Consider the following 943,288-nt stretch of genomic DNA (forward strand, 5'->3'; position numbering starts at 1 on the left):
AATCATGGTGAGAATCTTATAAAAAGAGCTAACCAACTGACTAGAAGTTAACTTTGTTTTGAAGCACAAAAAAGCAATTTAATATTTTGGAGAGACTACAGAGAATATGAAGATGGTTTCAGACAAAGCTGTGCTGAATCAAATAAACAAGATCAACATCACAAAAAATGTTTTAAAAATGTTGTTTTCAGATGCAAGAGCTTTGGTTCATTTCAGGGGGCATGGACACATACACTTGGAGCCATTTCCAAACAGGGATGTTTCAAAAGGGCAGTAGCTGGTATGTTCCAATTGCTGTGTGCCCACAAGCTGGGAATGATACAAACATGGCAAAACTGCTCCAACCTCAACCCCGCTTCATCCAACATTAAAGGTGGTTGGAGCCATTTTGGCTACATTTGTATCTATTCCTGGCTCGTCAGTACATTCCAATTAGTGTTAGGACAAAATGAGGAGCAAGATATAGTTTGCAGTTATTCATTTCTTTATTCTGAAGATTCAAGAACCAAAGCATCCAAGAGAGTTTGCATACTGAAACTAACATCTTAGATTCTTTTAGACTTTCATGTTTTTTAGAACAGTTATCTCTAATGCAGAGCAAAATGGTCCTAGCAGCAACGCAGTGTTGAAAAGATAGAGAAAAATCTGAATGCGAGACTGGCCTTCTCTGCCCTGCGGACTGTGTGCTCTTTCTGGCGTAGCAAAAAGAACTCCAACTAACTGTATAGCAACTTTGCCTGTGTAAGCAGCATCATTATAAAATGGAGATCTCGCTATGAACTGCTTTCCTGGATATGCTGAAGATGGTGCTGGAAAACAAGAAGAGAGAGAAACTGAGACAAAATCTTTGAGAAGTCCCTGAGGAGACTGAAAACTACAGAAGCTAGTCTGCATTCTGGCTCAGGGATCGAACACCACTAAGTGGACCGGTAACATAAACGCAAACTGCTGCCTCAGTGTTCCAGGAATCGCATTCAAAGATGAAAAAGCAAAGGCACAATAAAAAGCTGAGAAAGCCCTCTACCCACGCTCCCTTAACACACACAGATGACAGAACCTGCAGCTAAGAAAACTCATTTTTAAACCTTATTTAATAAAAGGTTTAAAAAGATACAGAGGGACATTAAGTAAATAAGTTACATGGGTACATTACAATCACATCAGCAAGATTTCCTTTAGTGTATTAATATTTTGTAAAAAAGCACACAAAAAAATAAAATCAGTCTGGTCTATCACAACTGTACAGCAAAAAAAGGCAAATTTTTTTATGTATATATATGTACACCCCCCGCACACACACAATTTTATATGTAACAGTCTTTGTAAAAGGTGCCCAAGGCAGCAAACACATAAAAGACAGTGTCTGCTCATTTGTTAAAATAAAAGTAATATACTTTTTATAATAAAGCATTTATACAGTAATTACAAAGACAGACCGTCCCTGTACAGTACACCAAAGCTTTAAGATTAAACATTTAAAAACCGAACCAAAAAGGTAAATAAACATGGAAAAATCTTTTTGTATCAAATCTGAGCTACAAGGGGAAAATAAACTTGGAGAAGCTGCAGGAAAGATGGTTTCTTTAAATATACAATTAACAACTATAAAAATATATGTCTCCTTCTAAAACTTAAGGAGTGAGGAGTTTCCAGGCTCAGTTGCCAAGAGAATTCCTGTTCCAGAAAGAAAAACATTTAGACAGCTGGGGACTAGGACTGTGTGTTCAACATCTGACACAGGAGAGAATGTGGGTGAATGAAGCAGCTCAACCCCACATGGACAATTTGCAAAGAAATCCATCCACACAGGATCAAACCTACAGTATAGACACCACTTCTCCATCTCTCTGAAACAATAAGCTTCAAAAAGCATACACTGAAAGATAATGCAAGAAAGTTTGCATGGATAAACACGGTAAGGAAAGTACATACGAAAATGTCAAGGCATATATAAATCAATTGTGAGAGCAGTACACCATGAATCTCTGCTTGCGAGATGCTATCAATGGACTAAAATCAGTTGTCATAATATCAAAGTCTGCTGGTAAGTAAATGGTGAAAGGTGAAAGATATTTATGTAGATACACAGACAAGTTTAAAAAACCAGAAGACATTTACAGCGTGACTTTCTAGACCACTGACTAAACAGACTGGAAGTGTCGGGCCATAGACACTTGCCAAGATGCTGGTAAAAAAAAAAAAAAAGGGGGGGGGGGGGGAGGGGGAGGCGGAGAGAAGGTGCATTCTGTGCGGCTTAGGAAACGCTTGTGTGTGCCAGTCATCTTAAACTTAGTGTGCTGTAGTTACAGGAAATGGGATGAAAAGGTAATCCACAAATAAAATGAGCTAATCTACATTTCACATTATGCTATTAATTTTTGGGATGAATACATATCTTTAGTACAGTTTTGGTTCAGATTTCAGCTGCCCTTTACCTGCTGTCAAATGGCTTTATTCCCAACTCTCTAGCTATAAAAATACCAAGCAGGTGAATAAAATTGCTCCTACATAGTCGCTCAGAATGCTACATGCCACTGTACACTTTATTTGCTTTTATTTTGTTGCATGTTGGTAGATTTGAATGATTTGCATAGGGCTGAGTACTCTCTGATCAATTAACACCTGATCAGCCCAGCTACCCACAAAATGAAATCTGTGTTGAAGAAACACAAATGTCAAACAAATATTTCCAGATAAATTGCAACATACCAGTAGCTACAGTAGATTTGCATTACTCTGCTTATACAAAACAACATACTGTATATACCAACCTATATACACTGTGCTATATAACAGAAATGCTCTCTATACATAATCATACCAGGCAGCAGGTTTAATAGTGAAGGCTCATAAAAGTGAAAGAGCACCAGCAAAAACCAAGAATACTACACATTAGGAGAGCCCCATTGTCAGTTCATTTGGGGCCTAATAAGATTCAAATGGGCAACAGTTTAATAAATGTGGCCAAATGGCAACTAGGTTTATATTCTCATTTTAAGCCCGATCGCCAGTTGTGAAAAAGCTAGTTATATTATCTATTAACATATTGACATGAGCAGCATAACAACAGAATCATAGTAAAACAGGGCTGGAAGGTACCCCAAGAGATCAGCTGGTCCAACACCCTACTCAAGACAGGATCATTCCTGTCTAAACCATTTCATGCAAGTGCTCACCTAACCTCCTCTTAAACTTGCACGTGATGGAGACTCCACAGTCTCTCCACATAATGTTTCAGTGCTTAGCCACCCTTGTAGCGAGAACGTTTTAGTTAAACTTCATTTGCTCCCACAGAATAAGGTTCTCATTACAGAGGAGAGATCTTGTCCAAACTGAACTTATTTGGGAAATATATTATAAATTAAGACAAATTTATTTTACTGAGTGGAGTTCAAATGCAATGCCTGGAAACACTAAAAATTACACATGGGCAATCCAATAAGCCAAAGCAGAACAACAGTTGCAGAAGGAGCACATTTTCCAAAGTGAGCTGGAACGTAGCTTACTCCAGAGTACACATCCCACGCTCCAGCAAAGCAAGAGGTCAGATGGTTACTTCTCTTCCCAAGAGCTGTGGTCAAACCCCATTTGGGATAAGCAGAGAAATTCTAGTAAGATCTTGTGTGTAGGGTGGTGCTTTCAAGACCCTGTGGATCTCAGAATTTACCCTGGAAGTATCTTCCAGTCCTCTACTGTATGTTTTTTGGCAGCAAATATTTTAAGGACAGGAAGAAGCATACCAAAATGTTTTACTTTTATACCCACTCCAGAAAGAGGTTATCCATGAGGCTTCAAGACCGCTTTAGGTTCAAAATGTGACGCTAGCTATTGAGAATTCCTGGAATGAAAAAGCATAATACAGCCGGGGCTAACCCTGCACTCTCTATGGTTAACATCCCCTTCAAGGCAAAACCCCTCCCATTCCTCCACTGACACTGAATTAGAACAGAATGTCAGCTGTGATGGGGGTGGAGGGTGGGGAAGAAGGGATCTGCATGCTTGAACAGCAATCAGCTAGCCAACTAACACTCGACTCATCAGTATCTAATAAGTACACCAATTTTGTAGGGTTTTAATTTTTTTTTCTATAGATCATGATTTGAATGCGTGTGCACACGCATATATACATGCCCTGGGAGAAAAAAATTGGCTTCTAAACATAAGTAACAGTGCAAGAGTTCTTGCACTAACACAGATACTAATAGAGTATCTTAAGGAAGACTAAGTTAATAATTATAGCAATCATATAATCCTGTTGCTGGAGTCCCCTGGGGTTCAGTGGTAGAATCCTTGTGTGCCACACAGGAGATGTGGGTTTGATTCCTGAATGCTTATACAAATACAGCCATGGAGGCACTAAATGTTTGGACTCAGTCTGGCCTTTGGATTTTGTCTCAGTGGCCTAAAGGAGGGATGGAAGGTCGAGGCAGCCTCCACTCCTCCAAGATTCTTGCCGAGGCATATACATTGAAGGTCTGGGTGACCTCTCACGCATACACCATGATCCAGAAGGATCAACAGTTGCTATACAATCCTGTTGCTGGGCTCCTGTATTTTCTCACTCTACAGCCTGTCAATTGCTTACCAACATTTGCAATGGCATGTCACCCTAGCTTATAACCTCTTCAAGGCTACAGCCAAACGGAGTAGCCTTTGGGGGCACTGTAAAATACTAATGGAAAACAATACATAAAACATTTCTTTGCCTTTTACTCTTTGGCACTAATCTTCTGTTCCAACAGGGTGAATAGGTATGTAACAGAAGAGCAATAACTCTCCCAGTCTGGAATCATGGCTTCATCCAGGATCTATGCCCACTTTTCAGTGTAAGGGGTGAACTACTTTTTTTTTTTTTTTTTTAAACTAAAAGAAAAAAACCTTGCCTGATTTAATATGTCCATTTCTGTGGACACACTAATCCAGGCAAAGGCATTCAGTAGGAAAGTGCAGTGTGTTCTGCAGTATTTTTAAAATTATTTTCTAAATGCACAAAATGCCCTACTTGCTTTTTAATTTATTACACTACTCCACTATTCCCAGAACCTGATAGGCAGAAAGGACTTTCCAAATTCCCAGAAGCAGCTGCCATACTAAAGGATAAGATCCAATAAAAGGCTACAACACTATTAAGCACAACACTCAAAATGGATCCAATGCAAGTGGGAAGAATTCAGAAGTGAAGTTATTTAGACTGAAATGCAATAGACAGCTGCTTCCTCACCAGGGCTAGAACAGCATGAAGCATGTGCCATCTCCAGTTTCCAAAAGAAAGACTTATTAATAAAATTTAAACTCTTAATGGGAAGATTGGTTTGCTAGAGTTTTTTTCTTTTTTAAATAAATATTTGCTTTCGATTCTCTCCAGTTTTTAAATGGATTTCAGCAGCACAGGATTTGCCATCTGCCCTCATTCCAGACAAGGCTGGGCTCACAGAGGGACAAAGGAACAGTCATCCAAATCCTACAATGGACCAAGTTGTATGTGACTGTACAGGGGAAGATGGAGTCTAGGCTGGAATGTGGTCTTTTGATCCCTGGTACAAGCTGAGGCTTGGTACATAAGGAAAACATTGCGTTACAAAAGGTAAAGGGGCATTTTTTCAGTAGTAAAAGCTAATATTTAAAAAGAAAACAGCTCCCTATTAACCATGTTTATTCTTACTTAAAAGAAGTTATTTTTTCTATTACTAAGAAGGTGAACAAAGCTGCACAACTTGAACTGTAGGTTAATCAAATATACGGCCCATGATTCTGTCAGACCAACCTGGTGGGCTTCTATGACCAGGTCACCAAATCCTTAGACACAAGTGTAGCAGTGGACGTAGTCTTTCTGGACTTTAGGAAGGCCTTCGACACTGTCTCTCACCCCGTTCTCATTAAAAAAACTAGGGGACTGTGGTGTCGACACCTACACAGTCAAATGGGTCACTAGTTGGCTGGAGGACCACACCCAGAGAGTGGTGGTGGACAGGTCACTTTCGACCTGGAGGAACGTAGGCAGTGGGGTCCCCCAGGGCTCGGTCCTCAGGCCCGCACTGTTCAACATCTTTGTCAGTGACTTGGACGAGGGAGTAAAAAGCACCCTGTTCAAATTTGCAGACAACACTAGAATGTGGGGAGAAGTGGGCACACTAGAAGGGAGGAATAGGCTACAAATATCGGACCTAGACAGGTAACGGGGGTGGGCAGATGAGAACAGGATGGGTTTCAGCACTGACAAGTGCAAGGTGATGCACCTGGGGAGGAACCACCAGCACCATACCTACAAGCTGGGAAACTCCCTTCTCATCAGTGCAGAGGCAGAAAAGGATCTTGGAGTCATTATTGATGCCAAGATGGACATGGGCTAGCAGTGTGGGGAGGCAGGCAGGAAGGCCAACCGCACCTTGTCATGCATCCACAGATGCATCTTGAGCAGGTCCAAGGAGGTGATCCTCCCCCTCTATGCGGCACCGGTCAGGCCGCAGCTGGAGTACTGTGTCCAGTTCTGGGCGCTGCATGTCAGGAGGGATGTGGACATGAAGAGGGTCCAGAGGAGGCCACTCGCAAGATCAGCGGGCAGCAGGGCAGGCCCTACAAGGCGAGGCTATGGGACCTGAACCTGTTCAGTCTCCACAAGAAAAGGCTGAGGGGGGATCCAGTGGCCTGTTACAAACTAGTCAGGGGGAAACAGCAGGCACTGGGGGAGTCCCTGTTCCCCCAAGCACTACCAGGAGTGACTAGGAATAATGGTCACAAGCTGGCAGAGGGTAGATTCAGGCTAGAATCAGGAGGTGCTACTTCACAGTCGGGGCGGCTAGGATCTGGAACCAACTTCCATGCAAAGTGGTGCTAGTTCCTACCCTGGGGGTCTTTAAGCAGAGGCTAGACGAACACTTTGCTGGGGTCGTTTGACCCCAGTACTCTTTCCTGCCATGGCAGGGGGTCGGGCTTGATGATCTGCTCAGGTCCCTTCTGACCCTACAAACTATGAAACTATAAATAGGCTGTGAAATAATGCAGATGCAAGTCAGGCCCAAATTTCAGTGTATAGGAAGCTCCAAAGCCATACAGCAAGAGAAGGTCATGGAGTTGACAGGCTTCAGTTTGTCCTGCATTGCTCTGTAGTTGAGCAAGCACAGAGGCATTCTCTTGCTTGAACTTTAACAGCAAGTCAGCTGGATCAGCAAGTAGCCTGCTCATTTTACTGGAACCAGCCCTGCTCAGGAACGCACGGACCATTAGCCAGTCAGTCCGCCCAGCAGATGGCACTGTTGAGCCACAGGTGCTTGATCTGATTTTCACTTTGTGGGAACTGGCAAGCTGGAAATTCAAAGCCACACTTATGATACTATTAAGGGGTCAGTGCTGCCTCGTCAATACAAAGCTGGACTGGGATTGGGTTCTACTCCTGGCTCCGCTATTCACCTTCTCAGTGACCTCACACAAGTTGCTTCACTTCTGGATCCTGGCTTCCCAACAACGAGGATAGTGATACTGATCTGATCTCCTTTGAGATCGACTGATGGAAAATGCTATATCAGACCCAGGTGGCAATGTTCCTGACCACACCTCTTTGCTCAAGCAATTAAATGCAACAAACATCAAACACAAGATGTTCTACTAGAGGTGTGAGAGAGAAACAGCTTTCTGGATTTACAAGTTCTTGTGATACAGATGATGCCTCACCCCAGTGGCCCCCTCTTATCTGACATTTCTCTTCAGTTACACCTCCAGTGAAGGTAGATGTGACTATCTTGATCCCTACAAAAGCAACTATTACATTTCTCTGCAGTGTCCAGAAGACAAGTGTGTATACAGCCCAAGAAAACACCTAGGTTCATACAGTTTTATGACATAAAATGGTAAGTAGAATATGTATAATGTTTAGAGAAATGCTGTGCAGTATTAACATTCATGTCAAATGACCTGTTTTGCCTTCTTTAACTCCTGTTGTAACACAAGGCTTGTTGACCTCTGTTTGATATTGGGGATCTACACACATCTAGTGGCTCTTCTGCAGCTCTGCAAAAGAGAATACATTTCACCGTAAGAGGGGGTAATGACAGGAGAGCCCAACAGGCTCTGCTGTCCAACTACTGCACGGGAATAAAGAGAAGACCATTCCTACAGTACATGCTGCCACACCTTTTTCAAAGGAACATCCCTTCGAGGATATTTATATAAATAAAGCATCTGGAATCTCACTACCCCTGGGGCATAAGCTAAGGGATGGCCATTTGTAGACCACACGAAAGAACAGGGGAAGGCCACCAGGAGAAGGAAAGGGTCATCTGGGGTAGGAGATTAAGGAAACATCAGGAGACTAAAGTCCATCCATGAAAACATTGGGATCTTGGTTCAAGCCTCATTAGAACAACCTCGCTGCCTCTGTAACAAGTTAAAGCTCAAAAGGTCACCCACCACTTTCAACTTGATGTGTGTGGGGAACCAGATTTTTCAAAAAAAAAAAAAAAGTGAGCTGAGATCAACTGCTTTGTGTTCTACATGCGACATAGCAGGACCTTTGAGCTGCACTGCTGCTCTCATCCCACAGCACGCATCCACTGCAGGACTCTTTATGGCACAGATTCCCTCCCCACCCCACCCCCAAAACAACAGAAACAAACACAAACACCCAGCAGGTCTCTCACCTGCTACAGAAAAATAAAAAATGCTCTCTCTCCAGGAGAGGGCAGGGCTTTGCCTTCTCTTTCTGCACCTGTTTCACTAAGTCGTGTCTCATTCAGCAAAGACAGCAGAGAGTGTAGAGAACAATCCTAGCAGAAGGCAGGAAGAGAAGTGACAGAAAGGAGGATTTGCTGTGGAAGGCAAGCTCTATCCACTGCCAGCATCACAGTAACTAAATGCTGTGCATCTATAAGTAGAATATCCTTCTTCCTGCTCAGGTCTGGAAGGCTTTATAGGGGTCTAATAAAGGGTCTTATCAACACAGATCCACAAAAGCACAAAGAGAAGGTCTGATTGACCTGACGGAGAACTGAATTCCACTCTGGATGACTGTTCTACCGAGTACCTCGGGGTCTCTTCATAAATAAAATATAAATCTTATTTGTAAAAAAGAATATCCAAGTTCACACAGATCCATTATCCACTGGTTTGGCTCGGTCTGTTCAGGCAAATCGAGGTGGAGCATGTGGGATGAGGAAGTGGCAACACTGAGGCCTGGTAGACCTCTGTTCCAATGAGGAAAAAGTGCAGCAAAGGAAGCAAACACATGAAGTATTGACCTGCACTACCCTGTTGGGTCCAGCTCGGCTACTCCCTCCTCTTCTGGCCTGTTGCTAAATCTTCCTGTCCTCATCGGAGCTGTCACTACTACTGCTGCCACTGCTGCTCCTGCTGTCGCTGCTCTCCTCCTGCTGTTCCTGGCTTTGGGCTGCTGCTACCGCTGCTGCCACTGCCGCCTCTCTCTCCTGCTGCTTGAGTGCTGCTGCCTTCTTCTCCTGTTCAGCATGGCTTTTCATGTGGGCACTGCGACTCTTCACCTTGTAGAAAACCCTAGGGACAAACACAAGCATGTAACAAACAGTCTGCCCAATCCTCTTATAAGCATCTCCAGGTTGGAGTCAAACAGCAGGGCAGGACCATTCATCACCACTAGAAAGGATCTACTGCAATTATCACTACTTTTGCTCCTACTCCTCCCACAGCACAGTCCAAGGGACAGGCTCCTGACTCCTGGGGTCAGTGCCCTAAAATCCTGTTTCAACGATCTGTCCAATGATCTCTTCCAAGGCTGCTGCCAATCTGCTGTGTGACCCTGGCCCTGTCCTTTCACTTCTCTTGGGCTCCTCACCTTTCACTTTATCTGTTTAAATTCTAAGCACCTTGAGCAAGCAGCTGACTCTTGGTCCATGTCTGTTCACTGCATGACACAGCAGGGGCTCAATTCCAGCTGGGGCTAGTGATGCTGCTCTAAGGCAAACACCTAATAAACAAGAAAACAACAGCTGGCACTCCTCTTTGCTGAAGCTGTAGGGATATGAACAGGCTTGGGTTCCTCCCCCCTTGCCTTCCTTTGTCTACTCCACCTAGTCTTCCCATATTTCCCACATTCAAATTCTTAATTCACTGTCACCAAATACTCAAATGGAAGCTTGAAGGCCATTCAGAATCCTCTCCTATTTCTCCTGCACCAATATCCAGGCCAGAAATACAGCTGTGTAATTCCTTGTAGCAGTGCCTCAATGTCAAATACTCCTCCATGATACAGAAGAGTCTCTGTCAGTTCTCATCACCCTGCTCACTTTAAATACAGGAGTAACTGCTGGTACTACAAAGCTCACTATTCTTTATGATTACATTATTTATGCAATGAACTGAATTTTCTTGGCATGAATAACACTGATGGCAACAGATGCCCAAACTCCTGGAAAATACAATGCATTTAACAGGCACAGGAGACTGGTGTAAACTTGATCAGAACAACTGTCCATCATTTACCTGACACCTGCTGCTACAGTAATGATAATGCCTGGTATTTCAATGGCATTGTTTATTTGACATGTTCCTAGAGCACTTCATCAACTATTCAGGAATCGCTCCACCATTCAGTGAAATGTAAACACTGCTGAGATGGAACATAGCAGCTGTTAACAGCACACATCAGCACTAAAGCATACTATAGCTAATTGAAGCTGAAGGGAAAATTTACATCAGCAGAATTATCTGAGCTGCAATCCAGCTGGGACAGTGGCGCTCAACCTTTTTCCCTGGTGGGCTGAACTGGCAGCACCCAGTCTATCCGTAGGCTGGATTCAACCAATGTTCCCAATCCAGCCCCTGGGTGGTCACAGCAGACACCACGTGGGTATACAAAGGGGCTGAGGGAGGGTGCCAGGGAAAGGACCTTGACCATGCCCCATGGGAAAGGGAAGAGAGGGGGTGTGACCAGGTCTGAACCCAGCCCCACAGGGAAAAGGGGCATGGCCCATCCCTGTGAAGGGAGAAGGGGATGTGGCCTAGCTGTAGAGGAAGGGGCATGGCCAGACCCTAATCCAGCCCCACAGCAAAGGAAGTGTGGCCCACCTTCAATGGGAGGGTAGGAGGTGGGGCAAGGCCAGGCCCCAGCCCAGCCCTGAGGGGAACGAAGGGGTCATGGCCCAACCTTGATCCAGAAGGGGAGTGGGCAGGATGTTGCCCAGCTGCACAAGGGAAGGGGTCACCAGCAGCCCAGCCCACTGCGCAGGGCTTGGGGATTTGGGGGAAGGGAGGGTGGCCATATTAATGGCCACTGCTCCCCTACCACAAATTTCCTGATGCATGGGGAGTTCCATGAGTCAGATGCAATGGCTGCATTTGGCCCACGGGCCAGAGGTTGAGCACCCCAGGGCTAGGACACTGGTATTCATATGCCTACTACAATGAAAAATGGCAAGCCCTTGAAGGCCACAAGTCATTAAGAACAGATAGCTTTGAAGCTCTAATCTGGAAGAGTGAGTCATGGGTGACTGGTGGCTCTTGAGTCTGGGGGGCACCCACAGAAGCCACTGGTGATCTCCCTCAGGTGCCAGCAGTGGCGTAAGAGCTAGTGAATTCCACCAGATGCCACTGGCGGCAGGGATGGACCCATCAGGGGGCACATGTGCCCCCACTGCAAGTCGCCTATGGAGCAAGTCATCAGCAGCACAGGGCCAAAGGCATTAAGATGCTAACATTGTTCCCACCGGTTCCTAACCAAGTGTACAAAGGAAACATCAGGCTGAGAATGAGCTGCAGTGGTGATGTAGAACAATCCTGTTACTGCAAATCCATTCAACTGCTCTTACCTTCCACATTTTTTACATGGAAATGTGCTTTCTTCATTTTGCACTTTAGCGGTGAGGTCTGGCTTTATTTTCTGTTTCCGTCTCCTCCTCTGTCCTGGGGGAAGAGTCTTCCGAAACTTAACTGTTGCTTCTTTAGGCTTTCTTCCAGTTCTACCACTGGCTTCTCCTGGTGCATTAGCCTCGTGGCTGCTTAAACTGATGACCTCATTGACCTTCACAGCAAGAGAAAGTTGTTAAAGCAAAGTGAAAATGAAAACCCCTTGAAGAAAGGATGGTGGCTGCACGTCTAACCTTCAGTTATCCTATCCTAATCCAAGATCTTGCCCACAAGAAAGAATTTGTGGGATTTCTAACATACCCACCATCATTGCTATTGGAGTACAAATCACAGGGAGTTGTGCAGGATTCTAATATTATAAAAGCCTTAGTCTGTCTGTAATGTTTTATTCTCACTCCGACTGGCTGACTGAAACAACCAATCTGAGTACTCCAAGAGCATTTGGACAGGAGACAGTGGGGACACAGGGGACAGAGCGGGCAGGCACCGGTAACCGGGGGCGGGGGGGGAGTGGGCCCGTTCCCTCCTCTGTCGTCCGGATGAGAAACAGAGGTGTGGCTAAACAGGGGGTGGGATATGGAGCTGCTGGGCCTTAATAAAAGCCGGCAGGGGAGGAAGAGGGAGGGGCATCGTGGCGGCACCCCGCTGCCACCCCCCGACAACAACCCTGAAAGGGAAGGGGGCAGAAATCCGTCCTGGACCCAAAAAGCAGCAGGGGCAAGGGTGGGGGGAGCGGGCCCATACACAGGACTCTGTCCCCGCCCTGCCATGGTGGTAGGGAGCATGCCACTGCTGCCCCACCACATCCTGACAAAAGCTGGCAGAGAGAGTGAGGGAGGGGAGCAGGAGTGAGGGGCACTGTGACTGTGCCATGCCAACAGCTGAAAGGGAGGGAAGGGAGCAGGGAGAGAAGGCAGGTGGACATGGGCCAGGCAAACCTGAAGGGAGTGGTGCCGGACCAAAGCGGGGCAGGGAGGGGGCGCGCAGGATGGACGGACACAGGCCTTTCCCCGCTCCCCCATCATTCTTCACATACAATTGGCTACTCTTATTATAATCCCCTTCCCAGTCAAAACTCTTCCAAATAAACTATGTAACACACTGTTGGGATGCCAGTAGGTCCATAGCTATTCCATTTTCAGCACATCCCCCAAGAGGAAAAAAAAATACATCGAAAATGCCATTTTACTCAATGTTTTATGAACTGTACATGGGGCCAGTTGGGGACTGATGTACTACATACCATTTCATTGGCTTGTAGTGTTTGTGCATCTTTGGGAAATGCTGTACTCCTTTTTCTGTCATCCAACTCTTCTGCCTCCTTAACCACTTTCTCTTCAGTCTCCTCTTCCTCCTCCTCCTCATTCTCTTCCGCCATGTGCCCATGGTCCTCATTGAAAATAACTCTTCTGGGAGGAAGTACACGGGCAAACCTATGGGAGCTCTTCACAGAAATTTAAAGGGACAGTTAATATTGTCTTCTTTGACTTTCTTTCCCACTGCAAGCAGAAGTCATCATGTGAAATAGGATTCGTCATTACAAGACTAGGCCCACAGCATCAATCAAATTTGTTTTTACTGCCTTTGCTGAAAGTTGAGACTGACATAGAACAAGGCATTTTTAATCAGACAGTGGCCTAGGGAATCTCTGCCATTCTTAAGAACACATATTTTTAAGCCTCTTGTTACTTACACAAAATAAATGTAATTATGAAGAGCAAACTGCTTCAGTCCATGGAAGCAGCCTTTGGCAACAAAGCCAACACCAGGAAGGGTCAAGTGCTTACCTTAATATCAATTTCAGCTTCATCTTTCATAGACTTCTCATTAGTGACATCAATGTCCCCAAAGATTAAGGTCCCATTCCGACCAATTTTCACTTGTTTTTTGTATGTGTAATAGAACTCCACACATTGGGCCACTGTCTTGGTTTTAATCTGATGTTAAAAACAAAACAAAAAACAACACAAAACAAAACATTGCACAAACATAAAGGTAAGATTTTTGTTTTTAAGAGCAAGCAAGTAATCATGAACACATTAATGCAAATTGCATTTGTTCCAATTTCTTTCTATTGTACTGTTTTTACCTGAATGCAAGACAACTTCAAATTTAAGATGACCTCCCAAATAATTAGATTCTAGGCATGGAAAAAATATATAAGTTTGTTAAAGTTTTCTATGTCTAGAATCTAATTTTTGGAGGGTTGTCTTAAATTCACACCCCACACTCCTCCCCCCGCCCCCACTGCAGTGGGGTAAGCAGCTTCAGGGAGATAGATGGAGAGGTGCCAGGTGGTAGGGAACCAAATGGCCTCACTCCTGCACCTTACTGCTCCTCCAAAACTTGCCCCACCAGCTGCCTAAATGGGGGAGAGGGGGGAACCTTGTCTTGAATAAATATGATTATCACAGTTCTTTAAAACCCTTTATCTTGTATTAATTTTCTACCTTAAAGCCTCTTATTTAGCCTCTGCTTTCCCCTTTATTCAATAGGAACATTCTCTACTCAATATTAAATTTTGTAACCAGTTCACTTAATTGCCACCTTACACAGAACACACACTATATACATATATTTATTTGTATATACATACAGGCATACAAATAAATAAATATCATTTTAAAGATCACCTTATACAGAATATATGTATATTCTGTGTAAATTAAGCTTGGAACATACTAATGAGGGAGACTGGACTAACAAATGGGAAAACAAGTCAGGAAGTCCTGGGGGTCATTTTTTTAACAAGTTTAATGTTTAGTACCCTAAATTTCTCTGAGACTTCCTCCTAAATTGGCTGTCCACTGCTAAGTCTGGTCCTGTGAATTTTTAGAACCCACTGAAAACAGAACTCTCCATTATGACCCCACTGAGTGAAATACTCTAAAGATGTAAGTAAGTATAGTTCCTGATCCAAGTAAATGCAGAGTAACTTACAAGTTTCTGGACCAGGAAAAAGTCTTTCTTATAGATTGCAATGCCTTTGTTGAAAAGTTTCTTCTCTGCAACTTTCCACTTGTCTGATCCTGTAGGTACAGAAAACAGAAATTTAAACAGAAATTTTCATTCCAAGTTATCTCTCACTATCTCTCTTTAGATTTCCTTTACATAAAGCCAGCCTAAAATGTATCAATTAGCTGAATATATAATGCACATGCCATATAGTACTATTTTTACCTCTGTAAGGCCACACACCATTCAGAATTTCCCACTTCCCTCTCACATTTTCTTTTCTCCATAGATCAACAATTGAATGTACTCTGCATGCCTGATAGAAGTGTCCTATCAAGAGGGGTATGCATATCAACCAAGGTGCTATTCTGGTGAACTGCAGGAAAAGGTATTACATTTCTTTCTGCCCTCATATCAATCAGGTATGCAGGGCTAGCTCAATCATGGAAGTTACTACCTTGCAACACTGTCTGAATATAAGGGCTGACACAGCAGCATCAGACACTGCAGTTTTGCTTTCATAGAGGAATTAGTGATCAGCCTGCTGTTCTCGCTACTCTACAGCTTCCTATCATAGGCAGCACAGGCAGTGAGAGGTTAGACTTCCAGCAGAACTCCCTCAGTTCCCTTCTCCAAATTCATGACATGGAACGTGCAGTTCCAAGATTAGACTTTCCATCCATCATCTAACAAGCTTCTCCTGCCATCTTTCTGTAGCTTAGTCTCAGTGACTAGTTACCATTTTTCCCTGAAAGGAAGTCTCTGATCAGAGACACATGACTTATTGATAAATGGATTTAGGATTTGCAAGTGCATGAATTCACACACCACACGTAAGTCATGGCATTGCAAGGGAAGGTTCCCTGCAGTTCATCAGCTGGTCTGGAAGTTAAGCATTTTCTGACTTCTGTTATAAGTCTATATACATAGGACAGGAAGAAATCCATTACTGCAGATCAGCTACCAAAGAGACAAAAAGGCAGCAGCTCCCACTCAGAATACCTGTGTAGTGGTAGTCAGCCAAGGGATGGACTGGTGGTCGCCCTGGCCCCGTCAGCAACAGTTTGCCCAAAGCAGCCTAAGAGACAGCACAACAGCAGAATTGGTTTCATGTAAAAAAAAAGTATAGGTATGTAAACAAAGAACATCAGAAAAACCATTGTAATATCATCTACATTAATGGCAGATTAACAGAAAGGGAGCTAGTCTCTCTCCCACAGCATGCCCTAGTGTGTTTAAAAGGTACGGTGAAAGGTGGAATGCGAGTCAAGACTTCATCATTAAGTTCTTGACCCTACACTGACTCTAGCTCCTGGGCAAATTACCTCACCCCTCCAGATTTCAGTCTTTCCTCCTGCAAACTGGGCACAATAGTATTTATTTACTCTGACTCAAGGCTTTTGGGAGGGAGACTATTGCTCTTATATACAGAAAGCCCTACACAGTACAGGAATCATCCTGCTTAGAGATGATTCTACGTAACACCAGTTCCTGTTTGTGCCCATCCAACAACCCAGCTCTAAATAAGCATACAAACTCAAATTCAGAAATGTAAAAATCAGTATAAAACTACCCGACCTGCATTTAATCAGCAACTATAATTTGTGCTGAAGTTACAAGTAGGTGGCCAAGTTATTGGCCTTTATAAACTACAGGTACTCTTCACTTAACATCATCCTGGTTAGTATTTCATTGTTACATCACCTATCTATCGAAGAACATACTTATTTAAAGTCACGCAATGTTGGGTTATAATGTTGCTTGGCGACCACCTGCAACTAGGTAACTACTGTGATGGAACTGGATTCGCTTAACATGGTTTCACTTAAAGTTGTATTTTTCAGGAATGTGACTAAAACGTTAAGTGAGGAGTAGCCGTACACCTGGTACCTTTCATAGCATCTACCACATTACAGTGCAGCAATGTGGAGAAATAAGCCCATCTCACAGATGTGCACAGAGAAGTTAAGGGACTTGCCCAAGGTCCCAATTCCCAGTACATTAAACTCCCCCCCATGACACCCATCTTCCAATTCAGGTGAGATCAATAAACTAATTTCAGTTGTCAACTAAATGATCCCTATGGGTTAAAAGTTTAAAAAGTCCCCACAGAAAATGATGCAATTTGATGTTATTAGCAGCCTCTGCATAGGAAAGGCTCAAGACTGAAATAATCAAAATGATGCCCATTACTTTGACTTGCTTTGTCCAATCTGTGTGAGGACTCCTGTCATGAACAGCAGCAGCCAGATATGCCACACACCAGGTTTCTGATGCCATGGCAAAAAGATGTGATGTTTTGCAGGCTACCTTCTCTCAAATGAGCTTCTTGCTGATAGCTAACAGCCCTTTCAGGCCAGTATTCAGATTTCTTCTACAATAATGAAAAAAGACTGATAAAACAGGTTGGAGAGGACTCACCAGAACATTTCCCTTTGTTTCATGCAAGAAGTGCAGTGCCAGCTCCTGATTTGTACCAGCCCCAGGAAAAATACTTGAACAGGCAGCAGCTAACAGATTTTCCACTATTCCAGGTAAATGACAAAGAAAAAAAAGAAATAAGGGAAGAAGCAGGAGATTAGAACTAAGAATTTGAGAAGCTGTTGCTGTTTTTTCCTCCTCAATAAGCTTGGTTGAGGATCTCAGTATCATTTTTGGCCAGCTAATACCCAAGATGTAAGTGGGTAACAGTTCCACTGTATCCTAATTAGTCCTTTTAAACTTGAACTACAAATAACCTAGGGTCAAACTTGGAACTCAAACACCTCACTCCAAGGGAGTTTAGTGCTCGCAGATCATGTTGTGACAGAACAGAAGGTTGCAAAGGGCACATGAGAGAGCCATTACTGAATATACCTCTAAAAGAGATTACCCTTTTGCCCTACAAGAAGCATTCCCTGTAGATTTGCACTGAGGACCAAAGGTGACAGAATTAAAATCAGAACGACCACTGGCACACAAAACTTTTCCTTTCCTCCAGGAAAGGATGGTCCAGAGCTGCTGCTACAGCTAGTGAAAAAACCCAGAATTTAGCAAGCCCAATTCCTCTTCTCAGCCCAGCAATCAGGTCCAGTTTCATGCTCACTTGATAGCACAGTGCAAGGGAACACACACAGATGAACATGAACTGGAAGTCCTGTCCCAAACAAGGAAGGTTAGGGCTCCTTTAAGCACTCAATCCCCAGTCTGTACAGCCATGTAGTTTGTATACCCATAGGTCTCCTCAACAGTTCAGAAATTTGACAGTGAGGGAGTAGCAGCAGTTAACAGTCCCACACACCAGACCCACAGATTGGAACTGGTCCATGGATGGACCAGGGACCCACTCATCCAGCCTACAAGTCAAAAAGGTCAGCCACCACTGCTTTAGAGCATAAGCAAGGTACTTCAGCATTTATTACCTCATATTTACTCTTTTTCCCTCCTCTTCCCTTCCCCAAGATAACGCAATTTCCACACAGGTTAAGAGATATTTACGGAAAACGTCTGTCACCATCTTTTGCATATACTTTTTTGCTTCTTTGCTACATCTCAGTGATGTGATGCAACAGTTGGAAATTAAAGCCATGGAAATTCAAATTAAAAATACAGCACATGTTTTTAACAGTAAAAGAGGGGGAATACAGCTAAGGCAGACCAAGATCTCGAACCCAGAACCTTGCACAGGAAGGCCAGCAAGCCTGCCACAGCACCACAGCCACAGGCCTTTCTAAAATTGGTATAAACTACAACAAGGATTAGTAGATTCTTCATCTCTTGATGACCTCAAATTTACTTTCAGGAAACTCAAGTGGTCAGGCTTATCACAAGAGTAACTGCATGAAATTCTGTAGCTTATGCTATATAAATGATCATGCTAAATTAGGGTAAAAGGTCAAACCATTGCTTCCACAGGTCACGAGCAACACACTGCACTGGGAGTTCAGCGTACTCTTACAAACAACCACTTGCTTCCATTTCAGGAATTCCCTAAAATCTCCCTCCTCCTATGCAACAGTCTCTATGCATGTCCCCCATTCTCCAGAAAGGCAGGAATCCATGTATTTCCTATTCTGCCATGTCAGGGTCTCCCATTCTTCCCCCTTCAACAGGTTCTACATAACCACTTCCTCTCCCTTCCCCCTGCCCACCATTTCTCCCATGCCACCCTTCTCCCCATTTCAGGTATTGTGCATGCCTGACCAACCTGCGGCCCCAAAATTCCCCATGCTAAGTGCTCCATGTCTCCCATCCATATTTATTTTCTGTCCGTCTGGGAAAGATATCATTCAGGATGGCAGCCTTTTTAAGTAATAAGGAAGGGGATGACCTGAGTGATAGTGATCTGCAAGATGTTGCTAGCTGTCCTCAACAGTCTTCTCAATGCATTCCCCTTTCAGTATTTCGAGTTTTCAACAAAACCAGTAAGGTTCTGCTTACCAATGCCTGAAACATTCTGGAAGATTCTGGAGTTGGTTAACTGTGGCATTCAAAGTTACCGGGGTGTTTCTTTGTCCGAAAATGCAGCAAATTGAGCTAAAAGTTCATTTTTCTTGGGCAATGATCTAATGGTCCTGTCTGACCTTTAAGAAGTCTACAAATACTAGTTCTCCGATATTTTCCAGAAGGCTTTTCCAACAAGGATTAGTAAAACCTGACATCTGATCAGGAGTGTGGAGCACCTTTAAACAGCACTTAAACAGTTACCTCAACACTGCTGCCATTTCTTGTTTTGGTCTATATTACCAACTTCCCCAGGTCCTTACCATTTTCTTGGTTAGTTTTGTTGATTTCAAGATCTCCCCAAGGCCACCACACCAAGTCTGCCTTATGTTTATCACCTTCTGCCAAAGATCTGTCTCGGAGGAATGGGATTTCTGCTTGAAACCGAGTTCCCACATTGATTCGCCTGCATAAATAAATAAAATACATAAATAAATAGACCACAAACACTCAACAATAGCCAGAAAGCACCTCTATGAATGACATTGACTCTTGTGGAAATCAAAACTTAGAGAGCGTACTCAACAGGTGTAAGTCAAGAACAACTTTCAACTGCTACAACTGGGATTTAAGTTAGTAACCAGCAGGTGAAAGACTCAATGTCCTGCTACCACCTTTGGCTGAGGTTCTACTGCATTCCCTTGAAGAGGCTGAGAAGGTGAATTCATTCCTCTTCCATCAGTGGAGTAAGCCAATGCAGACTTCTCAACTAGTTCCTGGCTCATACAAAGAGACTGTGAAAACAAATTGGTCAGTTTAACACCTCTCTGATCCCTGTAACAGCTAAGGATTCCTGGCACCATTTCTGTGGCTAAACTGGCCAGTGATGAGGCAGTGTCTCAGTACTAGGGATGCTTATGATGGTGTGGATGAGTCTGTCTATGCCATGTAAGCTATTAACACCATGGCTGCTGGTGCTGTGGAGTCCAACACTAGTTTTCTTCATGCCAGTCACTGCTATAAAGCCGTTCAGACTGGGTACATGTGGGTACCAGAAAAGAGAGTCTGCTGCTTGAGCAGTATCAGAAGCTGTGCTACAACTGTCAAGTGTTAATTTTTGCCTCTGAGGTACTTGTGTGTGGGTCAGCTTTGGAAGTCAGGGATACTGGAGTTGCGGGGAGATGTCTTCTGACTGGGAAGGGAGAACTGTGACTCCTCTGATCTCTGGAGCAGCACTTACAGTCCCCTTTCCTGGGCTGAGACCAAAAGTAGCAGGACTTAAGTTTCCAAGTGTCCTATGAGCACAGGGCAACATCTCAGCTCACCTGGAGGATGGCGACTGCTTGCCAGGGCCTACCGATACCTGCACAGTGGTCTCATAAGCTGCATCAACTAATTTAATTCTCTAGTTTTTAAAGCGTGGTTCAGGATATAGCTGCACCTCAAGGAGATGCCTCATGTCTAGGAGAAGAACACATACTTGAGCATCTCAGATCTTTATTACTGATAGGCAATGCTTCATTTTTATTGCAGGCAAATTGTTAGTGCTGGAGATTCATGTATGGGCCTAAAATGCACAAACCAAGGGGATCTAGAACTTGTACAGGGAAGAATACGGGGGGCGGGGGGAAGCAATCCTATTAGAGACATAAACCAGAAACTTGTTTTTCTTTAGCACTAATAGGGTTAATTAACAGCCTTTATATAATCACTGGCTAACAAGCTACCTACCTAAACAACAACTCTATAAAACAATCTTTGCAAGTGAAATACAGAAACCACAGGTTCCATCTTGCAGACAGTAAGATGGAAACAAAAGGAGGTTAAGACTGTCCCACAACTAATGCCTTGTGTTCTGGCAGTTACAAGGGCTTTTCAGGATACAGCTGGCCCCCAGTGGCCATTACCACTTAAAAAGAATTCAACCTCAAACACATGGGTCATATTTTCCTTGAGAGAAAAACCTACATGGACAACTTATCTTTAAAAAAGATTGCAACTTAATCTAACTTTGAGGCTTAAGCTACTTTTAACAGAATCAGGCTCTGATAGAAATCAAGAGCATTCAATCACAGAGTTTCTAGTACTTTTCCCTTGCCTCTCCTAAGTAACCAGCTTGTGAGACAGAAGCAGTGCTACTGACTGAAAAGAGATAGAGAGATTAGATGATAGGAGAAATGGAAGATGCTGCTAAAAAAAAAAAAAAAAAAAAAAAAAAAAAAAAGGATGAAAACTTCCAAACAGTCTAAGCACAGCTGCTTAATGCACTCTTGCACACAGGAGCAGGATATTAGGTTAATATTTCCTACTCCAAATCTCAGCTGGAAGCAACTGCCACAGCGCTGACAAAAGGTTTGGGGAAAGATTATGTCCTTATGGTACATGGCAGTGTGTGGCTGCTGAGGCATCACCACACTTGAATTCTTTTCAAAGATAAACCAACAAGAAAGTAGACATTTTAGGTAGACAGAAAGAAACGTCTGGCACAAGCCTAGTAGGTGGACTTTGTACAACTATATTGGACACTTACGGTTCAATGCTGACTGGTGTAGCTTCCCCCATTACTGAAAGGACAGGAGGAGTGACTTCTGAACTATCTGCAAGGCAAACAGAATTGCTTAGAGCTTATCAATTTTACACGCCTGCAGATTCATGAGCATATGAAAAGAACATAAGAGCACAGACTATCCATCAAACAATGCAGGTACTCATCTCCCTTAGAGGATTAGGCTGGCTAGCAGGGAGAAAGGAAAAGGGCAAACTTTCATGAAGAAATTCTCTCTTCCAATAAAAAGTCCTTCCCATTCACCAAATGGTCAAATCTTATGATGGGCAGGAATAATTTTTCCAAAACCAAATCTACCTTTCAAAAGCCCTTGGGAGGCTCTGGAGCTCAATAGTAGGTGCACCTCAACTGGTGTCTCTAGGAAGCTGCAGCTTGATTTCCACTGTATCCCAGCTCCCCAGAATTATGCCAGCAAGAAGCTTAAGGTTACAATATCTATAATTAAGTTATGACTTTCTTTTTGTCACCCCCTAACCTCCTACCCCCAATTATCCATCCTTTCTCCTGTTAGAACTTACTAGATCTGAGTAGAGTTCTGTGAGCACTTTTTGGAGTTGCTGGAGGTGGAACTGTGTGGCCACTAGATGAGAGGATGGCATTAAAATAGAGCCCAGACCCTTCTCTCACTGGGCTAAGTATTGGTGGTGGAGTGTAAGGAGGTAGCTCAAAGTTCCTATCTGAAGGATGATCTGCTAGGCGGACAGGTGAGCGTAAGTGACTCTGATATGGAGTGATGTTGGAATAGACTGGAGGGGCAATGAAGGTGCCAGCTTTTGGCGGTATGAAGAGTGGCTCAGGTCTTGGGCGCTGCTTTGGCTTCCGGGCAAAGTTCTCCGCTTCATCCTTTGGAACAGCATCTTCAGGCTACAAAAAGGAAACAACTTTTTTTACAATACAAAAATCAGCCAGGATGCATTTAGTTTTACATATTTTAAAATATTTCAGTGTAATGACAACATGCTGACATAGCAACTATGCTGCAGGACAGGAGCTGGCTGAGACCGTGGAGGAAGAAATCAGTCGCACTGGATAGTGGAACAGAAGAAAAGTCCAAGAAACCTGTCTCAGGCTATCAAATATCTAATTGAGAGAGTCTTCCCAGAAGTTTATGAATTATATTCCACTTTAACAGACCACCAAAATGTTCCACAAATAGTCCTCCATCTCACCCAGCTAGATGAAAGAGTTATAAAAGGGGTAGGCCTGGAGGGGAGAAAAAGTATCCAGAGAATCTCAGTGAGGACAGAGAGACAGAGAGTGTAGGCTTTTGTCTTGGACTTACTCAGAACAGACATGGGCACATAGCCTTAAAACTCGAGGTTATCTGTATATGCATACTAAATATGCTCCTCGGTTCAACACATCAAACTCCTTCACTTGAACGTTACAACCAAATACCTAGGAATTAAATTCTATTGAGCTTTACCAACTATTTTTTGGGGCATTATTTGGCTGTTTTAGTATAACTGTACGTCCAAAAAAGACAATAATTATCCAAAAGTAAGCCATCAGAGAGCAACAATGATGTAAAAACGTGCCTTATGTACAGGATAGTTTTCTCTGGGTTACTTTCAGCTCAAAACCAAGTGACCCTTTCAGGCCAAAGGGACTTGCACTACCTTGGCACAGTTCAAACTGTTTCAGCAGAAAGGGATGAAGACAAAAAATAAATAAATAAAAAATCAGGAATGTAGCAGATCAGAATCTCCTTTGGTCTTTCTAGTGTGCCCATACCTGGAGCGAGTTTTCCATGTTGGTACTGCGATTGGACCTTCTTCGGGTGACAATCACAGAAGGCTTGCGTTCAAAAGGACCTCGATCATTTGCCTGGACCCTCTGGAGTTTCCCTTCTTCACCCTTTTCCCTCCCAAAGTCCTGCAAATCAACTTTCCTCACTGGCACAGACACAGGAATGATAAGAGGCACAAGGTTGCTATCTTCCCGTGCTCTTTTGGAGGCTGGTAAAGAGCTGGCAAATTCCACAACGCTTTTTGCTGCTGGTGGTTCTGCTGCTGCTCCTGCAGCAGCAGCGCTTTTTTCCTCTTCTGACGTATCCGACTCCTGAAGGGGAAAAAAAAATCCACGTGTACCTTAAATGATCCAAGACTTTCAAATCAAACCATCGCTCACTTGAGTACACACCTGAAGTTTCTAAAATGTTCTCAACCTAACTTTGGAACTGGAAGTCACTGTAGTTCTAAGTACTTGGGGAAAAAGGATACTTGATTTGGCAGAAAAGTTATCACTGTATTTCACCTCATGTTAGGAACGGTACATTAAACTACTTACTTTGAGTTTCATTCTTTCATCCATAGTTTTACATTTTGTTTCTGGACCAAACTCTGCCTTTTATAGAAATTCTACACAAAGAATTATCCTTAATTACTTAGATAATAAATATCTGCTTATTGCATATCATTCGTTTCAAGTGGCTTGATTTTTGGTCTCAATCACCAAATTGCAATTTGCCTATTTCCCTTAGCTTTCTTTGTGTCTCTGTTTCATCTTCCAGAGCACTAAACAGGCTTTTGTCCTGCGCTTTATCCATCAGAAAGAGAGTTTACTCTTCTTACAATAACATATGTACCTTCCACTGCGCTCAAGCTTGAAGACCTTTTGGTTAGCAGTAATCACATAGTGCATTCTTCATGCTTCACACCAAGGACTACTAAATTTCAGTTCTCTTTCAACCATGGACTCTCCAAAACGCTGGATTCCCAAGAACATCTCAGACAGATAGTGGATTGTACAATATGCATAAGAACACAACTCAGAAGAAACCCCAGTTGCTAGAAGGTACATAACTCCTCCCTCAAGTGACTGTCCATATATATCACACACACACATATATATATACACACACACACACACACACAGATATATATTATATACATATACATACACCTGTTCCACTCTGTGCAACTCCAAAAGTACTGTCCAAACTTTTTGGAGGTGTGATTACTGAGTTTTACGAGAACAGCATATGAAGCACCTCTTTACTAAATACAGCATGCAATCTGCAGGTTTCAGAGTTCATATAACGTGTCATGAATGTATGAACAGAGCTCCAGATGGCCGCTTTATAGATGTGCAGGGTGGATATATATATATTTTTTTTTTTTAGCAATGCTGTGGATGTTGCTTGAATTCTGATGAAGTATGCACTGGTAGTTTTAAAGAGATTGCTGTACCTTTCATTCTGTCTGCTATGGCAACAAAGAGCTGAGGAGATGATTTGAACAGTTTTGGCCTTTGTAAAGAGAAGGCCAGGACACATTTTACATGCAGAGATTGGAACAAGGACATTTTACAAAAGCATATTTGTTGCAAACATGTTTGGTAAAAATTTAAAGTTTGTCCTCAAGGACACCTCACCAAGTGGGGAAAAACTAGAGAAATTCTAGGCCCTGGGCTTGGATCTCCTCCACTGAAGTGATAGCAGTCAAGAAGGCATCAGGGAAACGCATCAGAGAACAGGAGGTCATCGACTCAGGAAGCAGAACCCAGGGAACCTGGTAGCAGCAGTGGCCCAGGCAGGAATCTGCAGGCCAGGTACAAACTCCTCACAGGCAGCCAGTTGGACAGTCCTGCCTAAGTCATGGCATTATCTGTCAGTCTTTATCAATGTGTGCTCTAGGAAGGATTCAAAAGTCACTGAAGATTGCCCTTACTTGCACATATGGCTAGAAAAAAGGTGATCATTTCTCCAGGTACCCAAAATTGACAGTCTCGGTCTTACTCAGGGCTTGTAAGGGAACACAGTTTACCTTTTATACTCCTGAAGTATACTGCCACTACTACATGCACTCAAATATACCCAGGGGTTAATGACAAGACACACACACACACACAAAAAATCTTGTAACTATTAATGATCTTAGCATAAACCTCAGTTACGTCATGAGTGGGGGCATGATGGAAATGGGGAAGCAGATAACCTGAGATGAAGAGGTGAGAATCAATTCCCACAATTCTGGAAGAGGTGGTATAATGGCTGGCAATGCCACCTTTCACTTCAGCTTGTAGATCAGAACAAGAGGTAACAGCAACCCTTCCTTTGAGGAATCAAGATTAAAAAGGTGTTTTCTACTTTCCTCAATGATGATGACTGAGAAATCAAACACAAGAGATCCTTGTTTTAACAGGACTTCATGACAAAAGGCCCTGAAGAGACAGAAAAAAAGATTGGGAGCAGGCACCAAGAACCAGACTGTCCAAGACCCACCAGGTCAATAGTGACACAGGTCCATACATGCCTAAAGTGGATCAAGAAGTTCCCAAAGGGAGAAGGAGGATGGGGGCACACGGTAATCAATTCTGGAATCACACGTTGGTTTGCATATTGCATTCATCTGTGGTAGCCCTTTTGTTGTTGTTTTTCCAAGGTGTCTCAGAAGATGTGAGGTAGAAGGGGAAACTGCTGGGTTAGCCCCTGAGGGGGAAAAAAAAAAACCATTGCGTGCCATGCTTCCTTTGAAGCACTAGGATATGAACACTTAGGGCAGTGATTCTCAACCTTTTTGGACTTGAGGCACCCCTTCACAATTTTTGGAAATCAAGTGGCACCCAATTTCAAAAACTAATTTATATATTACAGTGCTCATCCCCTTACACAAGGGCTGGGCAGTAGGGATGGGGAGGAAGGGGGAATCATCAAGGTAGGGAAAAGCATGAGTCTGGTTTCTCCTTACACTTTGTGACACCCTTAAAAGGATCTGGCAATCCTTGGTTGAGAACCACAGACTTAGGGAATGTTATCCTAGGCCCTTTTCAGTGGTGAACAGCTCCATTTCCTCAAATGGCAGGTCTTTCACAAGGACCTTCTTCCTTGGTGTTTCCCCAAGGATGTCTGATCCTTGCAGCCAGGATGACTGCATCATAACCACTGTTGCAGTCAAAAACGAAACCATGCTGGCCATTTCTAGAACCACATGAAAACTGGTCCGGGCCATCATCTGACCTGGAGTCAGATGGCAGCTTGTCCATGAAACAATCTCAGAGCAGGGCTTGATATTAGTGACCCTGAATTGCAAATTCACAAAGTATGCCTTACAGTATAATAAATTCAGTATCCATTACAAATTTAGGCTGGGAATTAGAAGGAACTTTCTAATAGTAAGAGGAGTGAACTTTTAAAGTCCTGATTTCTGATCATGTGTCAGAGTTGTCTTCCCCTAGGTATCCCTCTGGAAGGGGATGTGGCTGGCATCAATACCCCAGTGGGGATTGGTGTCATGAGCTTCTCTTTCATTACCAATGCAGTCAAGACAACTACTGATGAAGCTAGGCTCTGGAAGAAAAAGTAAAAGTCTTCTGCATCACTGTAGCACCAGTTCCTTAGCTTGACACTTTGGTGGCAGTTTGTTGGCTCCACGATGCACGTGAGGTAGACTGGGAAGCACTCGTGGATAGAAAAAAAATCCTGGTGGGGCAGGGGTGGATATCTCCTTCCATGGAAGCTTTTTATGAAAAATGAATCCCTCAAGTCTTCCCTACCCTTTACCTCAGATGGGATTTTCTTGCCCATCTTTAATACTGAAGATCTAAGACAGGGAGTCTGCACCAGAGAGCAGGTTCTCCTCAATCCAAAGGCTGGTCCACCAACTGGCTTAAGAGTCTTCGTCCCATTGTTCATGAGGATTTGGGGGAAATAAATGCTTCATCCATAAATCTTTTATCTGGGATGCAGGATTCTCCTAAGCAGCAGAGGCACTTAGGGTTCATATTCCTTGAGACAGCCTCAATACATAAGGAGTAAAAGTTAAATGAAAGAAGCCTCAAGACCAACATTCTGGGTTCAAGTACTACTATTCAATTCTTCTTTAAAGAAATTCACAAGTTGCCAGTAAGTGACTAGAAAAACAAGTTCTACTGACCTAAGGGGTTAAACTAAGGTTAAAAGAGTTTGCTTCCTGGGTGTCTGTAAGGTGATGGAAAACAGCTCTGCCCTGAACTGAGACGGCTGATCAGAACTGAAATGAAGGAGGCACATTCTACCTATTATGCCCCTGATGTGAAGCATGAGATGAGGTAAGGTACATAGGTAAGATGGGTGCTTTTGGTCAAAGTTATCTGAGTTTGGGTACAAATATCTGAAGAATATATCTTATTTAAATGGTTTAACGCAACTCTTCTTACACAAGCTAGAGAGTGTCCTTTAAGTGATCTGTATTCAGTAAGTTATTATTTCTGCACAATTCTAATCAATGGAAAGGCAAAAACATGGGCACCAGCAGCTTGTAGTGTAGGATGAAAAGGCACAGGAAGAAAAGGGAGTGAGAACAATTCTCCTCCCACACACACCTTCCCTCTCACATGTATATTATCTACACATCTTTTTTTAATTCTCTCAGAAACAAAGGACCTGGGTGAAAACTTTAATTATTCAGGCTGAGATTTTTTCCACAGCTGTCAGAGATTTGGGTGTGTAGAATCTTTTCATTAGGGAAATAAAAAAAAAATATATATCAAACTCTCTGAATGGTCTTTTCTTTCCAATAAGCAATGTCACAAGTGGCTGCAGACAGACATGCCTAAGTACAAGAGATTCTTGATTCAAGTCTCAAATTCTATTTGAAGGTAGAGTAGAGATGTACCTTTTGCAGACCAGTGATTCTCAGCCAGAGTGCCGTGGTACCCTGGGGTGCCCTGAGAACCTTGTCAAGGGTGCCGTGGCCTGTCACACAATGTTAGCACTGTTAAGTTTGCAATCATGATTCAAAAATAAACCCAGAAATTTCACATAGGAACCATGGTGCTAGAAAACAAATATTCTGACCTGTTGTGGTCTGAGTTCTTTGCAACGGAAGAATTGTACTATTTCTTTTCACTCATTTTTTGATCACAGAAAAAAATAAGAGCTAGCATTTTGTGAGGGGTACCTTGAATCTAAAACGGTTGAGAACAACTGCTATTGATTAAATGAATCAGAGATGCACAAACTAGCATGAGCAAGAGCTCATTCCATCAGACATTACAGCATCGCATATGATTGAAGTTCTTGCTCACACTAGCCTATGAATTCCCAATTCAGTTAGTCTGCAAGACACACCTCTACCCTGCTTTCTGCCTGACTTCAGACTAAGTTCAATTTGATCCTCCTCAAACCTTTACTTAAGCATGCAGCTGCTCTATTAGTTTTCACTCATTTTTTGACTAAAATAAAAAGAATAAGAGCTGGCATTTTCCCAGGGCTGCCTTAAATCTAAAAAGGTTGAGAAGAACTGCTGTTGATTAAATGAATCCAAGATGCATATAAGCTTGCACAAGCTTGCACACAGCTGCCTCTCTCATGATTACTAACACAGTGGGTGTAGCTAATTGTATGCAAGGCAGGCCTCCATGGAATTAGCTTCTCCCTACTATTCCACCGAGTTACTAGTAGGTAACTTGCTTAATAAAAAGTTAAACAACAAGGGAGAAGTAATTATGGCACTATTATAACTTCACTAACCAGTAAAGGTTGGAACAGAGAAAGCAACCTCGGTAGCTGGACATAACCATTTAAGTAAGCACTGATCAGAAAAACGGAATCAACTGCACATGCCTCAGAGGAAATGGGAAGAGCAACCACTGAGGAAGTTGGAGATTAGAAAAAAATCTCACATAACATGCAGAATCATGAGGAGGTTATAAAAAAAAAATTTAAGTCAAAGAAGCTTGTATTGCGACACCTAGTTTGTTTTTTTCCTCCCAACTAGCAATGACGCCTCCAAAAAACATAGGATTTCATCTTCTTGAAGAGTGGCCCACAGCAGGGCCAGTCAAAGCTAAATTATAAAAGAACACGATTCATTTATACCATGACTGGGGAGGAGGGAGGAGTCACCTGCTCTATGAAGTGTCTGCCACTCAGCCTACAGGTACAGGTTGCCAAGAAGAATGACATGAGGAACAGCATACCTCATCCTCAGCAAGGTACACAGCATCTATCCCAATGAGATCATATTCCCACAGCAGGAGCTACAAGGAGTTCGTAGACAACTACGCTGCTGCCCATGGGGTAGCCCAGTTTGTTTAGGGGTTTGACAGTTATGGTAAATTGGAATTTTTTTATTTCAACATTGAAATAGCAATTTGTTAAAGATTTCATCCTCTGTGCTTTGAATGAGGGAGTCAGAAGAGATGCAGATGAGCAACCTTAAACAAACAAGGCAGGACAAGTGACATATCCCAAAATAAATCAAACTGAGTAGATTCTTACTCTGTTACTACATTTTTGATCAGCTTGAGATTCCAAGTTAGGCACATAAATCTACCAGTAATGTTCAGTTCATTTGGCCCTGTGGGCCTGATCTGACACATGGGATCAGTCTGCAGGCTCGATCTAGCAGGTGGGGTCATGTCATTTGCCCAACAAGGCTCCCTATGGGTTCAGAAACTTGACAGCAGGACAAGTAGCAGCAAGACAAATGGCTGCAGTGTTAATTACTGTGGCTCCAGAAACCATGGCAATTAGTGCTCCCACCTCTCCCCCACTGGCAAATTACTGGACCCAGGGGGAGGAGAGGAGTTTAGAGGGGCAAGGAAATCATGTGGGCTGGATCACATGGCTCCATGGGCCAAATCCAGCCTGCATCTTGGTCACCCCAGTCTATACCTGTGAAGTGAAAAACACTACTCGGGTTGTCATATGTACAAAGAGATTTGGTAATGAAGTTTATGTAACCATTCCAGGGTCAAGAACATACAGTGCCTCTCTTACATCAGGCTGATCTCTTGCTCCACACAAGAGACATATTTATTTTCTAGTTCTGCTTTGAGGATGCCATCTTAGAAGTGTTATATAAGTCGAAATATACCTCTTACCTTGACATCCTGGAGAGAAGCCAGCTCAACAGCCTTTTGAGCCAAGGTTAGCAAGTTGGCCTCTTGAGAGACACGCCGTCTTCTCCGAGTGCTCTGAATGACACCACCTCTCACACCTGGAAAGTCACTCACTCTCTGTGTGCTTTCTTCACCTGTTGCCACCTGCTTCTCCTCATCCTTGCCATTCTGTGATGCAGCTGGTCTCTCTGTTTCAGGCTGGGTCATCTCACTGTTAAGCAGGGTCTCCTTCTGTCCAAGATCCATTCTTGTGGGCTGCGGATAGCTCCCCTTGTTGTGGCCCAGTATTTCATGGTGATGCTGCAGCTGGATCTCTTGCTGCTGTTGCTGGGATTGCCAGTGGTGTAGGAACAGATTGCTAGATTCTTCTGCCACTGGCTTAGAAGCCAATACTTCTCCTGCAGAGGATGTTGGCAAAATCCCTTCTTTGGAGAGTCTCCGTGACCTCCTTGGAAAGGACAACTGGGTCTGAGGTAGCACACTCTGTTGGTTCTGCTCTGTTAGAGCCTTGAATAGCTCCTGGTTTCTCTCAGTCTGCTGGAACTGGTGGGCCATCATATGATGCTGGGGTGCCGCTGCTGCCACGTGAGGCTGTGCTATGGAAGTAGCTTGTTGGAGGCTGAAGGCTTGTGTGGCAGCCTGTTGTTGCTGCTGTTGTGGATAGAAGTTTTCAAACAACTGCAACTGAGGAAGCTGTTTCTGCTGGGTGGTAAAGGTTGGGCCACAAGTTGGGGCTTCTTGAAAGACATGCAACAACTCAGGAAGACCTTGCTTCTGGCCTTGGTGACCAAATGCAAGCTGAAAAGGCTGTAAAGGTAGACTCTGACTCTGCTGCTGCTGCTTCTGCATCTGATGGAACGAATTCATTTGTGCTTGCTGCCTGACCAATGCTTGCTGTTCTAACTGAATTTTCTGGGACATCATCTGCTGGACAGCATCCTCATAAAGTTCGAGCTGCGAAACCACCACCCCCTTTTCCTGGCTTCTTTTCATGGAGCCAGGATGGCCATAGAACCCTGGGGCACCAGTGCTGGGGTGGGTGCCTTTCTGGTGGCCCCCATAGGCCATGTTGTGGTTCCACATTGCAGGTGACGGCTGCCAACTGGAATCACACCTCTCTGGCAACCGGCTCCCAATCAAGGAGTTTTGCCATTTGACAGCAGTCACTGGCTGGGACATCATCATCGACTCCCCCCTATCTGGAGGATATACCGAGTTCATCAAGCCAACATTGTTGGGTGCACCAGGTAATACCCCTGCATTAGTAAATTCCATAGCTTGGGAGGTAGGTATATTCCCTCCATGTCCATAGTACTGTCCTTCCTTAAGCTGGTGCTGAAGTTCTTTTGATGGCACAGCTATATCCTGCTCATTAAAATAAGCAATCCGTTTCCCAGCCCTCTTGTTGGAAGACTTCTGTTGAGCTTGAAGATTCATGGTTCAGTTTTCTCCCTCTTAAAAACAGAATTACAGCACACCCATCTCCAAATCAGCGGAGGCACCAAAAAGGCTCACTTTCTCAGTTCCAGCGGTAACAGTTTATTACAAGTTCAGATGGAAGTGCCTCTCCCTGTGCTTTTCTTGTGTGCTTCTCCCCTCTCCTCTTACTGTACTATGCCTATCCTTTCCAGTTCAGATGACAATGAAGTCCACTTAGTCACAGTGCCTGAAAGAAACAGAGAAACAAACTTCAGTGAGTCATCATCAGGATGGAGAACAACACAATGCCCAGAATCAGTAAATAGTAAAGTATATCCTCCCAAAGAAATCATGACCAGGGACAGCTGGTTGAGTGGGGATTTTTCTTCTTGTGAAGAGCAAAGTATGTGTACAAAAGTGTGTCGGAGGAGGAAAGGAAACCTGACCATCTAGAGTATTGCATTGATTTGTCTAAAATACATATCAGACATTTTAGGACTAGAACAGCCAGCACACACAGCTTTATTGATTTTAGCAATGATTGTTCAAATAGTCCTGAAGACTTTTCTCTTCTTTTGCCCCCTGATCATCCCCCACCATGCCAATAATTCTGGATTGTTGGTTGGGTGATTTGCTTTTAATATAAGCACAGTGAAAAAAGTTTGCTGAAGCGAAGAGCTGCAAACTGGCTCAGGGGTCCAGATCTCCTTAGGAGGTTAAACTAAAAAAAGATAAAGCACTAAGCTTCAGCCAAAATGTGGAAGATGCTCCATTTAACACTGGCCAGGACAGAGATGTGTAGTGACCTTCCAGGCAAGAAATCATCCAAACCAGGGAGTCCAACTGGTAGCCTGCAAGCTGCATATTGCCCCTGAAGAATTAGCATACAGCACCTGGGTTCCTATCCAACTGCCACCCCCCCACCTCAAGTGCCCCAACCAAGAGAGGGCTGAAGTGCCTAAGCTGCATGTGTGAAAAAGAAGGAAGCCATGCTGCCCACACTATAGGTGGGTGGTGTGCATAACTGCAGAGGGGGTGGAAAGAGGGAAGTAGGGCTGGTCACCTCATGTGGTCCCTTAGCTAGAAGTTGGACAGCCCTGCTCTGAATGTTTACCAAGTGCCCCGACACTACAGAACAGCCTGCCCAATGTGCTCTAGTACTCGTGCTTTTTGCAGCAGTTGAAAACTAAACACTCCCACTCAGGGATTTCACACTTACTAGTGGTTTGCAAAGAGCATGGGAACAGCTTTAACCATCAAGCACTGCTAATTCTATACTAGCAAATCAACACAGGAAAAGGATGCAAAGCCAAAATAAGAAGATCGGCCTCTAACATGTTTTGAGTCCAGCCCCCTGCCATCATAAACAATTACAAACAGACATTTGTCCAGAAGGGTCCACAAGACGACCAATTCAGCTCCTGTCATACACTACTACAATCACAAAATGCCTCATAACTAACTGCATATTGCAAGACGAAAAAACCCTGCAAAATGCCACAGGAAGTGAGCAGGAGTAATGGGGCACAATTTATGCCTTCTGCTCTCAGAATCCCAGGAAATTAGTTCAGAAAAATCTGCCTAAAAAGATCCTAGGAAGTGAACCATGTCCCATGCTGCACAGGAAGAAGGAAAAAGTCAGTCCTTGCCAATTTGACTTTGAGGGGAAAATTCTTTCTGGAATGCAGATTTGGCACTTGACTTACTCCTGAGCACATAAGCAAGACCTACCAGTCAAACATCCAAGAGGTTTTTCAGTACCATTTAATAACAGTGACACACTGCATGTTGTCACTCATCTCCAACTATGGATACTATCCAGTATTGCAGAGAACATTTAGGAAAAAAAGGGAAGTAAAGAGCCAAGTAACATCCCAGGAGGGAGAAAAGTTTCTTCCTGGCCCCTGTAGGCAACAAACAGATATCCCAAAGCATGGGATTAATACAAAAAATTTGTAGGCCATCTGCTTTTTTAAATTTGCACTTGATATTAGAGATTTGGCTAAGTATCTTTTTAATATTTTAAAACTTAGTAAAATTAAAACAAACAGCTTCTAAATGAGGCAACCCAAGCATACATTATGCCACATCATCATGTCTCACATTCTACAGAAGTATTTCAGATAAGTGCTTAAAAATCCACTAGCCCTATTATTTGCCTTTTTTCTACTCGTAAAGCCAAACTGTTCTAGTAACCCGAGCCTAACTCTCTAGGCTTCATCATGATAGAAAATTGTAACTTTTGTAATCTCTAGGATTACCCAGAACAAGTCTTCTAGAAATAATAATACCATGCTTTTAGGATTATAAATTAATCAATCATTCAGGACTAAGCCCCTCAAAAGCTGGGAAGCTGCCCCTTCCAGCAAGATACAGCAACTCTTTCTAGTTCTCATGGAGATTTTGGATCTTAAACTTATCACTGGTTCAAGCTGAATATTTTTTAATTTAAGATTTGTTAAAATAATTAAAGAAGTTCTTCTGTTTGTTTTCTTTTTCCTCCATCTTTTGAAATGGAATGGAAGAGACAAGAGAATCCTGCATCTGGAAGAATATGCAATGTTTAATGGTATAAAAATTAAAAGCCGCTTACACAGACCTATATCACACAAAAACTCTAAAACCAAACATACGACCAAATGACGACTTGAGCAGCGTACTCTACAACACAAAACACAAACCCAAGTCCACCCTTCCACTTGTTACTGGCCTGTGCTAGAGATTGATACATATTTCATATTTATCTTTTCCCACAGCCTTGAAGACAATATGCAGAGTCTCTTGAGGTAAAAACATTCATTCACAGCCACTCTTGACCATATTTATTTCCTTCTTGTACAAAATCTTAATGACGGGCCACAAACTCACTCTATTATCTGGTAAGCCAAAACCTTCCTTTAATCATTCAGAGGAAATGACTGTTTATTGCAGCACTGCACTCCAGTCCAAGTATCTGTATAACTTGAAAAAGTATCTCTACAGTTCAGAGCTCCCACCAATGAAAGTGACCTGGCTGTAGAAATAGAGAGGCAAGCATAGACACAGACTAAGAGGTCAGACTGTAGTAATGGGAACTAAGAGGTATGGATAGAAATCAGACGTGAGAATACACCTTTACAGGTTTAATGAAAGGACAGACATTTCTAAACTCAAATCATACCCATTATAAAAGAGATGGCCCACAGGCCCGGGGTTACAAACTCATGATGATTTAGGGGAGTAAGTAAAACCAATAGGACTCTCTTCTGAAAACTCTCATGCGATTTTTAAAATCCACACAAAAATAAATTGAGACATTGTTATTACTATTATTGACTCCATCAGTATATGCGGTAAAAATGGTCTCTATTTAAAAAAGGGGTTAGGCAGAGGGATAGACCCAAATGAGAATCCTGTAACCTAAATCTCTTCAAACTTTACATGTCTGCAGGGCAAACTTTATTAGAGGGGGAAGGGAGGAAAGAGGCAAAAGGTTCATACAACTTATGCAACTTCCACCTCTGAGGCCAATTCACTGTGAGTGGAATCACGGGCCTGCTGTTTCAGCAAGGACTGACTCACTTCCTCGGCCTGTCGTATTGCTGTTCCACTCCCTCGCTCCCCCAGCCCTCGGCCTGGCTACAGGCAGTGGAACCCTGCCACCTAGCATCAGAGCGCCAGGGTGTTCCTTCCTCCACTAAAGTACAAACTCTCTCAGCTCATTTTCCAGTCCTCTTCGGACAGCCCAAAAATAACTGCAGGAGTAACGAGAGACACGTGACATGGAAAAAACTCTTTTCAAAATGCTATCAGCATACAAACTAACAAAGCATGCTCGATGCAACCCTACTTTAAGGGTGCACCACAAGAGAAAAGCCATACTCCACAAAATGAGACATGCTTTCAACTGGAATTTTGGCTGCAAACAGGAACAATTCACAGTTACTAGGCTGCAATAAGTCTCTGTGCATGAATATTATTTTCCCCTTTGCTTTTTACAGCAGTGCTATGAATTTAAATAGCAGTTAACAGCCTTACCACAAGGTATGAAGTAATGATGATAATAATAGTGCTATACTATTTTACCTTCCAAGCAGCTGTAAGTTGTGTTGGGGAGGGGAGAAAAATCTATTACATTACAGTTTTCCTTCCTTCATCCTTTTTGAATTCCTGCTGTACCGACTACTGGAATCTAACTCTACTAACCTGACACAAGAGAATGAATTCAGAGAACAAGACATTACCATCAGACCAACTTTCAATCTACATTTCTGAACTTTAAGATAGGTTCTTTCAGATCTCCTGTGCCTAGGTGGAGACAATAAGGAGGACTGTCTAAGAGCTAGCAGACAAAACAAAGTTGTAGTTTTCCAATTTACAGCTGATGCCAAAATGAAGTAGTAAGAGACTTCACTACACTATAGTAAAAGCTGTGCTATCTGGCACTTTATTAACTGGCATGCTCTATTAACCGGCTTGTATAAAGTAGTGTTCAAAGTAAATGGTCTGTGCATATCAACAGGGTAAGCCCAAGAATTAAGGCCTTTTAAAATAGGGATCTCAGGCTTTCAAAGGCCTCCACTGATATAATGTTGAGTAACTCTCCAACCCTGGACCTTGGATCCCTTATTCCATTATTAGATAAGGACTCTTAGGCATTCACTGCAGTGCATGCAGTGGCATGCAGCGGCATGCAGCTTGGAGATGTAGTTAGCTACAGAAGAGAAGCAACAGAAACATGAAAGCAAGTTACAAAAGATCAAAAGGGACCCAACAAAACGGAAAAGAGCCTTGAGTCTTTCTGGTGGGTACAGAGGGGCCTAAAGGCTTTTTTTTCTGCTGAGTTCTCTTATACACTTTTCTTTTCTACTCAAGAATGCTGGGAATTGAAAAACGAGTGTAGTTATGACATCACACAAATCAAAATATTGCAAAAACGAGCCACTAAGTAGGGAAGCAGTTTCTTGGTCTATTTAACTTAAGACATTTTGGAAAAAGAATATTTGCTAAAATTAAAACCTGATATTACTTCAGTTAAGTTGTAAGATCTCATACAACAAAAGAGACCTCCAGAAAAGTTAAAAAGGAACTAGATTTAATGCTCCTCTTAGTTCTGAAGCTAAACATGTTGCATAATCAGTTCTTCATGTACACACACACAAAAACTCTGCGTGCTTTATCTTTAAAACTTCTGTTGCTTTATCTTTAAAATAAGAATACTTCATCGTTCGAACAGAAGTGATCTATGTGCAGGCTACAGCATCCTTACACTTGATGGAAGCTACCAACTGGTAACTTGCGCTGCTCAGCTCTGCTGGCTTAATGACTATGCAGGTTCCCCCTCCCTAAGGCCTGGGAATGACCTCATATTATCATCATCCTGGTCAGTTACCAGTTCGTTAAATTTCAGTACAACAGTCATCCTGCAATCGCACAGTAAAATGGCTTACAGAAGGCATCTGCAGTATGTTGCTAGGCTTAGTGCTCCTCTGCCCAAGGGCAAAGAATGCCTCTTGCTGCAGACTGCATCATAGTCAGACCCAAGGACATGCTCCCTTACAGACATGCTGTCTAACCTCAAGTGTATGACACCTTACATTGTTGTTTTTACAATGGGTGGAGGACAGATAGGACTTTAAGTTAATTTAAACCTATGGCTCTCACTACATACCTGGTTAACCATTTTGCATACTACTGGCTTCTCCAAGTGAAAAGCCTCTCAAACCTTTCTTCAGAAGACTTCCCTTTCCACAGCCTGCCTTACTCTTGTACTACTTCCCACAATACTCTTATCAGTATTTTAAATTTTGAAAGACTTTCTTGCTACAGGATCCCTCCACAGAAGCATTTCAAGCTACAGACACACAATACTCTTGCAGCCACAGACCAGTCTACAGTAAAGCACTGAAGGGACCATTGGGGAGAATTCTGGCTCAGGGATCTGCAGTAAACATGTGCTCCTGCATCACCGAATGTTACTATCCACAGAACATTCAGAGCCTTATTTTTTTAAAAGTGCATACAAAACACCACATGGCACTAAAATCCACCTACCCTCAAACAACATAGGGCTGAAACCTTGTCTACATGAAGTTTTTCATTTAACTTAGTATAAAAGTATCTTTTTTCCATGTAGAAAAGGCCCAAAACAAATTTGCCAGGAGTGCTACATGCTGTCTTCTCCTATCCGTTCATCCGCTATGGGCTGTACTCCTTATTCTACCCTATTCAGCCTCTCAACACTGCTTAGAAATTCCACATTCCAATTACTAGAGGGAAATGTTATCATATCCTTCCTCAATCTATAAGCCCAAAGAATATCCTAAAGAATCATGGAAAGTTAGGGTTAGAAGGGACCTCAGGAGGTCATCTAGTCCAGCACCCTGCTCAAAGCAGGACTATCCCCAAATACAATAAGAGCTGTGTTAAATGGCATGAGTAAGGTAAGGGGGTGCTAGGTATCTAAAAATTCCAGTTATCTGAGCCAGGGGTTTTCAACCTTTTTGAAACCCCCTGCCAAGCAGGACAGGGCAGGAGGGGTGGCGGCAGCAGCAGCTACACGTGGAGTGGAGTGAGGGGAGGGAAAAGAAGAGTGGCAGTGGCAGCGGCAGCCTCCACACGCGAGCTTTCCCACTGACTACCCAGTCTCCCCCGCAGCCAGCTGGCTGGAAATTCCAGTTAATAGAGTATTCCAGATAGTAGAATGCCAGTTCACACAGCTTTTACTGTACATCATTCCAGCTAAGGCTTTGTCTACCCAGGTCTTGAAAACCTCCAAGGATGGAGCTTCCACCATCTCTTTGGGTAACCTGTGCCAGTGTTTTACTACCCTCCAAGTGAGAAAATTCTTGCTAAAAAAAATAAATAAATAAATCAAACCTAAACCTCCCTTGCTGCAACTTGAGACAATTGCTCCTTGTTCTGTGATCTGCCACCACCAAGAACAGTCTAGCTCCATCCTCTTTCGAAACTCCCTTCAAGTAGCTGAAGGCTGCTATTAAATCCCCTCTCGGTCTCCTCTTCTCTAGACTAAATAAAACTAGTTCCCTCAGTCTTTCCTCATAAGTCGTAAGTCATCTCCCTCAGGCCCCTCACCATTTTTGTTGTCCTCCACTGGACTCTCTCCAATTTGTCCACATCCTTTCTGTAGTGGAGGGCCCAAACCTGAACACAGTATTCCAGATGTGGCCTCACCAGTGCTGAATAGAGGGGACTAATCACTTCTCTTGACCTACTGGCAGCACACCTACAACGTAGCCCAGTATGCTGTTAGTACTTCTTGGCCACAAGAGCACACTCCTGGTTCATATTCAGCTATTGTCCACTGTAACCCCAAGTCCTTTTCTGCAGAGCTGCTGCCCAGCTAGCCAGCCCCCAGCCGGTACTGGTGCATGCGACTGTTCCGTCCTAAGTGCAGGACTTTGCACTCGTCCTTGTTGAACCTCATGAGATTCATTTTGGCCCAGTCCTCCAATTTGTCTAGGTGACTGAATCCTAGCCCTATCCTCCAGAGTATCTATTACTCCCCCAGCTTGGTGTTATCAGCAAACTTGCTGATGGTGTACTCTATGCCATCTTCCAGGTCGTTGATGAAGACATTGAATAAAACTGGTCCTCAATCCTACGTTCCCTCTGAAAAGAGTGCAAGATCCCCTGCACTTTATATGGGCTTAAAAGGCTGTGGAAGAATTTAAGGCCATATGAAATACATAACTTACTTCAGAAGGAAAAATTAGTTTGCCACATGATAGTTGTGATCTCCCAAAAGCAGGGTGTAACAGACGAGCATAAGGTGACAAAGCAACGAATTATAAAGTAACTACTACAAAACATTTCTAGACTTCAGTGTTTAGAATGACAACTTTCATGGCTGAAGTAGATTTTTAACCTTGATTATTAATTTAAGATGTCTTCCCATTACCATTTCAGTAATGTTATTTTACTTTCACATAAATGTATCCTTATACCTAAAATCTTGGTTCCAGCTTGGAAGTGGTCTTACATAGAAATCTGCTGTCTTTTCCTCTTTATGTAAGTATTGTTTTCCACTTATGCACACACATCTTTCTACTATTTCATGTGCCAAGTTCATGACCTCACATTTTGTAGTAACATTAAACTCGACTCTCCAGCCCATCTGTCGAGAGCCTCCTGCTGTTTTGTACTCTCCTCAGTTTCATTTGGTACTCCACCTCTATTTGGCACCATAAGCAGGTTTAATTTCTGTGCATTTTTGATCACTTTTAAATGGATCATATACAACAATTTAAGAGGAAACTTCAGTAATGAGTCACCACCCAACTCCTCCACAAAACTAAAGTGAAGGGTGCAGAAACTTACAATAAATGGCAGCAGAACAAATCTCCCCATTTTGCCACTTTTACAGAGACTCCAAACTCCCCTATTTTAGAAAGGTATTTCAAGCAATAATTTTATCAAAAGCCTCATTGGGAGGCTTGATACCCGTGTTGCCTTGCTCCCCACAAGTTTATTTGTCAGCCTCTTACAGGAATGCTATCAGATTAGAGTGATGAGATTGGTTTCCCATTAAAACCCTGTACTAGCAGCTACTAAGCTTACTCTTCTCTTCTCTTAAAGAGGCTCAAGCACTTTGTCTCTGATGAACAAATCTAAAGCCTGTTCCTGGAATCAAAATCAGATGTACCAGGGTACGAAGCACTATATTTCCCTTCCAAGAGGGTGCAGTCACAAATCCAACTTCACTCTAGTCTCAATAAATTGCATTTTAGATTACCCCAAAGCATTTATGTTATGTGGGTAAAGTACTGTGACCCACATTTTACCAGATGAGGAACTAAGGCCAGTCACTTAACCCCTCTTAAGATTACAGAGCAAGTCAGTGGCAGAATCAAGAACACAACTTGGAGCTACCCTACCAGTGCCCTTTATCTACTCGTACTTCCACCATTTACATACAGTAAAATCCCTGTTATCTGGGATTTTACTAACAGGCACACTCCAGTAACTGGAATTTCCGGCCTGCCACTGCCACTGCTACCCACCATGCTGCACTGCCGCCGCTCCATGTTTGGCCACCACCACCCTCCCCTCCCACTCCTGCTCCACATCTGACCCAACTCAGGTAACTAGAACCCCCACCTCCTTCCCTACTCGTACGGGATATCAGGGATTTTACTGTATACAGCTAATCATTATAACAACACTATAAAAACACTAAAAGCATGCATTTTAATTAGCTACCATTTTGTTGTGGAATTCTTAAATCACTCTTAAATAGTAGGAGGAAAGAGGCATACAACAGATATGCTACTTCCAGACCAATGCTGAATGGCCATAATGGATTTACTCCCTTTGATATCAAGTGTAGATGCAACTTACAACATGCTAAAATTCAACAGCTTTCCAATGCTGGGAATTTAGGATGCATCCCAAACAAAAAAATAGGTCTTGGCCTACTGCAGATCTGTCTTTATGAAGCCACTGTTTATTGCAAAAGTCCTGGATAAAATCTGGGGAAGTGATGAAGGCAAGCAAGGGGTAGAGGGAGCTCCACAGCTTCTCCATACAACATACCTAGCCCTAAAGATATAGTTTCTCCATCACTAAAATTCAAATCTCCACAAAACAGAACAAAAAAACCACAAGCCACACACTGAAATGTTTTCTTGCAGGCACTTAACACCATCAAAATTCCTGCAGATGATTTGCCACTCAGCCTTCCGTCCCACTAACAACCTCCAGGAACCGAAAAGTGGGAAGGACAGCTCTCCTACACATCAGGAAAAGAGGAGTTATGCAGTACAGAAAAAACTACAAGTATGTGAAATGATCCAGAAGAAAAAAGTATAGCATAAGAACAAAGGCTGCAGTGAGGGAAAAATAAAAAAAAACGATACCACGCAAAAAAGGAACTTTCTAGCATACACATGTTCAGGGGAAGACAACAGTATACCAAAGACAGACAATATGGAAAGGAGACGACCTGGCAGCGAGGAAGCTCAGTGTTGCAGAACTACTGAACACAGTGACTAAACTGGACCAACCACCACCAAGATTCAAAAAGTATCCAGTTTTGTTGCCTACCCCGTGCTCTGTATAGCTCCTACACACCTACTGAGAAAAACGAATGATGCAGCAACTTAAAAAAAAAATCAAAAAAAAAAAAAATCAGAACAACCACATGGTGCTTCTAATAACAAACCACATTTTAAAGATGATTATGCCACTCTTCTCATTTAACACCAGGCTTTGTGATATGAGGGATCTCTCTCTTTCAATTACGTCACAGCAAACTGAAGCATCAATTAGAATGAAACAGCAGTTCTATAGCAGAGAGCCAAGTTAGCCACACACTACCAGAGATCAGAGGGGGTAGGCACAACATACTAACTGCATAACTAGACAGGAGAGCAGGAGACTATCATTATAACAATCCAACCTGCTCCTTGATAAAGGTTCAGAGAAGCAAACACATTAAGGGCCATGTTTTAATATTACCAAAACAGATACTGAAAGTAAACCTGTAGGGAAATTAGAATTCTATTTACTTGAAAAAAATATTACAAAGACAAAATGTTAACTTTCTGAATTGTACTTCAAAGTAAACCAAAATATTTAGATCAGGGCTGTCAAAGATCTGGCCTCCAGACCAGATCCAGCCCGTAGAGCCCCGTCACCAGCCCCTGGTGCTGTCCCTGGATGCCACACATGCATATACCAACCCTGCCCCATGGGCAGGGCAAGGGACGCATGCAAAACTCATTCAAGCTGTGCTGGGATACATGCTGCATGTAAAATAGTCCAGCCAGGGCAGGTGCCATGTACCTCACAGCGCCTGCCCCAGCCACTCCAGAACCCGTACTGCATGCAGAATGAGTCTCGGACCAGTTGGAGCAGGCTCTGCGTGAAGTGGATCTGGCATGCTAGGGGGCAAGGGAGGGTCCAACCCATGGCACAGCCCTAAACTACTCATTTGGCCCACAGGGCCACATGAGTTGTTAACCCTAATTTAAATTCTTGTTTCTTGTTTACATCACACAAACACCTTCCCTTTTGTTCCACCACATAACAATGCATAGTAGAAGAAACAAGAGACCTCTGGAATGGAAATCTAATACAAATGATTTAATTGATCTGCTTTCTGTTTATGTATAAACTAAAAAACCCTCAAAATTATACAATATTCCATACCAACATGCACTCTAGTTGCCTTTTTACTCTACCATTTACACGTCTGGCAGAAGGCAGTGTAGATTTGCACCCTATAGCCTAACCGAATCAGAGCTGTATAGCAGCAATTATATGTTTGGATAGATTATTTATTCTTTAACTTCACTGGCATTTTCCTCATTCTTTCCAAGTACTTTGACATGTTCTAGCAAAGGGCAGGTTATAAAGAGGGAATTCCTGATGGGGTTGGAGGGTCAGAAGCACAGCAGCTGTCTCAGATGAGGCTTTCAGACAATAGGCGTACAAAAGAGGGAGCTCTGTACTTTAAAAGGGACATGTCAATATGACCTATCATTTTCATTCACGTTCCTGGTTTTCACTCACACTTGTAAGCTAATGGCAAATACTGAAAGACTATTTTTCCAAAATGCTTCTAGATTTTGTTTCTTTGGAAGCAGGAACAAGGAGGAAAATATTAAGGGGGAAAAAAGCATCTGGAATGTGCTGGTTGTGAGTTCATCCCACAACAAACCACCACAGAGCCATCCCCCAAAAAAGAACAAAACCTTGTGAACGAAATGAAATTACATTAGGGAAAACAGTTATGAGTTTTAAGCATACCAGGCTATTATGAAACAAACAAACTGATTTTAAGGGATAATGATGTCCTTTCAATGGTTTTTACAATTTAAACAATATAAACCAGATCCTCCTCTCAAGCTTACCCCTAAGGAAATCTGAATGGTGTTTCCCAAACTACACTGAAATTTTACAGAGATGAAAAAAGCTGATGAGACTACTGCAAAGCATAAAACTTGATTTTCCTGCATTGCATCAACATGCAAATCTTGGTGTAAGAGAGAAAGCAAACCACATATGCTGGGTTACTCCAAGCAGAAAGAAGGGGAGAAGGGAAAAGCGTAGCCATTTACATGCATGGGAAGCAAAAAACCAGAGTAGGACTGCAGTTCAGTAGATCTAGGTTTCTGGTATGTTTCCTCCAATTAGTTAACATGTATAAACTGTAGTAAATTTGGAAGTGCTGTATGAGTGCTAATTATCATCATCTGTGATCATGGGAAATTCCATGATCTGCAATAGTCTGAATAGCTGGGGGGGGGGTGCATAAAAAAGGTGGACTAACGAAAGCATAAGAAGCACCATACATTCTAAGATTTTGTAAAGTTAAGTATCAGTATATTATTCTTTCCCTATGGAAATGGGTTTACAGTTCAGCTTATTTTAAGCACTTAGCTAGCTATTTTAGGCTCTTCTGTTTGGAGCTGTCAGGGAAGGCAGTTGCTAGAGACAGAGCAACTCCAGCATGCAGAAACTGCAGAAGGCTTGAAAGTCAGAATGGCACGGAGCTGGCCAAAAGGCTCTCCTTGTGCTTGTACTCGCATAGCTGACATAGTCACAATACTTCTTTCATTCAGAGTGCCTTCCCCACCGCAAATAAGCCAGCTGTGGAATTGGACACACCCAGGAGACTGGCCTAGTAAGTCTCTGTGCCCTTTTGCATGGAGAAGAATGCATGTCTGACTCTGTAGACCTGCAGCAAGCAAAAACCACCACACATTAAATCTTTGTCCATTCCTGCCAGCAGCTGGGTCAAAACTAAGTGAGACAGAATTCAGTGTCCACTGTATAGAGGATCACAATTTGAATGCTTAACAGTGTTATTCCATGCACATGATTTTACGGACATGACAGTCTACTCCAGGGGCGGGCAATTATTTCGGGAAGAGGGCCATTTACCCAGTTTTGGCAGGCTGTTGAGGGCTGCATGGGTAGTCCCACCCCTTGACAGGTACCCCACCCCCTGCTCACCATCTGGGACCAATGTCCCAAGGTCAGCACCGGTGGGACCCAAAGTGGGGTGCAGGCTGGCAGGGGTGCGTGGAGCTGGGCCGGGCTGGGCTGCACCAGCAAGGAGGGGGGAGCTGGCCCAGCTCCACAGAGCTCCTGCTGGCTGGGACCCTGAGCTCCTGCCACCCTCCTCTGGGCTCTGCAGGCACTGGTGCCAGAACACGGGTGCGGGCCCCATGCTCCCACTGGCTCTCGCACCCACTCATTCCCAGTGTCCCCCAGCCCTGTGGCACAGGCAGGGGGCAGTGCACAGCCCTGACCCCCTGCTTACCAGCAGGGAAGAAACTGGTGTCGAGCATGGGGAAAAGCGGCCCTCCCCTGCCCCATGGCCAGCGCTCCCTGCTGCAGCTGCTCGCAGCCCATGCAGGGCTGTCTGCAGCAAGCACAGGCAGCCCCATGCGGGCTGCAAGTGGCTGCAGTGCAGGGTGCTGGGCAGGTGAGGGGCAATTTTTCCTGCCCCCCCCCCCCCCAGCTTTTCCTCAGGCTCCTTCCCTGCCCTTCCCACCCCACCTTATTTGAGGTACCAGTGCAGGGCAGCCATGTGGTCCCAGGCCAGAAACCCCTGCTGGGGCTTCTGGCTCGGAGGGCAGGGCCAGACGGCCCCTGCTGTTGTAGGAGCCCACCGGATTCCCCCTGGGTCCTACTGGCTTTGGTTCCTGTCATTTTTGACAGGAACCAAGGGCAAATAGATACTAATTTTCTAAATTTTTTTAGTGGCCCCGCAGGCTGGACAGAATGGCTTTGCAGGCCACATGCAGCCCACGGGCCGTATTTTGCCTACCCTTGGTCTACTCCAGAGGGACCAGGGGAATGAAACAATATTTTCCATTACTCCTGGTTGACAGGAATCCAAAGAAGGCCAGAGTTCTTACCTTCCTAGGGGTATGGAAAAATAAGCAAATATGACAGTGACTAAAGAAGGACTGAGGCCAACCTTGAAGCAGCTGTCAGTAATGGTGCATATGCCTATTCCACAGTAAGTGAAAAGTAAACTGCAGGAATTTAACTTTGCTTCACTGAGGAGGAAGTTGCTCTAGTTCAGATTTAATGAACTACAAGAAAATAGCAGGTACACAGATAGTTACCACACGTCGTCACCTTCTCTGTGGAAAGATCTCCACTCCCTTTTCACTCCTTGCAGTTTGTTCATTTGTCCACACCCAAATGGATACATTTACAACCATTAAGCAGGCATTACCCTTTGAGACTGACTGAGGCTGAAGGGTATTTCTGCATTTGTGCTTATTAGCCATGTGACAATGGTCAAAAGATCTGGGTTCACTTCCCAGCTCTGCCACGCAGCACGAGATCGTGAGAATGTTGTTTCAATTAGCTGTTCTCCATCAAGCAGGTAGCATGTGTAGGCTGTAAAATGAATGTTTCAAAAGTGCTTCTAGATCCTCAGATGGAAGGTAACATTATTTTTAACCAGCTCCCAGAAAGTGTGATAGGTACTTTATAATATGAATGAGATAGGCATAGATCAGTTCCTAAAAAGTTTACAGCCTAATTTTAGACACAATGCAACAAGCTGGAGATAATCAAACAGTAAGGAGGCAACAGGGTAGTAGAAAAATACAAGGTATACCACTAATGTTATGCAACTGTTCATTAAACCACATGCGTATCTTTGGCTAGATCTACATTACAAAAACAGTACCATTTCAGCCAGCAGTTTAGCCAAACTGGCATTCTGTAGCATAACTGAAAAGACGTAAAAATAGCCACTGCCATTGCAGCAGCTGGCTACACCACCACCACAGCAGCCAACACTGTCCCATGTGCCTGTTGACACTGGCTACATATTTCCACTTACAGATTGTCATCTTCCAGGATACACAAGTTGTTCAGTACAGTTTTCTAAGTCATTATATAAATATTCCTTCTGCTTTTTTTAAGTTCTGCAGTTCCTTAGGTTGCAAGTTTTTTGGCACAGGAACTGTCTTTTGTACATGAGCTGAGCACAGTGGGGTCCTGATCTGTAACTAGGACTTTGTGGCACGGCAGTAATACAAATGAAGGTGGGGGAGAAAGAGACAGACAGAGCAAGTATTAGGCAAGTATGACATGGTCAGATTTACAGGTTGAGAACAGGTCCAAAATTGAATTTTTTGAAGTGCAACCTGCATCATAGGGGCAGTTTATTAAAAAGGTGAAAGCCACAAGATGAGCCTTGGAATTCTCCTCTGGAACATAGATTCAAAATTCCTTCCTGCTCCCTCTCCCAAATAATACCCCCCCTTTTAAGGGGAGGAATTTGATTGGAGGATAGAAAGAGCAGATGGTTGGCACCAAAAGTATACCAAACACAGAACAAATCCTTGCCCGATTCTGTAGCAGCTCATTAGTATCCTTATTAAACTACTTTATGAATCAGCACTCAAAACTCTGCATAGCCAACATCTGCCTCAAACTTATTGAGAGCAAAGCTAGGAGTTCCACACAAAATGGATTTCTCCTAGTGCACCAGAGGCAAGAAGCAAGAGGACACAAACATTTGTCCTGCATTTTGCAACAATTTAGGAAAAGGGTTTTTTTTACCATTGAGTTTGGAATAAAATTTCCTCTATTTGAAACCTTTGCAAAAAACTAGTTTTCAAATCAAGTAGAGGACTCATTACTGAATAATGAACAAAGTCAAAACCAGGTTTTAATCACAATTAACTTTGAAAGAACAAAAAAAAAAAAACATCCAAACTTTTCCTCAGACCAGACCACTGTGAGGATTACTTAGGTCATGCTTGTAACATATTTATTACTCTGCTCTTACAGTTCTTTCTATATCTTGAAACAAGATTTCCATCTTTAAATCTGGAAACAAATCTGCATACACTGGTGAAACAATCCCCATAACATCCTCTGGCTTTTTTACTTTTCACTCCATCCAGGAAGAGCACACCATCAACTGCTGAAACTTCCTTAGCCTGACAAAGAGTTTTTGAACCCAAAAACTTGCTTAAAAATTGTTCTCCAACTATTTAAGTTGGTCTAATAAAAGATATCAGATTCACCCAAAGAACCTTGTCTGCAAAACATTTAGAAAGCATTTTACAATACTCAAAGCAGTGCATGAACATATACTGATTAAGTCTCACCCTTTGCCGTACAGGAAGTAAATGGCAGGGATTATAACTCTGGAGTTACTGGATCCCCACCCTCTCCATTGCTCATTCTGTCAGACTGTGTGATGAGCTAGACCATTGTTCATGACATGTCAGGAAGAGGAAAAGCATCTTTATCTTGATCCCATGGGTCAAAATGTAGACTTTAAACATGAGGGAGTACTTCTTTAAAAAAAAATAGCAATTTCACTGCATTTCATGTAAATAATAAGCTATTTTGACAGCAATGTACTCCTTTCTAAAATACACACGTTTAGCTATTTCTATCTATAAAAAGCTCTGACATGATATATGACAGACAGCATTGTATTAAAGTTTGCCAACTAGTATTTTGCAGCTCTGTCCTTCAGCATCCCCACTGTATTATTCAAGAGCTCTACTAAAACTACAGACTGGAGGGAACAGCGGCCAAAACACATGCTTGACTGATTTTGACATTTATAAAGCAATACTAGCAAAGTGCTACAAACGTAACTGGATATGGCACTACCAAATCTTCATTCTTTTATTATAAGGGTCAGCTATAGCATCCTCTATTTTATAAAGACAATGGGCCATATTAATGCATATCTGAGCCCTTCAGAACATGTATTTTCCCTCATTACATCTGTGGGGCAGGTAAGTACTACTGTGCTCATTTTACAAACATGACCAGAGGGGCTACATGACTTGCTCAAGGTCGTCACACTGGAGTCTGTGGAAGGGCAAGGAACTGAAGTTGGTCCTCCAAGTCCTATGTTAGTGTCCAAAGACTTGGTCATTCATCCTCTCCTATCTACTCTTTGACCTCATCCCCAGTTCTCAACATACCATGGTTCTGATCTGCAGCACTTTTTCTATACCAATCCAGGGCCACTCTTCAAGGGGGTCTTTTGCTCATACTAAGCTAAGGCTGCAGGCATGCAAATGAGATACCTCAGGAAATCCCTTGCAACATTTGTTGCAACCTCCTGAACTGAGAAAAATCTTCCTGAACCCTGGAAATTTGACACTGATTCCATTACAGCAGGGGGTGTGAACTGGGAGTATGCATATCCCCAGGGATACTTGGAAAGCCCATAGGGGATATACATGGGCAGGCGGGATGGAACAGGACCAGGGCAGGGTGAGGGCAGCAGCACCCCTCTGTGGGCCACATAGGCACCGCCCGACTGACAAGATGCAAGGGGAGGGAAGCTTGCACGTGGTAGCTGCTGCTGCTGCTGCCAGGAAGCACCCCACGCTGCTGCCACTCCACATCTGGCTGTGCACCACCCCCCACCCACTTTGCATCCAGCCACACGTCCCACTCCATGTCTAAGCACTGGGGATACACTCATTAAAAAACGTTAAAAACCCCTGCATTACAGGAAATCTGAAACAAGATAGCCTTCTTCCAGGACAAACTGTTCATGTGTTCAGACAGCCTGAGAAGTTGCCCCCAGATTTTTATCTGGTGATTCCCCGTATTAAAACTAATCCATTTGCACACCTATGGCTTAAGTACTCGTTAATAGTGTATAGCAGCAGGAACAATTTACTTTTGGATCATCTGATATAGTAGTCATCTATGGGCTTGCCACAAGCAATATATTTACTGTAATAGCATACAGGACATGCACAGCAAATCTCATCCAGGATACATGAATGTTAAGTTCAGACCACTAGCTCTAGCTGGTACACATAGCACTCATTTCAGTGCAGGCCCACTCCTCAGCAGGGACCATATCTTCATGTCTAAGCCAGTGATTCCCAAAGTGTGTACCACAGCACACAAGTGTGGCAGAAGAGCAACCCAAGTGTGCCACAAACAATGATACTTTATCAGTATCATACCTAGTTTGTGGAGCCATGTCATCCAGTCCACAGGGCTCCCACAGGTCCAGAAATTAACACTGTTATTGCTCCCCCACCACCAAATTTCTAAGCTCCATGTGGCAGGTTCACGCCCAAGCCAGAGAGAAGCCCAACACCACTCACCTGGCCTGCAGCACATTCACGCACATCCCCCTCCTCCCTCTCCAGAAAAAAAGCATGCCCCAAATATCAAAATTTTAGGAAACACTGGTCTATGCAATCATATAGTACTTCTTATCAGGGATTTAAGAGGAAGGGGGAAAAAATATGATTTTAAATATAAAAAAGACCAAGCTCTCAACTAAGTGGTCTGGCCTGTTCATTGTTTCCTACTTTGCTACCCACTCCAGCGGAAGAGAGCTCTCTCCCCTCCTAGCTACAGTGCAATTGCAAACTCAGAAACACCACAAATACAGGCTGCTTGCTTCTAGGCCTCTAAGAAGTTGAGTTATGCTTGGATTACAGGAGTTTTTTGTTTAATTTAGTTATTTTGGAGGGCAGGGTGTTGGTTTTGGGGTTGTTTTTTGGAGGGGGCGGGGGGGGCAAGAGTCCAGTAGCTCAGAACCAAATGTGTCCAATCTTTCTAATGACAGCATAAATACAAATACCTAACTGTTACCAACAAAGTCAATAGCAAAACTCATTCACTTCAGCAGAAATACAGATCAGCCATCACAGAAACAAGCTTTGGATTCCCAAATCCAAATCATTCCAATGCAATCATTATCACTGAGAACCAATTACATTTTTTTTTTAACTTTTAACACTCTAGTTTGCCTTATATTTCTAATGGTGAATTCACTTGCTGAGGACAAGCTCTGCAGATCACCTCAGCTTTTGCTGCTGCAACCAAAATCCCTCTGCTTACTAACGCTCATGCTGTACATCTCCGATTAATTAGCTAGTCTGTAACAGCAATCCTCAACTTTTCTAGACTCAAGGTGCCCGTCAGACAAGAAGCCCACCTCAGAAAAATACCAACTTAGTTTTCACTGTTTTTGACTACAGAAAAACAACAGAGTGACTCTGCTGCTGCAAAGAATGCAGAGAGGCCACAACAGCATTTTCTTACCCGTCTACTTGAAGACTCTGGGTTTCCCTTATGAATTATGCCTGCACACCTAATTGTGGCAATGTGGTGTGGCTCTCTGCAGCACCCCAAGAGGATCTCCAGGCACCCCCGGGGGCCCTGCCACTGTGGTTGAGATGCAAACCTACCCTGCCTTCTGCCTGACCTGGACTTAATGCAGCTATGGACCTCTCCTGAGGCCTGACAGCAATCCCAGTTACGAAAACCAGTTTCTCTGCACACCACAGCAGACGCTGGGAAACCCTCCTGCAGTTGCAGCAACCCAACACCTGGGCCTCTGGAGATTTCAGAAACCAACCATCGTCACCGCCGGGCACATGGCGTGCTCCAGAAACACACGCAGACACCTGCTCCTGCTCTGGGCTCTTCTGTGACAGAGAGAAGCAGACAGGCAATGCCCCAGCTCCTACTACACGGAGAGAAAACCCTCCCTTCTCCCCCAGTTGTGGAGACATCCAGGAGGGCAGCAAGGCTGGGAGCTCAGGCTTCACAGAAAATGGCAAGCGTTTGCCTGGCGCACCCCTTCCACGCAGGCTCCCCCCCGCGCTGCAACAGCCCGCAGAGAAGGGCGCTCGTTTTAGGGGAGCAGAGCCCCCTCCGCAGGCTGCCCACCCGCGCACAGGTCCCGCCGGCTGCAAGTTTCCGCGCTAAAAAGAAGAAGAGGGGGCATCTGGTGTGGGGAGCGCGGCGCAGACAGCAGTGCAGCCACCAGTAACAAACTTCCCCGGCGCCCCGTTTCCTCTCCCCCGCCGCAGCTCCCGGCTTGCAAAAGCAACAGCCATGATTCACCAGAGCCCGCGCCGGCCCCCAGCGCAGGTCGTGCAAGGCGCCGGGTCCCGCGGCCCGGCCCGGCTGCAGCGGGCGCTCAGGAAGCGGCAGCAAGTTGCGGTGCAATCACGAGGATGCGGCCGGCGCCCCCGGCCGAGCCCCGCTTCCCCCCGCCCTCACCTCCAGTCCCGCGGCGCAGTGTCAGGCAGGCTCGGTCTGACTCATCGGCTGAGCTCACAGCTTGCAAAAATAAATAAATAAATAAATAAATAAATAAATGGGCCAGGCCACATCCAGCAGGCGGCGGCAACTGCTGCCTCCCCGCGGTGCACCCGCGCGGGCGCGGACACGGCCCCGGCCCCAAACCAGCTCTCCCACTTCTGCAGCGCCGCGTCTCATGACCGCCGCCCCCTCCCCACGCCCACTTCCTGTTGCCAAATAAGGCCGGGACTGGGTTTTTAAACCAGGCAGCAACTCCCCGGAGCCGGGGATTTCCAGCAGAGCTGCTTTCTGCTTCGTGGCTTTCCCTCCCCCTGCAGCTCTCGCAAAAGGCCTAGGGTTTGCTTTGCAGAAGAGCGTCCCTTGACAGCCTGGGGAGACATCCTTGCCTTGAAGTCACCCCTGGGTGGGGTCTGAGGGACACCAGTGTGTGTCCTCTTTCCACACGTCCTTGCCCTGCAACTGGGAGACCAGGTGGTCTGGGCTGCGGAAATGCTCTGTAAGCTGCCTCCCCGCACGTCGGCTTGGCCAGGTCCTCGTCCACAAGTCAGCAATCCTTCCAGGGGCCCACAATATCTGCCTCAGCCTGTTGGGGGGTCTCCAGTGACTTAAGAGGCCACAAACCAGTCCACAGAAGTTACAGGTCTTCTACAGGGGAGACTAGCTGTAGGCTAGGATTTCTCCTCTTTTCTCTGTTTCCAAAGCAAGACACTTTGCCTCAAAACAAGCTGCCACTTGGATGCAGCACCCTTGACAGAAATTACACATAAACCACTTCAAATGTGTAACATAAATTCAGTGCACATAAGCCACTTTCAAAATGGCCAAAACTGGTTTAAGATAAACCTAGATGGCTGTAGTATCAGACTTAACTGATTTAGGTTAAATTGGTTCCTTGAACTTCTGTCCCAGCTCCCCTCCAAATTGATGTTAATGCTCAGTCCCACAGCACCCCAAGATGCTTTGCACCTCCCCTGCAACTCCCTCCTGGCAGGGTGGGTGGGTAAGGATGGCCCAAGCCATCTGCTCCAGCACCCTCCAGCTTCTCGCCTGGACCACTGCAGGCATGTGGCTGCACTCGGGGCATTTATACGCATCCATGCATCTCCTCTGATGCACAGAAGCAAAGCTGACACACCCGGGGATGCATCACATGCATTTGTATAAATGGCAAAATGCACATCACACCTTCGATGTGTTTTAGTTCAAAAGCATGCTACCACGATTTTCTCTGCACTGTAGTGTAAGCATGTGTACAAATGCCCTTGATTATTGGTTCAATCTATGCAGTTTAAGCTAAACTGAGAAGATTGAATCAATTCAGTCCCTAGCTTTGACTGTGGAGTTGGTTAACAGCCAGTTCCTGATAGCCAGAAACAAATGCAGGACAAAGCCTGACTTGGCGACACATGAGGTAGGACAGTGTTAGAGGACATTTCTCCAAACTCAAGCAATTTGCTTATGCTCTGCTTCTGAGTACCACCAACCCCAAACATTCAAAAACTTTGAGTCAGAGCCCCAAACAAAAGAATTACAAAAATATGTAATACATAAAAGCGTTTTGCATGTTGTGCCCTAGGTTTCTGCAATTTTTGTGCTCACTAGGTGTACATTTTGCAAGTTTTATCTCATCAATCATAAAAGCCTGAAGCTTTTTTTTCACCCTAATTTAAAATGAGAGAACATTCTCAATAATAATTTGCCCCCAAGAGCTGGGACTTCAGCAGAAGCATTCAATATAAAGCAGAGGATTCCAAGCACTGTGAAAAAAATTTCAGTGCACCAATATGAGGAATTGTCTATACAGATGAAATAGCAAATCTGCCTATGCATAAACTACTGTCACAGGTAGAAAGCACACTGAAAAACAGAGAAAACTGTCCTGTCTCATCTTGGATGCTATTTATGGAAACAGGAAAAATTCAGAGAGAAGAGTAAATTTTAATAGTATCCTTATAAGAGTCTGATTAAACTTGTGCTGCAGAACCCATACCAAAATGACTCCATTCCTTAAACTAGCAGACTTTCTATCCTTCAAGCACAACCCTGGGCTCCAGTTTTGTAAAAAGTTCCAGGTAGGTGGACCTCAATGCTTGCACAGAGCCCCACAAGGTGTTCTATGTAGCCACAAGGCTTTTTCCATGTGAAATGGCTTAAGGCAGTAGAATTTTCCAATATTCCACTCTCCATTTTTGTTTTCGTGCAAGCACAGACAACAGCCTGTTTCCATTAGTGTTGCAACATGCAGGAAGCCTACAACAGAATTAAAGAAGAACTAAGAAAATTAGCAGGCAGAATAAACTAATCTCCTTTCTGAATTTTGAAGCAGATTGATCCTTGCACATATGCTTTATCTTGCCATTGCATTCTCCCATGGCACATTTAATATAGTAAATGGTAGACTGGCATTTGGTAGCAAGTGCATTTAGTCTCACAAAGAGTTAATGGAAAGAGAAAATGTTCTGCATGTGACAGCACAGCTCATGCAACATTTTTCTGTGGTGCATACACTACAACCTCAGAATTTCACCTCATCTCTTTCAATCAATGTCAATACTTTCCTGCTTTCTTTGTGGGACATTCTAGAACAGCAGAAAGAAGTCTTACAGGGCAACTTCTAGGTAGGTAAACAGTGTGTGCTGTAATTAATAGGAAGCCAATTCTTCCTACAATACACAAGATAAATAGAGTAACAGCAATGACCTTCAGACTGCAATTTTACAGAAACCTCTCAAAGCTCGACACATGCTCTATATTTTGGCTTTCACTCTGCTCTGGATGTACCAAGAGAGACTCATAGAAAAAGAAGTTTTTAAAGAGGCAATCAGTGAAGGGGGGGAAATGGGGGAATCTGTCTAGTGCTTAATGACCTGCATTTTTTCCCTTAAAATAATTTTTCACCTCCATTATTCATTCTCCTTTTACTTACTTAAAATGGTGACTAATTTTTTTTAAAGAGGAAGTGGTTTCCCTCCTTCTCTCTCTCCCCTTTTTTAACTATAGAAATATCAAATCTGACCTGTTTTTTTCCTCAAGGATTTTCCTAGAGATTACAAAGCAGCTTATTAAGCATTGTTCACTTTAGTAGAGCAGCAGTGGAGGGGAAGGCTGAATATTTCACAACACGCACAATTATACCAAATATGCATCAGGCACTAGAGTTAAATAAAAATGTGTTTCCAGCAGGAGCTAAGCACACTTTCCCTGCTCAACTTTCACTATCTCAACTCTTGCAGTGTCATAATGTCACTAACTCTCTAATCACTCTTCTGATCTGCAGTTCTCATCTTAAAAAAGGAAAATGCCTCTTGCCTCCCACCCCTTCCACAAATTATCAGTGTCTTTATACTTTTTTAATGCAGCAAAACCAAACATAAGATCACTTCCATCAGTCCACTTTCCCTCTCTATTAACTACCTCTATAAGCAGAGCTTGAGGGTGACATACCTGAGGTCAGGTCTGTGTTATGGGCTCTGCTTTTTTTAAAAAAACACACTCTAGCTCTGCATGAGGAAGAGAAAGGGCATCCCTCAAACAAGAACTCCCAAGCTGCGGTTCCAATTCCCAGACCTACTACTGTGCATGAAGAAGGGGCCTGAAGGAGGAGCAACACAGCACTTGCCAAGTACTGTGGAGAATGAGTTTGTACAGTTAACTGATCACTCAGTACCTAAAAGTACATATGAGAGATGTGTTTTTTTCTGGCACCTGATTACAAATTGGCTGTGCATAATACAAATTGCATAATGCCTTGCCTAGGATCCTTTCTGGGAAGCCCAGCACTTGAAAGGTATCATTCCCCAATGCCACAGCCCTCCTTCCAGGTCAAAACTTACAACTATGGCCTAACAAATTCCACATGTGCATCTAATACACAATAACAAGTACTTATGACCCATCTAGTAACTACACTATGCTTAACTCATCTTTGAGGTGCCCTGCCCTGCACTCTCACTTGGGTCCATCGGGCTTACCTGGGCATCAGTATTACTATTTTCAGGATACTGTAGACCTAGCAAGGCTGAGATCTGTAACTTACAACCATCCATCAAACTGACTCTGGAATACTCCTCTCAGCAAATTAATTTCTTGGACATCATTGTGAAAATTTGCAGTGGGTATAACACCACCACACTGTATCAGAAACCAACCATGACAGCAATCTTCACACCAGGAGCTCTCATCCTAAACATACCACTAGATCCACTGTGTATAGCCAAGCTCTACATTACAACCATATCTGCTCTGATCCCACCAACTGACTGGCATGCACACATTAAGGATCTGAAGCAGGGATTCCTACAATTACAATATAACTGCTATGTATTCCTACAAATACATAGTAACTGCTCAAATCAACAGAGCCAGACTCAGACCCCATTCTGGCCTGCTGCACTGCCAATCCCCCAGACAAGGATAACAGAATCCTTTTGGTTGACACCTACAGACCCTCAAGATTAAATATCTTAGACACATCATGAATAACCTCTAACCTCTCTTGGAAAATGACAACCATCTCAAGGTAGCCATGGGGGACAAACCTGTCCTGGCTTACAGGCAACCCTGCAACCTCAAATGGCATCTCTCCAGCAATAGACTACCTCCTCTGCTCACCAAAGCACCAGACCTTGCTCCAGACAGATGCCAGTTGTGTCCCCTCAGAAGCCACATCATCACTGAACCAAATCATATAGAATACAACATCTGAAGTTCATTTATCTGCACCACTACCAACATCATATTCTTACAGTGTCCCTCTGCCATCTGACAGCATGATCCCTACATATACAAATGAATAAACACCGATCTAACATCAATTCCAGAAAGACGCACAGGACTGCAGCAGAACACTTTAACCTCCCTGCCCATTCTATTATTGACCTCAGAGCAGCTGTTCCCAGACAACAAAACTTTACAAACTTGAATGAGAAACTGCAGAACAAGAAATCATTCACAGGCCAGATTAAGTTATGTACAGTCTAAATCAAGACTACAGATTCTTATCCTATTGCCTGAATTTGCTTTTTTAACCCCTATGTCCCTCAATGGGTTAAATCCTTTCTCCCTCTTAACCACCAGCAGTGCCCCTCCTTTTTCCTCCCCTATTCCTTACCCTTTGTATTCTAATCATTGCTTTCTATTTAGAAGCTCTGCTTCCTGCAGTTCTTTCACAGCATCTGAAGTAAGTTCTCTACTTATGAAAGCTAATACTATACATCTCTTATTTAGTTAGTCTTTAAGGTGAAAATCTACCCTGCTTTCTGCCTGATTTCAGATTAACACAACTAACTACCTCTCCATGATCCATATAGGGCACGGGTATCAGAGTTGCAAGAAGACTACACCAATACTTTCCTTAGAGGTATCCATGAGCAACTCAGTTTTGTACTCAGCTTCATGTGCCAGGGCCTCCTTAATTAATGATCTGAATAACACTGCACACAACAAAAAAAAAAACTTTTCAGGCCTTGTTATCTATCACAGGGCAAAAAAAAAAAGTATAAACAGTGGGCTTCAAGTGCAGATTATTTTGCTACCCACATTGATTGGTTTGGAAGATGCACAAAAATGGCATAAACTTTGCTAACAGATGAAGAAATAAAAGAAGTTTTAATATCTGGCTGTTCACCATGGGCATATGCCATTTAATGGTGACCTACAAATGAGTTTGTACAGTTTTTTATTTCATGATAAATAAAGAAGACCTGAAAAGATTTATACTTTGTGCAGGGTAGGTGATGTTATTTGGTTCATATGTCTGATACCCCTCCCTCAAAGTATAAAGAATGGCAAAATTTTATCTTCCCCAATTTTGCCTGAGAGGCTTCTGTAAACAAGACTGATTAAAATTTTAAAGTAACTTATTTTCAGTAATAAACTTTCATTTGCAACAGAAATTCTGCCTGTGTAAATGTTCAGAATATTGAGATACAAATGGCAGCAGCTTTCTTTTAAAGTCATTTCCAAGATACTACCACTGACAACTGCCAGCCAAATCATACCCAGTGAAGCTCACATCAGTTTCCTTCCATGCTATGATTTTAATAGCGGAAGGGATAAGTTTGTGTGCTCTTGTTCTTATATGCCAACTCTACTGGATGAGTGGTGATAATTATATCTAACAGTAAACCAGGTGCAGAGAGGTTATAGTAGTAGGGAAGGAGGGTTTCTAAAGAGTTAGCAGTGTTACTGTCAGTTTTCAACCCCATTTGTCGTGGTCTTCCCAGCCACTGACCGTAAAACAGTCACCCAGCAGAACAGTGTCAGTGCCATTCAAAATTTGCTTCCCAGAAAACTCTTTCCTTGATTTTTATATTTAATATTAGCTACATATATGGAAAACTAGAGTATCTATACAGTACATATTGGAGAACAGCACACAATGCTTTAGCAGCTCATGCTCTAGACTAATTCTAAATGAAAGCTATAGCTGCTTTCAGTAAAGTAGATGACACTCATCATCAGGGATCCTGGCTTACTCTAGTTAAAAAATAGCAAATTCTCTGATTAACCCCCCACCCCGAAATCTGTGTTTTTTCCAAGAATAAAATGAAACTCGGAAGCCTACCAGTGCCTCAATCACTATAATAAGATACATTCTAAATACCTATCTATATATTTTGGTGCTTGATTTGGGGGGGGGGGATTTATCATGGAAAATCAGAGCTCCCCCTGCCTCCTTGACTCACCAGGATGTGGGTCTAGCTGTGGCTGCACTTGGCAGCAGCATGGGCAGTGGTGAGGAATTGTGCCCCCTGCTGCTGCCTTGGCACATGGCTGTGGTAGCCCCTGGGGGCAGGGCAGCCCCAAGACCACAGCAGCCAGCCTGCATCCGCCCCCACCCCGCACACAAATCTGAGGGCACATGCCCCCCATGCCCTCCCGGGTGTGCACACAGTGGCAGGGAACCAGGTCCCCTGCTGCCCCCCAGATGCCCTTGGCTCCATCCTGCTCCCTGCCCAGGCCCTGCAGCCATACATTTCCACCCCAGCCTCAGGCCCCATGCACCACCCCAGATGAGCAGTGCCCCCCAGCCCTGCCTAACACTCTCCCTCCCTCCCTATGCAGGCCTCAATCCCTGCCCTCCCCCATTTACGTGGCACCCCTTGCCTGATTTCCATGTTTTTCTCCTTAAAAAGAAAATCCACATTTCCCCCCTAAAATGAGAATATCCGTGTTTTTCTGCATTTTTCCATGGTAAACAGAAGACCTGGATCCTGGCTCTTCAGCAATTGTGGACCACCAATCTGCCACTGAACTAACTTTTCCAGGCTTAACTCAAAAGTAATGAGGAGACCAACATCTTGCAAAACTATTATATGTGCTTAAAACCCTGAAGTAACTGTTGGCTGCACATCACAGTATGACAGTCCATAAAAATAATATAGTAACAAAAAGTGAGACTAGGACTAAGATGGGAATATCTGCCCTCTCATCTCTATTGCTGCCAACAAGAAAGGGTGACAGAGAACCTACCTATCCTTGTGGTGATTTCTGATTAAGCTTCCACTTGGATACCTGCATCCAAAGTTATTACACTCCTCTTCTTTACACTCCTCACAGGGTCACTATGTCCTGCCAATTCATCAACTCCCAAAATAAACTTGTTGAGTAACTAAAGATGTCAATAGCTTTTCACATTCTCTCCATGCAGACAACATCATACAGCTGAGATGGTAACTCAAATACAAAGTAGATGTTTCATACTTACCGTATTTTTCGGACCATAAGACGCACTTTTTTCCCCCCAAAAGTGAGGGGAAAATGAGGGTGCGTCTTATGGTCCGAAGGTGTGTGTCCCGGGGAGACGGGGCGGAGCTTGCCTGCGGAGGCGGCGGAGCCCGAGCGGGACACCCGCCGCTTGTTTATGCTGTGTCCCGGGGAGACGGGGCGGAGCTTGCCCGCGGAGCCCGAGCGGGACATCCGCCGCTTGTTTATGCCGTGTTCCGGGGAGACGGGGCGGAGCTTGCCCACGGAGGCAGCGGAGCCCGAGCGGGACATCCGCCGCTTGTTTACGCCGGGAGCCGGCAATAAAAATGGCCAGCCGGAACAGACGGGGCAGGAGTCTGAAGGAGGGACTCGCTGCCGCAGAGACTGAGGCTCCAGGAGGGGTGCATCTTATGGTCCGAAAAATACGGTAATTCACAGAGGAGCATTTTCCAATACAATTGTCATTTGTAATACCCCTAGCAATTCTCATTTTCCTAGGGCTGAAATTTTAAACAAGGAAAACACATCAAAAATTTAAATTTCATCAGGACACCACAACAGTTTTTTTTCAAGCCAGGACTATCCCTGCCAAATCAAAGTTTGATTGCTTTACACCTAAATCGTATGTACTTAGTCCCTGAAGTGGAATCCAGAACTCTGGAGCTGAGTACCTATTTTTCTTATAGAGAGCATAGGCAGGATTAGGCAACTCAGAAACAGGCAGCACCCTGAGCAGGAAACAACCTAGAACAAGCCAACAGGAAACAAGAATGAATGGAGCATGTGTATGAAATCCCACACTTTTCAGGGTCTTTGCCATATTCAACCATTTGGGGATCTGCAGCCTAGAATCCTTTCCCAAAGAATTCCTGAATGCTTACAACTTTTCCTTCCAAAACAGAGCATGACAAGTCTTTAAGATGTGGGAGGGATTTTACATGCAATATAACAGCCTTGAACAGGGGTTGGCAGGGCCTGCTGTGAAACCCAGGATCCCAGGGCCCTGTCCATGGCAGGCTGGTGAGCAAGAGCTGTGCCAACATAGCCCCATTTCCAACATAGCCCCATTTGCACTACAGCTGCTTGTCCCATTACAAGTACTGCCTCCACCACAGCATGCAGCCACTTGGCCCACTGTCACTTGCCCAACCACTGCCACTTGTGCCACCACCAGCCCTGCAGCTGGGCCTGCCGATCTGTACCAGGGCAGAGGGTCAGTTTGACGCCCCTGATATGCAGGAATAATCCCATAAGCAGGGGTTAGAACCCAGGACTTTGCCCCCTTAGGGAGGTGCACTCTCTCTGGTCCAATGAACTGAATTATTTTCTACAGTGGCACAGATTCAACAGGAAAGATAAGGAGTGTCCTACGCACAGAACAACCCATCTCTTGGTTATCCTGGGAGGTGGTAAAGGCTGGTTTGAACTCCCTTACGCTGAGGAAGAAATTAAACGCGAGTCTCTTACTTTGTGTTTTAAAAGGAACCAGATGCAACTGCATTTCTGTAGGGTCCCAATCCTGTGGGGGTGGTGTACATTTAAAGTGTTCCAAGATCACCATCAGTTATGGACATCACGAGACAAGCATAGGACCATAGTTTCTGAATCCTAAATGAACTTGGATATAAGCTAGGAACCAACTTTCTCAAACTAGGGCAGCATAAGCATGACTCCATGTAGTTTGTGAACTAAAGACAAGATGAAGTTCTCTAGTATTAGTTGGCAGCTAACCAGGGCTTTTTGGATCAAAAATTTGTTGTGCCAAAGTTCTGCATTAGGTGATTTAGATCTACCCCTACATGCTACTATGTACTCTCCAAGTTATGATGTTCTTCCCCTCTCTCACAATTGCTTCTAATTCATTTAAACAAAACATTGCACATAAAATACATAGCATCTTCCATCTCAAAGCACTTTACAATAAGCAATTAAGCCTTACAACAGCAATATTAGGCAGGTAATTATCTCCATTTTTCAGATGAGGTAAATGTAGCACAGGAAGGGTAAATTACTTGTCAACAATCACGTAACAAGCAACTGGGGAACCTGGGAATAAAACACTTCCTAGTTAAGCCTTATGACCATTAGGCAATACTCCCACCCTACAGAGTGCTGTTAGTTTCTCTATCAACTATATTTCTGATTTCTTATATTAATCTGATGGTGCGCAAATTTAAAATGCAAGTCTGTATGAGATCCAATTGCCATGTTTGAAAAACTTTGGCCCTTTTACTGGCCTTTTATTGAGGGAGAAAGAGGAAAAGCTTTTTTAAACCTTAAATTCACAATATGAACTTTAACAGACAATTTTAATTGCATAGCAAGCAGCTCACTGTATATCAATGCAGATGAAAAATAAATACATTAAAATAGTACAGGATACAACACTTTTCCAAAAACATTTTCAGGAACAACAGCAATATCAAGTAAAGAAAGTTAGAGGAAAGGAACTTGTACAGCAATTGCACTGGCAATTGAATCTCAGAAAATAAGGTAAGTCCAAAGGACAAGATGAAAAGAACTTGTTGTCAGGCTTCTGTTAAACTGGGGGAGAAGACGACATGGAAAATAATTGTAGCTTGAGAAAAGAGAGCAAGTAATATGTTTTCAGACAAAATCTTTAAGGCTAAGTCAGTGACTACTGATAGGAGCCTGTGGTCACATCTTATCAGATTTTCTACTATTTTAAATACATTAGAACATAAAGCATGCTTCACCCTCAAAACAGATAAAATTTTAGGCCCGGGTCTTGCAGCTAAACCCATACTTTACTGTACGGGTACTGTAATCTCCCTCTACAGATCTCTAGTCACAGGATTGTGGCTTTAGCTACCAGACCATTTCCTTATATCTGTTTTTGACAGAAGAGGTAGCTACAAATCCCAGAAGACCAGTTTAATATTGGTTGTTTTAATCTAAAGAATATTAGAAGTTGTAGTAAAAGCAGAGTGGTTTGAATCTGTAAATAAGTTCTCAAATAAAACAAGAGGAAGTTTGGTTCAATAGTTTTCCATACTGTATACCCCAGAAACTAGAAAGGAAATAACACGTCTCCCCTCTTCTCATGCTACAAAGAATAGCAGCAGTTTTCTTAAAAGCAGGCTAGACTAAGAGATGTGAAATATTTCTATTTAACGTCTATCACCAACAACCTACAGAAGATTCTCAAACGGACTGGTGGAACAGAGACACAGATATTAGTTCTATTTAATTTTTACAGCAAAGGTTTCTCACCTAAAATCATATTTTATTTTGAAAAAGGGACATTAAGGACTGAAAGGCACAAAACTAAACATTAAACTCATTTTTATGTCCGACAGATATTTTCTGCATTTTTACACAAAAACAAAGGGTGCAAAATTGCTGCATTCCAGCTCTTCAGCAGAGTAATACCAACAAATCAGGGGAACTATCTTTTATATGTTTTTAGCTTTGTTTTTTGGTTCATCAGCCACACAATACTCCCAATCTGTTATTTTAGGAGTAGGCAAGAAACTACTCATTGTGGTTAAGTACTTGAATTTGGGATTCCAACTATATGGTACTAACATTTTAGTTTAAAGAGACATTAAAATATTGCATCCAAACATTAACCTACTTATTTGCTATTTTAATTTTGCAAGTTTACCTGACACAAACTCACTATTTTGTATTTATCTTAAATGAAAATCAATAGTAATTTAACATTAGCAAAAAATACAATTAGTCAAGATAGGATTATCCTGTTTAGTCCTGTCATCTTTTGATGTCTTGCCACTGAAAGAGCAATTCTTAGATTTCATAGACATCAGGGCTGGAAGGGACCTCGGGAGATCATTAAGTCCAGCCCCCTGCCCAAAGGGCAGGAAGTCAGCTGGGGTCATAGGATCCCAGCAAGATAAGCATCCAATTTACTCTTGAAGGTGTTCAATGTAGGTGCGTGAACCACCTCTGCTGGCAGACGGTTCCAGACCTTGGGGGCTCGGACAGTAAAGAAATTCTTCCTTATGTCCAGCCTGAAATGGTCTTGCAGGATTTTGTGACCGTTCGACCTAGTCATCCCTTGGGGCGCTCTGGTGAACAAACGTTCCCCCAGATCCTGGTGGTCACCCCGATAAACTTATAGGTGGCCATCAGATCACCCCTGAGCCTACGCTTTTCCAGGCTAAAGAGTCCCATGGCTCTCAGCCTGTCATCGTAAGACCTGTTTTCCTGACCTCTGATCATGCGCGTGGCTCTCCTCTGGACTCTCTCAAGCTTCTCCACATCCTTTTTGAATTGTGGAGCCCAAAACTGGACGCAGTACTCCAGCTGCGGCCTCAGCAAGGCCGAGTACAAGGGGAGAATGACGTCCCGGGATTTGCTCGAGAAGCATCTATGGATGCAAGCCAGCATTTTGGTCGCTTTACTAGCCGCAGCATCGCATTGGAGGCTCATGTTCATCTTGTGGTCAATGATGACCCCCAAGTCTTTTTCTTCTGTAGTGCTAACCAATGTAGCACTGCCGAGCCTATAAGGATGCTGCAGGTTTTTCCCCCCCAAGGTGGAGAACCTTGCATTTTTCAGTGTTAAACACCATCAGGTTCTCGTCTGCCCATTTGCTGAGCTTGTCCAGGTCAGCCTGGATCACCCACCTATCTTCTGGCGTGGATGCTTTGCCCCAAGGTTTGGTGTCATCGGCGAACTTGGCCAGTCCACTCCTGACTCCAATGTCCACATCATTAATGAAGATGTTGAACAGCATGGGTCCCAGGACAGAGCCTTGAGGGACCCCACTGGTCACAGGGCACCACGATCAGTGACTGCCATCGATTGCAACCCTCTGGGTCCGACCACGAAGCCAATTTCCCAGCCAGCGGATCGTGGTGGAGCCAAGGCCACAACTAGCCAGTTTGGCCAAGAGGTGATCGTGGGATACCAGATCAAAGGCTTTTTTGAAGTCAAGATATATGACATCAGTCTCTTCTCCCTCGTCCAGGTGATAGGTCACCTGGTCATAGAAGGAAATGAGATTGGTCAAACAAGACCTACCTGCAACAAACCCATGCTGGCTATCCCTTAGGATGTTAGCCTGGGCCAGTCCCTCAAGGATGGCCTCCTTAATAAACTTTTCTAAGATCTTCCCCAGGATAGAAGTCAGGCTAATGGGCCTGTAGTTAGCCAGATCCACTCTCCTCCCTTTCTTGAAGATCGGCACCACATTGGCCTTCTTCCAGTCTTCAGGCACTACACCAGAGCGCCAGGAGCTTTCAAAGATCCGTGCCAGGGGCTGGGCTATGACTCTCGCCAGCTCCTTGAGTACCCTGGGGTGCAGATTGGCAGGGCCGGCTGACTTGAAGGTATCCAGCTTCTCAAGGTGTTCCTTCATGAGGTCAGCATTTATGGAGGGTAGGGGATCCCCATCACCCAGATCTCCCTGTCCCATAGCAGGCACGGGCGTCCCATGGGACTGATGAAAGACTGACGCAAAGTACCCATTTAATAGGTTGGCTTTTTCCTGGGCGTCAGTTGCCCCATCTGGTTTAGCAGGGGTCCAACATTGCCCTTGCTTTTCCTCCGGCTCCCCACATATCTGAAAAAGGACTTTTTGTTGTCCTTGATGCCTGAAGCTAGTTGGAGTTCAGTTGCAGCCTTGGCTTTCCTGGTTTGCTCCCTGCAGGAGCGGACCAGAGCAGAATAATCCTCCTTGGAGGTGAATCCCATCCTCCATCCTTTGTAGGCTTTCCTTTTTAGCCGCAGGAGGTCCGCCAGGTCCCTAGAGAGCCAGGAAGGCTGCTGTGCTTTCTTGCTGCCTTTCCTCCATGTTGGAATACATTTAGCTTGTGCATTGAGGATCGCTTCCTTGAGAAGAACCGCTCTTCTTGAACTACCATCTCCCTGGGGTCATGGTCCCTAAGGGCCTGACCGACAAGCCTCTTGAGCTTGTCAAAGTCGGCTTTTCTGAAGTCAAGGACTTCTTTGTTGCTGACCGACTTGCCAGCTTTACGGCGGATGGTGAAGGTGATCAGCTCGTGGTCGCTGTCACCCAGCTTCCGATCAATTACTAGGTCGCCGATTAGGTCGTCCTCCGTAGCCAGTACCAGGTTGAGCAGCGATTTGCCTCTCATTGGCCCATAGACTTCTTGAGTCAGGTAGACGTCATCCACGCACAAGAGAAAGCTTTGTGACCGCTCGGATTTTGCTGAGCGATCTTCCCACGAGGTGTCCGGGTAATTGAAGTCACCCATGACAACCAAGGTCCTGGAGCAAGCGGCCTCAGTCAGTTCCTGGGCAAACTCCTGGTCAAGCTCAGGACTTTGAATGGGAGGTCTGTAGTAGACTCCCACCGTTGTGTCCCCTGTGCCGTATTCCCCATGAATTTTTACCCAGAGGGTCTCTGGCTGTCCATGCTGGTCGCCAACATCAGCTTGCAGGGACATGTAGCTTTCCTTCACATAGAGAGCTCCACCCCTGCCCCTTTTGTCAATGTGATCCCTCCTGTACAGGGTATAGCCCTCTATACCCGTGGTCCAGTCATGGGTGGAGTCCTACCAGGTCTCCGTTATCCCAATGATGTCATAATTCTTTGCATTGAGCAGGAGGACGAGCTCCTCCTGCTTGTTGCCCAGGCTCCTAGCATTAGTGTACAGGCAGGCAAGTGTCCCCTTGGGGGCTCTTGCCTTGCCCACAGATTGTGCCAGGGCTGGGGCAGGGGTGGGCTCCCTTAAGTGCCTTGGTCTGCTGGCTTTGCAAGGGTTGCTCAGCGGGCCAGCAGTGGCAGTAGTCCCCCCATCCCCCAGCGGGCTTAAAGCCCGGTGGAGCAGGTCAGCCAGCCTAGCTAAGAAGAGCCTCCTCCCCAGGGGGGAGAGGTGGAGGCCATCTCTTCCCAGCAGCTCGCTGCCTCTCTCGCCAAAGAGCGGGCTGTGGTCATGGAAGCCAAAGCCTTCCCAATGACACCAGCGCCACAGTCTTTGGTTCACTGTGTGGATCCTCCTCTCCCTCCTCAGCCCATAGCCCGAGACTGGGAGGATTGATGAAAACACCACCTGAGCTCCCAGTCCCCTAAGCCCCGCTCCCAAATCCCTGTAGCACCTCATGACCTGGCTGGGGGTGCTCCGAGCCGTGTCATTGGTGCCCAAGTGAATAAGGAGCATGGGATAGTGGTCTGTGGGCCGGAGGAGCTGTGGGATCCTCTCTGCAATGTCTTGGATGCGGGCCCCCGGGAAGCAGCAGACTTCCTGGGCTAAGGGGTCGGGACGGCAGATTGCCCCCTCAGTCTACCGCAGGATGGAGTCTCCCACAACAAACACCTTTCGTTTTGTCTTGGGGAGAGCGGGGGCAGTAGCTGTGGTTGAGCCTGGGTTGCCTGCGGGAGCTGGCAACTGAGCAGGCTCTGCTGGGGCTGCAAGAGGTGCAAACCTGTTGCTAAGCTCCGGCGAGGGAGGGGCCTTGGTGCAGCGGGCCTTAGGGCCCTTGACCACCTTGGTCCACGCCCCTGACTGGGCAGAGCAGAAGGTCCCAGAATCCTCCTTAGTCCTGGAGGGAGACGGTGCTCTACCCTGCGGCTCCCGGGGAAGAAGGGCCTGGCATTAGCAGTCTATCTCCTGCTCGCAGTCCCTGATGGCACGCAGTCTCTGGACTGTGGCCTGGAGCTCCTCCAGCTGGCGCGCCAGAGACCCCAGTAGGGAGCAGACCCCGCAAGGGGAGGTGGCCATGCTCCCGGGCCCCAGAGCCTGAAAAAGGGACAGGCAGCCCCCGCAGCCAAGAGCCAGGGGCTCCATCTGCGTGGAGCCCAGAACCATGGGCTCGGGGCCACAGAGCCCAAGGGGACCCTCGGGGTGTGGCGCATGCCCATCCGTGTCATGCCTCTGGTAGGCTGGCTACACCTGGGACTGACTACTCTGGGGGGTTCACAGGCAGGGTCTCGTGCCCTCCCACGCCCTCTCCTGCGCGAACTCCATGCTAACTCGAGCGCCTGTTTACACAGCCTGTTCGCGTGGCTCCCTGGGGGGCTGGGCCAAGTAGGGGCCTGGGCCGGGGCTTGACCCGACCCGGCTCCACGCAGCCACCTCCTCCCAGGGAGCGAGGAGTTAACTCCTTCCCACCCCGAGCCCGCTTACCTCCGGCTGTGCTGGGGGTCAGCAGGGGGCTCTGCGGCTGCTGAGGGGGTGTCTGGGGGGCTTCGGGGGAGCGGGGGCGCAGCGGGCTTCACCCGCGCGTCTCTCACAGCTCCGGAGCCTAATTCTATTCACACACACACAGCTGAACAAAGGGATGGGCAAACCGGGTGGCTGCCCAGGGCCCAGGCAGAAAGGGGGCCCAAAATGGTAGTTCTAAAATTATTATCATCATCATCTCTGCCGAAGGGGAGCCCGATATAAAAGTTTACCCAGGGCCACCAGGAGCCTAGGTACGGTGTTACACACACACGTCTCTGTCTCTCCAATTTAGCCCAGAGCCAATTACATAGCTAGCATGTTGTTATATATGCATGCCAAGCAAGGAGTGTTTTGTGACTAGTTCTTTTTTTATTATCCATGGGAACTATCAAAGTATACTGGTCCTTTAAATAGCCTCTCAATGCACATGGCCAGCAGTTGCTGATATTAACAGGTATTTGGGTCAGTGCCTTTGGTCTCATACCTGGTTCCTAATGGCTCTGATAGAGGCGTCTTGTGGAGAAATCTCTGAACTCATTAAACAGCAGTAACAGAGCCAAATGAGACATCTATTCTTGCTCTATAAAATACAACAACAACGTTACTCTAATAGTTGTATCTGCTTCTTTAAGACAGGCCTCAAAGGATTTCTGATCTGTTCTAATGTACATTTTAACAACTATATTTAATCATAGTCAAGCTTATTTCAGTTTAACAGAAAATATATCCTAGAATACATGCACACACAAGTAAAATCGTTCATCTTTCACTGTCAGTAAACACTGCGTTGGAGGATTTAATTTCCATGCTCAGATAGTTTATTAATAGTAATTATTATTAATAATAAAATGCTGTGGAAGAACTGTAAACATAGCGAGTCAAGCCTGGATTCTTTTCATGGCTCTTTCACTAACAATGTAATATTTAACATCTCTGGACCATAGCACAAGTCATATGTTAAACTAAGAAAATATACTTACCTTAATAAGTCTTGAGATCATTAGATATGATTAAAAATAACTCATCAGAAAAAGCAGTTTAACAAAATTAAAGAAAAGCCAAAGAAAATGAAAATGTTAAGGAATGGTTCCATATCTGCTTCACACTTAGAACAGTCAGAGACGTCAATGAAAGTCTTGTGCATGAAGCACTCGCAGAATCAGGCTCAACTAATGGATCCTAATTATTGAAGAGCAACAAACAGAAGTAAAAAATTTGTTTGAATATTTCTTTCATACTTCTTTGAAGGCAAGAAGATGGCTGAAAGGCATATGTCTTGCAGTTGCAAGCTCCAAATAAACGTAAAGAGGAACAAAGCCACAAGTTTTACATGCGTCTTGAATTGTAACATCAAATGTAATACAATAATATACAGGCAACCCCCGCTTAATGCTGTTTCGCTATAACGCTCATTTTAAATTGATACCCGTTTCCATTTAGCACTCAGCAAGTTTCATTATAACACTTGCAGTTGCCATCTTGGGTCATTAAAATTTTTGGTTTCGTCTTAACGTTCAGTTTTTCAGGAACCAATTAAGAGTGCTAAGCCGGGGTTGCCTGTAATCAGATTATTAGCTGAATCCATACATTCCCCAGTGTGCTTAAATTAAATCAGAACTGGAAATGTAAGATTCTGCAGTGAGATTTTTGCAAAACTGTAGAGAATATTAGACAATGTCCAAGAATCATGGACAAGTAGGGTTGGAAGGGACCTCAGGAACTCATCTAGTCCAGCTTCCTGTTCAAGGTAGGATCATCTCAGTAGCCTGTTCTAATGCTTAAACACCCTTATAGTAAGAAATGCCTAATATCCAATCTAAATTTCCCTTGCTGCAATTTAAAACTGTTACTCCTTGTCCTGTTTCCTGTAGCCATAAGAAGTTACCAATTTTTGGGATTCCAATTCTTCACCTGTCTAGATGGAGCGATTGATGATTTAAAAATTTATTTTCCAGTTTACTGAGCTTTGTCTTTTTTAACAGTCATTTGAAAAATATTCAAACTAATAATAATATGATTCTGACACAATTAGTGGTAGAATTTTCTGCTGTTTAAGAAACATGTATGTTGCATCCAGTGTGAGTTTTTAAGGCTAAAGTGTGATCCTCTTACTCAAACAAAAATATTTACAAATACTACCTTCCACTTAAAGGGGTTTACTTCTGGGGTAAGTTACCATTCAGTATCTGTAAGTATCACAGTCTCTCCTAGTTTTCAACAGCCTTTTCAGGCCGCAGGCCAGAAAGACTGAGCTCAGGTAAAAGAAGGGCAGAAGGGTGTTAGGACCAGACTACTACCAAACACCACCAAAGCTCCACATGTCCAAGCTGGATACAAAGGCTCCACAGGCTGGATCTGACCTATATGCCATAGGTTACCACCAAGCCAGGGTCTAGGCTTACATGAGGTCTGCTTTAAATTTCTTGGATGTTGCATTTTTTAATAGTTCTTTGATTCTCAAATTCAAAAAGTTGATAGATAAGCCAAAATTGTTTATAAAATAAATTAAACTCTCACATTTCCATTCGTATACAGTAAAAAGAGCCCTAGTCAATGGAGAACAGCAGGTTTTAATACTGTTTCTAGAATATTTTGCTTCTGCTGAAAAGAAGAAAGCGTATGTAAGTAGCAAATATCCAGAAAAGTTAAAAAAGCTGTCACACTATTAAGGACATATTAGTGCAATGCGAAAGGACAAACATCTCCTTGGTAGCTCCTTCTCATGGTTTGAAAACCATGGATATACAGGCTTTGAAGACCACCTAAATTTTAAGACCAAACTAGAAGAATGCTGCCTGTTCTAGGATCCTGCATTCTGTACTGTGACACTAAAGCACCATTAACAATATTATTTCTGGGCCACAGTGCCCACTCTGGGCAAAGCACTGTCCAAACTCCTGAAGAAGACAGTTTCTGCACCAAGAATTCCAGAGTCCAAAGAAAAACAAAAATATTATGCCTCAGAAATAATTGCTTTCTTAGAACTTTTTAATCCAAGTATTCCCAAAGTCTGTTACAAGCATTTACTATGCCTTAAAATACCCTGTGAGGATACTGTCTCATCAGGCACTGAAAAATTGTGCAATTTGCACAAAGTTCAGTGTTTTGCTGACTTCCCAGCAAGGGGACATTATAGTATGACTATGTATAGAGTACTATCGAGATGCAGTTTGTCAGAAAAAAAAATATGTAATGAAACAGTTTTCTGCTGGAATTTGTTAATTTACTAAAAGCTAACCATTCTATCCAAACTATAACATTTCAATTAAATTCTAACAGAAAACTACCTTGCTTCCTGCCAGTTTATCCACTTGTTGGCTTTGACATCCCCGACTTCTAGGCCAGGCTCTGGGACACCCACAAGTCAGAATGCTTGGAGTTGCAAAGAAATTAAGCTGCACCAAGAATGTCAAAACATTGGAGTTTTGTTCAGAATTTAAACAAAATCAGTTTTGAAACAGCAATATCTTTTGTTAAATCTTTCACCACCCAAGCCTACTAACCTCTAGGAACTTCAAGAACTTTGCTTTCAGGAAGTACCCAATGAGCAAGGACAATATGTAAGGAAGAAGGAATGAAGTCTGAATGTTGCACTGTCCTGGACTGCTACTTTTATGTTCAAATACTAAACTTTGTATAAAATTGCATTGTCACCTCCAGGTATATAAAAATCAGAAAAAAAATATATTGATGGGAGGGGAAAAACAAAATGGCTAGAGACAGAAGTTACATATAAACCTGTTTAGGTGATCAGAAACTGGTTTAAACCTGTAACAGAACAGAAGCTCAGTGCAAAACCAGTTTCAAAATGGCTGAAACCAGTTTAAAATAAACCTGGTTGAATGTAATATCAGACTTAACTGGTTTGGGTCAAACCGGTTCATGAAACTTCTGTCCCTGACCCCTTCCTGGTTCAAGTTAAATCAGAGTCTCAGTATGCTTTCCAGCCCTGGGCTGGGCTGTCTGCTCCAGAGAGCAGGGCTGTCCCCAGCCCTCTGCTCCCTAGCTTGGCTGCAACTGTGGACTACAAATCCGAGAGGCACCTGGAAGCAGGAAGAAGTGATGAGCAACCTTGCAGAGTCCTGCTTCTGTAAGTCTGGACTGCAAATCCTAGAGACTTTTGGAGGCAGCAGGAAAAGGAAGTTAATACACAGCCAGAGAGTTGTGCTGTAGTACCCCCACCTCCCCCCCAGCTTCTGGCCTGAACCACTGCAGGCATATGGCTGCATTTCCTGAATCAAAAGTATAGGTCTATTTACTTCTGCTTCAGTTTAATCTGTACAATTTAAACTAACCTGCAAAGACTGAATTGATTCAGCCTCGGGCTTTTTGACTGTCTGTACCTAGTCCATAAGAACTTCAGTGCTGTTAGATGTAATGGCTAAAAGCTGTCATATGTTCCTCTGAGTATGTCAATGGCAGACCAGGAAGAAAAATTCTAGACACTCTCCAAAAACATTTTCAACTCACAGATATATGAAAGCTATGTTTTAAGCAACTGCGATCAGGAACCTAGAGAAACAATATATCAGAATATTGCAAACTGCACAAAATGGCTGACTCATACAATTATCAAATCCTAAAGGATGATGTAATTCACAACAGATTAGTAATAGGAATGACAAACACAGGAACTTAAATCAGAAGGCTCAGACAGCTACAGACATGTGCAAGACATGAACAAGTTCATAACCAAAGGCAGAAAAGAAGTGGAACATAAGAATTCAGTGAAAATACTCAGCAAACCCAATGATCCTGGAGCAAAGCAGTAGTGCATCTTTTCACTTCAAGCAATACAAATTTGTTCATTATTGTAAACTACTATTCAGAGTGCTGTAACTAAATGAATTGTTACACATCACTCAAGTGACCATCACAAGCAAAGCAATGAAGCATTTCAGCAGATATGGTATCCAAAATTATCTAGTTTCAGAAAAATCAGCTCTTTTGCAGGGAGTTGTGCAATTTATCTGGTAATGGGAATTTAGTCATAACAAGACATCAGACTTCAGCCATCCAAAAGGCAAAGCCATATCAGCATTTAAAATTACTTTGGTAGTTAAAAGGCCTTAACAGCAACCTATTAGGATCTACCCACACTGGTTAGTAGCCGAGTACATGAAGCTCCAGCATTATTACAAGTAGTGGTGGAAAAAAAAACAAACAGGTTGAGAAACACGTAAAACCCAAACCACAACTACAGACAAGCTAAAAAAACTTCCAGAACTGTATCCAGGAGACCCTGTCAGGATTAATTTTTTTCCTCAAAATAAATCATACACTTTAAGCCACACGTTAGATAAACCCTCATCCATAACATGTTGCATTGGAGGGACATATTCACTACCCCCCCCCCACAAAATTGTCACAAACTCAAGATATAAACATGTGTGGAAGACCCTGGAATATATATCACAATGAAACTTGATCAACAAGACAAAAGGAACAAGCTGAAAATCAATCATGACATATCACAAAAGACTCTCAAAATACCGCATTACCTAATTAACCATATCTAAGACAGTATCCTCTCAATACAAGCCAAAGTTGGGCAAGTTCCAACTTCAAACTTCTGCAAGGTATACACAAGACTTTGTATGAAACTAAAGACATGAAAGAACAATGCTCCCAAACTCAGAGAAAATACCTTTATCTCCAAGCAAGTTAACAGTTAGCTTAAAAAAACCTGGTGTTGATATAAACACACACACACACACACAGGTGATCAAGACTGTTAAATATGCAAGCAGATTATTTTTCTGAAATAAAAGGTGACAAGAAGGATGTTGCAACAGATAATCATACTGCCATACATCTCTGGAGGCCTAGTAATGTAGAACCATAGAGAGAGAGGGCTGAAAGGGACCTCTGAAGGCCATTTAGTGCAACCCTCTGCTGAGAGCAGAGACAAATGTTGTTTAACCTGCATTTAGAAACTTCCGGTGACTGAGACTGCACATTTAGATCCTCTAGACCAGCATTTCTCAACCCCTGGGTTGCAACCCAACAGTAGGTTGCAAGAATATATGAAAGGGTTGCAAACAAACTTTAAAAATGGATTATCCTTTAATAGAGAAAAACATGACAAACTGGCTTTTCCCTTGCAGGCTGGCAGAGTTCCAGCTGCAAGGGGCTGTTTGGGGCACACTTTGCCCTCCACACACCCACCCCTTGCCCCACAGAGTGGGGCTGGGGCCTGAGGGTGTGGGGGAGGGGCAGCAGATTGGGAGTGGCCATCAATATTTACAAAGGCATCCCAGTACAAAAAAGGTTGAGAGCCACAGCTCTAGATAATCCTGTTTCCAGTGTTTAACCACCCCCACAGCTGGAAAGGTCTTTCTGATGTCAAACCTAAATCCTGTTTGTTGCAACTGAGGCCCATTATTTCTTACATATGTGGAGGAACAGCACATTATGTCTCCCTTTATTTTTATGCACACAAGACAACAGCAAAGCCAAGAACAGAGCCCAGGAGTCCTGGTTCTTAGTCTCCTGCTTAAAATCATTTGTAATATTTAGCCCTCCAGTTGCCTATTTATATTGTAGAACTCAAAATTAATGTTCAAAGAACTTGGAAACAGAGGAAATGGAAGACTGCAGGAAGAAAGTGCATTAGTCCATGATTTACACACAATGTCTTATTCAAATAGCTTATTTTTTCAAGTGCAAATGGACTGGCTGAAGAAGCAGTAAGTGGTACCGGTACAAGGGACTGACTGTCAGAATCAATTATAAAAAGACACAAAAGAAAAAAACCTAACAGTATATGTTCCATGCTATAGAAAAGCCTATATGAATCTACGGCTGAGAAGAGGATGAGGTAGTTTCTGAAGTACCGCAGAAAGATGCAGTGGCACAGTCCAGTGACCAGAGTACAGACCCAGGATCTCTGGAGGGCTTGAACTCACATTGCACGCTTCTGTACTACTGCATCTTGCCTGCTACTGTTACCCATGCTAATTTAAGTATTCCTGCCTGCACCACAAATGTCAACTTAATTTTGCTAGGCAGACTTACCCTACATGCCTGTGAGAAATTCCACTGAATTTCATGGGATTACTGGGAACCTTAAAATTATTTGTCTGCATAAGGGTATGCAGGATCGTGGCCTAAGATCTTTTTCACATTGGTTTTCAAGCACAAGATTTAAAAAGAAGTATTTCTGTATCACAAGCACAAGCTAGTCACAGAGCATGCATTATTCAGGATTTTTAGTCCAAGTTTTCTGTTTGATTCTAGTAGTGGTGTCACAAAGCAAGTCAGGCAACAGATGCAGGAAAAACTGTATAAGTACATAACAGCTTGATCACACACATCTTAAAATACCCTTTATTTATTTTACTCATACATACTGACAGTTCACCAAAGGAACATTAGCAAGGTTAGTGGGCCTAGCATTTGACCTAAATATTTTGGTTTATAAATCATTTGCAAAGCTCCAGTAAAGTTCTACTTAAAACAAACACATGACTTAGTGCTCTTTGTTCAAGAAAACTGAGTACGTTTTACTTTATGCACTTCATAAGCAATATTTAATTTGCAACATGGGGGAACTTACAGTAATAAACTGATGCATATATACCTCTAAAGTAAAATATTCCTAACAGGGTAGATTTTGGCCCCAAGGTGTTATAAATAACAGTTTTCTCTTTTGTAGCACCTTTCAGAAAGAGAATGTCAAAGCACTTTTTAAGCATAACTCAAGCCTCCTAATGTTTACAAAATAGTACAGGACTATTATTCCCCTTTATAGTTGAAGGAATTGATGGAGAAAGTTGAAGCCCACATTTTAAAAACTAGCTTCTATTTCTTTGGGCCAAACTGGAGACACTTTAGATGTGTTATGTGTAAGAACCACTCACCCACAGATTAAATCAGTAGAAGTTATGGACATCCAGCACCTCTGAAAAGCAGACCTAAATTGTGCACACAAGAATTTAAGCACACCAAATAGCAGGTCCCTTTTCTAAATCTAAGCCAGCAGACTTGTCAGCAGTAAGTCAGTGAAAATAAGGGGTAGAACTGAAACGTCCCAGCTCCCAATTCCTTTCTCTGCCACTGGATAACACTTCCTCTAGACAGCTCTGGCAGGCAGGGCGGCATGCATAGACTACCTTGTCTGGAGGAGCCAGGCTATAACCTCTACAGAGCTTTGTTCCAATTCTCCACATCATTGCTCAATTTGGTTTACACGAAAGGTTAGTCATTGCAGTCACCCAATCACAAATCCCTACATTCAGAATTAATATAAGACCCCTAAAATATTAAACATCTTGTAAATCATGAGGTTATTAAGAAGTAATAAAATATGCATTCTTTTTTATTTGCTTCCTGGTTTTTGTGCCTTTAGGAAAATGGGGGTCATGTTATCTGCACCCATACAGGCTAGAAACTCTGTTTTAAAAAGTTGAGACTTGTGCAATCAAAAGATTCCTACATTAGAGGCTTTAAGAACACTAAATATTGAACAACTCCTATAAGAAAAATCTCTAGATTTGGCAGCAGTGTGTTTCCATTACATGTAATCTAGTCCTCTTCTTTATGGCTCCATTATAGTTCTTTTCTGAAGCTTTCATATGTTGTTGCATAACAGCTGAACTATCTCCTTTGCCTCTCCCTCTCCAAACAACAGGATAACTGAATTGTTCATTTTAATGCAACTGATCTCCTTATCCAGACCCTACCTACAGTAACATTTTTACAGTAGAACCCTATGTGAGATCCATCATATTGTATTAGAAGTGACTGCTTCACATTTGCTGGTCAAATGCAAATTCCATAATCTGGCAACACCTTTTGCAATTCCAGATGCCTTGTACAATGTATGGCATCTAGGACTTCCGCAGAGGGACTTCTCCAGGAAGTGCAACATTTTCCTTCTCCATCCCATATCAGGCAGGGCAAGTATACACTTAACTCCACTTCTCTTCACCCTCTGTACTTGAGGTGTTTGGTAATACTTCAGGGAGAGGTGGGGGTCAACGGGCAAAGAGGAACTTGGCATTTTAGTAAGGAATAAATGCTCTTTTTTAGTATTTGCGATGCAAATCTGTGTTTTGCTCAGCACAGAAGTCTTGTGCAATAGCCTGTGTACACCCATTCGTTCCAACAATGCCTTCCTATGCAATCTCACTGTAATTACACACAGTCATACAGCTGTTGCTACTGCTCTGAGCTACAGTATCACTCTCTAAGCCACTAATCTTAGTCCCTACATTAGGACATTTTCCCTTTCTCTCTTTACCCTCCCTTTGCTGCTTGCTGACTGCTGTGTTGTGGAGAGGCTTTGCACAGTTTGCAAAATGATAAATCAGGATTTAATCAAGTTCTTATCTTGGCTGTTTTAACATTTTCAACTATTTGTTTTAAAACAAATGCCAAACAAGTCCACAGAACCCAGAGTGGGAAAATATCCTGCAAGTCTGCAACCCTGCAAGGTTTTATAAAGCTGAAATAAATCTTTGCTCACATCTATTAAAATAAAAGACTTGTAAGTATTATATAAAGACACTCACATATGTGCGTGGGCGTATTGTGAGCTTTTACTGGTAAACTGACAAGAAACAGTCCTTTTCAGTTACTGTCACATAAAAGAACTGTACAACTAAGAACAGAATGCCAGGCTGTCAGAAATAATGTAGTGAGCTGCTTTTTTTTTCTCTTTAAATATGATTTCAGTCCCAAAAATGGTTGCAATATTTGAAAATCAAGGGCCACCTTGTGTTCAAGCAGTAATTAAAACATATTTAAGCTTCTTTGCTACAAGCATGAGGCATTAAAAAAAAAAATCTAGCATGCTTTCTACAACGTACCCACGGCAAAAGCTAAATAAGTGCAGCATATTAGCAGTCTCGCACCGAGTGCCATATATGGAGCAGACAAGTTAAATTTTAACAAAAGCAAAAATTGTGCAAGAGGGAAGGTAAGAGGACAACATCCAACATCTTTAATGCAATGATGTGGCTTGGGGGGAGGGACAAGCGATTTTGATGGACGTTTTTTAAAAGCTTATTTAAAAAAAGACAAAAACCCAACGAGTGCTCTTTGCTGCGTTTAAGGAGAAACGAGAAGGCGGTGTTTCTCAGGAAGAAAGGAACTCGTGTCACTCACGGCACTTCTGCTCGCTCGGGCTCGCTTGTGCCTGGGGCGCCGGGGGGTACAGTCAGCTGCTCCTGTCATTTGGCAGCGCGGGGGTGGCGGGGCTGCAAGGGGACGCGGTCACAAAGAAACTTAGCAGCGGACCTGCCTCCTCGCTCGTCGTCCTGCACCTAGAAGCTGCAGGAAACGCGCCTCTCTCTGTGTAAAGCCCCTGGGGCGGAAACACCCCAACGCTGAAGCTGCTAGAGAAGAAGGTGGGGAGAGAAACTCGTGTGCTCACCTCGGCGGCAGGAGACAGCTCTGGGAAAGGGCGGAGAGGAAACTGACAAACGCAAACTTTGTTTCTTTCTCTCCGGGACTCGCTGAAGGCGTCACTTCCTCGTGCTGCGAGGGCAGGAGCCTCCCGGGCCCCTCCTCCCCTTCCCGCCGCTGTGCCACTGCAGGGCGGGAAGCGCAAGGGAGAAACCCCCGCCCTCCCTACCCCTGCCCCTGGTGAAGGCCAGGGGAGGATCCAGCCCAGCCGAAGCTGCACCCCGGATTTCCTCACCGAGTGCCTGGCCTGCCCTTAGCCTAGAGAGCAACCTCCTGCTCTCCTAACGCCAGTCTTTGAGGTTTGCCCCTATTCTTATTCGTCCAGCCGTCAGTCGACGTGCTGCTGCCTTATGAGAACAGGTACAGAAAGGTTTCAAAATTTAAGAACAATTTTTCCAACTACTTAGCTGGTCTAACAAAAGATATCGCATCTACCCAAAGAACTTTGTCTGCCAAAGGTTTTTACAGCACCATTCAGAGGGACTCCCCCAAGGCCCCGCAGAGATGAACATGCTGCTTCAGTGGCTGCGCAGGCCAATGTAGAAGGAATTATGTGCTTAGGCCCATGCATAGGTCTCCTACTATAAACAAGCGCATTCAGGGCAGTAGTGATTAGGTTGCTCTGGCAGAAGTCACAGGAATGTGATCTGCTGACCCACTGAATTTGCTCTAATGAGCAAGGTCAGTATCAAGCAGTGGTGATGTGTAGGGGGTGTGCAGGGGTAGGCGCGTGCACCCCCTGACCGGCCGCACTCGCCACTTAGGCAATGTGCAGGATGGGCAGGCAGGCGTGCTAGTCCCCCCTGCAAACACAGCTGCTTCTGGGAGTGGCTGTTGCAGGATCACCTGGGGGAGAGCCTTCCCTACCCAGTCAGCAGGATTGCTCGCAACGGACCTCCCCCTGGTTGGCAGCCTCGGCCGGACTAAGGCGGCACCCGTCACCCATGAGTATCAAGCATTGGCATTAGTACCTGCGTTGTTTGGAAAAAGTGTTCTGGGACCTGAATCTTTCATAAAGAGCAGCAGTGGTAACTGAGAGAAGTGGTTTAAGCTTCATACATTTAATGTGAAGGACACAACCTCCTAAAGCAGGGGGTGGCAGTTTTTGGGCAGAATGCCAAAAAACACTCACCTCAACTTGCATAATATTTTGGCGTGCCAGGTTCAGATGGCAGGGGAGCTGCGAGGAGCCTGATCTTGGTTGTGGCAGCGCAGCCCCAGCCCCTTCCCTGCCATCTGCCCCAAGGTGCACATGCCAAGCAAAATGCCTTTGTGTGCCATGATCTGGTACCCCAGGCCTTAAACCAGGTAAGAACATACCAGAGAATAGCTCCACAACTTGGCCAGAATGAGAAACTGGGCTTCAGGAAGTGAACTATTTCACATAACAATGCCTATCAGAAGTATGTCAACATCGTAACGCAAAAGCTGTACTGTGACAGAAATGTCACAATCCCATTCGATGGTTGCCATTACCCAGAATCCATGTGTGCTATTGTATTTCTGGAGCTGTTTTAACAGTAGGCATCTCTTACCAGTGTCCATCCCATAGGCACTAAGGATTTTCGGGTCCAAATTACAAGATAGTCACCACGAGAACAAATCAGTCATCACAACATGAATAGAAGGCTTTATAAATTGTTTTGTAAATATTTTGGAAGGAGCTCTTCTGTAGTTCCCTGTTGCCATCTCCAAAATCAAATCATCATTTTTTGTTGTTATTATAGCCAAGGTTTGCATAGGTGGCAGACCATGATTCTATCAGTTAGGTAGGAACAAATGTCAATATATATATACTCCCTTTTGGGTCATTTATTTTAGTACTAAATTAAAACAGAAGACATGAGAAAATTTCCTACAAAACAGTTATATACAATCTTTAAGTGTTTGTAGCCATATCTTGTACTGGAATAACAACAGCTCTTACAACCTTAACAAGTAGGATTATGCTGAGTCACAAATTTGAACCAAAGATTTAAGATGCAAATACCTACATTCTGCAAAAAGTGGAACAGATATTCAGTAGGTGGCACTCTTTTCACCAAGTCAGAGCTGAACCAATGTCCCAGCCCCTTTCCTCTGTCTGAAGACAGTACGTCCGCATTGTGGAGAGTGTTTTATGCTACTTGAGCTGCTATCCTTTGGAATAAACGCCTGAACTCTTTTTGTGCACCATTACACTCTTTGCAAGACAGAGTATTAAACCCCATGATCTTGGCCATGTTTCCAGTTAGGTAGTTGCACTCAACCTACCTAAATTTCTCCTGAATTTTAGATGTTGCAGTCCTCTTCAGCTCCTACCTTAAACTGTTGTTTTGTGTCACTATGCACAGTTAAATGGTTACACTGTTTGCTTTCATATGCGTATGGGAGAAATATTCCTTCCGCCTCCTTTGTCTAATCTAGAGACTGAGATTCAGTTTACTAATGATAGAACAGCTTGAGATTTTAAAGCTGAAAGTTACTATAGATGTACACACTATTATTTTTATACACTTGGAGTTATGCAAGTTTTGTTTTTTAATTTATGTAATTTTTTTTAGTTTCTAATTCTGAAGACTACTTAGGAGAGAATCATTAGAACTATTGGCAAAATTGTACAGTTTAAAATTATATCTTTTAGATGTCTTTTCATCTGCACTATTACAATGGAAGATGTTTATCGGAAAATAGTGTTTTACACAAGAATTATTCTCGTTACAAAGGAAGCTAAATTTCCATTACAAACTCTACATCAATACTCTCTGTCTCAGAATGAATCCAATACACCTGAAACATTGCACATGTGCTCTTATGCTAGAGGAAAAATTTCATGCTAAACTAGACATTTCTTTGGAAGTTGGTTGCAGTTATGATAGGACATCTGGAGATTAAAAGTTTTTTTAAAAAGGTGTTTTTTCCTCTTTTCCGAAAATGTCTTATTGCTAATTTTGCTCTTCATATCTGAAAAATCACTAGAAAGGGAAATTTTACCTTATTTTCTTGAATTCAAGATGGATCAGTTTCTCTGACTAGTTACAGCTCGTTATTTATTTATAAAAAAAACAGTTTATGTCTACAACAGAAACCCCAGGAGCTGACTTCCTCAGAAAGACTTTGTTAGATGAGAGGAAAGGAGAGACATTGTGGTCTAGTCAACAAACCACATGCAACATGGTAGTCATGTTGCTTAAAGCATTATCTAAAGGAGCTCAGATTCGACGGTGTTGACTGATGAGGCTGATACAGAAATCCCTAAAGCAGGAAGTTGTGTGTCAGACTGGAAACCAGAGACTTGTGAGTTCTACTAGTACATTTATTAGACTGTATAGTCTTAGTAGTACTTTGCATACTTTTTTGTGCTTCAATACCCTTTTTCCTAGAAACTCAGAGTACTTTACAAAACTTTGTTATACCTCAGAAAACCCCTGGGGAACATTATTCATATGTTACCACTGAAAATACGGAGATGTTAAATGACTTATTCAAGGCCCATGAGTGATTCAGTGCCAGAGCTAGGATTAAGTCCTAACTTTCAGGTCCATATGACAACTTAATAGGTCCTGTTATTTCATCTATGTCAGAGGTTCTCAAACTGTGGTCCGTGGACCACCACTGGTCCGTGAGCTCCATTCAGGTGGTCCGCAGAAAGGTTGTAGAACAATCAAGAATATCTGTACTTGTAAGGCAAGACTACTGATATTAAAATATGAGTTGTGTGCTTTGATTTGACCCTCAGCAATTTTCAAGTGGTCCACAAAAAAAAAGTTTGAAAACCACTGATCTAAGAAACTTATTTTTTCAAAAACTTCCTCCAATTTGGACTACCTCACTTTTTGGGTGCCCAGCTTGAGACACCTTCCAGGAAATAAGGCACTGTAGGAAAATGTGCTCAGTTGCCATCCTTGTGAAAAGAGAAAATCCCTCGGCTTCCAAAACTGCTAATATGGCTCCTTTAAAAGCACTATATAACCTTAATAATAGTAGGACAACTAGTGTATGTCAGTGGTCTTGTATTTGAAGCTAGTCAGATTTCTCTATATGGGGAAAGCATGAGGAGTTCAGAGAAAGAAGCCAGCTAAGGAACTTGGACCTGGAATGACCTTGAAATCAAATATATAAGCAGCCTGCTACTTTTCTTTTGATTAGCGGGTGTTTTTAATTAAGAGAGCCATTTCTCATTTGACTCAATAACTCAGCCAAAAATACTGAAACTGTTCATGTTAATGATTTCTTTTAAAAACTGCACAGTGGAAGGAAGTATGCTATGCCAGCTATATAAATATTATATATACCATAATATATATCATTATGTACTAAATAATGTTAATAATATATCATTTGTATATTTAGTCCCTCCATCAAGGGATTAAAAAAAAAACTTGATCTGTGTGCAGAAGGTGTCTGAAAAATCCCATGCTTTAGGGCTTCTGCTGGTCACCTATCAAGGCCAGAAAAAGAAATTCCCCCATGAACACATTACTAGCTTCTAGGATTTCTTCCCTTTCTGTAAAGCAGTAGTTCTCTACCTTTTAAGGCAGCCCTTGGAAAATGCCAGCTCTTCGTTTGTTATCATTTTGACTACACAAAAAAAATAGAGCAGTTTCTCTGTTGCAAAGAACTCAAGAGAGACCACAGCAGCTGAGAAGGTTTAAAATTTCCAGGTTTACCTTCTGAATTATTTTTCCACACCTAACAGTGTTAACATTGGGTGATACCCCATAGAACTCTTGAAAGGATCTCAAGGCACCCCAGGATGCCACAGCACCCTGACTGATAATTGCTGGACATTGGCCATGGCCAGATGGAGAAACTTGGCTGTCGTGTATTGGTAATTCTAATGGCATTAAAAACCTCTTACCTGTCTACCTATTTGGTCTGGCCCATGCACTCAGGGTTAAACCAATTGCCTAATAGAGCCTGGAAGAAATATTTCGCTAGGTCAGATTGACATGGATTGTGGGCTTTTTTGCTTTCCTTTGTATTGTGGGGTATGTTCCTCTTATGTAAGATCACCTGAGTATATCTTAACCTAATTCCCTGCCAGTTGCAAGGCATTGGTATTGGTGGTGCTGTTGCCTCTTTAGCTCTTTGCCTGTAGATCAATCTGTGGGCAAGGCAAGGGCCCCGAAGGGGACACTTGCCTGCCTGTACATGAATGCCAGGAGCTTGGGGAATAAGCACGAGGAACTTGTCCTCCTGCTTAACACAAATAATTACAACATCATAGGGATAACGGAGACCTGGTAGGACTCCACCCATGACTGGACAGTGGGTATAGATGGCTATAACCTGTACAGGAGAGAGAGAGAGAGAGAGAGAGAGAGAGAGAGAGTAGGCAAAAGGGGTGGGGATGTAGCTCTCTATGTCAAGGAGAGCTACTCATCCCTACAAGCTGATATTAGTGACCAGGATGGACAGCTGGAGACCCTCTGGGTTAAAATCCGTGGGGAATGCAGCACAGGGGACACAATGGCGGGAATCTACTACAGACCTCCCACCCAAAGTCAAGAGCTTGACCAGGAGTTCATCAGGGAATTGGCTGAGGCTGCATGCTCCCAGTGCATGGTTGTCATGGCAGACTTCAAATACCCAGACATCTCATGGGAAGAGTGCTCAGCTAAATCCGAGTGGTTGCAAAGCTTCCTCTCATGCGTGGATGACCTCTATCCGACTCAAGGGTAAAGCACTGCCCGACCTGGCACTGGCAGCTGGGGACAACCTAATCAGTGACCTAACGATCAATGGGAAGCTGGGCAACAGCGACCACGAGCTGATTACCTTCACCATCTGCCATAAATCTCCCAAGCCAGTCAGCACTACAGAAGTCCTTGACTTTAGGAAAGCTGACTTTGACAAGCTCAGGAGGCTTGTCGGTGAGGCCCTAAGGAACAACAACCCTAAGGGGAGGGGAGTTCAGGAAGAGTGGTTACTTCCCAAGGGAGCGATCCTTGATGCACAAGCTCAGGCTATTCCATCTCGAAGGAAAGGCGGCAAAAGGGCACAGCAGCCCCCTTGGCTCTCCAGGGAACTAGCGGACCTCCTGCAACTTAAAAGAAAGGCCTACAAAGGATGGAGGATGGGATACATCTCCAAGGAGGAATATTCCACACTGGTCCAGACCTGCAAGGAGCAAGCCAGGAAAGCCAAGGCTGCGACGGAACACCAGGTAGCTACAAGCATCAAGGACAATAAAAAGTCCTTTTTCAAATATGTGGGGAGCTGGAGGAAAAGAAAGGGCAACACTGGACCCCTGCTAAACCAGATGGGACAACTGACAGCCGACGCCCAAGAAAAAGCCAACCTATTAAATGGGTACTTTGCGTCAGTCTTTCATCAGTCCCATGAGACACCCATGCCCATTACAGGACAGGGAGGCCCAGATGAGGGAGATTCCCTGCCCTCCATCAATGCTGACCTCATGAAGAAACACCCTGAGAGGCTGGACACCTTCAAGTCACCCGGCCCTGACAATCTACACCCCAAGGTACTCAGGGACCTGGCTAGCATCATAGCCCAGCCCCTGGCACGGATCTTCGAGAACTTCTGGCGCTCTGGTGAAGTGCCTGAAGATTGGAAGGTCAAGGGATGTTATTGTCATGGGTGACCTAAACCACCCAGACATTTGCTGGGAGGAGCAGACAGCCAGGTTTGACCACTTGCATAGGTTCCTGACTGTATTACAGGACCTTTACTTTATCCAGGAAGTGCACAGCCCCACTAGAGGTAACGCCTTGCTGGACCTGGTCCTGGCCACGGAGGATGACCTGGTGAGGGGACTGCAGGTCCTTGACCACCTGGGCAATAGCAATCATCCCCTGCTGGATTTCATTATCCAACGGAGGGCATCAAGGGCTCACACCAAGGCTAAACCCTTGACTTCAGAAGGGCCAACTTCAATGAGCTTAGGAAACTAGTGGGGGAGGCACTGAGGGCCCAGAAGATAGAGGAGATGGGAGTCCATAAGGGATGGTCATACCTTAAGGGGGCGATCCTCCAGGCCCAAAGGATAAAAGTCCCTGAGAGAAGCAAGGGGGGTAAGAGTGCTCAGAAACCCCCTTGGCTCAGCAAGGGCATTCAGCAATGCCTAAGGACTAAAAGGGGGGTTTTCAACCAGTGGAAGGGAAGAGCTATCACCAAGAAGGAGTACTCCTCCTCAGCCCATGAGTATAGGAGAGCTATTAGGAAGGCCAATGCAGAGATGGAGCTCAGGCTACCGTCCAGGATTAAGGACAATAAAAAGTCCTTTTTCAAGTACATTGGGAGCAAGAAGAGGGCACCAGGCAATGTAGGGCCCCTGCAAGACGCAAATGGTAGTCTTGTGGCTACACCAGACAAGAAAGCTGATATTTTTAACAGTTTCTTTGCCTCTGTTTTCTTGAACAAGGATCAGAATAATCCCACCTACCAGAGGTAGGGACAGCTCTGTCGGGCCTTCAGTCAGTGCAGATGTAGTTAGGGATCTTTTGGAAGGGCTAGACATTTTTAAATCTGCAGATCCAGATGCCCTCCACCCAAGGGAGTTGAGGGAACTGGCAGGGGTCGTCGCGGAGCCCTTGGCCCAGCTGTATGAGCATTCGTGGTCATCTGGCCAGGTGCTGGGGATTGGAAACTGGCTAATGTGGTCCTAATTTTCAAGAAGGGGAGGAAGGAGGACCCAAGTAATTATAGGCCTATAAGCCTCACCTCGGTGTTCGGGAAGATCTTGGAGAGAATCATCAAGGAGCACATCTGTGGGGGACCAGCAGAGGAAATCATGCTCAGGGGCAATCAGCATGGGTTCAAAGGCAGGTCCTGCCTGACCAACCTGATTGCCTTTTATGACCAAGTAACTAAATCCTTCGATGATGGTGTCACTGTGGACATAGTCTTTCTGGACTTTAAGAAGGCCTTTGACACCATCTCTCACTACATCCTCATCAATAAATTAAGTGACTGTGGCATTGATGCCTGCACAGTTGGATGGGTAAAAAATTGGCTGATGGGGTGCACCCAGAGAGTAGTGGTGGACCGGTTGTACTCAAACTGGCGAGATGTGAGCAGTGGGGTACCCCAGGGCTCAGGCCTTGGGGCTGCACTGTTTAACATCTTCATCAGCGACTTGGATGAGGGGGTGGAAAGCACACTGTCCAAGTTTGCTGATGATACTAAGATGTGGGGTGAGGTGGTCACACTTGAAGGGAGAGAGAGGCTGCAACTAGATTTAGACAGACTACAAAAGTGGGCAGATGAGAATAGGATGGGGTTCAACATAAGCAAATACAGGGTGCTGCACACTGGGAGAAGGAATCTACAGCATACATACAAGCTGGGGAGTTCCCTTCTTGAAAGCACAGAGGCAGAAAGGGATCTTGGAGTCATTATTGACTCCAAGATGAACATGAGCTGCCAATGCCAGACATCAGCCAGCATGGCCAGCCAGACTTTGTCATGCATCCAAAGGTGCATCTCAAGCCGGTCCAGAGAGGTGATACTCCCACTCTATGCAACACTGGTCAGGCCACAGTTGGAGTACTGCATCCAGTACTGGGTGCTGCACTTCAAAAGGGATGTGGCCAGTCTGGAGAGGGTTCAAAGGAGGGCCACCTGCTTGGTAAGAGGACAGCGGGACAGGCCCTATGAGGAGAGCCTGAGGGACCTGAACCTGTTTAGCCTCAGCAAGACAAGGCTGAGGGGGGACCTGATGACTGCATACAAACTCATCAGGGAGGTCAACAGCAACTAGGTAGAGCCCTTTTCTCCCCAGCACCACCTGAGGTGACAAGGAACAATGGTAATAAGCTGATAGAAAATAGGTTTAGGTTAGAGATCAGAAGGCAATATTTTACAGTTAGGGTGGCCAAAATCTGGAACCAACTTCCCAGGGAAGTGGTCCTCGCTCCTACCTTGGGCAAATTCAAGAGAAGGTTGGATGATCACCTGTCTGGGGTCTTGTGAACCCAGCATTTATTCTTGCCTGTGGCAGGGGGTCAGGCTAGATGATCTGATCAGGTCCCTCCTGACCCTAGGTACTATGAAACTATGGAAGAAGGCCAGTGTGGTGCCTGTCTTCAAGAAAGGGAGGAAAGTGGATCCAGCAAACTACAGTCTGACCTCTATCCTGGGCAAGTCTTGAAAAAGATTATCAAGGAGGCCATCTTTAACAGTAGCTGATGGCAATATCCTGAGGGATACCCAGCATGGGTTTGTTGCAATTAGATCTTGCTTGACCAATCTCATCTCTTTCTACGACCAGGTGACCTATCACCTGGACAAGGGAAAGGAAATTATGTCGTATATCTTGACTTCAGAAAAGCCTTTGATCTGGTATCCCATGATCACCTCTTGGCCAAACTGGCCAACTGTGGCCTCAGGTCCACCATGATCCGCTGGCTGGGGAATTGGCTCCGTGGCTGGACCCAGAAGGTGGTGGTTGATGGAAGTCAATCGTCATGGTGCCCTGTGACCAGTGGGGTCCCCCAAGGTTCTGTCATTAGACCTGTATTGTTCAACATCTTCATTAATGATGTAGACACTGGAGTCAGAAGCAGACTGGTGAGGTTCACTGACAATACCAAACCCTGGGGTAAAGCATCCACACCCGAGGACAGGAGGGCGATCCAGGCTGACCTTGACAGGCTCAGGAAGTGGGCAGATGAGAACCTGATGGTGTTTAACACTGAAAAATGCAAGGTTCTCCACCTTGATAGGAAAATCCCACAGCATCCTTATAGGCTCAGCAGTCCTATGCTGACTAGGACTACAGATGAAAAGGACTTGGGGGTCATGACTGACCACAAGATGAACATAAGCCTTCAATGTGATGCTGTGGTTAGTAAAGCAAGCAAAATGCTGGCTTGCATCCATAGATGCTTTTCAAGTAAATCCCGAGACGTCATTCTCCCATTGTACTCGGCCTTGGTGAGGCCGCAGCTGGAGCACTGTGTCCAGTTTTGGGCTCCACAATTCAAAAAGGGTGTGGAGAAGCTTGAGAGAGTCCACAGAAGAGCCACGTGCATGATCAGAGGTCAGGAAAACAGACCTTATGACAACAGGCTGAGAGCTATGGGGCTCTTTAGCCTGAAAAAGTGCAGGCTCAGGGGTGACCTGGTGGCCACCTATAAGTTCATCAGGGGTGTTCACCAGCATCTGGGGGAATGATCATTCACCAGAGCACCCCAAAGGATAACAAGGTCGAATGGTTATAAACTCCAGCAAGACCTTTTTAGGCTGGACATAAGGAAGTTTTTCTTACTGTCCGAGCCCCCAGCGTCTGGAATAGCCTGCCATCGGAGGTGGTTCAAGCACTCACATTGAACGCCTTCAAGATAAATTTGGATGCTTATCTTGCTGGGATCCTATGACCCCAGTTGACTTCCTGTCCCTTGGGAAGGGGGCTGGACTTGTTAGGGCTGGAAGGGACCTCAGAAGATCATTGTCTATGAAATCTATATTATAGGGTTTTTAATAGTGAGCTTTGTGGCTGTGAGAAGCAAGATTTTATTGAGGGACTTTCTGGAAAACTGGCTGCCTGTGAATGTAGGCAACTGGATTCCAGTAACCTGTGAGGTCCCTTTCATTCCTATGTTCCTATATACCATCACCAAAGTCTCCAAAGAATGGGAATGAGCTCTAGGGGTAGCATCTGAAAACTATGAGCTGAACAAAAATTGTAACTGAGCTATTGTTGAACGTTAAAAAATGAAAAATAACTGCTTGTTATTTTCTTTCAGGCTTGCTATTTTGGACATTCACACCATCAACTGTCCAATGTCTGGCAAGTTGTAAAGACAAGAAAAGGAAGAAATGTTGAGAGGTTTCTTGAAACAGTTAATGAAAGCCTATGAAAAATGAGGGGAGGGAGGGAAGGAGAGAGGCAGCTCAAGAATGGACGGCATTGCTCAGTGATGCTAAGCAGAAGGACAGAGAGACCAAGAGAGCCTTGCAGTAACAAACAAACTGGCAAAAAGGGATTCATTGCGAGCCAGGGAACTGGTGGAAAGCAAGTTCATAAGGGTGGAACAGAGCCTTGCTATGCATGACTGAGCAAACTACAGAAATGCACAGAAAGATGCAGAGAGCTGGCAGAGATGAACAACAAGCACATTAATACTTCTGGGAAATGTGTTTGATCAAAACTGCCTCTTGCTTTCTGTGGAGAACTCTTCTTATCAGGAACAGGAGTTTATCTATAAAACACCATACTATAGCTCTTTGGCACTGAGAACAGCACACTTTGGGAGCAAACTCCTTTGAGCCCTATAATCCAAATGCTGAACTGATGCCATCATAACATGAGAACATAAGAACTGCCATGTACTAGGTCCCACTCCAGCTCCTGCTCCTTATTCTACTCCAGCTCCTAAAATGCTCCAGCTGCCACCTAAAGGAAAGGCTACTTATGGTGATTGTGAGCCTTTCTGCAATGAACCAAAAGCTCTAGACTGAATTGAAATCTCCCTTACTCTTTAAATTCCTACTGTTATCACTATTATCACTTGTAGGATAATCATATATATTCCATTTTACATTTTTATGGTTTTTCTTCTTTTTTTTTTCTTTTTTTTTAAATTTTCACCCATCAGCCAAAGAGTTCCTGTTTGGAAAATTAATTGTCATCCATAAAGGATCTACAAAGCATTGTTCACAAACCCTACACACAAAAATAAAGGCTCCTAGTCCAATAGGCCCAAGCACACAAAGCAAAAGACACAAAATGCTAGAAATTAATTAAAATGTGCAAAGCATGCACAATAAACCTAGGCTGACCGTATCGAAATTCTGGACATCATTTGGGAAATCCAGGACACTGCCTCGGCACTCCACACCACTCTGACTGCTAGCCAGATTGTGCCTTGCGCCTCTGCATTTCTGGGACACCCATTATAATTCCAAATAGTCAGCCAGGACCAGCCTCTAAAATCTGGGACTGCCCTGGCTAAAATGGGACATGTGGTCACCCTAAATAAACCCCGAAGAGTGATGATGTATAACACTGCTCCAGCTGTTTGACATGCACCATCCTGTTAAAAAAAAAATCAATATAGAAATGTATGAAGAATACACAAACCAATGTTCCATAGAGCCCAACAGACCATGACTCAATGCTTCAAGAAATGCAAGTAACTCAAAAGTATTAGGCAAGGCATATATACCAAACATGATGTTTTTCTCTCCAGGTAGATGCAAAAGGCCTTACTGATAACATGGCTCTGGAAGTTGTCATTTAGGGAGTTTGTCCTTCAGGCTGCTCAAAGTAACCTGAAACTCTCCCAACCCCTACCTCCAGGCCCTTGATGAGGCTCTTTCTTTTTCTCTTGCAAATATTTTACAGGACACAGCATGCAGCTACAATTTGAAACTTGTATTGCTCGACTATTTCCAGCTTTATAGTAAGTTTCTAGTTACCCTTCAGTCTCTCAGAAGCACATTCCTCTGTCAACCTTCTGCTATTCAGGCAGTAATAAAACACGCTTTTTATGTTTTAAATATCCAGGAGAAGTTTTAATTTGCTATAATAAAAGACAGCAAGCAAGATCTTCCAAAATAAGAGGAGGAATGCTGACACCATTAGTGTTCACAGTATTTGTAGCTGTTTTCTTAGAGAAAACAGGTGATTGTTCCTGAAAGTTCTAGCACCATGACCTTTTCCAGGCCAACTCACATTAACATTGGTAAACCTAATACAGGAGTCAACCAGGCAGTTTAGAACACCAAACAGATAACCCTTTCTATTTATTAAACACACTAAGACCTTGCCATGGGGGGATAAATAAAAAAGAAGTGGGGTCCACCAGTTGTTCTAATGCTATTGAAGAACCCTATATGCAAAACCATTAGCAGTTTCTTGAGGCTATGCGAGTCTAACAATATGTAGTGATTGCAAATTTTCAAAAGTAGAACAAACCTCCATCACAGCCACCCCAATGATTGATTTGTTGTACTAAATTGGTTAGCAACTGAACAGTAACTAGGGTGGCCATTGGTCCTGTTTTTATACCGGACCATCCTGTTTTAAATGCTTTGTCCCCTGTCCATTTCTAAATGAAGAATGGACTGCAAAAACTCCTGATTTTCAGCTCATTGGTGGAAATAGATGTCAATCATTTGTCCTCATGATTCTATTGCCTGTGGCTAGAGGTAGGGTGGTGCACAGCCAGAAGGAGTAGGCTTCTGAGCCAGGGAGGTAGCCTTTTTATGGTGGCTCCACCCCTTACTGCTGATTGGCCAAGGCACCCTGTGGTCCCCCCCAACCCTCACTGCTAATTGGCTAAGGTGGCAACCCTGCCCCTCACCACTGATTGGCTGAAGGGGCCAGTGGTACCCCCTCCCTCTCCAAGGGTATGTCCCGTATTCTGAAGATGGTCAGTGGCCATGCTAGCAGTAACAGTGAGGGGTTGTAAGTTTATAGAACAGGGGTGTGCAAAATATGGCCCATGGGCCAGATCCAGCCCATGGCAGTTCCCTTGGTCCTGCCTAGCTCAGGCATTACCAGCCCATGACACATCCTGCCACCCCTGGGCGCACAGCAGGGCTCGAGTGGCTCTGTGGCTGTACTGCCTTTCTAGGCAGCCCAGGCAGTGGCAACTCCTTCCTGCCTCTGCTGCCACTGACCCCAGTCCCGTGGTACCGGCAGGGACCCGTGCACACAGCCCCAATCCTGCCTGCCCTGGGCTTCCTCTGGACTCACCTGCCCATGCTCAACAGTGGCAGCAATGGTGGCAGCTGGGCAGAAACTGTTCCACTGGGTGGGGGGAAAAGTGGCCCCTCCCAGGCCTTTCCTCCTGCAGCCACCCAGAGCCCATGATGGGATGCCCTGCATCTCTACTGCTTCCCCTTGACCCCTCCCCCTCACTGCTGCTGGGACATTCCTGCTGCAGCTGGCCAGATCCTGTGGCAGGCTGCCCTGTGCCTGCTCTGCACTACCACCACCGCTGCCTCTGCACCAAGGAACAGTTTCTGCCTGGCTGCCACTGCTGCTGAGCCTGGGTGGGTGAGCCCAGAGCAAGTGCAGGGTGAGCTGGGTCAGGACTGTGTGCGTGGGTCCCCACCAGTACCATGGGGCTGGGGCCAGTGACGGCAGCAGCTGGAAAGAGCCACGGACTCCTAAGCTGCCTAGAAAGGCAGTCCAGCCACGGAGCAACATCAAGCTCACTGCATGTCTAGGGAGCGGTAAGTCATGCCACAGGCAGGCAGCATAGAGCAAGGTTAGGCCAGACCAGGTCGGGGCTGTGTGCATAGGTTCTAGGCAGTCCACTCCTGCTGGGGAGAGTCTAGAGTGGGCATGGGGCAGGGCAGGGGCTGCATGTGAGGGGGGCATTGCAGGGTGTGCAGGCTCTGAGCTGCTGCAGGGTGCAGGTGGGGGCAAGGGCTGTGTGGCAGAACAGCCTCCAAGGGGTGCCGTGACCTCCCCTAGCGCCCTTGCCTACCGTGCCAACTCGGGTCTTGAATGCACCCTCTATCTCACCCGCCACATCTTTGATTTTATATTATTAATGGGAGGCTGCCTTCCTGCCCACTGTGGCACAGTGCCCGCCTTACTATGCCGGGACTCTCTATGTGTGCGACCCCTCCCGGGGCCCGCCCGATGCTCGCGCTCCCCGCGCCCGCCCGCTCTGGGGCCGATGCTCGCGCTCCCCGCGCCCGCCCGCTCTGGGGCCTACTATGCCTGACTCGGGCTTCTCCCAATTGGGGCTCAGGCAGCCTTAGCCTCACCTGGCCCCCAAACCCGCCTTCCCAGGCCTATGCCCCACTGGGGCCTGTCCCGATATCACCCACCTGGGCTGAGGTCCAGACACCCCCACAAGGCAGCACCACCTGCAGTGCTAGGAACCCCCCCCCCTTCTACTGGGGAGCTCCCTTGAGGCTTCCTCCACCCCTACAGCCTCACATGGTCCTCCGGTAGTACCAATAACCAAAACCAAAATCTCTCCCTCCTGAGTAACAACAAACTTCGAGCCAAACGCAACTTCCAAGCCAACCTGGCTCCCTCTCACGTATCTCCTTGTTATCAAGGTTTCCTCCACCCAGTACTGTCAAGCAGGCGCTCTCCAGCCATCAGGCTTCTATATTCTGCTCTGCTCTAACAGAGCTCTTTCTTCCTCACAGGCTGCCAGCAGGGGGAACTGACTCTGGCCTCAGCCTGGCTGTTTATAAAGGCCAGGCCCTGCCCCCTTCCGGTCAGCTGACCCAATCAGTCACCTTAGCAACCCCCCACCTGTGCTATCCTGGTGAGTGGCAGCTAAGCCCACATTACTATTATCCAGTAGCAGGCACCCTAGTGTCCTGCTACCTCTAGATGCTATTATTCCTACTATCAGTAGCAGGCACCCTAGTGTCCTGCTACAGGCTGACTGGCTCAGGGCGGGGGGGGAGGGTCCTGTGCACACACCACCATACCCACAAACCCTCCCCCCACAATCACACCCTCTTCCACCCACATCCACATACCCGCACACCCCACATATACACTCTATTGCAGGGCACTAAAGGTGCCTGCTCCTTTAAGAGCAGAAACTGCCTAGGGAGAGGGTCCTAAGAGCCAGACAGAAACTCCACAGGTGCAGGTTACTACTGCAGCAGGCTAACATGGCAATTAGCCTGCACCTAGTCAGCTGACCAGAATAAGGCAAGGCCCTGGGCACATATAAACCCCAGGGCTGAGACCAGCAGGAGTGAGCTCTCTGACAACAGCCAGGGGAAGGAGCCTTCAGGGAAGAATTACCCAGAGACACTGTGGCTGCTTGATATGCCTGTATATACAGCTAATGGGGCTCCAGGAGTTCACCAGATCACCTTGTTAGAAATATTATTAAAAATGTATTATCAATAAGTCTTGTTAAAACAGTGCAGCTGTCAGCACTCCCTGGTGAGAGAACTGGGAGAGCTACTGAGAGCTCTTTGTATTAAGGTATCACTCTCTCTTTGTTTTGCAAAGTTACTATCTCTTTGTTACAGTAAAGCATATACTCCTCAGCTTTTCTCATGCAGATAAGAGTAAATTGCAATTCTAGCCTTGAAGCAAGGAAAATTTAAACTCTTGTAACCTCAGATACTTTCTACCCATGCGCAATAATCTAATACATATAAGCCTATCCGCCCCGCATACTTAAGTAGTTAATTATAATACACATGCGACGTATGATTTGACGTATTCACATACATGTTTGTATGAATCGGAAATGAGTTGTAAAAGTTCCTCCTTCTGCACACGTGGTCAGGAGAGAGGGGATAAAGCCAGCTGGGCAGTTTCCCTCGGGGGCAGCAGAGTGTTTGATCTTTTGTCTCTCTCTCTGACCCTATTTGCAAATATATACCTTTTGTGTTGCTAATAGAGTGTGTCTGTGGCTAAAGGTTTTTTTCGCCTCCCGAGAAACGAACCGCGATTTTTACATCAATAATTGGCGCCCAACGTGGGGCTTCTCGAGGACTACCCCGGAATTCAGCGACGGAGCGCCTCCGGTACCAGGGGAAGTGCGCACCGAGCCGACTTTGGACTCGCCCCTGGAATTTGAGGTGTAAGTCAGAATATCCGGGAAGTTAAAGGAAGTATCCCATGTAAATTCTGAGTTTCTGGAGAGGCAGACACACTTTGGGATTTGGATCGAGATCTCTGGGGTATCTGAGTGAGTATACGAATTCCCTTTGCCCAATCTGGTGTACGGATCTAAAACAAAAGATGTGTAAGTTTGCTGAGAAATTCTAGGCTCGGCTCTCGTTGTAAATCATCTGTTGTTGAGATCTTTTTGGTATTTGGTGTGCCTTGGGCGCATTCTTCTGGGCAAATGGGTACGAGTCGCTCTCGTGTAGAAAACAATATTGATACCCCTCTAAAAGTCTTATTACGTCATTTTAATAAATTTGCAAAGCCGGCCGATTATGGAATAAAAATGAAAAAAGGTGATTTAACTAAGTTTTGTCAACTCGAGTGGCCAACATTTGGGGTCCACTGGACCCCGAAAGGATCCTTTGTGCTAAAAGAAGTGATAGCTATCCATGAAATTGTTATGCAGAATGGGTATTGGAATCAGTTTCCTTATATTGATTGTTGGTTGTGGGTGGTTCAAAATCAGCCACCTTGGATTAAGAATTACTTAGCAAAGTCTCATGTGATGGTTGTTAAGACTTGAGAAGGACCGCCTGTACTCCCTGAGTCTAATGAGGGGGGGGATTCTGAATTGGCTGACTACCGGACCCGCGCTCCGGTTGCCCTGTCAGGTAGCGAAGATGAGTCAGATGCCTCCTCGGGACCCAGTCCTTCTGCACCACCGCCCCCTCCCTTAGAGAGACCACCACCGACGTACCAAGGCATACCTAATGAGTTAGAGCGTGAGCCTCAGCCAAGTGCCCCATCTGAATCGGGGAATAAGGGTTATTATTTGCGCAAGCCTGTAGAGTCACAGCCGGTGTTGAACTGTCCAATGCGAGAGGTTATTGGGGAAGGAGGCACTGCAACTTTTGTCTACACCCCATTTAGCACTTCAGATTTATTTAACTGGAAGAATCAGAGCCCCTCTTTTCGTGAAGACCCTGAAAAGATGAGGGACCTGTTCCGATCTATTGGGCAGACTCATCGACCCACTTGGGCTGATGTCCAGATGGTGCTCCAGACCCTCCTAACCCCGGAGGAGAGGAGATTAGTGTTGGGGACAGCGGAACGTATTGCGGCAGCTAGAGTTGAGTCAGAAGGTGCTGCTAGTCGTATTCTGCGTGATACCTGCCCTGTAGAGGAGCCAAGATGGGATAATCATACTGCAGAGGGCAGAGAGCTGAGTGCACGGTATCTGGGAATTATAGTGGAAGCAATGGGAAAGGCAGTACCTCGGGTTACCAATCTGTCTAAATTGTATGAGGTGAGACAGGGAAGAGAGGAGGATCCCTCAGCTTTCCTTGGGAGGCTGTATGAGGCGTTTCGCAGGTTTTCGGATCTGGATCCAGAAGCCCCAGATAACCAGCGTATGGTAAATCTTATGTTTATTGGTCAATCTGCTGCTGATATCCGTAAGAAGTTACAGAAAACTGAGGGAGGTGCTGGGAAACCGATTTCAGAGCTGGTGGAAATTGCATATAAGGTGTATGGGAATCGTGAGCAAGTGCAGGAGCGCAAGGAGGATAAAAAGGCTCAGCGACAGATGGCAGCACTAGCAGCTGCTATAACTGGAGGGAACCCTGGAAAGGCTGGGATACAGAAGAGGAAGGGAGAAAGAGTGGGAGCAGATGTTTGTGCTTATTGCAAAGAGAAAGGACACTGGAAGAGGGAATGCCCGAAGCTGAAGGAGAAGAGAGAGGGGGAACCGAGAGGTCACCTCATGCGGGCAGAAGAAAAGGGTGAGGACACAGAATGAAGGGGACGGGGATCTAAGACCACTACCCTTCGGGTTGGAGCCCGAGAAGATCCCATGGTAACCATTAGGGTTGGTGGCAAAAACTTTGAAGCCTTGGTAGATACTGGGGCTACATTTTCAATGATTCCAGAAAAACCCCCCTGTGCAGGAACTAGTGAACAGCATGTACTTGTGGAAGGGATTGAGGGGATGCAAACCCGACTCCCTGTTTGTAAACCACTCCTCACCAAGGTGGGGGACCATTTGCTCGAGCACTCCTTTGTGTATTCTCCAAGTTGCCCGGTTGCACTCCTTGGGCGGGACTTACTCACAAAATTGCAAGCTGAGATCTTTTTCAGAGACGATCAGATGGTGGTCCAGCTACCTGTCAAGCAGAGCTCGAACTATCAGATGGCTCTCCTGGAGGACCGACGCCCTGCAGTAAGTCCAGAAGATCACATGATTGGAGTAGACCCCTCGGTATGGGCTGATGGAACCCCTGCGCGAGCTAAGTTCGTCTCCCCAGTAAGGATTGTACTCAAGGATGGGGAGGGGCCCGTTCGGGTAAAGCAGTACCCACTCAGCCGAGCGGCCAGAGCTGGACTCAAGCCGTTAATAGAGAAATACAAGAGGTACAGATGGCTAGTGGAAGGGTCCTCACCCTATAACACCCCCATCCTTGGAGTGCCGAAGGCAGATGGGGTCTCATACAGGCTGGTCCAAGACCTACGAGCTGTAAATAAGAAGGTCCTTTCAGATCATCCTGTAGTCCCGAACCCTCACATGATTTTGACACAAGTACCGGGGGAAGCTAAGATATTTTCAGTGCTAGATTTGAAAGATGCTTTCTTCTCTATTCCCCTTCACCGAGAGAGTCAAAAATTGTTTGCTTTTGAATGGGAAGATCCAGATACTTTCCATAAAGCCCAACTCATGTGGACAGTTCTTCCACAAGGATTTATAGCAGCCCCCCATATTTTCGGACTTGCCCTTCAGAAGGACTTGGGGGAATGGAAGGGATCACACCCCGCAGTGACTCTCCTCCAGTATGTGGATGACCTGCTAGTTGCAAGCCCAAACTTGCAGCTCTGCGAGGAAGCCACCAGGTCACTCCTAAACACTCTGGGAAAAAAAGGATATAAAGTCTCTAGAGAGAAAGCCCAAATATGTCAGCCTGAAGTCACATTTTTGGGATATAAGCTCTCAAAAGGAGTCAGAGCCCTGAGTGCAGATCGCATACAGGCGATTCAAGGTCTAACCCCACCTAAGTCACCCAAGGAGCTGCGGGCATTCCTAGGGCTAACTGGGTTCTGTCGACTATGGATACCAGATTACGGTGGGAAGGCTAGACCACTGTACGAATCCCTGACTAAGGAAAGTCTCACTAAATGGAAATGGAGTAAAGAAATGCAGCATGCTTTTGATCTGCTGAAGGCAGCATTAACCCAGCCCCCTGCCTTAGCCATCCCAAACAGTAAAAAGCCATATCGACTGTATGTTCATGAGAATCGAGGGGTTGCATCAGGGGTGCTGACACAGCCATCGGGCCCGACCTGGAGACCCATGGGATATTATTCAAAGGTTCTAGATCCAGTTGCACTCGGGTGGCCAGCCTGTCTTCGGGCTGTGGCAGCCACAGCAGTGGTTGTTGAAGAGGCCCAGAAGATAGTCATGGGTGCAGATATGGAAATACTCACTCCTCATGGAGTTCCCCAGATCCTAGGGACTGAGGGAGGGAAATTTCTTAACCCCTCCAGACAATCACGGTATGAGATATTTTTGCTCTCTAATCCAGGACTTACTTTCAGACATACTACAGCCTTAAACCCTGCAACCTTGCTGCCGGAGCCAGGGCAACCGACGCATGACTGCCTTGAGGTCCTGAATCAGACCACGCAGGTGCGACCTGATCTTGCTGAGGACCCAATTGAAGACCCAGATGTTGAATACTTTGTGGACGGCTCCAGCTCTGTCATCGATGGGAAAAGACGAACAGGATGTGCAGTGGTAACCTTGGATAAGGTAGTATGGAGGGAGTCATTGCCGAGCTCATGGTCGGCACAGGCCGCGGAACTCACTGCGCTCACCCGAGCATTACAGCTGGGGACAAACCAGCGGGTTAATATATACACTGACTCTCGCTATGCTTCTTCTACAGTCCATGCGCACGGACTATTGTGGAAAGAAAGGGGTTTCATTACTGCCTCTGGGAATAAGATTGCTAATGGCCCCCAGATTATCAAACTACTAGAGGCACTCCACCAGCCTAAAGAGGTAGCAGTCATTCATGTGCGGGCCCATGGGAAGGCTGCTGAGAAAAAGCATAAGCTTGGAAATGCAAAGGCTGATGCAGCAGCAAAGGAAGCTGCATTTATTGGGGGAGAAGCGGAAGAGGTATCCAAGCAGGCCATGTCCCATGCCATATGGCCATACGTTCAGGATTTAGTCCCACAGTATTCCCCTGAAGAAGATAAATTTGCACAGAAAGCTTGTGCAGAAAAGAACTCCCAGGGGTGGTGGATAGTACCAGGAGGGAAAGTCATGATACCCAGGCCATTGCTTCGGGAGGTGCTGCAACAGCTCCATGCAAGAACCCATATGGGAGGTTTGGCCATGGGTGATCTAGTGATCCGCCAAGCAGTAGCCCCAGGGCTATATGTAGAAGCTCAGCGCATTGCTACCAAGTGCATCACATGCCAGAAAGTAAACCCTCGAAGGAAACCCCCTGTGCCAATGGGAGGTAGACCCTGGGCAGCGTATCCTGGACAGGCATGGCAGATTGATTTTGCCGAGCTCCCACGGTCCGGACATCACGGGTTTTTACTTGTCATGGTAGACCAGCTCTCTGGTTGGGTTGAGGCCTGGCCCACCAGGACTGCCACTGCAGCGACAGTAGTGAAGTATTTGTTACAGGAGATCATTCCCCGGTATTCCCTGCCTGAGTCCATCGAGTCGGATCAAGGACAACACTTTGTGGGAAAAGTGGTTCAAGAAGTCGCACAAGCTCTCAAGGTTACTTGGAAACTACACACACCATGGAGACCACAGAGTTCAGGACAAGTGGAACGCATGAATAGGACTTTAAAGACTTTGCTCACCAAAATCTGTATTGAAACACACCTTAAGCGGCCTCAAGCATTGCCGCTAGCTCTTACTTGCATTCGAAACACTCCCCGACGGGGCCTCAAATTGACCCCATGTGAAATTATGTTTGGCAAGCCGCCTCGAGTCTTATCTCCTGGGATGTGAGAAAATGTAACTTTTGAATTAGGTAATAGTGAGCTTCATATGTATGTTATTGCCTTGCAGTCTGTCTTGTTTTCTCTTCACAGGTATGCAGCCTCCTTTCAGCGTCTGCCTTTAGATGTACTGGTACATGACTTCTCCCCAGAAGACTGGGTCTTGGTGCAGCGGTGGAAAAAGGAGCCTTTGACTGAGAGGTGGAGTGGCCCTTTCCAGGTATTTCTAACAACCCACACCGCTGTAAAGATTACTGGCCATGATCGTTGGATACACCATACCCGTGTGAAGCGACATCCACGAGCATTAGAGGACATCAACTCCCGAGACGAACTCACTCCGGAAGCTGAGTCGTCTTCGGAACAAGAAGCCAGCAAGTGGAGCTGTGAACCTACTGGTGATCTCCAAGTGCGCCTGAGACGGCTTAATCAAAGCTCAGAAAATTAGACAAGAAAGTAAAAGGGAAAATATGGTGGGAATCTTAATGTGCCTTGTTGTTATCTGCATAATGAAAGGAGCAGAATTGAGCAGCCTTAACCGCTGGCTCACACCCTCGCTTTCCCAAATTGCTCCCCCAGGGACAAATTTGTATGTTGATATGATGGAAAGAATTGCAGGTACTTTTAATCTTACCAACTGCTGGGCCTGTGGGGGGCTCCAAGAGGCCAGAGAACAGTGGCCTTGGAGGGCTTTTCCTTTGGCCCCAAAATGGTTGGTCAGTGACAAGGCGGATGTTAAGAGTACTGGTCAAGAATGGGATGAAAACCGCAGCTGGGATCTTTCCCAAGTGGCATTAGGAGAGTACTGTATTAGCAGTAATGGTACGGGGAGAAGTTTGGGACATAGTCAGTGTACATGGACATTGAAATGGGCCCAAATATGCACCAAGTATGCTGATCAATGGAATTCTGCCGTTAGCATCCCAATCTCCTCGCAGATGCAACAGACCAAAAAGACAAGAATAGTACCTTTCGATCCTAACCCTACCAGATGTCAGGCATATGAAAAGGCCCGAGGTGAACGATTTACCTATGTCTATAGTTGGAAATGGGTACACCCGAATGGCACGGTGGCAAAGTTTAATACATATTGGAGTGCCTTAAATGACACAAATGAAATAACCAAGTGCGAGTATAGGGATAAAGATGGCGTATGGAAATGTCAGTTTAAACGAAGTAACTATTACACTGACCCTTTAGGGCAGACGGGCAACAAATACTATCCCCTTCTTTTCCACAGCCGTGACCCCCTAGCCTTGGGAGGGGAAAACAGGGCCCTGAAAGGACATTATTGGATTTGTGGAAGGAAAGCCTATACGGTACTACCACGAGGGTGGACAGGAACCTGCTATGTTGGAGTAATTGTACCATCTTTCTTTTTGTTACCATCTGAGGTCGGAAATAAGCTGGGAGTCTCTTTGTATGATGATTGGAAAAGAGCCAAGAGAAGTATTGATGTAAGTTTGACACAGGGTGGCTCCCAAAAGTGGAAGGAGGATGAGTGGCCTCCTCAGAGGATTATTGAGTATTATGGACCAGCTACATGGGCTAATGATGGAAGTTGGGGTTACCGGACACCAATTTATATGCTAAATAGAATCATCCGGTTGCAGGCCGTCTTGGAAGTAATTACTAACCAGACTGCCACTGCTCTCGAGTTGCTGGCTCGACAAAGTTCCCAGATGAGGGAAGCCATATACCAAAATCGAATGGCTCTAGACTATTTACTCGCAGAGGATGGCGGAGTCTGTGGAAAGTTCAACCTTTCTAATTGTTGCCTCCAAATAGACGACAACGGAAAAGCGGTCTTAGAGATTGCCAAAGAGATTAGGAAAATAGCCCATGTACCAATACAAACGTGGGAACCCCCATGGAGTAAAGACTGGTGGTTTCAATTATTTGGAGGACCCTGATGGAAAAAAGTAGGATTTGTGCTTTTGTGTGCTCTGACTGGTTTGATTTTTATCCCTTGCCTTATTCCTTGTCTCACTAAGATTGATAACCACCACAGTAGAAGGAATGCAGGTCGCAGCAGTTCCTTTGAAAGCACAGACTGTAGCAAAAGTCATGGTCCTCAGAAAAATTCCTCGTAATTATCTTGATATGCCCAAATGAAGTAAAAAGATCAGAAAGCATCTTGAGGGGGGATATTGTTAGAAATATTATTAAAAATGTATTATCAATAAGTCTTGTTAAAACAGCACAGCTGTCAGCCCTCCCTGGTGAGAGAACTGGGAGAGCTACTGAGAGCTCTTTGTATTAAGGTATCACTCTCTCTTTGTTTTGCAAAGTTACTATCTCTTTGTTACAGTAAAACATATACTCCTCAGCTTTTCTCATGCAGATAAGAGTAAATTGCAATTCTAGCCTTGAAGCAAGGAAAATTTAAACTCTTGTAACCTCAGATACTTTCTACCCATGCGCAATAATCTAATACATATAAGCCTATCCGCCCCGCATACTTAAGTAGTTAATTATAATACACATGCGACGTATGATTTGACGTATTCACATACATGTTTGTATGAATCGGAAATGAGTTGTAAAAGTTCCTCCTTCTGCACACGTGGTCAGGAGAGAGGGGATAAAGCCAGCTGGGCAGTTTCCCTCGGGGGCAGCAGAGTGTTTGATCTTTTGTCTCTCTCTCTGACCCTATTTGCAAATATATACCTTTTGTGTTGCTAATAGAGTGCATCTGTGGCTGAAGGTTTTTTTCGCCTCCCGAGAAACGAACCGCGATTTTTACATCAACCTGGCCTACAAGGCACTTAGTGCTGGGGGAAAGTTTGATTCTTTTAAAGGGACGGAGTATACCCTGAACTACTTCTGTTATGTTATAGCCCAGGGACTCATATTTTGGTTGCTGTTTATAAGCCAGTGGATTGGGCTAAGGCTATTCGGAAATGAGGAGGCCTCATCGGGGGCCCACTACAGTGTGGGTACCCCAGCACCAGGAGGCATGGTGACAGGGGTAAGCAGACCCTAGCGCCAGAGGGTGTGGTAACAAAGGGGCTGCAGAGAGCCCAGTGCCAATGTGGGCACAGAGACAGAGCTGCAAAAAGTCTGGTGATGACAGCAGGCCAAGCTACACCAAGTCCCCAGAGAGGCAATATTTAAATACCATCTGCGAGGTTTGGGGCATGGTAAAGGGGTGGTTTTGGAGCCAAGCATCTAGCCCATAAGGCTGAGAGTGTGCCATGAGGAATCCATTTTGAGCAGGACCCAGAAAGGGGTCCAAGAACCCATAGTGTTCAGCGGGGTCCATCAGGACCGTGTCTAAACACAAACTCAAGGGCAGCCTCCCTATATAATAATTACCAGCAAGATGTAGCAGGAGAGGAAAAGGGTGCCTGTTGGGCAAGACTGGGATGGTCACGGAGTCCTAGGCGTGTCACAGCCATCCCTGGTGACCCCATCCCATGACATACACCCAAAAATGCCATCCATACCCACCCACCCATATCCTGACACCTCTGCACACACCCCCAATGTGTAAGAGTAAGATTCATTTTGAGCTATTATGCAATCACCTCTATATACATAATGCAAATGCACACAAATCAGAACAAAAACATTTTAAAAATAAAATTAAAATGTTACTGTGCATGTTTGAGTTTTAGTATATAATTTGTTTTTTTTTCTTGTTCCAAGATGACAACCCCACTTCCAAAAAGAAGTGCTTCCAGGACCAAGGGGAGGGACTTCTGGGGGCAAAGGTCAGAGGTTAGGGGGTGGGACCTCTGGTCCCAAGATGGCAACCAGGGGGTGGGGCACCTGTCAAGGGGCAAAGCTACCCTTGCAGCCCTTAACAGTTCACCAACACTTGTTAAGCAGCCCTCCAGCCAAAATAATTGCCCTCTCATTCTAGAAGATAATGGCAATAGGCTTCTGAACGGATATGTTGTTAATTCTTTTATTGGAGTGCTGCTTATGCTGTTCTAGGGTAAACTCATAACAGATCTCCAGGAAAGTACCCTTTGTTATTCAGTAACTGTTGTTCATCCCATGTCCACAATATAATCCTTTCTCACCAATATATGCTTGTTCCTCATGTCACAAAATAGGCTATCACCCATAAAAGCTTATGCCTTTCTGAATGAGTTAGTCTTTAAGGGTGCCTGTAGATTTGCAGGGAGGGCGATTAATCGAGTCTGCTGGAGCATGCTTATTAACGTGCTCCAGTAACCTCCACATCTTGTATAGCAGTGTCCCCACGCTTCAAAATGGCAGTGGGAGCATTTTATCTAAAGCTCATTCAACAAGCTTTAAATGAAAGCACCCCCACTGCCATTTTGAAGTACGGGGATGTGGATACATGAGACACTGTGGCCTCTTTAATTAGAGCAGCTCTCACTGAGCCACTCTAACTAAAGCACCTGCCCCACCCCCAAAGCACATGTAAAAAACACCCCAACTTGCCACTGTGCCCTGCCTTAAGCCCAGTTACAGAGATGCTGGTCCAAGAAAGGTCTCTCCTGAAGTAGTTTTTCCAGTTTCATCCTCCTTGTTCATCTCATTTTGGTGTAGCTACAGGTGGGGAAGGGGAAGTTGTAGCTGCAGCTTGCTGATGCAAAACTGTAGCCAGAACTGCCCAATCACCTGGTGGTCCACTTGCCAAACTGCAACATCTGCACAAGCCACTGCAGATGACTGACTGCCAGTCTGAGAGGTGCATTAGGACTTTCAAACTGGTGCTTCCTGACTGAAAAGAGAGAGATCCTGGGATGTCAAGAGAGGAGTTTTAGAGTTTGACCCCTGATTGTGGAACACATAACTTCTGGCTAGTTTCTAGTAGTTATCATATCATCTATGCACTCTGGGATGACCAACCCCAGAGCGCCCAGACCCCAACAGCAGTGCAAAGGACAGCTAGATACTCATCTACAATACTTATTGCACCGTTTGGAGAAAATCTCCATGATGCAGATGCAATGACTGACAGTGATTCGGATACTGCATGCCAGTATATATAAAGCAGCTCCAACAAAGATTCTCACTTCTGAGTAAACCCCCTCAAGGGGACAGCCTTCTGGCTAACATTCCAAACGCTCAGCCATGGCAGGGTTCAAACAGCCGTATTTTTTTCCAAACCAACTTGCCACAAAAATAGCTGCCTGTTTTCCTAACACCGCATATTTGTCTGAGGCCATGGCTGGGCCGGATTCAGTCCTGTACTGTGACAAATTTTTATGCAGAACAAGGCCATGGTTTTAAAGTCCTTGCAGGACTACAAAACTAGAAGCACAAATCTTTTCAATGATGAAAAGCCCCCAGTTTCCCAATGGGACTTTCACATGCTCAAAACTCTGTAAGGTCCTGAGACAGCAGACTTCAAAACAGCCATTTTTAGATATGGAAAAGTTACTTCAGGCCAACTATAGAGGATTTAATTTCTTCCTCTGTCCCCTATGGAGTTCAACTCACTGTATTGAAATCAATTAATTTTATGGGCAGAGAGATACCAAAAAAAAAAAAAAAAAGTCTCAGTGGAAAAAAAAAAAAAAAATTAACAAACCGTTAATCTCTAGAACATGCCTATAACGCAGTGGTTCTCAACCTTATCAGACTCAAGGCACCCCTTACTGGGCTCAAGGCAGTGCTCTATAACTTTTGAGAATGAAGTGGGACCCAATTAAAAAAAATTCTAATATAATAAAGGGCCTAGTCTATGTGTCTGTCTCTCCGTAATGCTTCTGGCTAACTGTGCATGTGCTGCTAAGATGGCAGGCAGCAATTGGCTGAGCAGCCCAGGCTGTGCGGGCCCAAGTTTCCACCGCTGCCAGAGAAGTTTGGCAGTGGGGAACACGTCCTAGCTGCCTGAGAAGCAGGGCTTCCCCCACGCCTCCCTGCCTTAGGGCGAAGGAGAGGATCATGGTGGTGGTGCCTGCCCGCCACCCAGCCCAAATGCCCCCCAGAACAGCTGGCAGGGAGGGGGTGGCGGTGGGCAGGGTGGGGAGCAGGGAGGCAGGTGGACACGGGCCAGGCAGACCCAAAGCAGCAGGGGGGAGGGGGGAGAGTAGGGCTGGACCCAAAGAGACGGGAGGACGGGGAGAAGTGGGGTTTGACCTGACACGGTGGGGGGAAAGAGGGAGGAGCAGGGTCAGACCCAAAGTGGGAGGGTGTGAGGGGGGAGCAGGGTTGGACCTGAAGCACTGGGAGGGGGGTCAGGGTGGAACAGGACAAGACCCAGAGTGGTGGCACAGGTGTGGAGCAGGGCCAGACAAGGAGTGGCGGGGAGGATGCAGGGCTCTGTCCCCACTGGTCCCCCACCCTGGTTATTCTTGATGGACAATTTGCTAGTTTATTTATATATTACAGTGCTTACCTCCTTGCGAAGGGGCTGGGCAAGGGAGGATGGAGGATGGGCCAGACAAGGACAAACTTGAGCCTGCACTTATCTGCTTATCTCTTCACACCTCTCTCATCTCTGTGGCATCCTTCAAAGGATATGGCAAAGCGGTGCCACAGCATCATGGTTGCAAATTGCTGCTATAATGCTTTATTTCCTCTGGTTCACATAGCTTTCATTAGTAATAAAACCATTCCAAACTCATATGGCCTTCATACCAAATTATAGCAGTTTTTATTCTGTCCAAGACCCCTCAATCCTGTAAAGTCCAACAATATACATGATGTAGTCAGTTATAAAATAACAGGTCAATTTAGAACAATAAACTCATAGAAAATTAGGGTTGGAAGGGACCTCAGGAGATCATCTAGTCCAACCTCCTGCTCGAAGCAGGATCATTCCCAACTATCATCCCAGCCAAGGCTTTGACTTCAGAACTTCCAAGGATGGAGACTCCACAACCTCTCTGGATAACCCATTTCAGTGCTTTATTACCCTCCTGGTGAGAGTGTTTTCCCAATATCTAACCTACACTTTCCTTGCTGCAACTCGAGACCAATGCTCCTTGTTCTGTCATCTGCCACCACTGAAACCAGTCTAGCTCAAGGGCTGGCAACCCCCAGCATGCATGCCAAAGCATGGCATATTAAGACATTCTGCCAGGCATGCTAGCTTTCCACAGCTGGCCTAGGCTCTGGCCAGGCCCCGAGTTGCTTGCAGCAGGCAGTGGAAAAGCTACAGATGAGTCCCCTGGGGTCTGTGGAGCCCCTGCCCGGCTTGTTGCCTATGATGGATGTATGCGCACCTTGGGACAGATGGCAGGGTAGCCATGAGGGGCCAGATCCTTCTTGTGGCAGTGCAGCCCCGGCCCCTTCCCCACTGTACCTTCCCTGAGGCACATGTACACCCACCACCAGCAATGAATTAGGGCTCCACAGACTCCAGTGCAGCTGCTTGCATCCTCCCCATTGCCTGCTGTGAGCAGTCCGAGCTCCATGGTAGGTGGCAGGGGCCTGCCCAGAGCCTGGGAGTCCAGAAGCTGCAACCAGCTCACCTGGGGTCTGTGGAGTCCCAGCCTAGTTTATTGCTGGTGGTAGGTGCACATGCACCATCAGTGTGGGTGGTGGGGCTGGGGCTGCACTGCAACAAGGTTCAGGCCCCTTGTGGCTCCCCCACCACTTCCCCTCCCCATTCTCTCCTGCCTTCTTAAGTGGCATCATAACCCTTCCCTTCTGTCCCTTGCCCACTGAACTGCTTCCTTTCCCAATCTAAACCATAACTAGTAATTCCTTCCCCTCCCATCCATTTTGTTTGCCTGGCACACCAACATCTTACAAGTGGACATTGGGTTTTTTTTGGCAGTCTGCCCAAAAACATTGCTGACCCCTTGTCTAGCTCCATCCTTCTTGTAACCACCTTCAAGTAGTTGAAAGCTGTTATCAAATCCCCTCCCCCTCAGTCCTCTTCTCCAGACTAAATGGAGTCTAAATCATCTCTTCTGATCCTCACCACCATTTGCATTTTCACAGACCTGTATTTTGCATATTGGCTTCTATTCAACCATGGAGAACACAAAACACCATCAGGCTTTATGTAATCGACCGTGCCGTACACCAGTGCATCTGGTTTGCATGGCTTTTTCAGACATTGACATTGCTCAGGGAGAAGATGGCCTACTATCGAGTCAGATTCCAGAGGGTTCTCAGGGGTTCTAACCTGCCATGTCTTTGCTGTAATAAATGTATTTAGTAGGGAGGAAGATGTATGTTCCATCCCTCCTGGTCCCATCCTTTGATCTTCCTGTCAGTCTTCCTATTTTTGGGGCTCTGCCTCCCCTGCACCCTACTTAAAGTCAACAGTGATGTTGAGTCCTGGTCTTCTGGGTTTGGTTAGGGTATCGTTACATGTGTCTTGGCCTTTTGTATCAGTATAAATGTATACAGATATCAGTTCACCCCACTCTGCTTAGGCCATAGTGGGACTGGCCTACCCCGGATTACCTTGTCTCCCGGCATCAGTTCCACTCTCCTTGGCTTGTAATCACCATGGAGTGGACAACTGTCTCTCTGGAGGTCCCTGGTGGGTCCAATCCAGTTGGGAGACATCAGGAGTCCATGGCTCCAATTCAGGTGAGTAATATAGTCCTTTTGGGCTTAAATCATCTCCAAAAGCCCCTTCCTGGGGCTGCCACCACTTTCCCTCAGTGGGGTTTTGCTCTACTCTGGGCTGCTTGTTGCCCACTGGGGAACCCATTTTCAGTTCCCCCTGCCTTTTGTCCAGCAGGGTTTTTATTCCCTTTTCAATGGGCTGGCTGGCAAATCAGCACCGGCACGCAGCGATAAAATGTGCCCACACCTCCCAGGTTGGCTGATTTTTGCTTTTTTTTTTTTTTTCCTCTTCTGGCGTGGTGTTCTCTCCAGCTATGGCTCTGCACCTGCTGCTCCTCCAGCTTGGCATAGCTTTGCACTGGCTCTGCTAGTCTTTCCTCCCAGGTAAATTCTCTTCTGGGGTTCTATTTTTGTCACTCTCTCCCTTATGCCTAAAGAAGTGCATTTGTGCACAAAATCTTGCAAAGAATAATTTTGCCAGCTGTTTAGTTGGTCTAATAAAAGATACCGCATCTACCCAAAGAACCTTGTCTGCCAATAGCATATAGAACACTCATTTAACCTTATGCAGTTCATTCAGCTGCTTTTCTTTTATAAAAAGGAATCCTTTGATTGTGATTGTTTTGTTTAGGTTTCGTAAAAGTACCATCAAAAGATGTGGAAATGGCCAGCCCATATTTATCCACTGACAGCACATTTGGAGTTGACTGTTTGCACCAGTGTACCAGGACCCAGAAGCCAGGGAACAGAAATACAATGAAATTTCCTTCAGTTGTGGGGGTTCTTACATGGCACTACCTACCCTGCATGCCTTTCCTGCTTTGGTCCAGCTGCCAAGTGCATTCTCAACAACTGGTGCTTGTATGTTTCTTGCTATCAGTCAGTAGAGACTGGGGGCATGCAAAGCAGGCCCTATTCAATTCAGATTCTGATTCAGTTAAAATCAGGGACAGTGATTCGACTCATTGATTCAGATCACTGTCCCTGATTTGATTTGGCAAAATCCAAATCTGAAGATTCAATGCTGATTGGGACATATAGACACAACTTTAAACGTTTTTTCTAAATACCTTGAGGTACCAGGCCCTGCATGCTGCCCGGTGGACCCAGAAGTGGACTGGAAGTGCTTCTGGTCCACTTCCGGGTTTGCTGCTGAGTGCACTGGGGAGCCCCCTGCACTTCTATGGGACACTCCATGCACCCCAGCATCTCAGCATTCATGAGCCGCCTGCTACATAAAGGTACGTAGAAAAAAAAATTTAAAGCTGTGTCTATGCCCGAGTTGCCGAATCTCTCCGAATCAATTTGGAGGGTTCCGATTCAATTCGGAGACAATGAAGGGTCCTCTGATTCGATTTGGATTCAGAGATTCAGCCACCAAATCAGGCTGAACCTCTGCCGAAATGAATCAGGAATCAAAGCTTTGCACAGCCACAGCAGAGACACATTTGTCCAAACCATTTGCTGAGAAGGATTTCAAGCTTGGGAAATGGAATTCATAAATACAGGAAGTCAAACATAGCATAAATGTCATTTTTGGGTTCTGGGTTAAATATGCAAGTCTTTGGATCATACATCTATTTATTTTTCTATAGGTAGAGCTTTCATACAATTATCTATGTCCTTTTAAAACTCACCATTCTTTCTTGTTCTGAACCACAATTCATGTACAATTGTATCTCATCACTGAAAAAAAGTCAGCCAAACCAAACATACACCTCTTTGCCCACTAAGCACAGATTTGCATCTGGCAATGTTGGTTATGCACATAAAATAAGGTAATTTCAAACAAAGTCTGTCCATTCTAAGATGATCACCTCCCTAAGGGAGCATAAGCACTTGGCTGAATCTCATTCATGAAACACTCCCACACGATAGCAAGTATTGTAAGGTTCCTCCTGTGCTGTTGCCTGGGTCCGCTCTGTAAGACTCAGGCAGGCTCCTGCCCTAAGTACACTGACGCAGTTACTACTGATCAGGGTCAGCTGACCCTCAGGCTCCTTCCCCAATTGGTTCTGGAGCTGCATTTAAGGAACCCTTCAGCACCTGAGCTGTGCTGCACAACACATGGGTGTTCAGTTTCTGAATAGTTTTTTTGTCCTAGCAATACCTCCAATTTCCCTAGTTCCTGACAGGTCCTTCAGCTTGCTCCTAGATTTTGGCCTCTCTCCCTACAGATCTGCTTCCTGATTCCTGACCCTAGTATGGATTACTCTTCAGACTCTTACTCCCTTCCTGGCCTGGCATACTGGTTTCTGACATATGGCTTCTGAACCTTACCCCTGCAACCCCTCAGTGTCATGCCTAGTTCTACCTCCTAGGGCAGCTGGCCTGGTTTACCATGACAAATGGCCCTGTGGTACCTCATTGCTTTTAGAGACTCTTGGAAGAAAAATTGGTAGAGCTGTTAAATTAAATTCCTCTGTTACATAACAATGAAGGTGACATAAAACAGGGATCCTGGTTTTCGTCAATTAAAAAAAATCCCCAATTTTCAGATATAAAAAGAGTAACCCAAAATCCACATTTTTCCACAATTAAAATGAAACACCATATAGTGTTTCTGTCTTGTACTGTTCAACGTCTTTATCAGTGATCCGGATGTGGGTGTGGAAAGCACGCTATCCAAATTTGCTGACAACACCAAGATGTGGGGCGAGGTGGGCATGCTGGAGGGGAGGGACAGAATCCAGCTAGATCTAGACAGGTTGCAGGAGGTGGGTGGATGAGAATAGGATGGAGTTCAATGCAGACAAGTGCAAGGTACTGCATCTAGGGAGAAGGAACCAGCAACACACCTATAGGCTGGGGAATACCCTTCTTGTCAACACCGTGGCAAAAAGGGATCCTGGAGTCATTGTTGAATGCAGGATGAACATGAGCTGCCAATGCGAGGAAGCAGTCAGCAAGGCTAACCACACCTTGTCATGCATCTACAAATGCATCACAAGCAGGTCCAGGGAGGTGATCCTTCTCCTGTATGTGGCATTGATCAGGCCACAGTTCAAGTACTGCATCCAGTTCCGGGTGCCGCACTTCAAGAGAGATGTGGCTAGCATTGAGAGGGTCCAGAGGAGGGCCACTTACATGGTCCAGGGGCAGCAGGCCAAGCCCTACAAAGAGAGGCCGAAGGGCCTGAATCTATTCAGCCTCCACAAGAGAAGGCTGAGAGGGGACTGGTAGCTGTTTACAAACTCACCAGGGGGACCAGCAGGAATTGGGGGAGGCTCTGCTCCCCTGGGCACCACCCAGGGTTACTAGGAATAATAGCCACAAATTGCTAGAGAGAAGGTTCAGGCTGGACATCAGGAGACATTACTTTATGGTTCCAGGGCTGCCAGGCTCTGGAATAGACTCCCAAGGGAAGTGGTGCTCTCTTCTACCTTGAGGGTCTTCAAGAGGAGGCTGGATTAATATTTGGCTGGGGTGTTATGACCATGGCACTTGTTCCTGCCCAGAGCAGGGGGTCAGACCTGATGATCTGTTTAGGTCCCTTCTGACCCAAAGCACTATGAAATGATGAAATTTGGGATACTTCCTGTTCAGAATAGTTGCAAACAAAGCTATTCAAGGATCTCCCCATTTCCAAAAAATCAGATACAGGATTGAATCCTTGAGAGAACATTCACATGACAGTTATGTCTTTTTGATTAGTCGGACTGCTAAATAATTGATCTTCCCCAATAAGTATATATGACTGCTTGATTATGCATGCATACTCCTACAGAAGCATAACCTCTTGACAAAAGTGAGTGGGAGTATTGAGCTTGATCCTCCCTATTTATATAAAATGTTGTTGTATTTTATTTTAGAACTTGGATGGTTGTTCCTCTCAGAAAATGTGGAAACAATTTAAATACAAGTTGTGTTGCCCTAACCTCCAGTACATTTATACATGCCTGGGTATCCCTTGAAGACCATGGGCCACAAGTCTGACAGTGTTTGAAATGGGTCCCTAGTTCTTCTAGGAAACACCTTTAATCAAAATGTTATAGGTACAAGGATAGCAAGTGGCACTCAACACACACACTGTTGCTCTTTCTGGAGAGACACCAGAATTTATGCTGGGATTCTGACATACAGGTTTAGGCTCTGCATGTATAGTTAACAGTCAAGCCTCAACCATTCCTGAAATTATCTTGGGTAAAATCTGGATGATGGCACCACAGAAGAACAGAATCAGAAAATTAGGGTTGGAAAGGACCCCAGGAGGTCATCTAGTCCAGCCCCCTGCTCAAAGCAGGACAATCCCCAACTACATCATCCCAGCCAAGGCTTTGTCTGGCCAGGTCTTAAAATCCTCCAAGGGTGGAGATTTCACAGCCACTCTGGGTAGCCTGTTCTAGTGCTTACTCTCCTTATGAGAGTTTTTCCTAATATCCAACCGAAACTTTCCTTGCTGCAACTTGAGACCATTACTTCTTGTTCTGTTATCTACTACCACTGAGAACAGTCTAGCTCCATCCTCTTTCGAACCCCTCTTCAGGTAGGGGACGGTTGCTATTAAAACCTCTGTCTTCTCTTCTCCAGACTAAGTAAGTCCATTTCCCTCAGCCTCTCCTCATAACTCATGAGCTTCTGTCTGCTAACCATTTTCTTTGCCCTCTGCTGGACTCTTCAATTTGTCCATATTCTATCCTTTCTGTGAGGGTGAGGATAAAAAAACTGGACACTATTTCAGAATGAAGTAATGTAAATCACACAAATTGTAACAATTTCACCAGTGGTAACAGATGTTCTTGAACAGTCAGTATTATGGAAACGGACGATATAAAATTATTTTTAAAGCAGGAAAGCTTTGGCTGCCTGAGAGTTGAGAACTGTTCCTGTGAATTCCAGTAGCTGAACTTCCTGAGGTTGACTATGAAGCCTAATAGTTGGAGAATTAAGTGCACAACTATGGAAATCAGATGAGCCAAGTGTCTCCCAATTACCTGGACCTTAACAGTTAGTCAGATTTGCAGACCTCATTCTATATATATGCTTCTACTACTAATGCAGGAGGCAGGGATTTTTTTGGGTGATATCTTGGACTTACTGTATGGTTGGGATAGACTTAGAAAAGCTTTCAAATGTGAAGTATTCTTCATCAGGTCTGAGGAAAGAAGCAGGTACAGTAATTATTAGAAACAACATGCAGGTCTATGAAACTAGAGAAGAGAGAAATTCCCAGGGGTAGCAGACAAGCAATTAACAGAAGCAAAGATAGCTTGATTAGTGAAAGATCAAGACCTTTCAAAAGGGAATGAGATTCTCCTGCATAGCTGTGTTGCATATATGGAGTTATGCATGATAGCTGGAGGGCTGAAGATGGGTTCCCTGGAGATGATGCTGTTCCTTGCACAGGCTTAGAAAAAAAAATGTTGCTGGTTCTTTCTCCCCACCCCCCAGTTGTGGATTTTCCATTGTATCATCAAAATCCATTGCTTACTATTCGCAAACATTTTGTATATTTCTAGTGGTCAAAAGGCTGAAGGGAAGCACTCTGAAAAAATAATGATTTCCTGATCTCAGAATGAAGCACTGGGTAGAATGACAAAAGGAAGCAGGCAAACTCACTCAAAGATAATGAACTAGTCTAATGAAGGTCAGATGGTAGTAGAAGCTATGAGGAATCTGATGTGTATATATGTTCACTGAGATCTAGTACAAGTCACCAGTCTTCCTTCTTTTTTTTCGAATTAGCAAGTATGGCAGTGAAGATCGCACTGCCAACCCCAAGGAGTACCCAGGTCCTGGAGGAAAGGGCCTTGAAGACCCCAAAAAATGCTGAAGAAGTTGCTCTGGGCACAAGCACTTACCTTGCTGCAAATGAGAGGAAAAAGGGTGGGATGCACCAGGACCACAGATGTCAAGATTTACCAGCTCCTGCTGACTCCAGTTGGCTGGGTGCTTGATGGAGAACATCATAAAAACATACCCAGCAACAGCTGCTAGAGAGAGAGGGAGATACAGAGAAGGAATAAATTAGGGAGGAGACAAAATGCTTGGATTATGCCCCTGTAGGGGCAGAGGAAGAGAGTAGGAAACTCCCTCCTTTTGAGGCTCAGAGAGTCTCTCTACTTGCCTAAATCCAGAAGTTGGAAGAAGACATGCCAGCATTCAGAGGACTGACATCCATCTGGTTGAGAGGACCTACAGAACCAAAGAAAATGACTAACCATGAGTAGTGGTGTTGCATGGCCAGTGACTGGGGAGAATCCCAAGACCAGCTATCCTGCAACCCACTTGAGGGTATTTCTTGGATTAAAAAGGGCCATATCTGGGCCCCATGGCTGTGCACAATTAATCTGTCCTAGCTCAGGAGCAGAGACCAAGTCAATACAGAGAACTAGCAGTTAAGCCACATGATTAGGGCCAGACTCAAGTCAGCATACGCATTGCCTTTGCTTGCCTATGACCCTAAAGCAGGTCATTGGATGCAAAAAACCACAGCCAGCCATGGGTCCACAACAATTTAGGCCAGCAAGCCTTCCTCCTTTTCTTACATTTACATCAAGTTGTGGTGGGTGAGATAGAGCAGCTGTGCTGTTAAAGACCGGATTTTAAATACCTGCTGGGACCCAAGAGCTAGCACATACCTAGTCTCACTAAGTGAGTGGACTCAAAGCGCAATTCGTTTACAGCAAGTATGATGAATAAAGCTGAAGGCACTAATGACGTGAACAGATGTAAAATTTGAAATCTTCCATGTGCCTAATGAAGCACTTCACAAATAGCTGTTCTGCTTCAAAAATAACCCTGGAAGAAAGAGGTACAACTTTGAAGGGCTTCACTGTGAAACATTTCATGTTACATTTGCAACCTCCAGCAGAGTACAGTAGGAATTTGGTCAGTCTTTCACATCCCACTGAGGCAGTACCACCCTCTTCCCAGTGGAGGGACTGAGTTGGGCTCAGGCAGAAGTGGGGCAGGATCAGCTGCATGGGGTAGATGGCGGTGGCCCAGGAGGGAGGGGCGACTAGGAGGGGTAGTTATGGGGGAACTAAGGTGAATTTTGGGGTGACTATAACCCTCCCAAAGCCCTCACCTCACATCTGCCTCTGGATGATACTTGTAAATAAGCTACCTGAGATCTAACTAGATATATAGCTTGCAGTAACTCAGATGCATGATCAAAGGCTACCCCAGCCACCTTGTTTGCTCCATGGGATTTCTCCGATACTACTCAACTCTGTACCCTATTCCAACCTTACTCCATGTAACCAATAAAGTTCTCCTTTGTACTTAGCATGGGAGACTGATCGGGAGTGGGTCTAGATTATGCCTTGAGGTCCCCTTGGTTCGGCTGACTAAGGGAGACCACTACGTGTGCTTCTGACTGAGGGAAGCATCCCAAGTTCTTGAAGCGAGTCAAGTACCCTCGAAGGCTACTAGGCCTGTGTTTCCCAGGGGACACCGCGCCAGAATCAAGCCCGTCCCTGGGTGGTGGCAGCAATATCCCCAGGCTAGTGGGTGTGCTCCAGGAAGGGGGTCAGTGTGAGGGAGTGGGGCCTAGGAGCAGCCCTGAGCTCCCTAGCACCCCCTACCATCACTCTGGGCTGTACTCAGCACCCTCGGTTTTTCTCGCCCACCACGACTTTGATCTTAAATGGTTAAATGGGATGCTACCTTTACTCCCCTAGTGAACAGTATGTGTGTTCTTGCCCCTACTCCAAATGGGGTGCTTCCATGCACCCCTCCCTTAAGGGGTATGCATGCCTCCAAACCTCCCTTTTAGCACGCCCCAAGCCTCACAGCTGTTCCGTGGGACGTTGTGCGATCCCTCGCCCCTCTGGTGCTCTCTCTCTCAGGCACCCTGGGCTCCTCGCCCGTCTGGCACCCCTGGGCCGGGCTCCTCTCCACCAGCAAGCTCCCGGCACCCCCGGGTCTGTCTCGCCGATGTCTGGCTACTGCCGGCGCCCTTCGGGCCTGGCTCTAAGCCACCGCCCTGTACTGGGGCCTTGCCCCCTCTGGGGCCGCTACCACGCTCCCTCTCTGCCCCACTCTGGGGCCTTGCCCCCTCTGGGGCCGCTACCACGCTCCCTCTCTGCCCCACTCTGGGGCCTTGCCCCCTCTGGGGCCGCTACCACGCTCCCTCTCTGCCCCACTCTGGGGCCTTGCCCCCTCTGGGGCCGCTACCACGCTCCCTCTCTGCCCCACTCTGGGGCCTTGCCCCCTCTGGGGCCGCTACCACGCTCCACACACTAGGGGCACAGGCGACTGCCACCGTGCCTGTCCCCTTGACCCTTCTGTGGGTCTGGTTGCCCCCACTGGGCACAACACCACCCTGATAGGCTGGGGTCTGCAACCCCGCACACCGTGCCTCCCCAGCACAATACTGTGTCTCTCCAGCACAGACAATAGTGCCCCACTGGCACTGTGCCCCTACTGGGCACCTGGAACCCCCAAGCTGTTGGGGAGCCCCACTGAGGCCTCCTCACTCCCCTACAGCCTCACCCAGATAACTGCAACCAAACTCAAGCCACCCAACTATAACATAAACCACAGAGTCTCTGTGCTCCGAACATAAACTCCAAGCCCCTCACCAGGCTCTCAAGCCTACCTCCCTTTAGGGCATTCTTGTTCCCAGCATCACTGCAGCCAGTCAGCGTGGTAAGGCTGCAACTCCTAACTCAGCCACAGAGCTCCTGCAGCAGTCAGAAAGGAACTACTGGTCAGGCTCTGGCCTGTTTATAAAGGCCCGGCCCTGCCCCCTTCTGGCCACCTGACCCGCTGGTTGCCCTAGCAACCCACAGCTGCGCTGCCCTGCTGATTGACAGCTCTGTCAAACCACACCTGAGCTCCCCTGGTGACTGACAGCTCACCTTCTGTCCTCTCTCAGGCACGGAGCACCCCAGTGCCTCCGTGACAGTTGGCCAGACATGAGGCACCCCCAGGGAGGCACTTGGAGCCTGGAAGGTGGTTGGGTGCAGAGAGGTGGGTGGCTCAGCACAGAAGCACCCCCTATTGGCCCGCGACAGAGGTAATGAACTTCCTTACCATCTGGGGCAACAAGAATTCCTAGCACTCACTCCAGATGCACTGCTACAATTGGGCTATCTATGAGTACATTGCCCCTGAAATGGTAAAACCACAATTGACACCAGCAATTTGGTCAACGTCAGAGTGATGAAGGTGTGGTATAAGGCTTGAGACACCAATTAGATCTTCAGCTCTTGATGACTTGAACAGTGGGGGCTAACCTTCTTAACAGGCATGTCACAAATTAGCCCTGCACCCTTTCCCAAGTACCATTCTGCTCCCCTTCCTTACCTGATCTGCTGCTATGCTTGGTACTTCCTATCCTGTGCTCTCTGCCTGATCTCCTGCTGTGTCTTATGGTCCCTTCCCTATCTGCTGTTCATCCCCTCCCTGATCTGCTTTATACCACACACAGAGGTGGCCTGTGCCACTTGTAGCACACATGCCACAAGTTGGTCACCCCTGTATTAGAATGTAGGCTGTAGCAATGGTCAGTGACTGACAGATAATACCAGCAGGTGCAGGCTGTAGATCTAACACAAGCCTAAGTTATTAATAAAATGTCCTTAAACTTATATATCCTCAATAGACCTTTATTTAAGCCATAAGCAGTAGCTTGGGAAAGAAGAATTATCTGTTAATCAAGGTCCTTAATATTAGGCTAGAAAAGGAAAATCTGAGTAGCACTTGGGGTTGCTTCATACTTTACCTCCTCTGTCATTTAAAATATTCCAAAATCCTGCACACAGGGTATGTGAGCACAAGGGGGAATTGTGTGTAGAGATATTTAAAAAAAACAATATAATTGTACCAGCAGATAGCTTAAATAAACTATTGAATCAATGGTAGATGTGCAGCTGTACAGAGGGCATAATATTAGCTTCAAATCTAATTTATTGCTGAACAAGCAAATGTATAAAAGACTATTTTTTATTTATTTTTCATCAATACGATTCATACATCTTAACAGACTTTTGAGTTACACAAGCACTCCCCTGTGAGGTATGTAGTTTTTATTTTTAGGTTTCAGTTAGGTGCATGGACACACAAAGGTATAGTGATTTTTCTTTGAGTTGAAGAGTGAAGGCTAAAGCCTAGGACAGAACATCACAGTTTTGACTCTCAGTCTTATTTTAACAGTTAGCCATACTTGATCCATTGAAATTGATTAGAACTGAAACTATAATGGTGACAGTTTTGCTATAGTAATCTGAACTATTAGTAATCTAAAAAGGATAGACATTTTTTCTATATTCAAATTTACTCATAAGCCTGGACAGAGATGAGCTAAAATAAAAGATATTTACCTTTTGTCCTAAAAAGTCTAGGTCAGATAAGAACTTCTAATTCCAGCATGCTGCCAAGAGGAGACAATCTCTGTTCTGTTTACTAGAACTTGCCTTGAATCCAGTGCAGCTGACAAGAAAAAAACCAACACCGCTGTCTGCCTGCTACTGCTTCCCCTACCTGCTGCAGCAGTGTGTATGTGGAGGGGGGGATGGTTAATTTAAGACAACCCTCCAAAAATTTGATTCTATATATGGAAATCATAACAAATTTATAAATTATGTAACTTCTAATCTAATTATTGGGGGTAGGGGAGGAAAGAAGTGGATGTGACATACCTGACTTCAGCAAGGCTTTTGACACTGTCTCCCACAACATTCTCATTGACAAACTAAGGAAATACAGATTACATTAAAGTACCATAAGATGGATGTGTAACTGAGTAGAGGAGCACCTAAAATGCATGTGCTCTTTGATCATACAGTCCTTTCACTTGCTAAAACTATTATGGCTAGTATCTGCACTGCACTGCATTGTGCAGTACAGAGATACTGAAATGCTTTAAACCAGTGGTTTTCAATTTTTTCAGTCAAGGTAGCCCTCTATCACTTCTTTTAATGTGGTGGCATCCCCAGTTGAGAGCAACTGTTGGTACTACCTCAGCTTACGTCAGTGCTTCTTAACTGGGTAATGCTACTTCCAGGTAAAACTGTCCTGTGCATCTTCTGTACAGTCAGCCTGGGAAGGGCTGTGGCATGTGTGCACGCTCCTACATGACGGTTCTCTGCTAACTCTAATGCAGGCAGGAAATCTGTCTCATGCTCCAGCCCCTCCTGGTCTAACCCTGCATGTTGTTTCCTGGAAACAGAGGTGCAAGGGACAGGTAGAACTGTCACCTGGTCTTCTCTTTCCAGGAGAATCATGGCTGGTGGGGGGAAGCAGACTGGGAAGGGCTACAGCACAAGCCAGCTCTCCTGCCTGCTTTAGGGTTATCACAGAGCCCTAATTTAGGAGGCGGGCACATGTGCCACAGCGTTGCCCACAGAGCAGTTTTACCTGACTGCTGCAGCAGTGGCAGCACCTGTCACAGAAATCCTGAGTGGGGCCTTGCAACACCTCAGGATCCTGCAAGACCCTAATGGAGAACCACTGCCCTAAACAAACTACCTGAGGTACTGAAAGCAGAAAACAATAATAATTTGGAGCATGGATTGGAGTTAGAATACTTACCACTCTGAGATTGTTCTGTAAACCAGTTTATCCCTGTCTGAAAGTCAGTTTATGCCTTCCTATGGGGAATCCCCTTAAAAACCTTTATAAATATTCATGGAGGAAGAGGGGAAAACTCATTTAGAATTGAAATTTGGACTGTGATTCAAGATGTGAACTTCGGTTGCCTGTTGTATACTCAGCAAAGATACAAAATAGGAAGCGATACATTCAAAATAAAAGTCTTCGTTTATAATGGATGCAGTAATTAAATTGTTTATTTAAAATGTTTTTGCTTCACTTGAAAATAATTCTAGGTAAAACTAGTATGCCAGTTAAATGTTTTTTTCTACATACCTCTAGGTAGCAGGCAGCTCATGAACGCTGAGATACTGGGGCGCGTGGAGTGTCCCACAGAAGCATGGGGGGCTCCCCAGTGCGCTCGGCAGTAGACCTGGAAGTGGACCAGAAGCACTTTCAGTCCAATTCCAGCTCAGCGACATGGTGCCTCCTGCCTCTGGGGGGGCACCTGGGGTCCCCTGTGGCTGACTGCCACCTAGTAGATAGAATATTTCTGTCCCACATGCTCCCAGATACTGTTTCAGCAGCAGTTTGACTCAACATCCATGTTCATTGCTTGTTTTAAGAGAAGAAAACACACACTTCAAATATAGGATGTAAAGAGGCAACACAATTTATATGGCCCAAACATTTTCACAGAATGAACCTCTAGGAAATCAGATACAAATAGTAACCCTGAATCTCACGTTTCAGATTATATCTACAACACTGGGCGTGCAGCTACATGAGATGCTTTACTCAAGATTAGAGCAAATTACTGTGCAGTAAGCATCACCATCTACATGTACAGATGTGCTTACTGTGCAGTAATTTGCTCTAATAACAAGTAAATTTGCTACCTGTAAATACAAGTAGCAAATTTACTTGGGAGTAATTACTGTGCAGTATAGCATGTGTAGATGGCTGACTGGGAGAAAATGTGCTCCTTATCAGCCAGGTAGCAGGGGGAAGGAGATTTCCCCCTATGCCTGGAAGCTGCCTGCTGCCTAGGCAGGCTCTACTATCAAAGCCTGGGTGGGCATAATGTCCCCCTACCCCATCAGCAGGGAGCTTCATGATTATGATCACTTAGTGGGGGATGAGAGATTCTGATCTGTTCTGCAATTGTGAGCTTGGGTTGGGAAAAATCATCTCCTAGACCCCACTCTTCAATTGCAGAGTGGGGGCTGGGAGCCATCTGCTGCCCTGGCAGCAGGCAGCTCCTGGGGGCAGGGAGCAATCTCTCAGCCCTCACCAAAAGACAGCTATCTTCTGGCCCCCTGCTCCCTGCCAACCCCTGGGCTAGCACCCAGAGGGAGCCTAGAGCTGCCCCTGGCTGCTGCAGGGGATGGGAGAAGACTGCTTGCTGCACAAGGCTGTTGGGGATAGGAGAAGACTGCTGCCATGAGCAGCAAATCTGCTCCCACTTTCCTGCATGTGTAGATGCCTGCCCAGGTTGGGTTTACTCTAGAGTAAAATTACTCTAGAGCAGGGATTCCCAAAGTTTTTATGAGGCCCGGCAGACCACGGCCTGGCAAACTGCAGCTCAGCAGTCACAGCCAACCATGGCCAGAATTTCCAGCCAGAAAACAGATAAAGATACTCCCACGCCCCAGACAAGGGGGTGGCCAAACCCCTGCTCTAGAGCAAACCCACCCCAGGCAGGTGTCTACACATGCAGGGATTCAGGAGAAGATTTGGTGCTCCTGGCAGCAGTCTGTTCCCACCCCCACTGGCCCTGCACCGGCTCCTGGCAACAGCCAGGGGCAGCTCTAGGCTCTCCATGCCTGCTGCTAGGGTGGGCTCCAGTGGTGAAGCCCAGGTGGGGACAAATGTCCTCCTGCCCAGGCAGTAGGGAGCTCCAGGACCCAGCTCCAAAATCAGGGGCAGAGGACTTAGACAGAGCTGCATGGGAGGGACAGGTCCCAGCCCCCTGTGCTGATCTCCTGATGGGGCAGGTAGCAGTGAGTCCCCAGCTGGGTGGAGAGTCCCAAAATGGGACAGTACCCAGCTGCCTCCAGGCTGCACATGCAGACTTCCCCATGAAGCCCAGGGTTTTCTGGGAACTGTCCCAGTCAGGGACAGGTCCCAGCCAACTCCAGGCTGGGCAGGGATCTGTCCCCATGCAGGGAGAGCCCAGCCCCCACTTTGCAATCACAAAGCAGGGGCTCAAAGCTTGTTCCCAGCCCCAGTCCCAAGACCGCAAATCTTGTTTCCAGCTCTGAGATTGCAGCTCCCTGCTGCTGAGGCAGAGGGACATTGTTCCTGCCTGGGCTCCAGTGGCTAAGCTGGCCCTGGCAGCAGGCAGCTCCTGGAGGCAGGGAACAATCTCCCACCCCCTGCTGCCTGGCGGCAAATTTTCTCCTAGTTGGTCATCTACATGTGCTGTACTGTGCAGTAATTATTCAACAGTTAATTTGCTAGTTGCATATGCAGGTAGCAAATTTACTGCTGAGTGGAAATTACTGCACAGTAACAGTCAGTCAGCACATATAGACGGTGACACTTACTATGCAGTAATTAGCTCTACTGCACTGTAAAGCACCTCGTGTAGATATGCCCATTGTAAACTAACCAGTTTAGAAAACTAGCATGGTAGGCTGCTAATAACTGTCTTTACTACCACATGAAAGACCCATGTTTGGATTTTGTGTCCTGGATTCTTATTCTATGGACTGGCAGGTGTGAAGACTGTGCAACGGTATTTTCAGGCCCCTGTAGTAGAACAGTACTTTATGTTCCTCCTACAAGTACCTTTTCATGTCCTTTAAAGACACCGTACCTACTGCTTCCTCATTTTCTAACTCAGTGGTTGTCAAGCAGGGGTATGCATACCCTTAGGGGTACTTAAAAGGCTTACAGGGGGTACGCGGAACTTCGCATGCATACAAGCTACAGCACAGCATGTGGGCGGCCAGGAGCACAGCTTGGCCACGTGGAAAGCATGTGGGTCCGGCTGGTAAGTTTGTTGTGGGAGGAGGAAGTGGGGCTGGGGCAGGGGCTGCCCAGCTGGGGTGGGGCATAAGACTGAGCTGCATGGGGGGGCAGCCCCCATTGATGCACCCACCCCAGGGGGTATGGTGGGGCATGTGTCCCCGGATCTGTGCATGGGGCAGGCCAGGCTGGAACTGGGACTGTGCCAGGCTCTTCCAGGTGGGTGGGGCTGAGCTGCGCTTGGGGCAGGCGGCAGCAATGCTGGGAGGGAGTTGGGGGTGGGCTACAGAATATTTTTGCATGGCTGCAGCCCCCCACTGCATAGCCGTGCTCCCATAGGCCCCCATGGTGAGGGAGGGAGTGGGGCTGGGGCTGGGGCTGGGGCTGGAGCAGGAGTAGGTGCTCCCCAGCCAGAGCAGAGTGTGGGACAGAGCCACAAGCAGCAAATCTGGAGGGAATAAGGGGTGGCAGTTCCCACCGCTGCACACACCCCGGGAGGGCTTGCAGGGCACATGCCGCCAGATCTGTATGCGGGGTGGGGCAGGCTGCAGGCCACTGTGGGCTGGGGATGGGGCAGTGCCAGGCTGTTCCAGGCAGGGGTGTTGGGCCAGGCAGTGCTGGAAGAGGAGGCTGGGGGGGCTACGGCAAATTTTGGGGTGGCTGCAGTCCCTCCTGCAGCCCCCCTCCCAGCACAGCTTGGCCCAGTCCCAGACCCAGCCTGCCCTGCGCAGATCTGGGGACACATGTCCCCCATGGCCTCCTGGGGTTCATACAGTGGTGGGAGCCGCCATCCCCCACACCCGTCAGACAAGCTGCTTGTGGCTCTGTCCTACTTCCCACCCCAGCTGGGCACTGCCTGCCCCTGCTCCAGCCCAAGCCTTACCAAGGGGGCCTATGGGAGTGGTTCTATGGGATGGGGACTGTAGCCACTCCAGAATTCGCTGTAGCCTCCCCACCCCTCCTCCCAGCACCACCACCTCCTGTCCCGAGCACAGCCTGGCCCAGCCCCACTGAGAAGAGTGCAGCACCCCAGCCCACAGTAGCAGCCAGCCCACCCCCCAGTGCGCAGATTTGGGGGAAGACATCCCCCATGCCCTCCTGGGGTGCATGTAGTGGTGGGAGCCCCCTCCCCATGTGGCTCAGTCCCACACCCCGCCCTGACTGGGCAGCCCCTGCCCCTACCCCAGCCCCACTCCCTCTCCAACTGCAGCGGCCTCAATCTGCACCCCACCTGCAGCAGCAGCCCACCCTGCCCTGCGCAGATCCAGGGGCACATGCCTCCCATGCCCTTCTGGGGTGTGCACAGTGGTGGGAGACTTCCCCCCACCCCACACCCTCCAGACGAGCCACTCATGCCTCCATCCTGTGCCCCGTCCTGGCTCAGCAGTGCCTGTCCCTGCCCCACTCCCTCCCTCCCTCACCATGGGGTCTTGATCTGCACCCCACCTTAAAAACAAGAAAAAAATATAAAGGGGTACATGTGCTGAAACTGAGACAGAAGGGATACACTTGTTAAAAAAGGTTGAAAATCCGTGGTCTAACTAGTCAGGTGGGTAAGGAGGAAGCAGTAGATACCATGTATTCTGGTAAGCCTTTTAACCTTGTCCCACAGTAGTGTCAAAAGCAAACTAAGGAAATATTAGAGTATTGCTAAAATTGGATAAATGGTCAAGTCAACAAGATGAAATTCAATAAAAAGAATTTCAAAGAACAATTATTAGGAAGGAGAAATCAAATCTACTATAAAAAAGGAGGAATAACTGACTGAGCAGCAGTACTGTGAGGAAGGATCCAGGAGTCAGATGGCATGGCTAAATGTTCATTAATGTGCTGTAATTATAGCTTATTAAGTATAGTACCTGTAATAACAGGTACTAACTCAATGTGCTGTAACTGGTGCTACTGCACAGTGTTGTAATTATTTTGCACTTGCTGAGTGCTATGGGTGGCCATGTTCGCACGTGTTTAGTGTTTGTGTGGCAGGTGCTGGGTGGATGGGAGGTTCTGGGGCTGCAGCGTGGAAGCAGCATGCGGCTGGAATTTTCCGCACGGGGTCTCTCAGGGGGAAGTCCAGGGCTTGTCAATAATGTGACGGTCACCGCCCCGGGCAAATGAGAAAGCGCCGCATGTAATTAGACCGCCCCGCATCACAGAGAGTATAAAAATCATCGCGCTGTGAACTTCGGGGTCTTTGCGCGCCCGGCGGAACGGAATGTACCCCACGACGACTGACACGGAGCGACCTTTGGCCTGATCAGCCGGAGGGAAGGACACCAGACCCGCCTGATCCCGGCGACCCCTCCCCGCTTCCACACGAGTGTGAGTGGGTGCTCCCTGGTGCACCCAGTATAGTGATTTTGTTTGTTTAGTAATAAAATCAAGCCTGACCCTGTAAATCGAGTGTGATCTGCATAAGCCCAGCCATTATAAAAGATCCTGTCCACATGGCATCACAAACAGGATGGTCGGCTGCAGATCATGACAGGGATGATCAGTCCCGCTGTCAGGCATGTCCTTGGGTGTCCGGCTGCAGGCAGCTAGTGGACGCTGATGAACTGTGGTGCCATCTCCAATTTCATCAGGCCCCCAGCCACAACGATAATGACGGGACCCAAGCATTTTGTGTGTGGCTTGGGGAAAACCCCAGGAGACCTTGGGAGGCCCGTCTTACAGGCCGCGCTCTCGGCTGTATATTGAGAGATCCCGCGGTCGCGTTCTCTATCCCGTCGGCCCAAAGGGAGCAGGTCGCCGCAGCCAGCGAGTTCCCCCCTCCCGAGTGGGACGTTACCCCCTCCCAGGACTGGGACGGTTGTGTAGAGGCGATGGCGGTGTTTGCGGGTGACAAGGGGTGCCTGCAGGGAATCGCTCCCCCCTCTCCATCTACGATCCCCGGCGGCGTCAGCCACCGGCGGCTGCACGCCCTGGCCGAAGATCTCGGGGTGTTAAAAGAAGGGAGAAAGAGGGGAAGGAAAGTCACATGCCTGCGTGCTTGTTGTGAAACCCTCATAGCCACCCTCAACCGTTTGAATGATCACGAAGTGGCGATTGTGACTATGAGCCGCGTCAGCAAAGATGGCGCCTGTCAGCAGCGGCCAAGCGGCGGAGACACGCCAGAGCCCCTGCCCACTGCTCCGCCCACCGTACCACCCCCACCACCATATTTGGGAGACAAGGCACCACCTCCACCGGTGATGTCACTATACCCGCCATTCCTTGAAGGGCGGGGCAAGACTCATCCTCCTCCAGCCCCTCCTCCAGCTCCTCCTTCAACTCCTCCTCCAGCTCCTCCTCCGTCAGTGCCCAACTCCGTGCCAACCCCTCTGCTTCAGGTTTATCCTATTGAAATTGTGAAGACCCGTCAGGACAACGACGGCAACATTATCACCGAGCGAACTACTAGAGACCGTGATCGTGGTGAAATGAATGAACTCATAAGCAGGACAGCCCGCCAAAGCGATGAGACGCCAACCCAGTGGCTAAGACACCTGGTTTTGGAATGCGGTCATGAAACGCTCAGCCATCGCGAGGCTGTAGTTCTGACCACACATGGCAGTTACAGCTTAGGACTTCTACCCGGATCTAATGTCCTAGAAATTGCACGTACTCCGTGGCCTATTTCGCTTCCCGCTCTAGTGGCAGGAGCCATTCACGAGAAGCCACATCAAGCGCACGAGGGGGCCCAGCCAATGCACGCTCCGCATTCACAGCCATTTACTAACGCATTGGCTGGCGCAGTGTATCTCTCTATCCCGAAGAGATGTTCCACGATTGATGCCAGCATATCTGTTCTCACTCGAGCAGGAAACAAGGGCAATAACGACGATAGCGACGATGATGACAGGGACAAACATCACTCCAGTGATGACATACCTACCTCTTCCAGGCCACCGGATTCCACATCCACCGGACCAGAGGCATCACCCAATCGACCAACGCAACAGTCTCGTCGTGGTTATGACCCGTGGCCTCAGCGGCATTGCAAGGACCCTCTCCAACTTCAGATTTCCCCAGCAATTTTACAAGTCGTGATTGACATCTATGCAGATAATCCAGAGCTCGCAGAGCTTCAAGTTAGCTCTCTTCATCATCAGCCCATTGCAGCGTTGTACCGGTTCCAACACAGACGACGACAACGACAGCATGAGCACGGAGCACCAAAACACCCCGCACAAGCCCTGTGAGCCAAAATCACCAACTTCATCCGTGAAGCTCCACGTCGGTATCCCGAACGTACCCTGGAGGAACGTGCCCGTTTTGGGTTCCTCCTAAATCACGCTGGCATAAGAAAGGAAATGCTTCGTCACCTAGATGAGGAGACTCAGAGACAGTTAGCGGTTAAGCTTGGCTTCCAGTTCACCCCCAAGCCAAAAAACTAGTATGGGCGGACGCTGATACTGCGGATCCAAGCGCCCGCCGGTGCAGTGATATTAGTGGTCCTCCGCAGACACAAGACATCCTCAACTTGGAAAAGCCTCCTTACCAAGTGCTTGACAATGCTACCTTGGATTCTCGCCCCTACGCAGTTGTACCAGTTGTCCACCCCATCACGAGACAACAACTGCCAATTCGTTTCTTGTTAGATACTGGTGCAGAGATTACCGTTATCGATCCTACCACCACCCCCCATACTCCCACTCAACGTACCATTCATGTTGCTGGCGTTAATGCTGCCTCTACAGTCCCACCAGTTAAGGTACGTCTCGGCAATCCAATAATAACCGTAGTCGCCGCATTGGGACATCTCAATCTGCTCGGCGTATCGGAATTACAAGCACTACACATGAAAGATCTCGTGTGCAGCGCCCTCCCAGTTACCGGGAATGTATCCCGCCTGCCACCTCCGTTCACACCGCGACTAAAAGACCCGACAGCCCCCCTGTGGCGGTTCACCCCTATCCGTACCAAACCTCATCTGATCACTTTGCTTGCTCTCCTCGATAGCCTTACGGCGGAAGGAAAAATCGAACCGGTGCAGTACAGCCATTACGTATCCCCTGGCTGGGGAATCCCTAAACCGAAAAATCCCTCTAAAGCTCGCTTGGTTGTTGACTACCGTCAGGCCAATAAATGCTCAGACCTAGTCCAGCTTGTCCCAGTTGTAACGCTACCGGACCTCCGGGTGGAACTCTTACAGGCCATGACCCAAGGCTCTTGGACTGCTACCACCATTGACCTGTCAAATATGTTCTTCACCCTTCCTCTTTTTGATCCTGAGGGAATCCTGTGTATGGGTATTCAAGGTCGCATATTCCGCTGGAAGGTTTGCCCTCAGGGATATTGTAACTCACCTGCGCTTGCTACGGCCGCCATGAATCAATCCCTTCAGCGTTTTCCCAACTCCCATTGCAACGTGAAATTCTTCAACTATGTAGATGACATCTTGGTCCTGGGGACTCCACCAGAACTCGTTAAACGTGTCACCGCCGACCTCGTCAACCACCTACGGGAGGAAGGATGGGACATCAACATTGTTAAGTCTCAGTTGGAACCCTCCTCCAGCTGTGTATTTCTGGGTACTCAATACACTCCCCAGGGTCGTGTCGCATCACCAACTGCAGTGCCTACCCCGCCATGGGATATAGCCTCTGATACAGGTCCTATGGCAAAGCAAGCCCAACAGTTTTTAGGCAGCATCAATTGGCTCCGCCATCACGTTGCGCCCGAACACCTCGGTACACTTGCGACATTGCAGCGTCGATTGCGAAAGAGGACGACAAGTCATCAACCCTGGACACGGCGGGATAATCGCCGGGTCCACGATCTTATCCAAGCCGCCACTACCACACCCCTAGTGCCATATAGCCCAACGACACCGCTTCGTGTCACCGTCGGTTGGACTCCTACACATCTTTGGGTCACAGCGCATACCTCTAACGGCCCGGCAACATTTCTTAACCGGACCCTCCATAGGGAGCAACATCGTTATGGACACCTGGGCAAATTATTGCTCTGCCTATGTTTAGCGTCTGAACATCATCTTCACCACAGCGTTCACGACCTCTACGGCCCAGGTGCCACCCTACTCACACACCTCGATCCTACACGAATTCCAGGAGACTTCCATGGGGCTCCTTCCACCTGGCATACGCTGGTGACACACACCCAATACGATTGGGCTGCATGGACGTGTCACGACAGTGCCACCGTTACCCCGACTGTCTCTTCCCGTCCTATCTTGTACGGGACTTCGCTTTCAGGAAACGTGGCCAGTGATGGTACGTCGCAATTCGGTGGTGTGTTTGCTTGGAAGTGTTCGCTATGTGATGCCAGCCACATAGAATGGACGAACCCCAACTGGCACGACACACCAGACACACCCCTTACACATCAAGCACAGGAGCTCGAACTGCGAGGAGCCATCGGCGCACTTAAACATATCGCTATCACACATGATCAGCCGTTCACGACAGTGGTCCTTGTCCTGGATTCTCGCTGGGTCTGTGATGTCCTTACGGGAGTAGCCGAACCAGAACGTTTTCGTTCCCAATGGGATGACATCTTTCAAGTACTTCACTGCATGAATCATCTCCCGATGATCCGACATACTAATTCTCACATGCCGGACACCGACCCATTGCATCAGGCTGTTGATGACTGGTTAGCTCTAGGTCCAAAGCCAGCATCACCCGATTGTATGGATGACGTTATTCATCCAGCCGCCGAAGTACATAGGTCGCCAAAACCGGTCTGCGATCCATACCTTAAATGGCTTCATGACTTATGGGGCCATCCCGGCTCAGACACCACCATGCGGCGTTATCGTAATGTAGGCGGCTGGCAATATACCGCTCGTAATGGCCTACCCACACCACGCGATTGGCGACGTGTGCTTCAAGCCTGCCACCAATGTGCCCAGATTAAACCTTTCAGAAAGAAATTTTTCCAGGGAGCTTACAACACCGAACAACACCAACCTGGGGCATTTTGGCAGGTTGACCTAATGGGCCCACTTCCCAATGCGCGCCAGCATCCTAAGGCGCTTGTTGTTGTCAACCTCGGTTCCCGTATGGTCGGTGCGATTCCCATGACTAGAACCGACGGGCCTCGGTGCGCTCAAGCTCTGTTGCACCAATTTTCTCAATGGCAGATTCCACGAGAAATACAATCTGATGGTGGGCCACCTTTCAACAGTCACCATATTCACAATTTTCTCACAACGCATAATATTCTTCATCACATACACCTACCATATCATCCCCAGTCTAATGGCATCGTGGAGCGCGCCATTGGAGAATTAAAGCGTAAACTCTTATTGGAACTGAGACAAACCGATTTCAAGGGATGGTCGAAAGTACTTTCGCAAACCCTGCTCAACCTCAACAGTGGCAAACACCTCTGGGCCATAGGGCCTCTTCAGACTCGAGAGGGATGGGACCCAGACTTTAAACCTGGGGACCCTGTATGGGTTGCCTTCCCAACCTCGACCCCCACCAAGTATCCACCCATATTTCCTGGCGTGGTCGTTGAACCCACAGCTTTAGCCCATACTTACAAGCTCCGTTTAATTGACTCAGTCGATGATCGTGAGCATTTAGTACATTTCAACTGGTTAAAGCCTCGCAGTGTTTTGTTAAGTTAACAACTGTTTGTTTTCTAAGTCAGGTAACTCCTTGCGATATCCACCCGTCGACAGGACGAGGAGGCCGATACCGAACCTCTCATCTGCCCACCCGTCACGCTGCCACCGCGAGACCCACGGGCGCTCCCCATGTCATTTGTGGGGCTATGGGTGAGGCTTGTGGGGAAACCAAGGGGATCGGGAGCAACTGCCCCCGCATCGGGACCGAGTGTAATCCCACGCCGACGTCGGAAGCTATGGTTACTGTTTTTGATCTATTTCTTGTCATTAACCAATGTCATTGTAATGCTTTCCTTTACAAAACGCGCGAAGCGGAGTTTAGATTTATCCCCATTACCCGCTGCGGATAACTTATTCCTCCGCACCTCACGGGAGTGGATGTTACTTACTGGACACACCTCAGGCTCGGTTTGTGCCCATGCACCTACCTCAGCTGCAGATAGCCCTTTTCGTATAGCTGTTATCCCTGTTAATTACACGGAGTTGTTTTTGAGTTTTACACGTAATTCTTCTGGTAACGAAACCATCCACTATTTAGCATGTAGAACGACTTGTTCCGTTAAAACCCTTACTTATGCATGGAAGTGGAATGGTACCCACCCGATTAATTGCACGGTCCAAGATGTGCCACAGGGTTGCTTTAATCTTACCCATAGGCCACTGTGGGGAGCACCCCACTCCATCGTGCCCGACCCCAATAATGTCACTCTTTCTATCCCGTCACTTCCTCAAGCTGTTTTACAAACAGTCAAGGTTAAACTCTCTACCCTCGACACCCAGTGTTTTTGGCCGGGGTGTCACACTATTCCGTGTACCTTCAAAACGTCCGTGTCCAGTAGGGCTTTTGAAGATATTACGGCATTCCGTTTGTTCTCCACAAAAGCTTTTATGACAACAGGGAGCAATTTTGGTTTACCTGCTCACCGTAAGGCATTTAAAACCTTTACCAACCACTTTAGCTCGGATCTCAAGTCATTATTGGCTCTTTTCAATACAAACCCCCCCCCCAGTGGGGCTAATTCCAGCTCCCCATGACACCATGTTTTATTGCCAGCGGGATGAAAATTCAACCCAGGCCATTTTATATAGTCATTTTCCATATCACTTCAACGTCTGTTGTATCTTAGTTCAGGTTACCCTATGCCCTTATCAGTTTTCCAATGTCACTCATTGGACCACCCCGCTCACACTCCCAAGTAACGCTCGGAAACGCCGCAATGTAGTTTCCACTGACCAAATCACAGGTGTCATGGGAGAACCCAAATTCTGGTCCAATATGACCCACACTGAGCGTAGAAAGTTTGCTACCGGATGGACTTTATATGGCATGTTCGCCACTGGTGCTACTGCCTCTGCTTTAGCCATTCAGCAGTTACAGACTTTAGAATTGTTAGCAAGACTCGCCAACGGTACGGCAGATGCTTTAGAAGTGTTTAATCGCCAGTTGCAGGACACCTCTAAAATGGCGTTCCAAAACCGTCTTGTACTGGATTTTATGCTAGCTAAAGAGGGTGGGTTCTGCGCGACGTTGAACCTCACTGCACCACATGAGACTTGCTGTCTCGTCATTTATAATGCCTCAGAACCCCTCTCCAAAGCTATCAGCCAAATCTGCAAGGTAGCGGAAGACACACGCACAATCGTTCAGACCCCTTTTAATTGGTTAACAAGCACATTTGAATCACTATTTAACCTTCGGCTTTCGCCGTGGTTAGTAAATCTGTTAACCCCCCTGTTTACAATCTTGATTGTGATTTTAGTTGGGTTTTGTTGTATTGGCCTAGTTGCCCATTGTATCTGACGTCAGGTTACATCTGTTATGCTTATTGCACATCACAAGCACTTTCCCCAGACAAATGTTTACCCTCAAGAAATAAGGCGAAGCGCATTATAGAGCTAGTTCAGTAGCCAAGTTCCATTTCTGTTTAACTTGGGCCTAAATTAATCCATGGAAGGAGCAATAAAAATCTAAGAAACCAAGAGGAAAGCAGGATTCTCACTGAAAGTTTTTGGTATAAAACATTGTGCTGTGTATTTTAAAATGAATTTCACTCAAAAGTGTATTGAACATGTAACAAAACTCACATATTTTGTCCTAAAGAGCCCCTTATTAAAGCCTTGCTTTTCAGTGCCACCATATGAGAGATGAAACATGGCTTGGGAGCTGTCTGCAGTGCCTGATGGTGTGGGCATTCCAGTTGTAGAGGAGAGCACATTCAAACCTTATTAAAGGAGATTTTGTAACTTCATTCAACTGGCCCTGGCAGAAAAATGCTATTTTAGATGAGAGTCTGTTCCAAAAGGTAAAATAATGATATACAGAAAATACAGTTAGTTTAATAAATTCAGTACTTCTTTTTTAAAATCCCTCATCTTTTATATAAAAGTTAACTCTTTTGATTCTTAATGATAAAGAAATATTAATATGAAAAAAAATGCTTTATGCAGGACCCATCAAATAATGCATGCAAAGTCTACATTCTTTCCTCTTTGTAGCAAGAATAAAATGAATTTCCCTCACTGTCACTTGACATTCTCACACTGATGAAACTGTTATAAGTGTTTCTGAGGCTGCTGTTAAGGTCCATCCATTAATCATTCAAATTACAGGTAGGTCTCTTGACACCTAAGATCATACAGTATATCAGAAGATCTGATATTGCTGATTTAAACATTTCATAAGAAATGTCCTATACTTGCAGTATTACTCCCACAAAAGTAAGAACTTCTTTTGTAGTGGCTGTAACTCAGAGCCTCTACACATAAAACATCTAGTATTTGAACTGTAAACAGAAGACCATTGTATTTTGTAGAGTGGCTGCCTACAACCTTTTGTTTTATCACTGTTAGTGCCATTGACCCCAAATCTCAAGATTTGGCAGCTCCCCTATATCATTCTTCAGGTTAGCATGGAGATAGCAAAATATCTGATAATTTTGGACTATCTTTCTCTATTTTTTGACGCTTTACATCTTAACTTTCCTCAAGTTTCCTACAAATGACCTCACTAAAAGTTTCTTGCAACATAAAAAATCATTGAGGTTTCATTTTTATAAACTTGTTATTGAAGTATTTGAATATATGCCAAAACTGTCTGAAAACTACTAGCTCATCTAAACTATGGGTAGTTTTTACTTTTATCTAAACTAAGCATTCTAGAGCTATTGTCTATCTGTCGTGTACTATGTGGTCTAAGATCATCAGACAACAAAATAATAAGCCCCAAACTCACTTTTGTCTTTCTTTAGCTTGATCCACAACTCATAGATGGACACCTCTCATACTTTCTTAGTGCAGCTGGTATGAATGGGCTGACTACCTTATTAGGAGCAAGAGGTAAAGGACATGTGATTCCAGGTGCCAATCAGACAATGGTTGTATCAGCACTGCTGCTGGTTCCTGTAGTTCTTTGGCTGGTCAGGTAAAAAGGAAATGGTGTTTGTCATTCGACTACAGGAATTCAAGTGTGGCAGAGCAGCTGCGGGACCTCTGCCCAGCTGGCGTGGATGTGTACTTTGACAATGTTGGTGGAGACATCAGTGATGCAGTTATCAGTCAGGTGATTGTACCAGCTATCTTGTTTATTCCTCCCCACAAGCAGAGTCTTTATGTGCTGTTTGGAACAATACTGTATTGTAAACCGGACTAAATTCACTTCCAAAGACTACAAAGTCAGGGCAGCTCATACAACTGCTGTGCCTGCTCCCCAGACACCCTTTGGGAACAGGTACGCAGCCCTAGCCCCACTGGAGGAGGAGGCAGAGGAACAGGTCCCTAGAGAAAGTGAAGCTCAACCTACATCACCTGTTCAGAAGAGGCACACCCCGAGGAGGAGACGTAAAGTTCTGGTCATCAGGGACTCCATCCTGAGGGGTACCGATGGTCCTATCTGTTGCTCAGAGCCCTGGTCACAGCAGGTCTGCTGCATGCCCAGAGTGAGGATTCGCAATATCACAGAGACCATCCCTAAAATCATCAAGCCCTCTACTACCCACTGGTTGTGGTCCATGTGGGTACAAATGATGCATCCAAGGGCAAGCCAGATAACATCATGGAGGACTACAGGCCCTTGGGACACCAACTGAAAAAGACGGGAGCCCAGGTGGTATTTTCCTCCATTCTCCCAGTAAGTGGATGGGGTAGGTGTCATGAGGCCTGCATTGACGTGGTTAACCGGCGGCTTCGGAACTGGTGCCATGAGGCAGGCTTTGGGTTTTTTGACAACGACCCATGTTTTTGTATGGAGGACATGCTAGGGTGGGATGGGCTTCACCCCTCCCCTAAGGGCAGACGTATCTTTTCCTCTAGGTTGGCCGATCTCATACGGCAGGCTTTAAACTAGCTTTGCCGGGGGAAGGGGCTGATTCGAGTGCAGAGGATGCTTCACCAGCACACAGGGTGACAAGAGGAAGGGAAGCCCAGGTAAGCATCAACGTCCACGGAGTAGGGGGCCACAACTGTCCTGGGAGGGGTAGGGAGGCACGTGCACCTTCAGGAGGCCTCAAGTGCCTCTACACTAATGCTCGTATTATGGGGAGTAAGAGCAGGAGGAACTGTGCCTCCTGATTGCGAGTAAGAACACAGACTTAGTAGGGCTCACAGAAACCTGGTGGACCCTACCTATGACTTGGCAGTGGGCATTCGGGGATACACCCTACATAGAAGAGACAGGACAGAGAAGAAAGGTGGGGGGTTATGCTCTACGTCAAAGAGCACCTCACATCAAGGATTAGCTTCAGGGTAGAGGAGGGTTGGGCAGAGACACTATGGGTCAAACTACAAGGGGGGCATGGCGAAAGGGACCTTATGGTGGGTGTCTACTACAGACCACCCAACCAGGGGGAAGAGCTGGACCAGGACTTCTCCAGTCAGCTTATGCAGGCAGTTAGGTCAAGGGATGTTATTGTCATGGGTGACCTAAACTACCCAGACATTTGCTGGGAAGAGCAGACAGCCAGGTCCGACTGCTGGCATAGGTTCCTGGCTATATTACAGGACCTTCACCTTATCCAGGAAGTGCACAACCCCACTAGAGGTAACGCCTTACTGGACCTTGTCCTGGCCACGGGGGATGACCTGGTGAGGGGACTGCAGGTCCTTGATCACCTGGGCAATAGCGATTATCACCTGCTGGATTTCACTATCCAACGCAGGGTGTCAAGGGCTTAAACCAAGGCTAATGCCCTTGATTTCAGAAGGGCCAACTTCAATGAGCTTAGGAGACTAATGCTCAGGATGATCTTGGAGAGAATCATCAAGGAGCACATCTGTGGGGGGTCAGCAGGGGAAATCAGTATGGATTCATCAGAGGGAGGTCCTGCCTGACCAACCTGATTGCGTTTTATGACCAGGTGACTAAATCCTTGGATGATGGTGTTGCCGTGGACATAGTCTTTCTAGACTTTAAGAAGGCCTTTGACACTGTCTCTTGCCCCATCCTCATCAATAAATTAAGCGACTGTGGCATTGATGCCTGCACAATTGGATGGGTAAAAAATTGGCTGATGAGGCGCACCCAGAGAGTAGTGGTGGACCGGTTGTACTCAAACTGGCAAGATGCGAGCAGTGGGATACCGCAGGGCTCTGGCCTTGGGCCCACACTGTTTAACATCTTCATCAGCGACTTGGACGAGGGGGTGGAAAGCACGCTGTCCAAGTTTGCTGAAGATACTAAGATGTGGGGCGAGGTGGTCACACTTGAAGGGAGAGAGAGGCTGCAACTAGATTTAGACAGACTACAAAAGTGGGCAGATGAGACTAGGATGGGGTTCAATGTAGACAAATGCAGGGTTCTGCACCTTGGGAGAAGGAAACCACAGCATATATACACGCTGGGGAGTTCCCCTCTTGAAAGCACAGAGGCAGAACAGGATCTTGGAGTCATTACTGACTCCAAGATGAACATGAGCCGCCAATGGCAGACCTCAGCCAGCAAGGCCAGCCAGACTTTGTCATGCATCCAAAGGTGCATCTCAAGCCGGTCCAGAGAGGTGATACTCCCACTCTATGCGACTTTGGTCAGGCCGCAATTGGAGTACCGCATCCAGTACTGGGCGCCGCACTTCAAAAGGGATGTGGCCAGCCTGGAGAGGGTTCAGAGGAGGGCCACCCACTTCGTGAGACGGCAGCAGGACAGGGCCTATGAGGAGAGACTGAGGGACCTGAACCTGTTCAGCCTCAAGAAGAGGAGACTGAGGGTGCCTGGTGGCTGTCTACAAACTCATCAGGGGAGATCAACAGCAACTAGATAGAGCCCTTTTCTCCCCAGCACCACCTGGGGTGACAAGAAACAATGGTAATAAGCTGATGGAAAATTATTACCCCCTGTGTTCCTGAAATGTTGAATGTGACTGCAAGTCAAATTGGTCCAAACTTCTGAAATAAAATCCTATCGGACTGGACTGGTTTAATGCCCCAGGAGAAGAATTTTTCCAGTGTGATGCAGGAGTCTTGAGTTTTATTTCTGTCTTCCTGCTTATCTGGCAAAGGCCAGGGACACTTGGAACCAATGTCTCTCTGATAGGATGACTACCTTATGTTGTTTAGTCTTATTTCTTTCTGGCTGATTCAAGAGCAGCATTTCTGGGCTCCATTCTTAACCAATCTACTGCAGCAACATCATGAGACTTAAAGATGGATGTAGCAGAAACAGGGCTTCTTGTCAATACCTCTGTAAGGGAAGGAATTTGGATTCCTCTACCAGGAAAACCCTTATTAGAAATAATCTTGAATAAGAATTACACAGCTTGAGTATTACATTATTCTTTTTCTTCCTTTACCCATGTCCCCAAAACATCAATCATAAGAGGACAAAATAATCAACATTGGTTGGGGTCTTTTTTCAACCTTTAGTAAAAGAATCTTTCAAAGCATAATCTGAACATGGCTAGATTCAGTCAGGAATTAGGGAAAGAGTTCATTACAATTGCTAAATGACTCCTGATGCGATGCATGCTGACCCCATGCTCCACTTTATACATTGGTAGGATCTGTGACTGATACTGTGGCTTTCAATTGAGTTAGTGGTGGGTAACCCCTTATCTTTTCCTGAGTGGGGAGGACACCGAAGGGGAAAACTCTGTATTTTATTTCCATTCAACAGATCTAAAAAATAAATTCACACATACTAATTGTGTAAAGGACTGCAGGGAAGATACAGTGTTAACTTTACTTTGCATCGCAAACTGAGTATTTGCGCTATTCACACATTCACAGTAAGCATCTGCCTAAAAGTAGCAATCCCTCATGTTTATTATGCTTCCCAGCTAACATCTTATTCAACTGAACATGTGCAATGGTTTTATCCTCTCATTACTGTTGTTTTCTAAACCACCTTGTGACAGCTGAAAATTATGTCTGTGTGATAAAGGTGCTTGCTGAAGGCTCTATGAAGATTAGACCAAGTGTTTTTCTGTCATTTGTTCAGATATTAAGCTACATGTTGTTGCTAAGAGCCTAATTAAAGTCAAATATTAGTAAGGCCTTGTATGTAGTGAGGTCTAGTAAATTTAGCAAAGCCTTGAAGTAGTAGGCCCTGTGTAGTAGTAAAAATTAACCTTATCAAAAGAATGTAAGGTTTGTACTGCTATTGGTCAGTCCTAAGGACAGTATGAAGTAGGGAGAATCTGGATGGCTGTACGTTATCAGCCTAGCTCATAAGTTATAAATTGGCTGGCACATCCAGAAATCATTTAGAAGGAAGACACAGCTCTGTAAAAGAAGCTACTGATTTAGAATCAGCTGTTGACCTGGATTCATGGGCTAGTGGATCTTGAGGAGCCCAAGGACTGAATACCAGGTCCTTCCCGGTACTCTTTGGACAGCGCTGATCGGGGATACCTGACTTCACTGAGCTTTGTGGAAGAGGAACTTGACATACATTAGGCATCAGAGGGGACTGCCAATAACTTGCCGATGCGAATTATTATTGTCTGTCATTGTTTGTATTATTACTTCACGTAGTGGTGTTTTTGTTAAGTTAATAAACCTTTCTTACCTTTCTACCCCCCCGACCACACACCCAATCCTGAACCCTCTGCTGGCAACTGGGACACACCTGCATGCCCTTACAGGTTGAATTGACCATATATACACAATTCTCTTCCCACTTTCTTCTGCAAAAGTAACTGATTGAACAATGTACCTATTACACGATTTTCCAACATATTGTAACATACCTCTAAAGACCTTATGTACCTTGTATGCAGCTAAAGAGGGTGTATGTCTTGTTTTGTGTTTTAAACATAGAATCATATAATAGAATCATAGAAGTAGGGTCGGGAGGGACCTTGTAGATCTTCAAGTCTGACCCCCTGCCTGGGCAGGAGAAAAACTGGGCTAAAAAAACAGATAAATCAGAATAGCCCTGTGGACAGATGTCCCAGTGTAATAGAAATTTACCTTCTCCTCCTCCATTGGCCCCTGAAATAGAAGAAAAATACCTTGTGATATTCTTTGCTTTCCTAATTTCTTCTTCTTTGGCTCTTGCCATCATCTCTGGGGTAAATCAAACACAGAAATCATACTTAATGTTTTCTATTATTGCTATATTTAATGTGGGGAGATTGACTTTGGGTTCACTCTGGGCATGCTTAGGATCATAGGAAAGTAGGGCTACAGAGTTATCTAGCCCAGTCCTCTTCTCAAAGCAGGATCATTCCTGACTAAAACATCTGAGCCAAGTATCTGATTAATCTGCTCTTGAAAATTTCCAGGGATGGATATTCCATCACTTCTCCAAGCAGCCTGTTTCAAATCTTAACCATCCTTTCAGCCTTCCCTTAAGTCATGTTTCCCAGACCTCTAAATTTTGTTATACTCTGCTGGACTCTTTCCAATCTGTCCACATCTTTCTTGAAGTGTGTGGCCTAAAACTGGGCACAATACTCCAGGTAAGATCTCACCAGTGCCAAACAATGGGAAAAATCACTTTCCTTGATTTGTAAATGAAGCTCCTGCTAATACCCAGTATGCTATTGGCTTTTTTGGCACCAAGAGCACACCATTGGCTCATATTCTGTTTATGATCCACTGTAACCCCAACATCATTCTCTGTAGTACTTCAGCTGAGTCACTTTGTATTTTTGCACGCGCTTGTCCTTGTTGAATTTCATCTGATTGTGGACCATTTCTTCATCTTATCCAGGGAACTCTAAATTCTAGCCCTGATCTCCAGAGTAGCGATTCTTAAGAGTTGGGCTCCGGAGTGGCGAGAGATACGCGAGTGAAAGCTCACTGCACTCCTGCTCCCCCAAAGCCCCCCGCCGACCCCTCAGCAGCCGCAGAGCCCTCCACCGACCCCCAGCACAGCCGGAGAAAAGCGGGGCCCATGGTGAGAGGGCGTTAACCCCTTAGTGAGTGGGAGGAGATGGCTGACTGGAGCCAGGCCAGGTCTCACCCCACCCAGGCCCCTACTTTGCCCAGCCCCCCAGGGAGCCACGTGACCGGAGCTGCACGAACAGGCTGTGCTAACAGGCGCGCTTCTCTGCTGGCGCGTGAGTTAATGCCGAGTTCGTGCAGGAGGGTGCACGGGAGGGCTGAGGCCCTGCCTGCGAGCCCCCTAGGGTAGACAGTCTCAGCCATAGCCAGCCTACCAGCAGCTTGACGTGGATGGGCACGCACCACACCCCTCGGGTCCCCTTGGGGTCTACAACCCTTGCCAGCACCTCAGAGATGGCCACCCACCCAGATGGAGCCCATGGTTCCGGGCTCCACGCAGACAGAGCCTCTGGCTCTCTGCTGTGGAGGCTGTCTGTCGCTTTTTCAGGCTCTGGAGCCCGGGAGCATGGCCACCTCCCCTTGCGGGGTCTGCTCCCTACTGGGGTCTCTGGCGCGCCAGCTGAAGGAGCTCCAGGCCACAGTCCAGAGACTGCGTGCCATCAGGGACTGTGAGCAGGAGATAGATTCCTACTGCCAGGCCCTTCTCCCCCGGGAGCTGGAGGGTAGACCGCAGTCTCCCTCCAGGACAAAGGAGGACTCCGGGACCACTCTGTCCAGTCAGGGGCATGGACCAAGGTGATCAAGGGCCCTAAGGCCTGCTGCACCAAGGCCCCTGCCCCACCGGAGCTTAGCAACAGGTACACACCTCTTGCTGCTCCAGCAGAGCCTGCTGAGTTGCCAGCTCCCGCAGGCAACACAGGTTCAACTGCAGCTACGACCCCCGCTCTCCCCAAGACAAAATGTAAAGTGTTTGTTGTGGGAGACTCTATCCTGAGGGGGACTGAGGGAGTAATCTGCCGCCCTGACCCCTTAGCCTGGGAAGTCTGCTGCTTCCCAGGGGCCTTCATCCAGGACATTGCAGAGAGGATCCCTAAGTTCCTCCAGCCCACAGACCACTATCCCATGCTCCTTATTCATGTGGGCACCAATGACACAACTCGGAGCACTCCCAGCAGGGTCATGAGGCACTACAGGGATTTGGCAGCGGGGCTAAAGTGTCTGGGGGCACAGATGGTGTTCTCTTAGACTCTCCCAGTCTTGGGGTATGGGCTGAGGAGGGAGAGGAGGATCCACGTAGTTAACCAAAGACTGCGGCACTGGTGTCATAGGGAAGGTTTTGGCTTTCATGACCACAGCCCGCTCTTTGGCAAGAGAGGCAGCAAGCTACTGGGAAGAGATGGCTTCCACCTCTCTCCCCTGGGAAGGAGACTCTTCGTAGCCAGACTGGCTGACTTGCTCCACTGGGCTTTAAACTAAGCCCATTAGGGTACAGGGGGACTACCGCCACTGCTGGCCCGCTGAGCAACCCTTGCAAAGCCAGCAGGCCAAGGCACTTAAGGGAGCCCACCCTGCCCCAGCCCTGGTACAATTTGTGGCAAGGCAAGAGCCCCCGGGGGACACTTACCTGCCTGTACACAAATGCCAAGAGCTTGGGAAATAAGCAGGAAGAGCTCGTCCTCCTGCTCAATGCAAATAATTATGATGTCATAGGGATAACGGAGACCTGGTGCGACTCCATCCATGACTGGACCATGGGTATAGATGGCTATACCCTGTACAGGAGGGATTGTGTAGATAAAAGGGACGGGGGTGTAGCTCTCTATGTTAAGCAAAGCCACGCGTACCTGCAAGCTGATACTGGCGACCAGGGTGGATGACTGTAGACCCTCTGGGTTAAAATCTGTGGGGAACACGGCACAGGGGACACAATGGTGGGAGTCTACTACAGACCTCCTACTCAAAGTCCTGAGCTTGACCAGTAGTTCGCTCAGGAACTGGCTGAGGCCACATGCAGGACCATGGCTGTTATAGGTGACTTCAATTACCCGGACATCTTCTGGGAGGATCACTCAGCAAAATCCAAGTGGTCGTAAAGCTTCCTTTCATGCATGGATGACCTCTACCTGACTCAAGAAGTCTATGGACCAATGAGAGGCAAAGCACTGCTCAACCTGGTACTGGCTACGGGGGACGACCTAATCGGCAACCTAGCAATCAATGGGAAGCTGGGAGACAGCGACCACAAGTTGAGCACCTTCACTATCTGCCATAATGCTGGCAAGTCAGTCAGCAACACAGAAGTCCTTGACTTTAGAAAAGCTAACTTTGACAGGCTCAGGAGGGTGTCAGTGAGGCCCTAAGGGACCACGACCCCAGGGAGAGGGGAGTTCAGGAAGAGTGGTTGCTCCTCAAGAAAGCAATCCTCAGTGCACAAGCTAAGTATTGCATCTCGGAGGAAAGGCAGCAAGAAGGCACAGCAGGCCCCCTGGCTCTCCAGAGACCTACCAGACCTCCTGAGGCTAAAAAGAAAGGCCTACAAAAGATGGAGGATGGGATTCACCTCCAAAAAGGATTATTCTGCACTGGTCCAGTCCTGCAGGGAGCAAACCAGGAAAGCCAAGGCTGCAACTGAACTCCAACTAGCTTCAAGCATCAAGGACAAGAAAAACTCCTTTTTCAGATATGTGGGGAGCCGGAGGAAAAGCAAGGGCAACATTGGACCCCTGCTGAACCACATGGGGCAACTGACAACTGACACCCAGGAAAAAGCCAACCTATTAAATGGGTACTTTGCGTCAGTCTTTCATCAGTCCCATGGGACGCCCATGCCCGCTACAGGATAGCGAGGTCCAGGTAAGGGAGATCCCCTGCCCTCCATTAATGCTGACCTCGTGAAGGAACACCTTGAGAAGCTGGATACCTTCAAGTCAGCTGGTCCTGACAATCTACACCCCAGGGTACTCAAGGAGCTGGTAAGCATCATAGCCCAGCCTCTGGCACGGATCTTCGAAAACTCCTGGCGCTCTGGTGAAGTGCCCAAAGACTGGAAGAAAGCCAATGTAGTGCCTATCTTCAAGAAAAGAAGGAAAGTGGATCCAGCTAACTATAGGCCCATCAGCCTGACTTCTATCCTGGGGAAGATCTTAGAAAAGTTTATTAAAGAGTCCATCCTTAATGGACTGGCCAACGCCAACATCCTCAGGGATAGCCAGCACAGGCTTGTTGCGGGTAGGTCTTGTTTGACCAATCTCATTTCCTTCTATGGCCAGGTGACCTATCACCTGGACGAGGGAGAAGAGATTGATGTCCTATATCTTGACTTCAAAAAAGCCTTTGATCTGGTATCCCATGATCACCTCTTGGCAAAACTGGCCAATTGTGGTCAAGATCCACTGGCTGGAAAATTGGCTCCGTGGTTGGACCCAGAGGGTGGTAATTAATGGAAGTCAATCGTCATGGTGCCCTGTGACCAGTGGGATCCTCATTATGCCAGGGGGCGTTAGGGGAAACCAGGTCTCTCCCAAACGCTTCTGGTCCCCCCTACTGAGTTTACAGACTGCCACCAGGTCCCCCCTCAGCTTTCTCTTGTGAAGGCTGAACAGGTTCAGGTCCCGCAGTCTCTCATTGTAGAGTCTGCCCTGTAGTCCCTGGATCATGTGGGTGGCCCTCCTCTGGACCCTCTCAATGTTGTCCACATCTCTCCTGAAGTGGGGTGCACAGAACTGGACACAGTACTCCAGCTGTGGCCTGACCAGTGTTGCATAGAGGGGGAAGATCACCTCTTTGGCCCTGCTAGAGATGCCCCTGTGGATGCATGACAAGGTGCGGTTAGCCCTTCCAACCGTGAACTCGCATTGTCGGCCCATGTTCATCTTGGAGTCAATAATGACTCCAAGATCCCTTTCTGCCTCTGTGCTCTCAAGAAGGGAGTTTCCCATCTTATAAGTGTGCTACTGGTTACTACTGCCCAAGTGCAGCACCCTGCACTTGTCAGTGTTGAAGCGCATCCTGTTTTTCCTAGCCCACCCCTGTAACCTATCCAAGTCTTGCTGCAGTCTTTCCCTCCCTACTAGCGTGCTCACCTCACCCCAAATTTTGGTATCATCAGCGAATTTAAACAGGGTGCTTTTCACCCCATTGTCCAAATCGCTGATAAAGAGATTGAACAGCACGGGGCCAAGGACCGAGCCCTGGGGGACTCCGCTGCCCAGGTCGAATATGACCCATCCACCATCACCCTCTGAGTGAGACCCTTCAGCCAATCTGCAATCCATCTGACTGTGTAGGCATCAATGCCACCATCGCCCAATTTTTTAATGAGGATGGGGTGGGAGACGGTGTCAAAGGTCTTGCTGAAGTCCAGAAAGACTACATCCATGGCAACACCTGCATCCAATGTTTTTGTGATCTGATCATAGAAGGCAATCTGGTTGGTCTGACATGACCTGCCCCTAATGAAACCATGCTGGTTGCCCTTGAGCATCATCCCTGAAGCCAGCCCATTGCAGATGTGCGCCATGATCATCTTCTCAAAGAGTTTCCCTAGGATTGAGGTAAGACTGATGGGCCTATAGTTGCCCGGGTCATCCCTCCTCCCTTTTTTAAAGATGGGGACCACGTTGGCTACCTTCCAATCATCCGGCACCTGGCCCGAGCACCATGAGTGCTTGTAAAGTCATGCCAAGGGCCCTGCAATAACCCCAGCTAGCTCCCTCAACACCCTGGGGTGGAGAGCATCTAGACCTGCTGATTTGAACACATCCAGCCCCTCCAGAAGCTCTCCAACCCGGTCCTCCCCAACCTGAGGTCTGGAGGCGTTCCCCTCGAGTCTGTCTTGCATTACGGTGGGGAAGTCCCAGTCTCTGCCCAAGAAAACAGAGGTGAAGAATTGGTTAAAGAGGTTTGCTTTCTCCTCTGGCACAACCACCAGATTGCCCAGAGGATACTGCAGGGGCCCCATATTTCCTGGTGCTTTCTTTATCCTCCCTATATATTTGAAAAAAGACTTTTTATTATCTTTGATTTTGGACACAAGTCCTAGCTCCATGTCCGCCTTAGCTTTCCTGACAGTCCCCCTACAGGCCCGAGCAGAGGAGGTATACTCCTTTTTGGAGATAGGACCCCCCTTCCACCGGGTGTACGCCGCCTTTTTGGCAATCAGGCATTCCCGGACACCCTTGGTGAGCCAGGGGGGCTTTCGGGCACTCCTGTCCCCCTTGCTTTTTGTTGGGATGGTCACCCCTTGGGCCCTGAGTATCGTCTCCTTAAGGAACAACCACTCATCTTGGGCACTGAGTTCCCCTGCCCTTGAGAACCCCAGTGCCTCTCCCATTAATCTCCTCAACTTGTTGAAGTTGGCCCTTTTCATTAATGATGTGGACATCGGAGTCAAAAGTGGACTGGCCAAGTTTGCCGATGACACCAAACTTTGGGGCAAAGCATCCACACCATAAGACAGGCGGGTGATCCAGGCTGACCTGGACAGGCTCAGCAAATGGGCAGATGATAACCTGATGGTGTTTAACACCGAAAAATGAAAGGTTCTCCACCTGGGGAAGAAAAACCTGCAGCATCCTTACAGGCTCGGCAGTGCTACGCTGGCTGGCACTAAGGAAGAAAGAGACTTGGGGTTATCATTGACCACAAAATGAACATGAGCCTGCAATGCGATCCTGCGACTAGTAAAGCGACCAAAACGCTGGCTTGCATCCATAGATGCTTCTCGAGCAAATCCCGGGACGTCATTCTCCCATTGTACTTGGCCTTGGTGAGGCTGCAACTGGAGTACTGCATCCAGTTTTGGGCTCCACAATTCAAAAAGGATGTGGAGAAGCTTGAGAGAGTCCAGAGAAGAGCCACGTGCATGATCAGAGATCAGGAAAACAGACCTTATGATGACAGGCTGACAGCCATGGGACTCTTTAACCTGGAAAAGCGCAGGCTCAGGGGTGATCTGATGGCCACCTATACGTTTATCAGGGGTGATCGCCACTATCTGGGGGAACGTTTGTTCACCAGAGAGCCCCATGGGATGACAAGGTCAAACAGTCATGAACTACTACAAGACCATTTCAGGCTGGACATAAGGAAGAATTTCTTTACTGTCTGAGCCCCCAAGGTCTGGAACAGCCTGCCATCAGAGGTGGTTCAAGCACCTACACTGAATACTTTCAAGAATAAATTGGATGCTTATCTTGCTGGGATTCTATGACCCCAGCTGACTTCCTGCCCTTTGGGCGGGGGGCTGGACTCGATGATCTTCCGAGGTCCCTTCGAGCCCTAAGGTCTATGAAATCTATGAAATTAAGCAGGGTGGTGTAGCACCCTGGAGATCCTTTCACAGGTGCCCTGGGGAGTTATGCTATTTTAACATGGTTAGATGTGCAAAGATGATTTACAGGATTAAATCCAGAAATTTTAAAATAGGAATCCACAGTGTTCAAAATATTCCAATCTTTTGTGATCTTTCTGAGTTCCTTGCAACAGAAGAATTGCTGTATTATTTTTCTGCACTCAAAAAAAAGTGAAAGCAAATAGTTGGAATTTTCTGAAGGGTGCCTCAAGTCTGAAAAGTTTGAGAACCACTGTTCCAGAAGGTCAGCGACTCCACCCAAAATGGTGTCATCTGCAATTTTGCTAAAAGTGCCCTCAAAGTTGTGAAATTGTGAAATTGCCTAGGGAAGTTGTGGAATCCCCATCACTGGTAATCTTCAAGAAGAAATTGGATAAGCAAGGATTGGTCAGGAATTATTTAGGAGTAGCTATGTCTATTTTCCATGCTTCTGTGGTTGCCACACAGGGCTGGGAAGGATTCCCCGCCTGTTGCTACACGTCAGGGGGCAGGGTAGGAGTGTCGCCTACTTCAGAAGCATTCGGTGTTGGCTTCAGCCAAGGCTGTAGATTTTGACTGGTCTGCCAATAGTTCTGCTGGGACCCAGAAGCTCCTGGCTAGAGCTGCTCTGCTTAGGGTCAGAACAATCACTGTATGTGGGTCAAAAAGAAATCTAGCCCTCCTGATCTATTATTTCCCAAATCATTAATGAAGATATTCAACAAAACCAGATCCAGGACAGATCCCTGAGAAATCTCACTTGACAGTAGTCATTGGTGACTATTTGCTGAATCCAACCAGTTATGTAGCCACTTTAAAGTACCCTCTACTTCCTTGGTTTGTTGATGGGAATGTTGAGAGGAAACTGTCAAAAGTCTTGCTAAAGTCAAGATATATCACATCTACAGCTTTCTCCTATCCACAAAGCCTGTCAGTTTGTGACAGAACCTGGCCAAGGGTGGCCATGGTGCCCCCTAGAGGCCAACTTAACTCTGCCCCCTTACTCCAACTTGTCAAAGATCAAAGTCTTTGATTTCGGATGCCGATGGCAAAAGGTCAGAGGCTAACACAGCAAACTCTGTAATTGTAGTCTATCCCTCTGTATTAACAATGCTGTATGCACACACCCTTGTTTGTGCCTCATTTCAAATCACTCGAGCTCCTTACACAAGAGAAACTAACCTTGAATACGTCAAAAAAGATACCGTACCTATAGTAACGAGATTAACTGACTTTAATGAAACTGTAAGATCAGAATAATGTGCTGTGCTCGCCCTCCTGTGACCAAACAGGCTCAGTACCACCCAAGCAAAAAGAAAACTCCCCCTTTTCCTGAAACCTGAGCAGACAAAGAAAACACAATTGCCAGCCCGTTAATTATTCATGCCTGGCGTGTAGTAATTGGCCACCCTGCCAAGTATAACTTTGAAAGAATTTCTGCCCAAAGCGGAGAACTCCACGCACACCCAGGAAACATAATCTGTGAACAGGCCATTCACAGTCATCTTCTCCCCGCCACCGGCTCTTCCCAGGCGTACCCCTCCCTTGCCGGCTCATCTATCTTTCTTGTTTATCTTTCTCGTCAAGAGCTCTTGGTAGTCTGCAGACCGTAGTAACTTGTGTGAATCACTCGGAACCTGTAACAAGCAAGTCTCTTACCTACCCTGTAAATGCTGAGTAACATGATATCTGCATGCTATAACTGAACAAATCAACTCCTCTTCCTATGCTGCAACCATCAGTAGTGTAAGTAAAATAAACCCTTCTGTGTAACCAGTACGCTTTAAGTCACCTGACTCCTACTCGCCATTAACACCCACCTGTCCGATCACCGATCCCTTTCGCGCCAAGCCGGTCGTGCAGACCCAGACTCGCGGGTCAAGGGTACACCGGTCTTCGGGGCGCGACACAACTCTTCAGCATACTGTATTTGTATTCCCTTTTGCAGTATTGCCTGCTACACCTTGCTGCTGGATCCTTAGATCCTGGTGGTGCTATGTGTAGGTTCCTTTCCCTTCCTTAGCTGGACCCTTGGTCCTTCTTGTCACCAGATCCTCCATCCATTGACAAGTTTCTTCTACTAGCTGCCTCATAGTATTCATGCCCTGCTGGTACCAAACTCACCCTCCTAACCACTGGTCATGACTCTCCAGGCCTTATCATCTTGGGGTGCTAACTGAGGTCCTTTTGGACCTAACTGCACTTTAAGGGCTCCAATCATGGCTTCCAGACTCCCCCTGAGCCACACCCGTGCCTCAAGGTTGTTACTTCCAATTTGGTTAATCAGCTTGGGTCCAGTCCTTGTCTGGCTCTGCCCTTAGGGCCCTGGGCCCTTACGCGGCTCAAATATATGGTGCTTCTCAGGCACCCACCTGTGCCTTCCACACCACTCTTATGCCTTCCACAACCTACTCCTCAAGTTACTTAAATAAAAAATGCAGTACACAAACAAAACCTTCAATTTCTAATGCAGTCTTGTAACTTCCCCTCAGTTCCCTTTGTACTGCACGCTCCTAGCTATGCTCTTCTTTGTCCTGGGAGCAGGGCCTAACCAAGTGCCCTGACTCTGGGCTGAGCTGTTAGCCCCTCTGTAAGTCACTGCCAGTGCTGGGGGAGGAAATCACCACTGCTCTGCTGCTGAGAGTCTGCTGCTCCTTGCTGCCACAGTTGGTTGCTGGCACTCAACCACTGGGGGTCTGTTGCAGGGCAGTGGAGTGCCCTGCTCCTAAAGAAGGACAGATGTGGGTTGCCGGGACAACCCCAGAGGTCAGCTGACCGGGAGGGGGCAGGGCCTGGCCTTTATAAACAGCCTAGGCTAAGGCCAAGGGGCAGTTCCCCTCTGGCAGCTGTGAAGGAGAGAGCTTTGCTGGGAGTAGGCAAAGGTGGGAAGCCTGATGACCTGAGCAGTTCATGGGTGAGAATACCAGGCAGAGGAGCCCTGGCAGGGATGGAAATAATGATGAGCCAGAGAGCTTTGGGTTTACGTTTTAAGCCAGGATGTTAGTGTTTGAGTTGGGTTTTTGTGTTACAGCCGAGTAGCTTATGGGTTTGGTTATTGTTACAACCAGAGGACTGGGAGAGGCTATAGGGGTTGGAGGAGGCCTCACAGGAACTCCCCAGTAGCGTGGGGGTTCCTGGTGCCAGGGAGGGCACAGCACTCTGGTGCCAGAAAAGGCACAGCAGTTTGGTGCCGGAGAGTGGCGCGGTGTTTCGGGGTGTCCTGACCCCAGCCCCAGTGGGGGAGTATTGGGAGGAGCCCAGTGTGGGCGCAGGCGAAACGCCCCAGTGGGGAGCAAGACCCAGAGAAGGGGGTCTGGGCCAGGTAAGGCCGAGGCCACCTGAGCCCCGATTGCGTGAGTGCAAGCAAGACCCCAGTGCGGGCATGGGCGCAAGTGCATTGGGAGGAGCCCCAAGCAGAGGCGAGTGCATTGGGAGGAGCCCCAGGCTGGGGCGAGGGCTCGGAAGGGCGAGCGTAACAAGGATAGTTAGACCTAACAACGTCTGGGACATCCAAGAGGCTTGGGGCATGGTATAAGGGGTGGTAGGAACCACGCGTAGCCCTGTGGCGGGAGTACACAGAATCGGCGGTAGACGGGGTACTGGCAGGAGTACTCCAAGGGGCACTGTGCTCAAGTGGGTAAAAGGCAGCCTCCCTTACAATACTTTCACCATCAAAGTCGTGGCGGGCGAGATAACGAGGGTGCATGGACACCCACTTGGCATGGTAGGGGGCGCCAGGAGAGATCACGGCTGCTCCTGGGTCCCCGCCCTGTGACAGGGTCTGATGCTCCTCACTGCCATGGAAGGTTGCCACCACACTGCTGCTAGGGGTCTGCTCCTCTGCCACCACTAGGGGGCTGCTGCTCCAATTTGGGTGGCTCATGCAACCTGTTTTAGACCCTGACATGCTCAGGGATTTCAGCTCTTTCATAAGTTGTGGGCGATACATGTCCATCTGATTATACTTCAGGGATTTATGCACAGAAGCACGTCCCTTGGAAGACTTAATAACACAATGCAGTGCCATCCAAGGAGTACTCCTGTCTGCAGGCTCTCCTGTTTTTCACATAAATACTCTTCATTCTAGAATGGAGGGTCACCCCATTGTAGCCATCTGCACAACTCACATTAAGCTGACCCCTCAGTGACCTTTGCTATTTAAAAAAAACCAAAACATTTTGTGCAACATTTGTGTGCTTGTACACTCCACAGTTTTGGAAGTGAGGGACTATGAAGACAATGGTCTGATCCACGCGGTCCCTTACATTTGCATACCTTACTTCCCCAAACAGTAAAAAGCAGGTCCAAGTAGCCACCAAACCTCTGAATATGCATATTAAGGAGGTATGCAGAGAAGGAGTACACAAAGTTTCCATAATAATAACATAGCAGGTATAACATAAGCAGGTTTACACTAATAATCCTTCAGTCTCAACATCCTCTGTGTGTGTGTGTATGTGTGTGTGTGTATGTATTATATATAAAGCATATATTTCAACATATTAAAAATATATATATTTTCCGTGTGTGTTTGTACACATATTATATAGTATATACAAAATGGATCCCTGTTTAAATTTTTTTTTTTTAAACAGGGATCTGTTTCTAACATTGAACTATATGGACAAACAAGAAGCTTGTGTCCTACAACTCTATCAATGGATCAGAGAGGGGAAACTGGAGGTAAGGACTGAACCTGTGCTTTTCAGTAACAGGACAGTGGTAGTGCATTGGGCAGTCATGACTTCTGTCAGTTGATGCCACCACAGAGACTATGCAGTTGCAGCCACAGCTAGTATTTTTCTACCCTGGCTCCAACAAGTTGGCCCCTGAGGATGCTGCCCTGGTTGCTGTCCCTTATTTATACAACAGCATGTCTTATTTGTTTTGTCCCTTGCTCCCTCCTACCCCCTTGTCCTACAAATGCACAGATCACTGGCATTAAAACATTTGGATAACCTTAATTCCTAAGCCAATGGATTCTCAACCTCTTTAGACTCAAGACACCCCTGGATATACCCAAGGCATCCTTTGGAAAATGCCTTTGCTTGACTTTTGCTCTTTTGTTTTTCCCACAAAAAAAATAGAGCAATTTTTCTGTTGCAAAGAACTCAGAAAAACCGCAACTGTGGATTTCTATTTGAAATCTCTGGATTTATCTTGTGAATTGTGTTTGTAAACCTAACAGTGCTAACATTGTATGGCACCCCATGGCACCCTTGAAAGGCTCTCAAGGCACCATAGGGTACTGTGGCACCCCGGTTGAGAATCATTAGTCTAAACCCTCTATCTTCACAGTTTTGTTTTAAAAAGAAACCTGAATAACAGAAACCAAATGTCACACATGGGTTATACATACTTTTACTCATTTTTATATAAGACAGGTTGTATCTAATTATTTTTTGATTGTCATCTGGAAAATGTTTAATTGGCATTATCCTAATAAATAATTTGTTTTATTCTTCTCTTCTAGATGCTTTTACATTTTATGATGAATGGAAACAATGTTGGAAAACAGATAGTTCTGGTTTCTGAATAAATTTTTGCACTTTTTGTTCAATTGCCCAACAAAAGAAATAAAACTTTATGATCCAGTCTCATTGACTTCAATAGGGTAAAAACCCGGCCCTGCTGAAATCAACAGAAATTTTGCCATTGACAGTAATGATGCCAGGATTTCAACCCAGAGACCCTAACAAATAATTGTTAGGAATTTAATATTGTCCGTGGCACAATGCTAGCTCTGTTTTTCATACTACATCAGAAGACTGAAGGATATATTTTGATACTGTAACACTGACAATATTAAATTCCTAACAAGTCCTAAAGACTGTTTTTTGTGGGATAGGTCCTTACAGGACTTCCAAAGTCTGGTACGATTGTTTGTAACTGTGGGAATGTGTACTCACCGAGGTGTCCTGCTTAGCTGAAATGGCCCTCTTCAGATACAAGACTCTCACCCTCTGGGCTACACACCCCAAACTCGCCTGCCACAACTTTGATGATTCCTGGTTCAGATGGACTGTCTGGCGCATGCACATCCGGAAATGAGACCTTGTGTCTGTCAGGGAGCTAGTGAGGGCTCCTCCACCCCTACACCCTCGCCCGTGCCTCCGTCACAGAAACCTCTCTACGGCTTCCTCTTCTCGTTGGAGTCCACACCTCACCGGAAGTGGTGGAGGAATAATTTGAATGCCGCCGCTGCCTAAAGCGGCGGTACTTGGAGTCCCACTCTCTCCTCGAGCAGGATCCTGCTTCGGTCTCAGGGGCCTTCTTCCATGGGCGTCCTCAGCCTGCCCTCTGGGCCCACTCCGTGGCTCGACGCTGGGAACCCCCTGCCAACTGTCCGCCCGCCCCTTTTGTACTTTTTGGGGCTTTCCTTTGCCCTGCTCCCGCTGAAGCCAGATGCTCTGGCACGTTGCGGTCAACCCATCCCCACTCTGGGTCACCGCCTCTTGCTCGTGCCCCGCAGCAGAGCCTTACTGCTGCCCCAAAACGTGTGGACTCGGCCTCGGGCAGCACGCATCTGCCCCTCCGCTTCCTCGCCTGTCTCTGCCGCATGCTGCAGCACTTCCGCTTCCGCTCCCTGTTCCGGAGCGGCTTTTGAGCTGGAGGCTCCTGCCACACACCTGTAAAAGGTAAATCTTTGCTCCGCCTTCCGGGGCCAAGGCGAAGGCATTCCCGTGGGGGGGGCAGCCCAGCGAGCTCCACAGCCCGCTGATTCACCTGCTCCCGCACAGTAACAAGTTTTAGTGTTTAGTTTTATCATAGAAAAGAATATTTAGAATTAATCAAAATATGTATGTCAACCAAACCAGTCATTAATGTTGCCCAAAAAACCCCAAAATATTTAGAATCCCACTTGGTATTTGAAAGCTAAAGTGAAGGTGCAGCAGAGAATACTTCTGGAAATGTAAAATCCTATCAAAATACGCATGGGAACTGAAAATAAAAAGTGTGGGTTTTTCAGAAAAATGAACATAAACTTTCCCTTAGTCAGATTTATCATTGTCCCCAATTTAAAAAAAAAATAAAATAAAAGCAGGAACAGATTAAGTAATGTATGCTGCCCTGATCATAAGTCTGCTACCATTCTCAATTTTGCTTTGGAGTAGCTGTTTACTCTGTTGAAACCAGCTCTCAGGACATAGCGACCAGGCTTTATAATAATACCTACTTAATGCAACCAGCTGGGAAGAGCTAGCTGTGTCCTCTTACAACAGACTAAAGTCTGGGGTAAATTACATGATGGTAATGATATCATATTTCCACATTTTTGAGTGATTACTGTACAACATAATTTAGCAGGAGTGAAACTGGGCAAATACCTTAAATAGAAGAATGGAACAGCAGTAACAGTAAAAAGGAGGCAATTAGATGGTAGTAGTCATTCTAACAACAGTTGGTTTTAAGTTCTCTCTGTTTGTAATAGTTCTTAGTACCTCAAGCAAAGGAGACTAACTGTGATAACCTTACTGCAAAATTCTGATGAGTACTGCACTCCATGTTAAAATTAAATATAGAAGTGATATGTTTTAGACCAGAGTACAAAAAGAAAGGGGAAATTGGAAGAATTTGTTCTAATTTTGCAATTTGGAGAGACTGTCTCTCTAATAAGATACCAGGTTGTGTCTGGGACCAGGGATAATATACTTAGAGAAAAACTACTGGAAGAGTCAAAACTTAGCCTTGGTAAAGCAAATAAAATGTGTCAAGCAAAGGAAGTTGATCAGTCCAGCCTGAGTCTTATGGTGCTTTTAGACAACCCCCGCAAAGCCCATAATTCCATGGCAGCTCACACCTACTGCCAGACATACCACCAAATTCACCGGCCTACCAGCAGCCTTGTGAGCCAGATGGAGCAATTCTGGGACGCAGGTTTGACATCCCTGATCTAGGGACTAAATAAACTCTCAGCATAGTGAAGAATAGAGGTGAAAAAGCCCACACATTCCACAGTTCAAGCTCCTTGGAAAACTCCACTTGCTTAAGGCATAAGCAAAGAGAGGAACTGGATAGGCTCATTGTTCTGGGAAAGACATAGCGAGCAAAAGATCTAGCAGAGTAGAAATGCTCATTTGTCATTGTGCATAAAATCTGTGTTCATGTGTAGACCCAGAAAATAAATAACAAATGTAAAAGGAGAACATATTTCATAACTACAAGAGGACAAATTTACGGAGAAATGGCTAATTTTACACTAATACATATGCAATACACCCCTGAGAGACATTTTCTTCAGGCTGTTGTTTGGGTTGCAATCACAGCTTGGTCTGTTTCCCAGGGGGGAAAAGTAATTCCATATGAGGGGAAAATAACATAGGTAGCAGAAGAGCTAACTTGGGGAGATGTACTGGTAGATCTTATTAATGGCAAGGTTACCAACACACTTGACTCAATGACCAAGGAAGAGGTACAAAGTTTCCGGTGAATATGAGATTCAAATTGTAAAACAGAATATGCAAAAATGAAGAAATTAAAGAGGTCCTGTCATTAAGTACTAGGGTAGTAATTGTTACCAGCCTTGGCCATTTTCATGGGGTTCAGATCAAGTTACAAAAATGTTGCCAAAACTCAAGCTCCAAAGCCTGTTTCTGAATAACTGCAAAATAAATCTTTTGCAAACACTACAGCTAGCCTGGTCAGCATAGTAAAGAAAGCAATGTGTTAAACCAGCTAAACAAGTAACGAGATAAAATTAAACAGATCAACAGGCCTGAAAAGTCTTAAAAATAGGTCTTTCAAATATCAGGGGTTGGCAAATTTTCAGGAGCAGTGGGTCAAATTAGCTGGGCCCAGGAGATTTCAACCTTTACGGAAGTAAGTTGACTTATGCAGATGACCTAGTGCTCCTCACCAGTGAGCCTGACCAACTCCAGAGGATCCTGAACATCAGCTAGATGGAGCTCCACTTCAGTGCATATTGACTGCATATTGTCTTCCTGCATATTGACTGCAAGAAAAGAAACACCATCCTGGCCACTGCCATCAAAATCCAGGATAAGCCCATGAAGTGCTAGAAAGACAGCAAGAGCTACCTTCACTTGGGCATACCTACCAGCCACTGGGTGGGACAGACACCAGAGAAAACCATCTGCAGGACTGCACAAAATGCTCACAAACTCAACTCTTCCCTGCTGCCCCTTCTGCTAGCAGAAGATTGCTGATTTGCTGATTGACACCCTAAACATCTTCCTCACCCCCTGCATATCATTTGTCCGGAGAAGCTCGGTATTTCCCTGATGCCTCTCAAGAAAGCAGCTGGTGAAATCAAGTGTCTGCTCAAGAAGTGGATGAACCTGCTGCTATGGGTCAGCAATGAGATTCTGCACATCCCTTACTGGCAGGGGAGTGCCAACATCCCTCACATGGGAGTTTTCTGTGACACTGCAGTTGGCACCCATGCCTTTTGCCTCCTGACCTGCCTCAATGACCAGGTGAGCAGCACTTCTACTTGTGTCTTGAAGGCAACCACTAAGAGGAGGATTGCCAGGCTGCCACCCAATAAGGACATGGCCATGTTCCTGAATGGGTTGCTGGAGGGTGAGTTTGGGTGAGATGGTGGGAACTTAGTCTTGTTGTGGAGTTGAGCCTGCAATACCATGCAGTGACTCAGGAAGTGCATAAGCTACTGCTGGACATGGTGTGAGGAGTGTCAAGAGCTGGGATCTTGCTGCTCCCAGCTCCAACATCCAAACATATGACTATCACCCCTTGCATCAGGAGCTGCCTGCGGAGGTTCCTGAAGAACAACGTGCAGGCCAGTATGCTGATGACTTGAGGACAAAACCTGACCAAGGCAAAGTCTTTGAGGTCGCTTCAAAGTGGAAATCCAGCAACCATCTCATGCCCCATGGGAATTTCATGTGCTTTACAGACATGCACTTCATCAATCAGGCCCATCTTAACTGCCTCCTGCTCAACAGTGCCATGCACTACAGACACCAAGACAAGAAGTGCTGGAGGTACAGGTATGAGAGTGAGACCCACATAAGAACATGGCAACTGTGTCACAACACTGTCCATGACCAGCTGGTGAAGGTCATCTCTGTGTCAATGAGATAGTAGCTGTGAACCATGCTGTCCCAAGTTGTGACAGCCAGCTACACCTGGACATTGTTGTAACAGATAAAGACAATAAAAAGGTCCTAATGATCAACATGACAATCCCATTTGAGAACCAGTGGCAGATTTTCGCCAAACCCTGGAAGCAAAAGCTGTCCAAATACAGACTAATACCCTAAGGGAAAAGGGGTAAGATGTGACAGTGCAGGTGATGAGTGTTGGAGAACTTGGAGTATGGAACCCAAGCCACAAGAGCATCCCATGAGCCTTCAGAGTATTCTGTTCTTATGCAAAACCAATGAGGTGCCTCACAGTATCTGATATCATCTGATGGTCAAGGGACATTTAAATCGAGCACATCACAGGCCATTACCAATATTAAGACAGCCGCTCGAGACCACTGGCCAGAAGTGAGACCAAGGGGATGGACTGAACCCCTCCCACATATACCGCTGACTGCCAAACCTCTTAATGCCTCTGAATATTCCCCAAGCCTGCAATTATAAACTGTATGCTAAAACCATTGTCTAAGAATGTATTGCCACCTTACAATTTTGTACTGATACAGCTACCGTGCATGGGGTCATACTTCTCTTCCTATCATAGCATGGCATTAGAATCTCTTAATCCTCTATATCCTGGACTAAAGTAGGCTGCATGATTGCATGTCTTAGATTGCATTAACAAATACCAACTGTGTACCCAGGTAGCTACCATGTGCACAGTCCTATATTATTTTCCAGCTCACAAAGCCATGTAAATAACCATGATTTTTAACATTTTCTAATACAGTTTTAAATCTATTCTCCAATAGCCTATCTGTGTGGACATTATTCCACACTCAGGGCATTTCTGGACCGTTCAATTACAGCAAAACAAAGTATTTATGCTATCTCTGAAACTGAGAGTAATGCAGGCTGTAAAAAGCAGATACTACCCCTAAATCAGGAGGTAATGCACATGGAGCAAATACAGCAGCATGTTTCAGCACCTGAGCACTACAGCAGACATACCTAAGAGTGCCTTTGTGTGGCTTACCTTAGTTCAGAGTACCGAGTTAAACCAGAAAAAGGCAGCATTGGTGTGGACTAAGTGCCCACAAGGGGAACATGACATCCCTATGCAGGCAAGTCCAGAGTTCTCTCTCAGACAGAAAGGAAAGAAATAGTGGTGGGTTTGAACAGGAGAATGGGGGGCCCAGAGTGCAACCTCTCACTGAGAAGAGGGAATGAGGAGTCACATCAGAGCTCCTAACAGGAGGATGGGGGAAAAGAGGGGGAGCGTGCAGAGCATTTTGTATTGCATATGTTAAATTTTCCTTTCATGTTGCAGTTCTGTAAAATAAATTGCAAGAAGGTGTTGTCCCTATGTACAGTAGTACATGAGCAAGAGGAATGTCATTTAAATACATCCATGAACTGTACAGATATGTCTTAGTTTACCTAGTTACATGGCAATCACTGTTAGTCACAGAGATACAGTACTTCCAAGTGAACAGGAAGTTTTTATTACTAGATTTTCCTGCTTGCTCAGGCAATGACGCGCAACATCGCTTTGCTGATATCATAATTACATCTGTAATATGAAACTACACAGCCCCTTTCTTCCACAATTAAATGACGCAATTGGTTGTTTCCCAATTTATATAACATAACCAGGTTAGTCTGAAACCAGGCAGAAAATAAGGAAGGGCGGCATTGTTGGATTTGTTTTGGGATAAGGCCTTTGATTCTGGGATCCTACAGACTGTCCAGGCTCCTGGCCCCACGTGAAATATCTGATGCTAAGAACAGAGCACCAGTTTGATTAGGATTTTGTCTGGCTGCAGACCCCAGCCCACCCAAAGGGGCCCCCCAGGAAACTGCCGTGCCCCAATCAACGCTGTGCTTCACAACGACCCCAACTCATGCGGACGGGCACTCCAGAACGAGCACTGACCTTCTGCACTCGCCCGTCAGCCCACTGCGCCTTTAAGAAGCGAGCGCATGCGCACTGGGAACGACGTGAGGGAGCAAAGTTCCGGGCGGCGCGGATTAGGCGAGTGTGGCCTGCGTGCTTGCAACTCGCCGGCACCCCGCGGGGGGCGGGGCGCTGAGCGTGACGTGAGCCTAACCCGGCGCTCTCCCAGTCCCGCCCCAACACAGTGCGCGCGCCTGGGGGGCGTGAGGCTGTGACGTAAACGCCCCGTCCGCCAGCAGCCGCCTGCCGCCCCCTCGCGGCGGGGCCAGAGGTCACGTGCCGCCGTCCGGCCGCAGCGCAGTGGGGGTAGTAGCGAGTTGCTGTGAAGAAGCCGAGTGAGACCTTTACCCCGGAACGGTGCAAGTTGGGGAAGGAGCCTGTGCAGGACAAACAGGGGCTGGGACGGCAGCGGCGCGTGGTAGCGGTACGTAGTAGCAATAGCAAAATGCTTGGTAGAAGTAGCAAAATAAAGGATCTTCTTTTGAAGAAATTTAGTTGGTCTAATAAAAGATATTAGCTCTTCCACGAGTCCTGATTGCTGGTAGCAATAGGACATGTACTGCTCTGGAGACAGGGATCTGTTTTGTAGGCGTGTTGGTCCGGGACAGAAAGAAATACAACACTCTTGGTTCAGAGGTGATACCTTTTATTAGACCAACGAAGTTTGCTTAGGTAGAAAAATTCAGTTTTGCACAGGGGAAGTTGAGGCTGGAAGTCTATTTCCCTGAGTCTGTGAGAGTCCTTTTTGTGCAAAGTGGAGTTTATTTTCTACCTAAGAGGACTTCCACAGTCTTTACTTTCTCCTTGATGAGGAATGGAAAAGTACTGAAAGGAGTCGGGACAGGGTGAGGGATATGGGTGAAGGTCCAGTGAGAACAACACGGCGGTCTTCAGGATAAGCTTATCAGAAAACTGCTTGTTACGAGGCAGGCTGATCTGTATGTGATTTATCAATATATAAAGAAGTCTGTGCTTTTTTTTCTGTTGAGAATGAGCTGCCTGCTCCTTGTTGTTCTCCCATGGCCAGGCAAAATAAAGTGCTTCTGATAGTCAAAGACTGATTCTGTCTAAATTTCCACATTATCCTCAGCCTGAAGAAAGGTGCGTATGCCCAAAAGCTTGCAAAGAATTTTTTTGGTATTTTTTTTGTTGGTCTAATAAAAGGTAGCACCTCTGAACCAAGAGCTACAGAGATGGGCAGTTCACCCCAGTGGGACCTGCTAGTGGTGACTGGGATCCCAAGATCTGGGGAAATTGGTCTTTGTTGTAGCAGACAGGAACAAACTGAATAATTTTGGCAAAAGTACACCTAGATTGCATGTGCACCAAGGAGAAGACTTGAGATTTGCATTCCCTGAGTGCAGATGCTGAGACCAGGAGGGAACAGGAATCCTGCTGGTAAATGGATGGCTGGGCATGAAGCTTTTTGTATCAGAGTCAAGAGCTGTAGCATAGCTAGCGGGGTGTGACTAGATTGCTGATTTTGAGAGGGCCCAAGAATAGAGGCCACTGCTGCTGCCCATGGGAGAGAAACTACCTGTTACCTCACTGGTTAAGAGTGGCACAAGGACACCCTTTGAGTTTGCCATTTGAAGTTTTAGTTGTGGGCCCCCTTAGCCACTTCCTGGTAGGAAATTAATTTGGACTGGCAAGACATACTTTTTAGGACCAGCAGCCAGTCCCACCTCCCACAAGTAGTGGCATTAGCAGACTGCTTCAGGGATTGTGTATGGAGGAGGGAAGCTTGGAGTTCCGTTCAGCAGGTCACACAGAAAGTGGAGTTTGTCAAAGGCAGTAGAAAAGGAAGAGGTGGTGGAAGAATTAATACTGTGCCCAGGTGCCTTTCAGAAAATAGGAGTCTTTCATCAGTGTTTGTCCTTAATAGTCCTGTATCTGAAGTCCTTGACTTCAGAAAACCCAACTTTGACAAGTTCAAGAGGCTTGTCAGTCAGGCCCTTAGGGACCATGACACCAGGGAGATGGTAGTTCAAGAAGAGTGGTTGCTTTTCAAGGAAGCGATCCTCAGTGCACAAGCTAAATCTATTCCAACATGGAGGAAAGGCAGCAAGAAGGCACAGCAGCCGCCCTGGCTCTCCAGGGACCTAGTGGACCTCCTACGGCTAAAAAGGAAAGCCTACAAAGGATGGAGGACAGGATTCACCTCCAAGGAGGATTATTCTGCACTGGTCCGGTCCTGCAGGGAGCAAACCAGGAAAGCCAAGGCTGCAACTGAACTCCAACTAGCTTCAAGCATCAAGGACAAGAAAAACTCCTTTTTCAGATATGTGGGGAGCTGGAGGAAAAGCAAGGACAACGTTGGACCCCTGCTAAACCAGATGGGGCAACTGACAACTGACGCCCAGGAAAAAGCCAACCTATTAAATAGGTACTTTGCGTCAGTCTTTTATCAGTCCCATGGGACGCCCGTGCCTGCTATGGGACAGGGAGATCCGGGTGATGGGGATCCCCTACCCTCCATAAATGCTGACCTCGTGAAGGAACACCTTGAGAAGCTGGATACCTTCAAGTCAGCCGGCCCCGACAATCTACACCCCAGGGTACTCAAGGAGCTGGTGAGCGTCATAGCCCAGCCCCTGGCACGGATGTTTGAAAACTCCTGGCGCTCTGGTGTAGTGCCCGAAGACTGGAAGAAGGCCAATGTGGTGCCGATCTTCAAGAAAGGGAGGAGAGTGGATCCGGCTAACTACAGGCCCATTAGCCTGACTTCTATCCTGGGGAAGATCTTAGAAAAGTTTATTAAGGAGGCCATCCTTGATGGACTGGCCCAGGCTAACATTCTAAAGGATAGCCAGCACGGATTTGTTGCGGGTAGGTCTTGTTTGACCAATCTCATTTCCTTCTATGACCAGGTGACCTATCACCTGGACAAGGGAGAAGAGATTGATGTCATATATCTTGACTTCAAAAAAGCTTTTGATCTGGTATCCCACGATCACCTCTTGGCCAAACTGGCCAGTTGTGGCCTTGGCTCCACCATGATCCACTGGCTGGGAAATTGGCTCCGTGGTCGGACCCAGAGAGTTGTAATTGATGGCAGTCACTCATCGTGGTGCCGTGTGACCAGTGGGGTCCCTCAAGGCTCTGTCCTTGGACCCATACCATTCAACATCTTCATTAATGATGTGGACATTGGAGTCAGGAGTGGACTGGCCAAGTTCGCCAATGACACCAAACTTTGGGGCAAAGCATCCACGCTAGAAGATAGGCGGGTGATCCAGACTGACCTGGACAAGCTCAGCAAATGGGCGGACAAGAACCTGATGGTGTTTAACACCGAAAAATGCAAGGTTCTCCACCTTGGGAGGAAAAACCTGCAGCATCCTTATAGGCTCGGCAGTGCTACGTTGGATAGCACTACAGAAGAAAGAGACTTGGGGGTCATCATTGACCACAAGATGAACATGAGCCTGCAATGCGATGCTGCAGCTAGTAAAGCGACCAAAACGCTGGCTTGCATCCATAGATGCTTCTCGAGCAAATCCCGGGACGTCATTCTCCCCATGTACTCGGCCTTGGTGAGGCCGCAGCTGGAGTACTGCATCCAGTTTTGGGCTCCACAATTCAAAAAGGATGTGGAGAAGCTTGAGAGAGTCCAGAGGAGAGCCACGCGCATGATCAGAGGTCAGGAAAACAGATCTTATGATGATAGGCTGAGAGCCATGGGACTCTTTAGCCTGGAAAAGTGTAGGCTCAGGGGTGATCTGATGGCCACCTATAAGTTTATCAGGGGTGACCACCAGGATCTGGGGGAACATTTGTTCACCAGAGCGCCCCAAATGATGACTAGGTCGAATGGTCATAAACTCCTGCAGGACTGTTTCAGACTGGACATAAGGAAGAATTTCTTTACTGTCTGAGCCCCCAAGGTCTGAAACAGTCTGTCAGCGGAGGTGGTTCAAGCACCTACATTGAACACCTTCAAGAGTAAATTGGATGCTTATCTTGCTGGGATCCTATGACCCCAGCTGACTTCCTGCCCTTTGGGCAGGGGGCTGGACTCGATCTCCCAAGGTCCCTTCCAGCCCTGATGTCTATGAAATCTATGAAAATCTAGGGCAGATATACTCTTCATCCTTGGCACAGTTGACAAGGAAATGAGCAGACCTTTTCTTTTTGAGGTTGTGCAAAGATGCACCTCATGCTGGTTAAGTGAGCCTTAGTAGAGCTGGAAGAAGCATGGCAGACTGGGATTTCAACATCCAGAGGTGCTTCATCACGCATTGTATCCATTTCTATTTTCAATGAGTACAAAAGTTTGTAGAGGGGAATTGAGAAGATAATGTGTTGACCAGTTCAGCAGATGTGTTGACTAGTTTCATTCCCTCCAAAAAGTTCTCATAAATGATTCTAAAAAGTGCCTGGCTTTTTCTTGCTCACCTGCCTCTATTGTAGTCTAATATTGGGAAAATATATACGACTTATATTATTTTGCAACGTTTTAATTTACTTGTGTAATGGTTTATTGGCTTGTAGCCTGGAATAAATGCCGTATTGAGAAATAAATATCCATTTCCATAATTATGCTCTACTGTGACAGCTGTCATACAGTGACACTTCAATCACCAACATATCCAATCCTCTCTGGCCACCTATGTGAGAAAGTCTTAAATATCTACAGTGATGCCATTTGTTCAATCACATGTCCTTAAACTGTATAGGAACAGTAATAGGACTCCTGTTTTCAAGAACTTTAGGTATTTAAATCAGCCATTTAAATTCATTCTCCTTGGATTCCTTTTTCCGGAGATCCCTTCCAATCCTAATTTTCTATGATTTTTTTCTTTGAACTCAAACAATTTACATTTGGGTTAACTCAATAATGAAGACAGCTTTTGAAACACAAAATTGGCAATGTGTACATTTCCATACGTTATAAGGTCAGAAGGCATAATTACGAACATCTAGTCTGACTTTCTAGAGACTGTCCCCCAAATCCTTAAAGGTGTATATACTTGGAAAAACTAAGAAAGGAGATCCTTACTAAGTTGAATTGGTTATTAATGCCAGCAAAATAATACCCAAGGTAACCAAAAAAAAATGTTGTTTGTCTGTCTGTCTTAATGCACTTGGTGCTTGGAGAGGTTAACATTTTACAGAGTTCAGATGAGTATAGAAATAGGAACACGTTTACTTTATACTAGTCCTGCAAGTCAATGAGATGATGGGCTTTTTCTTTTTAGATTGGGTTTCTACCACATCCATCACTGTGAAGTTTTTTGGTAGAGCAGACTCAGTGAATTTTGAATAGAGGCTTCCAGTCCTTTTCAGTGTTGAAATTCAGAGGAAGAGTTCAGGAAAACAGAGTTAGAGGTGTAAAATTTTTCCTCATTTCTGGATCTGATTGATCACTTTCCTTTCAGAAAAAAATGTGTTGCTAATACAAGGGCCTGACAATGTATTATCTCCTTTCTTCCTAGAGCATGACACACACCATTGCCTCATACTGCTGCTGTCTCTTATCTCATATTGAAAACATATTTTAAATAGGAGTCCTTAGCGCAGTGCCGTTTTTGTATGTTGCTGTCACTGGCATATCTACCTTTTTATTTAACTGTATCTCACTCATATGTGTCCCTTCATCTTGGATTGTTCAATGTAATAAGTATTTTTAATATAGTATTTTACATGTTTTGAGGCCTATTCTGCCTTCTGTTAATATGGTTGCAATTTATGCTGATGTTAGAATAGGGCCTTCAGTATGTTTAATTTTTTTTAATGGAAATGACAAAAGTATATCAAATTATTCAAACTAAGCATTTTAATATCTATTATTTTTCTCTCTTATTGATGTTTATCATTTGCACATCATGTACCTTGACTAATTGAAGCAAACCAGGTAGTTGTGCTGCCTGGTGTTCATATATGTAAGTGCAGTACTGTTTGTGTTGTCATTGTTATAGAAGGATCTTTAAACAAACTGTTGCTTTTTACTGATATGTATTTTTTTAATTTAATTTATTTTCAAACCCTCATTTTGGGTACCTGATACTGAGTTCTGACAAATTATGCACGTGAGTAAAACTGTATGTGTAATGGTTGTATGATTAAGGGACCTGTTACATGTTCAAATTAAAGCTGGAGAGAACTAGCTGTAGAGTTGTTGCACATTTTCAAGCACTAACTTTATAGCTTGTATGTTCTCTATAGCTGGATAGTCATTTTTATCATGTAATAATTACTTTGCACCTATGGCCGGTCTAAATTTATTATGTGATTGACCAGTTAATTGCATGATATATGTAACATGTAGTAGTAGGGGCCTACGATTATATACATTATGCAAAGCTTTCATGGGGTAAATTCTTACCTATCAAAATAAATGGAACCCCTATTTTGCCTTTTTTTTTCAGTTGTATAAAAAAATAGTTTTTATACTTGCTGTTCATTATTATTCTTCAACTGAAGTGAGGTCAGAATTCCACCTCTTTTTTCTTCTTTTTATTTTATTCTATTTGCTTCTGGAGTATAAATCCATCTTAACAATCGTTTGCAATTGAATGTCAGTCAATGCAAAGCAAATTCACTTGTGCTAGAGAAGAAAAAAATGTTATGGAAAGCTCTGATACCCATTTTAGCAGTAGTCTTTCATTTGTGAGGGAGGAGCTGAGTGAATAATTTTTTTGGGAAATGTTTTTGTTTTCATAGCTGTTTTCCTGAGAAGGAAGGGGGTAGTAACTGGTACTAGCCTAAAATCTGGAGGACCTGGGTTCCATTTCCTGCTATAAAATTGATATTATAGGTAACCTTAAGCAAGTCACTTAGGCATTAGTTGTATTTTGCTTTACATGCTTAAATAGTATGTATATAGCTGCAGAATTGCAGTTTTTGGTAGTCATGCACAGTTTATGATTCTACATTTCCCACTCTAGTCTACTAACCATGTTCAGTATATCTGTTTTCTGGCTGGACTGCTGTACAGGAAAATAAAATTGCCCTAGTACGTATGCAGGGAAGAACCTTTCAAAGCATTATCTGAACATGGCTAGATTTGGTCAAGAATTAGGGAAAGAAAGGAAGTGAATTACACTGGCTAAAACACTCTTGATGCACATTAACCCCACACTCCATGTTATAGTACCTACCTAAATCCGAGGTGGCTCTGCATTTAAAATGACTCCCAAATAATTAGATTCTGTGCATGGAAAATTTTATAAATTTGTTACAGTTTTTCATGTATAGAATCAAATTATTGGAGGGTTGTCTTAAATTCACTCTCCCCTGCACACTGCTGCAGCAGGTAAAGTAGTAGTGTGAGGGGCAGGTGGTGGGGTTGTCAAGCAGCTTTACCCTTACCATCTGCCCCTGCTTGCAGTTCTGGCACCTTCTTGCCCCCTTTTGCCTGGTCCCCCTTGCTGCTTGCTCCCTCCACCTCTTTTCACCCCACCTTGTGTAGCCTCTTCCCTGCTCTGGGGCCAGGTTGGACAGCTCCTGCTCCAGCAGCTGTTACTGGGCTGGGTCTGAAAATGTGCTCCATGCCCCCGGCTGGAGTGGCACCAGAGTCCTGCCAGACCCAGAGCAAATGTAAACGATGGGGGACAGCTGTGGCTTTGACCCCAAGGTGGGGCCAGAACTGGAGCTTGAGCTATACAGCAACAGCCACTCTCCCACTACCTCATACTCAATTCCAAGATGAGAGGGTTTCCCCCCATATTAAATGGGGAGGCAAGAAGGGGGACTCATCTTCAACTTGAGTAAATACTATATACTTATTGCTGTGAATCTTTGACTAATATTCTGGCCTTCAATTGACTGAAGGGGAAATTGGACCACTGGGCAGCTAAGCAGAGGAGACATGCGAGGCCAAGAGAAAGGGTAAAATATTTAGAGATTTATGGCTTGGTGGGGTGGCTGCTTGTCTCAGGCTCTACCTGATTACTTACAATTCTTCTAACACGGGGATGGGCAAAATATGACCTGTGGGCCAGATTTGGCCCACCAGGTCATTTCATCTGGCCTGTGGGCACCCACCAATTAATTGTACCCCACTCAGTCCCCACACTTCAGTCCCACCCTCATGTGTGGGAGGGCCCCAGGAAGCACACACAGCTTCTGGATGGGGCTGCTGCTGCCACTGCTGCAGCCACTGGGGGACCTGCTCAGTTTCCCTAGCCTCCAATGGCCCCATCTCGTGTCCCTGCTACAGCACTTTCTCCAAGCACCAGGTAGAGAAGCTGCGGTTGGGCAGAAGCATGGGGCTGGGGCTGGTGGGAGCCCGGGGCCCATGCTCAGTGGTGCAGTGGGAGCACAGAGCTCAGGTGAGCTGGGCGTAGGTGTGTGTGGTGTTTGTGGGACGTGAGGGACTGTGGGCAGATGTGGGGATCCCCCCCCCCCGTTTACCATGTTCCCCCACATGGTGCACAACCCCTGCCACCGGTGGTAACAGCAGCAGCAGGCAGTGGTCTATTTGTGGCCTTTGCAGGCACAGCCACCAGGTGGCACACAGCTCCAGGCAGTTTTGGGAGCTGCACATAGTGGCAAGGAGTGGAGCCAGGCCAGACCACCTTTATTGTGCAGGGCTCACATGGAGCTCCCAGCTCTTGTGTGCCTTCCCTGTTGCCACTTACAGCTCATGGAACTCTGGTGGAAGTGGCGGGGAGCCCCATCCCCTGCTTCCCGGTGGAGACCTGACAGCTGCACATGGGAGTGGGGAAGACTGCCAGGTCTATTGTACGGGGCTTCCCCTGGGTCGTACCTGTGTCCTGGGAGCTGCATGTGAACCATGCACGATAGAATCATAGAAAATTAGGGTTGGAAGGGACCTCAGGAGATCATCTAGTTTAACCCCCTGCTCAAAGCAGGACCATCCCCAACTAGATCATCCCGGCCAAGGTTTTGTCTAGTCAGGTCTTAAAATCCTCCAAGGATGGACTGTCCACAACCTCTCTGGGTAACCTGTTCCAGTGTTTTACAACCCTCCTAGTGCAAAAATTCTTCCTAATATTTAACATAAACTTTCTTTGCTGCACCTTGTTCTGTCATCTGCCACCACCTGAGAACAGTTTAGCTCCATCCTCTTTGGAACCACCCTTCAGCTGGTTGAAGCCTGCTATTAAATCCCTTCTGTCTTCTCTTCTCTGGACTAAATAAGTCCAGTTCCCTCAGCCTCTCCTCCTAAGTCACATGCCCCAGCCCCATCACTGTTTTCATTGCCCTCCACTGGATTCTCTCTAATTTGTCCATATCCTTTCTGTAGTTGGAGGGCCTAAACTGGACACAGTACTCCAGATGTGGCCTCACCAGTGTTGAATAGAGGAATAATCGCTTCCCTTGATGTGCTGGCAACACACCTACCAATGCAGCCTAGTATGCTGTTAGCATTCTTATCAAGAAGGGCACATCGCTGACTCGTTCAGCCTACTGTAACTCCCAGGTCCTTTGCTGCAAAATTGCTGCCTGCACAGATGGCAGCTGCGGGCAGTCCCCACAGCCTGTACTGGTGCATGGGATTGTTCGGTCCAAAGTGCAGGACTTTGCACTTGTCCTTATTAAACCTCATGAGATTAATTTTGGTCCAATCCTCCAATTTGTCTAGATCTCTCTGAATCCTATCCCTACCCTGCACCCCTATCTACTACTCCCCGTAGCTTGGTGTCATTGGCAAACTTGCTGAGGGTGCACTCCATCCCATCTTCCAGGTCATTGATGCAGGTACTGAACAAAACCAGTCCCAGGATCAACTCCTGGGGCATTCCACTTGATACCGGTTGCCAACTAGACATCAAGCCATTGATTACTATCCTTCAAGCCCAATGATTCAGCCAGTTTTCTATCCATAGTTTCATAGTTTCATAGTAGCTAGAGTCGGAAGGGACCTAGGTAGATCATCTAGTCCGACCCCCTGCCTTGGCAGGAAAGAGCACCGGGGTCAGATGACCCCGGCAAGGTGCTCATCTAACTTCCTTTTAAAAATCCCCAGGCTAGGAGCCTGCACCACTTCCCCTGGAAGCTGGTTCCAGGCCCTAGCCGCCCTGACCGTGAAGTAGCGCCTCCTAATATCTAATCTAAACTTACCCTCCGCCAGCTTGTGACCGTTATTCCTGGTCACTCCTGGCAGCGCATGGGGGAACAGGGACTCCCCCAATACCTGCTGATCCCCCCTGACCAGTTTGTAGCAAGCCACAAGGTCCCCCCTTAACCTTCTCTTGTGGAGGCTAAACAGGTTCAGGTCCCGTAGCCTCTCCTCATAAGGCTTGCCCTGCTGACCCTTGATCATACGAGTGGCCCTCCTCTGAACTCTTTCCATATCGTCCACGTCCCTCTTGAAGTGTGGCGCCCAGAACTGGACGCAGTACTCCAGCTGCGGCCTGACCAGTGCCGCATAGAGGGGGAGGATCACCTCCCTGGACCTGCTCGAGATGCATCTGTGGATGCATGACAGGGTACGGTTGGCCTTCTTGACTGCCTCCCCACACTGCCGGCCCATGTTCATCGTGGAGTCAATGACGACTCCAAGATCCTTTTCCGTCTCCGTGCTGGCAAGAGGGGAGTTCCCCAACCTGTAAGTGTGGTGCCGGTTCTTCCTCCCCATGTGCAACACCTTGCACTTATCAGTGTTAAACCCCATCCTATTCTCATCCGCCCACCGTTGCAACCTGTCAAGGTCAGCTTGTAGCCTATTGCACCCTTCTAGTGCACCCACATCCCCCCACATCTTAGTGTCATCAGCAAACTTGAACAGGGTGCTTTCTACCCCCTCATCCAAGTCACTGATGAAGATGTTGAACAGTGCGGGCCCGAGGACCGAGCCCTGCGGAACCCCACTGCCCACGTCCTTCCAGGTCGAGAAGAACCCATCCACTACCACCCTCTGGGTGCGGCCCTCCAACCAGTTAGCGACCCGTTTGACTGTGTGGGCATCGACACCACAGTCTCCCAGCTTTTTGATGAGGACAGGGTGAGAGACAGTGTCGAAAGCCTTCCGGAAGTCCGGAAAGACTACATCCACAGCAACCCCTGCGTCTAATGATTTGGTGACCTGATCGTAAAAGGCCACCAGGTTGGTCTGACAAGACCTGCCACTGATGAACCCATGTTGGTTGCCCCTGAGCATACATTCCCCCGCAAGGCCCTCCTGGATGTGTGCCAGGATAATTTTTTCAAAGAGCTTACCCGGGATTGAGGTACAGTTTATTCATCCAACCCATACTTCCTTAGCTTGCCTGTGAGAATGTTGTGGGAGATCATATCAAGAGCTTTGCTAAAATCGAGGTATACCACATTCACAGGTCTCCTCACATTCACAGAGCCAGTCATCTCATCATAGAAGATAATCAGGTAGGTCAGGCATAACTTGCCCCTGGTGAGTCCATGCTGACTGTTCATAATCACCTTCTTCTCCAAGTACTTAGAAACAGATGACTTGAGAATCTGCTCCATGATTTTTGCAGGGATTGAGGTTCCAGGCTGTAGTTCCCTGGATCCTCCTTTTTCCCTTTCTTAAATATGGGTATTATATTTGCCTTTTTCAATCATCTGGGACCTCTCCTGATGGCCATCATCTTTGAAAACTCATGGCAAGCAGCTCTGCAGTCATATTGGCCAACTCAGCACCCTTGGGTGCATCCCATCTGGCCCCATGGACTTGCAGATGTTCAGCTTTTCTAAATAGTCTGTAACCTGTTCTTTCACCACTGCTGGCTGCTCCCCTTCTCCCCAGACTGTGCTGCCAGGTGTAGTAATTTGGGAGCTAACCTTACCTGTGAAGACTGAGGTGAAAAAGGCACTGAGCACTTCAGCCTTTTCTGCATCCTCTGTCACTAGGTTGCTTTCCCCATTCAGTAAAGAGACCCAGACTTTCCCTGATCTTTCTCTTGTTTCTACAAGTATGTCAGGAACCCTGCTTGTTACCCTTCACATCCCATGCCAGCTGCAACTCCAGCTGCAGCCCCCAGAAGGGGGCTTTGGCCTTCCTGATTTCATCCCTGCATGCCCAAGCAATACTTTTATACTCCTTCCTAGTTGTTTTGCCCAGGTTTCCACTTATAAGCTTCATTTTTTGTGATTTAGTTTACTGAAGAGTTCCCTGCTAAGCCAAGCTGGTCTTCTGCCATACTTGCTAGTCTTCCTGCACATCAGGTTGCATAGACGACGCGTAGGAGGGGCACAGGGGGCACATACCCTCCTTGAGATTGGCCGCCACCAGAGCTGCTGTCAGCTTCTGTGGGTGGTCGCTGCCCCTGCTACCAATGCAGCTGTGGGCGATCCCCACTTGCTGCTCACCACCGCTGACAGCAGTTGCAGGCAGTCCCTGCCTGCCGCTCAGCACTCCCCCCTACCGCCCACGCCACCAAGACCTCTGTGGCTGCCCACTTGGCCCACCCTCGCTACTGATGTCACTGTGACAGCCTGTGGGCAGTCCCCGCTCACGACTGCCATGCCGCTGCTGCGGATACCATCACCACCGCTTGCAGGTGGTCACTGTGTCCCCCAGCCTCTGGCGGCACGTGTCGTTCATGTCAGGATGGTTTGTTCCTGCACTCCTGGTAAGGCTTCTTTAAAGCATAGCCAGCTGTCCTGGACACCTCTCCTTCTCAGTCTGGCTTCCCAGGGGATCCTGCCTGTGAGTTTCATGAGTGAGTTCAAGTCTGCTTTTCTGAAGTCTAGGGTCCTTACTTTGCTGCTGTCCATCCTTCAGTTTCTCAGGCTCCTGAACTCAAATCATCTTGTGGTCACTGCTGCCCAAGTTGCTCTTTACTAGTATGTTCCCCACCAGTTCTTCCCTGTTTGTGAGCAGCAGGTCAAGAAGAACATGGTCCCTCATTGACTGATTCAGCACTTGCATCAGGAAGTTGTCCCCAATAGTTTCCAAAAACTTCCTCAGTTGCCTGTACACTGTGGTATCATCCTCCCAGCAGATGTCAGGGTGATTTGAAGTCACCCATGAGAATGAGGGCCTGTGATTGGGAAACTTCTACTAGCTGTTTGAAGAAAGCTTCATCCATCACTTGTTCATGTTCTGGTAGTCTATAGCAAACCCTCATCACAACATCATCCTTGTTGTTCTCCCCTCTGACCCTAACCCAGAGATTCTCAACAGGCCTATCTCCAGTTTCATATTGGACCTCCGAGGAATCGCACAGCTTTTTTACATAAAGTACAACTCCTTCTCCTCTTCCTTGCCTGTCCTTCCTGAAGTTTGTACCCGTCCATGACCATGCTGCAGTTATGAGAGCTGTCTCACCAAGTCTATGTTATTCCAATCATGTCAGCTCTGTGACTATGCAGGTGACTTCCAGTTCTTCCTGCTGGTTTCTCAGGCTCCGTGCATTTGTGTACAAGCACCTGAGGTAACTAGTTGATTGTCCTAATTTCTCAGGAAGAATGAGAACACCTTCCCTGTTGTCCCTTCCTGCTTGCTCTTCTTCCAGGTCACCCACTTCTTTCAGGTCTTTGGGTCTCCACCACCCAGTGACAGGTGGACTGGCCTGGCTCTTCTCCTTGCCCAAGGGCCTGCTGCTGCTGCTGCTGCTGCTGCTGCCGTCACTGGTGGGAGGAGCTGTGTGCTGTGGGGGGGCCCCACACCCCCAACACCCCATACACACCACATATACCCCCTCACAATCTTTACACAGACACCCATCCTCAAACACGCTCCACTGTACGAACAAACCCACCCCTGCAACCACACACTAAACCCTCCCCCACACACCATCCCCCCCCACAGAGCCATGCCCCTCCACAAATCACCGTCCTACAAACCCCATACCCTGCTCTGACACCATCATCACAAGCATTATATTGGTACCATAGACACAAAATAGGCAAAGCTGATTTCTTACTCCTTGTGTGCTCTGCTCTGTAATCAATATCACATCACCAGCCATACCAACAAGATAGTCAGTAAGTTCTGTATTTTCCTGTCCAGGGTTCTCTAACCTCAAGAAACAAGAGAGGTGCTATTGTCAGTAGCCAGCTGTGCGTCAGACTATGGCTGTTGTTTAGGAGACCACTAGGATATTATGATTCATATTGGGCCTACTGCAAGGTCAGATATTCATCAAACACTAGTGGTTCACTGGACTAGCATTGTTAAAGTATGTGTTGCCAGCGCTACACGGTGTGGTAATATGGAAAGATTGAAAGATCAGGTACCTGTTTATATGTTAATAACAGCCACAGCCCAAGTCCAAAGTGCAGTCTGAACTTATGCCTTCTGGAATCAGAGTAGGTACCTTAAGCACTCTACTGCTATGGCCCTTTGGACCCATACACAGGATTTAATAGATTTTTTTTCCCTCAGTGTTTTAAATAACAAAATATTGCATCCCCAGATTGTCTCTTGATAAGGAATTTTTTTTAATCTGATATGCATTTCAAACAGCTTTTGCATTGCAGAAATACTGAAGTGGAAGTCCTGCCAAAGTGGTGATGATTATACAAAGAGTAGTACTCAGCTCACGCCCTGGTATGTATTGTCTTTCAGTGGTATAATAGTCAAGTGGTCTAATCCTCCAAAATAAGAAGGGAAATGACAGAAAATAACTTGATATGCACAGTAAGATGGCTGCAGTAGTAAAGGAGGTTTATGATGAAAGTGTATTATAATATAGATTATAAAATGTTAGGTAAGAAAAAGAATTGTGTGCATGTACCTGAGTCAAGTGTATATTAGTGATTCATAAAAAGCAGTGTCTATAGCCAAAAGACACACTATCAAGGATTGCTTTTTAGATTGATAATGTCATTATGTTTTACTTTCTGTTGTTTGCAATTGACGCTGACTCTTACAAGACTGTAAATAAAATGATTTACTGACTATTTTTGTCCGTTTGGTATCGGCAAACTTTCCAAGTCCCCTTCTTGCCATGTTTAGAAGGGGGCTTAAAATGGACACTTTCTGTTGTTTTTGTTTGCTTCCTTGCTTATGCACTTACATCATTGTGCAGGCCATTTCAGGTCTTAGAATAGTGCTTGCTAGTTAATAACTGCTAAAGAACAAATGGAAGAGGACTTCAGAGATTTTTGATACTTTACTCAATGTGGAAGTAGTACTGACAGGTCTGGGCATGAGTGACAGCACTTACAGATGGGTGTTCTTCTAATGCAGCAATGACTTACTCTCCAGAAGTTCTGTAATCACAAAGAAAAACAACCCTTTCCAATAAATGATCTTATTCTTGTAATGTCTATAATGTCCCAAATTCTCAGGCTAGGGTAAACTATGCTTGGAAGGGATCCCCAAATTCTGGGATCCTTGACATAAGTCTGTGGCATCCTCTGGACTATTCTTATTTCATTATAACCACTTATCTCCATCCTTTCAGAGGAATAGCTAAAATGTACATGCACTTTGATCATATACGTCCTTTCCCTACTAAGACTATTGTGCTATACTGTATTTTGCAGTATAGAGATACTGAAACTGTCTTTAAACAAGCTACTTTAGTTACTGGAAGCAGAAGGGTCAAAGGGTTTAGAGCATAGATTGAAGTTAGGGTGTTCAGCCTGCGATATTGAGCTGCAAGTCAGCTTATTCTTTCCTGAGGGAGATCCTTTAAAAGACCTTTATAAAAATTAATGGGGAAACAGAAAAACTAAATTAAACTTTTTAAATTTCAGACTGTTATTCAAGGTCTGAAACGTGGCTACTATTTGTATGCTTGAAACTAGGTAGACATGAGCTTTTCATTTATTTTTATACAAAGGAATTAAACATAAAGGTCTTAATTTTAAATGAGGTAACTGTAATTCTCATTTAAATTGTTTTTTACTCCGTTTAAAATATCTAGGTAAAACTGGTGTGCCAGTGCCAGAAAACTTCCAAACAGAAGAGGTCACAATACCAGATAAAATCCAAGAGGGACAAGTATGTGTTCGAACTCTTTACCTTTCTGTGGATCCTTACATGGTAGGTATAGACCTTGAGGCAAAATCTGGAGACTTGCAAAAAAGGATTGTACATCAGTGCCATGCATAATGTTTAGTACAAACCACAAACCCAAATTTATCTTTGGTATAGCTCCATAACTTACTTCACTTCAATGCAGTGATGCCAGGGAAGAATTTGCCATTCATATACATGCAGCTTATATGTATACAGCTGTATAGCAGGGTTTGGTAGTGTTTTCTGATGGGGTGGGGAGACTGAAATGACCCAGCTTGGGTCAAAGGTTGGTAGACATTAGGACCCAGCTGCCACTGCCATTTCTTCACACTGCAAAGCCAGGATGTGATGTAGCAAATGTCCCCTTCTGCTAGAATCCCAAGCAGCCCAGTGTGGTGCAGCACAGGCAGATCTCCCCTCTGGCAGAGCCCCAGGTGGCTGGCTGCAGTGCTGTGCAGGGATAACTCCTTGTCACTGAGTGCTGCTGAAGCCACAGCTCCGTGGGCTGTATATTGTTGGCTCTTGGCCTGTAGGACCAGAAGAAAACTTTTGAACAGAACTCTTCTTTTCTTGATGTGCCCAAACGGCAGTTTTCCAGCCAGTACATGCTGTGTTTGGCATTTATGCACATTTTGCAGCTCTTTCCTATGTAACATGAACACATAAGCATCTGCACAACTACTGAGCATGAGCAATGGGCTGTGCACTGGTTTGGCAAGGTGGGCATCAAGACGCTTTTTGAAGATTGCCGGCGTGGGTGACTGTACCACCTCTGGGGGAGTCTGTTCCAGACTTCCCTTGGAGGACCTGGATAGTCTAATCAGTGGGTGGTAGTCCGAGCACAGTGCTGTGAAGTCAGAGAGGTGTAGGCTCAAACACCTGCTTCCTGGGTAGGAGCCTTAACCCCTCAGGTGCTGAGACAAAACCAGAAGAGGGTTCTCTTCTCTCAGATGCGTACTAGCCATGCACTGTTGCTACGTAGAATTCTGTGATTTAATGTATACCTAGCCTACAGATGTATGTAACTGTGTCCCTTCCTGGTCAGTGTATAGCCTACCATACATGTTCAGTAGCTGTATAGATACATGCATTCACACTGCACAAATAATAAAACCATAAAGTATGCTTAAATGCCAAAAAAGCTGCTTACTTGGAAAAGTACCATCTGGGCATGTAAAGTAAAGTAGAACTCTGCCCTTTGTGTCTGGCTTGGTTTCGTGATAATTTTGCCTTTGTTTTTGTTTTTAAGCTGAATGCCAGATAGGGTGAATACTTTCCTCTTGAGAGGAAGGAAAAAGCCATCTCCACTGATGCAGTGGAAGGGTGGCAAAAATCAGCCAACACAAATCAAAAATCCCCCATTTCCATAAATGGCATAGTTTCATAGTTGTTAATCTGCTCAGGTCCCTTCCAACCCTACCAAGTCCAACCCTGCCATGGCAGGAAAAAGTACTGGGGTCAAACAGCCTCAGCAAGGTGTTCATCTAGCCTCCTCTTAAAGACCCCCAGGGTAGGAGCCAGCACCACTTTGCATAAAGTTAATGTGCCTTTAACTTAAAAAATTTGGTAGCTGTATTTACTTAAGTAGACCAGAATCTCTCCTACCTTGGATGGCTTAAAGGAGCAAAAAGTGGAAAATACTTCATAAGGAAGTAAAATACTTCATGAGGACGTGTCCAGCAAGACTGTGTCATGCTTCCAACCAAATCTGCCAGTGCCCCTATATAATATTATGTAATTAGTAGTTGGCATTTTCTGAAGGTTGCCTTGAGTCTAAAAAGTTTGAGAACCACCAACCCTAGGATATCAGGCCGGTGATATTATCTTGAGATTGACCCTTTTATCTGTACTATACATAATAGAAACAGTGCCACCATCATTTATCCAACTAAAACGCAGAAGAGTTAGATCAAGAACTATGTGGGAGGAAGGGGTGGTAGAGAAGGTAGGAGAAAAAGAGGAAGTTCCTGTCTGACATTTTTCCAGTTTCTGTTTCAGCAGCCACCTGTGACTCCATATCCATTTTCAGTGTTCATTTCAAAAGAAGAGAGACAGACATACTTTAAATTTAAGGTCTAATGAGGTAACAGAACTTGCATGGCCCAAACATTTTCACAGAATGAAGATTTAGGAAGTCAGATACAGATAGTAACACTAAAATCTCACATTTCAGATAAATTAAATCTGTAACACTATAAACCGAGCATTTTAGGGACCTAGCTTGATGGACTATTAGTAATAGTCTGCACTATTACCTGGAAGACCCATATTTGGATATGTATGTGTCCTGGGTTCTTATTCCATGAAATGGCAGGAGTAGGGACTGTGTAAAAGCATTGTTTTCAGACCTTTGTAGTAGAAGAGTACCCTTTGTTCCTTGCCAAGTGTCTTTTCATCCCCTTCTTTAAGAGGATAACTGGGAAGGTGGATAAAGGGGAAGCATGGGCAGATCCACCAAGGGGGAACAGAGGAATGTGGTCATTTGCCCCTTTTGTGTGTGTGGTGTATACATGGTGAGTTCTCTGAGCTCATTAGGGGTTCCAGAAAAAGCCACACTACTTTGGCATGGCTCAAGGAGTCCATGGAGAGACACCACTGCTGTTCACCCCACCTGTTCCTTGCCGATGCAGAATTTGTCAGCAGTGGCAGGTTCTGGGGTCACGTTAAAGCAGCAGCTCTGGCAGAAGATGGGCTGACAAGCCAGTGAACTCAAGAGTTCAGTGCTCATGTGCTGCAGAGCCAAAGCAAGGCGCAGCAGCAGCACTGCAGTCTCGGTAGAGGGAAGCAATAGATAACAATTTATCTTGACTTTAGTAAGCCTTTTGACCTTGTCCCACAAGGCAATGTCAGAAACAAACTAAGAACAATATAAAATGGTGTAAAAAATTGATAATGGTCAACTCCACAAGAGGAAATTCAATAAAAAGAAGTGCAAAGTACTACACTAAGGAGAAATCAGATGTAGTTATACAAAAAAAAAAAAGGAGGCTGTACTGCCAGAAAGGATCTGGGGGGTTCTAATAAGCTAGAAATGGAGTCAGCCATGAACAAAAACTATGAAAAATGAGTTGACCAGGTGTGCATTTATGACAGCTATTTTTTCAGAAAAATGAAACAGCCCTCCCTTTGTGCCTAAATGAACACATGAAAAGAGAAATAAAAATTTAACAAAAGAAGTTGAATGCAGTGTCTTCACTGAAAGATTTGCTAGAAAATTTTGTTTTATGTCTTTTTAAATGCACATCACCCAAGGTTTATTCAACATAAAATGAAGCTCCTGCATTTTATTCTACAAGAAGCCTTCATTAAAGCCTTGCTTTTCAGCGCTATCGTATGAATGAAGACACAGATGCTGAATATCTCCAGGCTTGGCAGCTCTCTGAGGTGGCTGATGGTGGGGGCATTGGCATTGTGGAGGATAGCAAACATACACACCTTGTTAAAGGAGATTTTGTAACTTCCTTCAACTGGCCCTGGCAGACCAAAGCCATTTTAGATGGAAGTCTGCTCCAAAAGGTAATATAATGAATTATAGAAAATTCAGTTAACAATAACAGATATAGTTTTTCTTTAAAAAACCTCCCAAAACTCTTGCTTTTTTTTTATATAACAATTAACTCTTGTCTCTTTAATTAAGGACAAAGCAGTGCTGATAAAATAACCAGTATCCTGCAAGACAGATCAAATCATGCATGCAAAGTCTACTTTAATTTTTCCTTTCTAGCAAAAATAAAAATAAATTCCTTTCACTGTCACTAGACATTCTCAGGTTGATGAATTGGTTAAGTGCATTTCTAAAACTGTTAAAATCTGACAGTTAATCATTCAAATTTCAGGTAGATCCCTTGCCACCTAAGAAAAACAGATTCTTGATTTAACATTTTCTCCCTTTAATACAAAATGTTTTAATTCATTAACCCTGTACTTGAAATCTTACTCACAGAAAGTAAGAACTCTTGTTTTTTGTAGTAGCTATAACTTGAGGCCACTACGCATACAACATATAGTATTCAAACTCTAAACAGAAGACTATTGTAGTTTGAAGTGGTGTGTTCTACCTACGTTTTTTTGTTTTAGCATTGTTCATGCCATTGACCCCAGCCTCCAGATTTGACAGCCTTTCTATGTCATCCTTCAGGTTAGCACAGAAATAGAAAATCATCAATAATCATGAAAAACCATTGTCTGTCTGCTTTCTGTCCCTGGTGTAATTTCACATCTTACCTTGTGGTCGCTAAGTTTCCTTAAGCTTGGTATAAATGACTTTATGCAACAAAAATAATTGAGGTCCAAGTTTAATAACCTTTTTATCAAAGCATTATAAGTAGTTAAGTCAATAGTCACATCTGTATTTTATCCAAACTAACTTTTATTTTTATATAAATTAAATACCCTAAGTTATTGTATATTTGTTGAATGATAAATATGGCCATCCTAAGATCAGTCAGACAACAAAATAAGCCCTAAATTCTTTTGTTTTTCCTTAGCTGAATCCACAACTCGTAGATGGACACCTCTCTCACTTTCTTGGTGCCGCTGGTATTACTGGGTTAACAGCCTTACTAGGAATAAGAGAGAAAGGACATGTGATTCCAGGTGCCAATCAGACGATTGTTGTTAGTGGAGCTGCTGGTGCCTGTGGTTCTTTGGCTGGTCAGGTAAAAAGGAAATGGTGTTTGTCATTTTGCAATTTACATTGCATTCTGCTCTTTAAGTACCTGTGCCTGGAATTCTGCTGGTTAAATTGTTGATGATAGTGGATGACCTGTTTTGTTTATTGTGTTCCTGAAGATTGGCCGCCTAGAGGGCTGCTCCAGAGTGGTGGGAATTACAGGTACGGATGAGAAGTGCTCCATTTTGGTCTCAGAAATGGGGTTTGATGCTGCCATCAACTACAAGAAGGGAAATGTGGCAGAGCAGCTGCGGGACCTTTGCCCAGCTGGCGTGGATGTGTACTTTGACAATGTTGGTGGAGACATCAGTGATGCAGTTATCAGTCAGGTGATTGTACCAACTATCTTGTTTATTTCTCCCTGTGAGCACAGTCTTTTATGTGCTGTTTGGAATAATACTGTATTTTAAACCAGACTAAATTCACTTCCAAAGGCTAGAACAACCTTATTACTTCCCATTTTCCTGAAATGCTGAATGTGATTCCAAGTCAAATTGGTCCAAACTTCTGAAATAAAAGCCTATCACATTGGTTTGGTTTATTGCCCTGTGAAAAGAAATTTTGCAGTGTGATGCAGGAGTCTCGAGCCTTATTTTTACATTTGGTGTCTTGCTGCCTTAGCCAGCAAAGATCAGGGACACCTTAGAAACAATCTGTATCTGATAAGATGGTTACTTTTTTTTTCAGTCTTGGTCCTCTCTGTCTGATTTAAGGGCAGCATTGCTGGACTTAGTTCTTTACCCGTCCTCTTCAGCAGCATTATGAGGCTTACAGATGGGGATGATAGAAAGCAGGGCCTCTTGTCAATACTTGTGTAAGGGAAGGAATTGGTTCCCTTTACCAGGAAAACCTTTTATGAGAAATAATCCTGAGTAAGATTTACCCAGCTTGAGTGGTAGGTTGTTTTTTTTTTTTTTCTTACTCAGAAACATCAGTTAGGTCTCCAAGGGGGGAGGAAACCAATCGTCATTGTTTTATTCAACCTTTAGCAGAAGAATTTTTCAGGGCATAATCTGACACCTGCTAGATTTAGTCTGGAATTAGTAAAAGAAAGAAAACTAATTATAACTGCTAAATCCACTCCTGATGCATGCTGACCCCACACTCCATATTACATATATTGCTAGGTGTCTGTGACTGATACAGTATACAATGGCTTTCAGTGGAGTAAGTGAAGGGGACCTCATATCTTTTTCCAGAGTGGGGAGGTGACTTCCACTCAGCAGATTAAAAGAATTAAGTAGAAAATTTGAACTTAGTTATTGTGGAACAGATTGCAGAGCAGATATACTCAGGGCTGCCTTTTATTTTGTATTTCAAAACTGATCATTCATGCTGTTAAATTCACAGTAAACAACTTCCTAATAATAAGCATGAGAGATTATTATTTTATGTTTCCCAGTAAACATCTTGTTCAGCTGTGTGTGTGCAGTAGTTTTATTCCTGCTCTGTTTCTAAATTACTTGCATGGCATTACAGTTTGAAGTGACCACTTGTACACAGTTCTCTTTTGAATTCTCTTTACTAATGCAACTGGCTTGGAGCCATACATGTATTTTAGCGTACCTCTGGAAACGTTGTATACCTTTCTGGAGGCCAAAGAAGATGTATTTTTAATTCTGTGGTGTTTTAAACAGATGAATCAGAACAGCCATATCATCCTCTGTGGACAGATTTCCCAGTATAATAAACCTATGATTTATCCTCCTCCACTGGCTCCTGCAATAGAAGAAATAAGGAAAGCAAGGAATATCACAAGGTATATTTCTCCTTCCTCAGCCTCTGTCATCATCTTCAGGGTAGATCAAACAGAGAATTCATATTCAGTGTTTTCTGTTATTTCTGTATTTGATGTGAGGAGATGCTTCTGACAATTTTGTTTGGATCACTGGGAAAGGGAGGAGGATTTAGATTTTTATAGCTTACAATGTTTGATATGTCTGTAGCATCATAAAAACATGCTGACAAGCCCATTACATGGATAAAAAGAACATGGAGAATTGCAGTATATTTGCGGTATAATTTAAGAGCAACTCAACTGGCATATGCCTCATCTCTGGTCAGTTGATTTTATTCCTTGGATTTCTGTTAGATTCTCTACTGTGAAGGAACGTGTTACCATGGTTTTTTCTTCAAATGCTCAGACAAGTGTTTCATAGTTTCATAGTAGCTAGAGTCGGAAGGGACCTAGGTAGATCATCTAGTCCGACCCCCTGCCTTAGCAGGAAAGAGCACCGGGGTCAGATGACCCCGGCAACGTGCTCATCTAACTTCCTTTTAAAAACCCCCAGGCTAGGAGCCTGCACCACTTCCCCTGGAAGCTGGTTCCAGGCCCTAGCTGCCCTGACTGTGAAGTAGCGCCTCCTAATATCTAATCTAAACTTACCCTCCGCCAGTTTGTGACCGTTATTCCTGGTCACTCCTGGCAGCGCACGGGGGAACAGGGACTCCCCCAATACCTGCTGATCCCCCCTGACCAGTTTGTAGCAGGCCACAAGGTCCCCCCTTAACCTTCTCTTGTGGAGGCTAAACAGGTTCAGGTCCCGTAGCCTCTCCTCATAAGGCCTGCCCTGCTGACCCCTGATCATACGAGTGGCCCTCCTCTGAACTCTTTCCATATCGTCCACGTCCCTCTTGAAGTGTGGCGCCCAGAACTGGACGCAGTACTCCAGCTGCGGCCTGACCAGTGCCGCATAGAGGGGGAGGATCACCTCCCTGGACCTGCTCGAGATGCATCTGTGGATGCATGACAGGGTACGGTTGGCCTTCTTGACTGCCTCCCCACACTGCCGGCCCATGTTCATCGTGGAGTCAATGACGACTCCAAGATCCTTTTCCGTCTCCGTGCTGGCAAGAGGGGAGTTCCCCAACCTGTAAGTGTGGTGCCGGTTCTTCCTCCCCATGTGCAACACCTTGCACTTATCAGTGTTAAACCCCATCCTATTCTCATCCGCCCACCGTTGCAACCTGTCAAGGTCAGCTTGTAGCCTATTGCACCCTTCTAGTGCACCCACATCCCCCCACATCTTAGTGTCATCAGCAAACTTGAACAGGGTGCTTTCTACCCCCTCATCCAAGTCACTGATGAAGATGTTGAACAGTGCGGGCCCGAGGACCGAGCCCTGCGGAACCCCACTGCCCACGTCCTTCCAGGTCGAGAAGAACCCATCCACTACCACCCTCTGGGTGCGGCCCTCCAACCAGTTAGCGACCCATTTGACCGTGTGGGCATCGACACCACAGTCTCCCAGCTTTTTGATGAGGACAGGGTGAGAGACAGTGTCGAAAGCCTTCCGGAAGTCCAAAAAGACTACATCCACAGCAACCCCTGCGTCTAATGATTTGGTGACCTGATCGTAAAAGGCCACCAGGTTGGTCTGACAAGACCTGCCACTGATGAACCCATGTTGGTTGCCCCTGAGCATGCATTCCCCCGCAAGGCCCTCCCGGATGTGTGCCAGGATAATTTTTTCAAAGAGCTTACCCGGGATTGAGGTAAGACTAACTGGCCTGTAATTTCCCGGGTCCTCTTTTTTTCCCTTTTTGAAGATAGGGACCACATTGGCCCTCTTCCAGTCCTCCGGCACCTCGCCAGAGCACCACGAGTGCTCATAGAGCCGCGCCAGGGGTCCCGCAATGACCTCGGCCAGTTCCTGTAGAACCCTAGGGTGAAGATCGTCTGGACCAGCGGACTTGAACACGTCCAGCCTCTCCAGAAGTACCCTAACTAACTCCTCGCTAACCCCTGGCCCAGGCGTGTCTCTCTCGGGGCCCGAGGGGGGCCCAGCAGGGAGGTGGCTGAACTGGTCCCTACTTAGGAAGACAGAGGCAAAGAAATCGTTAAATATGTTAGCTTTGTCATCTGGCGTTGTTGATTTTTTCCTGAGAGTAATTGTGTATGAGGGCAGGAATGTGAAGTACTTCAACCACTGCATCTTTTGTATTTATGTAATCCTTTTTAATACTAACTTTTCCCTTAGGAGAAGGGAATATCAAATGTGGCAAATACATAAAGGTAAAGGGTTACTGAAGGTAGATTGACATGGACTCTCAGCAGGCCTACATAACATAAAGCTGCAGTAATTAAAACCTGGAAGTTTTCAGTATTTTCCCTGTCTCTATTCCACAGTCTCAGAAGCTTGGCCAAGTTGAATATGCCTACCTGATCCCAAAGAACAATCTGTGTTGTGACAATTCAGAACAGATGACTAATGTGATAGGTCACTAACATGTTTTCAGTCTGTCTTGGACCACTTTGGATCCTTTAATTGACATTTTAGCCACCAAATCCCCACATTCCTAGCAATATTTCACACATGAATGAACCCCAGAAATATACACTGTATACTAGAGCGTGAAACCCAAAGCTCTAACATTTAGCATTACTTACAGTTGTATTTTGCAGTGATTTTTCTTTTTTTTTTTTGTCTCGTCCAGGCAAATAAACTATGTGCCTGATTCAGATGACTCTAAAGTAGCCACTAGTTTATGGTAGATAATAAGGTAGGCTAGATTTGCACCTTGTAGACTAACTAAAGTAAACATATAGAACAGGTTTCATGAGCTGAAGCTCACTTCACCAGGTGCTATCTACATCCCTTTGCTCATGGTAGGTAATAAGACAACTAAAATTGTGTTCAATCCCTGATCCATATGTTTCCCTCAAACTTTCCACTATAGAAATTTAAAAAGAAGCAAGCTTTACTTATGATCCACTCTGCCTATAGAGTAATACTGGTGGTAGTAAGCATGTACTTGGCCATACTGGGGATTCCTGTAATAGAGGCAGAAAGTTGTATTACAGCTACAGTGAGTTTCAAAGCTTGTTTCACAGAAAAGCTACCGTATCAGATCTGGGAACATGCACAATACTTGGCAATATAGGTTTTGCCTAATTCCTTTTAACTGTTAACAGTCCATTTGGAACAGAATTCGTTCTTTGCAAATGATGAGCCTACTGAGCAGTTAAGGGAATGCTTTTCTGAGCTGCTTAGTAATCTCTGTGCAATTTATGCTTTGGCTCTTCATGTGTGGAGGAACTGGGGCCTGAAAAATAATCCAATTGTATAAAAAATTATTTTTTCCTTCAAGGATGGGACATATATTTTTACAACCCTTAAGAACTTTTAAAAGACAGATCATTGCAGTGACTGAGCATTGATGAAACTTACTTTGGTTCTTGAGAGAGCTGGTGATGACTAGAGGCTGAATCCTGTGTTACTGTATTTAACAGAAGTTAGAGTTGTAATTTTTGTGCATTTTTTAAATATGTGCTTGTTCACTAATCTGGAATATATGTTGACCAACTAGATCCACATCATCAGAATTATAATATTCATTTTGATATGTTGCATTATTATTTACATCTCCAAAAACAGGGTCTAAAATAGTAACCTACATAAATTTAAAGTAATGGAAACTTGAGCCTTCAGTAATTTTGTCAGTATCTTGACATTTGTCAGCATAGGTGATTACTTCTGGATTTTGTTGTAATCTAGTAATCTTTTAGTCTGAACATCCAATAATTGTTTTAATAGGGAGAGATTTCTAGTGTTGGACTATATGGACAAGCACGAAGCTGGTGTTCTACAGCTCTGTCAATGGATCAAAGAGGGGAAACTGAAGGTAGGAACTAAATCTGTAATTCTCAGTTATGGGAGGAAGATTTTAGAGATGATGGCATTGCTTTGGGGATGTGTGTCTAATTTCTTTGTCCCTTGCTCCTTCTTAGTCTCTCCATACCCCCCATATGAACAGAGTGCAGTGCCTTGTTTCAAAGAGGAGTACAATAATGCACCTGAAGGTTCTTTTTGTAGTAGCAGTATTTAGAAAGGGCAATATATCCACTTAGGATTGTGTGTTACAGCAATGTAACTGGTCTTCTAGAAAAAACATGTAACAAAGTATATGTCCTTCCTTTATATAGAGAAGCTAATTCCTTATTTTTGATGCAAGGGCCTAGATTCTGAGAGGTATTTAGCCATAAGTTGTCTAACTCACTGAGTTTAATGCCCACATAGAGTAATAGAAAATGAATATTAGAAGGGTCCTCAGGAGGCCATCTGGTCCAACGCTTTGCTCAAAACAGGACCATCCCCAACTAGATCACCCAGCCAAGGCTTTGTCTAGCTAGGTCTTGAAAACCTCAAGGATGGCGATTCCACCAGCTCTCTGGGTAACCTGTTCTAGTGTCTTACTACCCTCCTTATGAGAGATTTTCCTAGTATCTAACCTAAATTTCCCTTGCTGCAACTTGAGACTGTTGCTGCTTGTTCTGTCATCTGCCACCACTCAGAACAGTCCGGCTCCATCCTCTTCGGATTCCCCCCCTTCAGGTAGTTTAAAGCTGCTGTTAAATCCCGCCTCAGTCTTCTATTTTCCAGACTAAATAAACCCAGTTCACTTAGCCTTTCCTCATAAATCATGTGCCCAAGCCCCTAATAATTTTTGTTGCCTTCTGCTGGACTCTTTCCAATTTATCCACAGTCTTTCTGTAGCAATGGGCAAAACTGGACACAGTATTCCAGGTGTGGCCTCACCAGTGCCAAATAAAGGGAAGTAATCACTTCCCTTGATCTGCTGGTAACACTCTTAATGCAGCCTAGTATGCTGTTAGCCTTCTTTGCAACAGCATACTGGGCTGGATTACCAGCACATAATTTGGGGGCTCTGGTTTTAGTTGGTGGGTTAATGCCCTGTGCCGATTTGGGTCTTCATGAGGCCTAATGAGTTTACCACCTGACCTGCTTATCATAGAACCAGAGAGAAATGCCTGGAAAGAACCTCAAGGGGTCATCTAGACCAACCCCCTGTGGCAAGATCATTCCTATCCAAGCCATCCTATACAAATCCATTGTCTAACCTCTCAGCAGAACTACACAGTCAATCCTGACACAGCAAGATCTAATCTGCCACAGGCAGAGCAGGAGGACCACAGTAGCTAATGCTGCTGTGCAGGTTGTTAATACATGCTCAAAACATACCAGGAAAAGGGTAATGCTCCTTGCTACAGAGGAAGGCAAAACCTACCACAGTCCATACCATCCAGCCATGGGGCAAAATTCCTTCCTGATGCCATCCAGAGACACAAAGTTGTAGGAAGTCAAGTAATGTTCCATCTTTGAAAGAGTTAAATAACTTCTAGGCTTAGAACTATGTAGCTGGACAACATGGCTATGTCCACCTTATCTTCCTTTGTGGAGTAATTGCTATGGCAATTTTATGCTCATTGTCAGCAAGGCTTTAATCTTTTTGAGGAAAACTAACAAGACCTGTTGTTGTTGACAGGCCAGAGAGACTGTAACACGAGGTCTGGAAAAAACTGGTGGTAAGACATGGCATCATTTTCTAAGAATAATCTTTGTTGAAATATAGTGACGCTAAAGACCTATGTGTCGTGTCGTGTCCTGTCATCTGTCCATTCCTTCCCCGTTTAGGAGTTTCTGTCTTCCAGAACATTTTCAAATTAGTTCCTTTTCCTTGTGTTTTGTTATGTGTTACTTACTCTATATCTGAATAAAACTCCTTGATATTAGTATACGTGTTTTGCTGTTTGATTCATTTTCTTTCAGTTAAAAAGGTGGACTTTTTCAATACTAAGGATGGCAGAATTTAAGTTACTAAGGATGGTTAACTTATTAATAGTTAACCGGTACCCCAGTTGCAAAAGTTTCTGAAGATCAGTTTGTTTCTCATCATTAGAATGTATACGAAATCTGTTGTTTATAATTGATGGGTTAATCTGTAAGAATTTTTTAACAGTATTGGATCTGGTAATAGAAAGAAGATACATGCACGAGAAAGCAAAGAATGAGTAATGTCAAAATTATTTTTTTAAAGAGAGGTAGAATAGGTGCACAAATGCCTTTAACAACTTGCAGAAACAGTAGAAGAGGGAGTGAGGAAGAGAACTTTGGCAGGACCATTTCCATCAATTTTTTTTGTCAGTATAGTTTTAGTCCTACAGGGTCAGCATTAAAAATGTGTGTTTAACTTCAGTTTCTAAACCCTCTACCGTCACATATTGGTTTTAAAAAAAACTTGATCAACTGGGCAGTCAAATGTCATGTTCGATTTACCCAAAGCTTTAACTTTATGTAAAGTTTTCACATTTATTTACAAAACAATTTTACAAACCTTGTCTTCCAAGTTCAAAATCTTCCTTTAGATTTTCTGTGTACTATCTTCCTGGTATAGCCTAAAAGTACTGTATAGAATAATTTTAAGTGAACTTGCATCATAAGTAGGTCTGATCAGCCATTTCAATGTTAAAACGATTTTATTAAGGTTTTGTTTAATTTTCCTTGGCAATTTATTATAGTGTTATAAAAAGTAAAGGGGGTCTACAGGATGGTAGCTATCCAATGTTTTACATTTTTTTTAATTGCTATCTATCAAATATTAAATGGCATTATCTTAATAATTAACTTGTTTTGTTTTTTTGTTGTAGCTGCTTTCCAATCCATGATGACCGGAGGCAACATAGGAAAACAGATTGTGCTCATTTCTGAATAAAAGATTTTGCACCTTTTGTATAAATATACCCAACAGGAAAAATAAACGTTTATGATCCTGAAATTGTACTCATTTTTACATGGAGTTTAAAACTTTTTGGCTTCACCTGGGAGACCCAGTAGTGGGGCCCCTACCCTGTTACTAGAGCGGGAAGGAGTCTAGAGGTGCCTGATCCTCCCTAACTCTGCCAGTTCATCCCTTCACTTCATAGTGTTCCTTCTCTTGGGTTTTTTTTCCTTTTGTCCCTATCCTCTCCCCACCACCTCTCTCCTTGTCACCTCCTTTATTTCACTTATGCTTTCTGTATGTTGCTGGAGTCAAACTCACAGGCAGAGAAACCTGAAACAAGATGGCTCTCGAGTCCAGGTGCAGACATTGCCTGATGGCCCAGAGACCAGAAGTGGAGGGTCAAGTGACCTGGAATACCCTTTATAAGTCCAAGCCTCAGACCAGAAAAAGGAGTCTAGCTGTAGGAGCTATAGAGGAGGGAGTCTCTGATGGAGGAACTTGGGGCTGAACCCTGGACCATAGGCACCAACTTTTATTTTTGCCAGGTGGGGGGCGCTAAGATGATGGAAATGTAGAAAGCGTTATGCATTTCGGGTGATAGCCCTCTTCCCGAGGGGGCCCAGAGCCCTTGGGCCCCCATGTGTTCAGTGCGAACACCCTGGACCATGGAGGGAGGATGCAGAGTGTCAATCAGGGTGAGGAAAACCCAAGAGTATCCAAGGTACCTCGAAGCTTTTCTGTTTGTTCTTTTCTTTGGAACATGCCACTGCTGGGTGAGGCAAGCCCCAGGCAGGACATTTCTTTGAGCCCAAATAGCTTCTATTTTGTGATGTTTCATTTCTGAGTAGACCAGTTGCACTTGGGAAGGGGAGGTGGAGGCTACTGAAAGGGGTGCTTAGGGGACGCCCTGAATTCCAGACTGTTGAGGGGATGGAAGATAAAGACTGGGGGTATGTTCTGAGCACAAGAGGGGCAGAGCTTGACAGAGACTAAAAGACCATAAAGTGGGATCTGTGGCCCCACCTGTCTATGCAGGAGTCTCACAGGGGCTGGAGCCTGAGGTCACAAGGGCATGGCCAAAGCTGAGCCAGAAGCTCGCAGTCCTGAACAGTGGTCTCCAAGCCAGAAGGCATAGCCAGAGTTAAAGTGGGATGAGGCCAGGAGAGCCACGGTCCAGACAAGGGTCCCTGTTCCCAAAGCTCTCTGCCCTTTGGGCAGCATCCCTTGTCTAGTGTAAGAGTGAATTTAGTTGGGCTTCTGGCCTCCCTGACTAGAAAAACAGACAGAGACCAGAAGGGCTGATACTGCTTATTTCAGTTATATGTTTTGAGATAAAAAAAAAAATCCTGCATGTCTTATTACTCTGTGCACAGAGGTCCAATTAAGTAAACTTAATTTAGTTTCTTCAAGGTCGTATTTTTTTTTCTCTTTCTCTGTCTTAAGCATAAAAATGCTTGAAAACTTAGAGGGGGGCGGATTCCTTTGAAACAGACAAGTGGGTGATTCCCCTTGCTGTATGAAATCCTCCCTGTGACCACAGTATAGCCCTAAATAAAGAAAAGCTGGCTCTGTCAATTCTGATTCAACTACAATGCAAAGTTTGATTTCTTCCACACTAGTTATTACATCAAGATGTGATGGGTGAGAATACAGAGGGAGAGAACAAAGAGTGCTAGTGCCAAGAGGCTCCTAAAGGCAGATGCACTGTGTTGACACCCATAGGTGTCCTACCCCCGTGGGTGACTGGTGCCTCTTGAAGCCACTGGCGGCGGCAGCGGTGATGGAGCTGGCGAACACCCACAGAAGGCGGCAGGGGCAGAGACGGCCCTGTCAGGGGGGGCATGTACCCCCCTGTGCTTTCTCTACCAGACACCTATGCCTACCCTTATGTTGCAAGTCCGGCCCTGTTGAAATTGGTAGGAGTTTTGACTTTTGACTTCATCGAGGCTGGGACTGTGCAACCCAAGACCTTAAGGAATAATTGTTAGGAATTGTGACTAACTAAAAATGTGTAGTCCATCTCTGGAAGTATCCTTTGCTGCCATGTGGATCTTCAAGTCTTCCCTGAGACACAGGTACAAATGTTATTCAGGTGGTAGGAAGTGCATTAGTTGTTTGCGTGTTTATGTCCTGGGGCTCACATTGTTGCGGCTGCTGCCTCAGAACTTTTCAGGCAAGCTGGATGACTGAGTTCTCTATCCACCACCTTTGTAGAATGGTGAAAATTGGAACTGAAATTATTTCGCAGTTTGTCAGGGGAGGGAAGTCTCCTATGACCACAAGTCAACCCATGTGACACTACAGCTGTTTGCAACCTTTGTTTCCTTTCACAGATGAATATTTTTAGTTAGTAATTTGTTTCTTCAGAATTTAAAGTATGTATAATGCTCATGCTAATTGTCACTGTAACATTTGGCTAAGGAAGGAATATAGGGGGAGAAGAACATTTTAAGAGATTTGTAAGGACTAGTTAGGACCAGTTATATTATGGGGGAATTCATAGAATGATGACAGTCAGTTAGGATCCAGACACTGAATGAAACAGAACGGTCAGATTCCTTGGCGCTGAAAAGTTGCTAAACAAAAAATATGATTGCCAGTTGCTAGCTGCAGTTGCCAGACCATTATCACTCTCTCTGGCCAGAGGTCTGGCATGGGGCATTCATTATGAGGCACCACCACAGGCATCAGGTAGAAGTAGAAGCTGCCACTATTGTGAGAGCCACCCCTTGCCCTGGGCTGGTGAGTTTGACACCGTGGCATTACATGAAGAATGGTGGCAGCAATCCAGTCTAATGAGACCCAGAGCAAGAAGCATAATTAACAGGAAAACAACAAACCAGCAGCTACAGACAGCAAATAGGCAGTGTGGAGAGATCTAGAGTGGAAACCCAACTTGTACATCATAATAGTAGGAATTGAGTCTGTATAAAGAGCTGCCTACAGAGGAGGGGGAGAAGATGAGAAAATTAAGGTGAAGCTTTTTACTGTCTCACTGGGGAGAAAAATGAGTGAGTGAGTCACTGGTTCCAGGAATAATGCCCAAAAACACTAAAAAAGTTGAGTGGTGACTACTACAACTCCTACAGAATAAAACTTTAGAGAAGTTTTTTCTCTCTCTTTTTTTTACCTGGAACTAAGCAGAAACAGAATGATACTTAAATAATTAAATGAAGTTGATAATTCTGGCATTTGTATATATTTTAGAGACCTAAAACACAATCCTAAGTAGAGATGGAATAGCTGAACCATTCAGGGAAAGGACAAACATTATGAAGGCAGTTAGTGCAGAACAAGCACCCAGGCTCAAGCAAAAGCAGGACAAAGAAGCAGGTGCACTGGACCATGATACCTGCATTCAGTGTATGTGAAGTGCAAAGAACATAAAAGGCACTAAGAAAAGTACCCAGTTAATAGCCAATAAGGTGTAAGAAACAAAATAATTTAATGTTGCAATGGAACTGGCAAGCTACAGCAGGAAGAAAAAAAAGCAGTAGTATGTGCAGTACTGAAGACAGAGCCTTTTAAGGAAGTTGCAGCATAACATTAGCACATTTTAAAGCTCTCAGAGTAGATGCACCCCAGAAGTAGGCTGCCAGCCAGTACTGACTCAACAACCAGTTTATTTCCAATTAGATTGTGGAGCTAGGTACAGTGTAACTAATGTTGATAAACAGCTGGAGAAATGTGACAAAGTGCTTGTTACATACAGTAAAGCCATACTGAGACCAATGGCTAAATATGGACTGCTGATAAAAAGAAGCAAGAGATATCAGCTTGAGTTTATGGAAGTTGCCACAGAAAAGTACCACTGCAAGGCAGTGCCAGCTTTAGATTTGTTCACAATGCACCAGAATATCCCTGGCATGACACTATAGGCACTGTCCAGCATTCTGCCAAAGAAAGATGTAAACCAAAGTAAGAAATAAACCTTCACATACTGCCCACAAAACTACTAAACTGCAAGTTTCGCTAAGCCTCCTGGGGCTACTAATGGTGGAACTGGCAAGCTTTAAAAGAGGTATCTGAAGACCCATTTAAACAGGCACAGAGTGGGGCAGCACCTTGGTAAACTGAGGATTCTTATTGGCCCAGAACCACTTCACAGAAAATTGGAAAGAAAGGCCCTATCGCTTACTAACAACTGAGGGCATGCTACCTGATTGATTTAGGGCAAAAGAGCGTGTGATGCTACTAAAGGGTTCTGTCATATAAAGCTAGAGAACTAAACCAGCCATCTGAGACATTCTCCTACACCTTTGGCAGGTGCAGCTGGCTGCAAATGCCACTGGAACCAAGAGGTGTTCCAGTGCAAACTAAACCAGGGACTCAAGGGACTCCCAAGCATTAAGACTGTATGTAGCAGATGCTGTTCTTACTGTAAGGGAAGGAGATGTCTGTCTAGCACCATGATATCAAGTTGTGCAACTCCAAAACAGGTGCTAGGAATGGAATATTGGGCTGAATGAAGACAAACTTAAGCTGGGAGAACTAAGGTTCTTTTACTTGGATACTTGTTTACTTCTGAAGGACTGCACAAAACCTGAAAAACTAAGAACTATTAATGAATGCCTAGACTAAAGTAAATGAAGGAAGTCCAGTGATTTATAGGGAAGGCCATACTTTACTTTCTAGTTTCCCATATTCTGCTTATTACCTATGAATTCTGGGCACATTCAATACACAGCGAAGCAGTATGGGAACACCCAAGATCCAGAACAGGCATTAGAAACGAGAAAAAAGCTATGGGTGCCTATACAGTGTTAGACATGCTTCAACACATTCTAATTAGAATGAGTTGGAGCAGATTTAATTAATCATTAATTTTTTAGTTTCAGCTAATGGAAGCTTTGCACCAGGGTCATTCTGCTGCTCCTTTTGGTGTTAGTGACTAGATGTTTGGAGTGTAACACTGGCACACAGGGTGCCTATACACATGCTTGACAAGCCTTAGATCCTGTGGCAATGCTAGACCATTTAAATTAGAAGGGGGAGCAGACTTGATTAATCATTCTAATTAGAAGGCTCTAGCATTGCTGCAGTTTCACATGTATAAGCCCCTGCAGGTTTAAAAATGGCTGCTGGGGTGCTTTATGTACAGCTTGTTGAGCAGGTGTATAGGCACCCTGTGTGTCAGTGTTATACTCCAATCATCTAGACCTCAGTAACAGGAAAAGGAACAGCAAGGGATAGGGCCTTCCATTTCTGTACCGATGAAGAAAGTACATGGTTCCTGACCTGGTCAGCCTTGCTCTGGATTCAACAGCAGCTTTCAGCCAAAGGCCTTGTAACAGGGCAGTCTGTCACTTTAAGGACAAACAGCCCCATTAAAAAAGCACAACTTGGGGCATTTGGGTAAGGAGTGCGGGGGTGGTTTCCACTAGGAGCTTTAAAAACCCTCAGAAGAGAAAGCAAACTGTGAGAGGGAACAGTTTGCTGCAAGGAGGGCCTACGCTTTTGTCTGGGGCCTTCCCTCCTGGTGTCTGGGAGAGGACAGAGGCATTCTCTTTATTTGCTTAAAAACTGTGTTGGAGAGGAGCTTCTCAGGGAGTGCAATTCTGCAAAGCCAGCAGACCAAATGACCTGCTTACAGACCTCTACTGCAATTCTAAACTGCCAATCTACGAGTAAGAGATGACACCCCTGTAGTGAGTTACACTAGTTGAAGACCCTCTAATTATTGAATATTCTGTATCATTCCAGAAACTTCAACTTAGGAAATGTCTTTAAAATGTGTGTGATGCAAACATAGAAAACAAAAGTATCGATAAGGCATGAATGCATCCTCTTGTCCTTTGCTGCAGATATGGAAGCAAACTTTGACTGTTGCAGAATTATCATCGTTTAATCTTTACCACATTAACTTTGCTTGTCTGAAGTACAAAGTTTGTATGTCCAAGGTGTTTGCTACAGGGCTGTTTCCAGAGTGAGTTGTTACTTTGTACAGTGTGAGCTGATATGCCTTACAACAATCATATTTCTTATTGGTGGGAAGAGGATGGAGGTTTTTTGTGTTTTTTTTCGATGAGACACAATGTAGAGCAGAAAATTCCCAGCATTTCATGCTTCACAGCACTTGTTTAGTAATTTCATGAGCGAGCCTCAACTATTAGTGGGTTATGATACAAGAGATGACTGACTCAGTGTGAGATCATGTGCTGAGGTATTGATCCTTTGCTTTATAAGAAGCGATTTGCATGCTACAGTCTGGAGTTTGCTGATTCTAAAGGTTTTAAAAAGAAATTACTAAAAGGAGGAGACCCCCCCCCACCTGGTAACCCAGCCATAAAACAAAGTTTGAAGAAAATTGTTTTTGTGAATTCTCTCTACCTCATTTTGAGAGAACAAGGGCAAAAACATTGTAATGAAACACATTGAAGAGTTTAATATAAATCTAGGTACCTGGCTTCTTTTTAGTTGACTTATTTCTGACATAAGCTACCTGTCTGACTCTTCAGCAGATACTTATTTTTGCATACTCTAGCTGAGTCCCATTAACTAAAGGAAGATTTATCACAGACATGCAGGACAAATCCAGGACCCAACAGAGCTAAAGAGTCTGCCGTTGACTGCAGAGAGAGGATTTATTCCACATAAGTTTATCTGACATACAGTGGGTGCATCTACATGAGACGCTAACTGCAGATTAGCCTAATAACACTGCGCAGTAGTATGCAGTACAAAACCCGTTGGTATTAGGCTACTGTGCAGTTAGCATCACTAAAAAGCTGTGTGCTGGCACTACTGTGCAGTAGCACCAGTTACTGTACATTGATTTAGTACTTGGTTATCCAAATACTAAACTTAATGCACAATAATTATGGTGCATTCATCAACGTGTAGACATACCCACTGTGTGTTGTCCCCTAATCTTCCAATCAAGAGCAGAAACCAGGTATAAATTCGTAGTAGTCCTCATGGGCACTTTAACACATACTTCAGGGTTGGTGTGGGTGGGGGAAAGGGGTGACTCCAAGAACCGCTCTAGTTAAAGCACTGCTGTGTCTTGTGTATTGGCATTCCTGTGCTGACAAATGGCGGCAGGGGCACTTGAACTAAAGCTCATTCAAGAAGCTTTAGTTCAAGTGTCTCTGCTGCTATTTTTAAGTGCGGAGACACTGATACATGAGATGCAGGAGGCTGCTGGAGCATAGCAGTTGCCACACTCCAACAGTCAAGGCTGTTCTGACACGCTGGAATTCCAGTTATGTTGGACCACCCCATTAGTCTGTATATTGCTTGTGGGGGTATGTGGTCACTATAGGTGGCAGAAGGGGGAATCTAATAGGGCTAGCAGGTGCTGCCCAGCCAGTGGGGCATGGTACCGACCCATGAGCAGCTCAAACAGGGGGCATGGCTCCTGGTGAAACACACACCCTGGAAGCATGAGGAGGGAGGGGCATGTGCCCCCAGATCTGGGTGGAGCAGAGTGGACTGCAGCTGCAGGCTGGGGCTGCACTGGGCTCTTCCTGGTGGGTGGGGGCTGGGTTAGGCTGTGCTTGGGGTAAGCGGTGGTGCCCCTAGGAGGGGGCTACAGGAGGGGCTGCAGCCACCCCAAAATTTGCCATGGCTCCCCAACCTCTTACCCAGCAGCACTGCTGCCCAGGTCCCTCCCCTCCCCGCAACTGCTGGGAAGAGCCCAGTGCAGCCCCAGCTCACAGCAGCAGACCTGCCTCCCTCTGTGAAGAACTGGGGGCACACGCCCGTCATGCCTTCCCAGGGTGTGCACAATGGCAAGAGACACCACCAGCTCCCCATGCCCCCCAGAAGAGCTGTTTGTGGCTCCATCCTACACCCCACCTGAGCTGCCCCTGCCCCAGCCCCACTCCTTCCCCACAGCCCTTTACCCTCCCCCCACAGACTTACCTGCTGGGGGGGTGCATGTGCGCATGCACTCAGCCCCCCTAAATAATTTGGTGTCCCTCCACCTATGGTGGTCACTACTGACTGTGTACTGAAATCAAACTGATGTAATTTTTATTAATAACCATTTACTGTTACAAAGCCAAGAAGTATTTAAAAACCAGAAGGAAATGTTAAAAATCTAAAAGCCAATTTCTAAGCCAATCTCATAATTTAAAAATTGGCAATACTTTATACACTCCATTTCCTTGTCTCACATTGGGCATTTTTACATGTCCTGTGGGACACAGTTCCAGGTGCTTTAATTAGTGAGCTGCACTAATTAAAAGAACCCACGTGTCACATGTATCAACATCCCTGTACTGAAAAAATGGTGACAGGTCACTTTGAACTAAAGCTCAAACATTTTTTTTCAAAGTGCCCCACCACCATTTTTTTCAGTGCGGGGATGCTGATACACGTGACACAGAAAGCTGCCAGAGTGCATCAATTTCTGTGCTTCATCAGACTCAAGAGTCTGCTCCGACTGGCTGGATTTCCAGCATGTCGAAGCAGGCTCCGTGCATGTGTATAGGAGCCCATTATGCTGTAGCACAGTTGTTACTGGCTCACCTTTTCTATTTTATTTTACTACATCTTCTTCCTTTCTTTTGTCTTCTCTGCACCTTCTTTTGTCTTTTTCTTGTTGCTCCTGGATTCTTTGGTCTCTTGCCCCTTTCTTTTTTGTTCCTTCATCACCCATGAGACTATATGCTATATAAATGGGAACATCTACGAGGAACTGCATTGTGTTGAACCACGTGTAGTTTACTGACAATTTCCTGTCAATAGAAACAGGACATCTGAAGCCCTGTTCAGAAAAAAGTGTCTTATATAAATTACTGCATTAGCAGCTGCCACAAGAGCAGGCATGGGGTGACTGGCTTTCATATAATTTATTTTTCACTTCACTTCTATGATAGCAGGTGGGTGGATGCAGGTTTATAGTCTTAGCTTGTTCTTTAAAATTATTTTTTTCCTTACCTACCACCATCCTTTTCTAATCAGTTTATTTTCAAGTCAAGAAATTTTGGCTTATGTAGTCAAATAAAACAGCAAGGGAAAATGTAAAGGTGCAAAAGGGAAACAGAAAGGCAGCTAGCACCACACTTCACGGAGAAAATGTAACAGCAGCAGATGTAAACTCCACAACCAGAAATGATTTAGCTTGGAAAGAGCCTTTAGTACATCTTTACCCATGCAATTTAGAAAAGTCACAAAACAGGGGCTCCTTTCCTCTAAGCTTGGAAAACTATGGAGCTGAGATGGGTCTGTTTCCACTGGGATTGCTTCTCTGCGAACTGCACAAAAGTTAAGAGAAGTTCTTCCCACTTCCTAGCCCCTCCCAAAGTCTGCTTCATGGGAGCCCTTGGCTCACCTTACAAAAGGTTTTTTTTTTCCAGGTTTATTCTCCTGGGCTTTGCTAGGCCTATTCAATCTGCACAAAGGTTCCAGAATCAGGTCTGAACCACAAAGCTCTCATCTCTTTTTCATCTTACCAGTAAAGACTATATTCACCAGATGCATCCCTTTCTTTTCCAGTTTGTAGTTAAATCAGCTGTGCATGTCAGCCATACCATGCAAGTTTTGTGAGACAACACAATTTTTCAAAAAGGCACAGAAATACAGGGAGCCAACCAAACAACTAGTATTCATTGGCATGCTAAATAACCCTTCTCAGCAAAGGCTCTTTCCAAGCTGAATTTCAACTTTCAATTCTCAACTTGGGCAGATGTAGGCCTTCTGACGGCTTTTCTAAAAAGAGAAAATATTTATTCCTTCACTCATATCCAAAATGAGCTCAACTACTTCTCCTCAAGACTTCTGGAAGAAATATCTTTTGACAGAGATGAATCAAGGTATGCTTTAGTTTGAAACTGATGACTCTGGAAATTTGTAAGTGAACACAGACTAAAATGGAAGCAGCACTGCAGCCATAGCTGGCCTTAAACATTAAGAGAAACAGTCAACCTGAAAGTTGTATTTACCTCTGAAAATGTCATAACATATCAAATTACAGAGGATGATTAGTAAGGATAAATTCTCTATCTTACATAGTTTACTGTGTATTGAATAGCCTCTCATGTGGAGTCCACTTACTGACAGAAAAGTCCCTTCATAAACAAACCAAGGAGCATAAAAACATTTTTTAAAGGAATTTAAAAACAACTGCAGGACATAGCATTTAAAGGGTGATCTCTCAGAAAATGTATTTTTTTGTTATGTAACAACATTAGCTAAAATTAATTTAATGATTATTCACTTTAATAATGTCCAAAGGTCCCAATGGAATTTAAGAATTATAAAAGGTCTCTGCCATGCAAAGATAGTTAAAAAAAAACCCAACAAACTTGGTATATTGTAACTGAAACATTGTAAAATGCATTTATCACTCCATCTGACAAATCAACGGCTGGCATTGCATAAAGAATCTTAACAACAGGTTTCCATGATCCAGCCCTTGCTTTGATCAATTCATGTATTTCTGTTCTGTGTTCTCCTAATGAACAGCTTGGAAAGGATGCTCTTGACTTCAAAAGACTGCTGTATTCTCACTCCTACTCCAAAACAATACTATTTTGAAGTAAAAGGAACGGTATGTTACTAATACTGCATGCCAAAAAAGAAATTATTTTGTGCAAGGAAAAAATAGGGCTTTTAACCTCAGGAAACTGTGGAATCTTATACTGAACCTGAAAAATGATATAATACTTTACATATAATACCATGTCCTCTACTCAGCAGAAATGCAGCTGGACAATGATCAGAAGAGTTTAATTCTGAAATCTGCCCTAGCTATTAGACAATACTAGTCTGCCTAGATACTTCATATCTGCAGATAGTCCACACCTCCTCTTTGCTCTCTTTTTGACTCCCCACTTTGGCTGCCATGGAGAAGCCCTTGAACAGCAAAGCTCCTTTCCTAGTCAGGGCACAGTTGCTGTTGACAGCATACAAGTGACCCCTCTACATCCAGACAACACTGCCTCTTCACTATTCTCCAAGAAATAAAAAAATAAATCAGGGTGCTCACACACACATACATGCACTTTATAAAGTGACTTACAATGCTGTATAACAGCCATTCAAACCCTCAAGAAGTGTATTAGTACCTACCACAGAATACTTACTGTGAAGGCCACAGCTGTGACCATTATTACTCTCTATGTTGACATTCATCACAGACTAGTTTTGTAGAATCATGGGTAAAAGTTTAAATAAAAACCAGAAGCACAGCTCTCAGGGCTTGCTATAAAGATCCACCCTGCAATTCTGCCAGTGTTTCAAAAATCAAGAATAATATATTACAAAGATTTTCTTCCATTCACAGAGGTAGATCAGCAAGGACTTCTACTTTTCAGCAATATACCACAGGAAACCCTATCATCACACTGTTCTGGAGCAAGCCAGGAACTGCTTCACATCCAACCATCCACTGGCTCAGGCTGTACAGAAACCCATTCACATATACCCACAGTTCACAGCTTTTCAGTGTCAATCAAAAGACCTCTGAATACCTAGATTAGATATCAAGAGCTCTGACAGTTTTTCATTTCTGCTATATAATTTCTGAGTTCAGAAGTGCTCAATGTCCAGGTTCTCCATATTAGAACAAAGGTCAGCACCACCAGCCATGTTTTCATTGGGGAGAAGAAGAAAGCAAGAGTCCCATAGGTCCGCTGCAGGAAGTAGCAGGAATAGAGCTGCCAGGTCAGGAGGAGTGCCATGGCAAGGTGGGCAGGCACAGCCCAAAAACATCCGATGTGGTAGATATGGGAGCGAAAGCTGAGACCCTGACAACGCAGCAACAGGCACCAGCATAGGTAAGCCATCAAGGGCAAGTTAAAAAACACCATCTGAAAAAGAGAGCAGAGAGAGTGTCAAACTTCAGTGTGTCAAATACATTATGCCAAGTATGTCAGGGCAGAGAAAAATACAAGGGGGAGGAAATACAACTGTTCCAGGGACTGTTCTGGTAACCAACACTAGTGTTTCACGCTCCTGGGGACAGTTCCTGGAGTTGGAGCCTTATTTTGAGACTTCTGGGAAAACTGGGATTGTAGCAATCTATAACCAGGGGGACAGGTCAGATCTAACAGCAACTCCTACTGATCAGCAGGGATTCAAGTTTTCTGTTTCCCACAGAAAAATGGGAAAAAACATGGATTTTCCCTTTTAAATGAGAGAAACACAGATTTCTCATTTTAATGGAGAAACATGGATTTCCCACTGTTGCAGAAAGCTCTCTGTAGGTTGGCAGAGTTCCAGCATGCAAGGGGCTGGGGGAAGCGGGAGAAGGGAGGTCAGATAGGATGTGCCATGTATGTGTACACATACACACATGCAAATGGCTGCCAGGCAGCCTGGAGAGCAGCTCCTGCAGATAAGTTTGGTGTGGGGAGGGGAACTTGAGGCCCCACAGGGGAGGGAGGAAGTTGGGTAGGATTGGGGCTGGGGCTCCTGCCCAGCCAGGCGGTGCATGGGACTTGGGGTTGTAATGTGCGGATACAGGGAGTAGGCAGGGAGTGGGAAGGAGCTGCAGGGGACTTGTCTGTGGGGCAGGAGCTGGCTCCCCACTGCTACATGCATTCCTGGGGCGGGGCGGGGGGGGGCACATGCTCCCCAGATCTGTGCACAGAGCAGGAGTGGGTGTGGGCTGCCTGTTGTGGGCTCCCCCCTGCTGCCCTCCCTTGAGGCCCCTGGAGCTCAGTGGGTGGGACCTGGCTCAGCAGGGCAGAGCAGGGTGGGGAAGCTTGTTGCCATTGCTGGAAGCTCCACACTGCTGTGGCAAACTACCTCTTGCCCACCTGGTGGCAGTGCAGCACTGTGCCCCCTGCTGCTGCCAGGCAGGCAAGGGGGGTGCCTTACCAGGGCGGTGCAGAGCTCCTGGTGGCAGCATGAGTTTCTCTACCCGGCCCTGTTCTGCTCTGCCATGCCGGGTCCTACCCACTGGGCTGTGGAGGCCCCAGAGGAAGGCAGCAGGGCAGGGAGCCTGAGCCTGCAGCCCACACCCCTCCCTCGGGTGGCAACTGGGGCAATCTAGGAATATTCTGCTGCTTCAAAGGGATGGGATGAAGGAAAGAATTTAGCCTTAATTAAAAAGGTTCTGCCCCTCACTTGAATATAGAACAACTAGTTTTTAAAGAGCATGAAAGGAGGCACAGCACAGAATTAACATCTAAGCAAACTTAACTGTATGAAAGGAAGCTTGTTGGCAGAAAAAAAAAAAAGGAATTAAAATCACTAATATGTTGAAGTTCTCCATATATCCTTAATCTGATATCCAGTTTACATATAGCTGCAATGCCACCCCTTCCGCTGTGTCTCAAAATTAATTCTGTTTTTGCCAAACATGATATCATCTGATTTTAGTCATATTTAGGAATGCACCAATATAATCGGTTGGCTATCAGATTGACACCAAAAAAAAAAAAGAGAGAAATTACAATACCAGGTTATTGGGTTTTTTGGTCATGGTAATTATGTCTGATAATTACAACCATGTGTCCAGAGCATTCTGGTGGGCGTGGTCTGGTCCCCGTGCCCTGCTACCGGCCAGAGCCTACAGCAGACTACAGGTCCTGGCAAGCAGTGGGAGGGGGAGGGGGTGCTGGGGAGCAGGCAAAGAGCACCACACTCAGCAACAAAGGGACCACTACTGGCTTCTGCTGCTGCTGCCGCTGTCACGGCAGTGCTGCACATGCAGCAGGGGCCTGAGCATTGGGGCTGCTGTGGAGATATGCTGTGTGCAGGTAAGGGTAAGGTGTCGTGTGAGGGACATTCTGCTCTGCCAGGCATGAGACACCTTTGCAAAAGCAGCTTTTCCCCAGCAGCTGTGGGAGCTCGGCTCCACAGGGCCTGCCAGCACTGAGCAGTGGCATGCTCTGGGGCTCCAAACATTCCCAGGGATGCTGCCGTACAAGAGTCCAGCCAGCCTGCCTGGGACAGCAGCATGGGCTGTGCAGGGAATGGGGCTGCAGGTAGGAGCCATGGGTGAGGCTTAGGTGACATGTGTGGGAATAAGGCAGTTACTGCCTTCCTCAAGGGCCAGAGCATGCAGGAGGCGCGCATGCACGCGCACGTGTGTGAGAAATAAATGCAAAACAAACTATTTATGTCAGTAGTTTAAAATGTGTTGCATTATTATTAAATACAGGTTATTGGAGTGGTATTGGCTGATATGGTCAGTTAATCATCAGCTATCAGTATCAGCCAAGAACATCTTGATTGGTGCATCCCATCACATTCCTAAGTTTTTGAACCCAAGACGAGATTTCTTGGTAGGTATCACATAACCAATAAAGGCAGAGAAATGTTGCGTTAGTCTGAAAGGTCAAGCAAAAAGTAAGTTGGGGTACCTTAGAAACTAACTGTTTCAGAGAGGCATGAGCTTTTGTAGGTGACAGTCTACTAGATTTGAACCAATGTGTTTCTCAGATGCTTCCCTGCCATACCTTCTACCTATCAAACAAGTGTATACTACAAACAACTGTGTTCATTTGATCAAATATTCCATCAGCAGAAATAACTAGATGTAGTTCATGTAATCCACCAAATTATATTTAACACTGTGATCCCTTTTTAAAAGTCACAATATCACTATGTCTCCCTCTCCATTTCTAAAATTCAGAAGTGCTTTGGAAAAACTCTCACAGACTAAAACTATTTATCAGTGTTCATCTCTGAATCCTTACCTGTAAAATACCAACTACAAATGTCAAGCCGCCTTGCAGGAAGTGGCCACCAACAAATACCCCAAAGGAAAAGCAGGCACCTAGCTGGCCATCAATCACCTCACCCACAAACCAGGGTCCTGGGAGGAGGAAAGCAATTAAGTAGTAACAACAGTAAAAATAATATAGAAATGACCTTAGTTCACTAGTCATAAGAATGAACTAATTAAAGTATTTGTAGTCTGTTTCAGACTGACATGACACAGCCTGAAAACCAGTAAAATAAACATTTGTTTCTCATATGAGCAAAGCATGCTGCTGCATTGATTAATGCCATCTGATTGCCATCAACCAAGAGCATGATTATGTAAAAATTCTGATACCACACATGACATTTTGCTGCAAGCATAAGTGATGCATCCACTGAAACTATCCTTCTGCAACACAGACCTTCCACCAGGATTGCTCTATGTTTCTGTGTTTGTCTTCCACATGTTGTTTTAAAACCTGTGCAAGTTACAAGTGAAAGTGGGCTTAGCCCTCTTGGTCTAGTGGCCTTCCAGAAGTCACCACATAATCTGGTACCATTTTTCTAAAGACCAAACTGAGGAAGCAGTGTGCTTATAGATCAGAGCTGAAATGCCACAGAAGCTTCAACATGGAATCTACATACCATGGATTCATATTATGCCAAGTTATAACCAGCCCTTTGTCTGTAAGGGTGTTTATAGATGTGCTCTGGGAGAACGAGGGGCACTTTAAATGGAGCAGCTCCAAGAACCGCTCTAATTAAGGCACCTGAAGTGTCACGTGTATCAGCATCCCCGGGCCGAAAAATGGCAGCAGAGGCACTTTAACTAAAGCTTGAACGAGCTTTAGTTAAAGTACCCCCACTGCCATTTTTCAGCATAGAGACACTGATACAAGTGACACTGGAGTCTGCTGGAGCAGACCATGTTCCAGCAGACTCAATTAATTGAGTCTGTTCTGACACATTGTAATTACAACATGGAGCAGTCTCCATGCACGTGTATAGGCACCCTAAAACAATAAGTGAAGCTCAAACTGAAATAAATTTATTTTTTAATTTAGTCATTTTAGAATACAAATACATCATACAATAGGTCAGAATCCTCTACAAATAAACCTCTGGTCTTACTCAATAAGAATTCTTTAACTTAATAACAATGTATGAGTGATATAGCAGTGATGTTCCAGAAATTATATAAGGGGCAAGGATTTCTTAGGGTGGTATCTTTTATTGGACCAACTATGTAGCTGGGAAAAAATTAGATGAGCTTTTGAATGAAAGTCACTCTAAGTCACAACACAACTTTGGTAACTTTTTCTTATTGCCTAAAGTTTTCAGTAGGCTTTTCTATTAACATTTAACATTCTATTAACATTCTATCCACATTTAAAAAAACCCCCATTCATATCCCCCATGTTTTAAACTACTTACCCAAAACTGTGTATAGGCTTAGTATCAGAACAGAGTAGTAGAAGATGTTTGTTTTGCTCAAGACATGGAGGGAAAAGGAGGTCAACATTACTAATCCTGGAGGTCCTAAATGTAAAGAACATTTCAGAAAAATTAATTTACAGTACAGACAAAACATGCGAGATCCTCATCTAAAAAAATCTACAAAATGTTTATTTAGAATATGTTACAAAAATGTTACAAATTAACATAATATTAAATATATTTGCAACTGAAACACATGGAAATAAACTGCTGCTATTGTTAATGTGGTAGCTGAGTGAAAACAAATTGTGCTGAAAACACAGCATTCAGGATGAAACTTAATTTAAAGAAACAATCTTTCATTTGAAACATTATTTTTTTGACTCAGTTCAAAATGCGGTTATCACTTGATCGCCAAACAGCTGTTAGGAACACTAATCCAATGACAGAATTTTCTAGCACAAACCCACTAGTCTGTCCCCTACAAAACCTGGAAAAAAGCCAAGAAAAAACTACTGCTGCAAGTGAACATACTTAACTCCAGGTGAATAAAATGGAGTGATTGTTGAAATACGGAGAAAATTAACTTAATTAGAATGAAATGTGGGAGAACATTGGCCTTAAACTGACACAAATGGCAAAATATTCAAAATAGTAAAAAATATATATAAATCCTAAGAGTGGGTCAATATAGACTAGATTAATTAGTGTTGGGTATTTGACTGGTCAAATAAAGTGAGGTCAACTGACTAATCAAATATCAGTCAAATTTGTAAAAAATTGCAAAAAGGTCCAAATAATACACAGTAAAAGCACAGATTTTCTGTTAAGAAATGTATCAAAAACAAATCATATTTATGTCAATAAAACTACAAAAAAGTAGTTTTTTTGTAAAACTGCTATAATCTTTGACTGGTCAATTGATTGGTCAACTGACAATACTTGACTGGTCAATTGACCAGCATGCCAACCCTACTTTTTTTTTTAAATTCTAGTCCATACTTGCTAGAATCTGATGGCAAAACCTGATGGGTAGGGAAGGCAGCTGGCTCCAGCATTGCCAGCATATCGGGCTTCTCTCCTGTGCTGTACAAATGCAGGGGTTGCACGTTCACAGTGAGGAGCACTGGCACTAGGGACTGCCCAGTAGGGGCTGTGCTCCTCCCCATGATGTGCAACACTGGTCGGAGCTGCATCCTGCTGGGCATGAGTGCCCCACCTGCTGCAGAGCCATGGGGGGGTGCAAGGGGTTCCCACCCCCCCCCCACACTCTTTCATACCCACACTCTGCCCCCATAACCCCTCACATGTACACAACATACCCTATGTCTCCCCACGCAGCCACACCCCCTTATAAATCTCCCCCATACACACACAATATACAAAACCACAAATTTATTTTTGAGTTATTATGCAAATCACTTCTATATACTGTATGCAAATGCAAGTCATGACAAAAATATTTTTTGCAATAAAATTAAAATATGTCATGGTAGGTGTTTGACTTTTAGTGTATGATTTTTTTTTTCTGGTTCTAAGATGGCAAGCCCCCTTCCCAAAAGGAGTATTTCCAGGTGGAAAGGGGAGGGACTTCTGGTGGCAAAGGTAAGGGGGTGGAACTTCTGGTCCTAGGATGGTAACCAGGGGGCGGGGCAAATATCAAGGGGTGGGGCTACCCACATGGCCCTCAAAAGCTCACCAAACCTCCTTAAGCAGCCCTCTGCCCAAAATAATCTCCTGCCCCTGCCCTAGAGCGCAGGACCGCCCTCATGAAAATCAGCAGTTATCAGATCGATCTGTATAACATTTATTGGTTATCTGCCGAGACATGACTGGTCAGAAGGTGCTAGCTCATTTCCAGGTGCTACGTTTTATGAAGATAGCTAAAAATACATTATTTTCCTACATAAGCAGTTGCTGTAGTTACCACAAGGATGCTACATGACCATGAATATAAAGAGAGGGCCTGTGCACACATGAATGGGAAAGGAAGTGGTAACCACCTCTGTAAGATGTGCTCTAAACAATGTTTACAGGGTATGCTTCAGCAGCGTTAGTCTATCAATTCTCATTAAACAAAATTTACCACTCCACAAAATATTAAATTACAATAAAGGAAGAAGCATAAACTATACCATTCCTGTGGAAAACTGAAAGCCTAGTCATGTTGGATGTGTGCCCAAACCCATAAGAAAAGCTAACTGAGACAGAAGCCAATACTTGTTTGTTTTTTTGGGTCATTTTTTTTTTTGGGTGGGGGGGTAGGGGGCAGGGTTCTTTCCAATTAACAGCAATGACAAATCATTCTGTATCAACTACAGTTAAATAGGCACTAAATAGTTTGGACTCTCTTTTCCTGTAAATAAAATATTCCTGTAAGCAAACTGAGTTTAAGGCTTCTGTCAATGGGATTTTGTCTAAGCAAACAATACAGAATCAATTTAATATATTAGATATTCTTTGGCCATTTTAGAAACAAACTGGCAGCTAGAAGGGATCAAATCAAGCTAGGAGGTACTATGTGCAAGGCTTTCATACTAAACTGCAATGTAATTATTAATGACTTTTTTTGGCACAAAGTTGAAGGGGGGAAAATGAGTACTGATTAAAAAAAAGCAAAACATATCCAGACAAAACACTGGTTCCTACCTTTCAGCGTTGGCTTTCGAAGATATCTGAAAACAAGGAGCAAAAAGATCTGAACTGCAACAGTCACTCCAAAAAGTAATCGAGCCTGAAAGCATACACGCCGTTATTCTCATGAAACAAAACTTGAAAATGACAGCCACTTCCTGGCAGATGAATGTAACTATCAAAAAAATGTGAGAAAAATAAAGACTTTTTTTTAAATTAAAGTGTCCTGAGCTTCCTGATGCCTCATGTCAAACAGTGGCATTAAAAGGGGAACCTAAAGCAAGCCAATAAATCAGCTACGTTCTGCCTTCTTCAAATGAGAAATACTTAAACCATGAAATCACTGTTTACTGGGCTATTACATTTATAACAATCTGCATATTAATATATTTGTAATAAATGATCAACAATTACGTTTCAGTATCTAAGCAAAATGGAAAATGAATTTTGCTGGCCACTTCATTAGGTTCCCAAGCTACTGGAATCACAAAATCTTAATTTCATTATGAGAAAGATCATCAATAAAGCACTTTTAAAAAAACCCCTGTACTTGAAAATAATGTCTCACAAAGAAACTTTTCTTACTGTATACATTCAGAATGCTGTGCTGAATAAAACTAGTTTTAAATGACTATGGTAAACATCAGTTACAAATTAAGGAAACTAATGCAGAGCTTGAGCGTCAGTCACAATGCCACCTAACGTGAGGCAAAACTCTTTCATAAGATTCTATCAATGCACTTTACTTACACAATGCCATCCTCTCATTTACTGTGGTTCTGGTCTTTTTATAAGGGTTAAAATGTCAAAACAGTCAAAGTCAATGAAAAAGTCAATTGGGCCAGGGTTTCATGTTTCATCTCTGCTATAGGTAGGCATACTCTCAATGGCTGCTATGGAAATTATTTCTCTAAGTATAGTGCTCTTGCATTCTGTTTTCATTAGTTTTCTTTCATTTTGGTCCGAGCTTCCCTTTTGTGCAGACTACTTCAGTGGCTTCACTATAATTTTTTGTCCTTAAACAATACAAGCCTACTGTATGCACAAAACATGCAAAAATTAGCTATGAACACAATTTTTTTCATTTGTGTGTGCAATCTGTGCACTTACATGTATGATGAGTGGAACCTGGGAAAGGAAATTTGAAAGTATCCATGAAAGTTCTTATATGGACCTTGTATGGACAGCATGGTAACACTCAAATAACTCAAATGTTAAAAAATATATTCAAAGCCACTGAATGTTAAAGAAATGGCTCCTGCACTCATTGGAGGAAGCAAACGGGTATGACAGCTATTTTAGCTGAAAGCACTCACCAAGATGTAATGGTCCATAAGGAGAATGAAAGAGGACAAGAAGCCAAATTTGAGAGAGAGATTTTCTCCCATAGCAAACATATGACCTTGAGTGCTACTCTTTCCAGCAGCATCCTAGATGTGAATAGAACAGAGACGCAATTTGGCAAGTTGATCAATTTATCTAAGAAGTATCTTTCAAATAAGTTACTTAAAACATCTGGTGAAGGCTCCTGGCTAACAGTGCCAACTTCTCTGAAAAGCTCTAACTGGTATGTATGTACATGAACTAGCAAAGTTGCACAGTAGGGGTGTGCGAAGCGGGCCCTATTCAATTAGGATTCGGCCTAAATCAGAGACAGCGATTCGATTCATTGATTTGGATCACTGTCCCCAATTTGATTCGGCCAAATCAAAATGTGAAGATTCAGTGCTGATTTTGGACATAGACACAGCTTTAAATGTTTTTTCTATGTACCTCGAGGTACCAGCGCAGCTGGTTAATGCTGCGATTCTGGGGCACATGGTGTGTCCCACAGGAGTGGGGCTGCCCCTCCATCTGCTTGGCAGAAAATTGGGGTCCACCAGGGAGCGCGCTGGGGCCCCCATGGGTCACGACCCAAAAGTGGGTCCCAAGAATATATGAAAGAGTTGTGAACAAACTTTTAAAATGGATCAACGAACTTTAAAAAATGATTCTCCTTTAACGGAGAAAACATGGGAAAGCATGACTTTCCCTTGCAACCTGGCAGAGTTCCAGCCTGCGAGGGGCAGCTTGGGGCCCCCCCCGCCCCACACACTGTGGGGCCAGCACCTGGGGATGGGGGGCAGTGGATTGGGAGTGAGGGGCACTGAGTTGGGACAGGTCATCGATGTTTACAAATGGGTCCTGGTACAAAAAAAGGTTGAGAATTACTGGTATAGTGTACACTGAGCAGACATGATGAGCTTCACTGAGGTGACGCTATTGTGGTCCTCTAACAATGCAAACATGCTATTACTGTCCTTGTCTTGATGTGTGACAAAGAGGGGAATATTGCCTGTCTAGGTTACACATGGGAGATGCAGAAATCTTTTCTAAATTCTAGTGATGTCCATGCACATATGTGTAGAGTGCTGCCAAGAGGGGAAACATTTCTCACAATGTCCTGCCCAAGAACATAATGTAAATGAAAGTCTGCCACTCTGAAATAGAAAGCATGCTATTGGTTAGACAAATCTTGAGAACAACATCAGACGATCTTATACAACTTCCTCATCTGCAAGACCATCAAAATTTAAATTGCTGTCCCTCACTATAAACTACCTCCCTTTTCATTGTCTGAAAACACATTTTTCCTCCATCCAAAATACTGATAACACAGTTTGCCATGTTTAAGTGCCTCTTTTTTGAGGCAATCTGAAAACGGCACCTCTCAACTGTTACTTGAAAGGCTTTATTTACCAATTATCAGGTCTTCGTATCTAACATCATTATATTTTCAGCTTGAAGTCAAAATCCTGTTATTTATACATCCATTAGTGCTAGGTATTTCAGATTATTTCCACTAAATGTCTGTTGATTTCCTCCTCTGCTCCCTAGCTTTTAGTTTTTCCTGCTAAAGACATGTGTTTAAATTAAGTTCATTCCTAGTTCTACAAAGAAGTAGGTTGACAAATAAGACACTGCAGGTTAAAATAACGAATTGGTGACAACTTACCTGAACTATCACATCTATGTGATGGAATCCTTCACTGTAGTTCTGGGAATTCCACTTCAGTACATAGAGAGGGCCAGACACATGCTGGGCATCCCCCAAATGAACTCCGTCTATACTGACTTTGACTGAAGTGATGAAGGCAGGAGAGAAGGCCAAAATTCTAAGTGAAAATAAACACGTTCATGATGGGACTTGAGGAAAGAGTTGCCATTACTCCTTGGAGAGAAACTACAAGGTTAAGCTTCCTAATACATACCAGTTAACGGGAGTAAAGATGAAAATACCAGCGTTTTTGTAGGCAATTAAGAAGCTAGGACTTAAGTATAATTTATAACAGGGGTAAGATTAACTTCCTCCATATCTGTATCTCCTAAGGATATAGATCCAGAACAACTAAAACTGGAACAGCCTTCGCTGTACCCAAAGGAAAGCTTGGACATCCCTTTATGAGCATGCATCCCGCCTCTTGTAGAGATTTTGATTTAAGGGTTGGGTTTTTTTTAATTTTCCCAGCCAGGACATAATTCAATTCATATAACTCAATTTAATGGGAAACATTTGCAATCAAGGATCTTAAGCAAAGATTTCATAGACATTAGGGCTAGAAGGGACCTCGGGAGATCATCGAGTCCAGCCCCCTGCCCAAAGGGCAGGAAGTCAGCTGGGGTCATAGGATCCCAGCAAGATAAGCATCCAATTTACTCTTGAAGGTGTTCAATGTAGGTGCTTGAACCACCTCCGCTGGCAGACTGTTCCAGACCTTGGGGGCTCGGACAGTAAAGAAATTCTTCCTTATGTCCAGCCTGAAGCGGTCTTGCAGGAGTTTGTGACCGTTCGACCTCGTCATCTCTTGGGGCGCTCTGGTGAACAAACGTTCCCCCAGATCCTGGTGGTCACCCCTGATAAACTTATAGGTGGCCATCAGATCACCCCTGAGCCTACGCTTTTCCAGGCTAAAGAGTCCCATGGCTGTGACATGTATTTTTCATAGATTTCATAGACAATAGATCATCAGGTCTAGCCCCCTGCCCAAGGGGCAGAAAGTCAGCTGGGGTCAGATCACCCCAGCAAGATAAGTATCCAAGCACTTCTTAAAGGTATACAGGAGTAGGTGCTTGCACCACTTCTGGGGAGAGTCTATTCCAGACTCTGGAGACTTGAATGCTAAAGAGATTTGTCCTTATGTTCAGTCTAAAATGGTCTTCCAGCAGTTTGTGACCATTAGACTTTGTCTTTCCTTGGGGTGCCCTGGTGAACAGACATTCCCCTAGTTCCTGATGCACACCCCTTATATACTTATAGGCTGCCACCAAGTCACCCCTGAGCCTTCACTTCTCCAGGCTGAAGAATCCCATGCCTCTCAGCTTCTCCTAATAAGGCCTGCTCTCTTGACCTCTAATCGTGTGTGGCTCTTCTCTGGACTCTCTCAAACTTCTCCACATCTTTTCTGAAGTGTGGAGCCCAGAATTGGATGCGGTACTCCAGCTGCAGCCTCACCAATGTGCTAAAGCTAAGTTTGTGGATGACACCGAATTATGGGGAAGTGTGGACACGCTAGAAGATAGGCTGGCAATTCAATCCAACCTGGAGAGGCTTGCAAGGTGGATGGATCAAAACCTGATGACATTCTACAATGAAAAATGCGGTGCTCCACCTTGGGAGAAAAAACCCATATCATACCTATACTCACTAGCACCATGGCTGAAACAGACTTGGGGGTCATGATTGACCACAAGGTGAACATGAGCTACCAATGCGATGCTACAGCTGGCAAAGCAAATAAAACTCTGGCTTGCGTCTACTGATGCATCTCAAGCAAGGCCCAAGAAGTCATCCCACCAATCTGCTTTTGACACATGAATCCAGATAATTTATGAATATATTGAGTACTGGTCCAAGTACTGAGCCCTGTGGGGCGCCACTGGTCACTGTGTACCAAGTTGACTCGGTTCCACCGGCTATCACTCTCTGGGTCCAACCACAGAGCCAGTTCCCCAGCGATTGGACTGTAAGGTTGTTAAGGCTGCAGTTCCCCAATTTTAATATGAGGACATCATGGGAGATGAAGTCAATGGCTTTTTTTAAGTCTACATATATGACATCCACCTGTTTTCCTTTGTCCAGGTGATGCATTACCTAGTCATAGAAGAAAATAAGGTTGGTCAGGCACGACCTACCTGCAATGAAGCCATGTTGGGTCTCTCTCAGAATGCTATCTTCTGTTAGCCTGTTGTTGATAATTTCTTTGATAATTTTTTCCAAGATTTTTCCAGGGACTGAGGTCAAATTGATTGACCTGTAGTTCTCTGGATTTTCTTTTTTTCATAGATGTCATAGACATTAGGGCTGGAAGGACCTCAGAAGATCATTGAGTCCAGCCCCCTGCCCCACAGCAGGAAGTAAGAAGGGGTCATAGGATCCCAGCAAGATAAACATCCAAATGTCTCTTGAAGGCATTCAAAGTAGGTGCTTGAACCACCTCTGGCGGGAGTCTATTCCAGACCTTGGGGGCTTGGACAGTAAAGAAGTTCTTCCTTATGTCCAGCCTGAAACGGTCATGGAGGAGTTCATGACCCAACTTTGTCATCCCTTGGATGTTCCCCCAGATCCTGGTAAGCACCCCTGATAAATTTATAGGCAGCCACCAAAACACCCCTGAGCCTGTGCTTTTCCAGGCTGAAGAGTCCCATAGCTCACAGCCTCTCATCATAAGGTCTGTTTTCCTGACCTCTGATCACGCATGTGGCTCTCCTCTGGTCTCTCTCAAGCTTCTCCACATCCTTTTTGAATTGTGAAGCCCAAAACTGGATGCAGTACTCTAGCTGCAGCCTCACCAAGGCCGAGTACAATGGGAGAATAACATCCTGAGATTTGCTTGAGAAGCATCTGTGGATGCAAGCCAGCGTTTTGCTTGCTTTACTAGCCACAGCATCACATTGAAGGCTCATGTTCATCTTGTGGTCAGTCATGACCCCCAAGTCCCTTTTGTCTGTAGTGCTAGCCAGCGTAGCACTGCTGAGCCTATAAGGATGCTGCAGGTTCTTCTTCCCAAGGCGGAGAACCTTGTATTTTTCAGTGTTAAACACGATCAGGTTCTCATCCGCCCATTTCTTGAGCCTGTCAAGGTCAGCCTGGATCATCCTCCTGTCCTCAGGTGTGGCTGCTTTACCCCAGAGTTTGGTGTCGTTGGCGAACATGGCCAGTCTGCTTCTGATACCAATGTCCACATCATTAATGAAGATGTTGAATGCTATAGGCCCAAGGACAGAGCCTTGAGGAACCCCATTGGTCACAGCACATCATGATGACTGACTTCTGTTAACCACTACCCTCTAGGTCTGGCTACGGAGCCAATTCCCCAGCCGGCGAATCGTGGTGAAGCCGAGGCTGCAGTTGGCCAGCTTTGTTATCAGGTGATCATGGGATACCAGATTGAAGGCTTTTTTGAAGTCAAGATATATGACATCAATCTCTTGTCCAGATGATAGGTCACCTGGTTGTAAAAGGAAATAACATTGGTCAAGCAAGACCTACCTACAACAAACCCGTGCTGGCTATCCCTCAGGATGTTGCCATCAACCAGTCTGTTAAGAATGATCTCTTTGATAATCTTTTCTAATACCTTCCCCGGAACAGAGGTCAGGCTGATGGGCCTATAGTTTGCCGGATCTATTTTCCTCCCTTTCTTGAAGATAGGCACCACATTGGCCTTCTTCCAGTCTTTGGGCACTTTGCCTGTGCTCCAGGAGTTCTTGAAGATCCATGCCAGGGGCTGAGCTACGATGCTTGCCAGCTCCTTGAGTACTCTGGGGTGTAGATGGTCAGGGCCGGCTGACCTGAAGGTATCTAGCCTCTCAAGGTATTCCTTCACAAGGTCAGCATTGATGGAGAGCAAGGAATCTCTCTCACCCAGGCCTTCCTGTCCTGTAATGGGCAGGGATGTCCCTTGGGACTGGTGAAAAACCAAACGCAAAGTACCCATTTAGCAATTTGGCTTTTTCCTGGGTGTCATTTGTCAGTTGTCCCATCTGGTTTAGCAGGGGTCCAATGTTGCCCTTGCTTTTCCTCCAGCTCCCCACATATCTAAATATCTTTATTGTCCTTGATACTTGTAGCTAACTGGAGTTCCATCACAGCCTTGGCTTTCCTGGTTCGCTCCCTGCAGGTCTGGACCAGTGCAGAATATTCCTCCTTGGAGGTGGATCCAGTCCTCCATCCTTTGTAGGTCTTTCTTTTTAGATGCAGGTCTGCTGATTCCCTGGAGAGCCAAGGGGGCTGCTGTGCCCTTTTGCTGGCTTTCCTCTGAGATGGGATAGACTTTGCTTGTGCATCCAGGATCACTCCCTTGAGGAGCAACCACTCATCCTGAACTCCCCTCACCTTTGGGTCATGGTCCCTTAGGACCTCCCCAACAAGCCTCCTGAGCTTGTCAAAGTCAGTTTTCCTGAAGTCGAGGACTTCAGTATGGCTGACTGACTTGCCAGCTTAACGGCGGATGGTGAAGGTGATCAGTTCGTGGTCACTGTCACCCAGCTTCCCTTCGATCGTTAGGTTGCCGATTAGGTTGTCCCCCATTGCCAGTACCAGGTCGAGCAGTACTTCACCTCTCGTCAGCCCGTAGACTTCTTAAGTCAGATACAGCTCATCCACACACGTGAGAAAGCTTTGTGACCATTCGGATTTGGCCGAGCACTCTTCCCATGAGAGGTCTGGGTAGTTGAATCTCCCATGACAATTATGCACCAGGAGTGTGCGGCCTCAGCCAATTCCTTGGCGAACTCCTGGTCAAGCTCTTGATCCTGGGTAGGAGGTCTGTAGTAGGTTCCCACCATTGTGTCCCCTGTGCCGTGTTCCCCATGGATTTTAACCCAGAGGGTCTCCAGTCGTCCACCCTGGCTGCCAATGTCGGCTTGCAGGGACATGTTGCTTTCCTTGACATTGACAGCTACATCCCCATCCCTTTTGTCCACTCAGTCTCTCCTGTACAGGGTATAGCCATTTATACCTGCGGCCCAGTCATGAGCAGAATCCCACCAGGTCTCCATTATCCCTATGACATCGTAATCATTTGTGTTAAGCAAGAGGAGAAGTTCCTCATGTTTATTTCCCAAGTTCCTGGCATTTGTGTACAGGCATGCAAGCGTCCCTTTGGGGGCCCTTGCCTTGCCTACAGATCGTTCTAGTGCTGGGGCAGGGGTGGGCTCCTTTAAGAGCCTTGGCCTGTTGGCTTTGCAAGGGGTGCTCAGTGGGCCAGCAGTGGCGGTAGTCCCCTCATCCCCCGGCAGGCTTAGTTTAAAGCCCAGTGGAGCAGGTCTGGCTGAGAAGAGCCTCCTCCCCTGTGGAGAGAGGCGGAGGCTGTCCCTTCCCAGCAGCTCACTGCCTCTCTCACCAAAGGGTGGACTGTGGTCATAGAAGCCAAAGCCTTCACAATTAACAGCAGGGAAGGGGTTTATTATAACAGTGGGAAGCCATATGGGTGGGGGCTCCTTGGTCCCTCAGTGTGTGGAGCAGACGCGGGGCTTGGCCCAGGGTTGGGGGAGGAGGCAGGGTCTGGCCCTGGCTCAGTTGCGCTTCCTGTAGCTCTCTAGGTGGGCCAGGATCCAGCTGGCCAGGACCAGGAAGGACAGGAAGAAGGTGCCTAGGCTAGTGGCACTCTCCAAGGTGCTGAGCAGGGCCAGGGCTAGGCTCAGGGCGGCGGAGGCGGCAGCATGGGGTGGACATGGAGCATGGCGTGGACACGGGCAGTAGCATGGTGAATCCCAGTTGAGTCCCAGTGCTGGAAACGACAGCGAGATAGGCACCACACTGGCCTTCCTCCAATTTTCAGGAACCTTTTCTGAGTGCTAAGAGTTCTCAAATATTCTTGTCATTGGTTGTGCTATGATGTCAGCCAACTCTTTTAGCACTCTGAATTCCATCCAGGCCAGCTGACTTGTGGACGTCCAGCCTCTGAAGCTGTTCCCTCACAAGATCTTCACCAATTATAGGCATATAATTGCCCTTACCCTGGTAATCCTGTGTCCTGTCAGGCAGGGTTATCCCTTTGAGCTGGTGAAAAACCACCTCCAAGTAATCATTGAAGAGATCACCTTTTTCCTGTCAGCTGCCCCATTTGGTTTAGCAAGGGTCCAATATTGGCCTTTTTTTTTTCTGACTTCCCATGTATTTGAAGAAGGACTTTTTATTGTCCTTGATTCCCGTAGCCAGTTTGAGCTTGGTTTCAGCCATGGCTTTTCTGGTCTGCTGCCTACAGGTGCGGGCCAGTGCTGTATAATCCTTCTTAGTGATGGAAGTTCCCGACTTCCATCCCTTATAAGCTTCTCTTTTAGATTCAGGAGGTCCATGAGTTCCTTATTGAGCCAAGGGGGTCTCCAAGCCCTTTTGCTACCTTTCCTACAGGCCTGAATGGAGTTCCCTCGTGCTTTTAGGATCATGTACTTAAGAAGTGACCACTCACCATGGATTCCCCTCCCTGTCAGATCATGGTCTTTTAGGACCTCAATAACTAACCTCCTGACCTTGTGAAAGTCAGCTTTCCTGAAGTTGAGGATTTCTGCATTGCTGACTGATTTGCCAGCTCTCTGTGGATAGAGAAAATGATCAACTCGTGATCACTGTCACCAAGCTTCCCTTCAATCTTTATGATTATTTCTAATAGCCAGCCTTTATCATAGATACATAAACAAGTGGACTGCCAAAACAATCTTCTAATCTAGAGAAAACCAGATTCTGTGAGCAATGAAATTTTTTTTTTGTCCAGGGACCAGGACTCCCCCGCCAAGATTCGGGATGGACTCAGGAGAGACTCCGCCAGGCCTAGGGTCAGGGAGGACTGAGTTAGAGACCTTCTGGAGGCGCTGGATGTGTTCATATAAGCAGGTCCAGATGGTCTCCACTCCAGGGTGTTGAGGAAATTGGCAGGGGTTATCACAGGGCCCCTGGCATGGCTTTATGAGCACTCGTGGTGCTTTGACCAGGTGCTGGACGACTGGAAGAGGGCCAATGTGGTCCCCATCTTCAAAAAAAGGGAGGAGAAGTGACCTGGGCAACTATAGGCCCATTAGTCTTACTTCAATCCTGGGGAAGCTGTTCGAGAAGATTATCAAGGAGCACATCTGTGAAGGGCCAGCAGTGGGGATGATGCTCAAGGGCAACCAGCATGGTTTCATTAGGGTCAGGTCCTGTGAAACCAACCTGATTGCCTTCTACGATCAGGTCACAAAATCATTGGAAGCAGATATCATGGTGGATGTAGTCTTTCTGGACTTCAGAAAGGCCTTTGATACTGTCTCCCACCCCATCCTCATTAAAAAACTAGATGACTGTGGCACTGATGCCTACACAGTCAGATGGATAGCAAATTGGCTGAGGGGCCACACCCAGAGAGTGGTGGTGGACAGGTCATATTTGACCTGGAGGGATGTGAGCAGTGGAGTCCCCCAGGGCTTAGTCTTCGGGCCCATACTGTTCAATTTATTAGCGACTTGGACGAGGGGGTGAAAAGCACCCTGTTTAAATTCCCAGACAACACCAAGATTTGGGGTGAGGTGGGCACGCTAGAAGGGAGGGACAAGATACAGCTGGACCTGGACAGGTTACAGGGGTGGGCGAATGAGAATAGGATGGGATTCAATACTAACAAGGGCAGGGTGCTGCACTTGGGCAGTAAGAACCAGCAGCATACCGATAGGCTGGGGAACTCTCTTTTCGAAAGCACAGTGGCAGAAAGAGATCTTGGAGTCATTATTGATTCCAAGATGAACATGGGTTGCCAGTGCGAGGACACGGTCGGTAGGGCTAACCGCACCTGGTCGTGTATCCACCAATGCATCACAAGCAGGGCCAAGGAGGTGATCCTCCCCCTCTATGCGACACTGGTCAGGCTGCAGTTGGAGTACTGCATCCAGTTCTGGGCACTGCACTTCAGGAGGGATGTGGACAACCTTGAGAGGGTCCAAAGGAGGGCCACTCGCATGATCCGGGGACAGCAGGGCAGACCCTACGAGGAAAGGCTACAGGACCTTACCCCATTCAGCCTTCACAAGAGAAGGCTGAGAAGGGACCTGGTAGCCGCCTATAAACTTGCTAGGGGGGACCAGCAGGGAATGGGAGAGACCTTGTTCCGCTGAGCGCCTCCCAGAGTAACAAGGAATAACAGCCATAAGTTGTTAGAGAGTAGGTTCAGACTAGACATCAGGAGGTGCTATTTCACAGTCAGGGTGGCTAGGATCTAGAGCCAACTTCCAAGGGAAGTAGTGCTGGCTCCTACCTTGGGGGTCTTTAAAAGGAGGCTTGATGACCCCTAGCTGGGGTCATTTGAGCCCAGTTTTCTCTCCTGCCCAGGGCAGGGAGATCTGCAAGGTTCCTTCCAACCCTATATCTATGAATCTATGAATAGTTATGGTTATATTTAGAGACATATAACTTGCTTTAATCATAGAGAACCAAACAACTATTAAAGAACCCATGAAAGTTTTAAGAGACTCCAGAGTACCTGATGTGGGTGGAGTAAAGGATTTTTGTTAATGGTTCATGAGCAGGGCTGCTATAGAGTAATGACTTGGGATTGGTGATGAGAACTGCAGGCCATTCCTCAAAGTGCAGATCTACAAAGCTAAAAAGGTCATGATCAAATGCAAGCAGCCGGTACCTGGTATTAAAAGAAGACAACACTGTTAGCATGAAGCACTGTATGTACAGAAGATTCATACAAACTAATTCGATTTTATTTCTGTAAAATGAGTAGCAACTAAAACAGCTTTTATCTCTGGTTGCTAGGTATTAAACTAAGACTTTAAAATTCATTTCAGTTCCAATTATAGAAGCAATTATCAGATCCATTGTCAAGGCTGAATTAAATTTTGCACCTTAAATAGAGATGTACCATTATATGTATGAATAATTCAATTACTGTTTATTAAGGCCATGCGAAATTTTGCTGGCCGTTCCATTTTGACACTGTTTCAACTCATTTTGAGGTCGAAACAGCAAAATCTAAATGAAACAAAGGGCATCAAAACAGCCTTGAAACAAAACATGGCTAGTTGAAATATTTCAACCATAGTGCTGGAGATGGGAAGTCAGTTCAGCTGGGCTGACTCCCCGTCCCTGGCCGATCTAGTGAAACATCAAAACAGAGTTGAAACACCTTACTGTTCTGGTGAAGCAAAATGGAACAGCTGTTTCAAATCGAAATGACATTTGATACAAAACGCTGTTCCATCAAAACCTTAAAGCTCAAGGCGAAACGGAACGGTGCCGTTTCATACAGCCCTAATATTTATACTACTATAATGCCTAAATACTTGAAATGGTGCTCCAGTATACCAGTGATGGCCCAAGACTCTACTGCACTAAACTTCTGTACAAACACATACAGCTTCAGCAAAATTAAACAGATTAAAGACCAGTATACTAACATACTAGATTACACTGATTCTTTGCAACATCTGACACTGTTCAGTGTGCTACTGAGGTTACATCCCAGTTAGACTATATTTATTTCTAAACCGTGTGAACATAATAGACCTGGTACAAAGCAATAATAATTCAAACTACTAACAGTGATGCTTTAATTATAAATTGTGCAGAATTTTCAGTTACGAACACACATTGTTCAGAAATGCAGAAATCCTGTACTCAGTTTCTCAATATGCAGAATAAAGGAAATAAGATTATTAAAAATGTTGCTTTAGGGCTTCATTACTTATTTCAACTGCAAGGGAGGCAGAATTTCCAATATTAGAAACAAAATTTTTTAATATTAATGTTAATCCCATTCCATTGGCTACTAACACTTCTATTGATCTCTCCACGTGGGATCAAAAAGAGTCACCACTTAAACTAAATATACAGATATTACCAGGTTTTCATTGTGAGGTTTACTTGCCTCCTATTATTCATCCAGTCTCCCAGCTCCAGCTCCAGAGTACCATGAGAATGCCGATTATGTAGGACTGGCATCAGCCCACCCAATGTATGGAGGTGCCCACATAAATAGGCTGTAGCAGAACTAGTAAAAACAATATCATAATGAATTAATAGTACTCTTACCCTTTATGGGGAAGGAAATAACACCTTAGGATAGCTGCAAACTGATAAGCACTTATATGAAGACAAGGCGAATTTAATTCTGCAATATGCAGGAAAAGAAGAGACATCTCACCTCATTAGCGTTCTTATTCCTGGGGATGGGGAGATGATTGTTGAAGTTGGGTAATGGCCAAACCAGATAGTTTGATTGCTATTACGACTTTCTGCAGCCATTGAGTACAACTCTTCCATATGATTCTGAAACGGCAGAGGATTTGAGAAGGGGTCTTATTAGCACACAGGCTACTTGGATCCAAAAGGAAAACAATGTAATTTCAGCATTTAAACAAGGAACAGCACTTGTTAAATTTGACTGGTTCAGAAGCCTATGCATACATGTAGTGAATGGCTGCTAACTTCCTTCAGCTTTACAAAATGAAAAATCAGATGTTGGAAAAATAAAGCTATATAGCAATCAAAATATTTCTTCTAGTTGGATAATGGGGAGAACAGTGTAAATAAATTCTATATGAGATTTTTTTTAAATGTTGTAGGGTGTGTTAGGTTGACATCAAGTTTTTTTTTAAGTCTGTTTAGGGTTTCCTTTAATTTATTTCTATGATTAAAAAATACAAGCAACAAATCTGGCTATTCTCAGTTTTGCTGGAGGACTTATTATAGCTGTGATGTATATTCCCAGAGAATATGTACTCTGTGTTCTAGTCATATAATTAAAGGGGCAGAGATGCTGAATCTTAAACAAAATGATCCTCTTTCCAAAGCGTTAGTTACTTACCATTAGTTAGTTACTTAACCAAATAGTAACCAAAATTCCTTTCATTCTGTTGTTCAGCTTTCAAGTTTGCTCTCATGAGATAATTTCATAGTCTACAATCATCAGTATCCCAAGTCTTTCAGGATCAAAAAAGACCTCAAATTCTAATGTAAAACTCATGTTAAAAAACAAAGTCACAAATGGGCATGAATTCATTCTTTTCTTCCTTTGATATTCTTTTTCCTTTTAAACAAAGGGAAAATGTTGTAACATGAATGGAGAGGGGAGGCGTGTGTTATACAAAAAAGGTTAAAATCTAGATGCCAAACCAGGTCAACAAAACAGTGCTTTAGTAGCTATAACTAATATTTCATTTGTCTTCAGGGATTTGTGTAATTAGGCTATTTTCCCTGCAAGATTATAATTAAAAAGGTTTTGTGTACAGCTGAATCATCAATAAAAACTACAGATTAATTTTTAAAACTCCTGACAGAGTGTAATCTATAACCTAAGCATGTACGTCCATGATCCAGAACTGCCTCTTTTCTCCAGACTTCAGTTTTGTGCAAACATTTGCAAATGACACTTTCCAGACTCTTATTCAATCACCTAATAACCACACATGCTTAATTTACTTCAGCCAAGGACGAGAGACCACAGTCAGGAGTAAACTTTCTCCACTCACTGCTTCATTTTGCCCGTCAAGCTACTGCATCCAGTGTTGCTCAGAGTAAACAATTAGAACAATGGTATTGCATTTTGTTCTTCTGTAGCATCTTTCATACAAATACCTCAAAGTGCTTTATAAAACATGATTTAGTCCTAGCACTCCTTTAGGGCAAATTAGAGAGAAAAGGAAAATTTTATTCATCATTGAATGCAGTTATCTCAAGGGCAGAACGTGACATGCGTTTACCAAAGCATAGCAATCGTACATAACATTTTAGGTGAGTAAGTGAAAAACAGAATATCCAACTGAACATACCAAGGAAGTTTAGGGTAGTGAAATGCATTTATCCAAATTGGAATGAGACCTAAACATCAGTATTAACATTTTTACTTTTTCAAACATTATCATAATATCTTTAAAGATATAAGAACCTCACACATTTACCTCACTTGTAAATGATCCAAATTGCTATACAATGATTAAGATGTTGCCAACCCTCACAAACCTCTTACATACAACAGAAATGCAAAACTGTAGAACTCTTGGTTCAGAGATGATATATATTATTATACCAACAAAGAAATCACAAAAAAAAAAATTTCTACAAGCTTTCAGGCATATGTGCCCTTCCTCAGGCTCAGGGAAAATTAAAGATGGTAAAAAGTCCCCATAGGTAGAAAATAAACTTCTTTTTTGCATAGAAAAAGCTGAAGGTGGAAGTCTGTTCTTCTTATGTATAACAGTATCCACATGTTCAACATAACTGATAAGGAGGGAGGACCTGGACAACTATAGGCCCATCAGTCTTACCTCAATCCTAGGGAACCTCTTTGAGAAGATCATCAAGGAGCACATCTGTGTTGGGCTGGCTTCAGAGATGATGCTCAAGGGCAACCAGCACAGTTTCATTAGGGGCAGGTCATGTCAGACCAACCTGATTGCCTTTTATGATCAGGTCACAAAAGCATTGGATGCAGGTGTCACCATGGATGTTTCAATACTGACAAGTGCAGGGTGCTACACTTGGGCAGTAGTAACCAGCAGCACACTTATAAGATGGGAAACTCCCTTCTTGAGAGCACGGAGGCAGAAAGGGATCTCGGAGTCATTACTGACTCCAAGATGAACATGGGCCGACAATGTGAGGTCATGGTTGGCAGGGCTAACTGGACCTTGTCGTGCATCCACAGGTGCATCTCAAGTAGGGCCAAGGAGGTGATCCTCCCCCTCTACGTGACACTGGTCAGGCCACAGCTGGAGTATTGCGTCCAGTTCTGGGTGTCCCATTTCAGGAGGGATGTGGACAACATTGAGAGGGTCCAGAGGAGGGCCACACGCAAGATCCGGGGACAACAGGGCAGACCCTACAATGAGAGACTGCAGGACCTGAACCTGTTCAGCCTTCACAAGAGAAAGCTGAGGGGGGACCTGGTGACTGTCTATAAACTCACTAGGGGGGACCAGAAGAGTTTGGGAGAGACCTTGTTTCCCCTAGCGTCCCCTGGCATAATAAGGAATAACAGCCATAAGTTGTTGGAAAGTAGGTTTAGATTAGACATCCGTAAGAACTACTTCACAGTTAGGGCGGCTAGGAGCTAGAACCAACTTCCAAGGGAAGTGGTGCTGGCTCCTACCCTAGGGGCCTACCTGGCTGGAGTCATTTGAGCCCAGATTTTCTCCTGCCCAAGCAAGAGGTTGGACTTGAAGATCTACAAGGTCCCTTCCAACCCTAATTCTATGATTCTACGAAGGCTGGTGCACTAATAAAAGGACCTAACTAATAAAGACATTTGTTTCTTGTTTCATCTGAAATGCAAAAAAATACATCTGCCAAACTGAAAAAGGCAGAATTAGGAAGGAAACACTGAAATACACTACTGCCATCAAAACCTTTTAGAAACTGAGCGTGGAGAGAACACACCACCAACCATGGACACTGGCTATTGAGAAGATGCCAGAATGCCCTGTTCCCCTGGAGTCTGCCATGCTGGGAGCAGATCCACCCAGTCTGGCTACAGGAGCCAGGCAGGCGCAGGCCCACACCTAGCAGTGTACCTGGGAGGCAGGGGACAAGTGGGATGAGCAGAATGGTGCTCCTCTTACCCCAGAAGTCTTTGCCACGCTAGGAGCAGCACTGCACCCAAAAGCATACTGTGGGAGGAATCAAATGGGATACCCCTGGGAGGCTCCCAGGGATCCTGTGCCAGAAGGCTGCTGCCATCTGAGCAACAGTATCAGGAGCAGGTAAGATTTTGCCCTGCTACGCCTTCCCTTTTTCACCTCTCCACCCCTGCCCTCCATCTCTACTTGTCAGCATAGCCTGCCCCCATTCCCAAGGGCTGCAGGAATTTGCTATGTGTCTCCTTGAGCCTTAATCTGCCATTTTAATGTTGGAATACTGGATTATTTCTTGGAAGAAAAAAACAAAACCTACACTGGTCTCTAATGGAGGAGGAAAAATAGCCACATTTGTTTTCCTTGAGCTAAATCATAATTTTAAAATACAAGGACTCTTCTGCAGAAAGAAAGGAGTCTGAAAATTGTAAAGACAAACCTCATCTGTCAGATAAAAAACAAACAAACAGACCTACATATTACAAGAAATATCACAGACTGTAAACTGGAATGCAAAGACAGTACCGTGTTAAGAATCCCAAAGAAATTGTAGGGTCTCTTGGGGCCTGGGCTGAGGGTGGCATCCAAACAGATGAATGAATAGTTCCCAAAAGGTGTAGTGTGGATATAATGGAAAGAGCCATCTTTACGCCAGCCAGAATACTTCCTGCCAAAATAAGATACACATATTGCAGAGTTAGGAAAGTTAAAAACAATGGCAAAAGGTGAAGCATACAGAACAAATGCAAATTTTTTCACTAGATTTGATCTTTGCCTTCCTATTGAAGGTGTACTCTTAAAAATCAAGGGCATTGAAAGGTTTGTACTTTAAAGGGGACATAGCTGGTATGTGGGACATCATGTATCAGGACAAACGATGTTAACATGAAAATGTTTAGAAGAAAGGTCAGAATAGGTAACATTTCCTGTGCAAAAATGGTACAAATGACAGCAGGACCATGACAACACAAGGCAAGTGGGTTAGCAGGACTGCCTGAAACCCTAATTAAAGGAGACCTTCAAAGGATAAAAGATGGACTTATGTCCTGGGTTTAATTCTGATGTTTAAGGAAACTTGAAAGGGGATTTTTTTTTTTTTGCTTGCTTCTAAAATGTCAGGAACATTGAATCCTCTTGTCCCTCTTATGCTAAATGTCTCTGACAAAGTGTAAAGTTTTTCTGACAAACTAACTGGGTGGGGTACTGAACTGAACTGAACTTACAGGCTGGAAAGCTGAGCAGAACAAAACAGGATGCAGTACAACAAAAATAAGCGCAGAGTGCTGCACCTAGGGAGAAGAAATCACCAACACACATACAGACTGGGGGATGACCTTCTAAGCAGCACAGCAGCAGAAAGGGATCTCAGTCACAGTTGACTCAAAGATGAATGAGTCGACAATGTGACAAAGTGATCAATAGAGCTAACCGCACTCTATCATGCATTAACAGGTGCATCACGAACAGGTCTAAGGAGGTGATACTTCCCCTCTATGCAGCATTGGTAAGGTCGCAGCTGGAGTACTGCATTCAGTTTTGGGTGCTGCACTTCAAGAGTGATGTGGATAACCATGAGAGGGTCCAGAGGAGGTCCACTTGTATGGTTAGAGGCCCGAAGGAGAGGTCCTACAAGAAGAGATTGAGGGACCTGGATCTCCTCAGCCTCCATAAGAGAAGGCTGAGAGGGGTTTGGTAGCAGTCTACAAATTCATCAGGGAGGGGTGGAGGCAGCAAAGAATAGGAGATACTCTGTTTACTAAGGCACCCCTTGGAGTACCAGCCACAAACTGACAGACAGCAGATTCAGATTAGACATTAGGAAGAACTTCTTTATGGTGAGGGTTACCAGAATCTGGAATGAGCTTGCAAGGGAGGTGGTGCTCTCCCCTACCTTGGAGGTTTTTAAGAGGAGACTGGACAAGCACCTGACTGGGATCATCTGACATGAGCATTCTTTCCTGCCGGGCAGGGGGTTGGACTTGATGATCTTCTGAGGTCCCTTTCAACCCTAGAAATCTATTAAATCTATGAAAGGGTAGGATACTAAGTCTATAATGAAGGACTTTTCAAGACAAAAACAAAATGTTACACTACACAAAAACTTTCACGTAATGCAAAATACAATTTCCTCTTGCAATTGCGTTTCACTTTCTTGGTACCTGAGATATCATGATCTTTCAAGTTCTTTACTTACCAAGAATCTTAGGACCCCCCACACCCCAAATTTCTAATACAAAACAGCAATTTTTAACCTTCTAAGGGCTTCTTGAAAGCTAAGGAAACAAACATAGCTGGTGTTCCTTTGCACATCAATTACTTTATTTTCAAATAAATGTATTTTGAAGAGGGATTTTTAAATGAAGGAAGCAAATGGTTTACTTCTGTTATTCCTGCTTAACCTTTGTAATACCTTCTTTTGACGTAAAGGAATAAGGTAATGAATATTTTTTTCTAGATTACAGATGTCCTGAACACTAAACTTTGCCAAGCTCTAAAATGAATAAAAAGATTGGTAAAAACGCTCTTTTCCTCTTACTACAATCAACAACCCCATAACAAAACCAACATAAGTCATGGATCCTATGCATGCTGTTCTCAAAATGATATACCTGATCCAATATCCCAAATGGCTTCATGGCAACTCTCTGGGTGAAACTAAACAGCACCAGAATGAACTCTTACAGAAAAAATAAAGGACAGCAACACACATACACCAAAAGAGGAGGTGAGCAGCCAATAGTAGCAAAAGAACAGGATAGGGACTATTTAGAAAAGTTGGATGTGTACAAATCCATGGGGCCAGATGGGATGCACCCAAGGGTGCTGAGGGAATTGGCTGATGTGATTGCAGAACTGCTGGCCATCATCTTTGAAAACTCATGGCAACTGGGAGAGGTTGCGGACAATTGTAAAAGGGCAAATATAGTGCCCATCTTTAAGAAAGTGAAGCAGGAGGATCTGGAGAACTAGACTGGTCAGCCTCACCTCAGTCCCTAGAAAAATCATGGAGCAGGTCCTCAAGGAATCCATTTCTAAGTACTTGGAGAAGAAGGTCATTATGATTAGGAACAGGCAGCATGGATTCACTAAGTGCAATTCATGCCTGACCAATGTGATTGCCTCCTATGATGAGATGACTGGCCCCGTGGATGTGATATACCTTAACTTAGGAAGGCTTTTGATAAGAGTTTCCCAAAACTTTCTTGCAAGCAAGCTAAGGAAGTACTGATTGGATGAATGGACTGTAAGGTAGACAGAAAACTGGCTGGATCATTGGACTCAGAAGGTAGTAGCGAATGGCTCAATGTCTAATTGGCAGCTGGTATCAAGTGGAGTGCCCCTAGTGCCAGTTTTGTTCAATATTTTCATCAGTGACCTGGAAGATGACACAGGGTGCACCTTCAGCAAGTTTGCAGGTAACAGCAAGCTGGGGGGAGTAGTAGATATTTCTCACAGAACTATCTCCCTTTCTGACCTGACTATCCTCAAGCTCATGGGAAATCTACCTAACTCCTTTAAAAGGTGAACTTTGGAACAGAAATTCATAATGCTTTTTGGCTTCTACTGCTCAGACCTGATGTAGAACATCTTGCATTCGAAAGCTTGTCTAACACCATCCCAACTACGCAGCTGGTTCAGTAAAAGATATCACCCTAAAAAATCCTTGCCCCTCCCACTTCCTGAAGAAGACTCTGTACCTAGAATAGATTTTATGTGTAGGTCCCCCGTGCTGACACAGGAATTGAAGGCTTCCTGAGCTGACACAGGGATTGAACCTTCCAACCAGTGGTATTTATGAAAGTTGAAATTAAAAAAAATGTAAAATGTTACAACTATATTGATTGTGCAAAATACTAAGATTAGCTGAGGTTTTTGTTTTTAATGTGAGCATTTTCTAAACAGAACATAAAATATTAATCAATTCAAATAAGAAATGTGATTTGGTCTGTTCAGTTATAACAATCTAAAACAGTTTCTATCATTAAGAATTTACCAATTTAACTATAAATTGTCAGAAAGTTAGAGAAAAAAAAATACTACCTTATAAATAAGATTAGTGCACATGAATCGGCACCAGTCTGAATACCCATTCTCCAACACCACATAGGAAATTTTATGAAATGGTGTTTTTTCTGAAGCAGAGCCATATCGTTGTTCCTTTAATGATGCAACACCTCAAGAATTGCAAAAAAACCCCCAAAACCAGACCCTGGAAGCTCAGTTTCACCATCCCAAGCAGGCTGTTTTCACTCCCACTGAAAGTATGGTAAACAGATTTGAGTCTAACAGTGCAGAGAAAAAAAAACAGTCACCCCAGTTCTTCAGTTAAAAGATAAAAATATTATATCACATCATTTTGACAAACTGTGTATTTTACGTACAATTTCTGCCTTCTGCATTAACATATGACAACTAGAATGGAATGTTAAGAAAAAAATCCATGCCATTTTCCCCATGTCTATGCTCTTGCGTTGTACAAGTGATGATACCCTAACAGAGGCAAAGAATTATATCTTTTGTCTAAGAAATGTACAGGAGCATGACAGCAGTGTCTCCTCCTGTTCCAGGCAAAAGAACTATTGTACTTTTGCCAGTCTGACTTGAAAAAAGATGCCTCCACAGCCATCCATTCTTCTCTGCTATCTCCAGTGTTCTTTATCCTCATGAAGGATTTCCTGGATATTTCCTTAATATTATTTTTCATTTGGACATCTGATTAATAAACCTGATCCAACAATACCGACTCTGCCTTTCTGTAATGCCTAACAGCTTTTAAGGGATTTTACTGCAATTTTCCAGTCTTATACAAGAGATATCATGACTCCTATTGCATCAGTTTTAAGACCTGCCCCAACAGCAAGAAAATAAATAAAAAAAATATTTACAGAACTTTTTTTTGTTATAAATAGAAGTCATTTTAGTTTAGAAGTGGAAGATTTTTTTACCTGAAAACATGATGTTCAGCGAGTGATCACTTGAAATTAAAAAAAAATCCCTTGCGTTAGTCTAATGATAAAGAATTCAGAAGAGTATACAGAATGTGGGCCAAAATCAACACTGGTGCAAGCAGACTCAATTCTACTGAAGTTATAGGATTTGCTTTAGCTATATGTTGCCATATTAAACTTGTCAATAAACAGACAAAATCCCAAAAAATAGAATTTGGACAATGAAAAAGTGATTTATAAAACAAGCAGTCAGCTCAAATTTAAGGTGAGTGCAGTACTGTAGGACATTAGCACTTGAATAATTCAGCCATCATTGCAAAGTGGCTGAGTTTCGCTGAAGTAAAACCTTCGCTTGTGCAGTCAAACTGTGCCAGATGGATGAAAACACAATGGAAAACAAATGGAAAAGCACCACTACACTTGCAGAAGCTGTTTTTTGTGTTTGGATGAGGGCAGATGGGGAGGGATTTAGGGGTAACACTTTAGGCTCATTCTGTGGTGAAGGCATAAACAAAGGGTTGGCTGAATTAGTACTCAAACATACATGTCCTTCACATCTCATGCCTACCAGTGGATTGTTGCAATCCTTCATATGGATAGAGACAGAGGTTTTTCTGTCTTTTATAGGGGGGTTAGGCATTTCTCATCCATTCTGCTTCAGTCTTTAGGATTTTTTTCTTTAGGAATTTCTGTCTGCCCCTCTCCTCTGTCCTCACTCCTTCTTACCTGTCCCTTTTCTAATTTCCTAAAATTTATTCAGAGGTGATAAACTAGTTCAGCAGTTTATCTCCTCATGCAGATATAAAGTATTACTAAAGATGCAGAGTGGAACCTCAGAATATGAGATTACAAAAGAATCCTTCTAAGACGATGGCATTTCAGAAACGTGTCACTGAGATGATTTAAGAGAGAAGAAAGACATGATGCATTGAGCACGTGTAGTAACAGAAGAATTACAACAGACACGGCTACAAACCATAGGGAAGTGAAAGATTACAAAGCGGGCAACAAACTTTCCACTGAATCAGCCCATTCCAAGAGTAGCAAGCAACAGAGGACAACTGGAAAACTAAACCCAACATGGCTTTAAGCTCTGGAAAAGTCAGTCAGAAGGTGTACACATGAAAAATAGGCTATGAAAAGAATGTTCTACCATTTAATTAACTTTCGACTTTTGAGTTTAGCATGGTATACTAAAGTACCTGTAGTAATTTTGGGCACTCTTTAGGTGTGGAATGTTGAATGAATCTGCAGGGAAAGAGAAAAAAGGAAATTATGAATTAAAATTCCAAATAAACCATCTGGAGCTCCAAGTCTTCTTTTGGTCCGTGGTTGGGACAGGACAGGTTCTGCAAACCATGGTAGGCCGTACATACTATAAACATCAATTATCTTTGAGTCTTGCTGTTTGCAAATGAACTCATCAGAACCACAGGCTGCTTTTAACTGTGCGTATGTAAACATCAGGAGATACCCCTCTGACAAATTCATAAACCATCAAGCTGTGTAACAAGGTAACTTTGCACTCTCCAAGTACAAAGATGTGACTTCACATCCTGTTTAGTGTGTTAGCAAACCCCCCTTTAATTTGCATGCAAGCACAGCGGTAGTCCCTGACACACAAAGAAGCTTTCTACACCCACGAGCATCTGCTTCTTTGCCAGTTATATAGCACTCCTCCTCCTCCAAGCCACATACAGGATAGACTGAAGATTTTGGCTTAGCTCACTTTCTCTAGGTGATAAGGATAAAGTGGATAAGTGAAGGTTTCAGCAGTCCCCTGAACTGATTCCCTACATGGGAAAGCTCTTCAGTATTTTTTCCTATTAGAGAAAAAGTGTGCATCTACACTACTTTTTTTTTTAGAGAGATGCACCAATATATAGGTGCCATATCAGACCAGCACCGATAACAGGAAACTTAACATCATCAGCTATTGGATTTTTATGCCTGGTGTAGCTGATAATATTAACCAATAAATATAATATTTTGGCAGGGGCACCTGGACACCACCTGCATACGTGCAGTTACACACATACACGTGGCCAGGAACGGAGCTGGGCAGTGTGGACAGCAGCACTGCAGGTAAGTCTGGCGGGAAAGGAGTGTGGGGGAGGGAAGGGACATGGGGTGGGGGCAGATTGGAGCCCCCATGATAAGGGAGGGAGTGGGGCAGGGGCTGGGAGTACTGCCCAGTTTGGGCAGTGAATCCCCAGGACCAGGGCAGGGAGTGAGACAGAGCCGAGGGCAGCTTGTCCAGGGATGTGTGTGTGTGTGTGGAGGGGTGGTGGCTCCCCACTGCTGCACACCCCACCGGGGGAGGCATGGGCGGGGGGCACGTTCCCCTCCAATCCGTGTGTGGGGTGGATGCTGGCTACCTGCCGTGGGCTCAGGGCTTCTGTCCTGCTGCCTTTGCCCCAGAAACTACATGCTGGCTCTGTGTCCCCTGCCTACCTGGCAGCAGTGAGGTGTACCTCCCGCTGCTGGGTGGGCAGGGACACATGGCCAGTGTGTGGCTCCCAGGGTAAAGACAGCAGGGTGGAGAGCCCCGAGCCCACAGAGGGCAGCCTACATCCACCCACACCCCACACAGCTCCACTCCTAAAAGCATCCCTGTGCTTAAAAATAGTGGCAACAGTGCTTGAACTAAAGCTTATTTGGTGAACTTTAGTTCAAGAGCCCCCACTGCCATTTTTAAGTGCTGCGACACTGATCCCCTGGATGAGCCATCTGCAGCTCTGTCCCACTCTCCGTCCCAGCCCCAGGATCCCATTCATCGCCCTGGTGGGGCAGCACTACCAGCCCCTGCCCCACTTCCTCCCTAACTGTGGGGGCCTTGATCTGTCCCTCCCCTCCCCTTCCCCCTTGCCTCTTCCCTTCTACAGACTTAGCTGCAGGGAACTGGTCTCCACACTGCCTGGCTGTGCTCTTGTAAATCGGTTATTATCAGATCAGTATTAGCCACGGTGCCCGGTGAATAACTGGCTATTGGTGTCGGCCAAGAAAATCTTTATCAGCAAACCCCTACTTTTTTTATGCTACCTTAAGCAAATGCCCAAGTTAATCACTGCGTTCACAAGGGCCTTTTTTAAGCACAGGATTTTGGGTAAATATTGTATGATGCACAGTCCTTCCGCTAATCTCAATAGGTTCCAGAATTTTTTTCACGGTGGATGTTGGAACATTTACCAGAGCCTATGGAATTCTGGAACTTGTGATCAAATTAACAAATTCTTATGATTCTCTTCCTGGTATTGAAGACTCTATTTGGGCTTAACCATCCAACATCACTTTCAAATCAACAGACAGCATGGAGGAAACAGTGCACAGTCTTGTGATCCTGACAGTTATTAATATGAATAACATGCTCAAGTCTTTTTGACTGAAGCCATCTGGCTTTGGATGAACTATAGGATGGATGCCCATATATTTGAGCTCAAGCTATACAGAGAGCTAGCCTGTGGACTGTGTTTGATGTCCCTGGTTTAAAAGGTATGCCCCAAGTTACACAAATACTCGCTAGTCAAAGGCAAGAAATGAGAGACCCTATCCTTTTGTTTGCTAAAAGCTCAATCCTGAAACCAATGTAGGAGACACTACCATTAACGTGGATCCTCAGACGGCAAAACTTCAAAGTGTTAGACAGGGCAGGCAATTATTTTGGGCAGAGGGCCGCTTATCCATTCTTGGCAAGTTGTTGAGGGCTGCATGGTTAGCCCTGCCCCTTGACAGGTGCCCCGTCCCTTGGCCACCATCTTGGGACCAATGTCCCAGGGCCAGCACCGGTGAGGCCCAGAGCAGGGTGCGGGCTGGCAGGGGTCTGTGGAGCCAGGTTGGGCTGCACCAGCAGGGAGCTGGCCTGGCTCCTTAGAGCCCCTGCTGGCCAGCGTCCTGTAGTCCTGCCGCCCTGCTCTGGGCACTGCCAGCACTGGTCCTGGGACACCAGTGTGGGAGGGTGCATCCGCTCACTCCCAGTGTCCCCCAGCCCCCGATGGGGCTTCTGGCTGAGGGGGCAGGGCTGGGCAGGCCCTGCTGTTGCAGGAGCCCGCTGGGTTCCCCTGGGTCCTACTACTCCTAGTTCCTGTCTTTTTTTTTTACGGGAATCAAAGGCAGAGAAATATTAATTTTCTGAATTTTTTAGGGGCCCCGCAGGCCATATTTTGCCCACCCCGTCTTAGACCTTGCACCAGTGCATTAATGAGTATTCACATCCTAAAAAGCCTTCACTTTAATTTGACTAGATAGAAATTTCATGATCTTAAGGGAAGTAACAGACTGTTTCATTTAAACTATTAGTTCCTCAGTACTTACCATGGTTCCCCTTAATATCAATCCACTTGGTTTTTTCCATGACCCGTGACCTCTTTAAGATTGACTGGTAAGTTTGCCACTCTACCTCAATCTGCTCAGACCCCAACTTGTCCTTTGTTTTGGCATCTGTCAAGTCACCTGTAAATGCATGAAGCAAAGACTGAATGAGAGACTACATTTTATGCAGCTTGCACAGAAATAATATACAGTGCATGCATGCAGGGCATTCCTTATACTTTAAATCAGGGGTTCACAACCTGGTTTTCCATCTGTTGGCTAGATCTGGCCCAGAGCCAGGGGGCTTCAGTAGTGAAGGACTTCACCTGCGCTGTGCTGCGATGTTACCGGGGGCTTCACTCAGGGATGGACCTTCACCACACTGCAGCGGGGAAAAGTGATGGTGGCAGTGGCTGGGTCCTAGTGCCAGCACACATCAGCCCCTAGTTGCATCATTCTGGCCTGCAGGTGGACAAAAATCTCTCTGCAGCTCTAAATGATCACAGGCCTTTTCTGAATGTATAGTGGAAATATCTGCCATTTGTGAGAGCTTCCTCTGGGAATCTCCTGAAGGCTCTCTGTTAAAGTTTAGGTACTCTGCGTGACTATATTCCATCTTCTGTTTAATATAATGTCAGCACACTGCTAATCCCACATACCTGGCTTAAGCAGATAAAGTTTTTACAAGTATCCATTATACCCTGAAAACACCGAGGGGTCAACTTGTTACTTGCAGTACTAGATTTCCTAGGATAGTCACTCATCTGACATTGGTAATGTCAGCTTTAATTATAATTGGAGTTTTCCTTTTTTTCTTGCCAATATTTGAGTTATATGTCCATTAGGAATTTGTGTTTTAATGCTTACTCATTTACTGATGCACTATGTTTAACTATCTACAAACAAATTAAGATACTTCCAAATCACCGTATTTACCCAAATCCAAGGCAACTTCAAATTTAAGACAACCCCCAGTAATTAGATTCTATACATGGAAAATTGTAAATTAGTTATAATTTTCCATGTATATAATCTAATTACTGGGGGTTGTTTTAAAAATTGTCCTCCCCACTGCTGTGGCAGAGAAAGCAAAGGCAGAGGGCGAGGAACCAGACCCTTGCTCTTCACCCCCCTGCCTCTAGCCCTCCCCCTATGCCTGTGCCTGCTCCCCCCACTCCCCATTCCTGTGCCTTTTGTGGCAGCTCTGGCTCTAGCTCTGGAGCAGTCAACAGTGGCAGCCCAGGGCCCAGCACAGGCAAGGTACCTGGCAAGGTAGAAACGGCAGCAGCAGCTTCAGACCCAGCCAGGTCAGAGCTGGGGGGGCCAGAGATGGAGCTGAAGGTAAGCAGTGGGGTGCGGTGGGGTAGTCAGTAAGTGGCTGGAGGGCAAATGGGGATAGGAAGGCACTGTGGTCACCTCTGTGCAATGGAGGTGCAGTGCACAATCTCCCCTCTGTTCCACACACTCCCCCATATGGTCTCCCTTGCGTGCCCCTCATCATTAGCCTCTTCCCTCACCACACAAGCTACCCCAGCCTAAGGCAAGTAGCAGTTCCACTCTGGCTTCAATCCTGACTCAGGTCCAAAGCTGAGCTGGCATCTGCCCCAGCCTGGTACTCAGATCTAAGAGGAGGGTTTTTCCCCCCCCTCTGCATTGATTGAGGGAAAAACTTTGTCTTGGAATTGAGTAAATACGGTACTATAACTTAACCTAAAAGCCATTTAGGAAGCATGCTTGCTCAATAATGACAGTCAGTGATAGGTTCTCTACTATGGAGAACCTTGCCTCCTTCCCATCTAGAGTCCAGCATACAGCAATTACAACAAGGTTGCTTCAGATTACTTAGCATATTCTAATCCATTTTGATAGCTGTGCCAAAACAGCAAAAACAGCTTATGTCAACTGTCTTGATATGCCATATGGTAAAAAAAGCATGAGCAGCAAAATCTCATAAAGATTAGTTCTCGCAGCTACATAGGTTTTTTTATATAAATGAATAGGGGTTATAAACAACTGACAGTTTGGAGATAAGAACAGCTTGCTTCAAGTGACAGGTAAAATTAGTTGTACTTCACACTAAGCATTCCACATTTCAGACAAGACACATGATTGGCAATCATAGCTGGAGGGACCAGACTAGGAAGGGTTGCCATTGATCAGGTTTGAGGCATACTGACATAACTTTAAGGAATTTTTTAAAGACATGATACAGATGCACCCCCTTGCTGTACTACATGGTGCTGAGCACTTACTCTCACTAACCTTCCAGTTTTACCTCCAAAATACAGTTTAATTTAATACTGATTTTGCTGGGGCTAGTACTGTATCTTTTTGTGGGGTTAACAAGATACCCCTTTGCTCTAGTTTCACTCTTATTACTTACAAAGCCCTAAAGCTTTGGCTTCTTTGTTTGAATCTAGAAAGAGCTTTTCAGAGAACTGTCAAAGGAGGGGGCAACACAAGTCTGATTTCTGGACTGCATACCTGTTACTAGAACAAGTGCTGGTTGAATTATATTAATTGTTTCAGAACAGAACTTCTCAAAATCAAGAACTCGCTTGGGATCCCGAAACCTACTGATATGAATATCAGATACCTGTAGGGAGAAGATATTTGATTTGTTATATAGTGATGTAATGTGCAGCATATTGAGAGAGATAATTAACTAATAGCTGTGAATTGTTCTACCAAGCAAGTACAGCCAAAATATCCATTGAATATCCATCAGCTAAAGGATCTCTCAGTGAAAAAACCCCATCCCCAATATGTACACACAAATAACCAGACCCATGCCCCCAGCTTTCCATTTATCTTCACAACAACAAACATAGTTATTAGCAAAGCGAAAGTGTGTGTGGGATTGGCTCCACATGGTTCTGTGGATGTGAAGGCTGCCTAAGACCAGGTAGCACACTGATTGCATATGGAAGATGAAAATTTGTATTATGTAGTGTTTGTTGTGGTTTGGTGGCTGACAGTCAATTCCACATTGGAAAATTAACTTAGGTCAGACTGAAAAACAGACCAGACAATACAACTTGAACTGCTTAGGATAAGTCTGAGCAAAGGCCTTATAATGTCTTTATATCAGACAACATATGACGACATAAGCTGAAAAGTTAAGGGGCCTTGGTTCAATTTCCTAATACCACCACAACAAAAACAAAAACAATGGCCCTTAGTGGTCACTTACCCACAATGTATGGGCAAATGATCAGTATTCAAAAGCTTTATGTGGAAGTTTGCACAGTACCTATGAAGAATATACATTTTTCCCTAAGAATTCCTAAAGCAGCCTAAAGGATTAAATCATGACTTTCAGACCATTTGAAGGGAAACTGCAATTAAAAGAATTCTTCAGGGAATTTTTCCACTGAACTCTATACCAGAAATGTTTCAGGGGTGTAGGTTGTAGGCATGTTGATCTAAGGACATAGGCAGACGAGGTTCTTTGGGTAAATCCGATATCTTTTATTAGACCAACTCAAATAGTTGGAAAAATTCTTCTTAGCAAGCTTTCAGGCACAAAACACCCTTCGTCAGGCTGGGGAAGTGTCTGTAGAAGAGCACAGACAGACTCTCTCAGCCTGATGAAGGGTGTTTGTGTCCAAAAGCTTGCTAAGAAGAATTTTTCCAACTATTTGAGTTCGTCTAATAAAAGATATCGGATCTACCAGAAATGTGTAATTTATTTGTGTAGTGTTGTTTATAAGTTGTATTAATGATCGGAACCTCCCACTGTAAATCACTGTGCTCTTTGTTTACTCAATGAGGATATGCATAAGCATAAAACTTAGTCACTAACAAATATTTAAATCCTATTTAAAATGAGATCTATTAGACCCTGTTTCAGTAAGTGCTATATAACACTGGAGAAATTACATTGGATTTGCAATTCACCCATTTGTACAACTAAACAACATGACTTAAAACTGCTAAAAATAAATTGCAGGGTTGAGTGTTGTGATGGTTGTGTGTATTTAGATCAGAAATTTAAGTCATGCTACAAAGCTTTTCTCTCTCTCTCCAGTCTTGTTAGTATCCAAGGTGGTAAGAAAACTGCTATAAGTGAATTGGAAACTAATTTACTGGAAAAACTAAAGGTGCATAGTGATTTGTGTTAGTTCTTTCTTAAAACAGATTACTGTGAGCCTGGCTTTTTCTGCATGCATTCTTTATTTACATACTACAATACTGCCTTATGGTAAAAAAACAAAAAAACAAAAAAAAAAACCCCACACACAAAAGTTCCTATTCTGCAAAATGCTTTCATTTCTTTCAAGAACGTTTTTCCATTGTACTTTGGATCAGCAGAGTCTGCAAAAGTGAAACCCTTAACAATCTCAAAATGGCTAACAGCTGGGTGATAAAGGTTCACCTGGGATTTGAGACCCAGTTTCAAATTCCACCCCTGTCTAAAATGGAAACTTGAAGTTCAGCCTCCTCTACCCAGGTAAACCCCTTCATTACTGGGCTACTGACTATTCTGGAGTTGCACCTCTTCAATACCACCAAGAAAAGTATTTTGCTCACAAAATAGTGACAGTAGCAGACTCCAGCAAGGATTTGATGCAATCCTTAGCTGACAGGATTATTATGGCTGTGACATGATGTGTTGAGGATACAAGCGATAAGAGAGAATCCTAAATTTTGCAGGGGATGCAGAAGATGACTGGAGGTGGGAACAAAATAAAGTCTGTATGGGTCAAACTTCCAACTGAACTGGAGAATCAACTGTAAGGAAAAAGGCCTAAGTTTGAAGGATAACACTACACATGCAAGACAATTAGTAAGTAATAGTTATGATGAACAAATGAACAACTAAGAGGAAAATGGCAAAGCTGTCACAGGAGACACTGAATATCAGTGGGACAGGAAGAAAAAGCAAGGCAGGAAGTGGCAGAGGCCAAAAAAAAACCAACAAGCCCCTGCCAGAATATTAATCATCAGGATTTTATCCAGACACTGACCTGGAATCTTCCCTAAGGAATCACAAAGGAGTCAGAAGCTGTTTCCCACAAGATGTGATGCTAGTTTATGTTTAGCTCTTGGAAATTAACCAAGTTGGGTTAATGATAAAACAGTTGCTAAAGCTATGTTTGAAAGACAGAATGCAACACAAAATTAAACAAAAGCCACATTTTAGATCAGCTCCTTGGTGAGCTATGTTCTCTCTTAGATTAGCCTACCACAAGCAGTGGCCTTGCTGCTAAATAACTAGCAAGCTGCAGGGAGTGACTGTGTCAAGAGATAACAAGTTGTGTCAATTCAAGGTGTAGCCTATATACCCTGACAAACCAGCCAAATTGAATGAAAATGTTCTGTGTGAATGTAATTTAAGTTGTGACAACATTTGAGTTAATTGTGCGGTGAAGACAAGTCCTCAGCACTGGTCTGTACCTGCAGGGAGCAGATCAGGAAAGCCAAGGCTGCAACGGAGCTCCATCTGGCTTCACATACCAAGGATAACAAAAAGTCCCTTTTCAGATATGTAGGGAGTCGGAAAAAAACAAGGGTAAGATTGGACCCTTGCTGAACCATACCAGACAGCTGATAACCGACACCCAGGAAAAGGCCAACCTGCTTAATGGGTACTTCACCTTCGTCTTTCATCAGTCCAATGGGACCGCTCTGTCTAGCACGATGCAGAATGGCCAAGGTGAGGGCATATTTATACCCAGGATCAGTGTTGATGTAGTAAAGGATCACCTTGAGGTTGGACACCTCCAAGTCAGCTGGTCCTGGCAGAGTACACCCTAGAGTACTCAAGGAGCTAGCAGGTGTCATAGCCCAAACATTGACAAAAATGTTCAAAAACTCGTGGCCAATGTGGTCAAGGCCATCTTCAAGAACGGGCAGAAAGTACATCCCAGGAATTACAAGCTTGACCTCAATCCCTGGTAAGATTCTTGAGAAAATTATCAAGGAGACCCTTCCAGATAAGCTGGCTGACAGCAACATCCTGAGGGACAGCCAGCACCAATCTCATCTCCTTTTATGACCAGGTGATGCATCACCTGGACAAGGGAGAAGAGATTGACGTCATATATCTGGACTTTAAAAAAAGCCTTTGATCTGGCGTCCCATGACTTCCTCATAGATAAATTGGCCAACTGTAGTTTCGGCTACACCACAGTCTGATGGTTGGAAAATTGGCTCCAAGGTCAGACCCAGTAGTAAAGGGCAGTGAATCATTATGGCGCTCTGTGACCAGTGGTGTCCCCCAAAGCTCTGTCCTTGGACCAGGTCTCTTTAACATCTTTGTCAACTATGTGGACATTGGTGTCAGAAGTGCACTGGCTAAATTCGCTGATGACACTAAACTTCGGGGAATAGTGTCCACACCCGAGGACAGGCTAGTGATCCAGACTGACTTGGATAAACTTAGTAAGTGGGCAAACACATACCTGATGATGTTCAATACCGATAAATGTAAGGTACTCCCCCTTAGGGGAAAAAACCTGCAGCATACTTATAGGCTTGCCAGTGCTATGCTTGCTAGCACCACTGCTGAAAAAGACTTGGGGGTTATGATTGACCACAAGATGAATATGAGCCACCAATGCAATGTCGTAGCTGGTAAATCAAACAAAACCCTGGCTTGCATCTATAGATGCTTCTCAAGTAAATCTCAGGATGTCATCCTCCCACTGTACTCGGCTTTGGTGAGGCTGCAGCTGGAGTACTGCATCCAATTCTGGGCTCTGCAATCCAAGAAGGATGTTGAGAAGCTTGAGAGTCCAGAGGAGAGCCAGTGCATTATCAGAGGGCAAGAGAACAGGCCTTATGAAGACAGGCTGAGAGCCACGGGACTCTTCAGTCTGGAAAGAGCAGGCTCAGACTGCTTATAAGTACATAAGGGGTGTACATCAGGTTCTGGGAGAATGTCTGTTCACCAGAGCACCCCAAGGAAAAATAAGGACCAACAATCATAAACTCCTACAAGACCATTTTAAGCTAGACATAAGAAAAAATTTCTTTATGGTCCGAGCCCCCACAGCATGGAATAGCCTCCCTCCAGAAGTGGTGCAGGCACCTACTCTGGACTCATTCAAGAAACATTTAGATGCTTATCTTGCTGGGATCCTTTGTCCCTAGCTGACTTCCTGCCCCTGGGGCAGGGAGCTGGACGTGATGATCTTCGAGGTCCCTTCCAGCCCTAATGTCTATGAAATCTAAATGACCTAAAGAAAATTTAAGAATGGTAATGTGGTAAATCCTGGGCAACAGGAGTATAATGCCCTGATTAATGCACAAAGATCTCCACCTGAACTAATATGCTCTAAATTAATCGACTCATTTACTGTGCAGAAATGCATGTGTGGACTGTGACTGGGACCACTGCAGTCTGAGTTGGGGTGGAGCAGCAGGCTCTGGGTGTCAACCACAAATTCTGCAGTTTCAGTGTTCTTGTGTCCTAGCCAGCCCTCCCACCAAGCCTGCTTGCCAGCCCAGGGCTGCTCCACCTTGGCTCAAACTGCTGCAGTCCCAGGTGCATGTGCAGATACTACACATGGGAGCAGCTGATTCTGGTGCAAACTGCACTAGTGTTTATCATGTTACCTTAATGGCATGTATAGATGTACCCACAGAGAAGGAAAACTGAGGAGCTGCAATACAGAAAACCATCAACTTAAAGTGTTCTGTGGGTATGTGAACAATTGGCACTGAGTGCTGATCAATCTAGACCAGTGGTTCCCAATGTTTTTTTGCCGTGACCTGCTGCTGGGATCAGAGTGTGGTGGCAGCCTGGGTGTGGGAGGCCTCCTGCACGCAGCGTGGCTTGTCCTTTGTGTGCAGCGCTGCTGGCATTACCCCACTGCAACCCTCATTTGGGACATGACCTGAAGTTGCGAACCACTTATCTAAATAAGTGGTGGCCCCTTAGGCTGGATGAGTAGTGCAGGGCTGGATCGTGGGCTAGGCTGGACCCTGCATGCCAGGACCCTGTCCATACTCCTGGATCAAGTCCTGGGTGACCTTGTTTGGCCCCCGTGCAGGAGAAATCAGGCCCCACAAACCGGGATCAGGCTCTGGGGCATCACACTGCCTCTGTTCAGCCCTGCAAGGCAGGGCCACCCAGTGCACCTGGTTTAGGACTCAGGGCCATAGGCCACAGGCCTCCCCACAGGCTCATGGGGTTGAGCAACTCTGGCTAAGAGGCCTACACAGGTGCGCCGCCCTCCGAAGGCTGAATGACAAAGAGCGTCTGACTGCACGTCTACCCCGGGCGTGGGGGGAGCCTGCTCTACCCAACGGGCGGGCGTGGCTTTGCTGTTGCGAGGCAACCCCGCGGCCTGCCCAGGCCTGTCTTGCTCCTGCTCCTGCTCCCCCCGCCCCGCTGCCGGCCTGGCCCGGCACAGCCCACCTGCGCGATCCAGAAGATTCCGGCAGCCTCGGCCCCGGGGGTCGGCTCCGGCGAGCGGTGGACGCGGGCGGCCCTGGGGGGCGGCGCAGACCTGCCGGGACTCCAGCAGTCCAGGAGCAGCGCCGCCAGCCCCGCCGCCAGCAGCCCCGCCGCCAGCCTCGCCCGCATCCTCCTGCCCTTCGCCAGGCAGTCCCGCCGGCGTCACAGCTTCTGCGTCGGCCGGGGGCGTGCCGGGACTTGTGCGGCCGCCGCCGCCGCCGCCGCCTCCTCTCTGTGGTAGTGCTGGCGGGGTGGCTGGCACTTGGCGGGCATCGCCTTTGGGAGGATCTCGCAGCTGCCCCTCCTTACCCGGCTGCTTCGGGCCCCAGACTGCCCCTCCCTGCCCGCTGCTCTTTTAGGAGAAAGGGCGAGGTCTTCCCAGGAGTCCTGGACCCTCGCGGCTGCAGCCCGGTTTCCTCAGAGGTTCTGCTCCCCAGCCCCCTGGATAGGAGGAAAGACTCTCGGGGCGGGTGGGAAGCGCTGGAGCGGGTCACCCAGAGGGGTCGTGGACGCTCTGTTCTTGGAGGTTTTCAAGACCCGGCTAGACAAAGTCCTGGCTGGGATGATCTGGTTGGGGCTGGTCCTGCTTTGAGCAGGGGGTTGGACTAGATGTAACCTCCTGAGGTCCCTTCCCACCCTCCCTTGCAATAATTCTGTGATTGCTCGGATGCTGCCTTGTTGATGAAGTGCATTGCGGCTTGGTGATGTGGGTGCCACAGGCAGCAAGCAGAGAAGTCTTTAAAAGTACGTGTGTTTTGGCTGGATGGGGGTTAATCTCATGATATGGGGGGTGCCTGACTATGGTTTGATCTCTCCTGTCACATGCAAGTCCTCTTCACTATGTTACTATCTTGCCACCACCCTCTCTTACCAGGAAGGCCTCATGGGGAGCCTGGTATCGTGGCTCCTTTCTTTTTCCAGGTTGCATCTACACAAGATGCTGACTGCCCAGCAGCCTGATACTACTGTGCAGTAGGGCTGTGTGAAATGGCAGTGTTCTGACCTTTCGATGGAACAGCGTTTTGTTTGAAATTTTGTTTTGATTCAAAACAGCTGTTCCGTTCCATTGAAACAGGGTTGTAACAGCAAAACTGTTTCGACATTTCACCCATAGTATATAATGGGGAAGGACAAAACAGCCTATACCTTTGTCATTTCTGGCTTGATTTGGATGAAACTTGCAAGAATGGTAGCCCCTTTGGGGGCATGAAGCCTGCCATGTTTCAAGGAGATAAGTGCAGGGGGTTTGGGGAAATTGCACCCCAAAGTTTTGAAAGCAAAACTTGTGTCTTGTGTATGTTACACTGCAGGGGGGTCAAAACTGCATGGCATTCTAGGCCTGTGGAGGCCACAAAGCCTGCCATGTTTCAAGGCGATAAGTGCAGGGGTTTGAGGGAAACTGCACCTCAAGCTGTGGACAAGCAAAACTTGTGACATGAGCGACAGTGTGTGTGTTAAGGGGTACAACCAAGATCAGTGGCAATGCATAGGAGGGCACGTGCACCCCCTGTCAGCCAGTGTTCCTGGGCAGGGGAGCAGGCCAGAGCGCTGGTGCGCCCGCTGAGAGCACCAGCCGGGGACTCAGGGCTCACCTGGAAGCGCAGTGCTCTCTCTCCCACAAGTGTCAGTGGCATACCTGGAAGTGCCTCTTGCGGGTTGGTGGGATTGGCTGCAGGGGCACTCCCCCATTCGTGGATGACTGACCACTGGGCCTGACCCAAGAGACACCAGTTGCCCATGATCAAGACAATCTTTTTCCATACCAGAAGTTGTTTCATACAAGCTACATTGGGAGCTAGCTAGATGGCAGTAGAACACACAATTGCTATGCTGTTGTTACTGGACCACCAATGTTTGAAAATCTTGCAGCAAAAGGGCTGTTTTAGTTTTTTGGTGCAGTTGTTTCAGACACCCAAGCACTGAGACACGCATTAACAACTGGCCTAGTTTAGGGCGGTCCCGCTCGAGGGAGCGCGTAGAGGGCACTAACTCGCCGCCTCTGCCCGCTGCCCGTTCGAGCCCAGCTCAGCCCCTGGCGGCGCGCGACAGGGACCGGCTTCAGCGGGCGCCACCGCGCATGCTCCAGCTCATGCTCAGTCCGAGCATCCGTGCTGTGGGGCCCGGCTCCCTCGGCAACGCGCTTTCGGGCGGCGGCGACACTCAAAATGGCGGACGGAGGCGACGGAGCGGCGGCAGCGGGCGGCCGCGGCCCCTTGAAGCTGGCGATGGTGAGGAGCCCGCTGGGCGGGTCTGCGCGAGGCGGCCGAGCTGAGCCGAGCCGACGGCCTGCGACCGCGTCCCTGGGCACGGAGCCGGGCCCGCCACCCCCGGGCGGGGACCCCGGGGCGGGCCTGGCCCCTGGGTGGGCAGGTGCATGCAGGGGGCCTCGAATGAGCCGTGAAGCCGCTGGGGCGGCCTGCCTCCACCCCGGAGCCCGGGGCTTGTCCCGGCGGCTCCGCAGAGTCCTTTGGTAGTCTCCTCCTGCCCTTCGGGGCCGGGCTCTCCGCACCTTTCTCCGACCTGCCCTGGTCGCTCAGCGCTGGTAAAACTCCGCAGCTGCTCCGGGGCCGGGTGGACACGGAACAGTGCAAGGACATGGCAGTGTCAGAAGAACCATGAAAATGAGGCTTCCCTCTTCCTTATTTACTGAATAAATGCACCCAGTTGCGGATTCATCCGAATGCAAATTCATCCGAAATGTCTTGATTTCATTTTCAAAATGCTCGTGTGTTAGATCTACTCTGATAGAGCAGGGGTCTGTCTTTCTAAGAAATAAAATGCAGGGCTTGACTGGCAGTTGACTCTGCCCAATGATAAAGTGTCAGGCATGTACGCTGTGGTTAGCAGACATAGCAGGCTCTGGTAACTATAAACCACTGACTTAACCAGGAGGCTTGGAGAGCCCCTTGAAGGGTGCCCTAGGGTGCTGTGCAATATTAGCACTGTTAGGTGTGCAAACATGATTGAGATACATCCAGAGATTTCAAATAAGAATTCAGTGTTAAGATCATGCTGACCTGCTGTGGTCTTTCCGAGTTGTTTGCAATAGAAACATCGCTGTATTATTTTTTCTGTAGTCAAAAAAAAAAGTGACAACTAAGAGCTGGCATTTGCTATGGGGCACCTTAAGTCTAATTGGGGGTGCTTTGGTTCTAGCAGGGTTGAGAACCACTGCTATAGTTGTAATATGATCAGAGAAAATCAAATCCTAATGAAAGCAGAGTCTTTGGAGAGGATACTGCTAAATAAGAATCAGCAGCATTGCTGTCTGTTCCTTTTCCTTCAGTGTTTCCAAAAGTATCTGTAGACTCTCTGGTTTGAATCTGTTGGATTGAAATACAGTGATTTTTAAATGCTAGAAACGGTGTCAAGCAAGGCCAATATCTATGTGGTATAACGCTTCCCTGGTCTCATGGGAAATTCCTCATGGGACAGACACCATGCTAATCCTATTACCTTTATCTGCTGCAAATTTTTCCTTCAGTATAGTAGAGCAATGTAGAGAGACCCTGGATGACTTGCTGAGAGTAGGTAGGGTCAGTTGCAGCCTAGCTTCAAAGACAACTGAATCTCTTCAAGTTGATTGGCATCTGTGGCTTTTTCATCGAGCCTGTGAAGGGTCAAATTGCAGCCCATGTGGTTCCAGAACCCAGAGCTGATTGATACTGCCACTCACTGCTCAAACTGCTTGCCTGTGTTTGAATTTGTTGGGTTTGTAGACTGCTGGTGACTCAAACCAGCAGGAGGAGAAAAGGGGGTGAGTGGCAGTAGCATTCACCACCTGGGTTCTGGAGCTGTGCCAGCACAATGGCTTTGGAACCATGCTGACAAGCCCACTCCTTGCTGCCAGAGGTGACTTGTCTGGCCTGCAAACGGCCCAGATCTGACCCAAAGAACTAAATAAGTTGGACAGGCCTGCTCTAGACTAATATCTTCTTTTTTCTTCTGCCTTTTTTAGGAGATGTTAGTAGGGCTTAGATACTTAAATTATTTTAAATATGGGAAGTAATTCTTAGAAATTTAATGCATTTTGTATTATATCTGTATTTTGCTGTTAATATTTCTGCAGGAAAAGAATCTTGTTCAAACTTTCTCTAAAAGTATAAATGGATGATGAAAGATAAAGAAGGTGGAGTTAAGTTTCTTTGTTGCTGCTTAGTAATATACTGCCTAGTTAGAGTTACGTTTCTCATTAGGGAGCAGAGGACAGAATGCAAGTGATATTGTGTTAGCTTTTCACAAAGGTCACTGCCATGGGAGTGTGATGGATTTTGTGCCTGTGTGCTTTTACAGTAATCAAGCATCTGAAGGAAGGGGATGTGTGCATGAAAGTTGACAGTTTTATTCAAATTGGTGTGAGAGCACTTTTTTGGTAGAGCAGTGACTTTTTTGGTTCTAGTCCTGTTTGTGTCTTAATTTAAATCAAAATAGGCCCTTTCCACAACGTTTGTAGCACTTTAACGTAATTAGTACAAACAAGAGTATGCTTTAAGTTGTGGGTGCTAAACCTGCAAGCATTGTTTTTCAGCAGTGCAGTGTGCTTGTAAGGGGGTTTGCAACAGGTTAAGTACTTAAAGGAGGATTTTTTTTTTGTATGAAAGGTTATCATCCTGTTTGAGGGTAAGTTTTGTATGTCGCTATAATTTGGTGCTGTTTTGGAGCTCCTTGTTCTTGGGTATGAAGCAGTATTCTGGTTGTGACTTCTTTCTGTTGTTTGCTTCAATGTACGCTTGCAAATCTTGGCATTCTCATTCTGGAGGCTCTCATTGAAGTCACTGGACTGTTTCCTCTCCCCAGATTCTGAAGACAGCCATGAGCTTTGCTTAGGTCTACACCATAAAGCTTGGTGCTCTAGTGCTGCTATAACAGCCCTATAATGTTGAGAGAGGTATACAAATCCAGCATTGTGTAATTGCAAAGGTGATACTTCTGATGAGATGCACACCCATTTAGAGAGGAGGTGACAACCAGTCAGTATGATTCCACTGCAGTAGAAGACCCTGAGGTGAGCAGCCAGGTTGGTCCTACTCTGATAAAACACAGTCACAGGGCTGCCTAATTAGTGTGAAATAGAGATCCATCCATCTAAACCTGATTCCACCATAACGCATTCCAAAATTAACTTAATCCACTTTCAAAATGGATTATTTAAATCATACTCATTGACAGTTCATTTTGGAGAAGAGCTGTATTGTATGGATTCAGGGCCTTTTTTTGGAGGGGGAACTATGTTAGTGGAAAATAACTCCCTGTAGGCAGCGTAGTCTTTTAATGAACTAGGAAAGGCATAACACTGTGACTTACACTTCATTAGAAACAAAAAGTAGAAACCTAGAGCCTGCCAAAAGAATAGTCATCATTTGTAGAGGTAAACTTTACTTCCTATTCCCTAATTATGTTGCTTGTAATCTTTCGTTAAAATTACTGTTGGCTTTCTAATAATTTCAAAAGAACAAATGCATTCTGTTGAATAAACTATTCTTGCTGCTGTTTTTTATTGGCGTCTAACAGTCATTAAGTAGTTTGTCTGCTTTCATATTTACCAGATATTACCAGAATTATCTTGCTACCTTCTTGTTGTGGCTGAAAAATTTGGAGGGCAAGGGTAGTAACTAGATGACTCAAGGATTTAAAAATATGTTTTATAGGGCTCTTAACTTATAGTCTCAGAAAGAGTTAAACTAATATTATTGAACCTATTGATTATCTAGAGCTTGTTTGCCTTGAACATTTGCCCCAGTGTCAGCCATTTGGTGCTGTACCATTCACTTAGTTGAAATTGTACCAAATTGTATTAGTGCAAATTGTGACTTACCTTTCCAACACTTATATTTTGCCCTGGGTGAAATTCCACTGAGCCTAAGTGGTGGTGGCAGTGGGAGGGATTGGGAGCAGATGTGGCGGTGCAGATGGGGGGTGGGGCAGGTGCAGCTTTGACTCCAGACCCAACCAGAGATTGGGGTTAGAGTCAGAGCCGCAGCAGCCTGCCTCCTTCACCTTATACCTGAATCCCAGATGAGGGACTTATTTCTCTGTGGAGAAGAATCCAAGATGATGTTTTAAAGTAAATACAGTGTGACGGGCAGCCCTTCAGGTGTATTTTTAGAAATACCTCATACTTATGGCAGCAGCATGTCAGTTAGGTTTGTTGGAAAACCTTAACTGACGTGTTCTTCATTTTCATGCTAAATGTTGAGAGTTTTCATTGTAAACTGTTTGACCACTTTGTTACTGTAGTTTGAGTTAGTATTTTAATATAATATATAGGCAAAAAAGATTTATACTGTATCAGTAGCCTGTGAGTTTGAGTGTTTCTTGATGGTACAGCAAACTCTAGCATTGTATCGTGCTTTTAAATCTATAAAGCTCAAGTGGGGGAGAGCCCTGTTTTTCAGAGGGTAGTGCCTTACATGGTTAAAAAATGTTACATTTTAGATTGAAAGTGGAGAAGGACCGAGGTATTCACTAACTTCTTAATTCTCATATTGGAATTTTTTGTTTGAAAAAGGTGTGTTTTGGGGTCCAGCTATGTTTTTCATCACTTTCTTATTTTTCTTATAATAATATAGAAATGTCCCAGTCTGTAGTTGGATCTTATTTTCTTTCATCACATGCTAGAAAACAGACAGCTTTAGATCAAAATGAGGAAAAAAGATTGATTTAGAATTTAAATGAAACCTTATCTGAAAGCATTGGCTTATAAAACCTCTTTAAAGCATAATAGTTTACTTTAAAGTTTACTTTAAAGCTTAGTTTACTTTAAAGAGGCTTTAAATAGTTTGCACATATACTAGTAACAGTTTTGTCTACTTATCGCATATTTCTAAAGTCTCTTAGTTAAACAATATCCTATTCTTAGAGTCTTCCGAGCTACAGACTGAACTCCATTATTCTTCTGGCTGTTTCAACAACTGTTCTGGGCCCTAAAGTAAAAACTCATCCTTGAAGGAGTTTCTTGGGAATTTGGGGCTGACTTTTGAATAGCACCTGCTTGCAGTCAGTCTGATCCTGTTGCATTTTACCAATTCACTTTAGCAGTTTGCTTCTCCCAACTCTTCTGGCTGACAGCTGGAATTCCCATCTCATGAGTGACAGATTTATAGTGCTCACATGCTAAACTTGTTTGTATGTTACTTTAAACTGGAATGTCTGGCCAAGGTACTGTTTTAGTTAGGGATATTGTGGAGGTCAGTTCCCTCATAATGGGTAATACAGTATTCTTCCATAAAACTGTCCAGATCTTGCTTTTATTCTGTGAACTAAAATTTTATTTTGTATATTTGTGTAAAGGTGCAGACTTGAAACACATTTGCTGCTACTAAATTGCATTTAAAAAACTGGCTGTAGCCAATGCTGTTTATAAAAATACCTTCTGAAATGCACAGAAGTAGTTTGAAATGGATTGAAAAGTCAGATAAAAATATCCTTTCAATATAAAATTAAAAAGATATAATGGAAGTGGATTTACTGGATTTAGACTTATATGGATTAATAACAAGGAATAACAAGCCCATAGTATATTCCAACTGTGATAAACGTGTTAAACTGGTAGCAGTAGGAAGTCTCACTTGAGTCTGTTCTACAGATTAATGTGTCCTATAAAAGCCTTCTGTTGCTTATTTTTCATACTATTTCTATATATACCTCTTTCTATAGCCATCACAGTAGTTTGTAGAGAAGCTATCATGCTTACCTCTAAGATGGAACTGGGTTAGTGATATTTCTGTTTTCAGATGCATATAATTTTTCATCCCCTGATAATCTTCAGGAGTGTTCCTTTAAGAGAGACTGGGAAAATCACAAAGCATTCATCTTTTTTAGTTACAGGGCAAAACGGCCCATGTGGTAGCAATCAAGATCTTGAGACGTTTCAGTGTACTTACGCGTGGGAAAAGCATTGCCTATTTTTATGGAGAAGTGTTTCGCTACATGATGAGAATTTCCTTTTTCCAAGGATTTCTAGTTAAATGACATAACATAGGGCGCAGTTTTTATAAAGTGAAACCACAATCTGCTGGACAGTGAGTAAAAATGATTGGTTATTGCTTTGTTTCAGAGAACAGACCAAAATACCATAATAATGACAGAATCTGCCTGGACTCTTCTGACAAAGCTTACAAAATGAGAACTCCCAAAGATAGTTATGTGTGAACTTAGGGCACTGGATTCAAAAGGAGTCATCACAACTCAAAACCTGAGGCTTGAGGAAAGGAAGTATCTCATAAGGAGTGCACCTGCTTGGCCTCGTATAGGCGCTTCTGAGCAGCCTTGGAGCACACACCCGGTGCTGGCCACAGGATATGTCTTTGAGGCCTGAATGTGGGGTCAGTTTCACCCCTGAGGGAGGCCCCAACACTCGCTTGCCACTACTTGGTCTTCTTTTCTTCAGTGGTGGGGTTCCTCCTCGGGATTCCTTGCAGGCTGGGTACTGCCCTTGGCAAGTGTTCTTGGGGCTCCACCTCCCCTACACCCCAGCCATTTGCCAGCTTTTAGGATGGCCAGATGAGTCACTGGCCAGTCCCTCAGTGTTGTCATGTGCCCTCTTCTCTCCTTGCTCATCTTAGCTGTCCCTCTGCCCTGTGTGACTGTGGGTCTCGAGACTGTCCTTATCACTGTGTTGCTTCTCTGCTTGAGGTGTAGCAATCCTCTGTTCTGCCTCGATTTTCCCCTCTTGACCTGGAGGGTCACTTGGAAGCTCACTCCCTGGCCTGGGCTCTGTACAACCTCCAACACAACAATGCCACACCAAAACAAAAAAAAAAAAGAGAGAAAAGAAAGGAATAATTGGGGCAGAGGGTCTCAGCCCACCCCACTCACAGATTCAGCGTATGTGGCCCTCCAGGTCCCTCGACACTGACCTTCTTGGCTCAGCTCCCCTGCTGAGCTGGATCCTGGGACCCTTCTAGTGGGTCTCTGTCTGGTCCCCTGCCAGGCTGCTGGTACATCCCAGGTGCAGTCTGGGGAGCAGCCTTGCCATCTGGCTCTGTCATTGCTGCCCCCAGGTCCATCTTTCCGCCGCCGTCTTTTAAATCAGCTGGGCGGTGATTCTTGATTGCGTCATCATCTGGCCTCATTCCCAGCCAGAAATAAAAGCAGCTGATGAACCGAGCAGGCGGTTCATCTCAGTGTGGCTCCATTACTCTTGAAAATGGTAAGTGTGTCCCATTTTCAGGGCTCTTCCTTTCCTTTGGGTGGGTCAGCCCTTAGCAAATCTCAAGACATACAATTTTATAGATAAAATATTTCATTTGGACCCTGGTTTCCTCTTGCAGTTGACAACTTTTAGCTAAATACAACTCATTCCATCTTTGCTAGGTGCAAAGCTGTTTTTATAATTGTATTAAAATGAATTGCCTCCCATGCATTCAAAAGGACAATCTTTTGTAGTCTAAACTTTCCTTATGAGTGAGATTAGAAGAGACATTTACCATAACTTCTGTCTGACAAGGCTTTCAGTACAGTAAGTTTCACTGTTACACCTGCAGGGTTAGTGAGTTTCCTGTTTTCACATAGCAACTATAGGGAAGCATTGCTTGAAAATAGGAAAGAATGACTGTAAATTGCTGGGATTTGGGGATCAGCTCAGTACCTGAAACGATTTATATTTTTATAAACATTAATTATTTTTTATTTCAGTTGATTAAATATCAAGTTGATGAGACCACACTAAAATAGTTAAACTGTTCTGGAAAATTCTTGGAATGGAACTGGGAGCTAGTTAGGGAAAGGCAGGGGGCGCTGCGATTGAAAGTAGGAACTAGGCAAGGAAAGAAAAGAGAGATATGACAAGGAGTTTGAGTGCAGGAAGTTGGGAGAACTGGGACTGGCTAGGCAGAGAGAACTGGACAAAGCAGATTGCGTGAGGAGTCCAGGAAGGAGATGGGGAGCTGCTAGAGGGATCAGACAAGGAGCTGAGAAGAGGAAACTGAAATGGGTTGGGCAAGGAATTCAAGATAGATCAGACAACTAGAATGGGACTGGGCTAAGGAACTACGGGAGGGCAAGAAACATGATTTGTACTGATTAGAGGGAATGGAGCAGAAGAGGTCAAACTTGAGGGAAATGGGTATTAGAAACTGTGTCCACTAGTAAACACTCCCTCCACGTTCCTGACTGCCACCATTCCTTTTTTGTTACCAGATATCTATGGAAACAGGGGAGTTGTGTTTATCTCATTCTCTAGTGCTGATCTTTATAGAGCACTGCAGCTTATTTGTGTGTATCTTTGTAGTGCAGTGCAACCATATAGAGATACCAGAGAGAACTCTGAATGTGATAGTTTGGGTTTCTCTTCCCAACACCAGTCCATCCAGGAAGAGCACAGACCATGTATGTGCAAATGTTTCTTCTGCCTGATGAAGGGTGTTTGTGCCCAAAAACTTGCTAAGAGGAATTTTTTCTTACTATTTGAGTTGGTCTAATAAAACATATTGGATTTACTTAAAGAACCTTGTCTTTCCAATACTTCATGCATGCTCAGTGTAGGCCAAGGACGGGCAATTATTTTGGGCAGAGGGCCGCTTACCCAGTTTTGGCAGGCTGTCGAGGGCCACATGGGTAGCCCCGCCCCCTAACAGGTGTCCCGCCTCCTGGTTACCATCTTGGGACCAGTGTCCCAGTGTCTTGGGACCAATGTCCCAGGTCCAGCACTGGTGGGGCCCAAAGTGGGGCACAGGCTGGCAGGGGTCTGTGGAGCCAGGCTGGGCTGCACCAGGAGGGAGAGGGTGGAGCTGGCCCGGCTGCACAGAGCCCCTGCTGGCTGGGACCCTGCGCTCCTTCCACCCTGCTTTGGGCCCTGGCGGCACTAGCCCCGGGACACTGGTATGGGCCCTGTGTTCCCGCTGTCTCCTGAGCCCACTCGCACCCAGTGCCCCCCAGCCCCATGGTACAGGCCGGGGGCAGCACACAGCCCCAGCCCCCTGCTCGCCAGTAAGGACGAAGCTGGTGTTGTGTGTCGGGGAAAAGCGACCCCTCACCCGCCCCATGGCCGGTGCTCTCTGCTGTAGCTGCTTGCAGCCCATCCGGGGTTGTCCAGAGCAGGCACAGGCAGCGCCATGCGGGCTGCGACCAGCTGCATTGCGGGGCACCAGCCACGGGGTGGATGAGAGGCCACTTTTCCCCATGCTCAGCACCAGCTTGTAACCTGCCCTGCTGACAGCCTGGGCCCAGCTGACTCTGGGGTTGCCTGTTGGGCCTGTGCACAGCAGCAGCAACTGTGGCCCCCTTCTTGCCATGCCAGGCAGTGTTTGCTGCTGCTGCCTGCCCGGAGCTCATGTGCACCCACAGGAGGTGGTGGCGGCAAACATGGCCTGGTGCAGCAAGCGGGGTGGGGGGGGCCTCAGCTGCTGTTGCTGTGCACAGCCTCGACAGGTGAGCCTGGAGCTGGCATGGGGTCCAGGCTAGCAGTGGGGCTGGGTTACAAGCTGGTGCTGAGTGCAGGGAGGAAAAAGTGGCCCCTTGTGCTGCAGCCGCTCACAGCCTGCTTGGGGCTGCTTGTGCCTGCTCAGGACAGCCCCATGCAGGCTGCGAGCAGCTGCAGCAGGGAGCACCAGCCATGGGGTGGGGGAAAGGCCACTTTGCTCCAGGAAGAAGCAGGGAAGGAGCCTGGGGAAAAGCTGAGCAGGGGGGAAGTGGCCCCTCCCTTGCCCCATGGCCAGCATGCTCTGCTGCAGTCCCTTGCAGCCCAGATGGGGCTGTTCTGAGCAGGCACAGGCAGCCCCCAGGTGAGCTGTGAGCCGCTGCAGCCTGGGACGCTGGCTGTGGAGTGAGCAAGGAGCTGCTTTTCCCCACACTCAGCTTTTCCCCAGGCCACATTTCCCTGGGGTCCTCCCCTGCCCTTCCTCCCCCGCTCCCCTTATTTGAGGTTCCAGCGCGGGGCACTCGCATGGTCTCAGGCCAGAAGCCCTTGCTGGGGGCTGGGGCCGGGTGGGCCCTGTTGTTGTAGCCCGCCTACTGCTCCTGGTTTCTGTCATTTTTGACAGGAACCAAGGGCAGATAAATATTAACTTTCTAAATTTTTAGGAGCCCTGTGGGCTGGATAGAATGGATTCACGGGCATAGGATTGACAGTATTTAATAAATGATCAGTTATTTTTTATTTTTTTTCTATTCTGGCCTACGGGGCCCTTGACCATGTTTATAGCGTGGGATACAAACTCTGCTGTTAACGAAGAACTATTGACTTCCTCATTAATTTTTCTGTAATGTTCAATATAATAACTGTGCTATATAAGCATGTTTTTTGCGCCCCCCCCCCCCCGCCCCCAAATCTTTGAAATGAACTGGTATTTAGTTCTCCATCTGCAAAAGAGGGACAATGCACAGAGAGATTAAGATCAACGTTTCCATTGATTTTGAGACATACAGGACCTGATTTTTCAGGGTGTTTGACATTGAAAGCAGTTTATATAGTTTAAATGCACCCTTAAGCAGTTTATGTTGCAGTTCCAAATGCTTGGACTTTCTTCAAATCAGTCCTGGGGTCAGAATCAGTCAGGCTGTCAGAAACTGAGGAATGCACAATTAATGACTGCCTGTGAAAAGTTCTTTTTTTAGCATCATGTAGGAACTCTGCAGCAGAAGCAGGGACAGAATACATTCTCCAGGACAGTATTCAACTAACTCAACCATCCTGTAAGGTTCTGCAGCCCTGTGCTTTGTTCCCTGTACCTGTATCAACTTCTGCAGCAAATGAGCAGGAATCCAGCAGAATGTAACCCCTTCTACCACACAACCTTGACTACTGTCAGACCAAACCTATATGTACACTGAATAAGTCAGGAGGTTTTTTATTACTTCTCCACTAGGCCTGTGCAAAGCAGCAAGTATTAAATTTGACTTTGGATTCAGCCAATTCAGAGGGACAGTGATTCGATTTGGTGATTCAAATCACTGTCCAGATTTGATTTGGCCAGTTTGGATTTGGAGATTCGGCTGTTGAATTGGGCTGAATCTCCTGTGAATTGAGCAGGCAACAGTGGCGGTGGCAAGTGGTACCCCACCCGTTCCCCCAACCCTTCCCAATGGCTTCCCTGCCTGGTCCCAGTGTCCCGACACTTAAAAATAAAAAAATTTAAAAATCCCCACACTCAATGGCTGCAGCAGCGGTCTCTGGGGGCTTGTGGCAGAACACCCCCCCCCCCCCCAAGAGCAGTGCTGATCAGCCCCCCCTGCCTGCCACCTGTGTGGCAGTTGTTGCATCGCGCGAGTGCAGTATGGCTTTGCAGGGAGCTGCGGGGCTCTGCGTGCTGTCTAGGAGCTGAGGCCGCTTGGGCTGAGCACTGATGGGCTCTGGGTGACTGCTGGAACTACTTCAGCTCTGGGACAGCGCACGGCGCCCTGCTGACCTACACTGCACCCGCATGATGCGACAGCTGCTGCGCAGGTGCCAGGCAGGGGTGGATGATCCCTGTGCTGCATGGGGGAGCTCTGCCACAAGCCCCCAGAAGCCCTGATTGCTGCTGTTGCAGCTGGTGAGTGCCACGATTAAAAAAAAAATAAAAATTTTTTTTTAAGTGCCAGGATGCTGGGGCCAGGTGGGGCAGCCATTGGGGCGGAGGGGATACTCGGCGGCCTGGGGGAGCTGGTAGGGGATGGGGCCAGGCAGGGACCCCCCCATGGTTTCCTCCTCCCTCCTTCACCCCTCTCCCCTTCCCCCCCCCCCCCCGAGCCCAGGTCCAGCTTCCTGTAGCTTGCAAGCGGGGACTGCCTGAATGTCCAAATCAAGTGGGAGGCTTCTGATTCGATTCAGACCTTTTAATGGGTCTCCCGATTCGATTCAGGGGCTGAATCTCCAAATCTGAATCAGGCTGAAGCTTTGCACAGCCCTATTCCCCGCCTACATCTTTTTTTTTATTTTTTTATTTTTTTAAAGACTGTATCATAATGGGGACAAAATACATAATGGGGACAAAACATTGCATAGAGGACCTTAATGCTGACATGTCCTTACTTTCAAGTTCTTGATTGGCAACAATCTAATACAGTTTACATAGCAAATTAGTTCCATGTCTGCATTAGGGAGAGAGACATTTTGTAAAAAACCTTTTCTTCTAGAGACTCAGATTCAAGATGGAATGTTTTCATTTTTTAATCTGTGCATGCCAGTATTTTGCCTAATGGTTTATGCCTTACTAGATAGGCTATTATTTATTTCGGAACCAAAAAAATCCTCACTGAAGAAAACATGCATTAAACCCAAAATTAGGGATGGCAAAAGTTCAATTTTTATACAGACTTATTAATGTAAGAGTTATTCACATGCACCAGTATTTTAGGGTGCCTGTACACATGCTTGGGGGTGGGGTTGAGGCCTTTTAATTTGAGCGGTTCTTAGAGAGCCATCCTAATTAAAATGCAGCAGCGTCACATGTATTAAACCTGGGGTGGGCAGGGGCTTATACATGTAACACTGTGGTGATGCTAGAGCATTCTTATTAGAACAGGGAGCAGACTTGATTAATTGAGTCTGCTCCAAAGCATTCTAATTAGAGCATGTCAGATAATGTGTATAGGCACCCATTATTGTGTGGGGCATAGTTTCATAGTAGCTAGGGTCAGGAGGGACCTGATCAGATCATCTAGCCTGACCCCCTGCCACAGGCAGGAATGAATGCGGGATTCACAAGACCCCAGACAGGTGATCATCTAACGTCTTTTTGAATTTGCCCAAGGTAGGGGCAAGGGCCACCTCCCTAGGAAGGTGGTTCTACATTCTGGCCACCCTAACTATAAAATACTGCCTTCTGATCTCTAACCTAAACCTATTCTCCATCAGCTTATTACCATTGTTCCTCATCACCCCATCTTTCCAACAAATAGAACCACTGAGAATTGCATGGACAGCAATTTTCATTTGCTACTTTTTATTTGAGGGAAAGGAAATTTGTTTTGACAGCAAGGATACTAAATTTGATGCTCGTAGTAGTGGAACATTGAATTAATGTTCAAGCACCTACTTTGAACACCTTCAAGAGTAAATTGGACACTTATCTTGCTGGGATCCTATAACCCCAGCTGACTTCCTGCCCTTTGGGCAGGGGGCTGGACTCGATGATCTCCCGAGGTACCTTCCAGCCCTGATGTCTATGAAATCTAACTGACAGTAACCCAATATGGTGTGAGCAGTGGTTGTGGAAGCATTTCTATTTTTAAACAGCTCTTCCAAAGGATTTAGTTCCTGGACACAGGCACTGCTACAGAGGCTTGAGTATAGATAGTCAATATTTGATTTTTGTGAGAAATCTGTTTAAATCTAGGCGTGGACTCCACTGACTAAGCGTTTGTGTAACCCTCATCACTGTAGTATCAGCATGTCTGAAAACCATTTACCCTTTTAAAACCCATGTGTGATGTGAAATACTATCCTTGTTTTACAGATAGGAACATGAACATGGGAATAAGGACATGTAAGGAGGTTTCTAATAGTGCTGACTGTTGAGTCCTGGCCCAGTGTCATAACCACAGGACTATTCTTCCTCTCCTAATATATGGAGTTGTTGTTTCTTGAGTATTGGAGTAATGAGAATTAATTTATTTGAAGCAAAGGACAGCTATTTAAGAGTTTCTACTGTTATGCTTCTCCATGGTCCATCCTCCGTCTTTTCCGGTCTCAGAGCAACTTCTAAGTACTTGGAATAGAATTAAAAACTTTGGGAATGTTTGAATGCTTGCAAATCTGGATACTGTGAGAACTCATGCTAAGTTGTTGGCAGATGGTCAAGAAAGCCTACCCTTATGTTTCTTGAGAGTTTTGCATGTTGTGTTCTGACAAAAACTAAGCAGGCACAGTTTCTTGGGAACGGAGCTAGCTAATCTTTGCAGTGGTAGGAGAGCTAAACATTGTGATCCTTTATGCTCTAGGAGGCAACATATGAAGGACACTTTTTTCTTATTTGAACAAATACACCGAGCTAGATTTGGAAGGAACAATTGAAGCCGTTATGCTAAACACATACATATTAAAAAAAAAAGTAAAAAGGTACTAAGCAAAATATATTCAAGCAAAATGAGCTTTATTTTGAAGTGGCATCTGCTTTTACAGGGACAATTTACTTCCACTTTTCTTTTTTTTAATACATCCACTCATTGGAGGGCCCAGTAAATTGGGGGTTTACTTTTCAGTTAACTGTTAATTTAATACTTGCTCTGTAAACCACTAGTTAAGTTTAAAAAATGACTCTTCCAAGACTTTGTACTTGCAAGGCACTTTAGCTGATGTGAAACAAGAAAGCATGTGAGGCAGATGCTGGTTGAAGATGGTGTCTAGAATACAGTGGAAATCTTGAACTGAAGCTGATAATGTTAAAATATATTTAAAACTTTGCTGTTGTGCTTGTGCAGGAAGCAAAGAAGGGGTTGTCTGGTTTACTGTAACATCCAGCAAATCTCTATTAACAGATTAGTTTGTCCAGTGAGTGGCATAGTTAATCCAGGCTGTTTTATCTTGGTGTTAAGAAGCTTCTCTCTCTTGTAGATAAAGTTATTTGGACTTGAATATGCTGTTGAAGCATGACAGATACCTTGGGGGAACAAATATGAGGTTATCTCTATTTGAATTTCAGCCAATACTGCTTTCTGCAGTATTGAAGTTGTAAGAATTTGAAACCAGGTTAATGTTCTTTCTGTCTGGTGATAATCAGTGGGAAGGTGCTGCAGTCTATATAGTAAAAATGAGTAACTGTAACAGCTTTCTATCTCCACTAATATATTTGGATTTTAACTTTGAGGAGGGGACCCAAAAATGGTTGATACAGACGATAAAGGGTTGGAATGCAAGCTGTATGAGAAGAGATTAGAGAGCCAGGTATGTTTAGTCTGGAGAAAAGAGGATTAAGGGGGTAATGGCCTCAAACTCCAGCAAATCAGATTTAAATTAAATTTCAGGAAAAAAGTTTGTGCAAGAGCAGAAGGACAATGGAACAAGCTGACTATGGATGTTGTAGATGGATTCTCTGATTAGAATTTTCAAGAGGCTGGCTAGGTACCTGTCTGGCATGGATGCAAAATGCACTATTCTTAAACCATCCAGCAAGTTCAAATAGTTGACCTTTGAGGTTGCTTCCAACTATTGACCCAAGTATTATTTTTAAGTTAGAAGTGAAGGTTGTTTTTTCATTTAAATGTTCTTCATTTTCATTTATTAACAAGGTGCTCAGCCGTAAGATGTCTTACGAATTCCCATGTTCTTGCTTTGTTATGGTCTTGACCCGTTTGCTGGAATTGAGAGAATTTTTTTTAGATGGCTCATGTTTCAAGTTAAGTTATATTTGTAAGAAAAAACATGCATACATCTAGTTTCCTGACAGAGGAATTAGTTTGCCTTTGTTCATTTTTTTTAATAGGAGAAATTCCTAATTGGTGGGGATTGCAGGTGTGCAGTTGAGAGTTAAAGAAGAAAAGCTGAGCAACTGGAGAGGCCTGGTGGAAGCTTAAACTGCTATAGTAGTAGCAAATGACGGCTGAGATATGGCTCAAGGAAACTTAAGAGCCTCAACATTTCTAAAACTAAGTATTAATAATACTTAGTAATTACTGCTATAAATATGAAGGTACATTTTTCCCGATGCACAGGAGTCCACTGTGGTTCAGTAGTAGAATCCTTGTCTGCCATGCAGGAGAGCTGGCTTCGATTCCTGGATGTCTGTACAACTACAGCTATGGAGACATCAAGCTTCTGGACTCAGTCTGGCCTTTGGATTCTGTCTCAGTGGCCTAAAAGGGGGATGGAAAGTCTGGGCAGCCTCCGTTCCTCCAAAAACTCCTGCCTAGGTATATGTGTCAAAGGCCTAGGTGACCTCTCATGCATACACTGGGATCTGGAAGGACTGATGGTTGCCAAAATAAAAAACCAAGCTTGGTGCACAGAACTAGCTGTTGAGATAGAAAATGACCCTGGTTTCATAACAGTCTTTTCCCCTGAATTATACTGTTTTCTTTAATTTTATTTATCCACTTATATTTGACTCATGCTCCAATTTTTTTGCAGTGGTGGGATGAAAGAGTCGATTTCCAGGCCGCTTTTTTACAATGTTTGGCAAAGCACGTGCCAAACATTTACTCTTCAGAAATGGATCCCTTGCTGGAGAAGCAGGAAGAATTGGCCCAGGTCACAATATTTTATCCTCTGGAGAGGTGTTTGTTTGGGGAAGACCCAGACATCTGCCTGGAGAAGCTGCGGCAAAGTGGATCTTCTCAGCTCTGTGGGAAGGTGTTCAAAGGTGGAGAGACAACATACTCCTGCAGGTGAGCACTAGGACTCTCATTGTGAATATTCTTCTGTTAGGTAATGCAGAAAAAATAGATTTAATAAAATTATTTTTGGTGCTAGATGTATTACTGCTGCATAGTCTGTTTGTGCAACATTAGAGTCTATGAATAAAGAGTGGTGACGGTGGCTTTAATATCACATCCAATTGAGACTGAACACGGTTTTCAGTGCATGTGAAAAGCAAAGAAATGAACTCTCTATGGAAGTGGTTGTTTCAGATGCAGCTCAGTCATATTTTGTTTTTAAATTAAAAACCTAGGGAAGTACATGCGCAAGATTATGCTGAAAGAACTTTATTAAGGCTGCCAAGTCAACCCCTCCCTCAAAGTTAGGAATCAAGGCTGTGAAGAAGAGTGAGGGGACTGACCCACAAATAAGATATTAGGAGGCAAAGGTGGGCTGATCTTTTTTACCTTGTCACCTATTCTACAATAACTGCATGTGGACTCAAACCCCACAGTAAGTGAAAGCTCACTGTGGCTGCTTACCCATGAAGGAGTGGGAAGATGCCAGTTGCTCCTCTTTTTTTAAAGTCACACTGCAAATTGCAGAGATGGAAATGATTTTCAGATTTAGTTAAATTGGGTTTTTTTGTTTTTAAAGATACCAAACTTAATTTTGCTTGGTTAGTTATAGGTCATGAATAAGTTTTAAGTGAGAAGAGGATACATTTACTGGATTATAGAGGTACCCTATTACTTCTCCTTGACCATTCACACAAGTGGCAGAGGTATGTGGTGAGTGTAAAAAATCAAGCCCTGGTGATACATGTGGGTTGGGTACAGTACCACATGATGGATTGTGTTTTTCAGTTGGCTGGGTTAAAAACCTAGGAAATTACACACAAAAATGGTATTAAATAACTTTAATAAGGAAGCAAAGTCAAACCCCCAAGAATTAGGAAATGTTAGAATCAAAGCTGCCTCTGTGTGCATCTGTTGTGATGGAGTCTTTAGCCATGAACGGGCATTTATTTCAACTGCTGCAAAGTTCTGGGAAATTTGCAGCTGTAGAAATCATCCTGCAAGAAGGAGTATATAGGTATTCAGGCATGCTTTCACCCTCTCTCCTCTGCTCCCCAGTTTTGGGAAGGTTTGGATAATAGCCATGTAGCAGGGCACTAGGGTGCCTGCTACTGAATAGTAGTAAATGGGCTCAGCTGCCACTCACCAGGGTAGCAGGTAGGAGTTGCTATGGCAACAGATTGGGTCAGCTGACCACCAGGGGCAGGGCCTGGCCCTTATAAACAGAGAAGGCTAAGGCAGAGTTAGTTCCCTTCTGGCAGCCAGGGAAGAGGGAGTTCTGTTGGAGCAAGCAGAACAGAACATAGCGGAGAGGCCTGATGGCTGGAGAGCGTCTGCTTGACAATACAGGGTGGAGGAAACCCTGATAAGGATACGTGTAAAAGGGAGCCAGGTTGGCTTGGAAGTTGTGTTTGTGTTGTAACCCAGAAGGGGGAGATTTTGGTTTTGGTTGTTGTTACAACCAGAGCACTGGGCGAGGCTGTAGGAGTGGAGGAGGCCTCATTAGGAGCTCCCCAGCAAGGTGGGGGTGTTCCTAGCGCCACAGGGGCGCTGCGTTTTGGGGTGTCTCGACCCCGGCCCAGTGCGGGCAGCTTTGGGAAGAGCTCAGTGTTGTGTGCGGGCAAGAGCCCCAGTGGGGCATAGGCCTGAAGAGGCGGGTCTGGGAGCCAGGTGAGGCTAAGGCTGCCTGAGCCCCAATTCAGGGAAGCCCGAGTCAGGCATAGAGGGCCCCAGTGCGGGCGGAGAGCGCGAGAAGCGCGGGCAAGGGCCCCAGTGCGGGTGGAGAGCGCGAGGCCCCGGGAAGGGGGCACGTGTATAGAGGCAAGGCCCAGAGTGGGCAGTGGTAGAAGGGCAAGGCCCTGGCGCCGGTTACGAGAACACGGGAGATAGGCCTCGGTATGGCGAGGGCTGCGGGAAAAGTATGGGGGCACCCGTGAGGGTGCAGCTCTGGTATAGTAAGACCCCGTGCCAAGGAGGGCAGGAAGGCAGCCTCCCATTAATGATATACCGACAAGACGTGGCGGGTGAGATAGAGGGTGCATTCAAGACCCAATTTGGCACGGTAGGTAAGGGCGCTAGGGGAGGTCACGGCACCCCTAGGTTGCCCTGCCACAAGCCACTGTTTCACTCTTCCTCCCTGTTTCTGGGGGGAGTGGAGCAGTGAGGAAAGGCTCCTCATGCCTTTCCTGACCAGGGTGACCCTGGCATGGAGAGGGTGTAGGGAGGTGGGCAGAGGGGCAGCTGCAAGCTCAAATGCCTGTACAGTTGTGGGAAGAGTCAGACTGCTGGGAAATTCTCCCTGTTCATCCCCCAGACTGGGGTCGCCCCAATCTAGGGAAGGGCCAAGGAGCACTTCCCTGTGGTGGATTTGTCTTGGTCTCTGGGAGGAGTCAAGTGGGGGAGATGCATAGGCATTGGATTCTGCAGAGGCAGGAGAGAGCTGCCCTGTTAAAACAAGATCTTTCTCTCTTTGTTTCCTGAGGGAGAAACTGCATTAACGCCTGTAAGTTTCCAGTTTCTAGTGGGAGTGTGTCATTTTTCCTGCTAGAGATGTAATGCCTGCTCATATCCTTTTGATTAATGATGTAATGTTTTGTCCACGATATTCCTCCTTTACCAGATGGAGGGGTGAATCAGAGATGTGAAGTAAGGAAAGCTATTGTCTGTAGGACCCTGTTTCATTTATTGCAGAAGGTTGGACATAGCAACAATGTTGGAAAACTGTAATTAACATGCTGCTACTAAAATTTTGCTTAAGAATTTTTTAACCTTGGTGTTTCAAAGTAACAGATATTTCATAAGTTGATGCTGAACCTGAGTATGGTGTCATCCACACAGTTCTTATAATGGCAGCAACGCTCACATATGAATGCTCCATGTTTTTAGTTCAGAATGTTATTTAATTAGTATTTTTGTTGCAGAGACTGTGCAATTGATCCAACTTGTGTGCTCTGTATAGACTGCTTCCAGAATAGCATTCACAAGAACCACCGTTACAAGGTATGACAGTCTTTTGTGAAAAGTTGTAAATGTTTACAGAAATTTCCTTCTGGGTTATAATATCCCTAGCAAATTGCCTGTCAAGAATGACGTGGAGTAGGCGGGGATGGAGCGCTGCCACCTACCACCCCGTGCTGCCTCTGCTTCCCAGGAGTGAGGGAGGAGGGGGAAACCTTGTCCCTCCATCCCCCTCCACCAGCACCCTGTGCTGCTGCCCCCGCCTCTAAAGAGTAGGGCTGGCCCGCCCCTCCTCTTCCCCCCACCCCTGTTGTCATGGTGGCACTCTGATTGGTTGTTTCAGTAACCAGTCAGAGTGCTCCAGGAGCCTTATAGACACTAAGCCCTATATCTGTCTATCTGTCTATAGAGAGATGTATAAAGATTATGAATAAAGTTTATTCTTACCACCCCAAATTTATGAATTTGTTAAAGTGAATGACCAGGTGAAAAAAATGGGGCTCAGTTGCACAAACAATAGCAACCATCCTATTAATAAAATTTCTTCAAAGTAATTGAGGGTGTATTGGGGGAGATATTTCTAGTAGAGGTAGGGAAGTATTCATGCTGTTGTATGGAGACTGAGGAGGTAGAGGTTGTCTGGAATATTTTGTACAATTTTTGTCACCTGTTCCAGAAGCGTAAATTTAAACTGGAACAGGTATGGAGAAGGGAGAGTAGGATGACTAGGGAATGGAGCACTTATTTTATGAGAAGAGACTAGAAGAACTTGACTGGTGAAATCTTGCAAGATGAAGGCTAAGGGGATATGATGGTTCTTGATGAGTATTTCAGGACATCTTTAACCTAAAGATCAATGTTGGTATAAAAACAAATGGATAAACCCTGCCCAGGCCTAAATTTAGATTGGAAATTAGAAGGTTTTTAATATCAGAGCAGTGAATTTCTGGAACTGCCTTTTGATATGGTTAGTAGAGGCAAAGAATTCAAATAGACTTTTAGACGCAGCTCTTACCTGCAGTAACAGGTGACTGGACTCGGTGACTAATGAGGTCTCTTTCAGTCGTCATGTTTTCTTCAGCTAGGGAGACTTCTCTGCCTGGTGGACCTAAAAGGCAGACTCTCTTGATCTGAGAATGTAGTACCCACATTGCATATCTTAGTTTTGTTACTGTAGTGGTTGTGTGTGTGTGTAGGATCAGGTCTTGTATTCAAGACATTTTATTTATTCATTCATTAGATTTATATGCTGCCATTCCCAACAAGGGAATTTACAGAAATAGTTTTTAAAACAAGGGAATAATGTACCAGGGTATTAGAATAAAAGATAAAACATTTCCCTCACCAAACAGTATCCCAGGTTAGCTTGACTTGCTAAATGCTGGCCCAAGCAGGTCTTACAATGCTTCCAGAATATGTCCAGGCTCTGGGTCTGGCTGGCTTCAAAGGGAAGAGTTTCAGTGCTGAGGAATGACATGGCACTTTCCCCATACAGATCTGATATTTGAATCTTGCCCTTGATTCAGGAAAATTTTGGGCTAGCAAATAAGCAGAGGTGTTCTCACCTCGGCTTATTTCTAGCTCTTAGTTGAAAATGAAATAGAATGACTGGGTGTATTGAAGCTCTGTTGTTTCCTCCTTATTCTGAAATTAGGCATCAGGTTCATGGTGAGTGGCAGGTTTGGTTTTGAGGGGTGGGGTGGAAGTTTGGAGGTGTTCTTTTACAACTTTCATTTGGACCAGCTTTAATGTGCTTATTGAGCAAATGTGAACCAATGTTACTTTAGCAAATCTGAAAAGGAATATTCAGAGAATTAAGGAACATAAGTGTTGCTAAAATCTTTAAAACATTATTGCTTACTTAATGCATAAGGATTCTTAGTAGAGATGCTGAAAGTCCCAACTAAAAATCCCCCTTGTCAAAGTTATGTAAATGGTACTTGGTTACAATTTGATCCTAGTGAATAGGTCTCTCGACTCATACTTGTTATTTAAAATAAAATAAACTTGTACCCAAAGGGCCCAATCATATAGTCTTTTCACTAGTCATAACACAGATCCATAAACTTTTGTTGTGTTTCCTTGCTTGGATGTGTTTGTTTAAACCTCCTTCAACTGGGTCACGGAGCTTGGATGGAAAAAATTAAAACAAGTGTCAAATACAATAGATTTGTGTAGAACTGGATCTTCTCTTCCTGCCACCTTTTGGATGCTCTCAGAGGCAAATCCATGTGACCTGTCAGCGGTTCCAACTACTGCTGCCTTATTTGGAGAATAATCTTTTCAAGTATTTTCTTATGCTGTTCTCCTACATGCCTCTCTCCTGTGTTTTTTCTCTGCCCATCTTCACTGATAACTCCTTTTTTAAAGAGTCATTGAAACAGCCGATCATTTCATTGTACTGATTGGAAGGATCACAAGCCTTTAAAGCAATGTAACTTTGCTGAAAAATTAAACTAAAGAACTTCTAAATCCAGTATGTATCCAGTTTAATTGTAAACCTGCACAGTTTTAAAATGGGCTAGATTTTCACTCTTTACTTTAATTGCTTGTTAGAATTATGTTTATTTTGGATGCTGTTCTTTCCTGTACCAAGTGGCCGCAACTGATCTTTAAGAGGATATGCTGAGAGTGGGATAGTCAGGCAGCTTGGATATAGGCTGAGAGCCTCAAAAGTGGTTGAGAGTAGTAAAGAGGCAGAGGGTATACTGAGAACATAGATAAAACGTAGTACTCTGTAATTCTGTGGATTCCTTGATCTGCTGATGTCAGAGTGCATTACAAGTAAGCCTTAAAATACTTCAAGAATGACAGAAGTAAAATATATGTAACTTGGGTATATATATATCCACCGTGCCCACAAGTTTACAGGAACAGCCAGGTATATGAGCCAGGAGCCTAGTTTCCAGTCTTTTTGCCCTACCTTTTCAGTAATTTAGAATGAGGCAGAAATAATGGTAGCTGGAACAGGAAGATCAAATGGAAGCAGGCTGAATTTATTTCCCCATTTGTAGATACAAGCTACAGAATTAAATGCTGCTTCTTTCTTTTAAAAAATTGTATTGATGAAAAATATCTGCTCTTTGAGAGCGTGTTCCCTATTTCTAATAACTATTCTTAGAAGTTTGATTGCAACTGAGATATTGGGAGAAATCGTGTACAGTCACTATTAGTATTGTATTTTATACTTCATCTTAACTTTCTGCTGGAGCAGAGCCTGGCATTCAGACTCCTCAGGAAGTCCTGGTAGTAGTCACATTCCTAATCTATCTTCCATCCTTTAGGCAAGCCTAATAGAACTACTGTGACAATTTTGTGGTTATACTGTTTGTTTTGATGTTGTATGTTGAAAGTTGGGTTTTTTTTCTTCCTAAATTTGGCTGCCCTTTAATTGGGTATCTCACTGCAAGGGGAGTTGACACTCTCATGGCTTTGCCTGACTCGGGGTCCCCTCACAGCTTCTCATGAGAGTTTCCAGGTATAACATTTTCCTTGTCTGCCTACAAGCTCAGATTTTGCAGTTGAGGGCATGAGAAGTTGTAAAGATTTTTACTTATTTGTCACGTCCAAACGAACATAAAACAGATACTGGGAGTGCTGCTTAATTACTGGGGTCTCCTGTGCATTCCAATCTTAGGACATTTCATTTCAAAATCTGCAACAAGTTCCCTATGCCTATATCCTTGAACCCATTCATATAGCTTATTGAAAACAGAGAAGCTCCATTTTGTTCCGGGGTCTCCCCATGTAGAACAGCTTGCAAGATTACTGTAATATGCCACAGCAGAAATGTATAGAATAAGATTGAAATGTTGGAGTATAAAAGCTGATGGGCTACTTCATACCCATACCTACTTAGGTACCATTTGGGGGTGGACCAGATGACCTCTTCTGTGGTTGCTTCCATCTCTGTGATATCTTCTCCATTATTTCATTGATGATATTTAATACATGTATTGCTTGAACAAATGCAGGCTTGTGTTATTGTTTGTTACATAGAAATAAATTTGGCTGAAAAAGCTTTTAATTTTCCAGATGCATACTTCTACTGGCGGGGGGTTTTGTGACTGTGGAGATACAGAGGCATGGAAGGCTGGACCATTTTGTACTAAACATGAGCCTGGAGCAGCAAGTACTACACAAGAGGTAGGAAGCATGGGTGACATGATGGGGGGATAAGGGGAGATATGGTTAGCCCTACTGACTGTGTCCTTGCATTGTCAGCCCATGTTCCTCTTGGAGTCAATAATGACTCCAAGATCTCTTTCTGCCACCACGCTTTTGAGAAGGGAGTTCCCCAGCCTATAGGTATGCTGCTGGTTCCTACTGCCTAAGTGCAGCCTGCTGCACTTGTCAGTATTGACTCCCATCTGATTTTCATTTCCCCATCCCTGTAACCTGTCCAGGTCCAGCTGTAATCTGTCCTTCCCTTCTAGCATGCCCACCTTACCCCAGTGTCGTCTGCAAATTTAAACAGGGTGCTTTTCACCCTGTCATCCAAGTCGCTAATAAAGCAATTGAACCGAGCCCTGGGGGATTCCACTGCCCGCTTCCCTCCAGGTTGAATATGACCCATCCACCGCCATTCTCGGAGTATGACCCCTCAGCCAATTTGCAATCCATCTGACTGTGTAGGCATCAGTGCCACAGTTGCCTAGCTTTTTAATGAGGATGGGGTGGGAGACGGTGTCAAAGGCCTTCCTGAAGTCCAGAAAGACTACATTCACCGTGACACCTGCATCCAACGATTTTGTGACCTGATCATAGAAGGCAGTTAGGTTGATCTGACAGGACCCGACCCTAATGAAACGAAGCTGCTTGGCCTTGAGCATCATTCCTGCTGCTGGCCTATCACAGATGTGCTCCTTGATAATCTTCTCAAACAGCTTCCCCAGGATTGAAGTAAGACTAAAGGGCCTATAGTTGCCCGGGCCCTCCCTCCTCCCCTTTTTGAAGATGAGGACCACACTGGCCCTCTTCCAGTTGTCCAGCACCTGGCCAGAGCACCACGAGTGCTCATAAAGCTGTGCCGGGGCCCTGTGATAACCCCTGCCAATTCCCTCAACACCCTGGGGTGGACACCATCTGGACCTGCTGATTTGAACACATCCAGCCCAATCCAGGAGTTCCCTAACTTGACCCTAGGCCTGGCGGAATTTCTTCTAAGTCTGTCCTGAATCTCGGTGGGGGAGTCCTGGTCCCCGCACAAGAAAATGGAGGCAAAGAAATTGTTAAAGAGGTCTGCTTTCTTCACTGGTGCAACTACCAGGCTGTCAAGCATATCCTGCAGGGGTCCCACATTACCCGGTGCCTTCTCATACTCCCTATGTATTTAAAAAAAGGACTTTTTGTTATCCGTGATGCTAGCCCTAGTTCCGTATCTGCCTTAGCTTTCCTAACAGCCTCCCTACAGACCCTAGCAGTGGAGGTATACTCCTCTTTGGTGATAGCCTGTTCCTTCCACTGGGTATATGCCTCCTTTTTGTCAATCAGGTATTCTCGAATGCCCTTGGTGAGCCAGGGAGGGCTTTTGGAGACTCTTGCCCCCTTGGCTTCTTGTTGGGCTTGTCACCCCCTGGGCTCTGAGTATCGTTTCCTTAAGGAATGACCACTCATCTTGGGCACCCAGTTCCCCTGCTCTCCAGGACCCCAGTGCCTCTCCCACTAATCTCAACTCATTGAAGTTGGCCCTCTTGAAGTCAAGGGTACTGCCTTGCTGCAGGCCCTTGACACCCTGCGCTGGATGGTGAATTCTAGCAAGTGATGATCGCTATTGCCCAGGTGGTTGAAGACCTGGAGTCCCCTCACCAGGTCACCCATATTTCTGTGCCAACAGTGGAACACAGGGCTGAAACCCAACTGGAGCCTGTACCCAGCAGCAGTGGGGGCAGTGGCAGAGGTGTGATTTCTGTGCTGATGATGGGGCACAGGGTTGGAGCCTAGCTGGATCTAGCAGCTGGGACAGTGGCAGCATGGGGGGGTGCCCTGCCACTATGAGCACTTGCCATAGCATCTGTAAAATAAAGTAAGGGCAAAATATCATAAATCATTAAGTGCTGCTTTGAATGTTTGTCCACATATTTCACACCTTTCATTATTGGTATGCATGCAGCATCCCTTGATGAAAACGGGATAAGCTACTTTGCATTTGTTGGGGGATAAGTGCATGCAAACCGGTAGTTAATATGGAGTAAGTTCTCACCATAAGTTACCTTGTTTTTGTGCCTGTATCCTGAGTTGCCTTATTTATACCTCATGTGATTAATATATGTTCCAGATTCTCTTAAGGACAACAGCTAGAAATTTCAGAAGCGGTGGTTTTAGAAAAAAGACGCCTCCCTCCCCCACCCCGATATTTGGTGTACACACACATCCTGATATTTGGCAGGATTGATGGACTCACCTTTTGAATCCTTAGCTCTGTGTTCCCTGTTTTGCTTTTCTGATAAAACTGCTGTCTTGGTAGTGAGAGCAGCAGCCAGAAGAGGAGATCAGAAAATTGCTGAGACTTTGTCCAAAATATTTCAGAAAAGAGTTTGACTAATTACGCCAGGTTATCCACTTATCTGTATTTTTTCTAAAACAACATTCAAGCAAGAGTGAGGGAAGCTGTAGACACTGAATATTCTTGTAGCACTGTATCGAGACATTTAGTATGCATTTGTGCTACCGCCTAAATGGGAAGCAGTTCAGAGTCGCTCAGAGTGATCTGATCCCTGGAACTCACAGTCCAGGCTTCACGGAGTGGCCTGCTTCTTACCTTCAAATGAATGTGTTATATACTTCAAATATAAAGGAAAAAGTTCTTTTGCCTTTAAATTCCTTTTAAGATTGAGTAAGCTTGAGAGTACATGTCTGCAAGGTAAGGGTAAAAATAATTTTCAAGAATGTTAGAGGTGTTGAAAATAAATAACTTCAGCTGCAAGGAAATCACGGTTACTTTTTACATTTTAAGAAATCTAGATACTGTATTTTCTCAAACAAAGCATGCACCACCCCCAACGAGCTTGGGGACACTGGGAACATGCATTTCATGAAAGAAATAAATATAGACCCCCACGTGCAGGGTCCAGAGATTTGGCAGCAGGGGAGTAGTGGCAGTGTTAATTCCCATGGCTTCCAGAACAGCTTTGGGATCCTAGGCAATTAATGCTACCACTACTTCCCTGCCACCAAATTTCTGGACCACTGGGGAGACCCCCACTGAATGATATGACCCTGCATGCTAGATTAGTCCAGCATATGGGGTTGGTCTGTTAAAACCAGGGAACATATAATATATTGGGGGTATGAGAGATGTGAGAACATAAGAGTACATTGTTTCAACACACAGTTTTCTGAAGCTCTAACTAACCTTTAAGTTTTGTCAGATTCTGTAGTGGTTTTCAGAGGGTTTTTACTTTTATTTTTATCCTTTAAATTAATGTTAGGGCTTCTGTACTTTCACTCCAGCTTAATGCACTTTTTACTACCTCACACTTAATTGTAACTGCCTCTACAAGCTGACAAATAGCCCCTTAGTTTGGTACCTTTTAAATAACTAGATATGCAGGGAGGTGCTCTTTCCCTTTTTTATTTCTGCTAGAGACCAAGCACATCCTCACTTTGGGGTAGGATGAGAGGGTTGCTTTTTCCCCAGAGTGGAATCTTGCTCCATTATGCAGTGGATTACTCTTCTTTTCAGAATATCCCTGTCTCTCCTGGCTTTTTTTTTTTCCTTGTATTTCAAACTCTGTGGTTGGCATATATTATCGGGGATCAGGTCAATGTAACAGTGGTGATGTGAAGACCAGCTTGTCTAGTTTCTTCTGAGTATTTGTGTAACTTTTACTCTTTTTAAGGAAGCTGATAGCATTGTCAAATAGGAAAGAATTAAGCTCAATGGTTTAAGTCCTTATTTTTCAGAATCAGTAAGAATGTGATTTTACATTTTATGCATTTAGATGAAGATACCTACAAGCATTTTAGTTGACAGCCTTGACTTCTTTTAAAGCTCATCAGGCCCGGAAAAGACTGCTTCTGGTAACCCTGAAAGCCACTGGCCATTTCAGTTAATTACTACTTCTCTTTCACTATACTTCCATGTTTTCTATGAGATGAATACTGTATCTACAGAAGAAAGAGACTTGGGGGTCATCATTGACCACAAGATGAACATGAGCCTGCAATGCGATGCTGCAGCTAGTAAAGCGACCAAAATGCTGGCTTGCATCCATAGATGCTTCTCAAGCAAATCCCAGGACGTCATTCTCCCCTTGTACTCGGCCTTGGTGAGGCCGCAGCTGGAGTACTGCATCCAGTTTTGGGCTCCACAATTCAAAAAGGATGTGGAGAAGCTTGAGAGAGTCCAGAGGAGAGCCACGCGCATGATCAGAGGTCAGGAAAACAGATCTTACGATGATAGGCTGAGAGCCACGGGACTCTTTAGCCTGGAAAGGCGCAGGCTCAGGGGTGATCTGATGGCCACCTATAAGTTTATCAGGGGTGACCACCAGGATCTGGGGGAACGTCTGTTCACCAGAGCGCCCCAAGAGATGACGAGGTCAAACGGTCACAAACTCCTGCAAGACCGTTTCAGGCTGGACATAAGGAAGAATTTCTTTACTGTCCGAGCCCCCAAGGTCTGGAACAGTCTGCCATTGGAGGTGGTTCAAGCACCTACATTGAACACCTTCAAGAGTAAATTGGATGCTTATCTTGCTGGGATCCTATGACCCCAGCTGACTTCCTGCCCTTTGGGCAGGGGGCTGGACTCGATGATCTCCCGAGGTCCCTTCCAGCCCTAATGTCTATGAAATCTATGAAATCTTGTGCAGTTTTTTGTTCGATTGTTTCTATTCCATAAATTTATAAGTCCATAGCTGCTTTGGGAAGTTCTAGAAGCCATATTTCTGCAATAGATCTCAACAGATCATTACCACTATTTTATATCAACTTTTGCCAAATATGTCATCTAGACTTGTAGGCCAAATGAACAGCACAGGGCCAGGCCAAATGAACGGCACAGGGCCAGTCCAAAGGTTGAATTCAGCATGAAGTCTATACACCGGTTTGATGTGTGGGTGTGTGCCAGCTTTGATCCAGCCATGATCCAACTCTGTGTATGCCAACCCCACCCCATGTGCTGGATCCAGCCATGAACCATCCCTGTGCACCGGATCATTATGTCAATGGAATGGCTCTGCACATGGGCCTGTATTATTGAGTCTGCAGAGTTCTCCACATGTCTGGAAATTTTGGTGGGGAGGAGTGGTGCAGTATTAATTGCTCTGGGTTAGATGACGTCTTGCAGGCGGAAGGTTGAGCGCTAGGGCCGTACAAACCTTCGGCCCCTAATTTGATTCTGCCCAAGTTGGTGGCCAAAACCCTGAATTCGAATTGAATTGGGGGACCCTTTAATCTCTCCAAATTGAATTGGAACCCTCTGAATCTATTTGGAGAGATTTGGCGATTCGGAGATAGACACAGCTTTAAATGCTTTTTCTATGTATCTCAAGGTACCAGGCAGCTTGTCAACACTGATATGCTGGTGTGATATATGGAGCGTCCCACAGGAGCGCAGGGAACTCCCTAGCATGCTCAGCAGCAGACCCAGAAGTGGACCAGAAGCACTTCCGGTCCACTTCCATGTCTGCCAGGGAGTGCACAGGGGGGCCTCCCGAACCCCTTCTGGCTCGGTGATTGGTGCTTCCTGTGTCTGGGTGGCACCTGGGGTTCCCTTGTGGCCAATCGCCAAGCTGGGAGGGCGCAGGGGGGCTTCCCCCCTTCCCCCCCATGTGCTCCCTAATGGGTCTGGAAGTGGACCGGAAGTACTTCCAGTCCACTTCAGGGTTTGCTGCCGAGCATGCAGGGCCCACCCCCCCCAAACGCTTCTGTGGGATGCTCCTTCCACCCCAGCATTGCAGCATTCACGAGCCGCACTTGGTACCTTGGGGTATGTAGAAAAAACATTTAAAGCTGTGTCTATGACTGAATCACTGAATCAGCATTGAATCTTCAGATTTGGATTCGGCCAAATTGAATTGGGGACAGTGATCTAAATCAACAAATTGAATCACTGTCCCCAATTCAGGCCAAATCCGAATTGTATATGGCCTGTTTCGCACACCCCTTTTGAGCACCACTGAAATAAACCTTATGCCACAGGTGCTTTTGATACTTTTGTGAATGGAAATTGGATGTGAAGACTTGTTCTTGGAAAGCCTCTTTGCTGCTTATTTTCCCTCCCTCTGCCCAGCACCTTTGATCTGAGATTTCTCATAATAGCTGTTTAGAGAATCCTCAGATTAATGGAAAATGTATCTAGACACCCCATAGTGCTTTGACAGTACGTCAGCCTCTGTGGCAAAATCATGTCTGTATGCAAAGTTACCTCGCTTGTACTTCTAAGCATAGATACCAATACGCAGTACTATTTCATATGTTGAAACAAACCTGCTCTCAGGAAAAGCTCGATTTTATTCAGGGTTTAATTTGCCCTTCCTTTTTAGGTCCCACCTTTAATTTCAATCCCTTATTTTCACAGGAAAGAGGGATAGTAAAACAGATTTGTACCTGGTGACTGTGGCTGGATCATTATTTCCGCCCCATCTCTGTCATATTTTTGGTTACTCTTTTCTTCATTTGTAGCTGGTACTTCTGTTCTGGTCAAAACATTCCTAGGGAGGATTAGGGAATGAACTGATCAATATGTAAAAGAACATACTGACCATTGATCAGGAGAACAGTGTTCCTTTTCAGTGACGTGTATGACAATAATATGATTCCAGCTTTACTTTGTATATTATTAACCTCCATATTTCTCTCACTGCCTGTGGAGTAATTTATATTTGTTACTTTTTTCCTAGAATGGGTACAGTAGTCAGCTGTGCTCCCACGCCTTTTTTCCTTTTGTGTATCTATATCCTGTGTTGACATTTTTTCCTTATTTACAGAATTCAGAATGCCAGCTAAATGAAGAGGTAATGGCACAAGCCAGGAAGGTGTTCCCTTCTGTCATAAAATATATTGTTGATATGACCATTTGGAAAGAAGAGAAGGAACTGCCTCCAGAGCTCATGACTAGGTGTGGAATATTGTCAGCATTTTCTCAAGTGTTAAAACCTCCATTCAGATTTTTTTTTACATGTAGGTATTAATTAGGGCTGTGCAGAATTTCACTGGCTGTTTCATTTTGACTTGTTTCAAGCTTGAAACAGCAAAATGGAAACAAAACAAAGGGCTTCGTAACAGCCTCGAAATGAAATGAGGGCAGTTGAAACATTTTGAAAGTTTTGAAATGTTTTGAGTTTTGAAGCTCAAGCTGGGCTTACTTTCTGTTTCCCTGCAGGCAAGGAGAGGGAGGGAGAAGAAGGTGGAAGGACTACTCTGATATTGACTGTGTAGCTGGCCAGTGGCTGTGATCCTTCCCTGAGGTCCCTTCCAATCCCAGTGCTCTGGGGGAGGGATGGAAAAACAGCATAAATGCCAGCATTGTTTGACCTGGCCTGCTTTCTGTCACCCATGTCATGAGTTTTGCTTGTCAGCAGCCTGAAGTGCAGTTTCCCAGAAACCGCTGCTCCTATGTCCTTGAAAGTTGGTAGGCTTCATGGCCTCAGCAGGGACTACCGTGCTTGCAGTTTTCGCCCCTCTGTGCCTTAATAGTCACATGACATGAGTTTTTTGATTTCAAGACTTTGAGGTGCAGTTTCCCAGAAACTCCTGCACCTAAAACTTGGCAGACTCCATGGCCTCGGAAGGGGCTACCATCCCTGCAAGTTTCATCCAAATCGGGCAAGAAATGACAAAGTTATAGGCAGTTTTGTGCTTCCCCCTTATAGCCTATGCATGAAACGTTGAAACAGCAAAACAATTTTGACAAAATGAAACAGAACAGTGGTTTCAAAACCAAATGAGACACTGTCTTATCACAATGTTGAAATGGAAGTCAAAATGGAACGGTGCTGTTTCGCACAGCCCTAGTATTAATGTCCTGTACACACTTGTTAGTGCCGATTCCCTGTATATCTCTGTGTGACATTTCGGGACAACACTTTTTATATATGTAAACATTAGCCTTTTTATGGAAAGGTTTGTTTGGTGCCAAGTGTTGAATTGGTTACGCTGGAAATTTTGCAAAAAGCCTCCTTCATCAAGGTGTAAAGAGACCACACTTTTTTTTTTTTAAGAAAAGGAAAGTAAGAGCATGAAAGTGACTGGGAGGAGAAATCCTTGCAGAAATAGCAGATGACTTAAATGCACTCGTGTACTTGTGTTGGGCGAATGCCAATAAGTAGGTTTCATAGTGAAAACACTGTATGTTACCACTTACACTAATGGGATTTGCAGCCAGGGTGGTGCAACATGCTGGTTCCTTAAAATCCTTTTAAGGGTACCATACCATGTTAGCCCTGTTAGGTATACAAACATGATTCGCACAGTAACCCCAGAGATTTCAAATAGGAATCTGTAGTGTTAAAAAATATTCTGCCCTGTTGTGGGCTTTCTGAGTTGCTGTTGTTCTTCTGTAGTCAAAAAATAAGGGAAAATGAAGAGCTGACATTTTCCAAGGGCTGCCTCAATTGTATTCTGGGGTGCCTCGAGTCTAGAAAGATTGAAGACCACTGACTTAGACTGTTGCTAGTGTCAGTTCTGGAAACATATAAAAGTTCCTATTGTAGATTAGGTGTAATAAGAGAATGAAGGTTTTCCTTGCTTTTTATAGAACCTGGAGCTGATTAAGCATCTCTGTGATGCTTAGTTTCAGTTCTCAAACCGTGAATTTGTGTCTCCATGTCCTTGTTAACAGCAGTATATAGAAATGAAATGAGAGAGAACAGACCTGATCAGCCCTCTTGTCTCATTGCAAGTTTGTGTACACAAAGTCAAGCCCTTACATCTCTCTAAAAGTGCAAAGCTTCAAGAAGTTAAATGAATAGAGGATATCAAACCAAGAATGTACTTTTTGTAGAAAACAGTGATTAAATAGAAGCTTCCTGACCAGTGACTTAAACTGAGATTTAAATCATGATTTAAATAAATTTGATTAAAATCAAACCTGCCCTGGTTTATTTAATTAAATACTGGCTTGTTCCCAGTAGAGAGAAGACTGATAATTACTACTGTGTCCTTTTCAATGATGAACATCATTCTTATGACCATGTCATCTACAGTCTACAAAGGGCACTTGGCTGTGAATTTGGAGAAGCCCAGTTGCACACTACAGCCATAGATAAAGAGGTTAGTATACTCCGTGTGCAGTAGAAATTCCCTTTTTTATGCATTAGGCAGTGCTGGTTGTAATGCTGTGTTCATAGTAACTGTTTCTGAGCTGTTGGAGCTTGAAAAGAGATAATTGCAGAGACTGTAAACTAATTGTTAGTCAGTAGTTGCATGGAATATAAATGATGATTAAAGAAGGTGATCTGGTTTTCATATTGCATTAATTTGTTGTTCAATACATAAAACAGGTTCCTAGAAAGGGGAAAAACCACATATTTATTAGTTGAGGTTATTCCATTAAACACAGCCATCTTTTTCTTACTCTCTTATATGAGTTTTATCTTTTAAGTTCTGTTTGGGTGAGAGAACTATGCATTTTAGATAAAAGGTATTAAAAGAAAAATATAAAGTACTTGCATATGCGGTAGTAATTTGGTCAGAATGATAAGCTACAATTTGCAGTCTTCTCAGATTCTCAGATTCAGATTCTCAGTGTTTGATCTTTAAAGCTGTGAATCAAATGGATAAAATCAATGACATTCCAATTGGAGGCTGACCATTTCACTTTTCCTTTCCTGACAACAATGCTAAACAATACCTCTGTAAATAACTGTTCAAAATCAGTTGTGGACTTTGAACAGTTAATTTAAAGAATAGTCACTTAAAAAAAAGATAAAATAAATGTCCTTAATTATGTTAGATAATTTAGGTTCTTGCTCAATAGTGTAATTACTAGTAGGCTGCCTGATTAAATTTTTGAAGTGCATATGCATGCATATGTACGTGTGAACACATACATGTGGATTTATAGGTGCATAAAATATAGTAAAGTTTGAAGTATTTATAAAAACATGGAGTTTTGATATTTATTCCTGGTTTAGGCAATGAAAAAATTTGTTTAATATTTTTATAGTCTCACTGTCTGCCTCATCTACTACCACAATGCTACATTGTCGGTTCTGCAGACATTACAGAAGACAAAAAAATCTTTCTATAATAGTTTTTTAAGGAGAGGTTACGTTTTTGGGGGGGTTTTTTGTTCCTTGATTTTATCCAAGATTGCTTTTTAATAAAATCTAAATTTTGGGTCAAAATTCTTTTATTTTATTTTGTTGCAAATGCTAGTTCCTTTCTTATATAATAGCATTAACATCTACACCCTTTTATGTCTTCATTTTGACATGTTACTTCAAATTATGTTAGTCTGAAAACTACTCATTTTTTGCATTGTTTCATTCTCAGATGTTCTAGAGCACCATATAATGAGGAACTTTTGTCCCAATTTCTCTTTGAGTGATGTAATTTAGTAATGACTTAGCCTGTTTCCCTTTTAGTTTAATTTCAAATTGGTATCTTACTTGGTATCTTGTTGTTTAAACAGGGTCGTAGGGTTGTTAAAGCAGGTCCTTATGCATCTTGTCAAGAAGCAAAGGAGGAGATCAAGGTAAATTCATCCAGTCTTTTTCTTGACACACAAAATGTGAAGGCACCAGTACTAATACTGAACTTATTTTTCTTGATTTTTTTTTTTTTTTTAATCCTTTGATTTTTATCTAACCATCTTTTGCTGTGCTAGATGCATGTGTTGAAAACTGGCCCATATAATTAGTTAATTTTTATGGCTTGTGACAGTGCTGGCGGGACATGAAAAGATTAGGAAGGCAACAACTTTGGAGTATTATCAAACTGTATTTTCTTTTATTTTAACATGACTTCTAGAGACACTCTGAGAATGTTTCCCAACGACCACTTCATGTGGAGGTTCTGCATGCTGATGTTGTGGCTCATCAGAAATTTGCCTTACGCCTAGGTTCCTGGTTAAACAAACTTATGAGCTATTCAAGTGAGTGTGTAACTTTTTTTTTATTCCAGTAATGGGAGGTAAAAAGTTTAAACAAGTTTAGAAAACATCTCGGGTAGTAGAACTTGGAGTATTTCCTGGTTAAAATATTTCTACTTTTCTGCACACTAAAATGGATAATTAATCTGTAAATTAAATATCTGTTTTTTTTATTCCTCCCCATCTCATACCTGGTCCTGGACCTTTCAAACCTTTATTGTAACCAGTCCCACTGTTGTGTGGATGGCTACTTTGTTTTGGGTCCATCTCTGAATGCTGCTCCTCATAACATTGGTGTTGGGCCACAAAATATATCCTTCCTCCCAATTAATGCAATCAAATTCTGTTCAGTACTAGACATAGAATTGGTTTCAAGATTTTGAAGTGGGCTTGTAAAATAATTATTTGTGGGGTACACCAAACTTGTATGACCTATTTTATATAATGTGTACGTGGGGGAAAGATCCACAACCACTTGGAGCCTTTTCAAAAAGGAAGCAGTCCAAATGGGCAGCAGCTGGTATATTCTAATTGTTATGTGTGAACAAGCTGAGAGAGATTCAGATGCAGCAAACCTGCTCCAACTTTAACATACCTTCATCCAGGAACTTCACAGTAGTTTTTCTCAAAGGTTGATGTTAGTTTTCTCTCTCATAACAGTGAATTGGGTTACCAAGATTTTTACTTCATGGTAGCAAAATTGCATTACTATGAGAAAGAAATATATGGGTTCATTTCCTAATTGTCTAGTTGTCATCTTTGACCAGTACTTTTCTTTCTTGTAAATGGTACAAATGTGATTTGGTGAGTTTGAAGTCCTGTAAAACTTAGATCACAGGGCTTCCCTCTTTAATTCACGTTTCAGGCCAATAGCTGAGGTTGATTTAGAGCATGTTATTTAGAAAAACATTCAGTTTTGATTAAAAAAATTCAGTGATTAGAAAAAAGACACAAGTTCTTCATTCTTACAATGAGAATTATTCAGTAGTAGAATAATTTTCCCCAGGGCTGTGATAAATTCTCCAAGTCTGCATTTGTCTTAACTTCAAGTTCCAGCCACTGGATCCCATTAACTTTTGTTTACTTAATTAAAGAACCCATTATCACATTTCTGGTCCCATGTAGGAATGAATAAATGGTGACTTAATCATCATCTGGTAATGGAGCAGTACCAATTGATAACATTTCTTATTTTCTTAGTATATTTAACATACTTTTTATGTCCATTTGTTTCCAGTATAAAACCTTTACACTTCCCAACTTTGACTTTGTATTAATTGCTATAAGCCCCTTAATTTCTATTGGTCATGTAGGCTGCTTGCAACCATTAAAAAAAACAAACAGAAAACAGATAAAAAGTGCCAAAAAAACCTGCTGAAGTGCCTGGGTGATACAGATGCTGTGTAGCTGGGTTGAAGTAATGCATTGCTGCTTCTGGTAAAGCACATTTTGGGGGTTGTTTTTTTTTTAAATTATTATTTTATGTCTGCAAGCAGCCATATTGCCCATTCAGCTAGGATGTCTTTTTAGTCAAAGTATTCTTTCTTGATTGTTGCTTTTTGTTTTCTAACAGGGTGTTCTATAAGTTGCTTGTTTTTACCTGTAGTTTTTATGATTTTTAACTGATGTTTGGAATCCTACAAAAGCCTGTATAATATGACTATGTAAGGACTATGTAAGGACCCTGTGCAGGGATTGGGAGTAACCAGATCACAACCCTATATGATCTTTCCACTTCCATGCTAGTGCAGAGTCTACTGTTCCAGGATGTCTTATCTTCCCTATTGAAATTGTCAGTCTTCTGCAACCCCAGACACTTTGCTGTTAAAGCAGATAAATATCAGTGAAATTATCTAATATATTTAAGGTATTGAGCAGTGTTCTCTCTAAGCTGTGCATGTGCACAGCCATGCACAATAAAAAACCCCCTTAATTGGATTCTGTACCTGGAAAACTTATATTTTTCCAGGTATAGCATCTAATTATATGGAGGTTTGCCTTGAATTGCCCCCTTCCCACTGCTACAGCAGAGAAAATTAAATCTGGGGGGACAAGTGGCCCCCTTGCCATCTGCCCCCTAGCCTCCTTCCCCCTGCCACTCCTTCCCATTCCCTATTATGGAGGAGGGAGGATTCAAGAAACTATAGGCTGGTCAGTTTGAACTCAGTACTGGGTAAAATTTTGGAAAAAATTGTCAAAAACTCCATTTGTGAGGGACTGGCCGAAGGGATAATGCTGAAGAATAACCGCCATAGTTTCTTTGTGGGCAAGTGCTGTCTGACCAACCTCGTCTCCTTCTGTGATCAAGTAACGAACCGCTTAAATTGGGAGACATGGTTGATGTCATATACTTGGATTTTAAAAAGGCCTTTGATATGGTCTCTCATGACACTCTTATTAAAAAAACTAGGGGATTGTGGGCTGGCAGAGTCCATGGTTAGGTGGGTTGGGAACTGGCTAAGGGCTCAAACCCAGAGAGTGTTAGTGGACAAGTTTGTATTGTCTTGGTGGGAGGTGGCTAGTGGTGTCCCGCAAAGTTGGGTTCTTGGGCCTGTACTGTTCAACATCTTTATCCTTGATTTTGGTGAGGATGCAGAAAGCATGCTGGCCAAGTTTGCAGATGATACTAGGTTATAGGGGAAAGTTGTCATAGTAAGGCAAAGACAGGCAAAGTCTGGCTCAGGGGAAGGATCTGGTTGGCAGTGGACTCCATTTCCCAGCTGCCCCTGAACATGGGTGGGGTTGCAGTGGAGACCAGCTCCAGTCGCACTGGCAGGTGTGGAGCAGAGTAGGGCAGGGGGCTGCTCTGGGGCCACTGGGATGTTGCGGCAGGGGCAGCTTGCTCTGGGGCCAGGGCACAGATGCAATCTGTGGTCTGCACGTTCTGGTCAGGAATGTGCAGGCAGCAGATCTCAGCTCTGCTTTGGTCATTTTGCCCACCCCTGTGCTAGGGGATAGCATGCGGATCCAAGCTGACCTGGACAAGGTGGAAAGATGGGCAGCACAGAACTGGATGCAGTTTAGTAAAAATAAATTTGAGTGCTTCCTCTGGGGAGAAGTAACCAGTGACATGAATATCGGTTAGGAGATGTCCTGGCCAGCATGATGGCTGAAAGGAATTTTGGGGTTATGGTTGATCACAGGATGAATATGAGCCACCACTGCAATTCTATAGTCAACAGAACTAATAACATACTGGGGTGCATTAGCTGATGCGTTGTAACTAGAGCTAAGGAAGTGATACTTCCTCTCTACTTGGTACTGGTGAGACCTCAGTTGGAGTACTGTGTCCAGTTCTGGGCACTGCACTTCAGAAACGATGTGAAGAATCTTGAAAGGGACCAGAGAAGGGCCACAGGAATGATTAAGGGCTTGCAGGACAAACCTTATGAAGAAAGACCAAGGGATCTGGGACTGTTCAACCGGGGGAAGAGAAGGGACTCTTCCCTCGGTGAGGGAGGGACTTGGTGGCCATGTATAAGTACGTAAGGGGTGAATATTGGGAGCTGGGAGAGAAACTGTTCAGTAGGGTGCCCCAAGGGAGGACAAGAAGCAACGGCCATAAACTGTTAGAGGATGATTTCAGGTTGAATGCAAGGAAGAACTTCTTTACAGTAAGTGTGACCAGAATCTAGAGCAGACTTCCCAAGGAGGTGGTGCAGTCCCCAACCTTGGAAGTCTTCAAGAGGAGACTGGATAGACACGTTGCTGGGATCATTTGATCTCAGCAGTATTCCTGCCCAGAGCAGGGGTTTGGACTCAATGATCTTTTACGGTCCCTTCCAGCCCTTAATTTCTATGATTCTATGATTGTGGTTAGATCCTGTTTTCCCTGAGCACATGAAAGTAAGGGACAAATTTGAAAACACTGACTGAAACATTCCTATACGTTAACATTCCTAATTACAATATAGTAATTTGCCTATGTGCAGATTACTACAGACTTAATTCATCCAGAGTGTATTTTACCGTTTTTGAAACTATTGCAAGTTTTAGTACAGGTGCTTTATAAACACACTTTTCAACAGCACTTTTGTACTTACTTTACAAACTATGCTTAATATCAGTCCAAAACCAAAAGGCTTATGATTTACTATATAGTTTTGTTTTACCGCATAGTTCATTGAGCTGGGCCCCAGCAGAATCAAGTGTTTCAAGCCATACTGACCCTGTAGCTCAGCACTGCTCAGTATGTGTGAAGAGCACAATCTCCACAAAGGAGCAATGTGCTAATTAACCCCCACTCATGATTGAGTGTTTTTGTCGTGAGTTCTAGGATCCTCCAAAAATTTATATACAGATAAGGCTCAGGGCAACCTACTCTGACTCTACCTCATGGAGGGCAGGAAAATGCTAATTGTATTCAACAGGCTGAGAGTGGGGGCAGCAGAGGGGTTCTGGGTGAACAGTTTGGGGCCCCATTGGTGGTGTTTGCCAGGCATTTAAGGTTGCTGAAGAAACAGGAATCATTGGAAATAGAAAAAAAACATGGAACTGTGCTATGGGAATGAAGAGGAAGTTGAAGTGTAATCAGTGTAGTGGCTTACCATGACTTGAAAAAGAGTCAGTGCTGAGGGGAAGCAGATAATGGGCACTACCATATTTCTTATTCAGATAGGCTGTACTAACCTATGCTTGTGGTGGGTTCCCATCAGCATCTCTGCTTTCTCAGCTTCTTGAAAGCTCAGGACAAGTGTAGTGGCTATTTAACGTGGTGGGTGAAATACCATGTATCTGTGTCCATGAAGGCAGTTGTCCTGAACCGTGCTACAGGAGAACTATTCTTCTGGTGTGGTTCAGTACCCACCAAGGTGCAGCGGCTTTAAGCCCAGTTTATAGAAATAGGAGTCTCTTCCCTTGCTTGCTCCAAGGCCTTATGGCCAAGGGCAAGCAAAACTCAGGGGCATCTGAACCCCAGGCCCCTTGGGCGTTCAAGTGGAATGCCTGCCAAAGGTTTTGGAACCATCTGAAGCCCCAGGTGTGAGTGGAGGATATTTGTTGGTAGTAGGGTCACTTATGGTTCTGGACTCTTGGATCTGGAATTAGTTTTGGCTAATTTGGCCTTGGATACACATTTGAAAAAAAACCTCTGCTTTCTTGTGGGCTAAGATCAAGTGTAGTCTGATGGATTGGTCTGATTCCTGATCTGAAAATGAAATTAAAATGGCATTGTGTAGTGCAGGGTGCACCCCTGTCTGCTTGCAAACAGGACTCCTTGCCTGCTTCCAGTGGGAGGATCTCGGCTACACACTGACTGTATGGAAATGGGAGACTCTTCCCTAGCTTGCTCCTGTAGCCATATAGCTGAGGACAACCAAACCTTGGGGGCATCTGAACCCCAAGCTTCCAGGCTTGGACCTTCATGTAGGATGCCTGCCAAAGGATTTGGAAGTATCTGAAGCCCCAGGCTGGGTTGAAAGCTACTTGCCAGTAGCAGGGCCACATATGGTTCTTGAGTGATTCAAATAGATTTGGACTTGATCTGGCTAATTCGACCAAAGAACGTGAACAATTTAAAAAAAAAAATCAAAAAACCCTCTGCTTTTTGGCTAAAATCAAGCACTTTTGGCACCAGCAGGTGTCAGAGCTGGCTCTGGCCCCCTGGTGCCAGCCTGGTATTGCATGTGCGCCGGCCTGGTATTGTGCGGCTTTCCTGTTGCTGGCCTGGTATTGCGCGTGCACACGCACACACACACACACACACACACACACACACACACACGCGCACACACACACACACACACACGCGCACACACACACACACACACACACGCACACACACACACACACACACTACATTTAGTCAGCTTCATAGTTGGTTTCCATTACTGAGCACTTGATTTTGGCATTAGTTTAATGCTGGACAGTGTATTTAATGAGGTTTCCTTGTATATGAAAGTAAGCTGAGTTTCCCCCCGCCCCATGCTGAATGAGAGAAGAGCCTTGTCTTGTATTCAGGTGTATATATAGTATTTCATTGTTTTGACTTCCTGAATAATGTTGATGTGACACTAATGTCTTTTTGTTCTAGGTGACTTCCGTCAGATCTTTTGTCAAATATGCCTCAAAGAAGAAGCTGACTATGAAAATCCTTGCTTCATAAGCATGTTGATGCTTTGGGATGCAAAACTTCATAAAGGTTGGTATGTATATATTATTCTGGCAAATATATTAATATAAGTTATAGCCATGCAGTTGAAGCCTTTCTTTAGTTTTTGGAAAGCCAAAAGTTTGAGGATACAACTTTTGGTTTCAGTCAAATCTCTCTCCAATCCTTTCCCTCCAGATCTGTGTTCTGTGGAGGATTTCCTCGTAGGAAATAATGTGACTGGGTAAATTTGCTGTGGATGCTCAAATCCACGTCAATATGCAATCAAAATGGTAGATCTAATAACCCTTTAAATGCTTTGACATAAGAAACGTTGTTTATACATGTGTGTAATGGGTTGCTGAAGATCAAAAGAACACAATACTGGGAGAGACTTCCTGGGTCATTGAGTCCAGTTTGGTACTGTCATAGGCAACAAAGTCCTATAATCCCTTCCATAAATTTATTCAGGGAAGTGGTGCACAGTAGAAAATAATAGGAGTAGGAAGCAATCTAACAAGAGTCCTATGCTGGATGTTATAAAGTAGATATATATTGGAACATTGGAAGTATTGCTAGACAAACAGAAAAATATGTGTGCCAGAATTTTGACCCTGTTAACTTCCGAATATTTTAAAGTGAGTTATAGATGGCTAGTTACCAACGGTTGATCCTGTTTGTATTCACATGATTATCAGTATTTCTAGTGTCTTCTTTCTTCAGCTGCTCCTGTCGTCTTCAAAAAACCAAAAAAACGTATTGCATAGAATAGAAGTGAAGTAAATGGTGTTGAATTTTCACAGGAGCAAGGAAGGTCCTTCATGAACTTATCTTCAGCAGTTTTTTCATGGAAATGGAATACAAAAAACTTTTTGCTATGGAATTTGTGAAGGTAATTAGCTGTTCATGTTCTATGCACTGTAGTTTGTGAGGTCAAATATTAGCTTGTGATGTCATGAGCAAAGGGCTAATTGGCAAAATTATGGGTAAAACATTATTTATTAAAACATATTTAATTTCCTGGCTGTTCCATGCTTGTGGTATTTTACAATAAAAGTATATCAAGGAATATTTTTTAGAATGGTTACCCTTATCATGTATTTATACCTTCTCTAAATATGAATTGACTTTGGTAGCTTCAACAGCAACTGCAGTAGTAGCATCTCCATTTAAGGGTGCAAATACTGCATACCCAGTCTCATAATCTTTGTTGACTAGCTGAGTTGGGTAGTAGGTAGAATAGTCTGAAGAATCAATCTTAAATCTAAAATGGAGTACAAATCGACCCATGACCTAACAGAAAAGAGGTGTGAATAAAAATGCAGGATAAAAGCGAAAGTCTTCTAATTATATTACCATAACATGGAAGATATCAAAGTCTTCTGGTTAATTTTAGATATAGTTCCAAAATATTGAAAGTTATGTCAAAGTGAACTAATTAACTTTTAAGATAGAAAGCCCTTTTGCAACCTAGTAGAGAATGATTCTTAATTTCAAGGTAACTAGTTTAATTCTCACATTATGTGAGGTGTAGGTTCTCAGGTCCCACAATGAGAACAGAATGAATAGTTTTAGTACATGTAGTTAGGAATATTTGTTACCATTGAAAAGGTGAATAAACTAGAAGAAATGTAAAGGTGATTTAATATTTGAGAGGGAGACAGAATGCAAAGCTAGTAGAATATGTTTTCCTATTATAGGGGAAAATCTAGTTATTAAAAACCTAAATCTGACATTTGGTGTTCTTCATTTGAATTGTCATAAAAGGAAAAGAATTATTCTGACAAATCAATACTATTCACATTCAATACTGTTCACTGGAGGAGGCAAGAATTCATTTTACAAGATCTGGGTGACTCCTGTAATTTTTGTGCGTTTAATTTGCCTCCTGGGAGAGAGACGGCAGTGTAGAAGATGAAGGAATTGAGTTCCAGATTGGCAGAGCAGTGAAGCAGTTAAGAGGAGTTATGATTCAGGTGTTCTGATCTTAGAGCTCAGCTGGTTGTGGGGCTCTGCAATTCCATGTAGTTTGATCTGGATCTATGGGGAATGTTAAAGAGGACATTTAATTGCACTGTTCCCTACAAGTGAAAAATTAAACTTAAAAAAATTTAGTTAACTTTTATGGTTGATTAATGTTTTTTCCCCCTGATATTCTTCTTCCACAGTATTATAAGTTATTGCAAAAAGAGTATATCAGCGATGATCATGAAAGAAATATCTCAGTGACTGCACTCTCAGTTCAGATGTTCACTGTACCTACTCTGGTATGTATGCCAACCAGTACAAGAAATATATTGTGATACTGTAATCCTTTATTACAACCTCATATCTGCAGAATCTGTTCTAATTGCTAGGTCATCTCCATGCATTCCTATGGCCAAAACAAAGTGTATTTAATATTCTGTTAAGTGGATAAATGTCTGAGTTTATAAGATAGTTCATCAATTAAATTAGAAGGAATATGAATAAATGAAGTATTATGCACAAGGTCATTCTATATATAAGCCAAGTTTCTGTGTTAGTCTGTTGCTCAAAATTACCTTTTATTATGCAGTTTGTTAAACTGACCTGTAGAGAGGAGAAAGGTAAGGACATATGATACCTTTTGTTTATATACAGTTATATATAAAGATCAACAAGGAGCTTATCACATGATGTGCTTTTCAGAGTCTGTTGCTTGGTTTTTACAGTAGAAATTCATACTTTTCTTACATTGCTTTTTAGGAAAACTTTAAGTAACTGAAGATAAACTAGTTCATTGACCATTGTATCTGGGTAGTGTATTAAAAAGAAACCTTATTTTAAAAAAAGAAACGGTAAGGCATAAATAAGTGAATACCTACCTAAATAAATCCAGGGCATAACCCTCTTGCAGTATTGCATTTTAATGGTCATAAAAAGGCACTAAATAAAAACACAGCATTTAAAAAAAATGAACCATATTCAAAAAAAGCATTTCTCATAGTCACGGTGGGAGGGCAGAACTACTCTGGTGTAGTGTGGTCATTTACACATCATGGTTTCCTTGCTTGAAGGATATTTTCCAATAGGAACCAAAGAATTGGCCCACTTTCCCCCACTACTTTTTGTCATGCTTCCTAGCAGGCTGTAGCCATCTACTTTTAAGATGTTGGTTGCCATTGGACCTTTCCTATCTGGCACTGCTGTGATATAAAATAGCGTTGTTTCCTGACAAACTTTCTGCCACTGGATGATTCTGGTCCATTGGCAGAAAATAATCCCTTACATCTTTGAAGTGATGTGGAAGTTGGTCAAAGGCTGAAGATGCTCTCATCTTCATTTACAGTGTCTCAGTTTTGGTCTAGGCATTATCTAGTACACTAGAGGCCAAAACAACGGCATAGGACTACACATTTTCGTACACTGCTCTCTTTATTGCAGGTATAGCTCAAATGACATGTATATAGAAGCTTATTTGGCCACTGTTTAGCAATATATTTTATGTTGAATATCCTAATGATGAGATGGTGGAAGTAGAAGTTAGCAGAAGTATAGAGATGCTGATACTCTTGTAGTGAGGCAGATTCCTGGTGTTGAAATACCTTCCCTTTACAGGCCCGTCATCTTATTGAAGAACAGAATGTAATCACCACTATCACAGAGACTCTTCTAGAAGTTCTGCCAGAGTATCTGGACAAGAATGACAAATTCAACTTTCAGGGTTATAGCCAGGACAAACTGAGCCGGGTGTATGCAGTCATATGTGATCTCAAGTAAGTATAAATTTGAAGAGTTTTCTAACTATATTGCAGAGAATATAATGTGATGGTGTTGAACTTACAGCCTGTGGGCCAGATCCAACTTTCAGTGCTGTGTGGGCAACAGGCCTGGTAGAGAGGCCAAGAATTTGGGGATTGGGCTTGCCACCAAAATGTAGGGCAAGGTGGGTGGGCAGGGGGTGCTGCTCACCCTGCTAGCATGTCTGGATCTGGTATGCTTGGAGCCCTGTGGTCTGGACATGCCTGAAAGGTAGGGTGAATTTGACAGCCATGATATAATGTTTGCAAGAGACTACGAAACGGTGTGATGTCCTTCTTTTGGCACGTGCCCAGGGTGAGACTCGTATATATACCTTTGGAATTGCAACAAGATTTTTCAGCCACTTAACATCTGCCCCCCCGTCCCAAAATCTCTATACTATATTTACTTGCAACCAAGGTAGAGATTCCCCTTGTATGTTTAACATCCTTGTCTTGGATCTGAGCATAAAGTGGGGGGTGGTGAGGGGGGTGATGGATGGTCTGGTAGCTGCTGTGGCTCTGGCTCCAGGCTGGAGCCACAGATGAAGCTGCTGCCTGCCCCTCTCCCCTTGGCAGCCTCTTCCCTCCCACCCCCAACAGCCTCTGCTCCTCTTGCCTGTTCTTCCCCATCCCCCAGCCACTTACAGAGCCTAGGCAATAGTTATTGCCACTGTTGCTACTCAGCCAGTCTGGAGCCAGTGCAAGCATGTGCACTCTACTCCCAGCTGGAGTGGGACCAGAGTGAGCCAAAGCAAAAGTAAACAGTGAAAGGGAAGGGGGGCAAGGCAGCGGTGGGGAGGGGGCAAAAGAGTGGGACAGGCAGGAGGGGGCAAGGTATAGGGGAGCAAGGGGCAGGGGTCAAGTAGCTTGATCTCTCCCTCCCTGCCCCTCCTATTCCCTGCTTCCTCAGTGCCTCCCACCCTGCTTGCTGCCTCCTGCCTCCCCACTGTCTGCTCCCTTTCAACTGCTTTCCCTGTTGAAGCAGTTGGGGGAAAACAATTTAAGAGGAACCAAAAATAATTAGGTTCTATACATCAGAAAGTTGCTCTAAGATGCTGATGTTGGTGATAATTTTAATCAAATAAATATAAAACATGCATGCATGCACACATACAAGAAGCCTAAACTATGCTGTTTTCTCCTGGGACAGGTATATCTTGATTAGTAAGCCCACAGTTTGGACAGACAGACTGAAGGAATGCTTTTTGGAAGGGTTCTGTTCATTCCTGAGGATTCTGACTTGTATGCAGGTACAGTATATTAATTAATGTATTACTAATGCTCTGTTCTAAAGCTGTTAGAATATTTCTGTCAGTTGTTAGAACAGTTTCTCTATAATAGTATTTGGATTATTAAAGACACAAAGGCAACATCTTACATTTTTAACCTTTTTCATGGGTGGCTATTTGTAGATATAAGATGCATATAAATTATCTTCATTTTTCTTTCTGACTTGGGGATTTTCTTTTTAAGCATTTGATCATTTATGTGAGTGAATATTCTTTGGCACCCTTCATTGCAGGGAATGGAAGAGATAAAGAGACAAATTGGTCAACACATTGAGGTAGACCCCGACTGGGAAGCAGCCATTGCTATCCAGATGCAGCTGAAGAATATTCTTTTGATGTTCCAAGAGTGGTGTGCTTGTGATGTAAGTAAACAACTGTTTTGTTGTTCTTATATGTACTTTCTTGGGTATACAGGAAGCTTTTCTGAAAAGCTGAACAATAGAAACTGTACAATAGAAAACTTACAGTTCATGTTCCTGAAAGACGAACCCATGAATAAATATTTTAAAAACTGTAGTTCCTTTCACGTCTGTTACTTGAAAAGAGATTTCAGGTTGTAAGGAAAAATCTCATTTCCCTGGTGGGTAGAAATTTAGTCTGACGCTGTGGTGGGTCTGGTATAAAAGCTTGGATAAGTAATGCAAATAAATTAATTACAAATATGTAATCATCCAAATTCAAATAATTTATCTGTATGTGTAGTATAGCTGAGCCTGATATTAAACATCACCATAATGAAATCTGTTATGTATTTGTATTATATTCCTCTCTTCTGATACGCCTGTTAACTTGGCAAAAATATAAAAAATGTACTTTATTTTTATTTTTTGACTGAAACAACATATTGGGATCAGGGAAGAATACTGTGTTGGATTTGGGATTTAGAAGTAATCTGTTTGATTATGTTGCAAGATGGAGCACATATGGCACGCTTACCTATAAGTTAACACTCATGTAAATAAGTTGGAAGTTGGGGAATCCAAAGAGAAATAAAAAGGAGAGAAATTGAATAGAACTCCACCCTCCCTAGTTTCCCACATTGATAAATAAGTTTTATCACTTACACTAGAGTTTTAACTCTGTTTTCTGTAGTCTTCTAAATTTGGACTGAGTGAGGAAAGCTGTAACATGAAGGCAGGTCTATTATTGCATACATTTTTAGGATACTTAGTTCAATGGAACATAGGCTGTTTAAAAGCCAGAAAATACCGTGTGGGTACTTACACATACAAAATTAACTTTGCCCTGTTTGATGCCAAAACACCTATAACAAACATGCACTTTCTCTGCCTTTTGAAATGTATTGTGTTTGCTATGGGTGTATTGGGGCATTGCTTAAAGAGGACAAACGTGAGTTACATGGATGCATATCATCAGTGTCTTCCCTGACTCTGAGAAGCTTTAGTTTTGCTAAAGTCCATTCTTGAAGAGCACAGGATACTGCCAGACTGCTTTAACATTGCCTTGATTTTTTTAATTGAGTTTACTAGGGGTTTTTAGTTGGAGCTTTTTTTTAAGATGACAAACATTCCTTGTAGGAGCTAGTGATAACTTAGGTGTTATATTTGTTGTGTGCACCTTGCAGGTGAGATGTTACTGTGCCAGGTGAAAGACTATTGTGATCTCTCTTTTTTTGTATCCGTTCTTATCCACCTAATTGTAGTAGAATGTGGATTGCAGTTAGCACTGAAGTGTTTGGAATACATAGTTGCAAACAGGGCTGATGACAGGAATCATGGATATGGTCGGAGTTCCCAAAATCCTAACAGTTTTTTTAATATGTGGTGATTACAGTAGCTTCAAACGTGTAGAAAACTGGACTGACCTCTGCCATCCCTACTGCCATTTCCAGTTCATCCTTCTCTTCCTACCCCATTAAACCATTCCTGTTGTAGAAGCCATGAGCACGTACAAAAGTCGCTTGTCAGAAACACTCTTCTGCTGTCAATGTATATGATATGCAACAGCTTACTAAAAGAGTTGCAAACTGTCATAGTCATGTAACTAAACTAGACCAGACCTCACACTCCTATTCAACTAGTTTCTCTATCCCTGCTTCTGGCAGCCCTCAGCAGCCTGTGGCCCACTCATTTGCTTTCCACACCATATTATCTCTCTTCCTTTTTTCCCTATGGCTAGTTTTCCCCTTGCTACTTTCCACGTGTCAATCTACCTTTAAAACTTTGTATTACCTGATTATTTTTTGTAGTATAAATTTGGGTTACCTTCAGAAATCATCCCCCAAATCCTGGCTCATATAGGGAATTGAATCAGCTATTGGATAAAAACACCAAAAAGCCCCAAAACACATGGCTCTCAACTTGCTGGTGCACGGGGACCCTGGGCTCATGATCCCAGTCTACCTCTGCACTAACAAGTAGGAATAGTGTGATTGGGAACTGATTATCAGATGTCCTGCCATGTTTGTGCAGCATGGTAGGAGGTGCAGGTGTTGGGATTAGGTATCGGATTCCATGGTGCCATTAAATGCAAGTGTGCCAGGGGCCTCAGATTTCATATTGTATGAGGAGACACAGGAAAAAGCATTACGGACATTCCCAGGGAGGCAAGGACTTTTGGGTCCTGGCCTGCACACAAGAGAAAATGTGGGGCTTACAGGTGCCTGCATTCCTAATTCTGCCATTTACTCCATAAAACTCACCCTAGCATCCCATGCCACCCCACCACTTTCCCTAACTTAAACTTGGAACTCTTGCTCCCTCCTTTACTACCTATCCCCATAAATGCTTATCCCTCAGGGAAGGATTTGTGTTTCTTATTTCTTCCATTTTTCTTATTAAAATTAGAGGTGCTAAATATATCGGTCCATATCGTATTGGTATGATGAAAATTGACATTATTGACACTCGGCTATTTTTGGTTGGTGTGGCCAGTTAATATCACCGATAAATGCTGCGTGCAGCCGCAGCGTGCATGTGGCCAGGAACGCAGCCCAGCAGCTTGGAAAGTAGCCTCCTGCCAGTATGTCTGTGGTGGGGAAGGGGCTTGGGGGACGGATCAAAGCCGCCATGGTGAGGGAGTGGGGCTGGGGTGGACGCTGCTCAGCCAGGCCAGGTTAGGGTATGAGACTGAGCCACAGATGGCTTGTGTGGGGTGTGGATGGGAGCAGCTCCCCACCACTGCACACACCCCTGGAGAGGCATGGGAGGCAAGTGCCCCCCCACATTTGTGCACTGGGCAAGGGTGGGCTGCCTGCTGTGGGCTTGGAGGCCAGGGGCTGCACTAGCCTCTTCCTGGAAGGGAGGGCTGGGCTGGGGCTGTGCTCAGAGTGGGTGGGGATGGGGTGGGTGGTGGTGCTGGGAGGGGGTGCTACGGGGGAGCTATGGCAAATTTTGAGTTGGTTGTAGCCTACCCCATAGCCACCCCCTTCCAGCGCTGCCACTGCTGCCCACACCAAGTGCAGCCCTGGCCCAGCCCCCTCTCCAGGATGAGGCTTGCGCAGCTTCTGGCCCTGAGTCTGTAGCGGGCAGCCCACCCTTGCCCCATGCACAGATCGGGGGGGGCACATGCCCTCATGCCTCTCCTAGGTGTGTGTGCAATGGTGGGGAGCCAACCCCTCTGTGTCCCCCCAGACAAGGTGCCTGTGGCTCTGCCCTGCCCTGGCTGGGCAGCACCTGCCTCCCTCACCATGGGGGCCTTAATCTGCCCCCGCCATGCCCATTTCCTCCCCCACTCAAGATTTACTGGCCAGATGCTGCTCTCCAAGCTACAGGACTGTCAGTCAAATTGGTATTGGTCAGTTATAGCTGGTTAATACTCAGCCATCAGTATCAGACAAAAAAATCTTTTTTGGTGCACCCCTAATTAAAATCAATATGAGTACCTTCTATATCTTTTGTTTTACTCTGATCACATGTTCCCAAAATAAAAGCCCATTTATTTGAGGAATGTTGACTCTATTCTGTATTCCTTAAGACATGCAAAATTTGAAGGGAATTTGAATATGCAGAGTAATAATTCTGTCACAGATTTGTTTTATTTGTCTCATTAAACCATGAAAGTAAACAATAAAGTGGCATAGCCTGAGGTGGGTGTGCATTTTGCTTTTTTTAAAATTAACTATATAAAAATCTTTTCACTTTTAGGAAGACCTTTTGCTGAAGGCTTACAAGGAGTGCCATACAGCTGTGATGAGGTGCAGCTCAAATAGTCATTCACGAGCAAAGACATTTTTTCACTTATGTGGCCACACGCTGGAATACAGACCTTACAGAGTGTCTGTAGATTCTGTTAGCATACACTTGCCGCTGTCCAGGACCCTCGCTGGTGGGTGTTGTCATGCTTTACTTTTTAAAAATGTTCTCTGTAGTTAGGTTTCTTCTTCCTTGTCTACTTTTTTTATCCTCAAGTAGTATTTTCAAAATATTGTGCATCTGTAACCCAACTTTAAAAAAGCAGTCTAAAAAATTAAAAGTAGCCAGTGTTTTGTGCCAACTTAAAGATTCTCTGTAGTTTAATTGGGAGTTATTGTGTTAAGCAGTCCAATGGCTTACCATCAGAAAAAGTTTATTCAATGCATCCTGTAAATTATATGAATATATTAACTGTTTAATTGGGGAAAAATCTATGACTACATTAAAAACAAAAACTGTCAGGCTTTACTGTAGCTTAAAATTTAAGACGCTTGTAGAACATTTGTAGAGTCTGTACCCTGATTTTCCCTGTCAGAATCCCAGGTACAGGGTAAATGCAAATTGCTTAGTTCCTGAGAGCAAGAGAAAAGGTGTGTGTTTTTTTTGTTTGTTTGTTTGTTTTTGGTTTTTTTTGTTTTTAATTGTTCAACAGCAATTTTTCTGACAGTGTACAATAGAATTATCTTTACAGGACTTCAGAGGGAGACTTCTCATCTACAAGTTTTCTGTGAGAAATTGGAGGAATTAGCATATCAAAAGAAATATTTATTTTACATGAGCTTGCAAGCCACAAAGACACACAGTTAAAGATGTAGTCTGTCAAACAGCAGGAGCAGGAAATAAAACTTTCTTCTTCATCTTCCATAAACATTTTAAACTTTAATAGATGTCCTTAGCAGCCTAGGCTGTAAGGAAGGGAGGAGGAACTGCAGTGGGAATGCCCTGCCAGCATTTTCTTCTCTTATCAAGTGAAAGAGTGCCTACTCCAACACCACCATGGACTCAGCTGCAGCAATATTTCATGTGAAAAGAGGGACCAATTCAAAATCTGCTAGTTCAAAATCAGCTAGTTCCAAATCATTTGGGCCTTTGCAGGTCAAACCCAACACTTTTATTTTTGTTGGGCTGACATCTTGCAGATGTTGGAGCACTGGGATGAGTCATGTTTGTACCCAAAGTAACAAACAAACAAACAAACATTCACATTCTGCAGTAATTTCAGTTTGCAGATAGATTTTAAATGTAGAGAATATTGTACTTGCCTATCAAAATTGTAGATTTTGGTAGGGATGTTCCTGCTGGGACTTAAAAAACACAGAAGTTCCTGGTAGAAGGTCTGGTTCCTCTGCTTAGGGCCAGGCCAGTCAACACATTTGGGATCAGGAAAGAATTTTAATCTTATTGGTGCAGACTGTTTGTGGTCAGGGGAAGAGAGTTGCTTTCCTTTGCAGTGAGGAGCATTGTCCTCTTCCTTGGGTTTCACGAGCGTATTTTAATAGCTACCTTGCAGTGGTAGGCTATTAACAGTGCCCTTGTCCCCTTGCTTTACCTGTGGCAAGTTAAGGTGTTTTTACTCTTTGGGGTTTGTGCCTGGTAGTTGTCCAATATGGTTGTTTGCAAAGTTTTTAAGTGAATTAAATAATGGCTTGTGAAGGACAATTTAAATACAGATGATCCTGCTTTGAACAGGGGGTTGGACTAGATAAACTTCTGAAGTCCTTTCCACCCCTACTTTTCCATGATTCTGTAAAATTTGGAGGAGAGGCCAGGCCCTTATGATGATGATCTCAGACTGGGGGAGGAATCTGCCACCAGGAGCATGTGATCATGTAAATGCTAATAGAAATCTAAGAGCACCATATTTTCACTTTACCATTACTGCCATAGACTCCCTCAACTGAGTCTAGATTAATCTCCCCACTATGTGGGAATTTGCTGCCAGACACTAAAAATGTTTAATTCCCCTTCTTTGTTAGATAAACTAAAGATGTAGATCTAGGAATTTTAGCGAAAAACAGAACTCTGAGTGTTAAGAGCACTTTATTAACTCCTGAGGATAGACCCTCCCAACAGGTTGCTCAGCCTTATACCCCTAACCTCTGGCCAAAGAAGGCAGTAACAATTCCTTTACATAGTTAACTAATTCTGTAATTATAGTCCAGATCAAACAGGATCTGTGTACGCTTAGGTTCTGTAAAATCTGTATGAGTTTGCATTTTACGGTCACCTACAATAAATTACTTTGCAATCATGGTAAACCCCCATGGCTCACTAAGAGCATCCGGGAATGTCTCCTTGCTAAAAGGGAGGCATATACCCAATGGAGAGATGGGGTCATCGCCAAGAAGGACTATGTTATAGTCGCCCGAGGATGTAGGGGGGCAGTCAGGAGGGCCAAGGCAGAGTTGGAGATAGGACTAGCTTCCCGGATTAAGGACAATAAGAAGTCCTTCTTCAAATACATAGGGGGTAAAAAGAGGGTCCCGGGTAATGTGGGGCCCCTGCAGGACACGATGGGCAACTTAGTCATCACGCCAGATGACAAAGCTAACATATTTAACGATTTCTTTGCCTCTGTCTTCCTAAGTAGGGACCAGTTCAGCCACCTCCCTGCTGGGCCCCCCTCGGGCCCCGAGAGAGACACGCCTGGGCCAAGGGTTAGCGAGGAGTTAGTTAGGGTACTTCTGGAGAAGCTGGACGTGTTCAAGTCCGCTGGTCCGGACGATCTTCACCCTAGGGTTCTACAGGAACTGGCTGAGGTCATTGCGGGACCCCTGGCACGGCTCTATGAGCACTCGTGGTGCTCTGGCGAGGTGCCGGAGGACTGGAAGAGGGCCAATGTGGTCCCTATCTTCAAAAAGGGAAAAAAAGAGGACCCGGGAAATTACAGGCCAGTTAGTCTGACCTCAATCCCGGGTAAGCTCTTTGAAAAAATTATCCTGGCACACATCCAGGAGGGCCTTGCGGGGGAATGCATGCTCAGGGGCAACCAACATGGGTTTATCAGTGGCAGGTCTTGTCAGACCAACCTGGTGGCCTTTTACGATCAGGTCACCAAATCATTAGACGCAGGGGTTGCTGTGGATGTAGTCTTTTTGGACTTCCGGAAGGCTTTCGACACTGTCTCTCACCCTGTCCTCATCAAAAAGCTGGGAGACTGTGGTGTCGATGCCCACACGGTCAAATGGGTCGCCAACTGGTTGGAGGGCCGCACCCAGAGGGTGGTAGTGGATGGGTTCTTCTCGACCTGGAAGGATGTGGGCAGTGGGGTTCCGCAGGGCTCGGTCCTCGGGCCTGCACTGTTCAACATCTTCATCAGTGACTTGGATGAGGGGGTAGAAAGCACCCTGTTCAAGTTTGCTGATGACACTAAGATGTGGGGGGATGTGGGTGCACTAGAAGGGTGCAATAGGCTACAAGCTGACCTTGACAGGTTGCAACGGTGGGCGGATGAGAATAGGATGGGGTTTAACACTGATAAGTGCAAGGTGTTGCACATGGGGAGGAAGAACCGGCACCACACTTACAGGTTGGGGAACTCTCCTCTTGCCAGCACGGAGACGGAAAAGGATCTTGGAGTCGTCATTGACTCCACGATGAACATGGGCCGGCAGTGTGGGGAGGCAGTCAAGAAGGCCAATCGTACCCTATCATGCATCCACAGATGCATCTCGAGCAGGTCCAGGGAGGTGATCCTCCCCCTCTATGCGGCACTGGTCAGGCCGCAGCTGGAGTACTGCGTCCAGTTCTGGGCGCCACACTTCAAGAGGGACGTGGACAATATGGAAAGAGTTCAGAGGAGGGCCACTCGTATGATCAGGGGTCAGCAGGGCAGGCCTTATGAGGAGAGGCTACGGGACCTGAACCTGTTTAGCCTCCACAAGAGAAGGCTAAGGGGGGACCTTGTGGCCTGCTACAAACTGGTCAGGGGGGATCAGCAGGTATTGGGGGAGTCCCTGTTCCCCCGTGCGCTGCCAGGAGTGACCAGGAATAACGGTCACAAACTGGCGGAGGGTAAGTTTAGATTAGATATTAGGAGGCGCTACTTCACAGTCAGGGTGGCTAGGGCCTGGAACCAGCTTCCAGGGGAAGTGGTGCAGGCTCCTAGCCTGGGGATTTTTAAAAGGAAGTTAGATGAGCACCTTGCCGGGGTCATCTGACCCCGGTGCTCTTTCCTGCTAAGGCAGGGGGTCGGACTAGATGATCTACCTAGGTCCCTTCCGACTCTAGCTACTATGAAACTATGAAACTATGGTGGCAATGAAATCTTAGGCTAACTTTGAAGAGATGTTATCTACATGAATTTTATCATTCCCTAGGCTGATTTTATCCCCCCCTCAGTGAAGACGAACTTCATTAACTCCTGCAGGAATTTTGTAGTGCAGAATGACAATTAACGTACCAGTCGTGGGTACCATTTAATCTTATTATAGGACCTTCAAGCCAAATATACCCACCTTCCCAGACCAGAGTACTGTCTACTTTTAGGTTGCATGCAAACAGCAGAATTGCATGGCCGTCTTTAAGTACTTGTCATGCTTTAGATCCATGTTGCACAGAATGCCTACCTGAGGACACAACTTAACACAGTTTTGGTCTTTGTAGTCTTTAGTGAGGAGGCTCTATGGATAGAAATAGATGTCACCAAATGAAGCTGATCAACCGTGCCAGGATATGTCCCAGCAGAGCTGGTCTGTTTCATTGGGTAAAACACACATCACACATTGATGCTGCAGAACTATGGGCAACATATTCTCCTGGGGCTGAGGGGCCTGGTTTTGCATACGCCAGGAATTCATGCACAGGTTCAGGCCCCTCAAGACCTGTGAAGTGCCTGTCTAGCTTTCCCTGTTTACCAAGATGCATCCCTGGGGTGTGTCTAGGTAAGTGGAGAAAGTCAGAGATTCCCTGCTTATGGAGACATGTCCCCAGGCTCTCCAAGGTATGTCTGTAAGGGAGGGAAGTTGGGGTTTTCCCACTTAAAGAGACTTCTCCCTAGCATCTGTGCTTTCTTGACTTAGACATGTGCCCCTGGGATCTCTGGGATGTGACTGGGTAAATGGGGAAACCCTGACTTTCCCTGCTTACCCAGAAGCACCCCAGAAATCCTGGGAATGTGTCTCTGTAAATGGACAAGCAACTAAGCAACCTCTCCCAGGGCTTAATGGGCCTGATCCTGTACAGAAATTCCTGTGCAGGATTGGACCTCTCCTGAGTCCCTGCCTGGGGCAGCTGGAGATTATGGGCAGCTCCAGGATGCAAATAAATATCTGCCACAATCAAGCAACACAAATTATTACTACTTTTTGTTGTGGCCACAAATGTTGCCATTTGTGGCATGGGAAAAATTATTAATGTCTATGCTGAAATTTTTTTGTGGCAGCACAAAGGTGAGAAAAGGTGACATCTGTTTATATACTATGTGACTGCTGAGTTGCTGCTAAAACAAGAAGTAAATAAATTGTAATTGCTGCTTAGCAAACTCTTCTTAAAATTTCTTGGACTTGCAATCTGTGAATTTATGAAAGGCTATAAGGAAACATTTTGATAATCTAGGCTATCCATCTATGTTACGCAGGCCTTAGAAAATGAATCTTGATTTTAAAAAAGGCTGGGTTTTTTTTTTTTCAAGGCAAGGATTTTTTTTTTTTGGCGATACCTTTTATTGGACCAACTACACTTGTTTTAGCACTTACCTGGCTAAAAAGCATATCTGTCTGGCTTTCTTTTGTATTTATTTCCCCATCTTTGTTCTTGTAGGTCTACATGTAAGGTTAAGCAAGACTGGAGCCATCTCAAGACTAAATGAATTTGTCTCTCCTGTAAGTGTTTGCTTCTAATGGTATTTAAGCTTATCTGTTATTGCTGAATTGCATTCCTGTAAGCAACTTTCCATTGAAGAGCGAAAGGATAGGTTAATCAGTGTTTCCAGTGTCTTGGTATGAAAAAGAAAAAAGATCCCAAAAGGTAGTTTTCATTTCGTAATTAAAACGGCTGGTTTGTTTTCTTTTTAGATGCAAGAGAGGCCCTACATGAAATGAGTATTATAGAATCAGAAGGACATATGACCTTAGTATTTAGTAGTGATTCTGAAATATTGAGGAGGGGGTACTAAAACCTTGGATACACTTATTCCTAAGAATGGCGTCTGTCCTGGTAACTGTTCAGTCCATTCATAATCAAAATTCCCTTGGGAACATCTAACCTCCGGTTTCTTTAATAGCATTGTAATGTACTGCAGCTTTGATTTGCAATCCAAACTTTTTTGTTACTCCTTTTATATATCTTAAAACAGCACAGCTTTTCTTTCAGTATTCTCATATTTTTCCTATCAAAATTGCATGCCCAGTTTTTTGCCTGATAACTTTCTCCTGCTGTGCCAGAACTGTAATCTATATTAACACAACTCTGTAATTCTTTATAGGTCTATAAACATGTTAAGGGCTTCCTAGTGCACATATTGTCTTGCAGTTATTGATCTTGTTCTGTTCTTAGAATATAAATCTTAATCTTTAGTCTATTAACAGATTTATTTCATTTAATTTTTAGAAAGAATTCCAAGTGGAGCTGCTGATAGACTATCCTTTGCGCTGTCTTGCCTTGATTGCTCAGGTTGCTGCAGACATGTGGAGGAGGAATGGGCTTTCCCTGATAAGCCAGGTACTCCCTGTCACAAGCATTAGAAGTTGAGTCCCACTGGTTTGTCACATTTTCATTAGTGCTATGACTGACTGACTCATGAGTTAAGCTGAGAGAACACTACACTGAATTCTACTCCCAGCTCTCCCATTGGCCCGCTTGCTGGCATTCAGCAAGCCTTTTCACCTTTACAGTTGTAAAGTGGGGTCTCTGACATCCCTTGTAAAATGTTCCCAGATTTACTGATGAAAAAGGCTGCTATATGAGAACTATGGCACTATGTATGTATTAACTGTCAGAGACGCTTCTTAATGTATGGTTATCATTGCACAAAAAAATGTGAAATTAAGTTGTTTGAATCCCAAACAAGGATTCGTACTGGTATATCTCTTATTTAGGAAAAGCAAACTTTTTTTTTTTTTGTATGCACTATGGACATGCTTAAAGTAAAACTGTCCTGAGAAGTATGTATGTATTCTCATTTAGCTTCAGTGTTGTTTGTTTGCATGTGAAGGCAGACACTAGCTCTGTTCACTTTTCAGAACACCTTAGGATGAAATTGAACTGTGTACTTTTATTTCCATTTTACCTCTGAAATGTAAGAGACGGTGGTTCAGTGACTTGTCTATTTCTACAGGTGGGACCAGAATTTGGAGTTCTTGGTCGCTAGTCCTGTACTCTGGATCCACTTGATCATGTTATTCTCCTAGTGCCTGAACTGAGATAGTGTATAATGTGTGGCAAGGCTCTCTTATACTGTAAAGGCATGAAATAGAATTTTCTATTTTTACAAAGATGTTTATCACAAAGAAATCTTGATTCATATACCCCCCCCCAAACAACTTAAGTGTTCCGAGATCGACATAAGATTTTCGCTTATCTAGCTCAGAATATTCTGTAGCTTTTGAGGGCTATGGTGATTGGTTAATTAAACTACAGAATAAACAACTTCCCTCCAGCTTTAGTGCAACAGTCTCATGAACTGTCGAAACACAGATAACTTTGTGTCAAGAAATAGGAATGAACAAATTAATCTACTGCTAAAGGCAAAATGAGTCTGTCTCCAAAACGAAGTAATTTTAGTTAAATCCTAAAGCCTCTTGGAAAAGTTTGTTTGCTCCGAAGTAGGAATATCATCAAAAATGGTTTTCTCATAGACTAACTCAAATGCAGGCAAGAGATTTGGTACCTATCTCAGGAATGTATGCACCATTTTAATAGGAACAAAACATTTAAAAGTCTTTATGTAGAAGTAGCTTGCTCAGGGAATTTCTTGACTGAATATTGAGGTTTTCTAGTGAAATCCTCTGTGTATTTTTCATTCCCCTTGTTTTTACCTAGGTGTTCTATTACCAGGATGTTAAATGTAGAGAAGAGATGTATGATAAAGACATCATTATGCTGCAGGTAGAGATCTTTTACATTACTGCTGACATTAAGTAACACAAAGTACTTCCCAAGTTGTCTCATGAAAATATGTTAGAGCTTTGTCTTGATTTTCTGCCAATGGTGTAACATATTAACACAAACTTTTAAAGTTTCCCTATATCTAGGTAGTCCAGTTATTCTTCTAAGCTACCATGTTATAGGGTTTTTTCTTTCCTTTTCTTCTTTTATCCTTCCCCCTTTGCCCCAAACACAGAATCTCTCCATATCAGTTGAAATTGATACACCTATCAGTGATTTTAAAGAGGATCTTTCACTCACTACTTTTCTGTTTTTGGTTGTGGCTTTAAGGCCTATTAATACTAGAAAGGGAGCTGACATTTCTAGAAATACTAAGAAGTGCACATACTTTTTCTGTCTTCTTTCTTATATAATTTGTGTAGAGATCATTTTTTCCAATTGAAACCATTTATAACGTTAAATTCTGTATCCTGTATGTTTTAAAACATTCGCCTTTTGAATTTATTAGCTGTGTCATGTTTAAAAACAATCTTGGAGGAGAGAGTAGCTTTCATGCCTTAAAGAGGAATTTAGATGCTGACTGATATTTCTGATGTCTGGCAGATTGGTGCATCTCTTATGGATCCAAATCATTTCCTTTTGCTGATGCTTCAGAGATATGAACTTGCTGATGCCTTCAGGAAGATCATGCCCACTAAAGACCAGGTGAGTATCAGGGACTTTTTTATAAATTCTTGGAAACATAAAAGGGGAAACGGTAGTTACTGCATTTTTCACTGTAGTTTTAAGGCCATGCTAAAATAGTAATGTGCAGATCAACAAAAGATTCAGGACTTAGTGATTTATATCTGCACTCATACCTCTTCAAAAACAACATATTTTGCTGTTTTCTATACCTTACTGTTCAAGTTGTTTATTAGTTATCATGTGATTTCAAAGAATGGTAACACTCAAGTGGCATAAGATCTAACAAGGAACAGTGATCTGTTTGATTTGGTTCAGTCCTTCTTCAGGGTGACTTTGGTTCACATCCTTCTTTATTTGCAATATTTACCAAATAGGATTCTTATTGGTATATAGCACTGGTATGGCTGCCATTACTATTGTTTCATAAATTGTCTTCTGAAAGCCAGGAATATTTTGTTTTCCTCAACATTGTTTTAACCCTGAAGGCTTATATTTTTAGTTGAATGGGGTTTTCCTGGATTCTTCTGATGTCCCTTGTGGTTACAATGGATATTTATTTACCTCAGGATGCCATTTTCCTAGTTATAAGCCTTCTTCCCATATTAATTTTGCAGTATATTGACAGAAATTAGTACAGGCAGTCTCTCCAGATCTGTAATGCTTCAAATTGGAGAGCAGTTTTCTATTTAACCAGAGTATCATAAGGTAGCCTGAGGCCTAGGTTTCACATTTAACTGCATTGTTCTTGGGACTTGCAATCTTTTAAAAATTATCATTATTTTAACTTTATCATTTAATTACCACAGGATTTGATTAAGCAGTGTAATACATTAATAGAAGAGATGCTGCAGGTTCTCATCTATGTTGTAGGTAAGAAATTTGGTTTATACTAAAAACAAGATCTGATTTTACATTTTGACAATATTTATATTTTGGCTTTGTTTAATTTAGCTGCTTTCTTCTCTAACACAGAAAACTTGAAGTATATTTGCCATGAGAGAGAATGGGCATGGTGAATGTTTTATGGTAATCATCCCACTGTTTTAATGCATAGAGTTTAGGGGTGATGTTGGATAACTCAAAAATTGGTGGTCCTATAACAAATACTAGACAACTGAAACCATGAGCCAGAACAACCCAGCTTCAGTCTAGCGTGGCCTGGAGGGTTTTGGCAGTATGTTGCCAAACAAGGGACTTCGCCTGTGCTGGGGCCACCCAGCTGGAAGCTGTACCCATCCCTGCTGCATGGCCTCAGTGTGGGCATGGGCAAAACACCTTGCTGTCATAATCTCCTACTTCTACATGTGGGCTGGATTCAGAGGTCCCACAGACCCATGCTGTTTAAATAGTTTAATTGCTAGTTACTTTAGTAGAATATGAAGAGGAGGGAGGGGTTTGTAAACTTTAACAAGCTAGCCACTATCCTCAGGGGGAAAATGTAACTAAAAGAAACATTTCTTTACATGTACATGTACACATACATATTATATTCTGCATGTGTGTATATGATATTGTTTGTGCTATGTGTACCTGGGAGTAGTTGCAAAGCAGATTTCTAGAACTCGCTGACAGTGTTGTTATGTGAAAGCACTTAAGAGGATTGGCCAGGCAACATTTCTAATATTTGATCATTTAAAAACAACAACAAAAAGTTTCCTCCCCTCTTCCCTTACGTATTTCCGTGCTATATCTTTGAAGGATGCAGTTTGGTCTCATGAAACATCCAAGCAGTTTTATGGTCACGACGAGCGATTCAGAGTTGTATTCTGATCTTTGTTTTCCTATTTCTTCCTTTTAAATATGTCCTGGCAGGGGAAAGGTATGTACCTGGAGTAAGTGATGTGTCAAAAGAAGATGTTGTTATGAGAGAAATAATTCATCTGCTCTGCATTGAACCAATGGCTCACAGTGCTATTGCTAAATCTTTGCCTGAGAATGTAAGTTCTGTTTTGCTTCAGTTATCTGTGTGTCCTTCAAACTGGCATCTTGCAACCAAGCTGTTGTACACTAGCATATGCAAGAACCAGTTATTTTAACAGCACTAGTAGTATTATTCTTGAAGTTTCTCTAATTTAAAAAGTATTGTATAAAGATGGCAGTTCCTTAAACAGGAAACCAGAATATTTACGTGTACTTACAGTGAGAGAAGCTATTTTCAGTTCCAAAAATGTGCAAAAGCCCGTGTGAGAACATTTTAATCTCCTTGAGCATTCTATCACAGACCTCAGAGTAGCTCTCTTCAAACAAACAAAAAAAACTTTAAAAACCCCCCAACCTTGAATGCAAAGGTATGGGAAAAGAAATCCATCCATGGACTAGATTGTGTTAACAGTAATATTAACAGGGACTGTGGATTCTTATCCCATTGCCTGGACTATTTGTAACTCCAGTGTCTCTCCAGGCTTAACTGCCATATTCATCTGATTTGCTCTAATCAAGCTACTTTTTGCCTTTCTTAGCAATGTCCCCTCCTCCTGTCACTTTCTCTGCTGTAGGAAACTTTTCTTTCTCCCAGTCGATTCATAGCATCTAACAAAGTAGGTTGTTGTCTGTGAAAGCTCATGTTATACCTGGCAGTAGTTTAGTGAATGAAAGTGTCTTTATAATCTATCTTGGGAAATGTTTTAAACTTTTGATACAAAGAACGGTACAGTTTTCTTTTTCCTTTCCTTTACCAATCACGTAATTTGAACATTTGCATTTTAGATGAACATGGACAAAGTACATTAATTGACAGATTAAATAGGGAGTTTATCATGATCACTTTTCATGGCTTATTGTGAAAACTTGTGGATTTTTATTACTATATTTTCCCAAATCCAAGATGACTTTGGACTTAAGACAACCTCCCCAGTAATTTGATTCTATACATGGAAAATGTAGACATTTGTTATAATTTTCCATTTATAAAATCTAGCTATTGGAAGGTCATCTTAAATTAATCATCGCCACAACCACTGCAGCTGGGAAAACAGTAGCAGGGGGGTAGGTAGTGTGGGAGTCAAGTGGCCTGACCTCTGCCCCTTGTCCCCTGCTGCCTGTGGGCCCCCCCCCCCCGCTTGCTTCTCTCTGTGCATTCTGGCACTTGCCTCCCCCTTCCCCTACTATCAAGGCTTTGAGTAAATATGGTACATTACTGTATAGATGTAAAAATGTATATCAATTTGAGTGGTTTGTATTACAGGAAGTATAGGCTTATAGAAAATCTGCTATTAAAATGTGGCATATTTGTACTTAATGAACTCCCATTTTAGCCCTTATTTTAAAATATAGCAATACTTAAATATTTGTATGAATAAAAATATATTCCACATTAAATATTTTAACAGGAAAACAATGAAACTGGCTTGGAGAACGTAATTGACAAAGTCGCCGTGTTTAAGTAAGCTCCAAATGTTCCTTTATGAATAACAATAGTGAAAAGTCATGCAACAGTCTTTAGCCTGTCTATCATCCTACACAAACTCTTGTTAAATACTTATTTTGGTGGCTTGAAACATTTGTCTTCAATTGTTCATAGAAAAGTAAAGCAAATGATGAAAGTATTGACTTTTTTTTTTCCCTCAAATTCATTTTAAAGACTCTTAGGACTTCAGTAGTCTCACTTGCTAATGGGGAACATTTTCAAAGATTCACTTAATTTTTAGCAGTTATTAAGTACCAGATCTTCTCTCTTGTTTCCTTTGGACCAGTGTTGCTCAAGCTTTTGGCCCCATGGGTGAGTTGAGTGGTACAGAGCCAGTCCACAGTCTGGATTGATCCCCATGTGCTGGGATTGGGCCCTGGGGCCTGGTACCATCTTGCCCCTGTGTTCCAGGTTTGGGCCCCAAAAGCCTGATGCTACCACCTGTCAGCCCCCCACACTGGGGTTGGGCCCTGGGGCCCCATGCTGCCCCCACGTGGTGGGATTCTGTCCTGGGGCATGGTGCTGCCCCTGCCCAGCTCTGTGTACTGGGATCTGGCACCCAATCCAGGAGGCGCTACCACTCCCTCACCACCAAATTTCTGGACCCTTGAGAAGCCTCATGGGCTAGATGAAATGACTTCACATATGCCAGGAGGTGAGTGTCCCTGGTTTAGACAGATTTTTTCTAAGTAACTTGCTTCACTATCAGAAATAAGTTGGCTTTCAATTTAATACTTAACCCAGGTCCCATACATCCCCCCACACTTCAGCTTCCCTGAAATCTTAGTTTGCCTGCTGCTTAAAAATCACCTATTATACATGGATGTTTGAACCAGTTTTGGTTCATTTTAATTTTTAAAAAAAAATAACACCTTGTAACTTCAACTGCTTGAATTTCCATTCATTCTAAGTTGCTGGTGACTTGTTCCATTTCTGTATAAGCAAAGGGATTCTTGGAAATAGCTAGAAACTTTGTTTTGAGAGTAGAGTGGAATTCACCAGGTGCTTTTCCAATGAGAGAGATCTTCATGCATTATATTTATTAGTGCCTAAGTTGAAAAAGAGCTAGAGATAATACAGTGTAACTCAAACACCTGAAATTCTAGTTTAAAGCCTTGACTTCTGAAAATTAAAAATCTGGTACTGCATTAAAATGAAATGTGTAGAGCTAGGTCTATGTTCTGTTTTACCATTGGTATTTCCTTAGGAAACGCATTGAATTATCTGTTTGTTTTAATATAAATAAGCATTTATGTTAATCTGTCCATGGAAAATGTGTTTTTTTTTAGGAAACCTGGGGTGTCGGGCCATGGAGTTTATGAGCTGAAGGATGAATGTTTGAAGGAGTTCAATATGTTCTTTTATCATTACACCAAAACCCAACACAGCAAGGTAGGCAATGTGAAACTTGCAGTGAAGGGGATATTGCCGTATCTTACTACATTTGTTTAGTCTAGTGTCCTGTGTGGCAGGGCACTGTGGGTGCCTGCAACTTTAAGGGCCTGAGCCAAGCTGCCAGCATGTGCCTGATTGTGGCAGCCATTTTAAATCTTTGGCTGCCTTTATAACTGGATCAGTTCCCTGGTGGCAGAGGAGGCAGCAGCAACATTGTCTGGCTGCAAGGCTGCTGGTATCCTGGAGGTAAGGGAGGAGCTGTAGGGGATGGCTTGGAGGCTCCTGGTCCTGGGGATGACCTAAAACTGCACCCTGCTGGGAATGGATGGACTGGTGGGGCTCTCAGTGGTGCAAGAGCCCCCAGGAAATGCCAGGCCAATGATCACCCTGGTGAAAGGTGAGTAGGGGTACCTCAACGCCAGCCCTCACCTTTGGGTGGGTTAGACATGACACCTGAGGCCAACCACAATCACTTGCTGCTCAAGCAGGGGAGTGAGAGTCCCCTGTGAGACCCTGGAGCACCAGTCATGGTGTATACGTAGGGAATAAGATCCAAGGAAGGAGTAGAGGTCAGGTAAGCTTCAGGAAGAGCCTGAGCCAGTTGGGGAAAGACCCTAGAGGGCCAGGCATGCTTCCTGGAGCACCTGAGCTGGGAATGGGGGAACCCCACTCCAGAAAGTGCAGGCAGGAATCAAAGATCCTGCTGAGGGACTTGACTGGTCAATGCTGGGCCAAGGACCTAAGGGTCAAAAGGCCCAGGGGCCCACCACGAGGGATGGCCACGATGAGCGAGGGAGTTTGGAGTCCCAACGGGGCCTGAGATGGGGCCAGGGCTTATGGAAGCTGAAGGTCCCCATGGTTGTGGGCCACAGCTAATGAGTGAAGGTGAGGATCCAACTAACTGCCTGAGATACCATCTGCGAGGCTTCACCTGTGATGTAGGGGAGGTACAGAGCTGCCGACACTCCCTTAATATCAGGGTGCAACAATGGGCAGCCTCCCACCTTAATTCACAACTTATTAATTACCAATAAGGCGTGACCGGCAAGACAGGCGGGTGGTGTGCCCAGAGGCAGGTGGGGAGCTATTTGTGGCTAGTGGGGATGCCCACCTCGCCGCACCCTGTTGCATTCGCAACGTAATTCTCCAGTGCTACTGGTACGGTAACTTAGGTCGCTTTTCTTACAGGCTGAACATACACAGAAGAAGAGAAGAAAACAAGAAAACAGGGATGAAGGTAAAAGTTTGGATAGATGACTAAAGGAGTGTAGTGATTCACTTTACTATAGCTGTAATGCTGATGAGAGAGAAGCTTTGGGAGAGGACTTAATTGTACTGAGTTCAGTGTCACAAGTTTGAATGTGATCCAGATATGTATTGTCATAATTAGTTACCACCTGATATATTTTTGGTGATGATTTTTTTTGGTTACAAAATAAGCAGTTTAGAGGGTTTTCAGTTTAATTTCTTAGGGACAGATGGCAAAGCATTAAACTTGATACCAAAATTACACAGCCTTCCTAATCATCTCAGCAGATGAAGGGGACAAAAGTAACCTTTCTTCCTAGTAGTTGGTTCCTTTGGAATAAAACTGAGACTTTTGTTGCAATGTACTTACTGATGGTTGTGCTGCCTGCTGCCACCATTTGTAGCTATGCTGTGGAGGACTGCAGTTTAAAGTGCCATAAAGTCTGCTTTCAAAAAAGATTTAGATCTGGCCACCATCATCCACACCTGTATAACATTAGGCTTAGACTACTGTAGAGCACTTTACCTGGTGCTGCCCTTGACAACTGTCTGGAAACTGCAGCTGTTGCAGAGCACGGTAGTGTTCCTTCTGATGGGGACGCATTACTAGGGACACATAACTCCAGTACTTTGTAATTGCAGTAGCTTCCAGTAGTTTTCTAGGAACAATTCAAAGTGCTGTTATTGACCTGTAAGTCCCTAAATCATCTGGGCTGTACAGCCTAAGGGGCTGCCTTCTGTCTTATGCCCCATTGTGATCTCTGAGGTCAGTCGAAAGAAACCTACTGCAAGTACCATGAATGTGCCAAACTCGCTTGATGAAAACATGGGAGGTCATCATTGGTTGTCACTCCTCAGCGCCCCCTTGAGGCCTGTTAGAGCCTGAGCCTGGACATCTTCTGGAAGGTCTGTAAGACCTTCTCTGTTCGGACAGGCATTTAGCAAGCAAAGCTAAGCTGGGATATTGTTTGGAGCGGGGGAGAGGGAAGGAAGTTATTTAATGTTTTATTTTAATAGTCTGTTTTTTTGTACATGGTTTTGTTCTGTTACTGCAAGCTTCCTTGAACTTGTGTTGGGATGAGTGGCATTTATGTCTAATAAACAGAGATCCTGGTTTTCTCTGTCTAAAAATGGCAGATTCTCTGATTAAAACACCCCCCTGCAAATTCTGTGATTAAAAAACCTAAAATCCACATTTTTCATTGTTAAATGAAATGTCACTATATCTATTTCTATATCTACCTCTATAATCAGTTGAACACAATGTTTTATTGATATATTTACAATTTAGAAGGCTACCAGTTCCTCAATCGCCATAATACAATTATAAATACCTATAAATTTGGGCATTTGATTTTGGGTTTTTTATCGTGGAAAATCAGAGCTCCCCCTGCACGCTTTGCAGAGTGCAGGTCCACCTGTGGCTGTCCTCCCCCACTGATTTGTGGTGATGAGCAGCCCTGTTATGCTAGTGCCCTGCCCATGCCATTGCCCTTCACTCCCCCTCCCCTAGTCCTACTGGTGCCCATCACTCACAATTGCAGCCCCCCATCATCTCCTGGTTCTCCTCACTCTAACCAGAGCCCCTTGGCCTTGCGTCTGCCCCTCACTCACAACCCATGGCCTCCTGCCCCCTCCGCAGCCCTGCTGCAGGAGACCCCCAGCTGCCAGGGTTATGGGGCCAGGAACCTGGGTCTGCAGCCCCTAGTGAACCTGGCAGCAGACCTCAGCAGCAGCCCCCCCCTATGGTGGGGCAGGCAGATGTCGCCTAGTGGCTGCAGGCTCAGGGCTTCCCACCTTGCTGCCCTTCCCTTTGGGATCTCCACTGCCCAGCAGGCAAAACCCTGGGGTGAAGAAGCCTTATGCCACCACCAGGAGTCCCAAGCGGCCATGGCATGGCGCTCCCTGGTGGCCTGTCAGCAGCGGGAGGCACAAGTTTGTGCTGCCACCCTTGCTGCTGCTGGACAGGCAGGGGGTACCTTGCTGTGGTGGTGTGAAGCTCCCAGCGGCAAAACAGCTGCTTCTGCCCTGCTGTGCTGGGATCTGCCTTCTGGGCTATGGAGACCCCCAGGGTCAGGGCAGCAGGGTGGGGAGCCCTGAGCCTGCAGTTGCCCCTGCCCCACACATTAATCTGGGGGGCATGTGCCCCATGCTCCCCCCCAAGAGTGCATGCAATGGTAGGGAGCCAGCCCCCCTGCAGGCCCCCAGACAGCTCTGTACTGCTCCCCAGCTGGGCCCTGCAGCTGTGCATTCCCACCCAGATCCTAGGCCCCATGCACCGCCCCGGCTGGACAGCACCCCCAGCCCTGCCCAACTCCCTCCTTCACTGTGGGGGCCTCAGTTCCACCTCCTTCCTTCTCTCCCCCCCCCCCTCCCCCCCAACAGACTTACCTGCTTGGAGCTGCAAGAGCTGCTCTCCATGTTGCCTGGCTGACACATGCATGTGTATGCGTACACATGTACATGATGTTCCCTTCCTGATCACCCTCCTCCTGATCTCTGCCTCCCCCCAGCCCCTTGGAAGCTGGAACTCTACCAGCTTATGAGAGAGAACCTGCCATTTCCTGTGTTTTTCTTCTTTAGAGGAGAAAATCTGTATTTTTCCCCTTAAAATGACAAAAATCAGTGTTTTTCTATGGGGAACAGAAAACCTGGATCCCTGGTAATAAATAAATAAATAGTCACAGACTCTGTATAGCAAGAACTTAGAAAACTTTCAAATGATCTTCTCTTTGTTTACTTAATCTCCTTTTTGCCTCAGTCATTGCTATTCAGGTTACAGACATTAATTGAAGAGTATTGGAGTGCACTTGATAATTTCTAATGAACTTATGACTGAGATGTTGCTCACATTCCTTCTTGCCCCTATGCATTCAGGTGGATATAGTATTCTTTAAGCCAGAGATGTAAAACTCACCCTGGGCCCAATCCAGGACCCAGATCCAAGCCACAGGGTTCCACGCAGACTAGATCTGCAGAACCAGCAGCAGCTACAGTGGGTCCATCAGCAGTGGTGGATCAAGTAACTGCCAGACAGGCAAAGGCTGTGTAACCCACTTGCCACTGATGGCCATGTCCTGGGGGCCCCAAATTCAGCAGCAGACCATACATTTGTCATACCCCCAACTTCCAGTAGCTTTGCGAGCCAGATAGAAGCACACCATGGGCTGGATCCAGCCTGCAAGCCGTATGTTTGACACACCTGTTTTAAACTGTACTTTTCTAGCATTACCACCTCCGCCCCCTCCAGAATTCAGCCCTGCGTTCAGTAATGCGGTGAAAGTTATGAACTGTGATGTCATGATGCATATCCTCAGGACCATTCTTCAAAGAGCAGTAGAACTGGAGACCCACTTATGGACAGAAGCTATGATCCAAATGGTATGTCTAGCATTTTTATTTTCCCCATGAATGCTGTCTGTATTAACTACTGGTATCAAAAACATTCTTGTGCGATTATGAATACTCAAACAGGATATTAATTTGTACTTGTACAAATATGGTATCCTTTTTGCCCCAAACGCCTGTTTTAAAAATTGTTGACCAATTATGTGTTTCTGATGATATGCCTCCTCTCTTATAAAATTTAAATGCAATTTACAGTAGAAATTAACAATATCAGAAACAAGTTCGTAATTACATAGTTTAATTTGAATTGTCCCTCAGGATGGATGCAGACAGCTGTTACATTTGTAGCATTACAAAATGTGAATGTACAGGCATGCAAGGAGTCCGTAGTTTACAGACATGGCCCAAGTGTTACAGAATAATATCTGTTTAGTGCCAGCAGTCTAGTTCTATTCTGGTTCAATTGGAGCCCATCCTTTCTGTGCAAGTTCCTCCTTCCCAAAAGGTTCCTCTTTCTTGATAGACCTAAACTCCTCCCTATACCATTGTCTCTTTGACACATTGAGATGTGGGAGCTCCACCTGTTTTTCTGGCCCTGCACATGGAACTGGAATCATTTCAGAAAATGCTACTGTGGAGGCTCTTGACTTTTAACCTCCTGCCTAAAATTTAGCTTCCAGGACCTCTCTTCTATACTTCCCTATGTCATTGGTACCTGCATGGACTAGCTCTTCCCTAGCGCCCAATAGCAGTCTATTAACACACTTTTTGAAGTCCACTGCTTTTACACCTGGCTGGCCGAGTCACCATGTGGTCCTTCTAGACATCAGAGACCCAGGTATTTACTATCAGCACCTGCTTTTTTCTGTCCTCTAGTGCAGCGGTTCTCAACCTTTTGCACCTTACATCCCACCAACCATTTTGCCAAAAAACCCATGTCCCACCATGATAAAAACAAATCCCCACTTTTGCACTGTTCAAGATATCTGTTGATTTATCTATTTGGAATGCAAACAACGTTGATTTTTTTCGATCAGCCAATGAGTTGAAGTCCACCTGTACAACCTTCGTGTCCCACTGGTTGAGAGACTGTGCTAGAGCAGTGTTTCTCAACTTTTTCCCTACCAGGACCTGTTTGCAAAGGTCCACGACCTGTCCTGACCCACGCCCCTGTGGCCCTGCCAGTGTCTGACCCCTAGTCCCCTGCCCCCCAGGGCCATACTAGTGTCCCTCCTGACCCGCAGCCCTCTGGCTGCCCTCCCCCTCCCCCCAGTACTGCTGGAGGGCCCCCTAGCTGCCCCTGTTCTGCTCAAACCAGAATGCGGTGGTTGTGGTAACTCTGGCTTATGTGAGCAGTGGTGAAGTGTCTGGCCACTGCACAGACCAGAGGGAGGAGAGGCCTGTGACCACCCCCCAACCCTGGGCTGGGTGCACCGTGCCAAGCAGCCTGGTCATAGCCCCTCTCACTCCCCCACCCCCCAAGCAGTGTCTTCTAGCCACATCAGCCCCAGTGCCACCAGTCTGGCTTCGCAGCTCTCCCCTGCTCCCCCAATGAAAGGGGCAGGTCCCTTCCTGTCATCCCTCTGCTCTGCTGCAGCTTGATACCCCTTGAAATAATCTTACGACCCATGGGTTGAGAAACACTGCTCTAGGGTACCCACCATTAGAGGGATGCACAATTTACTTTATTACTTTATCTGATAGTTGCTAGTGATATGGGTAGACCCATATCAGCAGCTCATACATGGCTGATGCAAAATACATGAGTATTGGTTTAAATTTTTAAAGAATTTATCAACAATATATCTTGTTAGAGATACTTGCACAGTTACTGTGTTTTTAGGTGTGGTTTTTGCACTTTTTGATGCTTGCTGTTTTATCAGAATATTTTGTGATGTACCCCTTTGTTTCTGCTATTTTTATCAATATGTTCCAATTTTGCAGCAGCCCAGTAGCAGTTGAGATTTCATTTTCATCTTTCGCAGGTACTTCATCTCCTTTCTCTGGGCTTACTGGAAGAGAAGCAGCAGCTAGGGAAGGCTCCAGAGGAAGAAGTGACCTTTGACTTCTATCACAAAGCATCAAGTATGTTTTTTTTTACCTTTTGGAGAGGAGAGTAAATTAAGCTGACTTTAGTCTATAAGGTCAGCACTAACTTCTAAGGAAAAATTAAGCCATCCTGGTCATGAAAGATTTATTCTGTGTTTATTTTCATCAGAGAATTAAGAAACTAAGCTTGAGGCTGCCAGAATATTGGTCCAAAACAGGAGTAGGGAACTGAGGTTGGGAATAGGTATTTGCTTCTGCTTAAAAAGGGATGTTGAAGTGATTGAAGATGGTTAAGTGTCTGCTTCTTCATAAGGTTATTAGGAAGCAAAGAAGGGGAAAGAAATAATTTCTTAAGAAGGGATGAACATGCAAATATGAATGGCATTTTAAAAATAAAAAGCTTGCACCTGTTCTGTGATCAAGAAAATTGGAATGATGACTACATATTATAACAGAAAAGGGCACACACCATCGGAATATATAAAGTCTGAGTTATAAAAACAGAAGACCTGGAGCATATAGATTTGACAGCCAGGTTTGTTTTGTCTGCACTTTTGCTTCTGAAAGGAATCTGAATTCGTGTTATCTGTATTTGATCCACCAAAAACAAAGATTATATTGTATCTGTCCTGAATTGAGGGAAAAACTGAAGGCAAAACTGTAAATGTGTAATGTATGTTTTGCCACTATATTAAAGCCTGTTCACAGCTGCAGCTGTGTGGAGAAGTTAGCTGGTATTTCTGCCAGATGACATTTTCTTCTTCTGTAAAGGAATGGGAAGCTCAGCCTTGAATGCTGTGAATATAGTGATGCTTCTGGAAAAGCTAAAGGGAATTCCTCAGTTAGAAGCACAGAAGGACATGATCAACTGGATACTGCAGGTAAACAAGGAAGAAGGCAAGTGTGATCTGGTTTTAATAATTCAGAATACCATTAAAATTGTTTTAATGGCTGCTGTAGCTGATCCACTAGAGAGTGTTCACACCTGCAATATCTTGAACAGCTTACTGTGTTGAAAAGCTCATTATTAGGTGCTGAGAATTTGAGAGGACCAATATTGGGCCCAGTGCTGCTATGTAAAATACTTTACGTCAGATTTTTGTGTAAATAATGTCCAGTAGTGGCATTATAAATGCTCCGTAACCATGTTATTTATATGAACAACTTTGCTATTCAAGATATTTTCTACAGTGTAAAGTTATAAAAAGAGAAGCTTGGTTAAAATCTTTTTATGTTAGTAAAATTGGCAAGTCTTTATGGGCTGTTTGCTTTAAAACCTAAAGTGTAGTGGAAGGTTTGCAGTTTTTTTCAAAAATTACAATACAAATGGCTACCATGGAAAATTAATGTGTTAAAATTCGCAGAGCTTTAAAATAGTAGGTAAATTAAGTTTAGAAGGTTTAACATAAAGACTTCTGAGATTTCTAGTCATACTTAAATATTGGAACAAATGAAAACATAAAGACACAACTTGGGAATTGGTCATAGACTGAAAAGCCTTCTAGCTTGAGCATTGGATGATTTAAATCCAATGGAGGCCAGGCTTTTTAACAGGTGTGCACAGATTAGCTTTGCACCCTCCTGCCCTGAGTGCCCCACTGATCCCCTCCCTCAGCCCAGTCTGCTGCTCTGCTTTCTGCTTCTTGCCCTGTGCTCCCTATCTCATCTTCTCCTGTGCTTTCTGTGTTTAGCCCTGTGCTACCTGTCTGATTTCCTAATTTGCTTTCTGCTTCTGACCCTATCACTTGCAATGCTTGCTTTCCCCTTCCTTTTCTGCCATGTCCCACACATGAAAGCTACCCATGCCGCTTGTGGCATTCATGCTGCAGGTTGGCCACCACAGATTAAATCATCCACACAGCAGTAGTGACTGAGAGGTATTTCTGTGTGATGGCATCTCAGTGAGCTGTGTGAGATGTGGTAGTCTCCATCTGTTTCTTGTTGGGTAGATGTCCTTATGCAACCATCACAACCATCACTACTTGTTAGCATCCTTGTTAGCCGTCTTACAAAGGCCTAAGGCCTTAGTAGATCAGAGGAGCTGGCTATATTCTCACACCTGAAGGAGTTCTCCAGATCTGAGTTGGAGGTATGTTAGTGGTGTGGGGGATCCTTTATTGCCTCAATAGAGGCATTTGCTTTCCTAGGTTATTATTACAGTATGCTTTTACTAACCCCAAATTAACAAAATATATTAAATCCTATGATAAGCTTTTAGTCTTGTCTATGTAGCAGACTTAGTGGGGGTCGCAATTTATTCTTTAATGCTTAAGTCTCTATTCCCAGACATTTGACACAGTGAAACGATTGAGAGAGAAGTCCAGCTTTTCAACAATAACTACTATCTCAAGATCAGAAGCAACAAAAGGTGATGAGGTAATAACAGAGAAGGAACTAAAAAATTCTGCAGAGACATACTCCACAGGAATCTTTGCATTTGAAGTTTTAAGGTCCAGTTTTCAAACCCAAGTGACTAAACTTGTTTATTTGATCATATAGGCTGCTTGCAAATGTCACGGTGGGTTGGGTGGGGAAACAGCACTTTACTTTCAGCTCAGCACACCCCTGCACTGAGTGCAGCACATGCCCAGAAGAGGCATTGCATTAGTTTGACCTGGCTTGCCCAGTGTCTATATAGATCGGGCACTTCAGTGGGCTTTTTGGTGCTTTAATAGCTGATTGATGCATTCAGCTGATTCAATCAGCTATTAGATAAAAACACCAAAAAGCCTCACTGAAGTGCCTGACCTATACAGACACTGGGGAGCCAGGTCAAACTGATGTTCTTCTTCTTCCAGTAAAGCACTGTTTTGTTGTTGTTGGGGATTTTTTCCCCATATCTGCAAGCAGCAATATTAGATACCACTTCTGGCATTAAGTAATAACATATGTCCAAAACTGTTATTTAATTAGTTAAATCCAAGTCTGAATATTGAGCCCGTACTGTTCACTTAGTTCAAATTAATATTCATAGCATTGCTCTTTCTGCTGTTGTACAATCTGTGTTCAAGAATTGCAGAAGAAATCTTATACAAAGAACTAGAACTCTTGGTTCAAAAATGATACCTTTTATTAGACCAACTGGAAAATGGCAAGAAAATTGTCCTTTTCTGCAAGCTTCTGGGATCAAAGTCCCTTCGTCAGGCTCTGGGAAAAGTATAGATGGTACAAGATGGTAAAAAGTCCCCATAGATTGTGCAAAAATGAAGTTTATATCCTGAGGGAGCTGAAGATGGAAGTCTGTCCCTTTGGGCCCATGAGTGTCTTTGTGAGCTGTGTTGAATAGCTCTTTGATGTGTTGATTAGGTAGAATTCCTTCTCTGGAGGTGTCAGATGGCAGGCAGGGAGGCAAAAAAAAAACTTCCTTGTTGTTCTGCAATGAAGTTTTAAAATCCAAAATTGGCTGAAATTCGGCATCTTCCATGTTTCAGGGGTGTACTTGGTAACTGTGTCGGTGTGAGACAAAAAGATGTTAAAAAAACTAGAACTCTTGGTTCCAAAATGATACCTTTTATTAGACCAACTGGAAAATGAAGATATCTCTTTTTTTTTTTAGCATTAACTTCTGCTGCATGCCAAAGTTTATTTCAGCAGATAGTTATAAATAATGCGTGCTTTCTGTGGCTACAGGTGGAGACATAAGGGTTGGTAGATGGCCTAGTTAGTATACTAGTATTTGCCTTGTCGGTTTGGCTTTGGTCAATTTGCCTTTTAATGGCCTTCCATTTATATTAGCTATGGAGAAGGTAAAGATTTCACAAGGCTGAGAAACATGGATTTGCTATAACCTCCCCCCACCTGCAATATTCACTAGCCACTAGCAAGTCAGTCTGTTATTTGTTTCGTATCATCTAAATACAGTACTGACTAGATAAAACTGATAGACCTAATAATTACCTGACTAATTAGTGGTACAAAGATTCAAAAGAATTTGGCTTTGTTGATACTTTTAGTCGTTTTCACTTCAGTTTTTCAGGAGACATAAAACCTTGGGAGCTTGAACTGATGTCTATATAGGTAAATAAAGGCAAAGCTAGGTTTCTGATATAGTTATAGCTTAGTATCTATTTAACTATAAATGTATTCTCTTAATGCCTTGTGTTTCTGGTTAATATTTTGATTTTGGTTTTGGGCTTTTCAAATTAAATTTATTTTAACCATCACAGTGTCTGATTCTTTGGGAAATCTGGTATGAGCAGTTAAAATATCTACCTTTTGGGGACTAATTCTTGTCATTGTTTAACTGTTACTTTTATTAGCTTATAGTCTCTTTGTTTGTTTCTTGGTAAGACACAGAGCAATCAGGACAAAGATAAGGCTGAACGGAAGAGAAAGGCAGAAGCAGCCAGACTGCATCGTCAGAAGATAATGGCCCAGATGTCTGCCTTGCAGAAGAATTTCATTGAAACTCATAAACTCCTGTATGAAAACACGCAGGAGGCACAGGGAAGAGAGGATTCCATTATGGAGGAAGAAAGGTAAAAAGAAGCTGATATCCAGAGTTCTAATGGAAAAAAAAATATTTCCTCTTACTTGCATGTTAAAGCCCTGGATTAGAGAATTAGGGAGAACCAACATCTCTGAGAATTAAGATGTAAGTGCTAATGTCAGAGAAGTACAGATGTTTAGAAACGCAACAAACTCGTTGCATAAGATAAACTATAGAAAAAACATTTCTTCCTTCAGGTAAAAGATGCCACATGACCTATCATGAATCTGGCCTACTAGGCACTGTGTTCTGGCCCATAGCACCCCTCAACAAATTGTGTCCTGCCCAGCCCTTCTGCCTGCAAGGGTGGGAGCAAGGTGCCTGTACCCACCCCCAACATTATCCTATTTTGCCTTGCTCCCACCCTCATGGGCAGAAGGGTGAGCCCCACTAGCACCGGGCTGGGCTGCTGCTGCAGGCTTCCCCAGGGTCATGCTCCCTTCGGGCAGCGGGTAGAGAAGCTGCAGGTGGGGGCAGGGCTGCAGCTGGGTGGGAGCCCAGAGCGTGGGGCTGGGTGGCTCAGAGCACAGAGCCCTCATCTAGGGGGGTGGCAGCAGCACAGAGCTCGGTGGGCAGAGTGTGAGGGGGGAGGGTATGGAGACCCTTCCACACTCCCCCTCTTCTCCCCACCCCCCATGGTGCACAACCCTGGCAGGCAGCGGGGAGCAGCAGCAAGGGGGTACTCTGCTAATGCTGGTGCCTGACTCCTAGCATTGGCCAGCACTGTGAGGATTGCAGCTCCTGCCAAGCTGTTTGTTTCCCTGGCATTCTCCGCATTCACAGGGCAAAGGAAGGAAGCCCCAGGCACTGGAGTGGGTTGGGGTGGGTAAAACAGTGGCTTCAATGCCTGGGGCTTCCCTCCTGTGCCCTGTGAGTATGGGGAGTGCTGGGGAAGGAAATGGTCCAGCGGGGGCTACGCTGCTTGCTGCGATGTGCAGCACTGGCTAGAGCCAGCCACCAGTGCTGCAAGCAGCTGCTGCACCATTGGGGGAGTGTGAAAGGTGCGCACACACGCACACCCAACCAAACCTCCCAACATAACATAAAAGACTAAGAATTTCTGTTTTAGTTATTATGCAGTTGTCTCTATATACAGTACACAAACACAAATCATGACAAAAATATTTTTTGTAATAAAAATTAAAATGTTATAGTAGGCTTTTGACTTCTAGTATGTGATTTGTTTTTTGCAAAGGTGAGGTTCTAGTATGGCAACGCCCCCTTCCCAAAAGCGGGGCCAAGGGAGGGACTTCTGGTGGCAAAGGCCAAGGCTAGGGGTGGAACCTCCAGTCCCAAGGGGGCAGTCAGGGGACGGGGTACCTGTCAAGGGGTGGAGCTAACCATGCAGCCCTCAATAGCTCACCAAACCTCATTAAGCAGCCCTCTGCTTGAAATAATTGCCTGTCCCTGGGCTAGGGGGAGTGGGAGGAGGCTGGTCAGGCATGGGTTGTCATGTGTATGTGCATGCTCACACTTGCATGCAGCTGCCAGGCAGCCTGGAGAGCAGCTCCCACAGGTAAATCTGGGGTGGGGGGAGGGGGATTGAGACACCCATAGGGAGGCAGAGAGTGAGTTAAGCAAGGTGGGGCTGGGGCTATTTCCAGTTGAGATGTGTGTGTAGCCTGGGGCTGGAATGCACGGCTGCAGAGCCCAGGTGGAGAGTGGGACAGGGCTGTGGGCAGCTTGTCTGGGGGGCAGGGGTGGGGCTAGCTCCCTGCCACTGCATGCTGTCCTGGGGGAGGAATATTGGGGAACACATGCCCTGTTGCATCCGTATGATGCTATAATGGGTCTTATACCAAGCAAGGAGATTTAAGACCTGGTTGTTCTAAACTAAAAACAGGTTTATTGAACCCTAACAGATACAATTCTAATTAGAACTCAAGTAGCAATAGCAGTTTAACAATTTTAGGTTTGTAGTTAGTCAAAGCAGATGCTCACGGTCCTGAAATGTTGTGAAAGCAACTTCACTGGTTGATCAGTCTGTGAAGTCTTGTCCGGGGGACTCCTGGCTGCTCCCCCATCCGATGTTGAGACAGGATCTTGGATTGGTAACAGGATCTCTTCATGCTTTCTTCAAGAGTGTTCCAAGGAGGGGTTCCAACTCCTTGTTCTTGTATATACCTTATCGTTACTGTGTTATGCTAACGTATTAATGATAAGTTCTTCCCTACAATGAATATTAATGAGCCTGTTTCTGCTTCCTTATATGATTATTTGTAACTGGAATTTTCCAGCAGCTGAAAGTGAGTTTATTCTTAGGTAGGGGTTAGTTTTGCTATTGATAATTTCCCTTTTCTCCCCAGCCAGATTTTGTATTTTGGTCATCCCAGTTCCTATTTTGACTTTGGTTATCAGACCAGGGTACTCCCAGACTTCTTTTCCTTTGCCAGGGGATGGGTCAGAGTGACCTGTCTGTCAAATTTCTGCTGGGTTACACCTGGTTGCAGCTAAGAATAAGTGTGCAGCAAACACAGACATCAGTCTCTTGCCAAATGCCAGTACTATCAAGCTGGGGCTCAAAGCCTCTGGGTCCCAACAGCACCCCAGTTCTGTGTGTGGGATGGGTGTGTGCTGCCTATTGTTAGCTTGGGCTCCCTGCCCTGCTGCCCTTTCCTTTGGGACCTCCACAGCCCAGTGGACAGGATCCACGACAGCAAGGCAGAGTGGGGCTGGGCAGGAAAGCTTGCTGCTGTGAGCCCTGCGCTGCTATGGCAAAGTGCCCCTGCCTGTGTGGCAGCAGGAGGGGGTGGTGGCACAGAGTTGTTTCTCTTGCTTGCTGCTGCTGGGTGGGCTGGGGATACTTCACCATGGTGGTGCCCGGCTTGGAGCAGTGTGATTGAGCTTCCCTGTCCAGCTCCACTCTGGCCTGCCATACCAGGTCCCATCTGCTGAGCTGCAGAGGCTGCAGGGGAGGGCAGCAGGACCGGGAGCCCAAGCCTGTAGTGGGCAGCCTGCCCCTACCCCCATCATGGGCTCTGTTCTGGCCGTGCCACCCACAGGGCAGGGGAAGCTGGGTTCCTCACTCTGCTCTGCCACAGCAGCTGCCACCTTCCACAAGTGGCAGCCGAGGCTTTGGTACTGCTGCGGGGGTTGGGGAGCTGCAGACTTAGGTCTCTGGCCCTATATCACTGACAGCTGGGGACCATTTCTAGCAGGCCTGGGTGGTGGGTGGGGAGTGAGAAGCCACCAGCAAGGTTGGGGGACTGTGGCCTGGGTGTGAGGGTCCTAGACCTGTGTCCTGGTGAGCAAAGGGGGCATTCTAATTTTCCATGATAAAAAATGCAAAATCAAATATCAATATTTATAGGTATTTAGAATTTATTTTATTATAGTGATTTGAGGCACTGGTAGGTTCCAAATTGCTTTAGAATATATCAATAAAATATTGTGTTAAATTAATATCTATATATACAGTGGTGTTTCATTTTAATCCTGGATTTTGGGTGGTTTATCAAAGAATTTGCAATTTTCATTCAAGAATATATGATTTTTAAACAGAGAAAACCAGGATCCTTGTTATTATCATTCAGCCACGTGTAGCTGACATGAACAGGAGCACTTCTTGAGCTTCAGGAAAAGCATTAGACACCTTCAAAGAGAAGAGTGTCTTGTGTTTACACTGAAAGCTTTTGGAAGCTTATCTCTGTTACTCAGAGGTAAAATGAGGAGGGTTTTGTAACTGACAGTATATTTAGCAAAACACTCTTACTGTGAATGTGGCTTGTACCAGCAAGTCAGTGCTCAAACCAGTGCAAGTTGTTTTGCTTCTGGAGAGGCAGTTAAAGAGGCTGGAATTAGCTTTCTTAATCAAAGATTTTTTTTTTTTTTTTTTTTTTGTATAAGCAGCTTACACACTAAAAACTCTTTGCTAGTAAAGTCAACTGGTATAGGTGTACTGGCAAAGCACTCCTAGTGTATACCTAGCCTAAAATCTGATTCATAGAGATGTATGATATAACAGAGAACAGTATTATGTGAGAAATGACCAAAACTAAGAATTAGTTAATTTCTATATGCATTAACCTTTAAAAATTCAGCTTCTGTAAAGCATCTTCCAACATCTGAACATAAATAAGCATCTTCATATGCATTTCTATTTGTATTTTACCTGAGAAATTCAAAGGCTAGGTGTGCCACAACAGAATAAACCAAGTCATAGAATCTGTTTCTGTAGGTATTCTTGAATTATAATAAAGAAAATGGTACTGACTCAGTAAGATTAAATACATTTTAAATTGAATACAGCTCGAATTTCCTACTACTTTGAATCTGTTGCTTTTTGTAGTGCTCCATTAGATAGCTACCATATTCCGTTGTAAAGCTATTCATGTTTCAGGAGTGAGAGAAATTATTTTTGTATTCGTTGTGTTTAAATATGTTGGCGTGAAAGATATTGTATACATGTTAAGTGGTAAAATATATATTTTAGCTGCCTACAAAACTACGTGCATTTCTTCATGAGGAGTCAGCTGTTTATTTCTGATCCCTTTTACTTCTGTTCCTGCAGCATACCCATAGCTATTGATCACTACAGAATTGCCCTGGGTCCCAAACGAGGGCCATCTGTTACAGAAAAGGAGGTGTTGACCTGTATTCTTTGTCAAGAGGAACAAGAAGTGAGACTGGAGAATACTGCAATGGTACTATCGGCCTGTGTCCAGAAATCCACTGCCTTAACTCAGCACCGCGGGAAAACTCTTGAAGACTCAACTGGTATGTGTATCGCTTTAGTTTATAAGCTGTCACTGTTCCCTTCCTAGGTATAGTTAATTAAACCCTTCAGCCCATCAGACTGCTGTATGACTACTTTTAATGAAAAGTCAATTAAAGATTTTAAACCAATCCAAAATTCTTGCCATAAAATGAAAAGTGAGATTTGTGTAGAATTACTACCATTTCCTCCAGCAAATCAAAGATGAATTATATGTGCACATAACACAGAGACAATGGACTGAATTATATGTGCACATAATACAGAGACAAAAACAATCTCAATAAACTGTGGAAACTAGTAAGTAGGGAAGATATGCTGAGGAAAAGAGAGATATTGAAAGAGTATTAAAGAGACTGTGGCAGACTCCCAGTTTAGGTAGTGTTTAGGTAGGGACCAATATGGCTGCATTTTTAAAGCTGTGAAAATTGGAAAGAAAAATTGAAGCAAGGATTCACACTTGAAGATGGATATAGAAGAATGGCACTAGCATTATGAATAAAGTAAAGCACAGAATAAATTATAACTAATGGGACAAAACAAGCAATAAGGAAAAGTTCAGAACATATTAAAACGGGTTGTCAACCAGGGGTACGTATACCCCTGGGGGGTACTTTGAAAGGTTCCAGGGAGTACACGGGGGCATTCAGGGATGGAGTGCTACCACCCCGCACTGCTACCTCACAGGAGCAGGGGTGGGGCAAGAGCACTGCGTTTCTACTGCTCTCCATGCCCCCACTCTGCATCTGGTTGGCTCTTATGTAGGCTGGTGCTAGGACATGGCTGTTGCCACTGCTGTCTCCCTTTACCTGACTGTTTGTGCCACAACACGGGTGAAGCTCCTCACTTCCCAGATGCCTGGCCAGTGTGGGGGAAAATCCCCACCTCCAAATGCCACCCGGACTCCCCACTGCCAAAAAGCCCCTCACTTTATATTTATATATGAAGAACCACATTAAATATCACAGTGGGCTTGCCTACATGAGATTCTTTACTGAGCAGTAGAGCTAATTACTGTGCAGTAAGCATCTGTATCTACACATGCAGATGATTACTGTGCAGTAATTGGCTCTAATCACAAGTGAATTTGCTACATGCAAATGCAGGTAGCAGATTTGCTTGTGACTAGGAACTGTGCAGTAGCACATGTGCAGATGGCTGACCAGGAGCAAATATGCTCCCAGTTAACTGGGCAGCATGGGGTAGAAGATTTGCTTCCTGCACCTGGGAACTGTTTGCTGCCAGGACAGGTTCCACCACTGGAACCTGGGTGGAAACAGTGCTCCTGCCCTAGCAGCAAGGAGCTCCCAGCCCCTGCTCCACAATTGCCTTCATCTGCCCCGCCCCCCTCCACGCCCCTTCCTACCCAGATGTACGCTGCTCTCCAAGTTGCCAGGCTGCATATTGGCAATTGGATCAGTATCAACCGATATGGCTGGCTAATAATTGGCCATTGGTATTGGCCAAAAAAACCCCCTTTATCAGTGCACTTCTGCTCAGTAATGGAAAACAACTATGAAGTTGATTAAATGCAACCAACACTGAGCATGACTAAAACACCTGGCCTATATTGGGCAAGCGTTCATGATAGGTTACTACACCCCACCTGAATAAGAGGTAAGGTAGTGTTCATTGTGCTTAGTCCTCCTCAACGCAGACTCTTTTTTCAAGTCATAGTGAGCCACATTTTGACTTTCTCTTCACTCCCACAGCTGAGCTGCGCCTGTCTTCCCCATTTCCAATGATTTCTATGTCTTCAGTAGCCTTAAATACCTGATGCACACAGTCAAATTGTTTCACCCAGAAACCCTTACTCAGCACATTGTATTTAATTAGTGTGGCTCTGCCCTCTGTGGGGTGGACCTGGAACAGGTATTCATGTGCTGCATCTGTATATACATTTTTGGAGAGTCCCAAGACTTGAGACAAAAACACCCAGTTTCAGTCATGCATGGGGGCCAGTTAGCACATGAATCTTTTGTGGGGGCTATCTGGAGCAGTGTTTCTCAAATTTTTTTGTACCAGGACCCATTTGGAAACCATTTTTAAAGTTTGTTTGTGACCTTTTCATATATTCTTTTGATACACTTCTGGGTCGTGACCCATAGGTTGAGAAATGCTGATCTGGAGTACATGCATGTACTGAGCAGTGCTGAGCTGTGGGGTTACCATGGCTTGAAATGCCGTTAGCTCTGCTGGGACCCATCCCAATGAACTATGTGGTAAATCATGACCCTTTGGCTTTGAACTAATATCATGCAGTTTGTACTTGTATATAAGTAGGTACAACAGTGGTGCTTAAAAGTGTGTTTATGGAGTACCTGTGCTAAAACTTGGAACAGTTTCAAAAAAGGTAAAATTCATTAATTCTGCATGAACTAAGTCTATGGGTACCTGTAGTAATTTGCCTATATGCAAGTTACTACAGGTATATTTTTTTCAAAGCCAGAGTTTTCACATTTGCTCCTCACTTCCATGTACTCAGGGAGAGCAAGGTCTAACAGTAAGGATGGAGGGGGGAAGAAGTTGGGGTGGGGGGCAGAGATCTGACCCCCAGATTTATTTTCCTAGCTGCAGCAGTAGGATGAGGACAAATTAAAGGCCAGCCTCCAATAATTAGATTCTATACCTGGAAAATTATAACAAACCTTTTATGTTTTCGATATATAGAATCTAATTATGGGGAGTCGTCTTACATTGAGGGTATTTATAATAATGTAGGGGATAACAAAAAGGCAAATTAGATTTTCAGGAACAAATCACAGCAAACAAATCTTTAACTTCCTCTCAACAGTGTAACTATATAAAAAGGAAACGTATACCACAGATGTGTTGCATCTTGATTTTGGTAGTCAGCAAGTAAGTGAAATTACTGTAAGGTGGATGTGTGCAACTGATAGATGAAATGGAACACATTAGCTGAAGGGATGAGAAAAGTTTTGTACTATAAACTGTATAGTATGTATTTTAGCAGTGACAATATAAATCAGTTGCTGCTCTCTTATTGCATACTCTGTCCAGACACCTAAAGCAACCAGTCATCTGTGAAGAATCATGCCTGTTCAACTTATTAACATAAAAGTGAGCATGAGTGAGTGTAATGCAGAAAGTTGAATCATTCATGCCCATTTTGGCTGCTTTTCCTTTATGTCCTCGTACCTAATGTTCAGAATAAATCGAAGTTAGTAATGATACTCTTGTGTCCGGGCAAGCTCATTGTTAGTAACCATTCACTAGTCCTCTGTGCTTAACTGTGTGTGTTTATCAACATAACAGGGGAAAGAAGGAAAGATATCTTAATTTCCTAAGTCCATTAGTAGATATCTGAACTCTTTTTATACTTAGTTCCTTTCCAGTTCACAAATAAAGAATAGATCTTTAAATGTTTTTTTTTCCCCCCCTAAAATGAGCAGGAAAACACACTAATACCACAATGTGTACACAGTTCAGAAGTAGTTTTGCACCAGGGTGTATCAGCCTATTCTCTACTTCTAGCACTTTATAAAATATATAACTTACTACCCTATGCAAGCAGAAGCCTTGGATTTGCATGTGCTCGCTCACTCTCTTCTCCTCTCTATCTCCCCCTCTCTCCCCTTTCCTTTTCACCCATATAGGTATGGAAAGAATGTGCAAGCATGTGGGGAGGGAGGGATGGATGGGGAGAGAGAGAGAAGAGGAGGGGGAGAACTTGACTATACATAAGGGAAGAGAGACGATGTATATGCAATAAAAGTAGCAACCCCCAAAATATAATGTAATATTGGTGGATTTTTTTTTTTTTTGCTGCTTTTATTGTGTCTATATTATTATTCAAGTTTACCTGTTCAAAACCAGAAAACGCTTCTTATAAAGGTTGGCACAGCTGTTGTGATTTAGTTGTGGACTCAGATTTTATTTCATGAAAAACGAAATCTGACTCTAACTGCATATTGCAAGGGTTTTCAACCTTTTTTAGTCTATGTACCCCTGGCAGCCAGATGCTGACCAGGAGGGTACTGTATGGCTGGACATGGAGCAGGGAGGCAGGGACAGTGCACAGGTGGGCAGGGATGGAGCACTGCTGCCTCCCAGGAGCAGGGCTGTAGCGGGGTGGGGAAGCTCACTGGGCTAGTGTGTGGCGATAGCAGCAGAGGGGCACTGCTGCCCTTGCCCCATCCCAGCACTGCTCTTGAGAGGCAGCAGCACTCCATCCCTGCCTGCCCATGCATACGCCCTAGGACTGGTCCAAGTACCCAGGGGTATGCAGCCCCCCAGTTGACAACCCTTGGCATATTGCAACACAACAAAACCTGTCAGGTTCTTTTAATAGTGTTGCTAGTTAATTTTTTTCAAACAAAAAGAATCAGAATGCAAGTGCAAGCTGGGCTTTACTTTGATATTTGATATATAAAGTTTGTCTTTTGTTATTAGTCAACTTATTAATCACCAAATACAAGGCCAAAGGTAATACAGCTGAAATTGTAGACGGGTAAAGTTGACTGAGTATTTTGATGCCTTTTTCCAGGAGAAAATATTTTTCTAACTGAAGAAAATTCATCTCCTAGCTAAAATTGTTTTCAGGTTTCATTTTTTTAAATTTCATCATTTTGCAGGTGCATTGCTGGGTGGCTGTCAGAGTATTGCAAAACTTTCAGATTTCTAACTTGACTGTGTATACAGTGGAAAAATAATAGTAATGAAAAGGATTTGTATCTGAATTGATTAAATGTATACTACCTTTCTTTTAAACTTTATTTCTTTGTTCTGTTTTTCTAGGTACGCTCGATCCTCTTTTCATGCATCCTGATTTGTCATGTGGAACTTATACAGGAAGCTGTGGTCATGTGATGCATGCAGCCTGCTGGCAGAAGTAAGGATTATATCTTTGCAGTTTTATTTCATATTTAGGAGATAAACTGGTTCTAAAGCGTTTAAGGGCATGGAAGCACCATAATAAAAAAATACTGAAATTTAAGTAAGTTCTCAACCAGTTTAAATACTCAGCCAAGAAAGAATGAAAGCAACCTGGCAAATAGCAGTCTCAAACCAAGAGGGGAAGGCATCAGTAAAAGGAATTAGTATCCTCGTTGGCTAAAAGAAGAGTCTGGCTCCAGCTCCCAGCTGCCTTCTACCCACTCTGCTACGCCAGGTGAGCAGAGTGAGTGGAAGGCTGCCAGGAGCTGGAGCCAGAGCCCGGCATGCTGGGGGAGGAGCCACCTAGCTGAAGCTTCCTCCTGGCCAGGAGTGGTGCAGCAGGAGGAGGAGCCCATGGAGACAAGGAGAGTAGAGCAGCACCCAGGCGGCAGCAGCCACACTCGGATCGCTCCTGCCGGAATCTGTGCACACTGGCCAGGGCTGAGCTGACAGCCATGGGCTGGAGTATGGCATGGGCTGTCCTGGGCTGGGCTTAGTCCCATGTAGAGGACCACAGGGCTAGCCACAGGCCAAATGGAATCAATTGGTGGGCCAGGTCTTGCCTACCCCTGCCCCTAGCTAATCATCACTGTCAGTTTAGGACATCACAGTTTCCTATAGACCTTAAATACTTAGGGACTTGATAGAAAAGAGCTGTATCTAATGCTTTTCTAACAGAGTGAATAGTCTTTTAGCAAGAAATAGGACACAATTATTGGCAAAGTTTAAACCAGGGGCACACAAAATACCTCCCGTGGGCTGGATCCGGCCAGCCAGGCGCTTTCATCCTGCCCGTGGCACTCACTAACTAATCGTACCCTGCCCAGCCCTTCTGCCCATGCTAGTGGGAGCAAGGAGCAGCACATCCTCAATAAGCAGCACTGGGTCAGGAGGGGCAGACTGAAGTGCTCTGGGTCAGAATACAAGGGGGTCAGGAGGAAGGGGACTTAACAGTGGAGATCTACTACAGACCACCCAACTAGAGAAAAGAGCTAGACTGGGAATTCTCAGGTCAGCTCGCGGAGGCAGTTAAGTCAAAGGATGTAGTCATCATCCTTTGACTTAACTGCCACCTCATCATGGGTGACCTAAACTATCTGGACATTTGCTGGGAAGAGCAGTCATCCAGGTCTGACCGCTCACATAGGTTCCTAGCCGTGTTACAGGACCTCCATCTAACCCAGGAGGTGTACAGTCCCACCAGGGGAAATGCTTTGTTAGACCTGGTCCTGGCCACAAGCGATGACCTGGTGAGGGGAGTGTGGGTGCTTGAACACCTGGGTGATAGTGATCATCACCTATTGGAATTCACCATCCAGCACAGGGTGGCAAAGGCCTGCAGCCAGACATCTGCCCTCGTGAAGTCCAGGGCTTTCATTGAGCTAAGGAGACTAGTTGGCGGAGGTACTGGGTCCTGGAGGGGTGGGGAGTTGGGAGTCCAAGAAGAGTGGTCGTTCCTGAAGGAGGCGATCCTCCAAGCCCAAAGGGTGGCAATTCCAACACAGATCAAAGGGGGCAAGAGTGCTCAAAAGCCCCCATGGCTCACCAAAAGCATCCAGGGACGTCTCAAAGCTAAGAAGGAGGCGTACACCCAATGGAAGGGAGGGGCCATCACCAGGGAGGACTATACATCTTTTGCTTGGGATTATAGGGGAGTGGTCAGGAAGACCAAGGTGGAGATGGAACTGGGACTAGCAACCCTGATCAAGGATAAAAGAAATCCTTTCTTAAATACATAGAGGGTAAAAAGAAGGTTCCGGGTAATGTGGGACCTCTGCAGGACATGCCTGGAAATCTGGTGGTCTCACCAGGTGACAAAGCTAACCTATGTAACAATTTCTTTGCCTCCATTTTTCTGAGCAGGGACCAGGTCATCCCCACCCCCACCGGGATCCCCAGTGGTCCCAGGGGAGGCGCAGCCAGGCCCAGGGTCAGACAGGATCTAGTCAGAGAACTTCTGGTGGGACTGGATGTGTTCAAATCAGCAGGTCTTGACCATCTCCACCCCAGAGTGCTGAGGGAATTAGCAGAGGTCATTGCGGGACCCCGGCACAGCTTTACGAACACTTGTGGTGCTCTGGCAAGGTGCCAGAGTATTGGAAAATGGCCAACGTGGTCCCCATTTTCAAAAAAGGGAGGAAGGAGGACCCAGGAAATTATAGGCCTGTTAGTCTTACCTTGGTCCTGGGTAAGCTCTTTGAGAAAGTTATCCAGGTGCACATCTGTGAAGGGCAAGCAGGGGAGTGTATGCTTAGGGGCAACCAACACAGGTTCATTAAAGGCAGGTCCTGTCAGACCAACCTGGTGGCCTTCTACAACCAGGTCACACAATCGTTGGATCCAGGTGTCATGGTAGACGTAGTCTTTCTGGACTTTAGGAAGGCCTTCGACACTGTCTCTCACCACATTCTCGTTAAAAAATTAAGAGATTGGGCTGTTTATGCCTACACAGTCAGATGGGTCGCCAGTTGGCTGGAGGGCCGCACCCAGAGAGTGGTGGTGGACGGGTCATTTTTGACCTGGAGGGATGTGGGCAGTGCGGTCCTCCAGGGCTCAGTCCTTTGGCCTGCACCGTTCAATTTCTTTACTAGCTACTTGGACAATGGGGTAAAAAACACCTTGTTCAATATGCAGATGACACTAAGATGTGGGGAGAAATGGGCAGGCTTGAAGGGAGGGACAGGCTGCAATTGGATCTGGACAGGTTACAGGGGTGGGCGGAGGAGAATAAGATGGGATTCAATACTGACAAGTGCAGGGTACTGCACCTAGGGAGAAAGAAAGAATCAGCAGCATAGCTACAGGCTGGGGAACTCCCTTCTCATCAGCACAGAGGCAGAAAAGGATCTTGGAGTCATCATTGATGAACAATGGCTGCCAGTGTGGGGACACGGTCAGGAAGGCCAACCGCACCTTGTCATGCATCCACAGAAGCATCACGAGCAGGTCCAAGGAGGTGATCCTCCCCCTCTATGCGACATTGGTCAGGCCGCAGTTGGAGTACTGTGTCCAGTTCTGGTCACTGCACTTCAGGAGGGATGTGGACAACATGGAGAGGGTTCGGAGGAGGGCCACCTGCATGATCAGGGGGCAGCAGGGCAGGCCCTACGAGGAGAGGCTATGAGACCTGTTCAGCCTCCACAAGAGAAGACTGAGGGGGAACCAGTGGCTGCCTATAAACTGGCCAAGGGAGACCAGCTGGCAGTGCGAGAATCCCTGTTCCCCTGAGCACTACTGGGAGTAACGAGGAATAACAGCCGTAAGTTGACAGAGAGTAGATTCACGCTAGATATCAGGATGCACTACTTCGCGGTCAGGGTGGCTAGGATCTGGAACCAACTTCCAAGGGAAGTGGTGTTCACTCCTACCCTGGGGCTCTTCAAAAGGAAGCTAGATAGACACCTAGCCAGGGTCGTTTGACCCTAGCATTTTTCCTGCCCATGGCAGGGGGTTGGACTTGATGATCTGCTCATGTCCCTTCTGACCCTACCAACTATGAAACTATAAGGTGGCCACTTATATGCACCCCACCAACATACCCTATTGCTTCTCGCTTCTACCCTTGTAGGCAGAGAGGCCTGGCCCAGCTAGCACACAGCTTCTGGGTGGGCCTGCTGCTGCCTCTGCTGCAGCTGTTGGGGGATCTGCTTGGCTTCCCTGGCTCCAGGCCACAGGTAGGGAAGTGGTGGGAGTGGCAGCAATGAGGAGCTCAGGTGGGGCAGGGTATGGGTGTGGGGGAGGTGTGCCCCCCTCCACTGGCCACAGGGCTCATATCTTCTGCAGGTGGCAGTGGCAACAGCAGGAGTGGGGCGGGGGGGGGTGCTCAGGACATTTGTGCTCTGTGCAGGTGTTAGCGCAGCTCTGGCCAGCACTGCACATTGTGGTGAGGGGCACAGCTCCGCCAGGTCACTTCGCCATCACTGGTGCTCCCTGCCACACATGTGTAGCACCCACACTCGCGCTTCACGGGAGGGAAGCTCCACACACTGGAACTGGCTGCCTGCCGCCACTTCCTGCCATGTGCCATGTAAGTCTCGGGACTCCATGGGAAGTTGGAGGCCTCTGCCTCCCCATGGAGTCTCAAGACCTGTGCAGCAAGAAGCAGTGGCAGGCAGCTGGCTCCAACTCATGGAGTTTCCCTCCTGTAGCATGCGAGTGCAAGGGAAGCACCAGTGATAAAGGCATCCCAGCTGGGCTGTGATCCTCACCGCGATGTGCAGTGCTGGCTAGAGCCACATGCCGCCAGGCACCAGTGCCTGCACTGGGCATGAGCATCCCTGCCTGCTGCTGCTGTGCCAAAGAAGTCAGGGGCGGAGGTATTCCACCCTCCCTCACACCCCACAAACACCATACCCCACATATACATACTCCCAACATACCCTATTGCCTCTCCACACATGCAGCCACACCCCCGCACCATACAGCCGCCCCACATGACACCCCAAACACACACACACACACACAAATGATATACAAGACTAAGGGGTTTTTTAGTTATTTGCAATCACCTCTATATATACTGTGCAAACAAATCATGACAAAAATATTTTTGTAATAAAATTAAAATATGCTATAGTAGTAGTTTGACTTTTAGTGTATAATTGTTGTTGTTTTTTCTGGTTCTAAGATTTTTTTTTTCCTAGTGGAGTTGTCAGTCCCATTGAGACCATGAGTGAAATCTGAAGACTTGCTTATATAAGGCAAATTTACAATGTAACCTTTATATTAATAGTCCAGTTCAGATTAGACCTTTATATATTAAAAAGTCATTTGTTCTCCCTTCCTATAAAAAACTAGCTTACTTAAGTAAATAATACCATCTGTTCCTTGATTGCATACCTGGCAGGCTTCCCTGTATTTTTTTATTTACTTACTAAAATTTACTTTACAGATGCATATTCATGAGGCTGAATTATTCTAGTATGTTTTCTTAAACATAAATTATGCACTTCATTTCAACAATAACAAACCTATTATTTTAACATCTAACGGTGAGACTGCATCCTCACCAGAAACAAACATTTTATGGCTCTAATCCATGAAATGCTACTATTGGCTTTTATTAATAAGATTAGAATGGAATGCTATGGGGAAATTTTTTATCCATAATTTGGAATGACTGTGTGCGACAGAGGGAAAGAGAGAGCGATGCAAGGTATGGTGTACCATCTATTTAAAAATACGGGTGAGGTAATTTAATGATTGTTGGACTGTCAATGTGTTTTGCAAAGCACCATATGGATGTTAAAAGCAAGGAGGCTCTTCACCATTTTTGCATGTAGAAAGCTCTGTAATTACTTGATTCACATATATACTTGAGGTTTTAACTTTATTTTGGTGTTTGTCTATACGTCAGGGGGATAGTGGAAAAGAAGTTTGACTGGCATAAATATGTATGCTGAATATCAGATTTTGTTGTTTGTGTACTTGATTCTGTGTTGCACTAGAAACCATTCCACTTACTGATTTTTTTTTTTCCCTTTCAATGTTATAGGTACTTTGAAGCCATACAGTTGAGCTTTCGACAGCGTCTCCATGTTGAACAGATTTTTGACTTGGAGAATGGAGAGTACCTCTGCCCACTCTGCAAGTCTCTCTGCAACACTGTGATTCCCATTGTTCCTTTGCAGACTCAGAAAATAAACAGGTGAACTACAGGGGCGGCCTATTTCTAAATTTTAAGAATAAAATCTATTTAGAGTTTCTAGAAGAGTTAGTTTTCTTTCTGCATGTGCAACAAGTTGGGATAATCTCAGCTACTTGGAAACTGCTTAAAACCTTACTGATGGCCCATTCAACTGTGTCTGACTTTATATTCAAAATCTGTTGCTGGAACCAATTTCTAATTTTGTAATTGGCCTGATTTTGCTGGGTGCATCCAGTGAGAAAGTGTTTCCTTTTTTTAGTTGACTAAAATGTACAGTTTTTATTAAGTTTCAAAAGTGAATAAGCAAACCGCATAACTATGCAAATGCTAAGAGCCATATGCTTTTCAGTTTCAGGAGATCAAGTTCAATGCTTCCTTATCCCTTCAAATAACCATCACTTTTTTATTTCTATTCTCAGTGATGATGCAGAGGCAATAGCTCAAATTCTGTCTCTAGCTAGGTGGTTGGAGATTGTCATGGCCAGGATATCAGGCTACACTGCAAACATCACTAAAGGTTTGTTACAGATTTCAAACTTCACGCTAGGATAACTGTCAAACATGCCCTTTTAGCTTTTAACTTCTAGCAAGAAAAAACACTGACTTTCAAATAAACATACCCATAATAATTTGCATATATGCAGACTAGCATAGGTACCTCTAGACTTAGTTCATTCAAAATTGATGCATTTTAACTATCTATCACAGGTACTTCATAAGCATGCTTTTGAGCCCCACTTTTTGTAACTGTATACATAGTACAACCTACATGATAGTAGTCCAGAGCCACAAGACTCATATAGTTCATTGGGCAGAGCTCCAGGAGAGTCGACAGCATTTCAAGCCATGGTGACCCCACAGTTCAGCACTGCCTAGTATGCATGTATACTCCAGATACCCATCTCTCCCAAAGGAGCTGTGCACTAATTAGTTCCCCTCTCATGACTGGAAATGAAAGTTCTGTTGCAAGCCCTGAGTCCCTCTAAAACTTCCTATGCAGGTGAGGTGTAGGGCTGCTTGGTCTGTCTCTGCTTCATGAAGGGCGGGGCCATATTAATCACATGCAGCAGGCTGAGACAGGGGATGGCAGAACCTCTCAGCTACACAGAGTTTTGGTGATGTCTGCCAGACAGTTAAAGTTGGTGAAGAAACAGGAATCATTGGAAATGGGAAAGATAGGCACTTTTCAATCCCACAGCTGAGGAGGAAGTCAAAATGTATTTGATGTAGTGGCTCACCATGACTTTAAGAGTTGGCAGTGAGGGGAACTGAGCACAATAGACACTTAATCTTATGCAGCTGGATTGTGTTTAACTTTGTGGGTTTTTTAGTAAGTTCAAGCATTTTTGGCACCAAGGGGAAGGTGTGAGGGCTGGCTCTGGCCCTGCTCAGGCTGGTGTGATATTATAGTACCTCCAGGCCTAGTGTCAGTTCCCTGTGGAGGGGGAACACCCACCCATTTTTTAAGGGCCAACCTCCCTCCCTCCCCCCCCCCCAGTTCCCGTTATGGGTCATGTGTTTTATAGGCATGTACTACATTTTGTTAACTTCATTTCAGTTATGATGACTGAGCACATGGTGCTTATAGCAACAGTTTAATGATGGCCAATGTATTTAATTGGAGGAGGGGGCTGTTGGTATGTGAATGCAAAATTGAGGGGCTTTTTCCCCCATGCCGATGGGAGGAAAATATAATCTTATATTCAAGTAAATGTAGTATTTTAATTTTTTTTACTTTCTTAAGTTGTGCTTATTTGTTTGAGCTGGGACTCTGTGCACTGATTATTGACTCTGGCACCTGTGCATCTCAAAAATGTTGTGTTGTGCAATTCATGGCCATTTCAAGATTTTAGTTTGCAGCTAAAAATGATAGGAAGTTTGAACAGCACGTTGGAGCTAGAGATCAGCAAAGTCTGAAGAGCAAGAATGCACATATTAGGAATGTAGGAACTAAAATCCTGACCCTAATGTCTATAAGCCTGAGTATTGGAGAGAAATCAGAATGCTTGTTGTTGTAGACAAGTAGTCTCCAGCCTTTTTATGGTGAAGATCACTTTTTCAAGTAAAGGGCAATCTAGGATCTACCGTGCCCCCTCCCCCCAACTAGTAGGTCAGTCAGGAGTGTGGGAGAGGGCCAGATCAGGGGACCCACAGTGAGGGAGAGAGTGGGGCAGGGGAGCAAGTGGGGCCCCAGCTGGCCTGGGGGAGGGTCAGAGTCTAGGCGGCTCATCCAGGCATGCGGGGGAGCTCCTGCTGCTGCACACACTTTGGTGGAGGCCTGGGGGGCACATGCCCCCCCAGTCTGTCCATGGAGTGAAACAGCTGCCACTCTGCACTGGGCTTTGTGCCCTGAGCTGCAGTGGGCCTCCAGCAAGGGGGTGAGCAGTGGTGGGAGCCCCCTTATGAGCCTGGATGAGCCACTTGGTCTCTAACCCTTCCCTGGCCTTGCCTGCCCAGGGTCCCGCTCACCTGGTTGTAGGGGGCATGCAGGGGTATCATCCCACTCACGCAGCCCAGTCCCAGCAGCAGCCCACCCATGTACATCCTACTGCTTCTATGTCCCACCGCTCCTGGGCTGCGTCCTGGGCGCCCCCAATCATGGACCCTCTGAATCCCAGTCCAGCTGTTCCCAATCACAGCTAGCCCCACCACAGACTGACATCAACTGTCAGGGGCTCCCTGATTGATCAGACAATCAGGACTGACCAGCTGGGGACCACTGTTCTAGACCGCCTTGATTTTTGTGAACAGGCATAGTAACCCTTGGATCTTCTTCATGTAATACGTAATGGATACCACTAGCCTTTTGGTGCTGTTTGCTTTGGGAGTAAAGCCAGAGCTCTCCTTTTATCTATGATCTAATTTCCCAGCATCTACTAACTTCTTTCCTTGTTTCACTTGGAAAATCAAATCACATGAACTTGAAAAAAGACCCAACCCAGATTTGCCTATTGAGTCCATAATAATTGGCCATAAGGAGTAAAATTGCAAATTAAGAAGTCCAAACTATACAAATATTACAGGAAGTATTGATGTAGTTAGATTTATAGTCTTATAACATTCCCTGAATTCTTCTGTAGCAAGAAAATTCCTTTTTCTGTTTCTGTCATGAACACCTTATCAACCAAGCATTGGTTTTAATTCTCATATTTATTGATATAGAAGAGAAGGGTCTTCAGGGAGGAGAGTTAAAAGAGATTTAATGCTAAGTTGTACTTAGGATTATTTCAAAAACAATTTAAAATAAAAGGAAGTCTGTGTATGCTTCATCGATTGTATTAATGTGATTTCTTTTTTCCAGAAGAAGAGCCTAAAAATGCTCCAGCTGTAGTCAGTAGACAAAAGGGGGACGCTGCTCTGGATTTCCATTCTATCCTTAGTTTTGGAATTCAGCCTTTGTAAGTGTTGCCAATAGTTTGTTTGGCTATAGGAATCTGAGTTCCACATTTTTCATTGTGTTCACTCTCCAAAGTGATCCAAGTCTGTTTCAAAACTCTGGAACCTGTTTTGTTCTTTTTATCAAAAGAAAAGAGTTTGTCAAAACTGAAAGCCAGGAACCTTCCTGACTTATAAACCCAGCTTTTCCAGTGTCTCCACATGAATTTTAATATTGAATGATGGATCTGTACCTTGGTTTTGTCAGACATGCTTCTATATGTCTTGTCTTTGTAATAATAATTTGAAATTACTTTGTAAGTCAAATTATTTATTAGTGATTTACTTAGAGGAGTAGAGTTGAACTGTCTAGTATATTGTGATACTAGTTTTTAACAAAGGGCCTTTCCCCTTGGGATAGAGGTGATCCCTAGACATATCCTTCTACTGTGTGCCTTAACCTTCTCCTTCCACTTAGGATGCTATTACAACCACCTTGTCCACTTTACTCTTTCTCCTCACAGCACACTTAATTAAAGAATCAGTTCTTTATTCTTTATCTGACCTCTGCTATCCATGGTTATACCTTGAAAAATTACTTTAGAAGTTGCATTAATATTTAGTTCCTTTCTTTTATTCTATGTCACAGTTACTCAGTAAAAACAAGGACGTTTTCCCCAAAATGTTGCTACTCCTGCAGACATACTCTGGTTTAAATGTTGAACTGTGTTCTTGCTTGTGCTCTGTGTAGCAGGATTCTGCAGCTTGAACTTAGTTAAACATTTTTAACATACTGCATGAGCCAGAATAAAATCCAAATAATTGTGTCATCTGTGCAGGGCTTGCAGGATAAAAAGTCCTGAAAGTATATTTCATTTCAGCAGATATGTCTTTGAGGGTATAGAAGAAAGAATCTGTTAACTGAGAGCATGCTGTTTTTGCATAATTGCTTTTCTGATCAGAATCGCATTTTAGAGGGACAGAGTAGATGATAAATTTTAAGGAGCTCCATTCTTGGAGAGAAAATTAAAATGTTAATTGTAAATTCAAAATTGCCTGTCTCTTATTGCAAATTTTTGATGAATGGATGGAAGGAGGCATGCTTTTCAGTAGAACTGCTATGCTTGTTTTTTCCACGGTTTTACTACTTTTTCCCTCAGTTCTTCATTACTCCAGTTAAAATGATTATGGTGCTGTTTACCCATATGGACTACAACATGCAGTGTGTACAAACAAATCGCTGTTTACCAGATTTAGTCTTGATTTTGTTGGCTTTCACTAATCAGTTCTAAAACATTTACTTGTGGAGAACCCTACATTTACCTGCCCATCTTATGTACATCATGGAAAAGCATTCAAGTGCAGGAGTCTTTGCTGGCAGTCCATGATGAGCTGGGATTATTTTTCTCAGTGCAGTCTTCTTTGTTTCCCCTCTCTGAAGAGGGAAAACTCCAGAGCCCCTGATTTTTTTTATGACCATCTTAGTTTATTGTCCTTTAAGTAACAGATACTTGTTACTGGTTCAGAGGTTGAAGCTATCTTGGCTTTCTTTTGCAGAGCCAAATACTCAAGAAGTATCAAGGAGATACTGGTTCTTTTTGCTACCACCGTTTACAGAGTTGGATTACAGGTTGCTCCCAATGAATCTGATCCTCGCATTCCTGTGACAACTTGGAGCACGTGTGCTTTTACTATTCAGTGTATAGGTAAAACGTCAAATGGGTTTCTTCTTTCCTGTGGGTCTGAACCTTTTTTGTTAATTTGAAATAGTGGGATGTTTGTTTAAATTAGAGGTCATTCAGATATGACCTCTGGTGTACCAGTACTGCTAAAGGAAGACACAAGGAGTGATCTCTCCCTGAAGTGGGACACGTTACTTGCATATAGAATGCCACAGCAGTTGATTACAGATGTGAATAGAAGACCAGGTTTATAGAGCAGAAATAAGTAAAGTGAAAGGAAGTTCAGGCAAAACAGTGTATGAATTTCATAAATTATAAGGCCAGATGGAGGGCTACTGTGATTCTTTAGTCTGAAATTGTTGTTATATGCTTATCATAGCACTTCCCTGATGAAAGTTTGTTTGAACTAGAACAGGGACGTCGTACTCGTTTGGCCCAGGTCTGTGGGCTGGTTGAATTCCACAGACCTCTTCCTCATCCCCCCTAACTGCCAAATCCAGCACCTGTAATGCCAGCTCCAGCTATTCTGACCCACACTAAATGCGATGCTTAAGACTTCATGACATGTGGCACTCATTCCAGCCTCTGGGATCTGTGCCCCACACAACACCTGCCCCAGCCATTCCAGGATATGTATGGTGTTGGTCAATACAGACTCAGGGGCAGCACCAAGGGGCAGATGATGGGGACAGTATCGTTGGCACCACTGAACTAGAGCATTTCTTTTAGGGGGAAAAATAATAAAATCTCTCTGAAGTTCCTTTTGTCTTTATAATTCCCTCAAGATTATTGTGTACTCAGGATGAAAGAAAACAGCTGCAGATCACAGGAAAACTGTGGCAGTTTTCCATCCTGCTGTAAGAGAAAATCATTGGGGGGGCATTGTTTGTTTAGTTTTTCATTTTGTTTTTTTGTGGGGGGGGGGATGTTGCTAGGAATGCCTGCTATTTTTTAATCTGGTCATAACATGTATGTGATTTCTTCTTTTTGCTTCTCATTTGTTGGCTATAAAGATGACCTACATACATTACAGGATTTAAATACAATGCTTTATATTTTAAAATAATCCAGATTATGTCCAGACTTCAATCCAAAGATTTAAAAATATTTTTGGTCACTTCTGAAAAGTAACTGTGCAAAAATAGCACCTCATTGATATTCAGATGCCCAAGTGACCAAAAATGAGGTCAGGGGAAGGCTTTTTTCTTTTATTTATTTTCTTTCCATTAGTCCTGCAAAACCAGCACATTTGGGATGCAAGTGGCTGGATTATCTTCCATCTTTAGCATCATCACTAGTATTTGTAATAATTATTAGTTATATGCCTCTGCAATCTATTAATGCAAGGTGGTGGCACAGGTACCACTGTGGCATTGCACGGGCATAATTTAATACAGCAGTTCCTACTCGTGATGATGTTGCTGCCACTACCAGGTGAAACAGCCCTGTACACTTCTTCCCTAATGAAGGCAAGAGTGCCTGCTTCTGCTACAGCTGCCTCCTGATTGGGCTTCACAAGTGCCTCCTGAAAACCAGGGGGCAGTTCCACCTGGTGGTGCTGGTGTGACAGCCTGGAGATAAAAGTAGGTAAGCTGAGATGTTAGAACAGCAGTTCTCAACTGGAGTGCCACCAATTTCAGGGAAGTTACAAGTCTTAAAATCCTTGGCTGCCTATATACATGCTCCGAGGTACGGGGTGGGGGGGAGAGACCTGTTATAATTAGAGTGGTTCCTGGACAGCTGCTTTAATTAGAACAGTTCACCATCACGTGTATTAAGCCCCCACCCCAGTGTTTCAAAATGGCCATAGGGGTGTTTTAACTAAAGCTCATTTGACATGGTTTAATTAAAGTGCCTCCACAGCCATTTTGAAACACAGGCTTAATACATATGACAATGAGGCTATGCTACAGCATTCTAATTAGAATGCATTGGAGCATGTCTATATGCACCTCTTGAATCTAAAATGGCTGAGAACTACTGATTTTCATGTATCACCTGATCTGAAGGGACACAAAATAGAAAGACAGCATATTTGTTCCTCAGAGTCCAGGCTAAATGAGCAAGATCTGGAAACTACTTAAACAATCTTTTTTTACGAGTATATTTATGTGGGAATAGTATAACTTTGCATTAGCAACTTTCCAAAGTCACTTGTCAGAGTAAAGCTACACTTTTAAAAAGCAACCCTGTAAGTGCAACAGGTTGATCTTAGACTAAAGCAAGTGAATATGTGAAGATTAAACATGCAAACTATTTTAGTTGCTTTAAGAGCATATAAGTAAAAATTTACTTTCTCTGTTTAATTTTAAGAGAATCTTCTAGAAGATGAGGGCAAACCTCTATTAGGAGCACTACAAAACAGACAGGTATGGATAATCCAAGGTGCAATAAATTAAAAAAATGCTTGATCACTGCTACTGGTGGCATGAGGGGGTTTTCTACCAAAAGATACCTTTGAAAGAACTTTTAATTAGGTTAGTGATATAAGGATGAGTCTGACAGACTGCATTCATGTTATTACAAAGTGATTCTTACTTCATTTTCCTGGATGAGGGGATAGAGAAGCATTCTGGCACTACCCTGTTTCACTGATTGTCTCTTTTTTCCTTTTCCTGTTACTCTTTTTTTTTTTTTTTTTGGCCTTCTAGCACAGTGGCCTTAAAGCATTAGTGCAGTTTGCAGCTGCTCAGAGGACTACAGCACCACAAAGCTTGATTCAGAAACATCTGGTTCGTCTCCTAGCAGGTAACACAATCTTTTATTTCCTTTTTCTCCCACTGCCTTCTGTCCAGTCACTTAAACCACTGCAGAGCTGTTTTTCAAAGCTTTTATTAGAACAGGGGCAGGCAATTATTTTGGGCAGAGGGCTGCTTACTGAGTTTCGGCAAGCCATCAAGGGCTGCATGACAGGCAGCTCATGGCAGATTAATTTTCTGAATTTTTTAGGGGCCCCGCAGGCCGGATAGAAAGGCCTGGCGGGCTGCATCCTGCCCACCCCTGTATTAGACAATGCCACGTCAGTAGTACAGTATGGAAGAGAAGGATGGTCTAATGATTAGTATTTCAACTGAGAACTCTGAAACCTGGGTTTGGTACCTTGCTACAGATTTCCTGTTTAAGCAAATTATTTAGAACTAGATCCACATAAAGACTTGCACATCTAGGGTTAAATTCCATCTTTTGCGCTAATCATATGTACACAGCCATATAACTGCCACTTTTGGCACTTAGGTACAATTTGGGATTCTGGTCTCTTAGTAGTGAAATAGAATTGCTCTGTGCCTATGTCGACCAGAAGTAAAACAGAGGAGGGAGAGGAGTTAGGGCCTTTTTACCCCCAAAGTTTTAGTGGTTAGGGCACATGCTCAGAGGGCAGGAGACTAGGGTTCTAGGCCCCTTTCACCCTGTAGTTGTTTGAACCTGTTGTGTCTCCCGTTTCCCAGCATAATGCTGTAACCACCAGGCCACAGCTAAGCATTACCCAGACCCCTCTTCAGCCCTCCCTTTGAAACTTGCCCTCTGGGCAGCCAAGAAAAGGAGTTATATGAGGCAACAAGGAAGATAACTAGCCAAAGAATGTTTGGCTCAGTGAGATAAAATACTGCTCTGGTAGGAAAGGGATCCTTCAGGTATCCTGAATTCTAACTTGGGCCCCTATTCCCAGTGATGCAGAAACTTCCCTAGTGCTGTTACCAATTTTAGTTCATACACAGTAAATGCAAGGTTCAAGGTGAGGACTGGAGAAGAGCCTGGGTCAGTGGTGCTGGAGCCGATCCATGAGTATGATCTTATATACCAGCCCAACCCCGTGCACCGGATCCACCTGCAAGTGACCCTATTCATTGATTGCACCATGGACTTGTGATCTAGCACACATCTGGTTCACAGGGCTTCCCAAGGATCTAGAACTTTGGCAGCAGGGGAGTGGCAATTACTGCTGCCTCCGCTCCCATGTTTCTGGACTCATGAAGACCCTTGTGGACCAGAGGTTGAGTACCATTGGTGTGCATTATACCTAGCCCATAGGCTGGTGGTCAGAATGCTTTGCATGTTCACAACAATGTCTAGACAAGAGGCCCCTAAAAACCGTATCTTGCCATTCCCTGAGCAAGTGTTCAAAGGACTGGATATTGGGCTAAAAGGTAAGAGGGCCTCTTCTCTGGTATCTAACACCTGCCAGTTATAGCTTTTCTGAGACTAAAATTTTGGAGTTTATCTAGCCAAATCTAAGCTCATCTAACCTTATCTAGCCTAGGCTGTTCTGTTTTACTGTGTAGGTGCCCAGCTGGGGTACAGCCATGCTGAGCAGGCTCACTAGGCATACATAGGCTTGCACACAGACCTAAATTGCAACCTGTGCCAAAAAATGCAGTTACACAGCTGTGTACATGCTACTTAGATGCACACAGTGGAATAGCAGATAGCCCCTAAGCTCTTTCCTATTGTCGCCCTGTAGGTGTCTAGATGCAATATTAAAATACAGTAAAAATCTGTCTCAGGTGGAATGTGTCAAGCTGGAAATCTGTGCAAGGTAAAAAATGGGGAATGGAATTAAGTATATTTAGTCTGTATAAACCAGACACTAATATGAAAACTGGAGGAAATTTGGCAGGTTTCTAGCTTTGACAGGTCCCTTTACAGAGAGATTGTGCTGTCAATCCTTGCTGTCCCTGGGCCTGGGGTACCTACCCACCTTTTAAACTTCCCAGCGCACAGACAGCCCCAAGATGGAGAAATCGCCACCCAGCCCTTAGGCTGTGCACAGCCTCACTGTGAGCTTTAAAAGGGTGCACATGCAGCTCCAGAACAAGGGAGTTGCTTCCCAGTCCTGGGCTGCTCACATGCTTGGCAATTTAAAGGGTGATATAGCGGCACTGGGACTCGAGAACCATTTCCTGATTTTTGGGGCTGCCATCATTCCCTTTAAACTGCCTGGCAGCAGGCAGGACAGGACAGCCTGCAAGCTGCCCCTGCTTGCCGGTGCTTTTCTGTCCCTATTGCTTCTCTGCTTGCAAGCAGCAGTGGGGACAGGGAAGTCTACAAGCAGCTCCCACCATGGCCGCTTGCAAGGAGGCAAGGATGAAGGAGCTCCCTATAAGTGAGAGTAGGAGTTAAGAGGTGCCAACCCCATGTTAGCCCCTGCCACTGCTTGCAGGGAGCATTGTCACCCTTGCTACCCTGTCTCTGGACATCCTCTGGAGCGAGGGGCAGCAAGCACAGCTGCCCAGCTTGCAGGAACTGTGGCTGTTGCCAGGCATTCTGGGGCCAAAACATTGGCTTTTGTTGGGGTTCATGCCGCTTGGGCAGGGCTTCTTACCCAGGCTATTGGAGCATGAGCATAAGCCTATGATTTAGCAGCATGGACAGCAGCTCAGGGGGACCCTGGCCTGCAGCCTGAACCCTAGGGTGGAGTATTGGCATCTCTGCTGGTCCTGCCACCCTGGCAGCACCACCTGCTCTGTCCTGCTGATCAGCAGGACCAGGCATGGGGCAACATTTCTTGACCACTAAATGCTGGGCAGGCTGTTAGGGAGCCAGGGGAGTGGGTGCCTCTGTTCCTCCTATAAGACAGAACTCTGTTTAAACCAGAACTTCCACCTTGTCTAATGCAATTCTGCATTAGACAGGGTTCACTGTGTTTAAATCCACTCCTTCAGCTGTCACTTAACCTTTTGGGCCTTTCATTCTTAGGATGGTAACTCTCTCTGACATTGTAAAGGGACTGAGGCCTCTAACATAGGACCATGGTTAGCGGTTTTCAACCTTTTTTAACAGGCTCTTCCCAGTGGATCTAGCCCTTAGTTTCTTGTGTCTTATTTTTCCATCTTTAAGACCAGAGGGATAATATCACCTCTCTTCACTGTTTGAAGATATGCTCATTAATATTAGATTCCACATTGGAGAACAGGAATATGTAGGATGGAAATGAGTAGGTTTTTGTTGCTAATCAGAGCTCCAAAAGAAGCAGGTGATGCACTGCCCTCACACTACCACTGCACTTCCACTCAAGAGAGCAAAATCAATAAGCTGGCTGGATAATGAATATCTTTATTTTTTTGTAGTTCTTCTGCCAGATCTTAAAGTTGAAGACACACCGTCTCTTCTAGATATAGATATGTTTCATGTTTTGGTAAGCACATTTCTCATTTTATTTTTTTGCTGTTAACCCTCTTACTTTTGATGTGCTATTTAATGTGAATTCTGCTGGAAACAAACCTGTGATATCTTCCTGGGTTGTGGACAGTAATCCAGGAATGAGCTGACTTCCTTCACCGCAGATGTTCTTTCTCCATCAGTTCAGCCATTTTCCTTGCTTCCCGGGCTTCCACTTTTGTTATTCATGTGTTTTTACCTCCTCTGATAGCCTCAAACTATTGCTTTCTCCTTCCTCCTCTTTTCTTGCACGGTATCTTGCCCATTTCTTTCAAAAGAAAAATTTCAAAATATGTGACTTCCACCTTCTCTCAGCTTGCCTTCCTCTCTTTCCCTTTTCCCCACTGCATGGGAAGTTCTCCTCTGCTCTTTACCTCTCATCCTTTCACTTTGCCTTAGTGACCTCACCCTATCTTTTAATTTCTGTAATGTTCTCGCTCATCTCCTTTTAATTAATTTCTTCTTTCCGTTGGCTCTTCCCTTCACCATACAGGCATTCTTTAGTCTCTTCTATCATTTAAAAAATCTTGCCTCCCCAGCTGCCACCCTTTCTCCTTTTCATCTCTAAATTTCTTCAGTGTTTTATTAATACTAGCTATCCTTGAGTTCCTTTCTTCCAGTTTCATCCTTGACAACACCTGATCTAGCTCATCTCCATGGGCACCACTTGAAGTCACTCCCCGAAGACCCTAATAATTATTCTTTACCTACATATCAGAACAAATACTCTATTCTCTTTCTGCTTGACCTGTCAGCACCTTTGTCACAATATAAAATATTCTTGAACTCTTATCCTCTCTTCTTTCTTTGGTTCCATCCTCATTTAATTCTCCTCTTAACTTCTGTAATATAACTTCTACATATGCCTGTCAAATTTGCACACCTTTTGATGTGTTCTTCCATGTTGCTTCCATGCATGTAAGGAATTCCCTGTAAACATCCATAAAACTACCTCATCAGCTTCCTTCAAATCCTCTCTCAAAACCCTTCCTTACCATGATGTTTACAAAAATATGTAAGTTAAACTTCTTGTAGGCTAGAACTAGTGCCTATCCCACTGACCACTATTCACATAGTTTCCTTCTTGTACCCCAACTCTCTGTGTCTTCATACATGTGTGCGCGCATGTGTATTCTTATCTTTTGAGACAAGGACCTTCTTTTTATTTCATGTTTGAACAGCACCTAGCAAAATAAAGTTCTGGTCCATGATTGGGGTGCTCAGATGCTATAATAACACATAGTAATAATAGTAGTAGTAATTTTGGTGTCACCTATTGTGCAGACTTTGTAAACTTGTGACAGAGCTAAAAAGATAACCAAACTAATTGCACTGAAAACATGGTCTTAGATACAATCATCTACACTTCACTATTTATATGTGGCATGACTATGTATTTTGTAATGTTATCCTAGGAAGGACTTCAGAATTTGATTGCCAATATTTTTGCTTTTTGTCTCTTTTGCTATAGGTAGGATCTGTGTTAGCATTCCCATCTTTATATTGGGAGAATGCTGTAGATTTGCAACCTTCATCTATTAGCTCTTCCTATAACCACCTTTACCTCTTCCATTTGGTCACCATGGCACACATAACACAAATCATTCTCACCTCAACAATAGGTAAGAATACATCCAGTTTTGGATTTCTCAGGTATTTTGTCTAGGTTTTACAAAATCAATTACAGACATTTTTAGTAGAAGAGTGCTTTCCACATGTACTAGCTTTACCATAAGAAATGTGTAATGTTAATTATATATTATGTTGTGTAATGTTAATAATTGTTTCCTAACAAAAATTAAAATAGCAGTATGATTACTTTTAGAGCTATGTTTATGCATTGTTTCTGTGCCTTTGTTCTCATGAAACAAAGCAGCCCATAGCATACCAATAATTGACTGAGGCTACAATACTAGATTGGTAGTGTTCCACATCTACTCTTTGTGAGAGAAAATACAAATCTTTGACAAATACTTCTCATGGTGTTGAAGATCAAGTGATAGATGGATTTAGGGACACCAGCTTTTGAGTGTTGTGGAGGTCTGTAAATATAGAGGGGGGAATGACGGTACTCAGTAATCTGATAAAGTTGGGGTTCCATTTATTCTGTATTTTACTATTAATCACACTATGGAACAGTACAGACCAGTAGCCTTAAGCCACCATTCCACAGATTTGCCAACTCCCACCTCCTTTGTTCAGTGTCATTACAGTGTAACCAAAGAAAACATTAAATCTTGTATGGGTGCTAATGTAGAAAAATAATGTCAAAAGATAAAGGAAGGGAAGCAGCTAAAAAATGAGTATGAGAGTGACCACTTATAATTCCTCTTACATTATGCAGTTTCATGGGGAGGATGTTTGTTGGATTAGGTGGGGGAAAGGAAATATTTCAATATAATGAAATGTAAACATTTTTGTGGCTTGTACATATACATTTGAAACTAGAGTGATGTACGTAAATTGACAGGGGAGTTTGAAGTGCATATGCAAGCGTTAATCATTTTTTGCACAGAATCCTCCACTGCTCAATCACAAGATGACAGTGAGGAGGCTCGTACTGCTGAGGCTTTCTGTAAGGAAGTTTCCCAGTACACCAGTGGGTAAGTAGGAATTCAAGTCTAATATTGTTTTCCAAGACATAACAAATACTTCAAGGAAATGAGCCTGAGGGACATGAACAGATGAGCAGTTATGCTGGTTTAAAGCCACTGGGGGACTTATGGCTTGTAAGAGTGCATCAGCTGATTGTTGCAACTCTTTCATCTGTACACCCCTTTCCTGCAGTAAATAAAACAACCATTTACCCCTGAATGAAGCAGTGATAAGTTTCTGCAGTTCAGCTTCCACTTACCACAGCATAGCATGAACAGTAAGAACAGTTACAGTGGATTCCACTGAAAAAGAACAAGTCCTCTCCTCCCAAAGCAGTACAGTTGTTTCATCTGCCCGTGGTCTGAGTAACACCGAAGAAATATGTTGGACCCACTTTATTTAGGTTAGCAAAACAGTTCATGCACTGCAGGTGCATGACATGGTTCTATTGTCTCAGTTAAAAAGGAATATTTTTAGTTAAAACAACAAAATTTTCCCAGGCCCAAAGCAGATTCTTGCCATGACCTAAAGCATCCATTTGTTGCTATCCATATCTTGGGGAGTAAAGCAGCCACCATTACCAGTCAGTGATCTACGAAACTCATTGAGCAGCTGGCTCTGCTCAATGACGGGGTGGGGAGGGATGGCAAGGGTATGTCAACCACAGTAGACTTTGGTTGGAGGGGACAAGGGGTGCAGCAGCATGGATGATGGGAAGGGAAGTCTTACCTCCACAGGCGGCTGCAGTGTCAGCTCTCCTGTGGCCAGCTTTCCTCACTCTGAGATCCTAGTGCCCCATTCACTTCCCCTGCCTTTCCCATATATGCATATTGGAAGCACAGTTGTGCCTGGTTTGCCTCACTAGTTTGGGGAGGGGCACCATTATGCTTATCCCACTTGCCCACCTACTAGATGTACTGTTTGATGCAGCACTGCACTCTCTAGCTGCTCTGGCCAGACAGAAGCAGCACAGGGTTTTCCCTCCTGCTGCGCAGGCTCCAAGGCAGGAATGGAATAAGGGAGCACCAATCTATTTGCCCTACTGGCTCCCTTCTCTCCAGATACTCTGATTGGTATGGCGCTGCACTGCCTAACTCCTGTGGTGGGCAGAGGCATTGCAAAGCTACCCCTTCCACAGTAAAGACTGCTGGCAGGGGTGGATGATCCTGGTACCCCTAGTAGTTGACATTCGAGGCAGGTGCCCCACTTACTCTGCCATAGTTACACTAAGGATCATTATTACACTAGTAGAGAGAGAGGAACAGGATACAGCTGTGTATAGGAAGAGGTCTTCCCTCTTCTTCTCATATTTCCGAGTTCTTGAGAGCAATACCTCCGCTACGAAATGAGCAAAAAGCAATGGAGAAATAAAGCTTAAAACGTGGGGAAAGATTCTGGAATAGATGAGAGAAAAAATAGTTCTACCTAGGTTCCTTAGCTTCTTGTGCACAGCCATGTATGTTCACTGTTTGGAGCACTTCAAACAACATTTCTACATAGCGCGAGGCTCTGGGGCAGTTGCATCCTGTTGCTCCAACACTGCTGCAGCTCCACCAGTTCTAGCAGTGATGGGAGCACTACCACAGATAAGCTATCAGACCTTGTAGGAAACGTGGTGATGACCCCATTGGAAAAAATGTCAGAAATATTCAACAAAGTGCACATAGATAAAGATATGGACACCGTTCTTGTCATACAAAAGAAGAATATAGGTAAACCCAAGACAGCATTTACTCTGAACTTACAGCTTTTTTTTTGTTTGGTTTGTTATATTGCAGTTGCTTTAGTCAAAACACTCCAGGCTGGCATATATGGGACTGTGTCAAGAAAGGGATCACACCTTACCTTCGTTGTGCTGCTTTGTTTTTCCATTATTTGCTGGGGGTGCCTCCACCTGAGGAGCTGCTGGTAGGTAAGTAAGATAAAGCAATGTTTATTATTTTACCTGTTTGCTGTTTACTTGTTGAATAGGTGAGTGCTTATTGTCAAGGCATAAAAGAGGTTACTTAATGTTATAGTTGTACTAGAATGTAATGTTATAGTAGTACTTTACACAGAAAAGCAATGAAAACTACATATAGAAGAGGTAGGAGTAAGTAGCAGGTTTGCCTGTGCCTTACCTTTGTGGAAAAGTGCTTGTAATTAAAAGTTAAGGTATAAATTAAACTGAGATAGTTATAATAGCATAGTAGCCTTAACCTGTGTGGACACGCTTATCCCAGTGTAAGGATAACTTTTATTCATTTACTTGATGTTACTTGGAAAAGAATTTAAGGACTATCAAGAGCTACCCTTACACTGGAATAAGTATATCAATGAAGTGGGGTGTGGGAGAGGGCTAGGCTCATATAATTCTTTCAATATTATCTGCCGAGTTTACCTGTGTAGACAAGCCCAAACTGGAGCTCTTCACGCCAGTCTGGAGCTTTGGTTCAGTAAGAAGGAATGTTCACTGATGATCAATAATGTGATTTTCTGTCATTCCTTAGAATTATTAAGATTATGATAATGCTACGTATAGTTCCAGGAAGCTCCATGTCTGCTGCATACAATGCTTCCTGAACCAGAAGTAGTATAGCTGCCTTAATGCAACATTGCCTCCTGGCAGAGCTTATTGGTGAGTAGGCTCCAGTGTTGCATTCAAAGTGCAGGCCCACCACATGTTTCCTGCAGGGTAAATTGCCTTTACCCCACTTATCTTAGCTCATAGGACCAAGAAGCCAAGTGGACCTGTTAGGAAGGACTGTTTTACTCTGGGGTAAACTGTTCCACTCTGTAGTAAAGTTCTGCCTCAGAAAAAGTGAAGACTAACTATGCACATATAAATTACACTAGTGTACTGAGTGTGTCTCCTCTCCTAGCTGCATCTATTTCAGGCTAGCTGCTTGTTCAGTGCCAACCAGTTCTTTTCCATCTAGGTGCAACAGTAGCACCTATTGAAGACATTCTGGTTAGGAGATATTTTTGTGTCTACTCCTTACTACAGAATGAAATCTGAGATGAATTACTTTGTAGTAATTGTGCAGTATCATCACCCTAAGGAAGCTATACTATGTACAATTAAGAAAGCAATGATTGCAGAGCAGGATGGCATGCATCAGTACAGCCTTACTGAGGCAGTTCAGATATGCCAGGAGGTATGAAGTAGTGATCTGGCTCCACCTTGTTTAACTTAGGTGTTCTGATGGGATCTTAGTAAAGTAAAATATGGTTGCAGGCCAAAAATGTAATGATCAACTGGTGATATGATAATTGAAGACATAGCGGATGCATCTACACATGCATTTGATCCAGGATCAGTTTACTTGCAAGTAAATGCTCCCAGGCAGACATCTACACATGCAGAAAAGCGGGAGCAGATTTGCTGCTAATGGCAACAAACTGCTTTCACTTCCTGGGGCCTTGCAATGACCCCCTTGTGCCACCAGGGGGAGCTCTAGGCTCCCCCTGCATACTAGCCCAGGTCTGGTAGGAAGCACTGGGCCAGGAGACAGCTGTCTCCTTGCTGTGGCTAGGACATCAGTCCCTGCCCAGAGTGTCTGCCTGCTGCTGGGGCAGAGAGCTCCTGGCCCTGGCTCCCCGATCAGGGACAGGAGACATAGAAAGAGCTGCAGGGGAGGGGCAGGTCCCAGCCCCTGCCCGGATGCTCCAGTGAGGCAGCTGGCAGCTAGCTCGCTGCTAGTTGCCCCACTGGCAGATTAGGGCAGGGGTCTAGGACCTACCCCATCCCTGCAGCTCTTTCCAAGCCCTGTGCCTCAATCACCCAATTTGGGCACGGGGCTGGGACCTGTCCCATACCAGGACAGTTTCCAGTCCCTGCCTGTCACGCAGATGTCCCAGCACCAGCCCTGTAACAGTAGAGCTGGCACTGGGAGATAAGGATCTGGAACAGTCTGCCAGCAGAGGTGGTTCAAGCACCTACATTGAACACCTTCAAGAGTAAATTGGATGCTTATCTTGCTGGGATCCTATGACCCCAGCTGACTTCCTGCCCTTTGGGCAGGGGGCTGGACTTGATGATCTCCCGAGGTCCCTTCCAGCCCTAATATCTATGAAATCTAACCCTCACTCACCAATTTGCAATTTCAGATCAGAGGGCTTGGAGCTCCCTGCTGCCAGGGCAGGAAGACAGTCCCTGACCAGGCTCTGCTGGCAGAGCCTGCCCTGGCAGCAGGCGGCTCCCAGGGGGCAGGGAGAAATTTCCTGCCCCCTGCTGGACAGCTGACCCAAAGCAGATTTGGCCCTGGTCAGACGTTTACACAAGTGCTACTGTGCTGACATTAATCAAAAGTAAATTTGCTACTTGCATAGCAGATTTACTCAGGATTAGCAAGGTATTAGACGCAGGGGTTGCTGTGGATGTAGTCTTTTTGGACTTCCGGAAGGCTTTCGACACTGTCTCTCACCCTGTCCTCATCAAAAAGCTGAGAGACTGTGGTGTCGATGCCCACACGGTCAAATGGGTCGCCAACTGGTTGGAGGGCCGCACCCAGAGGGTGGTAGTGGATGGGTTCTTCTCGACCTGGAAGGATGTGGGCAGTGGGGTTCCGCAGGGCTCGGTCCTCGGGCCTGCACTGTTCAACATCTTCATCAGTGACTTGGATGAGGGGGTAGAAAGCACCCTGTTCAAGTTTGCTGATGACACTAAGATGTGGGGGGATGTGGGTGCACTAGAAGGATGCAATAGGCTACAAGCTGACCTTGACAGGTTGCAACGGTGGGCGGATGAGAATAGGATGGGGTTTAACACTGATAAGTGCAAGGTGTTGCACATGGGGAGGAAGAACCGGCACCACACTTACAGGTTGGGGAACTCTCCTCTTGCCAGCACGGAGACGGAAAAGGATCTTGGAGTCGTCATTGACTCCACGATGAACATGGGCCGGCAGTGTGGGGAGGCAGTCAAGAAGGCCAATCGTACCCTATCATGCATCCACAGATGCATCTCGAGCAGGTCCAGGGAGGTGATCCTCCCCCTCTATGCGGCACTGGTCAGGCCGCAGCTGGAGTACTGCGTCCAGTTCTGGGCGCCACACTTCAAGAGGGACGTGGACAATATGGAAAGAGTTCAGAGGAGGGCCACTCGTATGATCAGGGGTCAGCAGGGCAGGCCTTATGAGGATAGGCTACGGGACCTGAACCTGTTTAGCCTCCACAAGAGAAGGCTAAGGGGGGACCTTGTGGCCTGCTACAAACTGGTCAGGGGGGATCAGCAGGTATTGGGGGAGTCCCTGTTCCCCCGTGCACTGCCAGGAGTGACCAGGAATAACGGTCACAAACTGGCGGAGGGTAAGTTTAGATTAGATATTAGGAGGCGCTACTTCACAGTCAGGGTGGCTAGGGCCTGGAACCAGCTTCCAGGGGAAGTGGTGCAGGCTCCTAGCCTGGGGATTTTTAAAAGGAAGTTAGATGAGCACCTTGCCGGGGTCATCTGACCCCGGTGCTCTTTCCTGCTAAGGCAGGGGGTCGGACTAGATGATCTACCTAGGTCCCTTCCGACTCTAGCTACTATGAAACTATGAAAGGTTTACTGTGTAATAAGTATGTGCACATGTAGACCCACATGCTTATTTTGCAGTAAATTACACTATTACACAGTTAAGCATCTCATGTAGATGTGCCCAGTATGAAGCTTTCAGTCTCAAAACACGTAGTTTTGCTGCTCTAATAAATGTATAATGTGCTCTGTACTATAGAGCAGGAGTGTCAAACATAGTGTGCAGGTCAGATCTCTCCAGCTCGCTGGGCTACTGACAGGCAACCAAGAGTTGGAAGATGGGGCCAGGGGCAGTAGCCTGCCACAGAATCAGGTGCCCTTGGGCCCTGGTGGACATGACAGTTGGTGGCAGGAAAGCAAATGAGGGTTGATGCAGCTCTGGTTGCCCTCTGGTAGCTTCACCTGTCACCAGTGCTCTGGGTCTGCCTTCTCAGCCACTTGCCAGGCTGTGGCCCTGTGCTGAAGCCCTGTGTCAGAGCTGGAGCTGCTGGTAGTGGCAGTGGTGCCTGTGGCAGGTCTGGCTCTCATGGGGCACATGGCAGCAGCAGCAATGCTGACTTTGGCATAGGGCATGCATGTGATGGGAGCTATTGCTGGAGCTGCATCCTTGTGCTGGAGCTGGAACTGTCATTGCTGCTGCATACCCTGAGTTGGAACCACCTCCAGGCTGGAAGTGGCCCACAAGGAGCCCCATGGTTTGGATCCAGCCTGGGGCAGGAGGTGGACTTGACATCCCTGTTCTACAGTAATCAGGTAGGGACTGAAAACCTTGAAATGGGGTTAAAGAAATTAAGTTTTTGACCCATATATACCATTTAAAAGGACTTCAATATTATTAAATTAAGAACCAAATTCTCAAGTTGTATAAATTCACTTAGTTCTGTTTAAGTGAATAGAGCTATGTCAAGCTGCATCAGCTGAAGAACTGCTCTTTGTGTTCAGGTGTGCCTATTAATCAGTATGAAAAATCAAAACAATCGTGGATTCCCATTATGCCTGCTATGATTGTGTGAATTGTTCAGAAAGATCTGTAGAAGACTGGACTGGCTTGAAAAAAATTAACATATTCCTCATGTTTTATTTTGCAGTTTCTGATGAAGGACAGTTCAAGGCACTTTGTAGTTATCTATCTCTTCCCACCAATTTGTTCCTGCTTTACCAGGAATATTGGGATACTGTAAACCTCTTGCTCCAAAGGTACTAGCCTGAGTAGCTGTCTTGGGATGATCATATGGGAATTTGGGGTACAATTACTGAATCATTGCTTCAGCTCTGAGCAATGCCATATTAAAATGTTAAGAGTTAGCTTGATAAGCACGCTGCATCTTGAATTGCTGAAGAGGTGGTATTTTTCTTTATTTTTAATTGTTTATATTAATAAACTGCCCCGACACGGTGAACCTCAACAGACCCGAGGCCAACTTCTGACTCATTTGAAACCATGTAAGTTATCCTGCAGTGTTGATCTTTTGGTAGGCCAGTGGTGCTCAGTTTTCTGGCTCTGTGGGCCAGATCCATCATGGAGTCAGTTTGTGGGTTTGCTGGCCTGGCCGCTCAGGCTCAATCTGCCAGCAGGTGTGACCACACAATTTCTGGCCGCAAAGCTATCTCGTATGCTAGATCTGGCTGCGGCCTGGCCCCATATGCCAACCCATTCCCATATGCCGGATCCAGCTGCAAAACAACCCTATGCATCGGTGTGTGGGACCATGACATCTGTCCCACAGGGCACCCCTTGGGTCAGGGAATTTGGCAGCAAAGGAATGGTGGCTGGCAGCATGAATTGCCACAGGAAGCTGCAACACTTAATGCTGCCATTACTCCTCCACTACCAGATTCCCAGACCTGTGAGGATTCTTGCGGACTAGATGTGGTCCATAGGCCAGAGAATGAGCACCATTATGCTAGGCTGTTCTTTCTTCATTGATCTGCCTTATCTTGCCTGTCTCTCCACAGACGGGATGTTAATTATAATGATGATCTTGAGAAGAAGGATCTTGGTTTGCCATGTAGTATAATCTGTTCTGATTTAGGGCTGTGCCTGCATTGCATTTTCAATTCAGTCAGATTAAGGGTGATAGTTAGCCTACTGATTATTGCCCCATCTATATAATATGCTGAAACCTCTTTGTAAAGGAAAAATTGGATAAAATAAAAACAAAATCTTACTGACTATGGAAATCCTTAAAGACATCTGTTTACAGAGTACGATATTAGTGTTAACATTTGATATTCTTGGGCCTGGCAGAATTCTCTAGAGCAGTGGGGGGCAATCTTTTAGACAGGCATGTGACAAATTAGCTTCCCATCTCCCCAGCATGCCACTCCAATCCCCTTCCCTTACCTGATCTGCTGCTCAGCTTTCCGCTCCCTACTTGGTGCTCCCTGTCTGATCTGCCGCTCTGCTTTCTGCTCCCTGCCCTACGTGCCACTGTGCTGTCTGTCCCCATCCCAGTCTGTTGCATGCCACACACAGAGGCTGCCTCAGGTTGACCACCCTTGCTCCAGATCAACACCAATTATTCTGTCTTAACCTCTGTCCTCATGGGGCCTTTTTGTTGACCTATGAAACGTTTTAAGCCTGTTAAGTCCAACCTCTAGTCTTGATACTGATTCATTTTCCGGGAGATGCCAAATATAATTTTTGCTTCATTTAGTTGAAGAACAGTCTCTATTAATACTTAATTTTAGATTCTTAAATGGCTGCTAAGAACATTCCTTTTTCTAAGTTTAATCCTCATAGGAGTGCATACAAGATGTGATTTTTGAGTAACAGAAGACATTTCTTTGAGCTGCGGCTGATAATACCTCCTCACCAGAGGAATTAAATGAGAACAGATCTATTTTATAAAAATTCTATTGCTAAATTGCCACATCAGCCTGTGCGCATTTATTAAAAAGCCTTACTTCAAAAGAAAGAGCTCACTTGCTTTTGAGAAATGCTATTGATGCACATCAGCTAAAATAACCATCTGTTGTTGATCTCTCTTCTGTGTTGTAGAAGTAATACAAAGTAACTGTCTTAGCAAGAGTGCCAAAGAAATCATTTTATTCCTATAGTTAGTGGTTTGGCAGTACTGTAACTTGCTACACTATGTGGGTGGATCTGTTTTGCTATTATAAATGTAAATACAGTAAATATTTGTGATTTAAATTATTTTAAAAATGTGTTTGGGTGAAAATCATTGAGTGGAGTGCAGTGGCCCACTTGGGCACCATAAGAACCTCAGCGTCTAGATATTGCTAATATTTTTTTTAAACGTGCGTGTTCCATTTTGTGAAGAGGTCCTTACAAGTACTTTTTTTAAAATAGATTTTTCTGGGTCTTCCGGGGTGTGCACAGGGCCCCCCTGGCTCAGCGATCAGAAAAATAGATTTCCCTTTTGCGTGTATTGTATTTCATCCCCAAGAAGTAAGATTTCAAAGAACAACTAAATCTCCTCAGAGAAAAATAGTTAAAACCATTTGTGTCCTACTCTTGCTTACCTAGTTTTGTGCTTATTGTAGTAAAACAATGTCATCAGTCACTGTTTGTTTGCTGCAGGTGGTGTGCTGATCCTGCTGTACTAAGTTATCTGAAGGGGAAAAGCATAGCAATAAGGTTAGTTGGGTTTTTTTGTGCTTGTTTTTTTGACCCAAAATTGTTGAAGGAGCTGGGTTTTTGATAGATAAAAAAGGGTGAATTGTAAGTGCTTGTATTTAGTGAGGTTTTTTCTGTCCTCCTGTTCCCTTTGCCATAAATTTCCCCTCATTTTCATATGAGCTTATTACACTCCCTTCCCAAGACCAAACTACTACTCTTCCTTTGGACCATCATGCATGTTATCTGATTAATCTGTCTTTATTTTTTCCTGGTAATGTCAGATAACCTTCCCCAAGACTAAATGTGTGTTCTTACCATGCAGACTTAGTATTGTCCCCTTTGTTTAATGCGCGCGCGCACACACACACTAGGGGTGTGCAAAACAGGCCATATTAGATTCAGATTTGGCCCAAGTCAGGGACAGTGTTTCGGTTCGTTGATTTGGATCACTGTCCCCAGTTTGATTTGGCTGAATCTGAAGATTCGTTTCGGTCAGAGACACAGCTTTAAATGCTTTTTCTACGTACCTCGAGGTACCAGGCATGGCTTATGAGCGCTGAGATGATGGGGTGGATGGAGCGTTCCACAGGAGTGTTTGGGGGGCGGGCCTCTGCATGCTCAGTGGTGAACTCAGAAGTGGAGCGGAAGTATTTCCGGGTCTGTGGGGGTCCCCTTGCACCCCGCCCAGCTCTGCAGTATGCCACGAGGGGAGCCCAGGTGCCCCCCCAGACCCGGGAGGCACCAGTTGCTGAGCCAGGAGGCCGCAGGGGAGCTACCCATACACTTCCTGGTGGACCAGAAGTGCTTCTGGTCCACTTCCGGCAATGCTGCTGAGCACTCTGGGGAGCCCCCTGTGCTCCTGCGGGACGCTCCATCCACCCCACCATCTCAGCGTTCACGAGCCACATGGTACCTTGAGGTATGTGTTAAAAACATTTAAAGCTGTGTCTGTGTCCGAATTGCTGAATCTCTGAATCGATTTGGAAGGTTCCGATTATCCATCTCCAGATTGATTTTACTCTGCCTTTCCTTTGGGTTCATAGATTTGAGAGCTGCGTCTAGACTGGCAGAAAGAAATCCAAAAATCTAGAATTCTTGGTACAGAGATGATACTTTTTATTAGACCAACTAAGAAATCACAAAAAAATATCTTTTTTTACAAGCTTTTGGGCTCGCACGCTCTTCATCAGGCTCAGGGAAAATTAGAGATGGTAAAAATTCACCATAGGTAGAAAATAAATTTTGTTTTTGCACAGAGAAAGCCGAAGATGGAAATCTGTCCCTCTGGGTCCATAAGAGTGTCTTTGTGAGGTGCTTTTTGTTGTGCAGATCAGGCAGGATTCCTCCCCTGTTGGTGTCTGATGGCAAACAGGGAGGTGTAGAAATCTTTCTTTCTGTTCAGCAGTGAAGTTTATAATCCAAAATCAGCTAAAATTTGGCATATTTTTGCATTTCTTTTTGTCTCAGACCAATACAGCTAACAAATACACCTCTGGATCGTCAGAAGTTCATACAGAATATAGGAAATTTAACAGAGTAGTGGTTTATTTGCAATTCATGCCCAGTCTGGGTTATTTTTTCTGATTGTTTTCTTTAACTTTCCTAGGTACCCAAGGAAAAGAAATAATTTAATAGAGCTTCCAGAAGACTATAGCTGCCTCCTCAATCGAGCTTCTCAGTTTCGGTAAAAACTTAGTAGTTTTCTTAGCTTTGTTGTCAGTGTTACAGTACTGTTCATGCTGTTGGTGTAAACCATGTGACACATGGCTCAATTATGTCGGCAGTAAAGAGCATCAGTTCAGGAAGAAAATACTTGGGGGTTGGACTTGATGATCTGTTTAGGTCCCTTCCGACCCTAAGCACGATGAAACTATGAAACCTGGGAAAGGTATTGCAGAACTGAATATGCTATTTTGTTTATATCCATAATAGCCAGCTGACCATTTTAAGGTTGGAAAAAACACAGCTTACTAAAATAAAGAACATTGACAGAATGACTGCATATAATGTTATTACACTTTAAAACATTGGCATTTGTCATGAATGTGTGTTAAATCAGGGATGTTCAACCTCTAGCCCATGGGCCAAATGAGGCATGTGAAGCACGTGGAGCCTTGGGAAGCTCAGGCTTCTGAAGGGTTGGGAAATATGACTGTGGGGGAGCTATGACAGTTAATATTGCCACCTTCCCCGCTGCCAGAATTCCCAGTCCTGCTTATTGGGTCAGAGCTGAGCCACAACACTCCCCCTGTACAGCCAGATTGGGGCTGGGCCCACACCCCTTTCCCTCCATGTGGCCAAATTGGGGCTGGGTCACATGCTTTTCCTGTGGGTCTGGCCCAGGCCTCCTTACCTTGTACCCAGCTGGGTTGGAAACGGCTGTACTCCCTTCCTTCTGCAGGGCTGGGCCATGCCCTGTCCCCCTGCAGGACTGGTTTGAGAATGGGCAACACCATGCTGTGCATCCTTTATCCCCACAACCCCCACACAGATGGTCTACAATCCCTTTTCTCCCATCCAGACAGACTGAAGCCAGGTCATGCCCCCTCCTCCCATCCCCCATGGTGCTGGGCCAAACCCCTTTCCTCCACATGGCTGGATTGGAACTTGGGCTACCCCCACTCCTCTCCATGCGCTGTATGGGACCATACTGCACCTACCCTGGGTGCCAGATTGGGTCTACTGGCCAGATGGAAGGGACCAGGCACTGCCAGTCTGGCCTGCTGGATGAAAAGGTTGAGCACCATGGTTTTAGATGATACATCTGACAGTTGCTTTCACCATTGGATATGTTGGGACTAGAAATTTGGCACTTGGTTAAGGTAGTAAATCTTGATGTGCAGATGAAGGGCTAATAGTAGAGAAAACAATGTTAAAATACATCTTTTTCACTTTACGGTTCGCATAAAGTTCACCTGAGAGAGAGAGAGAGTCTTAAATTCAAAAGCTTGTTGAACTTTATCTCAACTACATAGTTGGTCCAATAGATATCACCATAAGAAATCCTTGCCTCTTGCATAGTTTCTGGACTGTCACAACTACAACAGGACTTTTATACAACCATTCTTTAACTGAGATTTTTTTGCATATGGAAGTCAAAAAGTACGCAGTAATTTATTACTTATCTTCTTCCAGGTGTCCAAGATCATCTGATGATGAACAAAAGCATCCAGCATTGTGTTTGTTTTGTGGGGCTATGCTATGTTCCCAGAGAGCCTGCTGTCAGGAGTTAGTGAATGGAGAGGAGCTAGGAGCCTGCAACTTTCATGCTCTCCATTGCGGAGCTGGAGTCTGTATGTTTCTCAAGTAAGTAACTACCCAGAATGTAATGTTGTCTTTGTGGGTAGCAGGCAGGATGGTAGGAGTATAACTCAAAGGCAAGAAAGCCACAAAAGGATCAAAACATGATCTCAGGGATTTGGGAGCGGGGCTAAAGGGTCTGGGTGCACAGGTGGTGTTCTCTTCGATCCTCCCAGTCTCAGGGTATGGGCTGAGGAGGGAGAGGAGGATCCACGTAGTTAACCAAAGACTGTGGTGCTGGTGTCATAGGGAAGGCTTTGGCTTCCATGACCACAGCCCACTCTTTGGTGAGAGAGGCAGCAAGCTGTTGGGTAGATATGGCTTTCACCTCTCTCCATTGGGGAGGAGACTCTTCTCAGCCAGACTGGCTGACCTGCTCCACTGGGCTTTTAACTAAGCCTGCTGGGGGATGGGGGGGGACTACCACCACTGCTGGCCTGCTGAGCAACCCTTGCAAAGCCAGCAGGCCAAGGCACTTAAGGGACCCCTGTCCCAGCCCTGGTGCAATCTGTAGGCAAGGCAAGAGCCCCCAAGGGGACACGTGCCTGCCTGTACACAAATGCCAGGAGCTTGGGAAATAAGCAGGAGGAGTTCATCCTCCTGCTTAATGCAAATAATTATGGTGTCATGGGGATAATGGAAACCTGGTGGATCTCCATCCATGACTGGACCACGGGTATAGATGGCTACAGGACGGACCATGTAAATCAGTGGTCTCCAAAGTGGGGTGCGCAAGATGATCCATTGGAGTGCGGGAAGAAAATAGTAGAACTATTTATATTTATATAAATATACCTATATTGGGGGTATATGCTCAAAATTTTTTTACTGATAGGGGTGCGCGAATATAAATATACATATATTGGGGGGGTGTGCTCAAAAATTTTTTACTGATCGGGGTGCGCAATCAAAAAAGTTTGGAGACCACTGGTATAGATAAAAGGGGTGGGAGTGTAGCTCTCTATGTTAAGGAAAGCTGCACGTCCCTGCAAGTTGAGGTTGGTGACCAAGGTGGATGACTGGAGACCCTCTGGGTTAAAATCCATGGGGAACACGGCACAGGGGACACAATGGTGGGAGTCTACTACAGACCTCCCACCCAAAGTCAAGAGCTTGACCAGGAGTTCACCTGGGAACTGGCTGAGGCCGCATGCTTCAGGGCCATGGTTGTCATGGGTGACTTCAGTTACCCAGACATCTCATTGGAGGATCACTCAGCAAAATCCAAGCGGTCGCAAAGCTTCCCATCATGCCTGGATGACCTCTACCTGACTCAAGAAGTCTGTGGGCCAATGAGAGGTAAAGCGCTGCTTGACCTGGTACTGGCTACTGGGGATGACCTAATCAGCGACCTGGTGATCGATGGGAAGCTGGGTGACAGCGACCACAAGGTGATCATCTTCACCATCCACTGTAAAGCTGGCAAAAGTCAGTCAGCATCATGGAAGTCCTTGACTTCAGGAAGGCCAACTTTGACAAGCTCAGGAGGCTTGGCAGTGAGGCCCTAAGGGACCGCAACCCCAGGGAGAGGGGAGTTCAAGAAGAGTGGTTGCTCCTCAAGGGAGCGATCCTCAATGCACAAGTTAATTCTATTCCATCTCAGAGGAAAGGCAGCAAGAGGGCACAGTAGCCCCCCTGGCTCTCCAGGGACCTAGCAGACCTCATGAGGCTAAAAAGAAAGGCCTACAAAGGATGGAGGATGGGATTCACTTCCAAGGAGGATTATTCTGCACTGGTCTGTTCCTGCAGGGAGCAAACCAGAAAAGCCAAGGCTCCAACTGAATTCCAGCTAGCTTTGAGCATCAAGGACAATACAAAGTCCTTTTTCAGATATGTGGGGAGCCGGAGGAAAAGCAAGGGCAACATTGGACCCCTGCTGAACCAGATGGGACAACTGATACCCAGGAAAAAGCCAACCTATTAAATGGGTACTTTGCCTCGGTCTTTCATCAGTCTCATGGGACGCCCATGCCCGCTACAGGACAGGGAGGTCCAGGTGAGGGAGATCCCCTGCCCTCCATTAATCCTGACCTCGTGAAGGAACACTTGAGAGGCTGGATACCTTCAAGTCAGCCGGCCCTGACCATCTACACCCCAGGGTACTCAAGGAGCTGGTGAGCATCATAGCCCAGCCTCTGGCATGGATCTTTGGGCACTACACCAGAGAGCCAGGAGTTTTCAAAGACTGGAAGAAGGCCAATGTGGTGGCTGTCTTCAAGAAAAGAAGGAAAGCAAACTATAGGCCCATCAGCCTGACTTCTATCCCGGGAAAGATCTTAGAAAAGTTTATTAAGGAGGCCATCCTTAATGGACTGGCCAACGCCAACATCCTGAGAGATAGCCAGCACGGGTTTGTTGCAGGTAGGTCTTGCTTGACCAATCTCATTTCCTTCTACAACCAAGTGACCTATCACCTGGACAGTGGAGAAGAGACTAATGTCATATATCTTGACTTCAGAAAAGCTTTCCGTTTGGTATCCCATGATCACCTCTTGGTGAAACTGGCCAATTGTGGCCTTGGGTCCACCACAATCTGCTGACTGGGAAATTGGCTCCGTGGTCGGACCCAGATGGTAGTAGTAATTGACGGAAGTCAATCGTCATGGTGCCCTGCGACCCGTGGGATCCCCCAAGGCTCTGTGCTTGGACCCATATTGTTCAACATCTTCTTCATTAATGATGTGGACATTGGAGTCGGAAGTGGACTGGCCAAGTTCGCTGATGACACCAAACTTTGGGGCAAAGCATCCATGCCAGAAGACAGGCGGGTGATCCAAGCTGACCTGGACAGGCTCAGCAAATGGGCAGACGGGAACCTGATGGTGTTTAACTCCGAATAATGCAAGGTTCTCCACCTTGAGGGGGAAAAAAACCCTGCAGCATCCTTATAGGCTCAGCAGTGCTACGCTGGCTAGCACTACAGAAGAAAGACTTGGGGGTCATCATTGACCACAAAATGAACATGAGCCTGCAATGCGATGCTGCGGCTAGTAAAGCGACCAAAATGGTGGCTTGCATCCATAGATGCTTCTCAAGCAAATCCCAGGATATCATTCTTCCCTTGTACTCGGCCTTGGTGAGGCCGCAGCTGGAGTACTGCGTCCAGTTTTGGGCTCCATAATTCAGAAAGGATGTGGAGTAGCCTGAGAGAGTCCAGAGAAGAGCCACGTGCATGATCAGAGGTCAGGAAAGCAGACCTTATGACAACAGGCTGCTAGCCATGGAGCTCTTTAGCCTAGAAAAGCGCAGGCTCAGGGGTGACCCAATGGCCACCTATAAGTTTATCGGGGTGACCACTAGTATCTGGGGGAATGTTTGTTCACCAGAGCGCCCCAAGGGATGACGAGGTTGAACAGTCATAAACTACCATTTCAGGCTGGACGTAAGGAAGAATTTCTTTATTTTCCGAGCCCCCAAGGTCTGGAACAGCCTGCCATCGGAGGTGGTTCAGGCACCTACATTGAATACTTTCAAGAGTAAATTGGAATCTTATCTTGCTGGGATCCTATGACCCCCACTGACTTCCTGCTGTTTGGGCAGGGGGCTGGACTGAATGATCTTCTGAGGTCCCATTCCCTGATGATGGCCCCTCCCTTCCATTGGGTGTGCACCTCCCTTTTAGCTAGGAGACATTCAATATCAATGTTATATCGCAAGAGTTCTCAGGTGACAATAGCTGTTCTGCATTCAGGTCTGCCATTGTTTGGGTCATCTAAGTGTTCGTACATTCCTGGATACAAAAAATATTTTTTGTGTTCTAACTGCAATTAGAGTTAAATTTAACTGCAATTAGCCCTCACAGTGGCTATCCAGTTGGGTACGGTAAAGTGGGACAGCCTATGTTTGGGGCACCTTTTCTAGCCCCCTCCCTGTGTGGGGTGAGCAGAGGGGATCCTGAAAAGGACTCCTCACTTGCGATCACACCTACTGAATCACCCTCCTGTCCAACATCAAGGGTGGAGCAACCAGTAGGGCTGTGCAAAGCTTTGGTCCCTGATTCAATTCAGCCTGATTTGGTGGCTGAATCTCTGAATCCAAATCAAATCAGAGGGGACCCTTCAATCTTTCCAAATCAAATTGGAACCCTCCAAATTGGTTCAGAAAGATTTGGCAAGGTATACCTCAAGGTATGTAGAAAAAGCATTTAAAGCTGTGTCTATGTCTGCATCAGCATCAAATCTTTGGATTCGGCTGAATCAACAAATCAAATCACAGTCCCTGATTCAGGCCAAATCCAAATCGAATAGGGCCCACTTTGCCAAGCCCTAGCAACCGTCACACAGCCACCACCTGTATGTGAATCTATGACTAGGGACTCCCAGCAATCATTTTCTGTCCTCATCAGCACTCATCCATTGCTGCAGGACTTTTTAAAAGTTATGGGTATTAGTATTGTAATAGATGTTGGACCAGTGGGAGAAGCCTGTATGCGACTTGGTTTACATGGAGAGTCTGTTGTCCATCAACAACTGCGTGGATCTTTGTGGAGGAGAAATCTGTGTCCAGTGGCAAGGAGATCCAAGACAACCAGGATTACTTTTCCACTGCAGCCTTTATCTGCCTTACCAACTGTTGAAAAATATGCCTTCTGGATCTGCCTGCCTGCTTCACAGTTGAGGTCTTCGTGTTGTGTGGGATTGCTCTTAGTCTAAACCTCATCTTTGTCTTTATTGCCATGGGTGACCCTACCAGGAATACAAGACTCCTGCTGGTGTTGATCTTAGGATCATGGGTGCACTTAAGCCTCTCCACCCCATCAAGATAGCAGTCCATAGAGAGGCAGCCAGGAACATATATATTCCTAAAGGATAGTTTCTGAAACTTCTTTTTTAAGAATAGTTTATTTTACTCTTTCCCTTTTTAAATAAATTAATCCCCAAGTTATTTTTTAATTAAAGAAAAGTAATCATATGTATAAATCATACTGAGGCCTGGCTGTCACTGTGTACAACACAGTGTAGACTACAGACCAAACTGGAGGGAGATGACAAATGCCATAGTCCAGGAGTGGGCAACCTTTTCCAGCTGCAGGCCTCCATGACCCACTCAGTCAGAAGTGGATAGGCAAATACTAGGGCCTGGCTGTTGCTGGTCCCTGTGATGGCATGTGGAGAGTGCCCACAACTGAAACCTCCTGCCACCAAATACTACCAATGGCCCATGTCCACAGGCCAGTTCCAGTGATTCTGCCGGCCAGATATAGCCCACAGCCCAGAGGTTACCAACCCCTGCCAGAATCTATTGAGCTGATATTTTTACGGACGCTCCAGGTCTATTTGCATGATTCTTTGTGGAATATGTACAAATGCTTGTTTCTAGAATTCGTGTAGTTCACCAAAGCCTTCCACAAAATAGGAAAGAATACCTGCAAATAGGTAACCTCCACAGATTTCTAGGGTTTCTAGTTATTGCCTTTATACCAATTGTTCCCTCATGTTAATAGGGGGAACTACAGATCATATTGCATAGTCCTAACAGATACCGTTTTTCTGAAAATCCTGAGGCTGTGTGTGTGAAGTACGTGGACACCCTCCCCACCACCTCCCTGTATTATGAGAGCCATAATTAATACCACAGCATTTCAAAGAACCACAGGTGCCTCTTTGCCTCCTTGCATCACCCATCAGGTGTGAGTTTGAAGGAAGGAATGCAATACTTTAAAACTATTTTTAGAATAGTTCATTAGCAGCTTGTGTTTTAGCAAAACATACAGGTTGATGCTGAATGCTTCAGCATTTGCCTAGGAAGTTATTGCAGAGTAGATGGTATACAGTAAATTCACACCATAGTTTATTTCATGGTAATTTCCCTGTCTAAACAACCCATTGTTTTAAGTTAATGCAACTTTAGGTATAGACCATGCTTAAGTTTAATAAAAGTTTTAAGTTAACTATGAATAGTACCCACAAACTTTTGGATTATTGATGAGAGGGGTATTTTATTTTAAACCTGGATTTATTTTCTTTTTTTAAAGAATCAGAGAATGCAAAGTTGTCTTGGTAGAAAGTAAAACCAGAGGCTGCTTTTATCCTGCTCCCTACCTAGATGAATATGGAGAAACAGACCCAGGCCTGAAGTAAGTAGTTTTTAGATTTCTTTTATTCCTTTTACTTACCAGGAATCTTCATCTTTATCTTTGGTTTTCTTGTCATACTGCACTGCATACTGTTTCCTGATAGTATGATACAATCTGTTGGTAGAAACCCTTGCTTGGTGTACTTGTTTTACTTTGAAACACCTTTTGACACAATTTCAATAATGAATGGATAGGAATTTCTAGCGAATTCTGCTTTCCTGGTGCATTTAAACAGTGATTACTTAACTCCTTCTCACCAAAATATTTTTACTACCTTTCTTCAGAACTGTACTGGATGTGCAACTGATGGAAGGTTTTATTTGACCTGCCAATAACTGGTTGTTTCACTGGATTATAAATGTTGCTCTTTTCATTTCTGATAGACCCACAATGAAAGTATTTGGTAATTTGTATCATGACTGAATATTTCCTCAATTTATTGCTGAGGGGGTTAATGTCAGGGTCTTAACAAAACAGCTTATCTAGAGACATTTGCACTTAACACAGATGCGGGATCAACCAGAAAGGACATAAGAATCAAGAAGGCATGTACTTGAGGTTCTTTAATATTTTAATATGCTTAATGGATATTCTCCTTATTTCTCCCATGAAGAAGAGGTAATCCCCTGCATTTATGTGAAGAACGTTACCGGAAACTCCATCTGCTATGGCAGCAACACTGCATCATAGAAGAGATTGCCAGAAGCCAGGAAACCAATCAGATCTTCTTTGGATTCAACTGGCAAATGCTCTAACACCCAGTTCATAATAAAATCTGTAACTATGGGGGGGAAAAGAGGAGGATACTAAAGAATCTGCCCTCCAGAAGGATTATTCAGCTCAGACATGGCTGATGCATTGAAGCAAATAATTCTCAATTCATAGGGTTTACTCTACTAAGCATCCTTCTGCCACAACAAAATCTCCAGCCTTTTATCATTGGTGGCCACTGTTGAATATTCTAGGGAATAATTTTCTGGGAATCGTGAGCTCTAGATATTTTGATGAGGGTAAATTTTCCACATCCACCTCTGCACATTTCTACTCCAAAAGCCCAAACTGTCACTCAGTGGCATTGAATATACAGGTAGAAGTGTGATCCTACAGAAGAACCAATTATGAGAAGCTGTTAATGTTCCTATTTGTAATAAAATAAGTATATAAGGCTTGACATACAGTGTCTGATATGACTTCTGTTTGTCTTGAAATGCCAGGAGTCTGTCTGGAATTTAGGTATAATCCCTCCTTTCTCCTCCTTTCTGTCTGGGTTCCTGGTCCTAATTTAGCAGGATGTAAACTTGCCAGGGTCTCTGGCATACTAAAGGGGGAGTCATACCAGGCCTCTAGTAGTCCATAGCAGCAATCTCAGCAAGCGTTAGGCAGGGCAGCAAAAAACCTGCAGCATCCTTGATCCAGGGATGTAATGGCAAATGTTTTCTGAGGAATAAAGTTCCCAATCCACCCTCCAAGAGAGGGCATGAGGAGTGAAGTGCATGAGAACATTTCTGTCTTGCCTGATGCATCAAAAATTAAAATCATCTCTGCTTGTTGCATTATCAGAACTGCAGTTTTGTATAATGTAGCTGCCCTCAGCATATGTTGAAGAGCATTCTACATATTACAGTTGCAAGAACTATGCTGTTTGGTTGGTGTGATAAGCTTTTATTCTTGAAATTGTACCCAGAAACGTTCACATGCAACACAAGACTTGATGATGTGATGATACTTTTCTAGCACTCTGTTTAACCATCCTCCAGCTACAATAAACAGAAGACCTGTGAACAGGAAGCAGTTAAATAAAAGGCATTTAAAGTTACCCCAATACTACAAAAGATAGCATGGCAAGTTTTAGACTTGCTAAATACAGGCATAAATCAGTACCTTTTGTGGCCATGTTGGAGGAGCTTTCCACCCTGCATCTTTGTGTCATCTGTTTGGGGCCCATTATAAACTGCTTTTGGAATCATGCCAGATGCCAGTTACAACATAAAGGAGAACAAGTGATTTTAAACTGTCTCTGCCTTTCAATAGCCAGTGGTACATTGTGATTGAACTATCTGCCAGTAAAGTGACAGTACTTAAAATCCATCATTCTGTTTACTGGGTTTTTGCCATAATAATGTACACGCAAGGAACTTAGTATGAAAGATAAGTTTGAATATATAAATCCCTTTTAACTACCACTTTCCCAAACAATGCTACCTATGTCAGAAAGTCTGAAGTATCCAGAGAACATATGTGCATAGTTCATTGTTTTGTTTTGGGTTGGGGGTTTTTTTTGGTATGTCATATTAATGCTTGGAAGGAGAGCACTATGAAGAATTTTGAACTGTCATTGCACACGTGCTTTTGTGTGTTGTTTTTTTTTCATTCTTTTTACTAATAGTGGAGTGAAATGATAGGAAAGATAATGGTATCACAAGTCATGATTTCATGTTTACAACCAATAAATAATCCTTCTCCTATTTTCCTAAAATCCATGGAACACTTATTGAGTGCACTGAACAGTAGTTACAACTCTCATTATACCTTCAAAAGTGTAATTCAGAGAAGTGCAAATGTTTGATTTTTCTGATACTCAAATACTCTTAAAACTTTTGCTTGTTTTATCAGGTTAATCCATCCCAGTGGTTGTAAATAATTTTCTTTTTGGTGTATTTTTCTTGTCTTTACCTTATTGCAGTGAAGACATCTTTTTCCATTTTGATGTATTCTGATTTCTAAACTGAAATGAATGAAATCCCTTGGTAGGGAAATATCAGTTCTGTTAGTCTGGTCTAATCCATAAATTGAAACCTTGGGTTTAGAAAAACAGCTGTCATGGAGACCTGCATGCAGTGGCAGTTTAAAGGTTACTACTGATACTGTTTTCCAGCTAAAGTACTGTATTGAGATTAGAACAGTTTACGCCTCACTGGAAACTACCATTGACTTCAAAACTGTATTTCCATGCTGTTTCCTGCTTAATGAGGTCAAAGTTTTTTATCTATTCATATATCAGTTTTCTAGTAGCCATGCACTTCACTCAGACAAGAAATTTGTGCACATACAGTTCAGTTCACAAATACATTGCCAAGATCATTTTATTCTGTGGTCTGGTAATCAGCAATTCAAAGTCCTTTAAAGAGACAGAAGCTGGTTTGAGCAGGTAAAATCTTGTTTAAAGTTTCCCTAAATTTTTTTGCAATTGGGAGAGGCAGGAGATTGAAGGCAAAGGAAGAGATGTTCTTCTTTTTCTGTACATTTGCACTTATTATTTTAGCAAATGGGCTCCCACTAATGAGTGTCATCATCTTTCATGTCATAATTTACTATGCAGTTTGGTTCACTGTGAGTATAATCTGTATTTAGTGAGCGCAAAATGCTTAAGCCACTGAGAATTCCATCCAAGATGACCAGAAGAACTTATTTGGATAATGCATATATTGGTATTCTTAACTGCAGAATTGTACATTTGAAACTTGTATAATGTTCTTGTGCTTTTGAAATAAAATATCTTGTATATGTATATTTAAAAAAGGAAATAAAGTAACTTCTCATACACTGTTGGACTTCTATTTGGTTACTTTTTTACACTTCTCTTTAGGAAAGTGGTAGAAATGATATCAGTATGGAATAGGGGAAGAGACAGTCGGTACATAATTGGTAAGTAATACCAATTACTACTACAACTTATTTGTAATAGGTTCCAAGGAAGTTAGTATTAAAGGTATACCTTTTTATTTTGGATTAAAGAAATGCTTCCTTTAGAGATTCCCTGATATAGCTGATACCAGCTCTTAGGCAAAACCCCTTCTTGATGCTTTTTGTTCATCAATCACCATAAAGTAGTACAAAGAAGACAAAATAACTGAATTATACCAGTGGTTTTCTGTTGCCTTTCTGATGGGTCAAATAAATACCTGAGAGGCTGAAAGAGGAAGAGAAATGAGTCTGAGAATCTTCCTGTAAAAGTGTTCTGCAGAATAGTAAAGCTGGAGGACCACCAATTTAGGGGGGAAAAAACATGGCACCCTTACTTAAGGGAAAAATTATCACACAATTCAAACACCTCAGCATAAAATGTGCAAGCTTGCACCCAAAAGGCCCTACCAGTGGATGTCTGATTAAGTAGCTGGCATATCTCATTCATATTCTAGACCAGTGATGCTCAAAACTTTTTGCCCAGCGGGCTGGAGCTCATACAGGCTATGTCTGATCCTTCCATATGTCAGATCCAGCCTGACCCCAGGTGCACGGGGAGAGGGAGAAGGGGCTGTGGCCCAGCCTTGATCTGGCCACAGGGGTCTTGGGAATTGGCAGCAGGGTGGTGGTAACAGCATTAATTGTCACCACCTCCCCACCACCAGGTTTTCCAACCTGTGGGGAGTCCTGTTAGCCAGACACCATGGCTCTGTGGGCGGGAGGTTGAGCACCTTTGTTCCAGACCATATCAGTAAAGTCCAGTCATCTAAATCAGGTGTTGGAAACCTGCAGTCCAAGGGCTAGAACCAGCTCACGGAGCTATTTGATCCAGCCCATGCATGTGGGGTAGTAGGGAGCTTCTGCATCTGTCATTTTTCCTGTGCTGTCATAAGGAGAAGTGGCAACAGTGGGAGCTTTCCCCATGCCAGTGCAGGAAAAAGGAGTGGCAGTGGCTGGGTCCTAGCATCCTCTGGTCTGACCCACACTGGATCATTTCAACCTGCAGCCAAAAAAGGTTGCTTACCCACTGATCTAAATTGTAATGAGATTTAAAATGAAAAGCCTAAGTCATCTAACCTTTTGTTTATTTTGTTCCTGCAGGTAGTCTCCTGACTGAGGAGACTCTTGTTTCTTGTCTATTTTTTTTCCTGTTACACAAAATGTACTTTTTAATACAGAAAATATGAATGGGGAATAATAAAAACCATCTCTAGACAGGCCTTGCTGCTGAAATCCCTTTATTTGGTAAGGCTAACTGCATCATATTGGAGCTTGCCTTAGTATGGACAATGGGAAAATGAATGATATCTAATGAGGAAATACGAATCCAAGCGGGGAGGGACTACGTTTGGAGAAATTGTATACACTGGAACCTGTAGTGGCAATTAGGAGAAGGGAAAATGGGGAAAGAGTTACAAATTAGTTGGAAATTGGGATTGAGATTTAAGGCTGGTTATACTGATTTTGTGTTGCTCTTTCTCAAGAGATCAAGGATTTAGGATTCCACGTTTTCAGTTTGTACTGTTTAATTACCAGACTGGTAATCAATTCAGTTTCTGTTTAATGTAACTTAAGGCATTCTCTAGACTTTGTCTTTGGCTCGATAATATTGCACAAAATGTTTTGTATAATTGGTACTGTCTGGGTATTCAGTGAATGAGAACAGTAAGAATAATTGGAGGAGGGAGGGTCATGGCTATATTGTTTGTAATGGAACTGCAAACAGGATACCTATTACAGTATATATCCCACACTTTTAGAGGTATCCATCTTATGTGCAGGTCCTAAAATAAGCTCAGGTTCCACCAGGTTTGGGGGCACAAGCCATCACAAAAAACCATTGAGTTACTGCTTGAGCTGGTGATCAGTAGATCTTGATAGCCTTAGTAAGACCACCCAACTTCAGCTGTTGAAATCTTGTAAATTTTTTCTTCCCATTTTTCTTTAGTGGGGTTGATAAGAAAACAAGTCATCTCAATTGCATGAGCTTCACAAATGATAAAGAAACATTCATTTCTGCAGGTGAGCCTCACATGGAATATCTCTGGGTCTTGATCCTGCAATCTGATCTGTGTAAGTAGACATCACTGCGTGACTTTGAATGTATGTGAGAAGTTTACCTCTGTTCATTGGAGACTGGGATCCAAACCCTGAATAAGCAAGACAAGTTTGTCCATTGTAGTGATTCAGAACCCTCCCACAGATAAATTGTGTAACAACTGCTCTGTAGTGCCATAAGCTCCATTTAAGGGTGCCATGGATTGCCACTCAATATTAGCACTGCTACCTGTGCAAACACTTACACAATTCACAAGATTAATCCCAAAATTTCAAATAGAAATTCATTCAAATAGGAAAACATTTTGACTTGTGGTCTTTCCGAGTTCTTTGTAACAGAAAAATTGCTCTATTATGTTTCTGTAGTCAAAAATAAGTGAAAACAGGTGACATTTCCCCAGGGGTGCCTTGTGTTTAAAAAGATTGAGAACTAAGCACTACAGCAACCTTTACACCACTGTCTTCCTTCACTAAAAAATAAACTACTTTCAGATGTGGAATCTAAAACATTATTTTGGATGTGACTTTTTATATACAAGAAATATGTATTAATAAATAGGTTTTGTAAGCTTTCAGAGTGCTGGTGTGGTAGCACAGTGTATTGTGGTAAAGAACACTTTAAAAAAATGTTCCCAATGTGTAGCAACCAACGTTGTTTTAAGCATTTTTAAAGAACACCAACAACTCAGAATTCCAGCAGACAGTCCCGTCAAACTAAATAAAGTATATTTAAGAGGTGTGGGAAAAGACATACTTTTTAAACCATCTCTCTTCATTTATGATGAGATTTTTTTCCCCTTCCTTTTCATTGCTGATCTACAGCAAATATGAAGATGGATTTTTGCAACATCATCTGCAGTGATAACCGGAAGAAGTTGAATGTTAAGGATAAAAAAAAATTAACAGCTTAAAAGTTGTATAAAATTCAGAATCCTTTTGAAGCAAAGGTGTATTCCTGCTCCAGTAGGTTTCAAGTATTTATTACAGAAATATATTGTCCTTATTAATTCTGATTGGATTAAGCATCGATAACAAATAGGATAAGAAGTCTCCTGCAAATCGTATTTATTTCTGTATCTCAGCAGATGCTGCAGCTTATTGGCTTGGTTTGCTAATGCTGTCTGTCTTTGCAAACTGAGAATTAGAGAGCATGCCTGTGCTGCTCTCTGAGTTTGTTGTCCTTTGTACAGTGGTTGCAATATAAATTCTTGGAGCCAAAGCATTTTGGTAGCAGAATTCAACACAATAGATGCATCTACATGAGACTCTAACTGTGCAGTAGCCGAATAATACCGTGCAGTAGCACATCACAGCACTAACCATGCTAATACGCTACTGTGCAGTATTATTATGATTAGCAGTAGTAGTATTACAATTTCTGCAAAAATCACAAAATCTTCATTTCAGTAGGTCTCTATTTATAATGTACCGAAGGCAACTGGAAGAGTACAGCACAGCAAATGTAGAAAGGTAGGCCACCTGTCTGGACACTGTCCCTTCGTGGTGTGCTACAGCTGTGAGGGGATGCAGCAAGGAGCAGCAGTGTGCCAAGGCTCCCTACAATGCACAGTTTGTAAGGGAGAGGGACACTTGTATTGTAGATGCCCCAACACCTTTGCAAATATAGTCAGACCCCCTGAAGAACAGTGAAATCTGGAGGAGGGGAGTGGAAAAGAGGAGTGGTTGGACACTGCAGTAGAAATGGTGAAGGAAACCCCACAGGAGGGTGGAATAGAGGAGGCGGCAAAATTTCTGTGCTTGAGGGAGCACAGGAAGAGATAGGAGATATAGTAGAACGGAAAGTGGGAACAGCAAAAAGCTCAGATATAGAGGGGAAGAAAGAGAGACCCTACAGGAAACAAGTGGAGATGGAGCAAGAGAGAATCTAAGAGGCTAAGAAAAGAAAGAAAATGCAGGCGCTGAAGACCAGGAAGAAGAAACCTGATAATGAGGGAGATGAGTCAGAAGAAGAGCCACAGATCAGTTTCCTGCCACTGACACCCCTGGGCTGCAACCCAGAGTGAAGACCAGAAGGGGGAATGCAGTGAGGACGCAGGAGTATGCAAGCCTTTCTAAACACAAAAGAAATATGGCAGCTTTGAAAGGCTACAGGAATGCAAGTGAGGGAGGGGGAAGAGTCAACCTCCCTGAGGATTGGCACAGATGCACTCAGATCAAAGCAACCACAGGCAAACCTTAAAGGGACAGGCACACTCATTTTAAAACCAGTATAAACAGCATTGGCAATAATTTTGCTTAACATCAGTACCTTATCAAGCAAAAGATAGGAACAGATTGAACCAAGTAAGGGCAAACATTATCTGCCTACAAGAATGGTATACCAGCAGAGAGGGATTACAAACATTTTGAAAAAGGTATAGATGGGGGCCATCTTGGTGGCCAGGAACAAAGCAGCAGGGGTAGCAATATTAGTCAAGAACCCAGAGGTGAGAGAAAAGCAAGCAGAAGAAGTCATCAGTGGCAGATTGCAGTGAAAGATGCTATGAATTGGGAGAACAGAACTGGAAATTTTCAACATATATGCACCACCTGAGAGGGAGGGAAGAAATGTGCTGCTTAGGAAACTACTAGTGGTCTGTGTGGTCAGAGGGATATCGTACATGACAGCAGGAGATTTCAATCATATAATCAAAGTGGGCAACAGAGCAGGGGAAGGAAGAAACAGAGCTTTAGACAGCTCACCCAGCTGTTAGCAACTCTTTTTTTCTTATATTTGTTAAGAGATGTGTGGGCAGGGGAGAAAATTTTCACAAGAAAAGACCCCAGTGGAAAGAAACAATCAGGAATTGACTGCGGTTGTGCCAAAAGAAAAAGGGATAAGAATGAGAAACCATACAGGTGGCTTTTAGCAACCACTGGGTGCTGAAGGTGGAAATGAGTCTTGATAAGAGCCCCATGAGAGGGAAGGGATGATGGAAGCTAAATATGCAGTTCTGGCAATATAAAGAGAGATGTCAGGCATATACAAGACAGCATGAGGGGTGGCAAACACTGAAGAAATAGTTCAGGAGTACCAGAGAATGGTGGATGATGGAGAAGAAGAGGACAGGAGAATTTTTTAGAAAGGAAGATCAAAGATGTACAAGGAAAAGAACAAAAGAGTTGAGAGAGCTCCAAAGAAAAAGATGCAGGAGCTACTAAAGGAAGCCACAGAAGGAAGATGGTATGAGAAGAGCTAGAAGAAACAAGGCAAGAGTTAGAAAGCTGGTTTGAAAGAAAGACAAGTGAGAAAATGTTCTTGGCACAAGCACCCTAGATGGGAGAAAACGAAGAGTGGTCCTGATATTTTTTGGCCAGAGTGAAGGTGGCAAAAGGAGTACTTAAAGCAGTACAGGGAGGTGATGGGGCCCGGGTGGAAAAGCAGGAGGGCAGTATTGGAGGTGACAAGATGATTTTATGAAAAGCTATACTAGATGAAAAAACAGACAGGAAGAAGATCAATGTCTTCCAAGGAATTCTTTAAGAGAAAGTAGAAGAGGAGGAAGCAAAGATAAGCTTAAAGGAAGCGAAGGAGTGTTCAAAAATCTTTAAAAGAGGGAAATCACCAGGAGCAAATGGACTGCCTACGGAATTTTACAAGAAGTTTTGGCCATGAGTAGGGAGGGATAGAGTGGAAGTGTTTGAGGAAATAGCAGAAAGAGGAGAGGCAGTGAAAGGTTTTACAAAAGGATTGTGATCTTAGTCTTCAAGAGAGGGGAGAAGGAACTCCTGGAAAACTGGAGACCTTTTACACTCCTTAATTGGACTGTAAGTTATGAGTACCTCTGAAGTTATCAGAGTGATCAGAGGTACACTGTCTTACATCCAAGAAAGGAAAACAGACAGATATAGCAAACCTAGATGCAGAAAAAGCATATGGCAGAGTGGACTGTGATTACATATTTGAGGTGCTGGAAAAATGGTGTTCCCAAATAAACTTATATATGAGATAAGGTTATTATATAGAGAGAAGCAGAGAGCTGAATCCAAATTAATGGGCACCTAAGTGAAGCCTTTAAAATCCATACAGGTGAGAGACAAGGGTGCCCCCTGTCGCCATCACCATTTGTATGCAGCATGGAACTGTTAGCACAAAGAATAGGAAAAGATAAGGTCATAAGTGGAGTAAAGATACTGGGAAGGGGTGAGGTAAAATGCATACTATACATGGATGATATGAATGTAGTAGTATGGGATGCATATTTTGGGAGTGTACATATGCAAAGCAGGTGTGGGGAAGGGTCTGCTACTTTGGGTGTCACCAAATTAAACCTGTCATTAGTGTGGGAGATGGTACTATATGGATTCATATCAAAGGGACCAGAGGAAATGTTACTAAGAACTTTATTAGCATGTGTTGAAACTAGTTTATGGGAAGTAAGAAACCTCTGGGTGTTTAAGGGGTTGGCTTTCACTGAAAGAGTGCCTGAGCTGATCCTTGAACTGAAATACTACATTTACTGGGACAAGGAAGAGATCAGAGAGGAAAAGGACTGGGTACACTTGCTGCACTTAACCAACAGGACTGATGGGAAGGATGTAGAGTTTCAGGGATTACTGAGATAAGTTTTTCTTGGGGTTATGTATGAAGATAAAGATTTCTGTAAGGGTTTGTTTTTTGTGGAAAGTTGATGCATGTTGTTTAAGGGTTAACATACATAGTATGTTTTTGATATGTAGCTGTTTCTGTGATATGACATGTTGGAAAACAAGGATTCTCAATACCTGTAACTTTAAGTGTAGGATGAGTGTGTTTTTAATAAAATTTGTAAAAAGGTTCCCATCATCATCTTTGCCTTTTCAGCTAAGATTAAATGTAGCATTTTTGGCACCAAGAGGAGGGTGTTGGGGCTGATTCTGGCCCTCTCAGTGCTGGCATAGTATTGTAGTACCTCAAGGCCCAGTGCCAGTTCCCTTTGCAGGGAACACCATCCCATGTTTTTAAGGGCTACACATATTAAAAATAAATAAATAAATAAAGTTCCCATCAGAATTTTTGGCATCAAAGGATTGTGTTGGAGGTTGCTTCAACCTCCCAGGTGCCAGCCTGATATTGCAGTTCCTCCAGGCCTGGTGCTCTCATTCCCTCTTTGGGGAGCAACTACCCACATTTTTTAAGGGGCACATGCACACATGCATGCATGCTTCCCATCAGTATATTTGCCCAAAATGGGCCATGTATTTTACAGTCATGCTCAGTGCTGGCTGCACTTAATCAACTTCATAGTTGGCTTCCATTACTGAGCACACGTTGCTTCTGGCAGCAGTTTAATGATGGACACTGTATTTAATGAGGTTTCCTCATGTGCAAATATTTATGAGGGGCTTTTCCCCCTGTTGCTGATTAGGGAATGCTGATTAGGGGGGAAAAACTCACCTTGCATTTGAGTAAAAACAGTAGTTGCTTGCAGTAGCAGGTGACTGTGGTGAGAAAAGATGTCCCTTTCAGTCATATTTTTAGAATATTAAATTAATTATGTAGCCCAGGTACACTAAGGAAGGGGTCAATTACTAGAGCGCCTTCCTCCCCTCTCTATAGAGGTAGGCCAAAACCAAATACCAAACTATGTACAACTTATTACAAGAATAAATACAAACACTCAATATAAAACACAGAGGCTTAACATATAATACTATATATAATATGCCACAATTCACATATAATACCAAATATGAACCAAATAACTTAGAACCTATATATACAACACAATTAACACATAGGGATATTAACCTATATAACCCAAGTAACTTAACCATAATATTTCTTTAAACCTTCACAAATAACAATACCAATATACACGTTGAGACATTAAAACATATAAACCATATAACCCCCCTTAAAGAACACCCTTAGCTATATAGCCCTTAACACAACAACCTCAAAATAGGGAGTGCACTCAGCACCTCCCTGAGGGGTTTCCCTGAAGCCCCTCCCCTCTAGGGCCCTGGGATGTGGACACGCCCCGCAATGGAGGGTGGAGATGGCAGACCCTCCTCACCCATGTTAGCTTCCCCTGCAGGTCCCACTTCCCCAGCAACTCATGCTTCCTCTCTGAAGTAGTCAAGGCTTGTCCCCTGGTGGCTGATCCCACAAGAACCTCTCCCCAGAGGTGCCTTTGGCTCTTATCGACGGCCTGGTGCCCTGCACTGGGCACCCAGGGTGCGCTCTTTCTCACATGGGGGCCAAGCCCTTGCAGGCTCCGAGTCCCTGGTCTCACACCCGGGGGGCTCTCCCCTTTCCTGGTCCTTGCTCTGGGCACCGGGGCTCTTTTAGTTAAAAGTGGAACCACGCTGCAGGGCTCCGGTCACTTGGCCTAGAGCCAGAGCTGACGTAAGCAGCTGTGGCCTGCTTCCAAGGCGGTTCTCCATGTGCCAACCTGTGCACCGGGTAAGGCCCAGGCAGCCATGAGCTGCTCCCAGGGCCAGCTCTCCATGTTCCAATCTGCACACTGTGCGGAGTCTGAACAGCCGCAAGCTGCTCCCAGGGCCAGCTCTCTGTATGCTGCTCTGCACACTGACTGCCCAGCCGCTTGCTGGGTTCACAGGCTCAAGCCACCTCGAGCAGCTCCTAGAGCCTGATTCCCATGGGCCAATTCACAGACCTTTGAAGCTCAAGCGGGGTCCAAGGATGACAGGCTCTGGAGCTCCTCTCTCCTCACCATCCCTTGTCATCTAACCCCAGCCTGCTGAGCATGCTCCCCTTGTGTACTCTTCAGGGTCTCCACCCCCAAAGTTCTCCGGACCTGGCTGGCACAGTTCCGATTCAGGTCCAGCTGCTCCTTGCTCCCTCCCTTCAGAAAAGGGCAGGGGATTGCTTCTCTTGTGCTACCTCCAGATTGGTGGGCGGGCTCCACCAATCAAACAGCAGACCCTCGATCCTGAGACTCAACCCAAACTCCAAAAAGGTAAGCCTGCTACAATTATTTGGGATGGAGGAGTTTAGGTTATTAATTCAAAATGTTTCTAGAATTTTTTTTCAATATTTTTGTATCTTCTAGTAGGTTAATTTTCCTCCAGTTATTTGTAACTTAATTTTCTTGCAATTATTCGTAATTTAAATTCTATTCCTTGGAAAAATATTTCAGTCTCAAAATTTGCTGTGGTGTTTTGGTTCTTATGGATGACTTAAAAAGTGAAATCTATAACACTATATATAGATATAGATATTATTCTTGAAGGGAATTATTATACAATAATAATTCTATTTTTGCTACAATAGGCAGTTAGGGAGGACTTGGTCAAAACACTATTGATTATTTTAGTACTCATAAAAATGAGAGTTTGATGGTACTGGTTAGTTTTATGTGAAATTTCAGGCACAGATTATTCAGTCATGATCCAGTGATCTAGTTTCCAGTGAACTAGTTGCAGAAAGAAGATGTACTAGCCACATCATTCCCTTATATGCCATTTGCTACACAATTAAGCATGCTTTAGCCATATTATGCTATAAATTCCTAGGCTTGGGGCACCTTTAACTTTGGCTTTCAGGACTACTCACATGCATGACAGTACTATAGAGATAACAGATGTTAAATAAGGACTGGTTTAAAATTAATTTTCTTTAATTTATATTGTTTACAAATGCATACAGGGCTACCAAGGCAAAATACAGTGTTAGGAAAAGGTGGGGGAGAAGGGGAGCTGAAATTTTGGATTGAAAAGATAATTTCAAAGATCTTTACATTCACATCTATACCAATAAAAGGGAGGGGAGAGTGTTAAAACATTCCTGGCCCAGTTTTTCTTGGCAGTGGGCTGTGTGCCTGGAAATTGCAGGCTACCAAGGCATCAGACAGTCTCTTTCAGCAAAGATCAGCCAGTTTTCTGTTGCATCCAGAAAGGAATCAGCGCAACTGTTTGTAAGGATTTAGTGTATATCTTTAGCATCATTACTATAATCTGGAGTGTGTTAAGAGTATTATTGAAGAATGCTTTGTTTCTTAAAGGCCCTCTAGGAATTTGTTTTTGGTTCACTTCACACTGAAAACAGTTTGATATCAGGCAAGAACCTAGCTTATGAACAAAGAAATTTACTAACTCTGTTAGGGTGAGACTAGTTTGGGTGTTTTTTAAACTATAAGTTAAGTATTCTTATTGTGTTGGAGAAGAAAATATGACAAAGTATAGCCGGAACAGAGCATAGCAGGGCAGCTCCATGCCGTAGGCAGTGATGGTACATGGGTGCTATCAGTCACCAGCTATGATTTTATGCACCATTCCACCTGTCCCTGAAAGATGGAGTCCAGAAAGATGGAGTCCAGCACTCCTGCCCCAGTTGTCCCCCCTCAGTTACATTACTGAACTGGAGTTGGATTTGCTTTTTTCATATCTAGATTTGCTGTCATGCCAGGCAGCACATATGAAAGATGCATATAAAGCAAAGTTACATAAGTTAATGGAAAGGGTTAGTAAAAAAAATAGTTCATATTTCAGGAATTCTTGAACCAGACATATTTAGAGATGGCTGGCAATATTTCATGCAATTTGGCAAAACATATTCAATTTCAGGGCTTCTCTTGAGAGAAACAAAGATTGTACTAGAAATGCTGTACAGTTGTAGGAACCCACACAACCATCTACATGCTACTTAGTTGTATCAACAGAAGAAACATATTCAGCCTCCAGTGTATGGTTTGTGGGTACATAAGTGCCATCGGTAGAAGAAAAATGTATTAAGTGCTTCTGAAAATGAAATGTATTAAGTGCTTCTGAAAATGAAGCCAACTTATTTACAATGGTAACTTTAAGTCTGAAAGTTTGTTTGCTTTTTGTGTTTAGTACAAAGACATAGGGAGGCTCATCCTTTGTTCCTAATGAAAACAGCACTGAATATTTCTGAGAGAGGTTCTCTGAGGGATCAGAGCTGTTGTTACGCGGTGAAAGAAAACAGATGGGGCGGGGGGGGAGATAATTAAGTCATCTAGTCGAGGCCAGTACAAAATTGTTGCCTCAGTAGTTTTTGAGGTCTGATAACACTGACCTACCTGTCAGTAGGTATCAAGAAGATTAATGGTTATAACTACTTGCAGTTTTCAAGTGTGGTCACATCAGGTTTATGAAGAGGGGGAAGGGCTCCTGCTTACCTAATCGTGGTAGTCACTTGCACTCTTGCTATGCAAAACAGAAAAGAAAAAGAAAACTATCATATTTTGGATTATTTTTGCCAGATTCAATAGCTTGACTTAGGCTTTTTTCCCCCAAACATAATCTCATTTTCTTTTTCCTCAAGGTTATGGTTAATTTCTCCTAATACAGCAATTGTTCACTAAGCCATTCAGGGCATTTGCTGAGCTGTGACCTCCACAGTTAAGGTGTTTTAGTCATAAAATGCGGCTCATGTTGGAGGCGACCAAGGAAGGGAGGAAATTGGGCAGTTTGGCTGATCACGATGAGCTGCCAATGTGTTGTGGTTATGAAAAAGCTAACGTAGTCCCAGGCTGTATTAGGCATGATATATCCTGTAAAACAGTAACGTACCAGTACCATGGCATTGGTAATTTTCTTTTAGAATAGTATGTGTGGTGCTGGTATAGTTCTCAATCTTCTAATTTTGTACCTGTTCTAGTTTAAGGGGACCACTAAAATGATTAAAGGAATGTGGAGACTTGTTCTTTGAAAGAAGATTAAATAAGTTTACCTTAAAACGAATAGAGATTGAGGGGGGGGGTATGATTACTTTTTACAAATACATTCATAGTGTAAATATTTAGGAGGAGGGAAGAAATTTTTAGGCTGAAAAACACAAATAGCACAAGTTCAAATATTTACTTCCCCGTCCCCCAGCCAGCATGAGAGAGCCCCTCATCTTATATTCTCATACCAGCAAGCCCCCCCTGTTAAATACGCTGGCTATCATTAAACTGTTGCTAGAAGCAGTATGTGCTCAGTCATGGAAACAGAGAATGAAGTTGACTGAATGCAGTCTATGCTGAACACGCCCATAAAACATATGGCCCATATTAAGCAAACACACTGAATTTTTTTTATAGGCTGCATTCAATCAACGTCATACTTGGTTTCCATGACTAAGCACATGCTGCTTCTAGCAGCAGTTTAATGGTAGCCTCTGTGTGTGTGTGTGTGTGTGTGTGTGTGTGTGTGTGTGTGTGTGTGTGTGTGTGTGTTTATATACATATCTATACCTCTACAAATCTGTCTCATTACTGATATGGTTCACTCAACACCTTTACAGTTATACCATTATCATTCCCATTACAATAACCATGCTGTGCTCCCGTGCATCCACATGCCCATCACCATCACCTTTACCCATCACAGTCACACAAAGGACTGCCCAGTGTGCTTTGAGCTGCCAAGTGAACCACAAGGGCCACTTGGCATTGTGTTGGAGGTGGATATTATACCAAGATTATACTGAGGGACCTGGACATCTTTCGCCGGAAGAAGAGAAGGTTGAGAAGGGACGTGATAGCGGCTTACTGCTACATCATAGGAGGTGGAGGTTATATATATATACACTGGAGGTGGGGTTATATATATACATTTAGTTATATACAGAAATAAATATTTTTGAAAAAAAAAAAAAAGAACATGTTTTGTGCAAAATGGGGCAGAGCTTGAACTGGGCTTCAAAGACCCTAAGTGGAAATCAGATTTCTAGGACGAGCTTGAAGCAGCCAAAGAAAATTTGCCTCTGAAAGGGATGGAATTTATTGGGGGAGGCAAAAGAGGAGATGAGCTGATTACAGACCAGGTTTGTACTATGTATAAATAGATACAAAAGTAGCTCCTGCCCTGAGTCTGTGTTGGAGCCAGAGTCAGACCCACAACAGTGTCCTGCCCCCACTTTGCAGCTTCTTCCCTGGCACTCCTTACTATCAGGTGCAGCTCACTTCTATATTGTGCTCAGGGAGGGAATAGGGCCTGAGTAGTCTGACAGTAAGGTGGGGCAAGAAGGCTGCAGCGGGAAGAAGTGGGGGTAGGGGGAGCAGGGCAGAGGACCAGGGGTCCCCCAGCCACTATTTTCCCTGCTGTAGCAGTGAGAGGAGGGTGAAATCAGACAGCCATCTGATTATTAGATTCTACACCTGGAAAAGTATAACTATAATTTTTGCATATATAGAATCTAACTATGGGGGGGATCATCTTATATTCAGTGTCATTTTATATTTGAGTAAATATAGCTTTAGAAACTGACTGTGGTTAAATTTAGATAGGAAATGAGAAGCTTTCCAACTATCAGAGGGGCAAAGGTTGGGAATGGTTGTGTAAGCAAAGTAGTGGGAGCAAAGAACCTACCTATCCTACCAATGAGCAGACATGGAAGACGACATGCAATGTGCATCGCGGAGACCAACTGGTGGCTTCGGGAATGGTGACTCGAGGCGGGCTTTGGCTTCCTCGACAATAACCAGCATATCACAACAAGAGACATGCTCGGGTGGGATGGGCTCCTCCACCTTTCCCCTAAAGATAAGTGTGTGTTTTCTTCTAGGTTGGCAGATCTCCTCCAGCAGGCTTTAAACTAGGCTCACTGGGGGAAGGGGAAGACGAGGGTGGAGGAAGCATTGGACTGCCAAACCAAGCAACACCCACAAGTACAGCCCAGCCTAGGCCGATAAGTGGAACATATACACAGGTAAGCAACAGGAGCCAGGGTAATGCAGAAAGTAGGGGGCCAGTGCACACATCCACAGTAGGCCTCAAATGCCTCTACACAAATGCTCATAGTATGGGAAACAAACAAGAGGAAACAAGCTGACACCAACCCAGACATAGTGGGGATTACTAAAATGTGGTGGGACCTAACGCATGACTGGGTAGTGAATATCAAGGGCTATAGGCTGTACAGGAGGGATAGGACAGGGAGGAAGGTGGGAGTGTGGCGCTCTACATTAAGGAGGAATACACATCCTCATCAATTAGCAAAGAATCAGAGGAGGGGCACTCTGAAGTGCTCTGGGTTAGAATACAAGGCAGTCGCAGGGAAAGAGACTTAACAGTGGGGGTCTACTACAGACCTCCCAACCAAGGGGAAGAGCTGGACCAGGAATTAAGTCAGCTCATGGAGGTAGTTAGGTCAAAAGATGTGGTCATCATGGATGACCTGAACCTTCCAGACATCTGCTGGGAAGAGTAGTCAGCCAGGTCTGACCGCTCACATAGGTTCCTAGCCAGAATTCAGGATGTCCATCTAACCCAGGAGGTGCACAGCCCCACCAGGAGAGACACCTTGTTGGACCTGGTGCTGGCCACTGGTGACGACCTGGTGAGGGGGCTGCGAGTGCTCAACCACCTGGGTGACAGTGATCATCGCCTGCTGGAATTCACCACACAGTGCAAGGTGGCAAAAGCCTGCAGCAAGGCAGCAGCCCTAGATTTCAGGAGGGTGGACTTCAAGGAGCTAAAGAGAATAGTCGGGGAAGCACTGAGGTCCCAGAGGGGAGGGGAGCCAGGTGTCCAAGAAGAGTGGTCGCTCCTTAAGGAGACGATCCTCCAAGCCCAAAGGGAAGTAATCCCAACATGAATCAAAGGGGGCAGGAGGGCGCAAAACCCCCCATGGCTCACTAAAAGCATCCGGAAATGTCTCCTAGCTAAAAGGGAGGTGAGCACTTAATGGAAGGGAGGGGCCATCACCAGAGAGGACTATACTGCAGTTGCTCAGGGATACAGGGGGGCAGTCAGGAAGGCCAAGGCAGAGATGGAACAGGGACTAGCAACCCGGATCAAGGACAACAAGAAGTCATTTTTAAATACATAGGGGGCAAAAAGAAGGTTCTGGGTAACATGGGGCCCCCGCAAAACATGCTAGGAAATTTGGTCGTCACACCAGATGACAAAGCTAACCTATTTAACAACTTCTTTGCCTCTATTTTCCTGAGCAGGGACCGGATGAGCCCCTTCACTGGGACCCCCTCAGGCCCCAGGGGAGGCACACCCAGGCCAAGGGTCAGTGAGGACCTAGTCAGGGAACTTCTGGAGGGACTGGACGTATTTAAAAATCAGCTGGTCCTGACAATCTCCACCCCAGAGTGCTGAGGGAATTATCTGTGGTCATTGTGGGACCCCTGGCACAGCTGTACGAGCACTCGTGGTGCTCTGGTGTGGTGCCAGAGGACTGGAAGAGTGCCAATGTGGTTGCCATCTTCAAAAAGGGGAGGGAGGAGGACCCGGGAAACTATAGGCCAGTTAGTCTTACCTCAATCCTGGGCAAGCTTTTTGAGAGAATTATTCTGGTGCATATCCACGAGGGGCCAGCAGGGGAGATTATGCTTAGGGACAACCAACATGGTTCATTAGCGGGGGGTCCTGTCAGACCAACCTGGTGGTCTTCTATGACTAGATCACCAAATCCTTAGATGCAGGGGTAGCCGTGGACATAGTCGTCCTGGAATTTTGGAAGGCCTTTGACACTGTCTCTCACCCCGTTCTCATTAACAAACTGGGGGACTGTAGTGTCAACACCTACACAGTCAAATGGGTCACTAGTTGGCTGGAGGGCCGCACCCAGAGAGTAGTGATGGATGGGTCATTTTCACCATGGAGGGATGTGGGCAGTGGGGTCCCCCAGGACTCGGTCCTCAGGCCCGCACTGTTCAACATCTTCATCAGTGACTTGGACAAGGGGGTAAAAAGCACCCTGTTCAAATTTGCTGATGACACTAAGATGTGAGGGGATCTGGGCATGCTAGAAGGGAGGAATAGGCTGCAATCAGACCTAGACAGGTTACCGGGGTGGGCGGATGAGAACAGGATGGGATTCAACACCAACAAGTGCAAGGTGATGCACCTGCGGAGGAACAACCGGCACCATACCTACAGGCCGTTGTTGAACTCCCTTCTTGTCAGTGCAGAGGGAGAAAAGGATCTTGGAGTCGTCATTGATGCCAAGATGAACATGGGCCAGCAGTGTGGGGATGCAGTCAGGAAGGCCAACCGAACCTTGTCATGCATCCACAGATGCATCTCGAGCAGGTCCAAGGAAGTGATACTCCCCCTCTACGCAACACTGGTTAGGCCACAGCTGGAGTACTGCATCCAGTTCTGGGCACCACACTTCAGGAGGGATGTGGACAACATGGAGAGGGTCCAGAGGAGGGCCACTTGCATGATCGGGGGCAGCAGGGCAGGCCCTACGAGGAGAGGCTATAGGACCTGAATCTGTTCAGTCTCCATAAGGGAAGGCTGAGAGGGGATCTAGTGGTCTGTTACAAACTAGTCAGGGGGGACCAGCAGGCATTGGGGGAGTCCCTGTTCCCCCGAGCACTACCAGGAGTGACCAGGAATAATGGTCACAAGCTGGCAGAGGGTAGATTTAGGCTAGACATCAGGAGGCGCTACTTCACGGTCAGGGTGGCTAGGATCAAGTGGTGCTGGCTCCTACCCTGGGGGTCTTTAAGAGTAGGCTAGATGAACACCTTGCTGGGGTCGTTTGACCCCAGTACTCTTTTCTGCCATGGCAGGGGGTCGGACTCGATGATCTGGTCAGGTCCCTTCCGACCCCAGAAACTATGAAATCTAAATCTCTTTAAGATTGAACTGTTTATGGAAAGGATGGTATGACATGATAAGAAGTGCTTGGTTTAGCAGTCAGCGTGTGTGTCTAGTAATCCCATGACTGGGCTTTTGTAGGCTGTAGGGGCCAGGAAAGATTTTTTTCCCCTCTGTCCCCCTCCATGAGTGCTACTGACTTTGGGAGTGGGGGCGTTCAATTTATTTTGAAGCATTGGATTGCTGAACACAGTTAAGATGAGGTCTCGAACTGAAGTATACTGATACTCCTGCTGTTTTTAGAAGACTTGGAGATTCCTAGCAACAAGGTCTTATTCTTCTACTCAAAATCATAAGGATCACCAAATTTTCTGCCTTATAGTTGAGTGTAAGAGGACAAAGTGGCAATTTTGAGGAATTCTTGGTTAAATGGTAGCCTGCAAATGTAGGAGACTGGACTTGATAGCCCAGGAGGCCCCTTTCTGTCCTGCATTCCTGTGTAATCTTATAACAGAAAAAAAGTATAATTTTTCATTGAGCCAAATGACAGCTACTTGCAGGGCTACACTTTAAGACATTTGACAATGACCATTATAAACTGTTAAAATGCTTCAGTACCTCCCAGATAAAAAAAAAGGAACATTTTTTGTGATTTTATTTATTTATTTATAGGTTTTTTGAAACTTTCTTTGAAAAATTGCAGAAATCAAAGATTACCTTGTTTTCAGCTTGTTAGAAGCACAATTTAATCCAATTAATTTAACAAACATTTTGGAGTTTCTACTTTAGCAAGTCTTCAGTTGAGGCCATTGAGCTACTGACTCTTGTCTGGTTGCAGAATTTCTTCTTTTGTGCCCTACATGTGTCACTTATGCTTGCAGTATAATCTGAAAAGTCACTTTCAGAATTTGCGCTAAGTATTGGCACTCAGACAGCCAACTGCAGTGCTTGTCAGTTCAGGGAAATATTGTCTGAACAGAATTTCAATGATTGATTGAGTTCAGTTCTTGAATTTCGCACATGTAGATTCCAAATATGTGATTGCTGACATAAGTCAAAAACTGGCAGACAAGTTTGAAAGTCAGATTTTCCTGTCATCAGGACATCAGTGACAACTGTGAAATTAAAATAATACAAACTAAAGGGATTATAATTTGAGTATCACATTTTTAGAATGCATGCACTAATACGAATTGTTCTGAACAGTTACTGCAAGTAACTTCAGCTCATTTGAGTCAGAAATTAATCCTGCTTGTGTATACTTTGTCTCCTCCATGCAATTTCAGTGGGAAGCAGAATTCCATTTTGTACACCTGAGGGATGTGAATGTCTGTTATTTTATTCCATTTGGGTACATAGAAAATATGCATGAAGTACCCAAAGATGCATTTAAACAAAAAAGTAAGAAGTGCAGATGCTTTGTTTGGCCTCTACTCTTTTTTCTCCATGTGCTCATTTGCTTAATATGTGCACTATTGAGGATGAATGACAACCATAAGGCATCCTATAAGTGCAACACAAAAAAGTGCAGAGACACTTTTAGCTGGCATTGCACTAGCATGCAAAATACTGGGCTGTTGTCCTAGGGAAGGGATGAGATTAAGAATGAGAAGCATTCCATTTTCATTGGAGCTAAATAATCTCCCATGTTCTACTTCTGGAATCTGTAGGAGTTATTTTGAAACACTGGGATTTTATGACCTAGTTCTTCAGTACATGTTTTATGAAACAGACTACCTGCTTGCCTTCAGGGTTATACCAACAATAATGCACACTAATTCCAAGCTTTAGTGTCCTAGTATTAAGCCTTCACTTAATTTCCTTGAGCCAAATTTTGTATCATTTTCCATTGATCTTTAGAGGGCCTGTTGACTCGCTTTAAGTTATGGGAAACAGCAGTCACAACTGAAGGCAGGTATCAGTTTTGTTTAAACAAAAAAGTTATACCAGTTGGATGCATTAAATAGACTTAATTTTTGCATTTCCAACTTGATTCCAATGAACTAATAATTGAATCCGATTAAATAATACGTTTTTCAAGTTCTGAGAGATGTTTCTGTAAACTAAAATTATTTCTAACAGGTACACCCATTTGTACTTTATTTTAGATATGATTTTTTGCCATTTCTTGAAGAATCATTTTGATCCAAATGAAGGAGACTGACATAATACCAGTAACTGCTTCGTAGCATTTTCTTCTCTGGATTCTAGGGGTGTGTGAAGCAGGCCCTATTCGATTTGGATTTGGATTTGGCCTGAATCGGGGACAGTGATTCAATTCGTTGATTCTGCCAAATCTGAAGATTTGATGCTGATTCAGAGAATCAGCGATTCAGACATAGACACGGCTTTAAATGTTTTTTCTACATACCTCAAGGTACCAGCATGGCTTGTGAATGATGCGATGCTGGGGCATATAGAGCGTCCCACAGGAGTGAGGGGGGCCCTGCACATGCTTGGTGACAAACCTGGAAGTGGACCAGAAGTTTGTCTGGTCCTCTTCTGGGGAGCGCACATGTCCCCCCCACCCCCTCACCTGTCTGGCTCAGTGATCAGCTGTGGGGGGACCCTGGGTGCCACCCCCTAGACCCAGGAGTCACCAGTCAACTGCTTCTGGTCCAATTCCGGGTCTGCTGCCGAACATGCTGGGGAGCCCCTTGTGCTTCTGTGGGACACTCCATGTACTCCAGCATCTCGCATTCACAAGCTACCTGCTACCTAGAGATATGTAGAAAAAACATTTAAAGCTGTGTCTATGTCCGAATTGCCGAATCTTTCCGAATCTCTCCAAATTGATTCAGAGAGATTAAAGGGTCTTTTGATTCAATTTGGATTCAGAGATTTGGCCACTGAATTGGGCCGAATCTCTGCTGAATTGAATCGGGGACCAAAGCTTTGCACAGCCCTACTAGATTCCTATTTAAAATTGTGATTTGTTTGTCCATATCAGGAGAGGAGCCAGAGATAAGACTTCTCTTATCTTGAGCATTTTGATCTCCATTTCAACATTGTCTTTTGTATAACTATGTCATCATTCTGATTTTTATTTGTTTTCAGACCAAGCAAAAAACATGTAGGTAAAGGGGAGAGGGTGGGAAAATTCCATGTCATATTATTTACCTGAATCCACAAAGACTTTGAATGTGAGATGAAGTCCCAGTAATTAGATTCTATACACAGACATTTATAAATTTATTAGGATTTTCTATGTATATAATTTCATAGATTTCATAGACATTAGGACTGGAAGGGACCTCGGGAGATCATTGAGTCCAGCCCCCTGCCCAAAGGGCAGGAAGTCAGCTGGGGTCATAGGATCCCAGCAAGATAAGCATCCAATTTACTCTTGAAGGTGTTCAATGTAGGTGCTTGAACCACCTCTGCTGGCAGACTGTTCCAGACCTTGGGGGCTCGGACAGTAAAGAAATTCTTCCTTATGTCCAGCCTGAAACGGTCTTGCAGGAGTTTGTGACCGTTCGACCTCGTCATCCCTTGGGGCGCTCTGGTGAACAAACGTTCCCCCAGATCCTGGTGGTCACCCTTGATAAATTTATAGGTGGCCATCAGATCACCCCTGAGCCTACGCTTTTCCAGGCTAAAGAGTCCCATGGCTCTCAGCCTGTCATCGTAAGGTCTGTTTTCCTGACCTCTGATCATGCGCATGGCTCTCCTCTGGACTCTCTCAAGCTTCTCCACATCCTTTTTGAATTGTGGAGCCCAAAACTGGATGCAGTACTCCAGCTGCGGCCTCGCCAAGGCCGAGTACATGGGGAGAATGACGTCCCGGGATTTGCTCGAGAAGCATCTATGGATGCAAGCCAGCGTTTTGGTCGCTTTACTAGCCGCAGCATCGCATTGCAGGCTCATGTTCATCTCGTGGTCAATGATGACCCCCAATTTAATTATTGGAAGGTCATCTTGTATTTGTACCGCTGTTGCTGTGTCAGGAGAAGCAGCAAGAAAATACAGTATTACATACAGTCATGAAATGCAGAGCTTTCCCCAAGGTGAATAAAAATGGTACAAGACAAGGGCAGAGCCAGAGGGGTCCAGTGGAGCAGCTGCACCTCCTATTTAAACTAGACTGCACCATGGGAGCCTCTGGAGACTTTTTAAAAATCCCCAAAGCATGTAAGCCCCTACTCCACCTGCTGCTGCTTTCTTTGCTGTCCCAGGGATGGGGGAAGTTTCCAAGACACTCCTTCCCATTGCGCTCAAGCTGCATGGGGACTGGACTTGGGAGGAAATACTGGCAGGGATGGGCAGGGGGCGTGCCCTTCTCCTGCATAGTCTCCCAGGAGAAACCCCCCTGCCCATTGCCACTGTTCTCAGCTGAGCCCAGCCCTCAGCAGCGTGGCTGGAGTGGCTTTGAGGCTTTCCACACCCCTGGGACAGTGGGGAAAGCAGCAGTGGCAGGTGGGGGAGGAAAGAAGACCAGCTTTTGAGCATGGAGGGAAATGTGGGGGGATTCTTATTTCTCAGGGACTTTAAAAAAGTCACCAGAGGCTACTGTGTCGTGGCCTACCACACCAATGGTGGGGGCGGGGGAGGAGGTGGCTGGGAATAGGGGGTGCAGCATCCCCTCCAGAATGTGTGGTTGCTCTCACACCCCACATTGCCAAATCCTCCTGGTAAAGGACCTCTGGGTTATGGAAGCTACATCCAGACCCAATGAGTATCACTTTTTGGGCCCCTGCTACATGTTAAATATATTGCACAATGAACTGGTTAATCACACAATAAATGTACACCAGCCACATGTGCAAAGTAATTCTCAGACCATAACAATGACTATCCAATATAAAAAGAGCCAACTAGCTGTAAAGTTAGTGCTTGAAAAATGTGTAACAACTCTATAACTAGTTTCTACCCAGCTTTACTTTGAATTTGTAGCACAGCCTTTAGAATTTTTACCCCTCTGTGATTTGTTTAATTACCCAATTACATTCCTGATTTTATTCCTACCAGTAAAAATCTGGTAATTGCATGATTTAAATGATGGTGCCAAATCAGATTTAGCTTTTCAGTGAAATAGCTGTCATGATGAGTTAGCTGTGGGAATGGATTTTGCTGTAACATTGTCTGGACCATAGTTTGGCTTTTGTATATCCATGTTGGGGTCATTCATCCCTGAGACGGTGGACATGTGGTTGACTTTGCCAAGGTTCTTAATGATGTGGATGTTGTACTTGGCAGTTTCTACGAAGCTGTTTTCTAGTAACCAGCCATTGGACTCGCACTCCGGATCACCCAATAGGAGAACATTCTTCATTGCTGTTTGCAGGTATCGGACACCCATAAGTACAGAAAGCTATAGGAAAAGTAATTGTTAACTGAGTTATTTAAGTTAGAGCCTACTGACAATAACTGGCTGAGTCCTTCATGAATGCAAATTATTATTAGTATCGAGTAGAACTGTCAACATTTTCCACCCCAGCAATAGAATTTAATCTATTTCCTGATTTGAAAAAAAAAAAGATGCAAGCTACCATAAACAGACTTTCTGTGTATACCTTCATCCTTTATTTAGAATTCCCAGCTTCATGTCAGTGCATCATGGAGCAGAAATACTTCTAAATCAGTGGTCTCCAACCTTTTTAAGTAAGAGATCACCTTTAGCATTTAAAAGCAACTCAAGACCTACCATGAGGCACCACCGCCACCCCCGACCCTGGCCTGCCCAGCAGGTAAGTCTGTGGGGTGGGAAGAGTGGTGCAGATCGAGGCAGAGGGAGAAAAAATTATTTGGGGGCATGCTCCCCAGCAGGTAAGTCCCACCTGGCCAGGGCTCCACTCAACTTACCCCTGCTCCTGCCTCTGCAGCACTGTCCCTCACCATGGGGACCTTGATCTAGCCCCTGCCCCTTCCCTCCCCCATGGACTGACCTGCTGGGCTGGGGCATACACGTGCACGCATGCAGGTGCTCAGCCCCCCACCCCAGGCTTGGATCGACTGCAAGAGGCTCCAAGATCTACTGGTGGATTGAGATCCACTGATAAGTGACCACTGTTCTAGATACTGTACTCCACGCAGACGGGCTGCCACCAGTTGGTAACATCATAAGGTATTGGGGTGAAATTCTGGCCCCACTGAAGTAAATGTGAAAATTATACATAGTTTTGGATACCATGGGTTTTTTATGAAAGACGCAAACAAATTGGAAATAGTGCAGAGACAAACAACAAAATGGTAAGAGGTTTTGAAAATATGGTCTATGGTTGGAAGAAAGAATTTATTTAGTCAATGGCAGAGAAGTCAGGGGATAGGATTTGTTAATGTCTTCAAAAACAAAAAGGACTGTTATTAAAAACAATGGTGATCAATTGTTTTTTGTGTCAGCTGGGGACAGGACCAGAAATAACAGACTTAAACTGTAAAAAAGGGAGACTTGAATTAGATATTTGGAAGGGCTTTCTCACTCTGACAGTAGTTAAATACAGATTATCTAGAAAAGTAACAGATTAGCTAGAAAGGTTATGAATCTTCATCATTTTAAGTTTTTCAGTACAAGGTAGACGAATGTTTTTGTGGCAAGATTCTGGGAAATGATTCTGTTGGCCTAGATGACCTCTTGAGAGAGCTTTTTGTTCCAACTCTACATCTATAAGGAAAAGAAAGTTCCCATTCCCAAATATCAATCAAAAAACATGGTATGTAGTTTTTTCTATTTGCATTTCTGTAACTGCATTTTTCAAAAGCATTCAAAATGTATAATTTAATGGATGCAATGCATCTATAAAAAGAAAATGAGCCTGAGTTTGGCAAGAAGAGTATTGTTGTTAACTTCCAGCAACTTTAAAATGCACAATGAACTTCTCAGAATGACAGATTCTTCCCAAGGCACATGAAAAAGTGTTCCATTAATGCATTTTAAAGAAGATACAGAAAGTTATCTTATTTAAAGTGCATTACCTGGTAACATTTAAAATGGCTTGTTAACTTAACATGATAAAGTAGCAATCAGAACAACTAAAACCTGTATTAAAGAGGAACATAAACTGCATTTTAATCCTTGCTGTTAGGTTTCTTTAGATGTGGATTAAAATTTCCAGGCAGATTTACAGACTCCAGGAGCATGAATACATTTGCAGGTGCAAACTCTGGCCTTTTAATGAGTCACTGCTCCAGCTGGTGACAAGTCATCCTTCTTGCAGCCAGTCATTGGCTGCTGTACTGGGAGGAAGCCAACCCCATCCCAAACAAGCTTTATACCTGCAGTGCAGACAGCAGTGAGCTGTCTGCACAAGTCTTCTGATGAGCTTGTAGACTACTCTTTTGCCTTTAATCTGATTCCTATTCTTGCTCCCTGTTTCAGCGTTCCTTGTTCCATTGTTCATATCTATTCCTGGTTCTTATTTATGGCTTGCTCCTGACTGTGACTACCAGGTCTGGACCCTGGCATGAACTGTGGACTTCTTGATTCTGACTCTGACCACAGCCTGTTCCTGGCTTTGTCTTACAGAACTGGACTCTGGCTTGGCCACTGCCTCCCAACCCTGGCTATGACCGTATCCTGACTTTGGGCTCTATGCTCTGGGTTCCTGACCCCAAGCCTAACTATTAGGCATAACTGCCCATGGCTTACGTGTGACGGACCTTTGCAGTTGTTTCAGTTATAGTATTTTGGCTGCATTGAAAACATGATCAATTATGGCATTTCCTGGCTGTATGGTAAAGCTGAATATACAGATGGGGGAAGCTCTCAAATACCAGCTCTAATAAGGAGGGAGGGGCAGGCAGCTGCTGCGGCTCCAGCTCCAGCCACAAACCTAGATTTTGGCCAGAATTGGAACCCTAACCCCTACAGTCTCTACCCCATTATGTGTACCTCACTGCCTGACCCCCATAGTCTTTGCCCCTCTCCCCACCACTTACCCTCAGTCACAGCTCCAGCCACATTACAGCCCAGGGCATTAAGCATATGGTAGTTCTGTCCCCAGTCTGGCCATGCAATAGCAGTGGCAGCAGCTCTGGCATCCTGGGGCCAGAGCTGCTGCTGCTGCTGCAAGCACTGCTGCATGGCCCGGCTGGGGCTGGGGCTATCATGTGCTCTGTGCCCTGGGCCAGAGCCACAAGTGACACAGCAGCAGGAGTGGAAGAGGCAGAGGCGACATGTGCAGGCATCATTGAGGGCAGGACAGAGACAGAGAAAGCTTCTTGTATTCAGGAAAACTATGCACGTTTCTCTGACTTATGGAGTTATATGAAGATACAAGCTACTCGAGTCATTGGATGATTGCAGGGTTGACTCGCACGTTACTCTAGCCATTTTCACTCCCAGAGGACTAGGAATTCCCCTCTAGTTCTACTACAGGAATTTTTCACAAGTCACTTTTAAAGCCTTACCTCAAAGAACCAGATGATGAGCACTATGATACCAATGGACTTCATGATATCGGTATAGTAATCCAGCAGAGCCTGCTTGCACCCCTTCATCCAGATGTTGAGCTCCATTGTCAAAAAATCATAATTGTAGTGAGCACTGTTATTTGTAAGCTGGTATTGGATACAGGGCCGTGGTGAATTTGGATTGCAGCAGCTGAAAGGCACTCCATCCACCAAGAATATCCCATCGACATTACTCTTCAAACGGCTGCAGCAAGATGAAGAGTTATGGACATATAAGACTGGTAGCAGCAGTAAATAATGGAAGATTCTGTCACTATGGGCACATCTACAAAAGCCAATTTTTAAGGCGCTTTAGGGCACGTGCCTACATGTGCATGCCCTTAAAGCACTTAAAAAATGGTGACTTTAGACTATTCTCACCTAAATTTGATACCTGCAAATGCAGGTACCGAATTCCGGTGTGAATAGTTAAAGTGCATTAACGAACGTGTAGACGCATTAAAGTGCATTAACCCTGTGTGTGTGGACTGACTTGGAACTGACTTTAGTCCCAAACCAGTCCACATACAGCGTTAATGTGCTTTAATGCTTTCATGTGTAGATGCCTGCCTAAACCCGCTTAATGCGCATTAAGCTAATGAACATTAAGTTTAAGCATGCTTAAATGCACATGTAGACATGCCGTATTTTTTCCAAAAATATAGCCTTAATATGGACACCTACAGACCTTTGCAGATTGGAGTAGGGTGGATGAGAACATATTCCCAGCAAGAAATACTGTTTACTTGGGGAAGGAGACATTTCCCTTCTCTTAAAATGTTTTCTCAAGTGCAATGTCAGTTTAGTATCCTATGTGGGACTGCATCTTGGTTTTACAAGGAGTGGATTCAATAATAGTAAGGGGGAATGGAATAAAGCATCTTCCAAGACATTTGTGTTCATAATATTAAAAAAGATTGCTTTAAATGCAATTCTAGTATAAGCCAGACTATTAGAAACTCTGTTTCACTAGTATCTCTCTCTCTCAAAAACATAAGCAAGTCTGAAAAACAGTACCAAATAGAGGAACAAGCTTATGGGCCACAGGAACTACAACGAATCCTTCATTAGAAGTTGAAATGTCTATCCCAGAAGAAGGGTATACAGATGGGAAGGGAAAAAAGATTGCTTGAAGAAGTGTGTTCTGTCCAGGAGGAGAAGGAAGAAACCATACTGGGAGGGAAAGTGGTAGATGGATAGGACTACTACAAGATGATTAAAACATACTGGGGCCGAACCATTTATCTTATTCTCAACCACCAGCTTTTCCTTTCATTGCTGTTTACTCCGACTATGTGCAGTAGGGTTGGCACTTTGTTTCTGATACCCGGAATGGCAGATTCCAAACTCAGAGGCCTATTTTTTCCCCATGGCTCTATAGTATTTACTTCAGTGAGGCTCAGCAGCAATTTTTTTAAAGGTAATGTTTGAATTTACCTGTACTACTACTCTTATGAGTGGCAGAAATGGAATTTGTAAGAACTAGAGCCATATCTAGCAGAGAGGGGAAGTGGTACTGAAAACCAGAGGGGAAGGGGAAGGTGCTGGGAGTATTACCTGCATCAGGGATTCAAAAAAAAGTCCCCAGCTGCTGCTTCTGTGGCATGGTCTGCTTCCCCAGTTGTTGCTGCTACAAGAGCAGCGTAGTGTCCATGTACCCAGCTGCCACTGCCACAACACAGATGCTACAGGGCAGGGGACCACTAAGTTGACTGGTGCTTCCTGCACCTACCCCAGTATACATTACTGGTAAGACGCAGGGAAATGCCTGGAGACAGTCCATAGATTCTGCTATCCTGATTCAGTGTAATTAGATTGTGTGGATTCCTGATAGAAGGCATTATTAGGGAATGAAATAATAGATTGGTAAACCTGCACACTTTTGCTACTACACAGATGGGTAAAAGTAAACTAACTAAAACAATCACATGATCATATTGTTACAACCCTTGTCTACTTCACAACTTTCTGTGCTTGCTACCATTTTTGTTATACTATTTTATAGCTCAGTCTGTTCTGGCTACACACACAGGCATTTATGGTGCCACAATGACAAATTATACCACTGTTAACAAAATCTTGACAGTAAGGCATATTCAGTGCAAGACTGTAAACTCTATAACCCATGGCCCATCCTTCTTGAGTATTTGCAAAGTGCCTATACCTCTAGTGGATGCTGCAGTAAAGAACTGAAAATGTGTTATGCTGCAGTAGCAGCAATCTATCATTTAGAAAGAATTATTGTAAAATAAACAATTGTGGGAATGTTATAGCTATGAATAAAGCAGGGGTCCTCCTCTACCACAAAGTGCCAGTCTTTATGTACTTTGAGAAATTATCCTTTATTGCAGAGGCTACTTGAAAAGGGGCTAGAGGATACGCACAAGCAGGCAGGGATGGAGCACTGCCACCCACCACCCTTCACCACGGCCTCCTGGATCAGTTCCTAATCTGTAAGGAGGATGACACCACTCCCCTACCGTGCAATGGTGTTGTGAGGATAAGATGTTTCATTGCTTGGATCATATATTTGCTTTAGAGAGAGACAGAGGCAGTCCTTGTACCATATGGCAGTTCATAGTCAGGGGATTAAGAATGAGAACTGGCATACATCTCAGATGTAATCTCCACAAAACTGAACTTTTCACCTTTCTTCCTAATCTTCTTTCTTCTTCTCCCCTCCCTTCTCTGTCTTTATTCGCAACATTCTTCCCTCCTTTAGGATTGTAATCTTGGTATAATCTTTGAGCTCTTCTTTCTCCTGCTCCCTCCATACTCAAATACACGGTGTGTCTAAATCTGCCCTGTCCTCACCATTGTGGACTAGCCAGGTTGTCTGTTATTTTGATGTTAATTAGACTGGTCAGCTAGGGAAAAAACTACTTTTTTGGTTCTCTGTCCTACACATTCAACTCTGTGTGTAGGAGCCATGCTGGGTTCTAACTCACAATCGTTAACAGTAACAGAAATTCTCTAGGGCGTTTGCTCCCCTCATTTACATCTCTCCAGAGCCTATTGCCTTCAGCGGGCAAAATTTGACTGAGAGCTTAGTTTGAAAACAATGGGGTAGAGTAGGTGGCTCAATAAATAAAAATTAATTAATCATTTTGTTGATGAGGTATGACACAGAACAATGCTATTTCTGCATGACTGGCAGAAATTAAAAGCAGCTTTTACTTTTATCCCTCTTAGCTATTGCTCTGAAATTCCATGGAGGGCAAATCTATTAAGTACAATGACGATATCAATTTGCACTTTCTTTTTGGTATCTCCTGTAGCAGGACCAGACCCTCAAGGTTAGGCTGCCTATTAGGGCTGAAGTAGCTCCTTGTGGTGACTTCCCTTTAAAATACAGTTTTTCAAAGATCCTTGGCTCCTGCACACACTCTTTCAGCTCTGGCCCATCTGGCTCTAACTCACTTGTTCCAAGCCATGGCCTTGGTGACCGTAGGCCTGACTTCCTGCCCCTAAGAACTTTAATTATGACTCTGGCTGCCCCCATAGTCGTACCTATGCCTCACAGGTGTCACTTAGTTGCAATTCTTTGGGGACAGGGTAGATGGATTCAGGGTGAGTGCAGTTGCACTCCCTCTTTGATACCTGCTGTACCAAAAGCTTCAAACCAAATATCTGTCAATGGCAGTGGCTTTTCTGTGCTTTTCTATTCAAGCAGTGCTAGTGGAGTCAATTAACTTTATAGCTTCTTATAATCTCCCTGATTCCTGTTACTCTGTCTGTACACCATAGGTGTTAGCAACTCTCTCTCCTTCTTAATGGTCTTGATATTCCGTTAATCAAGATATACTTTCTTCTGCAATTTTGCTGTCTGTTAGCCATTCCTGGTAATCTCTGTCTTCTGCTTCACTGCCCTTCATACTCTTTTTGGTTCTAATCAAAAACAAACTTAGGTATGGTATTATTAACTTAAATGAACATTAACTCAGACGTGGCAATGACTCATAGTGAAGTGTTGAATGATCTGTCAAGATGCTCAAGAAGGCTAGGTTTTGTTTGATGAGTCTGAATAAGACTCGAGATGACTTCTGAATAAGAAAAGTATATTTAACCATCATGGCTATAAATATTTTACTATTTTTGCTCAGTTTTTTTTAACTTAATTTAGCAAATCAGTGCACATTTCAATAAAGGGTTTTTTTTGCTTTGATCTTAAACTAAGTAATATAGTGCTGGACTTAGCATATTAGTAAATCTTCTAGTTTATCTTTTAACTGGAGAAAAATATATCTTATATGTGATGGTGCACCACACCACCTGCATCCTCTGTTCAAAATCCTAAATCCAGGCATGTATTTGTCTATTCTGCAGAGTTACTTCCTGCCCTGTCTCCTCTGATTCCAGTCTTCTCTTCTCCAGGCTAAATAACCTCAGTTTTCCCCACCTTGCCTCAGTCCAGCTTTCCTCAGACTTTGGGCCAAGTTTTTCTTCAATAGGTTTGCACACTATTTGGTGAGCCTGGCCCATGATCTTGACTTTAATGAAAACTGAATTTGGGAAGCATCCTTGTGAGCTGATCCTTCAAAACATTTTTTTCACAGCTGCAGTTAACCTCTATAGCTTGTGCATCTCAGTTCTCTCCCACCAATTATGAGATGATTTCACAGTGTATTCTTTTCTCTGCCTGCCACTGTATATTAAGGAGAAACGCAAAATAGTTTTAATTTGTTTGATCCAATTAAAAATATAATTCACCAATAACTTCTTTGAAATATAAAATAATTAAATATGTATAATAAAGCAGAAAACTTAACTATCAGCTTAATGACTTGTAAGATATCAGGATGATGAGAGCTACAATACTTTTTCGAGGTTGTTCTGCAAGCTTTTTAGGCCTCTGAATTATCAAGTAGGGAAAAGGGAAACTAAAGCTTCCTAATTCCTATGTCTCTAGCTGCCTTGATGCATGTCATCAGGCTGTGCTTCCTCCTGGAGTTACCTTTAATCTGATTAGCTCCCAGGGTTACACAATTCCCCAGCTCTCATCAATGGGCATTTTAAAGTCCTTTTCAAGAATCATAATGGGCTTCTCAGTTGCTGGTGTAACATTTTGATTAAGAGTCTGGACATGCAACATTTATCAATTTTTACGCTGAGATCCAGAGCAGGTACATGAGCAGCTATCCCAGGGTTCCCTAGGCATATATGCAGTAGGTATTATTATAGCACCCCACCAGGTGGTGGTGAATAGGCAAAATTCAGCCTGCTTGTTTTCAGCAAACAGCTGTCCTGAGAGAGGCTGCATACAAATGGCAATTATACAGTGTAAATTTAGCTGTAATTCTTGCAGAGATATTTCTACACTAGACTGGGTGAACTTACGCTGAGGTAGAGATTTACATCATCTGCCTTTTCCCCTTTTATATTAATGTAGAGAGTGATTACACCATTGTAACATGTCTATTCAGGCCCAGTGTTACTTTTCCTATTATAACCTTAAGAGTCACTGAGATTTTTTCACTCTGCCTTCTCATATAAAGTGTATGGTGTTTGTAGGGTCATCAACTTCCCTGAATGGAAAACTTCCTATTTTACTTGGTATTTGTCAATTATCATATCTAAATTAAAATTAAGTTTTGATTTTTAAGTCCCCAGAGTTGACTAGACAGTGAATTGGTGGCACAATCAATGATTTTTCTTCAGGTGCAAAAGTCTCACTAGCAGACTGGTATGATGGGAGTTGAAGGATCTTATAGAGGTAGAGACAAGAGCACATGAATGTATTGCATAATATCACCAAAAAGATATCAGTCAACTTTTGCCTTTCTAAAGACAGAGATATTTCTGAGTTTTATGTACCAGTATTTGATTCGAAGACAGAAATCTAGCAGGTTAATTAATACAGGTTGGTTGAGCTCTCTTTGAAGATCATCTCAAAACTCATATTGCCTTAAATATGAAAAGGGTGGTGCCCTTCAGTACCACTAGACTACCAAAAGGTTACCCTTTCTTTTAGGGTGACCAAATTGACTAAATGGTGTTATTATTATCACCATCCACAAAATAAATGTGTTATCCAGACTTCATAGGTATTGTTTGACATCTCTAGGTTGATTGTAATCAGAAAAAGACTTCTTTTGTCTTCTTGAAACAGATCTGCCACCAGAATTGATCAGCGTGGTCTTTGGGAAAAGCCTTTTCTCCCCAGAAGTGTCGATTTTAGAAAAAAAGACAAACACTGCTGAATATTATGATACTTGAATGATGGAGCAACAAACAACCTAGCCCTGCTTTATCCATCCCACAGTGTGGTGTTGATGTATTAACTCTTTCACGCAATTTACCATTTCATCAATAAAAACTCTTCTTATGGAAAGGTATTTTCAGAACTTTTCTTCATGACTAAAGGAATACTTACTCCAGAACTTCCTGTGATGCCATATTCAGGTAACGAACAGATACCCACTGAATTTCAAACCAGTCTCTGAAGCCGTTGTTTCCACAGCACTGGAATCCAATTTGTAACAGGTCTATTGTTTTCTTTAAGAAGCATCTTCCAGGTATATCTGTATCCTTGTAGAATTTAATAGCATTCCTCAGTCCCAGATAAAGGGATTCCTCTAGCTCATTCCTCATAGTATAGCACATGACAGCACCTACCAGGATGCAGAAGGTAAAGCAGAAGGTACACAGAATGTAAGGGAACATAACCAGCTTCCATCGGGAGAACTTGTTGGTATCTGAACAGTCATAGCATATTTTGCCACCAAGAAAATTGATGATACAAGCTATCACCCCTACTGAGATTAGCATGTTGGGGACAAAGTTAATCTCTCTTGCCATCACCTCATTGCGCTTCTTAATTTCAATTTTCAGGAAGAGGCCCAAACTGAAGAGCATGACCCCACTCACCACGGAAACCCAATTGAGAATCCACAGGATCTGAGCCAATTTGTCTCTCTTAGTTTTGGTGAATTTTACTTGAAAGACTGCCATGATCAAATCAGCACTAGGAAATGAAGCGTAGGTTAAGAAATGCTTGTAAGCAGATTAGTAGTGTGTATCCTGAGTGACGAAAGTCATGCAACAAAACCTGTGAAGAAGAAGGAACAATTACTGACTGCTCTTTTCCCCAGTATATTTATATAAGGTTCAGGGAACTTCCTTTATATTCTTACACACTCTGAGTCCTGCCAGTAATGCCCAAGCTTCTGCTTCAATTTCAATGGAAATATGTGTGTGTGTTAGTTTTTTAAATTGCATCAGCAGTCCAGTCTCTGAACAGACTGATTTTATTTATTTATGTACTAGGTTTATATGCTCCTGCCCCCCCCTCCCCCCCCACCCCAAAAAAAAAAAAGAGTCAGGCTGATTTAAAATAAAAAACATTCATTACGAAGATAGATAAAACTATGAAAATAAAATAATAGGCAATAGAACAAACTCACTTGTCAATGCCCCTAAATTTAACACCATCTGCTGGAAGCCTGTCCAGATAAAAAGGTCTTCTGTAAGGCATCCAGTCTTTCGCTCTGATAGACCATAAGTTGGAGAAAATTCCAGGGCTGAGGAGCAACTACCAAGAATGATCTCACATGTGTTTTTTCAAAAGAATTTGGTGTATAGATAGTGGCTGCAGGAGGTTGCTCTCAGGTGACCTGAGGGATCACAATGCAACATGCAGGAGAAGGTGGTTCCTTCAGTATCTAGGGGTCAGACTGCTTATGGCCTTATGGGTTAGAACCAGTCCCTTGAATTGGGCTCAGAAATCTGTTGGAGGTGAGTGCAGACTCCGGAGCACTAGAATAATGTCCTCTTGGCACCCCACGCCCATCAGAAGGTGGGCAACTACATTCTGCACCAGTTACAGCTTCTGGATGGTCTTCAAGGGCAGCCCCACATAGAGTGCATTGCAGTAGTCTCTCTTGTGGTTGAGAAAACATGGACAATGGTGGCCAGGTATGCAGAACCAGCCTTAAGGAAAATGGTGCCTTTGGTGACCTTGAATTTTGGCTCTACTTCTCAAGTCAGTGGCGCTGCTGCAGAGGCAGGTGGCCAGGGGCGTGGGGCACAGTCTGGTGGGGAGACAGAGCTGCCCTCGGTGCCTGGCCTGACTTCTCCTGAGCAGTAGCTGGAAGTGGTGGGGAGGGCTGGGCAGTGTCCTAACATGGGGGGAAAAACCCCTTCATTTTATAATCAAGCATGAGGCTATGGGGGATAGACAGCTTCTGTAGCTCCAGCTCTGGCTGCAACCCTATGGCTCTCATCCCACTCCTGGGGCCAGAAGGTCAGAGCACAAGTTGATGTTGATGTGCTATCAAAGCCAGACTCCCCCTCCAAGAAATCTTTGGGTGTTTTTACATGCACTGTGAGGTGGAGAAATACTTTAATTAGCAGATGCAGTGGCGGCATGGCAGCAGCAGTGCTTCCCAAGTACCTCCATTTCTCCACACCACCACCACATACCCCCTGGGGCCCTCCTAAGTACCCCCAGGGGTACATGTACCCCTGGTTGACAACCCCTGCTCTACAGGCTTCTTATACATGTGCTCAGTCTAGAGTCTCCCTATACACATACTCAGAGGTAGGGGGTGGCTGTTTTATTGGTGCATTTTATATATATAAACAGTTCAAAAAACTCAATGAAACCAATCATTATTAATGCTTCATTGAATAGTCGGTAGAAAACAATCCTATTTGCACAAGTTTTGTGAGCAGATGATTTGTATTTGGATAAAGGTGGACGTCTTCAAGTTCTTGACTCTTCATCTAGTACCACAATGTATACCTTAGACAAATTAATTCCTTGTCTAAGATGGTTGAAGTTACACCAGGGATTCATGTGGTTTCATGTCTTTACATAGCACCATACTTCTTTTCCAAAAAAATGTTGGGATAATTTTCAAAAGTGTTCAGACTTGCAGCTCCTTCTGACTACTACAGATGGAGTTATATGTGTTTAGTGTCTCTGAAAGTCGGCCCTAATTTCATTGCTTATGAATGGTAATGGGTTTTGATAGTCCTGGAGCCTAAATCTCTTTGGCTAGAGAACAGTTATCCAGTGAATGGCAGCAGCACATACCTTCCCTATCCTGTTCCCTGAGCATGCCTTAATACTTAACTTTGGTAAATGGATGGTTAAGCCTCTGTATGAGTTCAGCCTCAGGTCTATCTACTAATCCTGATGAGAGTAGCTTGGCAGCTTCATGCCTTGAACTGTTCATGTCTTTAACATAAATAGCTGTTGCAACATAGCTGTTGTAAATAAATTTATCTTGCAGTGATACTCAGATCTCAGTGAGCACCTCGTCTGGGCAATCCTGTTATGAAGTATCTTGGCACCTAAGATTTGGTGCACAGTAAGGGACAAACTCTTTTTAAGTGCTACCATTAAACACGAGGGTGCATTTTATAAGGCTACACTTTTCTGGATGTATGTGCAGCATTGGAAATGCACCTAACCCTATATAGCCACCCTGAAACATTCCTAAAACTCCTTTATGTTTATACCTTCAAGCTGTTTAAAAAATAAAACCTTAAGACAAAGGAACAACTTTACTAGGCAACTCCTCATCTTAAGTGTTTAACAGCAAATATCTCTAATGCAGGTTTGATTTTAGTTGCAAGGTCTGATTCATTGTGTACTTCGACTGAGGTCCACCAGTGAAACCTGTGCTGCAGACCCCTAGCAACAGAAAGCCTGTCTGGTGAAAATCTTCAGTGTGAGCCACATTCTCAATTGAAAGATGGATAAAAAGACCCCAAGGAACAGCTCAGAGGCATCTTCATGACTTGCCCCTCTTCTGCGTAAGTGTTTTGAAAGCAGTAGGATTGCTATACAAATACTGGGACAGCTATTATTTGTATGGCATTCTGGATAACAGCCTTTCTGCTCATACCTGGTAGGCTAGTTTGCAAAAATCCTCAGGCTGAAAGTTAATTTCCCAGCTTCTTTGTGTGTGTCTGTCATATAGGAGACAATAAATACCTATGCTAGGCATATATTACAGTCTAAAATTAGGTGATTTTTTTTTCCTAGCACTCATTTCTACTGTAACAGTTTGTAACTATATGTTAACATTATACTTCCACAAAGAATTCAGTTAAATGGTGTAGACAGTCTACTTATTCAGAATGAATTGCAGCATTAATACTACCCTGAGGCAGACCTCTTTTGTTATCTCAGTGAAAGATTTCATCTTCAACATCTAAAGTAAGGGGCAGTTAGGGTATAAAAATTACACTGTCTTATTCAATGTTCAGAGTCTGTTTCCATGTGTCTTCAAGTTACATTGGCAAAATGTACTGCCATAAATCAGGTTGTGTTCTTCACTCTGCAGAGCCAGCATATTTATATCTATATAAGACCTGAATCCTGATCCAAAATTATAAAGAGTAGCTAAAACTTTTTTTTCCTCTTCCAGCTCTGGGAGAGCAAGCTGGATTCTGTTCTGTAAATAAGACATTACCCTCTCAGTACTTGAAACCTGAAAACCATGGACATCTCCATAATACCATTTCTTCATTCTCTTACATGGCTACTGTTTTGATTAAAACTGTATTTAAAAAAAATGGAACTGTCTGCCATACGTTCCACTTTGCTTTTTTGTTTTTTAAGATGTCACTTATATATTCCTTGTACTATCACTTAGTACCATTTTTAAAATTATTTTAAATGATTGTGAAAAGAAGTCAGCATAGGAAACTGGCCTCACCAAGTTGATACAGACTGTTCTCACAGGCTTCACAAAAACCTACCACGTTCACTGAACACTTTTTTTTGTCTTTCACAGCTACTGAAAGGGAAGTCACTTACCTGTTTTGGAGCAGTATTATGTCAAAGCTGGCATCTTACTTACAATGGGTGACTCGGTGAAAAAAATGACTGGATCATGCATATTGAAGAGAAGTCAGGTACTGATATCCAAATGTCTATGCAGACCTTGGGTCTTTACATTGCACTCATGAAAGGAGAGGGAGAAAAGAATTCAGTTCTCCTGCCTGCCTAATCCCTGCTGCATCTCTAATTAGAGCTAAGAGATTTATTACTGGGTTCTTATGCCACCAGGTTAAATCCTACAAAACAGGCCAATTAACCAAATGTGATCTGAGACCTTTGTGACATACTATATTTATGGCAACTTCCTCCACCAGCTACTAACAGGCGATGGGGAATGCTCTGTCAGACTATGTTGATACCTTCATTGTCTCTTAAATGGCTTCTTAACAACTTGTATATGGGCAAGAGCAGAAATGCTTGGTGTAATGGCACAAACGTTACTTCCTTTAGAGGGCAAAAGCCAATTTAGGCCATCCTCATTAACATAAATTATAAAATTGCTTACTCGGATTTCCAATTCTATATATTGTTGCTTGCATGAAATATGTTTATGTTCTGACTAAGTAACAGAGTGTAACTGTATCTGTAAAGGAGAGATTTAGGGATTGTGCAAAATATACCATGGAGTATGTGGGCCATCTTGTCTTTCAAAGTAGTAGATTCTAGGTTGTGAATTGGGATTTATCATGAGCAAGAGCATGATAAAGAGCTATGTTATAGAGACCAGATGCTTTGTGGCAGGGAGTAGATATCCAAGGACCTTGTTGGTTATGTTTCTTCTTTCATGGATTTTTTGAGATCTAGATAGGATGATTTGGTGGGGTGAGACTAGACTTGATTGACAACTCTGATGGCAGAGAGTCAATTTTGTAAGAGGGCCCAGCTGGTTTGGTGATGGTGACAGTATCAAACCGGATGTCATAGACCTGGAGCAGGTGGATGCATGTTGAGCCAGAAGGGACACAAGAGCTCCCAGGACACCCTCCTAAGTACCACCGGATTTAATTGCATGTATAAGGGGAGATATAGGTGGCAAGGGGTACCTGTTATGAAGAAGAGTTTGGAATTTTACAAGACAGAGTTAATACTTGTGATGATGAACTAACCATATTTCTAGTAGCTTTTTGGATTTTTCTCCATTTGTTCAGCTTTTCCCCTTTTCCCAAGTTAGAGAGGAACCCCTGTAAGTAACTGAGAGTAGGGGAAAACTACCTCTAAAGATGACCAAGGAGGTTTTTTTGAGGTACCCAAAACCAGAAATAGGAGTAACAGCTCTGGGCTGGGCCTTGAGCCATTGTTTATTTGCTTTAGAAAAGGAGCCCTAGACAGACTGAACTTGACTCTTGTTGCTACCACTAGCACTTGGCAGAATAGATCCGTCCTTTACAAAACACTTTCTCTCACTTAAAGATAAGGTTGTTCAAGTACAGTTATGCACAAACAAACTGTAAAGGTCAAGAGACTCTAAGTTCAGATAACGATCACACCCACCACAGTTTAAATCTTCTGGCATTCACCTACTGCTATCATGCTATAGCAGCAAATAAATGGCCTCTGTTAAACAGGCAGTTCAACAGTGACTGTCAAAGACCTGTGTAGCAGAGCACTAGGGTGCTCACTACTGGTAATGGTAATAAGGTCCCAGCTGCCAATCTTCAGGGCAGCACAGGTGAGGGTTGCTGGGGCAACTAATTTGGTCAGATGACCAGAAGGGGGCAGGGCCTGTCCCTTATAAGCAGTCAGGCTGAGGCCAGAAGTCAGTTCCCCTCTGGCAGCTGGAGCGGTAGGAGCTCTGCTGCAGAGCAGCGCAGTGCAGCCTGACCACTGGTCTGAGGGTGTGGGGTAGAGAGAACCCTGACAGGGAGGTATTGAAAGAGGGCCAGGGTCATGTAGAGATTTATGTTGTAGCCAGGAGGCTTATTTTGGGTTACAGCCAGTTGGCTCATGGCTTTATGTTTTCGGTGGTTGTTTGTGTAATGCTGGAGGACCGGGTGAGGTTGGAGGAGGCCTCGGGGGAGCTCCCCAGTAGTGCGGGGGTTCCTGGTGCCCTGGGAGGGCACACGCTTGGGTGCCAGAGAAGGCATGGCAGTTTGGTGCCAGGAGGCACTGCGTTTGGGGTGTTGGGACCCCAACCCTGTGTGGGCGGGGTTCAGAGAAGCCCAGCTGGACGTAGGACCCATGAGGAGGGTCAGGGGGCCAGGCACGGCTACGGCCACCTGAGCCCCGAGTGTGAGCAAGCGTGGGCATAGGCCCCAGAGCGGGCAGGGAATGCATTGTGGAGAAGCCTGGTGGGGGGTGAGAGCGTGGCGCGCGAGGCGAGACAGGCTCCGGTGGGGCGAACCTATCGTGTATGCACCCTCTCCAGGGCCTCTCAAGAGTAGAGAACGCAGACAGGGCCTCTAAGGAAGGAACATAGGACCAGATAACATCCGGAACAGCTGAGAGGCTTGGGGCATGGTATTGGGGTGGAAGGAGCCACGCAACGCCCATAGGGTTGGGGCACCAGAACCTATTTGTAGAGAGCAGGGACCAGAAGGCCAAGAGCACCGGGTCCAAGGGGCCAAGTAAAGGCAGCCTCCCATTAACATTATAGAGACATCAAAGCCGTGGCGGGCAAGAACGAGTGTGCCAGACAGGCAATTTGGCACGGTAGGGGCGCCAGGAGAGATCACGGCCGCTTCTGGGTCCCTGCCTCGTAACAACCTGCAATGCACAATTTTAAGAGGGAAATTGAAGCACAGGAAGGTTAAGGACATCATTTTCTAAAGTATTTAGTGTTAAGTGTTTATCCTTAGACACACAAAAAGGATCTATGTTGAGCCCCCACACCTTCTGTTTATTACTTAAGTTACTTAAAATTCTGTAAGTTGCCTTTAATTTGGGGGGTCTCCATTTTGAGATGTACAGATTTACCCCCCATACACTTTGATTTCATAAATACAGAATTCCCATAGTTCCCACTGAAATTTATAAGAACTACAGATACCCCCCTCCTCTAAATACGAGTCCTAATTTCTCAGGGCAGGCACCCAAAAGTGTAAGTACTCAGAATTAGTTTAATTTGAATTTAACCACTTGCTTCTGTAAAATGATGGCCTCCACTTCACTGGGGGAACATATTTGTTGTTCAGTCTTCCTTTTCTCTCTCCCTACTACTTCCTCCTTTCTGTTCACTGTCTTCAGAATGTCTTAAAATGAACGAGGGAATCCCGATCTACAATGTTCTGGGACGAATCTCTCTTCGTCCCACCACACTTCTAGGATAAGTCCTTTGGGTGCCCTGTGATGGCCTCTTCATGGCCTATTTATTAATGTGGTGAAGTAAGGCATAAAGTTAATCTACCAGTTTGTAAAGAATTCGGTGTTTCAAACGTGCTTTGGGAATTTTTATTGGAAATGAGGCAAATGATCAAGTTAGAAGTAGGGCCAAGACCTGGAGCCTTCCGGACAAATCTGAGCTCCATCTGGTACTTACTATAAGAGAGAAGCACAACCCGATGATATCAGAATCCCAGAAAAGGGATTGAGTGAGTCCCAGAAAATAACCAGGTAACAAATTTTCTTTCAGCAGATTAGAGTATCTGCCAAAATTGCCCATAATTATTATAAAATCATACTTCATGGTGAAGGATTGCACTGTGCTTTATAGATGTTAATGAACTAAGTTTCTGAAACATCTAGTGGGAGAGACTTGTCATATTTCAATGTTATGTATGGCAGAAAGGGGTTAAATGATTAGCACAATATCTTTCTGAGTTGTTGCCTGAGTTTGGTGTGGACCCTGATTTCCAGTTTCCTGAACTGGCAATGAAAGGAATTTTCCTGAGAGATTGGTGTTCACTGTTTATATTTCAGCAGCACTTAAGGGATCTATGAGATCGGAGCCTCGTTGTGCTTGGTATTGTATGTTGTCCAAATTCCTGAGGCACTCGTATGAATCAATAGCCTCAGAGTCGGCAATAAGTTAGGAAAATCTTGACAGACTTTCCAGTGCATTATGTTATAGAAAGGGATTCTCTGCTGCATTCAACACTTTCCAAGAGAGCCAAGATAATATTTATCCAATTTGTAATACAAAAAATCTAATAGTTCCCCTACTCCACAGTTTGTAGAGCCTAAGTATAAACTGAATATGTATAGAGAAACTTCCATAAGGAAGTCTCAACATTCCTTACTCTGGCACATTTTGGCTCAAAGGAGCAGCTCTTCTGTCTCTGCACTTCTCCAGGAGAAATATCTGAAAGACATTATAGCCTCAGATGCCTAATGCTAGTAGAACCCCACATCTTCTCTGCTTTGCCTTGCAGTGCAAGTCTAATGCTTGTCCAGGCTGAAGGAGCAGCAGCAGCAGAGGGCAGTGCAGGTGTTTGTATCTGCCTGTAGAATATACCATCAGAAGAGCATGTTCACTAGCGTCAGAAGAGAGTAGAAGTCCCTCAATCTGAGGGTCTTTTTCACCTGAGGGAGAAATATTTATAATTTTTAAACAAAATTAACAAATGTTTAGCAAACTAGTAAGCTGCTTGACACTATAAAAGATAAGCACAGATAAGTAGGTTATATATAAAACTAAAACCATATGAAAATGATATATGCTGAAAAAACACATTAGAATAGGGTTTATATTTTAGTAGATTTCAGTTTGGGTTTGTTTTTTTTAAATGTGAGTATTTGGCCCCTTCTACATGTTACAGGTATTTCTCAAGTAACTGGTTAATTGTGTGGTTACCTGGAGACCAGCTTCACTTGCAAAGTACTTATCATATGATAAAAAACTCCAACCAGCTATAAAATTAGACCTCAAAAATGTGCACCTACTTTATAGCTGCCAGGGCTCCTAACCACAGATCTCACAATCGCGCCTCCTGCTACACACACCTGTCATGGCAGGAGATGTGATTTTGTGGATCACGCATTAGACCCAATCATGCCTTTACCTGCACATGTAGGGGTGGGGCTTTAGTGGCTGGTGGAAGGTGTTGAAATGACAGACCTGGTGTGGCAGTCAATTACCCATTATGTGCCTAGATGCCAATTTTCCCTCCACATAAGTGGCCTTTTTGGCAGTGGGTAGCACAGCACTGTGGTGTATTGTGTATGATATATGCATGCACATCTAGTAGATGCATGGAAGTCATAAAGTTGTAGCCAGACAATAATCCATGTCTAGCAGGTGTTAGGAAGGGTCCTCCCATATTTTAGCCCCAATAGATGAGTGGTTAGCTCGCTTCCCAAGAAGCCAGGGACTCCAGTTCTAAGATACTCTCATACAGGGTTGGTTTGAACCTGGTGTGCCAGCACAGTGCTGTACCCAATGCACCACACCAGAGGTTAGGTGCTAACCACTAACCAGTCCCTTCCTCTACCTTCTTTTTGAAGTAGGCCCTCTGAACAGTCAGGAGAGGGGGACATGTGGGGTCAGGAAGAAGCAGATATTTTGGAACAGGTCCTGGTTCTAATCTAGGCCTTTGTTCCTAATGGGGTAGAAACTTCCCTATTCTCTGCATCCATTGTATAGAATTACTAGTAAATGCAAGGTGTAGTGGTTTAGTTTCAGCAGGAGGGCAGGACAGAGGCCTGGGGTGCAGACAGAAGTGCAGTTCCCAGTTGTAACTTGGAAGGATTTCTGCAAAGCATTCTCAGCTACAAGGTTACCCCAGACGAAGCAGAAATTAACTGTTGGTTCCAGGGGGAGGGGAATCTAGCTGGGGCTGGGAGCTGCAGCCAGGTTCCCATATCAAAGGCCAGGGCTCTCCACCAGTGCTCTGTTTTCATCATGGGAGGTGGGGGGGAATGCAGCGCAGGGAGCTTGTTCTTGGGACTCCCCATCAGGTGCTGAAGAGTGGGGTCAGTAAATAAGAGTCCCCCCCACCTCAGGGGCTCCAAGACACCTGCCCCAGCGTACAGGGGGGACTGAAACCCCCAGACGGGACTCCCTCCAATCCCTTTGCCCACTCCCATTCTGAAAACAATGACAGGCTGGGAGCTCACAGACGCAAGTTATAAAAGGACTACAATTTTTAAACATCTTTATCAGCAAAAATGGGGTCAGAGGGGCAAGTGGAAGAGCTCTGGGTCAAGATACAAGGGAGCTGTGGGGAGACGGATCTAACAGTGGGGGTCTACTACAGGCCCCCCAACCAAGGGGAAGAGCTGAACTGGGAATTTTCAGGCCAGCTTCCAGAGGCACTTAAGGCAAGGGATGTAGTTGTCAAGGGTGATTTAAATTACCTGGACATCTGCTGGGAGGAACAGTCAGCCAGGTTCCTGGCAGAGATACAGGACCTCCACTTAATTCAGGAGGTGCACAGTCCCACCAGAGGAAATTCCCGGTTGGACCTGGACCTGGCCACAGGTGATGACCTGATAAGGGGCCTCCAGGTCCTTGACCACCTGGGTGATGGCAATCGTCACTTGCTGAAATTCACCATCCAGTGCAGGGTGTCAAGGGCCTGCAGCCAGGCGGTAGCTCTAGACTTCAAGGGGGCCAACTTCAATGAGTTGAGATTAGTGGGAGAGGTGCTGGGGTTCTTGAAAGCAGGGGAGCTCAGTGCCTAAGATGAGTTGTTGTTCCTTAAGGAGACAATACTCAGGGCCCAAGGGGTGACCATCCCGACAAAAAGCAAGGGGGGCAGGAGTGCCCGAAAGCCCCACTGGCTCACCAAGGGTGTACGGGAATGCCTGATTGCCAAAAAGGCAGAATACAACTAGTGGAAGGGAGGTGCTATCTCCAAAGAGGAGTATACCTCCTCTGCTTGGGCCAGTAGGAGGGCAGTCAGGAAAGCTAAGGTGGACACACAGCTAGGACTTCCGTCCAAAATCAAAGATAATAAAAAGTCCTTTTTCAAATTATATAAGGAGGATGAAAAAAGCACCGGGAAATGTGGGGCCCCTGCAAGATTCTCTGGGCAATCTGGTGGTTGTGCCAGAGGAGACAGCAGACCTCTTTAACCGATTCTTCACCTCCATTTTCTTGGGCAGGGACCAGGACTTCCCCACCATGATGCAAGACGGACTCGAGGGGAACGCCTCCAGACCTCAGGTTGGGGAGGACCGGGTTATGCTTCTGAAGGGGTGGATGTGTTCACATCAGCGGGTCCAGATGCTCTCTACCCCAGGGTGTCGAGGGAGCTAGCAGGGGTTATTGCAGGGCCCTTGGCATGGCTTCATGAGCGCTCGTGGTGCTTGGGCTAGGTGCCAGATGATTGGAAGATGGCCAACGTGGTCCCCATCTTTAAAAAAGGGAGGAGGGAGGACCCGGGCAACTATAGTCTTACCTCAATCCTGGGGAAGCTCTTTGAGAAGATTATCAAGGAGCACATCTGTGAAGGGCCCACAGCGGGGATGATGCTCAAGGGCAACCAGCATGGTTTCATTAGAGGCAGGTCCTGTGAAACCAACCTGATTGCCTTCTACGATCAGGTCACAAAAACATTGGATGCGGGTGTTGCCGTGGACGTAGTCTTTCTGGACTTCAGCAAGGCCTTTGACACAGTCTCCCACCCCATCCTCATTAAAAAATTGGGCGACTGTGGCATTGATGCCTACACAGTCAGATGGATTGCAGATTGGCTGAAGGGTTTCACTCAGAGGGTGGTGGTGGACGGGTCATATTCGACCTGGGGGAAGTGGGCAGCGGAGTCCCCCAGGGCTCGGTGCTTGAGCCCGCACTGTTCAATTTCTTTATTGGCAATTTGGATGATGGGGTGAAAAGCAACCTGTTTAAATTTGCTGATGATACCAAAATTTGGGGTGAGGTGAGCACGCTAGTAGGGAGGGAAAGACTGCAGCAAGACTTGGATAGGTTACAGGGGTGGGCTAACAAAAACAGGATGCGCTTCATTACTGACAAGTGCAGGGTGCTGCACTTGGGCAGAAGGAGCCAGCAGCACACTTATAAGATGGGGAACTCCCTTCTTGAGAGCACAGAGGCAGAAAGGGATCTCGGAGTCATTATTGACTCCAAGATGAACATGGGCCGACAATGTGAGGTAACGGTTGGCAGGGCTAACCGGATCTTGTCGTGCATCCACAGGTGCATCTCAAGTAGGGCCAAGGAGGTGATCTTTTCCTCTGTGCAACACTGGTCAGGCCACAGCTGGAGTACTGTCCAGTTCTGTACGCCCCACTTCAGGAGGGATGTGGACAACACTGAGAGGGTCCAGAGGAGGGCCACCCGCATGATCTGGGGACAACAGGGTAGACCCTACAATGAGAGACTGTGGGACCTGAACCTGTTCAGCCTTCACAAGAGAAGGCTGAGGGGGGACCTGGTGACTGTCTGTAACCTCACTAGGGGGGACCAGAAGGGTTTGGGAGAGACCTTGTTTCCCCTAGCGCCTGCTGGCATAACAAGGCACGACGGCCACAAGTTGTTGGAGAGGAGGTTTAGATCAGACATCCGTAAGAACTACTTCACAGTTAGGGTGGCTAGGATCTGGAACCAACTTCCAAGGGAAGTGGTGCTAGCCCCAACCCTGGGTGTCTTTAGGAGGAGGCTTGATGCCTACCTAGCTGGGATCATTTGAGCCCAGTTTTTCTCCTGCCAAGGCAGGGTGTTGGACTTAAAGATCTACAAGGTCCCTTCTGACCCTACTCCTATGATTCTATGATCTGATATCTCATGCAATGAGGAGTCAGATTTTTCACCTGATCAGCCATTTTTTAAGCCATCTGCAGCCATACACTTGTGTTTGGTCACAGCTATAAACTGTTTTCTGTGGCCAGATTGGCTAAAAATTGTCATTTCTGTCTTCACCTGGATAACTGTAGCCTGGTGGTGAAAGCACCGAGTTGGAAAGTTAGAAGGACTCGGGTCCTAACTTCCTCTGGGTAACAGGTGCCTGAAACCCAGCTCTTCCTCTTGGCATGTGCCTTAATAAATCAGCCATTGGGACTAAAAGCATGGGAGTATCTTCCTCCTGTCTGTTTCTGGGACTTACACTAGCATACATGTTTGTATAACCTCCTGACCAATGCATAGGCTACAGCACAATCTCAGTATACAATCACAACCTGTGCGTTAAGTGCCAAAAAAAACTGTTTATGTGATTGGGTGAGTGCCATTTAGGGTAAAAGAATTCCACCACTGGTGACCGCAGTCATTGATGAGATTTAGTACTAGTAGCAAGTGCTGTACAACCTTCCTTCAGTGTGCCTTGTCCTCATGGGAGGAGAGTCTACACATAAGGAAAGAGTCTCAGAGCGGTATGTTTGTGATGGAGGGAGACAATGAGAGTACTGAGACCATCTGGTTTTATTGGATTTTGTAAGGCTGTGAAGTACTCAGTACTGTAATCCATATGGTTTTAGACAGACAGGATTGAGAGAGGAGCTAGGTTTTCATGGAATGTTCAATCTGTGGCTTTTATCTGAGTTTAACAACAAAGATGCACCAATTGTGCCAATTGTTTGTGCTGGTTACTGTGACAATGTTCTGATGAGACTGGTCCATTAAGAATGGTTTTTAGGCCACCAAAATTTGAATTTCTATAAAAGCACATACTGGATGCAGCTACATGTGTGTTTAACTGGAAGTTGACAAATTAGCTCTACAGTAAATTGTCACCGTCTACATGTGTGCCTTGTATTAGGGTTGCAGTAAATTAATTAACTCTGCTGTAGGATACTACTGCCCAGGGCAAGTACTATCCTACAGCAGAGTAATTTATGCTGCTACAAGATGTGTTGCACCCTTGTGCTCCAGCCAGCCCCTTGGCCACCTGACACTGTGACCTGGAGCCTAGGGCTGACCCCCTGAGCCTGCTGCCAGCCTGCAGTTGCTCCACCCTGGCTCAAAGTGCTGTGGTCCCAGGTGCATGTGTATATGCCTCTAGTACTAGCAGGTGCCATACAACCTTTTACCACTAAGCCACTAACTCTGGTATGAATGGCACTGGATTTTATTGCTTCATGCTTATTACATGTGTTGATGCACTCACTGGTAGGTGGAAATAAAAACCCAGAGGTAGTTCTCAGATTATCAGGCAAGCAAAAGAATAGTTTGGACAACAGAAATTAAAAATCAGTCTAATTTGTATGCTACTCTGGAGACAACTGACCTTGTCTGTAATAACATATTCACATCAAGTAGTGCTGAGAGGCACACATAAGATCAGAGGGCCTGTTGTGCTAAGTGGTATATATAAAGAGTAAGGCACTATCATTAGGCCAAAAGCCTTATGGTTGAAATAGAAAAGAAAAGCAGTATTATTATTCCAATTTCACAGGTTGGGAATTAAGTGCCTTGCTAAATTAATGCTGGAAGCCTGTGCTAGAACTAGAAATTTAACCAATATTTTAGACTTGCTAGCAGGCTTAAACTAGTATGTCAGTTACAATTCTTGCTTAAGTAAAGATTTTTGGATTTTATCAGACCAGTTTGTTTATCAGACCAGTTTTCTGTATGATTTTTCTAATATATATATATATTTTTTACTCTCGTACTCAAATTAATTTTAAGAAAGGTAAATTTCTCCCCCTTCCCAGAATATGTCATGAGTTGCTATACACTGTTAATCAGCTGCCAAGTTCCTCCTCATGGCTGTATGTGTGTGCCAGTTTCTTGCATGTAGACATGTCTGTGATTTTTAAGAGTTAAGATAGTGATGTGGAATCCTTTAGTACATAAATAGCAGACAATTAATTCCAAACAGACAAATAGTAAAGAAAATAATCTCTCTCTCTTCCTTTTCTGCTGGTTTCCCCTACCAATAAGATTGTCTATGCCAGTGATTCTTGATGAGGATGCTGTGGCTTCCTGGTCTGCCTTGAGTTTTACAACAGTGCTGCATGATGTCATGAAATATTAGCACTGTTAGGTGTGCAAATATGATTCATAAGATAAACCCAGATATTTCAAATGGGAATTCATATTTTGAAAGGTTTCTGACCTGTTGTGGTCTTTCTGAGTTCTTTGAAATTGAAAATTGATCTACTAATTTTCTGGACTGAAATAACAAGTGAAAACTAAAAGCTGGCATTTTCTGAGGGGTGCCTTGAGTTTAAAAAGAACAAGAACCATTACAAATTCAAAAAACTGTATTTTCACACCCACTTCTGTCTATATGAACCCAAGGAAGCAGAAGATGAAAATAATCCATTGCAGGGTTTCAGTTTACAGAGAGTTCAAGGAATCTCATTTTTTAATCAGTCAAATAAGAAGGATATGGTTTGGGGTTTGTTTTCAGCAAGAATTTTCTCTTTCAAATTCTTGGTTTCAAAAGGGAAAATAAGTTCATACTAGTTAGAGATGTGTTCATTCCACAGAGCGGTGTCCTCAGCATGTCACTTCATCTTTCTGTTTAGTTCCTCATTTGCAACACAGGGATAGTTCTACCTACTCACCTTTGCAAGATACTTTTTGATTCTTGGATGAGGCTTATTATTAAATAACAAAATTGCAGTTGAAGTGTAATATTTGGGCTTATTTCTCAACAGTAACTAAATGGTAAATTCCACAGAAGCACTGCTGTATGTTTACTAGCCAACTGCCCATCAAGAATGACTGGGGGAAGGAGGAGGGGGTGGCTGGGGACAGAGGCCTATGTCCAGCCCCACCCCCCACCTTTGGGGCCAGGCCTGCTCCCACTTTCCCTCCCTGCTGCCCCCTCATCTGCTGACACCCACCCCCATCTGCTCTGTTGCCACCGCCTGCCTGTGGGGAGTGGGGACAGAGCCCAGTGTTCGGGTCTGCACCCCTACTCCCATCATCCAGCCCCCCCATTCATCAGACCCTGTTCCCCCCTCCCCCCCTCACTTGGAGCCTGACCCTGTTGCCCCCCGGCAGTTCAGGTTCGGGGCTGCCTCCTCCACAGAGTGGGGGGTGCTTCCTTTTTCCCCACAGTGTTGTGGGGCTGGGCCTGGCCCCCCACCACTGTTTCAGGGCTAGGCCTGCCCCCCACAACTTCTTCACTGTTGTTTCTGGGCTGGGCTGGGCTGGGTCCGGCATGCCCCCCCACACCATACCCTCCATTTTTGGGGCCAGGCTGAGCCTGGTGCGTCCCCCAAGCTTCCCCACTGCCACTGTGGGGCCGGTGCAGGGCCCACCCCAACCTTTCCTTCCCTGCTGCTGTTTCAAGGCCAGGCCAGGCCACTCCCCCCGACCCTCTGTTTCAGGGCCAGGACAGGCCCGGCACACCTCCCCACCCTCCCTGCCACCATTTCAGGGCTGGGTCTGCTCCTCCCATCCCCTCACCCCCTTGCATTGGCTCAGGCCCCTTCCTCCCCTCCCCCATGTTGGGAGGGAGCAGCACGGGGGGGGCCTTCCATATTCACTGGCTGCAGGGAGGGGGGCAAGGCCAGCTCTGCTGACCTCGTGCCCCTCCTCTCCCCTACCAGCACTTCCAGCTCCAAGGAGCAAGCATAGCTGGTCTCTTCCCCCCCGGTTCCATTCGCTCCATTGCTGCCACCTCCAGGGAGCAGGGCGGGGGGGTGAGGCCAGTGCAGCTGACCCACCCCCCTGCTCCATCGCCTATGTCCCCACCATCATAGTGGCACTGTGCCATGCTGCCACCTGTCTGAATGCTGTATTCGCGCTCTGATTGGTTGTTTCCATCAGCCAATCAGAGTACAAATAAAGCGTTATGGACAGACAGATGGCTTTTATAAGATTAGAATTGTTTCATTTGGTTATAACTGTTATTAACAATTACTATGTTATGAACATTTGGATTTTGGTGTAAATTATGGTGTCCATCCTCTTTCCTCTCCACATAGGGCATTGATCTGAAGTACTTTTCCTTTCTTTTCAGTTTGTAGCCAATTGATTAAAACATAACAAGACATGTTGTAATGGTCTACTTTGTGTCTTGTACCCCCTGGAACATTTATTAATCTTCAGAACATCTACAGGATGTCCATCTTTAAAGTGCTTTACCAATACAAATAATTTTGTCTAGTACTGCAGTATTGCTGTCTTAAAGTTACCATGTTTAAAGATTTTAAATAAAAAAAGCTTCTTTAAGAAAGACAGCAAGAAAAACATAGAGTTCTTTTTCTCTCGCCTTTCTTTTATCTATTTATTTTTTGGTGCTCATCTTGCAATTAGAATTAATCTTCTTAATGCTGCCCAATCTGCCTGTTTCACCTGAGATCTAAAAGTCAGTTTAGGTTAGTTCATTCTCAAATATAACAGAATGAAATAAAGACCATGTAGGCCAAGTGCTACCCTTTGTTAACTTTGTCAATGGAGTAATGCTTGTATAACATCAGTTCTATCAATGGGGTGCACTGGATTTGGAATTTAATTGGTTCTGCTGCTGTTGCCCTTCTCTCTTAGTCTGTGTCTTTTGGATTTTCAGAACAGAAGTAAAATAAGGTACAAACTTATTTCATTGCTAAAATAAGGACAAACTTGAGGAATGGTAAGAAGGCACCATTTCTAAAGAGAGACTTTTCAGGATGGGGCTGCACTTTTACACTGATAGGTTTTGTTGTTGTAAATAATTTTATTCCAGCAACACTTGCTAATTTCCTCACCTTAGTCTCAAATTTCAAGAATATTCCCTCCAAATATTTTGAAGTTAAATCCATTCATTGAATTCCTTTACATATTGCCACATTTAGACATGGGGGTTTCTGGTCTTCAGCACTTTGGCTGGGATTAAGATAGCTTTGCTTAAATGTCTTAGGCAAAGAAACATATAATGGGCTCAAAGGAGGACACAACTCCGAGATTAAAAACAGCTATTGTTCTGTATTGCAGAACTCCTTTTAGAATAAGTAACATGGCTGGTTAATTGAATGACAGTCTGGCAATCCACTAACATATTTATCAGATTTATATTTCCAAAAAAGATATAGTCAGCTTTTTTCCTCTCTTTCATTCCAAATTATTCCTGAAATTTCCCTTTTATATATAACTGGTCACTCATTCTGTTGGTAATTCACACTAAATTTATCCCCTATACAAGTGTCTTTGAAAACATAGGGGGCATACCTGTTAACTCCACCTATCTATTTTACATTTGATTCTTCTACCCAGCCTTAATTCCTATCAATTTTTACTTTTGTACATGGCTCTGCCTGTAAAGTCCTACAGTCCTTGAGCACAGTTCTGCAGTAATGACTGTCTAGTGCTTATTATAGTGAAGTATAGCCAAAGGAGTTCTTGCATTCATCTTAGTAAATTACAGATGCTGGATTCAAAGACATCACTATAACTGCAATTTAAAATCAGTGCAGAAAGCTAGAGATGCTGAGCTGGTGACCAATATATATATATTCAAAATCAGGAAGTAAAAAGAGGATTATTTTTTAAATTAAAGCTATATTACATTGATTAAAAGTTCCAGTTAAACCAAGGCAGACACAAAATTTCAACCCAGCTAGAAGAAGTCAACCTGCAAGAGATCTGCTCACTTCCCTCTAATTTCATCACTGACTGGTGAAATGGAAATGGCTTAGCTAGGACACTCTTTAAAGGCTGTGTGAATTGGAGGGGCATTGATTGATTAGCAGACCAGTACTGTCATGCAGTAAAAAAAATCTCAGTATATGCTTCTTTTCTTCTGATCCTTGTAGATTCCTTCCCCTTTTTCAATATGGTGCAGAAGGGAAGGAGTCCACGTATTCCATTCCCTACATTTGGATTTTAGAAAATGTCTCTATAAACACTTTCTTCTTGTTAGTGCTCTGTAGAGGAGTTTTATGGGATGGCAGAATGGTTGGGAGGACAGAGGTTGCTCTTTAGTTTCTTGTTCTGATGAGTACCCACCACATGCAGGCATGTTAACTCTTTATGGGTGAAAGATGGTTTGAGGACAAAGACTCCTTGTAGCTATTCTTCTTTGTCTCATTGCTCTTTCTGAGGCCTCCTCTCATCATGCAAGATAATGCAATGTCATTTCCTCACATAACATCTACAGCTACAGCAGCAGACACCCACCTAGGTGGGTGAACTCCTCCCATTCTTGATTTGATTTACTTTAATGGCTGAGATGCTTGTGGAACTTATAGCAATTTGACAGTCATCTTTCCTTCTGGTAATGCCTCTACTGGCAGAATTTCAATGACTTCACAGGACATAGTTCCCATTGTCTGCCCTTTTCCACCCTAGGGAAAATTTCTCCCATCCAGTATTGAGGTCTCCTGGTGCATAGGTACAATTTTTTTTTCCCCCTGTATGAAATAGAATGAGAGTGACCAGTTATATATTAAAATTTACATTTTAGGAGTAATGTGGAATGAAAAAGGTGGGGTGGAGAAGCTGAATATGTATTTTTTTTAAATATAAATCTGATACAATAATTCTAGGAAGAAGATATAAAACCTTAAACAGTTTATAAGCAGAGAGAAAGAGAGTGCACTGCAGATGTCCAAGGTAAAATCCACCGATGGTTTTAATAAATGCTCACAGCAGTAATGGACTCTGTAATCTCCATGCATCTAGACTGAAAGTTGTGAAAGACAACCAATATGCATGACAATTTACTAGCTGTCAAATTTTGCAATACGTTTGTATCAAGGTTTAATAGTTTTATCAGTCTTGTAGTAATTGGTTGCTACCATGTTAGTGTGATCATGTAGCTGCCAATGGAAGTTGTTTCCTTCCAGTTGCCATGCCCTAGTTATCCTACAAAGTTTTATACTCTATCATGTGTTAAAATCATTAGGTTGAAAAAAAAAATCAAATATGGAGGAATTGTAGTGGGAAATTGGATCCTCTATTCTTTGCACCTCTGTCTAATAGTGCTAGTTTAAGTAAATTACATGATTTTTACATGAATTTGCAAACAAGTTAAAGTTAAGTTCCTATCTGGGCTGCTGACTCTTAGAATGCATTTTTAAATCTGTTTTTACATGAGGATCCAAGACAACTCATTTTAATTTCAAATGGGTAAAGAAGTGGCTCTTAACTCCATTATCCTTGATTTAGTCATTTCAAAGATTGCACAACAAACTGGCACATAAACTCACCAGACTAGATCACAGAAATCCATTTGTGTGGTTAAGCGTAAACCCAAGAGTTTTTACACTGAGACAGCTAACTTAACTATCTCAATATAAAATCTGAGTGGACGCAGTTCAGGTAGTTTCTGCCTCTGCATCCTGCCTGAGGCAATTTACTGCTCCCAACCTGAGGTTATACTCACCATATTTACACTGGGAAAAACTACCATAAATTACCTCTATTGCAGCTAGACACCTGCGTAGCTTTTTCACTGTAAAGAGATTTATATTTTGCAGTGGAGACATTGTCTAAGTGAGCATAAATATGGGAAAGGTGGTTTCTTATTGTTATATGTGCTTGTTTGTTTTTAAACCAAAAATACTGGGGAAAGCAATCACTGTGTCATTTGGAATAGGTTTAGCTTAATGAGCTCACACAATAGTTAGATTTTTTCTATAAAGGGAAACTCCTGCATCTGAATGTAAACAAAAACTTCCTTTTTAATAAATAAAAATATTTAAAAGGTCACCAGAATCTGGGGGAAAAAACCGGAGTTTATGCTTTTTCCCCTTCTTTGTAGTAGATAAGAAACAGCTGCTTTTTCCCTGCTTGATTTTTATGTGAACAATTCAAGTCCTGCCTATCATAGAAGACTTTATCATGATTTGAGAACTAGCGAAATCAGTATATCACAGGAGTTTGAAAGCAAAGAAACTGAGATGAGAACATTTTGGCCAGGATTTTTAAGACGTTTTCTGTTTTTCTTCAGGTGCAGAGTGCAAGGACTCATGCTACACACATACTGAAGCCCCAAGAGGTCAACAAAATGATAAAACACCAGATTCAACATACTCAGTATTTCTAACATTAGAGAAAAAAACTAAATAAAAACATATGTGTTCAGAGGTGCTTTAGAGCTTTACTTCTTTATGATAAGAGGCATAAGTAGAGTTTAAAAAAAACAATGAGCCACATCCTTCTGACTGAGCTCTTTAGAGCAGGAACATGGAATACAGTTTAGACTTGACCATTCACACCTTCAAGTTACCTCCAAAAGCACTGGCAATGTGTCGGGGACATGGGGGGGGCATGTGCCCCCCCCCCGATTTGTGCCAATAGTGGGGTGTGGGGCATAGGTTTGCAGCCTGGTGGGAGCCAGGGCCCAGCAGCAGTGGGGTTGATGGCTGTAATAGTAATATGATTTCTGCACTAATGGCAGGGCATGGGCTGCACCCTAGCTAGACCCAATGCCTGGCAGCAGCAGGGGTGCTGGTGCAGAGCTGTGACTCCCACTGTGGCACTGTGCCCCCCAACTGTCAGCACTTGTGTTGCCTATGATAAGAAGGATACTATTTGCTTGTCATCAAGGTTAGAATGTGTGCATAATTGTGCAAAGAAAGAACAGCTTATGGGGAGGGGGGAACCTTGTCCGATCCAGCCTTGCAGGGGAAGGGGATGTGCCCAAAGCTGCAGGAGGAAGGGTGCCTGGCCTGGCCTCAATCTGGCAGTGGAGAGGGGAAGGGGGCATGGCCCAGCCGCAACCTGGCAGAGCAAAGGTAAGGGGGAGTGGCCCAGCCCCAATGCATTGTTGGGGGGAGAGAAAGGGACACAGCTCAGCCATGTGGAGAGAAGGGGGTGAAGCCTAGCTCCCAAGTGGCCATGCAGGGAGAAGGTTGTGGCCCAGTTCTGACCCACTGCTCAGGGCTTGGTGGCAGGGAGGGATGGCTTTATTAACTGCCACTGCTCTCCCACTGCCAAATTTCCTGACCCATGGGGGACCCCACGGGCCAGTTTCCAAGACTCCATGAGCCACACTTGGCCCCTGCGCTGGAGGTTGAGCACCGCTGCTCTAGAGCAGCCTTTCCCTTGTGCAAGGCTTTTAGAAGCTGTTTCTGAAATTCACGTACTGGCTCCAGTGCTGGCCCTCACGGAAGGCCCAAGCGCCTATCAAACTAACCCAGCCTTGGGGGGGTTTTAAAACCTGGGGAGACAGAGCTTTGGCTGGGATGATCTAGTTGGGGCTGGTCCTGCTTTGAGCAGGGGATCGGACTAGAAACCTCCTGAGGTGCCTTCCAACCCACGTGTTCTATGATCTATGAAATGTAAATAAATGCAAGTTGCTCCATTTTGCAGCCGGTGAAGGCAGGAAAGAGCTTCCCCAAGCTGCCAACCACCTGGACTCTGCATGTTTGCCTCTTGCACAATGCCCGGCTCTTCATAACCATCATCTCTGTTTACTGGTCCTCAGCAACTCAGCCGCTGTTGCGGGGGTCGGCGATAAGCTTCAGAGCTGTCCATCAGCTGCAACTAGGGACTGCTCTCCCCAGGGCTGTTGTGCCGGCAGATGCTTGTAACCAACACTTGCAGGATTCATTTCCAGCCGTCCGTGGTGGCCAGAGCCTTCATGTGCCAAGGAGGGAAACACTGAAAGGCAAAAGGTGGCCCTGGGAAAGCGGGCTGCCAGCCACGGCAAGGCGAGGATGCGGAGGACAGCGAGGGCGGCGGCAGAAGGGCGTGAGTCGCAGGGGGCGGGGAGCCGTAGAGCCCTCACCCGAGCCCTGGGTTGCGGGGACCCGGTGCGCCCCGCCCCCGCCTCGGTGCCCGCAGGCAGCGCAGCACGCGCGGGTAGCGGGGGGGGAAGAGCGAGCGCGGGTGACGCAGGGGCGGGGCGGTGGCTGCGCCTGGCTCGCGGGTCGGTGCCCGCAGCGCGTGGGGGGGCCGCGGCCCCGCCCCTCCACGGGCCGGAAAACTACAGCCCCCAGGGTGCGCTTTGCTCGCCCGCGCATGCGTACAGCCCTTTGTGACTGCCCCGGGGTTCTTAGCCTCTCAAGCAAACCAGCAACCCCGGCGGCCCTGCCCACTCGCTCCGTCTCACTGTCGCGCCAGCCGGCCAATCACGCGGCTCGAGTCTCAGCGCCTGTCCAATCAGCGCCCGAGGGGGGCGGTGCTGTCGCCGTTAGGTGGCGCTCGGCTCGGCTCGGGGAGTGGAGAGCGGTGCGAAGGCAGGAGCGACCCGGTGGGGACTGCAGTGGGGATGGCAGCAGCAGCGGCGGCGGCAGCGGTGGGGTTAACCCGGCTGGCGGGGGCCGCGGGTCTGGCAGCAGCGGCGGCGGCGGCGGCGGCGGCAGCGGCGCCCCATTAAAGCACTCCCGACTGCTCCCCCTCCCCCCCTCCCGGCGCCGCATCACCATAGAGACGGCGGGCGCCGCGCGCGCCATGGGCAGCGGCCGGAGCTGCGGGGCGCAGCGGTAACCCCCGCCCGCAGGTGAGGCCGCCCGTGGGTGTGCGCGGGGCCGGGGCTGGGGGCGAGGAGCGGGCGATGGACAAAGATGGGCGCAGGGGGTGTCACCTTGAGGCTGCGCGGGGGCCGCTCTGCGCCGAGAGGCACAAAGGAAGCGGCGTCCGTGCGGGGCGAGGGGCCGCGGGAGGGGGAGGGGCGGGGAGGCTGCGGGAGCCGAGAGATCATTTAACATCATTGGGAGACATCGATTATCGGGCGGGGGCGACCGCTTGTTTTCTAGTCGAGCGCCCTTTAAAAGCAGCTGACAACAATAGCTGCGCAGCGCTCCTGTCCCCAAGTGCGGGCTTCCCTTTTTTGGTTTTTGGTTTTTTGTTGTGCTAGTCCTCCATAGGCGATGCTGCATGAACGAACACGCACGCAGGCCGTGACATCTCGGTGCCGCACCTGAGAGAGACGCTCAGGCGATTAGAGGTCGCTAGCTATGGGCATGGTGTTGCTGGCCTCCCAGCACTGGCTTCCCACACTGAGTATATTTGCTGTTCATGGGATGAAACCCAGTGACTGAAACTAGTTGCTTTTTCACTGCAGCTCCTCAGCTGTATGCCATGAAATGCACTAGCACAAGTTTTTGTTTTTTGTTTTCCCTAAAATTTAACTTATTTCACAGGTGCTATTGTGCGTGCTGGTTTGGTTTGTAAAGGCTGAACAAAGTGGTTGATGACAGCCATGGAAAAGTGACTAGTATAATGCACATTATTTGGCTCTCCAAATGTTATTTTTGGCTTGGTATATCCAAATATTGAATGAAATAATCCATGGAAATAGTTACTAACTGTATCCAGAAAATATTTCTGTTCCTTGATTTTTCTTTTCTTTTTTTTTTTGATCTGCTATTGTGGACTTGATAATCTGTGTAACCCCTTTAAACCCTTTGTAAGTATGGAAACATAAGAGTAAATGTTGGAAAACATGTCAGTCGAAGTTCTTGAGACATTAATTAGGTTTGGCGAAGTAAGGTATTACTTACTGGATGTTGCTTTTTAAAAAACATTCTAACACTGCAATTTTCAGAGGGGTCTTTCAGTGATTCAGTCAAAAGAGCTTACATGTATCATGAAATGAAGGTTGGAAAAGGAAGTATTCAAAAAGAAAATATTTTCCTCATCCACAATCACATCTTAATAACTCAAATTTTCATAGTAAAAAAAAAAAATCACATTGGACACAGCCAGTTATTTCTCTCTGTGTAATGTTAACTATCCACTTGGAACGCAGAAAGCACAAAATTTAATAAAAATTTGATTTGTATTCTCTAGTTAAACTGGTCTTGATCAAACAATTGGCATGCATTGAGAACTTGAAAACTGGTTCTGTTAAATCACTACACAAATCTGTAGAATTTGGATAAATAGAGAAACCAGCTATCCTTTCAATTTAAGAAAATACCATCCTTTGCAGTCTTGATGGGATGACCAATATATGGACCAACCACTATTCCTCCTCCTCCTCCCCCCCCAACTCTTAAAACACTCTCTACTCAAGTGACAAAAATCAGCCCCTTCTGATTGATGTCACAGATGACTGTGCTGCTTCAAGAAACTGAGAGCATCAGAATATACTGGGCTTAAGAGTGTGAGTGTACTATTCCTACAGATGTGCAAGAGTTAATTCAGTTTTGCAGGTTTTATTACACACCACATGTTTAAGAGGTCCAGGAACTGTAGGTTATGCATCGGTTAAAGATGACTTGCCATCAACCAGGTAACATACTGATTTATTTATTTTTGTTAGTGGTGAAAGAGATTTATTCAAAAGCTCTTAAAGAGACAAATGAAATAGAGAAAAGGTATTTAATTTTACGTTTGTTAACTGTTTTGAACATTTTAAAAGGGATTGAACATCTAATTTATCTCTAGGAATTTCTTTGTCTCATGTATTTCACTCAGTGCAGACAGTAGAACTAGACAGAGCAAATTCACTTGCTGCTTTTCCATGTCCCAGCCCCAGTGCTTTAGTGGTTGGTGCTGCATAGCTGCAGAACAATATCTAAATAAAGGTCAGGTTCCCCATCTTCACTGAAAACCTTAACAACCATATATACAATTACGTATAGTGTCTAAATTGACGCTGTGCCATGTGATGTCCCTACTTATTTTCTTCTCTGAAAACTGCATTCAGACTTTTACTTGGACAGTGTTTACAATCAGATTTACACTTTGGAAAGTAGATAAATTGACAACTCAGTTTTTTGGGTTTTTTTGACCATTAGACAACTTCTTCCATTTTTCCACTTACTAGATCCTAGGGTGTGTGGTTAGCCCTGTTACACTCTTGATTCCAAGATGTGCAGTAGGGAGCTCCCAAGGGAACTCCATAGCTATGAAAGGTATTTTGTTTCAGAACGTTCTAACCTCTTCTCATTTTGTGTCTTGTTATGAAAGAACTGAAATCACAGAAAGGTGGACACATTTTTAGTTGAGGAAAACAATCCATTATATAATACATAGTATAATTTTGTTAATGACTAGTGTTCATCAGCAGGCAAGCTCAAATTTTAACCCATACTCCCAGACATAAAACCGCTTACTGATACCAGTTGTTCTAAGGAATCACATGACCTTGTTTGCGATGTGATAGTCTTCTGAGCATCCTCCCTCTATAGCAGAAATTCATTTAAAGTTGAATGATGATGCTTTCAAAATGGTGAAACCGCTCTCCAGTTTCAAAATTAATTTTCCCTAAAGCAGTTTTAACTGAGTATAAGACTAGTTTTGTTTTCTGCTAATGGACTCTCTTCAGCATTACAGATAGCATCAGAAACATCTAGAAAGCTGTGCGTTTGTTAGGGTTGTCATCATTTCTTCCCCCTCCCCCTCAATTTGTTGTACCATAAAAGTTGACTGGTTTCTAAAATTTTACTGTTTTCAGATTTACAAAATAAATCCTTGTTCAGTCACTGAAAGTTAATCTTTACTGGTTTTACCCTTCTTACGTGTTTATTTTGGCTTAAAATATATGTGGCAAAAAGTTAGCATATAGTGCTATTTAGAGTTATTTCTAAGGTCAGAACTTTACACTTCTGACAAACATAAGTTACTTTATATAAGCATTTAATACAAATATTTATTTTTTTGTTTGCTGTTTCAGTATGGATTACATAAAAAGCTATAATGGCTTTGAGGAAGCACCTTTGTCTCTTAGGTTAATAGTGGGAGTAGGTTTGTGTCTGTTTACTTTGCAGATAATGGCAAAAGACTTTCTTGGCTTAGATGTTGACTTTTTCAATGTGTAAAAAATTTACGTGACTTACGCAGTATTGAGATCCATATATACACAAATTATCTCTAGTAAAAGGTAATCAAAAGGTCTCTTTTTTGATAAACTAAGAGCTGGACTAGTAGATCTAACATGGTCTACAGTCAGGACCTGTTGCAACTTGGGTTCACATGATAAAATTAGATTCCTTGACTAATAATACTTTATATTTACATTTTTGATGATTTCATACAGACTTTCCAACCATGTTATCCTAACTACTTGCTTACCATTCATAGATTTTAAGGCCAGAAGGCTAATAATGCATAATGCAGATCAATAGAATTTATCTGAATTAATTCTGGTTCAGTAGCTGTGCTTTGAATTGAAGTGCATCTTTCAGGGAAATAAAAAAAATATCTAATAAGATGGTTTTAAAAGTGAGTGATGGAGAATCTTCCATATACCTTGGTAAATTGTTCCACTGCTTAATTAGTATCAGCCATCTAAAATCTCTGAATTTCTCTAGCATCAAGTTCCAGCCATTGGATCTTGTTATACTTTTGTCTGCTAAAGTGAAGAGCCCTTTATTACTGAATTTCTCTACATCTTGTGGGTACTTCCTGCTATAAAGTCACTCCAGTGTTTTCCTTGATAAGCTAAAGAGATTAAGCTCTTTAAACCTTTCGCTATCTGTAGATTTCTCAGTTTTTAAATACTTATTGTAGGTCTCTTCTGAATACTTTCCAATTTATCAATGTGCTTCTGAAGTGTGGATACCAGAGCCAGTCATAGTGTTCAGGAGCACTCATGCTAATGCCAATTACAGTGATAACATACTCCATGCTCTGGCCTGTATTTCTCTGTTTATATATCTGAGGATTGCATTTGTCCTGTTAGTTATCATGACACTGGGATCTCATGTGCAGTTGGTTATTTGTTATTAACGCCTACTTTTTATTTAATTCTTGCTTCCCTGGATAAAGTCTGTCTAGCAAGAGTGGCCTGCATTCTTTGCTCCAAGATGTATGACTTTCCAGTTAGGGGTAGATCTGGCATGAGGGGAAAGAGGGTTGGGCATGTGCAGCTTGAGGTCTCTAAACTCACTGGGTTCTCAGTGTGGGTGCTGCCACAACCTCTGTTAGCGTGGCTGCTGCGCACCTTCCTCTGGAATCTGCATGTGATTTGGCTGTATTGGATTGCGTAAGATGTGACTGTTCTGTATCGGTGACCTGTTGTCTTCAGCATTTACTACTGCCTCAGTGTTTGTGACTTTTGCAAACTTCATCAGTAACGGGATTAGTTGTTCTCTGAAGTCATTAATAAAAATGTTTGTAGTATAGTGCCAATACATGAAGCCTGCAGAAGCCCACTAGAAATACAGCTGCTCAGTAATGATTCCTGTGTACTTTTTGAGACCTATCAGTTTTTAATCAATTTTAATGTGTGCCTTATTCGCTATTTTCAGTTGTGTTTTTTTATTTTTAATCAAAATGTGTATAGTAAGTTAGATGCCTTACTGAATACTAAATACTTTACTAAAACATTAGCTCGACAAGAGCAATTTTCAAAAACCCATGTTGAATGGCATTAATTATATTACCCTCTTTTTCTTTTATTACTCAAGTCCTAATCATGCTTTTCCATTTTTTTTTTCCTGGGATTTGTATCAGTCTATCAGGTGTATAAATACCTAAAGTCATCCTGTTCATTCTCACCTTCTCCCTCACCCCGTTATTTTTAATGTTAGCCCAACATTAGATATTTTGAAATCCTTTGGAACCTCCCCAGTTTTTTTAGGATGTAAATATCAACATTAATAGTTCATATAGCTCCTTGGAGAGTTCTTAAGTCCTTTTGTATGTTATTTGGACCTGCTGACTTAAAATTGGTAGTTTTAGTAGCTGTTGTTTCCATTTCAGCAGTAAAGAAGGAGAATAAAAGTATTCCTCTTTCGATTTCATGTTCCTTTGTAGACATATGGCTACATCATCACTTTTGTTCGATACATCAGTATTTACTGAACACCTTTTCTGCATTACTTACAGTGGTATTGTTTCTATGAAAGAATAAATTAATCCCACTGGTAGAGTTCACTTTTCTAATGTAATTAAGATTCCTTGTTGTTAAATCTGTACATAAGATTCACCTTGTTGCTTCTGTTTCTCTTAACAATTTATTACACTTCCATAATGGCGTGTCTACCATATGTTCTGGATCAGTGGTTCTCAACCTTTTTTGTACCAGGACCCATTTGTAAATTATTTACTGTGTTGGGACTGGCCACTGATGTTTAAGTAGAAAACGTACAAGTATTTTAGCCCCAAATAGTTATTACATGTGATACTACATTGCTGTAGCAATGCACTATAGCGACCTGTGCCCCCGCCCCCTTCCTCCACCACACCATGGACCAGGGGTGGGCAGTTATTTTGGGCCACTGACTGAGTTTTGGAAAGCTGTCAAGAGCTGCATGGGTAGCCTCACCCCTTGACATGTGCCCTGCACCCAGTCACTATCTTGGGACCAGAAGTCCTACCTCTGACCTTTGCCACCAGAAGTCCTTCCCATACCTCTGGAAGTAATCCTTCAAGGAAGAGGGTTTGCTGTCTTATAACTGGAAAAAAAACCAAATCATATACTAAAAATCAAATACCCATAATAATATACTTTAATTCAATTAAAATTTTTGTCTTGATTTGTGTATTTGTGCTGTATATGTGGAAGTGGTAGCATAATAGCTCAAAATGCACTGTTACTCTTGTATAGGGGTGGTGGGGTTTGTGGGGAGTTGCATGTGTGTGGAAGAGGATGTGGCTGTTGGGTTTGTGGGAAGGGTTGGAGGGTATGTGGGGCATGCATGGGAGCGCCCTGCGCACTCCCCACTAAGCTGGTCAACACCTGCCCCTGCTCTGCAATAGCACAGAGTCCGAGCATGCTGGTGTAGTCACTTGGATCCAACTTTGAGGGAGCCTTCCCAAGCTTCCAATGCCCCATGTCGGGTCTGTGCCAATTTGTGATGCCCCCAGTGCCCTCAGCTGTACCCCTGTGCTGCCAGACCCTTCCTGGATAGCCCATGGTTTCTGGCAGCCTCAGGAACCCTCAGAATGCAAAAGTGTCCATAGGACTAAGCCTGCTTCTGGTGAAGCCCCCTGACTTGCCCTTAGGTCAGGGGCAAGCTGCCAGGGGTCTCTTGGCCCCTGATGTGCAGGGCATTCCCCTCCCCCCCCCCCCGATGTGGCGCCATGTCCCAGGGCTGGCCATGGAGGGAGCCAGCTGGACCCTTGCTGTCACAAGCCTTGCGGCCACCTTTGTTAACAGGGATGGGGCCCACAGTGTGGGAAGGGAGGCAGCACGGAAGTTACAGCCCATGCCTGAGGCTTGGGGTGGTAATGGCTTAGCTGCCCCCACAAGTGGCTCTGGCAGGCACTGCTGCCCTGGGGGGAAGGCCCAGCCTCCGCACCCCTGGATGAACGGGGAGGCTGCACCAGGAACTGGAGTGGGGCCGCAGCCACTTCTTTTGCTCTGGAAGCTCCTGTGGCTGCGAGGAACCAGGGGACCCCAGGGAAGTTCCTGGGCAGCTGTGGGGCCGCACAAGCTGGCAGGGATCCGGCTCGGGGTGCAGGAAGCATGGGGAGGTGGTGCAGAAGTTAAATTGCATGTCTGAGGCTTGGGATGGCAACGGCCCAGCTGCCCCTCTCCATAGGTGGCCCTAGCAAGCACCACCGCCCCTCGGGGGAAGGCCTGTCCCCCCCACAGGGGCTTGCCCCCAGCCCCAGGATGGGCAGGGAGGTTGTGCTAGGAGCTGGATTGGGCCCATGGCTACTTTTCTGCTCTGGAAACTTCTGTGTTCTTCCTGTGCCCCAGATTGGGTCTCTGTCAGCTCCTGTCACATCCAAGGGCCCTGGGTGCCCCCTGTGCTACCCCCGTGGGTCGGACAAGCCCTTTCCTGGCAGCCCCAGGCCTCCTGGCGGCAACATGAGCTGCCAGAGTGCAAATGTGCCTGTGGGGCCGATTCAAGTTTTTCTGTGGCTGCCTGGTCCTGGGGCAGGCTGCCAGGGAGGTGGGCACCTGCCTGGACAGCCTGGAGCCCAATCCTTTTGCCTATATGGGCAAGTGTAGGATTGGGATTGTGCCTGCTGTTCCTTGCCTGACTCTGGGGCTGGGGTGGGGGGGCCTGGGAGTGAGTGAGCACAGCTAGGCAGTGCCCTAGGGCCAGCACCAGTGGGGCCCAGAGTGGGAGGCAAGAGCCCGGGGTGTAGCTCGTAGGGCTCTATGGATCTGGGCTGGGCTGTGCCAGGAGGGAGAGAGAGGGGAGCTGCCCCACTAGCCCCAGAACACTGGTGTGGGCTCATACCCCCTCACTTCCAGCCCCTGCCACAGCTCCACGGTCGGGCAGGGACCAGCATGCACAGCAGTCCTCCCCTGCCTCCTGCTCTTACCTGAATTTCCTGTTCCAGTGTAGGCACAAGCAGTCCCATGGTCCCAGGCCAGAAGCCTCTGCTAGGCAGGGGCTTCTGGCTGGGAAGTGGGGCCTGGCCACACAGGCCCTGCTGTGGCTTCTCCTGGGTCCTACTACCCCTGGATCCTGTCATTTTTGACAGGAGCCAGGGGGAGATAAATATTTAATTTTTAAAAAAATTTTAGGGGCCCTGTGGGCCAGATAGAATGACCTGATAGGTTGGATCCAGCCTGCAGGCTGTATTTTGCCCATCCCTGCCATAGACTTACCTGCCAGAGGATGCAGTAGTTGCCTGGGTGCCGCATGCATGTGTGTGTACCTGATCATTGTCCTCCCACTCCCCCCAGGCTGCAAGGGGAAACCTACTCTTTCCCACATTTTTCTCTTTTAAAGGAGAAAAATCTGTGATTTTTTTTTCCCCCACATTTTTCTGTGATTGTTCATGACCCTCTGATATATTCTTCTTCTGATATATATTAACCCACTTTTGGGTTGTGACCCATGGGTTGAGAAACGCTGGTCTAGATGGCAGATTAGGGGTGGTTTAAAATTAGTGTGTGTTTGACCCTGCTTGGATTACTCAGCATCTATACAGACCATAATAAGCTGGGTCGCCTTTATATACAATATAATGCAAGATGTTTTTCTTTACTGTCTGACTAGCAATTTTATATTAGCTACTGCAGCCATTGAATGATTTTTTGATTTGAATACACTGACTGTTTTTCATGGGGTATGCACATACATCCCACACTATTGATACTCAGGGTTAGTATGGAGGTTAGTTACTGCATTAGCTGGGGTTGATCACTAATCTTGCAAAGCCTGGAGAAAATAAGAACAGAAGATCAAAGAAGATGGAAGACTGAGAGTGGCTGAAGCATTACTGAGAGGAGCCTTTTACAATAACAAGGCTCAGGGAAGCTGCACAGGTAGGGGAAGAGAAGCCCGAGAAACAAAGTGAGAAAGTAATCCCTTAAGAGAGGCTAGGTAGAAAGCTGCCCAGGGAAGCTGTGAGGAACTAGGAGGGGGATGAGCAGGACATCAGCCCTGGTTGCCAACTTGCAGGGGATGTCAGTATGGCCTCCTCCCCCTGGAGTCTTTGCCATGGGAAGTGCAGCTATGTGCAACTTGGCCAGGAGCTTGGAGCTAGGTACAGCCCCATGCCCAGTAGCATACCTGGGGGCAGAGGGGATTTTGAATGGCAACATCCCAAGGAGGTTTTGTCATGGGAGGTGCAGTCTTGCAATTGGAGGTGGGGAGAAGATGGGGTACTGGGGGGATGGGCCTAGGGAGCCTGCACTGCTGTTTGGGTTGGGCTACTGCAGTCAAGAGACTGCATTGCTACAGCAGTGACTGCCACCCAAGGAGAGCCTCCTTGGGTAAAATTCCCTCCCTGTGGCTGCAGTGGTTTGCATAATCCCTGTACCCCAGCACCAGACACTGAAACACCTTGCTGTGCTTCTGTACTGAGGTAAAACTGGCTAGAACCTGGAGGAGTGGGTGGGCTTGGATTTTCTCCTACTAGCCCTCAAGCAGAGGGTTTGCTGAAATCTGGAGAAACTACCGTGGTATGCCAGTGCTGCTTCTGAGACTCAGCCAAGAAACATGCCCTCACCCACTTGCTCCTGATCTGCATGTGCCAAACTCAGAAATGTGGTAATGAAACTGCCTCAGTCTCTTGTCTCCAGCATGCCTTTTTTGGCAGTAGGTCTGGACTAGTTAGAGCCTACAGGCACACCAAAGTCAAGGTGTACAGAGCTGTTTTTATTTCCACCCTACTGCGTGGTGCTGAGTCATGGGTCTTATGTTGCTGCCATATACACCTCCTTGAGCACTTCCATCGGCACTGCCTCTGCACCATTCTCAAGGTTCACTGGAAGGGTTATGTCTCCAATGTGGAGGTGCTACAAAGAGCCAATACCACCTGGATGGATGACAAAGGCTGTGTTTTATGGGGGAAATGACAATGGGGAAATGCAACAGAGGGGTCCCACTCAAGTGCTTCAAGGACACTCTGAAGAGGTCCTTTTCTGCCTGTGTTATTGACCACAAACTGTGGGAAACAGATTGCACATTGTGATGTCTGGCAGCTCCAAATCAAAAAGGCAGCAGCCTTTTCTGAATGTTAACACAGAGCCAGCATTAAGGGGAAGAGGAGTAGGAGGAAAGATGCACCCTTATTTAGTAGCAATCGGCCATTCATGTATAACTGCTGCAGCAGGATTTGCCTCTTTGCAGTTAGATTGATTAAGTCACCAGCAGGTCTGCAACTGGTGTGGACAGTTACCTTCCTAACATCTTGGTCTGCGAAGACCTGTCAAGAAGTGGCTTTACTTCATCTTCCTCATGTGCAGAATGGGAATGGATAAGTGAGGATGTGCTTCTGAGAGAGACTGAGAGTGCTACGTAAGTGGCATAGACGGAGAAAGTCAACAGATCCATAAGTTGAGTGGCAGTTGGTGGCATAGAAGGAACAACTAAGACAAGTTTATAACAGTTCTTCCCAAAGCTATGGGAGGTAACTAGTGAACAAACACTGAATATGGACACCATCCTTTTTCTTCTGAACTCTTGTCATCCCTTTGATTCTGGATGAATTTTCTGAGTCACTCAGTTTGAGTAATTTTTTTAAGTTGCTCCTTAGGTCACTCTTGATCTCTTAATGATAAGATTGTTGTATGGATATCCTAGGTACCAAATGTTTTGGACTATAATTTGATTTGTCTTATTTATTCATGTATTGCATGTCATCGTCAGTTCTGCTATTCATGGATGATCTGTACCAAAGCTCATTGATGGGTCTTGAGGTAACTTAAAAGTCCAATCCTTGAGCCACTGATGCATCCACAGAAGTTGTCTTTCTGCAAGGGAGGGTAGGCTGCAGGCTGGGACTCCTCTTCTTTTCCTTCCTCTATGCTCTCTCTGCTTCTAGTGCAAGATGCTTTATCTTGAAACAGGCTTCCCCTTGGTTGAGGTTGCCATGCCATTAGAGTTGATTAACAGCCAACTACTCCCAGCTCTTGATGTCAGTGTTTGTTCTCTTGAGGTGTGCCTTCAAACGTGTCTTTGTAGTGTTTCCTGAATCCACTGTGAGATCTCAGGCCACAACTAATCTGGGAGTAAAGCATTTGTTTTAGGAGTCAAGAGTTGGGCATCTGCGTGCAATATCTGGTCCAGTGAAGTTGGTGCTTAAGGACTCAATGCTAGTAACATTAGCTTCAGAAGCATGCTGGTGTTTGTGCAGTGATCTTCCCATTTAATGTGGAGGATTTTTTGGAATTGTCATTGATTATTCTCCAGGCTCTTGAGAGGACAATGGTAGGTCACCCACATTTCACATCTGTAGGAGAGAATGGGGATTACAGCTGTATTATAGACATGGATCATGGTATCTTTCTGTAGGCAGCAATCAATAAAAATATGCTGAAGTAGTTTCCCTAAGGAGGCACTTGCAAACTGGATCCTGTGCTAGATATTTTCATCAGTGTTCACTCTCTAAGAGGTGGCTACTCAGGTAAAGGAAGTGTTTCACTACCTCCAGGGTCTTGTATGGTAATTTGAGGAGAGGGGTCACATTCATGGCCTGGAGCAGGCTGACAGAACACTTTAGTCTCCTCAATTTTGAGACAGACGCTCAAAATTTGGTAGGCTTCAAGAGATCCAATACAATAAGGAGGTTTTCCTCTGCGTGAGCAAGGATGGTTCAGTCATCGGCATACTGAAGGTCAAAGAGGTGGTTTTGAATACTTTCAGTGAAAACATTATCTCAGATTGAATATCTTTCTATCCATTCAGTGTCAGTTGTAGAAGGGAAGCAGTCCTTAATGAAAAGCAGGATGACAATTTTAAAAAACCCCCAAAACCAGAATTGGGCCTATGCCACAGCCTTGCTTGACTGCAGTTTGGATGACAAATTGAGCTATCTCTGGTCTGCTGTAAAGAACAGTCATAGTCATCTAGTTACAAAAGAGCCTCAGGACCTTGATGTAGTCTTTGGAGCATCCAAACCTGCCAGTACTTTTCACAAAGTTTCACAATTGATGGAGTCAAAGGTCTTGGTAAGGTCAGTGAAGGCCTTTTTATAGAAGTTCTGATGTTGTTCCCAGCACTTTTCCTGGACCTGGTAGACAACAAAGATCATGTCAGTTGCCCCACAGGATGGTCTGACACCACACCTGAGATTCCAGCAGGATTTGTTCAGTAAGTGGTAGAGGATGGTTCAAGAGGATGTGGGTATTTTCCCTGCTGTGGAAAGGTTTATACTTTGATAGTCTCTATGAATGGACGTCTCTCTTTTCTTGAAGATGATCATAATGTTGGCATTCCTTAGGTCCCCAGAGATTTTCTTGTTCCAATTCTGAAGAATAAATTTGTGGAGACTCAGTGCTGGTTCCTCACTTCCAGCCTTGTAGATTTCAGCAGGTATGCCATCTGATCCGGTAGCCTTATTGTTCTTGGTTTCCTTAATGGTATGCCAGAATTCTTCCAGGATAAGAGGGTTGACAAGGGGTCAGTGGATGGACTCGATACTACTGGTATCACTTACAGTAAACTCACAGCTCAAGCGTGTGCCCACGTGCTCTTTTCTTCTTGCTTGAATAAGGTTCATTGTCTTCGAGGAGCATGAAGCCATCTTGTGATCAGAGGAAAGTAGGACTGGGGGAAGCTGGACTGTAGATGGCTTTCATTGCTTGGAAAAATTATGCATGTCATGATTGTCAGCATAGAACCAAATCTCCTTGGCTGTACCTTACCACCACTGACTTCTGATTTCCCAGATCCTCCTCTGAGCTTCGGCTTTGAAGAGCTAACGCATCTCCTTCTGCTGAGATGAGTTTTCATTTTGCCAAGCAGAACCAGTCCTTCTCTTCCTGAAGAGGGTTTGGATCTTGGCATTACTCTCATGAAACCAGTCTTCATGTAAGTGGGTGGTATAACCAATGAATTCAGCTCAGGCCATATGGAGAGTGGTTTTAAACCTCTTCCAAAGTTCCTCAATGTTGCCTTTGTTTGTGGGCAGGGGAGAGGGTTTTTCATGAAGACACTCTTGGAGGTCCTTATAGACCCTTGGGTCTTGAAGAGGTGTGGTGTTGAGAGTCCTTTGCATTACTTCTGGCTGTTTTTCAGTGTTTTGGAGTAAGCTGGATTTTTATAATGGATTTGAGAAGATGACAATCTGTCCAGCAGTCCTTGTGTGGCTTATGGGATATAGATATCCATTCAGTCACGGGCTCTAGCAGTAACAGAGTAGAGGAGGTGCCAGTCCTTAGAGCAAGGGTGTTGTTTTTTTTTTCCCCTTCAGGTAGTCCTATATATGTCACTGTCTGAAGATGGGATTCATAATGACAAGACTGTGTTCTGCACGTTTGCTCAGAAAGATGCCACTGGAATGGTCTTTCCCCTACTCCTTCCTTCTGAATGGTGTTACTCCAGAATTCTTTGTCATTCTTGACGGTGGTGTTGAAGTCGCCAAGGAGAATGATCTCGTCTTCTTTTTAAGTGTTAGTCAGAATGTAACAAAAATTGGAGTAGAACTGTTCTTTAACATGGTCAGCATCAAGTATTGGGGTGTATGCCCTAATGACAGTGGCGTACTGGTTGTTGCTGGGCTTAAGGTATTGGGTTGTAAGACGTTCGTTGATGCCCACAGAGAGCTCCACAAGTTGACTAATGAGCTGATTTTTTGATGGTAAAATCAACACTGAGACTGTTTCTGTCCTGGGCTGGTTTCCTCTTCCAGAAAGTGTACCCTGCATCCTCTTCCCTCTGCTAAACCTCGTGGTCATTTTGTCTCACTCAGATCTGCACTGTCAATATTGTATCTTGCTAGTACCTTGGAGACTGGCAGTTCTTTCTGGTCATTCACTGTGTTGGTGGTCCATCAAGGTGTGGCTATTCCATGTTTTGAAAATCGTTGTTTTTTTTTTTATGTTGTTTTCAACTGCAGAGAGAGTGGTCACACTGCATGCAGTTATCTATCTAGAGGATTTCATAGACATTAGGGCTGGAAGGGACCTTGGAAGATCATCAAGTCCAGCCCCCCTGCCCAAAGGGCAGGAAGTCAGCTGGGGTCATAGGATCCTAGCAAGATAAGCATCCAAACTTCTCTTGAAGGTGTTCAGTGTAGGTGCTTGAACCACCTCCAATGACAGGCTCTTCCAGACCATGGGGGCATGGACAGTAAAGAAATTCTTCCTTATGTCCAGCCTGAAACGGTCTTGCAGTAGTTTATGACTGTTCAACCTCATCATCCCTTGGGGTGCTCTGGTGAACAAATGTTCCCCCAGATCCTGGTGGTCACCCCTGATAAACTTATAGGTGGCCATCAGATCATCCCGAACCTGTGCTTTTCCAGGCTAACTGCTAGATTCACTGGTCCCATTGTCGCCACCACTGCTTTATCGCTTCAGGGCTTTTGAAGGTTGGTGCAGGAGAGCATGTTGTTTCTTGTGGTAGAAGCCTGTTATGACTTTTGTTTAATGTGAGGAAGCTGATGCATGGAAACAGCCACGTGATCTTGACAAGGTGCGGATTTGAGCTAGTGGCAAGGGAGAACCCTAGACGACAGATCTTGTTGCAGTCATCTTCTGTCTTTACAGCTGTTGAAATCCTGACATCTTCTGCCTCATCTGCAACTGAGGGCTTGGGGTTGGACCATAGTTTGTCTGGAACCTCCCCTCAGGCTTGTTTGCCATGGGTGATGCTGCCAGGAATGCGAGACTTTGGGCAACATAGCTCTGAGGGTCATTGGGGCACGCAAGCCACTCCATCACCTCAAGGTCTCAGTCTGCAAAAAGGATACTGGATGACCCCAAATAAGATACGCACCTTGTTTTGGGAAGGTAGACTAAAAAAAAAATTGTTCCTTTTAACCAGACTAATAAAAATCAGTTATCTTGTCTAAGACATTCACTTACCTTTTCCCCCAGAATTAGCAACTGAAAATTAAAGTGTGGTAAGTGATCAAGTAAGGTCTTTTCAGATTCTTTTTATAAGAATATTTCTCCAGTGCCACAGCACAATGCATTTCAGGACCTATGTCAGTCTGTTCCTTTACCTCAGCAGTTAGTTATTTGTTTGATATCTTACCTCTGTTTTACCACAAAGACTGAGGCTAATAATAATTCTTTTCTGTCAATATTTGACAAGGTGTACTTTCAGGCACTGTCAGGCAAGAGATCTCTCCCTCCATCTTAGCGCTGTGAAGAGCAGAAAGTTAAGACTTGTTTATTACTTAGCACACCGGTAAAGAAAAGCTAGATATAAATATAATTTTTGTATCTTTAGTACAGTCTCTTATTTTATGGCAAATCTCTTTTCCATTATGCAGTAGTCTTCTATTTGTTTTATCTCCAAACCATAATGCGTAGTTCAGCATTCTTGCATCCTTTTGTATGTTTACTCATTTTGGAATGGTTCTCCAATACAGTAAATTTGTAGCTCTTTTCTTCTAATTATACTGGTAAATGCCATTAATAATATATTCTCTCCTATAATAGATCTAGGGCTGAATCTCCTGTTTCCTTTTTATTTGCTTTCTCAGCCTCTCTGGTAGTCTTATTCTTGTTCTTCTGTTGCTGAGGATATGGCATATTCTGTTTTATATCACTACAGTTGTCTGTCTTGGACTTTAAAACAATGTTTTACTGTGTAGGGGAGTCATGAAGAAACCATAACATTTTGGTGTTTGAGCAGACATCCAAAAATACAGAAAGCTGTATATACCTGTTTGGAAATTGAGGGAATAAGGAAGGTTCGCAACCTCTTTTCTATTTAAAACAAACAAAACAAAACAAACAAACAAACAAACAAAAAAACCCCAGTCAATACAGTTCAAGAAAAGATGAAAATTAATATTCTGCGATGTGCAATCCTAAGCTTTTGTAAATAAAGACCATTCTGCAAACCGTGTATACAATGTCCATCGTTCAAAGAAATGGGGAAGACACTGAAGATTTGCTCCTGAAAAGCATAATAAATACACAAAACCTTAAAGTAAAAATAAATAAACAATTTATCTTCAGTGCATCCACTGGCAACCATCCTTTACTTTTACTTTGCACTGTACTTTTATCGTATCTAGAGATTATGCAGGGGAGACTCGAGCCCCACCCCCAAGACAGGGGCTGCCCCCTGTCTAATCTCAGTGGCAGGGCCCCTACCCCCCGCTCCCCTTTCACTTTGGAGCATTCCCTGTATACCTTAAGGGGTGTACCCTTCTGCATGCAGGATTCAGGGCAAGGCTGAAAAGAAGCACTGGGACCCAAGGCTGTACTGGGCATATGCTTATGATTAGCTGATAGTTGACATGTGGACTGGGGCAATCTCAGGTCTGGGACACATGCTATGTGTTCAACATAAGGCACTATACAAACTAGCCACAGTATACATGGAACATCTTTGTGGCTGGTTTGATTATTTTATGGCACCGTAAATTGGTTAATCATGTGGCATGTTGCAATTTGTGGCATGATTAGCACAATCACACTATAAATGTAAAGTCTGCTGCCTATACCCCCAGCTAGGAAATGCAGGCTAAATTCAGATTACTTATTAAATTACAACAAGGAAAACCAAACAAATTATATAGAAAAGTCAGAGTGCATTTAAATTAAAGTATGGAATTTCACATCAAGTGGTTTCCTACTAAAGAGGAGACAAGAACATTTGCCCCATCTTAAGTCTGTATACCTAATGCAATATAACTCTGGAGGTATTGGTTATCCCCATGACATGTTAGATTCTTGCTGCATGTGGAAGGGGCTAGTGAGGAGAGCGATGCTGTTTTGGCAAGTGCTGCAGTGGTATTGAACCTTAAGTCAATTTTACAAAATGTCTCGTCTTAATAGCATTCCCAGGAGACCTCAGAACACTAATAGCTGTTCCTTATGGTCACAAGTAGGTAAGGGGTCATGTATCACGACATTATGTATTTTCCTATAACTCATCATCTCTCTGACTTGCTGGTTAATAATACCCTACCAGACTTAATGCTTTTTTACTCTGAGTGAGCTTGTTAAAGAACAGTCTCCTCCTTTTTTGAAGAAACAGGACTTTTCAGTACTTTTGAAGTATTTTTTTTGGTATACTATAATAAATCCTATTTATAGTTTGACCTAATTTTCTGCAAGTTAACATTTGTACCTTGATAATGTTTTAATACTAAGGGATACATCCATAGTAATTATAGTAACTGATTTGAGTAAGATTGCACTTCTTTTATTAAAAAAAATTATAGGAGTTTTCAAGTCATGGTAGAGACAGTTCTATTGCAAATAACGCATTTTTAATTACATTGGTTAGGAATTCTAGCTTAAAACTTGTTTTTTGACTTTTATCAAATATTACAAAATTCCCACTTCAGATTTTTTTTTAAATAACCTTACATTTCAAGCACTACATATATATTAGAGAAATGGTGCAAAGAACTATGTAAGATTTCAAGCTGAAATATTGTACCGTTGTATGTTTTCTAAATCAAAGTAATTACAGTCAAATGCTGTAGGATAGTTTTGCCCTCTGATGGGGGAGGAGGCGGGGAAGATAACATCCAACACTTAGGACACAATTGCTGTTAGAAGAATAGTTAAATGAAGGAGCAGGAGAAATGGCAAATGATGGAGAAGTTATACAATAGAGCAGGGCTGTCCAACTTGTAAGGTCTCAGAGGCCACACACTGTGGGGACCATACCAGGCAATCAACGGGGCACTGGAGCATATGGACAGTCTCCCCCTGCTGCTCCATGTGTCTGTATGGCATGCCCCACCCCCGTTGCACTAGATACACGTCCACTGTTCTGCATGGTTGTGATTCTTCCCCCTCCTGCTGTATTGTGTGTGTACTCTCACAGGCACTTCTTATTGCTGCCTCCTAGGCAATAATTTTAGACCCTATACATTCAGAATAAGTTCAGTCAAGTGACTGGAATTACTTTGGATTTACACTGGTCTGACTTGGAGAAGAATCTCTGATCCTGTCTCTTTTTTTTTTTCCCCCCTCACACCTTCCTTACCTGGCTTTCTTACCACAAAACAAGACATTAACCTCTCTGAGTGCTGAGGTTAATCTTTACCTCCCGGGAACAAAGCCACAGAGTAACCAATGTAATGAATATGCATCTTTTTGAAAGGAGATTGCATAATAATACCCTAGGAATATAAAAAGTAATCGGGCAAAATTAAAAGGTCTTCAAAGAAAGAAGAAATCAGTGAAACGGAGCATGATTATCATAGAATTGTAGAACCAGAAGGGACCTGTGAGATCGTTAAGTCTGCTCCCCTGCCATGGGCAGGAAGTTGTTGGGTTCAGACAAGCTCAGCAAAGTGCCTGTGCCAGCCTCCTCTTGAACACCTCCAAGGATGTGTTCCAGATTCTGACGACTCCTACAGAGAGAAAGTTCTTCCTTGTATCTAGCCTGAATTTACCCTCTGTAAACGTATGCCTTGTCCTTGTCCTCCCTTGAAGTGACTTCCTGAAGAGTTGCTCACCTAGATCTTGATGTTCACCCCGATGTACTTGTAGGCAGCTATTAAGTCGCCTCTCAGCCTTCTCTTACTCAAACTGAACGGGCCCAGTTATATCTAATTGTAACTTTTATTTATGCAGAAGTCCTGGCGCATAAAAATTCATACAGTGGGTTGATAATCCCATTTTTTTTTATTCATCTCTCTATTACCTGTGCCTGATGCAGAGAGCAACTATACCTCCTAGAATGGTTTCAACCAGAGACCAAGATGGAGAGTAAATTCTTTCTTGTTGGTTTTTTTATGTCTCCTCCTTGAAGATGCTATTGCCACTACATTGGACCTTGGCTAATCAAAAGTAACTTTGACATGTCTTACAAACATTGAAGGGATTGGAAGATTGTGTAACAGCACCACTTAAAGATGCCTGCCCTCAAATTTGATGAAAATTACTGGGGAATTAGTAGGGATTCAAATTGGGCACATCGTGGATATGCCACAGTTCGATATGCATAGGATTTCACTCATTATCAGCATCTTGGATACCATAGGATCAGGGTGAAATTGATGTAAATAAAGTCAGTTTAATTTGCTTTTGCTTTTTCCAGTATCGCATAGTGAACTGTTTTTGTAGGAGCAGCTGGAAATACCAATATAAAACTGGAAGCTTTCCCCCCTGCATTAAGTTCTGCTGCTTTATAGTCATTACAACTGGCTTCTCTCTGACATTGGCAACAAAAGTTGAGGTGCCTCTTGATGATGGCCTCTCTCCCCTCTGCAAAATCTGAAGAGAAAAATAGTATTGGTATCTAGTTGCCTGCCCTCTAGTTTCTAACTTTTTTGTGTGAAGACTGTGCTGTGATAGTATATATGATTGACTGATGTTTAGATATCCGTTCCTGACTTCTCTACTGAACAGCAATAGCAAAGGCAACTGCAGAGCAAGTTTCCCTTCATAGTCTTGCAAATATGTTTCAACCACAAAATGGACTGATAGGCTTGCATGGCTATTTCAGTCCTTGGTTACTTTGCTGAAATTGTTGACAAGAGGCTGCACCCAGATGAGTGTGGCTATGTGGTGCCACAGACATGTCTACAGCACCACATATTGCACATACAGTTGTATTCTGTGCTGCAAGGGAGCAACGTGGGGTGGGGCTTTTCACCCCTGGATATCTAGGGGTTAAAAAAAAAACCCCCACAGGAAAACAAAACCCAGCGGTGTACTTGGGGCAGTGTGCACCACTCAAAACCAGAGCGGGGATGGCAAGAGCCGCACTACACTGCTAGCCAGGCTCTGTGCAGCAGGATTGCCACCGCTACAGCCCCAGGATGCCCCCAGGACCTCAGGTAAGGCTGCTGAGGGCAGCACAGTGCTGGCCCCAGCTTCCCCTACCCCACCTGGGGTAACTTGTGTGCCAGAAGGCATGTGGCACAGGCATTCCCTGGGGACAACTAGTGGTAGCACAGGATGTGCCACTGGTAGTTGTCCCCAGGAACCAAAGGTCCAAGCATGGGTGAATGCAGCCAGAGGGTCAACTTCTTGGTAACTTCTGCAATGTAGGTACCTTTTAATGAAAGACTGGCTGAGGCCACTAAACAGTTTAAGGGGATTCACTTTCAGTTGTGACTGACAGTTTGGACTAGATTTGAACCAGTAGCTCAGAAGTATTACTCTTTATACGGAGAGTAACCTCAATGATTTGGTACTCTTGTGTGGTAGTTATTTAAATGTGGGTTGCTGGAGTTTAATGTAAGGCTGAAGATTTTCCTGATGCAGGTGCTGAGGGAATTAGCTGGTGTCATTGCGGAGCCATTGGCACGGTTGTTTGAGGACTCCTGGTGCTCAGGCCAAGTCCCTGAGGACTGGAAAAGGGCCAATGTTGTCCCTATTTTCAAGAAGGGGAACAAGGAAGAGCTTGGCAACTACAGGCCAGTCAGCCTCACTTCTATCCTGGGGAAGTTCTTTGAAAAAATTATCAAGGGCCACATTTGTGAGAGCCCTGCAGGGGAAGTGATGTTGAGGGGTAACCAACACGGCTTTGTGTCAGGTCGATCCTGCCTGACTAACCTGGTCTCTTTCAGTGAGCTCTAACAAAAAGCTTAGATGTGAAGGAGGAAGTTGATGTCATCTTCTTGGACTTCCAGAAGGCCTTCAACACAGTGTCCCACCCAATTCTGGTGGGCAAGCTGAGGGACTGTGGCATTGACAAATACATGGTCACATGGGTGACAAACTGGCTCCAGAGGGTAGTGGTGGATAGGTCGAAGTTGACCTGGGAGGGTGTGGGCAGCGGAGCCCCCCAGGGTTCGGTGCTTGGGCTGGTGCTGTTCAACATCATTAGTGACCTGGACAAGGGTGTGGAGAGCACCATGTTCAAGTTCGCTGATGACACCAAGCTGTGGGGGAAAGTGAATACACTGGCAGGCAGGAACCGCATCCAGGCAGACCTGGATAGGTTAGAGAAGTGGGCAGATCTGAACAGGATGCGGTTCAACAAGGACAAGTGCAGGGTGCTGCACCTGGGGAGAGGGAACCAGCATTATGGTTATAGGTTAGGGGCTGACCCTCTCGGCAGCACAGAGGCAGAGAGGGATCTTGGAGTCAGGATTGACTCCAGGATGAATATGAGTCGCCAGTTTGACAAAGCAATAGGCAGAGCCAACCGCACCCTGTCATGCATCAACAGGGGCATCACTAACAGGTCCAGAGAGGTCTTGCTCCCCCTCTATGCAGCGCTGGTAAGGCTGCAGCTGGAGTACTGTGTTCAGTTCTGGGTGCCACACTTCAAGAGGGACGTGGAGAACCTGGAGAGGGTCCAGAGGAGGGCCACTCATATGGCTGGGGGCCTCTGTGGCCAGCCCTACAAGAAAAGGCTGAGGGACCTGAATCTCTTCAGTCTCCGCCAGAGGAGACTGAGGGGGGAATCTTGTGGCTGCCTACAACCTTATCAGGGGCCACCAGCAGGGACTTGGGGAAAATCTGTTCACCAGGGCCCCCCTTGGAGTCACCGGGAACAATGGCCACAAGCTGAGGGAGGATAGGTTTAGGTTAGATATCAGGAAGAACTACTTCACGGTAAGGGTGGCCAGAGCCTGGAATAGGCTTCCCAGAGAGGTGGTGCTCTCACCTTCCCTGGAAATCTTCAAGAGGAGACTGGGTAGGCACCTGGCTGGGGTCTTATGACCCCTGCCACCCCCAGTGCTCATTCCTGCCCATGGCAGGGGGTTGGACTTGATGATCTGTCTCGGTCCCTTCCGACTCATTGATTCTATGACTCTGTGACATTGAAATAACGACCATACAGGTACCAAATCATGGAGGTCTGTACTGGATCGTTGACTGTTTAGCTTTGAGCATATTTCCCCATAGTCTGTCTTTACTTTGTTTATGGCTCTTTGGATGGTAGTCAGAAAGCTCTCATGAATTCCTTTTCAGTTTGAATTTTTTTAGTGAATTGAAGGTAGATTATTAATAAGTGAAATAGTTCAGTATATTTTATAGAAGGTGCATGGAAGTTTCTTAGGCATGTCTGCAAGGCTTTTTATTGTCTTCACAAAGATAATCCTACTTTTATGATTGTGTACAGTTAATTTTTTTCTCATATTTGTATAGATGTCTATTTCTGATCTTGCAAAGACTGGGAAATCAATCTTAACATGTAAATATTTAGGCCTGAAAGAGGCACCAGAGGGGAAAAACTCAAAACAAGGAGGGAGAGTGAGCAGGAAGCCAAAACTGAAGTCAGAAAAAAAAGACTGGTCCACAAAAGGACCATTTTTTGAGTTTTGTGTGAGAAGAAGAAAAGTAAATTATGTAGCCACTTGCATAGCTATACAGTTGTACTTTTCAAGGAGCTGCACATAGTTTTTTGGAACTTATTATAAACTTTTGACTGGTGGATGGCTCATGTAAATCAAATCAGGAAGGGAAAACATTCAGTGCAAAGTAGATTAATAAGAACAGTTTTCCTTTAAAGTAGAATAAGGACTAACTCCTGATTAGCAAACTAATTAGGGGGCTTAGAAGGAGTTGAGGCCTTCAAGTCACAGAATTTGATCCAGAATATCTCTGCTCTGTCACTGTAAAATTCATTAGGTGCATATGCTTTGGAATGCAGATCCATAGATGCCTAAACCTAGGCTTCTGGAAGCACCCCAGTGTGGACAGCTAGGCAGCTGGCACCTGCCTCGACTCTCTTGCTATCCATATATGTGGAAGAGTGCTGTGTAAACTCCACCAAAGTCTCTAGTAGGTCCTGATCTGGTAGGTGTGCTCTTTGTAGTAGCTATGATATCTTTGTGGTTAGAGCACTAGTCCAGGAAACATGAAACCCAAGATGTAGGCCCTCCTGTGCTTTGCTCCCAGCACTGTTTATTCATTTTACAGTAGATCAGTGGTGCTCAACCTTCTGGCCTTGTGGACTGGATGAATGGCAGGGAGTTGGTCTGTGGGCCTAATTCAGCCCTGTGTGCTGTGTAATTTAATGTGCAGGGCCCTGTTATCAGGGTTATAGGGCTCCCCATGGGGCTGGAAATTTGGAAGCAGGGGAGCAGCAATTTAATGCTGCTATCAGTCCCCTGCCATCAAATTTCCAGATCCTTGGGGAGCCCTGTGAGCTGGACTCTGTAGGTTGGATCTGACTGATGGGCCCAGGTGTTGAGCACCCCTGCACTAACCCATTATATAAAAAGTGAGCACCACCACATCTTCCTTCTCCCTATCTTGCTTGGTTATATGGTTACCATCAGAAGAGAATTCTAGGCACTGCCATTGAGACCCTGATGTGCAGCCCTGAGAGTGGGATACCCAAGACCTGGAGAGAGGTAGGAGTTCAGCCATGCTCCTGTCAGCATTTTCTGTTGGTTAGTTCTGGATGGTTCCTTGCTTAGTGTCAGGCTCTCTGAACCATCCTTTGAAGTATCTAGCTCTTACTGTGTAGGGAACCTAAGCAATTAAACCTGTATCTTTGAACCATCTTCTATGGCCGAAAGCCTAATTTTTAAACATGGTGAAGTCTATTGGAGGTGCCCAACAAGCCTTAAGTGAAGACTGTGCATGGTGACCAACAAGTTTTCCTTATAGATGTGTAATTTGGCTTACTGTAGAGTAAATGAGTATTCTAACTACATGTGGGCCATCCCACTTCAAACAAATCTTCTTATTGCATGCTATGACTGAAAGTCTTAGTATCCCATACAGTCCTAATTCAAGTTTATACTCTTATTATCAAGGGCTTAGTTAGAAGTATTCCCTAGCTAGTCACTGGAGTAAGGAAAAGCATACCTTTTGGATTCATGGAGATCTCGCAACCAAGCATCTCAGTCCACAGAAATATTGCTATATGTAGTTTGCTAACTTAAAAACAAGTTAGGAGAATGTTTTAATTTAATCTGTAAAATTAGCTAGTTAGCTATTTAATTTAAAGTTGTTGTTAGCAGAAATAGATTTCATAGATTTCATAGACATTAGGGCTGGAAGGGACCTCGGGAGATCATCGAGTCCAGCCCCCTGCCCAAAGGGCAGGAAGTCAGCTGGGGTCATAGGATCCCAGCAAGATAAGCATCCAATTTACTCTTGAAGGTGTTCAATGTAGGTGCTTGAACCACCTTCAATGGCAGACTGTTCCAGACCTTGGGGGCTCGGACAGTAAAGAAATTCTTCCTTATGTCCAGCCTGAAACAGTCTTGCAGGAGTTTGTGACCGTTCGACCTCGTCATCCCTTGGGGCGCTCTGGTGAACAAACGTTCCCCCAGATCCTGGTGGTCACCCCTGATAAACTTATAGGTGGCCATCAGATCACCCCTGAGCCTGCGCTTTTCCAGGCTAAAGAGTCCCGTGGCTCTCAGCCTGTCATCGTAAGATCTGTTTTCCTGACCTCTGATCATGCGCGTGGCTCTCCTCTGGACTCTCTCAAGCTTCTCCACATCCTTTTTGAATTGTGGAGCCCAAAACTGGACGCAGTACTCCAGCTGCGGCCTCACCAAGGCCGAGTACAAGGGGAGAATGACGTCCCGGGATTTGCTCGAGAAGCATCTATGGATGCACGCCAGCATTTTGGTCGCTTTACTAGCCGCAGCATCGCATTGGAGGCTCATGTTCATCTTGTGGTCAATGATGACCCCCAAGTCTTTTTCTTCTGTAGTGCTAACCAATGTAGCACTGCTGAGCCTATAAGGGTGCTGCAGGTTTTTCTTCCCAATGTGGAGAACCTTGCATTTTTCGGTGTTAAACACCATCAGGTTCTTGTCCGTCCATTTGCTGATTCTGTCCAGGTCAGCCTGGATCACCCGCCTATCTTCTGGCGTGGATGCTTTGCCCCAAAGTTTGGTGTCATCGGCGAACTTGGCCAGTCCACTCCTAACTCCAATGTCCACATCGTTAATGAAGATATTGAACAGTATGGGTCCCAGGACAGAGCCTTGAGGGACCCCACTGGTCACAGGGCACCACGATGAGTGACTGCCATCAATCACAACCCTCTGGGTCCGACCATGAAGCCAATTTCCCAGCCAGCGGATCGTGGTGGAGCCAAGGCCACAACTGGGCAGTTTGGCCAAGAGGTGATCATGGGATACCAGATCAAAAGCTTTTTTGAAGTCAAGATATATGACATCAATCTCTTCTCCCTTGATCAGTTTATATCGCTAATAGTATGAGCTAATTACCAATCTACTGCAGAGGGAATTGTATACATTCATAAATGTACATGCTATGTTTTAACTGTGGAGTACAGAATTTTTTACTTTGGATTTAGGATTGTTAAAAAGAATTTCCTGAATTAGCAGTTGTTAAAAGTCAAGGAAATAGCCAGTTAAAACATTTATATTATTTTCAAACAGTTTGCCTAGGCAATCAAACATTACAGTGCTGAATTGACATCTAGTACATTCTTTTCCTGCTTTTAATTTACTTCACTGTGTACTGTCCAGAAAGCTAACACTTTGTGGGAAAGAGGAGATATATACTTGAATGTTTAGGAGCTGGAGAAACCATTTGGAAACTAAAAATAAAACAAAACAAAGCAGCCTTTGCCACAATCTTAAACCTTTTGATTTTTCTAGGTATTGTTTGCACATTTTGCATATAGAGTTACATACAGAAATCTAAAGTTTAGTTTCTGTGAAATAGCCATGTTGGAAACTTGATAGTATACATTTTCATACTTAAGTAAAGGATTTATTTCTTAGTTACGACTAAAATGGCTTGTTTGCTTAGTTATGGAACTTGCTAAATGCTTATGAAAAATTTTCAACCTACTTAAACTATAACATTAACCATTTGAGTCCATCTTCCCCACAGACGTGCAGAAAATATGAAAAATGATGATAAAGATAGAACTGTGGTTGTGCACTGCTTTGAGAAGGTGTGCGCTAATGCTAATTTCTAGGCCCTCTGTATTATGCTGTCCCTTTCTATTTTGCATGTGGTGTGGTACTTTTTTATATAAGAGATCACAAGGACAACACAGCTCTGTAACCTGTTGAATTGTGAGCTGGTTCCAGAACATGCTACAGGATATGGCCTTAATTCTTACGGAAAAAAAAGACATTTTGACTCAGGTTTGTTCTGCCCTCCAAATTTACTTGCCCTAAGTGAGCAGATAAATAGAAACTGGTAAGGCTAAATTCTGTATGTATAAAGGGGTTTGTCCGTAATGCTCTTGGCATACTCTGATTGGTTGTTTCAGTAAGCCCTGTGGTTGGCTACACAGACAACCAGTCAGGTGGGTGGGAGCGCTCTGTCCCTGCCCCCATAATTCTTGATGGGCAATTTGCTGCTAAAACATTTCATTCTTCCCTAGGTTGCCCAGTTTGCCATAGTTCTTTTGATTGCACACAGTGGTGACCAAAGCTTTTCAGAGGTGTGTGAAGTAGCTTCTGTAAGGCACGTCAGCATATTTTGGCATGTGAGATGTTGGTTAATGTTTTATATGGCAAATAGCTTGACTGCCAGGAAATGTGGTACAAGTACCAAGTAACTAATTCACATAATAGATTGCATTTGGAGAAATAGAGCTTAGGCTGGTTTCTGTGTGTAGTAAACTTAAATCCTTCTTGTTGCTTCATCATCTTTAACATGTTCTCTTGTTTTCTAAAATAACTGCAACAAGTCTGTCTGCGTTGAAATGAATCAAAGTACCTTTCAAGTTGAATCTTCCCTTGTTGCCAATATTTGATGTTGGACTGCATCTGTGAAGGGACAGGAGGGTAATTAACAAGAATTCAATCTTATTCCAGTAAAAATCCATTTAGCTTCTGCACTTTATTGGTGAGTTCCAGGTGCTGGAGGGTGTTATGCATTCTGGCTATTTTTTTTATTATGAAATATCATAATAAATACGAACATACTCAGGAGTATATTTTCTACCCTGCTGAATGACGAAGCTGGAGGGAGCTTCCTTGCCTGTAGCAACCCAGCTCCAGCATAAGTTAAGGTTTCAAGGAAGCAGCTCTACTTTTATGGAGGACTGGGCATGGCTGAGCTCTACTGTTATGTCCATACCCTGCTCCAGGAGTGTTCCTGATATGCTCCCTGTTCCTCTTATGTTTGGGATAGATTGGGGCGTGGGTTTTTTAGGAAGTGTCAGAGCTGCCTTCCATCAGTTGTCTGTAATTGGGGTATCACCTGTGATGGCCATCTCCAGAGGCTTAAGGCTACTTTGCACTATACCCAGTCCTGAGAGGCATAACAAACATGATTCCAAATATTGTACATTACCTTTTATTCCTAACTCTGTGGAGGTAAACAACAATTAAAAACATTCTGACTCATGTCAATTAGGATTTTGTTCTTTGAATGGTATATACAAGTATCATACAACTAACTACCAGAATCCAAAATGACTTTGAATTTAAGTCCACCCCCCAATAAGTAGCTTTTATACATGGAAAATTATACATTTGTTATACTTTTCCATGTTATAGTATTGAATTATTGGAGGGTTGTCTTGGATTGGTCTCCAGCTGTGAGGGGGAGGCAACCTCACTCTTACAGCTTGTTTCCCCACTAATTTCCCCCCCCACCCCATGCCTGCATTCCTCTTGACTGTCCACTCTTTCCCACCCCCACCTTTGCCACCTTCCCCACTGCCTGCACCCCTGCCTTCTGTCCCATCTCCTTCTTGCGGCTAGCTCCCTTGCCTGCGCTGCTGCTGCGTCCCCTAACCCGTACTGCTGCCACATCCTCTGACCCAGCTGGTAGTGGTGTGAGAGGTGGGGATGGGACAGCAGTGCACACATACTCTGAATTGCACGGAGAATCAGGATGCAGCATGAATCAGTGGGTAGGGCAGCAGTCTGTGCTGCTGTCCCTTCCCCCGGTACACTGCCACTGATCAGGCAGCAGCACAAGTCAGGAGCTGTGGCAAAGCACGTGTGTGGAATCGGACAGCAGTGCATGCTGCTCAGCAGCAGTGCAGGTCAGGGAATAGGGCAGCAGTATGTGCTACTATTAAATCCCCTGACCCACGCTGCTTCATGATTTTCCCATACCCCCCAAACTGATTAGCAGCACACACTGCTGTCGCATCCCCCACCCCCTCTGAAGTGCGCAGCTACCCCACTCCATGCCTCATCGCAGACCCCTGCTGCCTTTTAATCCCACACCCTAACCTTGGGCCTAGATCCGCACTCACCACACTGCTGCTTACTCCAAGTGGCAGCATCAGTGGTAGCCCTGGCAGCTTTGGCTTTGGCCCCAGGCCGAGGTGTGCGCCCAGGGCCCAGTTGAAGCACAAGTACTCAAATCCAAGACAAGGCTTGTTTTCTTTTCTTGTGTTGACTGAGGGCAAAAACCTGCCTTGAATTTGAGTAAATATGGTACTACAAATTATTTCTGTGTTGGGTTTTTTTTTCCCCCCACAGCAGGAAATATTTACTAGCCTGACTTTATTCCTCTCTAAATAGTTGTTTGGTTATGCTGTTGTCTAAAGAAATTTGTCTTCTCTGATGATAATGCAAGATTGTTACTAGACAAGGAGAGAGGTTTTTGTTTTGTTTTTTGTTTTTTTTTAAGCCTGCCTGATTAAACATTGCTGACATCTCGAGCAAGATGCTGACAGTTTGGCTATAGATAATTTCCTGCTACCAAATTAGGTAGGGATTCCATCTGCTTTGCAAAGATTTTTATTTTCTGTAGGTAGTTGCTATGGAATATGTTTTTCCACATGCTTAATAGGGGTTCAGGCCAATAGAGTGGCAGAAAGACTTCATAGATATTTGCACATCCTAGGATAGTTCTATAGTGGTACCTGAATTGATCAATTTTTTGTTTTCTCATTGCTTCATATGTAATCTGTTCATGTTTTTAATATCTATTGAGCAAAGACAAGCGTTTGAATACATGCTGGGGGTGGGGAAATCATCAGTGATTTATGTGGATGTACTAGTGCAGCATTTTCCAACCTTTTGGTTCCAGGAGCACACTTACTTACTTGGGCCTCTCCCATCCCACAGCACACTGACTGAATGTGGCACGGAGGGTAGGGGGCAGAGGGGTGGCAAGCGGCTGGGCATGGAGTGGGGAGGTGGGGCTTGACTGAACACGGCACTTGGATGCAAATCACTGGCCGAAGCCATGCCCCTGTCTGTGTGTGTCCGTGGCAGCAGCAAGTGGGGGACTTGGATCCAGCCAGCAGGGGACATGGCTCCAGTCCAAAATTCCATAGCATCCTGGTTGGGAAATGCCGTACTCATGTACTGAATACTAATTTGTACTGAATACTATTTTTACATTTCTGGACCACCATAGTTACAGATAGCATTATGGCTGTACAACCTTTTGTGTCTTGTGAACACTGTCCTTGGTGGAACTTAATTTCTCTAAAGTACAGCTTGTATATCTCTTAAATGGTTTCCATCCTCTTCTTTGGTAGGCTCAGGCAGAGGCTAAATATCTGTAATAACTGCTTCTCTGTCTTTTATGGAGACTTTAGGTAGGATGGTAACCTTTTGACATCAGAAGTAGTTTTCACCTTGCCCTACTGTTGGTATAAGCTAAGTTTTGGATTCCCAGTCCAGGAGAATTCAGTCTGCCCCACTGGTTATGGTTTGCAAACTTCCAGTCTGGTTTTATTCTCAAAATGCAAAAAAACTATTTGCACATAGAGACACTATTTTTCACTCAAACCCACCCTTTAGATCTCTCCCCTCTTCTTGCCTCAGGGTAGAGCCCTGAGTCAGAATCACCTTTCTTTTTTATTTTTTAGTAGTAGAAGTATTTCCCTTAGACTCTCCTGCTTTTCTTTCCCTTCTCAGAAGCTCTTTTAAAACTTTTTCTAGGCTCTGTCCTGATCAATATCTACACTTTTTTCACGTGGGAATTGGACTGTGTCTAGAATGGGAATAGGGGCTGTCTCCATCTCCTTTAAAAGGGACCAGCCACTCTTAAAATTGTCCAGTGAGACTGATATTAGTGGTGAGCTAGCCCATCCTTTCTTTTTCTTCTTGCTTCCTTGTTTATTTTTATTCATTTGCATACTATTTTGTTTTCCTATGGCCTGATGTCTTCAGTCAAAGCAAATTCATAGTTGTTTCATAGATGTTGGGTCTGGAAGGCACCTCGGAAGATCAAGTCCAGTCTCCTGCCCCAGGAGCAGGAAGTCAGCAGGGATCATAGGATCCCAGCAAGATAAACATCCAGATACATTTTGAAGGTGTTCAGAATAGGTGCTTGAACCACCTCCAGCGGCAGTCTATTTCAAACCTTGGGGGCTCAGACAGTAAAGAAGTTCTTCCTGAAACATTCATGGTGGAGTTTGTGACCATTCGACCTTGTCATCCCTTGGGGCGCTCTGGTGAACAGATGTTCTCCCAGATCCCGGTGAGCACCCTGATAAACTTATAGGTGGCCACCAGATCACCCCTGAGCCTGCACTTTTCCAGGCTGAAGAGTCCCATGGCTTTCAGCCTGTCTTCATAAGGTCTGCTTTCCTGACCTCTGATCATGCGCGTGGCTCTCCTCTGCACCCTCTCAAGCTTCTCCACATCTTTTTTGAATTGTGGAGCCCAAAACTGGATGCAGTACTCCAACTGTGGCCTCATCAAGGCCATCATGTACAATGGGAGATGACGTACTGGGATTTGCTTGAGAAGCATCTGTGGATGCAAGCCAGCGTTTTGGTCACTTTACTAGCTGCAGCATTGCAGGCTCATGATCATCTTGTCGTCAGTGATGACCCCCAAGTCTCTTTCTTCCATAGTGCTAGACTAGCGTAGCACTGCCGAGCCTATAAGGATGCTGCAGGTTTTTCTTCCCAAGGTGGAGAACCTTGCATTTTTCAGTGTTGAACACCATCAGGTTCTCATCCGCCCATTTGCTGAGCCTGTCCAGGTCATCCTGGATCACCCGCCTGTCTTCTGGCATGGATGCTTTGCCCCAAAGTTTGGTGTCATCGGCAAACTTGGCCAGTCCACTCCTGACTCCAATGTCCACATCATTAATGAAGATGTTGAACAATATGGGTCCAAAGACAGAGCCCTGGGGGACGCCACTGGCCACAGGGCACCACAGTGATTGACTTCCATCAGCCACCACCCTCTGGGTCCTACCACAGAGCCAAATCCCCAGTCAGCGGATCGTGGTGTGGCCAAGGCCGCAGTTGGCCGGTTTTACTAAGGGGTGATCATGGGATATCAGATCAAAGGCTTTTTTGAAGTCAAGATATATGACATCAATCTCTTCTCCTTTGTCCAGGTGATGGGTCACCTGGTTGTAGAAGGAAATAAGATTGGTCAAGCAAGACCTACCCACAACAAACCCATGTTGGCTATCCCTCAGTATGTTGCCTTCAACCAGTCTGTCGAGACTGATCTCTTTGATAATCTTTTCTAAGACCTTCCTCGGGATACAGGTCAGGCTGATAGGCCTATAGTTTGCCGGATCCACTTTCCTCCCTTTCTTGAAGACGGGCACCATGTTGTCCTTCTTCCAATCTTCTCCTGGCACTCTGGTGAAGTGCCCATTCTTGAAGATTCATGCCAGGGGCTGAGCTACAATGTTAGCCAGCTCCTTGAGTACCCTGGGGTGTGAGCTGTCAGCGCCAGCTGACTTGAAGGTGTCCAGCCTCTCAAGGTGTTTCTTTACAAGGTCAGCATTAACGGGGGGTGGGGGTGGGTAAGGAATCTCCCTCACCTGGGACTCCGTGTCCTGTAATGGGCAGCGGTATCCCATGGGACTGGTGAAAGACCAATGCAAAGTACCCATTTAGCAAGTTGGCTTTTTCCCCGGTGTTGGTTGCCAGTTGTTGCATCTGGTTCAGCAGGGGTCCAGTGTTGCCCTTGCTTTTCCTTTGGCTCCCCACGTATCTAAAATAGGACTTTTTATTGTCCTTGATACTTGTAGCTAATTGGAGTTCCGTCACAGCCATGCCTTTCCTGGTTCTCTCCCTGCAGATCCAGACTAGTGCAGAGTATTTCTTCTTGGAGGTGGATCCAGTCCTCCATTCTTTGTAGGATTGTTTTGGTTTTTTTTTTTCTTTTCTTTTTAGACGCAGGAGGTCCGCTAGTTCCCTGGAGAGCCAAGGGGGCTGCTGTGTCCTTTTTCTGCCTTTCCTCTGAGATGGGATAGACTTTGCTTGTGCATCCAGGGTCACTCTTTTGAGGTGCAACCACTCGTCCTGAGCTCCCCTCCTCTTTTGGGTTGTGGCCCTCTAGTGCCTCCCTGATGAGCCTCTTGAGCTTGTCAGAGTCAGCTTTCCTGAAGTCTAGGACTTCTGTATTGCTGACTGACTTGCCAGCTTTATGGCAGATGGGGAAGGTGATCAGCTTGTGGTCACTGTCACCCAGCTTCCCTTCAATCATTAGGTTGCTGATTAGGTCGTCCCCCATTACCAGTACCAGGTTGAGCAGTGCTTTACCTCTTGTCTGCCCGTAGACTTCTTGAGTCAGGTAGAGGTCATCCATGCATGAGAGAAAGTGTGGCGACCGCTCGGATTTGGCCAAGCGCTCTTTCCCCCAAGATGTCTGGGTAGTTGAAGTCTCCCATGACAACCACGCACCAGGAGCATGCAGCCTCAGCCAATTCCCTGGTGAACTTCTTCCTGGTCAAGCTCTTGATCCTAGGTAGGAGGTCTGTAGCAGACTCCCACCATTGTGTCCCCTGTGCTGTATTTCTCATGGATTTTAACCCAGAAGGTCTCTAGTTGTACACCCTGGGCACCAATGTCGGCTTGCAGGGACTTAGCTTTCCTTGACATAGAGAGCTATACCCCCTGCCCCTTATGTCCACTTGATCCCTCCTGTACAGGGTATAGCCATCTATACGCATGGTCCAGTCATGGGTGGGAGTCCCACCAGGTCTCTGTTATACTTATGACATCATAGTTGTTTGTGTTAAGCAGGAGGACAAGTTCCTCCTGTTTATTGCCCCAAGCTCCTGGCATTTGTGTACAGGCAAGCAAGTGTCCCTTTGGGGACCCTTGCCTTGCCCACAGCTCGCTCCAGGGCTGGTACAGGGGTGGGCTCCTTTAAGTGCCTTGGCCTGCTGGCTTTACAAGGGTTGCTCAGCCAGCCAGCTGTGGCAGTAGTCCCCCAATCCCCCAGCAGGCTCAGTTTTTCAAGTGCAGTAGAGCAGGTCAGGCAGTCCAGAGGGGAGAGGTGGAGGCCATCCCTTCCCAGTAGCTCACTGCCTCTCTCGCCAAAGAGCGTACTGTGGTCATGGAAGCCAAGTCAGAAATGGACACTTGTAGCATAGCAGTTAAGTTGGTTATTAAAGAACATTTCTGGTAGTACATTTTTTGTTAAAACAGTAATGCACAAGATAAGTGCATGTAGCATGCTGTTTATTGCTGGTGATTTTAAAATGTTGAGCACTTCAATTTCAGCATATTCTTGGCTACTGACTTGCTTGCTCTAGAGGTCGAAGCATGTTCATCCTGTATGGCTTGCCACTTGACTACTAGGCTTGTCACTTTAAATAATCTGGAGTTCTGTCAATCCTTCAGTTAGTGAATCACACTCTGCTGCAATACCTTTTTAGTTTAAGAAGTCTATCTTGAACTCTTCCTCTCTTGTGTAGTTATCCGAATTCTATTTTAGAAGGATATTTTACCTTAAAATAGCTTTTCTTTAAGTTTTCTCATGGCTCTTAAGCCTACTAAGCTACAGAAACCTGACATGAATGCCACAGGCACTAAGTTATGGAATTTTTCTGACGTGACAATTTGCCCTTCAAAATTGACTTTCCTAGAATGCTTTACATCTGAAGAGCAATTCATTCAACAAGCAGATATCAATCAAAAGAAAAAGTTGTTCAAAGAAAATTTGGGTCATCTCAACCAGTAAGATGCAGCCTTAGTTTCCAGAATGCGTACACTTAAATCTTCAACATATTTTTCTAATATTTATGCTTATTTTAATTAATAATTATGACAGCAGCCATGTTGGGCTTTTGATCAGGTATATTATTGGATACATATACTTAAGATCATATGTGGACCAATGACTGTGAACCTCTGTCTTCAGAACTCAGCAATATATTTTGAGAAAGTACTTCTCAGTTTTTTTCACTATGTTCTTTTTTTTTTCCTGTTGAAACTGCAAATGAAGAATTAACCGCATGGGCAAGCAAGCTTGCAGGATGACATGCTTCAGCTGTTGAAAGTATGGATATTCGATATCTCAAAACATAGTTAAAGTATTTTTATGGCCCTGCCACATATACATAATTTTAATGGATCTTATGTTGGAACTACCAGTATCTGCTTACAGCATTTCTGTACAACAAATACTTTCTCTTTTTTCTTTTGTTTCTTGCCCAGCTACCATGCCATGCTGTAACAATTATCATAGCAGTTCTGAGTTTTTTAGGCCTTATAAACCTTCACCTATACCCTAGACTGCTGGTGGGAGCAGTAAGCTTCTTAGACAGTGACATATAAATAAATGGCATGGAAGTCATTTGATAAAATTAATGTGGATGGAGACTATAGTGAGAGATAAGGAAAGCTTATCAAGTTGTTGCCCAGCAGGTCATCTTTTGATAAGATGATTGTCACTCAAACCTAAGCCTTGTGCTCTATTCCTAGCACGTATTTTCCTTTGTTACACTTTTGCATCAAAGAGGTGATTCTAACCTGTCAGAGCCCAAAGACAATTGATTTAAAAAAAACAAACAAACCCAAAAAACAAAACTTGAACATGCCATTGTTTTTAACAGCTTTGTTACTGAGAGGTTAATATTATTGCTTGTTCTTTCATTAAATAGATTAAGTAGATTTGGGAATGTTGAACTTTACCATTAGGCAGGTACACTGCCTGGTGCTGGCAGAGAATATTGTCAAGATTAGTGTTTTAGACCTAGTACAAAAATCTTGATAGGATTAGAAAAAAGTCTTTCAAAATCCTGACTATGCATTGTTAATGATCTCCCTCTAGCAGGTATCTTGTCATCCTTGCTTTATGATTCATAACCCTGTAATAGAGGCTCTGTCTGGCTTCTTACACCCTGCCAATAAAGGACCTTTGGGGAAATAAATAATTGTAAAGTCCTGTTTGAGCGCACACAGCATAAGAACAGAGATGTAGTGTTTGAATGATTTTGAACATGTTAGTTTTTGATCAGGTTTCAGTATACCATGTTTTTTCAGTTGTGTATTCTATATTTAATTGCATATTGCAGTATCTAGGCACAGGTTGCATTTACCTTCCCTGACTGCAATTAGAATGCATATAAAGAGGAGATCCTCCTACAGCAGTGGCTCAATCAATCAGAGCCTGTCAAAATGAAGCTTGTAGAAAAAATGAATATAAATATGCTCTAGAATCCTTTTTTCTGCTTTCCCTTTGTGATTCTGTGTGATGTATGTACACCTTGCATAACTGGCATTGTACAGTTGCTTTAGCAAAGGCTTAAGATTTTTTAAGAGTCTAGTCCTGGGGCATTTCTCCATGATCCAAGGCAAAGATATCAAAGGTAGTTTTGCACACATGGGCTCCCAAGCTAGATGTAAAATAGCTGTATTCTGCAGTACTAGTTAGCATAGGTACAGCACTTTTGGGCCTGCTAGCTAGATGTTGGAGGCTTCTTTTACCCCTAGTTTCACTCTTCCAATTCTCAAATTTCCACCAAGATCAATATAATTATGTCCATTGATTCTTGGCATATTGCCTGGAATTTTGGGTTTAATTGTTTGTGGCACTCTAACGTTACTGTGTTACAGACCTACAAGAACGAGCTACTGCTTTGGTCTGGCAACCAGTTGACAGCTGCAGCTTTGTACGTTGAACCAGTAGGTCCTCATTGTCAAAGGTCATGTGGAGCTATGGAAAAAAAATGCCACCCTAGCTGATTGATTGTCTTTTTTGTCTAGCCATAGTTGCGTCCTCCCTGCGTAAACTGGAGGTGTCCATATTCTCCTACTTGGACAATTGACTAATCATGCAATGCAAGTTATTAATAGTAGAATTAGTATGGATAATACTTTGGAGTGTCAGAAGATTGATTTGCCATCATTTGGCATTTAAAGTTAGTAGGATTGTTGATAACAGATGCAACGTCCTAACTTTTATCTCCAGTAGACAACCTGTGTAAAGGTTATAAAGGTATTATTTCAGTTACGAGGTCCCAGCTTCCAAATCATGCTGTTATTGCAGTACTGTGTTACCATCAAAAAACCTCAATCGCCTAATGCAGGGGTGTCAAATGATGGCCCGTGGGCTGAATCGAGCCCACTGATAGTCTGGTGAGCTTCTGGAAGTGCATACCATTGGCTTTGCACTGCTGCACGTGCCTGGCACTGCAGACCAGCCAGAGTTTTGTGTGATTGGGCAGTGGCACAGAGCTGGGGGGGTGTGGCTGCATGGAAATGCTTTTAGTCATCAGTGCTAGGGGTGTGTTCAAACCATGCTTGTATAACACTTAGCCCTTCTCCTGTGCTGTATATTTTCAAAGAATTCTGCAAAAAGTATTTATTGTAACACTGGTTTTAGGTACTTGCAGAATAGGCCTGCTATTCCTATGCCGAGAGTGAATGCTTAATGTAAATGAGCAAATTAAGGGTTTCTTTGAAGAGGCTGTCATGAAAGGTACATTATAATAAATGGTGTGAAAAAAACACAACTGACCTCTGTATTAGTGACTGGGGCATGAGCAGTTGGGAATGGTCACCTGACATACAGGCAGAGTCAGAGCCAGGTTTTCAGGGAGCTGGGGGTCTGGAGATGCCAGAAGTCAGAAGTGGAATCAGGAGCCAAAGCTGGAGTCAGGATATGCCAGGAGTCAGAACCACAGTCAGCTAGCATTCAAAATCAGAGATGCAATAGGTGAAGCAGGAAGCACAAAAAGGTCAGGTGCATATACCTAAGTCTTTGCCTGGACAGAGTGCTGCAGGCTGAGGCTCAGGATGGAGTACTGCAGGCTTTAAACTTTAAAGTCTGGAGTGGGTACAGCCTGTTGCGTGTGACTTCTGGATTAGCTACTCTGCTCCCCTGGGACCAACGAGGCCCAGGGCATTGATCCAGGCTTGCTGCAGGTGAGGCCTGTTCCCCTGCAGCCTCAGGGGATGAATTGCCTTGATTCTCTGATTGCCCTGGCTGAGCCCAGAGCAACTGTAGTTCAGATTTCTTTTTACCATTAACTTACTGTAGACTTAAAACAGAAATGTAGTTTTTTGGCTGATTTACATTACAAATTTTCTTTTGGTCTCTGGTAGATTTGGGGAATTGATAAGGATATAAATTTGTGTTTGAGTTGAGAAGGTAAGTCTTGGTTGGAAGTGAATTTAAACTCTGTTTTTCTTATTTGTAATGAGGTCCACATATCCCAAAGAATGGATCTCTGCTCAAGGCTGCCTTGGAAAAAGACCAAGCATATTAATCATTGGCAGGCATAACTAGGACAGGGAGACTAGGAATGCTGCTTTTGGTGAGGTGGAGAGGGGCAGAAAAAATGCTACCACTTCAGCTGTACAATCCTGTTTAGTGGCACCACAGCAGCCAGAATTCATGGCTGGCCTTGTGATGCAGTTGGTCTAGGCACCTGGCTGTGTTACACCTGTGGTGGCAGGGAATTAGTGGCTCTGCCACCAGCAGTCTTAGAGGCAGGCAGGCAGGCCACGTCTTAACTATTGCAGAACAGATTTGTAGGGGGTAGGGGGAAAAAAAGCTTGTTTAAAATTTCCAGGTCATCAGGATCTTACTTTCATGGTGAGGCAGTGCCCTTTCTTAAACTTTTGCATCTTGCTGCCAGAAACTGCTGCTTGCACCTCCTCTGCTGATTTTGACTTCCTGTCTGGAGATTTGAAGAGACCCTTTCAAGTGCATAGACTGGAACAGGATTTCCTTCAGCCCCCTCACTCCCTCCCTTCCCCCCCCCCCTTTTTTTCAAGCAGGATGGGTCCCAGGAAGCAGTAGCAGCACTTCAGCAGCAAAATCCCTTGGTGTAGCCCAGGCTCTGGATTCAGCACAAGTGAGTGCCTTCTCTGACACATAGCTTGAAGCAGAGTACAAGATGTCCAGGGAAACTTCTTGCTCAGCCTCTTACTCCCATGTCCGCTACCCCAACTTTTGACTGCGGAGCAGCTGCCCAACCCCTCCCTCCGTACTGTTGTAGGGGCAGGAAGCTACAATTAGGAATGCAGACATTTAAAAAAAGCCTGAATCCTCTCTTCTTACTGCCCGGTCTTTCTGTGGCTCCGGGTTACTTTCAGCTAGTAATGTCAGCTCAGCTGTGGTATCTGGAAACAAGTCAGTGATTCCCTTTAAACTTCTAGTGTTGGAGCATGTGCTTCTGGGATGAGTTCAGTGCAGGCCCAGAAATCTTTTGAATAGAGTTTAGGACCTTGGAAAGCTCCTTCTGGACCTTGACAAGCATAAACTTTGAGACTGAACTTACTTTTTAAAGTCTGGAGTGGTTTGGGGGGAAGGGGATGGACCTGTGAGGTTCCTCTTCTTCTTGGTCTGAAGAGGATGATCAAAGAGGACATTAATAAAATAATCTTGCTGGTGTTCACAAACTTCTAGATGTCCTGACAGAGGAAAGCTGAAAGGAAAGAGACAGAGCTCCTGATACTCCTCCTCCTCATTGCAAAGTATAAGTGCAAAGCAAATTTTGCCTTTTGATCATATAAATTCACAAAGTGCAGGAGTATGAGTTTCCTTAGCTCACTTTCATAGATACAGGATGGGTAGACATGATTTCTTGAGTTTTTTCCTGATCACCCTCTCTAATGCAGCACTGGAAAATTCATGCAGAAATAACAGACCTGGGCTGTTTCTTCTAAGTTTGTATGTACCCCAACTCCTAAACAAAGGAAAATCCTTCTTGCTTAAGAGGAGAAGATAAATGCTTCTAATTAGAACTGGAAACTCAAATATTAAAATTAAAAGACTTTGAGGATATTGGGGCTCAGACCTCATCTCTTGCTATTGTGGGTGGCAGGCGGGAGGGGAAGCGCTCTTGGCTTTGCACTTGGTGGTGGCAGTCAAGCTGTGCCCAGGTTCTGATGAACAAGAGAAGAGGTGCTGGCTCCTACCCTGGGGGTCTTTAAGACAAGGCTAGACAATCACCTTGCTGGGGTTGTTTGACCCCAGTACTCTTTTCTGCCATGGCAGGGGGTCGGACTTGATGATCTGCTCAGGTCCCTTCCGACACTGCTAACTATGAAACTATGAAAAGTTGTCGTTAGCCTTCTGAGCACTTTAAAGCTATGATTTAGGTCCTCAGTTGTTGTAGGTGAGCTAACTCTATTCCCCCTCTGGCACCTTGGTGTGTAATAAGGGGATATGTTGCCCTACCGAAAAACTTGAAAAAGTGTGGGATTACTGTCCTTAGCTGCTACAGTGAGTCCCCATGTGCTAATGTCCTCACTTTTGCTTACAGCTTCTGTGGAGGTCACCATGCCTTGCCACCTTCTGCATGTTTTAACTCCAGCAGATGTTTAGGGAATGATATGATTTACAGCAGCCTAGATACAGAAGATCTGGCAAGCAGTAACAAGCTTCTTCATTTCTTTCCATGTCATATTCACCTTCCTGGCCTTCATATAGAAGGCTAAAAGTTTCCTCAGTGTACATTTTCCTGATATCACCACCAGAAATAAATGTGCCTGTTTTCATGGTGATAATGAACTTGGGATTTCTAACTGGGAGAGAGAATTTTGTGAGTGGTCTTTTCTATAAGCAGGTTCTTTGCAGACAAGTCCAGAACGGCATCAACTCAACTTATTTTTCATGCATAAATATTGTGTAAAGCCAAAAAAATAAATAAATTGGAATTGTCATGTTTTATCCCAAGTGCCCCTGTACACTTCTGTAATCAGTGCTGACATGGGCAAACAATATTGCAAGTTTTTCTCAGTCTGGTTTAAAAACAAAAAAAAAAAAGCAAACTGTAGTATCTCAACAGACCTGTGAAAAAATCAAAATTTGCAATAGAGATCGTAAAATCCACACTAGCTGCTAGCGATGAAAGGGGTATACAGTATTGGTAGAGTTGGAGGCTACTTGGTTCTGAATCCCAATTTGATAGTTTTATGGATGTTTCCTGTACTTTGTTCTCAGAAGTGAATTCCGCAGGACCAAGTCCTCATCCTTTGGCTTATCTCTAGTATCACGGAAGCCTTTGAAAATGTAGGTAGTGTTAATAGCAGCCCTCCAACAGATCCAGTCAAACAGGAAGGAATCCACATCTACCACTTCCTCCTCACTCAAACTTACTCACAGCTACTGCCACAGTTTTTTTTTGACTGTCAGTGCTGTTTCACTGGCTCCCTCATCTTGGAGTGGAAACAGATGCTGTCTTCCTACAGAGTTTCTTATTGAAGGAAATACTGGAGAAGCTGAGAAGACTTATCAAAATAGCTTCTCAAGGGACATATCCATTCATACGTTTTTTCTCTTCTAAGATCAGTGTTCTGTGTGGATATTCTTTGTGGGGTGTGCTTGCATTAGACCTCTACAGAGCTTCTTACTTTTTTTCATTTGTATTATCTGCTTGCCAGCAGAAGACTTTCACTGCAGGAACACTTTCAAATCTGAGTCAGAGTAGATTCAAACCAGGCTTTCTAATAGACAAAGCCACCTGGTCAGATATTGTCATAGATATAAGTCTTGGGCACTCGCATGATATAAAGGACTGCCCCTAGAAACTGGTCCAAATGAAAGCAATTGCAGTATAAACTAGCAGGAGCTAGGGACAAAGGCTCTGTTCCCTCTCATGTGCTGATTTTGACAGACACCACATCAAACCATGTCAGATGTTAAAAGACAAAAGGGAACAACAGTGACAGGGAGGATTTTTACTTGTTGCTGACTTGGGTGAAGGAAAATCTGGTGTCGGCTTGCTCTGTTCACACCCAAGGGGAAAGTGAAGGTTATGCCTATTAGGTTTAGCAGGCATAACTAGAGACCATGCAGAGAAACAACAGTACTCCCAAAGGTGTTTTTATTCCATAGTAAAGGAATTTGGTTTCAACAATAGATCTGTTTGCGTCCTACTTGCAATTACATCTTCAGTAGCAAGAGTTCATTCCATCACTCCTGTGGACACTTTGTAGACCAGAAAGACTGTAGAAAGAAAATGGCAAGGCAGCCACACAGTCATTTCTTTCTTCCTCCTTCAGATGGTACAGATGAGACTGTTATAATCTGAGGGAATTTTCAGTCAATAGGTGCTCTTGCTGTAGTGTTACAGTGACTATTGTGAAATGATGCCTTTTTTACTGTCTGCACATACATGTATATAGCTCCCAATCTGAGTGGGCATATGGTGAAAAGCCTGGTGTTATGGATAAGAATAAGAAAATTTAGCTGCACCTTTCTGGAAAATTTCCCTTTTTGGAGTGGTGCATTCCAGATGTCCAACCTATCAAAGAATGGGTTGTTTAATTGAGAAGGTAACAGATAAGTAATTGGCACTCGCAATTTGTTGTTTATTCAACTCTTGCTTCAGGATGCTTGTTCTGTTTAGTCTCAATGATTCATCTTTTCTCAGTGATACAGAGCAGTTAAAGATTTCCTAAAACATGGAAATATCTTAGATGGCAGTTTCTCAGAAGTGGAGGAATACACCTGCTATTTTGAGTTGACAGAAAGTTTTTTTGATTTGCCTTCTAGGCTGCAGAAAGCAAAGACCCAGTATCATGTATCTGTAGACCTTATTTTTTCCAGAAAGGAAAATTTCAGGTAAAGCACATGTACATTTTTTGTAATTTTTATATTTATAGACAATTAATAGCAGTATGGTAGACAAAATGTATCCTTATTTACCCCAATCCAAGATGAGGTTTTTTCTCCCTCATTCAACTTGATGCAGAGGGGTGAAGGTGGGGAAGAAGCTCCTCACCTTGGAATTGAGTACATGGCTGGTCAAATTGAGTACCTGGGCTCAGGGTCAGAGCTGCAGCCACTGCCCCTTCACCTGCCCTGTGCAACCTCTGTTCCCACTCAAGTTCCCGGTCACTTCTTCTGCCTGCTTTCTCTCCCCCACACTGCTGCTTACCTTCAGTTGCAATTCTGTCTTTGTGAGCACAGACCAAATGGTAGCTCCAGCCCACTTCTGACAAGGCCGCACCAGTGGCGGCAGCTGCAGCCTTGGTTCCTGCTCCAGGTCTGACCCAGTCTCAGGGCCAGAACTGCAGCTGCTGCAGCCACTGCTGACTGGCTAGTTGGAGCCACCATGTACTCTGTGCCATGAGCTGGTGCAGGGCTGGAGCCATGACTAAGGGTAATTGGAAGGGAGGCAGGGTAGTGGGGAAAGTGCGGTTGGGGCAGCAGAAGAGATAAGGGGCAAGGTGAGGGGAAGGGCAGGGACCAAACACCAGTGGGCAACAGGCACTATGAGTGGGCAAATGCAAGGGACAGGTGTGTGGGGGAGGGGGCAGGAGTCAGGCCAGTTGACACTCCCATTGCCTGCTACCCCAACATGCATCCCTGCCACTGCTTTCTCTGCTGCAGTGGAGGGGAATGAATTAAGACCATCCTCCAATATGGCTCTAAATATGAACTTTAAATATAAAAAATTATAACAAGCTCCTAAATTTTCTGTGTATAGAATCAAATTATTGTCGGGGGAGGAGGTGTTCTTAAATTTGTAATCTTCTTGGATTTGAGTAAATATGAAATTACCTACAAGGATTTGACTAATGCAACATTCCAAACTCTTTTGCAAACTGGAAATTATATTGTATATTCAAGTTTACATTCATAAATGAGCATTATTTTGATACTAGATTCAATATATTTAACTTTGTCCTCAAACTGTGAAACTGCTGCAGGCTCTTGTAATGACAACATAGCTGTAATACAGAAATTGCCAGAAGGGAAGCTGGGTTTTGGCAGCAGAATAGGAGACAGTTGGAGCTTTTTGCACCTGGGAAGCTGTAAATGGTGATAGGATTCTTGGCATGCATGAGCTTAAGGCAAGAAGATGCAATATGGCATTGATTATATTTAGGTTTTTTTATTTGGAAGATTTTCTTTGCAACCAAGAGGGCTGGAGTTAGGTCAAGGTTTTAGAACACTTCTTTTCTCTTTTACCTGTATCAATAATTGACTGGCCAAATTGTGCCCTGTGGTTTTTTGTTTTTGTTTTTGTTTTTTTCCCAAAGGAGTTTAGGGCTCACAGCTTAAGATGACTTAAACATTTTCAGATTAGGTAGAGATTCATGGGAGGCACATGCATTTGGTGACAAAAATAGCTTTACATAGATTCAGAGGTAGGTTAATAAATTGAAAGATGAACCTGACCTTCAGCTGATTTGTCAGTGATCTGCGTTTATGTTACATTGGGCCAGAATGCCCAAACTTGGCACGGTTGGACCTGTTTAGTAATGGAAGGGTAAGATCTCCATTAAACTGGTTGCTAATTGGATAGAAAAGCTAAAGAGAACCTTCTCCTGGTGTCAGTGTTACACTCAGAACCTAAGAAACTTTGTTGGTTTTTTAAATCCTTTTTTGAATGAGCAATATAAACCTAGATCTTGCCTGTTTGTGATTATATTTAGTGGCTTCAGTTTATTTATAGCATTTTCATGTACTGCATAGATATTAAACACAGGTGGCAAGACTTCTTTTGCTGTTGTCCATGTAGTAAACCAGTGGAGGCCAACCTTTCAGGCAGACATGGCACAACTTAGCCCTGCATCCTGCTTAGGTGTCACTCTGATACCTTTCCCTTGCCTGATCCGTTGCTCTGTTTTTTGCTTCCTGGCATATTTGCTGCTATGCTGCCTGGCCCTCTGATTAACCATGTGCCACATAGAAAGGCTGCCCATGCCACTTGTGGCACATACATGCCACAGGTTGGCCGTTCCTTCATTGAACTGCTGTATTGCCCATACTTAAAATTTTTCGTTCGTCTAATTGTGCAGATTAGTATAATGCAAAATTGTAATGCATATAAACTACAATTTTATGTATGTATAATAATAAATAAGACTACTGACACATACCACACTGTAGAATTTAAAATGCCTGAAATAGCAACAGGCATTAGAGCTTTAAAATATTGACATCCTGAGGTTTTATTTGTGAGTTTAATTGTGCAGCTGTAACTACATTTAATGAACTCCTCTGTGCTGATTTCTGTTTCTTTAGCCTCAGGTTAAATGGAAGCCACCTCTGGGAACTAGTTGATCTGTACTGACGTAGACTCTGCATAGCGACTACATCGCATCAGGAGGTTGCAATGAGTGGAGGAGGGGAGCAGCCAGACATCCTCAGTGTGGGAACTTTAGTCAAAGAAAGATGGAAAGTGGTGAGTGTCTTTTTTTCCCCGCCCCCCCATCTTTTTTTTTAATGTAACTTGCTTGATTATCAACATTTACTTGCATCATCCCTTATCCCGTTTTTCTTTTCTAGTACTTATGGTTGTAACGAGTGGGCTGTCCCTAAGCTGGTCCTGAATGTTGACCCATCCACTTTTCTAGGGCAGTATCCTCACCTGCCACACCTTTTGATTTAACTTAAGTTGTTCCCAGGTGGGAGGCTGCTCATTTAATTGCCCTGATGCCAAGGGCTAATACATGGCTCCTAACCTCCCTTTCTACTGTGTCTGCCATCTGCAAGGCATGTTTGTGACAGGAGTATCTCCACTGGAGCCTCTCTGTTGGTGGCTCCGCCTTCTATCTTGGGCTAACTGCCTGCTTACTCGCCTGCCATGCCTTTATCTTAAATGATTGAGTGATGTAATTAGTGGGAGGCTGCCCACTTTATATGCCTGGTGCCAGGGGTGCTATCTGCGGCTCCTTTTCCTCTGCTACACCGCAGCCCAAGCCTCGCAGATGGTACTTGACATGGTTTGCCCTATGTCTTGGCCCCCTCTCACTCTGGGGCTTCCCAATGCCCCCTCTTGCTCCGGGCCTGGGGTCAATGCACCCCCAAAAGCTGTGCCCTCTATGGCGCCAGGGTCCCCATGCTACCGTAGAGCTCCTGTGAGGCCTGCTCCAACCCCTAATAGCCTCACTCAGTCCTCCATTTAAAACAGTAAACACAAAACATAAAGCCCCTAGGCTATAACATAAAACTACACTGTCCAGTCAAAACAATGTTCTATCCCTACTGGGAAAATTCTCCAACTCATAGTCGCAACTAGGGGATGCTCATGCAGTCTATCTTCTCCTTTCTCTCTGCACTGGCTGAGCTCTCCCCTCCCTGGCCACCAGAAGGGAACTATTCTCCTGGCCTCATGCTTAGGCTTAAGAAGGGGCCAAGCCCTGCCCCTTCCTGTCAGCTGATTCCCTTGGTTCCCCTAGGGACCAGCACCTGTGCTGCCTTAGTGACTGGTAGTTGAGCCTCCCCCTTCTCACCACTAGGGGTCTCTCCTGAGCCATTTCTGCTTGTAGGTGTAGGGTACCCAAGTGCTCTGCGACAGCATCCCTATCCACAAACTCTCCTGGCCCCTTAGCTGGGCCACAGTCAGCCTAGAGTTGGCCTCAGGCATCCTCAGACCTACCTGGGCCCCGGTGCCCACACTGGGGCGTCAGTCTTTCCACATCCCCACACTAGGGCTTCTGTGCCTAATGCCCCTTGGGCCTCAGGCCTCACTCGGTGGGCCTGGGCCCTGTATTTTTTCTGTTGGGGTATACTTCCCTAGCCTTTCCCTTCCACGAGAGGCAGTGGAGGCTGAGGCTTTCTGGTGCCCATACTCGCCCTTCACTGGGGAGGCACAGATGTGGCATTTCCTGGAGACTACCCTACCCCTAGAAGCCCCATTGCACCATCTGCCCCAGCAGGGTAGTTTTAGGTCATGCCCCAGGAACAGGAACCTCCTCCATCCCCATAGATCCTTTCCTGAATCTCCCAAGCTGTTCTGGGAGCAGCAGATCTCCAGTTGGGTGATGTTGTTCCTTTGGCTACCCTACAGCAACTGCCAGCTCTGCTTTTGGGGCCTAGCCTTGTACTCGGATTCCCAGCCTCTCCACCAATCAGGTGGCCTCCTGTCTAACATGTGCCTGCTGGATTGGGCCTGTTCCCACCTGCAGGTTGCTTACTTCCTGCTCAAACCCTTTAAAGTGGCAGGCACAACCTGTGCTCTGCCACAGTGGTGTACTATCACAAACCCCTAATCTCTACTAACCTATGTGATTTCTGTTTTAAAAAGTTCAGTCGTACATGAAATAAAGGTGGGGTATTTTTATGTCAGTTTAAAAAAGAGGGGTTTCTGTTGTTGGGTTCGTTTTTTTTGACTCGGTTTCAAAAACCCTTGACACCCTAAGGATGAGATTGTGGTCTGGATCGAGCAGATGTTATTCCTGAGTGAGCTCCAGTTAGGAATGTGGATTTAGAAGGATTTCCTGGGACCAGTGAGCTGACATGTCGTATAATCCCTTGTATGAAACTGATAAAACTTCATCTTAAAACTGTTTAGCTGTTTTGCCCCTACCCCTTCAAGTAGACATTCCAGACCCTCATTTGCTAGAAGCCTTCTAATTTTTTTATTTTTATTTTTTTTGGCCTAAATTTTATTCATTACTAGTTTATAGCCATTTTTTCTTGTGCCAACACTGGCCTTTAGCTTAAATGTCTTTTTCACCTCTTGGGTGTTAACCTGGCTCCAGAAAGTGTTTGTATAGCACAGGGGTGTCAAACTCTCCTGGACCCTTGAGCCAGAGGAATGCCAAAGGGGCCAGTTTGCAAGCCGGATTGGGCTCCAAGACTCCACCCCCCACATGCCAGTTACAGCACCTGGTCCAGCTGCTCTGGGCTCCATGCTACATGTGGTGCTGCAGGCGTTGTGTGTAGCACAGGTCCTGGATTGGCTGGATTGGGTGCTGCATGTGGCACAAATCCCAGATCAACCAAAACAAGTGCTGTTTGGTAGTCTGGCCATGGTGGGTGCCACATGTAGTATAGGTCCTAGACTGGCTGGAGTGGGCACCATTTACAACACGTGGCAGCTGCCCCCACCAGACTGCCATGTGACACCCATTCCAGAATCTGTGCTACATGCAGCACATGTCCTGGACTGGTAGGGTGTGGGGTGCACTGCCTGTGACAGATCCCAGAGTGGCTGGAATGGAGGATGTCTGGTACATGTTCCAGGCCCTGACCATGAGGCTGGGCAGGTGCATGTGGATCATCTCGCTCCCTGGGCCAGCTCTGGGGGCTAGATGATGGGACACCATGAACCAAATCCAGCCCACAGGCTATATCTTTGAGACTTCTAGTATAGTGCAATTTATATCCCCCATCAACTTTCATTTTACTAGGCTAAATAAACCACAACCTTTTTTTTTAATTTTCTCATAAGATAGGCTCTCATTTTTCCTGATCATGACTTGTCTGAGTTGGTTCAGGTTGAATTAATCTCTTGTGATCAGAAGTATCAACAGTGCTTTGTACAGTGACCTTAATAGTTCCCCATCTTAACTAGAAATGTCTCTTCTGGGACATGCCAGGTTCACACTTAGTTTTTTTCACAGCCTTAACATAATGGTGGCTTATAATCCATTTTATGATTGACTAACAGGTGTGGGTCATTCTCCTCAGTCAATTCCAAATGGTGAGCTCACAGCTTATAGCAGAAATTATAGTGTTAGTTGTTTTAGTACAGTTGTATAATTGTTTTAGTCCTTATGTACATGACCTTGGACTTTTTTACTACTGCATTTCATCATTTCTATAACCTTAGTTTTCATGTTCATCTAGTTTATCCTGTATGACATCCTGATCACCCTTTCAACCTTGTGTCATCAGTAGGTTTCATTTAACACACTCCTGTTTTTTGTAATGTGGTAGCTTATAGTTACAGATCAATATGAATACAAGTCATCACATTTTGGGATTTTTCATTTCTTTCTTTCCCTTTTTTTGGTGGGGAGTTATCTGTGGTTCACTAATTTTTTTCCATTTGAAAAATTTGCCAGAACTTGTGCATCTATTATTCTGCTACATCAGAAAACCTGTTTGTGTGAATGGGTAGAAAATTACCTTGGTATATCTGATACCTTATATATCTGGGAGTTGTGTAAAGAATTGCAGTGAAAGTGGGTTTTTTTCCAGAATGTTTGCAACTGATGTCATTGTCTTTGTACAAATGTGGAGTACTTACCTGTAATTGTTTGGAATTGCGGAGATCACCAGATTTTTTTTTTGTTAGCTTTTGATTTAATTTAAAATTCATTTTTAACCAGTTAGAGCAGTAGAGAATATTATGAGGCATGCTTATATTTGAAAAAATGACTGTAAAACTGATGTTGATGGGTCCTATGATATATCTCAGTGACATCGTATCTATTTGCCCATCCTCCAGAATGCAAAGTAGATGTGAAGATCAGGCTGCATTTATTCCTTTTCACACATGATCACCAGTAACATAGTGTAGCTTGAATTTACTTAAAAATCCTGTTCAATTCATCAGGGACACTGCTCCAAGTTCATTCTGGAATAAAAATTATAGAAAATCTTAATTTTTGTTCAAAATGTATCCTCTCTAGATACTTATGTGGTTCTTACCATTGTAGCATCTGAACATTTCTCTCAACCAATAAAAAGTATCCTCTTCATCCATCCTGGTGCTGTAGCCCAGGGCAGTTCAACTTCCCTGTGGCCAGGGGGCCATACACAGTGCTATCCATATGCTGTGGGCCTCTGGGATCCCGCCCTCTGCTGTATGGGTAAGGTGGCTGTGGGGGCCTGCAAGCTGCATGTGGGTTGTGATTTGGATTGCCTTGATGTAGCCAAATATTATTCCAATTTGCAGATAGACAACAACTGAGACATAAGAAAGATTTGACTTACTCAGGGTCACATGGGAAGTCTGTAGCTGAGCTAAGAATTGAACTTCGATTTTCTTAGTCACAATCTAGTGTTTCATTTACTGGAACAGAGGTGTCAAGCTCATCCTGGTCTGGATCTAAACTGCTGGGCTTCTCAGTGGGCAGAGTGGGAGGGGTTGTAGCAATCATGGTGGTAGGCGTGGGGCAGGCAGCTTCAGATAAGGTGGATGCTTGCTGTGATGGCCTACCACCAGTTGTGCCACCTCCAAGTGGGGACAGGCTGAGCAGGACACAGTCCTCACATACCCCCCCTGCTGCTTAGTACTATATCTCCTGGGACTTGAGGGGCCTAGATTCTGTAGCAGGACCTGCCCACCACTAGCTGTGTCTCTAAATTCTATGAAGCAGTATGACATGGGTTTTATTTGGCCTGGAGCTCATGTTTGACACCTCAGTACTAGAACATCCTTTCTGTCTATCTCTTTTCTACCTCTATCTCCAGCTTACACATAGACTATGCACACTAGTCTATTAATTTAGAAGATACCATTTTTTTGTTCATTCCCCCATATCAAAGACATTGTAACAGGGCACAGGGCCTTGAGATGTGTGTGCCTGCCACTCCTGCTATGAACATTGTGCCTTAAGAACTGGTGATTGTCATCATAGGTCAGGTGCTTGCACCTAGTTTCATGTTGCACAGAAAATTGCATATAAAACTTCCTGTCCTTAAGCAAGGCAGCAGATGGAAGAGGTCCAAGGTCAGGGTAGAGCTTGGGAGGAGGAGCTGCTTCACCTCTCAGACAGATGGTCTGAAAGGGAGAGATGCCTTTAGAGAACAGGAGCTGGCTGGGGAAAAGCCTAAATTGTGTGGACCTGGGAAGCCCTAGAGTAAAGATTTTAAGGATTGTGAATAATACTGGGAATGGCTACTAAAAGAGAACTGTGTGTTCTCTCCCCTCCTACCTGGAAGATATAAGCCTCTGAGAATTATTACCCTTTTTGGGTTTTGTTTTTCAATTGATTGGCTTTTGTTTGTCTCTTCTACGGTTGATAAGTTTCGATAGAAAGACCTGAAAAGGGTCAGTGCTTGAAATTTTACTTCACTTTCCAGTTAGGTGATACTGCTCACCCACATTTGGTAATGGTTTAAAAATATTTTTCAAGGACACAAGTGTTCCTTCACATAATTTGATGCCTGGGTGGTATGAGATTTGTTTCCATATACGTATCTTTGTTGTCTTTACACTCTGTGACAAGTGTAAAGACCAGACTGTGAATTGAGCATGTGGGTCTCCCATTTGATTGTGAACAGTTCCTCATTGAACTACTCTGTATAGGTTTTGATGTTTCTGACTGCTATTCTGTGAAAGTATCATCTTGTTAAACTATTGTTAACTAATTATTAGTTAAAAATATCGTCTATCATTAGGTTAAGAATACCCATCTGTTCTTATGGCCTAGGGCCTACTTTGCAGAAGGAGGTAAAAAACAAAAGGAAAGGATGGCAGTTGAATAATACTGGAAAGAATTTGTAAAACCTGAAATTCTTCCTCAAGCAAATAACAATCCAGCTGATTAATATGGCATTGTGTCTAACCTATGAATATTGGTGGAATTATTTCACCAGTGAATTCAGTTAACTTTATGCTAGTCTATAAGGACCTGATCCCACTCATATTAGTTAATGGATAGGGACGTTGACTATGTTTGACTGTATTTACAGTAAGATGCAGGTGTTCTCTCTAGAATGTGTAGAAAAATGGACTTTGAATCAAACACTACAAATATAAAAAATTAACAAGCAAGTTAACCTGTAAATATGGAAAACATTACTGTGCAGTTTAACAGTAAAGTACCAAGTGTTGCCTATTTGTTTTGTGATTTGCATGTAACCGTAATGTCTCGTCTGTGCCCTTAGGATTGGGTTAATAGAGATTTGTAACCTGCAGTTTATTTGATTCTGATTTCTCCCATGCTGTATTGTTCCCTATGCAAACATAAAGAAAAGGAAGATCTCTGTCTCCAAAGAGCATATATCCTAAACCAGACAAATTAATGCAGACAAGGACAAGAAGTATGCCATACAAATAAAATGGCCCAGGTGAAGATTGATTCTGACAAGTTAATAAGCTTTAACAAAAATTAAATATTTTGAGTTTCCTGTAGGCATGGGGGAAGTGTACAATCCACAGGGATGCTAACCTTTTTGGATCAGTTTTAAGGAGGTCATTCAAAGCATAAGAAGTGATGTGGAAGAAAAACATGGCAGGGATTGTTGGAAAAATGGACACACATTGAATCTAAGATGATGTTAAAAGGTGAAAGAGTTCAAAAAGACCAGAAAGTTTTGGGGTAATGGGGAGTATTTAGGACTTTGCAGTCAAAGAATGGGGGGCTAAAGGAAGATTTCCAGAGGGCAGTGTGCTTAGAATAGTGAATAATGTTATTGGCTGTTTTCTGTATTGACTTTAAAGGCAGTTGATCTGCATGTGGGGGAGTCGGGGATAAGGAAGTTGTGGGACACAATAATGGAAGCTTTCACCTGGACGGAGTTTGGCTACAGGGACGGAGAAAAGGCTAGATCTTAGAATATGTAAAATAAAGCTGAGTTAACATTGCTTTGAGAAACTTGGCTCTGTTTAATTGACTTTTATGGCATTAAATTCTTTCTTATATTAAATTTGTGCTCTGGTGTGCTTTGAATTGCAAGCATAAAACTTTGCTACTTATTGCTCAGCTATTGATTACCCTTGTGTACTGTATGTCAATGTAGAATGTGATCTGTAGATTTACTTGGTGTATTTTTAATTTGCAATAAGGAAATATCATGATCTAGTTACTATTCCAGCCAGCAAAATTTTTTGACTTCTTTCCCCAGGACAAGCCTGTGGTTTGCTTCCCAGTGGTTAGAAATCTCTTCTCCCCACTTGCCATCCAGGACCTACAGGTTGAATGTAAATAAGTATATTTGGATGTGACTAAATTTGCATGTTGAAATGTATACATTTGTGTGTCATCATGGCGCACAGCCACATGAGACTTTCTGTGTTACAGAGCTTGTCCTCGCTGTAAAGTTAACTTGGGTTCTTATTTGGATCTTCAGTAGTCCTCTTGAGAGAGCTCTGTCCATCTACTTGTTTGTATGTGTGCATCTCTTCTGACCCTGTTCCCCTTCACTGCCCTTATTTGAGTTCAATGGTCCTTTATACCTGGGCTTAGATGGCTTATCAGGAGTGTCATCTAAAAGTCCAAGCAGTACTTGAAGATTGAACTGCTTGCATAATCATTCTGCAGTGTGGATGCAGGCTAAATAAGATGCAGAGGAGTGGGAGGGGAAGGTAAAATCTATCAGTCATTAAACTCCTAGGCGTGTGTTAGAAATGTGTGTGTATCTGAACAGGAGATGCTTGGAAGTTGTGGCATAATCAAATGTTGCATGTTTTAAAGTTGCAAGGCACAAAATGCAAGGCTGCTCTGCAGTGCCCTCAACATTTAAAAGCAGTAGAGTGAGAGGGAAGTGGATTAAAGAGTCTGAAACAGGCCATCTCTTTGCTTATTGGTGGCACCACCTCTTTCTATATTTGACTTCCATATCAGTGTTTGACTTCCATATTCACTCTTAATTTTCTGTAGCTTCTATTGCAATCTTCCTGTTTATAACTTAGGGATGCTTTAGGTGGGGAACTAGTTCAGGTTATGATGGAAAAGGGATAACATATGACCTAAAGCTTATTTCCATTACTATTATTTACTCCACCACAATGCACTTTAAGATGCTGATGGGGCTGGCTGGGGTATAAGTGTGCTTCAGTGCAGGGGATGGCTGCCTGCCAGCTAGCCCCATACTGTAGTGCCCTCAGGCCCAGCCAGCCTCTCTGCAGCGCATTGAGATGGATCAAAACAGCTCTGGGCTGTTAGGTTGACCCCTCCTCTCCTCTCCACCGCAGGCACCCTGCCAGCTGGGGCTGCTTTGCCCTGTCCCAGGTGCATGTTTAAACACAATGCCCAGGAGCAATGAACTCTGGTTAGATATGCAGCGGAGTTTATTCAGCCACATGAATTGCACATGTAGACATGCCCAGTATCATTATAAGTATTTTCTTTTATTTCAAGGTGACAGTACACCTTCAACAGACTACTTTTTTCCTAATTGTGAAGAGGTTATTGAAGTCAAATGGGTGTTAAAAATAGTTATAAACATTTTGATTAAAAAATCCATTGGCTTATCAGTTGTTGTTTTGGTTTAACTATAAAAATGTCTGAATTCAGGTTTGGTGTGTTTTTTTCCCCTTGGGAGGGGGAAAAAATCCTTTGAAAGTCGTCATATTTTAAGCAGCTACTAATTAAGCAAAATTCTCCTTAATTACAAAAGTGAACCTCTTCTGTCCAGTAAACCTAAGGCGTTTGTAAGGTTAGGGAAACTGGTTAGTACCCAAGTGACTTTTTTTATACAGTTTAACTGAGCTGCTATGCTCTTGGCATGGAAGAATTTTAACTATTTGATAAAGACTTTATTTGACTTGCTAAATGTCCCATCTGGATACTTTTAGTAATTTTTTTATTTTTCTGTAGTGGAAGAAACAGTTGGTTTGGATGGCAAAAAAATGACTTAACAAACCTGTCTGAAAGGTGCTATGAAATGCTGTATTTGACATTTTATGCACTTCTTTCTTTTGGCTCTTGACAGATAGAGAGGGCTACAAGATGTAGCCTAGAAAGGAGAAGTGAAATTATGAACACAACTTATTTCATGCTTTTTCAGCTTCCTTTCTTCATGGTAGGAACTTACAAAGATAGATTACTCTCCATCAGATCATTAAATGCATATAGGAGGTATTGTTAGAGAGGCTAATACGCTGGCTCAGTGCCTAGCTGGATGATCACCAGATCATCAGAATGCTTAGACTGCTTTCAGAATAGGGTGGTTGCATGACTTAAACAAATGACATTTAGAAAATCATGGCAGAGTAGAAGTAGTAAAAATGCCATGGGTATATTTTTTAGTGTGATCTTCCCATCACTGTAACTGGAGAGGTGAGAGAGAGAAATTGTTGTATCAGCAAAATCAGTTGGTGAAACAAACCTAGGCCACATACAGTTATGTTTCTACTGGCAGAATCCCTGCTCTTGCAGTAGAAACCATGAGTGTACAAGTTTTTGCTCAATTTCTCTCAAGGAGTATCTGCACTCTTTTTTCCTCCCCCCTTCTCCACCCTCCACAAGTCTAGGGTGGAGGGGAACAGCCACTGTTCCCCAGACCAGGAACACCCTGATCTGGTGAAGGCACAGACTCTGTGTGGGTGGGTGGAAGGGGGGCAGGCAAATGCAGGCAGATGCATGCTGTATGACTGTATGCTCCCTCTCCTGGAAAGATTTCTATTGAGAAATTTCCTCTTATAGAAATGAAGGCCTGTTCATGGCCCTATAATGTGATAACGTTTACTTTTTCCTCGTAATGATGAGATTTTTTTTTAATATCACTGCATGTTTTTGTTAAATGTCATGTGTTGCTAGGAATGGCATTAGTGGAGGTGAGTACTGTGAGCAGTAGTTAAAATACATATTTAAAGGTGATCTTTTCTAAAGTTCTGCGATTTTGATTTTTTTTTGGGGGGGGGGAAGGGGGTTAGCTATGAGGTTAATGCAGCTGCATGCAACAGGGGATGCTGTGATGTTGCTGTGCAGTTTTATACCAGGGACTTTACGTGCTTAATATGTAGTGTGTCTCTTTTTAAAAGAAAAAGTCATTTTAAAAATTACACTGTCCTTCAATATTTGGAGTATGTTTTTAATGGTTAACCATGAGAGTTATTACAGTTTTTAAGCATTGACTGGTCTTACGCATCTGAAAAGAAAAATTATGTTTATTTAAACATTAACATGATAGTTTCATATTGAACATGCATGGGAATATTAATACCTTTGTTTCCTTTGTCTTCTTTTTTTTATATCCTCTCTTATATTTCTCATTGCAGTTGAGGAAGATAGGAGGTGGGGGGTTTGGAGAAATTTACGATGCTCTGGATTTGCTCACCCGAGAAAATGTTGCACTGAAGGTGGAGTCAGCACAGCAGCCAAAGCAAGTTCTGAAAATGGAAGTGGCTGTATTAAAGAAACTGCAAGGTAAGGCTGTGTCTTTAACATATTGCTAAGTTTTGCAACTGCATTCCTGTTCACTAAGGATTGTATTCTGCCATCCTTTCATTGAGTAGCGTGTTTATTATTAATGACAAAGGTGGAGGTGGCTCTTTGTGTATGTTGTCACTATGAAGCCTCTAGATCTAGGCATCCTGGGCAACAAAACCATTTACTTCCACTGTGTGATCTGTTGTAAATAGGATAAGAGAAAAAATCAACAAAAAGACTTTGGAGATCTGAAGTACACTTGAGCTCCAGGTTTAGCTTTGTTCTGGATACTGTCTTACTATATTGTTAGATTTCCTGCTCTTGGTTTTTCTACTCTTACCTTTCTTTTCACATCTCCAGTTAAGATAATGTGCTTTATAAGCTATTCTTGAGTGAGGACCTCCAGATAAAATTCAAGGCAGGAATTATATATTTCTTCTTAGTGGGAAGGTTTCAGAGGATCCTAATATAAAATGGAAACTGTCTTAAAGAATATGGTGATGCTTTAACTCAGGGGTGTCAAACATGATCTGCACGCTGGATCCAGCCCATGAGATCTGGCCCACAGGGCTCTTGGAGGGGAATTTGGGGGCAGGGTGAGCAATAGCAGTGTTAATCTCTGTGTTGTCTTTAGCTGCGGGGGGTGGGGGTTAGTGCTGCTGTTGCCCTCCCTTCCATCAGAAGTGAGTCCAGATCCAGCTTGCTTGGTTGGATCTAGCCTGGAGAGCCCAAACAAGTTTGGCACCCCTGATTTTCACTAATAGAGAACAAAAGAGTTGACTTGTAGAATTCTGAAGCACTTAAAAATGCAACTAGGTAAATTTTCAGGAAAAAAAATGGGCAACTGTGGCTTTGGCTACTCCATAGTCCAGTGGCTGAGAAACTGGCTCCAAGGTCGGACCCAGAGAGTGGTAGTTGGCAAAGTGAACAAAACTCTGGCTTGCATATACTGATGCATCTCGTGCAAGACCCAGGATGTCATACTCCTGCTGTACTCAGCCTTGGTGAGGTTGCAGCTGCAGTACTGTATCCAATTCTGGGCTCCACAATTTAGGAAGGATGTGGAGGATCTTGAAAGAGTCCAGAGGAGAGCCACGTGCATGATCAGAGGGCAGGAAAACAGGCCTTATGAAGAGAGGATGCAAGCTATGGGACTCTTCACCCTGGAGAAGCGCAGGCTCAGGGGTGACTTGGTGGCAGCCTGTAAGCACATAAGGGGTGTGCATCAGGATCTGAGGGAACGCCTGTTCACCAGAGCACTCCAGGAGATGACAAGGTCCAACGGTCACAAACTCCTCCAGGATCATTTTAGGTTGGACATAAGGAAAAACTTTACTGTTTGAGCCCCCAAGGCCTGGAACAAACTCACCCCAGAGGTGGTGCAAGCACGTACTCTGGACTCTTTCAAGAAACATTTGGACACTTATCTTGCTGGGGTCCTTCAGCCCTAGCTGACTTCCTGCCCCTTGGGCAGGGAGCTGGACCCAGTGATCTTAAGAGGTCCCTTCCAGCCCTAATGTCTACGAAAAGTATGAAAATCCAATTTTGTCAAACATTTTTTGTTTTTTGGGAAAGCAATTAAGCTTTCAGATAATAAAACTAAAGATTATTTAACTATTTTCATACAATCAAACTTTGGAGGATTTGATGCATGCAGTACCAGAAATATACTGTCTGCAGCATCAGGGTTCCAGAGTACATTTTGTAATGATATTACTTACAGATAAAATCTAACATTTGATATTGAGGCAAAATTGTAAAACATGGGTAAAATAACTAAGTATTCAGGGGTAGGTGAGGGGTTAATATTTTGAGTATTGGAGGATCCATGTTACTCGGACAAAAAAAGAATAGTTTTTGCACCTAGAGTGTTTCGAGTACTGTTTGCTCAACAGACAAGAAGTTGGACTAATGCAAGTAAAATTATTTTCTGGCATAGACTACCTAGCAGGAAGCATTTCTGGTCACTTTTCTATTTCTGCGGGGTGTCCGAGTACAAAGACAAAAGGTTTCAGAGAGAGACACAAGGAAGAAAATGGCCAATAAAAGGCTGTTTGCAAGGCAACTTTACAGCTGTTTCTCGCATAATATTGTCCTTTCTGTTCCACATGACCCATAGGAAGTTGACTTGAACTACTAGTTGATATGATTTACTTTCTTCAAGTCCTTCCCTTGACCTGTCCCATTGCTGATATAGAGGAGGCTAAATGGCAGAGAATTTCAGTTATTTTTGTGAAAATGTTTTGATATTTAATGTCCTTTCTGACCAGGTTCAATGCACATCTAATATATCTTCTTAAAGATTTTATTTTTGCTGTCTTGAGAGACATATTTCCCTTTCTCATGATATACTGATTTCATTCTGACAAAGCTGAAGTCAAAGACAAAATACTTCAGGGTAGGGAGCACTTTGGTAGCAGTTCTCTTCTCCTAGTATTTTCATACATTTCATAGACATTAGGGCTGGAAGGGAACTCAGAAGATCGAGTCCAGCCCCCTGCCCAAAGGGCAGGAAGTCAGCTGGGGTCATAGGATCCCAGCAAGATAAGTATCCAATTTGCTCTTGAAGGTGTTCAATGTAGGTGCTCGAACCACCTCCGGTGGCAGGCTGTTCCAGACCTTGGGGGCTCAGACAGTAAAGAAATTCCTCCTTATGGCCAGCCTGAAATGGTCTCGCAGTAGTATATGACTGTTCGACTTCGTCATCCCTTGGGGCGCTCTGGTGAACAAATGTTCCCCCAGATCCTGGTGGTCACCCTGATAAACTTCTAGGTGGCCATCAGATCACCCCTGAGCCTACGCTTTTCCAGGCTGAAGAGTCCCATGGTTCTCAGTTTGTCGTTGTAAGGTCTGTTTTTTCCTGACCTCTGATCATGGATGTGGCTCTTCTCTGGACTCTCTCAAGCTTCTCTACAAATCAAAAAGGATGTGGAGCCCAAAACTGGACACAGTACTCCAGCGGTGGCCTCACCAAGGCCAAGTACAAGGGGAGAATGACGTCCCAGGATTTGCTTGAGAAGCATCTATGGATGCAAGCCAGCATTTTGGTCACTTTACTAGCTGCAGCATCGCATTGGAGGCTCATGTTCATCTTGTGGTCAATGATGACCCCCAAGTCTCTTTCTTCCGTAGTACTAGCCAGGATAGCACTGCTGAGCCTATAAAGATGCTGCAGGTTTTTCTTCCCAAGGTGGAGAACCTTGCATTTTTCGGTGTTAAACACCATCATGATCAGGTTCTTGTCCGTCCATTTGCTGATTCTGTCCAGGTCAGCCTGGATCACCCACCTGTCTTCTGGTGTGGATGCTATGCCCCAAAGTTTGGTGTCATCGGCGAACTTGGCCAGTCCGCTTCTGACTCCAATGTCCATATCATTAAAGAAGATGCTGAACAATATGGGTCCAAGGACAGAGCTTTGGGGGACCCCACTGGTCACAGGACACCAGGATGAGTGACTTCCATCAATTACTACCCGTATGACCACGGAGCCAATTTCCCAGCCAGTGGATCATGGTGGAGCCAAGGCCACAATTGGCCAGTTTGGCCAAGAGGTGATCATGGGATACCAGATTGAAGGCTTTTTTGAAGTCAAGATATATGACATCAAGCTCTTCTCCCTTGTCCAGGTGATAGGTCACCTGGTTGTAGAAGGAAATGAGATTGGTCAAGCAAGACCTACCCGCAACAAACCCATGCTGGCTATCCCTCAGGATGTTGGCGTCAGACAGTCCATTAAGGATGGCCTCTTTAATAAACTTTTCTAAGATCTTCCCTGGGATATAAGTCAGGCTGATAGGCCTATAGTTTGCTGGATCCACTTTCCTCCTTTTCTTGAAGATCGGGACCACATTGGCCTTCTTCCAGTCTTCGGGCACTACACCAGAGTGCCAGGAGTTCTCATAGATCCCTGCCAACAGCTGGGCTATGATGCTTGCCAGCTCCGTGGGTACCCTGGGGTGTAGATTGTCAGGGCTGGCTGACTTGAAGGTATCCAGCTTCTCAAGGTGTTGCTTCATGAGGTCAGCATTAATGGAGGGCAGAGGTTCTCCCTCACCCAGACCTCCCTGTCCCGTAGTGGGCATGGGCATCCCATGGGAGTGGTGAAAGACCGACGCAAAGTATCCATTTAATAGGTTGGCTTTTTCCTGGGTGTCAGTTGTCAGTTGCCCCATCTGGTTCAGCAGGGGTCCAGTGTTGCCCTTGCTTTTCCTCTGGCTCCCCACATATCTGAAGAAAGACATTTTATTGTCCATGAGGTTACTTGGAGTTCAGTTGCAGCCTTGGCTTTCCTGGGTTGCTCCCTGCAGGACCAGACCAGCGCAGAATAATCCTCCTTGGAGGTGCATTCCATTCTCTGTCCTTTGTAGGCCTTTCTTTTTAGCCTCAGGAGATCTGCTAGGTCCCTGGAGAGCCAGGGGGGCTGCTGAGCTCTCTTGCTGCCTTTTCTCCGAGATGGAATAGAATTAGCTTATTTGAAAGCGTCAAGTCATTTTTAACTCGTAGTGGCTGAACACGTCTATGGAGCTGAAATGTTTCAAATGACCACGGTAAGAGAATTGGGGAACTTTCTGCTTATAACCTTAACTACCATTGCGTGAGGTGTTTGCTGTTGAAGGGAAGACCTGGTTCTTGCTTCAGTACTCAAATGGATAAGTGAAACCATTCTGAATCCTTTTGAAGGATAGATATCTATTTTTTGTTCTTAATATATTAAATTAATTGATGGATTAAAATTTAAGGGGTTTAAGAAAGGTTTAGGCTTTATTAAAGCATTTGAATGAGCAAAAGTTGGCAGTTTCACCCTAAAACATCGGAACATTTGAGCTCATGTATAATTTTAAGCACTTTTCATCAATGAGGCATACAAAACATCTCTAGCCTTCTCCACAAAGAAACATCAGGACTGGTGAGATGATAATGGTAGGGAAATTTAGGCTCTTATTGACAGAAAAATAAGAGCCTTCAAAGTTTGGCAAAATGACATCAACTCTAAACAGAAGCAAGACATTTATTACCACATTGAAGCCAAGACCCAGAGAAAATTTGAAAGGGAAAGAACAAATGATGGGAGGACAAAGCAAAAGAGATTCAGAAGCTTGCCAATGGCCATGACATGCATAGTTTCTTCAGCACAACTAAAGATATTTGTGGGCCAAGCACACAAGGAGTCTTCCCTCTGAGGTCCAGGGATAGATTAACACTCTTTAAAGACAACTCTACAATCACTGTGTTCACTGTGAAAGGAGCAGTTTCAAGAGTTTCTGAAGCAAGTTTCTACTCTCGAAGACAATACCATTGAAGCCATTCCAGAGCACCCCATTAAGGGCTACCTTGCAGCTCCATCAACTTATCAAGATGCCTTGGAAGGCATTAGGCAGATGAAGAACAACAAAGCATGTGCTTCTGCTGGAATAGCAGGTAAAATTTAGAAGCACGATTGGAAAAAGGCTCCTCCACTAACTACATGTCATTATTATAGTTTCATTGTGCTTGGGGTCAGAAGGGACCTAAATGGATCATTGGGTCCGGCCCCTTCCCCCGGCAGGAATGGGTGCTGCAATCATATCACCCCAGCCAAATATCTGTCCAGCCTCCTCTTGAAGACCCCCAAGGTAGGAGAGAGTACCACATCACTTGGGAGTCCATTCCAGAGCCTGACAGCCCTAACCATAAAGTAATGTTTCCTGATGTCCAGCCTGAACCTTCTCCCTAACAATTTGTGGCCATTATTCCTAGTAACCCCAGGTAGTGCCTGGGGGAACAGAGCCTCCCCCAATTCCCATTGGTCCCCCCTGGTGAGTTTGTACACAGCCACCAGATCCCCTCTCAGCCTTCTCTTGTGGAGGCTGAATAGGTTCAGGCCCTTTAGCCTCTCCTTGTAGGGCCTGCCCTGTTGCTTTTTGACCATACCAGCAGCCCTCCTCTGGACCCTCTCAGTGCTAGCCACCTCCCTCTTGAAGTGCAGTGCCCAGAACTGGACACAGTACTCCAACTGTGGCCTGACCAGTGCTGCATAGAGGGGAAGGATCACCTCCCTGGACCTGTTTGTGATGCATCTGTAGATGCATGACAAGTTGCAGTTAGCCTTGCTGACCACTTCCTCACATGGTGGCTCATGTTCATCCTGGCGTCAACAATGACTCCAGGATCCCTTTTTGCCACAGTGTTGACAAGAAGGGTATTCCCCAGCCTATAGGTGTGTTGCTGGTTCCCTCTCCCTAGATGCAGTACCTTGCACTTGTCTGCATTGAACTCCATCCTATTCTCATCAGCCCACCTCTGCAACCTGTCTAGATCTAGCTGGATTCTGTCCCTCCCCTCCAGTGTGCCCAGTTCGCCCCACAACTTGGTGTCATGAGCAAATTTGGACAGTGCGCTTTCCACACCCACATCCGGATCGCGGATAAAGGTGTTGAACAGTACCAGCCCTAGGACCGAGCCCTGGGGGACTCCACTGCCTACATCCCTGTAGGTCGAAAACGACCTGTCTGCCACCACTCTCTGGGTGCGACCATCTAGCCAGTTTGCCACCCATCTGACTGTGTAGGCATCAATGCCACAGTCACCTAGTTTTTTTTTAAGAGAATGTGGTGGGAAACTGTCAAAGGCCTTCTTAAAGTCCAGGAAGGTGACATCCACCCCGTCACCCTCATCCAGGGACTTTGTGACTTGATCATAAAAAGAAACCAGGTTAGTCAGGCAGGACCTGCCCTCAACGAACCTATGTTGGTTGCCCCTGAGCATTACCTCTCCTGCTGGGCTCTTGCAGATGTGCTCCGTGATAATTTTCTCAAAGGTCTTTCCGAGGACCGAGGTAAGACTGATTGGGCTGTAATTGCCAGTATCCTCCTTCCTCCCCTTTTAGTAAATGGGGACCACATTGGCCCTCTTCCAATTCTCTGGTACCTGGCCAGTGCCACACAAGCGCTCATAGATCTATGCCAGGGGCCCTGCTATGACCCCCGGCAATTTCCTCAGCACCCTCAGGTGAAGAGCATCTGGGTCTACTGGTTTTATATATGTCCAGCCCCCCCAAGAGTTCCCAAGTAGGTAATCCCTGGGCATGGGTGCCGCCCCTGAGTCAGTCCACAGTTCTAGTGGGGGAAATGGCTTGGTCTGTGTTCAGGAATATGGAGGCAAAGAATTCATCAAAGAGGTCAGCTTTTTTGTTTGCTGCAATCACCATATTGCCAAGCCTATCCTGCAGGGACACCATGTTACCTGGTGCTGCCTTCTTACTCCCTATGTATTTGAAAGAGGATTTTTTATTATCCTTAATTCCGGTCGCTAGCCCTAGCTCCATCTCTGCTTTGGCCTTCCTAACTGCTTCCCTGCAGTCCCAAGCAACAGAGATGTAATCCTCCTTGGTGATAGCCCCTTGCTTCCAGTGTTTGTACGCCTCCTTTTTTTTGCCCTCAGGCATCCCCGGATGCCTTTGCTGAGTCATGGGGGCTTCTTAGCACTCCTACCCCCGTGGGTGTGCACTGGGACTGACTCCCACTGAGCTCGGAGGATCGTCTCCTTGAGGAACAGCCACCCATCTTGAACCCCCATCTCACTGAGGCTCTGAGACCCCAATGCCTCTCCTTATTATGAAAAACTGGAAATGCGAACAGATTCCCAGTGACTTGAGAGATGCTAGAATCTTTACCGTATTCAAAAAAAGATTGCAGCAATTGTCATGGTATTGTATTCTTGTGCAGAGCTGGGAAGATCCTCACTCACATTCTCCTAGTAGACTCAAATTCTTCACTGAGGAGATTTTACCCGAGTCCTAGAATTGCTAGAAGCACAATAGATATAGTCTTTGTTCCTAGACAGCTGCAGAAGTGAAGCAAGCATTGCTGAAGTCTTCATGTGGCTTTCATTGACTTGACTAAGGCCACTGATTCAATCAATAGAGAAGCCGTGTAGAACAGGCTTGTTCAGCATACAGCCTGGGGGCTGCCATGTGGCCCACCAAGTCATTTTCTGAAGCCCGAGGTGCTGCGATAGGAAACTAAAGTAAACACTGTTTACTTTCATTCCCACCCCTTGCCCTTCCCCCAGTCCCTGAGCAGATTCCTAATGGCTGCTGAAGGGCTGGGAAAGGGACAAGGTTCCCACATGCACTGCCGTCAGCTTGATGTTGCCGATGTGGTGCGTGTGGGAAGAGGAGTAGCCGTGTGAGGCTCGGGACAGGATAAGTCCAGCCGGAGCAGCAGGGGCTCAGCTGCACTTTCCCCCTACCTGTGCTGGTCAGTCCCAAGCAGCAAATGGCTCCACTGCCGCTTCTGCTGGCTGGTGCCGACCCGGGCAGGTCTGTCACATCAGGAGCAGAATGTAGCTGAAGCCAGACTCCCACATGCTGCTGGGGACGGGAGGAGCCCAGCCAGGTCGACACCGGCCAACAGAAGTGGCAGGGGAGCCATGTGCCACTCGGGACTGACGGGTGCAAGTAGGGGGAAAATGCAGCTCAGCCCTTGCTGCTCCAGCCAGGCTCGTCCCATTCTGAGCGGCATGCGGCTTCGCCGTAGCTTCTGCTGGTCGGTGCAGACCTGGCTGGGCTCCTCCCATCCCCAGCAGCTTGTGAGAAGCTGGCTTCAGCCGCATGCTGCTTCGGATGGGACGGACTCAGCTGGGTCAGCACCGGCCAGGAAAAGTGGCATGCAGCTGAAGTTGGCTTCCCACATGCTGGTGGGGATGGGAGGAGCCTGGCCGGGTCTGCACCGGCCAGCAGATTGGTATAATGTGACAGGCCTATGGCTGGGGGGGGTGTCAGGCTTCCTAGATCTGAGACCTGATGTAGGCTATGGCACAGAGACTCACTCTGCAACAATGTGCTAATAAACTTGTGTCTGTACCTGCCAGGAACCCAAGTAGCAGGTGGTTGATACCTGGAAAGCTCGTGAGTAAAAACTGCTTATTGCTTTCTGTGTGGCCTTCAAAATGTTTTTATCTTACTAAAATATGCCATACTTTGTGAGAGTCATTGCCTCTGTATAAGAAAGCAGAATCATAGCCACTGAACTAAATTCATGCCCCGTGGGAATAATCACAATTCAGCAAAATGGGCCGGAAGGAAGAGCCAGAGTTCTAAGCGTGCACCCTAAAAGAGGCCACGAAAGAGCCAGAAGCACAACCTTAGAACCAGGACAGCTATCTGGTGACAGCAGTCCAGTAGACATGATGGGAATCCTCTACTCTCATGAGATTTAGGAAAGCAAGAGGACATGAGAGCAACATGTAGGCAGAGACAGTTCAGGGCCTTGGAGCCATGTTAATAAGTGAGGACAACTGTGTTCCCACTCTGGTCAGTGACTAATTGTGGGTACATCTTCAGTAGCTTCAAGCCACTCAAACCTGCTGCCAAAAAATAAGCCCTTCCTACTCACTTACACTTTAACTGCTCTGAACTGGAAATGAGGCAGTGAGGGCCCTTCCAGGTTGGTCCAAGGACAGTAGAAGCAGGTCACACACCGAGTGAGAGATGTTCCCAGAATGTCCTCATCACCACATTTCTTCTGAAAAGCAGGGATATCCTGAGGTTCATTTAATGTTTGTAAAATGCTTGGAGAGCCCCACATAGATGCACTCCATAGAAATGCAAAATATATTTTGACTTTATTTGGCTGACACCTTGGGCTGAGATTTTCAAAGCTGAGTCAAAAGGCTAACTTCCATTAAAATTAATGGGATTTAGAGGGCTCCAAATCTTTTATGACAGCTTGGTAACATGGTGTGGCAGGGCACTATGTGTGCCTGCCACTTTAAGGCCCTGGAGCTGGCGGCTGCCAGATGCCTAATGAGGGTGTCCATTTTAGGTTCAGGGCTGCCCATATAAACAGGCCGGTTTAGCTGTAAGAGGCCAGGCAACAACACTGCCTGGCCTGAGGGCTGCTGAGTTTCGTCCAGAGGTAAGGGAGGAGCTGTAGGGGATGGTAAGGAGGCTCCTAGTCCTGGGTACGACCTAAAACTGCACCCTGTTGGAACTGGGTGGCCTAGTGGGGCTCTCAGTGGTGCGGGAGCCCCAGGAAATGCCAGGCTAGTTACCACCCTGGTGAAAGGTGGGTCAGGGCACCTTAACCCCTAGCCCCCAGCACTGGGTGGGTTACCCCTTTATGTGTAGGGCCCAGGGGGTGAACCCCTAAAGGGAGTGAGGGGCTAGAAACTCAATATCAAGGGTTTGACCTTTCTTAAATGATAGTCTGTTTATTGATGTTTGCTGTTTTATATTATCGAGTATCGCCTATTCCTGCAAAAGAAGGATTTGAGTTTAACAGGTTTAGACAGCAGTGTTCCCTTTGATTCGGGGAGCATTCAAAGAAGCTATGGAATAATTTTATGTGCAGGGCTCTAAATCTGGATTGCTGTACATGTACCTATTTGTCTTTTTGGAGTTCTGCATTTCTCTTGAATAAAGTGCTTCAACGATAATCTAAGTCTGATACCATTTAAATCTGCAGTGATTTCTGCTTCTTGATTTTAGTCCTCCTTTTGTTCTTTACTATGAAGTAGAAAATTTAGCATATTAGTTACGACAGGGTGTCAAACTCACCTGCATTTCCCTTCTCTCCCCCCTCCCCACCCCAACCCAAATCCAAACCTGGTGGCGGGGCAAGTAGCAGCATGGGGGATAACACAGCCCCCCTTGCTGAGTGGGTTAGCCAAGTTCCACTCTCTGTCGTAGTAGGACATTTGCTATTTATCTTTAAAAGTATAAAGTACTTGGATGGCAGAGAAACACCTCTTTTACTTGCACCATAGAAGAATTTGGGACATAAAATTTCATAATAAAGATGGATTGGTATACAGGTCCGTCTGTCTTGCTTAATTCATTCTTCTTTTTGATGTCCTTATAACTTATTGTCATTGTACCCATAAACAAGAGAAATAGCCTTTTATGCTATGGAATATATTTTCATGAGATAAGGGCAACCTTGACACTTCCTGGTGGTGTAGCAATGAGTAAGTTTATCATCTTTAGAATATTCCTTTGATTTTTAAATACCCATTCCTTTTTTGCTTCTGCTCGCTTTGTTCTTCAGCAAAGAGGGAAGAAGGGAAATGGAAAAAGCCCTGCTGCCAAACATTGCAGATACAGCATTCACAAGGATCCTTCTTACCAAGGCAGGAAATTTTTTTTTTTTCCTTGTGGTTTTTTTTTCTCCTTTCCTTGTTTTTTTTCTCCTTCCAAGTGAAAAGCAGGAGTGAGCAGAATGGAGAAACACAAGCCAGGCTTCCCTGTCTGCCTCCTCCACATGGATGAAAACAAGTGTGGGTGGGGGTGTGGAAAAAATAAATAAATACAAATCCTGTTTCTGCTCTCTCTGCTTTGAAGTTAGATGGTGAGAGTTTGGTTTTGTAGGAGGATGTATGCATTGTAGAGAGGTTGGGGGAGAGACAGACCTGCATGGGGACTAGTACTTGCTGTTTACCCTTTGTGTCCCTGGTGGCCAGCCAGGGTCATGTCTGACTTTTGGTTACTGTCTTGCTTGTTAACTAGGATTGAGTAGAGGCAGTTGAGAAGCAGCAGAGAAACTGCCTGCAGAATTGGCACCAAAATGTCACTTAGTGGCACAGAGGAAGTTCTGAAGGAGGAATGCTGGCTTCTTGACTTCAACCCAGCCAGCTCTTTGAGCTTGGCTAGCAAAAAGCAGGACTGGGACAGCCAGAACTTGTGCCACTTAGCAGTTTCATCACTGATTAAGACTGTACAAGTTGTTCTCAGATGTAATGTAAATGGGAATGACACCTAAAAGAATTACCTGGAACTCGTCAGCAGAGGAGCATTCAAAAGAGTATCATGACTGTTCATCCCAGTTTGTCATTCCATTGACTTAAATAATGTTCCAAGAGCAATGCATTTGGCCCAGTTTGTTTTTATTCTGAAGAGATTACCCCTCATCTTACATTCGCATACAAAGAAGCCTGATTAAATGCGTCATCTGTCATTAAATTGCTGCTGAAAGCAACACGTGCTCATCGATGGAAACTGACTATGAAGTTGATTAAATGCAGCCAACACTGAGCATGACTATAAAACACATGGCCCACGTGGGACAAACATACTGACGGGAACCTTTGTGTGTGAGGAGGGGTGGGGGTTGGGGCTTAAAAACAAAATAAAACAAAAAGAAACAGGCAAGTGTTGCCTCTGCAGAAAACTGGCACTGTGCCTGGGGGTACTACAATACCAGGCTGGCACCAGGAGACCCAAAGCCAGCCCTGACACCTTCCCTATGGTACCAGAAACGCTATATTTGAATTTAGCCAAAAGGCCAAGACACTGATGGAAACTGACCACAAGAACAGGTTAGCGCGATAAATTTTGTGGGAGTGTCCATTATGCTCAGTCTTCTCGATGCTGACTCTGTTTCGAAGAGCCACAACAATGAATATATTTCAGCTTCCTCTTCACCCTCACAGCTGGGCTGTTCCTTTGTTTCCCATTTCTAATAAGTCCCGTTTCTTCACCAGCTTTAAATGTCTGGCAAGCATCACTGAACAGGGCCCCAAACACCTTCACCCAGCATCCCTTTCTCTCAGCCTCTTGCATATGATTAGTGTGGCCCCACCCTCTGTGAGGTGAAGCTGGACCAGGTTGCCCTATACCTCATCTACATATAAATTTTTGGAGGATCCCAGGACTTGTAACAAGAACACCTGGTTCTAGTTATGAGTGGAAGGCTAATTACCACATGGATCCTTTGTAGGGAATATCTGAAGTACATGCACATACTGAGCAGTGCTGAGCTGTGGGGGTCACCTGGGCTTGAAATGCTGTTGTCTCTGCTGGGGCTCAGTCCAATGACTTATATGGTAAATCATGAGCTTTTTGGCTTTGGACTTTTAGCATTCATTGTTTGTACTACATATGCCTGCCATGGTTTTGAGAGTATCTGAAGCCCCAGACTGAGGAATCTGGGATGGCTGATACTTGCCAGTGGTAGCACCATATAGACCTAAAAGACTGAGTTCTGTTCAGGGATTTAGAACTGATTTGGCTAATTCAACCTGGAGCATGAAATTTGGGGGGCAGGAAAAGAAAGAAAAGTTTGTATTACATACAAGTCCAGCCTGAAGACCAGCCCAGCGATGCACATTCAGCTCTGTGGATGCATTTGACACCACAGTTTAGCCCAGAATCTGGTCTCTCACAGTGACAGGAGAGGATGCTTTGGAGAAGTGAGGGCCTACCTATCTGGCAGGTGTGCCAGAAGCTAAACCCTGCACTCTGCCATATGTTGCAACCAAAGAGTGTCAGTGTCATTTATGGCATGTGTGCTAAGGGTTGGCTACCGCCACTTTGGAGGGAGAGCATATGAACGAGGTATATCTAGAGTCATCTGTTCCCTCTGATATACTCTCTGGCATCCACTATCATTGGTTTACGGATGCCAGAGGGTACATCCCTGACTATTCTGTTTAATAGTTATTGATGAATCTATCCATGAGTTTGTCTAGTCCTCTTTCTTCTACAGCATTTGCCTCTGCAACCTCCTGTGGTAATGAGCTCCACAACTTAACTATGCTTCAAGTAAAAAAACATTTTTTTGTCTCCTGCTAACTTTCCTTTTTTTTTTTTTAGCAGGAAGCTATAATTGTATCCTTTAGATTTTTCCTGTCCACTCTAACAGACTTTCCTTGATTATGTTTGCTTTAAGAGGGAGTTGTTTTTGTGGAGCTGTAATTCCCTGTCTAAACAAGTGAGACTGTACTATCTAACCTTCCAGTTATTATTCCACGGTTCTCCAAGTGAGATGGACTATGAATACGTTTCTGGGAAAGGGGGATAAGCTTTCATGTATCTGTTATTTTGACAGGCATGTATCTGTTCTTACAAATTCCCACCCCCCCCCCAAAAAAAAAAAAAAGAAAAGAAAAGAAAAAGATTGGCTGTCAAGTGTGCTAAAAATTTGCTTTGTTCTTTGAGAGAAGATAGGTAAAGAAGAGGGGCAATTAGTTGGATTTTCACACAAGCCCTTTCTGTTATTGTGAATTTAAAATATTTCATATACCCCTTGCTCTGTCTGCTCTTGGGTCTCCTGTGCAATATAAAGTTTCATTTCTATCTGGAAGAAATTTTAGTCTTTGAATTTTCCTTTGCCTGATGAAGGGCATCTAGGCCTGAAAGCTTGCAACTATCTTTTTTTTTTTGCAAATACCTAGTTGGCCTATTAAAAGAGATTCACTCTTCAGAAGCATTCTGTTTTGCTTTAGGCAAGGCAGAGGTATAGCTGGCAAGACGGGATGTGTCTCCATGTGCTATTGCAGCTCATGAATAAACTGCAGAGCTTTTTGCTCTAGAGTTTATTGCTCCCAGGCACACTGTTTGAACATACGCTTGGGAGCAATTAACTCTGGAGCAATAGGCTCTGCAGTTTATTCATGTGCAGCACATGGAGCTGGCTTGGAAAAGCCCCAGCTGGCAGTGGACCCCAGGGTTGCTCCCTCCAGTTCAACATGCTGTGGAGGGGCTGGTTGAGGCACAAGGGAGCTTTAGTGTGGAGCTAGCTGGCAGGGAGCCTGCACACTAAAGTACCCTTGTGCCCCAGCCAGCCCCATCAGCATCTGCACATGTGCTACTGTGGAGTTTTCTTTTAGTTGTATTTACAGGTACTAACCTGCTGCGTATTAAAGCAGATTAAGGCCCCCACAGTGGGGCAGGGGCAGGCAGTGCACAGCTGGGGTGAAGTGCAGGATGGAACTGTGAGAGTGGCTTGTCTGGGGGGCATGGGGAGGGGATGGTGGCTCTCAATGCAGTGCACACCCTGGCAGAGTTAGGGGTGAATGGGGCCCAGGCTGGGCTGAGTCCTGGGACAGTGGGAGCCTGATGGTGCGTCCAGGGGCTGTCAAGGGAGCAGCTGGAGGCAGGGCAGCTGCTGGAGTGCTGCTGCCCTGCAGGAAGAGCAGTTGCACTGACAGGCATCCCGCTGGGCTAGCAGGCCTGGGAGAAAATTAATCAGGCACCAATTCAATTTACAACAACCACTTTCAGGCACCTGTACAGGCATTTGCCGCTATCGCACCCCACACCTCTTTCCCATGGTCACATGTGCGACTCCATGGGCTGCTGATGGGCCTTGCACCTGGCTGATTGCGTGCTGCGAGGGGTAGGCACAAAACACACTTCTGGCCCCCACCAGCCATTCAGACCCTCACAGCTCTGCTGTAAGGGGGTAGTGGCCAATCAGGAGAGCAAGCTGGGGTGGGGGACAGGGCGGTGCTGCAGTGTGCCTTGTGGGGGTGGCGGCACCCAGTGTGTCCCTCCCCTGGGTAAGAGGTGAAACGTGGGAATGTGTCAAGGGAGATGCCGCCACCATACCTCAAGGCGTGTTCTGTCCATGCCTGCCCTACGACCTTTTTAAGTACCCCTGGTGGTATGTGTACCCCTGGTTGACAACTTTTGGAATGGATTAATATGTCTTTTAAGAGACCAAGAATTGATTAATATATCCTCCAAGAGACCAACAGCCAAGATGCATACATGTTTCTTTTAGCATTTGTATTCTTGGCATATCCAGTGAATACCCTGTTTCTAAATATTATCATTGATAACATTTATTTATGTTTTAAGATATTTACTCTAATTTGTATGCTTGCTTGAGAGGGAAGAACACGAAGATACAGTAAACTAAGACACCATCATGCAGCAGTTGCAACACTCTGGAACTCTGGTTTATATTTTCCCCCAATGAGGTACAATATCTGTAACAGTGCAAACCCCTACTGAAAGAGTCACTGTAAACACTAGAATGTGAATCAGAACAACTTACCTTATTTCTTAAAAACTGTGTAGACAGTAGAAATTCCCAAAGATCTGGAAGTATTTTACAGCTTGTATTTGTTTGTGTATAATTATATTAAATAGGCATTGTCTACCCGATTTAACTGCATGAAACAGAGTCATCATTGGCCATATAATGAAAGGGGAAATCTAGGTACAAAAAGCAGAATCTACTGTGAAGCGCTGTGTTGTGGTCACTAAAGAGATGCTTACTTTTATGTATAAGTCAAGAAGACCTAGTGCCACATCAGAGCTCTCCCAAGAAGCAATACTGTCTAGGAGCTAAAGGAAGAAACTTAGCATCAGACTTGGTTGGGTTCTATTCCAAAATCTGTTCCTGCCTAACTAGCTGTGTGATCTTAGGCAAGTGATGCCACTTTTCTTTGCATCCATGTCCTTGTAAAATGCATAGAACAGTTGCCTTGTACAGTGGTTTTTAGTCCTCTCTTAAGAAGTTAAATAGTAATATAAAGTATTATTTTATTAAAAACTATTTTTAGGTTCTGAGCTTTTCTTTTTTGAGAGTATACTCAAAAGAATGCTTCAGTACACCTTTTGCCCAGAAGTATAAATAGGGTCTAGATTCAAACAGATTAAATTAAATTCACTGCTCCACTCCCACTGCTCTGTACTGATCATACAATGCAGCTATAAATTCTGCGGTTTGTAGGAATGGTTTAAAGCATTCTCTGCATACTAGAGATTCTGGCACACATTTGTTTTCCATCTTAGAGTTTCCTTGATTTTTAGAGTTGTGTCACCAACAGCAAAACCACAGTTGTTTATAGGTCATAGGGAAAGATGCAAAAAATGAATGAGGGAGTGTTTCACAATGACAGTTTGGTAATGTGGTATACAGCTTAATATTTGTGAACTAAATTTGCAGCTGGCCTAATGTTTAGTTCAGTGCTTGTCACATGTTATAAATGTGAGGCACCCTTCTTTTGGCTTGGCACCCCTCTATATATTTTATGAATTAAGAAGCACCCTATTTAAAATGTATTCATTATAGTGCTTGCCCCTGTGCAGAGGGGCCAGGAAGTGGGGGCAGGGCAGTGGCCAGGCAGAGATGAACCTGAACCTGCATTTATCTCCTCGTGCATTTATCTCCTCATATCTGCTAATCTTCTCACACCTCGGGGCATACTTCAGAAGAGTTTGTGGCATCCCAGAGTGCGCCAACTTCTAACTGGGGCCTGGAAGAAGACTTGCATTTACATTATATGTCAGTAAAAACATACATCAGTCAAGAAGTTTGGGTGTCAGTTAAAAAAAATTGGGTTGGCAACCCTGGTTCTAACCACTAGATCATGGGCAAGGCATTAACCAGACCTCTCTCCAGCCCTCCTCTTAAAGCTGGCTCACTACACCTTGCATTTAATAATACTTATTGGACAAAATAGATAAATAGCATTCAGATAGCCTGGGCTTATGTTCTCAGAAACTAACACCTAGCCCCTCCCCTCACCTGCTAGGGCAGTACGTCTCTCTGAGCCATTCATTGTATAGTTTGTTCTCTTTCTAGCCCTACATTGGTCCCACCTTGCTGCCTATTGAGCCAGTTTTAATAGGAAGGGTGGAGCATGTTCTGGGAAATGCCTAACTTTGTGGCCTTGTGATTAGAACACTTTGCTAGGAAGCGGAAGACAGGTTCAAACCCCTTCTGGGCTTGGGGCACCTAGAACCAAGGTCCTCTGTTCTCTAGGTAAGTGCCTAACCCTTTGGCTATTGGGCTAAAACAGTGGTGCTCAATTATTTGACTTCACAGGCTGAGTGACTGGCACAGGGCCAGTTTGCAGGCTGGATCAGGATGTGCATGCCAGAAGCAGGCCCTGCACAGCCTCAGCTGGCCCTTGCATGCTGTGATCGAGCCCCATGTGGTGGGGTCAAGTGCTGGGGCTTCAAACTACCTCCTGCCCAATTCCGTGCATCAGGATGGGACCCTGCACACCATGGTCTGGCCCTGTGCCATCCCTGCCTAGCCCTACACACTAGGATTGAGTCTTGCACCACCCTGTCCAACCCTGTGCTGCTTCAGGGTCCAATCCTGGTGTGGGGAGCCAGGAGGGGTGGTCCTGGACCTCCTGGGCCGAATCCTGGTGCACAGAATGGCCCTGTGCCACACTTTTGCCCTGTGGGGCCAAAAGGTTGAGTACCACTTACTTAATGAGTGTACAGTGTTTCGTAGACACCCCTGTCTCCCAAGTTTTGTATCTATTTGAAGAAGTTGGCAATAAGAATTTTGTCTGTGCTTACCAGAAAGTGTCTTTTGCTTTCAGTAATAGTCTGCAGATCCATTTTGATTGGTGTTTCAGCCAGCTTGCTGCATGAGGGCCTGTGACAGTAGGTTACATTTCTATAGAATAAAGCACCTCTTATTCTTGCCACAAGGGTACAGAATACACAGGGCCAAGGTATAAAAGAAGAGTCCAATACACAAATTTATTTAACTAGGCTTAACCTCTCTCCATAGCTCATGCAGATCCAGCTTATTCTCCATATCTGAGTTGGAGGAACTCTATACCTGAGGTGAGGAAACAGGCTGCACTCTTTCCAGCATGCTTGTCTTCTCTATGTGAGTCTTCTCAGTGTGTCAGTTTTTTCTTTCCTCTTTTTCACTGACTTTGTAGGCAGCCTTTTCGAGCTCACCCAAAAGCCTCTTCCCATTTTATAGGACTGGTCCTTTAAATAATCTTCCTCCTCTCACTTTTACCAGAACAACCCTGTTGCTAGGGCTAGAACTGTGATACCTCCCTTTTCAAAGCTGTGACCCTTCCTGTTGTGGTTGAGATGTGCCTTAGTAGGCCATTCTTTTACCTTTTCTCCTTGGTTATTTAATCATCATATTACTGTCTCCCTTGACTTCACTGTAAGTTCAGGCAAGCAACGGTACAACATTGATTATGGGAACAGATTTTTCATATAATATTGATAAAGAATATTAGAGACATTTTCCAAGGTCATCACAATGTATAACCTTTTTCCACAATAACGAAGCATAAATTATTTTGTCTTTTGCTGAGAGCATTTCCTTCTGTATAATTCACCTTGTTCCATTTTTTTCTCCTTAAATTTTGTTTATGATTCCTTCCACTGTTTTGAATATTCTTCTCTTGCTATGGTCCCCTGATTTCCCAGCTCTTCTCTTTCAAGGTACATTCTACCTTGCAACTGTATCTTACAGTGTGCAGACAGAAGTGACAATTTTTGCTCCATCTGGCCATAGAAAGCCATCTAGTATGACCAAACACAAGTCCATGGCTGCAGACTGCTTAAAACATGGTTGGTGAGGCAAAAATCTGAACCCTCATTGCATGAGGGTTCAGATGAAGACTTTTCAAAACAGTCTCTTCTGTAACTTGTGTCTGCTTGCCTGCCAGCCTCCTGGCTGTTTTCAAAAGGGGAGAGGGAGCAGAGGGAGTTTGTTTTGGGGTTGGTTTTTTGTTTTGTTTTTTTTTAGCTGTTGGAGGGTAGGGCAGGTACACTGGAGCCTCCTGAGATGGTGGGGATCCAGTTCACCCACCCCACCCTCCAGTGCTGGCTGCTCCCCTTCCCCCTCCCATTCTGAGAACAGCCTGGGCTGGCAGGGGGGAGGGACTGTTGCTAGGGGAAACCTGCTGCAGGATCAAAGCCTGCAGCTAGATTCCCTTCCCCCCTGGAACCAAGAGTGAATGTGCGTTTGGTCCAGGGCAGGGGTTTTCAACCTTTTTAAACAAGTATACCCCTTCTGTCTCAAAGTTTCAGCTCATGTATCCCTTTATATTTTTTTCTTGTTTTTAAGGGGTAGAGAGGGAGCAGATTGAGTCCCCATTGGGGAGGGAGAGAGTGGGGCTGGGGCAGGGGTAGAATGCAGGATGGAGCCGTGAGCAGCTCATCCAAGGGATGTGGGGAGGCCAGGTTTCTCCCACTGCTAAATGCACCCTGGGGGGGCATGTGCCCCTGGATCTGCATGTGGGGCAAGGGCAGAAGGTGCTGTGGGATAGAACCAGGGTTGTGCTGGACTCTTCCTGGATGGGGCTGGGCTGCACTGTGCTCAGAGTGGGTGGTGCTGGGGGAGGGGCTAAAGGAGGGGCTGCAGCCACTCCAGAATTTGCTGTAGCCCCCCTAACTTCCACTCCCACTGCTACCACTGCCTGCCCTGAGCACAGCTCAACCCAACACCCTCCTCCAGGAACAGCCCAGTGATGCCCTGGCCCCAGCCTGCAATGACAGCCCACCATCACCCCACATGGAGATCTGGGGATACACGTCCCACATGCCCTTTTGGGGTGCTTATAGTAGTGGGAGCTGCCCTGCTCCCTCTGCCCCCCTGCACATGGCTCAGCCCTGCATCCCACCCTATCTGGGCAGCCCCTGTGCCTACCCCAGCCCCATTCCCTCTCCCACTGCTGGGGCCTCAATCTACCTGCCCCCCACTTCACACCCCCCTTCCCTCACAACAGATTTACCAGCCAGACCTGGCTACTCTCCATGCTTCCTGGTTGCACTCCTGGATGCCTGTGTGCTGCGTACTTTTTAAGTACCCCTAGGGGTACACAAAGGGATCACTGTAACTCCGAACGCTTCCTGCAAAATGTACTGATTTGCAACGGGGAGCTGAGCTTTTCTCTGCACCCATAGTTTCCTTTTTAACGGGGTTGCAGTTGTGTGGCAGGAGGTTTGGTTGTCTGTTGTGATTGAGAACTGAGAAAATGAATTGCCGTTGAAAACCGTATCTGAAAGCAGCAGCATTTCACAAGTGTTCCCTCATTTTTTCACAGCGGTTCGCATGTAATTACCCACCAATGGCTGTTAATACTTGAAGAGTAAATTAGCTACAAAAAACGAGAGAAAGCTTAGAAAAATTATCCAGAATTCACTACTTTCAATTCAGTCATATCAGTGTCCTGACCACTGCTCAAACAGACCATTAGGGGATCTTAACCTGGGATTTATAAACCAATTTCAGAGAGGTTACAACCATTCTCCCTTCATTTTTGCCAGAGGGATGTGGGGATTCCAGTATTTTTTTCAGTGTCAACATGAGGTGATGATAAGAAGGCTGTTAGTTGCTAGATTGAATTGTTATGTATTGGGCTGGGAACATGGAAGAAGACAGATTTACAAAAAAGAAGGAAAGGGCCCTTCAGGCATTTGTTATTTTTAACCAGTTTGTACTCCTCTAGAAATGCAGCTTTTAAACATCCCTTCTGTTCTAAATTTGTTCCGTCTTTCTTTCTCTTCTCCTTGCAAGGGATTGTCTGGCTGTGTTGGGTGCTTCTAGGCTAGTACCCCTCCTCTCCTTTTTGGTCTATGCCTTGTATGCCTATTTTCATAATTTGCTCAGCTGGTTTCAATGCCCCTGTTTGAAGAAAAAAAAAAGTTGGGTGATATTCATAACTCCATGTATTTTGAAGAGCTCACTAACGTACTAATTTATTTCTAGCACAAATGTATTTCTAAATTACTGTTACAGACTTGTTGATAGAAGCTTTGATAGTTTTTTTTTTCTTGGTAATAATGTCCTGCCTCAAACTTTGTGGCATAAGAACAGTTTAATTCTCGACATGCCTCCTCTTTTTATTGATATGGAACTTATCAAGACAGAAGGTCTTTAAGCTGGCAGGTTCTGCCACATCCAAGAGGAGTAAGAATCCTTGACTCAGTTATTTTAACTGTGTTAGCAGATCCTCTCTGCTGTATGGCAACCATCTCAAATTTTTACAAGAGTTAATTTCAAAACCATTTGTGTCACTGTCTGGAAAGAGTTATTGCTCCAATTAAAAAGTGGTTTCTCAGGGCAGCCAAGGTTTTGTACACCTTTTATTGCATTTGGCAGATAAAGTAAAAACATCTCCAGCCATGCTTCTACAGAATGCCACAGTGGCTATAAAATGTATTATAAATATTTGCGCTGAGACCTTATTATCTGCAAACTGCAGCAGAGAAGATGCACAATTGCATTTTGGGAAGTTTGCTACAGACACTTTTCCTTGCAAAAGGATATTGTGTACAATATTGACTTTTGGGATAATGATTTCAACCATAAGGAGATGGTTTACTTAATGTTTCTGCTTAAGAGGTTAATTTAATTTAATTTTTTTATTTAAATGTTTTACTAACTTTTTTTTCCTTGCTTCCATTTGAAAGAGGAAAAAAAAAGTGGGTAAAGTTCATGAGAGGGAGAGATTTGAGTATTGTTCAATACTGATATTTATAAAGAAATGTGAGAATGTATTTAAGGGAAACACTTTGTTTCACCTCCTTTCCTTTTTAAGGTTCCAGCTCTACTATTGAAGATTGTATTTTACAAAGAACCCCTTAAGACTTCCTCATGCCAACAGCAACGAAGAAACAATTCTCCCAGCAATTAAAGTGATAGTCTTCATCAGGTCAAAGGATGTATTTGGTAGCTGTGTTGGTCTGAGACAAAAAGAAATGCAAAAATGTAGAACTCTTGGTTCAGAGATGATACCTTTTATTAGACCAACTGAGAAATTGCAACAGAAAAAAATTATTTTTCCGCAAGCTTTTAGGCTCGTACACCCTTCATTAGGCTAAGGGAAAGTTCAAGATGGTAAAAGGTCCCCATATGTAGGAAATAAACATCATATTTATAATAATATAAATACACTTTAGCTGATTTTGGATTCTAAACTTCATTGCTGAACAGCAAGAAAGAGTTCTACATCTCCCCACCTCTCTGGTATCTGACAACAACGGGGAAGGAATCTTGCTTGATCTGCACAACAAGGAGCACCTCACAAAGACACTCCTATGGACCCAGAGGGACAGATTTCCAGCTACAGCTGCTTCTGTTCAAAAATTAATTTTTTCCCCATATATGGAGACTTCTTACGATCTTGAACTTTCTCTGAACCTGATGAAGCGTGTGTGAACCCAAAAGCTTGCAGAAAAAACATTTTTTTTGCAATTTCTCAGTTAGTCTAATAAAAGGTATCATCTCTAAACCAAGAGTTCTAGATTTTTGCATGTCTTTTTATCAGCTGAAGGTAGATGAACACCAGGGACTCTAAGCCCGCTGGGGGATGGGGGGGACTACTGCCCCTGCTGGCCCGCTGAACAGCTCTTGCAAAGCCAGCGGACCAAGGCACTTAAGGGGGCACTTAAGGGAGCCCACCCCTGCCCCAGCCCTGGCACAATCTGTGGGCAAGGCAAGAGCCCCCAAGGGCACACTTGCTTCCCTGTACACTAATGCCAGGAGCCTGGGCAACAAGCAGGACAAGCTCGTCCTCCTGCTCAGTGCAAAGAAATACGACGTCATTGGGATAACGGAGACCTGGTGGGACTCCACCCATGACTGGACCATGGGTAGAGAGGGCTATACCCTATACAGGAGGGATCGTGTTGACAAAAGGGGCAGGGGTGTAGCTCTCTATGTGAAGGAAAGCTACATGTCCCTGCAAGCTGATGTTGGCGACCGGCATGGACAGCTAGAGACCCTCTGGGTAAAAATTCGTGGGGAATTCGGCACAGGACACAACGGTGGGAGTCTACTACAGACCTCCCACTCAAAGTCCTGAGCTTGACCAGGAGTTCGTCCGGGAACTGACTGAGGCCGCTTGCTCCAGGACCTTGGTTGTCATGGGTGACTTCAATTACCCGGACATCTCCTGGGAAGATCACTCAGCTAAATCTGAGCGGTTGCAAAGCTTTCTCTCGTGCGTGGATGACTTCTACCTGACTCAAGAAGTCTATGCGCCAACGAGAGGCAAAGCGCTGCTTGACCTGGTACTGGCTACGGGGGACGACCTAATCGGCGACCTAGTGATTGATGGGAAGTTGGGTGACAGCGACCACGAGCTGATCACCTTCACCATCCGCCGTAAAGCTGGCAAGTCGGTCAGCAACACAGAAGTCCTTGACTTCAGAAAAGCCGACTTTGACAAGCTCAAGAGGCTAGTCGGTCAGGCCCTCGGGGACCATGACCCCAGGGAGATGGGAGTTCAAGAAGAGTGGTTGCTTCTCAAGGAAGCGATCCTCAGTGCACAAGCTAAATCTATTCCAACACGGAGGAAAGGCAGCAAGAAGGCACAGCAGCCGCCCTGGCTCTCCAGAGACCTAGCGGACCTACTGTGGCTAAAAAGGAAAGCCTACAAAGGATGGAGGACGGGATTCACCTCCAAGGAGGATTACTCCGCGCTGGTCCGATCCTGCAGGGAGCAAACCAGGAAAGCCAAGGCTGCAACTGAACTCCAACTAGCTTCAGGCATCAAGGACAACAAAAAGTCCTTTTTCAGATATGTGGGGAGCCGGAGGAAAAGCAAGGCAATGTTGGACCCCTGCTAAACCAGATGGTGCAACTGACAACTGACGCCCAGGAAAAAGCCAACCTATTAAATAGGTACTTTGCGTCAGTCTTTCATCAGTCACACGGGATGCCCATGCCTGCTATGGGACAGGGAGATCTGGGTGAGGGGGATCCCCTACCCTCCATCAATGCTGACCTCGTGAAGGAACACCTTGAGAAGCTGGATACCTTCAAGTCAGCTGGCCCTGACAACCTGCACCCCAGGGTACTCAAGGAGCTGGCGAGCGTCATAGCCCAGCCCCTGACACGGATCTTTGAAAACTCCTGGCGCTCTGGTGTAGTGCCCGAAGACTGGAAGAAGGCCAATGTGGTGCCGATCTTCAAGAAAGGGAGGAGAGTGGATCCGGCTAACTACAGGCCCATTAGCTTGACTTCTATCCTGGGGAAGATCTTAGAAAAGTTTCTTAAGGAGGCCACCCTTGAGGGACTGGCCCAGGCTAACATTCTAAGGGATAGCCAGCACGGGTTTGCTGTGGGTAGGTCTTGTTTGACCAATCTCATTTCCTTCTATGACCAGGTGACCTATCACCTGGACAAGGGAGAAGAGATTGATGTCATGTATCTTGACTTCAGAAAAGCTTTTGATCTGGTATACCATGATCAGCTCTTGGCCAAACTGGCCAGTTGTGGCCTTGGCTCCACCACGATTCGCTGGCTGGGAAATTGGCTTCGTGGTCGGACCCAGAGGGTTGTGATTGATGGCAGTCACTCATCGTGGTGCCCTGTGACCAGTGGGGTCCCTCAAGGCTCTGTCCTGGGACCCATAGTGTTCAACATCTTCATTAACGATGTGGACATTGGAGTTAGGAGTGGACTGGCCAAGTTCGCCGATGACACCAAACCTTGGGGCAAAGCATCCACGCCAGAAGATAGGCGGGTGATCCAGGCTGACCTGGACAAGCTCAGCAAATGGGCAGACGAGAACCTGATGGTGTTTAACACCGAAAAATGCAAGGTTCTCCACCTTGGCGGGGAAAAACCTGCAGCATCCTTATAGGCTCGGCAGTGCTACATTGGTTAGCACTACAGAAGAAAAAGACTTGGGGGTCATCATTGACCACAAGATGAACATGAGCCTCCAATGCGATGCTGCGGCTAGTAAAGCGACCAAAATGCTGGCTTGCATCCATAGATGCTTCTCGAGCAAATCCTGGGACGTCATTCTCCCCTTGTACTTGGCCTTGGTGAGGCCGCAGCTGGAGTACTGCATCCAGTTTTGGGCTCCACAATTCAAAAAGGATGTGGAGAAGCTTGAGAGAGTCCAGAGGAGAGCCACGCGCATGATCAGAGGTCAGGAAAACAGATCTTACGATGACAGGCTGAGAGCCATGGGACTCTTTAGCCTGGAAAAGCGCAGGCTCAGGGGTGATCTGATGGCCACCTATAAGTTTATCAGGGGTGACCACCAGGATCTGGGGGAACGTTTGTTCACCAGAGCGCCCCAAGGGATGACGAGGTCGAACGGTCACAAACTCCTGGAAGACCGTTTCAGGCTGGACATAAGGAAGAATTTCTTTACTGTCCGAGCCCCCAAGGTCTGGAACAGTCTGCCAGCGGAGGTGGTTCAAGCACCTACGTTGAACACCTTCAAGAGTAAATTGGATGCTTACCTTGCTGGGATCCTATGACCCCAGCTGACTTCCTGCCCTTTGGGCAGGGGGCTGGACTCGATGATCTCCCGAGGTCCCTTCCAGCCCTAATGTCTATGAAATCTATGAAATAAACAGTAGCATGAGGATGGTGAGGTGAGCATGGAATGAGCCCCAGGCACTGCCTAGGGAAGGCTCCTCATGGTCTCTCTCCCACTCTCCATCCTCCTACACATTTTGGCACTGGCAATAAGCAGCAGCAGTGCAGGGGGATCAGTGGGAGTTCGCTGCTGCTGGGAGGAGGTGTCACCCTGTTGGGTTTTTTGCCATTGGAAAAAAAAGGAATTTTCTTTTATGTTTGACATTCATGTCTGTGTCAAATAAGGTGACATCTTCCCCTCAGCAGCAGCAAATTTCATCTGATGCTTCTGTCAGCTGCTTGCTGCTGGAGCCTCCAGAGCCAGACCCTGCAAAGAAGGTAGAGAGGGAGGGGGAGGGGAGGACTCCCATGGGTACCGTCTTGGCCAGTTATACCTCAGGTTGTAAATGAAGTAGGTGTGTCTGAAAAATCCACTGATAACAAGAAAAAACTTTTCTTCACCCTACATTTTAACATATTTTTTGCTGTTTCTTTTTATTTACCAGCCCCTTTTCTCCACTAACATGTTCCATTCTGGAGAAAAACCATCTCACCAAAAGAGCAAACTTGCCTTGAGTCAGAAAAGCAGTAACTAGCTTTACCGGCCAAATCTGTGATCTTCTGTTTTTCCTTCACGGCAAACAATGGCTTGCCATCACCCTCCAATTCACCCTCCTGTTTGGGGCTTACGGCAGACCACGATCTGACAATGTTATGGGTGGTCAGGCTTAACTTTATTAATGAATCGTTAAACGAAACAGACTTAATCAATGGTGTTATGTCCACCAGTGAGCACGCACTCACCAACGTCTCACGCGCCCTAGCGACGCGTGAGACTGCTGTCGTGTCTTGCGAGGTGTTTCTGGGGTTGGTCGCCGGGATCAGGTGGGTCTGGCATCCTCCCCTCTGGCTGGCCGGGCCGAAGGTTGCTCCGAGTTCGAACCGATCTGTGACTACGTTCCGTCGGCGCACAAAGACCCTAAAGTTCATAGTGTAATGTCTTTTATACCCTTAGTGACGCAGGATGGTCTGATCGCGTGTGGCACTTCTTCATTGGCCCGGAGCGGTGACTGTCACATTACTAACAGATGCTGGATTTTCCCTTGGGAAACCCCATGTGGACAATCCCGACCACGTGTTTCTTGTGCAATTGCAACCTTAGAGTCTCTAATTTACTTAACACCTGTCACATAGACACTATGCAAGCCTCCAGTTGGCATATACGAACATGGCCACTTATTAAGCATACAAAAGGTTATATAACACATGACAAGTGCAAAATAATTACAACATCTACTTTTTGTTTTTTTGTTTTTAATTTGATTTTGTTTACTAGTGACACTAACTTTAGGACAGGGGTAGGCAATGTTTTTTGACCAGAGTGCTGAAAAACACCACAGCGCCTACCTCAGACAGTGCCGGAGTGCTGGCATGGCAGAAAAACAATCTGAGGGCAAGGGGTACATGGCAGGATTCTCTGCTGCCCCTTGCCCGTCACCCAAAGCCCCTGCCCCACAGCCCAGGCTCTCTAGCTGCCAGCAGCTACCCCAGCTCTGAGTAGCTGCTGGACCCCAGGCTGTCCCAGCAGGGCTTGCAGCATCCCAGCTGCCTCCTGGGAGAAGCCCGGGATCCCAGCTGGCAGCGTGTGCGCCTCGGGGCAGACAGTGGAGCAGTGCAGCCCGCCCCGAGGTGCCCGTGCAGTCATCACCAGCACGGAGCTGATGCCAGAGCTGTGCAGCCTCGCACAGCTGTTTGCACTCTGCCCGCTGCTTGCTGCAGCTGCCCAGAGCCTGGGCTGCCTACAAACAGCTGCGTTAGGCTCATCACCTCCGTGCTGGGAGCGAGGGAGAGACGAGGGGTGCGCTGCCTCCGGCCCCTGTCCCACTGCCCGCTCCGCGCCAGCGCAGAGCTGATGCCGGAGCCTGGCACAGCTGTTTGGAGTCTCCCAGCTGCAGCTGGCCCCGGCTCTGGGGAGTTGGTGCCAGCCAAGATCCTGGGCTGCTCCCAGCAGGCAGCTGCGACGCTGCAAGCCCTGCTGGGAGCAGCCTGGGCTTCATTGCTGACAGCAACGAGCTGGGGCTGGCTGTGGCGTGCCAAGCAAAATGGCCTCATGTGCCACGCTCGGCATGCGTTCCAGGGGTTGTCAACCCCTGCTTTAGGACTTTCTGGATCATTGGGAAAACACTTATTTCTGAAGATGTCATAGAATTCGGAATTTATTACCTGATATACTTGAGATTTGGTAGAAACATTTTACCATGTCTAGAAATCCCATGTACTAATGTGTACCTAGTATATCTTTTGAAATATTACTTTATTTGTTAACTTTGGGTCAGAGAGGGAGCAAAAACTGAACTTACAATGAAAACATGACAGCTCTTTTGTACAAAGTCTAGTTAAGTGTAAAATGCAGCTCTGATTCAGAAAAGACAATCAAATGGCTTGAGAGACCACCTTTAACCTGTCCTACTGCCACAGTTGAAATCCACAGAAAGAAGCAAGGAATGAGCATTCTCCATGATGGGTCATCAGCTTTGGAATATAATGCTTTCCTTCTCCAGAACAGCAAATTTGTTGATCTTCCAGGAAACTAATATTTATTTATTCAAGTGTTGGAACAAATGAAGCTTAAGGGGAACTCATTTTGTGGGGGAGGCAAATTTTATTTTATTTGAGTTGAACTTCCTTTTTACTGTTTTAGTGTGATTTTTAAGCTTAGTAGAAGCACCTGTTTTGAATATTTTCTAGTTTAATCATTTATACAAAGAAGGACAGAGAAATTAGTTGTTGGCTTACTTGTTTCTTTTTCCCCCTTTCAGGGAAAGACCATGTATGTAGATTCATTGGGTGTGGAAGGAACGATAGGTTTAACTATGTGGTCATGCAGTTACAGGTGAGTTGTACTGAATGGCTCTTAAATGGTTGATTTCCATCCCCCCCCCCACCAGCATGTATTTAACCAATAGTAAGTGAGCATTATAGCAAGTAGACAATAATCCATTTTTAAAGTGGGCTGCAGTACCAAAGTAAATTGAACATTTCATATTTTCATCATCATCCTTTGTTAGAAAGAAGAAGGGTCACCTCTTTAGAATCACCTTTTATTTTACCGAGGGAGTTGTGGTGCTTTCTGAACTACTTGACACCCCTCTGAAAACTTTAATTGAAGTTGGAAGATAAAGCATACCCAACTACTAATGGAATGACATAATTCAGATTGTTTGGAAACAAAGAATTATATTCTCAAAACGCTCTAAATTTAAGGTATTGAAGACTTTGAACAATATATTTAGAACACTTTTGAGATGTGGTGTCCATGAACAGGATAGGGCTGATTGAGGGATTTTTTTTATTGCATGTGAGTTGTACTGCAACTTTCAATTGAGAGAAGAATAAGTGAAAGATTCATAAACATTATCTGTGAATGTTGGTTTTGGAACCAATCCTGAAAAAAATACTCTTTTTTTTTAAATCAGGGCCGGAACTTGGCAGATCTGCGTCGGAGTCAGTCTCGAGGAACCTTTACCGTCAGTACCACTCTGCGACTGGGACGACAGATCTTGGAGTCCATTGAGAGCATTCACTCAGTGGGATTCTTGCATAGGGACATTAAACCAGTGAGTTCCTCCTTAAAACACAGTCAGCATTGCTGGCGACCTTAGAAGAGTGGGCAGTCTGTTGGATGGTAATATGAAAAAGTGAGAAGGGGAAGAGAATTGGAGGTTAATCTGTCAAACTGGCAGTGCAGAATTTATTTAATTAGTGTTAGATTGCAGTTCCTGTAAATGGCCATCCTCTTCACAGTAGTTCTCAGTTAGTGTCACAGCTGAGAGATCGAAATGTTAGGTAGCAATACCTCCTGCCACAGAATAAAATTTGATTAGTGAGCATTTGGATTATGAATGCAAGCATTTGATGTAAGAAAACAAAAGGACTAGAATTTAACCATTGGAAATATGAGTTTTAATAGTTATAGTATATTCTTAATTCATTTTAATTTAACTTGAGATATGGAATGTATTTCATGTATGAATAACAAAGGGATACAAATCATCTCTGTGCAGGGAAGAAAGAACTTGGTATGCTGGGCTATCTCAAGCTTGAGTTTTGCATAGAACTCTCTAAAAGTAGCTTGTGGTTGTTTAGGCAAAGGGTAGATTCAGAATTGTACTTGGAAAAAACAACATGTGCTACATAATTTTGAGAAAATGACTCTTCTGTTATTGATCATTTTTGTTTGAAAGTTGTATCCCCCTTAAGTTTTCAATTTCCAAAAGTACAAAAGAAGTTGAAACAGTAGGAGATTTAAGATAAATGATGCAGTTTAACAAAGGACTAACTTCTCATAGCCTTTATAATGAAGGATCTGTCTGAATACACTTTTTAAAATAGTATTTTAAGCACTTAAGTAGTATCCAAACCACAGAAACAAAGAGCTACACCTACTACCCTTACCTCCTAAGCTAGCAAGGATGAAAAATATATGGATCTTTGGTAAAATAAGGTTTTTTTTTATGCCAACTTCTGCTATGGAGCTTAAATCAGCATCAGCTTGATTGGTCAACCCTTTCCAAATAAGCCTCCTGGAATATTATTTTGTTTTATTATTCTGTCGTCTTTTTTCTCATTGTAATCCCCAGGGGTTTAAAAAAAATTCTCATGGTCCACACTTTTATAGTTTGGGAATGTATGCTGTCACTTCCACTGAGAACTTCTATTTCAGACAAACTTAGTTGTTTCTGTTAGTACTTGTCCTGCAAAGAAGGAAATATTTATAAAGATATCTCAGCCTTTCTAGGTTGGTCCTGGCCTGTGCAGACCTTCTTTATATTATGGGCTCCTATACACGTGCAGGGAGGCTGCTCTGACATGCTGTAATTACAGCACATTGGACCAGACTCCATTAATTGAGTCTGCTGGAGCATGGTAATTACTGTGCCCCAGTATCATGTGTATCAGCATCCTTGTGCTGAAAAATGGTGGAGGGGCACTTTGAACTAAAGCTGTTTGACAAGCTTTAGTTCAAAACACCCTGCTGCCATTTTTTGGTGCGGGGACGCTGACATATGTGATGCTCTGGGCGCTTTAATTAGTGTAGCTCTTGGACCTGTGCTAATTACCCCCCAGCCCCCGCTTCCTGGAGCACGTTTGTAAATGCCCTATGTGATTCTTTCTGTTTACAAATATTTTTAAATACAGATATTTGAATTGCTCACCTTGAAAAGTATTTTCTGAAATGTTGCATAGAGAGAATCTTTCTGAAGTGAATTTTGGAATTCTGTTAATTTTTCTCCTAAGTGAGAGTATCTTCAACTACCTGTCTAGTTTTGATCTGGACATTTATCTTCACAGGTCTTAAATTTCCTGAAGAGTCACTTTTTTTTTTAACTGTTCATTCTTGATAAGTGAAGTAAATCCTAATGCGAAAATTTGAGTTCTTTAGTGCTTTAGACAATCCTTTTTTTTCCTACTCAGGAGAGGACTTGCAACCAATTAAACAGCCTTGCATCTAAAAAGAATTAGAGGGGGGTAGACCTTCTAATCGTTTTTAAACTCTGTAAAAACAAAACAAACACACAAAACCTGTGGCTTCACTTGGCAGCAGTCTGTCCTGTGATTAAAAAGCTTCCCTTTGCAAGTATTTAATTCTTCCCTAGATTCTTGGATCAGGGGTTGGGGTGACAACAGGTAATGATACCTTTGGAATTACTTTGAAAGGATGGTTTATTCTTTGTAGCTTTTTACAATAGTAGGCCATTTCCAAGTTTTGATGATAATTTTAAGATTCTGTAGCATTTGCCAGTGAATTGTGACAACTCAAGGAATTAATTTATAAGACCAAGTCAGTACTGCTTAACACCTTTCTTATAGTTATCTCTGGTACAGGTAAGTAGTCCACCTTTGTCACTGTTGTTGGTATTTTGTTTTGGAAAAGGGCTTTTCATACTTGCAAAAATTCAGTCTTGTTTGAAAGACCTCAGCTGTTTTGCTCGTAGGTGGAGGATACCCGGCCTAGACTTGAAAGCACCATGCTTACTGCTAATTTTAATCCAAATCTAGCACACATGATACTAGGATCATTAGCACAAGAAATCAACAATAGCTTTTTCACATAGTAGTACCAAATTTCCAATTTGCAGTCTTCTCAGAAGTAGGTTTTTTTTTTTTCTTGCTTCATCTCCTTGATATTTTCTCCTTTTTTTACTATCAATAATTTTTAAGAAGGGTTGCGCAACTGTAGCAGAAATTTTAAAGCACCAGGGCTTGCCACCCTGTGTTGACTTGTTGATGGTAGGCATTTTAGGTGGAAAAAGTTATCAAAGACAAAATTTAAGAATGGGCATTTGTAGAGGCAAATGATGAAGAAAATGAATTGCAATTTAAATTTTTGGAATGTATTGCCTCCACACATCCAGTCTTTCTCTCCATGCCAACTTGTCTGTGAAGTTATTCCCAGTGCAGACATCTTTCTCCCCACTCTCCCCACCCCTCCAGAAGACCCAGTGCAACCCACAGATCCAAGCAGCACAGCAGACAGTTTCTTCAGTAAATAAATTCATTGGTGCCAAGGCCAGCCAGCCAGCCAAAGGTTCTCTATCCCCTCCAAATGGGTTAAGCAATCCCTCTGCCCCAGTTCAGCCCACAATGCCCTGAGCACCCCCAAAGATATTCAACTGTTCCCTTTCCAGTCTCTTCACCCCTGCCAAAGCTTCTGCCTTTCTCAGTCCTCCAGACTTTTCTGGCTAGGAGCTGACAGGCTGCTCTCCCATTGTCATGTATATCTCCTCTGGACACCTCCTGGGAGTCTGGCCTCTCACCTTTGTTGATATGACATGCAAGACTGTGTTGATGCAAAAAGGTCATCTTGTTTCTTCTCGCAGGGAGACAGCCCTGGCACTTAATTCTTCACTCTCTATATATACAGATTAAAGAAGTAAATGGATTCACACAATATTATGAAAACAAGAATGCAGTTAATACAGAAATATCACAATAAAGCCTATAGTTTGTAATAACTGTATTGTTGGAAGAGATGTTAGACAAGCTTTAGCCTTCATCAGAGCTACATCATCACTCCAACACTATGTATGCCATCTCACTTTTATTACAAAGTAAGCATGTGCATGTGGGGAATTTACCATGGAGCAGCTAATGCTCTGTACATTCGCACCCTAGTTGACCTTCACTTAATGCTCCATTTTACTCTTGAGCATATGACCATACTCAAAGTGAATGGGGCATGAGTTAAAAATAAAATACAGAAGAAAGGACAGGATAGTGAAAAATGCCTTTCATTTGTTTCTATGTTAACACGTATACTTTTTGTTTATTTTCTAGTCGAACTTCGCCATGGGGCGTTTCCCAAGCACCTGTAGGAAGTGTTACATGCTGGATTTTGGCTTGGCACGACAATTTACAAATTCATGTGGGGATGTCAGACCAGTAAGAATTTTTTTTCCACAGTTACTGTAAATTATTAATAATTTCCTGTGAAAATATAGACAAATATTTCTGGAAAGGTTCCTGTGTAAGATTGAATGGATTAAAGATCTATATCCAGCTCTTTCGTTCTGGAGCAGAGATATATGACTTCATAGAAAAGAAAGATCAAATGACCTTAGAGTCATAAACAAGGGTGGGTTCTAACTTTGGCCTAAGATGCAGACTTATGTGACTGTGAGCAGTGCTTAAATGCTTTGTGCATTGATCAGTCTCTGACACAGTTTTCTATCTGGAAAAGCAGGACCTCAGTGACTACTAGATGTTATGCTACAGCGGAATGTTTCTTGGCAGATAAAGTATGGTCAGGTACAGACTTGTTTACCAATATAAGTGATCAGAAACAGGTCTATACCCATACCAGAACAGAAGTTAAGCACACAAACTGGTTGAAAAATGGCGGAATTCAGTCTAAGACTCCCGCCCCACCCCCACTCAAAGGGCGAATGTGTGTTTTGTTTGCTACTGATCTAAACTGCATTGCTTCCAGAAAACCACGTAGTTTGCGTCGATTCTGCCTCAAGCTTTTAGAATATCTATACCTAGCCTATAGGAGGAGGAGGATGGGGAGACAGTCGAACATTAAATTGAAAACCTGATGTTGTCTAGAAAAGAAAGAATTGGGCAGAATGATGGAATGAAATAAAATATAGGTAAATGTAGCTGTTGTATTGCTGAAAAGAACTACTGTTGTTTTAAAATGAGGGGAGAATTAACATATCATTTAGTCAGAGAGGATCTTTCAAACAAGTGACTGAATGAGCAGATCTCATTAGGTAGAGTAGAGCCTCTGTAATTTGCTGATGTTTGGGGGTTTGCATTTGGAATTCCTGACATTTGCGAAGGGACAAGTAAGTGAACATAAGCATCATAAAATATAGTCCAGTGGTTCCCAATCTGTGATACAGGTACCACCAGTGGTACGCAGACAACCTGTCAGTGGTATGCGTTAACAGATTTATTATAATTACTTCATATGTCAAAAATTTGCTGGTGGTACTTAAGGTTGAACTGAAAAAATTGCTGGTGGAACTTAAGGTTGCATCATTTTAAATTAGTGGCGTGCAATCTGTCAGAGTTTGAGAACTGCTGATATAATCTTTTGTTGTAACTAGTTTTTAGTGTAAAAGTTTATAGTAGTACTTAATATTGTACTTTTTAATAATGTCTAGCATCTATACGAGGCACTAACTGTGCAGGAACCTAATTCTACTGCGCGTTAGCATGTGGGGCAAAAACCATGCTAATGTGCTAATGCGCATTAGTTTTGGGCTACTGTGCAGTTAACATTGGTAAAAAGCCATGCACCAGTGCTACTGTGCAGTAGCACTAGTTACTGCACATTTATTTAGTATTTGATTATGCAAGTACTTAATATACAATAGTTACAGCGCTGTAATGAATGTGTAGTGAATGTAATGAAACCTGATTTATTAGGAGCCATCTCTAGAATGGTTTTAGTTCCACTGTGGCTGAGGGGGAGGACAAAATCACAATTTTTGTGTTCATAGACTTGTGAATTAACTAAATAAATTAGTGAGGTTCTGCTATACTCTGTACCTTCAGCCATAATGCTGGCATTTTAATGAAAATAAAAGGCAGGGGAGAGCAATAGAGTAGCTGCTGCCCTTCGAAAGGTGAGCTAAGCCTTTCGAAATAGTGTGTTTTTTATTAAATAATTCCAAACCCTTGTCTTTTTTTCTATATGTCTGGATATTTAGGATGTCTGAATTATCATTTTGTAAGGAAAAACTTTTTTTTTTTTTTTAAGTTCAATACTACAGGTCCACCAGTGATGGTATTTTCAGAAAAATTAACAGGAATATTAGATTTTGCATTGTGCAGTCTACTTGCTTTTGTTTTTTATTGCAGTGCCCTCCAGTGTAACTGAAATAATTTTCTATTTGGTATAGTCTATTTTCAGGCTTTTTGACAGATAATACATGTAATATAATAATAATATTGTATATAAACAAGGAATATGCACACTTCTTTCATTTGCACTGATCAGTATGACTTATTTTAAGTACTAAGCCATTATGATTATGAAGAATCATATTTATATTTGTATTAAACAATATGATTATGAATAAAATTAAATTGGATTTTCTTTTAAGGAAAATATTCTGTGTGATTATAGAGCAGCTATGCTCCATTATAATCATTCTTATTCTAATCTTTTTTAGAATTACTCTTAGGTTCACTAGACACAGACTGCTACTAAGGAGATTGCACCTTGTTTGCTCTTAATTTCTCATTCCTCTCGCAACATATTGTAATGGTGTTTTTCAAATTCCTGGACATCTACTATGCATCTATGTTTCAGATATTTTTATCTTCGTTAAGCTACTCCGAGCTGTTTTTGTTAGAATCACAAGCTGTCAGTGGTATTTTGATGCGTCTTTGTAGTGCTGGTATGACCTACAAATAGAATATGTTTCTTGTTTTTAGTTTGCTATAAAAATGCTTTTGGAATTCTAGTATATATCATTCTTACAACATGTCTGATTCAGTAAAATTGAGACTTGATCAAGAAGCACTCAGTGCCACCTATTTGACATCTGTGAAGTATTTGAAATTTTGTCTTGAAATTTGATATTTCAAATGGAAAGGAGGCAGCATAGATTTAATTTAAATTGCTTGATGTACTGCTGATTTGTGTCTGTAAGTTAGACTTGTAGAGTAGTGCTATGAGTACTGTGGTGTGATAAATTTCTAACGTGGTGCATAGCTGGACGTTAGTCATTTCAGAGATACTTTCTTAAATTGCCGTAAAGCAATACTAGCCTTTGCTATAAGTTTAGACCAGAGATTCTCAACTGGGGGTGTCTTAAAAAGATCCTTTCAAGGGTGTTGCATGGTGCTGCGCAGTGCTAGTACTGTTAGATGTACAAACATGATTCATAAGACAAACACAGAGATTTCAAATAAGAATTCATAGTATTAAAAACATTCTTACCTGCTGTGGTTTCTGAGTTCTTTGCAACAGAAGACTTGCTCTGTTTTTCTGTAGTCAAAAAATAAGTGAAAACCAAAGCTGGTGTTTTCTGAAGGCTCCCTTGAGGCTATCCAAGGGGGCCTTGAGTCTAAAAAAAGTTGAGAATCGCTGGTTTAGATGGTCTCATCCTCAAACAGAACATTTCTAGCTAATGAGCTGCTAGTGCAACAAAAGTTGTTTGGGGACACTTTTTTAGTCTTAACTAGTAGTTCTGCATGGGTCACGAGACTTCAGTTTTTTTGAGGCTCACTGTTAATAGACATACAAACTGGGGATTATAGACTGAATGTCTTTGAGCGTGTGCTCAATTTAAGGCCCCGGCCACAAGTTACGCTTAAGGTGTGATTAATCAATTAGTCATGTTTTAAGTTGTAAGCTTGCCACACATTAAAGCAATGAATGGCATCATAAAACAAGGAATAAGTCACAAAGTTATTCCACAAAAAGTGTGGAATAACTTTGTTGTTGGTTCCTATCATGCTATTAATTGAATGTGTGGCCAGGTGTACCCCTATGGCTGGGAGCCCACCAATTGATGGGGCTCCCAGTTGTGGGGGAACACCGTGTGCTCCCACAGGTAAGAGCCCTGTCAGCTGATGCAGTGCAGGGGGTGCCTAGGATCATGATTCTGTTATGTACATGCGGCATGGCAGTAAGTGCCATTGTGTGAATTGTGCATCAGTTCCTCTTGTGCTTTTACCTGCAGGGGTCTAAAGAACAACTATCTGCAAATAACAGATCCCTAATCGGTAATTGCACCAGTAGCTTCCAGCAGGCTTGTAGGTGCTGTAAATGGAATAGTATGCCATTGGTCTGAAGCTAGTTCTACACTCCTTTACCAGCTGGACAAAAAGTGAAATAGGGTTGATTCCAGGTCACAACTTAGCTTTGTGTTTTTTCAAATGATTCTTCCAGCTCCCATACTTGGGACCATCATTCTATTATAAAAAGGTCTTTCCATATACACAAATCTCTGTGGACACCAAATTCATGCAACAATGTCTTATGAGCCTAATGTTTCACCGAGTTGAAATTTTTGGTCAAGTCCACATATTCATCTTGGCTGTGTTCTCTGCATTTTTCCTTGTAGTTGCCGAATTGAAAATGTTGTATCATTAGTATTTCTTCCTAAAGAAAATCATAGTGTGATGCCCAAGATTAATATACTCAATATAATTCTTGCAAGAATTCTCCCAGCAGCTGAGTAGAGCAATACCATGATGCCTGTCATAGCAGTTTGCCAAGACTCAAAATGGGAGCATCCTTGAAATCTGGTGGCTTTGGGTCCTTTCACAAAAGTGGGAAAAATGCTATAAGTTGTCATTGGTGATCCCTCATGGTCAAGAATGATCACTTATGTGGGTCAGGTAAAGGGTTGTAAATGGGGCTATTGATGGCTTAAAGAGGCCAGTTCTGGAGCTGCAGACTCTCTGGCAAACTCCATAAGTGGTGGTGAAAGAGAAGGTCAGACCACAGATTTCTGAATCTTGTTTCCTTTCCTTCCATTTCTGTAATTTTTTTGTCTCTAGGACAAGACAATTTTCCTCAAAGTAAGTTGTACCTTCTCTCTCAAGGCATTGCCATGTAGCCCTGTCCCAGGCTAGGTTTTCCCATTATGTGGTATTGGTGCGCACACTTATTGTTCACCTTGAGTGCATTTTTTAAACATTTCCTCTGGCCCCCCGCATGTCTTGTCCTTGGCTGAGTTGGGTATATAGTAGTTGTTTTGATAAACATTCATCAGGCATGCACACACAGTGCAATGTCCACTGCAGCTGATGTTAAATAATGAATGCTTCCATACTGATGGTGTTAGCATCAGCAAGGACACTGGCATTTATGCAATGATCCTCCCACTTTATGCCAAGGACCTCTGATGATGGTATTCATAACTTTTTATGTGGTTCTGATGAGTCACCCAAGCTTCACAGCTGTAGAGAAGAGTTGGGATTACCACATCCTTATATAGTAGGAGCTTTGTTCAAGTTCCGATGTTGTGATAGTTGAACACATGATGATGCAGTCTTCCAAAGGCAGAGCTGGCACATAGGATCCTATACTGGATCTCCTCACCAATATTGGCCTTCTTTGAGCGATGGCTGCCAAGGTATGCAAAGTATTCAACATTCTCCAGTTCCTGTCCATCAGTGAGGATCTCTGCCAGAGGAGTTGATTGACCCAGAGCAGGCTGGTGAAGCACCTTTGTTGATGTTAAGGGTCAGTCCCAGGAACTGGTATGGTTGAGAGAAGCAGTTAAAGGCTGCTTATAGGTCCTCCTCCTTATGTGCAATGACAGCACAGTCATTGGCATACTGAAGTTCCATGATCAAGGTTGATGTCATTTTGGTTTTGACATGGAGGTGGGAAAGATTGAAAAGGTTTCCATCCATCCTGTACTTGATGCCAGTGCCATGTGGCAGATGGTCACGGATGAGCTTCTCAATGACTGCAAGAAAGATGGAAAGCAGAACTGGTGCGATCACACAGCCCTGCTTGACACCAGGCTGAATGGCTAAGTGCTCTGTAGTGGAGCCGCTACAGAGGATAGATTTGGTCATCTGGTCACAAAAGAGTTTTAGGATGGTAATAAATTTCCCTGGGCAGCCAAACTTTGATAAGATCTTCCATAAATCCTCACAGTTAACAGAATCAACTGTGTTGGCCAAATCAATAAAGACCATAGATAACTTCTGATAGTGTTCTCAGCACTTTCCCTGGATCTGCCTCTCCATAGACTGCTACCTTGATGGGGTGGAGAGGCTTACATGTATCAATGACTCTAAGAGCAATGCTGTTGAGGATCTTGTACTCCTGGTAGTCACCCATGGCAGTAAGGTCTAAGGGGAGGTATCAGACAAAGAGCAGTTCAACACAGCATAACATAAAGACCTCAGTGGTGGAGCAGGCATATGAAGAAGGCATACTTCTCAACAGCTGTGAAGGCAGATGAAGGCTACAGTGGAAGAGTAACCCCAGTAGTCTTGGATTTTCTTGCCACTGGACACAAGTTTCTCCTCCACTAAGATCCATGCAGTTGCTGATGCATAATAGCCTCCTCACATAAAACAAGTCAGACATAGACTTTTCCCTCTGGATCCAACATCTACCACAGTAAGCAATTGCCAATACCCATAACCTCTGTGAAGTCCTGCAGTGATGGATGAGTGATGACTGGAGACGGACCAAGTGATGCTGGGAGTCCCTAGTCATGAATCCACACACAAGTGGTGATCGTGTCTTGGTCACTTCACCCTTGGAATGGGACAGAAGGGTGATTTCAGCAGCTGCAGTTGTGACTGAGCAGTTCTTTTAAGGGGATGCCCTCTGCTCACCCTGCACAGGGAGGGGACTAGAGAAGGTGCCCCAAATGCAAGCTGTCCCACATTATCTTACCCGACTAGATAGGGTCTGGACAATTTGGATCCTCCTGGAAGTGGCTACTAGATGACCCGAACAGTGACAGACTTGAACATAGAACAGCTATTGTTGCCTGAGAACTCTCAGCAAGATCAGATGTGCAGATGAAAGCCATCTGGGTGGGGGAGTGGGAGGGGATGTTTATATGTTCTTCTGGAAAGGGGAATGTATGGCTATGCTATAAATTGTGTAGTCATCTGGTGCCTACTCTGTTGGAAAGTTTTGGCTTCAGAAGCATTTGGGCAGGTTGCCTTACCTAGTGACATCTGTCTGATGGCCCTTTTGATCTCTTCTGGTAATGGAACTGCAGCCAAGTTTTTCTATGGTTGGGCAGCAGGGCATGGCAGGAAGAACCTTGTTTGACATGCTGGGAATATTGTAGTGCCTACTGAGCAAGGATTTAATTCTTGCTAGTGAGCAGGCTGCCCTTATGAGCTGAATGATCTACTGCTTATTTACTAGATAATTGACATTTTGCTCCTGATTTTGGTCAGGCAGCTGCAGTAGGATGCTAAATGACATTTAATTAATGTGCAGAATAAATAACATTGATTTTTATTAAATAAAACAGATATAAATATTTTGGACACACAAACTTCTGTTATCAAACCCTGTTTCAAATTTGCAACTAAATGATGTATTGAATACTGGGATTAACTATTAGTAAGTGAATGTAAAAGATCATTTTTTATTGGTTTAGAAACATTTTCAAATATGCATTGGTGAAAGTGACTTGCAACTTAAATTCCTTCTTAAGTCTTTTGAACATGAAATGGTGACTTATGTGACTTAAGGTTTCTTTCACACTTCTAAAACTAGTAAATCTCATCCTATCTTGCCTTGTTTTTATTTTTGCTGCATTTTCATTAGTTGTGGATTCAGCTTATTTTATATTTAAGTGTTTAAAGATAATAAATCATCAATATTCCTTGAATTAATACAAAAAAATGTAATCCTTAATATGTCTTGCAGTTTATTTTTAATGCTAAAATCTTAATTAAAATGTAAATAAAAATTTAAAAATATTATTTAAATAAAAATCAGATTTGTTTTGGAAGAATTTTCTGCTTAATTTGTTTCCCCCTTCTCTTTATTTAGTTAAAAATCCTCAGCATCCATTTTTGCAGCTGTGTTTGCTTCTCTCTTCCAAACCAAGTTTTTGGAATTGATTCCCCCCTTCCATACTATTAATTTAATCACAGGGTTTTAATGGGGGTGTATAAGCTCCCTATGTGCAAATTTTACAGCCTATTTGTGTTTATTGCAGTCCATATTTTTTACTGGATACCATTCTCTTCTATATGCCTGAGCTGGTTGTAGAATTAAGTCAAAAGAAGTTGCAGCTTCAGTGATTAAATTAAATTACTTTCTGTAGTAAGCAGATGTAATTATAGGAAAATTACTTCCAGGATATTTTAGAAACCTTCCTTAGACAGAAAACCTGAGTACTCTGTTTAGTATCAATTGTTTTGGTGTGACTTGACCATAAGGTAATGCTGTAATTTTTTCCTACCTTTTTGTGGATTTTAGTTTCTTGATTCTGGATAGCTTCAGAAAATGATTTGCTCATTTTAAACGTGTACACAACATTGATTTGCATGAAGAACTCATAGTTAAATACTTTATATCATGGCTTACAATGAGATAAAACAAGGACAAAGGTTAATGTCACTATTTTTCCCCTTCCATTTTCTACTGTAGATAATGGGCATGGGATGAACAACAATAAATGCAGTTAGCTTGGTTGAGTCTGACTTGTAAGGTAGAAGGTGAATATATTTGTCAAGAAAATTATATTATTTCACAATCATATTATCCAGGGCTTGTTGTTTAGTTAATTAATTTTTGAGAAGGAAAATGGCAGAATAAATGGATGATTCAGCTCATCACCAGTTTAAAAAAAATCTTTGTTTCTTAATAGGAGACTTTATGCAGGACTCTTACAAATTGTACAAGCATACCATCAATCTTCATTTCTTGACTTTAGAACTTGTTTGTTATTGCTTTTGCCAGTATGAAGAAACAATACTACAGTGCACAATTTTAAAATACGGGAGCTTTTTTCAACAAAGTAATTTTCTGAAAACAGCAAGAGAAGTGTCAGTAGAACATTTCTGTAGCTTGACATTTAGAGGGCTTGCTGTGGTTTTCATTATGGTCATCGGATGTCCTAGGTAGATAATATATAATCTATTTACAGGACTGTTATGCAAGCTTTTTTTCACCCCATTTAGTTGATTTCCTTCCCTAGTGGGATTTGCCATTAGAAAACACAATATTTCACCTTTGGATTAGGATATCCCAAATGATCTCCATTCAATTTACAGCTGGTAGGAGCTGAAATTAATGATTTTGGAGGCTTCAAAAAAGCGACTCCAAGGAGGATATTTTGGTGAATAAGGAGTTTGACATTTGATAGTTACCTAAAACTGCTATGGTTGTAGGAATTAACTCCTTCTCCTCTGCCACATTTTCTTTCTCTTCAAATCTCTAGATCAGTGATTCTCAACTAGGGTGCCTTGATCTTTTTGTGGGTTCCATAGGCATCGTGAGCACTGTTAAGCAATGAGCATGCAAACAGGATTCACAAGGTAAACTCAGACATTTCAAATAGGAATCCATAGTGTTAAAGGCATTCTGACTTGTGGTCTTTCAGGGTTCTTTGGAATAGAAGAATCGCCCTTATTTTTCCATAGTTTAAAAAAAAAAAAAGGGGGGGAAAATCAAGAGCTGGCATTTTCCGGGGGGTGCCCTGAGTCTAACAAAGTTGAGAACAGCTGTTCTGTATTTTAGGACAGCTGAAAACAATTCTACGGCATCATCACAGCAGTTCCTCAGATGAAGAACTGATGCAGAATAAACTGTTGCTTATCAGACTACAGGACCAATGAATTAATTATATATTTATTTGTTCTCCTGGGTAAATGAGTTGTCCTCGCTCACTGATTTTTAGAAGCCCAGCCTCTTTGGATTCATTCTTGTCATCTCAGACTAAAAGTACGAAGTGTTATGTGACACTGGCTGTGGAGCTCCCCAGTAACTACAAATGGGACCATATTCCACAAACTCAGAACTTGCCATTTGTTTAAATATCAAATCTCTGAATGAACCTCAAAATTTGCCACTGCAGTTCACTTCTCCGTGTTCTGGCTTTTTCTGTGAATGACAGCTACACTGTAGGAAAATAATTTCAGGTAGCTTGTTCATACCTCTAGCTCATTCTCTCCAGATTTCATTTTTTTCTTCTGATTATCTAATTATTTCTCATAAAAAAAAAAATTAACTGAAATCTTACTTCTGTAACTTTCCTCCAGTTTTTTGTAAACTTTGCTGTTCTTTTCATTACCAAACTTACAAAAGTTTCCTTTAAGTTGGAGCCTGGGGGCCGCAAATTAATACTCACGTGCTGCCGGTTAGATAGGCCTGTGAACATCAAAACACTGTTATACATTATAAAGGTAAATGTGTGCAAAAAATTTTGTTTCTAAAGTTTGCTTTAGTTGAAGGTCTAATGTAATTTATTTTTAAATCATAAAAAGTGTACATTTCTTTGTGGTATTTATATCTGCAATAAATTAATGTATTTCTACAATTGTATATTTTGAGTTTCTCATTTGCTCTCTGCCCTCTTTCTTTGAGAGAACAGTTTCACCAGCTATACCTTTGAGCAACTTCAGATTGGCTTTTATGTATGTAGTTGGGATAGAGATTGAGTCAGGAATTCAGTATTGGAATAGTGCTTCTGTGCATGTGGAGGAGGATATTACGTTTTGTAATTGAGGTGGTAGATTAACCATATATTCCAGAATATTGGAGAGTTAGATAGGGTCTGGTTTAAATCACAGGCCCAGCTTGTGGCACAGTAGCAGCTTTAATCTTGGAGTTCACCCCAGTGTGCCCTGTTGTCACTGATGGGTGGAGCGGCCCCATTGGCTTTGCTGCTCGCTCCTGATGGTTGGGAGGCAAAAACTGCAGTTTTAAATATGCTGTGGTTTTTGCCTCCTGCTGCTTGCTGCTGACCAGATGGGAGGCAAAAACCATGGCATATTTAAAACTAGTTTTCACCTCCCAGCCACTAGAAGCAAGTGGCAAGTGGAAGGGCCTACAGGGCCCCTCTGCCAGTCAGTGGTGGGGGGTGGGGGTATATGGGAGGGAACTCCAAGGTTAAAGGAGCTGCTGCACCATGAGCTGTGCCTGCAATTGAAACTAGGCCCTAGTTATAGAATAAAATTCTAGGTGAAATTGGTTAAAGAAAGAAACATTAGAATAATAGTGTTGGAAACTGGGTAGAGAATGAAGGGGTGGTGGAGAGCATAGAATGTGCTCGGAAAGTAGATTATGAAATGATGTTGAAAGTGTTAAAAGGTGGCAAGTTAGAGGGAACGAGACAAGACAAAATGCTCTAAGGGAAAGACGAAACTGGAAATCGAACCGAATTGGAAGGGGTTACAGAATGAGAATTGCCAAATTCTGTTTTTCCTCCTGGAATTGAACTATGGAGGCTTCCTTCAACCTTTTATCTGGCAAATGCGTCCAAAGTTAGTAAAATTGGCAAACCTCTACAAATTCAAAATTTACCAGTTTTTACTTCGAGAATATTGGCACATGTTAGCTATTGTTCCTATCATCCTATTCCAGTCTTTTGTCTTGTCTTGGTGATGGCTAAAATGTTTAAATCAAGTAAGGCATCTTTGTCGTCTTAGGAAAGGAATCTAAATGCCTTTATCTTTTTTGATGTAAACCTTAATCCTTAGCATCTTTGAGTATATGTTTCTCATTTGTTAGTGGTATTGGGAAGGTATACTGTATTTTCTCTCACATGACAAGCACCTTTCCTCCCAAAATCAGTCTTAAGGCATCATGTCTTATGCAGGGAAACTGTTTTCTTTGCTAGAAAAGAAGCACGCAGGAATACACTGCGTGTCAAGATGGTTACCACTTATGTGTAGCTCAGTAAGCTGAAGGGGCAAAGTCCTGCATTAACGTATTTTAGCCATAGCTATTGGATGAGCATTGTAACTTGTCCCACAAGCAGTGAATGAACTGCTGATAGAATCTTGATGAGGCTTGTAATGTGGAAATTCCTGCTGCTTCATCCAGACTGTTGTCTGAAATGCCACACTTCCTGTACACTCTTTGTTCCCAGGAGGACTTACTGTCACGCAGTTGTCCACAACTGTGGAAAACTGTTTTTCTACATTCTGCTTTCCAAAAACAAGGTATGTCTTATTTGGGGGGCGTATTGTATAAAAAAAAAAAATACAGTAATTTTTGTTTTTCCCAAAGTGTCCAGTGGGTTTCAATATACTGTATTTTTGAGGGTATGAAACAGGACTTCAGAGAGTATAGAGCTCCCTGGGGAACTCCACTGGATATCTCCTCTTAACTAGACATCTAAGCCATTGATGACTACTCCTGGGGAGCAGTGATCTAAACAACTAGATATCCATCTTACAGCACTTTTGTCTAGCTTTCTAATGAATGTCCTGGGAGATGGTATTGAAAGCCTATCTGAAGTCAAGTTATATCATATCCATTGCTCTCCCCCATCCACAAAGCACATCACCATGTTGTAAATGGGTATCAGGTTGGTCAAACATGACTTGCTCTTAATAACTGCTCTTTAATAGCTGTTCCTCATCACCTTATTATTCTGTAGGTGCTTAGAAATAGATTACTTGTTGATGTAATCTCTCTTGATATCTTCAATTACTTGTTGATCCAATCTCTTAGGCTGACCAATTTGTATTCTCCTCCTTCCTTTTTTTTTTTTAAAGTAGGCATTATATTTATACCCTTTCCCAGTTTTCCAGGATGTCACTTTACCTTAATCAGTTCTCAGAGAGAATTATCAATGGTTTTGAAGTTACTGTTATGTCAGCTAATTCCTTGAATACTCTAGGATGCATCTTGTGCAGTCCTACTGACTTTAAAAACTTTCATTAAATAATCTCTAAACTAATTTACTCTTTCTAGGCTGTTTATGTTTTCCCCTCTCCTTGCTGCCAGCTGTGCTCATATTGGTATCTGACTTTATTAATAAAGACTGAATTAAAGAAGGCATTAGATACTATAGCTTCCTCTGTATCGTCCAGTATTAGATTGTCCTCTGCATTCAGAAGGGGACCTACATTTTTTTTCTGATCTTCTTCTGTTTACTTCTGAATACTTGCAGAAATTTTTTTAATTGTCTTCTACCTCCCTTACTAATCGCACCTCAGTGTATGCTTTGGCCTTCTTGATCTTCTCCCTGCTTGCCCATGTAGTACTCTAATATTCCACCCTAGTAATGTGGCCAAGTTACTACTTTTGTAAGAGTCCTTTTGAGCTTCAGCTCACTGAAGAGTTTGTGGTTAAGCAAAGCCATACTTTCTGTTCTTTCTTCACAGTGGGATAGCTTGGTCCTGCACAGTTGTCTGCTCCTGGGCCCTTATGCTTCACTGGAATTGATGAGAACAGAACCTAAGCCCCTGTCCCCTTCACCCTTGCATCCAGAGTCCTATAATCTGTTTTGATTTGGTCAGGGTCTCCTATGGTAATATCGTTAGTGTCCACAGGGATGAGCAGAAGAAGGGAAGGGAAAGTGTTATGTTTGTTTCAGGAGTGTACTTGATAACCTTATATTTGTTTGTAGTGTAGGTATACTGGGGACTGGGATCTGGAGAGCTGGAATCCTGCTGGTGATGGTGTGGAGGGCAGCACCAGTGCTGCGAGACTCTTGTCCCACTGTCACCACTGGAATCGGAGAGGTAGGAACCTATCTCTTCAGCTGTCAATCCCTGTGGACCTCCAGTTTCCTGGTACCAGTGGTAGGGATGGAGAGTGCTCAGAGAGAGCTTAAGTAGAGCGGCAGGACAAAACCTCACAGACATAATCTCTGCTTCCTCCCACATTTTCTTCTCATACTGGGAGGAGGGAGTGGAGTTGCAGCCCCAGGAGATGTGGGGTCAGGTAGCAGGAAGAAGGCTGCAAAGCAGCACTGACAGTCTTCACTCTCCCTGTCTTGTGGTGGAGCACGACAGTGCTGCAGGTTGTCGCACCCCACTGTTGAATGCCCTAGCTAGAGAGCCTGTGGCTGCAAGCAGCTGCAGTGATTTTGTAATGTTTCAGCTGGTGGTGATTGGTGGGAGGGCATGATAAGGTCTGTGTATGTGTTCAGCAGCTAAAACAGTCCTTTACACCCACCTGGGAACACTTCACATGATTATGTCTGTTTCAGCCTTTAAATTCAATTCTGTAGTCTCCTTCTAAGGCTGCATAGCCATGAACTGCCTGTTATTCAAGAGACTAGCCAATTACCCATCAAGAACTGTGGGGAGGGGAGGGTGTGGGCAGGGACAGAAGCCTGTGTCTGGCCCCCCCCTCCCCTTCAGGGCTGGGCCCACTCCCTCTTTCCTCCCCTCTGCTGCGGGGCTGGGCCTGCCTCACCCCTTCCCACAGCTGTTGCAGGACTGGGCTAGGCTGGGCCCAGTGCCCCACCCCTCACATGCTGCCATTCTGGGGCTGGGCCTGCCTCCCTACTGCTGTTGTGGGGATGGACCCAGTGCCACCCCCCAAACCCTGCCCATTGCTGTTTTGGGGCCAGACCCACTGCCCCACCCTCCCTACTGCCATTGTGGGACTGGGCCAACCCAGACCCAGCATGACCCCCCCCCCCCGCCTGCCCCCTCCCACCCTTCCTGCCACTGTTTGGGGGCCAGGTCTGCTTCCTCCCCTCCCCATCCACCCAGGGCCTGGACGGAGCACTGGCACCCAGCACCCTGTGCCATCACATCTAGGGAGCAGGGGGTGGGGGGCGAGGCCAGTACTCTGTCTGTTCCATTGCTGCTGCATCCCAGGAGCGTGCAGCAGTGGAGCACAGCTGGCTTTGCCCCCCTGGTCCTTCCTCTCTGTCCCTGCTGTCATGGTGGCATCTGGGCCTGCTCTTCCCCCATGCTGCAGCAGGCCTGTTCTCCCCCTCTGTTACAACACTGCAGGTCCAACACTGTTCTCCACCCTCCTCACACTGCCACCGCTGCCTCCTGTTCCTCCACGGAGCAGGGTGGGGGGGGCGAGGCTAGCTGTGCTGGCCCCAGTCTCCCCCGTCCCCTCTGTCCCTGCTGTCATGGTGGCTGTCCCCTGCCACCTGCATTCTGAACGCTCTTGGAGCACTGAGACAGCCAATCAGAGTGTGAATAAAGCATTACAGGCAGACTACAGCTTTTGTATTATGAACTAGCCAATTGCCCCTCAAGAATGACAGGGGGCTGGGATGGAGTGCCACCACCTAACGCCCCATGCTGCCACTGTTCTGCCTCTTGCAGGAAGAGGGGTGGGAGAGCCGAGACCATGTTTATAGCATGTTCTAGAATGGGTTTCTGTCTCTTCTATTGAAGCTGTTCTACTTTTGTATTAAAATATTCATTGGTCCTGATGTAGAGAACAAGAATGACTTAAGGCATGATTTTTTTCTTGTTCTGAGGACAGCATTAGGGAGGAGAATTATGGTTGTTTATTTGACTGTAACTGGGCACATCTACAAGTGCATTAATGTGCTTTAGTTAATTCACATTAAATCTAGTACCCACATTATGAGATACTAGGAAAATGCTCAGCAGCCTGTTTTAATGCACATTAACTTAACAGTACAGTTTTTAAAGTAATGCTTAATGCACGTTAGCCTATTTTCATGTGCATTAACTAAATAGCATAGTTTTTTAGTGATGCTTTAATGCACATGAAAATAGACTAATGCACATTAAAACATGTGTAGAGATGGTACTGAGACTTTCAAGACTACTTGGTGTTTGAAAACTTTTTATTTAAAGATAATTGTCATTTTGAATCGCTAGACTACCTCAAGAGCTTATTTAAATAAATCTTTTACTGTATACTCCAAATAGTTCGGTGGTACTTGAGTCTGTTATATTTCAGCCTGAGAATTTTATTAAACCGTCACAGGTTGGCAGAGCTAGAACACATTTTCTTGAACAAGTAGAAAATGTAGCTTGAGTTTTTTGGGGGAGGGAGTGATACTAAGTCTCAGCATTGAGAAGAATCACAAAAAAAGTCTCAATTAGAAATCTGTTTAAATCCAGAAGAAATAAAAATATCTAACAATGGACCTATGGTCATTTTAGTAGGTAAAACACATTCTTGACACTTGGTATAACAGAGAATAGGAGAATCCACTAATAACAGAATCCTGAGCTCTGAAACTTGTTAAAACTTTGAATATCTGCCACCAAGTGCTGTGAAAGCTGATATCTTACAAAAACACTTAGGAGAAGACCATTATGAACATAAATGTTTAGACCTGTTTAATCACCAGGGAAGCAATTATACATGTGTTCACTTATGAAACAGAATAAATGCTTTTTTCAGTGCTTTCAGAGGATTTGAGATTTGAAGCAAATGGGCTTTTATCTTCAGTTCTTTGTATTTGGGCAATTGTAGATACTGATATGGAAATACATTAAGAAAAGTGAATGCTAGAAATGCATGTACAAAGTACTGCACAGCTTCAGGGAAAAAAAAGCATTAAAAGCATAGCCTTTTAGTCACCTTTCAATAGCTTGTAGAGGGCTTTGTAATTTGTGTAAAATCACAAAATGTCCATGCATTCTTTTATTATTCCATTCTGACTTCACTTTCCTAAGACCCAGAAACTAATTTTAATTTTTTTCAAGAGAATCTAAGAATAAAAACATCTTTTATTACTCAGCCACAAAATATAACATAAGAGTGTTCTCTCTTTATTTCTTGAAGTTTTATATTTTTCTGTTTTAGTCAGGCATGATCTATCCTATCCCTTGAAAAGAGATATTGGGTATGAATGGCAGAAAAAAGCTGACAGTATTTAGAGTAGGGGCAGGGAATTATTTTGGGTCAAGGGCTACTTAACTAGTTTTGATGAGCTACATGGGTGGCCCTGCCCCTTGAAAGTTGCCCCACCCTCTTTTCACCATCTTGGGTTCAGAAGTCCCATCCCTAACTCCTGACCTTTGCCACTGAAAGGCCCTGCCCTTGCCCACTAGAAATATTCCGGGGGGGAGGGGAGAGATGGATTTGCCATCTTAGAACCAGAAAAAAACAAATCATATACTAGAAGTCAAACACCTACTATAACATACTTTTTGTAATAAAATTAAAATATTTTTGTCATGATTTGCGTTTGCATACTGTATATGGTGGTGATTGCATAATAAAAATAATATTAGTTATGGTATCACTTTTTGTTGTTGAATTTTTCATGTTTTTATACAAATCTGTGGATATTGTGCAAAGAATTTGCCATGTATGGAGGAAACCTGTGAATGGAAAACTGGCTGACATGCTTTTACCCATTCCTAATGTAAGCAGGAGGGAAGGGCTTGGGCAGGGCAAAGACCATGGGTATAGTAGAGCAACATTTTTGCATGCCTGATCTCTTATTAATGTAAGCTCAATTACAGTAAATGGACCCATCTTATATGTGCATCTTTCCAGAGATATTGCTCCTAACTTACATTTGAAAAATCTGTTACTAGTGATATAGAAACTTGAAAAATCCCAGCTCAATCTTCAGATCACTGTTTGAAAGTATTGTGCTGGCAGATGTCAACAAACCCTTTCTCCGTAAACTAGGCCAAACTAATATGAATTCATGGTAGTTTCACAAAATATATGCACACAGAATCTCTGTCAGGTTCCTTACTGTTTTGGGTAAGTGTGAGGCGGGTGTAATTAAAAAATACTTTTTGCTTGTCAAAGACTCCCCCTTCTCCTCAGATGAGTATCTGCCCAGAGTGTGTTCAGCAGCACTCGGATGTAGTAATGTAATTCTGGGGACTGAAGGGGAGGCAATATAGAAACTCTTACTTATGCAGAATCAACTGTTTCAGTGTTCTATACCCTTATCTTATTTATCCAGTGTGCATCTGTTGCCAATTCAACACTCTGGTCTTAATTGTTAAAGCCCTTAGTGAGTTAAAACCCAGCTATGGGAGAGCTCTCCTCTTCCATTATGACATAGTGAGAGCTCTGCTTCTTTGAGCAAATACACAGAATACTGTGAGCAACAAAATTTTCAAGAGTTGGAGATGACCAATTATCCTCAAAGGAATTTTACTGAAGGAGTTTACTGGACAACATAAGATTGAAAACTATCAGGATTAGGCTCAGAGAAAGCTGTTAGACTCACCTCTGCAAAAGACTTTCTGTAATAATAGGAAGCATGAAATCACAAAAGCAACAGCAGTGTATATAAAAAAGGAACAGAAATACAGTAAGTAAAGCTGCCCTATTCAGAGAGGTAAGGAAAGAGTCCCTTACTGAGTATACTGCCAAAGTCTTGAAAATATTATTGGTAATTTATTGAAAATTACACATCTGATGTCCTAGAAATATCTAAGAAAGTTTAAAGCTACAACATTCCAAATGAAAAAAGAAATTGGGCATTGATGAAGTCTTCTGAAAGCCTCTTTTTTAATGAAAAGGAACATGCATGTGAGGTGTCTTAAGGCTGTCAGCATTTCCACAGATGTATCTAAATGTATACATCCCCTTCTCTAATTACACATGCACTCCAGAGATTTAAACACCCCATAGATGCTATGGATTCAGATGATTCTCTTAATAGGTCTTGTAGGTCACCTTCTGTAATGTCTGAAGGTGGATGGATTTTAAGATTTTTACTCCCAACAGGGAAATTTAGTTTGTTTTAAAGAAAGCTTAGCTGCTGCGGAAGCAGATTTCTTAGATTTTGAACCTAGAAGATGATAAGAATATAAACCCTGTTCCTGAAAACTCAATCCTTTTTGGCTCATGTAAGCATTTTACAGTTCTGCTTATGTTTTAATTTGGCAATACCAGATTTAAAAAAAACCCAACTAGACATGTTGTAACATCTACACAACAGTCTATGTCCCTTACATAGAGAGATGTTGTTGGCAGATGAATTTATATCAGATGCATCCATTTTGGGGGTGCAGAATCAAATAAGCATCCCTGCTGGCTGTAGCCAGGAATTTTCTTTGGAATATTTAACAAAGTAGATGGTTTGAATGAGTTTTGACCTTGCCCAAAGGCTTACGTGAAGCTGTTCGTAAAGTATATCAAGAGCTCTGGCACAGCTGTTTCTGAACTTAAAAAATGCTCAGAGGCCAGTAAATTCCATTCTGAATAGGTCCAGCTAAAACTGACACCAAAATCATCAATAATTTTCTCAACAAAGTACCTTGCAGTGCAACTAAATTCTTGCCTCTTACCTTTAATGCAGGTATTATTAATAATCTTTGTCAATCAAAGGTATTATGTACTTTGTCCAAACTATAACTTATTTACACGTTTCAGTGTCTGATTTATCTCTCCCAGAGAATAGCTAAAGAAGATTTAGAATTTTTTTGCTGCCTACAAGGATTTCAACTGAATGTCAGGACAAAAATAAAGAGAAATAATAATACTTAGTCATTTGTTCTACTGGGAAATTTTGAGGAGGTAGAGTATATTGATCAGAAAAGTTTCCCTTCCCACTTACTAAGCTCTCTTTCTCAGGACAGTTCACTTCTGATGAGGCTTTAACTATAGAAGCTGTTTTAATAGTCAGTAAGCAAATGGCTTGGAATTAAATTCCATACCTATTGTGCTGGGATTTAAGGGAAGAAAAGCAACTGTTTGCTTTAACATTTTATAAGCAGTTGGCTTAGGGTTCAAAAATTGGTATGATAAAAAGGGAAAACATTTTTCTGGGTTTGAACTTGGATTTAACCAACAAATGGAATCCATAGACTGCAAAGAGGGTTACTTTTTAGAATTTATGCAAAGTAAAGCAAATAGTGAAGTATATGGGCTATGCTTAGTGATCTAAAGTAAAGCAAATAGTGAAGTATATGGGCTATGCTTAGTGATCTAGTAGAAATCAAGAATATTGCCTTAAGAAGAAGGTCTAAGATTTGTCCCTCCCTTCCAGTCCCTATAGTTATGTCAGTATCCTTATACAAAGAGAAGTATTTTTACTGGTTAAAAGCAAGTATGCTTATATGCTTATTTAGGTTTTGTCTAGAGACTCTAAAATCAGAAATGCATTGGAAGTTACCTACTGGATACCTGTGCTCTTGGGATTTACAGAATGCATACCTTTTAACACTGAAGATTCTGATGTATTGGCATTTTGTGGCTATGGTATCAATATCCTGCAGAAAAAGTGCTATTGCTGAAACTATCCTCATCCTTTGGAAATTTACCTCTATTATATAGCTGTCTTTAGAAACAGTCCAATTAAGAGATGGCCTTGTTATCCTTCCTTGGATGATGAGTTTCTAGCCCAATGGTCCTAATGATAAGGAAATCATAGATTTCATAGATCTATGAAATCTATGATTTCCTTATCATTAGGACCATTGGGCTAGAAACTTAAAAATAAAAGCTTAGATTATTTTGAAAGTTGGCAGTAATAAAATATGTGGAGAAACTGCCTAAACTTACATTATAGCATGGAAAGTGTGGCATGACATTCCATGATCCTTCTATTCAAGATAAAGTCCACGCCCAGTAAAATCAAGGTGGGGAGTCCTAAGTGGTATTACATAGAGAGCATACATAACTTACAGTTCCTTCCTTAGCAGTTATACAGTCCTGATAAAAAGAACCAAATCCAGATGCCCCCTAAATCTGGTAGCAAGGGCAGATAAGACCCAAGCAGCTACAGAAGCAGGCTGTGGTCTGCGCTTCAGTGCACTGTCCTGATTGAAATGAGCTATATATGCTAAATAGAACCCAGAACGACACCTTGGAGGAAACCTCTTGTATAATCATAATCAATAGTACTTTGCATGTACACAGTGCCTTAGTTCTAAATATCTGAAGGTTCTTTGAAGGGACTGATTCCAGAGTTTTTGAGCAGACAGGCTGCCCTTTTAAGTCAATAGGATTCAGTATCAGGAAAACAGGGCCAGGAAAACATTAACAAACACTAGCCAGACTCCACAACTTCTGTGAGATGGTTAAAATGTATTTGTTTCCACTGTGTAGACAGATAAACTGAGACACAGAAGTGAAGAGGTGTAACAAAAGTTATACAGAAGATGTGGCATATAGCAACTGTTGGAGCACACATTTTTCCCAGGGGTTTTATCCTTAGTCCATTACGCTGATTGGAGGTTTATTCTAAAACATATAGAATGTTTTATACTGTAAAGCTTAAACTAATTACAATTTTAACTAAATTCTCTTACAAAACTTGTTTGTGATCAAGTACAAAAAATATTTACTGTGGATTCGCTCTGAAAAATTCGCAGGTTTTCTAAGTGTTTCAGTTCCACTGGTGCAGTGCTGGAAGCTATTATTTAGATAGACCACTCTCTTCTTTTAACACTTTGTCATGTAATCCTGCTGAGACCAAGCCAATCTGATGCAGTGTTACAGACAGTGACAGTAGCTTCTGTCTCATTTATACCAGGGGGGCCTGTTGTTGCTTACATTGAGCTATTGTTTGTTCAAGTCATGCCAGTGATTTTAAGGAAATTTTGCTAGTTAGAGTAAGAATTTGTATAATGGTCATCTCCAAACAACAGTTAATTCATACAAAATATTATGAGATGTTTTGGAAAATCTAAGAATTGTCATGGGTCCTAGGGACCACAGAATTCAACCTTACTCCCTCTAAATTCATGTAAGATTTGGAGTTGAAAATTCAAGGGTGTTGCAATCATTTTTAGAAGACCTAAAAAGAAATTAGAGATGTTGTCTACAAGGTATGTTTTTGCCACAATTAACATGCTAATTGCAGCATAAATGAGATGGGTGCTACATACATACCCAATTTCTGGCACCATTAAGTGGCAAATGAGTCCTAAAAATGTTCCATAGATAGTGTAGAATAGTTTTATGGATGGTTTATAAGGCATCTTAATTTTAACGTGTGGCTGGGGTTTGATATTCAGCTGATTGTAAACCCTGGCCAAGACTGGGGAGGGGGAATTGAAGGTCTTCTCTTTAAGTCCTGTGTCAGAGGCCCCCCCTTTGGGGGCCTCTGATCACTGCACCCAGCAGCCTGGCCATTGCTGCTAGTTCTGCAGCTTTGATAATCATCTGTTTGTCAGGCTGAGGCTGAGGCTTGAGACCTGGGGCTTTCCAGCCAGGCTCAAAACCAGCTGATTGTCTGCCTGGACAATCCTGGGTAAACTGAACCTGAGACTCTGGATTTCGGGCTGACAATCAGCCAATTATTGGCCTGGTACCTAGACAAGCCCCAGTTCTTGAACTGGATCTGGGGCTGTCCAGGTCAGGGCTGGCAGTCAGCTGATTTGTCATCTTTTGGTCCCATGTGCTGGGCTGCAGCACCTGGTTTTCAACTTGTGGGTGCAGGGAGAGCCCAGAATCCAATCCTAGGCTCCTCTATGGTAAGCAGTAATGGTGCGATTGGGATCTGATTCCTGATGCCAAAATTGCATATTGTGCAATGTACATGTGGCACAGCAGGAGGTGTGATTGTTGGGATTGGATATAAAATCCCATCTCACCATGAAAGGGGCCGTAGGTTCTGGAAGAAAAGACAAAGATTTAACAGTCATCATATTCAAACAGGAATTATTTGCTGTACATATGGAAGTGGACAGATTAAATGTTTACACCAGTGTAAAAGAGTAGCAGACAGCTGATACAAACCTCTGAACCAGGATATCTTCACTTGCTCTGGTGGAGAATTACTCTTTGAAAAATCAGGGGTCGAATTCTACATTCTTACAATGATGGTAAGCACAATATCAAAGCAACTTCTTTCTCCAGGAGCTCATTCTTTTGCAGTTTTCTGATTAGCTAATTCTAATCATTGTAAGTTAATACACTGGTTCAGAATTTGTCTGTCTGTGCCCATCTCATGGTGGCTGTTTGTTCAAGGCTAAGGCCTGCTTCCTCCACACTTACCAGTAAGGTGCAGTAATAGTTACTTACTGTATGAGCTAGGTACATGTTGTTTATTCCTGCACCCTGTGTAATTTCATACTTGTATAGGAAACTGAAGTAAATTACACCAGACATTTGATGTAGTATATGTATATTCTTTTCTTTAGTATATTAACTTTTGTTCATATTATAGTCTACTCAGTATGTGATACTTAGCCCTTATACATGGTTTCTACTTCTCTGGGAATTTCTTAAATCAAATATGCACTTTTTTATCCAAAATATAATTTATGAAAAAATTGCTTATGTGTTTTAAAAAATGGCTTATCCCATGCTACTTTTTTTGGCACAAGATAGCTCAGACTTACTAGTATCTTTGAGCAGTTGGAAAGGACTAGTGTATTTATAATCCTTTTATACTTTAAAACGTCAAGCTTCCTGAGATTCAGAACCAAAACTTAATCGTCTTGTCAGTAGAGGAAAAAAATAGTGTATTTGACATTTATCTTAAGTTTCCTCTTTGGGGATTTGATGCTTCTGCAGAACAAAATCTGACCTATATAAAAGAACTGAAAGAGTAGGCCAAGTGCTGATTCGTGACGCATATACTTTCATGGGAACTCAAAGTGGTTATCATAATCTCTGGTAGTACCATTGAGTCCAGATGGCATTTACCTTGCACCTTCTTCTGAACTGTAATTAGCTTATACATGGTGGTTGTGTGATTGGGTAACTTATTTTCTACAGTTCTGAAAATCTCATATTTTTATTCTGTTTGTTTTTTAAAGCCACGAGCTGTTGCTGGTTTTCGAGGAACAGTACGCTATGCGTCAATCAATGCCCACAGAAACAGGGTGAGTATTTTCATTTATATTCTACTTTGTCCAGTTTTTAGTTAAAACAAAAACAAACAAACAAAAATGCTGCAAGAGGGAAAGATATTTTCCTTTTTTGTCTGTCTGTGTTTATATTACACTTTATGATAACAAGCATATATTGAATGCACCAGATGTGGGAAATATTTGGGAAAAGATAGGTCATTGACATTAGATAAGTGGTATGGTCTTATCTGATTGCAGAAGTAATAATATTTTAAATAGTTATCTTTATTGTTTTAATTGTATCACAGGATAGATTAAGAAAGGAGATGAAATTAAATGATACAAAAACTATTTTTACAATATATTTCATCTATCATTTTGTTCTCTGGGCTTAGAGAGATGTCTTTTTTAATTCCTTCAAATCTCACTTTGATTTGAAGTGCTTCAGTTTTGGAATGCATCAGTGTTAGGCAGACATATAGGCTCCTCCCATCCAAAATGCTTCAGAATGGTTACAGGTACATGCTATGACAGCCAGGGGGCTGGAGAGCAGAGATCCCAGCCTGCCTTTTGGGTCTGAGGGTTCCTGAGGAACCCTCAGGAGCCAGTGCAGAGGAAATAGCTCATTGGCTATGTGCTGTAACCAGCATGCATTGGGTGTCTGGTGCCACTTTACCATAGGAGGGCTTAACAGTTATGCCATTGCCCCAGGAGGCCAAGAATAGATGCCTACTGTCTCCTCGTCCTGCAGTTCCTGGCTGAGCACTACTGTGAGGTTCTGTCCCTCCTGTCCCGTTCAGAGACTTATGGCCCATCTGGGCATGCTGTATGTTTATCTTCTCACTCCTGTACCAGCTGGTTTACAAAGGCACAGTAACAAACCATAACCCAAACCCTGGAAAGGTGTCTTTTCAAGATGTGCCATCTGCTCTGCAGTGTTGATACCAACACTTCGGAGGATGAAGCCATACAGGACACCCAGGAAGATGTCTTCTGTGGAATCACTTGCAAACTGCAGTGGCACTTCTGGGCCATGTTGGTGAGCAGTGACTGGTGGAAGCGCACAGTTCTGAAGGCACAAGGTGATGACCAGCAGTGGTAGAACTTTCAGATGAGTCATGTCATCTTCAGAGATCTCTGCACAAAGCTGTCCACGTTGCCTTAGCAGCAAAGCATCAGCATTATGGTACCTTTCACCTTGGGGAAATGCATGGCCATCACTGTCTGGAACCTGGCAACCTGATAACCTCCAGTCTGTGGGCAACCGCTTTGCTGTAGGCAAATCCACAATAGGACTGACTGTGCAAGTGATGTCATGCCATCCAACACCTTCTGGATGGTACAATGGGAGAAGTGTCAATAGCCATCTTGTGGGTCAAGGGGCTGTCTACTGTCTCTGAATTTTTCAGGATGCTTTTTTCTATAGTCATGGCCCTATTATCCTGAGCCAAAGATGGGAGTGGGGAGTTTCTCCTTCATATATACTCTCCTGTTGCTGAAGGAGATGGTCCTCCCTGAAGGTATAGCCTCCTGAAGAGGGCAGGGGCTTCCTTTCTGCCTGAGGAACCAGCTGATAGACCATGGCAGGCAGTTATTTCAGCTGGAGGGCCACTGAACAAGTTTTGGTGAGCTGTCAAGGGCTGTATGGGTAGCCCCACCCCTGGTCACCATATTGGGATCAGAAGTCCCTCCTTCTAACCCCTGACCTTTGCTACCAGAAGTCCTCCCCTTGCCCTCCAGAAATACTCCTTTTGGGATGGGGGGTTGCCATCTTGGAACCCGAAAAAAGACAAATCATACACTAAATCTAAACACCTACTATAAGATATTTTAATTTTATTACAAAAAATATTTGTCATGAATTCTACTTGTGTACTATATAGAAGGGATTGCATAATTGCTTAAAAATAAACTACTCTTGTATAGCGTGTGTGTGTATTGTGAGGTGGGGGTGTATGGTGAGGTATGGTAAGGTGTGTGTGTGGGGGGCGGTGTGGGGTGTGTGTGGCTATATGGTGAGGCGTGTCGGGGATGTGGTTGTGTGTGGGGGGTATAGGGTATGTTGCTCCTTGTTCTGTCATCTGCCACCACCGAGAGCAGTCTAGCTCCATCCTCTTTTGAACCCCCCTTCAGGTAGTTGAAAGCTGCTATTAAATCCATCAGTCTCCTCTTTTCTCTAGACTAAGTGAACCCAATTCCCTCAGTTTTTCCTCATGAGTCATGTCCCTCAGCCCCCTCACCATTTTTGTTGTCCTCCTCTGGACTCTCTCCAATTTGTCCACATCCTTTTCGTAGTGGGCCCCCCTTAGCTTTCTCCTTCAAGCTCTGTTAGGTGGCTTGGGTGCCTGCCAGTTTGTCTCCTGCAGTCAACTCACTCAGGAGCTCTTCTCTCTGCAGCATGCAAGGCCAGACTGCCTGATTTAATCTCAAGCACTGGTCTTATGTGCTTCAAAGCCCCACCCCTTCCTGTTAGGTGGCTCTCTGGCCACACACGAGAGTTTATACTTTGGCTTGATAGCCAGCCTGCCCTCTGATGCAGCTTAGTTTGACTTCTTGCAGTCTTTACTCCTGCCACACCTGGGGGCTGCTCTTGGTTGCTTATTGTAATGCAGCTAGCTCTCCGCAGCAAGCTGAGTCTGTCTTACTTTCCCTTTAAAGTAATAGGAGCCTCTGCCTCTGTTACAAGATGTTATTTCATCCTGGTGATAGATCCATGCAGACCATGCCAGGACCTAGCACAGAAGACCATAACATGATGTGTTAGCACCCCATTTCTTAAGCTTGGAGGACACCCCCACTCCCCAGCTGTTGGTACTCCACTGTTGGTAATTCATCCTAATGGTTTGTATTACAAATCCCACACTGCAGTGATTCCAAGAAAGCTTCACCCTTCCCCCACACTGACTCATGCACTCCAAAACCATGTCTGGTTTTTTTGAGGGGGAGGGGGGCTGTCTTCAGGGTTACCCTAGGGCCTCTTAAGTGACAATCTGAGATCTCTTGTCCCACTGGACAGCTGGGTCAGACGTGGAAATAAATAGGGATTACTCTGTTGGAGTCCTGAAACTTACCAGGGCATTGTATGTCCATCCATCCTTTCCATATCTCTGGTTGCCTCAGTTATGCGTAATGGGAAGCTAAGGACTGGCTTGTTGTGAGTGGCTTTTGGGGGTCTTGTTGGTAGTGGCAGGAGGGCAGTTGGCAAGAGTAGAGGGGAGCGGTCAGTAGGAATGTGGAGGGGATAGAAAGCTGTGAGAATGAGGGAACGGTGGGGTGTGTGACATCGGCTTGGTCTGGCATGAGGTCCAGGAGATGATTTTCTGTGAGGGGCTAGGCTGATTAACATCAGTGTCATTTAAGATCTCAGGTGCAGGTAGGTGGTATGCCTCCAGATCTGCTTGTGAAAAGAATCGTAGAATCATAGAGGTAGGGTCGGAAGGGACCTTGTAGATTTTCAAGTCTGACCCCCTGCCAGGGCAGGAGAAAAACTGGGCTCAAATGACTCCAGCCAGGTAGGCATCAAGCCTCTTCTTAAAGACCCCCAGGGTAGGAGCCAGCACCACTTCCCTTGGAAGTTGGTTCCAGCTCCTAGCTGCCCTAACTGTGAAGTAGTTCTTACGGATGTCTAATCTAAACCTACTCTCCGACAACTTATGGCTGTTATTCCTTGTTATGCCAGGGGGCGCTAGGGGAAACAAGGTCTCTCCCAAACCCTTCTAGTCCCTGCCCTAGTGAGTTGATAGACTCCAGGTCCCCCCTCAGCCTTCTCTTGTGAAGGCTGAACAGGTGCAGGTCCCGCAGTCTGTCATTGTAGGGTCTACCCTGTTGTCCCCAGATCATGTGGGTGGCCCTCCTCAGGACCCTCTCAATGTTGTCCACATCTCTCCTGAAATGGGGTGTACAGAACTGGACATAGTACTCCAGCTGTGGCCTGACCAGTATCACGTAGAGGGGAGAATCACCTCCTTGGCCCTTCTTGAGATGCACCTGTGGATGCACGACAAGGTGCGGTTAGCCCTTCCAGCCGTGACCTTGCATTGTCAGCCCATGTTCATCTTGGAGTCAGTAATGACTCCAAGATCCCTTCCTGCCTCTGTGCTTTTAAGAAGGGAGTTTCCCATCTTATAAGTGTGCTGCTGGTTACTACTGCCCAAGTGCAGCACCCTGCACTTGTCAGTAATGAAACGCATCCTGTTTTTGTTAGCCCACCCGTGTAACCTATCCAGGTCTTGCTGCCATCTTTCCTGCCCTACTAGTGTGCTCACCTCACCCGAAATGTTGGTATCATCAGCAAATTTAAACAAGTTGCTTTTCATCCAAATTGCTGATAAAGAAATTGAATAGCACGGGCCCCAGGACTGAGCCCTGGGAGACTCCGCTGCCCACTTCTCCCCAGGTCAAATATGTCCACCACCACCCTCTGAGTATGACCCTTGAGCTAACCTGCAGTCTATTTGACTGTAGGCATCAATGCCACAGTCACCTAGTTTTTTAATGAGGATGGGGTGGGAGAGGATGTCAAAGGCCTTGCTGAAGTCCAGAAAGACTACGTCCATGACGACACCTGCATCCGATGTTTTTGTGACCTGATCATAAAAGGCAATCAGGTTGGTCTGACATAACCTGCCCCTAATGAAAGCGTGCTGGTTGCCCTTGAGTATCATCCCTGAAGCCGGCCCATCGCAGATGTACTCCTTGATGATCTTTTCAAAGAGTTTCCCTAGGATCGAGGTAAGACTGATGCACCTATAGTTGCCCAGGTCCTCCCTCCTCCCTTTTTTGAAGATGGGGACCATGTTGGCTATCTTCCAATCATCTGACACCTGGCCTGAGCACCACGAGCACTTGTAAAGCTGTGCCAAGGGCCCTGCAATAACCCCTGCTAGCTCCCTCAACACCCTGGGGTGGAGAGCATCTGGACCCGCTGATTTGAACATGTCCAGCCCCTCCAGAAGCTCTCTAACCTGGTCCTCCCCAATCTGAGGTCTGGAGGTGTTCCTCTTGAGTCCATCTTGCATCACGGTGGGGAAGTCCCGGTCCCTGCGCAAGAAAACAGAGGTCTTCTGGAAGCTTTCGAAATCAAAGTTCCTTTATCAGGCTCTGGTAAAAGTATACATTGTACAAGATGGTAAAAATTCCCCATAGTGTAGAGATCCCGAAAGCTTGCAGGAAAGGACTATTTTCTTACGATTTTCCAGTTGGTCTAATAAAAGGTATCATTTTGGAACCAAGAGTTCTAGTTTTTTGTTGGCTTTAGTGTAGCACTTATGTTAAGTGCAGTTGTGACCCTGGGCAGCCATATTGGAGGATGTGCTGATAGATGACTTGATTCTAATTAGTTGTCCAAGGGGAGCACCAAATGTCCTCATTGTCTTAGATTTCAAGAAAGTCTGCTACCCCTGCCTGCTTTCAAATGGTAGAGCATCGTACAGGTGTGGCAGAAGATGGTAGTGCTGAGAGCAGGCTGCTGTTGACACTGGTACAGTAGAGGCTGTGTCCTCAGGATGGACATCCCAGCAGAATGAGAACTCAGTGTGTTTTCTCACTGTAAATAGTGCAGGTCACATAACGACCTTTAGTAAAATAGTGACCTATAATGAAGTAAGCAGTAGAGGTCATATGCCACCCAGGTCCTGTAATGCTTGAGCAGTGTAATTCACTGTGAATACTAAAGGAGTCTTCTTAGAGCACTGGGGGGTCATGGAGCATTGTGGGATGTAGGTAGACCAACCAGCTCTCTGTTTTACTTTGCTGAAAAGTGCAACTGTAACATGAAGCCTTTAAGAGTTGTTACTGTTTTTTCCAGAGTCATTTTTGAAGCAGAGCAGTCATTTTTTAAGTGCGTCATTGGCCAAATATGTCTGCACCCTCACTTTTTGGAACACTTAAAGGATATGTCTGTCCGTGACCATACTGTGATGGAGAAATTGGAATAATCTACAGACTGCATAGTGGGATTGCACTTCATAGTAAATTGTATATTGTAACTGTATTTTAACATATTTTCCCTTCTGATTTATTATTCTACTTTCTGAAGTTGTGAGAAAAGCAGGTAGTGATTTTGTAGCTCCAGTAGTTCCTTTTTTAATTATTAGGGATGTTTATACATGTGCTCCTGGAGTGGGGAGGGAGAAGGGGAGCCCTTTCATTAGAGCAGCTTTGAGAGCCACTCTAAATAAAGCACCCGGAGCATCTTGTGTATCAGTGTCCCTGCACTTCAAAATGATGGTGAGGGCACTTTAACTAAAGCTCGTCAAATGCACCCCCACTGCCATTTTGAAATGCAGGAATTTCATAGATTTCATAGACATTAGGGCTGGAAGGGACCTCGGGAGATCATCGAGTCCAGCCCCCTGCCCAAAGGGCAGGAAGTCAGCTGGGGTCATAGGATCCCAGCAAGATAAGCATCCAATTTACTCTTGAAGGTGTTCAATGTAAGTGCTTGAACCACCTCCAATGGCAGACTGTTCCAGACCTTGGGGGCTCGGACAGTAAAGAAATTCTTCCTTATGTCCAGCCTGAAATGGTCTTCCAGGAGTTTGTGACCGTTCGACCTCGTCATCCCTTGGGGCGCTCTGGTGAACAAACGTTCCCCCAGATCCTGGTGGTCACCCCTGATAAACTTATAGGTGGCCATCAGATCACCCCTGAGCCTGCGCTTTTCCAGGCTAAAGAGTCCCATGGCTCTCAGCCTGTCATCGTAAGATCTGTTTTCCTGACCTCTGATCGTGCGTGTGGCTCTCCTCTGAACTCTCTCAAGCTTCTCCACATCCTTTTTGAATTGTGGAGCCCAAAACTGGACGCAGTACTCCAGCTGCGGCCTCACCAAGGCCAAGTACAAGGGGAGAATGACGTCCCGGGATTTGCTCGAGAAGCATCTATGGATGCAAGCCAGCATTTTGGTCACTTTACTAGCCGCAGCATCGCATTGGAGGCTCATGTTCATCTTGTGGTCAATAATGACCCCCAAGTCTCTTTCTTCTGTAGTGCTATCCAACGTAGCACTGCCGAGCCTATAAGGATGCTGCAGGTTTTTCCTCCCAAGGTGGAGAACCTTGCATTTTTCAGTGTTAAACACCATCAGGTTCTCGTCCGCCCATTTGCTGAGCTTGTCCAGGTCAGCCTGGATCACCCACCTATCTTCTGGCGTGGATGCTTTGCCCCAAAGTTTGGTGTCATCGGCGAACTTGGCCAGTCCACTCCTGACTCCAATGTCGACATCATTAATGAAGATATTGAACAGTATGGGTCCCAGGACAGAGCCTTGAGGGACCCCACTGGTCACAGGGCACCACGATGAGTGACTGCCATCGATTACAACCCTCTGGGTCTGACCACGGAGCCAGTTTCCCAGCCAGCGGATCGTGGTGGAGCCAAGGCCACAACTGGGCTGTTTGGCCAAGAGGTGATCGTGGGATACCAGATCAAAAGCTTTTTTGAAGTCAAGATACATGACATCAATTTCTTCTCCCTTGTCCAGGTGATAGGTCACCTGGTCATAGAAGGAAATGAGATTGGTCAAACAAGACCTACCCGCAACAAACTCGTGCTGGCTATCCCTTAGGATGTTAGCCTGGGCCAGTCCATCAAGGATGGCCTCCTTAAGAAACTTTTCTAAGCTCTTCCCCAGGATAGAAGTCAGGCTAATGGGCCTGTAGTTAGCCGGATCCACTCTCCTCCCTTTCTTGAAGATCGGCACCACATTGGCCTTCTTCCAGTCTTCGGGCACTACACCAGAGCGCCAGGAGTTTTCAAAGATCCGTGCCAGGGGCTGGGCTATGACGCTCGCCAGCTCCTTGAGTACCCTGGGGTGCAGATTGTCAAGGCCGGCTGACTTGAAGGTATCCAGCTTCTCAAGGTGTTCCTTCACGAGGTCAGCATTTATGGAGGTAGGGGATCCCCACCACCCGGATCTCCCTGTCCCGTAGCAGGCATGGGCGTCCCACGGGACTGATGAAAGACTGATGCAAAGTACCTATTTAATAGGTTGGCTTTTTCCTGGGCTGAATGTTGATACATGAGATGCTGGAGGATGCTAGATCACGGTAATCTAGCATTACCAAGCTCCAGCAGACTCAGTTAATTGAGTCTGCTCCGACCTGCTGCCATTATAGCGCATTGGAGCAGCCTTGCTCTTTGTGTAGGGGCCCCCAAGGATTTTGACATGATTTTTTTTAAATTTAAAGAAGTTCTGTTGTGAACACACAATAGTGGTGTCTCTAGACAAATAGTGGTGTCTCTAGACCATGCAGGATTTAGCTAAGCTCTTTAGCTCTGATTGGATAAGTAAGGTCAAGAATGGCATACCCTAGGTTTAACAGAAGTACACCTATTTCATTTTCACAGGAAATGGGGCGACATGATGACCTCTGGTCCCTGTTCTACATGTTGGTGGAGTTTGTGGTTGGACAACTGCCTTGGAGGAAAATAAAAGACAAGGTAAAAGGAGAATAGGGAAAATTTGCTTCAGTTTGTGCACAAATAGATTTCACAGATTCCATCCAGGAATCATGAGAATGTTATGAATCAGTGTTACATAATTGTTTCTAGTGTTTTTCTCACTTCACAGCACTGACATGTCATAACATTTTATAGTGTGTTAAAATATATATTCAAGACAGTTGGTATATGAATTAGATTGAGCGTATACTTTTACATGTGTATTGTAGAGCAGTGGTTCTCAACGGTTTTTGTTCTAGGACCCATTTTAAACATTGATGGCCAGGGCTGACCCAGTGTGTGGGGCAGGGGTGGAGAGAGCATGGGGGCCCCAAGCAGCCCCTCACAGGCTGGAGCTCTGTCATCCTGCAAGGGAAAAACCACCCTTTCCCACATTTTTCTCTTTTAAAGGAGAGTCTATTTTGAAAGTTTGCTTGCAACTCTTTCAGATATTCTTGTGACCCATGGATTGAGAAATGAGGGAAAAAGTGTAAGCGTGCATCTGTTACTCTATATGCAGATCAGTGCCTTTTGCCTTCCTGTGCTGTACCTATAAAATTTCATTTTCTAGGTTGATGGTCCATTTGGGAAACAGGCATTCACTATGTATATTACATAGATGCATTTAACCCAGTTGATCTGTGGCTGTGCTATGAAGCAGTTTTCAAACTGGAGACACAAAAAAACAAGTTTTGATGCACTGAATCTGTTACCATATTTACTCAATTCTAAGAGATGGTTTTTCCTCCCCATTTAACATGGGGAGGCTCCTCATCTTAGAATTGCATAAGAAAGGGCTGGGGGGACAGTTGGCTGCTGTGGCTCAGGCCCCAGCCCCTGCCCAGGGTCTGACTATAGATGCAGATGATGCCTGTTCCTTCCCTCCTCCCTGCTGCCTCTGAACCCTGCAATCCCTCCCTGCAGCCTTTTTCTCTCATTTCCACTCAACCCACGTGGCCTCAGCTCCCATGCCTGCCCCTTTCCCTCCGCCTTACCTTTGCTCCACTCTGGTGACTCCATGCACACTGTAGTCTGGGTCACTGAGCATGGCCCTAGCCCAACCCCTGTAGCAGCAATGCGGGAGTAGAGAAAAGGGACAGAGCCTGTCAGTACAAAGCAAGGGTAAGGGAAGGGAACAGAGGCTGGGGGAGAAAGGTGGATCCCAGCGGCAACAGAAGTGGCAGGGAGGGCAGGCATAAGCAGGGGGCAAGCCACTTGACCTTCCCATAACATCTGCCTCCCCCCTGGAGGGGTTGTGGGATGTCTCTAATCAATAATTAGATTCTATACGTGGAATATTAAACAAATTTTTTTTTTTGTATATAGAATCTAATTTTAGGGAGGTTGTCTTAAATTCAGGGTCATCTTGGATTCAAATAAGTGTGGTACTTCTTTGAGAAAAGTACTTCTTCATATACATGGTTATACTAGTAAATGAAGGTGTTCTGCACTGAAGATTGCTCCTACTGTTCTGACCTCAGAAACTACAGGCATAATGTTATTGGACTGAACAGCATCCTAAAAATCTACTAAGTAGAAGTGGATTAAAGAACATAAATGTGTGTCCATAATTTGTTAAGAGTCATGATGGCTAATCATATATAGTGGTGTCAAACAAAATCAAAATGCAAAAGAAAAGTAAATTAAATTAGAATTTAGATACTGAAATTGAGGTTTTGTAAAACATTTTACATCAGGCATCTAGGGCAGTGATAGGAGTTCTGGTCCTATCATATCCCAGAGGAATAATTAACTCCTCCCACATCCCACTAAGGATATTGCACATCCTTTGAGATATAGTGTGATTATTCTGCAGCTGAGAATGGAGTTATGCTAATGGCGGGTTTTTTGTGCTAATTGTTCCTAGGAGCAAGTAGGCTCTATTAAAGAGAGGTATGAGCATCGGCTCATGTTGAAACATCTGCCTCAAGAATTTAACATCTTTCTAGATCATATCTCCAATTTAGATTATTTCACAAAGCCTGATTACCAGGTAAGCATTTTTTGCAAGGTTTATTTTGTACTTCAGATGTTTTAAATAATTCTGTCTCTTGGATTTTCTCATTCTGTATCCATGGTTATGGTGATTGCAGACTCCTGCATCAAACTGTTTTAGTGGCCATCTGGCTCTGATGCTTGTTTGACATGTTAAAGATGCTTGTCTGTGGGTCTGTCGGTTTGTCTGTCTGTCTGCCTGCCTGCCTGTCTGTCTCGTTTTTCCCAGTTTGGGAAAAGATTTGAAGCATAACTGCTTGGTGCTTTGAAATCCAGATTTTACCCTTGATGTCACGTGGCTCTTTACGTGGAGGGGAGTCCACTGGTGTAGCAGGCTCCACTGTGTGCTATTTGAAAAGGATTGGTCAGATTGTTTTTGTACTAATGGCTACACTGGCAATTTGCCAGGATCTTGAGAGTGCCAACTGCTATAAATAGTATGGAACAGATTGTGACTGTCCTCATTTTTTGATACTAAAGTGTGGCCTGCAAAAATTATACACATCAGGACAAGGTGTTATCAAATTTGCTTGGTTAAGGTAAAGTACTGCAGTCTGGGATTACTAGCTCATTTCTCTATTAAAGTGGTGGTAGCTAACATGAAGAATCCATATTTTTTAACCACATTTTAACATTGAATGCCTCAAGAATAATAATTGTGTACTGCAATTCAGTGACCTAAAAATGGCAGAAGGGGAAGGTCTTTCTTATTGTAGGATTTCTGATCATAGTGAATTGTATGCCTGACATGGATATTAATAAATAAAGTGCCATATGCAGTCTTTGAAACATAATTTATAAATTGTTTCTTCTGCTCCAGCTAATCACAACCTTGGTTAAAACTGCCTTTGAGATGTACACTGCTCTGACATCATGCATCATCATGGTATTATGATGCTATATTACAGGGGTGGGCAATTATTTCGTGTGGAGGGCTGCTTACCCAGTTTTGGCAAGCTGTCAAGGGCCGCATGGGTAGCCCCACCCCTTGACAGGTGCCCCACCCCCTGGTCACAATCTTGGAACCAATGTCCCGATGTCTTGGGACCAATGTCTCAGGGCCAGCACCAGTGAGGCCGAGTGGGGTGCAGGCTGCCAGGGGTCTGTGGAGCTAGGCTGGGCTGCATGAGCAGGGAGAGGAGGGAGCTGGCCCGGCTCCGTAGAACCCCTGCCAGCTGAGACCCTGTACCTCTGCCGCCCGGCTTTGGACCCTGCTGGCGCTGGCCCTGTGACACCAGTGCTTGCCCTGTGCTCCCATGCCCATTCACTCCCAGTGCCCCCCAGCCCTGCAGTACAGGCATGGGGCAGCGCACAGTCTTGACCCTCTGCTCATTGGCGAGGAAGGATTTAGTGCAGAGCACAGGGAAAAGTGGCCCCTTGGTTGCCCTGTGGCTGATGCTCCCTGCTGCAGCTGCTCACAGGCCACATGGGGCTGTCCTGAGCAGGCACAGGCAGCCCCATGCAGGCTGCGAGCAGCTGCAGTGCAGGGTGCTGGCCACGGGGCGGGCGAGGGGCTGCTTTTCCTCTGCACTCAGTGCCAACTTGTAACGTTCCCCTGCTGCCAGCCTGGGCCCCGTGCCGGCTCCGGGCTCACCCGTCGGGGCTGTACATAGCGGCAGCAGCTGTGGCCCCTCCAGTTGCTGAGCCAGGCAGTGTTTGCTGCTGCTGCCCGCCTGGAGTTCATGTGCTAGGCAGGCCAGAGGCAGCGCTGCCAAGCTCACCGCAGCCTAATGTGGCATAAGCTCTGGGCGAGCAGCAAGTGCGGGGGTGCAGCTGCTGCCGCTGCAGCGTGGCCTCAACAGGCGAGGCCAGAGCTGGTGTGGGGCCAGGTTACAAGCTGGTGCTGAGTGTGGAGGGGAAAAATGGCTCCTCACCTGCCCCATGGCTGGCGCCCTGCACTGCAGCTGCTCGCAGCCCACATGGGGCTGCCTGTGCCTGTTTAGGACAGCCCTGCGTGGGCTGCGAGCAGCTGAAGCAGGGAGCATGGCCACAGAGTGGGGGAGGAGCCAGTTTTCCCCACGTTCTGTATCAGTTCCTTCCCTGTCCTTCCCCACCCCCCACCTCCTTACCTGAGCTTCCCATGCCGGGTCAATCACATGGTCCCAGGCCAGAAGCCCCTGCTGGGGCTTCCGGCTGGGGAGCAGGGCAGGCAGGCCCTGCTGTTACAGGAGCCCACCAAGCAATGTTCCCTGTAAGGAGCAGTGGTCTGTGAGCACGCCACCTCAGTCCATGAGCGCGCTGCCTTGGTCCGGCATGGGACACTTACTGAAGGTGGCTGGGGGCCAGGGGCTGGGAGGTGGAGGCTGGAGCCAGGGGCTGGAGGCTGGGGATGGGGGGCCAGGGCCAGGAGCTGGGAGCCAAGACCAGGGGCTGAAGCCAGGGGATGGAGGCTGGGAGCCGGGGGCCAGGGGCTAGAGGTGGAGCTGGGGACTGGGGCAGGGGCCAGAGACTGGAGCCGGAGCTGGAGCCTGGCGCGGGCTCCCTGGCACCGGGGAAGTGCTCCGCTTCCCTGCATCAGGGCTGGGGAGTGAAGCACTTCCCCAGAGCTGGCGGAGGCTGCCCCAGCCCCCTGCTCCAGTCTGTATCCCTGCCTTGCCTCACCTCAGGGAGGAGCTGCTGCCTGCCCCAAGTGAAGCTCCGCTGGCTCCAAGACACTGTGGGACACTTCCCGCCCCCCCCACCCCCCCCCCGAGGCCATGCAGAGCACTTCCCTGGAGCCAGCAGAGCCCATACCACGCTTCCATTCCAGCCTCTCCTGGTGTGTGGCCTTGAAAAGGTTGTGTGCGGCGACACTTTTAGTTGTGCATGTGCACACCTTAGAGGGAACCTTGCCACCAAGGATTCCCCTAGGTCCTACTGCCTCTGGTTCCTGTCATTTTTGACAGGAAGCAAGGACAGATAAATTCTAATTTTCAAAATTTTTTTAGGGGCCCCGTGGGCCAGATAGAATGGCCTTGACCCGTGGGCCAGATTTTGCCTACCCCTGCTATTTACCTTTTAGCAAGGAAAGGTCTAACTTAAAAATATCTTTTTTTTTTTTTTAATCTTTGGGTGACTTGAAAAGGGGAGTGCTTCCTTACATTGCATATCTTCTCCTTTTTAACACTGTTTATTATGCAGCACACCTACAGAAGCAGCTCTGTACTCACTTAAAAATTGATTATTTCTGTTTCGATAATATCCTTCTCAGTATTGTCTGCTTATCAAGACATTCTCTTCTCCCAGTGCATTGCATTCCTGTAAAATGCTTTACAATTACTTAATCTTTTTCACAACTCCCCATCATTAAGATCCAATGTTACAACTACCTTCCTTCCAGTTACAGGACTACATCAGACATTTCTTGACTCACCTTACTGGACTTATGTGTTGCATAGGTCTTGTATTAATCCCTGCCTGAATTTAACCCAGATGAAATGTATTTTCTTATGTTGATCCACTTCGAAATTTCTTGGTGTTATACAGAACTTGTCCGTTCCACTTATGGCTGGCACCATAGCCCTGGAAGTGAGGGGACCCCTCCAGCAGGGCTGGGGGTACAGGGGGCTGCGGGCGGGGGGGAAAGGGGCATGAGCAGGGCCCCTTGGGTGGGGGAGTGAGGGGCACGAGCAAGGCTGGGGGGGAGTGAGAGGATTAACCATGGATTTTGGGGTTTTTATCAGAGAATTTGATATTATTTTTTATCAGGGAAAACCAGGATCCCTGGTCATCTCATAAAGCACAACACACATTTTTTTCCTTTTAAAAAGAAACTATAACCTTTACTGCTATGCTAGGTGACTATGGCTATATTATTTAGTAGTACTTGTTAGTTTTCCTTCTATATTTGTTTTAGAAGTAAAACCCTTGGATCATCTTTTCAACTATTCTTAAAACCTTCTCATAATCTTGGCTTGTAAAATAAAATAGATGTATTTGTGCTGGCAGGATGTGTTGCACAGTCACAGTTTAACCTGCATTGGTACTGCTCTTGCACAGTATGACTTGTTAGTAAATCTAGACAAGAGATAAGAATTTCTCTCACCTTCATTAGTTTTTATGCTATGGAATACAAAGGTCCTAAAATGACAGTTAAAGAGAATTGTAGTAGCAAAAAATTTGAAACAGGAAATGAAGCATTTGAACTCATGTGGTAAATGTTTCACAGATGCTTAATTCTGATTTTAAAAAGTGAATTAGGAACCCAAATCTTATTGAGGTGAAATAAAAAGTGTTTTTTTGAAAATTTACTTATAATCTTGGGAGAGCACAAGAGCAACAGCTATGGACATGTTTGTCTTTTGAGAGGTGGAAGAAAGGTTGAATGGAAAAATGTATTACTCATGTCCGTTCTGTTTATACACAGGGACCAGACACAATCTTGTCAACATAATTTCTGAGAATGAGAGACTAATGCAGAGATAATTACATTAGTAAAACAAGGAGATTGATCCAGAGCTTTGTATTTCCATGTAAGAGAAGGTGCAGTGTCTTGGAGGAAAATACTTCCTCATTAGAGGTAGAGCTCATTTGTAGCCTCCTTTATACATTTCAGCATATTAATTGGATTAATTAATGATGCTTTGTAATGCCATAGGGAATACTATGGACCCTGACAGATGCTAAATTTGTGGTGCAATTAAAATGTTAACTGTGCCATAAATTGTAACATGCTACACCTTAGAGCCAATTTATGGCATGATACGTAACAAGCCACAAAGATGTTGCAGACACAATATTCAGTGTCTTTGACTTGTTTGTATCATGTCTTAAATTGAAAATGTAGCATAGTGGCCCTTGCCATATCCCAACATTGAGCTGAACATTGGGACTGGGCAGGAGGTAGTCTCAATGTCCAGGATATAGCTGTCCCCTTCCTGATCAGTGGGATGAGGTTGGGAGCAGTCCTTGCTCCTGACCCTAGCTTATGGTGCCCCCCACCTTTAAAAAGTGACATGCAGTTCCTTGGGTGTTGTGAGCCTGACATTGAGCAAGCTCTCCCCAGTGTCAGCTTCACAATGTTACAAACCTTTAAAAAGTGGCTATGAGCAAGCAACTGGGAGCCCTAGCTGCATGCCCAAACACCCATGGGAAGTGGTGCCTTATGAGCTGCTGCTTCTATGTTTCTGGAGGGTGTAGCAGGGTAGCAGGGAGTTCCCTGATCCCCAGCTTCATGAGCCACTTCAAATTGCCCTGCCCTGCAGCTCCTATGTAGGACAGCTGCAGGACAAGTCAGGAAACATGCTGGCATGGAGGAGCCCTGTGTGTTTCTGATGTGGGGCTCCTGTTGCAGGGCTCCATGCAGGTTGGAAGCCAACCATTGCATAATTGGGATCTAGGGAATTTTTGCCTGATCCTCAAATTCATGTGCTTGGTCATGCGTGTATGACATGGTAGGTTGTATGATTTCAGGGATTAGTCATAAAATTCCTCAGATTCCAGTTGTGTGAATGCTTTAATAAACAGCTGCCTATGTACTGTTGCCTACAAAAGAATTACCAAGAATGTACTGTTGCCTACCAAAAGAATTACTAAATTACCAGAATTTCCACAGAAAGCCCGTAATCTCTCACCATGGTTAATAACTGAAACTGAAACCAGTTTTTCCTTTTCAGACATCTTGCTTTAAACAGATAAAGGAATCACTCTCCACTTACAGTACACAGGACCATAGGATAGAAGGGGCTTCCTGGGCCATCAAGTCCAGTCCCCTTTGTTGCCTGTCATCATTCACTAAAGGAATGCCCCAAAGTGCTTTCAAACCCTCACCCACAGCTGCAAGGAACAACATACAGAAAACCAAGACCACCCTAGAACATGCCATAGGTTAGAAGCAGGGGTGACAAGGGCACTTGCCAATACCCTGCCATTCCAGTGACAGGTAAGTAATTGGTTAGTATAGGCTCCAAAAATCCTAGGGAAAGAACTATGTATGACCCACACTGCACAGAAAAGGAAAAATCCACACAGCCTGTACGCATCTCACTTAGGGGGGAAAAAATCCTTACTGACATAACATCTGGTGATGGGTATGTCCTTGAGTGAAAGAGAAAAACCCTCTAGCTAGGAAAATCTGAGTTTAAGTACCAGTAGGAGTATCAGGAAACCTTGGTCAGAAATACCCAGTCTTAGCATGTCAATACTTCAGGGGAAAGCAAAACTGTCTCTTTTCCCCCCTCCCCCTGAAACCAATGGCACTACTGGGATGGTGGAAGTGGGATGAAATAAAAACAAACATCCTTTCTGGCTCCAAATATGGCAGAAGTCCTAAGGCATAGGACTACCAGATACCCTCCATGCTACAGGAACTTCAGATTTTTTACCCCACCACTTTGCTTGAAGTACCATTCCAAAACTTCATGCCTCTGATAGTGAGACATTTTATTTTAATTTCGGTTCTGAATTTATCCATAGCCAGCTTGTAGCTGTGCTGTAGCCAGCTGATCTTGTGCTGTTGTTTTTTCAGCCTAAAAAAGTTTTCTACTTGCAGCCTCCATTTTGCTAAGCTAAACAAGGTGAACTTTTACAGTCTTCTTTCATAAAAAAAGGCCACCAGTCCTCTAAACATCTCTTTGCCCAAGAACCTTCTCCAAGATACTGAACTGAGAAACAGTTAAATATACTATTCTTTGCTGCGAACAATTTTTCAGGAGGCTACTTAACATAATACTTTAGGTGATGCAATGAAGAAGGTGATCATGGATTAAAAATCGTACAATGATTGTGAAGTCCTGTAACTTCTCCATCATGTTCTGGTTTAAAAAAAGTATGGTTGTAAGTGTATTTAATAAAATGGTTCCTCTATGACTTTCAACAGATGGCCAAAGATTTTGTCTGAATTCTATAATAAAGCAGAATATTAAGGTTGGCATTTAGTGAGGTAGCACTGATGTGCATAAAAATCCTCAACTAAAACAGTTGGATTGAATCCAAGCAGTTTATTTAAGACACGGTAATTTATATGACTGAATCCAAGAAAATCTCTCTTGCTCAACAAGCTGTAATTGTGCACTTGCAAGGAGCAAATATATTAACCCTGACATCAGGAAATTCTGATTAAAATTCAGTTTGCTGCTTTCCTTGTTATTCCTGCCCCTACCATAATGAATTGGATTTTGTTGTTGACCTTAATGGGCATGTCCACACATGCAAGCACGTGCACTTGCAGCAGCTCAAATAGAAGCAGTGCAAATTTGAGCTGGGGCTTTTTGCCTCGGTGCACATGCTTGGACATGCACTTTGTTGTGGAGCAAATTGTGCCACTAGAGGCAAAATAACTCTGCGTGGCTCCTCCCAGATCTTCAGTCAGGGGGAGCTAGAGCCCAGGGCCAGCACCTGTTCTGTCCCCAGCAGTATAAAAAGCTGCCCTGACAAGTAGCTCAGGGCTGTTAGCTCTCAGGAGCTTCTGGGGCCCAGAAGGAGGGGACACTACCCCTTGTGCCAGCTGGACTGCTGAAGCAGCCCTGAGAGTTCCCTGCACCCTCTATCCACTGCAGCAGTCTAGCAGTGGGGGCTGCTGCCTGACTGTGACCTGCTGCGTACCTGCCAGACTCGGATGGGGGCAGCAGAGCCAGTAGCGGCATCTGCCCCTCTGGGCCAGCCGCCAGTGGACTGCAGTTGCAGGGTTGGCTTCTGTGCAGCACTACTGCTATGTGTGCCCCCTGTCTGGCCATCTGGGCAGCTATCACCTGGAAGTTGTTCCGGGTGTGGTAGCCTGCTTTGAACTGTCGAAGCATGTTCTCCTGGCCCCATTTGGCCAGGAGGTCAGCCACAGCCAGATGGATCCAAGGTGCCAGCTCTGAGCAGGCAGGGTCTTGCCTCTGGCCTCCCTAGCAGGAATTCTGGTGTTCCCTATTGGAAAACTGAAAAATCCCTGATTTAAAAAAAAATAAATCCCAAAATCACTCTCTAAAATACCCCCAAATCCATGTTACTCCACAAGTAAAACAAAAGACCGCTATAAAGAGAGAGAGAGTGAGACAGAGACACCGATCAGTTGGACAATGCTTTATTGATATATCTACAGTGTTAAAGCAAGTCTCTTAATAATAATAATAAAGTGAACTCTAAATACGGGTTTCATGAATTCATGAATACATATTTTGCTGCCCTCCCACAGGGTGATGGCCCTCACACAAGGAGTGGGTCCCCCACACAAGGGCTACAGCCCCCCAACATGGGGTTCGGCCCCTACACAAGGGATTCAGCCCTCATTCAAGGGGTTCAGCCCCCACACAAGGGCTATACCCTCCAACAGGGAGTTTAACCTCCCAAAAGGGGTTTTGTCCCTCGCACAAAGGGTTTGGCCCCCCAAAAGGGGTTGAGACCCCCAACAGGGGGTTTGGCGCTTTCACAAGGGGTATGGTCCCCCAGCAGGGGGTTCATCCCCCACACAAAGGGTACGGCCCCCAATGGGGCCAAATGGCCCCCGCAGGGGCTACCACCCCCTCTGCAAGGCCCACATGCCTCACCCTAGCCCCCCGATTGCTGCCCCACCTGGCCCCATCCCCCACCAGCTGCTGCAGCCCCCTCAATGGCTGCCTCACCCAGCTCCACTCCCCCAGACACCCCCAATGGCTTCCCCACCCAGCTTCACCCCCTAGCTTGCACCCCCAGGCCCCACAATCACAGGCACCATCACTTAAACCCAGAAAAAGAACAGAAAAAAATGGGGGAAAAAAGTTTCTGTTTACCTTAGAAGCAGGGGGTGGGGGGACAGGGATCAGGGGGTTTGGGGGGATGGGGCCAGACAGGGCACGGGTTGGTGGGTTCGGGGGGGCAGGGGGAGAGGCTGACTGTGGCAAGGGACTGGCGGAGGGGAGGGGACAGCCCCAGCAGGGTTTGGGACCTTGCGGGGGCTGGCAGGGCCTGGCAGGGGGAGGGGCCAGCCCCAGGAGGGGTCAGGAGGCTTGGGGGGGAGGGGCCAGCCACAACATGGCTCAGGGGGGTCAACGGGGCTGGTGGGGGAAGGGGCCATTCCTGGCAGGGCTCAGGGGCCTGGGGGGGGGGGGCTGGTGGAGGTCAGGGGGCCTGGGGGAGTGGGCGGGACCATCGGGGGTCTCCCCTGTCATCCCTTCCCCCCTCCGACCCACGCGTGTTTCAGCTCCAGGGCAAGGGGCAACCATAGAGATGCTTTGGCAGCCAGAATGTCTCTATGGAGGACCCAGCCTCTGGTTGCCTGCACCGCTGTTTTAAATTTCCCTTTTCTTAGATCCCTGGATATCCAGGGGTCTAATTTTTTCCCTCACTGAAAGTTTGCAGTGTGGGGAACATTTTTTTGTTCCTGCACAAGCCTGTTGCCCCGCCTCAAAGAGGTTTGAGGCAGGGCAAGAGGCACGTACGCGCTTGTGTGGATGTACCCAATGGGAGCAAGTCCCTGGTTCCTTCAAAGGTTTAAAGTGGAGAATAATAGCTGTTACAATTATTACTCTGCTTTGTCTAAAAAAAAAAAAAAAAAAATCCCATTTTTTTTCCCCCCATGGCTATAGGGGGAAAAAACCCTCTTTACCACATTACCCAGGATGTAAGAAACAACCAGAGATTTAATTAAAGGATCTAATAGACTCATTTGATGCATAGGTAATGAGATACTGTATATCAGCTGAGCTCTGTATTTGTAGAAAATAAATTAGTAAGTGCATCATATTACCTAATACTGGCATTGCAGCGTTCAAAAGAATGCAGATGAGAATATTCACAATCACTGTCAAATTATGCTTGGCCATATGAAATTTACTTAATTAGCTTTCTGCTGGAAAAAAATGTTTCATGATGTTCCACTTTCATATATCTGTGCATTTCAAAGTAGACTGTTGCTGTGCAAAATTAGCCCATTGCCCATTTCTTCTCTTGGGTTCACAGAATACATTTGTACAAATTCAAGCTCACCTGATTACATAACTACTAATGGATCACTGTACATGTTTTTAAAGACAGAAAATGGCAGTTTAATTGTTTTTGTATCATGTTTATCTTTTTCTTTATCCTGATATTCAGGAGTCTGCTGCAGTGAACATTTCTCATTAGGCAGACATTTTTAGAGCTGTTTTGGAGGCTAATTTTTTCCCTCACTGCAACATTTTAGTTATTCATTGCAGTAGAAGTGTTTCTTCTGTTGCATATTAACTTTCTGCATCTGCCGTGGAGATGAGCTGAATGGACAGCATAAAGCCACCCTTTTTTTTTAATTGTTATTGATAGCTTGGCTTGTTAACGTTTAACAGTGAAATCAAGAAATAGGATTTTAAATGAGACCTGAAAATATAAAGGGTCATCAAATTTGCCATTTGCCAGTGGATTTCTTTAGTTGCTTGTGTTTATATTTTTTATATGCACAAACCTTGTTCTTTATACAGTCCGACCTGCAGGAGACACAGAACTTCATAAGGAGGTTAATGTAATATATCTACAGAGTTGACTTGTGCCAAGCACAGCACTGTAGTGTAATTTCCCCTGATTTATCCATACAACTTGTACAGATGCACTGCAAGGTTCCCTACATAGCGGCCCATGTGCCATGACCAGGAAGTACCTTAAAGATTGAAGAAGAATTTTACCTTTCAGGCCCATTCCATGGTGAGCCTCTCCTCATTAGTGTCAGGTGTGATGGTGCTGTTTTCATTTTTTGTTAAAATGATGATTTTACCCAGAATTATTTTGTGCTTGGTGACTGAACAAGCATGTAGATAGAAACAGTCCTGCCTTGAAGAGTCTACAGTCGGAGGTTCATGACATAAGAAAGGAATGAGAGAAGGGAGAAAAATCAAATGCATATATTTTATGTTATTATTTATGTTCATATACCTCTTGAATTCCATCTGTCATTAAGTGGTTATTTTTATGAAGTTATTACAGTAGATAAGCCTCTTAAAAAGCATCCTATATCCTTGAAAAGGATTTCAAGGAAGATAAGTGAGACCCTCTGGTGTACTTCTTACACAGCATTTAATGCATAGGGGGCTTCATAGAAGAAAACAAGAAGATATTTATGGGAGTCACCAAGGTTGGTGCTGGATGAGCAATGGAGCTATAAACAGTGCAGAAGGGCACCAAAGCTTTAAAGGGTTGATAAAATTGTGAAGGACTGTGAAGGATGATGATAGTCCGTTAGATAAAAAGGAACCAAATGGAGTGGAGTGGATGAAGCATGGTATGATCAGAGCAATAGAAAAATGATCCTAGCAACAGCCTTTTGTAAGGTTGGGAGGGAAGAGGACATAAATTTCAGGGAGATCAGAGAAGGGCATTAGCAGTATTCCAAATGGAAACTGGAGGTCTGAACTAGACTTGCCTTTTATGGCTCTTTGAAATATATTGGTCTGCCTAAGTTTTTTACAGTATTGAGACAGAGTGGTGTTAAGTTTCTTCTAGAGATGATGACATCAGAACTTCATACCTTTTATTTGCCATACTGTAAAGTTTTCAAGAGTAGACTGGGTGGGATGGCTTGGTCAGAAATGTTCCTTCCTTGAGCAAGGGGCTGGACTGGATGACTTTGTGAGGTCCCTTCCAGCCCTATTTTCCTCTGATTTCTATGATTCCTAACTGAGTTATGGCGTCCTATATTGCCTTTCTCTATACAGAGGCAGTTATATTTTCAATTAGAAATGTATCAAAATACATAAAATGTAACAAAATCTCATACTAACATAAAACACAATTAGAATTATCATACAAGCGAACTCAAAGGACTCATAATATTCACTTCAAAGAAAGAAAAGGATAACACAATACCAAATACACTAAATATTCAGCAGTAGAGAAACACGCATTTGTAACACTTAATTTACACAGCTGTAATATATACAAATGTTTCATTTCATACAGATCAGCAAATACCAAAACAAAGACAGTATATTCAAAGAAAAGCCATCTGTAATATCAGCTATCATATACTACAAAACAACACATTTTTTCATCATAACCTGCTTGCTTATTCTCCCAAATCCCAAGTATAAGTCCCACCTCCTACAAATTCTCTTTGACATCCCCAAAGCTTACCCAATTCCTAACTTTGGCACGAACAACACGCACCAATCAGTCCCTTTCTACAGCTCCCTATTCCCTTTGTCTCTACCCTTCCCCCCTTTTTCCCTCTTTGCTATATAATATTTCAGCTCATGTAACCCTAATTGCAGACACTCCACCGTCGAGAAACAAAGCCTCTTCCTAACTAACAAACTGCTAACCTTCCCAATAGCCCCTTTAACACAAGTCAGCAAAACCCTAAGCTCCCACAACCCATCTGTGCCTTCCCTTACCCCATACAACACATTTTCAAAAGATACCCCATCTTCCCTTCCCATGCTTTTCAAAAAACTAGCTATTCTCCCCACGCTTTCTGTTCATAAAAACAATCCTATAAAACACGAGACACTGACTCATCTTTATCACAAATTTCCCTTGGACATTTTGGTGACCTAATTAATCTCCACCGATGCAATGTTTCCCTTACCAATAATATTTCCTACACTGCCCCCCACACTAACACCTTGTGCTCCCCCTTCCACTCCTTCCCTACGATACCTTTCCACACTTGTTTAACGTGGTCCCATTCCAGTTCCGCCACATCTATAACTACCTCCCTTTCCCTCAAAAACTTAAACATCCCTTTTGAATCCCCCAAGTCATCAAGCCCCAATGTGTCCAATCCCTGTGCTTTAAGAAAAGCTCCCAGTCGTGCATACTGCAGTGACATCCTCCACGCTCACAACCCTTTCCACCCTCCCCCATATAAGCCCAATTTCCTTAATAACCTCCCTGCCCAAAACCTACTAAAATTCCCCACTATCCCCATCCCCCCTTTAACCTCCCTTACCACCATCTTCAGAAAATGAACATAAACAAGTGTCTTTGTTTGGCAATCCTCATTCCCCACAACCTCTCATACTTATACAGTTCTCCCCTAGGTACCCTCTCTGTTTTCCCCCCTAAAAAAACCCCAAACACAATATCCTCTGCAGTCTTTGCACCCGTAGCCAGGACAGCGGATACACGATTCCTGTAAACAGAACTGGTGGCAATAGACACTGTTTTATCACCTATACCTTACCCCTAAACAACAACCCCCATGTTCCCTACAACCTGCTTCTCCCTTCCCTCCAATTTCTCCTACGCCTCCTTCCCTTTCACTTGAATGTCCATAATCACCCCCAGCACCTTATCTTTTCCCTTTCCACCGTCAGTCCAAATCTCCCCAAATAACCCGAACTCCCCACCGCCAGTCCCTTACATTTACTCACATTTACCCTTGCCCCTGCTGCCTCCCCAAACTCCTCAGCATGATTCAGAACCTCCCCAGCAAAACCTCATCCCTTACCACCACTGTCATGTCATCCATATAAAGCAGACATTTAACTTACCCCCCACCCCGTCACTCTCACCCCACTAATGGCCCATTGCCCTTAATTCGGTGTGCCAGTGGCTCAATTATGCATACAAATAACCCTGGCAAGAGCGAACACCTCTGCCTCGCCCCTGAATCTATCCCAAAAGCCTCTCCCAAAAATCCCCTGACCATAACCCTGCTCTTTACCCCACCATAAATAGCTCTTACCCTCCCCACAAATTCCCCCGGTAGCCCCATCTTATCTAACACCCTAAAGAAAAATTCATAGATGTTAGGGTTGGAAGGGACCTCAATAGATCATCGAGTCCGACCCCCTGCTCTACACCTCCTCCTCTATTCATATCCCTCCCATCTCACTCTTTTTTTTCTTTTTAACCTGCAACATAAAATACCTCTCCCATTCTTCCCCCTCTTCTACCCACACCTCTTTCGCTAAAAACATTTTCTCTTTCATCCTCACCCTAAACCAATTTTCCACTCCTTCTGTCGCCTTTTCCAATTTCCTCTTCACCTTCTCCCCCTCACCCCACTCTTTTAATCAACCCGTGGACCTCCCTTTGTAATCATTTCAATTCTTGCTTCCTTCCCCTTACTCTCCTTCTCTTCATCCCATCATACTATACCCATATCCTCATCTCAATCACCTCCCACCATTCCCATCTCATAGCAAAATACTGATGTAACATTTCCCATTGCTCATATGGCCTTCTAAAGGCTGGATGCTCGTTGTCATCTAACAGTGAAACATTCATTTTCCAAAGCCCTCTACCCTTTTTCATCCCCTCGCCTAGTCCCACCATCACCCACAACACACGGTGATCTGTAAACCCTACATCGATCACATGCTTTTCCTTTAGCACCAAACCCTCAGAAACAAAAACATAATCTATCCTTGACTTCCCCCTCCCACTGGGATCCACCCTTGTAAATTTCCCCCTCCTTCCCAAACATCTTTAAACCCTTTATCTTTAACCCACCCTCTCAACCATTTCCCGCCCCCACTCCCCGTGTTCTTCAATGCCCCACCCTGCCACACCCCCTGCTGCCCACTCTCATCAATAATACAGTTAAAATCCCCAATCAGTATCATTGGCCCTCCCCCCACACACATCCCCATCTTTTGAAAGAAAAGTAAGCACTCTGCTCTTTCTGCCGGCACATAAAAATTAAATAATACTACCTTAACCCCCTCCACCTCCATCAGTACTTTCTGCAGCCTACCCTCAACTAATTCTTGCACCTCCTTAATTTTTACACCTCCCTGCCACCCCGACAGTCCCAACCCACAGTCTTATTCTTGTTTGTTCCACTCCACCAAGACAACCCTGCCCCCTCATCGCTTTTTCAGGTGCTTATAATTCAGTTCCCAGGACAAACCACATTCTTGCAAACCCACCACCTGTGCCTCTACAGCTAATAATGTTTCCCTCATTTTATCCTACTTCTGTCTCCTATACAAACTCCTCACATTCAGCGAGGCAAGCATCAAGCCATTACAATAATGTATAAACAAGCAGCCTCTCATATTTCGCCTGTCCCACTGCTTAACCCAGATGTTTCTTCCTTCCCTTCCCCCCCCCCCCCCCCATCCCTGTCATCTTTGAAAGGTATGTAATCACTGTCGGGCTCAGAAAGCCCTCCCCATCCCCCTTTTCTCCCTCTCCACTATTGCTCATATTCATCGCCACTAATTCCCCCAAATTTTTCCCCATTCTCCCTCCTCCCTTTTCTTTCTCTTTAATTTCCCACTTCTTATTTTCTTTTGTTTCTCTAAATCAGTCTCCATCCTCTTCTCCCCACACAATTTTGGTTCTGTTTTCATTCCCTGCAATTTCCTTCCCTCCTCCCCACCAACCCATCTCTTCAACTTTTCCCCTCTTTCTTGTAATGCTATTCCTTGTTTCCCTCCAAAGCCTTTCCCAGTACTTTTCACAGTAGATGATGCATAGGGGAGAAAGGGGGGCACGTGCCCCCTCAAGATTGGCCCTTGCTGGCCAGGGAGTGGGGGTGCCGAGAGCAGCACCAGCTGGTGCCCCCCGCCAAGATTGGCACCAGCCAGGGAGTGGGGGCACTGAGAGATTGGTGCTGGCCAGGGAGTGAGGGCACTGAGAGAAGCGCCAGCCAGGCCCGCCCCCCCCCCCCCGCCCCGAGACTGGTGCCGGCCAGGGCGTGGGGGCACCAAGAGAAACATTGACAGTGCTTCTGCTGGCACTTCTGGAATCAGTGATTGGCCATTGGGGGACCTCCCCCAAAACCTGGTTGACAATCAGCTGCTGGTGCCCTCCCAGACTCAGGAGGCAGTTGCCCATGCTTTTTACACGTGGCACTTCATCCACCTCAGATTGCACCTTGCTGCTTCAATTACACTGTCTTGTTGCTCCCCTGCCCCCGGCATCTCAGTTCTAAATACCTCCATTTTGGACTTGCTTAAACTTTCCTCTTCCTTCTCATTTCCCTCCTCCTTTTCACTCGGCTCCCTTGCTTGATTTGCATAATAGTTTGAGCATTGCCTCCTTACATGCCAGTCCCCCCAACGACTGCACTTCAAGACCACCTTGCACATATTTGCTTTATGACCTGCCCCACCACACCTATAGCAAATTGTCAGGCTACAAAATGTGGCCAGGTGGTCTTCCAGACCACAACGGCTACAGCGCTTAGGCTGACCATAATAAGTTACATAGCATCTGTGGGGTCCAATTTTAACAACTGACCGGAGTTGCTGTACTCCCCCTGGATTTCCTAGCTTTTCTTCTAATACAGCTCTTGCCCTCCACACCCCAATCCATGTCTTCCAACAGTCCAGCACACGCTCCACGAACAGCACCTTCTGCACTCATTGCTCCAGCCACCTCGTGGTGTCTTCCTTTTCCAACATATTGGTATACATCTTAAGAAATAAAACTCTCTCCTTCTCTTTTTGACCGATTTCAAGCCTTAACACACAGAGGTCCTTTCTATCCAGCACCTCCTTATAATGCTCTCAAAACACCTCATAGGCATAGCGCTTCCAAAAAATTGTTCCAATGTTTTAAATTATCAAAGGCTACAACACCGCTAAGGTCCTTTGTATCTATATAGAAGCAGTTAAGTAGTAGCAGTGTTTACAGTGGTCTACAGAGAGCCAGGTCATCGTTTCTGAGGTAAATAGAACTATTGCACAATGCTCTGTCACAATTATGAGCATTTGTGATGCAGCAAGTATATATAAGCAATTTCATTGTCAGTTTAAGTCTTAGAGGAGAAAGCGTCTGGAATGTTTTGTCTTCCTCTTACTCCAAGAAAAGGTTGATTAACTCTTTTCTTTGTCTTCAGCTTCTCATGTCTGTGTTTGACAATAGCATGAAAACCTTTGGGGTTATTGAAAGTGACCCTTTTGATTGGGAGAAGAGTGGGACTGATGGTTCTTTGACAACAACAACAACTTCAACTACACCTCAGTTACATACTCGTCTGACTCCAGCTGCAATTGGGTTTGTACAAATATTTCTTATGCTGAGCTCAAACACAGTTGTATAGTAGTTGAGGACAGTTATTTTTAAGTTGTTACATCTGCTGCGCCAGGAGTTTGTAATGCTTGAAATGCTGGGTCTCCATTCTTAGGGTGAATATTGAGACTTTCTAGGTTAAAAAAAAAAAAAAAGTCAGTATGTGAAAGGGAATGAGTGCAAATCATGACAACAGTTGGTGGTACCTCTTTATTTCAACTGCTCTCTCATCCCCCCTGTTTCAGTGGCTACTACCACTTCTCATATCACTGATTTCCCTTGCTGCTGATTTCTGCCAGGGAGGGAAATCAGTGGCAGAAAAAGAAATGGTGGCTTAAGGAAGTAGCTGACATTGTGATGGGGTGTAAACCCACAAAGCGTGGGAAATACTGAGCTAGTCATAACCCGGAGCACTGTCTAGCCCTCTTCTTCAAGATGCAGGTTCAAATCCTCTCTAGGACCTAAAAACCTGGATTTTACTCCTTGGGCAGGTACCCTTGCCACTAGACTATTGGGTTAAAATGTGGGAGGTTTGTCATTTGTTCTACTTCCAGCAGGTACACATATACCTTGGCAAACCTATTCACCGGTAGTATAACTTTGGCTGGGCACGTGAGTTACAAACCCTTAGAGGGGGTGTCAGAATGACAGCTCCCCAGGGAGTCCATGTAGTTGTGACAGCAGGAGCCCCACATCACAGATATTGCAACAGCAGCTGGGTGCAGGGACTCCATGCCACTGGTATAGAATCATATAAAATCTGGGTTAGAAGAGACCTCAGGAGGTCATCTAGTCTAGCCCCCTGCTCAAAGCAGGACCATGCCCTATTATATCATCCCAGCAACAGCAATAGCCAGGGACAGACTGATTGCTCCATGACAACAGCAGTTTGGGACTTTGAGTTTCCTGGGCAGGTATCATTAACCCTGCCTCCTCCCCACTCCCTCACTTCCCCCACCCACAAGGATTTAGCCTCGTCTCATCCGAACTCTCCCCTCTGCCCAGCAGGGTTTTTTTTAACCCAGGGCTTGCCATCCCTCTTTTTCTTCTCCCCCAACAGAGTTTTGCCCAAAGTGCAAAACTTGCTAATTACACCTTTGCTGTTTCATCACAGATGGAAATAGAATTCAAGTTATGTGTACAAAAATTTGCAGTTATATGGCTATGTACATCCTGCTTGCGTCACCTAAAAATGAAATTGGATTAAACTACAGAATAGTAGCTACACACATTTTAAAACAAATGCTTGAGAATCATTGACCTGCCAAGGCTTTGTAAGAGGGGAAAACAGAACAATATGGACTAGAATTGTTATTCAAAATTTAGGTTTTATAATTCAAAAGTTCAGAATTTCATGTTTCCTTCACAAGAGCTGATGGCAATACAAAGCATGCACAGTAATGCGTGGAAGAAAAGGACATTGTCCTGTCATCAACTGAGGGGAAATATGTACTCAACATCAATTTTCAAGCGTACATGTAGAGAATGTTGGCTGTTTATACATGTGCTGTGGGGGGGAAGGGGATGTTTTAATTAGAGTGGTTCCTGGACAGCTGCTCTAATTAAAATGGCTCACAATCATACATATTGAGCCCCTACACACTTTAAAATGGCTATGAGCTCATTTGATGAGGTTTAAATAAAGTGCCCCTGTAGCCATTTTAAAATGTGCAGGGGCTTAAGACACATGATGGTGAGGCAATGCTGGGCCGTTCTAATTAGAGTGCAGGGTAGTCTCAATATATTACTTGAGTCCGCTCTAGCGTGTTCTAATTAGAACACCAACAAAAACATGAATAGGCAGCCATAGATTCCATTCCTTAAACATTTAAATTATTAAATGCTTTACAGTTCACACTATCTTGAAATTCTGTGGTGAAGTGTTGAATGGCATTGATAATAAAAACTATTTTTTTATTAGTTGAATAAAAGGGAAAGGAAATTTTTCAGATTTTTAACAACAATGGAGTAAATTGTTCTCTTTTTAAACAGATGCCTTATTGTTTTGTAAAATCAGTTTTGTTTCCCTCCCCCCCCCCGATATAACATACACGGATCTGATCTGCCGCATGCAATCAGCTTAAATTTGGAGAAAAATTTAAATTCTGTAATTTAGAAAAACAAACCATGTGTAACAATTTAAGACCAATAGTTAAACATTTTGGGTTTCTGGAAAAAAAATTATTAAGAACCTTTATTTTTAAAGAAATAGTAACTCAGAGCATTTGAATCTCATGGAATAAGAATCTGATATTGAAAAGAAATTACAAAAGTGACATATTTGAGCTTCATTTTAAACTACAGTGCAAAAATAAATGAGTATATATAATGCTAAACTGTTACTAGCAGAACAGCTAATGAAAATGTGTAACAATAGATATGATTATGAAATGGGCTGTCCTTTTACATTCTGTGTTTATTAACCAGCTACCCGTAAAATAGCTAGCAAAGACGTTATGATTAGGAAAGACAGAAAAAGAGAGTGTGTATAATACTTTAAAAAATTTGTACTCTGCTCTTTTGCTCTGTAATCATGAGGTTGTATATGTCAAACTATGTTTAAACCTATGGTTAAAATGTGAATCTGATAGAAATAATGCAAGGAATGTTTATTTTCTCAACTCATTTCAATGTTTCCTAATAAATAGGAAAGCACAAAACTGTCACTTCTGGAAGTAGTCCTCATAACAACCTGGGACAGATATATTAAATGTGTTCAGAGTGGTTTTCAGCAGTAGAGACTTTGTAGACAAGAGCTTTTTATTTCATCCATATTCTAGAAAATTAGTAAGGAGGCAATTACATTTCCAGATACTAGAAACTAATGTATTGGGACAAAAATAATTCCATTTTTTTCATTTAATTTAAAATGAATGTGTTTCATTCCAGAAGGGCCTACATTTCACTAATATAGTAGTTTTATTTAACAATGTTTGCAGATCTCTTAGAGGTCTGAGGATGGAAAGAATTGCACTTTGGCAAATTCAACAGAAATAGTAAGATATAGCACACATGATCTTCAGAATTTCTCTCTGGAGGTAGTGATTCCTAGATTTTGAAGATAACATTGAAGTCAGTAGAAAAAAAGATTTGAAGTGCTTTATGCTTATGATGCAGTTACTAGGATTGTAAAATCCTTTAACTTCAATCTGGCTTGTCCAAAGGACTTTGCTTTTTAGAGAAATATGTATTTATTTGGAAGCGTTGATATTAATATCAGTGCTTTAACAATATGGGAATCTTACTTCATATGGGAATCTCACAGCAATTTCTATAGCATTACTTTGAAATTACTTCTCATGTCTTTTCTAGAATTGCCAATGCCACCCCTATCCCAGGAGACTTGCTGCGAGAGAATACAGATGAGGTGTTTCCTGATGAGCAGCTCAGCGATGGAGATAATGGCATCCCTGTTGGAGTTTCGCCTGAAAAGCTACCTGGCTCACCTGGACATCAACGTTTTCAGGAAAAAGATGTTTGGGAGGAGATGGATGCCAACAGAAACAAGATAAAGCTGGGCATCTGTAAGGTATTTACAGACAGGCAGAGAAAGGGAAAAAAACTTTTTTCAATACTTTCCTGCCATCACAAGGAACAAAATATGGTGTGATGAACTATTGGCTCTTGAAATACTCTGCTTTTTACCCAGAGAGAAGTACATGGATCAGTGGGGCGATACTCTTTTTCACTTACAAAGACCACAATTCATATCAAGTTCAAACATGGTTTTGCTCCCTGTTCATTCCAAAAGAGTTTTTTTACACTTATCCTTGATAGTAATTAAGGGTGGAGCTGAAGAGAGAGGCCTTTAATTTATTTTTATATGCCAGACTGATGTGATACAGTAGAAGCTGTGTTAACCCACATTCTACTAGTGGGAATACTCTATGAACCAGAATTTCTGGCTGGCTTGCCGGGGGGCGGGATTTGTATGTGGTGGCTGCCAGTGCCACCCACCACCCTGCACTGCTGCCACTCCTTGTGCAGTCACCCCTCCCCCTTACCCCTGCCCAGCTCCGCCAGGGTTTTCAAAAAGGTTAAAAACCCCTGCCTCAGGTAACTGGAATTTTTAGGTACCCAGCACCTACCCCGTTCCCCACTCATGCTGGTTAACACAGCTTTTACTGTATTTATTTCTCCAGGTAATTTATGTTCCTTTTTAGAGGGAAAGATGAAAGACAGGTGGACTTTTTCTGGGCAAAATCCAGTTTTGCTGATGTAACTGGGAATCGCACCTGTTTAATTTAGGGATTGATTTTGTTCTTCAGTGCTAAATAATGTCCATTGATATACAGTGTTATATCATAGATTTCATAGACATTAGGGCTGGAAGGGACCTCGGGAGATCATCGAGTCCAGCCCCCTGCCCAAAGGGCAGGAAGTCAGCTGGGGTCATAGGATCCCAGCAAGATAAGCATCCATATATGTGTTTGGACACTAATTTTAATTTTTAATAGACAATGTAGAATATCTGAAAGCTAGTTTGTAGACTTAGGGTGCAACAGTGTTGCAGAAAAACATAAAGATGAGTTAACATGAAAAGCAGCATTTCTGCAATAAAGCCAGAAGAGGTCATGTCGACAAAGTGGCATGAAGAAGCTTCTGAGTTAAGCCTGGTATTGAGGAGAATTCCCCAGGTGGATGCCAGGGATCAGTATAGATCTAAGATAGGAGAGTTATTGTTTTCTTTTGACTCTTTCCAGTCCCAAATGGAATTTGGTATTTCTGGCACTTGATCTCCAATTTAAATGTAGTGCCTTAGGAAACTGGTAACTAAAATGCACATATAGGGCATATCTACATGTGCAGTTAGCATGGCTGAATAAACTCCATAATGGTTCGTGCTGGAGTTTATTGCTCCTGGGCATAATGTTTACACTACCTGGGCAGTCAGCCCCCCTGCACTGTAGCACCCTCATGTCCCAGCCAGCCCTGGTCACTGTCTACACGTACATTATGGCACACTAAACCTTGCCATAGGCTGGTACTTGTGCTGGGCAGTACTGTCCTACAGCGGAGTAAATTAGTTTACTCTGGCCTAATAGCACCATATGTGTAGACGGTGACACTTTACTGTGAAGCTAATTAGTCAACTCCGTATTAAAACGCATGTGTACGCAGATGCCCCCAAACACTACATAATATATGGGGGTGGTGAGTATTTGTAGAAAGAGTGTCTTGAATATTAATTGGTTCGTCACAGGATAAAAGGATGTGTGACCGCTGCATTTACTAATATGTTTTTCCTGTCTTCTGGCACTGTTACTGTGCTATATTTTTATTTCTGTTGCATTTTACTTGCACAGGCTGCTACTGAGGAGGAAAATAGCCATGGGCCAGTGAATGGAATTCTTAATGCACCAAGCCTCGGTTCTCCAATTCGAGTCCGTTCAGAGACGACGCAACTAGATAGGGATGTCCCATTGGTACGAAAGTTACGTTCAATCCACAGCTTTGAACTGGAGAAACGCCTGACCTTGGAGTCAAAGCCAGACACTGATAAATTTCTTGAGACCTGGTAAAGAGACTCTTTCTATCTCATTTCAGTCTATGGTCTTTTAGGGGTTTGTTGGTTAAGACTGTTTATGCCCAGTGAAAACCAGAAACGGAGTTACTGAGTTATGCTTATGCCAGCTATGACTAGCAAAGTCAGTTCTATGTATTGTATTTTCTCAAATTAATGCCCATTATCATTTAGAAATTTTGTATTTTTAGATGTACTTTCTTGGTAAATTTTTAATATATTTTTTAATTTATACTGAGATAAGTATTGGTGACGTTTTGTAAAGGTAGATTCTTGGTCTGGAGAAATTTTAAGTTAAAGGTACAATTTTATAATATTTATGTTGAGTTGTGCTTCATGAGTGGTGCTGTTGACTTCAGCAGGGACTATTCATTGGAGTCAGTGCAACTCGACATGAATATTTATTACAGAATTGGATGATAAATCATGTGACAAAAGCAGTTCACTTCATCGTATGTAATGTGTTCTTATAAGAGCAGTAGGATTTATATAAAGTAAAGTTGTGAAATCACCTAGTTCTGCCTCAGAACACCATGCCAGAGGGGGCGTCCAGCTACCCCCATGCTGCTCAGGCTACAGCTTGATGGCTGCAGCAGCTCCAGCTCATGCAGGCAGCAGCGGAGCAAGTCCAGTCCCAGTATGGGCTGGAGAGAGGAGAAGGGGAGGCCTATGGCACCTCTCCCCCCCCTGCTCTGGGCTGGGGTTCCAATGCTGTGCTAAGCAGCCTGGTCATGGACCCACCTGCTCCATGAGCAATGGCTCTCAGCTGCCTCATCACAGCAAGTATGGATACTGACCTCAGTGCCACTGACCCAGCCACGCAGCTTCCTGCCACCGCTCCCTCTCCCCCCATGCCTGCAAGGGGAAACCCATGCTTTCCCTCATTTTTCTGAACATTCTTGCGACCCATGGGTCAAGAAATACTGCTAGACGTCCTGAGGTCCCTTCCAACCCTAATTTTCTATGATTCTAAGTCTGCATTAGCACTGAAAAACTAGCTAGAAGGTGGGTTTTGAGGAGTAATCAGAAGATGGACAGAAGAGGCTGTTTGAGTACAGGATCAGGAACCTTTTTTCTAAGTATAGAAAGAATTATAGGTGAAGGACACAGGGAAGCTAAAGGGAAGGCCTCAAGAACCTGACTGGGGAAGCAGGAGAAGAAAGGGGTTGAGATGGAGATATGGGCAAAGCACAGCAGATCCTAGAGTCTGAGGACAAGGTTTCTGAAGATACAGGTGGTATCCAAGGTGCCAAGCACAAGTGACTAGCAAAAGATGCAATCACAGCAGAAAGGAGAGAATTTTGTATAGACTAGAGGGATTTAAAGAGCTAGTCACCTAACATTTGAAATTGAAACATAAAATTGCATGTGGTATTAAGTTAAGGATGGAGAAAGACCTCAAATGGAAGTAATGTTCTCTCTTTCATTAATCCCCCACTATCTCACATGGGAGAAATTTGCATTCCTGATCAACAGAGCTCATTAGTGTTCTTCATTAACCCTTCTGACAAAACAAGAGAATGTGAGATGCTGTGGAAAGATGTTCTGTGTCCCAAAAGCAAAATAGCAGCAAATAGGCAAAAGGGTATATTTAGGTTGGTTCATTATATAACAGCCACCAAGGTGTAAACAAAAAAATTTGATGTGCTAAACATCAGTATCATCCAGCAGCCTCCTATTTCTCTTTTCTTGTTTGTTACCAAAAGGCAATTACTGAATCCATCTTCAAATGTTTTAGCATTAACCTCAGGCTGAAATTTTGAGCTGGCTTCTTGTTTTCAGTTCTCCCTTGATTTATCGTGTTTCTTCCTCTTTCCCCTTATTTTCAGTGTGATTGCTACTGTGCCCTTGTTTAGCAAGAGATGCATTTTATATGCAAAACATTTGCAAATGCTGTTGAATGCATTTCTGTAAGTGCTGCTTGAGATTTCTGATTCTTTTGCTCACCTTTGAGTTTAAGACACAATATCACACTCACTGCACTGGCCAACTAATGATACCCTGACCATCTCAGTAATAATACCCTGTGCTCTTCTCTCTCTTTTGAGAAAATAGTTTAATTAAATATGCATACATGCATGCATACATACCCAGTGTAATTAAACCTACTTAATTCATATAGGAATCGCTGTGGTCTTTCTTCCACCTTCATCTGATGTTAGAATATTTTTTGGGTAACTAAGAGGGAAAAATTGGAGTAAAAGAAATAATTAACTCCCTTCTTCTGGTTGTATTTGTTCCTGAATTTCTCTGGCTTGGGACAGGGAACTGTATTGTCTGGCTTGGGAGTAGCCAACCCATAGCATACATATGAGAAGTGTCATGGATAGCCTCTCTGTTTGATACATGGCAAACTGGGGAGGGAGCAGGGAATACAGTGGCAGAGAGTAGAAAGCAGAGCAGTAGATCAGGTGGGGTAAGGTGATTGTAATGAAACTCAGGAGAAAGGCAGGATTTGCTTTGTAGCACACCTGCCAAAAAAGTTGGCTCCCCACTGGGTTACCTCATTCCTTCATGATCATCATAGCTGTGCCACTTATTAATGCTTGCAAAATTAACCTCTGCAAGATACTGAATTTGTTTTTCATCCCATATCTTGAAGGTCTGAGCTCTTGTAGACTAATTCTGAAAGGTCTGAGCTCTTAAAGGCTAATTTTAAAGTATTGTAGGAGGCTCAACTTAGTATAGCTCCAGTGACTAAGTTCAGATGCTGTTACTAAGGCCCCTGCTACACGTTGCATATATTATGCAATTAATAGGTTAATTATCAAATACATTTAACAGGCCACACGTACAAATAATGATCATACAATTAACCGCTTAATCGCATAGTGTAGATCAGCCACATGTGCAAAGTAATCATCACATGATAAAAATGACTATCCAGCTCTTAGAAGAGCCAGCCAGCTATAAAGTTGGTGTTTGAAAATGTGTAACGATTCTATATTTGGTTTCTTTAATTTGAAAGTGTAGCAGAGCCCTTATATAATGCTGTTCATTCTTAATTCATATGTAACTTTTTTCCTAAGCTTGGAGAAGATGCAGAGAGACTCAAATGTTGGGAAAGAAACTGCTGTTGCTGCTCCTTCTCCTCTTCCTCAGAAAATGCATGTTCCTGCTGTGACTGTCCGTACTGACCACATCTGGCATTATGATGAAGAATACCTCCCTGATGCTTCTAAGCCTGCCTCAGCCAGTTCTCCAGAACAGGTCGATGGTGTTGTTAGCAATGGATTTGTAGCTGTCAATCTGAGCTCCTGCCGGCAGGAGGTTGATTCCAAGGAGTGGGTGATAGTAGATAAGGAACGGGACCTGCAGGATTTCAGGACCAATGGGGCTTTAGTGCATAAAACAACTGAAAGTCCCTCAGATGAAGAGCCTGAGGTGCTACAGGTCCTTGAGGAGTCCCCCCAAGAGGAGCATATCAGACAAGGTACTTGGGCAGGAAACAACATCCATACCAAGAATGAATCCTTGGGAGTGGAGCTTGGCCTAGCTGTTGAGTGTCATGCCGTTGCTGCTTCTGAACAGCTTACAGATAAACTAGAACTTCTGTGTGGAGCTGGTGGTCAGTTTCTTGCAGCCACACCTACGAGTCCAATGGAGGCTCAGGCAGAAGGAGCACTCACTCCGGTAAGAGAACTATTTATTATTCTACTTTTTGTTGTGCTTTCTTTCCCTGTGCAGAACAATTTGAAAAGGCAGTAAAGGAGAAAACAGCCTCAAGAGTATGCAGGGTCCCTGGAATTCTTAAATAATGGGATATGGAACTTGATTTTGCAGCAAAATTTTCTCAGGCCCTGCTGTTTGAATCCACATTCTGCAGTGGATTTAGATATTGGTTTAGTGTACAACTCTCAGAATTGAGCTTTAATTTAAGGTATACATTAACAAATACCTTTTGACATGAATGATTTTAACCAATTAAGTTACACTATTATACTGAGAGTGCATAAGCAGAAGGTGTTAACAAATATATAAAACAGTAGGTCTCAGCTGAGGTGTCATGACATCCTGGGGTGCCCTGAACCCCACTTCAGGAGTGTTATCAATCATGCACATGCTGCTACTGCGATGGCAGCCAGGTCAAACTGCCCCACACACACTCCTGCTGCATTAGGGCTCTGATCAGCCAAAAGCAGGCAGAAACTGGCTTGGCTGTAGAACTACTGGGTCCGTCCCCTGATAAGATCCTCCCAGAAACAGAGGCACATGGGACAGTTCTGCCCACTTGCTTCTGTTTCCAGGAGCAGTGGCAGGGGTGGGGATGGGAGTTGGGGGTGGCTGACTGGCAAGGACTTCATTGTACAAGGCAGCTCATGTCTGCATTAGGCTGATCATAGCCCTAATGAAGCAGGAGCATGACCATGTGGCACAGGACTTTCTGGGTTGGTTGTACAGCACATGTGCAGTTTTATCTGGAAGCAGTAACACCTAGTCGAGAAGCATGGAGGTAACATGAGGCAATGCCAACGGTGGTTCTCAACCAGGAGTGCTGTCATGAAAAAAGTGGTGGAGGGATGTTATGACTCTAAAAAGATCAAGGTCTATTGTATAAAATATGATACAATGGTATCATAACCTGAACTATACATATGCTGTGATGGGCTCCACATTAGCTGTTGCTGCATGGGAAAGAGATCTGGGAGTCTTTGTGGACAGCTTGCTAAAAAACATCAGCTCAGTGCTCAGCAGCCATTAAAAAAAACCCCAAACAAAATGTTAGGAGTTATTAAGAAGGGAATTGTAAACAAAATGTGACACAGGAGACAGGGCAAAATGGACCTATAGTGAACCAGTAAATGTATGCCATGTAAGTTTGAAAAGATCCCAAATGGCGGAAGCTAATATGGTAGCAGAGAAACAAATTTCCTTGTTCTCATTGTCCCCTAATAAAATTATTTTCTCTTGATTTCATTTTGCTTCTTCCTTGCCCACTGATACGTTCTTTCAGAAATACCTGTGTTTCTAAAACCTCTGCTTCCTTTGTGCTAGAAACAACTCTTCCTAACTCCTCTGCTACTTCCCACTTCTGAAATAGCTCAGTAACTGCTTTTTTGTTCCTGTAGCTGCCCCTCTTTCTTGGATGGACTCCCAATAGCTGCTGCTTCTCCTTTTGACATGCTTCTTTATTAAGTCTAATACATTCCTCACTTGCACAGATTCCAGAAGTTTTTCTCCCACCTTCACCTGCCTCTGCTGCTGAACAGAACTCCCTTGGATTTACTTCTTCTCAGTTATCCCTTTCCACACTTGAGAGGAAGTGTGATTTAATGGTTTAGGAAGACATGGGTGTAAGGATTCCTGATTTAAATTTTAGTTGTTTCTGCTCTTTTCCTGGTGTTAGCTAAGACGCACAAGGCAGTATTTTGCAGGTTGGGATCATAAAGTTAAGCATGTAAACTCATTTTTAGAACCTAAATGAAATGAGTAGCAGTTGTAAGTGCCTGGCATGTTGGAAAGTAAGGCCATGTGTATTTAAATATGTAACCATAGGTACCTGTGCTCGAAAATACTATCCTTAATACCCCGTTTCTCTTTTTTGTTAACTGAAAGACATATTCTTTAGGTGTTGATGTCTGTATTCTGATTTCTAAAATAAATTCTGAAGTTAAACTGGCCAAAGACTTGAGATTTGTAAATCTTAATAAACTCACTTGATTATATTTCTTTGTTACTTGGCACCACAGTTTTAAAAAGCTGAAGTACATTTGTAGGAAGAGAGATTGCAAAAATATATGTCCCATGGTACTCCAGATTATTAATTCATTCCAGGGTTTGAAATTTTCTTTTGCCTTCACTGGTAAAAATTAGGAGCAGCAATTTACCATTTTATTTAATTTTCCTGCTTGTGTGTCCCAGAAAAGAAAACTGCAAATATTCTGATGTTCTTGTGGAAAAGTAAAGGCAGTAGAACTAGTTTATACATTATTATTTATTTTAGGCATCATGTTTTGCAACTTATGTAAGTTATTGAAATCTAAATGCACAGGTAGGACCTTAAAATATGCAGTTCCTGCTAAACTAATAAATGCCACATTTTTAAAACATAAATTAAAGCCTGGATGACACACAGATCCAAACATTTTGCCCCGTGTAAAACAAAGAGGTTTTACAGTGGGATGGAATTCCATTAAAAATGTAGTATTGCTTTACAGTTCAGCTGTTGCTGTCTTTGTGTAGCTATAGTAGGCAACAAATAGTAATGCTCATTTTTGTGCAAAATGCTGCTGTTCAGGTACTTTGATATCCAGCCCTATTAAAGCTGTCACCTTGTAATTTTGTACGAAAATATGATGACTTGTTTTAGAGAGAGGTGATGACATTAGGGGTAATTACTTGTTTACTTAAACTCTAGATATTGGTGAGACTAAAATTAACTTGATTCTAGGGAAGTTACTACTATCTGAATTAGAAGTATACAGTGTGAAATTCTGGGCATGAAAGTGAATCTGTCCTGGAAAATGCAGGTGGCTATAAACAGGGTCTTTAAATTGGAAAGCACTGAGAAAGAAACATTAGGTTGGGTAGTCAGTGTGGTAAGGTCCTGAGAATCAGGCTGTGTTTGGAAATAGATAAGGGACACCCTAATAGATAAGAAATGTGCCTTGAATTAAAAAAAGTAGAGAGATGTGGGCAAATACAAAATTGTACTATGAGGGTGAGGACATTACTTAATTATTTAAAGGCAGACAGACGTATACTATGTAATGTAGAACTGAAAATAGAACGTGAATTAGAAACAAGGGGTGTTTATACACGCGCTTTGGGAGGGGGAGGGTGCTTTAATTAGAGAAGCTTGAGGAGCTGCTCTAATTAAAGTGCCCGGAGTGTCACGTGTATAAGTGTCTCTATGCTGAAAAATGGTGGCAGGGGTTCTTTAACTGAAGCTCGTTCAAGCTTTAGTTAAAGCACCCCTGCTGCTATTTTTCAGCGTGGGGATGCTGATACATGTGATGCTGGAGTCTGCTGGAGCTTGGTGATTACCATGCTCTAGTGAACTCAATAAAACAAGTCTGCTCTGATGTGCTGTAAATACAGCATGTCAGAGCAGCCTCACTGCACATATATAGATGCCCGTGGAGACTATAAGTGATTTTATTTTATTGGGAAAAGTTTAATCAGCGTCTTGTCAAAGGGTCTGATTCAAAGGCTGTTGAAATTGGTGGTTGTCTTTGATTATTTCAGTGGACTTTGAATTAGAGCCAAAGTGAAGGTGATCTACAAATAGCAGGTGGGTAACTTGGCATTTGCTCCACCTTATTTGCTGTTGTTTTTATAAATGGCAGGTTTTTTTTAATTAGAAAGAAGATTTGGGACGCCTGTTAAAGCAACAAGAAAAAAACAAAAAGAGCTTACCCTACCTTAGGGTTCACTGCTACTAAAGGGGAGGGTAAGGAAATTGTCATTGATAACGATGAGAACATATACCTAGATAGCAGAAATAGACGTAAGGGACTGAAGTTATTGGTGGACTGCCCCAGCAAGCCAGTAATCAACTAAATTCAGAGTATATCTAGGAGACCAAGGAGAGAAGGAAATCAAGTGGTAGAGAAACATGTTTAGGTGAAGAGGGAGAATAGAACAGGTAAAAGGGGAAATTAACCTTTTCATACTTACCACATTAACCACAATTAGAAATGCAAACATGCTTTCTTAATTAGAGTTGGGTGACCAATTAAGGTAACTAGGGAGGGGTAAGAGGGACACTAGTGCCAGAGTACTAACTTAAAGGGGGCTCCAGCTCAGCTGTCTTCTCTGAGGAATCTTTCCGTTGGCAGGTGTACAACCGAGCAGATACAGCCCCATGTCCAGAAGTGTATCTGGAGGAGCAGGGGGTAAAAATTATGCCTCTGAATTAAGGTTTTGGGTTTTTTTCAAACTGTAACTCTCCAGGCTTTCAGGAGAATGCCCTTGTTACTGCTTTGATATGGGTGATATAGTGTTAAATCTTGTTGGGCATAGGAAGGGATTGAACATCAGGGCTGTGCAAAGCTTCAGTAGCTGATTTGATTCAAAGGAGATTCGGCCTAATTCAGGGACCAAATGTACAAATCTGAATCGAATCGGGAAACCAGTTAAAAGCTCTGAATTGATTAGAAACATCCAAATTGGTTTGGAAAAGCTTCAGAAAAGATTCGGCTGCTTCGGAGATCCCGCCATAGACTAAACGGGCAGCTGCCTCCAGCTGGTTAGTCTGTTGGGGTTGGGGGAGGGGGTGGGGAGGGAAGGGGTGTGGGGGAGGGAGGAATTGGGGCTGGCACAAGGGGTGCATTACTCAGGGAAGGGACGGGGGGGTGTGGGATGCGGGTGCAGCAGTGCTGGGAGCCGGGGCTATACTCTGCTACTTGCCCAGCTGGGGTAGGGGGTGATGGGGTGCAGTCATGGCTCGCTCCAGGTGTAAGGGTTCAAGCAACAGCAGGGTATAGTCCCTGCTCCCAGCACTGCTGCATTTGCATCCTGCACCCTTCTGCACCAGCTGGCAAGCAGCAGCAGGGCAGAGCTCCTGTTCCCAGTGCTGATGCAGGTGCAGTAGCTCTGGGAGTGGGGGCTATGTCCTGCTGCCGCCCTGAGTGAGCCACACCTGCGATGTGTCCCCGCCAGGCCGGCTGGGCAAGTGACAGCAGGGCATAGGCCCCATGGCTCCCCCTGCTGGAGCAGAGGCAGGCACAGCTGGAGGAGCCACAGGAGAAGGCCCCATGGCTGCCCAGCCTCTTGGCCCCACACTCACTGGCTCTGGCAGTGGGGCTTGGGGCCTCTGAGGGCTTGTGGCAGAGCGCCCCCCCACACGGCACAGGGCAGTGGGGGACAGAGGGGATCACTCCCCCCACCTGGCACCCTCACGGCAGTTGACACAGGTGCAGCATGGCTCAGCAGGGTGCTGCGTCATGTCTGGGAGCTGGGGTGGCCCCACCTGTCGGCCGGAACCTGGCAGCACTCAGCCCTAGAGACCCCAGCTCCCAGACAGTGCACAGCACCCTGTTGAGCCACACTGCACCCACGTGATGCGACAGCTGCCTCATGGGAGAAGCGGGGAGAGAGGGGTGATTCCTGCTACTGCACTGCACTGCATGGTGGGGCTCTGTCACGAGCGCCCAGAGGCCCCTGATTGCTGCTGTTGCAGCCAGTGAATGCAGGACTTTTTTTTTCTTTTTAAATTAAAGTGCTGGGACAGGATGGGGATGGGATCGGGCAGGGCAGCCATGGGGGCTTCTCCCATGACTCCCCCCACCCAGAGAGAGGCAGGCACAGCCAAAGGAGCCGCGTGAGAACTTGCAGCCACTCAGCTGGGCCTTCCTCTCCCTGGTTGATCCGAATCACTGAATCTCTCCTAATCTTCTGAAGCCAGTTTAGCTGAATTGATTCAGGACGGTGATCCAAATCTCCAAATGGAATCACTGTCCTCCAAATTGGTCAAATCTGAATTGAATACTTTTCTATTTGCACAGGCCTATTGAGCATACATATTTGGAGATTTTTCCATTCTCTGAGTGGCAACCCTTATAATAGAGCTTTAAATACAAATTCATTGAATCTAGCCCCCCGTTTTTTTCCAATTTGAAGCTGTTATTGAATTTGATCTGCATCTGATGAATGACTTATAAGTACTCAGCTCTATTCTCAGTACCTGTACAACTTTTTCCAAATAAGCAGTTGCTTATATATTTGTAAGTTGTCTTACATATGCATATTGCAAATAACAGACAAGTCCACTAGAATCGCTCTTTAAAGAATTGATATCAATTATAAAAAGTCTAACTATAATTATAGCCTAACTGCTTTCAAAATGAAAGATGGTATACTATATAGCAATGGAGAGAGAAACATCTGTGCATACCGAAAGGTATACAAGTTATTTCACTAGCATGGATCAAATCTAGGCCCACATCCACTAAAGTCAGCGAGAGTAAAATCATGTCCTTATTTATGCTCGGCCACCTTAGATTTAGCACTGAATGTGGCTTGTTTCAAGCGAGACAGAACTGTCAGAGGCTATCATATAAATGTATAATATGAGAATTCAGTAACTATCATATGAACTGAAAATGTACTTACTTGTTTTTTGTGGTTACATTAGTCTCATGCTAAATATTAAGAATCTAATTTAAATTACTGAAAAAAGGAGACTTAATTGTTAAGGTAGAGACTGTGGTTTGGTACTGTAATTTTGCTTTAACCGCTCCTTTACTCTGAGCAAAGTTTTCTGAAGAAACATCTGGTATTTTGAGATCCCAGGAAAATTTGCAGTACACATTGTATCTCATCAGATATCTCCTATAGGCCTGAGATGCCAATCCTGACACTGTAGCTTAAAGCAGGGCTGCCCAACTGGCATCCTGTTAGGGTTTAATCTGCAGCCATGGGGCTCCCCCTGCCCCCTCATTACACCAGATGCTGCTACAGCTAGGTTTTCCAGGCTCCCCCTCTCTTCTCTGGACCCCTTCACTCCTGCCCCTACCCCACCAGATGGGGCAGGGCAGGGCAGCATAGCTCAGTGCAGCCTGCAGTGCTGTGGAAGCCCACTTCTAAGGAAGGGGTGGGGGCGGGGGGAAGCTGCCTGCCCACACACAACATACAGCATTGCAGCCCCCAGCCATGAAGAAGTTAGACAGCTCTCGCTTAAAGGATTTATAATGTAAATAAGATACCTACTATGAGAAGTAAAGAGGGAGAGAAGAATTGTGTGAGTTTGTAGACATTTCAGTTGAAATATTACAACAAACGTGGGTCTGGTGGAAGAGATGGTATAGGCAAATCAATAAAGAGCTTTTGTATGAAGAGAAAGGTATAGAAAAATTGTCACATAGTGGCAGAACACAGAATGAAATACAGTCAGAGACAGTGAGAAACTTACAGAACTGCCTGAAAGAAATCTAAATGACAGGAGAATAAGAAAATCATGAACTAGAAAGAAGTAACTGAAATTCGTTGTGTAACTGTGCACATACACATCCTCATTAGTGGGTGTATCTCATGCTCTCAGCTTTGACCAGAGCCATTTTTGCTGTAGTAGTAGCCATAGAGTGCGCTCTAGTTCTGTGCCTCCTGGTTCCCCTGTGCTGAGAGAACTACCTGTACCTCAGTTCTTTTCAACCACCTAGCTAGAGATGGAGCACTTATCTTGAGATCCTAATGGCTTTAGAGTCTCCGAAATTGCAAAGCATCTTTTAGTTAATGGTTTACTAGCAGGAAAACAGCTTTGCTGAACCAGGAAGAGTGCTTGCAAGGTTGTTTTTTTTGCTTCAGGGTCTGTCTTTTAAGATGAGAAAGAGGAGGGACAGGGAGAATAAGCTCTTTCTCAAAGATAAATCCCTGACCTTCACATGCAGTACAAGATTAGGAGCATAGGCATGACCCTGTACACCTTCCAACACCAGGGACAAACCTGGAATTATATCTCCAGATTTGGGGAAATCAGCACCTATTCTCTGGCACAGGCACACAGCCTTTTAGAAGCAGGTGTAGGACACACTATTTCCCCTCATCAAAGTGTTGGAAGATGAACTCCCTTCAGCCTCTAAGACTACTTAGCCTATATGGGTGATGGGTGAAGCTTATGAAGATCTGTGGATTTTGGCCTCTGCACCATCACCTGGCCTTGAAACTTCTTAGCTCTGTCTGATTTCCATGATAGCTGTAAGGGGCCCAGAACTTGGCCATACCATCACTGCTCACCATCCAGATTCATAGAGCATAAGAGATGGAGAGAATAGTATCATACCAGGTCAGTCATCAGGGCGCAAGACTCTGTGGCACCCTACTGAAGAACCTATGGCATTGCCCTGTTGGCCAACAGTGATGGGAATCGGAGATGGCCAAGAGTGCATAGATGACGGTCAGTATAGATAATGGTCAGTTGTCATGGTCTCAGGCCTGACCCTACCTATCAGTGTTTGATATCCTAGACTTAGTACTAGAGGTTTCCCTCACTTTATGTGGGTTCTGTATGTGTGAATTTGCTCTTGTGCGATGACCTTTTTTATACCAAAAATTTGTTATATGCAAGGTAAATTCACTCTTATGCGATCGGTGTGGTGGAAGCCCACAGTCAGCTGCTTTGTGCAGTGCATTGTGGGAGTGATGTGCATCAAAATATAGTCTCCTGTATAGATCTGTGCTTCTCGCTTGTTGTCTGTGACGTGTTTCTGTAGTTGCCATCCCCATTATGGTAACATTCACCACCACCCTGTGATTGTGTGTACTGTCTGCTGTTGGAGAGTACCAAAATTGTCTTGTAAAAGTGGTAGAAATGGATCTGGGGGGTCAGTATAGTTGAGGTCTTGGAATATACCCCTATTTGTTAAAGTGGAATTCGAGTTGTGTGCCATTTTCCAGGAACGCATGTACAGCATAAAGTGAGGGAAACCTGTATTCATCATCTTCCCAAAAGACTGGGAGGATGGATTTGAGTGCATATTTAGCAAATTTGCAGAGGACCACAAGGTGGGTTGGAGTAGCAGACACCATGGAGAATATGATTAAGATTCAAAATGATCTTGTTAAATTGAAGAAATGGTCTGAAATGAATGTGATGAAATTCATTAAGGACAAGTGCAAAGTACTGCACTAAAGATGGCATAATCAAATGCACAAATACAAATTGGGGAACAACTCACTATGCTATATTATTGTAGAAAGGTACTTGGGCATTACAGTGGACTATAAGATGAATATTAGTCAAGAGTATCATATTATTCCAAAAAAAGCTAATATCACACTGCCCCATGCAAATCACAGAAAGTAATTCCTCTACTCTATTGTAAAAGTTTGAAATCTCATATTTTGTGTACTTCTAACATGCTGTGATGTATGTAAAGAAGTATAGTTTCCTTTTATACTGATTTTCCTAATATTATGAAAATATTGCTTTTGTATTTTTTTCAGTGTTTGTGTAGTAGAGGTGCCATGGCATTATTCATTTGTTGCCAAATGGGTTTGACAACAATAGTTTTGGAGGATGTAGCTTTTGACCTTTAAAAATTTAGATGACAATGATATAGTACGGTTTTGTCATGGTAGTGGCATAAATTATGAATTTTGTATAAAAGTAGTGAATTCTTTCAAATGAGTGTAAAGATGGACCTAATTTAATTAATTCTTTAGTTCATGTAAAAATATCAACTTCAATTTGAGTGTCTCTGGGTGAGGGGGCCCTAGAACGTGGTCTCCCATTTCCTGGGTAGATGCCCTGAGCACTCAACTATTGAGGCTAAAATATGGGAAAGTCCTCCTCCTCGTTTATTTGTTTGTTTGGGGGGGAGACAGGCATGTGCACTCAGGTAGGAGTATACAGATCTGCATACTTACTCATATATGGCAGTAGCCATGTGGATACTTGCATGCTCTTATTGCCTGGGTAATAGAGTTGCAAACTGTGCCTAAGGGCCGAAATGCTGCTATATGTGGATGGGAGACTGCCACGTGAAACAGAACTCTGACTTTAGTCTCTTGTAATCGTAACTGGTACCTTCCAGATAGTCAGGAGGTCAGGGATACAATTTAGAACTGTAGGGTTCTTTTTAATAAAATGATTGCTTTTTGAAGTGGCGATATTACATGCACAACAGAAGTCTGAAGGCTTTTTCTGAATTCTGTGTGTGACTTGCGCAGCACGGTTTGTTCAAGGAAGTTGCATGGAAAAACTTGTTTATAGGAATTAAGTTGTTATTGCAGTACAACACCAGCCTTTACTGCCTTCCGTGCCCTCCAGGCATGGTTTTGTCAGTATGTCCAGATAACAAGTTTGGTGCCTGCAAAACCATTTTCACTGATAATCGCAAGAAGGAACAGTTGGCTTGAAGCTGTTAATATTCATGGCAACACCTTTAGGATTATGTGGAATTTTTTTAAGACTGAGCAGAGTTGTAGTTCAGCAGTTGAGGGATGTGTCTGTCCTCTTTATGTGGTTTGCCAGAGTGATATAAACATTAGCTGCAAGAATAATGGCATCTCTTACTACTTAGGAAAAAAAGACATCAGGGCACATAAAGCAGCAAATGACTTAGCAGATCTTGCCAGGTGAGCAAACTCTTATGGTCAAACAACTGAACACGTATGATCTTTGATCTTTTAAGTCACACCAAAAGCAGCAATATTTAATCAGTGATAAAGAGAGCAGTAAGGAGAGTTGAAACACACATGTGCTGTGCTGGTGCTTTTTTCTCAATCCTCAGCTATTTTATTCAGGACATGCAGAGTGTTTGATCCCAGTCAAGCCAAACATCTTGACCTGACATCAGTAAATGTTGTATATTTGAAGACACTGCACTAGCAAAAGTCAGTTAGTGACCTTATCAGGGCTTAAATATTAGTGGTGTTTGGTATGATATAGAAGATCATTTTCCAGTGCTGCTCTTATCGCTAAAGACTAGAACTGCAAATAGTTTTCTTCTAACAAGATGATAGGCATGGAATCAAGAACAACAATCCAGTATATACTTATTATTTCACAAGTAAGGAAAATTCTAATTGCAATTACAAATCACTGTTTTTTCTGTTAGAGTAAAACACTTCTATATTCAGTCATTTTAATTATTTTAATTGGATGTTGTGGGGTGTTGGTTGTAGCTGTGTTGGTCTAGGGACATAGGCAGACAAGGTTCTTTGAGTGAATCTGATATCTTTTATTAGACCAATTTAAATAGTTGGAAAAATTTTCTTAGCAAACTTTCGGGTTTAAAAATCCTTTGTCAGGCTGAGGAAGCCTTTGTAGTTGGTGTGTGCTCTTCCTGGATGGAATGAATAGTAAAGAAGCCAGAGGCTGGGCTGGTATGCATGCAAAACAGCCAGTCAGTGAAGATGTAAATTGAGGAGTCAGTGGGTGAAAGACAGGCTGGAGCATGGGGGGAGAGAGAAGGGGAATGAATGTAGCAGGTAAATAGTGGAGAGGTACCTGGGGAGTCCGATGTCAAGCAGGTTATAATGTGTCATAAATCCAATGTCTGTATTTCATAGTTTCACAGTTGGTAAGGTCAGAAGGGACCTGAGTAGGTCATCTAGTCCGACCCCCTGCCATGGCAGGAAAGAGTACTGGGGTCAAACAACCCCAGCAAGGTGTTCATCTAGCCTCCTCTTAAAAACCCCCAGGGTAGGGGCCTGCACCACTTCTCTTGGAAGTTGGTTCCAGATCCTAGCCGCCCTGACCATGAAGTAGCGCCTCCTGATATCCAGCCTCAATCTACCCTCCGCCACCTTGTGACCGTTGTTCCTGGTCACTCCTGGCAGTGCTCGGGGGAACAGGGACTCCCCCAATGCCTGCTTATCCCCTCTGACTAGTTTATAACAGGCCACTAGATGCCCCTCAGCCTTCTCTTATGGAGGCTGAACAGGTTCAGGTCCCGTAGCCTCTCCTTGTAGGGCCTGCCCTGCTGCCCCCTGATCATGCGAGTGGCCCTCCTCTGGACCCTCTCCATGCTGTCCACATCCCTCTTGAAGTGCAGCGCCCAGAACTGGACGCAGTACTCCCAACTGTGGCCTGACCAGCGCCGTATAAAGGGGGAGAATCACCTCGTTGGACCTGCTCGAGATGCATCTGTGGATGTATGACAAGGTGTGGTTGGGTTTCCTGACTGCCTCCCCACACTGCTGGCCCATGTTCATCTTGGAGTCAGTGATGACTCCAAGATCCTTTTCTGCCTCCATACTGACAAGAGGGGAGTTCCCCAACCTGTAGCTATGGTGCCGTTTGTTCCTCCCCAGGTGCATCACTTTGCACTTGTCTGTGTTGAGTCCCATCCTATTCTCATCCGCCCACCCTTGTAACCTGTCTAGGTCCGATTGTAGTCTGTTGCTTCCTTCTAGTGTGCCCACATCCCCCCATATCTTAGTGTCATCAGCGGGCCTGAGGACCAAGCCCTGCGGAACCCCACTGCCCACGTTCTTCCAGGTTGAGAAGGGCCCATCCACTACCGCCCTCTGGGTGCGGCCCTCCAGCCAGTTGGCGACCCATTTGACTGTGTGGGTGTCAATACCACAGTCCCCCAGTTTCTTGATGAGAACGGGGTGAGAGACAGTGTCGAAGGCCTTCTGGAAGTCCAGGAAGACTATGTCCACTGCTACCCGTGCATCTGATCATAAAAGGCCACCAGGTTGGTCTGACAGGACCTGCCACTGATGAACCCGTGTTGGTTGCCCCTAAGCATGCAATCCCCAGCTGGCCCCTCGTGGATGTGTGCCAGAATAATTTTCTCAAACAGCTTGCCTAGGATTGAGGTAAGACTAACTGGCCTATAATTTCCCGGGTCCTCCTTCTTCCCCTTTTTGAATATGGGAACCACGTTGGCCCTCTTCCAATCCTCCGGCACCACACCAGAGCACCATGAGCGCTCATAAAGCCGTGCCAGGGGTCCTGCAAAGACCTCGGCCAATTCCTTTAGAACTCTAGGGTGGAGATCGTCCAGACCGGCTGACTTGAATACGTCCAGTCCCTCCAGAAGTTCCCTAACTAGTTCCTCACTAACCCTTGGCCCAGGTGTGCCTCCTGTGGGGCCCGAGGGGGGCCCAGCAGGGAGGTGACTGTTCTGGTCCCTACTTAGGAAGACAGAGGCAAAGAAATCGTTTAACATGTTAGGTTTGTCGTCTGGTGTGACGACCAAATTTCCCAATGCGTCCTGCAGGGGCCCCACATTACCCGGAACCTTCTTTTTACCCCGTATGTATTTAAAGAAGGACTTCTTATTGTCCTTAATCTGGGAAGCTAGCCCTAATTCCATCTCCGCCTTGGCCTTCCTGACCGCCCCCCTACATCCCCGAGCGACTGCAGTATAGTCGTCCCTGGTGATGTCCCCTTCTTTCCATTGGGTGTACGCCACCCTTTTAGCAAGGAGACATTCCTGGATGCTTTTGGTGAGCCATGGAAGCTTGTGTGCCCTCCTGCTCCCTTTGATCCTCGTTGGGATTACCTTCCTTTGGGCTTGGAGGATCGTCTCCTTAAGGAGCGACCACTCTCCTTGGACACCTGGCTCCCTTCCCCTCTGGGACCTCAGCACTTCCCCAACTATCCTCCTTAGCTTGTTGAAGTTTGCCCTCCTGAAATCTAGGGCTGCTGCCGTACTGCAGGCCTTTGCCACCTTGTGCTGGATGGTGAATTCCAGCAGGCGATGATCACTGTTGCCCAGGTGGTCAAGCACCTGCAGCCCCCTCACCAGGTCATCACCCATGGCCAGCACTAGGTCCAACAAGGCGTCTCCCCTGGTGGGGCTGTGCACCTCCTGGGTTAGATGGAGGTCCTGCACTCTGTCTAAGAACCTACATGAATGGTCAGACCTGGCTGACTGCTCTTCCCAGCAGATGTCCAGGAAGTTCAGGTCCCCCATGACTACCACATCCTTAGACTTCACTACCTCAGTGAGCTGCCCTAAGAATTCCTGGTCAAGCTCTTCCCCGTGTTTGGGAGGTCTGTAGTAGACCCCCACCATTAAGTCTCTTTCCCCTTGACTGCCTTGTACTTTAACCCAAAGCACTTCAGAGTGCCCTTCCTCTGACTCCTTGCTAATTGACAAGAATGTGTATTCCTCCTTGATATAGAGTGACACGCCCCCAGTTCTCCTTCCTATCCTGTCTCTCCTGTACAGCCTGTAGCCCTTGACATTCACCGTCCAGTCATGCGTTGAGTCCCACCACGTTTCAGTGATCCCCATTATGTCTGGGCTGGTGTCAGCTAGCAGGAGGGTGAGTTCCTCCTGCTTGTTTCCCATACTACGAGCGTTTGTGTAGAGGCATCTGAGGCCTCCTGTGGATGTGTGTACTGACCCCCTTGTCCCAATGTTGCCCTGGCCCCTGTCGCTTACCTGTTCATTTGTTTCACTTGTTGGTCTAGGCTGGGCTGTAGTTGTGGGTGTTGCTTGGTCTGGCAGTCCGATGTTTCCTCCGCCCTCAACTTCCCTTTCCCCCAACGAGCCTAGTTTAAAGCCTGCTGGAGGAGGTCCACCAACCTAGAAGAAAACACCACCAACCTAGAAGAAAACACAGGCTTACCTTTAGGGGAAAGGTGGAGCCCATCCCATCCAAGCATGTCTCTCGTTGTGATGTGCCGGTCGTGGCTGAGGAAGCCAAAGCCCACCTCGAAGCACCATTCCTGTAGCCACCAGTTGGTCTCCGCGATGCACGATTTGTGCCGTCTGCCACGTCCACTCACTGGTCAGATAGAAGAGAAAACCACCTGTGTACTCATCTCCTTCAGCACACACCCCAGAGCTTGGTAGTCCTCCATCAGGTGATCAGGGCGTCTCCTGGCCACATCATTAGTGCCCACATGGACTAGGACCATGGGGTAATAATCGATGGGCTGGATTATGGTTTGGAGCATCCCTTTCATGTCCTGAATCCTTGCTCCAGGTAGGCAGTAGATCTCGTGTGCTTTTTTGTATCCAGGAGGTTGATGAAGTGAAGCTCATAGGCTTGTCTGTGAAAAGTGTTTTGTAAATTCCCTTTGAGGATTAGAACTGAGAGATTGGAGAGAGTGGTTTTCTTGTGAGAAATATGAATGTTAGAAACTTCTACATGCTGTATTTTCTTGCATGCCACCTGCCCTCAAGGTGTGCACCTTGTTTTTGAGAATGCAGAATAAAGAAAAAGACATACAAAAAAACTAGAACTGTTGGTTCCAAAATGATACCTTTTATTAGACCAACTGGAAAATGACAAGAAAATTGTCCTTTTCTGCAAGCTTTCGGAATTAAGCTTTGTTCCCTTATGAATTGAAGAGTAATTAGCAGAAATCAGATAGGTTATAATAAGCCATGAAATCGGTTGATTCCATCAGTACTACAGTACCAATCACCGTTGTTGGTAGGCTGTTGGTTTTAAATTTTGAGGGGAGTAGGAATCAAAGCAGGATGTAATCATACCACTGTAGTGGCCCTGGATCTGCCCCTCTGGTCATTCAGCTGCTAGAGGGAAGGGAAAAGAAGGAAAGAAGCAATGGCCATCTTACAGTGTCTCTTTACTTCTGGGCAGAAAATCAGCTTCCACATTTAAGACACGCCAATTTGTAACGCTAATTTTTGAGGAAAAGGTGAATGCATTATGCAAATAAATGTGGTATGTTGTTTTTTCCGCACATCAGCTGTGAAATTTCGTAAGAGTGACTGTGTCAACACATAGTCTTTATATAGGGTATAATATTTTTTTAGTTTGGGTTTTCCAGTTTAATAGAATTTAGAGTGTTTTTGGAACACAGAGACACTGTGGTTATAGGTCCATAAGTTTATCACTTAATCTCCTAATCCAACTTTTGGTAGCATTCAAAATAGAATGCTTCAAAATAAGAAATTAAGTAAGAAACATTTTATACTTAAGGTTGCAATGGACAATTCAGGCAAGCCAATTAAATACCTCCTAGGGATATTCAATCATTAAAAAGTATAAGGTTTAAACATGGTTCTGATCACAGCCATGATACCCTGTTTGTTCCCATGGAAAAATAAATTACTAATAACCATCAGTTAAAACATTTATATATCCTGCCTCTGCAAATGAATATACAGAATAACTGAAAAATAAACCTCAGTTTTTATCTGTTTAGCTCAGATTTAGGTATCATCTTCATCCTAATCTTATAACATTTTGAAAATACCTAAAAATTTAGTTTATTCATGCAATCATACGCAATTCACAAAGTCAGCTGACAATTCACGAATGCATCAGTATTGTGTGTTTCACTTTAGAGTTCTCAATCATTATTGTGCATAAGCACATCAGATAGCAATCTTTTCCTAATAAGCAAATATTTTAATTAGCTTCTAATTAGGCAGATACCATTATAGACCAAAAACCTATATGTACAAAGGTAACAGCTTGTGATAAAGGTTATACAGGTGATAATTTTATCTCCATTAATTAGAATTGGAGCTATTTATTCAATAGCAAGCAGTCAAATGTTATTTTGTTGAACAAGTAATATGCAGTTATCCAAATGTATAATGTTAAAAAAGTACATAAAAGACCTGTTCAATTCCCAGTCAAATAAAAGGCTACCATTAGCTTCATTTTATAGCCCCCAAATAGTAAAACAACTACATGTTACTTGGTGCTGGTGATTAAAACTTTTTAAACTGTGTATAATACGAGTGAGAAGGCTCGTGTTAGAATTGTTTACAAAATGAGGGTACTTTTAATTGATGTCTAGTAATTTGTGTTGTTTAATAATTTTATTTAGGTATTGTTCCCCTGACAAAGACTGAAAACAACAAGCATAAAGCCAAATGTTGCTCTTATTTATGCTGACTTCATTTATATTGCTCTACTGACTTAAGAACAATTGGGCTTTAAAGCAGGAGGGTCAAACTCACCCCCATTCCCTAGGCTACATTCAAACCATGATACTTTTCATAGGCCAGATCCATGGGGCAAGTAACAACAATAGTGGAACCTGTGGCAGCACAGCAGGCCAAGTAGCTGCTTGTTACAGCAGAGGCAGTGCAAATGACAGTAGCCATGGGGCAAGTGGCTTCAGGAGTTGTGTTGGCTTAGTCCACATTTGCTCCTGTGCTGTAAAAGGTCACATCCAATGGGGCCTTGGTTTCAGAAGCAAACCATGCCTTCTGCTAGCTGCACCTCCCAATTCCTTTGCCCACCTCTAGTTTAGTTTAGCAAGACAGATGCAGCAGCTTTGTGGGCCAAATGTTTAAGTCCGCTGAGAATGCAACTTCTGTATCATGTGACACCTCCCCCAAATCTGTGTCAGTAAAATTGGAAAAATGGATCTGAACTAGTGGGAGTTGGAGTAGTTCTGGGGAATTGAATCTCAGTTTTGAAATTACTTTGTTACTCCTCTCCATATGTTTCTGAACAGGATTTTGAGAATGCCTAATGTGCAGGGCCAGATTCTAGTCGAACTAGTAGGCGTGTAAATGGACTTAGGTGCCTTAGTGTGATCGTGTTCCACCCTGCTTCACTCCTTGGGAGATAGTATAAAAGATGGCTGGGTTCTTCCCTTTGCCTTTTTTTCTTTTTTTCTGGCTTAGTCTTAAGGATAAATTACCATCTGTTACAAAAATAGAGGCATGAATGGATTTTCATGACTTGAGCAAGGTGGAATAGAATCACACTTAGGCCCCTAAATCCACGTAGATACCTACTAGGTGGAACAGAATCTGGCCCAAAATGTCTTATGATATAAGAAATCAATCTGTCTCAAATCTGTTTTATAGTACAGGACATGGACTGAAGTTAAAAGAGCAGAAGCCTCTAGGAAAAAAAAAGCACTTTTTGGTTGACTTTGTCATAATCCTATGGAAAACTGGTGGAAGTGTCAGAATTCACAATCAGTTTGAGTTTTCTGCATTTTCACTGTAGGTTAATGACCAAGCTTATCGTCACTGTGAGGAATCATGATAAAAAGCTTCTGCTGAGGTAGTGCTGGCAGTGTACTGTGAGACCACAAATGTTAAGGAATGTAGAGGAACCTTGGAATTTCTTTAGGTCTCAAAGGTGTGCGACCTACTTGGAACTTCTATCCCGCAAGTTGGGGGAAAAGACTTTTAGGGAAAGGCTTCAGATATTACTGGATCAAAATGGATTATCGGGAGTAACCAGAAAATCCAAATAGCTTTCTTTAATAGCTGAATTTCTAGATATCAATCTGGACTTCGGTTAAATAAATTTGATACCATGCTATACAAGAAATCATTAGTTAAGCTGGATATAGATAAGAAAACAAATGCTACCAAAATGAATAGGGCAAAGATATTTTTGGACAAGACAGCTGATAGATTTCGCTTTCAAATTGTCACCGAATCAGCCAAAGGTTGAGGGAAAGGTGGTGGGTGGGGACCGATGTCAAGACTGGGGGAGCATGGCTGGCTGGGGTAAGGCTGAGGGGAGCAGCATGGTGTGCGGTATGGATGGAGGTGTCAGGAGACCCTGGGGTGGGGGCAGCATAGTATAAAATCATTGCTGCAGTCAAGCAAGGTTGCCAACCCAAGACTTTTTTTTTTAACTGATAATCTGCAAACTTTACTGACAGCCAACCACTTGTTTTTCACTATGGTTAGTTTTAAACCCCTAATTTTTTTTCTGCTGTCCAGGGCCTGGCAGGAGGGTTATATTTATATTTTATAAAACATATGACAGTAGAAAAGTTTGGTTGTCAGTAAAAAGTTATCAGATGGTCAGTAAAAAAAATAAATTGTGAGTTGGCAACCCTGGCAGCATTGTTGAACATGCCTATCATTTACAACTATGTAGGGAAGTGATATGGTCCAGTAAATGATCATTGCACACAAAATGTTTTTATTATGAAATTGTTGTTACTTCCTGAAACACCCTTATACATAAAAGCAACTACTTTCAAGACTTCCCAATAACTGCAGCAAAAGCGGTTTATAATTAAATAATATTCCCTTCCTTTCCAGTGCTCTTTGACATAATTTCCCTGGATCTTATCTTTCTTGCTTTTCTTTTATTTAAGACACTCATCTAGTAATTTTCCCATTATAACCTAATTTATCAAAATCCAATTTGTGGCTTTTATCTTGGAGTGTGGGGCTGTCACGTCACAGAAAATATAGTTCATGTTTATTTTGAAGTGCGCATGTGAATCTAGGAAGAAGTGTAATTCTTCAGATGTTTCTCCTGGACAGGTGCCACTTATGTTTGATAATGTTTTCAAAATGTTTGCAATTCTGTTTGGAACCCTGCTTCAGAGTGTTTCCAGAAACATGTTTGTACTCCTGAGTAGGATGGATAATAGTGGCAAATGTAAACTGCATAGCAAGAACAAAGAGCACAAGTATGAAATATGAGGTCATGAGAAACGTTTTCAAACTTGGGTAAGCAGGGCTTGATGTCCAAGATAATATGTATGCAGGAGAAAAACATCAAGACCAACTGGTTTAGTTGCCGTATGTTAAAAGTGGACAAGTGGAGCCTTAAATTTTAATCATCTTTAATCATCTGATAGTTTTTTTCATGTTTGGATCCATAGCTTAACAGCATAAGAAGATACCAATTTTTGTTCCTGACAAGAACACCACTGAATATGGGGATGATGAGGATGATGAATATTTCAGTTGTATGGAAATTTTCTTCATCTGGAAAGATACACTCCGTTATATGATTGTCCCCCCATTTTCTCCAGTTCACCTTGAACTTCACAAATCTTCACTTTACAGAATTTTGTATAACCTGAGTTCTCCAATATCATAGGCACTCCCATGAGCTGAGTAGCATTGTATTATGACTTCAGAAATCTTTGGTAACTTGAGCAGAAAGCTAGATTTGAGGGCTCATTTTCCTAGTAATTAGACCCCAGTCTAAATCAGTTTCAAATAGCTTAAAGGCTGTTCCTCATGGGTGGCCTCCATAAGGGATTAATACGTATAATTTTAATGTTTAAACCTCTGCCTCCAGGGTTATTTATTAAAGATTTCTGGTATTAGCCTTCTCTTATACCATCCCATCTTTCATTTTTATATAGCTGTTAAGAAAGACTCCAACGGCTCTCTGCAACATTTTAAATCCTGAAATGGAAGCCTCCGTCTGTTTGTTCGTTTCCCTTTGTGTAACAATTACTTTGGATAAGAGAAAAAGGAGAAGTTGAACCAGTCTTTTTTTCTCCCCTGTATTACTAGAAATATAGCTTCATATTTTAGGGTCAAAATAAATGGTAAAATCTCTCAACACCAAGCCAGAGAAAGGTGGAAGTTAGGTATCTTATTTTAATCATCAAGAAATGGTCAGAAAATCTAGAAATTCCAAAGCTATTCAGTCTCTCAAAAGATCATTTCAAATACCCATCAAGCACACACAATAGTCAATAAATTCTATCCTGAGGTAATCAGAGTTGCTGTCAAATGTTTAATAAATTATTGACCTGAAAAGATTTGCTGTTTGGCTATTTAATATTTGTCATTCTTTTCCAAAGCATTAGAAAACTGGTACTCTGTCTTCAGCTGATACAAACTTTTAGTACTGTGGGCTTATCTCCATGTGGCCCTTTAGGTCATGATTTATCAGCTCTAAATTAAGCAGGAAAATGAGTTTAATATGATCAAAAAAAATACATTTCTTACTTTTTTTTTTTACTTAGAGACAATTATGTTGACTTATGTTGTTTTTTCGCTCTGTTTGATTTGCCTTTTCATTTATTTACATTCAGTTTTATTTGGAGCACACTGGTCTGGGCAGATAGTTTATTTTTGTGCCAAGGTTTTTGATTTTTGCAAAGGTTCTTGAGTGAGTGAACAGAGACAACTAACAAGGCAGTTTGCAGGTTAGTTTGCTGCCCCACTCTTAGAAAGGGAGCCTTTAAGATAAGTTCTTCTTTATTTAAGAGTAGTTAGTCTACTTATATTTAGTATATTTAGCTAAAACTCAGCAGTTAGACCAATACTTAAGGCCATTGCTTAACTAGAGTCCCAAGCAAGGAGGAATTCGCTAGGGAGTCTCCTGGAAACTCTCTCACTGCCTTCATTTTAAACTTGGTGAGAGGAAGCAGGGAAAAGGGAGCCTTTTAGGACCAAGAAGCAGCAAACAGTCCAGATTACAGAGGAGTCTGCTAGAGAAGGTCTGTTTGGAAAGAGAGGCAGCAGATTAAGAGACGCAGAGAAATGGCTAGAGGACATCGCAATCCCAGAACTAATGCCTCTGCCAGCTCTTCCTCTGCTTGTGCTTGAGGTGTCTGTCCAGGCAAGACCGCTTATCATCAGGGCTTCCACCCAGGTCCTGGATTGGCATTGTGGAGACTACAGCTTGCAGGTTCCTTCCAGTGACAGCAAGGTTGGGGAGTGCCTGCGATGCGCACAGTGCCTCCTGGTGATGTCCTTCAAGGAACATGCAAGAGAACTACAAGAGGTGGCAAGGCTGCAAAGCATCCTCCACCCTGAGGACTTCATTGGATCCATGCTGGAGGAGACCTCTAGGACTGTGGAGGAAGCACTGCCAGAGGTGGTGCTAGAGAAGAAAAAAAACATGGACTCCCAAGAAGGTGAATGCTGGAAGCTTGTGACCTCTGGCACCAAGCAGAAGTCTTCATCTCCACCTGTGGCATTTTTCCTGGAGAACAGATATGGGGGTAGCACTGGCAACAGAGGAGTAGGAACATGTTCTGTTGGTGGAAGAGGCCAGATCAGGCATCCCCAAGATGCCTGCCACCAAGAGGAAGTGATGGGGGGTGGTAGTTGGAGGCTGCCTTCTGTTGGGACAGAGGCATCCATCTACTGGCCTGACCTGTTGCCTTAGGAGGTCTGCTGCTTGCCTGGATCTGAGATGTCATGGAGGGATAACCAAAACTTATCCAACCCTCTGACTACTACCCCATGCTGCTCAACCATGTGGGCACCAATGATACTGCCAAGGGTGACCCTGAGCAGATCAAAAGTGATTACAGGTCTCAGAGTACAAGGGTGAAGGAAATAGGGGTTCAGGTGGGGTTCTTGATCTGTCTTGTCCAGGGGAAGGTCCTGGGCAGGAGTGGATGCATCCTGCAGATCAATGTGTGGCTGTGCAAATGGTGTTGCCAGCAGGGCTTTGGCTTCTTCAACCTGTGATGTTGTTCCAAGAAGAAGGATTGCTCGGAAGACATGGGATCCACCAGACAAAGAAAGGGAAGAGCATCTTTGCAGACTTTAAACTGTAGGTTTGCTGGAGGGGTGGATATCAAAGCCCTGAGGTAAGTGAAGAAGTGGGTGACCTGGAGAGGGTAACAGGGGAGACTTTCTCATTCTTCCTGAGAAAGTAGAATAATCAGCTAGTTACCTCAGCTGTCTCTATGTGAATGCATGGAGCCTGGGAAACAAGCAGAAAGAATTGGAAGTCCTCACAGAGTCAAGGAACTATGGTTTAATTGAAATAACAGAGACTTGGTGGGATAGCTCGCGTGACTAGAGCACTGTCATGAATCAGTACAAAATGTTTTGGAAGGGCAGAAGACAAGGGGGAGTTGCACTTTATGTAAAAATGCTGTATGTTTGCTCAGAGCTCTGGTATGAAACTGGAGATAGAGACTTTCAACAGGCCTGGGTTAGGCTCAGAAGGGAGAGCAACAAGAGTTATGCTGTGTGGGGGTCTGCACCAGACTAGGAGGATGAGGCTTTCTTTAAACAACTAACACAGTAGTCACCAGCCAGTGGATCTTGATCTCGGAGCCTTTTGCAATAGAACTTGGAGTCAATCCAAGGCTGGGGGTGGGGGCTGAGTGCCTGCATGAATGCACACGTGTGCCCCAGCTCAGCACATCAGTCCATGGAGGAGGGAAGGGGCAGGGCTAGATCAAGGCTTCTGTAGTGAGGGACAGTGCCACAGAGGCAGGAGCAGGGGTAAGTTAAGTGGGGCTCCAGCTGAGTGGGACTTACCTGCTGGGGAGGCATGCCCCCAAATAATTTTTTCTCCCTCTGCCTTGATCTCCCACCTCCTCCTCCTCCTCACAGACTTACCTGCTGGGCAGGGAGGAGGGGGTGGCGGCAGCACATGGTAGATCTTGGGTTGCTTTTAAATGCCAAAGGTGATCTCCTACTTAAAAAGGTCAGATACCACTGAGCTGGTGGAGGTTTCACCATCACCGGCTCTGGTTCTCATGGTGGACTTTAGCTACCCTGATGTCTGCTGGAAGGGCAATGCAACAGTGCACAGGTAATACAGGAGTGCTGGGGACAACTTCTTGGTGCAAATGTTGGAGACAAACTAGGGGCTGTGCTCTTCTTGACTTACTACTCACAGAGAAGAATTGGCGGGGAATGTAGAAGTGAATGGCAGTTTGGACAGCAGTGATCACGAGATGATTGAGTTCAGGATCCGGAGGAAAGGAAGGAAGGAGAGCAGCAGAGTAAGGACCTTGGACTTCAGAAAATCTTGGACTTCAGGAAACTTGTCTCACTCAGGGAACTGATGGGCAGGATCCCTTGGGAGAGCAATCAGTGGGGAAAGGAGATCAGGAGAGATGGTTGTATTTTAAAGAAACCTTACTGAGGATTCGGAAGTGAACCATCCTGAAGTGCAGGAAGACTAGCAAGTATGCCAGAAGACCAGCTTTGCTTAGCAGGTAACTTTTCAATGAGCTAAAACACAAAAAGGAAGCTTGCAAGGGGGGGAAATTTGGACCAATGACTAGAAATTTGGACAAACATGTATAAGAGTATTGCTCAGGCATGCAGGGATGAAATCAGGAAGACCAAAATGCAAGTGAAGTTGCAGCTAATAAGGAATGTGAAGGGTGACAAGAAGGGTTTCTACCTGTATTGCAACAATAAACTCGTGGTGCTCTGGTGTGGTGCCAGAGGACTGGAAGAGGGCCAATGTGGTTCCCGTATTCAAAAAAAAGGGAGGAAGGAGGACCCAGGGAACTATAGGCCAGTTAGTCTTACCTCAAACCTGGGTAAGCTTTTTGAGAGAATTATTCTGGCACATGTCCATGAGGAGCCAGCAGGGGAGATTATGCTTAGGGGCAACCAACACGGGTTCATTAGAGACAGGTCCTGTCAGACCAACCTGGTGGCCTTCTATGACCACATCACCAAATCCTTAGATGCAGGGGTAGCAGTGGACGTAGTTTTTCTGCACTTTCGGAAGGCCTTTGACTGTCTCTCACCCTGTTCTCATTGAGAAGCTGGAGGACTGTGGTGTCGACACCTACATAGTCAAATGGGTCGCCAACTGGCTGGAGGGCCGCACCCAGAGAGTGGTGGTGGATGAGTCATTTTCAACCTGAAGGGATGTGGGCAGTGGGGTCCCCCAGGGCTCAGTCCTCAACATCTTCATCAGTGACTTGGATGTGGGGGTAAAAAGCACCCTGTTCAAATTTGCTGATGACACTAAGATGTGGGGGGATATGGGCACGTTAGAAGGAAGGAATAGGATACAATTGGACCTAGACAGGTTACAGGGATGGGTAGATGAGAATAGGATGGGATTTAACACTGACAAGTGCAAGGTGATGCACCCGGGGAGGAAAAACCAGCAGCATACCTACAGGCTGGGGAACTCCTTTCTCATCAGTGCAGAGGCAGAAAAGGGTCTTGGAGTCATCATTGATGCTGAGATGAATATGGGCAGGCAGTGCGGGGATGCAGTCAGGAAGGCCAACCGCACCTTGTCATGCATCCACAGATGCATCAGGAGCAGGTCCAGGGAGGTGATACTCCCCCTCTATGTGGCACTGGTAAGGCTGCAGCTGGAGTACTGTGTCCAGTTCTGGGCACCATGCTTCAAGAGGTATGTGGACAACATGGAGAGGGTCCAGAGGAGGGCCACTCGCATGATCAGGGGGCAGCAGGGCAGGCCTTATGAGGACAGGCTACGGGACCCGAATCTGTTCAGCCTCCACAAGAGCAGGCTGAGGGGGGATCTAGTGGCCTGTTACAAACTAGTCAGAGGGGACCAGCAGGCATTGGGGGAGTCCCTGTTCCCCCGAGCACTACCAGGAGTGACCAGGAATAACGGTCACAAGCTGGCAGAGGGTAGATTCAGACTAGACATCAGGAGGCGCTACTTCACTGTCAGGGCAGCTAGGCTCTGGAACCAACTTCCAAGCGAAGTGGCGCTGGCTCCTACCCTGGGGGTCTTTAAGACAAGGCTTGACAATTGCCTTGCTGGGGTCATTTGACCCCAGTGTTCTTTCCTGCCATGGCAGGGGGTTGGACTTGATTATCTGCTCAGGTCCCTTCTGACCCTACTAACTATGAAACAAAAGGAAGATGAGGGAAAGCATGGGTTCCTTACTAAATGGGCGAGGCAACCTAGTGGTAGATGATGTTGAACAGGCTGAAGTACTTGATGCCTTTTTCACCTTGGTCATCATAGCCACGGTCATCTCCCTGACTACTGTACTTGGCAGTACAGTTTGCGGGGGGCAGCCAGCAGTGGCAAAAGAACAGGTTAGGGAGTATTTAGAAAACTTAGATGTGTACAAGTCTATGGATCTGGATACAATGCACCTGAGGTTGCTGAGTGAGTTGGCCAATGTGACTGCAGAACTGCTGGCCATTGTCTTTGAAGACTTTTGGCAATTGGGAGAGGTTCTGGATGATTGGACAAGGGCAAAGAAAGGGAAGAGGAGCATCTGGGGAGCTACAGACTTATCAGCTTCACCTCAGTCCTTGGAAAAATCATGGAGCTGGTCCTCAAGTAATCCATTCTAAGCACTTGGAGGAGAAGGTGTTTTATGAACAGTCAGCATGGATGCACCAAGGGCAAGTCATGCCTGACTAACCTGATTGCCTTCTATGAGAATGCAATCCATGAGATGCCTGGCTCTGTGAATGTGGGGAGAGCAGTGGACGTGATATACCTTGACTTCAGCAAGGCTTTTGATATGATCTCCCACAACTTTCCTGCAAGCAAGCTAATGAAGTATGTGTTGGATGAATGGACTGTAAAATGGATAGAAAACTGGCTGGACCATTAGGCTCAAAGGATAGTAAACGATGGCTTGATGTCTGCTTGGCAGTCAGTACCAAGTGGAGTGCCCCAGGGATTGGTCCTGGAGCTGGTTTTATTCAATATCTTGATCAGTGATCTGGAAGATGGGATGAAATGCATCCTCAGCAAGTTTGCAGATGACATCAAGCTGAGGGGTAGTAGTAGATATGCTGAAGGGTAGAGGTAGGATTCAGAGAGACTTGACTTATGCAAACTGAAGAATTGGACCAAAAGAAATCTCTTGAGGTTCAATAAGGAGAAGTGAAAAGTCCTGTACTTGGGACAGAACAGTTCCCTGTGCTGGTACAGGTTGGGGACCGACTGGCTAAGCAGCTATTTTGAAGAAAAGGACCTTGGGGTTACAGTGGGCAATAAGATGAATGTGAGCCAACAGTGTGCTCTTGTTGTGAAGAAGGCTAATGGCATACTGAGCTGCATTAGTAGCAGCAGTGTCAGCAGATCAAAGGAAATGATTCTTCTTTTCTATTCAGCACTGTTGAGGCCACATCTGGAGTACTGTGTTCAGTTTTGGAGCCCCCATTACAGAAAGGATGTAGACAAATTTGAGAGTCTGCATTGTGGAGAGAGTGGAGGGCAATACAAATGGTTTGGGGGCTGGGGCACATAGTTTTTGAGGAGAGGCTGAGGGAACTGGGCTTATTTAGCCTGAAGAAGAGAAGACTGAGAGGGGATTTGATAACAGACTGCAGCTACCTGAAGGATGGTTACAAAAGAGCTAGACAGTTTTCAGTGGTGGAAGGTGACGCAACAAGGATCAATGATCTCAAGTTGCAGCAAGGGAAGTTTAGGTTATATGTTAGGAAAAATATTCTCATTAGGTGGATAGTCAAGCACTGGAACAGGTCAATAGAGAGGTTGTGGAATCTCCATCCTTGGAGGCTTTTTAAACCTGGGTAGACAAAGACTTGGCTGGGATGATATAGTTTGGACTGGTCCTGCATTGAGCAGGGGGTTGGATTACATGACTTGCTGAAGTCCCTTCCAACCCTAGTTTTCTGTGATTAAGTAATGTGTAGGTATATATTTTTTTTTTAAGTCCTCAAACTTTGCCATGAAATTACTGTTTTCTACCCAGTTTGTGTAGCATCAGTATTGAAAATCATTTCTCTGGGTTGTAATGCAGAACATAGCAATTTGTTATATGGTATCCAAACTTAAGAGATATAGTCTAAGCCAATACTTCGGGATGGAATGAACAGCTTTAGACCATGGCTAATGTCTAGAGCAAATGATGACTTCTGTTATGAGGAATACAGATTACAAGTCAGAAAACCAGTGTTTCTTTTCTTGGTTATTTCTTCTACTTTTCTGCAATTGCCATGAGACTTCATCAGTATGTGAACAAGGCTGTCTTCAATGAGGTGTCATGCAAATATCTCACTAATGCTGCTTTTTCCTTAGGATTAGAAGAGGCCAGACTTTATTAGCTACAGGATCATGTTCATCTTTCAGTTCAAATTCAACCTGATCATTTTTTCCAGTCACACTCGGATAACAATGCAGTTTCAACATACATGTCCCCAATTATAAAAGAGATTTTGCTGCATACTTCTGGTTTTTGTTACTGTTACATCACTGAAATCAGCATAATTCTTTTTTTAATTTAGAAGGGATGCACAGAAAACAGGTTTGAAACACTATTTTAGAATTCCTCTTAATGCTGATACACTTTTTCTCCACTCTTATTGCTTTTATGAGATATTGGTTGCAATATTTTTGTTTTTTTAAGTGAATGACAGCTGTGTTTTATGGTTATGGTAAGCCATAGGGGCGATGGCTGTGATAACTTCTCCTTGGAAACTATTCAACACATCCTCAAGACTCTTAAAATCCAATCATCAGAGGAGTACAAAAGGGAGTTCCAAATACCATTGCTAATTAAAGGAACAGGCATCAGAAGAAATCATTTAGAGGAAGCTTTAGAGTAACTTTTCCATATGGCTCTTTTTCTAATTTTATCTAAAAACACTTAGAACAAAAAAAAAGAGGAGGTGAATAGTAGTCTATTCTAGTAATATGTTGCCATATATATTCAACAGTATTTTTCTCATTATTGTTTAGGGCTTGAAAAGATTTATTTGGATTTAGAGATGTATACCTAGCAGCTATAGATTTGAGTGGTCTGATTAATCCAAGTCAGGATTGTCCAATATGTGGCCAGTGAAGGATTACTTCATGGGCTGTAGACTCCTGCCTGATTACTGCTCCTTCTGCTGCTGAGGTCTCTGGGTCCCCCTGTCACTTCCTCCTCTGAGGTTTGATTTCTATCCTGAGCCCTGAGGCCGAGGTGACAGGAGCCGGGGGAGTCTACACAGCAAAGGGACTTTACAGTCTCATGCATCAGGACAGCTTGTGTAGCAGAGAGGGGGGAAGGGGGTGCACATCATGGGGCCTGGGGCACATAGTCTTCAGCCATACAGAAATTGGGCAGCCCTGACCTAAGTGAAAAACTCTGTTCCCTAAAACTGTTAGCTTGAAGGCTTTGACTTCCAAAAGATTTTTTTGGTCAATACTGATGTCTGATTATTAATCAGCCATATTGGCCGATACTGATCTGATTTGCCTATATACAGCCCAGTAGTATGGAGAGCAGGATTGGGCCGGTAAGTCTTGGGGGGGGTGGAGGTGCAGATTGAGGACCCCATGGTGAGGGAAGGAATGGGGCTGAGGTGGGGCAGGCACTGACCAGGCCGGGCCAGGGTGTGGGATGGTGCCGTGGGCAGCTCGTCCCGGTGGGGGGGGCAGGGAGGGAGTGCAGGGGGTGACTGCTCACACCCCTGGGGAAGCATGGGGGGGGCATATTGGTGCACCTCTCTTTGACTGTACCATTCCTGTACATTAATTTAATCCACACTTAGTAGCCTTCCTAAGGCTTTCCAATATTTTGTTTTCATTTGGTAGTAGCTGGGTGACTTGGAAATGTTTCCTTCCTGTTGCAGCATTTGGAATGAAGCCTTTAGGTTCTATCCAGACAGTGTAGGAAGGCAGCATTCCTTCTAGCTTTACCAGCTCAGTTTGTCTTCTTGCTTCCATAATTTAGACGTTTCCCATGAGTCTGTCTTAGGTTCAGTATGTGAGCCTATGAACTAAGTGTTTGAGCCTTCCCATGGCATGTTGATGTAACTATAGATATAAAAGATATTGTGTGTGGAGATGTGTAAATCTGTATAGGATGTTGCCTGTGTTTTTCCTCTTAAAAAAGAAGCAAACAAAAAGCCCCCAGTGTTGCTATGTGGCTATGCAAAACATTTACAAGGGTAAGTAGGACAGACAACCATTCCACACAATTAATACCATTTCAACAGTTTCTTTGCTTACTATATAGACATACCTGTAGGGATTCTTGTTGGATGGATAAGTGAAGTTAGGAAAATGAATAAGAGTGCTCATTTCATTTTACGCTATTGCTTTTTTTAATGGATGGAAAATATGGAGGAATCAGATTTTAGATACTACTTAGATACCCTATCAACTTTTAGCTTAAGATAGTTGTAAGCCTGTTTCTATAAGACTTTGGTTATAGAACTGCCATAGGCAGTAGGTCAAAAAGAAACTGTTAAAAATATATATATTTGAAAAACTCACTTTTTTCCTCACCATGTTGTTCTCACAGCTCAACTCATCTCATATGCTGCATTTCTCTACTCCAAGAATTTCAAGTCCCATCTTCCGCACCCTGAGCCCTATAGCCTTTCTGTCTACCCACTTGGACTCTAAGAAAGAGACTGGGTTACCCAGGAGTCAAACAGCAGAGGGTCAGTCTTCCTCTTCCTGCTCAGCTGGCCGTAGGCAACTTCCTGTCATTCCCAGTGGCAACAAGTTTCCCCCTGTCATTCGCATCTCAAAAGCACAACTGCAGCAGGTGAATAAGTCTTCATCTTCATAAAAGCTACTGCACTGTATCAGTCATTTTCAAAGTTGTAAGCTTCTTAGTTGCTTGACATAGCACAATAACAGAATGTTCTGACAAACAGCCACTGGAGAAAAGCGTATTTTGAGAGTAATCTGTTGTAGGAGTAGCCATTTTGTGAGAAAGATAAGTGAGCCTACCAGAAGAGGTAAACGTTTGTCAGAAATATTTGTTAGATTTTCAGAGCACAGAACAGTTAGACCTAATGGATGTTCCATCTGAAGATGATAAAGGCAAAAACATTTGGGATTTGTTTGAGATATCATGATGGAGTGGGTGAGGATAGCTTTAGGTTCTTTAAAGGAATTTGAAATGTGAAAACATAGGACAGTAAACCCAGGGAGTGTATTTGTGACTTCAGAGCTTAGGTTAAGAAGTCTCTTTCTGGGAAGATGGTCTCACAAATGAGAATCAGATATATTTTGGGGTGAGGGAGAAATGTTCAATTTGGACTATCTGAGGACTTTTAGTAAGGAGAAAAATAGGGTCAGGGCCACCAATGTGTCCAACTTTTTTTGAGATCATTTAGAATACTTGACCTATCTGGTAACCTGTACTGTTACAGTACATAAAATAGTGTTGGGAATAATTGATGAGAACTGTCAATGGTAACATTGCTCAGAAGAGTAGCGTCTTCACTGTTCTATACTGTGTCTACATTTTCCAGTTTGTCTGTGCAGTGGGAAAGAGATGAAGGTTCAGAATCACAGTCTATGTTCATCATGGTTTGTTTAGTGGTCACAAGTATGTTATCTGAGATTTGCTAAGCAACTTCAGCTTGCAGTGACTGCTAAAGCAGTGCGACATACCATTTATTACATACAGATCCAAACAACTCATCTTTCACCATTACACCATAACCGTTTCATCCATACTATAAAAATGATTTCTACATTGTTGTCTGTTTCCTGCATATTTATTATTATTTTTCTTTCTGAAAGGCTTATTTTTCTATAAAACATAGACAGATATATTGATTCTTTTAAAATATTTTTTCTCAACAGCAGCTTTTCTCAGTAATTTAATAGGAGCAGTGGCTGGTGATAACAGACAAATAATGCAGTAGGTATATGTATGACTGGCTCTAGTAATCAGTGGATTCTCTATAGCACCAGGCAGTTTTTCATTTCCATATAGCATCCTAGTTCCTCTTCCCAGCTTCACAGAAATGGGTGAATGTGGAACCAGTTTGAAAGTAACAGCTTTGTGATCTCAGTAATTGTGAATCTCGTGACCCCACAATGACTGAAATGTTTACAAGGGAGAAAAAAATGTCATTAATAGTTGGACGTTTCTTGGGGTTGCTTTTTTATCCCAGAATGCAAAATGGTTTAATTTTTTAAAATCTGTGCAAAATAGTTTAGTTTCATTTTTTCTGTCAAAAATATTAAGAATTGTGGGTTCATCTAACAAATTGTTTACATTATTCAAAGCAGGTAGGTTGGTCCCTGGGGTCAGTGATGAGTACCTGACACCTGATATGCAAATTGTATATTACTTTTCCAACAGCAGTTTGACATTTCTAATCCATGAGAATTTATCTTCTGCTTTTTCAAATGTAGTGCACACTACAAGCTCGTAAGACCTTAGTTCATTCTGCTAAACAGGGTCCCATGTACTTTCAAGGTCACTGGGAGTGTCTACATGAGACACTGACTGCTCAGTAGCTGAAAAATACTGCGCAGTAGTGCATCACAGCATGGATGGTGCTAATATACTACTGTGCAGTATTATTAGGCTACTGTGCAGTAGTATCACCTAAAAGACATTCGATGGTACTACTGCACAGTAACTTTTGTTACTGCGTGTTTATTTAGTACTTGCTAATAAAGTACTAAATAAATGCACAGTAACAACTGTGCAGTAGCATCTCGTATAGATGCACCCACTGAGCCTTAATTTTTTGCAAGGTTTTTTGATATCATGGTGCAATCACGTTTGCTTCTGTAGCAAGTGGAAATTTTCATAAACACAGAAAAATGGAGGTTTCCTTCAATTAAATATTAAAAATTAATTTAAAAAAAGGTTATATATAATTTAATTCTATATAAATAGTAGTGCTGAATATATTTCTGTACATTTCCTATTGTGTAATTAACAGTTTGGTGCATCATTCATAATTAATAAACTGCAGAAATTGTGGAACTGTTTCGCAGAATTTACATCCAGAGCACTCCACAGTAAATGATTAATTGGTTGTGAAATCAGGAAAGGAAATTTTTGTTCCCTTTCACTGCCAGGTGAGGGTTATGGAGCTGTAACTCAATGTTTCAGCATTTGGTTGTTGTGTTAGATTGATGATGCTTTTTATATATACTGTATTTTTTAAAATCAGCTGCTTTGTCACACAGCAGTTAATATTTTTGTGTATGATGTGCTGCCTCCACCCATCTGGGATTGGGCTTTGGAGGCCCAGCACCACTTGACTTGATCAGGATTGGGCTCAGGGGCTTTGTGCTGCTCACACCTGGCTTCCATGTGCTGGGATCAGGCCCCGTGCTGCCTGTGTGCTGAATCTAGCACACAGGAACACAGCCAGTGAGGTTCCCCACGGGATAGATTACACACACCGGGGGCTGGATCTGGTCCACAGGTCAAGGGTTGAGCATCCTTTTGTTAGACAGACGCAGGTTGTGTAGGATGGTTTAGGCAGGGGTGATCTTGTCCAGAGTTTGGGATTGGAGTAGATGACCTCATGAGGTCCCTTCCAGCCCTACTTTCCTATGATCCAATCAAGTAGCTGTCTAATACGGTTCTCGAATAGAGGAGGAAGGGAAGCCCTTATATTTTGGTTTAGGGAAACTCTGTTACAACCCTGATGATCGCAATCATGGTTAAACTGATGTATAGCTAAAAAGGTTCTGATTTCAATCTGTACAGGATTCTTCTTCCCCCTCTCCCCTTCTGTACTTAGATTAGAGGCAGTCAGAATTGTTTAAGCAAGGCTTTCCCCAGAAGTTACTAATATGTTTCCCTGAATAGAGAAGAGCAGGTTTAATGATGGTAGAAATTTCAGGGATTTAGTGTAGCTCACAGCTGATGAAATAGTTTGTAACAGAAATGTAGATTTAGAAAAGTGCACTGAAATTCTGCTAGCTCCTTTCTTTAAATTGTTTGATTTTTTTTTTTTTTAAATCTATTATCTGCTACCACTCAACATAAAAATATAGGAAAAGAAATGTTCTTATTAATGTATTTATTCTGTGAATTTGACAATGATGATGGGTGGGTTAAAAAAATAACAAACTTAGTAACTAGAATCTTTCTTTGTTTTCAGTAATTACCACTAGGCACTTCTGAAGTCTGGCCATTAGTGGTGAGGTGACTAATAACAGTTTCATCATTTCCTTTGCCAGCCTTTATTTGTCTGAATCTTTCATCCAACAAAAGAAATTCTCAAAATAGCAAAATGTGATTTTAAAACCACAAAATTAGACAGGAAGACCCAAAGATGACATATACCAGTAATTACTTAATTTCTTCAATTAGCTGGATTCATGGTATCCTTTTTTATAAAAGTTTAGCCAATACACTTTTCTTCAGATGCATACAGGTCTGTACAGTAGAGTTCTTGTGCTTGCCTGATATGTCCAAACGATACTTACAGTTGCTTGGCATGTTCAACTGTTGTGATGCTGCAGGGCTTGCTGGTATTTTATGTTTTATGAAGAAATAGAAGCTCTACAGGGAATTTCATCACATCTGTCTTTGGTGCAATGAAAAATGAAGAATTATAGCACATTAGATTAGCTTTGCTAGGGTGGAAGCTTCAAGTTGTAAATTAATGAAGAAACAATTAAGGGCAACAAGACAGTTAATGTGAGCCTGTGATATTTTTTAAATAGTACATTACCTGCAGAAAAAGCATCCATCTTTAGTGGCAAGTTCTTCATGTCCTTTCTTCACCTTGCACCTTCCTTTAATGATAGCACAAGATCCATAATGAAGGTCCATACAGTCAGTGAGCAATAGTAAGAGTATTTGGGCCCAGCCATCACTAGCTTTCTGAATGGATGAAACATCCTTGTGTTCAGAGTTACAGTAAAGCCAGAAGAATAAACACTGTAAAAATAAATGATTTTACCATTGATGTTTATAGCTCCTTAAATACACAGCACTTCAAGGATCTCAGAATCTAAGAGAGCAAAAGCCCACACCTGTATGGCATGTCTGTTCCCATCCCTCCCTAATATCCTCAGTTCTTTTTCTTATAGTTCGTTTTTAATGCCAATCTCCAAATTATTTTCAAAACAACTTTCATATGATACATATTATTTGCTCCATAAATTCATTATATATACTGGAAGTACTGAAATGCTGGCTTAGGGAATCGAAATGCTATATGGAGCATTTCAGCTCTAGATAGCTGACTCACTTTGGTAGTCCAAATTGTTGCTGTTACATAGCTATTTCCTTAATTGCCTACATGAAATTAGTAAGCAGTTATGGTCCAATGTTTAGTAGCCAAACGCATCACAAAACCAGTATTACATTTGGCACTAATTGGTACACTTGTTGGCAGCCTCAGCAAAGGTGTCAAGGACTGTCTGAAAATATTTTGTCTTACAAATAGCACCTTGGATCATTAAAACTGGAAAGGTTGCATAAAACTTGCTTTATATTCAGTTTATTTTGTGAATTTATGAGTATTTTCTATGTGGTCAGTTTTTTCATCTTGTTGGTTGTATGGGTTTTTCAAATGACTGTAGGAGAGAGAAATCATTAAAACAGGTAAAAGTAGGGGTGAAACAAAAAATAGATGTAGGTGTATAGTGTCTTAAAGCACACTGAATTTATTTTTGCAAATTGACTCAATTTCAAGTTAAGGAAAAGGATAGTGCATAGGGATGCTGCTTTTTTCTTAGACATGAGCACATTTGCAGCCTGGTCCTACTCCATCTCTTAGGTGCCAAAATGTGAGCCTATTTCATCCTGTTCAGGTCCATGAAAAACAGCAGAAAAGGTAGAAAGGTCCTCCTTTTGTTTGTTGCATTTATGATTGTATCTTATGGCTAAGCTATCGGCATGTTACAAAAATAGGCATGTTAGCATTTTTTCAGGGACTTGAACAGCATGAAATAGGATTATATTTAAGCACCTGTGTTCACTTCTAGGCACGTAATATTTGTAATAGAATTAGACTCTATTTCCCAAATGACCAAAATGTCAAGACAAAACTACTGACCAGCTCTTGGCAATGATGAGTGCCTCTAGCACACTCCAAGATTACTTAAACCCTATTTTTTCACACTACAAAACTAATGTTTAGATTATCAGCCTAGAACTTAAACAGGTTTAGAGTCCAGTTATGCAAAATACTATGTAAATGTGGCCCAGAAGAGGTTGCAATCAAAGTAATTTGACAGGGGACATGTCTATACTATAAAGTTACTACACTGCTCTGCATGGACTCCTTTTTGTGTTGGAAGGAGTGTATGGGGCTATCATGCTTCCAGCTTAGGAGGGAACCTACACAAAGCAGCTTGATATGTTTCAGGGTGCCACTGCCAGACATAGTAAATTTGCCATGTAGATCTCTCTTTAGGTATGAAGCTTTAAACACTTTTCATAACCAGCTGTATCATAATATAAATGGACTTTACCTAAATGGATGAGACCAAATCATATTGTAGCTGTGTGAAGGAGTTGTGCTCTGCATCTATTTTAGGTCCTGTCTATAGAGACAAAGCCACATTATATCACAGGTGGGCCTCCAAAGTATTCAAACACTTCACCAACACACCCAGCATCTTGTATGGATTTGAAATGAACGGAACAAAAAGTCATTCACAGACTAGATTGTGTTAAGAATAGTCTAAACCAAGACTACAGATTCTTATCCTGTTACCTGGATTAGCTTTATTAACCTCTGTGTCCCTCAGTGGATTAACTGCTTTGTTTTTTTGTCTCCTACCCTTCTTGCCCCTTTCAGCAGTACCGTCTTCTTTTTCTTTCCCCTTCCATACAATTTGTATTCTAATCTCCATTTTCTGCAGTTCCTTCATAGCATTTGATGAAGTAAGATTCTGCTTACCAAAGCTTATACACCTCTGATTTAGTTAGTCTATAAGGTGCAAATCTACCCTGCTTTCTGCCTGACTTCAGACTAAAGCAGCTAACTACTTCCCTGTGTTTATGGACTTGGCCAAAAAGTAACTTAGTACTGGAGTAGGAGGAGTGTATTCCTGCAAACCTTTATATCTTTCTGCAAATTGTAAAACTTAAATATTTGTGTGTAGCAGAGGGAGGGTTAAAAAGAAAACTAACTTTTGATTGATCACAGTCATCTTTTGCAGAGCCCTTAGACATAGCCTGCAAACCTCCAGGGGTCCACAGACCATAGGTTGAAGACCACTGGTTTAAAAAAATAGGACAAAATATTTTTATCTTTCAAAAAAGATATCTAAGCTGGAAAAGTACCAGTCTTTAATAATGAGCTCTGAAATAATAGCTTTAATAGTAGCTTTGAAAATGAAAATTCAAAGCTTTTCTAAAGTAATTTTATCTTCAGTTTTATTAATAAGTTTCTGAAAATTACAGACATTTTCTTTGTTGGAGCAGGAATTAATAGAGTTCTTAGCTTCAGAGAGAGAATTTAAATATAACAAAATATAACAAAACCTATCCCTCAGCTAAGAAGAAAAGTGTATTTCTCATACTCTGTAGTTGGAACAATGATCAGGTTGTCTCAAAATTATTAAATTATTATTTATTAGTTATGTTACCATAGTGTGTTGGAGTCCTGACTATTTCAGCTGCATTTTAAGTAGTGATGCTAGAGAATGACTGTTAGGCAAATTAGCAACAGTGTTTTGCATTTAAAAATATAAAAAATATTTTAATATAATATGTATAATATAAGCCTAGCCTCTGTGTGATGGATTTTAAAATATTTATAATTTCCGGTGTCTTTTTTTACTTTAGTTACTAGTTAATTGGAAAGGCAGAATAAGGAGGTGTGAATTATGAAGGACTTTCCTTGATGATCTAATTTAATTTTCTACTGGAAATTATTAGATATTCTATAAAATCTATATTTAGAAGCAGTGAATAAAGTGTGGTAGTAAACATATGATCTGTAGTAGTCCCTGTCCATTGGCCTTCCAGCAGAATCCAGAATCCTTTTTTGGAAGTCAGTCCCAAAAGGGTCTGTACCCAGGGGCAGTGGCTGGAGCTGGGCTGGCTGCAGTGGCAGCTGCTGTTCTTGTGCTCACTCTAAGAAGTGCTCCAGTCACCTACCTCTCAGTAGATTCCAGCTTTTCAGAGGCCAAGGTGTTGGCTTGAGCATCCTTTTGGTTACATTACTGAGTCTCCATCTCAATTGGGCATGAAGAATGAAAGCAATCATGAGGAAGTATGATGGAATTAGTGACTATAAAAATCATGGGTGAGATAGCAGCTTAGGATGTCATTTCTTCACTGCATTATTTCATAGACATAGACATCAGGGCTGGAAGGGACCTCGGGAGATCATCGAGTCCAGCCCCCTGCCCAAAGGGCAGGAAGTCAGCTGGGGTCATAGGATCCCAGCAAGATAAGCATCCAATTTACTGTTGAAGGCGTTCAATGTAGGTGCTTGAACCACCTCCGCTGGCAGACTGTTCTAGACCTTGGGGCTCGGACAGGAAAGAAATTCTTCCTTATGTCCAGCCTGAAACGGTCTTGCAGGAGTTTGTGACCGTTCGACCTCGTTATCGCTTGGGGTGCTCTGGTGAACAGACGTTCCCCCAGATCCTGGTGGTCACCCTTGATAAACTTATAGGTGACCATCAGATCACCCCTGAGCCTGCGCTTTTCCAGGCTAAAGAGTCCCATGGCTCTCAGCCTGTCGTCGTAAGGTCTGTTTTCCTGACCTCTGATCATGCGCGTGGCTCTCCTCTGGACTCTCTCAAGCTTCTCCACATCCTTTTTGAATTTATGATCACATGAAACCCCAAACTTGCATGCTTAGAAAAAGGCTGGGTCCAGGTCATAGATAAGTGACTACTTTTTATCTGGAAATCTCCCATCAAGATCAAAGAAACCCAAATTCATCTTCATGGTCTGAGAAAAGAAGTTGTAATAAATCATTTGGCTAACTTTTTATCACCCCAAAGGTGGCCTGTTATTGTGGGTTAGTGTTGGACAGAGAAGTGGAAGGATTTGGGCCTGTGGGAAGGAATTTCTTCATCCAGTAATAATCTGTCTCATTTATTTTCTCAAATCCCTGCAGTTTCCTTCTCTTCCTAGGGTAGTAGCACATCATTTTCCTCTTTCTTCAGCCAACAGGGAAGATTTTCTTTAGAAGATGTTCCATCTCTTGGGGATTGGAGCCAGCATCTTAGTGCCATGGAAAAAATATTTTCATGAGTTTTTCTTCAGATCTTTTGTAATCCAAAGAAGAGCTTAGTGGAAAAATTTTCCTGGGTCCCAGTGAAATCAAAAATTCAAGATGCAAACTATTAATTTTGCCCTGACTACCAAAGAGTAAAGGTGTTGCTACTTCTTTGATCTTTAAAGAGTCTTATAAGGATGTCTCCCGCATCCTTATAGCCTCATAGATCTATTATTTACCTTAGATAACCAACTTTTTAAATATTGTCTTTCCTTCTAGCCTGGCCTCAGTTGCTTTGGGTTTTTTCAAAGCCACATCTGAAGTTGCAGCAGCCCTTGCAAAAAAAGAACTTTGCTTAAGCGTCTCCTTTAAATTATCACTTCTATTGATTAATTGTCAAGATTGAGTGCTGAGGCTGGCAAATGAGATGCACTGGGCATTTTTGAGTCCCTGGTGTTTATGGTGAATAATAAGAAGGTATTCTACCTGCCTTGTGAAGGAAGGGATATTCCCATTCAAAGAAAGAATTGTGAAACTCTAGAATTGTCAGCAGTTTTCATTTTGTGGTCTGGGTCAGTGACCCAGAAAGCCGTCCTCTCTTTTTTTTTCAATATCATATGCATTGCTCCTATGTGCCCACTACAGGGTTCTGCACCTGGCAATTCCTACCTCCTGGGTCTAGTGGAAATCTAGACTATCTAACAAGGGAAAAAAAAGGGACATGAATCTCTTTCTTCTCAGGTGCCCCAACTGCACAAATCTATTGAAAAGCATCTCATTTCAAGAAATAAACAAGCTTCACATCACAGCTAACTTAGCCTGACAGGCTGATACATGCACAGGAGAACCCAGCCAGATGAGAGAGCATGGTCAAGCAGAGAGAATTGTCTCCACATAAACGTATTTGAGCTTAAGAGTGCCTGCTGGCTTTCTGGAACTTTAGAAGGAGGAAGAATGTCTTCGTTAAACCAGCATAAGAGTACTTACTTGGGGTGCACCAACAGAGATTTTTTGGGCCAGTACCGATGGCTGATTTTTAAGGAGCCATATTGGCTGATACTGATCTGATTTCTGACATGCAGTTGCCCCCAGATCTGTGCATGGGGTGAGGGTGGCCTGCCACTGTGGGCTGGGACTGGGGCAGCAGCCAGGGTGAAGTGTGGGACAGAGGCACAAGTGACTCGTCTGGTGGGTGTGGGGGTGGCTCCCATTGCTGCACACATCCTGGGAGGGCATGGGATATCTGGCCCTGGATCTGTGCATGAGGCGAGGGCAGACTGCTGTTGCAGGCTGGGGCGGTGACGGATTTTCCCAGTGGGGGTTTTGGGCTGGGACTGTGCTCGGGGCAGGCAGTGGTGGTGCTCGAAAGGGAGGGTTTGGGGGCTATGACAAATTTTGGGGTGGCTGCAGCCCCCCTCCCACAGCCCCTCTCCTAGCACCACTGTTACTTGCCCTGAGCGTAGCCCAGCCCAGCCCCCTGCCCCTACCCCAGGCCCACTCCCTCCCTTACGGTGGGGGTCTCAATCTGCACCCTCCCCCCCACCTCCCCTTTCCTCATAAGAGACTTACCAGCTGGACTCAGCTGCGTGCGTGCATGGGGCATTTTTTGGCAACATAATTGGCCACAGCCAAAAAAAGGCTGATTGCCTGTACTGTCAGTTTTTCTTATATCAGTGTCTATCTGATATGGGACCGATGTATCGGTGCACCTCTAGTAGTTCTCTCTCAAAATTGACTGGGACCCTATTGCTGGTAGGTGTTGTCAGGCTTCAGCCCCTTCCTGGTTGGCACCTTCCTCCCCAGCGACGTCAGGGTAAGACTGCACCCTAGGGCCACCGAGAAGGTTCTGAGCGCTGGCCCTACTCGCCTGCCATGACTTGGATGTTGATAGATGGGGAGGCAGATCCCTGTCAGCGGTCCCAGAGAGGTCGTGATCCTGGTCTTTCTTCGTGGGGCTCCAAACCTCCCCTTTACCCCACCCTTACCACATCCACGGCCTGGGAGGGCTTTGCTCTGTGTAATCTTCCCCGGGACAATCATTTCTCACTCATGAGGCCCGCCTGAGTGGGGCCGGGTATATCTGGCCGTCAGTTGCTCTGGATAACTAAAACATTCCCTGGCTGGGGTAACGATAACTTAGAAGTTTCTTTGCTCAAGGCAAAGGCATTTGGCATCTGCTGAAGAAGCATAATGGGATTCTGGCTCCCCAGGACCCCTTTACCACCCTGGGATTGGCGAATGAACCTTCGTCTGTCCCTCTGGTTACTTTTCGCAGGGACCAGCAGGCTAGGAGTTGATCACTCCTGCTTCCACCACCTGGTGGAGGTCACCTTTTCCCCACTGGGCTCAGGGTCAGTCGCCATCTGCTTCTTCCTCTTCATCCAGCTGCCCGCTGGGTCTTGTCATTGCTTGCCGCCCTTCCCCACCAGGGTTCCTGAATGCTCCAGTGCAGCCAGGTCTTCACTCACAATGGCAGGGACGCCCTCCTTCTCCCTGCCATGCCCCTCCAGACAACTTTGGCTCCCTGAGCTTTGACCTGTGGTTTTCCTCACCAGGGTTTCCTGGTGGATGCTGGGGCTTCTTGCCCTGTGACCAGGTCCACTGCTCCTACCCGGCTCCGCCGCCTGCCTCTCCCCACCAGCGCTCTGCCTCTCCCTGCTTGGTTCTGCCACCTTTCTCTCCCTGGCGGTGTTCTCTGCTCCCTCCCACCTGCCTTTTGAGCAGTCTGTGCTGCTTTTAGGCCTTGTCCCCGGGGCTCACCGATCTGCAGGCTCAGGCAGGTGTGGAACGACCGAGTCTGCGTCGGTGTGTTCTCGCAGCTGCTGCTCGTCCCAGTGCCTGTGGTGAGTATCGGGGCTCGTCAGGCAGGATCCCGGGACATGTTGGGAGGGGGGCTTCTGCCCCCCCCTCACAGACACCAACAGCCCAAGTCTCTTCTTCTCTTCAGGTAAGTGGAAGAGAACTTAGTAAAAGCTCTCTGAATCTCATATGACTTGAATTGCCAAGCACACTGGCACATCATATCAGAAGTATTGCCAAGAGATTAGATACTTCACACAGAAATATTTTGCGAACTTTCTAAACAATGGGGATCATCTCTATAAATCTATCAACAAGAAAAAAAAATGTAGATGCAGTAGTCTGTCAGTTGTCCAGAACCAGGGCATTTGGAGTACAGCACATTTTCCATTACATGGATTAACAGATTTGTTTATGATTTTTTTCTTCTTGTCTTTGTTTGGAAGATAGGCTAGAAAAAATAAAAAGTAGCACTTAACAGTACCCAACATTGGTGAGATCATATAGATCCTACTCTGCTGACCTCCTAATTGTATCTCTCATCTGGGTCATTTCCTTATTCTCTTGTCTTCAAGACCTGCTATAATAAGGACAAGCATTTCATCAAGAATCAGATTCCTGAAATTTCTCAGCCTGTCTTTTGACTGAGAACTTCTGAAACATTAGGGTTTCGGATGAGGTGGACCAAATCATTCTCTTATCTCACAAAGCAGCCTGTTGTCCAAAATCTCTTAGTTGGTATAGTCTGTTTTATGAGCATGACATAGGACTGGAAGGTTTCAGATTTCTGTAAGGTTTTCACAACATTTAGCCCCTGAATTCTTAAAAGATACAGGTATCAATTCCTGGAACCATAGGGAACTAGGGCTTCATGCATGGAGAAGGGTAGCTTTGTTTCTATAGTATCCTATAGAGATCCTCCATATCATTAGTATTAAATTACAATCCATGAGGCAAAGTGGCTTATGGACATTAGGAATGGTGTGTTTTAAACTTTAAGAAAAGGAGTACTTAGAGATGTGATTCATTAGGGAGATCAATTAAAGGGGAATAGGAAGTTGGAAAGTTGTCCCATTTCTTGGTCCTGTTTTCCTGGAATGTAACATCCCATTTTCCTCCATTCTTGTACATTTCTCTTAATGCTCTGAATGTTTCTTAGGTTATTTCTGATTAAAACCCAGGATCTGTGCAGTAGTAGACCAGTCATAAAAATTTTCAATGCTTACTTTATCTTTGTTTTTGATGACTGGGTCAATATAGTACATATAAGACCTCAGAAAACATTTGAATTTTTCCTTGAATCCTGAAGTGAGATAGAGACTACCACTTAAAATGAAGGTAAAGTTTCCTTAAGATAAATGAATCAGACTGAAATTAGAAAGAAGAGGACTGTACCCTTGAAGATGTAAACACTTTTCAATTTGATTGGTTTTCAACATGCCATTCTGATTCAGTGAACAGGAGAGTAATGGGGACCATACTGTATTGATCCAGTCACTGAAAGCAAACTAGCAGGTAAATGAGAATACCTTTTGCTGCCAAGGATTCTAGACACCTAGGGGCTTTGTTGCACATTAATTTAAAGCAGCTCTTGGAGCTCTTAATCCCTGAATTGTCCACATATTAACACCTGAAACTAGTTTTAAGCACACTTTAGATGACTTAGTCATGCCATTCCAGGGAGGTGCGTCTTTCATCTGTGTTATACAGTTCATGTTCCATTAATGTGTGGCCACTCCCCACAGGTGAACCACCCAAGTTGCAGTCCTTCAAAATCCTAGTATGCAGTGTCTTCTCTCCAATCCTCCTGTTGTGTGGACAGACTTTCCACCCCTGAACTTTACTGCCTAGGACCATGGCGTGCTGGCATCAAGCCAACTCCTCCACCCATCCCAGGTGCAACCACATGCAGTCAGCCTGCAGAGCACATGCCAGCTAGCCAGGTTGCAGGACATGGACAGGCCCAGGAGTAGGGTCTAGAGGCTCAGGGAACAAGGTAGGGGGCCAGATAGGGTCCCCATGAGCTGGGGTTTCCTTCCCAGGGCAGGGTCAGTATTTCCCCCCAAAATGCCTTCCTTACTGCTCCCACCTCCCAGAGACCCCAGGAGGCACAACCAGGACCCCCACCACACTGCAATTCCAAATCCCAATGTATTAAAATAGCAACAACAGAAGCAGCGGGCAGACAGGCAGGTTAACCCTTCCCTGCCTGTTCCCTTGGTACTGACAGTGCAGGCAGCCACAAGTAAGTAATGCTACAGGGGCCATGGGAGACAGGAAGCAGGGAGGGATCCCTAGGGGGTAGGGGGTGAAGGGGAAGCCTGGAATGGGGTTGTTGGGGGGAGGGGTGGGGCTGGGGAGAAAGATTCTTACCTTTCAGCCCTCCAGGCTCCTGCTGGCCTGAAGTGCAACTGCTCCAAATTCGAGCTAGCTCTAACACCTATCAATGTCTGTGCAGCTCACAGGATAAGGTGTAACAAGGCCCTAAGTGGAAAAAGCTACTGCATAGTCATTCCCAGTTGGAACAGCTTGGGATTTCAGCTACCTTCCTCCTTTCTAGTTATTTCTTCACTTTCTCCTTCTACACCCAGTGAAAATTCAATTTTTTGTACCTCAGCAGGAGGAGAAGAGATGTTCATCCTTTCTACTAAAATCTTACCTTCACAAAGCAGTGGTGCACTAAGACCAGCTTCGCAAGTGTAAAGTCCTGTTACTAGGTGACTAACAGAAGGCAGAGTAGATTTGCACTTTTGTAGACTAAGTCAAAGATGTATAGCGTAAATTTCATAAGCAGAGGGCTACTTCATCAGATGCTGTGAAGGGGCTGCAGGAGGCAGAGCTGCTAAATAGAAAGCTGTGATTAGAATACAAAGGTAGGGAATTTGAATTAATGATTAGAATACAAAGAGTAGGGCTGCTTTCTGTTTGGTAGCTCTACTTCCTGCGGTCCCTTCACAGCATCTGATGAAGCAAGCCATCCGCTTTCAAAAGCTTATACTATACATTTCTGATTTAGCTGGTCTTTAAAGGTGCAAATTTATCCCACCTTCTGCCTGATTTCAAACTAACACAGCTGGCTACCTCTCTTTAGCTTTTTTTGAACCACATCCCATAGCCTAAGATTTAAATATGGATTGATAACCTTAAATTTTAGGGGCTTAAGAAAAGCAGTGTAATAAATCACAGAATGATGTGGCTATTTTTTCCTTAACACAAATAACATCAGTTTCTGTAACTTCAGTTTTGTGACGCAATATGGCTAATGTTTCTTGTGGTGTTTCTGTAAATTACTTGTGTCAGCTGAATGTTGTGCTTGAAGGCAAACATGAGCCTATAGCGATAGAAGTCCCTGCTTACATGATATTGTTAAAAATTAACAAAAAGAATGAATCTCAGTACAGCTGTTATATATAGTTTTTCCAGGATTGTTCATGTTGCTGTCAGCTCCCAGTGTCTTTTTGGCGCTCACAGAAGTAGATTTACTATAGCTAGTATTAACTGAGTTATTTGTCCCCAGGACCTAACAGTTGAGTCTGATTTTATGAACCAATGGTATCATTCTGTTTGATACTCTAAAAGCACATTGAGCTCTGTAGAGAACTTTTACTGCAGCAAGTTCCAGTGGCACCCGTTGTATAACACTGCAGATTCCATGGCAGCAGTGAAAGTGGCTGCAATCAGTTTCCCCTTCCCACAGCAAAGAATCCAGGAGGATTTTGTGGCCATCATCAAGTTGCAGTCATCAAATTTCCTCTTCTTTCATTCCTGACTGCACAGTTTGACAGTTTTTACAGTAGTGTGCACTTCTGACAATTTTACTTTTAATGTGAATTTAATGCCTAAAACTTCCCCCAAAAAATATGCACAATATTGTGAAAATAAAATATAAAACTTAAGAACCAGCTTCAGGAATAAACTATTCTCTGGCAGGATTCTTGATGATGGTCACCTTTTTTGACAGAGATCATTTTTGTTTTCACAAGGGAGACACCACACATTTTGTCCCAAGGTAGTGGAGGTTATTATTTGCTAATTCTTTTTATGAAATGCTGTTTATGAAATTAGCTAATTTTATTCTGTTATTTGAACATGATGATTGGCAGAAACAGGAAAACTTTGAACATGCACTGTATTCTAACAAATGTAATCTAGATAACATGGTATTCCTCAGCTTTTCATCTTTTTCCTTTAATTTTCTATTATAGATAACCATACTCAGGCCTTCAGTGGCATCCACCCAGTCTGCTTCTGAGAGCTTTCATTATGGCCACCAGCTAGAGAAGAGAAACCGGGACAGTCAGCCTATGGAACACACTGTGGAACTTTCTTCTCCTAAGGAGAATTTTCTTGGATTGATAGTGACAGACAGTGCACTTCCAAATAGTGCCAGCAGACCAGATCTGGTGCTTCAGTTAGACCATATCAGCCAGGAGGGGCTTGTGAGAAAAGAACATGTCACAGAATGTGTCAAATTCATAGAATATGGCCAAAAGGATGTACTTGAACAAAATAGCAGGAGGCACAAAGAGGAAGACCCTGAACATCTCCCTGTAAAATCTGAAGAAGAAAGGCTTCCCATCATTTCTGAGGATGCCATTGAAATACTAAGCAAAGGGCAGAATTCTCCTCCACTAGGAAACTCAAAATCTGTAGAGGAGGAACCTCCAGCCACTGCTGAACCTGATGAAGAATCAAAGCCAAGGACTTCTTGCTTGGTGCCAAATCAAGATGCAGACCTTGAAGTTCTGAAATCAACAGGAGCTGAAAGGGTGGATGTTGTTCCATCAAGAGTTATTGGCCCTTTTGCTGACAGAGAAGGAAAACAAATAGTGGCAGTGCAGGAAAATGGTTTCCATGATAATGAGGAAAATGATAGTGCTGAAGACTTGAAATGCCACCAAGTGGCGCTTACTACTTTTTTGCACCAGGAGGGCAAAAGAGAGAAAAATGCCCCCAAAAATGGAGAACTATTTCATTGCATTTCAGAGAATGAGAGTTCTCATCAGTCCAAGAAAGACTTAGTTAGATCACCCTTTGTGTTCAGGCAGAGTCGCATACCGGTTTTAGCACAAGAGATAGACTCGACATCAGAATCCACTTCTCCTGTGTCAGCAAAGGAAAAACTTCTCCTAAAGAAGGCACATCAGACAGACTTGGTCAGGCTACTTGTGGAAAAGAGACAGCTTAAATCCTTCCTTGGTGACCTCTCAAGTGCCTCTGATAAGTCACTGGAGGAAAAAGTGTCTGCTGCTCCTGTACCATTTTCTGAGGATGAAGTCTTATCCTCTTTTTCTAGACTGACATTGGACTCACATATGGGCAAGCAAGGTGAGGATGGCTCTTTGTCACCCAGTAGCCCTCAGTCCAGAAAAAGCAAGATTCCACGGCCAGTGTCCTGGGCTACTACTGATCAAGTCACCAGTTCAAGCTCAGCTCAGTTCTTTCCTCGGCCACCACCAGGAAGACCACCACCAAGACCTGGGGTAGAAGCCAGGTAATACAGCCAACCTAGAAATGGTCTTTAAATATTTTACTTTAGAGTTGTTTGGAATAAGTTTGCAGTAAGCAGTGGTGATGGCCCAGACCTTCTGTTATTTGTAAACCCATTTCTTTTTAAAGTACTGGTTTTGAGTTATGTGAGAAATACCTTGACTGGTTAAAAAGAACTTTAGCTTAAACACAGATGTTAGACACTTGCAGTACTTTAGAGTGTGACAGAAGGATGTTGCAGTCTCCCCACTGACCTCTCTAACAGACGAGCAGAATTTTAAAATGGCTGTCTATAGTTAAATCTGTATTCAGAAACATAATTGAAAATGACCTGATTTTAAGTAGTGCTGAGCACTTACAAAATTCATTGAAGTCAATGAACCCATTGAAGTCAATCCAGTGTAGGTCAATTACCTTTGGGCCCCTGTGAATAGACAGCCATGATCCTGTTTCTTGTGTGTCTAGACTAGGGATGGGCAAAATACAGCCTGCAGGCTGAATCTAGCCCACTAGGTGATTTCATCTAGCCTGAGGGCGGGTGCCTACCATTTCACTGTATCCAGCCCGACCCTGGGCTGCTCCTTCTGTACTTGTATGGGACTGAGCCCTGTTTACTCCCTCAGGGCACTGCATATTGTGTTCCCACCCTTGCCCACGGGATAGCCCTGACCCCTCCCCCCCCCCGGTAGGGAAGCAGCAGCAGCAGGCAAAGGAAGGGTGGTGGTGGTGGTGGATGAGCAGAAATAGTGGCAGCAGTGGCTTTTGGGGAGTGGGAGGGAAGCAGTGGTGGGCGGGAGTGCAGCAGCAGTGCGGGGCCCACACCAGCTCCCCAGGCCCAGGGCCAGTAGTGGCCTAGGGTGGGGTGGCAGGAGCACAGAGCTTGGGCCAGTGGGGGCACAGGGTCTGCCTGGCTCCGTTGCATAGAGCTCCCTGGGGCTCGCATGCAGTTCCCAGGTACTCCACCTAAGCTGTGTGCCTATGGGGAGATCCCCATGTGATGGAGCCAGTGACCCAGCCCCACTCGTTGCCATGTTCAGGTCATGCGGGATGGCGAGGAGCTTTGTGCTTTGCAACTGGGCTGGCTCTACCCCTCTCCCTGCTGGACCCCATTACTTGCACCATTGGCTTCATCATGTGGGGCTACCCCCTGGTGGTGCAAGACTCAGGTGGAGAATCCTGAAACTGCATGTGAGCACCATGTAATGGAGCCAGCAGCCCAGCCATGTGCCATCCTGGGGCTTGTTGTGACTGTGCACCACCAGGGGGCTCCACCTGCTGTGAGCCATGAGTGCCCTAAGGGCCTGCTACCTGCTGCTGCCATTGGCAGCAGGGGCTGTGTGTAATTGGGGGGGGGCATGTCTGAGGGGGCATGTTTGTGTACACCCTACTTTACACACACACACACACACACACACACACACACACACACACACACACACACACACACACACACACACACCCTTTCCTCTGCACGCAACCCACAACCCCCCACACCCACAGCCTTCCACAAACCCCATACCCACCTACTCTCTCTCACACACACACACACACACACACACACACACACACACACATATCCCCCCACACACATACCCCCCACAAACCCCATACCCACCCATCATAGGCAATGTGTAGGGGGGCACGTGCTCCCCCTGAGATTGGCTGCTGCTGAAACCACTGCTGGCTTCTGCGGGCAGTTGCCACCTGCACCCGCCCCCCCCCCCCCACCAACGCAGGCAGCGGTGGCTCTAGGCAGTCCTTGCTTGCCAACACTGATGCTGGCAGCTGCAGGTGGTCCTTGCTTGCCACTTGCTGCTTTGGTGTCCCCCCAGTCTCAGGAAGCACCAGTCATTCATGCCACCCATCTACACCCACAGAACCTCATACTCAACCCCACTCACACATGCATACACCCCCACATATTCCCTCTCACACACACAGCCACCCTCACAAAGCCCATCCCCACTCACCCATATTCCCTCCATCCCTCTGCCCCCCCCAATATATAAGAGTAAGACTTCATTTTGAGCTATTATGCAGTTGCCTCTATACACACTAGTCAAACACACAAATTGGGACAAAAATATTTTTTGAAATAAAATATTCTATAATAGATGTTTGATTTTTAGTACATAATTGAATTTTTTTTCTGGGTCCAAGATTGCAATCTCCCCTTCCCAAAAGGAGTACTTCTAGGGACAAGGGGAGGGACTTCCGGGGACAAAGGTCAGGGGTTAAGGGTGGGACTTCTGGTCACAAGATAGCAACCAGGGGGGTGGGCTACCTGTCAAAGGGTGGAGCTACCTTTGTACCCCTCAACAGTTCACCAAAACTTGTTAAGCGGCCCTCTAGCCAAAATAATTACCCACACCTGCTCTAGACTACAAGAGTAAGGGAAGCGTTGAGGTCACCAACACTGGAATACCTTTTGAAAGAAATTGGCAAGGCGATGAGGGGACAGGAACATGGCCCAGCTCTTTTCTGTGCTGGTTGGCAGGACTGGTCTACACTACTCCTTTTAAAAGGAGTGGATAAGCACTGTCCTCTTCACACTCCTTCCAGTGTCACTGGACAAGTACTGTCTGTGCACTTTGGCACCTCCATCTAGTATCATCTCTAGTTCCTGTTTATATTGTATTTGTGTATGTGAGAAGCAGGGATCCGGGTTTTCCATTTGCCATGGTAAAACATGGTAAAACATGGATTTTCTCAGGCAAAAAACACAGGAAATGTTGGGTTTCCCTTTGCAGGCTTGCAAAGTTCCAGCCTGCAAGGAGCTGGGGGAAGTGGGGGGAAGGCGGTCAGGCAGGGGGCATCATGTGCAAGAGCACATGCACCCATGCACATGGCTTCCAGGCAGCCTACAGAGCTTCTGCAGGTAAGTCTGGCACAGGTGGGGGTGGGAATTGAAGCCCCCATAGCGAAAGAGGGAGGGAGTTAGGCAGTGCATGGGACTTGGGGCCTGGTGTCAGAATGTGCAGCTGTAGGGCTCAGATGGGGAGCAGGACAGAGCTGTGGGCTGCTTGTCCAGGCAGCAGGGGGAGTGGGGCTGGCTCCCTGCTGCTGTGTGCACTTCTGGGGGGAGGCATGGGGGCATGTTCCCCCCCCCAGATGTGTGCGTGGGGTGAGGGCTGGGGCGGGCCGCATGCTGTGGACTCGGAGCTCCATAACCAGCTGCCGTCCCCCTGAGGCCTCTGCAGCCCAGTGGGCGGGACCCAGCATGGCAGTGCAGAACAGGGTGGGGCAGGAAAGCTCAATGCCACCACTACTGGGAGTCCCTTGCTGTCATGGCAAGGTTCCCCGGCCCACCTGGCAGCAGTGTGGGTGGCAGTGCAGAGGGCACCTGGCTGTGGCAGCACAGGGTTTGTGGCAGTAAGTCATGGTCCTGCTTCTCCCTGCGACACTAGATCCTGCTTGCTGGTAGGGCTGTACGAAATACCATAGTTTTGTTTTGATGTCCGTTTTGCCATTTCAAAGGGACAGTGTTCATATTGTCATTTCGTTTTGTTTCAAAGCACTGTTCAACTTTGTTTCATTGAAACTTTCGCTGTTTCAACGCGTTTTGATGTTTCACCCATAGGCTATAATGGGGAATCATGAAAATGCCTAAAATGTTGTCATTTGTTGCCTGATTCAGATGCAAATTGTAGGGATGGTATCCCCTTCTGAGGACATGAAGCCTGCCAAGTTTCAAGAAGATAGGTACAGAGGCTTCTCAAAAACTGCACCTCAAAGTCTTGAAAGCAAAACTCTAGACACTTGCTGGGAGTGGCAGCCTCTTGTCATCTGGCGCACAGAGCCAGGGGCCTGCACCCCTGGGAGGGCTGTGGGGCTGTGCCAAACTCCTCCTGGGGGTGCAGGCCCCAAGATCTGCACTGGATGAGAGGAGACTGTGCTGCTGCCCGGGACCAGCACTGGTCACAGGCTGCACCCAGCGCCGGGGAAGACATGCTGCCACTGGCCCCAGGCAACAGCAGCAGTCTCCTGTGATCCCAGGCATAGATCTGGGGGCCCATACCCCGGGAGGGTGCACGGCTATGCCAGACTCCTCCTGGGGGTGAAGGCCCCTGGATCTGCACTGGATGACAAGAAGTTGCTGCTGCTGCTTGAGACCAGCGCTGGGCATAGCCTGCATCCAGCGCTGGGCTTCATGGAGCTCAGCCCGGTAATGGGAGGCGGGCACCCAACCCAGCCCAGCCCACAGCCCCATGGAGCTCAGCTCAGCAGCAGGAAGTGGGCAGAGCCAGTGCTGTGGTCTGCCTCCTGCCACTGAGCTGAGCTCCATGGCAGGATCAGGGGGATGTGGGTGGGAATTGAAGGGCAATGGGATGGGCAGGGCACCAGCATATTAGGGCTGCTCAGTGCTGCAAAGCAGATGGGGCTGGGGGGGACAGCTGCAGTTGGACCCACATCCTAGTGAGCAAAGGGGGCACGGGGAGCTCTTATTTTCCATGATAAAAAACCTAAAATCAAACACCAAAAGTTATAAGTATTTATAATTTATTTTATTATAGGGATTGAGGCACTGATTGGCTTCCAAATTGCTTTAAACTTGTAAATATATCAATAAAACATTGTGTTCAGCTGATACCTATGTATATAGTGGCATTTCATTTTAATCATGGAAAAACATGGATTTGGTGTTTTTTAATCAGAGAATTCATGATTCTTTCTGTTTTGGCTAAATCAGAGAATTTGTGATTTTTTTTTAAGCAGAGAAAACCAGGATCCCTGGTGAGCAGTAGTGGAGAAAGCAGAACCAAGTTGTGGAAATAATCTCACTTCATTTCTTTTAAAGGTTACGCAGGTACAGAGTCATTGGGAGTAGCAGCTCGGACTCAGACCTTATCTCTCGTCTGGCTCAAATCCTTCAGAATGGATCTCAAAGACAAAGGAGTTCCACCCAGTGTAAGAGTCCAGGATCTCCACATAGCCCCAAAACACCACCCAAAAGCCCCGTCATCCCCCAGCGCAGCCCTAGTGCCTCCCCTAGGAGCTCTTCTTTACCCCGTACTGCCAGTTCTTCACCATCCCGGGCTGGGAGGCCTCACCATGATCAGAGGAGTTCATCCCCACACCTTGGAAGGAGTAAATCACCTCCTAGCCATTCAGGCTCCTCATCTTCTAGGAGATCCTGCCAACAAGATCACTGCTGCAGTAAACCAAGCAAGAATGGTCTGAAAGGATCTAGCAGTTCTTACCACCATTCCCCAAACACTAAAACCCCGACAGGGAAGAGCAAATCCACCAGTAAACTTAGCAGATAGGAACTGGGCCTTGACAGGTGTAAAAGCCTCCTCCTAAATCTGATGCATGTTGTGTCTGTGTACTGTGTATTTAAAAAAAAATCAAAAAAATCAATGTTGAATCCTCGCTTTCAAAAGAAAGTAACCATATAATAAATTCCTTATGACAAGACATACTGTATAAATGAGTGGCCAGGCATTGCCTAAAAGTACTGTTTTGTACAGGCAGCAAGCAGATCGGAGGGTGGGAGAGGGAGGGGGGAAGAGGACAGAGTGTCAGGACAGTCTAAGATATGTGAAACTTTTAAAGTTAAAAATATCTCTAAGGTGAGTGTTTTAAAACTTTTTTTAAAAAATTATTTATTTTTATTTTGCTTAGCTAGGAGAGTTGGCCTAATTAATTAAGGCCTGTCTCAAAAGAATATGTAACAGAACCTGAAACATGAGTTTTTATTTCTACATTGATACCACCACCTCTAAGACGGGGACTGCTGAGGCCTGTATTTGTAGAATTTTAAATAAGCACATTATTTGGACAACTGATATTTCTGATTTGCACATCTTTTCAGTGTCAGGCTGTGCATGTCTTTTTCCAAGTCAGCTCAGTGCCTCTCCTGTTCTCCCTCTCCCGTGGCACACGTTTCCCTACCTAAAAAAATAACAAACGTTACCCCTTCTTTTACACTGATGACGTTTTAAAAATGAATGTTAGCACTTCCCAGAAGAGTTTTTATAGCAATATTTTGCAGGGCATTAAGAACTTAATCTTCAATTGTACAAACTTTGCCTTCCAGCACCATGTGCTCCCTCCTGGCATGCATCCTGGAAGCATTAATTCCAGTCTGAGATCTGGATGAAGGAAGGAAAAGTCTGCACCCCAGAGGATGGTTGCAGATTTACAGTATTGTGCAGTATATGTTAGGTCAGGTGTGTGGTAATTGTTTACATGCTTATTTACTTACAAGAGAGTGCCCTTTTTCACAATAGTAATGGTACACTTCAGCCATTTGGCATTATTCACAATGTCACTCTCAACATCAAACTTGGAATAACAATGTTGAGGAGGAATTGAGACAATTACAAACTCTGATTAACATTTTACCTTATAATTCTAGTTCATAAAGATGAAATGTAGGTTGTTTTTAGGGCTAAAAGGAAAGTGCAGGATCTGTAGACTTTGGGGGCTTATAGTTGAGCAAATAGGCCTTCACTTCGATCTCTTACAGAGTCTGTATGAGAATGTTTGGCATCAAAACCATAAAGAAAACAAATCTTAGACAACTTCCTTGGTGTCATTCTTGTCTTCCTCTTGCCCATATGTCCCTGAGAAGCTTTGTGTCATTGTCTGTGGAATAAAGTCCATGGTATTTAATTGCCCCAAACAAACTTTATTTAATGTCTCTTAATAATCACTCATGCTGTAGAGGATCGTTGTAGGACACTTAGAGGTACAGCAGCTTTTAATACATTCAGAAATGGAACAGTAGGTCAGAATAGTAAAACTCAGAGGTGTAAGCATAAAAAAGATGCAGCCAGCATCCCTAATACTATGTATCTCAGAGATGCTGGATGCATGGGAACCTTGTTAGTTACTGATCTGCTTGCTGTAGTCATATGCCTCTTCAGCCAGCATCTGTGCTTTTTATTTAACCTCTGTTTGCTGCCAAATGAATACCTTTGGATTCAAAAGGGAATATTCCTTCTCTGAGCTAACACGTCTCTAATGCTGCATCAAAGCTATCCTGGAGCTGCACTGAATTTCACTTGTTCTGTCTGATTGTGTTGGAATTTTTTTATTAACATGTATATTGTTTCCGTAAGTAATGTAGCACAGTGTGGAACCTTAATTTCATTCAGGTTTCAAGCACTACAGAGGAATGCAATAGGTAGGATATACCTGCTTTTTTTGAAGAAACTGTACCATTGGAAAGGCCTATTTCTTTGTATTATATTGTATAATAGGTGCTATACTAATAATTGCATGTCCTCATGGTAAATTATATAATATAAATATTTATAAATATATATATATATACATATATACATATGCTTATATAAACTTGCTTACTCTTTCTCATTCTTCATTTGTAATTTATGGACCATAACTGATGCAGTTCTGATTCTGTTGTGTGCCTGAATCTCTTGACATTGCATCTCCCATTTCCTGAAAACAGTTGTCTGGCATGCACAAAGTCTAACAGCCATCATGCCTCGGTATGGGATTGAAGGGTTGGTGATTTCTCAGCAAGCCAGTGTTTTGCCTTGCAGCATTTCCTCTTTATTTATATTTTTGTGTGTGTGTCTCTGTGTGAAACAGGAACAGTGACTCAAAGGCACTGTATCTTTGATTCCGAGATAGGATTTGTGATTACTGGTTTTTATTTTACCATGTGAGTTTTACATCTCCAGTATTGCTTATGACACAGGAGCAGTGCTAATTAATGAATATCTAACGGATAAAACTGACAAAAAAATGAATCCCTTTATGATTTCTTAACTTATTTATTTCTGGTACACAGTAAAGAGAGTTGCATCCCAAAATACACATCTTTCGCCAGGGCCTGCATATACTGCTTCCTAAGGCAGTTCATGTTTTTCCTCTTTTTTTTTTTTGAAGAGCATTCACTGTGGTCTTTAGGATCTCTTTCTTTCACTGAGGTTGTTTTTGCCATGGACTTTACTGGGGGGCAGTCCAGGCTTTACGGCCTTCCCCTGTATGGAAATTAAAGTGTTTCTGGATCCTGACATAGTGGTGTCCAGAAACAGGCAATCACCATTATTGTAGGAATATAAACATAATATATAAAGAAGCTTTTTACTACTTTCTTCTTGAAACTAAAGATACCATTGTTGCACATTATTCCCCAAACCCCAGAAAATGTAGGTGTTGTCAAAATACATTAGTACACTTGCACTTCCTGCCAATGACAAGAGTGGAAGTAGGTCAGACTGGGGATAAAAGTTAAAACCAATAATGGTTATTTCAGTACAATGCATGGAAAAGAATAACATGTTCCTGATAGTGGCATACTACAGATTTGGGTGACCAGCACTGATTCAGTAGCTGGTTAGAAAGCCATTGAATTGCTAATGGCAGCAACATTACATGTTTGTTCTATCCTATCCTGTACTCTTCCCCTTCACTCTACTTTTTGGATTATGTGGTACCTTTTTGCCCCATTAAGTTCACAAAATGTGGTATTATGAATTAATTTAGCCATTAGCATATGAAACTGCAATAATAATCAAGCCTGATATCATTGTTACCCTTGTAATATTTTAGGGGCCTCTCTCATCATCAAGGACCCTATAAAGAATTAATGCCAGCAATTTAAACATTATTATTATGCATTTAACTCCAATTGTTTAAAACATAAAAGGATAAATCATTGGTCACTTTTCAAACTGAGTAAATGGCTTTGTGGAGGGGACCTATGCAAGACAGGCAGACAGAGAGAGAGATTCCTTTCTAGGTTTGAAAGCAGTTGTAGTCTATTCTGCATAGGCTGCAGTAGTTTACACACAGTTCTTAGTCAGTGGAGGCTGATGACGCCCCCTCCTTCCATTTATAATCTCCAGTTACGTAGGAGCACCTGCCATGGAGCTGTGATATACAAGACTTGAAGGCTCCTTCTGCAGAATTTCTCTTTAATGTCTCCCATGTGCTCCCAAACTGTGGCAATTCTCCTAATGTTGGAGGTGTTTCTACCCACATGAAGTCTAGGCAGAGGACAGAATTTGCCCCTTCCTGCATGGCCAGTGCTTTGGAGCATTTTGATACAGCTGTCAGTATGGGTCCCTTAATATATTAAGTACAATAAAACCCAACAACATATGATACTTCACTCCCAAACAACAGATTTTTGTGCTGCTATTTTGCACAACTGAGTGTGTTTAGTTTACAGTCTTAAAAATGTACAGTAGTATTGGTAAAATCTTTTAATGGTATAAATTGACACTATGTCTAATTATAAGAAAAATCCTGCCCTAACCTGAAGAGTTATATGTTGTGCTAGAGTTGACAGAGAGTATTGCCACTAGAGCAGGACAGGATGGCTTAAGGTGGGCATGGGTAATATGCTGCTAGGTTCACACTGCTGCTCTAAGAAAAGAGTGTTTGGCTCTGCTGCAGTTACAAGCTGGAGGTCCCAATAGTCAGCAGTCACCTTTGGGAACTTGCAGGACAGAATCTGCCCATGTTGTTTGCATGGGTGAGAAGCTTTTAATGCCTACACCTCACAGAACACTCGTGTGCCACAGGGCAACATCTTGTCCAATGTGTTTTAAGATGTGCTTGAAACCACTTTTAATTACGATCTGAGTTCTAAGAGCTGCATTGCTAACATAGCTTAGGGTTATGTGACGTAAACTATATCAGGGGAGATATTAAACTTGGTCTTTTGAAGGTAGTTCATAAAAATGTGTGGGAATGGCTTCAGTCATTGCATCTTTGTTCATTGCAAGTTTGTTAGACTTCAGCTGCTAGAGTTATTTGAGGCCTTAGTGTACTTTCATTTATTCTAAATTCCTCTTTGAACTTACCAGTCTTCAGCTCTGGCATAATTCCACCACTGGCCCTCTTCCAAATGACAGGCCTGATCCTACAATCCTTTCTCTGGCAAAATTCTCATTCTTTATACATCATGTGGAAATGACTGGGCTGTAATGCTGCTAAGAGTGTAATTCTTTTCCTGTAAAGAAGAATGTGGGCAAGGCTAGACTGTACACTACATTTCTTTTTCCTGTAAACATGTGGCCTTTTCCATAATGAATTGTTCCTTTTTACCACTGTACTAGAGGACATGACTTTTGGTAGCAGTGTCAATATAACAATGAAGAGCTGCCAGAGGATGATTATTTCCGTTTCTAAAAAAGTACGTTAGAGGCAAAGAACTAGATACGTGCCTATATTTTTAAAAATATTTCTTTCCTTTTGTTTCACTTAAAAATATTGTTTTTACATTTCCTCGTTGTGATAGACTGAACCTTCCAAAAATGAATTGGAGGAATACACCAATTGGTTTCCTGTCACTAGCGTATAAAATAATACTCTTGTTTTCTTACAAAGCTAATCTGTGAGGAGGTGCTGAATGTCCTCACCTTCTGTTGACTTCAGTAAGAGAGGGCATTCACCTTGCAGGACTGGGCACAAAAGGTACACTTTATTGTTCAGATGACTAGTTCTTTATCTATGCTTCCACTATCCACAGTCGGCAGCCTGGAATTTAACCAACCTGTAGCATTTAACCATGCCTCCTGTATTTAATGGTGCTTAAAGATTTGAATGGTCCTTGCTATTACTACAACTTGTAGCGCAGTACCTAATCCTTTCTTGTACCTTTTTGGGGCATACACAAGGAATGCTTCTACAAGTTGCCCCACATCACCATAGTGATGCACTGTGGCACACTACAGTGACATAGTGATCACACATGGGTCTACAAATGATCATCAGCTACATCACTGTAATGTGCTCCTGTTTTAGTGCACTGCTATGGTGACATAGTGGCTAAATCAAATTGTGTGCTGTGTGCACAGTGCAGTATGAGCAGTTACTGCTCAATGCTTTAGCACCTCCAAAAGTACTAAAGTATAGTGCCATAGCAACATTGCCATATGGCAATATGTGGATGCACCCAATATAAGTAAACTAGACAGAGAACTTTGCTTTTAGTTAGATTTGCAAATGCATTTGCAATTTTCAGTAATCAGTAACTTTGGAAAAGGGACAGAGATTCATTTTTTTTGCTGAGAATGACATAAGGACAGGTCTTATGGGCCATGGATCTTAAGATAATGCATAGGTACATACAGTTTACTTTAAATGTTCTTGACTTCCTACCTGAAAATCAGTCTTACTCCCCACTCACCTTTGAAAAAAAAAAAAGCCAGTGAAATAAAGGTGAGTGAATTGTGCAATGACTTCCTAGGTTTATTTAGCATGCTTTCTGAAGCAGAGGTGCTTGTATGATCACAATGACAGCATGCTTTAAATCATTTGACTTTTACTATTAGTACTCATATCTCCCTTTAAGAAAAAAATAAGTTTATCTTTAGATCCTGTATGTTAACTTGGTGATTACACCATCAATTCAAATTTTAATTGAGTTTGTTTTTCATTCATTATTAATAACAAAGTGTCTCCTAACAGCAATGGCAAAACCCCTTTATTTGAGACCCTTTCAATGTAGTTTCCAGTTGCCACTCACTTTCCAAAATACTTAGCATGTATGTGGGACAATTGTGGGAATGACATAATGTCCTTTCGGGAAAGCTCTTCATTGAGGGATGGGATATATTCATAAATAGTCATGCAGGTATGAAAGAAAATTCTAAACAAAAAGTTCAGGCATGGATTTGAACTTTCTCAAGATTTCATGGTTTGGGAGCCTCTGCTTTGGTTCAGAATCCATCTTTCATTAGGGCTGCAGAACAACATTGAACTTAAATATAGCACTTTTAACTGCCAATGCCAAAATAAATCTTTTGTTTATGCACACATGAATTTGTGGATCCAGATGTTTTGTTTCTTTGGCTTTCACTAGTACCGTTTTCCAATAGACTTTGGTTTATGTAGTATATTTTACTACAACTTCTGTTATTCCTGCCTACATGTACCTTAGGTCCTGGGCTTGTCTTTCTGTTCTCCAACAGGTGAAACTCTTATTGAAGTCAACAGAGGTTTCTGCCTTTAGGGGGCTGAAGGAATGGGCCTATTCTGAAGACATCATATTTACAGTTACGGGTTATTTTATCAGAAAAATTAGTATTTGTTTTGTGGTCGCAGTGCAGGTTCTTGCTTTTTCTTGTCTTGTAGCAAATATTGCTGTAAAGCAGTCATGTTGTGGCCAGGCATGCAGTCTTTTCTGAAGTATCACAGATGAACTCCTCGCATGAGGTGCTGACCATCCACAACTCTAGTGGAAGTTATTGTGAGTTGCAGCTGTTCATCTCCTTTTGGGACCAGTTCATCTGGGACCTAACCAGTACATACATGTTCTAAAGTCAGGAAAACATGCACCTCTCATGAAGTACAATGTGATGGGCCTAATCTTTCCACACCTCAGCTCTCCTAAACCCACATCTACTGCATAACAGAACAAGATCATCATGGTTTGACACCAAGAGAATACTTTTTTCTTTAATTTTACAGAGACCCCTTTCCCCTTTCTGACAGAATTGCAGGATCGGTTATCCAGCAATCTTCCCTGGACCCTCGAACTTACTTGGCTAGGTGGCAAGGTTCTGAAGTCTTCCTCTGACTTGTGATTCTTCCATTAAATCAACCCAGACAGGCTGCTATGCAGTTGCTGGCAGCTACTAATTTTTCAGCTGCTTTCATACAAGTATTCAGTTCAATAAACTAAGGAAATCACCAGCAAAGCGTTGAGACAAGTGCTGAACTTTGGAATCTGTGAACTGATGGCTGCTTATTGAAAATCTCTGGGCAATACCACATACCATGAAAATCGGTGCAGTAACTAAAAATAGAATGTTAATTGAATATGATAAAAATATTTACTTAAGGATAAAATCTGTGGTGTAACTCATCCAGGTGGAAACTGTTCCCATACGGTATTTGTTACCACTGTGAGTGGCAAGTGTTGGGAGTCCTCCAGGCTTTTTTTGCCCTTCACTCATGTTTCCCTCCCAACCACATAATCTCCCACCCCCCAGGAAAATCTTTTATAAGCCATTATTTTTCTTTTTTTAATTTTGCTCAGGCATCCAGGAACATAAGGTATCGGCAGAAGAGCTATTGCCCTTGTAATGGTCATTTGTACATAAAGGTATAATTTATTTTTTCCATTTGTACCATATCAAGGCTTTGTACAATGTTTTAAGTTCTGTTTTGAAATTATTTTGTATTTTATTTTTATAAACTGGTTCTAAATAAAATATTCATTCAGCATGCAAAACTTCAATCCTTGATTACTTCTCCTGTTTTATAAAGGTCTGGTTGAATTATTTTTTTTCTTGACCATATTTCTTGACTATTATAATTTTTACTTATAAATGGAGCGCTGTACCAGTTGTGGTATATTCCCCCCTCTCCCCCCCTTACACAAAAAATGAGACATTGCTGGTACTACAACAAGCAAAAGTGAGAGGTCTGTATTACAAACTAGAGTGGCTGGATCAAATGGCTCATACTGATTCAGAAGTCTGATACTTTCAAGTTACAGTAGTAAGAGACACTTTGCTGTAGTCCCTGCCCTGTTCCCTCTGTCCAACAGCAGCTGAGCCTTTAGACTCTTGGGCAATTTGCAGTACTGGGATGTGCAGTATTACCAAGCCACTGATTAAAACAATCTTAGTTTTATTACTCCCCCTTCTACAGATTTGTTTGGCAAGATGGGTACAGATTGGCCACCATCAGCAATAGTGGTTATGTTTGCCAGTAACATGCATGCATTTCTCTGTAATTGTTTGAAAGTGCTCTGTTAATTGAAAATCTTACACATTGCAATGTAAATCCATAAGAGGAGAGAGAAATTCCATCAGTTTTGTTGCAGCTTTATTACTATCTAGGTATGCAGTGCTAATAGGCTAGTTGAGGCAAATCAAGTGTCTAATTCTGGTTCCATTAATGAGAGCACTGCCAGTGAATTCAGTTTCCTGTAGCTGGGACAGGTTTTCACCCATTTTTAATGTAAACATATTAAGTCATTTCCCACAACAGGAAACATAAATCAAGAATTCATTTAGTCAATAACACACCCATAACACTATATTTGGTCTTGGTTTAAAAGTAGGAAGGAATTTAACCACATGCTTCAGGAGGAAGGATACATCTATTGCAGGCCAAGATAAATCAGTAGATCAGATGGGTGTGGAAGGGCGCAGCAGCTTTGATGTATGACAATGGAGATCAAAATACTAGAACTGGATAGCTCAGTGAGCTATTTTAGCCCCTTCACTGCTTAACTTGGGTTAATTTGAACTTGATCACAAGGAAAATATTTTAGTTCCAACCCTGGCCCTTGATAAATATTAACTAAATGGCATACTTGCTAGCCTATGCTTAAGAGATCCAGCAATGGAATAAGGAAGCTGCAACAGGTAAAGGTTGAGGTGACCAGTTGCTAACCTGTTTTGTTCATAATCTTTAATACCAAGGGGGCCCCTGTCCACCCATTCTGTTCATTGGGCTTCAGGGGTTGCAGCACTTGATCCAGGAGCATTAACTACTTCTCAATTAAAAAATCCAGTTGTCCACAGCATAGATTTGCACTTCAATATGAGAGCAGCATGATGTATGTTTAGGATTGGCTCTCCCCAGAAACAGTGCAAAGACAGCAATGCAAGTTCAGAAATTAAACCACTGGAGAAATGGCCTCACAAGAATGGTGAACAGGCAAGAATTGGCTACTGTAGCTTGGACCAGCTAAAGCCACTGTCTGGAACACACTTCACTACTCTAACTAGACTGTCACATCAGCATTAATTACAGCTTTGGCTAAGAGACCATAACACAAGTGTAGGCTGCCTTTTTCAGTTAAAAGGAAAATGAACAAAAATGAGAGAATAACCAGTAAGTGCCTAGTCAGGTAGATAGAAATCTTATGTTACTCCTAAGCAATAGGAAACTTCTTATGCAACAACCCGTGTGGGATTTTACCAGTTTAAAGATAAAAATCATTGGTAAGATTGCTCCATGTACTGCCTGTTTGTATGACCTAAACTTCCTAAAAGCCAAAGCTTTCCATTGTGAAAGGACTATACCATACACTAATTCCAATGAAAAATGCACTGTCCATATGACATTGTAAGCTTCTGAGAAATCTGCATGTAATATACTGACTATGCTGGCAGGAAAGAACACTCATTAGCAATATTTTCACTTTGGCTCAGCCAGTAATTAAACAGCAACTGGCAGGTCTTTTAAAAAAAACTATATTAACAGATAGTGAAGTTAACCTTCAAGGGGATTAAAAACATCAAAAGAAAATCCAATGAGCCAGGGAAAGTAACACAATAATCTCCAAAGGTGATGTCACGGTAGTCCTAACTTCAAATATTGCTAAACATTGCTGGTGTTTTATGTCACCTGGTAGAGAGATGCTTGCTTTGTGCTGGTATGGCACAAATTAACCCTTCTTTCAACCACTGATTTACCACTGATTTATTCTTCCCTAGAAGAAAGGGGAGTAATAAGAGCAGTGACTGCTGGAGTGAAGAGTGTTACTGAATAACAAATTGCTCTCCCCTTGCCCTCTTTCTGTAAAATAGTAGGTGGAAGAAATGGCAGCCAGAGAATTTGGATGCGATATATTCTTGCTACTTATATTTTTCCAGCCGTTTTGTTCATGGCTTGGGTGACTTAGTTTTTCTTCAGTAATACCTGAGATTCAGCCCTGCTTGAATCAAAGTGTTCATGAGTATGATCAGACCCTGTCATGATGCTTGCACAGGCTAGGTGAGATCTGCCCAACATGCTCACCTTGAAGTAATTCTTCTCATAGGCTTTAATTTGTGGGTGCTGCTTGGAACTCTTTTAAAGAAGAGTCTTTGCATTACTCCTCCTTATTGTTGGCACCTTTAGCAGCATTTAACTTAAAGGACTTTGTTGGCCTGCAGTTACAACAGGCCATTTCCCTAAACTGCAGAAAATTCAGAACTGACTGCCAAAATACTACCTTCTTACTCCACAGATCCTTGTGCTCTTATCAGGTAGGAGAAGCAGAGTTGGATTCAAGTCCCTCTGTGTATCATCTGTGTTTACTAATTTCCAGTTACAGGATTCATTCCTTTTTGCTCATGCAAAGTAACACTGTAGGCACAATGAGACCTGCAGAACTTGCTTGTATTGGTGATACCTGAGAAGAAAAAGAGCCTAACTGGTATTTCAAATCATAGCATACAACCACGGGATGAAAGAGATTAGTTATTTTTGTTTTCCATTGGGACATTAGAAAAATAAACAAATGTGCCTTTGCTCTTTTTACAGTCACTTTTTTAAGCAGGCCCATACTAAGTAGAGTATTTCCTGTTACATGGCCATGGTTTTTCTTATTTTAATACTCAACCAAATGTAGTCATCCATTAGTTTTGCTTTTTCATCAGGATAAATAACTCACAGTTCTCCCCTGCTTTTATTTGACTTCAAGGGTCCTCCAACCTCTTGCACAGGTACAGGATATGGCATTACTAAACCGTTTCAGCCAGATATGAGTTAGGATTTAGGAGTTCCTTTCCCTTTAGACTCCTCCTGGGGATATAGTTAAGAGAATGGAAGATCTTTAGAAAGATCTTTAGGAAGAAGGAAGGCTTCTTCAAGTGCCAGGAAAGAGGATTGGCTCTGCTGAACCCTAACATCCTTTGTTTGCAGCACATCTACACTTAGTTCTGGATAGTGCAAAACATCAGTTAGGGCTGCCTCTTTGTCATCTCAAATGTTACAGCACTTGGTCCCAGCTTGGATTTACTGAAGACAGAGATTGATCATAACCTGTAATTGCAAGTATTGCTTCATAGTGTGAAAAAGTTTCATTCATTATTTTTGATACACTTTCCCCAAGATATCTGACAAATCACTGCCTTCACTTTTATTACATTAAAGCGAAATGCTTCTGCAGGGAAAGTGTATTTGAGGAGCTGTATTGAACAGTGACCAGATGGAGCAATGCTAGATGAGGAGGGATCAATGGTCTAATTCTATGCCATCCCCAGAGCAGGTAAAGCTGCCAAACCCTTTGTGATGCTTTGCACAGCCTGGGTTTAAGAAATTAGAAATACATCCAGTAGTTTGAAACAGCAGATACTAAATTTAAAGTCAATTATTTTTGCAGTTGGATTTAAAAAACAAGCAAACAACTACACAGCAACTTGTATAACAGATTACACTCCTTCTATTCAGTAACTGCTCTTACCTTTCACCCTACTTTATCGTGCCTTTTATTTTCAAAAGGTCACATTGAGTGACCTTTTGAACCAAAGAGGATACAGACAAGTCTTGGTCAAAATAAATTTGATTTTTTTTTAAAGTAGAAGATGCTGAAGAGAACAGAAGACAGACAGTAACCAACTGCAACACTTAAGAGTTAAGAAATGGGAGACTTGTAGTTAGTGTTTAATGCCACCTACTGTGAAACTTTTCCCACTGGGGGAAAAAAAAAAAAGAGTGGGAGGTAAGTCCAATTTGCTCCATCATAGGCTGGAGCAGAACATAAAACAGCACCTCTAACACCACAGTCACTATTACATGTATTCAAGTTTTAAACATCTGCAAAACAGAAATAGTAGCAGCCATTGGGATGTTCTTTCTTAATGGTTCTCAAAGGGGGTCTGGGAAACTCGGAAGGGCCTGGCTCTTGAGACATAGAGCTGGAACTGCAGCTGCTGCTTCTGCTGCTGCTTCCAGCCACCTGTGCTCTGCCCCTGTCCTCAGCTGGGGATATCTGGGGAGATCCAGGGCTCAGGTACCCAGCTGTGGTCTGAGTGGAGGCAGTGGCATAGGTGGTTGGGCCCATGTTGTTTTTCACATAGACATTTTTGATAGCCACCAGCGTGTGCGCCATAATGCTGAGGCTATTGCTGAGATCTTGTATGCCTTGCTGCAGCAGCCGAAGATTGTGGTTAACATTGTCAAAGCCAGACTGGATCACCTGCATCTGGGTCTGCTGCATCTGCATTAGGTCCTCTTCAGTAATTTCATTTTGGTCTGCCTGGGATCGGCCTTTTGTTTTAGCTTTTCCTTTCCCAGAGGAGCTGCCAGAAGACCCCAGAAAAGACAGTTGTTCCTGGCTGGGTGGAACCACAGCCATGTCCTCTGAGCTTTCTTCTGGCTCCACTACCTTCACTACTATTTCTTCTTTTAGGTTCATCTTGTCAAGACTGGATTGGTGGGATGGTCCGGGGTCCTCAGGAAACCCTAGGGACATGTCAGATGTGGAGGGGAGAGAGAGAGAGAGAAAAAGAAGTCATTGGATATCATTGCTTCCACAATCAATTGTGCTTCTACCAACCCAGCAAACCCTTATGCCAAACCTTGAGCCAGGGTCATTTGTAAGGGGACCCACACTTGTGCTTCCACGGTGCTATGATGAAGAGAACTCCTTGCTTTTAGCACAGGGACTGTCTCCAGGCTGGGTAAGGAATTAAATGTACCCACAGGCCAATTCTGGCACAAGTCTCAGGCTGGGATCACTTCACTACCTGCCCCCTGCCCCGCCCATGCAGAAGCGAAGCTGGTGGAGAGCTCTGCTGTGACAAGGGTACAGGGATTGTCTCCGCTACTGCTTCCTGAAGTAAACCCTCACCCTGCCGCCCACCACCTGGCCCAGACGGGCTCGGGCCATTCCTGCAGTAGCCTGCTGGTCCGAGGGCTGGGGTTGGGGAGAGCGGCAGCACCTTCAGTCCCTCAGGGGCCCGACCGCCGGCCATCTGCAGCCCCCTCCCGCCGGGGACTCACCGAGGTCCAGCACGGAGGCGCCGGGCAGGTCCAGCGTGTCGATGCCGCCCACGATGGGCACGGCCTCGGCGGCGGCGCCGGACAGCAACGAGGCGTAGGCGCGGGGCGCGGGCGGGTGCTCGGGCGGCTGCGGCGGCGCGGGCGGCGGGCAGTCGTCGGGGGCGAGCAATAGGCCGAGCCCGAGGCCGAGCCCGAGGCCGGGCGGCGGCGGCGCGGGCGGCGGGAGGCGGCACAGTTTGCTGCGGTCGCGGCGCTTCAGGTCCCGCCAGCGCTTCTTGAGGTCCTCGACGGCTCGCGGGCAGGCGGCCACGGGGTTCACCTTGTGCCGGATCAACTCCCACACGCGCCGCTTCTGGCCCGGCGACGCGCGGCCCGGGCCGGCCGCGAACAGCAGCTGCTCGTGCTTCAGCACCTGCTCGATCAGCACCTCCGTCTCCGCCTCGTTGAAATTCGCCTTGCGCCGCTTCGGCGAGTCCTCGGCCATCCTCCGCCCGCCGACCCCGGCCCCGGCCCCGGCCCCGGCGCGGGAAGCAAAGACCGCGCATGAGAGGAAAAGACGCGCAAGCGCCGCGCACGCGCCCCGCACCCCGCGTGTTGACATTGGAAGGGGGAGGTGCAAGCCCCACCCCCGTAGGCCCCGCCCCGGGCCAGGGCTGCGGCCGCGCTCCGTGACCCCGCCCCCTTCCATTTGGCGCCCCGCGCTGCAGGCCCCGCCCCCGCCCGGCGTCCTCCCGCGTGTCCCCGCGCCCAGCGGTCGCCCGCTCCGCCCCCCCGGGAATGGCGGCTGCGCTGGAGCTGGTGCTGCGGGAGGAGGTGGCGCCCGGCGCCCTGGTGCACTGGCTCAAGCACGACCCCGGGCGGCGCCCGGCCGAGGTACCGCGAGTCCCGGGGAGGGGGCGCCTGGGCCCGGGGGTGCGGGCGCCGGCCCCGCCCGGGAGCCCCCCTCCCGCCCAAGGCCGCGGCAAGATCCTGAGTCCACCCCCGGCGGGGCCGAGCTAGAGGGAGACGGCGCCCGCCCCGCCACTGCGTTGACACTTCCCGTGAGGCGGGAGGCCGCCTCGGCCCGCTGGGGCCGTGGGCGTTGGGCGTTGCGGCGGGAGGGAAGAGGCGGGCCCGGGTCTGTCTCCCGCTCCCGCCTCTCTTCACGTGAAGCCTGGCTCGGGATTGTAGTCGTCTGCTGCGAGAGTGGGGCCCAGCGCCAGCCTCGTGGGAGTTGTGGGGTTATTATAGTCCTTGCCGCCCCCTCGCAGCAATTCACAGCTGCAGTTTGGGAGTCAGTGGTGGCAATGGTTGTCAGCGCTGGCACCCTGCGGGGTGTGTGGGTGCGGGTGAGCTGTGTTTCAGTAACACCACCTATCAAAGGGGTGGTTTGACCTCTTGGTAGCAGCTCAGACTGTCTCCCTTATTATGTAATGTAGATGAGGAGTATCCCCAACTTCATGGGTCTTAATAACTGGAAGAGGCTGCTGCCTGACCTGTAGAAGTTGATCGGTTGTCCCTCTATTGAGCCCATTTTGCTGAGGGGGAAGCTAAGGAGCTGAAAGAGTACTTGTTTTGCTCCAGGCCACGTGGCAACTTGCATCTGAGCTAACAGAGCCCAGGTCTCCTGATTTTCCAGTCTTGTGCATTATTTCTCCCAAACGTAACAGTAGAGCAGGGCAAGTGAGTTTGCTGTTAGTTTGAAGTCAGGCAGAAGGCAGGTCACAGCGGGGCACCTTAGTTACAAGCTCTCGTCTGCCAGTAGGACAGTGGAGAGAGCAAATGGCTTTCTTTTTTATCTGAGATGAGTCCAAGTTTGGTGTAGTTGGCCACTGAAGTTTGTTTCTGCTCTCAAACGGTCCTTCCCTACCCCCACAGCCTGTGCCCGTAGCAGAACAAATACGTCGAGCAAAGGAAGACTGTTGTTCCTCCACCTTCTTAAGAAAGCTTTCCTTAAATACAGACTCTCTGTTCTCCTCTGAATATGTTGCTTTCTGCTTCACAGGGGGAGGAACCACAAAGCTTTTCCCTTTTGAATAGGATCTAAGGGGAGAGCGCAAGTACAGTGGCTCTGACATTAGTAAGAATATGAATGGCTGCCCCAGGAAGTTCTGGCATTTTTGTTACAAACTTTGCCTGCTTCTTTTGTGAGGAAAACAAATGATATCTACTGAAAGACCAGCAGAATCTTTGTCCTCATTGCATGAAAGAATTTAGGTTATATTTTAGTAACGTATAACAAAAATGTTCCTGACACTATTCTTAGATAATTTACAGGTGTTATGCTTTTTAGTTAAAGTTTAAAAGATGTTAAAGCTACGTTTTTAATTAGTTTTATTGATTGCAAGCTTTCTGCATCACAAACCCTATAGCAATCCGTATTTTCACTTCTGTGGTTAGTATAATTCCACTGAAATATAATCATGTAAATGTATGTATCGGACAAAGTAGAATCTCAGATTGGTGTACAAATGTTCATTCTTATAGCACCCCTCTGAGGAAACAAGTGGTATTAGCAGAACGCTGGGGCACAAAAAATTACCAACCATATGCATTATGAATTAATTTTGGTTATCAGTGTCTAGTGCTTTACATAAGATGCCTAAAAAAGGCCTTATTTCTAAGTGTGGATCATCTGTAGCGCTCTTATGCTAGTGAGGACATTTGAATAAAATAGGCTCTGCTGATCTGCAGTAGGGCAGCCAGAAATAGAGTGGATGCTTTTGTTTATCTCGCCCAAAGTAGACTGAGGACTAGCTGTCGGATCTGGGAATAGAATCAAGAACTCATGAATCTCGGTGGCTTGCTCTGACTATTAAACATTCTTCTTGGAGCTAAAAGTGTTAAAAAACCCCTAATTACTTTTAATTCATTACAGCAATTTGAAAGAGAAAAAATGTGATAACCTTTAGTTTTGGGTATTTTTCATTAATGCTTTGTCCTCTTTTCTTGCAGGAGAACCATATCCATGAAAAGCTGGTATCTCTTAGTTTGCCTCAGAAAGACTTTGTGCCTTTCTTCTTGAATTTTTTAAGGGAGCAAACCGGTCAGATCCTGACCAACGGGCCTTCCACCCCTGCAAAAACACCAAATTCCAAGGCCCTTGGAAACTCTGCTGGCCGTGGGAGCCAAAGGACAGGCTCAGAAAGGAGGTCAGGAAACACAACAGGGTCAAGCAGCAGCCGAATGCAGCTCTTTACCCAAAAAGGCTCTGCTAACTCCTGTTCCCCAGATACCAGCTTTCCCTCTTCAGCTGTGTCAGGTGGCGCTCCTGCATTTACTGGATCAAACCTGTCAAGCCCCAGCAGTGATTTTCCCAGTGTGGTCTCCAGTGTGAGCCCAAGCTTTGGTTGCAGCCCTGTATTTAACCACAGTGAGAGGCGCTCAGCCCAGAAGGCCAACCTGGGGAGCTTTTTTGTGGCCACGCCAGAAGTTCAGCCAGCAAGGCGAGGCAGAAGAAAGGGCAACAGTTCCGCCAGTACCTCTGGCCGACAGGTGGCTCGGGATCTTGGGCGATGTCTTGCTGATGAGGAGGATGGGAAGAGTGATAATACGTCATGGAGTGGAGGGAGGAAGAAGCGCAGTGAAGTGTTGGGTGTCTCTGCCAGTTCCCCACCTGATCAGCTGAACCTCAACAACTTGGAGGAGTTCCCACCCATGTGCGCTTCTTCTGGCTTCACAAAGTAAGAGCATCATTATTAACTGTTGGTGTATTTAGAAAAATAGGACAGGCTGTTTTCTGGGAGAGCTGAGATGATTGTCATCAACAATTAAATACAAAGGATGCCATATCTGAAAATCAGGCCTCTGGAGTGTTTCACTTTTGAAAATACTAGGTGTCTGTAACGTATAGGTGTCTGACACTTGGAGACCTTTATCTTGGGAAAATATCTTCAGGTTAATTCCTGGGATTTAGGGTTTCATTAGGAGGAGGAGGGATGATCTCTGCAAAATGGGTTTGCCTAGTAGGGTTTGCTGAATTCTGATACAAATAATAAGTTCCGAGTAGAGATGCACTGATGTATTGGTCCATAGTAGATTGGCACTGATAAAAGGAAAATTGACGTGTTCGGCAGTCAGCTTTTTTTGGCCAGTATAGCCAATAATGTCTGATAAATGCTGTGTGCTTGTGTGCAGACACATGCATGTACATGGCCAGGAATGTAGCCTGGCAGCTTGAAGAGCAGCATCTGGCTGGTAAGTCTGGGAGAGTGGGGGGGAAGGAGCATGGGGGTGTGGATCGAGGCTCCCAGAGTGAGCGAGGGAATGGGGCAGGAGCAGGAACTAACCAGCTTAGATGGGGCATGAGACATAACTGGAAGACCCGTGTGGGGGGAGTGGGGGGCAACTCCCAGCCATTGGGCACACCTGTGGGGGAAGCATGGGGGGGTATATGCCCCCCCAGATTCATGTGCAGGGCAATGGTGGGCTGCCTGCTGTGGGCTTAGGGCCAGGGCCTGCGTCAGCCTCTTCCCGTGGGTGGGCTGGGCCAGGGCTGCATTTGGGGTGGGTAGTGCCACTGGGTGGGGAGTTATGGGGGTGGGGTGGGTCTATGGTGAATTTTGGAGTAGCCGTAGCCCACCCCATAGCCACCTCTCCCAGTGCCACCTGCCATGCCCCTCCTCGCCCGGATCTGCCTGCTGGGAAGCAGCTAGTACAGCCTCTGGCCCCATGTTGGCAGTGGGCAGCCTACCCTTGCCCCATGTACAAATCCAGGGGGTACATGTTCTCTGTTCCTCCCCTGGGGGTATCCACAGTGGCCAGGAGCTGCGCCCCCCAGATAAGCCTCCTGCAGCTCTGTCCTGTACTGGCTGGGCAGTGCCTGCCCTTGCCTCATACCTTCCCTCACTGTGGAGCCTCAATCTGCCACCCCCCCCCACACACACACCCCTTCACCACCACAGATTTACCAGCTGGATGCTGGTCTTCAAGCTGCCGGGCTGCATACTGGTCATTGGATTGGTATTGGCCGATACGGCTGGTTAATAATCATCCATCAGAATTGGCCAAAAAATCTTTTATCGGTTGTACCCCTAGTTTCAAGCTATTCAGACAGTGACTGATATGAAAAGTGTGAAGACCGATCAAATATAAGTATGAAACAGCAGTGCTAAGTAGTCTCAATAGGTCTGTGGCAGCTAATGTACATCAGGCAGCATATTCATTCTAGAAAAGAGAAGTAAGGTAGAAAGCAATAAATTTATCCTTGTATTTCTGCTATGTTTTGAAAGAGAGTGTTATATAAATCTTGGTGTCGAGCCTTTTCCCAAAGCCTTGCTGTAATTTATCTTATGCTGCACATCCACCTCATGAGTGTAGGTAAACACTGTTTTATGAGAACATTAAACTGAGGCATGAAAAAGTTAGTAGTTGCTCAGATACACCCCAGAGAATTTATGCACAGAAAAACTCAAAATTATGTAAAATTAATTACATTTTTTTACATTGCATCTTATATCCTTAATATTTGTGCCAAAAACCCCATCTCTGTGTGTGGGGGCCCCCCGATGCATGTCTGTCCCACCCCTCCCTCTCCATGGTGAACAACCCCCACTGCCAGTGGCATCAGCAGGCAGCGGGCCCTCGGAGTGCTCACGGCTGCAGCAGGCAGTCACCCAACAGTGCACAGCTCTGGCTGAGTCCTGAGGGCTGCAGTGGCAGCATGGAGCCAGCCCAGCCCTGCCCATTGGCACACACCTTCAGACCAGACTGGGCTGGCTCCATGCAAGCACACGGGGCTTGTGGTGGGAGCTGCACACCATCAGGCCAGATGGGCTCTGAGTCTCCACGTGGGGCGTCCAGTACTTCAGTGGGTAGTTGCATGTGGGGACAGGTAGTCAGGTGCTCTAGGACCACGTGGGCGCCATGCCTTCATGTTCAGCTTCCTGCTGGAGTGCTGGAAGCCCCACATTGAGGCATGGAGGCAGGCTGGCCCGGCCCAATGGCCTGTGGCTCCTACCTGCAGTGCTGCAAACTCCACGTGCTAGTACAGAGCCTGCCTGGTCTGGCTTGAAGGCACATGCCAGCAGGCTGGGCTGGGCTGGGTGGGCTCCATGCTGCCACATGCCACTCCTGGGACTCAGTCCCATATGCTACTGGGAGTGCTCTGCCTGCCACAGCCATGAGCACCCCAAGGGCCCACCTGTTGCTGCTGGCAGATGTGTGACAAGGGGGCCCATGCCTACCCACAATCTCCACACGCACACACCCCCCTTGCTGCAGGCAGGAGCTCCCCTCCCTACTGACCAGATGTCCAGTGGCTTGCCACCATGCTTGGTGCCTTCATATGGGGCTCCCAGCTGGAGTGTTGGGAGCTCCGTGAAGGCACAGAGTCTGCCTGGGTTAAATTATGCAAAATTATGCAACCATGTGGGGTCATACGCTTTATGTGCAATATTGCGCAGGCGCAGAATTGCATATTTCCCCTGGGTGTACATAATACAAAGCAGGTAAGACCTCAGGAGCCCTGACTCCCACTACCCAATTTGACTCCTTGGTCACATTTGCATGAATGTTTTAGGATGTTTTAGAAACAGATGAGGCCTCTGAAACTTGGCATATCCTAATTTATGAGTCTGATGATTTGTTTGGGCTGAACTGTTGATAAGCTCAGTGATACTATTTATCATCTGCTTTCCACTACAGTGGTTATAGTTAGTTATTTTTATATCAGCATGGTGAAGTAGCAGGAAGTACATCATATTTTAACAGGACCATTATAATACTTGTTTGCTGGATACCTACTCTATCATTAATTGGGATAAAATCGATGACTGCTAGATGAAGTTACAAATATGCTCCATTTTGTTTTTCTCCTTCCTTGTCAATTTTATGCTGGCATCAAAATCGTGGAAGTCTCATGGATTTGATTCCGTACTTTGATTCTTATACTTTATTTAAATGGAAGCCTCTTTTTTTAATTCTTTCAGCAAAAGTAAGCCATCAAGACGAATTAACCCCACTCCAGTGAGTACTGAGCGCCCACTCTCCAAACCCAAGATGTGCTTCACTTCTACACCAGTCAGCCAATCTCCAGCTGCTCGGTTTCCACCTGGAGCAAGTCATGAAGCCTTTGTGACTATTCAGGAAGGAAACGTTGCTTCCACTGCAGGGAGCAGCCTTCAAGAGGAGAGAGAGATGCTGAAGAAAGAACGGTACAAGCATGGGTCGTGACAGATTTGCTAGCTCTCATTTGCATAGATGTTGCTAATATGGAAGGCTGAGCAGAATAAAAAGTGTCCAAAGCAGGCTGCAGTTGTTAAAGCAAAAATTGATGTAAAAGTGAATGTTGCAGTTACACCTCATTGCCTCCATAAAGGTTTTGTGCTCCAAATTATGTGCCCTCAGGCATGTCTGTGATCCCATTGTCTTCCAGTCCAAGTCTACTGAAAGCCAATTGTTTTACACAGGTATAACAGGGAGTCTTGTGTTAGGGCAGTGTGATTGCATATGTGAAAGCAAGGGCCTAAATTGCCTTGTAGCAACTTAATTAATTTTGGTAATATGTGAGAAGCGTGACTTGGGATTTGCAAGTCAGGCATACAAAAAGCAATTCTTTCTTTTACAAACCAAATAAATTAAGTTTGGAGTTTTGGAACAAAGTGGAAGGACTTTCTACTGGAAGGAGGAAAGTGAAAGGATTTTCTAGCATGCACTGAGTAATGATGTGACAGTTGGTTCCTAGTTCTGTTTCTCTTATGATTTGCTGTGTGATGCTTACCTTTACTGAGGCACAGTAAGGTGGAACATAGTAATATTCCCTGGGGTGGGGTGTTTGGAGGATTAATGCTTCCAAGTTTTGTTCGAAAAGCCATTATTTACAGGAGTTTAAAAAAACCCATCAGCATTCTGCATAAACTGAGTTGGCAGACTCCTTAGGGAGGGGTATACCTGAACAGCTACCTAATGTATCAGATGGTGTCCCATCTCCCCCTTACCTTCCCCATTCTTCTTTTTAGATTGCAGATGCAGTAGGATCCTATTATAAGGACTGATTTGTCCTTTTTGGTTTTTTTAATTGAAAGGATGATTGCATGTGGATCCATGAAATATGGGACTTTTCCAAGGCAAACATACAGAAATGTTCATTTTGAATGGATGGAATGAGTCTGATTGGACATCTAGAGTGAAATTTTGGGCCTAGTGAGGTTAATTGGGTAAGAATGTCTTCCTTGAGGGCCAAACCTTTTTCCCATTTAACTTTTGTCTACTTAAGTTCCGGATTCGGCTCATAATAGTGAAACAGATCTGTCATGTTTTGAGTATGTGTGAGTTCAGGAAACTTGACTTGTTAGCAGCTTCCAGCCCTTTAGTTCTCTGACTGGCTGTAATTTACCTTTCTATTTAGGTTTTGGACTTAAAATATGGTCTAAAAGTCTGACCTTGAATTGCATTCTTTAAAGCCTTCTTAAAATCTCTTTGAGGCTGGTTACTACAACTGAAATGCTAGTAAACAGTAACAAACAAAGAAAATGAAATTCACACCCTAGGTAAATGACTAAAGTGCAACTGAATGGAATTAAATGTATTTAATTTAGGCCCGAATTTGGTTAGATCATTGTCTTTGCTGGAAGATGGCTTTTTAGAAAGTAATTTGCACCTCTGGGTATGAGGTCCTTGCAGTAGCTAGTGCAGGATAATAGAGAAATGCCACTGAAATGCACCTGATCCAGTTCCACAGCATTTTCTCAGTGTGTCCTTTAGTGTGTGGGCTAAATGGACTTTGAGATGGGGTAATGAATTATACTCTTTCAGGTGTGAATGTTCCATTTCCTTCTAAGATGGTAGTCAGATATTTAATTTCTGTTATTTTCTTTAGACATCTTGACTTTTTGTGAGCTGTTCTGAATGTTGTTGCACTTTGAACAGAAGTTTTGGTGAACTGTTCACATTGATATGGATGCCTTCTTCCTGAGTGGCAACAGCAAATTTAGAAACTAGCATGGTGTGCAAATAATTCATTCCTTAGAGCTTTGACTACCTTGCATTTATCAGTTTACATTTCACCTGCCATTGCATTCCCAGTTCATCTGGTAGTTATCCCCTTAGATTTGTCACGACTTATCTGCAATTCTGCTGCCATAGGCAATGCATAGGGGGGCATGTGCTCCCCCTCAGAGTGGCCACCACTGGCTTCTGCAGGCAGTCACCATCCTGCGCCCCCCACACCCTGCTGCTGATGTAGCTGCCAGCGGCTGCGGGTAGTCCCTGCCTGCCATTCACCCCCTCCGCCCCTTGCCACTGACACTGCCTGCAGGCAGTCCCCTCTCAGCCCACCCTCGCTGTTGACATCACTGCAGCTGCGTGTGGGTGGTCTCCACTCACTGCCACCGCACCGCCACTGCCTGCAGGTGGTTGCCTCTTGTCTTAAGAATGTGATACCCTTTGTAAATATTAAGGAGCTTAGCTTCAAATAATTTGGTAGGTATTGTCCCCATTTTGGAAGATAGGAGGCTTTACCACAAAGAGATTGAATAACTGGATTTAGATGACTTGCTGAATCAATGGCAGAATTGGAATTGGATGCAGTTTCTGTTGACTTCCAGTTCTATGCTTTAACTCGGTGTTTCCCAACCAGCGTGTCGTCAGAAATTAACAGGTGTACCGCAGATTTTTGCCATGGCAATGATTTACAATAGGTATGGGGATGGGGAATGCCTTAAAAGGTGTGCTGCGGAAAAATTGTTATTAACGCAAGTGTGCCTTGGACTGGAAGAAGTTTGAATACACTGCCTTAACTATAAGAGTCTTTTCTCATTAGATAGGAGATTAATTTATTCAGCAATTTGACCCCTTACCCTGTATGGAAACTCATTTATATTCTGTAAATGACACAATCAGTTTATACAGGTATCCCATAAAACCAGATCTTTCTGTCTAGATTCTTGTGATGTCATTCCAAGTTCCTTTGTATTTGTTGGCTTTGACTTTCAGATGCAAGTTGCTGCACCAGGCTTCTTCTCCTGCAGGCCTGTCTCTGGAGCCCAGCACTCCTACCAAACTTAGCTACACTCGAAGTGCAAGCCTCCCTCCTGAGGGCCATCTGATGACCTGTCCACATCTCAGTAAGGTCTCCTGCAAAAAGCAACTAGATCAGCTGGCCTTGCTTTATTCATCTTGTATAGCAGGTGAAGAACTATGGAATGAGGAGACTGACTTTTCTGTGTTCCTTCAGTTTGAGTCTGTCTGGAGAAATGAATTTGTGTAATGTCATCTTCACATTATTGTTTAGAGTCCATTACAGGTTTAATGCAAAGGGGTGCCACTTAGAGAGTAAAAACACAAGACATCCATTCATTCCTTCTCAGGCAAAAGCCTAGGAAAAAAGATGGGCCTTACACAGTTCTTTGAATCTCAAGTTACTGTGGTGTAATTGTGGAAAGAAGTTCCAGAACTAAAGATTTCTTTTCAGATAGTACTAACTAAGATGCTGTGTTATAGATAATTTGAAAAATCTTATGGCTTACTGTTGGGTAGAATGGAGGTGCTAAGTTTACCCAGACAACATGCATGCTATGCCTGTGTAGTGGGACTAGGACAGTGAGGAGGTTTTCAGCTGATCCTTTCATATATCAGCCACTATTGGATGCTTGAGGTTTGGTTAGCCATCTCTCGGCTTATTGAAACAGGCCAGTGCTGAGTGTTTAGTTGTTATCTCATGTGTTCTCTTCCAGAAAACCTGGTTCCGAATATTTTCCTGGAGCTCTTTTTTGTTCTGCAACTGCTGACTTCCAAGGGAATATCTGCAGACGATGGAGAGAGTGATTTGGAATTTAATCAAGGATGTAAAGGTCAGCAACAGTTTTGACTGGATAGGTTGATTTCTGCAACACTAATGGGGTACATAGCACGTCACTTTTAACTTAGGAGTTCCTCTCAGGGGAGTTAGTGGCTGGAAATCATTACCACTGAAGTCTTCTGAGGCTTACATGCAGTGAGTTGTTACACTCTGTATCACTCAGTGTGACACACCAACTCATCAGTGAACAAATACATAACTGAAGCTTGGTTGCTACCCAGAAGCCAATACCTACCTTTAGTCATTGTACAAACCTCTTTCTCATACTTGGTGGGTGGGGCGGAGAGGGAATCTCAGTATCGGGTGAAGGGAGTATGTTGCTTTACAATTATAGTGTGGGTCCCAAAACATAAGTAAAAGTGGACTGTGGCTTCCCAGCAAATGAGCTTGACATCTTTGCCGTAAATGAATGCATAGAAGTTTTATAATCCATCCTCGCTGTCTTAAAAGGCAGGCTATGTCAGCTTACTGCTACTGTACCAGAGTCCCCCTGTTTATCTCTCAAATTAGATTTTCAGTGAGAAGTGATTCACCAAATTTCTTCCTCATTCACTTTTATCCAAGCCAGAATTACCCCGAGAATTACTACGAGTCTAAAGCCAGATTCCACAAGGACACAGATGCACTGGGACCCGTCAGTATCTGGGATTTGTGTGCATGCATTTTCTGGCAAATCTGGACAGTACTTGTATACAGTTTGTTTTCGAGTTAAGATAGGCAGAGAATTGCTTCCAGCTAAGACTAGCTCGTAATACTTTAGTTAAGAAAACGCTTCTTGTTTTGCATCTTACCCATATATCCAAAGCCCCATTCTTGACAAGGTTATGTGCACTTCAGCTGCTGGATAGAGGATCCTGATGGTTAGTTATATTTGCTCTAGTTTTAGGCCTCAGTTGGCAAATTCAGGATATAGGCCCACTGATATGCCCATCCTGTTTCAAACCAGTTTAGATTGGAGTTTTCTTTTTGCTGAAGAGGGAATATGTTGGATTCTTTTGTGGTTGGTGCTGCTGCAGCAGAACACATCTGTCTTGGAAGGGCGTCCGTTTGCAAACCCCTCTATATGCTTAACTTCCTTTAGTATCACTGGAAATACCATGACTTGTAAGAATGACCTTTGAAAGGAGCCTTTTATCTTAGGTTGATACTTGTCTAAAAATATATAAATTAGCTGAGAGAGAAAGAGAGGATGTGAACATATATTACAATTACAGCCATCTGGAATTATACCAATATAAGCTGTTTTGACATAATTTGTCTGCATGAATGTATAGCAAGGGTGGGCAATTATTTTGGGTGGAGAGCCACTTACCTAGTTTTGGCGAGCTGTTGAGAGCCCCATGGGTAGCCCCACCCCTTGACAGGTGCCCTGCCCCCTTGTCACCAACTTGGGACCAATGTCTCAGGGCCAGCACTAGTGGGGCTCAAAGCGGGGTGCAGGCTGGCAGGGGTCTGTTGAGCCAGGCTGGGTTGCACCAGCAGGGAGAGGGGGGATCTGGCCCAGCTCCATAGAGCCCCTTCTGGCTGGGACCCCATGCTCCTGCCACCCTGCTCTGGGCCCCGCCAGCATTGGCCCCAGGACACCAGTGTCGGCCCTGTGCTCCCGCTGGCTCCCACGCCTGCTCACTCCCAGTGCCCCCCAGCCCCATAGTACAGGCTGGAGGGCAGCATGCAGCCCTGACCTCCTGCTCCCCAGCAGGGAAGGAGCTGGTGCTGAACGTGAGGGGAAAAGCATCCCCTTGCCTGCCCTGTGCCAGTGCTCCCTGCTGTAGCCACTCACAGCCTGTGTGGGGCTGTCTTTAGCAGGCACAGGCAGCCCCTCGTGGTCTGCAAACAGCTGCTGCAGGGAGCACTGGCCATGGGGCAGGTGAGGGGACGCTTTTCCTCCTGCACTCAGCACCAGCCTGTAACCCGTCCCTGCTGCCAGACTGGGCCCTTGCCCATGCTGGACAGTGTTTGCTGCTGCTGCCTGCCTGGAGCTCGCCCACTGGGCAGCCCAGAGATGGCAGTGGCAAATGCTGCCTGGCATGGCAAGCAGGGGGCCCACAGCTGCTGCTGCCATGCGCAGCCCTGACAGGCGAGCCTGGAGCCGGTGCGGGGCCCAGGGTGGCAGCAGGGGCGGGTTACAAGCTGGTGCAGAATGCAGGGGAAAAGCATCCCCACGCTGCAGCCTCTCACAGCCTGCATGGGGCTGCCTGTGCCTGCTCAGGACAGCCCCACGTGGGCTGCGAGCAGCTGCATCAGGGAGCACTGGCCACGGGACAGGGGAAGGAGCCCAGGGAAAAGCTGAGCGTGGGAGAAAGGCGGCCCCTCTCCTGCCCCATGGCCAGCGCTCCCTGCTGCAGCTGCTTACAGCTCATGTGGGGCTGCCTGTGCCTGCTCAAGGCAGCCCCATGCAGGCTGTGAGTGGCTGCAGCAGGGAGCACTGGCCACAGGGTGGGGGAAAGGCTGTTTTTCCCTCCTGCTCAGCTTTTCCCAGGGCCACTTCCCTGCGCTTTCCCTGCCTGGGGTCCTCCCCTACCCCCCGCTTCCCCCTCCCCCCTTACCTGAGGTTCTGGTGCGGGAGCAGTCACATGGTCCCAGGCCAGAAGGGGGTGGAGGAGTGTCAGGCAGGCCCTGCTGTTGTGGGAGCCTCCTGGGGCTTTCCCTGGGTCCTACTGCCCCTGCCTCCTGTCATTTTTTACAGGAACCAAGGGCAAATCAATATTAATTTTCTAAATTTTTTAGGGGCCCCACTGGCAGGATAAAACAGCCTTGCAGGCCATATTTTTCCCGCCCCTGATGTACAGTGATGTAAGGGGAGCAAATAAGATTTCATTCAGTGTTAGTTGAGTGATTTAGCTCACTGAAGTCCTGTAGTTCTTTAGCAAGTACATTGTAACAGCTGGGCACACTTCTTAGCATCAATTTCTTGTTCCCTTGTAAAGCAGTTGAAAGTCCACAGTCAGAGTCTGAATCTCTGACCCAGTAGTTATGGCACTCGTCTGGGAGATTCAGCCTTGAGTTTTTGTTTTGTCTCCTAAGTGGAGATCCTGGTTTTCTCCGTTTAAAAATCACACATCTCTGATAAAACCCCCCATATTCATGCTTTTCTGTGATTAAAATGAAACGCCACTATATATATATATAGGTATCTGTTGAACACAACAGTTTATTGATATATTTACAATGTTAAGGCAATTTGGAAGTCTCCCAGTGCCTCAATGATTAAAATAAAATAAATTCTAAAAACCTGTATATTTTGGCATTTGGGTTTTTTTTGGTTTTTTTTTTTTGTCATGGAAAATCAGAGCTCCCCCTGCCACCTTCACTCATTAGGACATGGGTCCCCAGATCCCTGCCCCGTTCCCCCCCACTGCTTTGTGGTGCTGAGCAGCCCTGATATGCCAATGCTGTGCCCATGCTGTTGCCCCTCATTCCTGACTCTCAACCCCCTGGTCTTACCAGTGCCTCTCAGTCCCAACCCATAGCCCCCGCCCCCCATCCCTGCTGGTGCTGAGCCCTGCCAGTGCCCTTCACTCCTGACCCACAGGCCCTGCCCTGCTGGATGGGGTATCCAGCTATCAGGGCTATGGGACCAGGGCCCACAGCCCCCTGTCCTCAGCAACACGCAAGTCCTGGCTCCCACAGCCAGAGTTGTGCAGAGCCCAGCTCCCCTACCCCTGTGGGTGGCATGGCTGAAGCAGAGCCTGTCGTGGCAGGAGGGGAGAATGCAATCTGCCCACTTCAGGTTCGGGGCTCCCTGCACAGCTGTCTTCCTCCTGGGGGCCTCTGGTGCCTAGCAAGCAGGATCCAGTGCAGCAGGGCAGGGAAGATCAGTGCTGCCACCAGGAGCCCTATGCTGCTATGGTGAGGCACCCCCTGCTCTCCTGGCAGCAGTGGGGGCTGGGTTGTGGAGGCCTCCAGGGGAAGAGCAGCAGTGTGGGGACCCCCAAACCTGCAATGGGCAGCCTGCATCTGTCCCCACCCTGAGCACGAATCTGGGGGACATGTGCCTCCCCGCCTCGAGTACCCTGCCATGTGTGCAGCAGTGGAGAGCTGGCTCCCCAGATGAGCTGCTTGTGGCTCCATCCCACTTCTTACTCAGGCTCTGTAGCTACACATTCCCACCCCAGGCCCCATGCACTGCCCTGGCTGGGCAGTGACCCTGCCCAACTCCCTCCCTCACTGTGACAGCCAACCCCACCCCCCCTTCCCTGTTTACTGGAGGGAGCTATGGAAGCTGATCTCCATGCTGCCTGGCTACCATGTACATGCATGTGCATGTGCACAGGTGCATGTGGCGTTCCGTGCCTGATCACCCTCCTCCCACTGTCCCCAGGTCCAAGCAGTTCCCTTGCAGGCTGGAACTTTGCCAGTGTGCAAGGGGAAACTTATAGTTTCCTGCATTCTTTTCCTTTATAGGGGCAAATCTATAATTTTTCCATTAAAAGGAGAAAATCCATGTTTTTCTCCTTAAAAAGGGAGAATCCAAATCTTTCTGTGGCAAACAAAACCCAGATCCCTGCTCGTAAGACTAGGTTTTGAAGCTGAGTTTGTCACATCCCATATGAGTGCCCTAACCATCATGCTTGGTTATTCTGGGCTGGGGGCTTCTCTTGTTTTTTTTCAGGAAGCTTGGACTGGGCCTGGTTTCACCCTGATCTAGAATGGAAGAAATTTTAAATCCACCAATTTTCAGTGTTGGAAAACTGTTTCCTATCCAGTTCTCTTAAGGAGCTGGCATTTACTCTCTGATCTAGGGGTTGATTATTCATGGTTAACTATGAAAACTGTAACCTTGTCTAGTGAGAACACTGATAGTTATACAGGCTAAAGTAATGGCACTCAATATTGGTTTTCAGGGCAAGCTGCAGCTAACTGCCACGCATCAGGGGAAAGGATTTCTTCTTGACCCAAAATAGTACAATTAGCTGACTCTTTATACTGGGGTTACCTTGGGTGTCTTCCTCTGATGTGTCAAGTCATGTGGACTGTAGGAAGAAGTACTACACTGGACTGGATGTACTAATGATCTGGTTGAGCATGGCAGTTTCTACTTCCTTCCAAGTTAACTGTGTTATTTAGCTTGTGAATCTTTCCCCCACAGTGGTAAATGTTGTTCGCCTGGTGTCTTTTCAGGTGCAGTAGAGAGGCAGCATTTTCGTAATGTGCACAACTGTGTCTATTTTGCTGTGCAGGTCTTGGATCGTCAGTATGAGTAAGTTGAACCTTTTTCTTCCTTTGTGCATAGGGGTGGGTACATGCGTATAAAAGACTGAGAAAGGTATTTGTGGGTTTCAGGAGGGGCAGTCTTATAACCTTTTCAGTTTAGGGGCATGAGGCCAAGTCATTCTCCTGATCTTATGCTGAGTTGGTGACCTGGAAAACTAGGATTTTCCTTTGTGCTTATACTTGTGCCTAGTGGAGATGTTACAAAATGATGCATTCAAAATGTAGTTAAAATTTGGTGAAAGTGTTCTGTTTCAGATTTCATTGCAACTGGGGAAGACTCTGAGGTCCCTTTCCTCATGTAACTGATATTTGCAGTGGGCCCTGCTGATGCCAGTTGGATCCAGATGCCAGTTGTGCAGTGGTTAAAAGTGATGTTTGAGAAGAAAGTGTGAACTTAAAGATTTGGTTTCTCAAAGTTATTTGTGTGTGTATGTATGTGGTCTCTTGGCAGAGTTATTTCCCACTTAGAGAAGGGGACCTTGAAACTCTTGGCTGAGAACGAGCGGATTGCAACCTTTTCCCCTTGCCTGCACGAGAGGCTGAGGCAGGCTTATGAAAGCAGCACAGCCAAGGTAAAAACTGAAGACCCCACAGGAATTTAAATGTGTGGAATCGAGGAGTTACAATAATCTAATGTTTTTCTTTATTCTCTCTTTGTTGTTGTCTTTACTGATTAACAGCCTATCTTCACCCTGCTGGGGGTCACTTCTTGCTTACTATTAAGACAATGCAAAAAAACACGTTTCTCCATTCATATTGGGTCTGTGGATTGTTAGGACTAATGATCTGTAGCCAGAAGTCCCTGTATTAACTAACTTGTGTTGGTTTGGCAGTGAGATCTTGACCTCACTTGACTTAGTTAAAAAATTAACCTCGACTTCCAGAATGTCACTATCAGACTCTTGCCTATGGTTAATCTGGAGGTAGGAATCCCAATGTAGTGGATTGGGATTTGAAACTTTCCCACTCAGTCTCAGACTTATCACACTTCAAGCAAACCATTGAATCTGCTTTAGATTTCATCTTGCCCTCTGTTTAAAACTTGGAGTAGTGCTTCCTTTCCCCACATCAGTGTTGCGTGAATAAAAGGCATGAATGCTTGTGAAATACTTGGGGGATGAGGAATGTAGAAGAAATCTAGATAGAGAGGTAAAATCTATGGCATCTTTCAGAAGAGGTGAAGGTATTGGATCAAGTGGGAACTGCCAGCTGCTAGTCCTGCCATCCCACAAGTCCTGTGTTGAGCTTATATGCCTTAAATGATTGAGTCCATGGCTTTATTTCCTCTCCCCAGGGCATATTAATTGCCAATTCCATTCTCGTAGGAAAGTTCTTTCAAAAGCAATATGAAATGGCTTTTTGTACCAGTGTTTTCACACCAGAATTTAGCATTTCCCAACCATTAATGATTAAGCATTTAAATCACCCAACTATGGTAATATCTGATTTCACATTAGTTTAATTTTGCCTGTCCAGCTGTTGAACTGTACATCAAATCAGGGAATTGTATTTTGCTAATGAATGGTTTTATATATTCAACAGGTTTCTCTCCTGCTGCCTTCATCTGTACAATCTGTTTCTTTCCAGCCAGAAACTGATAATCGCTCTAATTTTCCCAGTGACAGGGCATTTCATATTTTTAAGAAGCAAAGGTGAGCATTGTCCAATTAATGGTTTTGTTTTGGGGCAAAATCTGTTCGTGGTCATTAATAGTAAACTCTGTGGCCATATCCAGACGAGTGCAGCTATGTGGTATGTGGGACTGCAGATGCATCTGTGGCACCACATACTGCACATTTAGATGTTTTCCATGCTGCAAGGCTGCGCTGCCCATAGGTGTGCTGCTTCACTTTTTTTTCCCCATGGGTTTTTTTGACCTCTGGATATCTAGGGGTCAGAAAAGCCTGTGGGGGGAAAAAAAGGCAGAGCAGCACATGCATGAGCAGCAGCGCTGCTCAAAAGTAGAGCCAGGTTACCCGGAGCCGTGCTTTGGCTGCTGGTCAGGCTCCGCGTGGCAGAATCGCCACTGCTGCAGCTCCGGGGGGCCTCCAGGACCCCAGGTAAGGCTGCTGAGGCCAGTCCAGTGCTGGCCCCAGGCCCCCCTATTCCACCTAGGGTAACTTGCCACATGCCAAAGTGCGTGCACATGGCATTGGTGTTCCCCAGGGACAAGTAGTGGTGGCACAAGGTGCACCACTGCTGCTTGTCCCTGGGGAACCAAATGTCCACATTCATTTGGACGTGGCATCTAACTAATACTATACATTTGCAGCAGTGTGGGCAAAAGACTTCGTGATTTTTAGCTCTAAAAACAGGCCCCCACTATTTGAATCAGTCTGGGGGTTGAGGACCTTAACTCAGTTTAAGAATGGAAACCACTGTATAAGTAACAGAACAGCATGCCACAAGATGGATTCATTTCTGCCTTTTGGGGTTAATGATAAATTTCATAGACATTAGGGCTGGAAGGGACCTCACAAGATCATTGGGTCCAGCCCCCTGCCCAAGGGGCAAGAAGTCTGCTGGGATCAAATGATCCCAGCAAGATTAGCATCCAAGTGTATTTTGATTCTTTTCCAGATTCCTTTTGGTCTTTCCCATGTTGGAGTGAGATGGTGAAGAAGGATCTTCTGTTTCTTTGGGTTTTTCCTTTCTTCTAGAATTGGTTTCATATCGTTTCTATTCACTTTTGTCTGCTAGCAGACTCGCAACACATCTTCCTTCTGTTTTGTATCCCCCAGCTTTGTCTGATAATGGGAGGTGGGGCTATTTTGATAATTTTATCTAAACTCGGAGAGCAAACAAGAACACCTGTCAGTAATGGAGTGCAGAATAAAAACAATCGTATCAAATCAGTAATCTCAGTGGCAATTAACACTGCTACAGGGTAGTAGAATACATGGGGACTTTTGTCTGACTTCAGTGTAGTTTGAAGTTTAGGAGAAGTCTTGTGCCATATTGGCTGGGCATCCAGTTACAGTTTGTTCAGAAACTGGAGGCCAAGGAGTTGACCCATCTCTATCTTTTGCTCACTAGGGACATCTTCTATGAGTTGCTGCGTGAATGGGAAGATAACCATGAAAAACCAGCTTGGGATTTTGAAAGAGTCCTGGGCAACAAGATCAGGTAAGAATCTGGTGATTCAGCTAGCCAAGAGTTCAGTGATTGCATATAACTTGCGTAAAAAACAGACCAGATTTGCAGCATGCGTCTGTATGCCATATTCACTTGCATACCTTGTACACCTTTCCCCAAAAATCAGCCCTCCGAATTTGGGGTGCATGTCTTAAGCAGAGAAGCCGGTCTTCCTTTGCTGGAATAGGAGGAGAAAAGGAGAGTACCTGTAGACAGTGTGCTCTACTTGCTCCCAAAATGGCTGCCACTTCTCTGGCCTCAGCAAGGAGAAGAGGTAGACTCCTTTGTTAATTGTCTGAGGCCTGTCCTTGTTGCTGTCCTACCATATCAGCAAGTTCCTCACCCAGGCTGTCTCCTAGCGTGCCACACTTTCTGGGTACTCTTATGTTTCCAGGAGGACCTGCTCTTTTATAGTCCGCCATAACTCTGGAAAAATATATTTTTGTACGTTTTTCCTTCCAGAAACAGATTGAGTGTCTTATTTGGGGGCCTGTGGTACACGAGAAAATATGGTAGATGTGTGCTGCCCATAGAGCCTATTGATCCCAGCTCCTAATTTTCTCTGTTGCTCCAATCAGCCTTTTCTTCAAATCTTCTGCTCAGCCTCCTTGCTTGTTGGGAGCTGTTAATCTTTGAATGGACTCACCTTCATATTAAGGATGTTGGCTAACACATTACAGAACAATGAGCTGTACCTGAACCATTTGATTATTCCTGCTAGGGATGTGAATGGGTTAAATGATTAATCGTTTAACTGATAAGTGTAGTGATAAGCGGTTATAGTTTAGTGGTGCTTGTTTAGCAGGGGCTGGGGTCAAGGAGCAGTCTGGCAGGGAAGGGTGGAAAGGAAGCCACACATGCCCCAGATGGTGGCAAGGAAGGTGGAGGGGAGGGTGGGAAGGAGGAATAGTGGGGAGGGGATTAGTACCTATAGTTAGGCTTTGGTCCCTGGTGCGGTTACTTCCAGCCTCCCTGCCTCCTGCCACTAACAACTCAGGCTCCAAGTAGGCCCCTCTCACCTGCCCCAGAGCCAGGGCTGCTTGAGGCATGCAGTGGAGATGCTGCAAGCAGCTGCACCAGGGTCTGCATGGTTTAGCAGAGTGGGCAGTTATTTGGGCCCAAGGGCCACTTAGGGAGTTTTGGTGAGTTGTTGCAGGCTGAGTCATTTCCCTTCCCTTCACCCCTCCCCAACAGCTCACCAAAGCTCCCTTAGTGGCTCACCTCCATGCTGGCCTGGGTGGGTGGAACAAGGCTGCTGGTGAGTAGGGACTGCGATGGGTGGGGCTGGGTTGGAGGCTTGGATCATGGGGCTGTGACAGTGTGGGGCTAGATCTTGGGGCAGAGATGTGATCTGTTCCCTGCATGCCCCTGTAACATATGCTGGTTCCACAGGCAGGGGCATGCAGGGAGTGGGTAGTTAATTGTGGCTCTGCCCTGGGCCCCAGCCTGTGCTGTCACCACCCCACAATCGCAGCCCCAGCCCCACTTGCCCATCCTGCTCTCAGATGCCACTCCCTGCTGGCCCATGGCCCTATCCCAGCCATGTACCCTGCCCACACAGGTCCCACCCCCAGTGGTGGGTGTGGGGCAGATGGTCCCATGTGCCCAGTCAGCAGGGTTAGGTCCAGTGGCTGCAGCAGCTGGAAGAAGCCACTGCTGCCTGGAAGTGGAGTCCAGCAGCCAAACTGCCCCAGCCCCACAGTGCACCTGGGGGTGTCCGTACCAGCCACACGTGCCGTGGTCTGGGCTGCCCCCTGTGTCTGGGCCAGGCAGGAAAGAGGGACCCAATGCAGTCCAGACAGAATCCCTTGGTGGGCCAGCAGGAAGGGATTAAGTGATTCACAGCACGGTAATAATTGGGTACTAGTTCACCCTCCTCTCCTCGCTTTTCCCTCCCTTCTGCCTACCCTGGGGTTGCTATAACAAGTAGTTGTGTTTAACCATTGTAATTACAGCAAGTTAAATGAATATTTTTAAAATTGGTACTTGCATCCCAAATTCCTGCTGTAAACTTACCAACTGCTCATTCCTAAATAGTCTGTCTTTGCACTAGAGAGTAAGACCCATTTAACCTGTGCATGTGTTTTTATACAACTGGACCTACATAACACAATTAATAATCTCTGAACATGTAGAGAGCTTGTTATTTCACAGTAGTTCTGATATATTAGCTCTGGGAAGAATTTGAGCTTGGGTATTGCTGGGAAGCACAATGCTTCTGTATTGGGACTGCAAAAAAGAAAATAGTACTTTTAAAGAATATTCATCTTTGAAAAGTGACTGTAAAATGGCTGCTGTGTTTGCTTCTGTTTTTTATTCTCAGTGGGTGCATCTACACATGCCATTAAGGCAAAATGAGAAACTCCAGCACAGTTCACACTGGAGTTAGTTGTTCCCAGGTGCAGCATCTACACGCGTGCCCAGGACTGCAGCAATTTGAGCTGGAGCAGAGCAGCCCCAGGCTGGTGGAAGGTCCAGGGGGTCAGCTCCAGGCTCCAGATGGCAGCATCAGGCAACAGAGGGTCTGGCTGGGGCACAAGGGTGCTGAAGTACAGGGCCAGGTGGCAGGCAACCCCTGCACTTTAGCATCCTTATGTCTCCTCCAGCTCCTGTCTCAGACCACATGTGTTTCATCACACGTAGTTACTAACATTAACTGTCAGGGACGTTAACTAACTCTGCCATAGGATAGTACCATCAGGGACAGTGCTATTGTACAACAGTTAGTTAATATACTGTGCCCCAGTTTCAACGTACGTGTAGACTGTGATGCTTTACTGCAGAGCTAATTAGTCAACTCAGTAAAGTGCATGTGTAGATGCACCCGGTAATTTCAATATTACACCTGTTCAATTTAAAAGCATGAACATGGCTTGTCTAACTGCTACTCTAACAAAAAATGTCTGAAATGGATTCCTCTTGCATGTTTTGCACAGGTGCCATCAACGAGAGAGACTAATTCTGTAGTTGGTACTTGGATAATGGCTTTGTTTATGAGAATGGGCATAGAGTCTAGCCTTCCTCTTGCATAACTATACTGGCTCTTTACTAATAGAAAATCTGCTTAAAAAATTATTTTTGTGTCTCTAACCAACAGAGATGCTGCTTCAGATGTACAAAGCATGAACTAGATTATAAATAAGACCTCACTTATTTCTACAAGTTCACTTTCCAAAGTAGAGTGGCACCAGAGGGTGTTTTTTATAAAGAGCTCCCTGTTAGGCTTTTACTGTAGTTGAATATAGACACTGTTTGACTGGTTCTTTGATATCAAAGTTTGTTTTTTGTTTGTTTTTGTTTTGTTTTGTGTTTTTTTAACAGAGCTATGATGACTCACCTTACAGCAACTTGTAATCACAGCCATTTTGCCAGACTCTTTCAAAAACAGCTTATCCAGGTAAATAAATAACTTCTTGTGTTTTCCATATAGAAAGCAATTTTGCTGACCTTCAGTAAAATGTGAGGTAACATCTACATATTTCTGTTATTCTGAGAAGAATGGGGTGGAGAAATCTCCCACCCGTGATCTTTCCAAGTTAGAATTAAGGACGCTGGGAACATAGGAACCTGTGGATAAAAAGGCCTTCAGTCTCAGGCTATGTGGCACTTCTTAGCAGCACTAAAAATAAAAAACACATATATTTGAAAAAATTAAAAACGGTCTGGATGATCTTCAGGTCTACCTCAATTTACATTTTCTTGAGGTCTACCTCAATTTACATTTTCGCTGACTGGCTTTTTTGCATATGTAGTAGTGTCTGGCTGCTTTACTATTCCATCCAGGAAGAGCACAGACCAACTGCAGACGCTTCCTCAGCCCAACCTGAAAGCTTGGAAAGGAGAATTTTTCCAACTATTTGAGTTGGTGTAATAAAAGATATTGGATTTACCCAAAGAACCTTGTCTGCCTTTGTCCTTAGACCACCATGGCTACAACCTATACCCTTGAATAGTCTTGACACACTTATTTATGATTATGTGCCTTAGTGGAATTAATTGGTTTTTTTTAAATCTTTGTATGGATACAGTGGCCCTGACTTATTTTTTTAAACTGCATATTCTCCAAAAGGATACACAGCGATACTTATGAAGCATTGTTCTATTTGTGTGTGTTTTTGTCAGGTATAGTTCAAAATAATAAGATTGCTGTAACCAACAGAAAATAGGCAGAAATAGTTCTGCTTTGATTGTTTGTGCTGTTTCTTTGCATGGTTTCTGCTGCCCTTCTTTCTAGAAGTCTCCTTTAATACAGTACAGTAAAGAGAAGCACCTTTCAATTTTAAAAATTTAATAGTTGGCAGGGAGAGCTGTTCAGTACTAGAACCAGAAACCCCTTGTAATGCATATTATAAAATCAAACCAGTTGCAAGTTGCTGTGCCTTTTGGAGGGTATTTTCCAAAGAGACCAGGGATTTAGATGTCCACATAGGAATTAGGTGCGTCTCATTCCCCTTAGTCTCCTTTGAATGTATAATGTAGTTCTAATTTAAAAAATTGCTGTATAAAAATATTGTCATCTTTCTTTGCCATTTGTCCTACTGCGTATCCATGCTGATACCTATCAGTCTTCCTGAGGGAGAATAAGGCTTACTGCTCTGCCTCTATTTGCTCTGTAGAGCCCATACAGTTAAAAAAAAAAACAAAAAACCCAGAATCTATTCCAGCATTGACAGAACTGGTTAACGAAGCTGCAGGCACAAGGCTGGATTTCACCCTCACTCACATCTGTGCATTCCTGTTGAAGACTATAGGGTTTCACTATTCCACTACAATACAGTTTGAAAGCAAAATAGCTTACATGTAACAATGAGGAACAGATGTAAATAACTTGAGTTTGACCTCCCTAATCTCTGGTTTGAGATGCAAAAGGAACTTGGGCTCAAGAATATTCAGGGTTTGCAGTCATAAAATGATTCAGCCTTCATAAGATGACTACTATTTGATTTGGTATTGTTAAGACCCCTATCAGTGTTAACCTAACTATACCATATTTTAAGGTGTTTGTTTTTAGTGGGGTACTATGCTTTGAAGTTGTGTTTTTGTTGTCAAGGTCTCTGGCTAATTTTAAGGACTTGAAGCCTTCTTTCTTTGTATTTTGAGCAGTAGTTCTGTGTATGTATAAGTCCCTGCAAATTCTTCTCATCTTTGTAACACTGAACAACCCTACAGTTTTTAGTTGGGTCCAGGTGGTAGATGACAATTCTTCTCCTTGACTGCCAGGCCAAACATAGAACATTGAAACAGAGTTGTTTATGTAGATGATATAACTATGCTTGGTAATGTTCTTTCTGAGTGGAAAGAGGTTCTAATACCTTAGGTTTAATGTGTGGGGTCTGAATTTCCAGTCTCAGGACACCTAGGCTGGAAGAGACTGAGAGTGTAGCATATTTTGAGAAAAAGGAAGCTTGTATGCTTTAGCCTATGCTGGCCCTCTGGCTGAGGGAGGCCATATTTCACAGCTCATAGGCAGCTGAATCCAATCCTTTACAGTGCATTGAAGGTTCCTACCCTAAAAGGCCTTTCATGGAGAGAAGTGATTGTGTGGGACAAATTATTTCTTTCATCTGGGATGCCTTATGAATTTCCTCCCTCCCTCCTCTTTACCCTCCTGAAGATGTGTAAAGGTCCCGTTGGTGGTGGCACAAGCTGGGGAGACACCCCAGACCAGGACGTCCTTAATATGTTGGGCTGTGATGATCTGAGTCGGCTGAAGAGGCTGCAGGAGAGATTTGTCGCTCCTCAGAGCATCAGAGGGCCTTGCCCACCCCCTTCCTTCCCAGGGTGCCAGCAGTTCTTCAGGGACTTCATCCTCAGCGCAGGAAGGTTAGCTACTTGTCACTGCTTCTGCCTCTGCTAAGTTGTGGGGTGGTTAGCTAAACTCATTGGCTTGTTTCAGTTGGGGGAGCTAATTTGGAGACTGGTCTTGAAATGCCAACCCTGTGGGACATTGAAGCCAAAGCATGAGACAAAAGGGGAACTTTCAAGCCCTGAGGGCAGTTGCAGTATACACTGCCCATTTTATGCTAGTTGTCAGCAGTGTTCCAAACTTCACTTGTACCTGCTGACGTGTACAGTCATCTTCCTCTCCAAAGAACTACATCCATTCAGGTCTTAGCTCATTACACATGAAACTCACTAAATATCTTGGCAGAAGCATGTTGAGTTGCCTAATACTTAGAAGTAACACAGTACCGGACAGCAGGAATGCTGGATTGCTGAAATTTTCCCTAGACTGTTCTAGATGGCCAAGAAGTGGGAAGAGAAGGACACTCTTTGGCTTAATGAAGAGGCCTTTTATAGTTCATAGTGTAGATTCACATCTCCCTTATGTCTCATTTGAAATTGGTAAACTTATTTTGTAGCCATGTCCTTGTAACAGTGATCCTAATGGAGTTTAATGACTAGTTTTTGCACAAAACTGAAATGGCAAAGGGGATGTTAAGGGGTATGATGCACTAGCAGAGCTGTGAAGAGTGGAGGATGCATTAAGTCTGCTGAAGTTCTGCTGAGGTTCTGCATGTCTGCTTGGTTTTTGGATAGCGTTGCTGTTGGCCACACAATATCCTTTGAACTTATAAATGAGTGACATCTTGGATATTTGTTATAACTTCGGTAACCAAGGCTTGAATTATTGAGCATATGTTAGCTGAGATTATACTGCTGCTTTCCCCCCAGTCTGACACTCCCATCATGTTTTTTCTGAAGCTATCAGTTCAACCAACACCTCATGGATAACCTGTGCCTAAAAATACTTGAGCTGGATGGCCTTACTTTGGTAGAGCATGAGCCTAGTGATGGTGAAGCAGACATGGAGGAACAGGTGAGTTAAATGTTCTGGGCGCCACCTAAGGATTTGTTTAGTGATTCAGCCCACTAACTAAAGAATTGGTTAATGTCCATGTATAATTATGACGTAAACAGTACATTAGGGTATAGACAGTAGTAGAGCTGTGCAAAACTTCAGCAGCCATTTTGTTTCAGAGGTGTTTCAGCCCAGTTCGGCAGCTGAATCACCGAGTCTGAAACAAAACAAAAGCATCTGAAACGTTTTGGAATTGTTTCGGTGGGCTCTCCTTCAAGCAGAGGTGATGGATGAGTCCCACAGGGCAAGGGAGCTCATGGGGGCCATGAACCACATGGTACATGGGGTGGCTCATTGGGTAGGGCGAGCTCACCTGTGGCTTCATGGTCACTGACAACAGGGCTAATATGATCAAGGCAGCCCGTGATGCCAACTGTGTGGCGCACAAGTACCGCCTTATAGTCAGGGATGCCTTGGGAGGGGAGCAGGGCTGCTGGTGAGGACGCCTTCGCAACCAGCTAACTCATTTCAAAATACAAGAAGGTGTCGGGCTACTTCTACTGGAGCATCAAGGCGGGCAAGATGCTGCGGGACAAACAGGCAGAGCTGAGCATCCCACAGCACATCATGCAGGTTGTGGAGACTCGGTGGAACTCCACATACCTGATGCTCAGAAGGCTGGTCAAGCAACAGAAGGCCATCCATGAGATGGCTGCCATCTTAAGCAGCTCCCTTCCCAAAGATGAGTGGGATACCATCTCCCAGATCTTGGTGGTCCTCAAGCCATTCCTCGAGGCCTCTGAGAGCCTCAGTGCTGGCGATGTCCTCCTTAGCCAGGTGATCCCCATAGTGAGGGAGCTTTGATCCTCTGGAACTTCTTCATTTGGTTCTAATGTTGAGGTGCAGGCACTGGTGAAGCAGCTGAAAGAGGGCATCAAGAAACAGATGGATCCATTGCGGTCTAGTACAGTCCACGTGCTGATGGGCATATGCAACCCGGGGGTGAGGGGGAGCATTTGCAGCAGCAAAACCCTTGATCACTGGACGGAGGTGCTGGTGAACAGAGTCAGGGAGGCAGAAGGGCAGAGGTGAGGAGAAGTCGAAGACGGGGATCCACTTTCCCATGCCAGCACTCCATCCACCAGCCAGTGTCCTCTACCACAGGTGCTGCCAATGTGGGCCAAGGGCGTGGCTTCCATGTTGGGGTCCAGAGGCACCAGACTCCAGCATTGGGCAGATAGCGCCAAGGCCTTAGTGGCTATCTGTCTCGGCGAGGATGTGGAGCTGCTGCTATGCAACTCCTTGGCCTGTTGGGCAAGCCACAGCTACATGTGGCAGGATCTGGCCATGGTTGCCCAGGAGCACCCGTCCTGTCCACCGACCAATGTTCCGAGCAAGAGGATGTTCAGCATTGCTGGTGATGTTGCGACACCTCACTGCACCTCCTTGGATCCTGGTTTCATGGAACAGCTGGGGTTCCCCAAGCTCCACATGCAGGCGGAGTGAGTGCCACCTCCTCACTCTGTCCACACCTATTTCCTTTTTTTTATTTGGTTTGGTTTCACAACCATTTAATGCCCTGCTCTCAGAGCTGGAGGCAGCACTTGCTGTATCACCAGCCAGCAGGAGAAGGACATCTCCCTGCTGAGCTGCTGTGCCAAGACAAACTTAGAGGTATGGGCTGGGGCTGTGGGAAAGGAGGAGGCCCCAGGTCCTGGGCTTGACCTAAAACTGCACCGGTTGGGAGGCCTGGTGGGACTGCCAGTGGCATGGCAGCCCCCAGGAAATGCCAGGACTGCAAACTGCCCTGGTGAAAGGTGAGTAGGAGGCACCTGAAAACCTCCTGCCACCACATGCACACACAGTCCTGGCTAGGAAAAGCCCGGACCTGTAAGATCTTTAAGAGTCCTGAGGCTTGCTGGTTGCAGTGGAGTTGTGAGGCTCCAGGTGAGCTTAGCTGTCTGGGATCCCCTCTGTGAGGTATGGGCTGCACTGTAGGAGAGGTATGGAACTGCGGAATGGATATCACTTCTAGACATCAAGGTCCTAAGTGGGCATCCTCCCACCAAGGTAACATCTGAATTGGTTTTCCATCAAGGTGTGGCAGGTGAAAGAGGGATGGGCAGTTGGCCCAGAAACAGGTGGGTAGGCCGAGATCTAACCAGCACTGGGAAGGACCCCTGTTACAGACTACCATCCCTGCTGCATTCATCCCATTCTGCCTAAATGTACACAAAGCAGAGAAGGTTCTTTGAGTCAATCTGATACCTTTTAGAAGACCAACTGAGTAGTTGGAGAAATATATCTTAGCACGTTTTTGGGTTTAAAAACCTTTCATCAGGCTGAGGAGGCATCTGCAGTTGGTGTGTGTTCTTAGGTGGAAGGAATAGTAAAGAAGCCAGAGGCTGGGATGCAGGGAAGTAAGTCAGACAGTGAAAATGTAAATTGAGGTATCGGGGGTGAGTGACAGGCTGGGGGGAGGGGGATGTAGCAGGTAAAAGTGGAGAGGTACCTGGGGAGTCAGATGACAGGCAGGTTATAGTGTGTCATAAATCTAGTCTATATTGAGTCCTTGAGTTGCTGTATCTAGGCGGTTGATGAAATGAAGTTCATAAGCCTGTCTGTGAAAAGTGGTTTGTAAATTCAAACAAGCACCGAACCTCACTAACCTCATCACCAGAAACCAACTTCCTACAGTCCAAAACACACCAAATGGATCCAGACCATGCCATGAGAAGAAAGGCAAAGCCTGCCAACATATCTCCAGTACCCCCCCCAAGTGACTACACCTCACAACAGAATCATCACCATTCCTAGAACTTACACTTGCACCTCCAGAAACGTTATATACCTCATCCAGTGCGCCAAATGCCCTGACGGAAAATACGTAGGAGACACCCAACAGCAACTGCGCACTGGAATGAATACACGCTGGAAATCTATTACAGACTAGAATACCCAGCTACCTGTGGGGGCACATTTCTCACTAGAAAACCACTCTCTCTCCAATCTCTTAGTCCTAATCCTCAAAGGGAATTTACAAAACTCTTTCCAAAGATGCGCTTATGAACTTCACTTCAACAACCTCTTAGATACAGAAACTCATGGCCTCAATATAGATATTGCATTTATGATGCACTGTGACCTGCCTGACATCTGACTCCCCAGGTACCTTTCTCCACTTTTACCTGCTAGATTCCCCCTCTCTGCCCCCTCTTGGGCCACTGCTAGTTGTCCTGGAGAATGCCTGTGCCACGTGTGATGGGTTTCTTTGGGTGGAGTAGAGGTGGCTGGAGCCAGCACTGAGTTGGGCCCAGCAGCCATTGACACATAATACACGGAGGACCTGAGGATGTTGTCTTCAAAAAGTCACTGTTCTGTGAATGTTCAGAAATAAATGTGGGCTGATGTATTTGAGACCTTTTGCTACATTGACAGGAACAGAGGAGTGAAGGATGCTCTAGTTAAAGACAGTACTATGAAAGTGTGACTGTTTGAGCAACAGCTTTTTTTTTCTCATTCTATAAAGAGCTTCAGTTTATTTATGATTGTTTGGGACCATCTCCCAACTAGACAGTGCAGTAGTGGAAGCAGAAGGGGTTGTATATGTTTGTACTCACTCCCTCCCTCCCAGTGCACACATCACTGCAGTATCCAGTTGTCATTTTGCTGATTAAAGGAGCCAGCTCTCACCTTTGACTGATTTCAAATTGCTTTTGTGGGCAGGTAGTTCTCAATGAAGTGCCTCTTGGTCATGGTTAGCATTGAATGGCAATATGTTTAAGGGGATGCTTTCTAAAAGAGGGGAGGGATGAAAAGTGTGAGCGGGACTTAGCTTCATTTCTTGTGGCAATGAACTCTACAGTATAGTAGTTGCTGAAAATGCTGTTCAAGCTGTAATCTGGGCTTTGTCAGCTGAAATATTGTAGAATGCAGCTGCCCTATAAAAGTGTGAAGAGGCATGAGATCTTTTTCCATAACTCAGTCACCTGCTCAGGACTTTTAAAGGTAACTTCCAGATAAGCACCTCTCTCTTGAGCTCCTTCCAGTACATATCAACGTGAAACCTGTCTCTGTCTAGATTGGAGTCTCCTATGGTTGAAGGGCTGTTCTTACTTAGTATACTGCTGTCATGAATGGAACTCTCCAGCATTCAAAATGGTCTGGGGAAAGAAGTATCTGGAAAGCAGTGCAGAGCAGCTGTGAGACCTAGTTTTCCATGCTGGCAGTGGAGACTTTAGGTAGGTTGTTGCTTCTCAGTTCAGGGTTGTGTTGCTCCAGTCATGCTTTCCTTCTCTTGACTTCAGGATGAAAAAAAACGTTTCACTGTTGTCCTGATGAGCCTCCGGCTCCTGGCAAAATTTCTTGGATTTCTTGTTTTCCTTCCGTATCGCACAGTGGAGCCACCAACAAGAGACTTGCACGAGTCTGCAGTGGCATTAAGAAATCAAGTAAGTAATCAGAGACCTGATAGAAAAGTCTGGGACTTTATGAGCTTTTTGCTTGGCAGGTATTTTTGGTTTGTTTCAGAGTTGTCTCTGGAGCCATCCTTTCCTAGAATGGAAATAGTTCCTGGGTTGGTATTCTGCACTATTCTGTGCTTTGTATAAGTATACTGTATTGAAGGAAAGGGGGAAGTGTTTGTGATAGAAAGGAGGGAGGGGTTATTGACACTCATGTGGTGCTTAACCCACTAATACTATTTCTGAATTGTGGTTAGTGTTTCAAAGTCCTGAATTACCTGGACAGACTTTTGCAAGATGTTTTGTGGGTGGTCTCTTTTATTGGATTAACTGTCTGGTTGGGTTTAGACTTAGACAGGCTTTTGGGTATCAGTACTTTTCATTGGGTCTCTGAGAGACCCAGCCATGCAGTTGGTCCAGTACAAGACAATACCCACAGATTCTTGCTCCTCATACTTTCTGGACCGTAAGATACAATATCACTTCAATTCTACTGGAAAGACTGTGTATGTAAGGTGTGGCCCTCAAAAATGTTTCAAAGAGTATCTCAGCTCAGCATTCAAATCCCTGCTACTAATGTATTGCACTGAATGCAAATCACTTTTTGCTGTCCAGGACACCAGGAACTGAACCCAAATAGTCTGCTGTCTAGTCATAGGAGGCAGAAGGCCGGGGCTAACAGGATTTAGCCCCCACCACTCCCTGAAACTAATTTTCCGGCAGCTGGCAACGGTGCTACTGCTGCAGTGCTGCACCCAGTGCCCCTGCCGTGCACTCTGCCGCTGCTGCACGTACAGCACCAGCACGCGCCAGCCCCTGCAATAACTACGGGAAGGAGGGATGGAGGTTAGGCAGGCATGCCCCGCACCCAGCCCCCCATAAATAATATTTTCTCCCACTGCTTATGTATTTAGTCAGGGTTCATCCTTCTCAGCACTATACTGAGGCATCTTGTAGCTATTAATAGCTGAACCTCTAGCCACTGAAGGATATTGTTCACAATATCTGGTACATAACCACTTTACTGGACAAAGAATTAAATTATGTTAAAAGAAAGGCCATAGTGTAGATGTGGAACTTTTCTTGAAGTTAGTTGGAAGCCAACTTTCCATATCTCAAATTGATTTTAAATGTTTTGCCCATCAAGAGCCTACCTGTACTGGATGTATTGAAACTCCTGCAGCGATCTATCCAGGGCCAGCGTACTATCCTCACTATACCTTGGATTGTGGAGTTCCTCTCCCTCGTAGATCATGTTGCTCCTTTTCTTGACTACTATGGGACAGTATTTTCCCTCTTGCTGCAAGTATACAGGTAAGCCCACGAAAGAATACCTGCATCATTCTTGAGAATGTCTTCTTTGGGATTAACTGCATCCCACTTTTCTTCCAAGACAATGTATGAGAAGCTGGACATCAGGTGGGAATGTTATAAAACTCAATTTTGTGCCTGTAGCTACCGTATTTAGTGAAATATAAGATGACTCTGAATTAGATGTCCTTCCCCCCATAACTAGATTCTATATATTGAATGTTTATAATTTTTTATAATTTTCCAAGTATAGAATCTAATTATTGCAGGTTTGCCTTGAATTGGTCCCTTTCCCACTGCTACAGCAGGACAAAATAAATCTGGAGGGTCAGGTATCCCCCTTGTCCTCTGGCACCTTTCCCCCACCTTCTTCCCTCTGCAGCCCCTTCCTCCCTTCCTTATTGTCAGACCCTGCTGCCCCTGAGCATATGTGAGTGAGAAGCAAATTTGAAAGCACTAACCTAGAAATAAACATACCTGCAGTAACTTGCATATAGGGAAATCACTACAGGTACCCATAGACTTAGTTCGTTCAGAATTGATGCAGTTTACGTCTTTTGAAACTGCTGCAATTTTTAGCACCAGTACTCCATAAACATAAATAAGCAGCATTTCTATACCTACTTGTATATAGTACAAACTGAATGACATTAGTTCAAAGCCAAAAGGCTTGTGGTTTACCATATAGTTCATTGGGTTGTGCTGCAGCAGAGATGACAGTGTTTCATGCCATTGTGACCCCACAGCTCAGTACTGCCCAGTATGCATTTGTACTCCAGATAGCACATAGATCTTTTGTGGGAGTTAATTGTCCCCCGCTCGTGACTGGAACCGGGTTCTCTTGTCACAAGTCCTAGGGTGCTCCAGAAATTTTTGTATAGATGAGGCACAGGACAACTTGATCTAGTTCCACCTCTTGGAGGGCAGGGCCATGCTAATCATACATGACAGACTGAGAGAGGAGGTGACAGAGAGATTCTTGGTAAGTTGTGTAAGGGCCCTGTTCAGTGATGATTGCCAGATATCTATGGCTGGTTAAAAAACAGACCCATTGGAAATGGGAAGGAAAGGTATAGCTCAGTAGGAGTGAAGAGGAAGTTTAAGTGTATTCAGTACAGTGGCTCACCATGACTGAAAAAATAGTTCACACTGAGGAGGACTGAGCTCATATATAATTACCATATAGCTTATTCAGATGAGCTGTGCTACTAACCTGGTATGTTTGGTGTGGCTTCGGAATTCCAAGACCTCTGGGCTTGGGCCTGCATGTAGGATGCCTGAAATCCCAGGGTGAGAGCCTGTGGCAAAGGATGCTCGCTGGTTGTAGCGCCATACATGGTGTTTAGGACAATTGAGTTCTGCCTGCTCTATTGATATGGTTTTTTGAAAAACTCAGTTCTGCTCAATTGATATGATTTGGAACTGATTTGGCTAATTTGACTTGGAACACAAAATATATCATAATAATTAAAAAAAAAAAAAAAAGTTTGCCCAACATGGGTCATGTGTTTTGTAGTCACGCTCAGTGTTAGCTGCATTTTAATCAACTTCATAGTTGGCTTCCATTACTGAGCACATGTTTAATGATACAGTGTATTTAGTGAGGCTTCCTTGTATGTGAATGTAAGATGAGGGGCGAAAAACTTTGTCTTCTATTTGAGTAAATATGGTAAGCCATAAGAAACTCACATACCTGAAATGTAGTCCATCCCAAGCTGAAGGGGTTAAAGATGCATTTTTTTTTTTTAAATCAACCCCTCCCCACTACAAAAAAATGCATTTTCCCGAATCACTTGCAAAGTGCTTGTGCCCTTGTAACTGCAGAATTCAGCCCTGAGATTAAACCCCTCCACAACGTTTTCCCATTGCTCAGATACTCCTATTTTGTTTGTTCCAGAAAAATAGATGCTACCCAACTCTGGCTGCTTCAGTTCAAATGCACAGTACAATATACAGATAGACATGTGCGCACCTACACAGAGAATGAGAAACACATTTATAATGGCTAAAGTAGGCTGGTTAGAGGACAAGTCAGAACAATAGACAACCTTAAAAGAAGTTATAGAGTTACTGGACATTTCTTTTTAAAATAAAGTAGCTGCAGTTTAACTCTGTTTTCCACTACCTTCTCTGTATGGCAGGTCCATGGTACCCTCTGAAGATAAGGAGATGAGTTTCCTAAACAAGCTGTTGATCCTTGCAGTGTTGGGTTGGCTTTTTCAGGTATAATACCTAGAGATGGTAAATGGCTGAGCTCTGAAGCTGCAACTGTACTGAATTCAGTAGAAAAAAAATGATTAAATTTTGAAATGAGGTAAAAATAGAAAAATGTGACAAAATAAAAAGAACCAAAATCCTTTGCACAGTGTCAAACATGCTGTAATTTGAGTTATACTTCTGCTCTGCATCCTGTATGTTTTCCCCTTAGAACTCTTGTAGAAGATTTCACTGTCAAATACATCCCATAATTAATTTCTGTAAAACCTTATAGCTTTCATCCTTATACGTAAGGTGTTTTTCCTTAAGGACAAAACTTCCCAGTTAATTCCCACTATAGCTGGAAGTAGTCTTGTAGTGAAAATGTACTGTATTAAGTGCTGTAGGAAAGTGGCAGTGCCTTGCTTTAATCAACAGAATCCTTCTTTGGCTGAATAAAAATAGGAGGATGATGGAGACTTCAGTGCATTTTCACCTGGGAGAAGCATGTCTTGATTAGACTGTTTCTTTAAATTTGCTGGAGATAGATATAAATTAAAGACTCAAGTGTGGGGAAACTGGGGTGGCTGGGAAATGTAGCAAGATGCTACATGTGGCCTCGGGGGTTGAGGTAGTGGGGGTGACATAGGAGAATAGAAGGTCCTCAGTGTGCCATGTTCTTTACAATTTTTTAAAAGTGGAAAATTTTCTCTGACTGCTGTTTTTGAGTTGGATGTTTTAGTCACTTGATGGAACGATAATTCTTCATGGTTTCTGTTCCAGATCCCCTCTGTCCCAGAGGAGCTGTTCTTTACCAATGAAGTCAGACAGGACGCGTTGATGATGGATGCTATGTCATCCGCTCAGGCCTTGGTAAGCTGGTATGAAAATAACTGCTTTGATATTTGCAGTCTCATGGATCCAGCAAGGAAGATTTCGGGGCAAATGAAGCCTGTAGATTGCAGCACTGTATGCAGTGATTTGTCTTCAGTGCAGATGTGATGGATATGGAAACTGTATAAAGCTGCAGTTTGCTTGAGCAGTCAGACTGCACTGCAGACTAGACCTCAGAGGTTCTTGGTGCACTGCCAGAATAACACTAACTGGAAAAAGCATGCACCACCTGTAATGAGATGGTGTTTTGCAGAGATGAGGTGTTGCTGCAAGCATATCCTCAGTCCAGAGTTACAGCTTGTTTCATAGTGCTAGGAGTGATGAACAGAACAGAAACAGAATATAAAGAACTCAAGTAAATCTGTTTTGGGGGATCAACTCCTATCTCATCCTCCATATAACAACCCTACAGGTATTTGAAGTCTGTTACCCTCCTTTTTTTTCTCTTCTCCAAACAATAATCCAGTTTTCTTCAGGCATATTTCCCTGCTGTCTAATGATTTTTTAGTCACTACTGGACTCTTTCCAATCTGTTCACATCTTTCTTGAACTGTGGGACCCAAAACTGGACACTGCTCCAGGTGAGGTCTCACCAACGCTGAATAGAGTGGAAGAATCACTTTCCTTTATTTGCAAGTGACACTCCTGTTAATGCAACCTAGTAGCCTGCTGGCTTTTTTCCAGCAAGAGGACACGGTGGCTTATGTTCAGCTTATGGCTCACTGTAACCCATAGATCCTTTTTTTCAGTACTGTAGCCTAATCGGTCATTCTGCAGTCTGTATTTGTACATGCCGTTATTCTGCCCAAAGTGCAGGACTTTCCATTTGATGTTGAATTTCATTTGATTCATTTCATACCATTTCTTTAATTTATCAAGATCATTCTGAATCATAGCCCTATTCTCAGGCACTGGTTTCTGGAACCAGGGGCTGTGGGTTCAAGTTCCATCTGGGGTGAAACTGCTTGAATTTAGATTGATTTATAAAAGGACCTTTGCTACACTTAACCCAGAGTATCTGAGGGTACGGGAAAATAAATTAGTCCGGAACTCCTTGATGTATTTGACTTTATTGAGGTTTTCTGAAAAACTCTCTTCAGCACACAAGCTCCTTGGTAAGGTATAGTTAAAGTGATGACTTCAGTGTCATTACCCTCATACTGACACCTTGTAGCCTCCTCTAATTTCCTCCTAGTGATTGGTTTCACCTCTACCCTCCTCTCAGGGACAGTGACCCATAGCCACACTGCATTTGTGTCCCTACCCCCAGCACACTCTGCTTCTCCCTGTACTTTGGTAATGACTGATCTTCCTGTGTTCCCCTGTTAGCAGACAGTCTCACGGGGCAGTGGGACAAGGTCTTATTGTTGGGCATAAAAGGAGCAGTAGCTTCAAGACAAAAAAAACCCGTTCAGAGGGAAAGTAATACTCCACAGGTTTGTATTTGGCAGGTTTCCTCCCTCCCCTTGCCCGCATTTGAGGGAGCTTCTAACTTGTCACAGCATTAGGTGTTAATGTTGTTTCCACTAGAGAAGGTGCATGCTCCTTCTCCCAGAATCAGGATGAACAGGCTAGCCAGCATATATGTGCATCCTGTTATTAAGCAAGTGCCAGTTGCTTTTCCAGCAGTGGGAAGGAAATAGTCATGAACTTCAGTCTTTTTGAAATGTGTTCAATATATACCAGCTACACTGACAAAAATCTGAAGTTTCTCCCTTAATCCCCATGTTCTCTGACTAAGACATAACAATGGGGCCCATCACTCAGTAGTCCTCTGTCCTGAAAGGCTTAACTGAGTCATGGTAGAAGTATCCATGGAGCTGTAATTCTTTGTGTGGGCCATGTCCTGTTTATCCTCTTTCCCATGTCAACTCTTCCCCAGTCATTGGTGGTAGGGTGGCATTCCTGTACTGGGGTTTCTTTTTCTCTTTTGACAGACATCTACTCTCAGCTGAGTCTGGAGTTTATAACTAAAGGTCATGCAATACCAAGTCTCTGAAATGCAGAGCTGTTCATCATGCATCTCCAGGCACAATTGGGTCCTTAGGTTTTAGAATTTGTTTTGCTTCAAAAGCACTTGATTTGGAATTTAACTTGGCTGCATTATTTCTTTTGATGAAGTGCCTTGAGATATCTGTGAGATGCATAAGATTTCTGATCTTCTAAAGATGATGTTCCTTTTGCAGCTGTCCTTCAAACCCTCCTTTTCTTCATTTGCCAGGATTCTGCAACTTTGGTGGATCAGCAGTTACTTTATACCTGCTGTCCGTATCTTGGTGAGTATTTTCTAGATGTTTATCCCAGCCCTTTTTGGTACTGTGAGTCCTTGGATCACTTTTCTTTCCCATCCCCATCCACTTTGAACCTCAGTCATATCACTGACTTGGTGACAAATCAAATAATGAAAAAAAAGACATAAGTACCTGCAAAGGTGTTTGTTGCAGCAAGGGAAGCTTAGGTTAAATATGTGGAAAGATTTTCTCATTAGGAAAGTAGTAAAGCACTGGAACAGGCTACCTGGAGAAGTTGTGCCATCTCCATCCTTGTAGGTTTTTAGGACCCAGGTAGACAAAGCCTTGGCTAGGATGATATAGTTGGGGATGGTCCCTTCCAACCTGAATTTTCTCTGATCCTATGAAAGGGGAGAAGGAGGCTGTGGATTGGCTGTCCTGCCTTTGCAATGTGAATGATATGCATGGAGACAGGGACCGTGGTTCTCTACCATGGAAGGAAACTTGAATGCTAGACTTCCCTATACTATGTGTCAAAGGAGGAAGGGTTTGGATGAAGAAGGTGGCTTGATCCCCAAACTGATGGTTACTGAAAGGCCGTTAGGACCTGATGTGGTGGAGGATGCCCATTTGGCCAATGTGAAGAGCTAGGGTTAGTTTGGAAGCAAATACTTAAAGCAGAAGGAAAAGTGCCTCACTTCTTGAGGCTGTGTTGTGCTTGTGGATCTGGCTGTAGAGAAAGTTGTACGTCAGTCCAGTGACTCCAGCTGCTGATGAGTCTTTCATGCAGAAGGACTTGAAATCCTTTTTGCTGTGCTCAACCCCTGGCATTCTCTTTGTAGCCCTGTTGGAGCTCTCTGCTCCCACCACCATGGTGGATCTTGCATAGCTGCCACTTTCATCCCACCATTTGATGAATGATTAGGCTGGGAACCTTCAAAGCCACTGCTTTGTAATTCTTTTTATGGGTCAGTGTTGAGTGATAGGAAGAATTTTCTGTTTTCCTGTCGTCTTCTGCCTACAAGGGTAGGAAGCTTTTGTCTGGCCTTCCTCTAGGATATGCTGGAATTGTGCAGTCTCTCCCTGCTCCCAACTTTTACTTTTTTCAACTTTTACTGAAGTTGGGGTTTTACAGAACCTGCTGTAGACTGGGAACCTAATTACTTGACTACTTGACTTTTTCTGCCCGTCTGGATCTGTTACCCTGTAGTTCTGCCTTTGTATGTCAGAAAGGCTGTTCACACCTGTTTCTTTTTACAGGTGAGCTGCGGAAAGTGCTGGCCTCCTTTGTGGCAGGCAGTGGAGCAAAGAATGGTGGCTTTATAAGGAAAATAACCCCAACAGCTGCAGAGTCCTTGGCACCCAAACCTTCTGTCACACAGCAGAAACTGCAGGTAGGTGAACAGGGAGGGGCAGTGTGCTGGCTGCTTGCCCAAGACAAATGCCTGCTCTCTGTTACCACATGGTGAGACTGCTCTGAGCATAGTCATGGCTTTTCACAGTGGAGTCACAAAAGGAGGGAGTGTTCATAAAATGGCAAGATGCACAGTGATGGCCTGAAACTATGGAAAATAAAACACAGGCATAGACAGCAGGGGTTCTCTTGTTTAACAGCTAGAAGAGGAAGGATGACTGACCCTGCTATCTAGCTGTTAAATCCTGTGATGTTGTGTGTTCACTAAATTGCAGAGAACCTGAATACACATCCCTGTGAGTCTTTTGTATATGTTTAACTCTTGAATCCACAGATGATTCCTTCTGCCCCATCCATATCTTTTCTTCCTCTGTCTTCTTTAGCCCTGACTGACTTTCTCTTTGCTCTGATTCCACTGTAACTGTCCCTTGAAAGGACAAGCATTCTGTGAGTGTGCAGAGGTGTCCATCCTGTAATTAAAGGGTATCTTTTACCTCAGAAAGCAGCACTCCTTTTGAACAGCTCATTAAAAGGAGCTCATTAAGTCTTACAGTAGCCTGGTGTGAAAAGGTGCTGCTTTCTGAATGGAGAAATAGCCACATTCCTTTCTTCCTCCTTTACCAGTCACCTATTTTTTTTACACCTTCTTACAAGACAAAATCTATAAGCTGTGCACTAAATGGTGATCATAAAATCGGGCATCGGTATTTTACAGGTATTACCAAAGGTCGTAACAGGAAAATGCTTGGTAGAGACAGAACTGTGGGCCTTTGGCCCTGTTGTGCATTGTACACAGAATTAAATTTCAGGTTTGTTTCTGTGTAGAGAAGATCATCTCTGTAGAGGGTCCTGGTCTCTTCATAGCTCTTGCTCTTCCTCCTGAACAGGCAGAGCTGGAACAGGCCTTCTTCCACAATCAGCCACCGTCACTGCGGAGAACAGTGGAATTTGTGGCAGAGAGGGTGGGATCCAACTGTGTTAAGCATATCAAGTAAGTGCTTGGGTACACATCTCTGAAAAATGCTTTCCTTCTATCTGGTTTTAATCCTTTGAGGCCAGACTTGGGTTTTCAGTTGCTTGGGGAACTATTGTTCTGGCCTCCCTAGTAGACTGTGCAGTCTAAATTTTGATTGATGCTAAAGCCTTTAAGTCATTCTGGACTAATCTAGTCTTTGTAGAATTCTCATTTAAGCTTGTGAAAATGGTGCCATTTGTCTTGGAAGGAGATTTGTAGTAGTAGTAATAAGTAGAACAAAAATGGCCTGTCCACTAGAGATCTGTGCTGCTGCTGTCTCCTTTCCGCCATCCTCTGACCTCTGTAGATGATATTCATTCCCTACTGTGGAGATCTTTACAGGTATCTCAAAACTTGAGCGAATTACGCCACATGTTTTGGGTGACTCCCATGTCCTGTGTTGTGAACACAACTTGCTTAATTTTGCCTTGATGCCATGTCTGTAGATGTAACAGGGAGGGTAACAGTACTTCCCAGGTGACTGAGTTGGAACTCCCACCATTTAAATTCTCAGATTCTAGGCAGATGGTTTTATAAATCTGGACACCACAGTTCAGCAGCTCAGGCAGACTTTTCAGACACAGCTAGCAGAAATTATATCTCCTAGGGGTCCCACTCATGGGCAAGAACCCCACTGTACTAGGTACTTTGCAAAAAGCAGAGATGATCCTGCCCTAAAGCTTCTTCCTCCCTGCTTGATGGAGTCAGAAATGATTCAATTTCCTTTCACATAGACCATGTTAGCTGGTATATTCCTACACGATTGTAATGCTTTGTCTACATTAAACTGACTCTCCTGTTACCAGTCTTGGTGGTAACAGTAATGTGAATGCTACTGTAGCCCAGGTATACTCAAGTATATACTCTCCTTCTCCAATTGAAGGGAATTGTTAGCTGGCAGGTGTGCTGTAGGGGAACTGAAAACTGCTCGGTTTCCCTCTGTCCCTAAAGAACCAGGCCAGGACAGTCAGGGGACTTAACTATATACAAATTTATTTTACATTAACTTATTACAAGGAAAAGAAACATGGATATAAACATATGTACTATATAGATATATAGTGTATGTAATATCTAAACAAATAACATAAACAATACCCTCTGGGTAAATGCTACAAAACCTTATTCCAGTGCTCCAGATACAGGTACATCACAGGTAAGTATCTGTTCTGAAACAGATAAACCCCAAAGTAAACATAGATAGCCAGCAGATAAACTATAGATAAATATAGGTGAACAATAAATAAGCCATAAATAAATACAAATAAACAAAAGATAAAATGATAGCAAAAGGGGGTTGATAGCAAAAGGGGGTCCCAGCAGAACCCTAGGATTCTACTCATCTACTAATTTACAAACATGTGAGTTCACAAAATATAAGGCACAACATCACACCACTGATGGCACGGGAACCTCAAAGATAAACTTAATCCCAAGGGGAAACCCCAGTGCCCTGGGGCTTTTTCCCAATCCCTTCAAGGAAGCTGATAACTTCAGGAGGACCCTCCCAGTGGGACCTCCATTTTCAGGGGCCCTTAACTAACCGGGGGGACTCCCCCTGCCCTGTGGGAATCCTTTTTCCCTGCAACTCAGCTCCCAGGCCTGGAGGGTGGCCCTTGTCATCGGCACCAAGCTGGTCTCTCACTTGTGGGCTTCGGGGGTTGCTGTCCCCTGGAACCAGGCTCCGCTATGCAGGGCTTTTGGGGCCTCTGGCTCAGCCCTGTCTGCTGACTCAGTAGCGCAAGCACCATCTGGCTCCTTGGACTCAACCTTTTGCTATGGGTTGGTGGCCTGGGTCATCTCGGGCTTGGTCTGCTCCTGGACCCTCCGTGCCACACCTCCTGCACTGAGTTCCCAGCATCATGTAGGGGGTTGGGGACCTGAACTGCCCAAGTGCTCCAAAGATCCTGCTCCGTGCACTGGCTCTGGCCACATGCCAGAGGCTGCAGACCCGAGCCATCTCATGCAGCTCCCGAGGTCTGGACGCCATGCGCCATGCTGCACACCAAGACCCTAGCTGCTGGAGCCGTCCGCTGTTCCCCACCGGTGGAAATCTTCAAGGGCGCTTCTGGGCTGCTGCTTTGCCCTGCTGAGCAGCTCTCCTCAGCTTTTCTAAACCCCACTCTTCCCTCTGCCCTTTGTGCTGGGCATGCAGCTCCTTTTATACTCTCCAGGGCTCTGCCCCTGAAGTCTTCCAGACCTGACAGTGTTGCAGTCTACAGTCAGGTCTGGGAGAGCTCTTCTCCCCCTCCCCTCAGGAAAGGGGCATGACTTAACTCTTCTTGCTGCCTCCTGATTGGTAGATGGGCTCCACCAATCAAAACAGGAAAATCTCAAGCCTGGGCCTCAACCCAAGCTCTGAAAGGCAAGCGTGCTATACTAGTGTTAGCCAGATGCTCGCGGCTGTGTGAAGCCCTGTCTACATTAGTTTTCTCAGGATTACTAAAGCAAAAATAAAAAAGTTGGGGCAGAAAGGCATTTTAAGTGCGTTTCTATTAGCATCTTCTTCTGGAGAAAGCTGCTTCCCTTTTCACTCTGGGTTACATGCACCTAAAACCATAGGGTATAGGCATGTCTGTATTAAGTCAGACTTGCAGTCTCTTATCCAGTGTCGTATCTCTGATAGTGGCCAGCATCTGATGCTGGTACAAACAAGCTTGCATTCTAGATAGATGTGTGATAATGTCTCTCGCAACAAATCTCATCCTAAATGCTAATAACTAGAGATTGCCTTTATACCTGAAACACTAGGCTGAATATGCTACCTAGAATGTGTCATACTTATCCAACTGCAAGTTTTTGTTACTGGTATAAAAGCCCAGTCCCTTTTGAATCTCATTAATGTTTTTGCTTCAAGCACACTTCATGGTACTGAATTCCAGTGAACTTGAAGGGGTTGGGGATAGTGAAACTTTGGCAATGCAGAATAGTTAGATTAGCAAAATATCATATGACTGGTTCTTTTTAACCAAAATGTTCTGTTTCTTTCATGCTGTAAAGTAAAATGGGGATGAAGAGGTTCAAAACAGGTTGCATGGTTGTATTTCATACTTGTTCAATCTGCCATCACACTGTTTTTTTTTTCCAGGGCCACTTTGGTAGCAGAGCTTGTCAAAAGGGCAGAGGTCATGCTGCAGGAAAAAGTGAAGGAGGACAATACTAATCATGACAAACTGCTGGATGAGGTGTGCACTCAGCTTTATGAAGAAGGGGCACAGGCTTTCCTCAAAGGCAGAGAGTAAGAAGGAAAAGCTACATAAATTATTCATTTCTTATCTTCCTTTTTGCTGTGCTATTCTTAGTGCTGTGCTGGCTTTGTCTTGTGACACCTGAGGTGCCACCAAGCACTTCAGTATTTTCAAACACCAGCCTCTGATTTGGCTCAGGACTGATACTTAACTGCATTTGTAACTGAAGCTGTTTCCCTGCTGACTTTCTAATGCCTCTTAGGGATGGGTAAGAGGGCCGCTTAACAAGTTTTGGTGAGGTGTGGAGGGCTGCAAGGGTAGCCCCTCCCCTTGGCAGGTGGCAGGTGATCTGCCCCCTAATCCCTGACCTTTGCTACTAGAAGTCTCTTCTCTTGCCCAGGGAAGTTCCCCTTTTTGGGGGAGGGGCTTGCTTGTATATCGTGGGGGGTGTAGCATGTTGGGGGCATGTGGATCATAGAATCAGAGAAAATGAGGGTTGGAAAGGACCTCAGGAGGTCATCTTGTCCAATCCCTTGCTCAGAGCAGGACCAGCCCCAACTAGATCATTCCAGCCAAGGCTTTGTCTAGCCAGGTCTTGAAATCTTCCAAGGATGGTGCTTCCACCACCTCGCTGGGTAACCTGTTCCAGTGTTTTACATCCCTCCTAGTGAGATAATTCTTCCTAATATCTAACCTAAACTTGCCTTGCTGCAACTTGAGACCGTTGCTCCTTATTCTCTTATAAACTCCTCCAAGACCATTTTAGGCTAGACATAAGGAAGAACTTCTTTACTGTCTGGGCCCCCAAGGTCTGGAATAGCCTGCTGCCAGAGGTAGTTCAGGCACCTGCCTTGAATGCCTTCAAGAGGAACCTGGATGTTTTTCTTGCTGAGATCCTATGACTCCAGCTGACTTCCTGCCCCTGAGGCAGGGGGCTAGATTCCATGATCTTCCAAGGTCCCTTCCAGTCCTAGTGTCTATGAAACCTATGAAATCTTCCACCACTGAGAACGGTCTAGCTCCATCCTCTTTTGAAGCTCCCTTCAGGTAGTCGAAGGTTGCTATTAAATCCCCTCTGTCTCCTCTTCTCTACTAAATAAGCCCAGTTCCCTCAGCCTCTCCTCATAAGTCGTGTCCCCCACCCCCTCACTGCTTTTGTTGCCCTCCTCTGGACGCTCCAATTTGTCTACATCCTTTCTGTAGTGGGGAGCCCAAAACAGGACACAGTACTCCTGATGTGGCCTCACCAGTGCTGAATAGAGGGGAATAATCACTTCTTTTGACCTGCTGGCAACACACCTACCAATGCAGCCCAGTATGTTGTTAACCTTCGTGGCAACAAGGGCACACCTCTGGCTCATATTCAGCTATTGTCCACTATCCTTTTCTGCAGAGCTGCTGCCCAGCTAGCCAGCCCCCAGCTGGTACTGGTGCATGCGACTGTTCCATCCTGAGTGCAGGACTTTACACCTGTCCTTGTTGAACCTCATGAGATTTCTTTTGGCCCAATCCTCCAATTTGTCCAGGTCACTCTGAATCCTAGCCCTAACCTCCAGTGTATCTACTGCTCCCCCAGCTTGGTGTTATCTGCAGACTTACTGAGGGTGCACTCTGACATCTTCCAGGTCATTAATGAAGAAATTGAACAAAACTGTCCCCTGTGGCACTCCACTGGATACCAGCTACCAGTCAGACATCGAGCTATTGATTATTACCCTCTGACCCTGATGCTTCAACCAGTTTTCTGCCTGCCTAACAATGCATTCATCCAGCCTGTACTTCCTTAGCTTCCCTACAAGAATGTTGTGGGAGACAATATCAAAAGCCTTGCTAAAATCAAAGTATACCACATCCACCTGTCTCCCTGCATCCACAGAGCCAGTCACCTCATCATTGAAGGCAATCAGGTTGGTCAGGCATGACTTGCCCTTGGTGAATCCATGCTGACTGTTCCTAATTCCCTTTTTCTCCTCCAAGTGCTTAGAAATCAATTCCTTGAGGATCTGCTCCATGATTTTTCCAGGGCCTGAGGTGAGTCTGACCAGTCTGACACAACTTCTCTAGGCAGTCTATTCTACTGCTTCACTATTGTAATAATGAAGAAGTTTTTCATGATATCCAATCTAAACTTACTTTACTACAACTTTAAGCCCTTGATCTGTGTCCTGGTCTCCGAAGCAAGAGAGAAAAGGTGTTTTTCTCTCTTCTTTATGGCAGCCCTTTAGAAAATTGAGGACTGCTATCGTGTCCTGTCTTAAGTACCTTTTCTGTAAGCTGTATACACCTATTTCCTTCAACTTTTTCTCATGACTTGCCTTCCAAGCTTTTTATCATTATTGTTGACTCTCTCTAACTTTTCCATGTCCTCTTTAAAAGGTAGAGCCCAAAACTGCACACAGTACTCTGCAGCCTTTTTTCCCTTCCTTAAATATGGGTACTATGTTTGCCCTTTTCCAGTCATCCAGGACCTTTTCTGATAGCCATGAGTTTTAAAAGATTATGGACACTGGTTCTGCAATCTCGTCAGCCAACTCCCTAAGCACCCTTGGGTGCATACTATCCTGTCCTTGGACTTGTATATGTCCAGATTTTCTCAATAGTCCCTAGCCTGTTCTTTCACCTTCTCCCCAAGCTGTGCTGCCCAGTGCAGTAGTCTGGAAGCTGATCTTGCCTGCGAAGACTGAGGTGAATAAGGCATTGAGCACTTCAGCCTTTTCTGCGTTTTCTATCACAAGGTTGCTTCCCCCATTCTCCTGCCCATGAGTTCCTTGAGTGCGTTGAAGTCTGCTTTTCTGAAGTTCAACATCCTTACTCTGCTGCTCTCCATCCTTTCTTTCCTCAGGATCCTGAACTCAGTCATCTTGTGGTCACTGCTGCTCGAGTTGCCATCTACTACTGCATACCCCACCAATTCTTTCCTGTCTGTGAGCAGCAGGTCAAGAAGAGCATGGCCCCTAGTTGGCTGCTCCAGCACTTGCACCTGGAAGTTGTCTCCAACACTCTCCAAAAAATTCCTGGCTTGCCTGCGCACTGCTGTATTGTCCTCCCAGCAGCTCTTAGGGTGATTGAAGTCCCCCATGAGAACCGGGGCTTGTGATCAGGGAAACTTCCACTAGCTGTTTGAAGAAAGCCTTATCTGCCACTTCTCCTGGTCTGGTGGTCTATAGCAGACCCCCACCACAACATCACCCTTGTTGCTGTCCCCTCTAACCTTAACCCAGAAACTCTCAACAGGCTTATTTCCAGTTTCATACTTGAGTTCTGAGCAGTCATACGGCTTTTTTTTGTAAATTGCGACTCCTCCTCCTATTCTCCCCTGCCTGTCCTTGCTGAATTGTTTGTACCTGCCCATGACAGTGCTCCAGTCAAGCGAACTGTCCCACCAAGTCTGTTATTCCAATCATGTCATTGGTCTGTGACTGTGTGTGTGGTTGGGGGGGCTCCCCCTTCCAACCCAGCTTCCCGCTGCCCACTCTGATGTGGCTAAGCCCAGCCCCTGCAGGTGTGGGGAGCGGGAAGGGGATCAGCGCTGCCTGTCTGGCTTGCAGTGTGCTGCAAAGGGCCAGGAAAGCAGCTGCCACCAGCGGGCAGCAAGGCAAGCCCCCTAGGAAGAGTTGTGGGGGGTGGGGAGCTGTGCCTGGCATCACTGGCTCTCTTGGTCTCTGTTCACACCTGCCCAGCTGGGTTGCAGCTGAGCCTGCACTGGTGGCTCCTCCTGCTGCTGCCTGTCCCATGCCTGTCTGGCAGATCTGCAACCAAGCCCATGCTGGCTCCTGCTGCTTCCACCCCACCTGCTTGTCCCATGCCTGCCCAGCAGGGTTTTGTGAGCAGCTGAGCTTCTTCACACCCCACCCCTCCATCCAAGTTCTCTCCCACGCAGCCATTCATGAACAGGACCAAAGCGAGCTGCAGGCAGAGCCTGCCCCCCGCTCCCTTCAGCGCTGCAGCTTCCCCTCCCTACCTGATGCCTGGAGTGCTTCAGCAGGAAGAGGAGGAGGATTTGCTGGAGCCCAGGGATGTCTAGCAGGTCCCTGGGCAGCTACAACAGTGGCAGCCTTGCCTAGAAGCTATGCCTGCTGACCGTGGCTGGGGCCCTCCAGTGGGGAAGGATGGGAGCGTAGCATGCACTGCCCCAGGTGGGAGTGGGCAGGACTCAGCCCCATGCAGAGCGCAGCATGGGCAGCTGCCCATCAGGCCAGATGCACTTAAATGGCGGGTTCCCCGCCCATGAGCCAGATCCAGTCAGCTGGCGGGACAGATCCAGCTGCAGGCTGTATTTTGCCCACCCCTGCACTTACTTATGGGAGGGGGTTGTAGAGGATGTGTGGAACAGTGTGCCTCGGCTCTATTTCTTGTACTTTTCCCTTTTCAGGGAAGGGAACAAAGAATTTTGAGTAGTTAGGTCAGCTGCTTGGAATTCAGTCTTGCTTACATGGTTCTTACCTACCTTGAGTTTTGGCATTGCGATGCTGTCCCAGGCAATGAAGCATAATGGAACATATAGAAGTTCGTGCAGGAATAAATGTCCTTGATTATCACTGTAGAGCCTTGACACTGCAGTACACATTCTTTGCCACTTTTTTGTTTGCAGATTTTGCAGGAAGAAAGGTCCTGAAGCTGTGAGAGTTCTGCTGCCAGAAGAGACATCTGCAGCTGTATGTACCACGTTTAACAAAGGCCTTGACTTCAGGTCCTGATTAATATCCTTGTATATCTATTGTTGCCACTTGTAAACTTCAGTGATATGATCTATGGACACACTGACCTAAAATCATGTGGAACTGGAGAAAGGGTTCAGAACACTATTCCCATCAGGTCATTTTGACATATTTCTGCAAAATGGGTTAACAGCAAAATAGTTTACTGTTTGCACATATGAACTGGGTGGCACCTGGCTGGATAGCAGCACTACAGAGAAGGATCTGGTAGTCTTGGTAGATCACAGACTCAGTATGAGTCTGCAGTGTGATGTAGCTGAAGAAAAGGGCAAGTGTGTGTGTGGTTTTTGTTTTTTGTATCAGCACAAATATGAAATGCAACACCTGGGAGGTGATAGTGCTTCTTTACTTGGTACTGGTTAGGACTCGTCTAGAGTACTGTTTGCAGTTTTGGGCTCTACCTTTTAAAGAGGACATGGAAAAGTTAGAGAGAGTCAACAATAATGATAAAAAGCTTGGAAGGCAAGTCATGAGAAAAAGTTGAAGGAAATAGGTGTATACAGCTTACAGAAAAGGTACTTAAGACAGGACACAATAGCAGTCCTCAATTTTCTAAAGGGCTGCCATAAAGAAGAGAGAAAAACACCTTTTCTCTCTTGCTTTGGAGACCAGGACACAGGTCAGGGGCTTAAAGTTGTAGTAAAGTAAGTTTAGATTGGATATCATGAAAAACTTCTTCATTATTACAATAGTGAAGCAGTAGAATAGACTGCCTAGAGAAGTTGTGAAGTCTCCATCATTGGAGATATTCAAGAGGCTGGATAAGCTTTGGTCATGAATGATGTAGGCGTCTATGCCTATGCTCTACTGTAGATATTTCCCATCCTTCTAGGCTTTGCTAGTTTCCATGTAGGGTTGGAATAGACTTTTGCTTTCCCTTTTGCTGCTGTCTGTGCTCCTCCATTCAAGGTAAGACCAACTGTCATATTTGGAGTCGAGAAGGAATTTTGCCCTACAGTCAGATTAGTAGAGACTAATCTGGGGTTCTTGCCTTCCTCCGCCGTGGGTAGTGTGGCCCTCTTCCTTGGATGTCTCAAATATAATTTGACAAATTTTGCAGCAGCAGGATATTGACCATGGTGGTCCACCTGCTTTACTTGTGGCAGGTTATTATGTTATGTCTTGTGGTTGTGTTGGAGTTGACTGTGTAGTTTTAGTAATAAGTTAGACGGTGGATTTGTATAAGATGGTTTGGTTAGGGATGGTCCTGCCTCATGCAGGGTTGAACTAGGTGACCTCTGGAGGTCCTTTCCAACCCTGCTTCTCTGTGATTCTGTGACTGTTGTCTTTGACTTCAGAGTTAAGAAGGCCCTGAAATTAGTGATATATTAATTAGAATTAATTTATATGACATTCATGTGATTAAATTAGTGATGTGGTAGCAGAACAGGTGAGGTGTCTTGCTACGACAGAAGTGCAAAATCTGATCTTCACTCTGGTCTTATGGCAAAGGTTGTCCCAGTTAACCCATTGTAGACTGATACTTGATCCTGTGGGCTAGGGAGACTCAAAAATGGCCAGATGTGATGCTAACTACATAACTCCTTGTGTGTTGTGGACTACAGAAACAGACATCCTCTAACAGGCTTATCCCAATAAGCCATCTGAGATTTGGTTCAGTCTTGGAACTTTTGGAATGAAGCTTCTCTTTCTAGTACCAGATTCTTCCAGAATGAATGGGATTTACTTGGAGCTGCTAAAAGTACTTAATTTTTCCCTTTATTTTGAGATGTTAGTTTCCAGTGAGCACGATCCTATTCCCTTTGAGATCATGGGGAGAGATGAGAGCTTACTCTGAGTGTTGTTTATGGAAATGAAGTCGCTTCCCTAGAAAGTTTTATTTTCTTGTCTGTCTTGGCCCAGTATCATCAGGGGTGTTAACTGTAATGCTGCTTGTTTTCCATCCCAAAGGTCCTGAGCAGCGCAGAGGATATTGCAGTGAGGCTGGCTACTGGAAAGGCATGCACCTGGCTCTCCACCAACATCACAGGTCAGTCTGTAATTTCTGCACTAGCACTGCACCTCATTTGAGGATGGGGTTGGGTGCCTTTCTGAGATCAGGGGAAAGTCTCTGGTCTAGTATTGTGAAGTTCAGGATCTTGCTGGCATACTTGTCAGAGGCATGCACTTCCTCTTTTCTTGCCTGATTTTCAAGCTTTGGGTTGATGTTGCAGGGTGTTTTAGGCTGTTAAGTTACTTCACGGTTGTAGGTGCCTGCAATATTGGACACTTTTTCCAAGAGCATCATGTTTAGGCTACAGTCTAGACATTTTTAATGCTAAGAACTGCTTGGATCCCCCCAGCATGCTTATAATTTGGGTCCATGCACACAAGTTATCTTAACAACATATGCAAAATACCATGTGGATTGGATTTGCTTTCAGCAGCCCTGAAGATTGGTTTAATTAGAGCCATTTTAGTTTGTATGGGCTTAGTGCTGATTGGATTCAGATACTTTCAGTTAGTCTCACAGTGCACTGGTGGCCTTTTGGAATTTCCTAGAAGCCACTGATTCTGAACTGTGACAAATACCTAACAGCCTTTGCTGCTAAAGTGGGTTAAACTAACTTTAGTTGGATGCGGGACAAAATTCCCTTGGTTCAGAATATGTTCATAGATCCTCTAAAACTGGTGGTTAAGCAGGTGCAGGTTCAGGTTCCTAATGTAAGTAGTACCAAAGTGGTACTAATTTGTCTCCTGGCTGAAGTCTTTTGATAAAGGGCTAAGAGATTGGCTACATAGTGATTCAACATACTGTGTCTTGGAGTATCCTTTTCATTTTTGCCCTTATAATTACAAGGAGGTGTAGGAACCTGGAGTGCAGGTGTCAGCCTAAACTTCGCATTCCTTACTTGTACAGGCCCTGAGGTACCCCTCAGTGGAGGAAGTTGTAGAAGGAATACTTCAGGCTTTGGTGTCTGGGAACCATCTCCCTGGGGAGAAGATCTGAGTTTAACCACCACTGTTCTCTTTTTTTTTTTTTGTGCTTTACAGCACTGATCAAAAGGGAAGTGAGGACCACATTCAGTCGAATGCTGAAAATCCAGGGTCCTTCCTTACCTAGTGAGGATACACAGGAGATGAAGAAGGACTGCCCTCCAGGATGCCAGCATCATGCTCCATTTCCCTCTGAAATAATCAATGAGATCAAAGTATGGAACCTCCGTTGTCCCCTGGTGCTTTTATTTTTTACTTCCCACCTTGAGTAAAACTGAACTATTACAGTTATAACAAAGTAGCTGTGCTGCTCACTTCCTTCTAGTGGTTCCTTAGGGATCAGCCTAATGGTTCCTGGAGCCCTTTTAACTATAGTGCATATTGTGGTTTGTTGGTAGGATATGAGAAAGAAATAGAATGGAAGTGGTGAAGGAATCCTCAAATGACTTTGCTTGCTTGGAGGGTGTGAGAGCTAGTGTCTTTCTTCAGTTGGATCTGCTGACTTAAGTGACTAAAAAAAATAAATATTTCCTGTTCTTTAGTCCTGTTAGCCCTTCATAGCTAGATGGATTCTGTTTTACCTTGTGTCAAGGGAATGTATTCTGAGTTGCAGTCAACTGTGTCCTGCAGATCTGTTGTGGAGTTTTACCATCCTGCCTCCCCCACTTGATTCAATTTAAGATTGCAAGCAAAGGAGGAGGAAGGATAGCATGATTTCAGCCTGGGGTCCAGAGTGCCTCCTTTTCAAACCAAATATAAAATGCATCCTGGTCCTATCTCTCCTCTCCCAAGCTTGAAAGGGTGTGGTTTTCTTAGAAATCATATAATGCAGGAGTCAACAGCATGTAGCCCACAGGTTGGATCCAGCCCATGGAGCCACTGAATCTACCCTCCAGAGCCCAAGACTTTGCCTATGCCTGCACTGGGGCTAAGCAGCAAGGAGCTGCACCAGAAATGGGCAACTCCCAGTTGCCCCCTTGCCCCAGCTGTTTCTTCCCCCCTGCACTCTAATCTCCTGCCACTAGCTGTGTTGCGGGCACAGCTTTCAGCTGGTGGTGGAGAGCAGGGCCAAGGAGCTAGAAGTTGTATCCATGCTGCCTTTGCTCTCCCAAACCCCCTCTCCCTGTCACCCACAGCTGTGGCACAGAATCAGAAGCAGCAAGGATGCAGCTTCCAGCTGCCCAGCGCCAGCATGCAGGGGACGGCCCCGCCACTGATGCACCATGGAAGCCACCATGTTAGGAGCCAAGTTGTTCCATCCCACAGCTTGCAAAGGTTGCTGGCAACTGTAATAATGAAAATCCCTAATACCAATCTGTATCACCAACACCTGAACTTAGTCAAAATGAAGTAATTATAAAATTCTCTTTTTATGATTTCTGCTTATTTAATTGTCCAGTTTGAAATTTAAGTACATGAAACAGCTGGGTGTCTGGGGTGATTCCCATCAGTTTGCTGCTTAGTAGTACAATTTCTGCAATACTTAGATTGCAAAATCTGAAGCAGAATGTGTTCCTTTCAAACAGTGTTTTTCTTCAATGACATTCTAAAAAAATCATGAGAAGTTTTCTGAATGCTTAATTCTTTTCTAAAAATCTTTACATTGTATAATGCTGAAATTGGAGTTACTTGGTGCGACAGTTCTTTTAAAGTTCTATCATACAGATCTTTCTGTGCCTCCTACGTGATGTGCTGCCCTATAGTTTTTTTATTCCAGGTTTCAGCTTCTGTTTGAAAATCACTGTGACATTATGCAATAATCTTGCGTAGCATTAGAGAAGTCTGGATCCTTGGGACCAACCAGTTAATGTTGCATCCTTGCTTTTTACATGTGGTCTGAAACTCCTTGTGAAAACGGTGTGTTCAGTCTAACGGCAAGGCAGAAAGTATAACAACCCAGGGCTGGCAGTCAGACCTGTACCCGCTGTACTATTGACCGACTCTGGGTGCCGATACACGTGCTCCAGGGTGGGAGGTGGGGGGGGGTGCGTTTTAATTAGAGTGGTTCTTGGGAGACGCCTTAATGAAAAAGCCTGCAGTGTATTCAGTGTCCTGCATTTCAGAATGGCAGTAGGGGCACTTTAAATAAAGCCTGTTTTGAAACATGGGACATTGAATACACAAGACGCTGCAGCATGTTGAACTCTTCTGATTGGAACACTTTAGCTAATCAAATCTGTTCTGACATGTTCTAATCAATGCACTGGAGCACGTGGAAAAGTGCCCTCTGTGACCTTTGGCAAATTACTTAGGCCTAAACTTTTTAACTCTGAGTGATGATTTGCAAGGGTGCTGGGAGCCTTTTGCCATATTGCCCAGTGTTCACTTGCAGCTCTTTCTGATGTTGATAAACTTTTTATGTAAGTGGCACTCAGGTTTGAAAACTTTGACCTTAATATATCTGCTTCCTTTCCACTGCCTGTAAATGGAGAGGCTTCTAACTTCATGACTTTGTTTTTGTGAGACTTAAGAAATGTTTGTAAATCAGTTTTTCTACAGTCATTGATATCACTGTTGAAGTGAGAAGTATCCTGTGTTGGATGAGTCACTGTTGTCCTTTTACCCTAGGATGTTCTCTGTGTTGCTGTGGGACCAAGGGATGAAGATGAAGCAATTCATTATGCTCATCTGGAGTGCTTGTTGGAGAAGCTGAGTCAAACACTTCAATGCAGAAAGGTAAAAGTAAAAATGCATCACTTTGAGTCAGTGTTGTACCTGCTGATGTAATGAGCCCGGTGTAGCTTTAGCAGGATATGTTGGGTACCATTCATTTGAGGTCAGATGCAACAAAGACAAGTTTCATTTTCTGACTCAGGGTATCTTTGTGACCTGTGGGAATGCAAGGTTAATCCTTTCCATACCGAATCTCTTCTCAAGCCTACATTTTTGTGGCCCAAGTCAGCAGCTGTGGAGTTTCTGCTGTCATCTGTTTGCACTTCTGTAATTTTTTTTAATGAAAATTTTTTTCTTAGTAGCTGGGGGTTGCTGGTTATGAGAAGATTTCCAGATGGTGACATATCAGTTTTGTGCTTTCAGTTCATGTGTCCTACCTCGGAACAGCAGCTGGCTAAGTGTACCATAGAGTTGGCTTCCCTTCTAGGTAAGACTGTTGCGATGCCCCTTAGGACCCTTCCTGCTTTCACTTCAGAACTTTGAGCCTCTTGTAACAAAGCCCGGTAGATCTGCAGAGACTTCTCGCAGGTCTCTTAAATGCACCCTTCAATTCCAGTTTGACCTGCTTTGTTCAATCTAAGTGTATGCGCACTCTTGTGTAATTGCTCTTTGTCTTGGGCAGTGAACTTTCAGGGACCCTTGTCTCTGGATATCAGAAACTGATAAATATAACATCTTGGTTACTTTCATGGCTCTCTTGAAAGACAGTCAGTAGCTGCTTTCATGTCTCTGCAGGTTCAGAGTACAATGCTAATAGGGACTATTATAGTGGTTAATTGCAAAGTATGATTTCCCTTCTTGTGAACTGTTAGCATATAGTGTCTCACTACACCTCATGAGCTTCACATGCTTTTTAGTTAATGGACCTAGTTGGAGATCCCTCACCCCTTCTAACCATCCCTGCCAGTTTGATAGGACAGGGGTTGTCAACTGGGGGTACGTGAGAAGGCCCTAGGGGGTACACATGGGTGGGCGGGGACAGAGTGCTTCCACCCACCGCCCCATGCCTCCGCCTCCCAGGAGCAGGGCTGAAGCGGGGTGAGGGCAGCAGTGCCCCTCTGTGGGCTGCACAGGTGCCACCCGGCTGGCCAGATGCAGAGCAGGGCCTCAGATGCAGCGGCCGCTGCCACCCACCACCCCACGCTGCCGCCGCTCCGCATCCAGCCGTGCACCATCCGCTTCCTGCTCCTCGTCTGGCTGCCAGAGGTACACTTATTAAAAAAGGTTGAAAACCCCTGTCACAGGGCATTTGTACACATGTATGTTATGCAGTGCTGGGCACATTTGTATAAATGGCAAAATGCAAGTCAGTGCTGAGACTAGTGGCAGTGCGCTTGCGAACTAAATCATATCTCAAGGTGTTTTAGTTCAAAAGCGCGCTGCTGCCATTTTCTCAGCACTGACGCACATTTCGCCGTTTATACAAATGTACGTGACACAGTGCCAGGCACATCAATTCATGTGCACCACAGACTCAATTAACTGAATTAATTGAGCGTGCTCCAATGCACTGGATTTCTGGTGCGTTGGAGCAAACTGCATGTATGTGTGTAAGTGCCCCTAACGTCCATCTGGAGCCTTTAAGAATAAGTGTCTTTCCCTTTCTGAATGCAGCCTGAACCAATATATGGCAAAGTTTATGCCAAGATGCAGTTTTGCCTTTCTGTGAGATTACAGAGAAGCTCTGTGTGTCTGGTATGGGCGCATGTTTAGCCATGTTAAAAATCCCATTATGTAGGAAAGACAGATGCATCCTACTCTGTTAAAGATTTTCCTAGCTCACAGCATTTAGGTGAGAAAAAAACATTGCCCAATGAAGCAGATCATTTGTGCTGAGATGGGTCCCACCATAGCTGATCAGCGTTATTGGATGAAACGTGTCACTGCTTGTCCCCCAGCATCGGGCAGAACAATGGGTAATGTGCTGGGGCTTGAGGGGCCTGATCCTGCACAGCCTTAGGCCCCTTGAGCCTCTGCCCAGAGCGGCTGGAAAATGAGCCGCTTCAGGCTGCCTGTGTTCTCCTACCACAAAGCAAATAGATATTTGCTGCAAGACGGCAGCACAAATTATTACTACCTTCTGTTGCAGCCACAAATCCGGGCTTTTGTGGCATGACAAAAAGTATGGAAATCCATTTGTTTTTGCTCTGGGCTACCTATTTCCACCCTTAGTCTCTTTTATCCCAAACTTGGGGGACAATGAGCCTGCTGAGCAATATTAAGTGTCTGGTCTAAAGTAGATGGTCTGCTTTTTTTCTTCTATCTCTGAGTGTCTTCTAGTTCAGGTTTGAAGCCCAGAATTTTGAGTGTAACCAGTGAGGTCCACTTGGTTGCCCGTGGCATTTCATGATGTTTCTGCATCACCGTTTTTACCTTGTCTTTTGCATTGCTGTTACTAAACCAGACTGTCAGCTTGCTTACTGCACTTGTTAAGTTTACCGTCATCTTGATAAAGCCTCCGTCCGCCCAAAACTGCAGCAAGTAGTTCTCTCTCTTGTTTTAGTTTCAGACCGCATTCCGATCCGAGGACTTGAGCTTCAGACCCAGAAGTACCCTGAAAGACAGCGATCCAAGAATCATCCCATCTGCAACCTCCTCACATCACTGCTCTCTGTCTGGAAGGAAGATTTTGGGATGCTTGTTCCAGTGCAGCTGATCTTCAGCAAGAAGAACATTGGCTATGTTGCAGAAGCTAAGCAGCGAGAGGTGAGGCTTTCTGAGGGCTTCAGAACCAGCTGCCCAGTCTCACTTGCCATACTTGTGCAGGTGTTCTGACTTAAATGCGACTGAATACCTGTGTAAATAAGGCCAGGAAGATTTGACTCTTGCTGTTAAACTGGCATTTTGTTTCTTCAGGGACAAAAGGAAAGACCAGCAAGTGTCATCGTCAAGAGGATGTTCATGTCTGGGGAAGACAGATGTGACGCCGAGGTTATTTAGCCTAGTGCCAGAGCAAGCCACAGAATAGCCAATTAGCCTAAGAGATCAAAGGGCTAAATGTGCATGGTTAGGGCTGCAAACAAGGCATTTGCTAGGGAACTTGACATTTTTTTATTTCTGGTTACAGTGGGACTTGTTCCTGTTCATGCTTCATGGTCTGGTTGAGTACAATCTGATGGGAAATGCAGAGATAGAGAGCTACTTGCAAAGTCTCCAGGAATTTGCTTGGCCCTCAGTAAGTATCTGCTTAGATGCAAATATGAATCTATACTTTGGTTTGAGAGCCTTGTTTTACATATTTTTTTCATAGCTCTTTAAAGGTCCAGGTCTGGATTCTTATCTGTACAGAATTTCTGCGTAGGACAAGAGGAGGTTGGGCAGAAGGGGACTTATCACTGTTCCTGATCCATGGCTGCTATGACTTCAGTCCTGTAAAATATCTCCACCTTCCCAGCTGGCATGATACTGAAGGAATCATAAGTCAGAATGGGATAACTGGAACATAACTCGGTGTGGTTATGCTCTGACAGGCTGTGTGGAGGGATCTAGAATAATAGTACATCAGGACCTGGGGGAGCACCTGTTCACCAAGGCACCCCAGGGAGAAACAAGAAACAATGGGTGCACAAACTGATTGAAGATCACTTCAGGTTGGACATAAGAAAAAACTTCTTACAATTTGAGTGCAGAGGGTCTGGAACAGACTCCCCCCAGAGGTGGTATAGTCACCCACCCTGGTGATTTTCAGGAAGAGTCTTGACACCCACCTTGCTGGGGTCCTCTGATCCCAGCAGTCTTTCCTGCTCAAGTGCAGGGGGCTGGACCCAATGATCTTGTATGGTCCCTTCCAGCCCCTAACATCTATGAATAGCAGGGTGTTTGGCTCTCTTCCAGCTGAGAACTCCTCCATGCCAGGAAATTCTCAGCTGTCCAGCTATCTAGCTATTTTTCAAACCCTTTCATTGCGACCAGAACTCACAAGAGAATCTAATCTGCTGGCCAGAGTTATAAACTGAGGGTGGTTGTGGTTGTAGGCTGAACACCTACAAACGCCACTGATTTGTGGCAAGTGCAGGCTTCCTGCATCTTTGATAATCAGGCAGTACCATATTTTCTTGCATAGAACCAGCACCTTTCTCTCCAAAACCAGGTGGTAGAAATTGGAGTGCACATCATATTTCCTCATATAGTAAGAGCAGGTTCTGCCAGTGGTATTCAAATGGCATGTAGGCTCAATTTAACCCATGGGACTCCATGAGTTGTGAAATTTGGCAGTAGGGGGGCATGGCAGCATTAATTGTTGTGGTTCTGGGAGCCATGGCAATTAATGCCACTGCCACTTCCCAACTGACATGTTCCCTGATCAATGTAGAGACTCCCAGTTGGATGATATAGTCCCACATGTAGGATTGTGCTGGCGCACACAGCCAGTCTGCAGCCAGACCCACTGCATGGGGGTGGTCTGTGGCCCCATGTGGCACACCGGGCAGGGAGTAGACTCAGCTCCCTAGCTGCTGCTGCTGTTCAGCTACTACAAGGAAGGGGGTTTTTTGGTTGTGTTTTTTTTTCCCTTTGCTGCTGCCTTTCCAAAAAAAGGTAAGTTTTATAAATGGGTGTCTGCTGAAGAAAATATGGTACTCTTTAGGTGCCGATATCAGGTGACAAGTCAGTTTAACATGGGAGTGAATATCAAAAGGAAGTTTCAATATGAAAATCTTTGCCTTATCACTATGGCAGCTGCAGTCTCTGGGTCTGACAAATGTACATGTAAAGTGCTTCAAATTCCACCTGTTCTTGAAACATTTTTCATTTGTACCACTTCAGTAGTGTGTAGAAATACAACCGTCTCTAGGGTGAAATGTCACTGTGAAGTGCTTCAGAATTATCTGTTTTCAGGGTCCTTTTTATGCAGTTTAGCCTTACTTATCATGCTGTAGCACTGTGCCTCATCTGTCTGCCCCATGTTATATGCTTGAAAGTGACTAAAGTCCATCCATGCCTCCTTTCACCTTTGCTTTCACAGCTCGAGTTTATATCAACTTCCCCAATGCAAATCTTTGACTCAGTGTAAATCTGTGAAATTTTTGTTGTTCATTGTCCCTCTGTTAATGCTTTTTAAGGTGGTCTTTGGTTTGTATTGTCTGTTTCAGGACTTCTTAAAAGAGCTGGAAACTCTGTCCAGAGTGTTTGAATCTGAGCTTCATATAGAAGAACCCAGGACTAAGCTTTGTGAATTGGTGAGACAATCTCTAGGCACTGTGACAGCACAAAGCTAGTGCAGGTCATCTTGCTACAAATTAAGGAACTGGTGGACTCGTGCTGTGGAACTATATAGTATTGCTAAATGCATTCAGTGAGCCTCTTGCTGGGGGTCCCCTGTGTTGAAGGGTATTTTGTGCAAAAGTGGCACCAACCTTTGCCTTTCCAGGTGTGACAGGAACGCACATTCTTCAAACCGTTTTGAGGGATTTACATATGCAGATGAAAATGTTTCCCGGAAATTGGTCTCTGAGTTGTAAACTCTTAAGCACCTTAATGAGATTCAGAGCAGATGATCTTGACTCAATGAAAACACCTTTCACTCTTGTACAGCAAGAGGCTCTGAGCAGAGCTGGCCATCAGTTTGTACGAACAAAACCCACTTCAAGGCTCAAGTGATAGATTCCTGTTGGCTTCCCAAGGTGCCATTCTCTTAATTTAACGCTCCAAACAGCGTGATTTCTCACTGACTCTGTTAGAAAAGACTGCTGCCTGGGAGCCCAGATGAAATTTCATTTCAAGGAGATGAGACTATATATTTATTTTTCCCCAGGTGCTCAAGCTTGAAGGTTTGTTTTTTTTAAGTTTTTAAGATTATATTTTAGAAGTGAAATCACCTTAAAAATGCACCAGAGCATTGGATTGGAAAGTACATTTAAAGGACATGTATGTCTCACTTAAGAGAAGCAGAACTTCTATTTCATGGTTTTTATAGAACTGAGGGGGAAATTATCTGCTTATTTTTTTACCGGGGACAGATGACAGTATTTTAAAAGCATTGTTTTTACAGTAACAAATTTTAAATGCTATTCAGCTGCTTTTCACTGTTTTCATAACCCTGTTTGCCTTGATTTTGGAGTTTACACACCCACACACTAGGCTGAAAGTGTCACACAAAATCCCAGCCCCTGGATGGTTCACAGGAAACAGTTGTTTTTCTGGCATAATGGTGGGCACTGTCTGCCTTCGGAGATCCACACTAACAAAGAAATTATCAATAAGGAGCATGTCCAATTTCCATTCTCTTCCTAAATATAGTGTTCTGTGTGCTGAGAACTGTTTGGCCCTTTTTAATCAATATAGAGAAGTTGCTTATCAGAGAGGTTGCATGGGATTTGCCTTTCCATATAATGAAGTGTTTTTTTACTGTGCCTAACTTGTAGATAGTGTCCCTTTTTGTCAATAAACATGGTTTAGTTACAAAGCAAATACTTGTGTTAACAAAAAATGCAGCTAGCCAAAGTGAATCCCAGGGCCATTTTGATTGATTTCCCTTGCTTTTATGGGATAAAAGGCAATATCAAGGAGTTAGTTTCTCCTTTTTAAAAAAAAAAATTAGGTTAGACTGGCTGCAATTAAAACCTAGTGCACACAGACAGACAATCTAGAAAGGATCATGCCCATCTTGTTTCAACTGTTCCAGGTAATTTTGTGATCTACTCAGGTTACTGAGTACTGGGTTGAAGGAGACTGCAGATACCAGGTATCTCTTGTTATAATGTGTGTGGATTTGAGTTTTTTAAAGGTCTGCATCATGTCAAGGTTGTTGCCCGGTAATACCATATTGTGTGTACAACAAGGCTGCAGCAATATGAACTGAAATAACTAGTGCTCCATGCTGCTACACAGTCGCTCCGTGGAGTTTAGTATTAAAGGACCGTTTCACTGTTGATATCTTAATGAGCCTGTCAATTTGCCATAATAAACAAGTATTAAAATAAAGTTGTTTTGTGTCTAACCTGTGAATGTTTAGATCAGAGAATGTGCACACTCGCTCTTACTGTGTGCCAGTTAGAAAAATACAAAGACAAAAAACATGAATCCTCATAGGATGTGGTTACCCAGGAAAGTGTAGTAGGGCAAGTGTAGCCTAACTGGCATGGCTGCTATTAGTGGCACTCACCTGATCTGCCACTCAGCTTTCTGCTCCCTGCCTGATCTACTGCTTTGGTTTTTTGTCCCCTCTGCAACCTGCTAAGTGAAAGGGGATACGGGGCACTTGAAGGGTGTGGAATACATCTGTGGCATGCCTGCCAGAAAGATTGGTCCCCATTGCTGTAGGGGATCTGCTTTTGTTACAGTAATGAAGCTTCATGTCTCTGTTCCAAGCATTTCAAGTGTAATGCTAACTGAGGATGGTTCTTGTGGGTAGAGGTGAGTGCTTTTGTTCATGTTACTTTTACTCCCTGTGGACCCAGAACTCTTCAGTGAGCGCTGGAGATGGAGACGGTACAATCTACAAATGAGATCCCCTTGGGACAGTGCAGAAGGGGAGCTCTGCCACAAGTTGCTTCTATCCCATGAACCCTCACTGTGTTAGGGAGCAGGGGTGGGGGTCTTGTTGCAGCCTCTTCAACTTTAAATGTCAAAGACACCTCCACCCAAGGGGAGACCCAGCCCTCCGAGTGCTCAGACCTTCTGATCTCTCTCCCCTTTATAAAGAACTGCAGTAGAGTGGCAACAGGGAAAGGGTTCACAGCAGGCCAGCTGATTTAGTAGTTCTCACTCCTGTCAAATTCCAATTTGACCACCTTCCAAAATCTGTGCAGTCAGGAACCTTCTCTAGCAAAGACTTCCCCATCCACAAGAGAGAAACGGCAGCCATCCAAAAAATGTGGAAGCTGTATACTTTCTAGCTGAATGCCACACTGAGAATAACTGAGTTTGGCCCCCGAACGGACATGGCAAGATGTCTGATCAAGATTCAGCTGCTTTGTTCCTGTCCTTCTATAAATCAAAACTAGCTGAGATGGAACTGTACTCTGCTTGGGAAGGCAATGAATAAACTGTCACAAGCTAAAACTAAAGCAGGGTGAATAATTTAGTAGCTAGTTTGCAGCAAATATTGTGCGTGCAATGCGTTTTTCATACTGAATGAGAACACACATGACTTGTACAATGTGGGAAATGATTGATGTTTGGGAGATGTAAAGATCTTATTAAGTGAGTTTGCCTCTTTTTACTAGTTTCCTAATTAAGTTTAAGTAGTCACTTAAGTTAATAAATAAAACATTTTGTGAAGGGGAGAAAATATTTGCCTGAATAAATGTAGGTTGATGAATAAATAAATATTTGAGTATGTTGAGTGAAAGTAATAAATATAGCCTGAAGCTTTCTTGTGTAGAAAATACCATTTATTGTGGATATGAAAATAACAATCTTGGTTAAGACCAGAGATGCAATAATAGGTGATACAGTACAATTGGTTTGATTTAACCATCATTCAGATCTACTGCTCATTTGTAAAATATTGACAAGAAGTTGTTCTGCAAGTCTTAATAACAAAAATATCAGCTAGCTTTGTTTCCTCCTTCCAAACAAACCAATCCCATACATTAACAGGTACCATAAAATGTTATATATGCAAAAGAAAACTTTTGTTACAAATAGGGATTTTAGTATCAATTGATTTGTATTTAAAAAAAGCTTACATTAATTCAGTACGGTAAAAATAAAAATTGGCTTCAACAGGTTATAAAAACACTTCAAAACAAGCATATATAGAAATAACTTAATCTGTAAACATAGAAAAACAATTTTATAAAAATAAACATCTGATGCACTGTACAATAAGACATTGTCCTTCGGTAGGCACTGTTACTGTTGAGTCATCCTAGATGTTGTTCCTACAAAAATACTTTTTCATTAGTGCCATGTCCAAAATAAAGAGAAAAGAAAATAACCTTCAGGTAAACACTTAGCTAATCTTCTGTGGGCTGCATGGAGCTGTACTGTACCTTCTGCTAAAATCTGTCTAGCTGCAATGAAATAGCTTATCGGCACTGTCCCAAATGTAATGTTTTTGTAACAGTTGTGGAGTCTGAATCAAAGGGTTTGGGGACAACTTAGATGCTGAAAGAGGACTTTTGCTTTGTTCACTTCATAGGATTTCCTCTACCCCATACTCAGTCCCTTTTTGATAGGAGGAAGGAAATGAGTTATTCTCTTAAACACTGCATTTCTGGGGAATGCAGCTGTTTATTCAGTTGCTGAAAACTTATTTCTGCAATTCATTTGCTATCTTCTACAAGGCCTCTGGGAGCTGAGCTGTATTGAGTAAAATCCAGACCATGGTGGTCTGTTTGGCAAGCACTGGGGAAACACTTGTGCCTGCCAAAACTCAATGAATTTGGCCTGGAAGTTTTACTTGCTTTTCCAAACTCTTCCTCACAAAGTGGTCAGGACTACTGACTTTAGAGCTTTACAGCCAAAAGCTACTCAGTTATGCATGTGCAACCTCTGTCAAGTTAGTGTGGTTACATAGGTATTACTGAGAGTAGACTAGATGTTGGTAAATTTGCTGAAGGAAAAAAAAATCACTAGTAGTTTCTCAGTTATAATTCGACTGTAGAAACTAACCAGCCTTCATTATTTAACATACTAAAGTTGGATGCTTTAATAAACTCATTTGTCACACTTAAAGTGCAGCATTACCATGAACAATGGTTAGTCTTTCCCTTATTAAGTAATAAGGTGATTTTTCTTTGTGGCATCTGCTTTGATAACTAAGCTGTATATTAAAATAGCTCTCTCCTGTGGCAGTGCTGAGGAACTTGAGCCAAACAATTTATAAATCCGTCACGCATACGCTTATCCTTTTAGACTATTAATTAAGCTAGAGCTTGTCAATGGATGTATCACGCACAATTTATAGTAGGATCTTCATACAGAAAACTTGATTGTGAATTCTCTCCCAGGCTTTAGCTGGTTGTTTTGAAATGTGGTAAGGTAACTATCAATGGGAGAGCTCTGCACTGGCTGGACTGAAATAGCTGCTAATACTGCGCACAAATAGGGAAGTGCCAGACTTGATAAACTGATCACAGCCACTAAGAGCAGGTGTAAGGAAAAGGGTGTTGATGAAACAGCCATCAGGAAAATGCTTAAACTTCAGGTTTGCAGGATTTTAATTCTAGAAACAAGCTAAATAGTCAGACCTATGCCCAATAAAGAAAAATATTCATGCTTAAGTACTATCAGTTTGGTTTCTCCACTTGAAAGCACCCAATTCTGCATTGCAGTAGTAAATTGTGTCCTGAGGTGTGTGGTGTTCTCCACTATTGCTGCATAGTGATGATCTGGCATATGCTGTACCGGGTTAGATCTGCAGGTCGGGTATCCATCCTGGGTGGAGTGTGACTATGAGCTATGAACAATTTTCCCCCTCATCCAGCTGGATAAAGGTGACTTAGCTACAGTTGCCTATGAATTCTGCACTAATAATTACCATTCTTGTCCAATACTAAAGAGAGTACTACAGTGATTCTGCTGCTTTTTAAGGGCTTTTAAAACATCTCCAGCCCCTATGATATACACATTTGTTTCAGTTTTTATAGTTTCTTAGTTTCTAGGGTTGGAAGGGACCTGAGTAGATCATCTAGTCCAACCCCCTGCCATGGCAGGAAAGAGTACTGGGGTCAAACGACCCCAGCAAGGTGTTCAACTAGCCTCCTCTTAAAGACCCCCAGGGTAGGAGCCAGGTTATCCATTATTGCCAGCTTGTCTTTGTAAGGGAATCCAGGCAGTGGAAAGGAAGGATTGCACTTTAAAATTGCTGTTAACCTGCCTTTTTGCTCTCCAGCACATCTCGGCATAGAGTTCGTTGCTGGTAGGAGGAAGTCTTCTGGGCTGGCTGACTTTTTCTACAGCCAGCAGTTTGTTCTCCTTTCGTTGCCCTCTCCCCCCCCAACTACTGAATAGTAAGGGCAGTTGCAGACATTTTCTGCAAAGGCATCAGCTCGGTTGTCTGAAATAGATGCCCCCCCTCCCCATTTTTGTTTCTGTGGTTCCTTCCCTGATATTTTTGTACAATCCTAGCTAGCCACTGGCTTTTCAACCCCAGATCCAAATTGGTGCATGTCTGTGTGTTTTCTAAGCCAGTAGTTTACTTTGTCCACTAGGAGAATAAAGATAATTACATTGCTACCCTGGCACTTAGCTGTTCTCCTCAACTATCATGCCAAACATTAACTAGCAAGAAAGTGTGCCAGCCTAGCAATCACCAAAGGTTGTCTTTTAGCAATGGAACTCAGAAGCCTTGCAGGGATCGCTGGGGTACCAAGGTCCACCTACAGAAATGAGAAGAGATGGGGATGGTTTGGTTAATGCTTGAGCCAAGAAACTTTCTCCAACCTGCACGTCCAAAAATATCTATGGTATAGAAATATAGAGCAGATACAACATGAAGCAATAGGCCTATGCCACAAAATGTAGCAGCTTACAAGAATTGTTGAAGTGGTATGAAGAAACAAATAAGCACAAATAAGAAGGTGTTTTGGCTTTGGACCTACCATCATATATGATATATTGTCATCTCCTTCTGACACTTGCTCTACTGCTTTGTACTCAGGTCTGTATCTGGCAGGTGAGGAGAATGACAAGATCTTAAAACTCATTACCTCCTTGTTGACTGGCATTTGAATACTAATGATTCCAACGCTATCTTAGAAGAGGGGACTAAAACAGTAATTATCTTTTGGGAGATTGTATGCAGCTTGGTCTGTCTTGAAGGCTTTACTATTGAGTGTTGTTTTTATTGTGTGTGTGTTTTTCATAAAGATACTTTCACTCCTTTCTCTTATGTTCTTTATACATATTAGAATTCTATTTAATACAATGGCTATAAGAGAATTTGTAAGGATGGTGGTTTAATACTTTGAGAATGTTTGTTAGGTGCTCATGTTAAAAATAAAATCACTTATGAAGCCAATCTGAGATGCCCAGATTCTGGACTATTTAGGATAGAAGTAGACATCATCAAAGGAAGCAGATCAGTTGTGCAGGGATGTCTTGTAGTGCTGATCCACTCCACTGGGCAAAATACACATTGCCCATTGCTGTGGGGAGATGTGTTTCAGTAAGTGGAGAAAGCTGGGCAGACACTCCCAGGGGTGGAGGGACCCAACACTGCCTGGGAATTCCCGAGGTGTGCAGGACACAGGCAAACCCCTTAAGCACCTGGCGGGGGCCACTGGGGAGTACAGGCAGCTCTGGACTGCCTGCGCTCCACCACCATGAAGCAAATGGACACCCATCACAAAGAAGTGGCATAAATTATTACTACCTTTTGGCACAACCACATTGTGGTACAAAGAGGGGTACTGATATCTGTTTGCTTTGGCCACCATAATGATTTTGATTGCAGCACAAAGGTGTTAAAAGGCAATGTCTCTCTGTCTGCCCTTAGAATCAAAATCCTTTCTAACTCTAGATAGATAGCATGCATAGAGTTCGACATACTGTAAACCAAGTGCTGTCCAGACGTTACAAGGCACGGTTTGGTAGTGATGCACAGTCTTCACTAATCCAGTCTCTAGATGCTCTAATAGCACTGAAAAACCTCTACATATGGAGTCAGGTGTCTGGACAACTGTAGAAGTTGTGCCTGGAACACTGCCCTGTACGTACTGGGTACCAAAGTGTTCTGTAATTACTAATCTGTCAAACTGCAAGACTTCCTGACAGTGCTCACCACGCTGTATTGAGGTTAAAAATTTACTCGTTGCCTAATGTGTCTGTAGTATGATTGTTTAGGTCTAAGCACAGCTGTAGCTGAATTGAAGCAAACACTTGTACAGAACCTCTTACCTGTGTCATGTAAATGACTCTGGTAATGTCTTTCCCATCCAGTATGTCAGGTTCCAGTATCCAAGCACTTGGCAGAATCTCACCTCGCACCACTTCTTTACAAGGACGAGGCATGGACTCGTCATACACAGACTGAATAGCCAAAATGGACAGGTTCTCCTGCATGTGAAAATGGGAAACAGTTGTTTACCGAGTACAGAGCAGACTGAAACCTTTATGGGGCGTGGACTAACTAACCTTTATTAACTGGTTCAGATACAGTATACTAGAGGAAAGTCCAGTCTGAGTGATACCAATCTCTTCACCCCACTTCCCTCAAATCTTATCCACCCATTTAATAACAGACTAGGGAGGAGTTCTCTCTTGTTACATGAGTCGCTCTAGATCTCTTACTTCTTTGTGTCAGTTTCCCTGGCTCTAAACCAGGGCTCTCAAACTCATTTGGCTCCACTGGCTAGACCCAGACTGCAAGGCTTGTTGTGGGATAAATGACACACAAGCAGTGGCAGTAACTCTTGCAGCTGCTGAAACCATGCAGCTGTGCAAGCCAGGTAGAGAAGGTGGCTGCCACCCCTCACTCCCTTTTTTGTCCTGCCCCTGGTTAGTCACTGTTGCTTATCTTCTGCTTTGGCCCTGACCCTGACCTGGTCCTGCTGCTGCTTCTCCCTGCTCAGAAGATAACTAGCGGTGGGGGCAGCAGGTGAGGGAGGCAAGGGGTGAGGGGTAGGCACAGGCATGGGAGATGTGAGGGGCAAGGTGCAGTGAGGGGAGCAGGCAGGAAGGACAACAGGTGTGGAGGCACAGGCAGGGGTCTGTCCCAGCAGCCCACTGCTGCTTTCCCTGCCACAGCATTGGGAGAAATTAATTTTAAGTCAACTCGCCAATAATTAGATTCTATACACAGAAAATTGTAAAACTTGTAATTTTCTATGTATAGAATCTACCATATTCCATGGTGTATAAGTCAGGTTTTGAAGCCCAATTTTTGTGTCTTAAAAATCAAACTCAACTTATATACCTTACCACTGTCCCATGCAGTGGCTGGTACAGCCCAGACAGCGTTGCTCACAGGGGAAGGGGCAGTGTCAGCCAAACACCAAGCACACCGCCACTCAAGGGATAAGCCCACATCCGCCAAGCGCTGAGCCCAGCCCCATCCACTGCAAGTGGCGCTAGGTTCAGTGCTCGGCTGGTGCGGACTCATCTCCTGCAAGCAGTGCTGCCTGGGCTGCAGAAGCACCGCTCACAGGGGATAGGGTTGTGCCAGCTGAGGGCCGGGCCAGGTTGAGCCCTGTTGCCATTCCCTGCGAGCAACACCACACTGTCCCCTGCAAGTGGAGAGGAAAGCAGTGGTGAGGTATTATACCACTCAACTTCTGGTACTTCTGTAAATCTAGCTAGCTCCATATGTTCTGTTACTAATGGGGTAATGAAAATCTGCTGTGTCCCCAGCTATTTAAATGCCTCCCTGTTTACTGATGCATTAATTTAAGTGCACATAATGAACATAGACACTTCTTCAACTACATTCCTTCCGCAATGCTAACACCAATTCTTCGGCTTCATTTTTTTTACCCCTCTTGCAAATGCTAGGCTGGGTTAACCTACAAACTATCGCCATTTCTGTCAACATGAGAATGAAGAGTGTACAGAGCACAGTAATGCTCTGCGCCCTTCTTCCACATGGAAATGGAACATCTTTCATGATATTCATTTTACAGCTAAAAACCCCCCATCTTACAAATTTAGTACACAAAGGTGTTCTCCTGTTCAGGGAAGGTATGCATGAGTAGTCTTACTACATGTACTAATGAATCTACTTAACATAAAGAACCAGTTTACGGTGTGAGGGTTTAAAGCTTCATGGTTAACACTGCTCTGGACTCCTGTAGCGTAGGAAAATGTCTTCCCAAAAAAACTATTAGCAAAGGCTAATAAAGAAATAAGACTGCAGCCCCTCTTTCCTCCACATTCTTACTATCACCTTAAATTGTGAGCAGATACACCAATATCATTAAACAATTTAGACTGTATCTTGGAAAGCACTGATAAATTTACCTCTTTGGCCTCTATGGTGATGCAGCAGAAATCCCGTGGTTGCTTTAGGTAACACAGTGAAGTATCACTCACCAAATACACTATAAGAAAAGGGGGGGAAGGTCACACTGCAGCAACTCCATCTCCTCCCCTGCTTCTTGAAATAGAGCTTGCTACTGAGTTAGGCAGATCTTACAGAAGCTGCATGTTTGTAAATGCCTTTGAGTTACTTGACCCACACTGAAAAGACTGAAAGCTAGTAAGTGGGTAAGACTGCAGATCTGTTTACATCACTGTCCGCAGTTAGGCCAGTCTCTTCAGTTCAGTTTCTCTGCTCACTGGTTTTGAAGCTGCCTCTCAGTAATGCTGATAAAGCTACACATTATAACTGAGGGGAAAAGGCATCTACATGAGCAGCTGGTGGACGTGAAACTGCAATAAGCCAAAAAGCAGCTGTTTATTTTAAAAGCCTTTCACTACAGCTATTATCCCTGTGACTCAGACAAATATTGTATTTTCTCTGTCATGCCCAGGGCATTGCTACTACCATATATTTAACAATAATAATGGCTCTGTGGCTCTTGTAATATGTAATAGCATGCATTTTTTGAAGTAGCAAAATTATTTAATTTTCCAAATAGTGAAGCATTTCCATAGAAGCCAATAAAATATTGAAAATTATGAGCGTTCAAACAGTAAGACCATTTTTCAGGAAAATGTTAAATTAGCATTTAGGGTCTGACTTTGAATTTTCTCAATGATATGGGGCTGAACTATAGCTGAAATAGTTTCTTTTACATATTCAAATAATTTGAGATACTTTACTCTGAGATTACAGTGCTGCACCAGGGCAGTATAGATGTAATGAGGCATACCATGCCCACTCTGTACATGCGACCTCCCAAAACAGGAGTCTAGTGCAGTACTGAGTTCACAACAAGCTTCGCTGAAGTAGTAAGCATCAGTATGTGCAATGTTGCATGAAAGAACCTACCTATACTACTTCTGGTCCCAGAAATAGCCTACATGGAATGGACAGAGTGTGTTGGAGCCTGGATACACAAAAAGTCTGGTCCAGTGGCCACTCGTTTGATTCACAAACGTAAATTACAGGAAGATCCAGAGTGGCCAGAGGAGCAGCTTAGTTCAGCCTTAACAGATTGTAAGCTGCAGAAGCTGTAGCTTGCTTCTAGGTGGTGGTTGAAATACAAATAACCTGCTTGCTTGAGCAAATAGCATAAAGCTCGCTCCAGGGCAACTATGCTACCACTCAGACCAGCATAATAATTCTGTAGCAGACTAAGCAAAGTCCTTTTGTATGATATTATCTTCTGGTTTGCACTTGTGCTAATGTCAGTTACACTGGTATAAATGTACTGTAGGTCAAGGCTCTTAGGATGAAACTCCCTGGAGCTGCAGATGGATGGGAGACATATTCTGCATGATAGGCTCAAATTAGCAGCAAAGATTACATACTGTGGGCCAGAGCCTCTACTGCTGAGGCTGAGCCCACCTTCACCACAGTCGGTGCTTCTAGGTGGTGGTAGAGGATATAGAGACGCATCTCATTTACACTTCCCAAGGTTCTGGTCCACCATGGGCAGTGTCAGGGTCCCTATTTACCAAGAGCATCCTATTTCATGTGCCTGAGCTTATTGCTTGTGGATTGTTACTGAGGTACATTCAATTTTATTCCTTCTTTGGCCTTTTAACTTTGCCACCTCTAATAAAATGGCCAATATCAGGAAAAAATACAACTTTTTTCTGCAGCGAGCAGTGACATCTATAAATCAGTTGCTAGGGTGTTTGTTTTCCCCACAGGAAGCACCGTTGATACTTACCCAGCTGAATATGGCTGGTTACCTTCTTATGTACTCGAACTGTAGTGATAGTTTTGTCGTACAGATACCTCTTGCCAGGGTCTTTGACTATACACCACACACTTGGTAGAGGTCTTTCAATCACTCCTGCTCCCAGAAACCCATGCTTAGTTGCTGATGGGAAGACTTTGTAGTAGACGAGTACCTCTTTTTCTATACACTGGTATCTGAATGAAAAAAGTTCCAGGGATTTGCTCTGGGATAGCACAGATATATGGCCAAGAAGGAAAAAAATCTATCATGCACTTACTTCCAACCAGCTGCTGCCTGACGGTTGTAAAAGTTCCTCAGGTTATTTGAACATGCTGCCATAACCTTAGAAAACAATTACAAGATGTAGTTAGGAGAGTTCTCAGCTCTATTTACGCTCAGTTTTCTCCCACTGCTGTGGTTTGCCTCAGCATCTGGCTGATGAGGCACCTTAAGCATTTATAGATGAATGCTAAGTTAACTTTGTACATCGAGTCATCTTTCAGTGGTAAGACCCCAGCTAAGGCTGATTTCCTTCTTGCTCCAACTCTCCACCAGAGCAGACTCCTTGAAGTAAACACAGTTATTTGTCATGGGAGGTGGTTTGATAGGAGACTATAAACCTGCAACAGAGATGTCAGTGTGCTCCTAGGAACAGAGGCATGTAATAAATATCTGGGTTTCCTAGTCTCTAACTGCAAACTATAAGACCCCTTCAAAATATGAAAATATTTTTGAGAGACCCAGATGCTAGGCACTTTAGAAATTCCTTAGTGCTACAACAAATGCACTGCCAGATCCTGTGCATAGTGTACATACACATCTGTTATGGTGAAAAATTAGCTTTAAAATCCTCATCCCAGCAATGCTAAAATGAAGGCATCAGTTACAGTGCTGCTATGAAGGTTTAAGTCTAGAAAACATTATTACAATTGTTTAGAAACAAGCATGGTACAAAACTCATTAAGGTCATTGCTGTGGTTATTTCTTCCCTGCCCTGGTGCTCCCCAAGTAAAGTTTTGGAGCGTTATTTAAAACTTCTGATGACATATGACAATTAAATATTTTTGAACCCTGCTGCTAAGACCTGTTCCCATTTCCTTTTGCCATTTAAATTCCTCCAAGCCTCCTCCTGTATTTGACCTTCAAAACCAGAACCTTGATAACTAGTCAAGGAGAACAACAGTTGCCCTGCATTTCACTGCCACATACCAACCAGGGCTTCCACCTGAGTACAGTATTATTTTTCTATATTTCCCTTTACTCACTTCAGTGATAGCATTGGTCAAGATGTGTTTGGACAAATCCTGGTATCCTTTGGTTGAAGAGGAGCTGACTGAAATTGTTAGTCCGTGCGTGAACCTACAGCTGATACTACTGGATGAGGGTGACGACTGAACTCTGCTGCTCCCTGTAGAGGGTGAAGAAGACAAAGGAAAAGTCTCTGAATTGAAGGAGAGAAGAAATCGTATTCTGTTCCTCTTGGGCCATTGTTCCTCCTCCATCACCATGGGATCCAAGCAGTTTCAAGTATGCTTAATTAGCAATGTAACTGTCATGTGACCTCTTCCCCCTCCCCTCCTCCTACCACCTCTTTTTGTCACTAAGAGAAAACCCAACTGAATATTTTAAAACCACACTGCATTGCTGTGTGTGGTGCTATGTGCTTATATTGAAAAAGGCAAAGCTGAAGAAGTGTGTTTTGCTCTTGGAACAGAAGGCGGTGGGGAAATAAGCCGGCCTTTCAGCATTTTGGGTCCAGTAGCAACAGAACGTCTCTTCCATAAAGAGACAGCTAAGGGGGTGGAGATTATGGTAGAAGTCTAGAAATAAAATCATGAAGGGTATGAGAACAAGTAAGGGGCACCGTTCTGAACTTTCTCATAATACAAGATCAGGGTGCACCCAAAGAAATTATCTGACAACTGGTTTAAAACGAAAGGAATTGCTGTTGTTCACAATGCACAATTCATGTGTGAAACTCATGGCCACAGGACACTGTAGAGACTAATAGTATAACTGGGTTCATAAAGTGAGTAGACAAATGTATAGAGGATAGATCTATTAGAAGCTATAAAACATAACAATTAGGGATGTAACCTACCCAGCACTCTACCTTCTTTTTTATATCCTAAAACAGGGATAGCCAACTGGCAGCCTGCAGACTGCATGCAGCCCCTGGGCTGCTGGCCTAGGTACTGTTCCCTGCTTTGCAATTTTGCTGCTTCTACCAGAGTCCCTAGATTTCTCCTCCCTCCTCCAGCTTCTGCTGTCTGCCTCCTCCAGTCTTCATTGCCTTGGGGGCAGGGTGGAGAGCTATGAGGCTGAGGGAACCCATGGCCAGAGGGCTTGGAGGGCCCCTGGGACACTATTATGTACATAGACCCTACATGTACACATTCAGGGCAGTCCCAAGGGGAAATTTAAGCCGCCTTTCCAAGCTACCCTCTGATTTGTACCCTGTACATTTGTCTCAGACATGAGGCTTTCATCCAGGATGTCTGGCCCCTCTTTGACATGGTCTCTTCTCCTTAGACAGGGTGCTGGCTTCTGTGCTTGGCTGACTGGACATGCATAAGGTTAGTACCTAAAGCTAGTGAAAATACTTGAAATAGCAGATGGAGCTACTGCTGAGCTGGCAGAGATACTGAGAGGACTGTGCTCAAAATTTAGTCCATATTAGATTGTTTCTTTCAAAAGTGTTGCTTGTTTCTATTAGGACAGCTTAGTTGCACGAACGTGTTAAGACCAGGTCAGCCAGAACAACCTCAAGCAAAGCAGTGATGCAGATTCTGCCATACTTAGGATTAATGCTGGAAGCTAAGGTAGAAATGATCTCTTCCAAGGTAGTTTTTCAAATGAGAGAATTAAATCGTAATTGGATGTTAATCGAAATCAGGAATTGAAGACTAGGTCAAGTAGGTCCGATCAGAAATAACTATAATATTACTAATATTTTTTAATTTATGCAGAGCCTTTCCAAATACAGTTACATATCATTAAGTCTATTCTGCAGATGGGTATGTTGAGGTAGGGAAGATCAAATGACTTATAAAAGCCATTAAGTCAATGATGAAGCCAAGAATAGAACAACTCTAACTCCTAATCTTTTAACTATATGACCATGAATGTAAGCAAGTCAATGTAGAAAAACTACCAAATTTATCCTGCAGTGGGGGAGGGGCAGGCAGAAGAAGAGGCAAGTAGTAGCGGGGCAGGTGCCAGAAGGCAGGCACTGCAGGGAAGTGGGGGGTAGGCAGCAGGGTAGGGGAAGTGGTGGAGAGGACATGTGGCAAAGGTCAGGCCACTTGATTATCCTGTTGCCTGCCCCCCTGCCACTGCTTTTCCCACTGAAGTAGTGGGGAGGGACAAATTTAAGATAAGCCTCCAATAGTTAAGATTCTAGATTATAAAAATTTAGTTTTCCACGTATAAAATCTAATCACTGGGGAGTCAGCTTACATTCAGTCATTCTGAATTTGGATAAATGCAGTAATTTATCATATTACTTTATAATACATGTGTCAAGTGCATACTAAAATTGCAATCTGCAAGCCTACATCTTTGAAATTCTGGGCATAGGCTTGTATGGCCTTGCCTACACGTACCAACTCTGCTGCCAGGAGTTTCTGGTGACAGCAGACAACTGCTGCCACTACCAAGCCACTGGAGCAATTGTACCTCAAGAGCTTCTGCCAGCTCTGTCTGCATGGCTCTACTGAAACAGCTGCGCTGTCAAAGTGCAGCATACACCTTGAGAAAGCACCCACTGCTGAAGAGACTGTCAGGTGGCAGGGCACAGGTATATCTACTGCTAGATTGCAGCAGAAGCTGCCATTTATTTGGAAAGATAGTATAACTGCTGGCAGCAAGAAGAGGGTTTGCTGCCAGAGCCACCTTGAGTGTAGATGCACATAACTGTTGTCAGGAAAACCAGACAAGGTTCTTTGGGTAAATCCGATATCTTTTATTAGACCAACTCAAATAGTTGGAAAAATTATTCTTAGCAAGCTTTCTGGCACAAACACCCTTTAGCAGCCTGATGTGCTGGTGTTTTGTGCCCAAAAGCTTGCTAAGAATATTTTTTCCAACTATTTGAGTTGGTCTAATAAAAGATATCGGATTTACCCAAAGAACCTTGTCTGCCTGTACTTAGTCCAACATGCCTACAACCAGCACCGATGAAGCCAGGAAAACCAGGTAGCGTAGATCAGGCCTGTGTTGCAAGGCATTTATTATATCCATACCCTTTTGCCGCACATGTTGCTATGTTACTAGCATCAACATACTAACATGAGAACTAGCTTCAATGAACCAAGATCCTATTTTAGTTTTCAGTTAGCTAAGCCTAGCTTCTGGGTGTTAGTGCTCCAGTTTTTCCCAAAACTGCATAGTGAAGATGCTTTTTAGTGTCCAATCAAATTACATTTGGATGATTATATAGATAAGAAATCCTACACCAGTTGGTGACATGGACTCAGATATAAGAAAATACATTTTTTACTTACCACATGCTGAATCCTTTTGCAGTTGCTCTAACACATAAAGTTGACTATTTCTAACAGCTGAGCGACCTCTTGTATCACCTCTTGAAAGATCTGCACTTCCAGGAGGAATCTAATGTGCAGAAGAGGACAGAACTGTTAGTGAGGACTGGAAAAAAATCAATTACCTAATCCAACAACTACTATGTACTTAATAAGAAACATTTCAGAAAGCTGGCAGGCCTGTTGATAAGGCACCTGATTTTCTTTCAAGTTGTTCTGAGAAAGCCTTGGCTACAAAAGCTAGCAAAATAATAAAGCTGGAGCTATTACTTTCTTTTACTAAAACTTGAAAGGTGAGGGTCACATATACAATGTACACACACACACACACACACACCCCTCTCTTGAGGCACACCAAGAATTTTAGACTCAAAATAAGTCTGCTGTTACTTAGCTTCTAACCAAAAATCTTGTGGCCAGCAGGAAGGGTGTGTCTGAAATGGAGTAATACAAGCGCGGTCCATATTAAGTAAGTCAAGACTTGGCATGTCAGTCTCAAGTCTTTTGCAATTGTGTGACATCCTTCATTTAGTATCTCTAGACCAATGATAAACTTGGACCTGAGAGCTATTATCAAACATCAATTTTCCCCTGAGCAAAGCCTACTGCTATTACATCTCTCCTTTCACTGCCAAGTAATCAAAGTTATTACCTTTACTGGCAATCTGCCAGCAATGTGCTCTCACCTGTCCTTCCCATTTGCTGAATTTACTTGCAGTATATGTAGCTGTGTTGCTGCTGTTATAACCAGATGTTGGGCCAGAAGAAAGACTAAGGCTGGAATCTGTACATAAAGTGCTTGTGCTTAAAAGAGTCTTCAGCTTGGCTTCTTCCTGAAAAGAATGCCACAGTGTTAGGCACATTCTAAAAAGTGGAAGTCACCCGCATTGAACAGCATCTAGCCAAGGCAATGACAAAGCCACCAGCCCTGAAAAGTGAAGTAGGACTGATCCGATTGGGTAATTTAAGTCTCTTGCCCCTTGAATAAATGTGGACATTGTAAGAGCCACCACTGCAAGCAGCACTATCAGGCTGTTCCATTACTGATGGATTTGGTTTTTTTGTTGAGTCTGCCCAGGCCATGGAGACTCAGTAATTAAAAACCTGCATGGAGCTATCCAGGTCAAAGGGTGGTGATTCAGGGAAGCCTGAATAATCACAACCTGTGCTGCTTTGGTCCTGTAGGGATAGGATTTCATTTTCTAGTCTGACATTTGCAGAAATACAGTGGTGTTCTGACAACCTATCTTGATTGCAAATGCCTCCTGCAAGTTACTGGTTTGACTTAACTCTAGTCAAAGACAGCTACCAAGGTCTGAATATTTTACTTTAGCCACAGCTGCTCAATACTAACCTTAAAAAGAGAATAACATTGGCAGTAGGAAAACACTTAAAACCCCAGGATGATTTTTTACTTGGAAAAACAATTTGAAGTTTAGTTTTTCAGCTCAGCTGGAGCATTTTTACAGACTTCAATAATAGAAACTGAAGTGGATGTGGTTAATGCACAGTGATCAAAGAGGTGCTAGGCTGCTTGGTTTGTTAAAGGACGCAGGGGCAAAGACATGACTACTGCATTACCTTTTGCATATGACAAACGGCTTCCTACAGTTTCTACTTATAAGAGATGACAAAGTTTTCTGCAGGGACAATGCAGTCCCAAACTGAGCAGTGACCCAAAGATAAAAAGGTGCTGTCCCTACATCGGAACCAACCCCAACTGCCCCCCCCCAGCTCAGGAATGGAGGAAAGGTGACAAAAGACAAAAAAAACCCTAGTACAATAACAGGAAGAGGCAAGTGACCCCACCCCTCCAAACTAAAAATGAGAGTGGAGAAAAAGGACAGAACTAAACCATAATAAACCTACAGAAACAGAATTACTCTATCCATCAGTAAACTCTGTTAGCTCCTATTTTACAACAAAAAGGTGTCATCTCCCACAGCGGATGAGTGTGAAGCTTCTTGGACCTAATGGCTTAGTCCAGCAGCACCCAAAACTAAATGACTTCAATGCTGTTGGTGGGGCAGGGTGAGGAGGATTAACTCAATTTAGCATGTTGAGTCTTTATTAATTTTGCCTCACACCGTGGGCTTAATAATTATCAAGATTTCTTTAAAGCAAATGAGAAAATCTCAGTATATTAATCTAAGAGGAAGAGGACAGACGTGCATCCAGAGGAGCTATAAAAGGTGAGGTGGATCTCAGGAGTGTGCATCAGTTGCTGCGATCTAATCATGACACCTGCATGATCCAGTAGTGATATGAGTAGGCTAAATTGCCCTTACTTTGAATGAAGCAGGATTAAAGCTAGAACAGTTCGCTACACGTGGATCACTACAGCATGTGTGGTCTCCTTTGATGGTTGAGACAGGTGTTACATCTCTCTATACCCTGTATGGCTTCAGTACCTACAGAGATTTAATGCACACCTTCTGTAACTGAGAAAATATTTGCTCCCGGATGCGCCTTTTTTCTTGCTCAGCTCTCTCCCGAAGTTTGTCTCTCGCTCGTGCAATTTCTGTCTTGGCCTCCTCTCGTGCTCGCTGATAGTCTTGGAGCAGGAGCTCGATCTCTGATGGATGCTGGACAGTCCTTCTCTTCGGTTGTTGAACTCTGGGGATAGGGAAGAGGGAGAAGAAAGTGGCAGGTGTCTGACACCATGTCACATGGCAATAGTAAAGAACTACGAAGAGCTGCTTTCTTGTTACACTGAACAAGGAACTTCAAGGAAGGAAAACAGCATTATTTGCCGAAGAAAAGATTTTCTCTATTTTACTGAAGAGCTTCTGGAAACACTTTGGCTTAGCTTCCCTTTCCCTCTGCTACTAATTAAAATAAAGGCTTTATCTAAATGCAGCCGTCTCCTGAAGAAGTCTATCCTGTATCAGTAACAAAACTCAAAAACTCATGTTGCATTTTAACCACACCTGCTGCATATTACTACTGCACTACACTGTCATCTTGCTTTCTTGTTATCCACTCTCTCTGTCCTTGTAAATATTATGCAAGTTTGGCTATGGTTATGTTTATAATAGTAACTTTGTGTATTCTTTATCTGCATGCCTTGGTTAGTATGCAGGTTCAGAAGTTTGAGGGCTACTTGTGTGTGTTTTTAACTGTTTGCAGGCTTGAGTTTACTGCCTGGGATTAAGATCTGCAATTGTAAAAGGCAGCATTTGTGCCCATTCCCCCAGGCTTCCAAAACCTGAAGTTTGTAGGCACACAAATGTGGCTAATGCAAAATAATGCAAAGGTCAGTGAAAGGTCAGCACTCATTGTTTGCTTTCAGCTCTGCAAAGCAGTCTGCAGTGGAGCAGTCCTCCGTTTTAGTACATGATTGGGTGTGACAAACAGGAGGAGATTCTAGGTAGGAGTTGCAATCTAGACCAGCATGTCTCAAACTGTGGGTTGCAACCCAAATGGATCACAAGAATATATGAAAGGGTCACAAACAAACTTTAAAAATGGATCAGCCAACTTCTAAAATGGATTCGCCTTTAAAGGAGAAAAATATGGGAAACTGGCTTTTTCCTTTCAGGCTGTCATAGTACCAGCCTGCAAGAGGCTGCTTGGGGACCCCCATGCCCCACACACATCATCCCCACCGCCTGTCCCACACACCCACCCCCTGGCCTGCATGCTAGGGCCTGGGGGTAGAGGGCAGCAGGTCAGGAGTGAGGGGCACTTGGTCAGGACTGGCCACTGATGTTTACAAATAGGTCCTGGTTCAAAAAACATTGAGAACCACTCTAGATGGCGTGGTGGTTTACCAGTTCCTCAAAGTAAAAGTGCTTCTTTAGCACAGGTCTTTGAAGTCGGTTCAAATGCAAGTCTGATGCTCACTGTACAAATCCTCGAACCTACCATGAAGTAGGCCAGAAGAACTGGGCATAACAATCAGAAGAGGACAGCAGGAAAAACAGCGTTTATACCCCCAGAGCATCACATGTATCAGCACCCCCACCACCATTTTTTAGCTTTAAAGTACCCTGCCGCCATTTTTCAGTGTGGGGACACTGATACACGTGATGCTGGAGTCTGCTGGAGTGCAGAATTACCATGTTCCAGCAGACTCGATTAATCATGTTGGAGCAGCCTTGCTGCACGCGTACAGGCACCCACAGTGGCAAACCCTGGTCATGTGGAGGAACAGTGGCAGAGGTGCGGAGAAGTGGTGACCTCTGGAAGCAATGGCTAGACCAGCACTCACTCCCCAGCTGCAATCTCTAGCAGCACTCTCCAGCATCAGAGGAACGGTGTTGCAGACTCTCCTACCCAGCACTTGCTACTTTGGTTGGTGTTGGTGAAAGAGCCCTGGAGCAAAGTGGTGACCCCTGACAGTGAGGAGCAGCAAGGGCTCTGGGGCAGGCCTTCCTACACAGCACTTGCTGCTTTGGCTGGCAAAGCTGGGTAGAGCCCTGGGAAAATCTTCCTTCTCAATGAGTGGGCTAGGTGGTAGCTCCTGCTCCCGTGGGCTGGTTTGCCAGTGACTGGGACTATGAAATGTTTCAGGTTCCAGTTAATGGTCAACAGTTTATTTTCTTCCTCCTGTAATAAATCCTATTTCAATCCTGTTGCTTGCAAGTGGGAAAGTTTGTTCACTTTAGGACAGCCAGTTAAGATTTATCTTCCCAGTTTTCCATGTAGGGGATCAAGCTACATTTGAAAAGCTGTTGGAAACCCCCTACCTTTGAACCCAGATCTTGCTGCTGCCATCCAGTGCCTGACAGAAGGGTTACATCCCTGTAACAAACACAACTTATTCTTTCTCTGAACAGGGGAGAGACATTCTGATGTTGTATCAAGTCAGCAACTGCTTTCAGGCATAGGGACATGACATGCTTTGGGATCACCTGCATTACTGATCCTTTTGTTAATCTCCAGAACTTGGATTATCCAATTGTCAGATCCTCAGTTTCCTTTGCAGGCCTCACATTTACTAAACCTGGAGAACGGATTCATGGTGCGAGTCACTGGGAGTATACTGACACACAGGGCTGTGCAAAACAGCATCATTTTGTTTTGACTTCCATTTCACTGTTTCAAGGGACAGTGTTTCATTTTGTTGTCTTGTTTCGTTTTGAAGCACTGTTCCGTTTTGTTTTGTTGAAACCCTTTTGACGCGTTTTGACGTTTCACCCATAGGCTATAATGGGGAATCATGAAAATACCTAAAACTTTGTAATTTCTTGCCTGATTCAGATGAAAATTGTGGGGATAATAGCCCCTTCTCAGGGCAAGAAGCCTGCCAAGTTTCAAGGAGATAGGTGCAGAGGTTTCTGGGAAACTGCACTTCAAACATTTGAAAGGAAAACTCGTATCACTTGCTGGCAGTGGCAGCCTTCTGTCATCCCGTGTGCAGATCCGGGGGCCCACAACCCCAGGAGGGCTGCGGGGCTGTTCCAGACTCGTCCCAGGGAAGTAGGCCCCCGGATCTGCACATGGGATGACAGCAGGCTGCCGCTACCAGCTGGGACTGGCGCTGGGCGCTGGCCCCAACCAGCAGTGGCAGCAGCGCACAGATCTGGGGGCCTGAGCCCCACATGGGAGGGCTGCGGGGCTGGTCCACACTCCTCCCAGGGGGCGCGGGCTGACATCAGGCAGCTGCTGCCACCTGGGACTGGCTGAAGCCAAACGAGCCCGGCTTTGAAACTTGAAACTTTTTGAGTGCCTTTGTTTCATTTTGAAGCTGTTTCAAAGCCTTTTGTTTTGTTTTGATATCACTGTTTCAAGCTCGAAACACGTCGAAAAAGCTGCGAAACGAAACACCAGGTGAAATTTCACACAGCCCTACTGACATACTGCACTGACTTCCAATAGTCATACAAACTCAAGGTTCTGACTTTCATCTACTAAACAGGAAAAACCTGGAGTCCCAACTATCTAGAAGATCATCTCACTTTAAATTACCATCAGGGGCAGCTGGGAGCCACCTCTAGATTCAAATGAAATTAAATGAACAGAGCTTCTCAGCAGAGAGCCACCAGATTCTGCAATTCCCTTCTCCCACGTCTGACAGAATCCAAGTCTGTTGATATTTAGGGCACAGTGCAGAGCCTGTCTCCCCTCTACCACATTTTAAATAGGAAGGAATATGAAAGATAAATGCAATATATACAATGAGATGAGGTTGTAGATCAGTGATTCTCAACCAGGGTCCCACAGCATCGGGGGGTAGGGGTTGCGGGGGTACTATGACAGCTGCTGAAGGGTGGCAGCAAGAGATAAGTGACATAAGCTGGAGGAGATAGATGCAGGCAAGGAAATTGGTTTTTTAAGTCATGAACATGTTGTATTGATATTATAATACCAATAATACCAGTTGATACTATGAAAAGGGAAATAAAATGTCACAAAATTTTGTATGAAAATTTATTGCCTTCTCCAATGGAGGGTAACAATTAACTTCCCAATCCCACAGTTTGCTACTTTTGTAATTGACATTTAAGAGGAGAATCTCTGTTCTCAGTTCTGCTACAGAAACCTCAATGTCAGAAGTTGATGTAAATTGCACAGGTACATTACAAAGCAGCATGGAGCCCCAAAGCTGAGGTTTACGTGACCCTACCTAGTATTTTGTACCACATCTCTTCTCAGTTGCTGTAGGTATTCTCGGCGTCTGCTGGGGAGATCCAGGTCCCTCTGGCTTGTGTCCAGTGTCTGCAACAGGCCCACATGCTTTTGTGGACTGAGACTCCTGCTTCTTCGGTAACTCTGCAGCCTTTCTGCCCTGTCTTTTCTCAGGGCTTCAATGGTCCTCATGTGTCTATCAGGGAAACACAGCCATAATCACAAAGTATACATCCTGCAAAACTAAAAAGCACAATTTTCCATTGTGTTATAAGATGGTGAATACTAAAGAATGGAAACATAACATTTGCAAGTCTCTAGTAACAGGGCTCCTGCACAGCTCTCTTGTGTCCCACAATCAGAAATTCTAAAACATGATCAAATTTAAACAGCAGGAAATGATTGCAAAGAATGAGAACTCATTTTAAGACTTTTAGAGCAGAATTTTATTTCCCTTTGTATGCTGAAATGGCAGTTTTCTACCTGTGTAAGGGGCTTTTTTGGCACTTGCACCCAGACTGTGATTATGTTACAGCTGCACTGCGGACACACAAATCTGTGCATGTCAACTGAATGTGCGAAGTAAGCTATGTGTTGGCTGGGCAAGTACACAGTCCTATTCTAGGGATATAAGTGCATATAAGTCACAAAAATGCAAGTAGCTAGACCTGGGGAAGCAGATCTGGTTTCAAGGCTATCCTCATCCAGAGCAGGTTTGAACCTGCATTTCTGTGATTTGCCACCACAGTGGTCCAACCACCACAGGTATTATCAGGTGCTCCCCCCACTCCACCACACCTTTTAAAGCTGCTCTTCTTGGCCATCAAGAGAAGGGAATATGGGAAGCCCAGGAGGAAGACCACAAACCAGAAAGTCTGTGGCTTAGCAAGATGGTTGTTGCCCTAGATAGGAGGCAGGGGCTGGATCTGAGCCTAGGGGCCTGTCCCCAGTGGGGCAGAAGCTTCTGAATTGTACTGCTCTCTACCCTTTTTGTCCAAAGACTATTAAATGTTAAGGATGATGGATCAGATTCAAAGGGAGCACTGGATGGGTGAGTGGATAATACCTAACTTCTGGTGTGGTAGTTTGAATATTGGGCTAAGAAGTCAGAGAGATGCAGGCTCAAATCCCCTCTTGGGGAGGGGAAGGTTAGTTTAGAACATAAGTCTTCCACTTTCTAGGCACATGACCTGTGTACTTAACTACTGGGGTGAAAGCATGAGAAGGTTGTTGTCTTCTTCTGCTAATGTAGATGTGTACATACTCAGTCAGTCAGTAAGTAGCCTTCTATACATGCAGGCTATGCATCCACAGCACAGAGGCGAGTGCTAAAAATGATCAGGTACATGATTAGTGCTGTTTAGGTACACAAGGGAAATGGACTTCCATCCCTAATGGCTGAGGGACAACCTGACAGATTAAAACAGATAAAATATATTTTAATCCTAACTGTTAAATTAGAACAACTGCCTGATTTCAGATGCAGCTTGCTCTACTGCCTGAGGTAGGTTGTCCAGCCGCCAAGAAGTCCCAAAGTCTAGACCATCAACCCAAATGAGCCAGACAGTGCTATGCTAATAGAAGCGAAATACAGGTACTCCTCACTTAACGTCATCCCAGTTAATGTTGTTTCATTATTACATCACTGATCTATTCGAGAACATACTTGTTTAAAGTCGTGCAATGTTCGGTTATAACATTGTTTGGCCACTGCCAGCTAGTAGGTAACTACTGTGATATAACTGGACTCTTTTAGCATCGTTTTGCTTAAAGTCGCATTTTTCAAGAACATAAGATGGGCATCAGAGGGATACCAGCCTACCAACTGTCAATGCTGACTTGGTATAGAGCCACTTGGATGGGCTGGATGTGTTAAAGTCAGCAGGCCCAGATGAGCTGCATCTGAGAGTACTGAAGGAACTGGTCGGTGTCATAGCAGAACCACTGGCAGGGCTCTTTGAGTGCTTGTGGCGCTCAGGTCAGGTCCTGGAGGACTGGAAAAGGGCCAATGTGGTCCCTATTTTCAAGGAGAGGAAGGAGGATCCGAGTAATTATAACCCAGTCAGTCTCACCTCCATCCTTGGAAGTCTTTGAAAAGATTATGAAGGATCATACTTGTGGGAATCCCGTGGGAAAAATAATGCAGCAGGACAACCAGCATGGATTCGTAGCAGGTAGATCATGCCTGACTAATCTGGTTTCGTTTTATAACCAGGTCACAAAACGCTTAGACGCAGGAGTAGAGGTGGATGTCGTTTTCCTGGATTTTAGGAAGGCCTTCGATACAGGATTTCATCCCGTTCTCATAAATAAATTAAGAGGCTGTGACTTAGATGTTTACACGGTTTGGTGGATGACAAATTGGCTTGGGGGTCACACCCAGAGAGTGGTAGTAGATGGGTTGGTATCAACCTAGAAGCATATGGGTAGCGGGGTCCCACAGGGTTTGGTCCTTGGACCTCTACTCTTCCATACCTTCATCAGTGACTTGGATGTGGGTGTGAAGTGTACTCTGTCCAAATTTGCAGATGACACTAAATTGTGAGGTGAAGTGCACACTCTGGAGGGTAGGGAGTGATTCCAGGCAGACCTGGACAGGTTGGAAAAGTGGGTATAACACAACAGGATACAGTACAACAAGGACAAATGCAGGGTGCTGCACCTAGGGTGTAAAAACATCCAGCACACATGCTGGCTGGGAAGTGACCCTCTCAGCAGCACAGAAGTGGAAAGGGATCTCAGAGTCATAGCAGACTCGAAGATGAACATGAGTCGTCAGTGTGACAATCATCAGCAAAGCTAACCGCAATTTATCATGCATCAACAGATGCATGGCAAATAGAACCAAGGAGGTGATACTTCCCCTCTATTGGGCGCTGGTCAGACCACAGTTGGAGTACTGTGTCCAGTTTTGGGCACTGTACTTTAGGAAGGATGTGGATAGACTCCAGAGGAGGGTGACTTGTCTGGTTAAGGATTTACAGGCCAAGGCCCTGTAAGGAGAGACTAAGGGACCTGGATATCTTCAGCTTCTGCCAGAGAAGGCTGAGAGGTGATCTTGTGGCCACCTACAAAGTCATTAGGGGGGTGCAGCAAAGTATTGGAGATGCTCTGTTCACCAGGGTGCCTCTTGGGGTAACAAAGAACAATGGCCATAAACTGACGGTGAACAGATACAAGCTAGACATCAGGAAAAACTTCTTCATGGTGAGGGTGACCAAAATTTGGAATAGGCTTCCAAGGAAGGTGGTGCTCTCCCCTACCTTGCGGGTCTTTAAGGGAAGGCTGGATAGGCATCTGGCTATGGTCATCTGACCCCAGCACTCTTTCCTGCCCAGGAAGGGAATCGGGCTCAATGTTCTGTTGAGGTCCCTTCCAACCCTAGGATCTATGAATCTATAACTATGATGTTAAGCGAGGAATAGCTGTAAGCTATTTCTATAAATAGAGAGAGGTGAAACTCTCCATTGCAGGCTCTCATCAATGGAATACACTCAAGAGATTTGCATGTAATCATTTCCATATCTGTTAATGAGTTTTGTTCATTTAATAAAAGGGTACACTTAGAATTTGATAATCCTATAGTTTGTAAACCTCCCTACTTCCTTCAATCATGCAAAAACCTTGCTCTCAAGTTATCGTTTACCTTGTATAAGAGAATCTTAATACTACATCTTTTTACACACATTTCACTGCTCTTCAGTTAAACAATTAGAAAATATGAGCTGTTATGTTGAACATAAGATCTATGTTACATATAAGGATCCACAAACAAATATACCTTTCATAGAGTTGTTGTTTTATCGGAATTAAGGTCAGATCCTCCCCAGTCCCATTCTGAAGAATCCTCAACATTGCATCCGTTTCTCCAATGCCATAATTCAGCTTTGCTTCAGTAAGCTCTACAGTAAGAGGGTGCTGGTTCAGATCCAGATGTATGCCAGACATAATCTGGGCACGCTCTTTCTGAAGCCTCTCAATTTCTCTGGCTCTACTTTCAGAAAGCTGGGATTTCCCTTGAATTTCAGCTGCCTGTTTACTGATTAGATTCTTTTCCACCTGATTTTGTAAATCAGCAGCACTGCCACTCGAGCTAATTAAGGAAGAAGAAGGACTGCCCTTCACTCCACACCAATTGCTAAATTTATTGTGCATGGGCAAGTCACGAAGACTATAACTTCGAGGCCTGTGGGTTTTCACTAAAGATGTATTCTCATTTAGAAGAATTTCAGTATTACATTCACTTGTAGAGATTGATGCTGTATCATCATCTTGAAATGGTATTTGCATGTCACTCATGTCAGAAAGTGGGAAAGAGCAGGTATTTTGATTTTTCCAATAGGAATTGTGGAACTGTGGAGAAGAGGCTTCTGCTTGGTGTTGTGAGGATTCATCAACATTTGTCTTACTTGACCAATGTGTGCTAACTTCTTGATTAAAAAGTAAGTCAGAATTTGGAGATGAATGTCTACATTCATCAATACAAGAAGTCTGCGAGCAGTCTTTAATCAAAGATATATCAGCATCTCCAGTGTTTTTTCCATATCCAATTCCTCCAAAGGAGCCTCTTCCTCTCCTGGTGATATACATATAGTGAAGTGAATGTTTCATTGGAATGTGCTCTCTGTCAACTAAAGGCTCCCCATGGCCAGAAACCTCTAGAGTGCTACTTGAATTATACAGTCTTTTTGCTTGAATTGTAGTACATTTATCAACTGCGTATCTGTGCTTTTGCCTTGAGTCTTTTGATACATTTATTCCTAAAATCTCTTTGGTTGTGTTTGAGAAGTTTCCAGATTTCTTGCTTAATTTTTTGTTGTCTCTAGAAGGGCTAGATTCACTATCTGCTTCTGTTTGTGAAAAATTATCGATGTGAGGCTCTGAGCCAGAGGGACGTGGCCCATGCTTTCTTTGATTAATAAGGAAACCTGAAGCATCATTAGGATGCTCCACAGAACCCTTGATAGAACAAACTGACTTGCTACAGGTAATCTGACTATTTGGACTGGCACTAAGTGTAAGAATAGGTGAAGAAGCTCGATCAACTAGAAGGTTGTTTTTATAACAAAGTTTTCTTTCTGCTGTGGTATCAAGTTCATCAGCACCTCTTTTTTCCTGAGTGTAGCAGGTGGTAGATTGAAAGTTACTAGAACTGGGACTACTAACAACAGTGTAGGAAGATTCATCATGTCCTGAACTTGGCAAAGTTGACGCAACAGATGAAACCCTGGTACTACCAGAAGCAACACTCTGTTGTGCATTTAGTGGTGGTTTTAGAAAATCTAAGATGGGAGTGGAGGCTCTAGCTAACATAGGCAGATGCATAAAGGAATCTTCCAAAACATCATCAGTACTCTCACTGAAGTCAGGCACACTCTGCCTTCTCGATTCATTGCTTCCTCGAGTTCTTCCTTGAAGAGCTAAAATTACATCCTTCTTTTTTGGGGACTTCTTTACTGCCTCAGGACTTACTCCTTTTCCAATCACGTTAACTTCCTGACTCTTTGTCAATTCAATTCCCTTTTTGGCCTTGATCAAATTTTCCTCATATTTGCTTCGTAGGTATTCTGAAATATCAGTTTGAATGCCAATATCTGCTGTTGTTTGAGTATAGCTGTCCAACACAGTAGCCCTTACAGTATCTACATCAATTAATCTTCCTTTGCTTTTGGCTTCCTGTTTGCTATCTATGATGTTGTGTTGAGAGAGGTTTCCCAGCAGCTCAGAAGTGTTCTGAAGAAGCTGTGACAGGTGCATGGACAAGTTTTGCATGCTTCCCCAAGAAGGTTGTGGAAACAAACTTGTCTCTTGCTTTTTTGCAGAAACATCTGTATAGCTTCTCCGGTGCCTTCTGTGTCTTTTATATCTTCCTGCACCCACTGTTTGTGTTCCCTGTTCACAAGTACTTCCTTGTGACTTTTTGGAGGCTATTTCTGATTCAGATGGATAAAGTAGTACAATTTCATCAACTTGCATGGAAGTGTTAACAGGTTGTTCAGAAGGATTGTTTAACTTCATTATTCTGTTTTCTGGATTGGTCTCCAGTGTCTCACTGGATGCATTACCATAATGTTTGGTGCTGTCACTTGAATATGTAGATTCAAAATCTCGCCTCATGTCATCCCATCCCTGAAGATCTTCAGCACTGCTTAAAGTGCTTGATAGTACTTTTGCAGTAGCATATGAACTGAGATGAGAATGAAAAGGGGAGTTGTGTGAATTTAATCCATTATCCACACTAGAGCATCTCATAACTTTATGATTATCCAGGGTTAGAGGAGGTTGATTGCAAGAGACATCACTTGCACTCCCAAAAACATATTGCTTCCAACCAATCTTGCCAGGTCCATCTTGCTGCCATGGGTGAATATATGGGTTGATATCACTTGAACTAAAATGCATTGCATCTTTATTGTCTGGTAAAAACAAATCTGTTTCTTCTGACTGTTCTCTCAGTTCTTCCCCTTCACTGCACTGTGCTACCGAAGTATTATTTGCATTGGTATCTATAGAATTATCAGATATATGTGCCAGAGCAGGTGGACAGTGAACAAGAGAGGGAACTCGGGAGTGGCTGCGTTGAGTTCTCTCACCACAGTTTTGCAAATTTTTTGGATCATAGTTTGCAAATCTCTTAGTTTGTACTGATCTCTGCTGAAATCTGGTTTTGTATTTAGCCTGCATTAAATTATCTGATGCCTGCTTTGAAAATCTTTCAATTCCGTGAAGATCATCATCTGTTGGAGATGGAGGCTCTACACTCATATTTAACTCCTGCAGTGATTTAGAGGCTGGATACAAAGAGAGGTCTGTCTTTGCAGAAGTTTCTGGACTGTATTCGAGATCAGAGATCGCAGCAATTGCTGGGGCTGATAGCCTATGATGTAAACATGATTTCTGTTCCTCTTGTTTGTTGGTCTTTGTATTTTGTGTAGCAAAACATGATTTTTTGCTCCTAAGTAGCATCAATGGGGATTCTTGTGGAGGCAAACAGTTGTCTTCTGGCAAAACCCCGAAGGAGGTATTTTCACTATTCATTCCAGAAAGTTTTAGCCTTTCTGACTTCAAAGTCTCATTTGCCACTGGTGGATTATAGTCTGTATTGTCAGTATGACTTTCAAAGCTCGAACTTGTATTATTTTTGCTATGAATCAGATCTTTTCCACCATTTATATTAGGTCTACCTTGATCATCTTCACTGGCATGTACAGGCTGCCAGTTGTCTTGTAAATCTGTGTAAGCATCTTCATTATCTGTGGGACATACTGGCCAATACAAGTTGCATATGTACATAGAATCAGCATCAGCATCTCCTAAAGATAGGTTTTTTGATGCTGTAATTTGTGGGTCCACAAAGTCATTGGCAGAAATTGATGATGCTCTGGTTTGATTTTCCATGTGGTCTTTCCTTAAAAATATTTTTCTTTGCTTTCTCTCTGTTACAGGAACTTCTTTCTCAGTATTTGAATGCAATTCTCTCTCATTTCTGCTGAGTGTTTGTCTAACATTAGCTTCTCTATTAAGAGTTGCTCTTGCAGTATCCCAAAAAGGTGATAATGACGGCATAGAAATATTTTCATTATGTATTTTCTCAAGGTTTTCTAAACCTTTTTGAGGTGGAATTTTATCCCAGTGCTCTTGAACATTGTTGGGTTTGGAATTATTTTTATTGACTGATTTTCTGTCTGCAGAAGGGTCTGCATCTGAGGTAGCTTCTGTATGAGACATCGGAACGTGCCTGTTTTCCTTTGCAAGAGAATACATAATATTTCCTGAAGTAGAGGACTGCTGGTCAAATACCACCGAATCATCAGATTGACTCTCTTGCATTTGTATTTTAGCAAATTTTGAACAGTTTAAAGTAGCTGTATGTGAATCATCAGATCTGCTAGTTTCATTGTAACCAATGTCACTAGTAAGAGGGCATTCTGAAAACATTTTTAAAGATGAGTAACAAGCTTTTGGAAATCCTTGAAGAAAAGCTCTCTCCCTTCCTTTTTGTACAGAGTGAGGTTCTGCAGCAGTAGATGACAGCTGGTCAGCCAAATAAGTGTCTTGCAATGAGTCTTCAAGTTGGTTAAACATCAGAGGTTTTGAGTCCTCTGCTGAACTGGAAGTATCAAAGGTACTGAGACTGTTGTAACTTGGATATACAGTGCATGTTGAAAAATCCTCTACAGAGCAGAAGGGAAGAGGTTTTGTCTCCTTACTGCTCATTTGTTCAAGACTTTGATATTTAAGACAGTTTATCTCTGGTACTTTCATACTAGAACTGCTACCAGAGTCCTCTGACTGTGAAGACTTCATATTTTCTTCTTCATCGTGGCAGTTCAGGAAAGAATCTTTATTTTGCTTTTCTACTTGATCTGTTCCCACAACTTCTTGAGAGAGTTCAACATGCTGCATGTCTGTGTTTTCTCTACGGGTAGAACAATGTTTGCCTTCATCTTCTTTCTGACTGGTAGCAAGATCATCAGAAAAACATAATGGAACACCCAGATCAGCTGATTCGCTTTTGAAGTACTTTGCTTTTTCAAAACAAACAGCATCAATTTTGTCTTCAATGGTTTCTATTAAATCTGGACTATTCAGTAGACTAGTGGAAGTTTTAGAATTGTAAGAATTAATATTATATCTTGGAGAGTCCTCAGCACAAGCAGCAGTTTTCCATGGGGGCTGAATAGATCTTTCTAAAAGAGTCAATGCATTCTCAGAAGCAAATGCAGAAATATCAGGATATCCTACACACAGCTCTATAGGAGTCTTGTATGCCTGAATTTCACTGTGCTCAGTTTGATATGTTAATACATCAGGAAACCTTTCACAAAGACCTTTACAACCTGTTTTAATACAGTTTGCAACTGGAGATTCCTGTGTCTGATCACATTGTGCCAATGGGTGAAGTTCTTTCTGACTTAAATTAATATCATCAGAAGTTGCCTGCAGAGAGGCCTCAGGTAAATGCTGCTTCATTTTTTCTCCTTGATCTTTCAATACTGTAGAGATAAGCAGATTTGAATTTTCTGAACTTGGTGAATCAACCACAAGTCTTGATTCCACAACATCTTTTCCTTCTTGAGCTGCATTTTCTGAGAAATATACATAGTCTTTTGATTGTTTACATACACTTAACCCCATTCTGTGGACTCCACAAGAATTACTAACATTTTGAATTATAGTTTCAGAAGAATCTAATCTTCCCAAGAAAAATGAATTATGTTTTACATCTTGGCCTACTGCATCTGCTACTGAATTACGACAGTCTGAAGTATAGGCAGTAGAATGCATGTCATCCTTACCAAATTGCCCAGGTGCCGCACAATTGGAAATGCTCTTTAATGCAAAGAGTTTTCTCTGTCTCTCCTCCATGAGCATGGTTTGCTGAAAAACACTTTCTTCATCTTGCATTTTATCAGAAAATGATTCATCTATACACTCTCTATTAGGTGTACTAGGTGTTTCATCATGCATATCACTGCCCATTAATGTTTCATAGTAAGGAAGAATGACTCCACTACCAGCATTGCTGTAAACTGGCTTTGCATTTTCTTTTAAGACTGTGGGATCAACCTGTGCACATTCTGCACTATTATTTATTCCAAGATATAATAGGTCATTCACAGATGGACATGGAAAAACCTCAAGTGAACACTGTTGGATTTCTTCAGAGGACTTGTCAGTTGCTGGTATACTCTGCTGGTCACTGGGAACTGAAGAGCCACTGGTGTCATTATTTCTAGCAAAATCTTTAAACAACAACTGACTTTCTTTTAAGATCTTGTTTAGTTTGCTATCATCATTTGACAGGTAGCAATTTCCTTTATCTTCAGGTGAAAGTTCATTTTGATTTTGTGCAGTAGTCAATTCTAGCTCCTCAGTGTTGTCTGTGAAAGTCTTCCTTTCCCTGTCTGTTCTAAAGACAGGTGCTTTACATGATTTCACATTTTCTTTTAGTACATCTATTTTAGCCTCCATTACCAGATTTATCAGATGTGCCTTCTCTTTTTCATGTACTACAGAGTGCACTGGATCAGTATAAACAATATCAGAACTGCTTCCAACAGTATCTGCATCCAAATTTTCTGATGCATCATTCTCAGGATATTCTGTACAAGAGCTTGTAAGTGTATTGCTGTTCTCTTTAATTACAAGTCCTTTAGATTCTTCTCTGCTTTTATGCTGCTCAGTCAGAGCACTATCATCAGCTGAACTGTCACATTCATCGACATCTTTCATCAACGTATTCATTATGCCCATACTGATCCAAAGGTCAGGTAATCCACTATTTTTTTTAATTTCAATGCCATCTGAGTTGTCTACTGTGAAAGCATCATGTTCTTCTGGTCTAGAAGCTATCAAATATATTTCTGGAATCTCATATTCATTTATAATTTCTTCATTGTGATATTTTTGTGCTAGAGATGGAGTCTCTTCTGTAAATAATGCAATATTCTTGCTGGCATGTAGTTCCCCTCTCCTTCTGCTGATGAACCCCTCAGTCACTTTTACATTAACTTGCTCTTCACCCTCAGTTACTTCTGAGTTAATTCTGCTTCCATCAACTTTGTTTTCCTGAGAAAAGTTCTCATGGGCCAGCATCAAGCAGCCTGCTGTGCAAACGTCACGTTTATTGCTAGAAATTATTTTTTGTTCTTTTTCATCATCTTCTAAAGACTTTTCCTGGCTGCCTTCTGTTTGTTTTGCTGTGGCTATTTTGTCAGTACTCAATACATTTTCTATCATTCTGTTAATTCGCATCAAGTCCTCATTAGCATCAAGGAAGTCAATAGTATTCTGAGTGAGATTTGTTAAGCTGGAACTCTCAGGTGAAGAAGTGATTTCAGAAACATCAGTGTCTGGTAACAAAATACTTATTTCCACGTTTTCTTTCCTTTGAGTTTGGTGAAAGGTACTTGTCTGAAGACAGCTCGCAGATCCCACTCCTGCTTCTAATTCATGACTGTAGCCCACCTCAGCAACAGTCACTCCAGATGATGCCTTCTCTGGTTCTTTGTGTAGTACTGGTGTGTGTAGCTCTTTGTACATTTCATAGTGATCTTTGCAAACTACAAGTTCACTGGGATCCTTTGGTCTCTCATCTAGACTGCTACTTTCTAAATTAAAGCTTCTATCCGCAATATCATGTTGGGTTTCCACTACAGAGTAATTACTTAACTTCTCACTCTGTCTAGATTTCATGTCTAAAATACTGCCCTCTGGTTTCACTACATTGTCGATCAATTTTGCTATGTCTTCATTTTTATTTATTTTTTTACTCTGATGGGGAACTGTAGTTTCTTCTGGAATAACTTGAATTTCTGCAGTAACTTCCTTTTTTAAACATTCAGATTCTTTATTACTGTAGGGACTCCCTTCTTCGAAAGCACTGGCTGATCTAGTTGTGTTGTATTCGTATACTTCTCTAGCATCTGTTTTCATATAATTATTAGTCCCTCCAAAAAGCAAGACCTCTCCTGAACAGTTGCTTTCACTGGGATCCTTACAAAAAAAAGCAGCCTCTTTCTCATTTTTTGATTCACATAAAGATTTGTTCTGAATTTGCATATCAGAGAAAATGTCTACATCAAATCCCAGAGAAATTTCTGCCTCTTTCTGCACCTTATTTTTCTGTTCTTGACATTGTAAATAACACTTTGGGCAGGAACAGTTGGAATTTATTCCAGAACAACTTTGTTTGACATTGGGTTCTATGTTGAGATTAGATGCAGAGTTCCAAGATTCATTAACTGTTGTAAAGCCTTGGCATTGTTCATTATATTTCTCAGATTCAAAAACACTTTGAAAAAGATTAGATTTTGTTGTGCTGTGACCAAATGCACCTGAGTTAGATTGCACAGTAGATGCACCCCTAATATCATAAGTTTTAGCAGTTGAGAATTCAGTATTTCTTCCTTTAAAATTCACATTAAGGTATCTTAATTCATCTTCCTGGCCTAAAGAGAGAGAAATAAAATTATGTTCTTTATTTTCATTGCTTTTGTCTCTTCTGTTTTTAGCACATATCATAGAGTTTCCCCGAGTATACTGTGGTAAGCAACATTCAGGATTGTCTGCTCGTAAACATTCATGGAAATCAGTCGTTAAATCAATTTTGTTTTCAAATTCACGATGATCAAGTGAGCACAGTTTTTCATCCTTCTCTTCGCAATCCTCAGTATGTCTAAATGAAGTAGTTTCCAAAGCCATTTCTGTTAAGATCTCTCTGCTTGTTTTTGTACAGATTGTTTCTTCCGGAGATGTCTGTATTGGTGTTGCAGACTGGTCATAACTAGTATCCTGAAGAAAGGTTGCAGGATCAGTTTGATAGGGTTTTTTTCCAGAAGAAAAACCTTTGTCTACGGTTATTTCTTCAGCAGAAATCTCTTTGTAATCCACCTTTTGTGTCAATACTGAATTATTCCCCCCTACCTTACTAGCAGATTCTTTTTGTTCAACAGGAGTCTGAAGTGTATAACTTTCCTTTAAAGCATGGTTCCCATTCTTATTTATTGAGTTGCTAAGAAAGAGATTCTTATCACAAGATGTTGATGTTTCCTTTCTTGCAAAAAGCTGATCATGATTTTCAACTACTCCTTGCTTTACTGCAGATGTTCCTAATACAGGCAAAGCCAAATCTCTAGAAAATCCACTAATACCCACACTAACAGATGCACCTCCAGCATTTGAATCTATCGCCTCTGATTCTGCTATTGAACTTTCACAGCTGTAATCTGTGTCTGTTTTTTCAATTGTTCTAAAGAAGCTATCTTCTAATTCTCCGTGTATAGGACCTTTTCTTGGTTGTGGAACATGCACAAATGGTGCTGAAACTAATGTTTTTTCCTTAAAAACCGGATCCTTGGATAGCTCAGCATAAGTTGTGGGGACAGTGTCCTCTTCTTTTCCATGTACATGTGACAAAATACCTACTGTGGAGGCTTTTTTTGAACAGCTAGATGTTTGTATGCATTCAACACTGGGCCCATACATAGATGGTTCACTTAGCTCTTCATGTTTAGGATCAGATGCCCTAGCAACTTCACAATAACTATGTTTTGCAGAAGATGCTGAAATGGGGACAAATGATGCGTTTCGTCCTACTGAACTGACAAATGATGACTTCATATCTGAAGATTCTGAGACAGAACTTTCTTTGGACTTTGCATTTTCTTTAAGAGTCTTATTCAGTAAAGTTCCACTCTCAGGAACCTGGCTTACAGCTAACTGATGATGTATTGCTGTTTCTGGTAATGGAATTTCTGATGCACCAGAGGTGAAAATTGAGTTTATTTTATTTATGCTGAGTGATAAATTAGAAATCCGGTGTAACTGCTTATAGCCAGAAACAAAAGATACTTCAGCAGCTGACTGCTTTAGCTCATCTTTCTTTGTCCACTGTTCTGGTTTGCTTGAAGAGCACAGATAAGAATCTTGAAATTCTAAATGTTCGTGAGACGAGGATACTGCTATTCTGGCACTGTTGTTTTCACTTTTTGAGTCATATGAAGACCAAGTATTATTGAGAAATAAAGGGTTTCCACCTGTAGAATAAAATTTTTGATGAAGAGCCCCTTCTTCCTCTACAAAAGAGACCTCTACTTCCTTCAACTGGCGAGTGTAAGCATTTTTGGAAAGAGATTGTATTTTAGTATCTAGATAAAAAGAACTGCTCAGATTTGGTTCATAATTTGTTTCTTTCATATCTTTGCTACAGGCTTCTGGCTTATGGAGTTCTTCTGGCTGTATGGTTGGTGCCCTAGGAGACTGCAGCCTCCAGAATATCTCTGCAGGCATTTCATCAGATGAGTCAGATTTGGATTCTTCTACCAGATCTTCCATTAACACCTCTTCTGCATCTGCTAGGCTATCTAGGGAAAAGCTTCTTTCAGCCTTTGCCAATCTCCTGCGCGACATGCAAGAGGTTACCAAGGGTGAAACTCGCTGTTCATTCCTGCCTTTGAAAAATTTAATTGGCTCTTGGTGTACCTTCAACTTATAAAAACGACTTTTATTTTGTTTTTTGGCTTTGCTTTCTTTTTCTGCCAGAGAATCCTGTGACATCTGACTATCATCACTTTCAGAATCTTCTGGGTTGGTGATGCATTTATTCCTGTCTGAATCTTCCTGTTTCAATTGCTCTGTCAAGGCTTTAGCATAGGCACAGGAAAGAGAATCCACGGAATAGGAACTATCAGTATCAGAAAACTCATTTTCTCCATCCTCTTGCCAGTTACCAAGCATATCTGTGACAGCTTTGGATACCCCAGTACTCAACATCTCAGCACTGTGCCACTTTTTTTCAATGTAATGGAGTGGTGTCTGGGTATTCATCTTATTAAGGTTCCCTACTGAAGTTGCAGCCATCAGAAATTCCTGCTGTTCCACTGGCTGCTTGTTATAGCTCAACAAGGATGCCTTTGGCTCTCTTTTCAAGTTCTTCGCAGTCTGGCTTAGATGCCCTGATGATGGCTTTCCACCCATTACTGATTTTTTCATTTCCTTGGTAAAGCCTTCCAGAAGTGAATCTTGGTGCTTTCCTGTTAAATCCATTCTAGTCTTTTTATTAAAAATCTGAGTGTCCTTTAGTTCTAGGTGTTTCTCTGCAGGCTGAGTTGAACTTCCTAACACTTTGGATTTTGTCACTCTTGTCCCTGTAATAAAGGTTTCAGGCTCACCTTCCTTTCTAAAATGATCAGGAGAGCAGGTTGGAGAGGCCTGGCTTTGATATTCAGTTTGTCCTGTGCTATCATCTGATTTTTTCATCTCTTTGCTGACATGAGCTATGCTAACTGAACTACCACAGTCTTTTTCTACTCCTTTTTTGTTTCCAAATGACAATGTCTTTAGTTTTTTTGTTAGCTGTCTGTGGCCTGGGAACCAGCTGTAACTCTCATCTCGCCCAGAAATGCCTTTAGCTGTCCTGGGAAGATAATTTACAGACAAGGATTTCCTTGGTGGACTGCATTCAGGGCACTGACAGGTATTTGGAGAGGTAGATAATTCAGAGGATTTGGAGGTGGTCTCCTTCTTAAGCAAAGAACTGTGAAAAGAAAAAGGGAAAAAGAAATCAGAAGCTCTTGTTACTGTTTGAACAGTATCTTTAAAGATGCTTCTCAAGTTTATGACTATGATAATATGCTATTGTTAATATAGAATGTAAAAGACACTGAAGTAACAATATCAATGCCTTTTAAAACAGTTTTTACCTGGGGCAGAATAAAATCTTATTTAGTCTTAGTCTTTATTGTACAGTCTGCTACGCGTCCTGGAATATTTTTCATAATACTGGTTAGAGGGCTGAAATAGAAAGTAGGCACTGCATCCATGAAGACTCAGTTGCTACAGCCATTATTAGATATGGTGCAACTCTGAGTTACTAATGTAAAGGACTATACAGTAAAGATAAAATACATTTTCTTTTATTTTAAATAAGGCAAGAATGTACAGCTGGCAAAAAGCACAGAAGGAGATTCCATGCTTGGAAAGTTAAGGCAGGGTGCTGCACAGTACAGCGTCTTAGAACCAAAGGCATAGAGTTTGAATGTGAGATGCAATACTACGGGTCAGGTGACTTACAGGGGAGCAGGGTGGGACTGATTGTATAAGTTGAAGGTATATTTTTGCTTATACAAAAGCAAAAATTAGGCATTGAGGGCTATAAGCTGTACAGACATGGTAGAGTGGGGAAAAGGAGGTCAGGGGGCATTGCTCTCTATGTTAAGGACTAATACATGTCCTCTATAATCACGAGGGGATCAGAAGAGGGGCAAATTGAGGTACTGTGGGTCAGAATACAAGAGGGTTGGGGGGAAAAGGGACTTGGTAGTGGGGGTCTATTACAGACCACTGCACCAGGAGAATGAGCTAGACCTGGAATTCTCAAGGCAGCTCTCAGAGGCAGTACGCTCAAGAGACATGGTTGTCATGTGTGACCTGAACTACCCTGACATCTGCTGGAAAGAGCAGTCAGCTAGATATGACTATTCATGTAGGTTCTTAAGCTACATACAGGGCCTTCACCTAACACAGGAGGTATACAGTTCCACCAGAGGAAAAGCCTTACTGGACTTGGTGTTTGCTACAGGGGATGGCCTGGTAGGAGATCTGCAGATACAGACTAACCTAAGGGATAGTGATCACCAATTGCTAGAATTCACTATCTGGGAAAAGGTGCGGAAGATAAATCAGTAGGGTAAAAGTGCTAGACTTCAGAAAGGATAACTTCAATGAGCTCAGGAGGTTAGTAAGTGAGGCACTGAAGGATAAGAGCACTGGGGAGATGGGAGTCCAGGACAGGTGGCCATTCCTCAAGGGAACAATCCTTCAGGCATAGAAGGAGACAATCCCACATAAAAGGGGGCAAAAGGGCCAAGAAAGCCTCTTGGCCAAACAGGGAAATCCAGGAAAGCCTAGGGATAAAAAAAAGGAGGTATACAGACTGTGGAAGAAAGGGGTAGCCACCAAGGAGGAGTATACCTACTTGGCTTGCTCTTGCAGGGAGTCAGAAAGGCCAAAGCAGCAATGAAACTCAGGCTGACAGCAAAAATTAAAGACAACAAAAAGTCCTTCAGGTGTAGAGGGAGCTAAAAGAATGTGCATGATAACATAGGACCTCTACAGGACAGACTAGGGCAAGTGGAGACAGATAAAAGGGATAAAGCTGATCCCTTCAATGAGTTTTTTGCTTCTGTATTCCTGAGGACGGATCAAGACAAATCTCCCAACTGGACAACAGGGAGGCACAGGAGGGACACCAACCTACCAACAGTTAGTGCCAACCTAGTGAAGGGACACTTAGATGTGTTCGAGTCAGCAGGCCCAGATGATCTTCATCCAAGGGTATTGAAGGAATTGGCCAATGTCATAGCAGAACCACTGGCACGGGTGTTTGGACACTCATGGCATTCAGTACAGGTCCCAGAGGACTGGAAAAAGGTCAATGTGGTCCCTATTTTCAAGAAGGGGAGGAAGGAGGATCAGGGTAACTATAGGCTGGTTAGTCTCATCTCTATCCTTGGGAAAACCTTTGAAAAAATTATGAAGGATTACATTTGTGGGAATCCAGCAGGAAAAACAATGCTAAAGGGCAACCAGCATGTTTCAGTTTCTAGGGTCAGAAGGGATCTGAACAGATCATCAAGTCTGACCGCCTGCCCTGGGCAGGAACGAGTGCTGGGATCATAATGCCCCAGCCAGATATCTACCCAACCTCCTCTTGAAGACCACCTCCCCCCCCCCAAGGTAGGGGAGAGCACCACTTCCCTTGGGAGCCCATTCCAGAACCTGGCAGCCCTAACCGTAAAGTAACGTCTCCTGATATCAAGCCTGAACCTGCTCTCAATCAATTTGTGGCTGTTATTCCTTGTTATCCCAGGTGGTGCCCAGGGGAACAGAGCCTCACCTATTTTCCGCTGGTCCCCCCTGGTAAGTTTATAGACAGCCACCAGATCCCCTCTCAGCCTTCTCTTGCGGAGCCTGAATAGATTCAGGCCCTTCTGAATGGGTTCAGAGCTGGTAGATCCTGCCTGACTAACCCTGTTTCTTTTTACAACCAGGTCACAAAATGCTGAGAAGCAGGACTGAAGGTTGATGTCATTTACTTGTATTTTAATAAGGCCTTCAACACAGTGTCTCACCCTATTCTCATAAATAAACTAAGTGGCTGTGACATAGGTGATTACATGGTCAAGTGGGTGGAGAATTGGCTTAAGGGACACACCCAGAGAGTGGTGGTGGATGGGTCAGTATTGACCTGGAAAGATGTGGGCAGTGAGGTCCCCTAGGGCTCAGTCCTTGGACCAGTGCTGTTCAATGTCTTCATCAGTGAAGATGAAGGATGAGGGCTTGGAAAGCACTCTTTCTAAATTCACAGACAACACCAAATTATGGGGCAAACTAAATACGCTAGTAGGCAGGGAACAGATTCAAGCAGATTTGGACAGGTTGGAAAAGTGGGCGGAGCAGAATAGGATGCAGTTTAACAAAGATAAGTGCAAGGTACTGCACCTTGAGAGAAGGAATCTCCAACACACTTACAGACTAGGAGATGACTTCCTAAGCAGCACATCACGAGAAAGGGATATCAGAGTCATAGTCGACTCCAAGATGAACACGAGTCGTCAACGTGACAAAGTGATCAGTAAAGCTAAGCACGCTATCATGCATTAGCAGATGCATCACGAACAGGTCTAGGGAGGTGATACTTCTCCTCTATGTAGCACTGGTAAGGCTGCAGCTGGAGTACTGCATTCAGTTTTGGGTGCCACACTTCAAGAGGGATGTGGAAAACCTTGAGAGGGTTCAGAGGAGGGCTACTTGAATGGTTAGGGGCCTGGAGGTGTAAAGCTCTATGAGGAGAAATTGAGGGACCTCAGTCTCTTCAGCCTCTGCAAGAGAAGGCTGAGAGGGGATTTGGTGACCATCTACAAATTTGTTGGTGGGGACAGCATGGAATAGGAGATGCTCTGTTTCCCAGGGCACCCCTTGGAGTAACTGGAAACAACAGCCACAAACTGACAGAGAACAGATTTAAATTAGACATTAAGAAGAACTTCTTTATGGTGAGGGTTACCAAAAACTGGAATGGGCTTCCAAGGGAGGTGGTGCTCTCCCCTACCTTGGAGGTCTTTAAAAGGAGACTTGATAAGCACCTGACTGGGGTCACCTGACCCCAGCACTCTTTCCTGCCCAGGGGAGGGAGTCGGACTCGATGATCTACTAAGGTCCTTTCTGACCCTAAACATTTATGAAATCTATGAAAATTTGGGCCAATATACTCTCATGGGGTGTTTTTACAGTATCATCTGAGACTAATCTAGCAAATATAACTTACATTTGAAGAAATTTTGAAAAACATAGGGGGAGGTTTACTTACTTGCGTATATGAGGTGGGTGACAGTTACAGAATAAGCATCTTATCTGTGGCAAAGAACTTGAACCCAGTGACTTGCTTCTCCTTTGCAACTCGTGATGCCAGGGGGTTACTGCAGCATTTTGGTTCAGGGTCTGAGTCTGCTTCAAGTTATCTTCACTGAGCCAGCAACTGGCTTCCAGCTGCTCTAGCTTTCTTTTAGCCTCCAGTAATTTTTGTTTCTTAACAATCTTCTCCAACTGAAACTTGACCTTCTTTCGCCTTATGTTTCTTTCAGCTTTCTTTAAGGAGTATTTCTGCAAGAGCTCCAGCTGCACAAGTCTCTTCTGGTTCTGCTCTACCAGGGAAGGACAGATTTCCAATTCAACAGTATTCTGCACTTCGGCTTCTGCATAGGACTTGGATTCTGTCTGCACTCCAAATTCTCTCTGCTGCTGCTGAAGTGCAGCCAGTTGATTATGCTCCTTAATAAGCCACTGCTGGTCTACAAGCAAAGTAATAGGCAAAAGAAGGCAAAAATGTTATCTTGTTTTGGTTTTATCTGGTTCTTAAATTAAAACCAGCATTGAAGACCAATGATCAAGTGTACGTGGATCCAGCAAAGTCTTTTTTTTGTGTATCATTTAAATTGGATCAGGATACTTAAATGGATCTTATCATTTATCTCTTCTCTGCTACTTCCATATGCTGGTGGCCTGTGCTGCCCTGGTAGAATACAAGATCCCTTCTTTCTCCAGAGCACAAAATCTCAGGAGCATAGGAATGGCAGCAGTAGAATGACAGAAGAAATAGGTAGTGGTATTTTGATCTGTATTTGCTGGACACAGGAGGTATTTATTGATCCAGTGGATTTAGAGAAAATGGACATATTCCATCCACTCTATTGTTAGCATTGTGCTGTATTAATAACTAAGCACATAGATGGATGACAGTGTAAAACAGGATTTGGCAAACAACGTAAAGCCCTACACCAGGTAACTTTGCCAGATCAAGTGAAGAACTGTCTCTGAAAGAATCAGCGACAAAATTAGAAATGATCGTATAACAGCTAAAAATGAAGTCTTACTTTTATATATTGTGGGGGAGTATGGAGGAGCGTGGGGTGGTAAGGGTGGGTGGATATGTGTGTATGTGGGGTGTGGGGGAGGGTGGGTATGGGGCTAGAGGGGGGCTCTGTGTGTGTGTGTGTGTGTGTGTGTGTGTGTGTGTATATAGAGGTGTGCATGTGTATGTTGGGGCTGGGGGTGTCATGGGTATGGGAGGTTTGTGAGGTAGTGTATGGGGATGTGTGGGTGTGTATGGGGTTTCTGGGGGCTGTGGGTGTGTGGAGGGGCTGTGGGTTGTGTGGAGGGAGAGGGTGGCTGGGGGTGTGTGTAGGGGGAATGTAGGTCCATGTGTATGGTGTAGTGTGTGTGTGGGGCCCCCTACAAACACCCCCCCATTGTGCATAGCCCCTGCAGTCAGTGGCAGCAGCAGGTGGAGTCCCCCAGTGGAACGTGGCCCTGGCGAGCCCCAGGACTGCATGTGGCTGGGCTGCTGGTTCCATCATGCAGGGCTCACTTGCAAGAGCCCCGCAGCACCAGGGGAACCCCGCAGAATGAAGCTGGGGGTGCAGATCATGGGGCTCGGCAGGGAGCAGGGCAGAGCTGGCCTGGCCTCATCACATGGGACTCCCCCCAGAGGCACATGACTCAGGTAGAGAACCCAGGAACTGTAAGCGAGCCTTACATGATGGAGCCAGGTGGACCCCATGCCCACGCCGGCTCAGGCTCTGCACAAGTGCCACCCTGCCCTGGGTCCCCGCTGGCCCCAGGGCAATGGTGCAGGCCCCACATTTCCACCCACCCAGCCGCTGCTTCATTTCCACCTGCTGCTGCCACCACTCCTCCCCCACCTGCCCACCACCGCTGCAGCTGCTACTGCCACTCCCCCCATGCCACTGCCATCACCACCCCCCATGACCACCACCACTTGTTGTATTGCAGTGGCTATAATTACTGTAATTGCTTTATGTTGCTATTTTTATAATGAATCTTGCTATGATTTATTTTTCATAATATTTTAATCAGTCATTATTATTCTGTATTAAATATTACATAACCATGGAATTAACTATTTATTTTAAATTCCATAATGCTTAGCATAAATATATTTGACCTGTTGGTCTCATGATTTTAGAATTTAAATTTAGTATAGGAAAAATGTTTATTTAAGGCCTGTGGTATGTCTGGCATGTTTGAAAAGAGGTCATGAAAGAATGAATGATGCATCTATGTGACAATGTGAAGACAGTCCTCTTGTAGCAGGTGAAAATATCCTTCTGTGGTTTAACAGTTAAAGGTTGCATCCATGTTGAGTCAGCAGTTAAGGATTTCCCAGTACTACTAAATCATGCCTTCAACCTGACAGCTGAAGACTACAAGCAACAATCCCCACAAAAACTGCAGACCGCAAAGCCAGAAGACCACCTCCTATGAATCCCAACCAGCCAATGGGACAAAGAGGATGACCTTCATGTCTGACTCAGGGGAATCCACAGGCTTGTATGGACAGCTATCACTATAAAGAATGAACACAAAGAAAAGGCTTTGGGTCTGTCTACCTGCAAGAAGGAGTTTTGGGCATGTACAAGAAGCCCTGACTCCATTCCTTCTTTTTTCTCTTTAATTTCATTTGTGGCTTACATCTGGCATAAAGATACTGTGTGAATTTTGAGTTAGTGCTAATTGGTTGTCTAGCTAGAAGGAAGTAAGTAAGAAGTGAAATCCTCAGGGCAAAATTCTAAAATTTCCCTCTGGAAAAGTTAGAATACAGGCAGTCCTCAGACTTACAACACAGTTATTTCCTGAAAACCATGTCTTAAGTTGAAACATTGTAACTCGGAACCGATTTTCTCATAGAGAACAATATTATAAATGGGAGGTTGGTTCCTGAACCAAGGCCCGATACCCTATTTTTACCAAAAATAATGCAGAATGTTGTACTCAATCAATTATAAATGAATAATATAGCTACAATAATATATTTATTTTGTAAATAGCAATCATATTGATTTGAAAGTACTTCTTTGAGGTGACTTTGCTGGACTTTTTGAAAGGCTCTTGGTTGGACTTTTTGAAGGGCTATTGGCTGGAGTCTTCTCAGGAGTCTCAGCTGCAGGTTTTTTCTAGAGTTTTGTCCGCTTTCTTAAAGAAAGCGTCCAAGGAAGTTTGGACAGATGTTCTCCAAGGAGATGGGAGATGCAGCGAACTTGTTCGCTGGTGTGGCATGGCATGGGATCAAGCATTGTAAAGTTGAAACTGAGGTCAGAAAGTTGAAACTGGGTGTCAATTTATAAATGCTGTAAGTGCGAAACGTTGTAACTCACAACGTTGTAAGTCAAGGCCTGCCTGTATTATTCATAGTTTAAGAACATTCAATTGCTGTCTGAAAATTAAATTGGGAGACTGAAGTTCATCAATCACTGAACTATGAAATATAGGACTTTTACTCTTGATCGATAACTACACAATACAGTACTCTTCAAAACATAATTAATTTAACTTAAAAAAAAAAAACTGTTTAGTGCTTTGTTTTTTCCTTGTTGATATTTATAAAGCACTTTTCAGTTAGCTTCTCCCTTGCTAACTTACTGTTAATGCAAACAGTCAAACTGCCTGCATGCACAATGCTGTTAAATACAGGATTTCTTTCCTATGAGCATTTCCCAGGTAGAATTACGTTAAATTTATTGATAACAGCTGCAAGATATACAATTTTCAAATAGAAATGTTATTTCCATCAAGTTATATGGGTGCCTACAAATCAAAATTCAATGCAGCTTTTTTGCTGACGCCTCCATAACAACAGCCTCCCATGGTAGAAGATTGGTAATTATCACTATCATCTGAAGATTAAATGTCTGAGATGCACTACTCTAGTCTAGTCTTGCCACCTTGGTAAGGCTTTTGATACAACTAGCAAACCCAGATCCCATAAGTTTTGTCCTGTGGCATTTCTGCTTGAGACTGTTAATTTCTTTGTTTTCAAGAGACCTTTTTCAATATTGCATTTTCTCCATTATCTTTTATTCCAATTGATGAACAATGCCAAAAACTGAATTCTGTGTTTGATATAATCAGGTTCTTCCAAGTCTGTGCCAATGCTACATTAGAGACAAATGAGGCAGATTTCAGCCCTCAGATCAGTTTCATCAGTAAAATATATTCCCTCTAGTGACTTCAGTTATTTCTAACTGAGATCTAACTGGGCACATTTAACACGTTCATTAATGAGCAGTAATTACAGGACATTAAGTATAGTACCTGTAATTACAGGTACTATGTTAATGTGCCAAAATTGGTGCTACTGTGCATTAGTGCCAGTGCATGTTATTTTGGTGATACTAATGCATAATAGACTAATTCTACTGCACATTAGCGTGACGGGCAAAACCCATGCTAATGTGCAGTAGAATTAGTCTACTGTGCTCAAAGACATCAGTGATCTTGCACATATGTGGCTGCTGAGGACCAAGTCTTTTCTGTAAAAGGTTTCTCTTTACGTTGGCCAGTGTGCTACATTTGCAGTTCATTACAGATTATAATGCAGTCTGTGAAGAACAGTAAGTCAATATGCTAGAAACCTAGCATTTTTTCCATAAAAGCTTCCATTAGAATTTCCAAACAGACAAAAGATCTTAATGTAATAATAATCATAGAATTATAGAAAATGAGGGCTGGAAGGGACCTCAGGGGGTCATCTAGTCCAATCCTCTGCTAAAAGCAGGACCAGCCCCAACTAGATCATCCCAGCCAAAGTTTTATCTAGCCAGGACTTAAAAACCACCAAGGATGGAGTTTCCATTGCCTCTCTGGGTAACCTGTTCCAGTGCTTTACTACCCTCCTTGTGAGAAAGCTTTTACTGAATATGTAACATAAACTTCTCTTGCTGCAACAGCTCCTTGTCTCTCATTTGCCACCACTCAGAACAGTCTAGCCCAGTGCCAGGCAAAGTCTGACCTGCAGGCCAGATCAGTCCCATTTCCCAGAAAATCCTGCCCACATTGTGCTGCAGCTGGTTTCCATTGATACACCAGGAGACCCCAGAGCTTCAGCACAGAGAGCTGTGACAGCACGAGGGCAAGCTTTCCATGAAGTCCAGCCTCAGCAGCACAGGTAAGGGTGCACAGCTGGTCAGGGAGCTGCTCGGGGCCCGGGGCCGAGGCCAAGGCTGGGGCCAGCACCAGCATTTTGCAGTGGTGACAGTGCAAGCTGAAGCCTGGGCAGAGCTGCAATCTGCTGCTCTCACATCCTAGGCAGAGGCATGCAGGCAGTGGATTGCAGCTCTGCCCCAGCTCCAGACCATGCTGTCAGTGCTGCAAAATCCTGGCCCTGGCCTCAGAGCAGTTCCCCACTGGCTGCGCACCCTGCCAGCGCTGCTCAGGATGGTCTTCATGGAAACCCTGGCCCCGCACTGTCCTGGCCCTGCTGCTCCTGGGGTTTCCATAGAAACAGACTGGACTGATGCAGTCAGGGGCTGCTGGGAAATGGAGCCCAGCTGCCGGCCAAATCCACCATTTCGCCTACCCCCGCATTAGCTCCATCATCTTTGGATCCCCACTTCAGGTGGTTGAAGGCAGGTATTAAATCCCCTCTGTCTCCTCGTCTCTAAGCTAAACAAGCCCAGTTTCCTCAGCCTCTCCTCATAAGTCACATCCCCCAGTCCACTCACCATTTTCATTGCCCTCTGCTGGACTCTCCAATTTGTCCACATCCTTTTTGTAGTGGGGGGCCTAAAACTGAACACAATACTCCAGGTGTGGCCTCACCAGTGCCGAATAGAGGGGAAGAATCACTTTCCGCAATCTGCTGGCAACGCTCCTACTAATGGTCCTACTAATAATACTGCAGCTTTAACCTACAATTATAACCTTCTTCAATTACTGCAAGACAGTTCTTGTTCAGAACAAGGCAGAGACATAAAAGTATTTGCTTAAAAGGGGAAATCACACACACAAGTTAATACTTAATTACTTTTGAAATCAAACAGTAGTGTAAGGGTTACACTACAGACATTTCAAATAAATCCTATCCCTATCAAAAAGTCAATGGCAAAACTCCTTTTCACTTCACTGTTGCTAGGATTTCACCCCTAAACATTAGTGTCCCATCCTATCTGAAATTGTAAGGTGACCAAGTTTTTAAACAAATTGTCTCTTTTATATTAGTTTCTTATAATTTTTCTCTCTCTCTGTTTTCCTTTATTCCTCTGTCTAGGCTTACAAGGCAATAGGGGATTTTAGTCTGAGCCATGGTCACGTGCAGAGTGAAACTGGTTGGGGTGTGTGAATTTGGTCTGTGCCATTTTATAGATAATGTCTGGCTGAGTTGTCAGGGCACGACACCAAGAGCAAGCATTACCCGTGTTGGATGGTATATAGAACATATTCTCTTCAGAGAACTTCCCTCATGCCTTTTGCCAGGACTTTTATCGGCTTTGAAGAGCCATTTTGGCTTCCAATTTCCCAAGGTAAAATTTAAGAGAGAACTGACAGGCCATTAAAAAAAAGGAGAAAAAAAAAGAGCAGTCCAAATATTTAAGGCTGGAAACAGACATTGCTTTTGTGCCACCATAACAATTTTTATGCTAGAACAAAGCAAAAAGATATCCACGCCCTTTGTTACACCACAAATGCCTTTCTTTGTGCTGTGATAAAAGGTAGTAATAACCTGTGCTGGATGTTTGTGGTGGACATCTCTTTGCTTTATGTGCAGGGGAGCACAGGCAGTCTGGAGCTGCCCACACTCCCAGGGGTCTGGTTCTGTGTGCCCTGGGAATTTCTGAGCAGGATCAGGCCCCACAAGCTGCAACAGTGCCTGTCCGGCTTTCCCTTCTTACAGAGACATACTCCAGAGATCCCCACCAGTGCATCTCTGTAAGTGGGGAACATGCTGCCCAATGTCCTGCATGATCAATGGATGGGACAATGGGAAACATGTTTTTGCTCAATGAAGCAGATCAGCTGTGTTGGGACACATCTTGGCAGTTGATGTGCTTTGCATGGCAACATCTATTTATACCCTAAGTCATTCTTAACTGCCACATGGAAAGCTTAAGAAACTCAAACAGAGGAATGATACAGAAAATACAGAAAACACAACAGGGAGTATCTATAGAGCTAATGGGCTCAATGCCATGATGCAAGTAGTACTTTGCATCACCTGGCAGTGAGCTCCAAAGCTGATCAAATGGTGCTGCTCTCAACATGCAATAGAAGTACCTGTTAAGTCCTATATTAGCCAAAGTTTGGTAACTGTCCTTAAAGAAAAGACTACTATAGGAGAAAAGTAACAAACAGCAATAGACCTTTCATCAAAGGTACAAAAAGATACAGAAGGGAAAATGTAGCCAGTGAATAAAGCAAGCAGTAACAAAAGAAAAATGAGAAAGAAACTGACACTTACTTTCTCTAATCTGCTGGTTGATTAATGCTTGGTCATTTTCTAGTTCCCTCTCTGCTTTGATTTGTCCTGAGAGGATCTGCTGTTTTAAATCTTCAACAAAGAGCTGCTGTCGTTGAATTTGTTCCCTGCGGAAAGCTTCCTGTTGTCTCAGCTTCTGTTCATACTCTTTATGCACAGAATCTCTCTCTCTGCTGTTGGAAATGTTGACAAGGATTTTAAACCAGGAAAGAAACAAATAATATTCTGTTAAAATGAGATTTCTTATGTTAGACAGGTTCTTAAATCAGACAAATTTCAAGCAATTGTTTGTAAAATAAAGCACATAGTGGCTAATGAATTATGCCAGGAACATATAGTGTTAAAATAATTGTGGCCATGTATGATGTCACAGTAAGCTACAATCCCACTTATATCAGCAAAAAAACCTAGCAAACATTAAACTTCTCATGGTAAAACAGAAAATCTGGCCATCAAAAGTTAACAGCAAAAGGAATTTTATTATCATTTTGTTTGATGTTGTCCTATAAAAAACCTATATTCTATAAAAAGAACATTTTATAAAAATAATATACAGCAAGACTCAGTGAAGATTGTTAAGCATCTCACACCTGATGATTTCAAAGTGCTTTACAACAGTGACGAGTATCATTATTCTATTTTACAGACCAAAAAAACCCTGATGGGTTAAGTAAGTTTCCCAAGGTCACACAGTCTCTAGCAGAGTCAGGAAAAGACTGCTCCTTGCCATATCCACTAGATAAAGTGGCTTCTTCTGTAATGTACGTACTGTTTTGATTATAAATGTTACCAAAGCACTTTTCTAACAGTTTTGCTCCCCAAGACTGCTCCAAAATACATAAATGTACACTAGCTACCATGACAAAAAACAAGCTTTCCCCCCCGGATCCATTTGGATCCATACTGGGAAGCCATTAAAGTTATGGAAGAAGGAGCAGGATTTCATTGCTTGGACAGCAAGAGCAGAATAGTTTAAAGTTCCAAATTCAGAACATTTATAAATAGATCTAGCTTAATTCTGTGCTTTTGTAAGCTGTACTTTTACTTGTTTATTCAACCAATAAAATGTGTGGGTCATTGAAAAAGAGTAAACATAGAATTGCTGCCTTTATATATTCTTTTTAGGAAAGATCAGAACCATTGTTTTCTAAATTGTAGCTAAGATTGATGTTTTGGGGCTTTTTACATGAAACAGCAAAACCTGAAGGACCCTCGAGACTCCAAAGAAAAATAATAACAATCCATATTGAAATACTGCTGAAATGTCATCTATTTTTACAATTACTACTACCAAGAACACCTACCTGAAAAGAGGATTGGACCTCTACTATTTTAGGGATTCATCTTGGTTACAGGGAGATGAACTATTAAGAAATGAAGGCCTGCAAATGCTACAGATATTAAAAAACCCCCAGAAGAGATAGAATACAGAAAGCATTGGTATTTAAGTACATATATCTGTAAATAGAATATTCAGATTAATTTTAGTGGTGTAAGAAGGATTTTAATATATGTGTGATACTTCTTATACAGTATTTTGACGACTACTATTTCTTTTACTCACCTGACAAGACCAGAGTTCAAGATTCTGGAATTCAAGGTTTGTTTGTTTTTTTAATGTTTATGTGAATTTAGAGCTCATGACCTGAGATCCTCTGCTGATATGGCACAGCAGAAGCAGCAGGAGTGCAAATTTTCCAACATCACCTTGGGAAAATGGTTTAACTTGGTCCTGTAAATATTTCTAAGAATGTTCTCCATGTCAGTTCAGCCCTTGGCCTCCTGTTAAGACTGTCAACACCTGTAAGAATTGTGGTAGTTGTTCTTCTAGGATGGGCAGTTATTGGTCCACTGGAAAGTAGACTGATAGTACCAACTCACTGTTCATCTGGCCTGAATAGTTGTCCTCATCTCCACTTCCCTGAACAATCTACACTCCTAGGAGTCCATATTTGACCTTCAGAAATGGATGACATCACATAAAACAGACCTCTTTTTCTGACTTTTGTGATGTCATCAACTCTTGGGACATAGAACTCAGAACCTGAAACTAGGTGGAGGATATGAAAAGACTTCTGAGTGTCTTATTCAGAAAAGGTTTTGCTGACGTTCCACTGACTTTAATAGAAGATTTACCTGAATTGGACCTGCAGGACTTGGTCCATACTTTCAAAAGTAAGTACAATGGAGAGACAGCATGAGCTAAAAGATAAGTCACAGGACGGTGACATAAAAAATCTGGTTTTAAAAATATTTGTTGTAGATATATTCTGTGATTTTAGGCAAGCCACTGTCTCCTCTCACATTATGTGTGTCTTGTTTATTTAAATCAGAATCGCTCAGAGCAAGGACTGTTTCATATCTGTGCAATATCCAGCAAAAGGGGCCTTGATTTCAGCTGAGACATCTAGGTGCAAACCAGTAATGCAAACAAGGAATGGTTAATACTAAACATGACACTACTGGTTAGTTTTAATCTTGCACTTACATTCTGGCAATACACAAACTATTTTTTTTACTGGCTTACGATATTTCTTATTCCAAAGGCACAGTAGTGTAGACATCAGGAGACTTGGTTGAGAAATCTACTTTTCTCATTGGTTAGCTGTGTGACCTTGGGTAAATTACCTAATCTCTCTCCCTTTGGGACTCCATTTTTAAAAAAACGACAATTTCTTCATTCAGGGGATTCTGGGAAAACTATAATTGGCCTAGTATTCTAAACACTCTGTGTTATTTAAGAGTGAAGTACTATTAAGCCAGCTCTTTCGTATTCCTGTGTAACTAGCAATAGTACTCCACATAAAACAATGAAAAAATATTATATAGAAAAATAATTTTCACATGGAAACCATGTTCTAAAGATCAGCAAAAATGTTTTCATCTGATCTTTTCAAGTTAGTGCTTGATTGGAACTTTTGGCATATAAATTCTCAAACAGCCTTACCACAATGTAGCCTAGGAATTAGAGGTCTCAGATATTCTGAAGTCAGAAACCAAGGACACTAATGTAGTAAACAGTTATACTTCGCATTTTAAGCTGAACACCTCAAGGTGTTTCACAGGGGTGGGCATGAACCATCTTCTGTTCACAGATAAGGAAGCTAAAGCGTGCTCGACAAGTTTTTCCAGCAACAACTACATGACAGTAAGTATTGTGATTTAAACAATTCATCTATGTGCTTGCTTTCCTCAGCAGCACTAGTACATTTTTTCATATGGGAGTTTCTTTTTGCTGAATTGGGACAAACCTATGTGCTTCTCCCCAACAGGAGCATAAGCCTGTATGCTTAGCAGGAAAACAACTGCCCAAATCTTCTTTACTATGGAAAGGTCCACACTGGTAAAAGGCAGAAGAACACAAAGGAATAATTTTAACCCACAGGATTCAAAATTGTTGGTAACATTTAAAAATACGATCACAATTGCTGTTATTGCCTATGACTTCACTGGAGGAATAGACAGCTATCATTATTGAACTCTCGGTATTATTTCTGTAACAGAGGTATGAAATGTTGTCCTGAAATTGCTGAAAGGGCAGGAAACACATGTTAGCTGCAGTTCTGCTATTTCGGTGCCTCTGCCTCCCTTCACTTTTTAATAGTGCAAGATAAAAATTGAATATAGAAATGGAGAAAGGTCTGTGCACCAAAGAGTCTCAACACACTGAAAGCCTCTTTGCACACTGCTCCTTCAAGCAGAACAGAGATATAATAAAAATTCAAAGGCCACTGCTTACATAATATAGGTACAATAGAAAATGGAGCACCTTTCCACTGACAATGAGGCTAGTGATCTTGAAAATGTGATTTGCTTAGATTTGGGATTCAGATCTGTCACTCCACGGTCAGCTGAAACCAAGGATGTGAATGCAAAATGTTTCCTTTTTGCATCTGACCATGTTACAGTCACCTCGACTTACCCTTGCTGGTTTTTGAAAAATGATGGCGCAAATTGGAGTTGCAAATGAAGAAAAAATAGCCAAATACGAAAATAAAATACTAACATACTTAGTAGTAATATACCAAAATAGACAATATAGGGATCAATTAATAAGGTAAGTATAAACATAGATAATAACTAAAAATAAGCTAATTCTATGTTACAAAAAACAGATGAACATATAAATATGGAAATATGAACAGATAAATGAAATATGTACAGGTGGTTTCATTATTTCACTGAAATATGCCCTGAATTGGACAAACAAGCAAGATTTGGACTTGATCAATATGTTCTGAGTCTCTGTATTTCAAACAGCAATAAACTCCCCCTATGTTTCTGTCCCTTTTTTCCTAGTAAATAAAATATTTAACCCCCTCAAAAAAACAAAACAAAGGAGAGTCAGCTTCATTTTTTGCAGAGCAGAGCATCTTCCTCAAATACAGATACCTAAGAAGACAAGACCAGCATGTAAAAAAAAAAAAAAAAAAGCAGGCTAAAATACTGAGAAGCAGTGTCCCTGTATAGAATTTCATATATATGCAGATTTAGCAAATACAATAAGGATATTAACAGTTCCCTTTCCTCTAAGTAAATTTTTTAAATTATTAAGAAAACAGGCAAAAAAGATACCAACCTTAAACTAAATATAATAACAACATATTACTGAGAAAATCTTCATAATATACCAACATAGCTGGGTTGCTTTACTGTCTCATCTCTCTATCCACAAAGTTTGCATTGGGCACACTAAATGAACCTTCTGTGGATCCACGGTTTCTCCAGCCTGTTTGTCGTCAGTTTTCTGGGATCCTATTGTGCAATTCACCTCCCCTCTTCCCCAAACATTTCAAAGACTGATGCAGAGGCTGGCAGCTTCTACAGCATAATGCAGTTTTCAGTAACTATGGCAGCGACAGCCCAGTAATGAAGCTGAGTGCTCCCTGACATATAAGAATACAGTTCTAATCAAGAAACTCAAGCAAAAAAGCATTTTTTCTAAAAAAAGAAGTCCCTTAACACTGCAGTTTGACCTATGTAGTAAAAGAAAAAAAAAAAAACCAAAAAACAGTCAAATTAGAATATTTTCCCTTCTCTCTGCCTGCCTAGATTCCAGTTATATTTTTCTTCAATTAATCATTGACTTTTGGCTTAAAAAAATAAAGAGAAATATGTTTTAAAAAGCCACTATTATATGTTTGCAAAGGAAGGCAGGCTCGTATTAAAAGCATCGTAAGTCAGGATTCCAAAACCATTCACTGATTTGCATTTTTCTCCACTCTATCCACTCCCCTGAACCTCTGCCCAATCAGAAGGCTCTTTTTACATACCACACCATAGCCTCAGGGTAATACACAGCAGACCAGGACTACGGCAGCTGCAAAGGACCAGCATACGACCAACTATACAAATGTTTTCATGTACATCATATAATGTAAAGCTCTTTGGCTCTTAAACCAGTCCCCTAACCACTCACTAACAGAAAGGGAAAAGTGAGGAAATGGCCAATCATGAGGCAACATAAAAGTAAAACTAAAAGGAAAAACAATTTCCACTATAAATGGGCAGTACTTCCATATGCGAGTCCCTGGAGACAAGTACACAAAGAGAAATCCCCCAAAACATATAAGTATATAAGGGATGTACATAAGGACCTGGGAGAATGTCTGTTCACCAGACTGCCCCAAGGAAAAACAAGGACTAATGGTCATAAACTCCTACAAGACCATTTTAGGCTGGACATAAGAAAAAATTTCATTCCAAGACCTGGAATAGACTCCCTTCAGATGTGGCGCAGGCACCTACTCTGGACTTTTTCAAGAAATGCTTGGATGCTTATCTTGCTGGGGTCCTTTGACCTTAGCTGACTTCCTGCCCCTGGGGCAGAGGGCTGGACTTGATGATCTTCGAGGTCCCTTCCAGCCCTAACATCTATGAAATCTATGAAAAGTACAGAAGGGGAGCCACCCATGATGCAACAAAGTTGTTTAGGTATTTAACAAACTGGTATGTCTAAAAGGGAAAGAAAAAAAATCCTACTGACTCATGTGATTGCATGGTTAAGTGTAAAATTAACTTCAGCTGCTTCCAAAAAATCCAACAGCAGTAGTAAGGAGCAACAATTCCTCAAAGCATCCCTATAAAACAGGCCTACCTCTCTGGTCGGCAATCAGAGATGTGCATTGTTTAGGAGATTAAGTTTATCCTGCTTCTTCTGTCTCAAGTTCAGAATGAAGACTCCATTGACTCAAGACAAAACATATTTTTGCTGAAGACATAACACCGACTTCCTTAAAAACTCCCATGCTAGTTGGAATTACACTCTATTCCCAACTTTTCCCCCTGTGAGTTCACCTGGATACAGTGTTCTTCACTGCCTCCACTAAATTGGTCTGTTTAAGCATTTTGCAAGCTATATTGTTCCATTCCATTTTAGATGTGACTGAATTTCAGAAGTTATCCTTTAAATACTACAGAGATGCTGCAAGGCTTATTCAGTTTATATTTGTGAAGCACACTTAGATCATCAACTGAATGCTGTTATTAAAAAGCATTATTTTACAAATACTAATAGGAAATTCTCCACGTTAACCACATTGCAACAGAGTAAGACACAAGTCTAGGTTACAGTGTCTATACATAAGCCATTTATTCAGTTTCTTTCCCCTCTTAAATTAAATGAACTAATGCCATTGAAGTTTTCTATGAAGTAAAGGTCTTACTATCAGTTTTAGCTTCTTTTTTTTGCAACAGTTTGATAGAGGTACTTTAGAAGTATGTATAAATTTATTATTTCTGCAGGAAGCTAAAAATGCATCATCAATGTATGTTCACAGATCTTACCTCAGTGGTATGTGGTTTCATTTGGTGTGTAATTCTTTTTAATTTGGTCCAATCTTAGTCTCCCACAAGCTTTATGTTGCTATGGCTCCATCTTCATGAAGTCCCTGTGCACAACTTATGTTATTAAAAGTGCACAAGGACTTCATGAAGACCCTATATACTATATTTACTTGGATACAAGAGGAGGTTCCCCTTTCCAGCCTATCAGCATGGGGGTAAAAGCTCCTCATCTTACAATCACATACAAATAAAACCTCATTAAGTACATTGTCTATCATTAAACTATTGCCAAAAGCACCACAAGCTCAATAATGGAAAGCAACTATGAAGTTGACTAAATGCAGTCAACACTGAACATGACTATAAAACACACAGCCCACATTGGGCAAATATACTGATGAGAATCCTCTCTTTTTGTAGTCCTTAAAAAACAGGTGGGTATTCCCCCTACAAGGAACTGGCACCAAGCCTTCAGGACCAGACAACCCAGATATCATCTCCAGGGTACCAAAAATGCTACAATGGTTATGCTGATAGGAACCCACCACATCAATAGGTCAACACAATCCACTTGAATAAACTACATGGAATGCAGTGAAATAGCTACATTCACCCCCCTGAATGCCAACTCTTTTTCACATCATGGTGAGCCACTACACTGCATATATTTTTACTTCCTTTTCATTCCCACAGCTGAGCTGCATATTTCGCTCCCATTTCCTATGATTCCTGTTTCTTTACCAGCCTTAAATATCTGGCAAACATCACCAAATGGGCCCCCAAACAGATCACCCAGAATCCTTTTGTAACCCCCACCTCTCAGACTGTCACATATAATTAGTGTGGCCCCACCCTCTATAAGGTGGAGCCAAACCAGATTGTCCAATAGCTCATTTTCATATAAATTTTTGGAGGATCCTGGGACTCGTGACAAGAAAGCCCAGTTCTACTCAGGAGTGAAGGAACAATTAGCACATGAACCTTTTTTTTTTGGTGGGGGGGGAGGAAGGCAGTATCTGGAGTACGCACACATACTGAGCAGCTCTGAGCTGTGGGGTCACTATGGTTTGAAATGCTCAGAAGTTTGTTTATAGAGTACCTATGCTAAAACTTGCATCAGTTTCAAAAAGGCAAAAATGCATCAATTCTGGACGAACTAAGTCTATGGGTATCTGTAGTAATTTTATGCAAATTACGAGGGCCGTGCAAAGCTTCAGTCCCTGATTTGATCCATTGGAGATTTGGCCCGATTTGGTGGCTGAATCTCCAAATCCAAATCAAATTAGGAGACCCTTTAATCTCTCCAAATCGAATTGGAACCCTCCGAATCGATTTGGAGAGATTCGGCGATTCGGACATGGACAGCTTTAAGTGTTTTTTCTACATACTTCATGGTACCAGGTGGCTTGTCAATGCTGAGGTGCTGGGGCAGATGGAGCATCCCACAGGTGTGCAGGGGGCTCCCCAGCACGCTTGGCAGCAGACCCAGAAATGGACCAAAAGCACTTCCGGTCCACTTCCTGGTCCACCGGAGAACACACAGGGGCTCCTCCCCACCGTGTCCACTTGGCAACTGGTGCCTCCTGGGTCTGGGGTCCCCCTGTGGCTGATAACTGAACCAGGGAGGGGGCGTGCCCCCCCCACACTCTCAGAAGTGGATCGGAAGTACTTCTGGTTCACTTCTGGGACCACTGCCGAGCACGTGGGGGACCCCCCACCATGCTCCTGTGGGACGCTACATCTGCCCCAGCATTTTAGGGTTCATGAGCTGCACCTGGTACCTTGAGGTATATAGAAAAAACATTTAAAGCTGTGTCTATGTCCAAATCGCTGGTTCTCTGAATCAGCATGGAATCTTCAGATTCAGATATGGCTGAATCGAATCGGGGACAGTGATCCAAATCAACAAGTTGAATCACTGTCCCCAATTTGGGCTGAATCCAAATTGAATACAGCCCATTTCGCACACCCCTACAAATTTACTACATGTATGTTTATTTCTAGTTCAGTATTTTCAGATTTACCCCTCACTTCCATGTGCTCAGGGACACCAAGTTCTGGTCGTAAGAAAGGGGAAGATGTTGGGGGTGAAGCAAAGGGCAAGGGGACTACCTGATCTCCGAGATTTATAGTCCATGTTGTAGTAGTGTGATGGGGGAAATTCAAAACAAACCTTCAAATATTAGCTTCTATACCTGAAAAATGGTAACAAATTTATAAATTTTCTACATATAGAATCTAATTATTGTGACAGCTTTACTCAGTGTCATCTTATATTTGAGTAAATACAGTATTATTATTGTTTTCAAAACTGACATAATCAGAATCAGGTTTCATATTTACATGTAACATGGGATGAAGGGTATCAGCATGATCAAGACCTTCTTTATAACCCCTGTTTTAGTAGTAATATTGTTCAATGATCTATGTCCATTTAAAGAACTTTTTTTTTTGTTAGCTGGCTCACAATCAGGGATACAAATATGAACTGCAGAATTCCTGGTTAGGTCAGTAGTGCAGACAAGCAAACAGCAAGGTAAGAACGCAACTCTAAAGAGAATTTGCAGATTAAATCCTAATTTTGAAATTTGAATTTAACATTAGAAGCAGTTTTGCTCTACTCCAAGAGAAGCCTATATAGTGTTAGAGATCTGGTTGAATTTTCAAAATAGAACTTAAAGAAGACTTGGTGCAGGATGAATTTCATTTAGCAGGAATGTTTTTGTCTTACACCAATTGGAATTATTTGGGAACTCAAATCAGCAATTGTTCCATAGCTCACATCATCTGAACTACTGCATCCTTTCCTCCCTGCCCTCTAAAGCAGTGTTTTCATTTACAGTTTGACTAAAAAAGAATCCTGAGAACACATGGCCAAGATCTGTGGAACCAGTTGCAATAGGTTTGTACTTCCAGCATGAAAAAATACAAAAACAATTGGTCGGTACAGCTTTGAGACTGGAATCATTACAACAGTGCTGTCCAATGTCTCATGGCTGGAGACTACATGACCTAGAAGTTGCACCAGGCTGCAATTGTGTGAGCCACAAGCTCCCAGGCTGTAACTCCCACACACCGCATATGTAGAGCATTTGCCTGCTCTCTACCCACCCCGACACCACTGAGCTATGCCACTCACTCTCCCGGCACTGTGGGTTGCACCACCCCACTCCTTGGGGCAGGAAAAGGAAGTGAAAGCTGATGGAATGGGGGGGGGGGGGAGGGGGGGGGGGGTCGAGACCGCAGCTGCAGTGGCAACAGCCAGAAAAATAAGGGGGGCAGCAGCTGAATAGAAGCTTCTGAGTAGGAGCAGTTGCACATGAACTCTTACAGGCCACCAGTTGGACAGCTCTGAATTAGAACGTTAGATTAGTCTCTCTTGTAACTTGAGTTTAATAAGCCTGGCAAGCTTAGAGTATAAAATGTGAAGTAAGAATAGCATCCTAAATGTATTATCTCATCTGTCATTCAACTGTAAATGATCCTTATTTCAACATGATGAGGTCAAATAAAAATCCCACCGTCCAGATTACCTTCTGCTACAGAGGAAGCCCACGGGGAATGTACGATTTGCAGAGCTAGTAGGGCCAGAAAATGAGCACACTTTTGACATGGACCTAATTACTCTAATTTACGATGAAGATGTTTAAGAAACCATATTAGATGATTACAATATTTTGTAAGGAAACCACGTTATTTGTTTGAGAAAGTTGGAGCATTCCCACACCTACCTTATATTTAGCAATTCAGTTACAAAGGGAGAAGCTGGATGAAAGTATGCCCACATCTATTTCCCTAAAACTCATAGATCTAGGTTTGTGTGAGTTTTGCATACACATTTGACCTGTGCAGGCCTCATGACATAAAGAATTATCTTATATTAACTTTGAATTATTTTCTTACCTCACTTCTGCAGAACATTGGTGTTCCTCATGGTCTAAACATTCTTGACTGTGGAAATAATTATATTGAAAGAATGTATTAGTTTATACTGTTATCTCAGATATAGTTTGTAGTGTCTAATGAAGTCTCGCCATTTACAGTGGACCATTACAGGACCTACAGAGTATGTAAATTTCATTTTACTTCTGTATTATAGATCTTGCACTGAATCTCTAGCCAGGGTTTTATTTCAAAGGACATGAGCAAATTCACTTGTTTGGAATAAGATGATGATGATGATTATATTACTATCCTGCTCTATCCAGAAAGGTTAAGTGACATACAATGAATGACAACAATAGTAGGGCTTATTATTACTTACAGAAAAGGAAGAATAATGAGAGCAACTGCCCAAAAGAAACAAGAGACTGATGGTTTTCTTCAGCAAACACAGCTAGTAACACAAAACGTGTTCACAAATAAGCAGGATATTTCCTCCTATAAGGGAAACCTATGGAGGATACCTTAACCATCTTATATGATTTCAATGTAAATTGGAAAAAGAACATTACTTGGTATAATACTACACATTCCTGTCTTAAAATTTTAAAGTCCAGTGCATCAGTTAAAGATTGCGCCATAATGCATACTCACAAGGAATCAAATTAAGCTTGTCTGGGAACTCTTTATTCTAGCATTTCCTAATTTTTCAGTGTTTGACTTTGCAACTGTGATGTTATCTTTTTACACCTTTTTGTATTTATATTAGTAAACTAACTAGTACTAAGTCATAGAATGATAGAAAGTAAGGGTTGGAAGGGACCTTGGGGTCATTTAGCCCAACCCACTGCTCAAAGCAGGACCAGCCCCAACTAGATCACCCCAGCCAAACCTTTGTCTAGCCAGGTTTTGAAAACCCCAAGGAAGCTTCCACCACCTCTCTGGGCAACTTGTTCCAGTGTTGTACTACCCTCCTAGTGAGAAAATTCTTCCTAATACCTAACTTAAACTTCCCTTACTGCAACTTGAAACCGTTGCTCCCTGTTCTGTCATCTGCCACCACTGAAAATAGCCTAGCACCTGAACCCCCCTTCAGGTAGCTGAAGACTGCTATTAAATCCCCTCTTAGTCTAGACTAAATAAACCCAGCTCTCCCATTCTTTCCTCATAAGTCATGTCTCCCAGCCCCCTCACCATTTTTGTCAACCTCCGCTGGAGTCTCTCCAATTTGTCCACATCCTTTTTGTAGTGGGGAACCCAAAACTGAACACAGTACTCCAAATGTGGCCACATCAGTACTGAATAGAGGGGGAAAATCACTTCCCTTGACCTACTGGCAACACACCTACCAGTGCAGCCCAGTATGCCATTAACCTTTGTGGCAGCAAGGGCACACTCCTGGCTCATATTCAGCTGTTGTCCACTGTAATCCCCAGGTCATTTTCTGCAGAGCTGCTGCCCAGCCAGTCAGCCCCCAGCCTGTACTAGTGCATGGGATTGTTCTGTCCTTAGTGAAGGACTTTGCACTCGTCCTTGTTGAACCTCATGAGATTTCTTTTGGCTCAATCCTCCAATTTGTTTAAGTCACTCTGAAACCTAGCCCTACCCTCCAGCATATCTACTACTCCCCCCAGCTTGGTTTAATCTGCAAACTTGCTGAGGGTGCACTCTACGCCACCTTCCAGGTCATTGATGAAGACATTGAACAAAACTGGCCTCAGGACCGACCCCTGGGGCACTCCATTTTATACCAGCTGCCAACTAGACATCAAGCCATTGATTACTAGTCTTTGAGCCCAATGCTCGAGCCAATTTTGTATCTACTTTACAGTCCATTCATCCACCCCATATTTCCTTAGCTTGCCTGAGAGAATATTGTGGGAGACTGTAACTCAAAAGCCTTGCTAAAATCAAGGGACACCACATCCACTGGTCTCCCCACATCCACACAGCCAGTCACCTCATCACAAAAGGCAATCAGGTTGGTCAGGCATGACTTAATGGTGGGGGTCTACTACAGACCTCCCAACCAGGGAGAAGAGCTTGACCAGGAATTCTTGGGTCAGCTCACAGAGGTAGTGAAGGCTAAGGATGTGGTAGTCATGGGGGGCCTGAACTTCCCAGACATCTGCTGGGAAGAGCAGTCAGCCAGGTATGAACGCTCACATAGGTTCTTGGCCAGAGTGCAGGACCTCCATCTAACCCAGGAGGTGCACAGCCCCACCAGGGGAGACGCTTTGTTGGACCTAGTGCTGGCCACGGGTGATGACCTGGTGAGCGGGCTGCGGGTGCTCGACCACCTGGGCGACAGTGATCATCGCCTGCTGGAATTCACCATCCAGCGCAAGGTGGCAAAGGCATGCAGTAAGGCAGCAGCCCTAGATTTTAGGAGGGCAAACTTCAACAAGCTAAGGAGGATAGTTGGAGAAGCGCTGAGGTCCCGGAGGGGAGGGGAGCCAGGTGTCCAAGGAGAGTGGTCGCTCCTTAAGGAGACGATCCTCCAAGCCCAAAGGAAGGTAATCCCAATGAGGATCAAAGGGAGCAGGAGAGCACACAAGCCTCCGTGGCTCACCAAAAGCATCTGGGAATGTCTTCTTACTAAAAAGGAGGCTTACACCCAATGGAAAGAAGGGGTCATAACCAGGTAGGACTATTCTGTAGTTGCTCGGGGATGTAGGGGTGTAGTTAGGAAGGCCAAGGCAGAGATGGAACTGGAACTAGCTTCCCAGATTAAGGACAATAAAAAGTCCTTTTTTAAATACACAGGGGGTAAAAAGGTCCCGGGTAATGTGAGGCCCTTGCAGGACGAGTTGGGAAACTTGGTCATCACACCAGATGGCAAAGCTAACATGTTTAACGATTTCTTTGCCTCCGTCTTCCTAAGTAGGGACCAGAACAGCCACCTCCCTGCTGGGCCCCCCCTCGGGCCCCAGGGGAGGCACACCTGGGCCACGGGTTAGCGAGGATTTAGTTAGGGAGCTTCTGGAGGGATTGGACGTATTCAAGTCAGCCAGTCTGGATGATCTCCACCCTAGAGTTCTAAAGGAACTGGCCCAGGTCATTGCAAGTCCCCTGGCATGGCTTTACGAGCACTCGTGGTGCTCTGATGAGGTACCGGAGGACTGGAAGAGGGCTGACATGGTCCCCATCTTCAAAAAAGGCAGGAAGGAGGACCCGGGAAACTATAGGCCGGTTAGTCTTACCTCGATCCTAGGCAAGCTGTTCGAGAAAATTATGCTGGCACACATCCAGGAGGGGCCAGCAGGGGACTGCATGCTTAGGGGCAACCAACACGGGTTCATCAGTGGCAGGTCCTGTCAGACCAACCTGGTGGCCTTTTATGATCAGATCACCAGATCATTAGATGCAGGGGTAGCAGTGGATATAATCTTCCTGGACTTCCGGAAGGCTTTTGACACTGTCTTTCACCTCGTTCTCATTAAGAAACTGGGGGGCTGTGGTGTCAACACCCACACAGTCAAATGGGTCGCCAACTGGCTGGAGGACTGCACCCAGAGGATGGTAGTGGATGGGTCCTTCTCACCCTGGAAGGACGTGGGCAGTGGGGTTCCGCAGGGCTCGGTCCTCGGGCCCACACTGTTCAACATTTTCATCAGTGATTTGGATGAGGGGGTAAAAAGCACCCTGTTCAAATTTGCTGATGACACTAAGATGTGGGGGGATGTGGGCACACTGGAAGGGTGCAACAGGCTACAATCAGACCTGGACAGGTTACAAGGGTGGGCGGATGAGAATAGGATGGGATTCAACACAGACAAGTGCAAAGTGATGCACCTGGGGAGGAATAACCAGCACCATATCTACAGGTTGGGGAACTCCCCTCTTGTCAGCTCGGAGGCGGAAAAGGATCTTGGGGTCATCACTGACTCCAAGATGAACATGGGCCGGCAGTGTGGGGAGGCAGTTAGGAAGGCCAACCGCACCTTGTCATGCATCCACAGATGCATCTCAAGCAGGTCCAAAGAGATGATCCTTCCCCTCTATGCGGCACTGGTCAGGCCGCAGTTGGAGTACTGCATCCAGTCTGGGCACCACACTTCAAGAGGGATGTCGACAGCATGGAGAGGGTCCAGAGGAGGGCCACTCATATGATCAGGGGACAACAGGGCAGGCCCTATGAGGAGAGGCTACGGGACCTGAACCTGTTCAGCCTCCAAAAAAGAAGACTGAGGGGAGATCTTGTGGCCTGTTATAAACTAGTCAGAGGGGGATCAGCAGGCATTGGGGGAGTCACTGTTCCCCTGAGCACCGCCAGGAGTGACCAGGAATAACGGTCACAAGCTGGCAGAGGGTAGGTTTAGGTTAGATATCAGGAGGCGCTACTTCACAGTCCGGGCGGCTAGGGTCTGGAACCAACTTCCAAGAGAGGTGGTGCAGGCTCCTACCCTGGGGGTATTTAAGAGGAGGTTAGATGAACATCTTGCTGGGGTCATTTGACCCCAGTATTCTTTCCTGCCATGGCAAGGGGTCGGACTGGATGATCTGCTCAGGTCCCTTCCGACCCTAGAAACTATGAAACTATGACTTGCCCTTGGTGAATCCATGCTGACTGTTCTTAAACACCCTTTTCTAATCCATGTGCTTATACTCAGAGGGTAAGGTTCTCCATCTGGGGGCAAACAATCCCCAACATACCTACAGGTTAGGTGGCAACAATTTGACTTGCACCACAGCCAGAAGGGACCTAGGGGTAGTGATCGACCATCACATGGACATGAGCCAGCAGTGTGATGCTGTGGCCAGCAGGGCACACAACACACTGGCATGCATTAACCGTTGCATCTCATGCAAAACTAAGGAAGTGATACTCCCACTGTACTGGTGAGACTGTAGCTGGAGTACTGCACCCACACTTCAACAAGGATGTGGACAAACTTAAAGAGGGTGCAAAGAAGAGCCACTCACATTATCAGGGACTTGCAAGACAAACCATATGAAGAGAGGCTGAGGAACTTGGGCCTATTCAGCCAACAGAAGAGAAAGCTGAGAGGCGACTTGGTAGCAGCTTACCGCTACATCAGGGGAGTACCATCAAGAACTTGGTGAACATCTGTTCTTCAGGGCACCCCTGGGGAAGACCAGAAGCAATGGATACAAACTCCTGGAAGGTTGCTTCAGGCTCAATTCCAAGATAAACTCCTTCACAGGCAGGGTGTCCAGACTGTGGAATAAACTCCCACCAGTGGTGGTGCAGTCACACACCCTGGAAATCTTCAAACGGAGACTGGACAGTGCAGAGGGACTGGACCCAATGATGTACAAGGTCCCTTCCAGCCTCTACGAATCTATGAAAAATGGATTCCTTGAGGATCTGCTCTATTATTTTTCCAGGGGCCGAGGTGAGGCTAACTGGTCTGTAGTTCCCTGGATCCTTCTTCTTCTCTTTCTTAAATATGGGCACTGTGTTTGCCCTTTTCCAATCATCCGGGACCTCTCCTGATCACCATGAATTTTCAAAGATGATGGCCAATGGCTCTGCAATGACATCAGCCAACTCTCTCAGCACCCTTGGGTGCATTTCATTTAGCCCCATGGACTTGTACACATCCACTTTTCTAACTGGTCCCTAACCTGTTCTTTCACCACTGAAGGCTGCTCACCTCCTCTCCAAGCTGTGCTGCCCAGTGCAATCTGGAAGTTGTCCTTGCCTGTGAAGACAAAGGCAAAAAAGGTATTGAGCACTTCAGCCTTTTCTGTATCCTTTGTCACAAGGTTGCCTTTCCCATTCAGTAAGGGACTCACTTTCCCTGATCCTCCTCTTGCTACCAACCATACTTGTAGAAGCCCTTCTTGTTACCCTTCACATCCCTTGCTAGCTGCAACTCCAATTGCACTTTGTCCTTCCTGACTTTATCCCTGCATGCCCAAGCAATGCTCTTACATTCTTCCCATCATCAAGACTAGGAGCAATGGCCTTAAGCTGTAGTGGAGGAAATTTAAGTTGGAGATTTGGTAGAATTTTTTGACTATGAGGGTGTTCAAGCAAGGAACAGGATGCCTAGCGAAGTTACAGAATCTCCATCCCTGGAAATTTTCATGAGCAAGTTAGGCAGACACTTGGCTGGGATGATCTTTCCTTGAAGTCTCTGCTAGCCCTACATTCCTATGATCTTAATACTGTTATCTCTTTTTTTTCTTTATTAAAAGTTGTTGGTGGGATGGGTATGCATGGCATTCAATAAACTATTTTTTAATGTTGCTTAGTGATTTTTATAATACTATGGTAAGATAAATTAATTACCCTGTAGTTTCTTGGTGGGTATCATTATTTAAAATGTAAACAAAAAAATAAAATGATGATGGCTTTTGCTCTATAAGCATCTTATTTCTTGCTCAAATGGATCCTGGTTTTAGGCATGTTCCATCTAGGTGAATACATCTTCTAACTTACCTTTCTTTTTCAAGCGGAGAAAAGATATAGGTAGAAGAAGAAATGAAATCTCTATCCAAATTTAGCCAGTCCAGAGCTCCATGGCTCAAAATGGGAGAGCCCTCACTAATCTATAAAAAGCACAATATAGGATCAGGAAGGAGAAATATTAAGACAACCTAAGAGGTTTTAACTTAGTATCATCATTGTCATTCCTGCTAACCGTTACATATTATGCTTTAGGATAAAGACATGGCCCCTGTCCAAGCAAGCCTACCTAGGTAAGTGTCACACAAAGTTTTGGGCCTGTGGGCCAGATGAGCATCTTGGGGCTGGTCCACAGATTATACTGGATCACACATACCAGGATCGGATGCACACATCCTGATTGGGCCCTGTGTGGCTTCAGCTGGTCCCACATGCACAAATCATGTGAAGCCCCATGCCATCCCACCCCTGCTGGAATCGGGACCCGGGGCCCCATGCTGCCCCCACCCAGCCAGAATCAGTCCCCTGCCCTACCCTGTGCACTGGATTCAGGCCCTTGGATAGCTTCTCTCTTACATGTGAGGATCGGGCCCCCGTGCCACCTTGAATGCCTGATCTAGCACACAGGGCCAGACTTGTGGGGAGCCCTGTGGGCTGTAAGACACATGGCAGGGGCCAGATGTGGCCTGTGGGCTGGGGGTTGATCACCCCTACTCTAAGTTATTTCAATTTGGGTAGTACTTCACCTTGATTTTTTTGCAAGCAATGTAGTAAAGCATTTGTTATAAAGGACACTTTCCATAATAATAGCTATCAGGCAGTACTTTGAAAAATTCATCAGACAAATATATAAGGATTAAAATAATTTAGTTTTATCCTTTATCCCATTTACAAAAATGGTTAGTGTAGTGAAACACCATGATGTATATCTGTATCTTAAAAAGAAAATTCTTCCTGTTTTTAGCTGGTAATAACCAAATGCCCCAAATCAGGGACTAAAATTCGTTTAGTTTAGTACACCTGTAAATCCCAATCATATTTAAAAACATTCAGATTGCATTTCAGTGTCTTAAAAAACTATTTGCCAAAACAATAGCTTGCAGTAATGAGTTCCTAGTATTAATTATACAGTCTTTCTTTTATCAATCTTTAATTTCAAATCTCCAGTTTTGGAGTAAAGAAAATGAATACTTTCATAACTTGAGGGATAATAACACTGAGATTTATACACTAACTCTATAATTTCTCCAGCCGGTATTTTAGTGTATTGTCAATGTATTTAATTCTGGATGGTGAAGTAATAAGAATAATTATTTATTTATTTATTATAAGATACAATGTTATAAAGGGGATAACTTAGAGTATTACAAAATGTGGAAAAATTGTAAACTGGTCTCTTCATGGCAGTACTCTGCCTTTAATTACGTTGTTTCAATTCCACTGAAGTCATAACTACAAACAAGGAAATGTTAAAGTATTAAGGGGGTCTGCATCTTCTTCGGCTAAGCACATCTACAAGATGCAGCAGTATGTCTGCCCATAAAGGTTTAGAGTCACTACAGACCAGGGATGGGCAAAATATAGCCCATCAACTGACTGAATGCAGCCCATGGTAGGCACCGCCCAATTGATTGCATCTGGCCCACGGCTCCCCTGCCATGTTCCACATGGGGCTGAGCTCCACCCGCCCCCAGGCAGGGCAGCCCACACTGCGCTTCTGCCCGCCCCACCCCTGGCCAGTGTGTGCAGCTTTCCGCTGGGGCTGCTCCCCATGCAGCTGCAGCCACCCTGGTACTGCTTGACTCCCCTCACCTCCAGCAATTTCCTCCTCCTCCTCTTTCTGCCCCTGCTGCACCACTCCAGGCAGCAGGTAGTCCGGGGGAGCAATGGCAGCTGTGGAGATGTGTGACAGTACCTTGTACCCAGCCAGGGTGTGGGGGAAACTGCAGCTGGGTGGTTCCTGCTCCAGTGTGCGGAGCTCCAGCTTCAGCTCCCTGCTGCCTTCCACTCACTCCACTGCCTGCAGTTGGCTGCTCATTACACCAGGTGGCTGAGTCGGCAGAAGGCAGCTGGGAGCTGGAGTGGAAGATTCATGCACTGGGGCAGGAGCAGCCTGGCTGCCGGTTCCCCCCCAGCCTGGCTGGGTATATCATGTCCAATGCGCACCCCCATGGCTTCCCTGTACTGCCAGTTGCCAGAGCAGTGCAGCAGGGGCAGGAAGAACTGCTGGAGGCGGAGGGAGTCTAGCGGTACCTGGGTGGACTGGGAGCACCCCTGCCAGGAGGCTGTGCACACTGGCCAGGGCCGGGACTGGTGGGCACAGGTGGGAGCATGGTGTGGGTTGCCCCAGGCAGGAGTGGGTGGGTCTTGGCCCCATGGGGAGCACTGCTAGGGCAGTTATGAGCCAGATGGGTGGGGGGGATGGATTGCATCTGCACTTGCACTGCACCATCTGGGCAAGCTCTGCTTCACACAATCCCTGCCCCACCATCCTTCCCTCCCTCCCTCCCTTCTCCTATCTTTGGCTGGCTCCTGGGACCTAGCACACAGGCAGCCCCCCAATACACATGCATATACCCATGCTCTCCTACGTACCTGCCATGCCCACCCCCCACACACCTACCCCCCATGCCTACTCTCCCCACAGCCCACTCCAATCCCTCCATATGCTCACACCCTACACACCCACCCCACCCTGCATGCACACACCTTCATCCCCCCCGCCCCAGTATGTAAGAGTAAGGTTTTATTTTGAGTTATTATGCAATTCTCTGTCTATCACTACTCAAAAATATATAAATCAAGACAAAACATTTTTTGAAATAAAATTAAAATATGTTATAGTAGACATTTGATTTTTAGTCAGTTTGTTTTTTTATCTATAATTTGTTTAAATGACATCTGAAAGATTGTGTGTGCAGCCCACAACAGTTCGTGAAATCACATTAAGCAGCCCTCCTGCTGAAATAATTGCTCACCCCTGGTATAGACTATTAGAAGAGGAAAGTGAGGGACATGAATAAATGGCTGTGAAGAAAGTTTATATTTTCAAATTCCTTGTAAAATGAAATAATAAGCAAAACTGAGAAAAAAAATGTAGGAAAGGAAAATGCAAACTTTTGTGACTTACTAATCTTCTTTGTCGTAAAATGGCAGCTTCTGCTGGGTGGTTGAATCTAAATTTATGAACTTTACCCAGGACAACAAGAGCCCCTGTAAAGAGAAAGAAAAACTGTAGAAGTGCAATTCATCAAACATCTGGTATTTGATGCACACTCATGGGACCTACAGCTTAATTCTTCAGACTTTGTGAGTTTTGTTCCCAGCATTATACTGCAACATTGGAGGGAAATGGCAAACCCATTATTAGACATTTGTTTTAATTCAACTGCTAAAATATAACAGACAACTTTATCCCACAGACAAGGGCTAAAGAAGAGGAAATAATTTAGTTCCAGTAATTAATATACACAAAAATAGAAAATGTAGTCCAAGGTAAGTTCAACCACACTGTACAGTCAAAGACAAACCCTTCCACATTTTCAGTTAAGCATTTCCTCCGAAGAAAAGAGCAAAGTTGTGCTCAGGTTACATCTAAAATTGCCCCTCACTCTGGTCTTGATTCCTGTACTTGCAGTATTTTTTGTACATTTAACCCTTTGGGTCCTTTTCTTGATTATCTGACTCTCTTGAGGGATTTTCTAAGAGCAATAGAAGTTCAATATGTTTATATCCATTGACAGACTTATCCAGGGAAAAAAAATACCTTTCCTAAAATTGAACCTGAAAACATGGGGGTGACTTATAAGCAGGTCAACTTATAATCACAACAAAATTGTACATTTCTGACATTTAATTTCTAAAGAAATAGAAACAGGATGCTAAGGAATGGATTTACAATATTCACTTTCATACTGTTTTACTGTTCTTGTCCAGTTACACTTATATCATTGGCAATAACACCTCAGAAAAGAATGGCAAAGCTCACCTTGTGACAGTCGGCAAGCACTGGTGACTTCCTGACCATTTACTGTGCAGTGTGCTCCCTGGACTGGCTGCAGTGTCACAATCCCACAGTTGTTGCTGATAATGCAATGTTCCCTTTCAATCCACTGACCCTGCAAAACTACAAATTGTAGGTTCTTTTTACTTGATCATTTTAAGTTTAATTTCAAACTCTGATCCCCATTACACTGTCTAAAACAATAACCCACTGTATTTAAGTGACCTAAATGCACAGTATTATGGTCAAAGAACCACATACAGTGTAAGGATCTAATATCTCCCCTCTGATTAAGAGCCCAAAACAAGGTCTTAGAAAAGCTTCCTAGTCTGCCAGTATTTGTACTGTTCTTCCCAAATGTTTCTAACCTTTGAAAGTTAAAAGCTACCAGATCTGCAAATTACTATGATGTTCTTTTTCAGTTATTACATTATTTTTATAGCTTGTATTTCTCTCACTGGTAGAGCCAGAACATAAAAGGTAACCAAAGTCAAGATTCTAAGCTGTTTCTAATTAAAGTATAAGCAGTTGTCAATCTCTACTACCTTTAAGCAGTTTTTCAAATTGTTGCTACTATAATTAATGCCACAGATGAACTCAGAGAGGAAGGGAATAATTAGAATGATGTGATTAAGATCCAGTATGTCACGGCCAGACAGTCTGGAAACACACACATTAGACCACACAAGAGCTTTTTCTGGCACCAATACAACACTGAATATAGCAAATTTGAGACTCTTGATTAGAGTAATTTTCAATCTCTAATGTAAATTTACTCCCATGAGAAAACCCAAAATAGGTCCCAATTACCTTAATGGTTTTCTTGAAGCGTCATCAAAAGTTAACTCTAGAACTTTAGGTTATAAAAAGCCTATAAATTTGTATTGCCTTCTGCTTAACCTCTCACACAAAGACTGCTGGTAAGCAAAAATTATTATTAGATTGTTAAAACAGACAAGTAAAACCAACAGGATTTTAACTGAACACAACATAAAATCATTTATTATCTCTCTGTCTTACCAATATCCTGCTCCTGGTCAGAATCAATTCTTCCAATTTTGGTTGTTCCTTCCTAAAACAGGAATATAACTTTTTTACATGAGGCAAATTACAAGCAACCTATTAAAAATGAAAAACACAACCTTGATAATTCTGCCATAGTATTTTAATAAATATCATAACCATGGTCATTTAGAGGAGCTGGGTCATCCATCCCAGTGGCGAGCAGCGCTGCTATTTGTCCTGCTGCAAAATTTATGGACCTATGGGGAGCCCTGCAGACCAGCTGTGGGGTGCAGCACTGTATTAACTAGCCCATGGGGCTGCCCCTGGGGTCAGACATTTGATGGCAGGAGGACCAGCAGCAAGGACCAGCCACCACCAAATTCCAGACCCACAGGCCAGATAATGGAGTCTCATGTTCCAGATCTGGCCCATGCCCCAGCCGTGTACCACTCATCCAGCCCTGGGGACACCAATGGTGTAGATCAGGCTACAGCCACTAGCTATGTGCTAATGACGCCTTAATCTGTACTGTCCACTTTTACGTTTGCTTCCTTATCTCACTTATTGCCATGTTTGCTCCTCCTGTTGTTATCTCAGCAGAAACTGCAACTAGCTTGGAAGTGATTTTTTAAAGTTGTTTGAGGCAGATATTTTTGCATAATTACTTCCAGCGGTTTGAACCAGTTTTGAACAAATATGTGCCAAATTTTGAAAATAAAAAATGTCTAAGTAAAAAAATCTCAACGGACTGACACTAAAAACAAGTTTTTGAGTAAGCAGTGGAAAAGAGCTAATATTCTTATGTTCCAAAAGAAATGTTAATTAAACATAAGTTCACAATCAATAGCCTGATGAATAAAGTACAAATAAAGGCGCTCAGCTTATGTCCCAGCTTTTATCAAAGTATTTCAATTTTTCCTTGGGACAACAAAGAGGATATTTCTCAGGTATGAAGGGGTACAATATTTATTTATTGCATATAGTTATCTTTAAGTCAGTAAATTGATGAAACATTCTAAAACAAATTTATTTCAATACTATAATGCAATCAGATCTTACTATTATTCATTTGCCTAGATTGTGCTAAAATAAAGAATGATTATTTACACCATATTTAAAGGTTGCTTTGCTCCTATTAGAAGCCAATTAGAATCCTGCTCCAAATAACTTTCACTGTGCTTAAAATTAAGTTGTAACAGGGAAGAGCAGCAATCCATAAGGTCGGGAAAAGGCAGCCTAAGGGTTACCATATTATTATAGTGTTAATTAATTAAATGAGATATAATTATAAGGATGTCTTTCTGATTTCCTAGCATCAAAGGGGACTGTCACCACCATCTTTTGGAGCTAGGGTCCTTACATATGAATGTAGGACAGTTGTGCTCAACTTTTTTTTTTGTCCACCAGGCTGGATGGGCAGTGCCTGGTGCAAACATGGGCCGGCTCTTGCCAGTCGGGTCAATCTGGCACCTGGAGCACTCATAGCAGGGCCCTGTCTAGCCTAAAGCAGCCATTGGTCCTGTTTTATAGCAGACAGTCCTGTTTTTAAACCCTTTGCCCTCTGTCCATCCCTGAATTAGGAACAGACTAGAAAAAGTCCTGCTTTTCAATTCATTGGTGGAAATGCATGTCAATCATTTGTCCTTGCAATTCTATTGGCAGTACCTAGAGGCAGGTCAGCGCACAGCCAGGAGAAGCAGGGTTCCTAGCCAGCCAGGGAGGGAGGGAGGTGGGGGGATTCCAGCAGTTGTTCCCTTTGCATCTGTGCAAGAAGCCCTGACTGCAGTGCGCATGCAGGCACAGCAAGAACCGAGACCCTGTTGCGTGCCTGAGCTCCCTGACCCTGGGCTGGGCATGTGCAGGTGGACCCAGGCCTTGGGGGCAGCTGAGCTGCCAGGGCCAGGCAGTTGGTTTATACCAATCCCACCCCCCCATGCACTGCCTCAGCACAAGGTACGGGCTTTGAGAGCAGGCAGGTGGAGTACTGTATTTGTATCTGATAGAATGCCGGTGGGACTGGGAGGAGGTTCTTAGAATCACAGAACATTAGGGTTGGAAGGGACTTCAGGAGGTCATCTAGTCCAACCCCTTGGTTAAAGCAGGACTGGCCCCAACTAGATTATCCCAGCCAAAGCACTGTCAAACCAGGCCTTAAAAACCTTCAAGGATGGAGATTCCACCATCTCTCTAAGTAACTTGTTCCAGTGCTTCACCCTAATGAGGAGGTTTTTCCTAATATCCAACCTAAACCTCCCTTGCTGCAACTCAAGACCATTGCTCCTTGTTCTGTCATCTGTCACCACTGAGAACAATCTAGCTCCATCCTCTTTGGAACTACCTTTCAGGTATTTAAAAGGCAGCTATTGCTATCAAATCCCTCCTCAGTCTTATGTTCTCCAAACTAAGCAAGCCCAGGTCCCTCAGCCTCTCCTCATAAGTCATGTTCTCCATCCCCCTCACCATTTTTGTTGCTCTCCACTTGACTGTCTCCAACTTGTCCACATCCTTTCTATAGTGGGAGGCCCAAAACTGAGTACAGTACTTCAGAGGTGCCCTCACCAGTGTAGAATAGAGTGGACTCATTACTTCCCTCGATTTGATGGCAATGCTCCTACTAATGCAGCCCAGTAATCTATTAGCCTTCTTGGCAACAAGGGCACACTGCTGCCTTGCATCCAGCTTATTGTCCACTTTAACTCCGAGGTCCTTTTCTGCAGAGCTGCTGCTTAGCCAGTTGGTCCCCAGACTGTGGCAGTGCATGGGATTGTTTTCTCCAAAGTTCAGGACTTTGCACTTGTCCTTGTTGAACCTCATGAGATTTCTTTTGACCCAATCCTCCAATTTGTCTAGGCCACTCTGAATCCTAGCCCTACCCTCCAATGTATCTACTACTCCCCACAGCTTGGTGTCCTCTGCAAACTTGCTGAGGGTGTGCTCTGTGCCATCTTCCAGTGCATTGATGAAGATGTTGAACAAAAACAGCCCCTGGGGTACTCCATTTGATACCATCTGCCAGCTAGACATTGACCCATTGATTACTACCCTTTAAGCCCGACAATCCAGTTGGTGTTCTATTCATCTTACAGTCCATTCATCCAACTGCATATTTCCTCAGCTTGCTTGCAAGAATGCTGTGGGAGACTATATCAAAAGCTTTGCTAAATTCAACGTATATCACATCCACTGCTTTCCCCACATCCACAGAGCCAGTTCTCATCATAAAAGAGAATCAGGTTGGTCAGGCATGACTTGCCCTTGGTGAATTTATGCTAACTGTTCCTAATCACCTTCTTATCCAAGTACTTAGAAATAGATTTTTTGAGGATTTGCTCCGTGATTTTTCTGGGGACTGAAGTGAGGCTGACTGTAGTTCCCTGGATCCTTCTCCTTCCCCTTCTGAAAGATAGGCACTATATTTGCCCTTTTACAATCGTCCGGGACCTCCCCTGATCACCATAAGCTTTCAAAGATAAGGGACAGTGGCTCTGCAATCACATCAGTCAGCTCCCTCAGCACCCTCAGATGCACTGCATCTGACCCCATGGACTTGTACACATCCAGTTTCTCTAAATAGCCTCTAACCTGTTCTTTCACCACTGAGTACTGCTCACCTTCTCCCCAGTACAATAGTCTGGCAGCCGACCTTACCGTGAAGACTGAGGTAAAAAAAGTCATCGAGTACTGCAGCCTTTTCCTCATCACTTGTCACTTCCCCCATTATGGGACCCGTACTTTCCCTGATGTTCCTCTTGTTGCTTTTCTGAAGTCCAGGGTCCATTCTCTACTGCTTTTGTTTCTCCCTTTTGTCAGGGTCCTGAACTCAATTATCTTGTAGTCACTGTTGCTCAACTTGCCATCCACTTCTACATCCCCCACCAAAACTTTCCTGTTTGCAAGCAGTAAGTCAAGAAGAGCACAGCCCCGAGTTGGCCTCTCTAATTGTTCTCCAAAAATCCTTTCCTGGATTGTTTGTGCACTGCTGTATTGCCTTTTTAGATCTCAGGATGTTGTCTGAGGAAAGCCTTATCTACCTCAGTTCGTCTATAGCACGCACCCACTACAACATCACTTTTGTAGCTCTCCCAGATCATTGGCCTAGAGACTTTCAAGAGGCCTATCTCCAGTTTCATATTGGAGCTCTGAGCAATCACATGGCTCTTTTACATACAGTGCAACTCCTCCTCCTTTTCTCCCCTGCCTGTTCTTCCTGAACAGTGTGTACCTATTGTGGTAATAAATTTAGTCGGGCTTCTGGCCTACTTGACTAGAAAAACAGACAAAGACCAGAAGAGCTGATACTGCTTATTTCAGTTACATGTTTTAAAATAAGGCATCCTGCATATCTTATTACCCTGTGCACAGATGTCCAATTAAGTAAACTTGTTTTAGTTTCTCCAAGGTCATATTTTTTTTCTCTTTATCTGTCATAAGTATAAAAATGCTTGAAAACTTAGAGAGGGAGAGGATTCCTTTGAAACAGACAAGTGGGTGATTCCCCTTGCTGTATGAAATCCTCCCTGTGATCACAGTATAGCCCTAAATAAAGAAAAGCTGGCTTTGTCAGTTCTGATTCTACCACAACGCGAAGTTTGATTTCGTCCATAATTTGGTGCCGTGACTTGGATAGAGATGCCCGGAGTTATCAGTTGGGACACAGACATCTCTTCATTGAAGCCCTGGCACCAAACCAAGGTAAGAGACCTTTTGAAATCTCTATCGGGGCTTTTCAGTGAGAGGCTGTCTCTGTCTCTTCCTGATTTACTGCTTGAGGCTCACTCTATCCGAACTTTTTTCTTCTGCCAGAACTGTCAGATCCACTGTGTAAGTAGTAACTGTGAGTAGAAAGAGTTAAGGTTAAAGACTCTGTGTTGCTGTTGTCAGTGAAAGTATTTCCCCATGTGAATTAAGTTCTGTAAAGAACTATGAGGTCTCTCTGAGGCCAGGAGTGGAAACCTTGTGCAGCTGCCTTGAAGACAACAGATTTCTTCTGTGTGCTCTTCGAAAGCAAGGGTGCAAGGTGGAAACTCCTGGAGTGTGAGTGTTTTCCACGATAAGCATTGACCAAGGCTAAGACTAAAGAGATGCTCTTGAACTTTGTGCCTCAACGCAGAAATTCCCTTGTGTAAATTGAGAGTATGAATTGAAAAATATGAGCCACTGACCAGGTCTGAGACTAAGGTTGGGTTCAGCCGCCCCAAGGCTGTCCAGAAGGGCAGTTTTGAATGCAAGGGTGGCCCAACTGGAACCTCGTGACCCAGTGGACAGGTTTACCCTTTCCCCACCCTCATAAATAAGCCGTGTCTAACCGTGAGTAACTGCATGGTGTGCTGTTATTGCAGTGGAGTCTTGTTTTTGGACATTAGCCACAGCATTTCTGTGCCACTAGCAAATATCACAACCTGACTGGACACCCTGAATAAGCCATTCCTGTATGAAAGGCCTGTGTGAATTGAGTTTAAAGATATGGGGAGCGGAAAGTCTAAAGACATATTGGCTCCACCAAAAGGGACTCCAGCATTGTACATGTACACACACTATGGCCATAAAAGTTGTAAGTTTCTAGGCAAATGGAATTGGTATACCAGAGATGATTTTAGCCGGCAGTTTCCCCTGGAGGGAACATTTGATTTAAGTAAAATTGTTCATCTCTGCAGAGACCCTGAGTTAAGAGGTAGTAATATACCATCGACTCAGTGGGACACATTTTTTGATTGGTATGAAGAAACTTTCAAAAGACATCAAGAATCTCACGTTCAGAGTCTTAAGGACTCCCAAGAGAAACTGAAATCTCAGATAAAGGGATTAAAACAGAAAAGTGCACCAAAAGGGGGCCCCCATCAATAGTACCATCAGCACCAAAACAACTTTATCCACAAATAACTGAAAATGAATCTGTAGAAGATATAATTGATTTTCTTAATGTGCCACCCCCATATCAGCCTTAGGCAAAACCTAAACTTGAAGAAGTCCAAAGTAACTAAATAGGCTCTTCCAGCAGCATTAGCCCATCTCACCAGGAAACTATCACTCAACAACCGTCACCTGCCCCCGGGGCATGCCCACGTCCACCGGAAGCATGGCGTCTATCTCCTGAAATCTCAACCCCCTCCTCTTGTTTAAGGTCTGGTACCCAGTATGGTCCAGCCCCTCCTTTAAAATCTAAAAAGACTCAGCTTATGCCTTTACGCCAACTTCCAGGGCAAGGTCCAAATGGGGAAACTACAATCACAGTCCCTGTCCCCTGGACCCCAGAAGATCTCCTAAACCTTGTTAAACAATTTCCCAACATCAGAGAGGAACCCCAAAAATTTAGAGATGAATTAGACACTGTATTCCATTGTTATAATCCAACACAGGCAGATTTGAACCAATTAATGAGAAGTGTTCTGCCCTCTGAGGTCCGCAACCGCCTCGCTGCACAGGTTACTTGGCCTACTCAAGACCCTGGAATAGGAGATCGCCTAGCAGATGCCCGAAGACGCCTCCTTGAGGCTGTGCTTAAAATTTGCCCCAGGAAAACTAACTGGGCCAAAATACATAACTGTAAACAAAATAAAGAAGAATCCCCAGCAGACTACATGGACCACTTGAAACTAGTATTTGAAAGACATTCTGGTATTGAAAATGCAGCTAAAACTGCCCCAGAAGCACTTGCTTCTGCTTTTGTCCACAGACTTCTTTCTAAAGTCCAGGAACAGTTGTGCACAATTGTTGTAGGTTGGCAGACTAAGCCACCTGCAGAACGAGTCACCATTGCAAATCATTGTACAACCTGCCAAGAAAAGAAAAAGGAATCCACGCAAACTAAGCTAATGTCATTACAATTACAGACTTTAGGCAGGAGGTTTCCATCAAGGACAGTTCAAAGGCAGGTGACGTGGTCTTGGGATGGGATGAGGAGGATTTCAGTCCCAAAATGACAGTTGTCATTATTGTGGCCAGCCAGAACACTGGAAGGCTCAATGTCCTCACTGGCCTGGCCAGCTGGAGATGACGTTTAACCTGCCACCACCTCCTCTCACTCAATTCTCTGTCCTGAATCAGGGAGCCTCCTGTTAGGCCAGTCTGAGGAATAGTAACATCATCACAGCCCCACTTCTCCCACTTAATCAAGATGAACCCTTTGTTTCCTGGGTGATAAATTGTATCTCTACAAAATGTTTAGTAGACACTGGTGCAAGCCACTCTACTCTTCGAGCTGAAGAATTTTCTACAACTCCCCTCTCCTCTGCTGTTGTAAACACTGTAGGAATTTCAAATCAAATAGTTCCTCATCCTGTTTCCCAACCATTACATGTTTCTGTTGGTCCTGTTTCTGATCAACATCCCTTCCTCCTTAGTCCTTGTTCTCCTGTTAATTTGTTAGGCAGCAATTTGCTTTGTAAACTTGGCTGTACTATCTATTGCTCTCCTAATGGTGTTTATTTAGATGTCCCCTGTGATAATGAAATAGCAGTACTTGCCGCTTTAGCTAGCTCACCTCCTGAGCCTGAGTTCCCTAATCTTTCTGTGTTGCAAGAAGAAATCATAAACGCTGTCCCTCCATTTCTCTCATAAATGCTGTCCCTCCATTTTTATCATGCTAATGAAGTAGGACAAATCCATACTGCCCAGCCTGTAAAAATTAGATTAAACCCAGCTAAGCCTTTACCCAAAGTTGCTCAATACCCTTTACGTCCAGAAGCCAAAGAACGGATACGGCCTGTTATAACTGCCCTTTTAAAGCAAGGTATCATTGTCCCAACTAAGAGCCCTTGTAATACGCCTATTCTTCCTGTAAAAAAAACCTGGAAAGAATACCTATCGCTTTGTACAAGACCTCTGTGCGGTAAATTCTGCAGTTTTACCTACTTTTCCTGTTGTACCAAATCCAACTACTATCTTGTCCTGTATTCCTCCTAATACTTGTTATTTTACTGTTGTTGACTTGTGTTCTGCATTTTTCTCTATTCCTACACACCCTGATAGCCAGTTCCTCTTTGCATTTACCTATCAAGGACTTCAGTATACCTGGACGCGATTGCCCCAGGGCTATACTGAATCCCCTTCTCTTTTTTCTCAAATTCTGAAGAAAGATCTAGATGACATAATATTTAAAGAAAATTCTGTTCTTGTGCAATATGTTGATGATTTGCTCTTGGCATTTACCTCCCTTGAAGCCTGTAAAACTGATTCTTTAACTCTCCTCACCTCTCTTGCCCTAAAAGGCCATAAGGCATCTAAAGAAAAGCTACAACTTTGTCTTCCTCGTGTCCACTATTTAAGTCATGATATTTCTGCTGGAGAACGACTGCTTTCCTCTTCCAGAATAGAAGCTATTCTTAAAATCCCTAGACCAACTACTGTGTCCCAAATGCGTACCTTCTTAGGCATGGCTGGCTACTGCCGTCAGTGGATACTCGGCTATGCCTCCATAGTCAAGCCGCTGCAAAATCTGACTCTTGTTAATACCCCTGAGCCTTTACCCTGGACTTCAGAAATCAAAGCCGCTTTTGCCTCTATTAAACAAGCTCTGTCACAAACTCCTGCCTTAGGCCATCCCGATTATACTAAACCTTTTATTCTCTTTTGTCATGAAAAAGACGAATTTGCACTTGCAGTACTTACTCAGACACATGGAGACAAGCACCGTCCCATTGCTTATTATAGCTCTGCTCTTGACCCTGTTGCAGCTGGATTTCCTCCATGTTTCCGTGCTGTAGCTGCAGCCGCCGTCACTGTTGAACTTTCCTCCACCCTTGTATTAGGTTCTCCCCTTACTGTTGCTGTCCCACATGCTGTAGCAGCCCTTTTACTAAAAACAAAAACCCAACACCTTTCAAATGCTAGATTAACTAAGTATGAAATCTTGCTTCTCTCTGCTGGAAATATCACCCTAACTAGGTGCCCTGTTTTAAACCCTGCTTCTCTGTTACCTACCCCTTCAGATGGTGAACCCCATGACTGCATTTTTGTTACTGCTCACCTAACAATGCCCCGCACTGATCTAAAGGACAACCCCTTGCAAAGCCCAGATCTAGTATTCTATGTTAATGGATCGTGTCAAAGAAACTCAAAAGGTTCCCTTGTTGCAGGATATGCAGTATGTTCCCAATATTATGTTATAGAAAGCCATCACTTACCTAATGTGTATTCAGCTCAAGTTGCCGAGCTTGTGGCCCTCACCAGGGCTTGCACCCTAGCCTCTGGTGCCTCTGTTAATATTTATACTGATTCTCGCTATGCTTTTAGTATTGTACACGATTATGGTCAACTTTGGAAACAAAGAGGTTTCCTCACTTCAGGAGGTGCCAAGATTAGTAATGGTCCATATGTAAATGCCTTGTTGAATGCTTTACAATTACCTTCTGCTGTTGCTATTATTAAATGCCAAGCTCACCAGAAACCTTATGATGATGTTACACGTGGGAATGCTCTGGCAGATTCCACTGCCAAAGCTGCAGCTATTTCCACTCCTCAGGCTACACCTGTGTTTTTTTCTATTCCAACTGAATAGAACTAGTCTCCAGAACCAGAGAAACATACATGGAGACTGGCTGGGTGTTTGTTACACCCTGACCATTTGTGGCGCTCCCCGGACGGCTGCCTGGTTGCCCCAGTGGTCCTTCTTCCTCATCTTGCTCGCATACACCATGGCATGGCACATGTGAGCAAAGGGGAGATGATAGAAGCTGTTAAGTTTGATTGGTTTGCTCCAACTTTTCCATCTGTGGTTCAACAGTACTGCCACACCTATCCTAGTTGCCTGGCCCATAATGTGGGAAAGCCTGTAAAAACAAAAAAGGCAGCACATCCCCCACTTTGGGGACTGTTTGTAAATTTACAATTAGATTTTATTCAAATGCAGAAATTTTGTTCTTATGAATATGTTCTTGTTATTGTATGCATTTTTTTCTGGATGAGTAGAAGCCTACCTATATGCAAAAGATGACACCATCACTGTAAGCAAAAAGTTGCTCAGAGACTTTATTCCAAGGTTTGGTATTCCTTTATCCCTAAATTCTGATAGAGGAACTCATTTTACTGGACGGATAATGAAAGAAGTCTGCAAAGTCCTGCAGATCCAACAGAACTTTAATTGCCCATACCATCCACAGGCCTCAGGCCAAGTGGAACATCAAAATGGCATTCTGAAAAATAAACTGGCCAAAATTTGTGCTGAGACTCACCTAAAATGGCCAGATGCACTTCCCATAGCCCTTATGAGTATGAAATCTACTGCCAACCAAAAGACTAGGCTTAGCCCACATGAAATTCTAATGGGAAGACCCATGAGGCTCCACGCCTTGCCACCTGTTGCCTCCCACTTTTGTGATATACATTCACTTGATAATACCATTCTGGACTATTATAAGGCACTAATGAAGTGTGCTAAGGTTTTTCATTCACAGGTACAGGCAGCTCTCCCCAAAGAACCAGATGAGCTGTGCCATTCTATCCTGCCTGGAGATTGGGTCCATATAAAAGTCCGTCAATGAAAGTCATCCCTGGAACCTCACTGGAAAGGCCCATTCCAGGTACTCCTGACCACCAACACTGCAATAAAGTGTTAAGGACTCCAGACATGAATCCACGCTTCACACAGTAAGAAAACATCAGCCCCATTAGACCCAGAGTCTCCTCCATATTAATCTCGTAATCAGCCTCCACAGACTGGTAATGAGCCTAGCGCCTGCCAGCGGAAGAGCTCAAGACCAATAGTGAGCCAAGTGCCTACTGGCGACAGGGATTTGCCACTACAAAGAGAAGAGGATGTGCCCCAACGATACCACTATGCCCTTCGGGACAGGAAAAAGGCCTCTACCTAGTTCCTGGTTCCCAAGGTGGAGTTGGTTAGTCGTGATTTGGGTAATTCTCAGTATTTCTTTTTGGGCCATCTTATATGAACTTGACTCATCAGTTATAAGAAACTCTGTAAACCAAACTACACTTCTGCACCGACAAAGATCATTTCATGAAAATATGTTCTTGCCTTTAGTTAATCAGATTTAAATAGATTTAAATGTCTCTCATTGTTGGATATGTAGTCACGTCCTTATCTATTCTAAGAGAGAAATACCCATGATACCAGTACCCTTGAATGCAACTCAGATGTTAGCACCTTACCATTCAGATTTTCATGGGAATGAAAACTGGCAGAATGTAAGTTGCAACCGGTCTGACTATGTACGATTAGCATATGCCACCCCTGAAAAGTTCTGTTGGACGTGTAATGGATCTCGTGTTGCAGTAAGAGTCAGTAAGTGCGAGGTATAATTTAAGATAAATAGTGCTTGGTTTTCTAATGGTTCCTGAATATCTAACTACTCCCCTGCAGGTCAATTTTCAGGCTATTATTCACCATGGATGATGTCCCCACACTGTAATACAGGTGGATATACTGCATTAGCTGGTCACTATTTTGTGTGTGGAGATAAGGCCTATAAAAATCTACCCTCCAGTTAACGAGGAACACGCTATGTCTCCGCAGCATATCCTGCCTTTACTATTAGATCTCACTTACCTAAAGGAAGAATTCGCAATGTTCGCGAAATTACAGAAAATCAAAAGTTTTGGGGTATAATGATCCCCAGCTATGGCGCAGGCTTAGCTGTGTCTGAGATAAAGAAATTTGCAGCATCTCTGGAAAAAATAGCTAATGCTACTGCTGATAGTTTTGATAAAATAAATACAGAAATGAAGGAAATGGACAGTCTGCCATTGGAGGTGGTTCAAGCACCTACATTGAACACCTTCAAGAGTAAATTGGATGCTTATCTTGCTGGGATCCTATGACCCCAGCTGACTTCCTGCCCTTTGGTCAGGGGGCTGGACTCGATGATCTCCCGAGGTCCCTTCCAGCCCTAATGTCTATGAAATCTATGAAATAAGGCAAATGACATTGCAAAACCGACTTGCATTAGATTATATACTAGCCAGCAAAGAAGGAGTCTGTGCTTTAATAGGTAAAGAATGTTGTACTTATATTTGTGGCAGGACCGCCCCTAGGGGTGCCGTGACCTCCCCTAGTGTCCTTGTCTACCGTGCCAAGTCTGGGTCTAACACATCCTCCGTCTCGCCCGCCACGTCTTTGATCTTGTTCGTTCAGTGAAGGAGGCTGCCTTTCTACACTTCTAGGCACGGGACCGGTCTTACTGTGCCGGGATTCCCTCCTTTGTTCCGGTGCTGGTCTTCTCCCGGAGCCAACTCAATACACGCGCCCCCTCCTGGAGCGGCTCTCTCTGAGCGTGCCCCTCTCGCCCCGCCCGGACTGCCCAATAGGCTTACTCCCCTCTCAGGGTTTCATCTCTCTCAGGCAGCGCCCCCCTTGGGCCTGCCTCCCTCATGTTCGCTGCCCTCACTCGGGCCTTCTATGCCCCCACTGGGGCCCTCGCTCGCGCCTCTTGCACTCGCTGCCCGCACTCAGGCCTTCTGTGCCCCCACTGGGGCCCTCGCTTGCACCTCTTGCGCTCACTGCCCGCACTCGGGCCTTCTCACTGCCCGCACTCGGGCCTACACCGTGCTCTCTGCACGCGTCTGAGGCTCAGGTGGCCGCAGATGTGCCTGGCCCTCTTGACCCCTCTCTGGGTCCTTTGCCCCCCCAGGCAAACACCGCACCTCTCTCTGGCACATACCGTGCCCCTCCAGCACAAACCATAGTGCCCCCCTGGCACCATGTCCCCTACTGGGCACCGGGAACCCCCAAGCTGTTGGGGAGCTCCCATGAGGCCTCCTCACACCCCTACAGCCTCACCCGATCCTCCAGTCTAATACTCACAACTCCACACTATGCTGGCTCACTCACATACCTCTCTCAGGGGTTCTCTCCCTCCCCTCGCATCATCGCAGCAGTCAAACTGCCAGCATAAACTCTGCTGCTCAGCTCTCCGCCGCAGAGCTCCTGCTCCTGCGGCTGCCAAAGGGGGACTGCCACTGGGCCCAGGCCTGAGCTGTTATAAAGGGCCTGGTCCTGCCCCCTTCTGGTCACCTGACCAGCTGGTTGCCCTAGCAACCCGCAGCTGAGCTGCCCTGGTGATTGGCAGCTCTGACAATCCACACCTGAGCTGCCCCAGGTGACTGGCAGCTCACCTTCTTTCCTTCTTAGGCACGGAGAACCCAAGTGCCTCCGTGACAATATTCCAGATAATTCAGAAGAAATCCAGGATTTAAGTAAACATATTCAAAAAGAAGCAGCTAAATTGCATGAGTCAGATAGTTGGAATTTGAGTTCTTAGTTTAGTTCTTTTTTCAGTTCCTTAGGCTCCTCTGTCATTCATAGTTTGTTGATATTGTTTGTTGTTTTTATTGGAGTATGCCTGGTGTTTATGATAGTACAATGTTGCTTAAGTTGTGCTGCCAAGCAAATGTGGAATAGCCCATCAACCAGAAACTAAATATATAATTTGTATCTTGAAATAGCAGAAAGTAAAGAGAAAGAAAAACTAGAAGTTGAAAGGGTAATGGCTATAAATATCTAACTTGTTAGAAAAAAGAAAAGAAAAAACAACAAAACAAAAAACACAGGGAATGTGGTAATAAATTTAGTCAGGCTTCTGGCCTACTTGACTAGAAAAACAGACAAAGACCAGAAGAGCTGATACTGCTTATTTCAGTTACATGTTTTAAAATAAGGAATCCTGCATGTCTTACTACCCTGTGCACAGATGTCCAATTAAGTAAACTTGTTTTAGTTTCTCCAAGGTCGTATTTTTTTCCTCTTTATCTGTCTTAAGTATAAAAATGCTTGAAAACTTAGAGAGGGAGAGGATTGCTTTGAAACAGACAAGCAGGTGATTCCCCTTGCTGTATGAAATCCTCCCTGTGATCACAGTATAGCCTTAAATAAAGAAAAGCTGGCTTTGTCAGTTCTGATTCAACCACAACGCGAAGTTTGATTTCTTCCACACTATCCATGACCATGCTCCAGTCATGCAAGCTATCCCAGCGAGTCTCTGTTATTCCAATCATGTTACAGTTCTTTGACTGTGCAAGGACTTCCAATTTTTTCTGTTTGTTTCCCAGGCTCCGCATATTTGTGTACACACACCTGAGGTGACTAGCTGATTGCGCTACTTTCCCAGGAAGAATGAGATGGCCTCCTCTGCTGCTCGCTCCTACTTCCTTTTCCTCCTGGTCCCCCACTTCCCTGCTTACCAGGGCTGTGTGAAGCTTCAGTAGGTGATTTGATATGAAGGAGATTTGGCCTGATTTGGGAATTGAATCTCTGAATCCAAATCGAATTGGGAGACCAGTTAAAAGCTCTGAATTAATTGGAAGCATCAAAATTGATTCGGAAAAGCTTCAGAAAAGATTCAGCTGTTTCAGGGATTCGGCCATAGACTAAACAGGCAGCCGATACAACTGCCTCCAGCTGGTAAGTCTGTTAGGGTTGGGGGAGGGGGTAGAGAGGGCGGGGGGCTTGTTACTCGGGGAAAGAGACAGTGGGGCATGGGATGCGGGTGCGGGAGCACTGGGAGTGTTGGCTATGCCCTGCTGCCACTTGCCTAGCCGGGGCAGGGGCTGGCAGGATGAGGGTGCAGTTCGCTGTAGGCAAAAAGGGGCAAGTGACAGCAGGTCATAGCCCCCGCTCCCAGTGCTGCCGTGCCTACATCCCACAACTCTCAGGTCGACTGGCAAGCCACAGCAGGGCAGAGCCCCCGCACCCAGCGCTGATGCAGGTGCAGTGGCAATCCCTGCTGCCTCATGCTGCGTGCAGGTGCCAGGTGGGGCTGGGTGATCCCCACTGCCCCCCACTGTGTGGAGGGCTCTGCCACAAGTGCCCAGAGGCCCCTGATCACTGCTGCTGCAGCTGGTGAGAGCGTGGCTTTTTTTTTTTTTAAGTTCCAGGACTAGGCTAGGACTGGGCGGGGGATGGGCCTGGGCAGGGCAGCCATGGGGCCTTGTCCTGTTGCCTCCCCCACCCAGGGAGAGGCAGGCACAGCCAGAGGAGCTGTGAGAGAACCTGCAGCTGCCTGGCTGTGCTTGCCTCTCCCCGGCTGATCCGAATCACCAAATCTCTCCGAATCTTCCAAAGTTAATTTGGCCAAATCAATTCAGGAGAGTGATCTGAATCTCTGAATTGAATCACTGCCCTCTGAATCAGCTGAATCCAAATCTGAATTGAATACTTCCCTATTTGCACAGGCCTACCACTTACCTCAGGGCTTTGTTTTCCATCCCCCAGCAAAGCTAGTTAAAAGTCCTCCTCACTAGGTTAGCAAGCCTGTCTGCAGAGATACTTTCCCCTCCCTTTGGCAGGTGGATCCTGTCGCTTTCTACCAAGTCTTCTTGGAAAAACATCCCATGATGAAAGAAGCTGAATCCCTGCTGGTGACACCACCTGCACAGCCATGCATTGATTTGGAGGATGCATCCGCTCTCGCCAGGGTCCTTACCTTTGATTGGAAGGACTGAGGAGAATGCCATCTGAGCCCTTCCCCCCTTCATCCTTACACCCAGGTCCCTGTAGTCACTCTTGATCTGCTCAGGGTCATCCCTGGCAGTATCACTGGCGCCCACATGGATGAGCAACATGGGGTAGTAGTCAGAAAGCTGGATAAGTCTTGGTAATCCTTCCATGACATCTCGGATCCAGGGTCCAGGCAAGTAGCAGACCTCCCCAGAAAACAGGTCAGGCCAACAAATGGATCTCTCTGTGCCCCGCAGAAGGGTGTCTCCAACCACCACTACCTGTTGCTTCCTCTTCATGGCAGTGGTCTTGATCCCCCTCACCTTGGGGATTCCTGGCCTGCCCTCTTCCATCAATGGAATGCACTCCTCCTTCTGTTCTTGTCACAGTCTGCACACCCACAGAGCAGTGTGGTGAGTCCCTGGGGTGTCCTGCTGTGCAGGGAGGGGGAGCTTTGGGCAGAGGGACCTCCAGGCACTTGGGCAGCTGGGCCAGCTCATTAAGCCATTATTCCTCCTTCAGGACAGGCAAACCTGTCTGTCTCCTGGGGAAGGAAAGGAGGGGCCCAGTGAGCAGCTGGCTGCACTGCCACAGGCATCCAATGCCTACTGACCCTACTTAGCTCAGCTCTGACCAGAATGTGGCCAGGTCAGATTTCCAGATGCCCAGTGTCTATGCTGAATGGTGATGTGGGGAGGCGAGGTCCCTGTGCAGCATGTGCCCCTGGCTGCCAGGAATGGAGCCGGGCTGGAGTGACACCAGATCCCAGTGGGGGTCGAGTGGGGCTGAACCTCACACCTGCTATGTCACATTCTACAACCATGATGCAGGGGGAGTGACAGGGGGCTCCTTGCTGGCTGAACGGCCTTGCAGCTGAAACTAGCGTTTGCTTTTCCTCATTGCACAGGGTGCCATGTGTTCATCGGCGTGGGGTTCATGGACGGAACAGCAGTTTTTTTGTGGTCTTTTTTGTGGTGTCCCCACACCTTGCTGCTGACTTGATAACGGGTCTGGTGGCCCCACCCCTCCCCACTGATTGACTGAGGGGGCTGGTGGTCCTGCCATTCACCCAGGGGATGACCTGTATTCTGGCGATGCATCAGTGGCCACTAGTCTAGCTGTGCATAGTGTGGCAGGAGGCAGATCCGCCCTGATCCAGGTGTGTGGGGGAAGGTAACCTGACCCACCCCTGCAGCAGGGGGCATGACCAGACCCCGATCCACAATGCAGGGGAAGGGAGTGTGGCCCAGCCCCTCAGGGAGAAGTGTGCACGGCCCAGCTCCAACCTGGCCATGGGGAGGGAAGGGAACGCAGCCTAGTTCCGATGTAGCCATCTGGGAGGAACCGGGCATGGCCTGGTTCCAACATGCTGCACGGCTCCTAGGAATTTGAGAGTGGGGAGGGGTGGCAATATTAATTGCCACTGTTTCCCTGCCACAAAAGTTCCCAGCCCACGGGGAGCCCATTGAGTTGGATGCCGAGGCTTCACAGACCTCATTTGTTCTGAAGGCAAGAACTTGAGCACCTCTGATATAGGAGAACAACCTAAAATTTCCATACCTATAGAATCCTCTACTGAGGAGTTTGAGATAGACAAATTCCACAGACAAAGCCCCCTGCTGGTCAAATTGAAGGCTTTCTATTTCTCTTGGACAGGAACCAGACCAAATTAGAGCTGTGACTGCCCATAAAACTTTTTATAATTTATTTAATAGTCTGGATAGAGATTTTCTTTCCTAGCTTAATAATTATTGTTTCTTCTACCTTGAAATGGGAAACCTGGATACTGAGAAGTGATTTAGAAAATCAAAAAATCATACCTGTCAGTGGTTCTCAACCTTTTTAGACTCAAGGCATCCCTCATTAGATGCAAAGCACCCCTCAGAAAAGGCCAACTCTTCATAGTTTCATAGTTAGTAGGGTCGGAAGGGACCTGAGCAGATCATTGAGTCCGACCCCCTGTCATGGCAGGAAATAGTGCTGGGGTCAAACGACCCCAGCAAGGTGTTTATCTAGCCTCCTTTTAAAGACCCCCAGGGTAGGAGCCGGCACCACTTCGCTTGGAAGTTGGTTCCAGATCCTAGCTAACCTGACTGTGACATAGCGCCTCCTGCTATCTAGCCTGAATCTACCCTCTGCCAGCTTGTGACCGTTATTCCTGGTCACTCCTGGTAGTGCATGGGGGAACAGGGACTCCCCCAGTGCCTGCTGGTCCTCTCTGACTAGTTTGCAACAGGCCACTAGATGCCCCCTCAGCCTTCTCTTGTGGAAGCTGAATAGGTTCAGCTCCCGTAGCCTCTCCTCATAAGGCCTGCCCTGCTGCCCCCGATCATGCGAGTGGCCCTCCTCTGGACCCTCTCCATGTTGTCCACTTCCCTCCTGAAGTGCAGCACCCAGAACTGAATGCAGTACTCTGGCTGCGGCCTGAACAGTGCCGCACAGAGGGGGAGTACCACCTCCTTGGATCTGCTTGAGATGCATTTGTGGATGCATGACAAGGCGTGGCTGGCCTTCCTGACTGCATCCCCACACTGCCGGCTCATGTTCATCTTGGCATCAATGATGACTCCAAGATCCTTTTCTGTCTCTGTACTGACAAGAAGGGAGTTCTCCAACCTGTAGGTATGGTGCTGGTTCTCCCCCCCGGTGCAGCACCTTGAACTTGTCAGTGTTGAATCCCATCCTGTTCTCATCCACCCACCCCTGTAACCTGTCTAGGTCTGACTGTAGCCTATTCCTTCCTGCTAGCGTGCCCACGTCCCCCCACATCTTAGTGTCGTCTGCGAATCTGAACAGGGTGCTTTTTATCCCCTCGTCCAAGTCACTGATGAAGATGTTGAACAGTGCAGGCCTGAGGACCAAGCCCTGTGGAACCCCACTGCTCACATCCCTCCAGGTCGAAAATGGCCCATCCACTACCACTCTCTGGGTGTGACCCTCCAGCCAGTTGGCAACCCATTTGACTGTGTAGGTGTCAACACCACAGTCCCTCAGTTTCTTAATGAGAATGGGGTGACAGACAGTGTCGAAGGCCTTCTGAAAGTCCAGGAAGACTATGTCTACTGCTATCCCTGCATCTACAGATTTGGTGACCTGGTCGTAGAAGCTCACCAGGTTAGTCTGACAGGACCTGCCTCTAATGAACCCGTGTTGGTTGCCCCTAAGCATAATCTCCCCTGCTGGCCCCTCGTGGACATGTGTCAGAATAATTCTTTCAAAAAGCTTACCCAGGATTGAAGTAGGACTAACTGGCCAATAGTTTCCTGGGTCCTCCTTCCTCCCTTTTTTTTGAATACGGGAACCACGTTGGCCCTCTTCCAGTCCTCTGGCACCACACCAGAGCACCACGAGTGCTCATAAAGCCATGCCAGGGGTCCTGCAATGACCTCAGCTAATTCCCTCAGTACTCTGGGGTGGAGATCATCCGGACCATCAGATTTGGATACATCTAGTCCCTCCAGAAGTTTCCTAACTAGTTCCTTACTAACCCTTGGCCTAGGTGCGCCTCCCCAAGGTTCTAAGGGGGGGCCCAGAGAGGGGGTGGCTGTTCCAGTCCCTGCTCAAGAAAATGGAGGCAAAGCAATCGTTAAGTAAGATAGCTTTGTCGTCTGGTGTGACGACCAAATTTCCTAGCATGTCTTGCAGGGGCCCCACGTTACCCGGAACCTTCTTTTTGCCCCCTATCTATTTAAAAATGACTTCTTGTTGTCCTTGATCCAGAAAGCTAGTCCCAGATCCACCCCCGCCTTGGCCTCCCTGACTGCCCCCCTGCATCCCTGAGCAACCGCAGTATAATCCTCCCTGGTGATGGCCCCTTCCTTCCATTGAGTGTGCACCTCCCTTTTAGCTAGGAGACATTCCCGGATGCTTCTGGTGACCCATGGGGACTTTTGCGCCCTCCTGCCCCCTTTGATCAATCCCTTTGATCCGTGTTGGGATTACCTCCCTTTGGGCTTGGAGGATCATCTCCTTAAGGAGCGACCACTCTTCTTGGACACCTGGCTCCCCTCCCCTCAGTGCTTCCCCAATTATTCTCCTTAGCTCATTGAAGTCCGCCCTTCTAAAATCTAAGGCTGCTGCCTTGCTGTAGGCCTTTGCCACCTTGCACTCTTAGGTGGCATTTTTTTGACAATGGAAAAATAACAGAACAATTCTTCTGTTGCAAAGAACTCAGCAGAACCGCAGCAGGTCAGGGTGTTTTTTGATGCTTCAGATTCCTATTTGAAATCTTTGGGTTTACTTTGAGAATCATGTGTAGGTGCTAATATTTCATGTCACCCTTAGAAAGCTTTCACAGCACCCTGGTTGAGAATTATCTAGGGGTTCACTATAACACCTTAAGAACTTTCATCTACTGTACACAAATAGTGTTTCACAGTGTAAATGTCCTCATTCCAAAGCTCCATGAACAGAAACAGATCTTCCTGGAGATTACTACGGAAACAGCAGCACTTCTCAGTGAGGGAATATTTCTTTGCTTCATTCTTAGGAGCATACTGAATCTTAAAAGACTTTGCAGTGTAAAGGCACTAATCCTTTCTCAACAAATAAAACAGATCCCAAAATTTATACTGCAAATCAAAAAAGGGGGGACATATGTTTATTAGTTGCCTTTTGTTACCAGTGTGTCATTGATCTTTATAAAATCTTTTGAATATAAGTAGTAAAAACATCAACATTAAAAGAGACTTCTGTCACTGAAGAGAGGCAAGGATTCTTTTTGAGGATATCTTTTATGGGACCAACTGCATGGTTGGAATAAAGTTAGATAAGCTTTTGAATGAAGTGCATTTCTAAGAATGCTGGTGGGAATCAGTTGATTAGAACACACAATGCTAAGAAGCAATAAGAATAACAGGACAGCATGCTGTTTGCACAATTAGCTTCAAAGACAGCTGTTTTTACACTAAAAAAAAGTAGAAGATGACAGTGCAAAGCCATAATACATATGAGCACAAAAACAGAGAGGCACAATATATTTTACCTTCTTGGTGTTCAGATGAAGGAAACAAAGTCTAAAAGATGCAAAGTACAAAGAAAAGAAAAGGCAGCATCTAGGAGCAAAGAAAGAGGGGACAAAGATGTTAGTGTATGTGAGAGACTTAATAAGAGACATTGATAAGAGCCCTGCTGGCGATCTTTATAACTATCTTTTCTTCACTAAAATGGATATCAAGCTATTTTAGGTAATGTGGAATAGTTTATGGTTTCCAAATGAGTACAGGATAATATGGAGGAACTGGTTAAAAACATGTTTTAAATAGTAGTGTTTACTTTCTGTGAATAAAGTCAGGATTAATATAGTCAAGATTCAATAAGAATATTGACATACTGACTTCTTCATCACTTATTTTAAAACAATTGAAAAAACACAATGTGGCAGACTATATGCTGGTGGCAACACCTATGCAACCCGTGCCATGTGATGACACCTTTGGTTGAGTCTACCTTGGTGATATCACAGCATCACAGAAGTAATTAATCTTTTTTTTGTGAGACTAATATGCTGAAACTGTGCAAGTGCAGTTTGGCAAATCTGTTTAAGATGACAGGGAAGGTTATTGTCTACATATTTAATTCAGCCAAAACATCAGGCACTTCAAACTCAGAGACAGGTTCACTAAAAAATATATCCACAAGCACAATTGTCTGTCTAGGCTACAATTTCCAAGTGTGAAAAAAAGACAAATGAAAATGCAAGACTAACTCTTGAAACGTGCATCTTTGCAATGAATAAATCTTGGGCCAAATTCTCAAATGGACCTCTATTCCTGTACCTACCAACTCTGAGGCAAAACCCCTCTGTGCTTCCAACTATGTGTGTGTTCATATAGAGGATCATTTGAAAGCTCGGCCCTTTGAACCTGAAGTCAATCCAGAAAGATGACTGTGTGGGGATGGTTTAGTCATTAAATGTATAATTTCTTGAAATACAATGTAGAGACCTAAACTGTCTTGGAATTAGCAGACATTAGCTGAATACAGAAAAGTGGAAACAGAGAGGAATAAATTACATTCCTTGTGCCCCACAGACGATTGACTCCAACAGAGTGCAAAGATGTTTATACTGTAGCCTTTCATGTGGTTGTAAACTCCTATTACATGTTCAACAGAGCAAAGCTGATGGGAACTACTGAATCATCCTGCTCACTAGAATGCTCTGCCCTGCTTCGTTTCTGGTTATTACCACCCAATTTTCAGGCATCTTAGCCCAGTATAACTGAGAGCATAGATGCTTTTGTGTAACAGCAACCTGAGTCCCAAACAAATTTTTTACCACCTTGAAACTCTGCTATAACTGTGCCCCAAAGCCTTTTATGCACTTGATGATATTCAAAGCCATTTAATTTTAATTTAGAATGGCTTTGGAGGGGGAGGGAAGCTCACAGGCATCTAAAGCAAATTTTGCTGCATCAGACTCTTTATTTTTCCTCTGAGGCAATTAACACAGATATTAAGATAGAATAAATGGAGTCTCAGTATGTGAATGAAGCAAAGCGTTCTCACCATTTAAAAGGTGCTCATTACTCAAAGACTAATTAAGAACAATGGAAGAGTTAAGGTAGAAATGGAAATGAAAGAATATAAGATGCAGGATTTGCTCGTTCAAATCTTGCACGCTTGTCCTGAATTGAAGCCATCTCAACATATAGCACTGTTATGGAAGCTTTCAAGAACAGTTGGCTTGATTTTACAACTGGGTTAGTAAATTTATATCAAGAAAATAAACAGTCTATAAACATCAAATAACTTCAATGTCTGTGAAAATGTCACACCAATGAATAATATAACAACCACTGCGGTTCTCATGATTTTGTTCCTATAGTGACAGACCTTGAACTGACTGAAAGAGACAGAAAACTAGTGCTACAGAGCACAGAGCTCACACGGATTTTAGTCAGTTAGGCATGTCGGCCCTTCTGAAAATCTCACAAAACACTGTTTTATATGTTTAGGTGCCTGGTTATTTTTAAAAACCTGGCCCTAACTGATTTAGGAGCCCAAAGTCTCATTTTCAAAAATGGACAACAAGAGGGAAACTGACCTATAAATGCATGACTCACTTTTGAAAATCTTGCCCTATAAAACTTAACTGATGTTCGAGTGATTTAAAGCAGAATGAAGCATAGGGAAGTAGTATTACTTTTGGCTTGAACAGTCCAACTTTTTTTAAATGGAACACAAAAAAACCCAAATTTCCCAAAACAACATAAAATGTGTGTTTATATTTGGATTAGATGTTTATCTCTGGATTAGGGTCCTTCTATTAGCAGAAACCTGAATATACCATATTTTCTTGCACAATAGCACATACTGAATAGCAACAGCTAGGGAGCAGAGCCTGCTCATTGTTCTGCTCCCTGTGAATTCCTTCAGATTTTACTTTCGGTTTAGCTAGGTAAGTGGCAGAACCTGCTCTTACTAGACTTTTCTCATATAATGAACACTTGAGTTTTCAGCAGCTGGTTTATAGGGAAAAGGTGTTTGTTGCATGTAGAATTTCATAGGCACCCAAAATAACAGTTACCAAACACTCATTCTATACTAAGGCTGAAACAGAATTTTTACAGCAGAACTTGACTTTATTAAAACAGTGCAAGAACATTGGAATCCAACTTCATCTTGAGGTGAATTAAAAAAAGAGTTCTGTTTTTTTTCCCCTCCCAAACCACACTTATTTGAGCTTCTATGAATCTTGATATGGAAGTGACATAGATTTGACATTATGGAAACAGATGAGGTGAAATCTTGGGTTTACTGGGTGTGTCTACATGTGCAATTAATGCAACTGAATAAACTCTGGTGCAATTTGAGCCAGAGTAAGATAATCCCAACATCACTGCCTACACGTACATTTAAGCACACATTGGATAGTACTCTAGTCTGATGCAACTATTTGATGGTGCTGTAAATTAGTTTATGTCACCCAATTGCTGTGCATGTGCAGAAAATGATGCTTTACTGCACAGTAAATTAGTCTACTGTGCATTAAAGTGCACATGTAGATGTGCCTACTGAATGGCTAAACCCAGATCAACTTCAGTGGGCTCAGAAAGACCCAAAGGACACCATTCATTCACTGTAATGAAAAACTAAGACTTAATTTAAACTGCTCATCTGAGATTCACCCTATGGAGCTAACAGAAAGTTTAGACTGTGAAAATGTCATTATTTATAGGGGATATCTACAACACAAATGTACCAAGCCTAGCAGCACTACCATCACACATGCTATACTGTTCCAATGTGTAAGTTGGAAGCAGGTAAGCCATGTTTGCAATGTACAGAGAATGATCAGCCTGGGTATGGCACCATGCAAACACAGCTACCTTACTTTAGATTTGGGAAACAGCATATCTAGAGTAGCACAGCATGTCTGAGGAGATCACTGCCTGGAACAGTAAGTTTTTGGTGCCTATATGCCCATATAGGAGAACAACCTACTACTACAGTATCAGTTTACCATTCTATTTACTTATACTGTAAGAATACCATATACCATATACCACATACATAAACTAAACTTTAAATTTCCTTTTCTAATTTTGCAAGTACACTTTGGAACATACACAACTGACTGGACCTACAAGGGAGTCATGCACCCATTTAGTGTGCCAGTGGCTATTTCAGTATCTATTTTGTGTAGTTGAGCACCTAGTTTGCTCATGCCTATCTGTGGAGATTTTCCAGCAAGTTTTGCACATGCACTGATAGAAGTCAGCTTAATACTTAGACCAACTGTCTTGCTTGTTATAGGACAGGTGGTGAAGAAGATCTGATTTCCCCCTTCAGTTGTACTGCTTTCATTGTTTTCCTGTTATCAGTATGACTTATGACACAGCTTCTTGTTGTTTGATAATTAATGGTGTTTGGCCACCAACATGTTCTCTATCCCAAAAATCACTGTATCTGATGTAAGTTAAAAAAAAAATGAAATGGCAAAGGCGACTTACCCTGAGATGATAGAGCACAACTCCAGTACTGAGGATATCATCATCCATGGCCATTAAATGAGGTAAATTGGAATCTATTGTCACTCCAACCTTTTCTTTGTTGATATCAACGCTATACTCTTCCATGATGGCTTTCCTATCAGTCCATTTACTGGTCCAATCTTTGGTCAGCTGGTCAATCTTTAGGAAAGTCAGAAGAAGTTAACTTAAAGAGAAGCTGAGCTGTAAACCCATTCAAAATGCTTACCTTAAATAAAATAAAAGGATACGCTGTCAGCATATTTTCCTAACCTTTAAAAAAACCACTTCGTTTATTCTTATATACTGTTCTAAAGCTTTAAAAAAAAGTTCTTCAAATATATACAAGTCAGTGGTGATCAGCTGTCATTTCCATCTGATAACTTCATGGCTTTTTTTTTGTGTGTGTGAAATATGTTAGTTATCTCAGTTCATATTCTAAAGGACAAGTTTCACAAATTTATTTCCATGTCTGGCATGTTCTTTCAGAAACCTTACTAGACAGGTCTCCAACTGAACAGGATAAGCAAACTTAATGGACACTATTGACTTTTATTTTTCAAAATGAACCAAATTGTTTAAAAAAATCATTTTCTCACTAAGCTCTTTCCAAATAGTGAATGCTATTAAATATTTCTCTAAAACAAATGGTAAAGATTTTTTTTGCTCCCTTGCTGATGTTTATAGAATTTGCTTTCACTAGTTAGTTTCTTCCATGATTATGGGCTGGCAAGCGAAAAGAGCAAAACTGACTCATTCTGTCAAATTCAAGTGCTACTTGTGACAACAATGGGTGCAGACAAAAATCTATTTTCTATCTTATTTATGTTAACATAAATAATGCCCCCGCTATCCTAGATGGATCCTTCTCAGTCAGGCTGTAAGGTAATTGATAGGGTAGTGTGTAGAAGCTTGCACTGCTACTGTCTAGGTTGTCTGTTCAGTGAGAGGCAGAGTTTTCAGCAGAACATCATTTATTTAGGAGTTTTACAAGACCATAGGCCGCATGCATTCTTGTGGAGCACAGAAGCTAGTATCTCACAGAAAACTGACAACACAGAACAGTTCTACTTTTAATGTTATATTTCTTCCTAATGATGCCAGAGAAAAGGGTAAAACATTTCTTCAAATCCACTCATGACTTTATCACATATATCTAATTTATCTGAAAAGCACTTTGCTACTACAATGGCTACTACAATGGGACACTATAAACAATCCTTAAATAAAGAGGTGGGATTGATATTCCAGGTGCTACTAAGAACATTTTAAATGCTCACTGCAATAGTGAGAACTGAAGAGCGGGCACGTGGTATTTAACAGATTGAAAGTTTTATGAAAAACTGTCAATGAATGAAACAGCAAGCAGGAAAAGTTTGCTATGGGATAATTTTTGCTGGTGTTTAAAAGTATGTCATTAACCCTTACCAAGCTGGCAGAAGGAACCAAAGAGAATATACTTACCTTCATTTCATTCTGAAGAACTAATTCTGTCAGATTTCCATCTCTGTCATCACTCCATGAAGGACTGGAGTTCCTCTGAACAAACAAACATTACAAAGATCTCTGTGTCTGTTTCCTTACCCATAAGTCAGACAAACATATGTGTCAAAGACTGATTTCAGGAAGGCAAAGCACAGGAACATAAAGACAGGTATGCAGACATTTGATTTTACCCTCCAAATTTATTCATTAAATTCCTTCCACTAGTTACTACCTATAAATCATTGTGAAAGAATGGCTAAGAACTGCTTCCACAATGTCACTTTCATGTGGCAGAGCTCAAAGCTAGTTAGTTTCTATCTCATCCAGCATGGAGGGTTTTATTGTAAGATGTAGGGTTAACAAAAATGACAAAATTCATATCCAGTTCCATGAAGGAGGAAACACCAGAAACAGTAAAGAATGCTAGCTAGATAAAGGCTCAAAAATCTTCTCTAACTGAGTATTGTCTTCCTGGGAACCTAAAACTACTCACGATCTATTAGTTCATTTTCTTGGAAGAAGATTGTGACAAGTGTGGCAGTGGTCTTCAATAGTTATTAATATTGCATCTCTGTCTCATTAGTGGGGTGCTTCCGGACCACATACTGGAGTGGAAATTTCATTCCAGGGATTTATCTGGCTAGCACAATAAGCTTACCTACCTAAAAAAAGAAATGAAATCCCTTCTAATAAACATTCAACAGCTCACACTGAGGATTTGTTAAGAGATGATGGCAGAAGGCAAGTAGTACCCCCTAGACACAACAGGGGCATTCTTCAAAGAATGAAGAGGTTACATTTAACATATATTTATCAAGGTGTAATACAGACAATTCTGCTTCTGCAACTACTGAAAGCATCACTATGGGTCCAGTTGAAAAAAAATTTATACACACCAGCTCAAAGCTTATTAGCATAGTTTTTAATCTGTCGATTTCTTCTCGCAGTTCTCGAATCAGTTTTACATTTGCATCCTGCAATATAAAGAGACAAATATTAAAAATCTACATATAAATAATACAGTGAAAGAAAGCAATGAATGTCCTTAAATATTTTTGCTCCAAAACAAGTCTATTACTAAACATGACAAGACATGCAGCAGTACATCCCAGGTAAGTACCCAAGACACCATTCGGAGGGCTCAAATGCCTCTATACTAATGCTAGGAACATGGGGAAGAACTCAGACTTCTGCTTGCAGATAATAACTTTGATTTAGTGGGGCTAACAGAAACCTGGTGGGACCCTACCCATAACTGGGTGGTACACATCGAGGGGTACATGTTGCACATAAGGGACAGACTAGGGAGGAAAGGGGGCGGGGTTGCTCTCTATGTAAAGGAGCATTATACAGCTACCCTAATCAAAATGGGATCAGAGGAGGAGAAAGTTGAGGCATTGTGAGTTAGGATACATGGAGGTTGAGGGGAAAGGGACTTAGTGGTGGGGGTCTGCTACAGACCACCACACCAAGAGGAAAAGCTAGACTTGGAATTCTTGAGGCAGCTCTGAGAGGCCATACAGTCTAGGGATGTGGTTGTCATGGGGGACCTAAACTACCCTGCCATCCACTGGGAGGAGTAGTCAGCCAAATCTAACTGTTCACATAGGTTCTTAACCTGCATGCAGGATCTTCACCTAATGCAGGAGGTATACAGTCCCACTAGGGGGAATGCCTTGCTGGACTTGGTGTTGGCTACGGGGGAGGACCTGGTAGGGGAGCTGCAGATTTGTGGTCACCTTGGAGACAGTGACCACCAATCAATCAAATTCACCATATGGTGTAGGGTGGGTATGATAACTAGTAGGGTGGAAGTGCCTGACTTTAGGAAGGCTAACTTCAGTGCACTTACGAGTCCAGTCAATGACACACTGCAGGATAAGAGTATTAGCGAGATGGGAGTCCAGGAAGGGGGGTCATTTCTAAAGGAAGCGATCTTTCAGGCACAGAGGGAGATTATTCCAGTACGAGGGAAAAGGGGGAAAGGAGCTAAAAATCTTCCTTGGCTAAACAGGGAAATCCAGGGGAGCCTAAGGGCAAAAAAGAAGGCATACAGGCAGTGGAAGCAGGGGGAAGCTACCAAGAAGGAATATATCTACTTGGCCCGCACTTCCAGGGAGGTAGTTAGAAAAGCCAAAGCAACAACAGAGTGGAGGCTGGCAACACAAATTAAAGACAACAAAAAGTCTTTTTTAGGTATGTACGGAGTAAAAGGAAGGCGCAGCTCAGCATAGGACCCCTGCTGAACAAAAATGAGCAATTAGTGACAGACAGGGGAGACAAGGCTAAGCTATTCAATGAGTTTTTTCCCTCAGTGTTCCTGAACAGGGCTCAAGATAAATCTCCTAATGGGTCCTTAGATAGGCATCAGAGGGACACCAGCCATCAACGCTGATTTGGTACAGAGCTACGTGGGTGGACTGCGTGTGTTTAAGTCAGCAGGCCCAGATGAGCTGCATCTGAGAGTACTGAAGGAATTGGCTGGTGTCATAGCAGAATCACTGGCACAGCTGTTTGAGCACTCGTGGCACTTGGGTCAGGTCCCAGAGGACTGGAAAAGGGCCAGCGTGGTCCCTATTTTCAAGAAGGGGAGAAAGGAGGATCCAAGTAATTATAGGCCAGTCAGTCTCACCTCCATCCCTGGAAAGGTCTTTGAAAACATTATGAAGGATCATATTTGTGGGGGTCCAGCAGGAAAAAGAATGCAGCAGGGAAACCAGCATGGATTTGTAGCAGGTAGATCATGCCTGACCAATCTGGTTTTGTTTTATGACAGGGTCACAAAATGTTTAGACGCAAGGGTAGAGGTGGATGTCGTTTTCTTGGATTTTAGCAAGGATTAAGAGGCTGTGACATAGATGTTTACAAGGTCTGGTGGGTGGCAAATTGGCTTAGCAGTCACACTCAGAGAGGTAGTAGATGGGTTGGTATCAACTTGGAAGGATGTGGGTAGGTGGGTCCCACAGGGTTCAGTCTTTGGACCTGTACTCTTCAATGTCTTCATTAGTGACTTGAATGTGAGTGTGAAGTATACTCTGTCCAAGTTTGCGGACAATACTAAATTGTGGGGTGAAGTGCACACTCCAGAGGGTAGGGAATGATTGTAGGCAGACTGGGACAGGTTAGAAAAGTGGGCAGTACACAATAGGATGCAGTACAAGGACAAGTGCAGAGTGCTGCACCCAGGGCGCAAAAATATCCAGCACACCTACTGGCTGGGAAGTGACCCTCTCAGAAGCACAGAAACGGAAAGGGATCTTGGAGTCATAGGGGACTCCAAGATGACCATGAGCCGTCAGTGTGACGAAATCATCAGCAAAGCTAACCGCACTTTATCAGCAGATGCATGGCAAATAGAACCAAGGAAGTGATACTTCCCCTATATGCAGCAGTGGTCAGACCACAGTTGGAGTACTATGCCCAGTTTTGGGCACTGTACTTCAAGAAGGATGTTGATAGACTCAAGAGGGTCCAGAGGAGAGCCACTCGTATGGTCATAGTTTCATAGTTTCATAGTTTCTAGGGTCGGAAGGGACCTGAGCAGATCATCTAGTCCAACCCCCTGCCATGGTAGGAAAGAATACTGGGGTCAAACAATCCCAGCAAGATGTTCATCTAACCTCCTCTTAAACATCCCAGGGTAGGAGCCTGCACCACTTCACTTGGAAGTTGGTTCCAGACCTTAGCCGCCCTGACCGTGAAGTAGAGCCTCCTGATATCTAACCTAAACCTACCCTCTGCCAGCTTGTGACTGTTATTCCTGGTCACTCCTGGCGGTGCTCGGGGGAACAGTGACTCCCCCAATGCCTGCTGATCCCCCCTGACTAGTTTATAACAGGCCACAAGATCCCCCCTCAGTCTTCTCTTTTGGAGGCTGAACAGGTTCAGGTCCCATAGCCTCTCCTCATGGGGCCTGCCCTGTTGTCCCCTGATCATACGAGTGGCCCTCCTCTGGACCCTCTCCATGCTGTCGACATCCCTCTTGAAGTGTGGCACCCAGAACTGGACGCAGTACTCCAACTGCGGCCTGACCAGTGCCGAATAGATGGGGAGGATCACCTCTTTGGACCTGCTCGAGATGCATCTGTGGATGTATGACAAGGTGCGGTTGGCCTTCCTTACTGCCTCTCCATACTGCCGGTCCATGTTCATCTTGGAGTCAATGATGACCCCAAGATCCTTTTCCGCCTCCGTGCTGACAAGACGGGAGTTCCCCAACCTGTAGGTATGGTGCCAGTTATTCCTCCCAGGTGCATCACTTTGCACTTGTCTGTGTTGAATCCCATCCTATTCTCCTCTGCCTACCCTTGTAAACTGTCCACGTCTGATTGTAGCCTGTTGCACCCTTCCAGTTTGCCCACGTCCCCCCACATCTTAGTGTCATCAGCAAATTTGAACAGGGTGCTTTTTACCCCCTCGTCCAAATCACTGATGAAGATGTTGAACAGTACGGGCCCGAGGACCGAGCCCTGCAGTCTTGGGCTTACAGGACAAGCCCTATGAGGAGAGACCGAGGGACCTGGACCTCTTCAGCTTCTGCAAAGAGAAGGCTGGGAGGTGATCTTGTGGCCACCTACAAATTCACTAGGGGGATGAAGCAAGGGATTGAAGATTCTCTATTCACCAGGGTACCTCTTGGGGTAACAAGGAACAATGGTCACAAACTGACAGAGAGCAGATTTAAGCTAGATATCAGGAAAAACTTATTTATGGTAAGGGTGGCCAAAATTTGGAATGGGTTTCCAAGGGAGATGGTGCTCTCCTCTACCTTGGGGGTCTTTAAGAGAAGGCTGGATAGGCATCATCTGACCCCAGCACTCTTTTCTGCCTAGGCAGCAGGTTGGACTTGATGATCTGCCAAAGTCCCTTCCAACCCTAGCATCTATGAATCTATGAATCATTAAAAATATTCATATTCACTATTACAGCAATAAAAAGGAATTTTTAAAAATAAAGGTTACCATTCCTCCTGCTATATCCTATTGTCAGGACACCTGTAGATTGTTGCTGTCATATGAACCTCAGTGACGAGCCACAATAGGAAAAGATTCATGTTGGGTTCAAGCAGACAAAACAACTGCACTGACTGAAAATGAGGGAGGGACACAGACTTACAGCAAATTCTGTTGAACTATGAGAAACTGTTTTGTCTGTCTGTTCTATCCCACAGTAAGTAAAGTTACATCACAGTAATTTACCATGTCTGTTATTCAGGAGTACATCATTGCAATGTAGCTTCAGTTATCACAGGATAGTAGTATGCAGACAAAACAGTTATAATGGATCAGTTGATACACTGATACATATCAATGCATCAGTTATAATGGATCATACGTACATTGATACATATGAACAGCGAGTCCTTCCACATACTTTCAAGTGATGCAATTGTTCTTTGGTTCATGCCCTTGGAGAGTTAAATCATTAAGTCCAATTCTTAAAAGCCTGACTGCAGCTGATCTGTTAGTAAGAAGCAAAAGAGCAGGTACAATCTTGCACTCTTTGCTCCTGCCTTTCTCAGTTTGTATATCTTAGTAAAAGGACAAACAACAACCTACAATCACAAGCACTTCCTGAGACACAAGCCACCTGGAAGATGATGTCACATAATCCCTACTGGGGATCTTTCTCTTAAAAACCTTAATAAGACTAGGGTATTCAAGTGTTGTCTATGTGAAAACAAGGGCCAACTTTTACATTAAAAGGTTTATCCAGATGAAGTCAAAAGAATAACAGTCTGCTTTATTATTCTGACAAATGCTGAATATGTATAATAAAAGAAAGGCATAAATATTCACAATTTCCATTTCTTCAAAACATGTAGCAGTTTTCTATATTTTTATCCCAGTAAAATTACTTATTGCAGAATTTAAAGTGAGAAACAGGAATATATTAAAGTCATGTATCAAAATATCTTTAAACTTTAATGAATTTGGCCCATTTCATGCACATCCCACAAACAACTAAACACAATTTGATGCCTCTGTATTCAATATGATCTGTTCCATTTGTTTTATTGAATCCCTCAAGCAAACATATAAAAAAAATAATTTCTATGAAAGTTTTCATCTTTCCTTTAAAAAGTACAAAGAAAGTGCAAAATAAATTGACATTGGCAGGTGCAATGCTCTACTTTTTGCATCAAGTCTACATCAGTACCATTCCGCTTGTTTCAGTTAAGCTACTTATGATTTATATCATTTGGAGAAGAATATTGCGTTTGTCTAAGATGCTTAGTCCCCATCACCATACTATCTGAACTTTTCACAATGATTATGCATTCATCTTTGCAACATACCATAAGGCAGAAAAGTTCTATCATGTCTTTTGTACAGATGGGCAACTGGAGCAATGACAGAGTAAGTGACTTGTCTGAGATTACACAGGAAGTCTACAGCAGAGCAGGGGATTGAAGCAAGTCTCCCACCTTAGTCACTGGATCAACGTTCCTCTCCAACAGAAACAAGAGAGATTGTACTCAAAACTACAGCTACTGGTAAGCATAAAATATAAATGGGCTTCCATGCAAATGCCTGGTCTCAAATAGTGAGAGGATATGTGTAGAACAGTGAAGGGAAGAGAAGTTCACAGATGCATATAAATTGATTCTTAGTCAGGTAGACCCAATGAATTTGTTAAGACTATTCACATAGCTGAGTATTTTCAGAAGCAAGCATTTTCCTTTAACACATTTTACAGTACTGAAACAGACACCGATTCTGTGGCCCTAGGGTTACCATATTTCCAGCGTCAAAAAAGAGGACACCTAAGAGGAGAGGGGCATATTACTGTGGGGGGGCAGTGATATGCTCATACCCTGCCCCTCACTCCTAATTCCTGCTGGTGCTCTTCACTCCTGACCTGCAGCAGCAGCCCCCTGGCCCCCAGTCCTGCCAGTGCCCCTCACTCATGGCCTTCAGCCCCTGTCCCCCAACCCAGCCTTGCCAGTGGCCCTCACTCCTGACCTGAAGTCCCTGCCTCCTGAGTGCTGCCAGTGTCCCGCACTCTAAACCTGCAGCTTCTGCCCCCCCAGGCCTGCCAGTGCCTTCCTCCCCTACCAGCAGCCCCTGCCCCCCAAGCCCTGCTGGTGCTCCTCCCTCCTGAGCCGCAACCCAGGCCTGCCAGTGCCTTCCTCCCCTACCAGCAGCCCCTGCCCCCCAAGCCCTGCTGGTGCTCCTCCCTCCTGAGCCGCAACCCCTGCCCCTCCAGCCCTGCTGGCGCCCCTCACTCCCAATTCACAGTCCCTGCCTCCCCACCCTGCTGCCCAAGCATGTCCTGCATTGCATGCGTTCTCTGCATTTCTCTCTCTCTCTCTCTCTCTCTCTCTCTCTCTCTCTCTCTCTCTCTCTCTCGAGCACTCTCTCTCTCTCTCTCTCTCTCTCTCTCGAGCACATGATCCCCAGCGGCAAATCACCTTGTCTGCTACTCCCAGCCCCAAGCAGCCAGCTTTGGAATGACGAGGAACAGCAAAAACCCAGACACTTCACTCTTATTTTAAAAACCCAGCCATATGCAGCACAGGGGACCAAAAAAGAGGACATGTCCAGGAAAACCCAGCCGTATGGTAACCCTAGCACTGAGAACTGCAGAATGTAGACTGGGCAACACTGAAGCATGGATCCAAGCACTGTCAGCCTATCATTAATGCTGATCAGTATTTCTCATTATAAGACCTTCTTTCCAGGAGCTTATAAAACTTTGACAAACTTTAACCATTTAGGCTCAACTTTTCCATGGTGGGCAATTACCTGCAATTGATTTTTGGGGAGGGAGTGGGGAAGGGCAGGTGGAGAAAGAGGCATTTCAGTAAAAAGGTTCGGTGCTTTCTAGGACCAAGGTTAAAAAAAAATACATATTTTGCCCATATTAGACATTGAAGATGTTTCTTTGAAACTCTATCACTGCCCTGCTGAGGACCAAAGACTAGAAATTTGACAGGAGTGACTGATGTACTAGGGAGAAGTTATTTGCTGTCTTCAGAAAATCTGCCTAATAATAGTCAAGTTACAAGCCTCTGAAAGATGATAGTCTGCACATGCCAAACAGAAACTTCCTCAATTTCATCAACTAAAATCTGAAAATTCTGTCCTCTCTGACTCTTTCAAGAATTAATGTTGACCACATCGTGCATGTGCCATCTCTATGAAATGACTGAACATGCTCCAGCCCAGAGCTAGGGAGGCAAAGTTAAACTTTCCCTGCAATTGCTGCTCCCAGCTGCTGTTGGGAAGGGTGACACCCAGTTCTGAAAATGACCATTTGGAGCCTGTTTCTCTGATTAGGTCAAACAATGTGGAAGCAGAAACCATGTCATTCAAATGAGAGGGAATAAGAACTAGATTAGTGGAGGAAATCAAGTAGATTAGGACATGATACTGAATAAGAGTGGGCCTGGTGGTGACTGGAGGAAGTAGGAAATGGAAATAAAGATGGGGACTATGAAATAATGGAGAGGTAACAGATGGAGGATGGGAAATGGATCTGAAAAGGATCTTGGACGCAGGAGAAGGACTAGCACTAATTTTGCAAAAGGACTAGGAAAGGAAGGCAGTAATGGGGGTGTGGCTGAGATGGGATAAGGAGCTTGTAAGGACTGGGAGACAGTGGGAGAAGAGGGAAAGAAGCAGATTAGATAAGTAAATTGGAGGGGGAGACAAGGATGAGAGTCCTGAGGTGGGGAGACTGAGACTGTGTTGGCAGGTAGAACAAGACAGGGATGAGAAGCCTAGAGATGGGGAAGAGATAAAGCCAGGAAAAACACAGACATTACAGCACATTCCCACTGCAGTATATTCTCCTCAGAGCCTGGAATAGTACTGAAGTTCATGTATCAATTAAAAAGAACATTAAGGTTGCATAGTCAAAAGCTCAAAAGTTAATATGTCAGGTTACATAGCCCCCTTCTCCTTTTAATAAGGCCCCTCAGGTAGAAAGTTTATTATGCAGTCTTAACATTACAAAGATACAGAAAAAAACGATGTACCAGCAAGTTAAAAGCTGCACAGAATCGGGGGCAGAAGATTTCTTTAAGATATAAGAATCAAAAATGAGTCCAGTTCACACTGACCTTATTCACAGTTACGCATATAATATATGCTTAGAATGTGACTGCTGAGTACGTTCAATAAATTCAAAATACATGCAAAAAATATAAGGGGGGGGTGTCTCACCTCATTGACTCGGGGCTTGTTTATAATGTTTTTGGCATTTGAGGCATATCTCAAGGTACTCATGGTCTCATTGTAGCTGGAGCTGGCAGGAGAGATGGCTATAGATGAAGAACAAACACTGATTTAAAGAGATTCCTTTAAAAAAATAAAAACACTAAATTTATTTTAAAATATATCTTTTATATTTCATACCACAGAAGTGAGGTATTTTTCTGTACAATGCAGATCACCAGATGTAAAGCCAACAGAAACATGAACTCACTGGCAACCATGATAGTCTTGGAGTTACCCCCCAGGCTGTCCTTCAGAAGCCAGGTGAGGATGGAGTCGCGGTATGGAATGTAAGCCTGCCTCCTGGTTCCACTGACGCTGCCTGTAGTGTGACTGCTCACGGGGCTGCTGTCCCCTTCACTGGTTATGCTGTTTATACTCTGGCAGCTACTGAACATCTGCGAATTCTGTGCTAGAAAACAAACATACAACAGACAGCATCTGAAAAGGGTTATCTTCAATGGGCTCAGAGAGGAATTCTTGTCTTCTCTGGTTGGTGTATCCTTATTCTCTCACTTCTGTATCCTAACTGACTGAGATAACAAAGGCAATTTTAATTTTGCACTTTACACCATTGCGCTAGCTGCCCTCTAATACTAACAGGTCAAAAACATTATCAGATCCTTAGATGAAGGAGCTCTTTTCAACTCCTCATTCTAACTCCAGACATACTTTAAATACAGTCTCTCCAATGATGGGAATTTGTGCGCTGCTACCTCTTAAAGTAACAATATTATTACACATACCTAAGGTGGAGATGACAATTCCAAGAGTAACCAATGACTTGTTAATGTTGGCACCTTCTGTAATCCGATCTTTACAGTAACTGGGATCAGCTCTTTCACTAAAACACATCACAGGAAATAACACACAAATACATATGCAATACTGTAGGAAAATACTCAGTTTTAAAAAAAATGCCTGATGTGAGAGAGTCTGAACAATGCAGAATTGTCTTGAGACACAAGAATAGAGGAATTTTAGGCTTTTAAGAAAATAAAGTGTGATTTGAATGTTTTATATTTTGTCACTCATTTTTAAAAGGAGCAGTAATGCTAGTTTTTCAGTGTGCTTTATCATAAAAAAGGTCATGCTATTATTGCCCGTTCACTGGCACAAACTGCTGCTAGGTATTCACTAACCAAAATGTGAAATTAAGGGTACATTCTTGCAGAAGATAGCACCATCAGATTGATCCTGGGCAAGAAAACTGTCATACATCACTCAATTTTATGGGAAAAATTTGACCTAACCAACATCATTTCATTCAAATGCATAGCCCATGTCTGAGCATCAAACTAACACACCCTCAGATGTTATGAATGATTATGTATTGTAAGATACACATTTGAGAATGGAAAGTGTTGCCTCAGCAGCTGTTTCATAACAACTTGCTACAGCTACCAGAGCTACATGGACCTCAGTCATTTAAGTGCAGAAAGTAGCTGAGATGATGACAGGGCAATGTGGTTAGTGATAGGGGAATGTACCACACAGAGTCTTTTAATCTTATTGCATTCTGCTACCTTGTTTAGCACTAAGCACCAAGCTACCAATTTTTCTCCCTTCCATGCTGTGCAATAACTGGGAAGAACAATGGTCTTGGTTCAACCTTTTCACATAAAATTTTGGTAAATCTTTTGCTATAATTGGAACCGCCTTTCAACAGGAATAGTGCTGTCAAACAACCTCACTTGTGAGACTAAGATCAATAAGTCTGAAACAAATTACATGATGTGGTTGCCTGCAACAGTGGGGGACTGGATCCAGTGACCCAAGAGGTCCCTTCCAGTCTTGTGCTCTTATATTGGTCTAATAATATCTAACTCCCAACACAGGAAGATACATGATAGAGTGATAATTTTAGCTTCACATTTTTCCCTTCCTACAGAGAAGCCAGATTTAACATTATTATAATGAGGTTTTTTAATATTTAATTTCCCTTTTAAAAAAAATCATCAGTCATCTCTGTGTGGAAAACAGCAGCTTACATTTTAGCAGAGCTCTTGTTCCCCCAGTACAGTATTACCTGCCTGCAAGGTCCACTAAATTGATCTTGCTTGCAATTTCAGAAGGGAGATTATTCTCCAGGATAGCCTGAAGGGAAAAATATGTATCAAAATATGATTCAATTTAGTACAACAGACTACACATTTTTTATTGAGGAACTGTATTTCTGGAAATTCCACTGACTTGCTATCTGACCTTAAGCCATAGAGTATGTGCATCCCATCAATTCAACAGCTGTCTTAACTTGCATGCAAAACTTTCTATTACACTGATTTTTCTTGAAAAAACTTCCCTGTCAGTGACTGCGTGAAAATAGCTTCTCACAAACCTCACGAAGTCACTTTGTACTAGCATATTCCAAGGTTGTTTTGTGAAACTGCTAAAAAAATCCTCCTGTTCTAAGATTACAGGATGGCAGAAGCTTAAAATAGAAAAGGTCTATTTAGCTCACTGAGACCATTTCTTGCCAGTGAAGAATATAGTCCCCCCAAAGAAAGGATGTATCACACCAGATACAACATAATAAGTGCCAAGATGTTAAGGAGGTAAGCACATTAGGAAATGCCAGAAAAACAAAATCCTTGAGCAGGCATTAAACTTATGCTGTTCTTGATCTCACAATCCTAACCAGTAAATAGTAACAATAGGTCACAAAATGTTATGAAACTGTAAAACACATTTCCACACACAGGTTTTAAAAATTCTCTTGGGGACAGTGCTGCTTTTTGATTGTCATTTCTCAACCTAAAATTTTCCCTTTAGCAGCGAGTCTTTAGTTTAATCTCTTAATGACAAACTGGCACTAGGGAACAAGCATGTGAGGTGGCATATGAAGTGGAACAAATATGCAATGTGATCCACAGGAAATAGGTAGCAGGAAATAAGTTCCATTGTTATTACTAAAAGTAGCACAGAATGGTGACTGCAAAACTGGGCAAGTCTGCTGAACACTGTTTTTTGGAATGGAAAAGATAAGGCAGTTGGAATTTTTTAGCTAACCTGAGTGTAGTGGATAGTGAAGATGGCGTGGGATCTGCTGCTGGCATCATGAATATGTGTAGCTGCTGTGATTCTACGAACAAAAATGCAAAGAAAATATGTTCATTTGGGACAGTTTAGGTCTCTGTATTCAGAAAGAGTGCAAATAAGAAATGGAACTGATTAGTGAAAGCTTGAACTTAAGTACTGCAAATTTAAAAATTCAGCAGACCAAACTCTTGGACCTGACCAAACTGTGCTTCGGTATGGGGTCTGCAAATGTGGAGGACAAAAGTAAATTAAAGCTAGGTTTGAACTCTGGTGGTCCTCAGAATAATCTAGAAACATATTAAAAAGTTATAGGAAGAAAATTTGGGGTCTTAAAGAAAAGCAAAATACAGCTTGAAAGTTTAACCAGTGAAGGAAATGTCACATCCCAACTTTCCTTCAACATTCTGGGGCCAGGGCTTTTGCCCCCATCCTGGCCTTTTGGCAGGGCCAGCAAACGGCACTAAGATCTAGCTAGTATGAGCTTTATGCGACTGTTGGATGCATCTGTCCAATAGAACAATGTTACTCAGACTTGTGTATGCATAACTCTGGGGGTAGGTGGTGAACTTTTAGAAGACACACAAGAGGAAGGAAAGGGAAAACAGGAGGGGAAGAGGAGGAACAGAATAAAGTTTAAAAATAAAGAAAATTTCTATAGGCTCTTTAAGGTTGTTGGAGAAGTTACTGTGTTATTGCAATGACAAGATGTTACTGTTTTTATTACCCATAACATGCATTTGTAAAGGTACACAGCAATATAACAAACATAAACAGAGAGAAGGATGCAACTTACAAAATGGGGGTCAGAAAATCACTGATTCAGGACCTGTTTGGGTAGCTATCTCAGTTGCAGAAACAGAGAAGTGCAAGGAAACTGTATTTAGTTCATTATATTCAAAGAAAGTTGAGATGAATAATGTAATGCATTAATTTATTACAGTTACATGTGCTTCTCCCCAGTCTTACATCATGGATACACCATAAAGTTGAGTTTCTCTGTTCATTCGTTCTCTCCTCATTACTCATGTTCAGGCTTTGAATCCAAAGATCCATAACTAAGCCAGATGACCCAAGATTGCTGTAGTTTGCAAGAGGTCTAGGATGCATGAGAGGGCTTTAGTGGAACAAAAAATGGGGCTCCAACTGCTGCTGCTTTTTTGCATAGTCCAGAGCTTTCAGTTTCCTTTCCAGTTAATGCCAACCTTTGTAACCATAAGGCCATGTGCTGGCAGACTGCCAGATAGCAGAAGGGGGCCTTTTTGTCTGTACCAAACTGACTGGTTCACTCTTTCTTATTGTTCAGTCATGTCTAAGAGTCATATTTTGCTTTAGGTGGGTATCAGCCAGTTCCCACATCCACTGCTTCATCACATTAAGGGCTTGTCTTTCATACAAAAATTTCCCATTGCTGTCACCGAATAACAGCTATATGGGCAATGCTGAACACACCAGAACATCACTTCAGCCACACCTGAGGCTCATAACAGGCACTGCCACTGGCAATTTCTGTGATGCAATCAAAGCTTATAGCCTTTTTTTTTGTTGTGCCACTGACAACTAGAGGGTCACGGTAGTGATGGACAAGAAAGAGTGCACTGGATAGACATCAGCATGGCTTTCATTGAATTGATGAGTGTAAGTCACACTGACTGTAGGAACTGCAGTCTGCCTGTGGCTTCCTGCCTTTTACAACTAGCAAAAAGCCTCCACAAACAATCTAGCCATACAATGCCAACCTAGTGCACCAATAACATAAATGGGAAGAAAATGCTCCTTCAAATCTTGCAGGAGGATGGCAACTGGTTAGGAGAAAGGAAAATTAAGGAACTAAAAGCAGAAGAAGAGAAGAGACAAAAAGGTCCTCATGGTTCTTGGGTAAGCACAAATAAGGACAGAAGAGCCCTAAAAATTGGCTAAAGACAGACATTCAAAAAGCCTGAGTCTGAATTGATTCCATCTTTGCAGGTTAGTATAACCTGGCTAGGCTAAACCAGTTTGTAAATCGTACAGACGTCCCTTCTGGACTGAAGAAATGCAGACATGCCTGCAGTGGCTCAGGGTAGAAGCTGGGGGTAGGGTGGGACGGGGGGGCGTGCTATAGCAGCCTTCCCTTCCATTCCAAATTGCTGTGCTGCAGGGAAGGGCATGGCCAGGACCTGGCAGGATGCTCTGATTAGGGAGCAGTTCCCTCTTTTGCTATTGATAACAGAGCATCTAGGCCATGTGCAGGCGAAACAAGAGGCATGTTTGCATGCATGACACTTCAAAGCAGGCTAAATGCTTTTGCACTGCTTTAATAGTGTTGCTGTTCGCATGCCCTGGTGTCGTAATGTGCATCAATTCCAGCTGTTGTAGGAAATTCAGTGGCGTAACGCACTTAAATGACTTGGGGAACAGCAAACTAAAACTCCTTTGAGGAGTTTTAGTTTGCTGCCTCTACAGCAGTAGAGCGAAGCACTGGGCTTTGTGCAGCTCCATAGCTCTGCAGGAAGCCCTGCAGACAGCCTGCAGCAGCCCAGGAAAGCAGCTCCACCCAAGAAAAGCGGCGAGCCCAATCTCCCCCTTCCCCCTCCCTGGAGCCTGCCTGAGCTGCACGGGGACCCAGTGCTTCCCTCCACAGCTGCAGTGCCACCTGGGACCACCCAAGCCAGGTGCCTGCAGATGGCTGCTGCCTGGGGGGGCGCTGCAGCTGCTGCAGAGAGAAGCAGAAGCCCCCCCCCTCCCCACAGCCCAGGGACTTGTCTACCCTTTGGCAGCTCGCTCTCCCCTCCCCACCTGAGAGGCAGGCAAGTAAGTCATCGGGGTGTGTGCATGACACGGTGGTTTAATCAGACGTAAATTGAAGCAGTGTTTTTTTAAAACCCACTGCTTTAATTTAGGGCCCCTATTTTGTCTACACATGTCTCTAGTTACACAGCAGGGTGTTACACAGGGAGTTGTTTATTTATCAGCCCATCAAACATAACAAAGCCTCTCTCATTAGTTCAAGTTCTTCTTAAACAACTTTTTTCATGGAAGGAACAGACGGACATTACCAGCAACCTGTTGATTAGCTCCAAAAAGCCCTAAGCTGATACTGTTCTGTCTGCCTTTGTGCTGTCTCCCACAGCACGGACCATAGCCAGCATGTGGTCTGTGGTGGTGGGGTGGGGCGAGCAGCAGGAAGCCAGGCAGACCCTGCTGTGGCTGCAGTCTCAGCTGGAGCTCCAGTGAGGGAGCAGAGGGGCGGGGCCAGCCCTGCTGGGCTGGAACAGAGAGCAGAGCCCCACCCAGGGTTGCAAAGCATCTGTGATGCTGGGGGACTCTGGTTTAAGTTAAACCACAAAGGGGTCTGGGACAGATATTGCATAAACCAGTTTGACCCAGATCAGTTAATTCTGATACTACATTCAACCAGGTTTATCTCAAATTGGTTTAGGCCATTTTCAAACTGGTTTATGTATGCTGAATATCTGTTCTGTTACAGATTTAAACCAATTTCTGATCGCTTAAACCGGTTTGTGTGTAATGTCTGTCCCTAGCCATGGGGACAAAAGAGAAGAGGAAAAGTACCTCAAGGTGTTGGCATGGCAGGCAAAAGAGGAAGAGGGAAAAGGGCAGTACAGGTTTGTAATACATCTTCTACAACACAAGGCAGTACTGGAGGGGAAGGAGACATTGTCTTGGCAACTCTTATTGTGTGTGTGAATTTTTGTGGGAGGATGTTCATGCTAGATTATTTGCATAAGGCACATAGAATACTCTTTATTATTTTTTTAATGTCCTACTGTCATTATTTAGGTTTTTGTTTGTTTTGTCTTTCTTGGTGGCAACACTATGTTTTTGGAAGTTTGTATGTCTTGTGGTTTTTATACACATATCACAGACCAAATTTAGCACATGGTACATAATAAACATGTTAGCAACTAAAACAAGAAACAATTATATAGTACAAATTGTATAATTAATTGTAGAACTAACAATTGTAACTCCTTTGAACATACTTAATAATATTTATAATATTAAAAGTTCTGTAGAATAGTTTATGAAAATAATGACTTGTTAATGATTTGATGTCAAATATTTATCTAGAAATAGATTAAACAACCTACTTTTGTGCACAATACAAATTAATCCTGTGGTTTGTACAAGACACAATGAGCAAGGTACCAGCTCCTACATTTTTTCTACGTCTTTTATTTGTAGTTCAGTGGCGGTGAGCACATATTCTAATTGCAGAAACATAAAACTACAGAAGCATTGGGAAAGGGACTTTCAATATACATCCAGTCCAACCCCCAACAGTAATGCAAGATGCACTTTTCTTACAAACCAGCTTCCACATCAACATTTTAATAATTAAAAAAATTGCTATAATTTCCCCTGCTTAATTTACATTTCTCCAGACTAAGTATATTTAGTTCTCTCAACCTTTCCTCATCAGCTTGCATACCAAGCCTTTATTGTCTCTGTTGCTTACCTGTAGATTTTCTGCAGTGCCTCTGTGGCTATCTTAAAATGCAGTGCCCAGCACTGGACAGGATACTATAGCTGACCCTAAGCAGTGTTATGTAGAGTGGTATTATTACTTCCCAAGTCTTCTACACAAAAATTCTGTGTAGAAGTCCAAATGTGCATTTCCTTTTTTGGTAACATAACACTGACAACTCAGGTAGAGTTTGTCATGCACCATAATGCCCAGAACCTTCTTGATAGTACTACTGCCTATATAATTATTTCTCATTCTGTATTTGTGCATTCAGTTTTGCTTCTCAAACTGTAGCACCTAATACCCGTTTCTTTTGTAATTGAATTCTGTTGCCAATCACCCAGTTCTATAATTTATTAAGATCCTTTTGAATTCTAATTCTGTCCTCGAGAACATCTGCAAGCTCTTCCAAGTCTTGTCAGTAAGCTTTCTATTCCTTGTATTCAAATCATTAATACAACAGTTTAGTATATAAAATAACATTTTGTTAATGAACTATTTAGTAGTTTGATTATGAACTTATATTGAATGATCACAAGTGCTGAGTGGTAAAACAAATGCACTGCATATATCTTGCCTCAGTGTTGATGCAGCTTTTCTTTAGTTTGTTATACACACATTGCATAAAATGTGTGCAGTGTCCTTGGTATTCTACCTCCCTTTTCTCCCTCAATGGTAACAGTTTAAATTTACATCAATATTGAAACCGTGATCCGCATCTTCAGGCTTCTCCTTTCCATTTACCTTCCTTTCCCCTGTTGTGAGGGTACCCAAGGCTGCCAATAGAAACAGAAATCATTGACTAACAACAACTCTCTCTCCTTCTCTCTCAGGGTTACTGGTCTGGCTAGGGTGCTACTTTCTTAAAGCCATCTTATAGTACCTGTGCACTATATGTTGCATAACATTTTTTAAACGTTTGTAAAATATATTTGTCATAAAATTGTTTGTTTACTAGCAGCTAGTGGGTATTTATGAAATACAAAAAATAAAATGTATACATTAGAATCAGATAGGAAATGTACGTGAGTCACTGGTAGCTTTATGCTCCATGGTGGCCCTTTGGTTGGATCCAGGCCCATTATCTTTAATGATGCATTGGCTGTGTACAAAGATAAGGTGGGAATGTTAATCACCACTCTCTGCTGCACCTCTTCCAAAAATTAAAACCGTGTATAGGAAGAAAAGATCAATGATTCTCATCTTCATTCTATGAATCCTAGGTGAAGTACATCCAGAAACATGGTACCCACATAAGACTTAGGATTTACTGAACTCTAAACTAAACTTTCAAAACGGAACTTAAATGGCTAGAGCTGGTCTGCATGAAGGCAACATTACACCTTAAATTGATAAAAACATATCAGCTAAAATTTCAGAAAGTATTGGGAACCAATAACACATTTTTATGCCCCTAGAGTTTTGCAAATTAACTTTTGTTCAGACCTGTGCTTTTGGCTAGGGACAGACATTCAAAAAGCCTGAACCTGAATTGATTCAACCTTTACAGGTTAGTCTAACCTGACTAAGCTGAACTGGTTTGTAACTGGACAGACATTCTCCCTGGACTGAGGAAATTCAGGCACATGCTTGCAGTGTCCCAGGCTAAAAGCCAGGGGGCTCTAGAGCAGCCCTCCCTTCCCTTGTACAGTTTTGAGCTGAAGCAGGGTATGTGGCCATGCCTCAGCAGAAGCTCTGATTAGGGAGGTCTGCCTGCAATGTCCCAGGCTTTTCCCCACTAGCTGCTCAAGGGATGGGAGTGTAGCCAGACCCCAGCCTCTGCTAGCACTCTGACGCAAGGTAGGGGTGTGCAGTGCATGCATCTGCTGATGACACGGAGCTTTTCAATCTCTCTCCCTGCTTCTTTACACTGTCTGCAGCAAATTGACAGGCAAGCAAGCCAACAGGGGGATAATAGTGTTTATAATCCCATCAGCAAAAGAATAGCCTCTCTCCATTAGTTCAAACTCTTCTTAAACAGCTTACCAGCTAACCTGTTGATTAGCTCCTAAGTGGTCACTGTTCAGTCTGCCTGTCCCAGTGAAATTGGAGAGACACACACACAGACACCTCTTGGTATTAGCTAGCATACCACATGCCTAGGGTCTGTGGGGCTGGGGTCCGTGCTGTGGGAGATGGGAGGGACGAAGGAAGGGGGGTGGATTCCTGCTTAAGCAGCAAGCAGCAAGGTGGTGGGTAGGGCAGGGGAAGCCAGGCAGACCCTGTTGTGCCTGCAGCCTCTACCAGGGCTCCAGCCAGGAAGCAGATGGGAGGGGCTAGCTCTACTATGGAGCAGAGAGCCCAGCCCAGAGAGCATGCCGAGATGCTGGGGGAGTCTGGTTTATCTTAAACCAGCAAGGGGTCTGGGACAGATATTGCTTAAACCAATTTGACCCAAATCAATTAAGTCTGATACTACATTCAACCAGGTTTATCTCAAACTGGTTTCAGCCATTTTGAAACTGGATTATGTGCACAGAACATCTGTTCTGTTATAGGTTTAAACCAGTTTCTGATCATTAAACCAATTTGTGTGTAATGCCTGTCTCTAGCTTTTATGGCTATCTCTTGTGGAGGTTATGCACTGTTGCACAAGCATTCCAGTTCTTCTTTGTGCCAGTCCCCAGAGATTATGAATTGTTACAGCTCCCAGTTGCAGAATAGGGCCCCAAAGACTAGAAATCTCTGGTTTGCTAGTCAGGAATGGGGCTGCCATATACATAAACTCCAACATTTACTCCTGTATCAGACAGACAGATGCCTTAATGACTGATCTGTGCACATTATCATAATCTAAGAGGCCCCTGTCAAAATATGTCCCCTGAAGAACTTAACCCAACATATTTTTTTAAGCTGCTGCTCTTTTGAAATGTTCCTTTTTGGAAATGGCTTCAAATGTACGTGTGTCCAAAACCTCAGGATGAAATCAGTTTTGTTGCAATGCAAATATCTTTTCTGTGGGCCTCTGTGACCACTATTTAGGGCTATATGATGCTATGCAGTATTTACCATACAGTGTTTGGGAGACTTGAAGTCGTCTCTTAGATGAATTATTCTTCATTTCTGATTAAATTTAAGAAACCATTTTCAACTGTGTCAGAGAAACCAGTAATTGTACCATCAACATTGGGAGAAATAGGAGAAACAGAGTTTATTTTTATTTTTAAATACCTCTTAGCTATTCCTTCTTCCAGAAGTCCTACAACTTGTTTGTAGTCTGTAACTAAATGCTGAGACAAACCTGTTGGAAATTTAAAAAAACAGAAAATAAATCAAAAAAATCAAAAACAGATTTTATTCAGGAAACTTTGTTTAATTCTTAGCTCTTGATTTTTCTACTCAGTGACAGTCAGGAGGATACAAACATTCTATTTAAGACTCAGGGATGGTCCACCCATAGTTTTTCAATCAGCATAACTCTTTTGATTAGGCAGTTGATTTTTTAAGCCAAAATAATTATACCAGTACAACCTCTACTTTGGAAGCAGTTGCAAAGAGCTTTTATCTCCATACAGTTTAGTCTCCTTTTCATGCAAGAATAAGCTATAATGGTATAAATGCTGTTGCAGTGATATTACTACATCTACACAAGAAAGATTTTGTCCCTTTAATTATGCCAGTATAATTAGCCTGGTACACCCTTTTGCAGATAAGCCCTTACCTTGCAGTTTTTACAAATGGAAGGTACTGAAAATGAATAAGAATGACAATGCCCTCCATTGGGAGTTTCCAAGTACATACTTATTTAGCTAAATACCATTTTCTGAAACTGCTACATTTACCAGTAAACCGTACACGGACTTTAAAAGCCTTATACCTCCATAAAATATACTCTGGTTATGATCCTAGAGATAATATTAATGTAGCTGCCCACAGAAAAAAAAGATAATACAAGAAATACTGCATTGCAGAGTTGATGGTAATAGGTCAGTACTGTGACTGATGTGGCCCCACTGGAGGGCAGTATGCTTCTATGCTTTTTGTTACTAGCAGATTATAAAAAGTGAATTATAGCAAGAATGCTTAGCTGACTTCAGTGGATGAATCCCACTCAGGATTAATTGATGCTGTACTATTACTATGTCTATTTATTATATGTCCTGCAATAGCATTTAAGGAGCCCCGGTTGCAGATCAGGATTTAATTGTGTGAGGCACTGTAAAATATATTCTCTTCCTAAACTTTACTGTGGGGTAGAAGAGAAGTGCTGTTTCTGAAGGTTTTTGTCCTCTTTTATTTCACTAACATAAAAATCCTGAAAAACATTGTCATCTTTTTGTATGCATACTTTTGTGACATGAGGGAGGCTGCAGTGAGAATCAGATGCATCTTGAAGAGTATAAAATGATGCATCTCTTGTAAGAATGTAAGTCAAATTTAACTCTCTACCCTAGTCCATTTTAAAGCTCAGCTAGACAAGGTATGTACTCAGATAACAGATGGCTTGATTATCAACAAGGACTGAATCTGGGCCAAAGATGAAAGATTTATTTTAGTCTTGTAATACTTTACTCAAAATAAATGCTTTTACCTGGATCATCGCTGATTATACCTAAATGAATCCCACCAGTAGTCTAAGCATACACAAAAATATAATAAAGTTTACAAAGCAGAAAGCACTTATCCTACTGTTTGGTGTTTTACTACATGCTGCGCTCCAAAAGATGCAACGATAATTGTCTTTTATCAAATGGGAAAATATTGTCCAAACAGTTCTGGTGTCAGTAAGGTACAGAGTGTACAAAAAGTACCACTGACTATTTCCCTAACTCACTCTTACGGGGTTTTTTTAACTCCTTAAGAATAACACTAATTATGTATTGGGGATGGTTAGGTTTAAAAATATATATTTTCCACAATTCATTTAAAAAGGCAAATGAAAATCTGTACATGTTCTTTGCAAAGAAAAACAAGTTCTCTCTCTGCTGCTTGGGAAAAGAAACACCATTTTCAAGTATCAAAGAAAGATCGCAAACTCCTAGTTCTGTCTCAAAGGCAGAATCTCCCTCAGAAATGTCTCAAAGTAACCAAATAGATTGCATCACTTCCTGCTTTAAAAGAGGCTGATTCCTTAACAGTGCAACCATCTGTAAGGGAGAATTTTGAAACCATTCCAATCTGAAGTACTGAAATGCTTTCAGCATTTTAAGGGGTAGAATCTTGCAGGCTTTACATTGAAAAAAGATGGGTTGGAAATTATTCAAAATACTTAGTGCAGGGAGCTGGAATTTCCTGACTGCACTTGCAAATGGAAAATGCATTACCTCTAATATGAGAGTAATTAAACATCCTTAGAAGGGTGAGTCTCTCTAGTTTTCTTCCCTATTTTTCATCCAGGTACTGATTTCAGTGTGTTAGAGACTACTGAAGTAAACTATGTCAGTGACAAAATAAGAGGATAAAAGGGAGGCCTTCCTTACCCCTACAAGTTTTCTGTTACCCCATAACCTCTAAGTCCTTGTACACAGTAAGTATAATGGAAATACAGAGACAAGTCTTGGTATGCTGCAATACACTGTGGAACACTGTGGACATAATGGAACACTGATGTTTGACTTGCTGTCATCAGTTTAACAATGCTCATTTGTTCCATGCAGCAAACTGCCTAATAAAGGAGTGAAAAATATACTGCTCTCCTAACAACCAGGGCTACAGTTTAGACACTGATGCTGTTGGCTACAGGATTCATTGAGCACAATCCCATGCAGATTCCACAAACAAATTTCCACAGGCAAGGTCATGTGAGTGCTGAAATCATCAATTACTGACTACAGCAACTTGCCATCATGGTATATTACAGAACACATCCAAGTTAAAATTTCCCTAAAACCCCTTTACCGGGGTTGTCAAATGGTCCAGCCTCCAGTGCTGCCTGTGGTTCTGAGTTGACCCACTGGCCACGGGCAGGGCATGCCAGATGGGCCCACCTGGCAAGCGGCACTGGTCCCAACTCACGTCTCACAGCAGCAGAGCGGCTGCTGCATGCAACACAGCCCCGGAGTGGCAGAAGCAGGACTGTGCCACAGGTGGTGCCCACTCTGGCCACTCCAGGACACGTGCTGGATTTGAAATGTGGGGCCAGTTTGTTGGTTTGATCTGGCCTGCAAACCAGCTGCAGGCTACTCATCCAGCCCACAAAGCCGAGTAAGTTTGAAATCCCTGACCTATACTGATCAGCAGTGCACGAAATGTGTGAACTGTCCTACCCATGCTCACCTGCCATGTGAGCTAGCTAGTGAGCACCCTTTTGCAGGCATCAGAGCTCCTCTTTATCAATCTTTCTCCAAAAACCAAATAAAAACAATATGTGAAGCACTGGCTCCCGTGATATAAACAATTATAGTTTTAAGCACACACACAGAGTACCATGCATTTAAGTCATCTGACTACAAACCCCAGGACACTGACTCATCAGTGGCAAATCAATTCTATTCACGCAGTCCCACAGCAATACTGAAATGTTACCACATGGCATCCTTCAACAGAGAAGTTACTTCATTTTTCATGCATGAAGCCAATTATTTCTAGTATTTTGACTTATGTTTATAACTATAAAGAGCTGAAATTTCGTTACAGGGATAAACACATATCACTCCCCCATAAAGGCCCACAATGATATGAACAGCAGGGGAAGGGAGGGCTGCCTCCATGGAATTTCCTGATGTAACCTAAAAAAGGGCACTCCCTGACTGGCATAATGTGTTTTTATTACACTGTTCTCATACTACAAAATGGAAAAAAAAAAAAAAAAAATCAGGGAAGGGGGCGGTATAAGGGAAAGCATACAACCGTGTCTCCACAGTCCTTGTTACAAGTAATACTGTAGGAAACATCTGGTTAACAAATTCCTATTTAAAAGGATAACAATAAATATACAATATCCAAACTAGAAAATAAAAATAGATTTATTTTATGAAGGACTACCTCTGAAACAACAGGAGTTTTCCCTACTACAGTGACACATTAAGAGACTTAGGTCCCAACTGTGACTTGTTTTCACCCAGATCAAGGAAACTCTGGAATCAGTGAAACCAAGAACTTTAGATATGCAGGTTTGAGGGAAGCCTACTGGCAGAAAAAGCAGCAGCAAGCTGTATTTCAGTGTGGGAAATGATCTCGAGGAAGTAAATAGTATTTGCTAGTAGAGTTTTGCAGTGACCAGGGTCTGGGCAAGAGTTATAGTAAGGATTCCAGAAAAGCAGCAGCAGGAGACAAAGAACCATGATGAAGACCAAACGTTCATGTTTTCATTTTTTTAAAGGATCAGCCTATCAGTTCTTTTTTATTTACACTCCAGGTGCTGATTCTATAGAAAGGCATGACCAGAACGTCACCTAGCCAAATGTGCGTGGGAAGGCATGTCTGAAATCTCCTCTCTGGCTCCAAGGTGACTAGTTCATGTTCTGATATATAAAAACTGATCATTATGGGGGCTGGACTCGATGATCTCCCGAGGTCCCTTCCAGACCTGATGTCTATGAAATCTGTGAAATTATCAGTAACTGATATGTAAATAGTGGTTAGTGGGAGAAGCAGGAATCAGGATACCAGGATTATGTTTTTCGCTCCATCACTGCCTTGCTGTAGGACCATGGGCAAGTCATCGAGCACCTCTTTGCTTCAGTTTAATTACCCTTAAATTGTGAATAACATACCTGTTTTGCACTGAACTTGTGAGACTTACTTATTGTTTGTAATGCATCTTGAGATTCTTGAAGGAAAAGTGTTATAAACTATTATTATATTAGCTTGTACAGCTAATATAATTGACTACAAACATTATTAATGGGTTTCAATGTATCCAACTATTTTAAAAAGACAACGCATTTAGCTTGATTTTCCATTTTCATTTCCCACCTGCTTAAAAAAATCATGCATAAAATTAAGTGGCATGATAATGATAAGGAGTCAGAAGAAAGGAAGGCTTGGAGAAAAAAGAAATTTACAAAATCAGTGGAGACAAAGGCCTACATTTAAAGCCAGAGCAAATTAGTATTTGATCTAATGACAGAAGCAATACACTTCTCTTATGTGCATTTCACACATTAAAAGGAGTACTTCCCAGGTATCGAGTATATTACAAACCACTTGGTGATCAGCCAAGAGTTGGCAGCATCAGTAATTCCAAAGGCAATTTGGAGTTTTGCCCACTGTGGAGACATAGTGGTTAGTAACACATTAAAAAGGAAATGGGAATATTTACTTTCCAAACAAACAAGACCCATTTTTAAAGTCTGCATTACTCTGGAAAGGTCTCTTTCCCTATTCCGCACCAGTAAGATGCTTTATACAGCCTTAAAAATCACTTGGTTACTGCTACTGCTAGTAGCATATTGATTCTGTAGGAATTATTTTATTTTCTGTCAGTCACCAAGTAGATTCTTTGGCTCTGTACAGGACAAACTCCGCATAGCATACTATCAACAAAATCACACAGCAGCAATTGGTATTTATGTAATGCTTCTGAAGCTCAGGCAGAGGCAAAAGGGAAGTAAAGACAACAAATGGCAGGAAGAATTCAGAGGGGAAAAGATTGTAAGTAGAATGATGAGGACTATAAAAAGATAATTAAAAAAAAGAATGCAAACAAAATTCCAGTAGATTTTTTTTTAAATACCATATTTTTTCTTGCATACATCACATCCCCCTTATATAATATGCACCCTGTTTTTGAAAGGCAGCATGAAGGGGAAAAAATCTTTCTTGTATTAACTAAGCAGCAGCAGCTAGGGAGCTGAGCCTGCAGCCAGTCCTGTGAGCTGGATGGGGCCCATGGACAAACCTAGCATGCTAGGTCCAGGATTGTGCACCAGGTCCAACATGCTGCATCAGGTCTGACCTGACGTCCAGTCTGATCAAGCACACCAATTCCAGCTATGGACCAACCTCACATGCCAGCATGATGCAGTATATGAGGCCAGGTCATCTGGCTGGGAGACTCCCTCAGATCCAGAAATTTGGTGCTGGGGAAACAGTGAGTATTAATTATCATGGTTCCCAGAACTATGGCAATTAACACTGCCACTGCTCCCATGACACCAAATTTCCAGACCCACGGGGACATGTATTTTACATATAATGTACACCCCTATTTCCACTAGCTGGTTTTGGGGGGAGGTGTGGGTTAGATGTGCTGAAAATACAGTAGATCTAAGTCTGGAAACTGCAAAGTTCTAAGTTTAATGTTCAAGTTCTACTGAAATGAACACATGCATCTGAAAATCAGGAAATTAGAGAATTGTAGTTCAAAAAAGAGTCAAGGGCTAATAATATGAAATTAGGAATCTGATACAGACCTTAACTTTACTACTATTTCCTATGATTTAACCTCCTTCTCTTATGATCTAAAAGCCAAGCCCCCTATACATTTGGTTGTTGTAGCAGGTATGATTTAATATGGTAAGATCTTTCGTCTGATGACACCTAATGCACCTCTGCTCCTCTGGCCTAGACCTATACCAGGTACAGATCAGGCCGGTCACAAAATGAAAAGTGTAAATGATGTCCATGACCTTACTGATCAGAGTAGATTTCTGAAAAAGTAAATTAAAGTAAGCAGACCAAAATGTCTGCAATCAACATGCAAATCTGAACCTTCTCAGATTTTGCAAATAGAAGTCAACTAAACGGCCATGTCAGTTTCAAGAAAGGCATTCTTCCTATTTCTTTCAGTGTGTTGCAAAGAAATCTCTATCTACCTAGTGTGAGTCAAGACCATTATTATTTTATCTTCTAAGGAAACATTGATTTGCAGCTGCTGTGGGAAGCAGATTATCAGGCTCAAAAAAAATCAGTGGCTTGATCCAGTACAGGAAATATTTTATTCTATGTTTTATTAAATGCATTCAAATTACACACATAAAGCAAGTCCTTCTGCTAGAATTTCATATTTTCTGTTAAGAATTATTGGATTTCATATATCTTGCTGGGAGCATTTTGAATCCCTCAAACTGTTTCATATTAGCCTCTTAAGATTGGGAAAACAATGGGAATGACAAAGATCATGCTGGAAATGCAACTGAACAAATATAATGGATATGTGTGCATTCATTTGTAATCCAAACTGAAATTCTGTCTCACCTTGCACATATGGACCTGTCTCAGGGTGCTCTCGGACACGAAGCGTATAAGGTTTCTTGTGGTCAGACTGCTTTAACAGATCTCGGACACGCTCATTATAGATTTCAAGGAAACTGAAGAAAAAGAGGAGGAAGAATATGTCATCTTTCTGCCACCTGCTATTTAAAAAAAAAAATCACTAACTGTTCCTTGGACAATGAAAATTTGCACTTGCAGCTTGCAGCCCTGGCAGGGACATTTCCTGTTAAAAAAAAATTAAAGCATTCCTCTTCATTGCCCCTCTCATCATGTTTTCTTACATGTTGCACAGACATTTAAAAAGGAGCTGAGAAGCCATCGATTGCCAAGAAGCAGGAGAAAAAATTACCCACAGCTGCTAGCTGTTTATAAAGACTGTTGACATGCTAAAGCAGTGGTGCTTAACCTTCCAGCCCCGTAGGTCAGATGAGTGACACGAAGCTGGTCCACAGGCCAGATCCTGCATAGGGTCAGCACATAGGGTTGGTCTGTAGGTATGATTTGATGCACCAGCTTGGCCCCACATGCCAGACCTAAGTGCACAACAACCACATGTGCTGACCCAGCCCTGCATGCCAGATGTGGCCACCAAGCAACCCTGTGTACCTGTCTGACCTCACACACTGGATCTAGCTATGGAGCACTCTGAGCACCAGATCAAGCTGTGGTGCATCTGCATGAACTGGATCTGAATATAGAACAACTTTGTGAGATGGAACGTATCTGCCAATTTGATTTTCCACCCCAAATGGCTGACATTCCAGAGAAAAAAGGATCAAATATGTTGGCCTATAGAAACAAACTTTAGAAAACATTTTAGTACATATAGCTAAAATCAGTGACTCTCCTACCTGACTTCTACTCTGCAAGATGCTGGCTGTTCTGAATAATCATCCTCTCTTGAAAAAAGGCCCTGCAAGAACCAAAAGATCTTTTAAAATGAGAAACCCCTCTTCCCCCCCATTTAAAAAACAGATTAAACAAATGCAAGTTAGTAAAAGAACTAAATACCTCACATATACGAGGTGTCAGCCCAATGGATGCCTTTTAGGAAAACAAAACAAAAAAATTATATGTTATGATTGCAGTCCCAGGTTTTCCTGTAAAGGGTAATTTAAATAAGTGTAGGAAAAACTACAGGGAATGGAGCAATACAAAAGCAGTAATCATGGAGAAGGTCAAACAACTCACCACCTTGGAACATTCTCAGAGCTGGATAAGTGACAGTTTACAGCGCTGCCAGCCACACCACCTCTCAAAGGAATCCATAGATTTCATAGACATTAGGGCTGGAAGGGACCGTGGGAGATCATTGAGTCCAGCCCCCTGCCCAAAGGGCAGGAAGTCAGCTGGGGTCATAGGATCCCAGCAAGACAAGCATCCAATTTACTCTTGAAGGTGTTCAATGTAGGTGCTTGAACCACCTCCGCTGGCAGACTGTTCCAGACCTTGGGGGCTCGGACAGTAAAGAAATTCTTCCTTATGTCCAGCCTGAAACGGTCTTGCAGGAGTTTGTGACCGTTCAACCTCGTCATCCCTTGGGGCACTCTGGTGAACAAACGTTCCCCCAGAAACTGGTGGTCACCCCTGATAAACTTATAGGTGGCCATCAGATCATCCCTGAGCCTGCGCCTTTCCAGGCAAAAGAGTCCCGTGGCTCTCAGCCCGTCATCGTAAGATCTGTTTTCCTGACCTCTGATCATGTGCGTGGCTCTCCTCTGGACTCTCTCAAGCTTCTCCACATCCTTTTTGAATTGTGGAGCCCAAAACTGGATGCAGTACTCCAGCTGCGGCCTCACCAAGGCCGAGTACAAGGGGAGAATGACGTCCCGGGATTTGCTCGAGAAGCATCTATGGATGCAAGCCAGCGTTTTGGTCGCTTTACTAGCCGCAGCATCGCATTGGAGGCTCATGTTCATCTTGTGGTCAATGATGACCCCCAAGTCTCTTTCTTCTGTAGTGCTATCCAACGTAGCACTGCCGAGCCTATAAGGATGCTGCAGGTTTTTCCTCCCAAGGTAGAGAACCTTGCATTTTTCGGTGTTAAACACCATCAGGTTCTCGTCCGCCCATTTGCTGAGCTTGTCCAGGTCAGCCTGGATCACCCGCCTATCTTCTAGCGTGGATGCTTTACCCAAAGTTTGGTGTCATCGGCAAACTTGGCCAGTCCACTCCTGACTCCAATGTCCACATCATTAATGAAGATGTTCAACAGTATGGGTCCCAGGACGGAGCCTTGAGGGACCCCACTGGTCACAGGGCACCACGATGAGTGACTGCCATCGATTACAACCCTCTGGGTCCGACCACAGAGCCAGTTTCCCAGTCAGCGGATCGTGGTGGAGCCAAGGCCACAACTGGGCAGTTTGGCCAAGAGGTGATCGTGGGATACCAGATCAAAGGCTTTTTTGAAGTCAAGATATATGACATCAATCTCTTCTCCTTTGTCCAGGTGATAGGTCACCTGGTCATAGAAGGAAATGAGATTGGTCAAACAAGACCTACCCGCAACAAACCCGTGCTGGCTATCCCTTAGACTATTAGCCTGGGCCAGTCTATCAAGGATGGCCTCCTTAAGAAACTTTTCTAAGCTCTTCCCCAGGATAGAAGTCAGGCTAATGGGCCTGTAGTTAGCCGGATCCACTCTCCTCCCTTTCTTGAAGATCGGCACCACATTGGCCTTCTTCCAGTCTTCGGGCACTACACCAGAGCGCCAGGAGTTTTCAAAGATCCGTGCCAGGGGCTGGGCTATGACGCTCGCCAGCTCCTTGAGTACCCTGGGGTGCAGATTGTCAGGGCCAGCTGACTTGAAGGTATCCAGCTTCTCAAGGTGTTCCTTCACGAGGTCAGCATTTATGGAGGGTAGGGGATCCCCATCACCTGGATCTCCCTGTCCTATAGCAGGCATGGGCGTCCCATGGGACTGATGAAAGACTGACACAAAGTACCTATTTAACAGGTTGGCTTTTTCCTGGGCGTCAGCTGTCAGTTGCCCCATCTGGTTTAGCAGGGGCCCAACGTTGCCCTTGCTTTTCCTCCGGCTCCCCACATATCTGAAAAAGGACTTTTTGTTGTCCTTGATGCTTGAAGCTAGTTGGAGTTCAGTTGCAGCCTTGGCTTTCCTGGTTTGCTACGTGCAGGACCGGACCAGTGCAGAATAATCCGCCTTGGAGGTGAATCCCATCCTCCATCCTTTGTAGGCCTTCATTTTTAGCCGCAGGAGGTCTGCTAGATCCCTAGAGAGCCAGGAGGGCTGCTGTGCCTTCTTGCTGCCTTTCCTCCATCTTGGAATACATTTAGCTTGTGCATTGAGGATCGCTTCCTTGAGAAGCAACCACTCTTCTTGAACTCCCATCTCCCTGGGGTCACAGTCCCTGAGGGCCTGACCGACAAGCCTCTTGAGCTTGTCAAAGTCGGCTTTTCTGAAGTCAAGGACTTCTGTGTTGCTGACTGACTTGCCAGCTTTACGGCGGATGGTGAAGGTGATCAGCTCGTGGTCGCTGTCACCCAGCTTCCCATCGATCACTAGGTCGCCGATTAGGTTGTCCCCCGTAGCCAGTACCAGGTCGAGCAGCACTTTGCCTCTCGTTGGCCCATAGACTTCTTGAGTCAGGTAGAGGTCATCCACGCACGAGAGAAAGCTTTGCAACCGCTTGGATTTTGCTGAGTGATCTTCCCAGGAGATGTCCGGGTAATTGAAGTCACCCATGACAACCAAGGTCCTGGAGCAAGCGGCCTCAGTCAGTTCCCGGGCGAACTCCTGGTCAAGCTTGGGACTTTGAGTGGGAGGTCTGTAGTAGACTCCCACCGTTGTGTCCCCTGTGCCATTTTTCCCACGAATTTTTACCCAGAGGGTCTCTAGCTGTCCATGCCGGTCGCCAACATCAGCTTGCAGGGACATGTAGCTTTCCTTCACATAGAGAGCTACACCCCTGCCCTTTTTGTCAACACGATCCCTCCTGTACAGGGTATAGCCTTCTATACCCATGGTCCAGTCATGGGTGGAGTCCCACCAGGTCTCCGTTATCCCAATGACGTCATAATTCTTTGCACTGAGCAGGAGGACAAGCTCCTCCTGCTTGTTACCCAGGCTCCTGGCATTAGTGTACAGGCAGGCAAGTGTGCCCTGAGGGGCTCTTGCCTTGCCCACAGATTGTGCCAGGGCTGGGGCTGGGGCAGGGGTGGGCTCCCTTAAGTGCCTTGGTCTGCTGGCTTTGCAAGGGTCGCTCAGCGGGCCAGCAGTGGCACTAGTCCCCCCATCCCCCAGCGGGCTGTTTAAAGCCCGGTGGAGCAGGTCAGCCAGCCTGGCTGAGAAGAGCCTCCTCCCCAGGGGAGAGAGGTGGAGGCCATCTCTTCCCAGCAGCTCGCTGCCTCTCTCGCCAAAGAGCAGGCTGTGGTCATGGAAGCCAAAGCCTTCCCGATGACACCAGCACCGCAGTCTTTGGTTCACTGTGTGGATCCTCCTCTCCCTCCTCAGCCCATAGCCCGAGACTGGGAGGATTGATGAAAACACCACCTGAGCTCCCAGACCCCTAAGCCCCGCTCCCAACTCCCTGTAGCGCCTCATGACCTGGCGGGGGGTGCTCCGAACCGTGTCATTGGTGCCCACGTGAATAAGGAGCATGGGGTAGTGGTCTGTGGGCCGGAGGAGCTGCAGGATCCTCTCCGCAATGTCTCGGATGCGGGCCCCCGGGAAGCAGCAGACTTCCTGGGCTAAGGGGTCGGGGCGGCAGATTGCCCCCTCAGTGCCCCACAGCATGGAGTCTCCCACAAGAAACACCTTTCGCTTTGACTTGGGGAGAGCAGGGCCAGTAGCTGTGGTTGAGCCTGGGTTGCCTGCAGGAGCTGGCAACTGAGCAGGCTCTGCTGGGGCTGCAAGAGGTGCAAACCTGTTGCTAAGTTCCGGCAAGGGAGGGGCCTTGGTGCGGCGGGCCTTAGGGCCCTTGACCACCTTGGTCCATGCCCCTGACTGGGCAGAGCGGGAGGTCCCAGAGTCCTCCTTAGTCATGGAGGGAGACGGTGCTCTCCCCTGCGGCTCCTGGGGGAGAAGGGCCTGGCAGTAGGAGTCTATCTCCTGCTCACAGTCCCTGATGGCACGCAGTCTCTGGACTGTGGCCTGGAGCTCCTCCAGCTGGCGCGCCAGAGACCCCAGTAGGGAGCAGACCCCGCAAGGGGAGGTGGCCATGCTCCCGGGCCCCGGAGCCTGAAAAAGGGACAGGCAGCCCCTGCAGCCAAGAGCCAGGGGCTCCGTCTGCGTGGAGCCCAGAACCATGGGCTCCGTCTGGGTGGCCGTCTCTGAGGTGCCCAATGGCGGGGCCGCAGAGCCCGAGGGGACCCTCAGGGTGTGGCGCGTGCCCATCTGTGTCATGCCTCTGGTAGGCTGGCTACGGCTGGGGCTGACTACTCTGGGGGGTCGCAGGCAGGGTCTCGTGCCCTCCCACGCCCTGTCCTGCGCGAACTCCACGCTAACTCGAGTGCCTGTTTACGCAGCCTGGTCGTGGGGCTCCCTGGGGGGCTGGGCCAAGTAGGGTCCTGGGCGGGGGCTTGACCCGGCCCGGCACCAGGCAGCGGCCTCCTCCCAGGGAGCAAGGAGTTAACCCCTTCCCACCACGAGCCCGCTTACCTCCGGCAGAATCCGCTGAAGCCAAGACATGTTCTATAGATAGAATGGGGGCTGTATCTGTGAGTACTCTGATACCAGTGTTACCCACTCTGGATATCATCTTGTGTATCTTGTGTATCTTGTAAAGCTGAAATACCTCCACTTGTCATGTCTACACTACAATTATCATTGTGACTGCAGTGGAGCATAGACCAGTGGTTCTCAACCCTCCAACCCTGTGGCTGGATAAGTTGGGTGGGGCTAGTCCATAAACCAGATCCCATGAATGGGGTCAGCACACAGGAGCAATCCCTCACACAGGATCCAGCTGTGTATTGGATCTGGCCACATACTATCCTGACCCTGCACACCAGATCCACTTGCACACCAGCCTGATTCTTCATGCCAGATCCCAAAAAGACCCCACACACTGAGTCTAGCCATGCACTGACCCAACCTTGCATGCCAGATGCAGCCATGTACCTACCAGATTGTGCTGACCCCCCATGGCTAGATGACCTAGTGCACACAAGGAGCAACAACCAATGTTACTACTCCCCTGCCACCAAACATCCAGACCCATGGGGATCCCCACACTCCAGACAATGTGGCCCAATAACTGTGGCCTATGGGCTGGAGTTTGACCATCATGGTGTAAACAAGTGAGAGATAGCACGGACATTTGGCAGCAATCCAGCTGCAATCGCATGGAGACTCAGGTTAATCTAACTTTTTCAGGGTCTCAAGTAGGTTTGCCAGCCTCCACTGAGTGTCATGTTCCCATGGCTGGACTACTAATTTAAAGCTGAAAGATGGCCTAAAGAATTATATACTTTTTTTCTTTTGTGAAAATAATTTACCTTCAACATGGGTTTGACTGTCAAAGCAAGAGAGATAACATTGTTTTGTGGTGTTACAAGGTAGTTGCTACAAATAACTAGAAGTTCAGGGTATGGAATATTTTCAGCAAAACAGATAAATCACTTCTATAAAATAAAAGGACTAAGGTCACCCAGAGGAAACATTTTTACTAAACCACATACTTAGAATCGTAGCTGTTGTTATATCATTCAGGTATGGACTTAAGCAAGTACTTAACTTTATGCAAGGATATACCTAAGTAAAACATGGCAAATAATTTGCTTAACTGGGGCATTAACTATGAATTTAAAATTTTACTAAACAGATTTTCTTTTCTGAAAAAGAGCAAGAGAATGGACTGGATGCTGTAACTCACTGGAGTTCCCATCATTGTGTATGTCTTTCCTGAACCCGTCTGTCCATATGCAAAGAGGCAGATGTTATATCCCTTAAAGGCCCCAGAGAGTACCGATGTGCCAAGGTCCTGGAATACCTGGAACAGTGAAACAGAACATGCATTTCATGTACAAATTCTTGTCCCCAAATACCCAGAGTCATTTGCAAATCTTTCCATTATTTTTCACAACTGCACAAAGTTAAGCATTGCCATTTGTCAGTTAACTATTTTCATAGAACCTAAAATAATGGAAATTCAACAAGATAATTACTGACGATGCACAAAACAGAGAATCAAATTGTATGGACAGTACTCAACATCGTGACACAATACAGAAAATTTAACAAACTCACTGGGACATTAAACAGTAAGCAGACTAGCCTGTCTCAATTTTCCCTACGAATTGTCATCTTGCATCAGATATTTGGCTAATTTAGTCTAGTATCCATATTCTCTATTGCTCTGTGAGTTAAAAAATATTTTCTTTTATCAATTAGAATTTGCTATTTTTTCAGGTCCATTGGATGTTGTCTCCTTTTGGGATGAGGTAGAGAAAACAGAATCTCAGTTTACATTTTCTACACCATAGGCACCTTGGCTAACTTCTAGTCAAGGTAACTTCTTAATTTTCTTTATCTGAACTGCTAAATATCTGTTCATAAAAGAAGAGAACAAGTGTAAATATCCTGAAAAAAAATTATGTTGTGCTTGCCGAAAGTTTTAATAGTGTTTTCTCTCTATTTTGCCTCCTTCTACTTGCTCTGCCTTCTCCTTTATGCTACTTAAATTCACTGTCAGGATCCTCCATGGCCTGTTCTCACACTATCTATCGTCTTTCACTTTCAGTATGTCAAGCACCACCTCCAGTCAAGCCAACTGCTCATCTGTTTATTTTTTATAACACATGACTGTGCTTCTTCCACACTGCCCTTCACACTTGGGAGCAATTCCCAGTAAACATCTCACAGAGCTCTCCCTTGCGACCAGTCAGAGCCCCAGCCTGGACATCTGGAAGCTTTGGAAGACCTTTTCATTTGGGAAAGTTTTAGCAGACAGGGTTAATTTGGGGGATATTGTTTGCAGCACTGTTTGTGGAGTTGTTTCACTACTGTTTCATTTTAATATTTTATCTGTTTTTTATAGTTTATCTTGTTTTTATTGAAAGATGCCCTGACCTTTTTTGTGGAAGATGAGATATGAATCAAACAAGCAAACAAATATCTTCCTTCAAGTCTCTTCTCCAAAGTCTCCTTTTGTTACTCTCAAAAAAACAAAAAAACTGACATAGTGTAGATGTGCTGAGACCATGCCTATAGTGCAGACCAAAACTGCTTTCTCGTACTTGTGCAGCCCATTTCTGGGTACCCATATCTTGTCCCTGTTCTTTAACTAAGATAAAAAGCTCTCTAACTACATCTTTTTGCTTTAAATTTATACAAGGCCTAACACCTAATGAACCTAATAAAGTGCCAGGTTATGAACAGGCTCTTAAGAAGTGAGGAAGAGAATGATGATGATGATGTTGATGGAGTGAGGCTTCAACATTTACAGGGCCAAAAGCAAATGAATCGTAGAGAAGTAGGGCTAAAAGGGACCACCAGAGGTCATCTAATCCAGCCCCTGCTTGAGGAAGGATCATCCCTTATCCAAACCATCCTATATAAATCCATAACCTAAACTCTTACTCAGCTATTGCCAACCCTGACACAATGCAAGACATAACACCCTAGCTTGCCACAGGTAAGGCAGGAGAACCACAGCGACCAACATACTGCTTAAAAGGGTGTTAATATATGCGCAAGAGATCTCAGGTAGAAGGCCACACTAGGGATGTAAATATAATTTTTAAAATTAGCCATTTAAACTCTTCTAATTATATATATTATAATGGTTAACCATTTAACCAAACTTCTTCTCATGTCTGTACCTCACATTTGACCATTTTGTTATACATGCTTGTACTCATTTGTTGTACTTTGTGAGATTGTTCATTGTACATGTGCCTTTGAGCAGCAAGCACTGAAGCAGGTGTTGCACAGTCTGAGGTTTTGTGCCATAGTAACAGGTGGTTGAACTGATGGTATAGTCCCATTTCTTCATTAATTCCTTGGAATGTCAGACTCTGGTACACATGCAATTGAGACAATGCCATCGCCACCTTTGTCATGATTTGTCAGCCCCTGGTGGTCAGGACTTAGCTGCTAGAATGTACATTTTTTCACTGTCAGGTATTTTCTTCACCCTCTCATTCCACATCTGTAGTTGCATCGCCTTGGGTGTGACATTGAGATGTTGGGTGCTGGTGAGGAAGCTCCTCTGTGACTTCAGACATTTGTGTCCTGTGGGATGGTTATACAATGAGCATCTCATATCTTTAGGTTGTCTCGATCATTCTGTACTGCTGGCCGCTGCTCTTCTGATATCAGGCGGAGCAATGCCAGCCAGCAGGTACACGCTGCTTAGGCTGGGGGCCATAGCAGAAGTGTTCACGTCACAACCCATCAGCTAATACCTGATGATGCTACCTGTGAATTTTTTTAACACTCCAGATCACGATTTTGGTTAACCAGTAACACATATCTATGGAGTAGCCAGTACAAGATCTGCTTGCCACAGGGCAAGACACATGCAAGAGGCAAGAGGCGCTCCTGGTGCCGGCCATTACATCCTGTCCTACCTCCCCTTCCTCGCCTCTCTTCCTCTGGGGAGAAGGCTCGCTTGGCTCGGCTCCCCCAGCCCCAGCACTTTTATTTATGCAGGCAAAACTGCTGGTGGAAGAGGCAGGCAGTATGCAAAAGCAGGCTGGGCTGCCTCTGGAAAGGGTAGTACTGGTAAACCATGCAATAATTCACACAATGTAGCCTGTTTTAAATGTTAACTGTAATGCATTAATGATTTAAATACATTTATAACCTTTTAAATCCCTAGGCCACACCCACCCCACTATAGTGGAAGGCAAGAACTTCCACAGTCCGTATCACTCTGACTATGGGGGAAAATTCCTTCCTGATCCCAAAGATGACAACTGAGACCCTCTAGCCAGGAACCTCTGCCTTTAAGTCCCAGCAGGAGACTCAAGTCCCATCTAAGGAAAGGCTTAGAACATCTTTAAAGTGCTGGATATGGCAGAAAACAGCAAGAGATCACTTTGTGGTTGGGTCTTATTTTGGTTTACTCTATCCTTTTAAGGATGTGGCTGCACTCAAATCAATTGTCCATGTTCCCAATGCTTCAAATACACATTGCACTATGAAAACCACTAGTAAGGTCTTCTCTGCAGCATACACTGGCATGTAGAATCCTCTTGTATAGTAAGCTGCTAAGCCCTCAAGCACAGCAGAAATGAGCTCAGTTCTTCTAGTCTTTCAAAGTAAATACTGTAAGCATAAAAATCTTTTCTGTTCATGGAGAAAATAAGGCTGTTTATATACACAATTGCATACTGTGTTACTTGAAAAATGTTGTCCATTGCCAGTACATTTGTTTCTTAAAGAGACTAGTTAATATATTAAGATTGGCAATGGTGAATAAAGAAAGCAAACATATTACAGAAACACCATCAGTCTTCCTCTGGTCCAAAACAAGAATAATAACCAGAGGCATTAAAAATCATTCTTGAAACATTACTTTTCATATAGTATTTCAGTTCAAACTGAAACAGATGTAAATTCTCAGCAGGACTATGAACAGACTTGTTTCCACTGAAAACTGAGACTATGTACATCTTTTATTGGTCAAGAACACCTTTGCTATTTGTGTTCTCTGATAACAAAACAACTGAGTCAGAAGTCCAAAATATCAACTAACAGAGGTTCAGTGGCAACATGTCTGACTAATCATGTTGTGTCAAGGATAACAGCCCCTGAAAAATTCAACCAGGATACCATAAGTAGGAAGAGAGAACTGCAAAATTGTGTAATACCCTTAACACATATTGACCAAGGATAGTGAAAATTTAGCTTATATTAAATGCAATAAAGAAGAGCTATGCTGAACAGGCATCCATCTTCCAGTCTAGAAATGGATGGTTTGAATACACAAATGGATAATAAAATATTTATGCAGCATAATTTTCACAGGCATTAGTTCACACAGCTATCAGTATGATATGAATACTTTACAATCTGCATAAGACAAATACAAATCAAGATATAGGACAATAGTTCATAACAGGAACTGTGTAACAATTACTGCTGAAGAGAAGCTGCTTGAAGTGCCTTTGAAGAGAGATCCTGGAGAAGTGAAGGAAGTGGATGCCAAGACTTCAACCAGGTCAGCATCTCACCCAAAGCATTCTAAGCAGAGGGAGCATGAAAGGTGGCATGAGGGAGAGAAAGGGAACTAGAAGGAAAGTGTGTTGAGCAAGAAAGGATGCAAGGAAAAAAATAGGGCAGAGATTACAACGGGCCTGAGTAGGTGTGGATAAGAAGGTTGCATCTGATGTGGTAATGGTTTAGAAAAATTACTTTTTCTTTTCAACATGCTTTAAGGCAGATTGCAGTCAAAATTTGAAATTCTCTCAGAGCTACTGAAAAAGATGCTCTCCTGTTTCATATTTCAGATGCAAGCGCTCCTGGACACCACAATTAGAGTTTTGTTTGTTTGTTTGTTTTTAAGTTTTCCTTATAATCAAATGCATGCTTAAAGTATAAAATAAGATCACAGGCAGCATTTGACCACAAAACTGGCCTTCTCTGAGCTGTGGGAAAATGTAACGTTAGAGATTTGATTTGGCATTAAAGTTTACTTGGAGGTTGCTTTGTAGTACTGTTTCAACATCTGTTTTTATTCAAGTCACTTGTTTCTATAGAAAAGGCAATGCTTTTTTTAAAATAATTGAATAAATATCATATTCCACTGTGGCCAGATGCTGAAGCTCTTACTTCACAAGAAAATGTTTAATAGGGTTGCTGACTTGAGTAAGGATTGGCCCCTGCATTTGTAGAAGAGGACCAATTTTATTAATACAAAGTGCTTTAAAGTCTTCCTTTACTCTTATTTAGTAATAGTTGCTGGCTTTAGTCCCACTGCACTTGGGCAGCTGTGACCTATTTCTTTAGCCACAATGCTGCTGCTGCTTAGAAAGTGGCCAGTCTGTAATGGATCCCTATTGTGTCCTAAAACAGTTCCAGATTGCTTACCACAAGTGGTTTTTTAACTGAAAATCATTATACTTGGGTTCAGTTACTCAGCAACAGCTGGAACAGTCTTCTAATTAAAGAGGCAGCTGTCAGTAAATGAACTATGATTGTGGTAAGGTAGAATATTTTATTTATTATTAGGTGCCTCAGCTTTAGAGTACAGTGATGAATCTATGGCAGGCTGTTCTTTAAATGTACGTATTAAAAAATGTGAGGGCCAAATTCTCTTTCAAGTTCTGATGTAATTTCACTATTGTCAGTGGAGCTCCACTGAAAGAAGAATCTGATCTTGTACTTTTAGGTTCATTACCTCAACACAATACACATTAAGCCACTGTTTTTTCCAAAAAGATCAAAATGATTTTGAAAAGTGTCGGAATATCACAAGTCAAAATGGTATAATATGATTCTTGGTCTAATTCATCAAGGTAGGAAATTGATGTTTTGGGACATCGGTACTCAACCTTTTGGCTCCATGGACCAGATGAGTGGTGTGGGGCCTCTCTGCTGGCTGGATTAGGTCCTGAGGCCTGATACTGCCCTCTTCTGCTCCTGCACACTGGGATTGGGTCCTGGGCACTGCCCCATCCCACTGTGATTGGGTAAAGGAGGCCCAGCACCACCTCCTCTGTCCCTCCAAAAAGTTGGTCTCGTGCTTAAGGAAGTTAACTGATGTTCTAGAGAAACAGATTCTAAGCCTACCACTGCTAGAGTTCCCACAAGATGCTAGTCAAGCCACTTAAATCAAACTTTCCATAGGTTGCCACTGTGTATTTTTTATTCTCTGGGTGACTGACTTGAATCCCTGGGTTTTTATTTCAGAAACTTGGTCACTTGCAGATGCAGCTAAAAAAATCAATGGGAACTCTACCTTGAGGAAAATAAATGTTATAGAATGCAAAGTACTTTGAAAAATCATGCCCTGGTCATCTCAAATTGGGAACCCAGATTTACCAGGTATTACTTACCTTTATTGTATTTCATCATCACACTTGTGAGTCTGTGCCTCAGTTCCCCATGAATAAAAGGAGGATAATACCACCATTCCCTAAAAAGGAATGTTGGCAAATTGAATCATGTTTGTGAAGAACTGGGATATTATTAAGGGTGCACCGACAGAGATGTTCTGGGCCATTACCAATGGCCAATTTTTAATGAGCCATATCAGCCGATACCGATCTGATTCTGATATGCAGCTCCCCAGTGTGGAGAGTGGCTTCTGACTGGTAAATCTGTTGTGAGGGAAGGCAAGGGGCATGTGGGAGGGGCAGATCGAGGCCCCCTATGGTGAGGGAGGGAGTGGGGTTGGCACTGGGGCAGGGGCTGCCCAGCTGGGGCAGGACACAGGATGGAGCCATGGCTTGTCCAGGGGCACAGAGGGGAGGAGGGATGGCTTCTGCCACTGCTGGCACCCCAGGAGAGTATGGGGGGCAGATCTGTGTGGGGCAGGGTGGGCTGCCACTGTGGGCTGGGGCTGCACTGCATTCTTCCCAGCAGGGGGTTGGGCTGGGCTGGGGTGGCGCTAAGAGGGCGGTACTGGGGGGCAGGCTTGGCAAATTTTGGGGTGACCGCAGCACCCCCCCAGTAGCCCCGCATCCAGCACTGTTGCTGCTCACCTGGAGCACAGCCCAGCCCAGCCCCCAGCTGGGAAGAGCCTGGTGCAGACCCTGGCCCCAGCCTGTAGCAGCAGCCCACCCCACCCTTCACACAGATCCAGGGGGCACACAGTGGCAGGAGCCACCCCCCTCCCTGGGATGAACCATGGTTCCATCCTGTACCCCACCCCACCCTGGCTGGACAGCGCCTGCCCCAGCCCCAGCCGCACTCCCTCCCTCACTGCAGGGGCCTCAATCTGCCCCACCATGTCCCTTCCCTCCCCCCACCACAGACTTACCAGCTGGACCTGGCTTCTAACCATGCTGCTGGGCTGCACTCCTGACCGCCTGTGCGCTGCACTGCAGATGCGCATGCACGAGGCATTTATTTGCCACATAAGACAAAAAAAACCTGATTGTCACTACTCTCAATTTTCCTCATATGCTCAGTGCTGATCCGATATGGAACCGATATGTTGGTGCATCTCTATATAGTATAGTTATGAACACCAGGAAAAAAAACCCATAAGGAATTTAGTCATTCTGTTTCCAAAACAGGATCTGAAAAGTATGCAATGCTTTTCTGGGGAATTTAACAGTAAGAAGATCACAAAAGACTGAAGATTTGCTCACTTAGAGAGCATCATCCTGTGCAAGGGAAAAAAAGCCCACTAAGAATACCTCACTCCTCAAGTAGTTGCACTGAAATCACTGGGACAGTTCATGAAATTATATCCTGCTCACTGCAGAAGGTCTTGTTTATGAACCATTTTTTTACTGCTATGCTCATTTAGAAATGAACAGTTAAAATTATACAGCCCTCTGACAGAGGAACAAGATACTGTAGAACCTGCACAGTTGGTGGGGTTAAGGTCCAGAGACTCTGCAAAGATCTGGATTTGGAAACCAGCCAGGGGTCATACACAACTTCAGCACACAGCTGTGCAGGACCCCTGAGGTGTTCCAGCTGTTTTCTGCAGCTTTCATTTCAAAGGTCTTTGTCCCTCCAGTTAGCTCTGCAGGACTGCTGACACAGTCAGTATAGAAGCATCCCTCTTCAAAATAAAAGCTACAGCAGGTTTTCCCTTTATTTGCCACACCTCTACAAATTAAGCAGGTTGCAAATTATCTGGATACAAATGACCTGGGTGCTACTATATACAGATAAAGCACTTTTATACAGTATGACTGTTGACATTAAGGGTTATATGGCTTTAAGCATATCACCTATAAACTGATCTAGTACAGTGGTAATAAAAGTCTCTGTAGGACAAACCTAATTCTTTGTAGGGTAGTTGGGGGGCACCCTCCAGCAGAGCTGGGGGCTGCAGGTTGAAAGTGAGGGGTATGGGCAGGTTTGGAGGATCTGTGACTTGAGAGTGAGGGGCACGGGGGTGGGGAGTAGGGGCCTGCAGAACACAAGTGAGGGCCAGCAGCAGGGAGTGTCGGGGGGGGCTGCATATTGGGAATAAGGAGCATTGACACGGCCAGGGGGCTGTGGGCTGGGAGTGAGGTGTCCCTCTCACTGGTGTCCTCTTTTTTGGAACAGGAAATATGGTAACCATAGTTAATCTAGATTTTATTTCCAGCTCTGCCACTGACATCTTATAATCACATTGTTCAAATTACTTAACCTCTCTTCGTTTCAAGTTTCCTACCTGTAAAATAGGAATAATATCACCTATCCTCACTAGAATACTGTCAGATTGCTTAACTAATGTCATAAAACACCTTGCAACCTCAGATGTGAAACACTATAAAACTGCAAATTCTTATTATTATTATTCCTGGAAGTATCTTCCCGCACTGATAAAGAAATCAGTATAAGATCTGTCCCAAATTATAGACCATATTCATTACAGAAGAAAGCCTCACAGAATTCAATAATTTGTCATCCTATGCTAGCAATGAATTTGGCCTAGTGCAATGACCGAGCATGATGTAATCCACTGCTGCTCAACTGGCTATGCCTGTTCATTTTTCTTCAGAGATAGAAATTTAGATATTAGCCTTCAAAGCACAAGCTCTGTAAAGCTCTTAACCAAACACCTAACAGTAAACATATTGGTTACTTAGACAAATCAAAAGCAGATGTGTTATATATGCTTCCCTGAATTAATTTTTAAGAGAAGATACAGTATCAGGCCTCTGGCAGACTTTAAAATTAAGACATGATTAGCATGTTAACTGAACCATAAACAGTAACCTTGCCATACGTTCAAAGAATTAATGGCATGACAGAATGGGGAACCCGCCACAAAAATATTCTGCAGACGATGTACAACATTTCTGTGGCTGGATTTTACAAACTGTAATCTTTTGTTTTCATGCATTTTTATAGTACCTTTCTAATATTGTATAAAAATAAATTTGTGGCTTACATAGTACTATTAATGGCTACTTTTGAAGGAAACATTGCTAAATAAGATAGCTGTCATCTTGGTGTAATCCACCAAACCAGTGGCTGATATTAGCTCAAATCTATAACCCAAATAGTTGTCATATATCGTAATATAGTTGATAGTGAATTCTTGAGGCTTGTTTCAAAACTTTCCTTTAGGAATATATTCTGAACTTATCATAGTAGGTTTAAAGAATTTACGCATGTGGGACATTTATATATGTGCTCCGGGATTGGGCGGGGAGGACTTTAGTTGAACAAGGTTTAAATGAAAGCACCGCCACCACCATTTTTCCATGCAAGAATGCTGATAGATGGGATGCTGGAGTCTGCTGGAGCAGGGTAATTACTACGCTCCAGCACACTTGAATGAGTCTGCTCCGACATGCTGTAATTACAGTGCACCAGAGCAGCCTCACTGCACATGTATAAGCGGCAAGCTCTCTTGAAGTCTAGCATCTTGAGTTCAGACTATAAAGCCAAACTCATCACTGGTACCCCTACTGCAGCAAGTAAGATACAGCTGAATGCCTGCCCTTAATTTGTTTTGCTTCTCTTTCCTATATTCCAGTCTGTGTGCCAGCTCTCATAGCTTGACCCATCAGATGGAAATTTTTTTAAAGACTTTATCATCTACAATGTAGATCTGGGACACAGCACTTTGCATTTACAAACAGCAAACTTTTCTGGGGGTGAAAACTCCTTCTATTGTAGTTTTTCCAATATTAAATTGGAATGACAGGTGCTGAAGTCAGGCAATCCTTAAAAATACTTCAAAACCACATGCAACTGTTTATCTAAATCCTAACTGATGTGTCTGAAAGTTTCTACACACATATATGTCAGAAAATCTTTTAAACACCTAAAAGATAACTTTAACCTTTCCTGCTTTTAGGCTTGCAGTAGCTGTTAAATCTCCTTTAGGTTAACAAAATACATCAGTATCCCTTTAATAGGGAGATGTTTTTATATTCACAAAGGGAGTTAAACCCCCTAATTTTCCCTTTATGCCTTTTGAAGTACTGCCCTTTATACATTCATCTGCCTTTTACAAGCAAGTAATACATTTTAAGATGCTTGTGATTAAGTGTGCATTACTGTAAATTTCTTGCATATAATGCCATTCAAAAACTAAATGATAAATTTTACTTATGAAATGGTCTGTTTGAGCATGAACGTTGTGTGTACCTTTCCCTTTTCTCTTAAATGCCTGGATTACTTTGCCATCTGGAATCTATCTATTGGATTATAGGTAGGTAATTGCAACAGATGCTGGACTGGCACTTGAGAAAAATTTGTGATTACCACCATCAGAACTGAGATCAGACAAAAGGAAACAAGAGACAGTGAAAAAGGACCTATTTTTTAAAACTTTTTTCAAAACTCATATTACAGGATAAGTACAAAAGTAAGGGCGAAAATCAGCAGGACAACTTTACTTCCAAGAGACAGATAGTCAGAGAAAGGAATACAGAAAACAAGCATTTTTTTTTAAATTTAAATAACAAAATCAGTAATCCCCCAGTGAGGCAAGATGTCATTTAATACTTTCAGTAGATCAGATTTATAGTACCATACTATGCCATATCATAACATACTTTAACCTTCTTAAATTTGTTTCCAGGATACTGAGAAATACTCACTTGTTTGATGTGGGAACATATCCTATCCTACCACGTAAAACTTAAGTATTTATATAATTATAAATTACTATACCCTCTGCAAAGAGCATATACATATTTTGGATTGGTGCCTAGAAAAAATAGGCACTGGCATTTGTGTACCAATCCTCCCACACTATGCCAAGGATCTTCTGGAGGTAGCACTGGTGAAGGCATTCTAGGCTTTTCAGGTGGTCCATGTAGGTCACAACCAGAGAAAAGCTGGCATTACCACAGCTTTATGTAATAGGAGCTTTGTTCAAGTCTCAATATTGTGATTGTTGAGCACAAGATGATACGGTCTTCTGAAGGCAGAGCTGGCATACTAGATCCTATACTGGATTTCCTCAATGCTGGCCTTTTTAGAGAGATGGCTGCTGAGGTATGCAAAGTATTCAACATTCTCCAGCTCCTGCCCATCAATGAGGATCTTTGCCAGGGGAGTTGATTGGCCTGGAGCAGCTTGGTGAAGTACCTTTGTTTTTCCGATGTTAAGGGTCAGTCCAGGCACTGGTATGGTTGAGAGAAGCAGTTAAGGGCTGTTTGTAGGTCTTCCTCAGTATGTGCAATGACAGTACAATCACCGGCATAGTGAAGTTCCACAACTAAGGCTGATGTAACTTTGGTTTTGGCACAAAGGTGGGAAACTTTGAAAAGGTTTCCATACATCCTGTACTCAGTGCCAATGCCATGTGGCAGATGGTCACAGATAAGATCTTGATGATTGCAAAAAAAATGGAAAACAGAACTGGTGCAATCACATCGCACAAATGCCAGTGTTCTTACCGATGCTAACAACACCAGCATAGAAGCGTTGATTATTCAACATTAGCTGTGGCAGACAAAGCATTATGTGCACATGCCTGATATATGTTTACCAAAACAACTGCTATACTCCCAACTTGGCCAAAGACACGTGGAGGCCAGAGAAAACACTTCAAAAGATACCCTCAAGGCAAACATTAAGTGTGGCACTGACATCACAAATTGGGAAAAACTAGCCAGGGACAGAGCTACATAGCGATGCCTTATGAGAGAAGATGCATCTTACTTTGAGGAAAACCTCACCCTGGAGGCAGAAAAACAACAAAAACGGAAGAAAAAGAAACAAGACCGAGAAATCCATGGTTCGAACCTCCCTTTAACTACCAGGGAGTCTGCGGCTCTAGGATCAGTCTTCTTAGCCATCAAGGGACTCATCTACAACCCTTTACCTGACCCATGGGAGTGATCATCCTTGACCGTGAGTGATCACCATTGCTGAGAAGAAATGGAATTTAGTAGGGAGCATGTGCAATCATCATTAAAATATACAGACAATTAATGTTAACAGTGACAGCTTAAGAACTTGTATTTTTCCATAAAAGTCTTTGCTTTGCCTTCAGATGTTTGAAGTTGGCTGCTTTTTTAATAAAATATTTCCCAAAGTAGGATACTTATTTTAACTTTGTAAATAAATGTCGGATTATATTTATCCATTATCTGAACATTTCATGAGACATCTTCCTATACTGATTGTACTTTGGATATTTATAAAACAAGCCACGTGTGGATAACTCAGGGGTAGGAAAAATACGGCCTGTGGGCTAGACTCAGCCTGTCACGGGATTTTACCTGGCTCGTGGTGGGTCCCTTGGTCCTGCCCAGCTCAAGCACAGGGAGCAGCCCAGGCTGTGGCACATGTGGCTGGGCCCGCTGCCCCCATGTGCACAACAGGACAGGGGTGGCACAGCAGCTGGATTCTACTACCCAGCAGTCCCAGAGGTGGCTCATTCTGGCTACCCCTGCTGCCAACCCCAGCCCCACTGCATGGGCACCCCAGCCCATCTGCCTCATACCCACCCCAGTGGCAGAATAACATCCCTGTCTCTCTCCTAAACTCTGCTACCTGACAATTTGATTACCATGGTCACAACTCTGTCCCATCTACCCTAAGCTGGATACATTCCTGAGGGAGGGGGGAAACCTGTTCCCTCTGCCCATGTGACTGGCATCACATACCTGGGAGAGGGACTTACGCTTCTTATTGTTCTAAGGAATGCCAACCTGACTGGGAGGGGGCTAGAGACCCTGCCAGTATACCCGGCAACCAGTGATGCATTTCAAATTGGTTTGCTGGCAGCCAAAAGGTGCTGGCCTCCACTGGACCAGGTAAATGAGGTCATAAGGGCTATGTAAGTTAAGGACTGCCCAGAAGGAGGTGCAGTAGCCATGATGAAAACTCAGAGAGAAAGAAGCTGGACCATCTGAAACTTGCTCTCTCTCTTGAAACTCATGATCAATGAACTGCTTGGCTCCAGAGGGAATCTCCACCTGCCTCTGGATGATACTCGTGAGTAAGCTACCTGAGATCTAACTAGATATACAGCTTTCAGTAACTCAGATGCGTGATCAAAAGCTACCCAACCATCCGGCTTGCTCTATGGGATTTCTCTCATATTGCTCTACCTTGTACCCAATAAAGTTCTCCTTTGTACCTAGGCATGGGAGACTTATTGGGACTGGATCTAGATTATGCCTTGGAGTCCCCAAGGGAGACGACTATTTGTGCTTCAAACTGAGGGAAGCACCCCAAGTTCTTGAAGTGGGTCAAGTACCCTCTAGGGCTACTAGGCCTGTGTTTCCCAGGGGGCACAGAGCCAGGATCATTCCAGACCCTGGGTGGTGGTGGTGTTACCCCCAGGCTAGCAGGTGTGCTTCAGGAAGTGGGGTTGGCCAGACATGAGGCATCCCCAGGGAGGCACTCAGAGCCTGGAAGGTGGTCAGGCGCAGTGTGGTGGGTGGCTAAGCACAGAAGCACCCCCTACTGGCCCGCCACACATGGTGGCCAGCAGTAGGATCCGACAACCTGCTGTATTGAAGGCATAATTTGGGGAAGGGAATTGAGTCACTGAAAACCCTTGAGCAAACAATTTCTAATTTGGCATCGGGTCAACCGGACAGTGTAGATAGCTAGGATGGCAGACGAGTATGACCACGTGACTGTGGCTGACTTGAAAGAGACGATAAAAGAAAGGTCTTGCAGTGAGAAAGGAGCAAGAGAGAGAAGATCCGATTAAGATCCTGTGTGATAATGACCAAGCCGCAAGATCACCTCTGCGCATCCATCCAGAACCCACTGGGGGCCCTGAGGGGCCAACCTCTGAGTGAAACTTCTGGAAATACCAGCTGCAGCTAGATGCTGAGGAGCGAGAGCGCAGGCTCAAGTATGAGCTACAGCTGAAGTGGATGGAGATGGTGGAGAGGGAGGTCAAGCATCAACACAAGAAGGAACAGCACAAGGGCAATAGACTGACTGGGTGGGTAGGGTCTCCGCAGAGACTGTCTGGGCCCCTCGTGGGCAGGGTGTGCTTGGCTGGGAGGATGGGATGGAGCCATCAGGTTAGCAGGGAGCAGGATCCAGAAGCAGGATGGATGGGTAGGAGCTGAAGCCAGGATTGTAAGAACATGTCAGTGGGGGGCCAGGGCCTGAGGCAGAGCTGCGACCCACTCCCTGCATGTCCCTGCCACTCAGGGAGTGCATCGTGGCTCTATGTGGGGCCCTAGCTCCATACTGTCACCACTCTGCAAGCCTGGCCCTGGTCTGCCTGTCCCACTCCCAGATACCACTCCCCACCTGCCTGCTGACCCATCCCATCCACCCAGCTGAGCACACCCAAGCCATGGGGATTCTAGCCACTCTGAATGGAGGCCCTGTCTGCCTGCCCACCTGCTCCATCCAGCACCCTAAGTAGTGGATGCAGGGCAGATGGGCCTGGGCTGAAGAGTATCAATTGCCCCACCGCACCTGGCCAGGTCAGCATCCCCCTGCCTCCCAGCCCTCAACAGCTTACCCAAATTCCTAAAATGGCTTTCTAGCCAAAATAATTGCCCATCCCTGAAATAACTTATATAATTCACTTCTTTGCAATAAATTTTACATAAAATATGACAGAAATGGGTTCCAATTAGCTGGGCTGACAGATAATATGTCTGAAGTCAGTTAAACCAGTATTAGGAGTAACACTTTTACCTTAACTGAAGATACTCTAAAGTAAACTGACAACTTCACAAAAGAAGTCAGAACCTGGTTTGATCTTTAATAGCAGTAGCTGAATATTGCCTTATAATTGCATTAATATGAACTGAATTAATTATTAACAAGGTTTTGGGGGTGACTGATATTGCCATATTTACTCGGATAGATGACACTGATTATAAGATGACCCCCCATAATCAGATTCTATATATGGAAAATTTATATTTAAAAAAAATTATTTTCCAGGTATTGTATGCAATTATTGTAGGTTTTCCTTGAATTTGTCCCTCTCCCACTGCTACAGCAGGGAAAATAAATCTGGAGGGGGCAGGTAGCCCATTTGTACTCTTCTTCAACTTTCCCCTAGCAGCCCCACCCACTTCTTACTGTCAGACCCTGCTCGCTCTCAGCACATGGAAGTGAGAAGCAAATTTTAAAACAATAACCTTGAAATTAAACATGGTTGTGTCAATTTGTATATAGTACCTATACACTTAGTTCATCCAGAGTTGATACATGTTACCTTTTTTTTGCAACTGATGTAAGTTTTAGCACGGGTACTCCATAAACACATTTTTGAGCAGCACTTTGGCACCTGCTTATATGTATGGATGTACTGAAATAGCTATTTTGTGATTTTACAGAAAATATTAAATCAGGCATTTTCCATGAAAATCAGAGAAATCCATTAAAAAAATGGAGGCTCTACAAAAAAATCTCTGCTTTTTTTTTTTTTTTCCATTTGCAGCCATAGCTGCCCAGTCTGGCTGGGCCCATCCCAAGATAAGTGGGTGCTGTGGAGGACGGATCCAGGAGCATAGAGCAACAGAGTGCCAGGAGTCCCTAAAATGCACCGTTGGTAAGGGAGAGGGACACTTGTATCGTAGGAACAGCAAAACCCAGAGGAGGAGAGGAAGGGTTGGACACTAAGGTGAAAATTGTGGAAGAAGGAGGGCAGCAAAATTTTCACCCACAGGAGGGTGAAACAGAGAAGGAGGAAGGCGAAATTTCTGTGATTGAGGTAGTGCCAGAGGATAAAGGAGATGGAATGGAAGGGAAGATGGGGACAGCAAACAGCTCAGACATGGAGTTGGGGATGGGGAAGAAAGAAGACACCCTACAAACAACAGAAGTGGTGATGGAACAAGAGAAAGAATGAGAGAGACAGGCTGGCAAAAGAAAGAAAGTGTAGGGGCTGAAGACCAGGAAAAAGAAACCTGATAATGAGTCAGAGGAAAAGCCGGAGAAAAGTTTCCTGCCACTAATACCTCTAGCCTCCAGCTCGGAGCAGAGACTAGAAGGCAGGAAGTAGTGGGGAGGTGAGAATATGCAAGCCTTCCTAAATCCAAAAATGATTGGGCAGCTTGCAAAGGCTACAGGAATGCCAGTAAGAAAAGGGGACGAATCGACCACCCTGAACAGTCACCCTGAACAGTAGGGTGAACCTTAAAGGGACAGAAGAACTCATTTTAAAACATGCATAAATGGCATTGACAATAGTTTTGCTTAACGTCAGGAGTATCTTAACAAAGAAAAGAAGGGAAGAGATTGAACCAGTGCTGAACCAAGTAAGGGCAAACATAATCTCTTTATAAGAAGGAGAGGGATTATAAATGCTTTGGGAAAAGGTAGAGACAGGGACCATCTTGGTGGTCAGGGACAAATAAGAACAAAGCAGCAGCGGTAGCAACATTATTCAAGAACTCAAGAGCTGAAAGCCAAACAGGTACAAGAAGTCATCAGCAGTAGTTTGCAATGATGATACATCAGTCATGGAAATAGAATTAGAAATTGTTGACATATATGCATCACCTGAGAGGGTGGGAAGGAATGCACTACTTAGAAAGCTAGTGGTTTATGTGGTCAGAGAGAGACCATGCATAATAGCAAGAGATTTCAATTGTATAATCAAAGTGGGTGACAGAACAGGGGAAGGAGGAAAAAGAGCTTTAGATAGCTCACCTAGACTGTTAGAGATGTGTGGGCAAAGGAGAAAGTTTTCTCTAGAACAGATCCGAGTGGAAAGAAACAACAAAAACTGATTTTGTGTTTGTATCAAAAGAAATAGGGATAAGGAAGAAAGGTGGAAATGAGTCTTGGTAAGAGCCCCGTCAGAGAGAAGGGACAGTGGAAGTTAAATGTGCAGCTGTTACAAGATGAAGAGATATGTCAAGCATACACAAGACAGTATGAGGAATGGCAAATATTTAAGAAATATTTGGGGAGTAGCAGAGAATGGTAGATGATCGTGTAGAAGAGGATGGAAGAATTCTTCAGGAAGGAAGGCCGAAAATGAGCAGGGAAAAGAATGAATGAGCTAAGAGACACCTGCAAAGAAAGATGCAGGAGGTGCTAAAGGAAAGCACAGAAGGAAGACAAGTACAAGAAGAGCTAGAAGAAATAAGGCAAGAGTTAGAAAGCTGGTTTAAAAGAAAGACAAGAAAGGAAAAGTTCTTAGCGCAAGCATCCTGGGTGGGAGAATGTGAACAGTGGTCCCAATACTTTTTGGCCAGAATGGAGACAGCAAAAGAAGAGCTTAAAGAACTGCGAGAACAAGGTGGTATCCAGATGGAAAAATCAGTTGGTGGTACTGGAGGCAACAAGGAGATTTGATGAAGAACTATATCCCAAAAAAGGAAACAGACAGAATGAAGATGAAGGATTTCTTAGAAGAGACTGAAGAGAAAGCAAAGAAGCTGGAAGAAGAGAACATGTAATCATGATCCAGTCTGTCATGTGCTTTTTCTAAATCTAGGTTTGCTATAACCATGTTTGTTTTTTCTCTTGGATGTGGGACAGCGCACCTCTGATCATTCTGATTGCTCTGGAGATCTTTCTTCCTGGTACTGCACATATTTAGCCTTCATGTAGCGTCCTCTGGAGGTTTTTCCTCATCCTCAAAGCCAGCATCCAGGGCATTAATTTATAGGCCATATTAAGGAGTGTAATCAGTCTCTAGTTTTTCAGGAGTTCCTTTTCCCCTTTCTTGAAAACTAAGTTCACAATGCCTTTTGTAAAATCTTTCACTGCCTTTCCTGTTTTCGCTATTTCCTCAAACACTTCCATTATAGCCCTCTCTACCCACAGCCAAAACTTCTTGTAAAATTCCATAGGCAGTCCATTTGCTCCTGGTGATTTCCCTCTTTTAAAGGTTTTTAAACAGTCCTCCAGTTAATTTTCCAGGGCAGGGCAGCGGGGAGCTGGGAGCAAGCAGCTTTCTGTGTCCTGCCACGCTGCTTTGCAGAAGCGGCGAGGACAGCACAGTGGGGAGCACTGCTGGTATGTGCTGCCTCCCCGGAGCCCAGGGCTGGGGCGCAGAGGCAGCTGGGGCTGGGGCGCAGAGGCATTAGATGTTTGCAGGTGGCCCAGGTTCTGGGTAACTGCTGACAGCCACAGAGCCCGGGTTACTCCCAGCAGGGCTTGCAGCGTCCCAGCTGCCTGTTGGGAGCAGCCTGGGCTCCCGGCTGGCAGCAGCTACCCAGAGCTGGGGTTGGCTGCAGCCGCGAGGCTGCAAACAGCTGCTGCCTCCCCAGCCCCAACACGTGCTGAGGAAAATGGCCTCACGTTCCATGCTCGGCACGCGTGCCGGGGGTTGCCAACCCCTGCATCAGAGTATGGAGAAGTGACAGTTTACTAAATAGATTTAACACCATAATGGGAGTGGGGAACTGGAGGGACTTGGAGAAGTTGAGCCTTCAGATAAGAGAGAGAAAGATCAGAGTGCTATGGATCCTGATGGATGCAAAAGGGAAAAGTAATACAGTGTAGGAAAAGGTGACAGTAAGACTATGGCAAATACTTTGGTTATGGTCTGGAAGAAAAGTGGCAGCACTTAAGGCTGTGCTACTGTTGATTATTCTATATACAGGAATTGTATTCTATATACAGGACTTGTCCCACCGACATGGCAGCAGCAGCAGATAGCAAAAGTACAGAGGGAAATGTGTGCATTGTTCTGGAATGCCAGTAGAGAAAGGTTGACTAGATCTGAATTTAGAAAACAAGAGAGATGGAGGGATGGGGGCCGCCTAATTTGGGCTTATTAATCTATGAAATACGCAAGCACGATATGCAAGGTGGTAATGGAGGGAGAGGGGAAAGAAGGAGGATCCAGGAAACTGTAGGCCAGTTAATCTTACATCAATCCTGGGTAAGTTTTTTGAGACAATTATGCTGGTGCATGTCTGCGAGAGGCCAGCAGGGGAGATTATGCTTAGGGGCAACCAACATGGGTTCATTAGAGGCAAGTCCTGTTAGACCAACCCGGTGGCCTTCTATGACCAGGTCACAAAATCCTTAGATGCAGGGGTAGCAGTGGATGTAGTCTTTCTGGACTTTAGGAAGGCCTTTGACACTGTCTCTCACCGCATTCTCATTAAAAAACTAGGGGACTCCAGAGAGTAGTGGTGGATGGGTCATTTTCAACCTGGATGGATGTGGGCAGTGGGGTTCCCCAGACCTCAGTCCTCGGGCCCGCACTGTTCAACATCTTCATCAGCGACTTGGACGAGGGGGTAAAAAGTACCCCGTTCAAATTCGCAGACAACACTAAGAAGTGGGGGGATGTGGGCACGCTAGAAGGGAGGAATAGGCTGCAATTAGACCTAGACAGGTTACAGGGGCGGGTGGATGAGAACAGAATGGGTTTCAACACTGACAAGTGCAAGGTGATGCACCTGGGGAGGAAGAACCAGCACCCAGCACCATACCTACAGGCTGGGGAACTCCCTTCTCATCAGTGCAGAGGCAGAAAAGGATTTTGGAGTTATTATTGATGTCAAAATGAACATGAGCAGACAGTGTAGGGACACGGTCAGGAAGGCCAACCACACTTTGTCATGCATCCACAGATGCATCTCAAGCAGGTCCAAGGAGGTGATCCTCGCCCTCTATGCGGCAATGGACAGGCCACAGTTGGAGTACTGTGTCCAGTTCTGGGCGCCACACTTTAGGAGGGATGTGGACAACATGGAGAGGGTCCAGAGGAGGGCCACCCACATGATCGGAGGCAGCAGGGCAGGCCCTACGAGGAGAGGCTAAGAGACCTGAACCTGTTCAGCCTCCACAAGAGAAGGCTGAGGGGGGATCTAGTGGCTGTTTACAAACTAGTCAGGGGGGACCAGCAGGCATTGGGGGAGTCCCTGTTCCCCCGAGCACTACTAGGACTGACTAGAAATAACAGTCACAAGCTGGCAGAGGGTAGATTCAGGCTAGATAGCAAGAGGTGCTACTTCATTGTCAGGGTGGCTAGGAGCTGGAACCAACTTCCAAGCGAAGTGGTGCTGGCTCCTACCCTGGGGGTCTTTAAAAGGAGGCTAGATGAACACCTTGCTGGGGTCGTTTGACCCCAGTACTCTTTTCTGCCATGGCAGGGGGTCAGACTTCATGATCTGCTCAGGTCCCTTCTGACCCTAAAAACTATGAAAGACGAAAGCCCCATGAAGTATGTATCACCCAATTTCACGCAGTTGCAATTTTAAGTAAATGGGGAGTTGTGACAGGAGTATCTCTACTGGAGCCTCTCTACTGGTGACTCTGGCCTCCTGTTATGGGTCAACTGCCTGCTTACTTGCCTGCCATGCCTTGGTCTTAATTGATTAATTAATTGATGTAATTAGTGGGAGGCTCCCATGTTATTCGCCCTGGTGGCCAGGGGGCACTATCTGTGGCTCTTTTTTCCCTCCCCTACACTGCAGCCCAAGCCTCGCAGATGGTACTGACATGGTTTTAACCTGGGCCTTGTTGTGATTTGGCCCTCTTCGTGACTTCCCTGGGCTTCCGCCGCCCTGTCTTGTCCTGGACCTTCCCGGCGCACTGCTGCCCCCTCTTGGAGAGGCTTCCTACCACCTTCTCTCTCTGGGCTCCTCACCGCCCTCTCTCTCTCTCTCACTGGGGTTTCTCTCAGCCCCTCGCTCTGAGGCTTCTCCCAGCCCCCCTTGCTCTGGAGTTCTCACTGCCCCATGCCCTGGGGCTGGGGTCAGTGCACCCAAAGTGCCGCGCCTTTTCTGGTGCTGGGCTCCCCCCGCTGCCGTGGAGCCCCTGTGAGGCCTCCTCCAACCCCTAATAGCCTCACCTGGTCCTCCAGATAAACAGCGAACACAAAACACAAAGCCCCTGGGCTATAACTTAAAAACCTAAACCGTCTGGTCAAAACAACATTCAATTCCTACCAGGGAACGCTCCCACCCGTAGCAGCAGTCAGTGGCTGCTCATGCAGTCAGGCTTTTTCCCCTCTGTCTGCACTGGCCGAGCTCCTTTTCCCTTGGCCGCCAGCAGGGAAGTGCCCTCCTGGCCTCACGCCTGGGTTTACATGTGCCAGGCCCTGCCCCTTCCTGTCAGCTGGCTCCCCAGCGGTTGTCCTAGCAACCAGCACCTGTGACTCTGACTGCCCTGGTAACTAGCAGCTGAGCTCCCCCCCCCCTCGCCACTAGGGGTCTCTCCCAAGCTGTTTCTGCTCTCAGGTGCAGGGTACCTGCATGTTTTGCGACAGGAGTATATCAGACCTCTTTGAAGAGCCCATGGGCATGGCAACCACCAATTCATTACATCAGGATGAAAGAATTAATTCAGAGGTATAAAATAAGAAAGGTAGAACTAGAGGTCCTGAAGGATCGTAAGAAATTGATGAAAGCAGTAAGGGAGAGAGACAGGATACAGCCAGTGGGAAATTTCACAGAAGGACAAGTGAATAACATGTGGGGAGCAGTGACAGGTAAACGACTAAAAGGAGAACATGCTGGCTTAGCACGGAAGGTTGTAAGAAATACTTGCTGGTGAAAGAAGTGCAGCCAAGATGAGGCTTGACAAGCTCAGCAAGGTGCCCAAGGGAAGAATAAACAGTGGGGCATGTTTTGGGAGGGTACATATGCAAAGGGGATGTGCGAATGCATCTGTTGCTCTTTGAGTGTCACCAAAATAAACATGTTGTTAGCATGGGAGATGGTACTGTATGAACTCATACCAAAGGGACCAGAGGAAATGTTATTAAGGACTTTCATCAGCATGTGTTAAAACTAATTTATGAAAGTATTGGGTGTTTAAGGGGTTGACGTTCACTGAAAGAGTGCCTGAAGCTAGGGCTCACTGAACTGAAATACTACTTTGATTGGAAAAAGGAAGAGATCAGAGAGGAAGAGGCCGAGAAAAAGTGGAGGAAAAAGGACTGGATACACTTGTTTCACTAAACCAAATGGGAGGGCTGGAGAGTTTCAGGTGTTTACTGAAGTACCAGTTTTTTCATGGGGTTCTGTATGAAGAAAAAGATTTCTGTAAGGGTTAGTTCTTTGTGGAAAGTTGATGTATTTTGTTTAAGGATGTAATAAATGTAGTTGCATTTTTTTATATGTAGTTGTTTCTGTGATGTGAAGTCTTGGTTTTATTTTTAAGGGCCACAGACACAAAAAAGTTTCCATCAACATGTTTGTCCAATGTGGGTCATGTGTTTTATAGTCATGCTCAGGGTTTTCTGTATTTAATCAACTTCACAGTTGGTTTCCGTTACTAAGCACATGCTGCTTTTGGCAGCAATTTAATGATAGCCAATATATTTAGCGAGATTTCCTTGTATGTGATTATAAGATAAGAGGTTTTTTTCCCTATGCCATTTGGGGGGTGGGACAGACCTTGTCTTGTATTTGAGTAAATATGGTAATTAATGTTACATATAAAAGCTGATTTTAAATTGCAGTTGTAATAGGTTCTGTTTGTACTTCTGATATCTCTTAGCAATCAACATGAAGACTGTGAAGATAATGGAGACTTGGCAATCTGAATTTTAAGAACACCAACAGCTGAGCTTTACTTTCTTGACCTAATTACATCTTTAAAATTAGGGGGAGGGGAAAAAAAAGCCAGTAACTACAGTAGACTCTCTCTTGCAAAATCATTTATGGACGTTTCAGGGCATCCAAAAGTATCATAATCAAATATAAGCCAAAAGTCTCAAGAGTTGTGTAATGGAAGGAAAATGTTAGTAGGTCTCCAGAGAGTGCCAGAATTCAAGTTTGCAGATGTAGTGAAAAAATGTGAACAAAAGCCTTTTCTTTAACCTGATATCATGTGATAAGGCTGTTCTCCTTGCAAGGCAACAAATAGTCACCTTACTTGGACCAACACATGAAGCAGTAAGAATTTTTTAATGTACTACTGGAGAACTACATTAGCTTGCTTTACAAACTGCAGAATTTTATAATGGTACACAATGACAGGCAAGATTCAACTTTCTGACTCATTTTCAAATAGTTTTTTTTTCTGAACTAGTCATTTAATGCTAGATCATAAGTATACCACCATCACCATATTCTGGTATCTAAACATTAAAGTAGGAGGTAGCAAGAGCCTAATCCAGCAAGAGTCTGATCATCATTAAATTCAGTACAGTTAGGGGATGTTCAATCAGCACCTCATAAAAAGCACTCATTCTACCGATAAAACTATTCCTCCTTCTAGAATGGGCTATCTGACTTTCATTTACACTATCAAAAAAGAAATCAAGCTATAAAATTCTCTCTCTTCAGTACAGATATAGTCAGAAATAAACAATCCCTTTTTTGTTAGAATGGTAAAAAGCTAGCCATGAGAATCTCTATTAAATCCTAAAAAAGACAAAGAAGATTTTATTTAAAAATAAAAAAAAGAAGAACAAGAAAATGTAGGGAAGGAAGAGCAAATCTAGGCTTTGTTCCAATGATACAAAATCTATTCTGCACGTGCATTCTCACAAAGACTACAAAATGAATTGCAACTGAGGGGCTTCCTGTACACACAGAAACCAGCTAACACAAGGAACTGTTTTATGCTGATCAATTGCTATAGAAGCCTTTACTATTGACACTACGTTTATTTAAACATTACCTCATTCATCTCAAGACATAAAAGGGGACTAGTTGGTTTGGAACATTTATTTTCTCTTATTAACAGACTGTTATCTACACAACTAGGATTCCTTCTACTTTTCCTTCTCCACATGAAGCCTTCACTTCTCAGTTTATTTTCTCAACTAAACAGGAAATCATGAAGTAGAAAAGAAGGCTTCCCTCCAACACAGGAAGGTTGGCCTGTAGCTAAAGCACTTGACTAGGATGCAGATCTTGGTTTAATTCCTGGCGCTGCCACAGACTTCCTGTGTGACCTTAAATCTCTTGATGCTTTAAATCTCTGTGAGAAAGGGAACAATACTTTCTTTGTCCTTTTGATCAACTGTGATTTTTTTCTATGGGAGAGTCTGTTATATACATACACAGCACTTAGCAAAATGAGGCCCCAGTCCAGCTATGGCCTTTAGGTGCTACTGAAATCCACCTAACAAAAGATGCACATCAGCTGTGACAAAACAGACAGCCCCTGAAAAACTGTAAGGAACATTTATGAGCCCAACCCCAGAAAGTTTTGGGTCTGCCCCTTTACCAATAAAAGCAAATGTAATGCTATTTTATTTGCTTGTCAAAAACTTCCCCCCTCAGAAAACAAAACCAAACCAAACCAAACCCAAATCACCCTGCATAAGTAGGAGAGAAGAAAATTATGCAAGACATTTGAAATACAACTCACTCTTCAGAGAGGAAGGTTCTACATCCTATTTCTCCGTGTTAGGTGTCTAAGCAGTACTTGGGCATCTACATGTGAGTTGATTACACTCTGCTTATGTCCTTGATAAACATTAGGTCAAAATATGTTTAGCTCCTTCTCTTTACTCCTTTTTGTGATAGTCTTAAGGGAAAGGGGAAGACAAGTTAAATAGAAGGTTCTTAGCTCTTATACCTGCACCTCCAGAAATGTAATACATTTCATCCAGTACACTAAATGCCACAATGGAAAATATGTAGGAGAAACCAAACAACAACTGCATGCATACCAGAATGAACGCATACCGAAAATCTACCAAAGACAAAAATACCTAATTATCTGTGGGTGCCCACTTCTCACAAAAGAACCACTCTCTCTCCAATCTCTCAGTTACAATCCTCAAAGGGAATTTACAAAACACCTTTCATAGACAAGCCTACAAACTTCTCTTCATTAAATTTACTGAATACAAAAAAATCATGGAATAAATATAGGTATAGATTTATGGCACGCTATAATCTGCCTGACATCTGATAACCCCAGGTAACCCGTTTGCATTTCACCAGCTTCATTCTATCACCAGGTCAACATTCCCTAACCCCTCACTTTGAGAAGAATGTCAAATTACCACACGGAGGGATTATTGCTGTGGAGATTAAGTCATTGTGGTTTAAAAATCGGTTTCTTTTTGAGATCTTTGGATTTAGGATGCAATATGTTGTTAGACAAAGTTACATTTGCTATGTTTCATTTTACAGTAATCCACTACTAGAAAGACTGCAAGTTTGAGCAGGCACTTCCAGAAAGCAAATTCAGTGCTACAGCTTACTTTTCTGAGCAATAAAACAGTCTGGGGCAGCTTAATGCACAGTAATAAGATTTCTTTTGTAACACTAAAATACATTAATATTTATAGACAGAAGTATTAATTCTTTTAAAGGTTCTCAATCTAAAATGATACATCAGCAAGTGTTCCATTTTCAGAAAAACAAACAAACAAAAAAACATTTTCTGGTTGTAATGCTGTGTTCTGGTATTAGCAAAAGTCCCACACCCAATATGCAATATGGTGAACATGTATTATCAACAACAGATATTTTTCTTCAGCTCCCTTTGTAGAATAATGATGAGATTCTTATTGTGTTACTGCTGGATTATGAAATAAGTGTTGAAACTGAATATTACACAGACTGCATTCAGGCATTACTGGGAGAATCACTACTCTCCTGGTAGAAACTAGGTGTATATAAACCTTTATGCAGTTTCTCCTGGAGGAAGTATGCACCCTCAGGTAGAAAGATCTTCTGGGTTAACACCTGGAAGATGTCCCCTGAGAGAGTTTCTCACAAGAATGAATGCTCATGTGCTCCCAATCTGGTCCAGGAAGGGAGTGAAGCAGCTGCCTGCTGCTCCCTGCCTCTTCTCCAGACTGTGGACTGTCTGGTCTCAGGAATGGGAATTTATCATCTAGATTGCAACCAGCATTCCCTCTAAGCTGCATGGTGTGCACAGTCACGCCTGGCAGCGCAGCATGAGCATGCCTGCACAGCTGTTCACACCACACAGCTTAGAGGGAATGTTGACAAACCTAATTCAGGACTGAGTAAAAATCATTTGATTCACATTAGTGAAATTTAAAGCATAAAATACATTTGGTATTATGCCTATTAAAAAAGCAAAATAAAATTGCAGTTGGGAAATAATGAAAAATATTTCCATTTTCCTCTTGGAGGTTAATTGCTGCTAGGAAGTTCAAGATAAGGGATTTGCATGGGCAGATCTAGAATTTTGAAAAGGGGGCTGAAGATGGTGAAGTCCATTATCATCACATATAAAACAACATCTTTTTTTCCAGTTAAAAATAAACTTGAAGTTTTACTAATGTGCTAGTGGCCTAGAGTTGGTTGCATTATTTAATATAAAACTGAAGTAAAAACAAGTATTACTTGATTGGAATTAATTGAAAATAGTGGTGCTCAACCTTTTTGTCCAATGGACAAGACTGGCAGTGCCCAGTCCATCTGCAGGTCAGATCCAGCCAGGGCTCCCAGTCCAGTCCCATCTGGTTGCAAGGAAGATGTGGTATAGTGTGTGGGGGGGAGAGGGGAAGGGCAGGTTAGCCCCCCAATGCAGCCCTGCAGGGCAAAGGAGCTTGACTTGGACACATGGGGAGGAAAGGGGGTGCCCCCAGGCCCCAAACCTGACCCCATGGGGAAGGAAAGGGGTGTGGCCTGGCCCCAATCCAGAAATGGTGGGGGCAACATGTTTAAGGGGCTGGCCTGCTCCCCGTAAGGGGAGAGCCAGAGCTATATACTGCCTGCCCTGCCTGCCCCAGCACCAGCTGGATCCAACCTGCATTGCCAATCTAGCCCACCAGGGAAAAAGGTTGTTTTGGATGTAGACCTCTGGTCTACAACAAAAGAAAAGAGATAGTGTATAGCGATGACTTTTTATTATGAGACCATTCACCAGCAACATACTAAAGTAAAAAAAACACAATTAGTAGCAATAATTATAGGTGATTGTCATTCACACACAACCCACTCACTCTATTCCATATAAACACCAGAGCAACTCCATGTCAGATAAAAAAGAAATAAAAACAAGGAAGCTACACACTGGAGTTATATGCTGCTGGATAACTATGCACAGAGACCTGTAAATGCTCCCATGTAAATACCTAGACAACAGGAAGAGAGAGCCCTTTTGTTGCTCTGCTTATAAAGGAGTCGTATCATAGACATGGACTGGTATTGCTGACAATATTATATAGCCTATATCTTAACATAGGATCTGGCCAGAAAAGACTACCAGCAAGAAGACTGATGATTTGCCTTCTCTGAAGATCTAGAAAAAATTATTAGTATGTAACTTCCAGATAAACTGCAAGTATACCTTCAAATACTCTACTGCTTTTAAAAGGTAAATTTTGTCACTTAAAATTTACTAATGATACCTTCATTCATTAACAGAGACGAGTGTGTTTATCGCTATGATAGTTTTGTTGCTACTTCTTGTATAAACAGTGTTTCTGCTGCTATCAGAAGACTAGAGAGCAAATCCTAGATAGTTAGGTTATTAATATTCATTACCATCTCCTACTATTGCTAACTCTTGGCTACAAATCTAGACAATCAGAGGAAGTTTATGATGTCATATTTAAAACAACTAAAAAACAACAGGGCAAAGGGGTATGTTTTATTGCTTCAGATAGAAGGGAAAAACATTGATCATCTGCTTCAGTTCTGAAAATAACTACCTGATAATTTCGTTAAGGTAAAAAACATCACTCCTTAACTTTGTTTAAAACCATACTGATCCAAATTTGTTATCGATTTACAAGGGGCACTGCTTCCATAATCTGTAACCCTTAAACTGCATCATAGCACCTATCAGTGTAATACAATTAAAGATGATGACTGCCTCTCAGCCATTCTGTGGCTATTCTTTTCTTACATCAGATGCTGCAGGTTGGCACTCAGCCTCCCATGTCATCAGATCTTAAAAACATTGCACTGGAAACTATCCCTGAAGTCTATAAACCATACTTAAATAGTGACATACTTTCTTTTCCCCTTTCAAATGGTACCAGCTGGTATTGCTATTAAGAAACAAAGATATTTAAGATGTAGGCAAAGGAGAGAAGAAACAGGGGTTTACATAATGGCAGTCATGTAAAGAAGTCTTTAAAAAACAGTATCAACGGAAGTCCTCTAAGACGGAGTTTCTATTTTTAAATTTCATTGTTAAAGCATAGTTTTCATCTGTCTGAAGTACAAGCAAATTTGTTTCAGTACAGGCTGCTGGCAGTGAATTCCCTTCACATGGCACTGTTTAGTCTGAATGGACTTCTTGAAGGGACTGCCTAGACATCACTAGGACTAGAACTCAACACACCTTGAATTCTAATCTTTGGCTCCCTGCAGCTGTGCCAATTAGTGGTGGAAAGAACAATAATCTAATTATTTCACAAATTTTATTTAAATTAATGTTCTTATCAGATTCCCGTTTCCAACATACCACATTTTCTTAAACAAAGACAGCCATGAATGTAAGATGACCTTGTAACAATTATTTTCTGTATATGGAAACTTTATTCATGTTAGAATTTTCCCAGGATAGTATCGAATTATTGGAGGTCTTCCTTGAGTTTATTCCCTCCCATTGCCACAGCAGGGAAAACAAAGCTGGGAGTCGGATAACGTGCCCCCCCTCAACTTTTCCCCCCTGCAGCCCCTTCCCCCCCACTCCCCCACCCCCACTTTCCTGTCAGACCCTGCTCTCTCTGAGCACATGGTACTGAGGGGTAAATATGAAAACACTAACCTACTCTTATGGTAACGCTTCTCAGCCTCGTGTGGGCTAAGATCAAGTGTACTGGTCTGTTGCCCCAGCTGAGATCACTTTGGAACACCATTGTGTAGTAGCGGGTGCAGACATGTCCAATGCACTGAAGACACAACACCTTCCAAGAGTCTACTATAGCCTCCAAGTGGGAAGATCTCGGCTACATGCCTACTTTATGGAAAGGGGGACCCCTCCCTAGTTTGCGTCTATGGCTGGTTGGCTAAAGGCAAGTGAGACTGAACCCCAAGACCTCTTGGCTTGGGCCTGCATATAGGATGCCTGCCAAATGGATTTGGGAGTACCTGAAGCTTCAGGCTAAAAAGTCTAGGATGGAGGATACTTGCTGGCAGTAGCACCACATGTTTTTGAATGAATGAGTTCTGCTCAAATCAATAGGATTTGGAATCAATTTGGCTAACTGACCTGGAACACAAAAAATATTTAAATAAAAAATAAAAATCCTTGTAGTAGGTCCCCATCAGCATATTTGTCCAATATGGGCCACGTGTTATGCTCAATGACTGTTTACAGACATGGGGGGGAAAAAAAGCAAAACAGCACTTTAAGCTTGGCATGTCCCTGCACTGAGTGTAGTGCATGCCCAGAAGAGCCATCATGTTAGTTGGATCCAGCTTGCTCAACATCTTTATAGATCAGGCACTTCAGCGGGGCTTTTTGGCACTTTTATTGAATAGCTGATTGAATCAGCTGTTAGATAAAAGCACCAAAAAGCTTCACTGAAGTGCTCAGTCTACACATATGCTGTGGAGCCAGGCAGGTCCAACTAATGCAATGCCTCTTCCAGTAATGCACTCCTCCCACAAAATCTGTCAGTACCCAGTGTTGGTTGCATTTAATCAACTTCATAAATTGGTTTCCATTACTGAGCACGTGCTGCTTTCAGCAGCAGTTTAATGGTAACAATGTATTTAATGAGGCTTCCTTGTATGAGAAAGTTAGAGGAGGGGCTTTTTTCCCCATGCTGACTGGGGGAAGGGGGGCAGGAAACATCTTGTATTTGAGTAAATTTAATGAAAAACGGGGGGAAGCTGGTACCTAGGCAGTGCACTGCAGTGATCAAAATTAACTACTGTACTGAAATCTAAATCGACTGATATAAGGGAAATTCTTCAACAAGCAGAGCCAGCAGTTTAAGTACAACCTTGGTAATCTACAGAGCAAACCTATAGATTTGGCTTGCCCTTATCCTTTGTGCTTTGTTTCCTGCCTATGCTCCAGGTGTGGCTAACTATTACAAGGAAAATTAAATTACATCCTGCTTTTAGACACAACAACTGGAAATCTAGAATCTTGATTTCTCTTGGCCAGACATTTGGAATATTTACTTCCTTCAAAAAAATCAGCAAGAGGAGAACAGATGGGAGCCATCATCTATTTTCCTCACCTATCTCATAAAAGCTAATGATGGATTGAAAAGCTTTTCAAAAATTAACAACTGCCTACATTAATTTTCAGATTGTTAAACAGACTGTGGCAGGACAATATGAACTTTACATGAATTTATTGCAAAATATGAAGTTAGTAAGAAAGCAAGCTAGTCTAAAAACCAAAAAAAGTTCAATTTTTTTTTAATCCAGTAAGAAATTGTTATTAAAGGAAAAGTATTTATCTGCAGGGTAAAAACCCAAACTATGTACAAATGAAAAACTAAGATTGAAACTGCCCCTTGATCAAAATGAAACTGAACATCACTGCCCAAGCAAAATAAATCAAAAAATAATAATTTAAGAAACAGTTTATATTTAGTACTATATAGGGTTATTAGTGGCATGGGTAAAAATGTTTCACAACAGGAGTTGATGTACCTCTTTGAACTAGCTAAGAAATATGCTGTCATGGTGAAATGAATATCCTTTTTACCTGTCAAGTTTAGGGTTCAAGGTTCCATGCTTTTTCATGGAACTTGCTGAAGAAGACACCAGCAGCTGAACAGGCAAGGAATTGCTTTCCATGTATTTGCTTAGTCATCCCAGCAATTTTTACAACTAAAACTGTATCCCTCAGTACAGATTTTGTTTTGCAATATACTTTACTGTAATTTAAATCTAGACACATATTCTGTTTATAACTTGGAATGTTAAAGCTTGGTGTTATTTAGGATTAACAAAGCATTATAAGTTACCTATAAACAATTCCTTTTATTGAACTAACTTTTAGGGGAACTGCTGCCAGTTTAGGATTATGGGTCTTTATGTAAAAATTATTGGATAAATAATAAATTGGGTGTGTGGGTGGGAGAATGTGAAAAGGACATTAATAAGTCACAATAGTCAGTTCTAATTTTATATCTAACGTGGCAAGTAAGGGAGGAAGAAGCTCAAAACTAATTTATCTCCTTAGGTTTTTTTTTAAAAACTTGAGCTCTCAATCTATTTCTATCTTTTGAAAATTTTGCTGTTTCTTGCCTTAAATGTTTCCAAATATACACGTTAAACATAAATGTATAACGTGGTACATAAATGTATTTCCTGGTAGGAAAGCTTAGCTAATTTTTAGAGCACGCACACTTGTAGTAAACATTATTATGCCAGAAGAATACACTAAAGAGGAGCCGATGGCCCCATTATATTGTATGGAGGCAAATTTTAGTCCCACTCTCCCCAGCTTCAAGAAAAGCCTGCTATGTTGTGCTGCAAGCTGAAGCACATGGAGGTCCATACATATTTACAAAGTCATATGCTTTATTAACAGCAAATCAGAATGGACAGAATCAAGTAGCACTATCTTCAGTTATGGCGGGTACATCTATATATGCACTTTACTGCAGAGTTGACTAACTAGCTCTGCAGTAAAGTATCACAGTTTACATGCGAGCCAGTATTAGGACACAGTAAACTAATTAACTCTGCTGTAAGACCATACTGTCAGGTATAGTACTATCTTACAACAGAGTCATTTACTGTGCTGAAACATGCAAATGCTGACTGGGCAGGGGTCAGATTCTTGTCTGCCACCTAGCCTCACAGTTCTGCAAGATCAGCACCCTTGTGCCCCAGCCAGCCCCTCCAATGCTCAACGCTGCCACCCGGAGTCTGGGGCTGACCCCCAGTGTCTCCTGCCAGCCTGGGCCTGCTCTGCCCTGGCTCAAACTGCTGCTGTCCTGGGCACATGTGTAGATGCCGTGCCCAGGAACAGTTTACTCCAACATGAACTGCTTCTGAGTTTATTGCATTGTGTTAATTTCACATGTAGATGCACCCAGTGAGGCATAAAATACTACGGTCATGATTCATCAAAACTGGCAGAACTGGCCAAACTGTAGCCCATGAGCTGCGTGCAGTTTAAATGAGACTTTTGAAGAAAGAGAAGCAGTTAAATAAAAATATTCTTTTCCCGCTATCTAATTTTTTATTGTTTTTCTTTTTTTTTCTTCAGGTTTTTCCTTATTACTTATTCTAAGAGTTCATGTAATGGCAAATTATTATTTGAGCCAGGGCACTGTGCTTAGCTTGCCAGCTGTGGGGCACATGCATACTAAAAGTTGTGTCCTGTGGCTCCAGGCCATGTCAAGATTTTTTGTTTGTGACTAGAAAGGATTAGGAAGTTTGGCCACACTTGCACAAATTTCAATGGGACTATCACAGGCTTAAAGTTAGGCAGATGATAACTCCAATAAATGCAGTGGGGCTTAACTCTAGAATTAGCTCCCAGCAGAAGTTTTATGAGGGAAAATCCATGCACTTTTATAAGTATTTATAGGGACCTCCAATGTCTATCCAATGGTCAGAATGAAGAGCCAAGTCACTTAAACTTTCTACATGACAAGCATATACCATGCTCCAAAGTATTGTCCTCAAACATGCAGTGCTGCTCTGAGTGGTATGCCTCCTAAACTGGAATAAGTGTATCCATATCCCTGGAACCCTAAAGGAGGCTAACCAGTGCTATCGACAGTAGGGCTAATTAACTCACCTTAAGTGACAGGCGAACATGACTACACAGCTCCTTATTTAGCAGGCAGCTACTTGGGACAACATAATGTGCTTTAGAAGACTTACCTTCAGTGTGTAAATTTTACCATGTAGACACAGCCTGAGCAGGTTTTCCACTCTTCTTTAATACTTAAGGACTCACCATACTGTAGTTTTGCAGCTGTCTGCACTAATGTACATGAACGATATTGTTCCATCATATTCTCCACAATTTATGAAAAACTATTTTGAAGCCATGTAAATTCCTTGAGAATAAAGACCTTTCTAATTTTAACATGGTTCCAGCAGTTTCCTGTAGAATCTGAATCATGCTGACAAGGATTTTGAGGTCACTTCTGAGTTCACAGACAGAACTCTTGTCTCTGCTCTCAGTACTGTATTTTCTCCTACAAACAAGTTGGCCAGGACCAATGTCTCAATAAACTGTTAATCCAGCTCCTGAGCCAGGTCAGCTGCTTTCGTATATTCCCTGTGTAAAAGCACTGGGAAAGCAGCATATTAACAGATTGGTCTCAAAGGCTGCAGTTCTTAGTCACACCAGGCCTTGGCAGGGACCCTAGAAAAAAAAGCAAATACTCCAGGTATTGCCACGTTTCTCCAGTTTCTGTCCACAGTCACAGAGAGACAGAAGCTGAACACTCCTCCTCCTCACTCACTTCATACAATGACAACTTGAACATTTGGCACTGTACATATAACCACGTCTTAGACCAGAAATCAAGCTACACTTTAGTAAAGTGAATGGAAAGCAAAACATAAACTGATTCTGGTTTGCAGCACGTGAAAAATATCTTTAAAATATTAACCAATCCTTCCAATACCCTTGTAAGGTAAAATTTGATACTATAATTTTTCAAATGGGAAAAAAACAAATGTTAAGTGACTTGCTTAAGAACACAGAAAATATCAGTATAAGAACCCGGAAAATCCTAGCCTAAAATTAAGGTCACCCTTTGTTTGTCATCTTGAGGCTAATGGGAGGCAAGATCCCATAACTAGGAAAAATAAAGAATCTTTGCCAACTGGAAGAAAATTTTCATAATATTATGACTAGTCATTTCCTGTGAAGATATCTGGGAAGCAGCTCTATTTAAATATGACACTTTGTGGGAGAAAGAACCAACCATTCAAAGTACCCATCTACAGTGTTTGGGCAAAAAGAGGATTTTTTTTAAATGCCTAAACAAAAATAGAGGGCATAAAGCAAATACTTAAAAAAGAAGATGATGGGCAGGTGAGAGGACTAGAATTTTGCATTGCTGAAAACTTCTCAAAGCTATGATCAAGGCTTAACAAATTTAAATCCTTACTGTGTATTGAAATGACAGCACAAGAAATGAGCAGCTAAGAGGTGTGGAGTCTTAAAGAGATGCATAAAAAAACTCGAGGCAATATACTTTATTATAAATAGAGTGAGAAGGCCAGAGGTATGTCATTAATCACCATTCTGTCCACATTTTTCTGAAGGGCTGAGACAAAGCACAGAATGCAGGCAGACAGAACAGAATTTTCTGTGATACAATGCTATTGAAAATGTAATCACTTCACTTATTAAATCAAAGTACTTTAAATATAAGTCCAATAATCCCCCAATACTGTAATTTGGTTTACTCCAGCAGGCAGCCGAGATAAAAAAAAGCATACAACCTAAAGACATGCTAGAGTAGTAGTACACTACTTTTTCATGTTGCTATGCATTTAATTTGAATTAAATTGATTGAAGTAATTTCTCTGCAGGGTAAAAAAATTTTATATTACTGGCTTTCTAACCTGAAAATCAGATATTAGAAAATATTTCTGCTCCTAATAATAGGTCATTATTGCTTGTGGCCCTAATGACAGGGCATATGGTATATGTATATTTTAATTTTCAGACATCGGTGTCATTTAAGTTAATCTTATGGTCTTAAGTTAACAAATACAGCCTTTCTTTTCAGCATACCGACTGATAACAAACACGTAAACTTGAATGGTTAACTGCAGCATTATTTTTTTACTCTATAACCGTTTTGTAACCTCACACCCTCAACAAGGCAAAATAAAAAGCTCCCATATATCTGGTATTCAGACAACTGTTTTAATGTGGTGGAGCTTGGTTTCAGGATAAAAGTAATACTTTATGCTGTGGGAGACATTTTACTTGGAAGATTTCACCTTTTATTAGTCTCTGAGCAATCTTAGGAATTTCTAAACATGCATGTTTTATACATTATTCTGTGCATTTACTATATTTTAAATGTAGATATACAAAACTCTTCATATTCTTCAGTCAGATGTGTAAATTGAAACTTTTTCTCCAGATATTACTGGAGAGTAAGTTCTCTCAAACTTTCTTCTCCCACCAAATAAATCATTTCTATTTTAAAAGCAGAGTTACTGGAAGGTATCCATGATGAGTAAGCATTCAAATGCACATGAATATTGAGAAGTGCACAGGTATAAGTTAGATTTTCATTATTTTAAGTTTGTTCTTTGCTAACAAGTTGCCATTTCCTTTTCAAGCATTTCCTCTAGATTGAGAATTGGCAATCTATGGACTATGGAGCCTTTGGATCCAGCCCACAGAGCCAAATTTTGGTGGCATTCAGTGGTGGGGGGCTCTCCCTACATGGCACTCAGCAGCCCAAGACTGCAGGCTGGAGCACTCTCCCTTTGCTGCACTGCAGTCAGCCATGCAGTCAGGTGGCATGGGCTCCAATGGAGAGAGGCTTTTGCCACACAGCACAGAGAGAAAGTGGTGGCAGCAGCTGGTCCTACTGCAACCCAATTTGGGTCATTCCAGTCTTACCCATCAGTAGATGTGCACCAATACATCGGTTCCATATTGAATCGGCACTGATATAGGGAAAATTGATTGTATTGACAATTGGCTTTTTTGGGTTGATGTGGCCAATAATGCCACCAATGAATGCCTGCAGGCAGCCAGGAGCACAGCCCAGCAATGGGGAGAGCAGCTGGGTCTGTCTGGTAAGTTTGTTGTGAGGGAAGGGGCATGGCAGGGGCACATCAAGGCCCCAGTGGTAAGGGAGGGAGTGAGACTGGAGTAAAGTGGAGGACGGAGCTGTAAGCAGCTTGTCTGGAGGGTGCAAGGGAAGGGGGGCTGCTCCTGCTGCATGCATCCAGGAGGGCATAGGGGGTCTGCGTGTGGGGCGAGGGTGGGCTGCTCCTGTGGGCTGGGGCAGCAGTGCTGGAAAGGGGCTACAGCAAATTTTGGGGTGGCTGCAGACTCCCATAGACCCCTCCCAGTGCCACCACCACCCACCCCAAGTGCACCACCTATCCCACCCCTGCCAGGAAGAGCCCAGTGCTACCCCCACCCCAGCCCACAGTGGCATCCCGCCCTCACCCCATGTGTAGATCTGGGTACACACGCCCCCCCCATACCCTCCTGGGGTGCATGCAGCTGCGGGATCCACTCCCACCCATGCCCCCCAAACAAGTCGCTCACAGCTTAATCTGCCCCCCCACACTCTTTCCCTCCCCCCTCACCCCACAACAGACTTACCAGCTGAACGCCACTCTCCATGCTGCCTGGCTGCACATTGGAATCGGATTGGTATTGGCCAGTATTGCTCATTAAAAACTGGCTATCAGTATTGGCCCCAAAATTCTCTATTGGTGCATACCCTACCCACCAGAAAACATTGCTGATCCTAGCTCTAGAGCGCAAAACTCCTCTATATAGTCAACACAATATGTCTGGTAGTTCTCTGAAGTAAACCATGTTAGTTTTATTGGACAAAAACAATGCAAAATAAACCAACAACCCACAAACCACACAGTTCAACAAGTACAACAGAAGTACATTTTTGCATTCAAGAAAAAAACACTATTTTTAAACCCTTGCACTCAGTGTGGTTTTCCAAACCTCTGTAGAAAATTCCACAAATTAAGGGCCATGTCCCCCACACACTGGTATATGAACATCTAATTAGCTCTGCTGAAGTCAATGTAGTAAGCACTACAGCAGTAGTAGGTGATTACTAGATCAGTTCCCTAAATTAAAAACAAGTTTAAATGACCTCCATGAACTATACTAATAACGTCTTCATTTGCAAAGTGAACTAAAATCAATAATGAACTAAATTCAAGTGGCCCCGCCACCACCTTTAAGCATGGGGACACTGATACACAAGATGCTGCAGCACTTTAATTAGTGGCTCTCGGAGCTCCTCTAATTAAAGCACCACCCCCTACCTTGAGCACGTGTAAAACTTTGCTCCAAGAGCTGTTAATTAAAGCACTGCAGTGCTTCATGTATCAGTGTCCCCACACTTAAAAATGGCAGTGGGGCCACTTAAATTAAACCTTGTCAAATGACCTTTGACACAAAAGGCTGCTGGAGCGCAGTAATTACAATGTTCCAGCTGACTTGATTAAGTGAGTCTGCTCTCACCCACTGTAATTACAGCACATCAGAGCACCTTCTGCATTTGTATACAGACACCCAATGAGATGTGTTAACATGTAGCACTTTCAGGTGCTTATTATGTCTTTTAAGATGTGCAAACACTTGCTGCACTTAAATAGTTTAGGACTTATTAACCACTGATGTTTCCAATACAAGGGTGTAACCCTGCAACCATGCTGAGAAACTTCAGTCTTCGGTATTTTCAACCTGGAGTATATTGATTCTTTACAAGCTGCAACTGTGATGGAGACATTTCCAAGGCTATTATTCATACTCATTTTGTTTACTATCTTCTTGTAGCATAAGATTTGTAGATCTAGGGAAGCATCTAAGGAATAGTCCTTATGTATTTGTTTGTCATTTTGTTTAAGAACTTTTGCCAGATAACAGCACTCAGTGGGTGCATCTACATGTGCACTTCACTGCAGTTGACTAAGTAGCTCCACAGTAAAGCATTACTACCTACACACGAGCTGGTATTAGGGTACAATAAATTAATTCTGCTGTAAGACAGTACTGTCAAGGAGCCATTTACTGCACAGAAACACATGTGTGGACGGTGACCAGAATCACAGCAGTCTGAGCCAGGGTGGGACGTCCTGAGGTTGGCAGCAGGCTCGGCAGGGTCAGCCACACGGCTCCACAGTATCGGCACTCTTGTGCCCCAGCCAGTCCCACCTGACGCCACTACCTGCAGCCCAAGACTAATCCCTCCCCTCTCCTCCTGAGCCTGCTGCGAAACGAGTTGCTCTGCCCCAGCTCAAACTGCTGCAGTCCCAGGCACACATGAAGGTGCTGTGCCCAGGAGCAACTGACTCTGGTACGTACTGTGCCAGAGTTTATAAAGCCTCATTAATACCTCGTGTAGATGCACCCAGTAACACCATTCTCCATCAGAGAGTACATCTCACAGAATTTTTTTCCAGCTGTTTCCCATTGATGGAGATGTAGTGAAAGGTGTATGGAGTCTGTTCAGTATCTCTGTGGTCATGGAAGAGATCTGTTTATACCACTGATTGAAGGAAAAACATCAAGTCAAAGCAGTCCAGGAGGAATCATAACAAATTGGGTGTTTATGGCTTGAGCTCCTCAGGCTCGAAACTAGGGGACAAGGTAGAGACCATGACATTCCATAGGTTGTAACTGAAGAATATAGTTGAACAAACTATAAATTATAGGATATAAAACAAACAGCTGCCACATTGTTATATAGTCCCAGTTTTAACTGTAGGACTACCATATGTAGAACACAAACTGTACTGTTGGTTGCAGCAGGCAGTCACAATTTTCACATCTTTTGCCTCCTCTAAGTACACTTTAAAGACTATTTAAGAGATGCTAAGGAGGGCCATTATGGACAGAAAAGAATTGATGAAGAGAGATTCATAGCAGCAAGAGAGGCTCCAGATTTACTTCCACTGGGTCCCTGTCCCAGTGCAATATTAGGGTATACTATGACACTGGAACTGCTATCCTTTGAATGATACACAAAACCAAAACTATGACACTTAATTTGAAAAATCCAAAATGGTTAACATCTGTTTCCAGGACAAAATGTATCCCATTAATTGCCTTCTGTCTATCTAAAATCTTTCTGATATGTCATTTCAGTACACTATTCTTCATTTCCTTTCCTAAGCTATTGCTCACCATGCAGCAGCAGCTATTCTCCGCCCAGAGGTGTGTGCATAGCAGTGGTCAGTGAAATCATGCATACATAGCCTTGATGTAGCTTGCAAGAGACTCTGCTCTTTGTAGAAGATCAATGGATTAGCAGTTCTACAGAAGTAATATTACTGGCAGTACAACACTCCATTAGCTAAGAGAAGGAAGCACTTACCAATTTCTAAATTAGTAACTGAGAGGTAAAGAAAGACTTCGACCTTTTTTGCTCCTTCCCCTAATTTTTCTTCTTTATGACATTCAGTTGTAGAAAGCCTTTCACATTCATAATTGAGGGAACAGAAAAGATTACATTCCATATACTGTAATCAAAGAATAAATGTATGCAAATTATACTCAGTAGGATGTGAAACAAATACACCATTGTGTTAGGCTGAGCCAAAAAAAAAAAGTTGGACATGCAGAAATGGCAAGCAACTGAAGGCAATAGAAAGAAACAAATCAGTTTTATAGTCTATAAAATCTTTTGTGTTATTTTCCAGTATGTGTACCTACGATTTTTTTTTATAATCCTTGTAAATTACTATCAGATTGATAAAATCAAATTATCTAATTAAAAAAGGAAAAAACACACTTAAACACAAGCTTTAAATCACTCCATTTTCTAGCTCTATATTCCAGAGGTTTTGAAAGAAATTTAGGTTTATATAATTTTTCTGCTTTATAATATTTTATATAAAAACACTGATTAAGCATGTAATGTTTCTAGTATTCATGCTCCAAAAAAATTTAAGTAGTAGTTGCTTCCAGTTTATGGACTAACTGTAAGTTTTTTTGGCTTTAAAATGCTAGATAACTTCCAGTGATCATTTTGATTTGACTTGATTTGAATTAAGAAAAAAGTTCTTCACAACAAGATAGAAATTTACTGCTGTTTCTAATATATTTATATGCACCATTACTGTGGATGATAGACACTCTGGTCTATCGGTGTTGACAACATTCCAACATAAAGATGCAAAGATCCTTAGTTGAAAACATGGAACTAAAAGAAAAGCAAAGTGAAAGAGAAAACTGTTTGAAATTTCTTGTAACTGACTGACTAACTATAACTGAACATATCAGTGAATTCAAGTTAACAGACAAACAATATTTACATGCAACTTTTATGATATTACAAAACAAGTAAAAATGCAATTAGAAAAGAGGAAGAATAGGTCATGCTCACAGATCATTATTAGGGAGCACAGATGCATTGTTCTGATACCTGAATGGTACCAATATGAAGAAAATTGTCTATATTGGATATTGGCCCTATGGGGCTGATAATTTGGTCAATAAAGGCCTGTGCTGCGCACAGCCACAGCACAGCATGGAGTAGAGTCAGCAGCGTGGAGAGCTACCTTCAGCTGGTAAATGGAAAGGGGAAAGGTGAAGAGGGGAAGGAAGAGGCGTGGGTGGGGCAGATCCACGCCCCCATGGTGAGGGAGGGGGCAGAGGCACATGCAGGGCAGATGCTGCCCAGCCAGAGTGTAGGGAGTCGTGTGACAAAGGCACAGCTCGCGGGGTGGAGGCGGCTTCTGCCAATGCTTGCACCCCAGGAGGGCAGGGGTGGGGTGTGCCTCTGTATCTGCGCAGCGCAGGGTGCAGCTGTAGGGTGAAGCCGGCGCTGTGCGGGGCTCTTCTTGCCGGGGGCTGGGCTCAGAGTAGGCTACAGCGGTGCTGGGAGGAAGCTGCAGCCACCAAATTTTGCCGCAGCTCTGCCCCCAGCCCCGTGCAGTCACCCGGAACAGCCCCAGATGAACGCCCCGCCTCCACCCAAGCACTGGGAAAAGCTGGGGCTAAACCAGATGGCAGTGTAGGGCTGGAAGAAGAGCTGCAGCAAAATCTGGGGTGGCTGCAGCCTCCTCACAGTGCCACCAGACCCCGCTCTGTGCCCAGCCCTCAGAAAGAAAAGCCCCATGCAGCCTGGCTCCACCCCACAGCTGCAACCCACCCCGTGCCGTGCAGATCCAGGGGCACCTGCCCCTCCAGCCCTGGCCTCCCAGGGAGCAAGCAGTGGTTGGAGCTGCCCCCCCCCCATGCTGCCGTTCCACACCTCCCCCCCCCGCTCCAGCTGGGCAGCACCTGCTCCTGCCCCCTCCATCACCGCAGGGGGCCTTGATCTGCCCTCCTACGCCGCTTCCCTCCCCTTCCACAAGGGACTTACCACCTGATGGCAGCTGTATTGGATAGCAGATCAGTATCGGCCAATATTCCTCCTTAAATATCAACTATCAGTATCAGCCCCCAAAATTTCTATTGTTGAACCTCAAATTATTATAGTCATCATTCTTATTTGTGAAGTACCAACAGTGTATTCTGTGCTTAACTGAGGGACAGTTCCTGCCCTAAAACCTCACTGTAAAAAATAGCCATACAAGGGAAATGACCTGATAATAGTGAGTTCCCCTCTTGGTCTTTGGCTTCTAAAAGTAGTCAACTAAGTTAGATCTCTCTTCTAGAGTGGAGAGGAGAAGGAATATTCATTTATGAAGGTTTCATGATGCCATGTCGGGGAACAGTGGCCCCAAGGTCACGGTGGGCTGAGGGTTTCGGTACGGAACAGGCAGGATTAGCTGCGAGGAGTCTGAGCGGTACGCGGACTCGAGCGGTTTCAAAACAGATGGATTTTATTTACTTACGCTTCTGGAGCGTAGGCAGAGAAGCTTGTTCAGTTACAGTTAGATTACGAATGACAAAGGGGTCTGTTGGCCCAAGGGGTTCTCGAGCTGAGCCCTTGCTTTCTAGCCCAGAGGCTAGGTGCAGCTGCCCAACTCGATAGCCCCAGGGCTGGTCAACAGCTTATTAATCAGGAGACGAACAACAAACTGTAATGTGAAGAACGGTGTGACGCCAGTCCAAAGTGGGCGAAACGGGTGGTCGTTAAGATGCCAAAGTCGATGTGGAGGTCAGAGTTACGATGTCATAGCCAGTGGTCGAGATGCGGGATCGTGGTCGAAGTCAAAGCCGGAAATTAATTCGTTAGCCAGAGATCAATACGGAATAATCAGATCAAGATGAATGGAATAAAATCGCAAAATCGTAGCTGTGAGGAGACCAGTGGGCCCAAAGCCCTCCTGAGGAGCAGTCCCTGCAGCCGCAGCCTCTGCTCTCAGGGTTCGGACAGGAGACCAGTGGGCTTAAAGCCCTCCTGAGGAGCAGTCCCTGTCAGGCCAGCCACTGCTGTCAGGACCAAAAACTCTCTCTCACTCTCTCTTTTGCTAACCCCCCATCCGGACCAAATTTTGAATGTATGCTGGCAACACAAGAGTTAAGTTTGATCATGCGCAGACAAGCAGGCAAGGCCTATGGAAAATTCCACAGCATGCCCAGCATGTGTCCCCTGTGCGACCCTTGGCTTGTCAGTCACAATTGACTTAGTTTTATAATAGCTGAAAACATGGAGCACATGCTGAACACATGCTCAGTTCTGCTCACCAGATGAAGTAATCAGACCAGACGCATGCTCAGTCTACAGACTGCATGACGTAATCGAACTAGAAATTTCTTTAGAGAAGACAACCTGATTGGCTACCCGGTTGTCATAGAAGACTTGGGGGGGCCCCTCCCAAGGGGTTTTTTTTTAGTTAGCGAAAGAGAGAATGAGCAAGTGTTTTTGGGTTCTGACAGTGGTGCTGACAGAAAAAGATTCGTCCTGAGAGCAGAGGCTGGCCTGACAGGGACTGCTCCTCAGGAGGGCTTTAAGCCCACTGGTCTCCTGTCCGAACCCTGAGAGCAGAGGCTGCTAATGCAGGGACTGCTCCTCAGGGGGGAGACCCCGCTTGACCTGTTCAACAGATACTGCCTTAGCAGAGACTCTCACAGGGAGAGACTGACCTGATCCTGAGAGCAGAGGCTGCGGCTGCAGGGCTGCTCCTCAGGAGGGCTTTGGGCCCACTGGCCTCCTCACAGCTACGATTTTGCGATTTATTCGATTCATCTTGATCTGATTATTCCGTATTGATCTCTGGCTAACAAATTAATTTCTGGCTTTGACATCGACCACGATCCTGCATCTCGACCACTGGCTACGACATCGTAACTCCGATCTCCACATTGACTTCGGCATCTTAACGACCACCCATTTCGTCCACTTTGGACTGGCGTCACATCATTCTTCACGTTACAGTTCGTTATTCGTTCATCCCATTAATGAGCTGTTGACCAGCCCTGGGACTATCGAATTGGGCAGCCGCATCTAGCCTCCCCGTGGGCCAACAGACCCCTTTGTTGTTCGTACGTTCTTAACTGTAACTGAAGCCAGAATTCTGCCTATGCTCCAGAAGCGTAAGTAAAATAAAATCCATCTGTTTTGAAACCGCTCAAGTCCGCATACCGCTCAGACTCCTCGCCGCGAATCCCACCTGTTCTGATCTGATACCACCCTCGGCCCACCGTGACCTCGGGGCCACTGTTCCCCGACAGTACCAACAGTGTATTCTGTGCTTAACTGAGGGACAGTTCCTGCCCTAAAACCTCACTGTAAAAAATAGCCATACAAGGGAAATGACCTGATAATAGTGAGTTCCCCTCTTGGTCTTTGGCTTCTAAAAGTAGTCAACTAAGTTAGATCTCTCTTCTAGAGTGGAGAGGAGAAGGAATATTCATTTATGAAGGTTTCTTTTTTAAATTTTTTTTTAGTGTTGACTTATTCCAAAAAAGGAAAGCTGGTGTACTCACATTTCTGAGTAGTTGCCAAAATTCACTTACTGCCAGCATGATAAACAAGGGTAACACAAACTAAATTAGTACAGCAAAAGCTTACTTTTATATTCCTTTCCAAAAAAGAAAATTTTCTTGCATATTATTCCATTGAGGCCTAATCCAAATGGTTAATCCTCATCTGGAATACTGTGTCCAAGTTTGGGCACCAGCATTTTAAGAGGGTTATGGAAAAACTGAAAAGGGTCCAGCGGCAAGTTTCAGAGATGATAAAGGGGTTGGAAACAAGCTGCTTGAGGAAAGACTGAAGTAACTATATATGCTTAGTTTGGAGAAAAAGAGATTGAAGGGGAAACATGATAGCAGTTTTCAAACATTTCAGAGGCTCCCAGAAAGAAGACAGCAAAACAGTGTCTGTTCTTGTAGCAAGGTGTTTAAACTACAGCAAAGCAGAATTAGATCAAATTCTCAACTGTAAGAACACTAGGGCAACAGTACAAACTGCTCAACCTGAAAAAACGCAGGCTCATAGGTGGCCACCAGATCACCCCTAAGTTTATCAGACGTGCTCATCAGGATCTGGGGGAACATCTGTTCACCAGAGCGTCCCAAGGCATGACAAGATCAAACAGTCACAAACTCCTCCATGACTGTTTCAGGCTGGACATAAGGAAGAACTTCTTTACTGTCCGAGCCCCCAAGGTTTGGAATAGACTGCCACCAGAGGTGGTTCAAGCACCTACTCCGAACGCCTTCAAGAGACATTTGGATGTCTATCTTGCTGGGATCCTTTGGGCAGGGGGTTGGACTCGATGATCTTCTGAGGTCCCTTCCAGCCCTAATGTCTATGAATCTATGAAAAGTTTTAAGAAATCTCATTCATTAGAGGTTTTCAAGAAATAACTGGCTAGGCACCTGACTAGGGTAGCTTAGGAAGAGCAAAGAGTGCAGAGAGTTCAACTAGATGAGCCCTGAGGTCCCTTCTTACCTGATAAGTATATGAAATGTTTTTTAAACTATTCAACTTTCAAGTTGACAGACATGGCAGAATTCATAAGAAATCCATCATCTTGGAAGACTTCAGCCATTGTTCAAAAAGATATACAAGATATATTAGAAAAATATATAAAATCTTGCAGTAGTTGGTTGAGCTCATCTTCCTTCTAGTCATACTCCAGAAGAAGCATATTGCTAGTAAAAAGTCAAGGAGTGTACATTGACTCATTTCAACTCTTTTGAAGTTTAAGGCAGAACATAAACTTCTAAAAGAACGTATCAGATTTTGAATTTAGACTATTTTGCATTCAAAGAAGAAAACAGTATTTGTAGGGGCCTAAATTAGGATTCAGTAAGTTTTCCATCCCTAACTTCCCTAAGTGTCCATCTAAGCTGTTTTTGAAAATTTCCAGGGATGAGTATAATCAGGGAAAGAGAACTCCTGGAAATATTAACAAGCAGTTTAGAGAGTCTGTTCCTGGACATTTTCAAGAGCAGGTTAAACCATTGGCGACATGTAGGGGGTGCACATGAGTGCACATGCACCCCCTAAGCGTGGTGGTGCACCCCCTACAAAAAGGCACCACTGACACTGTCAGCAGCATCTGTGGGCAATCACTGCTTCTCCACCCCCTTGCCACCAGCACCACCAGTAGTGTCTGTGGGTGGTCAGCAATTGCCACTGGCCACTGCTGCCAGTGGTGGCTGTGGGAGTTCCCTGCTTACTGCCACTGCACTCCTGCCACTGCCAGCACTGCTGTGCCCCCCCAGCTGCCGGGAGCACATGTCATTCATGGGTTAAGCAGACATTTAGCTGGGATGGTTCTTTGTCAGGGATGATCTTGCCTTGAGTGAGGAGCTGAACCAGATGACCTCATGCGGTCACTTCAGTTCTACTTTCCTATGATCCTAATTTTAAATCAAGATAAGATATAGGTACGGCAGCAGACAAACACAAAGAGACAAAGATAAAACAATAGCTTAGCTATTTACTGTACTCAGCCAAATCTCAAATGACTTTGAATTTAAGATGACCCCCCCCCACACTAATTAGATTCTAGACATGGAAAACTATAATTTTTTAAATATTTTTGTGTCTAGAATCTAATTATTGGAAGCTTATTTTAAATATGCCCCTCCTCCCCCCACCGCCACCACTTCAGTAAGAAAGCAGCAGCAGGGGAGCAGTAATAGGGAAAGCAGAGGCAGGGGACAGGCAGTGGGGAAAGTGGAGGGGGGCAGTAACTGGGAAAGAAGCAACAGCAAGTGGGGAAGCAGTGGGAAAAGCAGGGGTAAGGGACAGGCAGTGGGGAAATAAGTGGTGTGGAGAGCAGGCAGACTGCTCCCTGCCCCCCTCCCCACTTACTGCTCCCACTGTTGCCTGCCTCCCCCCACTTACCTCCCTGCCTGCTCCCCGGGTCACCTGCCCCCACCCCCACTTTCAGTTCCTCTCCTAACTGATCCAAGGACAGGCGAGACCCAGAGCTGCTCCTGCTCTGTGCTGCAGGGAGCAGCAGCTGTGCAGGGAGCCTAGCCAGGCTGGGGATAATGGAGATGGTACACAGGTTCCTCCTTCCTTACCTGGTTCCCTTTCCGCCTCTCCTATTTGCCTGGATCAGACTGGAGCATGAGGAGTGGCGGCTCTGGGGCTCCTCCCTTCCCCCTCCTCCTCACCATGCCTGTGTCAACCGAGTGTTGGACTGCTCTGTGGGAGCTGTGGGAACAGCTGTGCAAGGAGCTTGGCTCAGCTAAGGACTGCAGCAGTGGCACACATTCCTTCTTTCCTGCCCAGCTGCCTGCCAGCAAGGGAGATGGTGGAGGAGAGCCAGGCAGGAAGTAGAAGCTGGAAGCAGGAACCTGTGTGCTGCTGATACTGTCTCTGGCCCAGCCAGACTCTCTGCACATCCATTTCCCACAGCTCCCAGCTGGAGGAGCCTGATACTCAATTCTAAGTCAAGGCTTTGTTTTCCCTATGATGAATGGGGACAAAACACATTGTCTTGGAATCAAGTAAATGTGGTAGTGATGGCAGAGTGTGGGGCAGGGTGGCACCTAAGAGAGAAACTACTTCAGAAAGGCATGAGCTTTCTTAGGCAACAACCTACTTTGGCAGATTATAGGAATGGACCTATCATCTATACAGGGATAATAATATGCAACAACTTTGGGTGTGAATTTACAGTGCTCCAGCTACTCCAGATGAACTCATCTGGATACTCATAGTTCACTTTAAGAAAGCCTTACTGTAAGGTAGTTTTTCCACTTCCTCACACTAAGACACTTCCTGTCTACACAGGAAGTTCAAGGTAGCCAGTTGCACTCCAAATTTGCACTATAGCTAACTGCATCATGTTCCCTTTCTACACAAGCCACACAACATCAGTGCTACACTACCACTGCAGCAATTGCATGTGTAAGCGTGCGTGTGTATGTATGTGTGTTAAGGTGGCCAGTACAACCTCATAACTCAAAGTTTGCATTTATGATTTTATTGGTAACTTCACATCCTGTCTAATAAATTAGAATTGATGATGATTCTGAGAGTTGGTCCTTTGTAGCCAACAGCAACACCATCTGTACAGCCATGCACTGGTCTGCAGGATGTGTCCGCTCCTGCCAGGCCCTTCCCTTGTTATCTGATTCCTTTCTACAAGCAGATTTACAGATAGCAGTACTGCCCAGAAATACATCCTTCCATTTGTGATTAACAAAAAAATTATATCCCTAGTCAGAATGATTTCTAAACCAGAAATGATGATGGGACATTAAACTTCCCATCATTGCAAAATGCTAAAGTTCATCTTTTGACTGGGACAGATCAGCAGGAACTTTTGATTCATATAAATCAAAGTCCTGGACATGGGATGAAACAATCACATACACATATACAGACTGGGGAACAATTTGCTAGGCTGCAGTACTGCAAAAAAAAAAAAAAAAGACCTAGGGGTAATAGCAGACCATAAGCTGAGTAAAAGCCAACACTGCTCTTTCAAAGAAAGCAAATTCAGCTGTATTAAAAGGAACATCACTTGCAAATCAAGGAGAGTGATTCTTCTGCTCTATTCAGCACTGGTGAAGCCCCACCTGGAGCACTATGCCCAATTTTGAGCACCACACTTCAACAAAGATTTGAACAAATTAGAGATCTGGGAAACATGGTTTACAAGAAAGGGCTGAAACAATTGGGATTATTTAGTCTGGAGAAGAGAAGGGGAATTTGATTACAGGCTTCAAATACCTGAAAGGTCATTCATTATATGAAGGATGAAAAAAACCTAATTTCTGTGGCCATGGGTGACAGAATAAGGAAAAATGGTTTTTAATTGGCACAAGGAAAATCTAAATTGACTATCAAGCTAAACTTTTTCAGTCAGAGGGTGGTTAAGTATTGGACAGGCTCTGAAGGGAGGTTTTTAAGAGCAGGTTGGATGGATATTTCTTTAGAATGGTTTAGACAGCAATGATCCTGTCTTGAGCAGGGGAGTTAGATGACTTCCTCAGGTCCTTCATGGTCTATGTTCCTATGATTATAGGAATACATCCTACCTATGCTACATCCTCACACAACATCTGATCCAGTGTACCTAATTTCTATTTTTGAATTCCCCAAAAGGGCTACAGTTGGTTTGCTCAGACTTGTCTCTTTTCCTTCAATAACTTTCCAGAAATGCCAGGTGCCTTGGAGACCTGCTGAGATAGCCCAGGATTATGTTCTTGAAATCTGAGAGAATGATATTTTTATGCCAGAGCCCTTGACTTTGAAACATACTGGAAGAGAGATCAAAATGAACTTTGATATCATAACTTTAAGAGCACAAAAGCAAACTCTCCCTCTGCAGAGACCACCCCCAAAATAATATATTTTAAATCTTCATAATTTTAAGACCAATGAAAGTTTTCCATATTGGAAAGCAAATTTAGATTAAGTAAACTTTTTCTGTTAAGAAACACTACATTCAGAATTTTGAAGTTGTATACCTACAGCAATCATTTCCAGAATAATTGGACTCTTATAGGAGTTGCCCCTTCCTATGAAATTTAGAAGTACTACCAGCACTATCCACTTTGAAAGAAGAAACACAAACAAAAAAGAAGTCAATTTTATTCTTTACCAATGAGTTCACAAGGGTAAACTGTTTATTCACCAAAAAAACATCATGGATTCAGGGGTCAGTGTGTAGGTGCTCACAGCCAGCCAAAAAGATGATTCATTTAGTTTCCAAGGCCACACACTTTTCAGTGAGAGACATATAATTTGAGTCAAAGGTAAGGTGCAGAGAAAAAGCTACTGCCAAAAAAAACCCAAATGAAAGTAGGTATAAAAAAGGAGAGGGTGTTTATATCATATTAAAATAATTGCTGTTGATACCTGACAATTTAATGAGCAACCCCACATGTTTGTTGAAGTTCCAGTTATTTATGCATGCAAGTCCAATCTGATGTCTGCAGCATGCAAAATGTGCTGTTTCTGAACGGAACAAAATGGCTGTGTTGAACTAGACTGCAGCTGTTATAATAAATGTATCCCATTATCCAATGTTAGTATAATCCTAGCCAACCAGACCTTTCATAAGCCAGCTGGTCACTACAAAAAAATTAGACCTGTGCCAGTTTCTTTGCTGTAAAATCCCAGTAGTAGTATGCCCCACCCCCCAAAAGTAACTACTAGGCATGCCAATTTAGATGGTCTTAATTTAGTGATATAGTCAAATTTCATTTCAATCTTCCTTAACAAATCCAGCTCCTAGAAGGCCAATCAGTGTTTCAGTTACAAACACCACGTATTCTAGAAGCACTGTGAAGATGCATTTCCATCTGTTGTATACTGCTCCAGAAACACCCTGTGGAACAGTCAATTACAGTCAAATGAACAAGAAAAAAAATAAACAAAGGAACTGGGATGTGGCAGGGCCCTGCTTGTACCTGTCACTTTAAGGGCCTGAAGGGAGCAGCCAGCAGGTGCCTGATGAGGGCAGCCATTTTGGATTCAGGGCTGCCCATATAAACAGGGCATTTTGCTGCTGGAAGGCCAGGAAACAACATTGCTTGGCTTCAAGTATCATCTGGGGGTAAGGGAGGAGCTGTAGGGGAGGCTCCTGGTCCTGGGCATGACCTAAAACTACACCCTGCCAGGAGCAGGTGGCCTGGTGGGGCTGTCAGTGGTGCGGAAGCCCCCAGGAAATACCAGCCCAGTTGCCACCCCAGTGAAAAGTGGGTTGGGGTGCCTTAACCCCAGGTCCCACCTTTGGGTGGGTCAGGTGACAATGGAGGTAGAGGTGGCCAGGCATGGCTACGGCCACCTGACCCCACGCAAAGGAGCACTCGGGAGCCAGGAGTAGGGGGAAGAGGAGGGATCCAGGCACACATGTGTCCCGCATGCACGTGTGCCCCCTTACCTGACCCGAAGCGGAGGCGAACACAGCAGCAGCAGAGCCAGCAGCAGAGGCAGCAGCAGCTGAACCCCCTAAAGTAAGTGGGGCAGAGGGACCAATGCAGCTGAGCCGGATCCGGAGGGGAAGCCCCCCGGATCCCTCTTAGCTGAGCCAGTAGAGAGCCACACCAACAGAGTGCATAAACAGGCGTGCTCTATAAGAGCATGCCAGCATTTGCATTGGCGGGTGAGCAGGAAGGGCTAGGCGGGAGACTCCTGCTAGTGCAGGGCAAAGGCACCGCACTAAGCCAGAAACAAGCAGCAACTTCTACAATGGTATCGACACAGAGTGCTGCCAGGGCTCCTGCTCCAGGGGCACAGGCTTCCCGGGGCTTGTCTGAGGCCTCCACCCAGACAGAGCCCATGGGGGGGCTGCGGGAGTTCCCCAGCAAGGCCTGGGGGGGCAGAGATTGGGGAACCCCACATCTGTCCTGCAGGCGCCCGCCTTAGGGCCCCGGAGGCGCAGGTGAGGGAGCTCCAGGAGGAGGTTAGCAGGCTGAGGGGAATCAGGAAGGCAGAGGAAGAAATTGATAGCTATTTCCTTTCCTTGCAGGGTCACACACCCAAGGAAGAAGCACCCCGGGAGGTACCCTCCACTGCAGAGTGGAAGACAGTCACCTCCAGACTCAGGGCTCCTCGTAATACAGCAGTACCAGTTCTTCCAGTCCAGCTGGAGAATAGGCATGAGGGCCTGGCAACTCTGGAGGAGAAAGAAGGAGAGGAGGCAACTGGAGAGAAGGCAACTCCACGCTCTCCATGTTCTGAGCAGGCCGAAGGAGCCAAGCAGGCCAGGAGGAAAAAGCGTTGAGTGATCGTCATAGGCGACTCCATCCTCAGAGGTACAGAGGGCCCCATCTGTCGACACGTGAGATCTACTGCCTACCTGGAGCAAAGATTCAGGACGTGAAGAGGATGATCTAGGCCATGATCCAGCCCACCGATTTACTACCCTGTGGTCCTAATCAATGTGGGTACTAATGATGCGGCCAGAAGCCCTGATCGCCTGATGGCAGACTACCATGCTCTGGGGTGCGTGCTAAAGGAGATAGGCGCACAGGTGGTTTTCTCTTCTATCCTACCAGTGAGCGGACGTGGAAGATGGCATGCAACGTACATCATGGAGAACAACTGGTGGCGTCGGGAATGGTGTCTCAAGGCAGGCTTTGGGTTCCTCGACAATGACCAGCATGTCACAACAAGAGACCTGCTCAGATGAGATGGGCTCCACCTTTCCCCTAAAAGTAAGTGTGTGTTTTCTTCTAGGTTGGCAGATCTTCTCCAGCGGGCTTTAAACTAGGCTCACTGGGGGAAGGGGAAGATGAGGGTGGAGGAAGCATCGGACTGCCAAACCAAGCAACACCCACAAGTACAGCCCAGCCTAGGCCAACGAGCAGAACATATACACAGGTAAGCGACAGGGGCCAGGGCAATGCTGGGAGTAGGGGTCCAGTGCACACATCCACAGGAGGCCTCAAATGCCTCTACACAAACGCTCATAATATGGGAAACAAATAAGAGGAACTTACCCTCCTGCTAGCTGACACCAACCCAGACATCTGCCACCCAAGGAATGGACTAGCTAAGCCTATGGCCAAAGGGTGCCTGCTCCAAGACGGAGCAAGACGGTGTAAGTTGTCAACGTGAGAAAGAGACCCTGTGAGAGAGGGTGGAGTGAGTGAAGCCTAAGTGAGAGGCGGTGGTATGACTGTGTGTATGACTGAGGCCTGATGGCATGGCCTATGCATGTTCCGGCTGTAGGCCAGGGGCACTGTAACATCCGGATACCATCTGCAAGGCTTGGGCTGTGGTGTACAGGAGGTACAGAGCCGCGGACACCCCCAAGTATGGGGGTGCAGTAATGGGCAGCCTCTTGCCCTATTTAACAGCATATTATTATTCCAACAAGGCGTGGTGGGTGAGACAGGCAGGCTACGTGCCCAAGGCAGGTGGGAGGCTGGCTGTGGCTAGCAGGGATGCTCACCTTGCTACATGGGGAATGGCAAAAATCAGCCAGAGGCTTCTTCTCATGTTAGGTGAGTCATCCCTGCTCTCCAAGTAATGAGATTCTTGTCTCTTTGAGACAATGATGCTTTTAGGAATGAAAGAGAAGTCAAATCCTCTCTCCCTAGACAACGGGGTCCTAAGGGTAAAGAAGGGTAAACCATCACAAGGGAGGGTTTATAATTTATGAACTCGTATGACAGATCTATATAATTGAAACTACCTAAACAACCTCAATTGCAAATGAACAAAATTATCTTTTGAGTTATTTTAATGTAAATAAACAGCCTCAGTTTGGCAATAAATAAGGGAAGTCACCAATGCTATATTCTCATTTAGAAAACATGACAGTAACCAAAACTGACACAGATGAACTTATAGGTCACTCCAACACATACAATCAAGAGAGCCTTCAATGCCCTTCCTTCTCCTCTCATTTGATTGACCTATAGCGCATGCCCATATTAAGCAAGCAAAGTAGCTGATTAAGTATCTCAAATGAATTTATTGGTTGGGTTTGTTTTGTTTTTTTTGGGGGGGGGGTGTTATTTTAATAATATTTGGGGAAAGAATTGCTGAAGTTCCCTCTTGGCAGCAGCTTCAAATCTCTGCATTGGGAGAGCGCTTTGTGTCTCTTACCTACCTGGTTTCTGTCTCGGATATTCTTCTTTCCTTTTCTTTCTCCTTTTCTTTACTCCCTGTCTTCATTCAGTTGTGTTCTGCAATATTCACTCATGAGGTCTTATCTCATGGGGTAAGAATGATCTCTTGGTTATAAGGTTGTGCGGTGCCTAGTGCAATGGACCCTGGCACATAAGAATTATGCAGTATGAACAGCTACTATCCATACGCCTCTGAAAGGGAGACTGGTTACTACAGTAACCCTTGCACAACCGTGGACAATATGGTGAAGTCTAAGCACTAGAATAAACAACACATAGTACCACAGTGCTTCCCATATTCAAGCCATTTCAATCTCATAACACTTGTGAGTTTTTTTCAGATGAACAAATAAGGCACAGAAAGGTCAGATGACTTGTCTAGAATTGGAAGTACTGGAGAAAACTTTGTAACTTTCTTCTATAGGGGCATAAGCTTCATTGACTCTGAATTGTTCTGTGCATCCATTACCTAATATTCAGTGCCAGTTAATAATTCTGTGTGTGTGTGTGTATAAATACAGCAACATTAATAAAACAATTTTTCTAAACATTTCTTTCACTGCTCATACAAGGTGTATTTATTTTCTTCAATTTGTTTCACCTGTATACATCATTCTTCCTTTTCTCCTGTCTTATACTCTCATTTATACTTAATTTAAAATGCATGAGTTTATTTTTTTTATTTTAATATATATCAAAATATGTGATTATTCATTTCTAGTCTATTAGCTTCATAAATTGTTTGAAGCTAACATTTCTTCCACCCCTCCATAAATACTGTGGCCTATTCCAAGTAAGTGATGATAAATTACAAATTACAATAGTTTTTTGTCCTTCCTGGAGTGGTCTATGAAGTTCAAGATCATTATGACTCCCCCAGTTAAGTTTTCTGAAAGGGAATAATGCCAAAAAGAATGACTTTATTCCTCTAAAATCTAAGCCATTTAAATGTCCATTGAATCGAGCAGCTGTGTTCTTGGCAGAGGAAACACAACAGAACTAAAATGCTCATGGTGATTTCCCTCCCCCCACTGCAATCCATTATATACTGATCCAATTATTGTACAAAAAGCCTTTTTCTTGTAGCACACTCTTCTTTTCACTTCTGTTGCAGTTTTGGTTGAGGAAAACAATGCCAAGGACGGAATGCTTACTACTTTGCAAATATTTCATGAGAAAATGCCATTTACACCCACAGTCCCTCCTCTCTTTCCTTCCCCTGTATCTCCATGCCCCATTGCCCACCCAGCTCTTCTGGGGAAATATATGTTACCATTCTGATATGTTACAGTTTTTAGAATTATAAGCACAAATGAGATGACAGCAAATAGGCCTATTTCTGACAGTGGCAGGAGTGGATGCTTAAGAGGAAGACCATTGAACCAGATATATATATATATAATGTGATCTAACCCCTATTCATTACTTTCCCTGGCACCTATCTTTATTAGTTTAGAGATGCCAGAGGAAACAACTTCAACCATTCTGTTCAACAGCTATTAATAAATCTATCACCCATGAATCTGTCTGGTCCCTTTCTGAACCTGACTATATTATCTTATCTGTCTCTACCACTTTGTGACAATGAATTCTACAAGTTAATTATGCATTGTGTAAAAAGTACTTTCTCGTGTTAGTTTAAAATTAACAAGAGCATCCTTCCCCTCCTGCTCCAATACTTTCTCTTAGCTCAGGGGCGGACAATTATTTTGGGCAGAGGGCCGCTTACCGAGTTTTGGCAAGCTGTCAAGGGCTGCATGGATAGCCCCGCCCCTTGACAGGTTCCCTGTCCCCATCTTGTGACTGGAAGTCTCACCCCGTAACTCCTGACTTTTGCCACCAGAAGTCACTGCCTTTGCTCCCAAAACTACTCCTTTCAGCAAGGGATTCTGCCATCTCGGAACCAGAAAAATACCAAATTCAGTTCTAAAATGAAACATCTAAAACACTGTGTAGGTGCATGTGTATGGTGGGGTGTGTGTGTGGGACCCACCCTATGAACACACACACAAACACCACCCCCCCGGGTGTGGGCCCCATGCTCCTGCGGTCCAGTGATGTAGCCAGGTAGTCCTGAAGCAGTGTGGGGGCAGGAAGGCAGGGAGATGCCTGGGGCTGGGGCAGACCTGGGCTGCTGCATCCTGCTACTAGCATCCCCTTGGGTCCTGCTGCCCCTGGCTCCTGTCATCTTTGACAAGCAGCCAGGAACAGATAAATATTTTCTAAATTTTTAGGGGCCCTGAGGGCTGGATTCAGCCTGGGCCATATTTTGCCCACCCATGTTTTAGTGAGGTGTTCTTTCTAGCACAAATTTGAACAGGAAGGGACAGATATACAGTATGAATGGACCAATGCCTTAGCACATCTGATTGAACTTAAATATTGTTCTTACCTTTTGAATGCACTGTTTTCACTACCATGATAAAAATAAAAGTTTACAAGTTAACTCTTGGGCATTTTATCTGTATGGTTTTTAAATTGAAAGGCATTATTAAAAACCAGAATGAAAGACAACATAACATTCTAACAGCATAAAATTTACCAATAAAAAACACTAATCAATGGAGCTCTAGTTACTTTGCAATAGGCAATACAGGGCTTTATCTTGGCATGTTCTGTTCATAGGTGTCCCCCAAGGGGCTGCAAACATACAAGGAGGAAAGTGATCATCCAAAATCTGGTTCTCCCAAACCCAAACAAACACAAAAGTCCATGCATTAAACTCACCCAAAGAGAAGCAAAAGGATGCTTTGGAATAATGGACGATTGATCAAACTGTATATTATAAATTGCATTTTATATTTTTCTGCAAAGATACACTGTCTCGAGGGCAAAGACAACTATGCACATTTCCATATAGGCACTCAAGTTTCTAGAAGGCATGATCCTGCACTAATCAGCCTCCACATAGCTGGCAGGCATACTCTACCACTGCTTTTCCAAATTTAAGGAACAGGTTTAAGAAATGGTTAAATTGTATTCTGCACAATGGCAAAACAAGGCCCATAATCACGAATCTCCAGTAATAACAAAACCTTAAACTTGATCCTAATACTTGTATTTAATGGGTCAAGTTCATAGTTTCATAGTTTCTAGGGTCGGAAGGGACCTGAGCAGATCATCAAGTCCGACCCCCTGACATGGCAGGAAAGAATACTGGGGTCAAATGACCCCAGCAAGATGTTCATCTAACCTCCTCTTAAACACCCCCAGGGTAGGAGCCTGCACCACTTCTCTTGGAAGCTGGTTCCAGACCCTAGCCGCCCTGAGCGTGAAGTAGTGCCTTCTGATATCTAACCTAAACCTACCCTCTGCCAGCTTGTGACCGTTATTCCTGGTCACTCCTGGCAGTGCTCGGGGGAACAGTGACTCCCCCAGTGCCTGCTGATCCCCCCTGACTAGTTTATAACAGGCCACAAGATCCCCCCTCAGCCTTCTCTTTTGGAGGCTGAACAGGTTCAGGTCCCGCAGCCTCTCCTCATAGGGCCTGCCCTGTTGTCCCCTGATCATACGAGTGGCCCTCCTCTGGACCCTCTCGATGCCATTGACATCCCTCTTGAAGTGCGGCGCCCAGAACTGGACGCAGTACTCCAGCTGCGGCCTGACCAATGCCGCATAGAGGGGAAGTATCACCTCCTTGGACCTGCTTGAGATGCATCTGTGGATGCATGCCAAGGTGCGGTTGGCCTTCCTTACTGCCTCTCCACACTGCCGGTCCATGTTCATCTTGGAGTCAATGATCACTCTCAGATCCCTTTCCGCCTCCGTGCTGACAAGAGGGGAGTTCCCCAACCTGTAGGTATGGTGCCGGTTGTTCCTCCCCAGGTGCGTCACCTTGCACTTGTCTGTGTTGAAACCCATCCTATTCTCGTCCGCCCACCCTTGTAACCTGTCTAGGTCAGATTGTAGCCTGTTGCATCCTTCCACTGTTCCCACTTCCCCCCACATCTTAGTGTCATCAGCAAATTTGAACAGGGTGCTTTTTACCCCCTCGTCCAAATCGCTGATGAAGATGTTGAACAGTGCGGGCCCGAGGACCGAGCCCTGCGGAACCCCACTGCCCACGTCCTTCCACGTTGAGAAGGACCCATCCACTACCACCCTCTGGGTGCGGCCCTCCAGCCAGTTGGCGACCCATTTGACCACAGCCCCCCAGTTTCTTAATGAGAACAGGGTGAGAGACAGTGTCAAAAGCCTTCCGGAAGTCCAGGAAGACTATATCCACTGCTACCCCTGCGTCTAATGATCTGATCGTAAAAGGCCACCAGGTTGGTCTGACAGGACCTGCCACTGATGAACCCATGTTGGTTGCCCCTAAGCATGCAGTCTCCTGCTGGCCCCTTCTGGATGTGTGCCAGCATTATTTTTTCGAACAGCTTGCCTAGGATCGAGGTGAGACTAACCGGCCTATAGTTTCCCGGGTCCTCCTTCCTGCCGTTTTTGAAGATGGGAACCACGTTGGCCCTCTTCCAGTCCTCCGGTACCTCACCAGATCACCACGAGTGCTTATAAAGTTGTGCCAGGGGACTTGCAATGACCTCAGCCAGTTCCTTTAGAACTCTAGGGTGAGATCATCCGGGCCGGCTGACTTGAATACGTCCAACCCCTCCAGAAGCTCCCTAACTAAATCCTTGCTAACCCATGGCCCAGGTGTGCCTTCCCCGGGGCCTGAGGGGGCCCCAGCAGGGAAGTGGCTGTTTTGGTCCCTACTTAGGAAGATGGAGGCAAAGAAATCATTAAACATGTTAGCTTTGCCGTCTGGTGTGATGACCGCGTTACCCATGTCATCCTGCAAGGGCCCCACATTACCCAGGACCTTCTTTTTACCCCCTACATATTTAAAAAAAGACTTCTTATTGTCCTTAATCTGGGAAGCTAGTCCCAGTTCCATCTCTGCCTTGGCCTTCCTAACTGCCCCCTTACATCCCCGAGCAACTACAGAATAGTCCTCCCTGGTGATGACCCCTTCTTTCCATTGGGTGTAAGCCTCCTTTTTAGCAAGCAGACCTTCCCGGATTCTTTTGGTGAGCCACAGAGGCTTGTGTGCTCTCCTGCTCCCTTTGATCCTCGTTGGGATTACCTTCCTTTGGGCTTGGAGGATCGTCTCCTTAAGGAGCGACCACTCTCCTTGGACACCTGGCTCCCCACCCCCCCGGGACCTCAGCGCTTCTCCAACTATCCTTCTTAGCTCGTTGAAGTCTGCCCTCCTAAAATCCAGGGCCACTGTCTTACTGCATGCCTTTGCCACCTTGCAAAGTTCATCGCTAGTGTAACTGAAAGGACCATAAAGCACACATTATCTACAGCCTTAAATACTACAGGTTAAAAAATTATTAATATGGCAGTTTGGGACTGATTTATCCAAGAGAGATGTTACCATTCTATATGGAAATATGTTGGTGTAGCAAATACACATGGAGGCTAATACAGGGACCTATCTCTGCAATGCAGATCTGGGATCTTACTTGCATGCTACCTCTAACCTGGCTGTAGTTCACATGCAAAACCCACCGATCCAAATCTGGTGACAAACAGGTTGAAACCCAAATATTGTTACAATGCTGTCTGTTAACTTGCCCATTCTGCAGTAAGGATGCAGGCCAAACTACCTGAATACTAGTAGTCCTCCAATCTCTTCCTCATGTGCCCAGAAAGACAAACTACTTAGCTAACAATTCATTCAGAAACAATTGGCTCTGTTAACTAAGAACCATGGAACATTAGTGAATGATAATAAACCATAGGTGCCTATACATGAGCCAGGAAACTGCTCTGACACACTGATTAATCAAGTCTCCCAGAGCGTGGTAATTTCCATGCTCCATCCAGCCTCCACATCCTGTGGAACTGTGTCTCTGCCTTCAAAATGGTGATAGGGGCATTTTAACTAAAGCCCACTCAATGAGCGCTAGATAAAGCACTCCCGCTTGCCATTCTGAAGTGCAGGAATGCTGATACATAAGACACTCTGGGCACTTTAGAGTGGCTCCAAGAGCTCTAATTAAAGCATCCATGCCACTCACTTCTGGAGCATGTGTAAAAATGCTCCCTGAGGCATTTTTAAATGCTACACCAGAACAGATGCAGTAGCTTGAGGGTGGCTTTTCAGTACGGCTATCCATACCTAAACTATGTCAGCCTGAGTGATCAGTAGAGGTGCACCGATACATCGGTCCAATACTGGATCAGCTCTGATATAAAGAAAATTTTCTGTATTGGAAATCTTCCCCATGAGGCTGATAATTTGTCCAATAAATGCACATGTACAGCCACAACACAGCACGTAGGCAGTGAGGAGCAGAGCTGGTGGGATGAAGAGCTGTGTGCATTTGGTAAGTCTGGTGTGGTGGGAGGGGGGAAGGGTGTGGGGAGCAGATCAAGACCCCCACAGTGAGGCAGGATGTGGGGTTGGGGTTAGGGCTGGGGCTACCCGGCCGTAGCCAGGGTGGGCATAGGACAGAGGCACAGCTCTTCAGTGGGACGCAGGAAGGGACAGCTCCCACCACTGTGTGCGGCTTGTCTAGTGCTCATCTGGCAGCTCCCACTGGTCACTCAGGAGGGCACGGGGGGCGGGGGGAAGGTGGAGGGGTGTGTGCCCCCAGATCTATGCAGGGCAGAGAGGGGTTGGCTGGGGCTGGGCTCTTCCCGGCTGGGCAGATCCAGGGGCATGCCCCCCCTCCCATGCCCTCCTGGACAAGCAGCAAGGGCCGCCAGACAAGCACTGCACAAGCTGCATGCAGTGCTGGGAGCCACCCTCCCCTTTCCATACCCCCCACCAACTAATCATGCCTCTATCCTGCATCCGCCCTGGCCCTGGCCTGCAGCTACAGCCCACCCCACGCAGATCCAGGGGGCACACACCTCCTCCCTGCCCTCCCGGATGAGCTGCTTGCGGCTCTGTCCCATGCCCCTTCCTACTCTGACTGGGCAGTGCCTGCCCTACCCCAGCCCCATTCCTCCCCTCACCACAGGGGCCTTGATCAGCTATCGGTATCAGCCTCAAAAATCTCTATCAGTGTACCCCTAGCGATCAGGCCCTCAATCACCCAGGTTAATGCTGCAGTTAAAACATCATCTGAGTCAGCTATGAGTTAGCAGCAAAATACTATTATAACATATTCATTAATTCAAATGGAAAAAGGAGAGAGGGAAAGAGAGCTAGGTAATCAAGTGGAAGGGGCAGAAAATGAGAAGGAAAATTTGAAACTGAGGACTATAACATGCTCCTTTCTTTTGGAAGCCTGAGGTTAAAAAAAAAAAGTATCAGTTCCTTTTGTGTCAAGAAAAATGATGTTGAGAAGAGGAAAAAGGTATTTTATTACTAAGAAACCACGTGCAACCACTGGCAGATGTTGTCAGATAGCTATTTTGTATCCCTTCTCTGATGTGAAAAGACTACATACATTTTTACAAGAGACACATTATAATACAACTGGCCACACTTCAGGAATTACAGCAACAATGTTGATACCAAGGTGTTTTTTTGAAAGGTAGCCACCTCCTATTACAAGGCAACAATATCATCTTTTGGAAAAATCCTGAAGCCTAGAATACCAATAAATCTGTGCTTTGTTATATTTCCTTTTATCCAAATAATTCAAAGGCAGCCAACTGTCTATCTGTCTGTCTCTTTTTTTTTTTATAGTAGCATTTTCAATGATCCACGCAAAATTAGTTTCTTCCTGTGTTAGATGCTACTAAAATATAGACTCAACTGGTCATTTCTACCTTGAAAATCTTCCAGTTTAGACAGACTAAGGGTGGGGAGAAAAGTATATCATCCCCATTTTATGGATGAGTACTGAGGCACAGAGACTAAGGTCCAGATCCACTGAGATGGTTTGGTATCTAATTCTTATATACTTTATTTTTTAGATTATATCCTGCCCTATGCAAAAGGCTCAAAGCAGCTTACAATAAACAAGCAACATCTTGAAACCTGAGCACTCCATCTCCTCCCTTCCCCACAATCACTGCCTCCCTGCCCAAACCCCAAGGCAAGCCAATCCTCTCACTAATCCCAACTACACCTCCCAATCACCACTCACACCCAGTTACAAGCAACATTTTCCTATTATACTCACTGGGAGTTAGAAACCTGGGGTGCCTGCTCTGATGCACTGTAATTATTACATATGCAGCATATCCATCATGGGGTACATGAAACTCACTCATTCTTCTGAGAGAAATGATGGCCATCAAAAAGACTAACCTGAGGACAAGATGGTGTCTGGAGAACTCAAGAAGCTCAAAAGGGGGCTACATGAGCTTTAGAAGGTCCATGCTGGAATAGGTTCCCTAAACACTAGTCAGGTATGAATTAGGTCCCAAAGAAACTTGAATACTGTTGGCTGGGAGAAAAATAAGTGTGACTGTATCAGCAGCCAATGTATAATATTGCTGCTAGGTAGACCTAGGATGAATTGAAGAAAATGCAAAGTCCTTTAACTTCAGGAAGTAATTCAGGCTCTTTGGTACTGGGGCTTAAATTAGGTCTAGGCAATGTTTGGCAGCCCATATAGGGGGAAAAAAACCTTTTCCTTTTGGCAAAGAAAATTTTCCCTATAGATATCTTCCTGCTTTTTACCATGGTTTTCTGAACATTTAAGGAGCAATTGTTTTCCATTGACATCTGCCAGATGCCCAGTAAGTAAGTAACAAAGTTATACATTTTCCATGTGTAGAATCTAATTATTCAGGGGTCTTAAATTTGAATTAATCTTGGATTTGGGTAAACTTGGTGTATATATCACACAATACAGATATATATGGCACAAGCTTTTGTGGACTGAAGCTCACTTCACCAGAAGCTATGAAAGGGTGTGCCTATCCCCCCCGCCACTTAACCCCCATGCTGCCAGCACCACCTCCATTACCTACATGCCTTACATCTGCATCCCCATTCCCTGTGCCTGTACCCCCCCAGTGCCTGCCTCTCTCAGCACTTGTCCCCCTGGAAGCATGCCTCCTGTGCCTGTGTTCCCTGGAACCAACCCCCACACCAATTCTGCCCCCTTTTGCCTGTGCCTTCCTGGTGCTTGGTCCCCACCCTGGCTCCTGATAAGTGGTAGAAGTGGGGTGGGGGAAGAGGTGGGGAGCACAGAGAGGCTGCAGGGTGCAGCTGGGGGAGGGAGGGAGGACAGGAACTGTGGCTCTGATTCCATCCCCAGGCTTGGGGTCAGAGTTGGAGCCACAGCCGCTGCACTCCCTCCAACTTGTACTCATATTTAAGATGAGGGGATTTCCCCCCTCCCTCATGCTGAATGGGGGTGGGGGGAAACCCTTGTCTTGGATTCAAATAAATATAATACAACTTCTTTGGTTAGTTTATAAGGTGTAAATCTACCCTGCCTCCTACTTTATTTCAGACTAATACTGCTAACTATGTCTCTTCATCTATTTTTAATTGCTCCAGGCATCTTGCTATAGAAATAGTTGCCCAAAAAAGGCCTTCCATATCCATAAGACTGCCAAAGACAAACTACTTCTTATCCCCTGAATGTCTTCAGCTTTACATTCCTTTAAAATAAGGAGACAAGTATTCTAAACAGTGACTTGGCATTTGAACTCCACTGTTGTCTACTGTGCAAGAACAGACATCTGCATTTACAACGGTTGTTAAGTGTTTCCTCTTGACACATTAAACTAAGATGCAGTCAAGGAAACAGGTCAATTAATCCTCATTGTTAAGAGCTATCGAAAAAGCAAAAGGACTTCAATGTACTGTTCTTTCTGCTGATATAGACATTAATCACAATATAAATAAAGTACAATTTAAATGTTTACTTATAAGATATGTTTTTGGTCTTAAAACACCTACCTATTGCTTAAACAATGAGTATTACGCAACAAGGATGAACTTGCCATGCCTCATGTATTCAGTAATATCAGTAAGTATAGAAGCAATATGAGCATTAATACATAATGCCTGTCAGACTCCTTTACGAGGTTCTCAGAAAATAAACAATATGATATTGCTAAATATGTTTGAAGGCATTTTTTCATTACAGCATCAAAGGTAAAGTATATCACCAGTTCTTATTAAGTGATGAACCTATAATTACAAGATGATCAACAATTGCTGAATTCCGAGTGTTATCTGCTGTGGAATAAAACAGGAATCTTTTCTGGAAGAGCGCAGGTGAGCCTGTGTTTTTCACAGATTTCACTCTAATATTTTTATACCAGCTGGCTCATTCTTACTCCAGTAGCCAAATCTGGAATACAGTGCATTAATTTAAGACTCAAGCTGAGATGATCCACATGGGCTGAGAAAGAACAGGCAGTAGCTGTTCCCTTTGCTACACTTGCCTGTGCTGGGAATGGTTTTGGATGATAGATCTACATAGTTTACATGAAGTGTACAACCACATTAGTTCTGCAGCTATCCAGGCTTACTATGCCCACAGAAAAGCGAGAACAGGGATTGTCTTGCACATGAAATATCAAATACTGTTTACAGGAGAAAAAATTCAGCCTAGTAAATAGAATGGGACAGAGAGAGGAGTCTTCAAACTTTTTTTTAAAGTGTGGCCACATCTTAGAAAGAGTTCCACAATACCTGCTGCCCTTTTAGAACTGCAAAATAGCAGCTACAGCCATTGTTCAAGTGTAAGATGAGGAAAGCACACATTCACTTTTTGTCTTAAGTGTTTATTACATTTTTTGGAAAAGAAAACATTTCCTTTCCCTCTTCATTACATCTTCCCTGTTGTTTCTTATGTTTGTCTTGCCAACTCTACTTCCTCACATGAGCTTCCCTGTTATCTGATCCTTCTCTATTTCTGCTTTCCTGACACTTAGTTCCCTTCTCCTTAGGTGCATGGCCCTAAGGAATCCTCTTGCCCTTATTTTCTCCAAGATCTAGCATATGGCTTTCTCCCTTCTTTCCCCTATTGGTGGCTGGTAGTTCCAGTCCATCATACTAATAGCACTTCCCCAAGAATATTTCTTCATTCCTGTCCTCCTTTCACATAGTAAAAACCCTTAGTAAAAATAAAACAAGTCAGACACTCTCAATGCTTTTTTTTTTTTTCTGCAAAGAGGCTGCACACCTGTAACAGCAGCTGGAAACCTGAACTCAATCTGAAGTCAATGATAATTGCAGGTGCTCAATGCCTTTGAAAAAAATCAGATCCAATGTGTCTTCAGAACCAGAACTAGAAGTCACCTTTGAAAATTCTGACCTTCAACCCATCTGGAAAATGAGCGCAACACTGTCATATCTCTGAGGAATTTTGTGAAGCTTGCTCATTGTAAAGTACTTTGATAGCTTCAGAAAGAAAAGGCAAAGCACTACTATCAAACCCACAAATTAATCTTTTAAACTATAGCTTGGTGGATATTATGGTTTAGCATTTGCCAATAAGGGAAGGGAAAAAAAACTGTGGTTCCTATCCTTCCCTTCAGCTGCTGCACTAAAAAAATAGTTATGAATTATATACTTACAATAAGTAACTATTTATTTAACTGGAACTAACCACTCTCTACTAACATTAGCTACTAGGTTATCTTAGCTAAATTAATGATGTCAGAGATCATGACACCAAATGTTTTTCTTTCTGTATCTAAAAGGTATGGAGGAAGAGAGCATTATTCCTTTTTTCTTTTTAATTTAGAATGGCAATTCTGAGCAACCTTACCTTCCTTTGGAGAAATACTGTGCGGTTTGTGGTCTTGCATTTAGAGCACTGTGCATATCTCAGGAAGGCTGGATTCTATTCTCAGTTCCATCACCACTTGAATAGCACCTTGACATACATAGCGTATAGACTGGTGCCATAAGAACTTTTGAAAAGTGCTGAGAGGTGTTAGGGAAAAAAAACAACTAACCTAAACAGATAAATGCAGGCTCAGGCTCGTTCTTTCTGAACCACACCCCATTTCCACTGTTAGACCTCTCTGCAAGGAAGCAAGAATTTTAATATATAAATTAGTTTTTGAAACCAAGTGCCACTCAATTCACGAGTTATGGAGGGATGCCTCAAGTTTGATAAGTGCCTCAAGAACAAAAAGGTTGAGAACCACTGGAATAGACAAATGTACACTAGTAGCAACTTCAACATGGGAGGAGTGGAGCTGCTGCTGCTCAGGACTGTCACACAAGTGTAGCAAAACAGCCCCAATTTACACTCTGCTTCCTCCAAAGTACGGTGACTGAGCTCACTTGTATCACAGAGCAATTGCAGCGTAACAGTTGCTGCACACTCCTGAGCAGCAGCTTCCTCTCCCCTTCTGAAGCCACTGCAAAAGTATACGTTTGTCTGTAACCAGAGAGTGTTGTGTTAAACAATAAAAATGATGTAATAACCATGTTTGTCCTACATTCCTAAAAGGTACCCAAACTTCCAGCTCGGGTAAGACTTCTTTAAAAATGAATATGGTGCCTTTGTTTGCAAATTTCTCCTTTTGGTTGTTGCGACAGAGAACACATGATCTTCCATAGAATAATACAGTTGCATTTTCCTATATCTTTCATCTAAACATCTAAAAACACCTTGACTGTAAACATTACTTAAATCTCACAAAACCACCAGAGAAGCAGTTAAGGAAAAATATATAAGGACTATTATGAAGTGCATGTAACACCTCAAAAGTACAATGCAATAACAAAAGATGTGCAAAACACCTCATTCAATGGAAACTGCGAGAAGTTTGTACAGGAAGAGCAGGAATTTACCCTAGTCATAGGAATTAGAAGTCAATCCCCTGTCATAGGAGGTATAATGATTACAACCTGCTAGGAAAATGATACTCGGACTGCACCTCCAAAGCCACAAGTGTCTCTTCAAATTATCATCTGCAGCTCTTCACAGATAGTGTTATCAGAGTTACTGCATATATTAGGTATTACTTTCCTACAGCCACAAACAACACAACACATTCAACTACATGCCATTGTTTTTCCTTTTGAAGTGTTTGCTACGATGCACCAAGGGACTGTTGCGGCTCTTTGGCTCTCTCCGATTGCTCATGTAACTTCATGACCAAGTCAGAACTCAGAGTCCCTATAGCAAGACCTTATCCAGAGAACACAAAAAGAGGACTTACAGGACACTGCTTACTAAGAGACAACATTCTAGAGAATTAAGCCTGAAGGTAGAGTTTTCTCATCTGCTTTTCAGTATTCAGCCAACTAACCAAGTACCTGAGATAATAGTTGGCACCACACAACTTTGCTGTAAGGAAATACAGTAATCACAGGCAAACTCATGAAAGAAAGCCATACTGTATGGCAGTGTTACTTAACTCCTTTGGTAACTGATGATATCACTACAATAAGGAAGCTGTTTGAAACTGAATCTCTATGTCAGTGGTTCTCAACCTTTTTAGACTTTGAGGCAACCTTGGAAAATGCCAGCTCTTATTTTTCACCCATTCCCTACTACAGAAAAACAAGAGAGCAGTGTTCCTGTTGCAAAGAAATCAGAAAGACCGCAACAGGTCAGAATATTTTAATACTACAGGTTCCTATTTGAAATCTTTGGGCTTACTGTGTCAATCGTGTTTGCACACCTAACAGTACTAACATTGTGTGGCACACAGATGCACCTTTAAGGAATCTCAAGCCACCCCAGGTTGCCCCTCTATGTTCTCAGTGGTTGACTACTGATCTAAAACCTGGAATTAAATACAATTCATCTCATTAAAAAATGTTAAGCATCTGACAAATGCACAAAAAGCAAAGCAATATTACATTTCTCCCACATCCCTTCAATAAATTACATATGTACCTTATTAATCCTAGAACCATCATGGTAAAGAGAACCACTTATTGTTCCAAATCTCTCAGAGCACCAATTATCTTTAAACCCTTCCAACTGAATCTGATGTTGTTCCATTAAAAGACAGACATGCCATTGGAACAATGTGGTTTAGAATAACATAAAAGGTACACAGGGCAGTATACAACATCTATTTACATTTAGTATCATGGATGTTCAGCCATTACACAATGACAGTTTAGAGCATTTTAAGTTCTTCTTCAATTCTAATATTTTCTTAATAGAAGAAACAGTATTTTGTTGCCCCAGCCAATGTTGAAATTTCCATATGGCAAACTTTGTTCGTTGCCTATCCCGTCTGGAGTGAAGTTGATATGGTTTTATTTATCAATGTCTTGTACTAAAAATATGTTGGTCAGAAAGCCAACCACACTGACAACAATCAAAGAACCATTGTTTTTAGTGCATTGTTATAAAGATAAGAGATTGAAAAGAAGTCATTGTGCATGGTGCCACACAAAATTTAATCACTAGAGGATGTCAGTTTACAGAAAAAACAAATAATAATATGTATTTACCAGTGAAACATTTATCTTCTAATGAGAATCTTTAAAGTACAAGCAAAGTTCACTTAACACCCAGATTTTTAGGGAAATGAGCAGAGGGCAGAAGCCATTGTTCACTGGTTCTACATTTCTTCAGCTACCAAAATAAAAATGCCCCCAACATCCTTCTCCTTCCCCACCCAACTATGCCAAGCAGAAACTAGCATTGTGGAAAATGTGACTCATTGTCTTTGTACTCTCCAAGCCTTTAACTTCAACACTGGCTCCAAGAATAAAACTGAGTACTGTGAACATTGCTCCTAGTATTACAGGAACTATATTGCCCTCCACTACAGAAAAGGTGTGGACAAATTGGAGAGTCCAGCAAAGAGCAACAAAAATGGTTTGGGGGCTGCAGCGCATGACTTATGAGGAGAGGCTGAGGGAGCTGAGTTTCTTTAGTTTAGAGAAGAGAAGACTGGAGAGGGGATTTGAGAGCAGCCTTTGACTACCTGAAGGGTTGTTCCAAAGGAAATGGAGCTAGACTCAGTGATGACCAGGGATCCAGGTTTTCTGTTTCCCACAGAAAAACGGAGAAAACCATGGATTTCCTGTTTTTAATCAGAGAAAACACGGATTTCCTTTTTTAGCAGAGAAATCCGCAGATTCTCCACTTTTGCAAAGAGCTCTTGCAGGCTGGCACAGCTCCAGCCTGCAAGAGCTGATTGCAGAAAGGGCAGGAAACACCCATCCCTAGCCAGAGGGGGAGGTGGGGGGAGGGCAGGGTCTGAGCCTCTGAGGTAGCCAAGGCTGGGCTGAGGCTCACGCTAGCTTTTTGCCCCTAGAGCATGGAGGTAAGTGGAGCTATGGGGTAGGGCTGGGGAAGATAGTTGGGGGCCGAGGGAACAGGAGGTGCTGTTGACCCCAGGCCATACATAGCAGCTGGGAGCAGGACCAGGGGGTGAGGGCAGGGGTGCCCCTCTGCAGGGGGCTTTGTGGGCAAGCAATGCCGGGTGCAGTGCCATGGGCGGGCTGAACACATGCTGCCTGGCTGCCTGTCTAGGAGGAAGGGGAGAGGGAGGCTGGCATGCAGCCGGAGCACAACTCTGTGGCCAGCTCTGCAGCCATGGTGAGGGATGGGGATGCAGGCTCACACACAGAGGCTGCTGTTGCTTACCTGGAGGGCCATGGTGGTGGTGATGGCCGCTGCCAACAAAACCTCCCACTGCCACCGCAGAGCTGTGTGGCCACTGGTGCGGGACAGTGGTGGGGACGGAAATGTCCGTGTGCGACCCGGCCACCACTACCTTGCGCCACGCCACTCCCACTGGCTGCACAGCTCTGGGCACAGCTCCATAGCAGCAGCGGGAGGTTTTGTAGGCAGTGGCAGTTACCACTGGCACAGGCGGCTCCACAGGTATGCAGCAGCGGGCAGTGACTGCCGCTGCGTACAAAACCTCCCGCTGCCACCACGGAGCTGTGCTCGGAGCTGTGCAGCCGGCGGCGGCAGCAGCACAACGCAGCACGGGGTGGTGGTAGGAATGACTGTGTGCCGCCTGGCCACCACCACAATACTGCTGCCACCCAGTGGCTGACTGCACAGCTCCAGGCATGATTCCACAGCAGCAGCGGGAAGTTTTGTAGGCAGCAGCCATCACCGCTGTCACGGCCCTCCAGGAAAGTGGAGGCGGCTGCCGCATGCAAGCCCCTGTCCCCATGCCCTCATCCCTCGCTACAGCTGCAGAGTCAGCCACGGAGCTGTGCTCCAGCTGCACGACAGCCTCCCTCTCCCCCTCCCCTGGGCAGGTGACCAGGCAACATGTGTGCAGCCTGCACAAGGTGGGCACCACCACATTGTGCCCTGCATCACTTGCCCACAAAGCCCCCCAACAGAGGGGCATCCTTGCTCTCACCTTCTCGCCCTGCTGCCAGCTGCGGTGTGCTGCCTGGAGCTGGCAGCACCCCCACTCCCTCAGCCCCCAACCATTTATCCCAACCCTGCCCCACAGCCCCCAAGCTCCACTTACCTCTAGGATCCCCCACACACACTTACCTGCTGGGGTGGGTGTCAGCATCTGTGTGTCTGTGCCTGTGTATCTGTGGGTCTGGGGGGCTGCTGCAAGTGCATCCGGAGGGCTGTTGAGACTGTGGGGGGGTGGGAGTGCGGGGCAGCAGCAGTGCTGAGTGGGGGCTGTGGGGGGCCTTTAATTTTTATCACAGATTTGGGGTTTTTAAATCAGAGAATTTGCAATTTTTAATCAGAGAAAACCAGGATCCCTGAACAAGGAGCAATGGTCTCAAGCTGCAGCAAGGGAGGTTTAGGTTGGAAATTAGTAAAATGCTTCTCACTAGGAGGGTAGTAAAGCACTGGAACAGGTTACACAGAGAGGTGGTGGAATCTCCATCCTTGGAGGTTTTTAAGGCCTAGGTTGAAGCCCTGACTGGAATGATTTAATCAGGAATGGTCCTTTTTTTGACCAGGGGGTTGGATTAGATGACCTACTGAGGTCCCTTTCAACCCTAATTTTCTATGATTCTGTCATGCTTATTCAGCTCTCAGTGACACCTGTGCAAGTTTACCATAGGCAATGGAATTGCATAAATGTAATGATCAGGATTTAATAAACCATTGTGTTGATGATTGACAAAATGAATTTATCCGACTTATCTAAGGAGCAAAGAGCAGTAAATTCTTTTCTTAGTCACTTTTACCAATGGATATAACTGAATGCACATAGGGAGATTCCTAAAGCAAATAGGGCCTGTTTTTTTCTTTATGTATTTATTTTATATTTTGCTAGTACACTTAAGAATCGTTGGCTTACTGAATAAAGAAAGTGTATCTTATTAGATTTTTGCCACGATACCTTTATTACCTCTTTATTTAACCAAGCAAATTTTGAAATATCAGACTGGAAGAAGCTCTAGTCAGTAATAAAAGTTTTTCAGTTCTTTAATTTAAAATGAAAGCTATTCACAATTGCAAGGGAAGGTCTGTTTTGAAGTCCAATGCTGCCATTTAAAAATGTCATTATTTCTCTGTTTATCATTAGTGTAGAAACATCTACTTTGATTCTGTGGACTAACTAAGCCAGAGAATGTGCTTAGAACATCATCATTCCCTTCCCCCTGTATCTCAGCACAAATTATTTTTCATTTTTAAGTGGGATCCTCATGGTTCCATCTTAGATGATCAATTTCAATGCTCATCACAAAGCTGATAGACAATCAAAGTACTGTCTATCAATTACTACAAAGAGCAATAGAGCACTTATATTTTAAATGAAGGACAGTGACAAAAGCATAAGTGGAATACAGTATTGAAGCATAATAAACAGACTATGAAAATCAAAGTGCAGAAATCTTCCCCACTCTTACATCCCCACACTTCTCAACAGGCACAAAAATAAAAGACCAAACAGGACTTGCCAGTGATCACACAAACACAAAGAGCAGAAGGAACATTACTCACCACTTCCTGAGATGCATATTTAGGATCTTCGGGATCAACTGACCAATAGCAGTAATCAAAACTAAATGCCACAATCTTCTCCCTTGAATCCCATGGGCCATCAAGCCTATTGTCCACCTGGAGGGAGCAAGAGAAGGATATAAACACACTATTTTAAGACTTATGAAAGAGCAATAATTTTAAAAATAAACTAAATTTGTCCAGGATATGTTCTTCCCCTCTCCCAAAACAAGAATTCATGGCTTCAAGTTCATCCTGTTTATTCGTTTTTCTGCACAAGAGTCAAAAAGAAAAATTATGGATGGATCAATCACAAAGGTGCTGGGACCAAACTTGCACAAAACCATTCTTTTTCCAACTCACAAAATTTAAAAAAGTGCAGTTAAGAGTTTTCTATGTAAACTTTTCAAGCCCTTTACAGACATTACTGAATTATTTTTCATAGCATCTATGCCAAGTGTGAAAGCCTTATCCTTTTTTTTAGATGGAAGAAGTGACAGACAGAGATGTTAAATAACTTGCTCCAAGTCGCAACAAACATATGGTGGAGCCAGAACTACAATCCCCACTTTCACACTCCCACCTTTAAACATAAGTCTGTCCTCTCCACTTTCTCTTCAACTATATTAACAGTTTGCAGTTTACTTCCTTCAGTGGGATACAAAGTTAAAAATGGCAAAGGCAAATGTTGCATTTTGATTAGTCATTAATCACAACCTAATCCTCCTGATACAATGTTTTATGTTGAAGTTACTTCCCCTTACTACTGCCTGCTTTACAAATGCCATGTCCTCTTTACAATGTTAATCTGAATGATCAGTACCTGTGTCTGAGAATCCAGGTAAGACAATCCTGTGTGCGAGTCACTGTGTGGCAAAACCAAATGCAGCCACTGAGCCACTCTGGGTCCCCCCCAAGCGAATTATGGAAGAACTTGTCTGTTCTTCTGGGTACAGATGGGGAATCTTGGGAAGGTACCAGAGGACTATCAGCATTCAATTGCTTTAGCCTGCATCCTCACTGCAAAGTGGGCAGATTACCAGCTCAAATAAATCTGTACAGCTTCAGTGAAAATAGCCATCAAGTTTCCCAGGGACACTTTATAAATTTATACAATCTATAAAAGTAAAAATGTGCATGTATGTTTTTAGGATATGAACAGTTTTAGCTTTAATTATTAATTCCAATAATTAATGGCATATATTATTTTTTTCCATCTAGGGAATGGTGTAATCCAGTTTTCAATTTTTAATCTACTTTTAACATACTTTTTTCTTCCTAGAGCTGAAGCAGTCAATATACTGAAGTTAGGAGAAGCTGTTTAAAGCATTTAGCAATTTTAGACATGAAACCAGGGATCATGCTCTTTAAATATGGACTGCAGGACCATGATCAATATTCATAATCTTAAACTCTTTAGGGGAAGTCTTTAACTTTTCAATGACTCTGTGAAGTGACATGTTTGCTTGTATCTCTGTCCATATATTAATATTCATTATCAGAAAGGGAGAATCAAGTAGTTAAGGAAATCAAATACATCCTGCTACAGAAATAACTCCTTGATTCCTTGGAGAAGGCTAAATTTGTTTACATGAGACTCATAGGCAAAGTGCTTCCCCAAGGAACTGTCCCTTCCTATTCCTTTGATAAAGGAAGGGAACTGTGAGTCATTGGTGTAGACAGAAATAGCAGAGTACCTATGTAACACAAATATTAACAATAACATGGGTAACCTCAACATCTGCAGTAACTTCAGAAAAGGAAAAATGTTAAATTCAAGGTTAAAGTTAATCAGCACTTTAACAAGCCACTGATTTTTCTACAGTTTTCAGGAATAGTGGTTAATAATTACCTACCTTAAATTCTCTTGATGAAAAGTAATACACATGCTACTTATTATAATAAATTGTGAAGACTGCTACAGAAACAGTTTACAGAAGCCCACCTAAGGAGGCTGTTTGCTAACAGTAGTACATTTATGTACATTTATCCTTAAAAGTAAAAAGGACCTTATGTGTGGAGAAGGTCATATGATTCCAAATTAGTCATGCTGAATTTAGTGACAACTGATGCTTCCTTTTGCTAGCATTAAAATTTTAAGTAGCCTATTATTAGATCATTCCAAAGGATTACCTCCAATAACAAGGTTTGTACTATGCTATCATTTGGAGCCATTTTTATGCTGTAACCAAGAGAGGTTCTCTCCACTGCACTCTCCAGCATGGGCAAATGGGGCAACTGAGAGCCTTCACCAACCACCAAAGCAAGACAAAATTAATTCTCCCCATCAGCAAATGCAGCTCTTGTAGGAACTCTTAGGTCTCCAAATAGACCTATCTGATATTTCATCTAGCGGAACGGTCCACTGCTTTGTTTCTACAGACCATGAAATAAACACAGTTCCCTTTTAAAGGTTCACAGCCTTAACTAGACTCAGCTACACCCAATTACTTCAGCCACATATCTGAAGCCTAAAGATGGAAGAAGGGATTCTCAGGTCAGTCTGATCACACAGACTAAAACAACTGCTGAGATTTAAGCCTCAAGTCCCTGTAACATTACCATTGTGGCCAGTGCTTTCTCTAAGCAGACAACAGGGATAGAGGATATTACAGCTGGAGGCCAAAGAGACATCCAACAGCCCATCACATTCTTGAGAAGTGTAGGAGGGAAGCTCTCCTTTTTCACAAACAGTTCAGAACATGTTGAATACCAGATTTGGAAAAAAGTCTTTTTAGGTTATTTCCATTTGGGTACTCAAAATCACTGGTCACTTGGAAATTTTGGTTTAGTGGCTTAATCTGAACTACTGAAGTATTTAGGTTGCATGCCAAATACTTTCTAATCCATAGCCAGTTTTCTAAAATATTTGATTTTTTTTTCATATCATCACATATTCTATGCCAGGGCTTGTTTACTTGGACCACTATGAGCATGTGCTCTGAGCTTTATGGCCTTTTCCACTTTTTTCCTAACAAAAAAGGGTTAGTATACTTCTCTAAAACATCCTAGGAGCAAAGTATAAGCTGTTAACTTCTACAGCCTATTAGAGCATTTGCAGATGCAAAATGTTTATCTAATTTACCTGTGTTCTAAATTTATTCCACAGGGACCTCTTTGTTAAAGGTCTGCACCTACATTACACCCTTCAGATCTGTTTTGAAGATGGGATTATAGCAAAATATTTTAATATCTTTGAAGCATATAAATATCAGGATTTGCCCAACTCAAAAACAATGGTCTGTGCAAAATAATCATTTTTGTAACCTTACTGAAACTTCACAATTACTTTGGTCTGTTCATGTACTTTACTTGCTTTATACAAATCAAGTACATATACTCTATTCAAAAGTACATCTCCTCATACGGGCATGACCCATGGAACAAGAAGTTCATAAAGATACCAGTAGCTCTACTGTTGGAGTAAACTGTAGACTACTCCCAGTAGCTCAATGTACCCAAGTCCTAAGCCTCTGTGTCTTAGTTTTAGTAGGCCAGGAAATCCTAACCTGAAGTTTTTAAAAGGGAGATGAGAAACTGGTGTAACAGCTGCTGCTGGATTTGCAGCAGGACTCAGGATCCCTGCAAAGGCAGAGCGTGAAAGTTTGCAGAAAGTTGAAGGAAGTCGTTGCTTGCAAGAGCATATGCATGTTTGCGATTGGCTCCTGAGGCAGAAGAGGGGAGGGAACTCAGCCTGGCTCAGAGAAGGGAAGGAGCCTGGGGACCACAGAGCTTGAGGAAGGACTACCTGCAGCCTGCTTGTGAAGTGAACCTGTCCTTAGTGATGGGGAGAAGATAACCCAGTATCCTTTTTCCCTGTGAGGTAGAGGGACCCGTCTGTGGTAAGAGATCACAGACAGCTGGAGCAGAGGAGAGCTTCTTTTTCCCACGCAGGCTCTAGCAGAGAGCAGGACTTTCTGAAGCAGCAGCACCAGCCATGGTTATTGTGTTGGGATGTGAAGGAGAGCTGATGTTTGTGTTAACCCTGTGTGCGCCTGCTGAAATTCACTGGAGTCTCAAGGTTTAAGCTGGGGAGTTGTAATGAGGGTGTCTTTGATTAAATATGTATGGAGTGTTTTAGTTCATTGATACCTGCCTTTGACAATTAGAGTATTGATGTCCTGTTCAGCTATTAACCTCATTCCTATGTTGACTGTTTTGTAAATAATAAACTATGTAAATAGTTAGCTTGTATGTACTCCAGTGTGTGGGGAAACCACAAGAAAGCACTCCATGGAGAGGTGGCCTCAGGCTTAGGGGCTGGGAGGTTGACTGAGACTGTTTGACACCTGAGGAACCTGAATCCGGAGGTGGCTGTGGGTAGCACTGTGGCTAGATGGTTATTGTAACATTCATAACTTTTATAAGTTGTCTATCTTTTGCTAATTTGAATTTTAGAGACAAAGTTCTGAATGTCTGAAAAAATAATACTTTAGCAGCAGACCCAAACTTGCAAACTGGAAACAGATAGGAAGGGTGAAGCTGAACTCCTAAATAAGTTCTTTGCATCTGTATTTCTGAGCACGGATAAAGTCATGTCTCCCAAAGGGACAAAAGACAGGCACAAAAGGGACTCCAATCCATCAACAGTTAGCACTGACCTAGTAAAGGAACATTTGGAGGGGCTGGATGTGTTTAAGTCAGCAGGCCCAGATGATCTTCATCCAAGGGTGCTGAAGGAATTGGCTGGTGTCATAGCAGTTGTTAGCACTGGTGCAGTTGTTTGAGCACTCATGTTATTCAGGATGGGCCCCAGAGGACTGGAAAAGGGCCAGTGTGGTCTCTATTTTCAAGAAGAGGAGAACGGATGATCCGGATAACTATAGGCTGGTTAGTCTCACCTTTATCCTTGGGCAAACCTTTGAAAAAATTATTAATGATCACATTTGTGGGAGTTCAGTAGAAAAATAATGCTGAAAGGCAACCAGCATGGCTTCATAGCAGGTAGATCCTACATGCCTAACCTTGTTTCTTTTTATGACCAGGTCACAAATTGCTTAGATACAGGAGCTGAGGTAGATGTCACATACTTGGATTTTAAAAAGGTCTTTGATACAGTGTCACATCCCATTCTTACAAATAAATTAAGCGGTTGTTATGCAGATGATTACACAGTCAGGTGGGCGGGGAGAATTGGTTTATGGGACACATCTGGAGGGTGGTGATGGACGAGTCGTTTTCGACCTCGAAAAATGTGGGCAGTGGAGTTTCCCAAGGTTCGGTCCTTAGACCAGTACTGTTCAATATCTTCATCAGCGACTTGGATGAGGGCATGGAAAGCACTCTGTCCAAATTCGTGAATGACACCAAATTATGGGGCAAAGTAAACACATTGGAGGGGCAGGAGCAGATTCAGGCAGTCCTCGACTTACAACGTTTCGAGTTACAACGTTTTGCACTTACAACATCTATAAACTGATGCCCTGTTTCAACTTTCTGACATCAGTTTTGACTCTACAACGCTTGATCTGATGCAGTCCCCCGGCAGCGAACAAGTTCACTGCATTGCCCATCTCCCTGGAGAACATCTGTCCAAACTTCCTTGGACATTTTCTTTAAGAAAGCAGACAAGACTCCAGAAGAACCTGCAGCCAAGACTTGTGAGAAGACTCCAGCCAAGAACCCTTCAAAAAGTCCAACCGAGAGCCCTTCAAAAAGTCCAGCAAAATCACCTCAAAGAACTCTTTCCAAATCAATATGATTGTTATTTACAATATAAATACATTAATGTAGCTATATTACTCATCTATAATGGATTGAGTACAAAATTCTGGGGTAATTTTGGTGAAAATAGCGTATCGGGTTCAGGAACCGATTCCCCATTTATAACATTGTTTCTTATGAGAAAACTGGTTCTGAGTTGCAACATTTTGACTTAAGACTGCAGTTTTCAGGAACCAATTGTGTCGCAAGTCTGAGGACTGCCTGTTTTGGGAAAGCGGACAGATCAGAATAGGATGTTATTTAACGAAAATAAGTGCAAAGTGCTGCATATAGGGAGAAAGAATCACCAACAGACCTACAGACTGGGAGGTAACTTTCTAAGCAGCAGATAGGGATCTCAGAGTTATCGTTGACTCCAAAATGAACATGAGTCATCAATGTGACGAAGTGATAAGTAAAGCCAACTGCACTCTTTCATGCAGTAGAAGGTACATCATGAACAGGTCTAAGGAGGTTATACTTCCCCCTCTGTGCAGCATTGGTACGACTGCAGCTGGAGTACTGCGTCCAGTTCTGGGCACCACACTTGAAGAGGGATATGGATAACCTTGAGAAGGTCCACTGGAGGGCTACTCATATGGTTAAGGGCCTGCAGGTAAGATCCTACGAGGAGAGATTGAGGGACCCTAAACATCTATGAAGGTGGCCTGCCTGGAGAGATACTTACACCAGGCCACATGCCAACAAATATTAATGGGGCTCAGAGAAGGTTAAGAGTCTGCACCCAGGTAAATAACTTGAATAACTATGACCCTAATACTGTACATGATGGAGAATGCAATTTTACACTATATAAGTATCACCTTTCCCTTTTACACATGCAGGAGAGAGACTGATCTCCTGTATACCATCAACTGCCCAGACTTAGAAGCCAACACAAAGAAAAAGCATAATGAAAAGGGGTTAACAAAGAGAAAAAGTCTGCTTATTTGGTTCTTGCCAAGCTTCCTCCTAGGAAACTTAAAATATTACAGCAGTTTTCCTGAAGAAGCCATCTAAAATAATTGGGTTGACAGACAAAAATAAGCAAAAAAGAAAAATCAAATATCAGTCCTTTAGAATTCCCACAGTAATCTTTGTAATTCTACAGTTTACTTATCTCCAGGGATCTGGGTTTTCTGTTTCCCATGGAAAAATGGAAAAAATATGGATTTTCCCGTTTAACCAAGAAAAATGCAGATTTTTCATTTGAACAGAGAAACACACAGATTTTCCACTTTTGCAAAGAGCTCTCTGCAGGCTGGCAGAGTTCCAGTCTGCAAGGGCCTGGGGGGAATGGGAGAAGGGTGGTCAGGCAGGGTACGCCATACGCATGTGTGTGCTCACATGGCCGTCAGACAGCCTGGAGAGCAGCTCCCACCGGTAAGTCTGGTGGGGGAGAGAAGGGATTGATTCAGAGTGGAAGGAAGGAATTCAGAGAGTTGGGCAGGGCTGGGGCTGCTGCCCAGCTAGGGTACTACGTGGGACTTGGGGCCCAAGACTGGAATGTGCAGCCTCCGGGCCCTGGCGGAGTGTGGGACGGAGCCGTGCACGGTTCGTCCAGGAGGTGAAGGGGGGTGGGGCTGGCTCCCCACCACTGCACGCACTCCCAGGAGGGGCACGGGGGGCACATGCCCCCCAGATCTCTATGCCGGGTGGGGCTGGCTGTGGGTTGCCTGTAGTGGGATCAGTTTCCCTGCCCTGCTGCCCTCCCCCCATGGCCTCTGCAGCCCAGCAGGTGGGACCTAGCACAGCAGGGCAGAGTGGGGCTGGGTAGGGAAGCTCCTTGCTGCTGCAAACCCCGTGCTGCCCTAGCAAACCTCCCCCTGCCCACCCAAAAGCAGGGGCGGTGGCACAGATTTGCATACCTCACTGCTGCCAGCTGGGCAGGGGGCGGCTTACCAAGGTGGTGCAGAGTTCCTAACAGCAGCAATGAGCTTCCCTGTCCTGTTCTGGCCTTCCCAGCCAGGTCCCACCCACTGGGCCATGGAGGCCCCGGGAAAAGAGCAGCACGGCTGGGAGCTCTAAGCCTGCAGCAGGCAGCTTGCATCCATTCCCACACCCACAGGGCTCCACTTGGCCAATGCACTCCGCTCTGCTGCAGCAGCTGTTGCCTCCTACGGGCGGCAGCCAGGGCTTTGGCATTGCTGCAGGGTGGGGAGAGCGGGGGTGTGCAGGGGGTGCCCCCTCCGGCAGGGCTGGTAGGGGGCAGTGGGCTGCAGGTGGGAAGTAAGGGGCATTGGCAAGGCTGTGGCTTGGGAGTGAGGGACCTAGATGTGCATCCTGGTGAGCGAAGGGGACAGGGGGAGCTCTGATTTTCATGATAAAAACCCAAAATCAAATGCCAAAATATACAGGTATTTAGAATGTATTTAATTATAGTGACTGAGGCACTGGTAGGCTTCCAACTGCTTTAAAACTGTAAATAATAAAACATTGCATTCAATTGGTACCTATATGTAGAGTGGTGTTTCATTTGATGAGCACCTTGCCGGGGTCATCTGACCCCGGTGCTCTTTCCTGCTAAGGCAGGGGGTCGGACTAGATGATCTACCTAGGTCCCTTCTGACTCTAGCTACTATGAAACTATGAAACTATTTTAATTGTCAATTTGGAGTTTTTTAATCAGAGAATCTGCAATTTTTATCAGGGAATTTGCGATTTTTAAACAGAGGAAGCCAGGATCCCTGTTTATCTCCCTTTCAAGCACCACAACACAAATGAATTCACATTCAGGTAGGCTCTGGAGCACACTCAGGTAGGCTCTGGAGCGGTGAGAGACGCGCGGGTGAAGCCCGCTGCGCCCCCACTCCCCCGAAGCCCCCCAGACACCCCCTCAGCAGCCGCCGAGCCCCCTGCCGACCCCCAGCACAGCCGGAGGTAAGCGGGCTCATGGTGGGAAGGGGTTAAGTCCTCGCTTGCTTGGAGGAGGCCGCTGCCTGGTGCCAGGCTGGGTCAAGCCCCCGCCCAGGCCCCTACTTGGCCCAGCCCCCCAGGGAGCCCCGCGACCGGAGCCGCGGGAACAGGCTGCGTAAACAGGCGCTTGAGTTAGCGCGGAGTTCGCGCAGGGGAGGGTGTGGGAGGGCACGAGACCCTGCCTGCGACCCCCCCCCAGAGTAGTCAGCCCCAGCCGTAGCCAGCCTATCAGAGGCATGACATGGATGGGCACGCGCCACACCCCGAGGGTCCCCTCGGGCTCTGCAGCCCCTCCACTGGGCACCTCAGAGACGGCCACCCAGACAGAGCCCATGGTTCCGGGCTCCACGCAGATGGAGCCCCTGGCTCTTGGCTGCGGGGGCTGCCTGTCCCTTTTTCAGGCTCTGGGGCCCGGGAGCATGGCCCCCTCCCCTTGCGGGGTCTGCTCCCTACTGGGGTCTCTGGCGCGTCAGCTGGAGGAGCTCCAGGCCACAGTCCAGAGACTGCGTGCCATCAGGGACTGTGAGCAGGAGATAGACTCCTACTGCCAGACCCTTCTCCCCCGGGAGCCGCAGGGGAGAGCTCCGTCTCCCTCCGCGACTAAGGAGGACTCTGGGACCTCCCGCTCTGCCCAGTCAGGGGCATGGACCAAGGTGGTCAAGGGCCCCAAGGCCTGCTGCACCAAGGCGCCTGCCCCGCCGGAGCTTAGCAACAGGTTCGCACCTCTTGCAGCCCCAGCAGAGCCCACGCAGTTGCCAGCTCCCGCAGGCAACCCAGGCTCGACCGCAGCTACTGGCCTTGCTCTCCCCAGGACAAAGCGTAAGGTGTTTGTTGTGGGAGACTCCATCCTGCGGGGCACTGAGGGGGCAATCTGCCGCCCCGACCCCTTAGCCCGGGAAGTCTGCTGCTTCCCGGGGGCCCGCATCCGAGACATTGCGGAGAGGATCCCGCAGCTCCTCTGGCCTACAGACCACTACCCCATGCTCCTGATTCATGTGGGCACCAATGACACGGCTCGCAGAACCCCCAGCCAGGTCATGAGGCGCTACAGGGAGTTGGGAGCGGGGCTTAGGGGTCTGGGAGCTCAGGTGGTGTTTTCCTCGATCCTCCCAGTCTCGGGCTATGGGCTGAGGAGGGAGAGGAGGATCCATGCGGTGAACCAAAGACTGCGGCGCTGGTGTTATCGGGAAGGCTTTGGCTTCCATGACCACAGCCCGCTCTTTGGAGAGAGAGGCAGCGAGCTGCTGGGAAGAGATGGCCTCTACCTCTCTCCCCTGGGGAGGAGGCTCTTCTCAGCCAGGCTGGCTGACCTGCTCCACCGGGCTTTAAACTAAGCCCGCTGGGGGATGGGGGGACTACTGCCCCTGCTGGCCTGCTGAACGGCCCTTGCAAAGCCAGCGGATCAAGGCACTTAAAGGGGCACTTAAGGGAGCCCACCCCTGCCCCAGCCCTGGCACAATCTGTGGGCAAGGCAAGAGCCCCTAAGGGCACACTTGCCTGCCTGTACGCTAATGCCAGGAGCCTGGGCAACAAGCAGGACGAGCTCGTCCTCCTGCTCAGTCCGAAGAAATATGATGTCATTGGGATAACGGAGACCTGGTGGGACTCCACCCATGACTGGACCACGGGTATAGAGGGCTATACCCTGTACAGGAGGGATTGTGTTGACAAAAGGGGTGGGGGTGTAGCTCTCTATGTGAAGGAAAGCTACATGTCCCTGCAAGCTGATGTTGGCGACCGGCATGGACAGCTAGAGACCCTCTGGGTAAAAATTCGTGGGGAATTCAGCACAGGGGACACAACAGTGGGAGTCTACTACAGACCTCCCACTCAAAGTCCCAAGCTTGACCAGGAGTTCGCCCGGGAACTGACTGAGGCCGCTTGCTCCAGGACCTTGGTTGTCATGGGTGACTTCAATTACCCGGACATCTCCTGGGAAGATCACTCAGCTAAATCTGAGCGGGCGCAAAGCTTTCTCTCGTGCGTGGATGACCTCTACCTGACTCAAGAAGTCTATGGGCCAACGAGAGGCAAAGCGCTGCTCGACCTGGTACTGGCTACGGGGGACGACCTAATCGGCGACCTAGTGATTGATGGGAAGTTGGGTGACAGCGACCACAAGCTGATCACCTTCACCATCCGCCGTAAAGCTGGCAAGTCAGTCAGCAACACAGAAGTCCTTGACTTCAGAAAAGCCGACTTTGACAAGCTCAAGAGGCTAGTCAGTCAGGCCCTCAGGGACCATGACCCCAGGGAGTTGGAGTTCAAGAAGAGTGGTTGCTTCTCAAGGAAGCGATCCTCAGTGCACAAGCTAAATCTATTCCAACACGGAGGAAAGGCAGCAAGAAGGCACAGCAGCCGCCCTGGCTCTCCAGAGACCTAGCGGACCTACTGTGGCTAAAAAGGAAAGCCTACAAAGGATGGAGGACGGGATTCACCTCCAAGGAGGATTACTCTGCGCTGGTCCTGTCCTGCAGGGAGCAAACCAGGAAAGCCAAGGCTGCAACTGAACCCCAACTAGCTTCAAGCATCAAAGACAACAAAAAGTCCTTTTTCAGATATGTGGGGAGCCGGAGGAAAAGCAAGGGCAATGTTGGACCCCTGCTAAACCAGATGGGGCAACTGATAACTGATGCCCAGGAAAAAGCCAACCTATTAAATAGGTACTTTGCGTCAGTCTTTCATCAGTCACACGGGATGCCCGTGCCTGCTATGGGACAGGGAAATCTGGGTGAGGGGGATCCCCTACCCTCCATCAATGCTGACCTCGTGAAGGAACACCTTGAGAAGCTGGATACCTTCAAGTCAGCTGGCCCTGACAACCTGCACCCCAGGGTACTCAAGGAGCTGGCGAGCGTCATAGCCCAGCCCCTGGCACGGATCTTTGAAAACTCCTGGCGCTCTGGTGTAGTGCCCGAAGACTGGAAGAAGGCCAATGTGGTGCTGATCTTCAAGAAAGGGAGGAGAGTGGATCCGGCTAACTACAGGCCCATTAGCCTGACTTCTATCCTGGGGAAGAGCTTAGAAAAGTTTCTTAAGGAGGCCATCCTTGAGGGACTGGCCCAGGCTAACATTCTAAGGGACAGCCAGCATGGGTTTGTTGCGGGTAGGTCTTGTTTGACCAATCTCATTTCCTTCTATGACCAGGTGACCTATCACCTGGACAAGGAAGAAGAGATTGATGTCATATATCTTGACTTCAAAAAAGCTTTTGATCTGGTATCCCATGATCACCTCTTGGCCAAACTGGCCGGTTGTGGCTTTGGCTCCACCACGATCCGCTGGCTGGGAAATTGGCTCTGTGGTCGGACCCAGACGGTTGTGATTGATGGCAGTCACTCATCGTGGTGCCCTGTGACCAGTGGGGTCCCTCAAGGCTCTGTCCTGGGACCCATACTGTTCAACATCTTCATTAACGATGTGGACATTGGAGTCAGGAGTGGACTGGCCAAGTTCGCCGATGACACCAAACTTTGGGGCAAAGCATCCACGCCAGAAGATAGGCGGGTGATCCAGGCTGACCTGGACAAGCTCAGCAAATGGGCAGACGAGAACCTCATGGTGTTTAACACCGAAAAATGCAAGGTTCTCCACCTTGGGAGGAAAAACCTGCAGCACCCTTATAGGCTCGGCAGTGCTACGTTGGTTAGCACTACAGAAGAAAAAGACTTGGGGGTCATCATTGACCACAAGATGAACGTGAGCCTCCAATGCGATGCTGCGGCTAGTAAAGCGACCAAAACACTGGCTTGCATCCATAGATGCTTCTCGAGCAAATCCCGGGACGTCATTCTCCCCTTGTACTTGGCCTTAGTGAGGCCGCAGCTGGAGTACTGCGTCCAGTTTTGGGCTCCACAATTCAAAAAGGATGTGGAGAAGCTTGAGAGAGTTCAGAGGAGAGCCACGCGCATGATCAGAGGTCAGGAAAACAGATCTTATGATGACAGGCTGAGCGCCATGGGACTCTTTAGCCTGGAAAAGCGCAGGCTCAGGGGTGATCTGATGGCCACCTACAAGTTTATCAGGGGTGACCACCAGGATCTGGGGGAATGTCTGTTCACCAGAGCGCCCCAAAGGATGACGAGGTTGAACTGTCACAAACTCCTGGAAGACCGTTTCAGGCTAGACATAAGGAAGAATTTCTTTACTGTCTGAGCCCCCAAGGTCTGGAACAGTCTGCCAGCGGAGGTGGTTCAAGCGCCTACATTGAACACCTTCAAGAGTAAATTGGATGCTTATCTTGCTGGGATCCTATGACCCCAGCTGACTTCCTGCCCTTTGGGCAGGGGGCTGGACTCGATGATCTCCCGAGATCCCTTCCAGCCCTAATGTCTATGAAATCTATGAATTCTAGTTGCATTTTACTACTTTAATGAAGGAACATGGAACCATTAAGAATGTCTAGAACACACCTGATCCCTATGCTCCATGCAAGTAGATTCCAATAATTTCAGAGGCAAAGGAAGCAGGTCACAGTAAGTCAAATTTAAGTGTTCCCATTCCTTCTATAGTGCCTTAACTGTGGCTGAAATTACTCTGTGCAGCTGTATACAAGTTAGTTGCAATCACTAACTGCAAATGGTGGGACACAGGAAGAGAAAACGAAAGAAAAATAGAAAGTTACCCAGATGTTTAGGATTCTGCACTGATCTTGCTGTTACTAACAATTTACTGAGAGCCTGGAACAGGTACTTGCAGCCAATACGTAAGTTTTTAAAAGATACAGAATACAGAAAGCAAGGGCGGCACAACTAGAGGTTAAGATCCTTGTTTATCTTTAAAAAAAAAATGTTCACTGCAATTCTAAAACAACTCCAGTTCTTTGCCAATTTAAAACTTTTCTTTACTATTTCCTTCCTGTTTTATTAAGTTTGGTTTTGGGGTGATCCTGTTGCCAATTACAGAACATCTGTATACAAAAAACAAACAAAAAACCCTCAAAAACATACCTTTGTGTTTCTGACTTTTGCCACTTTGTTATCAACTTCTACAATTATTCTTCCCTCTTCTGCATTCTCTCTAAAAATAAAAAATGCAAAGGAAAAAAAAGTTTACATATGAAAACACTCAGAAAGTACATTTTTTAAAATGAAGACTGGAGAGTTCTGTTAATTATTAGGTTTGGAGTTATATTGTCTACTACAATAAACTACAACTTATATGAATAAGTCTAATACAGACAAATAATCCTCTGTAAAAAGAACACTCCAGGGCAAGAAGAAATATTTGAAAACTTATGGTCAAGCTTCTCAGCAGAAACTGGAACATAGAGCACCAGACTCAATCACCAAGCTAATGCAAAAGTTTCACACATTGATCTTAAAAGCCATGTTTTTAAATGTATTTAATTTCTGATTCTGAAAGAAAAAAAAATAAAAAAAAATCAGGCTTACAAAAATGAATGGCACCAAAAAGTGTAGTAAAGCATTAATAAATACATTGATAAGGCTTATGGTTCGGCTTTCCATATATCAGTCTTGTAATTAGAGACATATCAAAATCAAGGAGGCAGGCAGCCAATTTCACGGGCCAATTGTAGGGCCGGCCATTTTCATGGGCTTATTGCAGTAGTCCACCCCCCACTGCCTCCAGTTGACCAAGGAGCTCCAATGGTCCCACCCCTTGCCACTGACTGGCTGAGAGAGCTGCCCATCATGCAGCCCTGCTCCTTGCCACTGATTGGCTGAGAGCTGTCCGTTGTGCAACCTCACTCCTTGCCACTAGTTGATGGGGAGAGGTGGGGCTGCATGATGGGCAGCCTCTCAGCCAGTCAGTGGTGGGAGGTGGCAGGGTCTCCCCTTCATACTGGCAGCTCCTTCCCCTACCCCTGGCTGGCTACAAGGCTGGGCCACAGCAGCCATGAAGACTGCTAGCTCCCACTGGGGAACCAGCATTTTATTTTTGTTCATTTTTTTAAATTTTGTATGTTTCATAGACATCCCCCAATGTCATGGACATTGCCTGATTTTGTGGTTTCTGTGAAATCCATGAAATCACAAATAGATTAGGTCCCTACTTACAATATTCAGAGAGGCTGTGCTACATGAACTGTACCCCATAGTTCCAAGAGACAGTTATGACCAAAAAATTATTTTCAATACACTTTTGGACTCGTTTTAAAGGAGTACAGTGCACCCCTAATGGTTAGGACCTGAGCAATGCTACTTGCAACTCATGAAAGATTCCCATTCACTTCAATGGGTTACATACTTATGTATTGTTAGCTTCTGTCAGCCCATAAGTTTTTCATAGATTTCATAGACATTAGGGCTAGAAGGGACCTTGGAAGATCATCGAGTCCAGCCCCTGCCCTAGGGGCAAGAAGTCAGCTGGGGTCATAGGATCCCAGCAAGATAAATGTCCAGTTTTCTCTTGAAGGCGTTCAAAGTAGGTGCTTGAACCACCTCCAATGGCAGGCTATTCCAGACCTTGGGGGCTTGGACAGTAAAGAAATTCTTCCTTATGTCCAGCCTGAAATGGTCTTGCAAGAGTTTATAACCATGAGACCTCGTCATCCCTTGGGGCACTCTGGTGAACAAATGTTCCCCCAGATCCTGGTGGACACCCTTTACAAACTTACAGGTTTCCATCAGATCGCCCCTGAGCCTGCGCTTTTCCAGGCTGAAGAGCCCCATAGGTCTCAGCTTTTCTTCATAAGGTCTCTTTTCCTGACCTCTGATCATGCGCATGGCTCTCCTCTGGACTCTCTCAAGCTTCTTCACTTCCTTTTTGAATTGTAAAGCCCAAACCTGGACGCGGTACTGCAGCTGCGGCCTCACCAAGGCCAAGTACAAGGGGAGAACAACGTCCCGGGATTTGCTTGAGAAGCATCTATGGATGCAGGCCAGCATTTTGGTTGCTTTACTAACTGCAGCATCACATTGAAAGCTCATGTTCATATTGTGGTCAATCATGATCCCCAAGTCCCTTTCATCCATAGTGCTAGCCAACGTAGCACTGCTGAGCCTATAAGGATGCTGCAGGTTTTTCTTCCCAAGGTGGAGAACCTTGCATTTTTCGGTGTTAAACACCATCGGGTTCTCATCCGCCCATTTGCTGAGCCTGTCCAGGTCAGCCTGGACCTGGAGGCATCACCCTCCTGTCCTCACATGTGGATGCTTTACCTGAAAGTTTGGTATCATTGGTGAACTTGGCCAGTCCACTTCCGACTCCATTGTCCACATCATTAATGAAGATGTTGAACAATATGGGCCAAGGACAGAGCCTTGGGGGACCCACCCCACTGGTCACAGGGCACCATGACAATTGACTTCTGTCAACTACCACCCTCTGGGTCCGACCACGGAGCCAATTCCCCAGCCAGTGGATCATGGTAGACCTGAGGCCATAGTTAGCCGGTTTTGTCAAGAGGTGATCATGAGATACCAGATCAAAGGCTTTTTTAAAGTCAAGATACACGACATCAATCTCCTCTCCCTTGTCCAGGTGATAGGTCACCTGGTCATAAAAGGAATTAATAGATGTTAGGGTCGGAAGGAACCTCAATAGATCATCAAGTCCGACCCCCTGCATAGACAGGAAAGAGTGCTGGGTTCAGATGACCCCAGCCAGATGCCCATGCAACCTCCTCTTGAAGACCACCAGGGTAGGGGACAGCACCACCTCTCTTGGGAACCCATTACAGATTTTGGCCACTCTAACTGTGAAGAAGTTCCTCCTAATGTCCAGTCTAAATCTGCTCTCTGCCAGGCTTATGGCCATTATTTCTTGTGACCCCCAGGGGCGCCTTGGTGAGTGGAGCCTCACCAATTCCCTTCTGTGCCCCCATGATGAATTTATAGGCAGCCACAAGGTTGCCTCTCAACCTTCTCTTGTTGCAGGTAGGTCTTGGTCAAGCAAGACCTACCTGCAACAAACCCATTCTGGCCATTCCTCAGGATGTTGCAGTCAGCCAGTCTGTGGAGAATGGCCTCTTTAATAATCTTTTCTAAGATCTTCCCCGGGATAGAGGTCAGGCTGATGGGCCTGTAGGTTTGCCAGATCCAGTTTCCTCCCTTTCTTAAAGATAGGCACCAGGCTGGCCTTCCTCCAATCTTCAGGCACTTCACCAGAGCATCAGGAGTTCTCAAAGATCTGTGCCAGGGGCTGAGTTACGATGCTAGCCAGCTTCTTGAGTACCCTGGGGTATAAACCGTCAGGGCCAGCTGACTTGAAGGTGTCCAGACTCTCAAGGTGTTCCTTGATGTGGTCAGTGTTGATGGAGAGCAAGGAATCTCCCTCACTCAGGCCTCCCTATACTGCAATGAGCAGAGGCATCCCATGGGACTGGTGAAAGACCAACGCAAAGTATTCATTTAGTAGGTTGGCTTTTTCCTTGGCATCAATTGTCAATTGTCCCAGCTGGTTTAGTAGGGGTCCAGTGCTGCCCTTGCTCTTCCTCCTGCTCCCACATATCTTAAAAAAGACTTTTATTGTCCTTGACACTTGTAGCCAGTTGGAGTTCTATCGCAGTCTTGGCATTCCTGGTTCACTCCCTGCAGGTCCGAACCAGTGCAGAATATTCCTCCTTGAGGTGGATCCAGTGCTCCATCCTTTGTAGGTCTTTCTTTTTAGATGCACGAGGTCCACTAGTTCCTTGCTGAGCCAAGGGGGCTGCTGTGCCCTTTTGCTGCCTTTCCTCCGAGACAGAATAGCCTTAGCTTGTACATCTAGGATCACTCCCTTGAGGAGCAACCACTCCCCCTCCCCTAGGGGTCCTGGTCCCTTAGGGCCTCACCTACAAGCCTCCTGAGCTTGTCAAAGTCAGCTTTCCTAAAGTTGAGGACTTCTGTATTGCTGACTGACTTGCTAGCTTTATGGTGGAGAGTGAAAGTGATCAGCTCGTGGTCGCTGTCACCCAGCTTCCCATCAATAGTTAGGTCACTGATTGGGTCATCCCCCATTGTCAGTACCAGGCTAAGCAGCACTTTACCTCTCGTTGGCCTGTAGATGTCTTGTGACATAGAGGTCATCCACACACGAAAGGAAGCTTTGCAATCACTCAGATTTGGCCAAGTGCTCTTCCCACAAGATGTCTGGGTAGTTGAAGTCTCCCATAACAATCATGGACCGGGAGCATGAGGCCTCAGCCAATTCCCTGGTGAACTCCTAGTCAAGCTCTTCCCTTTGGGTGGGAGGTCTGTAGTAGACTCCCACCATTGTGTCCCCTGTGCCATGTTCCTCAAGGATTTTAACCCAGAGGGTCTCTCCAGTTGTCCACCCTGGACGCAAATATCGGCTTTCAGGGACGCGTAGCTCTCCTTCACATAGAGAGCTACACCCCCGCCCCTTTTGTCCCCTTGATCTCTCCAGTACAGGGTATAGCCGTCTATACCCATGGTCCAGTCATGGGTGGAGTCCCACCAGGTCTCCGTTATCCCTATGATATCGTAATTATTTTTGTTAAGCAGGAGGACAAGTTCCTCCTGTTTATTCCCAAAGCTCCCGGCATTTTTGTACATTCAGGAAAGTATCTCCTTGGGGGCCCTTGCCTTGTCCACAGCTCGCTCCAAGGCTGGGTCAGGGGTGGGCTCTCTTAAGTGCCTAGGCCCATTGGCTTTGCAAGGGTTGCTCAGGAGGCCAGCAGTAGCAGTAGTCCCCTCGTCCCCCAGTCAGCTTAGTTTAAAGCCTGGTGGAGCAGGTCAGCCAGTCTGTCAGTCTAGCAGTGTAGAAAAAAAAAGAAGGACGTGGGTAGGGTGAAATTATTATTTTTGTGCAAAGGCAGAAGATAGAGTATGTGGTAACTTAGGCTTTGGACATATGTTCATCATGATCCACTGGCTGGGAAATTGCCTCCGTGGTCGGACCCAGAGGGTAGTAATTGATGAAAGTCAATCATCATGGTGTCCTGTGACCAGTGGGGTCTCCCAAGGCTCTGTCCTTGGACCCATATTGTTCAACATCTTCATTAATGATGTGGGCAATGGAGTCAGAAGCGGACTGGCCAAGTTCACTTGATGACACCAAACTCTGGGGCAAAGCATCCACATCAGAAGACAGGCGGGTGATCCAGGCTATGGTAGTCTTCTGGCCTTCTTGACTAGGAAAACAGACAGAGACAAGAAGTGCTGATACTGCCTATTTCAGTTGTATGTTCTGAGATAAGGAATCCTGCATGCCTTGTTTTGTCTTGATATATTAACCTGTGCACAGATGTTTTCTTTAAGTAAACTGTCTGTATGTCTGTGTGTGATTTACCATTGTTTTGTTTCTCTAAAGTCGTATTTTTTTCTTTCTCTGTCTTAAGTATAAATATGCTTGTAAACTTATAGAGTTTGAGAAATCCTTTGAAACAGACAAGTGGGTGATTCCCCTTGCTGTATGAAATTCTCCCTGTGATCACAGTATAGCCCTAAATAAAGAAAAACTGGCTCTGTCAGTTCTGATTCAACCACAACATGAAGTTTGATTTCTTCCACAAGGCTGACCTGGACAGGCTCAGCAAATGGGCAGATGAGAACCTGATGGTGTTTAACACCAAAAAATGCAAGGTTCTCCACCTTGGGAGGAAAAACCTGCAGCATCCTTATAGGCTCAGCAGTGCTACGTTGGATAGCACTACGGAAGAAAAGACTTGGGGGTCATCATTAACCACAAGATGAACATGAGCCTGCAATGCGATGCTGTGGCTAGTAAAGCGACCAAAACACTGGCTTGCATCCATAGATGCTTCTCAAGCAAATCCTGAGACGTCATTTTCCCCTTGTACTCGGCCCTGGTGAAGCCGCAGCTGGAGTACTGCATCCAGTTTTGGGCCCCACAATTCAAAAAGGATGTGGAGAAACTTGAGAGAGTCCAGAGAAGAGCCACGTGCATGATCAGAGGTCAGGAAAACAGGCCTTACGATGACAGGCTGAGAGCCATGGGGCTTTTTAGCCTGGAAAAGCACAGGCTCGGGGTGACCTGATGGCCACCTATAAGTTTATTGGGGTGACCACCAGTTTCTGGGGGAACATTTGTTCACCAGAGCGCCCCAAGGGATGATGAGGTCGAACAGTTATAAACTACTACAAGACTGTTTCAGGCTGGACATAAGGACAAATTTCTTTACTGTCCAAGCCCCCAAGGTCTGGAACAGCCTGCCATCAAAGGTGGATCAAGCACCTACATGGAACACCGTCAAGGGTAAATTGGATGCTTATCTTGCTGGGATCCTATGGCCCCAGCTGACTTCCTGCCCTTCAGGCGGGGGGCTGGACTCAATGATCTTCTGAGGTCCCTTCCAGCCCTAATGTCTATGAAATCTATTAAATCTGTAGCCCTACAAAAATATGGGCCTGGGCCTGCACGTATGTACAACTCCCTAGGCTGAAACATTACAAAGTTGCCTCAAAGGCATGTTCTCCAGCCAAGGGGCAATAGAAGACTGCTCCTTAGCTCCCCCCATGCCAAACAGACTCACTGACTGATTAGCCTGCTCAGATGTTGGTGCCTAGGGTGGGAAGTAGTAGGGAGAACAGTATAGAACAGTAGTATCTAGCATGTTGGGGGCTTTAAATATCCCTCTCCTCTAGTGCAACACATAACTCTGCACAAATTACATGTAGCAATACCTTTTGTAGTGCCACAAAAGAAGTTCTTTCTTATGCCAGATGTGTCATCTCTGTAGTGATACACACAGCCTGAACATGTGGACGCTCACTTTTTCTGGGCTATAAACCCATATATAGTGCTAAAACAAGTAATGTGGCTTAAAAACTAATTGGTTCAGAGAGGCATGTGCTTTCACAGGTGATAACTTATTGTGCACACAGCATAAAAAAACCAAGATGAAACTAAAGAAGCTCTAGTTCAGGGCCAGGACAAATCTGGCTCATGGTCTGAATGCAGCCCACCAGGCAATTTCATCTGGTCCACATGTGCCCACCAAGTAATTGTACCCCACCCAGCCCTTCCACTTATGAGGGTAAGACTAAGGTGACCTCACATACACCCACACCCGACATATCCTATTGTGCCTTGCTCCCACCCTCATACGTGGAAGGGCACAGCCCGGCCGGTGCACAGCTTCCAGGCAGGGCTGGTGGTGCCATTGCTGCAACCACTGGGGGGGCCTGCTTAGCTTTCCTGGTGTCCTTCTTGCTCTGGGCACCAGGTAGGGAAGCAGCATGGGTGGGGGAAGAGTGAGGAGCTGCAGCTGGGTGGGAGCGCAGAGCATGGGGCTAGTGACATTGCAGAACCTGCACCAGGGGGCAGTGTTAGCATGCAGCTCAGGTGGGCAGGGTATGGGTGTGAAGGAGGTTGGGGACTGTGGGGACCCCCCACACACTACCCCATATGGCACACAGCCCCTGCCACCAGTGGCAGCAGCAGCAGAAGGTGGGGGCACTCAGAGCTTTCATGCCCAGTGCAGGTGCTGCCACCAGTGGTGCAGAGCTTGTGCCAGCGCTGCACATGGAGGTGAGGAGTGCAGCCCAGCTGGCCCATCTGTCACGCAGGGCTCCCTGCGGTGCGCGTGCAGCTCCCACACTGAACTGGGGAGCTTTGCATGTTAAAGCTGGCTACCTTCACCACTCCTTGTTGCACAGGTCCTGTGACTCCACCAGAAGTGTAGGGAAGCCCTGGCCTCTGCTTCCCCACAGAGTCCTGAAATCTGCATGGCAGGAAGTGGCGAACACAGCTGGCTCCACACACCCGCAATCTCCCCCCACAACCTCCCCACACATACACCACCCACAAACACAGCCATACCTCCTCACAAACCTCCCACACCTCACCATAAACACCCCCACACAATATACAAGACAAAGAATTTATTTTTGAGCTCTTATGCAATCACCTCTATATACACACTACACAAACACATATCATACGAAAAATATTTTTTGAAATAAAATTAAAATATATTATAGTATGTGTTTGACTTTTGGTATGTGATTTGGTTTTCTTCCAGTTCCAAGATGGCAACACACCCTCTCAAAAGGAGTATTCCTGGTGGGCAAGGAAGGGACTTCCAGTGGTGAAGGTCAGGGGTGAGGGACAGGATTTCTGGTCCCAGGATGGCAACCTGGTGGCAGAGCACCTGTCAAGGGGCAGGGTGAGGCCCTCAACATCTCACCAAAACTCATTAAGTGGTCTTGCAGCCAAAATAATTGCCCACTCCCCACTCTAGTTCATAAATCCATGTGTTTCAGATCCTTCTAAAACAATTCTGTGTAAATTTCTGAATCCCTGTTCATACCTCAAAGTTATTGTTTTTCTTGTTATCTGTTTTTTAAAGTTTGGCAAGTGAGACATTTTTAGGTGTCAGAGTGAAAAAATACTTTTTTACATTAAAACTGAACTTCTGCTACTAAAAGATAAAACCTGTATGGAATTAACATAGACTTTCTTATTTTTAAAAAATTTATGGACTGCAAAGTGGGAAGTTATAACAGAAAAAATCTTGCAATGGATTGGTCCATCTGCCTAACACAGAGTACAGAAGGGCAACAGCACAAGCCAAAAACAAAAGAAAGGTGTTTCATCTGATACATTTTTCAAGACTTTTTCACACTCTGATAAGGCAAAAGAGGTTTTTAAAGCTGCAAACTTGTTGTGGGTGTGGTCTTCAACTTTATGTAAACTTGCTGTGCTGGAAGAAGACTGGTGCAGATATACAATATTTACACTCAGGATAGATCTATTCTATTTATTTTTAATGCAGTTTTATAGAACAGGCTAGGAAATGCAAGCACTCTGGCCAAAAATCATTCACACTTAAAAAAAAAAATCTTAAGGTGACAATGAATTAAAGTCATATATTTTTCAGCACATCACAATCACTTATATTTCTGTTCTCCTTTTACCACAACGGACAATACATTTGAAAATCAGAGGTCTTCAATCTCCAAAAATTTATGAGGCAGTTACTCTATGAGGCAATTTATGAGGGTTATTCTAAAAAAAGATATTTCTGTATAACCATATACAGCTGTTCTACTGATTTTCATGAAAAAGTTTAAAATTCAGAACTGTAAATCTACAGTTGAAGCCATACATATTATCTCCCTTGACCATTATATTTATTGTTTTTATAATCTATTCATATTCATAATCAGCACAATAAGCTGCAATCTAGAAACAGCTTTCAATAACAGAGAACAGATAAGCAACTACTGAAGTAGGAGACAAGAACAGCAAAGCTAAAGACTTTGTTGCCAGCACCATTGCTATTGTTGCCGAGTTATTAATTGTCTCTATTTGGTAGTCTGCAAGAACAAAGTTTATTTATCAAAGATAAGCAAACTGGCAGACAAAATTTAAAAACAGAGGTAGAAAGGGGAAGACAGAAAAGCTACACAAACTATGCTTAGACCACTGCAGCTTAAGTTTTTTTATGCATGGAGCCATGTTCACACAGTCCTTGAGCAGTGTGGCACTAATCCCTATTGAGAACCTCTGGCTTCTTGTGTAATATAAATATTTAGATGTGGATTATACAGGATAACCCATAATGCATGATGTAAAACCAGACTACGCTTAACAGCACAGATGTTAAATACAGTAAAATTTAAAGGAGAACAGCTATATCAAAAGTTACAAGTTAGTATAATAAAGCCACTGTTCATATAACTGAGGGTTTGGGAAATCAAGAATAAGATAACTGAGGATGAACTGTAAAAAATAAGTAAAATTCACTGGCACCATTCCATCTATGTTGAATATGGCTCTAGGAACAGAGGAATTCATCAGTCAGATGGAGCCACTATGCACACTCACATACCAAAAACAGTTCTATAAATTCATATTTATAATCTGTTGTTGTACGTTCTTTTGCAGAGGACATACAACAACAGATCTTGCAAGCAATTTAGTGATGGACCAGTGAAGTGACATGACCATTAAGAGTAAAACTGAACAGGTACAATTATTACCAAAGGCAGAGCTTTGATTTTCAAGCCTGATTGCCAAATGCAAAATAAATTCCTTTCCTACAGTGCTGGACAGGGCAAGAGGGGCAGGATGCTGCCCAGGGCTAGTACAGACAGTCAAAAAGCCCAACGCTGAATTGATTCAGTCTTTGCAGGTTAGCCTAAGCTGCAAAGATTGAACCAATAAGCAAATGAATAGGCATTCAGGTTTTAGTGAGGAAATGCAGCCACATGCATGTAGTGGCTTAAGCCAGAAGTAAGGGGGCACTACAGCATGGCTGTCTGGCACATAGGCAGCATAGGCTGCATGTTCACTTCCTCTCCCTCCTGCCCCTGAGATCTCTGGGACTCGCAGTCCACAATCACAGCAGCAGAACTCTGCGGATTTGTTCATTACTTCTTCTTCCTGCTTCCAGGTGCCTCTGGGATTTGTAGTCCACAGTCACAGCCAGCACTAAGTAAACAGGGCAGGGCAGCTCTGTACTTGGTGAAAGGGAAGTTTAACCTCCCTCCACAGCTCTAGACCCCAGCTGGGGTTTGCCTGGGGGGCGGGACTAGTGAGTCAGCCCTCACTGCTTCACCTAGGAACAGAAGGCTGGAGCCAGCCCTGCTCTCTAGAGCAGGGGTCGGCTACCCCTGGTACATGTGCCAAGCGTGGCACGCGAGGCCATTTTGCTTGGCACGCTGCAGCCAGCCCCGGCTCCGGCCATCTCAGGGCAGGCTGTGCTGCCCTGCTGTCCCCCCTGAGGTACACATGCAGTTGCCACCAGCACAGAGCTGATGCTGGAGCTGTGCAGCCCAGCGCAGTTGTTTGCACTCTGCCTGCTGTTTGCTGCAGCTGCCCAGAGCCCAGGCTGGCTAAAAGCAGCTGTGCCGGGCTCATCACCTCCGTGCTGGGAGCAGGGGAGAGACTGGGTCTGCACTGCCTCAGGCCCTTCTCCCACCGCCCGTTTCGAGGCATGCCAGCACGCACCAATGCGGAGCTGATGCCGGAGCCCGGCACAGCTGTTTCAAGCCTCCGGGCTGCAGCCGGCCCTGGCTCTGGAGAGCTGCTGCCAACCAAGATCCTGGGCTGCTCCCAGCAGGCAGCTGGGATGCTGCAAGACCTGCTGGGAGCAGCCTGGGGTCCAGCAGCTACCCAGAGCCGGGGTAGCTGCTGGCAGCTACAGAGCCTGGACTGTGGGGTAGGGGCTTTGGGTGGGGGGCAAGGGGCAGCAGAGCATCCTGCCACGTACCCCTTGCCCTCATTTTTTCTGCCATGCCGGCACTCTGGCACCTTCCGAGGTAGGCATTGCGGTGTTTTTTGGTACTCTGGCCAAAAAACATTGCCTACCCATGCTCTAGAGCAAGTAGCATAGCCCAGCCCAGGGCTGCAAAATGCTGGGATGCTGGGGGACTCTAATTTAACTTGAACCAGGAAGAGATCTGGGACAGAAGTTTCAGAAACTAGTTTGACTTAAATCAATTAACTCTGATACTACTTTCAACTAGGTTTACCTTAAACCAGTTTCAGCCATTTTGAAACTGGTTTATGTGCATTGAACTTCTATTCTGATACAGGTTTAAACCAGTTTCTGATCACTTAACCTGGTTAATGTGCAGCTTCTGTCTGTAGCCCTCAGGAGAACAGGAACTACATGTTGGAGGACAGAGGTTGACAGAGAAGAACACCAAGATATTGTGCACCTCCTCAACCAACAAAAGCATATATTACAGTGTTGTGAAGCAAGATGTCCAAAGATATTTCCACCAACTGACTGTGAATTCCATGGACAATTCAGTGCTTGTGGAACCATCCTACCCCTTCTCTGCCTCCCAAACTGCCAGCAGAGCATACTCCTCTATTTTTATAATATGCTTTAATAAGTTTTGATAAGCTTCAATAATTCTTAACAAATATGACTGTTTTAATCTGTTGATAATTTGTTATTATTGCAGAGTAACACTGTTTTTTTTTAAAGTTATGATCTATTTACTGGGTCTTAAAAAACAGCATGTACCCTCCCAAACCCTCAGCTCCATCCCTACTGAATTCATAACAGGGATTTATGAATCATTTAAAACCTGCATTCAGGTCAAGGACACAGAAAAAAGAATACTGCAATACTACTGCAAACTTCTAAAGTTATATCTTAAGGTCTCCCTCAGTTACAGAAGACTTTAAGGGGTTCTTGTAACTGCCCACATGATTTGAGGTTTCTACAGTAGCAGCCTTCTATTTTGCTTCTCCAGCCTATTGATAAGTAACACTCATTTTTCCACCCTACAAATATCAGGTAAAATACAACCATGTACCAATGACAAGAGGAATAGCTGATTCACTGAGATCCAGACTAACATGAAGCCTTGTGTGTTTTCAAACTACCACACATACAACACTCGCTTAACCAATTTTTATTTTGTTTTTAATCCAGGCACTCAGTTTCATTAAGAAAGGACGCAAAGCAGTCTTGGCCCCTCGGAATCACAACAAGCCTTGGAAGCCCCTAGTGTGAACATGCTACATCTTTTGCCAAGAGTACAGTGTTGGCATCTAATAACACATTAAAAATAATGTTCCACAAGAGACAACAATTCGTATAAGAAAACCTATGGTTTCTAATCTCAAAGGATAAAATCTTCAAAATCACCTTAGGAACTTAAGGTGCTTTTGAAAGTTTTACCCAATACCTCTATAACTATCTTTTTTCAAATTTGATTAATAAATATCATCCCCATGCTGCTGCAGGAAGTGCTGGGCAGCAGTGGCAGGGAGAGGCCACTTTTCCTCCATGCTGAGCACATTTCTGCCCCACCGGTGCTGCTACTGCTACAGCTGCTCAGTGTGAGCAGGTAAGTCGGCAGCAGACATGGAACAGGTTGGGGCTGCACGCAGGTTCCTGCCAGTACCATAGTCTTGGAGCTAGCAGCTGCTGCTGCCTAGAAAGGCAGTCCAGCATGGAGGCGCCCCAGCACCACTGCATGCCCATAGGGTGGCAGGACACACCGCGGGTGGGCAGTGCGGAGCAGGCACAGGGACCGGATCACGGCTGCACATGCATCTGGTGGATCTGCTCTGGCAGGGGCGAGCCCAAAGCAGAAGCAGGATGCACTGGGGCTGTGCACTGCTGATGCTTGTGGGGAGATATGGCAGGGTGCATGGGCTCTGGGAAGTTGTGGGGTGGGTGCTGACCAGCTCTGGGGGGCATGCACAGGATGCTCCCATGCATACCTCAACATACCCACAAACCCCACAACTACCCTCTCCCCACACAACCACAAACCCAACACCCACCAACACCCTCCACAGACCCCATACCACCCACACCTCTCTCTACATGTACCCCCCCACATACCCATAGGCCTCTGGGAGGAGCCCCACTCACTGTTACCTGCACACACCTCACCACACACACATACGCCCTCCTCCACGCACCCTACAACCCATACCCACCCACGCAAACCCCCATAAACACCCTCCAACAAGCCCCCCCACCAACATCCACACATACCCCCACACCACACATACACACATCCCCCAACAAACCCCATACCCCTGACCCTTCCACAACCCCACAATATACAACAGTAAGACAGTAGGGAAATGACTGGCTTGTTTAACAGTTCCAGACTTTTTTCCAAAGTTCATTAAATTTAGAATTTTAGTAACAATAGTGTAATTTTTTTTAGCTGTATTACACTTGTATGTATTTGCAATCTCAAAGACTTTTTTGGGAAAACTTCTGTCTCAGATGTATTGAAGCATTAAATTGGGTTGGCATATAACACCCACTGTATACAACAGTAAGACTTCATTTTGAGTTATTATACAATCACTTCTATTTACATGACACAAACATGTACAAATCAGGACAAAAATATCTTTTAAAATAAAATTAAAATATGTTATTGTAGATACTTGATTTTTAGTATACAATTTGTTTTTTTCCAGTTCCAAGATGGCAAACCCGCTTCCCAAAAGGAGTACTTCCAGGGCCAGGGCAGGGATTTCTGGTAGCAAAGGTCAGGGGCTAGGGGGCAGGACTTCTGGTCCCAAGATGACAACCAGGGGGCAGGGCTACCCTTGTGGCTCTCAACAGCTCACCAAAACTCGTTAAGTGGCCCTTTAGCCAAAATAATTGCCCACCCCTACTTTATGTCCATTTTTTCTCCAGGTAAAGAATAATATATGTAGTTACTAAGTGAATTAAAATAACTAATGCATTTAGACTTTTGAAATGTACTGCTTGTAAGCTAATTTATATTTATGCAAGAATTCATAGAGTTATTATAACTATGCTTACTATTTAATTATTTGTTACTGTTTGTTTTGAAGTAGTGAGCCCATCACAGACCGGGAAACTCTAGAAACTCATAACAAAATACAAAGTCTACGGTTCAAAGAACTATTATTTATCAACTGAAATAAATAGCAGCACTTTAGTATTATATTCTTTTGACAATGGATGCCCTGAATAGTAAGTGTGATTTTATTATCTCCCAATAGCATACTTGTTAATCTTTGCGGATTTTGTGAGTTTTAGGGAGCTAAAGCAAAGCCAACTGGCCAGTGTAAACTGAGTGAGCTGTTGAGTAGTTAAGTATCATCAGGCAGTAGGGAAATGACTGGCTTGTTTAACAGTTCCAGACTTTTTTCCAAAGTTCATTAAATTTAGAATTTTAGTAACAAAAGTGTAATTTTTTTTTAGCTGAATTACACTTGTATGTATTTGCAACCTCAAAGACTTTTTTGGGAAAACTTCTGTCTCAGATGTATTGAAGCATTAAATTGGGTTGGCATATAACACCCACTGTAGAGTCCTGTTTTATTACTTCTTAATGAGGCCTATCAATATGGGGATTCCCTTCTGTAGATTTTAATCAAATATAGAAAGTGTACAAGAATGAAGAGAGAGGGAAAAGGAGAAAAGTTGCATCTGAATGAGATGCAGAAGTAATGGAATGGAACAGAGGGGAAAAAAGAGGTTTTTATCCACAATGAAATTTTAAGCACTCCAACTTTTCTAGCCAATATCTAAGCATTCAGTTTTTCATGCAGGTAAAATAATTTAACTTTCCCTGCACCCTTCTCCACACTTCTCTCGGTTGTCATACACCTTCCCTTAATGCTCTTTCAGGCTTCTGATAACTTTCACCCTCCACTTGCACCCTTCATTTTAAAAGCAAGAAACACATCTCCATGGGGCTCTTCATAAACCTGTAGTCTCACACATGCAGTTCTTCTCAATCTGCAGATCTGCCAATCTGACACATGGCAAGCATATGGAACACTTGTACATTATTTAGATCTAGAGCAAAAGACCAGGAGACAAGATCTCCCAACACCTCCTATATCGCAAGAAGCATCTTTGGATTCTAAGTACAAGGTCTTCCTTTGTTTCTTCAAGATTTTACTTTGCATTGGAAGAACAAATAGCCCATACCTGGAAAAATTCCTCATAATTGGAAGAAGTGAGGTTATCTACTGAACTATCTACCACCATAAGAAACTTGCTGCCTGAAATGTTATAGATTCTATAGAGGTTATTTTTGCTTCACATACAGCCCCAATCTAAGAGTTTAAAATGAACTCTACATTGCAATCTTTCAGTCTTGGCATGAGACTTCTGTGACTGTCACTACTATTAATTTCTCCTCACTTCTTTTGTTACAGACCATCTGTAAACTAGGGTGGGGATTCCAGGGCCTACATCTTCAGTGGTGGAGGATAAAAGAGAATTATGCAGCTCACCAAGGGAGTAGTCTGTCATGAATCAAGATACAGGGCCCCCTAAAACATTACTGCTTTCATTAGCCTATGAGGATAGACCATCAAAACAGATCCCCCACTCCAACAAGAAAAATGAATCTCAACCCCAATGCATAAGAGAAAACAGTCCATTATACAGGCTAAGTTCAAACTACCTAATTTCCCATCCCACTCTGGTAACTGGATTCAAAGTGAGACCAGCTGCAGCAGCTAAAAACAGGAACTCCTTAAGATAGGCTCAAGCTTGTTATGGTAACCAGGAAATCCTTTGCCTGAAGTGGCCACATACAAGCTATCTCTGAATTTTCAATGTCCCTGTAAAGGAAGAACATGGTTCAAAGTGACTCAGCAGTGCAAAAAGGTACCATGTAAAGGAAAACCAGTGGCACCTGAATCCCATTCCAGAGCTCACATACTAAATGGATGCATCCTGGTGTTGGGGCTCAGGCTGCAATGCCTGCATTGCTTGCTTGGGCCAATCCCAAGCTGTGTTGCAAGTGGCGGCTGCTCAGGCTGGCATCACGGTTTGACTTAGCCTAGATGGGTGAGGTGCCTCTGTTCAATCAGGCATGGGGCGGGGGGGCATGGACCAGCCCTGCATCATTTATCTTGCCTGTGGGACCAGATTAATTTGACACCCTGGCCTAGAAAATGATGCCAAGAGATCAGGTATGTGGGCTGAACATAGGTCTCTTAATGTGTTTCAGATTTTTAGTACCTTTTATATTTTGGGTGAGTCAGTTTCTCTGTTCCCTGGCATCATTAAGTAGGGATCAGGAGGAAAGCAGGAGGTAACATAGCTATGTGGGTAATATCCAATCTAAAGTGTAGAAAATTAACCTCTTAAAAATGGATTTGATAGGATGTGTCCATTTAGTATGAAAGTTCTGGAATGAGACTCAGTTGACACTGGTTTTCCTTTACCCAACCTGGCCCCATGGATGGAAGGGGGCATGGCCCAGTCCCAACCTGACTTCAAATCAAGATGTAATACAGGGCATGGCCTGGCCCTGATCTGGCTGCTCAGGCGGAGGGGGTGTGGCCTAGACCCATGGGGAGAAGTGGGCATGGCCCATGGATCTTGGGAATTTGGTAGCAGGGAGGGTGGCAGTATTAACTGCCACCGTCTCCCATCATAAAACTTCCTAACCCATGGGGAGCACAATAGCCTAGATGTCACAGCTCTGCAGGCCAGACTGAGCACCCCTGGTCTAGGCCATAGCTCCAGGTACCAGGAAGTGGCAAAAAACCCTAATACAGTCAACTCCAAGGAAAAACAAACAAAATACTGAACTGTAGGGTGCACTCACCTTTAAGCAAAGCACTTCTATGTCACTTTTTTTCATGGAAAATGAGGATTAGGACTTTCTGCAGTCTGGAAAAAATACTTCCTTCCCAAATGCAATCAAAGAACTGTCTGCCCCATACAGTAAGTGGAAATAAAGTCTCATAAAATTGTCTCTGCTGCTGCTTTTTTATTTATGGACGCTTGTTCTTTTACCCATATCAGCCCTTACTTTTGGGGCAAGGGGAAATCTTGGCCTTTAAAGCAATAAACTCTCTATTTTTACTAAGCTGAGTTTTGAAGTCAAGAGTCTTCCCAAAAGGCACTATCATATTTCTGAGAGAAATAACAGGTGATGTCATATCCCTCTATCACTGCAACAAATGTGACCAGCTGTGGCAGTAGAGGCTGCCTGAAATGAAATGAAGGACTTTCCTGCTGACATGCTTCAAAGACCTGAGTCCTAAGGGCCTTGACTAAGGCACTCATTGCATATATGGTCTCTCTAAATCTCCCACTATAAAATCATTGGTGCCCTGGTGAGAGAAGAGTTCTTGTACACTTACCCAAGTCCTTGGCCTCTTTTCCCAGACTACCAAGGATGCTAATTGTAACTGATATTCAAAATGAGCTTCATTAAAACCATTTAATTATTGGAAAAAAAGGTTGTCGCACAGATGTTATAATTACAATGCAAGAAACAAATGTGCAGCTGACTGCATAACAAAAGGCAGGTATTTTGAAGAAGAATGTATTGCATTTGATAGGTTTTCCAAGGCCACCAACAACTCGTTTCTATCAATGCAAATTTTCCATTAGAAATGTTTCTGGGACAGAGAGTAGTACAGGCATTCAGTTTACAACTGCACCCTCTCCCCTGTAACTTGTCCTTCATCAAACCAGGGTGATCCTGGTCTGAGGGCAGTTGGGAGGTGAGGGGAAGGGGCAACGGCTGCTCCAGTCCTCTCATTTCCAAGGAGGCTAAAGCAGTGGGACAAAGCCTCCACACATACCTCACACTATGGTCACAAGCTACTCCTTCATCTGGTGCCCAGGAGCTGAATGGACTGAGCAGCACAGCAAAGACCCTGCCCACTGTTCACACTGGGGACAATAGCCTGAGGAATGGGCAGGGAACAGTGGGTGGATGCTCCTCCTCTCCCTTCCTAGTTTATGGGAGGAGCAGGAGCAACTTACCCCCATGCCTTCTCCAGACTTAGGTCTAGGGAAGGCAAAGAAGCCTTTCTTCACCATTCAACTGCTTCCAAAACTGGGAGAGGGCAAACATCAGCTGCTCCCCTCAGATTACCAAAACAGGGGTGACCCCAGTCTCAGAAGATGCAGAAAACATTTTCCTGCTGCTCAACTCCTCCTGATCCCCAGAAGGAGTCAAGCAGCAGATAAGCATTTAGGCATTCTTCTCCTGGGAGAAACTGTGAACACTTGCACACATGGTTTCTACCAGGAGACCTCTGCTTCTCTCAGTAGCTACATAACTTCTTATTTGGCATAAGTCTATCCTATCCATGCAGCGGTCCAATAAAATATATCACCCACAAAAATCCTTGTCTCTTGCATATTTCCTGGACCATCATGGCTACAACATCATTCCAACACTACCAACTGGAAACAATAGTCAGTCTTTAATAACCATGGCAATATTTAAACAAATGTCCTATGGACTGGATCCTTTAAATTTTTATCAAATTACCTTATAATGGTAATACTTCACACACACATACCATTTTTCATTTTTACAGAGCACCTGACAATTAGACAACAAATACCAATAACAAATACCAATAACAAATACCAGAAAAATAACAAGTAAAAGAATTTTAAGAAACTTTAAAAAAATTTAAAAAGATTAACACCAAATAATTCCAAGTCAAAACTGGCTTCTTCCCATTCATTCAGTATAACAGCACTTACTAGTGTCACAATAATTTATTTTGAACATTTACCTCCAATTTTATTCAAATAGGAAGGATTTCATGTATCTGTCACCCCTGAAACAAAGACAGGAATATATGGAAAACTTGTAAACTACCCCCTACCCTCAACACACTTGTCAATTAATGAACAAGAACCGCTAAAAACCTTTTTTATATTTAAATCTTCTCGGTGCTTTTTTCTTCTTTCAAACACCATGGAGGTAGAGCAAGGATTTTCTGCTACATTTAGTTGGGAGCAAATTTTTAAAAGAAGTTATAAACCCCTGAACAAAATTTATCAAGGCCATGTCAACCCTTCCATGAATTCAGCAGTGCAAAATGTGCCACTCTATATTGTTGGTAAAATGAATGGATTTCTCCTCTGGCTGGGAAATTCTCAAGAAGCATCTTGTCTCCCACATAAAAGGGTTATTTATTATAGCAGTTAATACAGTCAGGAAACAACGTCATGGCCTCATGCTAAAAAAAAAAAAAGTCAGCATCAAAACAAAGCCTGGCCCCTTTGCAAGTGAGCTCATGGCACTTCTCACTCCATTTCTGTTTTATAGTATGTTGCTAATTCCCCTCCTCCCCTAACTTTTCACAAAAGTATGTTGCAGCAGCCAATATGTGGCACAGCTTAAGTGCTTACTTGCTCTCTTTCCCCTCCTCCCCAAATTTCCACAGAACACATGGTTTTAATTATATACTGTATTATACACAAACGCCACACGAGAAGGCTGTGGGAGCTGAACTTGCAGCCACACTATCCAGCCTGAAGGATTTCTGTTAAGAGATGGACAAGCCTTGGCAGGGCTGGGAGGGGGGTGAGTGACAATCTGAATATCCGGCTTCTGCTTACTGAGAAAAAAAATTGGAACAACAAGGGGTGGGGGGAGGGAGACAGGGAGGTGCATCTTACACAGGCCTATTTGCTGTGCATTGGGAATGCAGGCCAGTGCCAACCAAGTACAGCTAAAAGTCCACCCTTCATATGGGGGCCACTAAGTGCACATCAAGTGATTACAGAGGACAACTAAAGAAGAAAACAGGGATGGAAGTGAAGGTTCAAAAGGAGCACGGCAAGGGGCGGGGGTTAAATTTTATTTAAGTTTTCCATATTCCAAGCCAAATTAGCCAAAACAAATTCCAAATCTAAGTTAGTCCAAAACCATAAGTGGCCCTACTACTGGCAAACATCCTCCACCCCCATCTGGGGCTTCAGATGTCCCCAAAACCTTTGGTGGGCACCCTACTTGTAGGCCCAAGCCTGGAGGCCTAGGGTTTGAACCCCCCCCAAGTTTTGCTTGCCCTTAGCCATAAGGTCCCAGAAGCAAGCTAGGGAGGGGTCTCCCATTTCCATAAAGTGGGCATAAAGCCAAGGTTAACTATGCATTACCTATGCAGGTACTATCCCATGCCAGCAGAGCCGTCTTCCCCAGGTGCAACTAGGAAGCCAAGCACACCACACAGCATCCACTGGCCCAAGGGGCTGGCCCATAGGACAACAGCCCCACAGTTGCCAGGAGACCCCAGGCCAGAGCCCCCCTCCTGTTCCAGCCGATCTCTAGTGTGTCCCATGCAGGATGACGACTGTCCTGTCACTGAGTGACAGCACATACTCTCCTGCCTCTTTCCTATAGTCCCCTCAGCTGCTTGGCACCAGCACCTTGGCAGGTCCCTGCTGCTCTTGTTTTCTCTCCGACCTGACTTCTTCCCTCCCACCGCCAGCCGCGCCAGGGGCAGCGAGGTGGCTCCCGCCACCCGCCTCACCCCACACACAAAATCCCTTCCTAGGAGCTGCCAGGGGCAGAAAGGCTCCGGCGATGCTTTGTCCCAGGAAACAGAGCAACCCCCCGGCAAAAGGCGCACGGGACAGAAGGGAAAAACCCTTCTCGGGGTGGACTGAGCTGGCCGGGGGTGGCGGGAGAGGCGCCTCGCAGCCAGGGAAAAGGACCCCCCCCACCGGCGCCACAGCTCCAGCTCCCTTCGTGCGGGCAGCGAGTGGGGCATAGCCGGGCACCGCCTGCGCTTCCCGCTCCGCTGCCGGCACGTCCCACGCGCCTTCCCGCACGTGGGCGCACACACACCGGTCAGCCCCGACGCGGGTGCACGCCCCGCCCCGGCCCGCACCTTTTGCTGAGCGGCCGGACCCGCACGGCCACCTTGACATTCGCCATGTCCCGCCTCAGCCCGAAGGAGAGAAGCCGCCGCCCTCGCCCCGGCTCCGCATCCCAGCCCCGCAGCGCCCCTGGGAGGGGAGGGGCGTCCCCGCCCGGCCCCGGAGGAGGAGGACCCTGGCGCGCCCCGCCCGAGGGGAGGGGGTTGCTGCTGCGCTCGCGCCGGGGACGCCGCACTTACTTGCAACGCAATAGACCCCCCCCTCCCTTCCCCGAGCCTCTAAGCCCCTTGCCCTTCCTTAGGTTCCCGGGGAACCGGGCACAGGCCTACTTGTGACCTTTCAAAACACGGGCACGGCCCACCCAGTTTCTTACTAGCCTCCCTCAGACGGGGAGGCTACAGGGAAAGGGGCCAACAGATGCAGTCTAAAAGAGGTGCTGGGGGGGAGGGGGCTGACCCCCCCATAAGAGACGAGAGCCTCCCCATAAGATCTGAAAATCAAACCTGGGGGCTCCAGTCCATGGGATTGCTCCATCACTTAGGTGGACTTGTTGATCAATGAACTGGTTTAACTTAGTGTTAAACTCCACCCAAGGGTCAAAACATAATTCCAACCCTGAACAGATTCCTGGGGACAGGAGGCCAAGGCGCTGGCGAGCAGGCATCCAGCTCTCAAGTTGCGGCCACAGCTTGGCTCTGATAAGATTCAAGGACTGTTGTCGATGGCAGCTTGTCTTGAACCAGCTGTATAGTTGGGAGACATGGAGGCAAGCTTTGAGGTACCAAGTACCTTTTCTCAAGTCATAACTATACTGTTGGTGCAATAAAAAAAAATTATCACCCATAAACATCTTTGCCTTTTGTATTTTACCTGGACCATGGCTGCCAACCAGGGGTGGATCTAGGATTTTACAAATGGAGGGGTGCAGGTGATGAGGGGCATCATCACCTATAACCCAACACATATTTTTTCTTCAGGCAAGAAAGAAACCAGAGGCTTCACTAGGGGCTTAAGGCTGGATTATTCAATTTTAAGATGGAGTCCAAAAACAAATTTAACTTTATGGGAATGAGTTAAAAACAGTGTGCAGGCCTTTGAAATAGGAGCTACATTACCAGGAATAGATCAAACAGACAGCAGGATTGCAAAAAAAAAGGGGGTAGTTTGATTAGTGGAACATCAAGAGCATTAAAAAGGAGAGAGGGTCATTCAAACACCTGTGGAATTAATAGTTGAGAGGGAATCAGGTAGATTTTAATGAGCCATGTAGTCAATTGACTCCCTTGCTGCTGCCTGAACAGAAATACTGCTGCCACTGTGGGAAGTTGGCTTTAAACTCTGGGTGAAGCAGGATTCAAAGGGGGGTGTAACTGCCCCAGTGCATCCCCCCTGCCACCATTTACCACAAAGTACCACAAAGAATGGTAGAGTCCTTCCCACGGGCTGCTGACATGACAGAGGCTTTCCTTTCTGGCTGCTGCATGCCAATTTGAACTGTGCTTATGATGAAGCATGTTAATTTACAAAAATTATTATTCGCCCTCAGTGGCTTCCTTATAAAGTATGTCATGTTTGGAATCAAAATTACCAACCCAGTCCTGTATCCAAAACGTGACTGTGGCTAACTGAGGGAATAGATCCCTCAAATACACGCTTTCAAGCGGTGGGAGCCAACCTTTTGGGCAGGTGTGCCACAAATTAGCCCCACACCAGCTCCGAGTGCCACTTGCATTTGTTTCCCCTGCCTGATTTGCTGCCCTGCGTTCTGCATCCTGCCCTGTGCTCTCTGCCTAATTTGCTGTGCCTCCTGTCCTCTCAACTAATCTGCCAAATGCTACACAAAGAGGCTGTCTGTACCATTTGTGGCACAGGCGCCACAGGTGAGCCACCCCTGCTTTAAAGCATCAGCTACTTGCCACTATCAGAGACAGGATACAGTACCAGGTGGATCTTTGAACTGAAGCTGTATGGCAGCAGCTAGCCATGTTAGTCTGTAGTCATGTAGAAGGCAGGGTAGATTCGCACCTTATAGAGCAGGGGTGGACAATTATTTTGGGCAGAGAGCTGCTTACTGAGTTTTGGCAAGCCATTGAGGACCGCGTGACAGGCAGCCAGGGGCAGATAAATATTAATTTTCTAAATTTTTAGCAGTCCCACGGGGAATGGAGTAACCAAAGTATAGAGTAACCAAAGTTACACACACACACACACACCATCTGATAAAATGAACTACAGATCAAGAAAGCTTGTGCTCACTTGTTGAAGGTGCATGCTTGCTCATGCTCTCTCTCTCTGTTTTAGTTCTTATTTATAACATGCTTGAGGAGGACAGCACATTTAAATTGCTCAGGAGCTGCCCTTTGGCCATGTGTGCAAGATGCCATGCTCACAGTCCCTTTTCTGGCAGTTGCCAAAAAAAAAAAACTGTCAAAATTGGTACTGCTGCTATTTGTCCCTGGGGAATGCCCATGCCACATGTGTTCCGGAGCCCTGGGGGCCTCCTGGGGCTGCAGCTGTGGCAGGAAGCCTGGCTGACAGCTGGAGCATGGCTCTGATCATCCAGATTCTGGTTTTGGGCAGTGTGCGCTGCCAGCATGTGTGCTGCCCCACTTCTTTTCAGTGTGATTTTTTTTGACCTTGGGTGATCCCAGAGTCAAACTGTACCCCCCCCGGCAAGGTAGCAGTATGGGAGACACCTGTATGTGTGCTGACCCATCTGTGGCACCACATACCACACATCTGTGCTTGTCTGGACATGGCCATAGATTTCAAATAGGAATCCATAGTGTTAAAAACATCCTGCCCTGTTGTGCTCTTTTTCAGTTCTTTGCAATAAAATAATTACTCTATTATTTTTCTGTAGTTAAAAATCAAGTGAAAACTAAGAGCTGACATTTTCTAAGGGGTGCCTAAATTCTAGCGAGGGGTGCCTTGCGTCTAAAAAGATTGAAATCCACTGGCCTAGGCCATGGCCTGGTGATTAGGACACTTTACTGGGAAGTAGGTTCAAACATAGGCAAGTACCCTAATCACTAAGCTTTTAAGCTAAAAGATAGGAAGGCCACTATCCTCCTGTTCTCTCACATGTACTACTGAGGCTTCCTCAAAATTAGTTAATATCTAAAATCTGCGTGAGTGGTCTGAATTGCCACTTGCACAGCTTAAGTGGGCCATGGAAGTACAACTTGTCCATCTAAAGGTAGAATATGATTTGGGCTTTCAGTTACATACAGTCTGTTAAAGTAATCACTCATTCACATTCTGGAGAGAGAGAAAGCATGTGCTCACACACACGTGTAGAAGCTTATGCACACATATATGCATATTTTTGCTATTTAAAACTTTTCTCCAGGAACACTGCACTTAAATTCCAAGGTGATATCATACCTGATATCAACAAGAGTGATCAGTCATGTATTTATTGCATATTTATAAGATTTTGTTCTCAGTTCAAATAAATTACACATGTACATTGTTTTGCCATTTAACTGCAATGCAATTCTATTCACAGTGTAAATACGCATATATTCTCTAACTGAAGTTTCTCTCTTAAGCACACTGCCACAGACTCCTGAGCCCTAAAAAGCACCTCTTAAAAAGTTAAACCTAATTAAAGAGTTAATATCGCAATACAGACAATTCTCTGTAGAGGTCTATATGTCTGCCATACAGGTTCCACGGGTTTTTCTGGCTCATCATTCAAACAAGATTTAAAACTGACCACCCAACTAGCACCTGTCATTTTCTGCACTATCCTTATCCTTGAACATACAGATGAGTTAGTGTGTAAATGCCACTGACAAATAGGAAAATATAGCATTACTACTTTTATGACCCATTGTCCTTTTACCAATAATTGGGAAAAGCCAAAGAACTGATGTAATCATTTGTATATGGAATGAATATAGGCCATTTTAAGTATCTAATAATTATTGCTGTAAATGAAGAATAGCCCATAACTGTTTTCAGGATTTTCAGAATTAAAATAAACTACAATTTTTACCCCAAACTACCAGCCAATGTATCAGAACAGAAAGAATTAGAGAGAAACAACAGGTCTGTAGTGTAAGTACAATACTGGAGTCAGGAAACATGGACTCTGTGCAGACTGACAGTGTGACTTCAGGGCAGATCACGAACTTGTAACAAAATCTTGGCTTCATGGCAGTCAATGTAATTTTTTCCACTGATTTCAGTGGGGATAGGATTTGGCTTGCTATGCCTATTTCATTTATGAAATAGCAGTAAACCCACCTACCTCACACACTGTGAGACTTTAGGCTCCAACACAGCATTGAAATAAAAGTCAGGAGCACCACCAACTCTGCTGTACATAAACTGGATGACATGCCTTACCTGAATAAGGAAGTCAGTGTATTTGGCTTTCTCTTTCCAGATCTACACTCATAAAAGTCACAGAAAATGTTGAGAGAGAGAAGTAGCTACCTGTGTTATTCTGAAGTCAGACAGAAGTCAGGGTAGATATGCACCTTATAGATTAACTTGTCAGGCTGCCAAATTTCCATACCTGTGGGGAGCCCCACTGGCTGGATCTGGAATGTGGAGCTGTTATTGGGCCCATGGGACCATACATTTGGTGGCAGGAGAAATGGTCTCCCAGGCCAGAGCTCTGGGAGTCAGGTGTGCCTTTGAGACAGTTCCAGGGTGTCCTCATGCTTTAAGGAGTGCCCTTCAGACCCAAGCCCCTCTCTGCCATCTGCTTCTGACCACTAAGAACAGACTGAGATGCTCCAAAAGTCACATCCCAGACCAAAGACTCTTCAGCTTTATGTGCCTCACCTAGGTCTTGTCAGGTCTTAGCAGAAGGGATTTTGATAGCTAGAAGAATCATACTCTTGTCCAGTTATATACTCAGGTATGATGGAGTTCCCCCGCACCTTTCCTTGGAAGAGGTCTGTCTGTATGGTCAAATCATGCTTACCCACTGAATGTAGTAAGTTAGAAAAGATATAAAAAGGATTTAATATGAAACCCAAGATCAAACATAAGAAGTCAGTAACTGTATGTTGAGATATAGACAGAGATATAAGAATAAACAAAAAAAAAAAGAGACTATCAGAACAATAATTTGATTTTAACCCTGCATCTTAAACCTAAGAATGCAGCCCATACTTAACTCAACAGTTAGAAAACAGCTCTGGCTCTGGCCTTTCTGTCAGGACATGTTGCAGCTTTTCCTGGCAGTTTTTTCACACAGCCCACTGGCTGAGGGACTAAAGTAATTCCTTATGCCAGGGAACAAACTATAGATGAATGCTGGCAAGGCTTAAGTATAGTTTCTTATCTGGTTATTAGCATACATTTTCCATTGGATTATTGGGGATCCCAAACTAAGCATATAACTTCCCGCCCCACAAGCAGAGCTGGCCTTAGGAAAAATGGCACCCTGTGGCACTGCTGCAGGCAGAGGCAGGTGGGCAGAAACGCAGTCTGGCAGGGAGGTGGAGCAGCACTGTGCTGCTGCTTGCACTGTCTGGCCCAGCTCCTCCTAAGCAGCAGCTGGAGGAAATGGGGCAGGCTGGGCTTGGCAGAGCTCTTCCTGCAGAGGGTGGGGGAGAGAACACTGCTGTGAGTGCAAGCTGCTCACATGGGCATGTGTGTGCATGCATATGTGTGTGGAGCCCCATGACTACAGCCCCCTGAGTGGTTGCCCATGTCACCCACCCCTAAGGTCATCTCTACCCACAAGAGTGTATTGGTTTAGCAGACCAGAAGTCTTTCTTGTTCCAATTATGGGAAGAAAATTTGCACCCTTCCAAATATGAAGATTACTAATCCAATATCCTAGATTCTCTCACTTAAGTTCTCCTACTGTGCAAAATGTCCCTTCCTGAATATCCACGTGTCATTTTCAGCACAGGCTTCTTTTAAGATGTAAATTGATTGAATGCTTCAGATCACATATTTGATATTTGATCACATATTTGACACATACCTATGTGTCGCAGGGCTCTCAGGTGCTCTGCGACTGAGAGCAGAAATGGCTCGGGAGAGACCCCTAGTGGCGGGAAAGGGGAGGCACAGCTGCCAGTCACCAGGACTGCGCAGGTGCTGGTTGCCCTAGCAACCAGGGAAGCCTAGAGCCAGGAAGGGGCGGAGCTTAGCCTTTCTTAAGCACTGGCAGAAGGCCAGGAGGGCAGTTCCCCTCCAGCAGCTGAGGGAGGAGGAACTCAGCCTGGGCAAGGGGAGAGCTCGGATGGTTGGAACACCCCGGTCCCTGCTGGGGGTGGATGAGCTCTCTCTCTCTCTTTGGTAAGGAGAGTTTTCTATTTTTTTTGGACCAGAATGGTCTAGCTTTTATGTTGTAGCCCGGGGGCTTTGTGTTTGTGTTTTGTTTGACTGGAGGACCGGGTGAGGCTGTAGGGATGTGAGGAGGCCTCACAGGAGCTCCCCAATAATCTGGGGGGTCCTGGTGCCCAGTGGGCACAGCGAGTGGTGCCGGAGAGGGCACAACTTTGCTTGGGGCGTGTTGGCCCAGAGCTGGAGCTAAGGGTGCAGCGAGGAGCCCCGGCATTGGGGGGCAGCGAGGAGCTCAGAGCGAGAGGGCAGTGAGGGGCCCTGGGAGTGAGAAGGGGCGATGAGGAGCCCTGAGAGTGAGAAGGGGAGTCGAGGAGCCCTGAAGGCAAACAAAGGGCCGGGACCTAATACCATGGCCCAAGATAGATCACATCAGCACCATCTGCGAGGCTTGGGCTGCGGTGCAGGGGAGGAAAAGGAGCTGCAGATGGCACCCCCTGTCATCGGGGTGCACAAAAATGGGCAGCTTCCTGCTAATTCCAATTGTTCATCAATTATAAGCAAGATCAAGGCATGGCAGGCGAGAGTAAGCGGGCAATTGTCCCATTGCAGGAGGGCGGAGCCGCACGTCCGGAGAGGCTCCTAAAGTGGCACTCCTATTACAATGGTGCATTGGCTGGGAATCCTTCATACGGCCATTCGTACTTTAAGAAGCTGGACGTGATAGTTGATGGGGAAAAAGGTACAGGCTATGATAGATTCAGGCTCATCGCAGACCATGCTGCGGGGTAATCTGGCACCAATGAAAGGAAGGGGTGTAGTCGATCGGGTGAAAGTGCAATGTTGGTGTGGAGACCACATTGAAGTTGACAGGGTAAGGATCGTCCTACAAGTAGGCAAGAGGATCCGTCAGATGCCGGTCGGACTCGCCGGGCAATTGCCTTATCCAGTGGTGCTGGGCTGCGACTGGCCTGAATTGCTGGAGGAGATAAGCAATGCGAGGCCAAGGGAAAAGGCAGAAATATTTGCAGGCATGACCGAACCATGCCCTCCCGAAGAGAGAGGTGAGCAAGGGGTGGACCTCACACACTTACGGAAAGACAAGCATTTTCATTTGGAGCAAAGTCAGGAACCAGACTTTCAACCGGCATTATGAGAACATCTGGCCCAACGAAATGGGGATATAGTATGGCCGGAGCTGATGAACACAATGCCGAGATTCAAGATCAGAAACGACCTCCTGTACCGAGTGGAGCTGGGGAGATCTGAAGGAGGGGAAGTTGCACAGTTGCTGGTGCCTCAGCGCTATCGTCGGGCTTTGTTGAGGATGGCCTATGAGCTCCCGATGGGGGGACATTTGGGCAGGGACAAAACCGAGGCCCGTATTTGGGCGAGGTTTTATTGGCCAGGCCTATTGCAGGAAGTGGTGATGTATTGCGCTTCGTGTCCGGTGTGTCAAAAAGTGAATCCCAGACTACCCCCAAAGGCCCCTTTGGTTCCAATTCGTTTAGTGGAGGTCCCCTTTGAACGGGTGGCACTAGATATCGTAGGGCCACTTCCCCGGAGTAGAACCGGGAACCAGCATATATTAGTGCTGCTGGATTACGCCACAAGATATCCAGAAGCGGTGGCAATGCAGACTGTATCTGCCCCGAAAGTGGCAAGCGAGCTGGTGAAGATATTTTCCCATGTCGGGCTCCCTAAAGAGCTGCTAACGGATCAAGGGACGAATTTCACATTGTGGGTGTTTGAGGGAGTGAGCAGAACCTTGGGGATTAAGCACCTAAAGATGGCCGTATACCACCCGCAAACTGACGGGCTCGTAGAGCGTTTCAATCAGACGCTGAAGCAGATGTTAAAAAAGTTCGTAGTCGAGAGACCTCAGGAGTGGGATAAAATGATACCGCCGTTGTTGTTTGCGGTGAGGGAGGCGCCGCAAGCCTCGACCAGGTTTTCGCCCTTTGAATTATTATATGGCCGCCAACCAAGGGGGGTCCTGCATCTGATTAAGGAAAGTTGGGAGGAACAGCAGAGTAAGGACCAGAACCTACTCCAATATGTAATACATCTGCGGGAACATCTAGAAGCAGCCTGGAGTGCGGTTTTAGGAAAATCTCAAGGAGGCACAACAACACCAGATGAGATGTTATAACTCCGGTGCTCGGACAAGGAAATTTTGAGGTGGGAGATCACGTGCTGGTTCTGTTGCCCGACTGAGAAAGTAAGCTGCTTGCGCGGTGGCAAGGACCCTCTGAGGTGGTACGCCAATTAAGGCCTGTAGACTATGAGGTATACCAGGTGGATAAACAGAAGAAAAAACAGGTATACCACGTTAACATGCTGAAGAAGTGGGAGGCCCAGGAAGGCATGTACCTCTCCACCTGTCCCAAGGAGGTAGAATTGGGACCCTCATTGACTGAGGAGAGCTGCCCAGGGGACATAGAACTGGCCTGGGGGCTGTCTGAAGAACAGAGAAGGCAGGCTGCCGAGCTAATCAAAGAGTACAGAGATGTATTCCAGGAAACACCTAGGGAAGCTTGGGGTGTGGTACATCAAATAAGAACTCCACCGGGCCAGGTGATCCGTGAGCACTGGCGACAGATTCCCCAACGACTACAAAGCGAAATAAAAACGGAGAGCGCAATGATGCTAGAGAAAGGCATCATATGTGAATCCCATAGCGACTGGCGGAGTCCTATTGTGGCAGTACCCAAGCCCGATGGGAAGATTCACTTCTGCATTGATTTCCGAAAGGTGAATGCAGTAGCCAGGTTCAATGCCTATCCAATGCTGAGGATAGATGAGCTGATGGAGAACTTCAGGCAAGCTCGCTACATTTCCACCCTGGACCTGACAAAAGGGTACTGACAGATCCCAGTGGCCCCCGAGGATCAAGAGAAGACTGCGTTTGCCACTCCCTGGGGCCTTTTCCAATTCCACCGTATGCCATTCCGGTTACATGGAGCTGCAGCTACATTTCAATGTCTGATGGACAGAGTTTTGGCACCACGTGGGAGCTATGCAGCCGCTTACATTGATGATATCGTGATCTACACCATAAGCTGGACAGAACACCTCACGGCATTGAGGGCAGTGGTGCAGGACCTGAGAGAGGTCGGGTTGACAGCCAATCCAAAGAAATGCACGATAGGAAAAGAAGAAACCCAATACCTGGGATTCGTGGTAGGCAGTGGACGGGTGAGACTGTTGTTAAGCAAGGTGGAGGCCTTACAGAGGTATCAGGCTCCTCATACTAAAAGGCAAGTGAGAGCCTTTTTGTGGTTAGCCAATTATTATAGGAGGTTTGTACCTCATTTTGCAGAGGTAGTAGAACATCTGACCGAGATGACGAAGGCAGGAGCTCCAACCAAGGTGAAATGGACACTGGCTGCAGAAGGAGCTTTCCGACCAGTGAAGGACGTACTGTGTTTGCAACCCCTTTTATATACGCCGGACTTCGATTAAACCCTTCCAAGCACAGACCGATGCCTCAAAGGTGGCTATTGGAGCGGTGTTGATGCAAAGAGAGGGTGAAGAAGAACGACCCATAGCCTACATAGGTAGGAAGTTCCACCCTCCAGAGTGGAATTATGCCATGATAGAAAAGGAATGCTTGGCAATTAAATGGGCTATCGAAACATTCCGGTATTATCTATTAGGACGTCACTTCACACTGATTGCGGATCACGCACCCTTACAATGGTTACAAAATATGAAGACGGACAATGCTAGGCTGATGAGATGGGCCCTGAGTCTACAACTGTATTGTTTCGAGATAAAGCATCGCTTGGGGGGCCTGAATACAAATGCTGACTTTTTTCTCAAGGCAATACGAGGAAGAAGAAAGACCTGGGGAATCGGGAGGACCCCAGACCAGGAAAAAAAAAAGGAAGGGGGACACAGAGAGACAGACCACCACTCCCATAGCTGTGATACGGCGTCTAACGTACCGGCTGAGGGATACACCAAGTCTAGGGCCCTACAGGCCAAAAGAGTACCCTACCAAGGCTGGCTAGTGTGGGGGGGAGTACCTGTGGCGGGTAGCTCCCAAAGAACTCCCACATGGTGCGCCCTTGGGGAAAAGGCAGGTAGGAGGCGCCTGAAAACCTCCGCCTCCTGTGTCCGGGTCATTGGGTGCCAGAGGACAGGCCCAGAGAGGAGCCCAGGTGAAGACAATACCCGCAAGACTGAAGATCGACTTGGTGAGTCGGGACTTGAAGGGTGGGAGGTCTGGCAGGGCTCTCAGGTGCTCTGCAACTGAGAGCAGAAATGGCTCGGGAGAGACCCCTAGTGGCGGGAAAGGGGAGGCACAGCTGCCAGTCACCAGGACTGCGCAGGTGCTGGTTGCCCTAGCAACCAGGGAAGCCTAGAGCCAGGAAGGGGCAGAGCTTAGCCCTTCTTAAGCACTGGCAGAAGGCCAGGAGGGCAGTTCCCCTCCAGCAGCTGAGAGGGGAGGAACTCAGCCTGGGCAAGGGGAGAGCTCAGATGGTTGGAACACCCCGGTCCCTGCTGGGGGTGGATGAGCTCTCTCTCTCTCTCTCTCTCTTTGGTAAGGAGAGTTTTCTATTTTATTTTATTTTTTTTTTGGACCAGAATGGTCTAGCTTTTATGTTGTAGCCCGGGGGCTTTGCGTTTGTGTTTTGTTTGACTGGAGGACCGGGTGAGGCTGTAGGGGTGTGAGGAGGCCTCATGGGAGCTCCCATCTTAAAACTGGTGCTCCCCAGTGGGCACAGCGAGTGGTGCTGGAGAGGGCACAACTTTGCTTGGGGCAATTTGGCCCAGCCCCGGAGCCCCGGCGTTGGGGGGCAGTGAGGAGCTCAGAGTGAGGGGGCCCGGGAGTGAGAAGGGGCAACGAGGAGCCCCGAAGTCAAACAAAGGGCCGGGACCTAATACCATGGCCCAAGATAGATCACACCAGCACCATCTGCGAGGCTTGGGCTGCGGTGCAGGGGAGGAAAAGGAGCTGCAGATGGCGCCCCCTGTCATCGGGGCGCACAAAAATGGGCAGCTTCCCGCTAATTCCAATCATTCATCAATTATAAGCAAGATTGAGGCATGGCAGGCAAGAGTAAGCGGGCGATCAACCCATTGCAGGAGGGCGGAGCTGTATGTCCGGAGAGGCTCCAAAAGTGGCACTCCTGTTACCCTATGTCAGATGCTAATTCTCAGACACAATTACTTCTCAAGTGTGAATAGGTGAAAACCGCTCAAGTCAATCATTACCCTACTAAACAGTCCTGCCCTAATATAAAAAATATATCAAAATTACACATATATAAATACCACAATTTATACAGACATAGCGATAAAACTAAATGCAGCTTGATGCTTCAGCTTGATACAGCATACATAAGATTACACATGCCATATCAGCAAAACAAACTCAAGAAAACATATATAACATACCACAAAAACGTCAAACTATTTTAAGCTAGTGACACCCACCACCTATCAAACAGATAATGTAGAAGTTACTGCCAAGTTGTAGGCTGCAAGGCCAGTGCTGCACTCTGGATGAATTGGACATTACTATTATATCCAGTTAAAATTACTGAGAACTCTGTGGCAGACAGACGGAATTTGGACATGACAGTGAAGTTATTAATCCTAACCATAATTTCCAGGACTTCGGCTTTCAGTCTTCTCTGGGCATGTCTACATGTCGCTATATGATGACGTTGCTACGGTGTCATGCTTTAGTACTTACTTTTGGAAGTACTAAAGCACAGCACAGTACGGGTGCTTACTGCACCACGCGTGCAGCTCACAGTTCCATCTTGCTACTACATTGCTGTAGCAGCATTCTATACCTGGGAAGTGCACCGCTACAGTGATGTAACTGTTGCTGGCGATTATGTGTAGACACATTGCCGTAGGGCAATGTGTAGACATGCCTTCTGAAAGTAATACAGAGAAAACACATTTGGACTCATTCTACTCTCAAATGTAGTATCACAAGTTGAACACATTTTTGCTGTTTTCTCATACTGAGGCACTATGATGAATTTATAGGATCAAATGTCAGTTTAAAATTTGCCATCTAGTCAAGAGTCAGAATATACTATGTATTTTGGGGACAACTGTCACCATATGAATAGAAAATTGTTAAATGACTCGGATTGAGCATGGATGAACATTTACAAGTTAAAATATACATTTTAGAAAAAAAATCAACTCATTTGCAATAATCTGAAACCAGAAAAAGGGAATATTAGAGTTGAATATGGTCCTTTCACACTTCTAATTATGCTGCCAATCCCAAAGTCTTGTTCTTGACACTCCTCTCAAACATATACACAGTTCACTGATACTATCTTTGAACAACAGTAACACATTTTGGAATTTAACCATTTTATTCTGTAGTGGACCAGATACAACAAATACATTCTTAAAACTATGATCTGAATGTGATCACTAGTGTTTTTGTATGGACCACATAATTATCTATTTTTTCTGATTTTAAGTTAGAAAAGATTGTGTAGAATATTTACTGACAGTTAACAGGTTCATGAAATGTATGTGGCATTGAGCCACCTAGTGGTTGACTTCATAAAATAAACACTTTTAAATTTTTTAACTAACGGAATTTAAAAAGCTCCATGGGGTTGGATAAAGAGAGGAACCTGATTTGACACTAAGGATTCTGATCTATGGACCGTGTCTTGACCACAATACTAAATATGCCCAGAGACATCTTATCTTGTATATTACATAAACAGCTGCTCTGCCGTAGAAAGGTACTAAACACATCACTGAAGGACTATCATTGATAAATCTTTTTTTTTTTCTTTCACCTGCTGGACACATCAAATGACAAAATGGGGTTGAAGCATCGCAGTGGGGACATGCTGCAGTTGAGAGATCTTAAAGAGCGGGGGGGCAGGGAGTTTTCTGTTAAAAATGCTGACAATATGCCTAGAAGGAAGACTTGCAGGAACTGGAAGAACTCTGTTGAGCCTGAAACAATGGCAAACCTTGGACCACAGGAAGGTGCATCTCAGAACTTCTGTTATAAAACATGTGTAACTTAAGTTACAAAATAAACAGCCCTAATGTGAGTTACAGAAATATTCTTTTGCTAAACCAGTGTTCCTTGCTTCATGACAATGTCATTGATGAGGCTAATTAGAACTCAGAATGCTTGGCATAGCCTGTGTCAGTAACAGACGGTCTTGGATATGGGTTTCAGGGTCTAGTTTGGCTGCATGTCAGCATTTCTCTTTCCACAGAAGAACAGCAAACAAGAGGCGAGATCCTGGGAGCGTAATCTGAAGCCTGAGGGCTAGAAATAGTGACTAGACTCCACCCACATTCAGTTGCCTTAAAGTCAGGTGGAACCCAGAAATTTGGTCCCCTTGCAACAGATGAAGGGACTGTACAGTGGAATGGTGGGCCAGGCCTTAAACACATATGGGCATGTCTGTGTGATATTCTAAGGAATTACAGCAGGTTTACCTTTCCTACTTTGATGTAGCAGTTTCTGGAACAAAAAACTATTAAGCTTATATTCTTCTCCATTCTTTGATCACCTCTTGGTAATTCAGTTCTCCTACATCAAAAGCAATGAAAGAATAAAGTAAATCACAGTTAGGTCTCTCGCACTAACAATATCCAGGGACAATCTTTGTTTATGCTAGTCATAGAAGAAAGCCAAAAAGCATTAATTTTCTAGTAATAATTACATCATTTTAGATAAATATTTCCCTTTATGTAATACCAGCATAAGATTTCAGAAGGAACTGAAGACAACAGGATTTTCCCAACTCAATTAAGCTACAAATAGTAATTTGATTGCTTTTAATGTTTGCTCTTTCACATGAAGAAAAGCTTAAATCTGAAGGACACCGTTTTACCCTTTGTAGTAGGGGAAAGAGCATAAAGTTAAAACACTTGTCCAAAGATACACAATTTACATTAGAACAGAGAACTTCCTGGTTTTGCCAGCCTTACCCTTTTAAGGGGTGTAGAAAGCTGTGAAAGTATAGGTATGAAGTGAACCTTGGGGCCTTCTTCTTAACTATCCACTGAGTAAACCTCTGCAGATACTACAACTAGTTTGAGCAGCAAACTAAGAAATGAATTACCAGGTGCCTGTAGTTGTGCAGGGACACTGCTCCAACACACTGTAATTATAGTGGGTCAAAGAAGATTCAATTAATTGAGTCTGCTGAAGTGTGCTAATTAGCGCACTCCAGCAGCCTCTGTGTCTCCTGTATTCAGCATCCCTGTGCTTCAAAACAGAGGTGGCGATGCTTTAAATAAAACTCATTGAATGAGCTTTAAAGCATCTCTGCTGCCATTTTGAAGCTCAGGGTGCAAAATGCATGATATGCTGCGGTTGCTTTAATTAGAGCTGCTCTGAGAGCGGCTCTAATTAATGTGTCCCCCCACGCCATCTCTGGAGCACATGAAAAGATGCCCAACATGTCCTGTTAAACCAGTTTTAAGATTAAATTAAATCAAAAGAGTTGAAAGGGCACATTTTGTGTGTTGTCTCTTAGATAAGTTGCAATAACTAAGTACCCTTGGCAGTGAAGACTATAAACCAAGACAAAAAGAAAGCAGGATGGTGGGAAGCAGCATCCCACAATGGTGAAGAAAGGAAATAAGAAATCTTCCCTATCAAAAATTGGATTTTTGCTCTTTTGAAAATTACACCTAATTGACACTTTCCAAGATCACAGAACAATTGGTTTCACCCAGTGTCCAAAGTCTCAGTGAACGGGGTTTGTTTTGTTTCTTATTTTGCTCATCATCTTTATTAATGATTTGTATGGTGAGATTGAGTGGACACTTAGCAAATTTGCAGACAACACTAAGTTGGGTGGAACTGCAGATAGTCTGGAAGGCAAGGCTAAGATCCAGAAGGACCTGGATAGAATGGAGAAATGATCCACAATAGGTTAGTTGAGATTCAACAAGGACAAGTGCAAAGTCCTGAACTTGGGACGGAATAACTGTATGCACAAATACAGACTGGAGAACAACTTGGTAGGCTATAGTATTGCAGAGAATGACCTGGGAGTTACAGTGGACCATAAGCTGAATGAGTGAAAAACGTGCTCTTGTTGCAAAACAAGCTGGTAGCATCTTGGGTTGTATTAACAGGAGTATCACTTGCAAATCAAGGAAAGTGATTCTTCACTCTATTTAGCATAGGTGAGACCTCACACTTTAAGAAGGATGTGGACAGTTTGGAAAGCGTCCAGCGCAG

General features: G+C 44.3%; 9 protein-coding genes and 2 pseudogenes across 30 annotated transcripts; 6 read left to right on the forward strand and 5 right to left on the reverse strand.

Annotated features, from left to right (window-relative positions):
* Positions 1 to 2,225: 2,225 nt before the first annotated feature.
* MIDEAS (mitotic deacetylase associated SANT domain protein) lies at positions 2,226 to 157,952 on the reverse strand. 5 transcript variants are annotated; one of them, XM_090033309.1, is made up of 16 exons: positions 157,852 to 157,952; positions 128,008 to 128,159; positions 114,067 to 114,195; positions 30,581 to 32,264; positions 23,507 to 23,833; positions 22,291 to 22,636; positions 21,737 to 21,803; positions 19,530 to 19,672; positions 17,206 to 17,309; positions 15,787 to 15,862; positions 14,770 to 14,858; positions 13,617 to 13,766; positions 13,073 to 13,273; positions 11,772 to 11,983; positions 8,634 to 9,501; positions 2,226 to 8,004 (listed from the first exon to the last, which is right to left on the reverse strand). In XM_090033309.1, the coding sequence occupies exons 4-15, from the start codon at positions 32,033 to 32,035 to the stop codon at positions 9,285 to 9,287; spliced, it is 3,387 nt and encodes a 1,128-aa protein (XP_089889435.1). In that variant the 5' UTR covers positions 32,036 to 32,264; positions 114,067 to 114,195; positions 128,008 to 128,159; positions 157,852 to 157,952; the 3' UTR covers positions 2,226 to 8,004; positions 8,634 to 9,284. The 5 variants fall into 5 exon arrangements, with proteins under 5 accessions (XP_089889435.1, XP_089889439.1, XP_089889434.1 ...); XM_090033313.1 differs by lacking the exons at positions 114,067 to 114,195; positions 128,008 to 128,159; positions 157,852 to 157,952 and adding an exon at positions 78,257 to 78,357 and having other exon boundaries at positions 9,231 to 9,501; XM_090033308.1 differs by lacking the exons at positions 114,067 to 114,195; positions 128,008 to 128,159; positions 157,852 to 157,952 and adding an exon at positions 78,257 to 78,357.
* On the forward strand, positions 132,451 to 151,387 carry LOC149871820 (prostaglandin reductase 2-like; annotated as a pseudogene).
* Positions 157,953 to 158,130: 178 nt separating the features above from the next.
* LOC149871821 (prostaglandin reductase 2-like) lies at positions 158,131 to 186,965 on the forward strand. 2 transcript variants are annotated; one of them, XM_090033315.1, is made up of 10 exons: positions 158,131 to 158,296; positions 172,214 to 172,297; positions 173,622 to 173,740; positions 177,041 to 177,232; positions 178,204 to 178,374; positions 178,508 to 178,717; positions 180,026 to 180,147; positions 183,926 to 184,013; positions 185,676 to 185,715; positions 186,838 to 186,965. In XM_090033315.1, exons 2-10 carry the CDS (start codon positions 172,261 to 172,263, stop codon positions 186,900 to 186,902), a joined length of 1,044 nt encoding a protein of 347 aa, XP_089889441.1. In that variant the 5' UTR covers positions 158,131 to 158,296; positions 172,214 to 172,260; the 3' UTR covers positions 186,903 to 186,965. The 2 variants fall into 2 exon arrangements, with proteins under 2 accessions (XP_089889441.1, XP_089889440.1); XM_090033314.1 differs by having other exon boundaries at positions 158,135 to 158,296; positions 172,228 to 172,297.
* Positions 186,966 to 194,855: 7,890 nt separating this feature from the next.
* Positions 194,856 to 240,374, reverse strand: TMEM62 (transmembrane protein 62). 6 transcript variants are annotated; one of them, XM_090033324.1, is made up of 15 exons: positions 239,799 to 239,826; positions 233,915 to 234,026; positions 231,691 to 231,812; positions 231,434 to 231,571; positions 228,325 to 228,370; positions 222,699 to 222,840; positions 218,747 to 218,871; positions 218,471 to 218,593; positions 217,076 to 217,231; positions 208,582 to 208,741; positions 206,903 to 207,016; positions 205,602 to 205,686; positions 202,950 to 203,054; positions 201,509 to 201,627; positions 194,856 to 198,670 (listed from the first exon to the last, which is right to left on the reverse strand). In XM_090033324.1, the coding sequence occupies exons 4-15, from the start codon at positions 231,471 to 231,473 to the stop codon at positions 198,344 to 198,346; spliced, it is 1,542 nt and encodes a 513-aa protein (XP_089889450.1). In that variant the 5' UTR covers positions 231,474 to 231,571; positions 231,691 to 231,812; positions 233,915 to 234,026; positions 239,799 to 239,826; the 3' UTR covers positions 194,856 to 198,343. The 6 variants fall into 6 exon arrangements, with proteins under 6 accessions (XP_089889450.1, XP_089889447.1, XP_089889451.1 ...); XM_090033321.1 differs by lacking the exon at positions 231,691 to 231,812 and having other exon boundaries at positions 239,799 to 240,374; XM_090033325.1 differs by lacking the exon at positions 239,799 to 239,826 and having other exon boundaries at positions 231,691 to 231,892; positions 233,915 to 234,014.
* Positions 240,375 to 240,442: 68 nt separating this feature from the next.
* Positions 240,443 to 367,154, forward strand: UBR1 (ubiquitin protein ligase E3 component n-recognin 1). Of its 5 annotated transcripts, none has more exons than XM_090033319.1 (47): positions 240,443 to 240,581; positions 257,824 to 258,080; positions 261,050 to 261,128; positions 265,122 to 265,232; positions 272,021 to 272,151; positions 274,163 to 274,304; positions 275,668 to 275,730; positions 276,006 to 276,129; positions 282,158 to 282,265; positions 283,018 to 283,106; positions 284,383 to 284,481; positions 285,794 to 285,951; positions 287,129 to 287,228; positions 287,501 to 287,629; positions 291,374 to 291,554; positions 297,182 to 297,243; positions 297,971 to 298,081; positions 299,402 to 299,467; positions 300,071 to 300,172; positions 300,961 to 301,024; positions 301,967 to 302,091; positions 303,484 to 303,536; positions 304,850 to 304,952; positions 306,144 to 306,192; positions 309,430 to 309,584; positions 311,537 to 311,636; positions 312,372 to 312,481; positions 313,887 to 313,976; positions 315,891 to 316,078; positions 320,600 to 320,805; positions 325,562 to 325,655; positions 331,194 to 331,346; positions 331,766 to 331,863; positions 334,648 to 334,744; positions 336,279 to 336,427; positions 338,717 to 338,772; positions 339,055 to 339,151; positions 342,469 to 342,536; positions 344,031 to 344,181; positions 345,075 to 345,162; positions 346,933 to 347,066; positions 351,740 to 351,848; positions 354,196 to 354,252; positions 355,841 to 355,918; positions 357,370 to 357,540; positions 363,509 to 363,610; positions 364,224 to 367,154. In XM_090033319.1, exons 2-47 carry the CDS (start codon positions 257,905 to 257,907, stop codon positions 364,363 to 364,365), a joined length of 5,118 nt encoding a protein of 1,705 aa, XP_089889445.1. In that variant the 5' UTR covers positions 240,443 to 240,581; positions 257,824 to 257,904; the 3' UTR covers positions 364,366 to 367,154. The 5 variants fall into 5 exon arrangements, with proteins under 5 accessions (XP_089889445.1, XP_089889444.1, XP_089889446.1 ...); XM_090033318.1 differs by lacking the exon at positions 240,443 to 240,581 and adding an exon at positions 241,694 to 242,065 and having other exon boundaries at positions 334,651 to 334,744; XM_090033320.1 differs by lacking the exon at positions 240,443 to 240,581 and adding an exon at positions 241,696 to 242,065 and having other exon boundaries at positions 274,166 to 274,304; positions 334,651 to 334,744.
* A 21,690-nt stretch (positions 367,155 to 388,844) lies between these two features.
* Positions 388,845 to 399,145, reverse strand: PRPH2 (peripherin 2). Its single transcript, XM_090034639.1, has 3 exons — positions 398,568 to 399,145; positions 392,153 to 392,399; positions 388,845 to 389,117 (listed from the first exon to the last, which is right to left on the reverse strand). The coding sequence occupies exons 1-3, from the start codon at positions 399,143 to 399,145 to the stop codon at positions 388,845 to 388,847; spliced, it is 1,098 nt and encodes a 365-aa protein (XP_089890765.1).
* Positions 399,146 to 421,865: 22,720 nt separating this feature from the next.
* On the forward strand, positions 421,866 to 628,468 carry TTBK2 (tau tubulin kinase 2). 2 transcript variants are annotated; one of them, XM_090033330.1, is made up of 16 exons: positions 421,866 to 422,146; positions 465,844 to 466,003; positions 476,444 to 476,591; positions 505,222 to 505,295; positions 505,879 to 506,019; positions 509,741 to 509,845; positions 532,967 to 533,032; positions 541,346 to 541,438; positions 543,306 to 543,431; positions 560,076 to 560,233; positions 563,561 to 563,777; positions 565,555 to 565,766; positions 568,802 to 569,405; positions 598,762 to 599,010; positions 614,377 to 615,665; positions 620,460 to 628,468. In XM_090033330.1, the coding sequence occupies exons 2-16, from the start codon at positions 465,935 to 465,937 to the stop codon at positions 620,926 to 620,928; spliced, it is 4,020 nt and encodes a 1,339-aa protein (XP_089889456.1). In that variant the 5' UTR covers positions 421,866 to 422,146; positions 465,844 to 465,934; the 3' UTR covers positions 620,929 to 628,468. The 2 variants fall into 2 exon arrangements, with proteins under 2 accessions (XP_089889456.1, XP_089889458.1); XM_090033332.1 differs by lacking the exon at positions 598,762 to 599,010.
* Positions 628,469 to 628,603: 135 nt separating this feature from the next.
* Positions 628,604 to 634,922, reverse strand: LOC149871826 (uncharacterized). Its single transcript, XM_090033333.1, has 2 exons — positions 634,322 to 634,922; positions 628,604 to 633,781 (listed from the first exon to the last, which is right to left on the reverse strand). The coding sequence occupies exons 1-2, from the start codon at positions 634,920 to 634,922 to the stop codon at positions 633,126 to 633,128; spliced, it is 1,257 nt and encodes a 418-aa protein (XP_089889459.1). The 3' UTR covers positions 628,604 to 633,125.
* A 91-nt stretch (positions 634,923 to 635,013) lies between these two features.
* On the forward strand, positions 635,014 to 694,320 carry CDAN1 (codanin 1). 3 transcript variants are annotated; one of them, XM_090033328.1, is made up of 28 exons: positions 635,014 to 635,194; positions 637,256 to 637,983; positions 641,230 to 641,454; positions 644,234 to 644,427; positions 644,974 to 645,090; positions 650,220 to 650,298; positions 650,764 to 650,884; positions 651,855 to 651,964; positions 653,349 to 653,438; positions 656,769 to 656,844; positions 659,062 to 659,270; positions 660,153 to 660,267; positions 664,557 to 664,700; positions 665,860 to 666,026; positions 668,165 to 668,246; positions 669,003 to 669,092; positions 671,335 to 671,389; positions 672,605 to 672,738; positions 673,646 to 673,749; positions 676,862 to 677,011; positions 681,553 to 681,616; positions 683,591 to 683,669; positions 684,674 to 684,831; positions 687,185 to 687,292; positions 687,653 to 687,716; positions 689,793 to 689,995; positions 690,357 to 690,464; positions 692,380 to 694,320. In XM_090033328.1, exons 1-28 carry the CDS (start codon positions 635,099 to 635,101, stop codon positions 692,503 to 692,505), a joined length of 3,996 nt encoding a protein of 1,331 aa, XP_089889454.1. In that variant the 5' UTR covers positions 635,014 to 635,098; the 3' UTR covers positions 692,506 to 694,320. The 3 variants fall into 3 exon arrangements, 2 of the variants coding, with proteins under 2 accessions (XP_089889454.1, XP_089889455.1); XM_090033329.1 differs by lacking the exons at positions 659,062 to 659,270; positions 660,153 to 660,267 and having other exon boundaries at positions 635,024 to 635,194; positions 692,380 to 694,319; XR_016440303.1 differs by lacking the exons at positions 687,653 to 687,716; positions 689,793 to 689,995; positions 690,357 to 690,464; positions 692,380 to 694,320 and adding an exon at positions 685,753 to 685,966.
* A 1,286-nt stretch (positions 694,321 to 695,606) lies between these two features.
* Positions 695,607 to 927,951, reverse strand: STARD9 (StAR related lipid transfer domain containing 9). 5 transcript variants are annotated; one of them, XM_090033335.1, is made up of 35 exons: positions 927,828 to 927,951; positions 906,824 to 906,893; positions 893,256 to 893,372; positions 822,983 to 823,099; positions 817,155 to 817,187; positions 816,995 to 817,056; positions 816,126 to 816,238; positions 809,217 to 809,286; positions 801,548 to 801,620; positions 800,568 to 800,635; positions 799,285 to 799,382; positions 798,750 to 798,950; positions 798,488 to 798,585; positions 790,214 to 790,291; positions 789,297 to 789,371; positions 787,815 to 787,994; positions 763,488 to 763,539; positions 762,453 to 762,590; positions 761,595 to 761,677; positions 758,498 to 758,607; positions 757,707 to 757,754; positions 752,107 to 752,154; positions 741,400 to 741,587; positions 733,957 to 734,437; positions 718,864 to 730,122; positions 715,081 to 715,278; positions 710,942 to 711,125; positions 709,196 to 709,342; positions 708,471 to 708,579; positions 705,231 to 705,373; positions 704,243 to 704,307; positions 703,954 to 704,159; positions 702,134 to 702,213; positions 700,076 to 700,234; positions 695,607 to 698,556 (listed from the first exon to the last, which is right to left on the reverse strand). In XM_090033335.1, exons 1-35 carry the CDS (start codon positions 927,872 to 927,874, stop codon positions 698,455 to 698,457), a joined length of 15,300 nt encoding a protein of 5,099 aa, XP_089889461.1. In that variant the 5' UTR covers positions 927,875 to 927,951; the 3' UTR covers positions 695,607 to 698,454. The 5 variants fall into 5 exon arrangements, with proteins under 5 accessions (XP_089889461.1, XP_089889460.1, XP_089889463.1 ...); XM_090033334.1 differs by having other exon boundaries at positions 741,400 to 741,590; XM_090033337.1 differs by lacking the exon at positions 757,707 to 757,754.
* On the forward strand, positions 840,468 to 873,758 carry LOC149871829 (uncharacterized; annotated as a pseudogene).
* Positions 927,952 to 943,288: the final 15,337 nt, after the last annotated feature.

Source organism: Crocodylus siamensis, chromosome 2 (genome assembly GCF_052110815.1).
Source record: "Crocodylus siamensis isolate JL-2025a chromosome 2, ASM5211081v1, whole genome shotgun sequence".
Lineage (NCBI taxonomy): Eukaryota > Metazoa > Chordata > Crocodylia > Crocodylidae > Crocodylus > Crocodylus siamensis.

What these genes read in the sequence shown, in the direction of transcription:
- MIDEAS (XM_090033309.1), bottom strand. Translation starts at nt 32,035, where the DNA reads ATGAATCTTCAAGCTCAACAGAAGTCTTCCAACAAGAGGGCTGGGAAA. An exon ending in CACTACAAGCCAATGAAATG is followed by an intron (nt 11,984 to 13,072) that starts GTATGTAGTACA and finishes CTTGCTGTGAAG; the next exon opens with GTCAATGAGGTCATCAGTTT. An exon ending in CCATGTAAAAAATGTGGAAG is followed by an intron (nt 9,502 to 11,771) that starts GTAAGAGCAGTT and finishes GTTTGTCCCTAG; the next exon opens with GGTTTTCTACAAGGTGAAGA.
- LOC149871821 (XM_090033315.1), top strand. Translation starts at nt 172,261, where the DNA reads ATGATTATACAAAGAGTAGTACTCAGCTCACGCCCTG. An exon ending in TTTCTGTGGATCCTTACATG is followed by an intron (nt 173,741 to 177,040) that starts GTAGGTATAGAC and finishes CTTGCTTTTCAG; the next exon opens with CGCTATCGTATGAATGAAGA. An exon ending in AAAGCAAGGAATATCACAAG is followed by an intron (nt 180,148 to 183,925) that starts GTATATTTCTCC and finishes TTGTTTTAATAG; the next exon opens with GGAGAGATTTCTAGTGTTGG.
- TMEM62 (XM_090033321.1), bottom strand. Translation starts at nt 239,966, where the DNA reads ATGCGGGCGAGGCTGGCGGCGGGGCTGCTGGCGGCGGGGCTGGCGGCG. An exon ending in AGCACTTGTTCTAGTAACAG is followed by an intron (nt 231,572 to 233,914) that starts GTATGCAGTCCA and finishes ATGCATTTACAG; the next exon opens with GTGACTTGACAGATGCCAAA. An exon ending in GACTGGATGAATAATAGGAG is followed by an intron (nt 217,232 to 218,470) that starts GCAAGTAAACCT and finishes TTTTAATACCAG; the next exon opens with GTACCGGCTGCTTGCATTTG.
- UBR1 (XM_090033316.1), top strand. Translation starts at nt 242,003, where the DNA reads ATGGCGGACGGAGGCGACGGAGCGGCGGCAGCGGGCGGCCGCGGCCCC. An exon ending in GCCCCTTGAAGCTGGCGATG is followed by an intron (nt 242,066 to 257,823) that starts GTGAGGAGCCCG and finishes ATTTTTTTGCAG; the next exon opens with TGGTGGGATGAAAGAGTCGA. An exon ending in AAGACATCATTATGCTGCAG is followed by an intron (nt 299,468 to 300,070) that starts GTAGAGATCTTT and finishes GATGTCTGGCAG; the next exon opens with ATTGGTGCATCTCTTATGGA.
- PRPH2 (XM_090034639.1), bottom strand. Translation starts at nt 399,145, where the DNA reads ATGGCAGTCTTTCAAGTAAAATTCACCAAAACTAAGAGAGACAAATTG. An exon ending in GCATCACAGGAAGTTCTGGA is followed by an intron (nt 392,400 to 398,567) that starts GTAAGTATTCCT and finishes ATCTTGCTGCAG; the next exon opens with CCGTTTGAAGAGTAATGTCG. An exon ending in TCATCATCTGGTTCTTTGAG is followed by an intron (nt 389,118 to 392,152) that starts GTAAGGCTTTAA and finishes CTTTTCCTATAG; the next exon opens with CTTTCTGTACTTATGGGTGT.
- TTBK2 (XM_090033330.1), top strand. Translation starts at nt 465,935, where the DNA reads ATGAGTGGAGGAGGGGAGCAGCCAGACATCCTCAGTGTGGGAACTTTA. An exon ending in TCAATGCCCACAGAAACAGG is followed by an intron (nt 533,033 to 541,345) that starts GTGAGTATTTTC and finishes TCATTTTCACAG; the next exon opens with GAAATGGGGCGACATGATGA. An exon ending in GGAGGAAAATAAAAGACAAG is followed by an intron (nt 541,439 to 543,305) that starts GTAAAAGGAGAA and finishes AATTGTTCCTAG; the next exon opens with GAGCAAGTAGGCTCTATTAA.
- LOC149871826 (XM_090033333.1), bottom strand. Translation starts at nt 634,922, where the DNA reads ATGTCAACACGCGGGGTGCGGGGCGCGTGCGCGGCGCTTGCGCGTCTT. An exon ending in CGCCTCCGTGCTGGACCTCG is followed by an intron (nt 633,782 to 634,321) that starts GTGAGTCCCCGG and finishes ACATGTCCCTAG; the next exon opens with GGTTTCCTGAGGACCCCGGA.
- CDAN1 (XM_090033328.1), top strand. Translation starts at nt 635,099, where the DNA reads ATGGCGGCTGCGCTGGAGCTGGTGCTGCGGGAGGAGGTGGCGCCCGGC. An exon ending in TTCATCCTCAGCGCAGGAAG is followed by an intron (nt 659,271 to 660,152) that starts GTTAGCTACTTG and finishes TTTTTTCTGAAG; the next exon opens with CTATCAGTTCAACCAACACC. An exon ending in GCTCTCCACCAACATCACAG is followed by an intron (nt 683,670 to 684,673) that starts GTCAGTCTGTAA and finishes TGTGCTTTACAG; the next exon opens with CACTGATCAAAAGGGAAGTG.
- STARD9 (XM_090033334.1), bottom strand. Translation starts at nt 927,874, where the DNA reads ATGGCGAATGTCAAGGTGGCCGTGCGGGTCCGGCCGCTCAGCAAAAG. An exon ending in ACACAATGATGGGAACTCCA is followed by an intron (nt 817,188 to 822,982) that starts GTGAGTTACAGC and finishes TTTTCCTAAAAG; the next exon opens with GCATCCATTGGGCTGACACC. An exon ending in GAGTCATTTACATGACACAG is followed by an intron (nt 698,557 to 700,075) that starts GTAAGAGGTTCT and finishes TCATTTCTGTAG; the next exon opens with GTGGACCTTGGTACCCCAGC.